This window comes from Toxorhynchites rutilus, chromosome 3 (assembly GCF_029784135.1).
Source record: "Toxorhynchites rutilus septentrionalis strain SRP chromosome 3, ASM2978413v1, whole genome shotgun sequence".
Classification (NCBI taxonomy): Eukaryota; Metazoa; Arthropoda; class Insecta; order Diptera; family Culicidae; genus Toxorhynchites; species Toxorhynchites rutilus.
In genome coordinates, this window is record NC_073746.1 from 24,495,548 (window position 1) to 25,648,980 (window position 1,153,433).

Genomic DNA, 1,153,433 nt, shown 5'->3' on the forward strand with positions numbered 1-1,153,433 from the left:
ATTATCCTTTGATTTCGAATTAAGAATATTTCATGAAATAATGAACGCACAGCAAATCGATGGTCAAATCTACTCATCGCAATCTTGGAAATATTTAATACATGGTCCAGTTGATGCTTTGACGAATGCATTATTTTATAAAAGAGTTACAGCGTTTCAAAGATTACTCAAAACATTTTCGACATTTCGCCACAGGAAATGTCTGTTCATTCACACGATCAATACACATTTAGTCATCAGCGCATTAGAAACCTTTTCCGCAATAGTTTCAAAGGGTACTAATACCTTATTAAAAATATTTTCAATATCTATATATATTTTTTTATTTTTCAACTGCTTATTGACCATCCTGCATTGAGTGTCTAAATAGTTTCCAAAATACCCGTGGGGAAAAAACATCAGAAAACCCACAACTCAATAACTTTTTACTAATCTTGCATGATAAGTTATTTGTATTGCTCTTTAGTTTTCCTCCACTTAAATTCTTATCAAAACGTCACAGTTTACCAGAGAGCAATTCAACGCCAAATTAATCCTCCGCTGCCCCGATCCTCCCCATTTTATTGAAATTTTGTTCATTTTTTCCAAAAATGGCCCTGAAGCCTGTTGCCCGATTGAAACATTTTTTTTGAGAAATTCATTAACCTCCTACTATTTTTTTTTATAAATGTTCAAACTATTGAGAAAACTTTCTCATAAATTGAATAAAATATCGAAAACTATTATATCTGTTTAAAATAATATTATTATATATAGATTATTAGGTAGCTGATCCGAAACATTTTAAAAGATAGGGGATCATAAAAAATCTTCCACGCTGATGATCAAATCTTAACTACGAAAGAATTATTGAACTTTTCCTTGAGACCGGTTTTTGCCTTGGAATGACTGAACTAAAAATTCAAAAAGTGCGCACGATGCTTTCTTTTGGGGAAAATTTGCATAAAATTATGTTGTAAACACATTTAAATTAGTGGAAGATAACAAGAAGGATAATAGTGTGGTGTCGAGGAAGGAACTGTAGAGTGGTTGGAGAGCTTCCAGTTTATCATGCATTTTTGGAAAATTAATGAAAAACACAAAATTTGAAGTTGGTTCCTTACATTTAAAAGTTCATTCTGGGTTCTATTAATTTGAAAGTTTTACAATTGTATTCTATGCAAAATTTTCTTATCTTTCAAAGGAACAGTATAATTATTCTAAGGAGCGTACTTTCTAAATTAGAGTCAGTTCAAGACATTAAATTAGACTTAACAAAAATTCAACAATGTCCTAGTTGAGAATTGACTACATGCGTAGGATTTTTCCATCAAATATGATCCTCTATCACCTCCTGAAATATTCTATAATTTATCAGAACACTGGCTCAATTGTTTTAAGTTGACGACCAGTGATGCATAGACAATCTCCTGTAAATGTAAATATTTATTCCTAGAAATTAATGAAATGAAAATACTTTGGAAAAATGATTTTACACGCAATTCTGTATGAAAAACTATACAGACGTTATTATCATATATTGTTCTCGAGATATGATAAAACGTATAGAAAATTATATTTGATAAAAATCATTTACGCATATCATGGAATCTCAACCATTATGGAATCGTTTAATTTTTATAGTTTTGGTTATAAGGGCTATGAATACCCCGTAACTATAAAAGTTCGATCATAGGAAGTAGTTGGTCATAAACAATTTACGTGAGATATTTTTATAATACAGATTTCACTGAAGAAGATCTATGATATGAGAGAAAATATATGAACGTTTGACTGGGCAGCACTCTCAGGCTTCTCAATCCGTTTATTGATAAATACGGAGAGAAAATTCTTCCTGTCCACGTGGACTCAGTCTCCCCCTCTCCGTGGACAAGAGTAGACATTTTCATACCCCCTACCCCCCCTAAAGTTGTCCACGTGGTATGTGGACAGCTCCTTTCGAGTCATATGGTGAACTGGAAACGAATACGAAGTGCTTGCCGAAAGTTGCGAAGGTGATGTAGTATTTATGGATGATGAATCGGCTGAAGATAAATATTGTAGCGAAGACCGCCAACCTTCCCAACATCCCCCCGTTGCGACCGATAGAAATTTTTTGGCGAATGGCCAAAATGGAGAGATAGCTGACTGCCAAAGTCACGGAAAGGTAAAAGAACACGTCGACATACATCTTTTTATCGGCCATGATTGTGGTTCCGGCCAACTTCCGTAAGGCCCCCCGGCTCATCATTTGCGATACTTCGTCAAACAACCCTGCTTCTTCCTGTCCAGTATACGCTAGCTCTTTCGGCTTATTTGATACGTAAAGCCTTGACCGAGCTAGGGGACCAAAGATGAACTTTTCGTCTGACTCACGTTGGTCCCTGCGTTCGAATAGAAACAAACAGTTTTGTGCGATAGAAGCTGACGAATTCGAACGAATCTGCATCCAGTGTCACCGCCGCCTTAGTGTTTTCAGTTGTTGGTACACAGAGAGTCGGTAGACGTGGCCATGTAGTACTCTGATTAAGTGTTACATTTTGGCCGGTATCATTATTTAAGTTATTGAAACTGGACCTATAATTTTTATAAGTTTGATAGCTAAAGTTGATCCATAGCAGAGAAAAAAAAAACAGTGTATTGTGGTAAAATATCATTCATTATGAGATAATTCGGTACTCGCATAGAAAACTATCCTTTATTTTGGTCCGACTGAGCGTTAGCGAGAATTTTCCAATGCTCATTAAACAAACTGTTAGCGTATGCAAATCTGAATGAAGTTAGAAATTTCGTTTGAATAAATAAAACAAGTCTCAAAAATTTGACAAAATTTATAAAATTAAGTTTCTATTGTATACGAACTTCCCCTCGTTCATCGAATATTTTAGCATAGGGCAAAAATGGAACAGATTTCAGCCAGACATCGCATGGCGTATCTTTACCGGGTTTCATAAACACCCAGCTGTCAAAAATTTGCGCAACGAATCCGCCGGCCGAATGCGAATCAAAACATTTCGCAACACAGTGACTTCTGGGAAGCGACTGTCGCTGTCAAAACAAAACATACCACACCACACGCATACACACGCACTCGCCAGCTCCATTCATGGTTGTGTATTTTCATTTCACTCGTAGGACCAATTCCTTGGGGTTGCTGCGATACTCCACCGCTCGGCAGCTTGTATTTCGCGTGTACTCGCGATCCTGTTCGGTGTGTGCGTTTGCTTCTGCGGCGGTGCTGTCTCTCTGCCGATGACAGCGAAATTCCTTTCCTTCACTCGGTCTCAATTTCGCACATAAAATGGCCATCGGTGAAGATTGATTCGGTTCGTTGGTTCGCGCTGAGTTTTGCTGGTGCCGTTGTGGATTGTTCGCTGGCGGCGTCGATCGTCCGTCCGGGGGCAGCGGAATTTATCGGTTCCGGTTGTTTGGAAGTGCGAAAAAACGCGAGTTAAAATTTGTGTGCGGCGGGTGCCGCAAGGCGAAAAAAAGAGATTTTGATTTACCGTGACGGAAGGAATCGCGTGCAAAAAAAAAAAGGAACATAAATAGGAAGAAGTTGAGCACTATTCCAGTTCCAGTGACGTATTTTTCTGGTGTGTGAGCCAGGAAGCGGTTTGCGAAAATTAGGGAAACGATTCCGGACCACGGTCCTGTGCAACCCATCTCGCTTCCAAAGGAACGGAATTTGGACAATTTGTTTGTGACAGCTTAAGAATCTGTCACGTCGCGTACTTGTGTTTTGAATGTCATACGTAATAGCGAAAATATTTTCGTAGTAGTTTATGCTGATAAATATATTCTTGCGCTACACAAAGCAAGCGTTATTTCGGAAAATAACAAAATAATCAATCCATCAAAGTTACTGTGTTTGTTTTGATCGTCAAGTGTGTGAGCTGTTTTATTTCCTACGCTGCAAATGCCAACATCGAAATAGTGATTGACTTGCTCACGAAGCCGAAGCGATTAATGATGCAATGCTATTTGTTCAAGTCCCTAAGAAGGTGTGTGATTGTGTAAAGATTGTGAATCTTGAAATTTGGTTCTGTGGATAATGTTCTGCTCCCGATTATCGCTGAAATGATTCACTTATTCGAAGGAAGAATGTTAGAGGCGGTCGGTTCCAAAACAATGAGCAGCAGTGGCAGCAAGTGTTTCGCCAGTAATTGGAACTGCTTGCGATGGGCTGTGATCGGGCTGCTGGTGCTAACGACCGCTGCCGGATTCAGCGGAAAACATGCGGCAAATGGTAGGTTTTAAATTTGTCTCATTTGTTATTATTAGGCAACAGTATAGTGGGACCCCTGTTTGCGCCAGAGATTCGGGCTCGGTCGTCGGTCAAGCCGAGTACCTGTTTTCCTTTGGAAAAACTCATTTGACGTGTATATGTGGTTAAGACGAAGATCCATATGAAAATTTGAGTCATAGCAGAAAACAAGAAGGAAATGGAGTTTGATTCTGTTGGTAATCGGAATAATTGCTCATTTTACAGCAGCGCACCTAGTGGCTCATTCCGAACCGTTTTGACAGAAGTTCCTCTGTTTTGGATGTTTAATGACATCTTTGTTTTGAAATTGTTGTGCTGCTGTGAGATAAAAAATAATTCTGAAAATTTTTTAAATTCTGTTCAAAATTGCTAATTCTATAAGGAACGATCTGATTCTGGAAACTTTTTCCCGAAACACTAATTGAATGCAGAGCGACAAACATTCTTTTTATTGAAATTTTTGAACAAATTCTTCGACTGAACCCAATCTTGATTTATGCGAAATTGGACATTTGTTCTCAATTATATACCGACCCTAGTTTAATGTGTGATGAAATACTACAGAAAACAAAACGTCGGTTTTGGGATGCCAATCTTGATCCTAGAATCTATTCGCTTGTGAGAAATTGCATTTGGTATTTTGGCACTCCGAATCAGATTCGTTTTGAGGTAATTTTTATTTTATTTTATTCATTACATTAAACATATTCAAAATTTGTTTTTCTGTAACTGAGATTTGGAATTCCTTTCAACAGTATATGAATATTCCTCAATATGATGGTTATCTTAAGTACTAGTGTGCAAAATTAACATTAAAGGAAAACTAAGTTACATAAAAAACCTTTACAAGTTATAAAAAGTAAAATGGATAGTTAGAGGAAAAAAAAATCACATCAGAGATGGAGAGATGTTATGCAGTAAGGGGTTCGGAGATGAGTTGCAGCTTGTCCAGAATTTAGGCAACAGACTGCGTATCCAGTCATCGAGTTGACTGATTCCTGCTAGTCTATGAAGATCCTCGGTCGGATGGAAGGGGTCTAAGTTTAACATCATTTTCAGTAAACGATTTTGTTTGATTTGTAGTTTCTTGCGATGAGTTCTTGCACAGTTGCACCATGCTGGGAAACCATAGGTGATGATTGGACGAATTATAGCTTTGTACAACAGAAGTTTATTGACAATGCTCAAGCGGGAATGACGACAGATCAGTGGATATAAACTTTTGACAAGTCTATCGCATTTTTGCAGTGATTTCTGGATGTGAACTCCAAATTTTAGTTTTTCATCCAGGTATAGTCCTAAATATGTTACGTTTTTGGACCATTCTACTTCGTGCCTGCAAGTAACAACACCACGATTCGGGAGGAATCTCGAGTTTCGTCGATTTGTGAAAAAGATTGCCTGGGTTTTGGTAGGATTGATTTTCACTTTCCATTTTTTTTGGAACTCGTCCACGGCATTTTGAGCGGCTTGTAGATTGTTTATAATTATATCCGGATCTGAATCGGTGGACAAGAATGTGGTATCGTCTGAAAATATGTAGTACTGGACACCATCAATCATAACTATGTCAGCTGTAAATATATTATAAAGTGTTGGGCTTAAAACTGAGCCTTGTGGTACTCCATATGGTATGCTTCTCATTTCAGAAAGTATCCCATCGACCATTACTTGGAAACTGCGATTTTTGACGAACGATTTGATAATTTTGATGAGTTGAATTGGAAATCCAACTCATCAAAAAAACATCAAAAATTTTATGAAGTATGGCCACCTGCCAAACGGATCTAAAAGCAGCATTCCCGGGGATTTCTTGGAACCAAAACCAGATCTAACGTCTTTTATTAGCCGAAACAGTTGATGGTTCGTAGAGTGTCTCCGCTTGAATCCAAATTGTTGATCAGGAATCACTTGAGCCGCCTCACAATGTCGCTCTACTCGTGTTAGAATTATACGTTCTAAAAGCTTGCTTAGGGTTGAGAGCAAGCTGATGGGTCTGAAGTTCGCTGGATTTGTACCATCTTTTCCAGGTTTTGGGATCGCAATAATAGCAGCATGTTTCCAGGCATCCGGGAAATAAAGGGTGTGTCACATCAAATTGCATCACGGAAAAAACGCTGTAGAAATTCGCCCAGTAGACCGATCCTTTTGAAAATTTTAGACAGTAAAATAAAAACTATTAAACAACTTTTGGCATTTTATTTTTATTCATACTTCGAGCCCAAGCCCGTATGCTCGCACCTTCCTCTTTACCCCGTCCATAAGGTTCTGTACAACGTCAGGTTGTAGTTTTTTTTTGAACAGAAATCCATTTTCTCTTGAAGTCCGCCTCCGATTTGACAACTTTTGGGTTCTTCCGGAGGGTCTGCTTCATAATCGCCCAATATTTCTCTATTGGGCGAAGCTCCGGCGCGTTGGGCGGGTTCATTTCCTTTGGCACGAAAGTGACCCCGTTGGCTTCGTACCACTCCAACACGTCCTTTGAATAGTGGCACGAAGCGAGATCCGGCCAGAAGATGGTCGGGCCCTCGTGCTGCTTCAATAGTGGTAGTAAGCGCTTCTGTAGGCACTCCTTAAGGTAAACCTGCCCGTTTACCGTGCCGGTCATCACGAAGGGGGCGCTCCGCTTTCCGCAAGAGCAGATCGCTTGCCACACCATGTACTTTTTGGCAAACTTTGTTAGTTTCTGCTTGCGAATCTCCTCCGGAACGCTGAATTTGTCCTCTGCGGAGAAGAACAACAGGACCGGCAGCTGACGAAAGTCCGCTTTGACGTAGGTTTCATCGTCCATTACCAGGCAATGCGGCTTCGTCAGCATTTCGGTGTACAGCTTCCGGGCTCGCGTCTTCCCCACTATGTTTTGCCTTTCGTCGCGGTTAGGAGCCTTCTGAACCTTGTATGTACGCAGGCCCTCCCGCTGCTTGGTCCGCTGGACGAATGAACTTGACAAATTCAGCTTATTGGCGACATCCCGGACCGAACTTTGTCACCTCCTTGCCCGGAAGCGCATGAGATGGAGACAAAAAAATTTATAAATTGTTCGGGCGTCGCGAAGAACCTGGTCACTCGACCCAGGTGCCCTCTTCGAGACGACGTCCAGGTTCGAAGTCTAGGGAACCGTTGATGATTTCCTACGTCACTCCACACAAAAGGGAAAGCTGTGCGATACCATACAAATGATGACAAGGGTTTTAAATGTACTTACAATATTTATTTGAAATTCATGTAAAGTGTATCAGTGTATGTATGTCTGTGTAGGGTGTCTCCAATCGGGCTGGGCTGGGTATATGGTCCTCTCTTCGATGAACGGAACGGAACGTGGCCAGGATGGACGAAGGCTGATGTTAGCTGGTCTACTCAGCCATTGTGTGCGCGCGCAGCATGCCGGTTTTTCCAATTTTTATCCAGCAAATAAGAGAGCTCCTCTTTCTACACTGGCTCCTTTTATATCCACGAAATTGAGTGACCAGCTTCCTTCTTGGGTTCCAGTTCTCTAGAGAGAGTAGAGAAGATGAAGTTATACCCACTGACCACTACTGATTCTCTTCCCAGCTTGCCCCAGCCAAGGTATGTTCTGTTCTGTTGTGTAAGTGTGATGTATTTATATGGCAATCGACGGACTTCCTCAATCTGTCGCCAAGGAACCTGGAAATCAGGTTACAATACCCCCACACCAGACAGCAAAAATGACAGAATCTCATAGATGAATCCGTCATGCCTGCTGTGGTTTCTCATTGCCATAGTCACATCCACTCACACGATCGACAAATAACGTCCAGAACAACAGTGTCTCTAGCTTTGTCAAGAGTAATCAGTCCAACCATGAAGCATATTCTTGTCAGATCACAATATGAGCTCTCATACGTAAATTTTCGACATTTCTGCATAATTACCGATTTATTTGATTATTTATTCTTAAGTGATTATGTCAGCCAACTAGACAATAATATTTTAGAAGAATTTTCCACGGCTAGCCCACCATCCATTACTCATTCATCCTTTTTAAATTTCTGCTATCTAGCTCAATTTAATCCCGGGATTCTGTTTCTATAATTGGCTTTAGCTCTGTGCTTTCGAAAGATTCTATCTCACCCTTCAATCGTGTTTCTAATTTATAGTCCATGGTTCAACGATTGACTTTCCATATGTTTTTCATTCTCACTCTATCTCGTTAAGCTGGGATTATATCCTGGGCCGCGAATATCCCTATATTCTTTCCTTCTTCATCAACTAACTCATAAGAAGTTGCTCCTCTTCTGGCAATAATCTTACAAGGTACATAAACAGGCCCCAGCTTTGCAGCATAATGATCGGGAGCGCTAGAAATTTAAAAAAAATTTTTATATACATGTTGTCCTATCTGGTAAGTTGGTGGTAGACTTTTGTGTTTGTTGTCATAAATTTTTTTATATTTTTCATATTCCTTCTCGTTATTTCTAACTACCTCCTCATATAAGGATCCCAGAAGTTGCTTTCTTTGCTGTACGAATTGATCTACTGACGGATCAGAAGTGAGTCTATCCCTTAAATGGTCTCTTCCATCAATGATCGATTCGTAACCGTGCACTATAAAGAAAGGAGAAAATCCTGTAGAACAATGCTTTGTATTATTAATAGCATGTTCAATCTCATTAATTTTCTTATCCCACTCTCGATGATCCTTCTGGCAATATGTTCTTATACATGCCAGAATCACCCTATTAACTCTCTCGACTGGGTTGTTCTGACAATGCCTTCTGCTGTTTTTGAAGTGATGGACGTTAAATTTGCTCAGTAAATCTTGGAATTTGTTTGACAAAAATGTAACCGCATTATCGGATATGACCACCTGAGGTACACCTAGTTTTAGAAACCATTCATTTTTGATAATTTGGGACAAACTATCAACACTAATTTTCTTCACAGGAAATAGCTTTACATATTTAGAAAAAATATCTAAGCACACTAAAAGATCAATGTTACCATTTTTGCTTCGAACAAATCCACTGATATAATCCATAGCGATCATTTGAAACGGTCTGCAGGCATGTTTTTGTTCACCCATCGGAGGCACGATTGCAATTGTAGGGTGCTTTGATTGTTTGCATCTAGCACATCTCGAAAGGATTATCTTAACGTCCACCTTCATTTTTGCCCAATGATATTTCAGTTTGATTCTATCAAGTGTTTTTTCTACTCCCATATGCATTAATCTCTCATGTTCATTTTCCACTACCTCAACTACTTTGTCCGGGGGTACAACTAGTTTCCACTCGAATCTAGTATTACCGAATTGTGATCGAGTTGTTACAAATTTGAAAACATCCCCATCTTCAATTTTAAAATTGGGATGATCTTCTGGAGCATCATTAATTTTCCTCTTCAGGTCATTATACCATCTAGACTCTGAATTTTCAAAAGTAGCGCATACTGCTCGACTGAGTGCATCACACACTATATTCTCCTGTCCTTTTCTGTGTCTAATAGTCATGTCGTATTCTTGTAGTTTGACTGACCATCGTGACAAGCGAGAACTGGGTCGCCACTTCGAGTTGCAAATAAACGTTACCGCTGAACAATCTGTTACTAATGTGAAATGATTGCCTTCAACATATGACCTGAAATGTTCGATGGATTCTAATGCTGCCAATCCTTCTTTATCCGTCGGACCATACTTCCGTTCGCACGTCGTTAATTTTCTTGAAAAGAATGCAATTATATGCTCCTTACCCTCCATTTCTTGTGTGAGTATCCCGGCTATAGCGAGGTCACTAGCATCTGTCTGTATCGTGAATTCTTTTGTCCAATCTGGGTTTGAAAGAATTGGTTCAGACATCAAACATTCCTTTAATTTTATAAATGCATTTTCAGCTTTTTCGTTCCATTTGATTTTCTTCGGGTTTCCTTTTAACAAGTCCGAAATTGGTGCCGAGATTCCACTGAATTTCGGAATAAAATTTCGATAGTATCCCGCCATCCCTAAGAATCTGCGAATTTCTTTGGGAGTTTTGGGCCGCACAAATTTAGAAATTGCAGCCACTCGTTCAGGATTCGGCTGGTAGCCATCCTTTGATAGAATGAATCCTAAATATTTTATTTTTCTTACACAAAATCTACATTTGTTTAAGTTGATAGATAAATTGGCTTGATTTAAACAATCAGCTACTATTTTTAAATATTTGATGTGTTCATCCAAGGTGGAAGTTGCTACAATTATATCATCGAGATATGCAAAAACAAACGGCTCATACATCCCCTCTTTCAGAACTTTGTCTAAGATTCTCGACATTGTGGCGCTGCTATTGATCAATCCAAATGGCAGTCGCTTATACTGGAATAACCCTCTACCAATAATCTTGAAGCTTGTATATTTCCTAGAATTTTCCGATAAATTTACTTGTAAAAACGACTCCTTCAAATCAATCATAGAAACATAATTGTTTCTCCCAAGATTACTCAGTATACGCATCGTGTTCGCTAAAGGATACGCATCTCTGACTGTTTTTGCGTTCAACTTTCTCGCGTCTAAACAAAGCCTCATTTCTCCGCTCTCTTTTATGACCGGAACAACTTGTAAAGCCCAATCGGAGGTGGACGGCTCTATTATCCCCAGATCAAGCAGTCTGTTAATTTCTATATTCACTTTCTTTTGAATCGTGGGGGACCAAGGATGTGGGTTAAGATGCACTGGATTGTTATCCAATAATTTAATTTCGTGTTCCATCACATTACACGCTTCCAGCATCCCCGGCTCCGAAATTTTGAATAGCTGCTTTGTTGTTTCTAAATTTTTTAATTCATGATCGGTAAGTTCACCTTGTTTATCTTTAACAGACCCTATAACATTCACTTTCTTTGTATTTGTATTTTTATTCATATTGCTTTCACCCATTGTCAGCTTGATATCGAACATCTCAAAAAAATCCATTCCCAGAATACAACTATTATCAAGTTCAGGCACTACAAGACACGAGAGAATTTTTGTTGTTTGGTTCACAGTGAAAGGAATGTCTACACGTCCCCTTATCTGCATTGGTTCACCGCTAGCAGTGGTAACCCCGATGTATTTTTCGTTTGGTTGAATTGGTAGAAAACTTGTCAAGTTCCCAAACTGTTCCCCAACTATCGACACATTACTACCACTATCCAACAATCCATGGAGTTGTAAACCCAGTACACTAAATTTCAAAAAATATCTTCTATCTCCCTCTAAGTTTAATAACACCGATCGGATATTGTGGACATGTGTTGATGTGTTCGTGTTTTCCGAATGTATTCCCTTCACCAATGTCTTAAACATATCGATATCATTTGGCTTTTTACCTGTTTTTGGAGGTTTCACGGATGGGAAAATGCCCTCCTTCAATTTTCCCTTCTCGCGTTTTTTTCTTCACAGAATGGACACTCTTCATAGTGGAATTCCGGTAGACCACAAATGCAGCAAAAAACATTACGTCGTCCATAACACTTTGTGAAATGATGGCCAATTTTACGGCAGTTAAAACAAACATTACGGCTCGGTAACCTATATGACCTACAAATCTCATCTGAGGATAAATTTCTCCATGAAAAATTTGGTCTGTTACCCGTTTCTTCAAATTGATAACAACCATCACTATTCAACCGATATGTGTTGTTATTCACTTCCTGACGATTTATTTGCTGTGACTCGTTATTCTGAGTATTCCTAATTCTCGTGTTACTTTCCCTCGCCATGTCATGAGACTGCCTATCTGAGTGGTAATGTAGTGAGTTACCAATCTGGTTCAAATCACTCTCCCAATCATTTAGCTCGTTAATCTTTTGATTTTCAAAAGAAAGTACAAAACGGTTCATTAACGCCTCGTTATTATCATCTATTCTCGCACACAAATCTTCTAATCTCCGCAGATTTTTCACATCTATTAGAGCCAATTTATCTCTGTATGCAGCTCTCATCGTGTGCCATATTACATCAAATTTGTCCTCTTCTGGTAGTGGAACAGTTCGGCATAGGAAAAATTGTTCCATTCTTACCAGAAAATTCACAAACGTCTCGTTTTTACCTTGATACATTGAAAACGCTTTCACCTTTATGTAATGATCAATATTTTTCGGTAGGAAATGATTTCTTAATGCTTGAACGAAGTAATCCCAATCTCGAAAACGCAAAATAGGCCATTTAGCAACAAACCAATCCTGAGCTGGCCCGATCAGCAACAAGTGTGCTGACTCGAAGAGATCTGACTTAGTCATCTTCTCTGAGTGAGCGAAAAATTCTATCCTGCGTAAAAAAAAGATTTAGCCCAATTCCATTATCATTTCCTCCATATTTCACCGGCCATTGCGACACTTGTTAAGATTTCCTATTGTTCATGTGCACATTTCCCACCATGTTATAGAGCAACGGATTTGTGGTGTTCATTGGATCAATTAACTGATTAGATTTTATATTGAAACCCGGGGGTAATAATTCACACTGCGGCGGTACATCATTTTTAACTATGTTGACGTCCGAAAAAAGTGGCATATTTTGGTTCTGTAGTGAATTTTCTGACCTAATTTCTAACCCCGTGTAACTTTTTTTCTTAATTGTGCCTGTGTATTTGTTTGGTCCTTCACTTTGCATGGTTGAATATTCATTCCGTGGCGTTTCCCTAATTTCTGGAACTCGCGGTATTTCGGAGGGGAATATTTTATCGTCTTTCATCCTTATCTCGGCCATATTCTTATCACTCTCAGCATTTTTATTCACATCACGGGCTTTTTGCCTAAACACTCGATCTAACTGATCTCGAAACGTAGGAGATATCGACAGTCTGTTAATTTCTTTCTGACTCATTTTTATTTCCACTCAGAATAACCGTTTCACTCTACGTAATCTGTCCTTGCACACTCGTTCTTATTCCCTAACTCTTATCACTTGTTAATATTCCCAGCCTTCTACCCTCACTGTATCCACTTGTTCCGTCATACTGATTTTTTTATGAATTTGTAATGGATGAATGGTAGGTACTCACTCTGCAACAATTACTTGTTGTGACCCAGTATCAACGCAATGCAGCTCGATTGTGGAAGGAACATAAAAAAAAACATAAAACAAATAATATCATATCGGTAATGGTAAAATAAAATATTGTGCAAATTGGCTATATACAAATAAATTATACATCGACGATTAATTAATAATGAACATTTAATTTAATCTAATATATACATATATACAATCCCGTGTCATCAATCATATGGAAGCTCATACAATTTTCATTTTTTTTTTGTAAGCGAATGACTTCAAAATGGAAGAACTTCGTCAAATTGGTTTTATCCACCGGACTATTATTTACGTTGGGCGCCATTTGTCACCTCCTTGCCCGGAAGCGCATGAGATGGAGACAAAAAAATTTATAAATTGTTCGGGCGTCGCGAAGAACCTGGTCACTCGACCCAGGTGCCCTCTTCGAGACGACGTCCAGGTTCGAAGTCTAGGGAACCGTTGATGATTTCCTACGTCACTCCACACAAAAGGGAAAGCTGTGCGATACCATACAAATGATGACAAGGGTTTTAAATGTACTTACAATATTTATTTGAAATTCATGTAAAGTGTATCAGTGTATGTATGTCTGTGTAGGGTGTCTCCAATCGGGCTGGGCTGGGTATGTGGTCCTCTCTTCGATGAACGGAACGGAACGTGGCCAGGATGGACGAAGGCTGATGTTAGCTGGTCTACTCAGCCATTGTGTGCGCGCGCAGCATGCCGGTTTTTCCAATTTTTATCCAGCAAATAAGAGAGCTCCTCTTTCTACACTGGCTCCTTTTATATCCACGAAATTGAGTGACCAGCTTCCTTCTTGGGTTCCAGTTCTCTAGAGAGAGTAGAGAAGATGAAGTTATACCCACTGACCACTACTGATTCTCTTCCCAGCTTGCCCCAGCCAAGGTATGTTCTGTTCTGTTGTTCTGTTGTGTAAGTGTGATGTATTTATATGGCAATCGACGGACTTCCTCAATCTGTCGCCAAGGAACCTGGAAATCAGGTTACAACTTCTCGGATCACGTCTAAACTGCTTAACTACGCGCTTGTGATCTTTTTCACTGACGGAACATCCATTTTTGCCGTTCTCCACCTTCCGGTCGATGGTTAGGTTCTCGAAGTATCGTTTTAGTACTCTGCTGACCGTGGATTGGACGATTCCCAGCATCTTACCGATGTCCCGATGTGACAACTCCGGATTCTCGGAATGAGTGCACAGGATTAATTCACGACGCTCTTTTTCGTTCGACGACATTTTTCCAAATTTACGAAAAATTGACAGTGAAGCATGGCCTATGGATATAATTCCTAAAAATTAAATTTCTACAGCGTTTTTTCCGTGATGCAATTTGATGTGACACACCCTTTAGCAAATACGTAAGCATGCTGTGAATATTTTTGCTAGGAAAATCAGATCCTTACGTGGCAGGCGTTTCATCAATTGATTGCGGATTTTGTCATAACCGGGGGATTTTTTGTTTTTCAAGAGTCTCACAAGCTGTCTTATTTCTTTTGGTCTCACCAGATATGAGGTGTCAAAAGGGTTTGATAGTTCGCTAATATGACGGATCGAGTCCGCAACCGCATTAGAAGTTCGAAGATCGGTTTCTAGAGTGTTGTTATGCGCTTTCAAGAAATTCTCAGCTAAAACCTCTGCTTTGGAATAAGGAGACGCTATCAGGAGTCCATCGTTATTCAGTGGGGGACTATACTTGCAATTTTTACGAAGAGCACGTGTTATTTTCCATAGCTTATCATCTCTAAGTTCTAATGTGTTCAGTGTATCACTGAATTTCTGGAAACGTGTCTTTGCACACTCTTCACGGATCCGATTGTTGAGAGATTCTACGATGGCCTTGAAAAAAGGATCTTTTGTTCTGATCCATTGTCGTCTACGACGATTTCGAAGGCTGATTAATGCTTTCGTATATGGCGTGATTTCTGGAACATCGTGGGACCGAATTGGAACTTTCGGTACGGTTATGGTTTCTGCATTCAGAATAGTGGAACAAAAATTTTCTATGGCAGCATCTATTGATGCCGGATCATTGAGTTCCGTGATTATTGGGGCATTAAGATCGAAACTGTTGTTAATAATTCTTTGGTATCTTGGCCAGTTGGCACGGGAATAGCAGTATGTCGTTTTCACAACTGGTATAAACGGAATCCTTGAATCAATCGTAAATATAACAGGCATATGGTCCGAAGACAGTTCATTATGAACCACTGGATTTGTCATGTCCACAAGATTGTTAGATAAGGTCAGGTCTAGTGTAGATGATCTACCTCTTCCTGTTGGATGATATGTTGGTGTATCTGGTACGTGGATGTAATAATTTCTTGCAGACATCACTTGAGTGAGTTGAGTTCCAGCTTTGTTACTTCGGTGGCAATTCCATTGACGACTGCGAGCGTTCAAGTCCCCTATTATGAACGTAGGGATATCATCTTGGGTAAGCAACCGTAGATCGTTGCGAAACTGATGCCATTCGTTCCAACGTTTAGCTCCCGGGAAGTAAGCAACAACGATCTTTATTGCAGTGCCATTATCGTTCAAAAGAATTCCGCATGTTTCGATGACCTTTGTGTTGATGTCGATTTGTTTGAAAATCAGTCCTTTTCTAATATTAAGCATGACTCCACTACCCCTGTCAGTGCCCTCTCGCAATCTATCTGAGCGAAGGCTATGGTAGTTCGAGTGAAAGAAAGAGTTTGATGGTCTCATCCAGGTTTCTGTAACACTCGCAACATCGATGTTATGACGGTTTAAAAATTCGAAATATTCTAGTTGCTTACGAAGAATTGATCTACCGTTCCAATTAAGCATTCTAAGTTTGAGCTGGTCAGTCATTATAAATATATTTGATCATAAGCTCCGATAGAGCTAGAAATTGTTGCTGTTTATTTCTGCACCCTTGCAGTCTCTGAAACATGTCACGTGCCAAACAGAGGAACTCTGAGATTGAGAATAGGTCTTATTTCTCCATGTAGCTGTTGATTTTGCTTGCGAATGACATCTGAATAGAGAGGTTTGTGCTTTTGGAAGTTTGTATCACTTTGTACCAAGCTTCCTAATCGGACCTCATGATAACTACTTCTATTGCTTTCGTTGCGATGTGGTGTTTTGCTCAAATTATGTCCCTTATTCTTTGACGCACGTTCCTCAATCTGCTTCAGATATTCTAATCTGGTAGGACAACCACGAAAATTAGCCGTATGGTTTCCGCTACAGTTGGCACATTTCACGTGAGCTCGGTTTGCACGGTCTTTCTCCTGCAGAGCGGCTTTCGCAGGCAGTTTACAGTTGGTGGTTTCGTGTTTTTCTCCACATTTAACGCACAGAGGAATCATGTTACAACGGCTTTTTCCGTGTCCATAACGCTGGCAACGATGGCATTGAACGACATCTGAAGTTTTCTTGACGAAGTATCTCCACTTAACGACGACGTTGAAAAGTGTTTTGGTTTTGCTCAACTCTTGGAGTTTCACTGTCCCCTTACGGAAATGTAGAAGATACAAAGCATTATCCTCCACATTGTTGTTCTTCACCGACAGTATTTTAACGTCGATGGGATGAATGTCACAATCAATAAGCTCTTTCTTTAACTCAGCGAGATCGAATAGAGATAAACCAGACAGCATTATCTTCACTGGTACTTCCTCGGAAGGCACATAGGTGTAATATTGAACTTGGGCTTGTTTTAGTGTGCTGACTGTTTGTTGAAAAATTTGCTTATCACCGATGATCAATTGGACACCATTCTTAACCGTCTTCATGTGGTATTTGTCCTGCGGAATATGTTGCGACGAGAAAAACTCACGGATATCTCGTGTGCTTAAGTCAGCAATACGGCCTTATTCTGCGTGGCGTGTGAGGTGAGATGACAATTGTCACTTATGTCACGCGATTCCACCAGGCGTATGCCGTGAGAAATCTCACTTGAATGAACTCTCACTTTATTCCCGCTCTCAAATATACGTGACGATTGTCACATGAACTGGGATTTCTAGGTGACAATCGTCGACATGTCTTGAGGTGTCGACAGTGCATGAAAACAAATGAAAAAAGGAAGAGGAATAATAAGTGTTTTTTTGGGTCGTATAGAATCGATAGTAATGGTATTATATGTATCAATAAATTCAATTTATCTTCAATTTTCACAGTACGAAAGACAAATTGCAAGTAGTTTTTTTTGTGAAAGCGGTAGTGAGTCTGTTATTCCTCAATTGGACGAATAAGCACACCGAAATTATTTTCATTTCATGAAATCTATTTATTTTCTCTAAAATATATCTATCATATGGGTCTTGTGTTTCATCTATCTATCCGCGAGTCATCGTCACCGAACTGCATATCCATTTCAGAAGCCGTGGTATATGCCCGAGCCGGAGCCAGAGCAACAATTTAACACTGAGAGTGCAGAGAGCAGCAGCAACTACGACCAAAACAAACAAAAATGCTAAACTTTACAGGATGCAATCAACTGTTTCACCAAATCTAAATCAAATACCTGCAAATTCGGCAGAATGTCCTGATACACTAACAACAGGCCAGGTTAAATCAGATCTATAGATACGGTACTGACTGCAGCAAAACAAATATCTGACCTCTCTGAGCGAAACAAATAAAATTCTGGGCTGCCAGATGTTTTTTCTCAAATATATGCGATAAAAATCTGAAATATTTGTAAATATGTGCTAATGTCTGATATACTGACCAGCTTCGTTTATCATATGGAATCAATAATGTTTTGTCACTATTTTAAATAGCCTGCAGCAGGAATAAAAGGTTATGATAAAAGTTAAATGTCTACAAATTCGTGAACACATGTGCGAATGTGGCATCTCTGATCAGATTTGGCAACCAGCAGAATGAACGCCTTGTCACTTGCTGTTCATCCTCTCACATACATCAAATGAACCTCTCACGGCATCCGAAACGACTGTAGGAATAGAGTGAGGAGAGTTGCGTGATGGTGATGTGACAATTGTCATCTCACCTCACACGCCGCGTAGAATCAGGCCGATAGTAATAGGAGGGCTTCTAAATTTTTTAGGCTCATTGGCTCCAGTGGATTTATTTGCTTCCCTTTCTGTGTTGATTTCTGAAGCATTATCTTCTAACAAGCTGAAACGATTGTTTTGATTGAGCATTGTATTCAGGTTTGTATTGTTGGACTTGGAATCATCGGCGACAATTGTAGATAGTGATGTCATGAGTTCTGAGTGACTCCTTTTTTGACGTTTGGAACTCTCCGGATTCATAGCAGCAACGGAGGTTAGGTTATTTAGAGATTTATCGTAATCATATCTGATTTGGATATTGGATATCCCGGAGGCATTTTTATGCCTAAATTTGCTGTCGGGAGTTGAACTATCCAACTCGAACCAAATATTTTTCGTAAGTATTGAAAAAAAAACGCGGTGCAATTAACTTCGTAAATAGCGACCGAGATGAAGCGTGTTTGCAACCTTGCAGTGTTGTCAAACGAACTGTTTTGAGGTAATCTTTCGCGGAAAAGCTATTCCACAATTCGTGGAAATTGGAAAAAAATATTGCTTCCAATACGCCTTTACGTACCTAAAGTCTGAGATGCAAACAATTAGGGTATACAGACTCCCACTGCTGCCACAAAATACGCTGTTCCTTATCCAGGGTGTCGACTCAAATTCCAAAAAAAAAAAAATTCCCTGATATTCCCTAATTTTCCACAATAATTCCAGATATAGACTAGTGATCAAAATTTTTATTTTAGTTCTGTTTTTTAACAACTAGGAAGTATCTATGAAGGCTAGAACAAGTAAATTTATGAGCGGATATCTTCCAATAAATGAGTTTTTTTATGTAATTTTTTGTTTGAATTATACAAAGACTGAGAAACGACGTAAAAGATAAAACATATGACTTATGCATGCAGTTCATAAAACATGCTTAAATACCATTACAGCAGAAAATTTTATTTATTTTGATTCGGATGAGTTTTATGAAGCTGTTGATTTCAACGAAGCGATTTTTTCTTGCAAACTTTCGGCTTCCTTCTGTGCTCCGTTTTATCATCTTTGATGCATTTGAAGCAAGATCTTCTTTCTTACGGCGTGCCTTGTCTTCTGTATAAAGGGAATGAGAATTTCGAACTCGTTGAATTAGCTAGTTCGAAATTTGTATTGATGCTATCTCTCCAGCGTGAAATACAGCGTCATCAATTTGTCGCTTAAGGGCGGTTTAGAGTTCCCGTGAACGTGAACTTGAACAGGTGGTGAAAAAGTACGATTATTTCACGGTGAACAACATTGCGGACAAACATCTCAGAAAAATTATGGTGAATAGAATATTTTTGTTCACGTTCACGTTCAAGCCTGGTTTAGAGTTCCCGTGAACGTGAACTTGAACAGGTGGTGGAATAGTACGATCATTTCACGGTGAACTACATTGCGAACAAACAACTAAAAAAAATCGTGGTGAATAGAATGATTTTGTTCACGTTCACGTTCATATTAAAAGTTCGCCAGTAAACGTGAAGTAAATAAACGTCGATCTTCAATAGAGTAATTCGGATAAAATATACAGTTGTTCACGAATCAACCCGAAGCAACGAAGTTTTTCAACCCGCGGAAAGATCCGATTGAATGAAATTGCATCCATATCAAAATTTTCATTGAAAACGTGAGAATTGCTTAACATATCCACGGTGAAATAATTTTCAGAATGCCTTGGGACATTCGAACGTGAACATGAACGGGGAAATATTTTGACATCTAGATTCACCATTGTTTTCACGTTCACGTTCACCGAAGTCGGTGAACTATGGTGAGTTCACCAACATCTCGACTCCACGGTGGAACTTCAGAATCGGTGTGAAATATTGAATTATTCCACTTTTATCAATATGAATTGTGTTTAAACATGTTTTTCAACTAGAAAATGTTTCTCCCTATCGTTTCAAGATGTTTTCCTCGCGTTTTATATATGGACTGATGAATTATTAACAAAAAAGTATTTGTTCGCGTTCACGTTCACGGGAACTCTAAATCTACCTTCACATTGAATGTTCGCCAGTGAACGTGAAATAAACAAATATCGTCTTCAAAAAAACAATTCGGATAAAATATACAGTTGGCTACGTAAATATGGATGATTTGAGTAATGCGCTTATTCTTGGTGGCGCTTTCGTTGTTTTGCTATCCATATTGAACACACGAAGAAGGCGAAATCGACGTCTTTATCGGGTACATCCATATTTACTGAAAAGAAATGAATGCGGACGTTTTAGAACTGCCTTCGAGGATATGTTGAGCAGCTCTCGATTTTTCTGTGAAAACTTCCATATGGATGTAATTTCATTCAATCGGATTTTTACACGGGTCGAAAAACACTTGGAGTGCTTAGTGAACACTCGACCGAATGATAGAATTCCTTCGAAAATGCGATTGGCGATTGTTTTGGAATTTTTGGCATCTGGTACGATATGTCGTCATATTTCATCAGTATACCGCATAAGCAAATCGTCATTTTGTCATATTATTGATCAGGTCTGTGATGCTATTGTACTAGAGTTTCGAAGCGAGTTTATACCATTCACAAAACAAAATTGGTTGAATGTTGCAAATGAATTCAACTATCGAAGGAACTTTCCAAATTGTGTTGGAGCAATCGATGGTAAACATGTTCCAATAGTATGTCCACCCAACTCTGGAAGCTTGTTTTACAACTACAAAACATTTTTTTCCATTATTATGATGGCTATGAGTGATGCAAAATACAAATTTTTGTACGTCAACGTAGGAGCATTTGGAAGTGAAGGAGATAGTGGAGTATTTGTTGCAGATCCCATTGGGAAAAAGATCTGCAATGATCAATTGCCATTACCTGAAGAAAGCACAATCAATGGACACAAACTACCTTTCTTCTTCATTGGAGATGATGCGTTTCCGCTTCAGTCCCGAATAATGAAGCCTTATGTGCCATCAAAAGGGAAGTCACTCACACCGGAAGAAAGAATTTTCAACTATAGGTTGAGCCGAGCTCGCCGTTGTGTCGAGAATGCGTTCGGAATACTGACACGGAAATGGCTGTGTTTAAGTCATCCACTTAGGTTGGAGCCTCAGCGTGCATCAAAGGTTATTTCAACCTGCTGCGTTCTCCATAATTTGCTTATTGACAACAAGAGATACTGTCCAGCAGGATTTGCTGACTATTATGATGCAAATGGCAATTTAATGGAAGGAAGATGGAGAACAACGGGACACGATATGACACCATTGCAAATAACCGGAGGACGAAGTTCAAACAGAGCAAAAGAGATACGCAATGTGTTGAAAAACTACGTTAATTCTTCTGCTGGCAGCATTTCTTGGCAAACGGCATCCATGTAAAAGTTGTCGTTTTATTCAAATTAGAATAAAAATAATAAAAGTATCAGACATATAAACGCAATTAGTTTTATTTGATAATTTTCCATATTCATTCTCCATTTCTTTCTTTCTCACGCTTTTTCAAAATAGCATTATACGTCATTGAAATGAATTGAACATTCAAATCCGTGATTACATCTTCGTCAAGTTGTTCAAAAAGTTTTTCCATTTGAAGCCAAATGTGCTGATGCTTCAATTCCTGGCTTGTTTCACCACGTTTCTCGATGAACGAACTAATGGATCGGCTAACTAAAAGAGCGGCTTCCATCGATGGATCGTCACGATCACGCTTTCTTTTTTTTGTCATATATGAGTAATCGCTGCTGGTAGACGCAGCGTCATTATTGTGCAGATCTGACACTGCAGATGAGCTCGGACGAGGAGTTATAAAATCGTCCCCTCCCAATGACACAGTCTGGCGTAAATTGGAAGCAAAGTTTTCTTCCGAAAACGCCATTGCTTCACGCAACTCTCCCACTTCTTGTGATTCCTCTAGATCGTCGTCAACTTCTTCTGGGGCCGCATCACCACTTTTAGTCTTCGATGAATTTTTAACTTTTTGTAGGAGGTAACGATGCGTATTTTTAGCTTTTTTCCAGACATTTTTAGCATCAGCAACTGAAAATTAAACAAATTCCAATGTCAGCAGAATGCAAATGTTTGATATTATTATAAGAAAACTTACTTGATATATTCATCGCTTTTGCGATATCTCCCCAAGCAGCATTACGTTTTGATACATTCCTGTACAATTTATCTTTTTTATCCCACAGGCAGGAATACTTTTTTACTTGTCTGGCAACTTCCTTTTTTTGTTCCTCCAGCATAATATTTTTATTGTACTTCGCTGGAGAAACATCATATACGGACCTGTTTTCCGTTTGGACGATTTCTTCCAATTCTATATCCATTTCTTGGATAACAATATCGTCACAAAAAGCATCCATAACTCACTATCAAAGCACAACAACAATAGCAGTTCACGATGAAATAATTTTCAGAATGCCTTGGAACATTCGAACGTGAACGTGAACGGGGAAATATTTTGACGTCTATATTCACCACTTTTTCGCGTTCACGTTCACCGAAGTCGGTGAACTATGGTGAGTTCACCAACATCTCGATTCCACGGTGGAAATTCAGAATCGTTGTGGAATATTGAACTAATCTACTTTTATCAATATGAATTGTGTTTAAACATGTTTTTCAACTAGAAAATGTTCCTTCCTATCGTTTCACGATGTTTACCTCGCGTATTATGGATGAATTGATGAATTAATAACAAAAAAGTGTTTGTCCGCGTTCACGTTCACGGGAACTCTAAACCTACCCTTAGCAACAACCGATTCCTCACGCATGTTTTTAAAAAGACACTCAGCGTCAGCAGAGACAGCAGATCATTTTTACGATGGTAAAAAGTTCCATAAACTCATTCCCCGATAGCAATCTCTTCCAAAAATGGTCCAGTCGTTCATTTTTCCGATCATAGTGTGCAAACTTGTTGCTAAAAAAAAAGCTTGTTGCTTTCGCCAAAGGATACGTCAATGGCGATCGCTTCATAAGCTTTAAAATCAGTGCTTTTAAAAATTCTTTTGCATTCCAGACGAAATTGCAGGATTTGTTTTTGGGTCAATTTTGACGAGTTTTTCAAAACTTCTCTTGTTTCAAAACCCAATACAATCTCTTTCATTGGTAAATAATTCTTGGCTTCATTGATCTCTTCTATTGTTACCTGAAATAAATAAAAACAGAAAATTTTATTCAAATGGCAATAAAATTGCAATTGGATCAATTATTTCATAAAATGAATTATCCACAAGAGATTAAATATACCCGATTGGTGTTCTTTAGCTGATCGATCCGCATGAATCTTCTCAATATACTTCTAGCCATTTGACTCAAATTGTTATACAAAAATGGCACCATGGGATTATCCGTTTGGAACTCGCGCAAAAAAGGTTCTACTTCAGCGGCAACGGATTTGAAAAAGGTCAACTTAGCCAACAGTGAAGGATCTTTCAAGCACTCAACTACGTCGACGTACGAATCTAATTTTGATTCAATTTTAACATTCTGAACACCCTCAACGAACTTCTTTATATGAGGAGTAATCTACACAGCTCTTCGAACAAAGTTAATGTTTTCCAACCATCTGTGAGCGCAAAACTTCAGTGGATATATAGCACTTCCCGAATATGATGTGAATAAGGCGCGTCGTGCTGGAACATCTTTGAAGATGTGATAGATACCCCGTAGATACTTCGTAACATTCCATCCAGAGCAGCGAACATCTTCCTTGAATGCACCGTGTAAAATATGCAATCCGCAGCTACCTAAATCCAAGAGCCTTTCTTCTCCATGTTCAAAGCCCATTTCAGCTCGTGTAAAAATGGCCAATTCACGTTGGGACCATCCGTCGACACCTGAAGAAGCTTGTTTAAACGGGTATTTCCCAGGCCTTCTTTAAAAGCTGCATGTAAATCTGTTGCTCGAGATCGTCCCAAGATCATTGAGGTCATGTAACGAGTCACCTCCTCCTTTTTTTTTCATCCTAAAATCTGACATTTAGATCCATTTGCTGCTTTTTTTGTAGTCTTATTTAAGGACTCGTCAAAACCAACGACAATGCAGTTTGTATTGTGCAAAGTCAGATTTATAGTAGGGGGCAATGTCAAACAGCATCATGTAGCTAATTAACCATGGCCTAGTTGAACCTTCTCAGCAATCTGGCTGTTATGAAACATAGTTCTCAATACTACCATGTCCTTTTCAGCTGTGCGGAGTGATTTGTGACACATAACTGTTTCCAAACACCACAGGATCTCAGTTTGATGGAATCGTTTTTCAGCATGAATTTATCGATAGTTTTCGAAGGAGGTAGAATGCTCGCAGAGGAAACTGAAGAAATCGCAACAGTAGGTACTGATTCCACAGGTGGATGAACAGTTCTAGCACAACTGAATTGAACATTCTTGGAAGTGCCTGGTACGAACTTTTGGTGTGAATCACTCATTAGATATTTGGAAATATTACCGGCTGTGGTTCGTTGACTATGCTTCTTTGATTTCATACGACTTTTGATAGCCTGTTTGCCCATGTTGCTGAGAACAATTCCACAGGCACATACAGAACAGTACGCGCATCCTACCTTGGTGTCAATTCGTTTCAACCATAATGAAAACTCCGGGTCATGCCACCAAATGCCATGGAACGTGGTTTTGCTTGCCATTTCGAACTTAGTTCTACTGTATTCCCTATGATAAAGATAATAATTATCAGTAAAAAAAGGTCACTGTAAATTGTCAGTACACTACACCTTCGCTTCAGTTGATAGTCGGGGAAAAATGTCAGACAACCTTATGATTTTATCGTACCTCTCTGCGAAAATAATGAATAAATTATTTTACTGTATTCACCGATTATAAAATTGACTCACCCACCTCAACTTTAACACAAAGCGAGCATCAACAATCGCTTCCATTAGATGGAATTCAAACTTAAATTCTTGCAGTTCTATTCCTTCTTACATAAAACCTGGAAGACTGAAAACTTTTATATTTTATACCAAACGAATTTCATTTTTCCCCGATTGTGGTAAAATTCCCAGATTTTCCCTGACCATATTTGAATTCCCTGATATTCCATGATTTTCAAGGATTTTCAAGGTAGTCGACACCCTGTTATCCGATGAATCATGATCTGAGAACTCTCAAACAACGCTCCAAGATGTCTATTACTGAAATGACGGATTTCGCACCAACTCGTCTATGGGATTGGCATGACTCTCTCAGAACTTAATGAAACTTTCTGGGTGTGAAGACCTTTCCTAATTAAGCAACTTGGCATACTTTGATTTCCAAAAATTTATCCAGACTAACATATGGAAAGGGCCATATATGTTTGACCTTTTTTTTACTCGAAAATGGTAAGTAAAAGTTATCTATGGAATAGTTTTAGGAAAATAATTGAATTTTCTGAAAAAAAATGATAAAACAATATTTTTTGAGACACTGAAAAATATCGATTTGAAATACTAAAAGTCGATTTTCTCAAAATGATCATCTCAGATGTTGATGAAATGGTAGATAAATATGCAACTCTTCCACACATCGCAACTTATGCATATTTAAGGCAAAAATGTTTTTCTAACAAAAAATTTTTCAAAATTTTTTTTCCGAAAATTTTCTTTTTTTTCTGTGTACAGTTATTATCAATAACAGGTAGAAATGGATTTATGGTGGCCCTTGGGTGCTAGGGTACAGTTTTCAGCTCGTTTTTTGTAGTCAATTACAATTGATTTTCCAATTCAGAGAGCAACAACAGCTCTCAAACAAAAGCCATATGCCAAAAATCTATTAATCGGTCGGTCAGGTATCGAATAGTTATTGTAGATTTAGGTATCTATTAAGAGTCATTGTAGATATGATAACAAGAAATGGATTGTGTAGATATCTAAAGGATGAATAAAATGGCTCTGGAGTTGTTTGAAAATTACCAGTCGTGACCTTGGGATTGTTGATACCAGCACTGTATTTGTAATCATTGCAAATCCTGGAGATCATGGCTTGACCCATGTTGTTAAACAATGTTACACTGTTTTTTGTTGAATTCTGATGATTACGCAGAAACAAAATAACGCTATTTCTTTTCCGTCACTTTACATTTGCTGCTGGTACCGATTTCAGTATTTGGAAGCCCCTCGCTTCGTTATTTTGAAATTCTGAACCAACACCGGGCTTCAACATGCGGGGCACGATTTTCAACAAGTCTAGTCGGTTTATCTGCTTCGCCGGAGACGTGGACATAATCGGAAGAACACATGCGACGGTAGCCGACTTGTATACCCGACTGAAACACGAAGCAGGGTTGATTGGGCTTGAGATCAATGTGTCTAGCAGGAGGGACTGATCGCAACAGAGTTCTTCTTGGTAGTAGTGTTGTGATCGACGGCGACGAGCTCGAGGTGGTAGAGGAATTTGTCTACCTTGGCTCGTTGATAACAACTGACAACAACAACAGCCGTGAAATTCGAAGACGCATTGTCAATGGAAGTCGTGCCTACTATGGGCTCCGCAAATCCTTGAGGTCCAACAAACTCCGACCCCGTACGTAGTGTACCATATACAATATACGGTGGTGTACAGGAAAACGGAGTATGGAGAAGGAGAGTTTCACGGCCACGGTGTAACTCTAAGGCGAACCCAACATCCAGAAAGTCGCCAAGGCTGGTCGAGTGCGATGGGCAGGGCATGTTGCAAGATTGCCGGACAGCAGCCCTGCAAAGATGGTGTTCGCATCGAATCCGGTAGAAACAAGAAAGAGAGGAGCCCAGCGAGCAAGGTGGTTGGACCAGGTGGAGCAGGTAAGAATCGGTGCAGCCGGGAGTCGGAGAACTGCGGCCATGGATCGTGTTTATTGGCGAAAAACTGAGAATCAGATCTAATCTCTGAAAGGGCTGTTGAATCATTGTAAATAAAAAAATAAATAAAACAATCTCTTCTGTATGGATCTGGGATTCTCTCTTCTTTCTATGTGTTGGATGCAACGTGAGTGCCGCTCCTCTTTTTAGATTTGAGCAACTTGCCATAATGGGTGCTGGATGTGATTCGGTGGCTGTGTTTTGGCCAAGACACCCACATACAAATACACCCAAAGGACTCATGCTTTCCTTTGTTTTCGCCCGTGATCGCCCGAGAATGTTTGAATATGAGATCGATGTAGGGAAAAGGGAACTTGGCACGACTAGCGTGATTATTAATTTCGTTAATAATTTTCGTTAGCTTCATTCGTTATAAGAATTTTACCCTCCCACGCTCAATAAATTTGGAGGTAAGACCGACATTGTGGCCTTGTGGAATTTGGCGTAATTTTGAATGGCTTTCTGTGTGTGCTTTTTCTGTAATGTATTAGGAAGTGTCGCTTCTGATTCCACGGAGTCATCGTTGGAATTGGCCTGTAATCCAATCAAGGCTCAACATTCTCGCCGCACTTTGAGGAAAACGCGTTGCGCCCAGAAACATTGCAGTCGCGGCCAGGCGCACCGGTAACAGCATCATACGCCCACTCATATTGGAGCAGAAGTCACCGCCGCATCGAACACGTAAAACCATGCTAGTGAGTACCCTTTCCCTGATCCATAGTTTAACATGTGCATGTAGGATAAGTGATATTGAGCTATAAATAGCTTCTATCCAAGAAAGCCACACACACGTAATGCATGCAGTAGAGAGCTCATTCCATATGATTGTGTAATTTTAATCGCATTTAAGCGAACCCGATCATAGATGAACTAATGGAGTAATTGGAGAACGCGCCGTCTTCACAACCTCCAGGTTATGAGTCCTAGACTTCGGATGGCAGAGTTTAGAGTTTAGTCTAGAGAAATTTAATGATGTTTATGTAAATACAGTTTTTCTATGTTCCTTTTGATATTTTTCTTGATTGAGTGAATGTAGCGTAGTGAATGAATTTCATTATTGATGTATGATTTCGTTACGTTAGATCAGTGATTTTCAACCGGTGGGGAATTCCCCCCTAGTGGGGAATTCGGTCATAAAAAGGGGGGAATTGGGCAAGGGAATATTGGACATTTACTTCATTTTGAAGATGACAATGATTAGCAAAAATTGCAAAAAAAATCTTTATTGGATACGCTAAAATTGACGATCCTCGGCAAACATTTCCAAATTTGAAATGTAATGTTCAATTGAACAACTTTGCAATGTTTGAAAGACTTTCATCAGTGATTGATGACTAAACTAAACTAAACTAAACGACTAAACAGTACAGAAGACCATAATAAATGAAATTGTACATCAATTGTCAAGATTTTTTACAATAAGTTAAACTTGGAATACATTTTCCTTATATCAAAGAACAAATTTGGACATGGAATACAGAGTGGAATTTTACGAAATCGTTCGAAATATTTCGAATCGATCGAAATACAGAATATGGATGGAGGTGTGCTTTTCGACAACGTTCTCAAGCGTTACAATTTTGGCGGAAATTGTTCAGGCGCAGGTACCATACTGACTTGCCAAACTTTATATACCTTTTTTGTAATCAAATGTATGTATAAAATCAAATTTTTTGCGAATATAACTTGAAAACCGTTAGTATTCTTACATTACTTTACTGATATGATACAGACTTTCTTACAAAAATATTGATAGTGGTGAAGCACCGGGATCAATTTTTGTAAAGGGGGGAATTGAGCAAAAAAGGTTGAAAACCACTGCGTTAGATGTTCCGTTGAAAAATCAAGTTTGTATTTACTGGCTTGCGGTGGCCGAAGCACCGACAAACCCATTCGATTATTTTTTTGGTTGAGTAGGTCACGAGTCTGAGTGGAGACTCCTTTTTTTGCACTTCCACTCTCACTCCTACGCTCCGAAGCGAGCTACGAAGTTGAGGGGAAGAAGATTTTTAGTAGGTCCCGTGAGGAGACTTCGGCCTAAGCGGTAGTCATTGGGATCGACCCAGGTTGCCTTGTGTCTGCGTTTACGTCTCGTGAACAAACGGTGTAGCGTGTTACCGTGTTTGTGAGGGAAAAAGGACAAAACCGCCCTCAGTGGGTGAGACGCCGGGCAAGGAAAATACTTAAGCCGACCGCTTATCGGCGCAAAATCCCCGGTCGCGACGAACACGCGTGCCTCCCCTGCGTTACAGTCTCTACAATCCGTTTCTTATTATCATATCTACAGTGACTCTTAATAGATACCTAAATCTACAATAACTATTCGATACCTGACCGACCGATCAAAAGATTTTTGGCATATGGCTATTGTTTGAGAGCTATTGTTGCTCTCTGAATAGAAACATATTGTATTTGACTACAGAAAACAAGCTGAAAACTGTACCTCAGCACCCATAAATCATAAATCAATTTCTACCTGTTATTGATTTTTTCTATTTATTTTTTCGTAATGACACTGGATCTCGATTTTATGCATTTGGGGCATCGAAAAAAAATTTCGATTTTCCAAATTTCCTTTAGAAGATTTTCGAGGAATCAAAAAATCCAAACTTTGAGCTGAAACTTTGTACAGGTCAGTTTTTTTACCAATCAACAAATTGTACATGGTCGGTTTTTGAAGTATAGTCAACTCTCCCTAACTCGATGTTCTGTATCTTGATATGTTCCCTAACTCGATGGGTTTCATGGCATTGAATGATTTTACAAGCATTCTTCTCTCCATAACTCGATACCTCCCTAACTCGATGGTCCCTTGGATATCGAGTAGGGGAGAGTTGACTGTTTGATGATGAGCACATATTCATCTACCCTTTCATCAAAATATGAGATGACCAATTTGAGAAAATCGACTTTTAGTTTTTGAAATCGATTTTTTTCAGTGTAGGATTTCAGAAATATTTTTTCAGTATTTTTTTTATCGAAATTCAATTATTTTCCTATAACTCTTTCATTGATCACTTTTTTGTAGGACTTACTATTTTCGATTAAAAAAAATTATAAAAAAATGAAAAAATTAAAAGGAAATTTGGAAAATCCAATTTTTTTTTCGATGCCAAATTACTTAAAAATGCATGAAACGTCGAGATCTGGTGTCATCTCGAAACAAAATTATTGGCCGAAAATCGACCTTTTGGGCCTTAAAGCTCTCACAGATTGATTTTTTGGACATTCAGGCCAAAATTTTTTTTTTCGAGATAACACCGGATTTCGACGTTTTATGCATTTTTATGTCATTTGGCATCAAAAAAAAAAAATCGATTGTCTAAATTTCCTTTACTCCTCCTTTGGAAGATTTTCGTGGATCAAAACATCAAAACATCATTGAAAGCTTTGAGGCACCCCTGAATCATGTCCGATTGAGCTGAAATTTTGCACAGGTCATTTTTTTGTGCCAATAAACAAAATGTACATGGTCGGTTTCTGAATTTGAAATGACCATTTTCGCTGTCACTCTAACGAACACGGTTCGGCATGAATTTCACCAGTTTCTGACACGTGATGACCGGGATGGTGTACCCACAAGCTTGGATCCTATCCCACAGCTGCTGCCTATTCTTCAACTTCGATTGGATTATTTTTTCTCAAAGTGTTGTCACTTTCTTCCTTTGCTTGAGCAATGATCTTAATTTTTTGTCCGACATTTTTACATAATTTTATTTCGAAAGGATCTTTTCCCATCTGAAAATCACGCGAAGCTAACTGACGTCAACGCGAATTCACTGCGTAAAAAATCTTTCTATGTTTATTCTTAAATTTCGTTCCAATCTGAAATACGAGGGCGGTCCGATAAGTACGATGAGTAAGTACTCATCGCCCGATGGTGTCAGTATCGCAAAAAAGATTACTTATCGTGTAGTATATTCTTGTGAAGGGATACTGTCAAAATTTCAGCTGAATCGGACTCGTAGTTTTGTTTTGACCGTGTGTGGAAGTGGGCGTGTCGCGGATTTTAGAAAAATGGAAAAAATGGAAATTCTGCCGTTGCCACGGCCAAATTGGTCGAATTGCACTACGAACTGCTCTGCGGTGATCTCGCAAAGTGACGCAAGCGCCAAAATTGACATTTTACTTTTTATGTTATAAATCGATAAAGAATACCAAATCCTTTCAAACGACTGCGAAGTTTTATAGAAATGTGGAAAAATGACCCCGTAAAAGCTTCAAAACGGAATGGCGTAAGCTCCATTTCCACTGTGATGTGGCGCAAGCGCCATTTCCCTTATAATGTGACGTAATTTGGAATCTTATGCGATATGATTTTTAATCCGTTCTGATGGCATAGAATGAACGAGAAGAGACAAAACATTTCAAATAACAACATCAATCAAGGGACAAAGCATCTTAACGATGTTCACTTACCTCACTTGCTCAATGTCTTTTTCGGATGAATTGAAGCTGAGAGTTGATCGAAGGGTAATGTCTAAAATCTCCATCGAAACGCATCTTATATCAAAACTCAGAACATCCTCGCGTAAACTGTATTTGCTTTACATCGGATAATTTCGGACGGCATTATCTTATTCAACACGGATGTTTTCAATTGCATTTGGATTGGAATAGAAGATGCTGTCAATAGTTATTACGATCGGGTTCTCAACTACGTTGGCCCGCTCGACACACGCTACAAAGACGGAAAATGTGCAGAACTCTTCTCTCTGATGCTACCTCTTGCTCCACTCAACGGTGGCATGTTGTAGAAAATATTTGGAAACAGATTCTCCCATACTTTGATGAATGAACGCCAATCGGTTGTGGAAACAGCGATTAAAATTTGCTGTTTCCACAACAAACTGGCGTTGGTAACATAGCTTAAATAAAACTGCATTTTTTCAAAAATCGAGCAGATGGCAATGTTTTTCCGTCAATTGTACACAATTTGTACAGATCAGATTTTCGCAATGTACGCATATGCTGATTATACATGCAATTTTGCGAAAAGTCTCGTACTGAAAATTTCTCCCTCTGGCGCTTGCGTCACTTTGCGAGATTACGGCAGTGCTGCCCCATCCACCGCCTCCTCCAGATTTGGCCCCGTGCGACTTTTTTTTTGTTTCCAAACTTGAAAAAGTCACTCGCCGGGCAGAAATTTGAGTCGAATGAGGAGGTCATCGCCGCCACGGAGGCAAACCTCGAGAAAACGTAGTTTTCAGATGGATTAAAGAAGTTGGAACATCGCTGGGACTATTTTTTTTTATCTCATTTATTTATTAGCAGTTTAGCCGTAACAGAGCCGGGTTTTAATCGTGTACATGTACATATGTTTATGTACGCTGGGACTATGTTGAAAAAAAAATCGCCATTTTTTCCAAAATTTTCGTTTTTTTTAGAGGCTAAGTACTTTTCGGACTGCCCTCGTACAAAAACATAATTTCGTTGAATGCGGTCGTGTCTTAAACATCACTCTCTATATTTTTAACTGTACAAATCCTAGCAAAATTTCTATCACTGAAAGAGGATAGCTTTCCACACAATCTGCTATCAAATCATTCGGGAACTGATCACTAGGAATAATTAGCAGTGCATTCTGTTAAGTGGAATGCCTGCTTCCGGGGTTCTCAAACTGGTCGGAATCATCCACCGATAGCTGCCCCCATAGACAGCAAGCAATCTTCATTTTTGGAGAAAACACGACCAATGATTACGCCGGTTCATAAACTACAACAAACAGTTCATTTGATTAGCAGTTCTTTTATTTCCTGTAGCTGCTTATCTTTCCAAATGCAACATTTTCGTTTGTTGACGTATCCAATCAACCAGAATCATGTATGTGTATTTCGAAAAACCTGAAAAAAACAGCAAGTGGGTTATATCTGTGGTATAACCGCAAAGTTGACGTAGGACTATCGTTGATTTAGTGATCATTTGTTTTTAGTTGCATCTGAATCAATTCTGAATGAATGAATAAATGAATATTTGGGGGACTTCGAAAACGAGAGCGTTACGTTGAAGGCACAATATTCAGCGAAAGAAGCAATCCCACGAAAGTTGTGTGATACATAATACATTGCTTGTATTGTGATATGATTTGTATTCCATTGCCAATAGACAAAATATCTGTTGCATCAAATCAGTCTACATAATTTTTGCGTTCGCTCATCTTTTCTCACAACACCCATTTCTCGTTTGAGAAATTGTTGAGTAAACATCGTTTGCCAGTGCGCGTGGATCTGGAATTACTTCTTAACACTTTGCGGACCGCTCACGAGACTTCTCGTGTTTCGCGTTCCGTCTGCTTATTACGTTATTACGAAATAACCCGTGTTTACTACACTTGAAGGTTAAATCCTTGGTTTGCCAAGAACCTAACAATGCCTACCGATGGCTCGCCTTCGTCTCCTCAACATCGGAGGAAACGATCTCATTTGTGGAATCACAAAACCAAATATATTTGGTTTCAGTGTTATATGGATAGAAAACATTAAAATAAACTCTTTCGTATGAATGTATTTTTCAATTCCAAGGGGAACTGGTAGATTATTTTTCAGCAACGATGACATCTTTCCGGAATCTTCTCGATGCTGGATGGCAACCAAACGAAAATAGTTCCGCGCGTGTATGTGTATGTGTGGGGCTGCTCCGATGCCTCAAGCGGAACCGTTTGTGGCATCACGCTCCTCCTAATGGATTCCCTTCTGGCCTAAGGTGAACAAACAGGCTCTTAGTGACACCGTTCATCAGCGCTTTCATGATAAACGAAGTTAGCTTCACCACAACAGCGACAACATGCTCCAGTCGCTGTTCAATTATAACTGAGTGGATTTCCGAGCGGCGCTCGCTTATATACCGATTGGTGATTTCAATAGCCTGTTTTGAAAGCAATTTTAAGGCTATTGAAACTAGTTTTGGGATGAAAAATTGTAAGGGGTTGTATCTAGGACACGACCGCATATTTTCGGCGTAGAACTACGCAATTACATTATGCAATCCACTTGTTTACCACTTCAAATATTGGTTTAGAATGCATCGGAATGTTTGTAATAGATTATGTTCTTCGTTACAAATAAATTTGATGACCGTTTAATATGATGCCTAGGACTACCAAAATATGTGAACGAAAGGATTGTCAAAGGATAATTGTATTTTACATTTCCCTCTGAAATTATTGCACATCTCATGTTTACGTAGTCCTCGAACCGCGAAAGTTCAATCACCTCTTTAAAAGTACGCTCTAGGGAAACATATTCCGGTCTGCATAACGACAAGCGAGTACAAAAGTACTCAACGTCAAAAAGTACCCCCGACTTGCATGTATTTGCAAAGCGGATTCCCCCAAGCACATTGATTTAGAAGTCCGTGTTAGGGAAACACAGCTCGAAAATACCCCCGACTTGAATGTATATTTGCAAAGCGGATTTCCACAGGTACATCGATTTTGAATTCTGTGTTGAAGAAACCGTATATCGGACCAGTAAGGGCTTTTAGATAACGCTTGACATTTTACAGTTATGCAATTGTTCATCTCATGAAAAATAACATGTTATTAATTGTGATAGGCACGTAAAAATATTTAAAAATATATTTTTTTCCTATCAACATCTTTCCGATCTGTTAAGAAATATTCGAGTTATAAGCATTCGAATTACGGGTCGGATTAGCACACAAATCGGTAGAACAAATGTATGGGAAAAAAGGAGGTTCTTCCAGTTTTCATGAATTTAAACCGTTCAGAGATTAGCGAATTGTAATGTATAGCATATCAAAATCAAAATCTTAGAGAATTTCCGATTCGAATGGTATGCAAATCATGAGAATTCGTTCACAGTGAAAATAGTTATTAATGTTAACTTTATTTCATAAAAACGGGACCTGCTTTCTGATTTGGCACCCTTCCTGAAAGACGTAGTTCTACGTGAGAAGTAACAAGTATATAACGCGTAGACATTATATCTTTCGTATGAAGTGTTTTTCATACCATTTCGTTCGGTTGTATAGGAGCTAATAACGCTCAAAATCTCGGTCTCCGGCGTAACGCTTTCGTTTTCGAAACTTTGATTTTACACCCCGGTATAGAAATGAAAGACGTAGTCCTACGTCAATACATTGGGGTCAGATACTAAAACAGTGAATAAATGAGGGATCGCAGAAGGTGTGACCATAAGTTCCATTTCAATGCTACTGCTGTAAATGTTATTTCGGATACATTCCAACAATAATGGATGAGAAAACTCTAGTAACGATCAGTGGTACACTATATTAGCAATAAGCCCTAATATAATATAACCGGCTCACGAAAGCAAACCCGCTGAAGCAATTACAAACGAAATGACAGCCGTCACCAAACGGTTGCCGGGTGGTGGTGTTGAGTCGTGGGAGGTCGATAATAGACCAGGCCAGAGAATGCCCTTCTTAATCGGCGACTATTCATAATTGTTTTCGCCTAACCGATAAGCCCTCCCTCCTTATGCTAACGGTGGCTATTCATCAGCGAGCTAAATGACATGGCATTAATTCCATTAGCCGGGAGAGGTTTAGTAAAGCATTTCTTGACATAAACTTATTACACCTAGGAGAATTGAAAATATTTCTTCAAAGTAATGCCACAACCAGCTTCTTTGCCGCAGTTACTCCCACAAACATACACACACATACACATAACCACAACCACATTATTTAAAAGAAGCACAATCGCAAGAAAAACATAAATACCCATTAGCTTCTTTCTCCTCCGGCGTTAACTTTGTTGCTTTGCAGCCAACGAATAATATTCACGCTCCAGTGTTTACACGCATCGCACGGTGAAGGTGAAATGAACTTCAACTTGGTATTTGAGTGGTTCATGTTTTGACGTGGAGCACGGGCGTAGTTTGAAGCCATGAAGGCAAGAACTCCTTCCGCCCAGTCGGAGGAACCGCCGCCTGCCAGTTAGTTTGCTAGCCAGTAACAATACAAAAACTGCATCGCGCTGCTCGGGTGCCCAAAGTCTCGGAGCCGGCTGCCGATGAGGGATCCGCAAAACGTAAACACAAGTGTGTGCGGGTTTATGCGCCTCGGTGTATGAATCATAATAAACAAAATCGATAAATCTATCTGTTGTTTGCGCTCCCCCACATTATGGGTTGATGGGACGACGCACTGGGGAAAAAAGAACACCCATCGCGCGCCATTGTCTATTGAACTCATCGAGATAATATTTGAGTCTGTTATTGGGAGATAGAAAAAATCAATTCTAACCGTGAAACATTTCAATCAGTAGTTTCTTACTATTTTTTCTCTCGGTGCTATCCTACCCGTTTCATTGCTTCTCGCTTCCATCATTATTATATGCACACATTGTTTGAGTTCGATTTTTTTTCGTTGTACTTCTTCGCTCGTCTTGCTTCTTTTGCAGAAAAAAAATATACACATGATATGGATCCAGCAATTGGCGAGTACGCAGACAGTGTTGGGCTGCTTGCTACCCAAGAGGTGCGAATCCGAATGTACGCGGAAGAGTAAGAGGGATCACATTTCGTTAAAGCAAACTATTGCTGCTGTTCACATTGCTACCAAATAACAGCAGTGCTTTAACGTACGTTGTATGTTGTCGGAACGGTGCGCCTCACATTGTATTCATATAACAGCCGGGAACAACAAATTATTAGATTAAGAGGTAAACGATCCTGCGGAACTGAATTGATGGACATGACGTTCAGTGGAGAATCCTATCGCAAACAGATGCAGCCGAAGATGAACAGTGGTAAGAAACCCAACAGTATAATGCGCGATAGTCGCATGGAATCTCTAGAAATTAATTTTAGTAGAATGAATGCAGTCGTTCGAACTCATCAGAAATTCGTCTATCTAGTTAATTTGTTCATAGTGACCATCTTGATGCAATGATGATCTTCCGTAGCGATACAGTTTGTCACTTGTCCCCAGTAGCGTAGTGTGTGGGCGGCAAACCCGGTATTTGCCGGCGCCGCTGACTCTTTGGTGTGCCAAAATCCAAGAATTTTCAATTACATTTTTTTTTTGCCGTATCATCTTTCAATTGAGTGAAAAAAACATCTATCATGAGCAGTTGCTACTGTCCATACATGAAACCAATTGAAACACCCAACATCAAATTGCACCAATATTGTTGAGTCACCAATGAGCTGTTTGTTCTAATCGTACCACCTTGATACGATTAGCCTTGATCGTTGTTGTTGACAAATGGACAACAGCTCTAGAACTATTCAAACAAATGGATTAATCTTAACATATAGAGGTTTTAGAGATCGATAAACGTTTCTGTTGCCACAGCGACATCGAGTGAACTGGCAACAATTTCTTCTAATACCGCACAACGAGCCGCCAGTCTACGCTTGAAGGACTCTAAACGGAGAAACGTCATTCAGCGGAAAGAGAAGGGATAAAATCATAAAATCCTAAACAGATCGCATGCGGGTGAAAATTTATAAATTGATTCGTTGAAATTTGTAATACTTAGTGTTATTGAAACGGTCCTATCGGAGGTCCATTTCTAAAACAATTCCGATATTGTTGGTCAGCAGAAAAAAAAGGCTAATATTTATATAGGCCACTGATTTGTAGGTTATATATTGTCATACTATTGAATGAAACTAATACCTTACAATTATAGATCGAAGCCGTAAATAAATAAGCTGTTCGGTAACAGTGTCGCCTTTTTCTTTGGCTGGGCCAACAGTTTATATGGTAGTTCGACACTCCTCCCCCCTCTCTAAAGCGGGGCTCCCATACAAATGAAGCACAAGTTTCTGCATAACTCGAGAACTAATCAAGCAAATTGAGCCTTATTTGGCATGTGGAGGTTTTAGGGGGCACGAAACGTTTCTATGATGAATCGACACTTTTCCTCCCTCTCTAAGGGGGGCTGCCATACAAATTCGACACTCCTCTCTCCTCTCTAAGCGGAGGCTACCTCGAGGGGCACGCACTACCATACGCTTGCTGCCTAGTAATGACATTATAGGTTATTATTTATAGTAATTTTATAATTATTGAGTAGATTGTGAATATTTGAAATATTTTTAGTATTTAATAGGTAATTCCAGTACAAAAAGAGTAACCAACCAATAATGATAATATATAATTGAATCAATATGATAATTACAATAATTAATATTTTATTGTGGTATTTATGGAATTGAATGGAGTAGTTATCAATAATTAAAGTATTCTGAGAAATATTCAAAATACTCTCTGATTTCAACTAGAGAAGGATGCTGGTAAATTAACCCTCTAACGCTCACGACTTTTTATGATGATTTGGATGGCAAAATAGCTTGTGTATGAAAAAGGCTTCAATAACAACATCGTAGCCGTTTAATTTTTTTATTGTTTTAAATTGTGTTTGACTGTAAACATAGAGTAAGGCTCGAGGTAAAACTAAAACTAAAGAGTGATCGCTCATTTTTACTTAATGTTGTAAATCAATAGTTTTACAGTTAGTACTTCAAATTACAATTTTACAATATTTCGCAATTTAGTGAGAGTTGGAACCTCCGAGGGAACCTTGAAGAAATGATGCTCTACACACACCATGGGCGTTAGAAGGTTAGACCTTGAAATAATTTTGTTTATCAAGATTCGTTTTCGGTAAACCAACGAAATATAAGAATAATGCACTGTTAAAAATATGGTAGGTTGGATATGGTTGACTAAAGAATATTTGAGTACACTTTAATCTGCCGTTCTATGCATGGTTATCCCAGCGTGCACAAGGTTTGTGTAGAACATGGGACAACCATCGGTAGAACGGCAGTAATCTTGGGTACAATTTATTAATGAATAAACAATTTTTAAATATGTATTACCGAAATTATTACACAAGTCTTAGTGTAGCAATTACCGAATATTCTATTAAGTTTATATTCCCAGGGTTATTTTTTTTCAATTTGTGTAAATTCAATTAAATCCGAGTTTTAATATTTGATTATCAACTATTTTTTTTATTTCTTTCGATCTCTTTTTATTAACCTCAAGTCGTGAACCTTTCGTATTTATTATATATTTAGAATAGTCAAACTTCAAATCATACAAACAACTGCGTTCAAGCTAGTGTCATAACATTGTTTATAAATGTTGGAGATTGGATATGTGTTTTGTACAAATCTATATCAATCCGACCATCATTTACAATGTTAGTAAGTTGAATTTTGTTCGCTACATTGCCACATCGTTCAAACCAGTTAGCATACACAAAAATTCCTCTTGGCACAATGCCACTGGGTGGTTTTACTGGAGCGCAGTGCAGCGTGTAGTTCTTCGATCTACCGTTGATGTATTCAAATCCTACCACATTACCATACACGACTCGTGTTCTTCCATGTGCCCTATATTTAAACTCACACCGATCTCCAATATGAATTTCATCATGCGTTCCTGCAGACTGGGCTAAAATAGGATCAACTCTCCTATCATTATTCCTAACAAAACGGTATAGGCGATCTGAACTAACGGTATCCTTAACATTGTTAAACAACCAAACGACAGTTGACTTTTTCACAAAAACTTCTTTTCCATCTGAATTCTGCATTTTGAAGTACAGTCGTGATGATTTTATTGATACTGAAATTCGAAGCGTGTTATAGTTTATGCTAAATACCCAAACTTGTATTATGTCCATACATACCATTTTCCTTGATGAGATGTTTAATTTCAATGTTGTTAGCGCTTTCTCCTAGCATAAGCCGCAATTCATCTTCAACATCCAAAGGTACATACATCTCGGCATGCATGCTGGAATCACCGTTTGAAGCCACAGTTATATCCAAATGATCCAAATCGAGATCCAAATAGTTGTGCTCATCATCCAAGTCAACATCTGCATCAGCATATGTATTGACTTCATCATCATTCCGTTCTTCGTTCGTGATGGGTGTTTCAAAAGGAATTTCAGACCTTATTTCAGGAAATAATGCTGAGATCGAGGCTGAGATAGGATGCACAGCCTGAAGACCCAGGTGCAACATTTCATTTTCAGCGTCAACTTGGGCATCCAGAACAGTTTGTTCGATTTCCTCTAGGCCCGGAAGTTGAAATGTCTGGCAGGTTTTGGAACTCTTCTTCGAATTGACTCCATAACATTGCAGTATATTTTCTGCATAGTTCATAAAGTCTACTCTATGAACTCTATGCAATAAGTCCAGCATTGAAAAATTAACAATTGTTGAACACAAAGTAGTCAATGATCTCAAATGGCGAAAAAATTCTTCACAATCTTGACTGCCGAATAATGTTGGCAAAAAGTATTCATCCATTGATTTTTCTCTGAAGAAATTGATGAGTTTGATCAATTCATGGAAATTCATTTCAATGCACGCGTAGATATTTGCCGTTATCATAAAGCAGCTCCTGTTTTTCCTACAACAAGTCTTCCAGATACGGAGAGCCATTACAGCAAACGCCATCCTATAAATACGACATAGAGGACTGAGCGATGAGTCTATGAAAGCTTCATTCACATATCGCATTATTTTAAGATACATCACAGTTCCACTACCTCCAGGAATATTTGTTAGAACCCATTCCTCAATTTTTGGGTTTAGTAGCTTTGTAATAGAAGAATAATTCATTTTGTCATTCGACAAAATGTCTCCAACATTCAATTTATGTATTGTGCGTGGCATATTCTGAACAACGATCCTTAGGTGTGCTTTAGATGCGATGAAATTTCCTGAAAAAAGTTTATACAAAAATTTGTCGACATGATATTGATAGAAATGCTCGTAGAAATGTTATGAATGACAACTAATGTCAATAAATTAATAATTTTTAAATATATTCTTACCTATTCTTATACCACTTCCTGAGTTGAACAAATGGTTTCGCATCTTGCCCATGATATGCACAGTGTCTTGAATGCAGTGGTGACCGTAATCATTCTCAAATGGAGCATTGAACCAATGGATCCAGTCTGCTGGTACATTCGTTAGTTGCACATTTTTGTACATTCCACAGAATTGTTTTTGAGAACATGTATATCGTGAATCGCCATCTGAAGAGCTTCCTGAAACTAATATACCAACAGAATTTAGTTTCTCTATTACGAATATGCGTCGTTTGGTTACTGGTGCTGCAGTAAACTTATTATCACATCCCACAACCATCAAACAGAAAGGTGGGGCACCTTTTTTCAAGGGTCTAGCTATAGTGACTACGGCGTTGATGGTCAGTGTGGAGGAGTTCAATTCTTTTTTCATCTGTGAAACACTTTCAAGGTCTCTCTGTAATAATACAGGCATTCCTGTCTCATCATCTTTCGGCAGAAGAGTTCCAATTATATTTCCGAAGCAGGATCGATTTGTAACTTAGAAACTATCCTCGTTGCATCCTCGGATAGCCAAACAACAGGTGGAGAATCCGTGAGTTCCAAAAATTTCTTCAGCTGCTCAACTCGCAATTCCCCTTCTTTAACTCGATCAATAGTTTTGTGTAGATGTTTTTGTGCAGTTCTCAACGAAATTAACGGCAATGTTGATTTAAGCGTATTAAATATAAGCCTTCGGTCCTGCTAAAATATACATGTAGGTGCAATACGTCTTAAACTCATCTGCAAATTTGATCCTTTTCCCGCTGACATTGAAGAGATTTACGAGCTCCAGAAGGAGTTTAGATTTCATACTAGGTGAAGCCGTATTAGAAGTTGTTTCAATATCTAGGATACATGGTTTAGAATTAGACGACCGTCCCGAACTCGAATCGGTTTGGAGTTGTTCAGCTATATTAACGATTCGTTGAGTGCACTCATAATAGCTTGTGATTAATGGCTGATTAGAATCGATTTCACGAACGAGCATCCAATTCCGATTCTCTGATCGAGACCGACTTGCGACTTTTAACTAAAACGAAGTAAAAATAACACAAATCTTTAGCATCAGTAGAACGTTGAATCAGCAACACGTAACGCAAACACGGACAAAATGTTGGGAATGAACTGTGAATATACATTAGTGTCATGTGAATAAATAAAACTTAAAACCAACCATTTAGCAAGCTATTCATTAATAAAAAAAGAAGGGTGAAACGGAAAACATTGAGCATTCTAGGGTTTCAAGGAACTCTAACCAACCTGTGAGTCAACAACGACAGCTTTGCTGGCATCCAGAATCTCGATAGTGACTGCTTCGTTTCCTGGTTCGATTTCCTCCAAAACGCCTTCGCCGGGAACGTCTGACTCCAAGAGGTCATAGTGAGATGCACTGCTTTCAGTTACTGTTGTCTGCTGCTCCTGATTTCTTACATTTTCCTTCTTGGTTCGAGTAAAAGCTGTCCGGATGTCCTTGTTCATGACCGGAGGAGTATACTTTGGATGTGACTTGGTGTAGTGTTTGAAGAAATTAGATTTGGGTGGAACACGCCAGGTCGTGCTTCGGTCAAGGCAACATTGCACGGCAATTTACAGCTGACACAAACGACTTTTGCTACCGGAGGCTCTGCTTCATTTTTGGACACAATTACTTGAACATCTCCGGGTTTCACCTGACCTGGCAGCGATTTTGTGTTCAAGAAATTTGCGACGAGAACTGCAATCCGGTTCTGATACACGCTGGCGTTAAAATCGGCTTCACTTTCCATCGAGCCGAGCATCGAGCTTCCCGCAGAAGTAGTGGGCGTATGCTTTCGCTTCTTCATGGTTTTCTGGTTCGGTGTTATATCCACCGAACGATGGGAACCAACGCGACTGTTTAAATCCGCATTCAAAAACGGGATGGTTAATTCTCGGATGCGTTTTACCATGTAGCCAAGGAAAATCTTCGGACCTACATCCAACGGGAGACTTGGCATGCTCATCCAGATTTCCCAGAATTATGAGCCGATCGAATTTTCTTTCCTCCAAGGCTTTCCTTAGTTCAACCGGCACAGCTTCAATATGATGCGCTATTGTTTTCCACAACGCCTCCCGGTGAACGGTGTCGTCATCCTTCGTGAATAAGTCCTGAATTATTGTATTTATGTATTAGGAAATTGAAACAATCATTTTATTATAATATCAATTATTAACCTACCATGTTCAATGGCTTACCGATTCGGACCAATTATTTCAACAACAAACAACGATAGTAAATGTTTTTGACAAGATTTCGACCCACTTTTCAAGAATCGTTTCAAAACAAAAAAATAACCTCGAAAAAATCACCTAACATGGTTTTTGACATTAAACACGCTCACAGACTTCAACTCAATGTAAATATTTTTTACCCTCGTATTAACCCTAAATAAGTGTGTAAATTTTGCAATATTTTGTGTAATTATCTGTTCATTTTGTTGGTAATGAAGATAATTTAAATAATTTTGTCAATATTGACAATAATTTAAATACTATGAATGGTAATTACACTATTTTGCGTATTTTTGTTAGTAGTTTCAAAATTGAAATATAATGAACGAATGTTTGTCAATAATCATGGTATTTTAGATGTTGTTTGTGTAATGAAATTATATTTTCGAATCGTTGCTTGGTATTGAATCAGGAGGGCGCGCCCCTCGGGCTACCTTACAAATGAAACACAAATTTCTGAATAACTCGAAAACTTATCAATCAAATGGAGCCAAATTTGGCATGTGAAGGTTTTTGAATACGAGAAATGTTTCTATGATGGTATGGTACCCCTTCCTCCTCTGAAATGAAGAGGTGGTCCCGTGAAAGTAATACACATATTTCAACCAAACATATTCCAATCAAACATGACAATTGAAAATTTTCGGAAAACTTTGAAGGAAAATGGGAAAATTCAATTCGCATATGTTCTACAATTATATAGTGCCAAGCGCTGTTAGTTCATTTGATGTTTGCGTTAGCGAAATTAATTTTTGTTCGAAAGTGGAAATGGATTTTATTGTGATAGAACGCCCTCCTGTATCTTCTTCTATCTATATAAATAAGAATGGATCAATGGAATGGAATGGTGTTGACAAGAGCAAAACTCAAGAAAGGAATTGTCCGATTTAAAGATGATTGTGTCTGAAAATAATCTGATATTATAATGACGAGTTTTGGTAGAAGTACTAGGAATTTTATAGTAAAAGGTAATTTTAAAGGGTACATTGAACCATCAATCAATGAACAGTTCTGCGATTGGACCCATGAACGTGCGCTTAGTAAGGAAACGTGAATGTGGTAACGAAAAAAAAAATGGGTGGGACGAAGTTTGCCGGGTCAGTTAGTTTAATATAAATAAGGAGCAACGGAGATGTGAAGACAGCGTCAAGTAGACCTTATGTATGAACATCTTGAGGCTCTCAAGAAGTTTGTAAACGGAGACTGATGAGGCTCCAAGCGATTTGATTCAAAATGCAACAAGATTGGTGTGCGTTTACGTTTTAAATACTACGATTGTAAACTTCAACTAGTACGTAAAAACACAAACCCGATCCGGAAGAAAGAAAGCTCGCATCGCACTATTCTCCCACTCATCTAATAATGCCCACCACAGTTGTATTGTGTGACGTGGCGTGTGGGGGTGGTCTCACAGAACGGATGAAAAGCTGAAAAAGCAAAATAATTAAAAACGTCGAATGCACTTCAGTCTCCTAGTTTCAAGGAGTGGAAAGCTTTCTAGGCTTGCGTGTGTGTGTGTGTGTGCAGCTAGAGAAAAATTGGTGTGAGAGGTGCAATTGTTCTGCTCGCAAACGCACAACTCGTGCGGCGGACTGCCATGAACGAAAGGAAGAAAAATCGCACTCAGAGACACGCATGCAGACGCGCACCAGAATCATCATAGTCGTCTTGCTAGAATTTATTTTTATATGGAAGGAAAAAAAGTTGTGGTGACAACCGAAGCATCCTTCTTTCGGTTCGTACGCTCGCTCTCACGCTGTTTCTTTTTCCCCCCAGTCAGCACGTCCCTTTACGTTGTATCGTAAACATCCCGAACTGGCAGAAAAGGGAATTGACCTCTAGCGCATCGCTTCCGTCATCAGTCAGTACCCAGTCTTCCTCGGTTAGATCAACTAGAAATCGTTGCCGGCTTTATCTCTTCCTTGTTGTCGGTTGTCTGTCGCTATCGATGTTGTTGATGGGGATGCGATTTCGGATACGCTTGTTGAGTTGTGGGGGGATGAATGTGCATGAAGCTGACATCTGCCAGGTAACATTTGTTGATGGGAAAGGGCGGAAGAGAGGACTTCTCGCTTATATTTACGTCTCTTTAAGCAAGAACGATGGGGTGGATATAGATATGGGAAAGCACTCGATGTTTCCAGCTGAGCTATCATGTGGAATAGATACTCAGTTGAATGGGGTATTTTTTCTGTTGCTCAAAATGTATTCAATTTAATAAAATTTTGTTGCATCCGAAACTCATTCGCAACGAGTTGAGGTTAAATAGAATCATCGAATGAGTATCACAACAGAAACATTTTGACCGCTGTTGGCCTGGAATGCCAAAGGTCTTCTCCGACTTCGACATTCGAACGCTACCCTTGTGAAAGCCGCCATGTGATGGAGAAAGTTGGCACACAAAAACTGCTGGAGAACACGAGAAAAAAATCACTTCCTGCCGTTTACTCTTTTTCTTCTGCTGGACGAACGATGCGAGCAGATTGGCTGAACTATTCTCCTGCTGCTGGAGTCGGGTCGCTCCCGCAACACCTCATGGGGCCAATTCCATTTCTGAACTTACGAACTGAAACGCTCAAAGATGCCGCCAGTGGAGAGAAAGCAATCGCTGCAAAAAAAGAACGAAAAAAAAACCAAATGATTTCGCATTAGAACGTGACTGCATGCATCATAATAAAAATCGCTTCTGAATTCATAGATTGGTTTTAAAATATTAATTTTTATACTCGTCGTTTTGCACTCTGTCGTTCCTCCGAGCTTTTTTTTTTATTTTGCTACTTCGCGTCAAAATCGCATAAATTCCGGTTTCAAGCGCCACAGCAGCGAGAGTATGGGACACTGTCTTGCTGGAGCGAACGTTCAGGAAATTCAATTCGAATGGCACCAACAAAGAAAAAGGAAAATGTCTTTCTCCCTTTGCGAAATTGGTGGGGCAGCAGGGCACCTTCGTTCTCGGCGAAATGCAAAGCGAAACTCCTGCTGTTCTGTGTGTCCTGTGGGGTGTGAAGAAATTGCGATATAGGAGATTAAACTTTCTGTTCTTTGTTTATGGTCGGTATATGCAGTTTTTTCCACTTATGTTGTCCCGAGTTGTTGCCGTCTAGTTTTCCAGTCAGTCAGCTTTCTGGAAAGGATTCGCCGAATGGTGGTTACCATGGATGGGATCGACCACTTCCCAGTTGGTTTGTGTCAGGAGAGAAATAAAGGTTCGCTTTGTGTGCGGATAATCGTAAAACTCATTGCCATCATCGTCATCATCATAACCGTAATATTCCAAATGATGTGGGGTTTTTTTCCGTCTGGGTCCTGCATACGAACGCCCAGAACAAAAGTGCACTCTTGCCACCGCTAGAGGCCACAAAGAGACAGGTCAGAAATGGTTTTATTATATTATTTTTTCGGAAAAAGGGGAAGGAGCTAAGGAACTTATAGACTCAATGGACCCATCATCTTGGTGAACTATCCAACGCTGCACACTTCGACCATGTCGGGGTTAGTGGGAAGAGGTTCAATCCCAGCACCCTTGACCTAACATTGTGTTCCACGGTATCAAAAAGTATGGCCATCGACTGTTTGATTCAATGTATTCTGAAGGAAAAAGAAGCCTTCGTTCTTTGTGTGATACTCAAGAGTTCCTTGATCCCTTCTATTTGAAATCTGGATCCGGAGTCTGAATCCGGAATCTAAATCCGGAATAAGGAATCGAAATCAGGACTCGCAATCTAAATCCGGATCCTGAATCAGGAATCTGAAATCCGGAATCTGAATCAGGAATTTAAATTCCGAATCTGAATCCAAACTAGCGTTGGCTGAAAACATTTCATCTTTGACAGAAATGATGCCATTTCGTGTGCTGGAGGGTCAAATGCGCAAATAATGAGCTGTTTCAAAAGCTTAAAAATGGTTTGTATATATGCGAGCAGACATCTCCTTCTGTTTTCTTTTCTCATTTCATTTGGGATTGTGCCAAAAAAAAGTCCGTACGATGTCAATGGGTATCGAACCAAGGTCGACTGGAATGCAAAGCTAATTCGCACGACCACGCTATCCATATAGCTGCCAGTGCTATTATATAGAAGCGTGATAATATTACACCTCATCATATAATGAAGTTGGAAAGTGTTTTCCAAGAGGATAATAAAGAACATGAACGAGAAAATATCTTTCTCTGTCTGGGCCGTGTATTTGGCAAACTATACGTCTTCTGTTTTGCTCGCTCATATTGGCTCTAGCATATATATTATACAAATGATAAACATGTATTGGGGAGTAGAACATTTTCTGTTATTTTTCAGCTTATTTAATGTAATAAAATGGGATGCCTTACGTGTGCTAAAAATTAACTTTGGGTGTAGAATTTGAATCCGGAATCTTAATCTGGAATCTGAATCTGGAATCTAAATCAGGGAATTGAATCTGGAATCTGAATCAAGGGTTTGAATTCAGAACTTAATCTGGAATCTGAATCTGGAACCTGAATCTGGAATCTTGATCCGTAATCAATATCCGGAATCTGAATCAGAATTCGGAATCTGAATCCGGTATCAAAATCCGGAATCTTAATTAGGAATCAGAATTCGGAAACTGAATACGGAATCTGAATACGAAATTCGGAATCTGTATCGGGAAATTGGATCCAGAATCTGTATCGGGAATCTGAGTCCGGAATCTGAATCAAGAATCGTAATCTGGAATCTGAATTCGAAAAATCCGGAATCTGAATCTAGGATTTGAATTTGGAATCTGAATCAAGAACCTGAATCTAAATCTAAATCTAAATCTAAATCCGAAATCTGAATCTGAATTCGGTATCAGAATCCGGAATTTAAATTAGGAAACTAAATACGGAATCTGAATACGAAATTTGGAATCTGTATCGGGAAACTGGATCCAGAATCTGTATCAGGAATCTGAGTCCGCAATCTGAATTCAGAATCGTAATCTGAAATCTGGAATTTGAATCTAGGATTTGAAGTCGTAATCTGAATCTGGAATCTGAATCTTGAATATGAATCTGGAATCTGAATTTGGAATTTGAATCAAAAATCTAAATCTGGAATCTGGATCTTAGATCTGAATCTAAATCCGGAAATCTGAATTTGAAACCACGAATTCTGAATCTGAATCCGGAATCCGGAATCTGAATCTAACACCCGTATCATGAATTTGAATGTGGAATCTGGATACGGAATTCGTATCCGAAATTTAAATCCGGAAACTGAATCAGAATTCGGAATCTGAATCCGGTACCAGAATCTAAATCAGGAATCAGAATTCGGAAACTGAATCCGGAATCTGAATCAGGAATCTAAAATCGGGATCTGAATCCGGTATCTAAATCCGGAATCTGAATCCGGTATCTAAATCCGGAATCTGAATTCGGAAACCTAATCCGGAATCTGAATCTGAGTCTAGAATTTTAATTCGGAATCTGAATTTGGAATCTGAATCTGGAACCTGAATCAAGAATATGAATCTGGAATCTGTATTTGGAACCACGAATTCTGAATCTGAAACCGGAATCAGGAATCTGAATCTGGCATCCGTATCATGAATCTGAATCTGAAATCTGATCTGGGAATTTGTATCGGGAATCTTAATCCGGAATTTAAATCTGGAATCTGAATCAAAATTCGAAATCTGAATCCGGTATCCAATTCCGGCATCTGAAATAGGAATCAGAATTCGGAAGCTGAATTCGAAATTCGAATCTGTATCGAGAATCTGAGTCCGGAAATTGAATGTGGGATCAGAATCTGGAATAACGAATTCCGAATCTAAATCCGTAATCCGGTATCCGAATCTAGCATCCGTATCATGAATCTGAAGCTGAACTCTAAATTCGGAATTTGTATCGAGAATCTGAATCCGGAATTTAAATATGGAATCTAAATTCGGAATCTGAATCAGAATTCTGAGTCTGTATCCGGTATCAGAATCCGGAATCTAAATTAGGAATCGGAGTTCGGTAACTGTATCCGGAATCTGAATTCGAAGTTTAGAACCAGTATCGGGAATCTGAGTCCGAAAATTGAATTCAGAATCGTAATCTGGAATCTGAATCCGAAATCTGGAAGCCATGTCATGAATCTGATCATGAAATATGTGATCTAAGCTCTGGAATCTGGAAGCTAAATACGAAATCCGTTTATTTGGAGTAGGGAACTCGGAACAGTTATCCCAATATGGAGATGAGAGCACGAATTTCAGTTTCCTATTTTGCAACCGTGTATACAATCTGAAATTTGTAATCAGAGTATGAAATCGATCGCAATTCAGTAATCTATTTGGAATATGAAAACTGAAATCTTAATATGAATTTAGAACAACAATTTATACTAGAGATTCCACATCAGTGATTTGATATCAGAATTTGTAATCTTGGATTTAGCGAATTTGGAATCTTGGATTCAGCGACCTTCGATGACTGATATGAAAATCTAGAAAATCTAGAAGTTTTTTTTTCTGTATTAAAGTGACTTTCAACACTTTTGGCTGGTTCGTCACTGTTACTTCCATTTTTGAAAAAAATGTCGGGTGTGAGAATTAAACTCATGACCCTCAGCGTGAGAGGTAATCTAGAAGTTAATTAAGGCTAACATTCTAAATCCATATTTGGAATAAGAGATTTGGAGTTGACAATCTGAATCTAAATATGATGTTGGGAATACTAATTGCAGCGAAAAGTGGCAGCAAGTGAAGGCATCTAGAGGATTCGGTTACGAACACTGAAGCAGCTAGAGAGGAAGTTGCTGAAGAATTCTGAGCTTTATGTAAACGTATGCAAGAAAATCGTCGAATACCAGGAGTAAGAGTAAGCCCATCTCACTACCCCGAAAGAACTTCACACATTGTACAAAACAGATAGAATACGTCTCGTATGAGAGGCAGTGGCTGTACAGGATCAAGCTCTTCGTGTTCTGCTCAATATGTTAATATAAGCTCAATAAGACTTTTGACCTGTACGTAAAATGTGTCAAATGATGACGAATAATTCTAAAACAAGAATATTTCGATTGCCTGTGGTCTGTTCATCAAAACAACATCTATAGAGTTAATCTACATGTCTATATTGTATGCCTATAGACATGCCGTTATTTGCCAAAGTTAGAGTGGTTCTGAACCGACTGCAAAAAGAGGATCCCAAACCAACCCTCTGTTTTTGCTTCATAGTTATTTAACACGTTCACTGAGGTGCTTACCACAAATGGCTCACACAGCCAGGTTTATTGGGTAGCGTTCACTACCATGGAATGCGCTTGATTGTCTTATTAGACGCTTTTGACTAACTCTCGTCCACTGTCGGTGGCGTGAGCATGTCTATGTGTGTGTACCTGTGCGTGGGCGTTTGTGTTTGCGTGTTGACCGTTGACAAAAATTATCTACTCGCATTTGCTGAAAACTTAACGAAGCGTACTGTCACTTCACAATGGCCACCTGTCATTTACGAGAGAATACTCGCGATAGACAACGTTGCAAAAAGTGATGGTATGTGTTGCCGGTTTTATTGACAACTGGTAGTAGGTAGTAGGTCTACCAATAATCACTTTGTAGCTACAGACAACCAACAACGCCACATTCTGGTACCGGTGCTGTCGATACAGTATCCACTCGGAAGAGTCGAGTTTTGAAGATCCCTGGTTACACCGTGAAAGCATGTACAACAAGAAGGCCACCCAGCTGAAATGACAACGATCGCCCAGAGCTTGGATCTCTAACAGGGAGCTATCAGCGACGTTTAGGAAGAGCAGCTGCTTCTACAAACTGACCCCAATTCTGGACAAAGATGGTGGGTTTCGGATGAACCGAAAGATGGGGTTGTTTGATGACATACAGTTCGATGAAAGATTTCCTATCATCGTTCCATCAAAGCACAAGACTATAGAGAAACTGATTCAGTTCTACCATGAGAAGTACGGGTACGTTAATCGAGAAATGGTGATAAACAAGCTTCGCGCATAGGTTCTGGATTCCAAACGCTTGGACTGCGATTGGCCAGGCTACTAACAAATATGTATGTTGTTAGATACAAAGTGTTCCCTGAGGGCTGTCCTTTTCAGCGCAGCGCATTGCACCTTACCAGAGGACATTCAACTCAGTGGGTGATGATGACCTAGGTTTGCTGACGAGACGAAGAAAGCATAAATGTGTTCACCCAGAGTCAACGCGTGACCTGCCTGAGCTACCTGTTCAATCAACAATGGTGTGTTTTCTATCGCTTCCATCGAGCCTCAAATATCAATTTTATGCAAGGGAATGCATTAGGAGTAGTGATCGTTTCATACATAGCTGACTGCGTGTGCTCTGTCACACTTAATGATGCAGAAAAGTGTTTGAATGAAGGCGGGTTCAGATAAAAGGTTTTAGCCCGGTAGTCATTACTGCCTATTTCGTAGTGTTGTGTTGCGTGCGGGTTGTGTGGCGTAGTCAAGTGTAGCCATAAGATCACGGTGGAGAAGTTTCACCGAAACAGAAAAGAAAATAAGGATATTTGGGATAATATGGAAATTACAAATAAACTTCCTTCGATAATTTCTCATCTATGCTGCAAAAAAAAATATATAAAAAAAAATTTAATTTGTTTTTCTGAGATTGTTTACTAGTTCTATGAACAGTTTGAACAGGCGGTCGAGACGCCACTGGTGGTCAGTACTCGAAAACTTATCCATGCATCCTTCAAAACGAAGGTGTGGAAAAAGCTCATAAAGATTACCGACATATTTATTAAAAAAAATATCGCTTTTAACAATGTGAAGTACAGGTAAAGAGCCAGCTGCATATCTACCCAAACTGATTTGAGATTGATATACAGTCTGCTTCGACGATTGGCGGAATGAAACGACTCATCCAAAACAGACGGGATTGATTTATTTCAAGAATTTGTAACGTTTTGGTTTACAAAATACTTCCATATACAACAACGGTTAGTCTCGAGGGGCACCATTTGAATCCATTGCCACACTGACAAACGCGAGCCCCATACCCCCAGCGTTTAAGTTTTAAGATTTATCAGCAACTTGATTCAACCACAATTGAGCATCATAAATCTTCGTAGCAATACAGACCGACACAAGAAGTGAGCAATCACAAACACTTTTTGGTCCGTAAGGCTCTTCAACCTTGGTCGACGTTGTAAAACTTTGGCAATTACTGTAGCCACTAATCTATACTAGCACTTTGTTTTACCCTCTTCTTACGAGAGTGACTGTGTGTGTGTTCATTCGGAAAACTGGGGAAACTTTAACCTCGTCCCCCTCTACGATAGCTAATGATCGTGTATTTCTGTAGTCTGCAAACCAGAGCCACTCGTTGCCGATGTTCGAGGTAGATGACTATTCTCTGTTTCAACTAGCTTCTATAATGTTCTATTCGTAAACCGCCCCCGAAAGCCGTCTCTTTTTGTCAATATCAAATATCATTTGTTTGACGGCTTCGCGTAAGCAATACCAAGCGTCTCCATTATAATTTAAATTTGTGGAGACGCAAGCTTATTAGCAACTAAATTCAGCAGCTCTCTGCTGCTCCTTTTGGGGCGAACCAAAATCTGTGCCACCAAATCGCGCTGAACAGCAAAGATTTCCTCTACTTCCTTCCGGCAATCCGGCCGTAAAAGGGGAAAACTTTGTAGCAACTTGAAGCTACCGAACACCGGCACGGGATAACCGTCCATCTCGTCATCGACTCCTGCCGTGGGTTGTGTGTGGTGGTGGTGGATGTGGTGGAGGATGGAAGGCAGTTTTTCATCCTGCGTTAAAGCCGCAATCGATTCCGTTTTACTTTTCACTTTCCCTCCACGTCGTCGTCGTCGTCGAGTGAGAGCGTCGTTCAGTCGTTGCTGGAAGCATCAACCCAAGTGTAAACACACTTGAACTTGATGACGCCGAATCGACTGTGACGGCCCGGATTCGGGGTAACGTGAGACACGGACGCGGCAGAGGATGAGCGTCTCTCGCGTTCAGAAGAGATATAAAAAGGAGGAAATTATTGCCGCATATACTTCCTTCCATATTTTTTTTCTCGAGGAAAATTTTCAAGCTTCAATAATATCAAGATTGTGGAGATGGTAACTCGAGAAAAAGTAAAATCCGAATAAGTGTGTTTGTGTGCGAGCGTTGGAAATCTCGATAGACTTTAAAAATTTCATTTTGTTTATCTTTGTGGCACTTTCACTCCGTCGTCTTCGGTGACGATGGCGACGCGTTCTTTTCCATTTCGATCCCATCACTGTGTGAGTCAAAGTGACATCTCGGTGGGAAAAGGTGAGTGGTTTTTCGCTCTGTTTTCTTTCATCCCTTTTCTCAGCGGGGACGGCGACAAACCGGTGATGAATTTTCCAATTTTCGAAAAATTCAAACCTTATTTACATCGCTTCGCTTTGCCACGCCAAGTCAAGCACTCACGGGCAGCAAGTGTTCCGGGGCCGCAACTGTTGTTGCAACACTTCACAGCTGACGCTGGGGGTGACTCAATTTGACTGTAGGTGTTATGTTGAAGGGGCCATTATGAACTCAAGATCAGAATTCGGATAAAGTGTGGAGCACAGTGGAGTCGCTGCTGCGTGGATGGTGGTATCAAGTATCTGATATGGTGTCTTTTTTTTTTTTGAGACACGAACGAGGGAGTGAGCTTTTAAATCTAATTTGGGTAAGTGTTTTTTGTTGATGGGTTTTGTATGGGTGACTGCTACATAAAGAGTCTTCGCGCCTCGCTATATCATGAATTTTCTTCGAAAATTAAGTTAGCGGGAGTAATTGAGTCATGCGGTTTGTATGTTTTACATATTTTTTGTAATGTAGTTTGGAGGGTTCAATTGTAGTCGACCAAACTGATCTACTGCCTTTGACCATATCGCTTCCCAACAGGCATTATGAATTGATTGTTTGATTTGACAGCCCAACATGTTTAACGCAGTCTAAGTTTGCAATTTTTTTCAAGCATCCATAAGAGTCAGCGATCCGTCATTACCCGTTTGTTCCAAAATGTACACGAAGGTTTGCATTATTGTAAGTGCTTTAATGCGGAAATCATCCCTTGGTTTAAGTCTAAGCGCTGCAATAATGAAGTAGCTTTCTTTGGAAAAAAAACTTTCTAAGTTTCATGTTGTAAATCTAGAGGATGACCTGGCGAACTATCAATTGATAGAAGCACGTTGCAATTCTTTTCTACTTAAATATATTTAGAAATCTGGGACGAAGAAGTTATGAAAACATTTGCTGAAGGGTACGGAAGTTTATCTTCCTTGTTAGCCATCCAGTAAACAGAAAGATAGGATAGGGATAGGATCCAAGCTTGTTGGTATGCCATCTCGGTCAACACGTGCCAGAAGCAGGGTTATCATATTTACAAAATAATCTGTATTTATACAGATTTTTCTGACTTTTCGAAACCAAGAATCTGTAGTTACAGATTACAGATTTTTTTGGTTTTCATACAGATTCACAGATATTTCAAAATAATGATTCAATAATAGTTATGGCTTGATCTCAATAATATTTTTCCCAACTCACCAATTTTAATCATATAGAATCAGTCTGAATACGAATACGAATTTTTACGTGGATAAGATTCTAAGATTCTAAGATTGTGATTCAAGATTGAATCTATAAATTTAACCCTTTGCGGTCGTATTGAATTTCGACACGTGTGTTGTACTTGTCGCAATTTTTTTAAATGATAAAGAAGTGATGTATAACTTTGTGAGATTATGAAAGATGAACAAGACTCATTCTTTTTATCTGTAAACTTCTGATAAATATTTACTAAACAATGGTTTTATGTTTATGTTCATAAAATATTTGCTATAATTCTTCTTCGTGTGATATCCTTCGCATCACAAAATCACGTAAAAAAATAGTTCGGCGTCTTTCGACTTTCATCTTTTTATTTTAACATACAGAACAATGCTCTTTACATCTATACAGTGTTGCTATACATGGAGTTATCCATTAATCCTTTCCTCAAGTATGGATGAAAACTATAGTTTATACTGAGTACCGTTATCTATTATTCATACTGGCACCGTTTTGTTTCAGGAATAAGTGAATAATACTATGAAATTCGTTTAGAAAAAGTGTGATCTGATACATTGTTGCATAAATTATAATATTAGTATACTTCTTTGCTGTGGTGGCTGGAAGTAGACAAACGACAAAAGGGTTGATACAGATTTCGAGACAGATTTTCTGAGAAAAAACACAGATAAAAAGATTTTTTGAGACCAAAAACACAGCTTAATTATGGCAACCCTGGCCAGAAGCTGGTGCGTGAAGTGATGCGTAACAAAGGTTACACGACCAAGTACTAACCCTAGAAGCTTTTCATGGCATCAATTTTGGTCGCGTCAGTTTAGTTGTTGAGTATTTTAACACTAAACCTAGCACGAGGGCTGAAATGACCCTTTTTAAACCTTTAGTCAAAATTTTCTTTAAATTATATTTTCGCAACATAATTTGCCTACACTAATTTTATTAAAACATACATCGAATGTATTTTTCAGTGTTAACTTCTCAATTGTTATTTTTTTTTACTGGGAAATATATGTAATCTGCCCTAACAACCGCAACGGGTCACTTGACCCGTGCAAACTTGCATATGATATCAGAAAGATTTGTATGTGTGGTTGTGATTCAAAGCCATTGCATTACACATTTTTGCTATTGCTTTATATATTTTGTTGTATTTGACGAATTTCATGCCAACTCGTCTTAGGAGTTGGCAACACCATCTGAGCAGCAGCTGCTATCTGAGCTAAACATTGTGGGTGTAAAAACATGGGTCTTTTAAGCAACTTTGCATACTTGAAATATTCAAAAAAGAATTAGACTACGTTTTTAGAGGGACCAAAATTTTTTTCTTTATTTTTTACAAAATATTATAACTCAAAAAATATAATACCCACAAAATTCGGGTCGAATGATGAAATGTAGAAAATTGTTTGAATTTTTATAAAAAAATACCAAAATTATTTTGAAAAAAAATTTCGCTGAAAATGAAGTTATTTAAAAAATTGAAATTCATTTTTATCAAAAACGATTTTTTTTAAATTCTCAAGAAAATCATATAAATAGCTCTTACAATTTCCAACAAGTTGAACATACATCGGAAGATGGGCACTTTTACAGGGAAAAACTTTTTCATGTTTTATTCGAAAAAATTACAACTAATCCTAATTTTGTTTAAAGTCAAGATAGCAATATAATGTATTCGACAAAGTTTTAGATCTTATTAAAGTATGAACTTTCGTCGAAGACGTCAACTTTCTATCTTTTATAGTTTCTGAAATATAGGGCATTCTGTTATGGAGACTCCTGAAAAAAAATTGTTATACTCGTTACATTTTTGTGTGTAAATTCTCGCGTTTGACATGTTTCTGAATAAAAAGAAGTTAGCAGAGCATGTAACTCGCGATAATTTATACATACAAATGTTACAAATTAAACATTAATAGTATTTTTTCAAAGAAAAACATGAAAAAGTTGTTGTTCGAAAAACTTTTTTCCTGTAAAAGTGCCCATCTTCCGATGTATGTTCAACTTGTTGGAAATTGTAAGAGCTATTTATATGATTTTCTTGAGAATTTAAAAAATAATCGTTTTTGAGGTTACTTGGTGGAAATTGTAAGGATTATACATATTTTTTAGAATTTTTAAAAAAACATGTTTTCGAGAAAAATTATTTTTAATTTTCAAAATATTTTTTTTCAATGATTCTTATTTTCAAAAATTTACTTGATATTTTCTAATGAAAACATAAAGAATTTCCTACCAGACCGGCAAAATTTAAGTCGAAGAATGAAATATTCTTTGACTAAAATTTTGCAGGTCTGGTAGATTTTGTGTGAAAAATTACTTGAAGTTTGAAATCGAATTTGAACTTTTTTTTAGATAAATATAACTTTAAAAACTATAAGATCTATAAAATGTTGGTTGAAGAATGAAATGTAGGGAATTGTTTATGTTTTCATTTAAAAATATCAAGCAAATTTTTTACAAAAAAAAATCATTGAAAAAACATATTTTGAAAATTGAAAGTTATTTTTCTCGAGAACATGTTTTTTAAACTTCTGATAAAATAGATATGAATAACTCATACAATTTCCAACAAGTCACCCATACATCGGAAGATGGACACTTTTACAGGGAAGAAGTTTTTCGAACATCAACTTTTCATGTGTTTATTTGAAAAATACTATTAATGTTTAATTCGTAATACGTTTTCTCGAGGTCTGCAAAGTAGGCCTCCGTGGCGGCGATGACCTCCTCATTCTACTCAAATTTCTGCCCGGCGAGTGACTTTTTCAAGTCTGGAAACAAGAAAGAATCACACGGGGCCAAATCTGGAGAATACGGTGGATGGGGCAGCAGTTCGTAGTGCATTTTGACCAATTTGGCCGTGGCGACGGCGGAATTTCCATCTTTTTCCATTTTTGTAAAGGCGGACACGTCCGCTTCCACACACGATAAAAACAAAACTACGAGTCCGATTCGGTTGAAATTTTGACAGTAGCCGTTTACGAGAATGTACTACACGTTGAGTAAACTCTCTTGCGATACTGACACCATCGGGCGATGAGCCTAAACACCTATCGGACCGCTCTCGTATTCATTCAATGGCCTGCCGAGAGAATTTATATCCAGGAAATACTCCTGACCTGAGACTCCAGACCGATTGGGAAAGGGATCCAAAACCTATATTGATGTTAGCCTTGAATTTAAAGAGAACTCTCGCTTTATCAGATCCCTGGAAACTGTCTAAAAAAGCGATCATTCCCTAGTTTTAACAGTTGAATAAATTTATTTTAAATACTAGTTGTTAGATTTGGAATTCAAATCGAAGCAATCAAGTTAGTAGTTTATATCGTTATCATATTCGACGAATTTGATAACCATGTCTGCCATTCTTCGCGTAGTTGTTCCATGTTACTTTTTGACGATTTTCAATTTTCTTCATAAAACTATGTTTTTATGCATAATCTTACGGAAAAACACAAAAAAACATAGTTTATTTCCAACTTTAAAAAGAACAACATCAAGCTCAATTGTTCCATGTTGATATTCTATACATAACTGCCTCATCATGTATTTTTTGTAGATCCATATCGAATAAGTCGGTTCAAGTACAAGAATTTCATGTCACAATTTCAGCAGGCCTAATGCACTCTTTTCTGATTTGGAAACACGAACTAATTCTCAAACAAATAAGAAAAAGTTTAACAGAACACGTGTAATAACAATGAGATTTTTATTCTGCGAAGGTGTTGCAGATCACTAATTTTTTTCATGAAACTATGTTTCTATGCATAATCTTTCGGAAAAACACAAAAAAATTATTTGTTCCCAGTATATCAAAAAACAACATCAAGTTCAATTGTCCCATGTTGATATTCTAGGAATAACAGTCCCACCATGAATTTTTAAACGCGTCATCAAGCGTGATTAATTCAGTGAGGGTGTTACCGCCGTGATAAAATTAGTTCAAATCACCCCACATAGCGGGACCGAAAAATGAAAACATAAACAGATGTAAACATAAATTATCTGAAGAAAAAAAAAACCATGTGTTTTTTCTCTCCTTCGCTTTTTTATGAGAATAGAATTTTATGACCTTGACGGAAGGCGCAAGCAAGCTATATCACTTATCCAGGGCATTTAAAGTATAAGCATAATGCACTTGTTTATATTGAGACCCGCGCTACATAGCCTAGCACTACAAGCGAAGGATAGAAATATATGTAGATGGAAAAGTCCCCCGCATGTCAAGCGGGAAACCGATGCATTTTCGGTAATTTGAATATGATAGAGAGATCTTTCTCTCCCTTTCTTAGTTTTAACTTAGATTAAGAACCTATGTATATAAACCTCAAAATTTGTAAAATAAAGTTAGTTCTATTCTACAGTTCAACCGGGACTGTTCTATTAACCTCTGTTCGTGAGGTCCGAAATCCTTCTGGTAATCCAGTAGAGAATCTTTTGGTTCCATTTCAAGGTGCATAGTCCTTCAACATAGTGAGGAAACTAGCTAGAAAACGAACCAGGCCAAGAGTCTCTATTGGATTCACTAGCGCACTTAGCTCAAGCGAAAACTCTTTTCTCCCTTCCAGTGTCATAGGCCTGCTGAATAGCAAGGCAACTAGGAGGAAGCGGGAAAGGCCGAGTAATAGCTTATTCTAAGCGCAAAAATAGTCCGCCAAAGAACAGTTGGTCCGCGTCGGTATTTTTAGTTTCGTCGGTTAAGAAAGTCTCGCTAACTCGAACCTTCGCACGAGGAGACTTTTAGAACGCGCGTAACATTGGTGGCTCCAGAGAGGAGCAAGTGAACTCTATCCGCGCGGTAATCAAGAGTGTCAAAGGACAAAAGTACAGATAAAAAAATGTCAGTGAAATATATGGAAAATCCCAAAGGGCACTGCCGCTTGTGCACTGATCCTGATGAGAAAAGTGACTTAGTGGAGTGCTCGGAGTGTGACCGTTGGTTCCACTTCGTGTGTGTGGGTCTAAAACGAGCCCCGACGATTGATGAAATATGGATTTGCCCAAAATGCCATATTTTTTTTTTTTTTATTAAATCGTTTATTTTTACAGGCTCAGTTACATAAGTTTAAAGGAGCCAAACTCCTGACTGTATTGTTACAAGTATATATAAACATTTTTCCTTAATTCTAATGTTAATGGTGTAGAAAACCGATTACTCGCGGTCTACTCGAGTTTAGAAGGGTGACATATTTTCTTCAGGAAAAGGAAGGGATAAAAGGATATGTTGACAATGTTCACTCTCACATTCACACTCACATTCATTACACTCAATTCTTAAGCCTATCTTATATCTAAAATGTTTTTACAGTTCACCTTATTCTATTGTTAATAAGAAGGGATTTGATTTCTCGCGAAGAAAAAGGAAAAGGAGAATATAAGGATATAAGGATAATCAGACACGAAGATCGATAACTTTTAGGAAGACATATATTTGGGACATGTAATCAAGGTCTAAACCAGCCAACACATCTCTCACCGGCACATTGGGCTGCCTTCCTCTAGCCCGAAGAGAGTTTTCTAAATTCGATCTGGCAACAAGATACTCCTCGCACGACCAAACAACGTGTTCGACGTCGTGGTAACCTTGGCCGCAGGCACAGATATTGCTGTCGGCAAGATCAAAACGAAAGAGTAGCGCGTTTAACGAACAGTGATTGGACATGAGTCGGGAGAAGGTGCGAATAAAGTCCCGACTCAAGTCCAGACTTTTGAACCATGGTTTGAGGCTAACCTTAGGGATAATTGAGTGGAGCCACCGGCCCAATTCATCTTCGTTCCATTTGCGTTGCCAGTTAACGATGGTATTTTTACGAACTAAAGAATAAAATTCATTGAAGGCGATTTGACGCTGATAAATTTCGCCTTCAATTGCACCTACCTTTGCTAATGAGTCAGCCCTCTCATTACCCGGAATTGAGCAATGTGAAGGGACCCAGACAAAGGTAATGACATAACAGCGTCTGGATAAAGCACTCAAAATTTCTCGTATTCTCTCAAGGAAGTACGGCGAGTGCTTTTCCGGCCTCACTGAACGGATAGCTTCGACAGAGCTAAGACTATCCGTTACAATGTAATAGTGTTCAACAGGTCGTGAGGCGACGCTGTCCAGCGCCCAATGAATTGCTGCCAATTCAGCAATATACACTGAGCAAGGATACTGAAGACTGTGTGAGGTGCTAAAAAAATTGTTGAACACTCCAAATCCTGTGGACTCATTCATAGAGGACCCATCAGTAAAGTACATATTATCACAATTGACACGCCCATACTTTGCTTCGAAAATCGTAGGAACGATCCCCGATCGATGATAATCTGGAATTCCATGGATATCCTGCTTCATGGACAGATCAAAATGTACAGAGGAATTGATGTAGTCAGGAAAACAAACACGGTTGGGAATATACGAAGAAGGATCAACCTGCATGGAGACGAATTCATGATATGAGCTCATGAATCCAGAATGAAAATTTAGCTCGATCAGCTGCTCAAAATTTCCGATCACCAATGGGTTCATGACCTTACACCGGATGAGGAACCGAAGAGATAATAAATTGAAGCGATCTTTTAGTGGGAGTAGGCCTGCCAAAACCTCGAGACTCATGGTATGCGTTGAGGGCATACATCCCAACGCAATACGGAGACAAAGATACTGAATTCGCTCGAGTTTAATGAGGTGTGTTTTGGCAGCTGATTGAAAACAGAAACTGCCATACTCCATCACTGAGAGAATAGTTGTTCGATACAACATTATAAGATCTTCGGGATGGGCTCCCCACCAGGTGCCGGTAATTGTACGGAGAAAGTTTATTCTTTGTTGACATTTTTTACTCAGATACCTAATATGGGCCCCCCAAGTACATTTGGAGTCGAACCATACCCCAAGATACTTGAATGACATAGCATGAGTGATCGGTTTACCCAAAAGTTGAAGCTTTGGTTTTGCTGGTCTATGCTTCCTAGAAAAAACCACCATCTCTGTTTTCTCCGTGGAGAATTCGATCCCTAGCCCAATGGCCCAGGTTGAAAAATTGTTCAAAGTATCTTGTAAGGGTCCTTGCAGGTCGGATTCGTTTGATCCTACGACAGACACCACTCCATCATCTGCAAGTTGTCTTAGGCTGCAATTTTGTGTAAGGCAATTGTCAATGTCGCTTACGTAGAAGTTGTACAAAATGGGGCTTAAACATGAGCCCTGGGGGAGTCCCATGTAAGAGACCCGACTTACTGCCGAATATCCGTGAGAAAAGTTCAAATGTTTCTCACAAAGCAAGTTATATAACATATTATTCAATAGAGGCGGCAGACCCCGAGATTGTAATTTGTCTGACAAAACCTCTATTGAAACAGAATCAAAGGCCCCCTTTATGTCCAAGAATACTGAAGCCATTTGTTTTTTTCCGGCGTAAGCCATTTGAATTTCTGAAGAAAGCAACGCAAGACAATCATTCGTCCCCTTGCCCCTGCGGAACCCATATTGTGTATCTGAGAGTAAGCCATTCGTTTCAACCCAACGATCAAGGCGAAACAAGATCATTTTCTCCAACAATTTCCGTATACAAGACAGCATTGCTATTGGGCGGTACGAATTGAAGTCGGACGCGGGCTTTCCGGGTTTTTTAATAGCTATAACTCGTACTTGTCTCCAATCATCTGGAACAATATTATGCTCCATAAACCGATTGAATAAATTCAACAAGCGATGTTTCGCCACATCAGGGAGGTTTTTCAGCAAGTTGAACTTAATTCTATCCGATCCCGGCGCAGAATTGTTACATGAAAGGAGAGCAAGAGAGAATTCTACCATCGAAAACTCGGAATCAAGATCGCACCTATCTTGTGAAATATCTCGAACAATTTTTTGTACAGGAACGGAATCGGGACAAACCTTCCGTGCAAAATTTAAAATCCATCGATGTGAATATTCCTCGCTTTCATTCGTTGAAGAGCGATTTCTCATGTTTCGAGCCACTTTCCATAATTTTTTCATTGACGTTTCTCGTGACAGACCTCCCACGAAATTTCGCCAATAAGCACGTTTTTTCCCTTTGATCAAGTTTTTAAATTGATTTTCAAGGGATAAATACGTTTGAAAATTCTCAATGGTTCCACTTTTCCGAAAAGCTTTAAATGCATTCGATTTATCCTGATAAAGCTTGGAACATTGGCTATCCCACCATGGATTGGGAGGCCTTCGACGAATAGTGGAACCTGGGATGGGTTTCGTTTGAGCGCGAACCGCGCTGTCATAGATCAAACGAGAAAGGAAGTTATACTCCTCCAATGGAGGTAAACCATCTTTGGAATTGATGGCTAGAGCAATCGCGTCCGCATATTTTTTCCAGTCAATGTGTCTTGTGAGGTCATATGCCATGTTTATAGATTCAGAAGAATTCGACCCAATGGTGATGGAAATTTCGATTGGCAAGTGATCACTACCGTTGGGATCCTGGATTACATTCCACTTGCAATCTAACGATAGTGAATTCGAGCAAAGCGAGAGGTCAAGAGCACTTGGGTTAGCAGGAGGTTTAGGTACACGTGTTGTTTCCCCAGTGTTCAAAACGGTCATATTGAAGCTGTTACAAAGGTCATATATCAACGATGAACGATTGTCGTCGTACTGTTCCCCCCAGGCAGTTCCGTGAGAGTTGAAGTCTCCCAAGATCAATCGTGGCTCAGGAAGGAGTGAGCACATGTCAACAAGTTGCTTGCGGCTAACCGCAGATCTCGGAGGCCAATACAAGCTGACTATACAAAGGTCTTTGCCTCTGATGTTTGCATGACAGGCAACAGCTTCGATCCCTCCAATAGGTGGAAGGTCAATTCTAAAAAAAGAGTGACACTTATTGATCCCCAATAGTACCCCTCCGTATCTGTCATCGCGGTCCAAGCGTATTATATTAAAATCGTGGAAAGAGAGATCATTTTGAGAAGAGAGCCAGGTTTCGGACAGTGCAAAAACATCACAATTGACTTTATGAATTAGAAATTTGAATGTATCCAATTTAGGGGTAAGACTACGACAATTCCACTGTAAAACAGTGATATCTCCGACCTCTCTATTTAAATTAGACATCAAGAGAGATAATCATTGCAAGGAGGGGCCATGTTTGCATCAATTGTTGCAAAATTGTCTTTAATACTGGAAGCATTGAGATGACAATGGTTCTGATGGAGTCGGAAACATTAAAACACTTGAAGATTTGATCCAAAAGGTCAGACAACTTTATAAATCCCGATTGGGAAGTTGAGCTGGACGGAAAAATAGGGACAGTTGGGGTTTTTGATGTCCCCTCGAGTGCTGGGTCGTTCGAAGATGAACTATTCCCACGGAAACCAGGGGGAACCTGATTTTGTTTGTCCGCTGCACTCGATTTTTTAGGCAAGCTAACAGGGGGTATCACCGGAGGGACTTGTCCTTGAACTTTGGGAGTGGTCACATTTTTGCGCCGGGGATTCCCTTTGGAAATAACCGTTGTGCCCCCGCTAGCTGTGTCCGCTTCTATTTCGTCAACTGGCAACGTAGCGAAAACATTATGTGTGTTGATTGGTTGTTGCTCTTGAGCCAGTGGAGAAGCGCCCTTCAAAATTTCCGCAAAAGTGCGCTTCGAGCGTTCCTTCAAAGAGCGCTTCTGTTTATCCCAGCGACTCTTGTAAGTTTCACAAGCTGAGAGCTCATGTGGGGATCCCCCGCAATATGGACATTTATGCTCAGTCGCACTGCAGGATTTCCCCTCATGTTGCTCTCCGCAAGTGGCACAGCGCTCCTTGTTGGCGCAATAATCTGCTGTATGACCAACTGACTTGCATTTGTTGCAAGTCATGGGCTTTGGCACGAAGAGTCGCACTGGAAGCCTTAATTTATCCACCATAACGTAGTCAGGGAGGGCGGAACCAGCAAAAGTTACTCGAAACGAGTTGGACGGCGTGAATTTTTTTTTTCTTCCCCATTCTGGGAAACTTTTCCTAGTTGCTGGCAGTCCAATATTTTAATTTGCTTCAAAGGGAGCTGTTTAAATCTGCCATCTCCCTCTTTTATTATTTCGCTCGTCAGACCCGTTTCTGTAATCACCCCCGCAATTTCTACGTTATGGCAGGGCACATATACGCGATATTCTATTACAAAACGATTGTCGACAACAATATCGTTAGCGTGCTTCCGATTAGCCACGACAACACGCAGTTTGTTCGGTCTAGCCTTTCTAATTTCGACCACGGAGGAATAATATCTTGCCAGATCTTTAGAAATTTGAATGACATTTAGAGATTTTCCTTTTGGTTTGGGCCGGAAGAAAACAACCCATGGGCCAGATCCAGGTGAATCTTCTGGATAGACCTTGACACGAGGAGAGGAAACAACTGAGGGGGACGAGGTCGATTGTTGAGCGGGATCAGGAACAGTAGGGCTGGGAGGCAAGTTCGGGAGTTGATCGGAAGCGGGAGCAGGAGATTGAGGGGGTGAAGAGGAAAGGTTTGCAAATTTTCTTGAGGGGGGCTTGTTTAGGTGACTTAACTCTCCCTCTAAAGAGACATCCGAGGGGGGAACGCGTTTAAGCGACTTTCCAGCTCCCGTAGATATGGAGGGGTAGACAGTGGATTCAATCTCCATGTCAACGGTTCCTTCTTCATCTGCCATTTAAAGTGGCAGATGTACACTTTTTAGTTAATTTTTCAATTTTTTGTTTGTTTTTTCTTTCTAAAGCTAATAAACTTAACCTAATAAAATTATTGATACTTATAATGCACACCACACCAATGCGGATAATCTCCAACGCGTATCAATCCTTCGGTGCAGCTGAACCGGTGTATCGCACCACAGCACGATAATGGTGTCGATGACGAGAGGCGATAAATTCACCAGCACACAGCACACAGCGCCCGCGCTGCAGGCCTTCTTCCTCCTGCTTGTTGTGTCCGCTTCAATGCAATCCAGCTACAATCTAGGGAATCCCGTTATTGCGCACAATCACTTGACCAGTCACGAGAATAACGGTATCACTTCAACGATACACGATCACGAAATATATGCGTCCGGCGGCTTCCAAAATGCCATATGATGGAGGAGAAAATGAGAAAACTAGAAGCTCTAGTGAAGAGCAAAACAACGCCGCCCGAAGAAAAGGCGGCAACAGAAGAAAGTAACCAACGAGAGCCAGTGGAGGCTCTCATTCACCAGCTCCAGGGAGCGAAATCGGAACCGACTCCAGGAACAAGTCGTGAATTAATGTCCAACAAAGCCGAAGATTGGACAATTTACTTAAAGAGGCAAGCTCTAGCCGAATTGCCTAGATTTGATGGATCGCCAAAAGATTGGCCGAAGTTCAGAAAAACTTTCCACGAAACGACGAAAGCCGGAGCATTCACGAACTTGGAGAATTTGAATCGACTTCAGAAAGCTTTACGTGGGAATGCGGAGAAATCAGTCAGCCAACTTCTGATTGATCCCGAAAATACTACGAAGATAATGGAACGTCTGGAGGAGACATACGGTCGCCCAGACTTGATATATAATGAATTATTAGCTGAGCTAATGAAAATCCGGAAGGAGAATAGGAATATATTAGTGGAAACCTCAGATGCTCTAGACAATTTAGTGAGTACGATCAAAATAATCGATCGGAATAATTATCTGAACGATCATCGTCTGGTCGATTCTATTATGAGAAAATTGCCATATAATGTCCAGTTCAAATGGGCCGAAGAATTGTGCAAGGAAAATGACAATTTTAGAGATTTGGCCACGTTAAACGAGTGGTTAAAACCATTGGCCAGAATGCAAAGACTGCTTAATCCTTCGACACAATTCAGCGAAAAGAAAATACGAGTGAATGTACATCATGACGAGAGGAAAATTAAATGCGTGGCTTGCCAAGACAATCACAAATTCTACGAATGTGATGCTTTCAAGAAAATGAATACGGAAGCCAGAAGAAAACTCGTCACTCAAAAGCGATTATGCTTTGGGTGTTTAGGAATGAACCATCAAATAAAAGATTGTGAACGAGTTAAAATGTGCGGTATTAACCAGTGCCGAGAAAAGCACAGCCGATGGTTACATCCTCGGAACAGAACAGACACGACCAGAACAAAAAATAATACTGGTGCAAATCAAAAGGATAATCCAATAACCAACGAAGGTGAGAAAACACCAGAAAACGAGCAACAAACTTCCGGCTATGCAACCAATAACTATCATCAAGTATTTAGAAAAAACATATTTTATCAAATTGTTCCGGTAACACTCAGAGGAAAAGGACATGAAATCAATACATATGCATTCTTGGATGCCGGATCATCTTTAACACTTATTGAGGAAAAGATTGCAAATGAACTCCACCTTGAGGGACGCACAAACTCGTTGAAATTAACTTGGACACAAAATGTGACAGCGGAATCTGAAAGCAGACAAGTTCAAGTCTCTATATCAGGACCGTCACAGAAAAACTTCACTCTTAGAGGAGTTCGTACTATAAACAACCTCCAACTACCAATACAATCTTTGGACATGGAAAAGATGAAGAATCAATTCAAACATTTGAATGATTTACCTATTGAAAGCTATTCATCGGTTCGTCCAACGATTTTGATAGGCTTGGACAATTCGCACTTATTGATGCCAATGGAAAAAAGAATGGGAGACGAAAACGCACCAATGGCAATGAGAACCAAACTTGGATGGATTATCTTCGGCACGCTAAAAGAAAGTGTAGCACAAGATTATGTTATGGCCATACAAGAGGAAGATGAAATGCGGAACATGATGAGACAATACTTCAGCACTGAAGATTTCGGAGTAAAACCAATCGAAAATCTCCCGAAATCTAAAGATGAAAAAAGAGCAGAAGAAATCATCAACAGCACTTTAAAATACGTTGGGAATAAATACGAAATCGGCATGCTCTTCAAGGAGGATAACTTCCAATTTCCCGACAGTTACCAAAACGCCTTGAGACGGCTACTTGTGACCGAAAGGATGTTGAACAAAAATCAGGATCTCCAAAAATGGGCAATCAATAACTTCAAGGAATACGTTGCAAAAGGATATGCCAGGAAATTGACTTCAACAGAATTATTAACACCGACACCTAAAGTGTATTACCTGCCCCATTTCATCGTTATAAATCCGAATAAGAAAAAGCCCCGCCTGGTGTTTGATGCAAAGGCAGAAGTGAAAGGCGTTTCACTAAATTCTGCTCTGTTATCGGGGCCGGACGCGACAACATCCATATTCGGAATATTATTACGTTTTAGAGAAGGATACATAGCAGTATGTGGTAACATCATGGGAATGTTTCACCAGGTGAGAATTAGATCAGAGGATCAACATGTCCTACGTTTCCTTTGGAGAGACTGTGATACGAGTAAACCCCCCGAAGAATACATCATGATGGTTATGATATTTGGAGCTACTTGTTCGCCCGCTTGCGCACAGGCAGTGAAAAATTTCAATGCAAAAAAATTCGAACAAACTCACGCAGTAGCTTCGAACGCAATAATAAAACAACATTACGTTGATGATTATCTGGACAGTTTTCACAACCAAGCAGAAGCAGTTAAAGTAGTCAACGACGTAATGAATATTCATGACAAAGGAGGTTTCTTCATCAGGAATTTCATATCAAACAATCGAGACCTTCTCAACACGCTCCCTCGAGACAGGGTGCTGGATTCAAACAAAAAAGATATAGACGACAAAGAGTCGCAAGTAGAAAAGGTTCTAGGGTTGCACTGGAACACTCAACACGACTATTTTAGCTACCAACTAAGGTTAGATAAATTGAGCGCAGAAGCCGCGAAAACATTGCATACACCCACTAAAAGAGAAATACTCACATTCGTAATGAGTATCTACGACCCATTAGGACTAATTTCCCACAAGACTATTGAAGGGAAAATCATACTTCAAGAACTGCATAAGGAATCAATTGAATGGGATGATGCGGCCCCACAACATATTCTGTTGAAATGGCAAAATTGGATTAAAACTTTAAAAGTCATGGGAAATCTAAAGATACCAAGAAGTCTTCGAATAAAGATCGGAGTCCCATTAGAACTACATACATTTGTAGATGCAAGTGAAAATGCATTTGCCGCAGTGGTTTACCTAAAGTGCGGATCTAACGTAAGCCTAGTGGCAGCGAAAGCAAGAGTGGCGCCTATCAAAGCACTCTCAATACCTCGTTTAGAATTACAAGCAGCTGTATTGGGTACTCGTCTAGCTGACACGGTTATGAATGAAATGCGTCCAACGATATCTAGAAGAGTTTATTGGTCAGACTCACAAACAGTCCTAGCATGGATAAGATCTGATCATCGAAAATATAAACCATTCGTGGCTCATCGTATAGGAGAGATTTTAGACTCCACAACAATCAAACAATGGCGATGGGTTCCATCACTTCAAAATCCGGCAGATGAAGCCACAAAAGAGACAAAGAAGAACTCTATATGGATAAACGGGCCCGGATTCTTACATCTACATGAACATAAATGGCCTACGCAATGTACTATCCCGGAAAACATAGAGACGTCAACGGAGATAATAGGAATGCACACAGAGATACAACAATTCAACTTCATTCAAGAAAATCGTTATTCCAGTTGGTGGAAACTTCTTTTGCACCTATGCATCCTGAAGAAATTTGTCGACTGGCTGAAAAACAAGAAAATATCAAAGGCGATAACACAGAATGATCGGGAAGTCGTAGAAAGAGCACTATATAAAAAAGCTCAGTGGGAAATGTTCCCTAATGAAATGAGGGATTTAACCCGTAACGGACTCTTAACGGAAAAGGGACATTTATCGGGACTTAGTCCATTCCTAGATGAATTCGGTGTTATGCGAAGCAAAGGTAGACTAGAAAACTTATCCGCTTTAAAAGATTCATCTCGTCGATTGATCATTTTGCCACAGAAGCATCATATTACACATCTCATCACGAAATCGTATCACGAAAGATATCTTCATCATGGTGATGAAACAGTAATTGGTGCCCTCCAAACCAAATATTGGATTATTACAGCACGCGCTGTATTGAAAAATGTAAAAAAATATTGTCAAAAATGTATTATCTGGAGAGCAAAGCCAAATCCGCCAATGATGGCAGCACTACCTGACTTCAGAGTGAAACCTTACTTGCATCCATTCACACATACGGGAGTGGATTACTTTGGTCCTTTCGAAGTGAGTGTTCGAAGGTCTACTGAAAAAAGGTGGGGAGTGATATTTACATGCCTATCAAGTCGAGCAGCCCATATCGAGATGGCCGAAAGACTAGACACTGATAGCTTTTTAGTATGCTTTAAGAATTTTCAACATCGACGAGGAAAGGTATCACATCTCTACAGTGACAATGGTACCAACTTCATAGGAGCTAGAAACGAAATACGTGAACTTCAAGCATGGGTAAATCGAATCAACAACACAATGGACAAGGGACAAGCAGCAGCGCTCGAAATAAAATGGAACTTTAACCCACCAACAGCGCCGCACTTCGGCGGTGCATGGGAGCGATTAATAAGAATTATAAAAACATCACTTAAACATATGTTCGAGAACTGCAAGAAACCTACACCAGAATTATTGAGAGCAGGTTTTATTCAAGCTGAATTCATATTAAACTCCAGGCCCCTTACTCATATACCAATCGAAACATTTGACGACGAAGTCCTAACACCATTCCACATATTGATCGGTAGGGCTGGAGAACATACATCTCCACTTGCGCCAATTGTAGACGGCTTTGAAAAAGAACACTGGAAATTAGCACAGCACTACGGACAGTTATTCTGGAATCGTTGGAAGAAGGAATATCTTCCAACTCTCATCAAAAGAAATAAATGGACGGAAGAGGTTATTCCAATAATGGAAAATGACGTAGTTATCATAACAGATGACAAAGTTCCTGCTGGAAGATGGCTGAAAGGTCGTATAATCAAAGTCTATCCTGGCAAGGACGGGCAAGTTCGAAAAGCAGACATTCAAACTGAAAGAGGAGTTCTGAACAGGCCAGCTACTAAAATCGCTGTCATCGACGTTACCGGAAAAAGACAACCATTGCAAAAACTCGAAAATATTCAACCTTCCACAACGAAGGGTACAACAACCAATCATGTTACGGTCATTCAATGTAACGAGGTCATCAGTAACAACATCGATAGTAACAACGTTGGTAATATAAAACGTAAAAACTCAGATGAAAACTTCTCTAATTGGGGAAAGCGGAATAAATTGGACATCGACGAAATCAAAAGATTGCGGGACAAACATCAAAAAGAACACCCGCCAAAGCCAACAGTCAAAAGAGGTAAACGAATCAAACCATGCAGCTGGACCAAGGCATTTCTACTCAGCACCACCTTATTGTCTATCATATCACCATCGGCACCATTGAGGATTCAACCGATAAACAAAGATGGACTTATATTCCATCATGAAGGAACGTGCTTAGTACAAAGAGTTCTATGGACAACGAATATAGAAACTAATATTAGTCCAACAGAGGATATTAGACATATCAATACGATTCAAAAACGTCTGACTGACACATTGAGTAAAATAACAGGAATTATCAAAGATGATACTATTACTGAATTGACAATTGCAGTTGAGCAACAATGTAAAGTTGCCATTAATGAAATACAAACAGTCAGTCAACCAAGAATAAGAATAAAACGAAGTAGAGGAATTTTCAGGCTCATGAAAGATTTACTGTTCGGTGGTAATGACTTAGAAGATCAGTTACAAATGATACGGCACGAAGAAAATCTTAAGTTACATCAGTTGTCAAATTCAATTAACAATATAGAAGAAACAACAATCACATTAAAAACTCAATTGAACAAAAAGATATATGATATACACGAAGGTCTAAATAGATTAACAAAACAATATGATTCAAAACGTGCTGAAATTGCAACGAAAAGACTATTAGAAACAATTGTGCTCACTCGTCAGATAGTTGAAAGCATTTTAAATAGATATAAATTGATACGGTTCAATCCAATCACAGAGACAGAAAGATTACAAGTACTCGAAAAGATGGAAGAACAACTACCTCATGATTGTATATTGCCAAAAGAAGAATTTGCAAGTCATTATGAAATCGTCATGAAAAACAATTCAATTCAAGTAAGATTAACAACCATAATTGTGAACAGGGAATACTTTGAATTATTTAAAGTGATAGCAATCCCTAGAGAGCAAAATAGATCTATTATTGACATAAATAATTCATTAATAGCAATCAATCATCATGAACAGTATTTCTATATATCAGATGAATTAATCAAATTGAATGATAGCTATTTTTTAACTCAGCAAAAAACATTCTATACAGAACCAGATTGTATTTCATCTGCCATATTACATAAGATGCCACAAGAAATTTGTAAAATTAAAACACTTAGGAACGATTATTTTAAACTTGTAACTTTATCTCATCCTAATGTTATATTATATTATACGCAAAACCCTCGTACAATGTTGATACATTGTGACCAGACAACTGTAACACCGCCTCACTATGCTGCTATAGTTTACATGGATCCAGGATGTGAAATACGTTCGATAAGTAGTGTAACATACGCAAGTAGTACAGGTGAAATAAAGAGTACAAAGATTTTCTTCAAGGGCAAGGAAGAAATTCCACATCAAATAGACTTAAAAACAACAATTGAATTCGGCAACTTAACAGAAGATAGACTTGCAACTACATCTTCCGATGATAGCAAAACAGTGAGTCATCATAATTGGCTAGCATTATCTTTGACCATTGGCATATTGTTCACATTAATATTAGGTGTAATTATTACGGTCTTATACTACATGAATCAAAGAAAAACAAATGAACCACAAGAAATTGCTATGTCAGAAAATCCACAACCTCAACCAAGAAGAGGACCTTTACCAAAACCAACTGTTAAACAATCCATAGACGAAAGTTCATGCTAAAATTTATGATGATATAAAATATTATCACGGCGAGTGATTAGTTTACGTAACTTTGCAAGTTACGGGGGCCGGGATGTTACCGCCGTGATAAAATTAGTTCAAATCACCCCACATAGCGGGACCGAAAAATGAAAACATAAACAGATGTAAACATAAATTATCTGAAGAAAAAAAAAACCATGTGTTTTTTCTCTCCTTCGCTTTTTTATGAGAATAGAATTTTATGACCTTGACGGAAGGCGCAAGCAAGCTATATCACTTATCCAGGGCATTTAAAGTATAAGCATAATGCACTTGTTTATATTGAGACCCGCGCTACATAGCCTAGCACTACAAGCGAAGGATAGAAATATATGTAGATGGAAAAGTCCCCCGCATGTCAAGCGGGAAACCGATGCATTTTCGGTAATTTGAATATGATAGAGAGATCTTTCTCTCCCTTTCTTAGTTTTAACTTAGATTAAGAACCTATGTATATAAACCTCAAAATTTGTAAAATAAAGTTAGTTCTATTCTACAGTTCAACCGGGACTGTTCTATTAACCTCTGTTCGTGAGGTCCGAAATCCTTCTGGTAATCCAGTAGAGAATCTTTTGGTACCATTTCAAGGTGCATAGTCCTTCAACATAGTGAGGAAACTAGCTAGAAAACGAACCAGGCCAAGAGTCTCTATTGGATTCACTAGCGCACTTAGCTCAAGCGAAAACTCTTTTCTCCCTTCCAGTGTCATAGGCCTGCTGAATAGCAAGGCAACTAGGAGGAAGCGGGAAAGGCCGAGTAATAGCTTATTCTAAGCGCAAAAATAGTCCGCCAAAGAACAGTTGGTCCGCGTCGGTATTTTTAGTTTCGTCGGTTAAGAAAGTCTCGCTAACTCGAACCTTCGCACGAGGAGACTTTTAGACAGAGGGGATTTCATCACATTTCATTAAACAATAGTATAGTGCTAATAAAAAACCCGGTGTATTGCTTAATTGAAATGCTTATAGCTTTTGGTAGCCAAATATGCGAGAAAACTTTGATTGCGTTTTTCTCAGTTGCTGATTTTGGAACATGGGACAACTATGCGCAAAACGGCAGATGTGTCTTGTGAAATTTGTTATTTTATTAACCCGTTAACAACGCGTTAATTGTAAAATCCGGGTAAAAAACCTAGTAAAGAAATCCGTGTTAAAACCTGGGTAATGTTTTGCACCTAATGATAGCCTAATTTACTAGCTACCGCTTATCATCAACTTTATTTGATTTTGTATAGCTCTATTGGGAAAAAAATTGTTTCCAAACGGATGTTTACCACACTAGATCGTCCCCAGGGCCTGAAACGATAACAACATTGAAAATAAAAATGTAATCTGACTACCCTTCCTCTCTTTTCTTTCTTGCTGTTCGTTCACCTAGGTAACACTCGCTAACACACTACAGTCGGATCCATTTATGGCAACAGAATATGAGTCATTTGCCTCGCGTAGTCCGTATCATCTAACGACAAATCATCAAATATACATCCAAAACATAATGACACGCAAATTGGGTACTCCATTCTCGGCTACATTCACAAACCGCAAATAGCAGCCACCGAACAGTGTGCCGAAATACATTCATTAGGATGAAAAATGGTCCCAATCGACTTTCCTGTCTGCAGACAACCACTCGCAGCGCCGATGGTGATAACAACATCGTCACAACAGCATTATACAACGCACGAACAGCGCGCAAACCCTTTCCGTTCATTTCGTCGTCGCGCTTGTTAGGTCGTAGCGGAGTAAAGCGATTCAGCCTCCTGCCCGCTCCCTCCGAGACTCCTCCGTTCCGCTCCTGAATCTCAACAACCGGCTCCGACTTGAAGTGATCAACAATATGTTTCCCCGCGGCGGTTTCTTCCGCGCCAAAATCGCGGACTTTGAGAGGGTCAATCTGTCAGTCAGCGCTCAAGAATACTGCGACGCGATGGGACACATGAATGAATGAATATTCATTTGATGGAATTACGCATTCCACGCTTACGATTCGCACGGCGGCGGTGCGATTTCAGCCAATATGTGCGACAGGAATATGACAGTGTGTTACTAGGGGGTCCCGGCTGGAAGTTTCTTCGGCCACTATGACTCCCCCTCCACTGGTCTCGGCCTACGCACACGCAGAGAACGTCTCAACTTTCTCCTTCGTAGTCGTCAGCGTCGCCGCCTGGGTCAGTTTTGCATTTTGCCGTTGTCATTCTGACCGAGACTGCGCCGCCGAGTATTGGTCCAGCAGCCGGCCAGCATTTCTTGTTTCTGGTATTAGCTTGTTTATGCGGTGATTTAGTCGTTAGGTTGATTGAGGTTATTAGATTGTTTCTGCGGCGCAGACGGATTTTTATTTCTTTGCTGTATTGTCTTTCGCGATCGCGGCATAAGCTTGTTGGTGTGATGGGATTCATTCGTACAGTGTATAGCGCATATGCTTTTCAGTTCAATGATTCAGTATCATGCCAGAAATTATAAAGCTATAAGCCATGAGTCAATTAAGAAAGAATCATAATATTTAATAATATATTCATTGGCAATGCTTAAGATTTCTACGACATATGTTTTATAGTCTACATTGGGACATTGGGCGTTAAAAAATTGGATGCATTGCGAAAATTCACATTTCTGAGCATAACGAATCTACAAATTAAATTGTAATTTCCGCCAAAAAACTCTTCTAGTGGCGATCTTTCTTGAGAGCATGTGTGATTGACTTTCTGTTCCAAACTTCATGCAACTTTTCCCCGAAATTGATCAATTGTGGACCAAGGTTATACAGGTGAATTTTCATCTCGTACTACGGCCCGTCAGCGATCAGTTGCACGTTTTAGGATGTTAGTGGTGCAACACTGTGACTGACTGTGACATTTTCAATTCCAACAATTTCAGAGAGAGGATTAGAGAATTGAGAAGTTAAATTTGTTCTGCATATGCACGGAATACATTTACACATTTACTGAAGGAAAGATATCTTTCTTGCTATCCTAAGCAAATTAACTGTTATTTTCAAACCAATTCTTTGTAACTCAGAAAAGTATTAGGCTGTCAAAAAAGTCCTGCGGTATTTCCGCGAGGTGTCGTTGTAAGCGCGTAGTTCTAGTTGTATTCATTGTATCGAGTCATACTATAGCTTGTTGGAAAGGTATTTATATAATATAATATAGTCCTTGACAGTGTTTTGTTTGGTTAAGTCGTTCGTGAGTTATAGTGTCGCAAATATGGAGCAAAATAAAGAGAAAATCCGACATATTTTACAGTACTACTATGACAAAGGCAAAAATGCATCTCAAGCTGCCAATAAAATTTATAGACCCGATACAGTTTCCATTTCCACCGCACAACGATGGTTTCAACGTTTTCGTTCTGGTGTAGAGGTCGTCGAAGATGCGCCACGCTCCGGAAGGCCTGTCGTCGAAAATTGCGACAAAATCGCTGAATTAGCCGAGAAAGACCAGCATAGTAGCAGCCGTAGCATCGGCCAAGAGCTGGGGATAAGTCATCAAACCGTTATTAACCATTTGAAGAAGCTTGGATTCACAAAGAAGCTCGATGTATGGGTGCCACACACGTTGACGCAAAAAAACATCTTTGAACGTATCGACGCATGTGAATCGCTGCTGAATCGCAACAAAATCGACCCGATTCGACTGAAGCGGATGGTGACTGGCGATGAAAAGTGGGTCACTTACGACAACGTGATGCGCAAACGGTCGTGGTCGAAGCCCGCTGAAGCGGTTCAGATGGTGGCCAAGCCCTCATTAACGGTCAGGAAGGTTCTGCTGTGTGTTTGGTGGGATTGTCAAGGAATAATTTATTATGAGCTGCTTCCCCATGGCCAAACGCTCAATTCGGACCTGTACTGCCAACAACTGGACCGCTTGAAGGTAGCACTCATGAAGAAGAAGCCATCTTTGATAAACGGAGGCCGCATTGTCTCCCATCAGGACAACGCTAGGCCACACACTTCTTTGGTGACGCGCCAGAAGCTCCGGGAGCTCGGATGGGAGGTTCTTTTGCATCCGCCGTATAGTCCGGACCTTGCACCAAGTGACTACCACCTGTTTTTGTCCATGGCGAACGAGTTAGGTAGTCAGAAGTTATCCACAAAAAAGGCCTGTGAAAATTGGCTATCCGAGTTTTTTTTGCCAATAAGGAAGCGAGCTTCTATAACAGGGGTATTATGAAGTTGGCATCTCGTTGGGAACAAGTCATCGAACAAAACGGCGCATATTTGACTTAAAACAGATGATTGTAACTAATTTTATGAACAAATGAAAATTAAAAAAAAATACCGCAGGACTTTTTTGACAGCCTAATATATCGTATGGTACACTGATGTATATTTGTATTTTGAATAAAGTTAATCATTCTATCTGTCCTAAAACTACTGATTATATAATTAAACAGAAGTGATAATTCTTGAACATCGAAATTTTTTTTTACCGATCTGAACAATGTTCCTGGGCAAATATTGGTGTTTCGTCGAAGTAACATATTTATCTTTATGTAAAGAACATACCGATTGTCTCGGAGTCAGATCAGGAACTGAACCGAGAGCAATTCATTTTTTCTGCAGCAAAATTCAACTAACTTTCGATACTTAACCCATTAACGAGCGAGCTGTAAAAAATATTGTTTTGACAAAAGCCATTGGTGTAATTGTGATTATTGCAATTAAGAAAACCCCTATGTTCGAGAATTATTTTTGTCCAATTTTCCATTTCCCGTGAAATGACTGTTCGGAAAATCAAACATTGGTCGCATTTTGTTCCCTGTAGGAGGTTCAATCGAATGATTTTTGTCCTACATCACAATGTGTGTTCTTTTATCAAAGTACAGGGAAACTTCGATATAACGTTCATTTTACTTTCAAAATTGTACGTTATATCGAAGCATAATAAAGAACTAAGAAATATAGTTTATATTACTTTTTGTGTTGCTGTTTGGGCAAGATAAAGAAATAATGATGGGAAAGTTCAACTAGAAGATGAAGTTAATCTTTCTCATGATTATATTGTTGATTAAAGCCTTATTCATTTAGAATCCGGAATCATAAAACCTATTGTATCTCGGGATTGGTTAAAGGTACAAAAAATGTTTCTATATCAGAATATAGACAATTTATTTTAAAAATTATTCCTTTACAGTGTTGATGATTTTCATACTTTTCTTCAGATACGCTTCATCAAAGTTTGGACTCTCTGTTGGTCAACCTCAGCGGCCATTTTATTCCACGATCTCTTCATGTCTGCAGCATCCCGAGTCACTTTGGCACACATTCCGCAATTACGCTTCACAATCGCCCAATATTTTTCGGTTGTTCGCAATTGGCGGCAAATCTGAGGATTGGGGCCTTTTTCAATGTAATCGATTCCATTGTCACGGAGACCACTGAAGCACCCTTGGACTATAGAGGCACCTTTCCAAATCTGGCCAAAACTTCACAGGACGTTTCTGCAGGCACTCTTCCCTCAACATTTTCGAGTCCATTGTCTTTTTTTTATTCATCCGTTTATTTTTACAGGCTTACAGGAGTTTAGAAGGGTGACACATTTTCATTAGGAAAAGGATGGGATTTTTTTTTGTTTTTTAATTTTTTTTCTTATATCTGTATTATAGTGACTTTCAACTCATTTGGCTGGTTCGTCACTTTCACTTCCATTTTTGGAAGAATGTCGGGAGTGAGAATTGAACTCGTGACCTTTAGCGTGAGAGGCATGGATGTTACCACTACGCCAGATCGCCTACACTAAAAGGATCGGATGTGTTCACACTCACGCTCACATTCATATTCACATTCTCATTCACACTGACACTTCACACTCAATTCTTAAAACAATCCTTACATCTAATATGTATTTACAATTTAACTTATTCTAATGTTAGTAGGAAGGGAATCGATAGCTCGTGAAGGACTAGTACATTGTCTTGTTTGTGATGAAATCCTTGGTTTTCTATCCACAGCTACGAATCCCTTGCAAAATAATGCACTTCCTGGCATATTTATCAGCGAAAACGAACTTAAGTTTGTTGGGAATGTCTCGTCTAGCAGTGCCCTTCTATAATATTAGGCCTGGCAGCTGTTCAAAATTCATCTTTACGTACATTTCGTCATCCATCAGCAAGCATCCTTCGTACTTCGCCAAAACCTTGCCGTAAAACTTTCAAGGTACAAGTGGTCTTTTGGCTTCCAAATTTTGCTTCAGAGTCCTGTTTGTTTGCTTGCAGGCACAGAAATTTCGATAACCTTTTCGCATATGGGTTCTCCGGATACTGACTTTGGTTAAAGTTGTGTTTGTGGCGATGTCGTAGTCCGAGAGTTAATTATCTCATTACTTTAAACCTCAGCTTTAAAGATCCGTCTACTGATCCATCAGAACAACACTTGCGCATTTACGAAAATGTTCCAGTTCATCATTTACTGCCGATTTAGCCACCTTCAGCGCTTTCGTGATTTGAATACCTGACAATACGAGCCAACGTCTTTTGGCGTAGGACTACGTCTTTCATTTCTGTACCGGGGTGTAAGTTCAAAGTTTCGAAAACGAGAAAGTGACGCTGAACTGCAAGGTTCTGAACGTTAATACCTCTTTACCCGCTGAATGGAGTGGTATAAAAATCTTTCCATCCGAAAGATAAAATGTCAACGAATTATATTATTGCCCCTGATTGGTCCAAAAAATCCTTTCAATAGCTTAAAAATTGCTTTGAAAGCAAGTTTCAACCAAGCTCATTGATGATGATTGGTGATCGCAATGTGTTCCCGAACACGGACGCAAAATCTAGGCAACTGGAGAAACCGTCAAAGCAAGCTGTGATTTATTTCCCTCGCTTGTATTAGTGTTTGGGAAACCATAGCGGGCACACGCAAGGTGTGAATACTTTCACTCGCATCAGTTTCTGTTCTGCTTTCGCATGGAACAGTCTAAAACATAGTTTGCGTGTGAGTGCGTCCAAGCGAAGGAATATTCGTACCCATTCACGTATTCGGATTGGTGTTCCCGTGATGCAATCCAATAGCATCAGTTTCTGTTCTGCTTTCGCATGGAACAGTCATGAAAAATTGCCACATCACGATAAAAAAGAAATGAATTTTATGCAAGGCAACTATATTTCGTTTTCACCGTGAAATGGCGCCCTCAGTTTCTATTCTGCGTATGGAGTATGGATTACGAAAACCAAAAATGAATCATGTATCAAACATCTTCAGTTGCTTTTACAAGGCCACTCAAATGCCATCGGTTCGTTTCGGAACCACCAAGAAGTTCGAAAGAGTTGAATTTTATGTTAATAACAATTCCATACTTATACTCATCCACTCACACACTAACAAGAAAAACTTCCAGCAATCTTTCAAAGTATTCATTCATTCACGCATTAAGAATTGATTCAGATGCAATTTCAAATGAATGATTACCGAGCCAACGGTAGTCCTACGTCTACCTTGCGGTTATATCACAGATATAACCCACTTCTTGTTTTTTCACCGTCGAAAGTTATAGGGTTTCCAAACAATTTGCTGTCAAAATTTTTGAGATACGCCTACTACGACCGCTGGTATTAAATGATCTGGGATTCCGGATTCTAACAGAAATCAACCTTAAGGGTAAATAGATAAAATGACCACTTGCACCGTTATTCTTCAGCACTTGTGTGCGATATTGCAGAGCATGTAATGCCAGAATCCAAATACAGTAAAACCTGTTTTTGTATGGTTCTTTTGTGCGATTTTTTTTGTGCGACCCTATCCCCCACACAAAAAAGGTTTGCCTGTATGGAAGTTCTGATTATGGTCTATGGTTTCAGACATGGGACAATAATCAGTTTCCAATGCTCTAATTAAAATTCGGGAACCTATACCCAGATCACCAAACTCTCAGTACGTGTTCCGAAAATATTTTTTACACATTGAAAATGTGTACGTTATATCGAAGTAAAATGTACGTTATATCGGGGGTACGTTATAACGAGGGTATGTTATATCAAAGTTCCCCTGTATTACTGTAGAAAAGTTAACATATTTTTGTATTTTAATATAGTTTTTTTTTTTCTGTATTATAGTGACTTTCAATGCCTTTTGGCTGATTTTTCACTTTTACCTTGCATTTTGGAAGGATTTTGGAGTGAGAATTGAACTCGTGACCTTTAGCGTGAGAGGTATGGATGTTACCACTACGTCAGTTCGCCTCCACAAATATAGGTTTTGTTTTTTGGGTTATGTAATTGAAACACCGTTCGCACATATTAGCTTTAAACCAAATTTATTGTCCAATATAGGTAAACTAAACGAAATTGACCGTAAGTGGTAGCTAATGAATAAAGCTATCATTCGATGCAAAAACATTAACATATCAGAGGCGACGCGTGACCAACTGAGCAACCTGTTCAATTTCATTTACAACACTAAAACAACAGTATTACGATGACAGATTTTAACATTTTCATTTCTCAACATTTATCTATACAGTAAAACCAGTTTTTTGTGCGGTTTTTTATGCGAATTTTTTTTGTGCGATTTTTGTGGTGCGACTTTTTTGTGCGGTATTTGAAAAACATGAAGTCACCGGTAATTTTTTCTATCTTTGATATGTATTTTATCGCTCTACATAGTGACTGTGTCAGCTAATTCCCATTCTCATGTTTTGTTTTGTTTGTTTTAAGGTGTCAGTAGGAGCTTATTGACAGGAGCAAAGTGTTGATTTTATGATCTGCGCAAGTGTTTATGAAAATGAAAAAAGGAAATGGAATGTTGATCAGTGATTAAAATGAAAAAAGTTCCTTTTTTCATTTTCAATGATCACGAATGGAATCATTAGGATTTGGGTTATTTTCTTGAGGAAGCTTTTTTATGCGGTCCCTATCCACCACATAACAAAAAGTTTTTTTCAAATTGTTTAGCGAACATGATTTTTTTTTGTGCGGTCCCTATCACCCGCACAAAAACAGGTTTGCCAAAAAAAAATCCTACGGTCAACTATGAGCGCAAACTTATCAATGATTTCCTCATTAGGCATCTGCATTATCTCATAATGAAAATATTTTTCCACAGTCATCAGCATAATTCCGAATAACCGTTTCTGGTCAGATCTCGACTGCAAAAAAATCTTGATCCGTCGAAAAACAAAAAAAGTTCTTTCAACGGATACCGTTGTATTAGGCAATGTCAGTATCATACTGGCCAGCCGTTTCGGAGAAGGGTTGATGCAGGTTTTGTCCAACGATAATCGAAACAATGACTATAATTTTAAAAAAAACCGTCAGCTTATTACAAAGTTTCGCTCAATCGAATTTCGAGTGGTATGAAATAAGCATTTCCAAATTCTCAGTAGGTAATGCGACATGGAAGTCCAATTTTTTGTGATTCAACATAGCGACGAAATTGTATTCATCTAGTTCCTCAAACCGTTTCTTCATTATTTCGTTAATAATCTTGTCTATAATCGATTCATATAAACGATGACGTTACTGTCATTCATAGTTTCGCCAGATACATCAGTTGCATGTTTGAGCGTACTATCGAAATGATGATCTGCTTTGAGCTGCTCTATAGAAGCAAGGCACGTTACGCGCAAATTCTACTACGTCTAATTCCGTTTTTTACTAAGTTTGATAAAGAACACCCGTATGTGCAAATATAATCGCAAAAAGTTTTAGCAAGAATTTCAATACGTGTGAGTGACAGTGAATACATCCAATAAATAACCGTTGTTTCACCAATGTTTGCACACCAGATTTATCTCCGGACATTACAGTAGCGCCATAATAGCTCTGGGCCACAATTTTGTCAGAAACGATGACAACCACGAAAAAAACACTGAAAAGTGGTAGTGTGTATTTTCTATCGTTTGCATCGGTTTTGTTCAGCAGAAATATTGAACCGAAAACGTCATTTTTACGCAAGGCGGCGCATTAGTAGTAGTGATCGTTTCTTACGTAGTTGGATGTGTTTGCCCTATGTTTGGATGCGGCGGGTTCAGATGAATGGTTTGAACCCAGTAGTCATTACTGCTTATTTCATAGCGTTAAGACTGTGTTGCGCGCGGATTGGGATGAAGTCAAATGTAACTATCAGATTGTATTCTTCACGGTGGGTTTGAGTTCCACCAAAATAGAAAATAAAATAAGGATATTCGGGATAACATGGAAATCAAAAATAAATTACCTTCGATAATTCCTCATCCATCCACAAATGTGAAATAATATACATTTTATTCAGAGATTGTCTACCTGTCCTATGAACAGGCGAACGAGACGCCTCTGTAACATATAGTTACTTTCCAAAGACATTTGGTCATTGATTCAAGATAGCGGAGTATAAGCAACAGCAGCATATTGAATCAGAAATTGAAGGGAAATTAAAATCGGTTGATTTTGTATATTTTTGTAAAGTTAACTGAAATATATACAACGTGGACTCGATTATATACAGTCTTCGATTTCTTTTCACTGTATATAATTGAATCCTGTATATAATCGAGTCAAAAAAAATTATTTAATTAATTTTTTTATACATATATTTTTTGTTTATTGAACATAAAAGAATTTAAATTTTGATTCATCGCCTTAAAGTCAGAAAACACCTTTCTCACATGAAAAAACATATTTTTTCCAGAATCTTTCAGAAGGGTATCGATGATCATATTTGATGAAAAAATCCTTCTACGCATATGTTCGAATTTCAACAATGACAGGGTTATAGAACTTTTTTTTTGTCTCGGACTCTGTTGCCTCAAGCTAAAGTACACTAAAAAGTACGCTACGTAAGCCAATTATGTTGCTTTCATTTGAAATTTTTTCATAAAAGACTCTTAGGCTCATTGGCTTCAATTTTATATGTCGATCATCTAAATCGATTCAGTGGTTCAAAAGTTATGAATTTTTGAAAAGGCATTTTTGAGAAAAAGTAGAAAAAAATGGTTTTTCAGACCGCCCTAAAATGAAAATGGGCACTCTAATAAAAAAAAAATAAAAAAACGGATCTAATGTTTTGCGATAAAGAACAAAATTACCATTTTTGACGAAAATCTGAAAACCAATGTATCGGTTCGACAGGGAATGGCTGTATAATTATTTATAGAATAAAATTCTAAGAAAAGCAAATTGATTTTATAGAGGAAGAGCCTGTGACTTTTTGGACTTATTGGTGATGATGATCAAGACATGTTGAGATGTTTTGAATTATAGAGACTTTAAACTCCCTCAATCCTTAGAAGGTCATTCGGAAAGCCTCTCTGCCGCTGCCGTCTGGCCGCAAGATGGATCGCTTTTTGATCGATCATACGATTTTCCTTTCTCGCATTTGAAGCCAGATGTAAAGAAGATATTTTCCAGCGGTTTTGCATTTGAAGCCAGATATAAAGAAGATATTTTCCAGCGGTGAAAACTGTGTTTTTCGGTAGAAAACTTAAAGCGGCCCATAGACGTTCAATATTATGGTGAAATATTTTGTCAATATTGCCCCTAGACGATCAACTATATTGCACAAACCAAAATATTCAATATTATTTATCAATATCAATCAATATCAATATCAATATCAATGGCTTAAGGTGAAAGCTTGTTCCGTCACTACGACCACACAACCGAATAATGATTTTCTGTTGCCGTTTTGCGGATGAACCTGGATCACATAATTTTTTTATTATTATTGGGAAATGGTGTTTTAGAAGCGTTCGAGATTTTACTAAGAGGTACTGATAAACTACTTACATATTCAATAAGTTCAGTGTTTCAGTATTGCTCTCAATAGTGAGCAATTAACAGTACCGTTCTCTCCTTTACAGTTAAAGCTGACAGCTTATTTGACAATCTGCTCAAATTAGATTTTAATTGCTTTGCGAATCTTCCCGCTTCCTCAGTCAGAGCAAGCATTCATTCATTGGCCCTTGTCAGTACTACTAAATATTTGTATTGAAGAGTTCATTCTCAAATTTTCTATAATGTTTGTTCTCGTTGGCCATCTAACTCTTCTAGGCCACTTGCTTGAAGATTGGGTCATCAATCCAATCCATCACTTTTGAACCGACCATCGTGTTTAAGTTACACTATTTGAGTTATAATGTTCGAGAGCTTATTTGAAATGTTCAATTCATTTTCCTCAGACATAACGGGTTCAACGGATATGAAAACTATATAGAAAGAAATTGACATTCGCGCATAACAATTATAAATTCCCTAACAGAGGTAAAAAAGGGGGGTTTCTGCAGACTTGATTGAACTAAATTGTCGGTTAATCGTTCACTATCTTTGATAGCATAAATTGAGCGTTTGCTCGTATGATGACAGCTATTGCCGGTAACACTCATAGATTATCCCATCGCCAGGTGCTGCGCTTCGTCTCGCTACCGCGCCGACAGTAATTCGTGCAATCATCTCAGCGATTGATTGAATTCTGCAACAATAACACAACTGGCTGATAGGATGAATTTACACGCTAATTGATTTGCTTCGTCAGAGGTAGCACCGGAGAGGCAAAAAGCGTACCGGAAACAGCAGCTCCGTTGCGCTTGGTGCAACAAAGTCATCGCCATCGCCAGCGGGTTTACAACTTCTTTAATAACCTACCTGCGCAGGAGGGACCTTCTTAAGGGGTGTTGCCGATATTTAGCTTCATTCTTCTCGTAATGTCTGTAATTAATTTAATGGCGAATTTATGCGCTATTTCCACGATTAGTGGTCGTCACCGATGGCATCGTCCTCCAGTTTCGAGCGCCGCCCAAGTTTCTAGAAGTTTAGAAGACAACCCGATTACTGTGTTGCTATTCCCATCATAACACTGGCTATTGGTGAAATATTTCTTCCAACAGTAATTAATTAATTTGCATATTCTTCGGTTTTTTTCTCTCTCCAGCAATAATGTGTTCATCTACAAGGTACAACAAAGTATGCGAGGGCGATGATTCTATGCGAACGGTTTACTCTTCTGTCTGCAATTGTTGTAAAGTTTCGATTAATTGTGGCAAACTTGTGCCGGAGGCGGCGGTAGCAGTTGTGGGTGGCTCGAAAGACAATGGTAGAAACCTTTCTCTTGTATTATTCAGACTCTCACGCTAATAGCAAGTGAGGAATTTGCTGTGATGAATGATGAAACTTTCAATGGCTGGTTTCCTACCGGGGAATGGGAGAGGTGGGGGTGTGCGCTTTGCCGGGTTCGTCTCTTATTCTTGTTATGGTCGATGGTTTCTAGAATTTATGGAGATTCGATCTCTTACGACTAGTGGTGGTTTGTTGGGGTCCATCAAACATATTCATATATATCATGAATTTCCTATTGCGTTCGTCATATGAATCTGTTCCCACTTTTTTTCTTTCTGAAATAAAAAAAAACTCGAAATTTCGCATACCGCCGTGGAGCACATTCCTCTCTATTTGGCTCGTTAGCTTTTATTTCACATTAGCACTTTGGTACAGCTGGCGCGTGAAATGAGTCTCTAAATTAGAGACGAGTCTCTGAATTCCGAAGTACTTATCATAAAGTTTTATATCCATCTCTAGAACAGAGCTTCGTGTGTCACCGAAGCGCTGTAAAACAACACTCAGGACAACAAGAAAACACCACTAATCTCTCAATTTGATTTCTCGATTTTCATTCCAGCATCGAGGATTCTACGGCACAGCAATAGCAAGCGCAGCAGTAGTCCCAATGACTATCACGATTCGGCGACGGCGTCGTTATTCAAAGAGCAGCAGCATCAGATTAATGGGAAGTATTCAAACTCGAACGAGAATGGTGGAGTGCCGTCAGCCGGAAGCGATGACAGCATTGGTCCCGGAGTGGAACCTGGAGTGGCGGCGGCGGCAGCGATCTCATCAGCGCCGTCATCGCTGTCGCATAATTCGCCGCAAACATTGACGCTGACGGCGGATAAAAATAAAACAAGTAAGTTGTTCGGTGGTTCGGTTCTTGGCGGTTTATTGGTTTATTTTCTGGGATGGGTTCCGATTTTTCCTCGCTCGAGTGTGGCGACGTTACGGGGGTTTTTATGGAGTTAACGATATTTCTGTTTCTTGTTTTCACTCATTCGAATTTTAGTTGGTGCTTCTCTTCAAACGGTTGCAGCGCGGATTCACACGGAATTGATTTGTTGATCCGTGTTGTTCCGGAAAATTTAATATTGCGACATCAATCAATCGTGGCTGATGATTAATTTCCCAATTATGTAGAAATTCTTATTGTAAACTTCAAATTTTGCAGGTTTCCACCACTTGTTCGTCAAATTAATTTCACATGAAACAACTGGGAGTCCAGATTAAATTATAAAATGATTTTTAGGATTAGGAACTTTTCCAGTGGAACATTTGCCTTCTCAATGTGGGTATTAACCCATTAACCAAGCTGTAAAAATTATTTTTTTGACGAAAGCCTTTGTTGTATTTTCGGTTATTAACGCTAAAGGAACTCCAATGTTCAAGAATTATTTTTAAAAATTAAATAAATGCATCAATTTTGGATTCCCGGAAGAACAAGAACAGGAGAATGGAGGTCTCTAAGTATAAATCCAAATTAATCCACCTAAGGTGAGATGTGGCATTTCTTATTTCATGTAATTTTAACTTATTACTGACAGGCTTTTTCTTTCAAACGAAAGCTTGTGCTGTTATTTTTATTGTTAACTGTGGAGAAATGTCAATGCTTAAAAACTTGTCTCTTCAATTATCCATTTCCCGAGAAAATCGAACATTTTCCGAAACCTGCAAAGTACCAGAGTACTGCTAAAAACAATGGCATAGAGGGTTGGGAGGTTATTATTCGGTCCAGGGGAAGAATATTCACACAACAATCTCATTAGAATCCTCGTTACACGTACTGATCATCTCCTTCAGATCCCCCACAAAAGAAATTCTACGGGCCGCCATCACCTTAGGTTGTTACGGGCAAAAAATCATACAGATTTTCAATAATATTTGCTAAATTAATCGATATTTGCAAACATTCACAACTGAAAATGCAAGAATGAATGAAAAACCTTCCGTCTTCTAAAGTAAACAAATCAAAATGCGCAGCGGAAGTTAGATGTGTTGGTGTTGATTCAGCAGAAAAAAAAAGTTGGTTATGGCCAACGTTCGATTTTTCGAACACTCAATTTCCCCGGCTGTTATTTTCCTGTATGTGGCTCAATCGAATGATTTTCGCTCTATATCACAATGTATGTTCTTTTATCAAAGCAATACTGTAGAAAACTTCACATATTTTCGTATTTTATTGGGGTTTTTAATTGAAATTGAAAACACCTTCCAAACATCCTGTCCAAAAACATGAAAAATTATCAAAGTTGCTGTTCGATTATTCGAACGCTTGGCCTAAAATAGGTTAACATGCGTCATATTCATTAGTAGTACCTAGTTGAGATTTCTATGCCGGATAACACACCTCGAATGTATTCTGGAATGCATAATATTAGCTCATTCGAACTTCATTTAAAGGGTGTGTCACATCAAATTGCATCACGGAAAAAACGCTGGCATTTTCTTTTTATTCATACTTCGAGCCCAAGCCCGTATACTCGCACCTTCCTCTTTACCCCGTCCATAAGGTTCTGTACAACGTCAGGTTGTAGTTTTTTTTGAACAGAAATCCATTCTCTTGAAGTCCGCCTCCGATTTGACAACTTTTGGGTTCTTTCGGAGGGCCTGCTTCACAATCGCCCTATATTTCTCTATTGGGCGAAACTCCGGCGCGTTGGGCGGGTTCATTTCCTTTGGCACGAAGGTGACCCCGTTGGCTTCGTACCACTCCAACACGTCCTTTGAATAGTGGCACGAAGCGAGATCCGGCCAGAAGATGGTCGGGTCCTCGTGCTGCTTCAATAGTGGTAGTAAGCGCTTCTGTAGGCACTCCTTATGGTAAACCTGCCCGTTTACCGTGCCGGTCATCACGAAGGGGGCGCTCCGCTTTCCGCAAGAGCAGATCGCTTGCCACACCATGTACTTTTTGGCAAACTTGGATAGTTTCTGCTTACGAATCTCCTCCGGAACGCTGAACTTGTCCTCTGCGGAGAAGAACAACAGGCCCGGCAGCTGACGAAAGTCCGCTTTGACGTAGGTTTCGTCGTCCACTACCAGGCAATGCGGCTTCGTTAGCATTTCGGTGTACAGCTTCCGGGCTCGCGTCTTCCCCACCATGTTTTGCCTTTCGTCGCGGTTAGGAGCCTTCTGAACCTTGTATGTACGCAGGCCCTCCCGCTGCTTGGTCCGCTGGACGAATGAACTTGACAAATTCAGCTTATTGGTGACATCCCGGACCGAACTTCTCGGATCACGTTTAAACTGCTTAACTACGCGCTTGTGATCTTTTTCACTGACGAAGCATCCATTTTTGCCGTTCTTCACCTTCCGGTCGATGGTTAGGTTCTCGAAGTATCGTTTTAGTATTCTGCTGACCGAGGATTGGACGATTCCCAGCATCTTACCGATGTCCCGATGTGACAACTCCGGATTCTCGAAATGAGTGCACAGGATTAATTCACAACGCTCTTTTTCATTCGACGACATTTTTACAAATTTACGAAAAATTGACAGTGAAGCATGGCCAACGTGATCTATACACTCTTATGTGATTATAACCGAAAGCGGAAGATATAATTCCTAAAAATTAAATTTCTACAGCGTTTTTTCCGTGATGCAATTTGATGTGACACACCCTTTATTAGTGTCACAGAAGTTAAAATTTGAGTTATTTTTAAAAACGAAAGATCACCGAAAATAGGGGTTTCAAAAAAAAAATGTTGATGTCAAATGTTTTAAAATTGCATAACTCGTCGAGATTTAATGTTATCTAGAAAAAAACAAAATTTGTCAAAAAAAATTTTTTTTGGCAATTGATCGTTTTCCCGTCTGAAAAGTCGATACTGATTTTTTTTTCTTTTGAGATAACTGTAAATCGTGACGTGTCATGCAATTCTAAGATATTTGGCATCAAAAGAAAATTTTAAAACTTCGATTTCCGATGATTTTTTGGTTCCCAAAAAACTCAAATTATAACGACTAATAAATGAATTTCGAATAAGCTAATATTTTGCATATGGTATATTATCGTGCAAATCAACATTTCGCTACAAGTTCCGAATGCAAAATCGAGATAACGATTTTTTTGGCACTTAAAACCATACGTTTCGTCTCGTGTTCCGGAAAAAAACTAAGTCACAGAATGTCGATTTTTGACAAAAAAAAAAATCGAGATGACACTAGATCGACGTTTCATGCAATTTTAAGACAATTGGCATATTTTTTTTTCGAAAACCCCCATTTTCCTTCCCCCTTGGGTGATTTTTCGATTTTCAAAAAACTCAAACATTGACCGCTTTGCGCCACTCTCCCTTAAGTCCGATTGAGCTGATATTTGGCCTAGGATGTTTTTTCGAGGTGGTGAACCTTTTGTATAGGGTAACTTTTTGAAATGTAAGGGTCGATTTTTCCCCATTGGCACCCTACTGTATATATATAAAAATGGATTTCTGTCTGTCTGTCTGTCTGTCTGTCTGATTCTTATGGACTCGGAAACTACTGAACCAATCGACATGAAAATCGGTATGTAGGAGTTTTCGGGGCCGGTGAAGGTTCTTACGACAGTTCGAGACCTCTCCCACCTCTCTAAGGGGGGCTGCCATACAAATAAAACACAATATCTGCATTACTCGAGAATTAATCAAGCAAATGAAACGAAATTTGGCATGTGGAGGTTTTAGGGTGCAATAAATAATTCTATGGTGGTTATATACTCCTCCTTTAGGGGGGGGGGGGGTGGGGGGTGTGGTCTGCCATACAAATGAAACACAAATTTCTGCATTACTCGAGAATTAATCAAGCAAACGAAACGAAATTTGGCATGTGGAGGTTTTAGGGCGCAATAAATGATTCTATGGTGGTTAAATACTCGTTCCCCTCTCTAAGGAGGGCTGCCATATAAATGAAACAGAAATTTCTACATTACTCGAAAATTAATCAAGCAAATGAAACCAAATTAGGCATATGGAGGTTTAAGGGTGCATTAAATGTTTCTATGGTGCTTAGACACTTCACCCCCTTCCCTAAGGGGGGGGGGGTCTGCCATACAAATGAAACACAAATTTCTGTATTACTCGAGAATTAATCAAGCAAAGGAAACGAAATTTGGCATGTGAAGGATTTAGGGTGCAATAAATGATTCTATGGTGGTTAGATACTCTTCCCCCTCTCTTAGGGGGGGAAGCCATACAAATGAAACACAAATTTCTTCATTACTCGAGAATTAATTAAGCAAATGAAACGAAGTTTTGCATGTGGAGGTTTTAGGGTGCAATAAATGATTCTATGGTGGTTAGATACACCTCCCCCTCTCTTAGGGGGGATGCCATACAAATGAAACACAAATTTCTTCATTACTCGAGAATGAATCAAGCAAATGAAACCTAATTAGGCTTATGGAGGTTTTTGGGCGCAATAAATGTTTCTATGGTGGTTAGTTCCCTAAGGGGTGGGGGTTGCCTTCAAATGAAACACAAATTTCTGCATGGATCGCCGAGTGTGTTGATAAGAGCAAAACTCGAGAAAGGAATTGTCCGATTTAGGGCTGTCTTCATTTTATCATGTTTTCTGTATCAAACATTTATTCCACGTAACGGAGAAACATGTTATTTGCAAGTGGATGGAAAATCTTGCACGAGAATTGTGTCTGAAAATAATCTGATATTATAATGTCGAGTTTTAGTAGAAGTACTGAAATTTTATGATAAAAAATTATCTTTAAGGGTAGATTAAAAGATCAATCAATGAACAGTTCTGCGATTGGACCCATGAACATGCGCTTAGTAAGAAAATGTGGATGGGATAAAGAAAAATATATTTTGTGCGGGACGAAGTTTGCCGGGTCAGCTAGTGAAAATAAATATATATGAGAAAAAATGCCTGGCAAATTTTGCGTCAAACTTCATTTGTGGGAAGCGTATTGAAGTTTTTGTAACAAATGCAACGTTAGAATATACAAGTATAAATGCATCTAAACGTCTGTTGCAAATTTTTACCACTGTGACAGTGGAAAACCTCAATTTTGGGCGAATTCAGTGCTACACCATTACTTTAGAAACGAGATCGAGTATGTTGATTGATTGATTGATTGATTGGTATGAAGCTAATTGATTTCTAATGGAATCATTAAAGTGGATCTTTCACGCGAAGCTTTCCCTCGCAAAAATTACACTCATTGGCACTCTCATTTCAGTTTTTTTTTGCACAGAAAACAGTTGCCTCGAATGAGACTTCCATCTTCCATTTGGGTTTGGTTATAAAATGATTTTCTTTATTATCTTGGTTGATTTCGATTTGTAGGATACTGAGCGAAAACTGTGATGATTAGGCTCATTAGCAAATTCTGAAATTTTCCTTCATTAGTGGGATTGCTGATTCCATTCCGCACAGGTATAGCATCGCAAGGTCGATTAGGTGAAGGCAATTTTTTTATCGTTGAGCGGGTGGTAATGAGCAAGCAGTTGATCAATCACGTGCAATCCTCCCAGCTTCATGTGCCTGTCCATTCCTACACTGTACTTGCATCTCAAGCCTGAATATTTTATTTTTTTTGAAACAATCTACAAATTAAGGCAAAGATTTTATTGATGACTATTTTTTTATCCCTAATTAGGATCTTTTACCAACAAGCTTGAACAATATTTGCGGATCGGAAATAGTCTTCGAGAAAATGGATTTTTCTGATAAAAATGAAACATAAACTACACTTTTTTTCAAAATAATATTTAAAAATACAAGCTTTTTATTCCGAAATACTATCCCTTTATTTTTCGTGTTCTGGAGAATATTGGGTTAGTTCTCTACGCCGTAATGGTGCCTTATTTAGAAAATTTGACCAATGAGATTTTCTATTAATAATTCTTAAGCTTTAGCTTGGGTAGACTGTACAATTCGTAGTTGCTCTCTGTGATTGACCTAAGCCAGCGAAATTGCACAAAGAACACACCGAAACCATGGCAGTAGCAAACCATTCTTATTGGGCATGTTCCGATGATTCTAGCTTGATTTAGTCAATAATGACGCCGGCCACCTCCTTACAGGCACCAGGGGAAGGGAAGGAATGTTAGTATGATATTCGCCGCCCGAAGGCCAGAAGGGTCGGCTCTATAGAGGTATAGCGTGGTTCTATAGTGTTTATCGAAGAAGGGATAGTTGTTAGTGGGAGAAGGTAAGAATCAGGATTCACTGTGGTGAGTGATGTGATTAGGAGTTTATCCATATCTTTCTTCCCATAATAAACATGGATAACAGCTATTACAACCATCCTCCTTAGGGGCTTTGGACCCTCTACTCTGGTTCTCAATAGTTTCAGATTCTTTTTCGGACATGCTACTGTAGAGATCCGTCATTCGCAGGCGGAGTTTTTATTCCATTATTAATTGAATTTATTCAAAAACTCCCCTCCTCTTTCCTTACATATCGAGCAAAAATTTGTTTAATTCTGTCAAACAATCTCCATATGATGGCGATTATTTTAGTTATGACTGGTTTTTCTATCCTTAATTGGGAGCTTTTCCCAACAAATAGCACGAAGAACATTTTTCTGATCGAAATGTGGACAAAATTGATTGGAATGAAATTCAAAAATACAATATTTTTATTTCAAATTCTATCCCTTTTTTTCATGTTCAACTGATATATTGGGTTGGTTCTTTACGTCATAATGAATATTTTATTTAGAAAAAAATATCAATGAAGTTTTTCAATAAGAATTCTGTACATTTTTTTTTTCCAATTCATTTATTTGTAAGGCTCAATCGTATAAGCTTTGCGGAGCCGCCAATTCAAGATTTGTTTATACAAAATTTCAACTTAAATCTATGTTTAGTAGGTTTCGACTGATTACTCGAGGTTAGAGGAGCAACAGAGAATTATCATGGTGGACATAGTATTGTGTTTTGTGCTGTGATAGTTTATGAATATTTAGTGTGAAATATTGCCCTGTGCAGCGAAAGAAGTCTTCGTTCGCGTGCCCTTTTTGTTGAGAAATCAGGATAAGTAGGAGAACGGTTGCCTACAACAACCGATTCTTGTTTAATTTTGCCTTTTTCAGCCGGCCCCGGCGTGCTGTTTTTCTTGTATAGCAGCCGTGGCGGTTTATTCTTTCTTTATTTCTCTTCTCTGTATGGTTGTATAGCGTCCCGCTTTAATCTGTGTTGGCTATGGAATGTTCGGTGTGTAAACTGGGGATAGTGGTAAGCGATCTGCCGGTTTGCTGTATCGGTAAGTGTAGCGGAGTGTTCCACTACAAATGCACACTTCTGAGCAGGCCGACAGCAAAGCTTATCACGGAGAACGTAAATGTTTTTTTCAAATGTAATGACTGTCTATCAGACCAGGGTTGTGGTGAGCAAAGTGATCTTATCTCGGGTGTGCGAAAGGTAGAGAAGGAGGTGATGAAACTATCTTCACTCTCTGACTCGCTTACGGACATGCGAGATCACATTACGGCTCAGCTAGACAGCGCGCTAAAGTGCGGTATGAAAGATTTGAGACAAAATATATGTGAGTCTCTTGAAAAATTGATATGTGAGAGATTGGATTCTATGACAAGTTCATTTTTAACATTTACCGCGCAGAATAATTTAGCTGCAAGGAATGATTCGCTCGATGAACCTGGTGCAATTCCTTCTGAATCGCACCAAAACATTCCTAAACGGAAGAAACGTAAATATCAGAATAATGATAATGATGATGTCATTCTTAATAACATAAGTTTCGCGGATGTAGTCAAAAGTTCAAACAATGCTATTGATAATAATATAAAGAGCAATAGTATCAAGCAAAATAGTCGTAAAACTCAGTCGGTTATTGTAATAAAACCCAAAGAGTCCAAACAAGCTTGCGAGGAAACTCGTAAGCATTTAAAAACAAAACTAGATCCAAAAACACACAAAATTGGGAATTTTAGGAATGGTAGAGATGGCTCCATCATTGTCGAGTGTTCAAATGGAGCCAACATAAATGATGTCAAAAATGATATTGAAAGCAATTTGGGTGAAAATTACCATGCTGTTGTTCCCATATCGGTGCCAAGATTAAAAATTGTGGGCATGAGCGATCAGCATTCCTCCGCCGTTTTCATTGACTATTTAAAGAGTCAAAATGAAAACATCGCAATAAAAGATGTAAAAGTTTTGAAAGTTTTCGAAAATCCACGCTTCACATACAATAAGTATAGCGCTATGATTGAAGTAGATGTTGACACATATAATAATTTACTGAGTGCGAAAAAAATAAATGTGGGGTTTGATCGGTGCTCCGTAGTTCCCGCGATTAGTGTGTTAAGATGCTTCAAATGCGGAGAATTTGGACATAAGAGCACGGATTGCAAACAAAATTGTGAAACGTGTTCTAGGTGTAGTCAGAAACACAAGACATCTGAGTGCACGTCAACTGTATTGAAATGTGTTAATTGTTTGAAAATGAATAGAGAACGTAAAATGAATTTGGACGTCAACCATGCCGCATTTAGTTCTGAGTGTTTAGTATACAAAAGACTTTATGAATTGAAAAAAGGCAGCTTGCATTTCAATAAATAGCAACCATGTTCCAGAAGAATTGTGAATCAATTTCATGTTCTGTATTTGAATATTGCGGGGTTGTCAACAAACTACGTAGCATTACGTCAGATTGTTGAAGATTTTTATTGACGAAGTTTTATACGAACGGATAATTAATGTGGACAATTTTTGGTTCACATTCCTCGCTAACAACTTGATGGAGCTGGATGTGCTATTCATCACTCCTCAAGCATTGTTCTCGAAGTTTTTTTTTTCTCTTCTCCCCAACGAGTTGGTTTTTTTTTCTCGTGTGTTCTGTGGTGAATTAGTGCCCAAAGTGCCCAAAGCAGCCAGAACCGAGGAAGCAGCGCCTCTGCAGTGGTCTGGATCGGCGTCTGTAGTGGATCAATAACCATAACGGCATCGTCAACACGTGGTTGACGCTCAGTTGAGTACAACAATAACTTCTGCTATTGTGTTGTCTCCGTAGCGCGTGACTTTTGTGTCTCCCTTAATAGGGTAACAGAGCGCATATCGGAACAACAAATTTATGTGATTATTTTTATTTTATTTAAGTTTTTTTTTTTTTTTTACAAGTGAGATAAAAAAATTGTAAAGATAATAATCGTTCGTTCTAAGAATGGAGGAGGGTGGGGGTCTAGACATGGACATTTCAGACTCCCCCTCGCTTGCTCAAGCAGGGTGTAGTAAGTCCCTTAAACGGACTCCTATGCCCGAAGATTCTTCTTCTGGGGACGAGTCAACTCACACTACCAAGCCCCCCTCCAAAAAAAAGATTGCAAACCTTTCCCCTGATTCCTCCAATACTTCCACCCAATCATCGACATCCCTTCCCCCCTCTGATGTTACTGTTCCCACTCAAACCTTGTCCTCGAATTCCTCTCCTATTGTTTCCGCTCCCCGTGTCAGGGTTTATCCGGACGATGCGCCTGACGCTGGTCCTTGGGTTGTTTTTTTCCGGCCCAAACCTAATGGTAAAGCCTTGAGGGTCGTACAGATTATGACAGATCTGAAAAGATACACCTCTGTTTCGGAAATTTGCAAAGTAAGACCGAACAAACTGCGAGTTGTCGTGACTAACCGAAAGGACGCGAACGATATTGTTGCTGATAAGCATTTCATCCTCGAATATCGAGTTTTTATTCCCTCCCATAACGTAGAAATTGGGGGCGTTATATCTGAAACGGGTCTGACGTGCAAAACTATAGAAAGTATGGGAGTTGGCAGGTTCAAGAGGCTTCCTTCGATGGAAGTCAAAATCTTGGAATGTCGCCAACTTGGAAAAGTTACCCAGGAAGGAGTAGAAAAGAAATTTACGCCGTACGACTCGTTTCGAGTCACTTTTGCTGGTGCCGCCCTCCCTGACTACGTTATGGTGGACAAATTGAGGCTGCCGGTGCGACTCTTCGTGCCAAAGCCCATGACTTGCAACAAATGCAAGTCAGTTGGTCATACAGCAGCTTATTGCGCCAACAAGGAGCGCTGTGCCACATGCGGAGAGCAACATGAGGGGAAATCCTGCAGTGCGACTGAGCATAAGTGTCCATATTGCGGGGGATCCCCACACGTGCTCTCAGCTTGTGAAACTTACAAGAGTCGCTGGGATAAACAAAAGCGCTCTTTGAAGGAACGCTCGAAACGCACTTTCGCGGATATCTTAAAGGGCGCTTCCCCACTGGCTCAACAACCATTACCAACAAACAATGTCTTTGCTTCACTGCCAGTTGACGAATTGGAAGCGGATACAGCTAACGAGGGCACACCGTTTATTTTCAAAGGGAATTCCCGGCGCAAAAATGTGTCCACTCCCAAAGTTCAACGACAAGTCCCATCGGTGGTACCCCATGTTAGCTTGCCTAAAATATCGAGTGCAGCGGACAAGCAAAATCAGGTTCCTCCTGGCTTCCGTGGGAATAGTTCACCTTCGAACGACCCAGCACTCGAGGGGACATCAAAAACCCCAACTGTCCCTTTTTTTGCGTCCAGCTCAACTTCCCAATCGGGATTTATAAAGTTGACTGACCTTGTGGATCAAATCTTCACGTGTTTTAATGTTTCCGATTCCATCAGAACCATTGTCATCTCAATGCTTCCAGTACTAAAGACAATTTTGCAACAATTGATGCAAACATGGCCCCTCCTTGCAATGATTATCTCTCTTGATGTCTAATTTGAATAGAGAGGTCGGAGATATCACTGTTTTACAGTGGAATTGTCGTAGTCTTATCCCTAAATTGGATGCATTCAAATTTTTAATTCATAAGTTCAATTGTGATGTTTTTGCTCTGTCCGAAACTTGGCTTTCTTCGCGAGATGATCTCTCTTTCCACGATTTTAATATTATACGCTTGGACCGTGATGACAGATACGGAGGGGTGCTATTGGGGATCAATAAGTGCCACTCATTTTTCCGAATTGACCTTCCACCTATTGGAGGGATCGAAGCTGTTGCTTGTCATGCAAACATTAAAGGCAAAGACCTCTGTATTGTCAGCTTGTATTGGCCTCCGAGAGCTGCGGTTAGCCGCAAACAACTTGTTGACATGTGCTCACTCCTTCCTGAGCCACGATTGATCTTGGGAGACTTCAACTCTCACGGAACTGCCTGGGGGGAACAGTACGACGACAATCGTTCATTGTTGATATATGACCTTTGTAACAGCTTCAATATGACCGTTTTGAACACTGGGGAAACAACACGTGTGCCTAAACCTCCTGCTAACCCAAGTGCTCTTGACCTCTCGCTTTGCTCGAATTCACTATCGTTAGATTGCAAGTGGAATGTAATCCAGGATCCCAACGGTAGTGATCACTTGCCAATCAAAATTTCCATCACCATTGGGTCGAATTCTTCTGAATCTATAAACATGGCATATGACCTCACAAGACACATTGACTGGAAAAAATATGCGGACGCGATTACTCTAGCCATCAATTCCAGAGATGGTTTACCTCCATTGGAGGAGTATAACTTCCTTTCTCGTTTGATCCATGACAGCGCGGTTCGCGCTCAAACGAAACCCATCCCAGGTTCCACCATTCACCGAAGGCCTCCCAATCCATGGTGGGATAGCCAATGTTCAAAGCTTTATGTAGAAAAATCGAATGCATTTAAAGCTTTTCGGAAACGAGGAACCATTGACAATTTTCAAACGTATTTAGACCTTGAAAATCAATTTAAAAACTTGATCAAAGGTAAAAAACGTGCTTATTGGCGAAATTTCGTGGGAGGTTTGTCACGAGATACGTCAATGAAAAAATTATGGAAAGTGGCTCGAAACATGAGAAATCGCTCTTCATCGAATGAAAGCGAGGAACATTCACATCGATGGATTTTTAATTTTGCGCGAAAGGTTTGTCCCGATTTCGCTCCCGTGCAAAGAATTGTTCGAGATATACCACAAGATAGGTGCGATCTTGATTCCGAGTTTTCGATGGTAGAATTCTCTCTTGCTCTCCTTTCAAGTAACAATTCGGCTCCAGGATCGGATAGAATTAAGTTCAACTTGTTGAAAAACCTCCCCGATGTGGCCAAACATCGCTTGTTGAATTTATTCAATAAGTTTCTGGAGCATAATGTTGTTCCGGATGATTGGAGACAAGTACGAGTTATAGCTATTCAAAAACCCGGAAAACCCGCGTCCGACTTCAATTCGTACCGCCCAATAGCAATGCTGTCTTGTATACGGAAATTGTTGGAGAAAATGATCTTGTTTCGCCTTGATCGTTGGGTTGAAACGAATGCCTTACTCTCAGATACACAATATGGGTTCCGCAGGGGCAAGGGGACGAATGATTGTCTTGCGTTGCTTTCTTCAGAAATTCAAATGGCTTACGCCGAAAAAAAACAAATGGCTTCAGTATTCTTGGACATAAAGGGGGCCTTTGATTCTGTTTCAATAGAGGTTTTGTCAGACAAATTACACTCTCGGGGTCTGCCGCCTCTATTGAATAATATGTTATATAACTTGCTTTGTGAGAAACATTTGAACTTTTCTCACGGAGATTCGGCAGTAAGTCGGTTCTCTTACATGGGCCTCCCCCAGGGCTCATGTTTAAGCCCCCTTTTGTACAACTTCTATGTAAGCGACATCGACAATTGCCTTACACAAAATTGCAGCCTAAGACAACTTGCAGATGATGGAGTGGTGTCTGTCGTAGGATCAAACGAATCCGACCTGCAAGGACCCTTACAAGATACTTTGAACAATTTTTCAACCTGGGCCATTGGGCTAGGGATCGAATTCTCCACGGAGAAAACAGAGATGGTGGTTTTTTCTAGGAAGCATAGACCAGCAAAACCAAAGCTTCAACTTTTGGGTAAACCGATCACTCATGCTATGTCATTCAAGTATCTTGGGGTCTGGTTCGACTCCAAATGTACTTGGGGGGTCCATATTAGGTATCTGAGTAAAAAATGTCAACAAAGAATAAACTTTCTCCGTACAATTACCGGCACCTGGTGGGGAGCCCATCCCGAAGATCTTATAATGTTGTATCGAACAACTATTCTCTCAGTGATGGAGTATGGCAGTTTCTGTTTTCAATCAGCTGCCAAAACACACCTCATTAAACTCGAGCGAATTCAGTATCTTTGTCTCCGTATTGCGTTGGGATGTATGCCCTCAACGCATACCATGAGTCTCGAGGTTTTGGCAGGCCTACTCCCACTAAAAGATCGCTTCAATTTATTATCTCTTCGGTTCCTCATCCGGTGTAAGGTTATGAACCCATTGGTGATCGGGAATTTTGAGCAGCTGATCGAGCTAAATTTTCACTCCGGATTCATGAGTTCATATCATGAATTCATCTCCATGCAGGTTGATCCTTCTTCGTATATTCCCAACCGTGTTTGTTTTCCTGACTACATCAATTCCTCTGTGCATTTTGATCTGTCCATGAAACAGGATATCCATGGATATTCAGATTATCAACGATCGAGGATCGCTCCAACGATCTTCGATTCAAAGTATGGGGGTATCAATTGTGATAATATGTACTTTACTGATGGGTCCTCTATGAATGAGTCCACAGGATTTGGAGTGTTCAACGAAATTTTTAGCACCTCCCACAGTCTTCAGAATCCTTGCTCAGTGTATATTGCTGAATTGGCAGCGATATACTGGGCGCTGGACAGCGTCGCCTCACGACCTGTTGAACACTATTACATTGTAACGGATAGTCTTAGCTCTGTCGAAGCTATCCGTTCAGTGAGGCCGGAAAAGCACTCGCCGTACTTCCTTGAGAGAATACGAGAAATTTTGAGTGCTTTATCCAGACGCTGTTATGTCATTACCTTTGTCTGGGTCCCTTCACATTGCTCAATTCCGGGTAATGAGAGGGCTGACTCATTAGCAAAGGTAGGTGCGATTGAAGGCGACATTTACCAGCGTCAAATCGCCTTCAATGAATTTTTTTCTTTAGTCCGTAAAAATACCATCGCTAACTGGCAACGCAAATGGAACGAAGATGAATTGGGCCGGTGGTTTCACTCGATTATCCCTAAGGTTAGCCTCAAACCGTGGTTCAAAAGTCTGGACTTGAGTCGGGACTTTATTCGCACCTTCTCCCGACTCATGTCCAATCACTGTTCGTTAGATGCACTTCTCTTTCGTTTCAATCTTTCCAGCAACAATCTCTGCGTTTGTGGCCAAGGTTATCACGACATCGAGCACGTTGTTTGGTCGTGCGAGGTGTATCTGGTCGCCAGATCGAATTTAGAAAACTCCCTTCGGGCCCGAGGAAGACAGCCCAATGTGCCGGTGAGAGATGTGTTGGCTCGGTTAGACCTTGATTACATGACCCAAATATATGTTTTCCTTAAAGCTATCGATCTTCGTGTGTGATTGTACCTATGTCCTTATACCCTCCTTTTCATCCATTGCGAGCGATTGGCCCCCTTGGTATAAACAGTAAAATAAGTTGAAATGTAAATATACAATAGATTTAAGAATCGAGTGTGATCATCAACATTGTAACAATTCCCTTATATCCCATCCCTTTCCTGAAAGATGTCACCCTCTAAACTCGAGTAAACCGCGAGTAATCGGTTTTCCACCTTACTAACCATAGTGTTAGGAAAATTATTTATGTATAGTTTTAAAACATATACTTAAGAATTCGGCTCCTTTAAACTAATGTAACTGAGCCTGTAAAAATAAACGATTTATATAAAAAAAAAAAAAATTTTTGGTAGTTTGTTTTTCAATGTTTTTGAGTAACCTGACGAAGTTTTTTGAACGGATTATATTATGTAGACTATCTAAAATTTTTTTAAATTATCTTTTTTTTAATTAGTATTGATCTCTATTATGTCTGTCATGATGGACTGGTGATGATGGACTATTTTTATTTTTATTTTGTTGTTTTTATAGTTGTATTAGTTGAAAAAAAAAAATAAAAGTAGTCTACAAAAGTTTGAGCGTCGCGCGCGTGCCACAGATATAAAGGATATTAAATTGAAAGATTTTTAAGTGCCGGTCTAGGAAATTTTCGTAAAGGAAATTTTCTCGATTTCTCTGAATGAGGATATTCATTGTCAATCCAAAGCAAGGCTGGCGGTTGGACTTGTGCTCTGGTGGACCCTTTGGCTGCAAGGGCCTCGTCGGGACCGTATCGGCTCTGTGGCGGACATGACTGAGTATTGGCTTGTCTTTGGAAATTGCAATTTTTTTGAACTTATATCTGTGAATAAAATCAGTGCGTTTTTTTTGTGTTTGCTAAACTGATTTCAATGTTGAGAAAAAATAAATAAATTATCTTTTAGATAACTCGTCTTGCTCTAACCTCTGTAGGGGAAGGAGGCGGGACCATCATCATCATCATCATCATCAACCATTTTTGTGGGACGGGTCAGGTTAGGGATATGGATATGAGGTTTCATTGTCTCCGAGGGTTGCCGCACGCACTGTAGCATTGTGCATAATGACCAGGGATAGCATCTGGTGTTCGACTAGCTGTCGAGGGCGGGCGACGGTGAGATGAGGGGACAAGACAAACAAACTAATAACGAAAAAGAAAAAAAACATAAAGCAATAAATTCTTATACTAGACCGTTTCACAAATATATAGATCAACTGCATATAGCAGATGTCGCGAGTTCCCAACACGTCCCAGACAGAAACATAGGGTTGTCTTCTTTGGGCCTCAAGGTCATTCAAAAGGTACTCTCTGGCCGCGTGATTATCCGTACATTGCCAAACTGCGTGAAATCTCTACACATAATTCTGCACTAAACATTAAGAAAAAAAATAATGTAGTTACATTACCCATTAGATTTTGGTATGGATCGTTTTTGACGGTTGTGTAACATTTACCCGAGTAGAGATGAACCAGCCTATGGCTGAAAATCTCTTTAACCCCTTCCCGTATTATTTAATACGTCTCACATCAAGTGATTTCACTAGCCTACTGGGCGTTCTAGCGCCTTAAGTTATTCAAGTACCCACGAGTGAGACTCGATGTTGTACGGGAAAGGGTTAATGAAGAAAGAAAAAAATTATTTACCCGAATACTATTCACCCGAAATTCACGTCAAAATGGTAGAGGCGAATGAACTGTAAAGTTTAAAGCCTCTTGAAAACAAAGAAGAAGAAGAAGAAGATTCACGTCAAAACATCAATCCTGTTGAACTATTTAAGTTAAATTATACATTACGAACCAATGGAGACGCATGGTAGATTGAGGCAACACATACCTTATTATTTGTTGATATGCCGTGTAAAAAAGGCTGAATTTTGACGTAGGACTATGTCTTTCAGAAAGGATGCAACATCAGAAGATATACCATGCCTTTGTGAAATTGTTTTGACGCAAGAAGGGAATAGTAACGTTTTAAAAAATTTAATTTTTTAATTTAAATACTACGCTGTCTCTATGCCATTCTCAAATTTTGTTTTATTCTAAAATAATATCCTAATAATAGTAAAACAAAAATAATTCCGCTGTCCTACGTCCTGTCCCTTTTAATTTTTTAGTCATTTTCTGTAAAAAACAGAAAGTTCATGAAGACTGGTCGGACTCGTTCATCCGGAGTATTTTATTTTTAACATTTTTTTTATTTTTAGATCAGAAATTTTGAATAATTTGTTGATACACTTTAGAGAAAAAGGTTGTAATAGGGACTTTTCCATACAATTAGTTTAGATTATCAGCAGTAGATTTATACACGTTAAAAATCCTAAATTCAAATGAATACATTGATTTAATACTTAAAAATACCTAATTTGATAATTGAAACAAACAGGGATGTAACTAAGGATCCGTTTTATATGTTTTATGTTTTATCCACAGTGTATTATTTGCTTTAAAAATCATAAATTTAGATTGAAATATTAATTCAACAACCATATATAATATGATCATTCAAAGGAAAAAAGGAAAAGTTGGGGTTAGGAGTGTTGAAATTGTTCCAAAGAATAAAAAATAAGTGATAAACCTTTGAATCCGCTTGGATATTTTTTTCTTTTATTGGATTTTCAAAAAATGTCTATATGTTAGGGTAAATGATCTTGATTTGTCCAATTTAGGGTGTTTTCACTCAACTATAAATGCAAATCGATTTTTTGTTCATGAAAATCACATAAAATTAATACGAGTTTGGGTTTGTTGAAAAGTCCCAAGTCTCTAGTTGCTAATACTACCATAAGGCGTTGAAATCATTCAAATTTTTATGTTTTTTAACGATTTTCCTCGAAGAGAAATTATGATCATGGTTTGTCCAGCTCTGATTTGGTTTTATCATTGTTTGTCCGGTTTTAGAAATCACTATTTTTGAATGAAAAAAAAAATCTATTTTTCAAGTAGATGTTGCATTCATCATTGCTTGAGTTTACTGTCATCATATTGATCCATTCATAATTTAGGCTTTTTCCATAAAATTGTTTTTTCTTGGGCATTTTAAAAGTGTTCACCTCAACACACTCAACACAGAGAAACTTTGTTTATGCTATGCGCGAAAGGCACAATAAACAAACTGTAGCGCGCCAAGCGGTTGCCATAGAAATCATGTGGACAAAACAACATTATTGAATCGGACAACTCATGATCAGAATTGAGATCATCTAAATGCGTTAATAACGTGGTTTGGCTATGTAAATCTAATACAAATGGTGTTATAACCCAGAAAAGGTCTGAATACGTGCCAAAAAAATATCTAGTGATTGATTGAAAGTTAGCTCATATTGACACCAATAGAAGGTGATTTTATAATCCTTTAAAAATGTAAATCCGTGAAAATATTTTATAAAACTAATGTAATTCATGCAAAAGACAATTTTATTTATATGTTTTGAAACATTCGAATGCCTGATTTAGCACAGGTGCGCAGAATGAGAGCATTCAAAAAAGTGGACAAACCATGATCATATTTTCGACTGGACAAAACCAAAAAAATATAACATTATTTAAAAGCTGTCCTGTTATATATCTAATGATGAGTTCACTCTACCAGTCTATAATCTCTATCATATTTTGCATCCTCTGCAGCTAAAATATTCCACCTGCCGCCTGAATCTTGGACTCTGGCATTCCTTTGGTTAGTGAATGGTAACATTCGCAAACGCGCGCGCCGCGACGACGGAAATTAAAAGCCATAAATTTTAGAATCTTACAGGCGCCAAATGCGCTTCGTTTGTCAGTTTTTTTTCCTCTTTCGTATTTCTAAACCTTTTTTTTTTCTTTTCTCTTTTCCAGAATTATTAAAATGTCACTGTGATATTTGCAAGGATCAGAACTATGTGTGCGAAACAGATGGACTCTGTTTCACGTCGCTGTCGTACGAGCAAGGCGCCTACAAGTACCAGTACAGGTATGTTGCCACCGTCCCGCGGGCCACGCGGCCCAATCGGGTATACCATGAACTTTACAGGTTCCCTCACTACGGGACGGGTGCATCACGCGAGAGGGCGTCGTATCTTGTAATTCTGTAATTGTTCAACTCATCACCTTCGTTCGTATCTTCACCCAAACGATGGGATATAAACATGAGAACCAGCTTTGGTTCTAACAATCGAGCAGAAGAACTGTCGAGGAAGATTTTTCGCCCCGCCGTATCAAAAATCCAGCTCCAGATGAAACATTATACCGACGCTGTCTGTCGGCGAAGACTCTATTCTTACATTCCCGGATCATTATGCCCTTTAGTGAAACCGACAATGTTCTCCCAACGAGGAGACGGAAGTCCATTCGAAGGGATAAAAGGAGCACGGAAGGCGAACGGATTTAATTAAATTTCATGATAATTTCGGTGCATACTTCGAAAATGATAGTGCAAATAAAAGGGAATTAAAACTAGTCCCCAGGATCGGGGGCCTTTCGTTGTTCCGGAATTGTTCCGTCCCGTCCTCTCCGGGTGTTGTTGACCTTTCTGCCGCGATATGTTCCACTGTGGCTACTTCCTCCTCTTCCCGCCGTCTTCGTGATCTTCATTTGAATTTCAATTGAATTTTGCGATTCGGTTTTTCTTTTGTGATATTAATAGTGGTCTGCTCGCTCCTTCCCATCGCTTTGTTCAGGGGATGGGTTCCCTATTCGATTCCGTTTATTTTATTGTTATTTTCGCCTTTGGTTTATATTTTTTTTCGCAATTCACCCTGGTCATGTTTTGCTCCTTCTGTTGCTGCTGCTGCTGCTAATACTCGTTCCATACAGTTAGAACATGAGTAGTTTGAATTTAATTTAATCATACCCCGTCTCCTCGAAGAACAGAAGCTTTTTGAGTTCAAGGATTGAAATTGTTGGGGAGCGATAATTGTTGTGCCGCTGCTGCTCCTGTTAGTGGTTGCTACTTTAGACTCGCAAATTTTACGCTGGCTGATGCGCAGAATCTCATGCCGGCTAACGGTTTCATGGAGGGGTTAACGGAGTGGAGAGAACAATTCTGTATTTTCTGGGTTGATGTGGATGAGAGCACGGATCGAATTAGGAAATTTCCTGAAACATGGCTACAGACTATAGACAAATATCATGCCTACTCGACTTTCCATTGGCAGCACTATTTCTGATAACAGTGGGTGTAAATACATTGGTCATTTAAATAACTTTGCATACCTGAAATCTTCAAAATAGAATTAGACTACTTTTTGGAAAGGGCCGAAATTATTTTCTTAATTTTTTACAAAAAATTATAACTCAAAAATTATAATATCTACTGAATTATAGTAAAAGGATAAAATGTAGAAAATCGTTTAAACTTTCTTAAAATAATATTAAAAAATGAAAATAAAATTACGCTAACAATATAAAACAATAAAATAAATAAAAAAATAAATTAAAATTCATTTTTCTCAAAAACGTTTTTTTTTTCAAATATAAAAAAAAATGTGAACAGCCCTTACAGTTTCCGACAAGCCACACATACTTCGGAAGATGGACACTTTTACAGGGAAAAAGCAACTATCTTTTATAGTCTATAGGGACTCCTGAATAAATAACGCTGTACTCGTAACATTTTTGTGTGTGAATTCTTGCGTTTGACATGTTCTTGACATGTTTCTAAATAGAAAAAAGTTTGCAGAACATGTTGTAAATAGCGATAATAAAGTTAAACGAGTTAAAAATTAATAGTAATTTCTCAAAGAAAACATAAAAAAGTTGTTGTTGAAAAGACTCTTTCCCTGTAAAACTATCTTCCGAGATATGCGTAGCTTGTTGGAAATTGTTTTGGAGTGTTGTTGTTGTTGGAGTGCTATTCATATCAAAAACATTTTTTTAAATTTCTGTCAAAAATAGATATGACCTTATATTTCCCGTACAATTTCCAACAAGTCACCCATCATACATCGGAAGATGGACACTTTTACAGAGAAAGTTTTTTTCCCAATAGCATTTTTCATGTGACAAATTACTACAGTGTGGACTCGATTATATACAGTTTCGGATTTATTTTCATTGTATATAATTGTAAAATCGAGTCAAAAAAATTTAATATTCTATGAAAAAAAACCTTCTACGCACATGTTCGAATTTCAACAATGACAGAGTTATAAAACTTTTTTTTTTGTTTCCGACTCTGTTGCCTCAAATTGGCTCTTGATTGATTGAACTTGATTGTTTCTATCAATTAAATTAAAGCTTTCTAATTGCTCTACAATTTGTTCTTTGACACACAACTACTATCTATCTTAATTTCGCAGCAATATCGATACAAACAATTCCTGGTGAAAATTCAAGCAAAATCTTCTTTTTTAACAAACTGTATATAATCGAGTCCAAAAATCGAATCACATATAATTGAGTCTGTATATAATCGAGTCCGACCTGTATTAATGTTTAATTCGTAACATTATTATGTAGGGGTAGGTAGTTTTAATCCGACCAGGGGTAAAAAAACGTAAAGATATAAGCGTTAAGTGTTAAACGCTAAGCGTTAAACGTTAAGCTTTAAATATTAAGCGTTAAGCTTTAAATATTAAGCGTTAAGCTTTAAATATTAAGCGTTAAGCTTTAAATATTAAGCATTTAGCGTTAAGCGTTAAACTTTAAATATTAAGCGTTAAGCGTTAAACGTTAAGCGTTAAGCGTTAAGCGTTAAGCATTATGCGTTAAGCTTTGAATATTAAGTGTTAAACGTTAAATATTATGCATTTAACGTTGAACGTTATGCGTTAAGCTTTAAATATTAAGCGTTAATCGTTAAGCTTTAAATATTAAGCGTTAAGCGTTGAGCGTTAAGCGTTGAGCGTTAAGCGTTAAGCGTTAAACATTAAGCGTTAAGCATGATGCGTTAAGCTTTAAATATTAAGCGTTAAACGTTAAGCGTCAAGCTTGAAAATAAAGCGATAAGTTTTAAATATTAAGCGTCATGCGTTAAGCTATAAGTATTAAGCGTTAAACGTTAAGTGTTAAGTGTTAGGCGTTAAGCGTTAAACGTTAAGCATTAAGCGTTAAACGCTAAGCGTTAAGCATTGAGCGTTGAACGTTGAGCATTGACCGTTGAACGTTGAGTGTTAATTGATTTTCGTTTCCGAAATTGCACAGGAATACAACATTCGACTTTCGATGTTAGAATATTTTACCTAATAGACATATCGTAGGAGTTTTTCCTCGTTACTAATCGCAAACCGGAGAATCGCTGCAAAAAATAGAGAGTCGGTACAGGACTACCATTTTTTGAAAATAGCGATAAAAGAGAATTTCAATATGACTTCTGCCTCTTTTATTTTTAACACATATGAACCCCACCGATTGGTAAAAGAACATAGTTAAGGAGTTATACTATACATATATTTTGATACTGAAGTTGCCAAAAACAAGAATTTTCGTGATAAGTTATCGTTGTAATTTAGGATGCCGGATCAGGGCCACCTTCCCCTGTAAATTATCGCGATTTACATGTTCTGCGAACTTTTTCCTATTTAGAAACGTATCAAAAACATGTCACATGCGAGAATTCACACACAAAAATGTTACGAGAAAAACATTATTTTTTAAATAGTTTCCACACCAAATTCCATGTATTTAAGGAGGATTTAAGGAGTCTTCAAAAAAAGTTCTTATTTCAATTAGATCGAATACTTTGATGAATACACTATATCGCTATGTCGACTTTAAACAAAATTAGAATTAGTTGTTGTTAAAAAATTGTTAAAAAATCTTTTTCCGGTAAAAGCGCCCATCTTTCGATGTAAGGGCTATTCACATATTTTGAAGATTTCAAGTATGCAAAGTTGCTTAAACGATCAATGTCTATACACGAAACGTTTCGTTGCTATGTGAGATGATGCTGGAAACTCCTAAGACGAGTTGTCATTAAATCCATGTATAGCTAATAATGTCAAATACATAATAGAATAAAATTGATTTTCAATGACGAGAAAAATGATTCAAAATTTGAACAAAAAATCGTAAATCCTTCTTGAATGATGCATTCTATAAATCAGGCATTCCATGCTGAACCGATATAGTGGTTCTCAGATTTTCGTGAAAAATTTGGTAGGTTTATTCCTTATCGCAAAATATTAGACCAGTACTTTTTTTATATTTGCGTTTCGATTTTAGGGTGGTCCAAAAATTTTTTTTTCCGAAAATAACTTTTTCTGAAATATATAACCTCTGAACTACTGGACCGATTGAGATGATCGAAATATCGAATTAAAGTCAATTATTTCTAAAAAAATTCCTACACTTCAAAAAATTTGAATTTTGTTTTCGTAATTATTGATTGTATTTGTTTTTTATAGTCTACATGCTCTCGGGACCAAGAGTGCTATATTTTTTATATTTTTTCTTGAAAGCTGAGGACGATAAATATCAAACAGCCAGAGATGCGTTCTTTTCCTTTTTTAAGTTATGATTTTTCAAAGCTAACCGATGGTCCGAAAAATCAGTTTTTTGCCCTTTTTTTGGAATTAATCCTTTTTTTTTTATTCATAACTTTTGAACTACTGAACCGATTGAGCTGATCGATATATCAAATTAAATCAAATGAGCTAGTCTTCTTAAAAAAATATCACACTTGCATTACATTACAAGATAGAATTTTGTTTTTGTGGTAATTGATTATATTTGCTTTTTAGAATTTACATAGTCTCGAAGGGACGAAGGGCGCGAATATTTTTATATTTTTTTTCTTGAAAGCTGACGATTTCTCAAAATTACATATCCAAGAATCAGAGATTTGTTCTTTTTTGTTTTTGAGTTATGATTTTTCAAAGTTACCATGTTTTCAGTTTTCGTTCAATATTCCTATGCGTCTAGACTAGAACTAATCGACCAGAATTCAATTTTTCGCAAGTGTAATAATTTTTCAACGAAGATTAGCTCATTGACTTCAATTTAATATGTTGATTATCTGAATCAGCTCAATAGTTCAAAAGTTATGAATTTTTGGAAAAAGTCATTTTTGAAAAAAAAAGAGGAAACATTTTTTTTAGGCCATCGATTAACTTTGAAAAACCTTAACTCAAAGACGAACAAGAACACATCTCTGATTTTTTTTATATGTTATATAAAAAATCCTTAGCTTTGGCCTCGTGCACAAATTACGTAACGTGAGAAGGTAGGGGGGGGGAGCATCTAGGTTGCGTTTCTTATTGTGTATTAGAGATAGGAAATCGCGTTACGTAGGGAGGGGGGAGGTGCTCTAAAATCCTGATTTTAGCGTTACGTAATTTGTGCACGCCTTTCAAGAAAAAATACAAAAAAATATAGCGCCCTTGGTCCCGAGACCATACAAACTATAAAAAAACAAATACAAGTAAATGCGAGAACAAAATTAATGTTTTGTAAATGTAGGATTTAAAAAAAAAGACCAGCTGTTTGGATTTAATTTGGTATGTCAATCATCTGAATCAGTCTAATATTTTCAAAAGTTTGAATTTTCGAAAAAAGTCACTTTTGGGAAAAAGGGGGAAAATTAGATTTTTCGGACCACCCTAAAATGGAAATGGGAATCCTTCTGATTAAAGAAAAAAATACGGATCTAATGTTTTGCGATTAGGGACAAACCTACAATTGTTCACGATAATCTGAGAACCACTATTATCGGTTTGGCATGTAATGGCTGAATATGACATTCATCTATGGAAAACAAATAAATTTCCTTATGAATTTTCTACACAAAGAATGCAATGAATTTTAAATTTAGTTTAAATTAGACCAGCGCAAATTTTAGAATTGATATCAAAAATTCTAGTTGTACAGCCTATTCTTTATCGTTGCGTATTGAAAACAACTTCTAAATATATAACCTAATTAAATAACAATGACGTGGAGCTGATTCTGGTTCCACCATGAAAGAACAAATAAAAAATCAAAACCAACTCGCAATCTCTTCGGAAACGTGTTTATTTAACCGCTGAAAAGTGTAATGAAAACTCAGAATTATGACATAATTTCTGCTTGCGCCATCCTGTTGTGGAGAAGTGCCGCCTTTCCTACTCTCTGCCGGTTTATGATGCTCGACATCATATCGTCACTCGGGTTCCTCTTTTGGCAGCGAATTCTTCCTCTGTCGCTGTTATGTTGTGTAACATCCAGCAAGGTTGATCGTTGGTGAACGACCGAAGACACACTCTTACTGCTTCTGCCGCCATTATTTTGGTTTTGAGAAACACACAGTAAACGTATCAGAAGGAGCATATGTGCGTTTAAGTATTTATTTTTACTACGTCCTGGAAATGACGCAAGGCGGCGCGCGGGGTGGGATGAACCAAAATCGAGTTAAATGGTAATTGAACTGATTGTAAAAAAAATGTACAAAAAAAAAACTGCTCCGGAGGATACTTACTTCGGTGCATTCCGTGCGCTCTATTTTCGAGCACGTTTATGCCCGAGTTTATTTATTAACGATTTTCAAGCAACGGTGGAAAACGCCTTTCCAAGCCGGGGAACGACGGAAATTACGTTCAATGATTTCGGCAGTGCGCTCACGTTGTACCATTTTCTTCCATTCGGAGTTTTCAGGGTTTTTTTTTCTCTCTATTCGCAACATTTAATGTTTGCCACACAAAAAATAATGTCATACTCTTAATGTCAGCTGGAGAACACAAACACAAAGCAGGAGAGAGTGGTTAGAGTTCTGCGAACAACGAACCACCAACATTTTTTTTTGTCGTTAGCAGCAGTAGCCGTGGGACACACATAGACATAATAATATGATATGGCCAGGGAGAGAAGAGCGAAAATGTGAATATGAAACCACACGGGACGTATCGTATCACGGCGGCCGACCATAGCTATTAACCATTCATCGACGTCGAATTCCCTTTGGCCAGCAGCTCTTTGTCTCTATGGTTTCGTCTGACTGAACCTCCCCCCCCCCTTCCACCATCGAGTCATCATCCTTGGGGCGGAAGGTTCGTCGCCTAGCCGCACGTGGGAAGTCGCTTTGTTGTTTTTTTTGGTTTCTTTATCCCTCCCCAGTCCTCAGGCCAGCAGGTTAATTAGGATTTGTTTATTTGTGTGTTTGTTGTGATTGTTCAAGATAATATAGCATCAGCGTTGTGGTTGATGCATGCGTCAATCAGTAAAGTATGTTTGCTGAGTATCGGTCAAAAATCAAGCATCACGAAATCAAAGTAATGTGATTGGAAATTTAAAAAACTATTGTTGTGTGATTTTCGATGATTTGTTGATACTTGCAACAGACAACTTCAGAAAAGTCAGACATACCTTTTTGAAGGCTGTCCCGCAATCTCGACATTTTAAAGTTCTGAATTCAGGCAAATTCCGTGAAAAATCTAAGATAAAATTATTTACAATTACGAACAAGAGCGAATCCTCAGATATTTACAAGAAGAGGCTCATCCAGAGTTCATAAGGCGTGTTGATAAAATTGAGAAGATTGCACGGCGTAGAGCTATTATGTGCAACAAAAGGTATAATCGGAGCATATTTTCTTTAATTAAGTTAACGTGAAGTAGATCCACCAGGGCGACCCAGTTCTAAATGCATTAAATCTACTATCGACTACTCCACCCTAACAAAACCATCACTAGAAACGTTACCAATAACAATTGATGTAATCTAGTCGAATAATGAAGCTCAGACGCCCCAATATATCAAAAGGTTTGACAAAGTAATCTTTTTGCTCGACAATGCTCGACGACATTGCAAGAGTCGTCGAGACATCAATAAAGGCGTTGTAATGGGATTTTATGTCTCATGCCGACGACCGCTAGTTCCGGTCAACGATTCAGCTTTTAACCTCCTACCTAAAGTTTCAGAAGACGTAAGGTTCTAGTGCCAAGATGATGTGATCGTGCGGCTTGTGGCACTCCACCAAATGTCGGAAATACTCCATGTGAGCGCGTTGAGTGAAATCGGATGTTAAGTCATAAACGACTGCAGATAAAATGCAAATTTTGTGATAGGACGCTCTCACTTTCCATAACAAAATCGCTTTTTTTTGTAGGAATTTGTTCAGCAGTCGCATTCAGCATTTTGAATCGAAACGAGAATTATTTTGCGAGCGCATTATACGGATCTATCAGATGCACAAAAATGCAATCTCTAAATGAGAAAGTATCTCGAATAATATCTGTAACACCTTGAATAAGTTAGGGGTAGTCTGTCGTAAGGAATCGAGGTCACAGTGAAATAAATATCATCTGAACAATCCGAACACCGCTGGATGACCCGAAATTACCCCGGGAAATGATTCATTTTGGATAATTAAAGTTACTTCTCACTGAGAAAGACCAATACCTGACCAATATCGAATCATTTCTGCCAGCGGCCCGCAACCGTCCTGGTCGTACGTGTGAGTTTAGTGACGAGGTCTCCCAACTCGAAGTCGCCTGCAAGCATAATTCCGTTTTACCCTCGATGACTCTTGATCCGTTTTTTGGTTTCAACCGACCTCCGCCAATGTTATCTGATCGATTGCCGCTAGTCGGCTGGACACTGAGACGCACAGAAGTTGACATTATGGGATCCCTCGATCTCCCCAACGTAGTCGACCTATTCCCGACCAACAACCCGCAGTCGTTCTGATTATACATGTGGGTGTGGTGACAGTGAGACTATATCAAATCCGTAGAAACTATCTATGGGTTTGCCTCTGCAGTTGATAGAATAATAGTGATTGGTGACTTCAATTTCCCAAGTCACGGTTGGCGTTCTTCAACGCGTGGTTTTCTATTCGCTGATACCGCGCACTCACTGATAACCTCAACCGCATCGGAGCTTCTGGACTGCTAGTGAACTTCCACTCTCAATAACCCACTCAACAGACCAACAGTGCTCCAAATGAAAACATTCGCATTCAGAACTTGTGCTTTGTTAGTTCTACAGACCCAAGCTCCAAATTTGGTGCCAGCATCGACCCCTTCAGTCATGGTTGTACGGCAACATTTACCACTACTGATACTATATTGTACGATATTGTCTTCAAGAGAAGACTGTGTATCTGTTAGACAGACCGCTTTCTAATGTGTTGACTTACGCCACGTTCGAAACGTTTCCAAGAAGGTCCATACTACCGCTAATGGACAAACCCTTGCAAACTTTGTAGCTTGGCCGCCGAAAAAAAGGGTTTCCTAGGGAGATTTTCAATGCGACGAACTCAACTGTTTCTTATCGGCGTATTAACAGCGCTCACCACAAGCTCAATCAAAGTCGCTTCAGAAAATATCACCTTCAGGAGAAATCCGAAATGTTGTTGGCGATAAACCAATAAACAAATGACCAGCATATAGGACCTCTAGGACCTCTAATCTTTCTAATAAATTTCAACAACATTTTCCTAGAATTAGAAGGATCTAGTGTTTCATTTGCGAATGATTTTAATATCATATCATTTTTTTAATATCGTATCAGTTTCTGTAGCTAACTGCCGGTTTCTTCAACAATATTGTAATATTGTAACCAAATGGTGCGCCACAAAGTGTATGATCATAAAAACATTGAAATGCTCGACGATAATCTTCTCTAGTAAAAAAGAACCGATAACGTTCGAATACGTACTCTCTGGTATCCCTCGAAGTGATATTGGTTTCGAAACTGTCGTTCAAAAAACATGTATCGTACGTTGTGCTCCAGTTCAGTCTACTCCGGAATACTGGAGTATCGTAAAACGGCGTCACAGTAATCGAGTCCGATCAGAATGAAATATTCGGTTCACATTTCGTCTGCTTGCGTGAGTCAAACTTCCAAGGCCCTAGTTACAAAAGCACTGCTGATCACTTTTGGATTCTCTACACTGCAGAAGAACGCTAGCGAAATCTATGTTTGTCGAGGATACACTCACTGATCGCGTCGATTCTCTTGAAATTTTAGAAAAAATGAATCTCAACATGTCACCGTGAGGGCTGAGAAGGATCCTTCCCCCCGGACCATACTTCGGCGAACGAATTATGGCACGTATACAGCAACAGCCAGCAGCATCCAGGGTGCATCCAATGCAGTTTCAATGGTGTTTGACTTGAATGTTTCATATTTTACAAAGGAACAACGATTTCTAGAATTAATTAGAGGTAGTCATTAGAACCACTGTAGTCTGTTGACCCGATTACATGAACAAATGAACAAGAGATTCAAGATCTGAAGCGGAAGGCATTCAATACGATACAATCAGCTTCACCGAGGTTCGTTTGTAATACTCCGCATGAAGAATCCAATAGTCATCGAACATAAAACGCAGGCAACGGTGCGTTCATGTCTAAGGGTTATATTTCGAAGACTTTCAGTTCGCTGTACAAAAATGTTGCTTTATACCCTATGTTCCTTTGTACCCTCATCAAATTTTTCAATCACTATTTAGATTAGTTACGAAGCTCTCCAGCACTGCGAATTAGGAATAAGTTTTCTATACTTACCCTGAATTCTATTTCTGAAATATTCTTGTTCAGTCAAAGTAGATTCCTACTGTTCTTTTAAAAAGTGTAAGCCAACAAATGAACTACTCTTCAGTATTTTTTGTAACTTATTCAGTAATTCAGCAATATGGCATTACTAATTTTATGTAAAAACACCGTTGAAGACCGCTGATCCTACATAAAAAAGCTATGAAACTTTTCCTCCCATTGTCTCGATATTAAAGATAGATCTCGAATCTAAACTTATTCATTATTTTCGAAGCGCCATTATGAGCTTCTACTAATCAAACAGTCGATTATCTTCCCACACTTATAGCTCGCAACAACCTAAGGGACTGCCAGAATTAGTCAATGTGATAGCCTTCGTGTTCCATCAGAGCAACGCCAAACTTCATGTCTCTTAGACAAAACGTAAAATATAGCACATGTTTTGAATTACTTATCGTTGTTTATGTTTTGAATTGGTTTTCTTTTGCATATTTTCTGAAATTCTTTAATTTTAGTTTCAAACGAAATCCCCTGAGTAATATCACCCATTTGCACAATAAAAGAACGAAACAAGATTTTTTTGCACTTTGTATTATTTTTGAATCTCAGCAAATAGTTTTGTTCCCCAAAAGCCTACTCAATAGCCTACAACCAGTTCATAGACAGTTTTCTTATACGACCAAATGTTTTAGAGTTACATTTTTTCAATTAAAGTTTGTCTCTAAATACATACGCCGTTTTCAATAGATTCCATTTAAAAGTGCTATAAAAGAGCTCTATAGGGTGTTTCAAAATCGAAAACAAACGATGAATAACAAATTTACCAAGATACTCATGTATTAATCCGGTTGTGTCTGTCAATTCTCAATTCTGACAAAGTCTCTCTCTACTCAGTCGAGCCAATAACAGCTGGAAACAAACTTCCATTTCAAACTTCGCTAGCTTCTTAAAACCGGAGGGGTGTAAATGCACGTATGCTCATGCTTTCCAAGACATTGGTGGACGATCGCGTGGGTGGCATATATGACCAACTTTTGGACGTCGGACAATTTCTGTCCTATATCCCATGTTTTTGGGAAGGCACCAGTTACCCGATCAAATGTCGGCTTCCAGTTGTAGCATTCACATCCTTTTCCCACTCTCTTTCCTACGTTCCCAATAACTTATCCTTTTTCCATGCATGGTTTTCCTCATTTAACACTCAACGAAATGTGATTAACCGAAACCCCGAACCGACAACAGATTACAAGTCGTAAAGCATGAATCCTCCATCAAACGCTCACAACTGGGAAACATAAATATTCTCGCACCATACCATAATACCATAGTTGTTTTAAACAACAACCCCGAATGTCCGATGTTTGTTTACAACACATTCAGGCAGCACTTTGCTTTAACAAATGTAAAAGCCGGAACCAGGGTTGGCAACTATTATTTTAAAAAATCAGGGAAAATGAAAATAAAAATCAGGAGAAATCAGGATAGCCCATATTGTGTTGTCCGGAAAGTTCAACCCGATTTTTGGAAACATTAACGCATGATTTGTATAGGTAAACATACATTTATTAAAGTTTATGTGCACAGTTTCGTTCCACGATCTTTCGCCATCATTCATACAGCTTAAAAATTTTACCCTACCAGAATATGTTTGCTTTCTCGTCGAAAACTGTTTTATAAAAATGAAAGAAAGATATTTTCTATGTTGTCCATAGTGTCGAAGTTCGTGTGCTTGAGAAAATTTCGCAGGGCCTTAACCTGTGATAATCTGATGGTGTAATTTATTTTTCTTTCTTTAATCAAGACATTTTCAGCCGAAGGCTAATTCATCTCTGTATGAGAGAGTAGAGAGTCCTGAGTGGACTCTCTAAAATAGTGGGTGATTTTACCCCTTATTATGTTACACCCTAAACATGGAGCCCTGAGGGGACTAAACCTATGAGTTGGGGACATCAAATCTTCTATATTGCTATATAATGGTGCAATATCCGGTTAGTTTAGCGGGTGTTCACACTCCAGCCAGCCTCCAAAATAAATTGTCGTTTTGTCTAAGAGACATGAAGTTTGGCGTTGCTCTGATGGAACACGAAGGCTATCACATTGACTAATTCTGGCAGTCCCTTAGGTTGTTGCGAGCTATAAGTGTGGGAAGTTAATCGACTGTTTGATTAATAGATGCTCATAATGGCGCTTCGAAAAAAAAAAGTTTAGATTCGAGATCAATTTCGAAATATTATGCTAAAAATTATGAGTTTTTGTGGAAATATCAGGAAATGTATAGACAACGTTGTAAAGGAAGAATTAGGACTACGTGTTTTAAGTATTCAAAAAACAACAAGTAATAATTTACATTCAAAATATAACGATTTGAGCGTGTTAATCTGATAGAGTATGTTTCTTTCCGGCCAATTTCAAACTTTTATAAATGTCTTCAGGGTATCTTCGATAAAGCGAATCGCTTCGGAATATATAGAAAATAAACAAGAAAAACTGAACAACCTGAATTTCCAACCAGAAAAACATCGTATATTTATTACGGATAATTTTCATTCTAATAAAGTAAAAAGTACAATTCAGGAAAAATCAGGATCAGTAAAAGAAAAATCAGGAAAAATCTAGTGTTTGTCAGGATATCAGGGAACGTGTCAAAAAGTCTGGGAAATCCTGAAAAATCAGAATGTTGGCATCTCTGGCCGGAGCTCTTCCTTTCCTATTCCTCATTCCTTCTCAGTTTATTTCCTTCGCGTGCGATGCCCCTACCCTAGCTTAGCAAACCGAAATGGTGTGTAGAGTTTTAAGTTAAACATAGTATTTGAGAAAAGACTTGTAACCAGTCAGCAGACACATAGATACAATTATACAAACGAGTCATTCGATATAAACCGTTAGTTAAGAGCGCGTCGTGTGTTCTACTCGAAGCTCACTTAGCATGCGCGTTTTTCATATTATTTTATGGCGACCGTGACAGGACCCGCACCTGCAATCTTCCGGCACATGTGCTGTTCATTGTTCATTGTGGTTCATTGATTAGCGACCGCGAAGATAGTATCGCGTTGATCGTTTTTGTCATACAAGGTGCGATCAGGGGCTTCGTAAATAATATAAATAGTGACTGAAAAATTTGATGAGGGTATAAAGCAAGGATTTTCTAGCCGAAGATCTAGATTCACTTAAGCAGAAAACGACAGCATTTGGTGAAGTGATTATCGTCATACGCTTTTTCAACACGTTGAGCCCCGACCGAAATAGGGGACCGACAATGAACTTTTCGTCTGGTCCGCGTCGGTCCCAGCGAATCGATAGTGGACTTTTCTAAATATCATTTTGTAACTTTGTTGTTGTCGTTCCTAATACCGACACTCTCCGAACTGTCGAACTGTCCCGTGAGATCGGCGCAAAAAAAACGGAAAATTCAGTGTCAGTCCCCAGGGACCGACGCGGGGCTTAACGTGTTAATAGAATAATTTTTAGTCGAATGAACATTTCAATTCATTTGTGAATTTGTAGGGTTTAGTAGAAGTTTCGCCACTAAAGCAATATGCTATTCCTACGATTTATTCGCAAATAAACATACTTTTTACTATATCAACAATTTAATTAAAAAAAGAGTTACTGAAAAAAAATTCTCAAACCTAGCATATAATCCCTTTTTGCAAATTTTAAGCACCTTTTTTCTGGTTCTCTCGTACGTCATTTTCAGAGTTCAGAGTTATTCTGATAAAATTCAGCTTTTATGTCAATTTTGGCGAATATACCCATTTATGGATATTCCTAACCGCGAACCGAACGTGCGAACGATTTTCGATATTTTACCGACAAATGGAAGATATTTGAGATAATTTTTTTAAAAAGATACTCTACTTTACTTCAAATGACTTTTTTAGGCGAAACCTTTAAGAAATTTGACATTTTGGATATTTTTTGTGGTTTTTGAGGTGTTGAGAACAAAGAGACTTTAAATTTTTATATGGTTTGGAAGACTCATACTTTTTATACATTTTTTCACATTTATTGTTTATTTTCTGGCTGATTTTGACGGATACACGACTTTTCAAAAAATCGTAATCTCTCATCCGCCTGACCTATTTTTGATATTCCTACAACAAATGAACGGTACTTCAATGCACTTGCTAGGAGAAATTGTAAACTGTGCACAGATTTCTTCTATTTCTAATTTTCCTTTTTGTGGTTTTTGAGGAATCAAGATCAGAGAGACTGAAGCACTCAAATATGATTTTTGAGAAGCTGAGAGTTTTCTACATAACATATCAAAAATCCAGGATGGTATGTAGTTTGGTTATAGAGATATTTGATTAAATTTTAAAATGTTTGAAAAAAATTCAACTTGCCAAAGTCATATAAAAGCCAGGGTACTTCCAGTCTTCCAATCACTTCAAAAACCATAGAAATTTTTTTCTCTAAGTTTCCGCCTACTAAAACTAAACGTCAGAGCGGAGTTTCCAATGAAAACAAACCGGAATTTTCTATGTACAAAAGCATCAGCTTTCCGAAATGATATGATCATCTAGGATCCATTTGATCACGATAAACCATAAATAAAATTATTTTTATATGTTTTACCTAAAAAGAAATTTCAAATTTTATTCTTTATTTTAGAAAAAAAATAAAATACTCGGTGTGAGAGTAAAATTAAAGCATTTGTTTTTCATGATGTTGAACACAAAATTGATTGTGCCTACTTATTCCCAAAATATAGTGTTCATCGTCTACGAATAAAAAGTTATTCCACCGCTGATGCAACATTGTACCGAATTATCTTCGGAAAATCCAACAAAACAACGATGCTCTTACCATTGATTCGGAGGATAAACCTGATCTGGTTCGTAGAATTTCAAGAACATAAGATTGAAACTTAAACGTATTCTTTCTCGATAATTTTTTAGTCTTAAAACAATAATTACTTTTCCGAAAACAATTCAATAACAAACACACAAAACAACACATTTTGGCGCCCATATGATTTCGAAAGCAAAAATTCTAACTATTCCATAATTCATTCGTATCCAAGGTGTCTGCATGGGCAGGAATATCGCGGCCCGTTGACTTGGAACTGGTGCCGAAACAAGAGTGTCGAGCATCACAGTGACCATTACTGCTGCTATGGGCCCGATCTCTGTAACCGTTATCTGAAACCTCCGTTGCCACTTCAGCAAGGTGCGATCAGCAGTTACTATATAGTTCTGTAATGTTATGCTGTTTCTTTTTCATCGTTTTACTTTAAGTTGATTATTAATTGCATTTTAACTATATTTTTATGTTTGTCTAATTACTTTGAAGTATTTCATTTTTTGGTTATCGCACATTTGCTGACTTCACCACCACCACCACTACGATCAAATGCTGACTAATTACTATTTGGTTTTATGAATATATTTTATTAAACGAATGTTTGATTTGTATTTCTTCCCTTTGATTTGCTTTTTATTTAACTAAATTGAAAAAAAAATCCTGAGAGACCGAGTATTTGTTCATTTAGGTAACTAAACTCCTAAACTGTGGTGTGTTTCATCATCCTTCTAGGATCATAACCGTACCGCCAAGAATTGGCTCCGAACCCCTCTCCGTTCCCGAAAGGTTGCAAACGTTTTTGTGGTATTTCCGTCCGCTGATCTCATCGTGAAGAGTGATACGATTGGTTATACCTCACAGTATATAACTAAGAATTCGTCAGTTCCATCTAACATATGAAACAAATTTTCCTAAGCCTCTCTCACTAATGTTTTTTTTTCTTCCCCTGCATTCACTTCCACTATCGTTCGTAACAAACAAACAAAAAACAAAATTGTCTCCGCCCAAATTCGGACCCAACGCCGCAACAGCTGTCAGCCGAAGAAGTACGAGCTGGCCGATCGGCTTCCGCTGAGTTGTCTCACCTCGAAGGAGAAACGCAACTCCTTCACGATCGAGTGCTGCGCCACTGACTTCTGCAACCATAACAAACTATTGCAACTGCCCAAACCAGGTACACTACTATACAGCGATTGCTACTACTGTTGTCTCCTTCTATTGTTTCTACTCTCGTTCTGTTTTTTTTTCGAAAATCACACCGATGAAAGCAAATCCTGATTACTTTTATTGTTTAATGATTGTAGAAAGTAAAATAGCACCCAAATATTTGATCGTACTATTTTGAGATTGGTTTTTGGAAAAGATTGGCTGAAAGAAAAATGAATGCATTTCAGCTATTGGCTAGTAACTAATTAGATTTACAGACACTAATTATAATTTGCAAGCTGTATATTAGTAGCATTTGTTTCACTATTTTGGTAGCGATTAATGGTTGAAGCTTCCTTTTAGCATTTTATAACTCCTGTAGCATTCTTCTTTATTTTCATAGCAAAAGCATCACTGGAATGCGCCGGTGTAAATAATCAAGCCTTCCCTCATTGACTCTTTCTCTGGCTCGGCGTAATGGTTGTAATTAATTTACCATTTTAGTTCTTCTTCCCCTAGGTTGGTAATTGGTGGAAATCATTCTCTGCACTCCGCTTGTGGTTTCTGTTTTGTAAATAATTCTGGCTATTTTATCGAGATGACAACGAGCTGTGGGTTTCCCTCGGATAATATCACACAAATTTCAAACTTTTATTTAACAGGTTAAACACAGATAGTTCACTGCTGGTAACGCTCGGGACTGGATTTTCATTAGAAACAAACAGAATTGCTTCAGCTCGAAGATTTTTATCGCGAATATCATCGCTCTGCCAAAACCCTCCGTATCCTTTGCCATCGCGACAACACTGGATACCGACGAAATTCGGCGCGCGTAAAACCTGTTGTCGAATTCTTTGCTGCAATAAAAACATACTTACCTTGAATTTTCGAAGCGCACCCAAACGCTGGAGCATCATCGCAGGCAGAGCACGCGATAGGTCCTTCTCGTCGAGAGACCATCTCCATAACGCTTGATAGCAGCGAAAGGACTCTCCTGATAGACTTTGTTTTTGTGTTTTTTCTTCGTCTTCATCCAAAGGCGCCGCCGCGCACACAAACTCGAATGGTTTTTCTCGTTTAGACGAAATGGTTCGGTTACTTCTGCTGCTGTTGCTGAGATAAAATATTAAAATGGCACTAAAATGTTTACGCCGGTTCGCCCTGCAGCTCTGTGGAAGACCACGTGGAGCAAGGAGGGGAACACCTCACGTTTTGATGTTTTTCTCGGAACAAGGAACTACTAGTTTTCGTCTTTCCCTCGATGGTGAGAGTATTTTTTTGTGCTGTTCCCTTGATTCCAAGTTTTGAACGAAATGAAGAGACGTAGTGTTACACGAAATAGGGGTTTTAGCTAATGTACAGTTTTCAGCTTTCGTGGGGAGAAAAATACATTGTATCAAAGTGGAAACGACTCTTTCTCTGACTGCTGTGAGAAGTTGTGGACGAAGATATTCGTAGCTCGATTTTCGTGTGAGTTGTTATCCACAGTAGGGAAATTTTTCGACCGTTGGCGTCAGATTTTTTCCCCCCAGAGCGAAAAAATTAACGGGACAAAATTATGTCTAGTAAAACCGGCCAAGTTCGCCGTGTTGACATACCAACATGCTTAGTATTCAACACAGGTCGGGATTTTCTAGTGAAATAGGTTTTTCGCAAACTCTTTTCGACAGTTAAGATGTGAGTTACGGTTCCATTTCCAAGTTACCTCATCAGTGACATGAATATTTAATCAGTTTAGTAAGTATGGTTCCCTAGGAACTTTTAGAAAGGTAACACTGCTTTCTTCTAGGGTAGAAGTAACTTAAGTGCGGGCGATTCGGTATGGAAACGAATGGCAATAGTTCATTATGAAATGATATCCTTGAAACATTAATTAATTCGTTGAATTTCGACGGGTCTATTAGCTGGTATTATTTTTGTGCGTGCTACTCGAGTTGCTGTCATAGAACCGTATTTGCCGAACAAAGATTCTTTGTTCTTGCTTTCGGAAAAAAAACAAGGGAGGGATGGAATGAGTTCAAGTGTCCGCCATCATCTAATTATTTTGCACAGATTAAATACAAACACGATCTTATGGTTGCTAATTTCCACGGGTCATAGTCGTGTTTTCTCATCTTTATTGAAGGCAGGGTTACTATAACGTAATATCTGTTTTTGTTCTGGTTTTTTTGGTTTTTAGCCTTTCCATTTTACTTTTTCTTAGAAAATCTGTATTAAATGTAGGAGTCCAATTATTGAGCATATTGTTTGCAATCTAAAATTTTTGTATGCTTTTGGGTCGTTTTGAGATTTTTAAAACAGAAACTGCTGAAGGTAGACAAAATGCAACAAGTATTTTTTACAGTTCGGTTATTTTCTTTGTAAAACCCAAAAAATCTATAATCTGTAACTACAGATTATTGTTTTCAAGTATTTGCAAAATCTCAAAAAAAAAGAGTAAGTTGTGATATTTGGAGATTTAATCGAAGATTACTAACAATTGAAAAGTACATCGAAGGTACAATTAAAACTGCGCTACGTAGTTGTTCTGGTAGCTGATTACTTGAGGTGTAATTCAATTGCCAAATTCGTAAACGCCGCTACAGTAAATATTGTTACTCCCTTTTCCATTGTTTTTATCAACGATTCATTTCAAAATCCAGCTACTTCTAGAAATCTTTCAAATGAGATATGTTTGACATACAGTGGATATACATTAAATTTCTGCTTACTAACAACTTTTGATTGAGATATTTTTGACAAAATATGTATAATATTCAAGGTATTTGTAGGTACGAATACTTGGGGCAAGTATGAACCATCGAAAATTGTATATTCGATGAAAGCCTTGTGGTTCCTCTGTGATTATTATGGAAGAGATAGTTGTTAGAATCAGGACTCACTGCGGTAAGTGATGTACATGATCACAAACAAACTCTCCATCACTTGACGAAAAATCAAAAACATTGGAAATTGAGTGTACCTCGACCACGCGGCGGCGGAGAGTATCAAAGAGTGGCCCGAGGAGGCACGCGACTAAAATAAAAAGGCGCTATACTTTTTTATATTTTTTCTGAAAAGCTGAGGTTTTCCACATAACATATGTCGAAACCAGAAGGGCGTTTTTCTTCGTTTTTGAGTTATGATTTTTCAAAATTGGTTCAAAAATCATTTTTCACTTCTTTTTTTTTTCAAAAATGACTGTTCAAAAATTTATTACTTTATAACTACTGGACCGATTCAGATGATCGATATATCAAATTAAAGCCAATTAGCTAGTCTTTTTTGAAAAAATGACATATATGCCAATTAATTGTATTCTATTCGCATAGAAATATTGAACTGAAAACATATTAATTTAAAAAAAATCATAACTTAAAAACGAGAAATAACACATCTCTGATTTTTGGATATGTTTTGTAAAAAAACCTCAGCTTTCAAGAAAAAATATTAAAAAATATAGCATCCTTAGTTCCGAAACCATGTAAACTATAAAAAAACTAATAAATCAATAATTACGAAATCAAAATCCATTTTTCTCGCAAGTCTAGGAAAAAATTATCTAATTGGCTTTAATTTTTTGTGTCGATCATCTGAATCGGTCTAGTAGATCAAAAGTTATGAATTTTTGTGCTGGAAAAAAGAGTAAAAAATTGATTTTTCGAACCATCTGTTAAATTTGAAAAATCATAACTCAAAAACGAAGAAAAACGCCTCTCTGGTTTCGACATATGTGATATGTGATATATGTAAAAAATCGTCAGCTTTCCAGAATATATATAAAAATATAAAAAAAGAGCGCCTTTGGTCCCGAGACTATGAAAACAATGAAAAACGAATACAATCAGTAATAACGGGAGCAGGATTCGATTTTTCTGCAGGTATAGTATTTTTTTAAAAAACCCGGTGATTGGCTTATAATATGTCGATTATCTGAATCGGTTTAGTAGTTCAGAAGTTATGAATTTTTGAATAAAGGATTTTTTTGGGAAAAAAGAGGAAAAAGTTGATTTTTAGGACAACCCTAAAATCGAAATGATCACACTACTGGAAAAATAAAAAAAATCCGGGTCTAATGTTTTGCGATAAAGAGCAAAACTACCACTTTTCACGAACATCCGAGAACCACTATACTATCGGTTTGGCATGGAATGGCTGTATATATAAATGAATTTCTGTCTGTCTGTCTGTCTGTCTGTGTGATTCTTATTGAATCGGAAACTACTGAACCAATCGACGTGAGAATTGGTATGTAGGGTTTTTTTGGGATCGGGAAGGTTCTTATGATACTTCAAGACCTCTCCCCCCTCTCTAAAGGTTGGCTGCCATACAAATGAAACACAAATTTATGCATTACTCGTGAACTAATTAAGCCAAATTTGGCATGTAAAGGTTTTAGGTGGCAAGAAACGTTTTGTATGGTGATTTTTTTGGGGGGGGAGGGTGCTGCCATACAAATGAAACACAAATTTCTGCATCACTCGAAAATTAATCAAGCAAATGAAACCCAATTAGGCATATGGAGGTTTTAGGGTGCAATAAATGTTTCTATGGTAGTTAGATTTTCCTCCCCCCTCTCTTAGGGGGGCTGCCATACAAATGTAACACAAATTTCTACATTACTCGAGAATTAATCAAGCAAATGAAACCAAATTAGGCATGTGGTGGTATCAGTGGTGTAAATACTCCATTTTTTCAGTGACATTCACGCGTACCAAAAATTTCATGTGAACTAATTTTAAAACTAAAACGGAAACGGAACAAAACAAAGAAACGGAAGCGGAAGCGGAAACGAAAACGGAAGGGAAGCTTCCAATCATTGGAACTAAATAAATCTGGTATAAATAATTTTAACCCTCGCTTTAATAAGTCTAATTATTTTAACTATTTCTTTTATTGTAATAGTGTTAGTCACTTTCTTATAAAAAAAAAAATTACTGATCTAGAAAAATCCACTTCCTTTGAATTCTCGTCTACCTTTGATTGAGCGAGAACCGGAAGAATTAATTATGCGGATAAACGAACGAACTATTTGAATTTTTCGATATTTTTATTTCGAAAGAAAACGCGCGAACTGTTTTGTGGATCAGATCTGGTGTAATAGAGGCTGCGCCTAGTTGTCTAGCTTCTTTTATAGCCAAACGGATCTGCTAATCTATTTTAGCTTTCTCTCTTGTCCTAGTCGCAGCTAGGCTGTAATTTCAGTACATTGGGTTACGCAATACAAGATGGGTTTAACAAAAAGAGAAATTTTTGGGGGATAGGATGCTGCTGATTCGTTAGATAATAGGTTGCTCCAACAACCTTTTTATCTTCGATTTTTATAACTGAAATTATTTCCTTATTTTTTATATAGAAATTGCTCTTGTTCTCCCTATAATCTCAATTTTTAAATCATCAAATTTAATAAATTGAACGATTACTAGCTTTTTTATTGATTGGATTATATCATGAATGAAACCAAGGTGCTTTAGAATGAAATAATGAATTTACAAATATGATACGATATATTGCAATTAGTTTCGGCCTAATCCATATTTTAACAATTTTTTTCTTTAAAAAATAAATAGAAGAATAGTTAACTATAACGTTTAACTTGCACTTAAATATATTGATTCACTCAATTTATCAAAACTAGCTCAAAACTGAATACTACTTAAATCACAAAAACCTATAAACATGAGTACCTGCTTGATAGTATAACTTAAATTTGTCGATGCATGTCGTTGGCAGTTGGTGAAACATCTCTAAATATTGTGCTTGTCCTGGTCAACCTCAGTTTCTATTTTGCTGTGTTGAACAATTTTTTCACCACTGAACGCATCTTCAGAATGAGCAAGAAGCAAGCATAGTGCAGAGCAAAATCAAAACAGAAGAAAAATATTGAATAGGTTTGGTTTTCATACCGTGTAGGTTGTACGTATTGTTGTTTTTATGCGTTATCAAATAAATAACTTTAGTAGGGGACAAATATATAATCGCCTGGAGCCGCACTTTGTGTGCGTTACGTGTATTGTTCTCGCGAAAACATAAATAAATCAACCAGCTTGAGCTGCGTCTACAAAACAACGCAAACCCGTCGGGCCTTTTCAGGGCCACTAAAACTTACGACTAAGGAAATATTTTTCAAATTTCGATGCATTCTGAAAATCTATTTTATAATTAAGATGGATGAAGCGAGCTTCTGTTATTTCTGGATTGTGTTTGGACTTATTGGTGTAATGATGTTGTTTTGAATTATAGATGCTTGAAGCTTTCTCAGTTCATTTGCCTCTAGCCTTCAAAAAGACCATAAAATATAAATTTGTTGCCGTCCGGTCGCTGACTGGATGACTGATTTGTGATTTTTTTCAGTTGATTATTCAATTTTGGTGATTTCAATTATTGTTTCCGAGTTAAAAGGTATTTTTCCGCGTTGAGAGTTGTGTTCTTCAATGGAATTTTTGTTCGTTCCTACACAAATTTCTACATTACTCGAGAATTATTCAAGCAAATGCAACCCAACTAGGCATCTGGAGGTTTTAGGATGCAATAAATGATTCTATGGTGGTTAGATAACCACCCCCTCTCTTAGGGGTGTGGGGATTTTAGGGGGCACGAAACGTTTCTATGGTGAATAGACACTCCCCCCATCTCTAAGGGGAGAAGAGGAGAGGGGTCTGCCTTTATTCTATCATATTTTCTGTATCAAACATTTATTCCATCTAACGGAGAAACATGCTATTTGCAAGTGGTTGAAAACTATTGAACGAGAATTGTGTTTGAAAATAATCTGATATTATAATGATGAGTACTAGGAATTTTTTAGTAAAAGGTAAATTCAACGGGGTCGATTAGAAGATCAATCAATGAACAGTTCTGCGATTGGACTCATGAACTTGCGCTTAGTAAGAAAACGTGAATGTTTGAAAGTATTGATAACAAAAAACAAATTTTGGGCGGGACGAAGTTTGCCGGGTCAGCTAGTAGGGAATGAAAATATCGGAAAGCAATAAAACATCGCTTTTTTGGTGTTTTTTTTCTGTTTTGGCTCACAATTTTTTGCTAGCCAACTCAATAGCGAATCCAATTAACCTCATCAACCCGCTTTCATTCGATTCCTAGAACGTTCGTGTAGGACCTTTTAATACAGAGATATTTTGATTTGAATGAAAAATTACCCCTTCGTCTTGGATTATAAATAATTCAATAAATAGTGATCGCAAAACGAAACGAAACGAAAGACATTTCTGAAAACTCCAATAAATTCTTTATAAGTTTAATTTATTTCTTCGATAATTTTTTTTGCAACGATTTAAAAAAAAGGACTGGAAACGGTTTTTGCTGTGGCTTAGAAAATCTTCTATAATTTTGACATTATTACAGTAAGTACTGATGTTCGCAGGCAAATGTTTAGCCTAGTGTTTTATCAATACCACTGCGAACGTTTCATATTGATACGTTTAGCCATTTTTTAGCCAATCAAAAAAAAATTTGGAACAAATTAGATGCTATGCATACCCTTGAAATTAACGATCCGTAATATTCGTTTCCATAGACGTGCTACGACTTAGTGCTCGACTTAGTTAACAACAAATTGTGTTAATACACAAAAAGTTTGAAAAAAACACAGAAATAAATCGATTTTTATTTCTTCCCGCTGTCATCCCAACATTAACATATTTGCATAGAGCACTCCAAAACTTGAACGTTGGATTACGAAATTATGCACATCCCATCTTCATGCGTTGATTTTTCTCGTAGTTCAGCATTTCGAAAATCACTTACAAATTTCGACTTTGCACTCTGTTCCTCTATTGTTTATTGTTCGGAAGTATTTTTGTTCCCACCGAGCTGTGTTTCCCTAACACGGACTTCAAAATCAATGTGCCTGGGAGAATCCGCTTTGTCAAAATGCTGCCTGCGGGCATCAGCTTTGCAAATACATGCAAGTCGGGGGTATTTTTTGGTGTTGAGTACTTTTGTACACGCTTGTCCAGTGTTGCCAATGTTCCAGTTTAAACTGAATTCTTCCAGTTTTTTTTTCTCGATTCAGTCATCCAGTTGAACCCTAAAATCTTCCAGTTTTTTGGAATATCGTCCAGTTTTATCCTGTTTTTTTATATGTTTGCCCTAGTTTTATCCATTTTATGTAAAATAAATTTACAATGATAAATATTATCTGTCCCTCCCTCTTCCTATCACTTTTGTAATTTTATTTTCTTACATTTATCATTCGACCTTGGATCGATCTCTCTTTTCTACGACAGGCGAGGTTGTAATTTCCCATTTTGTTCAATCGGTCGGTGTTTTGTCGAAAATTCCAAAACGAAGAGCTTTCCCGAATGGTGGAAACTTATCAAATTACTTTTAAAACAGGGTATCACTCAATTGTTAATTTTATTTAACAGCCTACCCAAGAATCAATGTGCTACACTGTGTTTCAATTTATATAAATATGGTGTTCCAAACCATTCTGAAGTTCAGACCAATTGATCTACCATTCCACTCGCGACTGGTACAATGTCCATAGAAAGAAAACTTACCCAAAATAGTTCATAGAGTCCGCGAGCTATGCAGGTTCTGAGTTTATATAAACATCAGATGTTATAGATCCTCTAAAACATTCTGAAGTTCAGAAGGTCATAGAGTAAATGGTTTCCATTGACTTTAATTGATATAAATATAAAACCCAAGTAACCTTGCATCCGTTTACAACAAATAGATATTATTTTCTCTTAGTCACTAGAAGGAGTTTTAGTTCTAAATATAATTAATTTAATTAATGCAAATAAACTCCCCTAAATAGCTGATAGCTAACATGCATAAAATGCATGTGAACCATAGTGTATATTTTGCAAGAAAGCATACTATGCATATTTTTTCAAAAGTACTTTCTCGAGCTAGAGGAAATATTTAAGGGTCCCTCATATTGATCTTGATAGGTTTGTACAACCCTAATTAGGTTTGGTTTGTACAAAATTAGGTTTGTACAACCCTAATATAAGATGTAAATTAGCAATGAATAATATAAAAAAAAATGAGAAAGATAGCTTCTCAATACCAAAATTTGATAACTTCAATACAAAAGTAATACTTTAGCAACGTTGTTTGTGATTTTTTGAGTATTGAAATAACATTATGAGAAGTTGTTTATGGTATTTTTTTTTGTATTTTACCTCGTATCTCATGCTGATCCGTGCCTTTTTGAGGTATCGATCTACAGGGTAACTTCGATATAACGTACATTTCACTTTCAAAATTTTACGTTGTATCGAATTGTACGTTATATCGAAGGACTCACAAACGTAGCCTAAAATACATTATTGTGTTGCTATTTTAGTAAAGTTAATGAATAAATTCAATTAGAAGACGAAGCCAGACTTGTTTCTCATGATGTTTCCCTTCATACTGTTGATTAGAGCTTGATTCATTTAGAATCCGGAATCACAAAACCAGCTGTATTTCGGGATTGATTAAAGGTACAAATTATGTTTTAGCATCACAACACAGATAGTTCATTGTTCTTTCAGAAAAAAAATATTCAAAAAAAAATTCCTTTGCACTTTGGAAATGTGTACGTTATATCGAGGTAAAATGTAAGTTATATCGAGTGACGTTATATCGAGGGTACGTTATAACGAGGGTACGTTATATCGAAGTTTACCTGTATACGCTACGCTCTTCTACGCTACCGATTTTATGGATTTTATGAAGCGATAAATACGAAACTCTTCAAGTTTTGCCCAAATAAAACCATCCCTTAAATATTGTTTCACAGTAATTACAGTTACAGTTTTATGAACTTCATATAAACACTACACGAAGCATAAAAAAATCTATTTCTCAAGCATTGAAATGAGTAAAAAAAGCAATTTAGATAAATCATAGCCGGTGTTCTTAAAATAAAGTTTTTACAGGATCCAGTTTTCTTCCAGTTTATTTAAGAGCAATCTTCCAGTTTTTTCAAAAATATTATTGGCAACCCTGCGCTTGTCGTTGTGCAGACCGGAATATGTTTCCCTAAAACGTACTGAGAAGCCTGGGAAAATCGTCATTTCAGATACTAGAGGTGAATGAACTTTCGCAGTTCGAGAACTACTTTAACAGGAGATGTGCAAGAATTTCAGAGGAAAATGTAAAATACAATGATCGTTTGACAATTCTTCCGTTCACATATTTTGGTAGTCCTAGGCATCATATTAAACGCAAAGGACGTTCATCAAATTTATTTGTAACGAAGAACATAATCTATTACAAAAATTTCGATGGATTCTAAAATAATATTCGAAGTGGTAACAACCCCTTAAAAATTTTTTGTCGAGTGAAGAAATGTAGTTCTATGTCAGAAAATCCAAACGTTAGCAGGCTTTATTCAGCATCTCGTGTGCTTGAAATTTTTTTGGTCAATCGTGTTAGAAATATCATTTAATCGACGATTAATGTTAATGAGAGAGTCTTTAATAAAGACTGTAAAAAAATCATCACAATAAAGCCAAAGGTAGAAACGCTTTATTCAACAAACCGTTTTTTCTCCTGGTCGACCAACACAAACATAATTCTAAGCGCTCTAAAAACAGGCTCTAAAAACGAAAATACGATCTTTTCTAATTAGCCGAGTTCACTGGAAACAAACAAGCTTGTTTAACCCACTTAAACAATTAGTTATTTTCGCTTGAAATCCATCCAATTAATTTCGAATATTCTCACAATTCTAATGAACCATGTAGGAGGACTGGGCCAGTCAACGTCTGGCGGTGCAAAAATAGGAAAAACAGAAGAAGCAGTAGAACACTCGAGTAGAATCACGTTGTGCAAAATTTCGACAAATCAGCCACAATAGAATATAGCAAACGAATACGCCAGCAAATGATTTGAAGAAAAAACCAAACTCCATCGCCGGTGAGATTGACTGAGCGCCGCAGAAGGACGCCTGTCAACCCTGTTTATCCATACCTTGAGTCGAATGAAAGAGTGGGCGGAGTAAATTATACCACAACCTCAATTTCCGCTCATTGCAGGATCCTTCCGAAGGAAATTGTCCGTCACAAAGAATGTATTCCCGTGTCTTAAGAGCGTTCTTTCGTTCCGCAAAGTTACTGCCCCATCCCTCCTCTAAACAGCAATAGCTCTTGTCTGTTGCCTCTCTCTGCGTCTCCGCTCCGACAGCAGTCGGAATGCTTAATGAGATAATGCCAAGGTGTATCCAATTTAACATTTCTTTCTTGGTTTGATAGCAGACGGAAGCATCGGTTTCCTTTGTGCTGGCTCCTTCGTTTTGATTTGATTCACCTGCAGAAATTGCTCAAATTGATTCATCTGTGCGATTCTGTTGAAAACAAGGAATCTATTTGAAAGTGCAAAGAACTTCCGCCGCGTGATATGGATGAGCAGGTATTATTTATTTGTTGCTACTTCTCCGCAAGCATCATTACGGACAAAGAACCGGGATGGAATCCGGAACGTGACGCTCGTTCGTTACCGTTACCGCTGCCCACTTCCCACACTCTCCCACACCCGACCCGAGTTCCCCAAAATACTTCCGAGACAGCGTGTGAGAAACTAAACGGAACCTGTGAGCGAAGAGGAGGAACACTTAATTGAATCAACGATTCTGTCGGTTTTGATAACAGATTCAGATCACATCTTGCCGTCGCTATAAAGTTTGGTAAACACGCGGCGAAAGCGACCTTACGCTACTAGATGTGGAGCGGGGGACAGCGACAGAGAAAAGGTTAGCAGCATCGAAGAGATTCTCGAGTGTCAACCCGAAAAACGACAGCACATAATCGTGGGAATTTGAAATTAAAGGACGAAGTGAAAAATTTTGACAATTTCTTCTCAGGAAGCAGGAACCGGCGGCGGATTCTTGAGATCTCATTTAAGACACTCAATTTCCGTAATCGCAGTCCTTCTCTCCTCCTCGATAGGCGGACAGGCCACCTTTGTTATTTGTCTTTTTCTAAGCTCAGACCGGATCGGCAGTTGGGGAGATATTTTTCCGAGAAGCGAGAATCGGATTGCGAAGAATTTTGATGGAACATTTTCCGCACTAAACACACAAAGGAAACGGTGTTTTTTATTGGGATTGCGGCTGCAAAGCTTTTCGTCGCCTGAAGTGAAAAAACATGGATCGTCACAAGGAGCAACTTGTTTCGGCGAAGGAAACGATGAACAAAAAAAAAACAAACTTGAATCCTCTGCTCATCGGAGCTTTGAATTTTGCACCTTTACAACAACATTTGTGATGTGGTAAGTGTCTTGATTACACGAATTTGAAAATTTTTAATCCCCCTCCACCCGGACAGGAACGACAATATTCACCGTGAAAACCATCGGACCGCCATTGTCCCGAGGTGAAACATAATGGATTCCAGGAGCAGAAAGAGATTGTCTTCTTTTTGATGGGTGATACAATGCCTTGGGCGTCGGGGTGGCATTGTAACACAGTAAATGCTGCCGAATTGGACTCCCTCCCTCCCCTTCCTGTCGTTTTCCAGGCTCGTCTCCAGTCCAGCCGCCGTAGCGACCGGCGGGAAGAATCCTGACGGGTGCAATATTTCGTACATAAATAAACACACGCGACACATTTCTTGGGTTATTGATATAGACGAGGTCTACGGACGGCAACACAGCAGCGGAGAAAGGAAGTCCTTGATTCTGGCAAGCCATTCCCGCACTCACACCGATCCGAACCACGAATGGCAAATGGCTTCTGGTTATTATTATTATCGCTTTTATTGCTGTTTTCGGCGCTGGATTCGAGCGCTGCTTGCCGAGAACCGGGAATGTTTTGTCGTCTGGAGCGAATAATGAGCACTGGGATTGACACCCTGGTGTACAGATAGGGGACCATTATTCGGATGAATTGGATACCCCACAGAATGGTTATGACTACAGAATATCGCGCATTACGCCCTATTCCTAGCTTTCAATTGGATTTTCCAGGAAACGGTTATCCGGATGATGTAGTAAGGTGCCAGGGCAAATTAAACTTATTGCAACGTAATTCCAGCAATATGCGATGGTGACCCCCCGACCCCGGAGTATAAGCACAATAAGACTACCGCCCAGAAGTTAATTAAATCAACAGTGAGGTGTCAAATTATCTCGGAGCTACCTTTTCCGGTGAGTTGAAATGAACAGACACCAAATTATATTTGACCCAACACGGGGAAGGGGGGCGGAAATAAGATATGTTCTGCCATTAACGGTCCTTCCACTCCATTTCGTATCTTTGGAAGATCACACCATTCTAGTCCGTAGTGCGGGGGGACCGATTACTTTTGCAATTTCTGTGCCTGTTCTAAATTGCAACCAAACAAGTTAGACACCCGCACGATAATAAGCTTCCTGACAAAGCGACATTCTGTCGGCTCGACAGATCAAACCATTGAAGGGGCAACATTTGATAGAATGACGCGTGTCTTCAGCTCAAGGTGACTAATGGGGTGTTCTTTGTTTAAGTTTTTATATCGAAGTGTGAAAGAAGAAAAGTTTTCGAACATTCATATTGAATGTGAGTGGGAGTATTGGAGGACAAAGAATTTCCATTCAATGGCATTTGCTCTTGACCTGGATTTCCTAAAAACTTCTTAGTTGAAGATGGACATTCTCGTTATTTATTCAATATTATCAGAAACGACATTTTTTTAACGCTCGATTTATCCAATCTTTGCTCAACTTTGTTGAAAATTTCCGAATTCTTCTCAATAATGGAAGGATCCCAGGTAAAAGGCTATGGCATTTATGAACATATTACGCGAATTGATCTTTAATGACAAGTCACTTGGAAAGCTTCTAAACCCTTTCTTTACGAGCGTCTATATACGACATCCGCGCGACGTCCTGTGTGTACGAGCGTCGTCTTTAGACGACATGAAATTCATACTGCTCTTCGATCACATCAGCGCGATGTGCATACTTTTTGGCGCAGTGCTCCGTACAGGGGTAGCACTTCTGCGGAGCACACTGCCGTAATGAAAGGGTTAAAAAAGTAATATTACTACATGGGCTGAAAAGTCCCCGGATTTTTCAACAGATGGCGCCACTAAAAAACGATCAAGATTCATTTCGAGAGGTTCATCTGTCAGTAGCTTGTGTTTGAAGAAATTTAAGTCTGCCACATTTCAGCACATCTAATTATCGCAATGCCTTCATTGTACGAGCAACTGTTTTGTGGAACCAACTTCCCGTCGCTATATTCAGTCTCGAAGAAGGTTCCATCTTGAGTGTCTTGGTTGGCTAAACGGAAAAAAATAGTTCTCTTGAAATTATAGATTATATAATTTAGTTATATGGAATTGATAGTAGAACTTAGTTTCTTTTTCGCACAAACATGCAACTGATTGTAGAAATTGAAAAAGAGTAGTCCTTAATCTACAAGCATTTTCCAATGAAATAAATAAATAATCCAGAAATCGTAAAACAGAATCGTAAAACAAGTGCATCAACTCGTTTTGATCGATCGTAAGATGAAGTTACGCGAGTTAGCTGAGGCCGTAGGCATTCCAAAAGAACGAGTTGGATACATTTGCACGACATTTTGGACATGAAACTATCCGCACGATGAGCAAACGCTGACCGTCAACCAAAAACAGCGGCGCGTAATGATACAACAGCCGGTTTGGCGTGGTCGAAGCGTAATCGAGTGGTCTTTTTGCGACGTTTTGTGACAACGGAAGAAACGCGGATCCATTACGGATTACATTACTCTTTTACTCTTGGGTAGGGTTACCATATTTACAGAATAATTTGTATATCTACAGATTTTTTCGTCTTTTTGAAACCAAGAATTTGTAGATACAGATTACAGATTTTCTGGGTTTCATACAGAATTTACAGATGTTTGAAATAACTTCTTCTTCTTGAATGGCGTTAACGTTCCCTGTGGAACTTTTGCCGTCTCAACGTATGCATTAACTAGCGTCATTTATTAATACTAGAGTAGAGATTTCTTAAGCCAAATAACACGCCTTGAATGTATTCCGAGGGGCATGCTCTAGAATAAGCGTGACCACAGTACAAGTCGAAGGAAATTTCTCTGACGAAAAATCCCCCGGCCAGAACGGGAATCGAACCCGAACACCCGGCATGATAATGTGAGACGCTAACCACTCACAGGTGCACGGTTTTTTTTGAAATAACACTTGATGTTAATAATATTTTTCCATCTAACTTATTTTGTTCATAAAGCCCTTGAATCTTTTTCAATGAGAATCATCTGTTTTAGAAATAGAAAATGTCCACGTGGACACGGTAAATATTTTTAAAAGTAAAACATTGGTGTTTATAGTCAAAATTCAATGAGATCTGAGTACTCTGTATTCATCAATGATTTTCGATTTCTCGTATGATTGGGAAGATAATTCCAAAGACAAACATCTCTTACAAATAATGTTTTCCCATATAATGCAGTGGTGTGTGTCGGTACAACAAATTTATTTAGTCTGTCACTTCTGAAAGGCGTCAATTTCTCATACAAATATGTAGGGCATTTTGTAGTGGTTATTTTATGAATCAAAAGACAAGAACGAGCTTTGATAAAGTTGTGGAATGAGTGACCCAAAAGTTCGCTTTGTAAATGAGAAACGCTGTCCAGGCGACTGAGATTGAAAACGAAACGAACACAGGTATTAAGGGCGACCCTTAGCCTGTCCAAAGTTTGCACATTAACTGAAAGCAAGACAAAGTCACACGATATGTTGTATGGTAAAATGAAACTTTTAAAAAGTCTTAGCTTAGTATCTTTATTTAAGCAAAGTGACGTAAACCTTGCCACATTGGGACAAAACAAATTTATCCCATTGGAATCTAAACTATGAATCCTAGGCTAGTGGCATTATCGACAAAACGTATTGTGTCGTTTAGGCGAAAAAATATTATTTTCTTGATTTGTCCCTATTTATTTTATACAAATTTTTTATCTATATTTTCTAATTCTAAATTTTTTATCTAAATTACCGTTCACTAGTCTATAAATAGTCTCGTTGTTCTTACCATTAGAATTCATATATATAGTTGAACATCATCTGCGAAAATGAGTACCGAGAAAAACTTCAAGATTGATGGAAGATCATTAATATAGAGACTAAAAAGAACTGGACCTAGATCCGACCTATGAGGCACACCCAAGTAACTGGTAGGAAATTTGAGAGAATTCTATTTGACCAGACTGCTTGCTTACGATCACATAAGTAGGATTCAATAAGCTTAACGGCATCAGTATTGAAATTAAAAAGCTTGTTCAGCTGATTATGAGGAATCGTATCAAATGCTGTAGAGAAATCTATAAAATCATTATCACTTTGACACCACTGTCGATAGCAGCACCAACATTATCATAAATTTTTAGTATAGCCGTTTTGGTACTATGACCTGCACGATAACCAGACTGGAAAGATATTATTTAACTATTTTTTTTATCCCATCCGTTTATTAGGCTCATTTAGCAATTCAGCTGTCACAGAGCCGAATTTATTCGTATACATTTTTATGTTAAGATAACTATTGTAGTATATTATTTAGGCTTAAGATTCCTATCCATCGATAAACATTTGTTTTTTTATGTATAACACAGTAGCTGTTTAGGCCTAAGAATATTCCAATTCTATCGATACACAACACATGCCGAGTATTCCATTTCTATCGATACACAACACATGCCGCCTTTTTCGGCGTTAGAATATTCCTATTGTTCGAATGTTCACAGTTGGAATGTTCACAACGGGACTGCTGATATGAGGCTTCCATTGCTGTGTTAGAATTAGCACCAATTACCGATGCAGCAGATCGTAATGTGAGCGGTAAGGGACTGGGATTATCGACACATGATGATTGTTGCGTGGACGTAGTAGCTAGAATAACACACAAAGATGGTCAGTTGAGGGGCCCTGAGTTATTAGCTCATGATCGTTCGCTTAGTAGCGGACACGCAACCAATTAGGCTACGAAGACCCCCCATTATTTAACTATGCTCATGCAAATAAGAGCACATTTGAGTTTTTAGAATTCTTTCGAATGTTGGAATTTTTGTAGTATTAAAAATCATGACTTAAGTGCGGGTTGGATTCAGCTTTTGCTCTTGATAACAAAACCGTTTCGTTTTTATTTTTCGAGAACTCCCAAAGTTTTCCGAACATTGAAACGAACAACAAATTCCAACATGGGTGCACGGGTTGTATCACTGGAGATCTGTTTCTTGCAATGATGTTTCTCTTAATTGATATCTGGTAATTTTTGTAATACTCTTCTATTGTCTGGAAAGTCCATGCTGCTACTGCTGACAATCAAATCGTGACACTTATCAAGATTAATCCTCGATACGCGACCCATGAATTAGTAGATTCGCTACAGAGGTCTAAAACCACCGTTCAGGATCACCTGGTAAAGCAAGGGTACAAAAACACTACAATGTATGGACTTCATATTAACCCATATTCCGGAACCCGATCTGATTCGACATATCGCAATCCGAACGAGATAAACTTTTGCATTCTGCAATCTAAAGTTGCAACATTTGCACAACCCGATAGGATTTCCGGATTCCGCAATAAGGGTTTGTTCTACCGAAAAACGTTTGGAGGAATGTATCTCAATCTGCGATTCGTTTCTTTAACGTAACGAAAATACGTATTTGTAGCGAATTGTGAAGGGCAAAACATTCACAATAATGTTGAGTTGAAAAAATCTTGGCAAGTGATTAGAACCCCGAAGCCTGTTTTCGTCTGAAGGAAGTCATGGTCTGGGTCTGATGGGACTGGAAGAAAATTTGTATCATGACCCTCTACCAAACGCCCCCTCCACCCGCCTTACTCACCAGATATTGCATCTTTAGATTATTAACTGTTAAGATTCCTGTAAGGGTGCGCATACACTGTTTGACCGAAGCCAAATATTTGACTCTTTTTGACAGATAAAATTTGGTCAACGTGTACTGATCAAATATATTCTACACAAAACACGACAAGCAAATATTCTATTATTGGATGTCTAAAATATTTTTTCAGTTTGTTCTTCGAACCTGTCGGTACATGGTTAGGTTACCTTGAATATTTCAGCGGATTTTTTCCATGTTCGGTGTTTGAAATTGTTTACCACTGTTGAAAATTGAAGAGTGGCAAACAAAATAGTGTTTGTACAAATATCAAATCAAACCTTATCTGTCAAAAAATATCAAATATTTGACCTCCGGGCAAACAGTGTACGGCCACCTTAAGAGCTTCAACTCACTGCATAGCATAAAAAGCGTCTTGTTTATCGGAAAAAATAAGAAAACAAAAAAGTCCATCTATCTGAGAGGATGAACCGAACCTGCAAAAGCGAAAGTCATTGATGTTTAAACGAAAAAATAATTCGCAATTCGAGATCACGAATGTGCAATCTCCGTTGATTTTTCCGCAATAAAAATATAAATAGTGCCGTACACAGTGTGTCCCCCACTCCTCTGATTTTCCACTTGGGGCTGCAAACCACCAGCAAGGTTAGATATCCCAATCGACTCTGAATTTTTCATTACACCTTCTCAGCGTGAATAGCAACGATCAGCCGGATTCATAAAAAAAATGAAAATAAAAGAATCGCTGAGACTCTGTGGCTGTCAATGGCGAAAACGGATGAAAGCGAAAATAACCGCGTAGCTTTCGGTACTTCACTTTTTTGTTGGGTGTTTTGTTTTTTTTTATCGAGCTCCATATATGAGTTTTTGTGGCTCTGGTGTTCAACAGGATTGTTTAACGATGGGCGGATGGATGCCCCCTGGTGCTAAACTAGGCAATATCGGATGTACCCGACGCGCTCGTTGGTTGGCCGTTTCTTGGAGGACAGATCTGGGCGACCCGAAGATCCGAAGCGCTGCCTGTTGCTGGATGGCTGGGTGGAGATAAATGCTGCCACGGGTGACGTTTCGACTATTACCAGTCGTAAAATAAAGGATTTGAATTGTACCCTTTTCGAGCTTTATGTTGATATTTATGTTTCATGCAACTTATGTTTGGGTCGGTTCGATAAAAATGTAAAAAAGAAAATCCTGTCTCGTTCGGGTAGTGGGAAGATTCTTGGAATTCGACAGACAAAAATGGGTGTATGTAAGTAAGTATTAATATACTAGTGGATTTCTTTTCTACGTCCCGGGCGTTTATTGTAAGATCCGGTACAAACTCGTTAATTTCACGCGCAATTTATTCGCAAACTTCCACGCGAAAGCATCTTCAAAAAACCATGGGAGAAGAATGAAAAATAAACACTGCACACAATCGACAATCCACATTTAACACATAAAAATTAAGGATCGATTTTCACACCGTCAGACACGCACAATTCATCGATTCTCGAATGAACCGCAAAATGGCACACCGATGACGAAGATGATAATATCGATGATCCCGATGATGATAAAATTCAATAAGCGCTTCGATCGTTTCTTCGTTTCTTCCATCTCAGCAATTGAGAAAATCGAACATCCATAAGACATCACATCAATTTCAAGATGAGAGCAAATGAAAAAAAAATGACAAGAAACTGAAGCAGCAAGAGCAGAAATGTAAATTGCAGCAGTGGGTATAAAGTTTTATTAATGTTATTACGACCCGTTAAATATATTTATTTGACGGAGCAAACAGCGAGCGAAATTGTGCACAAAGAGAATTATTATTTTTTCCTAGAAGGGATTTTCTCGTGCTAGCGGATTGGTTTTTCTGCTTGCCGAAGGAAAATCTTGTCCAGGAATTGATTGGAGTTGCCCGGGTTTGGCGGGAATAAAATCAACCTTGGCTGGGGGCAGAAAGAGGAGAAGCTATCGCACGCCTGCCTGCTAGCTAACGTGGTGCTCGTGTAGCATTTTGTTCGGAAGTTGTTTTTTTCTGCCAACCTATGAAGGATTTCTTCGGAATGGAGCAGTAAATAATGTACCGCAAATATTTGAGTAGGTTTGACCTGGATTTGGGTGTACTTAGGGGGATAAAACGGCCGTAGTACATTCTAGTATCAGTAGATGTTAGAAGATTTTTTCTATTCTACGTTTCATAGAACCAAAACATGAATGTTAGTGGAAAATGATATTTTTTCAATATTTGATTATGAGGAAAAATCCTATCTCGGAAAGATGAAAAAAATACTAGATCCGAAACAAACTATATGATGTAACTGAGCGGCGCAAACCATTTTCAAAGTAGCGAAGGACCAAAACCAAAATTTCAAATTAATTCTCAGCCTGAGCATCATATACTGTTGATATACTGTTGATTGCCTGCTGTCTAGAAGCGGCACTAAAACACTGAACGTATTGATTATCCAAGTATTTTTTCAGTATCTCTTAGCAAAATTACACCTCCAACGCTCCTCAGCATCATTCCTAAAGAAATAATCCACAAATCATACGGTAAAAGATCTTGGTTTGTCCGATTTGGGGTGTTTTTACGCAACTAGTAAATGCAAATAGATTTTTCTTCATGAAAATCACATATAATTGATACGAGTTTGGGTTTGTTAAAAAACCCCAAGTCTCTAGTTGCCAATACTACCATAAGGTGTTGAAATTACTCAAATTTTTATGTTTCTTAACGATTTTCCCCAAAGAGGAATTATGATCATGGTTTTAGAAATCACCATTTTTGAATGAAAACATTCGAATTCTCCATTAGATGTTGCATTTATCATTGCTTGAGTTTACTGTCATCATATTGATCTATTCATAATTTAGGCTTTCTTCAGAATATTGCATTTTGTTGGGCATTTTAAAAGTGTTCACCTAAACACACTCAATATAGAGAAACTTTATTTCTATTATGCGCGAAGGACACAATTAACAAACTGCCATGCGAATGAAAAACCAATCCACAAAGCAGGGGCACAATAGGCTGAGTAAACAGGTCGTCTGGGGCTCTTTTAACGATTTTACTACACGAGACACGGTCGACTACCAACTGTTTTGCAATCCACCTGTGGGTCTGGCCTGGATTTTCCACGACCACGCCCATAATTTGTTGTCGAAGCATATCTTGCTTGGAAGCCATCTCGATAACCACTTGACAGATTGTGACGAAATTTTGCACATGTAAACATTACACTCTAAACTAGTTTTTCACAAAATTTCATTAACTTTCACCCATGCAATAAAAAGTTATTAGGATATTGCATGAGTATTTCTGTTTTTGTATCCTTTGGTCTATAATCGGAATTTCTATTGTTAATTTCAGTCGGTTTCCATTTAATTTGAAACAAATAGTTTTCGGTCATTTTTGGACACATTGGCATAGAATTTGGGGTTTGTTTGTTGAGGGGGTCTCCGTAGCCACATTGGTTGCGCGTTCGCTTAGTAAGCGATCGATCGTGAGTTCAAAACTCAGGGCCCTCATTGACCATCTTTGTGTTGTTACAGAGTAACTACGTCCACGCAACAATCATCAGCGATGGAGATCGATCTACGGTCGAAATAAGATCGATTCATCCATACAACTGCTCTCCTCTGCAAGACACATCGGGCTGCTGTTCTATAAATAACTCAAAAATGATCAATCAACTGTCTCCACTGTCCAACTGGATAATGGAAGAACAAAAAGGAAAACTCTTACGCCTAAATGGCTACTGTGTAAATGTGTTCCATATGCAATGGTATGGAAGGGAATACTCTAGCGCCGAAAAATGGCAACTGTGTAATGTGTTAATTATAGATATGATAAACATGTGACATGTACACGATTAAAATTCGGCTCTGTTACAGCTAAAATGCTAATGAGCCTAAAATAAACAAAAGGAATAAAAAACCGAAATTGCAGCGATTTTCATTCATGTTGGGACCATTCTAGTAGTGGTAGTAATTTTGTGACTTATTGTGTCTGATTTTACAACGCGTTCGCACAGTGAGACTATTGAAAACAATCAGTTATTCTTTCAATTGTTCAAAAATTGTCTTACTTCGGAACCGAGAAAAATTCTTTTCTATTTTCGTTCGCGAAAATGTTCGCTCGTAATACTATTGATTTTTTCCCCAATAATAGACTAGTGAAAATAGACAGCAGTAATTCTTAATGATTCAGAATTATTTCTTCCACTACAGCACTTTTGAATTATCCAATAAATACAGGTCGGACTCGATTATATATAATCACAATTTTACTCTCAACGTTAATTGTCGAATCCAATACATAATCGAATCACAAAAACGCTATATTTCTATTAATGTGTTTGACATTCATACATTGATGAAAAAAATGTTTTCATGGGATTCGATTATGTATAGGATTTGAAAATAATTGTTGAAAAAAATGGTCGACTATATATAATCGAGTCCGACCTGTAAAACCAACGGCCCTTTTTAAGAACCTCATTCCCGAATTTTTAAAATAAAATATATTCTTTTATTATTCTTTTTAGGGATTGCAGTATCCAGAGAACATTATACAGGGTTTTCCAACTTTAAATTCCGAAAGTAAATTGAAATAAAACACACTTAGAATTCGAATTTCGATGAAACTTTTATTTCAAATTAAAGTTTGGTTTATGCCATTATGTGTGAAATACAACATCATTCGAATGTCCACCTTGGGCTTCCTCGCACACCTTGATCCGAAACAGGTAATTTTCGATGACTTTTCGGCACATATGAGGCGGTATCTCGGTCATAACTTCACGGATGTTGTCTTTCAAATGTTCAAGAGTTTGCGGAGAGTTGGCATAGACACGGTCTTTCGCATAACCCCACAAAAAAAAGTCTAGCGGGTTCAAATCGCATGATCTGGACGGCCAATTGGCATCACCAAAACGCGAAATTATGCGTCCCTCAAATTTCGTTCGCAATATGGCCATGTTCGGTCGTTTTGTGTGGCACGTGGCGCCGTCCTGCTGAAACCACATGTCATCCGTATCCATATCTTCAATTTGTGGCAAGAAAAATCGGTTAACATGCGGCCATAGCGCTCACCATTCACAGTTACGGCCCGATGGCCAGAAATACGGCCCGATGACTCCACCAGACCATAATGGGCACCAAACAGTGACTTTTGGCGGATGCAATGGCCTCTCAACAATCACGTGTGGATTTTCTGAGCCTCATATACGGAAATTTTGGGTGTTCACATAGCCACCGAGCTCGAAATGTGCCTCATCGCTGAAGAAAATTTGATGCGGAAGTTCAGCATTTTGCTGCTGTTGTTCGTTCACCCAATCGACGTATGCCCGACGCATTCCATGGTCACCACGCTCTTATTTTTATACCAGTTGGACTTTATATGGATGTAGGTGCAAGTCCAAATGCAAAATTCGCCACAATGATGTGTTTGACAAGCCCAATTGCTGAGCACGCCGTGGAATCGAAACATTCGGGTCATCCTCCACACTGGCAGCAACAGCAGCAATAATTTTCGGCCGAACGCACATTACGATGATGCTCAGGTTTCACAATATCCGCTACGGATCCAGTTTGTTCGAATTTACGCACTACATTAGCGATTGTGTGCTCTGTAGGCCGTTCATGACTACCAAAATCCGTCCGTAATGCTCGAAAAACATTTGCCGGTTTTTCATCATTTTTATAGTATAATTTAACAAAATTAACACATTGTGCGATGCTAAAACGATCCATATTGTAAAATGGCAGACATTCAACTAACGATATGACGCTTTGGTTGACAGCTATGTCAAACGGTTGTCAGCGCAGGGCTGTATACTTTCGGAAGCCCGAAATGGAAAACCCTGTATAAAAAGAAGAAGAATATTCACGGAACAAAAATCATATATACTGATTGAAATTGTCTCCTATAAATTCTGTACTGTGAATTTGCAATTTTTTCCCGAGAAGTGAACAGATGAATTCACGCATAATTTTAGAAGGTATGTTCGATGACGACCAAATTTTCTAAACCAAAATGTTCAAAGTTATTTACGTATCAACATGATCATCAGGGTGTTTATTCCAATCATGCAACGAGACAAAATATTATCACAACCAACTTGCTGTATCAATTGAAGGGACCTAGGAAAGTTTTACATAGTTTGACTTAAATCTCGAAACCGGATTTAATGTTTATTTTTCACTAGCTGACCCGGCAAACTTCGTCCCGCCTAAAATTTGTTTTTTGTTATCAATACCTTCAAACATTCACGTTTTCTTACTATGAGCAAGTTCATGGGTCCAATCGCAGAACTGTTCATTAATTGATCTTCTATTCGCCCCCGTTGAATTTACTTTTTACTATAAAATTCCTAGTATTTCTAACAAAACTCATCAGATTATTTTCAGACACAATTCTTGTTCAAGATTTTTCAACCACCTGCAAATAACATGTTTCTCTGTTACATGGAATAAATGTTTTATACGAAAATTTGTTAGAATAAAGACAGGCCTAAATCGGACAATTCCTTCCTCGAGTTCTGCTCATATCAACACATCCGGTGATCCTTTTTTTTTTGGTTAAGATGGAAGAAGATTTAAGAGTGCGTTTCATCACATTAAAATCCATTTCCAGTTTCGAACAAAGATCAATTTCGCTAGCCCAAACATGAAATGGACTAACAGCACTTGTCACTATGTAATTGTGGAACATATGGGAATTTAATTTTCCGAATTTTCCCTTTTTCCTTCAGAGTTTTCCGAAATTTTTCAATTGTCATGTTTGGTTGGAATATTTTTGGTTGAAATATGTGTAATATTTTTATGGGACCCCCTCTCCATTCCAGAGAAGGGAGGGGTGTCATACCATCATAGAAACATTTCTCATACCCAAAAACCCTCACATCCCAAATTGTGCTTCATTAGTTCACGAGTTATGCATAAATTTGTGTTTCATTTCTATGGCAGACCCCCCCTCCCTTCAGAAAGGTGGGAGGAGTGTTGAACCACCTTAGAAATGTTTCTTGCCAACTAAAACCTCCGCATGCCAAATTTGGTTTCATTTGCTTGATTAATTCTCGAGTAATGCAGAAATTTGTGTTTCATTTGTATGGCAGCCCCCCTTTAGAGAGGGGGGTGGGGAGTCTAATCACCATAGAAACATTTATTGCACCCTAAAACATCAATATGCCTAATTTGGTTTAATTTGATTAAATAATTCTCGAGTAATGCAGAAATTTGTGTTTCATTTGTATGGCAGCCCCCTTTAGAGAGGGAGGTGGAGTGTCTAACTACCATAGAAACATTTATTGCACCCTAAAACATCAATATGCCTAATTTGGTTTCATTTGCTTGGGTAATTCCCGCATAATGTAGAAATTTGTGTTTCATTTGTATGGTTGCCCCCCCCCCCCCTCTCTAAGGGGTCTCAAGATATCATGAAAACCTTCCCCGGCCCCAAAAACTCCTACATACCAATTTTCATATTGATCGGTTCAGTAGTTTCCGAGTCCAGACAGACAGACAGACAGAAATCCATTTTTATATATGAAGATTACAAATTAATGACAATCAGTCTCTTCTTTGCCTTATAAATATGGGATTCCGAGACTCCTGCTTTTGCGCCGCCTCTCTTGGCGACAACATTTCGTTTCGTTTAAAAATTAATTCGAATAAGTTTTTTTCGTTTTTTTCAATGGGCATCGTGCAGTATCGATTCGCGATGCGCTTGTTCCGGTGACACGTTGGTTTAAACAAACAAACTTCTGTTGAAAAATGTCTACTGTGATTCTATACACTCCTAACATAATTCAGTGAGATCTTTATAAATTTTAATACAATGAATAAATCAGTGTGTTCGGATATTTTTCGTGTTTACTCATTGAAAGGAGAAATTCGACGGATTAAAGTACGAACGGTTGGGGAATCCACCATTTTCGCATGATCTAGCTCTCTTCAACTTCCATCTGTTCCCAACGTTCGAATAATTTTCTCCTGGAAAGCGTTTTTCATTAAATAAAGAAGTTATTGTGGCAGTAGATTTTGTGAATTAATCACCTTTGTGATAGGATGGGGTACATAAATTGTAGAATCAGAAAAGGCCTACTTGAACTCAGAGAAGAACACACTGAATATCAATACCTTTTTTCGAACCGTGAACTCCGCGAACTGTTATCAGAAAAGAAAATTGTTTCTGAATTTCCTTGAAATTATACTGAGTTTTCTGAAGCTAGACTAGGTCCTTGTTCCTTTAAAGTTTTGCAATGTATTTTTTTAATTTCAAATCATTCTTTCTTTGGGGTTTTTCTGTCTATTTATTTAATTATATGGAACAATTTTTGGTTATGACAGTTGTACATTCTGAATTAATTGATGCTTAGTGTAACGTTCTTTTCATATGTGAAATGACGTCAGAAAATCACAGAATCTTTTAACTGATGCAAAAAATGGAGCAAATCGCTGCGCGACTAAAGCAATCAGACGCGTCTCTTGGAAAAAAATTAATATCAGCTAACACAGCGCTAAATTGACTAGAAGCCAGACGTGTGGATAGACGATGCGATAGTGGTCATTATACATGCCATTAGCATTATCAGGTCTGATTTGACAGTTTAAAGTGTTCGTTATTTTGTAGATCTTCAGCTGTCTGGGTAATATTACAATCGGATAATTTAGAGACAAGCGCCGCACAAAAATAGAAACTCACCGAAATAAAATATATACAACAAACCAACATGCTTAGTAAAAACTACAATGCTCGTATCTGTAATTGGTGAGTTAGCCAAAATGAATTATAGGTTTCGTGTTTCTCCTGTCAACTGGTCGTACATTCTTCTCGTATACCACATACATACCGAAGCGTTATCAGCAGTGAAGTGATTAAAAGTAATAGGAACGCAAGATTTGGTTACGGAATCCTGAACCAAAAAATCAGAGTACGTTTTTCGCTATCCACAATAAATTATAATCAACGAGACAGCGTTTATTACCGTGAAGTTGCAACTCATACGTTTTCAGTATTGATATCTTTATTGGGTGACAAGGTAATCCGAGTTGACAAACTCCGTGTGGGCGGCTCGAGCTTATATCGTTAATCGAATGAAGGCTCAATTTTATGGCTGGGTTAATATGGCAATACCAAGGTGATACAGTAATGCGCAAATTCGAAAATACAGCTGACTTCTGTTTGGGTTTGGTATGATGATCGGCTATAAATACGCGGTTTATGGCGTCGCCGTATTGATCCCCGAGCAATTGTAAAACGAGCAACAGTTCCTCATCACGGAACAACATTTCATTTTGTAGATGCATTGAGCGACGCATCCTCACTCCTCCGGAGAATCCGATCTGGTGCCGGGAGAAATACGCTGAGTCCGCTGGTGGAGGAGACGGTGGGAGCCACGGGTTTCACACGATGGGCTGTTGCGATACCAACTTTTGTAACTCTATGCTGTACTTTGGCGCCACACTGAACGGAATGCAACGTAAGATCCTTCGCGTTTCGTATTCAAATGTTTACCGTAATAATAACTACTATTTGTTTCACATATCAATCATCAAGGACGATCGTCCGAGAGCGTATTCAAAACAGTATCGAACATTATATCAACCAGCTCTCTCGCTCCATCATTCCGTTTGGTCTCGTTCGTATGTGTGTGGGAGTTTTGTTTTTTACATCGTATGTTCAAATCTTGTGCTTCTTGGAAGAATTTGTCGTCCCGTCCTGTGTCTCTCTCACATTTTATGTGGAAATGTTTGTTCGTCGTTTCGGGGTACGAATGAACTGGAACGAACAAAAAAACAAAACCAAATTAATTCACCTATCGCAGGCGCATATCTCATCTACACCGGGGTCCTTCCGAGGAGACCGCCATCACAATATGAAATAGGTTTTTGTTTGTTCCTTTCCAACCTCGTCTCGGATCATTTGTTGTTCGTGATGTTATTGTCGCCTACAAGTCATCGCATCCTTCGTCAGCTTCTGGGGATCAGACACGCACAGTCAGGGTCTAGGCGTTAAATTCGGTGGAAACTGTGTGCGACGCGTAAATGGGTGTTCTTAGGAGTTGGGGACACTCGCGGCTCACGGCTAGTAACATATGTTATTTGTAGAGACAGCTTACCAGAGTGGGTATACGCGTATAAAGTATACTAATCATATTAAGCTGAACTGGTATTCAACGAAAACAATGTGAATCCTTTCCTTCTTCTATTAATTTTTCAAATGCTACCGACGGGAAATGTTTTCATAAAATATAAGTTCAATACTTCTTTTCAGCCTACAATTCTTGTAATAATGAAAAATACATTTAATAAAATAAAATTTTGTTTTTTGTAAATATATTTATTACCTACCCAGGCGAAATAAATTTTCCTGTTCACAGATTATTGTGATGAACTTATATCAAAATAGCGGTTTCAATATTCAATTGTTTCTTTACGGATATGTTCACAACATAGAAAAAGATTAGTATAACTTCTTATGAAGCATAATGTATACAATGAATGTTAGACCGAAATGAAAAGTGATATATAGACCGAAAACAAGTTGCACCGATTGTGACAAAATCATCTATATTTTTTTTTTCTTTATTAAAGAGATTTTCAGCCAAAGGCTAGTTCATCTCTACGATCATCTATATATTTTCGTTATCAGTATTTTATTTTTATCAGTTATCAATATCCTTATTTTGAATTGATTCATCTAGATTGCACTATCCTGGAATAGGTTTGAATGATTTGCCGATTTTGCCGAACATACCCACTTTTAAAACTTCATAACTTTTGAACCGCTTGACCGATTTAAAATCTCTAGCCAGCAGATAAAGGGTATTGAAATATAACATTTTTCCATAACACATAAAAAATTCGTAAAGATACATTCTTTTATGTGTAAGGTATATATCTATTCTACTTTTTTGACAATTTCGCAAAGAAAAAGAATTTTAACGAACCTTATTATGAAGAAAATTGAACGGCATACAAAATGTATATTTTTGTTGGTGAAAACTTTATACATTTTAGTTTTCCATAGTTTATCGACGTTCCTATACAATTTTATGAAATCTTTTTTTTTATAACATAACATGAAAAAAATTAGGAATATATGTATTCGTTAATGTGTTATTATTGAAAAAAAAAACACAAAACAGTATTTATTTGTTTTTATTAGGCATCTAAATAACAAATATATCTCCCTAAATGTTTAATACTTTATGCAGAAAGTCTCTGTTAAATGTAAACAAATGGATTTCAGGTCTCCACATCATAAAACCATTTTTTAAAGTTGTTACCTTTTTGACATGTGAGGTGAACTTTAGTAATTTTTTATACAAAGTTCGTTTAAATGCTTCTCATTTGTTTGTAAGAGTTTCAAAATCGGCTTGGCAGTTCTAAAGTTATGAACTTTCATAAATTGACATATAAACATAATTTATTAACATAAAATAATTTGCGGCAATATATTTTATTTTCATATTTTGTCTTGAAGTATCGACAATTGGCTTAAAGTTTTTCGATTGGCTAAAAGAAAAATTCGATTGGCTTAAAGCAGGGATTCTCAAACTTTTTTGGCTAAAGACCACTTTTCCAAAATCAACTGATACCCACAGCCAAATTTATATCTTCTAATATTGAGGGTTTATTCAATTCGCTCGTTTATAACTTCGGATATTGTTTTAGAATCCTTCAAAATATTAGAATTTCAGGAATCACTTTTTTGTAGCAGGTTTTAATCGCCCTGAATAGGATTATGCTACATGCTATTCAGTATTGCCTCAGTAGAATTACAGTGGAATTATCGTTCGTAAAACGCAAATCAACCAGCACCAAACAAGCGTTCAACATAGCATCCACACAGAGCCATAAACTGGCGACTTGAAGCGCTTTTTTTAAAAAAAAGTTTAAAGTTTTGTTAGTTTTTTTTATCAAACTCTCAAAAAATATCGTCAAATAACCACCGTATTCTCCTGATATATCTCCAACTGACTGTTTTCATTTTTCAAAACTAGAACTATAACTTTAATGCACCCAACGATAGGATACATAACAGAGTCTTCGTGACGAGAACTGAAGTCTATTTCGGAAATGCTTGCGTAAGCATGCCAAATCTGTCCACAATTTCACCGGACATGTGTGAGCCTTGATAAACGGAAGGAGACGTTTCTATACATTCAAGAACCTTATAAATTTTTAAACTATTCTTGATTTCAATGATTGACAGTAGAAAAACTCCAAAGCTCATTTTACCATGAAAACATCGCTGATTCAGTAATGAATGTTGTTCTCATGTCGGTCACATTTACGTAAAATTCGAGCAGATCAATAAGAAACAGCGAACAGAGGTTGGTGAAAGAGCAATGACGGACATCTTGAGCCAACCATGAAACACGGCGGAAAAATATTATGGGCTGGGGCTGTATTTTATGGTTTGGCTTAAATCAATGGGATAACGACGATGATAACTTTACCTTCCAGCAGTATAACAATCCGAAGCATTCAGCAAAAAAACAAGTATTCTTCCGATAAACCTGTATTAAATCCATAGAATTGCCACCCTAGAGACCTGAACGATTTTGAATTTTTCTGAAAATTCATGGAATATCAGGGAATTTTATTTCAGTCGTTGAATCGGCACACTGGGATTGTTCTGTGTCGTTGGCGTGAGTTTTTAAAGCATTTCTGCATTCCGCTTGGAGCGCTCCTTCAAGGTTTAACCTCTCGTTGCTGATATACAAAATTAAGAAATAAAGAAAATTTAAGTGCAAAACGTACCATCGTTTATTTCTCCATTGTGACAAGGTACGTATACGCGATACTCAATCGTAAAGTGGTTGCAATGCGTTATTTTGTTTGCTTGGGTCCTGATGGCGGCGACGACAACCGTCGCGAACCAGACGGAATATTCTTGTCAATCCGGACCGGGGCCGACGCGGATCTCAACGTGTTAAGCGGGCAATTTAAGTATTATTGAAATTTTGAGATCGATCTCGTCTAGGTTGAGTAAAACATTTTATCTACCTTTTTCAAAAGCACGAACATAAGTGTTTCCAGCGATGCCGCAACAATAACACCATACAGAAAAATGTGTCAAGTTTGTGTCTTGTTCTTGAATTTGTTCAAAGATTTTTCTGATTTGACCCAGTAAATTGCGACGGCCATTTATCACATAAAAATCTTGGTTTTTGGCGACTTCGGCATACAAACGTATACTCGAAAACTGTGGTCCGAAAATCGTGTTAGAACGGAATGGCCGTAGCAAAATACTCTACAAAAGGATAGACAACGGCCAATAGCAAACACAAACGCACAGGTACGCGCACATGCACAAACACACACAAACGTAGTTAATCAAAGGCGTCTAAAAGCATAATCAAATGCTTTCCCCCGATTAATGGTAAGCATCTAAGTGAACGTGTTGAATAACTACGAAGTAAAAATAGAGCGTGGGTTCAGGACCACCACGACTTTTTTTTTTTCAAATAATGGCATGCCGTTTTCTGTTTTCAGGTAAAAACAATTTCTACAGCTTGTTTTGATGATCAGACGATAAGCAATCGAAATTGCATGGTTTTGCAATTTGTCGTCTTCTAAAAGAAAATTTAACTCCTTTTCCGTAAAGATAAAAAAATATATTCTATTAGGATTACCTTCCCCTAATCTTTCGTCCAGTTTACGGTTATCTGGAAAGCAACAAAATATTTTTTTTTTGTTTAGAGAAGCATAATTGATTGCTGTGAATCATTGAGCTATGTTTTTATTCGATTTATTCTAACTGGAATTTGAGAATCCGAGAATCTGAGAGTCTCAGAATCTGAGAATCTAAGAATATAAAAATCTGAGAATCTTAGAATCTGAGAATTTGAGAATCTGAAAATCTAAAAATCTGACAATCGGAGAATATGGAAAACTGAGAAAACGAGAATCTAAGAATATACAAATCTGAGAATCTTAGAATCGGAGAATTTAAAAATTTAAGAATTTGAAAATCTGATAATATGAGAGACTGAAAATCTGAGTATCTGAGAATCTAAGAAATAAAAAAAACAAAAAAATAATAAATAATAAAAAAAAACTAAAAAAAAACTATATGGAAAATGACCGTTTCAAGCTGTACTGGGATCGCACTGTTCTGACCGACCTCTCGATCCACCACAACCGGCCAGATATAATGGTTTACGACAAGAGCGACCGCAAAGTCACCATCATCGATGTCGCTATTCCACTGAACCAGAATCTGGAGGAGACCCACGGTCGCAAAATCTGCAAGTACCGACCATTGGCCGTGGAGCTCAAGGAACTGTGGGGGCTAAGGGAGGTCCCAAGAATTGTTCCAGTCGTTCTCTCTGGAACTGGAATTGTCCCGAAGACACTTCTGGAAGCGCTAAAGGTGTTGAATATGGAGAAGGAATTGGCCGGCATCCAAAAGTCGGTCATCCTTAGCACCTGCGCGATTGTCCGACAATTTCTCGGTCAGGACTGAAACAGCACGAGCATGCAGATACGTGCATTCCGCAGAGCCTAGTCCCCCTTTGGCATTCAGAAGCCCGGGGGCAGGTGAAAATTCTGGCTAGGTTCGCCTAGTTAAGAAGTGAGATAAGTCTGCCAAAAAAAAATATAAAACTGTTTTTTTGCGTTTTGCAAAAATAAAAAATATAAAACTGTTTTTTAAATTTGAGAATTTTGAAATAGGAATCTTAGTTAAGAAAACGCTAGTAGGTGGATAGAACAGGTAGAGCTCGGACCACGTGCATCACGCCATGGAATGCGCCAATAACAATAGAACAGCTGACTGGGCAAAAATTATTCACATAAGCGAGCGGTGCGAGGCGCGACTACTTTGAGTGTAAAAAAAATAACTCTGAAAATCTGATAATCTAGAATCTGAGAATTTGAGAATCTAAGAATCTAAGAATCTGAGAATCTGAAAATTTGAAAATTTGAGAATCGAAGAATATGAAAATTTAAAAATCTGCGAATCTGAGCATCTGAGAATCTGGAAATCTGGGAAAAAGAGAATTTAATAATATAAAAATCTGAGAATTTGAGTATATAGGAATCTGAGAATCTAAAATCTAATCTACTTCTAATTGACCCCCTTCTCTTCTGGTCCCGGAATCAGAGATGTACATTTGTGTGATTCAGAATCTTTTCCGCTCTCAGTAGCTTTCAGTAATAAATTCGTAGTGATATACACCAGGTTTTTTGCGCGGTTTTTTTTACGAGGTTTTTTTACGCGAATTTCGGAATTTCGAAATTTTTTACGGAGATTTTCCAATTAACGCGTTTTTTTACGCTTATTTTCGAATTAATGCGGTTTTTTACGCGGATTTTCCAATTAATGCGGTTTTTTACGAGGTAAGTATCCCTCGCGTAAAAAAACCTGGGTGTATTGGAATATGTTGATACTAAAAAAAAATAATCCACTATTTTTTTTTTCAACTCAGAATTTATTATTGAAAGCGACTAAAGCGGGGTAAATAACTTATAAATTAAATTGAAAATATTTGATGCTGTATGGAGTGTATTACTTGTGACCATACGGAGAACTCTATATCAGAGGTTGAAAGCGTGGAGGCGATCTGGCGTAGTGGTAACATCCATACCTTTCACGCAGAGATCACGAGTTCAATTCTCACTCCCGACATTCTTCCAAAAATGGAAGTAAAAGTGACGAACCAGCCAAAATGTATTGAAAGTCACTATGATAAAGAAAAAAAAAAAAAAAAAAAAAAAAAATTTTTTTTTTTGTTTTTCATTTTCTCAATAGTTATATATTACAGTGCTAAAATACCAGTCCAGTCCAGTCAATCATATGTCAATCAGTGAACTTTCGATCGAATATGGCTTCAGCATAGACTGATGATGCGATGGTTTTGATCACTTTTTCCAGTTTTTTGCGAAGTTTACGATGGGATTGGTTGGCCTCATAAGTTTTCTTAAATATGATTTGGTAAGGGCCCAAAAAGTCTCAACTAATCTCTTCAGAGAATAGTTTGGTGGATTCATCTCCTTCCCTATGAACTGGACTTCGTTGGATTTGTAGAAATGCACCAATGCTTGTTATGATCATGTTTTAGAATCGTGGGCAGCAGATAGCGATTCAGGCACTCGCGAACGCACTTTATTGTACATATGTTCACAAATGGTTCAGCCTACGGCCTACCAAACTATTGCCTTTTTACCGAACTTTTCGGTAAAAATCGATGTCCCCGCCTCGTTAAAACTTTGGCCAAAATTTCAATAACCGGTTATTCGGTAATGAAAATCTCAATACCGGTAAAATCGGTAAATTACCGGTAAAAACATACTTTAAAATTAACCCATTTTCTTGAGGAAACGGCTTTTATTTATAACGATTAGTTTACAAAAAACATTTTGCAAGTTTTTTCTGGTTAACGTAAAACTTAAGGGCACATAGAACGTTAATTTATAGTCTTCTAATCTAGATCGGATCTCATTAACAAAGTTTCCAGAAAAGAAAAACGCCCGTTCAGAGTCCAATTATATTGGACGTACAGTACGAGGAGTATCGAATACCATTGTCATGATTTGTCTCTGATGCCCTCTGTACGAAAACTCTTGTCCGAGGGTTTTCATCAATCCGTTTATACACCCAACATTGATTTTTAGCTCATGTTTTGTCATCCCGATTTATGACATTAAATGAGACACAACATAACAGAAAATGTCATGTCTCACAAATACTGGTAAGCATTTGTATAATATACATGGTACAGCAATATAAGATTAATACGAGCGAGCGAAACAAAAGACAAATAAGCTTTACGCATAATTTGCCACATACACGGCCCAGACCGAGATAGATATTGTTCTCCTTCATGCGCTTCTTTTTTACTCTTAGAAAACACTTCCCAACTTCATTTTATAATCAGGTGCAATATTATCGCGTATTTGCTGAACAACTGCTGAAGCATCATTAGCCATGTGGATAGCGTGGTCATGTAAAATAGCTTTGCCTTCCAGCCGTCCTTGGTTCGATCCCCATTGACGGCGTATGGACTTTTTTTTGGCACAATCTCAAATGAAATGAGAAAAGAAAACAGAATGAGATGTCTGCACGCATACATACAAACCATTTTTAAGCTTTTAAAACAGCTCCTTATTTGCGCATTTGACTCTCCAGGATACGAAATGGCATCATTTCTGCCAAACATGACATATTTTCTGCCAACGCTAATTTGGGTGTAGACGTTGAGCTTGGGCTGGACTGGACGTTGATACCTTTGATTGTTGCAATCTTCATTCAAGTTTTTCCTTGATGCCCAATTTTTCTGCAGGTTTCGCATCGGATAGTGGATTTTTTTCCTTCTGTTGTCCAGCTACTGAATCAATATCACCATCGTCAAGTTTGATCAAGTCAGAAACAATTTTAAATGCCTGCTTGACCAATGCAATGTGTGACGTAACATAATTGGACTCTGAAGGGCGTTTTCCTCTTCTGGAAACTTTGTTAATGCGATCCGATATAGATTAGAAGATGTCAAAGTCATCCCTAATTGTGTCACGATAGTTGTTCTAGCAAAAATTGAAATCTGACGTCAGTTTCATAGAGGGGGCATTTCTTTCGCAATAGCAGTTGAACACCGACCAGAACATGTTCGAGGGCATCAACCAATTCCTTTATCGCTGCCAATTCATCATCGCTGAAGCTCATCTTGTGTTTCGTTTTCTGATCGAGCAGCGATTTTTGAACTGAAGTTCGGAGGCCGTAGAATCGGCGCAACACTGCCAGTTGTGTTTTTCGATCTTTCGATTCAATTTTCGAAATACAAATACATTTCAAAGCGGCATAAAGACAAATAAAGGGTGTGTCACATCAAATTACATCACGGAAAAAACGCTGTAGAAATTCGCCCAGTAGACCGATCCTTTTGAAAATTTTAGACAGTAAAACAAAAACAATTATACAACTTTTGGCATTTTCTTTTTATTCATACTTCGAGCCCAAGCCCGTATGCTCGCACTTTCCTCTTTACCCCGTCCATAAGGTTCTGTACAACGTCAGGTTGTAGTTTTTTTTGAAATTCATTTTCTCTTTAAGTCCGCCTCCGATTTGACAACTTTTGGGTTCTTCCGGAGGGCCTGCTTCATAATCGCCCAATATTTCTCTATTGGGCGAAGCTCCGGCGCGTTGGGCGGGTTCATTTCCTTTGGCACGAAGGTGACCCCGTTGGCTTCGTACCACTCCAACACGTCCTTTGAATAGTGGCACGAAGCGAGATCCGGCCAGAAGATGGTCGGGCCCTCGTGCTGCTTCAATAGTGGTAGTAAGCGCTTCTGTAGGCACTCCTTAAGGTAAACCTGCCCGTTTACCGTGCCGGTCATCACGAAGGGGGCGCTCCGCTTTCCGCAAGAGCAGATCGCTTGCCACACCATGTACTTTTTGGCAAACTTGGATAGTTTCTGCTTGCGAATCTCCTCCGGAACGCTGAATTTGTCCTCTGCGGAGAAGAACAACAGGCCCGGCAGCTGACGAAAGTCCGCTTTGACGTAGGTTTCGTCGTCCATTACCAGGCAATGCGGCTTCGTCAGCATTTCGGTGTACAGCTTCCCGGCTCGCGTCTTCCCCACCATGTTTTACCTTTCGTCGCGGTTAGGAGCCTTCTGAACCTTGTATGTACGCAGGCCCTCCCGCTGCTTGGTCCGCTGGACGAATGAACTTGACAAATTCAGCTTATTGGCGACATCCCGGACCGAACTTCTCGGATCACGTCTAAACTGCTTAACTACGCGCTTGTGATCTTTTTCACTGACGGAGCATCCATTTTTGCCGTTCTCCACCTTCCGGTCGATGGTTAGGTTCTCGAAGTATCGTTTTAGTACTCTGCTGACCGTGGATTGGACGATTCCCAGCATCTTACCGATGTCCCCATGTGACAACTCCGGATTCTCGAAATGAGTGCGCAGGGTCAATTCACGACGCTTTTTTTCGTTCGACGACATTTTTCCAAATTTACGAAAAATTGACAGTGAAGCATGGCCAACGTGATCTATACACTCTTATCTGATTATAAGCGCAAGCTGAAGATATAATTCCTAAAAATTAAATTTCTACAGCGTTTTTTCCGTGATGCAATTTAATGTGACACACCCTTTATTATTTATGATGTAAAAACAAAAATTATCGAAATTATCGGTTATTTATAGTAAAATTGCTGGTAATCACGTAATGGATAATGTCCCGGCATACCGATAAATCCGGTTAACAATCCCGAACAGTGGTCACCCAGAAGCGTTTTGCAATCAAACATGAATGCTTCAGTGCTTACGTTTTCCATTTTCGCCAAATGACTCAGTCAAGTTTTAGGGATAGTACACCATTTGTACACGATCATTCGGGAAAATGTCTTGCATAGTTTTAGTTTTAATATGTTGTTAATAAGTCGGCCTCGTTTGGGTGAATAATAATTACTGAACGGTTACTTATATTTGATGCTATCGTCACACAGATGACCACAAAAAATTCGGATCACAAGTTTCTCTGCATCATTTATCTTACTTCCCAAAATCATTAAACCACGTCAACGGACCGCACAAACCTCCAGAGCCAGGACACGGCACCATCAATCTCTATCTGTTTCCCACGATGGTTGCTTCACCAGCACCTTATAGTTTATTGTTTTTATCTGTGTGATCCTCGGCAATCATGACAGTTGACTCGTGCCTTCAAGCACCGGACATCCCACGCACTAACGTAGAATATCAAAGGAGAAGGATGGGGGAGGGGGGGGGGGTCACCACATAAATCTGTGGTCAAATCAAGTGGTAGGATATTAAAAGTGTTCCTCCATCGTTAGTGTTGGTACGTGATGATTTTCGGTGTTGGGATTATGCTCAGTTTTGTGAGCTGGGTTGGCACATTTGCCCTTTTTTTTGTGTATCAAAATCTTCACTTTTACCTGTTGAGTTTATTATCATTCCACAGCATAAGCATGATTTGGCCATCTGGCTCTGAATATATCACGCATAACGACAAGTTCGTTATGAATATTATATTCATGAGAAAGTAATTGTACGCATCGATCATCATGTTAAAACCTGTATACGATATTCAACCGGGTTTTTTTGTTCCTGAAATTACGATAAATCATAATCAGTTCCACAGTTCATTTCACGAGACGAGTACTATCCGTAATTTATGTTTTCGCGATAACCTCCACTCGACACATATCATAACAATTCATCCTAATGCCAGTTCTATAATTTACGATAAACAAAGGTACTTTTTGTCTATTACACAAGCGCGTGGTTCCACAAGGACCACTGAGAAGTAAAGTATCAGGAAACCCATCGACATCGGGTTGTCGCAAGGAAGAAAAAAAACAAAACAATTGTTTCCCCACCATCGTTTTCCACGATGATCGTTTTGCCAACTAGCTAACTTTCGTATATCCTCTCCTCAAAGGGTTGTCAAAAACGCCGAAACGTGCTGCAGTATCAATCGACCATATTAGCGAACTCATAAATTGGCGAAAAATGTGTAACAGTAGTTGCGCCACAAACACGCAGACGTTGTTGGTTTTTTTTTCGTCAAATCAAATTACACAGTTCTATTTACCGTTTTCCTAGCCTGTTAACTTCTCGGAATGTTTAGAACCGTGCAACATATCTGCGTCATGCCGAGGGTTGCTTCTACGCCTCCATCAGTTCGCCTTAGTTATGCTTGGTAATGCCTAAAAATAAGCACCAAATAAATATATATTTTAACAATCTTTGACGAGTGCTCTTTTATTGAACTTAACTTTCGTAATATAATGCATGATACTTGCCTTCATGTGTTCCTAACCGTATGATTAGCTGGAAGTACTGTATGCTGCATGTAGAATAATAATGGTAAAATATGTGTTTTGTGAGTATAAGTTGTTTGTTTTTTTTATCAGTATGTGCAACCGGTATAATCGGATGGGACGAGCAACGGAAGGAAAACTCTTCTCCGCCTAATCTCTCCCCCCGTTTCAGTTTGGTTCAAAAGACTGACACGCTTCTCCGGGTGATGGTGGTTGTAAAAAAAAACTATGCATGATTCATGTCTCTCTCTTGTTATATATATTCCGCTTCATTTTTACATTCCTCATGCTCGAAGTTCAGTTTATTTTACGCTTCACTAACACACTAAACAGGATTTGTGAGTTTTTTTTCATCCCTCCCAACCCTAGTACCAAGATTTTCCCTCGTTTTCCCACCATCCTCACAGCCATCCTTTGACTCAGATGAGCAAAGAAGCATAAACTTTGATTTATGTTGCTGATTTTCTAATAAAACTTTTTCCTCTCGACTTTTTTTTCCTCTGCCGCGGCCTGCGTTCGCGTTTACCGTTCCACCTGGAAACATATTTTCATTTGCGACACACGCTGCTGTTGCTGCTACTGCTGCATGGTTACGTGCCCGGACATAATTGGAAATTTCGCGCCATTCGCGTGGTACCGATCCTTCCCCCCCCCCCCAGCCCACGAGGTGAAGGAACTGGACAGTGTTCTGTTGATCCTGCTGGCCGTCGGAGGCGTGGTGACTTTCGCGGCCTGTGCCAGTCTGATGTTTATAATGCTGCGGCGAAGGAAGCGCAACAGCGGAGCCCGACAGATTCTGCCCGAGGACTCGGTGTGCGGTGCGAGCTATCCCATCCTCAACGGACACACGACCATTCAGGACTTCATCGAGATGACCACTTCCGGATCGGGATCGGGTGAGTTTGTGCGGTTTTTTGTTTTTAATTTATAATTTAGATTTATTTAAAACTGTTCGATATTTTAATCGAGATCGGATCTGACTAACGTGAGCTCGTTAGCTGGACTTGAGTTTACGTTATTTTCTTCAGATTAATCTATATTTGAGTCGTCCGAAAACGAGCGTTGTCTATAGCAGAGATTAGTAACTTTTCATCTTGTTGGCCTTTTTTGATTGGAATTAGTTGTTCTGCGACCCCCTAGAAGAAATTTACGTTGGGATACCATACCATACTTTTATAAATACTTAATTCATTTTGATTCTTTTTTTCGTCCTCAATGTCCAGTTAACTTTTAGTCTTGGTCTTTATCGGAAGAAAATTTGAAAGTAGGCTCTCGAGATGCGCAGAAGTAAACGGAATAAAGGTATTCGATGCTTGCGAAGCAGTGCAGTAAAATTTCAAACTCAATCTAAAGAAATCTACGAGAATGACAAATATAGGTCGGACTCGATTATGTACAGACTCGATTATATACATTTACAAAAACATTTTTTTATATATTTCAAATAAGACTTATTCCAAGAAAAAAAATAAACCTTTCAAAGTTAAGGTTAAATTTAAGTGGCTATTATATGTACAGTGGGATCGTGATTTTTCATGATTTTGCTTGAATTTTCACCAGAAATTGTTTATATCGATATTTCAGCGAAATTAGAAAAAAAAATAGTGTTGGGTGTCAAAGAACAAATTGTAGAGTGGCTAGGGAGCTTTAATTTAATTGATATAAACAATCAAGTTTAATATCAATTTTTGGGACAAAACTAATAATAACCCATTAAAAATTAGAAACTGTATAGTTTTTCACTTGCAAAATGTTATTTAAATCCACTAATTTAGATTTTCCACCACTATATCCTATACTAAATTTTCTCATCTTTCAAATGGAAACAACAGAATCGTCTTCCGTAGCGTACTTTTCAATGTAGAGCTAGTTTGAGGCAACAGAGTCCGAAACGAAAAAAAAAAGTTGTATAACTCTGTCATTGTTGAAATTTGAACATATGCGTAAAATGATATGGGTCTTTCCACTAAATATGATCGTCTATCACCTTCTGAGAGATTCCGGATGAATTTTTTTTTTCATGTGACAAAGGTGTTCTCTGACTTTAAGGGGTTGAATCAAAACTTAAATTCTTCTTTCATATTTGAAATACTAAAGATATATGCACAAAAAGGAATTTAAAAAAAAATTGACTCGATTATATACAGTGAAAGAAATCCGAGACCGAATATAATCGAGTTCGTGTAATACGACTCGTCATTAAAAACACTTCTCGCTCGTTTGAAATTAGTTAACATCGTCAATTATGATCCGAACAGGTTCATTCTCAACCGAGGAGCTAGTCGTTCGTTTTTGAATGAGACGAATGTCCTGAGTCGAACGGAAACAAGTATAGGTAAATCTGTTTTTGTGCGAATCCTTATTTGTGCAACTCTTTTTCTTGAATAAATTTCTGTAATCAAGTAGCTTCAAATCAATCTTCAAATTTTAAATAGTTGAAATATTGATTACCGAAACAAGTTGATTTCGGCAGGCTTTTAATGGCAAAGTGCCGCAACTTCTTGAATGTCCCTAACGTTCCTAGTGGAACATCGCCGACTTAACGTAGGTCATTTTCATTAGTAGTACTCAATTGAGATTTATTATGCAAAATAACACGCCATAAATGTATTCTGAGCTGCAAGCTCTGGAATACGCGGGACTACAGCGCCAGTCGGGTGAATTTCCTCCGGCCAGAACTGTCCACGCAAAGTTAGACAAGAATAGCCGATTTTGGCGTGACCCTCTTCGATTTTCTAAATCTCAAATCAGCTATTCAGAATCACAACTTTGTCGACCCTTTTCATGAACGAACGGATCACACATGACAATATTGTGTGACAACGATCGTAGTCAAAGCAGCTCAAACGGTTGTCAAACCATAACTAACGGCCATACAAAATTCTATAGTGTATTTGGTGGGACATGGAAGGAATAATTTATTATGATGTGCTTCCGTCTGACCAACCACTAAATCCAGATCTCTACTGCCAGCAACTGGACCGTTTGAAGCTAGCGATTGGCCAGAAACGGCCAGAATTGATCCACAGAAGAGGCGTTGTTTTCCATCAGGACAACGCTAAGCAAGGGTAATGACCAAGGATGGAAAACAAGGGAGCATGATGTGATTTACGATTAATCGCAAACTGCACAGATCGCAATCTGTGCAAACTGCGACTAGCTATTAACCAAATGATTTTCTCACCCATCATAACCAAATGATTTTCTCTTGGTAACTCTGAGTTGACCAAAGCATTGCTAGACTGAAACTAGTTCGAATAATTGAGTTACTCTCCGTCCTCGTTTTGTTTACAACTCCTAACAAGAATTTGCTCCATGGGAATGAGTGTCTCTATGACGTACGCTTTACGATTCTCGCTCTCTCGTCCGGGCGTTCAATTTTCCTTTCCGAGTGCGTTTACTTCGATGAAACTGGGTAAAATAAAAAAATGCGCTACAGCAGATAGGACGACTTTCATGTTTAATGTTTCACAGAGGATTTCTCAGATGGTGTTTAAATTAATCTACAAGAGACTACAAACAATAATCCCCCTCAAATCACTAATTTTATGAGTTAATGTAAATGCGTTATTGGCCAAGGCTATTACGACATCGAACACGTGGTCTTGCGAGATATATTTTTCCGCCAGCCCAAATACAGACCTCTTTTTTCGGGCCCGAGTAAACTGGTAGCTAGAAAAGACCTTGATTACCTTGAATTAATCAAAAAACATAAATTAGCGCAAATATGTCAACATGTGTTTTTTTTGTGTAAGCACGTAAATATTTGCTCATAAAATTTTTGGATTGTGAAACTCTACATAATTTGTATGCAGATAGACTATCCACAGTTTGTGGGGGGGGGGGGGAATACTCATACAACTCAAATGGATAATGATTCTCTGCTACCACAAGCTGAGAAATTTTTTGACGTTTTGTTTTACTATTGATTCATTCAAAAAAAAAAAAGCTTTATTTTTAAATGTTTTCTTATCCTGAGACTGGCTCACCATATTGCACCGCTACTAAAACCGTAGGCTAACTTCAAGGATATTTTCTATTCATTTTCGGCGAATAATCAATAGAGTGCCGTGTTATGAAACATCAGAATAATAGCAAAAACAATATTACCATCATAAGGTGTTGGACAGGTTATTCCAGACGACATTGGAATATATTCCATCTGATCATCTTTAGAAAGGTTAATGACCTTCAAAGGATAAATTTATCTTGGGCACATTGAATTGATGTTCATGACTTCCAGTCGGATGTTTATCAGCTCTGATAATAATTGTGTGGTCCTCACAAAGCATATATTCCAATGCCGTCAGTTCACTGAAATTCTTCGCATACCGTTTGATGATAAGGTAGGATGTTGATAATCATTTGCTGCGATACCTATTGTTCCAACAGTGTTCATTCGACAAAATGAAGACTGAATACCTGAAATTAACCAGATTTAACCATGCAAATCTGCGGTCAAAGCAGTATGTACACTTGAGAGATGCAACAAGTTTGAAGGGATATAAAAAAACATTAGTCGTTCGATAAATCTACTGCCAGATATGTCGGAAGTCCACGATATATGAATAAAATACGTCCATACTAATTCATTACATTTATTCGCAACGAAGAACGTAACCACACAGAATTGAATTAATCAAATATGTGATTCGTTTTATCTACAAAATAAAAAAGGGTCTGAAAGTCAATCGAATTCGAAAGGTGTTTCGTGAAGTCACTAATTGAATTACTATTGGAAAAATTATTTGGAGAGAACTGTGAATGTTCAGAATTATTGGTATCTAAAAACCGATTTTGGGCGGGATGAGATTCGCCCAAATCTGCTGGTAATAAAATTAATCAATTGCATCCATTACCCTTCTGCTGTTCATCGGGCGGGAGACGACAGCAAAATAAAATCGACACGAGACTGAGTCAGCCACTCACTGCGGACAATGCAATAGAGAATTAAAAATCCCTCGACGAGTGTCGTAAGATTTCAGTTGATCGTCTCTTGTTACACTTTCCGATCAAGAACTCATCATCCGCTCTATGGAATGGGATTAACCGTTTGTGGCTTGCACTCACGATAAAACTTGAGTAGTAGAAGTAATGCTTCGAGAGTGCAAGCAGTGGGGATTCCGCTTTCATATTGCTTTTTTGAGATCTTGGTAGCTCTCCGTTCCAAGTATTCTCTCTGTGTACATATGAAGAATAAAAGAGCATCGCCTGCTGGGGGTGATTTAAAAATATCCGACTAGAGAGATATACTTATTCATTGATCGTTGAATGTGATTTTTTACCATCCCTGGTAATGACTCGCCAGGAACTCCGGGAGCTTGGTTGGGAAGTTTTAATGCATCCAGCATATAGTCTGGATCTGACACAAAGCGATTACCACCTTTTCCTCGCATTGCAAAGCTTCTTGAGTGATAAGAAATTGGGATTAAAAGAAGGTTGTTCAAATCGATTACTATAGTGTTTCGCCAATAAGAACTTCTATGAGAGAGGCATTATGAACCTACCTTGAAACAACCTTTGGCAACAAATTATATTATCAAATATTGGACCTAAATCGGACAATCCGAAACATGTTGAATGAAGTTTTGAAAGTGTATTTTTAGTAAAATTTGCCACCCTATAATGTGGTTTAAGATCAATATCATGGAGTTGACCGCAGTCAGTTTTGACATCGACGACGATCTTGCAGAAACTTCATGTACAGAATCTTGCCCGCCTTTTTTGGGATTGCACCCAGAAAAAAGTCCAAACGACGTCAACGGGAATCGAACCAAGGCCGACTGGAATGCAAGACTGTTTTACACGATCACACTATCCACATAGCTAATGATGTTGGGAAGGAGTGTGATAATATTACATCTCATTACAAATTGAAGTTGGAAAGTGTTTTCTAATTTTACTCCTAGAAAACACTTTCCAGCATAAAAGAGATCTATATCCATCATGGTCTGGGCCGTGGCCAAGTAATGCGTGTTTATTTGAAACGTGTCTCTTGTTTCGCTCGTCGTATTTTTCTTATATTGCCGTACCATATATATTATACAAATGCTTATATGAATGCACAGAGGTGGGACAATAATCTTCAAAAATTTTACAGCACTTGGAAACCTTGACATCTCACCAGGATCTGCATCTCTTTTTTTGTACTTGGTCAAAGAACAAGCAAAAAAAAAGATAAAAATAGTTGGCAGATTTCGTCTCAAGGTCGATGGAGTACGTTACTTGTTGTGGTAGTCAAAATGGAGGAATCCCTACTTCGTGCAACCTATTCGGTCTTCTGTGTCACTTACCTTATTACAACTTGGAGCGAGGTTCTGCGGTAGAATATTTGCAAACAATAGAGAGAAGTTAATGGTCTTCGTAGCCAAATTGTGCGCATCCGCCTACTACTTGACGAACAAACCTGAATTCAATCTCAGTACTCTACATTGACTATGGTTATGGCTTCCTACCGCGCTCGCTATAGTGCTCTCTATCTTCAACCGAGAAAACTATGAAAAACTAATTTAAATCATAATTACAGAAACAAAAATCCAAATTTTTCGCAAAAGTAATATTTGTTCAAAGAAAATTAAATCATTAGCTTTCATCTAAATCGGTCCGGTAATTAAAAAAGTTATGAATTTCAATTTTTGTAGTGGAAAAAAGGGGGAAAATTTGTTTTTATCGAACTATCGATTAACTTTGAAAAATCATGTCCCAAAAACGAAAACAATTGCATCTCTGGAATCGAGATAAGTTATGTAAAAAATCCTCAGCTTTGAAGAAAATATATAAAAAATATAACGCTCTCTAGTCCAAAGTAATTAAAACAATAAAATACGACTACAACCAATAATTACGAAAATAAAATCCGTTTTTTGTGCAAACTCGATATTTTTTAATAAAAGGCTGCTAGTTCATTGGCTTCAATTTGATATGTCGACTATCTAAATCGGTTACGTGGTTGAAAATTTTTTTTTTAAAAAGTCAAAAAAAAAAGTTTTGGGGAAAGTTGAAAAAATATATTTTTCGGATACCCCAATAAAAAAACAAAAAAAATATGGGTCTAATGTTTTGAAATAAGGTACAAAATTACCACTTTTGACGAAAATCTGCGAACCGGAAATCGGTTTGACATGGAATGGCAGTATATTAACAGTCCCGCTGTGTATATAGTCCAACTGTGAACATTCGATCAAAAGGAATATTCTTACGCCGAAAAAGGAGGCATGTGTTGTGTAGCGATAGGATAGGAATACTCTTACGTCTAAATGGCTACTGTGTAATATATTCATGAGAAAAAATGTACATAATATATTCGGCTCTCTTACAGCTGAATTGCTAAATGAGCCTAATAAAGATAAACAGATAAGCTTGGGTAGACTGTACAATTCGTAGTTGCTCTCCGTGATTGACCCGACCTGATAAAAATAAACAGATGGGATAAAAAAGGGAACCTCATTTATCAAGCTTTGTGACAAAAAAGCGCAAAGTTTTCTTTTTTATCAACAACGAAAATCAATTAAGATAGTCGAATAAGGCAGATGTATTCTATAGACAAGTTACGCAAGATATATTTCAGTCGCACCGTCATTCCATATTTCTAATACAGAAAACAAAACATTATAGTAACTCGTCCGGTACAAATTTGGTGCAAGGCCTGAGCTTTAGTTGCAAATGATTCCATACCCCTTTGTGCAAGGACAGCTTAGAGCAATCAATGTACATGTTCTGAGCACACATTGCAAATCGAATGATTCGCACAACAGCGAGGTAACAACTGATAGTTGTTACGCATTACATATAAATAATTCCAATTTTCGTCAACTAAAGCTATTTACGGACTGGGTGATCATAATGTATAGCACAGGGGTGACCAAACTTTTGGGCATTACAGACAATTAATTGTTCAAATGTTAGCCTGCGGCATTGACTGTATCAAAAAGTCATTAAAAAATGAATGGAGTACCAGGCGATAAAACAAAGTTTATCCCTCCTGTACTCGCGCACAAAATCATAACTCGTATACACGCGCACGGTGTCACAGAATTGTGTGTCTCTGTTATTTAGCTATTGTATATTGTTAGGCGTTGTTGGTATTGGTAAGTGAAAAAAATATAATTTAACCCTTTGCGGTGGTTTGTCTGCTCTCAGCCGCCACAGCAAGGAATCATACTAAATACATTTTTCAACGATGTAGGGTAGATGCTCCGGTAATCGTGGGTGTACCAATAATAATGGGAAAGCTACCGTCGTCGTTATTTACGCTAATACAGGCTCATTTACTATTTTTAGACGATTTGTGACAAATTTTCGGAGATACTTCTAAAATTGGTCAAACTGCATTGTTTTCTAAACTACAAATTATAATGTTTTTAAACAGATTAGTTGACTGGTGAACAAAACTCTATGCGGCTTACGAAATTTGTAACGCGATAGAAAATTTTCACAACGTGAAATACTTATAAAACACTCTTTTGATGTAAAAATCGCATGATGAACATTTCTTTACGATTATTCCTACCTGATTCTGTATAAAAAAGTAGTTACTATTAAATTTATATCAGAAAATTAAAACTCCATTATAGGAAGAATTTCCGTGCTTTTGTTCTTATTATAATGGTACTTCTCGTGTCTACATTTTGGGGTTAGATTCGTTGCATAACAGATCAAAACGAACCACGGTATACATAAATACAAGGTATTATATTCCCGAAAATGACACTTGCGTGAGGTCACTTATATCGGTTTTGTAAACAAACGCTGGAATCTACCAGTGTAAAAGTGCAAGCGACTGTTTCACTCTACGAATATAATCGTTCTGTTCTGGAAAACAAATGGTTTTTTTTCGAATGAATGTAGCCCGATAATGCTGACGTCATATGCTTACATCCAAATCGGTTATTTACTAACGGGAATAGACTGCCTTGTTTTGTATGCCGTAGAAACGAACGGTAGTGCAGATATAAACAAACCGTAGTGCGTACGTGAGTTACGAGCAATTTTCAACTTCCCGTGATATTTGTGGTCTTAACACCAACTACACGAAGGTAAGATATTATTCTACTTTAAGCCTATCGAACTAATTATGTTTTTGTTTAGGATGCAGCAGCAGAAGAAAAAGCGCAGCCGCATGCATCATGTTTACGATAAAGATGCTGTCCGCCAGTGCATCCGAAGTATAAAAAACGGTGAAAAAACGATTTATCGTGCTTGTAAATTTTATGGAATCCCTGAGTCAACCATCCGCTTCCGTTTGAGTGGTAAATGGAGCGGGAAAACTACGAAAGGGCCTTCAACAATACTCCTGCCGGAAGAGGAACGGAAAATCATAACCTGGTTGAAAAATATGGAGCGCAAGGGATTCCCAGTCGGGAAGCAATCACTTTTGTTCAAAGTGAAAGCGTTTTTGAATTCCAGCGGAAGACCTAATCCTTTCAAGAACAATATTCCTGGTAGGTGGACAAAATTGACAGTTAAATTAAAAATATTGTGAAATCCATTGCAAATTACAGGAAGAAAATGGTTTTCGCGATTTTTAGTCCGTCATGATAATATCAGCTTGCGCACCCCGGAACAAGTGACTGCAGCAAGTTCGAAGGTATCAGAAGCGGATATAAAAGGATGGTTTACGTGCGTTAGAGATTACCTACTTAATGAAGGATTATCTGATATCCTCAAAGATCCTCGGAGAATTTACAATGGCGACGAGACTTCATTTTTCCTTCATCCCACTACTAAGGCGGTGCTGGCTACAACGGGAAGTAAAAACGTGTATGAGGTTCAACATGCTGACGGGCACAAAAATGTGACTGTCATGTTCAGCTTTGGAGCTGATGGTAGTGTTGTTCCGCCGGATATAATCTTGCCGGTTCAGAGGATCCGTCCTGAAATACTGCAACAAATTCCAGGAGAATGGGGAGTTGGAAAGAGTCCTAGTGGTTGGATGAATGTCGAGAACTTTATGCTGTACATCAGGAAAATATTTTATCCAAATCTGCTCAAAAAGCATGTTGAATTCCCTATCATCTACTTTATCGACGGACACTCATCGCATACAGCGGTTGAAGTAGCAGACTTATGCTTGGATTTGGGAATCATTCTGCTAGCGCTGTACCCCAACACAACACGTATTACCCAGCCGGCGGATGTGGCGATATTTAAACCATTCAAAAGTGCATGGAAGGCAGCAGTTTGTGACTTGGCTTCTTCTAGTAAATCACCCTCCGATACCGCAGATTTGGATCAAATCACAATGGATACCAATGATCCCTTATCAGTTCCCGATGAAGAGTGCATCGCTTCACGGAATAAAGTGTTAATTTCAATAGATTCTATCAAGGAAGCATTTGATGACATAGGTGAAGAACGTCTGCACAGAATCAAGACTCAACCTGATTTAACCGAAGAGGAAAAAATCATTCGATCACTGTATGAAAAGCTACTTGCACCACACGTAGCTGAACGAGGCCATGACGATTTGAGTATTTCTGATGATACTGTTATGTGCACAGATGATAAAATGACATTCGCTAATGAAGGAAACACTGACAGTAATTGCGGTATTCTTTGTAAGGATGTGAGAGATACAGAAACGATGGATACAATGACAGATTGTTCCAATGCTATGCGCGATAGTAAGGCTGACGATATTGCCAGTTTTCTACAGACTCCCGAGACACCAATACGGAGCAAACATCATAGAAATTACACTCGAAAGTTTTTTCCAATACTGACAGCAGAAGAGCGCCTTAATGAAATCCGGTGTTTGGAACAGGCGAAAGAAGATGCTATTAAGAATAAGAACGAAAAAACAGAACAAAAAAAGAAAAATAAGAAGCACGCTGATGATATGAAGATACAGAAAGCTGCGGAAAGAGAGACAGTTAAAAAACATAAAGAGGAATTGCGCGAGCAGAAACACCTTGAAATATTGCAGAGGAAAAAAGAACGTGAATTAAATAGACTGTTCAAGCATTTGAAAGCCGATGGTATGAGAAGAGATAAATTGGAGCTTCTTCAAGCGTTGAAGCTCTCAAAGCGTTGATATTATTATTGGAAATGTTTATTAAATATGCTTTTTTGTTATGTGCAATAAAATGAAAATAATTTGGAAAAAAATTATGTGTGAAATCTATTCTTCATTAAGATAAATGATAGATTCTATAGGTTTAACTGCCAATAAGGTACATCACAAGTTTGATTCGCATTCAGTCAAGGGTTTTTGAGCCTTTGCATAAAATTCATAAAGGTATAAGTAGTGGTAGGGTATTCGTTGTCTCGAAATAAGATGTAGTAAAAGTAGGGCGTGGGGGACGTGTTTTAGTTTCACCTTACGTATCAAAATATGAAGTTTAACTCATTACCCTAGATTATGGAAGGAACACATAGGGTGCATTGTAATGCAATAATGAAGACGAAAAAAAACAATCTCACTCATTCACAGAAACACTACTCTAAGAAAAAAATCCACTATTACTAGAACATGTTCCGCTATTATAGGAATATTGGCTCTATTATTAGAACGTGACACTAATTCCGAATATCTAATTTTTTCATAAGATTTGTTAAAAAAATGTCAACATTCTAATGGCATTTGAAAATTTATTCACTTTTACATCATACACATACAAATCCTCAAGCAAATTCACAAAATAAATATCAAAATTTTAGTTTTTTTATAGCACTAATGCTTAGACCCACTATTACTGGTACATCTACCCTAATAGTTTACATTCTTTCTAAACGAATTTTAATATCTAGTGAACTTTTTCACGAGTGTATACGGAGTTTCTACGAACATTTGGTAACGGTATCCGGTATAAACAAAATATTATTAGCGTGGAAAGGTAAGAGGGTTTCTTTCAGGGGAAATTAATTCCGATCGCGAAGGGTTAATGAAAAAACTTCAGAATTTTTTTTTTCTTTAACTTCATTGAGTCTCAATAGTAAATTTCAAATAAATATTCAATGATAAATTATTCCATGAAATAAACATAATTATCGGTTACTGAGTAATTGCTACGTAATAAATAGTTTATTTTCTGTGAAATCTCATATACCGTCGATAGGGGTGAAATTGGGTCAAAGTAGAGAAAGTTAATGTTAGTAATATCTTGACAAATTAGCGAATATTTTTAAAATCTGTGAGGCGTTTAATAGGAGACATGTTTCCACAACTTCCAATGCATGATACTTAACTGTAGTAGAAATAGTTATTATTTAATAATTCATCAAAGTTTGATGTGTAAATAGTCTTCAAATAACACCACAGAATCTCATGCCCAGCATTATACAGAACTACTAGAATTGTAAATAATAATCAACTTTTCCCCCTTTTTTCCAAAAATGACCTTATCAATTATTCATGATTTTTGAATTTTTGAAATTTTTGATATGTCGATCATTTGAATCGGTGCAGTAGTTCGGAAGTTATGAGTTTAAAAAAAAGGCATTTATTGAAAAATGAGAAAAAATGATCTTTCCGACCACTCTAAAATGGAAAATGTTACCTATTTAATTTTGATATGTAGATCATTCGAATGGGATGAGTTATGAAAAATTTGATTTCTTGGGCAACCCTAAAATGGAAACGATAACCCTAATCATAAAGAACTAAACTACCACTTTTCACGAAAATCTGAGAACCACTATATCGGTTCGACATGGAATGACTGTATATAAACATTTCCATTGCACTTCTAGGTGGATTGACAATATTTTCGTGACTCAAATAATCATTCAAGACACCTACATGTTGTTAAATTATCTTGAAATTATTGAGAAATGGATTTTAAAACACAATTCTTAATAGAAAGAAATATTCACTCCCTTCAAGAGGTGAGATTGGGTCAACTTTCATTAAATCGTAGTTCAGTGAAAAATTAATATTATTCCACAATTTCTTGAACACTCACGAATGTTCGTCATTAGAGAACATTCCTACATAATCAGAATTGTGTTTTACTTTAATGTATGATAGTTATTCAACAAAATGTTCGAAAAGTACCTTTTTTGACCCATTTTCACCCCCATCGACGGTATCAATATTGTTTTTTAAGGAAATTGTCATTTATGAACAGACAAAGCATTTATTTTCCATAAAATACACCCAAGATGTACTATAACAGATTAAAATTGGTTTTATGTTTGTGCAAACACTATTTTGTTTGCCACTCTTCATTCATCGACAGTGGCAAACAATGTCAAACATCGAACATGAAAAAAATTACTGAAATATTTAAGGTAACCTAACAATGTACTGACAGGTTTGACGAACAGACCGAAAAAATATTTTATTTATCCAATAACTGAATATTTGCTTGTCGTGTTTTGTGTCGATAATATTTGATCAGTGCACGTTGATCAAATATCATCTATCAAAAAGAGCAAAAGATTTGACTTCGGTCAAACAGTGTATGAGCACCCTTAGAGGTATAAGAACTTCGTTGAAACTGTCCCAAAAAGTGTCATGAGCTTTGCGTGTTAGGTTCAATTCAGTTTCGTCTTTTTTGCCTCGATTAGTTTGATTTGTCGTGAACTAAATAGATATCTCGTATTATCATCCATAAAGACAGTTCCAAGGAAATTTGGCAAATCCAAAAATTTGTTTTCAATGCCAAATGAACTAAAAATGTCGAGATTTGGTGTCATCTCAAAGAAATTTTGGCCGAAAATCGACCTTCTGGGACTTAGTCTGAATGGCAATGAAGGTATGGAAAAAAATGAGATATTTTCACCCTTGAACATCTCCCGTGTACATGAAAATGGGGTCCAAAAAAATGTTTTGATGCCATATGCCTTCAAAATGCATGAAACGTCGAGATCTGGGGTTATCTCGAGAAAAAAAATGGCCGAAAATCGCCCTTTTGGGACTTAGCTGATAAGTTTATTTTTGTTATTTTCGAATGATTTATTATAATTGTCCAATAATTGTCCCCAGGTGGCCCCGTCTTCCCCGCCGTCCCCCATTCACGTTTCACGTGGTTTCAGTCCATATCCTCTCGGTCCGATCATACACAGAGCATCGTTTTTCGGCCGGAACGATTTGGTTTTGTGTCTTACGAATAAACAACGCATTATGCGATGCAACTACCTCATGAAATTCAGTTCTTTCGGCATCAGTTTCGCATTAACTCGTCTTAGGATCAAATACTGATACAAAATTCTCCAACTCACTCTCTGCGTCATCTTCACATTGATTCGATTTAGTTGGAAAAATGAAATATTTTGGTAAATAAAAAATGATGAAGTCATTTTCAACCAATAAAAACTCTACATAAATTATGTAAAAAATACAAGGGAAACAACTTCGAGGGGATATTGTTTCTCATATTTTTGAAACATGTTATAACTGTCAAAGATTCCTAGTTCAGCGTCGTGCACAAAATTACGTAACGCTAAAAATCCGGGTTTTGGACCTACTCCCCCTCTACGTAATGCAATTTCATATCTCTAATACACAGTAAGCAAGGCAACCTCGACCCCCCTCCTCCCCTTCTCACGTTACGTAATTTGTTCACGACGCCTTGGATGATTTTATTATTGTCAGGTTTGTGTATCAGTTTTCATTTATATTTTTGCTGCTTTCCAAGAATCTCAAATTGGTCGTTTTGCTTAATATTTGCACATTCTTTGGTCCACCCAGAAAAGGGTACACCCAAACTAGCGTTTTCTCATTTCATTTGGGATTGTGCCAAAAAAAGTCCATACGCCGTCAATGGGAATCGAATCTAGGCCGGCTGGAATGCAAAGCTAATCTACACGACCACGCTATCCACATGGCTAATGATGCTTCAGTTGTTCAGCAAATACGTGATATTATTGCACCTGATTGTGAAATGAATTTGGGAAGTGTTATCAAAGAGTAAAAAAGGAGCGCATGAAGGAGAACAATATCTATCTCGGTCTGGGTCCGTGTATGCGGCAAAGTATGCGGAAAGCTTATTTGTCTTTTGTTTCGTGACGGCTTCATGCACCCGATGGGACTTCGGCTTCGTGCATCCGACGGGGCGTCCACATTACATAACAAACCGAATATGCCGCCTGGTACAGCCCGATCGGCATCATTCGGCATAATGTGGACGCGCCTTAACTCATCATCATCATCATTGGCTGATCAGATTTAAGTCGTCTATATATCGTTGTGTTTGTCTCCACCCAAATTAAAATGGTAGAATACTTTGGAGAATATCTAAAGATGAATAGAAAAATTCGAAAAATCGACTACGAGTCATATATTCTGCAATGAAAAGTGAGATCGAAAAAAACGATTCCGCATTTGTTCTGCAAATTAATAGTTTAACCAATTAGAGTAATTTCTTTCAGTTGGAATCGACTTTGGCGATATTGAGATTCATGTGCTGCTATTGGGAAAACTATAATGGATTCTCAGTTGAAACATGCACATCGAAAAGCGTTTTATTTATTTTGTAATTGGGATTCGAAAGCGTCTTCTGTTCTCGATCGCGAATGTACGAAAAACAAAATATTGGAAGAAACCTCAAAACACAACTGTTTGGTGAGACAAAATTCGCCGGGTCAGCTAGTAATTTATAAAAATGGCTTATTTTCTATAATAATTCAACTGTACTTAAATTAAAATTGAAGTGCCTTTAAGAAGTTAATTATTCTACGACTTGAAATGACGTCTAGAATCAAATCACATTGTTAGAATACATTTAACTCTTGCAGATACTGGATATGAGAGATGGTAGTTTCTTTCTTGCAAAATTGTTTGTGTTAACAAATTCACTAAAAGTTGACCTTTGAGAAACTTTCAACTACTGCGGAGATACTGTCCAGACGTCTGTATTGTGATGTTTTCAGACATATAACAGTGTGATTAGAAGAAAGCCTCGGATGTTCTACAACAAGGTTCATACGAAAATCCGCGAAGGTTCACTAATTTGGCTAAAAAAAAATAAAAATTGTGATTTTGATGTGAAAAACGAAGAGTGTGGAAAATAGCAAGAAAACCAAAAATTTTGTCAGGAAGTCATTATTCCATCGGATTGTGACCGCTAGGAAAATCGTAGGTAATTCCAAGGAAACCATCAACATCGGTTGCACGGCCAAATCGCTATGGATGGAAAGCAGTTCTCTGTGTTTGATCGGTTCAGAAAAGTTTGTTCCACTTGGATTTGCGGATTTAACCCAAGGCAGACCACTATTTAACGAATGTACATAACCGCAGAAGCAATTTTCGCGACGACCTTTTCGTTTGTTGAAACACTGCAGGACGTGATTCATCATGCCATCGTGCCTCTATGTCGGAATGTGGGATTTTTTTTGCGATCAAATTTGCACCGTGGTGTGTGGTACTTTTAGATCTAGAACAGGGATTCTCGAAGCAAAAGACTTCTTTTCTAAAATGAATCGACACCATCGAACCCTGTATCCGAATTACTTAAAACAAATTGTTCTTATCTTATTTATACAAAATGCTTACCAATTCAAAAACTTTGCGGCTGGTTAAGTGAGTAAACTTGGCATCATCAAAAAATACACATAAAATTTAGTAAACATCAAGTGTAGTTAATAATTATTAATACAAATTACAACAAGAATACTTCCTACTAAAATATTAGTCATACTTATAACAAATTGGCTCATGTAACAATACTTATACAGTACCTTGAAAATTTCGAGCAAGAAATGGTGTTAACCCATATTATGCCAAGCGGTCGGAAACCCGAACAGCAAATTTGATAGTTTTTCATGGCTTTGAAAAGCAACCATATGGTATGGTTTTGGCATCAAATGTTAGCTTAGTTTTTTAGCTACCACTTACTGTCAATTTAATATTCAATTTTGTAGAACTTTATTGGGCAAAAAATCGGTTTAAAGCAACTATGTGCTAATAAAACGCAAAAATATGTAAACTTTTCGACAGTATTACTTTGATAAAAGAACACACATTGGGATGTAGGAACCAAAAAATAGATTGAACATCCTACAGGATGAAAAATGTAGGTTTTGGTCTATGTTTTTGTTTGAAGATTTCTCGATTTTTTGTCATTTTCCGGAAAACTGAAAAACGGAAAAAAATCTTTAAAATTACACCAATGGCTTTCGTTAAAAAAATAATTTTTATAGCTTGTTCGTTAATGGGTTCATTAATCGATTTTGATCAGTTTTCGTTTATGTCAACCCCTGGAAACCGACAACGACCCCAAGGGGTCGATATCGACCACTTGAGAATTCCTGATCTAGAACTCATTATCAACCTTTCGACGTGATTTTGCCCTCGAACTTCGCGCCGGGCAAAATCACTGTCTACGTCATCAGCCTTGAAAAGGCAATTTGAAAATTTTAAAGTTAACGCAGTCTTAAGAATGGCTGTTAACTGCTCGCTTGCTGGAGCGAGTACTCTTATAGAAATTGAAAATGACGACTTTGTGTACTCTCGCCCGCTGCAATTTTTTTTTGTCGCTGAGAAATGTGGTCAAGGGGTATTGGAATTTAATTTAAAAAAACAATGGTTTCTGAGCATTTTTGAATAAGTGTGCATGGGTGCGATTGATATGCCCAATCCGAAGAAGGATGAGCTCTCTTCTTCGGTTTTACCACGAAAGAGGAAAGGATTTATGGAATCAGCAATCTAAATTCCCTAGATTTGCAGTCCTTATTGACTTACTGACTTCAATGGGCTAAGTCCCTATTACAAGAAATCCTGACGCTTGGTAATCTTTCTTAATGTAGAGTTGGAAAAAAACAAATGATTTCCTCCAAAACTAAAAGACGTTTTTCGGTATATTTTACGGATATTTTCCGAGAAGCTGATTGTCTAGAATCGAGCAGCTTGTTGGACTCTAACAAGGCCATTGACCATCGATTATTGTTCTCCAAGAGGCTCAGTTATGACTTTGGGGCAATTGGTGGGTTGTTTTGATCTTTAATCAGTAGATTATGTTTGTTTTTAAATTGTTTACCACTTAGTATGTTAGCATGAGAATTATCTCTTCGACAAATTTGATCCAGTTGTTCACCCCTATTCTGTATTTCGATCGACTCGAAATATTTCGAACGACATGATAAAATTCCATTCTGTTTTCCGTTCGAGTTGTTATTGAATTTCGTTCGATCTGTTTCTCTTCGAACATGAAATAGGCAAAATGTTCGAAATAGGGAATGCGAAATTATAACTCGAACCAAACAACGGCTTCGAACGAAATGGAAATCAATCGGAATACAGAATAGGGCTGGGTGTGTTTGGTACCCCTTGTGCTAGGTTACTACGTTATGTGTTCGTTTTTGCTAGCTTTGTTTGGGGAGTACTGATTACTCATGTCAATGGACCAATCAGAACGTGCAATTTTTTATCAGACAATATTTGACATTTTTCCTAATGGCCAATAGTATCAACAAATTTCATTTTCTTCATTTGAATTGGTTCGTAGGAATATTTCCAATCGATTGATGCAAACATCTCTGGTACCGTAAAATGAGGGCAAATTGATCACGATTTTCAGAAAAATGTGAATACAGTAGAACCCCGATTATCCGCGAGCGGATGATCCGCGGTGAGGATTATTCGCGACAGCGAGTTACGTAGTAAATCAATCGGCCTTCCCGGAATTCGTCAGTGAGTGGTAGGTCCATGCTTTTTTGTTTTGGTCATGGCTTTTAAATTTTTTTTGGCCACTGGTGTACACGATCTTATAGATGGGTAGTTTGATGATTTCTGTATTGATGAAACATAGTTTTCATGCTGAAACATCTTTTTTCGTGTTTTAGGCCCTTATTGCATTATCCGCGATTTTCGTTATTCGCGATGAGCTTGTTCGACTATAATCGGATAATCGGGGTTCTACTGTATCTTCTGCTGTATTTTTTGGGTAAAATTTATACACATGGCAGAAAACATTTCATCTTTGGCAGAAATGATGCCATTTCGTGTGCTGGAGGGTCAAATGCGGAAATAATGAGCTGTTTCAAAAGCTTAAAAATGGTTTGTATGTATGCGAGCAGATTGTGCCAAAAAAGAAGCCCATACGTAGTCAATGGGGATCGAATTAAGGCCGGCTGGAATGCAAAGCTATTTCTTATTATTATTATCTTCGGCATAAAAATCGTACAGATATTTTTACCTACTAAGACTAAGCCTAAACACATTTTTTGTTATACCGAAGTCAAACAAATCAGACACTTCGTTGAACTTGCTACAGCAGACGTCCAGTGGATTGTTCATACCATAGGTGGTGCGATGATACGACCGGCGAAAAAATTGTGACTGCTGCGTCACTCGAAGAGGTGTGTTGAAGGGAAGTTTCGCTAATATATCTGCGCAGTCGATGTGATCTGTCAAGATATCAAAGACGAGTAGTCGTTGAAGAAGTACTCGTCTGCACGCTAGTGTTGGCAGATCAATCAGCATACAACGGCTTTCATACGCTAGCAGGTTGATTCTATCCTTCCAGTTGAGATTCCGAAGAGAATAACGAATAAAATGCTTTTGGACTCGTTCTATCCGTTTCATGTGAACTACGTGGAATGGAGCCCAGATTTGTACCCCGAATTCTAACACACTACGCACCAACGAGCAGTACAGCGTTTTTAGACAATATACATCATCGAAGAACTTCGTGTTTCGCTTCAAGAAAGCATGGAATATGCTTTCGCAGTGACTGTAGCGATGGGTTCCGTAAACCTTAATTTACTGTCTACGAGAATCCCCAGATCCTTCACGGTATTCGTACGCTTCAAACTCGTTGTTGCCATTTTGTAGTCGAAGACAATCGGTGTTCGTGATCGACTGAATGAAATCACGCAGCATTTGCTGATATTGACTTCCATTCCGTTCAAACTGCACTATTCCAGAATCATGTCGATGTCCGATTGCAGCGCACAACAGTCTACCCGCGTTTGAACTGCTCGATAAAACTTGAAATCGTCTGCATACAACGATTTCGGTTAAACTCGAGCGAATTCAGTATCTTTGTCTCCGTATTGCGTTGGGATGTATGCCCTCAACGCATACCATGAGTCTCGAGGTTTTGGCAGGCGTACTCCCACTAAAAGATCGCTTCAATTTATTATCTCTTCGGTTCCTCATCCGGTGTAAGGTTATGAATCCATTGGTGATCGGAAATTTTGAGCAATTGATCGAGCTAAATTTTCATTCTGGATTCATGAATTCATATCATGAATTCACCTCTATGCAGGTTGTTCCTTCTTCGTATATTCCCAACCGTGTTTGTTTTCCTGACTACATCAATTCCTCTGTACATTTCGATCTGTTCATGAAGGAGAAAATCCATGAAAATCCAGATTATCATAGATTGGGGTTCGTTCCTACAATCTTCAATGCAAAGTATGGGCGTATCAATTGTGATAATATATACTTTACTGATGGGTCCTCTATGAATGAGTCCACAGGATTTGGAGTGTTCAACGTATTTTTAGCACCTCACACAGTCTTCAGAATCCTTGCTCGGTATATATTGCTGAATTGGCAGCGATATACTGGGCGCTGGACAGCGTCGCCTCACGACCTGTTGAACACTATTACATTGTAACGGGTAGTCTTAGCTCTGTCGAAGCTATCCGTTCAGTGAGGCCGGAAAAGCACTCGCCGTACTTCCTTGAGAGAATACGAGAAATTTGGAGTGCTTTATCCAGACGCTGTTATGTCATTACCTTTGTCTGGGTCCCTTCACATTGCTCAATTCCGGGTAATGAGAGGGCTGACTCATTGGCAAAGGTAGGTGCAATTGAAGGCGATATTTATCAGCGTCAAATCGCCTTCAATGAATTTTATTCTTTAGTTCGCAAAAATACCATCGCTAACTGGCAACGCAAGTGGAATGAAGATGAATTGGGCCGGTGGTTTCACTCGATTATCCCTAAGGTTAGCCTCAAACCGTGGTTCAAAAGTCCAGCTTGAGTCGGAACTTTATCCGCACCTTCTCCCGACTCATGTCCAATCACTGTTCGTTAGATGCACTACTCTTTCGTTTCAATCTTGCCAGCAGCAATCTCTGCGTTTGTGGCCAAGGTTATCACGACATCGAGCACATTGTTTGGTCGTGCGAGGTGTATCTGGTCGCCAGATCGAATTTAGAAAACTCCCTTCGGGCCCGAGGAAGACAGCCCAATGTGCCGGTGAGAGATGTGTTGGCTCGGTTAGACCTTGATTACATGTCCCATATATATGTTTTCCTTAAAGCTATAGATCTTCGTGTGTGATTGTCCCTACATCCTTATACCCTCCTTTCCTTCCTTTGCGGGTAATTCATCCCCTTGCTATAAATAGTAGAATAAGTTGAAATGTAAATAAACTATAGATATACGAATAGATTTAAGAATTGAGTGCTCATCAACATTGTTACAATTTCCTCATATCCCATCCTTCTCCTAAAAATATGTCACCCTTCTAAACTCGAGTACACCGCGAGTAATCGGTTTTCCACCTTACTAACCATAGATGTAAGAAAATTGTTTCTATATATATATAGTTTTAAAAATATATTTAAGAATTCGGCTCCTTTAAACTTAAGTAACTGAGCCTGTAAAAATAAACGAATTAAAAAAAAAAAACGATTTCGGTGATTTCAGCGCTTTACAAATGTCGTTGATGAACAGAACGAAGAGCAAGGGCCCCAAGACACTGCCTTGGGGTACTCCGGAATGTACAAGGTGGATAATACATCACCAATTTTCACTGAGGAACTGCGTCCAGTAAGGTGAGACAGGATCCATCGTGTCAGCCACTCTGGAAGTCCTATTCTCCTGAACTTTTCAACAGCTAGTATGTGTGGCACTTCGTCGAAAGCATTGGCGAAGTCAACATAAACAGCGTCGACTTGCTGCCGCTTTTCCATTTTGTCCACCAAAGTCGATACGAAGCTTAACCACGATCCCACGATAGTTTTCTACATCGTTAAGCGACCCAGACTTATGGATTGGCGTGATTGAGGCGGATTTCCAGATAGTGGGAAAACAATTCTCACTAAGAGAACGGTTGAACAGTATGTTTGCTGGAGAAGCAAGAGAGCTCGCACACTGTTTGATGAAAAATGGCGGTAATTGATCTGGATCAGGTCCTTTTGATCCATCGATAGATTGCAGCTTGAGCTGGACTTCGCGTGTTGAAAAATTCATCCGAGGCACATTCACATCAAACTGCGGAATACTGTTCAGGTAGCTTTCAGTCAAAGGTGGTGAGTTATTACTTGACACACTTTGAAAAAGGGACGAGAACATATTCGCTGAATCCTGCGACGTGATGGCAGCAATTCCCCGGTAACGCATGTTTGAGGTATACCTTTCGTTGTTTTTCTATCGTTCACGCAGCTCCAAAATGATTTCGGATCTGCCTTCACACTATCTTCGATGCAATGAATGTAGTCACGAAAACATCTTGCGTTCAGAGAGTTGTATTGGGCCTCAGCTTCACGCATTTCAGTTCTACATTGTTCACACAATTGTTCGAATGATTCCAAAAATCTCTTCGTAAAAGCGTGCAACTGCTTCGTCCACTGATCCCATTCCAAGTAATTGCTCCCAATCGACTCGCTGGATTTTCTCATTGAGTGCAATCATGTCACAACGATGAAAAATTCACTAGACCACGCTATCCATATAAGGTATATTTGAAGATGTTTTTTTTATTTGTTAGATGCCAATATGGTGATTATTATCAATACAACTGCTGTTGTCAGCTGGACTTTTTTTTTTCTTTTCTTTTAGCATGTAAAAATGAATAATCTAAATAAATATGTGGCGGTTTTTCAAAATTCTCAAAATTTACAAATTGGCGGTCGTTTGAATAAAAATTAGTTGCTTTTCAACAAAAATCGCTATTCAAAAAAAAAAATTATAATTAAGATATCAAAAAATTGATACGTAACAATTTCAATTTTAACGTGTTGAAAAATAATTTCAGCCAAATTGGTACCTTAAATTCTGAGATGAGCGTACCACCAACTGATAAAACATTGTTTCGAATAAAAACGCACTTAAAGATTCGTACATCAATGCTACTTCTCATAGTTTTTGCTGTTTTTTTTTTATTATTGAATTCATTACACAAAGAAATGAACTCTGAACTGGTGGAAATAATTTTCTCACGTGCTATTTTTCATGAGACGATGGCGCAAAAAGCGAGAAATTAAATTCACCTAACTCCCCCTAAATAACCACTAAGTATGATTAATCGCTCAACATCATGGTATTAATTTTCCCACCGCTGTTCTGACGCTTCCCACAAACAATATTGATACATTACTGAGACGTTCCTTTGCTATATTTCGTTTTTTTTTATGTCTTCCTCCCATTCTAACGCCAGCCGGTCTGCCATTGCTGGTGCAGAGATCGATCGCCCGTCAAATTCAGCTGGTGGAGGTCATCGGAAAAGGACGTTTCGGCGAGGTTTGGCGGGGCAAGTGGCGCGGTGAACATGTCGCCGTGAAAATCTTTTCCAGCCGGGAAGAGTGTTCCTGGTTCCGGGAGGCGGAAATCTACCAGACGATTATGTTGCGCCACGAGAACATTCTCGGCTTCATTGCCGCTGATAACAAAGGTGAGTCGATTGAGTACATATTAGCTTCTGTGGAAAATAACAATTGTTTATCAAGATAACGGCACCTGGACCCAACTCTGGCTCATAACGGACTACCACGAGAACGGATCATTGTTCGATTTCCTGACGTCACGCTGTATCGACACGAAGACGATGGTTGAAATGGCCTATTCCATCGCCACCGGGCTGGCCCATCTGCACATGGACATTGTAGGAACCCGGGGTAAGCCAGCGATTGCCCACCGAGATCTCAAATCGAAGAACATTCTCGTCAAATCGAACCTCACTTGCTGTATCGGAGATCTGGGCCTGGCGGTACGACACAATGTGGCCACCGACACGGTCGACATTCCGTCGACCCATCGGGTCGGAACGAAGCGCTATATGGCTCCGGAGGTTCTAGACGAAACGATCAATGTAAATCAGTTCGATTCGTTCAAGCGCGCCGATGTGTACGCCTTCGGACTGGTTCTGTGGGAGATCGCACGACGATGTAACATTGGTGGAATCTACGACGAGTACCAATTGCCTTTCTACGATGTGGTGCAACCAGATCCAACCATCGAGGAGATGAGGAAGGTGGTTCAATTTGTGAATACTTGAAGGGAACAGTTTTTCATGGGCACTTTTTTCCAGGTTGTTTGTACGGATCGGCAGAGGCCGAGCATACCGAACCGGTGGATCGCTTCCGACACGTTGCACTCGATTTCGAAGGTAATGAAAGAATGCTGGTACCAGAATCCGGCCGCACGTCTCACCGCACTCAGGATTAAGAAAACACTCGCCAACATTCGCTAGAAGCGGGCTGCTAACGGAGGCGAACCGGGTCCTTCGTGGGTATAACAAAGCCCTAGCTCTGCACAGCGCGGGGCTAGACAGAAGTGATGAAAAGAAAGAAAGAAACAAAAAATGTGAAAAACATAAACTCTCGATTTAGGAATTAACACACTTTTTAGCTGGTAAGAATGATAACATTTAAGGACAAACAAAAGTGTAATAAGTCGGTGGTTACTCGTTTGGGATAAAGTTTACAAGCTATTGTGAATGTAGAAGTGAAAACAAAAATCTTTTATATATAAAAGAAAACAATTTGTGTAGAGGAGGTTAGGAAGAGATGTATATTACGTTTAAAAAAAAACAATGATAATACACCAAGTCAAACGTTGGTGAGTTGACCTTACGTACTATCATTTGCGTTGTATTGATCGGTTGATAAATATGTTGAATGTTTGATTTTATTGTCAGGCTAGTTTCGAGACAGATACATATTAATATATTGTTATTTATTAGTTTACTTTATTTATCATACGTATTTCTTCGTTTAGGAGCAACATCCACACATACACACCACACACACAGACAGACAAACACACGTACAGATGCAACGTGAGAACAAAGATGACGATTAAGTTGTTATTGTGTCCCATTTTTAACATATCCCTTTCCTCAAAGAAAGTTGAAATTAAGAGTAAAACACAAAAAACCGTACCTCCATTTACAGATGAGCAAAGTAAACGTTTAATCCTCAGAAAAAGCAGAAGAGAAGAAGAAGTGTTGGACGCTGTCAGACTCGTTACTCACAATTTTACACAAACAGACTTTGATAATGAGAATAAACAGATTGACTTCCATTTAGAGACTGTTGAGATGAAAAAAAAACTGTTAGATTATGAAATATTTTTACTAACTGGTAGCGGTATTCAGTTGTGGCAGATTTTCTTTCAGTTATATCTAAGTTTTAGACGCATAATTTAGAGAACCATTAACGATTGTTCAAACGATGGAATTGGAGAAAATTGCAATGTCTCAGTGTTTGACTTCCACACTCTCATTTAGATCACTTTGAAAAACATAGCCTGCCACACACACACACAATACCGTTACCGCGCAATAGATACCTTCAACCAAGGAAACCATTCTAAAATCCTCAATAACTAACTATAAACCTCCCCATATTCCTATCTCTTCATTCCTAGTTTTGGTAGTTTATCAACACTCGTTTCAATCGTATTATTTTTCACCTGTTCAAAGTAGAAACCATGTAGATATACGAGTATAATTACGAACAAACAAAACTCCAGAAAGATAAACAAAACAAAACAAGTAACTCTCAGGCATATGTGGGCAAAATGTAATTTTCCCCGCCCTTCCATCCTCCATCTACTATGTTTTCTTCTCGATTTACACACGCCATGTTAGAATGTTCATACTGAATGATACACGAATAATAGGCTTCCCCAAAAAAAAAACCCGACAAAAACGTGTTTAGGATGTTTGGTAGGGCGAGATCAAATTTGGGCGACCAGTGTAACAGAAACGAAGAACCGATAAATGTGTTTTTTTTTTTTTTGCAGAAGAAGATGAAGTTTGTTTGAAAAAAAAAACATATAGCGTAGGAAAATTCAATTGAAAATGAAGCTTCGGAGATCTTCAGTTTGGGAAAGCACTAGAGACAACATAAAAATTTATCGTTTATTTAGCTGGTTCTAAATATCATTAACGTTTCGGTTCAGTCGAATCTTTTTCTTTTTTTTCGGACACCGATCCACACACATACATATAAAACAATCATCCAAAATGTCAATACAACTGGAGAGATACTACAATGTGCGGGCGCTCGCTCTGGATCGTCAAACTGAAGAACTTCGGAGTACGTATTTGAAATTGATGTTTTGTTTTGCTGGAGGACAGTTAAAGTCTGTAATTACCAGGCTTGGAACCGATGTATACCACATTTCACAAATGAAGAAAGATTTTTGTTAGAGGCCGTAAAAAGGATATGAAATGTTCGAGAGAAAATGAATAGTGATGCGGCATGAGAGGATGCTTTTAATAATATGCATAGAATTTTATTCTAAAGAATCAAGACAAAGGGTGGGAGAGATGGTGACACCCGCGGTGAGAAACAATTGACCAAGTAATTTCGTTTTAATTTTTTCCTCATTTCTATTGAAAACTTCAAATCATTTCTAATCATGATCATGATTGAATTTAGATACAGTAGTGATAATTATTATTTATCTGGTTTAAAGCAATAGTAATTTTATTTACAGGGATTTTTTTTGTCAATTCTTAAATACTTGACGTGAGAATCAATTGTCCTCTGCGTCATTCATTCCTCTACATTTCAGTGCCCTCAGAAGAATTTAATAGTGAATGCAGTGAGGAAAAATTTCAAGCAAAACCTTCGCCTCACACGAAGACAACACCTTGGAGGCATAAATAGCATATTTGACTCCTATCATCAATCGGAATCCGATTCAGTAGAATGGTTCGATAATCAATCGGCGATGGAGAACTGATGGTATAAACTCTAGACAACATATCGGCAGTCATGTTGTGCCTCCCACTGACGTGTTTTATGTCCGTTGTAAAATGAAAAATATATTGCAACATTTTCTCTCTTCGTGATGTAGGCTGTGAGGTGTATACAGGACATCATCAGTATCCTTTCCCCCTAAGTAGTTGCTATACGATGTAGTTGAAAACATTTTTGAAGGCAATGTTGGTTGACATCATTTGTGTTGCCGCCCAGTCTCTTCGGCAGAACACGAAAGGTAAGCCGTATCGGTTCATCGCCTCTCTGTGCAAAGTTATTGTTGTGAAATACTCTACCGAATACTCCTCAAGAAAAATACCATATTCACATAGACTACAAGCAGAATTCGAAGTCATGGCATGTTTAAATGGATTATGATCAAACATTGACAAAATTTTTAATGCGTTTGGAAATCGATCCGACGTTCCATGACGGATCGCTTGGCAATTTGGCCGCAAAGGCAGATTAGATGGAGTGATCTTCCAGCTCACACGTAGTAGCAACTAAGACGCAAGCAACATCACCGACACAGGAGAATCTCGGTGAACAAATCGTTCACTTCGCAACAGAACTACTGAAAGAGGTAAGAAACTAACATGTTATATATAAAATTGCACAGAATTAATCTTCTTCCAAACTCATCGCAATCAAATAATCTTTTATGACTATAATATTGTAATTTATGGAAAGAACTACAAACCTTCCATAAACTCACATTGCAAAATTTAAAACCATCATCACTTTCACCGCAGCGCCGCCTAGGTGTAGATTTGTACGTTAGATCGCAAATTGACGAATTTACGTTGGATTTACAACCAGACGGCGCAGCGAGTAAAATGAGGATGTTTTGTTTTTTTGGTATGAAATTCGTTCAAATTTTCTAGAAAAATCAGAATTTATCTTCAAATTTCCCGGTTTCATGTATTCTTTCCACGCTGAAAAGGTTAGAAAATCATCATTTTACAATGTGCTATGTGTAATAGCTTGTTATAAGAGGAATGGCTTGTTATCAGTATTGTAACTTTATTTTTGTTCAACTAAGTAAACGATGAATAGGGTGTTTTGCGCTAAAAATACTACAAATCCTTCTCGTATCGGCCCCTACATAACCAATGAAATCAGCCAATTTGATATGATATCGATTTCATCGCAATTATCCATAGTATCAATAACCGGTATGCATTATCAAACTTAATATTTTCGAAGATTATCTATGACTTTGGTCAAATCGCGTGTTGAAACCATCGTAAATATACAAAACCCTAACTTTCTTACCATATACTGATGACATTCAATGGCTGAAATGAATCTACATTGAAATAAAATGAATGATCACCACCGAATATTGCTTTACAGTGCGTAAAATAAACAAACACCCTCACTTTTGTGGTTCTGAGCTCTAATGTAGATGTCGCATGAGCTGATTCAGCTTTGCGTAAATTCGTCAATAGTCTGAGTTGCTTATATTCGCGATGACAAATGTACAGTGTCAACGTCTGGTGGTGATATTATTATTTCAATTAAATTAAAATTTTTAAATTTTTATTTTAAAGCATGTTTATTCCACCTGAAAATCCATAGATATGTTCGCCTCCCAATGCAAGCACACGAAGCTTAATGCCGTCTACGCGAATATACTCTTCAAAATCAGAATCCGAATTGGATTACGATTCCAATAATGCAAAAGCAAAGGCGGCAGGTTTTCCATTTTCATAGTCTTTATTTTTATAGCGAATTCGTTTTTGTTCAGTTTCAACCCCAGTGCCGCACTAACTGCTGTCAAAAAGTTAGTTTATTCACTCAGTGTCGCACTAGTTCGCCCCAAAAGCTGTTGAACCTAGTGCGAAACTAGGTTGAAACTGAGTGAATAAAAAGAATTCGCTATAAGATCATTTCAAAATGTATAAGCTTTATCAATGAAAAACGCAAAACAAATTTACATGTCAATAATTGGCAACCTCGGCTAATAACCTGGAAAATTCGTGTTGGAATACTATTTACCAAATTCTGCTGAACGGATTTTTCGATATTTTTCCGAAATTGAGACCTTGAGCTCTTCAATCGTAGTGTACCGTTTTCCCTCAGTGTAGATTCTGCGTACAAGGATCCCTCCATGATTCTCAACAGGATTCAAGTCTGGAGAACGATCCCAAAAAATAGGTTTTTGATCCTTAATCCATTGCTTAGTTTCCTTGCAGCATTGTTTTGCTGGAATGAGAACTTGTTGTGACCATATCCACGAAAAAAACTCCAGGACATGTATGTATTCCTTGAATGATGTGAAAGCTATCTTGAGCTTTCCGGTTCCACAGAATTCAGCCCAAACCATGCACGAGCCTCCACCAGAATTCCTGGTTGAAAAATACTGTTCCTTCTTCCGTAAATCACGCCAGTACCCGTTGAAACCATCAGGACCATCCTAATAGAACTTTTTTTTTTCGTCAGTGAAGATAACCTATACATTGAGGAACTTTTCGTTATGGTATATAGCAAAATGGATTTTTTGGAAACATTCTTTGTCATAACATACCATGTCCCGCTGTCGGTTCATGTGAGGTTTGGCAAAATTCAGACGTCTTCCGATGTAAGATGGTGTAAGATGAGGAGCTTTAACCTTTTAACCCCTATTTATGGGAGGATTTTTTACCAAAACTTAACGAATTGCCACCCGGGTAACTTTGAACTTGAAATATTGCTTTATTTGCATAAGCGATTTTGAGGTATTCGAAGCTGTTCTAGCTTTTTTCCGCTTATTCTGGTCAGAGAGCTTTGATTTACGTGGAGCTCTCTCCTACTTACCGTATCCTTGATGATTCGTGAAATAATTGAGCACTACTTGATGGGATCGTCAAATCCGACGAGAAATTTCTCTGATGCCAACATTCTTTGTGTGGACACCGACTGGACAACGTCGTTGCTGGACGGGCTGGACGGCGAGGGATCGAGTGCCTTTCTCAAGGCAAGAGGGCGGAGGTGGTAGCGCTGGAGTAGAATAGAGTAGAGTTTTCAAAGGGCCTTTCTCAAGGCTAGAGACGAATGAACTGCAAAAGTTTAAAGTCTCTATAATACAATACCTTCCTTCCTTCCTTCTGATGCCAACATTTTCTTGGTGAAATGCATCGATTTGCCTTTCTTTTCTCTGCGTGAGCACTTTTCCCTTTGGCATTTTCCAGATTTATTGATCAAAATAACTAAAACAACGGAAAAGGGTAACTGGTCTTATAGAAATTTGACACTTGAAAAATACAAAACCTTTGGTTTACGCTCAGCGCTTGCAGGCACAAATATGAAAATCATGCAGTGTATGGCAGTCACTAATACCTACAAACTAGAATATAAATTGTAGCAGTGTTTGTTTACAATGACACAAATCAGTAAAATCATACCCTGGTCTTATAGAAGTTCGACAGAGTGTATATTACCCGCATCGAAGAAAATGTTGTACTTTTCGGTCTGTTATAATTTCAGTAAAAAAAAACATTGAAAAACACTTTTTTTTAAATATCTGCCCAATTAGGTAGAGAAACAGTATATTGAATTGCAAGAAACCGCATCAAAGGTTTGGGAAACATGAGTTTCCAAAGATATAATTGACGTTCTTCTTAACATGTCCGTTTTACCCCCACCTCGCCTATGTTTTTTTAGCGTGTTATTTGGCTAATAAAAAAGTGACGCAAGAAATACTACATTGAGACGGCGAAGTTCCTTTAGGAGCGTTAGTGCCATTCAAGAAGAAGATGTGCAGCTGAACTGTATACTTGTGAAAGCAGATTGCTTTGGGCTGAATGGATGAATATAACGAAAATAATTGGAGAAAAATAAAAAAGATAACGATATTATCATTCATAAGAAAAATGCACGAAAACGTGGCTTATTTTGTTAATGTATGCTTAATACTGAATTTAAAATTAAGATTTGATTTTTGGGAAAATTTCAAATTTTTTTTTATTATTTTTTTTTCAATTCATGTGTAATATTTACATACTTTCTGTTTATCAGAAAAATAATCCCAGGATAACCATTACCTGGGATTTTTTCTCTAGTTGAACTATTATTCAATATGACATTTAATGGATTCAAGGTTGAATCCCAACAGAAAATATTAAAAACTACGCGAACTAGTAATTATTACATACAGCATTGTCCGGTTAAAAACATATTTTTACACACAGTTTGCAATTTTCAAAGAAGACGCTCTTTTTCTTTTCCCAGTAATTAACAAAAAATGATACAAATACAAATTAGAAATTGTCCTATCTAATCTAACGATATCAATGCCAGGACATGAATAACTGTGATGCTTCCTATGAATATTAGGTTTCAGCTAACGTTCAATGTTGAAAAACAGTTCAAATGAACTGGTTCACTGGTTAACGGTTAACGACTGAGCCGTTCCTCAAAGTGAACTGCTTTTCCTATCTCCACTCCATGGTCAGGGTTCCTTATTCGTTCTCACATGTTTTTCCGTGATGGACAAGGTGAGTCGATGTATATTAAAAATTATTGTACATTTACCGATGGTAAACACTTATCAGAATCAAAGGAGAGGAGGTGACTTTGAAAATGGTGACACTCCATTATCCCCAAAGTTTCGTTTCGGATATCTTATCAAAAAGTACTAACGGTTTTATTTAGTCCGCTACACTTCATAGCAATCGACTTGTCCATTCCCCTTTCCCTTCCCTAAAAAATAAACAGAGAGTTGGGATCGGTTCACTACAGAATCCACACAAATTTCAAAAGGGAACACTCGCGGTCACAAGATATCTAATCTGCATCATCTGGCTATATAATTATTACGAGCCTCCACTGGCAATGTTTCAGGCAAGGTCAATATCGCCGACGCAAGCTGGCTATTTAATCTCGAGTTTAAAAATTCACTGTAAGAAGATGGTTTCTTCCCGTATTCAGCTAAATTAAATAAACTAAAGAAAAAAGGCGACCGATCGAGTCATATTTCTGTTGGGACAGAAGGATTTTTATGTACATTTATGAATACAAGAAAACCAGAGAATGTCAAATGTTTGAAGTTCCAATCAGTTCATATAACAAATGGTTTTTCTAGAGCCACCATGTGGGGGATATTGAATGAGTTAAATTTACGAATTTCAGAACAGTTAGAAAATCTCCTCAAAGTCCTACGTCAAGTTTCCGTCCGTGCCTCTAGGCTCAGACCCTCCTACTTTTTCTGAGCGGTTGTTTCTGTTGCAGATGTTTTCTGGGGCGATTTATTCAGGCGCGTCCACATTATGCCGAATGATGCCGATCGGCCAGTACCAGGCGGCATATTCGTTGTGTATGTGTGTGTGTGGAAACGGATTGGGGGTACCTTCTATTGCTCAATCAAGCTCTTCTTGCGTTTGGCACGGATCCTCACCGAGCAATAACATCAATTCAGTGTTCCATTCCATTCATGTGCCTTTCGTGTGGTTTCATGGAATTGAAGCTTGTATGTACTAACGCTCTTCATCGCCCTTTCTGATTTTTTAAATCTCTATGAATCATCTATGAAAATGCACTACTGTATCCAAAGAATTTTCATATATTGTTAGAATTTTACTTAGTTCCTCAAAAAAAAAAAAACTTAAGCGTTTACAAAGAGAGAAAAATCCAGGTAACGGGTGTCACCGATTGTGAAACGCGAAGCAAAATTCTCTATTTATAGAATTACTACAATAAACAGAACACATTCTTAACTCCAGGCCCTCCCTCCTCTCTCATTCGTACATCGTATATTATATTCAGCTAATTGAGTAACACTTATCATCAAGTATAGCGTACGCATTTTTATAATTATTATGAGTACACTTAGTAACCTAACACAACTCCTACTAGGCATAGTAAACAGCCAGGACAAATCGCAAAAAAAAAGGAAATGCGATAGTGGGTACATGTATTCACTAGGAAGTATGCAGTGCTTGTAAATCAGCCAACACAATTTAAACCAATTAGTGCAGTGAATGAACTATAGGTGCCGTTTTGTCCCTAACACCACTTGTTTCACACATTAGGACTGCGTTTCCGGTTTAGTTCATTTTGGATGTGTGTACGTAAGTTTACCAATATGAAGAAACAAAACACAAGTAGCTAGCATCTAGACTTTCCGGTCAAGGTAGGCATGACTCTCCGAAACCCCCTCCCTGTCGACCCACCCGAGCGCAACAAACATATTTTGGTTTTGTGCGTGAGAAATTATGCAAAGCAGGCTCTGTAATATTTACAAAGCCACACCGTAACCATACCTACCACGTTGAAGCCGCACCGCGCCTACCTTGATTCTGTAACTGAGGATGTGAACTACCTTTAAAACCACAAACAGATGTACACGAGCAAAGCTAACCTGATGCATGTTGCGAGCGATACAAACAACATGAGTAACAAATGGAGAGTGGTGGTGAACATGTTTAACAAACAAACAAACACAAACAAAACAAACAAACAAACAAACAAAACAGAGCATCTAACCAGTGTTACGTCAAGTTATTATGAAAACAAACAAATAAACCAACAAAAAATACCTACACAAGTGACAAAAGTTTGAAATATACAAATATAAGTAGGAGCAGATGAGTTAGGCAGTCTCAGAGGCAAATAGGAAGCTGGATTTTTTGAAGAGATTACAAAATATACGGAGTTTAGCAGAGGTGTTAGATAAGAGATAAACAACAGACGGTGTATAAAAGTTGCATGTTTAGATGGTTAAAAAAAGGGAACCTTTTCTGAGCATTGTTTCTAGTTTTGTTCATAGCTTTCTGAAATATATAAAATGCAAGGCAGAGGAAAAAACAACATAATGTCATAATTTGCTCAAGCCGACTGCATAACAACTGAGAAAAAAAACCCGGTCACTACCATTTTGGACTAAGACTTTGCTCCGTTCGAAGCAGATCATTCAATATTTTGTTTTTGTGCCCCCCTCATTAATAGTAACAAATAATAGTAACAACGTAGGTGAAAGTAAACATAAAACCAGCGGCAGCGAAGCAAGATAAACGAAACTGAAAATAAAAATAATGACTGATTTAGTTTTCTAAACCCAACCTCGTAGCGAGAAGAAATACGAAAACACACACACACATACAAACATACATACACACAAATATTGATTCCTATCTCTGATTGAATGAGAACCATTTCCAAACTTTAGGTGCCATTTTATATACAGCGCATTTTTATACACTGGCCACGTTTAAAGTAGCAAATCCTATTTTTTCCCAACAAGCAAAAAAAAAAAATTAACGAAAATCCCTTCCCGTTTCGTTGAGTATCATCTTTAACCCGATATTCGGATCGGAGTGGGAGAAAACCGGATGGAAAAACAAACACACACACTATATTGATTCGCTTTTTGCGTAGAAAACATAAAATTTCCAAATAAACAGAAAGGGCGGACAGATCCCTTCAGAATGGTCTCTGCCACACCCACAAAAACCAAGTGAATTACATAAGAAAACCCAGTGAAGTAGTTCTTAGTTTGTAAGACGAGTTAAAAAAAGGCAGAGAAAGCAAACACAAGCCGATAAGTTGTATGATATGAATTATAATTTTCTACCTCATTTATTTAGTAACTTTTTTTATGTGGAATAATATAAAAAAACGAATGAAAAATACAAAAAAAACACACACCATGTGAGAAAAAAATATTTTTAAGTCACAAATGAAAAGAAGGAAAAAAAAACATTTACTATTAAAACGATACTATTAAGGTAAGAATTCTCAAAAAGAGGAGAGAGTAAACCGTTCGAACGTTTTCAGTTCAACGAACGAAAAGCGATGATTTGTTTCCACCCGTTCAGTGAGATTACGTTCTGTAACCACCACCAATAAACCAAACCAAACAACAAACAAACACACACAACTAGAAATGTACCAACCACAACTGTGAATTCGGCGAAACGAAGCAAAAATTTGGAACGCACCAACAAAACCCAAAACTGTGGTCATCGCGAACAACAATTGCAGTCAAACAATGTGAAAGCACTGAGTTAAGAAAGAATAAAAATGGGAACCCAGAAACACATTGAAAGGGATAAATAAATATATTTTGAGAAAAACTTTAAAATTAAGCAAAGTAAGAACGAAAGAAAATCTTTCCAAAATCGGAACGGCGCGCGACGATGAGAACTAAAAATTTGTGATCAATTGCTTGGCAGTTACTAAATTAACAATTGGAAGAAAAGATTTTAAAAGAAGAAATTATCTTAAGAAGAAACATTGTTAGGATAAGCTAACAAAAACTAAAACAGCTACTATTTGAGGTTTTTTTACGGGCTACATTTCGGTTGTCATAAGGTATTCAGTTTGGGTTTTGCGTTACATCTCTATGAACTAACTAAAAAAATGATTAATCACACGTAAGTCGAACTGAACGCAAACGATGAGAAATGATGAAATGAAAAAAAAAATGAGAGCAAAGAAAAGTCTGGTTTACAACAAGGTTCAACACAGGCGCTGAAAGCGCGTATTTAGCACGGTGAGGAATGAATTTTTGAGAATCGATAAGCGGATGAGTGGGAAGACACTCTTTAAACAAAATTAATATACCTACCAACAAAGTCGGAAAGAGAGAGATCAGAATGAGCAATGGTTATAAATTCTATTATCATTACTATGATTATTATTGCATAAAAGCTATCATTATAATACTTGATTAATTGATTATATTACGCATATATTATTGATGATGGAAACAGCGGAACACATAATGAAAAAAATGAAAAAAGAACGATGACCTGCAGAGGGTCTGAGATAAATAATGGGCACTCTTTATTTATCTTCAGAGGAAGATAAACATTATTTCTGAACATGAGAATACCGCGTTCAACAGTTTTGTTTTGAACCTTAGGAATACAAGAGAATACAAAACAACAACAAAAAAAAAAGTGAAATGAAAGATAATGGTAAAAGAAGCAGTGATTGATTATTGTCTTTTGTAATAAAAAAAAACTATAATAAATAACGATTCCTTCCGCTAACTGTGAAAGAACATTCCATTAAAAGGGTTCGCGACTTCCAGCCAACTGTTGTAGAAAGTGGCTCTCACCTTTGTAGCAGTTTGATTTTTTGTAGGACCTTTTTGGTAGAAGCTGGAACTGAACTTGGGAGCCACTAAGGATTTCAGCTTATACCCGAATTCCAAATAGGGTTTCAGTTACGGGTATTGCTTGATTCAAGTTCTATACACTAACGTTTTCTTCTTACCTTTTTATTTTCAGAAGCCGTTTTCCCGCCAAATCTGCGCTGCGTTGTGTTGTGCTGTGTTTGAGTGAGAAAAAGTGTTGCAAAAGTCTGTATTAAGACTCAGTGAATTTGAAATAAAAAGAAAGAATAGAAAAAGAAAATTATAAGCGAAGTTTAAAAACCAAAAAAAAAAAAGACAATATATTGGTGATCCAGTTCAGTGAGTGCCAGAGGGCCTCTTCGAAGGCTGTTTTGTCATTTCATGGTATTGAGGTGTTTCTACGGCGATAACCAGAGATCTCGGTTAATCACTGGTTGTTATCTTCAGGTACGCGGTAAGCGAAACCATTTTTCTTATCTTATCTCATCAATAAATACCATATTAAAAACTCAGTGCGTCGATTAGCCCAGCCGTCATTATGGCGGCTAAAAGCAGTGCTGGCGCGGTACCACCTGATATAAATAAAAGGCGCAACAATTATAATTATACAGTTCCACGTTTTATGGACCTAAACGGTGAGTTCGGGCAAGCACATTTCCTTTTGCTCCAGGCAGAGGAAGGTTTTAAGCTACCAAAGAACCCGTTTGTAATTGGGAAAACCATTCAAGATGCGGTGAAGGGCAAAGAAATACATATAGAGGTGGGGCAATAGGCGAAGTATATCTGTATTGGCAAGCCAAATATATGTCGTTATTATTTGCATTCAATATGGAATGTATATGGAAGAAACAAAACAATGTTGAAAGTACTTACGGTTACATGATAATTCGAGCAAAAATTCTCATGAAATTATTCAACTGGTTGTTTTTTAACAGACGACAATTATATCGTGGCTTATTTCGAGTATTCATGTGGTAAAAAGGTCCAGAGAGCAGTCGTATGTTTAGTTCTCGAAAGCAGTAACATTATCGGTGAAATTTTGATTAATTGGCGATTATTATCTCACAACATACACACCGACACTGAGAGCCTTCGAATTTCATAACGGTAAAATAATGAAACTTCGTTTGTTTCTATGAACGTGGGGGAGTGAAAATGACACATGGAAATATCACTTTTATCCGTCTTTTTTGACGTGATTTCACAAATATTCACTTCACGCTATCACATTAGCCTCATATTCAGCGAGGGCTCTACAAAAATGTAAGTTTTTAATTGATAAATTACTTCCTGAAAATAGCATTTTTACATGGATGCGGTGGGTAATCAAAGATAAACACAACAACTGACGTCACTATTTGCATGATAGTTATGGCAGCGCATGCTATGTCGCTCGAAACTCGACCATCTTCATTACCTTTCTTCCAGGACATTGGGTGAAGGGTAAAGTGACCAGATGGTCAGAGGTCTAACGCGGGACACAAAAAACAAAACGTTATGTATATACGTTATGTGAACATAAACCATAGTTTAGCGAGTCTAAACTGATCAGTATTATTTCATTCTGAGTATCGGCACTCAGTTGTGATTTTTCGGTGGTTTAGATTTTGTTTACGCTCGAAAATCACTCGCTCAATCAGAGAATTTACGCCTGGCAAGCACGACTTAAATTCTACAATTTTCTTCAAATTACCGAATGGAATGCTCGAACATTCCAATTAATTTTTCATCGACACACAAAAATGGACTAATTTCGGATGGCGATGAAAGATAATTTATAGGAACAAATTTTCTTTAAATCTTACGTTTATTAAGTCTACAACAAAAATGATTCAAGGCTGTTGATTCGCAGCAGCAGCACTGTCAAGCAACTTGATGATTTTTCCATACTGCAAGCTCCACCCCGCAGTGAAGGAGTTGGACATCCTGAGGCACTTTGTGTCCGCCAGATATAGCCGATCTGGTATTTACAATATCATCTCTTTGCCGCTCCTTAAGCCGGGAGATCGAAGCAGCCGTGGAGAAGAGTTTGGCCAAAATAGACATTTTTATGCGGAAGCGTCTGACGAAGACCGGCCGTATCTGAGCAGCAGGCAATCACCCAGAAGGAGTAGCTTGAGGTGCTGGTGAAAAACTTCTTTTCGTACTCATAGTGAAAGACGAGACGTACTTGATGCTAGAATTCAACGAATGGCAGGGGACCGGGTACTTTATGTCCCCAGGTAAGCGATGATGTCGAATATATCATTTGCATCAAGTTCTCGAAGAAGGTCCTTCTCTGACAGACGTGAAGGTAATGTCCAAGCCGCTATTCTTTCGAGTCATATGGTGAACGGGGAGATATATAGTACGAAGTGCTTGCCGGAATTGGGAAGGTGATTTGGTGTTTATACCGTACCTGGGATCAGCCCATTATGCCAAAAGATCACTGGAGGATGGATTGGCTGGAGATAAACATTGTCGCGAAGACCACCAACCTTCTCAACATTGGGCGAATGGTCAAAATAGAGAGACAGACGACCCCAAAACCACGAAAAGGTAAAATAACACCCCGATATAAATCTTTTCATCGGCCATGGTTCAGGTTCCGGCTAACTTCCGTAAGACCGCCCAGTGCTTCATTTATGATACTTCATCAAACAACTTTGCCTCTTCCTGTCGAGTATACACTACTACTTCCGGCTTATTTAAAACGTTAAGCCCTGACCGAGCTAGATGACCAAAGATGAACTTTTCGTCTGACTCACGTTGGTTCCAGCGGATCAATAGGGTACTTTTATAAAAATCATTTTCCAATTTTGTTGCTGTCGCTTCCAGTTGACACTCTCTAAACAAAAAGCCTAATGTCGGTGCGATGAAACCAGCTCAACGTATTAATTTTGGATGCATTAGAAGCGCTCTTGAACAGTCTGCCAAATAAAAGTTTTTTTTAATTCATCCATTTAAGAAAATCAACATGATCAAATTGTGATATTGAAATACATTGATATCGCGGGACATTTTCGTTTCTTTTGCCAAATGCGGGACGTTTCGCGGGACGGAATCTTACGCGGGACATTTTGTTGAAATGCGCGTAACGCGGGACGTCTGGTCAGTTTAGTGAAGGGTGAAATTGAAAACGCCCACATCGAAGAAAACCGATCCCGATACGTGTTGAAGGTGAGAAATCCCGAACATGTTGAAATCCTTCTCTCTCTGAAGGAATTAATTGACGATACAAAAATTAATGTCATTTACCATCCAACGCGCAATTATTCTAAATGCGTCGTTACTTGCTGGGAAGCCCTAGAATTGTCTAGAAAAGACCTTATAGCTTCACTAAGCGATCAAAATGTTACGAAAATTCATCGTATGACTAAAAAGGGTGAGGATGGTGAAGTAATTCCTCTTCCTACTTTAATATTGACGGTTTTGGGTACTGTTCCTCTACAATTTATTAAATTTAGTCCGCTAAGAGTGGCAACCAGACCTTTTATACCAGAGCCAGTGCTCTGTTATAAGTGCTGGAATATCGGACACACAAAATTGCGTTGCCCAAGAAAAGAACCCATTTGTGGAACTTGTGACGAAGAGTACAAAAATGTCAAAGTTTTTTGCCTTAGATGCAGAAAACAATGAGCATGGATCTTTCAACAGAAAATGCCAATTTTACCAGGACGAAAAGGAAGTCCAACGGCTTCATTTTGTCAAGGGAATCTCGTTTGAAGAAGCGCGTAAAATTGCAAAAGGCGGTAACACCGTCTATGCAGGGGTAGCGCAACTAAGGCTAACTCAACACAAAACAGATGACGAATTCAAGAAAATCATTGAAATTAAAAATCGCGAAATCGAAGATCTCAAGAAACAATTGGCAAATCTTAATAAAAAAATTAATTTGCTATTTGCTGACGAATCTTTGACCGAAATGGACACAGAAAGCGATCATGAAAATACTAACACCGGAATCAGCACAAAACAACCGGACACACCATATACAAAAACAAAAAACGATCAAAAAAACACAAACGACATTTAACGATTGACAACGGACAACAACCGGCAAAAAAGACTCCGACTAGAGAACACATGAAAACTCCACTAAAAACGAAACAAACTAATAAAGAACCACTTATTATCGGACCAGCAACACACAAATAGAAACAAATATGGAAATAGACCAATCTTTTGATAAAATGAGGCTACAACCATCCACTTCTGGTAACAGTACATCTGCCCCAGCTAGAAACAACTCTTCATAAATAGCTAACAATCCCACCATAAATAATTGGAAAATTATTAACAATTTAGCCGTCCAATGGAACATTAGAGGTCTCAGAAGTAGACTTACTGATTTACAACTTTTAATTTCCGAAATAAATCCCATTATTCTATGTATTCAGGAAACAATGACTCCTAGTAATTTTCCTTTTTTTTTTTTTTTTATTTCTGTATTATAGTGACTTTCAACACATTTGGTTGGTTCGTCACTTTTACCTTCCATTTCGGAAGAATGTCGGGAGTGAGAATTGAACTCGTGATCCTTAGCGTGAGAGGTATGGATGTTACCGCTGCGCCAGATCGCCTCCACGTACAGTAATTTTCCTTCAGATTACATAAAAAATTATGTAACATATTTCAAGGAAGGCCCCACCCCATCTTCAAACGGGGTTGCAATTGCAATTAAAACCGGGTCCCCCCATAATCTCCTTAAACTCAACACTTCAATGCAAGCAATAGGAATTTCAGCTGAATTCCCAATTGCATTTACAGTTGTTAGCCTGTACATCCCACATCATGCTGAATTGGCTAAACTAGGTGGTAAACTGGATCATCTAGTGAGCCAGCTTCGCCCCCCATTTATAATTACGGGTGATCTTAACGCTCACTCTCATACTTGGGGTAGTACACACCTCGATTACACTCTTCTAATGGTCTCACAACCGCCACTGAACTCACTATCGCTTCTAGTCAACTTGTTTCGAAGCTATTATGGAACGTCTATGAAGACAACTGTGATAGTGATCACTTCCCCATTATTATTTCCTTTGGTAAGTCTTCTCCGGAAGTCCTTACTAGGCCAAAGTGGAAATTTGAATTCGCAGATTGGACTAGTTACCAGTTAGATTCTGAAAACTGCCTCTTAGCCAGACAGGATTGGTCTGCAGAAAGCGTTTCTCAGATCATCCTTGAAATCGCTTTATTGCACATACCAAATCCTGGAAAAAAGTGCGTCCCTTGGTGGACCCCCGAGTTCGGAACTGCTATTAAATGCAGAAGAAAGGCGTTAAGAAAATTTAGGAACACCAACTCAAACAGTCCGCTCAAGCCTATTCTGTTGAAGGAATTCCAGAAGGCACGTAGCGAAGCTAGGTCTGCCATTTGCGGGAAAATGCACTCGAAGAATTAGAGGCTATTGAACATTGAAACGTCATCAAAAGAGTTATGGAGCAAAATTGGAAGGCTAAACGGCAAAAAGAGAAGAAACCAATACAATCTCCTTATTGATGGTCAATATACTATTATTATTATTATATAGAGTTATGGCACTTCTCAGCATTGAGCTGGAATATTCACCTACCCCCGGGCTTCTTAAATGCCAAAGGGGGATTAGGCTCTGTGGTATCTTTTTTTTTTTTTTTTGGCAGACTTATCTCACTTCTTAACTAGGCGAACCTAGCCAGAATTTTCACCTGCCCCCGGGCTTCTGAATGCCAAAGGGGGACTAGGCTCTGCGGAATGCACGTATTTGCATGCTCGTGCTGTTTCAGTCCTGACCGAGAAATTGTCGGACAATCGCGCAGGTGCTAAGGATGACCGACTTTTGGATGCCGGCCAATTCCTTCTCCATGTTCAACACCTTTAGCGCTTCCAGAAGTGTCTTCGGGATAATTCCAGTTCCAGAGAGAACGACTGGAACAATTCTTGGGACCTCCCTTAGCCCCCACAGTTCCTAGAGCTCCACGGCCAATGGTCGGTACTTGCAGATTTTGCGACCGTGGGTCTCCTCCAGATTCTGATTCAGTGGAATAGCGACATCGATGATGGTGACTTTGCGGTCGCTCTTGTCGTAAACCATTATATCTGGGCGGTTGTGGTGGATCGAGAGGTCGGTCAGAACAGTGCGATCCCAGTACAGCTTGAAACGGTCATTTTCCAGGACAGGTGCAGGCAGGTACCGGTAGTTTGGTACGTTGTCTTCCAGTAGAGCACATTGGAGCGCCAGTTGTCGATGAACAATACGGGCCACGTTGTTGTGGCGCTCGGTGTAGGCTGCGTTGGCCAAAACGGGACAGCCTCCCATAATGTGCTCTATGTTTTCACCTGGTTGATGGCACATCCGGCAAATGTCATCAACGTCTTGATGCCAGACGTACCGCCTGCAGTTTCTCGTCGGCATTATCCTGTCCTGGATGGCTATCATGTCGGCTTCTACTACTGAAGAGAGTTCACCACGCGTTAGCCACAGATTAGATGCGGCCTTGTCGACGTGTGGCCGGTCCAGTTGATGGGGGTGGGCACCATGCACTGCCTTCTGCTTCCAAGCTGCAATCTTCTCCTCCACTGTCTGCAGATTGCAGTTGAGTTGGTACTCCGCTTGCGCCAAGTGCAGAGCGCTGTATCCTCTGTCGGCGGCGCAGACAGCCCGGTATAGCGCGTTTTGGTTGGCGCGTTCTGCGAAGTATTCGCGCAGTTGTCGTACCTGGGCAACACACAGTGCAGATATGTCGACTATTCCAAGTCCCCCTTCTTTGCGTGGCAGTGAAACTCTCTCCAGTGCCGATTGAGGATGGTGCATTCCGGCCTCTTTAAATGCTTTCCTCATCCTCCTCTCAAGGTCCTCTAGGTCAGTTTTGCTCCATTTGACTACACCAAAACTGAAGGTCAGCAGGGGAACCGCGAATGTGTTGATCGCGCGTACCTTGTTCCCCGCGTTGAGGAAAGTCCTCAGGACACAGTTCACTCGACTCAAGAACTTGTCTCGCAGCTCCGTCTTGATGTCGGAGTGGCGAATCCCGGTGAGCTGTCGAAATCCAAGATATTTATAGGATTCGCCACAAACCATGTCTCTTATGAACTCGCCGTCATAGACCTCGTAACCTCCGGATTCGGTAAGCTGCCCTTTCAGCAGATGGACACAGCGGCACTTGTCGAGGCCGAACTCCATGCAGATGTCCCTGCTTATGTCTTCGACAACCCGGATAGCTACACCTAGACGCTGACGTGAATCAGCGTAGACCTTGAGATCATCCATGTAGAAGGTATGGGTCACTGCTTCGTGGGCGCCGTCGCCATACCTTATTTTATAGCCATGACCGTTTCTATTGAGCGTCCTACTGAGGGGGTTCAGTGCCAGACAAAACCAAAGCGGGCTGAAAGAGTCGCCTTGGAATATCCCCCTCTTTATCTGCAGCGTTCTAGACTGCAACACATTTTCCCCATCACTGAGGTGCAGAGACGTGCTCCACTGCCTCATCGCATGCTGCAGGAACCTAACGACGACGGGATCAATCTTGTAGAGCTCCAATACCCGGACGAGAAACGAGTGAGGTATGGAGTCATAAGCCTTCCTGTAATCGATGTAGGCCATACTTAGGTTCCGCTGGTTATATACCTGGCCTGGCCGACTATGGCTGCGTCGATGATGGCCTGGTCTTTGCAGCCATGCGTATTTTTCCTGCATCCTTTCTGCTCTTCTGCGATGATGTGATGCTGTTCGCAGTGAGCAGAAACTTTGGCGGTAATTATGCTGCTCAGTATTTTGTACAGACTCGATAGGCACGTTATTGGTCTGTACTTTGATGGGTTCAATGTGTTGCTGTCTTTCAGGAGGAGGAAGGTGACGCCACGGGTGGCGAATTCAGGAAGGTTGTGTGGGTCACGTAGCACCTTGTTGAAGCACTCAGCTATCTTTGGATGTGCGACGGTCAGCTTCTTGTGCCAAAAGTTCTGGACACCATCGGGGCCCGGTGCTGCCCAGTTCCTCAGGTACCGCGAGGCTTCGCGGACATCGTTCTCTCCGACGATGATAGCTGGCATCTCTCCAATTTCACCACAACTCTCCTCCTCCCGTCTTAACCACATTTGCCCGTCGCGATGTTCTACTGGGGTCTCCCAGATACCAGCCCAGAAGTTCGTCACATCGCTAATATCTGGCAAACCTTCGCGGTAGTCGGGCTTCTCGTCGCTAATGTGGTCGTAGAACGCTTTCTCGTTATCTCTGAACATCCGATTTTGTTCCTGGCGCTTTGCAGAGTCAGAGTAACGTTTCAGCCGTTTTGTAAGGACGCTCAATTGCTGTACAAGTGTGTCGAGTTTTTCCGTCAGCGGGTGAGCTCCCAGCTGGCGAAGTTCAGTAGGCCGCACGATCACAGCAACTTGGCGACATAATTTCGCCGATCTGCTGCCTCTTTTGTACGCCATCAGTCTTCCAATTGCGGCGCGCTTGTTTAGGATCCGTTGCTCCAATCTCCTTCGCCATGGAGGCTCACGCCTTTCACGGAGATGTTGGAGCAGTCTGCCTCTTGGCCTAATACGGTATCCTAAACTTTTGGCGGTCGCCACAGTAGCACAGTAAACTTTCAGTTGCAGCTCCTCCATGTTCTCAGCATCAACCAAGTGCAGCGGAAGAACGTGCTCGTTCATGAGCTTTACTGCACTTGTCAGCCTGCGGGAATGCTGCAACTTCGGGATCCTGGGGCGCGACAAAGGGTCCGTGTCGCGGAACTGTGAGATCGCCTCGTCGTAATGGAAGACCAGATCGCGTAGTAGTTGTTGATCTGGCTGTGGGTCTTCCGGCTCAGGGGGTTGTTGTACTGTGGCCTCCACTGGTGCTGATTCGCGTGCCCCACTCGCGAATGAATTGCTCAGCCGTACTGAACTTCGTCTCGACACATCGCTTGCTCTGCTTGTTCTGGAGCTTAGTTCTCTCTGCACCTGCTGCTTGATCTCGTCGACTTGCGTTTGGGAGAGCATATTGTTGCGTACAATCGCTCTACGCCTCGCGTTCATCGCGTTTTGGTCAAGCCTCCCGACGAACTCTGGATACGCTTCCTCGAACATTGTTAGTATTCGAGGGCGACCGCTCATGTCCGTCTCCAAAGCAGTGCAGATGTAATAGGCGCGGATCACGAATTCGTTCATTTCGTGTGTCCACATGATCCGTCGCCTAGTAGTACCCACAAGTGTGGACGACTGTCGTCTGACAGTCGCAACACGCCTCGTAGGCGCAGCGTCTCGTTGGTGATGTCGTGTGGCAGTAGCTCTTCGGGTTGAACCCGGCTGGTGGCCCGCTCTTGCACCTCGCCCTCCAGCCGCTGGCCGCTCGCTCTTACTCCCGTTCCAGGACCAGCTCCAGTTCGGGGACCCTCCTCGGGCGATCGCATTCTAAGTATTCTTCGTGAACGTAGCTCCATTTTCTGGGTGTATCTCCTTTGCCCGGGAGACAGCGGGTTGGCAAGGCCTCCATGACCCGGGAGGCCTTCCCCGGGAGAGATATAGCGCTCTGACTCGCTCGCACCCCCTCACTTAGCCACTTTCGACACCCGTTCTCGGAGCCAAGACCAGGTGTGTGTTTCCAGTTCACGCCCGATCTAAAAATGTCGTCATATGATCTTCGTGGAGGCGTGAGATAGGAACATTTGAGACCAACGGGCAGGCTCCTACCCTAGTGTTGATCCCCATTTGAGAACCTTTTTTTTCTTTTTTTTTTTTTTTTTCTCTTTATAATAGTGTCTGCACAATCATCGTGTTCTAATTATGGTGATTCAGGAACCGTCGCACTATGTTACACGTTCCAAGAATCACCGCTTTCTACATAACCGCAAGCTGCTCTGTTACTTGCAGCTCCTCCAATGACTGCGTGAGAGAGTGTGGAACTAAACCAGTAGCAGAGATCACTACTGGTATAATACGGATGCTTTTCAAATGCCACATTTGTTTTAGTTCTTCTGCCAAGTCGTGATACTTGGTTATCTTGGCAGCAAACGTAGATTGTAGATTGTGGTCTAACGGTACTGCAATGTCTATCATCAGCACTTCTTTCTTATTTTTATCGTAGACCACAATATCAGGGCGATTAGCTGGTATTCGGACATTCGTAATAATCTCGCGATCCCAGTACAACTTGTAGCAGCTATTTTCCAAAACCGGATCCGGAATATACTTGTAGTAGGGTACCAACTGATTTACCAAGTTGCGTTTTGATGCTAGCTGTTGATGAACAATCTTGGCAACCGAGTTGTGACGATTGAGATAAGCTGATTCGGCTAGCGCTCCACAGCCGGCTATGACGTGTTCTATCGTCTCTCCTACTTTATTGCACTTTCTGCAACAGTCAACAACGTTTTCGTGCAAGATGTACTTCCGGTAGTTTTTGGTCGCTATTATCCGGTCCTGGATGGCTACCATAAACCCTTCTGTTTCAGAAAAGAGTTCACCTCGCACCAGCCACGTGTTCGATAATACTTTGTCGATATGCGCTTGCTCTAAACGATGGGGGTGTGTCCCATGAAGTTCCTTTTGCTTCCATGATGTTGTTTTTTCTTCTATGGTCTGCAAATTGCAGCTAAGTTCGTACTGCTCCTGCGCCAGATGCAGGGCACTGAATCCACGGTCCGCTTCACAGACAGCGCGATAGATATCGTGACGGGTCTGACTTTCCACGAAGTAACTCCGCAACTGCTGGATCTGGGAACTGCAAAGCGCTCTAATGTCAGTGACACCTCTTCCTCCTTCAACACGTTATTATTATTATTATTATTATTATTATTATTTATTATTTATTCATCTGATTTTTTGTTGTCTTAATGAATTAAGATGGGGAAAAACCAAATAGAGAAGGCCAAAACCCCATATCTTTTCATTCACATGCAAAACATATATAAGTATAAAAAAGTAGCACATTTTGAACACAACAAATATAAAAAAGTAAATAATAATAGGCGTCAACTGTGGTCAAATCATAAAAAAAATAACAAAAAACTTATTGGGAACTGGGCCCTTGTCCATAGTTAATGTCGTTGTCAGTGGTTCATCCTATTCAGTTCTGTGAGTCTGTGTCTTGTAGAGTAGTAGAGCCAAAATCAAAGTGAGCGAAAACTTCATTGAAACTTGCCGACATGAATCGCACAGGGTCATGGAGGCCGTACAAAGTATTTCGGGGCTCAAGAAGCAGAAACCGTAAACAATAGCAGAAGCTTTTGGAGAACATTTTGCTAAAGCCTCGTCCAACCATAACTACAAAAGTCTTTTCCAAACCAGAAAAGCCGAATGTGAAAATGAGCTCGTTGAGTTCAACTCCGATTCTGAGTTTGATTACAACAGGGATTTTTCCATCATTGATCTTGAATGGGCATTTAGTAGAGCTAAAGAAGGCTCTGCAGGACCAGACGAGATTAGCTATCCTATGTTGAGAAACCTGACCTACTTTGGAGAAAAGTCTTATTGAAACTTTACAATGAGGTATGGTCCCGCGGGAATATTCCCAATCGCTGGAAAGAAGGTTTGATAGTTTCACTTCTGAAACCGGACAAAAACCAACATCTTCTGGACAATTTCCGACCTATAACTCTTTTGAGTTGTGTCGGAAAAGTTCTAGAAAGGATAGTGAATCGACGCTTAAAGACCTTCTTAGAGTCTAATAAGGTACTAGATCCAAGACAGTTCGCTTTTATTGCGGGAAAATGCACTCGAAGAATTAGAGGCTATTGAACATGACGTTATCTAGAAAGATCACCTCGTAGATGTGGCATCAATTTATCTTAGTAAGGCATTTGATCGAGCATTGAGGTACCCAGTATTGAAGAGTCTCTTCGACAGGGGGATCCGTGGAAGACTAGGTTTTTATATTAAAAGTTTCCTAGAAAATAAAACCTTTAGAACCATAGTCAACAACACAAAATCTTCACTGAAAATCCAAGAAAATGGGATTCCCCAGGGCTCGGTTATATCACGCAATCCCTTTTTGCAAAAATTCCAGATAATGTAAAAATCCTTGTTTATGCAGATGACATTGTGCTAGTTTCAGTTAGCGTAGCTGCATCAGCAACAAGAAAAAGACTTCAGAGAGCAATTGATTCCGTTCTAGATTGGGCCCAAAATCTTGGTTCTAAATATCTCCGGAAAAATCTAAAGTTCTTCATATATGTAGTCCAAGAGCTCACTTCAGAATTTCCAACTCCAAAATTTTCGAAACCCAAATCCCTTAAGTCAAAACTCTTAAAATACTCGGAGTAATCTTTGACAAGAAACTTAGTTTCATGCCACATGCTCAGGCGATCAAAAAAGAAGCCCGAAGCAGATTAAATTTATTGAAGGCAATTTCTGGCAACCCAGCTTCCGGACATAGGAAGTCTCTTTTAAGGATAGTAAACGCTTGGTTAATTCCAAAAATTCTCTATGGAGTCAAGTCCTACTCTCGACTCGACTCGATCGACTCGTTACGAAGATTGTAACCGATGAAGCTATCCGTTACCTTCCAATTCCTGACCGCGACCATGATGTCCCATTATTATTTCGGGCAAAGGACCGATTCAAAGAACACACCAATCAGGATCTTCCCGATATATGTGTACATTCGACGGTTATGGAAAGGAATTGGAATGTAAAACCGCCGAACGTCAACCTTGATTTACTCGAGGAAGTTCGAGCAGGAGATCTCCAATCAAAAGTGAAGGCCTGTTTCAATCACCTCGTAGAAACAAAATTCCAGTTTGAACATCAAGTTGACATTGATGGTTTCTTAAGCACTGACGGTGTCGGTTGTGGAATTGTTGATAACCGATATAATGGTTGTTCACGCACATCATATGCCGCGCGTGAATTCTATGTAATGCTCCTTCCGAGCACCCCCGTAAAAACAACTAAGCAAGCTGTAGCGGTCAGCACTATAAAATATTTTTAGGGCAAAACATACTCTCATATGTATTTGCCCTAAGTTAGATAACAACGCAGATGGGCTGAGTCGATCTTCAAACGACGTAAAGCGTTTTATCTTAACTTCAGGAGAGAGCCTGGGAGAGATTCCCACGTTATAGAGTTCAGGGAAGCTGCTAAGTATGGAAGGGGAGAGTGAAGGTTGGAATATGGTTTTCGAAATCAGAATGATTCGGCCAATGACAATCTTCAGATTTCCGAGGATAGCCGACAAGATTTTGGGAAATGACGTACTTCCTGTAAGTACGTTTGATTTCACTTTCCCTGATCTGAGGATGTCTAGGCGCGCTTACTTTGTTCGTGACTGCGGAAAATAGTGGAAGTGCGCGTGCTCGTTTGATTAATTCCAAAAAGGTAGTTAAGTTTAAGGCAGCATAAAACTCGTTCCTTTTCAAAATCTTTGTTCGTTAGGTCTATGTTAGAACGAGAGGCAGTGATTAGGAAGTAACGTGTTGTGCGTGTGTGTGCTTACGAATCACAGGTGATTTGAACCTTTTTTTTACGTTGGCGATCAAATGTGCTATGTGCTAATATTCCATCGCACAGCTACCTATTCTCCCGCAGGCAGTAAGGAATAGCCACTTCATCGCGAAGATAATTCGCTGACTCGGAGAGCCCGTCATCAACATCCGCAGCAGGGACAACAATATCGCCCGTAGGAAACTGATCATCAGCAGCAGTCAACAATTTCAAATCAATAGCTGGTGAGTCCGTTTCAAGCTAGCTTTTGTACGGAGGGTGACGTCCGGTGAGGACGTCACGGAGTTTTTATCTATTGCCCTAAGTCGGGATGAACCGGACGACGAGAAGAAGATCGCGTCCGAGATTTTTTTGTCAAAAGCCAAATGCAATTGCTGGGCGTCATTGTTGACCCCTCCACACAAAGCGCTCAATAGAATCAAAAGACCCCGGGGCAACAAAAGCTCAATTTCACGCACACACCTCTCATAGAAAGCTTTCAAGCTATAATTCGAATGGAAAATAATAGGATAGCAGGATTAATCGAATAAATGCATGTTACAATACCATTTATGTAATGTTTAATAAAACGGTGTTAAAATGCAAAGATATCTAGTTATCGAATGTTAGTACAAACTGAAGCTTTGATACTGTGAAAGTCTTTTATGTTGCACATTGTAAATTGTATCGCGATCGTTTTTCGTTTTATGTGGGACAATAAGTCTTTCCAGTGTTTTTGGCGCTCTCTATGGACAGGTAGCAGCCTGGCCTATGATGAGAATTAATCGGGTATGAGTGAATTCTACCGATTTCTTTGAAGCTTGAATTCGATTGATGGGGGTCTAATTGAATGTTTCGTTTTGGTTAGAGTTCCGTGGCCTGGCTGGAGCGATCCGTACTTCTATTTCGGAAGTAGAATACCTGAACTCGCCCTTACAGGGAGTCTCAACCGGGCAAAATCGATCTTGGCGGGCAGTCTCCTTCGGGAGTGGCGCTTAAGCTGCGCGCTTTTAGAGGATCGGCCAGCCCACGGCTACATATTGGCGCCCAACTGCAGGTTTTTTTGTTCTGATGATAGCATACGTTTCGATTATTTGTTTTAGTGGCGTCTCAAATTATGAATGAATGTTGTGGAATTCAATGAATTTTTGTTTTTGTGTTAATAATTAAGGTCCAGAATAGGTTTATTTATTTATGTAACATATTATTTGTGTTGCTGATTTTTTTTTGGGAGAATATAGGCCGCATATTTGGGAATTTACGTTGAGAATTTTTGGAGGTTATTTGAGGAAAAGTAAACTGGTGTGCGATTGGTGGAAAATAATATTATTTTCGGTACGATTTCCGAGATAATAAAAATAATAAAAAAAAATATTGATATTTACACATTTTCATATACTATATTTACATTTATTATATTATATATTTATTTATTTATTTATATTTATACACATATTTTCATATACATATTTTTTTTGCAACATTACTTATTACTTTGTATGTATATAATCAATATATAATTTGTTTGTTCACTATATAATTTAAAATAAAATATTGTTGTAAGTGTGACTGTGAAATCTGATTTTGTGGTTCATATATATTTTTTTTTTTGAGAAGTGATCATGTTTCCTCACGCTGATCATTTGACGAATGAGGAAGTCGACTACGAGTTGATGATTCGTGGTAAGGTTGACGAAACTAAACATGAATTAGAAACGAAATACCGTCTTTTGCGGAATTTGTTCTTTGACGATGCGAAGGAAAAACGAAAATATCCATCACCATATTCGATTGAACAAGAGTTCGATCATATTTCTAGTAGAATTTCTAATTTGAAGAAGATTTTGGAAAAGGGACCCGATATAAAATCGGTTTCCCGACTTAAACATTATTTATTGAGGGTGAAACGAACAAAAGCTGATGATGCACATGCGCAGGAAATGCGGGAATCACTAATTAAAAATATAAAAGGAATGTTGAATCGGTTTAATGGAAAAAAAGGGACCGATGATGAAAATACAGGGGTGCAGATTGAGCAATTGGGTTTGGAACCGGCGATTAATGAGGGGAAATTTTCAGAAGCAGTAGGTGGATCTTTGGAACAAACGTCTTCAAGTGCTTTGGGAGCAACTCCCAAGCTCCACAAAGAAGATAACACTACTACGACGAAGCAAGAAGGCCATGAAGAAGTGGTACAAGGATTGATGAACCGAATTGCCGAATTAGAGAAGAAACTGGAGCAAGCGGTATCAATGGCAACGAATTCTAAGAGAGAAATCATTGAAAGAGAATACGGTTGGCACGCTCCATACAGACAACGCGAGTGTGAGGAGCAAAACAGAAACCGACCGTCAATGGTCCTGCATCAACACCGCGAGCTTGTTCTGGAAAGGCAGCAGGAACATGAAAGGTTACGAGCCAGTAGGCTAGGTTCTACTTATCAGCCCACTGGGACAGATCACAACAGGTTACCAGAACCACCAAATTTATATTACAATCAGGGACAAAGCAATAATTATGGAAATACGTCGGATTGGGTTGGACGAGAAGAAAGACAGCAGCATCATCAAAACAATCCCAGCGAGAGGTCCCGATTTTCAGATCGTAACGACTTTGATAGCATGAGAGTAAATCGATCAGCAGAGACATCGTTTGAAGACGATCGAAATAGTTCTCGTAGAAGCCGGAATCATCAACGGGTCAGTGACATCGAGATCCAGAACGCTGATCGTCGAATGGAAAAGTGGCATTTGAACTTCAGTGGAGACACTCGACAGCGTTCATTAGAAGATTTCCTGCATAAAATTCGCAGATTAGCGCGAATGGATAGAATAGCGGATGACATCCTTCTTCAGCGAGTCCACACGATTCTTAGAGGGGAAGCCTACGACTGGTACCTTTGCTACTCTGACGAGTTTCTCGATTGGGGTGACTTCGAAGAACGTATAAGGTACATGTACGGGAATCCTAGCAAAGATCAAGGAAATCGACAAAAGATATACGAGAGAAAGCAGCATCGCCAAGAAACTTTCCTCGCGTTCAAAATGGAGATTGAGCGGTTAAACAAACTTTTAACAACACCTCTCGACCACAGTCGGATTTTCGAGGTCATATGGGATAATATGCGTCCACATTATCGTTCGAAATTGGCATGTAGAACAGTCACAGATTTACGGAACCTGGAATATTACGCCTATAGAATCGATGCAAATGATCCTGCGTTCAGACACGCACGAGATGGACCTCCAAGAATGCAGAATGCTGTGCACAACATCGAAGTGGACAAGGATTCAAATGCGTCATATTCATCTGTTTCAGAAACGGAAGAGGTCAATTTCATGGGAAATAAAGTTGATAAAAACCGACGAGATAAAATTACCAATCGACCAGAAAACAAACGCATTCCGGAAGAACAACAGCAGCCGAATTGTTGGAATTGTCATAAGTCAGGGCATCTCTGGCGTCAGTGTACTAGTGAGAAAAAACTGTTTTGCTATATCTGTGGTACAGCAGGGAAAACGGTGGTAACGTGCCAGAATCACTCTCGTGTTTCCCGAACCACGCAAATTGAAACTTCGGGAAACTAGTTATGGGATGCCTAAAGGGGGACAACAGCATTCCGGAAAATCAAAAAGTCCCGAAAATTGCAGAATTTGAAGACCCGTTTCTCAAAGTTTGTGAGATTCGAATCCAAACAGAAAGCTGTCCTCACGTTACGGTGAAAATATTTGGCATAGATTATGAAGCATTGCTGGATTCCGGTGCCAGCGTTAGCGTCACGAACAGGACGGATATAGCAAAGGAGAATGGATTAGAAATATTACCCAGCCCATTGAAAATTGTCACGGCAGATAAAACGGTCCACGACAGTCTTGGATACGTCCAACTCCCAATGGTTTTTCGTGGGGTTACGAGAATAATCCCCACTCTTATTGTCCCACAAATTTCTAGGGACCTAATCCTAGGGTACAATTTTTGGAAACTTTTTGGTATTCAGCCAATGATTGCAGTGGAAAACGGGTTTGAACAAATAGCGACGGTACGAACGACAGAGTCTAAAGCAAACAACGATTGGAACAGACAATCAACGTTGAACTCATTACAAACGCTACCAACGTTGAAAAATCTGGCTCCAGATCAATCGCTCGATATTCCAGCGCTTGAGTTACCAGAGCCATCGAAAACAACCCCGGAAACGGTGGAAACCGAACATGACTTGACCAGACAGGAACGGCGAAAACTAACTGAAACGATAAAATTATTTCCTTGCACCACTGAGAGCAAGTTGGGGCGGACCTCGTTGATACAACATGAGATTATTCTAAAAGAGGAGGCAAAACCTAGACGACAACCATTATACCGTTGTTCACCGGCTATACAGTCCGAAATGGAAGCAGAGATAGAGCGATACAAGAAGATGGACGCTATAGAAGAATGTTCGAGTGAGTGGGCTAGCGCTTTAGTTCCAGTACGAAAGGCTAACGGTAAGCTACGAGTCTGCCTAGACTCTCGGAAGATTAACGAAATGACCAAAAAAGATTCCTATCCCATGAGAAATATGGGTGAGATATTTCACCGTTTAGGCAAGGCTAAATACTATTCGGCGGTAGATCTTAAAGATGCCTATTTTCAGATTCCCCTGAAGATGGAATCGAGGGACTACACGGCTTTTCGAACACCGCAAGGATTGTTTCGCTTCAAGGTGTGTCCATTCGGATTGACAAACGCACCATTTACCATGTGCCGGTTGATGGATCGCGTCATTGGTTTTGACTTAGAGCCAAACGTTTTCGTATATCTCGACGACATTGTCATCGCCACAAAAACGTTGGATGAACATGTGCGATTGCTACGAATCGTAGCAGAAAGACTAATGAAAGCGAATCTCACAATTTCACTGGACAAAAGTAGATTCTGCCGAAAACAAGTCAGTTATTTGGGCTACTTGTTAACTGAGGAAGGAGTGTCGATAGACAATACACGTATTGCTCCGATTTTAAATTACGCTAGACCAAGAAATGTGAAGGATATTCGTCGCCTTCTAGGCTTGGCGGGGTTCTATCAGCGCTTTATTCGAAACTACAGTCGAATAGTATCACCCATCTCAGATTTACTGAAAAAGTCGAAGAAGCGATTTGTGTGGACAGAAGAGGCAGAAAAAGCCTTTGGAGATCTCAAGGCTTCATTAGTATCGACACCTATTTTAGGAAATCCGGACTTCACCCAACCATTTACCATCGAATCTGATGCGTCAGATAATGCGGTAGGAGCTGCTCTAATACAGCATGTGAGAGGAGAGCCGAGAATAATCGCCTACTTCAGTAAGAAGCTGAGCAGCACCCAAAGAAAGTACGCGAGTGTGGAGAAAGAATGTCTGGGAGTCTTACTGGCAATTGAACACTTTCGCCATTACGTCGAAGGCACGCGTTTCAAAGTAGTTACAGATGCACGAAGCCTCTTGTGGTTATTCACGATCGGTGTGGAATCCGGGAACGCGAAGCTACTAAGGTGGGCCTTGAAAATTCAATGCTACGACATTGAACTAGAGTACCGCAAAGGAAAGGCTAATATATTAGCCGATTGTTTGTCAAGGTCATTGAATGTCATTGACATCATTCCACCGAATACTGAATATAAGGAAATGATGGAGAAGATTGAGAAAAATCCCGTAAATTTTCCAGATTTTCGAGTAGTTGACGGTCAGATATTGAAGCTGGTTAAAGCAGGCGGAAAGGTTGAGGATACGCGGTTTCAATGGAAAAGGTATCCTCAGAAAAATCGAAGGACGGAAATTGTTCGAAAAATTCACGAGCAGGCTCACCTCGGTCCGGAAAAGACACTGAACGTGGTGAAAGAACGCTATTTCTGGCCAACGATGAGCAGCGAAGTCAGAAAAATATGTAGAAGTTGTTTGAAATGCCAGACAAGCAAAGCAACGAATCAAAACTCTACCCCACCGATGGCGGAACAGAGGAAGATCGCTGAATATCCATTCCAATTTATAGCAATGGACTACGTTGGACCACTTCCAGCATCGGGCAAGAACCAAAGCACATGCCTACTAGTCGTTACCGATCTCTTCAGCAAATTTGTGATGGTGCAGCCATTTCGACAAGCAACAGCAGATTCATTGGTTCAATTCGTGGAAAATAACATTTTCTTGCTTTTTGGAGTTCCAGAAGTAATACTGTCTGACAATGGGACACAGTTTGTGTCGAGCCAATTTCAGAACCTGTTAGCAAAGTATCACGTGACGCACTGGAAAACGCCTAACTACCACCCTCAGGTGAATGATACCGAACGTGTGAACCGAGTAATCACGACAGCCATCCGCGCATCCATACGCAAGGAACACAAAAATTGGGCGAATAATTTGCAAACTATCGCTTCGGCAATTCGAAATTCGGTGCATGAAACCACTCGTTACTCGCCTTACTTCGTAGTGTTCGGGAGAAATATGGTCTCCGATGGTAGAGAATATCGCCATTTGCGTGACTCTTCAACCCCTGGGGACGGTCAACTTGGGGAGGAAGAAAGAATGAAAATGTACGACGAAATTCAGAAGAACCTAAAGAAAGCTTACGAAAAACATTCTACCTACTACAATCTGCGTTCCAATGCCAATTGTTCTACGTACTCTGTAGGGGAAACAGTCCTGAAAAAAAACACGGAACAGTCGGACAAGGGTAAGGGATTTGCTGCAAAACTAGCCCCAAAGTACGTACTTGCAGTAGTAAAGAGGGTAATAGGAAGCCACTGTTATGACCTGGAAGATTTAGAGGGCAAAAGGCTTGGAATTTTCAATTGTAAATTTCTGAAAAAACTCGTCAAGCCGATTACTTCTTCCGATATTCGCTAAATTTTGAAAAATTTTGTCCAGCTATGTACCTATCAACGAAAGTTGTATAGTAACAATGACACCAGTAAAATACACTCTGGTTCCACAAAAATACCTTCCAACATTGAGATGATTTAGCACTGTCCGTAGGTCAGTTGCAGTCCTCACAACAACATTTATTTACTGAGGAAATCCTTGTGTCAGAATTTCAATTCAGGCACAAGAAGGAATCTCTCAATGTGTTGGAAATGGAATGAATGAAATTTCGAAGGATAGCGATGTTCGACTAGATCGGATTACCATTGTAAAATGCCATCCCCTCGACCAGAAGACAGAGCGAGTCTACGATGAGTATCGAGACGATGACCTATGAAACCAGAAACTCGGAGCTAATGGAGCGTTGATGAGAAGTACCAAAACGGGAAGTAATAAAGCGCGAGTTTGAAAGTGGGGATACTCAGACGATGACCGCAAAAGTAAGACTCAGAGAATCATCATAACAGAAGATTCATTGACGAGCACACCTGAGTCAATCGAGCTAGCAATGGTAATGTTGATGATAGAAAAACATCTTATCTGGAGAAAATTCTGTTATTCTTCGCTACACGTGATTCCCAAGAAGAAGAAAAAAGGAAGAAAGAAGCCCTATTCATTTAATTTTCCCTATCCAGACGATAGAACAGTAGAAGGAATGGGAGAAGTGCCTTGCACATAGCCCCATATTTCTTTCAATGATTTATGTTAGTTTTGTAGTGCACATCGAGTCTTAGGTCTAAGTTAGTACTTAAGGCTAAATGTTTATTTATTTATTTATTTGTATATAGAAATTGCATGATTAGTTGTTATATTTTGGCTTATATTATTTATTTATTTATTTATTGGCATATTTGTGATTTATACATTTTTTTCAAAAACATTTATTTACTTATTTATTATTTATTTATACTGTGATAATTTATTTAGGGTTAGTTTTTTTTTTGTTAATAATTTACGCCAATAGCAGTAAGGCTTCCTATGGTAGTTTGGGGTATCTATGGGTCAGGCTCCGTCATGAATTCAAGACATATGTTCCGTTCCTAAAATGAAAAAGAGAATATTTAGTTTATGTTCTTACACTCACCTTCAATTGGAAGTCAAATTTCCTCAAAATCTTCAAAACCAGAACGATCGAACGTTGCTAGAGGTATATTCTAGTAGTATCGTCTTTGAGGTCCGTTGTTCTCCCAGTGGGAAGCTGGGAAAGAAAGAAAAAGACAAGTTAAAAAGTCTTATTAAAGATCGTCATTAAACCTCACGATTTAATGCTGAACCACCACCAAAATCAGTAAAAATATGCTAATTTACCTGCATATTCAGTCCGCACCAACAAACAAATCCACACCGCATAGCTGTTTACATTTGTTTTGACGTTTCTTCAGGCAGTATGGGTGAATCATGGTATTAGTGAAGTGTTGTGGTACCGATTGTTGTAGTAGGGATGTTCAGGTTTCGCAATTTCGATATGTGTCATTTTTATCGGAATTATGTTCGATGTCAGATACATAAAGAAATTCGTGTTGGGTGTTTGTGGGTGTTGATTTATGTTATGTTTTGCTAGATATGATTCTGGCGTATGATGTTATCGACCCCACGGTTTTCATGTTGAAGTTTGGTACGTTTATTTATTTTCTGTTGGCCGATTATATGTCGGCGTGTGAAAATGATTCATGTAGAATTTTTGTTTTATGTTTATGTTTTCTCATGAGAGACGCGTTCCCAAAGTTAAGTAGTGGGGGTCTCCATGAGAAAATAGTTCGGTGAATTATGATGTCGGTCGCTGTCCAATGTAAGTATTGGAGGATAACCGAGTCATAATGAACCTGATGAGGGAGAAGACATGAGATAAAATTGGGAAATTTTATTCTTATTGTCGATTTGGTATTGTTAGAGTTTTTTTCGAGTTATTTATGTTATGATTCACCTATGATGCAAGGAGGAATGTCAAACACTCAAATATGGTAACATACGTGTGTAAGATAGGAGTTTTTTGTATGTAAATATGATGTAAATAGTACACAACATTATTTATTTATTTATTATTATTCATTTTTCATTTTATATATAATATAAAAAAAAAGAAGAAGCGTGCGTTGCTATCATTGTTAGGTTTGTCAGGAATGTTTTGTTATTGATGTAAGGAGCGCCCTTACGAAAATTTGGTTGACTTTTTCAACCAAATTTTCGTAAAAAGAGCATGGTGTTATGTAGCGGTCAGCACTATAAAATATTTTTAGGGCAAAACATACTCTCATATGTATTTGCCCTAAGTTAGATAACAACGCAGATGGGCTGAGTCGATCTTCAAACGACGTAAAGCGTTTTATCTTAACTTCAGGAGAGAGCCTGGGAGAGATTCCCACGTTATAGAGTTCAGGGAAGCTGCTAAGTATGGAAGGGGAGAGTGAAGGTTGGAATATGGTTTTCGAAATCAGAATGATTCGGCCAATGACAATCTTCAGATTTCCGAGGATAGCCGACAAGATTTTGGGAAATGACGTACTTCCTGTAAGTACGTTTGATTTCACTTTCCCTGATCTGAGGATGTCTAGGCGCGCTTACTTTGTTCGTGACTGCGGAAAATAGTGGAAGTGCGCGTGCTCGTTTGATTAATTCCAAAAAGGTAGTTAAGTTTAAGGCAGCATAAAACTCGTTCCTTTTCAAAATCTTTGTTCGTTAGGTCTATGTTAGAACGAGAGGCAGTGATTAGGAAGTAACGTGTTGTGCGTGTGTGTGCTTACGAATCACAGGTGATTTGAACCTTTTTTTTACGTTGGCGATCAAATGTGCTATGTGCTAATATTCCATCGCACAGCTACCTATTCTCCCGCAGGCAGTAAGGAATAGCCACTTCATCGCGAAGATAATTCGCTGACTCGGAGAGCCCGTCATCAACATCCGCAGCAGGGACAACAATATCGCCCGTAGGAAACTGATCATCAGCAGCAGTCAACAATTTCAAATCAATAGCTGGTGAGTCCGTTTCAAGCTAGCTTTTGTACGGAGGGTGACGTCCGGTGAGGACGTCACGGAGTTTTTATCTATTGCCCTAAGTCGGGATGAACCGGACGACGAGAAGAAGATCGCGTCCGAGATTTTTTTGTCAAAAGCCAAATGCAATTGCTGGGCGTCATTGTTGACCCCTCCACACAAAGCGCTCAATAGAATCAAAAGACCCCGGGGCAACAAAAGCTCAATTTCACGCACACACCTCTCATAGAAAGCTTTCAAGCTATAATTCGAATGGAAAATAATAGGATAGCAGGATTAATCGAATAAATGCATGTTACAATACCATTTATGTAATGTTTAATAAAACGGTGTTAAAATGCAAAGATATCTAGTTATCGAATGTTAGTACAAACTGAAGCTTTGATACTGTGAAAGTCTTTTATGTTGCACATTGTAAATTGTATCGCGATCGTTTTTCGTTTTATGTGGGACAATAAGTCTTTCCAGTGTTTTTGGCGCTCTCTATGGACAGGTAGCAGCCTGGCCTATGATGAGAATTAATCGGGTATGAGTGAATTCTACCGATTTCTTTGAAGCTTGAATTCGATTGATGGGGGTCTAATTGAATGTTTCGTTTTGGTTAGAGTTCCGTGGCCTGGCTGGAGCGATCCGTACTTCTATTTCGGAAGTAGAATACCTGAACTCGCCCTTACAGGGAGTCTCAACCGGGCAAAATCGATCTTGGCGGGCAGTCTCCTTCGGGAGTGGCGCTTAAGCTGCGCGCTTTTAGAGGATCGGCCAGCCCACGGCTACAAAGCTTTGCTTTTTCCTGTTTTCTAGTATCCATAGAGATAATAAATTTTATTCGGAATAAGACAGCCAACCGCGTCAGTCGCTTTAAAAAATTGTGTAGAAAATAAATTACTTCGAGAAAATTGTTTCGTTTTTGAGTGCGTGTACTGAAGAAGGAAGAATCGAAATTGGTGAACCCAGACCCTCTGACCATCAAACCGAGACGGGTCCGAACAATGGTAGTTTCTCGTTTGCAATAGACAAAAATATTACCTTTTGCTGGGTTCCCGGTCATACCGGAATTCCTGGAAATACTGCCGCCGACAATTTAGCCGGTAGGGGCAGAACCCAAGAACCCCCTAATATGCCCATTCCTCGCTCTGATGCGAAACTTTGGGTAAAACAGCAGATCCGTCAAAGTTGGGACATAGCCTGGAGAAACAGCAGATCAACTTTTCTTCAAAAAATTAAAAACACCACTCTTCCATGGCATGTCAGAAACAACAGTAAGGAAAGACGGCTTCTCACCCGTCTTTGAATCGGCCAAAGTCACTCATACTTATCTACTTCAAAGGAAAGATAAACCTCAATGCTCTTGTAATGAGACCCACAACTCTGTAAGTCACTTACTACTGGTTTGCCAACATACAAAGGACACTAGAATTAAAAATAATATAGGACATAACTTAAGAGATATTCTAAGTAACGATGAAACGCAGGAAAATAATTCAATAGAATTTTAAAAAGAAACTGAACTTTACAAGAAAATATAAATAAATTTTAAAATCGAAAAAATTAGAATAGAAACAAAAAGAATACCGGAGACGAATGAATCATTAGATTAAAAGTCTCCGTAAACAAAGGAAAAGAAGAAGAAGAAGAAGGTTTCAATTTATACGCTTCTGATAAATATGAGTTAACCCATCATCATCGCTGACATCGCTTTTTGACATTTTGTAGAAAATGATCGCTTTCGCATACTTCCCATCAAGCCACCAATCAACCAAACTCTAATCGATTACTGACAAGATATTGAATTCTCAACTGCCGTCGCAATATATAATGTAAAAAGTCGGAAAACTCGAGCTAATGCTCTGAAAGCTAAATTTTCTTTTTTTAAATTTTCCGCAATGGTTTTGTTCATATTGGTGAAAGTATCGTTATTTTTTCGACACTGATGTTAGATAACATCATCGAAACAGCTATAAAAACCACTCAATAAAATGTTATTCCTGAGTCATATCGTATCATGTCATGAAAAACAATAAAATAAAATTGTGTAGATTTCAATACAATTATTGTTTTTTACGTTACATGGATCTATAATGTAAGTTTTAGCAACGTTAACATTGGTTAAGAAAATTGTATTGCAGAGCTCGGAACACTGCCACAGCTGCCTCTGCTGTCAAAAATAGTAAACGGAAAAGTATTACATTCAATCAAAATGCCTCGGCTAACAAAGAGAACGGTTAAACCTTTCCAACGTGAATATGTGAAAAAAATACGATCAACGAAGGAAAATATTTAGGGATTTATCAACATCGAGTTACTGTGAGGAAGGACTTGTTAATTCCGAATATTTGCAATCGACTGGTATGTATAAAAACAATTATAGGAGGTTGTGTGCAAGTCACGACCGCATTGTTGACGTAGACCTATGCTGTGGTTTAATTCAAGTCGCTTGTTTATAACTGCATACGAAAATTTAGGAATAACCATCCTACCAGTTCGGTCACCCTGAAATGTTTTTTTATTGTAGCATCAGTTGACAATAATTGTTTGATGATTCATTCTTGTTTCTTGTGCTCGCAGAACAATACATGCTCGAGATAAGCACAGCTGTCATCCTTAGTGGAGAAAGTTTTGCTACTGGCAAGCGATACCAAATCACATATAAAATTCCAGAACGACATTTACTTTCTTGATGACTAAATAATCGAAATAAATTCTATCTGCTAATCTCCATAATCTCGAAAAGAGTAGCACTGTTTCATTATGATCAAGATTAGCGCAAATAAAATCCTAGTTGGAAGCAGTTTTGCGACTGGCACGCGAGCCCAAATTAATTAATAACTTAATATAACTTATTGAATAACTTGGTATTCCCCAAATAATTTTTTGGTGCACAATCTTAATACCTGCTTAACCATAGTGTCAGTTCAAAGCATTGATGACAGAAAACAAACAATGTTAACTGCTTGGAAAAAGGATGAATATTTGCCTCAGCAGAGATTCATTACTAATACCCCAGCGTAAATATTTCCCTCCCGCTATCTCCCCTCCCTGTTTATATTTATCATTACGACTGCAACACCAAACAATTGTTAATCATAGCGTAAACAAATTAGGCGATTGTTGCATCGTTACAGAGCCAATGCACACGGGAGCAGATACAAATGGGGTTTCAGCGTAGCGAAGATGCACTATTTTTATGTACGGGTTATGAAGCACGCACGTACGCACACAAATATCCATATATCGATGGCTTGAAGCAACAAAATATACAGACACTTATCTCCGTTTTGCGCTCTTCTCAACAGGAGTCCTTTCTGTTAATATTGCCAGTCTAGATTAGCCTTGCTATCATCCTTTGTGGAGAGAGTTTTCCTACTGTCATGCGAAACCAAATCACTGATAAAATTTATAAAACATTTATTTTCTCGGTGAGCTGACGATAGCCTAGCTTGATGATTCCCCCCACGCGTAATTTGGTCGCGTCAACAGCTCAATCCGAAACGAAGACATGTGATGCCACAAAACAAGGAAGAACAAGCGATATTCATTGCTTTGAATACAGAACGATACTGAAAGTTTGCCTTTCTTCCTTGCTTGAGACTTTAAACATCTTCAGTTCATTCGTCTCTAATCATCAAACAGGCCCTTGGAAAACTTTACTTTATCCATCATATTACTCCTCCACCCCCATTGCCTTGAGAGAGGCATTCGCTCGCCCAGCAACGATGTTGTTCAGTCGATTTCCTCACGAAGAATGAAAGTTTGCCTCAGCGAGATCTACTGTTTATACTCTAGGCGGGGAGTATTTGCCTATTCGTTCTTCTTTTTTTCCTTTGTTCATGGAGACTTTACATCTTACGATTTCCCCTTGGTTGTTCGTTATAGACAGCTCTGTTCGGGAAAGCACACAAATGGACAGAACAAATGTATTAGGAAATGGGAATGCTTGAAGTTTTCATAAATTTATACCATATACAGTGTATGGGATTGTAATGTATAGCATATCGAACAAATCTTAGGGAATTTCCGATTTGGTTGGTATGTAAACCACCAAAATCCGTTTGCGGCAAAAATAGTTATTAACGTTAACTTTATTTCATAAAAACGTGACCTGTTTTCTGATAAGGCACCCTTAATGAAAGACGTAGTTCTACGTCAAAAATGGCACTGAATGATTCATGAGTTCTACGTTTTTCAAGATTTGCATTATGAGCTTGAAAATCCAAATTCAGGAGCAACTATCGATGTCCCTTCTTTAAGCCCTCTGCGCGGATATGACACACATTTTGTCTGCTGTCATCCCGGGAGAAGAAACGAATTTTACATCATATGCAAATACACCGTCTATATATATTTATATTTGAAATTGTTCATCGGAGCACATCATTCATACATTTTACTTCAGTATTGAATTGTTATTTTTTTTTTTCAAATGTATTCTAAGACTCGTGTCAGTGAAGCGCCACACATTCTGATAATGAATTGATCTATTTACATTCCAAAATCAAAACAAATCGCGTGCTTTGCTCTTCTCTCACAAACACTATTACCCCGTAAGAACACGTGGTTTTACCTATGCTACTACAATGGCTACGTTCCACCTTCACCTTAAAATTCAAATACCTTCAACTGAGTATGTGTTATTTGACAAATTGTAATTAATGGACGTGTAAGTCCTTATGAATGTTTTAAACCAAAATATGTCGAAACCCGATTCTTTTTTTACGGTGTTGATTTTTGCTATTCGTTGGCAAAAGGCTAACAGTGGCCTTAGTGGCCTTAAACCTTACAATGAAATATCAGTGATTTTTAATTGAAATTTATATTATCAAAACTGTATAAAAAAGAATATATACACTTTTGGATCCGTTTGCAGGACGAGTCTCGGCGAGGGATCGGATCGGAAGTAACCGAAAAGTAGAATTTTCGCCAAGGGCCTTTTTCAGGGCTGGAGACGAATGAACTGCAGAAGGTTAAAGTCTCTAATTAAAAATCCTTTTCCTCCTTCTCTTGCAAATTGGTGCTAGATAGCGAGCGATAAGCAACGTGTGTTAAGGTAGTATTCTAGTCTAGAAATTTGAAAAAATCATTTTTTTTCCTTTATATTTCTGTAATTAAGGCATTCAAGAATATACCCTAGAAAGGACTTATCGAAAATCACATTATTTACCGAGTTAGAGCCATTTTAGTGATGCGGTATCTGACCTGGTGCGGCCATAACAATAAACTTCAAACGCGTTTTTCTCTCCAACTGCCTTCCATATGTTCGGTATACTCCGCCGAAATTGCCGCTCTCCTTGTCGCGACATCACTATGTGATAACGACAGTAAAGTGGTGATCTTCTCAGATTCCTATAGTGCATTACGGGCGCTACAAAGTGGCGATAGTAAACACCCTTGGATACAAAGCATTGAGGAAAAAATTACAGGGAAGGACATCACTTTCTGCTGGGTCCCAGGGCACTGCGGAATCCAGGGTAATGAACAGGCTGATCGTCTCGCCAAGGAGGGTAGGCTCTCCGAACTATGGACCACCTCCCACCCAGCAAATGACACCAGCAGATGGGTCAGTCAATCCCTCAGATTGAGCTGGGAGAACAGTTGGTATTTTTCCCGCGACCTCTTCTTAAGAAGGATCAAGAATACTACCCTTCCCTGGAAGGATAGTATTCTCTGATCTATTCAAGTATGTCTGACACGTTTTTTTTCCCTTGTTGGGGTGTGAATCACTGCGTCCATTAGTGTGAGCTATTGTGGTATGCACCATTTTTTGTACTACGCTTCAAGCTTATCTACTGCTTATTGATGAAGAAGTAGACTGAAAGCTATAGCGAGATAGGTGCCAATCAGGAATAATCTGTTTGATAAAATTTATAGTCCTGATCGGCGACACAGACCAAACTTCCTTGGGCTCCAGAATAGCCTTATCAAGGTGTTGAAGTCTGCGTCTTGTTAGTGTTCCGCATTTGCAGAGCAAATGTTCCGAGGTTTCGCTTTCGGCATTACAAAAGCGACAAATATCATCTTGCACTAAACCTATGTTTTTGAGATGGTATTTACTCGGACAGTGTCCTGTTATAAGACCAGTGAATGTGCTGAAGTCTTTCTTATTAAGACTCAGCAATTGTTGAGTAATTTTAATACTCGGCGTGATACATTTTTTTAACTGGTTGAGTTGTACAGCCTTCCAGTTGGCCATTACTTCCCGGTCTTCCCATTTCTTCAGCTCACTCTTCAACACACATTCAGAAATTCCACAGAATGGTTCTGGACCAGTGAAGGGTGAGCTTGAGCCGCGTCTTGCGAGTTCATCTGCTTGTTCATTTCCCTCTATACCGCAATGGCCAGGAATCCAGTATAGTTGTACCGAACTTCTCTGACACAGTTGTCGTAAGAGGCAAATGCATTCCCTAGACAATTTTTGAATAGCACTTGAAAGCATTGAGGGCTTTAAGTGCTGCTTGACTGTCTGAGAAGATGCAAATGTTAGCATGTCTATAATTTCTTTTAAGGCAGACATTTATACATTCTATTATTGCAGCTACTTCTGCCTGGAAAACTGTTGGCCAGTTCCCCATAGCTACAGAAATTTTTATTCTGGGACCATACACTCCAGCACCTGTTCTGTTACCCATTTTCGACCCATCGGTATAGAACAGGATTGAACCATTACGAACATCGGGACCACCCTCATCCCATACTGAACGGGAAAGTTCGATCACTCTGTATGGAATGTCATAATTGGTCCTTGGTTCCATCCAATCGCTGTTCATCTCTGAGGTTGGTCCAACGGGTAAGAGATTCAGGATGCTCAAGTGACCAGTTTTGTTCCCGTCTAATATTTTTTTTATATCTTTTTAGCTTTAGAACGCACACAACACAACAGCTATTAGCCTCCAGCTGAACATGTTGACCCAAAGGTAACAAGTGAAGGATAGCCTCCAATGCCTTTGAGGGTGTGCTTCGCATTGCTCCTGTTACAGCAACGCATGCCAGTCGTTGGAGTTTGTTTAGCTTTTTTGTAGCTACAGTCTCCTTAGTCTTTGACCACCATACTAATGAGGCATAGGTTATCCTAGGCCGCACAATTGCTGTATAGACCCACATAACCATTTTTGGTTTAAGGCCCCATGTTCTGCCTATCATTTTAGAACATGTCCAGAGGGCAATGTTGGCCTTACTGATAATTGCATCTAAGTGTGCGTTCCAGTTTAGTTTAGCGTCTAGGATTACGCCTAGATATTTCACTGAAACGCTGAATTTTATTTCCTCTCCTCCAAGATTTAGAGTCTGCAGATGCAGTTTCTTCTTTTTGGTGAAAGGAACAATTGTTGTTTTTGAGGGATTTATGCTCAGACCTTCTTTGATACACCATGATTGTGTAAGGTTTAAGGCCATCTGCATCCTGCTCGATATCACATCGTCGAATTTGCCACGTACCATTATGACTAAATCATCAGCAAAACCCACGGTTTCGAAACCATTCGCCTCCAAACTAATCAGAAGGTCGTCAACCACCAGTTGCCATTTCGTTGCAATCACAGATGTCGACGACCCACCCAGCTCCGAGGTGATTTGTCTATTTGTGAGCATGCCTTTGATCCATGCCATGCCATCGAAATGTCTTCTTCTCATAGCCTGTGCCATTGATACATAAGAAGCATTGTCGAAAGCCCCTTCGATATCAAGAAACGCACATAATGCAGTTTCTTTTGACGAAAGAGATTTTTCAATGTTTGTCACGCTGTGACTGTGGATTTGCCTGATTGATAGGCAAACTGGTATTTAGATAAAGGGCATTTGGACATGAATACAGACTTTATGTATTCATATAATACTTTTTCCATAGTTTTCAGCAGTATTGATGATAAACTAATTGGTCTGAATGATTTTGGGAGTGATTTATAACGTTTCCCAGCTTTTGGAATGAAGACCACTTTAACGAGTCTCCATGTGGAAGGAATGTGCTCTAGTATCAGACTTGCCTTAAAAATCTCGATTAGAGATGGAATCAGCTTAGATTCTCCTTTTTGAATCAGGGCTGGAAAAATTCCATCTGCACCTGCGGATTTGTATGGTTGAAAGGATCTCACCGCGCTTTCTACTCTGGCCTTCGTGAAAACCATTCCAGCAACTATCTTTGCGACATCCTCTGCACTTTGAGAATACCTTCGAGAGCATTTCATGTCGCGGTTGTAGCTAGGACTGGTATCAGAATGAACCGATGTAGATCCCGGGAAGTGAGTTTTCATCAGTAAGTCTAATACTTCTGAGGGAGATTTTGTGAACGAACCGTCGTCCTTTTTGAGGGAACCTAGCCCGTTCGAGTGGTCTTTTGCAAGAGTCTTGCTTAGTCTTGCAACGATTGGGGTACTTTCAATGCTTTCGCAGTTATTTACCCAAGATTTTCGTTCAGATCGTCTTAGTTCTCTGTTATATTCGGTTAGGGCGCTCCTATATTGAGACCAATCCGAATTAATTTTAGCTCTGTTGAACAGCTTCCGCGCTGTTTTACGTAGCCGCTCGAGCCTCCATGGAACGTTTCTTGTCGAAGAAACTCTCTTAAGTGGACAATTACTGTTGTAGACTGAAACTATCGTATCATTTAATTCTTTTGAAGTTGATTCGAGCTGTTGAATCGACCTTATTCTTGTGTTAAGAGTTTCTGACTCGAGTTCAAGTGAATATCGTTCCCAGTTGGTTTTTCTTGGATCACGATATTCTCTCTGTACTGTCAAGCCACCATCCCATTCGAAGATAATGTGTCTGTGATCAGGCAAAGACGCCTCTTCCGAAACGTGCCAGTTGTGTATTTTCGAAGAAATTACCGGACTGCACAGTGTTAGGTCCAGGACTTCTTGTCTGATAGCGTTTATAAACGTTGGTTCATTGCCTATATTGGCAATGTCAACGTTGTTTGAAGAGAGAAATTCTAAAAGACAGTCACCTCGATGTCAGTACTACCCCACAAAGTGTGATGAGCGTTGGCATCACAGCCGATGATGAAGTCTTTTTTGATTTCTCTGCAATAATTTACGAACGCCGCAACCTCTTGGGGAGGTGCCTAAGGTACGTCACCAGGGAAATAAGCCGACGCAATTATTATGTCGGATCTTCCCTTGGCGGTTGGTATCTCAACTCTGATCGCCCCTTTGAATGAACTCTGTTATAGGAAAGCAATTAATATTTGCTTTTACTAGAACAGCAGTTCTTGGGGAGTCATGCTTGTCGTCGTAGAATAACTTGCATGAACCAGTATAAATACCAAGTATTCTTCCTTTGTGGACCCAAGGCTCTTGAATTAAAGCTAAATCCATAGCGTCTTCAATAAACCTCCTAGACAGCACGCTAGACGCTGCTTTAGCGTGATGGAGATTTATTTGCAGAACCTTAGTGTTCTGCGTTATTTTCGACCGCTCGTTTTGTTCATTTGGATGTGGATTATTCATAGAAGTCCCACGAGTCTCGCGGTAAAGAAGGTCCACTGCATCAGTGACCGGCTTAATGCAGCAAGGGCAGACGATACTGTGGAGGGTGCCCTGGTGCTCCACAGGCTCCGTTAACGGCAAGGTTTGGAACCCCCCCTACCATTCATCCCTCGGCACGGGTCGCTTCACACCTTGGTTTAGGGGTTATCCATTCCCAGCAAACATTAAATCGCATAACAAGCGTATATATAACATCATATGCCCTAAAATTTGGTTGGCATATAATGCGCCTAACTGGCATATGCATGCAAAAGTGGAGGCCATATACATACATGGCAAATGCTTACCGAATTTGTTTGGATGAGTATGCAACTTTAACCGGCTATAATAGCGATTATGTTGGAATTGAATTGTGATCTAATATGAATATATTCATGAATTGTCAAAGCACCAAATACGACTTTTGCCATACTCATATACGATTTATTACAGACATAGAAAAAAAAACAAATGGCGCAAAATATTTTCGTGAAATGTTTATTATAACCTCACGAATCGCCATTTTAATATATGAGTATTTATGTTCGTACAAATAATAATTGATTGATTGACTTATGTGAGTGGAATATGAATGTTTAAAATGACACAGATTGATGTTTGGTGAAAACTGCTCTGATGTGGGTTCGAACTCCGGTCGTCTGGATTATCATCCACCAGCTATCTCGCGCGGCTATCTGAAATTTAATTCAACAGCAGTTAAAACTTTCGAGTGCATCAGCATTTCATTGACATTTCAATATGATGTAATATGTTCTTTATTAGGATCTAATATGATTACTGTTTCATGATTTTCTTCAGCATGCAACACGATTTACTACAGTACTGAATCGATTTAAATTATACGCTTATACGACACATAAACTGCATCAGCGTAATATACGCATATGATGCGGATTAAATATATTTTACGACAATATACATTATAAAATTGATGTTTCTTATACCGAATTGCGACTTAATTTGATAATGGTATATAAAATCGAGTTTTTACATTTTATGCAATTTCAAATATACACGATACATACTTTGATTGATATTATATGCGATTCTGATTTATTCGGATTTCTTGTAAGACTTGGCACGTGCAAAATTATACGATTTAATGTTTGCTGGGTTACTTCCTTTCCATAATAACCATGGATAACAGCTATTACAACCATCCTCCTTTTCTGGGGCTTTGGACCCACTGCTCTGGTTTCTCAATAATTTCAGGTTATTATTCGGACATGCAATTATTGAGATCCGTCATTCGCAGGCGGAGTTATCTGACACGTTTACGTATCGGGCATACTTTTTTTAACACACACATTTATCATGCGTAGATTGGAACCAACACTATGTGAGTCGTGCAATGTAAGACTCACAGTGGAACACATATTAATCACATGCCCTAAATTTAATGCTTCAAGAATAAAGTTTCAGGTTGCAGACACCATAAGGACAGCACTATCGGACGACGGCGTCGAGGAAAAAAGGACCATCGATTTCCTAAAGGATACAGGTTTATTCGATCAGATCTAATGTCTAATTACTACATTTACCTATACTGATAAAATTTCGTTTGTCTTCTCTTCTACTTTCAGCAAAAGATGAGCAGGTTTTTTACGCCCCTTTTAGAAGCGAGCTCCTCAAGCACACTAAAAGGGGCTTTTTCCCTGCTCCAATTGTTTGGTTGTGTTTTTGACCCCGGAGCCGTGTAGGGTGCGGCGATACGACATACATCCATAGCGGTTACTAGGACTGGGTAGAGCGAGAATAACGAATTTTGCAATAGTTTTCTTAGTTTTCTTTCCAGTTAAATTTCCCGCCCTCAAGGGCAAGAGACGAATGAACTCTCAGAGTTTAAAGTCTCTTTAATTCAATACCGTTACCGTTTTTCTCGAAACTAGTGTTTTCAAACTGGCGTACACGATATCTCAAGTTCTACTGAACCGATTCCTGTCGAAATTATATGAATACAATATATATGCATCTCTCTATCGCATGAACCTCTAAAAAATGATATTTATAAAATGTTACTATTTTTAAAAAATCAGGAAACGTAAGAAAAAACGTTTTCAATCGCATTTTTATTTTCTAACGGCCGCCATTTTGTTAAAAAACATGTTTTTGACTTGACCGAGGTTCATGCGTTAGCGACATCTTTACTGATTCAGAATTTGTTCGATTTTTTTGAACCCTCTCACTTCATCAGCTCTTAACGATTCTAGTTGTGCACATTTTTTCTCCGTTTAATTTTTGTCTTATTGTTAAAAGATAGATGAACAAATAATAATATAATGGATAGTAAAAATATTCTTCGTTTTATTTTTACGGAGCTCGAAAAAACGCCCGAAATTCGTGTCTCTACACTAGAATACCCCCTTAATGAAAAAATCTTTATTTTCACCTCCACTTTATCAGAAATTTGCTTTAGGTGTAAATCACAGTCTTTGCTTCCGGATTTATTCCGTTGAATGGAAACGATTAGACAAAGAGGAAACGAAACTGGTAGATGTAAGAATATCCCTAACAATTTAATGCATTGGATGAAAATATTGTTTACTTCATATGAATTCGATCCGAGTTATAACGAACGAAAAACAAGATCGCACATCAAAAACAAATCTAACCGATCGTGTGTTGCATTCATCATGCGCACACTCACGCACGATTTACTCTTGATTCTATTTTGAAACATTTGTGCTATAGAAAGCATGCATCTGCGGCAGCTCAAATCACACATGCCGGATCCTTCCGTACACTCGCGGCTCATTCATCCACGCGATTGATACCGGTTTCTTGTCAACATTTACTATACCATGCAAACAATCAAACAAACGGACACCAGACAGCAGCAGCAATATATACCTTCGAGCGAAAGTTTACGCTCGCGTCGTCAGTTTTACTACAACCTTTTGCGGAACTGCACGCGTGTTTCTTGCCGCCAATATTGAATAATTTCATTCACCACCTGTACACGAATCTATAAGGTGCAAAGTCCAGAGTCCAACGTAAATTTACTGACCTGACCCGCGCTGCGCTCATCGATAGCCATATCGTCATCATGGCACTTCGCACATTTCGAACGTTGCACAAATTTGGATCCTCGCTTATCAAAGTGGAACGCAACTTCGCCTCGTCATCGGCGCCGCTATCTTATCTCTCGAGTCAACCCTTTCGCGCACTTCACACTGAAACGGGAGGCAAACGAAAGGCGGCCAGTGTCGGTAAGCCGCAACCATTACCATGCTCCTCAGTACGACCTCTGCTGATACGAAGTGCTAATCTGTCCGACGGTGACGAATCGACGCAGCCACGACGTCATCTGGCGGTGGAGCTGACAGACGGCAATCGGTACAAGTTCCCGCTGGTTTGGCTGCGCGATAACTGCCAGTGTTCGGAGTGCTTCCATCCGGGATCCCACAGTAGAATTTTGAACTGGGAATCATTCGATGTTGACGGGGTCGAGTTGGTAAGCTGCACGGTGGCCAACGATGGGAGCCAAGTGGACATTGTCTGGAGCGATGGTCACCGGTCGCACTTCGGGTGTGAGTGGTTACTGCAGAGGAGATTTACGGATGCTAGTGGGCGAGATTATCTGCGCGAATGGTACAGACCTCCACCGCAGCTGTGGGGTAGGGAGGATTTCAAGAATGTGATAAGCAGTTTTGAGTTTAGCGATGTGATCAACTGCGATGAGGCGTTGCAAAGCTGGATCGAAGCGTTGGTACGGTACGGAACGGTCATGATTAGAAATGCGCCTCTGACGGAGCTGGAGTGCCGGAGGCTGGCCGAACGCGTTGGATTTATTCGCAAAACGCATTACGGGTGAGTGTTGATTTTTCTCTATAATTTATTTATTTTTACAGGTTTTAATAAGCCGAATTCTTATTTATATTTTTAGTACCATATAACGGGTTATTTATTAAGGACTTGTCAACTTTTATTTTTGAGATATTATGTTCAAATTTATTCTGGTTACTTTTACATTTTAAGAATGAAATGCGATTTCGGTCATATGACCATCACGGAGAAATACGGCCCAAAAACTCCTCCGACCTGAAAACCACACTAAACAGTATTTTTTTTGCGGATGCAATGGTGATTCTTGTCATTTAATTTTTTGTGTGGACGCCGACTTGACAACATCGTTGCTGGACGAGCTGAACAACGAGGGTTGGAGTGCCTTTCTCAAGGCAATGAGGGTGGAGGTGTTGTGCAGGAGTAGAGTAAAGTTTTCCAATGGCCTTTCTCAGGGCTAGAGGCGAAAAAGTTTACAGTCTCTATAATCAAATACCGAACCGAACCTGTTTCTTGAAGCACATGTGGGTTTGCATCTGATCAATAACGCATATTTTACTTGTTGACAGAGAAAACATTCTCATCGCTGAAGATGATTTTTATCATAAAATCATCATTTCAAGATTCGCCAGCTTCATTTGGTCAAGTGGCTTCAGTTCTTGAGGCAATTTGATCTTGTAAGAATGTAGCCCATTGCCATGCCATTTTTCGAGCACCAATCCAGCAGAGTATCTACATCCATTTGAAGAGCACAGCAGTCCATAGGTGATGTTACAACACGAAACAATTTTAGGTCGTCTGGACAATCTTAGGCCATTCAAGAACAGAGCAAATATCACGAATGAAGAGTATAGAGAAAAGAGGACCTGAGTGACTGCCATTAGGCGATGAAACCGTACCAATCCGTACGTACGCACTATGATCAGTCAGATACGTTCTATCCAGCAATACTCAACCTGCGTCCCGTGGCTAGATGCGAATGAACTGATGAATTTTAAAGCCTCTATAGTTGAATACACCATCGTCATCAACACTCAAGTCGGCCGGTGGTTTCACTCGATTATCCCTAAGGTTAGCCTCAAACCATGGTTCAAAAGTCTGGACTTGAGTCGGGACTTTATTCGCACCTTCTCCCGACTCATTTCCAATCACTGTTCGTTAGACGCGTTACTCTTTCGTTTTAAATCTGGCCGGTAGCAATCTCTGCATTTGTGGCCGAGGTTACCACGATATCGAACACGTTGTTTGGTCGTGCGAGGAGTATCTTGTTGCCAGATCGAATTTAGAAAACTCTCTTCGGGCTAGAGGAAGGCAGCCCAATGTGCCGGTGAGAGATGTGTTGGCTCGGTTAGACCTTGATTACATGTCCCATATATATGTCTTCCTAAAAGCTATCGATGTTCGTGTCCTTATATCCTTATACCCTGCTTTTCTTCCTTTACGAGTAATTGGTCCCCTTGCTTTAATCAGGAGAACAAGTTGAAATGTAAATTCACAATAGATATACGAATAGATTTAAGAATTGAGTGTGTGTGATTACCAACATTGTAATAATTTCCTTATATCCCATCCTTTTCCTGAAAAATTATGTCACCCTTCTAAACTCGAGTCCACCGCGAGTAATCGGTTTCCCACATTACTAACCATAGATTTAAGAAAATTGTTTGTATATATATAGTTTTAAAAACATATTTAAGAATTCGGCTCCTTTAAACTCACGTAACTGAGCCTGTAAAAATAAACGTATTAAAAAAAAATCTCAAGTCGTCTCGCTCCAACTATCAGACAGCAGTCTTTCTTAATGCAGATGTCATACACAGCGGTTTTGTGCTGTGCATGACATACCATACAAATGAAACACAAATTTCTGCAAATTTCTGGGGCTGTCATACAAATGAAACATAAATTTCTTCATTACTCGAGAATTATTCAAGCAAACGAAACCAAATTAGGCAAATTAGTAAGAAAACATGAATGTTTGAAAGTATTGATAACACAAAAACAAATTTTGGGCGGAACGAAGTTTGCCGGGTCAGCTAGTTAATATATAAAATGAATAAAATGGGCCCTAACACACTTCCCTGTGGTACACCATGTGTGTTATCGATGGGAGCAGAAATAAAATCATTGAAACGAGTCTTTTGAGTTCTATCACACAAGTAGCTTTCAAACCATTTGCATGATGTCCCTACAATTCCAAAGCGCTTCAATGTTTGCAACAATAAGGCCCTAGAAATTGTTTCAAAAGCGCGTTTCAAATCCAAGAACACCCATTCTTTGTGTGGACACCGACTGGACAACATCGTTGCTGGACGAGCTGGACGGCGAGGGATAGAGTGCCTTTCTCATGGCAAGAGGGCGGAGGTGGTAGCGCTGGAGTAAAGTAGAGTAGCCTTTTCTATAATACAAGACCTTCCTTCCTTCCGTCCAAGAACACCGCAAAAATAGTTTCTTTAGCCTCGATAGTCTCTTTCCATTTTGCCAACATCAGATTTAGTGCGGTCTCACAAGATATATTAGGCTGTCAAAAAAGTCCTGCGGTATTTCCGCGAGGTGTCGTTGTAAGCGCGTAGTTCTAGTTGTATTCATTGTATCGAGTCATACTATAGCTTGTTGGAAAGGTATTTTTGCGTGCTAAAGGGTGTGTCACATCAAATTGCATCACGGAAAAAACGCTGTAGAAATTCGCCCAGTAGACCGATCCTTTTGAAAATTTTAGACAGTAAAATAAAAACTATTAAACAACTTTTGGCATTTTCTTTTTATTCATACTTCGAGCCCAAGCCCGTATGCTCACACCTTCCTCTTTACCCCGTCCATAAGGTTCTGTACATCGTCAGGTTGTAGTTTTTTTTGAACAGAAATCCATTTTCTTTTGAAGTCCGCCTCCGATTTGACAACTTTTGGGTTCTTCCGGAGGGCCTGCTTCATAATCGCCCAATATTTCTCTATTGGGCGAAGCTCCGACGCGTTGGGCGGGTTCATTTCCTTTGGCACGAAGGTGACCCCGTTGGCTTCGTACCACTCCAACACGTCCTTTGAATAGTGGCACGAAGCGAGATCCGGCCAGAAGATGGTCGGGCCCTCGTGCTGCTTCAATAGTGGTAGTATGCGCTTCTGTAGGCACTCCTTAAGGTAAACCTGCCCGTTTACCGTGCCGGTCATCACGAAGGGGGCGCTCCGCTTTCCGCAAGAGCAGATCGCTTGCCACACCATGTACTTTTTGGCAAACTTGGATAGTTTCTGTATGCGAATCTCCTCCGGAACGCTGAATTTGTCCTCTGCGGAGAAGAACAACAGGCCCGGCAGCTGACGAAAGTCCGCTTTGACGTAGGTTTCGTCGTCCATTACCAGGCAATGCGGCTTCGTCAGCATTTCGGTGTACAGCTTCCGGGCTCGCGTCTTCCCCACCATGTTTTGCCTTTCGTCGCGGTTAGGAGCCTTCTGAACCTTGTATGTACGCAGGCCCTCCCGCTGCTTGGTCCGCTGGACGAATGAACTTGACAAATTCAGCTTATTGGCTACATCCCGGACCGAACTTCTCGGATCACGTCTAAACTGCTTAACTACGCGATCTTTTTCACTGACGGAGCATCCATTTTTGCCGTTCTTCACCTTCCGGTCGATGGTTAGGTTCTCGAAGTATCGTTTTAGTACTCTGCTGACCGTGGATTGGACGATTCCCAGCATCTTACCGATGTCCCAATGTGACAACTCCGGATTCTCGAAATGAGTGCGCAGGATTAATTCACGACGCTCTTTTTCGTTCGACGACATTTTTCCAAATTTACGAAAAATTGACAGTGAAGCATGGCCAACGTGATCTATACACTCTTATCTGATTATAAGCGAAAGCTGAAGATATAATTCCTAAAAATTAAATTTCTACAGCGTTTTTTCCGTGATGCAATTTGATGTGACACACCCTTTATAATATAGTCCTTGACAGTGTTTTGTTTGGTTATGTCGTTCGTGAGTTATAGTGTCGCAAATATGGAGCAAAATAAAGAGAAAATCTGACATATTTTACAGTACTACTATGACAAAGGCAAAAATGCATCTCAAGCTGCCAATAAAATTTGTGCAGTTTATGGACCCGATACAGTTTCCATTTCCACCGCACAACGATGGTTTCAACGTTTTCGTTCTGGTGTAGAGGTCGTCGAAGATGCGCCACGCTCCGGAAGGCCTGTTTTCGAAAATTGCGACAAAATCGCAGAATTAGCCGAGATAGACCGGCATAGTAGCAGCCGTAGCATCGACCAAGAGCTGGGGATAAGTCATCAAACCGTTATTAACCATTTGAAGAAGCTTGGATTCACAAAGAATCTCGATGTATGGGTGCCACACACGTTGACGCAAAAAAACATCTTTGATCGTATCGACGCATGTGAATCGCTGCTGAATCGCAACAAAATCGACCCGTTTCTGAAGCGGATGGTGACTGGCGATGAAAAGTGGGTCACTTACGGCAACGTGAAGCGCAAACGGTCGTGGTCGAAGCCCGCTGAAGTGGCTCAGACGGTGGCCAAGCCCTCAGTTTGGTGGGATTGTCAAGGAATAATCTATTATGAGCTGCTTCCCTATGGCCAAACGTTCATTTCGGACCTGTACTGCCAACAACTGAACCGCTTGAAGGTAGCACTCATGAAGAAGAGGCCATCTTTGATAAACAGAGTCTTCCATCAGGACATCAGGACATTGTCTTCCATCAGGACAACGCCAGGCCACACACTTCTTTGGTGACGCGCCAGAAGCTCCGGGAGCTCGGATGGGAGGTTCTTTTGCATCCGCCGTATAGTCCGGACCTTGCACCAAGTGACTACCACCTGTTTTTGTCCATGGCGAACGAGCTAGGTAGTCAGAAGTTAGCCACAAAAGAGGCCTGTGAAAATTGGCTATCCGAGTTTTTTGCCAATAAGGAAGCGAGTTTCTATAACAGGGGTATTATGAAGTTGGCATCTCGTTGGGAACAAGTCATCGAACAAAACGGCGCATATTTGACTTAAAACAGATGATTGTAACTAATTTAATGAACAAATGAAAATTCAAAAAAAATACCGCAGGACTTTTTTTGACAGCCTAATATTCACATCTAGTCTCTTTCAAGGCGAGGAATACATGTTCCTCGCGGAGGTGTACCTATGACAATCATTCTTTGGATTACTTCTAGGAAACTTTACGTACTATTTATCTCTTCTACGTTTGAGACGTAAGAGTGATAAAGAGTACCAGCTGTTCTAATTTTTCAAACCGATTTGTTTTTCAAAAACTAAACTATTGGTACAAACTTTCAATACATTAGTGAGAACAGCAGCCTTCGAATCCAAATTGTCAGTTATTGCCGAAGAATCCAGATCACTAGCGACTAGATGAGACAGTGACACTTCTTTTAAATATTTTTTTTACGTTCGTCCTGTTCATTCTCAATATAAATAAAAATGGTCTCATGGTCCGTTATTTTAAATTTGGCCTCTATTAAAGAATGAGCTGTGGTAAAAATTAGAGAAAACGTAATCTATCAAAGTTCTACCGTTTCTTGTAATTCTAGTTACATCGGAAACAGTCCGTTTCAAGTTATAAAAATCAGACAGTTGAGGTACACTGCCCATGATTGCATAGGAGACGTAATCGACAACACCATTAGTGTTGGGAAAACGCATTTTTGTTGTTTTTTGGCCTACAAGCATAACCATGCAAATTTCCGATGAAATTATCTGTCCAGTTGAAGGATATTATCGGCAAAAAGAGGGCCTAGGTGATTTTGCGGATTATAACATATTTTTTCCGTTTGGAAAACGCTTGCGTCTATTTATGCGGACAATCAATCGTTTCAATGAACATTTTTCCGCATAGCTGGACGTAATCACCAGGATGCTCTGTTCGTAGCGTTAGTATTTACAATTCCGATAATAGTCAAAACGTCTTCGTCGTGAGTTTCAGTTGTTATCGGTTAAAATGGAAGAAATTTAGTGAAATGTCTGGAAAAGGTGCTCTTGATTTGTTGCGAGTCTATGATAGTACTTTTTTCCAAAAGAAAACTCTAGGATATGATAAGAACAACAGGTTCGTGTTTTTTCAATTAATTGAATTTGTAAAGGCAATCTGCAATGTTGGTAATTTTAACAACATGATTTACCGATATCACGATCAATCGCATAAAAATGGTGGAGTGACTTACTCCAACGGTATGAGTAAATGTAGAGTATGTGGAATAATTCAATGTTGAATCCGAGGAGTTATAATGCTAAGAAATAATGTTATTTTAATTTTACTACTGATCTGATTGTTTCATTATCTACTTGAAGATCCAAATGCAGAAATTTAGGTAATTATAACACTAAAAAACACGATTGCTTCTCTTTGTTCATCGTGTACAGAAAATAGTAATTATATGAGCAGCCTTTCAATGGTTTCTTATATTCATCTATTAGGAAACACTAAGTAATAAGACACTATCATGACAGACTTATTTGGACTCTACAAAGAATGTGATTCAAATGTAGATTTAGCTTATAGCACATAATACTGACAATTGTTGATTTTCGAACGATGTATGAAAGCTGTATGGAACTACGTCTGTTATGCGGACAGTGATTTTTCGAAAACGTTTTTTCAAAATTGCTCAAATGTTTTCGAACGAAAAATGTTTGTTTGTATGTTGAGCAAACATATTACATTGTGTAGAATGGGAAACAGCGAAAAAGTCGATTTTGTTCATTTTGTCGTTTAGGTCTCCTATACAAACATGGGCAGTTCAGCACTCCAATAATTTCGTGACGAAAACGGAGAAAGAATTAATGAATAAAACTAAGAAAAAACTGAAAAACATGCCAAAAAGTATGTTTTTGATAACAAAGGCGAATGTGCCGGCCAAATGTCGGATGGTCTTCCGACAGGGTTTCGAAATATTTCTGTAACATGGTCAATAAATGTACAATAGTGTGTTTTTACCAGAACATCTGACTCTAACACTGGTCATTGTATTAGCACCTGAATTGAATTAATTGAAAATTTTGATGATTGACGAGTCGAACGGTGTCGTCTTCTATCCGACAGTCATCCGATCAGTGCAGCTTGCCTTAGTAAAATGCTGGTTTTAAAGATAATCTGTTCAAAACTTGCCCAAATACACACTACGTTAAAAATTATGGTAAAGATTACTTTTCTTACAAACAATAAATTTCAGCGAAGAATTCATCGTGAAGGCCAAGGAAGGAACCAGTAATGTGGCCTACCTGTCGACCCCACTTCAGATGCATACCGATCTGCCCTATTATGACTACAAACCGGGCTGCAATCTGCTGCACTGCCTGGTTCAATCCCGCTCCGAAGGGGGACAAAATCTCATCGCCGACGCGTTTTTCGTTGCCGATATGATGCGGAGAGATTTCCCAGCGGAGTACCAAACGTTGACCGAGACGCTGATCAACTGGACAGACATTGGCGAGGACGCTGGTGGTCAGTTTCACAGTATCTACCGGGCACCGGTGATATGGTGAGTATTTCTGACTCGAAGCAACAAGGAGTTGCATATATGGAACTGTTTTTTTGTTGTTTTACAGCATCGGTCGCGACGGAAATCTGGAACGCATCAATCACAGTGTCCCCCAGAGGGATAGCTTCTTCAATGTTCAGCTGGACCGGGTGGAACCATGGTATCGTGCGATGTCCCGTTTTGTGCAGCTAATCCACCGGGAAGCGGTGGCATTCAAAACCGCCCCCGGCGATATACTTACGTTTAGCAATGTGCGAATGGTGCACGGTCGGACCGGTTACACCGATACCGACGTCAACACGAGACACATCGTGGGGGCGTATCTCGATTGGGACGAAATCTACTCCAAGTTGAGGGTGTTGAAGGCGAGAGTGCTGAAATAGGGATGTGAGATGAGAGTGGTGATGAATTTGGGTTTGGTTGGTTTTGTTTTTCAAGCAATTATTTTTATTTTTTACTTTTCACAGTGAAAACTATGTTAAGTATAGCGCGTAGAAGACCTGTTTTCACATACATGTCTTTTTGCAACGTAAGAGATGTTACGATTAAAGATATTTGCACACATTGAAAAGAGAAGAGACACATGTAATCACTATTCCCTACGAATACGAGTAAAATTGTAAATAGTAGTTGTTTTCTTCAGAGTAAAATCACAATAATTTCTTCGGATTTCTTCCATGGTTTTTGATTTGCTGCTTGTTTGCGATATCTACGGAAAGAAACACATTCACTAAATGATAATGATAGTAATAATAATAATACGAGGAAGTACACTAACTACGACACTAATAAGGACAGTAAATGGACTACGCAAATAGTACACAAAGGAGTTACAATACCAAGAACATATAACATACATACGACGAAAAGTTGCCTTATTTTTTAGGTAAATACACATTCAATTCACTGATAATTGCAGTCCACCTGTCCCTCGACAATAGAGGAAAAATTCCCTAACTAAACAATGCGAATATAAAATGCCAGCTAATCAATCGTCTTCGAACAGTTGGTAGTGTCTGTAAATTGTTAAGCACCTAGCGACATAGAACAAAATGGGCCCCTTTTTGGTGTAGGCTTTTACTGTTCGTTTCTGGAAGCTGCAGAAGCACACAAAGATACGTAAATTTGTGCTTGTTATTATTGTATGTAGAATGTAACTAAACTAATCAAATCGATGGTTGTTATTATCAGCAGGCAGGGGAAAAATAGGCTCAGGAATCGGTTAGTTTTGAGGCTTGTCCCTTCAAATAACGATCCGAAGGAACAAACCCACACAAACGTAAAAGCGGCTACACACTTTTCAACCAAATTTCGCATTTGGTTTAGGTGACTAAAACGTAAGTACAATCGTTAAGACTAAGGCACTGCGCACACGAAAAAACTTGGGAAGGGATCGGGGGGAAACAATAATGCTGGACAATACCAAGCGGAGGGGGAGAACTGAAAGGTGGTGCGATGGGAAACAAAACACAAACGGGGTGGTGCACTGAAAAACTCTTTGAATCTCAACATCACACGTTGAAATGCAAGAACTTTTTGCCTTAATATACAGGTAACAAAAAGTGGGGGCGATCAATGGGTTAACACACATACGAAATAATATAATTGGACAGATTAGTAGAGCAAACGGGCGTTTCGTGAATTTTTGATTTTTGGCCTAAACTTTTGTTTTTAACAACAACAAAAAAACTATCCTACAAATTAACGAAGCATGAAACAGTTCGTCATAATTTACAAAAATTTACAAAGTACGAGTGCTGCATCATATCAGCTTCTCGTTGCTTAGCGAATTGTTCCCTATATGATTGTTCTCTTCATAAGATACTTTCAAATTAAATTTATTCCTACTCAACAGCCGGTCGATATTTTTTGTATCTCTACTCGCGCAACTTCGCTTCAAGAGAGCTATCTCTTGAACTCCACACACACTTCCTTACAACCTAGAGACACAAAACATAAAACTAAGCTACTAGCTAGAGTATAAACTTTTTACAGAAATGAGACGCGGAGACCTCACAGCAGCTGCCGGTCAACATTCGCTCTGCACCAGGGTGTCCTTCAGGGCGGCCAGCTGTTCCTCGCCGAGCTTGATTTTGTCCGCAATCTCGCGCGAATCCACAATCAGCTTCGCCTTCATGTTAATGAAGTAATCATAATCCGCATACTCTTCGATGGTTAGCGATTTTTCCAACAACTTGGAGATGATTGCACCTCGCCGATCGATGTCATCCTTAAGCTGTTTCGCTTCGTCCAGCTGTTCCAGCAGGCGCTCGCGTTTGGCTTCGAGGATCTTCTAAACAGGATGAAAGAAAAAAAAAACGTTGATCTTAGTTGAATTTCTATCTCATTTGGTTGAATTGCTAACCTTATCCGGATGCGAATCATCGATGTTGTACAGGGCGTTATCCGTTCTGGCCAACCGACCGGACAGCGACAACAGCAGCATGGTGATGTAGCCGACGTCGTCGACGTACGAACGGAACTTGGATGCGTCCGTGGGCCGCACTTTCTGGGCCACCTTGAGGGCAACATCGTTACCGAGCAGGTCGTTCGCGTTGCTCTCCTCGGCGATGCTCGTCTGTTCGTTCGATAGGACTAGTAATTTTTTGCCAAGACGCTGGACTAGCTCCTCCTGTGACGGGGGCGGGAGAACACATTGTTACAGTACGATATGTTTCATTTTGATGAGGTAGAAAACAAAACGATAATTTTGCTATGAAAAATTAAATTTTGACGAACAGGGTAAATTCAACCTTACATTTGAATAAAGGTTTTTTTTTAGAATTATATTTGTTCAAAACCCTTTTGGAAACCTGAATACTGCCATTAATACGACCCATGTTAGTTAAACTGTTTATGTTATCGGTTATCAACTAACGCTAATCATTTGATGTCGGAAGCACACTTTCAGGTCTTCACTACAAGTAATTATCCTCAGTTCCATCCGATCGTTTACAATCTAGACAATCAATACACAAAAGTTTCCATTGTTTATAGGCTCCTCGGAACTCTTCACTCATATGTATGTTGTGGTGGATACGGTCCTCAATATACCAGCGCGAAGCGCGATAAATAAACAACACGCGCGTAGCGTGATAAATAAACACAACATATCAGATCAGCATAGAAGCGATCAGGCCACCCGGTCGTTGAACGGGCTATCGCGCGTTATGCTGATCCCGTAGAAAGGGTCACGTAGCCACCACTGTCCGCGGTCAGAATAGGATAATGAAATTTTTAAATAAGGTCTTCGTAATCGAACTGTCAACGTGTAAATTCTTTTTTACTCAAGAGAAATATCACTCCCCAGGAAATAACAGCCTAGTATGCGCAGATATTACAATGTCAAAGGTGTGGACAAGTCATATCGACACACTATGGTTTCTGCCGAAAGAAACGAATCAGAACGGATTTGTTATCAGAATAAACTTTATTTCTCTAAGAATTTCGCGTGTTACGTTTTTTACGTTTCGCTACTAATAAATCCAAATTCTTTCTGATATAATATGTCAATATGTCTAAGATGAACACGTTTTCAGAAACCAAAGTGTGTCGATATGACTTGTCCACACCTTTGACATTGTAATATCTGCGCATCAATATATCTTTGGCACCGAATGGAAACAACAACAATGAAAACACTTGCAAGTATCAAATATCATGCTACAAGTTATTTAGTATTGCCTCAAAGCAATCGCACCTCTAGGCATCGTTCGTACAACGTAAACCGAGCGCCAAACAAGCGTTCGCCATAGCATGCATACAGAACCATACATTGGTGGCATGAAGCTACTAGGCATACAAATACTTCTCATCATTTTGCGCTATTCTCAAAAGAAACGCTTTTGTTAATATTACTGGTCTCAAAGAAAGTTGCATTGCTTTCTCATGCTCGAGCGAAGCGCAGCTGTCACCCTTAAGGTGGAAACAGAATGCCGCGCTGTTCGTTGCTTCTCATCAGCAGTCATTGCTTGCGTTTTGTACTAAAACATTCGCCCGACGCAGTCTGTTGATTTGCAGTCACAATCTAGCATTCGCGTCACCACATTTCATGTAAACAAAAACAGAATAAAGTTCGTATGAAAATCTTATTCTTGTTCTGTCCACGGATCAGTTGAATTTTTTTAAAAACAACACATTGACATATCCGCGCTGACGGCATTGAGCTTCGTTTACTAGTTTCGGGGAGAGTGAAAGAATAACTGATTTTCAGTCGGAATGAACACGTTTTCAAAATTAAAATTATGAATGAAAATTAGCTTTTCTATATCAAACTAGTATTCTATTAAAATGAAAAACATTTTTGTTTGCAGGTGGTGAAAAAGTCTCATACGAAAATTGTTTATGAAGACAACTCTATATTATGATGAAAAAATTCAGCAAGAATGTTGGCGTTGTTTAGCCATATGGTTAAATGAAAGTCAGAAACACGTGTTTCAAGTAATCAAATAACATGATGTGAAAATTTTCATTCAAATTTTAGAATTTTAAAACCGGCTTCGTGTCTTCTAATCTGATAGAGATTACACTAATGAGTTTGGGACCCAAATTATGGCCCTAATTTGAAGTTGTCACCAGACGTCGACCCCATGCCACTGTCATCGCGAATTCGGCGCAGGCAGTTTAGAACAAATGTTAGCGTTTAGTACAACGATGCTAATGACGCAACGCATTCTTGTGTTCGACTAAATGGAAACACATATTTAAAATGAAGTGTCAAAGCACAATTGTCGCAACGCGACGCATAGCGCAGCATTCTGGTCCCACCTTTAGTGGAGGAATTTTTGCTACTGGTAAGCGAAACCTAATCACATACAAAACTCCAGAACGACATTTACTTTCTTTCTAAACAAGCGAAATAAACTCTTTTTGTTAATATCAACAAACTCGAAAACAGTAGCAATACTTCATTATGATCAATATTAGCGCAAATGCAAGCCTAGTTGAAGGCAGTTTTGCGACTGGCACGCGAACCTAAATAACTTATAACATTCCAGTAAGACATTCAAGATATTCCCCAAAAATTTTTTTGGAGCATAACCTTAACGCCTGCTTCGCCATAACGTCAGTTTAAGGTGAAGGTGGAAGCTAGCCATTGTAGTAGTATAGGTAAACCCACGTGTAAAAATGGGGTAATAGTGTTTGTGAGAGAAGAGCGAAGCACATGTAAATAGATCAATTCACTTATCAGACTGTGTGGCGCTTCATTGACACTGACAATACTGATTATACGCGAGCGTAACATGAGCAAATTTATAACACATGCGAATTGGGCCTCTTTTGATATTAACAAGTTCTTCCGCATGCTGATAATTCCTTCATATTTTCCTTCGTTGGTCGTATTGTTTTCACATATTCACGTTGGAGAGCCTTAACTCTTCTCTTCGTTGGCCGAGACATTTTGATTGAATGTAGTACTTTTCCGTTTATTGTTTTTGAAAGCATAGGCAGCCGTGGCAGTGTTCCGAGCTCTGCAATACAATTTTCTTACCCAATGTTGAAGTTGCTAAAACTTACATTATAGACCCATTAAACGTAAAAATAATGATTGTATTGATATCAACACAATTTTATTCTATTGATTTTCATGACATGAAACGCTATGACTCAGGAATAACATTTTATTGAGTGGTTTTGATAGATGTTTCGATGATGTTGTCTGGCATCAGTGTCGAAAAAATAACGATGCTTTCACCAATACAAACAAAACCATTGTCGAAGATTGAAAAATGAAAATTTAACTTTCAGAGCACTTGCTCGAGTTTTCCGACGTTGTTCACTATATTACTTCATGGGAAGTGTGCGAAAATGATCATTTTCTCCACACTGTTTCGCAAAATTATTGATTTTCGGGCGAAGGGTGAGAGAGAGAGATGAAAGAAATGAGCGCCATTGTGGCAGCCATTTGTGGCTAGCTTCCACCTTCACCTTAATGCATTGATGCATTCTCAAAGGCACCAAAGAAGCCGTTTACATTTTCGACCTACGCGCCGAAATCGCCTACTTCGCTGGTGTTCGTGGCAGTGTCACACTTGGTTCAGTGCGAGCGAGATGGAAAATGAAAGGTGGGAAGATTTTCAAATCTGTGACGTCACAGATTTTGTTTATGTATGTTACTTTTCTTATAATAGTCCACTACATAGGAAAAGTGTTGTTATTAAAAGTAAAAATAAGCAGATGAAATGAACAAATTAGTATTTTTTCTTAAATCAATTCTAGCGTTCAAAATCATAGGGGCCCAACTGAAATTTTAGCAGAAACTGAAATTTCAGTATTGTTGAGGTGTTCTAAACTTTATTTCAATCTTATTTTACTTCTCGTTACATCGACCAAAAATGTAAATGAACAAAGTCAGAGTTACAAAATCGTTTTTTCCTTTGGCGGAAAATATTTTACAGCGCATGAGAAAAAAGTAGCAAGTTTTTTTTTCCGCGTAAAATGCACTTGAAAAATAAATTGAATAGACTCCATATGACCTAAATTGAGACGAAAAGTTTTCTGCTTCCGTCCTAGTTTTAGACGAATGAAGTGTTCAGCACCCTAATTGTGGAAAAAGAAATTACAATTGCTAACAAGAGATAAACTACCATGAAGATGCTCTAAAATCCAAACATAGTAAAAATTAGAATACTAATTCTGATATAAGAAGAAATAACAAAAATGAAACATTTTGGTTCGTGACATGTTCTGTTTATTTTTCAAATGATGAATGTAACGCGAAAAATATTTTTTGGAAATATGTAATTATTTTCTGTATATCCTCTTTCAACGTTATTCGTTGACACATTCAATTTTGTATCATTTGAGTAACTGACTGTTATGCCTGGTATGTGAACTTCTTATCTTCCTGGCTACTAATACAATCAAAGTTTAACACAAGCAAAACCCGTGAATCTTCCCACCTTCTATTTTTCATCTCGCAGTGCGAGCACTTTTCACTGCATCAACATTGCGTGCATCATTATATGACACTTGCCTCTAAATTTCATTGCCCCTGGCAATGCGTTTGTTTTTTGCAGGGCTCGAGCCTGCTTTCCTCTTCTTCTTGCCCATCACACACTACACGAAGCGTTCAATGTACGACGCGGGAAGAAAAACACACAATACGAATAACGAATAAAGAACAGAAAAAGCAAACGACGATATCCAAGTTGGATTACCACAATCTTAGATCGAAGCGCAGCGAAAGCATAGTGAACTGGATTGCTCAACAGTCCGATGCCGAATGAAAGTTTGTCTCAGCGAGATCTACTGTTTATACTCTAGGCAAGTATTCCCCTTCATTCTTCTACTTTTCCTTTGCTCACGGCGACTTTGAATTCTACGATTTCCCCTCCATTGGTCGTCGATAATTTGCTCGTTATTGACAGCTCGGATCGGGAAAGCACACAAATGAATAGAACAAATGTATGGGAAAATAGAAACGCTTAAAGTTTTCATGAATTTTAACCATTTACAAACCAAGGGATTCTAATGTTTAGCATATTAAACAAATCTTACGGAATTTCTGATTCCTTTAGTATGTAAATCGCCAAAATCCGTTCGCGGCAAAAATAGTTATTAACGTTAACTTTATTTCATGAAAACGTGACCTGTTTTCTGATTTGGCACCCTTAATGAAAGACGTAGTTCTACGTCAAAAAAAAAAAAACATTGAAGGCAAGCCGGATGCATACAATCATAGAATTCGCTTAGCCTCTGCTTCGGAGCCTCTGTACTAGAAGTATAAAGTGTTATGCGCATCCTTGCACGATTCGTAACTTTCGTTTGCATGCGTTTGTGGGTATGAGGATTGCAAGGAGTAAAGATACTTACGCATATACAGCCATTCCAAGCCAAACCGATATAGTGGTTCTCAGATTTTCGTGAAAAGTGGTAGTTTGGTTCTTTATCGCAAAACATGAAACCCGTATTTTTCATTTTTTCACTAGGATGACCATTTCCATTCTAGAGTTATCCGAAAAATCAACTATTTCCTCTTTTTTCTAAAAATGACTTTTTTCAAAAATTCAACTTTTGAACTACTAGACCGATTCAGATGATCGACATATCAAATTAAAGCCAATCTGGTCTTTTTCGAAAAAATATCATCATACTCTCGTTATTATTGATTGTATTCGTTTTTCATTGTTTTCATAGTCTCGGGACCAAAGGCGCTATATGCGTTTTTTTTTCGTTTTTGAGTTATGATTTTTGTTTTCAGTCTTCGTTCAATATTTCTATGCGACTAGACAGGATGTATGCGATTAGAATTCAATTAATTGGCAAATGTGTCATTTTTTCAAAAAAGGCTAGCTAATTGGCTTTGATTTGACATATCGATCATCTGAATTGGTCCAGTAGTTCAAAAGTAATAAATTTTTGAACAAAGTCAGTTTTGGAAAAAAAAGGAAAAATGATTTTTTGGACCATCGGTTAACTTTGAAAAATCATAACTCAAAAACGAAGAAAAACGCCTCTCTGGTTTCGACATGAAAAAATATAAAAAAAAATATAAAAAATATAGCGCCATTGATCCCGAGACTAGGAAAACCATAAAAAAACGATTACAATCAATAAAAACGAGAACAGAACTCCAACTTTCTGCAGGTATAGTATTTTTTCAAAAAAGACCAGATGATTGCCTTTAATTTGATATGTCGATCATCTAAATCGGTCTAGTAGTTGAAAATTTATGAATTTTTGAAAAAAGTAATGCAAATGGAAAGAAGTCGCGAATAGCAGCTGGAACAAAGGATCCAGATCGGAAGAAAACATAGTGTTTGCGTTTGGCGCGAAAATAAAAACACACGTGAAATTTGAAAAAAAATTTCTTCAACGTTTCCAGGCTCTGAAAAGTCATGTTCACGCCGTTCTGATCTAGAGTCTAATGACGATACAAGGGAGTGTAGGTTAAAGAAGTTGGTGAAGGGGTCGCAAGATAATACCTGAAGGTGTTTCCTGGTTGCGCAGTCGTATGTAAGAAGAGAAGGAAAATTAAAGAAGGGAGTGTTATGTGTTATGTGAACCCAAAATAACAATCACAGCACGACGCTTGGCTGTTTGCGACGAAACACTTGAACATTTTGAGGATATTTCTTAGGATGAAAGGAAGACCTGTAAGAAAAGCGATTTGATACGTTCACCGTAGCTCTTCATAGCTTTGGCCGCACAAGCGTGTTAAGTATTTTCTCTATGTTCTGAGATCAGTCTTGAAACTTTGTGAACGCACGTTTCACATTGTCTCAGATTAAATCGTATATATTGAAAAATAATACTTTGGAGACCATGTTTTCCAATTTCCTGATATCTCAATTTTTGGTTGAGTAATTAATGAGATAATCGGCATTCTCTCTTCGAAGGAATCTTTTCAAGTTTAAGAATTCCTTTAGGGGCGAGCTTTGGCGAATACGAAAAGTCGTGGCAGAATCTTTTCTTTTTCTGTTGTCACAAAAAACTTAAACTTGTACGACACAGTCGGCTGCTTTTCGAATACTAATGTATTGAGTGTTAAGACAGTACACTAGGCTAGAAATTTGAAAAAAATATAGGAGGTTGTCTTGAAGACACGACCGCAATGTTGACGTAGAACTACGCTGTAGTTTAATTCAAGTCGCTTGTTTATAGCTGCAGATATCTCAATCTATAATCTATAATCTCAACAACCTCGAATAGAATAGCACTGCTTCATTATGATCAAGATTAGCGCAAAAGGCAATCCTAGTTGAAAGCAGTTTTGCGACTGGCACGCGAGTCCAAATAAATTAATAACTTAATACAGCTTTATTGAATAACTTGGTATTCCCCAAATCATTTTTTGGTGCACAACATTAACACCTGCTTCACCATAGTGTCAGTTCAAAGCATTGATGACAGAAAACAAACAATGTTAATTGCTTGGAAAAAGGCTGAATATTTGCCTCAGCAGAGATTCATTACTAATACCCTAGCGTAAATATTTCCCTCCCGCTATCTCCCCTTCTTGTTTATATTGGGTTGGGGAAAAAGAAATGTCGTATATTGTCAACATATGGCAACACTTAAATATATCTTGTGTTGTACTTATCGCATCGGGTCATACTATACGGCTATTTAAAGACGACAATCTGTGCTACAAGTGTCGTTCTGACAGTGTTGTGATTGTCCTGTTCAGTCTCAAGTTATAGCGCGTCAAAGATGGGGAACACCAAGCAAGAAATTCGCCATATTTTACGTTTTTACTACCTGCCAGGTAGAACTGCAGCGAAGGCGACCGAAAAAAATCGTGTAGTTTATGTACCCGATACTGTGACGATTCGCACCGCACAGCGTTGGTTTGATCAATTTCGTTCTGGTGTAGTGGCTGTCGAAGATACACCCCGTACTGGTAGGCGAATCGTCGTGGAAACCGATAAAATCGTTGAAATCATCCAAGTAGAGCACTCGCTCGATTGGCCAGGAACTGGGTATAGACCATAAAACCGTTTAAAACCATTTGCAGAAAATTGGATTCCAAAAAAAGCTGAAAAGTCGTGGTCGAAGCGCGTTGAGCCAACCCACACCATCGCCAAGCCCGGATTGACGGCCAGGAAGGTTTTGCTATGTGTTTCGTGGAATTGGAAGGGAATCATCCACTATGAGCAGCTCAACTATGGCCAGACCCTCAACTCGGTTCGCTACTGTGAGCAGCTTGACCGTTTGAAGCAGGCGATTGACCAGAAGCGGCCAGAAATGATCAATAGGGATGGTGTTGTTTTCCACCAGGACAACGCTCGGCCTCACACATCTTTGATGACCCGCCAGAAGCTACGGGAGCTCGGATGGGAAGTCCTATTGCACCCACCGTATAGTACGGACCTGGCTCCAAGTGATTATCATCTCCTCCGGTCCATGCAAAACGCTCTTGGTGATATTAAGTTGGCCTCAAAAGAGGCTTGCGAAAACTGGCTGTCTGAGTTTTTTTGCAAATAAGGAGGGGGGATTATATAAGGGGGGGATAATGAAGTTGCCTTCTAAATGGCAACAAGTGGCAACAAATGGCGAACAAAACGGCGCATATTTGACTTTATTTGGATAACTTTAAGTATGTTGAATAAAGCGTCAAATTTCGATTTCTTATCTCCGTTTTGCGCTCTTCTCAACAGAAGCCATTTCTGTTAATTTTGCCATTCTAAATTAAAGGGTGAACACGAAATTATTGCGACACATTCAACAGGGCATAACTTTTTTACCATTGGGTAAACATCAATCAAATTTTGCACACTTTCTCATTGATGTGTATTGTCTACATGCTGTCAAACTCGAAGTCATGTTTTTCGATTCAACGAAAATGGAGGTCAACCAACGCGAGTCGAGAGAACAAATTCTTTCCAAACACCTGGGATTTCCTGACCTGTCGCATCGGCAGTTGGGAAAAATGTTGAACATTCACCATTCAACCGTCTCCAGAGGGTTGAAGCGGTTCCAGGAGCGGTTGACGTTGGACCACGGCAAAGGAGCTGGAAGAAAACCGGGACCGGAGAATAAAAAGCCGGAGGGAAAGGTGAAGCGGATGATTAAAGCAAATCCAAACGTCTCAAGCCGTGATTTGGCTAAAAAGATCGGCATCGTTCTTCTTCTTTTCCTTTGTTCACGGAGACTTTTCATCTTACGATCTCCACTTCGTTGCTCGTCGATGAATTGCTCGTTATGACCAGCTCTGTTCGGGAAAGCACACAAATGGACAGAACCAATGTATGAAGAAATGGAATGCTTCCAATTTTCATCAATTTAAACTATATACAGACTATGGGATTGTAATTTATAGCATATCAAACAAATCCTAGGGAATTTCTGATTCATTTGGTATGTAAATCGCCAAAATCAATTCGCGGCAAAAATAGTTATTAACGTTAACTTTATTTCATAAAAACGTGACCTGTTTTCTGCACCCTTGATGAAAGACGTAGTTCTACGTCAAAAAATAAAAAATAAAATTCTTCATATTTCTGTAGTTTAAGCCTTCAAGAATTTCCTCTTTCCAAAAATCCCATTATTTATCGTGTTATAGCCATTTTAATGGTGCGCTATCTAATCTAATACGTCCATATGTTAACTAACGCAATTCAAACGCGTTTTTCTGTTTGTTTTTTAAACTGGCGTACACGATATTTCAAATTCTACTGAATCGGTTTTCTGTCCAATTTACGTGAATACAATCTGTATACATTTCTCCATCGAATAAACCAATAAAAATCATTTTTTAAAATTTTACTATTATATCAAAGGCCGTCATTTAGTCAAAAACATGTTTTTGACCTATCCGAATTCATGCGATAGCGGTATTTTCAGTTATTCAGAATCTGTTCGATTTTCGTATACGGGAATCGTGTAGACCATGATACGACTTTTTTTTAAAACCCCCTAACTTCATCAGCTTGTAACTATTCTAATTATGAGTATATTTTCCGTTCAATTTTTGTTTTTTTCGTTAGAAGATAATCAAACAAATAATGATATAACATATAGTAAAAATTGTCTTTGTTTTATTGTTTGAAAAAATGTCCGAAATATGTACCTTTACAGAAGACTACTCACTTAACCAATTTGAAAAGAGAACCTTTAGAAGATGGTTCTTCAAAAGATGACTTATACAATGTCATAATCTGCATAAGAGTACTACTCTAGACTAGATATTTATCATTCAGCCTTCGTAGATTCGATTGATCAGTAGATCACTGATTTAGGATTGGACGATCTGTACAAAAAGATCGATCTTGTCGAATCGATTCTCCAAACGGCGTAGGGTTCGATGCACTGATTAAATCGGTACGAAAGAATCGATCTTTATCGAATCAATCTTTGAAAAATCAAAAGATTTTTTTTTTCCAATTTATCTACTGATTCTATAGGAGTGTCGTGTTTTCTTTAGACATGGAATACAAATTTCATATTTCTATTCAATCATCATCAAGAGCAATTTGTCCATAACTCAGCTGACAACGATTCTTTAAAAGCGAGTCGTGCCATACGTTTGTCATTCAGACGAAACCGATTCTTGATTTTGGCGCCAGTTCTTAAAAATAACCTTTCACCTGGAATTGAAGTCAACATCTAGTTCAGTGATGCTATGAGCCACTGGTGACAGTAAATCCCCTCAGTTGCTGCCGCTAGTGCTGTCTCGGTCGGCATTTGTACAGCATTAAATCGTAGAAGAAGCGATTCAAATGTTGACATTATGTTTAAAAAATTTGTTAGATGGTCATAGGTGTGAATAAAATCGATGTATACTTGAAAACAGATTTACAAAAAGTTTTTCTAAGATCGGAAAAATCGAATATCGATTTTCTCGATTTTTTCGAGTCAAAAAGATCGATCCAAAAAATCGGAAATCGGAATGGAAAAGATCGATCTTCGGAAAATCGATCCGAGATCGTACACTGATATATAATTACTCTGAATTAGAACAAAATTTGTTTCGTGATCTGTCATTCGATTTTTCCAAATGATAAACTGTTTCTTGGGATCGACCAAAGGCGACGATGAATAAAAAATTCTGCTAAGCTTATTATCACTTCGTTCTATAATGGCATATGTAAATTATCACCAAAATTAAAAGCTCTCACTCGTGTTCATTCATGTTGTCACCACGCTTAGTTCGATTGCACAACAAGCGCAGCATATAAACTCTGATACATTTCAATTTCAAAATTCCCCACAGGTCGACGACAACGGTTCGTGTCGTTTGCTTTCGTAATTGATATTCGCCTATCTTCACACGTCCGGATTTCTCCCATCGGTTGCCTTTTGTGTCACCCTCCCGAAGTAGTGGGTGCTTGCTATGTGTTGCATAATTATGTATTCATTCTTCTCCTATCAATCCCTATCGAACTGAAAGCCAATTTACCAGTTGATCTCGGCGGAAAATTCCTTTCATTTGACTAGCGTCGGGTCGCCGCGCTGCTTGTTGATTGATACTGCCCTCTGATTCACAACACTATTGTCGGCGGGTCGCGATTGATCATCGTCCGGGGTTCGATCAAAACAAACCACTTTCACTCCCACACCGTGCGCACACTCACACACTCTGTCTGCGACGGTCTTCTTCACGTGTCGATGGTCAGCTGGGAACTGCCACTGCTGGTGCGATTCGCTCTCCGATCAACCGAAGCGGAAGCGCAGAGTTTGCGCCGCCATGGTTGTGGTGGTCAGACGGCTGAAGGGTGCTCTACTCCGCGCGATAATCGCGCTTCTCGAGTCGAATGTTTGCGGAAGATCAACAACACATGAGAGCGCGAGTCGCGGACCATCTTCATTGAAGAAACTTTTCCAAATACCGATTCGAGTCAGAGATGGCGAATTGAATAAAATCGTCACCGTTGCGCTCTTGATTTCGCTTTCCGGTTGTCGTGCGGAGAAAAAGTTGTTCAAATAAAATTCTTCACGTGACACACTGAGACGTGGGTCTTCTACTCTGGTGCTTTATTTGCACTGCTGTTGTCGTCATACGGGTTGTACGTGATTGGGGCGGCGCGTGGTAAAATACAATTATAAAAGACGGGTGGGTAATGTCGGGGACATAACCGGAGTGACGTAGGACTATGCAAAGGGGACAGCTTTTGTTAAATATATATTTTAAATATATTGTTTTATTTTCTTCACCTACGTGAATACCTACCTATCTACCTGAAAAATGGATTAGTTTACTGTTTACTCTTTATGAATATGTTAATGGTTCTGAAAAGAACCTTTGGTGTTGTGTTTTTGTTATCACTCGATATTCCCATCTTATTCGACTAAACCTTCCTGTTTAGCGATTTGTTGTCACTCGCCACAGCTTTCACAGTTGGAAAATTTCTTCCCATCCAGCTTGTGACATATTTTACAGTATATTACATTCAATGACACGTCGCATTACCACTACTCAGTGTCGGATTGGAGGTAATTTTAACCTGTAATTGAACATTTGCGATGACAGTGGTACAGTGTCGACTTTCAATGTGGGATCATAATTTGGATCTCTATGTTTACAAAAATGTCCAACTAAATAAGTCACATTACATGTCCGTCCAATTAGCTAAATGTCGAACTAATTGTAGATTACTCTACTTTCAATCTGGAAACAATTTAAGAATTGGTGAAAATTGAATAATCAGGAAAGTCCCCAACTATCAATAAGCTCAGAACAACTGCCAAATTCACATACTCATCAAATCCTGGCAAACAAATTATGAAAACATCAATTTGTGTTTTATTATTATTTTGGATAATGTTTTAGAAAGCATTGAACTTTATTTCCTAAACTCTTTTTTGGAAGGTTTAATGGCCCTGAAAAGCGCCTTGTTTTATGGAATGGTTCCAATTTAGAAAACTTAGTACTCGTGGTTTTGAAAAAAACCATTTCGAACGCCTTCGATGCCGCCTTGTTCTGGATTTGCCACCAAAGCAGTTTGTATAAAGAACAAACTTTTTTCTTCTGCTACCTGATGCCGTTTTGCGATTGCGTTTGCCACTCGCCATTCGCTGCAACTGCCTGTTGTCTTGATGTCCGCCGAACCGAATGTGTTATGTTCCGAACGCAGGTTTTCTTATCGTCGCGAGCAGCTTTGCCAGCTAACTCGATCACTCCGGCGGCCGAAACTATATAACGCCGGCTAGGTGGACTGGTACACAGGTACTAACGCGCTCGACCTAGCTACCTTTTCCGGTGCAATTGGCGGATACACCTACGGGAAATTGCAGACCACCACGGTTCGAGCGAGATTTTGCCTTTCCCTTCTCTTTTCCTCCTTTGCCATATCCAACCATGGCTGCTTGTGTTGGTTTGTTGATGTGAGGTGATGCGAAACGATGTGGTGTACGGTTCGGATGAGAATGATCGTTACGGCAGCGGAGAGGGGATTTTTAAGCTGACTGGCTGGCTCGAGAATTACGCATGTGTGAGACTGCGACCAATGTTTCCCTCATTTTTTTCTTTTTCCTTTCCAATCGTGCTTCATTCTATTTCGCTGCTGCTCTGGTTGCCCGTTTTGATCGGTACGATTTGAGGAGCACAAAATGGACCAATCAAAAATGGGCACATAGTGTATTTGGACAATGCTTGATATTCCACAATTATTCAATTATTTATCTCAAGAAAAATGAAATGTTATTCATTATGATAGATGCGTAGATATATTTCCTATCAATTGATGTAAAAACCTTTGCGATCTATTGAGAAATGCTCGAGTTATAAGCGTTCCAAATCTTGCATTTTTTCCTACTTGTTCAGTGCCTAGATTTCCATTTCACCCCCTATATCTTCCGGTTAGACGTAGTCCTACGTCAAAATAGCTTGTATGTTGGCTGTTTCCTAGCAGCTAATGTTGCAGATGTCGTTTGGAATACATATCGGCTCGAAAAGCTTCGTGGGAACCCATCACGCAGAAGAGGATTGCAGTGCGTGCAATTTTACCGATTAAACGCTAAATTCATCATTTCCTACTTTCTCGTTTTTCGTAAGCAGTCTATTTTTTTTGCGGCGGATTTGTAATTGTTGATTGTCCATCCCCATAAGTGAAATTTTCAAAGGTTGCCTCATGAATCGTTCGGGCTCTTTGTGTATGTCCGCTGCTGTCTGTGCGGTTAACCAACGCTTTCCAGGCAGATGATTCGTGAGAAAATTGCAACAAAGTCTGACTGTTTGGCAATATGATAATCCCCAAGTACCACCCCTGATCGGATTTACCGGACCATCATCCGGCCTGATCCACACTTACCTTCTTCTTGGTCAGATCACAGCAATCGCCGTTAATCAGCGTCATTTCGCGGCTGTAGCGAGTCATCAGCTTCGCCTTCGGCTCGGAAACTTGGAAGTAGGTGGAACTGGTCGTCAGAATGTCGAGCGGGCTACAAATGTGAAACACCAAAATATAAGTATAACGACGGAAATATTTATCAACGGGGGCAAAACTAACCTTTTTTGGGGGCTTGCCTCCGGGGTTGCGGTCGATGCATCCTTCTTCATTGGTCGGGGTGCTATTTGAATGTTGAACAGATCGGAAACATAATCTGAGGACGATTTGAAGGTTTTGGGAGCTGTTGGACAAAGAAAAAAGCGAATAGACGTAAACTACGAAATCATAACATCGTTGTGTTGTCGGCTCGTGGAAAGGATAAATTAAAAAAGGCAGAACTCACTCACAGTTGAAGCAATGCTTTCGGCATATGCTTACCATGGTTTTTTTTTCTATACTCGAGACTAGTAATTAATCAATTTCATTGATGGAACATGAAGGTTTTAGGCTTCCGGTTTTGGAAAAAGAATCGTTCCGGTGCTCGATATATATTAAAAGCGATTTTGTTTTACCCCACACATATGGTGAGATGCAATCAAGGCTCGTTGTGCTCTTGAACGACGGTGAACGGCAGTCGAAAATAAAAGAATAATTTTCAGGAAAATAAAACCGCCTATAGGAATTTTGTGACTCATTTTGTAACCTGTAAAATAATTTCGATTCAAAGTTTATCTTACTTTGTGCATTTTTTCCATCATAATATCATAGTATCATACTATCGTTATAAAGGGTTTTACGACCAAATTTTAGTCGACTTAAACTTGACTCAAGGAAAAACTCGACTCGAGAAGCAGTATTTTATTGGAAACAGGTCCCTCAATCAGAAAAATTTACGTAATGGATTGTTTGAAAAACTTATGATGCCTAGCCTGAAGAAGCATGCCGTCAAGAACTAGCGTCCTCCCAACATGCCCAATCGAAAAATGCTTGGTCATCAGTAAGGGAAACCTGAAGAAGACCCAAACAACTAGAAGAAGCGAAAATCCCGGCATTTGAGATCCGTTCAATCGGAACGTTTTGCTGATTTGTTCTATTTTTTTATACTAACTGAACTTCAACAAGAAAAATAGTTTTGACGTAGGACTACATCATTCGGTAAGAGCACCAAATCAGAAAACAGGCAACGTTTTATGATCTACATACCAATCCAATCGGAAATTATCTAAGATTTGTTTGATATTCTAAACGTCAGAATTCCTTAGGCTATGGTTTTTTTGGATTTCAAATCACAAATCATTCACGATTCCCGGCGAGGACGTCCAAATGGTCTTTCTCAAGACTGAGAGATGACAGTTTAGGCTAAGTTTTCCAAATTGTTTTTTTTCAAGGTAAGAGACGAGTATACAGAAGATGTTTGTGGCTTCATAATTCTAGACAATATCATCATCATCATCATCAAGTCACAGTCTTGCACCCAAAGTTGCCAACTATAATTTTCGAAAATCAATAAGAATAAAAATAAAAATCAGGAAGAAATCAGGACCATATATTGAGTCGTCCGGAAAGTTCGTGCTGATTGTTGGCAAAACAAAAGCATTATTTTTACAGGCAGACTTGCATATATTCAAGTTTCCTCTGCATTCTACAATTTTATTATTTTGTTCTACAATCTCTGGCCATCTATCGCCATATTTCAGGCAGCTTAAAAATTTGATCCCTGAACATGTTTGTTTTCTCGTATTTTTATGCGGGTTAAAGTTTTCACCATCGATAAAATTTTGCGAAATCACCAAATAAGAAAAGCATATCGGCAGTGGATGAATTGTTGAGTTTTTTTGTTTTGCTATTATTTGATTCGATTACAGATATATTCACTATAATGTCACCATGAAAGTTGATTCTACTTTAACCCTTTGTGATCGTATTAAATTTGGGCATGGGTGTCGTACTGGTCGGAATTACTTTTCCTTGGAAAAGTGAATAAATTTATGAAAAATATAACTCTAAAAAGATCAGCCATAGAATGAATAGAATTGTTAAATTGCATGTAAATTTATGTTGGTACTAAAATTGAGCTTAAACTGTACTGAAGTCTGAATAAATCACAAAGCAATTAAGTTGAAGTTAACTTAGTAGAAAAACGATTTTATAATTGTGTGTAAAATCAATTTTGATATTAAACTTATTATTATACTAAACTTATATTTGAATCAAGGAAAACAAATTTATTTTTTTAGTAAGTTTAGTATCAACATTGATTTTGTTCACAATTATAGATTCGTTTTTCTACTTAGCCAACTACAACTTAATTGCTTTTCGATTTACTCTGACTTAAACATGATTTTTGATTTAATCAGACATGAACTTGAACATTTCAACCTAATCGGTTGATTATTTACATATTCTGTAATAGTTTAAATTCATGAAAATTATTTTGGCACTTGTATTAGTACTTTGAGTTGATATAATTTTACTAAACAAAACGATTACATAATTTTACGTGGAATCAATTTTAATAAACTTACAAGACCTTTACATTTACATGTGCAGAGTTTCACTGATATCGGAGATGATCGCAATAGAATCGATCTTTTTTCATACATATTTTGTTGAATGATGGAAAAAGAATAAACTTTTTCAATTTACTTTCAACTTTCGTCAATTAAATACATAATACCTGTATCGAACACCATATTTCTAAACGATACAGTCTCATTTCCAGTAAAATATTTCATCAGTAGCAATCACTCAACAGTTTAGCTCGATATAAATAATGGAACACAAGAGATAAAACGGAACATCACATCGTAAGCCCCACCCCTATGTGATTTATCTGCCAATCAGTGAAGCGTTTAGTGATTTTCCAATTCTCCAAAGAAAGAAATACCAGAAGATAATCAGAGTGATCAAATCCAACATCTGCAAAGCATCAATATCAACAGCAACAACCCCAGCACCGGCAGTATCTTCGGCAGTGGCCAACTGACTTTAATTTTTCGGTCAGCGCCTGAGCGAAATACGACATTTTCCTAAATTGTTTTCTCAATTCTGAGAACTGAGAAAGTCTAAAGCCTCTAAAATTCAAAGCACTATCATAAGCATCTGTCGATTCTGAACGTGGTAATCTATCAATTCTTTCCCGTATTTTTTCTTCCAACAAGAGTCTTCGCTGCGGACTCTTTAATTCAAACTTCCAGAGGTACGTTTTCACCGAAAAACCGTGCGCCATTTGACCAGAGCATCCGCTCTAATATCGGTCCAACCCAAACAGTGGGGCAATATTGTTGGGTGGACGTACCACGTTGAAATCCATATTGTCTGTTGGAGACTGTTTTATGCGTTGCCAAAGGTAGATTGAAGTGGTTGAGAAATATAGATCAATGGTGCTGGTGGAACAACATGTAATCGTCTGTGACCGAGTGTGTGTCAACTGTGAAAAGACCGCCGCAATAGCGTTCACAAAGTATAAAGAGAAGAGGGAGTAAGAGAGGAAGAACAGGAGAAGGAGAAGGAAAACAAAAAAAATATGAAAGAGAACAGAAGAAGTAAGAAAAGAAAAGAAGAAGGAGACGGAAAACTGAAGAAGATTAGGAGAAGAACAGATGGAAGAGAAGGAGAAAGTTTAATCGAATTAAGATTAGTGAAAAAGCAAAATTTTAAGGCTTTAAAATTTGCTGTTCATTCACCCCTAACACAGTTGTGCTATTTTGTTCGGTGTAAGTACCGCGTCGATATCCGTATTGTCTGGTGGAGAGTGCTTCTGTATTGTTGATTCACTCGTAAACATTGTTGTATGCGTTGCCAAAGGTAGATTGAAGTGGTTGAGAAATGTAGATCAATGGTGCTGGTGGAACAACATGTAATCGTCTGTGACCGAGTGTGTGTCAACTGTGAAAAGACCGCCGCAATAGCGTTCACAAAGTAGAAAGAGAAGAGGGAGTAAGAGAGGAAGAACAGGAGAAGGAGAGGGAAAACAAAAAAATATGAAAAAGAACAGAAGAAGTAAGAAAAGAAATGAAGAAGGAGAATAGGAGAAGAACAGATGAAGGAGAAGGAGAAATTTTAATCGCATTAAGATTAGTGAAAATGCAAAATTTTGATTATCATCATCACCCTTTTTTCTGTATACGGATTTGAGAAACTGATTCTGATGAATAAAAGAGTGTTGTAATTAAATTAATACATAATACTTCATATTAACCGTTATTAATATTCTGGAGCTTGTACCAATGAGAAGAATAGAATCGAAACCTTGTACAAAAAGTGTTGAATCTGTTTTAGAGATATTTCATTCTTTAATGAATTAAAAAAAAATCAATATCCAAAACTAAAACAATATGAAATTGGAATATAATGTTTGAAAATGAACGGGATCTAATTTTGATTATACTGTTATAAAAAATCACTCGAAATTTGAATACATGTACATACTAACCAGTGTGTTCTTTTTTTAAATTGAAATAGTTTTGTAAGTTCAGTACGAAGAATGGATTCTATATATACAGTCATTTCATGCCAAACCGATATAATGGTTCTCAGATTTTCGTCGAAAGTTCAATTATCGCAAAACATTAGACCCGTATTTTTTTAATTTTTCTATTAGGGTCCCCTTTTCCATTTTTGGGTGGTCCGAAAAATCAAATTTTTCCACTTTTTTTTTTTTTTCCAAAAGTGACTTTTTTTGAAAATTAATAACTTTTGAACTACTGAACCGATTTAGATGATCGACATATCAAATCGAAGCTTACTCTTTGAAAAAATATTACTTTTGCGAAAAATTTGGATTCTCGTTCTTGTAATTATTGATTGAGCTAGTTTTTCATAGTTTTCTCGGTTGAAAATAGAGGGTGCTATATCTTTTTATATTTTTTCTGGAAGGTTGAGGTATTTCATCATAACATTCACCACAAAAAATGGAAAGTTGTTTTAAGCTCAATTAACTCAGTCAAATTGCTCTATTTGACCGCCAGAATCGAACGAGTAGTATTTTAAATATAAAACTATTTATCGAGAAGAGTTAGTCCCGGGTTGGTAGGGTTAGTGAATTGGATAAGTGTTCATCTATGAAAATAATAAGATGTACTGCTATAATAATTAACTGAAAATTTGAATGAAATTTCTAATATTTTTCATCTAAAAATTAATTACATTAATTATTAATTAAAATTAATAACTTTTGAACTACTGAACCGATTTAGATGATCGACATATCAAATCGAAGCTTACTCTTTGAAAAAATATTACTTTTGCGAAAAATTTGGATTCTCGTTCTTGTAATTATTGATTGAGCTAGTTTTTCATAGTTTTCTCGGTTGAAAATAGAGGGTGCTATATCTTTTTATATTTTTTCTGGAAGGTTGAGGTATTTCATCATAACATTCACCACAAAAAATGGAAAGTTGTTTTAAGCTCAATTAACTCAGTCAAATTGCTCTATTTGACCGCCAGAATCGAACGAGTAGTATTTTAAATATAAAACTATTTATCGAGAAGAGTTAGTCCCGGGTTGGTAGGGTTAGTGAATTGGATAAGTGTTCATCTATGAAAATAATAAGATGTACTGCTATAATAATTAACTGAAAATTTGAATGAAATTTCTAATATTTTTCATCTAAAAATTAATTACATTAATTATTAATTAAAATTAATAACTTTTGAACTACTGAACCGATTTAGATGATCGACATATCAAATCGAAGCTTACTCTTTGAAAAAATATTACTTTTGCGAAAAATTTGGATTCTCGTTCTTGTAATTATTGATTGAGCTAGTTTTTCATAGTTTTCTCGGTTGAAAATAGAGGGTGCTATATCTTTTTATATTTTTTCTGGAAGGTTGAGGTATTTCATCATAACATTCACCACAAAAAATGGAAAGTTGTTTTAAGCTCAATTAACTCAGTCAAATTGCTCTATTTGACCGCCAGAATCGAACGAGTAGTATTTTAAATATAAAACTATTTATCGAGAAGAGTTAGTCCCGGGTTGGTAGGGTTAGTGAATTGGATAAGTGTTCATCTATGAAAATAATAAGATGTACTGCTATAATAATTAACTGAAAATTTGAATGAAATTTCTAATATTTTTCATCTAAAAATTTATTTCCATTTTCGTGAAGCTATTTTTCTCAAACTTTGTCGAAGACCACATTTCGATCAGCCGAGTTATGTATTTTTGAGGAAAAGATCACTAATTTTGGATACGCCTTTGCACCATTTGATCGTATTAGAAAGGAAAATATAGATATGGATTTGTTCATATATCGAGAAGGGTCAAATATTAGGATGATAACATTCGTATGTTTGTAGATCCGTTTGTATTTTATTTCTGAGTTAATTTTTTTTTTGTTTTTGTGTTTTGTACATTTTTTTTTTCAATTTTTGTTTAATTTTAGTACCAGAATCATTTTCAATGAATATGAATATAGACAGAGAATTCAATCATAAAAATTATTAGAACTCTAAAGTAATTACCTGATTACTTTAGGTTGTAAACAATCGTAACAAAAAAAACAAAAAGAGAGCTACTTACTGTAGGCTCAATTAACTCAATTCATTCAAATAACTTGATGCAACTTAATTTGTTCCAGATTTTAGTACAGTGTTAGAACTATTTCGGTTTCAAACAAAATTCTACATATCTGATATTGTATGAAGAACTCATGTTGGTACTAACATTGTGATAAATCTGTACTAAAATCCATCTCTAGTTCTACAAAGTCTACAAAAAAACGTTATGAAAAACTCGAAAGCAGTTACCCGATTATGTTAGAATGTAAACATTCATAACAAAAAACAAAAAAAGCTCCTGAAAGCTCAATCATCTCAATTGTATGTTTTTTTCTGTATAAAAATTTGTTGTATGATCACAATTTGAAAATCAAAATCTGCCCTTTCATGAAACCAGCACGATATCACATGAAAGATTTGTGAACTAGGTAATAGTTTTCTATTGAAAAATTCAATAAATTAAGGAGATGGTACTTGTGATAATAAATTTCTGACTTTTACCATTTAGTACTAAAACCTTTGTTTTTTATCAGAGGACAAAATAGCAAATCCAAGCTATATTTGGAGAACCAAAAAAAAAGGTAATGAAAGTAAGAAAATCTTTTTCATTAGAATTTTTGCCCAACTCACAATAGTTGTCACTGTAAACTATCTTTGTGAAGAACACATTCAACACAATCTCTAGCAAAGAACAAAAAAAAAAAGAAACGAAAATAGTGAAGGTCACCAACTAATGCGTTAATAGCAAATGATAGTGCAAAATTCGGGAACCTCTGAAGAGTTTTTGCAAACACTCATTTTACACTTAATGCCTAACACAAAAACAAATTTTTGCATATCATCCGAGTTTAGAGAAACCAAAAAAAAAAACAAACAATATCACATTCTTACCCAGTATGGTGTGCAGCTTATCCGAGGGCGACAGCTGGCTGATCAGATCGTGCGATAGTTTATCACAGTCGATTTCCTCCGGGTGCACCTTCCGGGGAGCTACGGCGCAGATCTTGCTGCTGAACGTTTTGTTTCCGCCAGTCGGGGTGCTCGGCGGAGACGATGAGGTCGAGGTGGCGACGGTATGCCTGCTGATGGCAACTCCAGATACGCCGCCGGTCGTCGCCGGATTGTGATCTATCACTAGTTCCGCGATGCCAATCGAAAGACTGGGCGAGGAAGGTGGCCGAGATGTTGTTGGTCCGGGACTGCGCGGGCTGCTGCTGTCACCGACTACCACCACCAAATTGTCATCCGTTTGGGAGGAGGCTTCCGTTGTGGGAGCCGCCACTCGGAGCACGATTTCCGTCCGCTGCACTACCTTTGTGGGGATCGGTTTTATTTCGCTGCTGGTGCCGATATCCGATACCGGTTCCAGACTAATCTCCTTGGTTACACGTTCTAGCGCGACGGAAGGAGCAATCGGTTCTTCGGTGGCGACGGCAGCGATCACTTTGCTATTGCACGTGGTTTGCACAGGTTGCTCTGCTTCCGCACAGATTGTGGTATTGCAGCTACTGATCGAATCTTCTTCCTCTTTGGGCGAAAACCCGTCGTGTGCTGACAGAGGCGTCGGTGGCGGCGGCGGCGAGTGAGCGTTTCCGATGGTGGTCGTGTGAGTGCTACTCGCGCCACTGTTGTTTTTATTGTTGTGGTTTGGTTCCACCGGCTCAACGGTGCTTGTACTTGTGCTGTTATTGCTTGGCTCAAAGAAATCGGATTTTTCGGAAATTTCATTACAATTATTTACAGTTTGCTGATTGCAGATATTGTTGTTGGTGCTGTGCTGTTGTTGCTGCTGCTGATGATTAAGATAATTGGCATTACTGATCGCTCCATTCGACTGCTGCTGTTGGGCATTTGCTGGTATTGGTTGCGGCAGGCCGATTTGGGGCGGGCTTTGAGTTAAATATTTCGAGTCGAGAATTTGCGTCTTCTTCAGATCGAACGTAGACTGGGAAGTGTACTTGGGGCTGATTGCTTGATTCGTTGGACTTCCTGGCTGCGATATGGGCTGTTTGGAGGATGCAGTGTATGCCGGCGGTGGGGTCACTGGCGAGGAGGCACTCGGTGGAGTAACCTGATTTTGTTGCGGCTGCTGGGGCGCAAAGTTGAACATCGATTTCAGACTGTTGGCTGAAATGATTGGCGCGGAGTGGGGTATCGTTTTCGACGGTTTGCCGATTGGTTTTCCATTAGTGTTGTTGCTGTTGTTGTTGTTATTATTGTTGTTGTTGTTGTTGTTGTTGTTGTTGTTGTTGTTGGAGTATAGCGAGTATTTAACCCCAGGAGGCAGCACATCCGGCAGATTGCACTTGGGCGAGGTGATGATGTCTTCCGAAAACACGTCATTGTGGTTGATGCTATCCTCGTTGGAAGTTAGCGTAAGCTTGTAGCTGCCGTGGTCCGGATCAGAGTGGAGTTTGTCCCGCGGCTGACGCGGCAGGTATGATGCCTTGGAATTGCTCCTGTGGAGAAACGAAAACAAGAGAAACATAAATAACAATATTTTTTATAATTTTATTACACAGGAAACACGGAAGAGCGCACACACAAAGTAAGAAGTTGCAAATAATCAGAATTGAAGCAGTAGTTCATCAAGCGTGTCCGGATTGGTAAGAGCACTGGTTTTAACTAACCACGTTTCTGTTTTGGCTAGATGCAGAGAAAGTGCGAAGACGATGGTTGAGTTCAAATGTTCAAGAACGTTTGCCATAAACATGAGAACATCGTTATCACTACCACATGTTAAGTAATGACCTTATTTTCCACTTTTCCACTCAATATTTAATCTTTAAACTCATAGCTCAGTTGCGGTTCTTGCTATATATCATAGCAGATGTAAAATATACTTACCTACTTCTGATTGTTTAGAAATTGTTTTTATAACACAAACTTATCGGATGGTGAGAAATGTTACGGAGAAATGATTTTATCCTCATTTTTTCAGCGCACTATAAAATATATTTTTTTGGAATTCAAATAGCATCGAAACTATCTAATTTTCTAAACAATTTAATTTGTTTTTTTTATAGAAATGTCAAAAAAGATCCAATAAACAGGAGGGGAAAAAGTGTTATTTTTCTTATAACAATCCAGCCCAACTGACATTTTGGTATATATCGAAATTTCAGTATTTCTGACCGTTATACTTCTACTTCTCTAAACTTAATTATAATTCAATTTTACTTCTCACCAAATGTAAGGTTTTTATTATTGTGAGCCCTCGAATTATATTAGTTGAACTTTTTTCTTTCAATCAAACAAATAAAAAAAAACGAATTACACAAATTACAACGTGTTTTTCCGTTCGGTAAGAAAGGCAAAAAACCAAAGCCCGAGTTACTGGAACGTTTGCTCCTTTTATAGGACAAACATTTGACACAATTGTATTTTCAAGCAAAATGCACTTGAAAACTAAATTTGATTGACTCCACATGACCTAGGCCAGTAGTAATCTTAACATATTAAGGACCGGAAAGAAATCTGTAAGACATACGCCTGGGACCGCATGTTTTGGGGAAAACTTGGACGTTTCATATGTTTGGATTCCACAAATGAGATCGTTACTTTCGGTGTGGGATGTGACGAAGGCGAGCCATCGGTAGGCCTTGTTAGATTCTTGGCAGACCAAGGCTTTAACCATCAAGTGTAGGAAACACGGGTTATTCCGTGATCCATCCATAACAGACAGAATGCGAAACACGAGAAAACTCGTGAGCGGTCCTTATTGTGTTAAGAAGCTACAGTGTACAGGGAGAAAGTTTTTCGAACAACAACTTTTTCATGTTTTTCTTTGAAAAATAACTATTAATGTTTAACTCGTAACATTTTTATGTATAAATTATCGCTATTTACATATTCTGCTAACTTTTAACTATTTAGAAACATATCAAGAACATGTCAAACGCGAGAATTTACACACAAAAACGTTACGAGCAAAATATTATTTTTTCAGGAGTCTCCATACAAAAATGCCTTTTATTCCAGAAACTCTCTAGAGGCGAATGAACTGAAAAGTTTAAAACCTCTATAATTCATCACGTTCGTTCCAGAAACTATAAATGATAGAAAGTTCACGTTTACGACGAAAGTTCATCTTTTAATAAGATCTAAAACTTTGTCGAATACACTACATATATCTACATTAGGTTTCCAATGAATTTATGGGAAAAAGTCGACCCTAAAATTTCAAAAAGTTACCCTACACAAAATGTTTACCACCTCGAAAAAACACCATATGTCAAATATCAGCTCAATCGGATTCAAGGAAGAGTCATCCCTTCTATACCATTGCATATGGTACACATTTACACAGTTGCCATATAGGCGTGAGAGTTTTCGTTCTGTTCTTCCATTATCCAGTTAGACCGGACAGCGGAGACAGTTGATTGATCATTGTTGAGTTATTTATAGAACAGCAGCCCGATGTGTCTTGCAGAGCAGAGTAGAGTTGTATGGATGAATCGATCTTAATTCGACCGTGGATCGATCTCCATCACTGATGATTGTTGTGTGGACGTAGTTATTCTGTAACAAGACAAAGATGGTCAATGAGGGCCCTGAGTTTTGAACTCACGATCGATCGCTTACTAAGCGAACACGCAACCAATGTGGCTACGGAGACCCCCTTTTTATTAATGTTGCAGACGTTAAAATTAGAGTTTTCTAAAAACCGAAAAACAACGAAAATAAAAATTGCATGACACATGGAGATTTACAGTTATCTCAAAAAAAATTTTCTTTTTAATCGACTTTTCAGTCGGAAAGACGACCAAGGGCAAAAAAAAAATTTTTGCAATGCAATTTTGAGACATTTGGCACCAACAATTTTTTCTTTCAAAAACCCCGATTTTCGGTGATCTTTCGTTTTTCAAAAAAAAATTTTTACGTCTATGACACTAAGAAATGAAGTTCGAATGAACTTATATTCAGTAAAGGATATATGCAAATACGTGAAAATCAACATTTCGCAGCAAGTTCCGAAACCATACGTTTCGTTTCGTATTCCGAAAAAAGAGGGTCGCCTCCAGAGGGTCGATTTTTGACAAAAAAAATTTCGAGATGACACTAGATCTCGACGTTTCATGCAATTGTAAGACATTTGGCATCAACATTTTTTTTTTCGAAAACCCCAATTTCCTTTACTCCCTCCTTGGGTGATTTTTCGATTTTCTAAAAACTTAAACTTTGACCGCTTCGCGCCACTCTCCCTTAAGTCCGATTGAGCTAATATTTGGCATAGGGTGTTTTTTCGAGGCGGTGAACATTTTTTATAAGGTAACTTTTTGAAATTAGAGATGACCATTTTCATTGGCACCCGAATCTACATATATCTTGACTTTAAACATAATTAGGATCAGTTGTAAGAGTGCCCATCTTTCGATGTATGGACGACTTGTTGGAAATTGTAAAGGCTATTCATATAATTTTTTCAAAAATTTCAAAATTTACTTTTTATAGAAAAAAGAATTTTAAGTTTAAATTTTTTTTTTAAATAATTTATTCAGCGAATTTTTTTTCTAAAAAAAAACAATTGGCATTTTTAATGAAAATTTTAACAATTTCCTAAAGTTCATAATAGTAACATTATTGGGTCGAATGTGTGTAGATTTCAGGAAAAAACGGCATAATATACAAAACAAAATCAATCTCCTGAAAATTAATGCTCGAAATTTTAAATCAAGTTTGAACTTCCATACAACATAAAAAAAAAGATTCATGGCACTAAAATAATAAAGGCCAAATAAATAAATGGAAAAAATGATTTTTATCTTAGAAAAGCTCAGCCTCGTTTGGATGCACACGTGTCTTGTTTTATTACCAAGTTCACATAGGTCATCAAGTCACTGTTCTACACGAACAGCCGACTGCAGCTGTCAACCGACACTTGACATTGCCTCACATGCCACCCATTGAACAGAATCAGGGAACGTAAACTTATAGCAATTTTATCTGAAATAATGTCATCGAAAGATTAAACCAATTTAACAACGCCGTTAAACAACGAACACAAGTGACTTATCGCTACCTCATCCATAAAGAAACATCGCTATTTCATTAGCCCAAGTTCAGATTGGTTTTAATTTGAAACAGCCAAATATCATTACCAAGGCCATTGTCGTTTGCTACGGACAGTTTGACGGTGGTGCACCCAAAATAGCGGTGAAAGGTGTGTTCAAGAACAAAAAAAAACTTAACCGACGCAATCGTGAACGCGTAATAAATGTAGATTTATTGCAGCCTTTTCACCTACTGCCACAAAGCCTTCGGTTTGACAAAGGTGCGGCAGGTTTAAGTGTGTGTGTGTGTATGTGCATTTGAATTTCTTAGCCTGGCGACAGCTCCTCCTCGATTTAAATATCGAGGTTAGTCGATCCCCACGCCTGAGCTGCAGATAATTCGAGTTCCATGAACTGCCCCCGACCGATCGTGCGATGTGAACGTGCAGCAGAACTACGGTACCGCGCGCTTAGATCTTTGCTTAGGACTTACGCGTGGGCACCTGTGTGTCCTAACCTAGCCCAACTATCCAACAACCTGACAAACCGAGCGGTAAACATGACATGCATCTGTCGTCATTGGTGGGGCTTTGTTGAGCAGGACCGCGCGCGGTTGCACCCAGCCGGAGTAACGGCGTTTCGGGTATTTGTCGTGTGGGTTGGCTTTAACCGCCCAAAACGCCTACAAAAACGATTGCATTACCCGATTTTCCGCCGCTTTGTTCAGTTTGGAAAGGAAGAATGGCACTGCAAATATCCACTTGAACTACTATGGAAAATTTCCACAAAAAAAAACACCTAATTAGCATTAAACGACTGGTCGTCATTGTTCCACTTAGCGTCATTTGGGCATCGTTTTGAAACACCCAACCAATCAATCAACATCCGAAGCAGCAGCACACTCTCCAGAGCTGACAACACATTCTACAAACGTTAGTTTTGTGAATGCCGCCCGATTGCTCATTAATACCGGTAGCACCGGTGTTTATTGATCAAATCAATCCTGAGTTGATCAATTTATCAACCTAAAAAAAAATAGCGGAGAAAAACGCTAAACCCTGTCACGGGGCTGAAAACTCGAAAACAAATTTGGTGTTTAATCATGCGCATATATTTACTATCCGCGCTTAGATTTTGTTTCCATTTTTTCTTGTTCACCCAAAACGACCGGAGATCCGATGAAAGTTTTCTCCCCCCCCCCCCCCCATGTATTCCGTTGACACGAGCGTCGACCAGAAAAGGAAACTAACTGTAAATCATATCACGGAATTTGAATTGATAACTACATTGTTGTTTGTTCATTGCGTAACAGTTTTACGTTGGTTTTGTTTGGTTTCGAAGAGGAGCGTCCCAAAGGCTTTGGGCTCGTGAAAACTCCCGCAAGTATGCAATCGGCTAAGCTTGTGGGGCGAGTGGAGTTTATTTCACAGAAGCAATTGTGATCTGTTTTTCTTCTCTTTGTTCGATTCATGGTTTCTACAAAAAAAAGTTCAATGAGTGAAGAAGAAAAGGTAAAGTAATCTAAAAGGATAAAGGTAAACAGCCTGAAGCGAGGGATGGTCGAGGGTCAAATAGAGATAAATTGACGAAAATAATTTCTCCTCATCTGAATTCTAAATTTGGCCGAACTTTCATAAATTCACAAACGATTTTAATAGTATATTAGGGACGTGATGAAACAGTAAGGTTTGCTGGCCTGACAGTCAAACCTAAACCGATCCGGAGATCTAAGAACGCACCCATTCCAAGAAAATTGACGTCCGAGTTGTATGCAAAATGGGCTTTGCGATGTGGTGTGGGAAGGCGAAACCGAGTAAAATTAAAATACCTTGTAAAGTATGTTCCAGTTGGAATTTGGTCGCTTATTTTTATTCACTGCAGCGACCCTAGTTGTCACTTCGAGAAACTATTGACAGCGTTTTGATCCGGATGGTTTGTTTATTGACGAATTTACGCAAAGCTGAATCAGCTCATGCGACATCTACATTAGAACTCAGAACCACAAAAGTGAGGGTGTTTGTTTATTTTACGCATTGAAAAGCAAGATTCGGTGGTGATTATTCATTTTATTTCAATTAAGATTCATTTCAGCCATTGAGTGTCGTCAGTATATGGTAAGAAAGTTGGAGTTATGTATATTTACGATGGTCTCAACACGCGATTTGACCAAATTCATAGATAATCTTCGAAAATTTTAAGTTTGATAATGCATACCGATTATTGATACTATGGATAATTGCGATGAAATCGATAACATATCAAATTGGCTGATATCATTGATTATGTAGGGGTCGATACAAGAAGGATTTTTAGTGCAAAACACCCTATTCGTCGTTTACTTAGTTGAAAAAAATTAAAGTTACAATACTTATAACAAGCCATTCCTCGTAATATACATAGCACATAGTAAAATGATGATTTTCTAACCTTTTCAGCGTGGACAGAATACATGAAACCCGGAAATTTTAAGATAAATTCTGATTTGTCTAGAAAATTTGAACGAATTTCATACCAAAAAACAAAACATCCTCATTTTACTCGCTGCGCCATCTGGTTGTACATCCAACGTAAATTCGTCAATTCAGTAGTGAAAGTTTGATCAAGATTAAAGGACACATTCAAAAGTTATCGACGATGGAACGCGAAAAGGAGGGAAAACAAATTTGCACACTCATGTCAGGTCAGGAGAAAAGATCGCAAAATTCCTGGAATTTCCAAAATCGACTGCAAATACCTTTCTAAAACGTTAGCGGAAGACCCTTACGTTGGATCGAGCGGAACCAATCAGGCATAGAAATGGAACATATGACCGGAATCTACGAGCAAAGGTGATTCGAGCAGTCCACAACCATCCTGGGCTCTCCTTGTGGGATTTGGCGAAAAAGTTCATGGCGATCCACAGTACAGTTCGACGAATTTGTATGCGAGAAGGCTTGCGGTCATATCATGTCAGCAAAAAACCCCAACAGGACGTTGAAACAAAACCTGGTTACTAAAACCCGTGCAAGGAAGCTGTACGAGCAAGTGTTGACCAAGTACAAAGGATTTTGATGGACGATGTAAAAACGGATTTCGGACAAAAAGCCGGTAACAAACTTTACATTGCCAAGCGCAAAGGGGGGGATCAAATTTGGTTACGCAGATAAGTTTACCCGTAGGTTGGTGATTTGGTAAGGGATCTGTAGTTGTGGAAAGAAGACAAAGGCTTCCATCTCTGGGGCAACAATAAATGGAAAAGGTTACAAGGAGTAGTGTCTTCAGAACAGGATTTTGCCACGTTTTGTACGTTGTTCTATGCTGAGGAATGTCCTACTTTATGCGACCAAATTCTAACTGAAACAGACTTTAGTAACATATTCCGAATACATTCGTAACCGACCTGGACAGTATCTTGTACAGTGTAAAAACGGTATGAAGTCATACCTCAAATTGACATCGTTTATATGACTTGTACATAGAAAAGCGGGCCCCGACGCGGAATTTGTTAATGCACTTTATTGGCGAGGAAAACGGTGATAATTGGATTTATTTTGAAACAAGTCTGGGTATTTTAAGTGCCATTCGCGTTGGAAATAATTCTTCTATCTGTCGATATTGGTTTCTGCGTTTGCGAGTTATCCTATAACACAACAATGATTCCTCATACAACGAAAAATAAAAAACAAGTATAAAAAGCCTGAGTACGAGAAATAACAAATCATACAATAAAAAAAAAGTTAAAATCGTCAATATTTAGTTTGACCTCTTGAAGGTTGAATGGCCTGTTGAAAACGTTTGGGCATACTATCGACCAAATTTTGGAGATCATGAAGATCGCAAACGACGTTCCTGCAATCCTTCATCATCTTTCCGCCACACTCTTTCTTGCCGCTTCTTGTTGAAAAGCTCAAATTTCGATCCTTCAGACCAAAGTACTTTTTTTTCCAAAAGTTTCTGCATTACTCGAGAATTAATCAAGAAAATGAAACCAAATCAGGCATATGGAGGTTTCAGGGTGCAATAAATACTTTAACGGTAGTTTGGTGGCCCCACTCCCCTCTCTGAGGGAAGCTGTCATACAAATGGAACACTAATTTCTGCATTACTCGAGAATTAATCAAGTAAACGAAATTTGGCATGTGGAGGTTTCAATGATTCTATGTTCTATGGTGGTTAGGTACTCCTCCTCCCTCTTTAAGGGGGGATTTAGGGGGGATTAGATTTTCAATTTACGCCCCCCCCCTGTTTCTGTTAGATGTAGTACTACGAATACATTTTTAATACGGAAAAAATAATTCGCGTTCCAAATTATTTCAAAAGGGTGTGTTCGTTCATCTATCATATGGATTTTTTTCCCAAATTTTCCTACTTTCTTGAGAATTTTTAAATTTTTCACATTCAAAGAATAGAGATGAACATAATGAAATAATAACAGCACAGATCGGATGATCCGTTCACGAGTATTGCACAGAAAAACATTTGAGGCAACTAATGTTTACACTACTTAGAGTCACAGAGTCTAATTTTCAATATTTCAATAGATACAAAGCCGAAATAATATGAGCATCCGGTTATAACGGTTCTTTAAAAATAATGAAGCTCGTTCTCTCGACCTTCCATATTTCGTTTAATGATTTTTCTGGATTGATATAAATTATACACCAAATAAAACTCTTCTACATTTTTTTACCTTCTATGAGAATTAAAAACAATGTCTACCCGACATAATAAGAATTAAAATTCTATTCGATTTTAACGCCACTGGGAGACACCAACAATGCGGTGTTCGACAAACTTCAATGCCAACAGAAGGTTGCCCGAATGATATTAACCCGAATTCCACTTACCCGAATGCAACAATCTGCGACAGCTGCCCGAATGTAACATCTACCCTAACGCGACACTTACTCGAAAGAAGGATGTATTCGAACAATACGCTAATATTATTATTAGAAAGAACTTGTATATGTATTTGTGATCAGTGTTTATTTCGATTCGAAAAGTATGCTCGTGGGTAGTGTAATTTAAGATATAGTGGCGTTGAATAAAATCCTTTTCAAAATAATGAAAGAAATCAATAATGATGAGGAATGAAAGAATGTGGTTTTATAATGTATTATTGAGTTTATCCATTCATATATAATGTATTATTGAGTTTATCCATTCATATGGATGACGCAGTACGTTCACTAAAAAGAAAGCTGATAATTCTGGTACATACGTATTATGGCACTGAAGTGTAATTTTGATTATGAATTTATTATTTCACAATTAAATTTGTTCTGAGATCAAATACATGACATGCATAATTAACCAGGTAAACGTATGCCGTCCGACGCTCGCTAGTGCTCGGTGGTGCCGCCTAGGTCCCTTATCCTCGTAAAATAGGGAATCTCAGTATATACATATTTCATCATGAAATAATAAATTCATGATAAAAAACTGCGCTGCGGTGGTAAATACGTAAGTACCTTTTTTTTCTTATCTATTCGTTTCACATTTTCATTTAAATTTTTTATGTTAAAGTTACCTGCTCAATTTTTTGGAATATTCCATAACCCATGCTCGGTTCTGAATGATCTCTTGGCCATAAAGAGCAATACGGTGAGGAAAGAAGACGGCATATCAATTGTGCCTAGACTAATTTCGAATTTTCTCATTACAATTTCTCATTTTACTTCGTAACTTCGTGGCAGGAGATTCCTCAAAACTCATAATCTGATTTGTCGGAATTCTTCCTTCCTCATTCGGGTAAACATTCCATTCGGATAAATGTTGCATTCGGGTGAATGTCGCATTCGGGTATTTGTTACATTCTGGAAAATATTGTATTCGGCTAAATGTCACATTCGGGTATTTGTTACGTTTGGGTGAATGTCATTCGGGTATGTGTTACATTCGGATAAATGTGCTTCGGGTAAACGTGTTTCGGGTGAATGGAACACAACTACTTTAACCACCTTCTAAGTATATTTTCAAATTCACAATAAAACTGTAGAACTCAGTTAATTTATATTTAAAAACTTAACCAAAAACTCAATCGATAAATCCCCGAAAATTGGGTAGAAACGCTTTTTTGAAAGTTACCTTAAACAGGTGCTCTCTTTAAGCAACAGACATATCAAGTTGAGGCAACACGTGACCAAGTGAGCTACCTGTTCAATCCACTATTGTGTGTGTGTTTTCTATCGTTTCCATCAATTTCGTTCAGTAGAAAACTTTGAACCTCAAATGTCATCTTTACGCAAGGCGGTGCATTAGTAGTAGTGATCGCTTCATGCATAGCTGACGTCGTTTACCCTTGAAGATGCAGAAAAGTGTTTGAATGACGACGGGTTCAGATGAAAGGCTTGAACTCGGTAGTCATTATTTCTTATTTCGTAGTGTTGTGTTGTGTTGCGTACGGGTTGTGTAGTGTAGTCAAGTGTATCCATCAAATAACATTCTTCGCAGTGTAGAAGTTTCACCCAAACAGAAAAGTAATATGGATATTCGGGTTTATATGGAAATTACCAATAAATTACCTTCGATAATTCCTCATCCATGCTATAAATGTGTGTTTTTTTAGATTGTCTACCTGTCCTACGAACAGTTTGAACAGTTTCGTAGTCTCTCGAATCAGCTGTTAAAAACTTCATTCGGCTCCGAATTTCCGTTCTGAATTACTTTAGGTCGAACACTAAAGGTTGAACACGCCAAATTCCAGACACGGAAATCTTGTTGAGATTTAAAAGTGTAAGAGTGAGTGCCTGAGGGCACGAGCGGGAGCTTCACGAAAGACTGTGATTGTACGAAAAATTTGTTTTTGAATTTAGTGCTTTTAACTGTTCAGAAATTAAACCTCTATAATACCAAGAAGGAAAAGAGTGCACAATAAAGCCAAGGAAACCATTTGCGACACATGCGGCAGCATTTGTATTGCTCTCGCGGGGGCAAGACTATTAAATTAACCATCTTTAGTATTTGCATTAGCATCGAGCATGTTGCACAATATGTTAAGTTAAAAACTAGCCTTCATCCTGATGATTAGTAATATCTATTAGATGAAGGCAAGTTTCCTTCAACAGCGATTCAATCAACCATCTTTAGCTACTAAAAAATTGATTCTAAAAATTCGTATCATTCTAAAAAAGTATCCGGAGAGATAAACAAGAGAGTTGGATGGAATAATTTCGTAGGTCAATAATGCTGTTTTGTCTTGACACAAATTTCCAACGATCTTCGACCTGCACTTTACAATATTGTTCGATGAACCGTTGAAATGAGGCACCATCAACGTTCACTGAAAAAATTTAGTAAATTCCATGGTATTGTTCAAGAAAATCTACAATATTTTCAATATTCATATTTAAATTGAGTTGACCGCGGCAGAACAACAAATATGTTTTTAACTTCCAAACGCTAAAGTTTTGTTATTTAGATGATACCTCACTGAAAATGGTAATGTGTGTCGATCCTTTATCTCTTGTACTTGAATTGATAGAAATTCTCAGGCAACTCAAAAACTCGTGGAAAATCAGCAGCGAGAAGTGGAACCTTGTATTTCAACAAAGCTGACCTATTTAAACGATCAGATACCGCAGATAACTGCTCACTCTCAAACTCGTAAATATGTTAGCCCCCAATGAATGCCTTGGTTTTCTGCAGAACTCCCATCAGAGTGCAGCCTCATTTTACGATCCTCCGCCATTGGGGCTTGACATTTACCTGCTAACCACTTAGCTACTGTGTATTCAATCTTGTCCGAACGATCTGGGCGTCAACTATTTATAACGCAACCAATTCGATTATATTTTTCAACGTAAATTCCCATGCGGGCTGCTTCTGCGCAATTCGGAAATGTGAAATGTCAGCCCCGAATGATCTGAAAAAAATATTGATACACTCAATTGCGATCAGTTTAGCTTCGATTCGCATTAGTTTGGCGCTTCTCGCCGTCAACTTCAATCCGAACCAAACGTCAGCCCATATTGGCACTATATAAACGATATATAATTATTTTATTATAAACACATTTCAACCCACTCCATCCGTGATTGGCTGGCCCCGGTTCATCATATGCGGCACAATATGTGCGCTATTGTGAGCTCCCTTTATCCATCCATTCATGCATCCGACTAGCGGAAAGAACACCAATAAAAATGGCATGAATTACAATTATTGGATATACTTCGCACGTCATTCACCCATCCGCCCACTCGGTGTGCAAGCCGCGACTCTTCAGCCAGCTTACCCATAAGAGCCGACCACGGCGCAGTTTGGAAACCCACTTGATCGCCGCAATTCATCTCAAGATCGAGTTGAACTTTGTGCCTCCTAATCAAGTTCCCCCCTCCACCTCTTCATAGATGACTTAGCTCGTATGAAGGAGAACCAAAAAAACGAAAGAATCGTACATTAAATCAAACGATCCAAGCGATCAGCTGCCGACTAATGGGATTGGGAGATTGTTTCCCGCGTGCGCGCTCGCGCTCTGCTCGGCAAAATTGATTTCCTCGCATCATGGATGCTGCCTTTCGCTATTTGCGTTCTAAATTAAAATATATTGCTGATCGAGAAACGTGTCGGCATAAATCAACCCACCCCTGAGATATGCACCTTTCGGTGGTGAACTAGAACCAATTCGAGAATTTGCAACGTTCGTCGATCGGTCGGATGGTCGGAGTTTCCTTCCTCCGACCCCAACTCTGGGCTTCATCAATCCCGGGCCCCGGCGAGAATAATTGAATTATTTATAGCCGTCTTCGGGGCTTACGGAGCTAGTTAGCAGCAAGCGTGAAAATGAAACCACGCTTGCGATGCCGAAGGGTTGGGAGCTTTCCTGGAGCGAGCGATCGGAGATGATCGAGTGGAAGTAATGGTTCATAGGTGAAAAATGATACAATGTTAGCCCTGAAAGAAGGTCTCTTTCCTGCGGTGGGGAGGGATTCTAATTTAAAATTGATTGACTCGCGCTGCCTGCGGAGTGGTTGCTTGCTTTCCGTTACGGTGACCTAGTTCTGGAAAAGGGGGAGCTATTTACGAGGTGATCAATTTCAGAATTCGTTACACTTCAAATCGATCTAACCAAGATTAATTCAAGGTTGTGTCATAAAAAGTGTAATCACGACTCTTCAACTCTCTTCAATCTTCAACTAGCAACTATGAACACGTAAACACATTCTGTAAAAACAAAACTAATTTGAAGAATCGGCTTTCCGATAAAAATACAGTGAGGGTCAGAGGCGTGGTTCTGAGGTGCTTCATTGGGTTACTTTGTAAGGCGTCTTCCACAGAAGCAAATGGATAAAAATTGATTAGTTTATTGAGGGAAGTTGGGGGACCATAAATAAATTCTATTCAATTTAGGCATCATTTATCCAAAATTGTATTTTTATAGAATTACTGAAACTACTGTCTGTAGACAATAAAATAAATATTAAGTGACGAACCAACCAAATGAGTTGAAAATCACTATAATACAGATATAAAAAAAAAAAAAAAAAAATATTAATAAATTAAGGTTCTCAAATGGGGATCAACATAGGGTAGGAGCCTGCCTGTTGGTCTCAAATGTTCCTATCTCACGCCTCCACGAAGATCATATGACGACATTTTTAGATCGGGCGTGAACTGGAAACACACACCTGGTCTTGGCTCCGAGAACGGGTGTCGAAAGTGGCTAAGTGAGGGGGTGCGAGCGAGTCAGAGCGCTATATCTCTCCCGGGGAAGGCCTCCCGGGTCATGGAGGCCTTGCCAACCCGCTGTCTCCCGGGCAAAGGAGATACACCCAGAAAATGGAGCTACGTTCACGAAGAGTAATTAGAATGCGATCACCCGAGGAGGGTCCCCGAACTGGAGCTGGTCCTGGAACGGGCGTAAGAGCGAGCGGCCAGCGGCTGGAGGGCGATGTGCAAGAGCGGGCCACCAGCCGGGTTCAACCCGAAGAGCTACCGCCACACGGAAACAGCAGCCATCGACATCACCCAAGAAACGCTGCGCCTACGAGGCGTGTTGTGACTGCCAGACGGCAGTCGTCCACACTCGTGGGTACCACTAGGCGCCGGATCATGTGGACACACGAAATGAATGAATTCTTGATCCGCGCCTATTACATCTGCACTGCTTTGGAGACGGACATGAGTGGTCGCCCTCGAATACTAACAATGTTCGAGGAAGCGTATCCAGAGTTCGTTGGGAGGCTTGATCAGAACGCGATGAACGCGAGGCGTAGAGCGATAGTACGCAACAACATGCTCTCCCAAACGCAAATCGACGAGATCAAGCAGCAGGTGCAGAGAGAAATAAGCTCCAGGAACAACAGAGCAAGCGATGTGTCGAGACGAAGTTCAGTACGGCTGAGCAATTCATTCGCGAGTGGGGCACGCGAATCAGCACCAGTGGAGGCCACAGTACAACAACCCCCTGAGCCGGAAGACCCACAGCCAGATCAACAACTACTACGCGATCTGGTCTTCCACTACGACGAGGCGATCTCACAGTTCCGCGACACAGACCCATTGTCGCGCCCCAGGATCCCGAAGTTGCAGCATTCCCGCAGGCTGACAAGTGCAGTAAAGCTCATGAACGAGCACGTTCTTCCGCTGCACTTGGTTGATGCTGAGAACATGGAGGAGCTGCAACTGAAAGTTTACTGCGCTGCTGTGGCGACCGCCAAAAGTTTAGGATACCGTATTAGGCCAAGAGGCGGACTGCTCCAACATCTCCGTGAAAGGCGTGAGCCTCCATGGCGAAGGAGATTGGAGCAACGGATCCTAAACAAGCGCGCCGCAATTGGAAGACTGATGGCGTACAAAAGAGGCAGCAGATCGGTGAAATTATGTCGCCAAGTTGCTGTGATCGTGCGGCCTACTGAACTTCGCCAGCTGGGAGCTCACCAGCTGACGGAAAAACTCGACACACTGGTACAGCAATTGAGCGTCCTTACAAAACGGCTGAAACGTTACTCTGACTCTGCAAAGCGCCAGGAACAAAATCGGATGTTCAGAGATAACGAGAAAGCGTTCTACGACCACATTAGCGACGAGAAGCCCGACTACCGCGAAGGTTTGCCAGATATTAGCGATGTGACGAACTTCTGGGCTGGTATTTGGGAGACCCCAGTAGAACATCGCGACGGGCAAATGTGGTTAAGACGGGAGGAGGAGAGTTGTGGTGAAATTGGAGAGATGCCAGCTATCATCGTCGGAGAGAACGATGTCCGCGAAGCCTCGCGGTACCTGAGGAACTGGGCAGCACCGGGCCCCGATGGTGTTCAGAACTTCTGGCACAAGAAGCTGACCGTCGCACATCCAAAGATAGCTGAGTGCTTCAACAAGGTGCTACGTGACCCACACAACCTTCCTGAATTCGCCACCCGTGGCGTCACCTTCCTCCTCCTGAATGACAGCAACACATTGAACCCATCAAAGTACAGACCAATAACGTGCCTATCGAGTCTGTACAAAATACTGAGCAGCATAATTACCGCCAAAGTTTCTGCTCACTGCGAACAGCATCACATCATCGCAGAAGAGCAGAAAGGATGCAGAAAAAATACGCATGGCTGCAAAGACCAGGCCATCATCGACGCAGCCATAGTCGGCCAGGCGGTATATAACCAGCGGAACCTAAGTATGGCCTACATCGATTACAGGAAGGCTTATGACTCCATACCTCACTCGTTTCTCGTCCGGGTATTGGAGCTCTACAAAATTGATCCCTTCGTCGTTAGGTTCCTGCAGCATGCGATGAGGCAGTGGAGTACGTCTCTGCACCTCAGTGATGGGGAAAATGTGTTGCAGTCTAGAACGCTGCAGATAAAGAGGGGGATATTCCAAGGCGACTCTTTCAGCCCGCTTTGGTTTTGTCTGGCATTGAACCCCCTCAGTAGGACGCTCAATAGAAACGGTCATGGCTATAAAATAAGGTATGGCGACGGCGCCCACGAAGAAGTGACCCATACCTTCTACATGGATGATCTCAAGGTCTACGCTGATTCACGTCAGCGTCTAGGTGTAGCTATCCGGGTTGTCGAAGACATAAGCAGGGACATCTGCATGGAGTTCGGTCTCGACAAGTGCCGCTGTGTCCATCTGCTGAAAGGGCAGCTTACCGAATCCGGAGGTTACGAGGTCTATGACGGCGAGTTCATAAGAGACATGGTTTGTGGCGAATCCTATAAATATCTTGGATTTCGACAGCTCACCGGGATTCGCCACTCCGACATCAAGACGGAGCTGCGAGACAAGTTCTTGAGTCGAGTGAACTGTGTCCTGAGGACTTTCCTCAACGCGGGGAACAAGGTACGCGCGATCAACACATTCGCGGTTCCCCTGCTGACCTTCAGTTTTGGTGTAGTCAAATGGAGCAAAACTAACCTAGAGGACCTTGAGAGGAGGATGAGGAAAGCATTTAAAGAGGCCGGAATGCACCATCCTCAATCGGCACTGGAGAGAGTTTCACTGCCACGCAAAGAAGGGGGACTTGGAATAGTCGACATATCTGCACTGTGTGTTGCCCAGGTACGACAACTGCGCGAATACTTCGCAGAACGCGCCAACCAAAACGCGCTATACCGGGCTGTCTGCGCCGCCGACAGAGGATACAGCGCTCTGCACTTGGCGCAAGCGGAGTACCAACTCAACTGCAATCTGCAGACAGTGGAGGAGAAGATTGCAGCTTGGAAGCAGAAGGCAGTGCATGGTGCCCACCCCCATCAACTGGACCGGCCACACGTCAACAAGGCCGCATCTAATCTGTGGCTAACGCGTGGTGAACTCTCTTCAGTAGTAGAAGCCGACATGATAGCCATCCAGGACAGGATAATGCCGACGAGAAACTGCAGGCGGTACGTCTGGCATCAAGACGTTGATGACATTTGCCGGATGTGTCATCAACCAGGTGAAAACATAGAGCACATTATGGGAGGCTGTCCCGTTTTGGCCAACGCAGCCTACACCGAGCGCCACAACAACGTGGCCCGTATTGTTCATCGACAACTGGCGCTCCAATGTGCTCTACTGGAAGACAACGTACCAAACTACCGGTACCTGCCTGCACCTGTCCTGGAAAATGACCGTTTCAAGCTGTACTGGGATCGCACTGTTCTGACCGACCTCTCGATCCACCACAACCGGCCAGATATAATGGTTTACGACAAGAGCGACCGCAAAGTCACCATCATCGATGTCGCTATTCCACTGAACCAGAATCTGGAGGAGACCCACGGTCGCAAAATCTGCAAGTACCGACCATTGGCCGTGGAGCTCAAGGAACTGTGGGGGCTAAGGGAGGTCCCAAGAATTGTTCCAGTCGTTCTCTCTGGAAGTGGAATTGTCCCGAAGACACTTCTGGAAGCGCTAAAGGTGTTGAATATGGAGAAGGAATTGGCCGGCATCCAAAAGTCGGTCATCCTTAGCACCTGCGCGATTGTCCGACAATTTCTCGGTCAGGACTGAAACAGCACGAGCATGCAGATACGTGCATTCCGCAGAGCCTAGTCCCCCTTTGGCATTCAGAAGCCCGGGGGCAGGTGAAAATTCTGGCTAGGTTCGCCTAGTTAAGAAGTGAGATAAGTCTGCCAAAAAAAAAAATAAAAATTATATTGTAAACACCCTTTGTTCCGAAAAGGTAGAATCAATTTTAAAAAATGCTTTATTTATATTTATCTGGAATTTTAACTTATGTAGAACTTATGAATAGTAATTGAAGAATTTCACTGTTTTTCAGCTAAGGGAAGATAATATTATAATTTACGTTACGGTTTCCGTTACGGTGACCTAGTTCTGGAAAAGGGGGAGCTATTTACGAGGTGATCAATTTCAGAATTCGTTACACTTCAAATCGATCTAACCAAGATTAATTCAAGGTTGTGTCATAAAAAGTGTAATCACGACTCTTCAACTCTCTTCAATCTTCAACTAGCAACTATGAACACGTAAACACATTCTGTAAAAACAAAACTAATTTGAAGAATCGGCTTTCCGATAAAAATACAGTGAGGGTCAGAGGCGTGGTTCTGAGGTGCTTCATTGGGTTACTTTGTAAGGCGTCTTCCACAGAAGCAAATGGATAAAAATTGATTAGTTTATTGAGGGAAGTTGGGGGACCATAAATAAATTCTATTCAATTTAGGCATCATTTATCCAAAATTGTATTTTTATAGAATTACTGAAACTACTGTCTGTAGACAATAAAATAAATATTAATAAATTATAAAAATTATATTGTAAACACCCTTTGTTCCGAAAAGGTAGAATCAATTTAAAAAAATGCTTTATTTATATTTATCTGGAATTTTAACTTATGTAGAACTTATGAATAGTAATTGAAGAATTTCACTGTTTTTCAGCTAAGGGAAGATACTATTATGATTTACTAGCTGACCCGGCAAACTTCATCCCGCCCAAAATATATTTTTCGGTATCACATCCACGTTTCGTTACTAAGCGTTGTTCATGGTTCCAATTGCAGAATTATTAATTGATTGATCTTCTAATCTACCCTTTAAAATTAACTTTTACTATAAAATTCCTAGTACTTCTACCAAAACTCGACATTATAATATCAGATTATTTTCAGACACAATTCTCGTTCAAGATTTTTCAACCACTTGCAAATAACATGTTTCTCCGCTACGTTACATGCCAAATTTGGTTTTATCTACCTGATTAATTCTCGAGTAATGCAGGAATTTGTGGTTCATATGTATGGCAGCCCCCGATAAGAGAGGGGGGGGGGGAGTGTCTAACCACCATAGAATTATTTATTGCACCCTTAAACCTCCATATGCATAATTTGGTTTCATTTGCTTGATTAATTCTCGAGTAATGTAGAACTTTGTGCTTGATTTGTATGGCAGCCCCCCATAAGAGAGGGGAGAGGGGTATCTAACCACCATAGAAACATTTATTGCACCCTAAAACCCCCATATGACTAATTTGGTTTCATTTGTTTGATTAATTCTCGAGTAATGCAAAAATGTGTTTCATTTGTATGGCAGCCCACCCTAAGAGAGGGGGAGGGGTATCTAACCACCATAGAATCATTTGTTGTACCCTAAAACCCCCACACGGCAAATTTCGTTTGATTTGCTTGATTAATTCTCGAGAAATTTAGCAATTTGTGTTTCATTTGTATGGCAGCCCCCTCCTTAGAGAGGGGGGAGGGGTCTCAAACTGTCACGAAAACCTTTCCCGGCCCCAAAAACCCCTACATACCAATTTTCATGTCGATCGGTTCAGTAGTTTCCGAGTCCATAAGAATCAGACAGACAGAAAGACAGAAAGACAGACAGACATCACTCCATTTTTATATATATATATATATATATATATATATATATATATATATATATATATATATATATATATATATATATATATATATATATATATATATATATATATATATATATATATATATATATATATATATATATATATATATATATATATATATATATATATATATATATATATATATATATATATATATATATATATATATATAGATATCCTTCTTATAAATAAAGATATGCATAGTCAACTTTTTCGATTTTTTCCAATCATCTCAAATATTTTTCAAAGTAGTCTATCATTCTAATTTGAATGAAGACAAACTCACAAAGTATATGGACGACGTAGATCTGATCAGCCGTTCTCCCGTGATGATGAGTTATACGTACGTGGGCAAAACTATCTTTTATATATAAAGATTAAAATTCTGTAAATCGTACGCTCGATGAATAACGTAACATATCAACAGGTCGATGGGATTTAGAAAAGTTCTCTCATCTATTCAGGTTTCCCAAATATTACTCTTCGCCATCGCGATACAGAGTACGCGCGATGAATAACGGAACATATCGCCGGGTCGTTTGGTTATGGATGAGTTCTCTCGGATACCTTCTCAGGGTTTACAAAAATAACTTTTCGTCATTACGATTGGAGTTCGTTGAAGCCTACGCTCGGTGAATAATGGAACACATCACCAGGTCGATTGGTTTTGGAGGGGTTCTCTCGGTTACCCTCTCAGGTTTCCACATTCAACTATCGGCCGATAAATGATAGAATATATAGCCGGTCCCATCAGTTCTACAGGTTTTCCTTTTCAGCTTACTTAAAGATAATATCTGTCGCGTGTTGTGACACATGAGATTTCCGGTTTTTCGTTTCGTCGAGTGGTCGATAGTTTACGTTCACATAATCACATCACTCACCTTAGTGAATCCTGATTCTTACCTCTCCACACTAACAACTACCAGGGTAATTAAATCTACAGAATAATCTGTATTTCTACAGATTTTTTAGATTTTTTGAGATCAAGAATCTGTAGATACAGATTACAGATTTTTTGAAATAACGTTCCAATAATAGTAACGGCTTGATGTTAGTAATATTTTTCCAATTTCACCCATTTTATATAGCCTTCGAATCTGTTTAAATAAGAATCACCTGTTTTCAACATTCATATGTAGCATGATGTCCTACATTCTAATGCCAACGTCTGCGTTACAGGTTAGTATTATTTATATAAAATCAAATAGAACGTCAAATGTGTTGGCAAGCACAAAACCCGAGTATGGACGGGATGGTCCGATTTGAGTCGGCTTTATTTGGTTGTATTCGTCTCTGCCCGTCTTGTCTTTTGAGAAACTTTGAAGGAAAGTTCGAATGTAAGTAATTCTATGTTCTTGAATGTCATCGTTGTTAGTTCTATTGGATTTTGCGTTTGCGAAATTAGGCTTCGTGTTCTGTTGGTGTGAAGCGGAAATGGCAGTGGAATAGCGCTTCGAAATTCAAATTTATGAATGAAATGAATTACTTTTCTGTATCAAACATGTATTACATGTAACGAAGAAAAATGTTATTTGCAAATGAATCAAGAACCTTCAGCGAAAAGTGTGTTTGAAAATAGTTTCTCATCATAATGACGAATTTTGGAAGAAGTACTAGAAAATTTCTATTAAAAGGAGATTGTAATGGGCCAATTAGAAGATAAATCAATGAAAAGTTCTGCGGTTGAACCCACAAACGTTCGCTAAAAAGAGGATCGAGACGTTTTGACGCAGGATTACGTTCCGAGAATACATGGGGAGTACATACATGTACATACATGTGAATTTCATGACGATTTCATGATTTATGATGATTCTTACCAATTGATTTGGGCTTTCCATAATAATCTATTGCAATGCAATTATAAAATTTCCTATAGCTATATGTTAAAATAGCATTGAAATGTGTTAAAATAGCATTGGAAATAGAGCTTCTAATTCTCCATATATTCGTGTAGACCGCAAGACGCTTCCCTAACAAGGATTAAAAAATCGTACACATTGTAATCTAGACATTTATAGTAATCATTGAAAATGCTGAATTCCCCCTCAACAAAATAGCTCTCACTGGAATCCGTCCTTAAAACTCACATAGAGAGATTCAACTACGACCGAAACCAAAAAACGAAACGAAGTTCGAACCATTCAAACGATTTGATGACCAAACCTATTTTACTGTTTTCTGAACTACGTTTTGCTATAGATTGTGGAATTGAACAAAACAAACTGAAACACCTGAATTCACTCTGATTAATTCGGAGGCCAGAACACTTTCTCTTACTCTTTTTAGCAATAAATGCTTTTTATTTTTATTGCCGTTAAATTTATTATGCCGTTACGATTTTATTTTATGCCGTTACGCGCACATTCGAATGAAAAATAGTAGAAGAAAAGATAACACATTTCGTAGTTTAGAAACGAAAAGTTGAAGCACATCAACAAGTTGCCGTCGTCATTTCACGTAGGACCACGTCTTCATTTACTACATAGAGAGGGGATCACTCAATGGCATTGAAAATGAGACATGTAACGAAAGTTTAAGATATTTCAAATACATATTACGTAGCATAGTTGTTGTGATATATACCGGTACAATATACCATTAGAGGGGGAATTTATCTAGTTTCTAGAGTTACATAATCTAGAGTTACACAATCAAACAATTCAACGAATAAAACAGGTATCTTTCATCGATTTTTCTCAATGATGGTTATACTCTATTATTATTTCAACGTGAGCCTGATTTGTAGAGTTTAATATTGATAGAACTTTTATTAGAATGATGTCCAGGTTGATGTGTAATCTTTTCGCGCTCAATGCTCACCTTTATCGTTGTTTGACCATATGGAAACATTACCATGAAAAAACTAAACTGATTACCGATTTAGAGGTTGTAGGTACATTTATGCATCATGCTTTAACTTTAAAGTTCATTCGCGTCTAAACATAGGCCGTTAGAAGTTCAAAGCCAACTCTCTCAAAGTTAATTATCAACTTCGAGACTGACTGACTTCGTTGACTGCTCGCTGGCTGGAGTGCAGTATTTGAACAAGGACGAAGCTTGAGTTCTAAACGTTTCTCTTCTCCTGAGCACAGCATTGAGTATGGTTTGTGCATTTTCAGAGTGTTTTTTTCCTGTATCATAGTGACTTTCAACTCTTTGGCTGGTTCGTAACTTTATTCCCATTTCGGAAGAGTGTCGGAAGTGAAAATTGAACTTGTTGCCTTTAGCGTGAGTTGTACGTATGTAACCACTACGTCAGATCGCCTCCGTCTGTCTCTATCTCTATCAGATTGCTCGTTTCAATGAACCAATTTAAACGTTCTTTATTTTAATTATTTAAACTTATTTCCTTTTTTTTATTCGAATATTTAAAAAAAAATTTAAGGGGTTGTATCTAGGACACGAACGCATTTTCGACGTAGAACCACGGAATTACTTACTTACTTACTTACTCCTCGCTCGCAACTGTGGTTTCATTCCATTCCATCTGTAGAAAGAAACTCTACTCCAAACGCTCGATGTTCACCAGCAACGATGTTGCTCCGATGACCACCAAACGATCAGTGGTGTGGGTTCATATCGTCGATGGCTTATTTATACTAAATAAGTTGTAAACGGGCAGAAACGAATGTATTCGTTGCTCGTTATTGACGGTACGGGAAGCACACAAATCAGCAGTTTTCATTAATTTAAAACGTTTAGGGATTAGGGAATTGTAATGTATAGCATATCAAACAAATCCTAGCGAATTTAACTTTATTTCATAAAATCGTGACCTGTTTTCTGATTTGGCACCCTTCCTGAAAGACTTAGTTCTACGTCAAAACAAAAAAACATTGCGAATGTGTTTAACGGGGTATTCTAGTGTACAAATTTGAAAAAAAACGATTTTTTTTCTTCATATTTCTGAAGCTTAGACACTCAAGAATATACCATAGAAAGGACTTTTCGAAGTTCCCATTATTTACCGAGTTAGAGCCATTTTAGTGATGCGGTATCTCATCTTGTGCGGCCATAACAATTAACTTCAAACGCGGTTTTCTCGAAACTAGTTTTTTTCAAACTGGCGTACACGATATCTCAAGTTCCACTGAACCGATTTATATCGGAATAATATGAATACAATCTGTATGCATCTCTCTATCGCATGAACCAATAAGAAATGATAACTTTCTAATTTCAATATTTTTAAAAAATCGTCAAACTTTAAAAAAATCGTTTCAAACAGCCTTTTTTTTCTTTCAACGGCCGCCATTTTGTCAAAAACATGTTTTCGACTTGTTCGATGTTTATGCGATAGTGGCATCTTCACTGATTCAGAATCAGTTCGATTTTTTTTTGTTTCAGATAAACAGCAGGGCTGGAATCGTGTACGCCATGGCACAACTTTTTTTCGAACCCACTCACCTCATCAGCTCTTAACTCTCCTAGTTATGAATATTTTTTCTCCATTCAGTTTTTGTTTTATTGTTAAAAAATAGATGAACAAATAGTAATGGAATGGATGGTAAAAATATTCATTGTTTAATTTTTTCGGAGCTCGAAAAAACGTCCGAAATTCGTGCCTCTACACTAGAATACCCCCTAAAGACGCCATCGCATGGTTGACGTATGTCTAGAAAACTATTTAATTCAATTCTCTTGCTTCGCTAATGTTATTATTTAGTCCGTTTCTCTTATTCCCACTTGCTCATTCTCCCTTCTTTTCCTATTACATAAGCAGTACTTACTATCCGTTGAGATCAGATCACTACAGGAGGTATAAACATAACAATGAGGCACACAAAAAGGATACCGATGCTACATTACCTGTTGATCCACAATTTCAGGTGGATCCGAAAAAGTTTGAAATTATGCGATGGTTTTTTTTTTGCTTGGAAGTAAAAGTCAACTAAAAAAAAAAATACGAGAAAGTCAGCACTCTAAGGATTTCTTACTTCGTTGTTAGCAAATAGACAAAAAAAAGTCAACTGTTGATCTGCATGCATCCTAATCAATTCTCAATGAGTGGACATTTTGATTCTTGGTTTACAGGATACCAAACTGTTTGCATGTTACTATGTGTGGCGGCTCTCACCGTTGAAGGGAATAGCGTATTCTTCGGCTGAAGGAGGCCTCGATTTTGACAGCTCAGATAATCGGTAAATCGGGAATTTTGGTCTTGTGGAAGACCAAACCGTTTGGATGTGGTTTGTTTGAAGAATGGAAAAATAAACACTTTGGAGTACTACTAATACGGGATTTATTCACGCGATGTAACACGGGAAATGATTGGAAATGGAATGGATTTTATTGCATTGGTAGTGATCGTATCGTGTGTTATTTGTTCGTGAATAATTAAACAAATACGGAGCGTCGTAGGACAGATAGCGCCGAATTGATTTTTGATTTTTGTTGACAGAAACTGCTGGAAAAAGCAAAACATGAATTTCCATTTGAATGCGAAGACCGATGTGAAGGATGAAGGATTGAGCAAAATTCAAACCTTTTTCCCAGTTGATTATTTTTTCATGGAATTGCATTATTCACATTTTTTTTTTTGGAATTTCTCCATAAACGATAATCCGACCCACATATAAGTACAGTAATAATATTTCGAATGGACTAATGCAATCTTATTTTGCCATCATTTGCCCGAAGTGTCGTCGACTCCATTCTTCCATGTTCAGAGCTCATAGATTCGCTAATGAGCCCTGTAAACCTCAGAAACGATCTAGTAAAGATTGTTTACCAGCATCAATGAGAGCGATTGATGGGACCCTAGCTGTCTCAGAGTCGCCTGCTTACGTGAGGTGCATACCCAACAGCTATTTTAGCTATTATCCGAGCTATTATTTAACGATTATTTCTGCGAGCGAAGCTTTCGCACAAGCGCATTCAAATCGTGTAGTAGTGTTCGATCGGAAGAGGCGCCGAAGAAACACTTTTCGGAGGCTACCGATCGATGTCGAAACCGAAGTGATCATGGTGCTCAGCCGTGATCAGCCAAAAGCTATGAGAGTGGAAAGATTCGCCGACACATTGAGAAGGACGGGTTTTTCGCTGAATGCGTCGGTAGTGCACCTTAATTAAGGCAATATTTTACCGCGAAACGCAACTGCAACTTTGTTGTCATTCCGTTTGGTCTGTGCGAATGAGCGATCATAAGATATGCCGACGACTTAGGTAATTATTAACTCGCGCGGTAGTGAGTTTTGATGGCTCTGGGCACACTGGGCGGATTTTGATTATGCAAGTGTGTACCTAATCATGAATTTAACATTCGACACAATTGTCACACAAAATTAGAAGAAAAAAAAACCTATTGGAATTTGGGGAACAATTCGGCGTCTGCATATTTTACGTGACTTAATTATCATCTGTAATTTATCTTAGTTTGCAATTAAAATTCGAATTCATCCAACAACAACCATTTTTCGCACCGGTCTTGGAACTTTAAAAGCGGTCTCTGATAGGTGACTGGAATCGACGATCAGCACAACAAGTGCCTCAAAGTATCTGTGAATAGAAATACAAATCACCCGCCAGCTCTCAAGAGCGGTTGCGTGTGTGTCCGATAACGAGCGGAACGCTACCAACACGGTGGGACGCGGCCTATGTTCCCCTTGCCTCCGGTCACAGCTTCCCAAAAAGGGTGTTTCGTAACGGGGCAATTCGGAATTGCGTTTCTAACATGATTTGCACGATTCGTATTAATGTGTATTCGTGGCTTGTGGCAAATTTATGAATCCCGCGGGCAGCCAACCAACCAAAGCGTCCGAAACTGCGGTTGAACCGCGGGGACGGAGATTCGCGATTTATTATGCACATTTTGCACGCCCCCGTCCGCTGCTGATAGCAGTGGAACGACGGTTGCTACGCGCTGCCGATGGCCGATGGTTTATTTTCCTTAATTAGCGAACTTGACAGATTTATTTGCAAGCCCCTCGGCACACATGCTGCGCGTGTCTGAATGACAGTTTGGATTAAACTGTCATTGACTTGTTTGTCGAGAAGCAAGATGTCGGGAAGCGAGCTGAGCCTTTTTAGTAGCGCTTTCGATTTATTTGATTCGAAACGCATGGAAATAGTTTTTTTTTGTGATATCCATCCACTACACATAAATCAGAACATCCCGTGATATAAGGGATGATTCATTCAAGCGACAAAATGAAACTCACACAAGCGAAAATCAGAAGCGTTGCAGCACGACACACATGGTGATTTGCAGCTAAAAGCATGGCTTACATAAATAATTTAGCAACATAAACACACACTGCAAATTGAAGCAATTTTCCGACAAAACAGTGAAAACGGCAAGCCCTCAAAAACGAAACCAACGTCGACTTACATCAGCTGAAGTGTCCGCTTCATCGGTGGAAGGTGCAATTTTGAACCGAACAGTACAAACCATCCCCGAGCAGACGTGGTGTCCGAAACTGAACCCGAACTCCCGGCAGTCGATGAAGAGCTGGTTGATGAATGACCCCGACAATCGATGAAACTACCCATCTCGTCCTCGTCATCGCTGGCCACTTCATGCTGAGGCAAGTCACTGCTTCTGCTGCTGTTGTTGTTGTAATCGGTGACCTGATAGTCGTGGTAATCGCGACTGGTGCAACTTCGCATGTGTTTAAGGTAGTCGAGGAAAAGAGGGAAGAAAGTCATGGGTTAGAGTTTGAGTACCACTATGAATAGGATCGGAGAGTATTTTAGATTGGGAGAAGTTAACCACGTCTGATAACTCTCTAATCATATCAATCATAAACAAATGGACATAGATTTAAATCAGTCATATCCCGTGTGGCTCGGCGGGCTCTTATGGTTGACCCATCTATTGTTATTGTACTCTACTTGTACTCTACTCTCTTCATTTTCTACTCTCTACTCTCTGCTCTTTCCTCTCTACTCTTCATTTTCTACTATCTACTCTCTACTCTTTTCTCTCTTTTCTCTACTCTCTGCTCCCTGCACTCTACTCTCTACTCTCTTCTCTCTACTCTCTACTCTCTACTCTCTACTCTCTACTCTCAACTTTCTACTCTCTACTCTTTACTCTCTACTCTCTACTCTCTACTCTCTACTCTCTACTCTCTACTCTCTACTCTCTACTCTCTACTTTCTACTCTCTACTCTCTACTCTCTACTCTCTACTCTCTACTCTCTACTCTCTACTCTCTACTCTCTACTCTCTACTCTCTACTCTCTACTCTCTACTCTCTACTCTCTACTCTCTACTCTCTACTCTCTACTCTCTACTCTCTACTCTCTACTCTCTACTCTCTACTCTCTACTCTCTACTCTCTACTCTCTACTCTCTACTCTCTACTCTCTACTCTCTACTCTCTACTCTCTACTCTCTACTCTCTACTCTCTACTCTCTACTTTCTACTCTCTACTCTCTACTCTCTACTCTCTACTCTCTACTCTCTACTCTCTACTCTCTACTCTCTACTCTCTACTCTCTACTCTCTACTCTCTACTCTCTACTCTCTACTCTCTACTCTCTACTCTCTACTCTCTACTCTCTACTCTCTACTCTCTACTCTCTACTCTCTACTCTCTACTCTCTACTCTCTACTCTCTACTCTCTACTCTCTACTCTCTACTCTCTACTCTCTACTCTCTACTCTCTACTCTCTACTCTCTACTCTCTACTCTCTACTCTCTACTCTCTACTCTCTACTCTCTACTCTCTACTCTCTACTCTCTACTCTCTACATTCTGCTCACTGTCCTTCACTCTCTACTTTCTACATACGCACACGTACACGCACACGCAAACGCTCGCACACAAACACACACGCAAACATGCGCACGCACTCACATACACACAACCACACACGCAAACATGCGCACGCACTCGCATGCACACTGCACTGCTCACTGATAACATTCTTTCTCTTAGTTTTGGTTTAGATTCTCTTTGTTTATTTACACCGCACTTTTGGGCACGCATTGTTTTAGCGATTGTATTTATAGTGAGATAACTACGTATTTCAGTAATGGTGCCAAATAGGAAAACAGGACATGATTTTATGAAATTAAAACAGAAAGTGCAGCGTTCGCTATAGAACAATGTGGATAGTGAAAATATTGCAATTTAGGCTCCGCTCGTTTTCAATTCATTGAGTATGAACAAACTATTGATAGCACGATTCATCAGATATTCAGCCCTTACCAGTCCCAGTCCCTTACCGCTCACATTTTCGGTCTGCTGCATGGGTAATTGGCACTATTAATACCGCAACAAAGAAAGCCTCATATCAACAGTCCCGCTGTGAACAGCCCAACTGTGAACATTCGAACAATAGCAATATTCTTATGCCGGGAAAAGGCGACATGTGTTGTGCATCGATAGAATAGGAATTCTCTTGTGCCTAAACGGCTACTGTGTTATAGATAAAAACAAATGTTTATCGATAGATAGCGATACTTTTACGCCTCAGAATGGTAACAATATACAACAAAAGTTATCTTAAGATAAAAAATGTACACGAATGAATTCGGCTCTGTTACACCTGAATTGCTAAATAAGCCTAATAAAATAAACTGTTGGGATAAAAAAAAATTATTACTGGGTGGTTGATGTATGTCGTTGGATGGCTTTGAACGAACTATAAATATTGGGTTCGCCCTGACCAACTTAATTTTCGATTTGGCCAGCAAAATTTTTCGTCTCATGTAGCACAACTTCAAACCCAATTTCAAAACCCATTTTCAATTCCACAATAAACCCTTTATCAGGCTTCCCTGCGGATTATTCATCACCCAACAAAAAAACCAGCATGCATGCGCTAGCGATATTAATGCATTCTTACATCACATCACGCGCAACTGACGACTGTTCACTTTATCTGGAATTAGCTTTAGGTTTTTAGAACAAGTTCAACGATGATTATGTTCTGGACTCTCGACGTGAGGGGTCACGCCCGAGTTTGCTTAAGCTTCTGGCCATGAGCAGACATGCCATTAGATGTGTGTGGAATCGTTTAATAATTAATAAAAAGTCAAAGTTAATAAAAGTTAATATGTGTTTTACCGTTACATTCTATGACGACAGGTCCTTGTATAGTTTAAACATATTTCATGGCGACCGTGACAGGACGTCACGGTCCGCCCAACGCTTTAAGGAGATAAGATGAACACTTAGCGATATCATCAGATGCCACCCCAACAGTTTATTAGATGGCACTCATCGTATTATATCTCACTCACAATGCACTCTCAGAATATACGCGAAGTAAGCATAGTGCAGAGTTCGCACTGACGACCAGAAGCAAAGCTGAAGAGGAACATTAAATAGGACGTAGCGCGTTTCATACTGTTGTGTGGAAAGTAGCTGTGTATGATTGAATCGAATAGACAACGGGTTCTATATCTAGCACGAGATGCACGAGATTCGCGATGCATACTGGGTGCACTACCTGCATTGGAAAAAGGACACAAATCCCATGTGTTGTTCTCGCGAGAATAAGAATGTTTCATGAAGCACCCATCTTCAAGTCAGGACATGTTGCAAGGATGTCGGACAACTATCCTACAAAAATGGTGCTCCTCGGGAATCCCGCTGGTACGAGACGACGAGGAGCGCAACAAGCAAGGTGGTTAGACCATGAAATGGTGAGCAAGGGGTGCCCGCGGAATTGGAGAGAGATAGCCACGAACCGTGTTAGTTGGAGAAACATTTTGAATCAGGCCATGTTGTAAAGACGTTAAGCCAAAATAAATTAAAAAATCAGAAGTGAATTGGTTTATATTCTTTTTTTGCTGAAAGACAGCTTGCGTGAATTTTAGTTTATTCTAATCCTCAGTTTATTCAAATCCTTTTAGAGTTCAAATTTTCACTTTCAGCTTTCAGCTTTCAGCTCTCACCGCTGAAAAAATACATTTTCACATTGTGTGTTCAAAAAAGGCAATTTGCAAAACTAAACTGAACACTCGGCCTTGAGAAAGGCAATTTGGAAAGCTTCGCTGACTTATTGGGGAGTTTTTTTTCCGATCGATCAATTAATATTCGTGCGTTCGTGTATTGTATCCGGGTTTAAAGTTGCGTTAAAGTGCAGATTCATGCCGCTTGTGAAAAAGGTATTTCACTGCGGTGAAAGTTGCTGAAGGTGAACATTTGTTCCGCGGCGATTGCTGTCGAAGTCACCAATCAAACATCCTACACGGTTTGGATTTTCTGTCGTCGTTCTTTGGAGTGTTGTTTTTGAGAGCGTTGGGAATGTAATTTTGCTAAAGGATACAGAGAAAATAGTTAGATATTCAATAAGTTCAGTCATTCAGTGTCGCTCTAGACAGCGAGCAATCAACAGTATTTGTTAATTCTGAAAGTTAATTTGACAAACTGCTCATATTGGAGCGATGCGTTCGCGCCTCTCACTCAGTGAAAGCATTCAGTCATCGGCCCTTGTCAGTGCTACCAAATATTTATGCATGCTAAAGATTTTCATTCTTGAATTTCTGTAATGTTTGTTTCTCGCCGTTTATAATTTTGCAGTCCGAGATACTATTCAACACGTGTTTGTGGCCCCTCTGGAAGAAAGGTAGAGTCCCACTAGTTTCAATGATACTAACTTTTTTTTTGAACAAAAGAATAGAATATTGAATCAAGAAAACATATGCATATGCAGTCATTTCATGCCAAACTGATATAGTGGTTCTCATCTTTTCGTTAAAATTGGTAGTTTTGTTCTTTATTGCGAGATATTAGACTCGTTTTTTTAATTTTTTTTCATTATGGTGCCCATTCTCATTTTAGGATAGTTTGAGAAATCATCTTTTTCCCATTTTTTCAAAAAATCTTAACTTTTGAGCTACTAGACCGATCCCGATGATCGACATATCAAATTAAAGACAATTAACTTTTTTGGAAAAGTATTGCGCTGGCAAATGCGCGTTGCGCTACAAATTTGATGTTTGATAATTTTAATTTATTTTTAGCACTGTTATCTAAGCTGGATCCGTAACAGGTTGAGTATAGAGGTACAGAACTTTGATTTGATAACAATTTTTGTTATGATGTCACATGTTTTGTGTTTCATTTGGTTTGCTATTTCATCATGAGTAGTCTGACATCTCAACAACGCCTACAAACCGTGTAGATTTGTAACTAAATCATGGTGCAGTTCATAACTCATGATTGACGCCAACATGACCAAAATCCACTTTTTTACTGATGCACATTCTATACCATGTTATACATATGACAAACAAATAAACATTGTTTGAAAACAATCGAGAATTATTGAAAAACCATCATTTTGACATTTTGAAATGTATCAAATTTAGTTGTATTTGTCTCTGCCCATAGATCAATATAGTGGAGAGAAAAATCAGAAAATTTTTGGAAAACTCTGACGGAAGGTCGGAAAATTGGGAAAATTTAATTCACATATGTTTTACCATTACATCATCGTTGTAATGGTAAAGCGTTGTAAGTCCATTGGATATTTGCGCTAACGAAATTGATCTTTGTTCGAAGGTGGAAATTGATTCTCAGGCGAAATAACGCACTCCTATATCTTCTTTCCATATAAATAAAATGGACGGCCAAATGTGTTGCTAAGCGCGCAATCCGAGGATGGAATGGTCCGATTTGTGTCGTCTTTATTTGGAAAATTGAATTCCCATATTGTTGGAGCAACTCTAGGATAAATAAAACTTACTGCAACAAATTTTCATGATCAAAAAACCCTACAACAGTAGTAAACTCATATATAGTCATCTCACTAGAATCAGTTTGCATTTGCTATAATTAGGCTTCAGATAGGAGAGATATTGATCTCGATAGAGAGACAGAAATCCATTGAGATGAATCTCTATTTGCACATAATTTAAATATATGGTGTCAAAAATAAAGGTTTTCGAAATCGTTATCGTGTGGTTAAAACAGTGGTGAGAATCGTTTTAGTTATATCGTAGTTCCTGTCCGATTTCTCAAGTGCGCAAACAGTTCAAATCTCGCCGCGGATACAAATATATTTTACAATTACATCACAATAAGCGTTGTTACTCCATTCGATGTCGGCGCTAAGGAAATTGACATTTGTTCGAAAGTGAGAATGGTTCTGCACTTATCCCAAACCAGGTAACTAGGGTTACTATTTATGTAGTCATCTAGTCGTTTCTCAAATTCATCTTATATCATATCATATGCATAAGCTTCTTCGTCTTTCTTCATAAAAAAAAATGGAAGGCCAAATGTGTTGCTAAGGGCAAAACCCTAGGAAGGAATCGTCCGGTTTGAGCCGTCTTAATTTTGGTGTATTCGTCTCTGCTCGTAGATCAATGTTATTGAGAGAAAAAAAACTGAATTTTTCCAAAAACTTCGAGGAAAAGTACGAATAAAATTTATTCCCATATGTTCTATAATGGCATTGTTTTATCCAATTATGTATCGGATTGCAGATTTATGCTTAGTGTTCTGTTGATATGGGGTGAAAATGACAATGGAATCAGATAGAATAATGCGCTCTGAAGATAAAAAATATGAATGAAAATTTACTTTTTTGTAGCAAACATGTATTGCATGTGGCGGAGAAACATGTTATTTGCCAGTGAATCAAAAATCTTGAGAGAAAATAGAAGTACTAGGAAATTTATAGAAAAAGGAAATTTAAAAGGTCAGTCAGAGCATCAATCAATGAAGAGTTCTGCGATTGAAAGCAAACAAAAATAAACAATTCAAGTGTTTTAAAACCTCAAAGTAGTCATAGATATAACTCGTTTTAAAAGAGATTTTTGAGAAGAAATTTGCACCGGAAAATCGAAATATGTGCTCCGAATAACCCGCGCTTAAAATGAAGCAGACCGTCCACGTAAACAATTTCAATCGTCTATCCGTGTCAAATGGAGGTCACTTATATTTGCACCCACTGTCCTCTCGCAGATCGTTGAAACACATTGAAATCAAACCTCTGAGGATGACAAATCATTCCGTCTTCGAGACGAGGACGCGAAGGCGACAACGAGTAATGGATCCCCCAAATTGGGTTGCATAAAATTGTTGTACGAGCGATGTTTTTGTTTTCCAAGTTACACGAAAGGATCGGGTTGGGCGAGAATAACGTTAAGCCGGGCATCTATTACGTCTTGCTGGCTGAATTAGGCAAGCGTGTAGGGGATAGCATCATTTCGCTTGGTTCTCATTTTAAAGGGGGCACATCAGATAACACGCACGTTGTTATATTAGGAGAAATGCGTGGTTTCTCCTGAAAAGCTTTACGACTATTACAAGTTTACTACTATCCCCGAACGTACGAACTTGTTTGTCTCTGTATTCGGGAATTGGAAAGCGGATAATATTTACGACGGTGGATCGGGGTCTTGGACTCTCATCTCATGTTATTAACGGTGAATTGTACCAGAAGATTTACTATTGCTTCCAACGTAGTAAAAATGTTTTAGATTAATTGAGATTGAATGCATTACGCCGATATCACTGTGTCCACTTCATCACCGGTCGACACCTGGGGCACCCGAGCGCCCAAGGCAAGTAGTTACATGTTACCCCATTTAACACTCTACATACTCTCTACTACTCCGGAAGACGAATATCAGTCAGTAAGTCAGCCAGTCTGCCGGGGAGGCTTGCTGGAACGTAATCGGTCGCTATCGAAAGGGGTAGTGTATTTTCTCCTGGGCTCGCTTCCGAACACCGAACACCGACCAGCTCATGTGGAGTTGCCCCCAGGGCACCAGCAAACGGCGTTCGCAAGAGAGCAAGAGGAAGTTGATAAGCAATCTCGTAGTGGATGAATTGCTAACAACATTGATCGCAGTTGAGCGGACAAATATGACGGTAAATGGAGTAAAGTAGTCTGTAATTGTAAGGCACTGGGCGCAGCACTAGCGAAATATTTGCGGTAGGTAAAATATATTTCACCCCATCTTGTTAATATGCAAAGATAAATATATATGTATGAATCGGTCAGAGTAAAATGTAGTCTTTGCTCCACATGTCGTGGAATATTGATAAAAGGCAATTTTCTTCACAAATGTCGGCAACTTTCATTTTAAATTACGTGCTGAAGATACACGATCTATCGCAACGTTAGTTATCAAAACATTAACCTATTTCATGTCATGTACTCTTTGATGTTTAAGTCTAATAAATTTGTAAAAGAGTTTCAACTTCGACATTTCATGTTAGAAACTGCATAAGGACAAGCACCCTGAGAAGCTGCAAAGTAAAACTCAGCTGTTATCACTTGTTTGATCTTATTCTAGCGAATGAGATTTTTGTGCTATCCCATTAGTCTACCTCGAATTTATTTCAATGGGGGTACAAATAACATGTATTAAAATAAGAAACGTCTCAAATTCGAGAAAGGTTTAATACAAATATGAAAAAACTAAAATCTATCAAGATTTTATCTGGGATATTACATATTCACGATTATTTGTTTCCAGTGGAAGATTTGTTTTGTTGATGAGCATACTTTTTCTTAAATTGATGGAAGAGACCAATTTTTTTCGCAATATTAATATATCGACCTTATACAATATTTGATCAAGTTTCTTGCCTTCGATTCTCCCAGTGACATCACTATTGAGGTTATTTTTCATTTTTTCAGTTTATGGTCTTACTGGAATTTCCTATGAAGCAGATAAAAGTGGAATGATTGGTACGATAAGGTTCGCTATTGCCTTGGTTACAAAAATATAATCTTAGCTATAAAAGCTTAAAAAAAGTTTTTTTTTTTAAATAATGCACATGCAGATATCGAAGTAAAAATATGATGCTAGAGATTCTGAAACTAGAAAATTTGATGCTTTAAAATCATGTTACAGCATTTCGTATATCACAATCTTTTCGAAATGGCAGCTTGCTCCATCTTATTTTTTTTGCGTTTATTCGTTTTTGACATCTAATATAATGATGATCCCACGACTCTCACTACTAATAACTTTGCTCACGATTTGATGCAAAGAGAGTGGTGAGAGTGTCAATTCTGATCAGTTACATCCTATCAAATATATACCGGGAATTTGTAATATTAAGTTTCTCAGTGAACTTTGACAGTTTAGTATGACAAACATACATTTGAAAAATTACGCATTTCAAAATAATGTGACGAATGTGCGAAGCCCATTTTCGTCCCATTTTCCAACATCTTTTTATTGAACGAAATGCAACTCTGCAAGTGCGTGTTCCATTGAATAAAACAGTGATAATTTGACGGATCTGACGGATCTGAGATCTGAAGGATATAGCGGGCGCGTAAACGTTTCCCAGTTAAGGGTTTTCTTTGCGTCCTTCAACTTAAGCCGTGAATTTTTTTTTATCCCATTTATTTATTTAAGGCTCATTAGCAATCTAACTGTAACAGAGCCGAATTTTAATCGTGTACATGTCACATGGTTATCATATATATAATTAGCACATTACACAGTTGCCATTCGCCAGTATTCCTTCTAAACCATTACATATGGTACATTCACACAGTAGCCATTTAGGCGTAAGAGTATTCTTTCTGTTCTTCCATTATCCAGTTGGACCACCGGACAGCGGAGACAGTTGATTGATCATTGTTGAGTTATTTATAGAACAGCAGCCCGATGTGTCTTGCAGAGCAGAGCAGTTGTATGGATGAATCGATCTTATTTCGACCGTGGATCGATCTCCATCGCTGATGATTGTTGTGTGGACGTAGCTATTCTGTAACAACACAAAGATGGTCAATGAGGGCCCTGAGTTTTGAACTCACGATCGATCGCTTACTAAGCGAACGCGCAACCAATGTGAAAAGCCGTGAATTGTCATTCTGTAATATCTTGTCTTCGGGCCTATTCCGGCCTTTTTCCCACCAACATAAAGTTTAAATTTATCATTTGTAGTCGGTAGCAATCTGTATTGTTTCAGCAAATGCTTATTTGATTATTGAAACTGCTCGATTAATTTTAGAGAAGATTAATTTCGCATGCGAATCGCAGCTGTTTAATTGAATGCTTCATCCGTTTCATTTCACTGTCCCTATCCATCCTCTGAAAAAAGTGGCATTGAAAGTGGTACATTACACCACTGGCACTGGCAACTGATTACTCATGCCGACCTAAGGCAAAACCTTTCACTTCACCCTTTTTCAATTGTTTTAGTGAGTACGTTTCGAAGTGAAGTGAGTTCGAAGTTTAATGCGTACGTTTCGAAGAAAACACCGTTACTTTCATTTGAAACTGCTCAAAAAATGTCGTTTCACTTCACTTGCTTCAGTTTGAAGAATTAAGTGAATGGAAAATCAAAAAAAATTGTAATGGTTAATTTGTCGTTAACGACGACATGAAAGCTCCTTATTTCCCATACATTTGTGCATATCGGAAAGTGTTTTCCTAACACGAACTATAATATCAAGCAGCGTGACGAAATAATAACTGACGATTTAGGGGGTTTCCGTAATCTAAATGGTCTCTTCTCTCGTTTCTCATTACCCCTAGAACGAAAGCTACATTCAGCGCCGCAATTGCAATGATATGAAAATCGATGTGCTCATTCACCGAACAAAATTGCCCTGCGAATTTCGAAATATTTTCCATTCCTTTTCTTCTTGTATCGAGCTGTTTATGTGTATATATGCGTGATATCAGCATTAGAAATAAATGATGTCCGCTCGTTGTGCTGTGTTTGCTAGCTCGTTCGCGACTGTGATTTCAAATCGTGGATGACTTATTTATACCAAATAAGTTGGAAACGGGCAGAAACGAATGCTTTGGTTGCTCGTTATTAACGATAAAGGTAGGTAAGCATACAAATGTATGGGAAAATGGAAATGTTTCGAATTATCGTTAATTTTAAATATTTACGGATTTGGGAATCGTAATGTATAGTACAGGGTCTTTCAGATTAAACGCTCGCGCAACAAATTTTAATAACTTCTACAAAAGTGGAATGATTTTTATTGTTAAAAAACGAAAATAAAGCTTATTTTAGGGCATTTTCAATGTGATCAACCTTTTTTCCGATAACGCGTTTTAAACGGTGAACAAAATTTTTCATGCATAACTCTAACATCACGATGCTGTTGAAAACCCGAGTTATTTCTTCTTTAAGTTCCTCCAAATTTTGTGGCATATTAACAAAGCAACGGTTCTTCACGTACCCCCAGAGGAAGTAATCGACGACGAGAAATGTTGAAATTCTTACCATAAGAGGACAAAGTTTAATTAAGGCTTCGGTTGCTCGAGTAATACGATTTCACTAAAAATACATGTTCTTATAAATTGACACGAAAAAAATTTTATAATGAGCTATTCGATTTTTTTGCGTGAGCGTTTAATCTGAAAGACCCTGTATATAAAACAAATCTTAGAGAATTTCCGATTCCATTGGTATGCAAATCATCAGAATTCGTTCGTAGCAAAAACTGTTATTAACGTTGACTTTATTTCATAAAAACGTGACATGTTATTTGATTTGGCACCCTTCCTGAAAAACGTGATCCTACGTCAAAAATCAACCAATCAATCCCTGACGATACAAGCATGCAGCGGGGACTCTCCTACTCGAGCAAGAGAATATAAAAGATTGATCCTACCCGTGACGAGCTCATTAGCGGCGAAATATTATTGTGTTGATTTTTTGTAGAAAATATCACTGATCATTAAACTTTAATTAAATGAATGATTATTTCTTCGGCAGATAATTGGAAGATATTAAGACAATCTCTACTTTGGTACTACTACAAACAATCATCAAAGGGAACAAGACAAAATCGAAATAAAAACCCTTCCAATTTTTGACGTAGAACTACGTCTTTCATTAAGGGTGCCAAATCAGAAAACAGGTCACGTTTTTATGAAATAAAGTTAACGTTAATAACTATTTTTGCCGCGGTCGGATTTTGGCGATTTACATACCAAACGAATCGGAAGTTCCCAAAGATTTGATTGATATTCTATACATCACAATTCCCTGGTGTGTAAAGGGTTAAAATTCATGAAAACTATAAGCGTTCCCATTTTCCCATACATTTGTTCTGTCCATTTGTGTGCTTTCCCGAACAGAACTGTCAATAACGAGCAACTTATCGACGACCAACGGAGGGGAAATCGTAGGATTGAAAGTCTCCGTGAACGAAAGAAAAGTAGAAGAATGAAGGGGAATACTTGCCTAGAGTATAAACCGTGGATCTCGCTGAGGCAAACTTTCATTCGGCATCGGACTGTTGAGCAATCCAGTTCACTTTCCTTTCGCTGCGCTTCGATCTAAGATTGGACCCCACCAGTGGTAATCCAACTTGGATATCGTCGTTTGGTTTTTCTGTTCGTTTTTCGCGTTATTCGTATCGTGTGTTTTTCTTTCCTCATCATAAATTGGATGCTTCGCGTAGTGTGTGATGAGCAAGAAGAAGAGGAAACCAAAATCAAGCTCCCCCCGCTGGTGGTGAAGGCGGTCGCTCTTGACAAACTCATCAGCGAATTCGCATCGATGGGTGTTTGAGCAGAGTACAAGCTGTGTGGCATAATTCAGTCTTTTTCCAAGCAGTTAACATTGTTTGTTTTCCGTCATCATAAGGGCTTCGTTGGTGCCATTGATAATTCATCAATGCATTAAACTGACGTTACGGCGAAGCAGACGTTAAGGTGCGCCAAAGCATTATAGAATAATATTCGAATGTATAAACAAGCGACTTATATAAAATAACAGCGTAGTTCTACGTCAACAATGCGGTCGTATCTTGGACACAACCTCCTATAATTTTTTTTACCGTTTTTACAACATGCAATCGAACATTGTCATGTTGTAAAATGACTTTGTTGTGACAACACCTATACAACATCCCACAATGCATGGTCTTTTTCCCTCAACGATTCCAGTTTACAGTCGATGTTAATGAGATGATAAGATCGCCCTATTCTTTTGTTTAGGTTTCTGGAAATGGTTTGAAATTTGATATCTAAAACGTCCTTCATCAGATGTTCCTCGGTGACTTTTCGATTCTACATTCGTCATCTAGTTAAATACTGTGAATATGAATCTCCTTTCTCTGTTCTGTGACATCGCGTGTCACACTTCTTGAGCGTTATATTTGAGTTTTGATCGTCCTAAAACGGGAACAACGAAGCATTTATTTTTTCTCATAGTCATCAGTTTTCATCAGCTTTCAGAAGTTCCTTGAGATGCTATCTGTATTCCATTTATTCAATTCGATTCGATTGAGCAACAGATTTTCTCAAAACAAAATTTGTAAGTTTATTTTCTCAACAGATCATTATTACGAGAGAGGTGGGTCTCCGTAACCACATTGGTTGCGCGTTCGCTTAGTAAGCGATCGACGTGAGTTCAAAACTCAGGGTCCTCATTGACCATCTTCGTATTGTTACAGAAGAATTACGTCCACGCAAGATTCATCAGCGATGAAGATCGATCCACGGTCGAAATAAGATTGATTAATCCATACAACGGCTCTGCGCTTCAAGACACATCGGGCTGCTGTTCCATTAATAACTCAACAATGATCATATCAACTGTCTCCGCTGTCCGGTTCAACTGGATGATGAAAGAACAGAAGGAAAACTCTTACGCCTAAGCTAATGTGTAATGTGCTAATTATAGATATGATAAACATGTGACATGTACACGATTAAAATTCGGCTCTGTTACAGCTAAAATGCTAATGAGCCTGAAATAAACAAATGGGATAAAAAATTATTACGAGATGGTTGCGCATTGTGTGTGAAAATGCCATAGGAATATGATTACGGATTATCGATAAGAATCCTCTGGTGTTGCTCAAACATGTATTTTTTATTTCGTCTTTCAGGTGAATTATGAATTTCAATTTCTGAACTTCGCTTATTGTCGAATATTTGTAACTTTTTAACAGTTCAAACGCGGTGAGTAAAATGTAAAAAAAAAAAAATATCTGGCACCTAAAATGTCTTCTTTCGGGCGAAAATTTTAAAAATGTTTTTTTTTGGTCTTCGAAGTGTTGTGCTAGGCGAGACTCTAGAAGGTCATATGATTTTTGGACATTGAGCATGAGCGTAAAGTGTTTGAATGAACTTTTGTTTGGAAGTTCATTCAAGTACTTTTTGTTTGGTTTTAAAAGATTTTAAAATATCAAAAATCAGTTGAGCGGATTGAATTTTTTTGTTGTTGATCCTTTTTCCATGGAATTCCTGCATGTACCCTTTCTGAAAACTAATATAACAAGTGTTGTTAACAATTCTCACCTTTCAAAAAAATATGTGGGGGTCTTCGAATTGCGCGTTTGCTTACTGAACGATCGACCATGAGTACAAAACTAAGGGCCCTCAAATGACAATCTTTGTATTGTTAAACGGTTTTATTTAGCTTGCCCTGTAATCTGTTTGTATGTTTGTAACATATTTGTCTGTAGCGCTGACCCACATTAATAGAAATTTGACCCCCTTTCTGTTGACCGATTGATCTGAAATTTGGAACAAACCTTTATCTCTGTAGTCATTATAAAACTGCGTATTTCATGATCTTGAAAATCCAAGATGGCGGCCGCTACAAAATGGCGGATCACATATTTTCTCATAACCTCATCGATATGGGTTTTCCAAAACCCCATCAATATGGGTATTGGATGAAAGGGCTTGACTAGTAGAACACAGTTATTTATGAAAAATACAAATCCAAGATGGCTGTCACTACAAAAACGCGGATTATATATTTTCTCAAAACCTCATTAATATACCTCAAAACCTCATGATTGACTAGTAGAATTCGGTTATTTATGAAAAATGCAAATCCAAGATAGCTGCCATTGCCAAATGGCGGAGTACATATTATGTCAAAAGCCCGTTAATATGGGTATCAAATGAAAGGACTTGACTAGTAGAACAAAGTTATTTATGAAAAATACAAATCCAAGATGGCTGCCACTACAAAATGGCGGATTATATATTTTCTCAAAACTTCCCCAAGTAACCATAAGCATTAACGTATAGCTCTATTATAGCACTTATTCAGCATCTCTAATACCAAATGGCTTGGGCTAAGGATCGAATTCTCCACGGAGAAAACAGAGATGGTGGTTTTTTCTAGGAAGCATAGACCAGCAAAACCAAAGCTTCAACTTTTGGGTAAACCGATCACTCATGCTATGTCATTCAAGTATCTTGGGGTTTGGTTCGACTCCAAATGTACTTGGGGGCCCATATTAGGTATCTGAGTAAAAAATGTCAACAAAGAATAAACTTTCTCCGTACAATTACCGGCACCTGGTGGGGAGCCCATCCCGAAGATCTTATAATGTTGTATCGAACAACTATTCTCTCAGTGATGGAGTATGGCAGTTTCTGTTTTCAATCAGCTGCCAAAACACACTTAATTAAACTCGAACTTCAGTATCTTTGTCTCCGTATTGCGTTGGAATGTATGCCCTCAACGCATACCATGAGCCTCGAGGTTTTGGCAGGCGTACTCCCACTAGAAGATCGATTCAATTTATTATCTCTTCGGTTCCTCATCCGGTGTAAGGTTATGAACCCATTGGTGATCGGAAATTTTGAGCAGCTGATCGAGCTAAATTCTCACTCTGGATTCATGGGCCCATATCATGAATTCATCTCCATGCAGGTTGATCCTTCTTCGTATATTCCCAACCGTGTTTGTTTTCCTGACTACATCAATTCCTCTGTACATTTTGATCTGTCCATGAAGCAAGATATCCATGAATATTCAGATTATCAACGATCGAGGATCGCTCCAACGATCTTCGATGCAAAGTATGGGCGTATCAATTGTGATAATATGTACTTCACTGATGGGTCCACTATAAACGAGTTCACAGGATTTGGAGTGTTCAACAAAATTTTCAGCACCTCCCACAGTCTTCAGAATCCTTGCTCTGTGTATATTGCTGAATTGGCAGCAATACATTGGGCGCTGGACAGCGTCGCCTCACGACCTGTTGAACACTATTACATTGTAACGGATAGTCTTAGCTCCGTCGAAGCTATCCGTTCAGTGAGGCCGGAAAAGCACTCGCCGTACTTCCTTGAGAGAATACGAGAAATTTTGAGTGCTTTATCCAGACTCTGTTATGTCATTACCTTTGTGTGGGTCCCTACTCATTGCTCAATTCCGGGTAATGAGAGGGCTGACTCATTAGCAAAGGTGGGTGCGATTGAAGGCGATATTTATCAGCGTCAAATCGCCTTCAATCAATTTTACTCTTTAGTCCGTAAAAATACCATCGCTAACTAGCAACGCAAATGGAACGAAGGTGAATTGGGCCGGTGGCTTCACTCGATTATCCCTAAGGTTAGCCTCAAACCATGGTTCAAAAGTCTGGACTTGAGTCGGGACTTTATTCGCACCTTCTCCCGACTCATATCCAATCGTTCGTTAGACGCGCTACTCTTTCGTTTCAATCTGGCCGGCAGCAATATCTGCGTTTGTGGCCGAGGTTACCACGACATCGAACACGTTGTTTGGTCGTGCGAGGTGTATCTTGTTGCCAGATCGAACTTAGAGAACTCCCTTCGGGCTAGAGGAAGGCAGCCCAATGTGCCGGTGAGAGATGTGTTGGCTCGGTTAGACCTTCATTACATGTCCCAATTATATGTTTTCCTTAAATCTATCGATGTTCGTGTGTGATTATCCTTATATCCTTATACCCTCCATTTCTTCCTTTGTGAGTAATTGGTCCGCTTGCTATAAACAGTAGAATGAAATGTAAATTCACAATAGATGTACGAATAGATTTAAGAATTGAGTGTGTGTGATTATCAACATTGTAATAATTTCCTTATACCCCATCCTTTTCCTGAGAAAAATATGTCACCCTTCTAATCTCGAGTCCACCGCGATTAATCGGTTTCCCACATTACTAACCATAGATTTAGGAAAATTGTTCATATATATAGTTTTAAAAATATATTTAAGATTTCGGCTGCTTTAAACTTATGTAACTGAGCCTGTAAAAATAAACGAATTTATAAAAAAAAAAATACCAAATGGCAGTATATTTGCTTTTTTGATGCTTAACATTATTAATGCATATAAACATTAATGAAAATGAAAGCCCTATATGTGCATTGAGTGCTATCAAATAATGCTTACAAACATTAGGATAAAACATATGAAAATAGGTATTAATGGAAGCCCTATATGCGCATTTAATGCTACTATTTTTTCCAGACCCACACATACATGATCTTTTCGAGCAGATATCTGAGCGCGGTTATTGAAAAATGACTTTTTTCCATTCATTCATATGTATCAACAGTGGTCCAGATAGCAAAGACACAACAGAGAAACATACATGTTTGAGAAGTACCTCGGTTCGAATCTCGTAAGGTAATTTTCATATAACAATTATTTCTCATTCCAAACAGTGCGCCGTAAATCTAAATAAATGATATATCAATATCATCCATAAAATGGCTGCAATAAATATGTGTGGGCCCATTAAATACATGATTATTTTTTTTATTTTCTGTCGAGCCCCGATAGATTCGATGACTTTTTCCTAGAAAAAAAAACCAATCAAAAAACAACTGCTTAGTAAAAGCTCATCAAACCATCACAAGTGACGTTTCCAGTTAGCCCTAAGTAAGCTTTAGGATTGTTTATTTAAGGCTGAAACTGAATTGTAAAATACAAAGGGTCTCCTTTTTTGACATCCAAAATTAATGAAACTAGCTTTTTGTTTAATTTTCAAAAAAAAGTTCGTTCAAATTCGTCTAATTTGATTTGAAAATTGGTCAACCGAGTTGAATATTAGGAAATTATCAAAAACGAGTATATTTTTCAAAATTACCATGAAATCGGTGGAAAATTATACATATAAAAAACTAAAAAATAAGTGATTTTGATATTTAATGTAAAAAACAGTTTCAGTTTTTAAAAATAATATAAAAAGTTAGAATATTTTAGGTATCCACAACTCAAAAACCAATACGAAGATACAGTATAATATTCTTTCTGAAAAATATAGCAAAATACATGCACTCAAAGAATCGTTAATCGGTTCAAAGGTTACATAATGTCAAAAATGAGCGTATCGTTAAAGAAGTGGATTTTTCAGATCACTCTTGTTGACGACTATGAGGGTGAAACAAAAATGGGTCTAACATTTTTTTTTGAATGGAATAAATACAGAAGGTTTGAGCAAAATCTGAGCAATGATTTTTTTTCAGTAGATCCATTTTTCATGGAGTTGCTTTACCTAGTTGGTGAAGTGATTGCCGAAAAAAACATCAATAATGTCCGTGATTTCATGTAGGCTTCCATGAAATGCACAAAGAGCTTTGGTTGAAAGTAAAGCAATGAGGTAAAAGATAGAATAGAGTTTTTATATCCAGATGAAAGAAATGGGACCAACGTAAGGACCTTTTCTTAGAGAGTGGACCTGTCTCCCAAAAATAATGCATTTTCGCGAGGACAACGCCCGTATAAAAGTTTGTAGAAATAAATACATTCTCGATAATAAAAACGATCATAACTGCCAGAACAGATGTTTACAGCAAACAAGTTCTGTGTCCAAATAAAGCTTTATTTTGCTCGGAGAGTTCACTGTCAACACACAGTCGCGTAGCGTGTCCACAGCTTCTTATAATCGTAAACATCAATAACTCAGAGGGGGCTTATGGCTGCCACAATCTGACAGTCAACCACGGTGAGATATACAAGACCCGATAAACCAGAGGTGAGAAGTGCACTAGCAATCGTGATGCTGGTTATTCGACAAGCGAAGAACACTAGTGCGAACTTGAGTGGAAGATTTAAGGAAAAAAAATTGTCATACCAAGGTGAAATCATGAAGGTGTGCTTTGTGCGCATGATGCTCGGTGTGCCATAGGGCAATAAATTGAGTGCCATTATCGAAAGGCCACTAATTTATGCACCCATTTCACAGAACACGAGCGCCGGAGGCTTAATAGACAGCATATGTTGTGATCTCTCCTACGCATTAAAAAGGGATTGTGCTCATTTATTTCTTATTTGTAATTCCCACCTTCGATGGACTTGACAACGCTGGACAAATCCCATAATTACACGTAGCAACCAATGTCGTCCACTATTTGCAGCAGGCAATCAAACGTTCGGTGCTCTATTGGAGATTCGATCAATTCGAGCGACAGTCGGCGCAAACTTCAGAACAAAAAACGCTGATCAAACGATTGAATGCCCCAAGGAACGCGGCCGGCGTCTCGCGAGTGATTGAGCAAATTTATTAATGGCGGGTTGGCGGGTTGAACAAAACAGCAACCTGTGTACACACAGCCAGAGCAAGATTGTGGGGCGATACGCAAAAACCCCGCCGAAGAGACAAAGCTTTCATTATTTTTAAGGTGAGACCTTCGTGTGCATACAAGCAGAAGCTGGGTAGACCCCGATCAGATCGGGGCTCGGGGAGATGGCAGAACTCGGGGGTAAATTAATTTGTAGAACAACGGGAGTTTTTGTCGCACTGGTTATTAATTGGTCGCACATGTCGAACATGCTTCGGGGCTGTTTAGCGACACACGAAAATATACCCACGTAAAACCACGAGAGCAATTGTAGATCTGATGTGATGATGGAGGAAGATATGTCCCCTCGATTAATCGAGCTGGCCTTTATGTTGCCACCAAACGGTAGCGCCGTTACACGATACAATAAATTTATTTTGTTACCTACAGTCACGAGACATAGCGCGTTGCCAAGCAAGTCACGAATAATTACCTGAAAATAAAGAATAAAATTAGAAACAATTAGGAACATGTTAAAACTAACTAATTATCATATCGCTCGAGTGACAGAAACGAAAACATAAACAAATTTCAAGCATGATCTGTTCATATACTCAACAAAAACCGAATGCCAGCCAAAGTGCTTTGAACTTTACTGACTCCGCGAGACAGGCCATCGCCGGCTATTGATCGCATCAATGGCCGCCGAAGCAATTGGAGCGTAAACTCGCGATTTTGTTTTGTTTCGTGGCACGAGTCTTTGGATTGCGGATTGTTTTCCTACGAAAAAGAAGTATGTGTAAGGTTTAAATGTCACGTTGGAGGCAATCGTTCTTCCCCTCTTTCACAATGCCATCCCACCCCCGATAAAATAGTGGTTTCGAGAGTTTCTTCGTGAAGAACCACTGAGCGCGGTAGAGCTAGGATTGGATGAAATATCGCTGCTTTTAGGCATCGACGGCGCCGAATCGGCCAAAAGAGCCCACACCACCAAATGGGCTCTTTTCTTTCGCCCGCGGAGTGCCCGCGCGCTCCTCCCCAGCACAGGTTCAAACAACTGTTATATAGCTGTATGGTTAGGTTCCGACCGCTGGCTGGCAGCTGTTGTCAATAGGTCGCGCGAATCGCTGGTGAAACTGGAAAACTATGGCTCCGTGGCTTCAAAGGTATTGTTCTGCTGTGTAAACCTGCTGCTGCTGCTGCTGGCTAGGTGACTGAGGGGCTAAGCATTGGCTGGAAAATAGAGAAACCTCGCGCCGTCGGAGCAGTCGAAAAGAGGAAGGATGGGGCATAAATTTTCATCGCCCATTTTTTGTGGGTGACATTTGTGGCACACAACAGCGCATGTGATCGCGCAGGTTGCAAGCGATAAGAGGTTCTATTTTGTGGGTGGGTGGTAGGTAGTCAAGCCTTACATATTGTGAGATTTATGGTTTGGTGTGAAGTTTGGTTTGGATCCCCATACATTACCCTGGAGCATTTGCTATAGCGAAATAGGTTACACGTCCACAGACAGCCTATTTTACAGATCGTTAAAGCCTAGAACAACAACAGACCATATTTTCGGCTAGATGCAAACATTGGAATACAATCGATTGTATCAATTAATTTATTCATTAAGTCTAGGGCTTCTTAGCTTTATGCATCAGCTTCAGATTGTTACGAAATGTAATGATAAACAAATGTTCGCGAAATATACTTGAATAGGTATTGCTACTCACGTCTCCAATAAGATAACGAACTTCTTATGTTTTAGCTCAAGCAAAAGAAAAAAATAAAACAAAGCAAGAAGCAAATAGATCACAAAATTGAATTTGATTCCATAATGAATGGAGCAAAATGATAGTCCGCATTAAATCGTAGAAAGTCTGGGGATAGGCGTGGTTCGGCTACAGTAATGGACGAAATAAAGTATGCAATAGATTTTTTTTTTAAATGTCAAAATTATGTTTTCAGAGCTTTCGAACAAAAGTTCGCGCTTTGAATGTAGGTCCAGAATGTGTACCGAGACATGTGAGCGAATAGTTATTTTAAGAAAAAGAAGTTCAATGGAAAATTATAAATTTTTTTGCTCCAAAAAATGCAATTGCAAGGCATACTTTCGAGGCATTTTTTGGCATACTTTCGACGAATTAATATACAACCAGACCTTTTTCCAGGGCTTTGGACAGCGTGTTGCGTTTCGATTCGAAAATAGATCACAACTTTTCTGTGGAGTTCAGGTCTGGATTTTGGAGTGGTCATTCCAACAACCTAATACATGAAGCACCAATATACACAGTGAATTTATAAAGCGGCATGCTTGGAGAAGTTATTTTAATTGGGAAATGAACTTCTTCTATACGCCGTTTTTACGCATCGTCCGCTTCCACTTTCCTCATCTGCCAGTGCGATCTGTCAAATTTTCAAGTTCTCCAAGCACTTGGCATATTTTTCTAACTTCTGTCTAACTAAATGTTTGATCAATTTCTCTATTCAAGAGACAGCAGTGGAAATTTATGTTGTAGAGTACAAAAAATGTGAGAAGAGTTTAAATTTCGGAAAATAATGGCTCGAAAATGGTTTGTTTGTTTTAAAAAATCGACGTGAGGATATTTCTATATACAACAATTTCCTGAAAAAAGTATAGAACGAAAAAAAAAACTGCGATTCTGTTTAAAAAAAATCAATATTGGTTGGCATGACATATTAAAGGAATTTACAGAGATGCCAACCTTCAGCATGAACTTTCTGTACAACCCAATCATCCTCCTGATTTTTATTTTCATTCTTCCTGATTTTCAAAAATTCGAGTTTGCAGTCTTGGCATTTATTTTGTATTAGGCTGAATTAGGGTAATCTGAAAAATCAACTTTCCCCTAATATTTTGGAGAATTTCAAAGAATTTGTTACTTCTGAACCACTAAAATAATTTCTGATTTATTATCAGTAAGCGAGGAATGTCTAAGTAAACTTCCCATAAAACATATCGGATTTTACAGAGTCTTTCAGATTAAACGCTCACGTAGAAACATTGAATAGCTCCTTATTAAAAAAAAAATCTCCCCGTTAATGGTAGCACTGCATTCCTCATTTCGGGATGATAATATTTGGTTACTCGTTCAGTCTGATCGGATGGGTTTTAGTGTCAAGATGTACAATTTACAAGAACATGTATTTACAAGAAACGAAACCTTAATGCAATGTTGTTCTCTTATGGTAAGAATTTCAACATTACTCGTCGTCGATTACTTCCTCTGGGGGTACCTGAAGGACCGTTGTTATGTTAATAAGCCACAAAATTTGGAGGAACTCAAAGAAGAAATAACTCGGATTTTCAACAGCATCGAAGTCGTAATGTTAAAGTTGTGCATGAAGAATTTTGTTCACCGTTATCGAAAAAAGAGGGTCGCATCGTAAAAAAAAATCCTAAAATCCTAATATAAGCTTTATTTTGGTTTTTTAAAAATAAAAATCTGTTCACTTTTGTAGAAGTTATTAAAATTATGACTTATGACTTTTTTGATTTTTTTTTATATCTCTACTAGCTGACCCGGCAAACTTCGTTCCGTCCAAAATTTTGTTATCAATACCTTCAAACATTCACGTTTTCTTATTAAGCGCAAGTTCATGAGTCCAATCGCAGAACTGTTCACTGATTGATCTTCTAATCGACCCCGTTGAATTTACCTTTTACCAAAAAAATTGCTAGTACTTCTACCAAAACACATCATTATAATATGAGATTATTTTCAGACACAATTCTCGTTCAAGATTTTTCAACCTATTGCAAATAACATATTTCTCTGTTACATGGAATAATCTCAATACAGGGTAACTTCGATATAACGTACATTTTACTTTCAAAATTGTACGTTGTATCGAATTGTACGTTATATCGAAGCATAATAAAGAACTCTGTAACGTAGCTTATATTACTTTATTGTGTTGCTGTTTGAGTAAGGTTGATGAATAAAATCAATAAGAAGACGAAGCCAACCTTTCTCATGATGCTTCCCTTCGTTCTGTTGATTGAAGAATGATTCATTTAGAATCCGGAATCACAAAACATTTGTATTTCGGGATTGGTTAAAGTTACAACACAAGCTTTAGTATCAAAATACAGATAATTTATTGTTCTTTCAGAAGAAAAAGCAAAAAAAGCAGTCCCCCCCTTAGAGAGGGGGTGGAGTGTCTATCCACCATATAAACATTTATTGTACCCTAAAACCTCTAGATGCATAATTTGGTTGCATTTGCTTAATTAATTCTCGAGTAATGCAGAAATTTGTGTTTCATTTGTATGGCAGCCCCCCCCCCCCCCTTAGAGAGGGGGAAGGGGTCTCAAACTATCACGAAAACCTTCCCTGGCCCCAAAAACCCCTGCATACCAATTTTCATGTCGATCGGTTCAGTAGTTTCCCAGTCCATAAGAATCAGACAGACAGACAGACAGACAGAAATCCGTTGTTCAGATGCTTTATGTATATATATATATAGATGTATATATATCATATATATATATATATATATATATATATATATATATATATATATATATATATATATATATATATATATATATATATATATATATATATATATATATATATATATATATATATATATATCATAATCAGCATAATCAGGAAACGCAACCCGAAACCAACGAGACGCGCATGCAGCATAATTGAAGATGAACCGCACGCGCGAGAGGTGCAATCCGAAACCCGCGAGCCACCACACACGGATGCTGACGCTGTGTTTGTCCCAAAAAAGTTTTTATATATTTTCTGGCAAATTTTGAAAAAAAATTATAAAAAACTTTGAGACCCACTTCTGCTCTAATTTTTATTTAAATGCGTTCGTATGTGTCTTTTTTTCTAAATGTGGCGTCAATTTTCCTGAATTTTTAAGAGCATTGCGAGACACAAAAATAATTTTCTTCATCGTCTGCATTATTATTTGTATTTTCTTGAAATCGATCATTTTATTGTATTCGTGGTTTTCAATTGTAGGATTAAAAAATAATTCGGTGTTCTTCTCATTAATCCGAATGATCTTACCACAAAGACTTTATTTTTTCTCACAGAGCTCTATCGTACTGCTGATTTCTATGGATTTGATAAACCATCTAATCTTAAGATACGAGAAAAAAAATCTTTGTACAGCACAATGTTCTAAATATACCGACAAAATTTAGACATATGAAAAACAAAATTTTAAAAATATTAGAGCAGTAATGGGTCTCTAAATGTCAAAATGCCCAAAGGCCAAAAAAATATTTTTTTTCGCGCAATCCTCTTAAAAATTCAAGAAAAAATTATGCTACATGTGGAAAAAACAACAATAAAAATTAGAGTACATTTGGGTCTCAAATAAATATTATTTTTCAAAATTCGAAATGCCTGGAAAAAATAAATAAATAAATAAATATATATATATATATATATATATATATATATATATATATATATATATATATATATATATATATATATATATATATATATATATATATATATATATATATATATATATATATATATATATATATATATATATATATATATATATATATATATATATATATATATATATATATATATATATATATATATATATATATATATACAGTCAACTCTCCCTAACTCGATGTTCTGTATCTCGATATTTTCCCTAACTCGATGGATTTCATGGCACCTTCGATTTTACAAGCATTCTTCTCTCCATAACACGATACCTCCCTAACTCGATGCCTCTCTTTCTCGATGTGTTTTGATTCATTTTTCCATGGATTTTCACCTCCCTAACTCGATTGATTTTCGCGTACATGTTTTTGTGCGTTATTACCTCAGATTTCAATTGCCCTTGAAAGTGAAGACGGAGTGTTCGTGTCATCAAACAATTTCTTTTCAAGTATGGAAAACCACGAGAAACCTTTCAAGCGAACAATCGAAACGCTAACCATTGCGCAAGGTTTGAGCATCATCGAGCAGGTCGAAAAATATGGACGGAAGGGGTCTGAAGCTGCAAATAATTTCAGTATTGCACAAAGTGCGGTATCAACACTACTCAAACTAAAGTAAAAATGGAATCGGAATGGAAAATTGTATCTAGACCAAAAGCATATAAGGTTGGTCAGAATCGAGAAGCTGGAGCGGTCAATGAATTTTTGTCTTGTCAAGCTAGACAAAATAATTTACCCCTCTTCTATTCTTCGGGATATGGCTTGAGAATTTGTCCAGAAACTGGGAAATCCTAACTTTAAAGCACAACTAACATGGACGGGAGTGATATTCCGCTGGCATAATTAATGTGTCGTGAGCGATGTCGACGGTACAATACCGTTCGATTGCTCAATGTCTTTTAATAATTAGTGCAAAAAGGACCAAAACGTGATTTGCTGTGATCTGATGCCAGATACCGATATACTGGAAAGTGTTGAAAAACCTGAGAAAAACGCTGAAGATAGTAGTTCTATTGAGATGTTAACTCGAACGTTTAATCAAACCTGAAGAATATGTCCGGAATATTGAAATCAACTGAAAATGTTCCTTTGAAACTATTCGAACATTTCTTTGTGATTGAACAGTTCCTGCGTGATCGTTACAATTCAGTTTGAGTAACATACTTAATCAATATTTTCTTTGTAAACCTAGTGCCTCATGCAAGGCGGACTCGATTATATACAAACTCGATTATATATGATTCGATTATGTAAAATTTAGGACTCGATTGTATACAGTTTGAAAAAAAAAGTAATTCAAATATGAATAATTTCAAGAAAAAAAATTAACCTTTCAGCATTAAGGTGAAATTTAAGTGGCTTTTATAAGTACAGTGGGTTAAAAATCGCGATTTTTGAAGATTTTGATTGAATCTTCATCAGGAATTGTTTATATCGATATTGCAGCGAGATTAAGAGAGATAGAAGTTGGGCGTCAAAGAACAAATTGTAGAGAGGTTAGAGAGCTTTAATTTAATTGATAGAAACAATCAAGTTTAGTATGAATTTTTAGGATAAAATTAATAATCACAAATAAAAAAAAACTTTTAAATTTTCCACTTCAAAGATGTTATTTCAATCCACTAATTTAGATGTTCCACTACTATATCCTGTACTAAATTTTCTCATCTTTCAAATGAAAGCAACAAAATCGGATTACGTAGCATACTTTTCAATGTAGAGTCAGTTTGAGCCAACAGAATCCGAAACAAAGAAAAAGTTCTATAAGTCTGTCATCGTTGAAATTCTAACATATGCGTAGAAGGATTTTTTTTCGTGAAATATAACCGTCTATCACCTCCTGAAAGATTCTGAAAAAAATATTTTTTTTATATGAGAAAGGTGTTTTTTCACTTAAAGGGAATGAATCAAAAATTCAAATTCATACCATAATTGGGACACTTACCCTAATATATGACAATTTGAGACATAAAAAAAAATTAGGAAAAAATGTTCTGTATCTCGATACCTCTCTAACTCGATGGTCCCTTTGGATATCGAGTTAGGGAGAGTTGACTGTATATACAGGTAAACTTCGATATAACGTACATTTCACTTTCAAAATTGTACGTTATATTATATATATATATATATATATATATAATTATTATATCGATATATATATATATATTATATCGATATATATATATATATATATATATATATATATATATATATATATATATATATATATATATATATATATATATATATATATATATATATATATATATATATATATATATATATATATATATATATATATATATATATATATATATATATATATATATATATATATATATATATATATATATATATATATATATATATATTTATATATATATTTATATATATATATATATATATATATATATATATATATATATATATATATTGTACCGCGAAAAACACTCCAAAAATTCTGCAAAAATCACCATCAAAGCTAAAATTTAATTTCAAATTGGAATAAAAATTCATTTAAATTTTTTTTAGTGTTTGATTTTCTGATGAAAAAATTGTTTGAAAATATTGATCGATACACCTAAGTAAGATGTATTCAGTATTTTCAGTATTTATTTTCATATTTTTGTCTCGAAGCTATAGAGAATGGTGTGAAAAAAACGAAAAGGTGCATTTTTCACCATAGATCCTATGGTGTAACATATAAGGACTCAAATATATGGTTCAACTGCCAAAATATTTTATTTAGTACCCAATACAATATTTTCCATACCGATGGTAAAAAGTCCCACTCTCTTACTCAGCCAGACTCTTTAGAAATATAAAAAAAATATTTTTTGTACCGCGCAACACTGAAAAAAATCACACGTACCTAGAAAGCCGTAGGAACACATTTAAATATGAATTAGAATAGTACTGAATCTCTAAATCCCAAAAAAAAAAATGTTTCCAAGTTTCAATATTTTTTTTAGTACTTAAATTTTTGATGAATTTTTTTTTTGATGATTTTTCTTGACACACCGTAGTAAAAAGTATGTTTTTCACTATAGATTCTATGTTAAACCACATAGGGGTTCAAATAAACCGCCAAAATTTTTTATTTAATATTCTATACAATATTTGCCATACAGCTAGCGATTTGGTTTGGGGGCACATTTTATTCCCTTACCCGGCCAGGGCAGGTGAAATTTGTTGATATAAACCCGTTCTTCTGCATGTTTTTTGTTCACAAAATTGTCCAAACTCACAAACTGCACGCTGTTTTTTAATACTAACGCAAGGACCTTTATAGCTGGTAACCTGGTAACTGTCTAAGTTCGTTGGTTTAAGTTCACGGTGGATAAACAATGAAGCCGTCCATCTGAAATTATGTTTTCGTTTCAATTTACTAAAATTTAAGATTGTGTACGCGTGTAACGAGACTCGTGTCAGAGGGAGTAGTAGTGTGTATTAAAGTCAGGTTGAATGAAGAGGCAGATTTGTATTCATTAGTCACGTCAATTAGAATAACCATCTGCTAGAACAGTTCATCAGTCATTCTAGCTTTTAATACTCGTCAATTTATTTCTAGTCAATTCAAAGCATGTTGACGACGCACGCCGAAATAGTCCTAGTCGAAGCGAAGTTACTGAGAGGAGAATCGATTTTCATTTTTAATCTTTGAAGATTTCGGGCCATGTTGCTAGCTTATGATGTTTCGTAAATTGTTGAAATCTTTTACAGATTCTTAATCTATAGTTGATCAGAATGTTGAGAGTATTTGAACATTTAACTCTCCCACGATGATATAACTATCAACCGGTTGAACTCGAAAATTAAATATCGATGATCTACATCGTCGATATCAAAATGAATGAAAAAATCTTATTCGAAGTTCAGTCGACTCGAAGGTCACTCAATCAGGACGAAAAAAAACCCAACCATGCTCACAATTACTGGTCACTCCGAATACCAAATCCGCTGGCAGCAACTGCTGGTCTGTTGTCTGTTGTTGGTTTGGTCAGTAGACCCAGCCAAATCCCATGGGTATCATGACATTAATGATTATTGGGCCAATATTTCATCTAGCAGCCATAAAGTTGCCAAGATCTGTTTATATATTTTTGCAATACAGCTAAATGCCCGTTCCATGTTCTGCAGTGCGCTCCATTTCCAGCCAATCGGTTTGTCCGTTTTGAGTCGTGTCGACTTTCATTTTTGTGAAACTTCACTTTTCGTGATCCACGGATGCGATGCCCCGTGAGAATAGCGGTTCACGGCGACGACGGCGGAGGCTTAATAACCGATAGAGCATCAGTTTCTCCATAACCTCGCTCTCTCGAACGGGAGCTGTCCGAGTCTGTGACAGTTTTCTTCGAGTCAAGCTTTTAAGGTGTGCAAATGACCCCCTTTGTTCTGCTGTTATGATGAACTGATTTAAAATTCAAACTGTTTCCACAGCCAGCCCCTAACGACCCGTGCTTCCAATGAAGGAAACACATGCTGCTCCCCAAAGAAGGAGGCTGAGCATTAATCCGATCGTGTGGTGTCGCTTTGTGTGCAAAACACGAGAGTCAGTGAATTAAGTAAGTCACTCCGTCCGTTGGGTTGAATGCTTCCTGCTGCTGCTGTTGCACCACGATGGGGTCTTACGATACGCGAACGCGCCATATGATCCCCGCCGCAAATCTGGTCGTGCAAGATTGGAGTAATTATCATTAAAGTGTCTCCCTCTCGACGTTTGGCCCGCGAAAGTCTCGGGACGTAATCACTGGCAAATCTGCATACCCTTCCACCCGCCTGCTGATGAGGTTATGCTCGGTTGGATCCATCGAGTCAGTGGAAGTAGGCAAATAAATTTGTCAAGATTACGGGCCTGGGAAATGTGGTAGCATCGCAGCTTGAAAACGACTCTATTCTCCCGGGCAGCATGCAAAAACACAAACAACCTGCTCAGATTAGCATCACCTCAGGGGGATGCTGTTGCTGCCTTCAAACTTCACCCGTTTCGCTCAGATTTCCCACGTGATTCGGACCGTTTGCTGTCATTACAGAGCGGATTGAGCCATTCGTCATCGGGTGCCCCATTTTATTCAACTGGGTTGTTGATTTGCGATTCTTGGTTGCCTCGGGTTATTGAGACATGAAACGCACCTGATGCTTCAGGTGAGTTTGCTGTAGTTCTGATCGAGTGTACGCTATGAAACAGATGGCGAAGTCTTGAGTTCGAATGTCGTCACATCGATGCAGACCGCACACGTCACATCTCAGAACGACCTATCGCACTGCTAATTCCATTAATTACTCCTCCAGTCAACATTTGTCGTCGTAATTACGGGTCATCAATCCGTACAGCCGACAATCAACCGCATGTCTTCTCTCAATAAAACCGAACGGAGTCACTGCAATTCTTCCCCCTTTTCAACGAGTCGTGCCCCGCGTTGCATTCTGCTTCTAAACCTTTGAACCAGGAGGATCATTTGCGACATCTTGCCACGTTCGTCGTAACCGCGATCTTTCACTTTTCATCTTATTACGCGACACAAAGCGAAGAAGAAGAAGGGTAACTAACCGAGGCGACATCGATGCATATCGCGAGATGCCACAGCGCGACGATGCATCTGAACCAGTTTGACACCGCAGCCGGAGTCGAATCGAGAGAGTGATTCGTTTGCAATAAATAAGCAATTAAGTCTCACTTTTCCCCAAACCGCAGCATCTTCCCAAACATCCCCACAAATCGTGTACCCATCGAAGCACACGAAGAAGATGACATCAGCTATGTGGGGGAGATCAGCTTTCGTGACGAAAGAATTTTTCCCTCGAAAAATGGTACTTCAGTTCGTGATGATCGCATTGAAAGTGAAAATTTGTTACATTCGTGTTGTGTCCCATTCTCCCATTCACGCGAGCTAGAGATAGTGATCTCGTTTTGGAGTCAACGCGATTCGTAATGCACCACGATCTTTCACCTTTTTTTTTTGTTTCGTTTGTATTCCTTTACTCTCACTGTGATTGTTCGAAAATTGTTCTTTGTTTTTTGGGTAGTTATCAGAAAATTGAGAGTTGCATCTTTCGCAAGGTGTTGTAATTGTCGAGTTAGCATTGTTATGTAAGAGAACCATCACCATGTGCAGTAGATGAGTGATGTGATTAACGTTTTTCTACAGGTCAGGAAGGTTAATCGTATTGTTACTTGTCACTCGTCATTCCGTTATCGCGAAATTTGAAAAGTTGATCTTGTTTCAAAGTATGACTGAATCTTCTTGAATGTAATCTTAATTGATTTGTTTCGACGATCTGTTTCTCATTTCATCCAATTCAGCTTGTAAACTTCATCTTGGGCATGGAAATAAAACGTTTAATCACCTTCACTTCGTTTACTTTTTTCATCTTACATTTTCATGATAGAAACATTTAAATTTATTAATCAGCAGAACATGTCAATAAAACTAATTAAGAGCGAAAGATATGATAGAATGTGCATGTTAACGTTGACCACCTTTCGGTGATTTATTGATCAGTCAAATGTTCTCAGTTTTAACATTCATTCAATAGTATCAATATCAAACTATAAATCTGTTTACCACGTTCGTCGCTCCGTCACCCAGATGTAGGCAACACTTCCCTCGCTCATGTTGAATAGGAATTTCAAACCTAATTTGATGGAATTGACACCTAAATATAAATTTAGGATATGAAAAATCATAAAATCAAAACGATAAATGTATAATGTCACTTCGTCACTACTTTTTAATTAATTTTCTTTATTTTTTTCACGGATGGTTTGTATTAGTGTTTCACCCATATTGTACTGAAAACAATTACACTTTTCCATGTGGTATTGTTTTCAGTTTAAACTGACAAAAATATTGCTAGACCTGATGAAAGATTAATAAAAACAATGTTTGACCTTCATTTCATACTTTATCCGCAGGTTGGGCCCCGCAAGAAATCCAGGCGGCTGAAATTATGAATGACGTATATGGTCCCGATACTGTGAAAGTCAATTACATGCAATTTATTATGTGAAAAATGCATCTTGCACATGTCAAAATGGTCGCTAAAGACACAGAAAATATTGAACAATTTCAAGCCATTCGCGCAAAATTGGATTAAAAAAAAAAGTTATCAAGCTTGGCTGTCACAACAATCAAAACCAAAAACAAACATGATGAATGGAAGGGGATAAAATCGACCCATTCCATAAACGGATGGTGACTGAGAATGAGAAATGGGTCACAGCAACAACATTGCGCAGGAACGATTTAAGTCAAAGTGCGATGAAGTAGATCGAAACGGCCACCTTTCGACCAAGAATAACGGCATGGAAAATTATGCTGTGCATTTAATGGGACTGTGGAGGATCCATTGATTATAAGTTGCTCCCATATAGCCAAGTTGGATCTCTACTTCAACGAAACTGAGCCGTTTGAAGCTAGCGATTGTCCAAAAACGACGGGGATTGAGTGAGTGATTTTTTTTTATTGCACAAAATATACAGGGTTTTCCAACTTTAAATTCCGGAAGTAAATTGACATAAAACACACTTAGAATTCGAATTTCGATGAAACTTTTATTTCAAATCAAAGTTTGGTTTATGCCATTATGTGTGAAATACAACATGATTCAAATGTCCACCTAGGGCTTCCTCGCACACCTTGATCCGGAACAGGTAATTTTCGATGACTTTTCGGCACATATGGGGCGGTATCTCGGTCATAACTTCACGAATGTTGTCTTTTAAATGTTTAAGAGTTTGCGGAGAGTTGGCATAGACACGGTCTTTCGCATAACCCCACAAAAAAAAGTCTAGCGGGTTCAAATCGCATGATCTGGACGGCCAATTGGCATCACCAAAACGCGAAATTATGCGTTCCTCAAATTTCGTTCGCAATATGGCCATGTTCGGTCGTGTTGTGTGGCACGTGGCGCCGTCCTGCTGAAACCACATGTCATCCGTATCCATATCTTCAATTTGTGGCAAAAAAAATCGGTAAACATGCGGCCATAGCGCTCACCATTCACAGTTACCGTCTCGCCGTCCTCATTTTCAAAGAAATACGGCCCGATGACTCCACCAGACCATAATGCGCACCAAACAGTGACTTGTTGTTCGTTCACCCAATCGACGTATACCCGACACATTCCATGGTCACCACGCTCTAATTTTTGTACCAGTTGGACTTAATATGGATGTAGGTGCAAGTCCAAATACAAAATTCGCCACAATGATGTGTTTGACAAGCCCAATTGTTGAGCACGCCGTGGAATCGAAACATTCGGATCATCCTTCACACTGGCAGCAACAGCAGCAATATCTTCGGCCGAACGCACATTACGATGATGCACAGGTTTCACAAAATCCGCTACGGATCCAGTTTGTTCGAATTTACGCACTACATTAGCGATTGTGTGCTCTGTAGGCTGTCCATAACGACCAAAATCCGTCCGTAATGCTCGAAAAACATTTGCCGGTTTTTCGTCATTTGCATTTCGTCATTTGCGATGCTAAAACGATCCATATTGTAAAATGGCAGATATTCAACTAACGATATGACGCTTTGGTTGACAGCTATGTCAAACGGTTGTCAGCTCAGGGCTGTATACTTTCGTGAGCCCGAAAAGGAAAACCTTTGTTCCTTCAGAATTTTCCGAAACTTTTCCGATTTTTCTCTCCGCTATATTGACGGGAATAGACGATTACTACATAATAAAGACGGGCCTTTCCTTCCTCGGGTTCTGCATTTATGTTTTATTTATGGAGCAGCATTTGTAGCTTCGAGATGAAAATATATACTTCTGTAGCGCTTTACCACATTAATAGAAATCTGAACCCCTTCCTGTTGACCAATTGATCTGAAATTTGGAACATACCTTTATCTCTGCAGTCATTATAAAACTGCGTATTTCATGATTTCAAAAATCCAAGATGACGGCCGCTACAAAATGGCGGTTACATATTTTCTCAAAACCTCATCAAAATGGGTTTTCCCAAACCCCATCAATATGGGTACCAAATGAAAGGGCTTGACTAGTAGAACACAGTTATTTATGAAAAATGCAAATTAAGAATGGCCGCCACCACAAAATGGCGGATTACATATTTTCTCACAACCACATCAATATGGGTAATAAATTAAAGATCTTGACTAGTAGAACACAGTTATACATGGGAAATGCAAATCCAAAATGGCCGCCACAACAAAATGGCGATATATTTTTTTTTCCAAAACCCAATCAATATGGGTATCAAATGAAAGGGCTTAATTAGTAGAACACAGTTATTGATGAGGAATGCAAATCCTAGATGGCCACCACAACAAAATGGCGGATCACATATTTCCTCAAAATCCTATCAATGTGGATATCAAATAAAAGGGCTTGACTAGTAGAACACAGTTATTCACGAGGAATGGAAACCCAAAATGGCCGCCCCAAAAAAAATGACGGATTACATATTTTCTCAAAATCCTATCAATAAGGGTATCAAATGAAGGGGTTTGACCAGTAATTCTAGAAATTCTTTGATAGCGTTTTTCTAGTTGCTGATTTTGGAACAACTATTTGTAGAACGGCAGTAATCACCTGAATATAACAATATTTTAAACAGATGTAATAGTTTTAGATATTTTATTCAATCTACGAAAAAGTTTTCTCAATAGTTTAAACATTCTTTCAAATTTGAATAGAAAGTTAATTGATATCTCAAAAACTTGTTTCAATCGGGCAGCAGGCTTAAAGCCTGTGATTTTTTGGAAAAAAATGAACAAATTGAAAAAAAAGTGAAGAGTATGGGAGCCAGTAGTATTGGAGATACCAGCCGCTGGGCTGATAAATTTGTTGTTGAATTGCTCTGTGGTAAATTGTTCAAATTTTATAAGTGATGTTTTGATAATCGCATCATACGAAACCACTCAGTGGAAGACAAGTTCATTCTGTCTCGTAAGTAGAAAGAACAGCAGCTCTGTCGACCAATATTATTTTTATATAAGTTAAGAAAGAGTAAGTACAGGTCGGATATCCGTAGGCTCGATTATCCGGAATTTTAGACTCGATCATCAGGAGTATTTTGGTTTTCATTTTTTTTATCGAAAATTTTGAATAATTCGTTAATACACTTTACAAGTATGGTTATTTGAACAAATTTGTACGAAGCTAGATAGAGGAGAAGGCTGGAAAAGGGGTTGGTCTATAAAATAAATTTCGATTATTAGAGTAAATTAAGTAAATTTATATACGTTGGAAATTCCAAATTTAAATGAATACATAGATTTAATATTTAAACACACCTAATATGATAATTTAATGAAACATGGATGTAGTTAGGATGAGCAGTGTCTGTTTAGTATGTTCTAATTCGGTTATCCATAGTGCATCATATGATCTTTTGAATAATCATGGATGTAGTAAGGAAAAGGAAATTTTGGGGTAGGAGTGTTGAGATTGTTGCAAAGAATACAAAATAAGTGATAAATCTTTGAATCCGCTTGGATAGTCCTTTGATTTATTGGATTCTCAAAAGATGTCTATTTAGCATCTTCATATGTTACGATATTATCGCAACAGATTTAATTTAATTTAATTTTTTTCTTGCAAATTATTATTTATTTTGGTTCAAAAATAAATTCATGAGTAACGACGATGCGCATTAGAGTGCAAGTGAGAATGGTCATCTCAAATTTACGAATGGGACTTCCTGAAAAATATTGATTACCTCGAAAAAATACTCTATACAACATTTTAGCTCATTCAGACTTTACTTACTATTGTCGTAAAGACGCCAAAGTTTGAGTCTTCCGAAAACCATAAAATCACCGTTCATGCGTTCATCCGTTCTTTTACAGCCGACAACGGGATATCAACATTTTCCTTGACTTCACAATGGAATCAGTCGGTACCTCGTCCCAAGCCTCGGCCACCCAAAACATAGCATCCCTAATGTTGAATCGCGCTTAACCATCTCATCGAACTCTCCTTGGCTCCTGGATTTATACAAGGTTGATACGATTGTAACCAACCTTGTATAAATGAACCGATTTTTTATTGACTGATCGTATTCCGAAAATTTTGAGTGATTTTTGAAACGCTGTAACTCTGTTATAAAATTATGCATTCGTCAAAGCAACAACTGGACCTCGTATAAAATATTTTCAAGTTTGCGGTGGGCAGATATGACCATCGATTTGTTGTACGTTCATTATTGCATGAAATATTCTTAATTCAAAATTAAATGATAATTTTTCATTCGATAGAGAATACCGTTTTACCTCAAATACCGCACACTTAATCTTTGATGGCCATCAAACAGTGTCTCATTACACAAAATGGTACTCTTTCGCTTAATTGAATTGATTTTTGGATACAATAAAGCCTACTTTCTTTTTCATTTGACTACAATAAAATTGCTTTACGAATACATTCTCTTCTTCTTATATGGCACTAACGTTCCTAGAGGAACTCCGCCGTCTCAACGTAATATTACTTGCGTCATTTTCATTAGTACTTAGTTGAGATTTCTATGCCAAATAACACGCCTTGAATGCATTCTGAGTGGCAAGCTCTAGAATACGCGTGACCACAGTGCAAGTCAGAGGAATTTTCTTTGAAGAAAAATTTCCCCGACCAGAACGGGAATCGAACCCGAACCCCCGGCATGCTAGGTTTGACGCTAACCACTCGGCCACGGGAGCATTACGAGTATGTATTCATGGTGAAAAACTAAAAATATATTTAACCACTTTTGTCTCAAATTCCGAACACCATTTTTGTCACTGACTCATATTCCGAACACTTTTATCTCAAATTCCGAACAGCAAAAATGCATTTTTTTAAAACGGTTTTATTTAGCTTGCCCTGTAATTTGTATGTTTGTAAGATGTTTGTCTGTAGTGCTTTACCACATTAATAGAAATTTGATTTGATTTCCTTCCAATTGATCTGAAATTTAGAACACACCTTTATCTATGCAGCCATTATAAACCTACGTATTTCATGATTTGAAAAATTCAAGATGGCTGCCACCACAAAATGGCGGATTACATATTTTCTCAAAACAAACTTCATGAAAACGGATATCAAGTGAAGGGGCTTGACCATTATATCACAGCTATTTAGGAAAATTCAAATCCAAGATGGCCGCTGTAACCAAATAGTCAATTACTTTCTTAAACGGTTTCATTCAACATGACCTGTTTGTATGTCTGTAGGGCTGTCCCAGATTAATAAAAAATGACCCCGTTCCTTTTGATTTATTGATCTGAAATTTGGAACAAACCTTTATCTCTGCTGTTGTTATGATACTGTGTATTACATTATCTTGAAAAATTCAATTTGGCCACCGGTAAAAAACGGCTGAAAGGCTTGATTTGGAGAACACACTACATTATGAACAATATAAACTCAAAAAGGCGTATGTATTTTTTTGTAATCCCCTCAAGTAAGAAATAAAAAAAAATTTAAAAAAATAAAAAAAAAAATTTTAAGTTAAACAGTTTAATGGACTAAAAGCTAGAAAATCATTAGGCAAGTAGCAGTTAATAGTTATCACATCTCTTGCTTCATTAATCTAGGGCAATGATGAGACTAAAATAAAATCGTGGGCATATGATGAAACAACTAACTTTGGATAATGGAAATCCGATGTGCCCCACGATCTTATTTTAGTCTCATCATTGCCCTAGATTAAAAAAAAGATGTGATAACTATTAACTGCTACTTGCCTAGTTATTTTCCAGCTTTTAGCACATTAAACCGTTCAACAAAGTTTTTTTTATTTTTTTTTATTAATTGAGTAGGTTAGTTTCATTAAAGGTCGACAGTGATAGAATTCTCGTAACCGATAACTTAAGAAAAGGCAACCCTCAAACCCTCAAACATACCCTTATTCCAAAGGATCTTTCATCGGTCATATTTGTAGAGTCCTCTTACCTGAAAGTGAAGAAAGAAAACAAGATCAAATTAGTGACTGCTGCATACATTCAAACGACCAAATTAGATGGAGATGATGATGCACAACTCCATTTCATCACCATCTTGATTATTTCATCGCAATCTCGCGCAATCACCATCAACATCAGGCAGGCAGGTAGTTCAATCAAATTATCATCATCACGAAAGGCATGAAAATACATGTGTCCGCTAATAATAAAGTGTTGACGCGATTTACGAGCAAATAATCGGATTCTCAACGGGGTTGTTGTGTCGGCGTTCGCCCCGAGAAACTTCTAGTTGGCTAGCTAGCTAGCGACAATGTAATGATGCTTCTGCGCTGCCACCACATTCCAAACAACACTTCACCTCATTTCAGCAATTACAATTAGCACCCGGGCTGGGGGCCAATCTTTCTGCGTCCAGGTCTTCCCCGGAATTACGGAGCTTGCGGAAAATCAACCGTGCAAGAGGTACCACTAGTCTCAAGATCTAGAATGGAAGCCGTTACACTCTCTGTTCACCCCATTCAGTGCGCTTCATTGGCAGTGGGGGTTAGGTAAGAGAAGTTGACTTTCTACATAGAAGTGCCAGTTCATTCCACTTATTATTAGCGAGAGCAGCAGGGGTAAAACGGTACCTTCGTATCCGCTACACGCAGCACGACAGAATCATGTCAAATTTAATGCAAAGTGACACCGCGTAAGTGCACACACTTACATATGGTTCAAATATTTTGCAGGTGGCGGCAGGTAAACAAACGAACTATTAGTAAGTAGTTTGTAGTGATTGAACTCCGTCCCGTTCCGATAATATGCGTGTGAATTGGAGCGGTTCGGCGGTTTGCTTCAAAAGCCCAACCCAACGCAAGTCAGTAATACTTTAATGCTAGAGTTCTCTCTCCCTGGATAGCTCGACCGGTTGGTTCACAAGCCACGTAACCACGCTGCAGTTCGACTGATAACACGCCGTCGTCTGCCGCGCTCATATCACTATCGCAAATTAGTTACGTAAGTTTCGCAACTCCCTCACGCGGGATTGGCTGATGCTCTTCGCAAATCAGAAGCTTAACTCATGTCATTACATTTGCACAAGCACGAGCATGATCGGCTCGTTTTGATATAGCGGGAACGGGCTCATCATAAAAGGTTTGTTAGGTAACTCTCTGTTTATTATTGTTGTTGCTCATCAACCGCTCACTCACATGGCAGACAGGGTGAGTAATAAATTGCAGTGGGTACTATGCACACATATTGTTTTATTGATTGATTGCACGGCTCGTAATTACTTTTTTTTTCTCTCCAAGGCGCATTGCAATTCTATATCAGCCATTTGAAGAATTTCCCTTTATCTTCCCACTGCGCATCGAATGGGTCAATAAAATCGATACCCGATTCGAGGGTATCGATTTGCACTTCGGTTTATTGATCTTTGACGCGGCATGAAATCGAATCATATGAGCACCTCATTTTTGTTTGTTGGTCAGTGTAATTGTTAGTCGCCAATAAACGTTATGAGCGTCTTATACGCTACTTAGCACTTAAACGCACAGCCCGTGATGATGACGATCGCCATGGATTTCACATCCGTGGTTAAGAAGATGATTGGCGTGAGAAAGAAACAAGAGAGAAAAAAAACGTGTTTTCTCCGCGCGGGTGAACTTGGTGGGTTTTAGGTCAACTGGATTGCATTTCAGTGCGATGCAGCAATCTGTGTGAACTGAGTGTGATTGGGCTGCACTCCGATGTGAGTCTCGGAAACATGAATCGATAAACCGAGTCTGAACGAGAGACTGTCATCAATACTATGCTTTCAACACGCTGGCATTGCAAGGGAAAGGAAATGTTGGTCAACAATATTCGCATAAATAAAATCAAGCGTTTTTATAAGTATGTATCAAACTGAGAGTTACATTTGTACAAATAAGGTACGATATTCTCTACTAGCAATAATCGCACCTCGAAGAAATTTTGTTGATTAATGCTATAATCAGAACACAAAGCTGCTATGCATTATAAAAAATGAAGAATTCTTATATATATATTTGAGGTTTTTGAATGAACATCAGAGAGAAGGAAGTAAAATTACCGATCTTTTAGTGTATCCTGTTTTTTTAATTTCAAAATTGACACAAGTCTGAACAGAGCATTTTCAAAAACAATTTCAATTTCAATAGGTCTTGAAAATTCAAATTCAGAAAAAAATTTAATACTTTAGAACACAAATCCGGAGTAGCATCTTGAAATCTATAAGTTTTGTGATTAGAACTGTTATAAGGTTGTTTTTTATTTATGTTTTGACCTAAATTAAGTTAACTTGAATTGTTCCTAGTTCAAAAGAATGTTATCGTTCGACAGTTTTCAGAAAAAAATAACCCTTCTCCTTCACTGATACATATGTACATACGTTTCGAGTAAAATAGACACTACAGCTCATTATATTGTAACAGCTCATGATTTTCACGTTTTTCTTGGAACTCTGTTTTTGAAAATGACATCTTTACGCATACTGAAACATCGGTTCTTCTGTTTTTTTTTCATTTTTGCTATCGTTTCATATTAATTTGAAAAACAGAAGCTTTCATTTATGATTGGAACTGCTCGAATGGGCTATTTTCATTATCATTGTCAATGTGTTTCATTTCACATGCAAAAGGACGCTCGCAAATGTTGAAAGTTCCATTCTTTTCATTGCAGCAAAACAGATTGTCCGGGAAAAAAGTTATATTAAACAAAGCATAGAAGAGAGCAGCAGTCACTCTTACCACTACATCGCCGGCAACTGGCCTGCTGCATAACGTTTCACCTTATCGTTGTCATTGATTTTCAGATCGTCTATTCCGAAGATCATAACTCTTCACCGACGACTTTGAGTGATCTTCTCAACACTGGATTATATGGAGCCTACAATACTCTGTGTTTATTACTGCAACACGATTATGCGATCTAAATAATGTCTGATAGGTTATAATGCACGGTGAAGGCTTCCTCAACCAAGCGAACGCTATCGGTCGAATGGGTCCAATTTCATGATCGACTTACAAGGTGCAGTAACGTTTTTCTTCATAATGCAATTATCAAAAAATCAAAAGAGATACGGACACGACAACCCGTTCAGTGCATGTCTGATAGATGACGTTGTGATGTGGCATTGACGTTCTGTCAGTACTTTTTCATAATTGAAAAACACTTCTAGCAGCTAACAAATCCTCTAGTGGAAGGACAATAATTTTCAACAATTCAATAGTATGAAGAACTCTGAAAAATAATCCCAAATAGTGAGCATTCAAACTCTAAATAAATGTTTCGCGTGTTCCATAAATCATAAAGATTTTCAGATTAAAAGACAATTTGTCATTCAATAATGGAAATACCGCATTTCATGTTGCACCTTATTCATGCTGGCTCCACATAATGTAACATTCTTTCCTTGCTCAATGAAGAAAATATTTTTTCTTTGCCTTACGTTCATAAATTTTCATAAAAATATTACATAATTTAATGAATAAAATATAATTCCATTACTTAAATTTTTTTCCAAAAATTTTTTTTTAAATATTTAGAAATTGAAATTCATTTTTCTCTAAAACGTTTTTTTTAATTCTCAAGAGAAAATATATCAATAGTGTATCGTAATGCATTGAAATTCGGACACTTGAGCGCTTACGATGATAACTTCTACTACTAAATAACTATTGACATATTATAGCATGAATAGAATAAAAAGGCTTTCATGTAAGTTAAGAATCATAGAATTCCACAAAATCGAGTTATATTTGTCCAAAATTTGTAAATTTTTCTATTGTGTCGTGATTGTAAATCTGATTTTAATTCCGGGTACTCTTATGCAACTCCTTCAATAAGGAATTTCATCATTAACTTTGATCCGGCACCCGGATTTGAAGTCATTTCCTGAATGTGCTTTTCATTCCGGACATGGATTTGACATGGAACACAAATATTGGTTTTGATTTTTGACCATTTTTTTGTAAAACTCACATTAATTCAATATGCAACAAATTTTATTGTATATTGAATTATATAATATTTTATAATATTGATTATATAACATTGAATGTAATGAGAAAGTGTCCTGATTAAAAAGCATCCGAATTCAAAAGCATTATTTTAGAGGATATCGGATATCGGGTGTTGGAATTGAAGATGGGGGTTGGTAACTTCTGAGTAGGGTATACACTGTCGTCGCTTTTTAGGCGGTTTTTTTATACGCGGTTTTCGAAATTTACGCGTTTTTATTTAAGCAGCACGTATCAACCGCGGGAAAATTCAATATTCTCATTGATGAGACTTTTCACGAAATAAGTTTGTATTGTATCACTGATTAGTAGCTGAGAAATAAAAGGAGATACAGATATCATCAAGCATGCGAAAAAACAGTTAATCAATTATTAGAATTACATTTTAAACTAACAATTCACTGTTTGTTAGATTTTTACACGGATTTAAATAGTTTATTTTCACGCGGATTTTGGAATTTACACGTTTTTTTTACGCTGATTTTGAAATTTACCCGGTTTTCTTTTACGCGGAACGTATCCCCCGCGTAAAAAGCGACTCCAGTGTATTTGAAGATGCATTTTTTATTTTTTGGGTGCGTGGATGCTCTCTCTAAAGCTGGTAGTTCTTTTTTCTCAAAATCTAGTGGACCGATCTGACTAAAAGGTTGACAAAAAGGGTTTGCGGTTTTTTTTCTGAATTATCTTTAAAAAAAAAAACAGTCGTAATTTCAATAGGTCATCTGACAATGATAGTTGTGATTAAGGTAGTTGTCACCATATGTATAAGGTTTCAATGGAAAAAAACTGAATGGACCAGGGCAGTGGTGGGCTGATTTGGCGTACAATTGCTCTATAGTGTTGCGTGTTTTATTACGTGGGAATGTCTGTGATCGCAGTGCAAAAGAGAGAAAAAACCAGAGAGACAAAGGTAGAAAGAAAGAGAGAGAAAGAGGGAAAGCATGAGAGAAAGAAATAGCGAAAGAGAAAGAGAAAGAGAGACAGAATAAAATAGGGAGAAAGAGAGAGAGAGAAAGTTGTTGAGTTAGTGAAATTCTTCAGATCATACAAGGTGACAATCATGTTGTTGTCATCAATCCTGATAAAACATCGGCTGGAACAAACGAGTGAAGATTCAATCCGCATGTTGTTGATGATATTGCTGGAATCGTGGTAGACGACTGCACAGCGTTGCGAGAAATTGTGTTTCGAAGAAAAAACAATAATCTGGAGGTCATCGTTGAAACACACCCCGTTCATACGACGCTCTCTATATTCTTCTTCAACGTACTAACGTTCATAACGACACAATCAACAGAAGTGGTGCGATGAAGCATACATTCACGTCGCTATCACGAGTAACGCCGACACAGCCTTTGCTATTATCAGGTCAAAACGTAAGCATCGTCATGACATTAGAGCACGTGTGTTCGAGCAGGAAATTAAGTCTTCAATGAGTTTCATTGAAACTTTACACGTAATTGGTCCCACACGTTGCATTCGGTTGGATGGCAAAAGCGAGGATTAACTCGTATGCACATTTTTAGTTTGGTTAGTCCTGATGAAATCCGATCGAGTCAGCATTACCCGAGCGGATCGCAATATTGCATTCTGTAATCCGTTCAACTCAAGTCCAATCGGGTTGTGCAAAGGTGATAACCTTGAAACGCAATTAGATATATATATATACCATTGAGCTTCGTGTTCCATTTCTATGAAGCGAAAATGGCAATTATTTTTCGGGTGAAATGAACACGCTTTTGAAACATAAATTATAAATGAAAATATACTCTAATATTTGTTCTGCGTAGAAGATTATTCTTCTCTGTAAGCGGAGAAAAATCTTGAACGAAAATTGTCTTTGATAATAATTTTATGTAATGGATAAAGTTTTTGTGGAGCAAGGAGATTTGTAGAAAAATAGTTGAGTTAGGGTCAGAACTATAAGTCCATCGAGTAACTAAAATTTCAGCAATTTAATTTGCTTTCGGGTTTGCTGATATAGAAATATGGATGACTGTTCGATATTGTTACCACAAACCAGGTTCATGAACAGACTATTGTTGCCTTGCATGGCAGATAGAAAATGTACGTTTTCCTAAATATTTCACTAACAACACGATCGCAAGCGTAGGCGGAACGTCCAATATATCAATAAAGAAATACTGATGATGGCGGACAACCATTCACAAATATTAACAACGAAGACATTAACATTCACAATCGTTGGGCAGTGCCATATTCGCCCGAGCTGAGCAAAACTTCCAATGCTCATATTAATGTTGAGTACTGCAGTTCGAAAAGAAGCAATACATACATTTGCAAGATCGTGAATAAAAGAAGTAATATGGCTTTGTTTCAAATACATAATACCGATGTGACTACTGCATGATTGAAACAACGAAGAGGGATAGCTCAGTGCAATGCGTGCATTGATATAAAGAAAAAAATGCGACATATGACCAATTAGTGTATTGTTTTCACAAAGGCAAGAAAGAATCGTTGTTTCTCGAAATTATTCTACAAAACCACACAAGCCATTAAACCTCTTCAGGGTCACCGGAACTTTTTACTAATGAGTTATTTATGAAATTTCGACGTATTCGCAAATAATATCCGAAGTGATAAACCAACAAATAAAAAAAAAAGATTGCATAGTCCTATGCCCTAAGCGGTCGTGTCTCGGATACAACCCCTCGAATTTTTTTATTTAACAATCAAAATATTCACTAGAAATGATTTTCATGACATAACAACGTTTACCGGAGCAACTAGTATTGCAATAGATGTTTAAGGGGTGTGCGAATAAATTATTGTACACATCTCGCAAATCTACAAATAAATGAATTGGACTATTTTCGTGACACCACTGATGTTTAGTTTTTCAATTTTCACCTTCAATATGTTCCCGAAAGATGTAGTCTTACGTCAAGAGATCACCATGATAATGGCTACGGGAGAGTTGATTTTAAGCTTAGAATTTGTCTATTCATTGTTAGAGGCGAAGAACATAAAATTTTAAAGCCTCTATAATACGAAGAGAAAACAACGGAGAAGGCATTAAATTTGCCAGTTGTTGCTCTACTTCCGTTTGGTTCGCTTCCAAATCGTTAACTTCGGAATGAATGCTCAGAGCAGTGTATGTATTAACACTAAGAAAACAATTTGCGACATATGATCAGCTATGTGTATAGTTCTCGCAAGAGCAAGAATGAACCAAAAATCAATCATCATCACTCAAACCGTCGGTTCTTTTCAGGGCCACTTCAAATGAGCTGGTTTTTAATTATAGAATAAGGTTCAAATTTTCAATTGATCGTTCCTTCTAAATGTACACAAAGCAATGACAACATTTTGCTTCCTCATCTATTTTCGCACATCTGTAGCTACTGCATGATTTGGCACAATGTTTCTGTATCTTGCGCATCTCTCTCTCCTGGTTAATTAAGTGCGAAGTATCTCACCCCGCCGCGTATCTGAACAACAACACACAGCAGCACATAAGGCAAATCTCGTTCGCTCGTAAAAGTTCTTCTGTGGCGTTTCGCACGCACGCGCATGGATACGGGGGTGCGGGTACGGGGATACATACCTACCGACCAGGTGTTGGGTGGCGTACAAGTATTCCCCCCCCCACCCCGGTCAGACGACATGCTTCGTTCGCGCGCAACATTTCGCATCATCGATTGGCTAGTTAGTTAGAGTAATCATCGGCGGGGCGCAAAAGCAAAAGGAATATGCGATATTTATTTATTTACTTGCTTATTTATTTGCTATCTCTTGCTCGCCGGTGGAAGTGCGCACACTCGAACGAGAAAGTGGAGATAGAATTTAAATGAGGCTGGTTATGGGGCGGTAGAACGACCATCTTCAATATCGGGGTTAAGGAACCCACTGGAATGGGTTCTTCGGTTTCCCTCCCATCGACTTCCCGTATTTCATTTTATTTTATTTATTACTCCATGCAATAACAGATATAGAGTACAGCGAGTTGGGAGCTGCCGCGCGGAGTGAGTCTTCAGTTTATTTACGGCGAGAGCTGGAATGCCTCGTGAAGCTGGCCTTCTTCCTGCTTCTTGTCGTGTGATTGAAGTTGAAGTTGCAATTTACTAATGGGTTCAGCACTTTGACAGCTGACGTTTCTTCGGACGGTGGAATTGGCGGCGATCGCGTCGTGTTTGTTTTTCTGCCCTAATGCGCGGGCGGAAGGGAAACGGGGTGTTGGGAAATTCGAGTAGCGTAACACAGATGTGCTAATGAAGACGTAAAAAAATCCTGAGTAATAAACAATAGCGGAACGGTAATAACTCGGGTTTGTGCGTCGTATTTTATGACGGACGATGACGACAGCCCAGAAGCTGGTCATTGCGCGCGGTCACGTCTTTGAAATGAGCGGCTCGGCTGGAGCTCAATTGTAATGAGTTTTTGTTACAGTTTAATGATTTTTTTCTCCATCTGACGTGCTTTATACAAAACGATGGAGTGATGTGGGGGAAGAGTACGCGGGCGTAAAAAGTACAAAATGGTATACTGCAGAGAACAAAAAAAAACAAGCAGCACTGCATCAGTTTGACAGGTCGTCAACTCAGCTGATCAAACGCGTGTTTTGCCTCGGATTTAGTGATCCCCGATTTTTCAAATTATTCGTTCATCAGTTCATCAGAATATTTTTCAGTTATTCGTTATTCGATACGATTAATCGCTCCGAAATAATCGATTAATAAATTAATCGCCACACTGAGAGAAATAATTAGAGAATTAGTGAGACTAATTTTACCAATTTGCTAAAAAAAAATTACCGTTATAAATAATTGTATTGTAATTATTTTAGTTACTAGTGGTACTGCGTTTGTTGTGTTTATAACATCTCTTCATCTTCTGTAAAAATGAAAACCAGCTATGCATTGTGCAATAAACTCTACTCAAAACAAGGTTAATTAATATTGAAATTGAAATATAGGAATTTATGCAAATTTTCCGTATTAAACAAATGTTCTTTGAGATAGTAATTTCGAATGGTGAAAAAATCATGTACAGCACAAAATTTATAGAAAAATAGTATGTCAAGTTTTCTTGTAGTGAAGATTTTTTCATTTGTAAAAGAGGTAGAGTAAATGATCTTGGTTTGTCCGATTTGGGATGTTTTTAGGCAACTAGTAAATGCAAATCGATTTTTCTTCATGAAAATCACATATAATCGATACGAGTTTGTTGAAAAGCCCCAAGTCTCTAGGTGCTAATACTACCATAAGGTGTTGAATTATTCAAATTTTTATGTTTTTTAACGATTTTCCTCAAAGAGGAATTATGATCATGGTTTGCCCAAAAAATGATCATGGTTTGTCCGGTTTTTGAAATTACCATTTTTGAATGAAAACATTCGAATTTTTCAAGTGGATGTTGCATTTATAACTGTTTGAGTTTACTGTCATTATATTGATCCATTCATAATTCAACTTTCTTCAGAATATTTGCTTTTCTTGGGCATTTTAAAAGTGTTCACCTCAACACACTCAACACAGAGAAACTTTATTTCTGCTATACGCGAAGGACGCCATAAACAAACTGCAGCGCGCGAATCGGTTGTAATAGAAATCATGTGGACAAAACAACATTATTGAATTGGACAACTCAAGATCAGAATTGAGTTCATCAAATGCGTTAATTTAATGGTTTAGCTATGTAAATCTGATACAAATGGTGTGCAAGCATGTTGTTTACAATATTTGTATGTGTTTTAATCCAGAAAAGGTCTGAATACGTGCCAAATAATCATCTGGTGGTCGATTAAAAGCTAGCTCGAATGAGGGCCGCATTGACACAAATAGAAGGTGTATTTTATAATCCTTTAAGATATGTGATTCCGTAAAAATATACGATAAAACAACTGTAAATCATGGAAAAGACAATTTTATTTATATGTTTTGAAACATTCGAATACCTGATTTGACAAAGGTGTGCTAAATTAGAGCATTAAAAAAAGTGGACAAACCAAAATCATTTACCTTATTTTTATCGATTTAAATAGTGAGAACCGAAACGCTTTTAATCTGTACTAGCTGACCCGGCGAACTTTGTCCCATCAACAATTGATATTTTCATTTAAATAATTTCGAACACTAAACTCCCCACAGAAATTATTTTTCTGTACGTGATCTATATTCGGTGTATATAATTTCCTTTCAGGCATATAAACTTGATGCAGACTAAGATGCATCAATCCTTATACTGACTGTTAAATTCGTTGCGGCGGCGTTCTTGAGTTAAATCGTGAGGAACGTACACCAAATCATTTTTATTTATATAGATATACAAAATTTGCTAAAAAATGATTTCTAAGTTCCCCATCTTTCCAAATGGTTTTCATAACTTTTTTCGCATATCAACCTGACGCATACTAAAACGTATCAATGACTGACTGTTAAATCCATTGCTCCGTTCTTGAGTTAAACCGAGAGGAACCAATTCTTTTTCATTTATATAGATACTATTTTATTATCTATATTATTTATTTTTATGATATAAAACGCACAGTTCCGAATGTGCGAAAACGCTTGAAAAAGTCCGATTTTTCCAGCTTTGTCATGTCCATGCAGGTGATTGCTCTCAGCCACAATTGAATCGTGAATCTCCCACAAATCGTCAGAATTGGAATTCTGGCTCTCCTGATCTTTGAACATCGTTATTTTTTTTTTGCAGCTGTTCTAACGAATTAGCATGTGGAATCATGTGGCATAATCGTCTTATTCTATATATTCATAAATACATAAACTGGGAGCGACCTAGCTGTTGCTATTGATAGTTAAAATTTATTCCATCAGGATGAAGAAATCGCCGAAGTAGTATAATCAGAGGATGATATAGTAATACCGTGCCAAATAGCTGGTCGCTTAACACAATTTCGAAACTTCAGCCGTAATGTACAGCGGCAATATGCACTTTCTATTATTTTTATTTAAATGAAAAACGGATCATCTTCCGACATCAAAACTGTCAGAATCATCCATTCAGTTTTATATGCAATCAAAATTGCGTAAGACGACATTCTATAATATTGTTCCGTTACAATATGAGTAGAGTGGAATGAGTAGAATTAGATTGAAAATTATCGCTCCTTAATTAAATTTAAATTGATTTCGAATGAACTACAACTTGTTTCGAATTCTTTTCAAAGCATCAAGTTACATTAGCGTTACAATATGAATAGAGTAGAATGAGTAGAATTAGAAGAAAAATTATCACTCCTTAATAAACTTAAAATTAATTCCGAATGAACTACAACTTGTTTCAAATTCTGTTCAAAGCTGCTTGTTAACTTCATATACTATTAGTACGATCACTCTCCGTATGTTCTCGATTGGGTTTTGATTTGGTAAACAAGCTGAACAGTCCAAATTATAAAGTCCCTATTCATTAGATCATGCCATGGCCGTCCGGCTTTTATGAACTGATGCGTTACCATATCGGATTACTCAATTATCACGATGGTTTTGAGCCAAAAATTGCAGTTTATGATCCTGAAGTACTTCATTGTACTTTTGACTGTTCATTCGTGTTGATTAACGGTCGATTTGAATCAGGCCTCTTTGAGAAAAATTCTACCAAGTCATTAAACTTCCGCCTCCAAAGTTACGAGTAAATAACTACGTTTCAGTATGAAGCAATTTTATCCAGGTGGAGTTTCTTTTTATCATAGAGAATCACCGGAAAAAGTGAACCCGATGGGATTAGCTGTTTTCCGACCCTCAACTTTGGAGATAGTATTTTGATAGTTTGGGGAAAGTTTTCTCAAAGCGGCCTTTTTATGACAAGAATGTCCAGAATCGAATTATCGTGCCATCGAACGCGCATAAAAATACAACTAACAAATTAAACCAAATATTTTATCCGAAAGATCAGCGCACAAAGGATTCCGATAAGAGCACCGATAACTGCTTTTTTTTGACGTAGGACTACGTCTTTCATTTCTATACCTGGGTGTAAGTTCAAACTTTCGTAAGAAAGACGAAATGGTATGATAACCACTTCATTAGAAATATAAAAAGTCTACCCAGTATATGCTAGGTTATTGATCCGCAAACTTGTTTCAATAGCTTAAAATTTTGAAAACCTATTAAAACGGCTATTAAAATCACACAAACCTGTATATAAGCTGGCACCCGCTTGGAAATTCGCTCAGTTTTAATTGTACACCGGTTGGAGCATGTTACAGCTGTTGCAAGATTGATGTGGCGAAGCCAACTTCGTTCATCAAGAAATCGCTGATGAACGGATCCTGTTTGTGCAAACGAAGGACGCTGGTGCGTCGTGTTCTATAAGCATTTACCGCTGCCACCGGGAAGAAGAAAACAACAACCGCTGCCCCAAAAATAAAACTCAAACATCTTCTTCTTCTTCTTATATGGCACTAACGTTCCTAGAGGAACTCCGCCGTCTCAACGTAGTATTACTTGCGTCATTTTCATTAGTACTTAGTTGAGATTTCTATGCCAAATAACACGCCTTGAATGCATTCTGAGTGGCAAGCTCTAGAATACGCGTGACCACAGTGCAAGTCAGAGGAAATTTCTTTGAAGAAAAATTTCCCCGACCAGAACGGGAATCGAACCCAAACCCCCGGCATGTTAGGTTTGACGCTAACCACTCGGCCACGGGAGCACAAAACTCAAACATGCTACTATGAAAAAGGCGATCAGCAAGAATAAAACTACTGCTACTGTGAAAAGCTTGCCAACCATCCACCGGTGAACAAGATGATAGTGGTCGCAATCAAAATGATGAACCTAAAATCTCAGAAATCACTGCACAGAAGCCGAAAACACCGGAGCCAAAAAAAATCAGCAACAACTGCGAAGAAAGCTAAACGGCATTACGCACAACACGCGAGATTTTACTTTGTTTTCAGCAAATCAAATGTCAAATAGTTCTTCTCAGAACTGAACATTTCTTTAAAGTGAAAGAGTTTATCAAATGCTGTGATTTTTTTGTTTTTTTTTTGTATTTTTTTCAATCGAGTGCGATCAACGTAAAGTAACGTTTTTACGAAAACTTGTTAGGGGTACAAGATGAATCTTTAAAAAGACAATTAATTCCCGCTCGACGCTCGCCGGCAACCGATGTTCACCCAACAATTTCTCAAACGGGAAGCGAGAAGGGTATAGTGAGTGAAAAAAATATGTAGACTGATTGGAACCGACAGATATTTTGTCTATTGAAAATGGTAGGGCAGGTGGGGGTAAAACGGATATGTTAAGAAGAACTTCAATTATATCTTTGGAAACTCATGTTTCCCAAAACTGTGATGCAGTTTCTTGCAATTCAATGATCTGTTTTTCTATCTAATTGGCCAAATATTTTACCAAAAAGGGTTTTTCAATGTTTTTTGCTAAAATTAAAACAAACCGAAAAGTACATTTTTTTCGATGCGGGTATAATGGACATGTAGTGGGGGTAATATGGACAGGTTGGCGTAGAGGTTTATCGATCGCGAGAAGGACAATTTCATTCAACCAAGGTCTGAACTTATCACGAATGTCCGTTAAATGATGAAAAAATCTAATTATTCCACCTAGAAATGATATCGTGCTTTTCAGCAAAATAGTTGGCGGACATACCGCCAACTATTTTGCGTTTGGTTCCAGTCAGCTTCTAAACAGTCCACATTTGCCGATTTGATTTCCATTTATAGACGCAGGGCATTCCTTAGGAATAGATTAAGCAGACTTTTCACAGTTCATCTCACTCCCACTGGCAACTGTCCGTTTTACCCCACCAGTACAATTATTTCCAAAATTTAAATTTTTCCACTCAAAAATGAATTTACTTTTCCGTACATACCTAATATCGCTTCATTGTTAACTAACACACCGAAATACAACCACCAACGTACGAGTTTTGATATTGAATCACTCAAAATGCTTAATATCGAAGCAGCTAAAATTACATCCTCACGCGGAATCATGTATGATTTTCGGTTTTTGTTTCCCTTTTCCACTTCTGATCAATATTCATTGCCATATGGTGGCTTGAATATTATAGAATTACATGTAGAAGGTGTTCTCATTAACAAATACCGGAAATTCTAAATGTAACTATACATATCAACCACCTGTCCATGTTACCCCCACTGTCCGTATTACCTGCGGTTCACCTATGCAAATTTTATCACACACAAAGGGGGGAGAGGGTTTGAGAGTTAGTGACAGGCAACAGGCAAACATGAGGAAGCGGAGAATAAATTTTGCACCAGTTTCTGTTCTTCTGTTGAATATTTAGCCTTCGTACAAGCAGTTACCCATATTTATAGATTTTTCTGATTTCAATAATTTGTTGTGGTCGTTATCTTGAATTATAGACAATTGAAACTTCTTCAGTTCATTTGACCCTATCAACAGTTTGTTTGCAAGGCAATTAACTCGTAGACATTGTCACTTCGTTCAATCGACAAAGAGGTTTTGAGGCTCAAAACCATGTGCCTTCAACGTAACGCTCTCGTTTTCGAATTCTCCCAAATATTCATTCATCCATTCATTGAGAATTGATGCAGATGAAACTTCAAACAAATTATCCAACTAAACCAACGCTAGTTCAACGTCAACCTTGCGGTTATTTCACAGATATAACCCACTTCTAACCCTGTTTTTTTCTGAGGTAACATGTTGTGTCAAAAAAGAAATTTGCCTGCAGTTTCTTATTTACCGCCCAGCGAATTTTAGTATTCTTTCATCCACATTCAATTTATTTTAATTTTGATCTTAATTTGGGTCGATTAATCGATGTAAATTATTTGCTCGTTTCGATTATTGGTTGCACAGTATTCGTTCGATTAAAGGGTGTAAGGACCGTATCGTTATTTATGGGTACGCCTTAGAGTCTCCGTCTGAAAAAGACTATAGCTTGTTTTGACAGCTGTTTATTTTTCTCCTGTTGTTGACACAGTTAGCGTTCAGTTAGCATTGTTAAAAGATCGTTTTTTCCTAAAAGTGCAATCATGAGAGGGCTAACAGAAGAAAAACGAAAATCCATTGTGACCAGATACTGCTCCGAAACAGGAATATCAATGAGAAAATTGGCGAAGGCGGAAGGAGTAAGCGTCCATGCGGTCCAAAACGCTATCAAGCGATTTGGTATGTATAATACATTGAAGGATCTACCCGGTCGCGGCAGAAAACCTGGGCCATCCAAGCCAAACTTGGATAAAAAGATTTGCAGGCAATTTGAAAGAAAAAAGGAATTATCGATACGGGATTGCGCAAAAAAGTGTGGAACATCAATCGGTATGGTTCAACGTGCCAAAGAACGTAACTCACTGAAGGCATATAGAAAGCAAAAATGTCCCAAACGCAGCCAAATTCAGGCAAGTTCCGTGAAAACCCGTGCCCGTAAGCTTTACGATGGGATTTTAAGCAAACGCGAACTGTGCATCGTCATGGATGATGAAACCTACGTCAAACTGGACTACAAAACTCTTCCTGGGGCACAGTTTTACACTGTAAAGCAAGGAACAGATGTCCCGAACGCGGAGAAGTCAATTTTTTGCGAAAAATTCGGTAAGAAAGTGCTGGTTTGGCAAGCTGTTTGTCAATGTGGCATGAAATCATCTCCTTTCTTCACTCTCGGGAATATGAATGGTGAAATTTACCGGAAAGAATGTCTCCAAAAGCGTGTGTTACCGCTCATCCGAAAGCACACTGGTCCGACACTATTTTGGCCTGATTTGGCATCATGCCACTATGCACGTTTGACCTTGGATTGGTATCGCGAGAATAATGTCGATTTTGTGGAAAAGGAGATGAATCCTCCAAATTGTCCGCAAATAAGACCTATTGAAAAATTTTGGGCTTTGATGAAGGGACGACTGCGGAAGAAGGACAAGGCAGCCGATGACCTTGAGCAGTTCAAAAAGGATTGGATAAATGTGAGCAAACAAGTCGATGAGACGGTTGTCCAGAACCTAATGAGGGACATCAAGAAGCAGGTGCGATCATTGGCGCGAAAATCAGAATCTTGATTATTTTTTACTGTTACTCCTTTCTTTCATTCATAAGATACAATATTTTGATATCAGAACTGAAAAATAAATGCAATATTTGAAATAAAGCTGTGTTTTGAGCGTACCCATAATTAACGATACGGTCCTTATCACATCAAATTGCATCACGGAAAAAACGCTGTAGAAATTCGCCCAGTAGACCGATCCTTTTGAAAATTTTAGACAGTAAAATAAAAACTATTAAACAACTTTTGGCATTTTCTTTTTATTCATACTTCGAGCCCAAGCCCGTATGCTCGCACCTTCCTCTTTACCCCGTCCATAAAGTTCTGTACAACGTCAGGTTGTAGTTTTTTTTTAACAGAGATCTATTTTCTCTTGAAGTCCGCCTCCGATTTGACAACTTTTGGGTTTTCCGGAGGGCCTGCTTCATAATCGCCCAATATTTCTCTATTGAGCGAAGCTCCGGCGCGTTGGGCGGGTTCATTTCCTTTGGCACGAAGGTGACCCCGTTGGCTTCGTACCACTCCAACACGTCCTTTGAATAGTGGCACGAAGCGAGATCCGGCCAGAAGATGGTCGGGCCCTCGTGCTGCTTCAATAGTGGTAGTAAGCGCTTCAGTAGGCACTCCTAAAGGTAAACCTGCCCGTTTACCGTGCCGGTCATCACGAAGGGGGCGCTTCGCTTTCCGCAAGAGCAGATCGTTTGCCACACCATGTACTTTTTGGCAAACTTGCATAGTTTCTGCTTGCGAATCTCTTCCGGAACGCTGAATTTGTCCTCTGCGGAGAAGAACAACAGGCCCGGCAGCTGACGAAAGTCCGCTTTGACGTAGGTTTCGTCGTCCATTACCAGGCAATGCGGCTTCGTCAGCATTTCGGTGTACAGCTTCCGGGCTCACGTCTTTCCCACCATGTTTTGTCTTTCGTCGCGGTTAGGAGCCTTCTGAACCTTGTATGTACGCAGGCCCTCCCGCTGCTTGGTACGCTGGACGAATGAACTTGACAAATTCAGCTTATTGGCGACATCCCGGACCGAACTTCTCGGACCACGTCTAAACTGCTTAACTACGCGCTTGTGATCTTTTTCACTGACGGAGCATCCATTTTTGCCGTTATTCACCTTCCGGTCGATGGTTAGGTTCTCGAAGTATCATTTTAGTACTCTGCTGACCGTGGATTGGACGATTCCCAGCATCTTACCGATGTCCCGATGTGACAACTCCGGATTCTCGAAATGAGTGCACAGGATTAATTCACGACGCTCTTTTTCGTTCGACGACATTTTTCCAAATTTACGAAAAATTGACAGTGAAGCATGGCCAACGTGATCTATACACTCTTATCTGATTATAAACGAAAGCTGAAGATATAATTCCTAAAAATTAAATTTCTACAGGGTTTTTTCTGTGATTCAATTTGATGTGACACACCCTTTAATAATGAATTTTTTGTAGAAAGTATTCGATCAATCGATTAATCGAACGATTAGGGAACATCACTATTCGCATTCCTGGCGCGATAATTTCCATCATGAATCGAGCTGCACCATTTTCGATATCGCTTTAAATAATACCGTGGCGTTGATTTTGTAACACCGATCTCACCTCGGTTGTATTATCGGTTTAATAAAAAAAAAGTGGATACAGATTAGGGCTCGCGAAACAATGGTCATTCGTGGGCGCAACCTCACCGTGACACCTTTTTCTGTGACCAGAGGCAAAAAAGCCCGTAGTGTGAGATTGCAAGAATGCAATCGGAAAAAAAATGGTCATGTTGTAGATCGAAATCGGCAAATGATTATGGGTTTCGATTGAGGGTACAATTTTCGTCCACTGCCCTTTCATGTTTTTGCCGACGTTCTGCGGTCAGCTTATTAATTCGATCTACATACGATGGCGGGAGATAAGTGGAGGTTCGGTTGCAATCGAGTTTGAGAATTATACACTCAGTGACAAACTCGCTTTCATCTCTGACCCGATGGACTTTCTCAGTACAGCCTTGAAACAACGAATTTCCTTCGGCGCGAGACCTTCCAAAGTACTTTAGTCTGCTGGTCACGATTCAAGCAAAAAAGAACATCTTTGTTGTTTTTACGTTCTTCGACAGGACGCAGCTGAATAAATCACCTTGTTTCCAGAACGAATGGCGAGGAATTCCATGCCGCCGCCGACGCTATGTCAGAATGTCGCAACGCAGACCTTTGCCATGGATCTCGCGCTGAGAGAAGGCAATGAGACAAGACTGCCAAGGCTGGTTTTGATAGATGGAAACCTGCGGTGCGGCAACTAGATATAATCTCTGACATTAGTTCCGACAATACATCACTCGGTGCGCCATTGAAGATCACAACTCAGTTTGTCCAAAATTGGATGCCATAGTTTGTGCGCCTCTTCCACGCGAAAACACACTCCGTATTTCGAAACAATTTCTTTCAATTATAGCGAGGGTTGAATAAACCAGGAAATTTCACATATGATTAAGCTGGACAAACGACACCACAGCGTATCTCAGAGGACACACCACTCGTTGACCTGCTAGGGTCACCACAGAATCACCTCTCGGAAACAAAACAAAAAAAACGTGGCGCCTTCGCTCGGAAGAGTTCTTTATTCCGCACCTCCCGGAATGACAGATGGCGACAGTTTGTGGCTAATATGATTATCGATTATAATGAGTATAATTGGCACCCCTCCGCGTTCCGACCGCGTTGATGACAACGCACAACTTGCGTGCGGGTGGTGACAGTTGACCTCCAATTAGAGGCTCTTTGGCAGTGCACAAATTACATGCTTACGCGCAGTGAGCGCGGGTGAGCATTAAATTAAATTAAGGATCGTGATCGATTTGAATGGATTGGAGCCGCTTCTTGCTGTTGTTTGTTCGCTTAATCCCTGGCGATAATTTATCGAGACGAGGACCGTTCTGAGGGCTTCCAAGGTGTCCGAGATGTGCGATGTAAACATGAGCAGAAGATTTACGAGATGTACACAGTAGAGGTACAATGCATGTATTTTTTCCCATAAACATGAATCTTTTAGTTTCCAGGAGATTAACCAAAATCAACGGAAGTGTATACAAAATGAGCCAATCAACGCTTCGTTTAAGTGCTCCTCTTAGTAATGTCCAAGGTTGGTAGATACGGTTATCAAATAGTTTACAGTTTAAATTACAGTTTCGAAACTAAAATAGTTATGATTTTATTTTTATTCATTTTTTGCATATTTTAGTTTCGTTTTCATTTGTGAAACATAGATTTGTTTTACTATAGATTTTCGTGAAATTTGTGCTATCGAATTTGCCGGAATATTTCGAACATTTTTCATTGAATTGCTTTAACAAAAATTAAAATCATCCACAATCATTAAAAATATACCACGGATACCTTCTTTTGGCGGACTAGTGATGACCACTATTGTCACATATTCATCTGTACTGGATGGAATAATAATCTTTTTCATCTATATTTTTCCTTGCAAAAATCAGTAGCAAAATTTGTACCATTAAAAGTATTTGTTTCACAGGAAAATCGGTTTATTGGCATGAGAAAAACATTACACAAGCCTCAAAGTTTATCAGTTAATAAATCTTTTTATGTGTACATGAAATTAGTGTTTTTAAAAAAAAAATTGATTCCAAATGTCTTCAAATTGCATGAATTGTCGAGATCTACTGTCATCTCGAAAAAATGTTTTTTTGTTAAAAATCGACTTTCTGGGATTTGTTTTTGGGAATACGAAGCAAAACGTATGGTTTAGGGTGTCAATGAAAATAGTTATCTCGATTTTGCATACGGACAGCTCAAACCGGACGATCCGTACTCGAGCGGGAACACAAATTTGTTTTTATGTATGATTTTTATATAAATTTATATAAAAATGTTCCCGACTTGCGTATATTTGCAATGCTGATTTCCCCAGAATCCTTGGTTTTGAAATCTGCGTTAGGGAACACATTTCGGTGGAAACAAAAACTCCCCGTTTTCATGTGTTTGCAATGCCAATTTCCTCCCAGGCACATTGGTTTCGAAGTCTGTAGTTTGTTCTGGAGTTCTCGTAAATCTATCAGAAAATGACTGAGCAATAATTGTGAGTACAAGAGGAATTGTATCTACAATATGGGAAATGGCGATTGAGGCAAAAATTTCATCAATCCATGATGAAATGACTGAGCAATAAGCATTTGAAATTGGACATTTTTCACGATGCGATCGATGTTTGTTTTTCAATTTGTATCCCCAATATGTTCCCGAAAGACGTAATCCTACGTCTGTAAATATCTGTAGGAGAGGGGACTGACACTAATATTGTGTAAATGCTTTTGATGCGGGTTGAACGTGCTCAACGTGTTAATCGATTCAAACACTATCGAACAATCTCTTACAACACAGAAAATCACAAATTTTTCAATGGTTGATATTAGATTAATTGAAATAAGTGCTTCTTATTTCTCATACATGTGTGTGCATCGTTTTCTAACATGTGGTAGAGTGCAAATGCGGCGTATCTTGTCCAAAGATATTCAAAATTAGCATCTAATAAACATCGTAATGTGATCCTTTGTCAACTATGCGGTCATGTTTCAGATAGAACCCTTCAACAAAACAACAAACGAAAGAAAAATCCGTTAAAATTATAATCATTTTTTTAACCTGATCGTCAATGGTCAAGCTTTTGTTTTTCAACGTCTTTGGTTTTAGTCTACACCCAAGATTAATTTTAGCACAAGTTTTGGCAACCCGTTATATTACATTAATTGAGTCTAAAAATATTACAAAATTCGAAACTCCCCTGGTATATCATTTGTATAATATATATGCTATAGTAATATAAAAGCAATATGAGCGAGTGAAACAAGAGACACGTTGCAAATAAGCACTCATTAAAACTTTTCGCATAGTTTGCCACATTTACGGCCCAGACCGAGGAGGATGTAGATTCACGTTTGAGCTCTCCTTTCTACTCATAGAAAACACTTCATAATTAGGTCTAATATTATCACGCATTTATGCAACAGCACCAGCGGCTATGTGGATAGTGTGGTTGGACTTTTTTTTTGGGTACAATTCCAAGCTGACGTTCAGTCTGTGACAAAAAGTTCTTTGCTCCCATACATATAAACATTTTAAAGCTTTTTAAAAACGCTAGTTTGGGTGTATATTTCCTCTGAATTATTAAAACGTCCAATGAACTGGAAAAAAAATCTATTTTCCCATACTTTCGAAAATGAACCTAATATAGTGTCGTGGCACAATTTCCATGTATAAATATCATTGCGGTGTCAACCATAGCTAAGCATCGTGCATCATTATTCTCAAGCGAAAAAAACAAGAATAAGAAATGCGCGTAATAAATAGTGCATCTGTTGCGACAAACCGTCAGTTGTTCCTCTAATGTCGTGCAGATCGGTCGCACCCAAATCTTTCGCTCCGAAATGCAGGCTCAGTGCTTGCTCTCATAATTCGGGCACTAATGAGAAAACGGAAGAAATAGAAGGGTGGTGTCCAAGACACGACTGCATTGTTAACGTAGTGCTACCCGCTTATTGGCGACGAGAACAAATATTATAGAAATTTAAAAATTCTTTCTTTAGTACAAACATTTGGTAGCACTGGCAAGGGACTATGAATGGATGCTTGCACTTAAGGGTGAGGACGATTCACAAAATATTAAAAAGCCAATTTCTTCTTCTTGGATGGCACTAACGTTCCTAGTTGAAGTTTTGCCTTCGCATCGTAGGTATCATTTGGGTCATTTTTATAAGGAGTACTAGCTAACCCGGCAAACTTCGTCCCGCCCATTTACTTGATTAATTCTCGAGTAATGCAGAAATTTGTGTTTTATTTGTATGGCAGCCACCCCTAAGAGAGGGGGGAGGGGTATCTAACCACCATAGAAACATTCATTGCACCCTAAAGTTTCCATATGCCTAATTTGGTTTAATTTGCTTGATTAATTCTTGGGTAATGCAAAAATTTGTGTTTCATTTGTACGGCAGCCCCCTCTAAGAGAGGGGGAAGGTGTATCTTAACACCATAGAAACATTTATTGCATCCTAAAACCTCCACATGCCAAATTTGGTTTCATTTGCTTGATTAATTCTCGAGTAATGCAGAAATTTGTGTTTCATTTGTATGGCAGCCCCCCCTTTGAGTGGGGGAAGGACTGTCTAACCATCATAGAAACATTTATTGCACCCTAAAACTTTCACATGCCAACTTTGGTTTCGTTTGCTTGGTTAATTTCCGAGTAATGCAGAAATTTGTGTTTCATTTGTATGGCAGCCCCCTCTAAGAGAGGGGGAAGGAGTATCTTATCACTATAGAAACATTTATTGCATCCTAAAATCTCCACATGCCAAATTTGGTTTCATATGCTTGATTAATTCTCGAGTAATGCAGAAATTTGTGTTTCATTTGTATGGCAGCCCCCCCTTTGAGTGGGGGAAGGACTGTCTAACCATCATAGAAACATTTATTGCACCCTAAAACTTTCACATGCCAACTTTGGTTTCGTTTGCTTGGTTAATTTCCGAGTAATGCAGAAATTTGTGTTTCATTTGTATGGCAGCCCCCTCTAAGAGAGGGGGAAGGAGTATCTTATCACCATAGAAACATTTATTGCATCCTAAAATCTCCACATGCCAAATTTGGTTTCATTTGCTTGATTAATTCTCGAGTAATGCAGAAATTTGTGTTTCATTTGTATGGCAGCCCCCCCTTTGAGTGGGGGAAGGACTGTCTAACCATCATAGAAACATTTATTGCACCCTAAAACTTTCACATACCAACTTTGGTTTCGTTTGCTTGGTTAATTTCCGAGTAATGCAAAAATTTGTGTTTCATTTGTATGGCAGCCCCCCCTTAGAGAGGGGGGAGGGGTCTCAAAATATCACGAAAACCTTCCCCGGCCCCAAAAACCCTTACATACCAATTTTCATGTCGATCGGTGCAGTAGTTTCCGAGTCTATAAGAATCAGACAGACAGACAGACATCACTCCATTTATATATATATAGATTTAGCTGTAATTTCTATGCCGAATAACACGTCTCAAATGTATTCCGGAGTGGCAAAGCTCTAGAATACGCACGACCTCAGAGCAAGCCGGAAGAAATTTCTTCGACAAAAAATCCCCAGAGCGGGAATAGCACCCGAACCCCGGCATGATAATGTGTGACGCAAACCACTCGGCCACGGGAGCACTACATAGCCAATTTGAGCAAATAGATAAATTATCTCTGGTGTACTGTTGATGTTCGCTGTCTAGAGCGAACCTGGAACACTGAACTTATTGAATATCCAAGCAGTTTTTCAGCACTATCAGTAAAATTACATTTCCAGCTTCCCCAAAAATATCATTTTCCGAAGAAATTATTCACAAATTATACTATGTCAGCCATTCCATGTCAAACCGGTATACTGGTTGTCAGATTCTCGTGATTAGTGGTAGATTTGTTCTTTATCGCAAAATATTAGACGCGTATTTTTTTGTTTTTTCACTGAAATAGTGAATAGTGTTTATGGTGCCAATACTGCAACAGTAAAATACTTCCAATTTAATTTATTTTTCTATTTTTTTTCAACCTTTTTTTCTAATTTTTTTTCAATGTTTTGTTTAATTTTTATTTAAGAGCAATACACTAAATTTAGATCTATACTGTCAATAACCGTTTAATGGACCGTTTGAAGCTAGCGATTGACCAGAAACGTTCAGAATTGGCCAACAGAGGAGGTGTTGTGTTCTACCAGGATATTGCAAGGCCACACGATTCCAAGAGCTTGATTGGGATGTTTTAATGCATCCATCATAGAGTTCGTACCTGGCGCCAATCGATTACCACCTTTTCCTCGCACTGCAAAATTAAAAAAATTGGAATCACAAAAAGATTGTAAAAATTTATTGCTAGAGTTATTCGCCAAGACTTCTATGAGACAATCTGAACCTTAAGAAAGGCAACAAATTTTACAACAAAACGGTGCATATTTGACCCAAATCGGACAATCCGAAGCATATTAAAAATAGTTTTGAAATTCTTTTTCCCCAACCTAACAGTATAGTCGCTCTAAGAGTATTTTTTTCTGAAAGATGAAAATTGAAAATGCTTTTTACTGTATCCATTAGATACATATTGCATAACGACGGCCTTGAGATGTGATCGATCGCTAACTCTGCTACATCATTCACATAAACAAACGCATATAAAACCTACCACCCAGCCTTTGTGCAAATCCTACAAATCTTCATCGGACACGACCAGCGAGAAGGAATCCCCCGCATCGAGATAGAAAAAATCACAAGTGCAGTAACAACAAAAATACCAGTTTCCTGTTTTGCCAACTTTTTAATGGCTTCTGGTTCATTAGGGTACAAACGAGCACAGCACCAAACGTAGTGATCGAAACAGAAGGGGGAGACCTCTGGACACTCTAGACGAGAAGTGCGAGATAGAGTGATACTCTGAAATGACATTATATAATTCCATCTTGCGAGGAAGGAAAACAAACCTGGCGAATCCACAAGAGCAAACGAACGACGATCATCTGTGTCCCACATTCCTCGCCTTCCACAAAGTGTGGTGGGTTCAATATACCACTTTTGCGAAGACCATAACAACCAGGGACCTCCTCTTATCAATGTGGTAACACACATACGAGCACAAACACACGAAAACTGCACATAAAAATTAAGTGTTTGCTTATCTCTTAAACAACCGGCGCGAAGAAATTGCTGACTGTCTCTCGGGCAGGGGGCGAGAAAAGCAATCATCTCTTGGGATGACTTTGCACATGTGCTCATGTCTAGGGTAGTTAGCGAAGTGCAAAGTGGATTTTTCTTCCTTCGTATTGGGGGGAAACGATGGATGTTCCTTTACTTGCGTGCAAAAAAAAAAACTTTGCTAGCATGCGCATAGATTTGTGGCGGCGATCATCCGGCAAGATCATCGGGTCCGGGAAGACGGCAGCGTCTAACGGTCAGCTTGGCAGGTGGAGATGATACTTACCGACTGTCGATCCGTGGGGCGGGACGGGAATGCTCAAACGACATAATTTCACGCGATTTTCGATTTTTGTGTCGGTCTTAGGGAAAACCGTTCCACTCACGTGATTCTCAATCATTGCTGACTGAGTGCATCTACGATTGATCTATAATGTTGTTTCAGGAATCTCGGCCAGTTGAAGTCATTGGGAGCGTTGGATTATCAATGTTTGTGATGAGTTAATGTACCAAATCTAACGTTATGGAGGATCCGCTTTTTTTCGTGATTTGAACATTAAGACAGTTCAAAATTTAATCTGACATATTTCTTAAGAATAAAGTTCTCATGACTTTTTTTTTTATTAAATCGTTTATTTTTACAGGCTCAGTTACATAAGTTTAAAGGAGCCAAACTCCTATCTGTATAGTTACAAGTATACATAAACATTTTTTATTAATTCTAATGTTAATGAGGTAGAGAACCGATTACTCGCGGCTTGCTCGAGTTTAGAAGGGTGACATTTTGTTTCAGGAAAAGGATGGGATATAAGGATATGTTGACAATGTTCACACTCACATTCGCACTCACATTCATCATACTCAATTCTTAAGCCTATCTTATATCTAACATGTATTTACATTTCACCTTATTCTATTGTTAGTAAGAAGGGATTTGATTTCTCGCGAAGGAAAAGGAAAAGGAGAATATAAGGATATAAGGACAATCACACACGAAGATCGATAGCTTTTAGGAAGACATATATTTGGGACATGTAATCAAGGCATGTAAACCGAGCCAACACATCTCTCACCGGCACATTGGGCTGCCTTCCTCTAGTCCGAAGAGAGTTTTCTAAATTCGATCTGGCAACAAGATACTCCTCGCACGACCAAACAACGTGTTCGATGTCGTGGTAACCTTGGCCACAAGCACAGATATTGCCATCGGCAAGATTAAAACGAAAGAGTAGCGCGTCTAACGAACAGTGATTGGACATGAGTCGAGAGAAGGTGCGAATAAAGTCCCGACTTAAGTCCAGACTTTTGAACCATGGTTTGAGGCTAACCTTAGGGATAATCGAGTGAAGCCACCGACCCAATTCATCTTCGTTCCACTTACGTTGCCAGTTAGCGATGGTATTTTTACGGACTGAAGAATAAAATTCATTGAAAGCGATTTGACGCTGATAAATATCGCCTTCAATTGCACCTACCTTTGCCAATGAGTCAGCCCTCTCGTTACCCGGAATTGAGCAACGTGAAGGGACCCAGACAAAGGTAATGACATAACAGCGTCTGGTTAAAGCACTCAAAATTTCTCGTATTCTCTCAAGGAAGTACGGCGAGTGCTTTTCCGGCCTCACTGAACGGATAGCTTCGACAGAGCTAAAACTATCCGTTACAATGTAATAGTGTTCAACAGGTCGTGAGGCGACGCTGTCCAGCGCCCAATGTATTGCTGCCAATTCAGCAATAAACACAGAGCAAGGATTCTGAAGACTGTGGGAGGTGCTAAAAATTTCGTTGAACACTCCAAATCCTGTGGACTCATTCATAGAAGACCCATCAGTAAAGTACATATTATCACAATTGACACGCCCATACTTTGCATTGAAGATCGTAGGAACGAACCCCAATCTAAGATAATCTGGATTTTCATGGATTTTCTCCTTCATGAACAGATCGAAATGTACAGAGGAATTGATGTAGTCAGGAAAACAAACACGGTTGGGAGTATACGAAGAAGGATCAACCTGCATGGAGATGAATTCATGATATGAGCTCATGAATCCGGAGTAAAAATTTAGCTCAATCAGCTGCTCAAAATTTCCGATCACCAACCTTACACCGGATGAGGAACCGAAGCGATAATAAATTGAAGCGATCTTTTAGTGGTAGTAGGCCTGCCAAAACCTCGAGACTCATGGTATGCGTTGAGGGCATACATCCCAACGCAATACGGAGACAAAGATACTGAATTCGCTCGAGTTTAATGAGATGTGTTTTGGCAGCTGATTGAAAACAGAAACTGCCATACTCCATCACTGAGAGAATAGTTGTTCGATACAACATTATAAGATCTTCGGGATGGGCTCCCCACCAGGTGCCGGTAATTGTACGGAGAAAGTTTATTCTTTGTTGGCATTTTTTACTCAGATACCTAATATGGGCCCCCCCCAAGTACATTTGGAGTCGAACCAGACCCCAAGATACTTGAATGACATAGCATGAGTGATCGGTTTACCCAAAAGTTGAAGCTTTGGTTTTGCTGGTCTATGCTTCCTAGAAAAAACCACCATCTCTGTTTTCTCCGTGGAGAATTCGATCCCTAGCCCAATGGCCCAGGTTGAAAAATTGTTCAAAGTATCTTGTAAGGGTTCTTGCAGGTCGGATTCTTTTGATCCTACGACAGACACTACTCCATCATCTGCAAGTTGTCTTAAGCTGCAATTTTGTGTAAGGCAATTGTCAATGTCGCTTACATAGAAGATGTACAAAAGGGGGCTTAAACATGAGCCCTGGGGGAGGCCCATCCGATTTACTGTCGAATCCCCGTGAGAAAAGTTCAACTGTTTCTCACAAAGCAAGTTATATAACATATTATTCAACAGAGGCGGCAGACCCCGAGAGTGTAATTTGTCTGACAAAACCTCTATTGAAACAGAATCAAAGGCCCCCTTTATGTCCAAGAATACTGAAGCCATTTGTTTTTTTCCGGCGTAAGCCATTTGAATTTCTGAAGAAAGCAACGCAAGACAATCATTCGTCCCCTTGCCCCTGCGGAACCCATATTGTGTATCTGAGAGTAGGCCATTCGTTTCAACCCATCGATCAAGGCGAAACAAGATCATTTTCTCCAACAATTTCCGTATACAAGACAGCATTGCTATTGGGCGGTACGAATTTAAGTCGGACGCGGGTCTTCCGGGTTTTTGAATAGTTATAACTCGTACTTGTCTCCAATCATCCGGAACAACTTATCCAGAAACTTACAGAATCAATTCAACATGCGATGTTTGACCACATCAGGGAGGTTTTTCAACAAGTTGAACTTAATTCTATCCGATCCCGGAGCAGAATTGTTACATGAAAGCAGAGCAAGAGAGAATTCTACCATCGAAAACTCGGAATCAAGATCGCACCTACCTTGTGGTATATCTCGAACAATTTTTTGCACAGGAGCGGAATCAGGACAAACCTTCCGTGCAAAATTAAAAATCCATCGATGTGAATATTCTTCGCTTTCATTCGATGAAGAGCGATTTCTCATGTTTCGAGCCACTTTCCATGATTTTTTCATTGACGTTTCTCGTGACAAACCTCCCACGAAATTTCGCCAATAAGCACGTTTTTTCCCTTTGATCAAGTTTTTAAATTGATTTTCAAGGTCCAAATACGTTTGAAAATTCTCAATGGTTCCACGTTTCCGAAAAGCTTTAAATGCGTTCGATTTATCCTGATAAAGCTTGGAACATTGGCTATCCCACCATGGATTGGGAGGCCTTTGACGAAAAGTAGAGCCTGGGATGGGTTTCGTTTGAGCGCGAACCGCGCTGTCATATATCAAACGAGAAAGGAAGTTATACTCCTCCAATGGAGGCAAACCATCTCTGGAATTGATGGCTAGAGCAATTGCGTCCGCATATTTTTTCCAGTCAATGTGTCTTGTGAGGTCATATGCCATGTTTATAGATTCAGAAGAATTCGAACCAATGGTGATGGAAATTTTGATTGGCAAGTGATCACTACCGTTGGGGTCCTGGATTACATTCCACTTGCAATCTAACGATAGTGAATTCGAGCAAAGCGAGAGGTCAAGAGCACTTGGGTTAGCAGGAGGTTTAGGAACACGTGTTGTCTCCCCAGTGTTCAAAACGGTCATATTGAAGCTGTTACAAAGGTCATATATCATCGATGAACGATTGTCGTCGTACTGTTCCCCCCAGGCAGTTCCGTGAGAGTTGAAGTCTCCCAAGATCAATCGTGGCTCAGGAAGGAGTGAGCACATGTCAACAAGTTGCTTGCGGCTAACCGCAGCTCTCGGAGGCCAATACAAGCTGACAATACAAAGGTCTTTGCCTCTGATGTTTGCATGACAAGCAACAGCTTCGATCCCCCCAATAGGTGGAAGGTCAATTCTAAAAAATGAGTGGCACTTATTGATCCCCAATAGCACCCCTCCGTATCTGTCAACACGGTCCAAGCGTATAATATTAAAATCGTGGAAAGAGATATCATCTCGCGAAGAAAGCCAAGTTTCGGACAGAGCAAAAACGTCACAATTGAAGTTATGAATTAAAAATTTGAATGTATCCAATTTAGGGATAAGACTACGACAATTCCACTGTAAAACAGTGATATCTCCGACCTCTCTATTTGAATTAGACATCAAGAGAGATAATCATTGCAAGGAGGGGCCATGTTTGCATCAATTGTTGCAAAATTGTCTTTAATACTGGAAGCATTGAAATGACAATGGTTCTGATGGAGTCGGAAACAGTAAAACACTTGAAGATTTGGTCCAAAAGGTCAGACAACTTTATAAATCCCGATTGGGGAGTTGAGCTGGACGGAAAAATAGGGACATTTGGGGTTTTTGATGTCCCCTCGAGTGCTGGGTCGTTCGAAGGTGAACTATTCCCACGGAAGCCAGGAGGAACCTGATTTTGCTTGTCCGCTGCACTCGATTTTTTAGGCATGCTAACAGGAGGTATAACCGGAGGGGCTTGTCCTTGAACTTTGGGAGTGGTCACATTTTTGCGCCGGGGATTCCCTTTGAAAATAAACGGTGTGCCCCCGCTAGCTGTTTCTGCTTCCATTTCATCAACTGGCAACGTGGAAAAGCTATCGTGTGTTGAGATTGGTTGTTGTTGTTGTTGGGCCAGTGGAGAAGCGCCCTTTAAAATATCCGCAAAAGTGCGTTTCGAGCGTTCCTTCAAAGAGCGCTTCTGTTTCTCCCAGCGACTCTTGTAAGTTTCACAAACTGAGAGCTCGTGTGGGGATCCCCCGCAATATGGACATTTATGCTCAGTCGCACTGCAGGATTTCCCCTCATGTTGCTCTCCGCAAGTGGCACAGCGCTCCTTGTTGGCACAATAATCTGAAGTGTGACCAACTGACTTGCATTTTTGGCAAGTCATGGGCTTTGGCACGAAGAGTCGCACAGGCAGTCTTAATTTGCCCACCATGACGTAGTCAGGGAGAGCGGAACCAGCAAAAGTTACTCGAAACGAGTCTGACGGCGTGAATTTAGTTTTTCCCTTTTCTTGGGATACTTTCCCTAGTTGGCGGCTGTCCAAAATTTTAACGCCCACCAACGGGAGTCTTTTAAATTTACCAACTCCTTCCTTTATCATTTCACACGTCAGACCCGTTTCAGTTATCACCCCCGAGATTTCTACGTCATGGGACGGCACGTAGACACGATACTCTAGGGAGAATCTCTCGTCGATCACAACTGCATTTGCGTGTTTCCGATCACTCACGACAACACGCAGTTTGTTCGGTCTAACCTTAGAGATTTCGACCACGGAGGAATAATATCTTGCCAGATCTTTCGAAACCTGAATGACATTGATGGATTTTCCGTTCGGTTTGGGCCGGAAAAAAACAACCCATGGGCCAGCTCCAGGTGAATCTTCTGGATAGACCTTGACACGAGGAGAGGAAGCAACTGAGGGGGAGCTCGAGGTCGATTGTTGAGCGGGAGCGGGATCAGTAGGGCTGGGAGGCAAGTTCGGGAGTTGAGCGGAAACGGGAGCGGGAGAATGAGGGGGTGAAGAGGAAAGGTTTGCAAATTTTCTTGAGGGAGGCTTGTTGAGGTGAGTTAACTCTTCCTGTGAAGAGACATCTTCTGAGGGGGGAACGCGTTTAAGCGACTTCCCAGCACCCGTAGCTGGGGAGGGGGAGACAGTGGATTCGATATCCATGTCAACGCTTTCTTCCCCTTCTGCCATTTAAAATGGCAGATGTACACTTTCTTATAATTTTTGCAATTTTTTTTTATAATTCCTTAACCTAATAACCTTAACCTATTAATTTCAGTATACTTATTATGCACACAAGTGCGGATTATTTATAACGGTGCTGCGTGTTGATCGTTCGGTACAGCTGAACCCGTGTATCCATTCTAATTTTTGTTACCGCGATCCCTGAAGTAACACTACTCATGAAATGTTGTACGAATGGTGATGCTCGTTAAGCGTGTCCTTCAATCCTTCGTGCAAAAAGAGCTTTACCTGTATCCATTAATTCGTTTGATTCATTTGATTCTTTTGATTTTTTTTTATTCATTTAATTAATTTCTTCTTCTATTTATTTATTCAGTCATTCAGTCTATTTCCACCATGGCCCCTGTTGTAAAATTTCAGTGTAAAAAAAGAATAATCATAGAGTTTACTGTTCTTTCCGAGTATTTTTTCATCAATGAATTTTATGAATTTTTATTATGAACACTGGTAAGCGTTTCAACAAGTCACTCAAAATATATCAACGTTTAATATTGAGTAGGTATGGCTGCTAAAAACGTGACACGTTTATGAAACAAAAGAAGAAGAAGAAGAAGAAGAAGAAGAAGAAGAATAAGAAGAAGAAGAAGAAGGAGCGGTAAAGATAAGGAAAAAAACGAAAAGAAAACCAAGAAAAGTTTCGACCAAAACATTACATAATTGTGGATGTAATAAAATAAAAATGGAAAAGTTGTGTATAGCTTAAGTTTGAATAGGACAGTAAAATTAATAATGATATTTGTAGTCTCAGAACTAACATGAGTTTAGAGTTTTATAGAAAAAAATACAATCAAATATTAGAATACGTTCCAAACCGAATATCTAAATTATGTCTATAATGCTGAAAAGATACAAAATTATAATATGAGATGAGATTCAGACGGAAATCATTAATTGGATAACCTGGATGAGATTATTGAGTAGTTGAATTCTCCAAACGAACGACCAATAAGCATGAAAATAAAAATTATAAAAGAGAGATTACTCAAACATTATCTTAAAATCATAAGAAGAAAGTTAAACTCAAATGAAACTGAAGATACAGAAAGTGGAATTAAATCAGAATGAGAATCAGACTGAAAATAACATGCCCGAAAATAACATGCCCGAACTTCACACATATCAGCTACGAGGCTCGTGTTGCGAGGTTCAAAATAAGTTTAACGATTAAAATCGCAAATACATTGAGATTTATTTAGATGTGAACAAGAAACATAAATTTGCCACGGCCTCTTGTCATGATCTGTTTATCGTTGTAACCTGTAGTTCATAAACAAACCACTCTGTGACGAAGAGAATCGCCGCTGTGAAAATTGTTTAAAAAAACTCCTCAGGAAGCGCAATTCGCTCGGCTCAGATTGAACGTAATTTTTATCGAAATAAAGAAGACGACACAGATCCCGTTTGACGAAGACGGACGGTGGCTGAGGAAAGTTCGCATTCGTCGTGGAATGAATCGAAGTTTAACGATAATGGGCTGCAGTAGTTATTGGCATGCGCATTTGGAAGACAGCGCATCGTGCGACCGGTCGAAAGTGGTCTTCCCCCCGGGGCCCTAACGCCCCTTTGCAAATGGAAATTTATTGCGATAATTAAAGTACAATTATTGACTGTGAATGAGGTGGTGTTGGCCGAATCAATGATTCTTGCACGCATGTTACACACAGAGCACATTTCGCACTTCCTGAATTGACCGCTGATGACAAGTCCGGGATCTTGCGCGATCAAAACTTGTTTACTGCAAGATAAAGCGAAGGCTGGCTTCTGATAGTGAATAACTTAAGGTGAACAACGCTCTGCCTGGGGAGGAAGTCATATGCGATTGATAACCAGAAAAGCACGATCTATTTATATCTGATAATTAACGAATCTAATAAGAAGATGCAATTTATTGGCCCATCAAATAAAATTTCCTGATGGTGATACATGATTCTAGCTTAGCATCAATCTGAAGAGTTGACGTAAACATGAGGTCATCGTTTTTCAGTGTGACAAACAACTTAACCTAGAGAATCACATCAACACAAACCAATTTAGTTGTTTAGTTCCACTCTGAAAGGAATCAGAAGCAGTGCATCGGTCTGATTGTGAATTCATAATTGAATTTACACTTACTTCGGTCTCTTCCAATATGCACGATGATAGAAATTACATAAGAAGTATATCGAAGGCCTGGCTAAACAACAATTCCCTGTTAGCGCTGCTACCGTGCAACCCTGATCTGCTCCAATAAGTTACCCCACTCGCAGTAGTGCCGTGATAATGACAATTTGAATCGAATGCAACGAAGCCTCGGACCAAATCAATCTCTATTGCAACCCGTTTTGAATGACCAACACGCGGTGCTACTGGGTGTGTGTAATGTAACAACATCACTGGCAAACAATCGCGCCATCACGAGAGTGACCGCGAAGCCATTTGTAATTGAATTAGGAGCAACAAAATACCTCCATATCTAATCACAACATCAACACTAACCAGTGTCGTATCTTGGGATGGACCATTCTTGCCGCGGAAACCGCGTCGAAATGGGACTGATTGCGGCACGTGTTTCTTCGTAATTGTCAATTTTGAAAAATCATATTACTTCCAGCTGCTGCTGCCGCTGCTAACTGGAGCCAATAATGGTTCTGCATTCGAGCAGTAGATTATAAGCAATAATGAATCGTGAAAAATTCTTGATCGGTGCTTGTTAAGACGGTCTGGCTAGCTCTACCACTTTTGCTCGTTATAGTATTGATGCATTCGTTTTCATCATCAACACGGCACTCCCTTCAAGGCGTTCGGATGCAGAGCCCGGTTTGAGATGAAAAAGAAACAGGTACAGGCTGTTACATTCGATCCAGTAAATTTTTACATTCTTAACATTCATTATTCTCAAAAACTTGTTTTTATTTAAATCTGAAAACATAAATATGAATAGCCCTACAATTTCCTACAAGTTACCCATACATCGGAAGATGGGCACGTTTATAGGGAAAAAGTTTTCCCAACAACAATTTTTACATGTTTTTTTTCTGAAAATTACTATTGATGTTTACCTCGTAACATTGTTATGTAGAAATTATCGCTCTTTATATGTTCTGAAACCTTTTTTATACTTAGAAACATGTGAACATGTCAAACGCGAGAATTTACCCACAAAAATGTTACGAGTAAACATCACTTTTTCAGGAGTCTATATACAAAAACGCTATGTATTCCAGAAACGATAAAAGATAGGAAGTTAATGTCTTCGACAGAAGATCATATTTTAATAAGATCTAAAAATTTGTAAGCTGTACGCTATATCGCTAACTTGACTTTAAACAAAACAAGGAGTAGTAGTAATTTTTTCAATGAAAACATGAAAAAGTTGTTAGAAAAACTTTTTCCTTGTAAAAGTGCCCGTCTTCCGAGATATGAATGACGTGTTGGAAATTAAGAGCTATTCACATAATTTTCCTAAGCATTCAAAAAAATATGTTTTTGAGAAAAATGAATTTCAATTTTTGAAATATTTTTTTTTCAGTGTAATTTTTCTTTAAACAATTTTCTACATTTCATCTTTTGAACGGAATTTTGTTGATATTATAGTTTTTAAGTTATGAATTTTTGTAAAAAATGAAGGCCTTTTTTAAAAAGTAGTTTAATTCTTTTTCGAAGATTTTATATGTCCGAAGTTGCTTAAATGACCGATGTCTTTACAGCCAAAACGTTTCACTTCAATCTGGGATATGCTGCCAATAGTCAGTCCAGTTGGCATGAAATTCGTCAATAATCTTCTTCGATATCGAAAACTATTATTTTTTCAATATTCAATTAAAAAAAAAGTTGAAATGAGAGCTTCTAATTCCAATACATTTATGCAGATCGCTAGATGTTCCTCTCCCACGGACTACAACATCGGGAAATGACGATACAAGCAAGCTGTGGAGGTGCTTTTACTCAAGCGAGAGAATATAAAAGAGTTCGCTTCGGATATGACGAAATCTAGGAGCGAATGAACTCCCCGAGATCCCAATCTAAATATTTCACCTCGCCGCTGCCTCCAGGCAACGGCAAGTCCGCTGCTGCAGATAATCGACTGCAGCTTATCTTTACTGAATAAATTTAAAAACAACAAATAGCGTAACGTAATCCTGCGTCAACAATGCGGTCGTGTTTCAGACACAATTCTTTAACTTTTTTATAATTCTCTTTCTCGGTCTCTTTTGCGTGAAAACATTATTTTTTCTATTCTATGAATAGCGCTTACAATTTCCAACGAGTCACCAGATATCGGAAGATGGGCACTTCCACAGGTAAAAAGTTTTTTCAACAACAACTTTTTCATGTTTTCTTTGAAAAAATTATAACTAACAACTTCGAAAAAATCGTTTCAACTTGCCTCGATGTACCTTATACATAAAAATGTTACGAACTATACATTAATGGCCAAAACACAAAAAAAAACAAGAAAATGTTGTTCGAAAAACTTTTTCCTTGTAAAAGTGCCTTCCAATGACTTATTGAAAATTGTATGAGCAATTCATATCTATTTTTTCAGAATTTAAAACAAAACATATTTTCGAGAAAAATCAGCCTCATTTTTCAAAATATTTTTTTTTCGAAAGTTTTTTTTTACAAATTTGTTTGATATTTTCAAATGGAAACATGTATATTTTCCTTCATTTTATTCTTTGACAAAAATATTGTAGATCTGATAGATTTTGTGTGAGAAATTTTTAGAAATTTTGAGTTTTTTTCAATTTTTTTCCAAAAAATCTTAATTGTTAAAAAAATGTTTGGTGTTTTTTTTATGGGATTTCTCCCTTTGACCAGAATTTTGTAGGTATTATAGTTTTTGAGTTATAATTTTTTGTAAAACATCAAGAATTTGTTTGACCCTTTTCAAAAAGTAGTCTTATTCTTTTTTTAAATATTTCATGTATGCAAAGTGGCTTAAAAGATCAATGTGTTTACATCCTCAACGTTTCACTGCTATCTGAGATGGTGCTGCCAACTCCTAAGACGAGTTGGCATGAAATACGCCAAAAGCATCTTGGATGTGCCGCGCCGTGTGCTGTGTTTGAAAGTGTGAAATGTCTGTATGTATGGAGCAGACATGTGATTCTCCCAGAACGTTAGCTTGGATTTGTACTCAACAACACAACCACACTAACCACAAAACCACTGACGCCGTTATATCAATGCACGTGTATATTATGCCACATTAAAACTGAAATTGAATCTTATAAGTGTACAAGAAAAGTGTTTACTGATAGTAAAGAGAGAGCATAACTGTATTTTAACGTGAAATCTTTGATGTCTACGTAATTGGAGAAGAGTTTCTTATTTTTCAATGCTATGACATTTAAAAAGCTCATTTAAATTTAAAAAAAATATTTTGAGTTCATAGAACTGGTTGCGTGAAGGGGCCTAAATAAATCACCTTCAATAAAAACAATCTCTTCTTCGAGCACGCTTCTTTTCTTTCATGTTTCATTCAAAGTGAAGTTTCTTTGTTGTATTGCAACTGTTATTACTTAAACTAATTAAACGATAAAATGGAGTGGTTGTACAGTAGACCAGCATGAGTAATCGGTTGCCGGTTTAGTGGTAAGCGTGACCACTATGCTCTTCTGTGCTTCCTTTAAGACCACCTTTTTTACGGACCGGCACGATCCATTTCGGTAAATGACACGGATGAAACTTTCAGTTGGAAGCTAGGAAATCCTGCTCTTGATGATAATGAATATAGCCTTAAAATTCGGAAAAGTTACACCTTATGCTATGTGCTATGGTGCTATTCTAAGGCATAGCTTCCGTCGGCGCGTGTAGCAATACATAAAAGATGGAAAACACAAACGGAGATGGAAATAGAGCGAGAGAAAACGCCAGAGAGAGAGATAGAACGTAAATAAGGGGAAAGAACGAGAGAAAAATAGAGAGAAAGAGAGAGGGAGAGAGGGAGAGAGAGAGGGAGAGAGAGAGAGAGGGAGAGGGAGAGAGAGAGAGAGAGGGAGAGAGAGAGGGAGAGAGAGAGAGAGGGAGAGAGAGAGAGGGAGAGAGAGAGAGAGAGGGAGAGAGAGAGGGAGAGAGAGAGAGAGGGAGAGAGAGAGAGAGAGAGAGAGAGAGAGAGAGAGAGAGGAAGAGAGAGAGGGAGAGAGAGAGGGAGAGAGAGAGGGAGAGAGAGAGGGAGATAGAGATAGAGCGAAAGAAATAAAAAAAGAAAGAAAGAAAGAAAGATAGAGTTTCGTTGCGCCACTGCTCTCGGCATTGGTTATTTAAATAACTTTGATTAAAGGTCCAAAGTATTTTTTTCTTTAATTTTCACAATAAGTACTAACTCCAAACCTAGTAGGCCTTACAAAATTTTGGCCAAAAAATGTTGGAAATTGGTTAAACTTTCATTAAGAATTTTTTTTCAAAACTAGCTACTATATTGAATATATATTGAAAATATATTGAATTTTTTTTTCTAAAAACGTTTTTTTAATTCTCAAATTTCATATTTGGATAGGCTATACATTATCTAGCAAGTCATCCATACATTGGAAAGAGTTTTTAAACATAAACTTTTTAATGTTTTCTTTACAAAAATGCAACTAATCCTAATTATGTTTAAAGTCGAAATAGCGATGTACTGTATTCCGTGAAATTTCCGATAATATGAAAATATAATTGTTCCGGTGAAACATTTTGCTCGAGGACCCCTTGCACAGCCATAACGTAAATACGGAAAAATAGGTAGGAGAATAAGAAGACCTGTTAGTAGATAGCGATAAGAGCAACAAATTAAAATATAGAATTGTTATTATTTGATAAAAAGCGTGATTCTTTTTATATTATCTGATATTTGAAATACTAAAACAGTAGATTTCAGATAAAATCAGCTATAGCTTATATACAATAGAGATATGCATAAACTAAGATTGAGACCAATTGTGAGTAGAACTTCTTAATTTATCCTGAAATGTACTCAACATTAAAAATAAACCTTCCACCTTTGAGCAAATTTCACTTTAAAAAAAGGGGAGGTCCAAGGAACTCGGAAAGAAAAACGTCAAACAACAATGATCTTCTGTCAAACGTTAACTTTCTATCTCTTATAGCTTTCGAAATATATGACATTTTCTTTTACTCATGAAATTTTTTGTTCGTAAAATCTCGGGATTGCCCTTTTTTGTGGCATTATTTCGATTTGCTATTGACATGTTTTTCAAAAATATACGGAATGTGTTTTCTAAAAGTTATACGGAGACCACGCGAAATTTTTAATCATTCGACCTTTGATGCAGAACCAGTGTATTTTTTTAAAGTTTATTTTGATATGTTAAAATGACAATTAAAATGATTTTCTACATTTCATTTCATAAAAAAAAGTATGAAATCTAACTTTTTTATATGAAAAAAATTCTAACTCAAAAACTAATAAAAAGACCTAAAAAAAGTTTGGTCAAATAAAATAAAAGAAAATTGTTTATGTTTCCATTGCAAACGTATCAAAAATGTCAAACAAATTAAAAAAAAAACAAAATGGGTATTTTTACGATAAAATTTAAATTAAGTTCTTGAATAATTTTCATAAAAAAATATTTAAAAAATCAAAATTAACACTAAAAAAAATATTTTTAAAATTCAAATTATTTTTTCTCAACAACGATTGTTTAAATTCTCAATTCTCAAAAATATATGAATAGCCCATAAAATAACCAACAAGTCATACATAAATCGAAAGAAGAGTGCTCTTATAGGAAAAGAATTTTTCTAACAACAACTTTTTCATGTTTCCTTTGAAACATAATAACAATGAAAAAATGCATAAAAAATCAGTGTCAATTTAGAATTTTTTAAAATTTTTTATGAAAATTTCAACAATTTCCTACATTTTAAATAAATGATCAAAAAGAGAATTTCTACATTTCTACATTGCTTGAATTTTCATTAAAAATATTTTTTTTTTTAAATCTAACTTTACACTGAAAACTTATTTAAAAAAAATTCAAATTCATATTTCGCAAAAACGATTTTTTTTATTTTTAAAAAAACATGGGAATAATCCATACAATAACCAACAAGTAATCCATTAGTCTACAGAAGCACACTCTTACAGGAAAAAAAAATTTTTAACAGCAACTTTTTCATGTTTCCATTGAAAAATAAAAAAAAAATTTTTGAAAAAAATCAGTGTGAATTTGATCACTTATCTAGACGATCCACCAAGTAGCTAGTGCGCGTGATTTACCGTCGATCAAACCATAACTGATGTTTACGAAAAACAATATTGATCCGAAGTCAAGTTCACGTACCAGATGACCGAAAACAGTTGCAAAAGCGCAAAAATTTTGTGGGAAACAAAACCAGAGAAGCTTCGAAAACATATATCAATAGATTTCAAATAGCACAGCTCAAGTTCATCCAGTGCGGGTGGCTAATGGAAATTTCGGAGATGCTCGTGATTGTCTTTTTCCGTTGGAAAAGAAAACCAATTACGGCATTAAATGCTAGCGCGTGATAGGAAATTAAATGGAAAACGTCTATTTTGGTCAATACTTCTTGTGGAAGGTGAGATCAATCGAAACTGATGTGAGATTGCTTTACCAATGTTCCATAGCTTGCAAATTCTCAAACCGATTTGATAAATCTGATGCAATGCAGTTTTTTTGTTAGAATGAATTACAAATTGCCAGAATCTTGCCAGATAATTAGATGTATTTAGAAACGTCTATTTTGGTCAATACTTCTTGTGGAAGGTGAGATCAATCGAAACTGATGTGAGATTGCTTTACCAATGTTCCACAGCTTGCAAATTCTCAAACCGATTTGATAAATCTTGTTCAGTTCCAGAGTTTTCATGTCCATGTGTTTTTATCTGTGTAGTGTTTTGATCATTAATAATAACATGAATATTTCAAACAGCATGTATCGACTACATCGACTGATAGACAAGCGAACTCAGTAAACTGGCTTCCATTGACAATGCAGACACACAATCAATGGGTGAAAAAAGTACCACGAACTCAAAACATGTTTTCAACACACCCTTTTCGTGTGGGACCGTGTCCTGCTGTGGTCCGGCTTTGTTTGCCTGAATCTCCTCTATTCAATTCAAATCAGATTCCGTCATTCTACACTTCAACAACTTTTTTCTTTATATCCTTACATTGAGTCACGGCGGTAATTTATTTCAGCATTCTGCATTCCTATTTATGACAATGTGCCACCGCTCTCTAGAATCTGACGAAGCGCGCGGCGCTGATTTAACAACTTTATACTGTATGTGATCGACTGGAAAAAGGTTGCGATCTTCTTCTGAAGTCGATCAAGCCATGAGCACAGGAAATAATCTTCTGAGCAAATATTTATGCAACTCGTTTCCCTCAAATTTCTTCGGAATACTGCCACACACTAGGTTCATGGGGAGGCGAATTCATGCTATGGCCCACCCGCGCACACAGTGATCTGTTAGACGCCGCGCATCGAATGTTGATTGTCACTTCGCAGAAGAATGCATCAACCCTCGGAAATGCTGCTGCTGCTGCGCTTGTGATCAAAGCAAAATCTTGGAATGTGTTTACATAGAATCTGATTCGTCTGATTATGTTGCTCGGAATGTTGGGAACATATTTGCATAAGCAATTAAAACTTGATACATTGTTTCGCTCCATCTTTTATTACCCATTAAAAGCTGCAAGGTCGCGAACTATCACGCAATTTATCAAAAATTGGGAAACAAAAAGTTCAATGAGGTTAATTGAGTGCTTTCACCCGTGTCCCGATATCGGTCAAAGTAATCGAGTCGAATGACCTTTCGCGGACCGCGAACCGTCAAGAACCTGAAGTGATCATCGGTATCGACAGCTGGTTTGAGTAATGCTTCCACTCCAACGTGTCACCATCCACTTGAACCGTAAACAAATTGCGCCACCATGAGTAATTAAAGCTTTGACATTATAAATGCACCCGCCAGTTCCGCGCAAAACCTGCGAAATATTGAACCTTGACGATATCAAAATTGACTCCAGATCAACCCAATTCCCGGTTGACCCCGATTACGCAAAGCATGACAACGACAATAACAACAGCGCCCGACTGACATTTTCCAAAATGTGTCAAAAGAGAGCACCTACTCAATTGACTCGAATTATGTTAACCACAAGAGGGCATAAACTAAAAGGAGGGCTGACACGGCGATCGAACCTTGTTGTTGCTCTGTTTGTGCGTTGTGAGTTCGGTGCAGCTTTGCGCCTGCAGGTATAAAAAATTACGCATCGCGTGGTGCAGCACTTCATGTCAAGTTCTCTCCGTTCGACGAGTTGACAGCATGTTGACTAGTGGCAGGGCATGAGAAACAAAAAAAAACTTAATTTATGACATGATGATCACGCAGTAGGTTAATTATCGAGATATGAATTTATGATGCTGATGCTGCTGCTGCCATCTACGGGAGAGAGGGCACTTAGATTGGCGTTGTCATAATGATGTGTGTTTTATTTTGTTCATTGAAGTTCACCGAAGGTAGCACCAGTGGACGGTGGAGAATCACCCGTCCTGATTGCGGTCGATTAGTTTGGTTGATTATTTTTTTATTGTCTTCTGTCATGTTGTTATGATTTCATGCATTTGGTGCCTTGGGGTTTGTTTGGCCCACGGGTATGGCCTCGGGGATGGAATTTCACATTGTGCAAACTAATAACACTGTACAAAGAAAATTCTTTAAGAAAATACTAAGTTAACTAGTTTGGAGAAACTATAATCGTGCGTTAGAGCAATTCCACGCCAAATTAAATGGCCGCCATCCCTCTCCAACCCTCTCCAACTTTATGAAGCCTTCATCCATATAGTTGCCAGTGTTGCCACATTTTAATCTGTACCAGAGGTGTTAAAAATATTTCTCATCTGTACTATTTTTATCAACAATCTGTACCGTCGAAAATATTCGTAGTAGAAAAAAATCTATTTTATTAGCATGAAAAAATACTCATTAATTTACTACAAACACTACGTTTACATTTGAAAATTATTCTTGTGTTTGATGATGCTTATACATCGGTTCTCTGAATCTAGACTGCATACTATCTATATTTATAAAAACGGATTTCTGTCTGTCTGTCTGTCCGGGGAAGGTTTTCGTGATAGTTTGCCTGATAGTCGGCTATACAAATTAAACACATATTTCTGCATTACTCGGGAATTCATGAAGCAAATGAAACAAAATTAGGCATATTGAGGTTTTAGGGTGCAATAAATGTTTTTAGGGTGGTCAGATACTCCTTCCCCCTCTCTTGGGGGGGGGGGGTCTGCCATACAGATGAAACACAAATGCATTACTCGAGAATTAATCAAGCAAATGAAACCACATTTGGCATGAAAAGGTTTTAGGATGCAATAAATGTTTTTACGGTGGTTAGATACTCCTCCCCCCTCTCTTAGTGTGGGGGGGGGGGGGTGGTTTGGTTGTGCTGCCATGTGTGAGAAATGTTTCTATGATGGTATGACATCCCTCCCTCCTCTGGAATGGAGAGGGGGTCCCATAAAAATATTACACATATTATAACCAAAAACATTTCAACCAAACATGACAATTGAAAATTTTCGGAAAACTCTGAAGGAAAAAGGGAAAATTTGGAAAATTAAATTCCCGTACGTTCTACAATTACATAGTGACAAGTGCTGTTCGTCCATTTGATGTTTGCGCTAGCGAAATTTATTTTTGTTCGAAACTGGAAATGGATTTTAATGTGATTAAACGCACTCCTATATCTTCTTCTATCAATACCAATAAAAGAGTATCGCCGTGTTCATAAGAGCAGAACTCGAGGAAGAAATTGTCCGATTTAGGCCTGTCTTTATTCTATCATATTTCTGTATAAAACATTTATTCCATGTAACAGAGAAACATGTTATCTGCAAGTGGTTGAAAAATCTTGAACGAGAATTGTGTGAAAATAATCTGATATTATAATGATGGGTTTTGTTAGAAATACTAGGAATTTTATAGTAAAAGGTAAATTCAACGATGTCGATTAGAAGATCAATCAATGAACAGTTCTGCGATTGGACCCATGAACTTGCTCATAGTAAGAAAACGTGAATGTTTGAAGGTATTGTTAACAAAGAACAAATATTGGGCGGAACGAAGTTTGCCGGGTCAGCTAGTCATTTATAAAAATTTTCGGGCTGCCACCATGATGTTTAATCAAATCTTTTGATCTCAAAATAACGTTCATTGTATCGTTGCTGAGCCGATTTCGAATCTTATTTTTGTTCTGATAATATTCAAAAAAAAAAATTCGCTTACAAACAAACGCCAAAAATGGGAGCGAACCGTCAATTCCTTTTAGGCATCCAATTTATGTCCACCAATCCTGCACATGCTCCTCTTCAGAAACTATGATTCCCTTACGGAATTCATTCTCCAGATCTTGTATATTTCCATCGTAGAACCGTGAAAACGCCTGAAACACATTTTTCCTGAATTCTTTTGTCTCTCAAAAAAGGCTCAAGATAGTCAGGGATTTTCTAACATGCATAACTAGCACATAAAACCAGTGAATGACATGTACATTTGACGACTAGTAGATGTGGGCAATCGATTTTTATCAAGCGCATTACGGAATTCGAAGCCGATGCGAATCCTTTCAGACGATCCTTGTAGGAAATTCCGCCCTAATGAGACTGATCAATTATTGCGTTGTAAATACTTTTATGATCAACCGCACCAAACGATACTGCGACGTAAAAGTCGACATGTACCTTAATATTGTTTCGTTCAAATGTAAGAAATTTCACATGCGGAAAAAATCTGTACCAATCTGTACTTTTTGACGAAAATCTGAAATCTGTGACGAAAGCCGTACAGAATCTGTACCAAATATAGCGAAAAAATCTGTACCTTTCCAAATAAATCTGTACGTGTGGCAACTGTTTTACAAAAAATAAAATTAACAATTATTATTATCTTATAATCAATTTTGATTCGGACTGTTTGTTTTCAAATTTGTATAAGGTATCCAAAATCATCGACCTTTCTCCAAAAGATATAGTAACGCGAAATTCAACAATCTGACTAGTATATGATGTTTGACTTTTTTTTTTTGCAATATCAATGAACTTTCTAGGAAAAAAGCGTATTAAATACAGTGTTGAAAAAACGGGTGGGTAAATCCGGGATCGTAACCGAAAATGCGTAGGACTCTTTTTAGTCGGAACCATTTAAGGAGCACAAATTGGACCAATCTAAACGAGGCACAGTGTGCGTTTGAGCATTGCTTGACATTTCACAACAATTCAATTGTTTATTTCTAGAAAAATGAAACGTTATTCACTGTGATAGATGTGTAGGAATATTTTCTATCAATTGATGTAAATATCTCTGTGATCTATTAAGAAATGTTCGAGTTATAAGCATTCTAAATCATTCATTTTTTCCTACATGTTCGGTGCTTCGATTTTCATTTATCTTCTTATATCTTCCGGTTAGACGTAGTCCTACGTTAAAACTTGCTCAAAAATAAAATTTAATATTAAATTTAACAGAATTAGTATAGTGGTGCCGGGTCGGACTCACTAAAAGAGATATTCGAATTTTTACAAAAATACGAAAAACTTTTCGAAACTGTAACCATTCAAGAACAATAATATCAAATGTTCGGAAAACTTCTATACAATTTCGAAACCTTAGCCATAATATCCAGCAATAGTGTGTTTCTGCTATTCTACGAACATGATTTTTATTATATAAGCTGTAGTGTATCTCGTGAACGGCTAAGACCATAAACTCTATTCACATTTACAGCTGGCTGGCTAAAGTTTTCGTTTTTTTTTTTCGAAGTAAAAAGTCCATTCGAGTGCACTCTGTTCCGATTACCGAGATAATTCAGATAATTCTGACTATGAAAAATGAAATCCTGAAGTTTGCATCGAAATAATGGGTTTCTTCCTGTCGGTAATGATATCATCTTAGAAATACCATAAAGCGGTGCCTTCCGCGATTGGACTTTTCTTCTAATATTTGCCAAATAGTTTCGTCAATGATAGTTTCAATCTCTACCACCTTTTGGCTTGCGGAACTAATCACAAATCTTTTTCTGTTTGTCCTCTCACATTTACCATACCAATCATAAAAAAAGTCAGGAGTGCGTTTTCCGAATAATGAAGCTGTAAATGTATATGAATTGTTCAAATGGTCAAATGAACGCTTTGCTGTATTTTTAGACAATTGAAAGTTCTCGAGTTAATAATAAATTGATAGTTAACGATACCCACTATTCTTGGTTCTTATTCACAGCTGCTAGATCCGGCCAAATCAGGGGTTTCCTGGATAGATTTTGAGACTCTTCGCGCACAACATTCTCTATTATATTTTTCAAATTTCAACACGCGACGGCGAAAAATCTATCCCGAGGAGATAATATTTCTGAGTAACCAGAGAAGATAACAAAAAATTTTAAAAATCTTGTTTCGATGTTCTGCAAAACGATCCAAAAAAAACCCGTCGATTTATTACCTATTCAATTAATCGACGGGATTCTCGTCGTTTGTCGCTCGTTGAACTGCATCTAACATTTTGTACCTATTAACACGCAACGGTGAAAGTTTCCCGTGTAATCCGGCTATTTAGTGTCATGAATACACTTATGTTGCCATTAGAAGGTACCTTCCTATATCAGGGTGGTCTCATAAATGTTTTTTTTTTGCAAATTTTGCTAAACACAGTAAAGCACCAAATATCCGCAAGCGGATGATCCGTGATCACGAATTTCACAAAAAATCACAAAGATCATTGAAGAAACAAATTTTAAGGCCAGCGACACAACGAGGAAAATACAACAGACCTATTCACTAATTCAGTAGTGCTAATTTGCATCTCGAATGCCTTTTTTAATTTTTTTTCGGCTTTTGAAGTATTGGAACCTCGTTTTTTTATAGAATGATGATGATGATGGTCCCGCCTCCTTCCCCTACAGAGGTTTGAGCAAGACGAGTTATCTAAAAGATAATTTTTTTTTCAACATTGAAATCAGTTTAGCAAACATGAAAAACGAACTGATTTTATTTACAGATATAAGTTCAAAAAATTGCAATGTCCAAAAAAGCCAATACTCAGTCATGTCCGCCACAGAGCCGATACGGTCCCGACGAGGCCCTTGCAGCCAAGTGGTCCACCAGAGCACAAGTCCAACCGCCAGCCTTGTTTTAGATTGACTTTGAATACCCTCATTCAGAGAAATCGAGAAAATTTCCTTTACGAAAAATTCCTAGACCGGCACTTAAAAAACTTTCAATTTAATATCCTTTATATCTGTGTCTCGCGCGCGACGCTCAAACTTTTGTAGACTACTTTTTTTTTTTAAACTAATACAACTATAAGAACGACAAAATAAAAATAAAAATAGTCCATCATCACCAAGATCATGACAGACATAATAGAGATCAATACAAATTTAAAAAAGATTATTTAAAAAAAATTAAATAATCTACATAATATAATCCGTTCAAAAACTTCGTCAGATTCATTGAAAATATTGAAAACAAACTGCAAAAAAATTGTCCACATTAAATTATCCGTTCGTATAAAACTTCGTCAGTAAAGATCTTCGTCATAAAAATAAACAAAAACTCGTTCAGCTGTTAAGAGAACACAGCTTTTACATGTGAAATACAGTGCCTCTTAAATTCTGTAAGTGTTGTTGCGCATTTAATATGTCTTGGCATCGAATTGAACACATTTATTCCTTTGAAGTATAACGAATTTTGTGAAGCACATGACAAGAAATTAGGTGTTCTTATTTCATTCGCGTTTCTAGTGTTATAACTATGAAAGTCAATTCCTCTTTCAACTCGATCACACAAATATCGAGGCAGCAAACCTTTAACTACTTTGAAAATGAACACCATAGTTAAATAAACAATCCTTTGCTTCACGGATAACCATTGCAGAGCGTCCAACATTAAAGATGAGGAAGTGAATCTGTTACATTTTAGTATCAACCGCATTATTTTGTTTTGCAAGCGCTGTAATCTCGATATTTGTGTGTCATTGGCTAAAAATAAAATGGAAGAGCAAAAGTCTAAATGAGGAGAGATGATTGATTTGTATAGCTGTATTTTGCTGCAAATAGTTAAATCGTTTTTCAATCGACATAAGATTCCATACTTCTTGGCAATTTTCTTGATGACATTGTCAATGTGAGTGTTGAACTTGAGTTTGTCATCAATAATCACGCCAAGATATTTAATGTCCCGAACTCGATCAATAGTCTCATTATCAATAACGATGGAGACGTTTTCATTTAAACGATTTCGCGAGATTACCATATATTTAGTTTTACTTATGTTCAATTTCAATTGCTTATACTTCAACCATCTACTTAAAGAATGTAAATCTCCATTCAAATGTAAAACGACCTGATCTAAATCATTAGCTGCAATGAATAACACAGTATCATCTGCAAAAAGATTGATATCACAAAATCGTAAAACTCTTCCCATGTCATTGATATACATAATAAATAAAAGGGGCCCTAATACACTTCCCTGAGGTACTCCAAGATTATTCCCTAGGGGATTCGAAATTGTATCATTAAAAATAGTCCGTTGAGTTCTGTCATTTAAATAGCTTTCGAACCATTTATATGCAGTACTCGTAAATCCAAAGCGCTTAATCGTGTTCAACAAGGGCCTAGAAATTGTTTCGAAAGCGCGTTTTAGATCCAAAAAAACAGCAATGATATTCTCTTTGCACTCTAGTTTCTCTTTCCATTTTGCTAATACCAAGTTCAATGCGGTTTCACAGGAATGACCTTCCCGATATCCCGATTGTTCTGGTATTAGCAAAGCATTGCAATTTAAATATTCCAGCAGCTGGCCTTTAACGACTACTTCTAATATTTTCTCTAGCGTGTGCAGCATATTGATGGGACGAAACTCTTCGGCTTTAATCGTTCCAGCAACCTTTTGAATTGGAACTATTAAAGATTCCTTCCACACCTTAGGCACATGCCCAGTTAGCAAAGATTTATTAATAAGGTCCAGCAAGATGTGATCGATGACATGAAAGCAATCTTGAATAACTCTAGCATTGACATATTATATTGGGCAGCTGTGCGTTTTTTTTTGTGCGGTGTATGAAAAGAATCATATTTGACGAAGTTATCCTCCATTTAGTTGTTTTGATGGTTTATATGCATTTCAGTGCGAAAAATGGATATTTGCGTCTTAATTATCCACTTCTAAAATCATTTCCCTCCTCTCATCAAATGCTCTAAGTTTTTCTAAGTTTTTGCATGACATGATTTCTAACAGCAATATGCATGCAACTAAAAGCACAAAACATCCACGCGCAACCGAAAAGGCAAAGTGACCCATCGCAAAGCAGAGAAACAAAAGGAAATTCAACGGTGAATGGCGTGGGTTTGAGTTTTTTTCTTGGGGGAAACTTTTTTTATGCGGTCCCTATCAACCGCACAAAAAAAGTTTTTTTTCAAAATGTGTACCGAACACGATTGTTTAAAGCTGCTGGTGAAGTTTTGCACGATTTTTTTTATGCGACTTTGTTGTGCGGTCCCTATCTCCCGCACAAAAAAGGTTTGCCCGTAGTTTGAGGGAGGGAATGTGCTTGCATAAATTTTAAGGGAAAAAATATTGAAAGCCTATATAATGCCTAGCTTCAGGCGAAAACTATGAAACAATTTGTCATCAAGGTTTTCGAAATTTTGAGATGATTTTCAGAAAGCTGTGATTATTTTCATAATAATCGAACATTTCGAGAGATATGTCTTTTCATTATTGGGATGTGTTTTAACAGATTTTGAGAAATAAATACATCCTGGTTTGCTTCCCAAATTGAACTGTTTATTTCCTTGCTATCATGAACCTTGTAGTTTGTCTAAATAAAAATGAACTTGTATTTTTTTTTCTTTCTTTATTAAAGAGATTTTCCGCCAAAGGCTGGTTCATCTCTAACGAACTTGTATGTATGAACTTGAATTGAGTAAGAATCCGGACTGTATAAACACGAAATCTTACTCTAGCTTAAAATTGAAAGGGAGAGAAAAGATCCAGCTTTCCTACTCCGACAACCGAAACCACATTGGTTATCTGCCTGCCTATTTGCTACACAAAGTTTATCCAATGGTTTCCATCCTTCGCTATCACTAGAGGGGGTCAATTTGGTGAAGATTTCTTGAACTAACTATTTGCCACCAAAGGAATTCTTATCTATATTTTCCTGTTCTTATTCTTCACTACGCCACCCGCGTGTCTGGCGCGCTTATCTTGAGAGCTTTAAAGAACAATTTAAGAAAAAGAAACGAAACATGTGATTTTCTTCAGCTGGCATTATTTCGTTGTTCAAATGCGCGTTGTGCAACAATTTAGATATTTGATTATTTTAATTTATTTTCAATACTGCTATCTAAGCTGAGTTCGTAACAGGTTTGAAAATATGTCTAACGGTTAAAATGAATGCACACAAAAAATGTCCATGTCCAAATGTGTCCATCAAACGACCGCATTGTTTACGTAGGACGATCAGTGTATTTCATTCAAATCGCTTGATTCTCACTTCGAATATTATTTAGAGTGCCCTGAAAAGGGCCATTGATTTGTGTGGTTTCGTAGAATCAGTAAAAGACGGTTGATACATAATTCATTTGTGCCCTCGTGAGAACAATACACAAGCCGAACACACGTCGTAACGCAAACGTTTTTCTTTTTTTGTGTATTAAAAATATGACAGTTGTGGAATGTGGAATATTCTTTGTCTCATTCCAACAAATATTCCACATTCCTAACCAACAAAAACACCAAACTGTTATAACAACACCAATTAACTTTAGGCAACTCATAATAACAACGATATGTGCGTGTGATGCGAAAATACACAAGCACTCTCTACTAGACGGCATGAAAACCGACGCTTTGTATCATTTTCACCTTGGATTTAAAATTGCAAATGTAAATCGCATAACGCGTGAAACATTATGAACCCCTGTTTTTCTACACTTATCCGGTGCGATGTACGTAAACGGGTGGAGATAACGCTGCAAAGTCATTCCAGAGTGGTCGAATTAGGTGCGAACAGAGTTTGTTTTCCGTATTGACTGCACTGAAGACTGATTCGCAGTGGGATATATAAATAGTGGCTTTTTTCTTCCTTTGTTAATGGAGACTTTAAATCATTCGATTAATTCGCTTCCGAAAGGATATGATGTCCTACTCATAACTTGCACTTCACAAATGCGTGGAACAAATGTATGGGATAATGGGAATGTTCTGAATTTTCATCAATTGAAACCATATACGGATTCGGGAATCAAACAAAGCCTACCAAACAAATTAGAAAATTATTAAATTAGAAAATGTCCGATTCGATTGGTATGCAAATGATCTCAATCCGCTTGCAGCAAAAATAGTTATTGCTATTAAAACTATTTCATAAAACCGTGGTATGTTTTCTGACTTGGGACCCTTAATGAAATGCGAAGTCATACGTCGAAAAATACGTCATTCTGATTCCGTTTGCCCTCTCCAAAAAAATCGTCGCAATTTTGACGTAGGACTACGTCTTTTACTTTTTTTAATGGGATGTAAGTTAAAAAAAACTTCGGAAACGAGAGCCTTACGAGACGCAAGGTTTCGGGCGTTATTACCTCTTTACCGGCGGAACGAAATGGTCATTCGAAAGATAGAATGTCTACGAGTTATGCGTTTGTTACATATTGACCCAAATACATCTCAACCATGATTGTTTAGCGGTTGATGTTGTTGTCGTCAGGGAGCGACAATTGAACCATTTGCTCGCCCACCGGTCTGATTTGATCTACCAGCAAAAACGACGGTGTCGATTATAATTCGAGATGGATTACGTGGGAATTATACCATCGGCGATGGGTCTGACAGCGGACAATATGGAATGTTTGGTCAGAATATTTCTCCAAATCGCATTGTTTAATGGAAGCAACAGTGCCAATATTGAACGTCAACGAATGTCGCATTTGGAGTGCTAGCTTGCGACGGGGTTCAGTATGGTATCATTAGCTATGGAAAGCAGTGCACCTAGAAAGATAATCCTGGTTTATATACCAACTAGCTGACCCGGAAAACTTCGTACCGCCTAAAATTTATTTTTCGTTATCACATCCACGTTTCCTTACTAAGCGCACGTTCATGGGTCCAATCGCAGAATTGTTCATTGATTGATCTTCTACCCTTTAAAATTATTTTTACTATAAGTTTCAGTACTCCCACCAAAACTCGACATTATAATATCAAATTATTTTCAGACACAATTCTCGTGCAAGATTTTTCATCCACTTGCAAATAACATGTTTCTCCGTTACATGGAATAAATGTTTGATACAGAAAATATTACAGAATTAAGACAGACCTAAATCGGACAATTCGTTCCTCAAGTTTTGCTCTTATCAACACATTCGGCGATCCATTTTTATATAGATAGAAGACGATATAGGAATGCGTTTTATCACAATAAAATCCATGTCCACTTTCGAACGAAGATCAATTTCGTTACCGCAAACATCAATTGGACTAACAACGCTCGTCAATATGTATTTGCGAATTGCGAATTAAATTTTTGGAATTTTCCCATTTTCCTTCGGAGTTTTCCGAAAATTTTCAACTGTCATGTTTGGTTGGAATATGTGTATTATTTTTATGGAACCCCCTCACCATTCCACAGAAGCAAAAGACGTAGTCCTACGTTAAAATTGCGACGATTTTTTTGGAGAGCGCAAACGGAATCAGAATGATATATTTTTTGACGTATGACTACGCATTTCATTAAGGGTACCAAGTCAGAAAACCTACCACGGTTTTATGAAATAGTTTTAATATCAATAACTATTTTTGCTGCAAGCGGATTGAGATCATTTGAATACCAATCGAATCGGACATTTTCTAAGATTTGTTTGGTAGGCTTTGTTTGGTTTCCAAATCCGTATATGGTTTCAATTGATGAAAATTCAAAGCATTCCCATTGAAACGCCACATGCATTATTATCTTCCAAGTGACCACTTGGTATAATTATAGCTGCGCACAGCTAAACTTCGCGTACAGATCTCTGATCATCTCACGAAACCGGTAGCCCAAACAAACAACATGGAAAACAATCACCCGAGGTTCACAGACATCATCCCTCTTTTTCCGCCACTTGTCGTAACGTTCGATCCGCTGAACAAGTGCCACATAAGCAAAACAAATAAAAATGTAAAGACCGGCAGCTACTGCTGGTTTAAGTTCGGGATACCATCCGTCCTCGCGTCTCTTCATCTCGTTCATTCCACTGGGAAGCTGCCAGCATTGAAAGAACCCAAGAAAGTAACGCAACTTTTCCTTTTTGTCGGTGTCGTTTGGTCCACACGTCCACCATTGATAGTCCAAGATTAACATCTCAATCATAGTCCTTCGGCTACCGCTACGCTACGGCTGTGTATGGAATGGACCATAGCCGATGATGAATTACCTTTATTATTTTGAAGAAATGCTAATTTTCTCATTCATTTGCAAGCGGCATCACATGTGATGATGGCTGGGTAGGCTAATGCACCGCCATCTCCATCACCACCAAAACGCTGCCCAGTGTAAACCATGGAGATGTGGTAGTGGAGAATTGCAGGCCCCATTGAATATCAATTAGTTGACTGCAAACCTCTTATTCCGTTTGTATCCGAGTTGATGAGCTATTTGCGCGTTTGTTACAATTGCCGGCTTTCGCCTGGGTGGGGTCTCACTTTCTTCTGATTACAATGATTGAATGTTGCCAATTCTATTGTGTGTTGTGACTCTTTAGTCACATTTGTTTCAGTTAAGGTAACTATACGACAGGTTCAAGGCCGGCGAACCATCATCCGAATGAAGTGTGAGGTAATCCCTCCAAACAGTTTGACGTTGATGAATTACCTCTGTGAGCTTCTCTGACAGTTTGCCAGAAAACAAACAGCCAAATATTTGCATAGAACTTCCGACAGGACCGAAAACAATCACGAATTCCATTAGTACCCTCATAACCCATTCCCAATGATGTCCTCGGCTTAGTTTTCGTCAACGTATTTTATTCCTTCGCATGACAATGAGCAATGATGGTCACAAACCTCTATAAGCCGCCCGGTGGCAGATTATCATCTAATTCATAGACGCGCTGCCGTATCTTCCGCTCTGAACAGAGGCTGACAGAAATGTGGGGACGAGCATACAAAAGTGGAATCGCTACACTTCGGAACTTACCTGAAATGAGAAGAAACGCAAAACAGGAAGAAAATTAGTTCACTATTGTGGTTTCATCGAAGGCGTCAACGTGGAAAGCCCGTAACGCGAAGAATTTTAATTGAGAAGGGAAGTAACTCGTTCTTTCTTTGCTATTAACCTGGCTTTTTCTTGCCCGTGTCGATTGATTACGGGATTGCGGCTATTGTTATGAGTTGGGTTGTCGACAAGTGCATTGGACTCTCTGTCTTATTGCATCTATGAATGCAACCTTTGAGTCGAAAGAACGCCGGCACAACGTCCTCTTCTATAGTTAGATGTGGTTGAGTGGCGAGTGGAGTGAAGTTTTTCTCTACGTGTGTTTTCGTTTCACAGGCTCGCAGGATTTGAAATGTGATTAGACAAACTCAATACGAGGAGCGGATTATCACCCAGACGATGGATTGAATTAAATTTTGTTACTCAAGCATAAATTAAAGGCAAAGTATCAAAGTATCTACGTCTGCGTTTCAAGAGAGAATGAGATATGAGTTATGAGTTATGAGTTATGAGTTATGAGTTATGAGTTATGAGTTATGAGTTATGAGTTATGAGTTATGAGTTATGCGTTATGAGTTATGAGTTATGAGTTATGAGTTATGAGTTATAAGTTATGAGTTATGATATACAAGATATGAGATATGAGATATGAGATATGATTTGAGATATGAGATATGAGATATGCGATATGCGATATGCGATATGAGATTTGAGATTTGAGATATGAGATATGAGATATGAGATGAGATATGAGATATGCGATATGAGATATGAGATATGAGATATGAGATATGAGATATGAGATATGAGATATGATTTGAGATATGAGATATGAGATATGAGATATGCGATATGAGATTTGAGATTTGAGATATGAGATATGAGATATGAGATATGCGATATGAGATGAGATATGAGATATGCGATATGCGATATGAGATATGAGATATGAGATATGAGATATGAGATATGAGATATGAGATATGCGATATGAGATTTGAGATTTGAGATATGAGATATGAGATATGAGATATGAGATGAGATATGCGATATGCGATATGAGATATGAGATATGAGATATGAGATATGAGATATGAGATATGAGATATGAGATATGAGATATGAGATGAGATATGAGATATGCGATATGCGATATGAGATATGAGATATGAGATATGAGATATGAGATATGAGATATGAGATATGCGATATGAGATTTGAGATTTGAGATATGAGATATGAGATATGAGATGAGATATGCGATATGCGATATGAGATATGAGATATGAGATATGAGATATGAGATATGAGATATGAGATATGAGATATGAGATATGAGATATGAGATATGAGATATGAGATATGAGATATGAGATATGAGATATGAGATATGAGATATGAGATATGAGATATGAGATATGAGATATGAGATATGAGATATGAGATATGAGATATGAGATATGAGATATGAGATATGAGATATGAGATATGAGATATGAGATATGAGATATGAGATATGAGATATGAGATATGAGATATGAGATATGAGATATGAGATATGAGATATGAGATATGAGCTATGAGATATGAGATACAATATATGAAGATAATTGATCTGAGATTTTAGGCCTTTAAGTCTGTGATCAGAATTCTGATATTCAGAACATATTAGGCTTTCAAAAAAGTCCTGCGGTTTTTTTTTGAATTTTCATATGTTCATAAAATTAATTACAATCATCTGTTTTAAGTCAAATATGCGCCGTTTTGTTCGATGACTTGTTCCCAACGAGATGCCAACTTCATAATACCCCTAATATAGAAGCTCGCTTCGTTATTGGCAACAAACTCGGATAGCCAATTTTCACAGGCCTCTTTTGTGGCTAACTTCTGACTACCTATCTCGTTCGCCATGGACAAAAACAGGTGGTAGTCACTTGGTGCAAGGTCCGGACTATACGGCGGATGCTAAAGAACCTCCCATCCGAGCTCCCGGAGCTTCTGGCGCGTCACCAAAGAAGTATGTGGCCTGGCGTTGTCCTGATGGAAGACAATGCGGCCTCTGTTTATCAAAGATTGCCTCTTCTTCATGAGTGCTACCTTCAAGCGGTCCAGTTGTTGGCAGTACAGGTCCGAATTGAGCGTTTGGCCATAGGGAAGCAGCTCATAATAGATTATTCCTTGACAATCCCACCAAACACACAGCAGAACCTTCCTGGCCGTTAATGAGGGCTTGGCCACCGTCTGGACGCTTCAGCGGGCTTCGACCACGACCGTTTGCGCTTTACGTTGTCGTAAGTGACCCACTTTTCATCGCCAGTCATCATCCGCTTCAGAAACGGGTCGATTTTGTTGCGATTCAGCAGCGATTCAAATGCGTCGATACGGTCAAAGATGTTTTTTTGCATCAACGTGTATGGCACCCATACATCGAGCTTCTTTGTGAATCCAAGCTTCTTCAAATGGTTAATAACGGTTTGATGACTTATCCCCAGCTCTTGGCCGATGCTACGGCTGCTACTATGCCGGTCTTTCTCGGCTAATTCAGCGATTTTGTCGCAATTTTCGACGACAGGCCTTCCGGAGCGTGGCGCATCTTCGACGACCTCTACACCAGAACGAAAACGTTGAAACCATCGTTGTGCGGTGGAAATGGAAACTGTATCGGGTCCATAAACTGCACAAATTTTATTGGCAGCTTGAGATGCATTTTTGCCTTTGTCATAGTAGTACTGTAAAATATGTCGGATTTTCTCTTTATTTTGCTCCATATTTACGACACTATAACTCACGAACGACTTAACGAAACAAAACACTGTCAAGGACTATATTATAGCGCGCAAAAATACCTTTCCAACAAGCTATAGTATGACTCGATACAATGAATACAACTAGAACTACGCGCTTACAACGACACCTCGCGGAAATACCGCAGGACTTTTCTGACAGCCTAATATTAACTTGCAACCTGGAGTTAGGAATCTGTAATTTGAATCAATACTCTGGAATTTGAAATCCGTAAAATGAATTTTTTTCATGATCTGAATCTTAATGGATCACCCCAGGAGACTGAAAGCTTCCGTTCCGTTCTTCGTTTTGAAGAGGCTTAAAACTTTTCATTTCATTCGCCTCTCATACTGAAAGTCATTCAAGTAAAGAATAAAAAATTTAAAAAAATAATAGAAAATCATTTTATTGAAATTAATATAAAAAAATACTTTTTGTTAAAATTTGAATTTAAAGAGAGTCTGGAATTTGAAATTCTGAATATGACAATATGAAATCCGAATTTGGACTCGGAATTTGACATTGCACATACTTCTATAATCAATCCAAATCATAAATCTGAGATCCAGGAATTGTTCACAACGTCAAGGTTATGAATCAAGAAATAATAATATAAAGTAATACACAGTCTAAAATCTGCATTCAAATGAAGTTCTAATCCTTATCAATCTTGAATCCACAATTTGCAATTATGAATATGGAATCTGAATCTAAAATCTTGATCTCAGGATCTGAAGTAGAAACCTAATTTTAAAGATTAAATCTACAATATTGATTCAGAATTGCGAACCATTGGGTGGGAATTATGAATATATAATTATTTTTACTTAAGGTTTAAGACTTAACATATTTCGAATTATCAATTATGATCTATAATTTGTTGTTATTTTGATTTATTGTTTCATGATTTCTTCCTTATAGGAGACTTTCGGCGAAAAACGTCAGTAAAATAGCCATGAACGAAGCCAAAATTGCACGAAATTGTCTGTTTCAGTTTCGGAACCGTAAACACCATTCACAATTTCAACCGTCCGATTCCATTTTCACTTCCACTAGAGGAAAACTATCAAAAGTATTGAATTATCATTTTTTGAACACTGTAATTTTGTAAATTTGCATTCTAGAGACTAGAGGCCGGACTTCAAGACATAAGTTCTGGAGATCTGAAATTCGAAGATATGTAGATCTGCATCCTCAAATATAAAAATCCGAATCTGATGATCTAAAAGCTCATGGTTTGATAAAAAATGATAAAATGATAAAATGATAAAATGATAAAATGATAAAATGATAAAATGATAAAATGATAAAATGATAAAATGATAAAATGATAAAATGATAAAATGATAAAATGATAAAATGATAAAATGATAAAATGATAAAATGATAAAATGATAAAATGATAAAATGATAAAATGATAAAATGATAAAATGATAAAATGATAAAATGATAAAATGATAAAACGATAGAATGATGAAATGATACAGGGAAACTTTTATATAACGTTCATGTCACTTTCAAAATTGTACGTTATATTGAAGCATAATAAAGAGCTCAGAAACATAGTTAACATTATTGTGATGCTGTTTGGGTAGACTAGAACGTGAAGCCAACCTCATGATTTTCCCCTTCATACTGTTGATACAGTAAAACTTGTTTTTGTGCGGTTTTTTTTGCGCGAATTTTGTTTTGTGCGATTTTCTGTTCTTATGCGGTTTTTTTTGTGTGATTTTTTTTGTGCGGTGTATGAAAAGAAGCATATTTGACGAAGTTATCGTCCATTTAGTTTTTTTCGATGGTTTATATGCATTTCAGTGCGAAAAAAGCATATTTACGTCTTAATTATCCACTTCTGAAATCATTCCCCTCCCCTCATCAAATGCTTCTAAGTTTTTGCATGACATGATTTCTAACAGCAACACGTTTCGACATACAACTAAAAGCACAAAACAGCCACGCGCAACCGAAAAGGCAAAGTGTCCCATCGCAAAGCAGGGAAACAAAAGGAAATTGAACGGTGAATGGTGTGGATTTGAGTTATTTTCTTGAGGGAAACTTTTTTTATGCGGTCCCTATCTACCTTTTTTTTCTCCAAAATGTGTACCGAACACGATTGTTTAAAGCTGCTGGTGAAGTTTTGCACGATTTTTTTATGCGACTTTTTTTGTGCGGTTCCTATCTCCCGCACAAAAAAATGTTTGCCTGTAGATAAAATGACTGCTTGCTTGTTAAAATAAACTTTTTCCCTGTAACAGTACACTTCTTCCGGTGTATGGGAGTGTTGTATAATTTTCATTCAGAATTTATCTCTGAGAAAAATGAATTTCAATTTTTTCCTTGTTTTCTTTTGTGTAATTTTATTTTTTTTTATGAAAAATTAAATTATTTCCTATTTTCATTCTCTGACTAAAATTTTGGAAGTCTTAAAATTTTTAAGTTATTTGTTTCGAAAAAAAAACTAAAAATAACTTAAAATATAAAAAAAAACAATTTAAAAACTATAAGAACTACAGAATTTTGGAATTGCAATAAAATATAAGAAATTGTTCAATCTTTCATTAAAAAATTGCAAACTCAAAAAAAATATATTTTGAAATAATTTTTTGAGAAAATAAAAAAAAAATTTAAATTAAAATTCGATTTTCTCAAAAACATTTTTTTTTAATTCTGAACGACAATTATATGAATATTCTATACAACTACCAACAACTCTCCCATACATTGGAAAAAGCCCATTGTTACTTTTGGTAATATTTTTGAGAATTTAAAAAACATGTTTCTGAGAAAAAATAATTTCAATCTTTAAAATAGTTTTTTTTTAGTGTAATTTTATTTATGCATTTTTTATGAAAATTTTAACAATTTCTTATATTTAATTTTTTGACCAAAATTATTTGCAAAAACAACATATCCGAAAATCAGATAAGAACATCGCAATTACATCGTACTTCAAAAAGTTGGACGCTACGCACTTCGCGTTCGGAATAGAAAAACTCGTGCCACGCTATGAAAAATGCCTCGAACGTTACGGCGATTATGTAGAAAAATAGAAAATTCGAAGATCACGTAGATCACGAAAATAACTTTGTTTTTTGTCCTAACTTTATTTTTCCACGATTTCTGAGGGACTGAAACTTATTTTTTGAACGACCCGAGTAAATAAGTAATATAAAGTAAATAAGTAAATAAGAAAATATGAAAATCAAAAATTAGAAACTTATTCAATCAAAAAAAAAAAAAAACATTGAAAATAAGAAAATGAGGAAATAGGAAAACTAGAAAATCATAAAATTACAAACCAAAAATTAGGAAAATGAGAAAATAAAAAATAACTTAATAAATCAACAAAATTCAAAAATTCAATTAATCAAAAAGCCAGAGTAAATATAAAAATCAAAAAATGAAATCTGCAGTTAAATGAAGTTGAAAAAAATGAACTGAAACAGAAACTAATAAGTTGAAATCAGGAAATCTTAAAGATCTAAATTCTGAAATCTGATATTTTCAAAACTGAAATGAAAATGTAGTATTTTAAATCTGAGGATCTGAAACCGCAATATCAAATATCAGGAAAAAATAGTTTGAATTGAACGTGGTTTTTTGGAAAAAGGAATGCACAGATTTCAATTTAACGCGAGAGTAAAAAAATTGAGAAAAGAAAATTAGTCAGCGTCTGGAATCTGCGGCTTCAAACGAAAATTCCGACCTGTAATCTAAAATCAATGATACAAAACTAAAACTATAAGACTAAAACCATAAGAAATACAATAAAACTAGTCCCGTTGAATTCGATTCTGGGATCTGAAATCTAAACATCAATATCTGCCTATAATCTGAAGTATACTAAGTAACCTTTCCAAGAAGCCCTAAAACGTAAAAGAAACAGGAATGTAGCCGACACACTAAACTTTAGATCTAGATCTGAGTTTTGGATCTCAAAAAAAAAGAACTACGATTCTCGTATTTAAATTTGAAATGTGATGTTTAATTCGGTACAGCATTTTGTAATTCGAGTAATACGAAGTTTGAAATTTGAATTTTTTTTCGATCAAAATTCTGAAATGGCGAGCTGACAAGATTCGAAATATGTAAAAATGTACAATCTAGAGATTTGATTTGGAATCTGACGATCTGAATTCTGGGGATCTGAGATATGAAGATTCGGAATCAATTATCCCATTCTGAAGTCAAAAATATGGTATAATAAGATATAAGAAAATGAACCAACGCCTAAAATCTTGATTCGAACTATGAATTTTGGATATGGAGTTCGGACTTTAGTACATTTTTGTATTTAGGATCTGCAATATTACCTAGCCAATTTTTTTATTTTTTTTTTGTTTGAATAGGTCATACGATAATGAAAAGTGAAATTTTTTAGTATCATATGTTCAGCGTTACAATAAAACGTGATGTGACGAATTCTTTTAGTTATTTTTAGTTACTATGCGATTAGCATCAAACTCTATAATTGTAACTTTCATCTTTTGATCCGATGAATCAGGTATATAATATGAATATATATGAATAATAATGAAAAACTTAGCCTCTAAACGGCATCTCCTGGCAAAATGAAAAAAAAACACTGATAATTATCGTCAATACGTGGTCACCACTTTTAAAAGGTGTTTTACGTTGTTGCGTACCGGCCAGAACATGAATCGGGAAAAAGGTAAAAACCTGTATTCATAAAGTCTTATCGAACTCAACAATCATTATCTCTCCGGTTGGTTCAACTCGTAAGAAGTTTTGGGTTCAATCTACCATTAATTAACACGCTGACTGCCACGTCAGTCATCGGTGAATGACAGTATAAAATATGACGATAAAGGTAGAAATTCATTTTTTTTCGTAGAAATTTTACTATTTTCGAGCAGAAATAAGTTCTTGCGATAAGAAACGATGGCCCTAATACGTTCAAAAATTTCTATCGAGTAAATTCTAATTTTCCAGTAATGCGTTTCGCATTGCCGTACTACGATATCAGCGTGTGGCCTGGTTAGAAAACCGCGTGGCACTCAACGTGTTAACCGATATTGATGTACTTGTGGACTGGTTTCGAGATTTTTCTCATCGAATTTCTGCGTTTGAGAGTGAAATTTTTAAATACCCCTCGTGACAAATTGCTGCCCAAATGTTTTCGATCACCATTAATCAATTTCACCTGCACAAATTGTCACCCGTGATCTGCTCAATCGCCTTACGACTTGAAACTTATCTTATGGATATATGTTTATTTATGTGTTAGGAGCCTTAGTACTCGAAAGCTCTGAAACAACCTCGCATGTATCTGCCTATTCAAATTTGTTCACGTATCGCGTTAAAACACGAGCTCCTCAGACGCGGAAATGTCCCTTTTCCCCTTGCCCTAACCACACTCTAACCGACATGAATCCCCAAAAAAATCTACCCGCTTCACTATGCGGGACCAGAGCCAAAGTCAGACTTGGATTAGCAAGTCGTTTAACCACTTTTACAAAAAGCTGCTCTTCGCGACCATCGAGCCGGTGGCGGCTCCGCGGCTAATCATAATGTATGTAAAAGTTCGCGATAGAAAAAAGAAAACCAAACGCGAGATATGGCGGAAGGAGGCAGGAAGCACAGCGAAGAGCGAGGAGATGCCCGGAGAAAAAAAGCTTGTTTATAAGCATCAAAAAATGAAGTTTTGTCATCGTTTCACTTTCTTCGGAATGTGGAAACGGGCGATTGGTGGTAATCGATGAAGTAACAGCAATTAGCTGGCGTAATAATACACACACATGTGCTGTCGTGGTGACTGGAACCGGCTATGGGTCCCGTTTGGATGGGCCTTTGGATGGGTCCACTGGAAAATGGATGGGAAAAATCTCGTTGCTTTGGGAAACAAATTGCCCTTCGAAAAATTGCAACTCGTCTTAACATTTCCTGAATTTTGATTGTCAGAATGACAAAATGTTTCATATATTTCGAAATAACCACATTCCCTTTTTTTATCTTGAGAGTTATTTTGAAAATTTAAATTTCATGCACCAACAACTTAACTAAGTGGATTATCTCATTTGTTTGACATTGCATAACTATCAATATGGCTTTATTGAACCTTCTCTCGTACCTCATCCGAAAACAGAACCGGGGTAAAGTAGTTTTAAAGCTCAAGTCAATTTACGATGAAGTGATCTCATCTTCCCGGGCGAAGATTGGTTCAGTCGGTCAATCGCAACCCGGCAGGTTGTAGGTAGCTTACCATCACCTCATGTAACTGTACACATGTCGAGAGAGTGCAAAAAATGAATAAACAAACGATTCGAACATCATCGAACCAACTGCTGGGTGTCTATTAATATTGCTTATTCGTACCGAGCGCCGATGATTCGATCATCGGATGATAAGTGGGATTTAGGGGAAATATAGAGAAAGAGAGGTAAAGCAAAATATGGATGCTGTTGTGTAATGTTTATAACATTTTCTGAAATCACAGCTTGATCAATTCGATTTTGTTGTTTAAAAGCATTGGGAGTTATGTCTTTATTTTTGTATTTTGGCACTTTCTAATGATCACAATGAAATGTCACGTCTCCGGATGTAAAACGAAACACAAGTGAGCGATTTTAAGGTTATTGAAATTTTGAGATCGATCAGTTTCAGATGTGTAAAAATTTTGCCTACCCTATTGCCTATATAAGGATTCAGTCTGTAGAATTATAAACAATTCGAGACGGTGATAAATAAAAAAATCAATTTTTGCAGGTTTATCACACCCAATCCAAAACTGTAGAATTTGAAATTAAGTGAAAGATAGATATTATTTGTATTATTTAGTCCTACTTAAAGTTTAGTTTGGGAAGGAATGTTTCCATGTTTCCATGAGACTTTGAGACTGATTGAATGAAGTTATTTTATTTAATTTTCATGTAATCATTATTCATAGTTAACCTTCAAAAATTTATTTTATTGTGAAATTTTTTTCAGTCGGCAATCGGTTAATCACGTTTAATTGCCCAATCAAATCAACGTAATGGTTGCTTCCCTGATTAACAAAAATCATCAGAATCAGTTTGGATAACGGTTTCTCCACCGTTTCGTATTTACCGCACCAAATCCGTTAGTTCAAAGAACACACGCTCCCAAACAAACAAATCGAAACCGTCTTCATCTTCGTTATGCTGATAAACCCGATCATCCTCCATAACATAGTTACCAAATGACTGATGTTCAAATGAGTGATTGATGTGAAACTTTTAAGTTTCGCAGAACGCTAAAATTCCTCCTCCAAATAATAAAAAATCTAAGACTGGTAAGAAGCGACCAGAAGTGGAACAACGGAGATGGAAACTTGATTTGGAATTTAATGACATCCATCAGTCGCCAGAAGCCAGAACTAAACGGTTTCTGGCGTTAACGCAAAGAATTTCAGTACACGGGCCCCTATGCTGCGTATCGTGATTTGAACATCTAGTGTTTGATTTGTGGTTTACCGAGAAAATAACTGTTTTGTTTGAGCACTTCTTCTCATATCCACTGATTAATTGAGTTTGATTAGAGACACTTTGAATACGTGTTAATTATCAAAACTTTTGGCCACCAGCGGATCAGCGAACTACATCCTCGAACAAAAGCTATAAAAGGTATAATTTCAGCACCCTCTGCAGATGATGAGTGATTAAAGTGCCAATTATCGGCATGTTGGGCATCTGCGTACGCGTGCACCCGAAACGATCGAGCATCATCACGGTCGATGCTGTTGAATCCAATGTTACGCAATGAGGGGGCTGCCCTTGAAAAACTGATCTGTTACGATTAAGCAAAACAAAAACTGGACGCATCACAAATTTCCGCTACTCTCGGAGTCGCAAGTTGCAGTTAGCCGGCGACAAACGAACATTAGTACTAATTTATTGATTTCATGCTTCTGAACTCCGAGAGACATCATGCGAAAGAGACAAAAAAAAGAAAAAGATTACAGTTAAGCTTCAATTTGGAAACGCCCTCCCCCCGGAGGCGATGACGATGTTAACAACAGAAACTCAAAGACCCCATATCCGGTAGGAATTCACGGCTAATGATAGACGCATGAAGAAAGAAACAAAAACAGCGCAAACATTGCGCGTTCAATGTTTCTTATGCGCCTCTGCCGCCAGCACACGATTGGGAAATCCACGCTCAGCTTGACCAGACGAATCGAGATTTGGAGTGATGCTCTATCAAATGAAGCTTATTGCTGCAAACGTTGCCACTGCTGCAAACCGTTCAACGTCGTAAGGTTCTTCAAGCATTTGTTTTGGGAAATCAATAGCGGTTTGACGGTTTATGACCCGTTTACAGTACTATGTTGTGCATGTGCAAAGTCAAATTTTAATTATTGGTTCCACAATCAGAGCTATTGCGCACTTCGTGTTACTGTCACTTATCAGAATCAACCATTTTTTGACGAATGTCCAATGGTTGCTTTCAATTGATGTCATGCGGTGCGAATATTGCTGAAGAATGTTTATTTGAACCGACATTTGTAATTTCTTTCATGATCATAAGTCTATACTTGAATTTACTTATCAATTTTGGGATGACAATCAACTCTGCGAATTCGAAGACAATTTCACCAACGAACGTGTTCGTTGTTGTTAAATTCGGAACTCGTTTCATTCTATCACCAATAGGAGCTTGAACCTGGTATCAAGCGAAAAAGTACGAGAAAAAAACATTTTCGGGAGCAAAACTAAAAAAACAATTTTGAGAAGAAGTTCTCCGGGTCTGTTAATTTTTTATATAAGCACGTATTTAATATGTCTACTGAACCGGTGTATTTAATGTTATTCTTCTCAAAAAGTTCATGGACTTTAGAAAAACTTTGTCAAACACTACATTTGAAACAGACAGCTAGATCCCAAGTTCTTATTTCTTTTCCAGAAGAGCGTATCAATTTTAGTAAAAGAATTCTTTGATCAATTCTATCTCAAAAACATAGAAGCCGTACCGAAAGAGTTGTGAAGAATCGATCAAAAAATATACACTGAGGAAAAAAATATAACACTTTTTCATTAACGAGAAAAAAATAATTTGCAATATCTCAAATTACAATGAGAACCAATTCAAAAGCTTCACATGTATTGAATAGATTTTCATTGAGACTCCTAAATGTATCGACCATAATGGTAGAGTTATTGGAAATAATAATCAGTTTCATAAAATTAAATGGACACGATAGGGTAACACGACGAACATATGGAAGGGCTTATTTACTAGGAAAAAAACAATAAAATAGAAACATACTTTATTCATATACCTCGAGAATGCCTGCATTTATAAATATGTTGACCGCGATCATTTTTGTTTTAAATTACATCAAAATTTATAATTTATGGTCAAAGTTGAATGTTATTATGCAAAAATACTACATTAGTAAAAAAAAACATTTTAAATTAAACGGTTGCATTTTTTAGAAATAACTGTGTTCTACTAGTCAACCCCTTTCATTTGATCCTCATATTGACGAGGTTTGGGAAAAACCCAAATTGATGGGGTTTTGAAAAAATATATAATCCGCCATTTTGTAGCGGCCGCCATCTTGGATTTTCAAAATCATGAAATACGTAGTCTTATAATGACTGCAGAGATGTTCCAAATTTCAGATCAATCGGAAGGAAGGAAGAGATTCAAATTTCTATTAAACATTGTTCCACAAAGTTTGTCAAAAGTATTTTTACCATCTCACAATTATTTTTAAAATTTCCAAAATGACTTCTATTTGTCGTGGAAAAAAAATTAAAAATTAAATACTATGTATTTAAAATAATTTCGTAAATAGAAAAAAAAGTACTACAGGGTCTTTCAGATTAAGCGCTCACGCAACAAATTTTAATAACTTCCACAAAAGTGAACCGATTTTTATTATTAAAAAACGAAAATAAAGCTTATTTTAGGATTTTTTGCTGTTGAAAATCCGAGTTATTTTTGCTTTAAGTTCCTCCAAATGTTGTGGCTTATTAACATAGCAATGGTCCTTCATGTACCCCCAGAGGAAGTAAAGGGTGTGTCACATTAAATTGCATCACGGAAAAAACGCTGTAGAAATTTAATTTTTAGGAATTATATCTTCAGCTTTCGCTTATAATCAGATAAGAGTGTATAGATCACGTTGGCCATGCTTCACTGTCAATTTTTCGTAAATTTGGAAAAATGTCATCGAACGAAAAAGAGCGTCGTGAATTAATCCTGTGCACTCATTTCGAGAATCCGGAGTTGTCACATCGGGACATCGGTAAGATGCTGGGAATCGTCCAATCCACGGTCAGCAGAGTACTAAAACGATACTTCGAGAACCTAACCATCGACCGGAAGGTGAAGAACGGCAAAAATGGATGCTCCGTCAGTGAAAAAGATCACAAGCGCGTAGTTAAGCAGTTTAGACGTGATCCGAGAAGTTCGGTCCGGGATGTCGCCAATAAGCTGAATTTGTCAAGTTCATTCGTCCAGCGGACCAAGCAGCGGGAGGGCCTGCGTACATACAAGGTTCAGAAGGCTCCTAACCGCGACGAAAGGCAAAACATGGTGGGGAAGACGCGAGCCCGGAAGCTGTACACCGAAATGCTGACGAAGCCGCATTGCCTGGTAATGGACGACGAAACCTACGTCAAAGCGGGCTTTCGTCAGCTGCCGGGCCTGTTGTTCTTCTCCGCAGAGGACAAATTCAGCGTTCCGGAGGAGATTCGCAAGCAGAAACTATCCAAGTTTGCCAAAAAGTACATGGTGTGGCAAGCGATCTGCTCTTGCGGAAAGCGGAGCGCTCTCTTCGTGATGACCGGCACGGTAAACGGACAGGTTTACCTTAAGGAGTGCCTACAGAAGCGCTTACTACCACTATTGAAGCAGCACGAGGGCCCGACCATCTTCTGGCCGGATCTCGTTTCGTGCCACTATTCAAAGGACGTGTTGGAGTGGTACGAAGCCAACGGGGTCACCTTCGTGGAGCTTCGCCCAATAGAGAAATATTGGGCGATTATGAAGCAGGCCCTCCGGAAGAACCCAAAAGTTGTCAAATCGGAGGCGGACTTCAAGAGAAAATGGATTTCTGTTAAAAAAAACTACAACCTGACGTTGTACCGAACCTTATGGACGGGGTAAAGAGGAAGGTGCGAGCATACGGGCTTGGGCTCGAAGTATGAATAAAAAGAAAATGCCAAAAGTTGTTTAATAGTTTTTATTTTACTGTCTAAAATTTTCAAAAGGATCGGTCTACTGGACGAATTTCTACAGCGTTTTTTCCGTGATGCAATTTGATGTGACACACCTTTAATCGACGACGAGATATGTTGAAATTCGTACCATAAGAGGACAATAAAAAATAAATCATACGCGCTTTTGAAAAGTTACTCTTGAGACAAAATGGTCCCAATTCTCATGGAAAAACTCATATTTCCTCTGGTCCAAAAAAACAAACTTTTGTCCAAGTCACAAATGTATGTTTCTAAAATTTGAATTATCGGGATGATCGCATTTGGATCTGTTGAGCTAAAAGTACCATTACCTAGTTACCATTGAATGTGCAATCATAAACGGGAAAAACAATCCCAAAAATTAAAATTTGTCAATAGAAATAAAAATCATTATCAAAACGTTAAATTAAATGAAGATAAGTAAGAAAACAGAAAAAAAATGCTAAAGAGTAATTATAACAACCAGAAACACTATCTAACTCAAGAAAATGAATCTGAGATAAAAAAAGTTAATGTGGAACAAAATTGCAATGGCAATCAGACAAAAAATAATATTCACGAATTGGAATGAAGCTTCACGCAGGACTAGTTACCATATCATATGAAACAGATGATTTTTGAAAAAACAATGTACAAAATGTAAATTGTTAGTAGCAGTGTTGCCACACGCACATATTTATCTGGAAAGTGCAGATTTTTTCGTTATTTTTGGTTCAGATTCTATACGGTACAGAGTACAGATTTTCGTCAAAAAGTACAGATTGGTACAGTTTTTTTCCGCGCATGAAATTTCTCACATTTGAAAAAAGCAACATTAAGGTACATGACCACTTTTACGCCGCAGTATCGCTTGGTTGATAAGGACGAATTTCGTTTCCAGGGTTCTACGATGGGAATATACAAGATCAGAAGAATGAATTCCGTAGCCTAAAGCTGAAATTACACCTTAAGGAAATCACAGTTTCAGAAAACGAGCATGTGCATGATTGGTGGAAAAAAATTAATGTCTAAAATAATTGACGTTTCGTGCGCATCTTCGACGCTCCGATGCCTTGTTTGTATCGTTCTCACTACACCTCATTCCTCGGCATTTTTTTTATGAATATAATCCGAACGGAAATAAACTTCGAAATCGGCCTAACAACGATACGATGAACACTATTTTGAGATTTGATTAAACATAGTGGCTTTGTATAAGCATCATCCAACACTCGAATGACTTGCAAATGTAAATGTAGTATTTGTTGTAAATAAATCAGTTTTTTTTTCATTCTAATAAAATATATTTTTTCTACAACGAATATTTTCGATGGAACAGATTTTTGGTATAGATTTTTTAAAGAAAAAGTACAGATGAATGAAATTTTTAGCCCCTCTGGTACATATTACAATGCGGCAACACTGGGTAGCAGCAATGTAAAATAGTGAATGAGAGCTTGAGCTTGGGTAGACTGTACACTTCGTAGTTGCTCTCCGTGATTGACCTGAACCAACCAAATTGTACAAAGAACACACAGAAGCAATGTAAAATAGTGAATGTGATACCAAAACTATGGTTTTGTTAAGAAAAACAAACAAAGGGCTGAAAACATAATAGGAATAATTAAAATAATCAGCAACACTATCTGATCAACAATTAAAATTGACAAACAAATCATAATGTGAAAAACAAACTTAGGAATTGTAAACGTACAGAAACAATAAAAAAGCTTGAATATGATATTCAAACTAATGTAAAGGTAGAAAAGAAAACAGGAAAAAGGGCTGTTATGATATTTAGAAATATATTTTTGTTTGGAAAAATTAAATTAATGTTAATTGGAAACAAAACTGTCAGAAAATCAAACCGAAAAAATGTTCACAAATTGAATCTAAACCAAAAGCAAAACTAGTTACCGTTCCAAATAAAATAAATCGCTTTGAAAAATAATATTAAAAATTGTAAACGGTCAGCAACAATGAAAAATACATGAATCTGATAACTTATATTTTGTTTAAAAAAAACTGTTAAAACCAAAACCAAAAAATAACAACTCTCAAGCGTTACGAGATTAAACAAATTTCAAAAATAAGAAATAAAATGATGTTTATAAAATGCAACAAATTTGATTATCAATTTATCATTCGATGTAATAAACAATCAAAAATTGTAATCGATCAGAAACAAAATAGAAGCTTGAATCTGATACTAAAATTAAAGATAAGTTGGTAAGAAGACATAAACGGAGCTAGAAACAGTTATGCTAGTCAGACACTCCAATTAATGTTCAAAAAATGACTGAAAAAGTTTAAATATTTGGAAAACAAATTTCAGTGAAAATCAGAAACAAAATAATGTACCCAAATTGAAACTAAGTCAAAAGCGGGACACTAGTTACCGTTTAATATGAAACAAAACATTGTGGGAAACAATCCAAAAATTGTAAACGGTCAGCATCAATAAATAATCATGAATCTGATACCAAATCCAATATTTTGTTAAGAAAACAATGCTAAAATCGCAGTAGAAACATTTCTTCAACTCATACCAATTTCAGCTGAATTTGTCATGAAATAAATAGCTGCCAGGTGAAAAAACATGGTTTCGAAAAAAAGGGTATTGATTTAACTTACACTGCGATGTTTTGCAATAAATGGCATCATATTTGGCGCTGTAACATTGTAAATGAACCATGTATCAAAAATATGTTCAAACAACGCTTTTGAAGTTATAAGCTACTTAAAAATGTAAATGTACTTTTTGAAATCGAATCAAAGGAAATAAAAATTAAATAAAATAAGCAGAGGACCAGAGCATCAGATAATGAAAGAATCAGATAATAATTGAATCAGAGAATAAAAAAAAACAGAGAATCAGATTCAAATCAGATTCACGATCGTATTCATAAATACTCAACAATACTCAGATACTTGGGAACCAAATCGAAATTCAAGATTTTTGCATTTTGCAGATTTTCACTATAACATAACATTGATCTACGTGAAGAGATGAATAAAACAACATAAAGACGGGTCAAATCGAACCCTTCTTTCTTTGGGTTTTTCACTTACCAACACGTTTGGCCTTCCACTTTCATTTATATAGATAGAAGATATAGGAGTGCGATATTTCGCCTGAAAATCCATTCCGACCTTCGAACAAAGATCAATTTCATTAGCGCAAACATCGAATGGACTAACAACAACTCTTCGACATTCCTACAGAGTTTATTGGCAACACATTTGGCCTTCCATTTTTATTTATATAGCTATACAAAGTATGCTAAAAAAATGACTTTTTTCCAACTTTCCGAATGGTTTTCATAACTTTTTCGGCATATATACCTGACACACACTAAAATTCATTAAACCTGATACTGACTGTTTAAATCCGTTGCTCCGTTCCTGCGTTAAGTCGTGAGGAACGGACACCAAATCATTTGTATTTATGTAGATTTGTTTGCTTTTCAAAAGCACGCTGTTGTATGTCACCCTGTATTATTTTTGAAAGCTTTCTCAGTCATTCCAATGGATTTTATCTTTTCCATTGCAAGCGATACTGAATCAAAGTTACTTGTAGCCGAAAAATATGAGAGGAAAAATTTTTTTTAAAAGTAATTCAGAGTGACTCATATGAAGGAGCTCACAAAATTCACATTAGACTACGATCATTTTTACTTACGTTTAGCTTAACCTCTCATTTTTAAAGCAACTGTGGGAGCGCCCTTCTTATTTTTATTTTGATAGAAAATAGCCAAACGACTCATATTTAGTTGTACAGAATCCCTGTCGTTTCAAGCTGCCCAATGATATTGTGAAACGACGACACAGCCACTAATCTAGTTACAAATTCTGCTCTGTATATTTTTTCTGTTCACAGAAAATTTATGCTTCCAAAAAGATTCGACATTATCCACAATTCGAACTGCCTGGTTTGCTTTTTTGCTTTTTTGTAAAAAGGAACCGAATGTTTTCTTTTTTGACTTCCATTTTGAACACCCTGTACCTAAATAGCAAAAGATTCAAGGGGTTGTATCCGAGACACGACCGCTTAGGACGTAAGACTACGCAATGTGTTTTTTTTTTAATTTGTTGGTTCATCATTTCGGCTATTATTTGCGAATACTTCGAAATTTCATAAATAACTCTTTAGTAAAAAAGTCCGGGACCCTGAAAAGGTTTATTGGCTTGCGTGGTTTTGTAGAACCATTTCGAGAAGCAACGATTCTTTCTTGCCTTTGCGAGAACAATACACTAATTGGTCATATGTCACAGTTTATTTCTTTAGATCTATGTACGCATTGCACTGAGTATATAACGAGAGGCATCTTCCGTGCATCGTCTATTTGAGGCTAATGAATTGAACAGATTAAAGCCTCTTTACTTCAACATCGTCGTCGTCGTGTATCGCCATTCAACCAGCATCGAACACGAGTCTAACAGATGCACACAGTCGCAGCAATAAAAATGAAAAATCGTTTCTCGAATAATGAATTTTCTCTTCTCGCTATTCCCCTTCGTTGTTTCTATTCTAGCGGCTGTATAAGTTGCCCGTTATTGACAGCTCTGTTCGGGAAAGCACACAAATGGACAGTACAAATGTATGGGGAAATGAGAATGCTTACAATTTTCATCAATTTAAACAATATACAGACTATGGAATTGTATTGTATAGCATATAGAACAAATCTTAGAAAATTTCAGATTCGATTGGTATGCAAATCGTTAAAACCAGTTCGCAGCAAAAATAGTTATTAACGTTAACTTTATTTCATAAAAACGAGACCTGTTTTCTAATTTGGCACCGTTGATGTAAGACGTAGTCCTACGTCAAAAAAAAATAGTGCTTAATTGTTTTATCTATATTTGTTGATATATTGATCCGTAAAGATCCCATCTACCGCGAAAAAACTAGAAGTGGGTTATATCTTTGATATAACAGCAAGTTGGACGTAGGACTAACGTTGACTTAGCAATCAATAAGTAACAAGCATATAAATCTTAGACGATTCATTTTTCGAATAAAGTGATTATCATACCACTTCGTTTAGCCGGAAAAGAATTATTAACATTTAAAGGGAGAATCGATTCCTCCTCGGAAATACTCAGCGCAAATAGTACCCACTCCCCAAGCCCCGGCAATTGGAATCATCGTGGATCCGGAGCAGGATTATTAACGCTTGAGAAGGAATGGATTCCTCCTCGGAATTACACAGCGAAAATAAGACCCCCTTCCCAACAATTCCAACTTCCCAATAACGACGATCGATTGCAGCATTCGTAAACAAAAAATTTTATAACGCTGCTTTTATAAATGTGATTTCTTCGATATGTAATATAATATCCACTTTGATCATATGCACTACACCGTATCATACCATATCAAATTCATAGTCAAACCGAGTACAAAAGCACTCGCTGATTGCATCTAATTTTCTATGCCAATTTCCCCTGGCTCAATGGTTTTGAAATCTGTGTTAGGGAAACATTCCAATTTCCAGATACGCAAGCGAGTACGAAAGTACCCATTGCTTACATCTATTTTGCAATGACGATTTCTCCTGGGTCTATGGTTTTGAAGTCTGTGTTAGGGAAACATCCTTCCATTCCAGCGATCGTACCTCAATCGTTACGCAATCATAACTGAGTGGATTTCCGAGCGGCACTCGCTTATATATCGATTGGTGTGATTTCGATAGCCTGTTTTGAAAGTAATTTTATGGCTATTGAAACAACTTTTTGGACCAAAAAGTAACACGCATATAACGCGTAAACATTTTATTTTTCGAATGAATTGTTTATCATACTATTTCGTTCAGTTATTTAGGAGCTATCAACGCTCAAAATCTCGTTCTCCGGCGTAACGCTTCCGTTTTCGAAAGTTTGAACTTACATCCCAGTATAGAAACGAAAAACGTAGTCCTACATCAGAAAACAGTTCATTCATTCGGAGATGATATTGCCTAACTAGGTTGTGGTAACAATTGCATTTTTCCCCGAAATTAGCATTAAATATATTAAATAATTATATAATTAGTAGGATGATTTTCTCCTTTTCGGGACGTTATAATAACATCCTATTTTGTGTAAATTAGTTTAAACCCCTCTCTTCGCATGACCACTTATTACTAAACACTCCATTTTGAGTGGGTGTTAATTAGTCTCGAAAATTTACACTCCGGCTCTATTATCATTACGAGAGGAGGCACTAATTTGAATCTCCTTCCCAATAAACTAGCCAAGCCAACAGTTAGTAACCAGAGTACGGGAGGTGGCTGTGATAAAGTGCTGGGAATCCAATCCACCAAACAACTGTCTGTCTGTCCGTCAGTCGGTGAAAGTGAGTTCTTCTTCTACTTTGTTTTCATTCGTTGTTTTCGTGACAGCGCGGCAAAAAAGAAATGTAACATCTCCGCGGAAGATTCGCCGGTGAACGCGGCGGCAGACTGTGTGTTACATCCGAGCTCCTGTCGCTACTAGCTACTTGGTGAGGTGATTCATAGTAGGTATTCGGGCATAACAATGGCTGCCCGATGAGATCATGGCGTTGGCGAATTTAAATAACTTTTGTGCGCGGCGGTGATGAATTGTTCAAAACATGCACAAATTGTGGTGAGAGATGCGCGCGAAGTGGAAAATAAATCCAATTTACAAACAGAGGGTGTCAGGTTTCAATTAATGACTCGTTATCTTAGAAATATTAGACGCGGGAATCTGTTTATTTGGCTGAAATTAAACTTTCCTGAACCCTCACCAATTGCGTCACAAACTTCGTTCAACTTTGTGCCGAATGGACAACAAAGTAAATCATTACAGCGTGGGAAACCGTGAAGTGTTCTTTTCTAAACGATCGCAGCCACCTTTCCGGCAGGAGCATTACGCATTTCGTTCTTGTCCGGTTGGGTTTCGAGTGTTCACCGCGAGATCACATAACATCACTGCATACCGAGATCATGCTTCACTGACCTTGGGGCAAACGGGGGGAACGAAGAACCCGACTTGTTGGATTGCCGGCCCAATTAAAAAATGGAAGCCTTTTTTTCTACGCTCGCTCAGCTTTACTGCGCTGAGTGTAATAAAGAAATGATGAAGCTCCCCACACAAGAAGGCGAAGAAGTTGTTCACTGGAGCGATACCATACCCGAATGCAGAAAGTTCTTCAAGTGGAAAACGACTAATCCAGGTCTGAGTTGGTTATGAAACCGAACAAGCCAGTTTTAAACGCTCATTGCAAAAATTTAAACCCAATTATAATTTTTCAGCCTTCGCATCGCTTCATCCACGATGGAATCCTTCCAAGGCGCAGTAAGACCACGCGCGAGCCCTCTTATTAAGCAATTATCTTTATGTAATATTGTAGGTAACACCGAAAACTTCACAAAGCGGATCCAAATACGCAAAAGGGCATCCCGCAAATAAAGAAAAATAGTCCACGTTTCAAACCAACCTCCTTTCGCCTGATGGCGAAATTTTTTCTTGCTTCGATAACTTAGCGTCTTCTGCGTCTTCTGTGCCAATATCGGCCGATAGCAACTCCTGATTCGTTGCTGCTCATCTAATAAACGGTGTAAACCTTCATTTGTAAGCGAATCAAAAAATCACAATCGAAGCCAAACAAATAGTAATACAAGGGGTCGAATCAGTACGATTTTTTCGCTCCACTTTTTTACTGCTTGCTTATAACCATAAACCCTTAAATGAACATGGTGCGCATTAATCCCACAAACGTAACGTAACATCCTTCACATTTACGTTTTTACGGTTAATTCGATTTGTTGCCTGAGTGGAGCGATTAGACAAATAAGGTGTGGGTGAGGAGGCATAACGCGTAGACCCTGCAATAGTTCTTAAAGTGTTTCCAAACCTGGGCGAATGCCTTGTATGGCGTTGTCAAATCGCAGCACTACACCCTTTTATTTTAGCACCCGATTAATACAATACTACAATACACTACGATCAATGCTAACACTTTCATCTGATATGCTTTTCAAAATAAACTGCAAACATGTTCAAGCGCCAAAATTTAATGGTTTTTTCTGAAGCAGTTCAAAAAGTTGTGTTATTCTTTCAATGAAGCGATTTTTTTCGCATGGAAAACGGCTTAGAAACGAGTTGCAGGCAGGGTTGCCAACTATAATTTTCAAAAAACAGGAAGAATGAAAATAAAAATATGGAAGAAATCAGGATAGTTCTATTGGGTTGTCCGGAAAATTCGTTACAATTTATGAGAAAACGAAAGCATAGTTTTTGTAGACAAATAAATGCACACTCATTTGGCATCTTTCATGTAAAATTCTACCCTCCCAGAATGTGTTTGCTTTTACATCGAAAACTGTTTACGGTATTTCCTATTCTGTTCAAAGAGTCGAAATTTTCGTCCTTGAGAGAATTTTGCAAGGACCTCAACCTGATTCAAAAATAATCTGAAGGTGCAATAATCGGTTAGTTCAGCTGGTGGAATAGCCCTTGCTTGCCAGACTCCAAAATAATTTGTAGTGTGGTCAAGAAGACAAAAAGACACATTGACTTTGGTTCTGGATCGGTTGAAGTTGTCCACTAGCGAGCAGTACTTGTGGGAATGCATCCACTGGTTGCTCGGTACAAGCACATGATCCAGAATCCCTTTCCAATCCCACCGGTCACAGGGTATGACTTTATTCGGGTAAAGATCGGCTTTGGGGTTAGCTAATTATTCTGCTTACCCAAAGCGATGTTCAACAATGCTCAACATTGTTGCAAATGATTCATTCTAATCACCCGTCACGATTTCCTCCAAAACGGCATTTTCATTGCGTTTTTAGAGGGTGTCGCGGACCGAGAAAAAATCTATTAAAAGTTTGTTTGGTCAAATTCTGTGGAACCCACGCATTGTAACGAGTTACGTAACCAGGATTCAACAGATCCATATGAACGGTTGTTTTAGATATCTGTAGATCGAAACGTTGTGATCAACGTTTCGATTTAGTATTCATCTGAGGCGACTTTCAAACAACTTTATATAGATTATTCAATATTCTTATTTCTAAATCTATCATATATCGATTTGATGTATTTAGAATAACGCGGCGAAATATAACGGAACCTGTATCTTTTTTGTTTAGCTCAACACAATTTTCAGTGGCTAACATTCCTTTTATTGTTATTGTTCCTTGTCTATTTTTTAATCTTCGTTTTATTAAGATTGAATTGAGAGAAAAGACGTTCAGTCGATGTTCACGAATGTGGAAGAATTGACAAGCATGGTATAGACTCCCCCAGAAGTAGAAAAGTCAGCGTGTCCCCGGATTATTTGATTGTTTATATTTTATCCAAAAACCAGCAGCACTACAGTCAATTACAGAAAAATGTATATTCGCAATTTATCTGTATTCATAGTCCATGTTTTGGACTTAATATTTACTCACGAAAAAAGAAAGGCATATGAGCAGAGGAAGAATTGAAGATTGTCTTCAAATCTAATGTTATTTGTTTCGATTATAGGAATCTAATTATATTGACTTTGAAAACAAATATCTCGGATAATTTTACACTCTGAAGTATTTTCCTTTATCAATAACCTTGCAGCTACTCCTACATACACATCATCCGCACTAATCAATTATAATTTCTCCTCAATCTTAATCTCGTTATAATTACTTAAATTTGTCAAATATTATGCAAATGTTGTGCATATAACACTAAAATTGTCCTAGGGGTTTCAAAACAGTGCTGAATAATTTCATGAAAGCAGAATATATTCGGAACTTTCATTCTGGAAAAGCTTATTCAGTAGTTGTAAATCGTTGTATGGTAATAAAGTTTTGGTAATTTGGTAAGGATTCATCATCAAATTGCATCACGGAAAAAAACGCTGTAGAAATTCGCCAAGTAGACCGATCCTTTTGAAAATTTTAGACAGTAAAATAAAAACTATTAAACAACTTTTGGCATTTTCTTTTTATTCATACTTCGAGCCCAAGCCCGTATGCTCGCACCTTACTCTTTACCCCGTCCATAAGGTTCTGTACAACGTCAGGTTGTAGTTTTTTTTGAACAGAAATCCATTTTCTCTTGAAGTCCGCCTCCGATTTGACAACTTTTGGGTTCTTCCGGAGGGCCTGCTTCATAATCGCCCAATATTTCTCTATTGGGCGAAGCTCCGGCGCGTTGGGCGGATTCATTTCCTTTGGCACGAAGGTGACCCCGTTGGCTTCGTACCACTCCAACACGTCCTTTGAATAGTGGCACGAAGCGAGATCCGGCCAGAAGATGGTCGGGCCCTCGTGCTGCTTCAATAGTGGTAGTAAGCGCTTCTGTAGGCACTCCTTAAGGTAAACCTGCCCGTTTACCGTGCCGGTCATCACGAAGAGAGCGCTCCGCTTTCCGCAAGAGCAGATCGCTTGCCACACCATGTACTTTTTGGCAAACTTGGATAGTTTCTGCTTGCGAATCTCCTCCGGAACGCTGAATTTGTCCTCTGCGGAGAAGAACAATAGGCCCGGCTGCTGACGAAAGTCCGCTTTGACGTAGGTTTCGTCGTCTATTACCAGGCAATGCGGCTTCGTCAGCATTTCGGTGTACAGCTTCCGGGCTCGCGTCTTCCCCACCATGTTTTGCCTTTCGTCGCGGTTAGGAGCCTTCTGAACCTTGTATGTACGCAGGCCCTCCCGCTGCTTGGTCCACTGGACGAATGAACTTGACAAATTCAGCTTATTGGCGACATCCCGGACCGAACTTCTCGGATCACGTCTAAACTGCTTAACTACGCGCTTGTGATCTTTTTCACTGACGGAGCATCCATTTTTGCCGTTCTTCACCTTCCGGTCGATGGTCAGGTTCTCGAAGTATCGTTTTAGTACTCTGCTGACCGTGGATTGGACGATTCCCAGCATCTTACCGATGTCCCGATGTGACAACTCCGGATTCTCGAAATGAGTGCGCAGGATTAATTCACGACGCTCTTTTTCGTTCGACAAAATTTTGCCAAATATACGAAAAATTTACAGTGAAGCATGGCCAACGTGATCTATACACTCTTATCTGATTATAAGCGAAAGCTGAAGATATAATTCCTAAAAATTAAATTTCTACAGCGGTTTTTTCCGTGATGCAATTTGATGTGACACACCCTTTAGTGTGTTTATTATTGATTTTTTTTTCTGATAAAATGAGGTTTTTTCTGATTATAAAAGTACAAAAATCAGGATAATTTTATTAAAATCAGGGTAAATTGAGTGTTTGTCAGGATATCAGGAAACATGACAAAAAGTCTGGGAAATCCTGAAGAATCAGAAAGGTAGGCATTTCTGGTAGGCAGGGAAATAATAAGGCTTTGTGGAAAACATATACCCAGAAAAAGTTTTTTTCTTAATTGACACCATATTTTGAAAATTCGAAAACCATCCTTTTTTCTTTCATATTTCGTGTGTGAAAAAAATGATCATTCTACAGGGTGGGCCATTTAAAGTGGAAGGATTTGTTTTTGCAATAGCAAAGTAAAGAAGTGGAATTTTAATTTTTTTTTTTTGAAATTCATTTATTTTGGTCCAAGGAGATTTGTTCTAACTACTTTTTGATTATGATATCTTGCAAATGACTGCCTCTGGCCTTGACCGCAAAATGTGCCCTTTTTTCGGCATTTTCCATCACTTTGCCCAATGTTTCGGCCGATATGGCAGCAATTTCTTGTCGGATATTGTCTTTCAGCGCAGCCAGGGTCATTGGTTTACCAGTGTATACCTTGGATTTTAAATATCCCCATAAAAAAAAGTCAGGAGGCGTCAAATCAGGTGATCTCGGTGGCCAGTCATAATCGCCGTTTTTCGATATTAATCTTCCGGGGAACATTTCGCGCAATAATTTGGTCGTGGCAGCCGCTGTATGGCATGTAGCGCCGTCCTGTTGGAAACATTTTCAAATCAACACGAATTATGCGTCGGAGAGTGGTTCGAGCGATGCCTAACTCTTGCGAACGATGGCGACCTGATGTCGATGGAGTCTCTGCAACACTGGCTCGAACGGCATCAATATTCTCGTCGAAACGTCTTGGTCGTTGTCTGGACAGATGACTGGCATTACCAACACTACCAGACGATATAAATTTGGCATATAATCGACGTATAGTGTTGTCTCCAGGCGATGTTTTAACTTTATTTTTATTTTTCCACGCACGTTTAGTTAACACAATTGAGAAGTTATTTTGAATGTACAGCTGAACAATTTCAGCGCGTTGTTTAGGTGTGTATTGTTCCATGGTTAAAATTGTACTGAAATGACGGTTCCAACGCGGTATGACATTTGTTAATCTGACATCTCTGTCAAAAGTTATGGGGTTGCCAGATGCTTCCACTTTAAATTGCCCACTCTGTAGGATGGAGAAACCTCAGAGAGAGAGGAAAATCCTCGAAGGTCAACTTTAAGAGCATTTTGTCAATTATAAATATTTTGAAGTAGAACCTCGACCTATATGACCGAAAACATGGATTTTTGACGACATATTTTTCCATTTGAGTTTCCACTGCGAATCTCTAGCGACGTGTTCAAACACACACTTTGAAGATCTTTGGATATTTAAAAAAAATGGAAACAGAAATAGGCGTCGCTTGCGGAGCATTTATTTCAAGACGTCCAATTGGGCTGAAATTTGGCTGGAATACGTTGAAATGTATTCTCTGTAAGTGCGTAAATGTAAGTCATGGTATGGTGCACTACCCCGCAATATTTGACAGATTTTCCAGGAATAAGTGGTAATCTGAAGAGCTACATGTCCGATAAATACAGCAGGTACACTCGAAATTCATTTTTAGCGCCTGTTTTGTCGTCCCAATTTCTCACATTAAATAAAAAAAAACAGATAATACGCTACTCCCCAATACGTGTATATCATTCGTATAATATATATACTAGAGCCAATATAACAATATGAGCGAGCGAAACAGGAGACACATTGAAATGAAAGCATATGGAAGCTTTTCGTATAGTTTGGCAAATACCCGCCCAGACCGAGGTGGATATAGATCTCCTTTATGCTCTTAGAAAACGCTTTCCAGCTTCATTTTACAATGAGAAATTCCTACATTTCATTTTTTGAACAATTGCTTTAGGTATTCTAGTCTTTGAATTAGAATTTCTTGAACAAAATTAGGAAAAAATTGCCCTTTTCAAAAGAAGTTCCAATTTTTTTCGAGATTTCAAGTATGCTAAGTTGCTCAAATGACCAATGTATTTGAGGTGAGATTCTTGAAATATATCCACTTTTCATTCCCGGTTCTTATCCGATGCAGAAATGACGTTCGTTTCGTAATACTTTTCAGATCTCATTTGTGGCCTGTGTCTGTTAAATCACGTGGAACTCATCTCCCAACGTTCATGGTGTTTCAGGACGTCTGAGACAGGTTCATCAACATTTAATTGTTGAATCTGGTCATAGTTCTCGTCCAATAAAATCTGCCATTTGGCGTCTTCGATGGATTCGGACACTTTCGGTGATTTCCCCACGTTCCTCACACAAAAATCATCAGTTTTAAATTTTTTTTTAGCTATTCAATTTAAAATCATGTCCATCTTACCGCCATTGTCCGCAATTCCCACAGTTTTCCTACGAATGACACTTATTATATAGCCATTCCATGTCAAACCGATATAGTGGTTCTCAGATTTTCGTGAAAAACGGTAGGAAAAAAAGGATTTTCCAGACAACCCTAAAATAGAAATAGGCACCTTAATAAAAAAAATAAAAAATACGGGTCCAATATTTTGCGATAAGGAACAAATCCTTATCGCAAAATATTGGACCCGTATTTTTTTATTTTTTTTATTAAGGTGCCTATTTCTATTTTAGGGTTGTCTGGAAAATCCTTTTTTTCCAAAAATAACTTTTTTTTTCAAAAATTCATAACATTTGTACTACTGGACCGATGAAGACGTTCAACGCATCAAATGGAAGGCAATGAACTCTTCTTTGAAAAAAATTTTACACTTCTTGAACAATTTGATTTTGTTTCCATAATTATTGATCGTATCTGTTTTTCATAGTTTTCATGTTCTCGGGACCAAGGGCGCTATATTTAAAAAAAAAATTTCTTGAAAGTTGAGGTTTTTTGACATAACATAACGGGTGTTAAATAAATAATGAGAATTTTTTCAATACCTTTCAGTAACTCAAATAAAGAGCGTAAAATTTTATTTCTCCAAGAAAATTGCACTTTGGGCTCCCTAGAAACAGTAGGCGTGTTTGGTTTTGCTAGTTTGAATTTAGTCAAAGCAAGGATGACGTCGAAACAGCACGTGCTCCGCGAACGCATTGTACGGTTCTACGAAACGCATTTCCAGCAAGGAAAAAAGTTCACCGTGGCACATTTTAAGGAAGAAAATGTACCTGTCAGTACGGTCCTGGGTTCCCTGAACGTAGAGCGGAAGGTCGGAAGTGGTCGTCCGGTGACGATAATGACGAAGCAGAGGAAGACTTCTTTAACGATAAAGAAGCTGTTTGACAACAAGGACGCAACCAGCCTACGTGACGCCGGCCGGAAATATGGCTGCTCCCACGTATTGATCCATCGGACCCTCAAGATGGAAGGAATCGTCTGCAGGAAGAAGACGAGGTCGCCGGAGTACACGGAGGAGCAGATCAACAATTTCTCATTAACACAACATAAATCACAGTGTCGGTGGATGACCAAAAAATACCGTGGGACGTCTTTCGTTCTGGACGACGAAAGCTATTTTCCGCTGTCCAAAACGCATATTCCAGCAAATGATAATTACTACTCCAGCGACAAGTCATCCACACCGCCTGAAGTGAAATACAAGTTCAAGCACAAATTTGAAAAAAGGTTATGTTGTACATCGCCATTTCCGACCGGGACATTTCAAAGCTTTGATTTAAGCCGAGCGGTCTGGCAATCAACCAACAAATCTATCGAGAGGAGTGCCTCGATAAAATCCTGCTGCCGTTCCTGAACGAGCATCACCCGGATGGGAAGTACGTCTTCTCCAACAAACTTGCCCCAGTGCCACCCAATAGAGGATTTCTTTGGCTCACTCAGTGCCCTAGTGTATAAAAACAATTGGAGGGCCAAGGACACGAAGCAACTGACTACAAGAATCCGGAAAATGGACGTAAGTGCCGTACAACGTTCTTGTGAGAGCATCGCGACAAAGTTGCGTCGAACAGCAGACCACGGCCCTTACTAAAACATTCACTGACATTTTTTTGAAGAAAATACATTATGTTATTAATCAAAAATACTGAAATCGATGAAAAAAAATATATATCACATATAAGATCGAAAAAATTCTCATTTTTTATTTAACACTCGTTATCCAAAAATCAAAGAGGCGTTATATTTTGTTCTTGAGTCATGATTTTTCAAAATTAACCGATGGTCTGAAAAATCAATTTTTACTATTGATGAATCGGATAGTAGTTTGGCCGGATACCGGATATCCGGCAATCTTCGAGCCGGACAGCAGCCGGATATTCGGCTCTATATTTGCGAATAGGGAACAGGGAAAAACTGCATGTGTACACAAATCAAATGAAGGAATACAATTAAGAGGCAAATAAACACAAATAAACACATTTTTTCATTATTTAATGAACCATGATCAAATGTTCCGTTTAGAATAAATATCCTTTGATGGGGGTTTTCCGCGAAGGATCTTGAACAGTTTTTATTTTCTGATTAACATTTTTCTATTACAATGTTTGTTGTGGATATTTTGAAACAATTTTAATACTGGTCGAGTTTTCATTCAAGATTGAAAAACTTAGAACTTAGAACAAGCACTCGCACTCGCAGTGATGCTTTATGGAGCTGTGCATTAGGCTTTTTTTAGACATTTGAAGAAATGACAAAAAATAAAAATTCTGGTCTCTCCTGTATATTCGAGGTAATTTCGCATGTTGCTACAAAAAAAAAGAGTATTTGGATAAGGATGAGACTGCACATCGAACACGGAATTTTTATCACAGGAGAGCATCTTTGAACGATGGATGAAGAAATAATTTCAATTTCTTATGAGAAGATTCAAATTACCAAATTTCAGCCTTTTTGGGGCCAGAGGTTCAAGTCAGACTATTTAGTAGTTGTTGAAACAGAAACAGCCAGGCAGAAAATTTAATTCAAGTATATAAAATATCTAGCGATGAATCTTCTTCGATTTTCAGAGCCTTTATAATCTTTTCAGTTAACAAAACTTATTTTTAATTATGTATAAATTTTGTTTATGAGCTGTTTTGTAATGATTTATGTTGTGTTAATGAGAAATTGTTGATTTTTTCTAGTATCCGGCCGGATAGTACGTCACTATCCGGTATCCGGTCGGATAACAAATATTGGCCGAATAGGCCGGATACCGGATAGTGACCGGATATCCGTTTCGTCTCCAATTTTTACCCCTTATTTCCACCACAATTCGTATCATTTCAACTACTGGACCAATTCAAATGATTGACATATCAAATTAAAGCCAATGAGCTATTATTGTTTAGAAAAATATTACACTTGGGAATAAAATAGTTTTCGTAATCATTGGTTGTAATTGTTTTTCACCAAAGGCACCAATCAATAATGACAAAATCAAAACCTAATTTTTTTTGCAAGCGTACATTTTTCCAAGAAAGATAACAGCTAATTAGCTTTAATTTGATATGTCGACCGTTTAAATCGGTTCAGTAGTTCACAAATTATGAATTTAAAAAAATCATTTTTGGAAAAAAGGAGCCACCCTAAAATGAAAATGGGCACTCTATTGAAAAAATAAAAAATACGGGTATAATATTTTGCGGTCATGCCGTTTATCTCTATATTTAGTCATCGTAAAGCTTTTATTCTAAGTTTTGAGATGTAGTACTTGAATGTTTCTATCTTACCTACAAACAGTATAGTGGATAACAATATTGGAAAGAAAAAAGCGATTTTTACTTCTTTTAAATTTTACCATCGAAGCCATACCATAGAAATAAAAAGCTACTAGAATGTAAATTTGGTATTCAACATGACAGATACCTTTAGTATAATCATGTAATTTTTTAAAATTCAACGAAATCCTTTTGCATAAATATTTTTGAGAATGAAACATGAGTATAAAAATCGTTTTTGTTAACGGTTAGATTGAGGATCCCCATTTTCATTCCATTCCACATACGCTCTCTCCATCGAAAGGGGACAAAATTAACGACAAACTTTACGCTGCAAGAGTCGCTGGATCACATGACACGAACATGGACCCAACAAGAACATCAATTTCACCCTGATTTTGAAAAATTGCAACATTACTGTCGCTCCATGTCTCAAATTCCTTGCACGCGGAAACAAACACCACACAATCCATCGCATGATTTTGTAACTTCCGCCCCGCCGTGATCGATGCCAGCCAGCCCAGCATCCCATCGCGAGCAGTGAAATGATAAACAATTTATCAATAGCCAATTTCCTGCACCAGTCGCGAGCACAAATCAGTTTGGTTCGTTACATCCATATCCGGTGCTGCTGATGCTGCAAGCTTTTATTACCTTTTCCCCAATTTGGCATCCACGTGCGGCGAGGAGTAGCAGCAGTTCACAGGTCACAACAGATCAACGGTCCTCAAGTACCTTGGGCCGAGACACGCTGCTGAAGACATAATTGATTGGGACACCTCTCTGTTTCGGCAGATGATTGATGGCGCTAATGTTTCATTAGGCAAGGCATGCGTTCAGAAGTTTCTATGCAATCACCGAAAAAAATGTGATGGAGGCGTTGCACCACTCTAAACAGAAAAAAAAAGTTCATTCAAGGACCGGTGAACGAGAATAGCTACATATCTCCCAAGTGCGTCCAGATTTGGGAACAATACCCATAACGCGTTGATCACAATATCTCTTGAATGGATCTCTTCTTAAAAAAAAACTACCAACAAAAAAGGAACAAGATGGCTACGGAAACGGCACTTGTTCGGTTTATGAAGGCGCACCAAGTGCCAGCATCCAGTAGCAGCTTCTCCGCTGCTACTGATGCCGCCGGCGATGATCACGATTGCCTCGAAACGGCCGGATATCACCGCCACGGCGGTGATGATGGAAGCCGCATGGGGATCGATGTGTGCAGCTTCGACAAACGACATGTTAATTTTGCCTTTCAGTTACTGTTAATGACCATTGAATTACAGTTATGGGAGAAACAATAACATGGACGTTTTTTTTTACTTGCGTTGCTGCTGATGGATCCTCTTCGTCACGTAAAATATAATATGTGTGCTTTTTATGGTGGTGGAGCACTTTTGGTATTTCATCTTTATATTAATGACACCCTTTGGGGAACCCGAGGGTTGATTTACGATTTCGTGACTCCAACAATTACCACCAAGCGTGAACGATAATTCATCATAAGCTTACCCTCTTTTGTGTGTTGTGCAGAACAGTTCACACTGGAAATTCAATTATTCCATTCTTCTTGTGACAAATTTAAAAAAAGAATATGAAATGCAAAACACATCGTGAAGCAACCAACCATAGCACAGGGTCAATGCCACATACAACACAAGCCCAAACAGAGAACTGGAACTGAAACAATTTAAAACAATTCTGGTTCGTGATTCATTCATAAAACACAGAGACGGCCAACGGCCGTCACGGCATACTAATTACGCAATTTGGGAGCACAACTTTATTGGGTTCTCGGTTCCCAAATAAACAATTCGTTGGTTCTACCTTAGCATGCGAAGTGGTTCCCAGAGATACCCTCCCTCAATCTCGCACTTTCGTCCACCACCATCACACATCCATCGAATTCCCCGATCAACGCATGGACTCAATCATGAAGCCAAAGTATGTTGTGTAGAACGTGACCTTCAGCTTTAGTAAGTATTTGGGAAAGCGCGGCGCAGTACAGAGAGAACGAAAAAAGAACTGAAACCGTTAATCGAGAAATATTTATTGACCGCTCGCCATCGGCAAGCAAGCTCTCGGGGGTCTCTCGGGTTCGTGATTTAGAATTATTTCTCGTTAGCGGCACTCCCTGCCTTTTTTCATTTTGATCACGGTTGACCAGGTTTTGCATGAGTGGTCCCCTCCCCCAATGGCGGAGGGGGTCAATTGCAGGCTCTTGCAGGAAAGAAGTGATTGAACTGTAAATGGGACCGTCTTTAGGGCGATAATAGCTCGGGCCCAATTGGGGCTAAGCAATTATGATTGGTAGTGATTACCGACCACGGGGAGTCTGCGATCTTGCTTAAGGGAACACCCCCCGCCAATTGAACGGTACCGGATCGAGGTATGATTACTGTTTTGTAATGGCAATCTAGAGTTACCATTTATTCAAATGTGCCGGTCATGATGGATAGTGATGAAGGTTTTGATATTATCTACGGTGCGATGATTGCATTAAGCCTAACCTTGGATTTTACTGAAGTTTTTGAAATAATGTTCTACCTTTCTCGTTGTAACATATGTACATTTCAAACATGCCAACTAGAAACCATTGATTTGTTTTGTTTGACGTAGGACTACATCTTACAAGAAAATATGAGGTAAAGATTGAAAATCTAAAAACTGAAGAAAAAAAAGGTTCCGAACACTTACAACTTGCCTATTTCTTGATAAATTGCAAGGATGTACGCATCAATTGATTAAAAATATTTTTACGCATTTATCACACTAAAGATGTTCATTAGTTTACATTTTTGCAGATTTTTTAGAATTTTCAAAACCAAGGATTTGAAGTGACAGAATACAGATATATTATCGAGTCAAAAATGTTAAAAAATGTCAAAAATGTCTGTTCGAATATACAGTAGAACAACTCAATTTTGAAGCAACTCGTTTGATTTAAGGGGGTATTCTAGTGTAGAGACACGAATTTCGGACGTTTTTTCGAGCTCCGTAAAAATAAAACAAAGAACAGTTTTACTATCCATTATATCATTATTTGTTCATCTATCTTTTAACAATAAAATATAAATTGAACGGAGAAAAAATATTAGTTAAGAGATGATGAAGTGAGAGGGTTAAAAAAAAGTTGTGCCATGGAGTACACGACTCAAGCCCTTCTGGTTATCTGAAACAAAAAACAACGAACAGATTCTGAATCAGTAAAGATGCCGCTATCGCATGAACCTAGGACAAGTCAAAAACATTTTTTTTTACGAAATGGCGGCCGTTTGAAAAACGAAATGCGGTTTAAAACGTTGTTTCTTACGATTCCCGATTTTTTGAAAATTGTGAAAATTAAAAAAAAAATCAGCGGTTCATGCGATAGAGAGCCTGCAGATTGTATCCATATAATTTCGACATGAATCGGTTGAGTAGAACTTGAGATATCGTGTACGCCAGTTTGAAAAAAACTAGTTTCGAGAAAAACGCATTTGAAGTTTATTGTTATGGCCGTATCAGGTTAGATACCGCATCACTAAAATGGCTATAACTCGGTTAATAATAAGATTTTCGATAAGTCCTTTCTAGGGTATATTCTTGAATACCTAAACTACAGAAATATGAAGGATTTTTTTTTCGATTTTTTTCAAATTTTTAGACTAGAATACTGCCTTAATCAACTCAAACTGTAAATACTATTATTATTGTTCAAATGAGCAAGTAACTGTTTTCAAGAATTGACATAATTAGTTTCAGCCTATCAGGTACACAGTACAGTGATTAAGTCCTGTGACCGCGATGAAGAATACGCTGACTAATTCTGATAATTAGTAAAAAGGAAAATGGCTGATTGTAAGGTTCACTTACATAAACTAAGTTTCTGCTTAAAAATTTCAACGCTCGGCGGTAGGTTATAATGTAATCAAAAGGATAAGAATATTTTAAGCAAGTTTTAAGAAGATATTGCATGTAATTTTAGGAAATATAACTTCAGATTTAGCAAGCACGTTTCTTATTTTGCATGTCACTTTTCAATAGAATAATTCCTCTCCCTCTCTCCGTCAGTCCTTGGATTACTTGACATTTCGACGCTAGGTTCCTCGCATCACATCGGTAAGTTGGTACTCGGTGATTGTAACAATGTCAAAAATGTCAAAAATGTCAAAAATGTCAAAAATGTCAAAAATGTCAAAAATGTCAAAAATTTCAAAAATGTCAAAAATGTCAAAAATGTCAAAAATGTCAAAAATGTCAAAAATGTCAAAAATGTCAAAAATGTTTAAAATGTCTAAAATGTCTAAAATGTCTAAAATGTCTAAAATGTCTAAAATGTCTAAAATGTCTAAAATGTCTAAAATGTCTAAAATGTCCAAAATGTCTAAAATATCTAAAATTTCTAAAATTTCTGAACTTTCTAAAATGTCTAAAATGAATGAAATTTCTAAAATGTCTAAAATGTCTCAAAAGTCTAAAAAATGTTGGAAAGGTTAAAAATGTCGAAAAATGTCTAGAATGTATAAAATGTCAAAAATATCTGATATAGAAAGAACAAGCGGTCGAGTGGTCAGCGTCCCACATTATCATGCCGGGGGTTCGGTTCGATTCACGTTCCGGCCGGGGGATTTTTCTTCAAAGAAATTTCCTTCGACTTGTGCTGTGATCACGCGCTAGAGCTTGTCATTACAGAATACATTGGAGGCGTGTTATCCGGCATAGAAATCTCAACTAGGTACTGCTAATTAAAATGACGCAGGTAATATCGACGTTGAGAAGGCAAAAGTTCCAATGGGAACGCTAATACCATCCAAGAAGAAGAAAAAGCAAAACAGCGCATTTTTTACACTGTTCTTTTTATAGAATTGCTAAATATACAAACGCAAATCTGATCAGTAGCGTTTCGTTCGCCTGTTCAAAACTGTTCATAGGACAGGGAGGAAAAATCAGACAATATCAAAAAAAATAAAGCTTAAAAGATATCATTTCACATTTATAGATGAGGATGAAGAATTATAGCAGGAATTTATTTGTAATTTCCATATTATAAATGCCATATATATCCTTATTTTCTTTTCTGTTTGGGTGAAACTTCTCCACCGAGATGAAAGTAATCTGATGGTTATACTTCACTACACCTCACAACACACTCTACACAACACAACACTACGAAATAAGCAGTAATAACTACCGAGTTCAAACCTGTTATCTGAACCCGCCGCCATTCAAACACTTTTCTGCATCTTCAAGTACGACAGGGCAAACGCAGTTAACTATGTACAAAGTGATCACTACTACTCATGAGCTGCCTTGCGAAAAATTTGAGGTTCAGAGTATTCTGCAGAACGAGGCCGATGGAAGCGATAGAAAACACACACGCTGATTACTGTAATATGGATAAGTTCAGAAAATTTAAAATATGGTTTAAATATGAACTAATATATTCACTAATATTTTTAGTATATTTATTGCTCCATATTTCGTAAATTATTTTCAATATAAAAGGCACCCCAAAATGTTCGAAAACATTTTTTTTCGGGAAGCATCGAAAACTTGACCATTGATGATAGCATGAAGGAGAGCTTGTGTGAATTTAGGAGTGTTTTGGGTTTATTGGTGACTTTTTCCCGATCAATCATTCTATCATTTTCTGCAGCGCATTTTCAAGCCTCATGTGAAGGAAGAGAAAAAGAGTGAAAGAGAGAGCGATGAATAGACAGTGAATGATAGAGAGAGGAGAATAGAGAAAAAGAGAGAAAAAGAACGAGAGAAAGAGAGAAAAAGGGAAAAAATGAAAGAGAGAAAGAGAGAAAGAGAAAAAGAGAGAAAGAAAGAATCAGAGAAAGAGAGAGCGAGAGAGTGGAAGAGTGTAGGTACTATTTAGTTTATTGATAAATGGCGAGGTGTACTTTCCTCTTGCATGTAACAACTCGGATTGATTTTATTATCACGTTTCTTTATCTCTAATACATTCTTATCGTGTATATGTTCTGTTTACACATCTATTCTTTCGTTCTTATTTCTCTCTCATTGCACAATGGTCCAGGAGATGCATTTAAGTGGAAATTAACATTTAGAGCTCGACAGTTATTCTCTAAACAAAAACTAATATAATCGATTTAGCGTTCTGCATCGCAAAATGTTTGTATCAATATGTTCTAAAAGTCTTTCGAAGACAGTTTGTATGTAGAATTTGAAATATAAAAGTTAGAGCAAAAAAACTTTTTTTAATGGTGACCCCAACGCAAATTAGGAAAAATGCGCTATATCGGTTATTCCAAGAGATACAAAAAAAAAACTTTGTTCTACAAAAATGTTTTAAATAACTGGGACTACAACATTGTCGAACTATGTTTACCTCTATCTATAGAGATAAGAAAGTTAGATTTTTTATTTCATCGGAAATGTTGGTCACCCTATTTTTGGTAACATTAAAATGAGCGCCCTATAATACGTAACAACTTTGTCGAAACAGTTTTTGTGTAGAGAATAACTGTCGAGCTCTAAATGCTAATTTCCACTTAAATGCATCTCCTGGACCATTGTGAATTGTAACATATGCCTGATAGGATGCCGTGAGGACGAACCGATCCTAAAACCTGTCTCGCTATGTTTATGGATTTACCTCCAACGAGGGTAAATCCTAAAAAAAAACACGGCGAGGTGACAATGATCCGTTGTACCACAACAAGAGAAAGAGAGACAGTGAGAGAGGACGAAAGAGAAAGAGCGAGAGAAAAAGAAAGAAAGAGCGAAAAAAGAGAGAGAAAGAGAGAGAGAGATACAGAGAAAGAACGAGAGAGCGAGAGAGAAAGAAAGAGAGATCGAGAGAGAAAATGATAGAGCGAAATAGAAAAAGAGAGTGAGAGAGAAAGTAGAGAGCGAAAAAGCGGGAGAAAAAGAAAGAAAGAGCGAGACAAAGAGAGAGAAAGAGAGAACGATAAAGCGAGAGAGAGAGAGAGAAAAACTGTCTTCGAAAAATTGTTACATATTATGAAGCATTCATTTTTATGTTGTCAAAAATAGGGTGGCCAAAATTTTAGGCGAAATCAAAAATCCAACTTTCTTATCTTTAGAGATAAAGGTAAACACAGTTCGATTATCTTATAATCCCAGTTGTTTAAATCAACTTTGTGGACACAGTTTTTTCCGCCTTTCGATGTAACCGGTTTTGCACTTTTTTTAAGTTGCATTAGGGTCACCATAAAAAAAAATCTCAAACTTTTATATTTTAAATTCTACATGAAAAATGTCTTATGACGTTTTCTATTGAGCTTATCAGGACAAACATTTTACAATCTTGTCAATATCTTAATCCTACTCAAAGTTATTGATCATTTGATGAAAATTTCACCTTATGTAGAACTAAATATTCCCTTTAAAATGCTGCCTTAAAACTTTTTTTATGCATGCCCAAGGAAGAACGTCACACAATTGAAAAGGGCGTATTTTCAGGGAAAAAAATAAACATCAATAAATTTGAGTAGAACCAAGATTTTGATAAGTTCTGCAAGACAGTTTTTGTTTAGAAAATAACTGTTGAGCTCTAGATGCAAATTTACACCTAAATTTGTTCTCTGGACCATTGTGTAATGAAATAAACCAGAGAGAAGAGGAAGAAGCCTGAAGAAAGATAAGGGGGAATTAAGAAATTGTGTAGAAGTTAAAAATAATTCGTCGGAATCCAACGAATCCAGCAACACCAACGCCAATGACAACACAAAAGTTTCTTTACAGAACCAAACTTTTCATAAAGAATTCGAGTTAACTAATTCAATATCTGGGTAGGTTACAGACACACTACCATTTGAATAATTCGAGCAAATCCAAAACTTAACATTAACTTTTTAGACACTATTTTCGGTTTGGATGGTTTGTGTGGTTCCGTAGAAGCAGCTAGAGATAATTGATTGCGCTGATCGCCCTTGCAAGAACAATACACAAGCTGGCTATATATCCCAAATTAGGTCCTTGATGTATATATACGCACTGCTCTGAATAGGCATTGTACATGCTTGAGCATGGGTTTAAAAACGAACGATTTTTATACGAATAACATGCTTTCTTTTTCCTCTTGTTCTACACAAATATATGGGAAATTGGAAGCTCTCATTTCAACCATATTTCAACATAATAACTATTAAAAAATGTCTATATTGCAAGGAAGTGTTAGAGAGTGTCCAAATCAATTGGTGCATAAATCTCGTAAACTCAGCCCTGGACATCCTTACGCAATACATACCGAATTCGATTAATACATTTCAGCCGAGGTAAGTCATACGTTGCCTTTGAGCGTTCTAAGTAAAGCAAACTAACAATAATGGAATAAAGAAGTGACTTCTTTATGTGCCAAATCAGGTGAATACAGCGGATGACGCGCAGAGGCGATTTTGAACCAAAATTGAGTGCACTGTCAGTTACTTGTGATTCGGCGCATTATCGTGTAGAAGAGCTGATTGTGATTTTGAGACCGAATTCGGCGGATTCTGGCCATCAAATGTCTTTACATGTCTTTACCTCTATGACCAAATGAAAGTGGGCTCCTCAGATTGCTAAGAAATAGATTAAGTCTCGGAACTTAGTTCACACATTTTGTGTACACACACAGCAAAGTTCATCAAACCCTCGCGGAAAAAAATCCGTCCGCAAAAGGACCACGGGGAAAAAGAAGCAAACGAGATTACCTTTGATTGCGATTAGCCTCGCTTACCAACCCAGGCTAACACACGTGTTCGTGCCCATCGCGATAATCACTTCCCTGCCCGAAGGGATTTTGTTCTCCGTCCCCATCCGCTTTTCACGCAATGCATAAATCCCAAATGTCACAACCCTAGGCGTCATAAATTGCTGTTTAGCACCCAGCCAGCCAGCCAGCACCTGTCTGCACAACGCGCGCAAAAAGTTGTTCGATTGGGTGCTAGTTCGGTGGGTCTTAATTGGAGCCCGAGTGGATGACGCATTGGATCATAATTGGTTTCTTAGACAATACTAATAATGTACTTGCTTGCAGTTGATGCAAATGACGCGAATCCCGCATTCGTCACGGAGACAAGTGTTACGTACCTGCAATTAGAGGAATGTGAAAAAAAGTGTGTTAATAACATCCCATATTTGTTTTTGCACACAATTGGATCGAATCGCCAGCAGCGGAAGGAAACCTATAAACAGGAACAATAAGATCCACTTCTCGAACACATGTTAACGCGTTGCATCGATAGTAAAAAAACAAACATTGTTGCGCAACGTCAAAAGGCACGCGGCGGCCCAAAGCTATCGAACGTTATCCACTTTGTTTTGAAGCCGGTGGCTTGCGCTGGATTTCCATCTTATTATTTGGTTTTTATTGGTCCGGATTTATAATGCATGCGATATTTTATTCCTCACATCTCTCTCCCAAAACGAGAAGAGCGCGCGATGTAATCGTGAAAGGCTTTCTCGTTCCGAGCTTTCTTCGCCGTAGAGATCACAAGCCCACGAAGGCAGGAGCAGAAAAAATGATAATAAAACATGACGAATGTCTCAAGGCTGGTTTTTTTCCTGCTTGTTGTTTTTTTTTATGCTGTTATGTTATCACATCAAACGCCAACGGTGTTTTTTTTCGCACGAAATAGAAACAAACTATGACAAACAAAAAGCTGTCAACGGTTTCCCACACTACAAACATTGATATCAGAGCGAAAAGTTCTGCCCACCTGGTGGCATGCTTTCACCCGGTGATAAGCTTCAGCTAGGGGCATTTCCATTCACACGCAAAAAGGGAACACGCGTTAGCTATCGCGTATTTTCCGCTCCGATAGCCAGCTAGGTGTGTGAAATGGAGCCACCCACCCTACATATGGTTCCGTTTTGGGCTAATCGGAACCAATTGTGTGTGGTGTGTTGCTTCACCTAATTTCGTTCGGTGCGGGTGGCTCTTTGCGAGCCAATCTTTTCATTAAACAATTACATGACATTTGCACCCGGCACGATTCAATGCCCAACGATCGCCCGCCCGCACCCGACATTTCGCAAAGCAGAGAAAAAAAAACAAGAAAATGTTTAACCATGTTGAAGCTCCTCCATTTTTATTTGGCAATTTCTGTCTGCTCTCGGCGGCGGAACGAAATCGCCATGCATAGCACAGAGCATACCGAGCATAGGCGCCCACCATCCATGGCTGGCCCTCACAACAACACTTCAATTAAAACCAAAACCATGTCGAAATGGCGAAGCTTTTTTCTGTTGTTGTTTTTTTTTGCGAATTCCAAAACAAATACTATTTAAAACGATACGTAATGTTTGTGAAACGAAGCACAAAAAAGCACAAAACGCGCGAAAAATGTTTTTGATGATGAAATTGAAAGTGAGAAATCTAGTTAAAATGACGGTAACACCACTCTTGCGGGAAAGGAAATGTCAGTTCGGAAGGGAGGAAAAAAGGGAAAAGAGAACGAAAGTCCATGATGCGCAACAAGATGGTGGCATAGTTAACGCTATTAAACTAAAACTATTAGCCATCCGAGATAGAAGTGTATCACAATCATGATATATTAGGTAGTTAAATGAGTTTTTGATACAAATTGGAGATGTTAGGCTTAACTAGATCATTCAGTTCTTTCGTGGACACGATTCCATTCGAAAAATTGCTCTAATTCTGCTCGTTTTTATCATTTCAGGATACAACAGACTGCATAAGAGGTCGATAAGGATTAGATACTTTGCAGGTTTGAACCACCGAACCTATTTCTGATCTATTACACAGCCAATGAAAGGTACTTCAGTGAATCTAAATCACTCTACATTTAGAAAAAAAAACATATTTCAATGACAGAGAACATACCTTTCCGATTTTTTGAAAGCTATGTAAAAAGTATCAGCATTGATGAAAATTATTGAAAAAAAAAAACTATTAAATAAACAAAACTATGACTGTCTAAAAAAAATTGAAGCATTATGTATATATAGTTCTTATATATATAGTTCTTATAGTTCTAAAGGGTGTAACGAATCAAATTTGGTCAACCTAAATTTGGCGTATTTCTTTTGATCATTCAATATACATGTGGTGTAATTCCTCCATAACGATTTTGACGTTTGCTCTTCAGCTCTTCAAAATAACGTCCAAGAAATAAAAAAAATACCAAATGAATTATTTTCAATTCTTTTAGATAATTCAACGCACTGGAAAAATACTAAACAGATGTTGCAAAATTCTTGGTTCGAGTAATCGGGTAATATTCATATTACATTCACTTCTCATTCAGAAAAATGTTCCGGAAATCCTAATAATAAACAAACCTGTTAGGATCTTAACATCTTTAAGGTATTATATATTTTTTTCAGTTTACTGTTGAATTGCCACTTGTTCGATGGCTTGACTCTTTTCTAAATGACAAAGGCAAAACAACTTCAAATTACTATCAAATTAACAAAGAAACTCTATATATATGCTAGTAATAGTTATGAAAAGTGGTAACTGAATCTATTAGGACTCTTTTAAGCATTATATCCGCCGTATATGCACATTCAAACATAGCAATTCACATTTGTTCAATCTTCTATATGCAAATATATTGTAAAACATACTGTTAATTTGGGGCTATTTATCACTGCTTACTGTTCACTCCGAATTCGCTTTGCCTTAGGGATAATTGAGTGGAGCCACCGGCCCAATTCATCTTCGTTCCATTTGCGTTGCCAGTTAACGATGGTATTTTTACGAACTAAAGAATAAAATTCATTGAAGGCGATTTGACGCTGATAAATTTCGCCTTCAATTGCACCTACCTTTGCTAATGAGTCAGCCCTCTCATTACCCGGAATTGAGCAATGAGAAGGGACCCACACAAAGGTAATGACATAACAGAGTCTGGATAAAGCACTCAAAATTTCTCGTATTCTCTCAAGGAAGTACGGCGAGTGCTTTTCCGGCCTCACTGAACGGATAGCTTCGACAGAGCTAAAACTATCCGTTACAATGTAATAGTGTTCAACAGGTCGTGAGGCGACGCTGTCCAGCGCCCAGTGTATCGCTGCCAATTCAGCAATATACACTGAGCAAGGATTTTGAAGACTGTGGGAGGTGCTAAAAAATTCGCTGAACACTCCAAATCCTGTGGACTCATTCATAGAGGACCCATCAGTAAAGTACATATTATCACAATTGATATCCCCATACTTTGCATCGAAGATCGTTGGAGCGATCCCCGATCGAAGATAATCTGATGTTCCATGGATATCCTGCTTCATGGACAGATCAAAATGCACAGAGGAATTGATGTAGTCAGGAAAACAAACACGGTTGGGAATATACGAAGAAGGATCAACCTGCATGGAGATGAATTCATGATATGGACTCATGAACCCAGATTGAAAATTTAGCTCGATCAGCTGTTCAAAATTTCCGATCACCAATGGGTTCATAACCTTACACCGGATGAGGAACCGAAGAGATACTAAATTGAAGCGATCTTTTAGTGGGAGTAAGCCTGCCAAAACCTCGAGACTCATGGTATGCGTTGAGGGCATACATCCCAACGCAATACGGAGACAAAGATACTGAATTCGCTCGAGTTTAATGAGGTGTGTTTTGGCAGCTGATTGAAAACAGAAACTGCCATACTCCATCACTGAGAGAATAGTTGTTCGATACAACATTATAAGATCTTCTGGATGGGCTCCCCACCAGGTGCCGGTAATTGTACGGAGAAAGTTTATTCTTTGTTGACATTTTTTACTCAGATACCTAATATGGGCCCCCCAAGTACATTTGGAGTCGAGCCAGACCCCAAGATACTTGAATGACATAGCATGAGTGATCGGTTTACCCAAAAGTTGAAGCTTTGGTTTTGCTGGTCTATGCTTCCTAGAAAAAACCACCATCTCTGTTTTCTCCGTGGAGAATTCGATCCCTAGCCCAATGGCCCAGGTTGAAAAATTGTTCAATGTATCTTGTAAGGGTTCTTGCAGGTCGGATTCGTTTGATCCTACGACAGACACCACTCCATCATCTGCAAGTTATCTTAGGCTGCCATTTTGTGTAAGGCAATTGTCAATGTCGCTTACATAGAAGTTGTACAAAAGGGGGCTTAAACATGAGCCCTGGGGGAGGCCCATGTAAGAGAACCGACTTACTGCCGAATCTCCGTGAGAAAAGTTCAAATGTTTCTCACAAAGCAAGTTATATAACATATTATTCAATAGAGGCGGCAGACCCCGAGAGTGTAATTTGTCTGACAAAACCTCTATTGAAACAGAATCAAAAGCCCCCTTTATGTTCAAGAATACTGAAGCCATTTGTTTTTTTTTTCGGCGTAAGCCATTTGAATTTCTGAAGAAAGCAACGCAAGACAATCATTCGTTCCCTTGCCCCTGCGAAACCCATATTGTGTATCTGAGAGTAGGCCATTCGTTTCAACCCATCGATCAAGGCGAAACAAGATCATTTTCTCCAACAATTTCCGTATACAAGACAGCATTGCTATTGCGCGGTACGAATTGAAGTCGGACGCGGGCCTTCCGGGTTTTTGAATAGCTATAACTCTTACTTGTCTCCAATTATCTGGAACAATATTATGCTCCATGAACCGATTGAATAAATTCAACAAGCGATGTTTCGCCACATCAGGGAGGTTCTATCCGTTCCTGGAGCCGAATTCTTAAAAGATAGGAGAGCAAGGGAGAATTCTACCATCGAAAACTCGGAATCAAGATCGCACCTATCTTGAGGTATATCTCGAACAATTTTTTGCACAGGAGCGGAATCAGGACAAACCTTCCGTGCAAAATTAAAAATCCATCGATGTGAATATTCCTCGCTTTCATTGGATGAAGAGCGATTTCTCATGTTTCGAGCCACTTTCCATAATTTTTTCATTGACGTTTCTCGTGACAAACCTCCCACGAAATTTCGCCAATAAGCACGTTTTTTCCCTTTGATCAAGTTTTTAAATTGATTTACAAGGTCCAAATACGATTGAAAATTTTCAATGGTTCCACGTTTCCGAAAAGCTTTGAATGCGTTCGATTTATCCCGATAAAGCTTGGAACATTGGCTATCCCACCATGGATTGGGAGGCCTTCGACGAATAGTGGAGCCTGGGATGGGTTTCGTTTGAGCGCGAACCGCGCTGTCAAAGATCAAACGAGAAATGAAGTTATACTCCTCAAATGGAGGCAAACCATCGCTGCCCAATCGCTAATGCGAAGAGTTATATTTGGGAAACCTGACCCGAGAGAACTATTCTACGCTTTATAGAGCTCCAATCGCGGCGCTGAAAACTTGTTACGAATTCTGAACAAAAACATTGTGTGCGAATGTCGAATCATTTTGATTGGTACCAGCACCTGTCATATTTCCCTACAATTTATCATTCTTACGCACTCATATATATGCACCGAAATTTCCACGTTCAATATTTAATAAATAAGCAACGTGATACAAACACTACAAGATCACATATGGGTGCAATTGCATTCCTAAAATCACTCGGAGTTTCGCACTTTGTAGGTGATTCTTTTCGTGACACTCGTGTATTATTACACACGGTGAAGAGTGAGACTTCTTATGCTACACACGTCAAAAATTAAAAAAAGGTTTCGTTAATTAACACACGGAAAAACGAAAAAAAAATTCCACCGTATCATCAAATTTAGTGTTTTCTTTCAAACACTGTTCAACGCCACTAGAATCGGATATATTGTTTAAAAGCAATCCGGCGAAACACTTTTGCGAAACTGGATTCTGCCGCGTAGTGGTATGATACGGATACCGCTATAATTTTGCCGATTACGCAAAATAAAAATAGAATCACTCCCACTGTACCGCTTGAATAAAAATACACTCGCGCACATGCGTCGCCAACACCAGAGAGAATCTTTCTCTCAACGAACTGAGCGAACGAACATGTTAGAACGTGAGACAGACGAATGAATACAAAAGCACCAACACACACAGAAACATATTTTCTTCGCCGGAAAATTGACTTTTCATTCACTACTTGCAACTAACAATGAAACTTAAGCGATCGTCGTGAAAGACTCTTTTACGAGAAATTACTGAACTTTTTCACCGGAAACAATAAACAACCGCTGGCACTTAGAAAGCATAAATAGAACGCAAGAAGGTAGAACGACAAAACAACAAGCAATCGCGGAGCGAAAAGCAAACACGTATGCACCCGACGACGGCCCGATCGGACTCTCTGTTTACGCATTTTTTTTTAGAAAGTTTTTTAAATACAAAAATTAATCGCCAAGCGGTTCAAAAGTTACAAATTTTGTAAAATTAGTACATTCGTTGAAATTGGCAAAAGAATTGGTAACAAATCAATACAAAAATAATGAATTTGTGATATGTTGTGTCAACGTCAAAGCCTTAACACTCCGAGAACCTTGACAAATGAAATGTTCTTTTGAATATCTTTTACTTGTTGTGGAGAGATCGAAAAATTGAAAGAGAGAGAAAAAATAGAAGGAGAGATGGATGAGAGAATTATAACTAGAGGAAGAGTGTTAGAAAGATTTGGAGTGTAGTATTTTCCATAGGGAGTTCATTAAATATTTTTAAGTTGCTGTAAAAATGTCGAAAATCGTTTCAGCGTTCAAAAAATAAAAAATTTCCAAATATGATTACGTTCGGCAAAAACGCCAAAAAAAATCCGAGAAACTTGGAATTTTTTTTTCAATGTTTCCACCTTAAAATTTTCTGTCGTTTGGTATGAAGTTGAATACCTTTCATTAACTGTGATGAGGTCAAGAATTGGTCAGATAATTCCAAAGTTACAAATTAATATTTATATTCATCAGAAAAATGAAAAAAAAAAAACAATTTCATGAAAAGAAAAAAATGTCTTTTTGAATTTTTTATGTGTTATATAGCTTCCAAAAATAATATAAACACATATGATATTTTTTTATCTACATTTTAGAAACGAAAAAAACACGAAAAGTAAGCTTTCAATATTTTTCATAGAAATTTCACTGTTATGTACTGTTAAAATATCAAAAATACTTTAGTGTTTCACAAACAAGGAAAAAAATCGGCGAAGTTATATTTTTTTAACCTTGAAAAACAAACAATATTGTTCAGTGAAAATAAGATAGATGAGAGAGAGAGAAAGAAAGAGAGAGAGAGAGAAAGAGAGAGAGAGAAAGAGAGAGAGAGAAAGAGAGAGAGAAAGAGAAAGAGAGAGAGAGAGAGAGAGAAAGAGAAAGAGAGAGAGAGAAAGAGGGAGAGAGAGAAAGAGGGAGAGAGAGGGAGAGTGAGAGAGAGAAGTAGATAAAGAGAAGGAGAGATAACAACAAAAACTGAAAGTTTCAAAAGTTTCAGCTAAAAGTACACTTTTTCAACATATTTCATACAATTTTAACATTCATTAAAAATATTTGTGAAAATATCAAAAATCACTCTAGCGTTTCAAAACCAAAGAATTGAAAAATGGTTGTACTCGTAAAAATGTGAGAAATAACAATTGTTTTTTAATTTGAAAAAAATAATATTGCTCAGTGAAAAATAGAGAGAGGAGAGAGAGAGATAAAGTGAAAAAGAGAAAGAAAGAAACAGAAAGAGATGAGTTAAGGAATTATAACTAGAAGAAAAGTGTTAGAGAGATTTGGAGTATAGTATTTTTGATAGAGAGTTCACTAAATATCTATAATTTGCTGTAAAAATATAGAAAATTGTTCCAGCGTTTCATTAATAAAGAATTTGCGAAAGTAAAAAAATTAACATTTTTTCACCTTAGGAAATATTGAGTATCTTACAGTGAAAAACTCTTATTTTTGAACAACAAATCAAAAAGTGTTCAAAGACAGCTCATTACCAGTTAGACCTGGGGCCTGACAAATTCACTCTTATCGAAAAATCATAGCTTGATTCTCGTGTATTTTGAGTATTAGGGAGAGAGAAAAAGAGAAAAAATGAGTGAAAAATAAGGAATAAGTTAAAGAAGGATTCTTGAGCGAGAGGTAATACTGAGAGAGAGGAAGGGAGTGAGGGGGAGAGTGGGACAGAATGACAGGAGAACGAGAGAGATGAGTTAGAGACTAAGAGATTGTGTTCAAATCTTGATTTATCATGGATTTTTTTCAGGTTGGATTTTTTATTTACATACCTTTGAATAAATGTGCTTACGAAATATTTTGAGATGCTCATTAGATATAGATTGTATGTATGTGATATAACAAATCAATTTTGTTTGCTTTCATGTTTTTACTGAATTTATTGGAAAAAAAAAATTAAATTCTCTTATAAATTTTCTTACGGAAAACTGATCCTCGTGAAGTGGGACCATCATCATCTGAATAAAACCAGCGTCAAATGGGAAACCAACCTTTAGCGATACTGAATCGCCTTTAATTGTTTAACTTACTATTTCTAGCGGAATGTTTGTTCCTATATACAACATTTTATGAGCGCTTTCCAGCATTGTGCATATTCTGAGCAGCCATGAAAACGTGCCAAACAGGAAATAGACCGTTCTCGAACGACCAATGCAACGCCAAGTTCTCGGGGCACAAAAGGAAGTCTAGTAATTGCCAACAATAAATCACCACGCGTTGACCACAATCTCGGTGCCATTTCCACCTTTCTCACCCACACAACCATATGTGTGCTGCGCAACAAACCAAACCAACTAACTGTTGGGCCAAGAAGTCAACACGCTCATTAATATGCCACAAGACCCATAAATTCCAACTGCCGCTCGCATATCGCACTTCCTCCTGTGAACGAACTCGAAGAAACTCTTGCCGATATACTCTAGCATCGGAGGGTGCGTCCGATACTTGCCCCAGAGCTCACCGCCTTCGGCCGGTTTAGTTTGGTTAGTGATACGCCAGGTACTGTTAGTTGTCCGATCACCAACCCACCAGCCACGCAGTACTTCGTTAAGGTTCGCTTAAAAATCATTTTGTCTGCAAATAATAGAAATTGCATTAATCTTCAGACGGGGGGAAAGTCTACGAAGAGCGAGTTACCAGCCCCCTTACATGGGCGCCAGGAATGTGCGAAACTTCTTTCTACGTGGAACCAACACTCAACTGGGTGGCGACGACGCCTTGCGTTCACACCTTCTAAGGGCGATGTGGCAGAAATTAATAATTTTCCCCGAGGGTCGCGCAACCGACCGACAATCAATTCTTGAAACGGATGAAGCCGTGCGACCGATTTGTATCGCAGACCATTTTGAAGCGCACGCGAAGGAGGTGTGGCCGAAACAAGCCTCTACCTGCGAGAAACGAGACGGCCAGGGATTCAGGTCGAGCGTAATGTTATGGTCTAATGGGTGTTTCTCTCACGCGTAGCTTCTAGTCGATACCCAATCCGTCAAATTAACGCGACCGGAATTGGGCGGCGAGTGCGATGAAGAAATTCGATGACATATTGGATCGATCGGTGCTCTGAAAGGACTATGTTTTTCACCACCGTCTGATGTGAATTCGATGATAGGGCTAGGAGAACCTTTCGACGGTATCTCTCTTCTCCAGAAGACACAGAATGTGGGACAAACCGTTCAAAAATATTAAAGTTTTTCTTGCGCATTTCAACCCATTTTCTCGTTCGATATTTTCGAGTGACGCATGATTTCTGTTACTAAGATTCAATTTTCATATACAGATTTAGGTTCCAGGTTCCGCCTCGATCTGAATATAAGACTCCAAATGATCCAAATAATCCAATTCAACATTCCACATTCAACCTAGGCATATTATGTCAAGGAATTCCTGGAGGAACGCCTGCAATCTTTCCTCAACACAACACGACAAATCCATTCTGTTCTGGTCGGATTCGGTATTCTGCCATTATCGAAAAAAGGCGATAGAACGATTTGCAGAGAATAACATGATGGTGCTCAACTTGAAGATGACGCCAAAAATGGCGGAAGGCATCCTCTTTTTTGGATGCCACTTTGAGAACGGAAGAGAAAAATCAAAATATAAAATTCATTCCATATGAACACACCTACAAAATGAGAGGTGTTCAGGTTTTTCAAATGTATCCTACAAATAAATTTAACTTTACCAAATTTTGTTCGTTTCACCCCTTATACACAGAAATGATTGAAAAATAGTTGAAAAAAATAATATAGTCCTAACCATTTAAATTTTTTTATTTGGCCCTTGGAGTACCTCACAATCAATATCATTTTTCAGTCGTTTTTGTCTATGTTTCCGAATAGACCCATTTTTTCATTATTAAATCTTAAATCCGCTTAACAGCTTACATACTTTCACAAATGGAAGATATAGGAAAATAACTAGAGAATTAGCGCAAAAATAACATTTTTCAACGCAATTACTATATTTTCTTTAGGAAGTCCATGATCACCTTTCATTTGCTGGAAAAAAAAACGAAAATCGATCAAGCGGTTCAAAATTCACAAGTTTCTGAAAATGAGTAAGACTGACGAAATAGGAAAAACCAAGCAATAAAAAAATAATATATCACACAAAAAATATATACATTTCCAAATTGTTAATAAGTTATGTTAAAAAAAGTCTCATTTCGAAAGTTATATAAACAGTAAGGATCTTTGGGTTAGGATCTTTTGAGTTATTTAATTTTTTATTAGTTTTGAAGCTTTGAAGCTGAATTCTCAGATTTCTAGATTATCACATTTCTAGATTCCTTGAAGAGACCTTAATTACTAGATTTCTAAATTTCTGTACTTCAAGAAGATTCCTAAATCCATAGACTCCTAGACTTCTAGATTCCTGGATTCCTGAATTCTCAGATTCCTAGATTCCTAGAACATCGTTAGATTCCTAGACTTGTAAAAAATTTCTAGTTCTCTAGACTCCTAACTTCTAAACCTTTAGATTCGTATATTTCTGGACTTCTTCATTTCCAGTTTCATTGATTCTTATATTACTAGATTCATAGATTCCTGAACTCATAGATTTCCTGATTCCTGAATTCCTAGATTCCAAGAATCTAAGGTTCCAAGATTCCCAGATTCCTAGATTCCTAGATTACTAGATTCCTAGATTCCTAGATTCCTAGATTCCTAGATTCCGAGATTCTTAAATTCCTAGAGTCCTAGATTCCTGGATTCCTAGATTCCTAGAGTCCTAGATTCCCAGATTCCAAAATTCCTAGATTCCTAGATTCCTAGATTCCCATATTCCTAGATTCCTAGATTCCTAGATTCCTAGATTCCTAGATTCCTAGATTCCTAGATTCCTAGATTCCTAGATTCCTAGATTCCTAGATTCCTAGATTCCTAGATTCCTAGATTCCTAGATTCCTAGATTCCTAGATTCCTAGATCCCTAGATTCCTAGATTCCTAGATTCCGAGATTCTTAAATTCCTAGAGTCCTAGATTCCTGGATTCCTAGATTCCTAGAGTCCTAGATTCCCAGATTCCAAAATTCCTAGATTCCTAGATTCCTAGATTCCTACATTCCTTTATTCCTATATTCCTATATTCCTAGTTTCCCAAATTCTTCAATTTCTGTTTACAAAGATTCTGAGATTCCAAGATTCTAAGATTCCTAGATTCCTACATGCCTGTATTCCTAGATTCCTAGATTTCTAGATATTCAGATTCCGAGATTGCTAGATTCCCAGATTCTGAATACTAGATTCCTGAATTCTCAGATCACTAGATTCACAAATTTGAAAAATTCTAGATTCTAGAAAATTCCATGATTCATAGATTGCTGTATTCCCAGATGCCTAGATTTTCAGATTTCTAGATTCACAAATTTCCAAAATTCTAGATTCCTAGATTCCTAGATATCTAGATTTCTAGATTCCTAGATTCCTAGATTCCTGGATTCCTGGATTCCTAGATTCCTAGATTCTCAAATTCCTAAATTCCTAGATTCATAGATTCCAAGATTCCATGATTCCATGATCCCATGATTCCATGATTCCTTGATTCCATGATTCCTAGATTACTAGATTCCTAGATTTATAGGTTCCTAGATTCCTAGATTTCTAGATATTTAGATTCCGAGATTCCCAGATTCTGAATACTAGATTCCTGAATTCTCAGATTCCTATATTCACAAATTTCCAACATTCTAAATTTCTAATTCAAACATTCAAGAATTCCATGATTCATAGATTGCTGTATTCCAAGATGCCTAAATTTCCAGATTTATAGATACTAGATTCTGTTTCAGGAGAAAATCGAAATTTGAAATATGGAATTTGTTTTGTTTGTAAATTTTGAAATTTTAAAGAAGCGAAAATATCTTCGATTCTGAAATCCAAGTTCGTATATTAACACGTTGAGCCCCATGCCGGTCCCTGACACTGAGTTTTTCGTTAGAAAAACGGTGATCACAGCTCAACGTTTCAATCTGGAGTTTTCTCAATTGGAATTTGTCATGTGATCTGGATTCGGGAGCCAGTAGCAATTTGAACTGATGAATCTAGAGTATAAGCATGATGGTGCTAGCTAGAATAGTGTGTCTTAAATTTAACCTGGAACAGAATGTTTGGCTCGAATCTCACGTAATATCGAATCGAATCTTACTTAAACACATTTGATAAACTTCGGATTCTGTAGAATCTGAAATCTAGAATTTGAATATAAAGTTTCAATTCAGGGCCCAGAATCCGGAATTCGACGGAAGATGGAATTTGAAATCTGAGATATGGAGTTTGTACTACAAATAAAAGTCTGAAAAATTAATAGATTCATAGATTCATAGATTCATATATTCAAAAATTCATAGATTCATAGATTCATAGATTCATAAATTAATAGATTTATAGATTCATAGTTTCATAGTTTCATAGATTCCTAGATTCCTAGATTCTTTCTTCTTTCATAAATTCATAGATTCATAGATTCATAGATTCATAAATTGCTCGAAAATCGAAAGCTCTTATCTTTACAGATCTTGATTAAAGAAGAAAGAAGAAAGAAGAAAGAAGAAAGAAGAAAGAAGAAAGAAGAAAGAAGAAAGAAGAAGAAGAAAGAAGAAAGAAGAAAGAAGAAAGAAGAAAGAAGAAAGAAGAAAGAAGAAAGAAGAAAGAAGAAAGAAGAAAGAAGAAAGAAGAAAGAAGAAAGAAGAAAGAAGAAAGAAGAAAGAAGAAAGAAGAAAGAAGAAAGAAGAAAGAAGAAAGAAGAAAGAAGAAAGAAGAAAGAAGAAAGAAGAAAGAAGAAAGAAGAAAGAAGAAAGAAGAAAGAAGAAAGAAGAAAGAAGAAAGAAGAAAGAAGAAAGAAGAAAGAAGAAAGAAGAAAGAAGAAAGAAGAACACATGATTAAAATTACAGAATATATAATGAAAAGACTGGTTCTGAACTCTAAGATACTGTATTCAAAAAAAAATTTTAATTTTACCCGTAAATAAAACGGGTGAGTGAAGATTAATACTGTTTAGGGCGGTTTATCCCATATAAACCATTTCAAAAATACCATCATAATCTAAATCTATCATTATAGATAGTTCAATCCAAGTAACAATCGCCACTATAAGACCATAAGCAATATTTTTTTGGAAGTTTTCAAGGGAAACGGACTGATATTTCTACAAATTATACGAACTGTTAATCCAGCCCAAGATCCTTATGCATTAAACCTCCGCGAACCGGTACAAAACATATCACCAGTTCTCGATCAAAACTGATGCAAAGTGACCGGCTTTGCTTGGGTTGGGGGCAAATTATCGCACACACAACACTCATTACAATTCAGTAAACAGCGGTCGGCCTCACTTTTGTCGGTGCGTTGTATCGACTTTTTCTAGGTCAACATTAACAACTGTCAACATTAGTACAGCTGTTGTCACTCCACATACGCCTATACGCACACAGCTAAGCATGCCGGCCTCTACTTCTCGGACGACGGATCTATCTCTACGATTGGATATTCATAAAGTGAAAACTACAAGCCCCGCGCGCCACTAGCATCAGTGGAGTGAAAAATGCGTTTTGAAATCCAATAAGCACGCGTAAATCGTTTGAACTTCTTCGCGGCTGCCGCACAGAGAGCTCAGGATCGTCAAAACCTTGCCCGAATCCAAATCAACCTTCAGCATGGGGGGAAGGAAAACTACTATCACTTGAGATAGCTTACGCATGGTACCTTCCGCAAGGCTGGGAAGAAGCTACGCCATTGCATTAGATTTCTTAACCACTTTCCAGAAATTGTCCAATTAGAGGTGCGGACGACGGTGCAGCAGCATTCGACCTGGCGGCGCGGCCCGAATTGTAATGAAGTCGAGTATTTACGTTTGCTCATAACTCGTTTGGCTGCTACCTCTGTAGCAGCAGCCCTCCGTGGTGACATTCACAGGGAGGAAAGCGAATCTGTTCAGAGGAAAAGTGAACAACGCGGTATAGGAACAGTTTACACACGAAACAAACAAAAACTAGTGTCCGCTGATATGGTCACGGAACGTTTCTTGGTTTGCTCCACTTTTGCTCCCGGCTGCTGCTGCTGACGGTGAGAGTGGTTGCCGATATTGCACCACCACGCCGCCAGACGATTAAGGTATCCGCAAACGCATTAGGTGGGAAGATTTTCCTTTCGCGAATGGCATTCCATCTCGCAGCATTGCGCAGCGAGCTTTCGCCATGCAGGTAAAACCCAAACGGCGCCTATCTGGGCTGATCCTCACAAGCAAAGAGACCTTCACCAAATGCGATGTTTCGCAAAAAAAAACAGTAAACTTCCAAACCGACCGAATTTTGCGGGCAGATGAACGAGTTGGTGGTGTTGTGTCCGCGGTAGTTACATAACTGCCCAAAATCGACGCGCCGCGACGACCAATTGCACCAGATTCCGTCGTACCTTGGAATGGCTGCAATCAGAGCATACTCACGTTCACGAAGCAACGGTTGGTTGAAAGACAGCCCGGAATATTTCGACCCGGCCGGTCGACACACGTTACGGCGCACCATTGATGGTTGTTTGTAATTGAATTGGATTATTTCGAATTTGGTTTGAACGGCGCTTCGTTTTTTTTTGGGGTCGACTCGCAATTGTTGTGCTGTTGGGTTGGGTTGGTATCGGTGATGATATGGAAAGGTAAGCTGTTCCGAAAGAATGGTGACCTTGTGCATTGAAACTTGGATGATAGCCGTTGTGACCGACGCAATCTCCGGTCTTCGGAAGGGCTTAGGAAACGAATATTATTTCAGACAGCAAACCCTCAATGATGCTCGTGGGCAAAGGTGTGGAGAAGAGTCAAAATGTCGAGAGACTTTTCCTTGCCTGAAATCAAAATAACTTTATTGTTACGAAGAATAATAACGTACAACTCTCAATTTGGTGGAAAGAACAAAAAAAAACAACGTTTGTAGTTTTGAATAACAGAATCAAAGCCATTCTCATGCAATCTTAGTACTCTCTCAATTCATCACACGGCGATGGAGAAGACAACCGCGAGAACATCATTACACATATAATCTTAATTGTTTTATTGGCTGTAACATATTTAAAAATAATTCCATTGATGTAATGGTTTTAATTTGTGAGCTTCAAACAAATTCTGTAACCTTATTTAAATTTACTAGGATTAGTTGGAAAATACATTTTCATTACAATTTTGCATACGAAATCCCACCAAAGAGCAATTCTACACTGAAGCACCTGGTCGCTAACCTTCTCCAAGTTTTTTTTTAGTTCTTTACACGAATTGACGCCTACAAAATTTTCAGCACAATTTGACAAATTTGAATAACGACTATTTTTTAATAAGCCTATTCACCAGAATTGATGTTTTTCAAATCTACGATGCAAATGAAGCACAAATTTTTGCATACTCGAGAATTAATCGAGCAAACGAAACCAAATTTGGCATATGGAGGTTTTAGGGGGCACGAAACATTTCTATGGTGAATCGATACTTCTCCTCCCTATCTAAGGGGGGCTACGTGTGGTATTAACGTAGAATTACGAAATAATTTCATTTCATTTCAAAATTATATTCATTTCATATTTCTTTTCATATTACATATTTAATACAACTTATAGTATTATATTAAAACGACATTTAAAAATCTATTCATCAGCAGAAAATGTTGGTGTGTCTGAAATATGCCAAGTGTTTGAGATGGAAAGATGATTGCGTATGAGCCCGAGAGAATTAGCATTCTTCGAGTTTCTCACATAGAAGTTAACAAATGTACCCAAAAAAAAAAGTGTTGAAAATACACCCAACTATTATTCAATTTGGATTTCAAAAGAAAAAGGTCAGATATTGTAAAAAAAAACATTCAAATATTGTTCGGATATCACCTATAAGACACCCGGTTTGTCAATAGAACAGAATCACTTTTGGTCTCGAAGGAAAACAGATCAACTGTTGCAAAAACGAACAACTATTGGTCGAATCACCTGAACACAATTTTTCCAAGACACCTAGATAGTCAAACTTTTAGTGGAATTGATTGGTGGAAAATGGTGGAAATTTCGGTTTATGTATTTGTTACTATTATGACCATAATTGTTCGGTTGTCTGTTTTTAATAGAATGCATTTGTGTTTCTATTTTCTGTCTTCTCGTTCTCCCCCATGATATTGATGGCTTCTTGGAGATTATCAAATTTGCCTATTTTCAGCATCATTTTTGTTTCCTTATTTGATGTTTCATTGATAAGGATCTGAATGGCTGTTTTTTGAGACATTTTCCTAGCCACTTCATCAGGGATTTGTTCTCTAATATAAGTGTCCTTCAATTTGTCTGTTAGAACCTCGAGTTGTTTTGTAAAATTCTCGATTTCATTAACAGATTTCAATTTTAGGTTTTTCAGATTAGCTAATGCTAAATCGGAATTTAACTTTTCTTCACAATTCGATTTTATTTTTATCGTGATCTCGTCGGATTCGGTGGGGGTAATGGAAAATAATTTTCTAGCTTTTCCGCTCAGTCTTCTTAGGATTATTTGGATATATAGCTTTCATTTGGCACAAAAGTTTTTGCCAAGTTAACCGCATAAATAGATGATTTAACACCATTTGTATTTCCATCATAAGCGGGAATTAGGGTTGCTAATTCAGCGGCTGTTTTTATGCTCAGCGTCATTTTGCTCTTATTGTGTGTCTTTTATATACTACACTAGAATTTTTGATATGATTTTAAGCTATTGATCTCTGTATTAGATTTATTTTACTTTTTACTCTTAATAACGAGTCTTCAGTGTTTAGTTGTAGTAAACCAGACGTTTTTTCAACTGTTTCCGGTTCACTGTCATATTCCCTTTAGATAACTTCTGATTCATCAAGTAATTTTATACTCTTTTGGTATATTAATTTCAATGCTCCGTAAGTTTAAACTTCTTCATTCCACTTAGACGCATTGATTCTGTATTCGAACGTTTTTAAAACTGTTCTATATTTCTTTAGGCTTTCTTGTATTTGTTGCCTTTTCTCTTCTATATTATGTAATGTCCTCGGTCTATACTTGTTTTTGTTTAGACTACGATATTGTTTCTTTAAATGGAGTTCTATTTCTCTAAGTCGATCCATTAAAGAAATTGAAGGCTTTCTTATACTTGCTTGTATAGCTGGTAGTGACACATTTTGCTTTAAAATTCATAGTAAATTTTATTACTGTATCTATTTTATTACATATTTTTTTATAAATTGATAATTAACAATTACTTTAATTCTCATATATTTTCTTTCCGCTTGGGTATTCGCTACAAGTAATTGACTCATCGCCAGGCAATTCACGTATTCTAGCTAACATCTCTTCCCATGTCTTAGGGTCCTTAGGTTCATTTGGCCCACGTGGGGCAAAGGGTCCCGTTCCTTTTCCCTTGCTAACTTCGTCTAGTAGTGTTAAAAAATCTTCTAAATCGTCTTTCGTCATTTCGACAATCGTAACTAAAATAAATTTTTCAATGTTAAAGTTTCAATATTTTTCAGGCTGTCTCTTGTAATCCAGCAACAGATCTTGCAGCTCTTAGCGCTTCTGATCGGGTACAATTCTTATATGCTTTATAAATTTTTGCTATCGCAAGCAATAATATGATTACTAAAACCACACACAGGATAGTCTCAACAGTCTCGTGAAATTGTGAATGCCGTTCGAGATAATTAAGAACTGTAAGCTGAGGGTCACCTGAGTTTGTTACTTTCTTTGAATTAAATAGTCCCATTGTTATTCAATTTTCCTATTATTCATTCCTTATTTCTCTAATATCTATTTTCACCATGCAGAAAAGGAGATAAAAAAAATCAGTTCTCATTATTTATTTCTGCTACCTCTGTTGTTATTAAAATTCTCACACCTCAAGAAACTGGAAACTATTTTTTTTCCAAATACACATCTCAAATGCAGTAATATCACTGGCAAAACTTGTCACAGCTTGCAAAAAATCACCTTATTTCTGCACTTGCGACTGTGCGAAAATTTATTAACCAAAATCAAAATCGGAATATCCAGTTTCAAACGCCAATTATTGCGTTTGAAACTGGATATTCCGATTCCGAAACAACATCATCGCTTAAAACTGAATTAAAAACTATGGATGGGTTATACCTATGATATAACCGCAAGGTTGACGTAGGACTGCCGTTGGCTTAGTAATCAATTGTATTTCTTCAATTAGCAATAATGCCACCTCGGATAATCCTCATTGGGTACGATATCGCCGCTGCGCAGTGTTATCTTTTGTGTATTGATTAAAATAGCGAATGAATGAAACTATTTACGAATTCAATTGCAAACAAATCTCAATTTAAGTTAATTCATGCATTATGGTAGTAGTTATCACAGCAAATAGTAGTTATCACAGCAAACATTTTGCCTAATCATCAAACGGTATGCGTAAAAGTTCAGTGAGCTGGTGACATGAAGGGATATGCAATGCTTCCAATGCAGTCTTGAATAATCGAGCCAAAGCGTTACATTTGTACTCGCTTTTGTAGACCGTGATAGCAAAACGAATTCTGGAGTGTAGAAATGTTTGGGGGTATAAAAGTATTGCCGACTTGAATGTATCTGTAATGCCGATTCTCCCAACTTCTTGGTTTCGGAATCTGTATTGGGAAAACCCATTCCGGTTTGCAAAAATGCAAGCGAGTACAAAAGTACTCGTAGTTTGCACCTTTCATCAGGCTTCATGGGTTTGAAGTCTGTGTTAGGAAAACACTCCAATTTGCAAAAACGCAAACGAGTACGAAAGTTCCCACTGCTTGCATCAAAATTTCCATGCGGATTGCCACAGTCTCCATGGTTTTGAAGTCTGTGTTAGAGAAACATTCCGATTTCCAGAAACGCAAGCGAGAACAAGAGCACCCGCAGCTTACATCTAATTTGCTATGCTGATTTCCACAGGCTCCATGGTTTTGAACTCTGTGTTAGGGAAACATCCATCCATTCCAGCGATCGTACCTGAATCGTTGCGCAATCGTAACCTAGTGGATTTCCGAGCGGTACTCGCTTATATACCGATTGGTATGATTTCAATAGCCTGTTTTGAAAGCAATTTAAGGGCTATTGAAACAAGTTTTTGGATCAAAAAGTAACGAGCATATAACGCGTAGACATTTTATCTTTCGAATGAAGTGTTTATCATACCATTTCGTTCAGTTGTTTAGGAGCTATTAACGCTCAAAATCTCGTTCTCGGGCGTAACGCTTTCGTTTTCGAAATTTTGAACTTACACCCCAGTATAGAAATGAAAGACGTAGTCCTACGTCAAAACTGCTGTAGAGAATACCAAATCTGTTGACGTGTTCAACGTCTGCTCGGAAGTCGAACAAACAACTACAAGTATCAAAAACTTCCGGGAATTTATTTCTGCCGAAGTACCGAAGATGTTATTGTTCTGGATTTTCATTAATCGAAATGAGAAAATAACGAGCTGAAGTTTGAAATTTAAGATTGAGAAAATCGCATAATCGTATTGATCTTCTCTAAAAAAAAGATCTCTAAGGAACTCAAAACAGAATATCTTCGGGCGAACGAAGTGATAAAAAATTGTATAATTATTTGCGAATCGAATGCTGTAAAACAGCTGAATGAAACTCTTATCAGTATTTTTAAACGATATTAAAGGTTTAAACGATTTTGGAAAAGAGCATTAATCATGTAGTATTATATTTACAATAGAAAAAATGAAATTGTACTATAATATACTCACCACAGTGAATCGACTGAATTCTTTTCAATATATGAATTTAGATCTCTAACTGAATAAAGAGATGCTACGTATGCAAGCAAATTTATTTCGTTCGTTCGCATACTCATTCAATGTATTGAACCACCGCAAACCGACCAAACGATCAGATGCCTCTCACCCATCCATCCAACGTAACAATTCGTTCGAATTCCTGAGCGATGATTCAATTCCAGCGTATGTTGTACATCAGCATCTAAACAAGCAGTGAGAATCATTTCGCATAAAAAAATAGACTATTGTTATAACAGGTTGCAGCAGGAAAGAATTCTAGATACAGAGACGAATCAGCCCAGGAGGCTGATCTTTATAATCAAGCAGAAAAAAAAACAATTCTACACAAACACACAGTTTAGCGAACGAATGCATCGCGCGATTTGCGATATGCGCGGCTTCCGAGAGATTCCTTTCCCCGAAGCAGCTCAAGTAATCGTCGAATGACATTAGGAGAGAAAAAAACGGTGCGAAACACCCAAGTGATCTGATCTGATGTGGTGAGAGGAAACTATTGATTGCTGTATCCAAAAGCGGGACGGAGCGGTGGGTTGTTGAAAGGGGAACCCAGAAAGGGTGCGCCGAGTCGTCGTGCCGACGACGGGACAGAACGAACCTAATCTAGATGAGCTAGTTCGCTAGTTATTCATCAGGCCCTGGTGGAATTCATTGATATTGTTTCACGAGAGGCGTGTTCCGCACGGGTCGGTATTGTACTCGGATTCGCACAGCACATTCTGGGAACGAACGCCGTTTCGCTTTCTGGGGAGATCGATTGACCATGAGATTCGCCTGATACGAGCGGGGATTGTTTCAAGCTATGATCAATGACTTTCTGTTGATTAACTGGGTACGCCCGATTTGAAGATTCATTTGAGACGCACAATATTTTTCTCACGATCACGTTTCTTAATATGTATTTTTCGGGCAGCTGTACAGGGGAAAGTTCAGAAATTCAGACAACTGTGAACAATCTAAATCGTGCTGTCCGGATTTTGGATTTTGTAACTCAGCTGTAACGAAGTTTTTATTTACGGTTTTTAAACTTTCTCCAAGTATTAATGAATGTGGCGGAAAATGAATGCAACTGGATTATTTGTCACTTATTGTTTAACTCCCTTTTCCGAACCAAACAATCTAAATAAGGTTGGTTATTTTTCTAAATATATTCAAATGAGCAACACTGTGCGAGAAGGTCGAGTTATCCGTCATACTTGAATAGTTGTTCTTGGTGGAGTGGATAACTGTCAATCATTCGCTATAAATTCGCCCACATTGCTTCAATTCGAAAAAAGTACCGTAAAAAATCTCTAACAGGATTTGGCTGGCGATGGACCGTTACGAAACCATTAATTATTCAATTAGCAGAGAGCAGCTACCTGTTTTTCTTTTCTCTAGCGTAGAATGTTCTTACTCATTCGTTGAATGTTTCTGATCCGCTGAAATATTTACAAACCATCATGAATGATATGCAAAAACCTGTCAATCGGAAGCTGATTCCCCACTCACATGAAGGCGACATCAGCATGCGATTCGGTTAGATTCAAATCTGTTTATGTTCCAAATTGCTTCACTGGTGCTTTTGTCTCTCCATCTTTTCCGCGATCAGTTGTCAAAGTACGATGCGAACAGCGGATATCAATCAATATAAATACATGCCAAAAGAGATTGAAAAAGTTGAACGGATTATTCGTTTTTGCACTAACGATTTGCTTATCTATTGATCGAAACTATAACTAAGAGCAAATCGATCTTGATGGTGTCAGCCAGTTATCAATTGTTTAAGGAATCGCCAGTTATCTGTTCGATGTTCCCAACTCCGCTTCGCCACAGTAGTTCTCCTAAATTATTTTGTTTGACAACATTTCAAAACTTTATGGAGCCCAAAGGAAGACGAACCGTCAGGTAATCAAAGTATTCGAATCTCATTCTCTCAACTTTTCATTCTAATCTCACTGACTTAGCATTGTTGTGCTGAATTCTCTTCTATTAGTACTAATCTGTGCTTAAATGTGTACTAATATGTATTAAAATTTGAACTGAAACATTCAGAATATTCGGAAAAAGTTTCTTCGATGGACAACTTCCTACTAGATCGGGAATAAAATCCAAACCTACTGACATGATGTGGGTGACGCTTAACACTTTTCCGCGAAAGCCACTTTGTTAAATGTTGTGAGATGTTACAACTGTTTTTTTTTAATTTAAAAAAAAATGTCACCGCTCAATTATTTGTTTCTTTTATAAAAATCGAAGAGAAATGCCCTGAAACTTTACATTTTAGAGGTTTAGAGGTTCACATGAAGCGGACAGAAATGCGATTTTTTAAAACACTTGTTTATCCTAATTCATAATTCATTCCAACGGGTTTATTTTTCGTGCGAAAATGTCCTTTTTTGATCTCTTGTAATACAAAATAGTTCAATGAAATTGGTATTATCTCGAGAGGGGGTAGTAGATTTTTCAATAAGAAAAGTGCAAAAAATAGATTCTGCGCAAAACCGCCGGACGAAAAATCAAATTAAATACTTGTACAGTAGAATTCGTTTATCATGACGCCTATATTGACGTAATTGTACATCGAAGTTTGGTTTCCGTATCAAATTCTTTGTGAAAAAGTCGAACATCTTCACAGTGACATGTATAAGTACATTTTTACATAAACAAAATTAATCAATAGTTGGTTCATATATTTATTATGTGCCTTTCCGTACTTCCTCGCCATCAATAACAAGCAACTAATGTAGCAGCGATGAATACTTTTGTTATTTCACTGCGAACCAATCAAACGAAAATCATTACAAATACAGTGCTTACTTTACGGACATTGTAGGGAAATGGAATAGTGCACCTGAAGCGCCGTCCATTATCGATTCAATAATATATATTTCATATAAATGGTCGTCTAGAAAAAAACTCAAAAGAAAGTTCCCTTTGAAATGAGAGCGAATGGGCAGAAGACAGTGAAATGATCGTCAATTGATCACAATTTGAACCCGCTCAGATCTGAATCTGATCAATATTTAACCACACCTTCATTCAAATCGATCACAGTTCAATCATCAACATTTTAATATGATCTAATAACCTATTCGTTTTTGAAAACATTAAATCTAGATAGACAAAGAGAGAAAGAGAGAGAGAAAAAGAGAAAGAGAGAGTGAAGAGAGAAAGAGAGAGGGAGAGAGAGAGATGGAGAGAGAAAAAGAGAGAGATAGAGAGAGGAAGGGAAAGAGAGGGAGAGAAAGGGAGACGACAGCTCGCCTCGTTTGTTTTCATATTCCAGAAGCCGAGCTCGACTAAAAACAGACGAGTAGCTCGTCTGGCTCGACGACCGTTAGGTCGCGTTCGTCGATGAATCAGTCGAATCGTCTAGTTTGTTTGATGTGTTTGTTCACCTTGTTGATTGAAAGCATCGGTATCTTTCTGCTCCGCCTTTATCCTCAAAAATTATTTCACGGCTAAACTAGTATTTCATAAGCAATGTATGTTTTCAACTGCAACCATCAAATTCAATTCAGTAATTGCAAGATTTTACAGATTTTCAAATGGACCTCTCCAAAATAACACAACCAAATGTAAACATTGAACTCCTATCCAGGGATGCTAGATGATTATTTTGAATATATGAACACGGCACGAAAAGGTTCTTCACATATTCACATATATGCTGTTTCTTATGTACGTTAATGATATAGGTAACCTTCCGTTGATAGGAACAGCTAGACTATTTGCTGACGACACTGCATTGTTTTATCCTTGTTCTGAATCAAAAACCGTCGTCTCAAATATTGAAAATGATCTAAATGTTCTTCTTACTTATTTTCAAGACAATCTTTTGTCACTTAATCTGTCAAAAACAAAATATATGTTCTTCCACTCACCTAGGAAAAAAATCATCGTTTGTCCCGACCCAAAGGTCGGGGATATTTCAATTGACAAGGTTAACCAACTCAAATATCTTGGAATTCAGCTAGACACGACCTTATCATGGACACAACAAGTAAATTCTTTGGAGAGAAAAATTTCTTCACTCTGTGGTTTATTAAAGAGAGTATCCCACTTTGTGGCCAAGAAAGCGTTAATCAATTTCTACTTTGCATGTATACACTCACTATTGCAATATGGAATAATAGTATGGGGGCATGCATGTAAAACAAAAACTAAAAAAATTACAAGTGTTGCAGAATAGATGTTTGAAAATCATATACAGACTACCAATTCTTCATCCTACTTCGGACTTATACTCTGACGATTCTCATAGTATACTGCCTCTTATTGGACTGCGCGAATTACAGACTGTAAAATTTATTCACAGCGTTATAAATGACAATAATATCCATCACAACCTGACAATACCTACAGCAAATCACCAACACTCCACACGCCAAGCCCAAAATTTAATGTGAAGTCGGGCAACAACCAATGTTGGTCAACAGCGCATTTTGTTTTATGGACCGTCCCGTTTCAATGCTTTGCCACCGGAAATCCGAGCAATAACACGTTCAGATCTTTTTAAAAATAAATTGAAGCTATACCTAAAATCGATCATAAGAGTTTTCCTAGTATAGATTTCGATCAACCACAATAAACCACCTCAGTGTTTAGCTTTCTTATTTTTGTATACTTGCCAGTTTTTCTCATAATTTTCTACAATCTATGTTTTATATTCAAATTTTTGTTGTTTGTTTCTATTTATCTTTTTTACTATGTTATATTCTTATATTATATTGGATCCCTTAAAAGAAATACTATTTTCACTGGGATCCATACATCTTTGCTTTACATGTTATTGTCCGCTCACCTCGTACCTAAATATCTTGTTTTGTCCTGTGGAATTGTAAATTATATTAAATTTTTTTTTTTCAGCAAAAAAACAATTGGTGCCCAACTCTAGGATTCTCGAATAAGAGTTTCTTCGAGATGGGGGTGAGTGGAGGGCTAAAAAAAAAGAAAAAAAAAAATTGAACGAAAATGAGTAATTCAAAACAACTACTTTATTGGAAATAATTGGAAATATGTAGATTCAAAACTTTTCTTGATAAATCGGTGATTAGGTGAACAAACATTGCCCCCATTAAATCCATAATAACAAAATGTCTGAGTGATAAAACCATATGCTCGAGGAAAAATATCAATGAAACCAAAAGATATATAAAACTTATTCCTTTTTGTTATGTTTTTTTTTTAATATTTTGGCACTGAGAAAAGAGTATCGATTGATCAATTTTAAAACTGTTTGTTGTTTTTCTCAAAACAAAAACATGTCTTCTCATCTGACATCACTGATCATACCGAGAAAAACTGACTGAAGTCTCTCCAGTCTACCAAATATAACATTTCAATGAAACTCGTGTACTGGAATGGGATATTTTGCTCGTCTCGACAGTGACTGAAGCCGAGACGAGACGAGACGGATTGCTCGTCTCGTTTTCTGGAATAGGGCCCATAATAAGGCCAATATCGAAGCTTGGTCACAATTTGATTGAAAAAGGGTTAACTTTTTATCATAGCTTGATAAAAATTTGTTTGTACTCTCAGTACAAACAAAGTAATTGAGCAGTTCATCATCATTTGAATAATCTGAACCAAATTTGTTCGTAAATGCAAATTAAACACAAATTTCTATAGAACTCGAAAACTAATCAAGCAAATGGAATCAAATTTGACATGTGAAGGTTATAGGAGGCAAGAAACGTTTCTATGGTAAATAGAAACTCCTCCCCTCTATCTATCTCCATACAATTTAAACACAAATTTCTGCATAACTCGAAAACTAATCAAGCAAACGGAACCAAACTTGGCATATATGGGTTTTAGGGATCGATAAACGTTTCTATGGAAGCTCGACACTCCTCCCCCCCCCCTCTCTAAGGGGAGGCTGTCATACAAATGAAACACAAATTTCTGCATAACTCGAAAACTGATCAAGCAAATCGAGCCAGATTTGGCAAAATGATTCTATGGTGGTTAGATACTCCTCTCTTAGGGGGATGGGGGGGCTGCCGTACAAATGAAACACAAGCTTCGGCATTACTCGAGAATTAATCAAATGAAACAAAATTTGGCATGTGGAGGTTCTAAGGTGCAAATGTTTTTACGGTGGTTTGACACCCCTTTCTCCTCTCTAAAAAGGGGGTGGGGGGAGGATGCTGAACAACTCGAGAACTAATCAAACAAATGAAATCAAACTTAGCATATAGATGTTTAGGGATCGATAAACGACACTGCTCCCCCCTCTCTAAAGGGGGGCTGCCATACAAATGAAACACAAACTTCTGCATAACTCGAGAACTAATCATGTAAATGGAGCCAAATTTGGGATGTGAGGTTTTGTGGGTACGAGAAATGTTTCTATGATGGTATGACTTCCTCCTCTGAAAAGAAGAGGGGGTCCCATAAAAATAATGCACATATGTCAACCAAATATATTCCAATCATACATGACAATTGAAAATTTTCGGAAAACTCTGAAGGTAAATGGGAAAATTCTAAAAATTCAATTCGCATGTGTTCTAAAATTACATATTGTCAAGCGTTGTTAGTTCATTTGATGTTTGCGGTAACGAAATTGATCTTCGTTCGAAAGTGGAAATGGATTTTAATGTGATAAAACGCACTCCTATATCGACTTCTATCTATATAAATAAAAATGGATCGCCGAATGTGTTGATAAGAGCAAAACTCGAGAAAGGAATTGTCCGATTTAGGGCTGTCTTCATATAATATTTTCTGAATCAACCATTTCAAACATTAACTAGAGAACTTATCAAGTAAATGGAACTAAATTTGGTATTTGATGGTTTTAAGGGGCAATAAATGTTTCAATGGTGGTTCGACACTCCTCCCCTTTCCTAAAGTCGGGGGGCTGCCATACAATTGAAATACGAATTCCTGCATATCCCGAGAACTAATCAAGTAAAGGGGTAAGCGTAAAACTCGAGGAATGGATCGTCCGATTTGGGATATTATCATTTTATTATATTTTCTGTACCAAACATGTATTTAATGTAAGGGAGAAACATGTTGTTTGCAAGTGATTGAAACATCTGGAACGAGTGTCTGAGAATGATTTGATATTACAATGAAGAGTTTTGGTAGAGTTTTGGCTAGGAAATTTATAGTAAAAGGAAATTGTAAAGGATCAATTAGAAGATCAATTGGACTGTGAATTGAACAATGAACGTTCGCTTAGCAAGAAAACGTGAATAGTATTGATAACATGAAAAAAGCTTTATGGACGGAGCGTAGTTTGCCGGGTCAGCTAGTTTCTTGATAAATCCTTTTCCACTTCGATCCATTTAACAATATAACACTGAGCTTCGATCAATGATTTCAGAATATATTTCACAATTTACGTCATAATTTATCAACAATTCGATCCTAAGTGTGACAAAATATATTCAGAAACTCAAAAAGATCCATATTGTTCACGATTTGAAAATAATTTCCTGATTTAATCTAATCTGTGATTAGATTAATTAATTAGAAATAGATTAGTATTTGACCAAGCTGAGACCATCGTAATATTTTCGAAGTTTAATAACAGTATAACAATTATATATTCTTAATTTGTACCTCAAATTGGACAACAGTTTTTTTTACCTAATCTGATGAAATGTGACGGAATTTGGTCCTTAAAAGATTCACCCAAAAAGTCAGAAAATAGTGAAATTCATTTCAACAGAATAAACAAAATAAAACGTAGTTCTCTTTGAATTCATCCTTAATAGCGGGAGATTAAAATATTTCTAAGCAGTTTAGGATTAGTAAATTTTATTGCAATTTTTACCCCACAATTTCATTTCACAAAATTCAATAAAAATTTGATCAACACTCTCATTACAAGTGGATAATTCAATAAATAGGTACACACTTAATAAATTCATGATTATTAAAAATTTTATTGTTATTTTCAATCCTATTCTGTATTAGAATAGATTTATATTTCGTTGATATTTCGATCGAGTTCGAATTCGCCATTCACTATTTCGGTCGTTTTGCTCGTAAGGTGTTCAAAAATAAAACAGCTCGAATGAAAGATATTAGAACTTCAGAACAATTCGAACGAAACAGGGAATGGGATTTTCCAAGTCGATCAAAATATTTCGATTAGTTCGAAATACACAATAATGGGCGTTTATCGCCATGTTTGTGTACACAAAAAAGGTCGAGAATGTTTTCATCATTGAAGTAAATAAAGCAACCACAAGATTGCATTACCCTAATTATTCCTTTTTCCGGTGGGCTTCTTTTTTACCTCATTCGAAAATCATTGTTATGATAGAATATGTTCATACTCAACCTTAAAATTTACGAGGATCATTCGAAGGTTACCTGAAATAAGAGAAGAAAAATGTTATTACTTAAATACTTATAAATTGGGATTGGTGTTAAGATAAAAGCGCCAGGGTTTAAAATTTAAATCAAACATATAAGCTTCGAACACAATACCGTTTTGTCTCAAATTCCGAACACTTAAGCTTTGATGGCCATTAAACAGTGTCTCATTACTAAAAATGGTACTTTTTCGCAGAATTAATTTGATTTTTGAATACAATAGAGCCTTCTTTTCATTTGGCTTCAAAAAAAAAATTATTTACAAATATATTTTCATGGCGAAAAACTAAAAATTATATTAATCACATTTATCTCAAATTCCGAACACCATTATGTCACTGATTCATATTCCGAACACTCTTGTCTCAAATTCCGAACAGCAAAAATGCATTTGTCCAAAAAATTCATAAATTTTGAATTACTGAACCGATTCAGATGATCGATATATCAAATTAAAGCGAATAAACTAGTCTTTTGTGGAAAAATATTATATTTTCTCGCAAGAAAATGGGATTTGGTTTTCGTAATTATCGATTGTGTTTGTTTTATCTAGTTTACATGGTTTCGGGACCAAGGGTGCTATATATTTTTATATTTTTTCTTGAAAGCTGAGGATTTTTTACACAACATATCCAAAAATCAGAGGTGTGTTTTTTATCGTTTTTGAGTCTTCTTTGAGTCTTTGTTCGATATTCTATGCGACAAGACGAGATCTATGCAAATAGGATTCCATTTTTTTGCAAATTAATTTTTTTTTCAAAGAATACTAGCTCATTGACTTCAATTTAATAAATCGATTATCCAAATCTGTTAGGTAGTTCAAAAGTAATGAATTTTTGAAAAACGTATTTTTTGCAAAAAAAAAAGAAAAATGATTTTTAGACCATCGATTAACTTTGAAAAATTATAATTCGAAACAAAAATAAGCACATTTCTGATTTTTGGATATGTTATGTAAAAAATCCTCAACTTTCCAGAAAAATTCGAAAAAGAATATAGCGCCCTTGGTCCCGAGACCATGAAAACTATAAAAAACAAATACGTATAAAGAAAATAAACTTCAAATTTTTCAAGTTTGCAGATCTCAAAAAAAGACCAGCTAACTGGTTTAATTTGATCTGTCGATCATCTGAATCGGTCCAGTAGTTCATGGTAATGGTTTTTTGAAAAAAAAAGGCATCTTTTCACGAAAATCGAAGAACCAACATATCGAGTTGGCATGGAATGGCTGTATAATCGAATCAGTATATAATCGAGTTCGACCCAGGGTTGCCAACTATAATTTTAAAAAATCAGGAAGAATGAAAATAAAAATCAGGATAAATCAGGATAGCTCATATTGGGTTGTCCGAACAGTTAATGTCGATTTTTGGGAAAACAAAAATATCATTTTCAATCAAAGCATTACAATTTAATTTCATATCCCTAGTTCTGTTTAACAATCTTTCGCCATCTTTCACATAGCTAAAATATTCTATCCTCCCAGAACATGTTTGCTTTCTCGTCGAAAACTGCTGCGAGCCACACATGTGAAAAATAGGTTGCTTGGTAGTAGCTCATAAAACAGAATCCATCCCAAATCCCACTAGAAACAGAGTATATCTTGCTTCGGGCGAAAACCGGATATGTAAAAGAATTAATCGTCTTGATCGTTTATATTTTTTTCCGAAAAACCTACAGCATCACTACAATCAATTGCAGAGAAATCAATATTCAAATTTTCACTGAATTCATCGTCCATGCTTTGGAATGAATCTTTACTCAACAAATGAGGAAAGCATATCAGCAGTGGAAGATTTGTTGATTTTTTCCTAATTTTTATGATATTTAGCAAGGCTATAGATATATTTACCATAGTCCCATCATTAAAGTTGATTTTACTTTGAATCATAAATTACATATAAAATCATCTTATATTGACTGTGGATTCAAAAATTTTCTCTTGAGTAATTTTACACTCTGTAACGTATTCCTACATTAATAACTCTGGGGATACATCTACATACACATTATCCTCGATAAAGCTATGTTGTTCCACAAATTTAATCTCGTTGTAATTTCATAAATTCGACAGGCAATCTGGTTTCATTAAATTTTCAAGCACTGTTTAGAAAAGCCACAAAACAATTGAGGGTAGAGATAAAAAAGTTAAGTACAGCTTTGCGTCTAGAGGATTTAATTTAATGTAAGATACAAGTGCGAGCCGGAAAACTATCATGACAGAAAACTTTGGCATAGAAACCAGTATATTTATAACGAATAATGTAAAGAGTACAAAAATCAGGAAAAATCAGGATCATTTCAGAAAAATCAGGATAAATTGAGTGTTCGTCATGATATCAGGGAGCGCGCTGAAAAGTCTGGGAAATCCTGAAAATCAGGAAGGTTGGTATCTCTGGTTCGACCTGTTACTACAGGACACCGGTTTTATTATTGTGGTTTTAGTTGAAAACCTGGCTTAGAAAACAAATTTTACTCCCGTTGGTATGCACCTGCGACCTGCATTTTGCAAGGAAATAGCTTGCACACATTTGTTAAAAAATGGTCTTTTTATATTGTTGCTCCAGAATTGGATTGTCGTTGTACCCCAATTTGTGAACTATCGCTGTATTTGCCGGAAAATAGTGTGTTCAAACATGTTCTTCCGGAAATCGATTCATGCGTCGAAACTTGATTCAAATTACGAACACTACTTTTAGATTCGTAACGAGATTCTTACCGAACGAACAATTAAAATATCATTTTTTCATCCATTTATCATGGTCCCTTACTTTTTCTAGCACTTAATATGAAAACAGCAAACAAAATAGTTGAAAAAACTACAAAAACTGGAAAATTAACGATGCTTGTCTTTTACGGAATTTGTTAACGCAAACATTTTATCATTGGTTTTGACTGTCACTTTCTTTGCAAATGCTTAATATTATAAATTATAGGCTGTATCGATACCTGTAAATGATGTGAAAATGTAGCCTATAACCCAAAGAATGACAAGGCTCTCATTATTCAACTATTCATAACATTTTAAGTTCAGTAAATTTACATTTAAAATTAAGTGTTCGGAGTTTGAATTATGCAGAGAAACTTGATTCAAATTCCGAACACTACTTCAATACTAATTTTAATGAATATTTCTGCATGAAATATAATTTTTTTTCATTCATTTATTGTAGATTCTCACTTTTTCTAGCACTTAACATGAAAAAAGCAAACAAAAAAATTGAAAGAACCACAAAAACTGAAAAATTAACGATGCTTGTCTTTTACGCAATTTGCTAACGCAAGCATTTTATCTTTGGTTTTGAGTGTCACTTTTTTGCAAATGTTTAATATTTCAAATTATAGGCTATATCAATGCCTGTAAATAAAGGGTGTGTCACATCAAATTACATCATGGAAAAAACGCTGTAGAAATTCGCCCAGTAGACCGATCCTTTTGAAAATTTTAGACAGTAAAATAAAAACTATTAAACAACTTTTAACATTTTCTTTTTATTCATACTTCGAGCCCAAGCCCGTATGCTCGCACCTTCCTCTTTACCCCGTCCATAAGGTTCTGTACAACGTCAGGTTGTAGTTTTTTTTGAACAGAAATCCATTTTCTCTTGAAGTCCGCCTCCGATTTGACAACTTTTGGGTTCTTCCGGAGGGCCTGCTTCATAATCGCCCAATATTTCTCTATTGGGCGAAGCTCCGGCGCGTTGGGCGGGTTCATTTCCTTTGGCACGAAGGTGACCCCATTGGCTTCGTACCACTCCAACACGTCCTTTGAATAGTGGCACGAAGCGAGATCCGGCCAGAAGATGGTTGGGCCCTCGTGCTGCTTCAATAGTGGTAGTAAGCGCTTCTGTAGACACTCCTTAAGGTAAACCTGCCCGTTTACCGTGCCGGTCATCACGAAGGGGGCGCTCCGCTTTCCGCAAGAGCAGATCGCTTGCCACACTATGTACTTTTTGGCAAACTTGAATAGTTTCTGCTTGCGAATCTCCTCCGGAACGCTGAATTTGTCCTCTGCGGAGAATAACAACAGGCCCAGCAGCTGACGAAAGTCCGCCTTGACGTAGGTTTCGTCGTCCATTACCAGGCAATGCTGCTTCGTCAGCATTTCGGTGTACAGCTTCCGGGCTCGCGGCTTCCCCACAATGTTTTGCCTTTCGTCGCGGTTAGGAGCCTTCTGAACCTTGTATGTACGCAGGCCCTCCCGCTGCTTGGTCCGCTGGACGAATGAACTTGACAAATTCAGCTTATTGGCGACATCCCGGACCGAACTTCTCGGATCACGTCTAAACTGAATAACTACGCGCTTGTGATCTTTTTCACTGACGGATCATCCATTTTTGCCGTTCTTCACCTTCCGGTCGTTGGTTAGGTTCTCGAAGTATCCTTTTAGTACTCTGCTGACCGTGGATTGGACGATTCCCAGCATCTTACCGATGTCCCGATGTGACAACTCCGGATTCTCGAAATGAGTGCACAGGATTAATTCACGACGCTCTTTTTCGTTCGACGACATTTTTCCAAATTTATGAAAAATTGACAGTGAAGCATGGCCAACGTGATCTATACACTCTTATCTGATTTTAAAGCGAAAGCTGAAGATATAATTCCTAAAAATTAAATTTCTACAGCGTTTTTTCTGTGATGCAATTTGATGTGACACACCCTTTAATGTTGAAATGTAGCTTATAGCTCAAAGAATGTCAGGGCTGTGTAATAAATTTACATTTAAAAATGAAGTGTTCGGAATTTGAGACTGTTCGGAATATGAGACAAAACGGTATAACTATGGCTTCATTTGATGGTCATACGATCTTGGCAGCCAGTTGTGATGGTCATTCGACGATCTCATCGAATCATTTTGGGCGTTTCCCAAAAATGTAATGGGTAATGTACAATAAATTTGAAATTTCATTTCCAAAATCCTTTCAAACCCCGATTAACACGTTGATCCCAGCGTCGGTCCCTAGGCTAGGCGATGTTGAGCTTTTTGGTACGAAAGTGCTGACTGACTGGGACTGAGAGTTACAAAATAATAAAATTAAAATATATACGGTTTGTTTTGGGTTGTTTTACAAAATGTGACTACTTTTTAGTCGAATTGCTGACTATTTTCTATCTATACAATAAGTATCTTTGGGACCCACACTGATATTGTGCAAACGCTCTTGATGCGCACTGAATGCTAAGCGCAACAAGAAAAATGTGGGACTCAACGTGTTAAAAAGCGTTTGCTTCGCAGCTATCAGGGCACACATCAAAACCGAGGAGTTCCATTTCGATTTTCTCGTGGTACCAAACACTCCGACGCCGTCACCACCACTCCTCTCGTTCGCCCCCCTGAAAATCACCCAGAGGGCCACCACTTTCCATTTCATTCCAACGCGAAGTGCGAAACGCAGAGCAAACATAACCTCACTCTACATGTCACAACACAATCGGCGCGACAATCTCAGTGCGCGTATCAACGAAACCGAAACAAAAAATGACAAGAAAAAAAACGCAAGCGGATAGGCAACTTGTTTCGCATCCCAAGTAGGCATTGCCCACTCTATTATTGCTAAATCGAAACTCGCATTGACTGACGACGAAGCAGTTAAAATGTGATTTTCTTTCGATACATTTTCCTTTCCCCCCGTCACCCTCACAATACCTTCATCTAGTTGGAACCATTTTCACCGCGCGTCCGATCGTTATTGTTTTTTTTTTTTTCGCGAATTGTAAGACCAGCCCCACCGGTCCACAGTTCCGCTGGCACTTTATCATCTGTGTAAGGCACCACACCGCACCGCATTGGTTTGAGACTTGTTTTATGTTTTAATGTTATTTGCTTTTTCGCACTTTCATGACGCGCTCTCGGCGATTCTCGGATCGATGTGACATATGACGACGACGGCGCGTATAGCGTAACGTTTGCGCCACGCGAAACCCATAGATCCGGCCTGATGGATTGATATTCCGTGCAACGCGCCCTCTATCGATTACCAGCGCGCGGTTTCTTCGGCATCACGCAATGAATCGTTCCGCTGACTCTCGCGTTTTTGTGCGTTGTAGCAGCCATCTTTCAAGTCAAGTTCAAATGCTACAGTTTAACACATAGTAATGCCAAAAGCAGAACAGATAATAATGATGAACATCATTATCATTTTCATGGTCCCGTTTCCCACGACCACGACCAAGGCACCATCCTCTCGCCGTCCGTAGTCCACCACCGCCGCGTCCGTCCGACGCGCGATTTTCGATGCGGCAGTGAAACGAAAAGATCAAGACCATTCGCCAAATTAAGATCTTCAACGAACCACACACACACACACACACACACAAACGCACACTTAGGGGGTAGCATGTCACAAGAGGTCCGGAGCGAGGAGGAGAAACGCGTCGGGGTCCGACACGGGGTGCGAAACATTATGATTTATGTGAGATCGAAAACGAGACCGGGCCGAGGACCGATCGATCGATCGATCGTTGGATCGCCGTAAAAGTGCCAATAATGGGGGGATCATTGTCTCGTCGTTCGTGACGGACACCGGTATCGGATGGCTGATTTTCCGCCTCCTCCTCGGTGCGTGCGAATGTATGGAAAGCTATCGCATATGTGAACAGAGATGACAATGGCGCATTTGCGGATGGAAATTGGAAATGTGGTGTCGGATAAATGGTTTGCCGAGATCATTAGCTTTATTGGTTCCGGGAAAGTTTGGCTTTTGAGAGACATTGAAAATCGTGGGATTTGGAGCAGAGCTGACTTTTTTTTTTGAAAGTTGACTTTCCAACAGAAGGCCAGCCGGAAGAATACTTGACCATACTTGAAATGAACACAGTGAAAGACCGTTTCTGGTGCCTATGTTCTCATTACTGAAGTACAACGTATTCTCAGTGATGACTCAATCTCAGAGTGTCAGACTGGTTATGATGAAAACGCTGCATCTGATCATACAATGTTGATTGTTGAAGATAGATCAATCATACTTCAGGCTCTCTATTAATATAAATATAAATATAAATTATTCACATTTAAAAATTCACATTTTGCGTTGTTACCGCTCCTGTTGCTCATGTTAACTGATTCCCGATTAGAAAATAAATTCTCGCTTCGGATCGACGCAGCAAATTTTATGTAATTGACAAGCTGGGTGGGGCTTGCGATGCAATGTTTCGCATTTTTCAGGTTTCCATTGTATACAGCTGTGTGTAACATCAGCATTAGGAAAAACTTTTGTCTGCTCGCTATCTTGTACAAGTGTTAATCTTGTTGTATTACAGGTCGGACTCGATTATCCGGAATGTTAATTGTGCTCCCGTGGCCGAGTGGTTAGCGTCATAATTAACATGCCGGGTGTTCGGGTTCGATTCCCGTTCTGGTCGGGCGAATTTTTCGTCAAAGAAATTCCCTCCGACTTGCACTGTGATCACGCGTATTCTAGAGCTTGCCACTCAGAATGCATTCAAGGCGTGTTATTTGGCATAGAAATCTTAACTAAGTACTAATAAAAAAATGACGCAAGTAATACTACGTTGAGACGGCGAAGTTCCTCTAGGAACGTTAGTGCCATTGAAGAAGAAGAAGAATTGTTTTTTCACTCCGGATAATCGAATTATACAAAAATTTAAAAGAAAACCCCTCGATGGACGTAAAATAACCATGATTTGTATTTGTATTTGTGTGGCTATGACAGTGTCGTAGACAGAAATTTTCTGGCGCCCCTGGGGGGGAGGGTTAATGTTTTGATAATCGAAAAAAAATAATCATCGCCTTCTTACAGCTCATGGACCAAAAAATTATTCAAACAGTCAAGTCCAACTACAAGCAAAAGCTTATGTGTGGGGCCAAGAAGAATCAACATTAGGAATGCTATGTTTTGGGTAACCGAGGCTTGGGACGAGGTACTGGCTGATTCCATTGTCAAGTCATGGAAAATGCTGATATCCCGTTGTCGGTTGTAACAAAATGCATACTTTCGAATCTAAAGAAATTGATTCACCAGGACAATACCGTACACGATGAGGATGTGGAGTTTGAGGCCCTGATCGACGATGGCATAGTAAACATTGTTTTGTAACACATATTTCCACGATGATTAAAATTCGAGGATGCTAATGCTCAATCAGTCAAGAAACTACATCAGGTTGAGGAGGATGAAGAGTGCGAAAATTGAGATTTAAACGGATTGGAAAGACAATTCCGTTGCGAGATTTACGTAAAAATATTTAAAATGTAAATTTTTAATTTTTGTTTTGTTGCATATTATGCACATTAGAATGCCAATGAATGTGCGAGCGACCTTCGAATTTACGAAAAGGACTTCCTGCAAAATGTTGGTTCCCGCAAAAAAATACCCTATGCTCAATCGCTCAATCAGATTTCATTTACTAGTGCCGCACAGCCGTCAAAGTTTCAGTTTTTTCGAAAACCGTAAAATCACCGAAGGGATATTACCAAAAATCGAAATTCAGGATTCAGATGACAAAAAAAAATCGAGATGACAGAAGATCTCGACGTTTCATGCAATTTGGAGACATTTGGCATCGACTTTTTTTTTCTAAGCTCCGATTTCATGCACTCTCCTCTTGGGTGATTTTACGGTTTTCGGAAGTTTCTTCCGTAAATAAGAGATGACCATTTCAATTGGCACTCTAATTCAAATCGTTACTCTTGAATTTGTTTTGAAACTTTTTTTTTCTGTATTATAGTGACTTTCAACACTTTTGCCCGGTTGGTTACTTTTTACTTAAATTTTTGGAAGAAGGGGAGTGAGAATTGAACTCGTGACCTTTAGCCTGAGAGGTGTGGATGTTACCACTACGCCAGATCGTCATTTTAAACTAAAATAAATAATAATTTGTCAAACAAGTTTTATTCGATTTGTTCTGCGATAATATCGTAACATATGAAGATGCTAATTAGACATCTTTTGAGAATCTAATAATTCAAAGGACTATCCAAGCGGATTCAAAGGTTTCAAAACTTTTCCTTTTCCTTACTACGCCCATGATTATTCGAATGATCATATTATATATCATATTATATATATATATATATATATATATATATATATATATATATATATATATATATATATATATATATATATATATATATATATATATATACACACTCTGGATAACCGAATTTGAACATACTAAACGGACGCTGCTCATCTTAGTTAAAACATGTTCCATTAAAATATGATATTAGGTATGTATTTTGAATTACGTGTTTTAAATCAATGTATTCATTTGGATTTGGAATTTTCAACGTATATAATATATCACACGACTGCGGATAATCGAAACTAGTTGTATGGGACAACCCCTATAATAATCATATTTATAATGTATATTAACAAATTATTCAAAATTTCTGACAAAAAAAGTTAAAATTCCACAATTGTTTTCGCAGTGGTATTGATATAATAAAATAACATAATATTCTTTATTGTGGTAGATGCGTAGAAATATTTTCAATTAATGGATGTGATCATCTCCCCGATCTCCCCGATCATAGTCCTACGTCATAAGGGGCTGTCCTGTGTTCTTAAATCACCTGTACATTCAAAATTAAATAAAATCTGTTACACATTAAGAATTTCAAAATTCTCTCTGTATTTATCAATAAACGGTTTTAGCCGTCTGAGAACTGGGACGTATATATATTTTTTCTCAAATCATTGAACTTTTTCAGTATTTTAAAAATACCTCACGTTAACACGTGTAAATGACCAAACTATTTCCTATGATTGAACTTTTCTAGTTACGGGGTATGCATAGATCCTCATAGCCCAAAACTATAAAAATTAAACAATAAGTACCATAAAGGTTGAGGTTTCATGATATGAGTAAATGGTTTTTCATCAAATATAATTTTTTATACAGATTGTTATATCTCGAGAACAGTTAGTCTTAGGATAATAATGTCTGTATAGTTGTCCCTGCAGAATTGCGTGTAAAATCAATTTTTCAAAGTATTTTTATTCATCAATTACTACGAATCAATATTTACATTTGTATGAGATTGTCCACTCACTTTTAGTCGACAAATTTAAAACAAATGCGCCAGTATTCCAATAAAAATATATATGGAATTAGGTAGCTGATTTAGCATTTGAAGAAAAAAAAACCTTCTCCACATATGGTCAATTCTCAACTAGGACAGAGTTGTTGAACTTTGTGTTGTGTTTATATGGATTTTTATTAATCTTACAAAAATGCATGATAAACTGGATTGTTTCTATCAATCAAATTGAAGTTCTCCAACTACTCTTCAATTCCTTCCTTGGAACCACAAGAATTTTCTTCCACTATTCCATTCCATTCGCCACAAATCTTTCACTAATTTAAATGTTTTATAACAGATTTTTATGCAAAATTTTCTCATCTTTCAAATGAAAGCAATTGAAACGTTCTGAGCAGCGTACTTTTTGAATTTGAGTCAAATCAAGGCAAAAGAAAATCGATCCTAAGGAAAGTTCAATAATTGTTTCTTAGTTGGGATGTGACCACAAGCGAGGAAGGTTTTTTTCATCAAATATGATCCTCTATCACCTCTTGAAATATTGTGGATTAGCTACTTAACAACCTGCATATAACAATATTTTAAACAGACATAAACGTTTTCGATGCATTATTCAATTTATGAGAATGTTTTCTCAACTGTTTGAACATTACTTTAAAGGGCCTGGCCGGGTAAGGGAGTAAAAAGTGCCCCCAAACCAAATCACTAGCTGTATGGCAAATATAGTAAAGGATATTAAATAAGAAATTTTGGTGGTTTATTTGAACCCCTATGTGGTTTGACGTAGGATCTATAGTGAAAAACGTACTTTTCGTTAATTTCACGCCATCCTCAAAAGATCCGAGATAAAAATTTGAAAAAAATACTGAATGTGCATCTTACTACGATGTATCAAAAAAAATTATCAAAAAAAAATTTCATCAAAAATTTTAGTACTAAAAAAAATAATGAAATCTTGAAAATTTTTTTTTTGGGATTTAGAGATTCAGTACTACTCTAATTCATATTTTAATGTGTTTCTACGGCTTTTCTAGATATGTGTGATTTTTTTCAGATTTTTTTCAGTGTTGCGCGGTATCAAAAAATTTTTTTTTTATGTTTCCAAAGAGTGGTTAGGTAAGGGAGTAAAAAGTGCCCCCAAACCAAATCACTAGCTGTATGGCAAATATTGTAAAGGATATTAAATAAGAAATTTTGGCGGTTTATTTGAACCCCTATGTGGTTTGACGTAGGATCTATAGTGACAAACGTACTTTTTCGTGCATTTCACGCCATCCTCAATAGATCCGAGATAAAAATTTGAAAAAAATACTGAATGTGCATCTTACCACGGTGTATCAAGAAAAATTATCAAAAAAATAATTCATCAAAAATTTTAGTATTAAAAAAAAATTATGAAAATTTGAAAATTTTTTTTTGGGATTTAGAGATTCAATACTACTCTAATTCATATTTAAATGTGCTCTTACGGCTTTTCTAGATTGATAAATATCGTCAAGCTGTTTTTTTTTAAATATCTAATAATAAAAATAAAATAATAAAAAAGAAAAATACACAGTACAAAAAAATGTTATAGATTTTCTGGCATTTCGAAATTTTGAAAAAAAATATAACTTTGAGACCACAAATTCGATTTGTTTTTTTATTTTAATCTTTCAATTGAAAACCACGAATACAATAAAATAATCGATTTCAAAAAAATAAAAATAATAATGCAGACGATGAAGAAAATTATTTTGTGTCACACAATGCTCTTAAAAATTCAGGAAAAATTACGCCACATGTAGAAAAAAGACACATACGAACGCATTTAAATAAAAATTTGAGCAGGAGTGGGTCTCAAAGTTATATTTTTTTTTTTCAAAATTTCGAAATGCCAGAAAATCTATAACATTTTTTTGTACTGTGTATTTTTTTTCATTTTATTTTTAGTATTAGATATTTGAAAAAAAAAACAGTTTGAAGATATTTATAAATCTAGAAAAGCCGTAAGAGTACATTTGAATATGAATTAGAGTAGTACTGAATCTCTAAATCCAAAAAAAAAATTTTCAAAATTTTAATATTTTTTTAGTACAAAAATTTTTGATGAAATTTTTTTTGATAATTTTTCTTGATACACCATGGTAGGATGTACATTCAGTATTTTTTTCAAATTTTTATCTCAGATCTATTGAGGATGGCGTGAAATAAACGAAAAAGTACGTTTTTCACTATAGATCCTACGTCAAACCACATAGGGGTTCAAATAAACCACCAAAATTTCTTATTTAACATCCTTTACAATATTTGCCATACAGCTAGTGATTTGGTTTGGGGGCACTTTTTACTCCCTTACCTAACCACTCTTTGGAAACATAAAAAAAAAAATTTTTGATACCGCGCAACACTGAAAAAAATCTGAAAAAAATCACACATATCTAGAAAAGCCGTAGAAACACATTAAAATATGAATTAGAGTAGTACTGAATCTCTAAATCCCAAAAAAAAAATTTTCAAGATTTCATTATTTTTTTTAGTACTAAAATTTTTGATGAAATTTTTTTTTGATAATTTTTTTTGATACATCGTAGTAAGATGCACATTCAGTATTTTTTTCAAATTTTTATCTCGGATCTTTTGAGGATGGCGTGAAATTAACGAAAAGTACGTTTTTCACTATAGATCCTACGTCAAACCAGATAGGGGTTCAAATAAACCGCCAAAATTTCTTATTTAATATCCTTTACAATATTTGCCATACGGCTAGTGATTTGGTTTGGGGGCACTTTTTACTTCCTTACCCGGCCAGGCCCTTTGCATAGAAAGTTGATTGATTTCTCAAAAACTTGTTTCAATCGGGCAGCAGGTTTCAGAGCTATGTTTTTTTTGGAAAATGAAACATTTTTTTAAAATGGATAGTATCGCGTAATTAATTATTGAATTTCATAAGTAATGTTTCAAAAAGGATTTGAGCGGAGGAAAACCAAAACAATAGAAATGGAATTTGGAAGAAACTAAAGAGCAAAAAAATAAGGGCAAGATTAGTATAAAATCAATAGTAATAAAAAATGTCTTATGTAGTTTTTCCCCGCGAGCACTGCGACATCGAAAGTGAGTTTTGAATGATTTTTGAAACGCTGTAACTCTGTTATCAAATAATGCATTCGTCGAAGCAAACACTGGTCCTTGCATAGAATATTTTCAAGTTTGTGGTGGTCAGTGGACTGTTTCGACCATCGATTTACTGTGCGTTCATTATTTCATTGAATATTCCTTATTCAAAATTAAAGGATAATTTTTCATTCGATAGAGAATACTTCTGTAGGGAAAGGTTCTACTGAAACTTTCTATGAATCAAATGGAAACGAAATGACATTATTATTGGGAATATATTTTTAAAATCTATACAAACTTTGAAAATAAACCAAAAACGTTTTATTTTTTTCTTCTTCTTCTTAAATGGCGTTAACGTTCCCTGTGGAACTTTTGCCGTCTCAACGTATGCATTAAGTAGCGTCATTTATGGAGCGGCACTAATGGAGCTCATATTATGACACAATATACAATCCACTTCAAGGATTGTTGCTGCTACTGCCAACACTTCAGGAAGTTTTAAGATTTCCAGTTGGAATAAGCACAATTTTGAAATAAAGTTGTGAACGTAAATTAACTTTCTAGTATTGAATATGTTGCCCAAGATCAATTTTTGGAATTCTGTGCTTCATATTCGGATTCGTATTGTTCAACTGTATATCGCGCGTTTCTGTGTTGGCAAACCAAATAGTCTTTATATGTGACAGTGACAGGGTATAACTAGTAAAATTTGTAACAAAATAAACTTGAATGGAATGTAAATTCGATTTGCGCGTAATTCCTCAATTATTCTAATAAAATAAGAAAAAATGTCCACGTGGACAACAGGGGGAGGGGTATGAAAATGTCCACGCTTGTCCACGGAGGGGGAGGGGGGAGTCTAAAATCATGCTTTTTCTGTCCACGTGGTATGTGGACAGCCCCTAATATGTCGGAAATTTTGAATTAAAAAAAAGTTGTTTTTTGTGCTGCTACAAAAAACGTTAAAGTACAATCTACTGATGGAAATAGCGCAGAGAATACTAACTTAAAATGCGGCGATGCTTTGATTTGGTCGAAAAGTATGTTGTTGTTTTCATCCCACCAGAGGACTATTTGGTTACTGGGCGTGTGTTTTCACATTCAACAATATTTGAGCTATTGAACAAAACTAAAACATGATATTCCACAGACGTATTTCATAGAGTCTTGCTTAGGGTGCCAATGAAAATGGTCATCTCTAATTTCAAAAAGTTACCTCATAAAAATGTTAACCACCTCGAAAAAAAACACCCTATGCCAAATATTAGCTCAATCGGACTTAAGAAAGAGTGGCGCAAAGCGATCAAAATTTGAGTTTTTTGAAAATCAAAAAAACACCCAAGGGGGGAGAAAATCGGGGTTTTCGAAAAAAAATATGCCAAATGTCTTAAAATTGCATAAAACGTCGATATCTAGTGTCATCTCGAAAAATTTTTTTTTGTCAAAAATGGACACTCTGGGACTTTTTTCGGAATACGAAACGAAACGTATGGTGGTTTTGGGCACCAATAAAAATAGTTATCTCAATTTTTCATGCGGAACTTGCTGCGAAATGCGATTTGCACGATAATATACCCTCTGCAAAATATTAGCTCATTCGATTTTCATTCATTAGTGTTGCAGACGTAAAAATTTGAGTTTTTTTGAAAAACAAAAGTGTCGATTTTTGACAAAAAAAATTTCTTCGCGATGACACTAGATCTCGACGTTTCATGCCATTTTAAGACATTTGATATAAATTTTTTTTTCGAAAACCCCGATTTCCTTTGATTGATTTTTCGATTTCCAAAAAACTCAAACTTTGCGCCACTCTCCCTTAAGTCCGATTGAGCTAATATTTGGCATAGGGTGTTTTTTCGAGGTGGTAAAAAATTTTTATAGGGTAACTTGGCACCCTAGTCTTGCTATATCAATTTTCAATTATTTTTCTTTTGTTTGATGCCCTGTGACTGCGTAAAAACTTAAGCGTAAATCTTGATCTTGTATCTGATGAAGGCCAAAAGAATAACATTCAAACGTGGCAAACACAAATTGGAGATGAATAGTGGTTGACTTGAACTAATGAAATTGCACAAAAACACCCTGAATTGCGCATTTAATGCTAATTATGCATGATAAACATTAGGTGAATGAATAAAAGCAAATGTGCATAAAACTTAAAACAAAAATACCAAGCACAAAATTGAAGCAGAAGAAAGAAAAAAAGGAATAAATTAAATAAAACCGTTTAAAAAGGGTGGTGTCCAGGACACGACCGCATTGTCGATGTAGAACTGCGAAATTATTGCCATCAAAAATAAAAAATATAGTTAATTAAAAATGAACGTTTTAGCACAAAAATTTGGTTGCACTGACAAGGGGCGACGAATGCATGATTGCACTTGAGTAATTTGTCAAATTAAATTTTAACAATAACATGTACTTATGATTGCTCGCTGTCTAGAGCGACACTGAAGTACTGAATTTATTCGATATTCAAGACGATTTTCAGTATCACCTAGCAACTTTACATCTCCCACGCTCCCAAACCATTTCCCGAAGAAATAATTCCCAAATCCAAATAGTTCAGGAAAAGCTCCCGTATGTAAAATATTATTGAAAAAAAAATGGTTCCTCCAGGAAAATGGAAATGGTTGAGGAAATATCATACAATTCTCCCCCATAAAATAACACTCACTAGATGGCACTCAGCGGCATAATTTGGACATCAATGAAAATCATTTCGTGGAAATCCAGCAACAGGTAAAACCACTCGGTCACTTTCATGACTGTTAATCATACACCCAAAACTAATTTTTAGCACATGTTTTGTCATCCCGATTTATTACATTAAATGAGCCTGAAAATAACAGAAAATGTCATGACTCTCAAATACTGGTACGCATTTGTATAATATATATGGTATGGCAATAGAAGATCAATTTGAGAAACAGGAGACACATTGCAAATGAAAGCTTTTCGTATAGTTTGGAAAATAAACGGACCAGACCGAGATGGCTTTCCAACTTCATGTTATAATGAGATGTAATATTATCACGCATTTACCCAACAGCACCAGTAGCTACGTGGATAGCGTGTTCATGTAATACAACCTTGCATCCCAGCCGGCCTTGGTTCGATCCCCGTTGACATCGTATGGATTTTTTTTTGTGCAATCCCAAAAGAAAAACGAAAAAGACGTCTGCTCCCATACATACAAACATTTTAAAGATTTTGAGACGCTTGTTCAAGTGTATCAATCAAAACTTCGCTTCAATCCAATGTAGTGATCGGTATGAAATTACGTAAACATGTAATGAACCATATCCCCGAACCGGAACGCATCGCCCGCAAACGTTGTCCTAAGGCGATGATTATGTACTTTTGGCAAATTTATTCCGTTTTATGATAGCGGGCGTTTTTGATGTGGGTCGTTGAACACTTCGATACAGAGGGCTCCTATGTTCTGAGGCTGGCGATTTGTAGCGAATACCATATTCATAACAAAGAACATTTCATGCCAGATAACCAACAAAAATTGTAAGCTTCGGTGCTCAATAAAGACGTAAGAAATATTTGTGAAATTGGCTAGGCGAGAATGTGCCTAGAAAGATAAGGAATCATCCAAAGGCTAGGAAGTTGGGTGTCTCATAAACTGAAGTCAAGAGGCGTGATAAAGCGATTGAACATGCTTAAGTGTCATAAAAGAAGTCGTTTCAACATAATTATTGATGGCGTTTTGACGAAATTTGACGTAATTGATTTTGTTTTTGAATCCTAACAAAGATTGAGAGTCTTCGTAGCCTAAACGTAACGTGAGATGAAACCCAGGACTTGCCTTGATTCATTGGCATTTTTCAAGGCTAGTGGCGAATTAACATTGTAATTTAAAGCCTCTTGAATAGGAAAAATAACCAATCTAGCAAAGATTTGATTAAAATGCAATACATGGCTGTTTACTAATCCGTAAATGGTTTATACTGACAAAAATTGAGAGTACAGTAGAATCCGTTTATTATGACTTCGCTTATATTGACCTACCGCCTATTATTACGTAATTACTTAACGAAGTTTGGTTTTCATATAAAATTCTTTGTGAAAAAGGCGGATATAATGGCTCCTTTTTATGCATAAGTAAGATATTCACATAAAAAGCTTTTTTTTCTCCTCAAAACACTTTGTATGACGTCCGCGTATTATGATCTCCCTTCGATGTCATTATAAACAGATGTATTCCCATTTTTCTAAACATATGTTCTGTGCCTTTCTGAGCTTATCTATCCCTATCACAAATAACAACAAATGTTGCATAAATTTTCTCAAGTCGACCAGACAATAGTTCCACCTTCTTCCATTTCTAGTGGTACCGGGAGCTTTAGAAAACAAAGGAAGTGCATTTTTACTTCGGTCTTCGCTCATTCCCAAGTCTCTGGATCACAGCTTTTCTCAAAACTGGCCTCCCTTCCCTCATTTTGGTAAATATTTAGTTTTCCCTCAATTAACCTATCCTAAGGTCAAATGCGAATGAACTGTGAAGTGTAAAGCCTCTTTTATTTAACACCACCACAGTCACGCGTAAACCGCTCGGTCGGCTCGGTTCGTTCTACAGACAGTGAGGTGAAATATTACAATTTCATTTTCAAAACTCAGCCTCATATTACTGTACCGATTAAGTTGTTTTTGAAAAATAGCGGAAGATAATTCATTCGCCTTTGGGCCCCCGAAACTGGCCTCTTCTGACTACAATTTGTTCCGATCAGGGTAGATTACTTTTACTAAAATACGGTCCACTTCGTAAGATACGTAGATACGTACGAAGAATTGGTTTGACTCATTCCACTCTAGACACTCTAGACATTCTAGAAATATTACTAAGTTATTATTTTAGAAAACCGTATCTCGTACATAAACTGAACTTCAAATTTTTTTTTCAAATTCACTCGGTTCAACTGTCGGATTCAAATCGAAACTAATCCATTAATTCAATCATTCTAGCTTCTCTGCCAGAAAATTCCACCAAGATCAATCAGATATTTTCCCGTGTCTGTTCCAGATTAAATGCAGAATTCCGTTTCTATTTAATCCGTTTCAGCTTCTGTTCAAAATCATCTGCTCATCCGTCGCGTTCACATTCTACGTCAGAGCGATGTACATGGGGGAATTCCATATCCTACAAAAATACCGCTTTTGATTTACAACAAGTCCGAGTCTAAATTCGAGACCATCTCGCATCATCGTTCTAATTTTACCGCGCTCGAGAGCCGAGCTGAGTGGAACCGTATCTGGTATGCAATTCAAAGTCCACGGAGGAAACAAACGGTTGATGGTGAAATGTTTAAACGACTTTTTGAACTTGAAGTTTTGATTGTTTTGCATGCTTCAATTTAACGATGCCAGCTGACCTTTAGAGCTCCAAGTGACATATTCGAATTCTTCGGAGACAGGCTTTGAGCCTGGCGGTAACACGCGCAGTTATTTGATTCATTCAAAATTACAATCTCCACAAAACTGCTGACCATTTCGCCAACAACAACAACAACGTGAATGCATTTCACGCAACCGATTTCCACAAATTGTGGAGCCCCCGCACGCGCGTTCCGGCACATTCAAAGGAAACACGTCGAAGAAAGTTGAATTTCTCGACGCCGCCAATCAAAACAAGTCGCGCAATCCTGTCGTGCAACGCCGGTTCCCTTCAGTCCGAAAGGGAGGTGAGGCACCCCATCCATCCTGTAGTACTGGTTCGTCAAGTACGTAACGAAACAATTCTTCTGCAACAAACGAGGAGTTTTTTTTCGCGCACACGCGCCTACGGTTGTTTGTATCCAAACTTTTTTTTTCAAACGTCTCGCCGCCCCTTCTTCTGGAGCCGCCGGCTTCTCACCGGTGTGGCATATGTTTATTATTCAATGAAGTCACGTTGGAGGGTGCTGCTTGGAAGCAAAATAGACTTCCCCCCGGCGGTGTATTACCCATCAAACGCTTCACCACACTCGTCTTCTGCTGGTGGTGGTACTGACTGTTTGCCTATTTGGGTAATCGCTTTTTAATATTTTCAAAGAGACGACCTCGTCGTTTGTGGTTTAAAGGAAAATAAAACGAACTTTGCACAGAGACGAAGGTTAAGGTAAGCGATGTTACCATTTAAAAGTAAGTATGTGAACTGTTCTGGTCCAAATTTTTATTTATTTTGTATAACTGTGAGGGCACAGTTTTTCCTTATTTACTTCACAGTATAGTTTAGTTAATGATTTTATAGGAGCTTTAAATTTGAAAGTTCAATCGTTACGTTTGTCAAAAGATTGCTGATCCCAGAAAACACACAAAATTGTCTTCCTTGAGAAGTGGACCGGAGGTAAATGTGACCGTGATCAACATATGATTTTTGTTTGGGATTCTTGAAATATATATACTCTTTATCCCACGATGCAGAAATAATTTGTCAAGCTAATTTTTGCAAATGTTTTTTTTCTGTTTGTTGTTGCTCGGTCAAATCATGTGGGGTCCACGTGGAAGGTACATGAGTAGCTAAGTAGCGATTAATATCTAGAAAACATACCTACTTTTTCGTTAAATTGTTCACATGTTTAACTATCTTCACTGTTTGTATTTTATACAAAAAAAAGTTGAAAGTTGGAAAGTCTTGACATAGGACTGTGATTATGTGTTGTAATTGCGTTTGAATTGAGTTCTTTCATTATTCAAAATCTGTAATTGTTTCTCTTTTGATACATCAAATGGAAGCCATGAAAAAAAAATCGTTTCCTGTATGAACTTGTATACTTTAAACGGGTTAGATGAAATAACATGGTAGAATCCGGAACCACATTATGTTCAAAACTGTACACAAAAATACCATTAAAGCCATTATTACCCTTTTCTTCTGTTTATTCAATTATGCAGAAGAACACCAGGAGTTATCTTTTTACTTTTCATAACACAATTCTAAATAATTAAGATCTACATAAATTTAAACATAGGTCAAATAAATTTATGACTACACAAATGTATTATGGATAAAAATAGCTGCTGTAGTGAACTAATCTCGTTGGGTGTTGAGTTCTGCTTATGTATAGGAAAGGGAAAGGAGAATGGGCAGTTGCATTCGAGGAAGGAAGACATATATCAAGACATAATATTAGGACCGCGATTACCCAAGATACACTGCGTTTCACAACAATAGAACCACTTTTTTTCTGAGTTTCCAGAGATATGTAAGAAGTCGGTTGACTTGAAGTATATAGTATAGAAACCAATAACTATCTTCATTTATAAGACTGGCCATTTCAACTTTATTGTTGTGTTCAGGCACGAAATATTAAAAAAACAAAAAATTCCAGTGTTTCTTAACTATAGAACCAGATGGAAAAACTCTCACTCCTTTACAAAATTAATGTCAATTTCTCATGAATTACAATAAGTTTCTAATTCGTAGGTCATCTTTAGTTCTCAATCAGTTCAAATAACCCATTCGGGGTGGTTTCGGCCAAGCTGTCAAGCACATCACTCATACTGCTTGTAAACTGCATCTACTATTCGTCCAATTACTTCTCATAAGTTCCTTACAGGGTTTTAACTTGATAAACAAGCTGACCAGGCCAAAATCTGAAGCCCCTATTCATTAAACCATGCCAAGACCTTCCGGATTTTATGAGTGGATGCCAAATTTCCCAATTATCTCATTGTTTTTGATGCAAAGGCAGCGGTAAATGATTCTAAAGCACTTCGTTGTACTTCTGACTGTTCATTCGTGTCGATGGTAAGCTACCTAAACCAGGCCTCTTTGAGAAAGATTAAGCACCAAATGGGATATTTGAACTGATTGAGAACTAAAGATGACCAACGAATAATTTGTTGTTTGAAATTTATTGTACTTCATGTGAAATTGGCGTTAATTATATAAATGAGTGAGAGTTTTTCCATCTGGTTCTATAGTTATGAAACACTGAAATTTTTATTTTTTGAATGTTTCGCGCCTGAACACAACAATAAAGTTGAAATGGCCAGTCTTATAAATGAAGATAGTTATTGGTTTCTATACTATATACTTCAATTTAACCGACTTCTTACATATCTCTGGGAACTCAGAATAAATGAGTGGTTCTATAGTTGTGAAACGCAGTGTATCATAATCTGATATACGTGAGTATACCCTTTCGAACTTCCAAATCAAATTCATTAATTGCATTAATCTAAATTCATTAATTGCATTTTTCACATAACCAAACAACATGCTCGATATTATGACATCCTGGAGCACACAAATGCATAAACTGTTAGTAGCAACACCTACACGATAAAGATGTGAATTGAGCCCGAGTTGATTGAACTTAGGGGATAATAGAGTAAAACCATCTTCCAAGTTTGAGAACTCTTAATGAAGCGTTACATTCTGCCAATTTATAAATGCCTGTTTGTCTAAAAAATGGAGAATAACTCATAATAGTAAAGTAAAGCGAGCGGTTAGTTCAATCGAAAAAACATACCCATTGTAATCGTCAAATTGTGTAACATTTTTACTACATTTTCTGTTCGTGCTTCAAGCAAAACATTGCTAGATAAATTTCGTGTTTAATGGTATATAACACAACATATGTCGCAATAACGATTTTGAGTAATATGCGTTTGAAAACTCTTAATGAATCGTTACATTTTTCGTAGAGTGACCCTCCTATACAGCCATGTCATGTCAAACCATTATAGTGGTTCTCAGATTTCTATGAAAAGTGGTTGGTTTGTTCTTTATTGCAAAATATTAGACCCGTATTTTTTATTTTTTTCGTTAGGGTGACCATTTTCACTTTAGGGTGGCTCGAAAAATCCACTTTTTCGCAAAAATGACTTTCTTCAAAAATTCATAACTTTTGAACCATTTAATCGATTTAGATGTTCGACGTATCGAAATGAAGTCAATGAGCTAGACTCTTATTATAAAATATTGAACATGCAAAATCAATTGATTTTATTTTCGTAATTATTGATTATAACCGTTTTTTATTCTTCTCATCGCTTTGGATTAGAGGGCGCTATAGTTTTTTATATTTTTTCTTGAAAGCTGAGGATTTTTTACATAACACATCTCGATATCAGAGATGCTATGTTTTTTCATTTTTGAGATAGGATTTTTCAAAGATAAAAAATGTTTAGCTCATTGGCTTCATTTATGTGCATCGATCATCTAAATCGGTTCAGTAGTTCAAAAGTTATGAATTTTTGAAGAAAGTCATTTTTGGGAAAAAAATAAAAACACGGATCTAATATTTTGCAATAGAGAACAAAATTATCACTTTTGACAAAAATCTGAGAACCACTATATCGGTTTGGCATGGAATGGCTGTATATGGAAATCGAAGAGATAGTCCTATGTCAAAAAAGCTGAATAAGTTGGTCTTATGGTATCGCAATGGCGATTTAGCGTAGTATGCATTTGGAATCCGTTAATAATCATTACATGTCATTTTAAATTTCGTAGAGTATATAAAAACGTAGACTTAGTCCTACGTTAAAGCTGTGGTTGCATGAAACTCCTGATATTTGAATAGGATATTTTTTTATTAAAAATGACGATCGATATGACCCCTTATAGTAATGTAACTGTGCATGTGTGAATTCCGGTTTCAAAATTATACGATTACTAGCTGACCCGACAAACGTTGTTCTGCTATATAAATTATTCCTAGTGATATATTTTGGTTTGGTTGAAAAAATAACTATTGTATTGTAAGTGTGTTCGAATGGTTCAATTTTTTTATCCATTTTTGATGAAGATTCAACGGATATATGGGAATGGGATTCGTGATGTGTGAAGTGAAAAAAGTAATAAATGAAATGAATAAAATCAATATTAATTTCGTTCAATTGCTGTCTCGTTGATGGAAAATAGCCGCTTACCGTTTTGTGAAACGACGGCCAAATTCATAACTGTTTTGGCCCCGGTCATGAATTAGGAACACAAAGATACGACAAACAACTTCATTGGAGCGGATATACTGTCCGATTTTGTAGCACATTATTTTGTCGTTGTCATTCAATTGAGGAGTATTCAAATCTGAATTTGAAACACAGCCATATTGCCATATTTACTTCCCATCAGAATAGCAGACTCGAGAGCAGTTTTAAATTATCAACATCAAAATAATGACTCGATGTTATTTGAATACTTAGAGACATAGTCCTGCCACTAACTTAACTATTTTTATATATGTTTTACTGACATTTCTGCTAAAACTTTATCAATAATATAAAAACATTCCCAGACACAACTTTCGTTCAAGAAAAATGTGTTATTCTGTTACATAGCATACATATTTGATACGGTGATCCGTTACCAATTTGACCGAAATGGAACATTATCAAAACTCGATCGAACTTGAGTGGAATATCCGAGGTAATTACATTGTCGATTTCCTCAGGACGTATTTTGTCGACTAACCAAAATGAAAATGTGAATATGTGGTAATCCTCGCTTTTGACACTCAATCGAATACCTCGAGCAACGCGTGGGGCCGAATAAGTGTAATGTTGTAATGAAACTCACTAAAAACATCATTTTTGTTTTGAACACACGTGCTGTAATGTCAAGAAAATGCATTGCATTTTAGCAATAGCAAAGGCTGTGTCGGTGTTGCTCATGATATCATCTCGCGAGTGAATTCATTCTTCCTACACATCGACCATGAATTGCTGGCACTGCTCGCGAAATCGTAGTGATGTTTTGTTCTATCGTATCTGATTATTTTATTAGGCACAGCTGTAACAGAGCCGGATTTATTCGTGACAATGTCTTAAATTACATAGTAGCCATTTAGACGTAAGAATATTCCTATCTTATCGATAAACATGTTGTTAATTACACAATGTCGCCTTTTTCGGCGTAAGAGTATTCCTATTGTTCGAATGATCACAGTTTGACCGTTCACAGCGGGACACTTGTTGTATTATTAATAGCACCAATTACCGATACAACAGCAGATAAGTTATGATGTTCATAATGAATGAGGTACCTGTGATAGTATCTCGTTGTTTATCGAGCATGTGTGATTTGAAGAATTTCAGTAATTCATTGAGTTCATTCGATAAGGCTTGCCTGAGGTGATGAACCTGGCTTAAACAAAATTCAGGCCACTTGCACATGTGTGGATGAAAGTTTGCTGAAGCGGACGTAGCGCTATTTGTCATTGAACAACAAAAATTAATTCGGTCTGTTTAAAAAATGAGTGGCGGTTGAAATACTAAATTTGTGAAATGAAAAGTAAAAAAATATGGGATGGGGTTGAGAGAACAAAAAATTGGATTTTCATGTATTTTTTAAGGCAAATTGAAGAAAAAAACATTTAAAAATATTCAGAAAACTGATTTTTTTTTTCTGTATGGGATCACCCTAATCGATATCAATTATTCAGTAATCGATATCCCAGCGGTATGTAATATAGATTACGACCTATTCTCATTCCTAACACATTTTTTGTGTATAATTTCATTAAAATCGGTCGAGCCGTTTCGGAGAAGTTCGACCACGAACATCGTGACACGAGATTTAAATATAGATATAGATTATGATTCGAAGTTGAATTTGTAAATAGTCGATTTTGTTAGAAACCTGCGATTATATTTCATAGATGGATATATTACTCATTCAGTGCGAAGAGTGTCTCAACCCATCAATGGAAGTTGATCTCAATCAGTTTAGAAATGTTGGGAAAACCAATATTGATTTGAAAGTGGTCATACTAGATTTAGTTTCTAATCATACAGTAACAGCAGTAGTCGGGGTCAAAAATTCCAAAACAAGACTTGTCTTGGTCAACATTTCATCACTTTCATCAAGAACTTTCTGCAAATATTGTTTGCATTCGCGTCAGGAACGCGCACGTGAGGGTGACTCAAACATAACCAGTTGCTGTCAACTACGCGAGTTGCCGGCTAACGGTATCTGCCTTCTGCGCTTTTATTTCGCAGTTTGTGTTTTCCTTTTTTCATCGCAGATATAAATCCAAACAAAGAGAGCTGAATCAACATCATGATCATCATGATCATCATCATCGAGGGTAGTGTTCTGCTTGGAACCGTGACTCAACTTTCATCCGCTCGCACGTACAGAATTAATTTGACGGCACGCCATAATTCGCAGTGGAAAATCTTTGAGCCGAAAGAAACATAAAAAATGATTCTTGATTAAAGTGCGCGAACCATTACCGAATTTTGAGAGTCATACCCACCAAAAAAAAAAACCCGAACGAATGAAACCTCCGAATGCGCACTTTAAACTGGAACTGGGAAGTGAAACATAAACAAAACAACCAACCAACAAAGAGAGTAATGGTGGCATTGTCATGATCTAATTTCATGGACTATTGTCGGGGCGATTTGTCACGACATACCGTGCGCATTGAGTTGGAAGGAGGCGGGAGGGGGCCATGGCCACAAATTGAACAAACGGATAAGTGCCGGCGTAAGCCGCCCTAAAAACGAGAACTTAGTACCGTAAGAATTGCCCCTGAATGGGGCACTCGCTTCTGCTGTTGTGGTTGTTGTTGTTGATGTTTGTCGTGGTGTCATTGTTCTCAGCCTGCAACTCAAAGTATGGCACACACGAGACACGCGTTGTCGAATTGGCAGTAAAAAACGACGAATATGGCCGTAAACCGATGGATGATGCTAGTCTCAATGTTTAGTGTTCCAATTTGTGGTCGGTTGAATAAAGTCGTCAGATAAAATGTGTCACTGTCATAAATTTATGGTATTTCTATTTCGTGTATCGAGAAGCGGGTTTGAGTGATGGCGGCCATAAACGGTTTGAAACAAAGACGTTTGGATTTTTTTTATAGGGCAATTATAAAAAAGTGACACCGACCGCGGAGAGTGGAGAGTTGCTCTATTTTCTGTGCTAAGAGTTCAAACTTCTGTAGGATATTTATAGAAGACATTTGACAAAATTTTATGACCATAGTTCTTTTTTCCGATTGTGTTAAGTTTTTGAATAAGTTGTGTCTTTGATGGCTGTAAGGTTCGTCGTAGGGTCTGAGCCTAAAGGCACAAACGGAAACTTGCCGTAAGACTTCGAGGAGATTCTGTAACTGTTCAGAAATCCGCAAATGGCCTGGCCGGGTATGGAAGTAAAAATTGCCCTCAGACCAAATCACCCGCTGTATGGAAAATATTGTATAGGGTACTAAAAAAGAAATTTTGACTAATTTGTTGAACCCCTACGAGGTTTCAGTTCACCCGTGGCCGAGTGGTTAGCGTCTCACAATATCAGGCCGGGTGTTCGGGTTCGATTCTCGTTCTGGCCGGGGAATTTTTTCGTCAAAGAAATTTCCTTCGACTTGCACTGTGGTCACGCGTATTCTAGAGCTTGCCCCTCGGAATACATTCAAGGCGTGTTATTTGGCTTATGAAATCTCAACTAAGTATTGATAAATGACGCTAGTTAATGCATACGTTGAGACGGCAAAAGTTCCACAGGGAACGTTAACGCCATTCAAGCAGAAGAAGAACGAGGTTTAACAAAGGATCTATGATAAAACACGTACTTTTCAATTTTTGGCACACCATTCTCGAAATTCTTGAAATATTGATTTTTTTTTTGACGGATTTGAAGATTGACTACTACTCTAATTCGTATTTAAATTCGATTCTGCACCGTTTCTGGATATGTGCGACTTTTTGAGATTTTGAACAGTGTTGCGCGGTAAAAAAATAAATGTCTAAATTTTGTTTTTTTTTAGAATTTTTAGACCCATTACAGGTTTAGTTTATATTTAAATATGAATATTTATTTGATTGTGTATTTATTATATGTGTTGATATTGGTGATCTTCTTTCAGAATATTTCTAGAACTGCCCGGTACGAAAATATCTAATAAATTTTTAGTATATTTTTTTGTTATTCAATTTTTTTGTGATTTTCTAGCATTTTCTAGCAAACTTTCCTAAAATCTATTATTGTTGTACTCGTGTATTCGTAAAAAGATCCTCAAATCTTATCACCAGCGATATGGAAAGTATTGTTGCAAATTGTAAAATTAGATAATTTTTCTGAATTCCCATATGGTTCACTATAAAGGCTATGGCTAAAAACGATTTTTTTTTCACGACTCTATCAATAGATCGGAAAAGAAAATATAGAAAAAAATACTCATAGTGTATCATAGTATACTCATTAGGGTGCCAATGAATGTATGGGAAATAATCGACCCTCAAATTTCAAAAAGTTACCCTATACAAAATGTTCACCACCTCGAAGAAACACCCTATGTCAAATATCAGCTCAATCGGACTTAAAGGAAAGTGGCGCAAAGCGGTCAAAGTTTGAGTTTTTTGAAAACCGAAAAATCACCCAAGGGGGGAGTAAAGGAAATCGGGGTTTCGAAAAAAATTTTGATGCCAAATGTCATAAAAAGGCATGATGACACGAGATCTAGTGTCATCTCTAAAAGTTTTTTTTTGTCAAAAATCGGCACTCTGGGACTTTTTCGGTATACGAAACGAAAAGTATGGTTTAGGGTGCCAATAAAAATAGTAATCTCGATTTTCATTCGGAACTTGTTACGAAATGTTGATTTGCACGATAATATACCCCATGCAAAATATTAGCTTCATTTACTGGCATCAAAAAATTTAAGATTTTTGAAATACACCGGAAATCGGGGTTTTTTTTAAAATAAATGTAGGTCAAATGCCTTAAAATTGCATGACACGTCGAAATTTACAGTTACCTATAAACAATTTTTTTGTCAAAAATCGATTTTCTGGCGAAAAAAAAAGACCAAGTGCCAAAAAAACTTTTTTTTGACAAAAAAATTCGAGATAACTGTAAATCTCGACGCTTAATACAATTTTAAGACATTTGACTTCAATTTTTTTTTGAAAACCTCGATTTTCGATGATTTATCGTTTTACAAAAAAACTCAAATTTGAACGTTTTTGACACCAGTAAATGAAGTCTGAATGAGCTGTTATTTAGCATAGGGTATATTATTGTGCAAATCAACTTTTCGTAGCAAGTTCCGAATCAAAAATCGAGATAACTATTTTTATCGGCACCCAAAACCATACTTTTCGGTTCGTATACCGAAAAAAAACTAAGTCCCAGAGTGCCGATTTTTGACAAAAAAAAATTCGAGATGACACTAGATTTCGACGTTTCATGCCATTTTAAGACGTTTGGCATCAAAGAAAAATAAATTTCGAAAACCCCGATTTCCTTTACTCCCCCCTTGGGTGATTTTTCGATTTTCAAAAATCTCAAACTTTGACCGCTTTGCGCCACTCTCCCTTAAGTCCGATTGAGCTGGTATTTTGCATAGGATATTTTTTCGAGGTGGTGAACATTTTTTATGGGACAACTTTTTGAAATTCGAGATGACCATTTTCATTGGCACCCTAATACTCAAAGTATCTTACTATGATAAAATTACCATCGAAAAGTGATTTTTTGTCTCATTTCGAATTTTTTTATGCGAAATTGGATAATTCTATATATAGAACAGATGTTGATATGTTTAGTTTTATGAATTTAAATTTACGATTTGATTTATCATCGATTTCATGAAAATAAAATCATACAGACGTTGAAAATTAGGAAAAACATTTTCAAATAATTGATTAACTGCAAGCTGCTGTTACTTCTCCTCAGTCTTTTGGCAAAGATGGGGAAGCTCTGTTGGGAGATGCTCATGCAGTCCGGGCCTGACATCAAGCGGATACTCCCGATCAGTGACTTTTTTAGTCAGATTATTAAGTTTTTTTTTTTTTAAATTTGTTACATTCATCCGTGTTTAGGTGTTATATGACATTTTGTATTTTAAAGTTTTATTGTCACACAATTTTCACCGCTCTACTATCACAATTGGAAATATTCTATGTTTCGAGCTTTGATTGCAAAACTCTATGTTCACTGAATATGTAATACATTCTGTCAAATTTATACCGGAAATTTGTGTTTTTAAAGAAAATACTTATATTTTATAATTCTCGAAAACAGCTATACAAAAGGATTTTGCGTTGGAAAAGGTATATTGATTCAGAAGGGACATATTTTGAAGGCGATAATATAAATTTAGATGATAAATAATCTAAATTTATATTATCGCCTTCAAAATATGTCCCTTCTGAATCAATATACCTTTTCCAACGCAAAATCCTTTTGTATAGCTGTTTTCGAGAATTGTCTTAAAATAGTACGTCCAATACTCTATATATTATGGAAAAATCATGAATTTTTTTAAAAATAACCCAAAAAACGTCTTCGAACTTTGATCTTCTGATTATTTTTATCGAGTGTATTATTCATTCCACATCCAACTTATGTTTCTGCAGCATCCGTTATTTTATTAGTATTCTAGTGTGTTTTAAGTTTCCATAGGGTTTATTTCTCCAGTGTAAGCTGTATTCATACGGTATTTCTCAAGACCAGAGTACCAGATTTATTCAATTCCTGAGCTATCAACATCGAGGCCTCTTTCAAGCGAAGGATCTGCCATTCCCATCAATTGTCAGAACCACCAAATGGTCTTTTCGATTAGACTGTTTCATGAGCTGCTAGTAGAAGGAATTCGTGCACTCGATTTATTCTTCAAGTTTTGGGCAGGATCTCTCGAAACTTCAATAGGTTTGATCAGCTCATCGTTGTGCGCATAAATCTCCATCGATTTGGGTCTATAAACCCAATGAATACGACTTTATATTTCGCTTCCTCAACAAAACCGTGAGCTGCTCCATTCGATCCTGACGTCGTTGAAGCATCGTCGAGCGATGCAAACGAAATGCACTTCATGAAATCTCAACCGTTATTCAGCCAGCCTTCTTCCATCCAAAACGAAAAAAAAAACTTAAGACCGAATCTTTTGGACGTTTTAATTTCCGCTTAACTAAAATCCACTTGTTCATTGGTTCACGAACTGTTTATGTCACTTCAACTCTTAAAACTCGTTTGTTGAATACTAATTCATATAACAAACGGCTCTTTTCAGAGCCACCATTTGGAATATAAAACTAGTAAAATCTACGAATATCTGAGCAATTAAAAGAACTGAATTCAAAAACATTTTTCGAACTACCACAGTCCTACGTTAAGCTTTTGTTCGTGCCCTTAGGCACAGGCCCTTATACTTTCTCACTGATTAATATCCTCAATCACTGACGCGTGATGTTCATCCAAAAACTTGAAGGATTTTTTCAACTCATCGTCGTGGATGTCACCCCTCTGAGGGTGACACCCGGGGCGGACCGCCCCCACCGCCCACCTTTCACTACACCACTGGAATAAGGTATTTTTCTATCTCATGAAATATCCGATATACCGCTTTTTTTCTATGTTGCGTTAGGATCATCATGGAAAAAATTTTTTTTGCTCCAACTTTTATATTTCAAATTATAAATTCAAACTGTCTTCAAATGACTTTTACAGCTTACGAATACAAACATTTCGCGATGCAGAACATGTCAATATTTGAACTCTGCTGAAAGTTATTGATTTTTCTCCTCAGAAAATACGCTTCCTTCTTTTGTTTATCATTCTTCTTGGGGCAAACATAAACAATGTTTATTGGCAGCATTTGAAAGGGCACATTTCACTATACATGATGTGAGATTTTCAAAACTATTTTATGTTTTGTATTCGTGTAAATTAAAATTGAAATAAAGAATTTTTGGTTCGGTTCGCTAAAGACAATTTTTCGATAAACAAAAAATAATAAATATAGCATTGATTTTTATCGATCTTCGTGTGTGATTGTCCTTATACCCTTAGTTTTTCCTTTTCCTTTTCCTTTGTGAGAGATCGGATCCCTTCTCAAGAATAAGATGAAATGTAAATACATATTAGATATAAGATAGGTTTAAGAATTGAGTGTGATGAGTGTGATTGAGAGTGTGAGTGTGATCATTGTCAACATATCCTCATATCCCCTCCTTTTCCTGAAGAAAATATGTCACCCTTCTAAACTCGAGTTGACCGCGAGTAATCGGTTTCCTATATTATTAACATTAGAATTAAGGAAAAATGTATATATACTAGTAACAATACAGTAAGGAGTTCGGCTCCTTTAAACCTATGTAACTGAGCCTGTAAAAATGAACGATTTAAATGAAAAAAAAGGATTGATTTTGATGATAAAATTCAATGATTTGTAGACGTTGTTCGTTTGTAAGTCTGTCCGTAATTAAATGGTAATAAAACATTAAGACTTGAATTTTGACAAATGACACGAATCACGCGACAATTTCAACCTTTCCTTTCTCCAAAAAAAATTTGAAAAACCATCGTCGTTCACTTGTCACCCAGATCCAAACTAAGGACATTAACCACCCATTCCTAACGAATTTCGCATCGGTTGCTGGGCCGTGTCTCACACATTTTATTTCTCGTTCTTGCGACATTCTCTGCGCACTCCGTTCGCTTCCAATGCACACAAATCAATGCACATCGCGAAGTCTCGAAGTGGCGGCGGTTGCATAATTCGAACATTCCTTTCCACCCAGACAACGGCAAGGTTGCCCCGCAAAAGACAACTGTAGTCAGTCTACTGATACTAAGGAAAACCGGAGTTCTACTTTCTAAAACGGACAGTCCAATCTCAGACATCCTTGCGGCGTCCAAAACAAAAACACACATAAGAAAAACTGGTCCACCCAGCGCGCACACACACACACCTCCTGACTGACCCGCGTCCGCCGTCCAATTAACAGGTGATTAAATTTCACTACACTCTAAATTTACTCAGCGAAATATATGCGCAAGGTGTATATTTATTTACCTTCCAATTCGAAACCGGTTTCCGAAAACCATTTTGAAGCCAACGATGCGCAGTGATGCAGTATTGTTAATCCAATTCCAAAAGCACAGACACTGGAAGTTTCAAATTGATTCTAAAAGTCACACGCACTGAACCCAATTGTATCGACTTCTTTCTTTTCTTCTCCTAAATGTGCCGTTCCCAAGGCTGCTTTATCTTTTCACAATTTTACTTCGTTCTCCTCTTTCTGCCGGAACAAAACATCACCTGTTGCGCGCATTAAAGAGGCTAACCCGAACTCAAAACCAACTGCTGCTGCTGTTGATGGATGACCTTCCCGTTGTTCCCCGGAATGGTTCACATCATTCAATCTGGGAGGGAAATTAAATGGTTGTTTCACTGATTAGAGCGCGCGGGTTCCCTCTTCAGCAATTGACCTACACAATTGATGTCACATCACCGGAACTATTTTTTCTGATTTTTTTTCTCTGCCCCACTTTTAATCGTTGTAATTGCTTAATACGCCAGAGGACACTCGCTGACCACTTCGTGGTCAGTTTCGAACGATCTTCCGAATGATTGCCGTGAATGCAACATTCGCTTTTACATTTTCATCCAACGGTATATTCTAATGAACCACTCTGCACCTTGGGTCACTAGCGTAGCAGGCCTTGCGCAACCGAACGCTTCCGAACAAGAAAACAGCACCAGACGGCAGGCGGCGAATTGACTCCTTTCCCATGGACACAGGATCGAACATGGAACCGCGAGTAGCGAACAAAAAAAAAAGGCACAAAAAAAAACTTCTGACTGACACAGCGACAAACTCCAACCTAACACCTCTCGTAAGACCGTAACGCGAAGGACTGACTGCCGGGATCCGGTGGAGAAAATCACGAACCAAGAGTGCCCTCCAGTGGATGCTCGCTCGCTCACTCTCGCGCTCTCTTTCGCCACCAGCCAACCAATTTTCTCGGCATCGAAAGTCGCGCTCGCGAGCTCCGCCGCTGTTCGCTCCACGCTAAACCACGCACCGGTGGAGTAATTTTGCGACCATCATCACCACGATCATCATCGCCAGCCAGCCAGCAAGCCAGCCATGGAAATCATCTCACCAGGGACGAAGATGGTCAAAACAGAAAGATAAAAATATACAATGCAAGTGGTTGGACGAGAGTTGAGAGGTTTGTTCTGAGCATGAGAGCGGACGGTGTAAAGCGGTGTGAGAGAGATACGCGCGATGTTGTGTGCCAGAGATGCCAGATTTGATTTTGTGTAAATACATAGACTTAGTCGAATCTACGAATCTACGATTTTTCTTTTCTTATGACATATGTCGAAACCAGAGAGGCGTTTTTTTTTCGTTTTTGAGAGATTTTTCAAAGTTAACCGATGGTTCGAAAAATCAATTTTTTCCTCTTTTTTCCAACACAAAAATTCATAACTTTTGATCTACTGAACCGATTGAGATGATCGACACATAAAATTAAAGCCAATTAGATAGGCTTTTTTTGTTAAAAATATTAGACTTGAGAAATAATATAGATTTTGATTTGGTTATTATTTATAGTACAGTACAGGTAAACTTCGATATAACTTACATTTCACTTTCAAAATTGTACGTTATATCGAAACATAATAAAGTACTCACAAACGTAGTCTATAATACATTATTGTGTTGCTGTTTTAGTAAAGTTAATGAATAACTTCAATCAGAAGACGAAGCTAGCCTTTCTCATGATGTTTTCCTTCGTACTGTTGATTAAAGCTTGATTCATTTAGAATCCGGAATCACAAAACCAGCTGTATTTCGGGATTTATTGAAAGTACAAAACTTGTTTTAGCATCACAATACAGGTGATTCATTGTTCTATCAGAAAAAAAATATTGAAAAAAAAATTCCTTTACACTTTGGAAATGTGTACGTTATATCGAGGGTACGTTATAACGAGGGTACGTTATATCGAAGTTTCCCTGTAATACCTCGATATAAAGCAACTTTATATTTTTTTTTTCGTTACGTTATATCGAGTTACGTTATATCGAAGCAGATTTTTTTTTTATTGATACAAGACTGTATATGATTACTAAGGGGGTCTTCGTAGCCACTTGGTTACGCGTTCGCTTACTAAGCGATCCGTCGTGAGTTCAAACTCAGGACCCTCAATTGACCATCTTTGTGTAGTTATAGAATAACTACGTCCACGCAACCATCATCAGCGATGGAGATCGATCCACGGTCGAAATTAGATCGATTCATCCATACAACTGCTCTGCTCTGCAAGAAACATCGGGCTGCTGTTCTATAAATAACCCAACAATGATCAATATCAACTGTCTCCGCTGTCCGGTCTGCTGAACAATGGAAGAACAGAAAGAATACCCTTACGCCGAAATGGCTACTACTGTGTAATTTACCATAATGTAATGGAACAGAAAACTTAACGCCTAAATGGCTACTACTAACTACTGTGTAATTTACAGTTTATAGAAACATGTTTACATATGTACATGTACACGATTAAAACCCGGCTCTGTTACAGCTAAAATGCTAATGAGCCTAATAAATAAATAAATGGGATAAAAAAAAATGTATATGATTACTAAAAATGTTCAAAAACTAATTTTCTATCACCCAGCAGTATTTATAAACCTTTCTTATACCCATTTAAGATAATTTTCGTAGACAAACATAATCAGTTTTAAGTAGAGGAAAAGGTTCGAAAAGATGGAAATGAAATTGGTTTCAATGTTCATTTTATAGTTACTATGTTTGAGGGAGTGTATGACTGTACTGACAGATTGAGCGTTATAACATGCAAGACTTAATAGCATGTGTGTACTCAAATTTGACATTAAAATTAGGAATATTTGTAGCCAACTCCGGTGAAGTATGCGGTGTTCAGGAAGGCGATGAATTGATGAATTGTAAATTTTTAAGCTGATGGAATGGTTATGCATCCTGCAAGAGTTGGAATATTAATTACTGTCATGCAGTATATCCGCTCCGCTAATTTGCCGTTAGCAGATCAGCGGAATGGTGTCCTCCACAATCAGTCAATCAGTTGCTATTCAGTTTTTCGAGTCTTACTTTCTCTCCAAATTTTGGTCTTGAAACATGTTGAAAGTTATGCTAAAAGATTTCATCAGGGTTGTAAAGCAAGTTCCACTACTTCCTTACTGCGTCTGCGGGAACTAGTTCCCACGCTTAAGTCACCCAGTACATTGCATCCCTAATATTTATTTTCTTTAAGTTTTCCTCAAATTCTCCTCCTCGCGCTTGAACCTCCCGTATCATAAGGTTTCTGTACCGAATCTTAATCATTTGAATGATATTTTGATCCATGGGTTGGATCACAGCGGTAGTGTTAGGTGGTAAGAACGTAGTGTAAATCGACCCATCTACAGTTTTCAATTCATCTCCACTGAAGTGTGCCGAACAATTGTCAAACACAAGAACAGCTTTTATTGGAAGCCCTTTGGCTTTAAGGAAGCTGGAGACATGGTGTACAAATTGGCCGAAAAACCATTCTGTGAATAGGGATTGAGTCATCCAAGCGTTTTTGGATGCCCTGTAGTATACTGGTAGTACTTTCACGTTTCTCAGCGCTCGCGGTTTAATCGACTTGCCAATTACCGCTAGAGGGAGTTTCGAAGTCCCGTCCATGTTGCTACATGGCATGAATGTGACTCTTTCTTTGATGATCTTATGGCCGGGAGCTGATCTGGCATCCTTATCGACAAATGATTTCGTAGGAGTTCTCTTAAAAAACAACCCACTTTCATCGGCATTAAAAATCTGACATGGAGACAATTTTTTATTGCGAATTTCGGCAGCGAAGTCAGCTGTGTACTTATCAATGATGGCCACATTGCTAGACAACTTTTTACCACTGAGTTTCAGCAAACGAAAACCGTGCCTTTTAATAAATTTTTCAATATAACCACGACTACCGAAATCTCCTTCTCTAACAATTTTATTGAAAAATTTCTTTGCCTGTATTTGTAGCATCTCTTGACTCACTGGGATGTGCAGCTGCCGTTTCTGTAAAAATCAAATATAGAGAGCTTCATCCACCTTCGGGTGTCGAGGTTCATTGAAACGCTTGCTCTTAGCTGTAAGTGAACCGTGATATGTACTCCAAGAAATTATATTTTTTACGACTTACTGAGAGTTTCTTGCCGTTCCCCGAACTTCCTTAGAATACTGTTCTTGAAATATTTAATGCTATAAATTGTGGAAGCAGAATCAACTCTGTACTTTTTCATAATAATTTCAATTTCAAAGTTTTTGAATAATTTTAACTTTAACTGACAATAGTAAGCAAGCACGCCTTTGTTTTTTTACATCCTTACGTGGTAAACGTCCCATTTCTAAGTTCTAGAGAATGTCCTCTTCCTGATATTCGCAAAACAGATACAGTCAATTCTCCCTTACTCGATGTTTTGTAACTCGATGTTTTCCCTAACTCAATGGATTTCATGGCACCTTTGATTTATTGTACAAGCATTCTTTTCTCGATAACTCAATGTCTCCCTAACTCGATAGCCCCTTGGATATCGAATTAGGGAGAGTAGACTGTAGTTCATGTTCAAATAAACTTACAATGAAAGATAGAACAGTGTATGTAGAACTTCTAGACTGTTAAGAACTGTTTACAGTGTTGCTGGAATGTTTCATTCAGCCAAATGTACAATGTAACCATCGTAATCTGGATACTGGAAATATTGTATAATATTAACAATACTCAAAAGCACATGTTTTTCAATCATGGCAGCTTGAAATCTTCTCGATACAGTTTTATGGGCCTGCCACAAGGCTCCTGCCTAAGCCCCCTCTTGTACAGTTTTTACGTCAATGATATAGATGATTGTCTAACTAGAGATTGCACGTTGAGACAACTTGCAGACGATGGAGTTATTTCCATCACGGGTACTAATCCCGCCGTTCTGCAAAAATCCTTGCAAGATACCCTGAACAACCTGTTCACGTGGGCTCTCAAGCTGGGTATCGAATTCTCTACGGAGAAAACCGAAATGGTCGTTTTTTCTAGGAAGCACGAACCCGCCCAATTCCAGCTTCACCTATCCGGCAAAGCGATCAGGCACTCGATGTTTTTCAAATACCTTGGAGTATATTTTGACTCTAAATGTACCTGGGGAATACACATTGCGTATTTCAAACAGAAATGCCAGCAAAGAATCAATTTTCTCCAAACAATAACCGGAACATGGTGGGGCGCCCATCCAGGAGACCTCATTCAGTTGTACAAAACAACGATATTATCAGTGTTAGAATATGGCAGTTTTTGCTTTCGATCAGCTGCCAGGATTCATATTCTCAAGCTGGAGAGAATACAATATCGTTGCTTGCGTATAGCCATGGGGTGTTTGCATTCGACACATACGATGAGTCTCGAAGTTTTGGCAGGAGTACCCCCGCTTACTCTTCGGTTCACAGAATTATCCTACAGATTTCTCATCCGTTGCAAGATCATGAATCAATTGGTGATTGATAACTTCGAAAATCTACTCCAACTGACTCCTCAGTCAAGTTTTATGTCTTTATACCATGAGTACCTTACCCATGAAGTGCACCCTTCACCGGACATCTCCAACCAAGTTTGCTTCCCATACTTTTGCAATTCCTCTGTCAATTTTGATCTGTCCATGCGACAAAAGATCCATGGAATCCCAGATCACCTACGCTCCGATTATATTCCGGAGATATTTTCGGCAGAATATGGGAAAGTTAAATCTGATAAAATGTTCTTTACTGACGGTTCATGCATAAACGGGTCCACTGGCTTCGGCATCTTCAATGAAAATTCCAGTGCCTCTTTCAAACTCAAAGATCATTGTTCCGTGTATGTCGCTGAACTGGGTGCGATATACTACGCTTTAGGGATCATTGAAACATTGCCCATCGACCATTATTTTATTTTTTCAGACAGTCTCAGCTCAATAGAGGCAATCCGCTCAATGAAAGTTGATAAACGCTCATCTTATTTCCTAACAAGAATAAGACATCTATTGAGTGTTTTGATCGAAAAATTATTCAAGATTACCTTAGCATGGGTTCCCTCTCATTGCTCGATTCCGGGGAATGAAAAAGCGGACTCGCTAGCTAAGGTGGGCGCTTCAGAAGGCACACTTTTTGAAAGGCAAATTGCTTATAACGAATTTTTTCACATTCCTCGTCAGGACACACTCGTTAGTTGGCAGCGCATGTGGAGTGAAGATGAGTTCGGTCGTTGGTTACACACGATTATCCCTAAGGTTTCGACGAAAGCTTGGTTTAAGGGATTGAATGTCGGTTGTGATTTCATTCGAGTGATATCTCGGCTTATGTCACTACAACCTAAACGCGCATCTCTATCGCATTGGGCTCGCAGCAAACAATCTTTGTGATTGTGGCGATGGCTACCACGACATCGAGCATGTTGTCTGGTCGTGTATCCGGTTCCATGCTGCTCGCTTTCAGCTCTCTAGAGCACTGAGAGCACAAGGCAGACAATCGGATATCCCCGTCCGGGATATCTTAGGTAGCCGGGATCCTGATCTTCTGCTTCATCTATACCTGTTCCTCAGAAACGCCGATGTCAACGTTTAATGATGTTTCCTTCGTTGTGTCCCTGTTTCGTATCCCTTCTATCCGATCTATAAACTTTTACTTAGTCGCGGCAATACATACACACACTCTTTACAGATACACGGGCCAAAGGTTGTGCAGTCCACTGATGATTCAACAAAAGCCAAAGGTTGTACCGCTCATGACAACTCACACGAGCTGATGATTGCACCGGCTAGTGACCATTCTATCCTGGATTCCTTGAGAAGACGCACCACGCTAGATATGGGGTACAGACTAGGGGGGCGTTGCTGATTAATGGTCAGCTGCATCCCAATAGGAAGTATCCCGTGTCGGGCACAGGTACAGATCATTGAAGACAGCAACATCACAATTACGAAAACACTTGTAATACTAACCTCGAGCCAACCGCGAGTAATCGGTTACATATTACTAACATAGTTATAAGGCAAACATTGTCGAAATATTGAACTCCCGGCCCCGTCAGGTTGACGCCATATGAGCCTTAATAAAAATATATATTTTGGATAAAAAAAAAAAAATTAACAATACTCAACCGATTGGCGTCATTGTTTACGTTTGTGAAATGTTTTATTCAATACAAATTCAACCATGTATCGATATGCGTCGGAAGTTTCCAAAACTAAATTAATTCTACTGTATTAAATGATTTCGTTATCCAGATTGAGGTCCAAAAAACTGGTCGTGAAACATTTGTTTTAATAAGTTTAAATGTTTTAAAAAAAAAAGGTGAGCTTTATTTCTTTCCGCTTCAACTAGGGCAGTAGGGTAACACGGGGTGAATTGGTGGACATACGGGGTGACTTGGACCACTCCTTTACCTCAAAAAGTATGGCTCAACTTGGATTTTTTATAATGTCATCTCCTTTTATTGTTAAACCGTATGTACCTAACGTAAAAAAACTTTCTTAAATTTCGACAGGTGGAAGGAAACGGTAGCATGAACACAACAAGCACTTTGATAGTCAAAAAATGCGAGTTTTTCGATCGTGATTTTAAGGGTTTGACCGCTGATTAAACAAACTTTTCGTGTATTGTGCAGTAAAGTTCTGTTGGCCTACAGAATAGGAACAGTTTTGATAGTTGGAAATATTAGGCGATTTGTTTAGGGCGTCCAAACTAACCTCATTTCCCCTACTTGTTTTGAAAATATGAAATGTAATATTCTTGGGTTTGGACATATTCATAGAACAATGCTACCTCATTTTACGGTACTTATTTTTTTTTTTTGAAAAGATATATAAAAGATTTATTCTAAATAATTTATACTCCAAAAACAATTTCTGTATTGTTTATTTTTAATTCTGAGACATCTTAAAAAGTTACGTTATATCGAGGTATGACTGTATTAGTTTTTTTTATAGTTTTACATCAATGGTTCAACCTTTTTTGCTCAATTCCCCCTTTACGATAATTAATCCCAGTGCTTCACCCCTATCAGTATTTTGTGAGAGAGTCTGTAGACTATCAGTAAAGTAATGTAAGAATACAAACGGTTTTCAAGTTATATTCGCAACAAAAAAGGTATTTATACAAGGTTTGGCAAGTCAGTATGGCACCTGCGCCTGAACGGTTTCCGCCAAAATCGAAATTCTTCGTAATTCGTGTTCGATATCCACTCTGTTACGGTGTTTTGTTTCCATCAGCAGCATTGTACGAAATCCATATTCACATAAATTCTACGCAAAAGACAACAACACGCGTAACGCTTATTCCGCACATCAGAATAAGAATCGATCATTTGTAGATCGTTGAGTTTGTTCTGAAATAGATCCGAAACTTTCGTCATAACCAGTCGGAAGGCATTTCGAACCATGTCCAAATTTGTTCTTTTATATAAGGAAAATATGTTTCAAGTTTATCTTTCAAGTGTTGACAAATTCTGTACAATTTCCTTTTTTATGGTCTTCTGTACTGTTTCGTCGTCTGTTCCTCCATCATCCACAGACGAAAGTCTTTCAAGCATTGCAAAGTTGTTCCACTGAACATTACATTTTTGATTTGGAAATGTTTGCCGAGGATCGCAAATTTGAGCGTATCCAATAAAGTTCCTATGGAAATTTTTGCTAATCATTGTCATCTTCAAAGCTAAGTAAATGTGTAATATTCCCTTGCACAATTCCCGCCTTTCAATGACCAAATTCCCCAAACAACAAAAATTTCTGCATAACTCGAGAATTAATCAAGCAAATGAAACCAAGTTTGGCATGTGGAGGTTTGAGGGTGCAATAAATGTTTCTATGGTGACTAGACACTGCTCCCTCCTGCCTAAGGGGGGCTGCCATACGAATGAAACACAAATTGCTGCATAACTCAAGAACAAATCAAGCAAATAGCACCAAATTTGGTATATGGAAATTTGAAAAATAGCACCAAATTTGGTATATGGAATGACCATAGTTGAGCAGCTCATAGTAGATGATTCCCTTCCAATCCCACCAAACACACAGCAAAACCTTCCTGGCCATCAATCCGGGCTTGGCGATGGTTTGGGCCGACCAACGCTGTACTGTGCGAATCGTTACAGTATCGGGTCCATAAACTACACTAATTTTTTCGGCCGCAGTTTTACCTCGCAGGTAGTATACTGGCGAACTTCATCTTTGACGCGCTATAACTTGAGACTGATAAGGACACTGTCAAAACGACACTTGTAGCACAGATTGTCGTCTTTGAATAGCCGTATAGTATGACCCGATGCGATAAGTACAACACAAAATATGTTTAAGTGTTGCCATATATTGACAATATACGACATTTCTTTTTCCCCAACCCAATATAAACAAAATTCGATCCACTTTCAAGATTTAAAAAAACTTTGAAGCTGCTCGCTTTTGATGATATTCCATGACATTTGTTATTTATAATATTAATATATTTTTTTCCATAATTATGTAATTAAATATTATTCTATATTCTAATTTGAATACACTCTTGAGTGCAAAAGTGAATATAATAGAAGGACTGAAATATCAGTCACATTGCATATATAAGAGAACTGAAGATATACCTGTATATTGTGAAAATAGTTTGAGAAAAATATTGTACTGAGTATTGTACTAACAGGGGTTGTAATATGGATAATGTATTTCCTGTGTGGCTTTTCCCCTTTTGAAAAGACGCAAATAAATAAATAAATTTTGCAGTGGTCATGACAAAGTTAACGAATAACGTTATCGAAACTACCATGTTGAATGGTGAACTGAAAGAGCATATTTGTCAAATCAGAATTGTATCGAAATAACCATTTTTCTAAATGGTTCTTCTGATGTCTACTACAACTCAGCCATTCCAGCAGAAATTGAAGATTAAAGGAAACTGCCGCTAAATGCTCTCTAATGGTAATCAAAATGGATTTGAATGACCTTGATTTTCATTGGAACTCCTGTTCTTCTCAAATAAAAGCATACATGTTGCTACCGGGATAACATAACTTCGCAAATGGAAGAGGAAAAAAACTATTTAATGCAATTATCTACAAAGTCTTCGGTGATCAGATTTGTGGGTTCAATCATATTAAAACAATTAATTATCATAAAAACTCCAATTCATTGCTTCATCCACTAGATGTTTTAAGCATCATTTCGCGGCAAGCAGAGAATCTTCCCGAATCAACGGTGACAATTTCCATTCATTATCGATCATGTTCAGCCACAAGCAGTGTAAATTTTCACTTCCAACCCATTAAACGTTATTCATAAATCATCACACACAGTCCCTAAAAACCACTGATTAATCAAAAACAACAATACATGTCGGCGTGGAAAATCTCCGAACCCTATGGCACACTATTCCGGGACCAACAATTTGTCAGCGGTTTTGTTGTGCCCGTGGACGCGAAGAATCAAGATTTACGACCAATCGAATCCACCAATTTTATGCTTCAAGCACCACCATTCAACACCCTTCCTCGAGAAGAGTCGCAGCAAATTATGCTGCAGGTTCATCATCATCCGAGAGCGAGAGACGACATAACAGCGATGAAACAGTGCTAAAATTTGCATAACAAAAACCACCAACCAGCATCCGAAGGCATTTCTATTTCTTTTATTTTCGTCTGCGGCTTCTGGTTTTCTAGTTGTCTTTCCGCGTGGTCTCGTGGCTTTTAATGGATCGATCGGCGCAGCCCTGTTGTCTCCTCGGACTCGTCGCACTGGTTGGACAACCTTGCGGAAGACTGTGGCGGCGACGCGGCGGCAGCATCTAACAATCCCCGATAGATCTATCTTCTTGCCCGTCGTTTGGGGCTCTGTTTTCGAAGTCAAATTGGACGATTATCTAAACCAGCCGGGCATGAAACGCAACACATCTCACACATCATAGGGTCCGGACCGTCCGGTCCGGTCGGCTGCCGTGGCTTACGGATCCACACGTAAGATAATGGGAGGAGGACAACAGACATCTTAATAATAGGGGGGAGGAGAGGGAAAACCACCTTCATCCGTTTGCTAGAAGTTGTTTGCTATGGTCAGAAGATGATCGCGATCGCGTAAAGAAAGCTGTGGACTGATTCGAGGTGCCTTGTTGAGTTATGGCGTTTTGGCCGGGGCTCTGTTATAACGATGGCACAGATGGTTTGATGAACGGTTTGGCGAAGAAGACGTTTGGATTTTTATGGTGTAACCAACGGAGAAGATGGAATGAAGTTACTCTCACTCATGCGTCAGCTGATTGCACGGAAAAGCGTGTTTTGCGAAACTTATTTTCATTGAAACACCAAACCTGCGAAATAGTGACGGTACATGGAAAAACAATCAAAAACAATCTCAAGGAATAGGAATAGGAATAGGAATAGGAATAGGAATAGGAATAGGAATAGGAATAGGAATAGGAATAGGAATAGGAATAGGAATAGGAATAGGAATAGGAATAGGAATAGGAATAGGAATAGGAATAGGAATAGGAATAGGAATAGGAATAGGAATAGGAATAGGAATAGGAATAGGAATAGGAATAGGAATAGGAAAAGGAATAGGAATAGGAATAGGAATAGGAATAGGAATAGGAATAGGAATAGGAATAGGAATAGGAATAGGAATAGGAATAGGAATAGGAATAGGAATAGGAATAGGAATAGGAATAGGAATAGGAATAGGAATAGGAATAGGAATAGGAATAGGAATAGGAATAGGAATAGGAATAGGAATAGGAATAGGAATAGGAATAGGAATAGGAATAGGAATAGGAATAGGAATAGGAATAGGAATAGGAATAGGAATAGGAATAGGAATAGGAATAGGAATAGGAATAGGAATAGGAATAGGAATAGGAATAGGAATAGGAATAGGAATAGGAATAGGAATAGGAATAGGAATAGGAATAGGAATAGGAATAGGAATAGGAATAGGAATAGGAATAGGAATAGGAATAGGAATAGGAATAGGAATAGGAATAGGAATAGGAATAGGAATAGGAATAGGAATAGGAATAGGAATAGGAATAGGAATAGGAATAGGAATAGGAATAGGAATAGGAATAGGAATAGGAATAGGAATAGGAATAGGAATAGGAATAGGAATAGGAATAGGAATAGGAATAGGAATAGGAATAGGAATAGGAATAGGAATAGGAATAGGAATAGGAATAGGAATAGGAATAGGAATAGGAATAGGAATAGGAATAGGAATAGGAATAGGAATAGGAATAATAAAAAAAAAAGTTCATTTTTTTTTCCAGATAACAAATCTATACCGCCATCGAGTATCGCTTCGTAGTCAAATTCACAGTCTCACCGTTCATTGCTCTTATTCCATTGGGTCATCCACGAATCTTCTGCCGAAGGTACTCACCTGAAACAATTAGAAAAAGCAAACTGATTAACATCTTCAACCTATATGCAGCACCACTTAATATAATTATTCAAGCACTGAGCATCTTCTGGTAACCCACTTTGGGCTGAATCAATTAGGAACACTGAATATGTCAGCGCTGTAATTTTACGGAAAATGACCATCTTCTTCTCTCATGCCCCAAACACTTCCCAGCTTCCCAAGGTAATTTCTAAGATTGACAAGCTTCCCTCTTCCTTCACATCCTAACCTATCCAGAGACAACAAGCCAATACACCAAACAGGCGCCGATAAATATCCATTTAAAAGCAATTACAAACACTGAAAAATTGACAGCGCTTAACCTCTTGTGTGCGCGATCATGTTTCAAGGCAAGCGCGAAGTCGAAGTCATCGCCGCGAGCAGGCACTCACGATGATGATGAACTGCTTCTGTTGCGCTGATGTTGATGCTGGGATCTGCAGCAACCATCTTCGAGGATTAGAAGTTGTATTGCTGCAGGGCCCAGCAGGAGGATCACTTTCACATCATAACGAGAGAGAGAGCGCCCGGAGGTCACACACGGCTTGATTACCTGCTCTCGAAGAGGTGAACTAGCTTGCTGACTTAACTATTTCAACACGCGATCAGATGTTTTGAAGGCTGTTCCATTTTGACTGGATGTTCAAACAATCATTCAGCCATTCCAATAAAATGAGCGATTTGTTCAAACAAATTATAATATTTAGGCGCCATATAACTTTTCACGAGAGTGAGAAAAGCATGCTCACGTTGATGAGAAAATGATGCTCCGAGGATAGTCTGCATTTCGGCGTTTACAACATTTCAGCAAAATAAAGCTCGCTTCGTAACCCCCTTGATCAAAGCACGATAGAACAGCAAGCAGCAGTGCGAATACAACTCGCCAACTGGAAACCACACCCCCACCCACCGCTAGCTAATTGGATGCCCTCTGGGAAGTGATTGAACTGCATTTCCATGCGCGCCTGCTGCCATACATAACCATACATGGCCCCAAGTCACAAAGTTTAAGCTAATGTGTTGATCGTTATCAGGTCACACTGACAATACGGGGCTTGGGTTTGAGATGACGCACGTGGTGGTGCGACGGTTGGTGACCTGGCAGCGAAACCGTTAAAATGCACATCGAAAACTTGTTAGGGGGTGATCTGGGATCTCCAGCGTTCAGTTCAACACGCGCTCTCGTCTGGATTTTTGTTCCATTCTAATAACTGTTTATTGTTGATTGTCATGGTAAGTCATTGAAGTTCAGAATGAGTGGTGAATAATTTGCAAATTGTTCCCGAAAACGTGTACCCGTAGTAAAACAACAATATTGTTTCAGCCTTACAAATCGTGGACTTTTTGAAAATTGATTTTATGTTTGAATACGTAGCAAAATGTTGAACACGGAATCTCAATCTAAGATTCAATATGGATCTCAAATCTGAGATTTTGCTTTCATGATTTGGAAATCTGGATCTTGAATTCAGAATTGAGCATTCGGAAACTTCCGCACAAATCGTAACCTGGATTCCTAACTGAATTCTACAATCTGGAGACAAATTGACTGGGACTTCATTATTTGAAATTGTCTCGTGATTCGGAAGCTCGTCGAGAAGATAATTGTTGCAAACGGTAAATAAATTGATGTTTTAGGTGTTCGAGGAACATGGATTTAAATAAATAGAGAATATCATACGCAGGGTTGCCACATTTAATTCTGTAAAATTTTCTAAAAAAATGTGTATATCTGTATGCTTAGCAAAAAAATCTGTATAAAAAATCTGTATCGAAAAATTAAGGAAAAAAATGAAGGTATATTCCCTTTTTGAATTTATTTTTTCTTATTTATGGGTTGTTGAAGTCTTATCAATGCAACAAAATGGATCATAGAAAGGTTTTCTTCTAATCATCTGATGATGTTTATACATGGTTTCGTTGAACTTTGCTTTCAAATTTTTCGTCAATTTCATCCTTAAAGCACCTTCCTGAGCTAATACATAGTTTTCCGCTTTCAAAATTTAGTCTGTAATTGTGGGGAGCAACCGATTTCCGGACTTTGTTTTGGTGGCATTGTAAAGTTAAAATATTCGCTCAACATACGCTTCTGAATGTTATCAAAAAGAGTCTTACAAACGACCTTAGCAATGGATAAAAAATTCTCATATCGCCTTTTGACATCCAGCAGCTGGGACCAAGTTATATCTGAGCCACTCAATTTTTGCCCCATAAGTTTCCTCTTGAGTAGCTTTAATTCGTTATCCAAGCCTTGTCTATTACCTGCATCACCATTAAGGTTTGGTAGCTTGACGAAAATTTGAGGGTTTATTAAGGCCGCAGTTTTGATAACCGGATCGCTGAAATCAAATCGCTTTTAAATCTGTTTCACGAGTTCAGTATAGAAGTCACAGCAAATTGCCTTGAAGATCAGCTTCCTAGCTGCATCCAAATTTTTTCAGCTTCTTCTTCTCGATACCAACGTAAACATTCTCAGGCTTTTTCAGGATGTCTTCAAAATCTTTCACATCAAGATCAGCACCAGCGAGTCGTTACACGTAGCTCTCAAAACATAAGTTATCCAACATGATCATTGATAACATACTTGTCTCATTATAAAGTTCGCAAAATTGAGAACTTTCTGATTGAAAAGTGCAATTGACTTTATTGATGAGCGGTAGAACGAAGTTTAGCAACAGCATAATCGGTTTAGCCATAGGATCGAGATAATGAGTTAATATACGATTGGCGGATTGATTATGGTCATACTTAATTTGGAACAAAAAAAAGCTCTTTAAATCGCTCAAGATTTCGCTTAACAACTGTCTCCAACGAAAGCCATCTCGTTGCGTTGCGTTTAACATTTTTATAAAACGAGGAATCTATGTATGCGCTGTAATAAATTCAATATTTAAAATTGAATTTAAAAAAAAAATCTGTAAATTATGTATTTTTGCTGAAAATCTGTAATTCTGTATATACAAATTCAGTATCTGAAATTTGGCCAAAAATCTGCAAAATACAGAATATTCTGTATATGTGGCAACCCTGATCATACGGAAAGTTTTCTTTTTTAAGCTTTCCTAATACTCAATGCAATGTGCAATGTGTTACTGCCTGGACTGAATTTGAAATCTGATTTTTTATCTCTGTGGTTTAATTTTGGACGTTTTACAGGATGTTACAAATCTGGCATTTGATGCTGGGAGCACATATCTGGAATTTGAGTTTTGGAGTTCATATTTTAATATTATATTTTATATTTTTATATTTTAGAAATTTATATCCGAATCCAATCTGGAATTTAGAAAATGAAAATATAAAATATGGGATCTGACGGTTGATGAAAATGGAATATAAATGCACAATTATAATGAGCAAAATATGTTTCTGCATCCAGATTTCGGATCTGGAATGTGAAATCTGAATCGAGGATTTCAAATCAAAGTTTTTGAAAATTTTGTGTACGTTTCAGACCAAATTAAATATATTCTGGGATACCTGTAAACAATCAGCAGGAATGACGAGTAACTTGAGTCAAATTCCTGAGTGAAACTTCCCGAGCGTGAGTTGCCAGACTGGGTTACATTATGCTACACGGAGCATCTATTGAAATCTGTTCCAAAAGTTCAATATAACATGGAATGCTCTGGAGAACGATTATGAAAACAATCAATTGAATCGACACGCTGATCAGAAATAATCCTTGGTGAACGAAACGTGAATTATCACATTCACTACTGATGTCTGAAACAATTCGATTTTTAAAGGAAAATTATATTATGACTTATCGTCATTATTGAAGCAAGTAATTGAGCCAAACAGCGGTTTTAACTTTAATCCTCGGAAGCTTATATTTATCAGTCAAATTTAGTTTCTTTTCAGACTATTCTTCTTTGACAGGTTAAAACTCGCAATTGTGCCCTTTACCGTGATATGATTAAAATTCAATTGAATTAGAGAAGCGTTTGATTCATTCACTAATTGAAATTCGAGAAGCGTCATCGTCTGCTATTGACTGAGAAAGTCGAAAAAAAAAATCGGGAGAAAACAAACAAAAGAAAAATTTTGGGCGGGACGACGTTTGAAATTTTCTCTACAGTTTCTAAAGATTAGATAATTGAGAAATGGGACACATTCGAATGCGTGTATTTTTTTAAAGTAATCTTTCAATCGAAATAGTTTCCAAGGATAAAACAAAGGAAACAACATTGAGTTTCATGAAAAAAATAAATGAATCATCGCCATTTCGACGGGATTATCTCACTCTACTGTTGATACCGCACCAGTGCCACAAATTATCAAAAATTATTCACGAATGGAGGAATTAACTTTTTTCCAGTGTCGTATGAATTCTCTCCTGTTAAAACCCTACATCATATCTGTCGTAATGAGTATAACACAAGAGTCGAGACGCGTGAACTTTGCCTAGTATAATGAACGAAAACAGCACGAATGAATTTCGAAAAGCCTGCATTCAGGCATTTTCCTTGCTGTCAATAATTTCAGATGATTATCACGAAAGCCAAATTGATCTTCATCGCTTTCGGTGAATTTTTATCGAGAACATGTTTTATTTCCATATTTAGAAAAGAAGAAAGAACCAGGGATCCGGTAAAGGCAACATTATGGGTTTCGTGGGGCGTTAACCGTTGTAAGGTGGTGAGCGGTTGAGCGGCCAAAATAGCATCGGAATACGATATTCGTATTCCTAACTGGGTAACTGGGGAGAAACCCTCGTGCTCCTCACGCCTTACTCGATGAGTGGAAGCCCCAGTGGCTCCACTTTTCGTCCTCTCGAAAAGCCTATAAATTATTTAGGATATGTTTAGGAAATCGTAAGGTTTGGATTGGAGTAGCGTAGAATGGAAGTATGGTGTTTGAAGATATTCACACTGTATTCATTGCGTTGCTGGTGCTGACCTTTCAGATTTGTATGGAATTCTCCAGACTTTTTCGGATTCTCCAGACATCCAGACATTCCATTGTCTAGCCCAGACTTCTTATTATTCATCCATATTCCTTCAAACTTATCGTAATGCTATAACACTGCCTCTTCTGATTAGGTTCAATTTTCGTAGAAGATAATGAAGTTTAAGCCCCACCCTCTATAATCTTTCATCTATCGCGTTTGTTATTTATTGCTCGCGTACCACATTCGTCCAGATATTAGAAGTGCAGAAAAAAATGACGTGAATTGTTGTTGATGATGAAAATTTTTCCAAATGTCGGTTGAAAACTCAAGGTGGAAATTCATTCCATTGCGATTATTCTCAATAATGTCGTCAATAATCGATTCGGATTTTCTGTTAACGTTCTACTAAAGGTACTGGATGATATAAAATGGGGATTATTTCTTTGGGAATGATGTTTTTGGAAGCGTTGGAGATGTAATTTTGCTAAGAGATATAAAAAAAACTATTTGGATATTCGATAAGTTATTTAAATTGTCAGCCCTTGATGTAGTCCTACGTCTCTCTCATTTTAAGCTTTTAGTCAAAATTTTCTTACAAATTACATTGTCACAACATAATTTGTCTACACTTCTTTTCTTAAAACATACATCGAATGTGTTTTTCAGTGTTTACTCCTTTCTTGTTACTTTTTTTTACTGAGAAATATATGTAATCTGTCCTAACTACCGCAACGGGTCATTTGACCCGTGCAAACACTCATATGATATCAGAAAGATTTGTGGTTGTGATACAAAATCATTGCATCACACATTTCTGCTATTGCTTTATATATTCTGTTGAATTTGTGAATGAATAGTGAATGATTAGAATAAATTGTATTGCTGACTATCCGAGCGAGCTAACAATTTACAAAAATTTATAACTTTAGATGATCAACATATCAACTTGAAACCAATAAACCAGTCTTAATCAAAAAATATTAGACTTGCAAAAAATGAATTTTATTTTCGTAATTGTTGATTGTAGTCGTTTTTTATTGTTTTCATGGCTTTGGACTAGAGGGCGCTATATTTTTTTTGTATTTTTTTCTTGAAAGCTGAGGATTTTCGAAAAATCATACAAAAATGACTTTTTGTAAAAAATCATAACATTTGAACTACAGAACCGATTTAGACGATCGACATATTAAATCGAAGTCAACAAGCTAACCTTCTTTTTAAAAAAAACTTACACTTGCAAGATAATACTAGTCGCACAGGTCTAGTCTAGTCACACAGGAATTTTGAACAAAGACTTGAAACATGATAAATTTGCAAAATAATAACTCAAAAACAAAAAAAAATTGCACCTCTGATATCGAGATATGTTATGTAAAAAATCTTCAGCTTTCGAGAAAAACATATTAAAAGATATAGCGCCCTCTAGTCCAAAACCTGAAAACAATAAAAAACGACTACAATCAATAATTACGAAAATAAAATCAATTTTTTTCGCAAGTTTCATGCTTTTTTTAATGAAAGGCTAGCTCATTGGCTTCAATTTTATATATCGATCATCTAAATTTGTTCAGTGATTCAAAAGTTATGAATTTAAAAAAAATGTTATTTTTGGGAAAAAGTGAAAAAAAAATATTTTTCGGACCACCCTAAAATGGGAATGAGCGCCGTAGTAAAAAAATAAAAAAATACGGGTTTAATGTTTTGTGACAAAGGACAAAATTACCACTTTTGACGCAAATCTGCACACCACTATATCGTTTTGGCATGGAATGGCTGAGCTACAGTGCTGTTTTGCGTGTCAAAAATTGTAATTCCATTATATTTACTAATAATAGAAATATGGTATGTCACGTTTCTCAACAAAACCATATAAATCGAGTCATTCTTTACTAACTATTCATAAAGGGTCACTTGACCCGCTGTGGTAGGAATAGGTATACCTGAAACATCGGTAGGTTTAGTGTTAATCCCAGATAAACGGACTCAATTGCTGCAAAAAGTGATCGGAAGTTAGACTTTCGTTTTAAAAATGACAAAGAATTATCCTTCGAAAAAAATGAAAAATATATGGCAGCTGACACCATTCGTCTGTGTTTAATTAAAATTTTAAATTCTATTCCTCTAGAAAAAAGACACCGTGTATTTCATGACAAAGCATCCCATAGTGTATTTTTTTTTATATTATATCATGTGGAATAAGAGAATATTCATAAGAGTGTCTTTCAAATTAACTTAGCATAGAAAGAAAATTGCATTCCAAGTCGGTCGGTATGCTCAAACAAGATGTCCATCAGATCATAATTCAGATGACGATCTCACTGCGCAGTCTTTCAAATGTAGAGAACACGAGCCCATAAACAATCGAGCGAATTTCCGCATGAGACTATCATCGAATCAGATCAGGAAATAAACAGCCGCAAGTTGCGGTTTCTGAAATAAAATTTCTTGTTATAAAATGACAGATGGCATTTCACTGGCAAAATCAAAATCGGAAAATATGGATGTCTAAACGATGCGGAAAGCAATGTGTAGACCGGCTAAGCTAACTCAGTTGGGCAGAGTTTGCAAAACTGTTCTCATTTCGTGGTACAGTTCGGTCTATTCTGTTCAGACAAAACGGTTCCGTTGCCCGATATTCGCCGCAAAAACCCCCAAGGCAAGAAACCAACCCTTTCCTTAAACGTAACCCATTTATCAGTTTAATTACCAATTGACAAATGTTCTCATTTGTTTAACACACAAACTGTTTAGAGGTTTTTTTTTGCTCCCCCTCTACTCGCATTTCCATTCAATTTCCACTACTCAAATACAGGAGGGTAGGAGGGCTCGGCCGCAAAACTCCGCAATCCATTTTCCGAGGCTTTTTACGGAAAGACTGGTTTTCTGGCGGTTGCCGCATTCAAATGGCAACTCAATCAAACGTCGTCTCTCAGTGGCCGCCGCCGTGCCGTGTTTTGATTCCAGAACGCTCTGACCTATGTTTTGCGGGCACTGTTGGGATGGTGATGGCGGCAGCGGCGGCTCAGATTTATTATAATCAAATTAACGGCAGCCGCGCGGCGCTCGCAATTGACACTAATTGATCCCTCTGTGTGTGTGTGTGTGTGTGTGTGTGTTTGTAGAAGTGGTGCCACAGCAGAACGCGTCTACTAACGCGCAGGACCCAGCAGTCATTTGGAACTCCAAACAAAGTCGATTCCACGATCCGGCCAAGGTCTCTGATTAATTATTGCATTAGAGAGCGGTGCGCATAATTATGCGCTCGCGTATTGAAAGCGGAGAAAGATTGAATTCCGCTACGGATCAGATCACAGTCAGAGGTCGGACCGAGCGGAATAATTTTGCATAAAAACGGTCCGGGTTTTGCCGGGGCTAGTATTGATTGAATAAATCACCGCCAGATTTTATCTCTCACCTTTGCTGAAGTTGCTTGAAGGCAAAAAAACAATCCGCTCTGGGTGGGGGTGGTTCAATTAAAGACCCCGATCTACCAGTATCGTACCGTATACCGCAGAGTGCTATAAATTTCGGCTGATTGAACTTTTCTCGAACGGAAAATACACGAGGGAGTATTTTAATCTAGATCGGAACTTTCCTGACTCCGACTTGCCATTCGAAAATGTTTCCCGGATCGTCCGTCTCGATGGATTACTTACGCAAGCGATACGAAACGTGACTCTGTTTATGGCCCTCAAAAATCTCACATATTCCAACGATCCTATTAACATTTAGCACCCTCCCCATCTCCTGGACGTGGTCTCTCGTGATACTCGAGGGTCGTGCAACATTGACAGCCCAACACCGTTCGTCCGTCCGTTCGTCCGTCGTCAGCAGCAGTTTCGGTAGAGCCTGTCAAACGATATAATAAACATTGCATCGTCTAATAGCGAACAACATTCTTCCTGGAACAAGCTGTTACAGCTTGATTGTAATTTCAAGCGAAACCGAGAGCGCTTTTCGCGTCCGAACTCCGAAAAGTTATTGCTCTGTCGAATTAGATTTGTTACAATACGAATGAGGGTCTGCCGCATGCCAACCAACCCGGCTGGGGTGAGGGGTTGGGGCTGTGGCTTTTCACGTCATTATCATGGGCCCCGTGGAAAATGACCGTCACGAGCAGGGATATAACACTTTTACTAACGCTCAACTATGTTAAGGTGCAAACAAGGTGGCTGAGAGATATGGACCGCCGCCGGGGATCAACTTATTTTCCTTATTATGGCTGTGTTCAGCTCTCCCCGGTGCGGCGATTTATGACCCCTTCGTGGTTGAATCGGAGCATGTGTGCCACATCGAATTCGATGTGCCATGTGCCCTCGTTACCGCCGGTTACCAGGCTGGCCAGGAAAGGTAAGTTTGGCATTCAGTGATGCAATTGTTGTGGTGCTGCTGGTGGTGGATGCGGAAGGGAATCGGTGCGAACGGGGTAGCAGGAGCGAAATGGCACTTCGTGATGAGTAGAAGGATATATTTCTAGTTTATTGAATTATCTATTACAATGTTTCATTTCAACTAAGGAATTATTCACTTCCAAAGAACTTGCAGTGGATGTTTATGTTAAAAATAACGTTCCTGTTGATGAATTGAAGCTCGAATCTCAAATACATTCGAATAAATATTCTTCATTTTAGAAGACATTTAAGGGTATGATAAGCCAAGATCACTGTAATTGTGATGCGATTAATTGAACTGTTTCAGCGTATTCTACTAACATAATTATTCTGTCTATGGAAATGTATGGAAATTGATTGGATTGGTAATTGCCATCTTCCACCTTTTTCCATTTTGCTACTCTCATATTTCAATAATATTTGAATTAGTGTTAATTTAACAGTTAAAAAATATAGTTGTGTTTATTGCATAGATTGTTTGGAAATTAAAAAAAAATTCCAAAACAATACCGGGGAAATAACTGACCGATCAGAAACAAAACTAACAGCTAACATTTTAATACCTGTAATGAGATATGCCAGAAAAGTTTTTCAAATTCCACTAGTTCTTTTTGCGTCATCTACCTATCAACTGAGACCGGGTGTCTCGAAATGATAATTAGAGTTTGGGAAAGATTACAAAAAGTCAGCCGGAGCCATATTACTAGAAGAAACTTGTTGAGTTTTCTGGTTCGTGTTCACAATCATCACCTTATCATACGTACAAAGCTAAGTCTTCTGTCAAGAATTCCACGGGATTTAAAGACGAAGACAGATCAGCATTGTCTCCTTTTCTCAGTTCGAAATCCATTCTTTTCCGAGGCTCGTTGTTAAATTTGCATGTTGAACTCGCACGACCATGTCTCATCATCGTTAAACGTGATATCGGAATTGACTCATTCAGGTATGTCTGTCTTTAATCTCTACTCTACGCAATCTCTGCATCAATTTCAATTTGTGATACAAAATTCTAAAACAATGTCTTAATTAGATACTTTTATCCATTAGAAAAAGTTGTGCTAAATTGGCGACATTTTTTTTAAATAAAGAGATTGTTTAACATTTGATTTTGGTATTTATACATCCATTCCATGTCAAACCGATATTCCGATTTTCGTCAAAAGTGGTAGTTGTGTTCTCTATCGCATATTACCCGTATTTTTTTATTTTTTTGTTAGGGTGACCATTTCTATTTTAGGGTGGTCCGAAAAATCTATTTTTTCGCATTTTTGCCAAAAACGACTTCAACGAATTCATAACTTTCGAACCACTGGACCAATTCAGATGTTCGACATATCAAATTAAAGCCAATTAGCTGGAAAAATACTTTGAATTACGTTTTCGTTATTATTGATTGTATTTGTTTTTTTTATTGTTTTCATGGTCTCGAGACCAAAGGCGCTATATTTTTTTATATTTATTCTGGAAAGCTGAGGATTTTTCACATAATATAAATCGAAACCAGCGAAATCTCAGCTTTCCAAAAATAATATTAAAAATATAGCGCCCTTGGATCCGAGACCATGAAAACTATAAAAAACAAATACAATCAATAATGACACAACCAAAACCTGAAATTTTTGTAAGCATAGCAGAGCAAGAATGACTAGCTAATTAGCTTTGATTTGATATGTCGACCGTCTAGATCGGTTCAGTAATTCACAAGTTATGAATTTTTGAAAAATGTATTTTTGGAAAAAAGGGGAAAAGGAAGATATTTCGGGTCACCCTAAAATGAAAATGGGCACCATAACAAAAAAAAATAAAAATAAAATACGGGTCTAATAGTTTGCGATAAAGAACGAAACTACCACTTTTTACGAAAATCTGAGAACTACTATATCGGTTTAACATGGAATGGCTGTATTATAAATTAAATAATTATTTTATTACGATGGATGGAGGAATTGTTAATAATAATTCGAAACCCAAACTGTTGGCTGCTTGCTGACTGAAGCGAGAGTAAAATACATCGCGAGTAGATTTCCATTGAAATCGTAGCTTACGATGTAATAGTTTCCTTCTCCTGCACTGCCTTTGCATTTCGAGCGATCGATTCACTACGTCAAAAAGGTGTCACGGAATTAGAATTCCTGAAAGATAACAGAAAAGCTACCAGAACCATATCAGAAGAATACAGTGTTTGTTCGATGGAATTTGTTGAGTTTTTGGCCAAAAACTTGTTCACAAGCATACGTATCTACGTATGTGAACGTGATTTTGCCAAAAACCACGTTTTGTGTGGTTTGAACTCAATACTTTGGTTGGCTTCGTCTCAGGCCATTTCATGAATTAACATTTACAGTAACTCAATCTCATATTTGCATTTCAGCTGCCTATTGATGCATAATAATATTTTGAATGCACAGCTATTGTAAATCAGCATACACAATATTGTCTATATAAGTAACTCTGTACACAGGAAAACTGAGTCAAACGAAAACACGCTGTAAAACTTCTTTTATTTTATTCTCATTGCAATGAAGGATTAGTTGACTTAGAAAACCACATAGAAGAACTTTTAGTTCGTAATTTTATATCCAATTGCTTGAGTTTTACGTTTGATTCAAAATATGTCAATACGCAACATTCTAATGATGTCAGAATCTGCATTTAAGTGGCATTGAATCTGCTAACAACAGTAGAATAACCGTAATTTCAACCAGAAGCGATTCCAAGAAGAGTATACAGCAGATCACGGGCTGATTGTTATGGTTATTGATCGCCTGGGTAGTTCGCATGTCAGAATTCCTATACTCATGTGTCATCATCGTAAACGTAGAATTGGAATTGACTCGTTCAAGTGTGTCTTCAACGATCATCACGCGACTAAACTTATGGGCAAAATTTTGATCTTTCTGAACTAACAGAACAAACAGTTGTGGGAAATTGTACGAATTGATTCATGAATACTTTCTACCACTCTGTACAACTCATACCGTCGTATTTTTATAAATTTGTTTGCTGTAACATTTTCAGCGTTTCGGCAATACAAAAAATTTATGCAAATAATTTTTTTGATACTATTATCAGTACTTTCAATATAAATATTGTGTTCGCCCTGGTCAACCTCAGTTTTTACTTTACTACCATGTGCAATTTTCTTCACCCTCAGAATACCTTCTAAGAATATGCGCGAAGTAAGCATAGTGCAGAGCTTGCACTGATGGGCAGAAGAAAAGCAGAAGTAGGAAGTACCGCGTCGGTTTTTCATACCGTCATGTGAAGATTGGTTTGTATGCCTGAATCACACGTACGAATAGTTGAGTTTATGAGCTTTCAAATAGATAACGATGGTCTTAGGAGTTGGCAGCACCATCTCGGATTGTAGTGAAACGTTGTGGGTGTAAAGACATTGGTCACTCAAGCAACTTTGCGTACTTGAAATATTCAAATAAGAATTAGACTACTTTTTGAAAAGGGCCAAATTTGTTTTTCTTAATTTTTTACAAAAAATTATAACTCAAAAATTATAATACCTACAAAATTCTGGTCAAAGGAAGTAGGAGTGTTTAATGTCATCTTTCCAAAAAAAAATGTATTTTTTTATGAAAATAATTTCCTACGTTCCAAATAATGCTAGTAAACCGATTAAAAAAATCAGACAGATATTCCAATATTTACACGAGAAGCTCGACATCATTTGATTTTCTGATATCGATATCGTGTTTGTTTAATTTGCTGAACAGAATAAGAAGTCATTATTGTTTAGTGCATTCTTAAACTCAAGCTCAAATGTCTAGCCTCATTTAGTGAAGGCGTTTTGGTGACTCATTTAGTGCACTGATCATGACGGATGTTGCTTACTCATAGAGGAGGGAAATGGGAATAGACAAGTAAATTTGAGAAAGTTCAGCTGGTTAAATAAAATCAATAGTACTTCTTTGAAGTACATAGAGTATTGCTGGAAGACTCAACCAATAGCATGCTGCGCGCGCAACAAACGGCTGAGTAGACCGAATAGTCAGCCTTCTTCCGTCCTGACGCCATATTATGGAGAGGACCGCTTGCCCAGACACCAGAGACCTCAGCCCGAATCAGCCAACCCGGAGAAACTACACAATTTTACATACATACACATACACATACACAGTGGTTCCCAAGACTTCGGACCTGGACGTTGCTTTATAGAGGGCACTTGGGTCGGGTGACTAGAGCCTTCGCAACAGTTAATGAGCAGTGCCAACTATATTGTCTCCCATTTTTTCAACTGATTCAATAGTTTATTTTTATCAAAGATAAATATGTGTTCTTCCTCGTGTAATGATTATCTTCTCTGAAGTTGGCGTCGATTCGTTCCCTAGTTTACACGGCCTTATAAAGGATTAAGGCTTGAAATCTTTAGAATCCGAAATCACTGTTCATTATATAGCAGCGATCGTAGTAAGCGTATCTGAAATATTTTGACAGATAATTGATTGGAAAACCTGTATCTTTCGATGGTAAAAATTTCACGTCGATCCGTTTTGTTTTAAAAAAGGTTAAAAAGTTTAAAAGTATAAAAAATTTGACATGGTCAGGTACTAAGATTTCGAAATCGCTGAAAGTGCCTAAATCGACCGTGTACGATGTGTTGAAATGTTTCCGTAAACGTACAACTTTTGTTTGGATGGATCAAAGGACGCGTCGTAGGGGAACTTATGATCGGAAACTGATGTTGAAGGTATTGAAAACAATTAAGGAAAACCCGGGACTCTAGGACTAAGACATCACCAAAACATACAACTCTAACCAATGTACCATTCGGAGAATCCGTATGCGAGAAGGTTATAGTAAGTGCCCGCCGAGACATATCCTTCCGTTTATCAAGGCTCACAAAGGTCCGGTGAGGCTTTGGCTGCCACTTCATTGAATTGCCACTTACATTGAAAAAGACCTCAATCGTCCAAATTGCCTCTTATTCTGCTCAATCGAACAATATTGGGCAATTGTCGAGCAGAAATTGAAGAAGGGTATCAAAATGACTCGGATTGCTGCAGGCATGAAGAGTTCGTGAAATGAAATGGGCCTCTGAGGTTGATCAACACAGAGTCTATGACGGAGGGTATCCTAAGAAAAGTACGAGAATTCATCAAAACTGTAACAAACTAAAACTAAAACTGTAAACTTTCCCAGTATTTTTTTCTGTAAAGAACAATAAATTATCTGAATTTTGATATAAACACATTTTTGACGTAGGACTACGTCTTTCATTAACGGTGCGAAATCAAAAAAAAGGTCACGATTTTATGAAATAAAGAAATATTAAGCGTTAATAATTAATTGAGCGTAATTAATATGAGCGTTAATAACTATTGGATTCTAACGATCGAATCGGAAATTTTCTTAGATTTGTTTGATATGATATACATTACAATCCCATAGTCTGTATATGGTTTAAATTGATGAAAATTGGAAGCATTCCCATTTCCCCATACATTTGTTCTGTCCATTTGTGTGCTTTCCCGAACAGAGCTGTCAATAACGGGCAACTTATGCAGCGGCTAGAATAGAAAAAACGACGGGGGTAGCGAAAAAAGGATATTTGTGAAGTAAACTTCACCCTAGCGTATGAATATTGCATCTCTTCTGAGGAAAATTCTTATCATACTTCGCGAGGACACCGACAGGACAACACCGTTGCTGGGCGAGCTGGACGACGAGGGATCGAGTGCCTTTCCAAGGCAATGGAGGTGAACGAGGAGGAAAGTTTCCCAGGAGTCTTTTTGAAGACTAAAGACGAATGAACTGAAAATTTTAAAGTCTCTTTAATTTAATAAAGAAGAAGAAGAAGGAAAATTTTCAGAATCTTTCTGTGCCCGAAACAACAAAGGTCGCTTATTCTGCTCGTTTTTTGTTTTATGTTTCTTCCTCTCGAGCTGTGAACGCTAGCGAATTTTTCACTTGAAGTGCATCTGGCATTGCAATTAACACAACCATCCGAGCCATGGCAAAGCAGGCGAAAAAAGAAAGTGTAGAGTGCAAATGATTATAGGTCGCTTCTAGCCAACAGTGTTTGGCTTTGTGTGTGTTGCTTGTTTTCGTTGCGCGAACTTGTTCATTTCCTGTTCATTGCACTTAGAACTTGTTCATTTCCTGTACATGTGAATAGCACATCTTCGATACTTTTAGTTGCCATTTGTATTTGTTCTTGTGCGTATCGGCTCTGTTCTGATGCAACAAACTCCTAGCTTTGTTGACGGTTTTGATCGAGAATCGAGAAACGATTTTTCATAAACGGTCATTCTCGCGATGTTTTATTTTTATCACTGCAACTGTGTGCATCTGTTAGTCGCGTGTTTGATGCTTGTTGAATGGCGATGCACGGAAGATGCCTCTCGTTAAATACTCAGTGCAATGTGTGCATTGATATAAAGAAACAATGCGAAACATTGCATTGATATAAAGAAACAAATTGCGACATATGACCAATTAGTGTATTGTTCTCGCAAAGGCAAAAAAGAATCGTTGCTTCTCGAAATGATTCTACAAAACCACGCAAGTCATTAAACCTTTTTAGGGTCCCCTGAACTTTTTACTAAAGAGTTATTTACGAAATTTCGACGTATTCGCAAATAATATCCGAAATGATAAACCAACAAATTAAAAAAAAAAAAGATTGCGTAGTCCTACGTCCTAAGCGGTCGTGTCTCGGATACAACCCCTCGAATTTTTTGTACCTTTAACCAATCCCGAGATGCAACTGGTTTTGCGATTGCGGATTTTAAATGAATAAAGGTTTAAGACATGTCTCTTTGAGGATGTATGTCACCAACGCTCTCGCAACATCGACATTTCCTTGAATGAGATTGAATGCAACCAGATGTTTCGCTGTATCATTTCATTCGTAGAGCGGATTCAATCCCGAAAGCTTACAACGATCATCGTGCTAAGAATCATTTGAGGGTAGTCGGGGTGGGTAGCGAAGCGTACAAATTTACGCTGAACTCAATACTTTGGATGCAATTTCTCGAAACGCTGGATTGGAATCCAGAAAAAGTCCTGGGTTTTCTTTTTGATGTTTCTAGTTTTATTCGTTGTAAATAGAATAATCGTTATCGTTTCCAAGGGAAGGAGATAACAGATCCATTATGAGAAATATCGTAATTAGAAATGAAACAGATGGTTCATAGTTGAAAATTATTTGATAGCAAATATGCTGTTACAACCAGCTTGACGTTTTACATAATGCTCCGTTTGAAACTCAATGAGTAATCTCGAATAAAGTACACTTTCAGGATAACCAAAGCGGTTCAGCAAGCTGATCTATCCTTGATATTCAGTATCAGGGCTTGGAAATATTGAGCTTATTAAATAATATTGAAAATAGATTTATATCAGTGTAACGCGTTTATTCCGCTTGTCGATACTGCTGTCATTCATCCGATGTCAAACAATTTTGCCACTGTGTTCATTCATATTCATTCTGTTCTATGTAAGCTTTCTTCGAAGCTCGAGTCATGAGACTTTATTCACATTTAATCATTGCCATTGAATTGTCAGGAATTTTGGTCATTTTCAATATCCTGATAAGTGTGTGATTTTCTCATCGAGACATTACTTTAATTATTCTTCTGAAGTCATTTTTTCCTGAAGTTATTCCGAAATGGCAACGCAAATCAGTGGTTCAAGGGGAAATGCAAAAAAAAAGTGCAAGATTTACATGCAAATTCACAGAAATGGCTAAAGATTGCAATATCGATCCGACTAGCGACTAGAAAATTCGTCAATCAACGCTGAGTCGCTCGGGGGTTCGATTGCTGCTAAAATAGATACAGATCAATCAGTGTTCAATCTTCAGCTCAAAGCGCTGGATATCGAGCCTCGCCAGAAGCATAACTTCGTATCCTGAACTATGCGCAGTGACCAAGGTTGTATTTAGTATTCCTTCGAGTCAGGTACCAGTGAAGAGGGCATTTAACGCATTCACCAGGGAAAAATTATCGCCCGCTCATTCGCCCATTTTTCTCCCGAAAAAAAAATGTCGAATCGAAAATCGCCCCGAGATAGACTATCTGCATCACACGATCTAAGCGAGACGGAGAAACCACCCCACAATAACAGATGGAACTCAAATGGACTTACCTTTTGCTGCCCATGTTGGTGATAAGCTGCTGTCCGTTATGACTGACATCCAACGCTGCTGCTGGTACTGGAGCAGCCTGTTGCTGCTGCTGCTGCTGCGATAGAATCGACATCCTTGGCTTCAGGGGCAACGGCGGAGGCGTTATCGTTGTGCTCGTCAACGCTTCTCCGGACGCGGGAACAATTTGACAGTTGTTGTTGTTGAAATGATGCGCCGCTTTCAGCAGATATTCCGCCATTTGCTGTTGGGTTGTGTTGTGAGACCGCTTTCGCAGTGAAATGCGTGAGTCGGATTGGCGCGGCGGGAGGAATTGCGGAGGCAGCGCTGGTTGCTGCAAATGCGGGGGCGATTGGAGGGGTAGCGCCGTCATCATTGGGAGCGAGTGTCGCTGCTGCTGCTGGTCCGGTTTGCCGTTCGTCAGGACGCGCGTGTGCATAGCGTTTGCGGGTGGATGTTGATTCGACAGACTCGACGAGGGTCGTCGGTAGATCACTTGGTTGGGGTCGATCGTCGTCGCCGTCGGTTGGGGTTTCTTGGGAACGGCAGGCGGGATGATAAGCTGACTGATTTGAGTTTGTGGTTGTTGTGTAGGCGGAGACACATTCAGTGGTGGGGGAGGTGGTGGCGATAGGTTTTCAAATGTGGACGCTCGGTAGAGGGTTTTTCTGCAGGATTGACCCGCGAAACTGTTACGTCGGCTGGCAGCGTTCGATTTGGGCTCACCAGAATCACTGAGTTGACGAATGTGGCGAAGAATCTCCGGTGGGGGAGGAGGCAACGGCTCGTCTTGGTTGGTGAGTATTACGTCTTCGGTTGGGCTCATCAGTGGAGGTGGCGGTGGCAGCTCTGGGCTTGGTATTCGGAGCATGGGATTTTTCGGGGGTCGCTCTGGGACCCAGTCGTCGAGGGCGATAATTGGACCCATGATCATTGGGCCAAGGAGATCTTTCGAAAGCTGCTGTCGTTGTTGGATCATTTTGTCACGAATCGAGGAGTATTCCGAGGCGGAGGAGGTCCTGGAAGTAGAACGCAAAGCGCAAATTAGTATCCACTTGAACAACTTTAATATCATTACACCATAATCTACTCTCTAAGCGAGACAAACTCGAAACAGGACAGCTAAACCCGAGTCGTTAAATTTATTTATTACAACTTGTTTTCCCCAAACCACTCGAATCTTTGGCTTGCTGCTGGCGGTGGTGTTTATGTGTTAAGCGCGACATTTCTTACCAATATTTCGTGACATGGATTTGCATAAGCTTTGACTCGTGCCTTTCGCATGTATCGTCGTGTACATATTGTGTATCGGGAATAATGCTTACCTGCGGACTGCCGCCGTTAGATGGGTGGCGTGCAAACTTGCTGTCGCCATCGTAGCGGCACTGTTGTTGAAGCTCGGCGCTCCGATTGATCTTGATCGTGGCGGCGGAGGTGGCGGAGGAGACATATTATTAGCATCCACCGATGGGTCCTCTGATGGTGGTGTTGTTTGGGGACTGCACTGCATCTGTCCATCGTTGGCAGCAGCAGCAGCAGCAGTTCCTGGGCTCCCGCTGAGGATCAGTGTCGCGTTGCTGATCATTTGCGACTCGATCAGCTGGGCGGTTGTTTGCGATGGTGAAACTCTATTCAGAAAGTTCATCGTGTGGACGGACGCCAGCTGATTGCGGAGATTGTTGGCAGCGATTTTGTCCAGCCGCTGCTGGGCGGCGATGTTGGCCGGCGAGTGCAAACTGGGATGGTGATGATAATTGCCCCCGATTGGGGAATGCGAGGATGGAGTAAGGTCCGTTGTGCTCCCGGAGGAGGAATACGCGCTGGAAATCGATGATCGCTGCGAGGTCGATTTCATTGAGGGCGGTGAGCCTGATTGGGACTGTTGTTGCTGCTGCTGCTGCTGCTGTAAGTTTAGTGTTGTTGGCCTGGACAGATTATGACAGCTCCCACGCGCGTAGGCTTGCTGTCGCTCGAAGTAGGATATCACAGCGTTTTTCTGGAACGCTTTTAGCGAAGGGTTTGAAACCCTGTGGGTTTTGGATGGATCAAAATACGTATACTTTTGTAGCTGCTGTTGTTGCTGCTGCTTAGCTGCGGATTGACTTAGATTTTTGGCACCAATCGTAGCGGATGAGGAGTTGGCGCTAGTATTGCCGCTATTGCTGTTGCTGTTGTTGAGCAACGGAAGACCCTGATGTTGATGTTTCTCCAACTCGTTGATACGTTCCGCCACCGATTGCCAGTTGTGAGGACTGAGTTGTCTAAAAAAAAAACGTTTTAATAACTTTTCTGGTTACCGCGAGCAAAAACTCAAATACAGCCATTCCATGCCGAACCGATAAAGTGGTTCTCAGATTTTCGTTTTTTTATTAGGGTGCCCTTTCTCATTTTGGGGTTGTCTGAAAAATAAATTTTCCCACTTTTCCCAGAAATGACTTTTTTTTTCAAAAATCCATGACTTTTGAACTAGTGAACCGATTTAGATGTTCGACAGATCAGAAAGCCAATGAGACTAGTTTTTGAAAAAATATTACATTTGCGATAAAATAGAATTTTGTTTTCGTAATTATTGATTGTATTTGTTTTTTATTGTTTACATGGCTTTAACTCAAAGGCTCTCAGCAATTTCAAATGAAATCGTCCTAGAAATGCAGATTTTAAAAACTTGTATTTTTGATTCCAATGAAAGTGTGTATTCCGTTTGGGTTGGAGGAAATATGAATTTTTCACAGCAATTGGGAATTTTTTGACTCAAGCGTAACTTTTGAAAAGGGCGTATCGATTTTAGTAAGTGAAATCTTTGATAATTTATATCTCAAAAACTATGAGTCGTACCGAAATAGTGTCTTAGAAAGAGTTATAGAGTATTGATGGTTGAATATGAAAAAAATGTACACTGAGAAAAAAAAATTAGTACTCTTTTTTTTATTTTCAAAATAAAAATTCAATACATATTTTATTTTTTTATTTTTTCATACAAAATAGAAGTCATGCAGAAAATTTAAAAAATGGGCCCAAGATGGTAAAACTATTTTTGACGAACTTTGTGGAACATCGAATTTTTAGGAATTTTCGAAACTTCGAATTTTTGTATGTTAACAATCATTTTAGCCACAAATTATGAATCCTGATGTGATTTAAAACAAAAAAGGTTATTATCAATCTCCTTCTAAATGTAGCCATTCTCGAGATATTTAAAAAAAATATTTCTAATTTATTTTCTTTTTAATAGTAAATAGGCCCTTTAAATATGTTTGTCGTGTTATACGATCATGTTCATGAGATTTTATAAATTCGCTTATAATTTCCAACAACTTTTCCAAATACATCGCTATGGTAAAGACATATGTTTAGGAGTTACGTTACGAAACATTCGAAGACATGTGGGTTAACACAAAACGTAGCGAAACTAAAAAACCTTTTTTATCTTAATACAAACTTCAATCAATCAAAAAAATTGTTGGAAATTATAAGAAAATTCATAAAATTTCATGAACATGACGGTATAACACGACAAACATATTAAAAGAGATTATTTACTATAAAAAAGATTATAAATTAGAAATATTTTTTTAAATATCTCGAGAACGGTTGCATTTAGAAGGAGATTGATAATAACCATTTTTGTTTCAAATCACATCAGAATTCATAATTTGTGGCTAAGAATGATTGCTAACATAGAATTCGAAAATTCCTAAAAATTCGATGTTCCACAAATTTCGTCAAAAATAGTTTTACCATCTTGGGCCTATTTTTTAAATTTTCTACATGACTTCTATTTTATATAAAAAAATTGAAAAAAATATGAAAAAATACATATTTTTTGATATCGCAAATTAAAATTTTATTTTGTAAATGAAAAAAGAGTACTAATTTTTCTTCCCAGAGTATATTTTTTTCAAATTAAGCCAACAATACTCTATAACTCTTTTTAACACACTATTTCGGTACGACTCATATTTTTTGAGATATAAATTATCAAAGAATTCTCTCACTCAAACCGATACGCCCTTTTCAAAAGTTACGCTTGAGTCAAAAAATTAACCATGATGATGTATTTGGAAAAGTTGTTGGAAATTATAAGCAAATTCATAAAATTTCATGAACACGACGGTATAACACGACAAACATATTAAAAGGGATTATTTACTATAAAAAAGACAATAAATCAGAAACATTTTTTTAAATATTTCGAGAATGGCTACATTTAGAAGGAGATTGATAATAACCTTTTTTGTTTTTAATAACATCAGGATTCATAATTTGTGATTAAAAATGACTGCTAACATACAAAAACTCAAAGTTTCGAAAATTCCTAAAAATTCGATGTTCCACAAAGTTCGTCAAAAATAGTTTTACCAACTTGGTCCCATTTAAATTTTCTGCATGACTTATATTTTATACGAAAACATAAAAAAAGAAAATATGTATTGAATTTTTATTTTGTAAATTAAAAAAAAGAGTTCTTATTTTTTTTCTCAGTGTACATTTTTTTCATATTCAACCATCAATACTAGGGGGTCTTCGTAGCCACTTGGTTACGCGTTCGCTTACTAAGCGATCGATCGTGAGTTCAAACAAAAAATTGACATCTTTGTGTTGTTATAGAATAATTACGTCCACGCAACCATCATCAGCTATGGAGATCGATCCACGGTGGAACAAAGATCGATTCATCCATACAACTGCTCTGCTCTGCAAGAAACATCGGGCTGCTGTTCTATAAATAACCCAACAATGATCAATATCAACTGTCTCCGCTGTCCGGTCAGCTGAACAATGGAAGAACAGATAGAATACTCTTACGCCGAAATGGCTACTAGAGTGTAATTTACCATAATGTAATGGAACAGAAAACCTAACGCCTAAATGGCTACTACTTCTACTGTGTAATTTACAATTTATAGAAACATAAACATATGTACATGTACACGATAAAAACCCGGCTCTGTTACAGATAAAATGCTAATGAGCCTGATAAATAAATAAATGGGATAAAAAAAACCATCAATACTCTATAACTCTTTTTTTAAGACACTATTTCGGTACGACTCATAGTTTTTGAGATATAAATTATTAAAGATTTCTCTTACTCAAATCGATAGCCCTTTTCAAAAGTTAGGGTAAATGATCTTGGTTTGTCCAATTTGGGGTGTTTTTACGCAACTAGTAAATGCAAATCGATTTTTCTTCATGAAAATCACACATAATCGATACGAGTTTGGGTTTGTTGAAAAGCCCCAAGTCTCTAGTTGCTAATACTACCATAAGGTGTTGAAATTATTCAAATTTTTATGTTTTTTAACGATTTTCCTTAAAGAAGAATTATGATCATGGTTTGACCTCCTCTGATCATGGTTTGCCCAAAAAAATGATCATGGTTTGTCCGGTTTTAGAAATCTCCATTTTGGAATGAAAACATTCGAATTCACAATTAGATGTTGCATTTATCATTGCTTGAGTTTACTGTCATCATATTGATTCATTCATAATTTAGGCTTTCTTCAGAATATTGCCTTTTCTTGGGCATTTTAGAAGTGTTCACCTCAACACAATCAACACAGAAAAACCATACTTCTGCTATGCGCGAAGCACACCATAAACAAACATAAACAAACTGCAGCGCGCCAAGCGGTTGCCATAGAAATCATGTGGACAAAACAACATTATTGAATTGGACAACTCATGATCAGAATTGAGTTCATCAAAATGCGTTAATTTAATGGTTTAGCTATGTAAATCCGATACAAATGGTGTGCAAGCATGATGTTTACAATATTTATAAGTGTTGTAATCCAGAAAAGGTCTGAATACGTGCCAAATAATCATCTGGTGATCGATTAAAAGTTAGCTCGAATGAGGGGCGCATTGACACAAATAGAAGGTGTATTTTATAATCCTTTAAAACATGTGATTTCGTAAAAATATACTATCAAACTACTATAAATCATGTAAAAGGCAATTTCATTTATATGTTTCGAAACATCGAATGGCCTTATTTGACACAAGAGCGCTGAATTAGAGCATTCGAAAAAATGGGCAAACCATGATCATATTTTCGACTGGCAAAACCAAGATCATTTACCCTACGCTTGAGTCAAAAAATTCCCAATTGTTGTGGAAAACTCATATTTCCTCTAACCCAAATACACTTTCATTCGAATCAAAAATACTCATGTTTTGTCATGTGTCTATATCATTTGGAATTACTCCTCTATATAACTTTATTTATTTCTCCTTGAAAACTGAAGTTTTTGTTACACAACATATCCAAAAATCAGAGAGGCGTTTTTTTTTCGTTTTTGAGCTATAATTTTTCCACTTGAATCAATTTCGATGATTGATTTTGTATCTCATAAATTAATTAGATTGAATTTGGGTCCATATCGATAACCATTTCTATTAGATCCAATCTGTATACAAAAAAAAAATTGTGTCACGGTGTTTGCGGTCGAACTCCTCCGAAGCGGTTCGACTGATTTAGGCATGAGGCATGAGAATAGGTCGTAAACAATATATGGTACAGCTAGAATATTGATTACCATATACAGTAGAATAGTCGAGCAAGGTCATCGCGTATAACACAATAATGGACTAAAAATGGAGTGCAAACACGGAAAAAAGACATTTCAGCATGAAACAAATGTTCGATCAATACAGAAATCATTAAACTATTCATCTATAAAGTCGTCTGCACCAGTGGTCAGATAATGTGAAAGTTATTACCAAAACAAAAGAGTATCATTCTACCACTCACTGCAAATTCCAGAAAGGTGTATAGATTTATTGTGGAACTCGCTTCCTCGAATGATTCACATCGCGGATCATCCAATCCAATCGTGCTCCCGTAGCCAAGTGGTTAGCGTTAAACCTAACATGCCGGGGGTTCGGAATGTTCAGAATGCAACTCGGTGCTGATGCGCAACAAGATTTTCGTAGCCAGTTGAGCTCCCACGCCTTGTGCACACATGCGCTCTGGCGAATGAGCACGCTCCGAAACACAGATGAAATGTTTGGTTGTCAGCGCCGTTTTTGCGCCCAGTTTTAAGCTGGGTTTTACGCTGAAATTTGCGCCGTGCTTGCGCCGTATTTCTATACTGCGCGCTTGAATCTGGATTTCTCTCTCTGTTGAGATATTTTTCTTCATACAAGCGTATACGGATCGCATGGAGACGCACTGTTGTTTTTATGCTTTGCTTAGAGCGAGCGAGGACAAAGCGGGCGCTAGGATTTGATGTGTATGTGTGTGTGTGTGTGTATTGAATGAGGCGCGCTATCAGACAAGCGAGAAGAGATGTTTAGCATCTGAATTCTGCGCCGGGTACATTTTGCGCTGTCGTGCTTATGAATTTTGTGCACTTCGCACCAAGAGAGAATGCGGGTTTGATTTGAACGCGCGCTGATGAAAATTAAACTCAAGCGCAGCGCTGGGTTTGTTTTCTGAAGACTGCTAATTCGCCTCGCGTAGTCCGTATTATTCTGCTGCTTCATGACGCATGGAGAGGTTCGATATGTAGTGAGTGAGAGGCAAAGAAGAACACAAACTTTCTGCACCGAAACTGATCATGACTGTTCTGATTCGCATTCTCAGGTATCATGAAGTGCGAACCGGAGCAAAGTTGTCTCGTTCTCTTTTGGGTCATGTAACAACAACAAAATGTTACTAGGGGAAATGAGCTCTGCAAGATCATGTTTGAACTAACGGAAGCGACATCAGCTTTCGAGAAAAAATATAAAAAATACAGCAGAAGAAAAAAAAAATAAATCCAGGCTTTATCGCAAGTGTCACATATTTTCAAAAAAGACTAGCTTATTGGCTTCAATTTGATGTATCGATTATCTAAATCGGATTAGTAATGTTTAGATTTTTTAAAAAGTCGTTTTTGGAATAAATGGGAAAAACATGATGTTTCGGACCACCCTAAAAATGGGCACCTCAATGAAAAAATTAAAAAAAAAACAAGTCTAATATTTTGCAATAAGGAACAAAACTACCACTTATCATGAAAATCTGAGAATGATTATATCGGTTTGGCATGGAATAGCCGAATACTCACTTGGAACTATCAACCAGGCTCGCTCCACCGGACGTTGGGGTCAATGCCGTGCCGGTGTGGCCACTGTTACCGTTACTAATGTTATTGCTACTGTTACTGTTACTACTGCTAACGTTGCTAGGAATCTCGGTGTAGGTGCTGATAGGAAACAGCCGATTATTGCTGCGACTAGATCGGACCGAACCGCCGTTGCTCGGCGGTGGTGCCGATGCAGACGAAGCGAGCGATGTGTTGGACAGAGTTCTCTGCTGGAAGCGCAGATCCTCCTCGACCGGAGATCCACCGGACGAACTGGACGAGCTGCCGCGGTGCTGTGGATGCTGCGACGATTGGATCGATCCGTTCGGAGAGGGAGTTTGGGCGTTCGTCGGGTGCCCCAGCGGGTGGTGATGGTGGTGAGGATGGAGCGATCCCATCGACTGGGACATTAGGCTCCCGATCTGTGCCACTCCTTGCAGTGGTGACTGTTGACTGTGAACGGACTGATGCTGAAGCTGCTGTTGCTGCTGTTCGTCGGTCGACATGAAAAGGATGCTCTCGGAGTTGTGACGCTGTGGCGTTCGAACTCGCGAACTGTGCGCGATCAGCTGTGAAGTGGAACCTGTTGGTGAGTAATGAGAAGCGGTACGAAAGTTATTAGTCATCGATCGGTTAAATATTTCAGGGCTTGGAACAGACGCAAGGGAATATAAAAGAGCAAAAAGTTCGAACCGCAATTCAGCAAACAAACGCTCACGAGCGTTTATTTTTTGGAGAGGAGATATTTGTCTTCTAAATAAACACAGTTCTTTGTCATCAGTTGAGATCGTTGATTTTTTTGAAAGATTTTCGTTTTTTATTTGACAGTTTAGCACCCATTTCAGCGCCACTTCAAGAGAAAGGAAGTCCATCATGCCGAGATTATGACACATACGCGTGAATACCAGAAGCGGGTGCTTCTGGAGATACGTTTGTTTCTTCGAAGCAGAAAAAAGGCAAAACAAAGGTTAACAGTTCAAGGTAAAAAGCCGGGGCCGGTGGCGTGGTGTAAAACTGTTTTCGCTTCTAGTTTAATATCTTGCGAGGAGCGCCCAGTTCGCCGCGGAGACACAATCATCTCGCAGAGTAATAAATTTGCTTCGGCGAGGGCGAAGTAATTGGTTTTGCAACTATATAACACTACCGTGATCTCTGATGCGACGGCAGGCTTCCGACGGATGGCGGCATCATAAGATACGAACCGTGTGCACACACGGCACCCGCTAATGTTTTTAGCGGGTGACTTACAATCTGGACACAACAGCTGTGTGTGATCGTAAAAGTCAAATTAATGGTTTAATGATGATGCATTGCTTTTCCGCGAGTAGCTGGCGGCGGAAGGTGCCTCGACTTTTGGGCGTTGGCGGGCAAATGTTTGCGCTGAGATGGCACTGTTTAGAGCACCGTAATTGAGGCTCATTCAGTCCCGGAAACAGTGTTGGTCGGGGGGCGGATGTCCTTGAACCATGAGCTACCGGGCAGGGAATAGTTAGCTGCCAACGACTTTCTCTCTCAATGTAAAGCTAATAATAATAACAATAGTAATGAAGTAGAACTGCTATTTGTCTGATTTGTGTTATTCAGATATTCAGAAGTTTGCAGGACTCCAGAACGTATGAAGTGTAGTCCAGTTAGATTGAAAATCATAATAGAGTATTTTGGCACAATTTCCTAGAAAAATGTTACAAGAGTTTTCAAATTCTCATTGCGTTTTTTTTTAAATTCACACTATGTAATTCTAATTGTCTCGAACGACGTTATTCTGGATCATGGTAATGTCTGAAGGCATACATTTCCGTTTTTCCTGGAACCTGCAAAAATCGCCACGTTAAGTTGATGAGAGAAACATTACTGCCTAAAGAAACCGCCACAAGGGACGTTACTTTAAAATAAAGCGGCATCCAGATTCTTGATGGTCTGGGTCCTAATTCATCAAAATATGTATTTCTGTCATAACATTTACATGGTGTTTTTAGAGGCATAGAGCTATGTGCTGGAATAAAACACAGATGATGTTGGTTGTCATGAATTAGGATGTTCTCGAAGAATAATCGTTTACCGTTTTCATTTCAATATGGTTTCCGATATATGTGGCTAGCTCGGCTGGCTCGGAAGAAGTCCAATCGGGAAGTTGAGTTTTCGATCATTTTTTGCAGTAATGGAGGTCACATCAGAGACATCCCCGTTAAAATTGTCCAAATAATCACAGGATCAGACACTATTGAACGCGTTCTTAACATCAATCGTTTTGAGTGCGCAGTATCGGTTACCTCTGTGACCTCCATAGATCTCTCGTTTACATTTATTAAAATTTATGTGCATAGTTTTGTTCCACGATCTTTCACCATCTTTCACACAGCTTAAAAATTTTATCCTCTCAGAATATGTTTGCTTTCTCGCCGAAACCGTTTTTATATACAAAAGAAAAATATTTTCATTATGAACAGTAAATGTCGAAGGTTTTATGCTTGAGAGAATTTTGCAGGGACCTTAACCTGTGAATGTTTATGAATGTATACTAACCGGATATTAGTTTAGCTGGTGGGATAGCAAATTCCAATCAGACTGCAACATAAATTGTCGTGTTGTCAAAGAGACATGAAGTTTGGCGTTGCTCTGATGGAACACGACGGCTATCGCATTGACTCATTTTGGAAGTTCCTCTAGTTTGCTGCGAGCAGTAGTTGTGGGAATTTATCGACTGTTTGATTAGTAGAAGCTCATAATGGAGCTTCGAGAATAATGAATAAGCTCAGCTTCGAGATCAGCTTCGTAAGATTATGCTAATGATGAGTTTTTGTGTAAATATCAGGATATTTATTGACAAGGTTGTAAAGTAAGAACTAGGACTACATGTTTTAGTTATTCAAAAGCAACAAGTAATTATTTTCATTCAAAATACAACGATTTGCAACTGCCTGATAGTCTCTTTTTTACACCAACTTCAAGAACAAAAATGATTAAACATTGTGCAACTGCGGACTGGAAAGCTTTTTTATGTAGGCTTTTATGACAATTCTCATTTCCAAAAAATATGGTTTATTTATTACGGATAATTTTCATTCCAATAAAATAAAAAGTACAAAATCAAGAAAAATCTGGAAAAATCAGGATCATTTCGGAAAAATCAGGGCAAATTAAGTGTTTGTCAGGATATCAGGGAACGTGTCAAAAAGTCTGGGAAATCCTGAAAAATCAGGAAGGTTGGCATCTCTGGCCACAACAGTTGCTGTGCGATGTCGTAATGGTGAAGTTTAATTTGAGTTATCTCCATTACTGTTGACTTGCACTTGCCTATTTGTACACAGAGTGATTGAAACCTCCCGTCGTATGGTCGTTACCGTCATCTGTTTTGCAGAGCATACACCTGGGTTGCCCCTTACAGTCACTGGCCAAGTGTCCCTCCATTCCGCATTTCCTGCACATTTTGGATCTATCTGGCCCCAAACCGATTTTTACCAGGTGACCGAAGTTTAAACACCTGATACATCTCTCCGGTTGCTTAAAACAGTAGGAACGATTATGAACTTTCGTTTATACTTTCCAACCTCAGCAACTTGTTCGCTGCGTCCGTTGGGAGACGAATCGTTGCGGTCTGCGTCCCGCGATACGCCTTTCTTAATCGAATTTTCATTGCAACTTTGCCCACGATGTTTTCCTCCTCCAACTTCTGACGCAGGTCCATCTCGGTAGTGAACAGACTGTGGTTCCTGCATTCAATCGATGACTCGGAGGATAAGGCCCTTACGATTGCTCCGTCGCCGAGAACCCTTTCGACAAGATCCTTGAACGCAGAGCTCCTGATTTCTGGATCTCTCTTCAGCTCGAACAACATTTCGCCTAGACTTCACTACGCTTCACTACGTCGCCCTTGGCTTCGACGATGAGTGCAACGCTTTGCCTCTCGCCCGCCGAGGATTAGGCTTCTTGTCTTTTGGCCCCTGCCTCTCTGCCCCTCATTCTCTTTCTTCTTCTCTCTCCCTCTCTTTTTGCTCGTTCCTTAGTTTTTTGTTGTTTCTTTTCGTGACCGTGCTCCAGTCGTTTCTCTTGCTATCGGTGCCGCTCTGGTCGTCACTGTCACCCAGCTCTTCGCTGTCGCCCTGGGCGGCACTATCGCCTTGATCGTCGTTGTCGTGGTTGTCCTTGCGTTTTTTCAGTATTTCTTCTCCTGCTGGTGAATCTTTTTTTCTTGTTTCCGAACGGTTTCGAGGAATCTTTGACGTCACCTGTCTAGCTGCAGCTCTTTGCAACGCTTCCGCGATTGCTTTCTCGGCAGTTTTCATCCATTTGACGAGTCCATCGTGCTCCATCATAGCTCGTCCCAAGAGAGATCTTATACCCGACATCCTGGCCTTGATCTCTTAATGTACGTTGGGTTTATCCTCAACAACTGCCACAAGTAGTAGTAGTAGTAGTAGTAGTAGTAGTAGTAGTAGTAGTAGTAGTAGTAGTAGTAGTAGTAGTAGTAGTAGTAGTAGTAGTAGTAGTAGTGCTAGTTGCAGTAGTAGTAGTGCTAGTTGCAGTAGTAGTAGTGCTAGTTGCAGTAGTAGTAGTGCTAGTTGCAGTAGTAGTAGTAGTAGTAGTGCTAGTTGCAGTAGTAGTAGTAGTAGTAGTGCTAGTTGCAGTACTAGTAGTAGTAGTAGTGCTAGTTGCAGTACTAGTAGTAGTAGTAGTGGTAGTTGCAGTTGCAGTACTAGTTGTAGTAGCTGTACTAGAAGTAGTGGTGGTGGTAGTTATTGTGTAAGTAGTAGTTGTGTCAGTTGTTGTTGTGTCAGTAATTGTTGTGTCAGTTGTTGTTGTGTCGGTAGTTGTTGTGACTGTTGTTGTTGTGTCAGTTATTGTTGTGTCAGTTGTTGTTGTGTCGGTAGTTGTTGTGACTGTTGTTGTTGTGTCAGTTGTTGTTGTGTCAGTTATTGTTGTGTCAGTAGTTGTTGTGTCTGTAGCGGTTGTTCTAGTAGTAGTTGTTGAGTCTGTAGTGGTTGTTGTAGTTGTAGTAGTTGTGTCAGTAGTGGTTGTTGCAATTGTAGTTGTTGCGTCAGTAGCGGTTGTTGAAGTAGGAATAGTTGTGTCAGTAGTGGTTGTAGTAGTAGTAGTAGCATAATTTCATCTCTGATTGTTATCTTTTGGAAAACTTGCACCATAAATTTGAAGGTATTCTTCGCCAACCTTGTTCTAAGTGTAAAAATGATTATCAGGTGACAGGTTGAGCACTTTCTCAACACCTTCCGATTTCGTCTTACCTTAGCTTGAGCTTGAGCTTGGGTAGACTGTACATTTCGTTGTTGCTATCCGTGGTAAACCTGAACCAGCAAAATTGCGCAAAGAACACACTATATGGTACTTGGATTTCCGATTACGTCGTACTTTAGAACCTCAAACTCTGCATCTTCATCTTCAATCATATTCGTGGGGTAATTGTATTTGCATTGCTCCTCTGCCTCAGCCTTTTTTTTTTTTTTTTTTTTTCCAAAATATATATTTTTATCAAGGCTCATATGGCGTTAGCCTCACGGGGCCGGGAGTTCAATACTTTTACAATTTTTCTTATTATCTATGTTAGTAATATGTAACCAATTACTCGCGGTTGGCTCGAGGTTAGTATTACAAGTGTTTTCGTAATTCGGATGTTGCTGTCTCCAATGCTCTGTACGTGTGCCCGACTCGGGATACTTCCTATTGGGATGCTGCTGACCCTTGATCAGCAACGTCCCCCTAGTCTGTACCTCATATCTAGCGTGGTGCGTCTTTCTCGACTCGAGGAATCCAGGATAGAATGGTCACTAACCGGCGCAATCATCAGTTCATGTAGAGTTGTCATGAGCGGTACAACCTTTGGCTCTTGTTGAATCATCAGTGGACTGCACAACCTTTGGCCCGTGTATCTGTAAAGAGTGTGTGTATGTATTGCCGCGACTAAGTAAAAGTTTATCGATCGGATAGGAGGGACATAAAACGTGGACACAACGAAGGAAACATCATTAAACGTTGACATCGGCGTTCCTGAGGAACAGGTATAGATGAAGCAGAAGATCAGGATCACGGCTACCTAAGATATCCCGGACCCTAAGAGATCCCGGATATCAGCCTTGTCATGCAGTTCTTCGTCTCGTCCAAGAATCACACATCACCTCTAACTTTGGAAAAAAAAAAACAATTTGGAAAACTCTACCTACACTGTGGACCTTGAGCAAAATCATTTCGGAGCCTCACTGCGGCAGCCGACCGGTCGATAGCTGGGTGACTGCTGAATCGTGAACACATAATAGAAGTCGCAAATGTCATATTTTACACACTTGCCATTATAATAGCTTCAAACGGAGGGAGCATTAGCTGCTATGTTTGTTTTCTACTCAGCGTCCGCAGACGAAGCATTTCCCATTTCGAGCGACTGATTCGCGCAGTGGAAATGCATAGAACAAGTGTGTGAGCAATTTGATTGACAAAATCTACTGATTGCTCGCTGGCTGGTACGAGACTGTGTGAAGAGAATCGCGAATCGAAGAGAACTGCTGCACTGTGTCTGCAGAACGAACACTGCATTTGTATTCCGAGCGAGCGAGTCACGTGCGTCTCATTGATTCACTAGTTACTCCCTATTGATAGTATCAGTATGATCCCCCGGTTCGGTATTGGTTCGGTATTGGTATACAAATCATCAAAATATAATCACTGCAAAAATAACTTGTCAACGTAAACACTGAAACATTATCTGATTACCATATTCGAATACAGATTAGGGATTTATGAGATATTTAAGGCCGGGTTTGGGGATACCTTCGAAAATAGCTTTGTTGAATGACACGGTCTGACGATTAGCTATTTGAACATCGCATCGCATTCTTTATCGCAAAACATTAGACCCGTATTTTTTTTATTTTTTCATTGGGATGGTCCAAAAAATCATCATTTTCCCCATTTTTCCAAAAATGACTTTTTTCTTAAATCATAACTTCAAAATTTATGAATTTTTCTTTTCTGGAAAAAGGGGGAAAAATCATTTTTGGACCATCGGTTTACTTTCAAAATCGTAAGTTCAAAACGAAAAAAATCACCTCTTTGATTTTTAGATATGTTACCTCCGCTCAGCTTTCAAGAAAAAAATATTTCAACCAATGATTATGAAAACAATACCCAATTTGATTTGCAAGTGCAGTGTTTTGGCAATGGTGATAATAGTTCATGGCTGTGATTTTATATGAAATCGTTCTAGTTATGAGTTTTTGAAAAGTCATTTTTGGAAAAAGTTGATTTTTCGGACCACCCTAAAATGAAAATGGTGATCCTAATGAAAAAATAAAAAAAAAATCGGGTCATATGTTTTGCCAAAAAGAACAAAGTTACCACTGTTCACGAAAATCTTCTTCTTCTTCTTCAATGGCACTAACGTTCCTAGAGGAACTTCGCCGTCTCAACGTAGTATTACTTGCGTCATTTTTATTAGTACTTAGTTGAGATTTCTATGCCAAATAACACGCCTTGAATGCATTCTGAGTGGCAAGCTCTAGAATACGCGTGATCACAGTGCCAATCGGAGGAAATTTCTTTGACGAATAATTCCCCCGACCAGAACGGGAATCGAACCCGAACACCCGGCATGTTAGTTATGACGCTAACCACTCGGCCAAGGGAGCACCGTTCACGAAAATCTGAGAACCACTATATCGGCTTGGCATGGAATGGCTGTATATATAAGTTAAGGAAACATCTGTGCAACTGGCTGTTAACAAAGAATGGGAACATTAGAAGATGCATGCTCTCAACGCATTCATGACAAGGATCATGAGATAGGCCAAAGATTGCAAATAGCCAACAACAATCTAAGCAGCAGCGATAAGGACTCCCACGACGAAAGCGAGAATGCAGGAATCCTAAACAAACCGATGAAGATGGAAACTGGAGGAACACAAACAGAAGCGCAATACCACAACAACGGAGGAGACGGAGATAAGCATGTTGGCGTGGCAAGAGAAGAAAAGGTTGAACGTTGTAGCAAATCTGTAAATAAATTAGTCTTAGTCCTAATGTCGTAGAGTAGAGTACTCTTTAAATCCGAAAGCCCGGATCGGGGCTTTAACTGGCGCAGTCGGTAGTTCCGGCCGCGAAACGTTTAAGTGTTTTTTTTTATCGGGGGAATACCGATGAACTTTAAGAACTGATTGAACTGTGGTGTGTGTTAAACATTAAACGTGTAAAACGAGTGTGATATAGTGAGGAAAACACATCTTTCGCACATCGGAGCACCAAGTAAGTAATATTTTATATATTTCTACTATTTACTACTAAGACCAATAAAAACGTGATCCAATTTACCGCATTTATTGCGTATTCAGTCTTAAAGTTTTATGCTTTTTTTATACAAATAGAACTAGCTTAATAAACGGATGATTACTCGCAAAATGGCGGAATCAATTTATCGTCATTAACTTGCATTTATCGACCTGATAGTCTTTTAAAAGCCTACGAAAGTGCTTTAGATCAATCCAACGCCATACAAAGACGACATGAAAGTTTTCCACAAAGAATGGTCCCTTTTACGAAAAACAATTCATTTAGAGAACAATCACAGCAGCAATCATATTTCATGCACAAAAAACCTTTCAGAACAGATCACAAACAAAATCGCCCTTCATTGATTAATACTAATCAGTTAGGTTCTTCGCCATTCATTAATCAAAAACAACCCACAAAAACAAATTATAATCAACGTTCTACCCTCAATTTCCAACCTTTTCAAAACAATCGAATTCATTACCAAGAAGAGATCCAGAATAGGGAACACGTAGGTAAAGTATCTCCTGACAGTAATGCCATTAACTATAACGAGTATTCATTAAATAAATCCGCTATTACTCAAAACACTCCTGAATTAAGGGATAACCTAAATTTTCAGTGGGATTCATACCCCAACCACAAATATATTTCATCTGGCCTCAAACAAAACCATAATTTCTCAGAGCAAAATCAAAAATTTTCAGAGGGATTCAGACCTCTTTCATATGATAAAGAAAACAGTTTTCTCCCATATCTGAATATTAAAACACAAATTGGAAATCTAAAATTTCTTGTCGACACTGGCTCTAATAAAAATTATATTTCACCAGAGCATATTCACCCCACAATGAAAATTAATTGCGTACCTCATCTAATTAAAAACATTTCCGGATCGCATAATATAGACAAATTTAGTGAGCTCAATATTTTCTTCAACTATAAATCACTACCAAGGCAGAAATTTCTTTTATTTCGATTTCATAAATTTTTTGATGGTCTAATCGGATACGAATCTTTAAAATCATTGGGCGCTATCATCGATACCGTATCCAACGAGCTACTAATAGGAAGTTTGAGAATTCCTATGAACAGAAAAACTTTTAACGGAACTGAAACGAACTTTCAGATCAATAATATTCATGGCGGAAAAACACTAATATCGAACAAAACACAAAATTCTTATACTGATCACAATGTTCAAATCGATCCAAGCATAATTAATACGAAAAATGTTTCATTATTCAACCCGAGTAGTAATCCAGTTATTCTAGAAACTGACTTACACAACAAAATGTATTCAAGCAATCGAACAAATCTCCAAAACAAACAAGAGCATAATTATAGGAAAGAGCGAATAAATAGAACAGTACAAACGGGAATCAATCAAAATCACGCAGAAATTATCGAAAATTTTACTTATACGAAATCCAGAACTCAGCAACCCTCACATAAACTTGATAAAAACAACGGAAGCGATGGAACCATTGAAAGGTTCCGCTCAACAAGCAACGAAATATCTCGTTGCTACAGACACAAATTCGGAAACTTGACAACTAATGAAATGTTTTTAAAATCATCTATATTACATAATAATACAATATTATCTCCCCCAGATTTCAAGCGTCTAGAAGCTCCTTACGATATCAAGGATAGTGAAGAAAATCATTCAACTTGGCAAAACTATTTTGATATCGAAACGAATGCGATATGAATGTTGTGGTAAAATAAGACAAATCTCAAAGTAAAACAACCATCACAATAAATGCGAACCGAACACATCTAAAATGTTAAATGAACCAAATATTACTTCTACCATAACAATAATCATATTCTTTCCCTTTCCAGGAAATTCTAAAATTCTTTCTGCCCGCTTCTATCAACTATATCCATACAATCCAATGATTCTAGTAGAAATTCTGGTCTACTAATCATAAAAAAGCCCCAGCGATATAAGTCAATAAAATGTGCCCTAAAATCGACTAAAAAAACTCTTCTAGTACCTTATAAAATAAAAATAGAACGGCAAATTTAAAAAAAAACATTCATGTTTCAATTCACATTCTATTGCCAAAAATAGAACAAGATCAAAATCACCGAATTGTATAAGATCATAAACTGAAGAAATAATAAAACATCTAGATAACAATAATTTTAGCGAAATCATAAATAGTCTAACAGACTGAAAGTAGTCTTCTGAAAAACAATGAGTAAGTTAGGTTTAAAATTATTCCTATAAGCATGAAACAAAAAGAAGCAGAAAAAGGGCTGATTTTTTTGCCGAATTTGAATTATTAAATTTGACTGAATTATTTAAATTATTTTCAATTGAGTATTCCTAGAGTCGTACAGCATATCTTCCAAACATATAATTAGTTAAACTTCGATTTACCTGACAATTTTTCCCATAAAAAACTGAATTTCGTAACAAGTAAAGTAAAAAAAAAAAAATTTTTTTTTCTAACAAATTTAGATCAAATCTATGAGTTCTCAAATCTAAATCCATCAGCATTTCACGATCATATGGAAATTTTTCGCATTGTATCGATTCTACAATTAGATAGTACGAGTTATTATATATTTTTTGTTAAACCTTTACAAGTGAGAAACACAACACTAAAAATGCCCGCCACCATCGCCATCATCAACAAAACCGGACGAATTTTCCCACTAAGAAGTGTAGCCGCATATCCGATAAGAACCGTCTTGAAGATTTCACCAAGAACGAGTGTTTCCCTAACTCATCAACTAGAGCCGATGATTGTACCGCTCAGGACTACTCTACACGAGCTGATGATTGTACCGGACATTCTGCCATGGATTTATATTGAGTCCGACTTGAACTTGTTTGTATTAAAGAGGCATAACACTTCGCAGTCAAAAAATGATGAACACGCAGTCAAAACCCTACTGAAACGGGACGTTTCAGACTCGGAGAAGGGAGAAGTTAAGGAAACATCTGTGCAACTGACTGTTAACAAAGAATGGGAACATTAGAAGATGCATGCTCTCAACGCATTCATGACAAGGATCATGAGATAGGCCAAAGATTGCAAATAGCCAACAACAATCTAAGCAGCAGCGATAAGGACTCCCACGACGAAAGCGAGAATGCAGGAATCCTAAACAAACCGATGAAGATGGAAACTGGAGGAACACAAACAGAAGCGCAATACCACAACAACGGAGGAGACGGAGATAAGCATGTTGGCGTGGCAAGAGAAGAAAAGGTTGAACGTTGTAGCAAATCTGTAAATAAATTAGTCTTAGTCCTAATGTCGTAGAGTAGAGTACTCTTTAAATCCGAAAGCCCGGATCGGGTCTTTAACTTATATAAAGAACAACAACATATGTTGCATGTTTCACTGCTTTTGCATTATATTTGTATTCAAATCGAATATCTAAAATACTTCTTTAAAAAAGGGCGTCAGTACACCCAGGTCTTATACGAGGTTTTTTTTACGCGGATTTTCTAATTAACGTGGTTTTTTTACGCGGATTTTCTAATTAACGCGGTTTTTTCACGAGGTTTTTTGTACGAAGTTTTTATACGCCGATTTACCAATTAACGTGGTTTTTTACGAGGTTTTTTACGAGGTTTTTTACAAGGGTTCTTGTACGAGGTTTTTTTTACGCAGATTTTCCAATTAACACGGTTTTTTAAGCGGATTTTCGAATTAACACGGGTTTTTTACTCGGATAATCCAATTAACGCGGTTTCTTTCTGTGCAGATTTTCCAATTAACGCGGATTTTTTACGAGGAACGCATCTCCCGCGTAAAAATACCTAGGTGTACTTTAAATATACGGATGCACTGAAGTTACACGTCATCTTATAGGATGTATTATATAGATGAATTTCATCAATAAATTGACCAAGTTTCTTCTCGCCGAGAAGCTGCAGCTTTCAACTCGATCATATTTCCGATCAGAGGGATTAGAAAAAAAAAACACGCGCGCTATCACCCGATCGAAGTTGCGCGAATCAATGCAACTGGCGGAAACTTTATGATTTAAGTGCGATGATTTAACTCCGGATGTCATGCATCTCTTCTGCTTCTCTCCCGGTGCCATTATTATGGTGCACAGCTTTGATTCAATCGAAAAAGGTAAATCTCTCATCATGCGCTTCGCTTCGCGGTGAGATTGGTTGGATGGCGTTCAGAGCGCGGGGAGGGGATCAATGTCACTGACCGTAGCATCACAACAGACGCGTAGACTGCTCCCAAGATGAATACACACACACACACACACACGAGACACGAGACAGCGTAATTACAGATTTTATTGCACCTCATCAATAATGGTTTACATCTCCGCGAGTGAGCGAATGGCGAGCCAAAGAAGCGTTCGAGCTATCAATATCTCCACAATCGCCAATCGTCTCACGAAATGGTGATTTGCTATTTTTCTGCAGCCTTGCGACCGACCGACCGACCGAGGGCGACGTTCCGGAGATGCGATTATCTCTAGAATGTGCCGCGTGGAAGAATGGGTTCTGCGATGGGTTGAGTTGGACACAACAACAAAGAGACACCATTTCTTGTGCAGCTCTGTTTATATGAGGGGTTTTACAAATAAGCTATCTTCAATCAAAAACAGTGATCAGATAATTTCGACAGAAATATGTATCACTCACGATTCGAGTCGATTCTCCAACTTGAACCCTCCGACGTAACAAAAAGCAGATCAAATTGCATTACACGTGTTCCTAAGCTACAACACAAATTCTTTTTGTACGTGACCAACGTTTAGTATCCAACGGCAGAGCTTAGTCATACCCCTTCCACTGCCACACCGGAATGGCCTCCTTTAGGAAATGGGGCTATCCGTGTGCAAACATTGTCTTCAAATCGATCGACACAAAGCCAACCGCGAATTGATCACTCACTGAACCGTGCGCTCTGGTTATTAAATTTATTACCCTGCCCCAGTTCTGCGTTATCTAACGTTTCGTCGTCTCGTTTCAATCTCGTTGAGCTTATTGTTTCCGAATCGAAGCCGATTCTTGGCACAATGCAACGCCACGAAATCCATGTTGTCATCCATCCCTCCGAGGTATGAATTCTGATAGGAACCAAATCAAAGCTTCGACTGTGGTTCAATATGCTAATTTGGACCCCGATGCCCCTCGCCACCCATTATTGTTGGAGCCACTGCTGCTGACAACCGAGGGCATTAATTCGGTACCTCGGGGATTAACGAGCCGAGTCGAACACGCGCTCATTCGAGGGGTCTCTGATTGATTCATTGTTCTCGGAGCGACGACTGGAAGAGCCAAACTGGACCAAATCACGGCTCCTCTTAATGTGGCGGAGAAAAGATGGTGCCGCAGCTTTGCGCGCTGGAGGAAAATCGAACCGAGCAGAGTTATTTATGGACTGTTGTCCGCCCGCCATTGAGAGCTGTGAGGTTGGTTTGGCTGCAGCCACATTTTGTTTTTCACCAGTTCCTTGCCAGTGATTGAAAGCGAGAGTTGGAGGCTGTGCGAGATTTCGTTTTCATGTGTGGAATGCAGCGTGCAATCGGTTGGAGCGATGGGAATTGTCTCAGAGACAAGTAGCGCGAACGCTGGAAAAGGCGGGGCGCGTTATGGAGATTTCAATGCCGTGACGTTCGTCGCCGGTTGCGGTGTATGGTATGCGGAACTTGAGAATTAGCTGAGTTGGTTTGGGTCGTTGGTTGGTATGTTGTGATTAAATTGGGCAAGCCGGGTGCGAAATTATGACTGTTGTATACAGGAGAGGTATCGGTTAGCCGTCTCTCAAAGTAAGAAGGTCGTCAAAAACCGCTGTTTGAGCAGCTGATTGAGCTCCGGCCTAGTTGAAACCATTATCATTCGCGGAGATTATTTGTGCAATGCAATGAACGATTTGGTTATTTCATGCATGCGTCAACAAGAACTTAGGGGCCTTCGTAGCCTAATTGGATGCGTGTCCGCTACATAGCGAATAATCATGAGCTTATAAATCAGGGCCCTCAACTGATCAACTTTGTGTGTTATTCTAGTTACTATGTCCATGCATCAATCATCATGTGGTGGTGATCCCAGCCTCTCACTCCACATACGATCGATCAGCTGCATCGGTAATTGGTGCTATTTATAAACACAACAATGGAAGCCTCATATTAACAGTACCGTTGTGTCCAACTGTGAACATTCGAATAATAGGAATATTCTTACGCCGAAAAATGCGACATGTTTTGTGTATCGTTAGAATAGGAATACTCTAAAGACTAAACGGCTAATGTGTAATAGATAAAAATGTGTATCGATGAGATAGGAATACTCTTACGTCTAAATGGCTACTGTGTAATATACAACATGAAAAAAATATACCCGATAATTTGGCTCTGTTACTGCTGAATTGCTAGATGATTATAATCTATATATAGGGTTGGAGAAAAAGAAAGGTCGTATTTCTGATCGAAATTTGACGCTTTATTTAACATACTTAAAATTATCCAATTGAAGTCAAATATGCGCCGTTTTGTTCGTAAACTTGTTACCATTTAGAAGGAAACTTCATTATCCCTCTCTTATAAAATCCCCCCTCCTTATTTGCAAAAAACTCAGACAGCCAGTTTTCGCAAGCCTCTTTTGAGGCCAACTCAGTATCACCTAGAGCGTTTTGCATGGACCGGAAGAGATGATAATCACTTGGAGCCAGGTCCGGACTATACTGTGGGTGCAATGGGACATCCCATTCGAGCTCCCATAGCTTCTGGCGGGTCATCAAAGATGTGTGAGGCCGAGCGTTGTCCTGGTGGAAAACAACGCCATCCCTATTGATCATTTCTGGCCGCTTCTGGTCAATCGCCGCTTCTGGTCAATCGCCTGCTTCAAACGGTCAAGCAGCTCACAGTAGAGAACCGAGTTGAGGGTCTGGTCATAGTTGAGCAGCGCATAGTGGATGATTCCCCTCCAATCCCACCAAACACAGAAAAAACCTTCCTGGCCGTCAATCCGGGCTTGGCGATGGTTTGGGCCGGCTCACCGCGTTTCAATCGCGACTTTTTTCGCGTTAGGTTGTCACACGTGATCCACTTTTCATCATCAGTCACCATCTTCTTCAAAAATGCGTAGAGTTCGTTCCGTTTCAGCAGTGCATCGCAGGGGTTGATTCGGTCTAAAAGATTCTTTTGCGTCAACTCGTGTGGCACCCATACATCCAGCTTTTTTTTGGAATCCAATCTTTGCAAATGGTTCCAAACGGTTTTATGGCCAGTTCCTGGCCAATCGAGCGAGTGGTGCACACATGCCGATCTACTTGGATGATTTCAAGGATTTTATCGATTTACACGACGATTGGCCTACCAGTACGGGGTGTATATTCGACAGCCACTACACCAGAACGAAATTGGTCAAACCAACGCTGTGCTGTGCGAATCGTGACATAATCGAGTCCATAAACTACACGATTTTTTTCGGCCGCCTTCGTTGCAGTTTTACCTCGCAGATAATAAAAATGTAAAATATGGCGAATTTCTTGCTTGGTGGACCCCATCTTTGACGCGCTATAACTTGAGACTGAAAAGGACAATCACAACACTTGTAGCATAGATTGTCGTCTTTAAATAGCCGTATAGTATGACCCGATGCGATAAGTACAACACAAGATATGTGTAAGTGTTGCCATATATGAACAATATACGACATTTCTTTTTCTCTTTTCTGTCTGTCTTTCTGTCTGTCTGACTCTTATGGATTCGGAAACTACAGAACCGATCGCCATGAAAATTGGTATGTAGGGGTTTTTGGGGGAAGGGGAAGGTTCTTATGATAGTTCGAGACCCTTCCCCCTCTCTAAGGGGGGGCTGCCATACAAATGAAACACAAATTTCTACATTACTCGAGAATTAATCAAGTATATGAAACCAAATTCGGCATGTGGAGGTTTTAGGGTGATTCTATGGTGGTTAGAGACTCCACCCCCCTCTCTAAGAGAGGGGGAGGGGGTGTGCTGCTATACAATGAAACATTTCCGCATAATTCAAAAACTATTCCAGCAAACGGAACCAAATTTGGAAAGGAGAGGGGGTCCCATGAAAATAATGCCCATATTTCAACCAAACATGACAATTGAAAATTTTCGGAAAACTTTGAAGGAAAATGAAAAAATTTGAAAAATTCAATTCGCATGTGTTCTGAAATTACATATTGACAAGCGTTGTTAGTCCATTTGATGTTTGCGGTAACAAAATTGATCTTCGTTCGAAAGCGAAAATGGATTTTAATGTGGTGAAACGCACCCCTATCTATCTAAATAAAAATGGGTCGCCGAATGTGTTAAAAAGAGCAAAACTCGAGAAAGAAATTGTCCGTTTTAGGGCTGTCTTCATATTTTCTGTATCAAACATTTATTCCATGTAACGGAGAAACATGTTATTTGCAAGTGGATGAAAAATCTTGCAGGAGAATTGTGCCTGAAAATAATCCGATGTTATAATGATGAATTTTGGTACAAGTAGGACTAGGAATTGTTTAGTGAAAGGTAAATTCAACGGAGTCGATTAGAAGATCAATCAATGAACAGTTCTGCGATCGGATATATGAACTTGCGCTTAGTAAGAAAACGTGAATGTTTGAAGGTACTGATAACAAAAAAAAAACAATTTTGAGCGGGACGAAGTTTGCCGGGTCAGCTAATGTAATTTAAAAAAAATAGAATGTATGTATATAATGCTGCACATAGCGATCTCACGATGTTCATTGTGCAGATATACGTCTTCATACTTTAATGATATGGAAAATTTTGCATGTTATACGATTTTATACAAACATGATGCACTCGCTGATTGATATTTCATACGATTGTGATTTGATACGAATTTACATCTGGCTTAGCTATGCAGAAATTATACGATTTAATTTTTGCTAGATAAATTAGTACGGTTTTTGTGTATGTTTTTTTTACTATGGACAATTGGTATCGAACACAATTGGTCGGGGTTTTGCCAAAACGAACCAAGCGAACTACGTCTTTCAGGGAGGGTGCCAAATCAGAGAACAGGTCACGTTTTTAAGAAATAAAGTTAACGTTAATAACTATTTTCATTGTGAACGAATTCTCATGATTTGCATACCAATCGAATCGGAAATTCTCTACGATTTGTTTGATATGCTATACATTACAATTCGCTTATCTCTAAACGGTTTAAATTCATGAATACTGGAAGAACTTCCTTTTTTCCCATACATTTGTTCTGCTGATTTGTGTGCTTATAACTCGAACATTTCTTAACTTATAACTCGAACATTTCTTAACAGATCGGAAAGATGTTTGCATCAATTGATAGGAAATATTTCTACGCGTCTATCACAATTAATAAAATGTTATTTTTCATGAGATGAACAATTGAATAACTGTAAAATGTCAAGCGTTATCTAAACGCCCTAACTGCCAAGTTTTGATTGGCCCGATCTACGGTTTCCCCAAGACAGACTTCAAAATCGATGTACCTGTGGAAATCCGCTTCGCAAATATACTTGCAAGTAAGGGGTATTTTGGTTCCCACCGAGCTGTGTTTCCCTAACACGAACTTCAAAATCAATGTGCCTGGAGGGATTCGCTTTGTCAAAACATGCAAGTCGAAGGGATTTTTTTCCCATTGAGCTGTGTTTCCCTAACACGGACTTCAAAATTAATGTGCCTGGGGGAATCCGCTTTGCAAATACATGCAAGTCGGGAATATAATTTGGTGCTAAATACTTTTGTACTCGCTTGTCGTCATTTCAGATACTAGAGGTGAAGGAACTTTCGCGGTTCGAGAACTACATGAGATGTGCAATAATTTCAGAGGAAAATGTAAAATACAGTGATCGTTTCACAATTCTTCCGTTCACATATTTTGGTAGTCCTAGGCATCATATCAAATGTAAAAGGACGTTCATCAAATTTATTTGTAATGAAGAACATAATATACTACAAAAATTCCGATGCATTCTAAAATAATATCAAGTGGGTTGCATAATATTAGGCTGTCAAAAAAGTCCTGCGGTATTTCCGCGAGGTGTCGTTGTAAGCGCGTAGTTCTAGTTGTATTCATTGTATCGAGTCATACTATAGCTTGTTGGAAAGGTATAGGCGCGCTATAATATAGTCCTTGACAGTGTTTTGTTTGGTTATATCGTTCGTGAGTTATAATGTCGCAAATATGGAGCAAAATAAAGAGAAAATCCGACAGTACTACTATGACAAAGGCAAAAATGCATCTCAAGCTGCCAATAAAATTTGTGCAGTTTATGGACCCGATACAGTTTCCATTTCCACTGCACAACGATGGTTTCAACGTTTTCGTTCTGGTGTAGAGGTCGTCGAAGATGCGCCACGCTCCGGATGGCCTGTCGTCGAAAATTGCGACAAAATAGATGAATTAGCCGAGAAAGACCGGCATAGGAGCAGCCGTTAACCATTTGAAGAAGCTTGGATTCACAAAGAAGCTCGATGTATGGGTGCCACACACGTTGACGCAAAAAAACATCTTTGACCGTATCGATGCATGTGAATCGCTGCTGAATCGCAACAAAATCGACCCGTTTCTGAAGCGGATGGTGACTGGCGATGAAAAGTGGGTCACTTACGACAACGTGAAGCGCAAACGGTCGTGGTCGAAGCCCGCTGAAGTGGCTCAGACGGTGGCCAAGGAAGGTTCTGTGTTTGGTGGGATTGTCAAGGAATAATCTATTATGAGCTGCTTCCCTATGGCCAAACGCTCAATTCGGACCTGTACTGCCAACAACTGGACCGCTTTAAGGTAGCACTCATGAAGAAGAGGCCATCTTTGATAAACAGAGGCCACATTGTCTACCATCAGAACAACGCCAGGCCACACACTTCTTTGGTGACGCGCCAGAAGCTCCGGGAGCTCGGATGGGAGGTTCTTTTGCATCCGCCGTATAGTCCGGACCTTGCACCAAGTGACTACCACCTGTTTTTGTCCATGGCGAACGAGCTAGGTAGTCAGAAGTTAGCCACAAAGGAGGCCTGTGAAAATTGGCTATCCGAGTTTTTTGCCAATAAGGAAGCGAACTTCTATAACAGGGGTATTATGAAGTTGGCATCTCGTTGGGAACAAGTCATCGAACAAAACGGCGCATATTTGACTTAAAACAGATGATTGTAACTAATTTTATGAAAAAATGAAAATTCAAAAAAAATACCGCAGGACTTTTTTGACAGCCTAATATAATAGCGTAGTTCTACGTTGAAAATATGCGGTCGTGTCTTAGCTTTTTTCCGAAATTGAGTTACTTACACCATTGGATGCAGAAAATAATAATCTATCGACTGTAAAGTGACCATGTAATTCGGATAATTGATAACAGCTCCAAAACAAAAATTCTGTGTAGCAGACTGTAAAAAAAAACCAAATTGCATTCAACCAAAGCGAACCAGAAACCTACAATATGGCATTGGACGATAGTGATCGTTTTCTCCAAGAAGGTACATCCGAATCTTCAACAGAATTTTGTGTTTCGGACAGCTCCTGGAATCAAATGTCGTCGGGATCTAGTAGGTAAGACAACCTACGGGCTGCAATGAAGTGTAGAAGCGCTGATCTGCATATTTCAAAGTTCCGCTCAACCACAACGAACCAAGTGTAATGCATTCTTAAACCAATTTGTTATCATTCATAAGAAATTATTTTGTCATAAACAGCAAAAGTGAGTCCATATATGTACCATTCATGAAATTAGTCAAGAGCCGCTACAAAATACTAATGTATTATGTAATGATATTATGTTAACAGCTAGCATGGATTTGGTTCGCTCTGGCTGCGAAGAAAACGAAGTTTTGCGTGTCTAGCAGAAATATAATTTTGTTTTTTCGTATTTCTAAAGGTTCTGAATCAGAAATTGACGAAGATGCGGGCTTACAGCATGAAAAGGAGTATTGTTTGACATCCTGTTTGTGAGCGATAAAATGATAGATTTGATCCGACACAGTCAAATAGTGGGAGCCCAAACTTCAAATTGAAATATCTCAAAATAATGTTTTTGGCGCTTGGTTCGTTTTGGCAGAACCCCGACCAATTGAGAGCATGATTTTCGAGCCATTGTTCTGAAGTTTTGGATGACGGAAACGATTGGACAGATCTTAATTCCCTAGGTTTTGGATCACTCCGATGACCGTCAATCGTACAGAAATTTATTTTCGATTTGACCTTCAATGTTGAGGTTCTCGGCACTAATTCTGGATGAAATGAAGCTTGATGACGGGAAGTAGGTCAGTACGTCACCCACAATTGCTTCTGTCTGTATTCTAAGATAGAACAGATAACTTAAAAACAAATATTGACTCCTACGTGAGAATTCTACCCGAGCATGACGATGTTCGAGAGATATTCGCTAATCTCAGTGGTTAAATAACTCAACGATCACCGAGTTCCCTTTCAGAACATATGTACGACGCAATCGTACCTTTGTTCCCTGAAATTCTGTCGACATCTAAAAGCTCTTAATTAACTACGACGACAGCCCACGCCGACGTCTGATTGATTTAAGCTCACTCACATCGGAGGCTTGGGTGGACCGATGGCCCACACACATGCTGGGATTTGTTGATTCAATTCAAATCGCATGCGAATCAACCAAACGAGCAAAACGATTGTACACTTTTGCATACCTACATATATCTCAGCAGGTCACCACCGCAGCAGAATCGATTTCGAGACTGCCGAGACTAGCGGTGATCTCGAGAATAAAATAAATTAACACCAACAGCTCAATTCATTGCGCCCGGTCCGGTCTAAGATTGGGTGTTTTCTCATTCTTGATTTATTCAGCGCTTTCGTGTTTTGCCCCCCTTCAACTCAATGGTCTTACTCATAGCTGGTTCTTGTTCTATTGATACTTGAAGTTATTCACTGACATAAATTTTGTTTTCTCGAGTCTCATGAAAAAAAGTTCAATCTTCCTTTCAGTGTCCTTGAAAGCACTGAAACATATGAGTTCAAGTACCTATTCGAAACCGTCGTATGGGTCTCTGATATCACAGACCCAGAGCAACGGTCAAGGATTTGTTTTCCAGGAATGCGACGACTATTCGTCGAGCATCATTGATCAGCCCGACGCAAACAACGAGTCGAGCGCTGTCATGTGCCAATGGTACAAATTACAACATTTTTACATCCTGCGGCAGCAAAAGAAGCCTCCAGAAAGGAGAAGAAAAGAGGAAAGAAAGCCAAGAATCGATTCCACCGGACAAAGGTATTTGCGTGAAAATAAAACTTCTCCGGTGAACCTTGAAATCAATACAACGACTAATAAATAACTCTCAACTGAAATGAGATTTTGCTTTTTCGCATTATTATTATTATTGCATCGTTTCGCGCAGTAAGATTCTGTCCACTATCCTCTGACATTGTGCCCCCTCCCTCCCGCTCTTTTGAATAGCGCGATCGAGTCACACATGGGTACCAACTATACGTGTGCTATATTATTCTCGCTAGGAAACCAAAGCCGGTGGTGTGGCCGTCCCGTGGAATAGCACACACGATCGCAGTAAAATCTCGCGTGTAGAACTCCTCGAGGGTCTCGCATGAGCAAATGTCGCTCTCCTTTTGAACCAGATGATAAAATGCCGCCCCGTGTGTGTCGGGCGCTGTTTTTTTTCTCTGAAGTTTGCGAAATGGTCGATCGGGTGACCACGCGCAGTGCCCCAAAGCTGCAGAGTTCCTACACCTGGTAGGAAGGAGCTGGAGCTGCTGGAGGCACGATGCGGTTATGATATGAATAGAATTCTTGACGGGCGCCTGGCTTAATAAACACGATCTATCGGTTATCGTCGACTGGCTATGTTGTCCAGGCAGGCTGAACTCACGAACTTGAACTGCAAACGCGCGAGATAAAGGATCTCTCGGTGGAGCCGTCCAGGCAGGCGTCACTTTTGGGCGTGACCGTCCGGTCAACCGTGAACGAGAACCAGGACTCTAGAGGTACATTTGAATGGCCATTCGGGGTGGTCAGCTGAACGGAGTTGTATCGGGGGAGTACAAGCAGTGGTTGATACGTTTGTCCATTTTATTCGATACAGAATATGTTTTGCAGATAAATGACAGATAATCGATGGCTACAAAGTACAACATGATACCCTTTATCCTCAGGATGGAAGAATGGCAATGATTTGAAGTCTTACAGATTTTGTAGACTTATTTTCCATGTACACACTAGTGTTGATGGTGCTAATCAATTATTCGCATTGTATCCTGGTAGATATTTATTTTTGATCTGTAACTTACAACATTCTCCATTTACTTGATACCTCATCATCTCATCATTTATTCTCTAATCGTAGTCCAGCGTACCACTAAAAAGCATCTTAGACATATTTTACGTTTTACGAATCGAAGTTAATTTCATCTTTAGATGTTAGAAATCATAACTAATATATAGAATTAAATAGCGATGAACGCTGGTAGTGGTGAAGCATCTCATACATTCTGTCTAATATATACCAGCAATCATTGTTTTCAAATAAAATGGCTTATTTATCATCTAGATTTGTATGATCGTCTTCAAAATAAACCCCTTTTGAAGCAATACACTTATTCCAACGAATCCAATCCAGTCATCGAAACACTTTTTGTAGTTGTATTCAGGAATTGCCTTCAGTTCACCCACATTTTTTTTATGTCTGTCTTTAATACTGTCAAAAGGGGTCCCGCGAAGCTGTAATTTGAGATTCGGAATTAGTAAAAGATCACAGGGAACCATATCTGGAGAGTACGGCGCTTGTTCAATCACATTCGTGCCATTGTTGGTCAAAAAATCGTTCACAATGATCGATCGATGAACTAGTGCATTATTATGGTGCAGAATCCATGTGCTATCCTTCCACAAATCTGGCCGTTTGCGAAAAATTTTCTCTCCCAAAAAAAACCTCATAACGCCAAGGTGCGCCGTTTATTGAGCGTTTAGCTCTCTGGAAGGAATTCCGAACGGACAATACCATGAATATCGAAGAAAACAGTCAGCTTTACCATCACTTTGGATCGACTTCGACGTGGTTGTTTCGGTTTTGACTCTTTTGCATGTCATACTCGTCCATCCCCAATGTAATTAATGGTTGGATGAACGTGGGCTAAGAATTTGATCATTCGACCATGTCTTTAACCACTTGATTGAAACTTGAAACTTTAGAAGAAATTCGAGCTCTTTTGACACTAATCGTTCTGTGACTTTTTCCTCTGCCCAAAACATCAACCAAAATATGACGAATGGTCTCTTGAGATGTATTTAATTCACGGGATAGCCCTCCCAAACCTAAATGACAATCTTCAAGCACTATTCCATTTATTTCGTCGATGTTTTCATCAAGTTGAAGAGATTGATGGTCGTCCTTGACGTGGCAAATCGTTTATATCTGGACAAACTAAATGACAGATCATACTGGAAATTGACATTAAGACCACTGATAGTAGTAAAGGGTGTGTCACATCAAATTGCATCACGGAAAAAACGCTGTAGAAATTTAATTTTTAGGAATTATATCTTCAGCTTTCGCTTATAATCAGATAAGAGTGTATAGATCACGTTGGCCATGCTTCACTGTAAATTTTTCGTAAATTTGGAAAAATGTCGTCGAACGAAAAAGAGCGTCGTGAATTAATCCTGTGCACTCATTTCGAGAATCCGGAGTTGTCACATCGGGACATCGGTAAGATGCTGGGAATCGTCCAATCCACGGTCAGCAGAGTACTAAAACGATATTTCGAGAACCTAACCATCGACCGGAAGGTGAGGAACGGCAAAAATGGATGCTCCGTCAGTGAAAAAGATCACAAGCGCGTAGTTCAGCAGTTTAGACGTGATCCGAGAAGTTCGGTCCGGGATGTCGCCAATAAGCTGAATTTGTCAAGTTCATTCGTCCAGCGGACCAAGCAGCGGGAGGGCCTGCGTACATACAAGGTTCAGAAGGCTCCTAACCGCGACGAAAGACAAAACATGGTGGGGAAGACGCGAGCCCGGAAGCTGTACACCGAAATGCTGACGAAGCCGCATTGCCTGGTAATGGACGACGAAACCTACGTCAAAGCGGACTTTTGTCAGCTGCCGGGCCTGTTGTTCTTCTCCGCAGAGGACAAATTCAGCGTTCCGGAGGAGATTCGCAAGCAGAAACTAACAAAGTTTGCCAAAAAGTACATGGTGTGGCAAGCGATCTGCTCTTGCGGAAAGCGGAGCGCCCCCTTCGTGATGACCGGCACGGTAAACGGGCAGGTTTACCTTAAGGAGTGCCTACAGAAGCGCTTACTACCACTATTGAAGCAGCACGAGGGCCCGACCATCTTCTGGCCGGATCTAGCTTCGTACCACTATTCAAAGGACGTGTTGGAGTGGTACGAAGCCAACGGGATCACCTTCGTGCCAAAGGGAATGAACCCGCCCAACGCGTCGGAGCTTCGCCCAATAGAGAAATATTGGGCGATTATGAAGCAGGCCCTCCGGAAGAACCCAAAAGTTGTCAAATCGGAGGCGGACTTCAAGAGAAAATGGATTTCTGTTCAAAAAAAACTACAACCTGACGTTGTACAGAACCTTATGGACGGGGTAAAGAGGAAGGTACGAGCATACGGGCTTGGGCTCGAAGTATGAATAAAAAGAAAATGCCAAAAGTTGTTTAATAGTTTTTATTTTACTGTCTAAAATTTTCAAAAGGATCGGTCTACTGGGCGAATTTCTACAGCGTTTTTTCCGTGATGCAATTTGATGTGACACACCCTTTACCAACTTTGAAAAAAAAAAGAAAAATGTTAGGCGGGAAGATTTTAAATTACAAATTACTGGTATATATTTGACAGAATGTACAACTCGTAAGGTGTTCTCATTCACAGAAATCGGAAATTCAAAATTTATATATAGGAGAAGTATGTAATACGCACCCCTAAGCGAGAATGGATTTACCTTGACCGTGCTCTTATAATTTAAGGTAACAACTACGTCAGTACGTAGATTAGTTAACGCTCAGTCATCCGTAATCGTTCTGTATTTTAGATACTGAATAACAAAAGTGCTACGAATTTTATTTTGTAAGGCGCCCAAATTCTAAATTTCCAATCATACGGTGTTAAATGGCCCAGCAGAAGTATAATATGCCCATGAGTTGTTTCTCTCAGAGACTATAAAGTTCAGAGAAACCGCTTGTATGAATGAGAGATTCCATCAATCTATTCCCTTCATGCCCACCAGCGAGAGAAACCGTTCCTCCGGTGAGCGTGTTCTCCCAGTATTCGTGCATTAATTCTCCAGTCCGCGCTCTTGTTTTCCTGCATTCTCTGAGCACATAATATAGATGTCAGTTGTGAAGACATATTTTCGTTTTGAAGACATTTGATTTTGTGAAAACATACTGAGGTCATTTCAAGGTATGTGAAAACAATTGTTTGTTTGATTTATCGAACATGATTTAGGAATATCGTGATGGTTTGCTCATTTTTTGCTCATTATGATTACATTTGAAGACATTTATTCGTACCATGCAGAGATATTTGTAAAACTCATCTGGCATCCCCCACATACAAGCTATTTCTCTCATGAGAATGTTATCCGGGCGAAAGCGAGCAAATTGCCCCGATCGAGGGTATGTTGTACTGCCCGATGGTAAGCTGATGCGGAAAATATCAAATTGAGAAGGAAATGAATCCTTTCTTACCATTTTATTCATCTGAGATAATCACTGGGAACTCGACTCAATAAATATGACCCACAATGAAACACAAATTTCTGTATTACTCGAGAATTAATCAAGCGAATGAAACCAAATTAGGTATATGAAGGTTTTAGGGTGCAATAAATGTTTCTATGGTGGTTAAACACTCCACCTCCCTCTCTTAGAGTGGGCGGTCATACAAATGAAAAACAAATTTCTGCATTACTCGAAAACTCCTCAAACCAATAGAGCCAAATTTGGCATGTCAAGATTTTAGGAGGCACGAAACGTTTCTATGGTGAATACACACTCCTCCCCCTCTCTAAGGGGTGAAGAGGGGAGGGGTCTGTCTTTATTCTATCCTATTTTCTGCATCAAACATTTATTCCATGTAAAGGAGAAACATGTTATTTGCAAGTGGTTGAAAAATCTTGAACGAGAATTGTGTCTGAAAATAATCTGACATTATAATGATGAATTTTGGTAGAAGTACTAGAAGTACTAGAAGACAAGATAATTTTAAAGGATAGATTAGAAGATCAATCAATGAACAGTTCTGCAACTGGACCCATGAACGTGTGCTTATTAAGAAAACGTGAATGTGATTACGATAAATAAATTTTGGGTGGGACCCAAGTTTGCCGGGTCAGCTAGTTTATAATATTAAACATTTTCAAAAAAGTGACAGTCAAAACCAATGATAAAATGTTTACGTTAGCAAATTGTGTAAAAACCAAGCATCGTTAATTTTTCAGTTTTTGTAGTTGATTAAACTTTTTTGTTTGCTATTTGCATGTTAAGTACTAGAGAATGTAAGAAACTACAAAAACTGAGTGAAAAAAAAGATATTTTATGCAGAAATCTTCATTAAAATTAGTATTGAAGAAGCGTTCGGAATATGAATCAAGTTTCCACGCATGATTCAAATCCCGAACACTTCATTTTCAAATGTATTTTGTAATTTTATTGAACTTTAATTTTATAAATAATAAAATATAATAAAATAAAAATGATCTTCTTTGAAAAATTACACTCGCAGAAAAGCGGATTTCCCATGTTACCATCTTCGGTCCAATGAGCTACAAGGAGCCGAACTCTTAGCTATACTTTTATTAGTATATATCAACATTTTTCCTTAAATCTAGGGTTAATAAAGTAGGAAACCGATTACTCGCGGTCGACTCGAGATTCACTTGTTTAGTTGTACGTGTTTGATGTTGCACTTTACTACGGTTGTATTTGTGTCATGCACCACACACTGCATTTCGGAAGTAAGGGAGAGGCTTGGATGGGAAAAAGGATAGGGATGGACATTGGAATATGGAAAAAGGGATACTTGCTCCTTCTTCGCGCTGTCGGTCGCGAACAACCCATGAGGACAATATATTTCAACGAGGATCGAGGAACACAGTCACTAACGTCACTATTCATTTGGATGTAACGTACACATTTTCGAAGTCCAAAGGAATAATTTTTTGAATAGTTTTTTTACAGAACAATAAATTATCTGTATTTGATACCAAAGCATGTTTTGTACCTTTAACCAATCCAGAAATACAACTGTTTTGTGATTCCGGATTCTAAATGAATCAAACTTTAATCAACATTACGAAAGGAAACATCATGTGAAAGGTTGACTTCGTCTTCTAGTTGATTTTATTCTTTAACCTTACTCAAACAGTAAATAAAGTAATATAAGCTACGTTTCTGAGTTCTTTATTATGCTTCGATATAACGTACAATTCGATATGACGTAAATTTTGAAAGTAAAATGTACGCTATATCGAAGTTACCCTGTATTATCATTGAGAAACTCTCAAGATTAGCTTCTTTCGGCAAATCGAGAACCAGCTTCACAAAAGTGTTGTAGAAGTTTGTCAAAAATATATAAAAAATTAGAGGAGGTTGTGTTCAAGACACGACCGCATTGTTGTATTGTAGAACTACGCTGTAGTTTAATTCAAGTAGCTTGTTTATAACTGCGGATATTATTTTATAATGCTACGAAAAATTTGAAATAACCGTTCTACCAGTTTGGTCACCCTGAAATGTTTTTTTTTTATGGTAGAATCGTTTGACGATAATTGTTTGATGATTCATCCTTGTGTTCGCAGAACAATACATGCTCGCAGCGCAGACAAGCGCAGCTGTCATCCTTAGTGGAGAAAGTTTTACTACTGGCACGCGAAACCAAATCACGTACAAAATTTCAGAACGATATTTACTTTCTTGGTGACTAAATAAACGAAATAAACTCTATCTGTTAATCTCAACAACCTCGAAAAGATTAGCTCTGCTTCATTATGTCCTACATAGTTGGAAGCAATTTTGCGACTGGCACGCGACCCCGAATAAATTTATAACTTATTACTTATTACTTATTGAATAACTTGGTTTTCCCAAATAATTTTTTGATGCACAACCTTAACACCTGCTTCGCCATAGCGTCAGTTCAATGCATTGATGCAATGTCGAAGGCACCAACGAAGCCCTTATGATGCAGAAAACAAACAATTTTAACTACTCGGAAAAAAGGCTGAATATTTGTCAAATATGCGCCGTTTTGTTCGATGACTTGTTCCCAACGAGATGCCAACTTCATAATACCCCTGTTATAGAAGCTCGCTTCCTTATTGGCAAAAAACTCGGATAGCCAATTTTCACAGGCCTCTTTTGTGGCTAATTTCTGACTACCTAGCTCGTTCGCCATGGACAAAAACAGGTGGTAGTCACTTGGTGCAAGGTCCGGACTATACGGCGGATGCAAAAGAACCTCCCATCCGAGCTCCCGGAGCTTCTGGCGCGTCACCAAAGAAGTGTGTGGCCTGGCGTTGTCCTGATGGAAGACAATGCGGCCTCTGTTTATCAAAGATGGCCTCTTCTTCATGAGTGCTACCTTCAAGCGGTCCAGTTGTAGGCAGTACAGGTCCGAATTGAGCGTTTGGCCATAGGGAAGCAGCTCATAATAGATTATTCCTTGACAATCCCACCAAACACACTGCAGAACCTTCCTGGCCGTTAATGAGGGCTTGGCCACCGTCTGAGCCACTTCAGCGGGTTTCGACCACGATCGTTTGCGCTTCACGTTGTCGTAAGTGACCCACTTTTCATCGCCAGTCACCATCCGCTTCAGAAACGGGTCGATTTTGTTGCGATTCAGCAGCGATTCACATGCGTCGTTACGGTCAAAGATGTTTTTTACGTCAACGTGTGTGGCACCCATACATCGAGCTTCTTTGTGAATCCAAGCTTCTTCAAATGGTTAATAACGGTTTGATGACTTATCCCCAGCTCTTGGCCGATGCTACGGTTGCTACTATGCCGGTCTTTCTCGGCTAATTCAGCGATTTTGTCGCAATTTTCGACGACAGGCCTTCCGGAGCGTGGCGCATCTTCGACGACCTCTACACCAGAACGAAAACGTTGAAACCATCGTTGTGCGGTGGAAATGGAAACTGTATCGGGTCCATAAACTGCACAAATTTTATTGGCAGCTTGAGATGCATTTTTGCCTTTGTCATAGTAGTACTGTAAAATATGTCGGATTTCCTCTTTATTTTGCTCCATATTTGCGACACTATAACTCACGAACGACCTAACCAAACAAAACACTATCAAGGACTGTATTATAACGCACAAAAATACCTTTTCAACAAGCTATAGTATGACTAGATACAATGAATACAACTAGAACTACGCGCTTACAACGACACCTCGCGGAAATACCGCAGGACTTTTTTGACAGCCTAATATTTTCCTCCCGCTATTTCCCTTCCTTGTTTATATTAATCATTACGGCTGCATAATTTGCAACACCAAACAACCGTCAATTATAGCATAAGAAAATTAGGCGATTGTTGCATTTTTACAGGGCCAATGCACACGGGAGCAGATTCAAATGGGGTTTGAGCGTAGCGAAGATGCACTATTTTTACGTACGGGTTATGAAGCACGCACGTACGCACACAAATATCCATATATCGATGGCTTGAAGCAACTAATATACATACATTTATCTCCATTTTGTACTCATCTCAACAGAAGCCCTTTCTGTTGATATTGCCAGTCTAGATTAGCTTAGCTGTCATCCTTTGTGGAGAGAGTTTTCCTACCGTCATGCAAAACCAAACCACTGACAAAATTCCAGAGCTTTTATTTTTTATTTTCTTAGTGAACTGACGATAGCCTAGCTTGATGATTCCCCACACAATTGTGTAGCTCAGAACCTTAATTCAATGGCATCAGTTTGATGCAATGATTGCAATGCCAGAGACATCAGCGAGTGAGTAATTTGGTTGCGTCCACAGCTCAATCCGGAACGAAGACATGTGATGACGCAAAACAAGAAAGAACAAGCGATGTTCATTGCTTTGAATACAGAACGAGACTGAAAGTTTGCCTTCTTTCCTTGCTTGTTGAATTAGAGAGACTTTGAACTTCTTCAATTTATTCGTCTCTAACAATCAGAAAGGCTCTTGGAAAACTTTACTTTATCCATAATATTTCTCCTCCACCCCCATTGCCTTGAGAAAGGCATTGGATCCCTCGCCGTCCAGCTCGCTCAGAAACGATGTTGTTCAGTCGATTTCCTCACGAAGAATGAAAGTTTGCCTCATTGAGATCAACCGTTTATACTCTAGGCAAATATTGCCCTTCGTTATTCTTCTTTGCCTTTGTTCACGGAGACTTTACACCCTGCGGTTTCCCCTTCGTTGCTCGAAGATAACTTGCTCGTTTCGACAGCTCTGTTCGGAAAAGCACACAAATAGACAGAACAAATGTATGAGGAAATGGGAATGCTTCCAATTTTCATCAATTTTAATGTATAGCATATCAAACAAATCTTAGGGAATTTACAATTCGTTTGGTATGTAAATCGCCAAAATCCGTTCACGGCAAAAATAGTTATTAACTTTATTTCATAAAAAACGTTACCTGTTTTCTGATTTGGCCCCCCTAATGAAAGACGTAGTTCTACGTCAAAAAAAAAACCTCAAATATTCAACAAAATTCAGAATCAAACACTCACCAGCACTAGATAATGCGGACATGCTGGTCGCATGGCTTGCCTCGGAAACATCGCTCATCGACCCGAGCCATTTGAGCGTTTCCGTCGAGGAGGTGCTCTCGGAACTGTTGTTGTCGGCTATGCTGTTATTCGACGAGGACAACTGGAGATCCTGCTGGGACCAGTTGTGCGTCGAACGGGATAGCAGCAGCTCACTGTCCTGGCGTAGTCTGTAAAGAAAAGAAATGCAAGAAATACACGTTAGTTCAACTCAGAACTGCACGGAAAACCCTGAACTGCTGTTGATCGTTATAAATCATAAGCCCTTTCCACATTTCGATCTACTTCGACATCCATATAAGTCCATCCGATTGCGATACGGAATCCATTATTATTATTATTGAAAAAGCCAATGTTTATTGTTTGCATTTCGCGCGCGCATTGATTGGTACCTAGGGGCATGCGATACCGATCGGTGCGCGATAGTATCGGACCGTTGTGAAATTGCACCTCATAATATTTCAACCTTTTTTTTTTTTGTTACTCTCGCCACAAGTCCCCCCTTGTTGTTTACCATCCTCATCGTCATTTATCGCCAATCGGTCGTCGACGCGATCGTCGCGCGATCATTGTGTCCAATGTTTACAAAATCCAATTGCTCGCGAGCAAATATTTACCGTCAGCGCGGCGAGTGCTCCCCTTTTGTTGGTGTTGTTGCTCGTGCGACTTGACTGACTTGTGAATTTATTATTTGTTCATTTGGTTTCCGATCAACCGATGGCGCGATAAACTGTGAATGGAATTGGCGGCGGGTGCAACATTTATTGCGGTGAAGGGCCAGCAGGAGACGATTCGTGTGAAAGTGTGGTCTCGGGGGCTTCGGAAACCGAAATAGATCGATTTGGGTGCGAAAATTTTCAACGGTTGCATAAACTTGTCCTCCGAGGCAATCATGCAAAGTGGGCCAATTTGGAAATTCCTCGTACATCCGCGCGGGTCATTGCTGGATATTTTGTTGAGCGGAAAATAATGCGCCCATTCCCGATAATTGAGAAATACCGCCGATGGGCTGGGGCTCGGATGAAAATTACGTCAACGCTGATCAGAGTGAGCAGTTGCCACTGTTTCCAAGGTCAGCCACATCCCCAACTTTCCTGCGTGGACCTAACCTCTTCTCTCAACTCAAATTGCCCGGAGAAATTGCTGCACAGATAATTATCACAAATTTGCATCATTAGTTGTACTTGGACCACGAAACAAAATTGTTGCGCCCCATTCGGAAAGAGAAAACTATGCGCGAGCGGGGCGATTATTGCCATCGGCAGCGTTTTTCCATTTTTCCCACAGAACTGTAACTGACCTATCCATAAAAAATAATTACCATCATCGATGGCGGCTGGCAGCAAGCAGTACGGTTCGAACAGCACGACGCGGCGCGAGTCGTAAAATCGTTTTAAAAAAATCTTCATTTTCCCTCTTCACACGGCCCCACAACCGTTCGAGATTAGCCTCCCCCTCCCCTCCTCCGACGATTTCAGCTGTGTGATCCCTGGGGCCGTTTGGGCTTTTTGGAGCTATTATGTAGCCAGTTAGCTGGCTGGATGATCGTGTGATGATCATAATCGTTTCTGTGACGGTACTTTCTAGTTTCCCGTGTCTCAGCACCGTTTGCTGACGAGAGTAATCCCTTCGGAGGAGCAATCCATGTCGCCGAACCGCCGCAAGTCGTGGCCATAAGAACGTCCATAAACATAAACATTAAGATGCACACTTCGGTGAATCTGATCGTTTTGTGCCTCCTATACTCCTACTCCTCCCACTTCCTGCCTCAGGCGACGAATTGCAATAAAACTGGCTCTAAGTGATCATAAAGTTGCAAAAGTGTCATCGAAACGTCGGCAGACCGTGTGGTCTGACCTGGATCCCGGAATGGGGAGGGCTCCTGGAATCATGGATGGCTGGAGGAGCGCTGTAGCGTATTACATTGAAGATCACCGGAGCGAACAGTTCGCACTAATTAGCGAAACGAGTGGCGCCAGCCAGCCTAACCCAAATCGGTCGGGCGGTTTAAAAAATAGTATTTTTTTTAAATAAGCATAATCCTCAAACTCACAATTCAAATGAAAAAATGGATGGTTGCCGATTGCTGAAAACCGTTCAGCTGTTGGTAGAGTTCGATTCCTTCTCTGTTGGATATCACCCTTCGAAGAAGATTATTCTAAAATCTTTGATTATAAATTTAGCTGAATTGGGGTGGGTGGGTACTTCAGAAGTGGGCTTCATGGTACGCATCCGCGTACTTGACGAGAAATCATAGATCCATTGTCTCCGCCCAGAGAGTATCTGAGCAGAGTTCTAGTAGTGGTAGAGATTAAAGTAGACTGGCTACCCGATGAATGATGAAATGATGAGATCGAATATAGTCTATACCGATCGGTGGTTTATTCGCAACTGACTCTGCTCTTAACATCTTCTTCTTCTTCTACTTAAATGGCTCTAACGTTCCTAGAGGAACTTCGCCGTCTCAACGTAGTATTACTTGCGTCATTTTTATTAGTACATAGTTGAGATTACTATGCCAAATAACACGCCTTGAATGCATCCTGAGTGGCAAGCTCTAGTACACGCGTGACCACAATGCAAGTCGGAGAAAATTTCTTTGACGAAGAATTCCCCCGACCAGAACGGGAATCGAACCCGAACCCCCGGCATGATAATGTGTAACGTTAACCACTCGGCCACGGAGGCACATTCCGTACCTTATTTATACGATTGGCCCATAGTCATTTGAATAGCTTATACTGCCGTTCTGCCGATTTTCACTTTTCTTCATAAAACATTGTTTTTATGCATAATCTTACGGAAAAACACAGAAAACCATATAGTTTATTCCCACCTTTAAAAAAACAACATCAAGCTCAATTGTCTCATGTTGATATTCTATTCATAACTATTCCACCATGTATTGTTTGTAGATCCATATCGAATAAGTCGGTTCAAGTATGAGAATTTCATGTCACACTTTCAGCAGGCCTAATGCACTTTTTTCTTATTTGGAAGAACGAACTAATTCACAAACAAATAAGGAAAAGTTTAACAGAACACGTGCACACATTGTTAGCGAATGCCCAAGATTTATATTCTTCGAAGGTGTTGCAGATCACTCATTTCTTCATAAAACGATGTAAAAAACACAAAAAAAATATTGTTTGTTCCTAGTATATCAAAAAACAACATCAAGTTCAATAGCCCCATATTGATATTCTAGGCATAACAGTCCCACCATGAATTTTTAAACCCGTAATCAAGCTTGATTGATTCAGTGAGGGGATCTCATCACATTTCATTGAACAATAGTATAGTGCTTATAAAAAACCCGGTTTATTGCTAAATTGAAATTAGGGTTAAAGCTTTTGGTACACAAATATGCGAGAAAACATTGATTGCATTTTGGAACATGGGACAACTATGCGTAGAACGGCAGTATAATTGCGATTGATCCTGTAGTCGGGTTCCTTCTCGAATGTTCGCTATAAACAATACGCTTTGTATAGCGGTTTCGTTTCCATGCGTTCCCTATTCCGTGACAATTCTCTTGTTATTGTTATGATTGTCTATCCGTTGTTTTGTTGTGATGTTGTGTTGTGTTTTGTGAGTGATAAGTACTGAGTGTTTTGTATTGTGATTGATGTAAAATGTTTAATCCTTTTGTAGGTAATTGTAGCTGGATGAGAAGGTATGTGAATAAAATTCGCATGTATATCTGCTCTAATTGTTTTCGTTTTACAGGAGCGAATTCCGGATGCTGTTAAAGAGTTTTTATAGTGTTCTTAGTGTAGTTTTTGTGTGTTATGTTATTATGTTACGTGCAATGAATGGTCTACTGAAAAAATATGTGTTTTCCTTTCGATATCCGCGTCTGGGACGTAACGCCCATTTTTGGCGTAGGACTACGTCTTTGATTTCTATATACTCTTCGAAAAATGTAACGAAAAATGAATAGATTTCAAATGCATATTACGCAGAATCTTTCTTGCGATATATGTTATCATAACCATTAGCCGGCAAATTCATCCAGCCATTTTTTCGACTAAGACCTCAAACAGAGGAAATAGTAAAACAAGTGAGCAATTTAACGAATGAAAGATGCATGTTTTGCAAGCGAAGCAAAGGAAAATAATGTATTATGCTTTCTTTCCTTCAGCTTGGTTCCCGTGAATGTTGTATGCAACACAAAATTGTGTGCAATAATTTTTTTTCCCATTAACATCATATTACGTTAATCAATGACAATCAGGGTTGCCAATAATATTTTTCAAAAAACTGGAATATTGCTCTTAAAAAAACTGGAAGAAAACTGGATCCTGTAAAACAGTTTTATTTTAAAAAGATCAGCTTTAAAAAAAATGTTACCCATTCAAAGGATTGAGAAATTAAATTGCTTTCGAAACTTCGTGTAGCTTTCAAATGTAGTTTATAAAATAGCGAAATAAACAATTGATTATTCATATCATTCGAGCAGATTAAAATGACGTTTCCAATTACTTGAACGTTGTTGTGAAACAATATTTGAGGATTATTTTTCAAGAACCTCTAGAAAATACGGTTTTATTTGGGTACAACTTGAAAAATATCATATTTATTGATTCATGTACACCATGTCCTTCATGTTCAGATTAATTGAGGTGCATGGAGACACGGAATCTCCCTTCAATTCTCAGTTGTTTTTTTTTCTAACGCGAATTTTGATTTCTGTAGTGTTCCTTCTGACCATATTCGTTGCTATCTTTTTCTCAGTCGCGAAAAATGTAGAATAAAAATAACCAACCTTCGGTATGATGTTTTTGCGTGGTTTGTTTCAACTCCCGTTTGTTAACATTCGAACGTGGACATTAGAAATTGCAACAAATGAGAGCTGAACAACGCGATGGGCATAGCTGTCAATCTGACGTCACCATGAACTGATTTATGCAGTTGTAATATGTTTTAAAATTTTGGAATAACTTTTTATCAGGTCCCACAATATTATTCCAATACTAAAAAGACACTGCTCAAGTGTTGCTTTGGTATTGAAATTATAAAATATTGGCATTGAAAAGTTATCTCTCTCCATTGTTGATATTATTCTTTGTTTTGTTCAAACCAAAATTTAGTATCAGAATCAAAATGGGGTATCCTTAAATATTTCCTCCTGTTCGAGAATGTACTTTTGGGAAAATATCCATAGTATGCATACTTGCTAAATAAAAGTTATAGTGTTCATGTAATTTATGCAAAGTATTCCATTCTTTGTTTTTCAGAGGCTTTAATCTTTACAGTTCATTCGCCTCTAATGCAAAATATACATTTTCTTTTTTTTTTAAATATGCATCAAAGAGGAGAGTGAGGATCATGGGTAATATTAATGCTATTCAGAACTAAAAATGCTTGAGAGACCATGAGAAATTCATATCAAGTAAATGTGAATGGAAACAAGATTACTTGGATTTTATGATCATATCGATCAGAGTCAATGGAACACATTTGATGATTATAAAAACTCAAAGCCAGCATAGCACAACGGCTATATGAACTTATTTGAGTAAGATTTCTTATTATGAACATCGCCAGTAGTGGATGAAACGGTAGTTCAATTGGTCTGAACTTCAGAATGTTTTGGAGGGCCTAGAATATATGATATTTATATAAATTCAAAGACAGTGTAGCACACTGTATTGAATTCGGAAGTGTAAGAAAGAGAAAAATAACACTGAGTTAAGGGCGTGAGTAAAAAAAAGATATTGGTTCGATCGACAATAATTGTCAAAAAACAAAACGGGTCAAGGGATAGGAAGGATGAGTGAGGGATATTATTCATACTTTTTGAATTTTTTTCACATTAAATGGGTAAAACTGAAGGACACATATAAAAAAACTGGATAAAACTTGATATTATTTAGAAAAACTGGAAGTTTTTAGGATTAAACTGTTTGACTGGATCAAGAGAAAAAACTGGAAGAATTCAGTTTAAACGGGAACATTGGCAACGCTGATGACAACATATTTTTTATACCGATCCACATATACTTTACCATTCCACCCTTTTATGAGTCTCACTGATATTCATTATTCATTTTCAGTTAGACAGTTGAACCTGATGCCAGAAGCTTATATTGTTTTTTGATCGTTAAAACTCGGTTGACAGTTACGAGTACATGAGGGCCATCATTTGGAGTTTCTAAAAGAAATTACATCGAAAACATTGTTCCGAACAATCACAGTCCTACGTCAAACTTATATCCGTGCCCCTTGTCTCAGACCCTTCTACTTTTTTTTCTTAAAAATACTCTTCTAGCTGTATTATTCTTACGCACCGGATTGTGATCCTGAACAGGACCTTCTTCGTCCAAAAATTGTCTGCCGACTGTTTAATTATCGTTCGTGAAAGTTGTCGGTAGAGTGTAGCATGGTACTGGTTTCGACATTTGGAAGCCCCTCGTTTCGTTATTTTGAAATTCAGATCCAACACAATCTCTCCTGTATGGATCTGGGATTCTCTCTTCTTTCTATGTTTGTATGGGATGAATGGCAGCGCGAGTGCCGCTCCTGTTTTCGTATATGAGCGACTAGCCATTATGGGTGCGGAATTTGACTCGGCTGCGGTGTTTTAGCCAAGACATTCACATACCAATACACCCTAAAGAGTCATGCTTTCCTTTTTTAACTTTTTTTTCGCTTGGGCATTTCCTCCAAACAGCAGAGTCTTTCGGCGGGGGTTTTCTTGTTCTTGGAACCTTAAAAACCCGGCAAGCGACTTGATTTGAACTGGGAGGTTAAAGGTGATCGCCCGAGAATGTTTTAATATGAGACCGATGTAGAGACAAGGGAACTTGGCATTACTAGCGTTATTATTACCTTCGTTAATAATTACGTAGTTCCGGTATTCCCGGCAACAGCGACAAGCGAACCGGAAGCTAGAGCTGCGCATCGTCCGCCCAGCTTGGAGAAGGAGCCGCCGCCGCGTTACCTCACATAAAACCACGGTAGTGAGTACCCTCTTCCTTATTCCTAAATAACATGCGCATGTAGGATAAGAGAATTTTGAACGAAACACTATACAGGCAAACCTTTGTTTGTGCGGGGGATAGGGACCGCACAAAAAAAATCGCATAAAAAATCGTGCAAAACTTCACCAGTAGCTTTAAAAAATCGTGTTCAGTACACATTTTGAAAAAAAAAATTGTGCGGTAGATAGGGACCGCATAAAAAAAGTTTCCCCCAAGAAATTGTTTTGTGCTTATAACTGCATGTCGAATCGTGTTGCTGTTAAAAATCATGTCATGCAAGAACTTAAAAAAACTTAGAGCATTTGATGGGAGGAGGGGAATGACTTCAGAAGTGGTCAATTGAGACGCAAATATGCTTTTTTCGCACTGAAATGCATATAAACCATCGAAAAAACTAAATGGACGATAACTTCGTCAAATATGCTTCTTTTCATATACCGCACAAAAAAAAAATTCGCACAAAAAAAACCGCACAAAAAAAATTCGCACAAAAAAACCGCACAAAAACAGGTTTTACTGTATATAGCCTATAACAAAAAGCCACACACCGAATGCATTCATTGGAGAGCTCACTCCGTTCAATTACTTAATGTCAACCGATATGATCAATGCCATTCCTATCTGAACTGATGGAGTAGTCAATAGAGGTGCCGTTATAGCACACTTAGGGTAATGAGTTCAAGACTGGATAAGTAGTTTAGAAAGATAAATGGATTTTGTGTGAATAAATATTCTATGTTTATATTTTTTCTATGGTTAGTTGATGTTTGATGAAGTTACGAGTTCATAGTATGTTATAGTATAGAAATAAAATCGTTGAATTGAGTTAATGTTTCTGTGGTAAGACTATTTGTTTATTCACTAGCTAGCGGTGTGGCCTAAGTATCGTCGACCCGATTGATTTTCTTTGATGAGTAAAGTCTGCTTCATTTAATATTGGAACACAAACAATTGCGTGTAGTTCAGTCATTTATTAACGAATTCATAATTTGTTTTTCATACAAATGTAGCATTTTCTTTACTCTTTCATAAAAAAAAAAATTTAAAAAATTATTCATTGCTGTTTCAAAGAAATTCTCGTACTTTTCCCGTAATACGGCACATTAGGCGGCGCACACCCTTTTCGTCCACCGTTTTGGCGATTTGATTCCACCAGTTCTTCATTTGAGTCATGTTCCTAACAAGTTTTCCCTTTGCCTTAAGCCTCCGCTTCGTGATTGCCCAGTATTTCTCTATCGGCCGGAACTGGGGGCAGTTTGGGGGGTTGAGGTCCTTCGGTATTACGCTGACCCCATTCGTTGCGTACCATTCCATAACCGTTTTGCTGTAATGGCAGCTTGCGAGGTCCGGCCAAAACATTACTGGACGGTCGTGGGCACGAATAAACGGCAGAATCCGTTTCTGTAGGCACTCTTTTTTGTAGACTTCTGATGTCATTGTCTTGTCAGTGAGAAAGACTTTGGTTTTCTGTCCACAACTGCATATCCCCTGCCAAATCATGAACTTGCGGGCGAATTTATCCGCAAACACGAACTTAAATTTTGCAGGTACATCCCCCCGAGCCGTCGCCAAATAAAATTTTTGACCTGGGATTTGCCCAAAGTCCGCCTTCACGTAGGTCTCATCGTACATCAGAATACATCCGTCGAACTTGGTCAGCACTTGGTCGTACAGCTTTCGAGCACGGATTCTGGCCACATTGTTCTGCTTCAGCGTCCGATTTGGCTGTTTGCTGGCTCGGAATGACCTTATTCCTTCCCGGAGACGAATTCGTCGCACCGTACTGTGAGCGGCCTGGAACTTATTGGCCAAATCGCGGTCTGAAAGATTGGGATTCCTCTTGACGGCCTTGATGACTTTCCCACGCAGTTTCCGGTCGACAGTTCCACTCCGACGCTTCGAATGCGGCTTCCGAGCCGTCGTCAGTGTTTCCTTGTACTGCTTGATAACACGCCATACGGTATTTCTGGGCATTTTAAGCTGTTTAGCTAGCTTAGATGCCGACAACAATGGATTTTCAAGAAAACTGTGCACAATTTTATCTCTCCGTTCGGCTTCCATGGCGGTTGTTTACAAAATGCTATCGTTTGGTGTTATGACATAAATACATGGTGAAAGGTAATGAATTTCCCGACACGTGGGTGAAAAAAGTTTCCAAATCCGTCCACTAGGAGCGCCACAATGAGCAAAAGAATTTGTTCCAATATTAAATGAAGCAGACTTTAGGTCACGAATCTGAGTGGAGACTCCTGTTTTTTGCACTTCCACTCTCACTCCTGCGCTTCGAAGCGAGCTCTGAAGTTGAGGGGAAGAGCATTTTTAGTAGATCCAGTGAGGAGACTTCAGCATAAGTGGTAGTTAGTGGGATCGACTCAGGCTGTCTTGTGTCTGCATTACGTCTCGTGGACAAACAGAATCGCGGGTTCTCCCGAGAGCGCAGGAAAAAATGAGAAGCTAACCGGGTTTGTGAGGAGAATCCTACGTCGAAAGTGGAAGATTTTCAAAGTTAACCTGTCTTCATTTGATGGATGTATTTTGATTCCAAATACACGAATTAATAAGAAATACTCCCACCTATTGTTCGCCAAATAAAATTGAAATAGTAAAACAAGTAAACAAGTAACATGTAACGAATAAAATGGGTATGTTTTTCGAGCTTACTCGCTCACATTATCTCACAATGCAACGCATGCAGCATTCTTCCATGCAACTCGGACGCTAGATTCCTTCGATGTGACATTGCATCAAGAAAAAGAGAAGGATATAGATTGGCTGGTCTATCAATTCGAAGTTAGTTAATCTTCAGATAGGAATCAGCTAACACCAAATGTAATCCAGCATTCCAACGGTAGTGATCAATTGCCAATAAAAATTTCCATCGCCACCGGGTCGAATTCTGCTGATCCTAACAAGACACATTCACTGGAAAGCATATGCGGACGCGATTGCTCTAGCCATCAGTTCCAGAGATGGTTTACCTCCATTGGAGGAGTATAACTTCCTTGCTCGTTTGATCTATGACAGCACAGTTCGCGCTCAAACGAACCCCATCCCATGTTCCACTATTCGTCGAAGGCCTCCCAATCCATGGTTGGATAGCCAATGTTCCAAGTTTTATCAGGATAAATCGAATGCATTTAAAGTTTTGCGGAAACGTGGGACCGTTGATATTTTTCAACGTAGACCTTGGAAATCAATTTATAAACATGACCAGAGGGAAATAATGTGCTAATAGGCGAAATTTTGTGGGATGTTTCTCACGAGAAACGTCAATAAAAATAATTATGGAAAGTGGCTCGAAACATGAGAAATCGCTCTTCAACGAATATTCACATCGATGGATTTTGAATTTTGCACGGAAGGTAAGTCCCGTTTCCGCTCCTGTGCAAAAAAATTGTTCGAGATATACATCAAGATAGGTGCGATCTTGATTTCGAGTTTTCGATGGCAGAATTATCTCATGCTCTCCTTTCTTGTAACAATTCTGCTCCATGATCGGATAGAATTAAGTTCAACTTGTTGAAAAACCTCCCTGATGTGGTCAAACATCGCTTGTTGAATTTATTCTGTAAGTTTCTGGATAAGTTGTTCCGGATGATTGGAGACAAGTACGAGTTATAACTATTCAAAAACCCGGAAGACCCGCGTCCGACTTAAATTCGTACCGCCCAATAGCAATGATGTCTAGTAAATATACGAAAATTGTTGGAGAAAATTATCTTGTTTCGCCTTGATCGATGGATTGAAACAAATGGCCTACTCTCAGATACACAATATGGGTTCCGCAGGGGCAAGGGGACAAATGATTGTGATTACGTTGCTCTCTTTAGAAATTCGAATGGTTTACGCCCAAAAAAAGGGTTCAGTATTCTTGGACGTAAAGGGGGCCTTTGATTCAGTTTCAAGAGAGGTCCTGTCAGACAAATTACCCTCTCGGGTCTGCCGCTTCTACTGAATAACATGTTATATGAATGCTTTGTGAGCAACATTTGAATTTTTCTCACGGAGATTCGACAATAAGTCGGGTCTCTTAGATGGGCCTTTCTCAGGGCTCATGCTTATGCCCCCTTTTGTACAACTTCTACGTAAGCGACATTGACAATTGCCTTACACAAAAATGTAGCCTAAGACAACTTGCAGATGATGGAGTGGTGTCTGTCGTAGGATCAAACGAATCCGACCTGCAAGAACCCTTACAAGATACCTAGAATAATTTTTCAACCTCAGCCATTGGGCTAGGGATCGAATTCTCCACGGAGAAAACAGAGATGGTGGTTTTTTCTAGGAAGCATAGACCAGCAAAACCAAAGCTTCAACTTTTGGGTAAACCGATCACTCATGCTATGTCATTCAAGTATCTTGGGGTCTGGTTCGACTCCAAATGTACTTGGGGGCCCATATTGGGTATCTGAGTAAAAAATGCCAACAAAGAAAAAACTTTCTCCGTACAATTACCGGCACCTGGTGGGGAGCCCATCCAGAAGATCTTATAATGTTGTATCGAACTATGCACCACAATAGATCAAACTAATGGTCGCAGTGGTTCAATGCTCCTACAGAAGAAGATCGAACTATTCTCTCAGCGATGGTGTATGGCAGTTTCTGTTTTCAATCAGCTGCCAAAACACACCTCATCCAACTCAAGCGAATTCAGTATCTTTGTCTCCGTATTGCGTTGGGATGTATGCCCTAAACGCATACCATGAGTCTTGAGGTTTTGGCAGGCGTACTCCCACTAAAAGATCGCTTCAATTTGTTATCTCTTCGGTTCTTCATCCGGTGATCGGAAATTTTGAGCAGCTGATCGAGCTAAATTATCATTCTGGATTCATGAGCTCATATCATGAATTCATCTCCATGCAGATTGTTCCTTTTTCGTGTTTGTTTTCCTGCCTACATCAATTATTCTGTGCATTTTGATCTGTCCATGAAGCAGGATATCCATGGAATTCCAGATTATCATCGATCGGAGTTCATTCCAACGATCTTCGAGGCAAAGAGAACCCATCGATAAAGTACATATTATCACAATTATGGGTGTATCAATTGCCACTATAGATATACGAAGGTATAGATATACGAATAGATTTAAGGATTGAGTTTGATCATCAACATTGTTACAATCTTGGGGGTCTTCGTAGCCACATTTGTAGCGCGTTCGCTTAGTAAGCGATCGATCGTGATCTCAAAACTCAGGTCCCTCATTGATAATCTTTGTGTTGTTACAGAATAACTACTTCCACGCAGCAATCATCAGCGATGGAGATCGATCCACGGTCGAACGGAGATCGATTCATCCATACAACTGCTCTGCTCTGCAAGAAACACCGGGCTGCTGTTCTATTAATAACTCAACAATGATTATGCCAACTGTCTTCGCTGTCCGGTGGTCTAACTGGATAAAGGTAAGAATAGAAGGAATACTCTTACGCCTACTGTGTAATGTTCTATTTATAGGTATGATAAACATGTCACATGTACACGATTAAAATTTGGCTCTGTTACAGCTAAATGCTAATGAGCCTAAAACAAACAAATGGGATAAAAAAAATTGTTACAATCTCGTTATATCCCATCCTTTTTCTGAAAAAAAGTATGTCACCCTTCTAAACTCGAGTCGACCGCGAGTAATTGGTTTTCCATAGATAACTAACTAACCATAGAATTAAGGAAATTGTTTATACTCGTATACGAGGGTCACTATTTATATTTCGGGAATTGGCAACACTGATGTCATGTGAGTCCATCTGACGGTTCCATCGTAAAGTTTGACATTTTTGACGATATACGTACTCAGAACATTTTGTCATACGGACGCTATTTGTTTATTTTATATTTAGTTGAAAGTTTGGTCTCGGCAAAAAAAATGGAACTGAATCGTGAACATTTTCGTGCGATGATTTTTTACGACTTTCGACGTGGATTATCACAACGAGAGTGCGTCAATCAACTTAATTTGACTTTTGGCGATGAAGCTCCATCAAAAACCACTGTGTATCGCTGGTATAGTGAATTCGATCGTGGTCGTAGTTCGCTGTCCGACGAGTTTCGTGAAGGTCGTCCAAAATCGACTGTAGTGCCAGAAAACATCGATGCTGTGCACGAAATGATTAAGCAAGATCGTCATGTAACCTATTGTGAGATTGAGGCATCCCTAAGCATTAGTTCCACCAGCATATATGCGATTTTACATGAACACTTAGTTGTGCGAAAATTATGTTCACGTTGGATCCCACATAATTTGACAATCGCTCAAAAAAAGTCTCGTGTCGATTGGAATAAATGATTTGAAAATTGGTTTAAGCGCATGCAAAAGTGTATCGATCATCGTGGCGAGTACTTTGAAAAACAATAAAAATATATTCGCAGCTTAACTATTTGTTTTTGTTCCTATTCCCGAAATATAAATAGTGACCCTCGTATAGTTATTGAAATACAGTTAAGAATTCGGCTCTGTAAAACTTATATAACTGAGCCTGTAAAAATAAACTAATTTAAAAAAAAAAGTCTGATTACTAAACGTTTTTGGAGAGCATAGGGTTCATAGAATAGATTTTAAATAATTTTCTCGAATCATTAGTTTGTATATATCCTAATGAATTTCTTGAATCGTATAAATATGTATATTAAGACGCCAATGATTGTATGGGAAAAAATAGACCCGAAAATTTCAATAAGTTACCCTACAAAAAATGTTCACCACCTCGAAAAAACACCCTATGCCAAATATCAGCTCAATTGGACTTCATTCACTAGTGTCGCACAGTGATCAATGTTTGAATTTTTTGAAAATCGAGAAATCACCCAAGGGGGGAGTAAAGGAAATCGGGGAAAAAATTGTTGATGCCAAATGTTTTAAAATTGCATGAAACGTCGAGATCTAGTATCATCTCGATAATTTTGTTTCGTCAAAAATCGACACTCTGGGACAATTTTTTTTTAAAACCTCAATTTTTGGTGATTTTTTGTTTTTCAAAAAAAAACTCAAATTTCAACGTCTGTGACACTAATAAATGAAGTTCGAATGAGCTAACATTTTGCATAGGGTATTTCAATGCAAATCGTGCAAATCAATATTTCGCAGGAAGTTCCGAATGAAAAATCGAGATAACTATTTTTATTGGTACCCAAAACCATATGCCTCGTGTTCTGAAAGTCCCAGAGTGTTGATTTTTGACAAGAATTTTTTTTTTCGAGATGACACTAGATCTCGAATTTTAAGAAATTAGGCATCGAACATTTTTTTCGAAAACCCCGATTTCCTCCCCCCTTGGGTGACTTTTCGATTTTCAAAAAACTCAAAAAAAGTCCGATTGAGTTGATATTTGGCATAGGGTGTTTTTTCGAGATGATGAACATTTTTTATGGGGTAACTTTTGGAAATTAGAGATGATCATTTTCATTGGCACCCTAATGTATATACCAAATACGGAAAAGCAAACCGCAAACGGCCACTTCAGGACAACCGACCGAGAAGCCGCGATCTAAATGCCCTTTCATCCGTCTGATCGTCGGTCGCACTGACAGCGCGAGCCTCGCAGACATCGCAAAATCTTTCCACGATGACCCAAACAGCCAACGTCCAGCCGCAGATATGTTCACCCGGTACGAAATGGATCCTCTTCGTGACTGCGGAAAGGAAAATCTAATTAAAGTTGACTATTTCTCACTCACTCAATTCTCATGGTCCTCTTCCTCGGGAAGAGCCACGGTCCGTGGCCTGATGCTTGGAAAACTTTCTTATTCCCCCGAGGGGGTTCGCTGTGCACCGAATCATCTCGGGTCTCGGCGCAATCGTGGAAAACAACGAAAGTTCTGCAATTTTTGTCTCTAATAGAGTCGGCTTATTATTTCTACTTTACACGCTCCGTCCAGGTTCATCACTCTCCCAGCAGTCAGTCAGTCAGTCATAGGGGCGCTAGCATCTTGGCGTTACTTCCAGGCTCTAATTGTCCCGGCCGTCTTCGGTCGTGTCATTACAACGGCGCGCATAAATAAGACCTCCGCACTATTTCGCCTCTGTTTGGCGAAGTTTGGCGCGACGCGCGAAAACTCAATCGCATCCAGTGACCATTATAAGCGGCGTAAATTACTTTTTTTATCTTCTGGCTGACTGCGCTGCAACATTGTAGTAAGTGGTGCACACTCTGATCCCGACGCCTAGTTTGGGGCTACAAATCAAACCGGCGGGCCCACTCAATCCTGCGACACGACAACGACAACGCAGGAGAGAAGATCTGCGCTTTGAGCTTCTGCAACATTGTCGTCGCTGCGCTTAAAAGTGCACTGAAAAGTTATGATCATGGGACTTGGTTGCCTTATCTGGATTTAAGGTGATGTGTCGGCGGTCGCATCGGTTGACGTCGCGTTGATGGTGGTGGTTGGACCAGTTTTAATAACCTATTAAACAACCAACTGAATGGGTCTACGCGTGTTCTTAACCGCATCCCAATTGAGCCCGCCAATGGCGGGTAATTGTCGTGATTCTCGTTGCGCGCCAAAGAAACAAATCGAACGCGCGCGTGCAATCGGCTTTAATTACGCGCGTCCCTAGACTGGGCTCGCACTATGGGAGATTTCCATGCAATTAAGCGGACAAAATATTTTTATCGTTTTTCAGCCCTTCTGGTATTTGTTATGATCGAAACAAGTTGCTTGAGATCATTTGTTATTACGGTCGAATTTTGTAACTTGTTCTTCAATCTCAAATAGGAGTGAAACGTTGTGGGTGTAAAGACATTGATAATTTAAGCAACTTTGCACACTTGAAATCTCCAAAAAAGAATTAGATTACCAACATTTCTTTTTTTATTCCTCACAAAAATTTATAACTCAAAAACAATGATGAAAATTTCGGTCAAAAGACGAAAGTAGGAAATTGTTTAAATGTGAAATAAAAAAGATTTTTTTTCGAAAAAAATAACACTGAAGAAAATATTTTTAAAATTAAAATTCGTTTTTCTCAAAAACGTACTTGTCACACAGCTACCGACCAGACTTGGGGGGTTTCCAACAGGCCTTTCTTAGTGTAGTTTTCCAAATTGGCATTTTTCAAAGCTAGAGACGAATGACGTAATAAATTTTAAAGCTTTTGTAATTCAAAACATGATCATCCTTATTCAAGTCTCGTGCCAGCTGGAAGACAGCAGTCCTTCTCAATGCTAATATCACACACAGCGATTTTGCTCGATACAAAGAAAGAATGCAGAATGTATATCGCATGCAGTGGTGGCACTTTCTTCGGTGGAAGCGCTGTGTCTATTTTCATGCTGTCTGGTGAAGAGTTATTTGTTATTTTTGCACCACATCATTTTTGCATATGTACTGGGGTGGAAGTTTAAAATTTTGAAAACGAGAGCGTTACGTTGAGGGGTGCAAAGATTTCAGTGCTAATACCTCTTTTCCGTCTGAACGAAGTGCTCTGACAATCGCTTCATTCGAAAGAAAAATGTGTATTATGATACTCATTAACCCGAAAACATGTTTCAATAACTCAAAAATGCTTTGAAAGCAAACTATTGAAATCACAAAAATCCATAAAAAGGTAACTGCTCGAATTTCCATCTAGGTCAAGATAAGTCGAATTTGTTTGATTTTTCAAACGAAAACTTAAATAATTTATTGTATTTCATTCTTTAACCAACATTTGGTATGTCTTATAATTTTTAAGTAAAGATTTTTCGAAAAGTGGCTGAAATGCAATTCTCACTCAAAAACTATAAGACCTTCAAAATTTTACTTAAGGAATGAAATGTAATATATTATTTATGGTTCTATTAAAATTATCAAACATATTTTAAAAGAAAAATTTCGTTGCTAAAAACACTTCGAAAATTAGAATTCTGAAACAATAGCTATGAATAGCACTTGCAATTTCCAACAAGTCACCCATACATTGGAAGATGAGCATTTTACAGGGAAAGAGTTTTTCTAACAAACACTTTTTCATGTTTTCTTTGAAAAAATATTATTAATGTTTAACTCGCAACATTTTTACATATAAATTATCGCGATTTACATGTTCTTCAATTTTTTTTCTATTTAGAAAACATGTCAAACGCGAGAATTTACACACAAAAATGTTACGAGTAAAACATAATTCTTTTCAAGAGTCTCCATACAAAAATGACACATATTTCAGAGAAAATATAAAAGATAGAATGTTGACATCTTGACAAAAGTTCATATTTTAATCTATATATATAAAAATGGAGTGATGTCTGTCTGTCTGTCTGATTCTTATAGACTCGGAAACTACTGAACCGATCGACATGAAAGTTGGTATGTAGGGGTTTTTGGGGCCGGGGACGGTTTTCGTGATATTTTGAGACCCCTCCCCCCTCTCTAAGGGGGGGCTGCCATACAAATGAAACACAAATTTCTGCATTACTCGAGAATTAATCAAGCAAATGAAACCAAATTTGGCATGTGGAGGTTTTAGGATGCAATAAATGTTTCTATGGTGATAAGATACTCCTTCCCCCTCTCTTAGAGGGGGCTGCCATACAAATGAAACACAATATTTTGCATTACTCGGAAATTAATCAATCAAACGAAACCAAAGTTGGCATGTGAAAGTTTTAGGGTGCAATAAATGTTTCTATGATGGTTAGACAGTCCTTCCCCCACTCAAAGGGGGGGCTGCCATACAAATGAAACACAAATTTCTGCATTACTCGAGAATTAATCAAGCAAATGAAACCAAATTTGGCATGTGGAGGTTTTAGGATGCAATAAATGTTTCTATGGTGATAAGATACTCCTTCCCCCTCTCTTAGAGGGGGCTGCCATACAAATGAAACGCAATTTTTTGCATTACTCGGAAATTAATCAATCAAACGAAACCAAAGTTGGCATGTGAAAGTTTTAGGGTGCAATAAATGTTTCTATGATGGTTAGACAGTCCTTCCCCCACTCAAAGGGGGGGCTGCCATACAAATGAAACACAAATTTCTGCATTACTCGAGAATTAATCAAGCAAATGAAACCAAATTTGGCATGTGGAGGTTTTAGGATGCAATAAATGTTTCTATGGTGTTAAGATACTCCTTCCCCCTCTCTTAGAGGGGGCTGCCGTACAAATGAAACACATTACCCGAGAATTAATCAAGCAAATTAAACCAAATTAGGCATATGGAAACTTTAGGGTGCAATGAATGTTTCTATGGTGGTTAGATACCCCTCCCCCCTCTCTTAGGGGTGGCTGCCATACAAATAAAACACAAATTTCTACATTACTCAAGAATTAATCAAGAAAATGGGCGGGACAAAGTTTGCCGGGTTAGCTAGTAAGATTTAAAATTTTGTCGAATACGCTGTATTGCTATCTTTGTAATTTGTAATTTGTTCAAAGAAAACATGAGAAAGTTGGTAAAACTCGTTGGTAAAACTTTTTCCCTGTAAAAGTGCTCATCTTCCAATAGATGGGTGACTTGTTGGAAATCGCTGGGGCTAGTCATATCTATTGTTTCAGAATTCTAATTTTCGAAGTGTTTTTTGCAACGAAAAAAAATACGTTTTTGAGAAAAATGAATTTCAATGTCCAGTGTTCCAGTGTCATTTAAAAAAATGGTACTTTTATATGAAAATTCTAACAATTTTCTACATTTCCTCCTTTGACCAGAATTTTTTAAGTACACTGAAGTCGCTTTCAACGCTTTTTTTTAACGGTTATTTTTTACGCGTTTTTACGCGAATTTTGGAATTCACGCCATTTTTTCTACGCGGCACGTATCAATCGTGACTCCAGTGTAAACAGATTTTATGTGCTAATTGATGTGGCTTTTCACGAAATAAGTTTGTATTGTATCATTGATTAGTAGCTGAGAAATGAAAGGAGCTTGCAAAAAAAATCAGTTGATCAATTGCTAGAATATGGGTTGCATTTTGAACTAATAATTCCCTGTTTGTTAGATTTTTACACGGATTTTAGAATTTACGCGGATTTTGGAATTTACGCGGATTTTAGAATTTACGCGGATTTTGGGATTCACACGGTTTTCTTTTACGCGTTTTTTTACGCGCCACGTATTCCACGCTTGAAAAGCGACTCCAGTGTATTATATATTTTTGAGTTATAAAGTTTTGTAAAACAATTTGGCTCTTTTCAAAAATTAATCTAATTATTTTTTTGAATATTTCAAGTATCCTTCAAGTTGCTTAAATGACCAATGTCTTTACACCCACAACGTTCCTGCTGCCAATGGCCAGTCGAATTGGCATGAAAATAGTGATTAATTATTTTTTTTAATTTGAAGAATTTCCAACTATGTGCATGTCATTAGACTATGGAAAAGCGCAAAGGGGGTGCATCCCATGAAGGAAGAATGACTTGATTCTCAATCAAAGCCTGGAAAAATCAGCTAGTATTTTTATCAAATTATAGTTTTATTCAAACTCAAAAAGATAAGCCCTTTTAATGAGTTGATCAAGATGATAAGTTTCAACTATATCAAAAAACCCGGACCCGACCCGAGAGCTCCTGGGAATAAAAAGATGCCGACCAACAAAGCTAAAATTATGGTTTTTAATCTAATTTCTTTTTTTCTTATGCTTTATCTTCCAATTTTCCTCTATAAATCCACTTAACCACAAGTTTTTGGGAAAGCCTAATCAATAACGTTTATAGGAATATAATTTACTTCAAAGTTATTCTTTTATTATGATCATTGATTTTTTTTAGAATCCTTTTTTTTTAAATAATGCATGTTTTTGCAATTTTTCATTTTTATTTCTCGATATCTCAGGTATAGTACCTGCTACAGTCTTGAAAAGTTTGAACTTTTTCCTAGTTAAAGTGTCTACTTTCTATAAAAAATATAAAGAAAAACAGATCGGTGGCAGTCACTTTTTCGATTTTTGTCCGCCTGAAATCCCGTAGTGCAGCTCGGGCCTCTACACATGATCATCAAGTCATCAGCATGACTAGTGTAGAGCCCATCGGGGTAAAAACCAAACGACTAAACGATCATGTACGGGTCGCGATGGTCGATCAACGTCGAGAAGACCCACGCAGAATGGTTCTAAGATTCCGAAGCACTGGAAAGCGCAGGTTTGCTCCACGATCGCCGGTCTTGCCGGGGAAATTTATATGCTGTGATGTGTTGAATTACTTTAATTGCCATAATTAAGCCGGGCCACAACAGCCGGCATGACTCGCCCGGTGTCTTTCATTATTGAATGGGCAGAATTCCGCACATAACAAGTATATCAAGATCGTACCCCGACCGAACCATTGAGACGGATCGATAATAATGAATAAACATTTCACGTCCAGAGTCGGCCGGTCGAACAGCCGCTTCAGCATTATCTGATTTGTAAACATTGTTGCGGTCGTCCCGCGCCGATAATATAATGGGATGTTGTTACCCGTAATTGATCGTGACATTTCATTTTGGAGTTTATTTGAACTGTTAAGTGAACGACATTCCAGTTTTTTTTTTGTTTCTTATTGCGGTAGGCTTAATTAATACTTTATAAAGTGTCTGTTGCAGGCTTTAATTTATTTCGAAGCACACGTAACCAGCTCATCTGAGCTCCTCTGAGGGGGAAGATTCCAAGAGTGCCCATATGATCGAGTCGTGATCTCTTATTACACGCCGAAAGTCCGTCGGAGAAGCGGCGTAATAATGTTACTTTCGTTTCAAATCGATCGGACGCTCTTCTTACCACCCACTCACACTGCAATTGCTGGGGCCACCCCTTCCCGCGTCTCGCGGTTTTTAATAATCTCATAAATATTCCATTTGGCGCGCGCTCAGTCAGACCCTCCGCCTATGCCTATTGGTGTATTAATTGGTACGCTTTTGACGCTTTCGCGTGGTTGAGCGCGAACCGCGGGAAGTTCAACAACTGGACTAGATTTTTGTTGGCAGCGTTTTTGGTTGGTGTGTACATTCTCTTACCCGTTTAAATATCCGCTAGGGTGACGTCGAGAACGTCACACAAGACCATTTTTTTTTGTTCAACCTCGTTTATTTTATTTTTTTTTTGCCATTCGCGTAACACCTGATTGAACAATCACAACCTCCGATATAAAAAAGAAAAAAATACATAACATTAATAACAACCCTAGCAACGGCTTCGGCGATTTAAATTAATTTGTATCATGCCTTGAAGCGTGATGTTTCATACTCGCGAACCAATATTGCATAATTTGATGGTGATTGATGATTTACGGGTGAGACATTACAAAGTTGGGCATAAACACGAGCAACTTCGTGCAGCTAGTAATCGAAATGAATTGCGGCATATCGGGATGAGTAAACGAAATTGAAAAACTTGTCGCACATTCAAACAAACCAATGCCGCTCTGAATAACTTCTTCCGCAGTCATAACATCACTTTGTCACTTTCGGTCTGGTGCCTTCCGGCTACTATTGCTAAAGAATACTTTCACTTGTCCAACGCTTCAACGCTTTGGTATTTTCAAATACCTTGCACTAGAGATAAGCGCCAGATTCGGTACCCTTGAGCACTAAAACAGTCATTAGTATATACAAGCAACGGTTCAACAGTTGATAGTCGAGTACAAAATACTCATGCAAAGCGACGACAACATTATGTCCAACTTGCCGAGGGCTACCGTGTACTTTGTTATGTAATGTATCCCCTCAACCAAACCGTAAGGGCTATTAACCACGTCGTTGTGTTTACCATCCGTCATCATCCATCGCAACAACAAAACCCCAAATTTCAACTGTGCCTACCGCCTGTCCTGTGTTTTGAACTTCTCATTTTAACACCGCTCAGGAACTCATCGCGCAACTGTGATTTGGATTATGTCAAGGGGCGCGTGTGCCTGATCTCACTTTCGAGAAAATGACGCACTTCTAAGTTCAGTATCGAGGCCGTGTGCCTCCTTTGCGATAAAAACTGGGCCACAAAAGCTTGGTGCGCTATCGCATCCTGAACTGACACAGAAATGCGCGAAATGTGGACCAACGACGACGCGCGGATAGTGAGTGACAGCCAAATTAACAACTTCGGTGATTACGAAGTGAGCTGAAGTGCTACTTATCACGACACGCGGAACCAAGGAAGTCTGGTTTTTTTTCGGTTGCGAACCATATTCCGATGGCTTTTATATCTTGATGGGTTTAATAACAATCGGCTTCAGTTTTACAATTCCAGACCACTGAATGGAGAGGCTTGAATCACCCCATACGAGAGGCAACCAATGCACACTTTAGAGTAATTCCGAATGAAATCGTTCTAAAAATGCTGATTTTAAAAACATGTATTTTTTATTCGAACGAAAGTTTGTATTCTGTTTGGGTTGGAGGAAATATGAGTTTTCCACAGGAATTTTTTGACTCAAGTGTAACTTTTGAAAAGGGCGTGTCGATTTTAGTAAGAGAAACCTTTGATAATTTATATCTCAAAAACTATGAGTCGTATCGAAATAGTGTCTTAGAAAGAGTGATGGAGTATTGTTTTCAAACGTGAAAAAATATATACTGAGAAAAAAAATTAGCACCCTTTTTACATTGAAAAATATTTGAAGACATGTGGGTTTTAACAAAATGTTTTTTCAACGTAACTCTAAACTAAAATTAAATTAGAACTAAAATTCATCAAATTTCATGATACGACGGTATAACACGACAAACATATTTAAATAGCCTTTTTACTATAAAAAAGACAATAAATTAGAAAATGAAATTAAAATATCTCGAAAAAAAAAATTAAAATTCGATGTTGCAAAACGTTTGTCAAAAATATTTGGACTCATTTTTAAAGTTTTCTACAGGACTTCTATTTTATATGAACAAAGAAAAAAAGAAAAAAAAACATATAGAGAAACTGGTACAAATTCGGTACCCCGTGGGTAATTTGGTACCCACCCGGATCTTCTTCGGTAATGAGCGCACTCTGGTGGTGAATAAAAAAAAGTGTTCTAGTAATGTAGTAACAAACGTCAGATTCAAAAACGCAAAATATCTGTGTTTTATAAAAAAAAAAAATCAAGTTTTGTTGTTTTTGAAATCTCGAAAACTTTTCATGTGCGTCTCTTGAAAAATCATTAAAAATCGAATAATGAGCCGATTTTAAATATTAAAGCTGATTTGGATCAAGAAATTAATGTTCTTCAACGAATTCGAGTAAGTGTATCGAGATTTTAATCACAAATTTCATTGATTTCATTCCAAAGTTAATATTCGGTATCCGGGTAATTTTGCACCCCAATGTAAACATAGTGTTGATGAACCCCAGAATCATCTACGCTCCGATTATATTCCGCTGATATTTTCGGCAGAATATGGGAATGTTAGATCTGATAAAATGTTCTTTACTGACGGTTCATTCATAAACGGGTCCACTGGCTTCGGCATCTTCAATGAAAATTCCAGTGCCTTTTTCAAACTCAAAGATCCTTGTTCCGTGTATGTCGCTGAACTGGGTGCGATATATTACGCATTAGGGATCATTGAAACATTGCCCATCGACCATTTTTTTTATTTTTTTCAGACAGTCTCAGCTCAATAGAGGCAATCCGTTCAATGAAAGTTGATAAACGCTCATCTTATTTCCTAACAAGAATAAGACAACTATTGAGTGTTTTGGTCGAAAAATTATTCAAGATTACCTTAGCATGGATTCCCTCTCATTGCTCGATTCCGGGGAATGAGAAAGCGGACTCGCTAGCTAAGGTGGGCGCTTCAGAAGGCACACTTTTTGAAAGGCAAATTGCTTATAACGAATTTTTTCACATTCCTCGTCAGTACATACTCGTAAGTTGGCAGCGCATGTGGAGTGAAGATGAGTTCGGTCGTTGGTTACACACGATTATCCCTAAGGTCTCGACGAGTGCATGGTTCAAGGGATTGAATGCAGGTCGTGATATCTCGGCTTATGTCCAATCACTACAACCTAAACGCGCATCTCTATCGCATTGGGCTCGCAGCAAACAATCTTTGTGATTGTGGCGATGGCTACCACGACATCGAGCATGTTGTCTGGTCGTGTATCCGGTTCCATGCTGCTCGCTCTCAGCTCTCCAGAGAATTGAGGGCATAAGGTAGACAATCGGATATCCCCGTCCGGGATATCTTAGGTAGCCGTGATCCTGATCTTCTGCTTCATCTATACCTGTTCCTCAGAAACGCCGATGTCAACGTTTAATGATGTTTCCTTCGTTGTGTCCCTGTTTCACATCCCTCCTATCCGATCTATAAGTTTTTACTTAGTCGCGGCAATACATACACACAATCTTTACAGATACACGGGCCAAAGGTTGTGCAGTCCACTGATGATTCAACAAGAGCCAAAGGTTGTACCGCTCATGACAACTCTACACGAGCTGATGTATGCGCCGGCTAGTGACCATTCTATCCTGGATTCCTCGAGAAGACGCACCACGCTAGATATGGGGTACAGACTAAAGGGTGTGTCACATCAAATTGCATCACGGAAAAAACGCTGTAGAAATTCGCCCAGTAGACCGATCCTTTTGAAAATTTTAGACAGTAAAATAAAAACTATTAAACAACTTTTGGCATTTTCTTTTTATTCATACTTCGAGCCCAAGCCCGTATGCTCGCACCTTCCTCTTTACCCCGTCCATAAGGTTCTGTACAACGTCAGGTTGTAGTTTTTTTTGAACAGAAATCCATTTTCTCTTGAAGTTTGATTTGACAACTTTTGGGTTCTTCCGGAGGGCCTGCCAGAAGATGGTCGGACCCTCGTGCTGCTTCAATAGTGGTAGTAAGCGCTTCTGTAGGCACTCCTTAAGGTAAACCTGCCCGTTTACCGTGCCGGTCATCACGAAGGGGGCGCTCCGCTTTCCGCAAGAGCAGATCGCTTGCCACACCATGTACTTTTTGGCAAACTTGGATAGTTTCTGCTTGCGAATCTCCTCCGGAACGCTGAATTTGTCCTCTGCGGAGAAGAACAACAGGCCCGGCAGCTGACGAAAGTCCGCTTTGACGTAGGTTTCGTCGTCCATTACCAGGCAATGCGGCTTCGTCAGCATTTCGGTGTACAGCTTCCGGGCTCGCGTCTTCCCCACCATGTTTTGCCTTTCATCGCGGTTAGGAGCCTTCTGAACCTTGTATGTACGCAGACCCTCCCGCTGCTTGGTCCGCTGGACGAATGAACTTGACAAATTCAGCTTATTAGCGACATCCCGGACCGAACCTCTCGGATCACGTCTAAACTGCTTAACTACGCGCTTGTGATCTTTTTCACTGACGGAGCATCCATTTTTGCCGTTCTTCACCTTCCGGTCGATGGTTAGGTTCTCGAAGTACCGTTTTAGTACTCTGCTGACCGTGGATTGGTCGATTCCCAGCATCTTACCGATGTCCCGATGTGACAACTCCGGATTCTCGAACTGAGTGCACAGGATTAATTCACGACGATCGTTTTCGTTCGACGACATTTTTCCAAATTTACGAAAAATTGACAGTGAAGCATGGCCAACGTGATCTATACACTCTTATCTGATTATAAGCGAAAGCTGAAGATATAATTCCTAAAAATTAAATTTCTACAGCGTTTTTTCCGTGATGCAATTTGATGTGACACACCCTTTAGGGGGGCGTTGCTGATTAATGGTCAGCTGCATCCCAATAGGAAGTATCCCGTGTCGGGCACAGGTACAGAGCATTGAAGACAGCAACATCACAATTACGAAAACACTTGTAATACTAACCTCGAGCCAACCGCGAGTAATCGGTCACATATTACTAACATAGTTATAAGGCAAACATTGTCGAAATATTGAACTCCCGGCCCCGTCAGGTTGACGCCATATGAGCCTTAATAAAAATATATATTTTGGATAAAAAAAAAATAGTGTTGATGATACACTATGCTAGGTATGCAGCAAAATTTTACTTTACTTTTTTAGTACTTAAAAAAGAGTATTTTTTTTCTCAGCGTATATTTTTTTCAAATTTTAACATCAATACTCTATAACTGTTTCTAAGACACTATTTCGGTACGATTCATAGTTTTTAAGATATAAATAATCGAAGATTTCTCTAACCAAAATCGATACACCCTTTTGAAAAGTTATATTTGAGTCAAAAAAAATCCCAATTGTTGTGGAAAACTCATATTTCCTCCAACCCCAATTCATTCGAATCAAAAATACAAAAAAACATAGTCCAACAGTAAACTAGAAATGCGCTGCACCCCTCTTTTTACCCGGAAACAATTCACGAATGAAACAAAATTTAATCGTCGATCGCAAAAAAGTCACCAAGCTCACGACTACACGGAAGCGACAGCGAGGATTCTAAATGGCCTTTCTTAAGGCCGAGATTATGTTGGGTTGTGAAATAAATTCATAGTGTTTTTATATTTCTTTTTTATCACAATTTGTTTGCAGTCTGCCAAAGGGTAAATATTCATTCGATAGAACTCTTTCTACTCTATAAAACTGTGTTAATTGTATTTTTCAGTGATTTAATTTTTCTATTAGTTTTGAGGCTTAGAAGGCAAAAATCGACATTTTCGACACCTGCTCTGCTTTGCATTTCATTTTGTCAAATACCTGCTGAAGTAGTCCGGGGTGGCTCCAGGAGATACGCCAGAAGATATGCCAAAGAAGATCATGATATGCGTTTGGTGGGACTGGGAGGGCATGGTGCACGCTGAGCACGTTAAGGACGTTACCATCGATAACGAAGAGATCATTAAAAACTGGCTCAACAATATCTTCGAAGGAAGGAAGGGAAGGGAAGGGAAGGGAAGGGAAGGGAAGGGAAGGGAAGGGAAGGGAAGGGAAGGGAAGGGAAGGGAAGGGAAGGGAAGGGAAGGGAAGGGAAGGGAAGGGAAGGGAAGGGAAGGGAAGGGAAGGGAAGGGAAGGGAAGGGAAGGGAAGGGAAGGGAAGGGAAGGGAAGGGAAGGGAAGGGAAGGGAAGGGAAGGGAAGGGAAGGGAAGGGAAGGGAAGGGAAGGGAAGGGAAGGGAAGGGAAGGGAAGGGAAGGGAAGGGAAGGGAAGGGAAGGGAAGGGAAGGGAAGGGAAGGGAAGGGAAGGGAAGGGAAGGGAAGGGAAGGGAAGGGAAGGGAAGGGAAGGGAAGGGAAGGGAAGGGAAGGGAAGGGAAGGGAAGGGAAGGGAAGGGAAGGGAAGGGAAGGGAAGGGAAGGGAAGGGAAGGGAAGGGAAGGGAAGGGAAGGGAAGGGAAGGGAAGGGAAGGGAAGGGAAGGGAAGGGAAGGGAAGGGAAGGGAAGGGAAGGGAAGGGAAGGGAAGGGAAGGGAAGGGAAGGGAAGGGAAGGGAAGGGAAGGGAAGGGAAGGGAAGGGAAGGGAAGGGAAGGGAAGGGAAGGGAAGGGAAGGGAAGGGAAGGGAAGGGAAGGGAAGGGAAGGGAAGGGAAGGGAAGGGAAGGGAAGGGAAGGGAAGGGAAGGGAAGGGAAGGGAAGGGAAGGGAAGGGAAGGGAAGGGAAGGGAAGGGAAGGGAAGGGAAGGGAAGGGAAGGGAAGGGAAGGGAAGGGAAGGGAAGGGAAGGGAAGGGAAGGGAAGGGAAGGGAAGGGAAGGGAAGGGAAGGGAAGGGAAGGGAAGGGAAGGGAAGGGAAGGGAAGGGAAGGGAAGGGAAGGGAAGGGAAGGGAAGGGAAGGGAAGGGAAGGGAAGGGAAGGGAAGGGAAGGGAAGGGAAGGGAAGGGAAGGGAAGGGAAGGGAAGGGAAGGGAAGGGAAGGGAAGGGAAGGGAAGGGAAGGGAAGGGAAGGGAAGGGACCTTCAAAAATTTCAGCATAACTCGAGAATTAATCTTTTTTTTCTAGATTCAAATTATCAAAGATCAAAATGTACATGGCCGGAACCGGGAATGCTTACTGCGTCTCAATCTGGGGTGGGCTTGAACGGGATTTGTTTTTTGGGTAAAATAAGGGTTTCTATATTCAATGCATACCGATCTCAATAGGTATCAAGTATATATTCAATCCGATATATTGTAGGAGACCTTTTCAGGGCATCCTTTAATATTTTCAACCGCTTCGAAATACATTTGATTTTTGATTTTTGAATATTCGTTTCGGCGAACAGAGGAGACCTTTTCAGGTCACCCTTCAATAGCCACTACGAAATGTATTTGATTTTCGAGTTTTCGTTTCGTCGAGTGGTCGATAGTTCGCTTTTACATAACCACATCACTTACCAGAGTGAATCCTGATTCTTACCTCTCCCACTAACAACTATCCTTTCCATGATAATCGCTAGGGAACCACGCTATAGAGGCGACCCTTCTGACCTTCGGGCGGTGATTATCATACTAACATTCCTTCCCTTCCCCTGGTGACTGTAAGGACGTGGCCGGCGTCGTTATTGACCATTTAAAGCTCGAATCACCGAAAATTACACAACAAGAATGGTTTGCTAGTCCCAAGCAACTACGAATTGTACAGTCTACCCAAGCTCAAGCTCAATAAACGAAATGTACATGGTCGGTTTTTGAAATTATATGATGAAATTTTTTCCAACATCCATTGCCACCCTAGGAAACATATTGCTAGACAAAACACTTAGTGTCTCCAAGTCTACAATTCAAATCTCATCAGGCATCTAAGTTTTAAATAATGCTTAGGATATTTAAAACTCAACGGTTTACCACGACCATTTGACATACACATGAGACCAAAATGATAACATCAATGTACACATGCGATCGGTGTACAAATGACACCAACGGCTAAGAAATAGGACGTGAATGATTACCATCATGAGATGTCTCTTCGAATCCGCTATGGACCGATTGCGCTAGCCGCATCATCCCAAACATATTGTTATTACCATATACTGTGGCCTCTTCTACCGCCACAGTAATGGCGCGGTGGCGCTGCTGTGACATCCTTTCCTCGCTGCGTTTGTAACATCTCAAGGCAAAAACAAAATAAAACTTCATTAAAACAACGTACAATCATCAAATTAAATTCAACTTAGACTAGTAACTATATCGTTTTCGTCGTCGTCGTCGTCGGTTACATCTTTGCAGATGGCATAATTTCCAACATCCCTGAAAGGCTGTGCGTATGGGAGAAAGAGCAGTTCGTAAGTTGTCGTCGGCAACATGCGTGTGTACGCAAATTGACCTGTGTCATTTATTTTTTATACTCCGAAATTGTTACCCGCTTTTCAAAGCTCCATCTACACATCTGCAGTTACGAACGTTGAAAACAATTACCAGGCGATTTAATTAAGTCTATCATCACTGTGCATCGCACGAACTTAAATGCGGGGAATCCATTACGAATTGAATATAAAGAAATTTACAACCGATGCTACTCCAAAACCAACCATCAATCATTTAATCAATTGCATTTAATTTCTTTCTGGTGTTGTTGGCGGTGTCCTGATTCCACTGGACCCGATCCGATGATGATGTTCCATTAGTAATGTGTACATCATGTAAGATTCTTCACCTAAATTAAACACAACGCGCAATCTGGTGTCTCCTCGCCGCCTGAGAGAGAGAGGGTGCTTAAATGCACGACTTTAAAGAACTAATTAAATTAATTGAATTTTATGAGATCACTTTTATGGAGCTTTCGTTTGGCAGCGCCACACATATATAAAGAAAGAAAAAAAGGGGTAGCGCCAGTTGCAATCAAGAGCTTCTGCTCTTGCTGCAGTCCCCCTGGGGCACAAAAACAGACAATAACAGACTCACCAACCACAACGACAGGATGATGGTGATCATAATCATCAAGCTGATACTACTAGCAGCGGGAACGACGATACAAGGTAAATACGCCGCACAGTCGATAATCGTTGAAATGTTTACTAGGCGTATCATAGAGCTGATTATCAACTCAATTTTACAACTTAAACAGATTTTATGATACGATGCGCTTCGGAGAAGCTTCTGCGCGAAGGGGTGTCCCCCTTTAGAAAGCCCTTAAAATTTGGCATTTTAGCATTTTGTACCAGAGCACTTGAAAACACATTTCATTCTCCGTGGTTAAGCCTCAAAGCAACGGGGTTGTACTTTCGACTGGTTCAGGACTTGACCTTTGCGGTTCCTCCGTTCATCAACAACAACAACAACGAAGTGAAGTGGAAGTTTGATCTTTATTGTTGCGCACGCGAGTTTTGTTCTTTGCACTTCGCTGCGGTGCTCACTTTCGACTCTGAATTTAGAGCGAACTCCACACCAATTTCCTCCTCATTTTCCCTTCCCCTTCTCGGTGATGCTGCTGCTCTTGTACTAACAACAAAAAACCCAACATTATTAGGCATGGAATGAAACGGAAAGGAAAAACCTCATGCGCTGAAATGAGGTTAGATTTTATCCAAAAAAAAGTCAGACTCTCTGTTCCGTTCCGTTCGCTCTAGTTTATTGGTTTTTCTTCAGTTCTTCTTTCATCGAATTTTTACTTTGCTGTTTGTTTGTTTGTTTTTTGTTCTACTTCTGCCCATCTCGGTACTTTCATCCGCTCCTAACGGCGTGTTGTGCTCGATCAAATGCTGCTGCGCATCCCTCTGTTTGAGATCAATACGTGAATCTATGATTGCTGGACCAGCTCACAGTCTTGCAGCAGCCCATCCCGTTTGGAATTCGGTGATGGCTTCATTGGCTCGTTTGCTCCCCAACAATTGAGGCTTCTTCGGTGCTGTCGGGTTCAAAGTTGACGGGTTGGTTGACAATGGTGCTTGCGGAGAGTTGGCTTCGCGTTTCGTGGGTAAAAAATAATCGTAAAATGGGCCACAACGAAAGGGAATTGGGGTCAAAATCAGGTCGGATGAGCCTCGGGCTAATCGAATCAAGTGGTCCAGATCGGTATTTCAACTGAAGATGGTCTGAATTTTAAAACGACTTCCCGAAGATCAATCATCAAACAATAACCTTTCAATGGATATTATTTTATAGATAATCGATATTTTTTCTAACATTCAAAAGTATTTTATCATATTTTTTATGTTCCTGCAGAATGTTTATTAGAAATATCAGTTATTGCAGGTTCCTAACTAAATCGAAAATTTGAAATTTCAATATATATTTTTTCGTCATTAAACTTGAGCAATCTTATTTATCCTTGTACAGAATTTATTGGAGTTTTCAAAACTGCCTTTCGATTTACAATGAGATCATTATTCATTGATGATTCATTGATCATTGATGAGACTATAATAAAATCTTGGGGCATGTTGGATTTACGTTATCCATAGTTAATAGTTTCATCATATGCCCCACAATTTTATTTTAGTCTCATCAATGCCCTAGATTAAAGGAAGGGGTGTGATAACTACTAACTGCTACTTACCTAATTATTTTCTAGCTTTTAGTACATAAACCAATTAACTTAAAAAGTTTCTTTACTTATTTTTATTTTCTAGCTTTTAGTACATTATCTGTATTATTAGTATATTTCTCTACAATAAAAACATTCCACAATACTTCAAAATGTTTGATTTTTGCCTATTTTTCAGAAAGTTTTCATGATGTACTGTTTTCTATCAGCCAAATCATTTCATTTAATAACGTTAATGATGAGATTGCAAAAAATACATAGTCGACCGTTTTGTGCCGGCGACCTTTCTGAATTTATGTTGTTCATAATGTAGTTTGTTCTCCAGGTCAAGTTCATTCATTTTATACACATATCTCAATTAACATTTTTCAAACTAATATAGAAACATCCATTTTCTGGCGGCAGCCAAATTGGATTTTTCAAGATAACGGAATACATAGTATTATAACGACAGCAGAGATAAAGGTGTGTTCCAAATTTCAGATCAATTAGTCAAAAGGAACGGGGTCAAATTTTTATTGATGTGGGACAATCCTACAGTCTTACAAACAGGTCAAGTTGAATTAAATCGTTTAAAAAAGTAATCGGCTATTTTGTTGCAGCAGCCATCTTGGATTTGAAATTCCCATAAATAGCTGTGATCTACTGGTTAAACCCCTTCATTTGTTTTGAGAAAATATGTAATCCGCCATTTTGTGGCAGCGGCCATTTAGGATTTGCATTTTTCAAAAATAAGTGTGTTCTACTAGTCACTCCCTTTCATTTGATACCCATCTTGATTGGGTTTTGAGAAAATATGTAATCCGCCATTTTGTAGCGGCTACCATCTTGGATTTTCAAAATCATGAAATACGCAGTTTTATAATTAATGCATCTGCATTAAGGTGTGCTCAAATTTTTCGAGATCAGTCGGTCAACAGGAAGGGGTTCAAATTTCTATTAATGTGGTGAAGTGCTACAGACAAACATGTTACAAACCTACAAACATACAAACATACAAACATACAAACATACAAACATACAAACATACAAACATACAAACATACAAACATACAAACATACAAACATACAAACATACAAACATACAAACATACAAACATACAAACATACAAACATACAAACATACAAACATACAAACATACAAACATACAAACATACAAACATACAAACATACAAACATACAAACATACAAACATACAAACATACAAACATACAAACATACAAACATACAAACATACAAACATACAAACATACAAACATACAAACATACAAACATACAAACATACAAACATACAAACATACAAACATACAAACATACAAACATACAAACATACAAACATACAAACATACAAACATACAAACATACAAACATACAAACATACAAACATACAAACATACAAACATACAAACATACAAACATACAAACATACAAACATACAAACATACAAACATACAAACATACAAACATACAAACATACAAACATACAAACATACAAACATATGTTTGGTACCTATTTGATTGAAAACATAAAAAAATAATCGAAAAAAATGCTTTTCAAATCAAGCGAATAAGAATCAAAGTTCGGATACCATTTATAAAAAAATCAAATTGGACAGATTGAATTTCGGACACTTCATTTTGTAATTTTTTGAACGAAAACTACATTACACTTGATTATATTTTATAGACAACTGCGAAACACTTACCAAGCAAACACAGTAACCTGATAACGATGATGAGAACTGATGGAACACGAGAGAAATTTAAATATTGATGAAGGGGTAAATTCTATGTGCTATGTCCGATATATGATGTTGTCCGAAATATGATTCAGAACGGTATATAATATCAACATCTACAAAGCAAGAAAGTCTGTTCTGAAATCACAATTGCCTTCTTTCATACACAATGAGTTGCAACAGATGGAGCTTAAGTTGCAATATATCCTATCTGCATAATGTCCGTAGAATGAACACTGCATTTGCATTCCGAGCGACCCATTTAGGCACCCCTGGTGTGTAGTGGTATATAAAAATTGGACCTCGATGCTCGTTATTGACAACACGATTAGGTAGGCACAGAAATGCACATAAGGAATGTGTGGGAACATGAGAATGTTTCCAATTTTTGCCAATTTAACCATTGATGGAATAGGGAATCGTAATTTATAGCATATCAAACAAACCTTTAAAATTTTCCGTTTCGATTGGTTCACATCAAAATGTTTATTAACGTTAAAACTATTCTGTAAAAACGTGGCGTATCTCCGAATGTGGCACTTTCAAAGATTTATGTAATCTTACGTAGAAAATAACCTTTGTTTCAGATTCGGAGAAAGTTCTTGGAAGTCTCCAAATATCAATGGATGCATTACATCACCAACATGTGTATAATAATTGAAGATAGAAGAGATAGAGGGGACACTTCTTCTCATCTTCTCAGGTGAGAAAAGGGGAGCGAGTCAACAGTCTCAAACTGTACGAGTTTGGCCAGGAGATTAGTTTCAAAAGAAGAATAAAGTTGTACGCCTAAGGGCACGAATAAAAGCTTGACGTAGGACTGTGGTTGTTCGAAACAGTTGTGTTTGAATTTTTTTATTTTGATTGTTCAGAAATGTGTAAATTTAACTTATTTGGAGGCTTCCAAAAAAGACTTTTGTTACACGAATAAGTAAGATTGTAAAAATCGAATGCTAGATTTTTTCGCCAATAAGGACCAAGACTTCCATGAGAGCGGCATGATGAAGCTACCTTTAGAATGGCAACGAATTTTCCACCAAAACGGTGTATATTTGACCCAAGTAGGAAGCAATCCGAAGCATATAAAATAATGTTTGAATTTCACTCAAAAATAAAGGATTGCTTTTCCCCCAACCTAATACAGGGCGGACTTGATTATTCAGCCATTCCATCGCAAACCGATATAGTGGTTCTCAGATTTTCGCGAAAAATGCTATATTTGTTCTTTATCGCAAAATATTAAACTCGTATTTTTTGTATTTTTTTAGGGTGGCCATTTCCATTTTAGGGTGGTCCGAAAAAATAATGTTTTCGCCTTTTTTCCAAAAATGACTCTTTTTGAAAAATCATAACTATTGAACTATCGAACCGATTCAGATGATCGACATATCAATTAGTAGGTATTTTTCAGAAAAATATTACTCTTGCAAAAAAAAATCGATTTTGATTTCGTAACTATTGATTGTAATTGTTTTATGTTGCTTTCAGGACTACACTTGCTATATATTTTTATCTTTTTTCTTGAAAACTTTTTTCATAATATATCCAAAGATCAAAGACGTTATTTTTTTTCGTTTTTAGGTTATGATTTTTCAAAGTCATCCAATGGTCCGATAAATCATTTATTGCCTATTCTTCCAAAAATGACTTATTCAAAAATTCATAACGTTTGAACTACTGGATCGACACGTAGAATTGAAGCCAATGAGCTAGTCTTTTTTGAAAAAATATTACACTTACGAAAAAATTGGATTCCAATCGCATAGATATAGTCTAGTTGCATAGGAATATTGAACGAAAACTGACACAAGATAAAAGAAAAATCATAACTCAAAAACGAAAAAAGATACATGTTTGATTTTTAGACATGTTATGTAAAAAAAAATCAGTTTTCAAGAAAGAATATATAAATATATAACGTTCTCTAGTCCGAAGCCATGAAAACAACAAAAAACAAATACAACCAATAATTACGAAAACAGTCCTCTCTGTGTGTATCAGATTTCAAAAAAATATATAAAAAGTATAGTGTCCTCTATCTTTAGCTGAGAAAACTATGAAAAACTAACACAATCAATAATTACAAAAACTAAAATCCAAATTTTTCGCAAATATAATATTTTTTCAACAACAATGCTACGTAACATGTATTAGAAATCTATTAAACATTCGTTATATGTCTCATTTTCAATTTCCCTTTAGAGAAACAAAGACAAAAAAAATTATGAATAAAATTTTCCACTATTTTTGAAACACATAAAAATGTTTGTTGATAGCCATAATCATGTATTTGGAAAAGTTGTTGAAAATTATAAGCCAAGTCACAAAATTTCATGAACATGACGGTATAACACGACAAACATATTAAAAGAGCCTATTTACTATAAAAAGACAATAAATTAGAAGTATTTTTTTAACTATCTCGAGAATGGCTGCATTTAGAACGAGATTGATAAGGAGCTTTTTTTATTTTAAATCACATCAGGATTCATAATTTGTGGCTAAAAATGATTGTTAACATACAAAAATTCGAAGTTTCGAAAATTCATAAAAATTTGATGTTCCACAAAGTTCGTCAAAAGTAGTTTTGCCGTCTTGGACCCATTTTTTAATTTTCTACAGAACTTCTATTTCATATGAAAAAAAATACATATTTCAGATATTGCAAATTGAAGTTTTTTTTGCAAATATTTTTATTTGCAAAAAAAACTTCAATTTGCAATATCTGAAATATGTATTTTTTTTTCATATGAAATAGAAGTTCTGTAGAAAATTACAGAACTATTTATTTTTCTCTGTGTTTTCTTTTTACGTTTTAACATCAATACTCTAACTTTTTCTAAGACAGTATTTCGGTACGACTAGTTTTTGAGATATAAATTATCAAAGATTTCTCTTACTAATATCGATACGCCCTGTTCAAAAATTACACTTGAGTCAAAAAAAAAATCCCAATTGCTGTAGAAAACTCATATTTCCTCCAACCCAAACGGAATACAAACTTCCATTCGAATCAAAAATACATGTTTTTCAAATCTGAATGTTTAGGACCATTTCTTTTGGAATTACTCTATGGTGACTCAAGAAAAAGCATCAAAAAGTTTCGCCCTGTCCATAAATTGGAAAATTGAGTTCTCCAAAATGATCAATGACCGAATATATCAGCATTCATGAAGATTATGAAGAAAATTTATGAAATCTGATGATCTTATGAAGACTGATCCAGGGTGAATTATTCTCGTTGAGAGTGACTTGATAAAAGACCAATGAAGGTACTTAAATCAGTGAATTCAGTTCATTAATTTTCCAACAACTTTGTCAAATATAATATTTTAATCGGAGAGCTAGGCAAGCAATGTTTTGGATAATTCAGGCTGCTGCACGTATCAATCAGGATATTTTTCGTCAAATTACTAATACTAGAAGTTTACTGGTTCCAACCAACCACGAATCACTTCGAATCGAACATCGATAACATAAACAAGACTCCAATCACTATTTCGATACTTGAGTTACCCTGAACCGGACACTCCGTTCACTTACAAATTCCATGATTTGCAATGTTCCGTGTCATCACCAGCTGGTGGGGACCCCTCTAACTCTTAGTGGGAGTAATTTCACCATCACGCCGCTATGCAAGCAGATCGTAACTCTGCCCACTTGATGTGATTCGTCGCCCATCAGAACGGGTCCGGTGGAACCATGCGCACGACTTCTGCCGCCATCGATGACGGTTTTCTTGTTGCTTGATGTCATCCCCGGTCTCGTTCGCTGCCGATTGGCTCATCATCTGACAAGGGTTAGAAGAAGTCGGAGAACGGCAGCAGAACAGAGAATTGCTCTGATTGTTTGCGGTAATCAAATTGACCAACTTTTGCAACGCCACGACCGACCGACGACTTTCGAAAGGGACGGAGCCTATTTGTGCTTCCTACTCGGTGCGAATTTGTCATGCTTTTGCGCAAAAGTCTCGCGTCTCGCGATTCAATAGGGCACTGTATGAATTATTCAATTCAAAATCCCCATGTAAGAACGTGTCCTAAGAATGTTGCACATTTTATTATGACTCACTCTCCAGAGTGAGTCTCGCTCGCGTTATACAATTTGTATCGCATGGCATTGCCAAAGCGCGCGATTGCAGAAAATGAAAGTTCGCCGAAATAAAAAATATTACTTCGGAGAGAGATTCAAAAGTCGGTGCACATAAATTGCACCCAAGCGGATGATTATTTTTCGCCTTCGATTCCACCACCAGGATATCAGATTATTCCAATGCGATAAAAGTGGGCCACCATTTGTGCAGAGAGCCCCTTGGAAGATCACCGAGGCTGTCACGGATCGACTTTAATTTAATTTATGCGTGCCACGAAGCCCTCGTCGATAAATTCTCAATCTCTGTGTGAGCGCGCACGCAGCCCCTAGTGCTCACAGCCAGCGAACCAAAACGGGTAAGTGACACTGATTTTGACTCAATTTCACGCCGTGTAATAACCCCCCCCCCACCGCGCCGCAACCGCTCTTTATTCGCGCTATGAAAGTTCATGAACTCTTCTCACTTTCAATCTGGTTTTATTATTATTGCCGCGCTTGTTGGAGTGCGTTTTTCCTCACGCTTGGTCGACCCAATCTGGAGACAACGAGAAAAAAAAAGAACCTCAAGGACCCCGAACCCCCTCCCTGAGATGCTGCCGGCACCCACGCTTTCCGTTTGCTGCTGGTGCTGTTACTGCTGATGCGAGCAATGTTTTCCATTTATTATAATTGAGAATATTATCGCTGCTCGGTGGTTTTCATCGCATCGCTAGGAAATAATATCGCGCTACCATAAAAATAATTGCTCCGCCACTTCGCCCCGACAGTTGCTGCTGTTTATGTTTTGCTACACTGTGTTTACATTGTGCTACAGAGTAAGAGTGGTTTCACTGATCCGTGGTCTGGTTCTTTGTGGCTGGATGGAAGGACCACTGATCCACTTTTTAGAAGGAAATTAACCTCTTGAAGTTTAAAAAGTAAGCAAAAAAATTGGACGAAAGTACAATGATCACAAGAGCTTATTTGACTGTACATCGATTTCAGCAACCATTAAATTAGAGATGGGCAAAACGGTTCATTTCAGTGAGCGGCTCGCAGCCGTGCGCTCAATGAAAAGAGCCGGCTCATTTGAGCGGCTCGACGGCTCTTTTCAAGAACTGGTTTATTCGGATATGTAAAAAATGGAAGTGCAGTGACCCTCTCCCACGAATAGAACATCTCAGATAATTTCAATATGAATAAGTATTTACAATAAGAAAGATTCCTACTGAAGATAGGGGAGAATCCAACCAAGGATTTTCCAACAGGAACGATGGAATTTTCCATACTGTGAAAGTTGAAAATTCCCTACACATAGCAGGTAGCCAGTAAGTTAGCTCTAACGTTTTTAGAGTTCTGTACATCCTCACAGAGGGATCGAGGATTAGAGAGAAAAAATAAATGGGTTGATAGTTGAACATCGAGAAGAACAGTTGTTTCTCTCGATAGAACAAAAAAGAAAAGTGCCCCAGACCGCTCGGGCGTTACATTTGGTGACAGCGGTGGGATGCTGTCCAAGTGGGGACAGCAGCCCACCCATTAAGTGATTATTTGGATGCTAGCGCGAGTGCGTTATCGACAACCAATTTCAGTGTGCGCGGCGCATTTTATTCTTCGAATCAAGAAGGATCTTTTGTTTTTGTGACGGAACAATTTCAATCGAAAGTGTTAGAAGAAAATTCGAATCGAGAATCGAATCAAAAATATAATCAATGAAAAAAAAAAAGTATCAGAAACATTGTGGAACAAAAGTTAAAAAATTAAGTAATGATCGTAATTGACAGCAGATCAAGTGACATTGGATCTTCCAAAGTGTATGGAAGCAAAACCAGAAAACCAAAATCTGAATCGAAGTAGTTATCCCACCAAGTGAAAAAACGTTTGAATAGAAACTATCAAAACAGATTGGATTAAACGAAACGGTACAAAAATATTACAACAGTGCCTAATCTCAACAGCCAGAATGAAGACGAAACATGTGACGGAAGGCAATGCTGTGGAAGAGACGGTTCCTCTCAACGCAAACCTGTTGATCAAGTGCAATAACTTAAAATGGAAGCAGTTTGATGGCAGTGATGTATTCAAAAAAGGGAAACACCGTAATATCGGGATACGTCAGTGGCGGTGACTAAAGACCGGCAGGATTGGCTGCGTTATCATGAAGCCAGTATTATGAGAAGGGGAACTTCTAGCAGGATTCTGGTTGGAGGAAATCGTTAATAAAGCTAAGTGGCACCTAATTAAGATAGTTTTATAAAAATTTTTTGGCAGACTTATCTCACTTCTTAACTAGGCGAACCTAGCCAGAATTTTCACCTGCCCCCGGGCTTCTGAATGCCAAAGGGGGACTAGGCTCTGCGGAATGCACGTATCTGCATGCTCGTGCTGTTTTAGTCCTGACCGAGGAATTGTCGGACAATCGCGCAGGTGCTAAGGATGACCGACTTTTGGATGCCGGCCAATTCCTTCTCGATGTTCAACACCTTTAGCGCTTCCAGAAGTGTCTTCGGGATAATTCCAGTTCCAGAGAGAACGACTGGAACAATTCTTGGGACCTCCCTTAGCCCCCACAGTTCCTTGAGCTCCACGGCCAATGGTCGGTACTTGCAGATTTTGCGACCGTGGGTCTCCTCCAGATTCTGGTTCAGTGGAATAGCGACATCGATGATGGTGACTTTGCGGTCGCTCTTGTCGTAAACCATTATATCTGGGCGGTTGTGGTGGATCGAGAGGTCGGCCAGAACAGTGCGATCCCAGTACAGCTTGAAACGGTCATTTTCCAGGACAGGTGCAGGCAGGTACCGGTAGTTTGGTACGTTGTCTTCCAGTAGAGCACATTGGAGCGCCAGTTGTCGATGAACAATACGGGCCACGTTGTTGTGGCGCTCGGTGTAGGCTGCGTTGGCCAAAACGGGACAGCCTCCCATAATGTGCTCTATGTTTTCACCTGGTTGATGGCACATCCGGCAAATGTCATCAACGTCTTGATGCCAGACGTACCGCCTGCAGTTTCTCGTCGGCATTATCCTGTCCTGGATGGCTATCATGTCGGCTTCTACTACTGAAGAGAGTTCACCACGCGTTAGCCACAGATTAGATGCGGCCTTGTCGACGTGTGGCCGGTCCAGTTGATGGGGGTGGGCACCATGCACTGCCTTCTGCTTCCAAGCTGCAATCTTCTCCTCCACTGTCTGCAGATTGCAGTTGAGTTGGTACTCCGCTTGCGCCAAGTGCAGAGCGCTGTATCCTCTGTCGGCGGCGCAGACAGCCCGGTATAGCGCGTTTTGGTTGGCGCGTTCTGCGAAGTACTCGCGCAGTTGTCGTACCTGGGCAACACACAGTGCAGAAATGTCGACGATTCCAAGTCCCCCTTCTTTGCGTGGTAGTGAAACTCTCTCCAGTGCCGATTGAGGATGGTGCATTCCGGCCTCTTTGAATGCTTTCCTCATCCTCCTCTCAAGGTCCTCTAGGTTAGTTTTGCTCCATTTGACTACACCAAAACTGAAGGTCAGCAGGGGAACCGCGAATGTGTTGATCGCGCGTACCTTGTTCCCCGCGTTGAGGAAAGTCCTCAGGACACAGTTCACTCGACTCAAGAACTTGTCTCGCAGCTCCGTCTTGATGTCGGAGTGGCGAATCCCGGTGAGCTGTCGGAATCCAAGATATTTATAGGATTCGCCACGAACCATGTCTCTTATAAACTCGCCGTCATAGACCTCGTAGCCTCCGGATTCGGTAAGTTGTCCTTTCAGCAGGTGGACACAGCGACACTTGTCGAGGCCGAACTCCATACAGATGTCCCTGCTTATGTCTTCGACAACCCGGATAGCTACACCTAGACGCTGACGTGAATCAGCGTAGACCTTGAGATCGTCCATGTAAAAGGTATGGGTCACTTCTTCGTGGGCGCCGTCGCCATACCTTATTTTATAGCCATGACCGTTTCTATTGAGCGTCCTACTGAGGGGGTTCAGTGCCAGACAAAACCAAAGCGGGCTGAAAGAGTCGCCTTGGAATATCCCCCTCTTTATCTGCAGCGTTCTAGACTGCAACACATTTTCCCCATCACTGAGGTGCAGAGACGTACTCCACTGCCTCATCGCATGCTGCAGGAACCTAACGACGACGGGATCAATTTTGTAGAGCTCCAATACCCGGACGAGAAACGAGTGAGGTATGGAGTCATAAGCCTTCCTGTAATCGATGTAGGCCATACTTAGGTTCCGCTGGTTATATACCGCCTGGCCGACTATGGCTGCGTCGATGATGGCCTGGTCTTTGCAGCCATGCGTATTTTTCCTGCATCCTTTCTGCTCTTCTGCGATGATGTGATGCTGTTCGCAGTGAGCAGAAACTTTGGCGGTAATTATGCTGCTCAGTATTTTGTACAGACTCGATAGGCACGTTATCGGTCTGTACTTTGATGGGTTCAATGTGTTGCTGTCTTTCGGGAGGAGGAAGGTGACGCCACGGGTGGCGAATTCAGGAAGGTTGTGTGGGTCACGTAGCACCTTGTTGAAGCACTCAGCTATCTTTGGATGTGCGACGGTTAGCTTCTTGTGCCAAAAGTTCTGGACACCATCGGGGCCCGGTGCTGCCCAGTTCCTCAGGTACCGCGAGGCTTCGCGGACATCGTTCTCTCCGACGATGATAGCTGGCATCTCTCCAATTTCACCACAACTCTCCTCCTCCCGTCTTAACCACATTTGCCCGTCGCGATGTTCTACTGGGGTCTCCCAAATACCAGCCCAGAAGTTCGTCACATCGCTAATATCTGGCAAACCTTCGCGGTAGTCGGGCTTCTCGTCGCTAATGTGGTCGTAGAACGCTTTTTCGTTATCTCTGAACATCCGATTTTGTTCCTGGCGCTTTGCAGAGTCAGAGTAACGTTTCAGCCGTTTAGTTAGGACGCTCAATTGCTGTACCAGTGTGTCGAGTTTTTCCGTCAGCTGGTGAGCTCCCAGCTGGCGAAGTTCAGTAGGCCGCACGATCACAGCAACTTGGCGACATAATTTCGCCGATCTGCTGCCTCTTTTGTACGCCATCAGTCTTCCAATTGCGGCGCGCTTGTTTAGGATCCGTTGCTCCAATCTCCTTCGCCATGGAGGCTCACGCCTTTCACGGAGATGTTGGAGCAGTCCGCCTCTTGGCCTAATACGGTATCCTAAACTTTTGGCGGTCGCCACAGCAGTACAGTAAACTTTCAGTTGCAGCTCCTCCATGTTCTCAGCATCAACCAAGTGCAGCGGAAGAACGTGCTCGTTCATGAGCTTTACTGCACTTGTCAGCCTGCGGGAATGCTGCAACTTCGGGATCCTGGGGCGCGACAAAGGGTCCGTGTCGCGGAACTGTGAGATCGCCTCGTCGTAATGGAAGACCAGATCGCGTAGTAGTTGTTGATCTGGCTGTGGATCTTCCGGCTCAGGGGGTTGTTGTACTGTGGCCTCCACTGGTGCTGATTCTCGTGCCCCACTCGCGAATGAATTGCTCAGCCGTACTGAACTTCGTCTCGACACATCGCTTGCTCTGCTTGTTCTGGAGCTTAGTTCTCTCTGCACCTGCTGCTTGATCTCGTCGACTTGCGTTTGGGAGAGCATATTGTTGCGTACAATCGCTCTACGCCTCGCGTTCATCGCGTTTTGGTCAAGCCTCCCGACGAACTCTGGATACGCTTCCTCGAACATTGTTAGTATTCGAGGGCGACCGCTCATGTCCGTCTCCAAAGCAGTGCAGATGTAATAGGCGCGGATCACGAATTCATTCATTTCGTGTGTCCACATGATCCGGCGCCTAGTGGTACCCACAAGTGTGGACGACTGTCGTCTGGCAGTCGCAACACGTCTTGTAGGCGCAGCGTTTCTTGGGTGATGTCGATGGCTGCTGTTTCCGTGTGGCGGTAGCTCTTCGGGTTGAACCCGGCTGGTGGCCCGCTCTTGCACATCGCCCTCCAGCCGCTGGCCGCTCGCTCTTACGCCCGTTCCAGGACCAGCTCCAGTTCGGGGACCCTCCTCGGGCGATCGCATTCTGAGTATTCTTCGTGAACGTAGCTCCATTTTCTGGGTGTATCTCCTTTGCCCGGGAGACAGCGGGTTGGCAAGGCCTCCATGACCCGGGAGGCCTTCCCCGGGAGAGATATAGCGCTCTGACTCGCTCGCACCCCCTCACTTAGCCACTTTCGACACCCGTTCTCGGAGCCAAGACCAGGTGTGTGTTTCCAGTTCACGCCCGATCTAAAAATGTCGTCATATGATCTTCGTGGAGGCGTGAGATAGGAACATTTGAGACCAACAGGTAGGCTCCTACCCTAGTGTTGATCCCCATTTGAGAACCAATTTTATATTTTTTATTTTATTATATTTTTTTTATATTTTTTTAAATAATTTTATAAAAAATATATATAAAAAATGATAAAAGTATACTATTAAAAAAATACCAGAAATCGCTGATGCATTTGAAACGATGCATTCAGCAGATGCGAGGAAAAAAAACTAGGGTTATTCAATTCTGTAAGAACTGTTTATTCTGTTTTGAAAACACAATCATATCTCCCATACTTCAATTGTATGAACAGGGAAAGATGGGGAAATGTACTTATCGATAATTTAAACAGGTTTGGTTTCAAATTTCCCAAACACACTTTAAAGTGGGATTTTTAGAAAAAGTGATAGATTCAGCCATATATGTCTACAGCCAATTTAACAAGAATGTGTCCATCAATCGCAATCATAGCTTTTGAATGGATCGAAGGGCTGGAAAACCGGGAATTCTTTCCTGTAAGGGCATGCATGTATTGAACTTACTTGAAAGTTCAGAAGTAACTGAAAATGTGGGATACAATTACATGATCATATATATAAATGAGATAAAAATATATAAATGCGAAGAAAATTAATAAATGCGAGAAAAATTAATGGAAGAGCAATACACACTCTTCTAATACATAAAAGAATAAATGAAAGAATAAACAAGGGGATATTAATAATTATGCGGATATGCGAGGAAATATTTTCAATGTAGCTTGAAGGCTCTACAATGTTGATCGATAAGACTGTTTGGGAATTTTTATGGAGATATGATGATTTTATTTTTCATTTGGAATTGCGGAATTTCAGAACTGAGGGAGTTAAGATAAATAAATACAGATATCATAGCAAATGAAGAACACACAAAAATTTAAATAATATACAATCAGTTATATATAAAAATAACCTCACAGACCAATTTTAGAGGAAACTCTTCTAGTTTCCCCTAAAACTCATTGAGTAGGGGGAGATGCAGTGACCCTCTCCCACGAATAGAACATCTCAGATAATTTCAATATGAATAAGTATTTACAATAAGAAAGATTCCTACTGAAGATAGGGGAGAATCCAACCAAGGATTTTCCAACAGGAACGATGGAATTTTCCATACTGTGCAAGTTGAAAATTCCCTACACATAACAGGTAGCCAGTAAGTTAATTCTAACGTTTTTAGAGTTCTGTACATCCTCACAGAGGGATCGAGGATTAGAGAGAAAAAATGAATGGGTTGATAGTTGAACATCGAGAAGAACAGTTGTTTCTCTCGATAGAACAAAAGAGAAAAGTGCCCCAGACCGCTCGGGCGTTACAGAAGACGTAAAAAATAAGGTTTAAAACAATAATCAGTGCAGAGAATAGTAAAAATATTACTTTACTGAAGGTTTTCTCTGATATATAAGTTTGGGGAAAAAGAAATGTCGTATTTCTGATCGAAATTTGACGCTTTATTTAACATACTTAAAATTACCCAATTTAATTAGATTCCCGTTCTGGTCGGGGGAGTTTTTCGTCAAAGAAATTTCCTTCGACTTGCGCTGTGGTCACGCGTATTCTAGAGCTTGCCACTCAGAATGCATTCAAGGCGTGTTTTCGGCATAGAAATCTCAACTAATTACTAATAAAAATGACGCAAGTATGCTACGTTGAGACGGCGAAGTTCCCCTAGGAACGTTAGTGCCATTTAAGAAGAAGAAGAAGAAGATGCGTCATTTTGGTCGCAAACTTGTTGCCATTTAGAAGGCAACTTCATTATCCCCTCCTTATTTGCAAAATACTCAGACAGCCAGTTTGATAGAAGATAATCACTTGGAGCCAGGCCCGCACTATACGGTGGGTGCAATAGGACATCCCATCCAAGCCCCCGTAGCTTCTGGCGGGTCATCAAAGACGTGCGAGGCTGAGCGTTGTTCTGGTGGAAAATAACACCATTCCTATTGATCATTTCTGGCCACTTCTGGTCAATCGCCTGCTTCAAACGGTCAAGCTGCTCACAGTAGACAACCGAGTTGAGGGTCTGGCCATAGTTGAGCAGCTTATAGTGGATGATTCCCTTCAAATCCCACCAAACACACAGCAAAACCTTCCTGGCCGTCTATCCGGGCTTGGCGATGGTTTGGGCCGGCTCACCGCGCTTCGACCACGACTTTTTTCACTTTAGGTTGTCGTACGTGATCCACTTTGCATCACCATCTTCTTCAAAAATGGGTGGAGTTCGTTCCGTTTCAGCAGTGCATCGCAGGCGTTGATTCGGTCTAAAAGATTTTTTTGCGTCAACTCGTGTGGCACCCATACATCCAGCTTTTTTTGGAATCCAGTCTTCTGCAAATGGTTCCAAGCGGTTTTATGGTCTATACCCAGTTCCTGGCCAATCGAGCGAGTGCTCACATGCCGGTCTTCTTGGATGATTTCAACGATTTTATCGGTTTCCACGACGATTGGCCTACCAGTACGGGGTGTATCTTCGACAGCCACTACACCAGAACGAAATCGTTCAAACCAACGCTGTGCTGTGCGAATCGTTACAGTATCGGGTCCATAAACTACACGATTTTTTCGGCCGCCTTCGAAGCAGTTTTACCTCGCAGGTAATAAAAATGTAAAATATGGCGAATTTCTTGCTTGGTGGACTCCATCTTTGACGCGCTATAACTTGAGACTGAAAAGGATAATCACAACACTGTCGAAACGACACTTGTAGCACAGATTGTCGTATTTAAATAGTCGTATAGTATGACCCGATGCTATAAGTACAACACAAGATATGTTTAAGTGTTACTGTATATAGACAATATACGACATTTCTTTTTCCCCAATCCAATATTTTGATCACAATAATCTGCTTTACTTTTTTTATTTATAAACATTATCTTTTCAATGTTGTCTGATGAAAGTCTATTACATCTTTCACTGCAAACTTGTCCTGCTTTCGGAAAAAACATAATATTTTCAAAAAAATTGTAGAGCCGCGGAGAGATAGATCTCTCTCCATTCCACCAAACAAAGGGTCGCTCATTCTCAGCAAATGTGGTTCCACTAAATAATGGATATTGTAGATGAAGCAGCAGCTTCGGCATCTTGTGAGGAATGAAGATAACCAATGCATCAAACTTCGTCCACACAGATGACCGCGCTTCATCACCAACGGTTTGTGGAAGTTTCGTATGCGTGTGTTCTATGGGTGTCATTTTTAGCGTCCTTATCAACGACTGGTGTGCATAGTTGTACTTTCTGTTATCCCCAAAACCTTGCTGCTTGCGAGGATCTAGCAGTATTGGTTATTCTCCTAATTCGTCAGAGCTTTTTTATAATCAATAGAACTGATTTCTCTTGATCCATATAATGTTGATAATGTCGAATTATCAGTCGGGAGAGTATAGCAGTTTTCTATAACGATACAGTTTTCTCCCCGTTTTATATCACGAACATTTTTAAAATTTCGAATGTAATGTTTTCATGATTAACTGTATTATATTAGTCAAATCATTTCATTGCGGGAGTTGCATGAAAAAAGTAATTGACTATCTTGTAGTTGGATTTATCATAAATAACTGTGCTCTATCAGTCAAGCCCTTCCATCTGATACCCATGTGATGGGATTTTCAGAAGAAATGTAGTCTGCCATTTTGTAACGGTCGCCATTTTGGATTTTCGTTTTTCATAAATAACTGCGTTCTACTAGTCAAGTCCTCTCGTTAGATACCCATATTGATGGGTTTTGAAAAAAAATATATATTTCGCCATTTTGGATTTGCATTTTTCATAAATAACTGTGTCCTACTAGTTAAGTCCTTTCATTTGATACCCATATTGATGGGGTTCTGAGAAAATATGAAATCCGCCAATTTTTAGTGGCCGCCATCTTGGATTTGCATTTCTCATAAATAATTGTGTTCTACCAGTCAAGCCTTTTCATTTGATACCCATATTGAAGCGGTTCTGAGAAAATGTGTAATCCGCCATTTTGTAGCCGCCACCATCTTGGATTTTTATTTTCCATAAATAATTGTGTTCTACTGGTCAAGCCCTTTCATTCGATGCCCATATTAATGGGGTTTTGGGAAAACCCATATGGATGGGGTTTTGAGAAAATATGTCCATAATCCGCCATTTTGTAGCGGCCGCCATCTTGGATTTTCAAGATCATGGAATACGCAGTGTTATAACGACACCAAAGATAAATATGTGTTCTGAATTTCAGATCAATCGGTCAACAGGAAGGGGGTTAAATTTCGATTAATGTGGTACAGCGTTTCAGACAAAGTTACAAAGTCACAAACATACAACCTAGATAAATCCGTTTTAAAAGTAAATGTAAATCATGATTATATTACGTTTACCGAGAGAAAATTAGTTTTTCATGACTCGATTATCCGGAGAATTCGATTATCTGGAGTAAAAAAAAATCTCCGGATAATCGAGTCCGACCAGTATTACAGATTTTAAGTTATGATTGTTTGTAAAAAATAAGAAAAAAATGGCTCTTTTAAAAAGTAGTTTATTCTTTTTTGAAGATTTCAAGTATGTACATCTGCTTAACACTTTCGTCGCCCCGTTACCCAGATATGGATGACACATCCCTCGTTCAAATTGAATAGGATTTTGATCGAATTTGATGGAATAGGCACCTAAGTGTAACCACAAGATGTGTAGAAAAATGATAAAATTATATCCAATTTATTTTAATGTTTATACTATACTTTCTATTAATTTATAGAACTGATGGTTTGTACTGCAGTATTTGCGAAACCCATATAGTGTGACTTTGAATATGAGTTATTGATGTCGATTCGTGTTGAAATTTGAAGCGGCCCTAATCGCTTCGGCCCTGTTGTTAATTTTTGTTTCCGCGTATGCTAAATTTGCCCTAGTTCAATTGTGTTGCTCTTTACACAATCGCGTGCAGAGTCAGCACGAGGAAGCGCGCGCCAAATTTTGTATTAGTAAATAAGAAAACAAGAATTGTAAACATGACGAATAATAAAAGCATTCGAGGCAGTCAAGCTCGGGGATTAGTACTCAGAATTTCTACCGCGCCGGGCGCGTTCAATTTTTCCTCCGAAAGGTCCATGATTTTGTATCAAGTCAGTCCTGTCACGGTCGGTTCAAAGTGGTGACAGCGGTGGGATGCTGTCCAAGTGGGGACAGCAGCCCACCCATCGTGGTGTTTACAAAGTGTTGATTTCCTTGAAGGTAATCTGGGAATCGAACAGAATCCCTAGTTGAGAAAATGTGCGTGGACAGAGATTGTAGTGAAAGAAGAAGAAAATCGAAAAAATATGAATCAGCATAATGCGGTACAAAAAGTGACGTTCGAAAATGAACATATCGTAGTGAAAAAAAATCTGGGAAATTATTAGTACAGTTGAGCCAAGTAGAACCATCCCCCTGTAGTAGTGATCTCCAAAGAAGAAAATTCCGGTAATGAATCGCTTGTTTCGGATCGATCGAACAATTAGGATATGCTGTCGAGCATATGCAGCAAAGCAAAGTGGAAAACATGTTGAAGAAAAATGATTCCCGCACGGAGTGGTTGAGCCATCGTTGTCTGCTGAGAAGTTTGATTCACGATCGATGTTTTTTGCTGGACTGTGGCTCCGAGAGGTTCATTTACGTGGAATCGAATGTGGCATCAGACATCTTGAGGGATGTTATAGAAGTGAACTCCGTTTCTGGAATTCCTTTTTGCATTTATGCAGCACATATTTTATAATGAAAGATTGATTAAGTGAGAGAGCGGAAAAAAATGTTAGAACTAACCATATGTGGAAACACGATAAACAAAACTTTGCAAATCGTTGGGTGAAATTGAGGAAAAAAAACATGGATACATAAAAAGAAATTTTATTATAAATGTTAGACTACAGTAAACCAAAAAAAAATCTTTTTTTTTGACGACTGCAAAACCTAATTTCATTGTAACAATTTAGGACAACAGCGAGAAATTGAATAGGACCAATTAATTTTTTTTTCCACTCAAAACAATCAAATTTTAAAAAGTAGAACAAAAAAAAAGTTTTTTCCAAATGAATTCACATCAACTGTTGGAAGGAGAATCAATTTTTAAATCAACTAGAATATTTTGAGAATAAGTACGATAAAATGTATGTGAAGGGAAACTATGTACCTAAAAGAAAGTTGTACAATCTAATTCTTGCGTTGAAACATTATATCTTGATAAACCCCTAAGTAATCAATAATATTATGCATATTTGGATTTGGATCGTTATCATTTTGTAATGATAAATGATTCTATAAACTGTTGATTTTAGTCAACGGTTTTACTTCTGCTTAATTGAGTTATTCGACCCACCAGAGAAAAGTCTCGAGAAACATAAATAAAAATTATTAATTAATAATATTCCATCAGTTCTGTAAGCACTGATTATTCTGTGTGGGAAAACACAATCATGTCTCCCATACTTTAGTTGTATGAACAGGGTAATATGGGGAAAGTACTTATCGAATTAAAAAAATGCGTGATTCTTTCTTTCACACACGCTTTGAAGTGGAATTTTTATTAGAAAAATGAAGATATTGAATCGTATATGTCTACAGCCAATTAATAACGAGAATGAGTCCATCAATCGCTAAAATAGCTTTTGAATGTACCGAAGGGCTGGAAGGCCAGGAATGAATTCCTGTAAGGGCATGTATGAATCGATATTTACATAAAAGTTCACGAGAAACTAGAAATGTGGGATATACGGATGATAGCAATTAATTAAATAAAACAAAATGAAGATGATATTGACGAATGATAAAGAAAAATAAAACGAAGTAGCGCTACGAAAGCGAAGAAGAATCATGGGAGATGAATTTACCTCCAACAATAAAGATATAAATAAAGAAAACTAAATATTGAAGAAGATGAAAGATTAAAGATTAAAAGAATATGAAGATGATGATGATGTAGATGATGAGAGGGAGATATATTCAGCAAGAATGATGAAAATAAACATATTGCACCAAGAAAAAATTTAATGAAGCTGTGAAAGCTCATCAATAATGATCAATAAGACTTTTGGGGAAGCTTTAAGGAGATATGACCATTTTTTGTTCCCATTTAGAATTGGGGGATTACAGAGTTGAAGGAATTTAATTTTTAATTACAACCGGAAATAAAGAACAGTAACTGAAACCACATTTTTTACGATATTTTGTACAAAAGAAAATTAACCTAAATTTTGGTTTTTTTTTTGTGACAAGTCGAGCTTATACAGAAGAATATAAATGAAAGGAAGTATATAAATGTATCAAATATAAAATAGAGTGGGTCAACTTCATTTGGGATATAATTTATTTCTCAACAGGGGGGATGAAGCGGCCCTAATCGCTTCGGCCCTGTAGTTAATTTTTGTTTCCGCGTATGCTAAATTTGCCCTAGTTCAATTGTGTTGCTCTTTACACAATCGCGTGCAGAGTCAGCACGAGGAAGCGCGCTCCAAATTTTGTATTAGTAAATAAAAAAACAAGAATTGTCAAACATGACGAATAATAAAAGCATTCGAGGCAGTCAAGCTCGGGGATTAGTACTCAGAATTTCTACCGCGCCGGGCGCGTTCAATTTTTCCTCCGAAAGGTCCATGATTTTGTATCAAGCCAGTGCCGAAGACGGTCGGTTCAAATCAAAGAAAATATAGCTAGATCACGTTGAATGTGTCTACAAACTAAGTTTGATCTTAATTCAATCATTTATCGGCAAGTTGGGCACCGCAAGGAACTAAGAAACGTCGCGTTGGGCGACGAATGGGTTAAATGGCCAATGTCTTTACACCCACAATATTTCACTGCTATCTGGATGATATGTTTCTATTGTTAAATAGTTTTTTTTAATCAAAATAATAATTTTCTTCATTGTCATAGACCTATCTAGAAATGTCCTTGTTAGAACCATTCGAAATCTTCCATAATTCAGTTTCATGTTCAATTTTTAGATGTTCATTTTACACCCTATACCTTCCTGTATAGGGTGTAAAGGCTGTTTTTCAAGACCTACCAATTCAGGATGGGGGACTCAAAGGATGAAACCAAAAAATGCGAATCTAATTTTTTCGATGTGAAATAAATATTCATTTTGTTGATACACATGTGACACACGTGAAAACTGGTTAACAGGGCATTCCATTTTCAACGTGTGAGAAAATGTTGGTATCAACCCGATTCCCTGCTCCGTTTGAATGTCAATCGCAGTTGCAGTCTTCTCCCAACCGATGCTTCCGACGCAAAAGCGGATGCAAATTCCTACCGGCAGCCCGCCGGGGAATGAAGTCATTCCTGTCGTAACGTTTGTGTGTTTTTTTTTCACTCGAAGAGTCCGCTTTTTGCGATGCAACAACAGAGCAAATCAATGCATTTTCCCATCGATCGCGGATCACGAGCTGACGAGGGACCAAACGGAAACCAAACACCAAACAAACAATCGATCGTTAGAGCAGAGCATATTATCGGACCGCGGAAACAAACGAGAGCAGGAATTCAAATCAAATCGCTGCCGAGGGCACATTAGTCAAAAGCACCAGTAGATCACGAACATCCCGGCTAATAAGGGATTGTCGATCTTTTATATGTTTGCACTCGGAAACGACGATATCACTTTCTTTTCGTGCTCTCGTGTTTGTCAGGAGATAGGTTCTATCGAAATGTCACGACATCCGGGGCAGGGAAAGGATCGCGTCGCGATCAACCCCAGCGGAAGGTTTCGTTTTTATTGGCGGAATGCGATCAACTACCTCCCCCCTCTCCGTATGCATCCGAGCAGGGTTGCAAAGGTAATTGATCGAGACATGAAAATGTTCCTCCGGGGCTTGAAGGTTCCGCTCCGATTGAATCCGACGACTGCAGAGCAAATTCTTGCAAGCTGCTAGATCTCTAATTACACGACCCGGGTCCCGGTCGTGTCGAACCAGTTGTCATAGCGCTGTCGAAGGCAGTTTAATGTAACAAATCTTTCCTCGGCGGATCCATTCAGCCTCTGGAAATGATCTCATTTTGGACGTTTGGACTGATCGTTCGCGTATCGAAATTTCACTTTCATTCCATCCCAGAGCGGAGTTTAGAATGCCAACTCATGTGCCGAAGATTATATCGGATGCTCGTTAGAGCATATGTTTAGAAATTCCCTCCCGGTGAAAGCTGGCTGACTCGAATCAATCCGCGGGAGGCTTGTGAAGAGTTTGCGATGAGGATGGACCACCCCAACAGCGGATTATGTCCCAGCTCTCATCCACTGAAAGCATTACCGCTTGACTGAATGGTCAATGGCGAGCAAATGAAGCGCCGGCCGAGATATGATACTTTATGCCACCCTCGACAGTCGAGGAGCCCTAAACTGCGAGCTGAGGTGGTCCCACAACGTCGTCGTTATTACGGGGCCAGTAGCAGCGCAGAACCACTCCCCGGTGCCACACCGGTGCTTGACTAAAAGGCCATTATTTATTTATTTGCATGCATCCATATCAACCCATCCCCCGCTGCTGGGCTCTGCAATCACCTTTTCCAATATTGCCATTTGGTCGGGCCCGAGTTCGTCGCTTGGCCGTCCAAGTCGTCGTCGGCGCTCGCATATTTACCTCAAATAATGAGACAAATCAATTTTCATTAAACGGATTTTTCCACCGCCGTGCCCCGGCATGTCCCGGCTACGTGAGGGTGGAAAACTTGAAGGAAGATTGAATGGCACCGATTACCTACCAAGTTGAGAGACGTTTGGCTCTACTTTGCGTCCATTTGCAACAACCACTTCGCCTGCGCACCATCACTACTCTGCCACCTCGGCCGCGGTAGAAGCGATCTCGGAATATCGATTGCCGCGGCTATATGTAGCAGAACTTTGTCAAACCTTGGAGGAAAGGGGCGGCTGCTGGTGAGGAGAGATTCAAGAGGCGAAAAAACCGGGTCAGCGTGTCAAATCGATTGATCTTCGTTGGTGCGCGCGCGCGGTAGATTCGTCGAAACGGTCGCGGATTGGACAGTGGAGTGGTGATGGTTTGCTTCGTCATTTGGCTTTCAGCTGGGTACTCCGCGAAGGGCCTGCCGATGCGGGACTGCGATCCGACGTGGGATAGGGTACGCGCGGAGAATGTGTCAGACGCGGGGGCCCCGCTTTTGTTTGAGCCAAAGTTCAACAGCGTGGCGGCGCTACCGGATTTGGTTTTCCTGGCGCTGGCTTCTGGAAGCGAATAAAGGGCGTCGGTCGTCACCTCTTTTTATCTGATTGAACAACCATTGTTGAGGCACAGACAATATTGTGAATGGTGCTGACCCACAACCAATAGTTTGTGCAAGCCGTCAACACAAGCCCCACACACTATCGAGCTATTGTTCATTTCTATTGCGAAATAATCATTATTATACCATGAGTTCAGTTCGGAATAAACCACCAAGCGAAACGGTCGCATTTTTGTTAACCCTAATAAAGTGCGTTCCTTTAATCTGAGAGATTTGTAGCCCCGAAATTATATTCAAACCCGGTTCGTGTTTGCCGTTGTTAAACATTTGGTCCTTCGAACCGGATTCGTGGACCGGTGAACTTAGTAATTTCGGGAAATTGTGTTCGAAGTGAACCGCGTGTGAACCGCATGTGAGCTTACATTGTTCGCGCCAGAACAATAGAGTTCTTCATCTTGACTCGGAGAGACAGTCGGAGTACCGGATTTTCATCAAATATCTGTTCCTGTGACCAACTTTCGCATGTCCTATGCATGAAGGAGGAACAAATCTTCCAAAAAGCCAGGGAAGTGGATTAGCACGTGAGTCTGTGGCGTGGTCTGCCTTCGCATGTGGCGTCCGCCATTCTTATCTTCTACAAAAGACGGCTTTGGTATCCGCCATTGCAGTTCTAACAAAAGAGATTGAAACAATTAATTAAATCGAATTGAATTGAGAACGAATAAAGAAAATATTTGCATATACATATTCAATTTCGTAAAGTTAAGGTGTCGGATTTGAGTGTGAGCCATTTACCCATTGTCTGAAAGTTCGCTTTGTTGGCAATATTTGATGGTCGGTCTGATTCGCTAATTCAATTGAATTCTGCATACAATATATACTCTTTCATTATATTGAACTATATTATATTGAAAGTACTGTCAAGCTTATTGAGGTCACTCGCGTCCAACGGTACGTCATTGTGTTACTTACTATTATAAATTCTTCATAATGCCTGATGCAACACTGAGGGATCTTCACAAGCAGGAGCGACAATTGTGGAAAACCTTGGAGACGATTCAGGCATTCACGGTAGCGGATGGAACGGATCGCGATGAGCATCAGATCGAGGTGAGGCTCGCCATGCTGGAAGGTGTATTGAACAAATTTTATATAGTGAGGAGACAGATTGAAGCGGCGGCAGAAAGTGCAGCAGAGAAGCCTGAAAGCAGTGAGGAAGATCGAGATGAAAAAGATTTCCGTGTCTTCTCCAACTTCGAGAATCTGTACTACGACATCAAATCTGCGCTGATCCGTCTACGATTCCAACACAGTCCGTGTTCCAGTTCTATTGTTCACTCGTCAAATCCAACAGCACCGACATCAAGGGTGCGTTTACCTGACATCAAACTTCCAACATTTTCTGGACAGTTAATGCAATGGGTAACTTTCCGAGACACGTTTCGTTCCCTAATCCACGACAATCATGCATTGTCAGCCATTGATAAATTCACCTACTTACGCACTTCACTGACGGGTGAAGCACTACAAGAGATTGGTGCCATCGATCTCACTGCTGTGAATTATGAAGTGGCGTGGGATACTTTAGAAAAGCGGTATGACAATAAAAAACTAATTCTGAAAACTCATCTGGACGTTTTATTTGCAGTGGAACCAGTAAAAAGAGAGCAGTTTGAATCACTAAACCATCTACTTTGCACATTTGATAAAAACCTTCAAATGATCAACAAGATCGGGGTATCGACAAGAGAATGGTCAGTGTTACTTGCTTACATTTTAAACTCCAAGCTCGATCCTATAACCCGTAGAAGTTGGGAATCGCACCACAACAGTAGAAATTTTGTGAAATATGAAGAATTATTAGAATATCTCCGTGATCATTGCGCAGTCTTGCAGTCGATCAGTCCGTCTTCAAACTTCGAACGCCAACAAGCCAAATTAATCTCTAGCCACACGATTTCAGTGGATGTTGGGTGCAATTTTTGTGGTGGGTCAAGACATAGCGTTTTCCAATGTACAGTATTCCGGCGGATGAGCACGGATAACCGCATTGCAGCTGTTAAAACAAATAAGCTCTGTTTCAATTGTCTGGCATCGGGACACATAGTTAATAAATGTAGCAAGGGTTCCTGCTCAATTTGTAAAAATAAACATCATACATTACTGCACGATGCCTTTTCAACTCAGCAATTATCAGGACAAACGACGACACGACCTCGCACAGCTTCACGCGACTTGACGAGACCTTACGCGACCTCACACGACTTGACGAGACCTCACGTAGCGAACTTTCAACGTACTTCACCACCACAATTTAAGTCACAAAGTCAGAACCCTGCCACACCAACTCAATCCACACGACACCTTACACAAACTCTTGCTCAAGGCAGCATCTCACGACCCGCCACAGACAATACAGCATTATGCAATCAATCTCTCACACCGTCAGACTCAAGACATTATTCTCAAGACGTTCTATTATCGACTGCTATTGTACGCATCCGTGATCAACACGGCCATGAACTACCAGCGCGAGCGTTGCTGGATAGCGCGTCTCAGCGAAATTTGATGACGACAGCATTTGCCCAGAAATTAAGGTGCAAACGTATTGCAAGCTATTTGAGGGTTAAAGGAGTTGGATCATCAGAGACAATATCCACGAACGCAGTGCTAGCTACAGTCTCCTCGTTTTCTTCGCAAAACACGCAGTACTCGGAGGTCATGAGTTTTCACGTGCTATCCAAAGTCACGTCGATTGTACCATCTAAACAAATAGACACACAGCATATTACATTTCCAACCGAACTTGAACTGGCTGATCCGCTCTTCAATACGCCCGGGCCCATCGATGTAATCATAGGGGCTGAACATTATTATGAACTCCTATCAGAAGGAAAAATGAAATTAGGTCACTATGGCCCTATTATTCACAACACTGTTTTCGGTTGGGTGGTATCAGGTGTAGTCGATATTGAATCAGCAGGTTTACCCACAGTAGTCGTTCATACCAGTTCCGTGGAATTAAACCAATCATTTGATCTTCGAGATCAGTTATCCAAATTCTGGGATCTGGAAGAGTGTCATGTCAAAACAGCCCTTTCAGCTGAAGAAGCAGCATGCGAAAAATGGTTCAAAACCACGACATTCCGCGATTACACTGGAAGATTTATTGTAACTTTGCCGAAAAGGCAAGAATTAATTCACAAGCTCGGTGATTCAAGAGCAACCGCCATCAAGCGATTCCTTGGGATGGAGAAGCGTCTCCAAGCAAACGCCGAATTGCAAACCATGTATGGCGATTTCATCGATGAATATCAGCAGATGGGTCACATGGTAGAAGTAGAGGAGGATACTGGTGAATATGTATACTATTTACCACATCATGCCGTAATCAAGCCTGATAGTTCAACAACGAAGCTAAGGGTTGTTTTTGACGCCTCATGTTCGACTTCCACCGGTGTGTCGTTGAACGATATTTTAATGGTCGGACCTGTGGTACAGAACAGCTTACTTACCATAATTATGCGCTTCCGCCGACATAGATACGCTGTGGTTGCCGATATTGCAAAAATGTATCGCATGGTCAATGTCAACCCTAAAGATCATAATCTACAACGGATTCTCTGGAGAAAATCACCCTCGCATCCTATTCGAACCTATCGACTAACAACCGTGACTTACGGAACTGCTAGCGCTCCATACTTGGCTACCAAATGCTTGCAAACACTGGCAGAATCCGGAAAGATTTCTCATCCGGTTGCTTCGAACGTCGTTGGAAACGACTTGTACGTTGATGATTTACTGTCAGGCGGTGATTCCGTTGAAGAAGCACAGGAACTGGTGGCAGAAACCTGTGATTTGTTGAATACCGCTGGTTTTACTTTACGAAAATGGAAAAGCAATCATGACGCAGTGTTGGACGGTGTTCCTGCAGAGCTTTGCGACGATAGAATGGCGAAAGAGCTGGATTCATCGAGTGCGACGGTTAAAACACTAGGTCTCGTATGGGAGCCAGTAACGGATGATTTCCGCTTCAAAACACCGCAATGGCGCAACGAACCGTCTATTACCAAACGAATGGTGCTAGCAGACACTGCTCGAATTTTTGACCCGCTTGGTTTAATCTCACCCGTAGTGGTATTAGCAAAAATCTTTCTTCAGGAGTTGTGGAAAGAACAAACTGCCTGGGATGCAACCTTATCTGAACCGAAGCAAAAGTATTGGTTAGAGTTTAGGAAAAACATGACCAGTCTTGAAGACATCAGAGTCCCAAGATGGATTGGGTATGGTAGACAGGCAGTAATGGAGCTTCATGGTTTCTGTGACGCCTCTGAGAAGGCGTACGGGGCCTGTATCTACGTGCGTACTATTTGGAAAGATACGACCGTCACTGTACGTCTGTTAACGTCTAAATCAAAGGTGGCTCCATTGAACGACCTGAAGCGTAAGCAGAGAAAACAGTCCATTCCTAGACTAGAATTATCCTCAGCGTTATTACTATGTCATCTTTATGAGAACGTAAAGAGTAGTCTGCCACTCGCCGTAGAATGTCAGTTCTGGACTGACTCAATGATAGTCTTATATTGGATAAAATCTTCTCCGTCTCGATGGCAGCCGTTTGTATCAAACAGAGTGGCTGAGATTCAGCAGGTAACCACAGACAGCAAATGGGAACACATTGCTGGGGTAGAAAATCCCGCAGACGTAATCAGTCGCGGCATGGTTCCAGCTCAACTAAAAAATTTCTGTCTATGGTGGAGTGGTCCACTATGGTTGAAACAAAATCGCTCAACATGGCCGCAAGCTGACGTCACATCATCTGAAGATCTTACCTCAGCGCTCCAGGAGCAGAAGGCGACAGTATCCCTTCCATTGCAGGTGACTCCATCTAACGACCTATTTTCGTTGCGCTCATCATTGTTATCCCTCGTTCGATTGATTGCACTTCTGTACCGATTCGTGCATAACGCAAATCCCGTTAACCGAAATAATAAATTTCATGGGTTCATCACGTACAAAGAACATGAATCGGCATTACTGAAATTAGTGCGACTGTCGCAGACTGAATGTTTTCCCACGGAAATGAGCGAACTTGCAAATAGTGACCAGGTTAAAGAGTCATCGAGAATCAATGCACTGAATCCAATTTTAATAGATGGAATAATACACGTTGGTGGCCGACTACATAATGCGACAGTTTCAGCAGGAAGAAAACATCCCATCATTTTACATCATCGTCATCCGTTAACAAAGCTTATTATGCGCCATTATCATCATAAGTTCTTTCACGCTGGACAACAGCTTCTGATATCGTGCGTTAGAGAACGCTTTTGGCCATTGAATGCCCGTCGCATTGCACGTCAGATAATACACGAATGTGTGCCATGCTTCAGATGCAAACCCAAGGTGGAAGATCAGTTGATGGCTGATTTACCACAGGAGAGGGTGAATCCAGCGCCAGCCTTTCTGAAGGTAGGCGTCGATTATTGTGGACCCTTCCTCATGTCCTACCCAGGTCGAAAGATTAAGCCTTCGAAATGCTTTGTTGCCATGTTCGTATGTCTTGTTACCAAGGCTGTCCATATGGAAGTTGTTTCAGACCTTACCACACAAGCCTTCCTCGCTGCACTAAAGCGATTCATTGCGCGTAGAGGCAAACCACAGATAATAATGTCGGATAATGCCAAAAATTTTGTTGGAGCGAAAAGAGAAATTGATGAGTTGGCAAAAATGTTCAAGAACCAACAATTTCAAGAGACGATGACGAGACACCTGATCAACGATAGAATTGAATTTAAATTTATACCAGCGAGATCACCCAACTTCGGTGGCCTTTGGGAGGCAGCCGTTAAATCGTTTAAAGGCCATTTCAAAAGGACGATTGGTACGCGTACTCTCCATCACGATGAATTCGCCACCACCATTGCTCAAATTGAGGCGTGTTTGAACTCACGGCCATTAACACCGCTTAGCAGCGATCCCAATGACTTGGAAGTACTTACCCCAGGTCATTTCATTGTACAACGACCCCTTGTGTCTATAGCGGAGCCGTGTCTAGAAGGAATAGTAGAAAATAGACTATCCATGTGGCAAAGATCGCAACATTTCGTGCAGCAAGTGTGGAAAAAGTGGTCGTCAGAATATTTATCGACTCTGCATAGTCGATCGAAATGGACCCGACGTCGCAACAACCTGGCCATCGGAACGATGGTGCTTTTGAAGGAGGAAAATTTACCTCCTCTCAAATGGCAGCTAGGTCGTGTAACAAAAATTTACACCGGAAGCGATGGAAATGTACGGGTCGCCGTTGTACGAACGAAGGACGGATCATACGAAAGAGGAATTTCCAAAATTTGCGTCCTACCCATCGAAGAAAACCAACCATCTCCACAAAAAGAGATCTAGTATCTCTTCCAAGCATGCGCCTTAAGCGCAAGCGGAGGTCCTCGGAGGGATCTCCGCAGACCAGTTAAGTGTTTATGTATTTGTACTTGAGCAAAAATTTAACATAACTTCTTTTTGCCAGCGTTGACGTCCTCCAGTCCATAGATGGTGAATGCTGTTTCTCCAACTGCTAAGGTCCGTATCGCGTAATACCAATATGAAAATCCAGGAATACAAAGTTCGAGCAAGTTTGATTGCTACTGGAAGACGTTCCAGACCTCTTTGGTCTAGTGCATTCACTAGACTCGGCGCTGAATGCGCAGTGGAGACTGAGAGTCTCCTCACGTTGATAAGACAATAATGCTGTCTCATTTAAATCGTCAGGTTGAAACATCACTCCATCCCATATTGCATCGGAGAGTCAACTACAAGCCTCGAATTCGCGGTAATTCGACGAAAGGAAACGCCTTGTTTTGGTCACCAGGTAGCCCGGCCAGCTATAAAATGACCATGTCGGACAGGAGCATCGCATTCAATGGAAACGCGAGAGAAATTTGAGTAATAATCAGTCTACAGCAGGATGATAGCATCGGTGCAAGGAGCACCTGCGGAGGCCTCAGAGGCCTCCGCATCAGGGAAGTCATGTCATTGTTCACAAATTCATCATAAAAAGCACCCGTTCATATTTTCAGGAAAAATATACCCCTCAGTAATCATTCCAAGGAAACCTTCAAGTAACGTTTGAACTAATCGGACCTTTCAATTCGCACACCACCCACGATGAAGACTGGCAGGCTGGCCAGGACGATTGGAAATCCCGTTCTCATCATGGTGAAACAGCAGCATCACGAAAGCAGCGAAAGTAGATCGATAATCATTGCGTCAAGCAGCGAATACACTAGAAACTAATATGAATTCATGAATTTAAATTATAGTTAATATGAACTATTCATTAGAGAATATGTACAGTGCGTTTAGTAGTAGATAGAAAACGTGAAAATTTGATGTTGAAATTCTTTCAAGGCGGCCGGGATGTTGAGGCACAGACAATATTGTGAATGGTGCTGACCCACAACCAATAGTTTGTGCAAGCCGTCAACACAAGCCCCACACACTATCGAGCTATTGTTCATTTCTATTGCGAAATAATCATTATTATACCATGAGTTCAGTTCGGAATAAACCACCAAGCGAAACGGTCGCATTTTTGTTAACCCTAATAAAGTGCGTTCCTTTAATCTGAGAGATTTGTAGCCCCGAAATTATATTCAAACCCGGTTCGTGTTTTCCGTTGTTAAACAACCATATTTGATTGGTGTAAAGGTCGAGTGATAGAAAAAAATAAGCTTTTGGTATATTTGTTTCATTCAACTTCAATACCATGATCGTATGGTCGAACCTCACGCTTAAATCCACTCATAAGGTTCTGTACAACATCTGGCTGCAGCTTCTTCTCTACGGAAATCCACTTTTTCTTCATGTTTCCTCGGATTCAACCTCCTTGGGATGCTTCCGTGGTGCCTGTTTCATAATAGTCCAGTGTTTTTAGACATGGACAAATTCAACTTTTTGGCCACATCCCTGACCGAAGCATTGGAATTCCGCTCAAACGCTTTCACGACACGCTTGTGATCCTGATCACCAAGAGATCATCCATTCTGACCGCATTTCGTCTTCTGTTCGACGCTCAGAGTTTCGATTAAACACACCACTCACCGTTGACCGCATGATCCCGAGTTGTTTTTCGATGTCCCGATGAGAGAGTTCAGGATTTTCCAGGTGCTTGCGCAAACTCAATTCACGACGTTGCTTTTCGGGTGATCCCTTTTTTTCCATTTTTCGAAAAACTGACAGCAACAACAAAAAAATAATATAAACAATACACTCTAAACTATTTCTACCTAAATTTTCAAGACAAAATACCCAAAGGGAAAATTTCTATAGCGTTTTTTTCGTGATGAAATTTGATGTGGTACACTCTTTGCTAAGAGAATCTGAAAATGAAACATTCTTTTTCTCGAAAAAACAAATCGCTAGGTGACCATATGAAAAAAAATGTATGCTTATTGCCAGTGAAGTGCACCTCTGTCTAACTTCTATGAGACCACCCTGATTTATTTCGTTGCAACACGAACAGTTAGAATTTCAACAAGATTACATTCATACATTGTAGAATGCTTTAATGTAAAGTATATTTAACGACAATTGCGTTCAAAAGAGTTGTTTGATTATTTATTGTGCTTAAATATGATAATTTCAGCTGTCCAGTTTTTATAAGACCATTTCAAAATTCATAAGTAGTATCAATGAAAAATTGAAAACGATCGGCTGATTTACATGTCAATAATAGGCAAATCTTGTCATTTCGGCTAATAACCATGAAAATTCGTGTTGGTATACTGTTTATCAAATTCTGCTGAACGGATTTCTAGATATTTTTCCATGTTTTCGAAATTGCGACCTTGATCTCTTCAAACGTAGTGTACCGCTTTTCCTCAGTGTAGATTCTGCTTACAAGGACCCCCCTAATATTTTCAACAGGATTCAAGTATGAGCCAAGGCGAGCCGGCCAGTCCAAAGAATTAAGTTTTTGGTTCTTGATCCATTGTTTAGTTTCCTTGCTGGTATGAATAGTAGCATTGTTTTGCTGGAATGGGATTTTTTGTGACGATATCCACGCAAAAACGGTAGGAAAGAGGATTCCAGAACATGTATGTAATCCTTGAATGATGTGAAAGATATCTTGAGCTTTCCGGTTGCACAGAATCTTGCCCAAACCATGCACGAGCCTTCACCAAAATTCCTGGTTGAAAAATACTGTTCCTTCTTACGTAAATCACGTAAATCGTCAGTGAAGATAACCTATACATTGAAGAACTTTTAGTTATGGTATATAGCTAAATGTATTCTTCTGGAAACATTCTTTATCATCACATACCATGTCCCACTGTCGGTTCATGTGAGCTTTGGCAAAACTCAGACGTCTTCCGATGTGAGATGGTCTAAGATGAGGATCTTTAACCTTTTAAGCATCCTTTGTGTGAGGACTTTTTACCTAAACTTGACGAATTGTCATCCGAGAAACATTTGAGTTCAAATATTGCTTTGTTTGCATAAGCGATTTTAAGGTATTCGAAGCCGTTCTAGCTATTTCCCGCTTGTACCGGTCAGACAGCTTCGATTTACGAGGAGCTGTCTTGTATTCTTGAGGATTCGCCAAATAATTGAGCACTACTTGATGGGATCGTCCTATCCGACGAGCATTTTCTCTGATACCAATATTTTCTTGGTGAAATACATCGATTTGTCTTTCTTCTCTGTTCGTGAGCACTTTCCCCTTCGGCATTTTCCAGATTTATTGATCTAAACAAAAAGATTCATTGATCAAATAGACACTTGACACTTGAAAAATACAAAAACTTTTATTTACGCACAGCGCTTGCACACACACATATGAAAATCATGCAGTGTTTGGTAGTCACCAATACTTACACACTAGAATATACATTGAAGCATTGTTGGTTTACAATGACACAAATCAGCAAGATCATCACCTGGTCTTATAGAAGTTGGACAGAGTGTAGTATGCATCTCTTTTTTCGCGTAATTCGAAGGAATTGTTCGAGACTTATAGACCATTGTCCCTTTCATTGAAATTCATTCAAAGATTCCAGAAGTTCTGTGTAAAAACGACTCTACACTCAAAAACAATGAGAAGGGAGCTGTCACAGATAAGACCATGTTTTCAATGTTGGACAACAAAATTATGATAAGGGTGATAAGGGCCGATAAATTACTGCTTGTACTGAGGGACCCGAACGATTCGCAAAGTAAAATGAAGTCAAATTAGGCAGATTGTCAAATTAGCTCTCAACATTAATACTGTTGATTGCTGGTTGTCTAGAGCGATATTGAAACACCGAACTTATTGAATATCCAAGTAGTTTTTCAGTATTTCTTAGGAAAATTACATCTCACGATTCATCAGGCATTCAGACGGCATTGGCAATGAAGTTGGTCTTAAACGGCCTTTCTCAAGGCCAAGAGTTTGGTTTAGTTCGGCCGAACTGGCCTCTTCAAGGCAAGTAAGCTGAGAAAATTTAAATCCTCTATAATTCAAAACATCAAACCCAATAAGTCCGAACACACTCCTAAATTCACACTATTCAGGCGAAAAATTATAGAAAGAAATTCGGTTTTTATTACTTTGAATATTATTTCAGAATGAATGATTTTTTTTTAAATAACTCTCCAGTAGAATGTTTTGGTGGCTCTGAAAAGAACCGATGTTTTTGCGTGGTTTCGTAGAAGGAGCTGAAGATTATTCTGTGTGATGCAATCATGCAACAACCCTCTCCATCTAACTGTATGAGAACTGACACGGTATTTCTTATCTATTTATCGAACCTCTATCGGATTTCAGAAAAAAAGACGATTAAAACTCCAATAAAAAGATCACTTCGGTGCAATTTCTTTAATTCATCTAGGTAACATTTCTGTTCTGCTTTACTTCTGTGCATCAGTGCAACGACATGCATCAGCCACGACTACGATGAAATTTTACACTAAAACCTATATTTATAGATTTTTGTGATTTCAATAGTTTGCCTTCAAACCAATTTTTGATCTAGAGAAATAAGTTTTTCTAAAAAGTTACAAACATCACTTGTAGGGTAACACGGGGCGAGTTGGACATACGGGGTGATTTGGACCACCCCTTCATCTCGAAAAGTACGGCTCAGCTTGAAATTTTTATAATGTACTCTCCTTCTATTGTTGAACCCTACGTACCTAACGTAAAAAAACCATGGTAAGATTTAACAGGCGGAGAAAAACGGTAGCATTAACACATCAAGCACTTTGATTGTCAAAAAAATGTGAGTTTTTCGATCGTGGTTTCGAAGTTTTTTCCGCTGATTAAACAAACTTTTCGTGTATTGTGCAGTAAAATTCTGTTCGCATAAGGAATAGGGACACTTTGATGCAGCGAAACAGTCAGTTTAATAACAATAAATAAAATTAATTGCATTTTAATTTTTGCATGTTGTGTGGGGTGAATTGATCATACATGTTTGAAGCTTTTGTTTGGTCTTATTGATTCCAGATGCTGCTGAATTACAAAAGAAAGGATGTGAAGACAACGCTGGAAGAAGGAAGAGCTTGAAAGAGCGACGCAGGCCATCAAGGACGGATTTTCTTTGACCAAGCAACGAAAGTGTTTGAAAATGTTCGAACAACAGTGAAAAGATTCATGCAGAATTCGTAATGGTCTCAAAGCAATTTCTCTGGTCAGGAATCTGGCCAACACGCCTGGTATCGATCCCAGAGCAATGTTATTGATTGTAATATTATCTTGTATTACTTTACATAAAAAAGTATGTTTTTTTATGTAATTTTGACGCATTTCGAATTTTATAAAGAAAATTACAAAAATCGGCTGCATTTATATTCCATCTCCACATATTCCACTTTTATGCATTGATCGAGGTGAATATATATTGATGTTTATTTTCTTTTTTCTTGAGGCGTGTTCGTAGAGATAGGTATATAAACACGTCCGGAAACCTAGTGTTAACAAAGTTGTTGGAAAATAAATTAACCATTTGAGAAAAATCATATTTTAAATGTACTGTTGAAAATCTTTCTCAAATCTATTTAATATCAAAAACTTTTATATCTCAAGATTGGAAGCATTCCCATTTTTCCATACATTTGTTCATTTTTGTGCTTACCTATCCGTGCTGTCAATATCGAGCAAATAATGTAGCGGCGATGTAGTTAAAATTTTTACATACCACTGCGACATACCAAATACAAATACAGCGTTCGTTCTGCGGACAATTTGTAGAGACGAAATAGTGCAATCGAGACTCCATCCGTTTCCAACTTTTTGGGTATAAATGAGTAATTCGCGATTTCAAACCCTAGTCTCGATCCAGCAAGCGAGTAGACAAAATGCCTTCCGATACCAGTCACAGAAAAAATACAGAGAAAATGAAAGAAATCGCAATCAGCGGTGCAATTTTGCTGAGTGGAGGCACAGCGTCGATTATCATGTCATCTGCTGAAAAGCGTGGCATCACACGCACACATTGTTGTTGTTTTTATGCATGGCGATTATGACCCAATCATTGATAGATAGATCACAGAGAAGTGCATATTAGTCGATTGAAATAAAAAATATACGCTTGAAAATACATAGACTGAAGCTCCATACAAAATAAAATCCTGAAGATGACCCTAAGTCTGCCTTGCACAGATATATCGATTTCGCTATAGAATAAATAGCTTATTATCAGTAAGGTTAATCTTGGTTTTTTTATCTGCGCTCGTGCGAAATGGTCGCATTTTCTAAAGACATAGTCGAATGTGCAATGCAGCGGCGAAACGAAAACCCTCACTAATGCAATGTTGTCTTCTGTTCGTGTGAGCTTAGTTTTCCACATCACCAGTTCTGCCGTTCTACGCATAGTTGTCCCATGTTACTTTTTGACGATTAACGTTATTTTTATACATAATCTTACGGAAAAACGGAAAAAAAACTTATAGTTTGTTCTCAGCTTTTAAAAAAACAACATCAAGATCAATTGTTCCATGTTGATATTCTATTCATAACTGTCCCACCATGTATTTTTTGTAGATCCATATCGAATAAATCGGTTTAAGTACGAGAATTTCATGTCACACTTTCAGCAGGGCTAATGCACTCATTTCTGGTTTGGAAGAACGAACTAATTCTCAAACAAATAAGGAAAATTTTAACAGAACACGTGTACACCTTGTTAGCGAATGCCTAATAACAATGAGATTTATATTCGGCGAAGGTGTTGAAGGTGTTGCACTCATTTCTTCATAAAACGATGTTTTTATGCATAATATTTCAGAAAAACACAAAAAAAAAACTTATTGTTTGTTCCCAGTATATCAAAAAACAACATCAAGTTCAATTGTCACATGTTGATATTCTAGGCATAACAGTCCCACCATGAATTTTTAAACCCGTAATCAAGCTTGATTGTTAAATTGAAATGCTTCTAGCTTTTGGTAGACAAATATGCGAGAAAACTTTGATTGCGTTTTTCTCAGTTGCTGATTTTGGAACATGGGACAACTATGCGTAGAACGGCAGAGTTTTTCTGATATGAAGTTTCGCTTAATTTTATTTGTAAGCTTTCCGCTTAAACGCGAACATTTAGGATGTAGTAAAATATTTCTCCTTCAAAATTGATTAAAATACTTCCATTTGTCATTTAGGACACTTATCACGGTCATTTAAGCATACTTTGCATACTTGAATATTACAAAAAAAATTGGACTACTTTTTGAAAAGAGCCAGTTTTATTCTTCATTATTAAAAAAATATGTGACTCAAAAATCATAATACCTACAAAATTCTGGTAAACAAATGAGATGCAGAAAATTGTTTTAAAAAAATATGAAAACTATATGCTTTTTTTTTAACTCACTGAAAAAACATATTTAAAAAATAAAAATTCATTATTATCAAAAACGTATGTTTCAAAACTCTTTAAAAATCATATGAACAACCCGGAGGACGCGCACAACAACGTTTTATTTGCGATAATTTACACACTAAAATGTTAACTAAATAAAAAGTTGATGAAGAGAAATCGATTAAGTCATTTATACCCCTTTTCTTCTGAGCCCCTCATATATTCCAGAAACTATAGGAGATAGAAAGTTGACGTCTTCGACAAAAGTTCATGTTTTGATAAGAGTAAAAACGTTGTCAAATGCACCATATCGCTATCTTCACTTTGAACTCTAATTTTGTTCACTTTTCAATTGAAAAAAAAAATGTTGGGAAAACTTTTTTTCCCAATATATGGGGCAAATGTTGTTAATTATATGGGATATTCATATAATTTTTGTTCAGAATTTATTAAAAAAACCGTTTTTGAGAAAATAATAATTTCACTTTTCAAAATAGTTTGCTGCATTTAAATATTGTTTTTTAAAATTTGTTTGATATTTCTGATCGAATTTGAATAATTTTCCACATTTCATTCTTTAACCAACATTTTGTAGGTTTTCTATATTTAGAGTTAAGATCTATCGAAAAAAAACTCAAAATTTCCAAAAAATTCTCACTCAAAAGCCTAAGAACGACATAATGTTTATTGAAGAATGAATAGTAGGAAATTATTAATGTTTTCATTAAATACGATGAAACATATTTAAAACAAAATATTTTGAAAATTTAAATCCATTTAAATGTTTTTTTTTTAATTCTGAAATTGTTGTTAGAAAAAAAATCCCTTTCGATGTATGGATGACTGGTTAGAAATTGTAAGGGCCATCCATATAATTTTTTCGAGAATTTAAAAATAACACGTTTTTAAGAAAAATGAATTTTAATTAATGAAAAAAATTTGATAATTCTTAAATTTTTCCTACATTTCATTCATTTTTTTAAATGTTTGAGTTATAATTTTTTGTAAAAAATTAAGAATAAAGAATCGATCCTTTTCGAAAAGTACTCTAATTCTTGTTTGAATATTCGAGTACAGTAAAATCCGTTTTTGTGCATTTTTTAGCGTGCAATTTTTTTTTGCTCGAGAGGCAACATGTCTCAACATATAGAAGAAAAACAAACCGAAATCGAACGCAGATCACGAATGTAATAATGAGGATTTGGGTTGTTTACTTAGGAAAACTTTTTAATGCGGTCCCTATCCACCGCATGAGAAAGTTTTCATCAAATTGTGTAGCAAAAACTATTTTTTCAAGATACTGGTGAAGTATAGTCTCCCCTATCCCTCGCACAAGAACAGGTTTGGCTGCATGCAAAGTTGCTATAATCACCAATATTTACTTTACACCCGCTCCGTTTCACTGTAATCTCAGATATTGCTGCTAATGGCCAGTCGAGTTGGCATGAAATCCGTCTTTGTTTTAAACAGTTTGGGAATCGGTGAAGCGGGATCAAAGTTACATAATATCCGAAAAGCCGAGTGTTTTTAGGCAAAAAAACATCCTCACAAAAATCTAAAGTTCTAAATTTTGTAATATGCTGTGTAGGAAGGTGTGGTTTTTTGTAATGATATAAACAGTTAAGGTCTCCATGATTTGAACACCTCAAACACCAGAAAAAGAGTGTTTATGCTTGAAAAATCAATGATATAAATGTATAGTTTTTCGTGTAGAATGTAGATTCCATATTTGTATATTACTTTTTTAGTTTTTTGACTTTACTTCCAAGTTTTTGAAACTGAATCCAATTTTTGTGTAAGATTTTTTAACGGTGCATTGATTCCAACAACTTTTTCGTACACCATATATTTGATTCTGATGTACTCTCGTGGCCGAGTTGTTAGCGTCACGTTCGTTCCAATGTTCTAGCCGATGCATTTTTCGTCATTCTCAACTAAGTACTACTAATACAAATGACGCAAGCCTATTATACTTAAGGGGGTATCCTAGTGTAGAGACACGGATTACGGACGTTTTTTCGAGCTCTGTAAAAACAAAACAAAGAATATTTTTACTATTCATTATATCATTATTTGTTTATCTATCTTTTAACAATAAAAAAAAAATTGAACGGAGAAAAAATATTCATAACTAGAATAGGTAAGAGCTGATGAAGTGAGAGGGTTAAAAAAAGTTGTGCCATGGCGTACACGAGCCCTTCTGGTTATCTGAAACCAAACAATCGAACAAATTCGGAAACAGTCAAGATGCCGCTATCGTATGAACCTCGGACGAGCCAAAAACACGTTCTTTGGTAAAATGGCGGCCGTTTGAAAAACAAAATGCGGTTTAAAACGCTTTTTCTTACGTTTCCTGATTTTTTAAAAATAGTGAAGCTTAAAAAATGTTATTTTTTAGAGGTTCATGCGATAGAGAGATGCCTGCAGATTGTATCCATATAATTACGACATTAATCGGTTCAGTAGAATATGAGATATCGTGTACGCCAGTTTGAAAAAATTAGTTTCGAGAAAAACGCGTTTGAAGTTCATTGTTATGGCCGTAACAGGTTAGATACCGCATCACTAAAATGGCTCTAACTCGGTAAGTAATAGGATTTTCGATAAGTCCTTTCTAGGGTATATTCTTGAATGTCTACACTACAGAAACATGAAGGAAACAAATTTTGATGCTTTTTCAAATTTCTAGTCTAGAATACTCCCTCAAGAAACTGTCACGTTTTGAACGAATGTGGACCTCTAAAGGTCTATGTTTACTGACCATTGACCGAATAAAACTCAACAGATTACATCTTTTGAGAGACGAATCAGCCTACGGATCAGCATCTTTATAATAAAGAAAGAAAATAAAAAAAAGATTTCATCATTTGGATGACTTTATCGGGGGGTCAACAAACGACACAAACTTCTCGTACAACATGCGATTTTGGTAAGATTCAAGAACCAGGATCCAGCACACAGAATAGACTAATTCGAAGGTAAGTCATTTAACTCGAAGTACATTTTGAATAACAATGTTTGTTATTTATAACATTTTCAGAGAAGTCATCAATAAATGAAGTAGTTTGTCACTGAAACATTTTCACATTGCTGTACTCAATTCAGAGTCATATATTGAAAAAAAGTGCCTGAAATGATGTTTCAGAAAAATTGCCACAGACGAAGTGCAGAAAAAAACCGAAGTGGATAACTACAACGGAGTCAACTGTCCAACCAGTCACTTCTCGCCCCCATTTTATTACACCTAATATCGAAAAGCGTTACCGGCACTACTCGGTGTGATGGTATCTTCGTTTTTCAACACCAATTTAAACACACAAAAAATAATCCCGTCGCGCTGTTGCAGAGAACTTTCTCTGCCTCTGCCGCAATTCACGACTTTGGCGCATGAACTGGGTTTCTGTTTCACTGACCTATTGCCTCACGGTTTTCCGTCTAATCTCGACAGGGGCATCATCTTCGGCGCAAATCGCGTGCTGTTTTCGCCTTTCATTTGTCTCTGAGGTTTCAGTTTATTCTCACCCGTCATCGTCATCGTTGAGGAAATACACAAGGAAAATAGAAGAGCTCCCCTTCAAAACTGAATCCAACAGATCACGCCACACAAGTCCAGCCCGGTCCTGTGAAGCTGTGAAGGCAATAAATATGTTCACACCAAAACCCGGAACAAATTCGCAAACGCGGCAGTCTTGCCGCCGACGAAAAAAAGCACAAAAACAGAACTGCATCCAAGCTGCTGGTAATAATTCCCCAATTGCGGATCGGAAGTTCGAAAGTCAGCAGGGGGCAAATTCAGTAGTACGTAATTATCCCCCTGTGTTTGGCTTCCACAAATCGGACCGCGTTAACCTTAATTTCCCAGGTTTCTCACCTCGAATAAACGATTGTAGGTCTCTCGCGATTCAATGCGCGCAGCAAGATTTGTGGCTTCCGATTGGATATGATTTATTAACGCAATGGCAGCAGCTCTTCCGTTTGCTGTTTGCGCTGTAGTTACTTTTCCAATTTCGTTCATCCACAAAGTCATTGTAGTAAACGGGAGCTCATCAGCCGATTTCGACGCTGTTTTGTTTGTTTGTTCACTCTCTCTCTCTCTCTATTTACGAGTGGCCTTGATGCAAAAACGTAGCTCCACGCGTACCATATGGATCACTTTTCGATATCTACTAAATCGGAATTCATGACTTGCAGATCAAATGTAGGTTTGAGGGCGATTAATCAATATTTCACACAATGAAAACCGAAAATTTTACGCTAACGATCGATTTGGGAGAATGGTAAACACATCATAATGAGCATTCGGGCATATCTCACAGGTAATCACTAGATATCACTTTCGGCTCCCAAAATGGTCCAAACACGGGGCTTCAATATTTTCACCATTCCACCACATCATTTCGCTTTCAACCGGACGAAAAAAAAACCTGCGCTCCGGATCCCCAATCCATAACTACTTTTAACCTCGTTATGTCAGTTATTTCCCCTCCCCTTTGAAGAATCTTTGTGGTCATTAAATTGTAGGTCCAACCACTTATCGTTCCCTCATCCCGGCCACTTTCTGCTGGACAGGCAGCAATTTGCGCATCCATTTAATTAGAGCATAGCGCGGTTTTCGATTCGCGACCATTCGAATGTCTGCTTCCTCTTGTGTGTGTGTGTGTGTCTGAGCTTCCTTTATTTTTTTTTTGTTGGTGCATAAAACATATGTGCCTTTGCGCGAGATTTCCCACAAAAGCATTCCGCAAGCAAGTTCGCTTCCATTGCCAATTAGGGGGCACACCTCTGAGATCGGTTCAAATTGTGGCTATCGTGACGTGTTGGGCTCCCTAATTCTGGCCGCTGGATTCGAACCAACCCAAAGGGAGTGATAAGTGGTGGTGCGTACCTACGCGAATCAAAACAACTACCTCAACATGGGTAAAACAGATGTAACGTATCATTGCGTTGGGCAGATCGCGAATCACAAGCGTGAACATTTGCTAAAAAAATGCGGACTGTGGTTTGCGGAAGTAACATTTCGAAGTGGTAAAAATTTTCGGAAGCAATAATTCAAGAGAGATTTTGTTTCCTCGTGAGGGTTTTTTTGATTTCAACTCACTATTTGATTTGTGGGATTAAGCTGGATCGTGGTAATAGAGGATGGACATTTTTTTCTGAATCTTGCGTAATCTCTGCGAGATTATAACACTGGTTCCTTCCTCCATACGATACTCATAACCTCGAAAAAAAAAGATGAAATTGTACCACTATCGCTTACCTGCATGAGCTTGAGCTTGAGCTTGAGCTTGGGTAGACTGTACAATTCGTAGTTGCTCTCCGTGATTGACCTGAACCAACCAAATTGCACAAAGAACCCACAGAATGACGCTTGGGACTAGCAAATCATTCTCGTTGTGCAATTTTCGGTGGTTCGAGCTTTAAATAGTCAATAACGACGCCGGCCACGTCCTTACAGTCACCAGGGGAAGGAAGGAATGTTAGTATGATATTCGCCGCCCGAAGGCCAGAAGGGTCGCCTCTATAGCGTGGTTCCCTAGCGTTTATCATGGAAGGGATTGTGGCGAAACACTCTGGTCACCCGATCTTTATCACGAATCAGATAAACGATTGTCCACACATACACACACCCTTCAATGGAATTAACAATAGACACTCAGATCTCCACACAATTGTGAACCACATAAGCTGTAAATATTATTTTATAATTTAGTGTACAATAGACTATCGGACAGTATACACGCGTTCATTTTACTCCCGAACCGAAACCGAGAAGTCCCCCAAAAATTGGTAACCCCGACGGAACAATAGTTCCACATCCGAAACAGTTTTTTGAGATCGCGTATACTCGATTGCGTCAATTTTCACCCCGTGTGAAAAACAATTTTGTGAAACAGTCACAATGACTGACGGTGAAGCCAACACTTCGAACAGCACCGTAAAAGCTGAAAATAGTGAACCCGCGGTAATCGCTAAGATCAACTATCCAGATTTCGACCCGGACGATGTCGATACGTGGTTCATTTGCATGGAAGCCGCGTTTAGTGTCAACCAGGTCAAACATGACAAACAAAAGTGCTATGCAGTGATAGTGGCGCTTGGACCGCGTGCTAAATGTTTCCATTCCGCCATCGCTCAGTGCAATATGTCCATGAACAATGACCGCTACGATACAATTAAAGCGGCAGCCATTGCACATTTTCGGCCATCGGAGACTCAGCGTCTGACCAGCTTACTCTCGGGAATGACGCTTGGTGACCAAAAACCGAGTGTCCTGTTGTCCGAAATGAGACGTTTAGGTGGCGAAGGTTGTACGGACACAGTGCTCACGAATTTGTGGCTACGTGCCCTGCCTAATACCGTCCGTTCAATTATCGCTTCAATGTCAACCGCCACACTTGATGAGCAAGCGAAGGTCGCTGATAAAATCATGGAAGCGCCCCGCAACGAAGTTTCGACAATCCAGTCTCCTGAACGTACGACGATTTCCAGCTTGGAGCACCGAATCGAAGTGCTAACTCGCCGCTTCGATGAAGTTTTCTCGAGGGATTCCCGACGACGAGGGCGTTCTACAGGCCGCCATCAATCCCGTTCGCCTGGACAACGCGATGGAACGCCGTCACGACCGAAAGCAGCTCGCCGTTGGATATGCTGGTTCCACTATCGCCACGGAGTACAGGCTCGGAAGTGTGAGAAACAAAAAGGAGATAACGCAAATGTTGTTTGTATTTTTTACGACGGAAAAATGCCCGTCTATGTACGTTCAGAAAAAAACTAATGTCCGAGCTCATATTCGGACCTGAAATAAATCGACCTGATAAAACATACGCCAACACGAACCAAGCCATCGAAATTCGAAGAATTCACGTCCATGATCAGCAAACATGCCAGAAATTCCTCATAGATACTGGTGCCGATATCTCTGTTGTTCCCCCGTCTCCGTACGAACTTCTCCACCCTGTGAAATTTCATCAACTCTTCGCTGCCAATGGGAGTGCAATTCAGACCTACGGTACCAAACGTCTCACTATCGACATTGGACTTCGACGTTCTTTCGTTTGGGTATTCACCATCGCTGATGTTAAATCGCCGATCATCGGGGCGGATTTTTTAAAACATTACGACCTGCTGGTGGATCTCAAACGAAATAAACTTATTGACAATCAGACTCGACTGGAAATTAATGACATCACTGCCGTAACCGAACCCACAATCACCACCTTCGACGTGAACTCACCTTTTGCCGACATTCTCAGGGAATATCAAGACATTACCATTTTGAATATGAATCACCGACCTACGAAAGCGAAAACCGTTCATCAAATTATTACGACAGGTCAACCAGTTTTTTCACGACCACGTCGTTTGCCAATCGATAAGCTGAACGAAGCAAAAGCGGAGTTCAGATTTTTGATGGAACAGGGTATTTGTCAGCCATCCAACAGCGCTTGGGCTAGCCCACTCCATATGGTCAAGAAGACTAATGGGAAATGGCGTCCTTGCGGGGATTATAGGAACCTAAACGCGATTACTATTCCTGATCGGTACCCTATACCGCACATCCAGGATTTTTCCAATATCCTCTACAACAAGAAGGTTTTTTCTTGCATCGATCTGCAACGTGCTTACCACCAAATTCCCGTTGCACAGGAAGACATCGCTAAAACCGCTATTACTACTCCATTTGGACTGTTCGAGTTCAAATTCATGACATTCGGACTCCGAAACGCAGGGCAAACGTTGCAAAGACATCTTCACGATATTTTAGGAGACTTTGATTTGGTTTTCCCCTATGTCGATGATCTTTGCATCGCATCCGACGACAACGAACAACACAAAAAGCATCTTCGCCTGGTCTTTGAGCGGCTGAGAGAAAATGGACTCACCATCAATCCCAGCAAGTGCCAAATCGGCCAACCTGAGGTTGTATTCCTTGGCCACCTCATTACCCAAAATGGTATTAAACCCACACCGAGCAAAGTGGAGGCTATTTTGCAGTTCCCGCGACCAGCTGTTACGAAGCAGCTGAAACGATTTCTGGGTACCATTAATTTTTACCGTCGGTTCATTCCGCATGCAGCTACAAACCAGCAAATTCTCCATGCAATGATGAAGTGCAACGTCCGAAATGATCAAACTCCGTTGAAGTGGGATGAAACAGCGATCGTCGCCTTCGAGCAGTGTAAGCAGGATCTAGCGAACGTGGCTCTTCTTGCTCATCCGTGTGCTGATGCCAATTTGGCTCTAGAAGTGGACGCATCGGGCACCGCAATTGGAGCAGTCTTACACCAAATCACCGAGAAAGGTATTCAACCACTGGCATACTTCTCTCGAAAGCTGATCAACAGCAAACAAAAGTCCAGTACCTACGATCGGGAGCTGTATGCGATGTACGAAGCGGTGAAGTATTTCAAAGACACTCTTACCGCTCGTTATTTCTGCATCTACACGGATCACAAGCCTCTTGTCACAGCTTTCCAACAGCGCCCCGAACGAGCCAGTCCTTTACAACAGCGGTATCTCAGCTTTATCAGCGAGTACACCACTGACATTCGGCATATACCCGGTGAAGCAAACAAAGTCGCTGACATGCTGAGTCGTATCGAAACCATCACGAACATTGACGAACCCATCGACTTCGAACTGATGGCAAAGCAGCAGAGAGACGATCCCGAATTCAACGCACACCTCACCAATCCACCCACGAATACTAAGCTGATACTGAAAGCACTTCAATCTCCGTTATCAAAAATCCCGATGTATTGTGACATTTCTACTTCTGCTATTCGACCGTTCGTACCTATGAATTTTCGGAAGCAAATTGTCCAGAAGCTGCACAGCACATCTCATCCTGGCGTTCGTGCGACCACTCGTCTCGTGACGGATCGCTACGTCTGGCCCTCAGTGCGACGCGATTGCAAAAGTTTTGTCACTCACTGCATCGCTTGCCAGAAATCGAAAATTCATCGGCACAATAAAACGCCTATCGTCCAAATCGCAACACCAGATGAAAGGTTTTCTCACATCCACATTGATCTGATCGGACCATTACCACCATCCGACGGACATGCGTATTGTCTGACAATGATCGACAAGTTCACGCGTTGGCCTGAAGTGATTCCGATTCCAAACATGACAGCAGTCACCGTAGCGCGAGCTTTTATCAACGGATGGATTGCGCGGTTTGGAGTTCCGACAAACGTCACCACTGACCTTGGAAGACAATTCGAGTCTGAGTTGTTCCATGAGCTAGTCAGAAACCTGGGTATCACCCACCTGAAGACAACACCGTATCATCCCCAAGCCAACGGGCAAATTGAACGGTGTCACCGACAACTTAAGGCCGCGATCATGTGTCACAATAATCCAAAGTGGACTGAATCGTTGCCTATTGTGCTGCTCGGAATGAGAACCGCCATCAAGGAGGACCTACAAGCATCAGTAGCAGAGACAACATACGGACAAACCTTACGTTTACCCGGAGAATTCTTCTCTGAAACATCCAACAAAAACACCACACCAGATTTCGTCATTGAATTAAAAAAGCAGATGGCGAAACTTCGCCCAACTCCAACAAGCAACCATTCCAATGCATCTCCATTCCTGCAAAAAGAACTGAGCACCTGCAGCCACGTTTTTGTGAAAATTGGCGCCGTTAAACCTCCTCTGGTGCCACCATACAACGGACCGTTCCGAGTACTTCGTCGGAAGAAGAAAGTATTCATCGTAGACATTAATGGAAAGAAATCACCAATCTCCATAGATCGACTGAAAGCAGCCTTCATCGAAGCCGACGAACAGCCATCGAAACAACCGAAGATACCGGATAACACCGAACAACCGACATACCGAACCCGATCTGGCCGCCGCGTGATTATTCCCCAGAGGTATTGATAAACCTAAGGGGGGAGTACTGTGGCGAAACACTCTGGTCACCCGATCATTATCACGAATCAGATAAACGATTGTCCACACATACACACACCCTTCAATGGAATTAACAATAGACACTCAGATCTCCACACAATTGTGAACCACATAAGCTGTAAATATTATTTTATAATTTAGTGTACAATAGACTATCGGACAGTATACACGCGTTCATTTTACTCCCGAACCGAAACCGAGAAGTCCCCCAAAGATAGTTGTTAGTGGGAATGGTTAGGAATAATCAGGATTCACTGTGGTAAGTGATGTGATTCTAAAAACGTAAACTCCAACTATACGGCGAAATGAGATTTGAAGAAAATATACATTCTTATCGGACCGGTCATGCATTTCGTTATTCATCGTGCGTAGTACATAGATATTTTTCCGGACCTGAAAAGGCCATAAAAAACTCCTTCTCCTCTCGTTCTATATATTTTTATTCACTCGCGGAGACCAAGGTTATTTTGGCAACCTGAGACGGTCGCAAAGAAGCGCTTGTTTCGTTGTTATTATGTTTCAACATATTTTCTAATAACGACGGTAAAGTTTATCTTTGAGCAACATGAGAAGGTTGCCGAGAAACTCCTGCAAAATTCAGTTAACCGACGAAATATTATTCAACCTGAGAAGGTCAACCAGAAAATCCCCCTGAAATTACTCGAATCGACAATATATTTAGTGATTCATTACTCGTATCATGTTTTAAAATTATTTGAACGCAGTGGCTGAGATTATCTCTGGTCAACCTGAAAAGGTCACCGATGAAACTTTTTACAGGGCAGCCAAAAAAATTCTATTTCCGGAAAAACGAGAACACGTATATGTTAGTTATATTTTATCACGCGACGGCTGATTCAAGCTTAAATTTAAAATCTGGAAATGAAAATGTGAAATGTAATCTGAAATATCTTTAAATGTAATGTAAATATATATAAATGTAATGTGAATAGCTGAAAATAGAAATAAAACATTTCTAAAATCGGAACTGTCACTCATCACCGGAATTCGAGTCCAAAAATTCCAAGCATCATCTAGAATCCTTTTCTGCATGCAGATTCCATCTCTGAAGTGGATTGCTGTATTGAGTTCCGTACCATGTGAAAAACCACGCTAGCAGTAACAAGATGATAACTAAAATGATAACAAAATAGAATGGACTTATCTCTGACCATATTTGCATCACTACTGACTACAAACAATAAATAATGCGCGAGCCCTAGCTTCATGCTGCATACGCTCAATTTGTGTTGGTTGGGGTAGGGTTGCCAAGGCCCCGTTTTGCTCCAATGATACACGCACACAATCAAATAGCTTTCCTTTGGTATCAGCATGCAGTGTGCAGTGTTCGACACGGCGAAAAGTAAACACGAAATACACTAAACATAATACACCCCTTCCTCTAGTTTCCGTCCGAGTTAAATTTACACACGCGACGAACTGGTGACCAAATTTGTTTACAATGCGCGGGAATATACGAAAGCAACTGCGCAGTTGTATTTGGTGATAGCCTCACTACGCAAATAAAATGCGATTGCCGAATGCAAGCTTCGGGAAATTGTATACAAAACACACACAACACTAACAAACTCGACTGAGCTTCGCGACATGTATGAACATGTTGAATAAAATATGCGGCTCCAATAATCACATCAACAGCGTTTCAAAACATCGGAAATATCACTTTTTCACACTTTCCTACGAGATTGGAAAATCATCACATATCTCATGACAACCGAATGCCTTCAGTAAAAACCTGTACCGAACGTATAGCGGATTGAGCTATAACATTTTGGGACACATAAGACGACGACGAACGATGCAAATAAAACCCAACGCGGAGCAAAAATAATAACGTCCGTACCCGATGACTGCCGGAGTGAAACTCTGTACCACTATCGCTTACCTGCATGATATATTTTTCTCTCATTTTTTAGCACTGTGAAAGGTAAAAAATCTTGAAATTTTCGGTTTTTTCTATACATTTCAAAAGAAAAATTTGAAGAGAAAACAATAATGATAATCGATGCTGTTCTCCGCGACATGCTTCCGAAACGATCGACAATTAGGTCTCGCAAGCGATGATCATTTGAAAAAAAACTCAAAATTTTCAGAGCATTGCGCGGTATCAAGAATATTTTTTTCATTGTCTCCATTTTTTTTTTAAATAAAGCATATCCATTGAAAAAAGCCCTTCGCATACCTTCTGCATTTGAGAAGAATGACAAAATTAAAAAAAATCGTATCGCAATTTGAAGATAAACATTTCAAACCGAAAAATACCATAGAACGAACTTGGAATACGGACGGTGAAAAATTAAAAAAAAATATACCGCACTATGTTCTTAAAATTCTGAGAAACACAAACACTCATTAAAAAAGAACACGTATGAATATATTGAAATAAAAATAATAGTAAACTCAAAATAAAAAAAAACAAACATTTCAAAAAACAAAAAATATATTGTTCGAAAAAGAAATTTATCTATATATATATATATATATATATATATATATATATATATATATATATATATATATATATATATATATATATATATATATATATATATATATATATATATATATATATATATATATATATATATATATATATATATATATATATATATATATATATATATATATATATATATATATATATATATATATATATATATATATATATATATATATATATATATATATATATATATATATATATATATATATATATATATATATATATATATATATATATATATATATATATATATATATATATATATATGAAACCAAATTAGGCATATAGAGGTTTAAGGGTGCAATAAATGTTTTTACGGTAGTGAGACACTCCACCCCCTCTCTAAGAGGGGGCTGCCATACAAATGAAACACAAATTTCTGCATTACTCGAGAATTGATCAAGCAAACAAAACCATATTTGGCATGTGAGAGTTTAAGGGTGCAGTGAATGTTTTCACGGTGGTTAGATACTCCTCCCCCCTCTCTTAGGGGGGGCTGCCATACAAATGAAACACAAATTTCTGCATTACTCGAGAATTAATCAAGCAAACGAAACTAAATTTGGCATGTGGAGGTTTTAGGGTGCAATAAGTGTTTTTACGGTGGTAAGATACTCCTGCCTCCTCTTTAAAGGGGGGGGGGGCTGCCATGTAAATGGAACACAATTTTTTGTATTTTTCGAGAACTAATCAAGTAAATGAAAAGAAATTTGGCACGTGGAGGTTTAAGGGTGCAATAAATCATTCTATGGTGATTAGATACTCCTCGCCCCTCTCTTAAGGGGAAAGGGGGGGGGGGGGCTGGTTCTGCCATACAAATGAAACACATTTTTGAATTACTACTTAACCAAGCAAATAAAACCAAATTTTGCATGTAACGTAACGAAGAAACATGTTATTTGCAAGTGGCTGAAAAATATTGAACGAGAAAATCTGATATTATAATGTCGAGTTTTGGTAGAAGTACTAGGAATTTTATAGTTAAAGGTAATTCTGCGATTGGACCCATGAACAGCGCTTAATAAGAAAACGTGGATGTGATAACGAAAAATAAATTTTGGGCGGGACGAAGTTTGCCGGGTCAGCTAGTGATTCATAAATATATATATACAGCCATTCCATGTGAAACCGATATAGTGGTTCTCAGATTTTCGTGAAAAGTGGTAGATTTGTTCTTCATCGCAAACAATTAGACCCGTTTTTTTTATTTTTTCGTTGAGGTGACCATTTTCCGTGGTCCGAAAAATCACTTTATTTCACTTTATTCCTAAAATGACTTTTTCTAAAATTCATAGCTAATTCCGATTCTAATGATCGACATATCCAATTAAAGCCAATCACTTCGTTTTTTTTTGGAAAAAATACTTCAGTTGCAGAAAAATTTAAATTTTGTGTCCATTATTATTGATCGTATTCGTTTTTTATGATTTTCATGGTCTTGGGACCAAGGGTGCTTTTTTTTGCATTTTTTCTAGAAAGCTGAGTATTTTTTACATAAAATATCTCAAAATTGAACCGATGGTTCAAAAAATCATTTTTCACCCTTATCCCGAAAAAAATACTTTTTTCTAAAATTCATAACATTTTAAGCACTGTACCGATTCAGATGATTGATATACCAAATTAAAACTAGTTTTCCTTGAAAAAAATCCACACTAGCAAATTAATTGGATTCTAGTTGCATAGATCCAATATAGTCGCATAGAAGTATTGAACGAAGACAGAACCACTGTATCGCTTTGGCATGGAATGACTGTATATAAAAACAGGTACGATCAAATTGGATTCAAATTAAGAGCAGTACTGGGTCTCAAAATTCTATTTTTTTTACGTAGGCCTATATCTTTCAGTAAGAGTGTCCAATCAGAAAACAGTTCACGATTACATGAAATAATGTTCACGTTAATAAATATTTCCGGTGCGAACGAACTTTGATTATTTACATACCATTCCAACCGGAAATTCCTCATGATTTGTTTCATATGCTATGCAATACTATCCATCTATTTTTTGTGCTCACCTATCCATGCCGTCAACAACGAACAAGTAATGTAAGTGATGAACAACGAAAATGTATAAATCCTGGACTTTGCCACCGCAAATTTTTCAAAATTTCGAAATACCAAAAACTATGAGTATCGCACAATGCCATAAAATTTAAAAAAAAGACACACAAAAACAGGTAAGATCACATTTGAATAAAATCTAGAGAAGTAGTGAGTCTCAAAATTAAAAATAAATGATTTAGAGACAACAAAAATATCCGATGCCCTAAAAATTCTGGAAAGAAATAACACATCCAGAAAAAGGCATACGAATACTTTTGAGAACAAAATATTTAGAGCAGTACCTGGTCTTAAAATATTTTTTTTTCAAAATTTCTAAACATCAATAAATATAAAATATTTTTTGTATCACGCCATGCTCTAAAAATTAAAAAAAACACATAATGAAAAAAAAAGTATCAACATATTAATATCAACTTTGAAACTGTACTGAGTTTCGAAATTAAAAAAAAATCAAAATTTCGAAATGCAAAAGTGTTTTTGAATGGTTTGTTTATTACGATAAGTACATTGAGTAATTTTTTCATATTTCCATCTCTAAGCTATTGAGAACGACATGATGAAATTAAAAAAGTAGGTTTTTCACCATAACTCTCATGAGGGACCATATAGGAAATCAAAAAATTACAGAAAATACTTATTCAGTACTCTATACAAAATTCCCCCAGACCTAGTCACTTACATGGTTACACAGACAGACCCTTCAAGGCAAATTTTGCGTCAAATTTAAAGAAACAAACTTCAAGGCTGCTCTCCTTTAAGAGCACAGTGTATTCTCAATAACAACTATACAATTTTTTATCACATTTCTCAACCACTCCAATCGTTGGCAACGTATAAAAACAACAACAATGTATGTGTATGATGCAAAAATACAAAATAACCAGCCATGAGAATTGATGCGGTGGCTTCCATCGAATAGCACGGGATCACTGTTTGATATATATTTCATTCTTTCTTTGTATATAGCAAAATCGGTATTATAGGAAGCACTGTCATCTGCATTATGCATTATTTTCCGGAAGATAAGTTATCGCGCTGTATAAGTACAATTTGGTTACGCTAGCGCGCCAAACAATAAGAAACAGCCGTATTTATAACTTTTCTTCAAAAAGGCCAAAAACGCAGGCCAGAAGCTGTCAATGTGAGTAGGGTTTATGGTCTTGATACAGCCAACGCACACAATTATGTTTTTGGTCGATTCCATCACGGAATTTGTTTTTCAATGCTCTGGCCGGCCAATTGTCGAAAGTGTTGATACAAAATTTAGATCATCGAGATCAGCTTAACTACGCACTAGGGGCCGACACGGGGCTTAACGTTTAAACGAACTATTTTGAAAATTTTGATGCATCAAAATACAGTAGTTGAATGAAATAAATTCGTAATCCTACGTCAACAATGTGGCCGTGTGTATGTTCAAGACCAACCATGATTTGTGCATCAAAATGCATTCTCAGAATATACATAAGGAAAACATAATGCAGAGCTTGTACTGACGCCCAGAAGCAAAGCAGAAGAGAATAATTGTAAGTTACATTCGCGAAATACCTTTATTCTCGATTCAGTCATACAGTTGCCAACATCCACAGCGGTTTTGCTGGACACGAAAACGCTTCGGAGAGTGGATAGGGTGTTCTGAGTTAAGGATCTTTTATTCAATCTTCACCGCTTCGGTTTTCATACCGTCAGGTGGAGAGTGTTCATGTATGATTGAATCACACGTACGCATTGTTAACTTTCTACTAAAGAGATTACAAAAATCTCGATGCAACTAAACTTGTATCCGTAATAAACTATGAATTGAATAAAGTATAGAATAAAAACGCTTCAATAAGTTTTTATTCAATTCGCATGCATGTTCATTACTTCTGATATTGTGGTAGAAAGAAACGAAATGTAAGTAGCTCTGTAGTAGTTAGAGCCACCAATCTGATGGCGTTTTTTTGTAATTTCAACTCTCAGCCTTAAAAAATGATGTTGACTGCTCGCTGTCTAGAGAAACGTCTGGCAAAGAAAACTAAAAAATTATAAACTGTTGCACGGAACAACTCTAGAGCGAAGCTGGAATAGAAATACCTAAAATCAATCTCAATGCTGTTGAACGCCAAGTTGTGTCTCGTCGCTCGTTGTGCCAATGCAGCAGTCAGAACATGAGACTTCCGTTTAGAGTCTGCTCGTCATCATTAGATACTGCTCGTATTTCTTGTTGGAATAGGTGCGTAGAAATATTTCCAGTCGATTGGTGCAAACAGTTTTGCGATTTATCGAGAAATTATCTAGTTATGAACTTTCAATTTATTCATACATTCGTTACGGGCTCACTTTTTTTTAGATTTTTGAGATTTACGTTTTTCCTACTAAACGCAGTCCTTCGTTAAAATCCGGCACCTGGGTTTCTTATCTCAGACATTTGTATCTCAGACCCTCTAATTCTCCACATTGCCTACACCATGAACGTGCCAACGACCGTGGGAAGCGTGAATAGCCGGAACGCCGAAGTCATATACCAACGTGGATACACATAGTTTTCGAACCTACTAAGAGGTAAAAGAGGCAATACCGAATGAAATCAAAACGTTTGAACAGTGCTCTGAAGATAACAACGGCCTGAATGGGATAATAAACACGACAAGATACATTGTGGCATAACAACGCCAGACCACATGTTCATGGATTTATCAAAAAGTATCTAGGAAGAATGAATTGGAGGGTTGTATCTCACCCTGATTTCCGGTCCGGTCCATGGCGTCGGTCCTTTCAGAAGGGCTTATGAAGAGATCAGAAACTGGCTTTATAACAGATTCGCTTAAAAAAAACCGAACTTCTACCAGTGTGGAATCCGTGTATTGCCTGAAAATGGGTCAATGTTGTGGTCTCCGATAGAGCATTTTTCGATAGAGTAATAGTGAGTTTTATGTTTTGAACGAATACATTCAAAAAGTCATACTTGTGTACCAAATCATTGTTATAACTTCGCGAACAAATTGATTCACAAAATAGTACAACGTCTCACAATTATAAATAATTTTTCGAATTAAAATATATTTCTCAATGAATTTCTGCAACGCGGTTCTGATGTGTAACAAGTTTTTTGTACTCAGTTGAGCACTCACTCCTTGTATACAAATGCGCTCTGGTGAATTAGCACGTTCCGCAACACAGATCAAAGGTTTTGTCAGCACCGTTTTTGCGCCGTGTTTAACGCTATATTTTGCGCCGAATCTCTATACCTCTTTTACACCGCACTAGAATCTGGTTTGCTTTCTCTGTTGAGTCATTTTTCTTCACACAAGCACATACGGTTGGTATGGAGGCGCGCTGTTGTTCTTGTGCCTTGATTAGAACGAGCGAACACAAAACGAGGGCTGGAATTTGAAGTGTGTGTGTGTGTGTTTTTTTTATAGAGGTGAGGAACGCTCTTCCAGCCTTATCTGGGAAGGGATAACCCAGACGTCGAGTGGGGATCGCACCCACAAAAACCAAGCCCTCTACTCGTAGCCTCATTCCCCCCGGGACCACATCTAGGCGACTACTTCAGGGGGCGGCTGTGCTCAAGCACTTCACGAGTTTTCAACGCTAACTAGCGTTGATCCTTCCCTTTTTCTCTGTATATCTCATTTACGAATCCGTTGTACTCCGCCGCGCACATCCGTTGCAAAGGATTCCTTTTACCCGTCGAGACGTGTACCGATTAGGTGTTGCCCTCCAACTCGACGCGCAACCCGTCACAGTCACCCTCGCGGGGTTTCTCACCTGTCGAGATGTGAACCGATTAGGAAGCGCCCTCCAACTTGACGCGCGCCCCGTCACAGCCACCCTCGCAGGATTTCTCTTCCCAACGGAGCGCCGATTAGGCAGTGCCCTCCAACATAACGCACACTCCGTCACAGCAGCTCTCGTGGGGTACACACCGATTTGATGACGCCCTCCTAGGCGCTCGCTTCGTCTAGACGACCCTCGCAGTGTTCCTCCATCCAATCCACCAACAGGCATTGCCAGCCTTTTGTTGTCCTGCTCTCCAGATTCCGCTTACCCGTCGAGACGTGTACCGATTAGGAATTGCCCTCCAGCTTGACGCGCAACCCGTCACAGCCACCCTCGGGGGGTTTCTCACCTGCCGAGACGTGAACCGATTAGGAAGCGCCCTCCAACTTGACGCGCGCCCCGTCACAGCCACCCTCGCAGGATTTCTCTTCCCAACGGAGCGCCGATTAGGCAGTGCCCTCCAACATAACGCGCACTCCGTCACAGCGACTCTCGTGGGGTACAGTCCGTTGCAGCAGCCCTCGCAGTTGTTTCTCTTCTACGGTCATTACGGTATTACCACGCTGGTCGACCCTCCACTTCCGCTGTAGCTCGGACATGATGTGCACGATTACACTGTTCACAGCGTTCCAGGTGCCCTCCTCGTGACACATTTCCTCCACTATGTTCCCGGCATGAAGGGCAGGCAGCCCCTCGCGTCTTGCGGTGAACCTGGGACACTCGAATACCACGTGTTCTGGTGTTTCCTCCACGTCTTCACACTCCGGACAGAGTGGCGACGTTGCGTGCCCGAACCGGTGCAAATATTGCCTGAAGCAGCCATGTCCAGACAGGAACTGTGTCAGATGAAAATTCACCTCCCCGTGCTTCCTGTTCAGCCAGGTCGATAGTACCGGTATGAGCCCATACGTCCACCTACCTTTCTCCGCCGAGTCCCATTCCTGCTGCCACTTCAAGAGTGATTCTACTCTCGCTGTTTTCCGGATACCTCTGATTTCCTTCAGTCTGTAGCACTCTCCGTCTTCCGCCAGAGTGATGCCGGCGATAACGCAGACTGCCTCCAACGAGATCGTCCTATACGCGCTCGCCACTCGCATCGCCATGAGCCGAAACGTACGGTCCAGTTTTCTACGATTCCGATGGGTTTCGAGAGCCGCAGACCAGGCTGGTGCTCCATACCGCAGTATGGACGAGGATACAGCAGCCAGAAGACGTCTTTTGCTACTGCAAGGTCCTGCGTTATTCGGCATTATTCTCGCTATCGCGCTAATGGACTTCTCTGCTTTCTCGCAGACGTAGTCGACGTGGTTGTTGAAATTCAGCCGGTCGTCGATCATAACCCCCAAGTATTTCAATCTACGCTTAGAAGGTATCACGTGTTCCCCGACTGTAATTTCCGCTCGCTGCACGGCTTTGCAGTTACTCACCAACAATACTTCCGTTTTATTATGAGCAATCTGCAGTTTCACTGCTTGCATCCAGTTCTCTACTGAGACGATGGACTCGATTGCAAGCATCTTCACCTCTTCGAGTGTCTCGCCTGCCACTGTGAGAGCGATATCATCCGCGAAGCCCATGATCTCCACGCCTTTGGGAAGCTTCAGATTCAGTACACCGTTATACATTACGTTCCAGAGCGTTGGGCCCAGGATAGAGCCTTGTGGTACGCCGGCCGTTATATTCAACGTTGTCCGCCCCATGCTCGTCTCGTAGACTAGGCGCGGTTCTGAAAGTAGCTTCCTAGAATTCTGCACAGGTACCCAGGAACCTTCATACGGTGTAGGGACTCGGCGATGGCTTCCCAGCTAGCGCTGTTGAAAGCATTCCTCACGTCGATCGTTACTATAGCACAATGTCGGTCGCCCCTCCGCTTTTGCTGTGATGCCTTCTCTGCTTTTTCAACCACTGTCCGGATAGCATCAACGGTGGACCTGCCTTTCCGGAATCCAAACTGCATCTTTGACAGACCATGGTCACTCTCCGTACATTTCGTCAGTCTGTTGAGGATAATCCTTTCCAAGAGTTTCCCGAGCGTATCCAGCAGGCATATAGGCCTATAGGATGTTGGTAGCCCCGGGGGCTTTCCTGGTTTTGGCAGCAACACTAACTTTTGGATCTTCCATTTCTTAGGAAAGTGACCATCATCCAGGCATTTCTGTAGCACTATCCTGAAGATGTCCGGGAACGCCTGAATCGCCGTTTTCAAGGCCGCGTTGGGGATTCCGTCGGGGCCGGGCGCTTTCTTTACCTGCAGTCTCTTCGCCACTGCTACCAGTTCTTCATTGGAAACTTGAGAACGTTCGGTAGCTATTTCGGCGTACGGTGTCGGTGGCCATATCGTAGGATCATGCATCGGAAATAAACCCTCCACAATGACCTTCAGCTTCTCGGGACACGATTCGACGGGCGTCACAGGTCCTCTGATCTTCGCCATCACGACTCGATACGCGTTGCCCCATGGGTTGGCATCTGCCTCTCGGCACAGCTCCTTAAAACAGTTCGCTTTGCTCATTGTAATTTCCCGTTTCAAGGCGGCTCTAGCTGCTCGGTACACCGTATTACGTTCCTCTCTATCAGCACTGTTTCGTGCTCTCTGAACGCGTCTTCTGGCTCGAAGACAGTTAGCGCGAAGGTTGCGGAGAGAGTCGTTCCACCAGTAAGCTGGGCGTCTTCCATTTTTTGGTGCAACTTTCGTCGGCATGGTAGTGTCGCATGCTCTCACCAGTAGATCTGTCAACTTTTCTGCGTTCCGATCTGAAACTCCGCTATCTAGACGAAGTGCTTCGACGAAAAGGTCCTTGTCGAAAGCATTCGTCTTCCACTTCCGCTCACAGCTTGTTGTCCTCCGAACTAGCACGTGGTTTCGTTGACCGATTCTGTACCGGATCGCCTGGTGATCACTGTGCGTATACGACTCGCACACTTTCCACTCCGTACTCGCCAACAGCGACGGACTGCAAAAAGTAACGTCGATGATGGATTCGCGCCCATCTTTCCGGAAAGTGCTGGTGGTACCTTCGTTCAGTAACGTTACTTCCAGCTTTGCTAGAGCTTCCAGTAGACTGTACCCTCTGATGTTGGTGCATCTACTTCCCCACTCCACCGCCCAGGCGTTGAAGTCGCCTCCAATGACGATCGGTGTTCTACCAATTAGTTCCTCGGTCATTGCGTCTAGCATCTGGTGGAATTGATCAGTTGTCCATCTCGGGGGTGCGTAGCAACTACACATGAAGATTCCATTAATTTTGGCGATTACGAAACCTTCATGTGAACCTCCAACCACTTCCTGGATAGGATATCTGCCCATCACCTGTATTGCAGCAATCCCTAAACTATCCGTCGCCCAGCTGCCGTTATCACGGGGTACTCGGTACGGCTCCGCTATGATTGCAACGTCGCATTTTGTCTCTGTTGTCGACTGCCACAACAGTTGCTGAGCTGTGTTGCAATGGTTCAGATTGATCTGAATTATCTCCGTTACTGCGATTCTGCTAACGCCTTCTTATACGAGGGACACTTGAAGCTTCCTGTCGCATGGTCGCTGCCGTTCTCTGGTTTGCAGAGCAGGCATTTCGGTTGCTTCGTGCAGTCTCTCGCAACGTGCCCTTTCTCACCGCATCTCCTGCACAGTTCAGACCTGTCGGGGCCTGTGCAGCTTCTTGCCTGATGTCCAAAACCCATGCAATGGAAGCATCGCTCCATCCGCTTGGTCACCCGGGGCACCATCTTCAGTGAGCAAACCGACCATCTTATTGGCTGCGACTGTTGAGAGCCGTATCGACGCCGTCTGCGTACCACCATACGCCTTCCTCATACGGATCGTCATTGGTGTATTGTCCAGCTTACACTGTTCTATCAACTCGCGCCTTAGCTCCTCGTCTGTCGTGATTTCGTCCAGATTTCTGCATTCGACCACTGATTCCTGGGAAAGAGCCCTCACCTTCACCTCCTCACCGAGCGACTTCGCAACCAGTTCCTTGAAGGCTGAACTTTTGATCGCCGGATCCCTCTTGAGCTCGAAGAGCATCTCTCCTTTCTGGGTACGCCTGGTGTTCACCACCTTCTCTCCCAGTTCTTTCAACTCCGGATCGTCCCTCACTTTCCGTAGGAGTGATGCATAAGTCACTCCTTCCTTCACCTCGACGATCAGGGCCTCTCCCTTACTTCGCTCGCGTCGGGGCCTAGGTTTTTTTGTCTCCTGCACCCCTTTCTTCTTTTCTTCTTTCTTCTTTCGTTTCTCCGTCTGTTTTTCGACAGTGCGCCATCCACTGCCTTCACCTTCCTTTTTGTTTCCCAGGTTATCATTTTTAACCTGGGAAACAAAATTAGTTATTATTTTTCAGTTTTTCGTCTATACACATTTAAGTGCCAACGAAAATCATCTCGAATTTTCAAACGAGACTTTCTCAAAAATGTTGATTCCCACGAAAAGCTATCCTATGCAAAATATCAGCTCAATCGGACTTCATTTACTGGTGTCGCACAGCCGTCAAAGTTTGAGTCTTTTGAAAACAAATAAAAAAAAAACCCGAGGGGGAAGTAAATGAAATCGGGGTTTTCAATAAATTTAAAACAAAAAATTCCAAATGTCATAAAATTTCATGAAACGAAAAGGATCATATCTCGAGAACGGTTAGTACTAGGATAAAAAGTTATGTATGGTTTTTCATGTAGAATCGCTCATAGATTCCATTTTGGATATTGCTTCTCTGAAATAATTAGGATTTCACAAAGTAATGATTTTTTTTTAAATTTTTATCTCCACCGCACCACAATAGGATTAAATTTGTTCAATCATAAGAGTTTTTTTTTATAAAAATATATTGAAAAATATCGAAGAAGATATAAATACTGCTAACATTGAATTTTATTTTTGATTAAATTTTTTTAACGGTATATTCAAAATGTTATTTTTTCTTAAATAGTTCGGTGCACTGAGTATGTAATTGTTTTTCTTTCAGTGTATCTTGTTATGCAGCTGTACAATCATTAAGTGTCTACAGGTAATCTTCGATATAACGTACATTTCACTTTCAAAATTGTACGTTATATCGAAGCATAATAAAGTATTCACAAACGTAGTCTATAATACATTATTGTGTAGCTGTTTTAGTAAAGTTAATGAATAACTTCAATCAGAAGACGAAGCCAGCCTTTCTCATGATGTTTCCCTCTGTACTGATGATTAAAGCTTGATTCATTTAGAATCCGGAATCACAAAACCAGCTGTATTTCGGGATTGATCGAAGGTACAAAACTTGTTTTAGCATCACCTGTATTTTATTCATTGTTCTATCAAAAAAAAAATATTGAAAAAAATTTTCCTTTACACTTTGGAAATGTGTACGTTATATCGAGTGACGTTATATCGAGGGTACGTTATAACGAGGGTACGTTATATCGAAGTTTCCCTGTATTTCAGTCTTTTTTTTTACAAATTTTGCGTGTTTCTGCTCTCACCGGTGAATTATTGTGTGGCGCAACATTGTCCCGCCTTAAAGTACACCCAGTCACAATTATTTTACATGGGCAAAACATTGTACACGGTTTGCGCGTTGTCCAATCCGTCGTACGTATTTCCTAGGTTTCCTCCTCCTACACAGCGATTTTTTTTCAATTCGTTTCAAAGAAGTTCAACAGTTCAAGTTGACTGCGACTGCGTCAGTCAGTTCCCCACGGCTCGGTTCTATCTCAAAATCTACTGCTCGACATGCACCGAGATTCCATTATCATTTTTCATCGCCACCGGCCGCTCACATACACAGCCTCCTCTCGGATCTGATCGCAATCTTACGACCCTAATCCTATTTAGAACAAGCTCCAGTTCTCCAGGGTTTGGAATATGTTCTGTTTTTTTTTGTACTCTGTTATTCTTCTTTTAGAAATCAGCAAGCAGATCGAAGTAAACAAAAAAAAAAAGCTCAACGAACATATTGAGCATTGAGTCAGGCGGCAGCGCACCGCATTTTGCAACATGCTGACAGCGGCGACGTCAATCCTGAACGATGACTGCATTCAGTGAGTTCTTGCTGAGACACTATTAGCAACCAACAACAACAATAAAAAAAAGTTCTATATGATGCTGCAGAAGCCCTCCGGGGAAAAGATGCTGCGCGCTGCTGGGCAGAAGGAGTTTGATGGCATAACAAAGTCAAACCCGGGACAGATGGCGTCGGCTCCGATATTGATAAATGGCTTCATTTTTTTGCCTAATTTGATGGGAATATCAATCTGCGATGTGCCCTCATTAATTAGCGGGGAGCCGCCCTTTTATGCCCGGCGGAGATTCGAGATTGTGCACTTCGAGAAGCATCATAAATGCAGGAGGGCCGTTTTTTGTGCGATGTTTACATTACAGATCGCTATCGAGAGTCGAACGAAGATTAATGTTGCAAAATTTGGACTGATTCCGAAGAATATCAATATTTTGATAACCTCTCCAGTCGATTAATCTCGAATTGTTATTCAACGAGTCTCCGAAGGCAAACTTCACTTCCCGCTTCTCGTAACATGAACGCAATGGCATCGGATCATAACTTCGATTCATTACGTAATTATCGCCATCCCCGAGAGCGAACTGATGGTGGCTAGGAGAATTACCATATGAAATCTTATTCTTCTGATCGACACCCGGTTGATTGACTGCATAATAAATACCACCTTTCCCTGGGGGCTGCTGTAAGCGTAATGCTCACCGTCGCGCCGGTGGCAAATATCCGGTAGTATATGTGGGGCTTCCAGCAATTTTCCCCCTTAAAACAAGCGCAACCGGTGATCTATGTATCTCGAGCTTCCCAGCATCCCCCGATGCCGCTTCTATGGCAGCGGCAATATGCTGGAAGCGGTTAGGTGTTTTTTTCACAGAGATACACATGGATTCCGATACGGATCCGATCACGGTTCCTCAGACTCAGTAGAGGAGGGAGAAGGAGTGGCACCGAGAATGACGAAATGATTGATTGAATTTTATGGCGCCAAAACGAGGCAGTGCGAATCGGCGAATGAAATAATAGTTTGGAATAATAGCGTGGGCGCGCAATTCTACGCTCGGGAATCGCACGGCGATTCGGTTCGCGATTCGACTTGGGTGTTCCGGCCGGTGATTGCATCAACTTTCGCTTTTCAATGCCGATGCAAATGATGTGGAGATTGGTAATGAAAAAAAAAATGATTCTTCGATACATTCCATATGTCCCCCACGCTGCACACTTGATTGTGTGAATAACAGATGCGTCTGTCAGCTTGGCTGTTTCGAGGAATTTATTATTGTTGAAAACTATTGTTCTTACTTTTGGCTGCTTCAATCATTTCTATCTTTTACCGAGACTAAAGTAATCTCCAGACGTTTTTCGACGTATTGATCGGATAATTATATTTTTTGGCTTGTTGAGATAATGATGCGGAAGTTCACGAAATCGACGAAACAGTTTGACCCGATCGTATAATTACACAATTAAATGTAGTCTTATTTAAAGACTTGCGTCATTGCGAAATCCGCGTATATCTACGTCAACCAATAGGATTGTTACCGGAAATAATTTCTTGTTTGTTAATCTTCTCCGAGTACCTACGCAAATAGCGCCAGATCGCAAGAATGTTAATACGCAGCGTTCGGCATAGCAAAATAATATTGAAGACATATCCAAAGGCTGTGTGCACTGGAAAACAGTCAGTGATGTACGACTTCAAACAAGTTATTGTTTTAGATAATATTACATTTTGAAACGTAACGGAAACCAATCATTTCAAATATATTCACGGGAATCACTATTATACAGGGTGGGCCATTTAAAGTGGAAGGATTTGTTTTTGCAATAGCAAAGTAAAGAAGTGGAATTTAAAAAAAAAATTTGAAATTCATTTATTTTGGTCCAAGGAGATTTGTTCTAACTACTTTTTGATTACCCTATTACCCTACCCTACGGAACCCTACGGCGTTCTGGAAATTCGTTAGAGAACAAAGAGCGAGTAATCGAGTACCACAAGTTGTCGAATACGGTAACACAACAGCAAACCTACCTGATGAAGTTGCTGATCTTTTTCGACGATTCTTCCAAAGCGTGTTCATGACTGAGCTGCCTCAACCAGGATCTGGATGTTTTCGCAACCTACCGTCGCATCATATCCACCTACCATTCTTCAATTTTACCCACGAGGAAGTTTTAAGATCATTGCAAAAACTAGACGCGACGAAAGGAGCCGGCGTGGACGACTTAGCACCTATCCTGTTGAAGAACTGGGCTTCATCATTGGCCTTTCCTCTGACAATACTCTTTAACAAGTCGCTCGAGGAAAGAACATTCCCTAGCCTATGGAAAACTGCGAAGATGATTCCTATCTACAAATCAGGCAGCTTGCGGCGCGTTGAAAATTACCGTGGAATATCCATCCTATGTTGCCTAGGGAAGCTACTCGAATCACTGATCCACACAGTGCTACTGTCTGCAGCGAAATCGATGATATCTGAGTTCCAGCATGGATTTGTACCCCATCGTTCCACAACGTCCAATTTATTATGCTACACCAACGTGCTCTTTCGTGAAGTTGAACACAGAAATCAAGTGGACTCTGTTTATATTGATTTCTCGAAGGCTTTCGATACTGTTCCGCATATTCTTACGGTGAGAAAACTGAAGCACATGGGTTTTCCTGATTGGATATCCGATTGGTTGATGTCTTACCTGACCGGTAGGAAAGCTTTTGTTGAGGTGAACTCAGCACGATCCACAACATTCGATATAGCGTCCGGAGTCCCCCAAGGAAGTGTACTAGGGCCATTGATATTTGTAATCTTCATAAATGACTTGTGCCTACGAATATCTTCTGGAAAACTATTGTTTGCCGACGACCTTAAAATTTTCCGAGTCATCAAATCAGCTGCGGACTGCTGCAGCTTGCAGGCCGATATCGATTCTCTAGCGCAGTGGTGCAAAGACAACGGCATGCGTGTGAACACAAGTAAATGCAAGGTGATCACCTTTAGTCGTTGCTACGAGCCGATAGACTACCGATACAACATCGACACTCTTTTCTTGGATCGTGTACATTCCATCCGTGACTTGGGTGTTATCATGGACTCAAAGCTATGTTTCCACGATCACATCTCAGCTATCACTTCCAAAGCATTCTCTAACCTGGGATTTATACGTCGGAATGCGTCACAGTTCACCGACGTATATGCACTTAAAGCTTTGTAGTGTAGTTTAGTGAGGAGCAACTCAGAGTACGCTGCACCGGTCTGGGCCCCATACCACGTTTCCGAGATTGTACGTATCGAGCGTGTACAGAAATGTTTCATTCGATTTGCATTGCGACATCTCCCGTGGAATGATCCCGTCCATCTTCCCCATCATTCGGAACGTTGTCGTCTAATTGACTTGGAATTGCTCACGGCAAGGCGACTGAAGATGCAACGACTGATTGTATTCGACATCCTCAGTGAAAAAATCGAGTGTGCAGATCTTCTTCTGCATATTCCAATAAACGTTCCTCAACGTCAGCTGCGTTTCTCCACATTAATTGCTGTTCCCGGACATAGAACATGCTATGGCTACAATAATCCATTCAGTTCCTGCCTTCGAGCCTTCAACAATGACTGCTAAATTTTTGATTTTAACATGACCAAAGATTATTTTAAAGCTAGGATTAAGAATATATCATAAGTATAACCAGTCTGTATGATACTCTCGAAGACGATGAATAAATAAAATAAAAAATAAAAAAAAATATGATATCTCGTAAATGACCGCCTCTGGCCTTGACCGCAAAATGTGCCCTTTTATCGGCATTTTCCATCACTTTACCCAATGTTTCGGCCGATATGGCAGCAATTTCTTGTCGGATATTGTCTTTCAGCGCAGCCAGGGTCCTTGGTTTACCAGTGTATACCTTGGATTTTAAATATCCCCATAAAAAAAAGTCAGGAGGCGTCAAATCAGGTAATCTCGGTGGCCAGTCATAATAGCCGTTTTTCGATATTAATCTTCCGGGGAACATTTCGCGCAATAATTTGGTCGTGGCAGCCGCTGTATGGCATGTAGCGCCGTCCTGTTGGAACCAGTAATTGTCCAATTCATTTTCACGAACAAATGACAATAAAAAATCGGTTATCATTGTCCGATAACGCGACCTGATGTCGATGGAGTCTCTGCAACACTGGCTCGAACGGCATCAATATTCTCGTCGAAACGTCTTGGTCGTTGTCAGATGACTGGCATTACCAACACTACCAGACGATATAAATTTGGCATATAATCGACGTGTAGTGTTGTCTCCAGGCGATGTTTTAACTTTATTTTTATTTTTCCACGCACGTTTAGTTAACACAATTGAGAAGTTATTTTGAATGTACAGCTGAACAATTTCAGCGCGTTGTTTAGGTGTGTATTGTTCCATGGTTAAAATTGTACTGAAATGACGCTTCCAACGCGGTATGACATTTGTTAATCTGACATCTCTGTCAAAAGTTATGGGGTTGCCAGATGCTTCCACTTTAAATGGCCCACCCTGTATAAAGCAATCCCAATTCCAAATCTGCCAGCAAACAGCAAATTTTGACTCGAGCCCCCCGATTTTCATTATAATATGACCATTTTAAAATGCGACAGATTTTTGAAAAGGGCGTAATCAAAATCATTGAGAAATATCTGGGTTTTAAATTACGATTTTCTGAAAGGAAGATCAATGATTTTGAATACGCCCTTTTCAAAAATCAGTCGTAACTTAAATTGGTCATACTATAATGAAAACTGTGATTTTAGGTAGTTTCCATTAAAAATGCCAAGTTTCGAAAAAAAAATCGGAGAGGGTCTGGTTAGCACACGATTCTGCATGGAATTGCTCTATATTCTCCTGATCAATATTTTTTCATTTACTTTTCGCACATTTTTATCCATTTTTCCTTAGTCACATACTATTAATTTCCAGCCGATTCTAAACCGATTCGTTTTTTAACAAATTCAAGTAGTAGCAGAAGTAGTAGTAGTAGTAGTTGTTGTTACAGTAGTTGCGATTAAAGTTACGGAACTGTAAAGAATGTTGTAATATTAGTTGTTATAGTAGTTGTCGCAGTAGTAGTAGTTGTAGTAGTAGTTGTAGTAGTAGTTGCGATTGAAGTTACGAAACTGTACTACTTCCACAACATCCTTTGTTGTGGAAGTAGTTGTTGTAGTAGTGTTCTTTTTTTTTCCAAAATATACATTTTATTAAGGCTCATATGGCGTCAGCCTAACGGGGCCGGGAGTTCAATATTTTGACAATGTTTGCTTAGACTATGTTAGTAATATGTAACCGATTACTCGCGGTTGACTCGAGGTTAGTATTACAAGTGTTCTCATAATTGGTATGTCGCAGTCTTCGATGCTCTGTACGTGTGCTCGACACGGTATACTTCCTATTGGGATGCAGCTGACCATTAATCAGCAACGCCCCCCTAGTCTGTACCCCATATCTAGCGTGGTGCGTCTTTCTCGACTCGAGGAATCCAGGATAGAATGGTCACTAGCCGGCGCAATCATCAGCTCGTGTAGAGTTGTCATGAGCGGTACAACCTTTGGCTCTTGTTGAATAATCAGTGGACTGCACAACCTTCGGCAGTTGTAGTAGTGTTTGTTGTAGTAGTAGTTGTAAAAATAAATGTAATAGGTGCGATTGAAGTTACGAAACTTTGTGGAAATTTTCAGAACAATGATTTGGAATAATATATTGAAAGCATGTTAAAACAATTGGAAAATAATATGTAAAGATTCCATGCATAATTTCTTGCAGATTCTCTTAAATAGAAACGGTTTTCCAAAGTTTTTATTTTTTCCAGTTTTTCAAAATTAATAACTGCAGTTTTGTGAGCAAGTCATACTTTAGCAAAATCAAATCAATATTTTCAAACTAACTTAAAACGTACGTTTGATGTAAAACACACCCCCTTGTGTTTTTAATGAATTAGTTTTTTTAAACTATATTTATTTTGTATATCAATACTATCGATTCAAATTTTATCGAGAATTTGCATTACAACTGAAACGAACCTTTTTTGAGCGACCATTTTTGTGCGTTTTTATCATCAAATCGGATCTTGAATCACAAAAACCAATTGTACAAATGATAAAATCACATAAAAAAGTTCACACAAATGAGCAATCCCACAAAAAAAGGATCGCGCCAAAAAAAGCAGGTTTGCTCATACAATATCCCCTATTATTTGAGTTTAACAATTGAATCATGCCTAACTTTAAAATATATTGGATTCACTTCAGAAATAATCTAGAGAAAATGTGTTTATTTGTACAGTGACTCAAACTCGAATTAGTATGCCGATTTTCTTTCACTACTTTTGGAAGTCGAAAACAAGCTGGCGAAACATTCTGTTAGATAATGATATATACATCATTTTAAAGCTTGAACTTTCAACTTTTGGAATATTTTACGAACATAGTGTTATCTTGGTGTGCGTAGATTAGGGTGGCAATGGATGTACGGGAAAAAATCATCATCGAATTTCGACCATGTACATTTTGTTTATTGACCCAAAAAAATGACCTGTGCAAAGTTTCAGCTCAATCGGACATGATTTAGGGATGCCTTAAAGCGCTCAAAATTTTGGTTTTTGATCGTCGAAAATCTTCCCAAGGAGGAGTAAAGGAAATTTGGAAAATTGAATTTTTTTTCGAAAAAAACTGGCTTGAAACGCATAAAACGTCGAGATCTGGTGTCATCCCGGAAACAAATTTTGGCCGGAAATCGGGACTCTTAGCTTGAGTTCCAATGAAGGTATGGAAAAAAATTATCGAATTCAATTGAAATTTTGTTTTTTGAAATTTTGAGAATTGAAAAAATGTTTTCGATGCCAAATGACTTAAAAATGCATAAAACGTCGAGATCTGGTGTTATCTAGAAAAAAAAAATTTGGGCGGAAAATCGACCTTTTGAGACTGAGTGGCCAAAAAATCAAAACTTTGAACGCTTTGAGGCACCCTTGAATCATGTCCGATTGAGCTGAAATTTTGCACAGGTCATTTTTTGGACCAATAAACAAAATGTACGTGGTCGGTTCTTTAAATTCGATAATCTTATTTTTTTCATATCTTCATTGCCACTCAGGCTAAGTCCCAGAAGTTCGAAGTTCCTTTTCCTTTTTCGAACTCAAATATAATAATACATATTTGTATTGCGTGATTTCTTCCAACATTCATAGGGTTTCCATCAGAACTATTAACAGTTTGTACGGTAATTTACAGATTTTTGGAGCTCTTGTGACTAAATCTATTGATTTATATGATATGAAGATGCGATTCATTGAATATTTTTGATGTAATTCTGTAGAAAATGTGAAAAAAAACGCAATACTTTGTATATCTTGTTGAAAATATTAACAACAAGAAATACTTTTCAACGTATACGTACCAAATTATAATATTATCCTCCATGAATGTGTAGTTATTGTCAAAAGGCTTACAACAGCACGGAAGATAACAACAGTGTTTTGAAATTTTTTGTAGAAATATTGTTAGAAGTTTTTTTTTCTCTTTCAATACACTCACGTTCTCAAAACGATCTGCTTCCCTAATCCGATCGGCATTCCATCGAAACAGAAAACGCAAATCCACCCACATTCCTTCCCACCCATTATCGGTACATCGATCTCCAACTCAGAACCACTCACCCAGTCACTATCGCTTATCGGTCGATACATATTTCAAGCGAACCCGCTAACTCCCCTTTCCCCTCGCCTAGTGCACTAACTCGAGAACCGCGCGCATATGCAAATAAACCCTTCGCGCGGTTCAACCAACGCCCCGAGAGCCGCCTCTCTCTCCCTCTGCAATAATGACTGCATTAACACAGAAAACTCATATTAACGCAGATTTATGATCATGTTCTCGGAGCTAAGCTGCTGATGCTGCTGCCATCCGCACCGCACGGTTGCGTTGCCGCCCTATGAATCGCGCGCGTTCAATTTGCAAGAATGTTAAGTCGTATAATGATTGCGCAGCTTCACCCAACAGAGTGATACCAGAGCCAGTGTGCAGTGTGCAGTGGTGATGCGTTAGATGGTATTCTCTAAGATGACCAATAAAATATGCGCTAAGAGGAAATCAAATTGTGATGTGCACGGGGATTGTTTGCGAGGAAAGACTTACCGATCGAGAAATGGCGTCGAGCTGGAATCCGAACTGGAGACGTAACTGTGGTAGCCTTCGGACTGCGCGTACGAAGACTGCTTCTGGTGGTGGTACATGGTCTGCTCGTAGTACGACCTGCTGTACTCCTCCAGCCCGGCCTGGGTCAGACTGCTGTTGTTCTGGCCGCCCAGCAGCAATCCGGGCAGCCCTGGAGTGTTGTGGCCACTGCTGGGTAGACCTGTTTGCTGCATCGAGCTGCCACCGTTGGAGTGCTGGTGCTGGAGCATGGTTTTACCACCACCACTAGTGCCACCGGTGTTGTTCGCTGGACTGCCGCCACCGCTGTTGTTATTCAGATGATCATCCTGCAAATTGATGAGAGGGGAAAAACATTAATTACGGCAAACACCTTTTCCGTTGTCAGTATGAGCCGCTGAAAGCGGCTGTCCGGCCACATATCTAGCCCGATAATAGCTGTATTCAGCTACTGCGCGAGATTAGACCGAGAGTGTAATTGAAAAATTAATTTTAACAACACTTATAACCGACAATTGTCCAACCGTTCTAATCTGTGTCGTGAGACTGCTATTAGAGTATTGTATTATTTTTTACAACGATATTATTATTGTAAATAAAAAAAATATTTAAAAAAAAAACAATAAAAGATATCCACGCGACAAACCGACGCCGGCGGGATCCAATCCATACCGGTTCTGGACAGAATAACAAATGAGACCTTGAACCTCTGGTCTTTGAATTTACAAGCAAGAGCAGACATAAAATAAAACATCCTTACGAAGAGACCCACTCGCCACGACCGGAGCACCAGCATCGGGAAAAATTGAAATTGCTAATAAGAACACGTGGAATCGCCTTGTTCACAGCCAGCCAGCCAGCAGTCGATTGAAAACCACCTCTCGAGGACACTACTAGGAGCTGTCCCGACCTGACAGGGTTGAAATTAATTAAGCATCCTCGATAGTGGAAACAACATCGGAGCACGCGAACTTTTCGAGACTTCTACAGGGTCGGGGAAACACTCCCTCACCCGCCCTCTCTATCTCTCGCCTTTGTAGGACCACTCGTGATCCCAGCGATCAAAACAGCAACCGGCGAGCGCAGTGTGTCCACGTCAGCAACAACAACGCCAGGAGCAGCAGCAGCAGCATCGGACAAGATCCGCCTCCGCAGCATTACCGCTCTACAAGGTTCAACACAAATTTTCGCCTGCCTGTCCTTCTGTCCTGACACCAGGCCGAAGAGAGAGACCCACAAATTTATGAAACAGTTAACAGACGATAATTTATGGATATTATTCTCGAATAGCTTGTTGCACTACGGCACTGCTGCAAGGGCTGCAGGCCCGAGTTCATGGGGGTTACACACGGTCAGGACCACTTTCTACACCCCGTCACCGTTGTATTTTTTGTTGTTGTTTCGAATGTGGCTACAGCTCCAATTGATGTTGCCCTCTCCCTCGGGGAATTATTGATTCTACTGGAGAATCCAGATGTTCTGTAATTGACATGAGCGATGAAATGATGAAGGCCTAGGTATAATAATCTGTATTGTTACCGTCATGAAATATCCATCATATTGGGTTGGGGAAAAAAGAAATGTCGTATTTCTGATCGAAATTTGACGCTTTATTTAACATACTTAAAATTATCCATTTTAAGTCAAATATGCGCCGTTTTGTTCGCAAACTTGTTGCCATTAACACCCCGAAATTGATTGACGAAAGAATCATTTGCTCGTCGGAACGAACGGTGATTCTAAATGTTTCATTTTTAACATAAAGGGTGTGTCACATCAAATTGCATCACGGAAAAAACGCTGTAGAAATTTAATTTTTAGGAATTATATCTTCAGCTTTCGCTTATAATCAGATAAGAGTGTATAGATCACGTTGGCCATGCTTCACTGTCAATTTTTCGTAAATTTGGAAAAATGTCGTCGAACGAAAAAGATCGTCGTGAATTAATCCTGTGCACTCAGTTCGAGAATCCGGAGTTGTCACATCGGGACATCGGTAAGATGCTGGGAATCGACCAATCCTCGGTCAGCAGAGTACTAAAACGGTACTTCGAGAACCTAACCGTCGACCGGAAGGTGAAGAACGGCAAAAATGGATGCTCCGTCAGTGAAAAAGATCACAAGCGCGTAGTTAAGCAGTTTAGACGTGATCCGAGAAGTTCGGTCCGGGATGTCGCCAATAAGCTGAATTTGTCAAGTTCATTCGTCCAGCGGTCCAAGCAGCGGGAGGGCCTGCGTACATACAAGGTTCAGAAGGCTCCTAACCGCGACGAAAGGCAAAACATGGTGGGGAAGACGCGAGCCCGGAAGCTGTACACCGAAATGCTGACGAAGCCGCATTGCCTGGTAATGGACGACGAAACCTACGTCAAAGCGGACTTTCGTCAGCTGCCGGGCCTGTTGTTCTTCTCCGCAGAGGACAAATTCAGCGTTCCGGAGGAGATTCGCAAGCAGAAACTATCCAAGTTTGCCAAAAAGTACATGGTGTGGCAAGCGATCTGCTCTTGCGGAAAGCGGAGCGCCCCCTTCGTGATGACCGGCACGGTAAACGGGCAGGTTTACCTTAAGGAGTGCCTACAGAAGCGCTTACTACCACTATTGAAGCAGCACGAGGGCCCGACCATCTTCTGGCCGGATCTCGCTTCGTGCCACTATTCAAAGGACGTGTTGGAGTGGTACGAAGCCAACGGGGTCACCTTCGTGCCAAAGGAAATGAACCCGCCCAACGCGCCGGAGCTTCGCCCAATAGAGAAATATTGGGCGATTATGAAGCCGGCCCTCCGGAAGAACCCAAAAGTTGTCAAATCGGAGGCGGACTTCAAGAGAAAATGGATTTCTGTTCAAAAAAAAAAACTACAACCTGACGTTGTACAGAACCTTATGGACGGGGTAAAGAGGAAGGTGCGAGCATACGGGCTTGGGCTCGAAGTATGAATAAAAAGAAAATGCCAAAAGTTGTTTAATAGTTTTTATTTTACTGTCTAAAATTTTCAAAAGGATCGGTCTACTGGGCGAATTTCTACAGCATTTTTTCCGTGATGCAATTTGATGTGACACACCCTTTAGGCCAACGTTTACTCAACTCAATCATTTCTTGATAGATCGCAAACAAGTTTCCATTGGAGATATTTATAAGGCGAAACAAATAGAAAACAAATTAAAAATGCCAAGCATTATCTAAACAAAAATCTCACCTTGCTAATCGGTCCATTCTCAAGATGAGCCAATTCAAACAAGCAACAATCGTAACAGTGAGGCACAATTTGAATATATATTTACACGAATACTATCATAGTCAACCATCGTGAATCATTCTATTCAAGAGAAAAAACTAAAGAAGAGCACAATAAATACTCTATTTGCTACGCCAAAACATCAGTTTACGATTACTGAACGAACGTGCGAATCAGTTCACTTCAGAATGCATCTCAGAATATGCACAAAGCAAGTTCAGTGCAGAGTAATCGCCATGTACCACTGCGAATCAGACAAGCATAAATTGCTCGCTCGAAATGCAAATGCAGTGCTCGTTCCATTGACATTGAGAAGAAAGAACATTTTGCAGTTCAAGCTCCGCCCATTTTTCAATTATTGCAATGTCCCTGAGCGTATAAAACAATGTGCTGGACGAGAGTAAATTCGTTTCGGAAAGGCGCTAGAGTGTGATTTTGATCGCAGCTTCAACTCCAAGGTGGAAATATTTCTCGATGAAATGATGGAAAACGCTCATGACGAATTTCAATGCCAACTCGACTGACCGTTGGCAGCACCATCTTAGATAGCAGTGAACCGTTTTAGGTGTAAACACATAAGGGCCAATAAATTATCCTTGATTTTTGACACAAAAATAATAAATAAAAATATTTGACAGGGAAAAACATTTCCTAGCAATAACTTTTTCATGTTTTCTTTGAAAATATTCGTACTAATCTTAGTGTTGTTTATAGTCAAGATAGCGGTATACTGTATTTGACAAACCTTATTAATTCTTTTTAAAATATGAACTTTCACCAAAAACGTCAAATTTCTATCTTTCATAGTTTCTGGAATATATCGCATTTTTGTATGGAGACTCCTGGAAAAATAATGTTAATTCTTAACAATTTTGTGTGTAAGTTCTCAAATTTGACATTTCTTGACATGTTGATAAATAGAAAAAAAAACTAGTAGAGCATGTAAATCACGATAATTTATTTGTAAAAATTTTACGAATTAAAAATTAATAGTAATTTTTCAAAGAATAACATGAAAAAGTTTTTGTTCGGAAAACTTTTTCCATGTAAAAGTGATCATCTTCCGATGTATGGACAACTTGTTGGAAATTGCAAGTCATATTTATTTCTAAAATCCGAGAAAAATGAAGTTTAATTTAAAAAAAAAATATTTCCAAATAAAATTATTTTTGATAATTTTTAAATGAAAACATAATTATTCATTTCTAAAATACTAAAATATTGTAAGTCTGATTTTTTGTAAGTTTTTTTTAACCATAAGTTTATTTTCAACTTTTTTTTCGAAAAATCTTTATTTAAAAATTACAAAATACTGGACACAGAATGAAATGTAGGAAATTATTTAGGTTTTCATTGAAAAATACCAAACAATTTTTTCGAAAATAAATATTTTGAGAATTGGAATTAATTTTGTTTTGAAAACATGTTTTTAAAATTTTGTAAAAAAAACAGGTTTAAATAGTCCTTACAATTTCCAACAAGTTATCCATACATTGAAAAATGGTCACTTCTACAAGGAAAAAAGTTTACCTGACAACAACCTCTTCATGTTTACACACAAAAATGTTACGAGTAAAACATTATTTGTTTCGGGTGTATCCATACAAATATGCCAAATATTCCAGAAACTATAAAAGATAGAAAGTTGACCTCTTCGACAAAAGTTCATATTTCAATAAGATCTAAGACTTTGTCGAATACACTATATCACTATCTTGACTTTAAACAAAATTAGGATTAGTTGTAATTTCATCAAAGAAAACATGAAAAAACTGTTGTTAAAAAAAAACTTCATCCCTGTAAAAGTGCCCATCCGAGAGATTTTGATCTCATAGACATTCTGTTCGTTTTTCCTGAATTTCGACGATATAGATTTTGCACATAAAAGTCGTTTTTTAGATGTACTTTTTCGAAAATATAAGCCTAAAAGAGACCTGCAGAAAGAAAGCTTATAAGCTGGCAAAAAATATCAGACAATCTGCAGTATATGTTTCAAAAACAACAAAGGAAATAGGAAATAGGAAATAGGAAATAGGAAATAGGAAAAAGGAAATAAGAAATAGGAAATAGGCAATAGTAAAGAGGAAATAGGAAATAGGAAATAGGAAATAGGAATTAGGAAATTGGAAATTGGAAATTGGAAATTGGAAATTGGAAATTGGAAATTGGAAATTGGAAATTGGAAATTGGAAATTGGAAATTGGAAATAGGAAATATTAAATAGGAAATAGGAAATAGGAAATAGGAAATAGGAAATAGGAAATAGGAAATAGGAAATAGGAAATAGGAAATAGGAAATAGGAAATAGGAAATAGGAAATAGGAAATAGGAAATAGGAAATAGGAAATAGGAAATAGGAAATAGGAAATAGGAAATAGGAAATAGGAAATAGGAAATAGGAAATAGGAAATAGGAAATAGGAAATAGGAAATAGGAAATAGGAAATAGGAAATAGGAAATAGGAAATAGGAAATAGGAAATAGGAAATAGGAAATAGGAAATAGGAAATAGGAAATAGGAAATAGGAAATAGGAAATAGGAAATAGGAAATAGGAAATAGGAAATAGGAAATAGGAAATAGGAGATAGGAAATAGGAAATAGGAAATAGGAAATAGGAAATAGGAAATAGGAAATAGGAAATAGGAAATAGGAAATAGGAAATAGGAAATAGGAAATAGGAAATAGGAAATAGGAAATAGGAAATAGGAAATAGGAAATAGGAAATAGGAAATAGGAAATAGGAAATAGGAAATAGGAAATAGGAAATAGGAAATAGGAAATAGGAAATAGGAAATAGGAAATAGGAAATAGGAAATAGGAAATAGGAAATAGGAAATAGGAAATAGGAAATAGGAAATAGGAAATAGGAAATAGGAAATAGGAAATAGGAAATAGGAAATAGGAAATAGGAAATAGGAAATAGGAAATAGGAAATAGGAAATAGGAAATAGGAAATAGGAAATAGGAAATAGGAAATAGGAAATAGGAAATAGGAAATAGGAAATAGGAAATAGGAAATAGGAAATAGGAAATAGGAAATAGGAAATAGGAAATAGGAAATAGGAAATAGGAAATAGGAAATAGGAAATAGGAAATAGGAAATAGGAAATAGGAAATAGGAAATAGGAAATAGGAAATAGGAAATAATAAATAGGAAATAGGAAATAGGAAATAGGAAATAGGAAATAGGAAATAGGAAATAGGAAATAGGAAATAGGAAATAGGAAATAAGAAAAAGGAAATAGGAAATAGGAAATAGGAAATAGGAAATAGAAAATAGAAAATAGGAAATAGGAAATAGAAAAAAGGAAATAGGAAACCGGAAAAAAATTCCAAAAGAGTTCGTTTTGTATTGTTTTTTCAGAAATTTTTCACTTGCAAATGCAATAGTAATTTTTTCATTTAGTACATTTTGGGTTCTTATTTTCTGACAAATATTTTGAAGTTATTCGAAAAATCAAATTGATTTTTTCTTAGGTTAGTGAGCAACCAAGTGGCAACTCAGAAATAAATTAGAAATAAAAAATTGAAATGAGAATAAATAAAACATTTATATGTGAAAGATTCTAATTATTCTTTACTTGACGGCAATTGAAACAGAAGTTTTATAGATTGTGAAAGAAATTTTTCATCTCTGAAGGCAGGGAAATAAAATTGGCATTGGAAAGGATTTTTTGGAAATAAATAATATTATTTGAAACTAAGAAAGTGTTCTGTAGACTCAAACTGAGAATCGGAAAAAACAGAAACAAGTCTACGGGCCTGATTCTCGAATACACTTCGAATACACTTTACGGTGGAAATGGAATGAAACGTATCCGCGATGACAACGGTACGAATCAGGCCCTACTTCTTGGAAATTGTAGATCGAAGATCAGATTGTAACAGAAACTAGAACCCGCGAACAGAATAAAATTGAGAGGAAGGAACAATGACTAGAAAATGTGTGCAAAAAAAAGACTATAAAACTGTTTATAATCCGAAAGATGAAAACATGAGAACTGCTAAAAAAATATGTTTGAAGACAGCAATCTGAGTGCTTGAAATAATCACAAAAACAAAATTAGAACATAAGAAAGCCTAAAAATTGGTCTCTGGTATTTTCCGAAAATAACAATCTTTATTGTTTTTCGTTAAAAAATCGAATTTAAGAGCATGAGATATTTTGAACTATCTTCAAAATAGAAAAAAAAGAAAAATGAGCAAAATGAAAAACCCTTCAATAACAAAACAGGTGACTGGTTAAAAAGAAAACCAGAATCTAAAATTAAATCATTAGTAAATGATAGCACAAAATTAAATCTGATACGTAAAAAAACATTCTATCACACAGAGAAAATATAAAAAATTGGTGAAAAAATCAAATAATGGCGCCAAACATCAATTAATCATTTGATTTAACTAATTATCCGTTGAGTTATGGGAATTGAATATGAATATGTTTCAGTTGTCCACGTTGTCCACGTTCTTTACACATTCCACTTGAATCATTTGAATTACTTGAAAACATCTGTGTAGAATAGAATCAAGCCTGCAAAACATTTCACAATTCGGATAGTTATAATAAAATAAGAATATGAACAAAAAAAGAAAAAAACTAACACTATAATAAAAAAACAAACATGGCTCAAGACAAAGTATATCATCGAATGCGGAGATAAGAAGACAAAATTCAATCATTGCACATTGTACCTTTAAATAAAAGTTCCACTGGATCGCAACCAGGAAAACGAGGAAACGAAACAGAAATAGTAACAGGAAAAATATAATTATCATATTTCTGTTTTGTAAAATGTACAAATTTATAAGTATGTGATAACAATGACGAATTGATGGAAAGCTTGCATGGCATTATATAGTGTTAGGAAGTCTTTTTTGATATAAAATTTGAATGTTATCAAACTATGACAAATCTTTGAGCTTCTTTCATGTTTGTTCCATTTCACTAGTTTTCTCTTAACGACTCCCAAAAATGAAAAAAATATATGTTTCAAATATCCTGATACTTTAATTCTTTAACATTATGACGCCTTGTTATCACTTTCGGTAATACTCAAAGCTCAAAAATAAAAAAAAATTGAGTTGTCATATTGGAAAACGCTTTATTTGTCCCGCAATTTGAATTTCCAACAGAAAATCAATATTAAATATGCATATAAGACATTTATCTCGTGGAAGTTATGAGCCTTTTTTTTACAAATAAAAAGAACTGGAAAACGAAGTTTACTTTGTACTACTCGTGAGTAAGTACTTGAGTACAAGTCGGACTCGATTATATACTAATTCGATAATATATAATTTTTTTTTAGTTTTTCTCGAAACTAGTTTTTTCAACTGGCGTACACTATATCTCAAGTTCTACTGAACCGATTCATGTCGATTTTATATAGATACAATCTACAGGCGTTCCCCTATCACACCCTCAAAAAAATTATATCTTTTAAATTGCACTATTTAAAAAAAAATCGAAATACGCAAGAAAAAACGTTCTAAGCCGACTTTTGTTTTTCAAACGGCCGCCATTTTGTCAAAAAAGATGTTTTTGACTTGTCCGAGGTTCATGCGATAGCGGTATTTTTACTGATTCAGAATCTGTTCGATTTTTTTGTTCCAGATCACCAGAAGGCTGGGCTGGAATCGGGTACACCATGGCACACATTTTTTTATCCTTCTCAATTCATCAGCTCTTAACTATTCTAGTTATGACTATTTTTTCTCCGTTCAATTTTTGTTTTATTGTTAAAAGGTTGATGAACAAATAATGATATAATGGATAGTAAAAACATTTTTTGTTTTAGTTTTACGGAACTCGAAAAAACGTCCGAAATTCGTGTCTCTACACTAGAATACCCCCTTAAGACTCACCAGAAATTATATTGCAACGAAATCAAAACAGATAGAAGTTAGGTGTCAAACAACAAAAAATAAAGTGATTAGCGAGCTTCATTTTGGTCGATAGGAACATTCAAGTTCAATATGTATTTTTTTGAATAAAATTAAGAATAACACCTTGAAAACCACTAACTTTAGAGTTTTTCACTTCTAAAATGTTACTTAAAACCAGTAATTTGGAAGTTTCACAACTGTATCTTGTACAAAAATTTCTCATTTTTCAAATGAGAGCGACAACATTGTCCTAGGTAGCGTGATTTTTTTATTAGAGCCAATTTAAGGCAAACAGAGTTCGAAACAGAGAAAAAGAAAACTCAGTCATTGTTGAAATTCGAACATACGCGTAGAAGGATTTTTTTCATTAAATATGATCATCTATCACCTCCTAAAGAATTCGGATTTTTATATAAGAAAGTTATCAAAAATTAAATTCTTTTATATTCACAAAAACCAAAAATATATCTATAAAAAAACAAATAAAAAAATTGTTTTGACTCGATTATATGCGGGATTCGTTTATTTACAGTGAAAAGAAATCGGAGACTGTATATACTCGAGTCCGCCCTGTAATATCCATTGAAAGATTGAGAACAAAAATAAGAAGCATCAGTTGAAAATAAAAATCCATGTTAATATTGTTAATTGAGAAAAAAGGTGAACATAAACGAAGAATAAAAAATGGAAAAGCTGTTAAATAATAAAGAAATTAAGAAAAATCAATAGAGAAAAATTATACTCTAAAATCTGCAAAAACACCTAATCGTGACGAGAAACTGAGGAACGAATTTTTGTTTTAAATTCTTTCCTTTTTTTCATGCTGAAGTGCTGGATATCACCGATTAATTTCTAGGAACATTCCGACCTAGCTTATCCTATCAACTTATCCTAGCTGTCAGCTGTCAGCAACCACATTTGTAGGGTTTCCTTGTCATGATGAAACGACGCTGATCGGTTTCCGTTGTAAAGTGGCGTGCCATGACGTATCAAAATGCGGAGGTTAAAACACAAACAAAAGCATTCCAGTTAAATTACTTAAATGAGTTTATTTCGCTCGCCGCCACCGATGATACTCAACCTGGCCGGTTAGAGATTATCGCGTTTCATTCACTCGTTGAGAAGCGATTATCCTGTGCTGGTTTCACTTTCAGCTGACTTTCAGCGCGCGCTCCCTCTCTCTGACAGCTACCTAACAACACATCGTCCCCGTCGTCGGTCTCAAACCGACCTTTCCGCGAAGGGATGATGGCGAAATCGACGAGGGCGGCGGTGGTGTTTATTGCAAATTAAGTTTTAGTGCATTTGCCTACCAGCGAAGGTGTGTGCACTGCCGTAACTGTTGCTTCACCATCATAGCCATCGCTTATCGCGAGCTGGACCTTGGATTTGGATTTGACCCGCAGTAGCCTATCTCCAAAGACCCCGGGCGAGGAAGTCGCGCGCTCGCGCGCGATTTTTCGACAATCAACAAAATACAATTCATTTGTCGGGGGATGCAATCTGTGAGACTGATCGGGAACTCGGGCGATTCTGATTCTGATTGCTGTTACAACAACAGTTCTCGAGGCGAGGGCGATTTAGCAACCAGAGTCGGTCGAGAGAGGTTCAAATCGTCTTACCTTAACCTTTTCAATCGGGAGCTCACTGAGATTGGGGCAGCTTTCTGGCAAGCGGCTGGCAATCGAGAAGTAATCGTTGGCTGTGTGTGCTCTTTAGGAGAACACTTAAAAATTGTTGCGGCAGCTTTGGGTCTTTCGCGTTGAACTCTTGTAGAGTGACCAGAAAATGTATGAGCGGGAGATACCATCGAGCTGGTAACACCCGCAGCTGCGTTCCGATGTGGGAAGTGCATTTTCGATTAACACATGGCACAACAACAACAACGGCACATGCATTTCGCATTTTATTGTGAGATGTGTCTACTTTTCGAACGATTGCAATTGATTACATCTACTTACTATATTGCTCACGCCTGTCAAACGTCTCCCACCCGCAGTGGGGGTCCGTAGCGCTCCCAAGTAATGGTTTTTGCCTCGAAAAGGTCGTCCAGCAGCCTAACACTTTCAAGAGTCGTGGCAAAATAATGATTTTACACGTTTACTTTACTAACAATCAACTAGGGATAGTCTGAATCATGAAGTATCGATTAGGAATATATCGAGTTAGTTATCATATTTTCGCTTTGTGTAACGGGAAACGTTCCCAATTGCTGATACCAACGCATCTCGTAATTCATAAATCGTTAGAAATCATGTCGTTGAATTTTATGATCGCTCCTATTTCACAACCCTCACTGTTGTCCACGCTGCACCACCACAGTGGATGTGGTAAGCAGAACTCCGTTCCGCGGCAAACTATTCCTCTCGACCAGATATTTATTTGTTTATGCAAAAATTAAGCATCATAAATGCGATAAATTTATACTTGTAGTCTCTCTCGACGAGAAGCCAGACGACCAGCTGAATCTGTAAATGTGCAAAATATTGGTATAGTTAGATGTGTCAGTAAATTTCCCCTCTTCGAACCTCAAGGGCACGGAAATCGAGACACGAGCATCCGGCAGATTTGCCATCAGTTTCACGTTCACTAATTCCAGCAGCATCGCTGCTGCTAATCTACGAAGCTGAAAACAGACGCGTTCCATTATGCATTCCCGTCCGTTCGAGCATATATCCGAACAGCTCGGGAAAGAGAAGAAATTAAAAGGCAGAAGAAAAAGTTGATCGGGAATTCGCCATAACCAGATACATCTTGAAACCTGCTCACTTCGCCATTCAATAGCAATTATTTCGAATCTTTTGGAAGTACTTTGGGTGACAAAATGATATTTTGCGAGTCATCAAAAAGCTATGTTTCGATGAACCATACAATCCTTGAAAACAGAATATCTGAAATGAAACATCCAGAAGTAATACGGAGAATCACTTTGAAATCGATTCATGTAGCGCATCTCTGCGCGAAACGTAATCATATTTAATTAATTTCCCACGGAGGAAATGAGCCTTCTAATTAGGACAGCGTTCAAATGAATATTAAATAGATAACTGGTTTCTCCTAGGTGTTTAGAACCTTACAGTTGATGTTTATTTTAATGGCTGTACTTATACTGCTAATAATTTTATTACAGTGAGTAACAGTACTGTTTAATGTGGTCTCTGTTTTACTCTTTTTTTTTATTGCACTCATAAACTCAACCGATAGAAAACATAGTATCTAAGACTCTTTGTCTTACTATACAGTTCCATGTTGAAGTCGTCAATAAACCAATACAGGTCGGACTCGATTATCCGGAGTATTGATTTTCTTTTCACTCCGGATAATCGAATCCTCCGGATAATCGAGTCATTGAAAAAAACCAATTTTATCTCGGTAAACGTTATATAATTATGATTTGCACTTATTTATTAAACGGTTTTATCTAGGTTGACCCGTTTGTATGTTTGTAATTTTGTAACTTTGTAACTTTGTAACTTTGTATGTAGCGCTGTACCACATGAATAGTAATTCTACAATCTTCCTGTTGACCGATTGATCTGAAACTTGGAACACATCTTTATCTCTGGTGTCATTATAAAACTGCGTATTCCATGATCTCGAAAATCAAAGATAGCGGATTACATATTTGCTCAGAACATATATATTTTTTTCAGAACTTCATCAATGTGAGTATAAAAAGAAAGTTCTCGATTACTAGAACATAGCAGATCATGAAAAATATCGCTGCCATCCCCAAACAACTAATTATTTTTTAAATGGTTTCATTCAGCTTGAACTGTTTGCATGTATGTTTGAATGTTTGTAGGGTTGTCCCACATTAATAGAAAATTGAACCCGTTCCTGTTGACTGATTGATCTGAAATTTGGAAGACACATTTAATTCTACTGTCATTATAAAACTACGTATTCCATGATCTTGAAAAATTCAATTTGGCCGTTACTAAAAATGGCTGAATGACTTGACTTGGAGAACACAAAACATTATAAACAACATAAATTCAAAAAGGTCGCCGCCACTTAATGGTCGACTATGTATTTTTTGCAATCCCTCAATATCGGTATCAGATGGAATGATTTAACCAATAAAATACAGTACATCATGAAAATATTCCGAAGAAAATTAGGTATGAAACAAAGGTTGGATTTTCATTATCCACAGTAAGTTGTTTCATCATATATCCCACGATTTTATTGTAGTCTCATCGTTGCCCTAAATTAATGAAGGAACCGATGTGATAACTACTAACTGCTACTTCTAATTATTTTCCAGCTTTTAGTACATTAATCCGTTTAACTTGAAAAGATTTTTTTAAAATTATTTTATTTTCTAGTTTTTAGTAAGTTATCTGTATCATCAGTATACTTCTCTACATTGAAATCATTCAAAAAAAAATTTTTTTTTTTTCATTTTTATTTCTCACCTAACTGTCTTCGGAATATTTTGATGATGTACTGTATTCTATTAGTCAAATCATTTCATTTGATACCAATATTGAGGGGATTGCAAAAAGTACATAGTCGACCATTTTGTGGTGGCGACCTTTTCGAATTTATGTTGTTCATAGTGTAGTGTATTCTCCAAGTCCAGCCATTCAGCCATTTTTTAACGAACAATGGCGCCACTTTGTGATAACGACCATTTTGGATTTGCTTTTTTCACAAATAACTGTATTCTACTAGTTAAGCCCTTTCATTTGATACCCATATTGACGGGGTTGTGAAAAAAATATATGTGGCACCATCTTGTGGTGGCGGCCATCTTGGATTTGCATTTGTCATAAATAACTGTATTCTACTAGTCAAGCCCTTTCATTTGATATACATATTGATGGGGTTTTGAGAAAACATGTAATCCGCCATTTTGTAGTGGTCGCCATCTTAGTTTTTCATTATTCATAAATAACTGTATTCTACTAGTCAATTTCATTCGATACCCATATTGAAGTGGCCGCCATTTTGGATTTGCATTTTTCATGATTAACTGCATTCTACTAGTTGAGCCCTTGCATTTGATACCCTTATTAGCTATTCAATATGGAATTATTATACAAATTATTCAAAATTTCCGGAAATCAAAAATAAAATACTCCGGATAATCGAGTCCGACCTGTATTTTAGTCACTGAAAGGCCTCTGCTATATAGGATGTCGGTTTAGGGCCAGCCTTCCTTATATTTATATATATTTTTTAATTGCTTTCACACATTCCAATAGAATTCTTATGTAAGAACAGGTAAGATTTACGAGAACTCGTCTCTGTCTCTGCAAACACAAACTTGTTTAGGTATATTTTCTAATTAATTTTTTCAAATATTATTTTAACAATTGCATAGATGACCTATGTTACTATTCTTAACTTCTCTTGATTTTCAAATTTCTCGCCAATTATTAGGTAATTTTCAAATTTCTTGCTATCAAAAAAAAAAAAATAAATCTGTAAAATAAATCAATCAACTGAGAAAAAACGAAAAAACCAAGATGAGAAAAATAAAGTATTTGAAGAAAAAACAGGAAAATTATTTTTCACCTCATAAAAAGGAACCCAATACTGCGAATAGATCTATTCGAAGCCGAAGCTAACTTTGGGATTAACTTTTATTCATTATAAACGATCGAGAGATTCACGTCTTTGCTTTTCCTGATGCCCTGTCGAAATTGCAATAAAAGACATTAAAATTCGCAAACATTTTGGTCTCTCAACTGATGGATGACTCGTCACAGTTTTCGGAAAAAACAACATAATTTTTACAGGAATTAGTAGACAGAACAGAGACAGAGATGAAACGGTTAGAAATGCTTAGTTCAAGCATGGTCCGAAATACGAATCTAAATCTGAAAAAACGAAACTGTATATACGATCGGTTGATTGTAAAACATCTGAATAACAAAGAATAATAATAAAGAATAAAAAATTGGAGAACATATATAGAAATCCATGAATCATAAACCAGAGTTTAAAAAACAGAAAGTAGAAATGTAAAACCTGAAAATATTTTGAAATTGAATTTGAAAATCATGCAGTTTTTCAAAAAATATTGCCCTCTTTTTGAGCACAAATATTTGGTTCGAGCTTCCTAATATAATTTGTTGTTTGTGATTTTTTCTGTTCAGCTGTTTTCAGTTTTTTTCGTCATATTCCAAATATTTTTTCTGCTTCAGAATCTCAATTGTCTTTTCAGTTCTGTGTTTGATTTTCATGTATGTTTATTTGATTTTCTTGTTTGTATATTCTCTAGCGTGAGCGTTTAATCTGAAAGACCCTGTATCAATCAGAGATTCACAAATATTTCAATAGATTAAGTCACGAGTTCGATTCGCACTCCCGACATTCGTCCAAAAAAATGGAAATAAAAGTGACGAACTAGCCAGAAGTGCTGAAAGTCACTATAATAGAGGAAAAAAAATCAATAGATTAATTGAATTTCAAATATCTATATTTGTCTCATTTTCTTAATTTTTTCAGTATAACTTGCCAGCTTATTAGTTATAAAATTATACAATGTGAATTACGATCACAAATAAGAATTCATAATTGACATTTCATTAAATCAATTTTTTTCAATTCAACAGTTTTTATAATTTTTTTTAACAACTATGCAACTTAGGAATCGAAAATGCAAAAAAAATGGAATTTCCAATATCCATTTTCATTTGCCTACTTTTTTATTATAACTTCAAAGCATACAATACATTTTTTTCAAAATGTCTCAATGTTTATGCTAATCTCGAAACCTTGGCAATTAATGCCAAAATACTAACTGAAACAGTGAGGATTAATTATAAAATTTGGAAACCATAAATTTGAAATGATAACGAAAAGTTAATGTACATGTTCAGCCATTTCATGCCAAACCGATATAGTGGTTCTTAGATTTTCGTGAAAAGTGGTAATGGTAGTGGTAGATTTATCCTTTATCGCAAACAGTTAGACCCGTATTTTTTTTAATTTTTTTGTTAGGGTGACCATTTCCGTTTTAGGGTGGTCACTTTCACTTTCTATAAAATAAAATAAAAAAATATAGCGTCCTTGGAAACAAAATTTAAATTTTCTGCAGTTGAAGTATTTTTCCTTAAAATAAGAGGTAATTGACTTCAATTTTATATGTCGATCATTATAATTGTTTCAGTAGTTCGAAAGATATGAATTTTTGAAAAAAGTCACTCTATTTAGGAAAAAAGTGAAGAAAGGTCACCTTAAAGAAAAAATAAAAAAATACGGGTCTAATTGTTTGCGATAAAGAACAAATCTACCTACTTTTCACAAAAATCTGAGAACCATTATATCGGATTGTATTATAACGTTGAAAAATATGATAAGAAAAACGTGAGTCACATATAAAACAATCTTAATAACAATAAATAACAAAATTGAAGATAATCTGGGTTCTACTGTAGAACAGAATCAACATTTCCAAATATTTCAATGAAAATATTAGTTGTTCTATTTCTAATATCCATGTTTACCACATTTCCTTAACTTTTTCATCATTTAACAGAAATTAGAAATAATAATTGACAAATTCATATTCCCGAACATCAACTGACTAAGACTTATTTATTCGATTTCCTCATATCCTCCATATTCATACAATTTAAGTTCGCACTTTAAGGGGTCTTCGTAGCCACTTGGTTGCGCATTCGCTTACTAAGCGATCGATCGTGAGTTCAAACTCTCAATTGGCCATCTTTGTGTTGTTATAGAATAACTACGTCCATGCAACAATCATCAGCGATGGAGATCGATCCACGGTCGAATGAAGATCGATTTATCTGTAAAACTGCTCTGAAAGAAACATCGGGCTGTTCTGCTAAAAATAACAAAGCAATGATCATATCAACTGTCTACGCTGTCCAGTCTGCTGAACAACGGAAGAACAGAAAAAAATACTCTCACGCCTAAATGGCCACTAATACCGTGTAATTTACAATTTATAGAACCATAAACATGTACATGTACACGTTAAACCCGGCTCTGTTACAGCTAAAAAGCCAATGAGCCTAAATAAATAAACAAATGGTATAAGAAGCAAAAAATTTCGCACTTTATTTAATTTTTAACATTTCCCAATGAGCAATGTACCTCCTCAAAACTTGTTTTTCAGAAATGATAACTCTGACAGCGGCAAAAAACTATAAAAATCTTAGGAACGATAAATATAAAACAAGAACAAAAAATAAACTGCATAATATTCCATCCATGACAATGTGATGCCAATCGATTAAAAACGAAAAACAAATAAATAGTAACTCTAATTTTTCTTTTCTTTTTTCTTTTGGTAAATTGGAGTTGCAACATCGAGATTTGAACAAAAAAAAAGATTTATCTGAATGTTTCTCCTTGACAAAAAATCAGAAAGGTGATACAAAAGCAGAATATGATTCCCAAACTAGCTGTGAAATTATATATATTTCATTTTAAGATGTTCATTTACAACAAAGTTATACTCTCGATATTTTCTTAATTTTTTTTATAGCAAAGTATATTTTTCGTATTTTCGAATTTATCACAATTGCAATATCTTTACATTAACGAAACGGAATAATCGATTAATGGAATACAACAAGGGAAATACAAAAAAAAATTGAATGCAATAATAGAAAAAGATAACCTAGGAACAAAACAAATGAAAACTGTAAACCGATAAGTTGAAGCGAACAGACAAAAAATCCGGAAACAGAAAAACAAACACAAGAAGAAATGTAATCCTTGTGACAGACACACGTATTAGTTTTTTGCCAAAGATGAGAAAACACCAGCTTCTTTCTCTGTAGGAGTATCACCAACCTTGGAAGCTAACAGTAGAGATATGTGAAGAATAGGAAGAATGCTGCTCCCGTGGCCGAGTGGTTAGCGTCATAACTAGCATGCCGGGTGTTCGGGTTCGATTCCCGTTCTGGTCGGGGGAATTTTTCGTCAAAGAAATTTCCTCCGACTTGCACTGTGATCACGCGTATTCTAGAGCTTGCCACTCAGAATGCATTCAAGGCGAGTTACTTGGCATAGAAATCTCAACTAAGTACTAATAAAAATGACGCAAGTAATACTACGTTGAGACGGCGAAGTTCCTCTAGGAACGTTAGTGCCATTGAAGAAGAAGAAGGAAGAATGCTGTCGTAGTTTTGTCGTAGTCAATAACGATATTCGGTCTACAAAATATGTCGTTAACGGACATTAAATAAAAATTATACAAACAAAAAAAAATTAAAAAAGAATTATCAAGAAGAAACGAGAACCAGACAAAAATAAAGATGAAATATAACACATAAAAAGAACTCGGAAAATGAGAAAAACAATTACAGAAACACAAATGCAATTGCAAAAACAAGAAGTGGGTTATATCTGTGATATAACCGAAAGGTAGACGTAGGACTACCGTTGGCCCGGTAATCATTTATTTGAAATTACATCTGAATCAATTCTAAATGAATGAATGAATGAATGAATATTTTGAAAGATTGCTGAAGGTTTTTCTTATTAGTGTGTGGGTGGATGAGTCGAACTTGTTGGTGGCCCCGAAACGAACCGATAGAATTTGAGTGGCCTTGTAAAAGCAACTGAAGATGTTTGATACATGATTCATGTTTTTTTTTCGTGAGAATAACACGAGATTTTTCATGATCACTCCATGCGCAGAATAGAAACCGGGGGGGCCATTTCACGGTGAAAACGAAATAAAGTCTATCCTTGCATAACCTTGCATAAAATTCATTTAGTTTTTATCGTGATGTGGCAATTTTTCATGACTGTTCCATGCGAAAGCAGAACAGAAACTGATACGAGTAAAAGTACTCACGCCTTGCATGTGTCCGCTATGGTTTCCCAAACACTAATGCAAGCGAACAAAAGAAATCACAGCTTGCATGTATTCGTTATGAAGGTTTCTCCAGGTGTCAGATTTTGCGTCCGTGTTCGGGAACACATTGCGATCACCAATGAGCTAGATTGTTATAATTTCAATAGCTTGCTTCCAAAGCAATTTTCAAGTTATTGAAAAGATTTTTTGGACCAACAAGTGACAATCATATAACTCGTTGACATTTTATCTTTCGGATGAAGTGATTATTATACCACTCCATTCAGCCGATGAAGAGGTATTAACGTTCAAAACCTTGCGGTCCAGCGTCACTCTCTCGTTTTCGAAACTTTGAACTTACACCCCGGTACAGAAATGAAAGACGTAGTCCTACGTCAAAATGCAATTAATGATGAAAAGAAAAAAAACTTGCTAAAAAGAAGTGAAACAAACAGAGGTAGATATTCGACAAAATCGATACAAAATCATATTTTTCAGATCTAATTAAGGATCAAATAAAAAAATGCAGGTATTCAATTTTATGATAACGGAAAAATATAGACGATCCAAGCAAACTCGATATGAAATGGCAAAAAAATAGTTCCAGTTTCAAAACATAGTACAGTGACGTCTCGATTATATCACGCTCAAAAATTAGAGGAGGTTGTGTTCAAGACACGACCGCATTGTTGACGTAGAACTACGCAGTAGTTTAATTCAAGTAGCTTGTTTATAACTGCGGCTTTTTTTTATAATGCTACGAAAATTTTGAAATAACCGTTCTACCAGTTTTGTCACCCTGAAATGTTTTTTATTGTAGAATCGTTTGACGATAATTGTTTGATGATTCATTCTTGTGCTCGCAGAACAATACATGCTCGATATAAGCGCAACTGTCATCCTTAGTGGAGAAAGTTTTGCTACTGGCAAGCGAAAGTAAATCACATATAAAATTCTAGAACGACATTTACTTTCTTGGTGTCTGAATAAACGAAATAAACTCTATCTGTTAATCTCAACAACCTCGATAAGAGAAGCACTGTTTCATTATGATCAAGATTAGCGCAAATGCAATCCTAGTTGAAAGCAGTTTTGCGACTGGCACGCGAACCCGAATAAATTTATAACTTATTGCATAACTTGGTATTCCCAAATAATTTTTTGATGCACAACCTTAACACCTGCTCCATCATAGCGTCAGTTCAATGCATTGATGCAACGTCAAAGGCACCAACGAAACCTTTATTATGGTAGAAAACAAACAATGTTAACTGCTTAGCAGAGATTCATTACTAATACCCTAGCGCAAATATTTCCCTTCCGCTATTTCCCCTCCTTGTTTATATTAATCATTACGGCTGCATAATTTGCAACACCAAACAATCGTCAATTATAGCATAAGAAAATTAGGCGATTGTTGCATTGTTACAGGGCCAATGCACACCAATGTACGCACACAAATATCCATATATCGATGACATGAAGCAACTAAATATACACACATTTATCTCCGTTTTGCGCTCTTCTCAACAGAAGCCCTTTCTGTTGATATTGCCAGTCTAGATTAGCTTAGCTGTCATCCTTTGTGGAGTTTTCCTATCGTCATTCAAAACCAAATCACTGACAAAATTCCAGAAATTTTTTTTTTATTTTCTTGGTGAGCTGACGATAGCCTAGCTTGATGATTCCCCACACAATTGTGTAGTTCAGAACCTTAATGCAATGGCATCAGTTTGATGCAATGATTGCAATGCCAGAGACATCAGCGAGTGAGTAATTTGGTCGCGTCCACAGCTCAATCCGAAACGAAGACATGTGATGACGCGAAACAAGAAAGAACAAGCGATGTTCATTGCTTTGAATACAGAACGAGACTGAAAGTTTGCCTTCTTTCCTTGCTTGTTGAATTAGAGAGACTTTCAACTTCTTCAGTTCATTCGTCTCTAACCTTCAAAAAGGTCCTTGGAAAACTTTACTTCATCCATCATGTTACTCTTCCACTCCCATTGCCTTGAGAAAGGCATTCGATCCCTCGCCGTCCAGCTCGCCCAGCAACGATATTGTTCAGTCGATTTCCTCACGAAGAATAAAAGTTTGCCTCAGCGAGATCCACTGTTTATACTCTAGGCAAATATTCCCCTTCGTTCTTCTTCTTTTCCTTTGTTCACTTTACATCTTACGATTTCCCCTTCGTTGCTCGTTGATAAGTTGCTCGTTATTGACAGCTCTGTTCGAAAAGGCACACAAATGGACAGATCAAATGTATGAGGAAATGGGAATGCTTACAATTTTCATCAATTTAAACCATATACAGACTATGGGATTTTAATATATTAGGCTGTCAAAAAAGTCCTGCGATATTTTTTTTGAATTTTCATTTGTTCATAAAATTAGTTACAATCATCTGTTTTAAGTCAAATATGCGCCGTTTTGTTCGATGACTTGTTCCCAACGAGATGCCAACTTCATAATACCCCTGTTGTAGAAGCTCGCTTCCTTATTGGCAAAAAACTCGGATAGCCAATTTTCACAGGCCTCTTTTGTGGCTAACTTCTGACTACCTAGCTCGTTCGCCATGGACAAAAACAGGTGGTAGTCACTTGGTGCAAGGTCCGGACTATACGGCGGATGCAAAAGAACCTCCCATCCGAGCTCCCGGAGCTTCTGGCGCGTCACCAAAGAAGTGTGTGGCCTGGCGTTGTCCTGATGGAAGACAATGCGGCCTCTGTTTATCAAAGATGGCCTCTTCTTCATGAGTGCCAGTTGTTGGCAGTACAGGTCCGAATTGAGCGTTTGGCCATAGGGAAGCAGCTCATAATAGATTATTCCTTGACAATCCCACCAAACACACAGCAGAACCTGATGAGGGCTTGGCCACCGTCTGAACCGCTTCAGCGGGCTTCGACCACGACCGTTTGCGCTTCACGTTGTCGTAAGTGACCCACTTTTCATCGCCAGTCACCATCCGCTTCAGAAACGGGTCGATTTTGTTGCGATTCAGCAGCGATTCACATGCGTCGATACGGTCAAAGATGTTTTTTGCGTCAACGTGTGTGGCACCCATACATCGAGCTTCTTTGTGAATCCAAGCTTCTTCAAATGGTTAATAACGGTTTGATGACTTATCCCCAGCAACGACAGGCCTTCCGGAGCGTGGCGCATCTTCGACGACCTCTACACCAGAACGAAAACGTTGAAACCATTGTTGTGCGGTGGAAATGGAAACTGTATCGGGTCCATAAACTGCACAAATTTTATTGGCAGCTTGAGATGCATTTTTGCCTTTGTCATAGTAGTACTGTAAAATATGTCGGATTTCCTCTTTATTTTGCTCCATATTTGCGACACTATAACTCACGAACGACTTAACCAAACAAAATACTGTCAAGGACTATATTATACCTTTCCAACAAGCTATAGTATGACTCGATACAATGAATACAACTAGAACTACGCACTTACAACGACACCTCGCGGAAATACCGCAGGACTTTTCTGACAGCCTAATATAACATATCAAACAAATCTTAGGGAATTTAGAATTTGTTTGGTATGTAAATCGGCAAAATCCGTTCACGGCAAAAATAGTTATTAACGTTAACTTTATTCCATAAAACGTGACCTGTTTTCTGATTTGGCACCCTTAATGAAAGACGTAGTTCTGCGTCAAAAATTTTCGCATGACAAAATGAAAACGTGATATTTTTATTAAACGAACAATCTTTTTTTCTCTCCAATATGTATGATTTAAACATTATTTTCCGTGTAATATGCAAAATTCATAGTAGAACATTTATTACAATATTTATCACATGTACACGTAAAACAACACAGTATAACATGATATAACGAAATTATAGTTGCAGTGCTTTTCTCATAGCAATTTCTTTTGTTTTCTTGAAGACATTGTAGCTAAATTTAAGTTATTTTGTTCTTCCCATTCCAATTATGATTCCAATTTTGAATTGAAATTTTGTATGAATTGCATTCAGTTTTTCAGAGCTGCTATTTCCGGTTGATTACTGTAACTATTCATCTTTTTTTCTTCATCTTCATGTTTCCCAACATCGGTGTCTTCATCCTTTTCTGATGGATCACTCACAAATCCGATAATTTGGCTGTCGGAAAGTTGTGTGTAAAATATTCTTCCTTCTTTGAGGTTCGGTACCACTATTTGATTACCAGGGTCAATAATCATAAATAAGGTGGACACAGAAATTATATTCGCATGTTTTTAAAAAAATCGGATTATCCGGGCAACGATTGGTTGTTTCTGCGTGAAATTACTATCATCATCTTGTTTCAAACTGAATGGTGGCGTTTATAAAAATTCGCGTTGGGTAGAAAGTTTGCAACATCCGGCTTTTTCTATTTCCACAATTATTATCTCAGCAAAGACTTGCTCTTTTCACTATTCATCGCATTGATTGATTTTCCCATATACCATCCTTCACCCGGGAAATGAGGCACATTTCTCAACAGATAAAGGCTAGTTAGTGTCAGGGTTATTACAACATTGGCTGAAAACCGGCACCCACCCTGCAGAGCCCCATTAGTCATTGAAACAGATCCTCTACATTATGTCTTCATATCGCAAAACTATCGAATAAGATGCAAACTACGCGGCCCATTGACATTCGACTTTCGTTGCAACAGCCTCCTCGCCGGCAGCGGAGGCGGAGACAACGCAGTTATCGGACTTTCACATATTTCCTGAGCGCAGCATCCACTCAAATGTGGACACTAATGCGCACCAGCTCGAGAGCCAGCGAGGCTAACAAGGAAGCGCCGAACCCCTGACAGATGGAAGCTCATTAGAGAGCACATTATGTCTCTTCCCGTTTTTCCTGCCTAAAAGCAGCGACGACTTTCGAGAGCCAGAAAATGGAAATGGACGCGGTCGCGGTCGGTCGGATTATGGCAGCGAATTGTTTTGTCGCCTCCGTAAGATATTGCTACTTTCTACTCAACTTTTCTACTACTTTGTGTGTCTCAGGAGACGCAGGGCGCCAGTCGTTGTTGGCAAACAAATAAATGACATTATATGCATGTGCGTATGAGAGACAGTTGCGGACCCCCCGATCCGGGTATTAGGTCACCGAGTAATAACGGCCGGATGATCGGTTAACTGCACACGATATCGAACGTTTGAATTGATTTGCAACATTGAAAAAATAATGGTAGACGAAACTGAAAAAAAAAATATTAGAAAACTTCACGACAAAGAAATATAATTTATGAAAACTTATCAATGTTTTTTCTAAAAAATATTCAGTTTGAAATTTTTGAAAATTTTTGAAAATGGGTATTTTCGACAAAATACCCGAAAAATACCGAAAAAACACAAAAAAAAGTAATAACCAAAAACAAATATAAAATTTACCATTTTTCATAAATCAGTAGTATAAGTGGAAAAACGAGTCGCAGACTCCAAGGGCACCATTTGATATCGATTGTTTTAACTAATTTGAAACTATGAGAAATTATTGGCTTACCAAAACTACATGTTCAATTGAAGAATCATGGTCTTCCTAATCGGTTTATGGCTCCAGAGGCTCTCACGTGACACCCCACTCCAGTGGTTCTCCCAGCGATTATTTGATTACGTGAATTGCACACATAACACGTCAAGCCAGCATCCGTAAATATAACTTTGTTCGAGTTGTTTTTTTCCTCCCAGCTAAGGGATTTGCAACACATGATTGCTCCTACTAGCTCTCCCATGGTTTGCCCCAACTGATGAGAACTTTTGTCACATGCTTCTTTATTGAATTTCAATCAAAGCCCGCTTAAGATTCGCCGCTTTCCCGACTGGGTGTGCTGTCAGTCCGATTTTCTAGGTTATTGGAGAACCTGCGCTTGCGCACTTGCGCTCATATGTGCTTTGCACGCGAGAAGAAAGAAGGCGGATGGCAATCAATCCATCATATTATATCCCACTCACTCTCTTTCTGCCACGCTGTTGCCCTTCTGGATGCTGTCGGCTCCGATTCCACCGGGTTGGCTGGCTGGCTGGCTGGCTCATGTATTACATCCTCGGTGATGGATTGGAAACCGTTAATCCGACCGAACGGGTCCACACGGGGGAATGACATTTGCGGTGATGTTCGGTAAAATATTACTCTCACACATATAGAAGACTCAGACTACATGACTATTAGAAACCGTTTGAAAAGCTTCACCCGCCTCGCTCCGCGGATCCGCCCTCTTTCAATTAATCAATAAAGCCAAGAATTTATTACAGCCACAATTCAATAAAATAAGCCAGCGACGACAAGCGACGAGTGTGGAGGAAAAACTGACCATGTCCCGTGGTTGAGACCGCAGCCCGCGCGCGCCTACTAACTCCCTCCATTTTCAGATAATGGAGAGGCAGTACAATTTCCAACTATCCCTAACATAACCTATAAATCATTTCTTGGTTTACATCTGTGTGTGTGCATGTGCGCGCAACTTTTTTTCCGTGGCTGATCTGAGCCCCCGGGCGCGGATTACGTCGCGTGGTCAGACATCCGCGACAGTGATGTCAGATCTGCGGAAATATTCGGAGAAATACACCCCTACTGTTACCAATTTATCTTGTCACCTGTCAGTGTTAACTTTTCAACTTTATCTCGCATTGTACATCATGTCCCTGTACTAAATTTTCTCATCTTTCAAATGAAAGCATCAGAATCGTCTTTCGTAGCGTACATTTTATTGTAGAGCCAGTATGAAGCAACAGAGTCCGAAACAAAACAAAAAAAGTTCGGTAACTCTGTCATTGTTGAATTTTGAACATATGCGTAGGAGGATTTTTTTCATCAAATATGATCGTCTATCACCTCCTGAGAGAATCTGGATAAATTAATTTTTTTCATATGAGAAAGGTGTTTTCTGACTTTAAGGGGATGAACCAAAAATCGAATTCCTCTTTTATTTTCAAAAAACGAAAAATACATGCAAAAAAAACAAATAAAGAAAAAAAATTATTTTCGATCGATTATCCGGCGGATTCGATCATCCGGAGTGAAGAAAAAATCAATACTCCGAATAATCGAGTCCGACCTGTATTAAGAATGTCGTATGTAATTTATATTTTAGTATCGCTCTAGCCAGCAAGGAGTCAGCAGAAAATTGACAAGGCTGAGAATTAGTTTCAAAATTTTCGAATTGGTATTTTGAAGGCTGGAAGAGAGTGGCGATAGAATACGCAAACCAGCCGCCCTTTTTAGGTCCAACAAAACATTCTACCAAAGAGTTTAATTAAAATTCGTTTAATATCAAGATAACATCTGAAGCGATAATTATTTAAAAAAAAAAAAAAAATACCGTAGACTTACGTTAACGCGTATCGTCAACGTGATCGCGTATTGGACACTATTCTTTTGTTTTAATCACTCTTAAAAGGCACCATCCTGAATTATAGTGATATAAAATCCTGGAATTTTCAGCTATTTCTTCGAATACAAGGTACTTTTTTTTAACTTCTAATAACTTTTGAAGCATCTAACAATTTTTTTATGAACTTTTTAGCAAAAAATTATAAATAAATTTATCAATGATCTTTGAGGCGCCGAGACCAATTCTGTTTATTTCTTTTTTGGAAAGCTCAAGCTTTTTCGAAAGACATCGATTTTTGTTTTGTTTTTTCTAGATACTATATATGACAATATTAAGTCTTGTTTTCGGTCAAAGTTACAATGCTTCCCCATTTACTCAATAATTAGATAAGGTTAATGGAGGCGCGTGGTCGTTTTCAGGTAAACTGCTTTGTGAAGAATATTACACGAAAGCAATAGTCTTTTTGAACATTCGATAAGTTATGTAAAAAAACAAGCTTCCCAAAAAAAAATAACGGCTACAATATTTAAAGTTTTTACAGTATCTACAGTTCCTACAGGCTTTAAATTTTAACGTTCTTACTTTTTTCTTTTTCCGAAATCCGGATTTTTAGCGTTACGTAATTTGTGCACGACGCCCAATTCGTCATTTTATTCCTTCAAAGAAGAGCAATGCTTAGGATGAAAGGATGCAATTGAAGGTTGAAAGTATGAATGATGACAATGAGTTAAATGCAGAAATTTATGAAATATACAATATTAACGAAATAGAACACCTCACCTAGGAATCAGAAAAAGAATCAAAATAATTTGGAACAAAATAGTCAAATAGTGGGAAATGTTAGTGGAACATTCTTAATTTTTAATCTTAGAAACTTAGAACATAATCAACAAAGAATATAAAACTAAATACGAGCATCAACAATCTGAATACGGTATTTAATTATAAGAAACAATAAAAAAATGTCACCTACATATCGAAATTGATGAAGTATGATTCAGAAACTAAAATTCATAATTTCTTCATTTATATTTTCCAAGTCGCAATTTAACAATTTTAGATTGGATTTTACTTTTTCAATTTTTGATAATTTTAAATCCGTTATACAGTTTTAACAGTTTAACACGTTGCCTGCCACGTCAGTCACCGGTGACTGACAGTATAACATATGATAATGAAGGTAAATAATATATGAAAACAAGCTCATAAGCATTCCATTCGAACAGAAATACTTTCTACTACGATCAGAAACGATGGTCCTAGAACGTTTAAAAATGTCCATCCAATCGATATAAAACCGTGGCACTCAACGTGTTAACCAGTTTTTACAGTTTTTACAGCTTTCCTACACAGTTTAACAGTTTTTACGGTTTCTACAGTTTTTTACAGTTTTCCCAATTTTCATAGTTAATAGAATTTTTACAGTTTCTATCAGTTTTTATTTTTGACAGTTTTTACAATTTTTACAGTTTTGTACAGTGTTTATCTTTTTTTAAAGTTTTTACAGTTTTTCATTTTCTAATATAACAATTTTTTTTCATATTTTTTTCATTATTCTGCTTCTAATTTTTTTTCCATAAAATAAAGCAAGGATAAACACATCATCAAAACCCGTAAGAAGAAGCTCAATCGGGGACAAACACTTTGGCATAACATTTCCAATGTAAATTGGAAGGTTAATCTGTAAATAATGACAATAAATCAAAAAAGGAAGGTAAAAAGGGTGAACAAATTTTTGAAAATTAAAAACAGATAAAATCAATTGCCAAATTTCAAATGTCTAGTAAATTATGATTCTACTGAAAAGAGGTACGTAGCAGAAATCAGAAGAATTAAAATCAAAAAAGAAAATTGGTGATTTTTTTTTACTTTTTTCAGTTCTCACATTTTTTACATTTTTAACAGTTCCTGTTGTTACAGTTTTAAACGTTTTTATAGTTTTTATAGTGTTTTTTGCAGTTTTTGCAGTCTCACATTTTATTGGTTTATATTTATTTCAAATGAACAGCATTTATTTTTAAACAATTTGTTGCTGCGTCTCATTTATTTTCATACTTTCACGTATTCTCAGTTTTCTCACACTTTGAATCACTTTATTTTGCAACTTCTAAAACAAATTTCCTCAAAACAGAAAAATTATTTAAAAAAGAACAAAAACAGTGGCAAAAAGCATTGAAAATTTGTTTACAAAGACTTCGATAGGTTGAAATTTGAGGTTAAAACTATCAATGGTAAAATAAGTCAAACACAGAAGATAAAAACAGGTAAATGAGTTTATGAAATTAAAAATATATATATAGAACACTGCACTTCGGATAATTAACAGAATGCAATTTCGATAATATTGAAAAAATAAAACACGAAGATTTTTGTTTATGAGAAATCTTTTTTGAATTGAGTTGAAACAGAGTAGAAAAATGGTCGGGAAATATTGAAGAAAAACTCCCAATTTCCAATAACCGAAAAAGGAATCGAACCGAAAATAAAATTAGAAACCGTTATACGAAAATCTTATATATTAAATCGAAAAATTGGAATAAGAAAAGGAAACCGGCAAAAAAAAAACCGTAAAATTAATAGTTTCAATAACATATGGAGATTGTAAGCGTTGCACTCGAATTTAAATAATGACGTTCAATAGAAATTTTAAAAAATAAAATGAAGCCATCAAAAACCAGAACGGTAAGATTTCCAATAATAAATAAAAAACGGAAATTTGTTAACAAAATATGATTTAATTGAATGTGTTGCAATCAAGCAAACAATTTGTCATGACAATTGTCATGCGTAAATGCGAAAACAGAATAGAAACATACGGTATGAGGCATGATGTCGACGCCAACCTCTCTCAGTTTCTATTCTGTTTTCGCATTTTCGCATGACAATTGTCATGACAAATGGTTTGCTTGGTTGCAATCGAGAAATGTACGATTAATACGATTACGATTACGTACAACTAATTAAAACTGTGAAAAATTATACAAATCAATGTGAATGTAAATAAGAAAATGCAAACCAGAAAAAACTAGAAAATAAATAATTCAAAGAATCGAGTAAAATTAAAAATTGTTACAAAAATAAAACAGTTGGAATGAAAGAGTTCCTATCGAGAAACGTAAGAATTCAAATTAGTTCAAAAATAAAGTGCAATGAATTTAAATGAATTGAATGGATGAATGGAATTTGGTAAAAAAAATTGGATGAATAATAACAAAGTGTTGCAATCGAGAACTATAAGAATTCAAACTAGTTCAAATAATGATTTTCAATGAGAATGAAAATAAAAAGACAGAGCCGAATTTTAATCGTGTACATGTCACATATTTATCATATCTATAATTAGCTCATTACACAGTTGCCATTTTTCGGCGTTAGAGTATTCCCTTCTATACCATTGCAAATGGTACACATTCACACAGTAGCCATTTAGGCGTAAGAGTTTTCTATCTGTTCTTCCATTATCCAGTTAAGACTGGACAGCGGAGACAGTCGTTGATCCATTGTTGAGTTATTTATAGAACAGCAGCCCGATGTTTCTTGCAGAGCAGAGCAGTTGTATGGATGGATGAATCGATCTTATTTCGACCGTGGATCGATCTCCATCGCTGATGATTGTTGCGTGGACGTAGTTATTCTGTTACAACACAAAGATGGTCAATGGGGGCCCTGAGTTTTGAACTCACGATCGATCGCTTACTAAGCGAACGCGCAACCAATGTGGCTACGGAGACCCCCTTAGTTCAAATAATGATATTCAATGAAAACGGAAGATTGGAACATGAAAACATGCGGAAACCAGGAAATGAACAGTTCAAGTTATTAATGGAAATTGGCGAAAAAGATAGATAGTTTCAAAGATAGTGATACAACTGAGAGGTGTCAAAATTAAAACTAGTTCAAAAACTAATGTTCGATGAAAATGAAAAAAAGAGAATGAAAACCAAGAAATGAATAATAGATGGAAACTGAAAATTGGAAGCAAAAAGGTTTGAATATTAAGAACGAAAGTATTACAATCGAGAAATACAAGTTTTTTAAACTAGATAAAATAATTATGGTTTATGACATAAATTGAGGAATCGATTAAAATTCGATTCAAACATTGAATAATTTGTGCTATAATAGATTGTAGAAAGCATCACGGTCAATCGGTGATTTATCAAAATCAACAAAACTATACCACGAATTCGATTGAGGATGTTTCGAATTAGATATCTGACTGATGCTTGAATTGAAAATAAGATGTCATACCTAATTCCAATTAATAATAATAACTATAATTGGAGGCCAGCAGTTAAAATTGGATACCTTGGAGAAAGGACTAAAATAGTGGATAACGGATATAACAGATATGAAATCAATCTTGTTTTGATGATACTAATTAATAGTAAATACAAAAATAAGTAATTGGGTCTTAAAAGTTATAAACTAAAATCGAATTATTATGAAAAATATAATTTGGTTTATATCAAATAACATGCACAGATAATAAATCAGTTATGTAAAATTTGATTGAATTTAAAAAACTATCAAGTTTCAATAAAACTTCAATCCGAGATACGCTGTAAATGTTGCAAATAAAAAAAAGTTTAAACCAGTCCAGATAAGCACTGTATGCATTTATCATTCTCTGGATCTCTGGCTGAAGAGCCATTGAAATTTTACCTAAATTTGACATAGCTGGCTTTAGTTTCAATCAAAAAACTATGTTTCAGTAAAATTTCAGCATGAAAAATCAGCAATCAGTCAAAATTTTATCAATTACATTTGACAAAATTTTTAGTTGGATTCGATCATATTTTCAATCGAAGTTTTGTTGAGATTTATATCGAAATTGTCTTACAATCCCACAGAGTATTTTCAACTTCCATTCGCAAGAAAAAATAATTTAAACAGTTTGAGAAAGGTGTAAGTTTCACATTGACAATCTTTATTGGGAATCAGCTATGTATCCGAAATGCTAATTTACGGCAAGAAGCAGCTGAAATGCTAACATAACATCAAACATCATCCGAAACATCTGGCATCACTGGCCAGCGCGGTCCCGCTTCCCAAAGTCTACTCGCGGCGGAAGACAGCATTGTCTCATCCACACGCTGGACCACTCGTTATCAAAACATAACTGTAACAGTAGCCCGTCAAGCGTCCAAGCGTTCCATGGCATCTTGCGTCGTCTGGGTTCTCTTGCTGGTTCCGAAGCGCGCTTCCTTACGGTGCAGCAATCATCATCGGTACGTGACTCCCGTCGTACGCGGCCTGCCCGGGGAAAGGTGTGAGTATGGGTAACACGCGATGCAATTAAGAGATAATAAAGTGATTCTTTCTCTCTTGCCATTTTTGAGCTTTCCCATGATTGTCTGGGTTTGTCGTCCCATACCGTCCTATCCCACCCGACCGCTCACGTTAATGCTTCAAGGTCGTAGACAGTTCCTCCTCATGGTAGCAACGGGAATAACCGTTAGTAGACGGAGGCGACAGCTGGACTGTTGTTGTTGTTAGATGTTGTCTTGGTCGGTTCCATGAATTTCTGAAGCTCATTTGAATAATGGTTGTGTAAAATGATTTCACGGCGGTGATGCATTGTTTTCCAATGATTTCCTTCGACTTCAATCGATCATAATGCAATAGCTGGGCTGGGTTGTAAACTGGAAAAGCGAAGGTAACGACTCACCAGCGGTATCTTGTTTACTCTCTCGTAAATTGAATCTCCCTTGAGAAAGGGTCAACCCAATTGCTTTGTGAAGCAAACATCGACCCGAGCTGCGATTGATTGGCCCATTACGAGACCTTCTAGTTTAAGTTCACATTTGAAATTCAATTCATGCCTTACAAAACAAACGCACCACTTCGATTCAACCTTCGCCACAGAACATCACAGAAAAAATCGTGTGCAGTCGTGTTAACATGTTACCCATCATCCTAGATCAGTCCGGGTGCTGACCGGGTCTAACCGATCCGAATCATGACTGATTATTGACAGGTCGAAAATCGCAAGCAATTGTCGTATCGCACATTTGCGGTAGCAGCCAGGTAAGTAATCAGAAACCAACCAACTCTATAACGTGGTATTTGCGGACAGAGGGACCGGTTCGACCTGGCCGCTATTTTTTGACATATTAGATACGTTAATGAGAGCCGGGACGAGCCAGCGGCCAAGGGGAACCGGTTATCCGTTCGATGATGCGCTCCACACACCGTCTGATCAATCGATCATCCATCTCTGCCCGGCCACTGGTGGTCTGCGGAACGTCGGTCGATCGGTAATTGCTGGAAAATTTGTTTATTTGTTCGTAACGAATCCATCAATAGGTTGGAGAGATGATATACGGAATGGAACCGGTCCGCGGGAAAGCTGCTTCCACAAACGCGAGAAAGGGTTTCTCCTCGCTGGTTTATTTATGGTGTTGGGGGCTTGGGAGATCTCATGTTGATTGCCGCCCGCCGTTGGGCTAACAACCATAGCTTGGGAAATATCTAAGACAGTGTGTCGTATGTGAATATCGAGCGACCTTCACCAGACGATTGCACGTCGTTTTCGTCGTGATGTTTGATATGAGCTGTTAAGTGGCTCGTGTGAGATGATCGCTACCTGATACATGTTTTACAGGTGGTGCTGATAGTCGCAGCCGATTGACAGATTAAGTGCGCTGATTAATGTGTGTTCACACATGCAATGTCAAGCTGCTTTCGATTTTCCACTAGTTTTCCACTACGACTTTGTCATTGCTTTTAATTGATTGATCCTCTGTTTCCATCCTTCATAATGAACCATATTTGAATTATCATATTAAATTGCAGTTTCTGCTTTTTATTTACTTTTTTGAGATTATGAAATTTTATATTAAATCGATCCTTCATTTTCGGTCCTCGTTTGTCATAAGATTTCCAACTGACCCAACCAATTACCATACTGTTTAAAGTACCCTTGCTAAAGTTTATATATAAAACAATTTAAATTCTATATGATAAAATGATAAAATGATAAAATGATAAAATGATAAAATGATAAAATGATAAAATGATAAAATGATAAAATGATAAAATGATAAAATGATAAAATGATAAAATGATAAAATGATAAAATGATAAAATGATAAAATGATAAAATGATAAAATGATAAAATGATAAAATGATAAAATGATAAAATGATAAAATGATAAAATGATAAAATGATAAAATGATAAAATGATAAAATGATAAAATGATAAAATGATAAAATGATAAAATGATAAAATGATAAAATGAAAAAATGATAAAATGATAAAATGATAAAATGATAAAATGATAAAATGATAAAATGATAAAATGATAAAATGGTAAAATGATAAAATGATAAAATGATAAAATGATAAAATGATAAAATGATAAAATGATAAAATGATAAAATGATAAAATGATAAAATGATAAAATGATAAAATGATAAAATGATAAAATGATAAAATGATAAAATGATAAAATGATAAAATGATAAAATGATAAAATGATAAAATGATAAAATGATAAAATGATAAAATGATAAAATGATAAAATGATAAAATGATAAAATGATAAAATGATAAAATGATAAAATGATAAAATGATAAAATGATAAAATGATGAAATGATAAAATGATAAAATGATAAAATGATAAAATGATAAAATGATAAAATGATAAAATGATAAAATGATAAAATGATAAAATGATAAAATGATAAAATGATAAAATGATAAAATGATAAAATGATAAAATGATAAAATGATAAAATAATAAAATGATAAAATGATAAAATGATAAAATGATAAAATGATAAAATGATGAAATTATGATTTATGATTTATGATTTATGATTTATGATTTATGATTTATGATTTATGATTTATGATTTATGATTTATGATTTATGATTTATGATTTATGATTTATGATTTATGATTTATGATTTATGATTTATGATTTATGATTTATGATTTATGATTTATGATTTATGATTTATGATTTATGATTTATGATTTATGATTTATGATTTATGATTTATGATTTATGATTTATGATTTATGATTTATGATTTATGATTTATGATTTATGATTTATGATTTATGATTTATGATTTATGATTTATGATTTATGATGTATGATTTATGATTTATGATTTATGATTTATGATTTATGATTTATGGTTTATGATTTATGATTTATGATTTATGATTTATTTGTTGAATTTTTATTTTTTTGCTTTAGAATGCTTTCCTTTGATTTATATTTATCTACATTTCTCATTGTTTACAATCTCCAGATCAGTTGTTTTCCTTTCTTTCTTTACCTTTCGTTGTTCACCTCTTTTGTTTTTCCAATTTTTTGTATTTATAAAATTTTCATATTGTAAGCCATTCCGAAGACTTATTCTTCTTTTTTAATTAAAAAGATAAATCGATAAAGGAAAAAAATACAAAAACGCAAAATACAAACAAAAAATTACAAAAAAAATAACCACAAAAAAGAAATGAAGAAACACAACAAACAAAATCACAAAATAAACGAAATACAAATCAAACACAAAAGGAGCAAAAATACAAATGAATAAAAAAAACCCTAAAAATATGAAAAAAAACTGAATTTCACAAAATCAAACAATACAGAATACACAAACTACGGAGAATACGGCAATCTACCAGATACTTTCGAAAATAATTCTATTTTTTTCAGAATACCGATGACGAAGGGAAGTCAGAAATGATTCTACAGTCAAGTACAGATTTCAAATTGCATTTTTCTATTCTTCATTTTTCAATTTTGTCAGTTCCAATAATTATATTTACTAAAAAAAATCCTGTTCTGTTGTTGTTTTTCAAATTTTGAAATTTGTTCTTTTCCTGGATGCTGAAACAAACATACAATGACGGTATTTATTCACTGCTCTGAATTTTGATTTCGCATTGGATTTCTTATTTGTGATGCTGGTTATGAACAGATATTTATGAACATTGAACAGATAATTATGAACAGATCCGCGGTGCAGATTATCTGCGAATGCGAGTTCCTTAGTAATTCTATAAACCTTCCTGAAATTTGTCAGTGAGTGGTAGAGTCTTGCTCTTTTATTTTGGCCATGGCTTTCACATTATCTGAACTCTGATCCAAACGACCTTACAGATGGATAATTCAACAATTTCTGTATTCATAAAACATAGTTTCATGCTAAAATATCTTTTTTTCGTGTTAGTACCTCATTTTTAGCCCATTTTTGCGTTATCCGCGTTTTCCGTTATACGCGGTGATCTAGCCCGATTATTTCGCGGATAATCGGGATTCTACTGTATATCAATGTTTCATTTTTCTTCGTGTTTTTTTTTTGTTTTTTCGTTGTAATTTTCGTAGTATTTGTATTTTTTTGTAAATTTTTTCGAGCATAATGGTTTTTTTAATTTTTTGTGCCTTTTTGTGTTTGTTTTTTTTTTTGGTTTTTTATGCATATTGTATTTTTCTTGGTATTTGTTTTTAATGTTATTTCAGTTCTTTTTAGTTAGACTGTAGAATCACTTCAGTTCGTCATCGGTATTCTGAAAAACAATTGAATTTTGTGTTTCGTGTATTTGGAAGATTTTGCATATTCTCCGTATCTTGTGTGTGTTCTGTATTGTTTGTATTTTATGAAATTCAATATTTTTTTAAAATTCTTTTATGTTGTATTTTTTGATATTCATAAGTATTTTTTGTTTTCTTTTGTGTTTTGTATGTTTTTGTGCTTTTTTGTATTGCTGTTTTTGTTTTCTGCGCCTTCATGTTATTCAGTATGTTTTTTTTTTGTTTTAAAGTGTTTTTGTACATTTTGTGTTTATTCTTCCTTTTTTTAATGTTATTTAAGTGCATTGTTTTATAAACTTCATCTATATGCTTAGATATGTGAAAACTATAGAATAAATTCTCATTTCTCTTCGTCTTCGGTATGTTGTGAAAGATTTTCTTATTTGTATTTGTATTTTGAGTACATTGAAATTTGTGTTTTGGGTAATTTGTGTTTGATTCATGTTTCGTGTATTTTGTGTTTTTGTTTGATGAGTTTTCTCACATTTTGTGTTTGTTTTTTGTAATTTATTTGTATTTTTTGTTTGTTTTTCACGTTTTTGTTTTTTTAACTTTTTTTGTGTTTTTTGCGAGCCCGACTATATAATCTCCATTTTTTTCTCTATATAATCGAGTTTTTTTTTGTCTTATATACATTTATTTTCTGTTGTTTTATAGTACAAAAAAATCTAATTTTTTATCTTTCTCTTAAAGTCATGGAACACCATGAGGAAAAAAAATATAAATCTATATGGTGTCAAGTAGCTGGTCCAGAATCTTCAGGAAGTTATAGAGAATCATGATTGATGAAAAAAAAAATCCACGCATTTGTTCGAATCTGAACTGTGAAATAGTTATTGAACTTTTCTTGTTTAGTGCCCAGTTTTGTGTATTTTGTGTATTTCTGTATTTTGTGTTCTTTTGTGTTTTAAAAATTTGTATACATTTTTTGTTGGACTAAATTATACACAGCCTCGATTACATACAATTCTAGACCTGATTATATACAATCGATTATACACAGTACAAAAATTCATCAACATGAATTATTCTAAGGAAAAAATGAAATTTGAACGTTGAGCATTTTTGGCACAGTGGAGGGAAAATGGTTGTTTTTAAAGACACTAATTGACAACTGGAACTGTACTAGATCTGTGTCATATTGATCATTATTATTGAGCTAAATTTAAAAAAAATAGAAGTTAGGGGTTTAGGAAAAAATCATATAACTAAAAGAGAGCTTAAATTTGGTTAATATTAACAATCAAGTTTATCATGCACTTCTGATAGGAAATGTTTAAAAACGCCTAAAAACACATACTTTGAGGAATGTTACTTCGAAAATGTTTCTTAAAAATAATTTCGGTCAGTTTAAGGCTAACAGAGCCCAAAACAAGAAAAATTTCAACAGCTCTGTCATTAATGAGAGTAGAATATATGCGTAGAATGATTTTTTTCCATCAAATATAGGTCCGTCCTGTATTCTGAGTATTTTCCGTATTTTCCATATTTCCCGTAGTCCCATATTTTATATTGTTTGTGTATTTCTGTTATTCCTATATTTTTTGTATTTTTTGAATTCTTGTATTTTTGTATTTTTGCATTTTTATATTTTTGCATTTTTGTATTTTGGAACAAATTTTGTGTGTATATTTTTAGATTAATCCGTATACTTTAGGTATATGTAGATGATTTAAGTTCATTTATTTTTATGTATATACAAAAAGGGTATATGATATGTACAAACAACATGAAATAATCATATAATGGTGACCCAGAACATAATCTAAATGTTTTGTTTGACGTCGGAATCTGTTGCTCTGCGGAATGTAGTGCACTTGAAGAGAACAAATAGTCGTTATGATGTTTTGATGATTGTTTCCTTCGAGTTTTTAATGGTCTTCATTCCGAAACCTTACATGTCATTGTCCGAAATGGCACACAGCAGCTATGGGATTCGGTGCGGTACCACCGAATAAAGCCATCAAAATATACAAACACTCAATCAATTCGAAACAAACGCGTTAATTCAAACATCGATCAAATTTCGACCGCTCGCTCGTTTTTGTCCAGATCTGGGTTATTGCTTCAAGGTCCATCATCTTGACCTTCCATACGACGGCGGTAGCAGCAGCAGCTTGTGTTCAGGCCGCTAAAAGCAACCGAAACTCTCGCGCGCAGTGATCAGACAATAAGAGTTTTATTAGTGTTCCTCTCGGCCATAAGTTCAACCGGATCGGACGTTCAACCATTTGCCGACGAATTCAGAATATGTACCACACGGCTTGTCTAAGACCATAAACCTCGCGCGCGCACATAACACGCTCCCAAGGCCAACCCGAGTTCGATTGCGACCTCACAACATGACATGATCGCCCCGCAATATCAATTACACGCATCTGCGACTCCCCGGACCGGATCCGTGGCCGAATTTGAGTTCCACCTATCGTGTGCCGGAGTCGTTTCACAAAAACCCCTAAAAAAAATCGTGTGTGACCGGACACATTCCGAACACAACAGCGTTGCATAATTGGATCCGTTTGTTTAGGAGCTGTGATGTGGAGAGCAACAAGAAAATTCCATTTCGGCTGCGCTGTCCGCTGTCCGCTGTCCGTGTATTTGCGAGCGCCAGCCATCGAACTAAATATGGGAAGGATTAGGGTGCGAAAAATATCCACGCGACCACGCGACCAGTTGCTGGGGGCGACGAAGGAATGTGGATCGGATTATGCGAGTAAATTCGTAGTTTTACTGCTGCAGCATCCATATATGCAGCATTTTTGGGATCTGCAGCAATCGGTCCAATGTTGCAGTCGAAATCGCCTCGTATCGATGAAGAAATTGATGGCGCAGCCATCGTCATCGGATGTCAAAAGGGTTGGAGAACGATTCAAACTTTATTCGATTTTCTGTCAGTTATTTGGGCTACCGGCTTCTTCCATATCGATTAGAAAAGAACCCAATTTGATCCTATTTTTGAAATCTGAAATATATTTTTTTTTCTATTATAGTGACATTTCGGCTAGTTCGCCACTTTCTGCTTCTATTTTTTGGAAGAATGTCGGGAGAGGGAATTGAACTCGTGACCTCTGCGTGAGAGGTACGGATGTTACCACTACGCCAGATCGCCTCCACAAAATCTGAAATAATAGAACGCAAAAAAACCGCAAACTAATAGCCTACGGAAGGCTGTGAAAAATCTGCGCCAACCATTAATTTAAGCTAACAGTACTCTCGCAAAGTTCTTTCGCCATTATTGTCAATTTGCAGCTTCTTCCGTCTGAGAGAATCGGCAATCGGCGCAAAGAGGTCTCTATTTGCCTAGTCACCCCCAACTCGGTTTGTTTTAGCCGCCGATATTGGTGGCTCCACACAATAATACACACATGCTCTCTTACTCGTCTTATTTACTATCACCGTTATGAATGCCGCCGCCGCCGCGGATAACCGCAATGACCTGAAACTGACCACTTCGAGCTCACACGCGCGCGCCTAGTATTGTTACCGAGCGCATCCGGCACTTTGGGTAAAATGGATTCGTAGGTGGAACGGTAAACTTCATACTGCCGATCGGGGAACTCGTTTGTCTCTCATGCGGAAAGAGATGAGTACTTCAACTTTCTTGACGCTTTGTCATTTGCCAACATTTGCCAATAAAAAAAATTGAAACAAACTTAACAAAAATAATAAAAAAAAACATGTTTGCTCCGAAATGCTGAATTCGTTTTTTGTTACTGTAATGGAATTTGTTTCCAAAGAGAGAAATGTAATTTCTGAAACTGGGATTCACATGTCTCATATGATTTAGTTGAACTCAATCTTGAATCAATAACCTAAAGTCAAGGCTATCATTCATATACAGAATCCCCAATGTGTGAGCCTTAGGTTTGATTTTGGAATCTGAATCCATTGTTCACAATATCAAGAAACTAAATGTGGATTCTAAGATATATATTTAGACAAAAAATCAAAAATAAAATTTTGAAATATGAATCAGGTGATCGACATTAAGAATATGCGATTTGGAACCCGAGTTCGACAAACCAACCTAAATGTTGAACAAAAAGAAACCTAGAACCATCTTGCGGGTTCGGAATACAAATTACAGATTTTAATTATAAGCTACTGATTCCAGTTCAAGTTCAAAAGATTTCAAGATTTCAATTTTTTTAGATTTCCTCGCATTAAATTTGACATTTGTAATTTCTGATCATTAATCTGTATCCCACATAATCGTGATGGTACGCTTTCTGTTCTGATAATTTTTCTGATTCGCACTATTATTGAACTGCTGCAATATTATGTCATGTTTCTCTCAATATTGGGATTGATGAACGGTATTTTGCGTGCAAATAAGGTCTTCAACCTGCGTTCCTTTATGCTGCAGCGGATTGTACGATCGGACACTGAAAATTGAAGATTTTCCTTAATCGGTCGAATTTTTCATTTCTCCGATGATCATTAGGATGATCATGTTTGTGCCCATCTCCTCTTCGTGTTTTTCAACCACGGATTTGAGCTCCTGGCACATCTTCCAAATTTCCTGAACAACTCCATGATAGAAGCTGTACTCCGTTGTGATTCCCCGTCCACAACATCTTTCACTAAGGGTATTAGGGCATTTTTAAGGTGGAACTCCAAATTTGTTTACCTGACGTGTTTTTTTTCGACGGTTCAAAATTGTTTTGGTGATAAACAACTTATGTACCACTTGAATTGATAGTGAATGAGGAAACATGAAAGTGTTCCTCAAACATTCAAACATTTAACATTCTTGAAAACATTTCTACGGCGAGGCGCCAAGGTGCTTTTATTTGTGCATTTGCCGCTCTAACAAATGTGCATCATTATCATGACTCATCGCGTGTAGGGGAACCGCGGGTAATACGGACAGTGGGGGTAATGCGGACAGGTGGTTGATTTGTATACTTACATTTTGAATTTCAGATTTCTGTTAATGAGAACACCTTCTACATGTTATTCTATAATATTTAAGCCACCCATTGCCATAGGGAATACTGATCAAAAGTGGAAAAGGGAAACGAAAGCCGAAAATCGTGCATGATTCCGCGTGTGGATGTAATTTTAGCTGCTTCGATATTAAGCATTTTGAGTGATCTAATATCAAAATTCAATTCGCTGATGGCGATATTTCGGTTTGTAAGTTAACAAAGAAGCGCTATTAGGTATGTACGGAAAAGTAAATTTATTTTTGAATGGAAAATTCAAATTATTGAAATAATCATTCATTTCATTTTTTTACTGGTGGGGTAAAACGGACAGTTGCCAGTAGGAGCGAGATGAACTGTGAAAAGCTGTTTGATCTATTCCTAAGGAATGCCCTGCGTCTACAAATGGAAATCAAATCACCAAATGTGGACTGTTTAGAAGCTGACTGGAACCAAAAGTAAAATAGTTGAAAGTCTGTCCGTATATACTGCTGAAAAATACGATATATGGATTAATTCGATTTTTCCATCATTTAACGGATATTCGGGATGAGTTCAGACCTTGGTCGAATAAAATGATTCCTCTCGCGATCGATAAACCTCTAAGCTTCATATATTACAAACCTGTCCATATTACCCCCACTATATTTCCATATTACCCGCATCGAAAAAATATTGTACTTTTCGGTCTGTTTCAATTTCAGTAAAAAAAAACATTGAAAAACACATTTTTGTAAAATATTTGGCCAATTAGGTAGAAAAACAGTATATTGAATTGCAAGAAACTGCATCAAAGTTTTGGGAAACATGAGTTTTCCAAAGATATTCTTCACTATTAAATTATATTAAGTTCTTCTTAACATGTCCGTTTTACTCCCACCTCCCCTACATTTTTTTCCTTTTTGGTTATATATCAAGTATAAGAAAAAAATGTGCAATTTAACATTCACTGCAAAAATTTCTGTCCTCTGCTCTGCTAATAAAACCAAATTTTAAAGTTTCTATATTTTATGCCTTGAATGGAAAAACATGATATTAATATTAGGTCGGTGAAAAAGGAGTCTATTATTTTTGCGTGAAATTCAAAACTTGATTTAATATATTTAGATTTGTTCGATTTGGGTCAAACATGAACCGTTTTGCAGTATAATGTGTTGCTTTTTTAAAAATAGTTTCATGATGCCTCTCTCATAGAATCCTTGGTCTTTAATGGCGAAAAACTTTAGTAATCGATTTTCACAATCTTCTCTTGATCCCAATTTCTTATCACTCATAAAGATTTGCAATGCGAGAAATAGGTGGTAATTGCTTGGTGCAAGATCTGGACTATATGATGGATGCATTAAAATTTCCCAACCAAAGCTCCCGACAAAACCAAAATTGTATCGCCACCATAAACACCATTTACGATATCAGCGGCTAGACTTGAATGTTCACTATTATCAAAGGGAAACTGTAAAATGTACCGAATTTTCTCTTTGATGACTTCCATTGTCAACACCCTGTAACTCACAACTGAATGGAACAAACAAAAAAACAGCAAAACATTTTTTTAGTGCGAAATGTTACTTTGACAACGAGCATATACTTGAAATTGTTTCTTCTGTAAAAGAATTGTACCACTACGACCATTAGTTTGATCTATTGTAGTGAAATTGTTTGATCGGTACTATACGAGAAATCGATTCCTACATTACATTACCGGGTACCGTTTTGTCTCATATTCCGAACAGTTTCAAATTCCGAGCACTTCATTTTTAAATGTAAATTTACTAAACTTTTATGTTATAAATAATTGAACAATGAAAATACAGACATTCTTTGATAGACATTTTCAAAAAAAGTGGCAGTCAAAACCAATGATAAAATACTTGCATTCCGTAAAAAACAAGCATAGTTCATTTTTCAGTTTTTGTAGTTGTTTCAACTATTTTGTTTGTTGTTTTCATGTTAAGTGTTAGAGAATGTATGAACCTACAATAAATGGATGAAAAAAATTATATTTTATGCAGAAATCTTCATAAAAATAAATATTGAAGTAGTGTTCGGAATATGAATCAAGTTTCTACGAATGATTCCAATTCCAAACACTTCATTTTCAAATATAAATTTACTGAACTTTAATGTTATAAATAATTGAATAATCAAAACCCTGAAATTCTTCGAGTTATAGCTTTCATTTTAACATCATTTGCAGCCTATAACTTATAATAATAAACATTTGAAAAAGTGATAAAATGTTTGCGTTAGCAAATTCTGTAACAAACAAGCATCGTTATTTTTTCAGTTTTTATAGTTTTTTCAACTATTTTGTTTGTTGTTTTCATGTTAAGTGCTAGAAATGGTAAGAATCTACAATAAATGGATGAAATAAAATGATATTTTATGCATAAATCTTCATTAAAATTGTTCGGAATATGAATCAAGTTTCTACGCATGATTTAAATTGCGAACACTTCATTTTTAAACGTGAATATACTGAACTTTAATGTTATGAATTCAATTCAATTTCAATTCAATTCAATATTCAAAATCCTGACATTTTTTGGCTTATAGACTTCATTTTAACATCATTTACAGATATCGATACCGATATAGCGCTCTTGGTCCCGAAACCATGTAAGAAACAAATACAATCAATAATTACAAAAGCAAAGTCCATTTTTTTGCGAGAATGACATTTTTCGAAAAAAGCTAATTGACTTTAATTTGATATATCGATCATATTAATCGGTTCAGTGGTTTAAAAGTAATGATTTAAAAAAAATGCATTTTTGCTGTTCGGAATTTGGGACAAAAGTGATCAAACATATTTTTAGTTTTTCCCTATGAATATGTATTTGTAAATCAATTTAACTGTGGTCAAATGAAAAAGGAGGCTTTGTATCTGAAAATCAAATTAATATCGCGAAAGAGTATCATTTTGAGCAATGAGACACTGTTTAATGGCCATCAAAGCTTAAGTTTTTGGAATATGAGACGAAACGGTAAATAATGGATTTCGTTTTCCCGAGCCTAATATTGACGAATTTCATGCCAACTCGTCTTGGGAGTTCTATCTCAGGTAGCAGTGAAACGTTGTGGGTGTAAAGACATGGGTCATTTCAGCAACTTCGCATACTTGAAATATTACAAAAAAATAGACTACTTTTTGGAAATGGCCAAACAAATTTTTCTTGTTTTTTTACAAAAAAAAATCAAAAACTATGATACCAACAAAATTCAGATCAAAGGATGAAATGTAGGAAATTGTTTGAATCATAAACATAAAAAAATACCAAAATAAAAAGACGGGTGGGTAATGTTGGGGACATAACCGGAGTGACGTAGGACTATACAAAGGGGACAGCTTTTTCTAAATATATATTTTAAATATATTGTTTTACCTTCTTCTTATACATGAATACCTACCTATCTACATGAAATATGGATTAGTTTACTATTTACTCTTTATGAACATGTTGGGAGTTCTGAAAAGAACCTTTGGTGTTGTGTTTTTGCGTTTTTTACAAACTTTCTCATTTTTTTCTCACTGTCCTATAATTGATTCTTGATTTTTTTCTGAAGGCTTTGTCCTTATTAAATGTTCAACGCCGGGCATCTTTTGGCGTATACACATATCGTACAATCAAAATGATGGCTGTGATAGGGAATGCATAGGTAGTCATCAGCTCATTCACTATCATATATTTCACTATTGAGCACATTACCGTACCTTAAACTGTGGTTTCGGAGACGAATGAATTGTATGATTTGTAGTCTCCGCAAACAAACTAAATAAAAATGAAAAAGAACTGAGGTTTTGGAATCGAAATCTACGATCTGTCGAGAAATAAACGAGCTATAAGCTTTCTGAAAAACCAACAGTAAATACAGGGACGAATGACTCTCGGATTAAAGTCCTTTAAAATAAGAACAGAGCAACAGGAAATACATAGCTAATTATGTTGCTCCCTAGTTATGTTTCTATACAATGCAGATATAACGTCAGTCAATTTTCAACATCAGTTATCAACCAAAGCTGAATAATCAATTTAAAAGACCCTAACCACCAATAAGCTCAAAAACAAGCATAAACAAAATAATTCAGTTCATATTATATGTCATATTATGTTCCGACATCGGTTTTTCATCGAAGGCGATGAGCGTCATGAGCTTCGTCAATGCATCTTTGAGCGTATCGTAGCGGAAGCCTCGCGTCTGACCCACTACAATAAGCGGTTAACCATTACGGCGTGGGAAATTCAGATCGCAATCAGTCTGTTGCTGCCCGGTGAACATGCATGCGGTTTCCGAAGGTACCAAAGCGGTGAAGAAGTATACTAGCACCAAATAAAGATTCGGAAGCAAACCCAAAAAAGGGTCCTTTTCAGGACCACAAAATCATCTTTAATCTAAAGAGTTTATTGTTTTGTTATCACTCGATATCCTCATCTTGTTCGACTAAACCTGTTTAGCGATTTCGTTTGCCACTCGCCACAGGAAAAGTTGGAAAATTTCTTCCCATCCAGCTTGGGACATGTTGTACTGTAAATTACATTTAATGCGACATGCCGAAGCACCAATCAGTTTCGCATTGGAGGCGATTTTAACCTGTAATTGAACATTTGCGATGACAGTGGTACAGCTTTCACAGTTGGAAAATTTCTTCCCATCCAGCTTAGGACATGTTGGGTCATAATTTGGCCCCTAACTCTATGTTTACAAAAATGTCCAACTAAATATGTCATATTACAGGTCCGTCCAATTAGCTAAATGTCGAACTCAATGTAAATTACTGTACTTTCAATCTGGAAGCAATTTAATTGGTGAAAATTGAATAATCGAGAAAGTCCCCAACCATCAATAAGCTCAGCACAACTGCCAAATTCACATACTCATCATATCCTGGCAAACAAATTATGATAAAATCAATTTGTGTTTTATTATTATTTTGGATAATATTTTAGAATGCATTAAACTGTATTTCGTAAACTCTTTTTTGAAAGGTTTAATAGCCCTGATAAGCGCCGTGTTTTATGGAATGGTTCCAATTTAGAAAACTTAGTACTCGTGGTTTTGAAAAAAAAACCATTTCGAACGCCCTCGATGCCGCCTTGTTCTGGATTTGCCACCAAAGCAGTTTGTATGAAGAACAAACTTGTTTCTTCTGCTACCTGCTGCAGTTTTGCGATTGCCACTCGCCACTCGCTGCAACTGCCTGTTGTTGTCTTGATGTCCACCGAACCGAATGTGGTCTGTTCTGTATGCGGATTTTCTTATCGTCGCGAGCAGCTTTGCCAGCTAACTCGATCACTTCGGCGGCCGAAACTATATAACGCCAACTGGTGCACTGATACTAACGCGCTCGGCCTAGCTACCCTTGCGGAGCAATTGGCGGATACACCTACGGGGAACTGGAGACCAACACTGTTCGAGCGGGATTTTGCCTTTCCTTCCACTTTTCCTCCTTTGCCATGTGATGTGATGCGAAACGATGTGGTGTACGGTTTGGATGAGAATGATCGTTACGGAAGGAAGGAAGGTCTTGTATTATAGAGACTTTAAACTTTTGCAGTTCATTCGTCTCTAGCCTTGAGAAAGGCCCTTTGAAAACTCTACTCTACTCTATTACTCTACTCCAGCGCTACCACCTCCGCCCTCTTGCCTTGAGAAAGGCACTCGATCCCTCGCCGTCCAGCCCGTCCAGCAACGATGTTGTCCAGTCGGTGTCCACACAAAGAATGTGATCGTTACGGCAGCGGAGCGGGGATGTTTAAGCTGAATGGCTGGCTCGAGAATTACGCATGTGTGAGACTGCGACCAATGTTTCGTTCATATTTTTCTTTTTCCTTTCCAATCGTGCTTCGTTGTATTTCGCTGCTGCTCTGGTTGCCCGTTTTGGTCGGCCCGATTTGAGGAGCACAAAATGGACCAATCAAAAATGGGCACATAGTGTATTTGGACAATGCTTGATATTTCACAATTATTCAATTGTTTATCTCAAGAAAAATGAAATGTTATTCGTTATGATAGATGCGTAGATATATTTCCTATCAATTGATGCAAACACCTTTGCGATCTATTGAGAAATGCTCGAGATATAAGCGTTTCAAATCTTGCATTTTTTCCTACTTGTTCAGTGCCTTGATTTTCATTTCACCCCCTGTATCTTCCGGTTAGACGTAGTCCTACGTCAAAAAAAATCGCTGAAAAAAAATTATTTTTCATTTTTCTCAAAAACGCATTTTTTTTAATTCTCAAAAAAATATATGAATAGCCCTTACAATTTCCAACAATTCGTCCATACATCGGAAGATGGGCACTGTTACAGGGAAAAAGTTTTGCTAACAACAACTTTTTCATGTTTTCTTTGAAAAAAAATACAACTAAACCTAATTATTTGTGTATTTGTGTATTTGACGCCAACTTTCTATCTCATATGGTTTCTGGAGTATAACATTTTTGTATGGAGACCCCTGAAAAAATAATGTTTCACTCGTAAAATTTTCGTGTGTAAATTCTCGCGTTTGACATGTTCTTGGCATGTTTCTTAGTACAAGAAAAATGGCAGAATATGTCAATCGCGATAATTTGCACAATAAAATGCTGCAGCTCAAACATTCATAAATAGTATTTTTTCAAAGGAAACATAAGACCTACAAATAATTCAATTTTTACAATCAAAACTAATTAAACCAAAAAATAAATTTCGTCGACACTAAATTATTTCGAAAATTAAAATTTGTTTCAAAAAAGTGTTTTTTTTTCAATTCTGAACATCGAAAGAAGGGCACTGCTACAGGAAAGTTTTCCTAGCAACAACTTTTTCATGTTTTCTTTAAAAAAATACTATGAATGCTTGAATCCTAACAATTTAGTGTGAAGATTATCGCGATTAACATATTTTGCAAACTTCTTCCGATTTAGGAACGCATCGAGAACATGTCAAACGCGAGAGATTACACACAAAAATTTTACGAGTTATCCATTTACGAGTTCCAGCAGTCTCCATACAAAAATGCCATATACAGTAAAACCTGTTTTTGTTCGTTTTTTTTTGTGCGATATTTTTTGTGAAGAGGTGGCATATCCCAACGTACAGAAGGAAAACAAAATGAAATCAAGGGTTGATGACGATTGAAATCATTAGGGTTTGGGTTAATTAGTCAAGGAAACTTTTTCAATGCGGTTCCCATCCACCGCATAAAAGTTATTTTTTAAATTGAAAAAAAAATTAAATTTAAATTTTTAAAAAACAGATTTGCCTGTATTCCAGAAACTATAAAAGAACCAAAGTTCACGTCTTCGACAAAAGTTCATATTTTGATGAGATCCAAAACTCAAACTCGAATACACTTCAGGGTGGAAACGAAATAAACGGCACGCCATTGAACTACGTTTTACGAGCTAGTGAAATCTTGAAGATAATAATGAGTTTTCATGCAGAATGAGCACTTTTCTAATAAAAAATCATTAATGAAAATTAACTTCTTCGTATTAAACTGGTATTCAATATGAATGGAAAACTTGAAAACAGATGTCGACACCGTACCGTTGTCATCGCGGATATGTTTCATTCCGTTTCCACCGTGAAGTGTATTCGAAGTGTATTTGAGAATCAGGACCTATATCTCGACTTTAAACATAATAAGGATTACACTGAACACTTTTTGCGCGACTGATGCGTGCACGCAAAAGAAAAAAAAGCGTAATTTCGAGCAAATCGCGTAAACAAAAATCACGTAATTTCGAGAGAAACGCGTAAAAAAAAAGATTGCCCCATCACCGGTACGCGCTCGTCACAACCACACTCACAACCGCTCACAAAAAAATCGGGTAAAAAATGAATCCAGTGTAATACATACAAAACATGGAAAAGTTGTTGTTAGAAAAAAGTTTTCCCTGTGAGAGTGCCCATCTTCTGATGTATGGGTGACTTGTCGGAAATCGTTAGGACTATTCATATAACCTTAATGGAAATTTAAAAAAAATAAAAATAAAATATGAAAAATGAATTTCAATTTCATAAAAAAATCAGTATAATTAAAAATAAGGGTATTGTTTCATGGCAATTTAACCTGCTGCCTTCTCAGTTCCCAACATATCATCCTTTGACGAGAATTTTGTAGGTATAGTTTTTGAGCATGAAAATTTTGTAAAAAAGTGCAAGTTTTTAAAATGTCATAAAAAATCATTTCTAAGTTGGCCAGGATCAAATTAAATACCAGTCATTGGAGACAATATCAACCTCTTTATGTCAAAAATTTAGATTAAATAAATGTAGTTTTTGAGATACTCCATTTTTAAACTTTATTTTCATTTTTTGCGGGGAAATAAAGTTTTTTTAGTGTGTAGTTTTTCCGGAACCGCAAAATTATGATTATGATAACTTTGCCTAAGACGCAATTTCGATCAAATAATCCGTTTTGGTGTCATTTTTTATCGAAATATGAAATTAAAAAATTCTTCGAACATTCGTGGTGATTGGTGTGTGTGTGTATATCTTGTTTATTAGGCTTTAACATTTGTTCTACAGTAACTAGCTGCTCTGTCATTCGCCTAAGGTGGTGATTGGTGGAATCACTCTAATGCATTCAAATCGTGCCGGCTAGTTTTTTTTAGTGGCTAGTTTAGTTCGGAATAGTTTGAGAAGCACATATTTACGTGGGATTTTCATTTAGAAAATGATTGACATTTTTGAATTATTTAATAGTTTCGAGAAATACATAATTTTCTTTATTGTAATATATGCATAGATACGTTTAGATATAAAGGGTGTGTCACATCAAATTGCATCACGGAAAAAACGCTGTAGAAATTCGCCCAGTAGACCGATCCTTTTGAAAATTTTAGACAGTAAAATAAAAACTATTAAACAACTTTTGGCATTTTCTTTTTATTCATACTTCGAGCCCAAGCCCGTATGCTCGCACCTTCCTCTTTACCCCGTCCATAAGGTTCTGTACAACGTCAGGTTGTAGTTTTTTTTGAACAGAAATCCATTTTCTCTTGAAGTCCGCCTCCGATTTGACAACTTTTGGGTTCTTCCGGAGGGCCTGCTTCATAATCGCCCAATATTTATCTATTGGGCGAAGCTCCGGCGCGTTGGGCGGGTTCATTTCCTTTTGCACGAAGGTGACCCCGTTGGCTTCGTACCACTCCAACACGTCCTTTGAATAGTGGCACGAAGCGAGATCCGACTAGAAGATGGTCAGGCCCTCGTGCTGCTTCAATAGTGGTAGTAAACGCTTCTGTAGGCACTCCTTATGGTAAACCTGCCCGTTTACCGTGCCGGTCATCACGAAGGAGGCGCTCCGCTTTCCGCAAGAGCAGATCGCTTGCCACACCATGTACTTTTTGGCAAACTTGGATAGTTTCTGCTTGCGAATCTCCTCCGGAACGCTGAATTTGTCCTCTGCGGAGAAGAACAACAGGCCCGGCAGCTGACGAAAGTCCGCTTTGACGTAGGTTTCGTCGTCCATTACCAGGCAATGCTGCTTCGTCAGCATTTTGGTGTACAGCTTCCGGGCTCGCGTCTTCCCCACCATGTGTTGCCTTTCGTCGCGGTTAGGAGCCTTCTGAACCTTGTATGTACGCAGGCCCACCCGCTGCTTGATCCGCTGGACGAATGAACTTGACAAATTCAGCTTATTGGCGACATCCCGGACCGAACTTCTCGGATCACGTCTAAACTGCTTAACTACGCGCTTGTGATCTTTTTCACTGACGGAGCATCCATTTTTGCCGTTCTTCACCTTCCGGTCGATGGTTAGGTTCTCGAAGTATCGTTTTAGTACTCTGCTGACCGTGGATTGGACGATTCCCAGCATCTTACCGATGTCCCGATGTGACAACTCCGGATTCTCGAAATGAGTGCACAGGATTAATTCACGACGCTCTTTTTCGTTCGACGACATTTTTCCAAATTTACGAAAAATTGACAGTGAAGCATGGCCAACATGAGCTATACACTCTTATCTGATTATAAGCGAAAGCTGAAGATATAATTCCTAAAAATTAAATTTCTACAGCGTTTTGTCCGTGATGCAATTTGATGTGACACACCCTTTAGATGCAAACGTCTTCTCGATCTATCAATAAATATTCGAGGCGTTCAAAATCTTAAATTTTTTCCGCAACATGGTCACTCTTCAGATTGCCAGATTGTCGTTAAAATATGGTTTTCAGATTTTCAATAAAATGGACGAAGTAAATATTAGGCTGTCAAAAAAGTCCTGCGGTTTTTTTTTGAATTTTCATTTGTTCATAAAATTAGTTACAATCATCTGTTTTAAGTCAAATATGCGCCGTTTTGTTCGATGACTTGTTCCCAACGAGATGCCAACTTCATAATACCCCTGTTATAGAAGCTCGCTTCCTTATTGGCAAAAAACTCGGATAGCCAATTTTCACAGGCCTCTTTCGTGGCTAACTTCTGACTACCTAGCTCGTTCGCCATGGACAAAAACAGGTGGTAGTCACTTGGTGCAAGGTCCGGACTATACGGCGGATGCAAAAGAACCTCCCATCCGAGCTCCCGGAGCTTCTGGCGCGTCACCAAAGAAGTGTGTGGCCTGGCGTTGTCCTGATGGAAGACAATGTCCTGATGTCCTGATGGAAGACTCTGTTTATCAAAGATGGCCTCTTCTTCATGAGTGCTACCTTCAAGCGGTCCAGTTGTTGGCAGTACAGGTCCGAATTGAGCGTTGAGCAGCTCATAATAGATTATTCCTTGACAATCCCACCACAGCAGAACCTTCCTGGCCGTTAATGAGGGCTTGGCCACCGTCTGAGCCGCTTCAGCGGGCTTCGACCACGACCGTTTGCGCTTCACGTTGTCGTAAGTGCCCCACTTTTCATCGCCAGTCACCATCCGCTTCCGAAACGGGTCGATTTTGTTGCGATTCAGCAGCGATTCACATGCGTCGATACGGTCAAAGATGTTTTTTGCGTCAACGTGTGTGGCACCCATACATCGAGCTTCTTTGTGAATCCAAGCCTCTTCAAATGGTTAATAACGGTTTGATGACTTATCCCCAGCCCTTGGCCGATGCTACGGCTGCTACTATGCCGGTCTTTCTCGGCTAATTCAGCGATTTTGTCGCAATTTTCGACGACAGGTCTTCCGGAGCGTGGCGCATCTTCGACGACCTCTACACCAGAACGAAAACGTTGAAACCATCGTTGTGCGGTGGAAATGGAAACTATATCGGGTCCATAAACTGCACAAATTTTATTGGCAGCTTGAGATGCATTTTTGCCTTTGTCATAGTAGTACTGTAAAATATGTCGGATTTTCTCTTTATTTTGCTCCATATTTGCGACACTATAACTCACGAACGACTTAACCAAACAAGACACTGTCAAGGACTATACTATAGCGCGCAAAAATACCTTTTCAACAAGCTATAGTATGACTCGATACAATGAATACAACTAGAACTACGCGCTTACAACGACACCTCGCGGAAATACCGCAGGACTTTTTTGACAGCCTAATATAATGCGACATTTTGAACACTAATCAATGAGAACATTACTGTGCATAAAAAAAGACATTCTCCTGAAACAAGCCTTAAATATTTTGAAATATTTACTGAAGCTCTTAGAAATTTTCCAATCAGAAACAATTTGTTCCTATTAAACGATTACCTCTAGGAACCCAATTAAAGGTGACATAATCCGACAAAAGATTTCTTGCTTTCCCTGGACCATTCCAAACAAATCCATTTTCGTGACAACGAATCGGAATTCCGTTTCCCCCCGACTGATGGAAACCCATACCCTTACCTTCGCTAACAACGGTGTCGGAACCTGAACCCCGATGCGTAAGCCCCATAACCCCACACTGCTCCAATCTCTTCGAACTGTTTCTCTGTCTTTCCCATTCCCTCTCGTATTGAGGTTACCCACCACCGCTGGGGGGGGAGTGGTAGGGTTAGGCGGAGTCGCAGGGCTAATATCTGTCTTTATCAAACGCTAAGCGGGCGCGCGTTTTGTATTATTCAATCGCCACATTAAGTTGGATTAGTGAGCCATTCCGCAGCAGCAGCATCAGCAGCAGCAACAGTCTGATAGGGTGCTGGATGTGATTTCCCGCGGCTTTCGCCTCTTTCCCGGAGAAAAGCCGCGATCGCGCGGTGGCTACAGGTTGGCAAAACATGCACATTTCTCATCACCACTTCCTTCGGCAAGTTTGGTGTCTTTATTTATTAATTATTTTTTTTCGTTTGTTTCGGTTGGTTCGGATAGGAGAGTGTTTTGACACAGTCGCACATTATGACACACATCTTTGGCGCTGGAGGGGCCGTCCTCTTCCGAGAAAGCGATGAGAATATAATGGTTGCGGTAAAGTTTTATAACAGCTCAAGCGAAGCGGCGGTTTCCCGAGACACACACGAGCATTCCGAGCTGGGTTCCGAGGACCCGGTGATCGCCAAGAGTTTGCGCGAGCGCTAGTTTGTGTAATATAGGAATGCGTAGCGCAGATAGGAGGCGCACTAATCGCTTCCAGCTGTTCCGCCGAGATCTGAACAAGGTCTGTGGGTCACCACAGTGTTGGTGGAGGATGCTGATGTGGGGCTGCGGATGCGGAATCGGTGGTAGATTTAGGTGAATTGGGATAGGTTATTGATAGGTTTCGCCGAGGGTGAATGAGATAGAGATTTGTTTTGGTGTGGAGTTATGTGATCGTAATGGGCTACTAGCGGCCGAACGCGGGAACAAGAAATAACTGCGGGTATTAACACAAGAGACAAATTGGATTTCTTTAGCGTCTTTGCCGTTGGAGGTTTGGAAATCTATTGAGCCGACAAAAGAGTGTATAGATGATGCGAGATGATGCCCCAGTTTTAGGATGGACTAATCCGATGTACCACTTAAATGCCGAAACGATTTGAAAGTCACAAAAGTAGTTCATTATGGTAGCGTTATGCAATGTCACCGGGTTGTTTCGCCATGTGCCTCCAATCGTTTTCAACGTCAGCTTTCAGTGGGTATCGCCCCATATGTTCAATGTTCCCTTCGTTCTCCACACAGATCTGTGTCAATATGGTGTTTGAACAGTGTAAACAATTGCGAGTGACACGAGAAATGATCACGAGCTGCGTGGGTGTCTCCGAGAAAAAGGTTTTTTTTTCTCAGTTGCCTTCATACCTTGGATTTGCGTCGTTGAAAGTCAGAGGTCGTCCACAAGCGCTCGCCCTCTTTCTCTGGGCCAGCGCGCAGTACTAACCTACTTTCCTTCCGAGTTCATTATTTATCCAGCTTTGGTTTCTTCGCTTGTGCACGCTTTTTCCTCTCAGGGCTGAGGTTCCCTTTAGAAGCACCCTCGACTAGCGTCGTAATGTTTTACTCCCTCCTGTAATGGACTTATTTTTTCGATCTAGCGAATAATTTGCATTTCACTACGCTGTGTTGGGAGCCATTCTCAAGCTCCGGATCGACTGCCTCAGATAACTGTCATAAAATGTTACAACATGATGACGCTGGGACGCAAAAATGTCAGCTGCTCCTCCCTCGCGGGTTTTTCGTCAAAGAATCTCGCGGACCGCAGCGCTTTTTGCATACATCCCACCCTACTGGCGAACAGTACTTGGTAATCGGGGGAGAAATTGTGATCCATATTCGTTCGCTGAATGTTGCGCAATCGATTGCGCTTGGGTTGTCTAATGCCCCGGCAGTAAGGTAAATTGCAGTTCTCGCGCGATTGTTTGGGTGAGCCATATCATGTCGCTAGATCTATGAAAGTGGACAAGCAACCGACCGGTTCGGCCAACATACGCTAAGCGTCTACGCTACTCGGGTCCAAAAGGGATGAAATTATTAGTTTTAATTTGAGTGGATGCTTACGTCGCCGCCAAAGTTATGGCGTTGAGCGAGGCGTGATTGCGATCGCTTCATGAACCAACAAACTGGTTCCATTTGCTCCATCAGATTCCATCAATGTTAACCGATTTTATTCGTAAAAATCACTATCAACCACCAGAAAAGGTTTTGCTCTTGGGCCACTGTGTGCGACATCAGTGTTGAGAAAACCTGGTGACTGCTCGCTGGCTAGAGCGAGACTGTGTAGAGTAGTGCGGGGCAAAGGTGCGCACGGGGCAAAAGTGCGCATTGGCGTTTTTGAAGCAAACGAGCTTTAAATTTCGACAACAGGAGTTCCGCGAAAGCATTCAACGAGTGCAGACGTGTTTTCGGTCGCTCCGTTCCATGTTTTGTTGTTTTTTTTTTCCAAGGTGTCAGTGGTTTCGTTCCTTGTTTTTTTTTTTTGAGTGTTACGGCGTAAGGAGAAAGAGCTATATTCCTAAAACAATCCGATTATTGAATGCAGTGTAGTAAGCGAACAAAGCTAAGTTTTGTGTATAGTGTGCCATGTTTTCGGAAGCGTTTTTTTTTCTTCCTGTTTGATGCACCAAAGTGGTTGTGTATGTATTTGTAGTGCGGAACGACTGCTGAGCGAATGTCGTAGCGGTCTCATCGCAAAGCCTCCGAAATCGGAGAATCAATGTTGTGCCAGTGACGATGGATTCAACCTTATTCAACAAGCTAAGTTTCTCTACATCGTTTTCTCTCTCACTATTCCCCTGTTCGTGCATCTCTGTCTCTCAATAAATTTTTCTGTTATCCGGTATAAGTAACTAACTTTGAATTTGTTCTATGTGGTAGCTTGCTTGTGTGTCGCGGACATTTGTGATATTGTCTTCAGCGTAGAGAGAGCGTCGGACGATTTCTTGGACGATTCCTCTTTTGTACGGCCCTTGTGTGATGTTGTTATTGAATCAGAACTTGAATCACTTGGAGGGATGGAGTCGCTTGGTGTGGGATCGTGCGAAGAGGGGTTTGCTTGTATTCTCTTTTTTAAGTCTTCTTAGATGTTGACATTGATTGTGTATGTGCATGCGGCTATCAGATTTCCGTGCAATATTATTCAATGTGTTTGGTCAAGGGGAGGTTGCGGAACTTGAGAGGAAGTGTGAATTATTTTTCTTTCTTTTGCTCACCATTCCTTTGTTTCTTTTGCTCACTCATGTTTTCTTGGGATTTTTTCATGGGATTATGGTAGTGTTCTGTTTCTGGGGCTGTGGTGTGCGATGAAGGCGTATGTATGTCAAATTTTGTTCACCTTAGATGTCTGAGAATCTCATCTTCATTATTATTTTTAAGTAGAATTGACGTTACTTTTCCTTCAATTATATGACTCTCATCCTTCCTACGAGTGCAGTTATTTCGTCAATAATCGCTCGACTGATGGTTGGTTCAAATGTCCGTTTTCGAGTTTCACATACAAATTTAGTGTCTAAATTCTAGATGCTAGATTCAGAGTACCAATTTGAATGTCAGAAATAATGCTTAAATATTAGATTGAACATGCAGAACATTCCGGAACATGATGTTGTATATCAGGAGGTATTTGCATAATGAATATGAGTATTCGTTAGTGCCGTATATGTGAGTTTTTTTTTTTTGATAATCTAGTGCATTGTGATAGATTCAGTTTAGTGAAACTGGATCATATTTTAATTTATCATCATTTCATTTAGTTCTGATTGTTGATGGCATACGAGGTAACTTTTCAAATAATTAAGCTTTTCAATATATAGTTTGAATTGATTGCATTGTCCCTTCCACATCTTGGAAATATTAATTTCGTATTTGCATGCCCTATTTGAATCCCGATTATTGTTGTTTTTAGCGAATCTCGTTCCATATGCCATTAACAGTTGACTTCGGAATTCATAGTGCTTTGACGTGTTAGTTTGATCAGATCAGTTTTGGTTATGTGTCCGTCTGTAGTAAAACATATACCATATGTGTGTATGTGAATGTAATCATCCGCCGCCGAGTTTATTATCGAATATATCGACGGTTGGTTTCAATGTAGAAGAGTTTACCAGGAAACTTTCTCAGGTTACCCATAGATTAAAATAAATGAAATATTCAAGTATTCGTGCTGCAATGATGAGACATTTTCAGGTCACGCTTCAATATGTTCAGTCGCTAGAATATGCATTTGATGTTTGAGTTTTCGTTTTGTCGAGAGGTCAATTGTTCGCTTTTACATAATCACATCACTTACCACAGTGAATCCCGATTTTCCTTAACCATTCCCACTAACAACTATCCCTTCCATGATAAACGCTAGGGAACCACGCTATAGAAGCGACCCTTCTGGCCTTCGGGCGGCGAATATCATACTAACATTCCTTTCCTTCCCCTGGTGACTGTAAGGACGTGGCCGGCGTCGTTATTGACCATTTAAAGCTCGAATCACCGAAAATTGCACAACGAGAATGATTTGCTAGTCCCAGGCGTCATTCTGTGTGTTCTTTGTGCAATTGGGTTGGTTCAGGTCAATCACGGAGAGCAACTACGAATTGTACAGTCTACCCAAGCTCAAGCTCAAGCTCAAACGAGCATACAATTTCGACAACAGTGTATTCGTTTGATATATTATTACACCAGCAGCTCACACATATAAACAAGATACATTTCATGAAAGTGTAATAAAGTTATGAAGTAAAAAGAGTTTTGTGATGTTTTGGTCCATTTTTTTCAGTTTTGGAGAAGATGATTAACTTACCTAAAATAAATGGACGGTTCGAAACTACACTGTCAAGGAAACTTTCATTCTATAGTAAAAGATAGAGCGTATTCGTTTTTGTGAAAAAGTTCAATAGCTTTTTTTAAAAATTCGATTAGTTCAAAAATTGCTTGTGGGGCGAAGGTGCGCACCAGAGTTTTGCTCTGGAAAAACAATATAAAATGTTTTCAATCAAGTTTTTAACGGGAACTGATTTGAAGAAATGCACTCCAGAAATGCTCAAATGGCCCGCCAGAGGCTTCGGAAGGGAGTCTCGAAGCGTCGGATTGCGACAGACCTCGATATTTCTGAATCAGCTCTGAGGAAGAGGCTCATATCAGTAAGTGATTTATGATTTGAATCTTCTTTTATTGACATTTCTACTTCTGCTGGGAAGTGCCAGCGAACACATAGGGCGCGGTTCATATAGGTATTCACGAGTGAGCAGTCTGAGGATCAGGCGGACCGCTGAAGAGCACTGGACAAAGCTTTCTATGGTATGACCCTCAAAGATTTACGTCGTCTGGCGTTTGACTTTGCGGAAGCCAACAACCTCCACCACGAATTCAACCAAGTTGCAAAACTGACAGAAAGCGATTGGGATTCTATCTTCATGGGGAACCATCGTCTGTCTCTTCGAACCCCACAACAGCGCAACGAAGCAACAGCGCTCCAAGGCAAAGCGTCTGAATCCTCAGAATCGAATCCAAGACGAGGAAGAAAAATTAACAATTGCTTAAAAATAATTCAAAATGAATTTCAAATGAAAAATGTTTTTATTTTCACCATGCATTCGATTCAATAACGATTATGTTTCGTTTGTGTTTATGTTTTCACAATGAACTTCAAATAAATATTGTTTTTTTTCCACCAATGAGTCTCAAATCAATCAAGTGAAGGTAACTATTTATCCATAAACTTGATCTATATTAATAAAAATGATTTGGTGTTCGTTCCTAATGATTTAATTTAAACAGTCAGTGTCTTAGTCTGCATCAGGTTTATATGTCAAAAACGAAATTATATACCGCGAGTATAGATTATGCATTATTATTATAGAAATAATTTCTGTGGAAACTTGAGTGTTCGAAATGATTTATATCAATATATCAATTGTGAGGGGACGAAGTTCGCCGAGTCAGCTAGTTTGTTAATAAAAAAAGAATTTGGTTCAAATGTTGGACATTTCCAGATATCTTATATTGTCAGTCTCCTCCTTCCCAAAAATTTCCACGTGGTATGTTCGACCATAACACCTACTCATCTCCACCCATACAGCACCCCCCTCTTCCTCACTGGATGGTGCCTACACACTCTGGCAATGATGCTTCTTCCGCTGGTAATGATAAAGAATTTATTTTTGTTACAAGTTACTCCAGAAGTACAATTCAATAAGTGCGCACTTTTGCCCCGTACGGTGCGCACCTTTGCCCCCACTATGGGGCAAAGATACGCATTTGCCATTTTGTATCAAAATAGGTTTTTGTCTAACTACAAACAAAACTCGAGAAATTCTTGTACTACGTTTTGAAGGTAATGCATATAGTTACCATTTGGTAAGCGAACTGAATTTTATTTGCTTTTACTTCACGAGTTATTAGAGGACAACAACAGTTAGGTGCGCACCTTTGCCCCGCAGTACTCTAATGGAAATCGCAATTGCCAGTCAACGTGTTGAAAAGGGGCGGAGCTTAAGTTGTAGTTCTGGCTACTAAGTTCTAATTCAGTGTCCGGTTTAGTATTAGCTGGTGTGAAAAGAATAACCTTCTCGAAAATTATTGCTCCGAATGGTATTTCTCTCTGAATTGTAAGTCAAGACAATATCGCACACCGAGTCCGAGTCCTAGGGTTGTTCTGAAAATACTCTATGCCAGAAGCATGGGTAAAGTTTAATTGGAATCGAAGCCAACCGACTTTGGCCGGTACCATTTTGACGTAGGACTACGTCTTTGAATGCTATATAGGGGGGTCACTTTATGTAAGAGGTTTGAGGAGGCACACTTATGCATACCAGTTCGTGATATCTTAGCGGGTCATAATCTTAATCTTGTGTTCTAATGTCTTTCTTAGACATACCAATGTTTGGCGAGTGAAATACATCCACTTGGCGATACTTCTTCGCCTAATGGTTCTGGGACCTTTCGACCGCATCAACTCTTACAACAACACGTTTGAATAATACTAATCTATGTAACAAATGGCTCTTTCCAGGGGGACCACTTGGAATATTTGATTAGTGTAGGGGAGAAGGGGGGCACATTCGGACACTTTTTTTCCTCGATTTTTAATATTTTTTGTAAATTTAAAAAAATCCTAAATTAATCCTGGTTGTCATTTGGACATCCATGTATCATATGAGCGTGTTAGAGGTGTACGTTGATGCGATTACGAATGATTTATTCGAATTTTTGAAAATTGCCTCTTTGTCCGAATGTGCCTTTTGTGTGATTGTTTTTTTGTGTGATTCAGAGTACCAATTTGAATGTCAGAAATAATGCTTAAATATTAGATTGAACATGCAGAACATTCCGGAACATGATGTTGTATATCAGGAGGTATTTGCATAATGAATATGAGTATTCGTTAGTGCCGTATATGTGAGTTTTTTTTTTTTGATAATCTAGTGCATTGTGATAGATTCAGTTTAGTGAAACTGGATCATATTTTAATTTATCATCATTTCATTTAGTTCTGATTGTTGATGGCATACGAGGTAACTTTTCAAATAATTAAGCTTTTCAATATATAGTTTGAATTGATTGCATTGTCCCTTCCACATCTTGGAAATATTAATTTCGTATTTGCATGCCCTATTTGAATCCCGATTATTGTTGTTTTTAGCGAATCTCGTTCCATATGCCATTAACAGTTGACTTCGGAATTCATAGTGCTTTGACGTGTTAGTTTGATCAGATCAGTTTTGGTTATGTGTCCGTCTGTAGTAAAACATATACCATATGTGTGTATGTGAATGTAATCATCCGCCGCCGAGTTTATTATCGAATATATCGACGGTTGGTTTCAATGTAGAAGAGTTTACCAGGAAACTTTCTCAGGTTACCCATAGATTAAAATAAATGAAATATTCAAGTATTCGTGCTGCAATGATGAGACATTTTCAGGTCACGCTTCAATATGTTCAGTCGCTAGAATATGCATTTGATGTTTGAGTTTTCGTTTTGTCGAGAGGTCAATTGTTCGCTTTTACATAATCACATCACTTACCACAGTGAATCCCGATTTTCCTTAACCATTCCCACTAACAACTATCCCTTCCATGATAAACGCTAGGGAACCACGCTATAGAAGCGACCCTTCTGGCCTTCGGGCGGCGAATATCATACTAACATTCCTTTCCTTCCCCTGGTGACTGTAAGGACGTGGCCGGCGTCGTTATTGACCATTTAAAGCTCGAATCACCGAAAATTGCACAACGAGAATGATTTGCTAGTCCCAGGCGTCATTCTGTGTGTTCTTTGTGCAATTGGGTTGGTTCAGGTCAATCACGGAGAGCAACTACGAATTGTACAGTCTACCCAAGCTCAAGCTCAAGCTCAAACGAGCATACAATTTCGACAACAGTGTATTCGTTTGATATATTATTACACCAGCAGCTCACACATATAAACAAGATACATTTCATGAAAGTGTAATAAAGTTATGAAGTAAAAAGAGTTTTGTGATGTTTTGGTCCATTTTTTTCAGTTTTGGAGAAGATGATTAACTTACCTAAAATAAATGGACGGTTCGAAACTACACTGTCAAGGAAACTTTCATTCTATAGTAAAAGATAGAGCGTATTCGTTTTTGTGAAAAAGTTCAATAGCTTTTTTTAAAAATTCGATTAGTTCAAAAATTGCTTGTGGGGCGAAGGTGCGCACCAGAGTTTTGCTCTGGAAAAACAATATAAAATGTTTTCAATCAAGTTTTTAACGGGAACTGATTTGAAGAAATGCACTCCAGAAATGCTCAAATGGCCCGCCAGAGGCTTCGGAAGGGAGTCTCGAAGCGTCGGATTGCGACAGACCTCGATATTTCTGAATCAGCTCTGAGGAAGAGGCTCATATCAGTAAGTGATTTATGATTTGAATCTTCTTTTATTGACATTTCTACTTCTGCTGGGAAGTGCCAGCGAACACATAGGGCGCGGTTCATATAGGTATTCACGAGTGAGCAGTCTGAGGATCAGGCGGACCGCTGAAGAGCACTGGACAAAGCTTTCTATGGTATGACCCTCAAAGATTTACGTCGTCTGGCGTTTGACTTTGCGGAAGCCAACAACCTCCACCACGAATTCAACCAAGTTGCAAAACTGACAGAAAGCGATTGGGATTCTATCTTCATGGGGAACCATCGTCTGTCTCTTCGAACCCCACAACAGCGCAACGAAGCAACAGCGCTCCAAGGCAAAGCGTCTGAATCCTCAGAATCGAATCCAAGACGAGGAAGAAAAATTAACAATTGCTTAAAAATAATTCAAAATGAATTTCAAATGAAAAATGTTTTTATTTTCACCATGCATTCGATTCAATAACGATTATGTTTCGTTTGTGTTTATGTTTTCACAATGAACTTCAAATAAATATTGTTTTTTTTCCACCAATGAGTCTCAAATCAATCAAGTGAAGGTAACTATTTATCCATAAACTTGATCTATATTAATAAAAATGATTTGGTGTTCGTTCCTAATGATTTAATTTAAACAGTCAGTGTCTTAGTCTGCATCAGGTTTATATGTCAAAAACGAAATTATATACCGCGAGTATAGATTATGCATTATTATTATAGAAATAATTTCTGTGGAAACTTGAGTGTTCGAAATGATTTATATCAATATATCAATTGTGAGGGGACGAAGTTCGCCGAGTCAGCTAGTTTGTTAATAAAAAAAGAATTTGGTTCAAATGTTGGACATTTCCAGATATCTTATATTGTCAGTCTCCTCCTTCCCAAAAATTTCCACGTGGTATGTTCGACCATAACACCTACTCATCTCCACCCATACAGCACCCCCCTCTTCCTCACTGGATGGTGCCTACACACTCTGGCAATGATGCTTCTTCCGCTGGTAATGATAAAGAATTTATTTTTGTTACAAGTTACTCCAGAAGTACAATTCAATAAGTGCGCACTTTTGCCCCGTACGGTGCGCACCTTTGCCCCCACTATGGGGCAAAGATACGCATTTGCCATTTTGTATCAAAATAGGTTTTTGTCTAACTACAAACAAAACTCGAGAAATTCTTGTACTACGTTTTGAAGGTAATGCATATAGTTACCATTTGGTAAGCGAACTGAATTTTATTTGCTTTTACTTCACGAGTTATTAGAGGACAACAACAGTTAGGTGCGCACCTTTGCCCCGCAGTACTCTAATGGAAATCGCAATTGCCAGTCAACGTGTTGAAAAGGGGCGGAGCTTAAGTTGTAGTTCTGGCTACTAAGTTCTAATTCAGTGTCCGGTTTAGTATTAGCTGGTGTGAAAAGAATAACCTTCTCGAAAATTATTGCTCCGAATGGTATTTCTCTCTGAATTGTAAGTCAAGACAATATCGCACACCGAGTCCGAGTCCTAGGGTTGTTCTGAAAATACTCTATGCCAGAAGCATGGGTAAAGTTTAATTGGAATCGAAGCCAACCGACTTTGGCCGGTACCATTTTGACGTAGGACTACGTCTTTGAATGCTATATAGGGGGGTCACTTTATGTAAGAGGTTTGAGGAGGCACACTTATGCATACCAGTTCGTGATATCTTAGCGGGTCATAATCTTAATCTTGTGTTCTAATGTCTTTCTTAGACATACCAATGTTTGGCGAGTGAAATACATCCACTTGGCGATACTTCTTCGCCTAATGGTTCTGGGACCTTTCGACCGCATCAACTCTTACAACAACACGTTTGAATAATACTAATCTATGTAACAAATGGCTCTTTCCAGGGGGACCACTTGGAATATTTGATTAGTGTAGGGGAGAAGGGGGGCACATTCGGACACTTTTTTTCCTCGATTTTTAATATTTTTTGTAAATTTAAAAAAATCCTAAATTAATCCTGGTTGTCATTTGGACATCCATGTATCATATGAGCGTGTTAGAGGTGTACGTTGATGCGATTACGAATGATTTATTCGAATTTTTGAAAATTGCCTCTTTGTCCGAATGTGCCTTTTGTGTGGGGCAGTTTCGGACAGTCCTGGGGCACTTTCGGACAACGAAAAAAAAATTAAAAATTTATGTTTATCAACAATTACCTCCGTTTCCTCTTATTTTTTGTTTGCTTTTTCTTGTTTATCAGTATTTGTCTGAAAGGAAACTGCTTGCTATGTAAAAATTCGTGATTTCGAGTGGTGGTTTTCCACGGTGAAGTTTTTGGAAAAGGTTCAACATTTTCCGGGGACAAACTTGCCAAAGTAAAATCTATCTGTGCTGGGGACGCAATGTTTTGCAGCATTGTTGTATTACCCGATGAGTCAGTTGCTACCTCCGCTCCAGTAGGTGAAATCATTTGAGCATTCAAAATCCTTGTCCGAAAAAACCTTTCTTGTGAATGGATAGCAACCTGTCGGTTTGAATCCAGCTAGGATACTACTCAGATTGAAAGAAGCATTATAAGCCAATGCAACTATACCTGAAAGATCGTGTATAGAAATAGTTTTTCCAGGATGGTTGAGTAACCAATCGTTCTGGGAAACTGATAGCATTTGCTTGAAAGGGCCCATAACTGAAACATCCAGCGGTTGTAAGCAATTTGTGACATAAGGTGGAAAAGATACATGAATTGTGCAATTTTTGTTTTTAAGACGCAATGAATTTTTGATTGATTGTTGATTTTTTGAAATTGATACGTTAACGTTGCTTTTTGCTACCTTTTTCAAATGTTCAAGAACATTGAGAAACAGTTTTCCCGTTATGCAACCGTTAGATGGGAAATTAGCAAAGACAATGGACCCAAAGATTAGACAATGGACCAAAATTAGCAAAGAGTTGGACCACCTATGAGCTAGAATCATGAAAACGTTCTATTCGAAACTAGTTCGATAGTTCTTTCCATCTCATCGATTTTCTTTTTGTAGTTTCGAACCATCATTAGGTTTGAGAATTAGACTAAATTGATGTTTGTTCAGACACAATCAGACACAAATTTTATGAGGTATTAAACGAATGTGCCCCGTGAACGACGTCCGAATGTGCCCCACCACCAACCGAATTTTTTCATTCCATATTAGTTACTAACTAAGGTGATGTACTTAAATTTCTAAATCGTTCGCAAAAGGAATTAGGGAAACACTTACCACTTCAAGCTCAAAAGTTTCGAAACGTGTATGAAAAAGTACACTGTATTGTTTTCGTAAGTAATAAACGACCAGGAGATGTCAAACCATATGACAGCGGTTGGTGGAAGGGCTGTTAACTTACTTATATTTTCAATTTGGTTGAAAGTTGTACCACTGAATTTTAACAAGCGTTGTCCGAAACTACCCCCCTTTCCAGTACTTTACGAATTTCTGAACAGTTTGAAGCACTAAATTCAAACACAATTTTTTCGTACAATCATAGTCCTACTTGAAGTTTCCGTTCGTACCCTTAGGCACAGACTCTTACACTTTTAAATCTCAACAAGATTTTCGTGTCTGGAATTTGGCGTGTTCAACCTTTAATGTTCGACCTAAAGTAATTCAGAATGGAAATTCGGAGCCGGTTGAAGTTTTTAACAACTGATTCGAGGGACTACGATTTTTATGTTGTTGATATCAGTAGCGTCTCGTCCGCCTGTTCAGGCTGTTTATAGGACAGGTGACAATCTAAAAAAACAAACATTTATAGCATGGATGAGGAATTATCGAAGGTAATTTATTTGTGACTTCCATATAAACCCGAACATCAATATTTCTTTTCTGTTTGGGTGAAACTTCTACACTGCGAAGAATGTTATTTGATGGGAAGATTGTTATTTGACTTGACAACACCACACAACCCGCACGCAACACAACACAACACTACAAAGTAAGAATAAATGACTGCCGAGTTCAAGCCTTTCATCTGAACCCGTCGTCATTCAAACACTTTCCTCCATCTTCAAGGTCAAACGCCGTCAGCTTTGCATGAAGCGATCACTACTACTAATGCGCCGCCTTGCGTAGAAATAACATTTGAGGTTCAAAGTTTTCTGCTGAACGAAATTGATGGAAACGATAGAAAACACACACACAATAGTGGATTGAACAGGTAGTCCACTTGGTCACGCGTCGCCTCTGGTTGATATCAGAGCCCGAAATCTTCGAAGGGGAAAAATGAAGACCCACTCTACTCTCTGTAACTTCGCTTCGACTAGGACTGCTTCGGCAGTCGCTCACAACAAAAAGTGACTTGACTAGAAAATGAATTGACTAGCGTTGACTAGCGAGGATGACTGGTGAACTAGTCCAGTCAGTGGTTATTCTAACCGACTCGATTAATGAATACAAATCTGCCTTTTCATTCAACTGACTTCAATCCACACTTCCATTTCCCCCTGACACTAATTTTATACCCGCGTACGCAATCTTATTTGACATCCATATAAAGAGGAATGAAAACTTGAAGTCTGATACAACAAAGTAGTTACCCCATCAATGGACTATTTGTTCTCTCGTGAACTCAAACCAACGAACTTAGACATTTATTAAGTATGCTATAAAGGTCCTCGCGTTAGTATTAGTAAATAGCGAGAAAAATAGCGCACACTCATTGCACGCTAATTTATACGTGTGGGTAATTTTCGTGTGCGATATAAAAGAATCTAGCTCACCTGTAGCGTATGTCAAACCACGTGGAACTCAAACATCGATGCATGCACACGTACATGGGAGCGAGAAAGAGAGGAACAAATTCGTTTTGGGGAAGTCACTTCAAAATGCAATGAGGACAATTTGACTGGGAAGAATGAAATGATATAGTCGAGTCTGTAGAGGGAGATAGCGACTAAACACCCGACTGACTGTTTAGTCGTTTTGGCGGAGAAATTGCGTGAAGAAGCCAAAAGTCTTTACTAACTGATTGCGGATATAGTCAGTCAGATAGTCAGCTGACTATCCTCAGTTGACTACGACTATGCAGAGCCCTGGTTGATATGTCTGTTGCTCAAAGGGAGAACCTATTTAAGGTAACTTTCAAAAAAGCGTTTCTACACAATTTTTGGGGATTTATCGATTGAGTTTTTAACACGTTGAGCCCCGGCCAAAATAGGGGACCGACAGTGAGCTTTTCGTCTGGCCCACGTCGGTCCCAACGAATCGATAGTGAACTTTTCTAAATATCTGTTTGTAGCTTGGTTGTTGTCGTTTCCAATGCCGACACTCTTCGAACGAAAATTCTACCGTCGGTCCGGTGAGATTGCCACAAAAAAAACGTAAAATTCAGTGCCAGTCCCAGGGACCGACGCGGGGCTTAACGTGTTAAACATAAATTAACTGAGTTCTACAGTTTTATTGTGTATTTTAAAACATATTTAAAAGGTGGTTAAAGTGATTGTGTTCCATTCACCCGAATATCATTCACCCGAAACACGTTTACCCGAAGCACATTTACCCGAATGTAACACATACCCGAATGACAATCACCCGAACGTAAACAAAAAAACCCGAATGCTACATATACCCGAATGGACATTTACCCAAATGTTACAAATACCCGAATGCGGCATTCACCCGAATGCAACATTTACCCGAATGGAATGTTTACCCGAATGAAGAAGGAAACATTCCGACAAATCAGATTATGAGTTTTGACGAATCTCCTGCTACGAAGTTATGAAGTAAAATGAGAAATTGTAATGAGGAAATTCGAAAAAGATGTTGATGACTGTGTCATTTTTAGATATTAGTCAGGGCACAATTGATATACCATCTTCTTTCCTTTTCATATTGCTCTTCAAGGCCAAGAGATCATTCAGAAGTGAGCATGGGTTATGGAATATTCCAAAAATTAAGCAGGTAACTTCAACATTAAAAAAATTAAATGAAAATGTATATCGGTTTGCATGGAATGGCTGTAGATGATCAATAAAAATTATAAAAAAGGTAGAACTACTTTGAGATGGAAACATTTCCACCGGGAGCCTTAAGGCCATCATAAAGGAAGAAGAAGTAACGGGTGAGTTATAAAAAGCGGTACTAAATTCATGTCACGTTTTCCTCCACACGCGCTAGAGAGAGACAAACAGCTGTGAGTGGTTTCTCTCTCCTCTTTATGGGCGTTGTTCGTGCTAAGTGTGTTTCGGTTTGTTTATGATGAAGTTTTTTTTGAGATTTTTTCGTCTTTCGGATGCTGTCCAAGCATCGGAGGTGGCTACACGAAAAACTGTTTGCCAGAAATGGTTGATTTTGTAAAAAAAAGCACCATAAGAATGAAGATATTGTGTTCTGGCCGGAGCTAGCTTCGTGCCATTACGCAAAGGTTACTCGGGAGTGGTAAATCGTCCATAACCGTACTCCTCAAACGTTCCCCAGGCGCGGCCAATTGGGTCGTATTGGACATATTGCCCCAGTCGGTGTACGAAAGCCACCACAACTCAACAACTTAAATCCCGTATCGTCAGATATGCCAAAAAAGGGCAATAATGAATTGAGTTTAAAAAAAAAACCATGAATTAGGTGATATTCTAACAAATGGAATTCTGGCATATATCCTTCGGGAAAACATCTTCCGGGTGAATGAAATATGATGGAACCTATCTTGAATGAATACTATTAAATCAAGGGAAATCTTGCGAGATTGCGATTTACGCCACTCTGGCGATGCGATCATGTCGACGCGATGGCCTCGCGCGCTCAGTGCCTTTACCGTAATCGCGGAAGCTGGTAGCGCCCTGAATTGCCAGCGTCGCGCACAAGATCACGACACGACGTTATGGAAAGCAGACGGGAGGACGGCAGCGATTGCCCTCCGGTCGCTGTGCAGAACTTTTGCGCCAACTATTTACATTAGGCTGGCGAAGTACTTCAACTTTATGACCATCGTCCGCGTCGTCGTCGGGGAAATAGCGGTGGGTTCTGTAGACAAGACGGTGTGGTCTAGGTCACGGTGTTTATTTATATATGCGCCAATTCGTGGGCGCGGCGGGAAGGGATTTGCTAAGATTCTCTGTCATGAGAAATTTCCTGTCGTTCCAACACGATGGCGACGCAAACGACGACGACGACGACGACTATGACTTCATGGGCGATGTGGAAAGGATGCAACATTGTAGTTGGGTCGAGAGAGCTGTTGTTCCCCCGGTGCCAGATGAGATTGCATAAATTTTGAGGCTTTGCATATGCAAACAAGGATAAAGAACACACGATTTTGACACGGAAGTGATTGTGGGATCGAGGGTTTAATGGGAGTTATCGTTTCCAACCGATTGGCGATGAAATTCATTTCTGCATTAGAGCGGGCAAACGCTCGACTAATTGGGTCGTTTTGGATATTCACACACCACTGGGAATACCAATCTGTCACAAAACGATGTGAACATCGATGCTCAAGCCGAAATCATTACCCCATAACGGGGTTTAATTTGGCTCCGGTTGATACTTAGCAGCAAATGGTTCAATTGGGCACGATATCTCTGCCTCCATTCATTTCGTTTTTTTTCCATTCGCCCTTTGTGCTTCGAGTTTAGAAGCATTAAGCTAATAGTGCGCCAGAAGACAATCATTGTCTTCGACTCGTTGGGGTCTCTACCGCACTACAAGAATGGGCTTCGATTGCGGCAATTACCAATCGAATCGTCTCTTTCTTTCCTTGGGTGCGAATTTCATCGCATTTTCTGCCGAATGTAGCGATGCTATCGGAGTAATTATACGAGTGTTCACACTCCGGTCCGTAGCCTTAAGCTTTCCTGAGACACAATGGTAATTAACATCAACACCTAATTCGTGTCCGCATTCGTGAAGCCTTAATTGTGGCTCGAATGCGAACATTCTGATTGATTTTAACATTATTGCGATTATTTGAACACTCGCAAGGCACGGGTAAAAGGCGGTAATTTACCACAATTAGAAGCTCGATGTCATTAGGCAATTTGTTGTTCTAATCGTCGATTTGAGGTGTGAATTTGCTCGTTTCACCGTGAACGTCTCAAATTAATACACTTTCCCTTCACGCGTCCATCATCATCTTCTCACATCCGGAACTCAAGCTGGTTGAAAGTTGTTCAACTTAAACCTCTCCCAGCGGACAGACCTACCAAAAACGCATTAGGCTTCAGGCTTGTTGGAGTGCTTTCGCGCAGGTGATAAGCACACACTGTGTTTCGCACGACTATTTGCATTCAGCCAGTTTGATTAGCCACACTCTGTCCAAACTTGGCGGGCAATTAGTTTCCACGAAGAGACCGGCGGGACCGAGTCTCTCGGCATGGGGTTCACTTTCCTCGGTGAACCATAATAGCGTGTCGGCTGCAACCCAATCGGTCATTATCAGTGGGGGAGCGCACGCACACACAAGATGCAGAGTGCAATTTGTCACGCATCAACACCTTATCGGATGGCTATGGTGCAGAATGGGGAAAGCGAAGGTGCCCCTCCCCCACGCCACGGTGCAATCGATACTGTCGCTGTCACATTTCACCAATTTTCCCAAAGATTTCTCCCCGACTAGAGAGCGAGAGACACTAATTCAATTCGGAGCTACTTAATTCTGACCACGAATAAATGAACTTCGAAGCCCAAATGCGGCGGTACAAAAGGCAATGGAGAGACCGAGAGAGAGAGAGAGAGAGCTTGTCTTTGAGTAATCGAGCCGGTCTTAAGAAGCACCTTTTAAAGGTTGCCAGACAAGACCAGCCGCGATCCACTTTAGTTTCGCCGCAAAACATGCATTCATTCAATGTGTGCCAAGCGTCAGCCGATTCAGTTTTCCTGGCCGGAGAAAATCCTGCCCGTTTTTGGTAACGTCGGTCGGTTCCTTGGTAGCTTTTGTTTGTTGCTTCCATGGGAGCTCAGGATGGTTGGACCGAGAGTGTATTGACCGTCATTAGGGAAAGTCTCATTGTTTTAAATAGTTTGATGAAGTAAAAGGAGGTTGGATTCTATATGTTGAAGGAAGCCAGCTTTAAAAGATAACCAAAATCGAATTTTCCGCTGCAATCGATCTCCAATATATTTGGGAATAAACACTCAAAGTTACATTGTATAATTTCTCAATGAACACTAGAGATGGGCCAAACGGTCCACTTCAGTGAGCGGCTCAGAGCCGAGCGCTCAACGAAAAAAGCCGGCTCATTTGAGCGACTCGGCGGCTCTTTTCAAGAGCTGGTTTATTCGGATATGCGAAGAATGTAAGACGTAAAAATTAGGTTTAAAACAATAATCAGTGCAGAGTAAAATAGTAAATAAATAGTAAAAATATTACTGCACTGAAGGTTTTCCCTGATATATTTCCATCACTACAATCTTCTTTAATTTTCATAAACATTTCTTTTCAATGTTATCTGATGGAAGTCTGCTACATCTTTCGGAATCCATAATATTTTCAAAATAATGGTAGTGCCGCGGAGAGATAGATTTCCTTTCATTCCATCACAGCAAAGCGTCGCTTATTCTCAGAAAATGTGGTTCCGCTAAATATGTATCTACAATAGATATTGCAGCAGCTTTTGGATCATGTGAGGATCGAGGTATTCTATGGATAACATTTTTAGCGCCTTTATCAACGACTGGTCTGCATAGTTGTACTTTCTGTTATCCTGAGAACCTTGCTGCTTGAAGCAAGGATCTAGCAGTATTGGTTAGGCTACTAATTCGTCTGTCTCAAGATTTGTAAATCGCTTTACTTGCTCCGAAATCAATTCATTACAGAACTTTTTATAACTAGAGCTGATTTTTCTTGATCCATGTATTCATGTCGAATTATCAGTCGGGAGGGCACAGCTGGTTTCGATAACGACACAGTTTTCTCCCCGTTTTATACCCCAAACGTTTTTAAAATGTTTAGAATGGAATGTTTTCATGATAAACTGTATTCTACGGCGCGGACTCGATTATATACAGTCTCTGATTCCTTTTCACTGTATATAATCGAATCCTGTATATAATGGAGTCAAAAAAAATGTTTTATCCGTTTTGTATGCATGTATTTTTCATTTTTTTGTATATAAAAGTAGAATTTTGTTTTTGATTCATCCACTTAAAGTCAGAAAACACCTTTCTCACATGAAAAAAATGAATTTATCCAGATTCTCTAAGAAGGTGATAGACGATCATAATCGATGAGAAAAATCCTTCTACGTATATGTTGGAATTTCAACAATGACAGAATTATAGAAACTTTTTTTTTGTTTCGGACTCTAAAGTCTGCTTCATTTAATATTGGAACAAATTCTTTTGCTCATTGTGGCGCTCCTAGTGGACGGATTTGGAAACTTTTTTCACCCACGTGTCGGGAAATTCATTACCTTTCACCATGTATTTATGTCATAACACCAAACGATAGCATTTTGTAAACAACCGCCATGGAAGCCGAACGGAGAGATAAAATTGTGCACAGTTTTCTTGAAAATCCATTGTTGTCGGCATCTAAGCTAGCTAAACAGCTTAAAATGCCCAGAAATACCGTATGGCGTGTTATCAAGCAGTACAAGGAAACATTGACGACGGCTCGGAAGCCGCATTCGAAGCGTCGGAGTGGAACTGTCGACCGGAAACTGCGTGGGAAAGTCATCAAGGCCGTCAAGAGGAATCCCAATCTTTCAGACCGCGATTTGGCCAATAAGTTCCAGGCCGCTCACAGTACGGTGCGACGAATTCGTCTCCGGGAAGGAATAAGGTCATTCCGAGCCAGCAAACAGCCAAATCGGACGCTGAAGCAGAACAATGTGGCCAGAATCCGTGCTCGAAAGCTGTACGACCAAGTGCTGACCAAGTTCGACGGATGTATTCTGATGGACGATGAGACCTACGTGAAGGCGGACTTTGGGCAAATCCCAGGTCAAAAATTTTATTTGGCGACGGCTCGGGGGGATGTACCTGCAAAATTTAAGTTCGTGTTTGCGGATAAATTCGCCCGCAAGTTCATGATTTGGCAGGGGATATGCAGTTGTGGACAGAAAACCAAAGTCTTTCTCACTGACAAGACAATGACATCAGAAGTCTACAAAAAAGAGTACCTACAGAAACGGATTCTGCCGTTTATTCGTGCCCACGACCGTCCAGTAATGTTTTGGCCGGACCTCGCAAGCTGCCATTACAGCAAAACGGTTATGGAATGGTACGCAACGAACGGGGTCAGCGTAATACCGAAGGACCTCAACCCCCCAAACTGCCCCCAGTTCCGGCCGATAGAGAAATACTGGGCAATCACGAAGCGGAGGCTTAAGGCAAAGGGAAAACTTGTTAGGAACATGACTCAAATGAAGAACTGGTGGAATCAAATCGCCAAAACGGTGGACGAAAAGGGTGTGCGCCGCCTAATGTGCCGTATTACGGGAAAAGTACGAGAATTTCTTTGAAACAGCAATGAATAATTTTTTAATTTTTTTTTTATGAAAGAGTAAAGAAAATGCTACATTTGTATGAAAAACAAATTATGAATTCGTTAATAAATGACTGAACTACACGCGATTGTTTGTGTTCCAATATTAAATGAAGCAGACTTTATTGCATCAAACTGGCTCTCCATAAAACAAGTACGCCACGGAAGACGATGCTATTACGACATATTGGGAATCGACTCCCAAGAAACAGCAAACTTGTTCCATAGCACAGTTCGTTATTCTACTCAACAAACGTATATTTCATTGCACAGAATGCTTCCACCGAACGGCGCGAGCAATCGGCACAACAGTAATACAGTGATAAAACATGTTAGCTCTCGTTTTCAACAATGGAATTACCTCTCAGCATTGACATATGGTGTTGGATGATCGCTGTCTATAGTTAAACTGAAAATCGAAACATCTACTTCTAATTTTTATAGAGGCTTTACACTTGGAAGCTTTTTCGCCTCTTAGTAAAAATCGAAACCAAAAAGCAAACCAATTTACACCCCTTATTCGATGCAACACGACATAGAAGAAAAAATCTTGTCAGCCATCGCCCGAATTACATGCAAGAATGTTACTTATACAATGGTTCAGGGACCGAATTTAGAGGGAAATTTGCATCTAGAGCTCGACAGTTATTCTCTAGATAAAAACAGTCTTCGACAAAATTGTTGGAGCGCTGATATTCATGTCGTCAAAAAATAGGGTGACCAAAATTTAGGTTCATAGTTATATAGTTCATAATATTGTAGCCCCATTTATTTTTATTATAACCGATCAAGCGCTTTTTTCTGAGTTGTATTAGGGTCGCAATGAAAAATACGGGATCCGTGCTTCAACTTTTATATTTCAAATTCTGCATGAAAACTGTCTTTATAACTACTTTTAGAGTTTATCAAGAAAAACGTTTTGCTATGTAGAACTTCTCAATATCTCAATCCTACTCATTGTTATTGATGTTTATTTCCCAAAAACTCATGATTTCAAATTTAGTTTACTCAAAAAAATAACATATTTTTGAAACGTTCACCTCATGTATAATTTAATATTCAAAGGGCATATTAAACTATGCATGCAAGGTAGTATACCGGCATTAAACATTTGCCCAAGAAAGAACAACAAATAAAGTAGAACTAGAACTAAGAACTAAGTAGAACTAAGATATTGATTGAAGTTCTGCAACATAAGCTCTTGGTAAATTATAAAAGTAGGACGAAGCTAGAGCAAAGAAACCGTTTTTTATCGTGATCCTAAAGCAATTTATAAGAAAAAGTGCTAAATCAATTATATATTACTTCATAAAAAAGGGCCGAAGGTTTTTTTTCTTATTTTATTTCAAATACTTCTAACCCTACAAAGTTTTGGTCAAAGAACGAAATGTTAAAATTTGTATAAATTTTTATAAAGCAAACAAATTCTTTTTGTCTTAATTTCACTAAAAAAAATTGAAAATAGAGTTTTTTGCATTTTTCTCGAAAACCCATATTTTTTAGCAATTATAAAAAAAATCATATAAATGGCGCTTAAAATTACCAAAAAATCACAAATACATCGGAAAATGGATACTTTCATAGAAAAAAAAATTGTAAATACAACTTTTTCCTGTTTTATTTGAAAACATTACAACAAAACCTAATTTTGTTTAAAGTCAAGATAGCGACAGAGTTTTAGTTTTAAGTTTTAGATCTTATTGAAATATTAACTTTTGTCGAAGACGTCAACTTTTCATCTTTTGTTGTTTCTGGAATATATGACATTTTTGTATGGAGACTTCTGAAAAAAAAAGTTTTGCTCGTAACATTTTTGTGTTGAAGTTCTCGCGTTGACATGTTCTTGATGTGTTTCTAAGTAGATGTTTTCGCTGGTTTTTTTTTATTCTGAATACGTTGTTTAATTTTATAAATGCGTTTTTGAGAAAAATGAATTTAAATTTTCGAATTTTTTTTCTAGTGTATTTTTTTATAAAATTGAAAATTCAAACAGTTTTTTACATTTCATTCTTTGAGCAGAATTTTGAAGATATTCTAGTTTTTAAATTATTATTTTTTTTTAAATGAAGAAAATAATAATAAGCAGTCTAATTTTTTTTTCGAAGTTTACAAATATACAAAGTTGCATGAATGGCCAATGTCTTTTCACCCAAAATGCTTCCCTGCTATCTGAGATGTTGCCGCCAATGGCCAGTCAAGTTGGGACGAAATTCGTCAGTTACATGTTAAACATTAGTACAGTCAAACCTGTTTTTGTGCGGTTTTTTTCTGTGCGAATTTTTTTGTGTGCCATTTTTTTGTGCGGTTTTCTGTTCTTGTGCGTTTTTTTTTTGTGCGGCGTATGAAAAGAAGCATATTTGATGAAATTATCGTCCATTTAGTTTTTTTCGATGGTTTATATCTATTTCAGTGCGAAAAAAGCATATTTGCGTCTCAATTATCCGTTTCTGAAATCATTACCCTCCTCTCATCAAATGCTTTAATTTTTTCTAAGTTTTTGCATGACATGATTTCTAACAGGAACATGTTTCGACATGCAACTAAAAACACAAAACAGCCACGCGCCACCGAAAAGGCAAAGTGTCCCATCGCAAAGCAGGGAAACAAAAGGAAATTGAAAGGTGAATGGCGTGTATTTGAGTTATTTTCTTGGGGGAAACTTTTTTATGCGGTCCCTATCTACCGCACACTGGTGAAGTTTTGCACGATTTCTTTTATCAGTCCGTATCCCCCGCACAAAAAAAGCTTTGCCTTTACAGCGCGGACTCGATTATATACAGTTTCTGATTTTTTTGCACTGTATATAATCGAGTCAAAAAAAAAATTTTTTATTGTTTTTTTTTGCATGTATTTTTTTGTTTTTTGAATATAAAAGAGGGATTTGATTTTGATCCATTCCCTTAAAGTGAGAAAACACCTTTCTCACATGGAAAAAATAATTTATCCAGATTCTCTCAGAAGGTGATAGACGATCATATTTGATGAAAAAAATCCTTCTACGCATATGTTCGAATTTCAACAATGACAGAGTTATAGAACTTTTTTTTGTTTCGGACTCTGTTGCCTCAAACTGGCTCTACACTACAAAGTACGCCACAGAGGACGATTCTGTTGCGTTCATTTGAAGGATGAGAAAATTTTGTACAGGATATAGTAGTGGAACATCTAAATTAGTGGATTTCAATAACATTTTGGAAGTGAAAAAAATAAAAGTTAATAATTTTTCATGTGTCATTATTAATTTCATCCTAAAAATTTATATTAAACTAGATTGTTTTTGGCAATTAAATTGAAGCTTTTTAACCGCTCTACAATTTGTTCTTTGACACCCAACTTCTATCGTTCTTAATGTGGCTGCAATATCGATATAAACGATTCCTGGTGAAAATTAGAATAAAATCTTAAAAAATCACGATTTTTACCCCACTGTACATGTAATAGCCACTTAAATTACACCTTAACGGTGAAAGGTTACATTTCTTCATGAAATAAGTCATATTTGAAACATAAAAAAAATATTTTTTCCAAATTGTATATAATCGAGTCCAAAATTGTATATAATCGAAACACATATAATCGAGTCCGACCTGTAATAATTTCTCAAAGAAAACATGAAGAACTTGTTGTTAGGAAAAATCTTTCCCTGTTGCCCTTCTTCCGATGCATAAATGACTTATTGGTAACTGTACTGACAATTCATTTTTCAGAATTTCAAAAAACCATGTTTTCAGAAAAAACAACTTAACTTAAAACTTAAATTAATTTTTTTTCAATTGATATTTTTTTTATTTTGTTTGATATTTTCTAATGAAAACAATTTCCTACATTTTATTCTCTGACCAATATTATGTAGGACTTATAGAAAATTTTTAAGTCAAAGACTATCAGACCTACAAATTTTTGGTTAAAAACTAAAATGTAGGATTCCTTTTGTGAAAATTTGAACAATCCTACGTTTCATTCTTCGACCAAAATTTTTTAGATATTATAGTTTTTTTTTTAAATTTAAAAATAAATTTAGAAAAAAAACTTTGACCCTTTTCAAAAAGTAGTCTAATGAATTTTCAGGAGATTTCAAGTAAGGAAAGTTGCTTGAATGACCAATGTTTTTACACCCACAACCTTTCAATGCAATCTGTGTGGTGCTGCCAGTTGCCAGTCGAGTTGGCATGAAATATATCTTATAATTAAAAAAAAAGGTTTTTTTCAAATTAGAATCATAGAATACTTGGAGGATATTTGAGATGAATAGAAAAAACTCGAAAAAAAATCGATTGAACATATGTTTCGCAATGAAAATCAATCACCAATCAATCAGATCAGTTTTATAGAGCTTAACGATAACATTCAAATTTCTCTAAGATATATTCGTAATTTGTTACTTACCAACCAACCAACATTAACTTGAAATAATTTATATGGCAGAACAGCGTTTGCCCGGTAAGCTAGTTTGAAAAAAAAAATTCATCCATTAATTGAAGAGATATTAACGTTCAAAATCGATACACTTGTTCCATTTGGCTCCTATATTGAAAGATCAGACGTCCTACATCAAAATCTTCTGTGTAAATTTTCATTCAAATAAGGAAAAACTATTGAAACTATTCCTAATCTGGACGCACTGTAAATTGTACCGGAGCACTCCTAGCGGTTGTTTCTGGAATGTTTTGACAGCATCTTGTGTTGTTACAATTTTTCAGTTTGAAAAAAGCTGTAAAAGATAGAAGCCAAAAAAGAAAACACCCTTAGGTACTGAAATTGCGATGTTGCTTAATTCGGATGACTCAAAATTGTCCGCAGGATAAAGAGAATACGGATTGATAACAGAACACGTCATAATGGCTGCATGGAAAAAGGGATTGAGAACAATTAGAGCAAATTTTGAACTCTGGGATTGATCAATATTACCGAAAAACTAGAATTAATGCATTTAGTCTCGCACCGCGAAAACTAAAAATAAACATCTTCCAAGCATTCGTCAAAAACAGTCGAATGGACCACGAACAATATTTTTTACCTGGAAGGTCTACTTAAATAGCCGTTTATTTGCGTTTATTTGAAATCTCGAATGGGTCGAGCGGTTCAAAAGTTGCGAACTTAAAAAAACGCTGACAACAAATCGACAAAAAAGTCGATTTTTCAAACTTTTCTGATTCTTAAGGGCGAAATAAGAAAAAGATTTGTCTCAGATTGTTCGAAAAGGAATAAATATACGAAGTTTGACCAAAATCAGGCGATTTTTTCTTCGATAGATTCTTTTTTCATGGAATTGCTGATTAAAGCTATGGACTAGAAGCTTTACAGTGAAGCGTGTTTCAAAACGCATTCTGTCAGATAACAGGACACATAATTGCACTGTGATATTTTGACCAGATTTGGATTAAAGTTACTAAAGCCGAGAGACACTTTAGTAGTATTGTGACAACAGATAGTTTTAATTGAAAAAAGAATTCCACCCAATCGAGAAATGCTGCTAGACTAGCAGAGTACTCAAAATCGATGCAATGCGTTCCAAGAAAAGCAATTTCAACGGAACTAAATCGCACAATATTTAGTTTTGATATTTTCTTCAAAGCGCAATAATAAACTTTCTTCTGGTACATCAACGTATAATACGCATCAAAACTATCCCGAGATAGAGCCGATCTCATGGATTTAGTTCTGAACCGTAATATGGAATGTTAGCTATTTGTGTACATCATCCGAATTAATTTCTCAATTTTTCTTCCCCTCTAACAACAGTAGAAAATAGACTCAAAAACAGACACACCAAACCAAAAAAAAAATTAGAACCTGGGATAACTCATTGTTTTTATTAGTGGCAATTTTGATCTCTTCAAACCGCGCGTTCCGCCACGATTATGTCTTCTGGGTCAGACCTTGTGGTTCTGTTGTTGTTGTTGTTGTTGTAGAAGATTTTGAGCACGGTCAAAACCATAATCCCAGCGCATTGACGGAACAGAAATATTATCGCTGTTGCCTGATTGGAAAAGAAACAGAAACTGCCAAAGGCAGTAAAGGTGTAAATAATGGCGGTGGCATCCGTTAATTGCACACACACTACTTGGTACCATGATGTTTTTTTTCGATGTGAAAGGAACTCGGAGCTAAGCCGAATGATGAATTGGGGCAAATTTCGGGAGTTTGTGCTAGATTACAAATTTATCTCAATGGTTGATTTTGGAAACGAACAAAAAAAAACACGATTTCGCTCGTATCACACGCGGTGCGGAATCGTTGCACAAAATGGGTTTTAAATGGTAATGAAGCTCGTCACGCTCATAACGCGCTGTCCAGTGAATCTCGACGAATCTTGGTGCCGTGGTGATAAAGCCTTGCCATCATATCAACTCGCAGGGAGAATAAATTATCACCAAGCAAATCTGCAACGACAAAAAAACAAAAACGATGACAGATAACAGCTTGTAATGAGATGGAAGCACCGCACTGGATAGAGAATGTTTCACTCTTGGCGCTCGTGTTTTGCATTGTGAGGATCATGTTAAACGTACCAAAACGCTCATTTACACGTTGTAAAAACAGAAATAGGCCGAAGGTTGTGGTTGGTCAGGATTTTCCGTAGACGAGTCAATGTTACAATGTTCAGGTCAACTGGAAATCTGATATTAAAATATGGTAATATACAAGACTGTGAACAACTGACCTGAAGTGTACTGCAAGAAGTCGGCTCACAATTATTTATCATTAACATTAATGAAGTGAGGAAGTTTCGAATGCATGTATTAGGGGAACTCGGTTTTGGGCGTGAAGAGAAATAAAATCGAAGTTATTCACTTTATCGTTAGAAAGAACGCTTTAAGCTGTTGATCAATTTCCCGTAGTCTAACCCATATCGTCTTCTTCCTCGTATTCTATCTTGTCTCTACCATTGTCTTCTTTTTCGTCATCTTCCACTGTCATCTTCTTCTCTTTTCATATGTTGTCCTCGCCATCTTCCATTCTCCGCATTTCACTTAGTTTCGTTCTTTTTTTTAATGTAAAATATGAATATGACTTCCCGCCCTCCACTTCTTTCCTCGTTCCCCATTTATTCATTACTTTTTTCCATGTCTTCTTCCTTATATTCTTCATGGTATCCAACTATGAATTCTTCTCCTTCTTCTCCTTTGTTTTCCTCCTCCAATCTTGCTCGCTTTCTTCTTTCTTGTCTGTACCATGTTTTTTTCGTTTTCATCTCTTTTGTTGTATTCTTCTTCCTCTCAGGTGTCATATTCTTCCTCGTTTTCGGCTCCATGTTCCCTTATATTCATTTTACTCTTCTCCCTCTTTTTGGATGGATATGTTTTTTCTTCGTACATTCTTTCGCTATCGATTTTGTGTTCTTCTTCGCATGTTTTTTGATGTTCCCCTCGTCTCTTCCTTTTTTTGCTCATACTTTATTTCATATTATTTCTCCTCTCAAGCCTCCTCGTATTTGTTCACGTCTTCAACTTCATGTTCTTCTATACTTCCTTTTTTGAGTATTTTTTCTCGTTTTCTAAACCAGTTCCTTTCCCTTTTTTCTCTCTCGTCTATTTCTTCGTTTTCTACCCCGATTTCTTCTTTGTATTTCACCTAGCCATCCATCTCAAATTCTTCCTATTTTTTTACTATTATTTTTTATGTATTCTTTCTCGTTCAAATACGTCTTCATCTTTGTATTGTTCTACATTTTTAGACGTAGGATTACGTCTTTCGGGAATATATTGGGGTACAAATTGAAAATAGAAAATCGGCGAAGAAAATTAGAAAAATGAAGAAATATTCGAAAAGTGATTCCCCAAATGCTCTACATATAGTATTAGGTGTTGTTAGTCCAATTAAATTCCGCATTGGGTTGAATAAACACTGGGAAGGTACAAAATATAAAAGAAAATTACATTTTCCATTTCACATATGCTTTCTCTATATAAAAGTAACATGTTTTTACTGATGAGAAAGATTGATAATTGTGTTCGGTATTGATAATTATCTTATATTAAATTGGTGAGTTTTTTTTCTTCATTTCATCCATACATAACACAGGACGCATCTCGTCTAGGGACACAGAGGGCGGTTTTCATCATATATCATTCCACTTCGGCATCTTCTATCTGATGCGCACCATCCAACCACTGTTTACCATCCTTCTGTCATCATCACTCGGTAAGCACTGGTAAAGCGAACAAACAATACGCAACAACCAAACAAAATGGCTCTTTTCAGGGCCACCAAATTATATATCATATATTCAATCATTATATAATATTCATTATCATTATATTATTCAAGCATATCCAAAATCAACAGATAACCTAACGGATTCCTACGTCAACTATGTGGTCGTGTCTCGGACACAACCCTGATTTGACTTTTTATTGTTATTTTTCTCATATTCCTCTTCATCTTCCTCCTCATTTTCTCTTCTTTTCTTCTTCGTATTCTTCGTTATATTCTACCTCGTCATCGATCTCATATTCTTCCCGTCTTCATTCCAATTTTATCTTCCTCTCCTTCCAATTGTTTTGCTCTTACGTATTCTTCTCTCTCTCTCTCCCTCTCAAGCATTGTTTTCTTGTTCGTATTTATTCTATGTCTATATCTTCACATTTTTCCACTTGATATTTTCCTAATGTTATCGTTCGTCTACTTCCTCATTTTCCTAATATTCTTCTCCGTCTTCTTCTCAATATTTTTCTGTTATCAATTTCGTATTCTTCCTCATCTTCTTTATCATTTCTTCCTCGATTTTTTGTTATAATTTACTCACGAGTATCTTCCCGTATCTCTTTCATATTTCCTATCGTCACAATCATCTGATTATTCTTGGTTTTCTTCCTCGATTCCTTCACTCATCTTCATCTCAATTTTTTCCTTGTATTCTTCTTCGTTTCCTTCCTCATCCTTGAGCTTATGTTTTTCTCTTCATTTTCTCTCATTTGCCTCCCCACCTTTTCCTTCATTTTCCTGGTTTTCTTCTGCTCCACGCTGCGCTTTTCTCTTCTCTTCTCTTTTCTCTTTTTTTTTTTGCACGTGTATTTTCATCTTTCTCTCTGAAACGCCTTCATCTATCTCATATTCTTCATCGTGGCTTTTTCCTTCTACACTCATTATTCCACTTTGCTCATGTCTGATATTCGTCCCGACACTTTAATTTTTTTTTTCACTTGTTCCTTTTAGCCTGATAAACCGTTAATTGAGTGAATATCGCACCGGTTATCCACAAAAGCGGAACTGTAATAACTCAATTTTTTTATTTCAGCTTTGAAGTTTTGGTAGTAGCTCAAACCATATCCATAAAACTGATTATTGAAACGGTGTGTAACCGAAAAACCTTCGTTTTGTGAAGTCGTTTGAAAGATCTAGGTTAATCTATTGTCTAATATAGGTCCAAATTAATAAGAATTCAATGTCACTATCATTCAAATTTTCTAGTGCAAATGAACTAATGTCTTCTAGAGACAATAGAGGTCCCTCGTTGTTGAATTCATTCTATATACTTGTGGATTTTCTGCTTGGAAAAGTTTGAAAAAAGCGAGTGAATGACCCCGAGACTAGCCTTGCGCAGTGGCGATATTATAACCATCGAGGTTTATCCGAGGTGTGATTATTGCTAGTTGAACACTAAAAAAACCCGAGGCAAAAGTTTCTGTTGATTACTAAGAACAATAGTAAACAAGTGACACTGATAAAAAAGCGATCGAATGACACCGATATAAAAGCCTTACTTCTTTTGACGATCTTTCCGGCCAATAGTCAGAAATTTATGAAAATAATATCTCTCAAAAATTCACATACGCTCTATACAATGAAATGAAATGAAATGTCTTCACATATTTTATAATGTCTTCACAAAATCAAACGTCTTTACAGTAAGTCAAATATCTTCAAAATGAAGACATTTCTTCAAACCTGGCATCCCTGCTGAAAGTTTCATCAATTCAATTTCACCAACATAAATTGCCCGGGATCGTCTTTAGAAACAATAGTTTTGAAAGAGGCATAGGAGGGCATAGCAGTCACGCTGAAATTGATTACTCACGCTAGCCTATAGCCTATAACCTTCACCATGACGTTTTTACTATTTTCGGTGAGTTCATTCGAATACTTTTACTTTCATTTGAATATGAGGTACTCGACTGAATCAATGTATTCGCTTTGAAAAAAAACGAGCTTATATTTATGGAGCGTGCACCAAGCATAAGATATATTGTTTTTATTGAACATGAACAAAGGGCAGCAAATAAATTGAACCAGCGTAAATAAGCTACAGATTGCAATGCAGTATGTTCATTTTCGACGGGTCGTCAATGAAAGGTAGGTAATTGGAAAGGCCCTGATTCCAATAAGCTTCTAGGCCGGATATTGATATTTGAAGATAAACAATTAAAAAATTCGAAAATTTGAGCCATTAACATATCCATTTTACCTAAAATGGTTTTTTTTATGACAATGTTGCGTTCCGAAGAATTTGTTTTGTCCATTTGATTTATTTGAAAAAAAAACCTTTGGGCACTGACGCGCATATCGAAAGAAATTTCTTTGACGAAAAATCAACCCCTCCGAACTCCTGGCATGATATGTGTGACGCACACCACTCAGCTACACGGGAGCCACACATTCGTATTCTTGTTCCATGAATTCCTCCTTATATTTTTCCGTTTCCAGTCTCATATTCTTCTGTATTTTCTGCCATTTTTTTCATCGTTTCTTCAACCTCGCAATCATTCTCATCGTTATTCTTATTTTTTCATTCCTTCTCATCATTTCCTCGTATTATTATCCGTGTCCTTTCTTGACTTATTTTTCACAATGTTCTCCCTCTAAAGAATTTTCTTCTTCCTCGTATTCTATGCCGTCTTCAGCTTCATGTTTTTCTACACTTTCCATCATTTTCATTTTCATATACATTCCCTCTTTGTCATTTTTATCGTTCTCTCTTATGTACCCTTATCTATTTTCGTTCATATTTCTCTTCGTACCCTTGCAGGTGTTTTTCTTCGTTTTCCCCTTCGTCATCGATTTCGTGTTCTTTCCCATGTTCTGTTTTATGTTCTCGTGTGTTCTAATTTTTTGCTAGTATTTCTTCCCATTTCCCGTATAGAATCTTTTCTTTTTCTCGTATTTTTCACCATTTTCTATTTATTCTACCCACTCATCAAAGGGGCTTGTTTGTGCCGGGTTGTTTTTCTTGTTTTGCCTTCGTCTCGTTTTTTCCCATGTTTTCTGTCGTCTTCATGACATCTTTTGGTCGTGTTCTTTCACCTCAAAAGCTCCCTTCGCCTCCCCATGCTCTCCACCTTCTTCTGATTTGTTGCATCAATTAGGCAAATGTCTTAAACTTGACGAGATTAACTGCCATCACAAAAAAATGACAATTTTTTTGTTTATCAATTTTTTTTTTTGAGAATCCCAATTTAATATTCAAACTTCGACGTCTTTGTGGTACATAGCACTAAATGAAATCCGATATTTGAAGCTGATATTTTTCATTGGGTAGTTTAGCGTGTAAATCAACATTTTGTAGGGAGTATGAAAAATCGAGATGACCATTTTCATTAGTAGCCTGAACTATACGTTCTGCCTCGTATTCCGAAAAAACCCAGTCCCAGAGAGTCGATTTTTGACAAAAAAAACATTCTAAATGACAGTAGATCTCGAAGTTTCATGCAATTTGAAGACATTAGGCTTAATTTTTTTTTTGCAAACGCCGATTTCATCGGGTGTTTTTTAAAAAAAACTTAAACTTTGGCGTCTTTACGACACTAGTAAATGAAGTGCGATTGAGCTGAAATTTTGCATATGGTATTTTTTCGGGGGAATCAACATTTTACAAGAAGTCTCGAAAATTCGAACGTCACTTTTTTACAATACATTCATTGGCATTCAACGCCCATACATACCAACCAAAGCAGATCGAAGGTCCGACATAACCCAATGATGGAATTGCGTGTTTTATTTACCTGTAAACAAAAAGAGAAAAATCGATTATCTTTTTATTTTTTTATTTTTAATACAGATTTCAGTAATATTGTCAATTTTGTGTGAATATTGTGAACATCAAAATAAAACGTTTTCTTAAAAGGAGTAATTAATTGGTTATAAGTATTCCCTTTTCATGAGTAAAAAAAAAATGAGTGGGTTATGTCTATGATATAACCGCAAGGTTCACGTGGAACTACCTTAGCTTAGCAATCATTCGTTTGTATTGATTAAATTCTTGATTGAATGAATCAGTTTCCAAATTCAATTGAGTTCAATATATTTGCTCTGTGAGTGAAAAAAATGAACAAATGCCGTGTAAAGTCAATTCATTTATTGTGATTGATTGTTCTTCGTTACAAGTAAATTTAATGACGGACATACTTCTCGAATCTCGAATTTGCTTGAAACTGGGAAGTTCATTCGCTTCTAGTGGCTGCACGATTTTCCCAGGTTCCTAAGTTTAGAAGATCATGTTAGGACAGACATATTCCACTCTGCACAAAGGCAAGCGAGGACAAAAGTACTCGCAGTTTGCATTTATTTGCAGAGCCGATTTCCCCAGAAACCTCGGTTTTGAAGTCTGTGTTAGGGAAACACATTTCAATCGGAACAAAAATACCCCCGATTTGTATGAATTCGCAATGCCGATTACCCCACGCTTCATGGATTTGAAGTCTGTGTTAGGGAAACACATTCCAGTCGGAACAAAAATACCCCCGACTTGCATGAATTTGAAATACCGATTTCTCCAGGCACCTTGGTTTAGAAATCTATATTAGGGAACACATTTCGGTGGGAACAAAAGCTCCCCCTACTTTCGTGTGTTCTTTTTCTTCTTTTTGGCTTTAAGAGGGTTTAAACTTTTCAGTTCACTCGCCTCTAGGCTCTTTCGTGTGTTTGCAATGCCGATTTCGCTGCTTGGTTTTAAAGTCTGTGTTAGGGAACATTTTTCGATGAGAACAAAAGTCCCCCTACTTTCATGTATTTGCAATGCCGATTTCCCCAAGGCTGCTTGGTTTTGATGGCTGTGTTAGGGAAACCGTAAATCGGGCCAATCAAAACGATGCAGTTAGGGCGTTTAGATAACGCCTAATATTTTACAGTTTTTCAATTGTTTATCTAATGAAAAACAACATTTTGTTAGTTGCGATAGATGCGTAGAAATATTCCCTATCAAGTGATGCAAACATCTCTCCTATCCAGTACGAAATGTTCGAGCTATAAGCATTCGAAATCTTTCATTTTTTCCTGCATGTTCTGTGTTTAGGTTTTCATTTTACCCTCCATATATTCCGGTTAGACGTAGTCCCACGTCAAAATATCAATTTGTCAAGGCTCATATAGAAAAACATCTTCATAACTCGCCGATAGATCAAGACGCTATGTTGTTGTTCTTCGTCGTCCTAAATTCAGAAAATTAGCGCTCCCCATTTGCAAAGGTCTCAGTGTTAGGTTGCAAATAATTCTAAGCCACATTAACATGACTGTCTTTAACACTCCTGCAACTTAGCTACTTGCTGCACCCAAACTAGCGTTGGCAGAAAACATTTCATCTTTGGCAGAAATGATGCCATTTCGTGTGTTGGAGAGTCAACTGCGCAAGTAATGAGCTATTTCAAAAGTTCAAAAATTGTTTGTATGTATGCGAGCAGACATCTGTTTCTGTTTTCTTTTCTCATTTCATTTGGGATTGTGCCAAAAAAAAGTCCATACGACGTCAATGGGAATCGAACCAAGGCCGGCTGGAATGCAATGCTATTTCACACGACTACGCTATCCTTATAGCTGCCAGCGCTGTTATACAGAAGCGTGATAAAATTACACATCATCATAAAATGGAGTTGGAAAGTGTTTTCCAAGAGGATAAAGAAGAACATGAACGAGAATATATCTTTCTCTGTCTGGGCCGTGTATTTGGCAAACTATACGAAAAGCTTTCATATGCTTTCATTCAAATGTGTCTCCTGTTTCGCTTGCTCATATTGGCTCTAGCATATATATTATACAAATGATATACATGTATTGGGGAGTAGAACATTTTCTGTTATTTTGCAGCTCATTTAATGTAATAAACTGGGATGCCATAACATGTGCTAAAAAATAACTTTAGGTGTAGAACAAGATCAACATGCAATTTTTATTTACATTTTTGCTACTCCCAGAGGAGGGATCATTATTGAAGCCCAGTTTAGGACTATGGCACGAACCCCTTCCAAGGAATATCAAAGCTATACAAACGAAGCCAACACGAAACGAACTCATGTGCTATATATATATATATGTTTGTAGTGTTATTTCCTCGTGGCTTGTTTTTATTATTTTTGGGAGCTTCTTCGCGTTTGATACTCGACCTGCGATGCGGGTGAATCCGTTCCAAAATTTGGGTCAGCAGCAGCAGAAACAAGGACCTGGTAGAAGAGTGTAAGATTGAGATGGACATAAGTTTTAAATTCAAGAAATAAGCTAAAACTTCTCTGTCTACCGGTGATTCTGCTGTGGCTACATTTCTCCCTTCACGAGCAAATTTGGCTTTGGTCAATTGGCTGCCGAGATCATGTGATTTGAAACCGCTGGATTTCTCTTGTGAATCTCCGTCCACATTCAATTTCACAAGCCAAACAAAAAATGCAAAAAAAAACATTATTTTAAATATTTGTGTTTTATTTTCAACTTAACTGTCCGAATCAACTAATGGATAATCCTGTATTTACCCTTATATAAATTGTGATTAGATTCTGAAATGCTATAGAATATAGCAACTTTAGGATGAATGAAATGTACAGCGAAGGATTTGGTACCCTGTGTCAAACCGAAGAAATAGTTTTTCAAAAGTTTCACCCGTTTTCGATGTAGCTGTATACGAGCACGGGAAAAACACTTCTACAATGTCATGTCGCAAGTCGAAAACACTTTACGACTTCTGGATCTCGTCTGCCCGCGGTAATCTGAACGAAACCATCTAATTTACAGCAATGACCTATTTTGGACCATCTTTCAAGACAGTTAGAGATATTACTCTCTCTCTTCGCTACTGCCCGTTTCCGCGGTTGGCCAACCAAAACATCCACTGAAACACACACCCACACACACACGTGTATACTCAAGTCACCTCATTATGGCCATGTTCACCAGCACCGAACAAACCGCTCTAATGTCTGAACTTCTGTTACCGCTAATAAAACATTGAAATTAACCAACCACGTAATCCGGAGGAGGTGGAGGAGTGGGCTGCAAGCCCTGCTATAACACACAGCTATCGCTTCTTCGTTCTACGTCCCAAGCGGTCATCGTTTACGATCATAAATGCAGTGTGGACTCTCTTCTTCACTGCCCATCATCATCATCAGCGTCGTCATCATCGGAGAGTTTGGCAATTGCTTTGGAGGTTATGACGATGGAGATAATTTGGGAGTGCTGGAGCCCTGCAGCTGAAGTACAGAAGCGCGTCCATTCAGGATCACCAAGTAAAAAGAACCCTAGGGGTTTCCCGACGAAAATGAAGTACAAAACTCCGCGTGGGGTGATGACAATGCGTTGACACCGGACGGTGACAAACTGCTTCATTAAGATGATTACTCCTGGCCTGACCGTAGAATCAAAAACCGAATCGAAAACTTTCTGGTGATCATTCCCCCGAAAAAGAGTGTGTGCGCGAATGGGATCCATTATCTTCCGCCATCATTTTTGCCCCCGCCCCGTTGACAGTGCTGAAGTTCGAAAACGATTTATGCAATTGGTGTCATCATTACGGTGGCTATTCTCCAGACGCGGCGCGATGCTAATTATCCATCGAGATTACAGATGATAATGGACCCGCCGCCAACCGATTCGCCCAGCTGCCCAATTTTCAATAATTCAGCTCGAAACCAATCGTTGATTGGACCCTGCGTTACTATCTCTCTCTCTCTCGCAGGGAAGAGGAACAAAAAAACACGTTTCAATCGACCCGGAGGGATAAGGGACCGGGGGAAAACACCTAACTGCACTTAAAGTGCGTACACGTTGGCCGGAGAGGGGGAGCATTTAAAATATTTTCGCACAAACACTCCGTATCCCTTTTTTCCTCCCGAGACGCAGTAACCCACTGTGCACGCGCTAAGCGACGAACTCCGATTCTGCCGAAGAAGGAAGCGCTACCACTATGGGAGATTTCCATACAAGCAAGCGGACAAAAATATTTACATCATATTTTTGACTATTTTTGATTTCAAATGCATATTACGTGAAGTTGTTATTGCAATATACGTCATACTCCACTCTGTCCAACTTCTATAAGACCAGGTGATGATCTTGCTGCTTTGTGTCATTGTAAACTAACAATGCTTCAATTTATATGCTAGTGTGTAGATATTGGTGACTACCATACACTGCATGATTTTCATATGTGTGTGTGTGAAAGCGCTGAGCGTAAACGAATGTTTTCGTATTTTCAACTGTCAAGTTTCTATAAGACCAGTTACATTTTCCGTCGTTTTAGTTGTTTTGATTAATTAAATCTGGAAGATGCCGAAGGAAAAGTCCTCACGGAGAGAGAAGAGAGACAAATCGGAGCATTTCACCAAGAAAATGTTGGTATCAGAGAAATTTCTCGTCGGATTGGACGATCCAATCAAGTAGTGGTCAATGATTTTGCGAATCCTCAAGGATACGGTAAGAAGAAAAGAGCTCCACGTAAATCGAAGCTCTCTGACGGGATAAGCGGGAAAAAGCTAGAACAGGTTCGAGTACCTCACAATCGCATGTGCAAATAAAGCAATATTTCAACTACTTAACGGCTCGGGTGACAATTCATCAAATTTTGGTAAAAAATCCTCACATAAAGAAGGCTTAAAAAATTAAAACTCCTCATCTTACACCATCTCACCTCGGTAGACGTCTGATCCTTTCCAAAGCTCACATGAACCGACAGTGAGAAATGGTATGTTGTGACAAAAAATGTTTCCAAAAGAATACATTTTGCTGTATACCATAACGAAGAGTTCTTCAATGTATAGGTTATCTTAACTGACGAAAACAAGTTTAATTTGGACGGTCCCGATAGTTCCAACGGGTATTGGTGTGATTTACGGAAGAAGAAGTAGTATTTTTCAACCAGGAATTTTGGTGGAAGCTCGTGCATGGTTTGGGCGGGATTCTGCGCAACCGGAAAGCTCAAGATAACTTCCACATCATTCAAGGATTACACACATGTTCTGGAATCTTCTTTCCTGCCGTTTTTGCGTGGATATCGTCACAAAAAATTCACATTCCAGCAAAACAATGCTTCTATTCATACCAGCAAGTAAACTAAGCAATGGATTAAGAACCAAAAACCTAATTTTTTGGACTGGCCGGCTCGCTCTCCAGACTTGAATCCTATTGAAAATTTTAGGGGGGATCCTTGTACGCAGATTGTACACTGAGGGAAAACGGTACACCACGATTGAAGAACTCAAGGTCGCAATTTCGGAAAAATGGAAAAATATCGAGAAATCCGTTCAGCAGAATTTGGTAAATAGTATTCCAATACGAATTTTCAAGGTTATTAGTTGAAATGGCAAGGTTTCTAATTGAAATGTAAATCAGCCTATCGTTTAGAATTTTTCATTGATAATACTTGATAATATTTTGAAGTGGTCTTATAGAAACTGGACAGCTGAAATTATCATTTTTAAGCACAATAAATAAACAAACAATTCTTTTGGACGTAATTGACGTTAAATATACTTTATTCTAAGCATTCAACAATGTATGAATGTATCTTGTTGAAATTCTAACTGTTTGTGTTGCAACGAAACAGAATCAGGGTGGTCTTATATAAGTTGGACAGAGTGTACCACATGGATTTTAAGATAGTTCTTCCGGGGACGAGTCAGCTCATCTTCCGAATACCCTACCTCCCCCCTAAAAAAATTGCGAGTACCATCCCACCTCCCAACCCACCAATATTACCACTCTCCATCTCCCATTCACGATTCCCCTTTTCCCTTCTGATGTTCCCGTTCCATCCCAACCGTCGTCTTCGTCTTCCTGTTGTCTCCGTCCCCCGTATCAGGGGGGTTCATCCGGACAATGCTCCTGGCGCTGGCCCATGGTTTTTTTTCTTCCGGCCCAAATCGAATGGAAAAACCTTGAAAGTCATTAAGATCGCAACAGATCTGACAAAATACAACTCCATTTCCGAAGTTTGTAAGGTTAGATCAAACAAATTGCGGGTAGTCGTATCTAACCGGAAGCACGCAATAAATGAGATTGTTGCTGATAAGCACTTCACTTCAGAAAAACATCGAGTATATATCCTCTCCCATGACGTAGAAATTGGAAGGCTGGTAACTAAAACAGGACTGACATGCGAAAATGTAAACAATAAAGGAGTTAGCGTATTTAAAAAGCTCCCCTCGATGGAAGTCGAATGGACTGTCACCAACTCAGAAAAGTCTCTCACGAAGAGGAAGGAAACAACATTCACGCCGTCCGACTCGTTTCGAGTCACTTTTGCTGGTTACATCCTCCCTGAATTCGTTATGGTGGACAAATTGAGGCTACCGGTGCGACTTTTCACGCCAAAGCCCAAATGCAAGTCAGTTAGTCACACAGCAGTTTATCGACAATTATCAAACCTATTTAGCCCTCCAGTATCAGTTCAAAGAACGTTTATCATCGGAAACGGCAAAGAAAAAATGATGGGAAGTGACTAGAAACATGAGAAATCGTTCTTCGTCGAATGAGAGCAACGAATACTCACATCGATGGATTTTTTATTTTGCACGGAATGTTTATTTCAATTCCGCTAACGGGTAAAAAATGTTCCGGATATATCGCAAGTTGGGTGCGATCTTGATTCCGAGTTTTCGATAGTAGATTTGTCTCTCACTCTCACGTAACTCTCACTAAATTGAATTCAACTTGTTGAAAAAACTTCCCTGATGTGGCGAAACAACGCTGGTTAAATTAATTTCATCAGTTTCGAAAGAGTTGTTCTGGACAATTGGAGACAAGTACAAGTTATAGCAATTCAAAAACGATTTTGATTCGTACCACCCAATAGCGATGCTGTTTTGTTTACGGACATCGTTTTCGCGGCCACATACATACAGCCATTCTTAGTTTTTCAAAGTGCTTAAATTTTGCTCAAAATTGCAGTTTTTATACGGCCATTTGGGTGTACAGACTTAAAATAGGGAGACAAGAGAAAAGCGACATTTGACTTTTTTTTTCTAATTTTCAAACATTTTTTAGCTAGGGATACCATCCGAGTTAAAAATCAGAACACCTGCCACAACTACGATTGTGACCAAACCATTATCATTCTTTTTAGTATTAAGAATATGAAAACATGTTGTATGTGGTTTGCACTTCAAAAGAACAGAAATTTTTTATTTAACATATTTCTCGGACGATCCACGCGGAGAAAATACTCCGGAGAGGATGGTGTCTGTTCTGTACGAGTACAGGTTATGAAACGTAAGAAATGCAAAAGCTCCTTCTGAAGCCCAAATCATGTGCACTCCAATTGAATTATGCTAATCATGTGTATGAACATATGAAGTACTTAATCTCATAATCATTACGTCTTTCTGTGAGACAAAGGAAATTTCGGTGTAATTCGTTGGTAGAAAATAGTTCCGTATTGACATTCAAAAATCAACATAGAATATTGCAACAAAACACAAAAACAATCCGATAAACCCCGGTTACTCTCTACACGCTTGTAAAATTTTAGTCACCTATTAAGAATATTCTACTCAAAAATAAAATACAAAAAAAAACAAATGAATTATTTTAGAACTCCGGTATGATTCGTCAACAAAATTGAATTTCTTATAAAAAATGTCCTGATTTTTAATAAGAAATGCAAATGCAAAAATATGAAAAGTAAATCAGGACGCCCCAAAAGAATATCAAAATCAGGGCATGTCCTGCTAAATTAAGACAGATGGTATCCCTATTTTTAGCAGCAATTAAAAATTTGAAGAATCCTCAACTGTGTGTATTACATTAAAGTATGGGGAAAGGGGAGGGGGTGCAATCCATGAAGTAAAAGGGAACTTGATTCTCAATCAAAGCCGGGCAAATTCAGCTGGTATTTTTATAAAATAAGTCACATTCCAAACTTAAGAAGATAAGTTCTTTAAATAAGTTGGTCGTGAAATATATAGAAATTGTCAATGATGACAAGTTTCAACCATGTCAAAAAAAACTTTATAAAAAGGATAAAAAAATTGTTGAAAATATTTTTTTTATTTTGTATAGACAAACAAGGTTCAAAAAAAGCTATAACACACATCGTCGTAGCAATACTCTTCAGAATTTGTTATACCTTGGGAGTAAAAAGATTTTTTCAATTTTTGCGGTTTTCAAATTTGCACGCTTCAAATTGTTTTCATTATTTTGATTTATTGCTATTTTGAAGCTTTACGATTTTTAATTTTTATGATTATCAAATTTTGAAATTGAATATTCCTATAATTTTTACAATTTTTATAAATCTCAATTTATAATGATCTTTTATTTTAAAATATTTCATTTTTCACTGTTTTTTTTTATTTCAGCGACTTTATAAGATTCAAATTTTATATTGCTTGATTTTTTTCTAATTTTCTAATTATTTTTTTGATTTTGTTTTAACGGTTTTCCAATTTAAACGATTTTATTCTTTTATATTTTTTTTATTATTTACAGTTTAAGTTCCTTGTCTTTGGATTTTAATGAAAAATCATATCAATCATAATTTTTTGAGTTTTTTTTTCAATTAACAATTTTTATGACTTAAAATTCTTACGATTTGAGATTTTTGATGGCTCAAAATTTTCAAATTGTCAATATATAAAAATTTGAAAAATTGAATTTAAAATTTCAACAATTTTATTTTTTTTTTCGTTTTGCACTATTTTATTTTTCATGATTTCAATTTTAAAAGTTTTTTCATTTTATTTTATTTTATTACTTTAACGATGTTGAATGGTTTTCAATTTTCTTGTTATTCAATTTTTCTTTACTACAGGCAAACGCTGACGATGCTTTTTTGTGCAATTCCTTATTTGTGCGACCCTTTTCTTGCGACTTTCTTATTAAATCAGAACCTGAACCGCACAAACCAATTGCACAAATAATAAAATCACACAAAAAGAAGGGGTTCCACAAATAAAAAATCGACAAAAAAAAAGGATCGCACAAAAACAGGTTTATATAGGCAATATGGAAAATCATAAAGAAATAGCAAAAAAAAACCTATGAATTGAAAATCACAAAAAAATGAAAATCAATTTTATAACATTTTTTTAAATTTTTATGATCTAACAAAGTTGAAATTATTATTTTTATTCTTATTCTCGTCTTAATATCCTAATTTGGTCGGTGTTAAGACAGAGGGGACCAAGTCGCAAAATTGAAAATTTCGAGTTATTGGTTACATTTGGTTAAGCATTATGTAAGATACATTCTACATTTATCAGATTTGGAAGATCACGCATACTGCAGGAATAACAGATCGAAATTGTTATGATTGATCAACGAAAACCCCTCATAGTATGCAGTCAGAGCGGACCATGTACCATTTACCATGGCAAAAAGGCTCTATATCATATGCGGACAGAGTGGACCATGTGACAATCATTTGTATATTGAATTTAAATAATATACAAGCACCGAATTCAAACCAACAAAACATTTTCTTGAAGCTAATAGGTACCTTGTCGAAATGTGCTTGAACCCGTTAGTGTAAAATGTGCACATTCTGAGTGTATTAAAAACAAGCTTGGTCCACTGACTGAACGGATCAGTGAAAAATGCTGGTCTTCAGTGTGAATGATCGCAAAATGTAATATTTCAGGATGCGATTTAGGCTGTAGCGATGACAATGAATTCGAATTTGATCATTCTATTGACGAATACTGTCTAAGATGATTGAAAATTGGAAGTTTCTGCTTTAACTTGTTTAAGGTGCAAACATATTCATGCCTGTAGTAGATGGCAGAAACTATTATGCTGAACGCAACCAAATGTTTATGCGGTTCCAACCTCATACCCCTTCTCACTCTAGTGTTCATAACAGGCACACTTTGACTCACAACTGCAAATTGATTGAGAAATAATTCGAAATTGTTCAGTCATAGTGAATTCAATCTTGAAAAATGCTTTATTTAGTTCAGTCAGAGTGGACTATTTACGTGCAGGGAGCCATGCCTTTTTTGGCATGATATTTGATGTTTTTTACATTTTTTTTTATCCCATTTATTTATTAGGCTCATTAGCATTTCGCTGTAACAGAGCCGGGTTTAATCGTGTACATGTACATATGTTTATGTTTCTATGAATTGTGAATTACACAGTAGTTAGTAGTAGCCATTTAGGCGTTAAGTTTTCTGTTCCATTACATTATGGTAAATTACACAGTAGTAGCCATTTAGGCGTAAGGGTATTCTTTCTGTTCATCCATTGTTCAGCAGACCGGACAGCGGAGACAGTTGATATTGATCATTGTTCAGTTATTTATAGAACAGCAGCCCGATGTTTCTTGCAGAGCAGAGCAGTTGTATGGATGAATCGATCTTTGTTCCACCGTGGCTCGATTTCCATCGCTGATGATGGTTGCGTGAACGTAGTTATTCTATAACAACACAAAGATGGTCAATTGAGGGCCCTGAGTTTGAACTCACGATCGATCGCTTGGTAAGCGAACGCGTAACCAAGTGGCTACGAAGACCCCCCACAGTTTTTTACAATTATCATATATCAAATTATTGCCAGAGAGTAGCTAACATTTCTGAGATCAATATTGCACTGAACTTCAAGTTCGTTTTTGTAAAAAAAACAATAAACAATAAAACCACTTAAACATATTTTTATAACGTTTATAACAATATAATTTATTCTGTTATTATGATAAAAAAAAAACTCGTTTTTTCGAAAAAAAATATTTTTTTTCGCAGTTTTTCAACGTCATTTCACGATATCTCAGGTATAACCCTGCTACAGTCCTGATATTTTGAAATTGTATTAGTTAAAGGGTCTACTTTCCATAGGAAGTATAGAAGAACAGAACGGTGACAGTAACTTCTCCGATTTTTGTCCGCCTGAAATCCCATAGTGTGCGCGCTAAGCGACGAACCCCGATTCTGCCGAAGAAGGAAGCGCTACTGAGCGCACAAAAAAAAACAACAAACACAAAACTCCGACAGGACTGAGCCAAGAGCCCGAGAACATAGTTTAACCTTTTCTTGCCGAGCTCACTGCAGCAGCAGCAACAGCATTTCGTTGCAGTTTTCTGGTTGTTTCTGGTGTCCGTGAGTAATGGCCTAGATTGAAGTGCTTCGGGGGGGTTCGATTGTGGCGATGTCTAATGGAATTCGTTTTGACATTCTGAGTCGTTGAGTGATGGACGGTTGGGCGAATCGAACCCCGGGAGCATTGTGTGCGGTTTCGTCGTATGTTGCGAGAGAGCGAAAAAGAGAGCAAATCCCCGAAGTATCGGATTACTGGGGGGACCAGACCACAATAGCCGGTAAACGTTGTTGCGATTCTGCTCGAATGGTTAAACTAATTGAGACGTATCGGATGATCAGAGGTCCGAAATTTGGACCGACACTTTGTTGTTATTGCTGCAGTTAGGTGGTGTTTTGGCGAAGCCTCAAACTTCGCCAAAGAAGATCAGCAACATTAAATTACAATATATTCAAGCGAACGGAGAGAAAAAAAAGTACCAATGTTTCACAGAAGAATTGAGGCGGCCGCACCATAAATGCGAATGGTGGCTCTCCATTTTGGACAATAAATCTGACCCATTAGTCATTCGGGGCCGGTCGTCGTCTTGCAGCCTTGTGGAATCATTTGGGAGCGGGTTAATTAGTTTTTTTTTTTTTCTAACATTGAAACTTTCGCGTTTCGCGCTTCGAATAGCTGTAAAGTGGTCGACGTCATCGTCGTCGTCGGATCATATCTGCGTATCTCCCCTCTCTTTTTGGTTTTCAGCTGTTTCATTTTCCACGGCTAGATGGAAGTGTTCGGATTGCGCGCTAAAGTGGTTGCCATTTTTCCGACACGTTAGATCTGAATTAGAATACAATCGTTCAGATAAGATCTCAGCATAATTGAATTTCATGAAGTAAAGTGATATTGTCCTATCACAATTTTAGTGAAATGTTAGGTACGAATATATGGTTGTTTTGGGTTTAGAGGAATGGAGTGATGAAAGGGTGTTGAGTGTGTATTCAAAAATATTTGAATTTAGTCTTGTTTGAGCAGTTTGAATTTATCAGATACAACAACATTTTATCGCAAAATTATGTTATTTTAAATCACTCACATGAACCTCCTTTGAATGACTTTTATCAAAATTAGCAAGAGCCAACTAGAAATGATAGTATATAATGGACCGAATACAATAGACGAAAACTCTAGGAACAAGATTGCTGAAAAAATATTAGAATTATTTTTGTTTAGGATTTATTGAAAGAAAAATAGATGAACCATTCGTTAATCCACGAACAATCAGATTAGCTCACTAAACAAAATTCTTGTTCGCCATAACGAACTCATATTTACATACAATTAGGAATCAAATATCACAGAATCCTCACTGTGAAGTAAAAGTAACATAGTTGTTTATGAGATGTATCACGGGCGTAATATAAGGACTCACAATTGAAAAAATATACGACGCTGTTCATAATTGACAAAACTATCCCTTCATAAAATACTGATTTATGAATTTGTTCTAGAAAAAATCGTAAAAACTGACCATCGAAATTTCGAACGGTCCTCAATCATCGATGCTTACGCCGCTAGCCATCAAATTCTTCAAAACTCTGAGATAATATACTTCAATGTCCAGGGTCTTGGGGTGCCAATGAAAATGGTCATCTCGAATTTTCAAGCGAGACTTACTACAAAATGTTGATTCCCGCGAAGTTTTACCCTGTGCAAAATTTCACCTCAATCGGACTGTATTATTAAAGACGTCGAAGTTTGAGTTTTTGTAAAACGTTCACTAGTGGCGTCTTTGCGATTTGATCGAGCGTCAACTTTTTGCTCGAAATCGCGTCAGAATCCTAAATCATCCGCCGTCTCTGTATTGCTTGGCACCCTGTAATTTTTCACTGTTCCCAAAAATTATAGTAAAAGTTTAAAAAAACATTTTTTAATGATTTCAATCGAAACGGCGTTTTCATAAAACGAGCTACCTTCTAATTCGATTAAAAACGATTTTGAAACAGAGACCTCTTAATACAGAGATTATTTTGTTTGAAAAAAAAAAATTCCGCTTCGTCTTTGATGATTTATTGTTCAATAAATAATGATCGAATCGAGAATCGAAAGGCAGTTTTGAAAATTGAATAAATTCTGTACAAGGATAATATGTAACATTGACGAAGAAAAAATTATGCAAATTTGTTCCCTCGAATTCAAAAAAGTTTTCAAAACTACCTTTCGATTTACGATACGTTCATTATTCATCGAAAAAATACTCATCGAAGATGAAGGGAAAAGTTTTCATTCAAACAACATGATCTCTGTTTTAAAACGTCCTATAAGAACGTTATAGGAATCGAATTGAATCTGATTGATAATGCTAATTGGATTTGCTATTGAATCAGTTCACAAGAAAATGTGTTAGTCCAAAAAACTTTTGGAAAAAAAGAATGAAATGGATTTTTTTTCTTCCAAAATTTTACCCACTAACAAAATGAATTTTAAACACATGTTTTGGCATCCCGATTTAGTACATTCAATGAGCATAAAAATAACAGGAAATGCGATACTCCCCAATACTGGTTCATCATTTGTATAATATATATATATATATATAAAAAGAACGTATTAAAACTTATCGCATTATTTGCCAAATACACGGACCAGACCGAGAAAGATATAGATTCCCGTTTATGCTCTTCTTTTTACTCTTAGAAATCATTTTCCTACTTAATTTCTTAATAAGGTGTAATATTATCACGCAATTATGCAACAGCACCAGTAGTTATGTGCATAGCGTGGTCGTGTAAAACAACCTGGCAATCCATCCGGCCTTGGTTGGATTCCCGGTGACATCGTTTGGATTTTTTATTGAGTACAATCACAAAAGAGATGGAAAAAAAGGAAATTCCCATACATACACACATTTTAAAGGTTCTGAAACAGATGCTTTTATTCGCTCATTTGACCCTTCAGGACACGAGAAGAATTTTTTCTGCCGAAGCTTTCTGCCAAATCTAGTTTGGGTGTAGTCACACCAAGATGAACATTTGTTCGTAAAGTATTCCAAAACTAGAGGGCTAAAAGCTTTGAAATGATGTAAATCCCATCTTTATGCGTTGATTCAGTGGTCAACAAAATGTAATTTATTTGTAATGAAAAAACATCGGCAATTATTTTTCGGGCAACCCAATAGAAAAGACCTACAGGAAAACCTGTTTTTGTGCGGTTGCTTTTTGTGTGATTTCTCATTTGTGTGACTGTTTAGGTGCGATATTATTATTTGCGCGATTAGTTTGTGTGATTCAAGACCCGATGTCATAATAAAATCGCACAAACAAGGAATCACGCGAAAAGGGACCGCACAAAAACAGGTTTGCCTGTATTACTATTATCTTTTTTTAAGGTTCGTTTTTTTTTTCAAATTGGAATAGACAAACAAATTGGAACTAGTTCCAACACATCGAAATACAGGGAAACTTCGATATTGCGTACCCTCGTTATAACGTACCCTCGATATAACGTCACTCGATATAACGTACATTTTACTTCGATATAACGTACACATTTTCAAAGTCCGAAGGAATAATTTTTTGTATATAGTTTTTCCGAAAGTACAATAAATTATATGTATTTTGATACTGAAGCTTGATTTGTACAATCAACTAATCTCGAAGTACAACTGTTTAGTGATTCCGGATTCTATATGAATCAAGTCTTAATCAACAGTATGAAGGGAAACATCATGAGAATGGTTGAATTCGTCTTTTAGTTGAATTTATTCATTAACCTTACTCAAATAGCAACACAATAAAGTAATATAAGTTACATTTCTGAGTTCATTTTTATGCTTCGATATAACGTACAATTCGATACAACGTACAATTTTGAAAGTAAAATGTACGTTATATCGAAGTTACTCTGTAGTAACCGAGATTGAGGCCAAGGTGAACTCACGATGGATTGTCTGGAAAATAAGTATATTGTATGTACGAGTTTTCTAAAGTGCACACATATTCCGTATAACATTCTGTCCGGAATAGGCGTCATATATTTTTCATTTGCATTTTATATTAACAAAACAATTTCGAGAGAAAAAAAAGTTTGTCGTCAGTTTGGTGTGCATTTGGAAACTATCAATTTCATAATATAAGCAGGATAATCGAATAATTGCAATAAATATACACTGTGATGAGAATTCTTTTCTGAAACAACATTATTTATGAAAACATTATTTATATCTTTAAACGCTAGAACTACCGACAGTTGTTCTATACCTATTTCTACCAAACCGATCATTGTGTAAACTAAAACAATTTTTTGCCAATCAACTCAATTGCCAATCCAATTAATCTTATCAAACAGCTTTCATTTGATTGCTAAAACATTCCAACAGGACCTGCTCAAACAGAGATATTTCTGTTTGAATAAAAATGCCCCTTCGTATTTGATGATTAATAATTCAATAAATAATTATCACACCGCGAATAGAAAAGTATTTTAGAAAACTCCAATAAATTCTGTATAAAATTAAAGTGTCGCTTTGACAAAAAAAATCGGTTTATTTTGAAAAGTGTCACAAACACATTTTTATAATGTTTTAGAAAACCTTCTGTAATATTGCAAATATGTGTTGCAGTAAATTTTAATGTTAGCAGGTAAATCTCGTGATTTCATGCAATTTTAAGACATGTCGCATCAATTTTTTGATAATTCCGATTTCAGGTCTTTTCATCTTGGGTGATTTTTCGATTTTCTTCTTCTTTCTTCTTTCTTCTTTCTTCTTTCTTCTTTCTTCTTTCTTCAATTCAAATCTGAAAAATTCCAAATTTCCCACAAATGAAAATTCTAAATAAAAATGTCCAATAAACTATGATATAGAAATCTAAGATATAAAATACAAAAAAACACCGAAATAATTTAAAAAATACATGTAAAATGTTGAATTAAAGTCCTCGGATGCTAAATAATCGGACATAAAAATATCATTGATTTCAAAAATCAAAACTCCACAATTCAAAAATATTTAATCGGAAAGTCTGATATCCAAAAAGCTAAAATTCAAAAAGAACAAATCGTGAATATAAAATCAAAAAATCTTGAATTCAAAAGTCTTAAATCTCAAAAATGCGGGATCCAAAATCCAAAAAAACTGGAATATAAAATCCCAAAATCTGGAAACTGAAATCCAAAAATCAAAAAAATATATGATCTAATAAACTAAAAATACAGGTTGATTATGTAATAACAAAAATGACACAAGTATGATTACGGCAAAGTGCCTCTCGAATTGTTAGTTACATTTAAGAAAAAAAAAGAACCGCTATAGAATTTGTTCTTTGACACATTTTAATCGAGTCTAAAATAGCGCAATAGTACAAGAACACAAGAGCACTGCCTTCTAGCAATCGCCTTTCGTTTAAGGCTTCGTTGACCGGAGTAATTTAGGATGTTTCAAACTAAAATATCCAAATAATTCCAGAAGTTACGCACATTAGGAACAAGATGCCAGTGAAGAATATTGTATCTGATTGTTCGTTATTCTCGAAAACACATTTCACAAAGCATTTCCCGAATCAAAAATATTATGATAAAAATGTAAAAGGGTAGAACAATATTTCATATTCTTGAATTTTCCATTATTTATCACTTATTACCCAAGAAAAATTATTTAGAACTTTTGGGTTTTCTTATTGAGTATCCTCCAATTCCAACCAATAAAATTGTGTTTTTTTATCAAATGTTCATTTCCCCCAGAAATCTGAGGGAGGTATGGCACACTTCTGTTATAGCTAGGTTGAGTAAAGATTGAATACATGTTCAACCAATAACAAGATGTTTATGTTTCAAATATTATTATATATGTGTGTGTGTGTGTGTTTGACATTGTATCAAACATCTTTGACCTCCAAAAAATACTGACATTTTTTATTCTAAAATATATTTGGGATTTCAAAGTCAAGAGATCCCATAAATATTGGGTGGTGGTCGTACACCTGGTTATGTGTTCAGTGTCACGCACAAATTTACACATAAAATCACGGAAGCCCATCGTGACTCCGACTAGGGGAACACCTTTGAAAAGTCTACTCTTGATAACATTAAGATAACTCGTATCTAAGATTTCGATCCATATAACAAGCGCGCCCCAAAGTGCCAAGTTCGAATAGGAGTCATAATTGACGCTAATTACTGGCAGCTGTGGGAAGCATTTGAACCTGCTCCTGACCAGCCCCTGTCGCTACCACACGATCCCATCGACGACAACTGCAGCCACTAAACCGTTCAAGGTCATTCTCTAATCAAGCAGTTCATCAACCAATTACCTCAATAAGAATGTACAAACGTCGTCGGGGGGGCAGGGGGTTACGGAAAAAAATTAAATCAATTTGTTTTTCTCACTTAGAACCTCACACTTCACAAACATTTTGCGCAACCTCATCATCATCATCGACGTCGTCGTCGTCCGTGATAGTAATCGCAGACCATAGACCAAGTAATTACCTCAGCATAACCCGCAGGAGGCTTACACATCCCTTCTGTGATCTGCCTAAGGGGATCAAAGCGCCATTGTATCGCAACACCGTCCACCGTCCGAGGTTGTTGCAAAAGCTCATGCTGGCTGACGGTCGCGATTTTCAGGGCCGTCACTCACTTCGCGGGAGACGGAGGAGGAGGAGTTGTTGCCTTTATTAAACTTCTTTTCTCCGTTAATGAAAGTGAAATAAATAAACCACATGACAGGAGATCTGCCGGTCACTCGACGGACACTAGACGAGCGGACACAGAGACGAGCACAAAAGCATTACTCTAAATGTATCAAAGAAATCATGAAAAATCTACTTCAGGGGGTCTGCTGTATAGGTTATGGTTACATTTTTTTTTTGGCATCTGTCCTCTCGTAATTTATATTCCGCCCCAGTTGGATGATCTCATAACTCCGTCGTCATCATAGGTCCGATCGAGAAACTGACGGTGCGCGGTTCTACCGTTGGAAGGTTTGAAGGCATACTCACAAAAAAAATCGAGCGGAATCAATTGTTTGCACGCGCAAATTACAAACACTAAAGACTCGCACTTTCGATTTTTTTACGCTCCGATCTTGACAAAACAAACACATCACGTCGCGGAAAGAAACGTCATCACCGCGGTTTATTCTTATGCTTAACGCGGCACACACCGGATACCCTGTGTTTATCTGACGAAGGGCATCAGCTGTAGTTGCATTGTGACGATCTTGGGGCAGATTTTTAATCGATTCGAGTGGTGTTGTTTTATGGTTAACCGTAAGTGAGGTTGGTTCTATGCTTGTGGATTTGTCTGTTTTTTTATGAACAATTGTGATGAGCGCGCGCCGATGAGTGGGCAATCTTTTTTTACGCGATTCTCTCGAAATTATGCGATTTTTTTCACGCATACGCATCACTCGCAAAAAGAATTCAGTATACTTGGATTACAGATTTTAAGATTTTGGACACTGGATTTTTGCATTTTAACTTTTTGGATTCAAAACGATTTTTTTCAATTACACTGAATTATTTTTTTACGCGACTGATGCGTGCTGAATTATTTTTATTATTGGTTGTTTGATTTCAGATTTTTGGATCAACAATTTTTGGGTTTGATATTCTTGATTTTTGTATTTTGATTTTTTAAATCTAGGCTTCAGTTTTCAGCTTCTTGGGTTGATTTTTTTTATTCCACATTTTTCAATTTTAGTTTCTAGATTTCTGTATCTGTATTTGTTTTTTTGATCGTCCGACGTTTTTGTTTAAGCTTTTTGTATTTTGGATTTTGAATCATTGATTTGTAAAATGTAAAATTAATTTAATTTTTTTTGTATTCTTGGATTTCCCTAGATCTAGATTTCTGTGTTTTAGGATTTTTGGATCTCTTTTAATTAATATTAGATTTTAGTTTTTAAAGTTTTTTTTTATTTACAGGACTTAGATTATTTAAATATAAGTTTCGTTTTCAGCTTTGGGTAACTTTTTTGATTTCGGATTTTTTGAATTTGTTCCTTTGAGGATTTTTGAATTTTTGGATTTAATTTTGTTAGTGAATTTAAATTACTGGATTTTTTATTCTTTATTATAATATTTTGGATTTTTTAGGTTTCGGCTTAGTGGTTCTTTTGCATTTTAGATTTTTGGATTTTAGGTCCTAGATTTTAGTTTTCAAATTTTAATATTTCATTTCTTAGATTCTTTTAGATTTTAATCTAGATCTAGATTTCTGTGTTCTAGAATTTTTTGCTCTTATTTAATTAATATTAGATTTTAGTTTTTAAAGTTTGTTTTATTTTTTTTTATTTGCGGGATTCAGATTGATGAAATATAAGTTTTGGTTTTTTGACTGTGGATAACTTTTTTGACTTCAGATTTTTGGATTTAAGATCCTAGATTTTTGTATCAGATTTTGTTGCTTTGAGGATTTTTGAATTTATGGATTTCATTTTGTTATTGAATTGAAATTATTGGATTTTTTTTATTCTTCATTGGAATATTTTAGATTTTTTAGGTTTTAGCATTTAGGATTTTGTTTTTTTTTTGTATCTTAGATTCTTGGATTTTGGATCCTAGATTTCAGTGTTTTTGATTTTTTGATTATTGGTCTCAAAGTTTCTAGTTTTCAAATTTTGAGATCTGATTTTTAATTTTTTTTTGTATTTTAGATTCTTGGATTCCCCTTGATCTAAATTTCTGTGTTTTAGAACTTTTGGATTTTATTTGATTAATATTCGATTTTAGTTTTCAATGCTTTTATTCATTTTATTTCATTTGTGGGATTCGGATTTTGGGATTATCGATTATTTGGATTTTATTTGATTATTGGATGTTAGATTTCAGTTTTGTAGATAATCCATTTTGGGTTTTGTATTCTTGTTTTTGAAATAAAAATTCCCGTATTCTGTTATTATGTTTATAGATTGATAGATTGATAGATTGATTATGTTATATATTGGATTTTACACTCTAGATAATTGTAACTTAGATTTTAGATTTTTTGTATTTAATTTGATTATTGTATTTATTGGATTTTTGGATTCTATATGTAAGTATATAGTTTTTTTTTCTCTATTATAGTAACTTTTAACACATTACGGTTGATTCGTCACTTTTACTTCCAGTTTTTGGAAGAATGTCAGGAGTGAGAATTGAACTCGTGATCTCTGCGTGAGAGGTATGGATGCTACCGCTACGCCAGATCGCCACCGTGTATATTTGTTTTATTTAATTCTAGATTTTTGTGTTTTACATTACAGGGCTTTATTTTTTGTATTTTAGATTTTTAGACTTTAGATTATTGATTTCTGTGTTTGAGGTTTTATATTTTAGATTTAATTTTTTTACATTTAATTTGCTTATTGGATTTTAGTTTACAAATTTCAGATTTTTTATACTACTTTTATACTATTTGATTTTTTATTTTTTAGCCTTTTTTTATTTTAGATTTTTTAATTCAAGATCTTAGAAGATTTCTGAGTTTTACTTTTTTGGCTTTCATTTTATTATTGGATTTTAGTTTTCATATTTGGGACGGCTCAATTTTTTTAGATAAAAAAAAGTCGAAAAGTTCAATTTCGGTTTTTGGCTTTAAGCTTTTTTTTATTTTAATATAATATTTATATGCGGCCTTCAGATTCTTTGAATCAGCCTTTTGATTTCAGATATTTGAATTTCAGGTTTTTTTTATTTCAGATTATGGATTTCTTTTTATTTTCAAGTTTAACTATCTGGATTTATATTCTAGATTTTTTAGATTTTAGAATTTTCGATTTTTAGATAATCGTTTTTTTTAATTCTTCTGATTATTGAATGTTAGATTTCCGGTTTTGGGATAATCAATTTTTGGGTTTTATATTCTCGATTTTTGTGTTTTTGATTTTTGAAATCAAAGTTCCCGTTTTCCAGTAGTTAATTTTTTTTTTAAATTATTTCAGATTGGATTTTAATTCCCTGAATAATTGTATCCAAGCCTTTAAGATTTTAGATTTTTTGTATTTTATTTGATTGTTAGATTTCTTGGATTTTTGGGTTTTATATGTTTTTTGATTTTTGATTTTTCCATTTCTAGATTTTTGGGTTTTAACTTACAGGACTTCGTTTTCTTTATATTTGAGAATTTTGGATTCGAGATCCTAGATTTCTGTGTTTTATAATTTTAGAGATTTAGAGATATCATCGATTTTTGGATTTTGGTTTTAGTTTTATAGCTTTTCATGTGTTTTTATGATTTTAGATTTTTGGGGTTAGAATTCTAGATTTTTATGTTTTACTTTTTCGACTTTTATTTTATTATTTGATTTTAATTTTCAGGTTTTTGGCGAGCTTCATTTTATCAGAAAAAAATTGTTCTATTCTTACACTATATATTTATTGGATTTGGATCGGCTTTTGTGATTTTAGTTTATTTATTTGCTTCAGACTTTCTTAATTTTAGGTTTCAGACTTTTGGATTGCAGATATTCGAATTTTAGATTTTCTTATCTCTCAGGATTAGATTGTTTTTTGGTTTCAATTTGATTTTGGATTTTCCTAATGAAAAATTGCGGGCTTTAGATTTTTTGGGTTTTGTAGTCTATATTTTTTTTTGTTTTTATTTGATTTTTGGATGTTAGATTCAAGATTTTTGAATCATACATTGTTATATTTTATTTTCACGATATTTGAAATTTTGGTTTTTATATTTCAGTTTTTTAGCTTTTTGAATTATTTATATTTCAATTATTCAATTATTCAAGATTTGTGGTTTATTAGGATTTAGCTTTCCGGATTGTTTTTTTTAAATTATATTTAGATTTTTGAGATTCAATTTGATCATTAGACTTCAACCGTTAGATTCTGGGGTTTCGCATATTTGGATTTTATTTTCTCGATTTTTGGATCCTTCAAAAATTTCAGCTTTTTTTATTTTATATTTTTGGATATTAGTTTGTAGATAGTGTTTTTGTATCTCTAATTTATTGGATTCTGTATTTTGATTATTGGATTCTACATTCAAGCATCATATGTTTTTTTTTCAAATTTTAGTTGGATTTTGTTCTTATTTTATTATCTTTTTTTTAATCCATGATTCCTGTGTTCTGTTTAATTTTTAATTTCGTTTGATTATTGAATTTTTGTCGTCAGATTTTTAGATTTGAAATTTTCGAATTTTGGATCCCACATTTTTGTATTGTTTTGGATTTGAGACTTTTAGATCTACGATTTTTGGTTTGCGGGCTTTAGATTTTTTGGATTTTACACTTCTCGATTTTATATCTTTGAATTTCATTTGATTGTTCGATGTTAGATTCAAGTTTTTCGAATCATAATTATTATATTTTGTATTCTAGATATTTGAAATTCATGTTTTTATATTTCAGCCTTTTAGCCTTTTGAATTATTTTTTGATTTAAGATTTGAGAATTTTTATTATTTTTGTGATTTATTTTTTTGGATTATTTATTTAATTTGATCATTACACATTAGTCTTCAGATTTTGGGGTTTGGGATCCATTTTGGATCATACATTTTTGAATTCATTTTCTTAATTATTTTAGATATATTTCTTATTTTAGACTCGATGGATATATTTTAGATATGAGAGTTGCAGTTGAGCTAATAAGCAATTGGTGATGAGAGAATCGATCAAGTCACCATATGTTTTTGTGAAAACCATTCTTTTTCAATTTTAAATATTTAAGATTTTATTGGATTATTGGATGTTTGGTTTCAGATCTTTGGTTAATACATTTTTGGATCTTGTATTCTCGCATTATTGCATTTTATATTCTCGATATTCGTATTTTTGATTTTAAAAATCCAGTTTTATATATTTTAGCTTTTTTAAATATGGATATTTTGAGCTTCTTTAATTTGTTGTACTGAAACTCTCCTCATTTTTTGTTTTTTTGATCAGAGATTTTATATTTCCGAGCTTTAGATTATTTGGATTTCAGATTTTTGGATTTTAGATTTTTTTTTGTGTTTTAGATTTTGAATTTCTTTTTTTTTTTGCATTTAAGATTGGTTTTTTCTTAAAAGCCCATTTTCATTTTATTTGAAACTATGGTTGTAGATATTTTTTGGATTTTCGATCTTTGAATTCTACATTTTATTTCAATTTTTGAATGCTGCATTTTTCGAACGATAATGCACGGTTAAAAGTAACCTCAAAGAAGAGGAAGAAAAAAGAAGAAAGAAGAAAGAAGAAATAAGAAGAAAGAAGAAAGAATAAAAAACAAATAGAGGAAAACAATATCGAAAAAATAGTGAACAGAGACTCTCGAGACGAAATTCCAACCAACAAGCTATACTCACAGTACGGAAAATGGACCTGGGACTCAGGAACTCAGAACCCAGAAGAATCCTTTCGTTCCCTTCCTAAAGCTTAAATGCCAGGGACTACAGTCCTCTCCTCTCCATGAACATGCTGACGCCGTTGGAGTTAGAGCATTTTGAGGAAGGCAAACGATTGGAGTATATGATTTCGAAATAATGAAGAGCAGAAGGGTAAAAATAAAAAATCTGCGAGTTCAATACTTAAATGGGTCAAAAAATTCAATTTGAGCATTCAAAATCAGTACATACAATTCTCAAAATGCTCGAATGGCTCAATAAACAATATCTATTGAAGAGTTCCATAATCGAGAAGACTAGAAAGGCCTGAGGTTGAAATTATTATTAATACACATGTTGAAAAAAAAATACTAGACTGGTATCTAATAAATTCGATTGAAAAAAGGTCCTGAAATCAGAACTAGCTGGAATCGAATTGTCATAGAAGAATCGAAGATGTCATAGAAGTTTAAAAAACTGATGTTCCCAAAAGCCTAAATGAGTCTATCAGCTGTAAAACTAATTAAATCCAGAGTTCAATTATCCCATAGTCTAAGGACCCAAATTCCCCGAATTTTCATTTTACAAGAGTTCAAAACACCAGAGAAGTTACATTCAAAATGATGTAACACTTCGGTCGTCCCCATTATATTGCACAATCCAAGTCACGTCCCACGGTAATCGCACCTGCTCGAGTGTCCCCAAAACTAAAGTACAACAAAGTCAAAATATAATACGACAAAAAAGGCAAAAGAAAGAGCAAAAATGAGTCACGACGGTTAATTATCCGTCCGAAAACCAAATTTCCCCTGAAGACAACCGCTAATATAAGCACACACAGAAACACGCGCGCATAATAATGATTCGTTACGGTACCTTGCCAGACTCAGCTCACACGAAGGCCACAGAGCCAGCGACTATCGAAGGAAGGAAGGAAGCGAAACCTGACCCCCGAGCTCTAGGCCTTCTTTCGATGCAACCTACGGATGCGTTCATATATCACTCACAGCGCTGCGATGATTCGAACAAAAGGAAAAACCTCGTACGCGTGTGTTCACCAACTCAACCCCACACAAACCCACACACGGGGACAGGAAGGAAGCCACGTCCGAACCGGCAACATTCCTTATCGCTCGCTTCTGGGTTTTCGTGCGCGACGTCCGAAAAGTTAAAATCGATTCTTCGCAAAGAGACAATAAACGTTTGTTTTGTCCTCTCTGGTTGATATCTCGCGGAAGATATGGCGAAAAAAAACGTGAGCGGAATACGTATATGAAAATGTTTTTGCACTACAGTGACATCCGCGGAGACCGCGGACCGGAGACAGTCGAAGGTTTCAACGCGCTCTGTTGAACTCACCTCTTCATGTTGACCTTGATCTTCCTACTACTTGCAATCGCGCCAGAGCAAGGAACAAAAATAAATAGCACCGGTATCGATATCGAAGTCGGTTGATCTTTACGGCTGAGATATTCGGCTTAATTCGCAGAGAAAGATGGGGGGCTGCTAATAGACGGAAGACCAAACAGAAAATGGAAGCCGACAGTAGATGAACAGGTTCCCCGAACACCAGTCCCCTCAGATTTTCCTCTCCTGGTCCGCGCCAGTCATTCATAATTTCTACTTTAGACACTTAAAAGCAGCGTCTGCACAAGATCAAACTTCTTCTCGCGTATGAGAGTTAAAGCGAAATTATGTTGATGTATGCCGGTTTTCGATGAGCCGTCCGTCCGTCGACTTCGCGAGCTTCTTGAGAGTCGCCGCGTTTCATTTCGGTATTCATGTTACTTTATTTTTTCGCCAACAAAAGTCGAAACCAGATCACAGCAGTCAGATATGGCAAAGCCGGCTTAGCACTCTCTCGCGCGTTGAAAACATTTTATAACAATTTTATAACGTTATACTCTCTCGTGTGGAAAGCCAGTCAGTCAGTGAACAGGGAACGTGAACCCGCCTCGCCCCGTCCGGAATTGCAGCTGTCGAAAAGCTGGTCCAATTAAAATCAGCAACTTGATGAGCGACGATTTTTTGGCAGGCAACAGTCAAGGCCACGAACGATGGCATCATGCTTTTTATGGAACTGCTGGTGGTGGTGGTGAATAACAAATATTTTCATCCCGTTCGGCTAGTTTGACTAGTTTGGACACATCGGGCAGTGTCCGTCTGTTTTTATGGGGGGAATTAGTGGCGCAAAAGGTTAAGAGCTGCCGCCGCGGCCATAAGCAGGACGATGGGCTATTAGTTTTGAACAAACTCTCTAGCGTTGGTTGATTCTTTCAAGCGATTGGACAAGAATTCGGATGGTGGCCAATAATACAGTGTTTTCGCAATGCAAGGAATTTACAAGTGCTAGTGGATATTCGGCCTCCTTTCCATTTCTTTATTATTTAACACCTTCAGATCTGAGTTAATCTAGACTACTCGATCCCATTTGAGCCCATGTTTTCATCAGATTATTTTTGTGGGTAGAAGGGATGAGTCACCGTCGTTTGGTTTGACGGTTGAATTGATTGGAGTTCACCGAGTTTGACTGAGGTATGTTAACGGACTCATCCCTTCTACCCACAAAAATAATCTAATGAAAACATGGGTTCAATTGGGATCAAATAGTCTAGATTATCTTTGATCTGAAGGTGTTAAATCATAAAGAAATGGAAAGGAGACGACGAGTATACTCGTCTTTGGTTTTCTGCTTCTAAATGATTCTGTATGATATTAGGTGTACCGGTAAGTTTCTTCGGTTTTACAACAGATGGCGTAACTTGATTATTATTCCAGTTGATCAAATTGCGTCATTGCGCGTCTTTTTCAGTATACGTCAAAAAGTTGAAGCGCAAACAACATAGTTTTTTGCCACTTCGAATATGTCGAATTTCGTACCAACGAGAGTGTTTTTGCGGGGAGTGTTACTTCATTAATTCAATATGAAGAAAATAGCTGCGAAAAGTCATCGCATTTTGGTGAAAGTTTATGATGACCATGCTCCAACTGAGCGAACGTGTCAGACGTGGTTTGCACGGTTTAAAAGTGGTCATTTTGACTTGGAAGACGAAGAACGTTCCGGACCGCTAAAAAAGTTTGAAGATGACGAATTGAAGGCTTTACTCGATCGAGATCCGTCACAAATGCAACAAGAACTTGCAGATACACTTGGAGTAGTTTAGCAAATCATATCCGATCGTTTAAAAGCAATGGGAATGATCCGAAAGATAGGACATTGGATGCCGTATGAAGTGAAGCCACGAGACGTCGAACGCCGTTTTTTCACGTGCGAACAACTGTTCCAACGGTATAAAAGAAAAGGTTTTTAACATCGAATCGTTACTGGCGATGAAAAGGTGGTCCAATACGACAATCCTGAACGTCGGGCAATGTATGGATACCCCGGCCATGCATCAACATCGACGGCCGCGCGGAATATTCACGGCCAGAAGGTTATTGTATTGTATTGTATATTGTATAATTCATCCGACATTCTGTTTGTGTTAATGAATAAAAACTTAGACTAGTTTACATACATGAAACTCCACATAAATACACAGATAAAAACAGTCATGCTCTCCTCAATCTATTCCTAAATCGGTTTGACGATTCTCCAAACTCAAACGCAGATTCCACCAAAGAAAATTCACGAATCATCGCTGTCATCGGTTCATGATATACGTATAGAGTTCGATGGAAACTTGGCTGTAGCAGGGATGATTGCCGCAAAGTCCTTCGGGGAACATGGAAGTCAAGTTGTGCAAGTAACTGAGGGCAGTCCACTTCACCGTTCAGGAGTTTCGCTACGAATACCTGCCGGTGCAGTTTCCTTCTGTCTTCCAGCGTGTCCAAGGCTAGTAACATGCATCGATGTGAATAGGGTGGCAAATTGAACGGTTCACGCCACGGTAGGTTGCGCAATGCGATTCTCACGAACCTTTTTTGGACACACTCGATCCGATGTTTCCAAATTAAATCATATGGAGACCAGACGATAGATGCATTCTCGAGGATAGGTCGCACTAACGAGCAATACAGCGCTTTCAGACATTGCGGGTCTTTAAAGTCACGAGCTATTTTGGATATAAATCCCAGTTGTCGATTTGCTCTACAGATGATAGAAGAGTAGTGAAGATTGAAATCCAACTTCGGGTCCAATAGAACACCAAGGTCTGTTACACGATCTACTCTGCGCAGCGTAACATTTTCAACAGAGTAATCGTAGAGGATTGGGTTCATAGAGCGGTGAAACGTCATCACCGCACATTTTGGAACGCTGATATTGAGTTTATTGCGATGGCACCAGTCAACGAAAGTATTCAGCAAAGTCTGAAGACGATGGCAATCCTCAATCGAGTAAACAACAGCATACAGTTTAAGGTCATCAGCATAAATCAGTTTGCATCTGACTCCCAGCAGAGCTGCCACATCGTTGAAGAACAATGTGAACAGAAGTGGTCCCAGGTTGCTTCCCTGCGGTACGCCGGAAGTGCTACTGAACGCGGAAGAGATACACGAGCCAAGTCGCACCCGAAGAGTTCTTCCCGTCAAGTACGATTTCAACCACGTTACTAGATGCTCGGATACTCCAAGTCGCGAAAGTTTGCAGAGCAGGATTTTGTGGTCGATCTTATCGAATGCAGCTTTCAGATCCGTATATATTACGTCCACTTGCACTCTTTCCTCCAGAGCGTTGATGCAAGTACTAGTGAAGTATAAAAGGTTGGTAGTTACCGATCACCCAGGAATAAATCCATGCTGGTCAGTTGATATGTACCGTTTCGAGCGATTCAAGACTACTTCACTCAAAATAATCTCGAACAACTTGGACGCCGCCGAAAGACTGGTGATACCCCGATAGTTTCTTACATCCCGCTTGTCCCCCGCCTTGAAGACAGGAAACATAAATGACTCCTTCCATAATGTTGGGAATTTACCTTGCTCAAAAGATGCATTGAAAATGGCTGCAACAGGCTCGGCTAAAGCAGCTGAACACCGACAGAACATCACCGCCGGGATTCCATCCGGACCAGGAGTAAGCGAGTTCTTCAGTTTTCTCGTTGCTGAATGCACCATAGCTGGAGTTACTGTGAATGTGGACAGATCCAAGAAGTCAGCCGGAGTATCAGTTGCAGCAGATGTCGCATCAACATCACAAGTTGTTCTTTGTTCGAAGACTGACGCAAAATGTGTCGCAAACATTTCACACGCATCGTCAGGGGATACTGACTCTTTCCCATCAAGAATCACGTTGGACGGAATGCTCGAGTTTTTCCTTTTGCTGTTGATAAATCCCCAGAAGCTTCGAGGGTGGCTCCGCAAATTCCGCTGAACTCTGAGTACGTGAGATTTATACAAAGCACTATTTAGCCTACAATAAGTAGCACTAGCGCGCTTGAAATCACGCTTAGTGTCAGGCGTTTTATGACGACGCAATTTTCGCTGTGCTGAGTTACAATCACGTTTTAGCTGTCTGAGCTGAGGGGTACTCCAAGCTGGAGAAATAGGACGTCGCTTGGGAGGGACATGTGATTCCAGCCAAAGTCGAATTATTTTACAGAAACGGACAGCCATCAGGTCAACATCTGCACATTCGGTAACATCGATCCAGTTCTGACTGAGCAGATATTGCAGTGGGGAGGTATAATCAATTTTCTTATAATCAAGCTGCCTTACTCCATCATTCACATCTCGAGGTATGTAAGATGGGCAAGTATGAGGCACGGCAAGTGAAACGACCAGAGGCGGATGGGGAGGATCGATCGGCAACAATGACACGGCAGATTCATCTACTTTGAAGTCATGTTCATCGCTACAAAACACCAAATCTAGAGTACGACCGCGTGAATTCCGGACTGAATTTCGTTGAATAAGATTGACGAACTCCATTCCATCAACGAGGGCAGAGCTTGCAGCACTCAACGACGATTCTTCGGAGAGGACAACCCTTCGGAGAGGACAACCCATTGAAGCAGAGGCTGGTTATAGTCACCACAAATGAGAACTTTGTCCTCAATACTTGTCATGTCATACAACTCCTTGGCAGAGGCAGTGTGAGCGTAAATCACGTCAACATCGCGGCTTCGATCGGGTGGGATGTACACAGCACATACGAAAAGCTTAAAGCCGGGTAATTTCACTAAAACACAGACTTGTTCTAACGTTGCACCGCGTTCAACGTTCACTCGATAGCTGGTATAGCGTTGTGATACAGCAACTAGCACACCACCGAAAGAAATCTTGTCGCTGTTATTTGCGTTACGATCACAACGAAAAACGCTATAGCCAGGTCCAAATAGCTGAATCGAGTTGATGCAGTCGTCGAGTCCAGTTTCAGTCAATATGACTGACAACATCAAGCTCGCAATCAGAGACAGCCAAGAATAAATCGTCTATTTTCGTTCGAGTCCCACGTACATTCTGGTAGTACACCCAGATGCAATTTTCAATCGAGTCCGCCTGTTGTTGATGTTCCTGAGGTGGGAGTGGTGCGGCGCTGGAATCGACGGATAAATCAGGAACGAAACAGTTCTTAGCGACATCGTACTTGCCTTGAATTGGGGTTTGGAAGACCCCTCCTCCGATCCTACACACAGGTCCGGGACGACTGCTGCTCGATGACTGGAACGGCTCGACTGTGGCAGGGAGAGGAGGGGCTTCCACAGTGTTAATTTCGATGCGTCCCAGAATGGTAAGATGACGGGTAGAAATCGAAATCGGAAGCTGATAATCGATGATCGATGAAGCGTCAACAACTGATGTACAATACGTTAAATCGGAGTCTGGTGGTTGCCTCCAGAATTGTTTGTCGGCCGAAAAGAGTTTTTTGATTGGTCCAGAAACTCCCTGAACACTAATCCGTCCAGCCAGGTTGACGCAAGTAGCGCCTTTTCTTGCAACGCCGGCTCGAGTCCAATTTTGAACGAAACGAACGACATTTTTGCGACATCTTTCCCTTCATGTTGTCTATTTGGTGAGACCAGCTGGGTGAAACCATTACGAGGGACCTCTACCGACGACAATTGATGCATTTGAGCCGTGCACTGAAGGAAAAACGGTCACAATACGAGCAAAGACACGATAAAGCTATTTTGCAGCACGACAATGCTCGGCCGCATGTCGCGAAACCGGTCAAAACATACTTGGAAACGCTGAAATGGGAGGTCCAATCCCACCATTTTGATTAAGTCAAAAATTGGATCGATTCGTGATTAACCGACAAACCGACCGTTTATTTCCGCAGAGGGATCCGTGAATCGCTCCGCTCCTCCATTTCTCAAAAAATTTGGCCCCTTAGGATTGGGATGACGAGTGATCATAACCGCAATCAATGCACTGTGTAGTTGTGATTTGTATTATACATTACTTGACAACTTTAATTTATTTTGTGTAATGGTTGTCACATGAATTGCAGCTGATTTTTACAAATCATTGTAATTTTATTCGGAGAAATTTTTGACATTTGGATTTTTTTTCTTTTTTTTTACTACATTTTTAGTGTTTTTGACAGGTGGAGAAAAACAGAAATCTAAATTCAATCGTATTTCGCTTCCAACATTAACTATTTTGAACACCATAAAATCATTCAAATAGACTCAAAATAGACTCGATGCCAATATTGAATCTCTCCAACTTTTCGCAACATTCAAATTCACCTCGATCTCGATTTGTTCGAAATTATCATTGGGCGTGTGGCGTAACCAACCTTCTGCAGCCCCCTTCCAGCAGCCCTTTTCCAATGATCGCAAATAAGGGCAGTTCGAGCAGAAATCCTTCGCATTTTTCGGTCTAATTGTGTGATATTTGTTGAAGAGGGGCAGACAGTGTTCATGCGCTGAACTTCATCCCACCGCGGTCTGGGCTTTGATTCGATCGCCCCTTGAGCCAACCGAAGCAGCCAGCAGCTGATCGAAGTGCTGATGATCGACCGAAGTAGCTGCGGCGCAGCCATAATGATAATGGCAAATAATAATAATAATTTCCCATACTCAGCCACCGTTACCGAAATTAAAGTTTATTGATTCACCTTTCTTTGTTTTGCAGAAAAGATCTCCGACTCATCTCGAGATCGAGTGCGTGCAATCGGCGGTGGCAGCGGCCAGAGAACGGAACGGAACGGACCATTCCGATGCTTTTGCGTTGGCATTTAACTAATCAACACACAAATAATTCGCGCATTTTTTTTTTTCGTTTTCCGCTTTGAAAAAACCAGTTTGCGATGATGGCGTTGTCGTTGTACTCCGGTGAGAGAAATTCCAACCGAACCACCAACAACCACCGAACTGTACTTAATCGATGCCGTCCCATCGTCCCATCTGGTGACATCTCTCAGTCGCGCTCCTCATCTCGGTTGCCATATGTTGCCTGTTGCAGCATATCATCGACCGGTAGGAACCGGCGGAACATAACTGGATGTTGCTATTTTTATTGCTTCTCCTCTGGCTGGATAGATTCTTCGCCGATAATTAGAGAGGCGAAGAAAATCACTGTTAATTGCAGCCAGTCGCACAATTATGATTCTTGCAAAAAAGTCAATTTAAATGTAAAGAGGGAAAAAAGCTGACGCGCTGAAGAATTCCCCCGCAGCATCATCAACAGCAGCAGCGGGTTTGAAGTCTGTGTGTGCACCGGTTGTTATTCGAGAATCCTGTTTCGTTTTGGGTGGCTATCTTTTCCGCTAACAATAGGCTCATTACATCTAAAGGAGTCATTCTGGGGGGACGACACGAGGGCGAGGCCGCATATCGCGATAATTAGCCCCAAACGAAGCGAGGACGCACATTCAAATTTGAGCATATTTCCCCGGAGACGGCCATCGCGTACAGTTATAATAAGCCATAAACTTTGAACCAAATCTGGTCGTCTCATGCAAATGCCGATGCTAATTTCCGCCGTGATCAGCGTGAAGATTGGCCGCCGTGTGCTGTGCTGTGGTGATGAATGGTCGAATCGCGAGCTTATGGCCATTGCGGCGGAAAATTTTGCCGACATCGCGCGTTGGCATTCGTCGCGACGGAACGTTTCTTCCTTTTCCTATTCAACCAAATTTGTGTCTTTACGATGCGCTTGATACTGTTTGAACCTGCTTCAATCTCGCGCCTCCGCTGTTGTTGATGGCTTCATTTAAGCAGAGATGCCAATCCGAAGACTTTTACGAATGTTCGGATTTCTAAGAATGCCACATTTCGACGTTTTAGGACAACTCATGTTTCAACCGTTAATAACTAGGGATTGTTAACCGGTTTTACCGTTACCGGTTTTCCCGGTAATACCGGGTCATTTATCATTACCGAATTACCGGTAATTTTGCATTCAATAACCGGTAATTTTCCTTCAACACCATAATTAGTATTCGCCTTTATGCCGCTTTGAAATATTACTCGAGAATCAAAATAAGATTGAAAAAATCAGAACAAAAAAAAAGCTTCCAAATCGACTCTGCAACGATACGATGAACGCTATTTTGAGATCAAAATATTTGATTAAACAACGAAGCGGCAGCTTGGAAATTTCAATAAATGATAGTATGCAATCTAGATTTAGTAAAACTTTCAGTAAAAATCATCAAACACACGAGTGACCTTCGAGTGTAAATTTAGTAATTGAAGAAAATAAATGAGTGTGTTTTTGGCAAGATGGCGAATGCCTGGAGGCAAGTTGGCGAATATGGTTTGGTCACCTAAAAATCAACAAAAAAAAAATGTAAATGTAATAACAATTATTTATTTATCCTTGGTTGGAACAGTGGAAATGCCATTTTCATCAACACTGTAAATGGCACACGCAGGAAAACGATACTGAGCTCGTATATCTCCCAAAGTTTGAAAAAATAAGTCACAATTTTCTTTATTGAACGCCATTAATCGAGCCGCTGAGGTATTTTCTGGCTTTCTCAAAGATCATCTTAAACATTTCAACCCATGGCGCATGTTCCTTTGAAAGGGTGCTCTATGCCATTTTTAACCGCAAACGAATAGGCAATTCTTCGAAGCTGGACCTGAATGTGGCTTTAAAGCGGCCTTTATTGGACGACGTATCCTGAAATTGATATCTCTTGCATAAAGAACATGGAAACGCAAATGCTGAATTGAAAATCTAACCTCCATGTCTGGATATTTTCGTCGATAGCGTCTCATAGTTGGTTCTGGCACACCGAACTGTTTTGAAGCACCCAGAACAAACAAACCTTCTTATATAGCTTTCATAACATTCTCCAAACTGGCGTCCGACCAATATTGGTCTCTTTTTCGCTTATAAGTTCTAACCATCTGCAATAAAAAACCGCCAACTTGCCCCCAAGCGACTTTTTCAATAAAAACAATTCATGATTGAAAATCGCCGGAAACAAACAGATTATGTACAATAGAGTACCTTTATCATGTATAAAATTATTTTGAAATTTTAACTTTTAGTTTAAAGTGGATAATGAAATTTGAAAGAAAAAACGGAAAAAAAAACAAAATCACGATTTTTCTCATTTTTATTTTTCACTTTTTTTGTAATAACGTTTTCGGCAGAGTTACCGAGTACAATGTTTGGGCTTGTTATGATGCATCTTCAGTAAAAAGTAGATGGCGCTACCTTCATTACAACTGGTCAAATTACCGATTCGTCATCATGCCTCCCTCGCCAACTTGCCTCCCTCTCCCCTATCATTTTTTGAATATAGATGATTTTAATTGTTGATTCATTCCCTTAATTCCAGAAAACACTTTTCTCACACGAAAAAAATCAATTTATCCGGAATCTCTTAGGAGGAGATAGACGATCAAATTTGATGAAAAAAATTCTTCCATGCATATGGTCGAATTCTTCTCACCATGAATTTCATGGAATTTTGAGAGCTGCACAAAAAAAATGTTTTATAGATTTTGGAATTATAATTTTTTTGAAGGCTGCATTGCACAAAAAAAAGTTTTCGTAATATCAAATTTTAAGACCATTGTTTTAATTCTTTTTTCGGAACTTTAGAGCATTGCGCTACACAAAAAAATATTGTTTTTGGGATTTTGGAAATTTGGAAAAAAAATTGGAATTAAACAAATTTCGATTTTTCTCTAAATTCTGAAGTTTATTTATGATTGGTTATTTTCGAAATTTTTAGAGCATTGAAGAGTAGGTATTTTATGACTTCTAGAATTTCGAAATATTCAACTTTAAGACCCAGATCTCAATACTCATTTAAATGTAATTTATTAAATTTAATTTTTTTTTAAATTTCAGAAAATTGTCTTTTATGTTTATCGGTGTTTCGAAGTTTCGAAACAAAAAAAAAAATATTGTGAGACTCAGTACTGTGTTAATTTTCATTGAAATGCGTTCGTATGTGTTTTCTTGTATCTGTATTTATCACAGAATTTTTGGAGCACTACACATGTTTGTTTTTTTTTTTTTTTTGGTTTTTCGAAATTTTTATTGTTATTTAATTCTGAGAGATTGTTTTTTTGATCCCAGTAATATTTTTTCTTATTTGTGATTTGTTTTCCTGGATGTTTAGAGCACTGTACAAAAGAAATAATATATAAAACTATATCTCATACTTTTTGGAATTTCAAAATTTAGAAAAAAATATTTTAGAATTCTTCTACCCAGTACTGCTTAAATGTTTAAATGCAAATGTTAGTTCGTGTTTTCGTGTATGTATGATCAATGTCTGAATTTGAATTTGATGCACTGTGTGGTACAAAATCTGTTTTCATACTTATTAGTGTTTCGAAGTTTTGGAAAAAAAATATATTAATTGCGGGCGGTACACATTTTTATTTGTATTTAAATTTTGTATTGTTAATATCGAAACACAATATTGCTTTATGCTTCTTATTCAGAATTTTTAATGCATTTTGCGGCACAACATCATTGAAAATTTTTTTGGCGTTTCGGAATTTTGAAAAAAAAAGTTTCAGACAACTTTAATTTCTATTCTATGTTTTTTGTTTATATGTGAGCGGTAGCAAAAATAATATTTTTTGACATTCTAAAATCTTGAAAATCTAATCGAGTATAACATTTTCCATACTTGATTTGAAAATCTATTTTTTGTTTACTGCTCTAATTTTTCATTGAAATCTGTTTACAAATGTTTTTTAACATGTGTAGGTTTTTATTAGAATCGCCCGTCGCAGGCCCAGTACTGCTCTTATTTTTGATAAAATATGTTCGAACGTGTTTTTTTTTAATGTGTGAAATTTTTTCAATATTTTTAGATAATAATTGTTTTGGTATATCCTTTTTTTTAATTTTGAGACTCAGTGCTACTCTATTGTTTATTCTAATGTATTCTTTAAGTGTTACGTAGCATTGCGCTATACAAAAAAAAAGAATTGTTTTAATGAAAAATATCTTTTCATTTTTTTCTATCCAGTGTTTGCTCGCGGTTTTATATGTGTTAGTTTCTTCAGGGTTGTTCGCTGCAGAAAAAAAAATACATTTTTAGTAGTTTTAGTTCAAAATTTTACAAAACATTTTTTTGTATTTAATTACTCAGCACTGCTTTTATTTTTTATCAAAATGTGTTCGTAAGTGTATTTTTTTTATATGTGCGAATTTTTCCGAAAAATTTAAAGCATTATTGTTTTAGTATTTCGATTTTTTTTATTTAGAAACTTAGTACTGCTCTATTTCTACTGTAATGTAATCCTCTCGTGTTTTTGTACATGTGTGACATAGAAAATATTGTTTTGCATTTGTGTGTTTTTTTTAATTTAAAAAAAAATTGCAATTGTTTTTTTTATGAATTTTTTAAGCCGTACAAAAATGTTATATATGTTCCGGTATTGAATTTTTTTTTAATTGTAAAACTCAATGCTACCCATGTGCTCGTGCAGTTTTTTATATTTGTGATTGTTTTTCTGAATTTTCAGAACGGTATAATTTTTTAAGTTTTTTTTTTGTTTTTGAAATTTTAAGGAAATAATTATTTTGAGTCCCAGTAATGCTCTAATTGTTATTCAAATGTGTACGGTCGTGTTATTTTTATATGTGTGATTTTCCGATTTATTTAAAAGTTTTTATTTCTCGGAATTTTGAATTTTGAGACCCAGTACTGCTCTTATTTTTATATAAACGTGATCGAATGAGGTTTTGAGGTGTGAACTTTTTGAAACAACGTTAGAGTGCGATACAAAATTTTGGGACATTGAAATATTTATTTTTAATTTTTTTTACCCAGTAGTGATGAGTAATTTTTGTTCAAATATATTCGTAGTTTTTTTTCAGAATTTCCAGAGTTGTACAACAAATATTTTATATTTTTTGGCTTTACCAAATTTTTGAAAATTCATTTTCGAATTTTGGTACCCTGTACAGCATTAATTTTTATTCTAATGTATTCTTATTTGTTATTTTCATGTGTTTGCTGGTGTTTGAAGATTTGGTGATTCCAAATTTTGTTTTTTTTATTTTGAAACTTTATTAAATTTGTTTGTACGTGTTTTTTCAGAACTGTCAGTACAAAATGTGCAAATGTGCTTTTTTGTATTTTTGATTGTTTCGAAATTTCTTAAATTTGATTATTTTTCTGAATTCCTTGAGCATTGCCCGGTACAAACAAATATATAAATGAGTTTTTCGAGATTAAACTTTTCTATTAGATGTAAGTTTCTAAATTATCCACATCTGATTTAACTGTAGAACTATTCAATTTTGTGCTCCCGTAGCCGAGTGGTTAGCGCTTAACATACCGGGGGTACGGGTTCGATTCCCGTTCTGGTCGGGGGAATTTTTCGCCAAAGAAATTTCCTCCGACCTGCATGTGGTCACGCGTATTCTAGAGCTTGCCACTCAGAATGCATCCAAGGCGTGTTATTTGGCATAGAAATCTCAACTAAATACTAATCAAAATGACGTAAGTAATACTACGTTGAGACGGCGAAGTTTCTCTAGGAACGTTAGTGCCATTCAAGAAGAAGAAGAAGACTATTCAATTTTCATAACACTTACCTTAGTGATTGAAACTGAGTTCAATTTTTTTTTAATACTTTTCGGATTTAAAATTTTTATTTTCACATCACGATGCGGTCCGTTTCGAAATTCTTCCCAAATTGCCAACTCACGAGATTTCTCGTGTTTCGCGTTCCATCTATTACGGATGGATCACGAAATAACCCGTCTTTTCTACACTTGCTGGTTGAATTCTTGGTCTGTCAAGATTCTAACAAAGACTACCGATGCCTTGCCTTCGTATCATCCACACCGAAGGAAACGATCTCATTCGTGGAATCAGAACAAATGAAGCGTACAAGTTTGTCCCAAATTATGCGGTCCTTACTGTGTTAATATATATTGTATAACTAATATTGTTGTCATAAGGTATTTTGGAGTTTCAAGTTTTCGTACTGAAGTTCTGATTGAACAACCTTTTTAATCAACACATCTTCTGCAAATGATTAAAAATTGGTAAAATTGGCATCTCGGAATTCTAAAGAAAGAAAATATTAAGATGTTATACAATATCTCGGGATGGCGCTGAAATCTCTAGCTTTTTGTTGGGCCCCGTTAGTGCGCAAACCTTGCGCCCTGGCGTGTGGAAGTGTACTATTAAAATTATAAACGCGCTTCGATAGCGATGATAGTTTTATTACTCTCACTTACGGTTCACCACGAATGATGGCAATGGTGGTGTCCACACCATTCTAGGAATGGAAGATTTTTATCGACACGGAGCCGTAAAACATAACCGGGCAACAACGGTTCACACGCTGATATGCCAAAATGGCAGGAAAAGGAACCCTGGCTGAGAACCACTCGAAGACGACTTTATAGGACAGTTGTGGAAATTTATGTGCTTCGCGCGTTTTAATGTGTGTGATTTGCATTAGACGGAATTCCCTACACTACTGATCCGGCGGTGACAACCTTCGCGCGCTGTAATTGGCACTAGTTATTGGATGTAGAATACTTAACGACGAGGATTAATGCCTGATGCCGTCTGCTGCAAGCAGGCTGGAACTGAAACGGAAGTTCTCGCTTATTGGATTCTCACAGTCAGTCACTGGATACGTGTTTGACTTTGCGAGAAAATCGATGACGCAATGCAAACACAGAAACGGAGAGAGGCACTTAACGGTTTCAGTATCATTTGCTGTTGTTTACCTCCCCAATGCGCATGTAACCACCACCAGTGCCGTGAAGACTTGTTAAAAAGTGCAATTATTCTATTAGACGTGAAAAGAGGTGGCGATCGAGTGCCAAACGAGCAATATCAACTACTCGAACCGGATTGCACAATCGATCAGCGTCCGATCAGCGTTCGATGGTCAGACCAAGGCGAACGTGAAAACGCCCATCGATAGGGTTTATCTAGGGGAAATTTTCCTCGCGAGATTGCCAATATCTTCGATTGAACAATGACCCGCATTGAAACGATTTGTGTTTCATTTGTTGCTCCATGTCTAGCAAGATTTAAACGTCCGAAATTTTCCATTTTGGAACGATATGAAGTGAAGAAGCAAAAAACGATATACCTCCATGCTCCTGCGTGGTTGTCGAACAATTTACACTCAATTTTGCATAATATCCCTATTAGGAGTGGTTTTTCTGGTACCCTTAAATTACCTCCTCATCTCTGAAGAGTTTAACCGAGGAGCGTCTTCGCAGACGACGACTTCACCACGACCTGCTTTCATTTTCCCACATTTTCTACTAATTATTTTTCTTTGTGTCCCAAACTCGGCAAGAGAGCCACCGTCGATGTTCGTTTTTTATTTTGTTATTTTAAGTTTTTTCGAAGAGGCCTAATATCACGTCCCTCATTTTTTTCCGGTTGATGGCAAGCGCGGGGTGTTTTGATTTTGAGAGAAAACGGATTTGGACCGCCTCGAGCAATTTACTGTTCGGACGTTTTCCGGCAGTTCCGGTCGTGATGTATTAAACGTGGATTGAAGATGATGGCGGTGATGGCGATGAAGAATCTATTGTTGTGGAACGCCAGATGATGGTGGTAGGTTATTGTAACAACATGACTCGATCTGGCTTTACGCGTATGGCTTTATTTGCGGACTATTATCGACATGAGCCTGTAAGCAGATGCCTTATGTTTGAGCATTGAAAATTGGTCTTAGATAATCTAGTTGAAGAAACTCCAGTGATTCTCACATAAAAACTGCTTACGCTTTAATAGGTGATGGTGATAGGTGATAGGTGATAGGTGATAGGTGGCTCTTTCCCTTCCGAATCCGAACCTTATATTGGGCTTTATATACTCAGTTAATTCGAATACATTTCCTGCATAATGATTAAAGTTTGAAGAGAATCACTCGATATCATCTAAGGGCTGAGTTATGACAATCTTGATTAAACGATATAATCCAGAAAAATAAAACTATGACTATGCAAGATCGTAGCAATTGTTCAAATTTAAATACAAAACAAAATCAGAAAAAAAACTGCAATTAAAAATAAACCGATGTGTTCGGTTAACCGCAGTTCAAAGCAAGTCAAAGCAATAAAATAAAATTTTCAAACTTTCTGAGATAAGTAAATTAGGCAAGTGTCTGTTTTGGTATCGACTTTCGGTGCATTAATTTGACGCTTGACTTGGAACGCAGCTAATAGTTGATTTGTGCACCGGAAGATTGAGTTTACTCAAAATCAGACAACAATTAAAGCTATTTTTTAGATGACGAATTACTTTCTTTTTTTTTTGTTCGATCGATTTTTTACTTCACTTATTTACCTCAGAACAGAACAAGAACAAGCTTGCGCAATATGAAATCTTCTCTAATCCGTAAATGAATTACGTTGTCGCAATTTGAAGGGCTCCTATTTTCCCACATGTTTGTTCTGTGCATTTTTGTGCTTTCCTTCCCACGCATTCAATAACGAGTAACTAATGTAGGAGTGATATTTTGGATAAAGCGCTGCGCGTCAGGCGCGCGTAAATCACTCAACCGTAATGTAAATGCACCGTTCGTTCTACGGACACTGTGAGAGAAGATATTACAATTAAAGCTTCGCCCGTTTAAAACATTTTGAGTATAAATGATCCATTCACGATTTATAATACTCAGTATTGATCCAGCTAGCGAGCAGCCAGCAGTCTTCCTTTATGCCGATGTCACACACAATGGTTCTGTTCGTTACAAAGTCTGAGAGCAAAATAACTTCGGTGGATCGATGATGCTGTCAATGAAATATATCTCACACAGCGGTGCTTTTTTGTTTCCAACTTAAAATCTAAGGTGGGCACCGCATCGATTTTCATACCGTCTGAGGAAGAGTGCTTGTGTATTTTCGCTACACACGCAAATAGTTTTGTTGTTTTTATGCGATGCCAAACATTGATGTGATTGAAAGATGTGGAATAATGGTAATGTTTTGATAAATATAGAAGCGCTTGTGAAAGAGTATGTAAAAAAGCGGACGGCCCTGATCATTAACGCGATGAATGCAATGCACGCATTAACATAAGAAAACAAATTGCAACATATGGCCAGCTTGTGTGTTTTCCTGGCAAGGGTGAAAATGAATCATTAACTATCTTCAATGCTTCAATGCCAAGCGAATTGAATAAAATGATTCCGTAGTCGTACGTCAACAATGCGGTCGTTTTTTGGACATATTTATTTTTTTTTTAATTGGGATTTTATTTTTGCAATACTTGTTTTACGTTCTCTGTTATTGAACATAAACAGAAAACCAACGATACCCAGAATAGAAATGAACGCGCCTGAAAAAGCGAAATCAAATACTTATCAGTCTTTAGAAGTTTTATAATTATTTTGTTAACAAAATAAATTTTTAAGAAGTAAAATTCAAAACCACGCATGGTGAGCTATTCTTTAAGCAGATCACTGCACAATAAAAACTTCGTAAACTTTCGGAATTTGATCCGTATTTGAAAAATGGGGTTTTTATTTTCACTTTAGTTTCCAGACTTATCAATATATGAAGCAAACCTTTTTGGTAATTTTTATTTATAGAGGGTTGTGCCCAAGAGTGGACCGCACTCTTGTCTTCGCCTCAGTGCATGCTTCGCACTGGGCTTGTGTTGTGCTTGTTCTGCATTCTGAAGCGTTGAAGCGTCACAGAACAGATAATGATCCCAGCGAAAACAGAATTTGCTTATTTTATTTTCGATATTGATATTAAAATTTGGTCACGCCGCTATTTTGGGTGCTTGTTTTGATCGGCACGTATTACAAAGGAGCACAGATTGGACCATTCAGAACATGCCATTTTCGTTTCAGATTATACTTAACGTTTCTCTATTATTCAATAATTGGTCTATTATATGATAGTTTTAACTGTTGTGATAGAAAAATTTTCATTCGCTTGATGCACACATCTCTCCGATCTATCAATAAATGACCAGATTATAAGCGTGAAAAATATTTCATTATTTCGTTACGTGTTCATTTTTTGGTTATCATGGTGTTGGTGAGTATTGTGGGAAAATAGTCTGCAAATAACTAGCATTTCACTGCTTCGGAACTCTAAGAATAAGGCTGATCTGTTGAAGTTTTCGCCACTTAAAAATGTAAAATTCGAAGATCCAACTACTAGATCCATGATGGCTTTCCCGAGTGTCCCTAGTTTCAGCTACTGCATTGGTGATGGCTGCTCGACCAAGAAGGTCGAAATATTCGAATAATTTTTGAAACGTTTATGAATTAAAACATGAACATAAAATATATCTCATTTTAAAATTACCGCTGAATTTTCTCAAAACATAGTCTAATCAAGAATAAAACTGAACGTATCAAAACACAAAAATTGGAAAAATTAAAAAAAAATATTGGAAGAAATTATAGAAATAACTCTGAATTTTGAATCTTCTGAATTTGTTTTTTTATGCATGTTTGCAGGGGCATATGTTGTAAAAGCATTTGAACAAGGTTGCGTCATGATCCAATCTAGACCTCGCAAGAACAATATACAAGCTGGACACATTTCGCGACCTGAAAAACGTGATGTTCAGGAGAAGTCGATCTTGCGTAGTGGTCAACATCTGTACCCCTCACGCTAAAGGTCATTAGTTCAATGCTCAATCCTTACGTTCTTCTTTTGGAATCGAAGTGAAACCGTGTCCGAGTGACGAAACAACAAGACTGAAAGTTACTATAATGCAGCAAAAAAAAAAAAAACATTACAATTTAAAAAACGAAGCATTTGCTTCGAAATGTCACGTTTAGGAATAAGACTTCTTCAATTCGATGTGAAATGGTGTATTTTTCTGACTAATTTAATAAACAAGACCAAAAGTTAATGAAGGGAAGGAGGGGCTTTTCTGAAAATATTTGTCTAGTCATTTGACTGGTGGTGGAAGCTAAGCATAAATATTTTTTTCCGAAAATATTGAATATTGAATAATTCAACAAATGAACAAAAAATAAATACCTTTTTAACGTAGGACTACCTATTTCAGTAGGGAGGTCAAATCACAAAACGAGTCGTATTTTTATGAAATATTTTCAAACGTTTACAACTTTTTGTTGCGAACGGGTTTTGATGATTTTCATACACATCGAATAGGAAACTCTCTACGATTTGTTTGATAACCGAGCCTTCAATAACAAGCAACTAAGGGTGCACTATTTTTTATAGCACTACAAATTTCGACATATGACAGTTTATGTATTGTTCTTACGAGGCATTTTCAATTCCAGCTTCATCTTCAAAACCACGTTTATTATCCACAACATGCTACTGAAGCGTTAATACTAAAATTTTAAAACATTTCAGAAGAATATTGTAGAATAATATTGCAGTTATGGTCAAGCCATTTGAATAAAATAATTTCGAGGTCTTACGGCAACCATGCGTTGGTGTCCTTTTCCTTTTTAAATTTTCGAACAATGGTGAAAAATAATTGTGATCCGTGAATAAAAAAAACTTGAAGAGTTGTCCCATAGCCACATAGGCACATAGTTGACGTAGGATTGCGTCACTATGTTTGCTGCATGTTGATTTTGAATATCTTCGAACAAAATACGCCGCAATCGCAGTCAATAAGGTGTTAAGGAATCGTCCAAATCGATTGGTGCAATAATCTCATAAGACTAACAAGAAACGACTATGCAATAAGTGCTCGAAATTGTCTTATAGTTTTTGAGCTAGATTTTTGTTGAAATTTTGAGTTCTTTTTCAACTTTTTTACGAAACATCTTTTTTGTTGACTAGTTAAAAATTTTAAAGGTTATTAATGTTTTTTGAGGTTTTAAAAAATACGTTTTGGTACTTGGTACTTTTTATGTATATTCAGACAATTTGTGACCTTCTCACTCACCACTGTGAATCCTGATTATTCTTACCCATTCTCACTAACAATTTTTCCATCCATGATAATCGCAAGAGACCCACGCTATAGAAGTGACCCTTCTGGCAGCGAATGTCATACTAACATTCCTTCCTTTCCACTGGTGACTGTAAGAATGTAGTCCCCGTCGTTATTGACTATTTGAAGCTCGATCACCTAAACTTGCACAATGAGAATGATTAGCTACTCCTAAGTGTCGTTCGGTTCGTTCTTTGTGCAATTTCGATGGTTCAGGTCAATCACGGAGAGCAACTACGAAGTGTACAGTCTACCCAAGCTCAAGTTCATAATTGGACAAGTTTCGTGACGCGACCAGAATTTAGTTTTTCAATTTGCACTCTCAATATGTTCGCGAAAGACGTAATCCTACGTCAAGAAGAAGGAAAAGTTCGTTTTTTTTCAAAATCAAAACAAAGTCACTTGGTCCGCTCTGGCTGAAGGCCAAATTTAAAAATTTAGAAAGTTTAAATCAGGAGTTCTCAAACTCTTTTGGGCAAGAGACTCCTTCTCCAGTCCAGTCATACCTTAGACCCCATAGTCAAATTTCTTTGGAAATCCTATCTCCAGATTTTTTTTTCTTACTAAATAATTACCAATTTGAAAACATTGCAGTTGGTTAAATGAATAAACTTGACTTTTTCTTTTCACGCAAAAGGTCGCGAGTTCAATTCACACTCCCGAAATTCTTCCAACAAATTTAAGTAATGTGACAAATCAGCTAAAAGTGTTGAAAGTCACTATAATACAGAAAACAAAATTTCTCATCATATTCAACAAAATAAATAGAGATAAAATTTAGTAAATATCAAGTGTAATAAATAATTAATAAGACAAATTACTCACAACCTACAAAAACATTCAAATCGCAATCTATCAACAACTACCAAAATATCAAAATACGGTTGGTTAGTTAAAGCCTTAAATCTCCGCGTTCGTTGATTTTCAAATGGTTCCTTCGGTTTCGCGTTGTTTATAACCATAATGAAGACTTTTTCGACAAAGTACGATGATGGAAAAACGAGAAAATATTTTTCAACAATGTTTCACATCGCAGGATACTGTTTTTCAATGTTTCGTTATAACTATGACATAACATATGGCAACTTTGGTTGTACTGCTGCCCCATCTGTGCTGATGATAATCAACTTTTCTTGCATTATCACCTTTGCTCATTCCATGGATGTGAGATAGTACTGATTTATTATCCACTAGCTGACCCGGCAAACTTCGTCCCGCCCAAAATTTATTTTTTGTTATCAATACCTTCAAACATTCTCGTTTTCGTACTAAGCGCAAGTTCATGAGTCCAATCGCAGAACTGTTCATTGATTGATCTTCTAATCGACCCCGTTGAATTTATCTTTTACTGAAAAAATCCTAGTACTTCTACCAAAACTCATCATTGTAATATCAGATTATTTTCAGACACAGACCCCTCCCTCTTCTTCTATTTAGAGAGGGAGGAGGAGTGTCTATTAAACAAAGAAACGTTTCGTGCCACCTAAAATCTTAACATGCCAAATTTGGCTCCATTTGCTTGATTAGTTTTCGAGTTATGCAGAAATTTGTGTTTTCATTTGTATGACAGCCCACCCTAAGAGAGAGAGAAGTATCTAACCACCATAGAATCATTTATTGCACCCTAAAACCTTCACATGCCAAATTTGGTATCGTTTGCTTGATTAATTCTCGAAATTTTTGTTTCATTTGTATGGTAGCCCCCCTTTAGAGAGAGGGGGTGGAGTGTCTAACCACCATAGAAACATTTATTGCACCCTAGAACCTCCATATCCCTAATTTGGTTGCATTTGCTTGATTAATTCTCGAGTAATGTAGAAATTGGTGTTTTATTTGTATGGCAACCCCCCCCTAAGAGAGGGGGAGGAGTATCTAACCACCGTGAAAACATTTATAGCACCCTAAAACCTTCACGTGCCAAATATGGTTTCGTTTGGGTGATTAATTCTAGAGTAATGCAGAAATGTGTGTTTCATTTGTATGGCAGACGGATGCAAAAGAACCTCCCATCCGAGCTCCCGGAGCTTCTGGCGCGTCACCAAAGAAGTTTGTGGCCTGGCGTTGTCCTGATGGAAGACAATGCGGCCTCTGTTTATCAAAGATGGCCTCTTCTTTATGAGTGCTACCTTCAAGCGGTCCAGTTGTTGGCAGTACAGGTTCGAATTGAGCGTTTGGCCATAGGGAAGCAGCTCATAATAGATTATTCCTTGACAATCCCACACAGCAGAACCTTCTTGGCCGTTAATGAGGGCTTGGCCACCGTCTGAGCCGCTTCAGCGGGCTTCGACCACGACCGTTTGCGCTTCACGTTGTCGTAAGTGACCCACTTTTCATCGCCAGTCACCATCCGCTTCCGAAACGGGTCGATTTTGTTGCGATTCAGCAGCGATTCACATGCGTCGATACGGTCAAAGATGTTTTTTTGCGTCAACGTGTGTGGCACCCATACATCGAGCTTCTTTGTGAATCCAACTTCAAATGGTTAATTACGGTTTGATGACTTATCCCCAGCTCTTGGCCGATGCTACGGCTGCTACTATGCCGGTCTTTCTCGGCTAATTCAGCGATTTTGTCGCAATTTTCGACGACAGGTCTTCCGGAGCGTGGCGCATCTTCGACGACCTCTACACCAGAACGAAAACGTTGAAACCATCGTTGTGCGGTGGAAATGGAAACTGTATCGGGTCCATAAACTGCACAAATTTTATTGGCAGCTTGAGATGCATTTTTGCCTTTGTCGTAGTAGTACTGTAAAATATGTCGGATTTTCTCTTTATTTTGCTCCATATTTGCGACACTATAACTCACGAACGACTTAACCAAACAAAACACTGTCAAGGACTATATTATAGCGCGCAAAACTACCTTTCCAACAAGCTATAGTATGACTCGATACAATGAATACAACTAGAACTACGCGCTTACAACGACACCTCGCGGAAATACCGCAGGACTTTTTTGACAGCCTAATATATAGATTGAGAAATTCAAAAATGTTGAAGATCTAAAAACATTTTAGTAAAATCCTTGTGTAATGCGTCCAAATGAGTGACATATGATAATATAACATGGTCTTGAAGCTTTTGCGATAATTTTGACAAATGCGGAAGCTGTAAATATTCTTTTCTGCTTAAATTTTGTTTTGAAGATTTTGTCAGAAGGGCCGACATTATTGATATTATTTCAGCTGAAACACAAATTCGAAAAAGCTGATAATCTTGCTATGCAAGAGACCCTTGGTAGTCAGCGAACTCCAGCGTGTAGAAGTAACCGAGTAAAGATTTCGTCGTTTTTCTCATATAGCTGAGCAAATAATCGAGTGTTCAAAGAATCGCGCCGAAGGTTTTTGATAGCACTCATAACATATAGTAAAGATTGATGCGATCTAGGGCTAAGATTTTTTGCTACTAAATGCTGTCTGTGAATCACGCAGTGAATGGCCAGATTTTTTTTTGACACTGCTGTCATTCATTCGACGTCAAACAAATTTACATATGTGTACATATTCATTCTGTTCTATCTGAGCTTTTTCAAAAGTTCGGATCATGAGACTTCAGTCACATTTATTCATTGTCATTGAATTGTCAGGAATGTTGTGACTGTTCATTTTCAATATCCCGATAAAAGTGTGATTTTCTCATTGAGACAGTACCTTGCTTATTTAGTTATTTCTGAAATTACTCCGAAATGGCATCGCAAATCGGTGGTTCAAGCGGAAATATCAACAAAAGAGCAAGATTTGCACGCACATTCACAAAAATTGCTAAGGATTACATAGGCTTGAACGGCGAGGAAGCATTCTGCAAAATCGAACCGACTAACTGACTTCGTCAATTTCATCCGCCATTCTAATAGCACAGTTTGACCTGTCTGCGAAAAAAAGCTCGAATTATTCCCAATGCAGTCTTGTCTTGAACACCATCTTCTATTATTTTTTTCTGTTTGATTACGCGATCTTGCACCTCTGGTTTTCGTAACCTGATTTTTAAAACTGTTCAGTTTTCATCATAGAACTAAATAAACCTATACAGTTTTGACTCATATTCCGAACAGACTCAAATTCCGAACACTTCATTTTAAACACTAAATTTACTAATCATCAATGTTATAAATGATTGAATAATGAAAACCCCGATATTCTTAAGATATACGTATAACAACATTTATAGGTATCAAAACAACATTGATGCTTGGTAAATTTAGTTTTTAAAATGAAGTGTTCGGAATATGAATCAAAACGGTACTTTTTACTTCGGAATTGGAGTCTTTTGAAGCATTTCCGACAATTGGAATTCATATTCATATTCGTATTCACTATGTAAAAGGCTTGAACAATTTAAAAACACCTGTTCCTCGACTTACACTGTCGATTCCTTTACAATCCTCAGCGCTTTCCTCATTTGTTGTCACTATTAAGATTTCTCTGTACTTCCTTATCTTCCTCGATAAATTTTACCGTTTTGTCAGTGTCCGAGAACGATGTTGATATTAAATTATTAAATGTATATTAATATCAATGAATGACAAAACTCCTCTGGTTCACATTCCGCGAACGCAGAGTAGAACGAAAAAGAGAATGAACGAAACTGAACGAATGAACTGTGAGTGGCTTGCAGGGGTTGTGAGGTTTGGAGTTGGTTCATTTTCAGGTATCCCGAATGTAAAGATATAATGATCGAATGTGGTCTGAAATTCAGCTGAAATGATTGATGTGAAAGAGATATTTCCAAGCACTGGGCTTCATATATGTAACAAAAATAATTTCATGGCACATATTTTCATCATTAATAAAGAGTGTGTCACATCAAAATGCATCACGGAAAAAACGCTGTAGAAATTCGCCCAGTAGACCGATCCTTTTGAAAATTTTAGACAGTAAAATAAAAACTATTAAACAACTTTTGGCATTTTCTTTTTATTCATACTTCGAGCCCAAGCCCGTATGCTCCCACCTTCCTCTTTACCCCGTCCATAAGGTTCTGTACAACGTCAGGTTGTAGTTTTTTTTGAACAGAAATCCATTTTCTCTTGAAGTCCGCCTCCGATTTGACAACTTTTGGGTTCTTCCGGAGGGCCTGCTTCATAATCGCCCAATATTTCTCTATTGGGCGAAGCTCCGGCGCGTTGGGCGGGTTCATTTCCTTTGGCACGAAGGTGACCCCATTGGCTTCGTACCACTCCAACACGTCCTTTGAATAGTGGCACGAAGCGAGATCCGGCCAGAAGATGGCCGGGCCCTCGTGTTGCTTCAATAGTGGTAGTAAGCGCTTCTGTAGTCACTCCTTAAGGTAAACCTTGCCTGTACTTTTTGGCAAACTTGGATAGTTTCTGCTTGCGAATCTCCTCCGGAACGCTGAATTTGTCCTCTGCGGAGAAGAACAACAGGCCCGACAGCTGACGAAAGTCCGCTTTGATGTAGGTTTCGTCGTCCATTTCCAGGCAATGCGGCTTCGTCAGCATTTCGGTGTACAGCTTCCGGGCTCGCGTCTTCCTCACCATGTTTTGCCTTTCGTCGCGGTTAGGAGCCTTCTGAACCTTGTATGTACGCAGGCCCTCCCACTGCTTGGTCCGCTGGACGAATGAACTTGACAAATTCAGCTTATTGGCGACATCCCGGACCGAACTTCTTGGATCACGTCTAAACTGCTTAACTACGCGCTTGTGATCTTTTTCACTGACGGAGCATCCATTTTTGTCGTTCTTCACCTTCCGGTCGATGGTTAGGTTCTCGAAGTATCGTTTTAGTACTCTGCTGACCGTGGACGATTGGACGATTCCCAGCATCTTACCGATGTCCCGATGTGACAACTCCGGATTCTCGAAATGAGTGAGTGCGCAGGATTAATTTACGACGCTCTTTTTCGTTCGACGACATTTTTCCAAATTTACGAAAAATTGACAGTGAAGCATGGCCAACGTGATCTATACACTCTTATGTGATTATAAGCGAAAGCTGAAGATATAATTCCTAAAAATTAAATTTCTACAACGTTTTTCCCGTGATGCAATTTGATGTGACACACCCTTTATATCGAACATACCCTAACAACAGACCGTCATTGCTGGGTAATGTCGACTCGTCCATCTGTAGAGAAAATCTGTTGGTCTTTAATAAATTGTATGAAAAATTTCCCTCTTCGCGACCCATCTCAAGTTTCCTGAAATAAATAAAAAAAAATTGTTACGCCTTGCACATGGATGACCAAGCATTTTGTAAATTCTTTTTCAATCACTTTGTTCTAGTTCACTATATTTAGCTATGTAAATACCTTGTACTCTCTTGAATTAAATTAGAAGTTGAGTACATTATCATTCAAGCTCCAACGTATTTCAGGACGCATATGAAATTGATATCTAAGGGCAAGCTTGTTATTCAGTAAAATATTAGGAGCGTGTTTGAATTTGATGATGACTTCCTTTGTGTTAAATCGCTGTTTAAAATACAGAGAACTCGTACGCTCAAACACATTATCTTGCACGAACCTGTTCGCGTTTTTTACCTTGCCGAATTTTTCATCGTCTAAATTTTGTACTTTTTTATTTTCATCTTGTGCACACTCATCGTCTTGTTGAGTTTTTAAAATGTACAGCAATAATATTTTCTATAGATATTAGTCATTCTCAGGGTTGCCACATATACAGAATATTCTGTATTTTACAGATTTTTCGACAAATTTCAGATACAGAATCTGTATGTACAAAATTACAAGATATTTTTTTTTCAAATTCAAATTTAAATATTAAATTAATTACAGTTCATTTTCTGTGTCTACCTTCTTACTAATAAACTTTGTTTTTTTTTATCGTTGAGTCAAGAAGCTATGTACCTTGATTTATAAAAATGTTGAACCTGAGGATGTTTTTGGGACACTTTTTGATAATTTCACATCCATCAGCGTGTGTTGAGTGAATGTTCTCGCTTCACAATGGCAACAAAACAAAGTTCTGAAATCGGTTGGCTTTCACAATATTGGACTCTATTTTGAAGGCAAAGAACTATGAATCGGCTCAAGGAGGAGCGTCAAGGATGTGTTGACGCAAAGTTCAACAAAACCATGTATAAACATCATACAATTTATTATAAGAAAACTTTTTTATGATTTATTTTGTTGTATTGATACAACATAAGCAAACCATAAATAAGAACAATACATTCAAAATTAAAATAAACCTTTCATTCAATTTTTTCCGTTAGTTTTTCGATACAGATTTTTTTGCAAAAAATACAGATATACAGATTTTTTCAGAAAATTTTACAGGATGAAATGTGGCAATCCTGTTCATTCTTATAACAGAGTGAAGCATCTTGAATATATCAAATAAGAACTTGTGTTATTTTATAGGGGTCGGTATTCAGACTCTGTCGACCCCCAAAATCAATTTTCGTTTCTGTCGACCCCTGGGAAACCGAAATCGGTATCGACCACTTTGAGAAACCCTGGTTTAAATTAATCCTTAGAGAACCGGATGAACAAATCTGCGTTTGATTCCTCTGCTATGTTCTCCTACCATTCAGTTTGTTTCTGAGCACCTTCAGAGATTTTGACCAAACGCGCAGTACAACTGCGCTCATTGTGCGCTCGAGCTCATCGACCGAAATATTCTTAGTCCCCCCCGCCCACAGCAGGTGTTACGTAACCGCAAAACTACTTTCTCTCGTTCTTCTCCTTCAACTTCGACTGCTTGAGCGGAGGAGAGTACTTTTCGAGGCTCATTTTTGGAGCTACCACCAAACACAATAATGTTGATTCTCGAGGGGAGGGAGAGGTAGGGGAGGTTCCGTCCAGATAATACGAGGAGAATCAGCAAACATGTTTAACAACAACAACAACAAGCAGAGAGTGTACTGCGAGGGTGCGCGAGAAGGAAGAAAAATGTGTACCTTCACTTCGCGTAGTTCTTCCACGGAGGAACGAACTACAAAACAGGTTTTCGTATAAATCAATGATCACCAAATGATCTTTGCTTCGGGCTCTGCCCGATCCCCGTCCTTACCCCAATCGCTGTCACCGCCGCCTCCGGTGGGGTTCGTGAATCGCGCGGGGAGTTCAATTTTTATCATTTATATTTTGCGCTCGCTCTTTTTTCATAAAACTGGAGCTGGTGTAATATTCTACTTTCTTATATTTTATTAGGCGCGCACTGTGTGCACCACCAGAGAGTTCAAGCAGAAATTCGTTCTTTGCCCTGTTTTGTGTTACGGTTCTGGATCTGAAAGCCCTGAAAGCGATCACCGAGCGCACTGAGGCAAAACAAGTGCAGCAGCAGCTGCCTATACACTGCAGGGAGGTTATGAGTTATAGAGCTCTCGTAGGCATTGGATTGCATTCTTTGGGTGTCACAACCCCTCGCGTCGTGTCCCTGCCTTCCGCCGCTCCAGTGGTCCCGGTTCCCGGGCTACATGAAGTAGAGAAACGTTCTGGTACTGTACGCTGGTGCTGAAGCTGCTGCAAACACTTGGTGCTATTTGTCTTCCCAGCGTGATATTTGAACGCTTAGAGGTGTTTGAACTCCGTGACTTTTACCCACCGGCAGGGAAAGGTAAATAAGCAATGATTTGTGCCCGTGGAAAGAACGCTATCGGGGTCGAAGGGTCGCACGAAAGTGCTTAGAACCCAGTTCGATATGGTATTGGTGCTAGAATAAGATGATCTGTACACCACGTGAAGACTGCCAAAGGACCCAAGTAACTTGAGCAACTTCACATGAAGCGTTAAACTCTCCGGGGAGAAGAAACAAACCGTCAAACGAGCTAACCGACCCGACGTTTACGATCAGAACGAGATCACGCGCGCCATTCGAAGCAATGACACGACCGTCAGGCAGGGTTGAAGAATCGCGCTAAACTGTGCTTCGGAAAGATACACACACACACACACACACGGTCAACGCCCACCTCTCGGCGAGCGGCGCGCTAATGCATCCCCAGTTCGTGACAAACAGGGAGGAGAAGTCAAGTTTGGGGCATTGAGCTATCGCGTTAGCGAAAAATAAATCCTTGGCGGTGAAGGTAAGAAGAGGTGCGACAAGAAGTCACTCAGCAAGGTAAGCTAAATTCGCCCAATATAGAATGAGGAAAACGATAAAGCTGGAGTGCGAGTTGATTGAAAGGTTCATCAGCCGCGCGTGTCCGAAGGGGATGTCTCTTCTTCTTCTTCTTCTTCAATGGCACTAACGTTCCTAGAGGAACTTCGCCGTCTCAACGTAGTATTACTTGCGTCATTTTTATTAGTACTTAGTTGAGATTTCTATGCCAAATAACACGCCTTGAATGCATTCTGAGTGGCAAGCTCTAGAATACGCGTGATCACAGTGCAAGTAGAAGGAAATTTCTTTGACGAAAAATTCCCCCGACCAGAACGGGAATCGAACCCGAATACCCGGCATGTTAGTTATGACGCTAACCACTCGGTCACGGGAGCACGGGGAGGGGATGTCTACTAAAGCAAAATTGCCAACGGCTAATCGCTTAAAAAACCGCGACCTTTTAAACCATCTGGGGATCTCTCGCGAAGAGATTGACGTGTTTCAACCCCGAGAGGAAATTGTTTATTTTCGTAATTAGGGATAAGAAGTTGTTCTTCGAAAGCTGTTAAGCCGAGAACTACCCAAAGTTGTTTTCGATCCGTGCACACGATTCAGCACCACCTCCGAACCCACATTTAATTCCTCAAAGTCGATACCGTTAGTTCAGAGCGCTTCAGCCAGCCGCGTGTGTGTGACCTGAGCGCACGTTTTCCAGCCACTTTGTCGCATGTCTTGCACTCGCATGTTTATACACACATAACGTGTTGGAAAGGTATTTTGCGTCGCCGACCCAAACAACAAGTGGCGGAGGACAGAGCGAGAGGTCCAACGCGGAGTATCGCCCTAAGCCATCGTCACGCTCGACCATACAATTGGATTATCGGTTATTACGCCCTGCTACGGGGGTATAAACACAGTTTAGCATAGGCAGGGATAAGAACTGGATCAAGGCTTGGCTACTGGCCGAGCCCTATTTCATAGGAAGTACTGCCTTCGAGGCAACTGGAGTCCCAAAGCAGCAGTCGTGGTCGTGGAACTGACACAACGTAAAGAGTAAATCTCTCACCACTATCTTATCAGACTAACCAATCCTTTCCCTCAGTCAGCCGAGTTGTGATCCGTCGCTAAGCCACTAATAAATCGCTTCAAATTAAATTATGCAGAAATTCTGTTCAGCATAGCGCTGGGTGAAGTGGCTTCCAAACAGTCTGTTTGTCCGCGGTTTAGGTGACCATCGGGTGGCTTTCCTTTCACGGCAGCAGCAGCAGCAGCAGTCGAAACCGCAACTTTGTGTTGATCCGCCGCATGACAAAGACACGAGGGTGTCACTTCGTCAAGATTCGTACATACACATACCGAGGCAAATGTTGGGGCTGCTAGTTGCACATTTGTAGCGAATTGAACGCAGTGTTTGAACGTTGCGACTGAAAGGAGCTAGCGACAAAAAAAAAAGCAAAAGCATAATGTTTTGTGGGGTGCTTGTGCATTTATTTGTAGCAGATGAGGTCAGGTGAGCGCACCGCAGCGTGAAAGATAATTAATAACTGGCTCACTCACACCGGGCTGCTTTGGGGCGTGGTTCAAGGAGAGATCGGCGGAAGTAACGGACAGTGAAGCTAGGACAAGGATAAACCTCCGTTCGCTAGGGCGGAACTAGCGGGATGGAAAGAAATTTCGGAAACGTTTGGATTTTTGTATTGTTTTGCTAACTTGAAATCGTTGTTTTGATTTTTTTATTGAACATCATGTCATCCATATTCGGGTAATGGATAATCTTATGTTATAGCCCCGTTGAATTTTATTGAAGAGAAACTAGGATTTGTATACAATCTTCACTTCAAAATCGATTTTCCACGTTCAACAATACTTCCCCGACAAAAACGATCTCAAAAAAAGATCAAAAAGATCTTAAAACGTTATATAACAGTTCGGCTGACAAGTTTGTAAGGTAACACGTTGAAGCTATTTTGACGTGGGACTACGTCTATCCGGAATATATGGGGGGTAAAATGAAAACCTTAACACAGAACATGCAGGAAAAAATGAAAGATTCCGAATGCTCATAACTCGAACATTTCTTACTGGATCTGAAAGATGATTGCATCAATTTATAGGGAATATTTCTACGCATCTATTGCAATTAGTAAAATGTTAATTTTCATTAGATAAACAATTAAATAACTGTAAAATGTTAGGCGTTATCTAAACGCCCTAACTGCCTCGTTTTGATTGGCCCGATTAACGATTTCCCCAACACAGGCATCAAAACCAAGGTGCCTGGGGGAGATCGGCTTTGCAAATACATGTAAGTCGGGGGTATTTTTGTTCCGACTGAAATGTGTTTCCCTAACACAGAATTCAAATCCATGGAGCGTGGGGAAATTGGCACTGCAAATACATGTCAGGGACATTTTTGTTCCGACTGAGATGTGTTTTCCTAATACAGACTTCTAAACAAAGGTGTCTGGGGAAATCGGCATTGAAAATACATGCAAGTCGGGGGCGTTTTCGTTCCGACTGAAATGTGTTCGCCTAACAGACTGCATGTTTCCCTAACATGGTCTTAAGAAAATAACTAACTAGGATCCTGGAAAAATCGTGCAGACACTAGAAGCGAATAAAATTTCGAGTTTAAAGCCTCTGTAGTATAAAAAGTAGAAGTGGAAGTAGTTGATTCATGCAAACCGGAGGTACTTCTGCATGTTCTACATTGTTGGTGGTTTCCTAACACGGAATTCAAAAGCGGGTACGAATACAACGCTTTGGCTCGGTTATTCATGATTTCATTGAAGGATATGCCTTCATATATTCTGCTCACTGAATTTTTACGCATACCATTTGATGATTAGGCAAAATCTTGATAACCATTTGCTGCGATAATGCCTATTGATTAAAAAATATGCGTTCGACGTACGTGTCAAAATCGAAACGCAGTTCCTGAAGTTCATCAAATCAAGCAAATCGCGGTTCGTACATTTGAGAGATGCAAACTTCAGAGTAAAAGAAAATAATCGTTTGATAATTCTTCCGTTCACATATTTTGTCCTAGGCATCATACCAAACGTAAAAGGACTGTCATTAAATTTACTTGTAACGACGAACATAATCTATCACAATGTATGAATTGACCTCACATGGCATTTCTTCAATCTTTTCACTCACAAAGCAAATATATTGAATTCAATTGAATTTGGAAATAGTTCCATTCAATTAAAAATTTGATCAATACAAACAAATGATTGCTAAGCTAAAATAGTCCCACGTCAACTTTGCGGTTATATCATAGATATAACCCACCCTTTTTTTTGCAAAATTCAATTTTATTTTTCAACATAATTGCCTTCGAGGGCGATACAGCGATTTTGCAACTTTCCGATACCATTTTTATAGTACTCTTTCGGTTTTTCCAAAATAGGCCTCAATTTCGGTAATCACTTCATCATCAGTCTTAATTTCTTGCCAGCGAGCATTCTCTTCAGGTCTGCGAACAGAAAATAGTCGCTGGGGGCCAGATCTGAAGAATATGGTAGATGCGGAAGCAATTCGAAGCCCAATTCATGCAATTTTGCCATCGTTTTCATTGATTTGTAATTTTTCCATTTTTTCACAATAACAAGAGTTGCTTCACTCTCAATGCTGTAACTCACGAAACAAGTTGAAGAATTGAGGGAGTCAAAAAAAAGTTGTAATAGTTGTAAAAGTTGTTGGTTATCTGAAACAAAAAAAAACCAACAGATTCTGAATCAGTGAAAATGCCACTATCGCATTAACCTCGGACATGTCAAAAACATGTTTTTTTCACAAAGTGGCGGTCGTTTGAAGAAAAAAATTCTGTTCAAAATTGTTTTTTTTAGGTTTTCCGATTCAAAAAAGAGTAAAATTAAAAAATTATTATTTTTCATTGGTTCATGCGAATAATTGTTATAACGTGGGCGTAATCGTACTAGATTAGATACCGCATCACTGAAATGGCTATAAGTCAGTTAAATATTGGGTATTCGAAAGGTAGTTTCTCTTTCTAGGGCATATGCTTGAACGCCTAAACTTCAGAAATATAGAGAATTGTTGTTATATTTTTTTACAAATTTCTGCCTTAAATAGAGACAGATTATTGTGTGAAAATTGTTCACAGTCATGATTATTCAGCTGTAAACAAAAAAGGCATTCTCCTTCACTAAGTACCTATTTTCAATTCAGTATTTTCAATTTCCAGAATCATTTATCTGGTGGAAAATGTGTATAGATTTAAAGCGTTCCTATTAACTTCAATTAACGGATGGATTTTGATTCCAAATACACAAATTGATTGGAAATATTCCCGGCATTTTTTTTTTGTGACGTAAGATTGTGTCTTTCGGGAACATATTATGAGTGAAAATCGAAAAGCAGAGAATCGGTCAAATCGCGGAAGTTATCCAATTTCTAGCGCTTATTTCTCAGTCATTTCCTGGTGGATTCGAAAGATTTTTGCATCAATCAATTTGGACACTCTCTATCAATCAATCAAAATGAAGAAAATTATACATTTCATGAAACTAACTATCGAACAAATGAGAAACGTCAAGCATTATCTAAACGAAAATTCCTCGTTTTTTCCCCCCCAAAATATATATTTTATTAAGGCACATGTGGCGTTAGCCTGACGGGGCCGGGAGTCCAATATTTTGACAATTTTTGTCTTACAACTATGTTAGTAATATGTAACCGATTACTCGCGGTTGGCTCGAGGTTAGTATTACAAGTGTTCTCATAATTGGTATGTTGCAGTCTTCGATGCTCTGTACGTGTGCCCGACACGGGATACTTCCTATTGGGATGCAGCTGACCATTAATCAGCAAGGCCCCCCTAGTCTGTACCCCATATCTAGCGTGGTGCGTCTTCTCGACTCGAGGAATCCATGATAGAATGGTCACTAGCCGGCGCAATCATCAGCTCGTGTAGAGTTGTCATGAGCGGTACAACCTTTGGCTCTTGTTGAATGATCAGTGGACTGCACAACCTTCGGCCCGTGCATCTGTAAAGAGTGTGTGTATGTATTGCCGCGACTAAGTAAAAGTTTATCGATCGGATAGGAGGGATATGAAACGGGGGCACAACGAAGGAAACATCATTAAACGTTGACATCGGCGTTTCTGAGGAACAGGTATAGATGAAGCAGAAGATCAGGATCACGGCTACCTAAGATATCCCGGACGGGGATATCCGATTGTCTGCCTTGTGCTCTCAGTGCTCTAGAGAGCTGAGAGCGAGCAGCATGGAACCGGATACACGACCAGACAACATGCTCGATGTCGTGGTAGCCATCGCCACAATCACAAAGATTGTTTGCTGCGAGCCCAATGCGATAGAGATACGCGTTTAGGTTGTAGTGATTGGACATAAGCCGAGATATCACGCGAATGAAATCACGACCTACATTCAATCCCTTGAACCATGGACTCGTCGAGACCTTAGGGATAATCGTGTGTAACCAACGACCGAACTCATCACCACTCCACATGCGCTGCCAACTTACGAGCGTATACTGACGAGGAATGTGGAAAAATTCATTATAAGCAATTTGCCTTTCAAAAAGTGTGCCTTCTAAAGCGCCCACCTTAGGTAGCGAGTCCGCTTTCTCATTCCCCGGAATCGAGCAATGAGAGGAAACCCATGCTAAGGTAATCTTGAATAATTTTTCGACCAAAACACTCAATAGTTGTCTTATTCTTGCTAGGAAATAAGATGAGCGTTTATCAACTTTCATTGAGCGGATTGCCTCTATTGAGCTGAGACTGTCTGAAAAAATAAAAAAAATGGTCGATGGGCAATGTTTCAATGATCCCTAGTGCGTAGTATATCGCACCCAGTTCAGCGACATACACGGAACAAGGATGTTTGAGTTTGAAAGAGGCACTGTAATTTTCATTCAAGATACCGAAGCCAGTGGACCCGTTTATGTATGAACCACCAGTAAAGAACATTTTATTAGATTTAACTTCTACATATTCTGCCGAAAGTATCGGCGGAATAGAATCGGAGCGTAGATGATCTGGGATTCCATGGATTTTTTGTCGCATGGACAGATCAAAAAATTACAGAAGAATTGCAAAAGTATGGGAAGCAAACTTGGTTGGAGATGTCCGGTGAAGGGTGCACTTCATGGGTAAGGTACTCATGGTATAAAGACATAAAACTTGACTGAGGAGTCAGTTGGAGTAGATTTTCGAAGTTATCAATCACCAATTGATTCATGATCTTGCAACGGATGAGAAATCTGTAGGATAATTCTGTGAACCGAAGAGTAAGCGGGGGTACTCCTGCCAAAACTTCGAGACTCATCGTATGTGTCGAATGCAAACACCCCATGGCTATACGCAAGCAACGATATTGTATTCTCTCCAGCTTGAGAATATGAATCCTGGCAGCTGATCGAAAGCAAAAACTGCCATATTCTAACACTGATAATATCGTTGTTTTGTACAACTGAATGAGGTCTCCTGGATGGGCACCCCACCATGTTCCGGTTATTGTTTGGAGAAAATTGATTCTTTGCTGGCATTTCTGTTTCAAATACGCAATGTGTCTCCCCCAGGTACACTTAGAATCAAAATATACACCCAGGTATTTGAAAAACATAGAGTGTTGGATCGTTTTGCCGGATAGGTGAAGCTGGAATTGGGCGGGTTCGTGCTTCCTAGAAAAAACGACCATTTCAGTTTTCTCCGTAGAGAATTCGATACCCAGCTTGAGGGCCCACGTGAACAGATTGTTCAGGGTATCTTGCAACGACTTTTGCAGAACGACGGGATTAGTACCCGTGATGGAAATAACTCCATCGTCTGCAAGTTGTCTCAGCGTGCAGTCTCTAGTTAGACAATCATCCATATCATTGACGTAAAAACTGTACAAGAGGGGGCTTAGGCAGGAGCCTTGTGGTAGGCCCATAAAACTGTAACGAGAAGATTTCGAGCTGCTATGAGAGAAAATCATGTGCTTTTCTGACAGTAAATTGTACAGGAAATTGTTGAGAATTGGTGAAAGTCCACGATTATGAAGCTTCTCTGAAAGAATTTCCATGGAAACTGAATCAAATGCCCCTTTGATATCGAGAAAAACGGAAGCCATTTGTTCTTTGCGAGCAAATGCGATTTGAATTTCAGAAGATAGCAGCGCGAGACAATCATTCGTCCCTTTACCTCGGCGGAAGCCAAACTGCGTATTTGACAGCAAATTGTTCGTTTCGACCCACTTGTCCAAACGAAGTAGAATCATTTTCTCTAACAATTTACGAATACAGGATAACATTGCAATCGGCCTATACGAGTTGTGATCGCAAGCCGGCTTGTTGGGTTTCCGTATGGCTATCACTCTCACTTGTCTCCAGTCATGCGGGACAATATTCAGCTCCAGAAACTTGTTGAACAAGTTCAGCAAACGCTGTTTTGCCAAGTCGGGAAGATTTTTCAACAAGTTGAATTTAATCTTGTCCGACCCCGGAGCTGAATTGTTACATGAGAGAAGGGCAATTGAGAATTCCACCATCGAAAAATTCTCATAATCGCTTTGAAGTGGAATGTCGCGTACGACGTTTTGTGCAGGAACGGTGTCGGGGCCTTCCTTGCAAAGTTAAAAATCCAACGGTCAGAGTATTCCTCACTTTCGTTTGTATGGTTCCAGCCACGCATTTTCCTAGCCGTATTCCAAAGAGTGCTCATAGCGGTCTCCCTTGACAAACCATTGACGAACTTCCGCCAATATCCACGCTTTTTTGCTTTAATCAGACCTTTTAGTTTGGCTTCTAGAGCTTGGTACTTTCGAAACCATTCCACTAATCCAGTTTTCCTGAATTTTTTGAAAGCGGATGATTTTTCAAGGTAGACCTTTGAACATTCCTTGTCCCACCAAAGTGATGGAGGACGACGTCGGAAAGTGGTAGCTGGTACACGTTTCTTTTGAGCTTGAAGTGCGCTTTCGTAAATCAAACTCGATATAAAGTTATACTCTTCGAGTGGAGGAGGTTCATGCATTGAAACAATTGCTTCAGATATTATTTCTGCAAATTTTCTCCAGTCAATATTTTTCGTGAGGTCATACGCAATATTGACTGACTCACGAGAGCTTGATTCATTAGCGATCGATAAAATTATTGGTACGTGATCACTACCGTGGGGATCTTGGATTACCTTCCACATGCAATCCAGGGATAACGAAGAAGAGCATAGAGATATGTCTAGCATGCTTGCCCGTGCAGGAGGATTGGCTATTCTGGTTGCTTCCCCAGTATTCAAAACTGTCAATTTGAAGTTGTCGCACAGATCATAAATCAACGTGGCATGGTTGTCATCGTAGAGTGAACCCCATGCTGTTCCATGGGAGTTGAAATCACCTAACATTAACCGCGGCTCCGGTATTGCCTCGATAGTATCAAAGAACTGATGGCGGCCTACCGTAGTTCTGGGAGGGATATATATCGAAGTAATGCAGAGGTCTTTGCCATTGATTTGTGTCTGGCAAGCAACAACTTCAATGCCTGTCATCGATGGGAGAGTGACTCTATAGAAGGAGTGACATTTTTTAATCCCCAATAGTACGCCACCAAACGAGTCATTTCGATCGAGGCGAATAATGTTGAAATCGTGGAAATTCAGCTCGTCGGCTGAAGAAAGCCATGTTTCACAGAGGGAAAATACATCACAGTTAGAGTTATGAACTAAAAATTGAAATTGATCTAGTTTAGGGATGATGCTTCTGCAATTCCACTGTATTACAGTGGTCAATTCCTTGACCTCTTGCACTGAATCAGGCATCGAGGGAAATGAACGCTGCTAAAAAGGCACATTTTTCTTTCAAGAATGTTCTCACTACCGGAAGCAAACATAATACTATGCTTTTAAGAGAGTCATTAATATTCAAAGCATTCAAAATGTTGTCCACCAGGTCAGAAAGCGCAAACAAGCCAGGTTGTGACTGTTGCTTTGACCGCGAAAAAGGAACAGACGTATTGGGTGTTGTTCCGGAACGTGCTGAGGACCCCTGGTTAGTAGTAGAACCGTGTAAACCAGGAGGTACTTGCTTCGTTCTATATTCAGCACGTTCGGTTCGAAGTTTCAATCCAACTTGGGAAATTTCGGACTTCTTACTGGGGAGTGATGGAAAGGAAGTAATTTTCCTTTTCCTGATGGCACCCTGCGATGTACCAGAACTTCCCGCGTTGGGAGCGTCAGCGACAGGCTCGTCGTTCTGCAGGAGGGAGTAAGGATTGTCCTGCGTCGTTGGCACGGAATTCTTAAGCATTTCTGCATAAGTCCGTTTTGAAAATTCCTTTAAGGAACGCTTGATTTTTTCTCCTCTTTGTATGTACACCGGGCATTGAGAAAGATCATGGGGGGCCCCGTCGCAATGAAGACACTTGCGCTCTTTTCCTCGTTCTTATTGGTCAATTGGCACAAGCAATCTGTGTTCTTCCAGTTGTTCATTCAGTTCACTCTGTAGAAATAAGAATACGGAACTGTGCAATGAAACATGCGTTCGATACTTGATTTTCTTCTGTGCCAAACCCCATAATTTGTACAATTTGTTCTGAACACTATCCCCTTCGTTTTTGGTGGCCCCACAAGAAAAATCCAACCCAGCGAATTTCAAAGTGAACAACATCTGAGTTTAAAAAATGTCAGAATACAGATCTATTTCTTTCTACTTTTCATCAAATTGTTTAATCTGATAGCCAAATTGGTGAAGTGCTCCAAGAAAATTTCTAAAATCGGCAATGTATATTCCATATTGACTATCTGCACCTTTAGGAAAAAAAATATTTTGATGATATTTAAAATGTTTTTCCACAGTTTTTTCCGAATAGCTCGAAAAGTTCTCTGAACGCCCAGATATTTCTCCATTTTATCTGCCCGATCCTCCGAAAACGTGGGTTATCGATGTTGGCGACCAATGAGCCATCCACGATTCCCTCGACCGATGTCTGGATTGCGTGTTGTACTCGTAATCCTACGTTTCCAGTAATGTTTCCAACATTTTCAAGGTTTTTGTTGTATGAAAACCATTTTACACACTCGTTGTTAAGCATAAGCAAACTCAACTTTCAAAAGTGTAAAAAAGACGAAAACACGGACAGAGCATGATAACACAGGACCTCAAGATAAAGTTGAAGAGTTATTGCTGACGATGAACTCTTATTCAAAAATTTGGTGGTAATGTCCGAAGAAAGGAAGGCTTTACAGCACAATGATAACGAAACTAAAAACGGTTAACTTCGAGCGTGTTTACAAAAAAAAATTCATAATTATTTTTATTACTATAATATTTCATAGAATTAATGAGCTCCCCGAAACTTCTACTAGGACAAATGATAAATGAAATAGTGACTTCTTATTAATTAGAATTTTTTGCATATTCACGCAGATTTTCCTTAAATTTTTTTTCAATTAAAAAAAAAGGAAGGTTGAATCCTAGACAAGACCGCATAGTTGACGTAGGGTAACGTTACAGTATGTATTTGTTGCATGTTGTTTTGGAATATCTTTAAAAAAAGACATACCGCTATCGCACTTGATCACTTTGTCGCTGTTAACTTTAACTTACCTATGGCAAGCTCTTATATATTTTCTAGCTCAAATACGGGAGCCCATACAGCTTGCTTGTATCATCAGTGATGATTTTGTCACGCTTGTTTTATAATCCGTATTAGGGATTGTGCGTTTCGGTTAGCCCAATCATATGAGAAATTTGTAGTTCTTATTTCAACGTTATTTTAACAAATTAACTCTTTAAAATTCTATGATTTCCCATATTTTCAATATTTTGTCATAATTTTTTTCTATTATCGATAAAAGTTTGTTAAGATGTGTCCGAATCGATTGGTACAAACATCGCGTAAATCCATGAAGAAATACAAGTGCAAGAAATACAAATATAAGTGCTCAAAATTGGATATTTTCCTGGTGCTATCGAAATTTAAATTACCTCCGATATATTCTAGAAAGTCGATAAAAGATAAAGAATACATTGGAACTAATGTCAATCGCTAGTCACTTTTTTTTTATCTTGTCAGCCTTTAAAGATGGCGCTATTTTTTCCACTTTTAAAATTTGGTAAAATTATAATAATACAACACTCTCATTAAAGCACTAACAATTCTCCGGGTGAATGTTTGATCTGAATGTATATGCTGTTCATAAATTCAAACTCTTAAAGGAACCATTTGGCCAGAAGTATGAAACACAAGAAAAGTATTAATTATTCATCTAATATAGCGAATTGAATGTGTTTATGAATCTGATTCATCGTTTGAAGAGAAGAAAGGGCAACGTAATTCAGATCATCAGAAACAAATTGTAACGACACAAAAACTCACCGTTTTGGGCCACCCCGTCAGCACCGAGAGACAATTAACCGCAGTAATTTCCGCTGACAGTCAATTAAACGATAATGGCACTTCCAGGAAAGCGACACCATCTCCCCAAATGTTGGGTCCTTGGGGGCCGAGAGTCAACCAGACAGAATTGCATCTTTGCCCGTTCCAAAAATAACACTGAACGACTGCAAAATCCTCGGCATTTCGGTCCGAAAGACAAACTGCAATTCATAAAACGAACGGGGAAATAAGGGGATCAAAACGATCAAAGCTAAATGAGAGCAGAAACTGTTGAGTGTACGTATTATAGCCGATATTTTCATTTGCTGAGTCATTTCGACGGATAAGCTTTTTTTTTTTGGCCCAAGATTATCGTTAATGTGAAGGTTTTTGTTATTATTATACTTGCACCCATTTTGAAAATTGAGATAGTCACCATCAAGCAGAGAGTACAGCATTCGATTTTTTCTCGTTTTTTCTTTCTAACGAAATTCCGAAAGGATATATAAAAAGCTGTTCGAAGATCAAAATAATCATAAACATCGGACAGAATATGGTCTCTAATTCTCTCACATGCCTTTCACAATCCTTTGCCAAACTTTCCCCATTCCACCCCGCCCTAATTCCCTGCAACACAACATTTGCAGTCACTAATTGTGGCCACCCCACTTCATCTCATTCACAACATTTTCGAATTCGATGGTTTGTGCTCTGTTTCACATCAGCAGCAGCCTGTCGCAGCCATCGTCATCATCGTTGTCGTGGTCGTTGTTGTGGTACGAGATAAGCCATGTCATTGAACTTGGGCAGAACCTGGGCTCCGAACTTGTGTGCGGTTGCAATTCTCCGCGCGATTTTTTTTCTTCCTCCACCCAACCCAGTTCCTTCGGTTTGTTTTTTTTTTTTGGCGCATTGGCTCGATCAACATTGTCGGAAAGGTGGAGTGATCTTGGCGAAGGTGCAATCGGCAGCCTCCAGCTCCGCAACTCAGCAGGATTCGCCGGGGGCACTTATTTATGCTGTTCGTTTTTTGTTCTCGTTGTGAAAAAGTTATTTTTGGTCGATGATGAATCGTAGTGAAAACAGTTGCGTTATGTATATGTATTAAGCAAAAAAAAATCAGTGATTATGGAGGAATATAGTTGTTCAACCCTTTATAAGACCGTTGAAACTAGGCAAGGGTTCGACTTCAACTTCAGAGAACATAATCCCTGTAAAATCACTTCATTGCGCATTGGTGATGCAAAAATCCAAACAAATATTTCTAGTTTAGCGAGAAAAAATGTTTGTATGTAGACTTACAAAGACAAAAAATATATAATTTGAATTTTTCATCAAATACACCATTTATTTTGCAATATTTCACACAGTAGATTTCAAAAAGAGCGTTCTCATTAAAAAACTTATCAATTTGTTGCAAGCTCAACAAAATTAAACATTTCTCTTTTTCTCGTTTTCGTCGTTTTCGTCGTTTTCGTCGTTTTCGTCGTTTTCGTCGTTTTCGTCGTTTTCGTCGTTTTCGTCGTTTTCGTCGTTTTCGTCGTTTATTTAATTTTTTTTCCAAATCGTACCAGAAGTACATAATTTTACGCGACTCTCAGAATGAACGATTCGTAACTTTCGTCTCTGAGTTTGCGGGTGAAGAGTACGTGTTTGTGTGAAAAGGCGTATGAATATGTGTGAGTGTCATTACTTCTTACAAAATTTGTACCTACAAACGCCTGAAAACGAAAGTTACGAATCGTTCATTCTGAGAGTCGCGTAGGATTATGTACTTCTGATACGATTTGCGATTAAATGCTCCTCTAATTTTCTAAAAACTTTGAAAAATCGGCTAGAAAAAACGGCTGAATGTATAAATATGAAACGTTCACAGATGTTTGGGGATTATACTAGGCTAAAAATTTGCCCGCAAACATTAGAACTTACTGCGATGTTTGTAGAATTACAGTGTATTTTGTAAAGCACTATAAAAATCCTGTTTTGGCACTTTTTTGAAATCGATGCAAAAAATTTGAATTTTTTTTTTCGTCGAATAAAGGGTGTGTCACATCAAATTGCATCACGGAAAAAACGCTGTAGAAATTTAATTTTTAGGAATTATATCTTCAGCTTTCGCTTTAAAATCAGAAAAGAGTGTATAGATCACGTTGGCCATGCTTCACTGTCAATTTTTCGTAAATTTGGAAAAATGTCGTCGAACGAAAAAGAGCGTCGTGAATTAATCTTGTGCACTCATTTCGAGAATCCGGAGTTGTCACATCGGGACATCGGTAAGATGCTGGGAATCGTCCAATCCACGGTCAGCAGAGTACTAAAACGATACTTCGAGAACCTAACCATCGACCGGAAGGTGAAGAACGACAAAAATGGATGCTCCGTCAGTGAAAAAGATCACAAGCGCGTAGTTAAGCAGTTTAGACGTGATCCAAGAAGTTCGGTCCGGGATGTCGCCAATAAGCTGAATTTGTCAAGTTCATTCGTCCAGCGGAGGGCCTGCGTACATACAAGGTTCAGAAGGCTCCTAACCGCGACGAAAGGCAAAACATGGTGAGGAAGACGCGAGCCCGGAAGCTGTACACCGAAATGCTGACGAAGCCGCATTGCCTGGTAATGGACGACGAAACCTACATCAAAGCGGACTTTCGTCAGCTGTCGGGCCTGTTGTTCTTCTCCGCAGAGGACAAATTCAGCGTTCCGGAGGAGATTCGCAAGCAGAAACTATCCAAGTTTGCCAAAAAGTACATGGTGTGGCAAGCGATCTGCTCTTGCGGAAAGCGGAGCGCCCCCTTCGTGATGACCGACACGGTAAACGGGCAGGTTTACCTTAAGGAGTGCCTACAGAAGCGCTTACTACCACTATTGAAGCAGCACGAGGGCCCGACCATCTTCTGGCCGGATCTCGCTTCGTGCCACTATTCAAAGGACGTGTTGGAGTGGTACGAAGCCAATGGGGTCACCTTCGTGCCAAAGGAAATGAACCCGCCCAACGCGCCGGAGCTTCGCCCAATAGAGAAATATTGGGCGATTATGAAGCAGGCCCTCCGGAAGAACCCAAAAGTTGTCAAATCGGAGGCGGACTTCAAGAGAAAATGGATTTCTGTTCAAAAAAAAAACTACAACCTGACGTTGTACAGAACCTTATGGACGGGGTAAAGAGGAAGGTACGAGCATACGGGCTTGGGCTCGAAGTATGAAAAATGGAAAATGCCAAAATTTGTTTAATAGTTTTTATTTTACTGTCTAAAATTTTCAAAAGGATCGGTCTACTGGGCGAATTTCTACAGCGTTTTTTCCGTGATGCAATTTGATGTGACACACCCTTTATTCTGGTAACAAATTATCCTTGTGCAGAATTTACTGGAGTTTTCAATTCAATTCAAACTGAAATATCTCTATGTGGGAGGTCCTACAGAAACGTTCTTGGAACCGAATGAAAGCTGGTTAATGAAGTTAATTTGATTTGCTGTTAAGTTGGTTAGCAAAGAAATGTGTTAGTTCATAATATTCTTGAAAAAATAATGCAAAATCGATTTTTCATTCCTTCCCGATATTGTTGCCTACAACACCTACACACACCAAGTTAAAAATATGTACTTAAACTATTCTAATACCTGAAAGGTGTAGCTTCAAAATATATGCGTTGATTTTTCACGAAGTTACAGCATGTCAAAAATCACTTAAAATTTCCGAGTTCGCAATCTGTTCATCTAATTTTATTGTCGAGTGTATACAAATAATATACCAGTATGGGGGAGTAACACATTTTCTGTTATTTTTGGACTCATTTAATGTAATAAATCGGAATACCAAAACATGTGCTAAAAATTATTTTAGTTGTATTATAGGCAACTGTTGAAGAGATTTCTAATCTTGAGGAGTAATCGAGAAAAGATGTTGCGAATTTCTTTTTCATCTTCTATATATATAAAAATGGAGTGATGTCTGTCTGTCTGTCTGATTCTTATAGACTCGGAAACTACTGAACCGATCGACATGAAAATTGGTATGTAGGGGTTTTTGGGGCCGGGGAAGGTTTTCGTGATATTTTGAGACCCCTCCCCCCTCTCTAAGGGGGGGCTGCCATACAAGTGAAACACACATTTCTGCATTACTCGGAAATTAACCAAGCAAACGAAACCAAAGTTGGCATGTGAAAGTTTTAGGGTGCAATAAATGTTTCTATGATGGTTAGACAGTCCTTCCGCCACTCTAAGGGGGGGCTGCCATACAAATGAAACACAAATTTCTGCATTACTCGAGAATTAATCAAGCAAATGAAACCAAATTTGGCATGTGGAGGTTTTAGGATGCAATAAATGTTTCTATGGTGATAAGATACTCCTTCCCCCTCTCTTAGAGGGGGCTGCCATACAAATGAAACACAATATTTTGCATTACTCGGAAATTAATCAATCAAACGAAACCAAAGTTGGCATGTGAAAGTTTTAGGGTGCAATAAATGTTTCTATGATGGTTAGACAGTCCTTCCGCCACTCAAAGGGGGGGCTGCCATTCAAATGAAACACAAATTTCTGCATTACTCGAGAATTAATCAAGCAAATGAAACCAAATTTGGCATGTGGGGGTTTTAGGATGCAATAAATGTTTCTATGGTGATAAGATACTCCTTCCCCCTCTCTTAGAGGGGGCTGCCATACAAATGAAACACAATATTTTGCATTACTCGGAAATTAATCAATCAAACGAAACCAACGTTGGCATGTGAAAGTTTTAGGGTGCAATAAATGTTTCTATGATGGTTAGACAGTCCTTCCCCCACTCAAAGGGGGGGCTGCCATACAAATGAAACACAAATTTCTGCATTACTCGAGAATTAATCAAGCAAATGAAACCAAATTTGGCATGTGGGGGTTTTAGGATGCAATAAATGTTTCTATGGTGATAAGATACTCCTTCCCCCTCTCTTAGAGGGGGCTGCCATACAAATGAAACACAATATTTTGCATTACTCGGAAATTAATCAATCAAACGAAACCAAAGTTGGCATGTGAAAGTTTTAGGGTGCAATAAATGTTTCTATGATGGTTAGACAGTCCTTCCCCCACTCTAAGGGGGGGCTGCCATACAAATGAAACACAAATTTCTGCATTACTCGAGAATTAATCAAGCAAATGAAACCAAATTTGGCATGTGGAGGTTTTAGGATGCAATAAATGTTTCTATGGTGATAAGATACTCCTTCCCCCTCTCTTAGAGGGGGCTGCCATACAAATGAAACACAATATTTTGCATTACTCGGAAATTAATCAATCAAACGAAACCAAAGTTGGCATGTGAAAGTTTTAGGGTGCAATAAATGTTTCTATGATGGTTAGACAGTCCTTCTCCCTCTCTTAGAGGGGGCTGCCATACACAATATTTTGCATTACTCGGAAATTAATCAATCAAACCAAAACAAAGTTGGCATGTGAAAGTTTTAGGGTGCAATAAATGTTTCTATGATGGTTAGACAGTCCTTCCCCCACTCAAAGGGGGGGCTGCCATACAAATGAAACACAAATTTCTGCATTACTCGAGAATTAATCAAGCAAATGAAACCAAATTTGGCATGTGGGGGTTTTAGGATGCAATAAATGTTTCTATGGTGATAAGATACTCCTTCCCCCTCTCTTAGAGGGGGCTGCCATACAAATGAAACACAATATTTTGCATTACTCGGAAATTAATCAATCAAACGAAACCAACGTTGGCATGTGAAAGTTTTAGGGTGCAATAAATGTTTCTATGATGGTTAGACAGTCCTTCCCCCACTCAAAGGGGGGGCTGCCATACAAATGAAACACAAATTTCTGCATTACTCGAGAATTAATCAAGCAAATGAAACCAAATTTGGCATGTGGGGGTTTTAGGATGCAATAAATGTTTCTATGGTGATAAGATACTCCTTCCCCCTCTCTTAGAGGGGGCTGCCATACAAATGAAACACAATATTTTGCATTACTCGGAAATTAATCAATCAAACGAAACCAAAGTTGGCATGTGAAAGTTTTAGGGTGCAATAAATGTTTCTATGATGGTTAGACAGTCCTTCCCCCACTCTAAGGGGGGGCTGCCATACAAATGAAACACAAATTTCTGCATTACTCGAGAATTAATCAAGCAAATGAAACCAAATTTGGCATGTGGAGGTTTTAGGATGCAATAAATGTTTCTATGGTGATAAGATACTCCTTCCCCCTCTCTTAGAGGGGGCTGCCATACAAATGAAACACAATATTTTGCATTACTCGGAAATTAATCAATCAAACGAAACCAAAGTTGGCATGTGAAAGTTTTAGGGTGCAATAAATGTTTCTATGATGGTTAGACAGTCCTTCCCCCACTCTAAGGGGGGGCTGCCATACAAATGAAACACAAATTTCTGCATTACTCGAGAATTAATCAAGCAAATGAAACCAAATTTGGCATGTGGGGGTTTTAGGATGCAATAAATGTTTCTATGGTGTTAAGATACTCCTTCCCCCTCTCTTAGAGGGGGCTGCCGTACAAATGAAACACAAATTTTTGCATTACCCGAGAATAATCAAGCAAATTAAACCAAATTAGGCATATGGAAACTTTAGGGTGCAATGAATGTTTCTATGGTGGTTAGATACCCCTCCCCCCTCTCTTAGGGGTGGCTACCATACAAATAAAACACAAATTTCTGCATTACTCGAGAATTAATCAAGTAAATGGGCGGGACGAAGTTTGCCGGGTCAGCTAGTATGTTATAAATTTTGAAAACATCTGAAAACAATTCTAAACAGGTTCAAAATCAAATCATATGTGCCATTAAAAGATATTGAAAATAATCCTTCAGAGGGCAATGAATTCCATCTACGTAGTAGGCGAATATATCAGACAGGTTTTGATTCTGGATACAATTAGAAATTATGAGATTCAGATGTTCGAGAAATATTTTCATCATAATTCGATTAAAGTTATACCCAAACTTGAGAAAACATTTTCAGAAAAATATTTTTTCATATTTTACGAAACTTTTACCACTCTGTCATTTGAAATCTAAAGAAAAAATAGTTATAAAATTTGGAACGAGAATTTCGGGATGGCCATTTTGAACAATAAGCAATTTTACAAAAAAAAAACGCATTAATCACCTCAGAGTTAGCGAGCACACCGGGAATCGTACTATGTGGAATAAATCAAATTTCAAGTCGTATTAATTGACCTCATTTCAGCAACGACATGTCTGTCTTTTCTCATCGGTGACCCTCCCGTTCGAGAAGTAAGGATTACGACGACATTAATTTATGTCCTTGTCCAACATTCACCTCCATTTGTAGCGGATTTGCAGTGTACAACACATCGACCGGCGAATGATCAAAAGCCGGAATTGTGCAACATTGTAGCGCTAGAAGGCGGCAACCTCTTCGGTGACAGCCTCCTCCACGCGTACCTTCTCAAAACCGGGTTCCATCGTCCGAAAGCTTAATCATCTTATCATAGTTCTTAATAACGATCGGCCCAAAGGAACAAGAAAAACTGGTACCGGTCAAAAACGGGATAAATTTGTGCGCATTCCGCGCTGCTCACGTCTCTCTGCCGCTGGCAATCCATCTAGGAGGTTCCAGATCTCGCCGGGGAACCTGAAGATACGAATATGATTTATTCTGGTTGCGAATTTGATTTATTCCCAATCGTGCCCCGCGTGTGTTTCTTCTTCTTTTCGCACTCGAGCGAAGGCAAGAAGATCGCGAATGAAGCTGTTGCCCCCGCCGATCTTTCTCACACTCCGATGTCCCGATGGAACACAACAAGCGGTAAGCAGGGCAGAAATAGATTAGTTTGTTGATACTTTGTGCAGAGACACGCCATCTTTCCTTCCCGAAAGTGCTCTTCCAAGGCTCTACTCCCCATGCCAGCCACATCTCTTGGCAGTGTGGCAGCGAGATGTCAATACTCGTTTAAGCGAATTAAAATCATCGATAAATCAAACCGAAGGTGAACGAGATTCCGGTTTGGAATGGACTGTGGAAAAGCCACTGCTCCCGGGCGTCGCTGATAAGCAATCGATTGCGAGCGAGAAGAAGAATTGAACTCCAGGTGTGTAGGAGCTGAAACAGAAGAAACCGGTAGTGGCGATGCCGAATCATCATCGTAGCATTTTATTTAAATCAGCGACAATTAGAATAAATTATTCCGAGATTGAATCGATTTCCCGCTTGTGAGAGGCTTCTGCCTCAAAAACCATCCAACCAGCGCGCTAGCCAGATAGCCCCGGAAGGATTATCCTTTCTCGCCATTACCGTCGTCGTCGTTCAGTAGCGCGTTGGGAAGCAATTACACGACATGCCCGGAACCGATCAACTCACGGAGGCTTAGCTCAACCCACCAGGCTTCAGATTCAGCCGCAGCACATTAGAGGGTCCCCCCGGTCTAGAGTGCAGTGCGAGACGAATCGCACGAAATTAAACGCGCGAGAGTAGCGGCGTATACGCGGGACGACACGCCGCCGTCGACGTGTCCCATTCATCATCGTCATCATCATCATCATCATGATCGTCGTCGGCGTCACCCACTCCGGCTTCGGGTGTGGGTCGCGACTTCTGTTTTCCCCATCGCGGCGGCATGCCGCGAGGGCCCGAGGGAAATGGCAAACAAACATAAGAAGCACGCGCCCGCGCGCGTCTTTCGGGGCTTCAGGAAATGAAAACACACACAAATCTAGGAAAGATGGCGCTAATTTATTTTTATTTATATCTTCACGGCGGATGGGGATTGGGGGTAGGGAATTAGAGAGAGCATGCTAAATGTACATAAATCTCATTCGGGATCTTTACCATTAGGCCTTGTCATAGGTCATGCGAGACCGAGATCCGTTTCATCGGTCGGTCGTTCGACCGTCGCTATGAGTGAAAAAGCTTTTGCCAGATACTTACTGGTTCCGCGCGGCGACCCGGGAAGGGATTAATCGAATTGAATAATTGCCAGTGTTTAGCTGCAATTTCTATTACAGCTAGCTGTCAGCAGGGTAAACGACATGGCGTTGAGATAGCATGCCAGCTTAAGTGCGTCAGAAGGAAGCCATAGTTCGTTCACTAAGAGGCTATAATATGCCGCATTCCATGTCTTCGATTCAAAAACTTCAAAAGGTGCTATAAATCAATCTTAATATGACGGATGTTTCCTAGCTTCTGGGTGATTTTTTTTCACGTCCCACTCCGCATTCAAGCTGCATCCTTCTACCACTAATACGACGAGGATTCTCTGTTGAAAACTTGATGATTTCGCTAATTCCGAAATTCTACGAATAACAAATTTTTGAGTACAACAAAATAAAAGACAGTCAAAACTCTCATCTCATTCGCATCTCGAAAGAACTAACTCAACATTTTTCTGACGTTACCGAGATTACACGGATTGGGCCAGACAAACTACGAGTTGTCGTCTCAAGCAGGACCCAAGCAAACAAAATAACGCGCTGCGACCTCTTTGCGATTGAGTATCGCATATACGTACCCTGTTGCAACGTCGAAATAGACGGCGTAATAACCGAAAAGGGTTTGGCCCGAAAAGAGATAATCGATGGTGTCGGTCGCTTCAAGAACTCCACACTAAAAACTGTGAAGATTCTTGCATGCGATCGACTGAAATCTGTGTCACATAAAAATGACAAAAGAATTCTCAATCGGACAAACTCTTTTCGTGTGACTTTTGAGGGTTCCGCCCTTCCAAACTACGTTGCAATAAGGGCACTTCGTTTACCTGTTCTTTTATTTGTACCCCGGGTAATGAAATGCAACAAATGTATGCAACTCGGTCACACGGCCGCCTATTTTTGCAACAAAAAAACGTTGCGCAGATTGTGGAGAAAGCTATGATAAGAATCCTTGCGCGAAAGAGCGCAAGTGTCTTAATTGCGGCGGGACTCCTCATGATCTTACTCAGGGGAAAAAATCAAGCGTTCCTTAAAGGAACGTTCCAAGCGGACTTATGCAGAAATGCTTAAGAGTTCCGTGCCAACGACTCAGGACAATCCCTACTCCATTCTGCAGAACGACGATTCTGTTGCTGACGCTCCCAATGCAGGAAGTTCCGTTACATCGCAGGGTGCCATCAGGAAAAGAAAAATTACTTCCTTTCCATCACTCCCCAGAAAGAAGACTGAAACTTCCCAAGTTGGAATGAAACCTCGAATTGAACGTGCTGAGAATAGACCGAAGCAAGTAACTCCTGGTTTACGTGGTCCTGCTACCAACCAGGGGTTTTCAGCACTTCCCGGAAAAACAACTAACACGTCTGTTCCCTTTTCGCGGTCGAAGCAACAGCCTCTACCTGGCTTACTTGCGCTTTCAAACCTTGTGGATAACATTTTAAATGCTTTAAATAGGCATGATCCTCTTAAAAGCATAGTATTATGTTTGCTTCCGGTTGTGAGAACATTTTTGAAAGAAAAATGTGTCATTTTAGCAGCGTTCATTTCCCTCGATGTCTAATTCAGTGCAATTTGACCACTGTCATACAGTGGAATTGCAGAAGCATCATCCCTAAACTAGACCAATTTAAATTTTTAGTTCACAGTTCTAACTGTGATGTATTTTCCCTCTGTGAAACATGGCTTTGTTCACACGACGCCATCAGTTCTTTGATATTATCGAGGCATTGCCGGAGCCGCGGTTAATCTTAGGTGACTTCGATTGCTGTAAAATTGTCTTTAATACTGGAAGCATTGAGATGACAAGGGTTCTGATGGAGTCGGAAACATTAAAACACTTGAAGATTTGATCCAAAAGGTCAGACAACTTTATAAATCCTGATTGGGAAGTTGAGCTGGACGGAAAAACAGGGACAGTTGGGGTTTTTGATGTCCCCTCGAGTGCTGGGTCGTTCGAAGGGGGTATCACCGGGGGGACTTGTTCTTGAACTTTGGGAGTGGTCACATTTTTGCGCCGGGGATTCCCTTTGAAAATAAACGGTGTGCCCCCGCTAGCTGTGTCCGCTTCCATTTCATCAACTGGCAACGTGGAAAAGCTATTGTGTGTTGAGATTGGTTGTTGTTGTTGTTGGGCCAGTGGAGAAGCGCCCTTTAAAATTTCCGCAAAAGTGCGCTTCGAGCGTTTCTTTAAAGAGCGCTTCTGTTTCTCCCAGCGACTCTTGTAAGTTTCACAAGCTGAGAGCGCGTGTGGGGATCCTCCGCAATATGGACACTTATGCTCAGTCGCACTGCAGGATTTCCCCTCATGTTGCTCTCCGCAAGTGGCACAGCGCTCCTTGTTGGCACAATAATCTGAAGTGTGACCAACTGACTTGCATTTGTTGCAAGTCATGGGCTTTGGCACGAAGAGTCGCACAGGTAGTCTCAATTTGTCCACCATAACGTAGTCAGGGAGGGCGGCACCAGCAAAGGTCACTCGAAACGAGTCTGACGGCGTAAATTTAGTTTGGTCCCCATCATGGGAGAGTTTCCCGAGTTGGCGACAGTCCAAGATCTTTACTTCCATTGAGGGAAGCTTCTTGAACTTGCCTTTTCCTTCTTTTTTTATTTGTTCGCTCGTCAGACCCGTTTCAGTTATCACCCCCTCAATTTCTACGTTATGGGAGGGTATAAATGTTCTATATTCGAGAGTGAAGTGTTGGTCAGCAACAATCTCGTTTGCGTGTTTCCGTTCATTCACGACAACCCGCAATTTGTTCGGTCTAACCCTGCGAATTTCAGATACAGAAGTGTATCTGGCCAGATCTTTCATGATCTGAATCACGTTAAGGCTTTTTCCTTTTGGTTTTGGCCGGAGGAAAACAACCCACGGGCCAGTTCCAGGTGCATCTTCTGGATAAACTCTGACACGTGGAGCGGAAACAACAGAGGGAGAAGACGAGGACGAGGACGAGGACGAGGATTGGGTTGGATCGGAAACATCAGAAGGGGGAAGCGAAATCGATGATGGGAGAGGGGGAGTGGAAGTAACAGTCGGTTCAGAAGGGAGGCTTGCTATTTTCTTAGAGGGGGGCTTGGAAGGATGAGCAGATTCGTCCCCAGAAGAATTATCTTCTTTTTGAGGGACTCGTTTATGTTTTTTCCCAGATCTTAAATGGGATTCATTATCGGAGATCTCCATCTCTGGAGATCCTCAACTATCCTCCATTTTACAAAAATTTCTGTCTTATTTCTAATATATTATTGATTTTAACAATAATCTCGAAAAAAAAATAACAAAACAAAAATAAATTATGATAATAATATTAAACAATGAACAAATGAGTTGAATAATAATATTAATATTAAATATGTGTACCTTAAAATAAAAGTTGTTCCGATACTGCGCTCTACTGCCCTAACCAGGGAGAGACAGAGGCTACGCGCTATGGATCAACACAATAGCGCAAGAATAGCTCACACGGTCACGTGATGATAATTCCCGTTAACGACAGCCACACGATGGCGATTCCGTTATGCCAATGTTCAAAAGCCGCCAAGGGCTGCAAGCTGCAAGAGCGCTGCTTCCTTTGTTCCACTTCACAAAAGGTCAATTCGAAAGCGGACAGCAATGACCTTCACTCGTACACTATACCAATCGCACAATAGTAAAAGTGGCAACGCACAATAACGACACTGAACTTTACTCGTCAAGAGTTGGATAGCGAATGAAAACACATAATTATAATACAACATTTTTTCTGACGCAATTTTCTTATAAGATTTTTTATCCACTTGCAGACAAGAGTTTCACAATATAATTTATCAAACATATCCAAAATCAGCATGCGACAGATAGCCTAAAGTAATCCTGTGACTTATTGAGTAATAAATTATTTTTTTTAACAGTGTATTGTATATATTATTTTCCCAGAAAGATCATAACTTTCCAACATTTTTTTCAAATTAAAATATCAATGATTTTTGAAACATTTTTCTGAAAAATCAATCGCAAATTAAACTTGTCATACACTGCGTTTCACAACTATAGAACCATTCATTTTTTCTGAATTTCCAGAGATATGTAAGAAGTCGGTTGTATTGATGTGTATAGTGTAGAATACTATGGTTTGGTTCTCGCCCAGTTCAGTAGCTTCTATTTCTTCATCTTCAACACCTTCGTAGATATCTCGAGATGCTTTTCTAACTCTTCAAAGTCTGGTCCTGGAACATCAGATTTGATGTATTATTCTTGGCATATATTACTCAAGAAAGTAGCATAAAGTGTTCTGGTGTCCGAATTAATCTGAGTGAATTCAGGTGTTTCAGTTTGTTTTGTTCAATTAAACAATCAATTGCAAAACGTAGTTCAAAACACAGTGAAATAGGATTTCGATCGTAGTTGAATCTCTCAAGGTTATGTTTGACGACAGATTCCAGTGAGAGCGCGCAAATTCAGTATTTTAAATGGTTCGTACTTCAAGATTTCCTGAACTGATTCAATCCCTTCTTTTCGCTTTGAGCTATGCATTTTCAATTCATTTGAGAAATAAACTTTCAACGGAAATGAATTTTCACGACAGTATGAGTGCACTTTTGGAATCTAAATTCTCCGTGCTTTAGCTTGAGCTTGAGCTTGGGTGGACTGTACAATTCGTAGTTGCTCTCCGTGATTGACCTGAACCAACCAAATTGCACAAAGAACACACAGAATGACGCTTGGGACTAGCAAATCATTCTCGTTGTACAATTTTCGGTGATTCGAGCTTTAAATGGTCAATAACGACGCCGGCCACGTCCTTACAGTCACCAAAGGAAGGGAAGGAATGTTAGTATGATATTCGCCGCCCGAAGGCCAGAAGGGTCGCCTCTATAGCGTGGTTCCCTAGCGTTTATCATGGAAGGAATAGTTGTTAGTGGGCATGGTTAAGAAAAATCAGGATTCACTGTGGTAAGTGATGTGATTCTAAAAACGCGCCTTCAAAACCAATCTAATCGTCGATAAACTCCGTTAATGATCGAGTATTCTGTATGGAAATCCAATCTTGGCGGTTGATATTTATTTTGGGAAGCCTGAGAATGTAACCGATATAACACCTCTGAACCTTATCAAACCAGCGATATATTCTCTTTTTCAACTGCAATCGTGGCAACAGAGTTATTTTTGGGAATCCTGAGAAGGTAACCGAGAAAATTCCTCCAAACCTTATCAAACCGACGATACATTCTCTTATCCAACGCGCGTGGTGTTTATTTAAGCTCAATTGTGAAGATTATGAGTTATTTTAGGGAAACATGAAATTGTAACCGATAGAACTCTTCTAAACCAATCGGATCGCCAATAAACTTCGTTAATAATCGAGTATTCTGTATGTAAATCCAGTCCTGGCAACTGAGAGATATTTTGGGAAACCTGAGAAGGTAAGCGATATAACTCCTCTGAACCTTATCAAACAAGCGATATATTCTCTTTTTCAACTGCAATCGTGGCAACAGAGTTATTTTTGGGAAACCTGAGAAGGTAACAGAGAGAACTTATCTAAAATCGCTTTACACACACACACACTTCGGTCGTAGCGAACGGGTAAATGTTGACGAGACAAATATAAATCTCTGGCAACACAGATGCTGCAGCTGTTACAAACAAAGGCAAGCATTATACGCACACAAAAACACTCCAGCAGCCGGTGGTGTGACGTCCCAGTAGTGGTAATAGCATCACTGCGCCTTTTCAACCTCGCTGGCATCCCAGAGAGCAGCTGGATATTCCTTTCCTGCTCACGTTGCTGCTGCTCTTCTCCAAAGTAGCGCAGCGCTCCACCCACACATACATACTAGCCGTTACAAGATAATACGGCACAAAACCAAGCACTGAGCGAATGCAAAGTACGTCCACTCTCCACGACTATTCGCACGATTCCCAAAAAAATGAACACTAGTGATCGACCACAAAAACAGACAATTCGAAACAAAAATGTATGTCTAAAATATTGAACAATAATATAATGTGATTTTCTCATTCAGAAACTTGATTACCAACACTGTTACCTTGGCATCGGTTATGATCTCTGAAATTTGAAAACACTTACTCTCCCTCTTTCAACACCGAAGAAACTCTGCTAGCGAAGTGCACTTCGGACAGCTTTCGGACCGGTTATCGAGATTACGAATTTCTAAAAATAAGAAGGAACACGCAAATGGCAAAACAAAAATACTTAGCTGTGATGTTTCTCTGCTTCCACATAGCATGGCTAACTATTACACAAATACACATAATGCGGAAAACAAGCAATAATCGCGACCCGAAAGTTTCTTATTAACGAATTTACGTGTTGGAAGCATCAACCAAGCACACAACAATTTGAAAAAACTCTACACCATATCGCTTCACCAAAACAAACAATCATTCTTGGCCTCAAATGGCTTTAAAAAAACAACCTACAATTCTTCACAGCAGCGGACTGAGCCGAAACACATTGAAACACGTCAGGCAACGAGAAAAAAAAACAAACGCGGAGTGAAGAAAAATGCATGCGTACCCGACGACTGTCCGATCGAGACTCCTCTAAATTCTCCGTGCTTTAGTAAGAAAAAAGATAAAAGATGTTATTTACCCGACGAACTTCGTCCCGCCCAAAATAGATTTTTTGATTTGAATACTTTCAAACATCCACGTTTTCTTACTAAGTGAACGTTAGTGAGTCCAATCACTGAACTCTTCATTGATTGACTACCCTTTGACCCTTCACAATTTCCCTTTACTATAAATTGTCTAGTACTTCTACAAAAATTCGTCCTTATAATATAAAATTATTTTCAGACACAATTCTCGTTCAAGATTCTTCAAGCATTTGGAAAAAACATGTTTCTCCGTTGCATAGAATACATGTTTGATACAGAGAATATTACAAAATAAAGACAGCTTTTCCGCTTTCCGCGTTTTCCGCTTACCAACAGATCTTGCCTTACATTTTCATTTATATAGAAGATAATAACGCTATATAAATAAAATAGGTGAGATGGGAAATAATATTAGCCTCAAGCCATTTTTGCAACGTGATTTAATAAAATCTGTAAATTCTGTATGAAACACAAAAAAAAATGTAACTTAAACAGATTCTTGGTTTAAAAAAGTCTAAAAAATCTTCAGATTATTATGTATATATGGTAAGCTAGCTAGCCACTATTAGAGCAGGTATATATCCGACTGGAAGTCGTGAACGTCTATTCCATGTCCACACAATCGATGACGATCAACATCTCAATCAATTTATAAAGAATAAAATTATAAAAGTTTTTCATTCAACCACAAATTCCACAATTCGAAAGGATTCGTCTGTTATCGACCACTAAGGAACGATCGAAAAAAAATTGGGAAGTAACTCAATAAGTTTCAAATTTCGCTGAGTCAGTCAGATTTCAAATAAAAATGCATACCTTTCAGAAGTCAGAATATTGTGGAATATACTCTGATCCCGGGCGTGGGCGAAGTTTCTTTAAAACTGAAAGATGGTCCGATAAGATAACGGATATTTTCGTCTGGAATTGATTGAGTTAACTTTGAACAGTTCAACCATTTCAGTCTACAATCAAATAAAGCTAAATTTCTCTGCTAGCCGGCCATCCATTCCAGAGTGGATTTTGTCTACAAAACTGTAAATCACAATTACAAACCCAAATCGGCACACTGCCGAATGGCGTCTAAAAACTACTTGTGGGAGGGGGTACCCACGGGTGCTAGCAAAAACAGTAACCTTCCAATCAATCATTTCCCCATTCCATATCGGTAAAATGGCAGTGATTTGCCAGATCTTTCCCATGGTGACTTGGCTTGGCAATGGGAAAGCAGCCACACACCACCTAGCGTATGGAATTGCTTAAATTATTTTAAAAAATAACACTGCCTGTGCCTCGGTGCCCCTGGCGGTGGCGATGCGTTGCAGCAAACAACCTTGGGGAAGTTGGACAGGCAGGCTCCGTTATTGAGACTCGCGGGAGGAAAAAGAAAACCGCTCGATCACTACTGTTACCCACTCTCATCAATTATGGATGCGAACATTATTTACAGTTATACACGTTACCTGTCGCCCCCAGTATAGTATCGTGCCATTGGAGAAGGGTTGGGGGAAGTATAGGTGTCGATAGGTGCCCACGTTCGGTGCAGTTTTGTGACTCACAAATCGCAAGCGCGCGATGGTGTTGCTGTAGGAATTCCAACTGATTACGATGGGGGTTTGTTTGGTTGGCTAGAGTCACACAAACATACCCGAGACGCTTGATAGATCTTTGAAAAATTCACTCTGTCGAAATCGAGCGGAGAAAGAGATCATCTACGATACGTGTCTGTGTTGTTTACAGCAACAGAAACATCAACCGTACGTGTCAACTGTCGGTTTACATTAAGCGTAACGCGTTTTAGGTCGATCCAATTCCACCTTTGGATTAGATCTTAATTCCTTCGCCCGGAGGACTATTCTTCCTCACACTTCTAGACTGACACCTCAAAGAAATCCTTTATTTCCATTCCCAGAAATGTTCGAGCCGGGGTTACATCCAGTCGGGCCTCTATTCAACCCAAGTGCCCGTACATGACGGTGACTGGCAGAAAGCATTCCAATTTCCCTCCTGCCAGTAGTGACTCGTCTAGAATGCATGTGAACTACGCGAGAAAAGAACTTCGTCTGGGAACCGCATTGGGATGGGCGATGTGTTCATTACAGATGTTTAGCGGCAAATTAAAGAAGGGAAAAACATATCCAGACGTGTGTGCATTTCTTGATTTAATTTTCTTCGATAGCCGAGATTTCTTCCCTCCGACACATTCTGTCACAAATCAAATTAAGCGATTAGATTCGACTTCTCAACGTCAGCATGAGGCAGCTTAACGCATTTCAAATCCCTCCTTCCTTGAGATAAGGGTTTGAGGAACCGGCCGGTGGATGGGACGGAGGATGGAGTCCGAACAGCACAGGTGCACCTGAGCTAACTGTTTGCACCTGTGTGTGCATTCATCAGAGCGCGCGCGCAATCGTTCGCCTTCCGAAAGATCGCAAGAAAATCGAGCGTCGGAGTCTTGGGTCGGAGTTTTTGCTCCGAATAATGTATTTCTCTGTTTTGACCTTTATCTCGATCTCATTTGCATATCACTCGGATTTCATCTCTGTGTCTCTCTCCCCCTCTATCTGGTGAATGTGAATGTTATGTGTACTTGTGTATGTTTGCTTTCCTATTACACTGCCATGCCACTAACTACGACGGCATGGGTCGAGATGGGATCAGCTGCAACGGAGCTAATCCGCGATGGGAACCAGGGAACCAGGGGGCCTGACAAGGGCTGCACAGTTATGGGAGAAAAGGGCGGAGTAAAATATTTACATTCTTTAGATTACCTAATGCATGTTTGTGGCGTGTGGAAGAGTTTATTTTTATCTGATTAGCTAGGTTTGGGAAGAAGGAATGTCAGGTTCTTGAAATTGTGGTATCACGTAAGAAAAATACCCCCTGGATGTTATGTTGGAGCCCAATGTGCTGAAGCAAGATCTAATGTGGATGGGAAACATCGAGGAAGTAAATTTATGACTTTTAGTGATTGAAGGAATATCCATCTCGGGGGTCCTCTATATGGAATGCATTACCCTCGAATGAGGTCCGAAGAAATTGAAACACTGTTCAATAACTAATTTTGGGTGAAGTGTAGGATTGGGCGATCTTTATGAAAAGATCGATCTTGTCGAAACGATTCCCCAAACGGCGTAGGGATCGATCCACTGATTAAATCGGTACCAAAGAATCGATCTTTGCCGAATCGATCTTTGAGAAATCAAATATCTTTTTTTAATTTATCTGCTTATTCTTTAGGAGTGTCGTGTTTTCTTTAGACATGGAATACAAATTTCATATTTCTATCCAAACATCAAAAGTATTTTGGCCACAAAAATTTAAAGTCCAGAAAAAAACATTTCCCAGGGCATTCATTTTGTGACGTCATGGAGTCGTTTTATTAAGCATTACTGTAAATTCAGCAACCGATAACTGTCCATAAGTCAGCTGACAACGATTCCATAAAAGCCAGCTGTGCCATACGTTTGTCATTCAGACGAAGCCGATTTTTGATTTTGGCGCCAGTTTTTAAGAAAAACCTTTACCCTGGAATTGATGTCAACATCTAGTTCAGTGATCCTATGAGCCAGTTGCTGACGCTAGTTCTGTTCCGGTCAGCATTTGTACATAATCAAATCGTAGAAGAAGCGATTCAAATGTTGATAACATGTTTAAAAAAATTGTTAGATGGTCATTGGTGAGATTGAAATTGATGTAAACGGAAAATCAGAAAAAAGTTTTTCTAAGATCGAAAAAGACGAGAATCGAAAGAATCGATTCTCTCAATTTTTTCGAGGCAAGAAGATCGATCAAAAAAATCGGAAATCGGAATGGAAAAGATCGATCCGAGATCGCCCAATCCTAGTGAAGTGATGACTATGTTCCAAATAAATAATGTCTGAACTTTAGAACAAGTCAGAAATAACTGTTCTAACGGTTGTCGTATTCGAGTACACCAAGGTTTTTTTATGCGGTTTTTACGCAATTTTTTTTACGCGGATTTTCCAATTAACGCGCTATTTTTTTTACAAAACTTTGATAAAAAAAGAAAAAAAGACGAGAGCAATATTACATCTCTCACTCCGCTCACATTTCGTCTTCATTCCAAAAACTATAAAAGATAGAAAGTTGATGTCTTCGATAAAAGTTTATATTTTAACAAGATCTAAAACTTTGTCGAATACACTGTTACGAAATGTTACGAATTAAACATTAATGGTATTTTTTCAAAAAACAAAAACATGAAAAAGTTGTTGTTCGAAAAACTTTTTCCATGTAAATGTACCCAACGTCCAATGTATGGAAAACTTGTTGGAAATTCTAAGGCCTATTTATATCTATTTTTTTCAGAATTTTAAAAGCATATTTTTTCGAGAAAAATGAATTTTAATTTTCAAGATATTTTTTTTCCAATGAAATTTTTTTCCAAAAAATTCTTTGATAATTTTTAGTGAAAACCTAAATAATTTCCTACATTTCATTCTCTGGTCATCTTTTTGTAGATGTTATAGTTTTTAAATTAATTTTTTTCGAAAATAAGTTGAAAAAACTCAAAATAAAAAAAAAAACTACAAAAAAAAATATCAGACCTACAAAATTTTAGTCAAAGAATGGAATGTAGAAAATTATTTTGGTTGTCATTAACACTTTTTCATGTTTTTCTTTGGAAAAATACTATTAATGTTTAATTCGTAACATTTTTATATATAAACTAGCTAACCCGGCAAACTTCGTCCCGCCCATTTACTTGATTAATTCTCGAGTAATGCAGAACTGTGTGTTTTATTTGTATGGCAGCCACCCCTAAGAGAGGGGGAGGGGTATCTAACCACCATAGAAACATTCATTGCACCCTAAAGTTTCCATATGCCTAATTTGGTTTAATTTGCTTGATTAATTCTCGGGTAATGCAAAAATTTGTGTTTCATTTGTACGGCAGCCCCCTCTAAGAGAGGGGGAAGGAGTATCTTATCACCATAGAAAAATTTATTGCATCCTAAAACCTCCACATGCCAAATTTGGTTTCATTTGCTTGATTAATTCTCGAGTAATGCAGAAATTTGTGTTTCATTTGTATGGCAGCCCCCCCTTTGAGTGGGGGGAGGAGTGTCCTACTACCATAGAAACATTTTATGCACCCTAAAACTTTCACATGCCAACTTTGGTTTCGTTTGCTTGGTTAATTTCCGAGTAATGCAGAAATTTGTGTTTCATTTGTATGGCAGCCCCCCCCTTAGAGAGGGGGGAGGGGTCTCAAAATATCACGAAAACCTTCCCCGGCCCCAAAAACCCCTACATACCAATTTTCATGTCGATCGGCTCAGTAGTTTCCGAGTCTATAAGAATCAGACAGACAGACAGACATCACTCCATTTTTATATATATCGATTATCGCAATTCACATGCTCTGCTAACTTTTCTCTATTTGGAAACATGTCAAACGTGAGAATTCACACACAAAAATGTTACGAGAAAACATTATTTTTTTCAGGAGTCTTCATAAAAAAAGACATACATTCCAAAAACTATAAAAGATAGAAAGTTGATGTCTTCGACAAAAGTTTATGTTTCAACAAGATCTAAAACTTTGTGGAATACACTATATCGCTATCTTTTTTTTTTATTTAAATCAGGCTCAGTTACATAGGTTTAAAGGAGCCGAACTCCTTACTGTATTGTTACTAGTATATATACATTTTTCCTTAATTCTAATGTTAATAATATAGGAAACCGATTACTCGCGGTCGACTCGAGCTTAGAAGGGTGACATATTTTCTTCAGGAAAAGGAGGGGATATGAGGATATGTTGACAATGATCACACTCACACTCATCACACTCAATTCGTAAAACCTATCTTATATCTAATATGTATTTACATTTCATCATATTCTTAAGAAGGGATCCGATCTCTCACAAAGGAAAAGGAAAAGGAAAAACTAAGGGTATAAGGACAATCACACACGAAGATCGATAGCTTTAAGGAATACATATATTTGGGACATGTAATCAAGGTCTAACCGAGCCAACACATCTCTCACCGGCACCATTGGCTGCCTTCCTCGGGCCCGAAGGGTGTCTTCTAAATTCGATCTGGCGACAAGATACAGCTCGCACGACCAACCAACGTGCTCGATGTCGTGGTAACCTTGGCCACAAACACAAAGATTGTTGTCGGCAAGATTAATACGAAAGAGTAGCGCATCTAACGAACAGTGATTGGACATGAGTCGGGAGAAGGTGCGAATAAAGTCCCGACTCAAGTCCAGACTTTTGAACCATGGTTTGAGGCTAACCTTAGGGATAATCGAGTGGAGCCACCGGCCCAATTCATCTTCGTTCCATTTGCGTTGCCAGTTAACTATGGTATTTTTGCGGACTAAAGAATAAAATTCATTAAAGTATATCGCAATCTTGACTTTAAACAAAATTAGGTGAGGTTGTTTTTTTTTCAAAGAAAACATGAAAAAGTTGTTGTTCGAAAAAATTTTTCCCTGTAAAACTGCCCATCTTCCGATGCATGGACGACTTGTTGGAAATTGTAAGGGCTATTCATATATATATTTTGGGGAATTTTAAAAAAATACGGTTTTAAGAAAAATGAATTTTTGACGTAGGACTACGTCTAACCGGAAGATATAGGGGGTGAAATGGAAATCTAGGCACTGAACAAGTAGGAAAAAATGCAAGATTTGGAACGCTTATAACTCGAGCATTTCTCAATAGATCGCAAAGGTTTTTGCATCAATTGATAGGAAATATATCTACGCATCTATCATAACGAATAACATTTCATTTTCCTTGAGATAAATAATTGAATAATTGTGAAATATCAAGCATTGTCAAAATGCACTATGTGCTCATTTTTGATTGGTCCATTTTGTGCTCCTCAAATCGTACCGACTAAAACGGGCAACCAGAGCAGCAGCGAAATAGAATGAAGCACGATTGGAAAGGAAAAAGAAAAAAATGAACGAAACATTGGTCGCGGTCTCACACATGCGTAATTCTCGAGCCAGCCAGTCAGCTTAAAAATCCCCGCTCCGCTGCCGTAACGATAATTCTCATTCAAACCGTACACCACATCGGTTCGCATCACAACACATCAACAAACCAACCCAAGCAGCCATGTCTGGACATGGTAAAGGAGGAAAAGTGAAGGGAAAGGCAAAATCCCGCTCGAACCGTGTTGATCTGGAGTTCCCCGCAAGGGTAGCTAGGCCGAGCGCGTTAGTACCAGTGCACCAGTCCACCTAGCCGGCGTTATATAGTTTCGGCCGCCGAAGTGATCGAGTTAGCTGGCAAAGCTGCTCGCGACGATATGAAAACCCGCATTCGGAACAGAACACATTCGGTTCGGTGGACATCAAGACAACAGGCAGTTGCAGCGAGTGGCGAGTGGCAAACGCAATCGCAAAACGGCATCGGGTAGCAGAAGAAAAAAGTTTGTTCTTTATACAAACTGCTTTGGTGGCAAATCCAGAATAAGGCGGCATCGAGGGCGTTCGAAATGGTTTCTTTCAAAACCACGAGTACTAAGTTTTCTAAAATGGAACCATTCCATAAAACAAGGCGCTTTTCAGGGCCATTAAACCTTCCAAAAAAGAGTTTACGAAATACAGTTCAATGCTTTCTAAAACATTATCCAAAATAATAATAAAACACAAATTGTTTTTTTCATAATTTGTCTGATGAGTATGTGACTGCCAGGATGTGATGAGTATGTGAATTGGCAGTTGTTCTGAGCTTATTGATAGTTGGGGACTTTCCTGATTATTCAATTTTCACCAATTCTTAAATTGTTTCCAGATTGAAAGTACAGTAATTTACAATTAGTTCGACATTTAGCTAATTGGACAGACATGTAATGCGACATATTTAAATGAACATTTTTGTAAACATAGAGTTCGGGGTCCAAATTATGACCCCACATTGAAAGTCGACACTGTATCACTGTCAGCGCAAATGTTCAATTACAGGTTAAAATCGCCTCCAATGCGACACTGAGTGGTGCTTCGGCACGTCGCATTGAATGTAATTTACTGTACAACATGTCACAAAGCTGGATGGGAAGAAATTTTCCAACTGTGAAAGCTGTGGCGAGTGGCAACAAATCGCTAAACAGATAGGTTTAGCCGAACAAGATGGGGATATCGAGTGATAACAAAACAATAAACTCTTTACATTGAAGATAATTTTGTGATCCTGAAAAGGACCCTTTTTAGCCTGCATCTGAATCCAACGAGCGAACAAATCGTAATGAATGTATTTTTTTTGTCATCGCTCCCTTTTAACGTTCGTCTCGTTGGACTCGCCCCTCTGGCTGAGTCTGCCGATTTGTCTCTATCCTGTGAGTGTGTACCGTTAGAGTATAAAACACGCGGACCCCAAAAAAATATCTTATTTTCTTTCAAACCGTAAACTCGTGTGGTTGTACGGCATCGGCATCGTGGACGTAACAAAGGAGGACAAGTTAAGGGAAAGGCAAAGTCTCACTCGAACCGTGCAGGTCTCCAGTTCCCTGTTGGTCGCATTCACTGATTGCTCCGCAAGGGTAACTAGGCCGAACGGATTGGTGCCGGAGCCCCAGTATACCTAACAGCGATTATAGAGTTTCGGCCGTCGGAGTGCTCGAGTTGGCTTGCAAAGCTGCTCACGACAATCAGAAAACTCGCATCAAGAACAGAGCAGCTTCGGTTCGGCGCTCATCAAGGCAACAATTAGTTTCAGTGAGTGGCAAAGTGTTTCTCCGGCACGTCGCATTAAATGTAATTTACTGAACACTATGTCACAAGCTGGATGGGAAGAAATTTTCCAACTGTGATAGCTGTGGCGAGTGGCAAACGCAATAGCTAAACAGGAAGGTTTAACCAAACAAGATGGGAATATCGAGTGATAACAAAAACACAACACCAAAGGTTCTTTTCAGAACCATCAACATATTCATAAAGAGTAAACAGTAAACTAATCCATTTTTCAGGTAGATAGGTAGGTATTCACGTAGGAGAAGAAAATAAAACAATATATTTAAAATATATATTTAACAAAAGCTGTCCCCTTTGTATAGTCCTACGTCACTCCGGTTATGTCCCCGACATTACCCACCCGTCTTTTATTTTTAAAATAACGGTTTTGTCAGCGACATTTTTTTCCAAAATTTTTTTAGTAATTTTTTGTGAAAATTGAAACAATTTCCTAAATTTCATCCTTTGACAAGAATGTTGTAGGTATAATAGTTTTTAAGTTATAATTTTTTGTAAAAATTAAATTCTCAAAATCTGTTTGAATTAGATGCTCTGTAATCCTGAAACTTCTGTCATACAGCCATAAACAGTTCGCGCCAAAGTTCGAGGTCATCCAATGGAAGGGAGAACTTTTCTCAACACAGACGAGAGATTCAGCTTCTCGAGCGAATCCGGGAAACGTGTTTCCAATTAGTCGCGCCCTGTAATCGGAATTGAATAAATTATTCCGTCACTTGTCCGTCTGCCAGCAGCCACTAGAGCACATTCATCATGTAGCTGCTAGTCGAATGCTGGCTGCTAATCAAATATTCTGATTTGGATATGGACAACCCATGTCCGAATTTTGGAATGTTGGATTTATGCGAGCTCCATTAGGCTGTAATACGATCTTCGCGGCGGACATATTTTACAGCCATAAATCATAAACGTTGTCGGAGTGGTCTTCTAGAGTCCGGTTAATGTCCTCCACCCCCCGCGAAAAACCATATGCCGTAATCCATTCCATCGCTAAGCGGAAGACATTCGGCGAGTGCTAATGAACTACAATGCATGTCATTAGCTATAAACCATCGCCGCCGTCGTCGCCGCCGCGTCCTTCCGAGCCTTTCAATCCAATGAACCAACCTATGTCAGCGCTCGTTTTTTTTTTGTTAGTTTTATGCTCCTACTAACTACAGAGCAGCATCACGACGACGCCGTTGTCGGACGGCGCGTGCCTGCTCTCACATAAAATACTTCGGTAGGTCATTGTTATCCACCGGTACTAGCCCCCAGTGGCTAGTTAAAGAGATCTCCGGCAGATAACTGTTGATTTTGTGTCTGCTTTTATTTCTTCCGAGAGTCCGGGGGAGTCCGAAAGTCGGTTCTTCTCATGCTCAAACAAAAGCACGCGCAGAGTTATTAAAAGCTTTCAAAATTACATACATGCCCCAGCGGCGGCGGAAGCTTGCTGGGCGGTGCCGTTTGTTTTCCTAGCTATTAGGCGCTGTAGTTCTGGGTCGATTCTATCGCGCAGTGACCTGCGCGGCAAAGTGCCGGCGATCCCAATTGAGTGCTACTAATAAAAATAGAAAATTACACAGATGCGCTCACGCGGAATCGCGAACTGCTGGCGAGATATGCCGCGGCTTTGATCCTAGATGGACATAGACGACTTGTTTGTTCGGGGGGTTGTCCACAAGACAAACAATCCGGCGCTCAAATAGGATCGCAGTGATTGACAGTTTGAGATGGAAACAAACGATGATCTAGATTATCGGTGGAGGGTTGATGTTGTGGGCGTATACTGAAACTTTCGAAGTTCATCAGTTCATTGGAATGCGAAAACTTAAATATTGTCTTTAAGTTAAGTAAGTATTTGATATATCTAATCTTGGAAGCGGATTGGGCTTCTCGTTGAAAGCTTCATCCGATTTCAATTTGTGTGGTGAGCCTAAAATAAAGTTATACTTGCCGGGAGATCATGCAAATATACACGAAAAAGAAAACATCAATTTCAGACCTTTATTAGGATGTGCCCATTCAATAGCTTTCACTGGTGTCCGGTCGACTATGCAATTTGAAACATGTAAAAGTAAAGTCAAACCAGTCGAAGTGAACTAAGGTAACTAAGGTTCTGATTCATCAGAAGAACGATCATTGAATTTCATGTTTCAAAATTTTATAATGCTTTTTCTCAAAACTTTATTTTTAACATCGAAACATCGAAAAAAAATTGCTGAAATTTGGTACGTATCTTTTCTACAATATTACTTTCTACGTTTACCTATTTTTTTGTAAGATTTGATGGAAAAAATATGTTCTCAAAGCAATCATAAAAGTGACAGTTCTTCTTCTTTTTTCCTTTGTTTACGGAAACTTTAAATCTAGTGAGTCATTCGTCTCCGGTGTGGCAGTTCATAACGGTGCGAGATTTCTGATTGTTCAGTCCGTATTAGAGAAATAGCTTGCAGCCTGCAGCAATATGTGTGAAATTTGAAGCTCTCGGGTTCAGCGTACTTGAACCCAATATTTCCTCGAAGTACATAATCTTTTGTCGAAAACCAAATTGTCCGCGTAATGAGACCTTCCCTCCAACACTACTGATAAATTCAGTAAGCTGTAAGCATTTTTATTATCCATCGGCTTGCACATACGTTTGGCTTAGTTTTCAAAACCATAATGAGAGCGGAAAGAGAACATTCCAAGAATTCCTCTGTGTAACTGATTTTTTTGAAATTTTTTACCATTCTCTTATCACTTTATTCATATTGTTTATGAGCAATATACGATTTACATATTTTTCACAATGCATTAGTAGCAACTTTGCTTTATTATGGCATCTCACAAAGGGTTTCAATTAAAAACAAAACCTATTTGACTCTGGGGCAATGGTTTGAAGAGTATTGAACTTGTCGACTTTTATGCCTGGAAAGCTCGATTTGGGGTCAACACTGATTTTGTGATTTTATTTCAAACTAAATTGCTGCAGAATCGCAACGAATGCTTATCAAAACTGACAGCGAACATGCAAATAAATACTGCCTTTGATGTGCCAAGCCGTCCGTTTCTGTTTCGCCGCGTTGTTCAATTCAGAATGCATTCTCAGAGTATGCACAAAGCGAGCTTAGTAAAGAGCTTGCACTGGCGTGCTGGCGCAAAGCAGAAGACCAATATATAATCGACGAAGCGTATTTAGTGCAGTACTAGTGTATTGTTCCCGCGAGTACAAGAATAAATCACGAATCAACTTTATTTAGCAGCTTCTATCAAATCATGCAAATCGTTAGTCGTTTGCGGAACCACCAAAACTTTTTACTAAAGAGCTGATTTCAAAATGTCGATACATTTCAAATATATTATTAGGTGATCAACAAGCGAGTCAACAAAAAAAATTCTGTACACCTTTGTCAACAGTGCGGTCGTGTCCTGTATATCACCCCTATATTTTTGACGTAAAAATACGTCTTTCAGTATTTTTTTTTTGCAATTTTCCCATACATTTGTTCTGCCGATATGTGTGCTTACCTTACCGTACTGTCAAAAACGAGCAACTCATACATTCGCTTCTGACCATTTTTAACTTATTTGGTATAAACAAGCCATCCACGATTTCAAACCACATTAGAGGCGAATGAGCTGAAAAGTTTAAAACCTCTGTAATTCATCACGTTCGTTCGTTCAAAACACACCACTTCTCGTTTGGCGGTCATCGGAGCAGCATCGTTGCCGGCGAGCGTCGAGCGGGAATGGATTGTCTTTCTTAAGACAGGCGAAGGAGGAGTATGGAGTTTTTTTCCCACAAGGACCCTTCTCAGGGCTAGAGGCAAATGAACTGAAGATGTTTAAAAACCACATATAGAATGGAATGGAATGAAACCACAGTTGCGGACGAGCTCGATAGACATTTGCACCAATCGATGGGAAATATTTATACTCACGCATCCTAGTACAAACATTCTATGCAAAAATTGATAGAAAATTGCATGGAATAAGGGTTCGCTATGAAGTATGTTGTACACAGAGAATAAACACGGTTTTATCGAACACGTACCAGCATGAGCCGACAAATGCATGATATATTTATATTATCAGACAACCGGTTCTCAATACGGACCTGCAGCACAGACTGCAAAAAAATAACTTTTCTACATCTAATATGCAATATGTTATATATCTTATATATCTATATATGGGTGGCAATGGATGTATGAAAAAAATTTCATCATCGAATTTCAAAAACCGATCATGTACGTTTTGTTTGTTGGTCCAAAATGGCCAAGTTTCAGCTCAATTGGACGTGATTGAGGGGTGCCTCAAAGCGTCCAAAGTTTTGATTTTTGGATCCTCGAAAAAATGTATACTACATGGCCTTAAAAGTCCCGTGATTTTTAATGAAAACAATTGTTTTTCGGGCAAAGCTGTGTTTTTTCCTCAACATAGTTTCCTTCGAGGGCAATACACTTGGTATAGCGAGTTTCCAACATTTCGATCCTTCGTCTGTTGTACAAAACGTCAACGCGGCATCCCTCGCAAGGATAGTTTTTTCATGTCCAAAATGTTGTGAAAAAGGTATCGTTTTCTTGAAATGGCTACGGCCTCAGCTAACTCGCGTAGCTTCGCTTTACGATAGTTCAAAACGAGTCGATGCACTTGTTTTACGATTTCTGGATTCGTAGCCTCTTTTGACCTTCCAGAGCGAGGTGCATCTGCAGTGTTTGCACGACCCATTCTAAATTCACCAAACCACCGATAAACTGTTGTTCTCGAAGGAGCAGAAGTGGAATAACATTTCGTTGATTGTTCAGGATACGATATTCTTCTTTGTAAATCTATCAGACCAAATAAATGTTTGATATTTGAAAATAGCAAAATGAATTCAATGAAAAGTTACGCTAAGGACGAATGTCATGCCAACTCGTCTTAGGAGTTGGCAGCACCATCTCAGATAGTTGTGAAACGTTGTGGGTGTAAAGACATGGGTCATTTAAGCAACTTTGCATACTTGAAATATTCGAAAAACAGTTAGATTACTTTTTGGAAAAGCCAAATTTTTTTTCTTATTTTGTTACAAAAATATATAACTTAAAAAGGATGATACCTACAAAATTTTGTCAAAGGATGAAATGCAGGAAAATGTTTAAATCTTCATAAAAAAATTTGGCATACAAAAAAGTTATTTTAAAAATTAAAATTATTTTTTTTTGTTTATATATATATATATATATATATATATATATTTTGTGTTACAACACAAAATATATATATATATATATATATATATATATATATATATATATATTTTGTGTTACAACACAAAATATATATATATATATATATATATATATATATATATATATATATATATATATATATATATATATAGTTTTAGATCTTGTTAATATACACTTTTATCGAAGACATCAACTTTCTATCTTTTATAGTTTTTGGAATATATGTAATTTTTGTATGAAGACTCCTGCAAAAAAAATGTTTTGCTCGTAACATTTTTGTGTGTAAATTCTCACGTTTGACGTGTTCATACAAAAAAAAATGTATCGAATAGAAAATTAATAGCATTTTTTCAAAGAAAAAAATTAAAAAGTTGTTGTTCGAAAAACTTTTTCCATGTAAATGTGGAAAACTTGTTGGAAAATTTAAGGGCTATTTATAACTATTTCTTTCAGAATTTTGAAAGCATATGTTTTCGAGAAAAATGAATTTTAATTTTAGAAATATTTTTTTTCAATGAAATTCGTCTAAAGATTCTAAGATTCAATAATTTAAAAATTTAAAAAAATTTTTTTCAAAAACGTATTCTTTTGAAATACTAGAAAAAAATCATAATAAAATAGTCAGCACAATAACCAACAAGTCACTTATACATCGGAAGAAAAGAAAGTCTTATCGTACAAGAGAAGAGATTTCCTAACAACTTTTTCATGCTTCCTTTGAAAAATTATTGCTAACGTTTTACTTGTAACGTATTTACGTGCAAAATGTTCTGCAAGCTTTCTTTTATTGAAAAACATACCAAGAACATGTTAATCACGAGTGTTACAACACAAAATATTACGAGCAAAACCTTCGGTCCTTTTCCAAAAGTCTTCTAGATCGTTTTTGGAGATTTCAAGTAAGGCAAATGATTTTAGTTTGTCCAATCGAAAATATGATCATGGTTTGTCCACTTTTTTGAATGCTCTAATTCAGTACACCTTTGTCAAATCAGGTATTCGAATGTTCCAAAATCTATGTATATATAAATGGATTTCTGTCTGTCTGTATGTCTGTCTGTCTGATTCTAATGGACTCGAAAACTACTGAACCGTACAACAGGAAAGTTGGCATGTAGGGATTGTTGGGGCGAGGAAGGTTTTCATGATAGTTTGAATACGTATACGAATGAAACACAAATCTCTACATTACTCGAGAATTAAACAAGCAAACGAAACCAAATTTGGCATTTGAAGGTTTCAGGGTGCAGTAAATGTTTTGGAGTATCGGTGGTTAGATACTCCTCCCCCCTCTCTTAGGGGGGGCTGCCATACAAATGAAACACAAATTTCTGCATTACTCGTGAATTAATCAAGCAAACGAAACCAAATTTGGTATGTGGAGGTTTTAGGGTGCAATAAGTGTTTTTACGTTGGTAAGATACTCCTGCCCCCTCTCTAAGGGGGGGCTGCCATGCAAATGGAACACAAATTTTTGTATTATTCGAGAACTAATCAAGTAAATGAAACGAAATTTGGCATGTGGAGGTTTTAGGATGAAATAAATGTGTCTATGTTTCACTGTTTCACTCCTCTCCCTTCTCTAAGGGGAGAAGAGAGAAGAGGTCTGTCTTTATTCTATCATATTTTCTGTATAAAAACATTTATTCCATGTAACGGAGAAACATGTTATTTGCAAGTGGTTGAAAAATCTTGAACGAGACTGGTGTCTGAAAATAATCTGATATTATAATGGCGAGTTTAGGTAGAAGTACTAGGAATTTTATAGTAAAAGGTAAATTCAACGGGGTTGATTAGAAGATCAATCAATGAACAACTCTGCGATTGGACTCCTGAACTTGCGCATAGGAAGAAAACGTGAATGTTTGAATCGTGTACATGGCACATGGTTATCATATCTATAATTAGCACATTACACAGTTGCCATTCGCCAGTATTCCTTCTATACCATTTCATATGGTACATTCACACAGTAGCCATTTAGGCGTAAGAGTATTCTTTCTGTTCTTCCATTATCCAGTTGGACCACCGGACAGCGGAGACAGTTGATTGATCATTGTTGAGTTATTTATAGAACAGCAGCCCGATGTGTCTTGCAGAGCAGAGCAAATGTATGGATGAATCGATCTTATTTCGACCGTGGATCGATCTCCATCGCTGATGATTGTTGCGTGGACGTAGCTATTCTGTAACAACACAAAGATGGTCAATGAGGGTCCTGAGTTTTGAACTCACGATCGATCACTTACTAAGCGAACGCGCAACCAATGTGGCTACGGAGACCCCCTAATGTTTGAAGTTATTGATAACAAAAAACAAATTTTTTGGCTGGACGAAGTTTGCCGCGTCAGCTAGTATATAAATAAAATAGTCTTTTTCATGATTTACAGTAGTTTTATAGTATATTTTTATGGAATCACATGTTTTAAAGGATTATAGAATACACCTTCTATTGGTGTCAATGCGCCTCTCATTCGAGCTAACTTTTAATCGATCACCAGATGATTATTTCGCATGTATTCAGACCTTTTCCGGATTATAACACTTACAAATATTGTAAACATCTTGCTTGCACACCATTTGTATCAGATTTACATTGCAAAAACCATTAAATTAACGCATTTTGATGTACTCTATTCTAATCATGAGTTGTCCAATTCAATAATGTAGTTTTGTCCACATGATTTCTATTGACACCGCTTGGCGCGCTGCAGTTTGTTTATTGTGTCCTTCGCGCATAGCAGAAATAACTCAACAACACTCTGTGTAGAGTGTGTTGAAGTGAACACTTTTAAAATGCCCAAGAAAAGGCAATATTCTGAAGAAAATCAAAATTATGAATGGATCAATATGATGACAGAAAACTCAAGTAATGATAAATGCAACTTCTACTTGATAATTCGAATGTTTTCATTCAAAAATGGGAATTTCTAAAACCGGACAAACCATGATCATTTTTTGGACAAACCATGATCAGAGGTGGTCAAACCATGATAAAAATTTCTCTTTAAAGAACATCGTTAAAAAAACACAAACATTTTAATAATTTCAACGCCTTATGGTAGTATTAGCAACTAGAGACTTGGGGCTTTTCAACAAACCCAAACTCGTATCGATTATATGTGATTTTCACGAAGAAAAATCGATTTGCATTTACCAGTTGCGTAAAAACACCCCAAATCGGACAAACCAAGATCATTTACCCTATGCAAAGTTGTTTAAACGGCTAATATTTCTACAACCACGAATTCCGAAGACGAGTTGGCATTTTTTTCCATTGGAACTTTGGCTTGAATCTGATAAAATTCATAAAATTCGGATTTCAAGCAAATTGTACCGATCACTTTGTCCTAAAGGAAAAATTATAATTCTTAGAATTTGATATTGGTATATGTGACATTGAAAATATTTCTTTAGCACAAAACAAGAATGCATTCCTTACCTCTATCGATTCGGCCAACGTTGACATGCTGTAATCCGAAGTGGCGCTCGCACTGCCAGGTCCGAAACGGTGAAATGACCTCCGATGGCTAGACGGTACCAGAAGCGGTGATGTTGTTGACCCATCAATAGCGGTACCATTGCGATCAGGACGCAACTTCACACTATTGTTTTTACCATTGCTGTTGATGTTGTTGTTGCTGCCGCTGCTGCTGTTATTATTATTACTACAGCTACCACTGTTGTTGTTACTGCAGCTGCCAATATTAGCAGCACTATTATTATTGTGTGACGAAGTGATGGCAATGTTACCAACACTCGCTGAATTGCTGCCATTGACGGTGGCACCGGAGCCGCTGGTAGCCGCCGTAGCGGAGTTCCCACCGACGCTAGCCGCTCCGCTGTTCACACTGACCCGATCCATTGTTAGCTTAATACCCACATACGCGCAAACACTACACACGAAACGCACACAGAAGAAGGCTCCCGCCGCACTGATTCAGTATACTCTACAGAAAAAACACCCACAAATATGCATAAAATAACCCGAGAAAATCTATAAAAAATCACGCCATTTACTCGCAAAGGCTTGAGCTGATTGCACAAAGGGAAGCATTTTTCGTTGCTTTCTCCGAGACGGCTTCTTCTCACAATATAGATTCAACCGATCTTATTGTTTCGCGTATTTTATTATTATAATTTTTTTGCACCCCAAGAAACAGTTTCGAGATCTCTCAGGCACCCTTCTCCCCCTTGGGTTTCGCTCACTGCTTCTGCGGGTGGCGCTCCGGAAAGACACGCGACTTTGTTCGTTGCCGCGATGGCGATAATTGTGCCTCCCACACTCACATACACACACACACCGCTCACAGCAACGAGGAACACGAACTGAGCAGCCGGTGTGTGCCTATTGTTTCGAGCGGGGGGTGGGTGGAGGTGTCGACGAGAGTATTTTTAATTAAATCAAATCTTGCCGTCGATTCAGCGTTAATTATGCAAAAAAAAAAGAGTGGTCTGGTTGCCCCCCGGAGATTGATGCTGCTCTCCATCAAAAACAACACTTTCTAGGTATTGATGCTGCAATAACAATTGCCGTTGTTGTTTCTCCCGAACAAGATGCTCCCAGCTGACTTGCATGAATGGACATAAGCTAACAATAACATATCAATTTCCATCTTATTGTATTGCCGAGAGGAGTCGCGTCCTAATGGCGGGGCCTTGGAAGGTTGAGGAAGGACAGCAGTGTGATTTTAGCTGAAAACCTGCACTTTTCCTGAAAGTGTTTTACCACTCTTCTTCCGATTCGTAACGCGCCCGGATAAACGTTTTGCACTCTCTTCCTCTTGTGTTCGATGATGATAAATTTATTCTGTTAATGCTGTATAATTCCTACGGTGCACCATTTATTTCCCCTCGACGAGCATTGGTTATTAATTGTTTGCCTTCTCCTCATATATTTTTTTTGCTCTTCTATTTTGCTACTGCTTTTTTGATTGAGAATTAATTACACTCTCGATACACATGTGTATGCCAAAAGCTTCAGACTCGAACCAACTTTCGCATAATTGGCAGCGAACACAATTCGCACAATTCTGACACAATTCTCCGGTGAAGTCAGTTCCTGCGGGGCCGGAGGCACTCTTTCCCGGGTAGATCAAACCGATACGACACAAAGCACTCGATACGATAGATGCGATAAATTCTTCACCCGTACCGTAGGTTCGACAGCCCAAAGGTAATCAACCGCCCAACCTGTGGAGGGAAAGAAAGAAAAAGAAGAAAAAACAACGAGAAATGAATATGCATATTTATCGATCTATTTCATCAGCGATAATATGGTGAATGGGCATATGAATGTAAACATATAACAGCAACATCAGTGGGTACACCTGAAAAAAAAATCCCCGGGTCCGGGAAGTAAAGTAGGGAGCTACTTGAGAATCGTTTGTGTGTGCATGTTAGGAATAATTAATGTGTGTATCGCGCGCGGAGAGGTGTATCAAAAGTGGAGCAACATTATTGCATTTGTCACTTGGCAGCAGCGAGTTGAATATAATAGAGGAAGGCGCACTTGCCATGGGTTTTTGATATGCTGATGTTAGATGTTAGATACGAACTAATGAACAGATGTTGAAATGATGATGATCGATTGGGCACAAGCTATAGATTAAAAATGCACTCGACAAGTGGTTGTAATATTTTTTCAAGGAAAAGTTCAGACCATGCTGTAATGGTGGTTGGTATACGAATGATTTATATCTGAGCTACTTCGAGATTTAGACATTCTTCCCAAATTTTGTGAACCTTTGTGGGTGCGAAGACTAAGAAATTTCAACAAATTTCATTCCATGTTACTTTCATCAGTATATTACTGACAAAAACATCATTTGAGGAGGTGATCCAATAACTGTTAATTTCTGAAAGGTGTTTAATTTGGTTGTGACAATACATTTAGTTTACAATCAAAAATTTAATAAAATTGCATGAAATATCTTTGGTATTCATCCAAATAAAAATGAATTTTATGTAAACAAAAGCCAAGAGACGCGAAACCTGGTTTAGCTTGTTTGAAATGATGTTTGTGAACCATAAAAATAAATCGTTTTTGTATCAAATTAGTTACAAAAAAATAATTGATGATGATGCCCGTGGCAAATACGCATTGCTTACGTAGTTTGCTAACTACAGTTTTTTTTCCATTTTATCCGCTTGTAAGATATAGTTTTAGAATAAAACTATATACTATAATTATTCTCAGAAGTGAGTAACAGCATGTTTTGGAGTGCATATTGTGTGTCTTTTGAGAATGCATTCGAAGTAAATAAAAATTACACGTCCTCTCAGCACGATAGAAAATCATAAACTGACGGTTTACCTTAGCAGAGCTAGTATTAATTGTGCGGATTATTTTTCTTTTTTCCGTGAGTAGACGCGTTGATGTTGCTGTACATTAGAGGTTCTGTTCGATTAAAAAAAATATTGTAAAATGAAAAATATCACAAACAGCTGTGCTGATGATCTGTGCTTCTGTATTATTGCATCACATGAGTAGATTGTTGTTTTTCTACGTTGCTGAAGATATATTATTCTACTTTTGCTTGTAAGTAGAAGGATCGCATAGAATGGAAAAAAATCTCGTTGTTTTGGTGTGGGGCATGTTTCGTTGGATCTGAGAAATTTTCTGATGTACAAAAAGGAGACAATTCTGATCGGTGGAAGCTCCGCGTCAATTTTCGTGCTGTTGAAGAGTGCTTTTGTATATTTGCATCTCATACACACATTGTGGTTTTAATGTGTTTCCAAAGAAAGATTGAAGTATTTAAGGAAAAATGGAATAATGGTGTTGGTGGAACAGAACGTAATCGCCTGTAGTGTGTGATTGGATTATTTTTGACGTAGAACTACGTCTTTCATTAAGGGTGTCAATTCAGAAAACAGGTCACGTTTTTATGAAATAAAGTTAACGTTAATAACTATTTTTGCCGCGAACGGATTTTGGCGATTTACATACCAAACGAATCGGAAAATTCTTAAGATTTGATATGCTATACATTACAATCCCATAGTCTTTGTTCTGTCCATTTGTGTGCTTTTCCGAACAGAGCTGTCAATAACGAGCAACTTATCGACAAGTAACGAAGGGGAGATCGTAAGATGTAAAGTCTCCGTGAACAAAGAAAAAGAAGAAGAGCGAAGGGGAATATTTGCCTAGAGTATAAACAGTGGATCTCGCTGAAGTAAACTTTCATTCTTCGTGAGGAAATCATCTTAACAACATCGTTGCTGGGCGAGGTGGACGGCGAGCGATCGAATGCCTTTTCCATGGCAATGGGAGTGAGGAGTAATATTATGGATAAAGTAAAGTTTTCCAAGGGCCTTTTTAAAAGCTAGAGACGTATCGTTCAGTATCGTTCTGTATTCAAAGCAATGAATATCGCTTGTTCTCCCTTGTTTTGAGTCATCACATGTCTTCGTTTCGGATTGAGCTGTGGACGCGACCAAATTACTCACTTGCTGATGTCTCTGGCTTTGCAATCATTGCATCAAACTGACGCCATTGCATTAAGGTTCTGAGCTACACAATTGTGTGGGGAATCATCAAGCTAGGCTATCTTCAGCTCACCAAGAAAATTAATGTTCTGGAGTTTTGTCACTGATTTGGTTTCGCATGACGATAGGAAAACTCTCCACAAAGGATGACAGCTAAACTAATCTAGACTGGCAATATTAACAGAAAGAGCTTATGCTGAGAAGAGCGCAAAACGGAGATAAGTGTGTGTATATTTAGTTGCTTCAAGCCATCGATATATGGATATTTGTGTGTGTAGGTGCGTGCTTCATAACCCGTACGTAAAAATGGTACATCTTCGCTACGCTGGAACCCCATTTGTATCTGCTTCCGTGTGCATTGGCTTTGTAACGATGCAACAATCGCCTAATTTTTTTATGCTATGATTGACGATTGTTTGGTGTTGCAAATTATGCAGTCATAATGATAAATATAAACAACGAGGAGAGATAACGGGAGGGAAATATTTACGCTAGAGTATTAGTAATGAATATCTGCTGAGGCAAATATTCAGCCTTTTTCCAAGCAGTTAACATTGTTTGTTTTCTGTCATAAATACATTAAACTGACGCTATGGTGAAGCAGGTATTAGGGTTGTGCGCCAAAAAATTATATGGGGAATACCAAGATATTCAATAAGTTATATTAAGTTATTAATTTATTTGGGTTCGCGTGCCAGTCGTAAAACTGTTTTCAACTGGGATTGCATTTGCGCTAATCTTGATCATAATGAAGCAGTGCTACTCTTTTCGAGGTTGTTGAGATTAACAGATAGAGTTTATTTCGTTTATTTAGACACCAAGAAATGTCGTTCTGGATTTTTGTATGTGATTCGGTTTCGCTCGCCAGTAGCAAAACTTTCTCCACTAAGGATGACAGTTGCGCTTATCTCGAGCATGTATTGTTCAAGAATTGCACAAGAATGAATCATCAAACAATTATCGTCAAATGATTATACAATAAAAATACATTTCAGGGCGACCAAACTGGTAAAATGGTTGTTTCAAAATTTTCGTAGCATTATAAAATAATATCCGCAGTTATAAACAAGCGACTTGAATTAAACCACAGCGTAGTTCTACGCCAACAATGCGGTCGTGTCTTGAACATAACCTCCTATAATTTGTTTTCGATCGATAATTAAATTTTCGTGAAATCGTGCATTATTATATAAGTGGCGTCAAAATGCAGCGCATTCTAAGCGGGATGAGAACAAGATATTATTTTCAACGGTGATAGCTGTGTTATTCGTTGAAAAAATGAAGATGAAAGTGCGTGGTACAAAAAAATTCTTTCTCAAATTTCTTAATGTTTGTTTTCACTGACAATAATTTCGTGGTCCTACGTAAACAATGCTTGGACGCAACCTTTTTATTTATTTATTAAGGGTAGACAAGAGGATAGTTTTTCTGAACCTTGAACAAAACACCCAGTCCTCACATACAGATCCCATATTACACTACATATTTACACAACAATAAAGGGGGTAGAACTCAGAACTGTATCTATGATAAAAACTACTCGGAGTAGTTGAAGGAATATGAAGTTTATGGAAGTGGTCCGCAAGGGATTATCTGTTGGATTATTAGATTATTATTAATGGATATTCTGGCGCAAGAAATACTTTTACTGCCACTCGAACGATAGACTTTGTTTCAGCATTGCTTTAAGGTACTGTTTGGATTCATGGCGAAAATGAAGCTTTTCAAGAGGTTCCAGTTAAAGTCTGACGAATTATATTTCTAGCCACGTTTCTAAAGGCTAAAGATAATGAAAATGTTTCATTTAGTGTACGGAAACATCTCATCTTTTTTTCATGATAATAAACACAGTTGCCGATTTAGAAAATGAAACAATTTTTTCGTTCGTACACCCAAACTAGTGTTGGCAGAAAAAATGGTCAATCTTGTCTTGAAGGGTCAAATGCTCAAATAAAAGCACCTTTTTTAATAGTGTTTGTGTGTATCGAGCACTCCTCCCATTCTCTCAGACTGAATGTCAGCTTGGAATTGTATCCGAAAAAATCCAAACGATGCCAAGCAGAGATTGAACCGAGGTCGGCAGGGTTGTGCTACGCTATTCACATAGCTGATGTTATACGAATGTTATACGAATTCACAAGAACATTACACCACATTATAAAATGAAGTTGGATCTTAAAATTATACCGTAAGTGTTTTCTGAGAGTAATACGGAGAGCGTAAACGAACGTGAGCCATTAAAAATTCGACTGGTGCCGTATTATATGCGTGCTTATTTGCAAAGTGTCTCTTATTTTGCTCTCTCATATTGCTTTTATATTGCTATGGCATATATATTTTACACAAACTCGTCTCTCGCATGAGTAAATACTGTACCAGTATGGGTGGATAACACATTTTTTGTTACTTTTAAGCTCATTTAATGTAATGAACGAGAATGTGAAAAATGTGCTTGTTGCACTCGTTGTGTTCCCCAGGCGTTGTCAAACAATCTCCAAAATAGTGAAAGCAAGGTTATGTGTGAAATATGTAATACCGATTATGATAGTATTACGAATATTATGTTCGATCCAGGTAAAAACAAAACTTTTTCAAGAACCAACTTTCTGGAACTAGTCAAATAAATCAATCTGAAGGGAGAACTTTTCTACAGCGCGCTTTCAAGTTTTTTGTGATAAGATCAGGAATTTAGCATTCTCCTTTATTGTGAATTTTGTTTCAACCAATTGACTCTGTGTTTAAGGGGAAGAAACATCGGTTTTGGTTGAGATTTCGAATCGATTTTCGTATTTATGTGACGTGGTCGAAAGTGTTTGAATCGGTTATGCTAATAATGTTTAATTTCCCGATAAAACAACAAAAAAAAACGAAAATAAAAACAGCAGCATTTTCCAAGAATCTAAAATGATTGGGATTCATTGGGATTGAGAGAAGTACAAAACTGCTATTCACTGTGAAGAACGGTACCTTCGAAACACTCTTTCGCCCTTTCAGTGAAGTGAAATATCGATTCTAACATGAAAAAAATAAATCGTATCCAAGACACGATATCATGGTTAACGTAGGACTTCAAAATTATCGTCGACGAAAACAAACATCATAGAAATTAAAGAAAGATTTCTTAGCACAATCGTTTGGTAGCACACAATCACTTGACAAGGCTCGATGAAAGACAAAGGAATAAAAAGTCAGTTTGAGCAAATAGGCAAATTTACTCCCAATATTAACGTGAACTGTTGACTGCTTGCTGTCTAGAGCGAAACTGAAACATTGAATATACAAACTGTTTTTTCAGTATCTCTTAGCAAAATTACGTCTTCAACGCTCCCAAAAAACATCATTACCCAGTGAAATAATCCACAAATAATACTATGCAGCATCTTACGGAGAACTGAACCATCAGAAAATCCGAATCGAATCGTTAGTGTGGTGGCGGTGACGGCGTCTGCCAATATTGTGGAACAACTTTCAGCTTCAGTTTTTCCCGAAAAACACAGCTCTCACTAATGGAAAATACCTTCTCCACACGCGCTGCACTTTGCCGCAAAGCCCGAACACACTTCTGGATTCACGCAAGCTTTTCCCCTGATAATAGTTATAAAAATCAATACGCTCTTCATTATTTCGGAATGAATGCATCGAAACATTTTGCATAACTCTTTTGTAGAAAGTTTCGGTGGCCTTGAAGAAGGTCGACAAATGGTTTGTAGGAACAGTTGAAGATAGGTGACGTCGTGAGAGCAATCTACGAGCGGATAATATATAGCAATTTGTTTATCCATAACAATGGAGCAATGCAGTACTTATAGCGAACGCTATCACGGCAGTCTTTTGACGTAGGACTACGTCTTTCATTTCTATACCGGGGTGTAAAATCAAAGTTTCGAAAACGAAAGCGTTACGCCGAAGATCGAGATTTTGAGTGTTAATAGCTCCTAAACAACTGAACGAAATGGTATGATAAACACTTCATTCGAAAGATAAAATGTCTACGCGTTCTATACTTGTTACTTTCTGATCCAAAAACTTGTTTCAATAGTCTTAAATTTGCTTTCAAAATAGGCTATTGAAATCACCAATCGGTATATAAGCGAGCGCCGCTCGGAAATCCACTCAGTTCTAATTGAACAGCGATTGGAGCATGTTGTCGCTGTTGTGGTGAAGCTCTTCATTTATCATGAAAGCGCGGATGAACGGTGTCACCAAGAGCCTGTTTGTGCACCTTAGGCCAGAAGGGAATCCATCAGGAGGAGAGTGATGCTACAAACGGTTCCCCGGGAAGATCTCGAAGCAGCCGCTACACACACACACATACACGCACGGAATTCTTTCTGTTTGGATCGAGAAAGATCCGGAAAATAATCTGCCAGTTCCTCTAGGAATTTAGAAATACATTCATGTGAAAGAGTTTATTTGAATGTTTTCTATCCATGTAACACTGTGACCAAATATGCTTCAATCAAGTGCTATTAACAGATGGTTATCGAGTTAGCATTAACCACTGGTGGGCTTCCAGTATCGAGGAAAATGTGGAAATATCTAATCATATGAAAGAGTTTATTTTAATGTTTTCTATCCATGTAACACTGTGACCAAATACATTAGGTTTTATTATTTTTCAATCAATCGCAATCAACAGGATAGCTTCTGAAGATTATTCTTCCCCATCAGTAGGATATTTCCGTATCCAATATTGGATGCATAAAACCTTGTGCCTCCAACGTAACGCTCTCGTTTTCGAAGTTCTCCAAATATTCATTCATTCAGAATGAATTCAGATTCAACTTCATACAAATTATCTCTAAATCAACGATAGTCTTACGTCACCCTTGCGGTTATACCATAGATATAACCCACTTCCTGTTTTTCGCAAGTGACACACTTGATAACAAGCAAAAATATATTCGTTCAACAAACACTGCCTCTTCGGCGTAAGAGTATTTCTTTTGTTCCACTATTCACAGTTGGACTGTACACAGCGGGACAGTGAATTGACGCTTCGACTGTTGTGTTTTCGATAGCGTCAATCGTCCGATGTTTTCTTGCTGTAGCAGCAGAGCGTGTGTCAACGGAGAGAGGCTATTTTTCGGATATTATTTTAGAATGCAACGAAATTTTAAAACTAATTCTTAGGTACATTGATGTCTTCTTGAATGGTGTTTACGTTCCCTGTGGAACTTTTGCCGTCTCAACGCATGCATTAACAAGAGTCATTTATTAATACTTAGCTGAGATTTCTTAAGCCAAATAACACGCCTTGGATGTATTCCGAGGGGCAAGCTCTAGAATACGCGTGACCACAGTGCCAGTCGAAGGAAATTTCTTTGACGGAAAATCCCCCGGCCAGAACGGGAATCGAACAACAACAATCTTCCAGCTTCTTTTACAAAGATTAGAAACTGGAGTGAAATAGTCAGTTTTTGAAATGTTACCATGTTCAGAAGGCTCTGCATTATCACTGACAAAAAAGCAAATGATCTAGGTTCGGACCTTAAATTTAACATCTAAGGATAAACATTTGGCCATGTTAAATGATTCCTTGTTTGGTGGTTTGCACGGTGGAATGGGTTTGGACCAGTTTTGGTGAGGCAGACTCTAAATTTAACTTGCAAGCGTGGAAGATCCTTATTTATTTTATTTTTACATACTTCTGCGAGATCGGATTCTCAAGTCTTCTTCAAGTTAATTTCAAGGCAAGAATCAAACTGGGCGATAAAAGGTTGACATTGTCGCAAACGCAGCCTCGTTTTACTTCAACTAGCAATAATCGCACCTCGGTAAAACCTCATTGGTTACGATATCGCCACTGCGCAAAGCTTCGTTTTACCTAATTAATATCCCAAATGCATGGACAACATTCATATTAAATGATTCATAACCTCATATAAACATGGTTTTGATATGGAAAGGAGAAAAGGCAATTAAGGTGTATGATATGCAAATATAAGCACCGGATCTTAGTATGTTGGCGTAAGTGTCTCCAGCTAAGATATGCCTACTTCCGGAAGGACCACAGATTGGAATTTTTTTGGTAGTGGGTAATGGGCTTTTTTCATCTGTTTCCACCCATTTTTTTGCGTTTCAAATTATTATAACAAATCTATTTTCCATCCTCGGTTACGATGAAAAAACTTACTATAAGTTGTCTTTGAAGCAAAATTTTACAACGTTTTTTCGAAGTTCGATAAGTTCATCTTTCAATTTATGTGGAGCCCAATTACCAATTATTTGAACCATCTCTATTGCTTTCAAACGTAGGAAAACAAGGATTGTTTCAATCTAAGATGTTTTCTAATTTACAGAACCCTGTTGTAATTTCTAGCGAGTACTCACCAAACTTCCTGAAAATTGTTCCAACACGTGGAACAAACTTTAATTAAGCCGCCGCAGCAACCCAACTAAGCTCCAGTTGCTGACACTAACGGAATCCAACCACCAGGCTCACCGTATGACAGCGAAACTTCGTGTAGTTTGTTCAGTGCACGGTCTGCCCTGTATGTGGAACCCGAAAGAATGCAGGTTTATGAGTGTTTTTATTTTTACTTTTGTTTTTCTACCATTGCGCGCGCCCACCTTCGACCAACAAAACTGGATCGAGTATTATTGCTGAGAACAAGCAAAAAAACACATTTACGTGTGTGGACGTTCACTTGAAAACAAAGCAAAATAAGTGACTACGCCATCGAAAATTGAAGCCACACAGTTTTAGTAACGCAGCAAGGAACTTGGGGCTCCACGACTCCACACAGCACCTTCGTTCCTTCCGCTGATTCGATGGAAATTTGACATCGGTCGAAAATATGACTGACGGCGTATTGAACACATTACATTGGGAGCCGCTGGCTGGCTCCACCACCAGTGGGGAAGTGAAATCGCGGAATCAGTGCATTATGCACTCATTTTCGAACCGATTGTCCAATCAATGGGCTCATTTAGGCGTGGACAGTCTACGACAGCTGGACATGACTTTCGACTTGATTCTGGTCGAATTTAATTTCGCAGTTCGTACCCACGCGGAGCATGAGTACACAAAATTAATTTCGATCTCTTGCGCTTTGTTGGTGTCACAATTTGGGTGTTTTCATTTATTCTGACCAAAAAAGTTCCTCCGAAGGGGACCCCACGGGCAAAGGATCAGAGACCGTGCGAGGTGCAGAACTCGCAAGAGCACTAAATTTTCTTTCCCAGTGGAAAGACGGCGCGAGCCGCCCGAACTGGCAGGTGAAGAGGCGTTTTGGGTCACACGCCTTACAGTCGCGCTCCACTTCCAGAGCCAGTAGATGGGGCTCCGGTGAATGGAAAGGCTAATTCAGTGCCATTTTTATTGGACACAATCGGCAAATTCACTTGAAATATAAATGATTGATATATTGTCCGCATGAATGAATTCTCAAATGTGCAGAATTTTGATTTGTGAATTGTTTGACGGTGAATGAAAAATGTAAAATGAACTTTACCAGCAACTCAATCAAGCAAATTTTTCATAAGGAGAGGAACGGAGGCTTGTCCGGTAGTCATGACAATTTTCCATTTTATCACGCGGTGTTTTTACACTATTCACTATTCATTTTTTTTTCCATTCATAGGAAATTTTCCAAAATTTCTTATATATATATATTATATATTATATATATATATATATATATATATATATATATATATATATATATATATATATATATATATATATATATTGAAGTGAGAGAAATACTAATTTTTTTTTTGCATTCCGTTCCCCAACAGCTGCTCTATAGTGCAATTCCGAATGAAATAGTCCTAAAAATTCAGATTTTGGAAACATGTATTTTCGATTCAAATGAAAGTTTGTATTCCGTTTGGGTTGAAGGAAATATGAATGTTCCACAGCAATTGGGATTCTTTTGACTCAAGTGTAACTTTTGAAAAGGGCGTATTGACGTAGTGAGAGAAATCATTGATAATTTATATCTCAAAAACTATGAGTCGTGCCAAAATAGTGTCTCGGAAAGAGTTGATGTTTAAAAAAGAGTTGATGTTTAAACGTGAAAAAATATACACTGAGAAAAAAATAGTACCCTTTTTTTATGCACGAAAAAAAATTTGATTTATAATAGGGTATATGATCTTGGTTTGTCCAATTTGGGGTGTTTTTACACAACTAGTAAATGCAAATCGATTTTTCTTCATGAAAATCACACATAATCGATACGAGTTTGGGTTTGTTGAAAAGCCCCAAGTCTCTAGTTGCTAATACTACCATAAGATGTTGAAATTCTTCAAATTTTTATATTTTTTAACGATTTTCCTTAAAGAAGAATTATGATCATGGTTTGACCACCTCTGATCATGGTTTGCTGAATTAGAGCATTCAAAAAAGTGGGCAAACCATGATCATATTTTCGACTGGACAAACCAAGATCATTTACCCTATCCAAAATACATATTTTTATTTTTTTAAGTTTCATTCATATAAAATAGAAGTCATGTTGAAAATTTAGAAAATAAGTCCAAGATGGTAAAACTATTTTAGACGATCTTTGTGGAACATCGATTTTTTATGAATTTTCGAAACTTTGAATTTTTGCATGTTAACAATCATTTTTAGCCACAAATTATGAATCCTGATGTGAATAAAAAAAGAAAAAAACTGTTCGTGTTTTGATTGTGTAACACTCATAATATTTTAAAAGTTTGTATTAAGATAAAAAAAAAGATTTTTTTAAGATCGCTACGTTTTGTATTAACCCACATGTCTTCAAATGTTTTTTAACGTAACTCCTAAACATATATCTGTACCACAACGATGTATTTGGAAAAGTTGTTGGAAATTATAAGCAAATTTATAAAATTTCATGAACATGTGGGTATAGCGCGACAAACATATTAAAAAGGCCTATTTACTATAAAAAAGACTATAAATTAGAAAAAAAAATTTCAAATATCTCGAGAATGGCAGCATTTAGAAGGAGATTAAGATTCATAATTTGTTATAAAGAAGATTAAAATTCATAATTTGTGGCCAAAAATGATTTTTAACATACAAAAATTCCATGTTTCGAAAATTCTTAAAAATTCGATATTCCACAAGGTTCGTCAAGGGGGTCTCCGTAGCCACATTGGTTGCGCGTTCGCTTAGTAAGCGATCGATCGTGAGTTCAAAACTCAGGACCCTCATTGACCATCTTTGTGTTGTTACAGAATAGCTACGTCCACGCAACAATCATCAGCGATGGAGATCGATCCACGGTCGAAATAAGATCGATTCATCCATACAACTGCTCTGCTCTGCAAGACACATCGGGCTGCTGTTCTATAAATAACTCAACAATGATCAATCAACTGTCTCCACTGTCCTGGATAATGGAAGAACAGAAAGAAAACTCTTACGCCTAAATGGCTACTGTGTAAATGTACCATATGTAATGGTATAGAAGGAATACTGGCGAATGGCAACTGTGTAATGTACTAATTATAGATATGATAACCATGTGACATGTACACGATTAAAATTTGGCTCTGTTACAGCTAAAATGCTAATGAGCCTAAAATAAATAAATGGGATAAAAAAAAGGTTCGTCAAAAATAGTTTTACCATCTTGACCTTTTTTTTTAATTTTTTATATGACTTTTTTTTATATGAAAAATAAAACAGGAAGTGAGTTATATCTATGGTATAACCGCAAGGGTGACTATCGTTGATTTAGAGATCATTTGTATGAAGTTGAATCTGAATTCATTCTGAATGAATGAATATTTGGAGAACTTCGAAAACGAGAGCGTTACGTTGGAGGCACAAGGTTTTATGCATCCAATATTGGATACGGAAATATCCTACTGATGGGGAAGAATAATCTTCAGAAGCTATCCTGTTGATTGCGATTGATTGAAAAATCACAAAACCTAATGTATTTGGCCACAGTGTTACATGGATAGAAAACATTAAAATAAACTCTTTCATATGAATGTAATTTTAAATTCCCAGAGAACTTCCTCGATACTGGAAGCCCACCAGTGGTTAATGCTAACTCGATAACCATCTGTTAATAGCACTTGATTCACATGAATGTATTTCTAAATTCCTAGAGGAACTGGCAGATTATTTTCCGGATCTTTCTCGATCCAAACGGAAAGAATTCCGTGCGTGTATGTGTGTGTGTGTAGCGGCTGCTTCGAGATCTTCCCTGGGAACCGTTTGTAGCATCACTCTCCTCTTGATGGATTCCCTTCTGGCCTAAGGTGCACAAACAGGCTCTTGGTGACACCGTTCATCCGCGCTTTCATGTAAATGAAGAGCTTCACCACAACAGCGACAACATGCTCCAATCGCTGTTCAATTAGAACTGAGTGGATTTCCGAGCGGCGCTCGCTTATATACCGATTGGTGATTTCAATAGCCTATTTTGAAAGCAAATTTAAGACTATTGAAACAAGTTTTTGGATCAGAAAGTAACAAGTATAGAACGCGTAGACATTTTATCTTTCGAATGAAGTGTTTATCATACCATTTCGTTCAGTTGTTTAGGAGCTATTAACACTCAAAATCTCGGTCTCCGGCGTAACGCTTTCGTTTTCGAAACTTTGATTTTACACCCCGGTATAGAAATGAAAGACGTAGTCCTACGTCAAAAAAAAATAAAAATACGTATTTTAGATATTGCGAATTAAAGTTTTTTTTGTAAAAAAAAAGGAGCGGAGACAATCAAAGTTTCGATAATAGACAATACAATCGATACGCTCTTTTCAAAAGTTACACTTAAGTAAAAAAAAACCCCATTGTTATGGAAAACTCATTTTTCCTCCAACCCAAACGGAATACAAACTTTCTTTCGAATCAAAAATACTCATGTTACAAAAAAAAATAATATTAAATTCAATTTTTGAGTAAGATTTTTTAACAGTGTATTTAAAATGTAAGTTTTTTTTAAATAGTTCATTAAAATTTCAAACAATTTTGTCAAACGTCATATTTTATTCAGACACGTGGATCTTGGATTACAATTTTTCGAAAGCAAGCAATTATTTTGATTACGCTCTTTTAAAATGTCAGTCGTAATTTAAATTGGTCATATGATAATGAACATTGTGATTTCGGGTAGCTTCCATCATAAGTACCTAGTTTCAATGAAATCGTCGCGTCGAAATGAAAAATAGTGTCGAGAGTCGAGGGTCGCGTCAAAAACTAAAATACTCACTTAATACTTTCTATCAATGTACTTTTCGATATTCTTTATGAACTGAAAAGTTTTTCTTTCATTGACAATAAAATTCTTCTTTGGTCATTTTTATTGAACACTAGCTGACCTGGCGAGCTTCACCTTATCCACAATTGATATTTTGATTTAAATCATTTCAAGTTCACTCAAGTTCCCACAAAAATTATTTTCATGTACGTGATCTATATTCGCGGTATATAATTTCTAGTTTGACTTCTAAACCTGACGCAGACTAAGACGTATCAAACCTGATACTGACTGTTCAGATCCGTTGCTCCGTTCTCGAGTTAGTTCGTGTAGAACGGACACCAAATCATTTTTATTTATATAGATTTTAATTATACATTTAATCTAGCTTTTTCCATTAGTTTTATAACTTACTTGTACATTTCTTTTTCCGAACGAATCAGAATTAACCGAACGAAATACATTTTTGCAATCCGACTGAATTCCGAAATTCGATCCGATCGGAAGCGAAATTGGCAATTGATTTCGAGTGAAATAAGCACACTTTGAAAATAAAAATTTGGAATGAGAATTAACTTTTTTCGTTCCAAATATTCTATGTAATAGAGTAACACATTTTTTGCATGTGTTGAAAAAATCTTGAACGAAAATTGTGTCTGGTAACATTTTTTTACTATAAAGATGAGTTTAAATGGAAATATAAATCTATAGAGAAATAGGATCGGGTTCTATTTAAGTATTCAAATAACATCAAGTAATAATTTTCATTCAAATTCTAACAACTTTATAGTGCCTTCGGGCCTGGTTTTTATAAAGAGTAAATTTCTTCACAAAAAGTGATGAATCGTTTTGACACTTGTTTTGCGCCAAGGGAAGGGTGCCACTTTTGCAGGAGCCGATTGGATTTGAGTCGAACGGAATGCAGCCGCACTTGAATTCACCGAGCCGAAAACGAACAGTGGTGCAGACTCACCCAAAGATTGATCCATCTGTCTTCTGATATCAGTTGCTAATAATGAATTGCATTACTAATTTTAGATTTAGGCATTTTTCACTGAATACAGAACAAGTTTATTCAATAATACTCATTTAGATGCAACTGGTTACGTTTGGCGAGTTATTTATCTTGTTTCATGAACCTGTTCCTAATTTTGAAGAGGTCAGTGGACATCGGAGGTGTTCTGGATTGTGTGAGAGTATGTTAAAACCTGCATTGTTCCATCGCTATCATTTTTTCCTTGTGCTCAATTTCCATGTTATTATTGTTTTCTGAAACTAGAATTCATTGGGAGTTTCATCCCATAAAATCAATTGCAAAAATGCACCTTTTTTTATGGTAATGGAAATGGCTTTACCTATACCTCGGTTGTTTCAGAACCGATCTAGACTCTTCTGGGAGCCCAAAACTCGTAATTAGGTCTAGTTCCAATAAGGATAAATTGGAATATATCTGCAATATCATGTTCGGAAAAAACTAAGCGATGAAAAAATGCACCTTTGCTTGTCAAACAGGTCAAAAAAAGGTTAATAAAATTAGATAATACGCTCCGTCAAATACGAATGTATCTCAATAAGAATATTTTTTGCATGATTTTTCCTATCCCTTTATTAAAAGACCTCTCATAAAAGATCATACTTATACATCAATATTAAAATAAAATACTATTCATTCACATCGACGCCATTTATGTATCAATAAAAAAAAGCTTTTCAACCCATGTAGTGTTGTCGATAAATTTTTCATACATATTAAGTTAATCAATTAATGTTTCTCTGATATATAAAAAAATTTGTTGACCATCCTAAGAATTGATTTTACGACCGATTTTGAGAAATTCGATACATTCGTTCAAATTAACCACTCATTTTTTGAGAAAAACAAAGGCTTTTCGAGCTTACACGAACTCTTCTCCACACATTTTTCGACAAGGTATCCAGGTTTACAAAATTGAAATTCAGCATCGATCAATGGTAGATTCACATACTCTTTCTCTCTCACAAGCCATTCAACGCTGTTATAAACAAAATCATGCAAATGGCCACATTTATGGGTGCTGCTGCTGCGGCTCAGCGGGATGGTTTGGCGTTTCGGTGATTCAGCTAATAATGCGCATTGCGTCACACCGTTCGAAAACGGCACTGACAAACAAACGCATGTGGGGTGTCGAAGAAAGGCGGATGATAACGGCTCCCAGCTCGCGTCAATAACCGCTCTAATCTCGCTCTAATGCGTTACATCACACATCTCGGATTCACACGCCGCCATCAAACAGGTATAAAAACGAAGGGACCAACTGACCAGACCGGGCCAGCAAGCCACACGCTGGTGATAACCGCCGAGCCCCACAGACCAGCGACACGCCGCCAAGAATATGGCCAATAAAAATTAAAAACATTTCATTTAATCTGTTCTATGAAATCGTTTAGGACAACACCCTGCGGTTCTAGCGAAATGATGGCAGCCGTTGCGGCACAGTCTACGATTGACCGCGGAAAAAATGCGACACAGGAAGAAAACGACATGGGGGAGGACGAGAGTTGGAACTTGAGCGTAAACTCATCGAAGGATGACGGCAGCAACGCCGTAAGAGGCAGCGGATAAAAATTCTCAGTTGAAAACAAAGAACAGAACCAGAAATTCACTATCATTAATACGATCATTCCGGAGTGCTCGCGATGGACGCGAGAGAGGCTTGGTTTAGAAAAAGAAGACCAAGCAGGAGGGGGGGTTCATCATGTGCAGCTGAGCTGACATAACTTAAAGAGGGGAAGAATGTGGCTCTATCATGCGATGAAGTAGTGTTTCTCGTTTCAGAGCTTTGTTCACGACTTTCCGTGGCAAAAATAGTCACAGGTTTCGATTTCGAATACGTAAAACGTTTCACGTTTTTCATTTCCGTACACACGAAAATATGGTAACTTATTAACTCAAAATGAAGCTTTTAAAGATTAACATGTTTACAAATAATGAAAAATATCGAACAGTGACAAATCTACCGATGTTTGCATCAATCGATTGGGATTTTTTCTACGTATCAATCACAAAAATAAGCTTTATTTTTTCGAGTTGTAAGCATTATCTAAACGCAATAAATCATACCAATACGGCCAAAATACAAATGGAGCCAATAAAACGTCCTGCTGAAGAGTTATTTCTAGAAGGACTATGCATTCTAAAATAATATCCGATGTTATGAGCTAGCAAATTGAATAAAACAATTCCGAAGTCCGACATCAACAATGCGGTCGTGTTCTAGACACCGGTAATTTTGTTCAAACTTTCGCCTGAACGTAGGCTCTTGATATGCAGTTTCATATTTTTCATAGAAAGCTAATACAAATTCTATTTTTTCTGTATTTGGAATATGAATATGCAACTATCGACAACGACTATCGTAATATGCAACAAAATCGATTACTACCTATACCATACGACCAAAATAGTGTGACCGTTGCGACCGTGATAAGCCTATAAAACAAAAACCAAACAAAAATACAAACGAATCATGGGTATAACGAAATGTGAGCATAATAAAAAAAATTAACATAAAATCACATGTGTGCAATGACTTGCTTCAGACCTCGGAAGAGGTTCACACGCTGCCTTCCTGAGCTGTTCTCTCCGTGCTTTTCGAATCATTCAACTCACGGATAGAATTGCAGTTTTGAATCGGTTAATGGAAGCATTACAACTCTGGCTCGAAAATGTCAAGAAAACGAAATTTTATATTTTATACAAAATTTAACTTCTTCAACCACGAGTTGCTATTTCACGATTGTTTGTTCCCTTTAAAATATTTCAGCTGGCCCTTTCACGCTGTATTAAATTGAATCTATTAAATATTAAAGAGTTAGCAAAAATCGTGATCTATTTTTTCACGTAGGGCAACGTTTTTAACAGGAAGGTATCGGGTATGAAATGAAAATCTAAAAACTAAACATGTAAGAAATAATGATAGATTTTGAACCCTTATAACTCGAGCGTTTCTTGCTAGATCGCGAAGATGTTCGCATAAATAGATTGAATCTATTTCTACCAATCTATTATAATAAAGAAAATAACATTTTTAGATAAATTATTAAATAATTGTAAAATGTCTCAAGCATTACCTAAAAGCGTCAAATCCCACGTTCTGATTGGTCCAACTTGTACTCCTCGAAATGTACCTACCAAAACGAACAACCACAGTAGCAGCGAAGTACAGTTTAAAATATTTCGAAAACAATCATAGCTAAACATCGTACGTCATTCTATCCAAGGAAAAAACAAAAAGACAAGTTGTACAAACAGTCTTACACATAATGTATTGAATGGCCAGATATTGTGACATATTCCCCTTAATTCTGCACCGCACCTGAAAATGATAGATTATTCATTCATTCTGCTCTCTCGTGAACAATTCGCGATGACGAATGTCTGGTGGCGATATCAATTCAGGAAGACAAATTAATCTCTATCAGAATCATATGCCCGAAGAAAGCTTTAATTTGTTGAAAATTATACGAAAATTATTACTTAATGTTATATGGTTTCTTAGAACACGTAGTATTAAACCTTACTTAACCATTTTTGTTTATACACTAAATCACAATCACATCGTTATAATAAAAAAAAGCATTATCAGACACTATTTTCGTACAGAAAACTTGCAGAACATAGATACATACAGCCATTCCATGCCAATCCGATATAGTGGTTTTCAGATTTTCGTCAAAAGTGGTAGTTTTGTTCTTTATCGCAAATTATTAGACCCGTATTTTTTTATTTTTTTTATTTTTTTTAAATGGAAATGGTCACCCAACCATTTCCATTTTAGGGTAGTCCGAAAAATCCATTTTTTCGCATTTTTTTCCAAAAATGACTTTTTTTTTAAATTCATAACTTCCTAACCACTGGACCAATTCAAATGTTCGACATATTAAATTAAAGCCAATTAGCTTTAATCTTTTTCGGAAAAATACCACAATTGCAGAAAATTTGGATTATGTTTTCGTTATTATTGATTGTATTTGTTTTTATAGACCAAAGGCGCTATTTTTTTAATATGTTTTATAGAAAGCTGAGGATTTTTCACATAACATATCTCGAAACCAGGGAGGCGTATTTTTTTGTTTTTGAGTTATAATTTTTCAAAGTTACCCGATAGTCCAAAAAATTATTTTGCTCTTTTTGCCCAAAAATGAAAAATTTACTACTTTAAAACTACTGGACTGGTTCAGATGATCGACATATCAAATTTAAGCTAGCCTTTTTTGAAAAAATGACACACTTGTCAATTAATTGGATTATAGTCACTTACATCCAGTCTAGTCGCATAGAATTATTGAACGAAGACTGAAAACATGTTAGCTTTGAAAAATCATAACGAAAAAAACTAAACGAAAAATAACACCTCTCTGGTATTCGGATATATTATGTGAAAAAACCTCAGCTTTCAGAAAAAAATATTTAAAAATATGACGCCCTCGGTCCCGAAACCATGTAAGCTATAAAAAAACAAACATAATCAATAATTACGAAAACCAAACCCATTTTTATTCAGAGTGTAATATTTTTTCAAACAAGACTGTCGATCATCTGAATCGGTCCAGTAGATCAAAAGTTATGATTTTTTGTAGTGGAAAAAATGGGAAAAAATGATTTTTCGGACCATCGGTTAACTTTGAAAAATCATAACTCAAAAACGAAAAAAACGCCTCCCTGGTTTCGTGATATGAGATGCAAAAAAAACTCAGCTTTCCAGAAAAAAAATATAAAAAAATATAGCGCCTTTGGTCCCGAGATCATGAAAACTAGAAAAAAACAAATACAATCAATAATAACGAAACCATAATTCAAATTTTCTGCAACTGTAGTATTTTTCCAGACCAGCTAATTGGCTTTAAATTGATCTGTCGAACATCTGAATTGGTCCATTGGTTCGAAAGTTATGAATTTTTGAAAAAAGTCATTTTTGGCAAAAAGGCGAAACAATGGAAATTGGCACCCTAACATAAAAATTAAAAAATAAGGGTCTAATAATACCACTATATCGGTTTGGCATGGAATGGTTCCGTATTTAATATTTGATGCCTTCAAGACGAATACACAAGCTGGCCATATGTCACCATTATCCAGCCGAATCGGAGCCTACGTTGCAATATTTTCCTTCTACTGTGCTGCATTTCGAACTTTCGGTTTCTGGATGACTAATTTTCACAGCAGGCAGCAATGGTTCAACCGATTCCATATTGTTCGTGCCCCAAAATATCAGACAAACTAACATCGTCTTCATAACTCCAGGTATTATTCGTTCACACTGTAACATAGCACCTGTGGGCAACATTGTCAAATGAACTCTCAGCATTAACATGCACTGTCCACTTCTGGAGTAACACTACAACATTGAAATCGCGGAGCACGGCTTTTATACTTCCAGCACGGGCACAATTAGTTGTCGCTTGTTCGCTTTAGACCAATCAGAACACGGGATTTTCGTTCATTCTATGCTTGAAGTTTTTCAATTTTTCCACAGTTAGTTTCATATAATGCATGATTTTCTCCATTGGAATAAATTGTTAGGGAGTGCCCAAATCGATTGATGCAAACATCTCACAAATCCATCAGGAATCGACTGAGCAATAAGCACGCGAAATTGAACAATTATCGCGATGGAACCGAATTTTCATGATAAAGCTTATTGATTGAGATTCGTTTGAGATTGAGAGGTTCATTTGCCGATTCCTGGCACATGAGTCATATGTATATTCTGAATTCCATACGCGAATCGAAAATAATGATAACTAAATAAATAAAAATATATAAATTAAGATTTTGATTCAGATTTCAGATTTCCGATTCCGGATTCCAGATTCTAGATTTCAGATTTCATATTTGTAGAGGTTTCTGTCTATTTGAATATATTTGAAAATTTAAATGATTTTTTCATTATAAAAAAAGGCCTTCATGCTCATACATCCAGGCATTTTACGAGGTTTTTTTACGAGGAATTTCCAATAAATGCTGTTTTTTACACAGATTTTCCAATTAACGCGTATTTTCCAATTAACGCGGTTTAACGCGGATCTTCGAATCAACGCAGTTTATTACTCGGATTTTCCAATTAACGCTGTTTTTTACACGGATTTTGCAATTAACGCGGATTTTCGAATTAACGCGGTTATTTCCACGCGGATTTTCCAATTAACGCAGTTTTTTTCGAGGATTTTCCAATTAACGCGAGTTTTCAGATTAGCGCGGATTTTTTACGAGGTTTTTTTACGGGGATTCTCCAATTAACGCTGTTTTTCTTACGCGGATTTTCCAATTAACGGGTTTTTTACGCGGATTTTCGAATTAACGCGGTTTTCTAATCAACGCGGATTTTCCAATTAGCGCAGTTTTTTACGCGGATTTTTTTTACGAGGTACGTATCCCACGCGTAAAAAAAACTGGGTGTATATCTTTTTTCGTGGTTATATCTCATTTTTAAATACTAGAATTGTCGTACTGCTCGGAACGAATTTCCGTTGAAAGAGGTCTTTTTATCTTTTCGAGATAATAATCCGTTTTCACATGATACAGTCCCGACCAAATTTTCATTCTAATATTCCAATTTCAATTAACGCGTTTTTTTACGTGGATTTTCGAATTAACGCGTTTTTTTTACGAAAATTTTCCAATTAACGCGGTGTTTTCACGCGGGTTTTCCAATTAACGCGGATTTTTTACGAGGGACGTATCCCCCGCGTAATAAAACCTGGGTGTATATCTTTTTTTCGTGGTTACATCTCATTTTAATCCTTTACGGTCGTATTAAATGCTGATAGAATTGTCGTACTGCTCGGTACGAATTTCCGTTGAAAGAGATCCTCTTATCTTTCCGAGATAATAACCCGTTTCCACATGATACAGGCCCGACCAAATTTTCTTTCTAATATAAGAATTACTACATCGAGGCATTCGTTTTCTGCCGATAGATGTCAGAAAGGTACAAATGGTAAAATGAATAGATTGTATAATTTAGAATAAGTATTTCGTACTGGTTTCAATATGGCCCAACTCTGAAAAATATCCAACAATTTTAAATGAATCATCAATATTTTGTGTTCTATTGACCGATTCTCGGTACTTTTTAGACAGAATGTTATTTAAAATGATCACCAAATATTATTGATGGTGTATATAGCCTATGCTATCGTTCATAAACGGAAAAAAACTATCACATGAATGAATTACCAACTAGGTTCCCAGAAAAAAATCGTATTGAAATGCTTATTGCTTTTCGGTCCCACGTTCAAATATGACATATACAGGTAGACCGAACACGCTGTTTTAAAAACATAAAAAAAATCCTTAGCTGGAAGTAAAAATCGTTCAATTGAGCTTCATGAGAAATGCAAGATAAATTACTGCATTGAGCATCATGTAAGCAAAACAATACTCTGGCGCCAATCGTCTGTTCCTGGTAATAAACACAAAAAAACCACAGTTGGATTACCTGTCTCAGGGTACAACATTCTAAGGCGTGTAACTACATATCTGCTTGCATTCATTCACCTAAATCTGCTACACTTTACGCTCACCTTTCGCTGGTGTGCTTCCAACATGCATTATCCTACCTTCCCTCGTTATCATTCAAAGACGGTGATCCGAAAAATAGTCTTCGCCACAGGTGGCGATGTTATGTTACGATTGTCACTCTCACCATTAACTCTGACCCTTTCGAAAGAGAATAGAAGTGAATTGAAGGGAACAAAAACGACTAAAAAAATTAACTTTTTGTGTACACAATTTGATTGAGTCCTCGGTTCCCGGCCACCATAAATGAACAACAACGCACAGGTAGAAAATGTGTGTCTCCTCCCTCCCTCAAAGCGAAAGTGTAAATTCTGAAGAGGGGTCCAAATCCAATAGGAACAAGACGGGTCGCAGTAAAAGGAAAGCTCACTTCACGACATTCCATGAATGAGTGATGCCCTCTGTCCGTCCACCTTCACGATCCGAGGAGGAGGCGGAGGAGGAGGAGGAGAACTGTATCGTCTCGTGATCGTAAATTAACAATGGCAGCCGGGATCGGGCAGAATAAATATTGTCTTAGGATTCCTCTAAAGCCGCGTCAATAAAAGTTGATATTTTGACAGCTTTTATGATGTCCAAACAGTAAAATCATGAACCCGCACACAACACCCCCGCCGCCGACGCTTTCGTGGACTTCCCCGGGGTCGAGAAGAATGAGGAGGTAAAAAAGCCTATTCAAAGAAATCTGGATTGCATCACGTTTTCTTTTCAGAAAATTGAACGTGATTTAAAATTGGTCCGAGAGCGCAGCGAGAAAAAATGACGATGTTGAGCCCTGAATGAAGGTCTGGAAAGCAGCAAGCGCTCAATGCACACGTACGAATCCGATGTTGGCTGGTTCCAGTGGTGATGTTTTATATAATTAAATGTGAATCTCAATCGGAGGGTTCCGTCCGTCCACCGGAAGGAGGGAATAATGCTCTGGGTTTTTTTCTTGTTCTCTGCCAAAGTGGGAAAGAGATGCGAAAGTTCAAGGAACGCCAGGAAATATTTCAAATATGGTTCGCACAATCTTCCAGGCTCCAACGAGTCGGCTGATGCTGTTTTGTTGGCTCGAATGATTACAAAATTGTTCTCACTGCTGCTGCTGCTGCTGCTGCTGCTGCTGATGGCTGCGGGCTCTCGGAAGCTCTCGGAATATGGCGGCGGCGACGGCGCGTTTCGCTCATTAGACTTCTGCTGCCGCCAGATGATCGATTTTGTTAGTCGAATCGCAATTGCGCATCCCCCATGGTCCATAAGTGCCGTGAAGCCGAAACACTCACTGCCCCCACCAATTCTGATTTAATTGGTCCTACTTTCGACTGCAGCTGTTGTTTGTTGTGGAAGCTTGTTTGTTCGAGCTTGGGTTTAATTGATTTCTTAGATCGCGACTGAGCATTTTTGGTTCTCACCTAAAGCCCGGTGCGCCGCCACCACTCGACAGTGCCCATCACGATCGGAAGCATGATGTAAACACGGAAATGACAAAATTAAACCACAATTTGCTTAAGGCACAAAGTTTCTTCCGAGCAGAGTGTGTTGTCTTTGTTTTGTTTAATTGATTGTTTGATTTGTTGGCTGGAAATGGGATCGATTGGATTAGTAGTGTGGGCTGGGGAACTAATTAAATCAGCGGTGCAGCGTCGTTTGAGCCGTTTTAGGTCACAATTTCAGATTTCTACCATTTTCGGATTTTCGAATCAGACGGAAGTATAATTTGTGGCTTTTCTGTTAAACTTTACGGCGTTTCTGGGAAATAAAATTATTTTCAAATAAAAAAATTCATATGGTGACAGTTTGAAATTACAACACGATGCACAATTTCTTCTATAGCTCGCAATAGTTAAAACAACTAAAAATAACAAAAATGTTAAACAACGGTTCAGAACTTTTTCGCATATGAATAAAATACAGTAAAATTAAATGAAATTAAAACTCCAGTCTACGGAGGGTAATCGATAAATCGTAATTAATCATTCATTCACCTTTCCAAATGATCGAATCACATAATTATCCAACTTATGTAAGTGAAATCAGAATCGCTTAACTTTTCAAGCAACAAAAACATTTGTTATAAAGCTGTTTAGAGTAGGTTATGTAATTTGATATTCTCATTCTTCTCACTCTCACTTAAAATATGTTAAACCATACAAGAACCATAAACGTATACGCATACATTTATCTGCATACACTTTGTCTGTTTTAGAAAGATTAACGCGGAGTCCTGCTGTGTTATACAATTTGAATATGCAGTTTAGGGTACGTATAACACCCATTCTATAGTGTACTCACATTTAACCCTTCACTGAAATGATTATGTCATCAGCGAACCCAATGGCTTGGGATACTAAATTAGTCAGACAACTAGAGACAGAGGAGATAGAACTTCACCCTAATTGCATCCTTTTGTCGGATTCGTCGTTTGTGTAAATCCTCGTAGTTTAGCTATAATCAGTCGGCTGATGAGCATAGCATGTATCCAGTTGAAAACGTCAGAACCACACTTTGATGCTGTAGATGTAAGTAACACATTCACATCCACACTCGTTTTCACTTTTTTTTTTGTAAATCGATATCTAAAACTCAGAAACAGCAACTCCAACATTGAATTTGTTCTATGCGTCAACGTTCGTACCGTTAGGTGGAGAGTGTTTGTGTATGATTTGATCGTTTGTAAGCATTGTTGATTATATGCGTTTTTATAGGAGGATGATGGTGGTGATAGAACAAATATAGAATCGCCAGTGGTTGCAGTTGATATCGAAAGGGTGTATCACATCAAATTGCATCACGGAAAAAACGCTGTAGAAATTCGCCCAGTAGACCGATCCTTATGAAAATTTTAGACAGTAAAATAAAAACTATTAAACAACTTTTGGCATTTTCTTTTTATTCATACTTCGAGCCCAAGCCCGTATGCTCGCACCTTCCTCTTTACCCCGTCCATAAGGTTCTGTACAACGTCAGGTTGTAGTTTTTTTTTTGAACAGAAATCCATTTTCTCTTGAAGTCCGCCTCCGATTTGACAACTTTTGGGTTCTTCCGGAGGGCCTGCTTCATAATTGCCCAATATTTCTCTATTGGGCGAAGCTCCGGCGCGTTGGGCGGGTTCATTTCCTTTGGCACGAAGGTGACCCCGTTGGCTTCGTACCACTCCAACACGTCCTTTGAATAGTGGCACGAAGCGAGATCCGGCCAGAAGATGGTCGGGCCCTCGTGCTGCTTCAATAGTGGTAGTAAGCGCTTCTGTAGGCACTTCTTAACGTAAACCTGCCCGTTTACCGTGCCGGTCATCACGAAGGGGGCGCTCCGCTTTCCGCAAGAGCAGATCGCTTGCCACACCATGTAATTTTTGGCAAACTTGGATAGTTTCTGCTTGCGAATCTCCTCCGGAACGCTGAATTTGTCCTCTGCGGAGAAGAACAACAGGCCCGGCAGCTGACGAAAGTCCGCTTTGGCGTAGGTTTCGTCGTTCATTACCAGGCAATGCGGCTTCGTCAGCATTTCGGTGTACAGCTTCCGGGCTCGCGTCTTCCCCACCATGTTTTGCCTTTCGTCGCGGTTAGGAGCCTTCTGAACCTTGTATGTACGCAGGCCCTCCCGCTGCTTGGTCCGCTGGACGAATGAACTTGACAAATTCAGCTTATTGGCGACATCCCGGACCGAACTTCTCGGATCACGTCTAAACTGCCAAACTGCGCGCTTGTGATCTTTTTCACTGAGCATCCATTTTTGCCGTTCTTCACCTTCCGGTCGATGGTTAGGTTCTCGAAGTATCGTTTTAGTACTCTGCTGACCGTGGATTGGACGATTCCCAGCATCTTACCGATGTCCCGATGTGACAACTCCGGATTCTCGAAATGAGTGCACAGGATTAATTCACGACGCTCTTTTTCGTTCGACGACATTTTTCCAAATTTACGAAAAATTGACAGTGAAGCATGGCCAACGTGATCTATACACTCTTATCTGATTATAAGCGAAGGCTGAAGATATAATTCCTAAAAATTAAATTTCTACAGCGTTTTTTCCGTGATGCAATTTGATGTGACACACCCTTTAGAAGAGATACATACTGGCAATAAGATAACAAATGTCGTGTATTTTCCTCAGGAGAACAGGAAAGGATCATCTATCAACCATCTTCAATTGCTTCTACAAAGCCACGCAGACCCATCGGTCCTTTTCGGGACCACCAACAAGTTTTAAAAAGTTGAGTTTTATGTACTTTCCCTGTATAAATGATAATGATAAGTAACAGTTTCGGCAATCTTTTAAAATATCCATTCATTTTAGCCATCGGTAGTCCTACGTTAACATTAAAATTATATTACAGACATACAGCCATTTAATGCCAAACCGTTATAGTGGTTTTCAAATTTCCGTGAAAAGCGTTAGTTTTGTTGTTGTTTTTGGCATGTGTAATATTTTTTTAAAGAAGACTAGCCCATTTTTGACTGACTCTGTAAACCATATCAATTCTTCACTGATGGTGCAATCATTGCGCTGGTATGGTTAGTGAACAACACATTAGCTTTCATAAGCTTGAAGACTCCTGAAGTTTCGTGAATAAAAAAATTCAAACCACTGATCCAGTGATTCGGTGATCCATCATTTCCAAGTAAGACCTTGTCGGAATCTTTTCTTGAAAACTCGTTTATGTGAGGTACTGTGCAATAAAATCAAGGTTCTCTTCTTCTTCTCCGTCATGAAGTTGGTACTCATCCGTGTTTTCAGACAGAAGTATGAGATCGACACATTTTTGAAAGCTCGAGACAATTCATTGTAGATTTTGGTGACCTACCTCACCTCATTTTTGAGTATCAAAACTGGCTAAACTCGAAGCTACATAACAAGCAAACCAATCTAATTCCAAGACGATCTTCATGCGCTGGTAGTAAATATTAGCAACTGGATGCGAAATGTAATTTTTTTGATACGATATTGATGATTCTTTTTGATCGTAACGGAAACCAGTCATTTCAAATATATTCACGGGAATCACTATTATACACTGTTCAAAATCTGTCTCGAAAATTGAATTTAATATTGAAAACTTTTATATATCAAAACACCGCACACCGCCCTCTCCTTTCGAATTTTTTTTGTATATCTTTATTGGAAACCCCTTCCAATTTAACAAAGTTTGACACACTGTGGTAAACTTACCAAAATGAAGATATGAAATTTAGAAAATTTAATAAATTTCAATACTTAGTGAGTTGTAGTGAAAACTAGTAAAAACAATGTTAGTGATTACGATTTTTTGAAAGAAAGATCAATTGTTTTTAACTCTTTGTGGTCGTTTGTCTGCTCTCAGCCACCATACCTTTTTTACCGTTCTGGTCGTTTGTCTGCTCTCAGCCACCACAGCAAGAAACCATGCAAATCTCATATTTTACTCAACCAAGTATCAATTTATGCTTTTCCTAAACGAAGCTGGATGTCTAGTGAACCTGTCTACGAGTCAATACGGTGCTCCTATGAGTAATAGATAACGGTACTCAGTATCAAACATAGTAGTGACTCGCACAAGACAACACACGGTGCGTTGAATGCATAGGAATGTGGGACAAAAATCATAACAGCAGAATTCAGCCATTGTAACACTTTGGTGTGATGGGAAAGATTGTTCATATGTATCAGAACTACTGTTTGCATAAATGTCTCATGTTATTTAAATAATTGCAGAAGTGTTTCAAGCGACAAAATATTTGTTCATCTAAAGTGAAAAGTTCTGATCATTTCGAATACGCAGGAATGATTATTTGAGTAACTACTAAGGAAGTTGTTTTTAAAGAGCATAATAATTGTTTGCATAAGTGTCTCATATTCAACGGATAGTGAAAATAAAGTTATGTATTCATTATGCTTCATATGATTTATTCTTGGAGACTGTTTAATAAGATTTTTTAAATTTTTATACAAAAACATCACAACAAAATTAAAAAAATTGTTATTTTTCATAATCTTGCATATATCACTGCTTTCAAGGGAAAATAATTCCGACCAGTACGACACCCATGCCCAAATTTATTACGACCGCAAAGGGTTAATACGTTCTTCTAAAAAATCAGTTATAATTTGAACTGGTCGTGTAATAATGTAATTTGTGATTTTGAGTAATTTCCATCATAAGAATCAAGTTTCAAGAAAAATGGAGAAGGTAGGGTCAGTGGCCGGCTGTTTTGGGGTGGAATTGCTATATAAGCCAAAACTGCGGGGAGCGTAGGAATTCGTCTTTCGAGAACATGTTAGGGGTACAAATTAAAAAAATCTAGATTTTCCACTTATGACTCATCCATTTTTCGATGGTTTTTGCACCCACCCATCACTGCATATGGCATATGCTCCCTATATTTGCTCCACACTCAAACGGCTAAGGTTCTTCTTGAAAAATGCTCAAAGGGCATGGCTGGGTAAGGTAGTAAAAAGTGCCCCAAACCAAATCACCAGCTGTATGGGAAATATTGTATAGGATTTCAAATAAGAAATTTTGGCGGTTTTTTTGAACCCCTATGTGGTTATGTTAAACGGTCTATGGTAAAAAACGTTATTTTCCGATTATTTCACGACATCTTCAAAAGCTTCGAGATGAAAATTTGAAAAAAATATGAATGTGCATCTTACTACAGTGTATCAATCAAAATTATCAAAACAATTTTTACCAAAAATTGAAGTACTGAAAAAAATATTGAAACTTAAAAAAAAAAAAATCTTGGATTTAGAGATTCAGTACTACTCTAATTCATATTTAAATGTGTTCCTACGGTTTTTCTAGATATGTATGATTTTTTCAGTGTTGCGCGGTACAATTTTTTTTTATATTTCCAAAGGGTCTGGCTGGGTAAGGGAGTAAAAAGTCCCCCGAACCAACTCACCATCTGTATGGAAAATATTGTATAGGGTGCTAAATAAAACATTTTGACAGTATTACCATATATTTGAGTTCTTATATGGTATAACATAGGATCTATGGTGAAAAATGCACCTTTTCGTTTTTTTTCACGCCATTCTCAATACCTTTGAGACAAAAATAAGAAAAATACTGAAAGTACATCTTACTAAGGTGTATCGATAAATGTCTTCAAACAATGATTTCACCAAAAAATCTAATAAACAAAAAAATTTAAATACGCCGTACAAAAAAAAATTCTGGCATTTCGGAATCTTGAAAAAAAATATAACTTTGAGACTTACTTCTGCTCTAATTTTTATTTAAATGCGTTCGCATGTGTCTCTTTTTCCACATGTGACGTAATTTTTTTTCTGAATTTTCAAGAGCATTGCGAGACACAAAAATAGTTTTATTCATCGTCTGCATTATTATTTACATTTTCTTGAAATCGATTACTTTATTGTATTAGTGGTTTTCAATTGCAAGATTAAAATAAAAAATATATAATAATTTGGATTTTTTTTAAGTGTTCTTCTCATTAATCCGAATGATCTTTCCACATGGACTTTATTTTTTCTCTATCATACTGCTGACTCCTATGAATTTGATAAACCATCCAAATCAAATGTAAAGATAATCTCATATATTTAAGATATGAGAAAAAAAAATCTTTGTACAGACATTTAGACATATAAAAAACTAAATTTAAATAAATATTAGAGCAGTACTGGGTCTCTAAATTCCAAATAGGGTAAATGATCTTGGTTTGTCCGATTTGGGGTGTTTTTACGCAACTAGTAAAAGCAAATCGATTTTTCTTCATGAAACTCACACATAATCGATAAGAGTTTGGGTTTGTTAAAAAGCCCCAAGTCCTAATACTACCATAAGGTGTTGAAATTATTCAAATTTTTATGTTTTTGAACGATTTTCCTCAAAGTGGAATTATGATCATGGTTTGTCCGGTTTTAGAAATCATTATTTTTGAATGAAAACATACGAATTCACAAGTAGATATTACATTTATCATTGCTTGAGTTTACTAGTTTGTTTCTTACAAGTAGTTGTTTCGTCTCAAAGCTATTGAGAAAGCCGTGAAAAAAATACGAAAAGGTGCATTTTCACCATAGATCCTATGTTTTATCATATAAGAACTCAAATATACGGTACTACTGTCAAAATTTCATATTTAGTATCGTATACAATATTCTCCATACAGCTGGTGATTTGGTTTGGGGGCACTTTTTACTCCCTTATAAAAAAAATTGTTTGTACCGAACAACTCTGAAAAAAATATGAAAAAAAAACACACATATATAGAAAAGCCGTAGGAACACATTCAAATATGAATTAGAGTAGTACTGAATCTCTAAATCCAAAAAAAACTAAATTTCAATATTATTTTAGTACTTCAATTTCTGATAATTTTTTTTTTTTTGATAATTGTTTCTTGATACATCGTAGTGCACATTGAGTATTTTTTTCAAATTTTTATCTCGAAGCTTTTGAGGATGGCGTAAAATGAACGAAAATATACGTTTTCCACTATAGATCCTATGTCAAACCACATAGGGGTTAAAAAACCGCCAAAATTTGTTTGTTGATTTGGTTTGGGGGCACTTTTCACTCTCTTACCCGGCCAGACCCTTTGCAATATGGTATTACCTCAGTGACTATCTGCGACATCACATCTTCGTCTCATTCTATTGACAGGTAAAACATAATTGGAGAATTAAACAGTTTCAAAATGACCTGAACGCCAGGTGGAATTGAGGGAATTCCCAGAGTCAGAAATTGAATAAAGAAGACGGGTCATTCATCTATTTTGTTCAACTGAGTCATTTTTTCTTATTCGTTCCTCACTAATTCATTCATGATTCGACAGAAGAACAAAATTGTTTTCTTTTAAGCATGTTTTTATGATGAAATATCTGAAAATGTTCAGACACTCTTGAATAAAATAGAACAAATTTACTATTCAAAAAATGCTGGTGTATCACATTCGATCTCTATTTTCACTGTTGATTTTAAAGGTTGTGCTTGAAGACTCCAGGAACACATGTTCAATTGGAAACGTTACTTATCACTCATCCATACATGTGATTTCAAAAATACTTATCGGAACTTTTGCCTCAAACGTGATCAAATTTAATTCCAATGTTTTCAAAATTCAATAAGCACTCTCACACAACTGGATGTGTTTGTTCTCCTATTCGCTACCATCCCACCTGTCCGGGAGGCACGAATATTTCCGCCCCGTCTCTGAGTCTCTCGCTATTGACGCAGAAATTTCGATTGTTCCGGTGGCATCAAACAGAAAGAACAGAAAGTTTGTGGCAAGATACAAACTCTCTTCAGCTGGGGTTTCAATGTATGTATTGAGGGGGCTTTCTTTCGGCTGTGCCTCCGTCGATGCCATACGAACATATGTAGCTTCTGTCCGACTCAAGACCCAAGACGTTCTGTTCCCACTTCTCTAGAGTGCTTCCACATATGGTTGACGGAATGAGACGTTAGGCGATTAGAATTTCAGAACATGGTTGGAAACCACCTCCATTACCCTAGCGAAAAAAGAAGCCACACGATCGCGTTCCGCCGTTGCCGCACACCTGTGCGATGGTTTCTTGCCCCATCGTGGGTATGTATTTGTGTGTGTGTGTGGGTATATCTTCTCATACTGTTTTGTGGTGTTGAGATTCTACTTCGGTTCCGCAAGTAGAACCAACAACAGCAGCGCCAGCAGTTTCCCCCCGCTGCCTCAGTATTGGTGCAATGCAACTCGCTCTCCAGCTTGTTGTGTTCTAACATCCTCCACGAGGTTCGAGGTTTTTTTCGGCGATGATGACCACGGGGGTTGACGGTGTGCCACCGGTGCGGGGAAGAAAGGGTTACGTCAAGAAGTGATGATTATTGTGTGCGCGGCGAGAGCAGAAAAAGGAGAAAGGAGTTCAGAAGCGCGCATGACTTCTCTACCACTTACTGCCATAACATCTTCGGGTCGATATCTGCGGATTTGTTGTTGTTATTGTTGTTGGGTTACATACCACATGCGAACGTTGGCTGCTGTTAATGCTGCGAAACGGGCCCATTTTGGGAGGAAAGGAACAATTGGGGGGACGACGATCGCGATCTTGTTTCTTGCTGTTCTTCGTCTTCGGTACCTTTCTTTGCTCGGTTCCTCTCCACTCCAGCAGCTGGTGCTGATGGTTAGTTATTTGCTTTGCCTCATCCGGCTGCGACTGTGTTGGAGAGCCTTTCTTCCTTCGCTCTACACTTGGTTCTTGGTTGCTTCGGCTTCGACCACAAAAGTTGCTGCTGCTACTGCTGTTCTGTGGATAGTTGGGCTTGGGCCTAGAGGACTGGTTTTTTGCGCGATCACTGCCTCGAACTGATGTCAAGTTCAGCAGAATGCTGCTGCGCGAACGAAAGTAGCGAGCGAATCGAGCTGTCTGCTGTCAACACTGGGGCAGATTTGGGAGCCGCAGCAAATGTGGCTAATTTCATTGGTTCCATAATGGCAAGTGTATGCTTTGAACTGAACGTGTGTATTTTTTTTGTGGTTGCATGTTTCACATGCTAAACCGACAAATTTCGACTCAGACAACGAAGTTTGTTTCGAATTTGGGCTGATCAAATGAACCATCGTATAGATATCAAGTGTTGCAACAAAAAAGAGACGAACCCATTATTTACAACTGCAACTGCTTCATTCACTGCTTTGAAGTGTTACTATTTGATTTTATCCTTTTAATTTTCAAAAAATTACAGTCAAAGCTCTCTAGAAAGACAAATCTCTCAAAAATGAATGTATTGTTTGCGCAATTGTTATATGGATAAGGCCTTCGATATCAAAATCAGGCAATAATTCGAAGTATCGAGAACATTCACTGCCCAAAATGGGTTTAAATACACGAAAATCTTCAACGCAAACAAAAAATTGGACATAATTCAAAGCCTCGAAAAGGGTACTAAAAAGACAACATTGTCTAATGAATTCAATGTGTCTTCTTCTTCTTCAATGGCACTAACGTTCCTAGATGAACTTCGCCGTCTCAACGTAGTATTACTTGCGTCATTTTTATTAGTACTTAGTTGAGATTTCTATGCCAAATAACACGCCTTGAATGCATTCTGAGTGGCAAGCTCTAGAATACGCGTGATCACAGTGCAAGTCGGAGGAAATTTCTTTGACGAAAAATTCCCCCGACCAGAACGGGAATCGAACCCGAACACCCGGCATGTTAGTTATGACGCTAACCACTCGGCCACGGGAGCACTGAATTCAATGTGTCGCACAATGCGAATTCATTCATCATCAAAAATAAGGACTAGAGTCGTGAAAAGGGTAAGAATATTGGCATCAATGATGTTCAAATGGTATATTTTGTCTGGCGATGAGATGAATAAAATCAATCGTTTATTAAACAGGGCCTGAAAGAGCATTCAACAGTGAAACTACACTGCGTTTCACAACTATAGAACCACTCATTTTTTCTGAGTTTCCAGAGATATGCAAGAAGTCGAATGAATTGAAGTATATAGTGTAGGACATAACAACTATCTTCATTTAAAAGACTGGCCGTTTGAACTTTATTGTTGTGTTCAGGCGCGAAACATTCAAAAAACAAAAATTCCAGTGTTTCATAACTATAGAACCAGATGGGAAAACTCTCACTCCTTTACAAAATTACGTCAATTTCACATAAATTAGAATAAGTTCATAATTCGTAGGTCATCTTTAGTTCTCAATCAACTTAAATAACCCATTCGGGGTGGTTTTGACCAAGCTGCGTCATGTTGTAGTGTGTATCTCGTTCTACGCAGAAAATACTGTTCGCATAAGCTCTTCAAATCACTCATACTGCTTGTAAGTTGCATCTACTATTCGTACGATTACTCCTCATAAGTTTTTGATTTGATCTGGTACTTCTCTGATAAAAAGAAGTACAACTCGAATAGAATTTTTTCATACTGGAAGGACTTACGGAACCTGTCATGTAATTTTTCAACTCGTAACTTTGCAGGCGGCAGTTTGATGGTTTGAGGAACATATTTTCGAAACGGCCTGGTTCAGATAGCTTTTCATCAACACCAATGTACAGTCAGAAGTGGAGTGAAGTACTTAAGAATCGTTTACTTCTGTTTTTGGATCAAAAACACCGTGATAATTGGGTAATTTGGCATCAATTCGTAGCATACGGAAAGTCAAGGCATGGTCTATTGAACAGGCGCTTCAGATTCTGGACTGGTCGGTTTATTTACCAGATCAAAACTCAATCATGATCTTATGAGGAGTGACCGTACGAATAGTAGATGCAGCTTACAAGCTGTATGAGTGATTTGAAGAGCTTAAACGAGCAGTACCTTCTGTGTAGAGCGAGATACACACTACAACATGGCGCAGCTTGGTCAAAACCACCCCGAATGGGTTATTTAAACTGATTTGAACTTAGATTTTACAAAGATCGATTCAGCAAAGACCGATTCTCTTGTACCAATTTAATCGGTGAATCGCCGTATAGAAAATCGATTCGTCAAGATCAATCGTTTTCTAAAGATCACCCAATCCTAGTCTGCCGACAACTCAAAGATTTTGCATGATGATAACGCGCCATCGCACCGAGCCTGAATGGTACTGAATTATTTGATCAAACACCAAGTAAATAACATCGAACAAGCACCGTATTCACCTGATATGGCCCCGTGCAACTTTTTTTTGTTCTTCAAGTTGAAGTTGCCACTTCGTGGAAAGAGATTTCAGTCGATCAAGATGATCAAAGAGAATGCGACGAGGGAACTAAAGATCATCCCTTCGTCGGCCCACCAGGAATGCATGGAGGACTGGGTCAAGCATTGGCACATGTGTGTTGCTTCAGATGGATCATATTTGAGGGGCTCAGAAGGAAAGGGCTGTATGTGACTAGATCGATTTCTCTTATCCAACTTTCTCTTTAGTTAATAACTCAACTACAAAAACGTTCCAATTTGAGTTTGCTATAGAATCCGACAGATTAGGTTCTGACCTATCTTCCAGATTATCAAATATAGCTGAGAATGTGTTTGCAGCTAAGTCGATGTGGAGAAGTGAATGATGTCACTTACACCCTTTTCAGTTTGAGCCCCTCATTTTGAAGGAGATAAAATAAATTTGCCTGATATTTAACTATATTTTGTTTTATTTAAAAATTCCCGGTACTTTCTGATCATAGGGTAGTATTATGTTTTTAGGCGTTATTACAAATCCAGTTCAATTTTCCCCACTTTCTAATTTTCTGGGTTCTCAAAGCTGCTGGGCGTCAGCCAATATCTTCATTTTTTACGTCCCTTCGCTTCAAATTTCGAAACAAATTTTGTTGAAAACAAGAGTTCTTCATCTTGGTACATCGAAGAGAGAGAATTGTTGTATCTCGTGTAACGTTTTCATACGCTAACATACAGTATCATTTTAGATCGCCAAAAAAACACTGAGCAAAAAAATCCCAACTTCATGAAGCATTTCCCGACTTTTTCCCGATGGTTTTTCATTCCCGACTTTTTCCCGCATTTCCCGCTTTTCCCGAATGGGGAGCCACCCTGCTATAGTTATGAAACACTGGAATTTTTGTTTTTTGAATGTTTCACAACAATAAAGTTCAAACGGCCAGTCTTTTAAATGAAGATAGTTGTTATGTCCTACACTATATACATCAATTCATCCGACTTCTTACATATCTCTGGAAACTTAGAAAAAATAAGTGGTTCTATAGTTGTGAAACGCAGTGAATAAGCACACCCAGTTAGCAGATGCTTTCCAGATGCTGGTTTATCAACAAAAAACCAATTAAAAATTTACTATTTTTTTCTATCTACAGAAAAATTTGTATCGAACAAAAGAGCTGAATTTTATATTCATTGTTTAATGTTTTTTGTTTCAAAATGATTAGACACCAATTACGTTTGCGTGAGCTTGGGCGTTTCTCCTCTTATAGCGACATCTGAGCTCTCTATAACGACAATCGTGGACAGAAAAAGCACGATTTTAGACACCCCTCCCCCTCCATGGACAAGCGTGGACATTGACTATACCCCTCCACTGTTGTCCACGTGGACATTCTTCTACATATTTCAATTGAAAAAAAAAATTGCATTGTGCCTATATTCAAGTTTAAATTAGTCTTATTTTTTATTTATTTTAATGATAAAAAACAAAACAAAAAATAAGAAAAAAACATGTCTTTTGTTTTGTTTTTTTTTCGCATTGAAAACATGTTTTAATAACAAATTCCTAGCGACCATTCTGCATTGAATGTCCAGATGACTCCCGGAGTGCTCGTGAGGCACAATTACACTAGACAATTCTTGACTCAGGCAGCGCATCTTTCTTTCGATGCAACGCAAACTGCTTCACTTCCGGGGCCTGCAACACTGAAATCGTTTTATTCGGATCATTATCCTAAATTCTTTCTTGAAAAGAAAAAATGCTTATAGGTTTTATTAGTAGTTGCGGTTGTTTTCATCTTTGATTGATTGCACCTCTTGCTACCAATATATCTTAGAGTTTAAAAATATGTGAAACCGTTGGCTACAGGAAAAGCTCGGTTATGGTAACTGTATGAAATGGTGGGTTGAAGGTACAAAAACAAAAATTCGTTCTTTTTCATCCCATTTGTTCTAATGCGTATGGGAAACTATTTAATCATTTATTATTTTTCCACTATGATAGCTGATACTGCGCCCAAAACATTACTCCTTTAAAATCGCTTTTCGAGAACATTCGAGAAAACCAACGACAAATGCATATCTGCTTTTCTAATGGTTTCAACGTGGAGATTATTTCCAAAACAAAAGTGAAACATTAATGAGTCCATTCGACATTAGGATTGCACCCTAAATAATCCTACTGCAATCAGAAACATTTCATCGGTGACTTCAAATGACTGTACCATATTGTCTCAAATTACGAACACTTCATTTTAAATTGTAAATTTACTAAACTTGAATGTTATAAATAATTGAATAATGAAAACTATGATATTCTTTGGGATTTAGGCTTCATTCAAACATCGTTTATTGGTATCGATACAGCCTGTAATTTATAATATAACCCGGCAAACGTTGTTCTGCCATATAATGTATTTCTAGAGAATATTTTGGTTGGTAAAAATAACGAATATACTTCAAGAGAGTTTGCATGTTATCGTTCAGATCTGTAAAACTGATCTAAATGATGATTTTCACAGCGAAACATACATATGCGTAGCTCTTATTTTCGGATTTTCCCTTTTTATTTTTAATATCCTTCTCATATATAAAGATATGCATAGTCATTTTTTTCGAATTTTTCCAGTCATCTCAAATATTTCCCAAAGTACTCTATCATTCTAATTTGGGTGAAGACGAACTCACAAAATATATGGACGACGTAGATCTGGTCAGCCGTTCTCCCGTGATGATGAGTTATACGTACGTGGGAAAAAGTCTCTTTTATATATAAAGAAGCATTTGCAAAAAAGTGACTTTCAAAACTAGTGATAAAATTTTTGTGAGACAAATGAGACAAATGTAGTTGAACATATTTTTAGTTTTTTACCATGAATATGTATTTATAAATCAATTTTATTGTAGTCAAGTGGAAAAAGGATCAACAAAGTTTAAATGTTCCGAATTAGAGATAAAACGGTACGGCAGTAGAACTTCACAGTTAAGCAAAAACTTTATTTGTAATAGTAAAATCACAGTTGAATCAAAAAACTATAATCAAACGAAAAGTATGCTTCATTTGTATGGCAGACAGGAGGAGTGTAGAAACGTTTTGTGTCCCCTAAAACCTTCGCATGCCAAATTTGATATTTTATCGATTAGTTTTCGAGTCATGCAGAAATTTGTTCTTCATTTGTATGGCAGCTTGCGCCCTAAAACCTCCATATACCTAATTTGGTTTCGTTTGCTTGATTAATTCTCGAGTAATGCAGAAATTTGTGTTTCATTTGTATGGCAGACCACACCGCCCCCCCTCACCCTTAAAAAAGGGGAGGAAGTGTATCTGACCGCCATAGGATCGTTTATTGCACCCTAAAATCTCCACATGCCAAATTTGGTTTCGTTTACTTGATTAGTTCTCGAGTAATACAAAAATTTGTGTTCCATTTGTATGGCAGAGCTCCCACCCCACCTGGCCCTATAAGAGGGGGGGAAAGTATCTAACCACCGTAAAAACATTTATTGCACCCTAAAACCTCCATATGCCTAATTTGGTTTCATTTGCTTGATTAATTTTCGAGTAAAGCAAAAATTTGTGTTTCATTTGTATGGCCCCTTAGAGAGGAGAGAGGGGTCTCAAACTATCATGAAATCCTGCACCGGCCCCAAAAACCCCCACATACCAATTTTCATGTCGATCGGTTCAGTAGTTTCCGAGTTCATAAGAATCAGACAGACAGACAGACAGAAAGCCAGAAATCCATTTGTATGTATATAGATATGATATACAATTTTAGTTTGATTTTTTTTAAATATTTCAAATGTGGCTTATTTACAAAGTATTCTATTTCAAAGTTAATATGGAAGTTAATTGGTTATTAGAAGTACAGTTGAGCATAATTCGTTATTTTTGAAGATTTTAATTGAAGAATCACCGGAAATTGTTTGAAATGACATTGCAGCGAAATTAAGAAAGATACAAGTTGGGTGTCGAAGAACAAATTGTTAAGGGGTTAAGGAACTTTAATATGGCATAATAAACAATCAATGTTATTCAAATTCACTAATGGAGAGATATCTCAACTATATATTGTACTCAATTTTCTCGTCTTTCAGATCTCGAGTTATGGACTGTTGAACGACTGACAGAACTATAATGAAGCCAAAAAATTTAAAAAAATATTTTGAATGATTGAATGATGAATTTAACACATTTTAATCGAGATATTGTAATTATATTATAAAAGTGAATGCTATTTAAATTAAATTTTGTATTGTGTCATATAAAGTACCAGCTAAATCCGTATTTTTTCAATTTTATTATGTCCTAGAGTGGGGAAAAATTATTGCGGTTACGATGACATATTTGATTTGGCTCGCACCATGCCTACACCTGCACTGAACTGATGAATTATGAATATATAGAACAAGATTTCAATTCACCATTTCATTTTCGAGGCAATATAACTGTCTGATTGTCATTTCATTTATAGTAATTCTATCTACTCTTATAAATTCCGAACAAACCTTATTGAATAGTGTACATAAAATCCGCTATGATATTTTCTTCGACTGAATTCTGCCGACCCAGAGAATTTAGTTTTTAGCTACCCAAGAATTTGGAATCGCGTAAGTAAGAAAAAATATCAAATCGCGTAATCTCGACTGCCAAATGCCGACCTTATCCGACTTGTGAACTTTTCGCGCAATCTAACCAAACTTGTTCGAGGAATTCGGAACGTGAACAAGACACAATTACCACTTTAATCAAGCAAAAACGTTTAACAGTTCGTACAAATATTGCTCGATTGTCAAACGATCAACAGTAACAGTCTCTCCTGGTGAAAAAAATGTATCTAAATGTAGTAATAGTACCAAATTCGTCATTATAATACCAATTCATTTTTAGACACAATTTTCGCTCCGATTCCGATTGATTCACTTGCAAATAACATGTTTCTCCGTAACATGGAACACATGTTTGCTACAGAAAAGTAAATTTTCATTCATAATTTTTATCTTCGAGCCGCGTTATCCAACCTGAGAATCTAATGTTATTTTCGCTTCACACCAACGGAACACGAAGCATCATTCCGCAAATGCGAAATCCAATTGGACTAACAACCATGTCGTTGTAGAACATATGGATGTACGAGAATTGTTTTTTTTTACTTTTTCTCGAAGTTTTTAAAAATCTATATAAATGAAAATACAGTCAACTCTCCCTAACTCGATGTTCTGTATCTCGATATTTTCCCTAACTCGATGGATTTCATGGCACCTTCGATTTTACAAGCATTCTTCTCTCCATAACACGATACCTCCCTAACTCGATGCCTCTCTTACTCGATGTGTTTTGATTCATTTTTCCATGGATTTTCACCTCCCTAACTCGATTGATTTTCGCGTACATGTTTTTGTGCGTTATTACCTCAGATTTCAATTGCCCTCAAAGTGAAGACGGAGTGTTCGTGTCATCAAACAATTTTTTTTCAAGTATGGAAAACCACGAGAAACCTTTCAAGCGAACAATCGAAACGCTAACCATTGCGCAAGGTTTGAGCATCATCGAGCAGGTCGAAAAATATGAACGGAAGGGGTCTGAAGCTGCAAATAATTTCAGTATTGCAAAAAGTGTTGATATACTACTCAAACTAAAGTAAAAATGGAATAGGAATGGAAAATTGTATCTAGACCAAAAGCATATAAGGTTGGTCAGAATCGAGAAGCTGGAGCGGTCAATGAATTTTTGTCTTGTCAAGCTAGACAGAATAATTTACCAATCTTCTATTCTTCGGGATATGTCTTGAGAATTTGTCCAGAAACTGGGAATTCCTAACTTCAAAGCACAACCAACATGGACGAGAGTGATATTCCGCTGGCATAATTAATGCGTCGTGAGCTTGCTGATGTCGACGGTACAATACCGTTCGATTGCTCTATGTCTTTTAATAATTAGTGCAAAAAGGACCAAAACGTGATTTGCTGTGATCTGATGCCGATATACCGATATACTGGAAAGTGTTGAAAAACCTGAGAAAAACGCTGAAGATAGTAGTTCTATTGAGATGTTAATTCGAACGTTTAATCAAACCTGAAGAATATGTCCGGAATATTGAAATCAACTGAAAATGTTCCTGTGAAACTATTCGAACATTTCTTTGTGATTGAACAGTTCCTGCGTGATCGTTACAATTCAGTTTGAGTAACATACTTAATCAATATTTTCTTTGTTAACCTAGTGCCTCATGCAAGTCGGACTCGATTATATACAAACTCGATTATATATGATTCGATTATGTAAAATTTAGGACTCGATTGTATACAGTTTGAAAAAAAAAGTTTTTTTTTATAATTCAAATATGAATAATTTCAAGAAAAAAAATTAACCTTTCAGCATTAAGGTGAAATTTAAGTGGCTTTTATAAGTACAGTGGGTTAAAAATCGCGATTTTTGAAGATTTTGATTGAATCTTCATCAGGAATTGTTTATATCGATATTGCAGCGAAATTAAGAGAGATAGAAGTTGGGCGTCAAAGAACAAATTGTAGAGAGGTTAGAGAGCTTTAATTTAATTGATAGAAACAATCAAGTTTAGTATGAATTTTTGGGATAAAATTAATAATTACAAATAAAAAAAAACTTTTAAATTTTCCACTTCAAAAATGTTTAATCCACTAATTTAGATGTTCCACTACTATATCCTGTACTAAATTTTCTCATCTTTAAAATGAAAGCAACAAAATCGGATTACGTAGCATACTTTTCAATGTAGAGTCAGTTTGAGCCAACAGAATCCGAAACAAAGAAAAAGTTCTATAAGTCTGTCATCGTTGAAATTCTAACATATGCGTAGAAGGATTTTTTTCGTGAAATATAACCGTCTATCACCTCCTGAAAGATTCTGGAAAAAAAAATTTTTTTATATGAGAAAGGAGTTTTTTCACTTTAAGGGAATGAATCAAAAATTCAAATTCATACCATAATTGGGACACTTACCCTAATATATGACAATTTGAGACATAAAAATAAATTAGGAAAAAATGTTCTGTATCTCGATACCTCCCTAACTCGATGGTCCCTTTGGATAGCGAGTTAGAGAGAGTTGACTGTATAAGGCAAAATCTGTTGGTAGGCGCAAAACCCGAAGAAGGGATGGTCCGATTTTAGCCTCCTGTATTTTGTTGTATTCGTCTCTTCCCATAGATCAATGGAGACAAACCGGAAAACTCTGAAGGAAGGTCGGAAAATTGGGAAAATTGAATTCCCACATGTTCGAAAATTACATCATAATAAGCGTTGTTAGTCCATTCGATGTTTGCGCTATCAAAATTGATCTTTGTTTGTAAGTGGAAATGGATTTTCAGGAGAAATAACGCACTTCCATATCTTATATCTATAAATAAAAATGGAAGGCCAAATGTGTTGGTAAGCGCAAAACCCGAGGCAGGAATGGTTCAATTTGAGTCATCTATATTTCGTTGTATTCGTCTCTTCCCGTAGATCAATATAGCGGAGAGAAAAAAGCGTTGCTAAGCGTTGTTAGTCCATTCGATGTTGGCGCTAACGAAATTGATTTTTGTTCGAAAGTGGAAAAGGATTTTCAGACGGAATAACGCATTCCTATATCTTCCATCTATATAAACAAAAATGGAAAGCCAAATGTGCTGCCAAGCGCGAAACCCGAGGAAGGAATGGTACGATTTGAGCTGTCTTTATTTTGTAATATTATCTGTATCAAACATGTATTCCATGCAACGGAGAAACATGTTATTTGCAAATGCTTGAAGAATCTTGAACGAGAATTGTGTCTGAAAATAATTTTATATTATAAGGACGATTTTTTGTAAAAGTACTAGACAATTTATAGTAAAAGGAAATTGTAAAGGGTCAAAGGGTGTGCTCCCTTGGCCGAGTGGTTAGCGTGGTTTTTCGTCAAAGAAATTTTCTCCGACTTGCACTGTGATCACGCGTATTCTAGAGCTTGCCACTCAAAATGCATTCAAGGCGTGTTATTTGGCATAGAAATCTCAACTAAGTACTAATAAAAATGACGCAAGTAATACTACGTTGAGACGGCGAAGTTCCTCTAGGAACGTTAGTGCCATTGAAGAAGAAGAAAGGGTCAAAGGGTAATCAATCAATGAAGAGTTCAGTGATTGGACTCACTAACGTTCACTTAGTAAGAAAACGTGGATGTTTGAAATTCAAATCAAAAAATCTATTTTGGGCGGGACAAAGTTCGTCGGGTCAGCTTATAAATTCCGTTTTCCGAAAATTTTCCGATTTTCCTACGGGCAAAAACGAATACAACAAAATAAAGAGTCTCAAATCCGAGCATTCCTTCCTCGGGTTTCGCGCTTAGCAGCACATTTGGCCTTCCATTTTTATTTATATAGATATATTGTCATTTTGTGTATGATGCAAATTGATTGTTTTTTTTTCTGCAAACTATCTAACTGACCTAGAGATGCAATTATTCTTCTGGTCATTCCTTAATTTTAACTACAGTAGAACCCCCATTATCCGCGAGCGGATGATCCGCGGTGCGGTTTATCCGCGAAAGCGAGTTCCATAGTAATTCATGAACCTTCCCTAAATTTGACAATGAGTGGTAGGTTTTTGTTCTTCTGTTTTGGTCATGACTTTCACATTATTTGACTACTGGTGTACACGACCTTACAGATGGATAGTTCAATGATTCCTGTATTGATAAAACATTGTTTTCATACTGAAATATCTGTTTTTTTTTGCGTTTGCACCTCATTTTTAGTCATTTGTTGTGTTATCCGCGATTTTCGTGATCCGCGGTGAGCTAGCCCGACTATTCCGCGGATAATCGGGGTTCCACTGTATTTCATTGCTACGCCTGCAGAGGGTTATGTTCAAAGTATTTAGGAAACGACTAAAAGTTTATTACACATAACCTCCAAACAATCTTCCAAATACGGGTGTGTTGGAGGTATTGCAGCGTTATGCCACATATTTCAGCATAACTATCAATTTGCGATTTTTCTGCATTTACCAACGCCACGAAATGACACTCCGCCCCAATACCGTCCGGCCTTCAAACAGGCGAATCTACCCGCTAACCGACGGACAGACCGGTCCAAGACCCGGCCAAAGCGGCGCAACCACCCATCATGAAGCCCCAGTACCAGCCCGCAAGTCCACAATCCGCAGCCGTGGTCGTGGTCGCGGGCTAGAACAGAATACACAGACGGAGGAAATGAAAGAGAAAAAAGTGTTTGACCTTGCATCTCGAACTAGAAGAAGGAATGGAGAGCTGCGCGGACGCGGACTAGTGAGTGCGCCGCTGTGTGTAGCGAGTTAAGAAGGCTGAGTACATGACCATAACCGGGCCCTCGAAACCGGCTTGCGCCATCCACAAGAGTCATCAGCATCAGAACCCGAAGAAGGGGGAGCAACAGCACTTACTCAATTCTCATCCGCGATTGATGATTATCCACACGGGTTTATTGTTTTCAGCAATTGAAGGCTGCTTCTTGAGTGATCCACTTTAGCGAGTTCTCCATCATATATTGTCGACATCATCGCGCAAAACACATGGTTCCATAAAAAAATTAATAAACATCCACTCAACCACGCCTGGCGCAAATTGTTTGAGAATTTTTCACACCTCGCGTCGACCGGCTGCGCTGAGCTCTGTTGCTGCTGCTTCTAAATGCATACGGAACAAGTTATTGATACATTTATTTACACACACCTTTCGTTGCTCATTGATCGATACCACTAATTGAAACAGCACTGCACTGCATATATTCGACACGTTCGGCCTTTGTTTCTGCTTCCTTTCTTCTTCTGCACTATATTTCCATCGACATTCATCCACTTAAGTATGTTACAGCAAAACAAATCATGAAACAAAAACTGCCATATATACGATGTGGCCGGACATCAAGTGGCCGGCAATGACATGCCACACATTGCACCAAGAGCGCGTCCACTGGAAGGAATTCGTCCACACACTGCGATCGATTCACATTCTTGGTGGTGGCACTTTTGCTTCACTTCCCCGTTTGATCGCAAACCGATTTCATTTCTTTTTTTTTATTTTTTCCTGTTGTTGCCGAATCACTTGACGAAGGAATTTCTCTTTGTCACTACACCACTCGAACCGAAAAACAGGACAGACCACCGAATTCTAGTTCTGAATACCACTAGCTACCAACCAAAGTCAGATGCAAATCACCACCACCTACACCAACGCGTTGTGGATCATCTGCAGCGCGATCGCGAATTTCGTCAGAACTTCACCCGTTGTTTCGCTGCTGCTGCTGCTGTTGCTGCTAGTGGCACAGGCAGTCTTCAGAACAAACACATCTTCAAAATGCTCTCCGAGGCACTTTTACTGCTGCTGCTGGTGCTGTTGCTTCTTCACACAGGTATCGCGACGGGAATACACGTTTGCGGGACACGAGAAGAACAAAACTAACAAAAACAACACCGGTGGAGCCGAAGAATGAAACAAAAGAGGAAGGAGGTGAGAAAATTGGACTTGAACCCGGTATGCGCACAGAGGGCCGAACACGCTTTTATGAACTACGGAAACGATCCAACAACGACGACATGCTACCGAGAACTGACGATTCTGGAGCCACAAATCGCAACGCACCGATGATCTCCGATGGTCAGTGCAAGACTACGAGAAGAGAGAGAGCCTGCATGTATGTGTGGGTGAAACACTGAGAGAGGGAGAAATACTCAGCTGGGCAGAGGAAAGCTCGATCGTACAGCTTTTGTAGCTTTTGTGACAAGTGGGAGTGACAGTGTTGCACGGAATACTGCTAAAATGCCACTAAATGTCTGAATTTTCAACACAGAAACGTATGTTTATCTTCAGAAAACATTCAGGTTCATTTTTTTATTTTTATTTATTGTGCGACGTAAGAACTTTGCGACATTCACTAAGACGCGACGCGAGACAAGACACAACAGTTATTGTTCTTACTATTATGAACGGTTTAAAATTTACCTTAAATGTCGACCGGTTTCTGGCGCAAAGCTGCCCATCTACGAAACAATGTCCGAATGAGTAATCAGCGCTAGTAAGTTAGTAAGATTGAACAACATTTGAGAAGAAAATAAATATAGCATTGCCCAAACTAAATGTTCAATAACTCTATAATGATTAGTAAAAGATCATTAAATGAAATTTTATATGATTTATATGATCCTCTATCGAATTATCTCAACACAGAACCAAACCTTCCGATATATTGACAACACTCCACGAGCGAATTTATTGCAATTTGTCCGATCAAGACTCTCTCTCTCTGTGTACAGCCGGAGAAGAGACGATCTTCGTTTTGGGAAAAGAGAGAAAGATCAAGCTCAGTTGCAAACAGGGTTGCCAATAATATTTAAAAAAAAAACTGGAATATTGCTCTTAAAAAAACTGGAAGAAAACCGGATCATGTAAAACCGTTTTATTTTAATAAGATCGGCTATGATTTATCTAAAATGATTTTTTTTCCCATTCCAATGATTGAGGCATAGAATTTCCTTTGATGTTTCGTACAGAAATCATATCATTCGAGCAGAGCAAAATGGCATATCTCACAACTCGAACAATGCTGTGAAACTATATTTGAGGATCTTTTCCATACGGTTTTATTTGAGTAAAACTTGAAAAATCTCGTATTTATTGTTTCATATCCATAAAATCGGTGATAGATGATTGTCGCAAAACTGTGCCGATAATGTGAATCATTTTGGTACATAGGGACAATTTTCTGGTTATAGATCACTGCATCTTCCATCTTCCGTCATTCAACGCAATTTACCTAACCTTACCTTTGGTTACGAGTTAAAATGCAAGAAAACTCCACACAAAATATTATTCCAATACACAAATAAGCACATTCAATGCTAAAACAACACTGCTCAAATATTACTTTGGTATTTAAATTATCAAATGTTGGTATTTAGATTTTCGATTTCTCTCATTTTTTTGTATTATTCATTGGTATTTTATTTTTATATCAGGCTTTTCCAAACCAAATTTTGGTATCAAGATGAAAATGAGATATCCTTAATTATTTCCTCCTGTACGAGAAATTATTTTGAAAAAATATACATAGTATATACACTTGTGAAACAAACACTACGGTACATATGCATTCTATGCAATGTATGCATTAGCTCTTTAGGAGAGTTTAGATCATACGTAAAATTAATGCTATTTTGAACTAAAAATTCTTTGAGTGACCATGAGAAACTAAAATCCTATTGATGCAAATGGAAGCATAGTTATTTGGGTTTTATGTTAATATCAATTGAATTCAATGGGGTACATTTACTCTATGACCTTCTGAACATGAGAATGATTTGGAGGATCTATAACATCCGATGTTTATACAAAATCTAGTCTGCACGCGGGGTCTATGAATTATTTTGGGTAAGTTTCCACTCAGAATGCATTCAAGGCGTGTTATTTGGCATAGAAATCTCAACTAAGCAGTAATGAAAATGTAATACTACGTTGAGACGGCGGAGTTCCTCTAGGAACGTTAGTGCCATATAAGAAAGAGAAGAAGATGAAACACGGCTAAAAAAAGCATATTTTCAACAAACGCACTGCACGCTAACCGTATTGAAATCGGAAGTGTGAACAAGGGATAGATAACACTAAGTTGAGTTTGGAAAAAAATTAAAGATCGATCCAAAGTAAATACACCTTGAATCGATAAAACTATAATTAAAAATAAAATTGGTCAAGGGACGGGAAGGTGAAGAGAGGGATAATATTTATCATTGTAATTTTCTTTACATAAAACGGGTAAAACTGAAGCACACGTATAAAAAACTGGATAAAACTGGACAATATTTTAAAAAACTGGAAGATTTTAGGGTTCGTCTGGAAGACTGGATCGAGAAAAAAAACTGGAAGAATCCAGTTTAAACTGGAACATTGGCAACGCTGGTTGCAAACAAAATATGTTCACCTGGACGAAGCATGGAGATGGCTAGGAAAGGTCGAACCATTCGAATCATAACGACGGTTGTGTTTGTTTACCGGTCCGATCGGACATCCTCTCATGATTCCAATACAGATGAATTGTTACGTCGTTATCAATGGGGTTACAAATCTAGATGCGAGGACCGTTCAGACCTAGGTGGTGTGGAGTAGGATTGGACGATTTTGGATCGATTCTCCGAAGATCGATCTTTTCCATTCCGATTTCCGTTTATTTGGATCGATCTTTATTACTCGAGAAAATCGATTTTTTGACGTGGGACTACGTCTAACCGGAATATATGGGGGGTAAAATGAAAACATAAACACTGAACATGCAGGAAAAAATGCAAGATTTCGAATGCTTATAACTCGAACATTTTCTACTGGATCGGAAAGATGTTTGCATCAATTGATAGGGAATATTTCTACGCATCTATCGCAATTAATAAAATGTCATTTTTCATTAGATAAATAATTGAATAACTGTAAAATGTTAAGCGTTATCTAAACGCCCTAACTGCCTCGTTTTGATTGGTCCGATTTACGGTTTCCCCAACACAGACTTCAAAACCAAGCAGCGTTGGGGAAATCGGAATTGAAAATACATGAAAGTAGGGGGACTTTTGTTCTCTCCGAAATATGTTCCCTAACACAGACTTCAAAACCAAGCAGCATTGGCGAAATCGACATTGCAAATACATGAAAGTAGGGGCAGCTTTTGTTCCCACCGAAATGCGTTTCCCTAACGCAGACTTCAAGTCCAAGGAGCGTGGGAAAGTTAGCATTGCAAATACATGCAAGTCGAGGGCAATTTGTTCCGACTAAAATATGTTTCCCCAACACAGGCTTCAGAAACAAGGTGTCCAGGGAAATTGGGATTGCAAATTCATGCAGGTCGGGAGTATTTTTGTTCCGACTGAAATCTGATTACCTATAAAGACTTCTAAACCAAGGTGTCTGGGGAAATCGCCATTGCAAATACATGCAAACTGCAATCAATACATACAAATGGTTACTAAGCTAAGATAGTCCCACGTCAACCTTGCGGTTATATCATAGATATAACCCACCCATTTTTTGCTTTCGATTTTTTCGATCTTAGATTTCGATCTTTTTGTAGATTTGTTTTTAGGATACATCGATTTAAATCTCACGGAAGACATCCTATAAAATTTTTTCAAACATTATGTCAACATTTGGATCACTTCTACGTTTTGCTTCCGTACACATGCTGACAGAGACAGAACTAGCGACAGCTACAGAGGGGATGTACTGTAACCAGGGGCGATCATAGGATCACTGAACTAGATGTCAAGGCCCGAAATCTTCGAAGGTGAAAAATGAAGACCGACTCTACTCTCAGTAGCTTCGCTTCGACTAGAGCTGCTTCGGCCACAACAAAAAGTGACTTGACTAAAAAATGAATTGACTAGCGTTGACTAGCGAGGATGACTGGTGAACTAGTCCAGTCAGTGGTTATTTTAACTGACTCGCCTAATGAATACAAATCTGCCTCTTCATTCAACTGACTTCAATCCACACTTCCATTTCCCCCTGACACTGATTTTATACCCGCATACGCAATCTTATTTTACGTCCGAATAAAGAGGAACGAAAACTTGATTTCTGATGCAAAAATGTAGTTACCCCATCAATGGACGGTTAATTGTCTACCCATCGTGAACTCAAACCAACGAACTTAGACATTTATCAAAAGAGGTCTTCGCGTTAGTATTAGTAAATAAAGAGCGAAATAGCGCGCGCACACTCACACTGCACGCTATTTTATACGTGCGAGTAATTTTCGTGTATGATACAAAAGAATCTAGCTCACCTGCAGCGTATGTCAAACCACATTGAACTCAAACATCGATGCATGCACACGTACATGAGAGAGAGAAAGTCATTTCAAAATGCAATGAATGAAATGATATAGTCGAGTTGGTAGAGGGAGATAGCGACTAAACTCCCGACTGACTGTTTATTCGTTTTGGCGGAGAAACTGCGTGAATAAGCCAAAAGTCATTACTAACTGAATACGGATATATTCAGTCAGATAGTCAGCTGACTATCCTCAGTTGACTATGACTATGTAGAGCCCTGCTAGATGTTAACATCAATTTCAGGAGAAATGTTGTTTTTTAGAAATGGCACCAAAATCAAGAATCGGCTTCGATTAGATGACAGACGTATGGCACGATTGGATTTTATGGGATCGTTGTCAGCTGAGTTCTGAAAAGATACCAGTTATTGAATTTACAATAATGCTTTTTCAATTAATGTATTTAGTAAAACGACTATAAACAAGACTTTAAATTTTTTTGTGGCCTGCATGCTGAGGAATAAAACAAAATACTTTTGATGTTTGAATATAAATATGAAATTTGTGTTCCTGTTTTCCTATTAAACAAAAGACAACACTCCTATAGAAGAAGCAGATAAATTGGAAAAAAAAAGTTTTCAAATTTTCAAAGATCGATTCTTTGGTTTGGATCGATCCCTACGCCGTTTGGAAAATCGATTTGCCAAGATCGATCTTTCTATAAAGATCGCCCAATCCTAGCGCGGAGTCAATCAAATCTATTTTTCAAGTACATTTTGCCTAAAAAAATTTCTCGCATCTTTTTTTCCCATGTTGTCCATTGTTTTATCCCATCTGTTTATTTTATTATATACATTATCAGGCAATTAAGCTGTAACTGAGCCGCATCTATTCGTACACATTTTTATCATACAATAATTTTGTTGTTTATTATACAGTAGCCATTTTGGGCGTAAGAGTATTCCTATCTTATCGATACACATGTCTCCTTTCTCGGCCTAAGAATATTCCTGTTGTTCGAATGTTTACAGTTGGACCATACACAGCGAGATTGTTGATATGAGGCTTCAATTGTTGTGTTATTAATAGTACCAATTACCGATGCAGCCGATCATAATGTGAGCGGTAAGAGACTGGGATTACCGTCACAGAATGATTATATGCTGCCAGATGTTTTCGTGAATCGGGCTTTGTTTATTTTTCTTTAACAGAGCGAAAATTGAAATAAATGTTGTAATTTGTGTAATTCGTATTTTTTTTTGTTTTAATGAAAGAAAAATGTTCAAATAATATAATTCCAATGTTCATATATATATATATATATATATATATATATATATATATATATATATATATATATATATATATATATATATATATATATATATATATATATATATATATATATATATATATATATATATATATATATATATATATATATATATATATATATATATATATATATATATATATATATATATATATATATATATAAATGGATTTATGGCTGTCTGTCTGATTCTTATGGACTCGGAACCTACTGAACCGATCGACATGAAAATTGGTATGTAAAGGTTTTTGGGGCCGGGGAAGGTTTTCATGATAGTTCGAGACCCCTCCTCCCTCTCTAAAGGGGGGGCTGTCATACAAATGAAACACAAATCTCTGCATTACTCGGGAATTATTCAAGCAAATGAAACGAAATTTGGCATGTGAAGGTTTTAGAGTGCAAAAAAATGTTTCTATGGTGGTAAGACACTCAACCCGCCTCTCTAAGATGGGGCTGCCATACAAATGAAACACAAATTTCTTTATTACTCGAGATTTAATCAAGCAAATGCAACCAAATTAGGTATCTGATAGGTTTAGGGTGAAATAAATGATTCTGTGGAGGTTAGATACTTCTCCCCCCTCTCTTAGAGGGGGCTGCCATACAAATGAAACACAAATTTCTTTATTACTCGAGATTTAATCAAGCAAACGAAACCAAATTTGACATGTTTTTAGGATTTAGGGTGCAATTAATGTTTTTTACGGTGGTTAGATATTTCTCTCCTCTCTCTTAGGTGGAGCTACCATACAAATGAAACACAAATTTCTACATTACTCGAGAATTAATCAAGCAAATGCAACCAAATTAGGCATCTGGAGGTTTTAGGGTGCAATAAATGATTCTATGGTGGTTAAATACTCCTCCCCCCTCTCTTAGGTGGGGTTACCATAAAAATGAAACACAAATTTCTGCATAACTCGATAATTAATCAAGCAAACGGAACCAAATTTGGCATGTGGAGGTTTTTGGGCACAATAAATGTTTTCACGGTGCTTAGACACTCCACCACCTCTCTAAGGGGGAGCTGCCATACAAATGTAAGACAAATTTCTGCATGACTCGAAAACTAATCAAGAAAATACCAAATTTGACATGCGAAGATTTTAGGGGACACAAAACGTTTCTATGGCGAATAGACACTCCTCCCGTCTCTCTGAAGGGCAAGTTGTTGAAAAATCTTGAACAAGAATTGTGTCTGAAAATAATCTGATATTATAATGATAAGTTTTGGTAGAAGTACTAGGAATTTTTTAGTAAAAGGTAAATTCAACAGGGTCGATTTGAAGATCAATCAATGAACAGTTCTGCGATTTGACTCATGAACTTGCGCTTAGTAAGAAAACGTGAATGTTTGAAGGTATTGATAACAAAAAACAAATTTTGGGTGGGACGAAGTTTGCCGGGTCAGCTAGTAATAAATAAACCTAACATTTGGCGAGATGTAAAATTTAATTAAATTTAAGTTTAGAGAATTTTAGAAGTCAAAAACACTGAAATTTCCGTGTCTGCCAAAATGTCAATTGGGCCCTTATGATTTGAAACACTAACATTAACTCGAATATTTTTGCCTATTGACGTAGAACTACGTCTTTATAGGGAGTCACTCTACGAAAAATGTTACGTTTATTAAGAGTTTTCAAATGCATATTACGCAGAATCGTTCTTACCTAGGTAGTGCGGACTGAATAAAAACGGCTGTCGAAAAAGATCCAATTGAAATGTCAAAAGAGATCCAACGATCAGGAGTGTTATTTTTCTTATGATAATCAACCCTATAAAAGAGGTATTGTTGTCAAGGGCAAAAATTATTAAAATTATAAAATGAACGAACTACATTTTTCCGTCAATTGTTTAATTAAACATTGCATCTCTGAAAAAGCATCTCAGCCTTTCACAGAGCAACGCATTTTTAATGTCCCCTTTCTTTGACATAACGTTTTCCCGAACGAATTAAAAACAAACGAAGTCAGAGTCACGTACGTGTTTACACCTGCGATTTGGAAATATTCGATAAAAAGTGGAAGGAAGAGATGCCAGATGATTTTTTAAAAAAGTCTTTAAAAACATGTGAATGTCTGTAAAAAATATGGAAAAGTCTGTAAAAGTGTGCAGATCTATAGAAATGTCTTTTAACGTTAATTTTCACATATTCATTAATACTTTGTACATCGCGATGCACGTAAGATTGTATTTTATATATATATATATATATATATATATATATATATATATATATATATATATATATATATATATATATATATATATATATATATATATATATATATATATATATATATATATATATATATATATATATATATATATATACAGCCATTCCATGCCAAACCAATATAGTGGTTCTCAGATCTTCGTCAAATGTGGTAATTTTAGTTCTTTATCGCAAAACATTAGACTCGTATTTTTTTATTTTTTCATTAGGGTGCCCATTTCCATTTTAAGGTGATCCGATAAATCAATTTCTTTCCACTTTTTCTAAATGACTTTTTTCAAAAATTTATAACTTTCGAACCACTTAACCGATTTAGATGATCGACATATCAAATTGAAGCCAATGAGCTTTAATTGAGAAATATTTAACTTGCAGAGAATATGGATCCTATTTTCGCAATTATTGATTGTAGTCGTATTTTAATGTTTTCATGGCTTTAGAATAGGAGGCGCTATATTTTTTTATATTTTTTCTTGAAAGCTGAGAATTTTTTACATAAAATATCTCGATATCAGAGATGTATTTTTTTTCGTTTTTAAAATATAATTTTTCAAAACTAATCGATGGTTCGAAAAACAATTTTCCCCATATTTCCCACTACAAAAAGTCATAACTTTTGAAATACGATAGAATGAAGACAGCCCTAAATCGGACAATTCCTTTCTCGAATTTTGCTCTTACCAATACATTCGGCGATCCATTTTTACTTATATAAATAGAAGACGATATAGGAGTACGTTTTATTACATTAAAATCCATTTCTACTTTCGATCGAAGATCAATTTCATTTCATTACCGCAAACATCAACGCGTAAGTAAGTGTATAAGGCCAAGCGCAAATTGAGACGCGTATAGCGCGAGTAACTTGCCGCGATATAGCGCCTGTTTTTGTGGCAAATGAAAACAGATAGAACGGCGCAAATTGACTAGATGACGCGAGATTGTGGAGCGCTCGTGAGACACGACTCGCGTGACGCTGTGGCTGAACCACAGTTTCTCGTGCTGGTCGTACCGGTTGTGGTGGTTGTGTTAGTGAACAATCATATAGCGCCGTGAGTTTGGCGTACCGGGTGATTGTGTTAGTAAATAAATATATCGCGCAAATCTGTGTGAATCAGACATTTTATGCGAGTGGCACGTTATTTACACCAAACTGCGACTGAATATGCGCTTCACCACGCTACGTTTGTGGCACGCATGAGTCGTGTTGGTTGTCTCGTGTTCGTTTACGAGCGCTATACGCTTCTCAATTTGCGCCTAGCCTAACAGTTTCAGTATATTCGTGATCATAATTGTTCCGGTATGGAAGGTATGAATCGATATGAATGGTGAAGTGGCATCTTTGAAGTCCACTGATACCACGATGAAGTTGTCAATTAACCAATTTTTTCATTGATCAAAACAGTTACTTCCAGCTTTGATACCCTTTTTACATCGACATATTAACATGCTTGAAATGCGTTTTTCAACATATTTCGCTACTTTGCAAAAGGTAGCAATATTATTTTTGTTCTTATTTTCTGATCTATGAGAAAGGCTACATCAGCTTCTTCAGTGTTGGGCCAACTTCGAGACGATCTAAAATGCATCGCAAAATAATTTCCTCGCTTACTGCTGCCCCTAATATTCGGTGAAACTAGATCCCGAATCAAAAAACCGATTCCACAAGGTACAAATAAAAATACATAGACTATTGGATTTCAAACATGGATAGAGATCAAAGCAGTCAAATTGCTCGAAGAAGAGAAAACAAGATAAAGGCAATGAGAGAAGAAGTAACATGTGTCGAAGGGGCGGGATAGCACTGATGGTACCAGTATATTACGGTAAAAGTCAAGGATTAGCCAAAGCTGATTATATCTCCATTCATATTGAAACAGAAGTCGAGGAGGTAGCTCAAACAATGTGAAGTTTAAATGTACATAGCATCTGCAATTTTCAATTGGAATAATGTTTGATCTCAAATGATACATGCCTGAATTTGATTGATTGTTTGATTCTTGTTGAGAGAAGTTTATTTAAATTTATGATAGAATGATATAACCGCAAGTTTGACGTGGGACTTCCGTTGGTTGGTAATCATTCGTTTATATTGATTAAATTATTGATTGAATGAAACAATTTTCGAATTCAATTGAATTCAACATAAAACAGAATAAAAATTTGAATAAAAGAATTTGGACAGACGCCATGTAATGTAAGGCACCTTGGTTTTGATGGATGTGTAAGGGACCACGCTTCGGCGGGAACAAAAGTTTCCTCCAACTTGCATGTATTTGCAATGCCAATTTTTCCTAGCACTTTGGTTTTGATGGCTGTGTTCGGGAAACCGTAAATTGGGTCAATCAAAAAGGGAAAGGTAAGGGCGTTGAGATAGCGCCATTTAGATAGCGACATTTTACCGTTATTCAATTGCTTATCTCAGGAAAAATAACATTTTATTAATTGTAATAGATGCGTGAAAATGTTTCCTATCAATTGACGCAAACATCTTTCCGATCTATTGAAAAATGTTCGAGTTATGAGCATTCGAAATCTTTCATTGTTTCCTACATGTTCTGTGTTTAGGTTTTCATTTAACCCCCCATGTATTCCGGTTAGATGTAGTCCCACGTCAAAAATCTATGATAACCGAAAAAAGAATACCAAAATGGATTAATAGAACCATTGTCGTAATACAAACTCAAAGTATGAACTTGACAAGATTAGGCAATTTTAACTCACCAGATTCCCAGATTAAATGAACAAAAATATATTCTTTAGTTCATGTTTAAAAAATGGGTGGGTTATATCTATTATATAACCGCAAGGTTGACGTGGGACTACCTTAGCTTAGCAATCATTTGTTTGTATTGGTTCATTTTTTGATTGATTGAAACAATTTCTGAATTCAATTGACTTCAATATAATTGCTTTGTGAGTAAAAAGATTGTATAATGCCATGTAAGGTCAATTCATGCATTGTGATATGTTATGTTCTTCGTTACAAGTAAATTTAATGACAGTCCTTTTACGTTCGGTATGATGCCTAGGACAAAAAATGTTAACGGAAGAATTATCAAACGATTATTTTATTTTACGTTTCCTTCTGAAATTTGCATCTCTCAAGTGTATGTACTTCTCGAACAGCGAATTTGCTTGATTTGATAAACTTCAGGCACTCAGTTTCAATTTTGACATGTGCGTCGAACGCATATTGTTTAATCAATAGGCGTTATCGCAGCAAATGGTTATCAACATTTTCCTTATCATCAAGTTGTATGCGAAGAAATTCAGTGAGCAGAAGATATGAAGGCATATCCTTCAATGCAATCTTGAATAACCGAGCCAAAGCGTTGTGTTCGTACCTGGTTTTGTGTTAGGAAAACACTTTTCGGAGTGCAAAAAAGCACCCCCGGCTTGCAGGAATCAACAGCTTCTTTTTTTATACTATAGAGGATTTATACTTAAAAGTTCATTCGCCTCTAGTGTCTGCACGATTTTCCCAGGTTCCTAAGTTTAGGAGACCGTGTTAAGGAAACATTTTCTAGTTTACACAAAGGCAAGCAAGTACAAAAGTACTGGCAATTTGCATTTGTTTGCAAAGCCATTTTCCCCAGACATCTTGGTTTTGAAGTCCATGTTGGGGAAACATATTTCAGTCGGAACAAAATTACCCCCGACCTGCATGTATTTGCAATGCCAATTTCCCTACTCTCCATGGATTTGAAGTCTGTGTTAGGGAAACACACTTAGTCGGAACAAAAATATCCCCAACCTCATGTGTTTGCAATGCCGATATCCCCAAGGCTGCGTGGTTTTGATGGCTGTGTTAGAGAAACCGTAAATCGGGCCAATCAAAACGAGGCAGCTAGGGCGTTTAGATAACTCTTAACATTTTACAGTTATTCAATTGTTTATCTAATGAAAAATAACATTTTATTAAATGCGACAGAAGCGTAGAAATATTCCCTATTTTTTTTCCGATCCAGTAAGTAATGTTCGAGTTATAAGCAATCGGAATCTTTCATTTTTTCCTGCATGATCTGTGTTTAGGTTTTCATTTTACCCCCCATATACTCCGGTTAGACGTAGTCCCACGTCAAAATCATAAACATATACTCCACCATGCATATCTCTTTTCCCTTTTTTTGAAAGTCGAAAATATTATGAGTGCAACAACTGAGTCACCTTACATAAAGGGTGTGTCACATCAAATTGCATCACGGAAAAAACGCTGTAGAAATTCAATTTTTAGGAATTATATCTTCAGATTTCGCTTATAATCAGATAAGAGTGTATAGATCACGTTGGCCATGCTTCACTGTCAATTTTTCGTAAATTTGGAAAAATGTCGTCGAACGAAAAAGAGCGTCGTGAATTAATCCTGTGCACTCATTTCGAGAATCCGGAGTTGTCACATCGGGACATCGGTAAGATGCTGGGAATCGTCCAATCCACGGTCAGCAGAGTACTAAAACGATACTTCGAGAACCTAACCATCGACCGGAAGGTGAAGAACGGCAAAAATGGATGCTCCGTCAGTGAAAAAGATCACAAGCGCGTAGTTAAGCAGTTTAGAGGTGATCCGAGAAGTTCGGTCCGGGATGTCACCAATAAGCTGAATTTGTCAAGTTCATTCGTCCAGCGGACCAAGCAGCGGGAGGGCCTGCGTACATACAAGGTTCAGAAGGCTCCTAACCGCGACGAAAGGCAAAACATGGTGGGAAAGACGCGAGCCCGGAAGCTGTACACCGAAATGCTGACGAAGCCGCATTGCCTGGTAATGGACGACGAAACCTACGTCAAAGCGGACTTTCGTCAGCTGCCGGGCCTGTTGTTCTACTCCGCAGAGGACAAATTCAGCGTTCCGGAGGAGATTCGCAAGCAGAAACTATCCAAGTTTGCCAAAAAGTACACGGTGTGGCAAGCGATCTGCTCTTGCGGAAAACGGAGTGCCCCCTTCGTGATGACCGGCACGGTAAACGGGCAGGTTTACCTTAAGGAGTGCCTACAGAAGCGCTTACTACCACTATTGAAGCAGCACGAGGGCCCGACCATCTCCTGGCCGGATCTCGCTTCGTGCCACTATTCAAAGGACGTGTTGGAGTGGTACGAAGCCAACAGGGTCACCTTCGTGCCAAAGGAAATGAACCCGCCCAACGCGCCGGAGCTTCGCCCAATAGAGAAATATTGGGCGATTATGAAGCAGGCCCTCCGGAAGAACCCAAAAGTTGTCAAATCGGAGGCGGACTTCAAGAGAAAATGGATTTCTGTTAAAAAAAAACTACAACCTGACGTTGTACAGAACCTTATGGACGGGGTAAAGAGGAAGGTGGGAGCATACGGGCTTGGGCTCGAAGTATGAATAAAAAGAAAATGCCAAAAGCTGTTTAATAGTTTTTATTTTACTGTCTAAAATTTTCAAAAAGATCGGTCTACTGGGCGAATTTCTACAGCGTTTTTTCCGTGATGCAAATTGATGTGACACACCCTTTAGCAGCTTTGCTGCTGTCATATGAGGTACTTCGAGATATGATTTGTTTATGATTTTGACGTGGTGCGGATTCAATCCACTTCATTTTCAAGCAATTTCATGCATGTTTTCAAGCGATTTCTTGCAATAAATTCTCAGACCACCAGAGATGCCAGATTTACAAATATGTTTGTTAATTTACAGACATATCTGTAAAACACTTTTTTATTTTTGTTGTAGACTTTTTGGATATAACAATGTTTCACAGGTTTTTGAAAAATAAGAGGCTCTATTCATCACATCAAAGATATTTGACATATATGATATATGACATTTTTCCATAGTTTTAATACAGAAAAGTTATTATATTTAGTTTATATCAATACACATGACGTTAGACCAGCGATACTCAACCTGCGACCCGCCAGACTTTCTGGTTGGCCCATCTGGTGTGTATGAAGTTTGGAAGTCATACACATAAGTACTTTTGCCCTGACGTCATTGCAGACGAAAGAGAGGATACGGTTATTCACAATTAATGAAAAATTGCATTTTCTGCAATTAGGGAAAAATGTTGAACGAAAATTGTCTCTGATGATTATTTTCTGTTCTAGATGAGATTGTTTTGCTGAAATGCAAGGAGATTTATTGAAAAATAGTTAAGTTAGGGTCAGGACTATGTCTTCTACGTTTTTAAAGAACATCGAATAAAAATTTTCTTTCTCTTTTCAACAACTTACATTCCCTTTCGTGTCTGCTTATGGCGACATATGGGTTACTGTTCGATATTGTTACCACAGACATGGTTCATGGCCGTGTGGTGATCTAAAACTTGTATAGCCTTGCATGGCAGATGGAAAATATACACTGCATTTTCTTATAAATTTCATCAACGACAAGACCGCAAGCCTTGGTGGATGTCCAATATATCAACGAAGAAATACTGATTTTTATAAAAATTAACAACGCGTATGTATGTGTATGTATGTATGCGTAGATCGTTGAAACATTTAAACACACTTACAACACATAAGCTATTTTTTATTTTACAATTAACATATTCACTAGAAATATTTTTTATGGCAGAACAACGTTTGCCGGGTATATATACAGCCATTCCATGCAAAACCGATATAGTGGTTCTCAGATTTTCGCCAAAAGTGGTAATTTTGTTCTTTATCGCAAAACATTAGACCCGTATTTTTTATTTTTTCATTAGGGTGCCCATTTCCATTTTAGGGTGGTCCGAAAAATAATTTTTTTCCACTTTTTCCCAAAAATGACAAATGAAAATTAATAACTTTTGAATCACTGAACCGATTTAGATGATCGACATATAAAATTGAAACTAATGACCTAGCCTTTTATTAAAAAATATTTAACTTGCAAAAAAAATAATTATATTTTAGTAATTATTGATTGTAGTCGTTTTTTTATTTTTTTTATGACTTTGGACTAGAGGGCGCTATATTTTTTTATATTTTTTCTTGAAAGCTGAGGATTTTTTACATAACATTTCTCGATATCAGAAATGCTATTTTCCCGTTTTTAGATATGATTTTTCAAAGTTAACCGGTAGTTCGAAAAATATTTTTTCCCCCTTTGTCCAAAAATAACTTTCTGCAAAAAATCATAACATTTGAACCACTGAACCGATTTAGATGATCGATATATTAAATTGAAGCAAATAAGTAAAATTTGAAAAAAATATCACACTTGCGGGAAGATTGGATTCTAGTCGCATAGGTCTAGTTTAGTCACATTGGAATATTGATCGAAGACTTAAAAACGTATCTCTGATATCGAGGTATGTTAGGTAAATAATCCTCAGCTTTCCATAAGAAATATAAAAAAAATATAGCGCTCCTATCTTTAACCGAGAAAACTATGAAAAACAAACTCAATCAATAATTACAAACACAAAAATTCAATTTTTTTCGCAAAAGTTATATTTGTTCAAAGAAAAATAACCCGTAAGCTTCAATTTGATATGTCGATGATATGAATCGGTTCAATAGTTCAAAGTTATGACTTTTTGTAGTGGGAAAAATTGGGAAAATTTGTTTTTCGAACCATTGATTAGTTTTGAAAAATCATATTTCAAAACGATACATCTGATATCGAGATACTTTATGTAAAAAATTTTCAGCTTTCAAGAAAAAATATTAACAATCAAGCCCCCTATTCCAAAGCCATTAAAACCACTAAAAAACGATTAAAATCAATAATTACGAAAATAGGTTCTATATTATCTGCAAGTTCAATATTTCTCAATTAAAGCTCATTGGCTTCATTTTGATATCCGATATCGGCATCTAAATCGGTTAAGTGGTTCGAAAGTTATAAGTTTTTGAAAAAAGTCATTTTGGGAAAAAGTGGAAAAAAATGATTTTTTGGATCACTCTAAAATGGAAATAAGCACCCTAATGAAAAAATAAAAAATACAAGTCTAATTTGAAGCGTTTTAACGAGCAAGCTATGCTGATGGATCCTGTTTGCATTTGTGGTATCGTCGATTTGGTCATCGTGACACGCAAGCTGTAATGAAGATAGTACGTGAAAATTTGGGACACGGCTTGAAGCTGAATCAGTGTGATTTGAAATCAATTTGCGGACCGTGTTGTGAAGGTAAGCAAACTCGTGAGCCTTTTCCGAAAGTGTCGGATTCAGAGACGACAGCCGTCGGTGATTTGGTACATACTGATCTATGTGGACCAATGGAAGAGTCAACGGCGAGGGGGTTTCGTTTTTTCATGACAATGGTGGACGATTACAGTCACTATACCATCGTTTATTTGCTGCAGAGGAAATCAGAGGCAGAGGTGCGCATTCGGGAGTATTGTGGCTTGGTGAAAAACCAGTTCGGGCGCTACCCCACCATCATTAGATCGAATGGAGGTGGTGAGCACTCCAGTGAAAGTTTGCGTAAGTTTTTCGTTGATTGTGGAATAGAACATCAGCGTACGGCTCCATATTCCCCACAACAAAACGGGGTTGTCGAACGGAAAACCCGTTATTTAGTTGAAATGACACGGTGCATGTTAGCAGACTCAGGGCTAGAAGAGCTATTCTGGGGTGAAGCGATTAGTACTGCAACGTACTTGCAGAATCGTTTGCCTTCATCGTCGGTAATATCTACGCCATACGAACTTTGGTACAAAAGAAACCTACGTATGGGCATCTAAGCGTGTATGGTTCGGAAGCTTTCATTCATATCCCAAAAGAGAAACGTCAGAAACTAGATAGAAAAGCTCAAAAAATAGTGTTTGTCGGTTACGCTGAGGGGCAAAAAGCCTATTGTTTCGCAAACTTGAAAACGAAAAGAATTACAATCAGCAGGGATGCTAAGTTCGAGGAACATTTTAATGTTGAGAGTATTGTCAAACAGAAGACTGTGACATCAGAAGGAGTGGTTACATTTCCACTTGCACCTTCTGCAGGGTCGGAAGATTCGTTAGCCGATGAGGATCTTAATGTAACGCAATACGACAGTGCATCCGATGGGGAACCCTCGTTCCACGGTTTTCCATTGGACGAGACCGCGCGCAGATCAAGACGCAACAACAAAGGAATTGCACCAGTTTGGTTGATTGAGGAGGCCTGCGCTGCTGTGGAAGCACGTAAACCCAAGAATTTGAGGGAAGCTTTTGACAGTGAAGAAAATGCAGAATGGAAAGAAGCAATGCTGGATGAGTTGGAGTCACACTCGGAAAACAGTACATGGGAGTTAGTCGAGTTACCTGCAGGACGGAAGGTGATTGGTTGCCGCTGGGTTTATGAATTGAAGCGAAACGCAGTTGGAAATGTGATCAAGCACAAGGCATGTCTGGTAGCTCAGGGCTATTCGCAACGGTTCGGAGAGGATTATGATGAAGTTTTCGCTCCCGTCACGAGTCGTGTATTGCTTGCACTTGCTTCGAAGAAAAACTTGACACTTAAACATTTCGACGTCAAAACAGCCCACTTGTACGGTGAGCTCGACCAATGAGATAGCCACCTGGATACGAGGAGAAAGGTAAGGAACACTTTGTTTGCAGATTAAAGAAAAGTATATACGATCTCAAACAGTCCGCACGTTGCTGGAACCAAAAGCTACACGATGTACTTCTGAAAAATGATTTCAAACAAAGCAGTGCTGATAAGTGCTTGTACTTGAAAGTGGAAGATGAGAAGAGAGTGTTTTTGCTAGTGTATGTGGACGATATAATGGTCCGCTGGGAAGATCAACGATGGTTGAATCTACGTACCAGTCATTGAAGAAACATTTTGAGATCACGGATCTCGGAGATTTGAATTATTTCTTGGGACTAGAGATAAAACGTGAAAATGGTAGTTACAGTGTAAGTATCGAAGGTTATATCCAAAAAGTCATCGATAAATTAGGATTGAGTGATGCGAAAATTGCGAAGACATTAATGGACGAAGGGTTCCTGACAACAGAAGATACAAGTCCTACTTTCACTGATTGAACATTGTATAGAAGTCTTGTTGGTGCTCTTCTCTATATTGCGGTATGTGCTAGACCAGATATTGCCGTTAGTGCGGCGATCCTTGGCAGAAAGGTCAGTGCACCTAAGAAGGTGTTGCTGGATTGCACGAGCACGAGGATTGCTGAACGAGATGGGCGAACATGACAATGAACCTACAAAGATGCTGGAAGACAATCAAAGCTGTATTAGTTTTGTGAATTCTGAGAGGACCAATCGTCGATCCAAACATATAGAAACCAGAGAGCAGTTTGTCAAACAGCTGTGTGAGCAACTAAGTCGATTTTCATACATTTGCACATACATTCGCCATTTTTAGAGAAATAAAAACCATTTTTCTGAAAACAGCTAGCAAACCTTTTAACTCTCCTGTGACACTATGACTTTTTCTAAATAGAATGTTCCGAAAGCTTGTTTTCGACTTTCAAAAGAAGGGAAAAGAGATCTGCATGGTGAAGTACGATTACGAGTTTGAATCAATGTATATCGATACCTGGACTGTAACGATTGCCAAAACAGTGTACGTTTAATATTTTTTTAAAATCAAAACTTTCTAGAATCATTCAATTCGTTTTTCAAGATACAAACTCGCATCCATTTACCCTATCACTTTCTAGCTTACGTACGCAACCATTTCAATCAAAACATTGAAAAATGACACACAGCTGTTTTCCAAAGCTAGGCAGGAGAAATGTCAAAGCAGGCATAAATATGTCTTATCTCGAATCCGAAGCTCTCCTTGTTATCAAACATTTTCTTAGTGTTTTTCATCGGTTCCGAGCAGTTCGTTAGTGCAGTTGGATGCAACAGCTGTATTCGGTGATGAGTCAGCGTTCGCTGCTGGATAATCTACCCGTCAGTTAGTAAAAAAGTGTAGCTTCATTCGCTTGTTCGTCGGGGATAATTAGGTTTCCTTGTTCGATGCGTGTGTTGTGTACCTGCCAGAAAAGTTGCTCAATTTGTGCACTGTTGTTAGTGGTAAACAAATTTTGAATGTCCTAAGCTCGGCAGGATGCTACCCGAGAAGGATATTATTGTGAAAGGATGGGAGAAGCTAGACGACGATGTTGTCATCAAGGATGTAGCCACCAAGGGTAAACACGTCAATCTCTGCGTAAGCTTTCTCGCCCAACGAAACGAACTCACCCACACGGAGGCGAAAAATTATTTCTTGCAAAAGGTGAGATGATTTGGAGAACGAAGTATGATTTTTTTTTTTTCCAAAATATATATTTTTATAAAGGCTCATATGGCGTAAGCCTTACGGGCCGGGAGTTCAATACTTTGACAATTTTTCTTGTTATCTATGTTAGTAATATGTAACCGATTACTCGCGGTTGGCTCGAGGTTAGTATTACATGTGTTTTCGTAATTGGGATGTTGCTGTCTCCAATGCTCTGTACGTGTGCCCGACACGGGATACTTCCTATTGGGATGCAGCTGACCATTAATCAGCAACGCCCCCCTAGTCTGTACCTCATATCTAGCGTGGTGCGTCTTTCTCGACTCGAGAAATCCAGGATAGAATGGTCACTAGCCGGCGCAATCATCAGTAACGAAGCATGATGTTATTACTTAATTATCTTGTATAAAACTTCACAATTTATTTGTATAAAAAAATGTTGGGGGTTGTGACCAGGACACGACCGCATTTTTGACGAAGGTGACTTCGAAGTTGTTTTATTCAATTCGCTCGTTTATCATTTCGGGTATGATTTGAAAATTCATCGAAATTTTTTGAAACAACTCCTTAGAAAAATTTTTGGCAACCCTGGAAAAAAGTAAATAGTTTTCGTGATTTTATAGAATCAGCTGAGAATAATTCATTCATGATTAGTTCTTTCCTACCTGAGCATAATGCAACAACTGGCGATGTTTTTGATTCAAATGAAGATATGTATTCCGTTTGGGTTGGAGGAAATATGAATTTTTCACAGCAATTGGGAATTTTTTGACTCAAGCGTAACTTTTGAAAAGGGCGTATCGATTTTAGTAAGACAAATTTTTGATTGTTTATATCTCAAAAACTATGAGCTGTACCGAAATAGTGTTTTAGAAAGAGTTATAGAGTATTGATGTTTAAACGTAAAAAAAATATACACTGAAAAAAAATTGTGCTGTTTTTTATTCACAAAAAAACTTTAATTTGGAATATCTAAAATATTAATTTTGTATTTATTTTTTAGATGTCTTTCGAAACTTTGTCCTCTTATGGAAAGAATTCAAATCGAAAATGTCCTGAAATAAGATTTATTTTCTTTTTTTTTAAAAATTGAAGTCGGTTCACTTTTGTAGAAGCTATTAAAATTTGTTGCGTGTGCGTTTAATCTGGAAGACCCTGTATTATTCAATATTACGCTGATTTGGAAGATAAATGGCAAATTAAACCGATTTTTAGAAACATTCAAACTTCCTGATCAATTTTCCAAATTCTTTAAAACAAATGAAACGTATTTGAATGAAGCTTCTGTGTAACTTAAAAACTGCGCCTCAAATGATTACTTTCAGAGGACAATTTTGAAACTGATTATTTTCTTGGGTTTTTGAGTCTCGACGACTGAAGAGACCTTTGCTTTTATGTGAAACTAGCTGACCCGGCAAATTTCGTCCCGCCCAAAATTTATTTTTCGTTATCACATCCACGTCTTCCTACTAAGCGCACGTTCATGGGTCCAGTGGTAGAACTGTTCATTGATTGATCTTCTAATCTACCCTTTAAAATTATTTTTACTATAAAATGACAGTACTTCTACCAAAACTCGACATTATAATCTCAGATTATTTTCAGACACAATTCTCGTGCAAGATTTTTCATCCACTTGCAAATGACATGTTTCTCCGTTACATGGAATAAATGTTTGATACAGAAAATATGATAGAATGAAGACAGCTCTAAACCGGACAATTGAGTTTTGATCTTATTAACACATTCGGCGATCCATTTTTTATTTATTTAGATAAAAAACGATATAGCAGGGCGTTTTATCACATTAAAATCCATTTTCACTTTCGAACGAAGATCAATTTCGTTACCGCAAACATCAAATGAACTAACACCGCTTGTCAATATGTAGTTGTAGAACACATGCGAATTAAATTTTTCGAATTTTTCTTCAGAGTTTTCCGAAAATTTTCGATTGTCATGTTTGGTTGAAATATGTGCATTATTTTCATGGGACCCCCTCTCCTTTCTAAATTTGGTTCCGTTTGTTTGAATAGTTTTTGAATTATGCGGAAATGTTTCATTTGTATAGCAGCAAACTTACTTATTACTTATTAAACTTATTAATGTTCTGATTCAGTGTACGATTCTTGAATGAATCAGAATTGGTTTGAGCTAACTAAACTAACACATTTCGGAAGCAATGTTCCTTCAGTTGATGAGCTTATAAGTTTATATTCATGATTTATAAAGTTAACTTTGTCGTGCTTGCTTCCGGTTTCGTACAAAAGTAGGGGAATGGGGGTATGCCCGACCTCCTAAGGAAAAGTATTGTTTTGTGAGATCTGCGGGCATATATTGATATGTTTCCTCCACAGAATCATTGTCTAGTTCGTTTGCCATGAGATATAAGGAATATCAGTACATTTAAACGGTAATTTTCTCAAGTAATAGTCAATTTAAAAAACTACCATAAAAATGAAGCTCATCAACCAGTGCGGGTGAAACCGGCACCCCATGGGGGTAACACCGGTACCCTACGGGGTAAGACCGTCATCTCAATTTCTCAATATATATACTTGGCAACAGATGAACCAGTTTGAATATGACTGTCGGCAAATAGAAGGTATTCTAATTCTAGATGTCGCTGTCGAGTATGATTCGGATCGTTCAACCGATTCCGGAGATATGGTCGGAACAAGTTCCGATGAACATGGAATATGGAGAAGAAATCACCAAACCACACCACAATTCAATTACAAGTTTAATGGAATCTAGGACCACATTGAACACTTACCGGTGGTCTGTTTTTCTTCTTACTTGAATCAATATCCGTCATACGACGCTTTTAATCACACTAGGATTCGACTTGAAATCACAGAGAACTATAAGTTCATGACTGTAGGTAAATTATTTCAGGTTTTTGTGATTATGATGGCAATAAAACTAATTAAATTATGTTTATTTGTAATTAGTTTATTATTTTCGTTATGACCATATAGCCATTATTTTTCGTTCAATAATGAAGTTCATTTAGTTTTATCGAACAGCCAAAATCCAACATTAAATTTACATCAGTAGTTCAATTCATAAAAAACAACTTACGAACAAGCGATTCCATTTCTTCCAGCAAGCTCAAAAGCTAGCTTCCGTACGTCAATCTTCGCGATGCCATAAAATCGGTTTTCTAGGTCAAGTAGGTGCTGCATGATCTCCGCTTTCTGCTCCACCGTAAATAGGGTCTTTCTTGGTCCTAGTTTCGAGCTTACCACCTTCTGAAAAACGTGATCATGTAATATAGACCTGGGTATTCCAAAAGTCGTGAAAGCACGTTTGATAGAAACTCCACTAGCAATAGCCTCTTTTGAAAGGGTGAGGTTCTCCTGGGACCAACTCCCTCGATTCGTTTTCCTTTGGTAGCGGCGAGGCATCTGAAATTGATGGAAACTATGTCTTAGAAACCTTCAACTAAACGCAAACCATGCCGGGATCCCCCATTCAAAGGGTGACGGACTTACCCCGACAGCACACATTTTTTCACGAAGACTATTTCTATCAACTTATTGCTTTAACTTACCTCAACTCGAATCCCAGTGATTGCTAACAATCCAGGGGACAAACTGTAGAGCAACGGAAAAGAATTTGAAACCGCGTTCAACAATAAAAGCTTAAACTGACGGAAAATTACATCCGGCTACATATCATCGGCATTCGAGTTTGTTTTGATTTATATTTTTACAATTAACGGATCATGTTGGGTTCGATGTGATTGAAAACGTCTAAAATAATAAATACTAACATGTATAGTATTCAAAAACGTAGTTAATCAGAGTTTTCTAGTAAAACTCAGGGGGTGCCGGTCTTATCCTCAGTGGCGTGCTTACCCTCGCTTCCCCTACTACTTTTTCAATTTTCAATGCATCGTCAAATGTTGCTGATCTTATCATACTGTTCACAAGCTATATTTATTAGTTGAGCCATTTGTAAAATTTTTAAATCTCTCTCAAATATATATTTCCCAAAACAATCCACGACTTAATTGAGAGTTGATTGAATTTTGTATATGAGGTTTTAATAAACAAAGGTTCTATGGTCTGAGAGGAAGGTTGTCAGCGTCTAGTTTTGTTTTGTTCAACGATAGTTTTGAACAAGCTCATTTGAGCCGTCTAGTAAGTTCAAATTGAAATCATCGACGCAACGACATTTTCTTCTAGGGGTTGTATATTACATTGCTTCCAATGTTGATTGTCATTCAATTACTTGAAAATTATGAACATAACAGTTATCCATTCAATCAAAAATAAGCTTCGTCGTTGAACACAAGAAAATGGTCTAAATTTGCGAGCATTTTCATCGTACATTTGCTGAACATTCAAAATTTGTTCGCCACGAAGTAGTGTTCTATATCAATTCATCATAATCACACCTTGGCATCTCTCGTTTGTTATGACATTCACACTGCACTATACCAAATAACTGTTCCACTTAGAATAAAATATTGCACTGATTAGAGTGTGTTACTTTGTAACACCAGATTTTTTCGCTAATTCCAAAACGCTCAGCCCAAGCAATGCATCGTACGTCTCACACGTATTTATAAAACAAGCCAATCTACGAAAAGGTCAATTCAGGACCTTCCCCGGTTCAAAGAGGCGTCGACGTATCGACTATCAATATTACCAATCCAAAACAACATCTGTGCTCCACTCGAGGCGCCAGACTATATGCATATGAATCATTGGTGTGGAAAGATTTGTTTCTGCTTATTGCTGTCGGGAGAAATCGTCGACAGTCGAAATTGCAGCGGGGTGTTCTGAGGTGTACATGCACGGCTTCGTCTCCGCGCATGCATGCATGAACACATCCTTTCTTTGTCGTATGTAAGAGAAATGGGGTAGCAGCAGTTGAAAAACAGCATCCTCATAGATACACTAAACTTTTTTGTACCTGTTACAAGATTCATAACAAGGAAGCGACAATCTTTTGTCGTTCAGATTATCTACAAAAATTAACCCAATGTTGATGACCGTGAAATTAAACATTACAAATTTAACGGTAAAAAAAAATAAAACAATATTATCGCCATGAAAATAAGAAAGCAAATGCTAGAACCGATGCCGGTTTACAACAGCTACCCGGCCAAATCTTCGCTTCTTATCAGCAAGCCTACGCCTGTGCTTTTTTCTGTGTTATTAAGAGCTTCTCCCCGTTGGGTTGAGTTCTCTCGCTCCCAACTCTCTGCAAAAACAAGCTCCTAGGTCAATCAAAACTTCCTGCTTCGACTGCTTGCGCTCGTCATTCATTGTTTGCACTTGGTCGCTTCCACAGGTTAACGCGTACGTCTACCGGTTGCTCTCTAACCGACAGCTCTACAAGGCGGAGCATATCCTGACGAACATCGAGCGCGTCTCGAAGTATGTGTTCTACCAGATCGCGGCCGAAACCAGCGATCACGGCCTGAGGGACTACATCCGGGAGCACTTGGCCCGAACGGTCGAGAACTATAGTGGCGAAAACGGCGAGGAGCGGATTATCGCGGCCAATTGGCGAGTGTACTGTTTGCTCAAAGCCAACGTGCGTCAGTTGGCCGATCTGCTCAAAGAGCTGGACAGTGGGTACAGCGTGCTGGAAATCGAAACGATGTCATTCAATACGTTCTACATGAAGGACGAGGCGTACCGGAGCGCGGTTTCGCTGGATTTATTCTTCAAAAACGAAGGTAAGAGAAGCTGGTGAGGACTCCCTCCCTTCTGGTGATTGAAGTGATGCAATGATGAAATGTGATCGAACCTGTGTGTATTGTTATAAATCGATTGTGTTAGAATCTGGAAAATGATATTAGAACAGTACTGAGAAAAATGTGCTAAACACGCTTGCAACTTTTGCCGAATGACATAACTAAAATGGCTCGTGTTTAAGATAAAATTTCAGGTTGTAATAATAATTGAATGATCGCACTATTTCTTCTCTCGATCTTTACCTACAATCACCCGTGTAATCCCGTTTAATCCTCACACAAAGTAAGATTCAGTTCACCTTCGCTATCTCTAATAGTATTGGGCAATATTGGATCGTTCTTCAGAAGATCGATCTTTTCCATCCAGATTTCTGATTTTTTGGATCGATTCTTCGTACTCGAAAAAATCGATCTTTTTTCGATTTTTTCGATCTTAGAAAAACTTTTTGTAGATTTGTTTTTTCTTGTACATCGATTTTAATTCCACCAAAGACTACTTAACAAATTCTATAAACATAATGTCAACAGTTGGATCGCTTCCTTGAGCTGGCTGCCAAAGTCAGTTTTATTCGTCTATGATTTACTTCCGTATAAGTGCTGACAGAGTCACAACTAGCGGCAGCTACTGATTGGCGTTAAATCCAAGTTTTGTATTTCAATAAAAAAAAAATTATAAATGAATGAATTAAAAAAGGCTTTCGATTTCCCAAAGATCGATTCTCGGATAGAGATTTCAACGGAGAATTGTTCCCTAAGCTGTTTTGAGAATCGATTCGTCAAGATCGATCTTTTTATGAAAATCGCCCAATCCTAGTCGTCAATCTAGGAGAAGCAGTTGTGTATATTCAAAATAAGTGGCTACAAGTTTTATTTACACCGTCACATTCACTAGGTTGACAGTGAAAATTGTGATGAAATTGAATGATGACATCAGATTTTATGGAATTTTTGCTAGCTGAGTACTAAACGAATATCAATTGTGGAATTTCCAATAATAATTTATTTAATTAAATAATTCCATGGGAAATGCATTTTTTCTGGGTTTTGAAGTTTTTTTTGTGACCTTCATACTGAGAGACGAAATAAAATGACTTTGATATTTGAATAGAAATGTCAATTTTTATCCCCTGTTTAAAGAAAAGACGGTTCTAATATACAATAGAATAAATAAATAAATTGTAGAAAGACATTTGATTTTTCAAAGATCGATTCGGCCAAGATCGATTCTTTGGTACTGATTTAATCAATGGATCGATCCCTTTGCCGTTTAAAACATCGATTCGTCAAGATCGATCTTTTTCTAAAGATCGCCCAATCCTAATCTGTAAACAAAAAAGATTGCGAAATACAATTTTCCCCTCAGAAGATTTTATGATCGGTATTGAATGAAATCATTAAGTCAGGGGTTTTCAAATGGTGCTCCGCGAAGTTATAGCAAATGCTCCGCTTGAAAACCCACATTGAAAAAAACATTCTTCAAAATAATTTCACTGAGCATTTAGTGAATTATTATGTTTATTTCGAGTCAGATGTCGTGTAACTGCGACACGCAACCGAAATAGAGTTGTTACAGTTGGGTGACGTCAATTAAATAGGATTTGTTTTATTGATTAAAAAACTTGAGTGCTCCGTGAAATATTTTTGCTATAAAAAGTGCTCTGCCATAAAACAAATCTGAAAACCCCTGCATTGAGTTATCATTTTGATCTCATCCCATTCTAATCTTCATTGTTTAGATCATAAAACCAGTGATTGAAAGTGCATTTCTAATTAATCGTGGAAATAGATTTAACTTCGTACATCTATTGATTCTAATAAGTCTCAAGGGATCATAGTAAATCTGACCCTTGCACCATTTCCATCTGTATGAAGAACAATTTGCTCATGTCCAAATCCTTTGAGAACATCTCATAATCATTTTTAAATGCAATCCACTGCTTCTAACAACTAATCTGTTTTGAAATTTTGCAAGGATCGTTTATTCTTTGAGCTTGAGCTTGGATAGACTGTACGTATCGTAGTTGCTTTCCGTGGTTGACCCGAACCATAAAATAGTCCGACGGTGTTAAATCGCACGATTCTCTACACAATCTCTACACAGTGCTGTGGTACAAGTAAGTTGGCAACCATGGCCCTGCATCGGGTAAAATTAATTGTTACGTTCTGATCATATGTCAATGATGCATTTTTTGATAAACCAATGATGACCAATGATTTCATCGGTCCATAAAGCGCACCAAGCGGAGACAGTGTTTCGACAATGGCACGAGAATACCCTTCACCTGAAATGTGACAGTTTTTGCTTTTTGACTGCTCGATCCATTCAATCAACAATAGTGAACAACAATTTGGCAATTCAAATTCAGAATCATTTGCAACTATTGAGCCAAAATGCATGATGTGCCTGGAGTGCTACATATTAAAAAGCGTTGCCTTGTTTGATACCTATATAAAACACCTATTGCAACTTGATTTTCACAATTCACTCTAAGGCCGGTATACCAAGCTTGATGTCATGAAGTATACCCTCGAATCTCACCTTCAAACATAAGAAATAATCTCTTAATCGTTGAAAGTAAAAATCAGTTTCCTGCCGCTATCTTTCTACGAGGAATGCAAAGGAAATTGTGATATAAAATACACCGTTTAGATAAGGACAGTTTCCGCGTATACTATTGCGAGTAATATTGGGCGAAATTATAGAATTAATACTTTGACGGCCGGAGTCACGTTTTTTTACCTTCTTGGATTATGAAAACGTGCTTTTATAATTGAAACATGTACGGATCTTCGCTTATTAAAAAAAATTATATTTGTCTTACTTATCAATTTTAATAAAGTTTTCATCAATATATGGAAATTTAATCTCAGTATTCTTTTGGGGGAATCAGCTCTGCCCAGAACTGAGATTTTTTTTTTCTCTGTATTATAGTTATTTTCCACATTTTTGGCTGGTTCGTCACTCTACTTCCATTCCGGAAGAGTGTCGGGAGTGAAAACTGAACTCGTGACCATTAGCGTGAAAGGCATGGATGTTACCATTACGCCAGATCGCCTCCGGGACTGAGACATTTTTTATCTAACCTTCTAATATACAATGTATTTCCCTATCTGATTGTTTTTTTAATATAATGCTCATCTCGACATATAAAAATTATGTCGATTTAAACTTCGTCCGTGGGGAAACAATTATCTCATTTGAGTATACCTTATGATCCAGTGCAGGCCAAAAAAACGATCTTTGACGATAGAGTTTTTGACCTGAACGGGAATCGAACCCGAGGCCTCTATCTTGGTAAACATCACGCTAACCAACTGATCTCAACAGGTACCCTATTGGAATTGTCCGTAGGGAAACAAATCAGAGAATGATAGTGAAGATACTGTTTCAACACATTCTTTACCTGTTAAATAATCTTAGAACTGACTCATCTATATCGATTGAAAACTGCTTCAAAATTTATTGTATGAGTCATAGCATCGGACCAAACGTTATAACTAGCTCAATGAGGGACGCTTGTGGCGAAATAATTAGCAATATTTCTAGCTCAATTCATACAGACTTTGTTTGATTAAGAAACATTATTCTGTCTTGTGTCCGCATATTCTTGCAATTGAAAAAATGTGTATTTAGCATTAAAAATGCCCACCATGAGATAAACGTTGTTCAGCGTTGAAGAAAAACAAAATCGATTCTAGTTATTGCATCCAACATCTTGGGCGATAGCATTTTATTTTTAACGTGAATTTGTAGTTGGCAATTCCATGGTCATCAACTTCGGTTTAAAAATAATTCAGTAGAACCCTGATTATCCGCGGAATAGTCCGACAAGCTCACCACGAATAATGAAAATCGCGGATAACGCAATAAATAAAATTTATAAGTTCAAATTTGAAGCATAGTCTTACCTTTAGTAGTTGCTCTTTCAATGTAGGTACATTAAAAGAGCCATTTATCTGTACAAAACACTCGGTGTTGTAATATCTCGAATAAAATGTCGTGTATTCTCTCCCCCTTAATTCAAACTGCTATTTATCAAACCATAACTAATATTGGATAGTTATTTTGAAAAATCTGTAAATCTGTATAAAAACCAAAAAAAATCTGTAATATGTAACTGCAGATTCTTGGTTCCAAAAAGTCTGAAAAATCTGTATAAGTACAAATTATTCTGTAGATATCCGATAATTTTTCTCAATACCTTCAATCTCAGCATCCGATCGTAAGTTCTACTAGAACGCGTTTTTCGATTCATCCGAACAATAGTTTTCCGTTCACGGAAACGTTTCAACATGTTGTACACGGTCGATTGAGTACCTGATCAGGCCGGATTTTCAATGTGAGTGTCCGAAATCAAATTTCTTCACTCGGCTTCCATCCTGCACAACCTTTTCTAAACAAGTCGGATAAACGTCAAATTTTTTCCGTCGAAGATACAGAGACAGAACAATTTGCTGTCAAAAGATTTCAGATACGTCCTGTGGTGTAGCGTGACCGGGGCGAGTGTATTGGGTGTCACCTCCTCCTTCAAACTTTGTTTTCAAGTATTTTGGCTTAGCCTAGGTTCGCACGAGTTACGATCTGAGTGTTGTCAAAATGTTGTTTTATTTTCTTATTATTTAACTAAAACATATTCTCGGCGCCAGCGAGATATAATTGATTCCATTCCGGAAGCGATCATAACGTTCTAATTCGCATACTCGTGTATCAGGAAGTGCTAACCGAAGCAGAGTTCTCTCGTTCTCGTTTGTGTCATGGCCATGGTCAACAAGTAACAAAAAACGAATGCCACTAGGGGAAATCATTTCTGCAAAATCATATCCTATCAAACGAAAGCGAGTTATTCCGTGAAACAATCAGTTTGAAGTTTGTTTCACAATGTAAGTGTTGCTTGGGGTGATTTTTCAAACATAAACTTAGTTGGAAACTCAATGTATGATTTGGAGACATTTCTTACAGGTCCCACACACGGTGATCTGTAACACATCTAACGCAGTTCAACGATTGGCCACAGTTCGAAATTTGTAGATTAGACAATGAACTTTTCAGTTCGCTGTCAGACGTTGGCATGTATCGAGCTTGAATTGCTTTAAAAAAATGACTATTCCACTATTCCCTTTTGAATGGCTTTCCATTAGACTGTTCCTTTCAACAGCAGTCAGAGATATTTCTTTAGTTTGCAAATATTTCTGAGCTAGATCAACTTCACATAGCATATCATACCAGAAGTATAGATGACACATAATTCTGAAATATCAATTTGCTCGTAGAAAGGACCGTGAACCTCGATTTAGAATTCGTGTTCTCGGCAGGATCGCATAAAACTTCATTTGCTGTGATGAGTCTATCGTAGTTCGAATAAATTGGTTCCACAATATTGCAATGAACACATCATCGAATTAGTGACAACTTTTTCCAATCACAGCTGTGCGGCACAGAAGCATATCTCGGCGAAGCTAAACAGCGAAAAACGACTAAACAGATTCAACAGTTTCAAAAAATCTCCCAAACTATGGATTTTTGAGCCAAAAACCTGCATGATGTCCTCATGAATTCAAAGAGTGGTCCCATTCAAAACGAAAAAAAACAAGATTCTTTTACATGAACGATTTCAAAGTAAAATTTGTAATTAAACAATACCCCAAATCGCTGACAAGCGACGTTGGCACAGGCAGCCTTGTTTTTGATGCCAACATCTCGAGCAACAAAACAGCTGAGATGCAATCGGTTTGATTGGTTTGGTAACTTTGATGTTGCCATTATCCGAGCACATAGGAACAAGTCATGTATCTGCTTGCAATAATCATGACGAAAATAATGCAGCAAGCAATCGTGAGATTGCACGATGCATCATTTTTCACTCCCCGACCATCTTCATTCGGGACTGAGAGTGAACATAACAAAACAACATTCAATGAATGAATACCCCTTTGGAAGGATCGCACGAAACGAAATAACGAGTGAGTCAAAATAGACTGAATCTGCGTGTATGTATAATTTTATTTTCCCTTTTACTCTTTTCCTTGTTAGCATTCAAGTGCACATGAATTAACCTTCTCGCTCACCAATAACTTGCGTTAATAAGGTCGCAACATCAATCACATCAATTGTGGGTGGGTCGACGTTCGTCGGGTCAGCTAGTTTGAAATAAATGAAACTAATGATTTGGTTTGTTTGATTGGGATGGCTTTCTTTTCCTTAAGACACAGTGAAATAAGCGAAATCGGCAATCAGGAATGTCGTATCCGGTTGCATCTCTTCCATATGCTATGTACGAGTTTGAACATTATATTTCAGTTAGCCGTGCGAGATGCTTGATAATCCAATAAGCGGAGTTCGAATCCCATCGACAATTTTCATAACTCATTATTAACATTTATATTTCACTCCCACTAAAAGCCAACTGAATAGTTTCAATGTTTACAAACACAAATATTCTTATATATATATATATATATATATATATATATATATATATATATATATATATATATATATAGAAATGGTGATTCGAGATGTTTTTTTTTTAACCAGTTCATTTATTTGTAAGGCTCAATCGCATAAGCTTTGCGGAGCCGCTAATTCAAGGTTTGTTTATACAAAGTTTCAACTAATTTCTATGTTTAGTAGGATTCGACCGAATACTCGCGGTTTACTCGAGGTTAAAAGGGCAACATTTTTGTGGGACGGGTCAGGTTGGGGATATGGATATGAGGTATCGTTGTCTCAACCGAGGGTTGCCGCACGCACTGTAGCATAGTGCATAATGACCAGGGATAGCATCTGGTGTTCGACTAGCTGTCGAGGGTGGGCGACGGTGAGATGGGGGGACAAGACAAACAAACTAATAACGAAAAAGAAAAACACAAAAGCATTAAATACTTATACTAGACCGTTTCACAAACATATAGATCAACTGCATATAGCAGATATCGCGAGTTCCCAACACGTCTCTAACAGGAACATAGGGTTGTCTTCCTTGGACCTCAAGGGCATTCAAAAGGTACTCTCTGGCTGCGTAATTATCCGTACATTGCCAAACTACGTGATCGATGTCATCGTAACCGTTTCCACACCGACAGACGTTGCTTTGAACAAGATTTATTCTGTGGAGATGCACATCTAGCGAGTAGTGGTTGGACATAAGTCTACTCATTACACGAATGAAGTCACGACTTAAGTCCAAACCTTTGAACCACGCTCTCGAAGAAACCTTTGGAATAATTGAATATAACCACCGCCCAAGACTTCCAGTGTCCCAATCGGTTTGCCAACTCAAGAGGGAACTCTGACGCAGTAATTGAAAAAATTCATCGTATGAAATCTGTCTATCAAACAATTCGCCTTCCTGGGCACCCACCTTTGCGAGAGTGTCCGCCTTCTCATTGCCAGGAATTGAGCAATGAGAGGGGACCCATACAAAGGTTATCTTATAAGATCTTTCGATCAGTGCACTCATCTGCAGCCTCACTTTTGTGAGGAAATAAGATGGGTGCCTACTAGTTCTCATCGACTGGAGAGCCTCAAGCGAACTGAGACTATCCGAGAAAATGAAGTAATGGTCTGCAGGCTTGTTGGAGATCATCCCCAATGCGAAGTCGATTGCTGCCAGCTCAGCAACATAAACGGAACAAGGTTCCTGCAGTTTACGGAAGGCGCTCGAATTTTCATTGAAAACACCGAAGCCAGTGGATCCATTGAGGCGAGACCCATCAGTGAAGTATCTTTTCATGCAATTGACTTTTTGGTACTTTCGGTTAAAAATACGGGGAATGAAAGTTGGTCGAAGCTGATCTGAAATCCCAAGTATTGCTTGTTTCATCGACAGATCGTATTCAATTGAGGAACTGCTGATGGTGAAGTGAGCACGGTCTGGAGTAAACGATGGAAGACAAATATCTGATGAAATATAGTGATGATAAATTCTCATAAACCGAGATTGTATATTTAGATGAAGCATTTTATCAAAGTTTTCAATCACAAGTGTGTTCGTGATACCGCATTTCACCAGTATTCTGAGAGAAAGTTCCCAGAATCGGTTCTGTAGAGGAGTTACTCCTGCCAGAACCTCGAGACTCATGTTATGCGTTGAGTGCATACAGCCGAGAGCTATACGCAGACAATGATATTGAATTCGTTCCAATTTTAGAAGGTGACTTTTAGCTGCTGAGAGAAAGCAGAAAGAGCCATACTCCAGAATAGATAGAATAGTTGTTTTATAAAGCGTTATGAGATCTCCCGGATGAGCTCCCCACCACGTGCCGCAAATCGAGCGGAGAAAGTTGACCCTCTTTTGACATTTTTGCTTCAAATACGTAATGTGGGTATTCCAAGTGCATTTTGAATCAAACCAGACACCAAGGTACTTGAAGGTCAATGATTGGGTAATGTTTCTCCCCAAAAGCTTAAGTTGCAATTGGGCTGGGGACCGCTTTCGAGTAAACACTACCAGTTCTGTTTTCTGCGGCGAGAATTCTATCCCTAAGTTCCTTGTCCAAGAAGACAAGTTATCTAGGGAATTTTGCAATGGTCTTTGCAAGTGTTCGGCATGGGGACCTCTGACGGAAACCACACCATCATCTGCAAGTTGTCTTAGCGTGCATTGTTCTGCCAAACAACTGTCAATATCTTTCACATAAAAATTATAAAGAAGGGGGCTGAGACATGAGCCTTGGGGTAGACCCATATAACTATTTCTGGAAGTTGTCAGCTGTCCAAGGGTGAAGTTCATTTGCTTTTCTGACAACAAATTGTACAAGAAGTTATTCAAAATTCCAGGAAGTCCACATCTGTTCAGATTGTCTGACAGAATTTCTATGGAAACTGAATCAAAAGCTCCCTTAATATCCAAAAATACTGAAGCCAGTTGCTCCTTGTGCGCAAAGGCCAGTTGAATATCTGTAGAAAGCAACGCTAGACAATCGTTTGTTCCTTTGCTCTTGCGAAACCCAAATTGTGTACTTGATAGCAAATTATTTGTCTCGATCCATTGATCGAGTCTTCGAAGGATCATTTTCTCCAGCAATTTTCTAATGCACGAGAGCATAGCAATCGGACGGTATGAGTTATGGTCAGACGCTGGTTTGCCAGGCTTTTGAATTGCTATCACTTTGACCTGTCTCCATTCGGGTGGCACAATATTGTTTTCTAGTAGAGTATTGAATAAGTCTAGCAAGCGTCTTTTCGCGATATGGGGAAGATTTTTTAGAAGAACGAATTTAATCATATCGCTTCCGGGTGAAGAGTTGTTCGATGAAAGAAGAGCCATAGAAAATTCCAGCATTGAGAATGGTCTGTCCAGAGGTCCACCGCTTGGAGACGTTTCTCGAAGAATATGTTGGGCTGGAACTGAGTCTGGACAGACCTTTTTAGCGAAATCGAATATCCATCGGTTGGAGTATTCTTCACTCTCGTTGGTAGATGAGCGGTTACGCATGTTGCGAGCTACCCTCCACAAGGTGCGTATTGAGGTTTCACGAGAAAGACCTTCGATGAAATTGCGCCAGTAACCGCGTTTATTTGCTTTAACTAATTGTTTCAGCTGTATTTCAAGCGTTGAATATTCCTCGAAGTGTGTGGATGTTCCATGTCTGCGAAAAGCTTTGAAAGCATCAGATTTTTTCAAATACAATTTTGTGCATTCATCGTCCCAGCCAGGAGTGGCTGGTTTTCTTTTAAATGAAGCACTTGGAACTTTTCTTTTTTGTGCTTCCAGTGAGCTTTTACACAATAAATCGACGAAGAATCGATATTCTTCCAATGGTGGAAGTATATCTATTGATTCGACACCGATTGTTACCGCCGTTGCAAATTTTTGCCAGTCGATGTTCCTTGTTAGATCAAATGGAACTCGAGATGGTTCAGTGGATTGCGGGCTACACTTGATTGATATGTTGATTGGCAAGTGATCGCTACCATGGGGATCATTGATGACCTTCCACTGACAATCTAATGATAGCGAGTTTGAGCACAAAGATAGATCGAGTCGGCTTTCTCGAGCCGGAGGTTTTGCAATTCGTGTCACTTCACCAGTGTTCAAGATAGTCAAGTTGAAATCGTCACATAAATCGTAAAAAATAGCCGCCCTAGCGTCATCATAAAGATCGCCCCACCCAGTACCATGGGAGTTCATGTCACCCAAAATTAGAACTGGGGTTGAGAGAATCGAAATTAGATTCCAAAGTTGATTACGGCTAATGGAAGTATTCGGGGGAACGTATACTGAAGCTATGCAGAGTTCTTTATTCTTTGCAGTTATTTGACAAGCGACGATTTCGACGTCTGATAGAGCTGGGAGAGGAATTTTATAGAAAGAGTAGCACTTTTTGATCCCTAAAAGTACTCCTCCATAGGAATCATCTCTATCCAGGCGAATAATATTAAAATCGTGGAAGTTGAGTTCTGTGTCAGAAGAAAGCCATGTTTCGGAAAGAGCGAATATATCACAATCATAATTTTGAAGTAAAAATTTGAACGAGTCTAGTTTAGGCACTAGACTACGGCAGTTCCATTGTAGCACATTGATCATATCTTCTACTACGTTAGATGAATTATCCATCGAAAGATATGATTGATGCAAGGAGGGGCCAAGAAGCAGTCAATTGCTTAAGGTAAGACTTTAAAGATGGAAGCAAGGCAGAAATAAGGCTTCTGAGGGGGTCTTGAATTTTGAACGTGTTTAGTATGAAGTCCACAATGTCCGAAAAAGCTATCAATCCTCGATTAGACGCGAATTTTCTACGAGAAGATCGAGGAGCAGCGTTTTTATTTCTCTCTTCTCTGGGTAATGACGTAAAATCCTTGCTGCAACCAGGAACTGGCTGAGAAGGAGCCTTCGGATTCGTTTTTTTGCTACTATTACCCTTGGAATTAGACAATCTTCCGAGGGTTTAGCTTTCTTACGGTGCACCATTGGTGAAGAGAGCTTTCTTTTTGATGATTCATCCTTTATTGAAGATTCTGGTGCAGCCGAAGTATGACCCTCATCAGAATCAGAATCCGATTCTTGAGATGACAAAACCGAAAATTGGTTTTCATTTTGAGCGGCTGATGCGGTCTTTAGCATTTCGGCATAAGTCCGCTTGGAGCGTCCAGCGATAGAACGCTTCACTTTATCGGAGTGCTGTTTGTACCTTGGGCACTCTTGTAGAGGGTGAGGATTCTCGCCACAGTGAATACATTTTTCCACTGTTTGAGTGCAAGAATCCTCACTATGTTTATCGCCACATTTGCCGCAACGAAATTTGTTGCCGCAGTGGCTAACCGAGTGTCCCAACTTTTTACATTTGGTACAATTATAAACCCGCGGTACAAACAGGCGCACTGAGAAAAAAACATTTTCTACTTTCACATAATTTGGGAGAACAGAACCTGCGAAAGTAACTCGAAAAGAGTGCGAGGGCTTATAAACTTTTTTATTTTCTTCCAAAGATGCTGAATGCAGATTTCTAACATCCAGGATCTTTACAAGATCTCCAATCATCGAGTTTTTGAAGGAACCCGACGCTTGTTTTAGTTCATCGACGCTCAGACTCGCGTCGGTTACTACGCCTTCTATCTCCACTTCTCGAGAAGGGATGTAGATGTGATACTCCCTGTTAAAAACTTCGTGGTCAACAATCTTGTTGGCCACATCAAAAGTCGGTGCTTCTACACGCAGTTTGTCCGGTCTCTCTTTATGTATCGAGACGCCCTTATAATTACGCAGCAAATCTCTTGAAATATCAAGAGTTCTCAAAGCTTTTTCGTTGGGCCGAAAGAAAACAACCCATGGTGCCTTCGAGGACTGTTGATAATAACGCGTCCGCGCAACATTGGCATCAGCAGATGTCATAACGGTTGCGCAGACGGTGCGCAACCGCCTATGAAAACGAAAAAAAAACTCGCACGCACACACACAACTCACACGCACACACTCGCGCAAAAACTCAACTTAAAACTAACTTAGACTAAAAACTAACTTAAACTAAAAACTAGCTCCAATCAAAAATCTTCTTGAAAAAAAAAACAATAATTTCGTAAAAAAAAATTTAATAAATAAAAACTCAATAAAAAAATTTAGTCTGATGAGTTCGAACAACTTGAACAACCCTATTCAGGGAGCTATACAACGCTGCACGCTATGGTATAAGCACAATAGCGAGACGGCAAAAACTATTCTATTGTACTTCTCTGTTTGATGTTTGGTGAAGATACAAATGTAACGCTCAATGGAACCAATTCACAGAACACCGGTCCAGCGTCGCTGGAGAGGTGCTGCTTCCTCGCTGTTCCGGATGCGTTGGCACTTAACTTGTCACCAATGGGCGAAAGAAAAAAAAAACAACAACCAAAAATCACTTTGGCGGAGGGGAAAAAAAACTTTCCAGCTTCGATATTGTAGCGGAGGACGGACAATGTGTGTCCGTCTCTTGCAAATAATCGACGAGGAATGATTCGAGATGTTATAAATGTAAATATTTTCCGATATTTGTTTTTTTATGTCTGTAATAAATCGTATATTCGTACGACAATAGTCGTGTAAGATGCAAATATGAATAGTATATTAATCCGGACCAATTTGCAAGCATTTGCAATGTATGTATATCGTCTCCATTTTTGCATGTATGTGCTGGTTAGGTGCATCATATACCACCCAAAATATGGGATATGTGGTGGCATATAACCACTAGTTATCGAATTTCATGTTTGCTGGGTTATTATGTCTAAATATTTAGTTTGCTTGAACAGCTTAAACTGTGCACCTTCCACCCCAAAGAGATGCAATATTGTGTATATTTTTTCTTCTTGTGGCAGATGTATTTACAGTTGTTTTTAATTTTTTCATGCCTCAAACCATTTCAACGACCCAATATTTCTCCTAACCTTATATTCAACGAACACTTTTCAGTTGAAATGTAACTGATAATTTGGAGGAAACAATATTTCATTCCAACGCCACGAAGCAAATGTGATGCAGAATATAAATAATGTACAAACTGTTAAAAATGCATTCTCCTCGTTTTCCATTTCGTCGTTCAAAGTGCATTTTTATTGCGCACAACCGAGAATCATTAACATTTTTTATGATTTTACAAATAGTACCTTTGCCAGATTAAACGCTACAATTGTTGACTTATGTTGCCGCTCTCCCCTCGAATTCGGGGCAAAGTTCAAGCAATTATACATTATTGTTATTATGAAAATTTGAAGTATAGCGATAATTACGACTAAAACAGTGATAACGCCTTCGCGTAAATGTAAATATAGCCAGACGATTGATTGCTTTCCTGAATCGAATAAATAAAAGTCCGCGTGCACGATAATTTCTGACAAATTATGAAAGCGCATATATGCAGCCTGTTCTGCTGATAATTGCCATTCCCAATGTCATAAAGATGTACCTGTGTTCCGTTATGTTTCGCCCAATTTGCACCCGAATTAGTGGTACCCGCAACACAATCCAATGTCATTGACCCATTTGCTAATTAGCTAATCTCATAATTAGTGAAATCTCGCGACTGTCGACGATGTCATAATACATATTGGCGCGCGCACAAACGATTCTTCGATTGCGACAATCCACTGAAGCGCGCCGTCCTCCTCCGTTATCGAGTTGACCTGTATTTCCATTTACTTAATAAAAAAAGAGACGCCGATCGCCGATTCCTACAGCGCAATACGCGCGAAACCATAACACACTCCAAAGGGACTAATTCCACGGATCATCGATGTGAAATGGTTAGGTTCCACAACAGCTGCTGGCTTGCTCGCAACGATGCTACACGATGCTGTGTGCTTATTATCAGTGGCGCGAAGATGTGCCACTATTTATAGCGTGCCCTCTCGCGTGTTTAATCAAAGCTTCATTTTTCATTCGATTTTTTCACTCCCTCTATCCCCTCTGCTCTTTTCCGATCCTTCCAGAAACGGAAATCTCCCCGCTGTTGGACAAATATGCCGTGTGGAGTTACCTGCTGAAGAACAACATCGATAATCTGGTCAAGATATGGATACAGATCAACGCGTGCCTGCGATCGTCACCCGAGCTAGCCAAAAATCCCCAGCTCTACTCGGCGGATCTGGCGAAGATAAAGATCGATATCTACGATGATCCACGTTTCAATGAGCGTCTGCGGCAGCTCTTTCGACGATGGGAAATTAACGATTTCATGATCTCGCTGCTCTCTAGCCAGAAAAGCATGTGTCGGAATGAGGTGTTGCTCAACGCGTTGGCGACCTACGGGAAGTTTGTGGATCACGAACGAACCGATGCTCTGCAGATACTCAGAAGACTGATAACGACGCAAACGTTGCACTCCTACAGGTATTGGCTGGAGGGGGAAGTGTTTCAGGACGGGTTGATTAAACATCTGGTAGAGAATCGATTGTTTCCACTGCTGGATTTGTCTGTGGTCAGTAAAGAATGCTTGATGAAGCTAGCCGATGACCCGAGCTGTGATAACAGAGAAGAACTGGAGCTGTATTTAGCGCTGCGTGAGCTCAGAAGCAGCGACTTAGGCAAAGAAAAATTATTAAATATTTCTACCAAGGCGTCGAAATATTTGCTGAATATTGAACCGAACTTTTACGATGAGAACCACATTGTGTTTCTGTTCGAGTATTTCCTAAATCCACAGAATACAAAATTCCCCAAAGATGAGCGTCGATTTGCGACATTACCTCACCTGCGCCAATTTCTAGCCAGGTTGACGAGAGGTCCGAACTCGTCACCCTCCGCGGAAGAGCTGCTTACTCTGCACGGATTACCATCTCTGGAAACCATCAGAAGTCATCTTTTCCGGGATATAAACACGGGCGATGAGGACGAGCAACTTATGAAGCAAGCAATGTTCAAGGAGCATGGCTATATTCCGCACTGTAATCATCCACTGCTCTGTGAAAAATATTCCAACCCAGTGAAACTGAATTACCTTCATTACATTAAACAACATCGGTCCAGCTATGCGCTGTATCTGTTCTACATGGAACAGTTAAAGTGCTACTCTCGAATCAGTCCACTCCAGATAAACAGTGCGGCCAAAACAGCGGCCGAAATTGCACTTGCATCCTACAATGATACGAGCCTGGTTACCCACTGCATTGCGTTCATTGAGATGCTCGGAGTGAACAGTGCCCGAACTCGTGCCTACATTCGATGTTTGAACATGGTTGCTAGTGGTGAAACCGAAACAGTGTCCCCAAACGAGCTGGTCCAGCGGTGTGAAAGTGTTATAATTTCTCGGTCCTGGAACGATCCGGATCTGCTGTCCGATTTAGAAGCTGTCACTACGGTTTGTCGAGCCAATCGAATCAAATTTCCCGAAAACTATCTGAGCCAGATTTTATCGGAAAACAATTGGCTACGGTTTTTGTTTCTTGTGGAATATTTGGAACTACCCCAGGAGCAGATATTGGAGCTGTGCAAGGATGGCTTCCAGGATCGAAACATTGGACGGAATGTTATCCGGGCAATCCGGTACAACGTGGAGAGCGCTCGGCGAAGTACGTCAACGTCGTCATCGGTCCGAAGACGCAGCAGCACGACTTCCAGGCGGCGAAGGAGGGTGAGTTCCATTAGTGTTAGTTTTTGTTATATTGTATTTTTGCTCTAATTAATTACGGAGAGATTCTAAAACACAAAATATGTCTAATTATGAAATGATACAGTTATGCCAACAAATAGTCCAAATATGACTGGGCTGATCAAACGTAGCGTTTTGTAATACCGGTGACAATAACGATTTTTCAACCATTTTGGATTGTCCCGCCTTTCTTTTTCTCGACAGTTGAATCAGTTTTTCCCTTGTTTTTCCTGTCGCATTTTGCCAACAGTATGTAGAATATGCAAAATTTGTGAGGTTATGAAAGATGAACAAGATTCATTTATTTTATGTAAACTTCAGATAAGTATTTACTAAACAATGTGTTGTTTACATATAACTAAATGGAGTTTTCCATTAAGCCTCTACTCAAGCATGGGTGACAACTTTTGTTTATACTAAGTACTAGTGATGAAACGGATAGTGGTTTGGCCGGATACCGGATATCCGGCCAGCTGCGAGGCCGATTTGCTCTTTATTAGCAAATACAAAATTGAGAAGAACGACATGGTGCAAATAAAGTGTTGAATGTAAGAATGAAATAAACACATCTATATATAAAAATGGAGTGATGTCTGTCTGTCTGATTCTTATAGACTCGGAAACTACTGAACCGATCGACATGAAACGTGGTATTTAGGGGTTTTTGGGGCCGGGGAAGGTTTTCGTGACAGTTTGAGACCCCTCCCCCCTCTCTAAGGGGGGGCTGCCATACAAATGAAACACAAATTTCTGCATAACTCGAGAATTAATCGAACAAATGAAATGAAATTGGGCATGTGAGGTTTTAGGGTGCAATAAATGAATCTATGGTGGTTTGATTCTACCCCTCCTCTCTTAAGGGGAAGGTGGGGGGGCTGGTTCTACCATACCAATGAAACACAAATTTCTGCATTACTCGAGAATTAATCAAGCGAATAATACCAAATTTGGTATGTAACGTAACGGAGAACCATGTTATTTGCAAGTGGTTGAAAAATCTTGAACGAGAATTGTGTCTGAAGATAATCTGATATTATAATGTCGAGTTTTGGTAGAAGTACTAGGAATTTTATAGTAAAAGGCAATTTTAAAAGGTAGATTAGAAGATCAATCAATGAATAATTCTGTGATTGAACCAATGAACAGCGCTCAGTAAGAAAACGTGGATGTAATAACGAAAAATAAATTTTGGGCAGAACAAAGTTCGCCGGGTCAGTTTTAAATGCAAAATTTGAACGAATATTAAATTTTTCGTTTAAAATAAGTGTCCAATTTAGCTTTGCGCAGTGACAATATCGTAACCAGAGAGGTTATATTGAAGATTATGGGTAATTGAACAAAAATCCTATTTAATGGTGTATCATGTTTTCTACAAGGAATTTAAAACAGTTTTATTCTGGTAATTGTTTTATATTATTATGAATAGATTTTTGTGAGTGTATTGAGATAATTAGAATACTGGTCGAGCAAGAGTAAGAGTTACATGCAATCTGCAATCAATTATTTTCATTGAGATTGAGAACAATCCTTGAACTGTCTTCAGAAATAAAAGTCTGAGAGGGGGTAAACTTTTTTCACTACAAATCGAAATTATTATGATCGGCGACAAATTCACTAATTCGAAGACTCAACGACTGTTAGGCTTGGTGAAAAAGTGCGTTAGCCCTTCATATATTCGAGGTAATTCTACATGTTCCTGCATCAAAAAAGTGTTTGGATAAGGACGAAACCGCACAAAGAACACCGAACTTCCTTCGTACGACTACGTACGTAGTAGCCATTTAGGCGTTAGGTTTTCTGTTCCATTACATTATAGTAAATTACACTGTATTAGCCATTTAGGCGTGAGGGTATTCTATCTGTTCTTTTCCATTGTTCAGCAGACCAGACAGCGGAGACAGTTGATATTGATCATTGTTGGGTTATTTATAGAACAGCAGCCCGATGTTTCTTGCAGAGCAGAGCAGTTGTATGGATGAATCGATCTTTGTTCCACCGTGGATCGATCTCCATAGCTGATGATGGTTGCGTAGACGTAGTTATTCTATAACAAGACAAAGATGGTCAATTGAGGGCCCTGAGTTTCAACTCACAATCGATCGCTTAGTAAGCGAACGCGTAACCAAGAGGCTACGAAGACCCCCGTGAAAGGTGATGAAATATTTCATTCTACATTAACCCTTTCACGAAGCGTTTGAATTTAGTCCGTTCTTCCGAAAAATTTATCGTACCCGAAAGGGTTAAGACCAATTTAAAATGTCAAAATGTAGATCAATAGATAGTATCTTTGATGGCATTCAAATATTACCCCAAATTCACCCCATTAACAACACAACCATTAATCACAAGCGCCGCCCTCCTTTCCTCCTCTTTTGATTTTGAGCCATGATCTAGCAAAATAACCTAAGCAAAAACTCCAAAGTCTCGCTACGTCATTAGACACGCGGTGGAATCACCGCTTAATTGTTCTTCTGTGTACGCGCGATAATTGATCCCGCCCAGACGTCGCTATTTTCATTCGCTCTAAGCCAAAAACTTGATTATTACAATTCACGACGTTATCGCCGCCGGAATTTTGTGCAACGCTGGTACTAACACAATATTGTTTTGTTTTTTTTTCTGTTCGCTTCCCAGGGTAGCAACACCACCGCCGAGAGCCGCTCGAGTGTATCGAGCGAGAGCGACATCCAATCATCCGGCAAATACTACAACAGCACATCACAGCACTCGCACTTCGTGATAAATGAGTCAGCGTTCGACGGCACGGATTACGAATGGTCACGCTTCCTTGACGAGCAGTACGATAGTGACCTATTCGCTACGATTCTGCTGTGCTCGAGTGAGGCGAGAAACTGTGACAGGTTAGAGGCGGCTGCAAGCTGCACCATTCGGGATTTCGAAAGCTTTCGACAGCTGGTTGGGGGGACATACGGCGTGGATAGCGGCAATCGGCAGTCGGGTCCTTCGGGGACATTCGCTAATCTGCTGGATCGCGCTGTGCGCAGACGATGGCCTTTGTTGGCTGTGCTGGCAGCGGTTGTATTCGAGACAAGCCGCAAATTTTGTTGGCTCACCTGGTTGATGGTTTCCATCGATTATCCGTACCAGGAAAAGATTGTCCAACTTCAGGAAATCAAGTTCTTTCAAGATTTGTTGGAGTATTACATCAGTTCCGGCCGTGTGCGAACGCTTGAGGATAGTCTCGAAGTGTTCTACCCAAAAGCAAATTTCCGAAATTTGACCAAGTATTTTGCTGAAACAGCGGATATAAACTTCACTCAGAGCAGCATCGACTGTCTGCGACGATTTCTCGAAAATGCCACCGACTGCCCGCTATTGGGACTGGATGGGAATGAACTGAGGAACTTCAGCGCCAAGTTGCTGACCCTTCACCTCGATCACAATTTCGAATCGTCCCACCACCAGATCTATCTGTTGCAATCGTTGATTGCATCGGATATAGAGTACTTCACGTGTGTCGTTGATTTCACACGACTTTTGAAAATAAGCGAGATCATCCAAAACACGACGGTGCCGGTTAAGTTCATTAATTTCTACGACTGCAAAGAACGTCAGCAAGAGGAATTTAAAGCGCTTTGTGAGCGCTTGATTGCGCAAAATTTCTACAAGGAAGCAATCGAATTGGCTGATCTAGCAGAGCTGCCGAAAGATTCGATTATCTTCGACTACTGGGTTAGTCAGGTCGAAATCAATGGAACATGCGATTTCGAGCAGTACCAGAAAGATATGGACCGATATCACTTCCCTCCTCGGCTGTTGCTCAAATTTTACATCTACATTGCCAATCAGACCGATTATCATAACCCGAGAAAATACATTCTCCTGGCGCGAGCTTTGGAACTGATCAAAGAATGGAATCTCTACCCGAGTGAAGAATTCGATCGCGACCGCTTGGAATACGAGCTGGCGCTGGCATACGTGAAATATACCGGAGATCCATTCGACTTCAAATTGTATCATTCGCACTTCTTCACTACCACCTTCCGACGGGATCAAGGCGTGCTCTACCATACCTTCCTGGAGCTGAAAGAAGTAGCTGGTATCAACGATCTCACTGTTTCGCATCTTAATTTGGAAGACCCAGAAGAAGTGATCCGTTTGGATGGTCTCATCAATCGTTTGCTCGAGAAAGGTGACATCGTACAGGCTCTCCGGTATCAGGCCATCTTCGATCAACGTCCGATCGATCTGCACTTCATTGTGTTCTGCATGGCGCTAGCGGAATCACTCGTCAGTTTGTACAATCTATCAAAAGAGGAACGTCTTCTACTGAATGAAGACTATCGGAGGGCATCGAACCGGTTCGAACGAAGGACACTTCGCACAAGCCGAGTGAGTCAGAGCTCGGTGTCGTCGCCGTTGAAATTGGCGCATAATGATTCGCTGGATACGAGCACTGGGTGTTCGGAGTTTGAGGAGATGCCATCCAAAGAAAAAAGGGACATCTTCGAAGCAATCAATGTGAGTATTCAATCGTATTTCACAATTCAATCTCGATAGAATGTTCATCTAATAGTAAGCAGTTTTTTATTTCGATTCTATTTCTGAATATATTTACTCGTGTTCACTTAGTCGTTGATAGCTACATATTGTTTAACCCTTTCGCTACAAGTGTCGTCTATAAACGATATCAGTGTGATACTGCACATCGATCACACCAACGCGATATGCATACTTTTCGGCGCAGTGCTCCGTTCAGCGGTAGCACTCCGACGGAGCACACTGCATTTACTAGCTGACCCGGCAAATTTCGTCTCGCCCAAAATTTGTTTTTTGTTATTTTGTTATCATTCATGTTTTCTTACTATGAGCAAGTTCATGGGTCCAATCGCAGAACTGTTCATTGATTGATCTTCTAATCGACCCCATTACGACCCCTTTTACTATAAAATTCGTAGTATTTCTAACAAAACTCATCATTATAATATAAAATTATTTTCAGACACAATTCTCGTTCAAGATTTTTCAACCACTTGCAAATAACATGTTTCTCCGTTACATGGAATAAATGTTTGATACAGAAAATATGACAGAAGGACGACAGCCCTAAATCGGACAATTCCTTCCTCGAGTTCTGCTTTTATCCCCATATTCGGCGATACTTTTTTATTGGTATAGATGGAAGAAGATAAAGGAGTGCGTTTCATCGTGCGTAGAACATATGAGAATTTAATTTTCCGAATTTTCCCTTTTTCTTTCAGTGTTTTTCAAAAAATTTTCAATTGTCATGTTTTTGGTTGAAATATGTGTAATATTTTTATGGGACCCCCTCTCAATTCCAGAGGAGGGAGGGGTGTCATACCAACATAGAAACATTCCTCATACCCAAAAATCATCACATCGCAAATTGTGCTTGATTAGTTCTCGAGTTTTGCAGAAGTTTGTGTTTGTGTGCCCCCTGTAATTTGTGTTTCATTTGTATGGCAGACCCCCCCTCCCCCCTTAGAGAGGGGGGTGGATAAGGGGGAAAAGGTTTCGCATCGTGAAAATCATACACTTTTCCATCGATTATTGCTCAGTCGCTGAAAGTTTCAAACTCAGAGAGTTCATTCGCCTCTAGTTTGCCTTCCAAATTGCCATCGTAAACCACACCTTCCTCGACCACCTTCCACACCTCGATTCAATCTCGGACAAAAAGCATACTTAAGCGATATTCTGGTAGTGAAACGCATTCATTCTTCGTGAGGACACCGACTGGACACGAGAGACCGAGTGCTTTCTCAAGGCAATAGAGGTGAACGAGTAGGAAAGTTTCCCAAGGGTCTTTTTGAAGACTAGAGACGAATGAACTGAAAAGTTTAAAGTCTCTTCAATTCAATAAAGAAAAAGAAGAAGAAACGCATTCAGTATGTTTCGAACTGTAAGGAAGCACAGAAGGGCCGATCCATCAGGAGAAGAAGAGAGTACCAGCATGGAAAATTGGTTCCGCTTGATGCATAGGAGCAGCCGCTAAACACACATACACACGCACAACTCTTTTCGTTTAGTGGTTATCGAGCTAGCATTAACCACTGGCGGGCATCGAGCATCGAGAAGAATCCGGAAAGATGTTATCGTTGCTGAAAAATATTCTGCCAGTTCCCCTTGGAATTGAAAATAGCATTCAAGCGAAAGAAATTCATATAATACTGCGATCAAATGCATTTCGTTTTGTGAAATTTCAATCAAGTGCAATTAATTCTTCCCCATCTGTAGAATATTTTCGTATCCAATATTGGATGCATAAAACCTTGTGCGTCTAACGTAACGCTCTCGTTTTCAAAGTCCCCCAAATATTCATTTATTCATTCATTCAGAATGGATTCAGATTCACCTTCAAACAAATGATCACTAAATCAACGATAGTCATACGTCAACCTTGCGATTATGACACAGATATAACCCACTTCCTGTTTTTATAGATGGGGTCCGTCCTTCCACTCCTTCAGTAGCTGTTCTGTGTTCCAGATCCTGACTACCAACCGGTGCATACACTCTACAAGTTTTCCCGAACCTCCCTTGAAGAGCTCCGCTACGAGGCCACTGCCGTAGTGAAAGGGTTAATACTGATGCCTACACACAACTGGTTTCGAGGAAAAACGTGATGCGTTGTTTCTGGATCATTTAGAGTGGATAATTACTATTTATTGGTTTACGATTTGCTTGAGCAGCGAAAACAATAGACGCCATAAGTTGATCAATGGATCACCAGATCACTGCCGTATCAGAACGATCCATATTGATGGGGTTTTAAGTAAACCCATATTGATAGGATTTTGATAAAATATGTCCATAATCCGCCATTTTGTACCGGTCGCCATCTTTAATTTTCAAGATAATGTAATACGCAGTTTTATAATGACATCAGAGATACAGCGACACAGACAAAGATAGAAAGTTACAAAGTCACAAGAATACAAACGGGTCCAAGCTAGATGAAACCGTTCAATAAATAAGTGTAAATCATAATTATATTACGTTCACCGAGAGGGAATTCGCTTTTTTAATGATTCGATTATCCGGAGTGAAAAAAAAAATCAATACTCCGGATAATCGAGTCCGACCTATACTAGGATTTTTTAGTAAAAGGTAAAATCAACGCGGTCGATCAGAAGATCAATCAATGAACAGTTCTGCGATTGGATTCATGAACTTGCGCTTAGTGAGAAAACGTGAATGTTTGAAGGTATTGATAACAAAAAACAATTTTTGGACGGGACGAAGTTTGCCGGGTCAGCTAGAAATAAAATAAAATAAAAATAATATATTTTCTTTTCTTGACAGGGTCTCGGTGGCAAAATCAAGCACGGCCAAGCGATTGCTCAGCGTATTGTTCTCACCTATCGTATCGCAATGTTCCTCGATAAGGACTACAATGAGATGCTCAAAATTCGCGACCCCATCGGTTTGCTGGCCGAAGTTATTCAGAACGATTGGCACTGCAAGCTGGAGGTTATAAACGATATTGTGACAGCACATCGCCTCAGTGAGGCTACAATATCGGATTTCCTAGCTAAGGAAATAGTGACCGCGGTGGTGAGGTCGAAGTTCTACATGCTACAGCAGGGTTCACCATTGGTCAATTCCAAGCCTACCGACGAGCTGCTGTGGGGCTATAACATCGATCGAGATTTCCATCTGTTTCTGGAATTGGCCCCCAACACCACCCTACTCGGGAATCAGTTGCTCAGATATTGTGATGGCATTAAAAACTATAAAAGACTGGAGAAGTTATCGGAAATCAAATCTCCCACAGAGACTGAAAACTCGGATCGTGAATTAGTCGAGACGATAAGCGCTGTCTTCAAAGCACAAGTTCTCTCTCTGAAGAAACAGAACACAATCATTGTCGCCCTGCTGATCAAAGCCCACGATTGTTTCTTGCACGAATGCTTCGTCGAAGGGATCGTGCAGATTCTCCAACGCTGTAAAGCACTAACCTCGGTACTTTCGACGGCGAAATCATGGAGTCTGATTGTGAAACTGCTGGTCGGAATTGGGCGCTACCGCGAGATGTACTACTGCTTCGAGACGCTCATCAAAAACGACCAGTTTGAATCACTGCTCGGACAGTTCGACGAGAAGCATACCAACGGACTGAAGGCGGCCATCATCTCCTACCTGCACGAACACTGTCCGGAGCAGAAAGAATATTTCCGACTGGCAGCCCTTCACTTTTTGATGTACAAAGAGATCGCGGAGCTGTGGGAAACAGAGGCAAAATCCACAATCGCAAAAGTGATATCCATGCATGAAAAAAGTTGTCCGACGACGCTGTCGCAAAGTTCAACGATAAGCCTCAAAGTGGTTGTTTCCAAACTGGAATGCACTGAGTATGCGCTCTCGGATCTCAACTCCGCTATGGAAGCATACATGCACGCGGCTGAGAATTATCTGTTGGATAACAAGCTAAATTTAGCACAAAAGGCAGCCTGCAGCGCGGAACTTGTTGCTCTGCAAATCTGCTTGATCAATCAAGTGCTTAACGAAAAGACTGGTCCAAGTGAGGATGTTTCACTGTGCACATCGGTGTTGAACATCAAAAAGGACGAGAAAGGTTCGAACCTTGCCTTCTACGTCAATCATGAGCTTAGGTGAGATTTACATCTTACCAAACGATCAAACCGAATATTCACTTAACTCTTTTTATCCACATTTAGTATCCCACAAGCTCTAATCATCGCCCGCAACTATGATTTCGAAATCAGCTGGTCGACCGCTCTGTATCAACACTATGTTGTCAACGGGGAAACACAATACCTGGAGGAATATCTCGACCGGATGCCACTGACGGATAGGATGATCGAAAGCCTCGTCAAAACCTTCCAGATGGAGTCGTCGGTCACACCGGAAATGGAACGGGCTGTCGCCGATTTGGTTCAAATGGTAGATGCAGCCACCCTCAAGTATCAGCTAGCGTCGCTGCTGGGGCTCAAACGCACGCTGAATGAACTGATCAACGGGAACAGTTTCTACTACTTGAAGGATTGTGATTATGGGCGCAACGAACATATTACCAGCGGGAGCTGAAGTAGATGATCATTCGAGCGAGTTTTTACATTATGTATTTATTAGTATTGTTTTGTTTAAGTGTTTGCGTGATTTTTTAAGGAATAAACAAACTGTATTTATTTATAACTGTATGCGAATCGAGGTGTGTGATCTTGGGGTAACATTTATAATAAAATTTAACTGGGAATTCGCTTTGTTATTTTATTATTATTTTTATAGAGTTATGGTACTTCTCAGCAGTAAGCTGGAATTTTAATCTACCCCGGGCTTCTGGGACGCCAAATGGGCACAGCGCGACAGCGCATGGCAGTGTCTGCACCGTTTTCTAATTGTGGTGATTCAAGGACCGTCTAGTGATATTTCATGTTCCAAGAATCACCGCTTTCTGCAGAACCGCGGGTTGTTCTGTCACTTGCAGCTCCGCCAAAGACTGCGTGATCGAGTGGGGAACTTAACCAGTTTCTGAGATTACTACTGGTATAATACGGATGTCCTGCAAATGCCACATTTGTCTTAGTTCTTCTGCCAAATCATGATTTTTGGTTATCTTGACAGCTAACGTTGATTGAAGATTGTGGTCTAATGGTATGGCAATGTCTATAACTGAAACTTCTCGTAGACCACAATATCAGTGCGATCAGTTGGTATTCGGACATCCGTAATGATCGCGTGATCCCAGTACAATTTGTAGCAGCTATTCTCCGAGACCGAATCCTGGACATACTTATACACAGCGTTTCACAACTATAGACCCACTCATTTTTTCTGAGTTTCCAGAGATATGTAAGAAATCGAATTGAAGTATAGAGTGTAAAATACAATAACTATCTTCATTTGTAAGACTAGCCATTTCAACTTTATTATTGTGTTCAAGCGCGAAACATTCAAAAAACTAAAAATCCAGTGTTTCATAACTATAGAACCAGACAGAAAAACTCTCAATCCTTTACAAAATTAACGTCAATTTAACATGAATTACGATAAGTTTCCAATTCGTAGGTCATATTTAGTTCTTATTCAGTCCAAATAACCCATTCGTGGTGGTTTCGACCCAGCTGCGCCATGTTGTTGTGTGTATCTCGTTTACGCAGAGGATACTGCTCGTTTAAACTCTTCAAATGACTTATACTGCTTGTAAGCTGCAACTATTATTCGTCCGATCACTCCTCATAAGTTTCTGACAGGGTTTGACTTGGTAAACAAGCCGACCAGCCCAGTATCTGAAACCCCTATTCATTAAACCATGCCGTAACCTTCCGGATTTTATGAATTAAGTCAAAACCCTGTCAGGAACTTATGAGGAGTGATGCAGTTGCAGTAATAGTTGCAGCTTTCAAGCAGTATAAGTCATTTGAAGAGCTTAAATGAGCAGTATCTCCTGCGTAAACGAGATGAACAATCTTGGCAACCGAGTTGTGACGATTGAGATAAGCTGATTCGGCTAACACTCCTCAGCCGGCTACGACGTGTTCAATCGTCTCTCTCCTACCTTATTGCACTTCCTGCAACAGTCGACAACGTTTCCGTGTAAGGTATATTTCCAGTGGTGGACGCTAACATCTGGATTTATGGCTACCATAAATCCTTCTGTTTCAGAAAAGAGTTCACCTCGCTCGTGTTCGATAATGCTTCGTTAATATGCGCTTGCTCTAAAGTCTAAAGGATGGGGGTGCGTCCCATGAAATTCTTTTTGCTACCACGCCATTATTTTCTCTTCTTAGTCTGCAAATTGCAGCTTAGTTCGTACTGCTCCTGCGTCTGATGCAGGGCACTGAATCCGTGGGCCGCCTCACAGACAGTGCGATAGACACAGGTCGGACTCGATTATCTACAGAATTCGATTATATACAGTGATAGAGATCGGAAACAAAATATAATCGAGTTCGCCCTGTATCTTTTTTTAAAGAAGTGAGCCTACGCTCTACCAGCCTTATCTGGGACGTCTAGTGGGATACTCGTGGGGTATACACCGGTTTGATGACATCCTCCTAGACGCTTACTCCGTCGAAACGACCCTCACAGCCCACGATCATACGTTGCCAGCACGCATTTTGTTGTTTAAAATACCGTTTACTTTCCATCTCTCCAACATCCGGTTACTCATTAAGACGTGTACCGATTAAGAATTACCCTCCAACTCCGTCACAGCCACTCTCGCGGGGTTTCTCACCTGTCGAGACGTGAACCGATTAGGAAGCGCCCTCCAACATAACGTGCACTCCATCACAACTGCTCTCGTTGGTACCCCACCGTTAAAGCAATCCTCGCAGATGTTCCCCTCCGTGTTCCGGCGTTTCCTCCACATCTCCACACTCCGGACAGTGTGGCGTCCTTGCGTACCCGAATCGAAGAAGGTATACAAATGAGGAAAAAATCAAGAAAATGGAGCTAACTTTGGCATGTGAAAGGTTTAGGGGACACGAAGCATTTCTATGGTGAATGGAGGGCCTGCTAAACAAATGAAGCATAAATTTCTGCATAACTCGAGAGCTAATCAAGCAAATGGAGCCAAATTTGCGATGCGATGGTTTTTGGATACGAGAAATGTTTCTATGATGGTATGACACCCCTCCCTCCTCTGGAATGGAGAGGGGATAACATAAAAATAATACACATATTTCAATTAAACATATTCCAACCAAACAAGACAATTGAAATTTTTCGGAAAACTTTGAAGGAAAATGGGAAAATTCGAAAAATTTAGTTCGCATGTGTTCAACAATTACATAGTGACAAGCGTCGTTAGTCCATTTCATGTTTGCGCTAACGAAATTGAACTTCGTTCGAAAGTGGAAATGAATTTTAATCTGATGAAACACACTATCTATATAAATAAAAACGGATCGCCGAAAGTATTGATAAGAGCAAAACTCGAGTAAGGAATCGTCCGATTTAGTCCGATTTATTCTATTACATTTTCTGTATCAAACATTTATTCCATGTAACGGAGAAACATGTTATTTGCAAGTGGTTGAAAAATCGTGAACGAGAATTGTGTCTGAAAATAATCTGATATTATAATGACGAGTTTTGGCAGAATTACTAAGAATTTTATAGTAAAAGGTAATTTTAAAGGGTAGATTAGAAGATCAATCAATGAATAGTTCTGCGATTGGACCCATGAACGTGCGCTTAGTAAGAAGACGTGGATGTGATAACGAAAAATAAATTTTGGGCGGGACAAAGTTTGTTGGGTCAGCTAGTAATAAATAAAACCGAGAATAAAGCCTAACAAACCTTCCTGTTTTGTTTTCTATAACAAATTCTATTCGTTCATATTCAGATGATGGCGAGACTTTGCTAAGTAGATTAGAATTTTTGGAAATTTTATCATACAAATTGTCAAATTCCAGATCGATTGTTTCACAACTGTCGTAGCCAGTGTTGCCACACTTACAGATTTATCAAGAAAGGTACAGATTTTTTCGTTATTTTTGGTACAGATTCTGCACGGTACAGAGTACAGATTTTCGTCAAAAAGTACAGTTTGGTACAGATTTTTTCCGCATATGGAATTTCTTACATTTGAACAAAGCAACATTAAGGTGCACAGTATCGCCACAGTATCGCTTGGTGCTGCTGATCATTAAAGGATCTCAATCAGTTTAAAGGATATTAATCAGTTTCATAAGGACAAAATTCGTTGTGTTAGAGGCGTTTCTAGGGTTCTACGATGGGAATATACAAGATCTGGAGAATAAGTTCCGTACCCTAATGGTAAAATTTCTTCGCGAGGAAATCACAGTTTCAGAAAACGAGCATGTGCAGGATTGGTGGACAAAAATTGGATGTCTAAAAAGAATTGACGATTCGGGGCTTCGATGCCTTGTTTGTTATGTTCTCACTATGCCACATTTTTTTTCTCAATACAATCAGAACAAAAATAAAGCTCAGTAACGATACGATGAACGCTATTTTGGGATCAAAAGTTTTGAACATAGTGGTTATGCTTATATCATCAAACACACGATTGACTTGCAAATCCAAATGTGGTATTTGTAGTACAGTAAAACCTGTTTTTGTGCGTTTTTTTTTGTGGGTGTATGAAAAGAAGCATATAATTATCCACTTCTGAAATCATTCCCTTCCTCTCATCAAATGCTCTAAGTTTTTCTAAGTTTTTGCATGACATCATTTCTAACAGCAACACGTTTCGACATGCAACTAAAAGCATAAAAAAGGCGTGGCTCGAAATTGAACGGTGAATAGCGTGGATTTGAGTTATTTTCTTGGGGGAAACTTTTTTTATGCGGTCCCTATCTACCGCACAAAAAAAGTTTTGTTTTCAAAATGTGCACCGAACACGATTTTTTAAAGCTGCTGGTGAAGTTTTGCACGATTTTTTTGAGACTTTTTTTGTGTGGTCTCTATCCCCCGCCTGTAAATAAGTTTTTTTTTTCTACACCGAATACTTTCGATGGTACAGATTTTCGGAAGAAAAAGTACAGATGAGAAAGATTTTAAACCCATCTGGTACAGATGTAAATGTGGTCGTAGCTATTAGGGATTCAATAAATGTTTGAAATGTCACCAACTGATCTCTGGTAAGTAGCAACCATGGCTTGAGGCATGGAGTTTCAAATTAATCGCGTAGTAGAACAAAAAATATTTCTTGTGAAAACAAATACGATCGCAATATTTCAAAAATTTTCAAGGAATCAATATACTGTTCACCGACAAAATGAAACAAAAACTCTTCAATTGTTACAACACGAATCGATATCAAATATTGCCAAATTACTAAACAATCGATTTTATGACAATGACATCTGTGTGAAATCACAACGAGTAAAATTTAAATTCGAATTCAAATTAAAAAAAAACACATTGCAACAAATTTTTGCCCTGATTACCTTTTTGGCTTTCTTTCATTTGGAGCTTGAGCTTGAGCTTGGGTAGACTGTACAATTCGTAGTTGCTCTCCGTCATTGACCAGAATGACACTTGGGACTAGCAAATCATTCTCTTTGTGCAATTTACGGTGATTCGAGCTTTTAATGGGCAATAACGACGCCGACCACGTCCTTACAGTCACCAGGGGAAGGGAAGGAATGTTAGTATGATAATCGCCGCCCGAAGGCCAGAAGGGTCGCCTCTATAGCGTGGTTCCCTAGCGATTATCATGGGAGGGATAGTTGTTAGTGGGCAGAGGTAAGAATCAGGATTCACTGTGGTAAGTGATGTGATTATGTAAATGCTAACTATCGACCACTCCACGAAACAAAAATCTGAAAATCTCATTTGCGAACAAAAATTCTCAACACGCGGCAAAGATTATCTTTGGGTATCCTGAGAAGGAAAACCTGTAAAATTAAAAAGCGTCGACGAAGAGTTAACAGTGGGAAACCTGACATGGTAATCGCCGGAACTCATCTAAAGGTAATCGTCCCGACGAAATGTTTCGTTATTTTTTTGGTAAACCTGAGAAGGTCACCGAGAAAACTTCCCTAGAAACAATTGTACCGAACTTCATTCGCGGTGACGGAGAGCTATCTTTGGAAAACCCAAGAAGGTCACCGAAAAAAACTTCTGCGGAAACACACGTCCCGGTGACATTTTCCGTTATTCATCGCTCTTTTGGCTTCCATTTGTGTCACAAAACTAAACGACATCGTGTTTTAACCCCTTTATCTTGATTGAAGAGAGTGAAACGCTATTGAGAATTTTTGAAAAATCGGATTTTTTTCCACAATATTTTTTTTTATTTATTTAGAAAAGCTCACATATTTTTTTAATTTTGTAAGGTTTTGTATTTTGTTAGGTTAAGTGAGGTTATGTACTTTCGGCACATAATTGCTTTAAAACTATTGATACAAATTTGAATGAAATGTTCTAGTAGGTGGTAGCTCATAGACTAAGCTATCATTTGAAACCTTACCATATGGTTGCTTTCAAGACCCATGAAAAATTATCATAAAGGGTGTGTCACATCAAATTGCATCACGGAAAAAACGCTGTAGAAATTTAATTTTTAGGAATTATATCTTCAACTTTCGCTTATAATCAGATGAGAGTGTATAGATCACGTTGGCCATGCTTCACTGTCAATTTTTCGTAAATTTGGAAAAATGTCGTCGAACGAAAAAGAGCGTCGTGAATTAATCCTGCGCACTCATTTCGAGAATCCGGAGTTGTCACATCGGGACATCGGTAAGATCGGATGCTGGGAATCGTTCAATCCACGGTCAGCAGAGTACTAAAACGATACTTCGAGAACCTAACCATCGACCGGAAGGTGAAGAACGGCAAAAATGGATGCTCCGTCAGTGAAAAAGATCACAAGCGCGTAGTTAAGCAGTTTAGACGTGATCCGAGAAGTTCGGTCCGGGATGTCGCCAATAAGCTGAATTTGTCAAGTTCATTCGTCCAGCGGACCAAGCAGCGGGAGGGACTGCGTACATACAAGGTTCAGAAGGCTCCTAACCGCGACGAAAGGCAAAACATGGTGGGGAAGACGCGAGCCCGGAAGCTGTACACCGAAATGCTGACGAAGCCGCATTGTCTGGTAATGGACGACGAAACCTACGTTAAAGCGGACTTTCGTCAGCTGCCGGGCCTGTTGTTCTTCTCCGCAGAGGACAAATTCAGCGTTCCGGAGGAGATTCGCAAGCAGAAACTATCCAAGTTTGCCAAAAAGTACATGGTGTGGCAAGCGATCTGCTTTTGCGGAAAGCGGAGCGCCCCCTTCGTGATGACCGGCAAGGTAAACGGGCAGGTTTACCTTAAGGAGTGCCTACAGAAGCGCTTACTACCACTATTGAAGCAGCACGAGGGCCCGACCATCTTCTGGCCGGATCTCGCTTCGTGCCACTATTCAAAGGACGTGTTGGAGTGGTACGAATCCAACGGGGTCACCTTCGTGCCAAAGGAAATGAACCCGCCCAACGCGCCGGAGCTTCGCCCAATAGAGAAATATTGGGCGATTATGAAGCAGGCCCTCCGGAAGAACCCAAAAGTTGTCAAATCGGAGGCGGACTTCAAGAGAAAATGGATTTCTGTTCAAAAAAAACTACAACATGACGTTGTACAGAACCTTATGGACGGGGTAAAGAGGAAGGTGCGAGCATACGGGCTTGGGCTCGAAGTATGAATAAAAAGAAAATGCCAAAAGTTGTTTAATGGTTTTTATTTTACTGTCTAAAATTTTCAAAAGGATCGGTCTACTGAGCGAATTTCTACAGCGTTTTTTCCGTGATGCAATTTGATGTGACACACCCTTTAGTTGCTGTTCGATTTTTCGAACGCTTGGCATAAAACGGGTTAGGAATTGTGTCTAATGCAGCTTTTCAAAATCTATTCTAGTCTAAATTATTGTAATCATCGCTGGCTTTGCTCACCATTTTTCTGAAAGATTCTAAAAGTCACGGAAAAAATCACGCTTATCATTACTTCGAAAAAGTAACAAGTGTTTGGGCACAATTCTTGACCGTTTTCAGATCTTCTTGAAGCAATGGAAAACCATACCATATGGCTGGTACCCCTTCTAGTTTTTTGATAGTTTGCTTCTAGAAAAAATGACAGCCTAAAACTATAAAAAATCTGATTTTTCAAAAATACAAAATTATGTATCTCTTTTGATTAGGGCAAAAAGGGTTCAAACTCAAGGACATGAAGTTTTGTGCCGAGACCCATAAAAAATAATAGAAGAAAAGTTGAATTTTTGAAGCACTGTTTTATTGAAGATAATGACAAAGAAATAAATATTTGGTCTTTATACTCAAAATAAGGCAAAAGTTGATAAAAAAAACTGGACAATCAAAAAGGGTTGAAAAAATTGTAAAGGGGAATTGTCAAACGATCATTGTATTTTACATTTTCCTTTGGAATTGTTGCACATGCCATGTTTACGTAGTTCTCGAACCGCGAAAGTTCGTTCACCTCTAGTATCTGCAATGACGATTTTCCCAGGCTTCTCAGTTTAATAGTACGTTTTAGGGAAACATATCTGCACAACGACGAGCGAGTACAAAAGCACTCAACACCAAAAAATACCCCCGACTTGCATGTTTTGACAAAGCGGATTCCCCCAGGCACATTTATTTTGAAGTCCGTGTTAGGGAAACACAGCTCAGTGGGAACAAAAATACCCCCGACTTGCGGATTTCCACAGGTACATCGATTTTGAAGTCTGTGTAGGGGAAACCGTAAATCGGGCCAATCAAAACTTGACAGTAGGAAGTTCTTCCAGTTTTCATGAGTTTAAACCGTTTAGAGATTAGCGAACTGCAATGTATAGCATATCAAACAAATCTTAGAGAATTTCCGATTCGATTGGTATGCAAATCATGAGAATTCGTTCACAGTGAAAATAGTTATTAACGTTAACTTTATTTCATAAAAACGTGACCTGTTTTCTGATTTGGCACCCTTCCTGAAAGGCGTAGTTCTACGTCAAAACGGTACGTCTAACGACGAGAAGTATGTGAAGATGAATTTTGGACACTCCCATAGCTGAAATTCTATAAGGCCACTGTCAGAGGAGATGTGCCTAGCAAATTTATGTTCGTTTTCGTTGATAAAGTTGCCAGGAAATTATTGTCTTGTCAAGGGATTTGCAACTGTGGACTCAAAAATGTATAGAAAAGAGTTCCTGCGGAAACGTTTCCTTCCGTTTATTAAGGCTCATTAAGATCATGTCCGGTGAAGTTTTGGCCAGATTTGGCAAGCTGCCACTACGGTGCAGAGGAGTTTCTGTGGTACCGTGACAATGGGGTCGAAAATAGCCTAAATTCAAAAAACGGATTGAAACAAAGTTTCATTACAGTGTCCTATGTTTAAAATAACGATCCTTTAAGACACGTGTTTTCAACGAATTTTTGTACTAAATATTGACATCTTCAATTTCTGGGAATAAAATTAGTATCCTACAATATAATTTTGTCACCTTTCATTCAGTATTTATGATGTTTATGTGTTTGTGCGAAGTTGTGATATTTTGTGAAACATGGATGTGATATGTAGAAATTGAGATTCTTAGATTTATGCAACCATCAGTGGCTCATCAACATTTATTTCTTTCCAAACAAGGCCTTTTCGGATCAAAGATCACGCTGCTTCGTAACGGTTTTTCATTATTTTCGTTCGACATATATTTGTTTTCTCTATACATACTTTTGTTTCACTTACAATATAGTTCACTTTCTTGCATCATTGCTAAACTTATAATTCTCTCGCGTCCACCCGACAACGAAGCGAAAGTTTTTTTTATTTATTCGTTCCAATTGTGGTCTACAACAGCATTAATATTCACTTCAAATGGTTACCATTTCACTATATCCTATACACAAGTCGCTGGGGTATATTTTGTAGAGAGATGTTTAAATACATGCAAGATCTATCACTCATCCACCTGCAGCGCACGAACTTGTGGTTCAAATATTTGATTTGCGCCCGAACAATATCCGAAATAATGGATTGGTTTGACTTTTTGTGAAAAAGGAACATCATAAATGAGAAAATATGCGCTTCAAGTTTTAGGTTATTAGGTACCCCAAATAAGTGATAATAATAATAATCGCCAAACCAAGAGAAACTCTGTCCTTCTGTCAACCACGATTTTTCAACAATTGGAAGTTCAATTTTGCCTCGAGTTTTACTTTTCTTTATTTGTTGTTATCTACAAGTATTTATGTTTATAGTTTAGATTTTTTGTTTTTTTTACTAGTAATACAGTCCTTTTGTTATTTTACTCCTCGCATTTTAGTGTGCCCACAAACAAATGCGAGTCTAGTCAGTATTCGCCTTTGATCAGTTGTCTTCTCTGCAATAGACTTTCATTGAGAGAATGATACGATTCAGCTATATACTTGCAGGTGACAGACTACTCTGTTGTGTTTACAGTTCGAGAATAATTTACAATATATCTTGTGTTGCTTTACAAAAAATTTGTGACAAATGTCTGATGACAACGCGGCGGCGCCCGTGGATTGTGTTTGGATGCATGAGTGGATGATTTGTGCAGGCGTGTTTGTGGTGTGATTTGTATGAGTAGTGAGTGTTTCAATGTGAAAAGATGACAAACTTGTGAAAGAAAATTGAACACAGTGTGTTGAGCTAAAACATATGGGATGTACGATAAATACAATGAAAACTGACACGTTCAATTTCATGGTTAATTGATTTTTTTCTATTATAGAGGTTCTAACCTACACAGCTCATTCGTCTCTAGCCTTTGAATAAACCAATTAGAAGATCAATCAATGGAGGGTCCGGGGATTGAACGCAATCATATTTGGGTGCGAGGATCACCTTCAATTTTATGAGAATTTGACTCGATGGTATTCCATCTACGAATGTGTAGGCCCGTGTACAAATTATGGTTGCTAATTTCTCTTTTTATTTAGAGAACCTATTCTAAAGAGGAAATCTTTCATAATGAGCACAAATGTGATTGTGATACACAAATTAGTGTAGTTGTCGTGGATGTTGGCTACAGTGTTTCGCTTGTGATAAGAATGGGGCGATGCGTTTCTTTGCTAGTGTTTTTTTTTTGTTTATATTATTTATTGATTGGCAGTTGGTTTGCTTACATTTGCTAGTTCTTTAAGTTATTTGTGTGTCTTATTTATTCCTGCGCTTTTATTATGTGTATTGTAGAAATTAGCTTGCTCCAAACATTAGTGACTTTACAAGGTTCTCGGTAAATGCGCACTCCATAGTCATTCCAAGCATCAAATCATGCGAAAAAAAACTCGATTTGCATCACTATTTTTGGTGAGCCAGTACGAAACTTTCATCCAAATCATCGATACATCTGTTTATGGAATTGTCTTGAAACAAAACGATCTTCTAGTTCCAGTCTAACAACTAACAACACTAACAAGGGCTCTGCAAAGTTATTGTTGTCCTGGATATATATATATATATATATATATATATATATATATATATATATATATATATATATATATATATATATATATATATATATATATATATATATATATATATATATATATATATATATATATATATATATATATATATATATATATATATATATATATATATATATATATATATATATATATATATATATATATATATATATATATATATATATATATATATATATATATATATATATATATATATATATATATATATATATATATATATATATATATATATATATATATATATATATATATATATGATCATATCACTTTTTACCGCCAAATGAACTTCACGGCATATTGAAAGGACCCCTCTCTCATATTGAATTCGTTTCTCTCTCTCTCTCTCTCTATCATTTGCAAATTTGTGGATGAATTCACGGTGGGTAAAGAATGAAGCCATCTATTAAGGGTGTAACTACTTTTTTGCATCAGAAATCAAGTTGTCGTTTCTTTTCATATGGACGTTAAAATAAGTTTGCGTACGCGGGCAACGAGGTACATGTCAGGATGGAGTAGTAGTGGTAGAGTGAAGTCAGGTTGAATGAAGAGTCAGATTTGTATACTTGCGTCACGCCAATTGGAACAACCATTTGCTTCAACTACAAATGAATTGATGAACGTTGGGAACGAGAATAACTGATGAACGAATCATGTTTGGCAGAGATTGCCTTCAATGTGATTCAGTAGCAAGAGAAGGAGGACGTTTATGGAATTAGTCCTGCTCAAAGCGAACAACTGAAAGGAGAGTTAATTTTCATGTTTCGTTTTCGGAAATGTTGGACCCTAGTAACAATAAAAGCATCAACAAATTGAAATAGAGCTTCTTGAGGTCACTGGTAAACGACTGGACTAAGTGTCCCATCGCGGTCCGATTGGGGTACGGGTAACCATAGTGAAGATTGGATAACCAAACAGAACTGTGCACGATGGTCCTCCGTCGAGACAGGAGGTTGGTGCACGCCCTGCAAGCCATCCGAAAAAGTGAAACGCACATGAAAATTCACAAAACATTCTTGACATGACAATCGGACTAGAACGACACAAAAAACACGGACTAAAGATTGGAAACACAAACCTCTTAACGAGTACCCGAATTCTTTCGGAAAAAATAGTACCCGCAATTTCAACATCGTAGCGCTGCAGGAGGTGTCCTGGAAAGGCTCGGTGGTGCGATCGTTTCAAGGTGGCTAACCATCTACCAGAGCTGCGGCAACACACACGAGATGGGTACAGCTTTCATCGTGATGGGGGAGATGCAGAAACTAGTGGCCAATCAACGAAAGAATTTGTAGACTAAGGGTGGGTTTAGACTAGTGATAAATTTCATGTGAAGAAATATGATGAGATTTATAGAAATTGCATCAACCGTTTACACTAGCGTGAACTTCTATAATGAATATATTCATATTTTCGGTGAATTTATTCACCTAAAGTAGAACTGCATCCAGCTTTAGTGATTTCTCACCAGTGAGAAATTCACAAGCGTTTACATATGCTGAATTTATTCAAGTTATATATACCTCGAATAAGTGTATCATATTTATTCTCACCCGTTTACACCTATTTTCACGTGAATAAATCCATCTATAGCTATAGATCTCCCTAATGTAAACCCGCCATAAAGATGCAAGGCCACTTCTTCAAAATCAGCATTATCAACGTCCACAGCCCCATCTAGCTGGCACCGATGACGAAAAAGAAGAATTTAAGACGCAGCTAGAACGTGAATACGATCGATGTCCAAAACACAACATCAAAATCTTCATCGGTGATTTGACCAAGAGGAGAAATTCAGACCGGTAATTGGTAGGTACAGCGCCCATCCGCAAACCAACGAAAACGGCCCAAGACTTATCGACTTCGCTGCCTTCAAGAACATGGCCATAAAGGGTGGAACGACCAAAAAGTGCTTAACTTCAACGAAAAAAATGGGAACCCCTATTGTTGTTGGCACAGGTGTGTAGAATGATGTGCCTACTTACTTTTCGGCGCACGCTCTTCAGTTGTCAAAATTGCCTCCACGAAAGAGAATTTCCGCTTCTGTCGTATAATCAGTTAGCGAAAACGCTCAATTTGCGGTGTCAAAAGTGATTCGAGTGTTTGGGGAGAGTTTGACCACAACTCGGAAGCCTGGATGTGGAGGAAACCGCATCCCGACGGTCGAACAGACAATCAAAGCGGTGAAGAGGACATACACGAGGAATCCAAACTTATCGATCAGGGATGTGGCAGATAAAGTCGGAGGGTCCCAGCAAACATTAAATCGTATAATTTTGCAAGTGCCAAGTCTTACAAGAAATCCGAATAAATCATAATCGCATATAATATCAATCGAAGTATGTATCGTGTATATTTGTAATCACATAAAATATCGGATTCATGACCTGTTGCTCGACGCCGGATCAGATTTTTACATTTTTACACACCACATCTTCATCGACTTCATGATCGCATGTAATACAATCGACCGACGACAGCTATGGAAAATCATGGACGAACACGGGTTTCCCCGAAAGCTTACAAGACTGCTTCAGGCAACGATGAACGGTGTGCGGTACATTGTGCTAATCTCAGGCGATCTGTCGAAATCGTTTGAGACTCCCAGGGAATTTAGACATGCCGATGGACCCCCATGTTGTCTTCCAACGTAGTGCTGGAAGATGTTATGCGGAGAGCAGGCCGGGGACGATTTTCAACAAGGTTAGTCAGTTTACACAGTGCATTCAAAAAGTTCCGGGACTACCGCACGCTTAAATCGGGAAGTGGCGCTATCTCTACTTCAACGCGCGAACTACTTTCCGCCAAAGTCTGGCCAGCTACCGTTCAAATTTCAAACCGCTATCTCGATTCAGTAGCTAGTTTTGGCTGATAAGAGTAACACAGTGATTTTTTGTCGCGAAACAATTTTAATTATGGAGCAGAGAGTTGCCATCAAAATTTGTTTTAAATTGAAGAAAACTCCAAACGAAACCCTCGCATTGTTACAAACCGCGTATGGAATTGGATGTCTTAGTCGTAGTAAAGTGTTCGAGTGGTATGCGCGTTTCAAAGCCGGTCGGGAGTCGTTGGTCCACTCCACTTCCACTTCCTCCACTTGCGCCACTGATGGGAACATCGAGCGAGTGCGCGTTGCTGTGGCCTCCAATGCACGTGCTAATGTTGAAATGTTGGCCGACGAGTTAAACATCAGCGAGGGAAGTGTTCACACCATCCTAACCAAAAATCTGGCGCAACTCTACGGCGAACACAGCATCCAAAAAGTCGCCAGGGGTGGACAACTGCGATGGGCAGGGCATGTTGCAAGATTGGCGGACAGTAGCCCTGCAAGGATGGTGTTCACGTCGAATCAGATGGGAACAAGAAGAAGAGGAGTCCATCGAGAAAGGTGGTTGGACCAGATAAAACAGAACTTTGCAAAATCGATGCAGCCGGGAATTGAATAACTGCAGCAATGGACCGGGTTCATTGGTAGAACATTGGACAAGATCAAATCTCTTCATGGGATGTAGCACCCATCATCATGACGAATCTTCGATTCGAAACAATCATAATGGGGCCCATTAATTTTTTCAACGGTACGGTGCAGCACGACGGTTCACACGACGAATATCGTCCAAGCGTGGTGTCTGGAGAATTTGACTGATTTTCTCCATAAAGCTTTGCGCCTTCCCAGCCCCCCGAAACTTAATCCCCTGGACTTTTATGTATGTTCGAACATGCGGGCCAATCAGAGCGAACATAAAGTAAGCCTTATAGACCAATCTGAAAAGCTCATTTCCAAAATCTGGGACAAGATGCCGATGGACCAGGTGTGTGCCGCGTGCGATGCTTTTGTCTCAAGCGCGTCATACAGCACAAAAAGGAGGGCGGGAGCTAATACGTCGTAAAGGTTCTCAAAAAACTTTGCCTCAATAAACATTGACTCAGAAATGAATATCTTGTATTTTCATTTTTTAACACATTTCCAAATGTATACGAACTTATTGAACACCCTGTAGAATAGAGCCTCATCGGTATCGGCTTCAGAAAACTTAGAGCTCTCGTCTCAGAATTCAGATTGCTTTTTTCTGTCCAAATTCTATGTGTAGCTGTCATTCACTTTGTGGTGTTTCCGAAAGCATATAAAAATGAAACAAAATAATTTAGATAATATCGGATCATGACGGAATTCTTAACTTAGCTGGACTAAGAGTAAAACGGTGAATATAAACTTGAACTGGAAACATAGTGTGGGCTCGATTTTTAGATTCAATTCAGGTCGTAAAAAACTTTATTCCAACTGAAAAAATCCCCTTCAACCAATTTTACCAGTTCTCTGTCCGAACATTCGCGTAAAAGCTATTTTAGTGATATATCTCATTTGGTTCCTCCACTATCATAAAAGATTTTGTTTCTATCCCGAATATCTACTCTTCAAGATTCCCTAAAATGTATTTTCACAACATTTTCCTTTTATTCGTTGCATATTTTCTAATGTGATCATGCTGCTAGAGTTAAATGAGAATTCTGGTTTTTAGGTATTGATTTCGGAATTATCCTTAGCAATTGTCGCGCATCTTGAAGAAAACTATTCAAAGCTTTCAGACGAAAACTTAGTGGACGATGATAATGAAGACGCTTTCAGGCAATCAGATAAGACACTACCACGATTACTATTACGGGCTATTAGAGAGCAAAATGCCATCAGAGCGGAGCGGAGTAGATGCACAATGATGTGTGGAATAAAATGGTAGTAGCTCGGCAGTTTTGAAAAGAATGCGTTGATTCATACTTCTGTGTACGAAAAAAATGCCCAATTTCAGCTCAGTTTAACAAATGCAACAGCTCTCTATTCGTTCGGTAGAATTTTGCAGTCGATATGCGCGTGTACTCTACAGCCTTTTTTCTTTGTTTCATTGGAAAAGATTTACGCTGACAATATTTCTATGGATTACTGCACTTTGATACAAATGATTATTCTGCTTTTAGTTTGCGCTACTAAAATGTGTTCCACTAGCATTCGTTACATTTTAATTTTGTCGTCAACTTTTCTCATTTATTGTTGTTGAGTGTTTGTGTTGCTTCCTTCTGCGGAGCAATACACAAAATTGGAGTAATTCTCAGTCACAAGACATACGCACGCACACACACATCACATTGTTTCGCACTATGCGCTTCCCATTTAGCACTCGGCTCATTCCAGTACTCTACATTAGCCATTACAAAAAGTCACTATTAACTGATATAAATTCCATATTGGTTTTGTTTTTTTTTAGATTTTCACAGGTTCCTTCCTTAGCCGTGTCATATTAGTATAAAAACAAACTGTAAATGATGATTTCAAACTGTTTTGTTTAGCCGTTGTCCAGCGTCCGTTTTACAAATATCGCGCCCTTGCGACACACCAAGGCGCGGCGGTTTGGGTTATCCTCCTCCTCATCCCGCTATGGTACACTCATCCATCTTCGCATTTTGCTAATTATTTACCTATCCACTAGAGCAAATTAAATTACATTACCAATCTAGAATAAATTTATTACCTCCAACGTCAGATCCTATCAGTTAATGAGTGTTTTTCGCCTTTATGCTTATGTTATTTTACTTTCTTCTTCGTTAATTGTAATTAGGTATATTCTTTTTAATTGTCGTTTGTAGATTTTTTTTAAAAGCCTTCTCTACACACGCACAATCTCATTGCTGATGTCACATCTTCTTAGCTAACCCTACAAATTACACGACACGATGCATTTACTAACGTTAGTCCTGCGCTATCCATCCCCACAGCTGGTTTGGTTTGTTCCGGACCCCCTAAGATTTGATTTTTTTTTCCTGTTGCGTTCACACACGCACACAATCCTGTCAATCATAATCTCGATATGCTACTTTTGAAGTATACTCTGACAGCATCAATCACTCACTCGATAACGACCACTGTTGTTGTTGTTGTTGTTGTTTGTTGTTGGTTTTCCGACAAAATAGAGGGGTATAAAAAGTTCAACATAAAATATATGTTTCAGAATTTCGTCGCGGCGCTGCAAGCAAAGCTGCCTGGTTAGTTCGTTCTTAAGTGAAACCTGATTGGGAGTAAATATGAAGCATGAATGAGACGACGAATGATTTTTTTAAGGGAAAATACAGAGTTAGTCGGAGTCGCGTATGCGCATGAAAATGGTTAGAATGCAGAAGAAAATTGTACAAGATGCAGATATATTGAGTTGTTCAATGAGTTTTGTCGTTCAATAAAAGATGGCACTCTAAAAAGCTTTTGAAACCCAAAGTGGACGTATCACAGCATTATTATACAAGCAAACGAATTGAATATCGTTCTGAAATTCTTATTTTTGAAAAGAAAGAACCAATGCAAATTTATAAACGATTTCTAAAAATATATTGGAGATTATCAAAGTGAACGACGTATAGTGAGAACATCACGGACGAAATGTATGAAAAATACATAATATTGTTTTGAAGGGTCATTAATTTACTGAGAAATTCAGCAGAGATCCTAGATATCATTAGGCATTGTGAGAAATATTTTAGCTGAAATATAGGGATTAAGAAAGATATATGCACAATATGTGGCGCATTCGCTAAGGATGGATAAAATACGCATTCGAATGCGACTTGCCCAGCAGCAATTGAAGCCTTTTAGAATGGATACGAGTGGAATTGAGATCCTGTGACTGCATAAATGAAAATAAGATGTTAAGTAGTATGAACCCAATACTTTGGCTCCGATACAAAATAAATTACCTCCAAACTGGTGAAACAATGAGCTCAAATTATTATGGTAACCTTTTAGATCAGCTGGAAAAATTCGTGTGAAGAGAACTCATTTGCAGAACTATACAGAGAATCATTTTTCATCAAGACAACCAACTCACAGAGCTCGAAAAATCATCACGGAGATCAGTAAATTGGTGTAAGAATTGTTGCAACAGCCACACTACCCAAGATTTAGCTCTCTCTGATTCCCTCTAAAGCTCAAAAATATCACGGGAAATAAGTTTCATAGAACGATTCTAAATTCAGAATCACAGGAACAAATATATTGACGTTTATATTTTTTACTAGGATTCGTGAGATGATAAGATAAGATGTTACAGATTCATCACAATGTTCCACCAATGCAGTTCTCCAATTCATACCAAGACCTGTTCCACCTGGTTCAACCACTTCACTCGCGGGGTTCCTCTTTTCCTAGTCTCGCCGGATTCAATGCGAACACGTGTTCCGTGGGGCTGATGTCTGTGATTCTAGGAATACATCCTGCTCATCATGCCCGTCCGACCTTGAAGACTTTCTGGATGCTGGGTTCGCCGTAAAATTGGCTACGTGTTGCAGTGAAAGGGCACAACGCGAGGATGAATTGAAATCCATTGCCGAAGAGTTCTTTCAAATACCTTCTCAGGTTAGCCAAGAACATCCTCCGTCGCCATGTCAGGAAATTCAAGATAAATATATCAATCGTTTGATTTTTTTTTGATTGTCGAAAAGGGTTGCCTTCTCAGGTTACTCAGTTGTAACCTTCGTCGTCGGATGTTGAAATTGATGAATTACAAACTTTCTACATACTTTCGCCTTAATTCTACACGGTTGAGGGGTATATTCTGCCAGTTACTGCTTAGGCGGCGTAGTATCCACAGCCATTAAATTGCGCTGTGTTCTTCTCCGTCGGCTCCGTCGGAAATTCGAGCCCCACGTGTTGAAAAAAAATTCCCAAATAACGTCTTCCAGACGTTATGAAGAGCAGGCAGAAGAATTCATCGCCTGTGATTCTCGAAAGATTCCTACAGATCGCATGCCGTTACGATCCGCAACCCGTTTGTTGTCTGCTTTCAGAAAGCTTTAGAAGAGAGTCATACTTGCTCATTATTTCTGGCACTGGCATCTGTCGATGATACCATATGCGGCTTTGTAGTCGACGAAGATTTGCTGCGTAGGAATTGGTCCATCGCCGAGCAGCCGGCTATGAATCCGACCTGATAATTTCCCACAAAACTGCTTATTTATTTATTTATTTTAGCTTAACTTATTTACAACATGGCCTGACAACTCGTCCTCACCATATCCTATTGCACTTGGTCTAACCACCTTGCTCGCTGCGCTCCTCGTCTTCTCGTACTAGCCAGATTCCCAATGAACACAATTTTTGCAGGATAGTTGGCCAACATTCTTGCATCATGTCCTGCCCAACGTATCCTTCCAGCTTAGATCACTTTTTGAATACTGGGTTAGCCGGTGAGTTGCGTGAGCACGTGGTTATTAGGTTCATTTTTCGGCTCCATACGCCGTCCTCCTGCACACCGCCGAAGCGCTCGCAGATCCTCTTCGAGTATTCTCCACGTTTCGTGCCCGTAGAGGACAACTGGTCTTATGAGCGTTTTGTACAGAGAACATTTCACACGACTGCTAAGTCTGTTTAACCTCAAGTGTTTGTGGAGATCATAGTATGTACGACTCCCATTGATAATGCGTCTTCGGATCTCGCGGCTGGTATCATTGTCAGACGTTACCATTGAGCCAAGATACCAAGGTACCTACCTCGAACTCATCGTCGTCAATCACTACACTTGTACCTAATCGGGTCCTGTCGTGCTCGGAGCCGGTCCAACTCTTTCTGCTTCGTACTTATGTCTGGTGTAATGTTCAGCTATCGTCTCAAATTTTCTGCCGACAATGTCTACGTTATCAGTGAAGTAGATAAATTGACTGGATCTGTTGAGAATCGTACCACGTAAGTTTAACGCCGCAATGTTCAACAGTTGGCAAGAGAGACCATACGCTTGGGGAAGCAGGACTCGAATGAATCAGATAATCTACCCGATACACAACACACAACACTGTATTCTATCCATTCCATGCCTTAATCAGTCTTGTCCGCTTCCCGAGGAAGCCGTTTTCATCCATGTTTCTTCATAGCTCTTTTGGTGTAATTGAATCATATACAGCTTTGAAGTTTAATAGATGGTGCGTTGGGACTCTGTATTCACGGCATTTCTGGAGGGTCTGCCGCAAGACGAAGATTTGGTCAGTAGTAGACCGAATCTGTTTGTCAGTGGCCATAGACGACGGAATATGATTTGGGAAAGCATTTTTTAGGCGGCATTCAGGACGATGATTGCACGAAAGTTTTTACAGTCTAGTTTGTCGCCTTTTCTTGAAGATAAGGTAAATAACCCCACTCCTCCGAAAGCTGTTTTGTTTCCCAAATTCTGACAATCAGTTAATGCAGACAATTAACCAACTTTTTCGGGCCCGTCTTGACAAGTTCTGCTTCGATGCCATCTTTTCCAGTTGAGCTGTTTTATGGCATTCTTAACTTCATCTATCGTTGGGGGGTGGTCATCTTCATCTTCAACATTTACTGCACCAACGTAATCGCATCCATCGTTATCTTGGGCCTGTACGCTATTCAGATGTTCAACGAACTGCTGCCTCCACTTTCGGTCATATAAAGTTCGTTCGTCGGGATAGTCTCATCCTTATCCGGGATACATTGAGTTTCCGGCAGAACTTTCGCGTATCATGAGAACAGTGCAACTGTTCGAGTTCTTCGCACCTAAAGAGCTGGGTTTGCTGTCTCCGATTCTGCCTATACCGTTCCACGCTCCCGCGCATCGTTCTACTCGTGTAACACTCGATGACACTCGTCATCGAACCACTCATACCATCGTCTTTGTTCCACGTGCACTAGAATGTTCTCCGCTACTCTGTTTATGGCTGTTTCAATCATGCCCCAACAGTCCTCAAGAGGAGTTTCGTTAATTCGATCCTCTTCCAGCAGTGCGCAGTACAAATGCGCATAGTTTTCGGCGACATCTGCTTGTTTCAGTCGTTTAAGATTGTACCATCACGGGTATCGGTACCGAATGTTGTTCAAAACGGAGAGTTTTGGACGCTTCTTAATCATCACTAGGTAATGGTTCGAGTCGATGTTACCGGCTCGATAAATTCTGACGTAAGTATGGCCGAGAAATACCGACCGTCTATAAGAACGTGGTCAATCTGAGATTCTATTTGATTTGATGACCTTCAGGTGTATTGGTGGAAGAATTTATGTTGGGAGAGGGTACTGCGTATGGCCATATTCTTAGAGGTGGCAAAATCGATCAGTTTTCATTTCTTAACTGTTGTGCACTGTACATACCAGTTACTCCTTTTACCTGAACACTTAAATCTCCGATGATGATCTTGATGTCATGTTTTGGGCAGCGACCCATTCCAACCAAACGCTTCTGCATATTACCCATCACAATGAAGCTGTGCTTTGTTCGTTTGTATTGCCGCAGCTATGGTAGAAGATGCTTGGAAGGTGAAAACTGGTTGCTGTTGGCGATAAGTGGCGAAAGAGGATTATTGTAGTCATGATTTAGGTTCATGATTGCAATATAGTTATTGTCACCCTTTTCAGGGATGGGACAGATTAGCCTTTCTTGGCTAATCTGTCCCATCCCTGTTGGAAGTCCCAGATACTGACTGTCAATCGGTAGATAGTATAAATTTTGCTGGACCTCCTCACCAGTTGCGGTCCTGGTTGTGGTTCTTTAGCTAGTTAATAACATCCTTAATATCACTAATCGCAAGGTAGTCATTGTTCACTGCACCGGTGTAATACTCTTCAACGCAGTCTTGTTTTGACGGTTAGGATTGAAATGAAAATTTTCTTCCAAACTTCGCGGTCGGTGGTAACTACGATTGCATTAAATTTGAACAGTTGGTCTTCTCTCTGCGCGCTATATATTGACATTAAAGTAAATAATTATGTGAGCCATAAAATGATTTTTCAAACCATGGAATCATGTTTTTCTCATTGAACGACAAAATTTATTCAACAACCCAGTATATGAATTTTGGGGAGATCATCAACGAGGACGAAAAGGGGAAATTTATAGTCAACCAGGTCTTCCTCGAGTTGCGTTTGATATGCTAATACCCATAACAGCACCAAAGTGGGTTGAAAAGTGATTCCGGCTATCACCGAACCGGAAAAGTCGCAGCTCGATTTTCGTAAGGCGTCACTTGTCAAAGAATCCAAAACACACAGATTTTGATGTGACACCTTTATTTTTTTTGCGCTATCTCTCAATCGCTCATTCATTCGTTTGGGGTCAATAAAACAAAGAATAGCGGAATGTCGGGATGTGGAGATTTCGTTTTCAGTCGGCTCCGGATTAGAAGATATATGGAATATATGGATTAGATGCATAGTTGAACGCGCGAATACCCAATGATTGACATACCCCCAAAAAGCAGTAATCGTAATCGAGATGAGTGAATCTGATCTGTTTAGTTGTTGGGAGGGTTGTGATTGACGCTTCTTGTCCAGTCGAAATTGCTAGTAGTGGTGCACGTATGATTCAGGACATGTTACAAAACACAGAGGACAGTTGTAGAGAGCATAAAACATCGGAGTACGGATGGATTGTATCTGGATAGAAGTAGCATACATGTTTGGTAGTAGCACAGAGACGACAATGACGGCATACGAGGATCAACGACAAACGCGCACAGCAGCATTAGGCACAACACAATGTGCGCCCTGAAGAGGTGAAGAATTAACTAAACTTACCATAGTCGACGAAGGAAGTGGTTGCAAGACCCGGATTGGATGTTAACGAGGATGCCGCTTGCGGAGAGTTGAGAAGTCTTTTCTTGTCATTTGGGTTGTACGGAATATCGATGATGGTGGTCGCTGCCGACCGACCAAGCGTTCCTCCACCTCCTCCCACCATTCCAACGCCACCCATAGCTCCTACGCTACCACTCACCGCTGGAATGCTGATCGCTGAAGAAGTAAGCGAAGCCGACTGCAGGGACTGTAGCGAGCTGGAGTTCCCATGGTGGGACGCCACCAGGGAGTTGCAAGTGGATGTGGTCACTAGGGATGATGCCTGCTGGTCCGCGTACGCGTACGCGATATTCAGTACTTTATTTATATGGCTATTTTGACAGTTGCTTGATGTGGAAGGACTACTGGTGGTGGTGATGGTCGCCACATTCGGCGACGGAGGCAGTAATCGTCGGAACCAGAAATGATTTAACGCCGTGTCCGGAGTCATGCGCAATGCTGGGTCCCACCGTAAGCAGCGTTCGATAAAGTTGAGGAAAAGTGGATCATCACATCCATTAAGTGCCTTTACCAAACTACGAGATCCAGGTGGTCCTCTAAGTTTTCCCCGACGGGAAAAGCCACCCGTTAGTATATTGATCCCATTGTCTGTAGTCTTAACGTTACAGTACCGGGGATAGCCTTTAGCAGAGATGAAGTTTTTCGCTCGTTTAGAATTCTCGAGGATTTTCTTCGGAGGCATACCTATGAGCTCGATGATACAAGCCAGCTGATCCGCTTCGTCTTCCCCAGGTAGAAGTGCGAATCCGGTGAATAGTTCAGCGAGTATACAGCCAAGAGACCACATATCGATCCCCATGTCGTACTTAGCACCCAGAATAACCTCTGGCGCCCGGTAGAACCTCGACTGGATGTAGGTATAGACCCGTTGATGCTCGAAACAAGATGAGCCGAAATCGATCACTTTGATACCGGAGCGTCCCTGCTGCTTTAGCAACACATTCTCCGGTTTCATATCACAATGAATAATCTTATTCTTAAACAGCGCATCCAAGCACTTTAGCAGAGAGTGAGCAAATTTTCTAACCAGCTGTATGCTGAATCCCTGGAATTTGTTCTTTTTGATTAGCTCGTACAGATTGATGTACAGCAGCTCGAACGTGATGCACATGTGGTTTCGAAAAACGAAATAATCGTACATGTGTATTATATTCATCGAATTCATTCGATCCTGCGATCGCAGATGTTTCAGGATTCGTATCTCTTCTTGAGCTTGCCTATGGAACCGTTTCTCATTTCGTACCATTTTGAGCGCCACATGCTGGTGATTTTTGTGATCGTATGCTTTCACCACCTGTCCGAAACTGCCCTTGCCGATAATCTTCAGCACCTCGTAACGATACGCGACATGGTCATGCGCAATATGAATGTACGATCCTTGCTCATTGTCGTACTCTGAGTTACTGATACCTCTCCTCTTCTTAGCATTCGCGCCTATGAAATAAATTTTGGGATACTGGTAGATCTCATGGTGCTCGTATTGGGTCAACTTATCCATATACAACAGCATCACTTCCTGGGGCGTCTTATATTTGGCCCTCTCGTATTCTTCCCCCGTGCCGCTTGCTGCGCTGCCAATCCCACTGCTACTACTACTACTGAGCTTGTCACTCGATGGAGCCTTATTGCTATTGTTGTCATTACTGTATAGGCTACTGCTACTGCTATTGCTCTGATAGTTGTTGTTGTGCTGCTGTTGATGTTGATGTTGTTGTTGTTGCTGCTGATGTTGCTGCTGCTGCTGTACAGCGGCTGCGGCAGCGGCCGCAAACAGTGCACTCGACGGGTTGCTCACCGCTGCCGCAACAGCGGCTGCCGTTGTAGCCGAAGCTAGCTGTGACGGAGTCATAGTGATCGACTTGTCCGACATGAGTGATACGGCGGCCACCGCCGATGAGGATGACGAAGCTGCTGCCGCGATACAACCATTCGCATCACCGCCGGTCGTTGTTGTCGTTTTGAACGTTATACTAGTCATGATGCGTTGTTCAATTTTCTACAGTTCAGTTGTTGTTGTTAGAGTTGAGCGCGGTTTTGAATCCACTAATCTGTTCCCATTCAGATGTTTTTGCATGCCTTAAAAACTAGATATCACAAGGGAACCTCCTCTGTAGCGAGCAAATATGGTTTATGTCACGAACGTGTCTTCTGAATTGGTTGTTTGCTTCCTCTATTTGCACGTCAATTTGATTCATTCAAATCGCCTCCATTCACTATTGTGAAGCATGCATCTGAAACGGAACAAAGTAGATAATGAAAAATCAGTTAACGTATTGTAAATTTGCTGTTTGGTTTTATATTGTTCGTTATGTTTACTATGGAAGTTATCCTTCATTGACACCCCGCATTGAGAGCTCGGCTCTATCCAGTATGGGTTATATTGGGACACATGTTTGAAGCTGGCGTGTGAATTTCGTGCACTCACCCAAACATTTTTTGATTGGACTATTAATTTATGTTTCCCTACTCTTCGATCAGTTCAAAAACCTTCGAGTTCGTTCCCTGGAAAACTTTCGAAATTCCCCACACCGTACTGTACTGTTCTTCTTCTTCTTCTTCATCAATGGCACTAACGTTCGTAGAGGAACTTCGCCGTCTCAGCGTAGTATTACTTGCGTCATTTTTTATTAGTACTTAGTTGAGATTTCTATGCCAAATAACACGCCTTGAACGCATTCTGAATGGCAAGCTCTAGAATACGCGTGATCACAGTGCAAGTCGGAGGAAATTTCTTTGACGAAAAATTCCCCCGACCAGAACGGGAATCGAACCCGAACACCCGGCATGTTAGTTATGACGCTAACTACTCGGCCACGGGAGCACACACTGTACTGTTCTAACCCATGCTAATCGGATCTCGCCCCATTGGTATTGGTATACAAACCGCGCATGAACCTCTCTCAATGGAGCTGTTTTTGTCCTATACTCAAGGCTTACCCGCCTCGCTACTTCACACGTGTTTTTTGACGCAGGATTACGTCTTTCGGGAACATATTGGGGGTACAAATTGAAAAATGAAAATCGATCGCATCGTAAAGAATGTCCAATTTGTAACAGATTTTTGCGTTAATTTATTCCAGCACTCCATAATGATTTTTTTTACATTGAATAAAATAATATACAGTGCCTCAAATTCGTAATCGTACTCCACCGTGCAGATCTCTTTTCCCTCGTTTTGGAAGTCGAAAACAAACTTTCGGAACATTCTATTTAGGTAAAGTCATATTGTCATATGATAGCTAAAAGGTTTGCTATCTATTTTCAGAAGAATTGTTTTTATTTCTCTGAAAATGGCGAATGTAGGGCTAATGTATGAAAACTGACTCCAACTCATAATTGTACGCTGGTTGAAATCTCAACTCGATTTCGAAGGTGTTGGCCAACTTCAGAATTCCATCATTCGAATGGAATCCCTTGTTCATTGCAACTATTTTTAGCTGTGTTTAGCCGTTATCTACGAGTTTTTTGGTGTATCCGGAAGGAATACCATAATGTTTTTTTTCAAATCGTTATTTTTAGAAATTTGATGGTTTCTAAATCTCCTACACAGATAACTTCCTTAGTTTTATACTGGGATTGATGTCGGAAGATTGTGAAGGAATATTAATAACTTTTGAGCAACTGTAATGTAACCATGTGCGAATATTACATGCCTTATGCTGTGGGTCATTATCGTAGTAAAACTTGAATCCTCGATTCCATCCCATTTTGTTGACATATTGCCTTAAATTTCCTTCAGGATGTTTAAGTAAACATTCTGATCCATTACACCATCGATGAAAACTAAATTGCCCATACATGCGCCCTCATACCTTCCCTCCACCACCACCATGTTTAAACGTTGCTTTCAGATTTTTTTATGTTTAATTCATCGTTTGGCTTGCCCCATACGAAACGATAGTCATCGGAGCCAAAAATATTAACTTTGGACTCATCTACGGAAGTAACATCTTACCAGTAAGACATTGATATGTTTCATGCTACAGGGAAACTTCGATATAACGTACACTCGTTATAACGTACCCTCGATATAACGTTACTCGATATAACGTACACATTTTCAAAGTCCAAATGAATCATTTTTTGAATGCACCCATACCTCGCTATACGGCCGCTCTTTATACGGCATTTCGCTCTAACGGCTCTCTTCAATTCAGACAGGTTTTTGATTTACGGCCTAAAATGTTTCGTTATAACGGCAAAAAAAATTGAGGATTGATTCAAAATCACTTTTGTACAGAAGTGAAAAAATATTTGCTAGACAATAACTCAAGCAACAACAAAATTAGGTGTGTATACATACATATATTCCATATAACATGGAGTTGTTTAATTTTTGTTTATAGATTATTATTGTTGGTGTATGTATGTTGTATGTATTTTTGATTCAAATAAAATAAATTTTGATTAATTTAATTTTTGATTCAAATGAAATAAAAATAAAAAGATAAAATGCATTTTGGATGATAAACCATGTTAAATATTCAACAAATTTGGAACCGACCTGATTGAATTTGTATGAATTTGTATTAGAATAATTGATTCCTTATACGGCTTTTTGCTTTGCGGCCAAATTTCGTGGAACCTATCTAGGCCGTAAAGCGAGGTATGGGTGTATTGTTTTTCTGAAAAAACAATAAATTATATGTATTTTGATACTAAAGCTTGATTTGTACATTCAACCAATCTCGAAGTACAACTGTTTAGTGATTCCGGATTCTAAATGAATTAAATCTTAATCAACAGTATGAAGGGAAACATCATGAGAAAGGTTGGATTCGTCTTCTAGTTGAATTTATTCATTAACCTTGCTCAAACAGCAACACAATAAAGTAATATAAGTTACATTTCTGAGTTCTTTATTATGCTTCGATATAACGTACAATTCGATACAACGTACAATTTTGAAAGTAAAATGTACGTTATACCGAAGTTACCCTGTATTTGGAAAAATCAAATTGGAGTTACTGATTATTTTTTGGCTGAGAAACGGTTTGTTCCTCTGTGCTCAGGCATTCAAGTTGCCCTTCCTAGGCACATTACAAACTTTATGTTGCTCAATTTGGTTTTTTATCGATGGCTTAATGGATAAGAATGTTTACTTGAACACGTTGATATTTGAAGCAAAATGGTAACAAAATGGAATGGAATCGAGGATTCAAATTTTATCAAGACAATGACTCAGAGCACAAGACATAGAAAATGCACATGGTTAAATTACAATTGCTCAAAAGTTATTGATATTCCTCCACAATCTTTTGACATCATTCCCAGTAAATAACAAAGGAAGTTATATTTGTGGGAAATTTAGAAACCATCAAATTTCTAAAAATAACGCTTTTGATAACCACTTGATGGAAAAATTGTTAGATATTCCTTTCGAAAACACCAAAAAAAAACGTTGATAACGGCGTAAGACAGCTAAAGATAGTTGCAATGAACAAGGGATAATGATGGAATTCTGAAATTGGTCAACGCCTTCAAAATCGAGTTGAGATTTCAATCAGCGTACGAATATGAGTTTGAGTCAATTTTCATACATTAGCACATACAATCGCCATTCTTAGAAAATTAAGAACCGTTACTCTGAGAACAGATAGCAAACCTTTAAACTCTCGTATGACACTATGACTTTATCTAAATAGAATGTTCCGACAGCTTGTTTTCGATTTTCAAAAGAAGGGAAAAGAGATCTGCATGGTGGATAACGATTACGGATTTGAGTCACTGTATGTCATGAAACTATCAAAAAATTGAAAATTCTCAATCGTTATCCAAACGGAAGTATCGCGCTCTGATTTGCCGAAATCGAATATACAAGCTTCCTCTTTAGTCACAATTGTTCCATCAATCGATTTGAGCACTCCATAACAATTCATTGCAGTAAAAATGAATAAAATAATATATTTTATAAAACTATCATACAATATAAACATCTATCTCAATAGAAATCACGCGTTCTGATTGGTCGATTCGCAATAGCAATCAAAACCAAAGAAGCCTGAGGAAATCGTTATTATAAGTACATGCAAGTTGGAGGAATTTTAGTTCCCAGCGAAATATGTTTTACTAACACAGACTTCAAACCCAAGCTGCTTGGGGAAATCGGCATTGCAAATAGAGATGCCTAAATTTTTCGTTTATTCGATTATCGATTAATCGTGGGGCCATTTTTAAATATTCGATTCATTCGAATAATTGTCTTTCATTAAATGTAATTTTAAAATAAACATGGTGCAGAATAATGGCTTTTTAATGTAATGGTATTTCAGTATAGTTATTTATTTACCATTTCATTTTTTTTTGCGGATGATTGAGCACATCATGAAAATGATGCACAATATTTTTATTGCACCAACATACATTATTTTCTGTTCAAAATTATCTGTTCTTCGAATGTTGTTAAAATAGCAAATTCAGGGTGGCAACTTGATTTGTGTTTTGAAATTCCTGGGTTTTTTCCCGGTTTTCCTGATAGATTTTTTGAAAAATTCCTGGTTTTTAATATACATGCAAACACTCTACAAGTTTGCAAAACAAGATGAATTCCTTTTTTTCACTGTTGAAGATTGTCATAGAAGAAGAAATATAGTAAAACAAACAATAGAACTGTAAAAATGGGACAGAATTATTGAAAACAAAGTTAAATTAAATAAAACTCGCATATACAGGGAGAATGTTTGTTAAACGGTTTTATTAACTTGCCCTGTAACATGTAAAACATTCCGAAGAAAACGAAAGGAGGAATATAAATTTTAAAAAAGTAGTTTAATGGTTTCATTATACTAATACTAATACTAATATATATATACACTAATAATACAAATACTCTACTAAAAACTAGAAAATAAAAAAAATAAAAAAAACTTTTTAAGTTAAACGGTTTGTGATTAAACATAATAATAATACAGATGATGTACCAACAACTTAAAAATAATTAGGCAAGAAAGCAGTTATAGGTTATCACATCCACTCCTTCATTAAACTAGGGCATTGATGAGACTAAAATAAAAGTGTTTGTTCGCGTTCACGAGAGGTCTAAACCAGTCTAGAATGGCACAGACATATTAGTCCAAAGATATGTGTTCACAGTGAACTTCACACATTTTATTCGTGTGGTGGTGCAGTCTTGCTCACTCAAATGAGCAAGGTTTGTAGAGTCGAAAATAAAAAGCGTGTAGGTTGGTGCATGGAGGATGACACCTGTGTAATTTTTTATGGTTGTGTTTGTGGGAAGATGAAAAATCAAACTTGCGTCGATTTGAGATTCTGACTCTAGACGGGACTCAAGCGTCAAAGAAAGCTCCGTTGACTGATTGATGATTAATGTATATAAAACATACAGGTACACTGCATTTAAATAATAATTAAAAATACTAATCCCTCTGATTTTTCCTGGTTTTGTATGAAAATTCTCGGTTATTTCCCGGTTTTTTCCGGTGAAAAAAAATCGTGGCTATTTCCCGGTTGAGTTACCACCCTGCAGATTGTTTGAAAATTTCTGTTTGGTCCCTATAACTACTAGTTCAAAAGAAGTATATTTATAGAATTTTTGACCACTAGTATGGTATATTTTTCTTAGCATTCTGAATTTGAATATTACCCCTTTATTACGGGAGCTTAGACCACCTACTTCAATTACTTCTGCAGACGCTGAATTCTTCTTCTCAGTCTCCTCCACCATTAAGGGATTATTTTTATGCTTCAGCCGTAAATGGTTTAGCATATTCCATAAGTTTCGACAAAACGCCATGACGGTTAAAAAAATTTTGCACTGTATTTTTTAAAAAAAATTGGTTCCCTTCTCCATTAGAGACGAATGAACTCTCAGAGTTTAAAGTCTCTCTAATTCATTACCATTACCATTCTCCATTAATCGCGATTACTGTGATAATTATTCGATGTATTCATATTTTGATTTTTCATTATTCCATACAAAATGACTCGATTAAAATTGCAGATATTCGATTATTTCAATTAATCGAACGATTAACCAAAGTCTCTAATTGCAAATACATGCAAGACGTATTTGGTATTGCAAATAAGGCGAGTGATACGATTAATTCTAGCAAATGAATTGTAAATTTGAAACTTTAATGTTGGTTGCATCTCGAAATTTCATATCAATGACCGATGCATTGTAGAACGTTTAGCATAGTAAAATGGTATATAGTAGCGGTTGTGTGAAAAATAACTTCAAATATTGCGGGAATGCTTTGAAAATATACACCGCTCTCATCGGCGTTCAAAATCTGATTCGGGCATAAATTTCATGTTTACATTTCTGTAGAGAACTTATTGACGTAGTCCTCAGTTGCTGCCAGATTGCTAGACAATTTCTCGTCAGTAATATTGAGAACACGTATTTCGTATCTCTTAATGAATTTGTCAATGTTACCTTTACTCCCAAAATTACCCTCACCCACAAATTCGTTGAAAAAGTTAGCTGATTTAACTTGCAGCATTTCTCGACTTACCAGAATGTTGCGTTGTTTTTGTTGCAGAATCCAAAGATACAATGCTTCACCCACCTTCAAGTAACGAACTTGTGTGATGTGTTGTGAATAAAATAATGCAACAAAAATGGCAACATTCTCCATTATATTCACTTTACATCTTTGACAGGGTGTCGACTCGAAACTCAAAAAAAAATCCTGATATTCCCTGATCTTCCAGTAATTTTTCAGAAAAAATCCAGATGCATACCAGCAATCAAATTTTCTCATAGTTCTGTACGTATAGTTTTTAAAACATTTTGTCAGCTTAAACGATGAAATTTTCGAAGGTCTGTCGGATCAATTTCACGAGACTGCAAAACCCTCTTTTCTCCGACTTTCCTTGTCTTCTAGATAAAGAGAATGAGAATTTCGAGACCGACATTTATATTGATCTCCAAAGTGAAACATAGCATCATAAACTTGTCGCATAGCACAACCGTTTTAGTGCCACAGTCAAAACTTTCTCGAGTCGTTTTCCAGCCAATTTTTGATCGGAATCAATTACGGATACCAGTAACATCCCTTCGCATACCAGACGAAATTACAGGATTTGTCTGTCATAAAATGTTGATGAGTTTTTTGTATCCATCCATCATTGGTTGCACCATGTGAAATATTATGAATTGCACCTAAATTCAAAAGCTTCTCTTCTCCATTTTGAAAGTCTAGGCTTCCCTTCTCCTCTTCATCTCAAAATCTGACATTCAGATCTATTTGCAACCTCTTTGCAGACTTGTTCAAAGACTCGTCGAAACAAACGATAATGTATAGCTTGAAAATTGACTATGGAAATTGCCAAAAATCCATACTTTCGTCAAACTCGGCAAATACAACTTTTTTGTATCATTATCTTTCTGATTAGTGCAGTAATCAAAATTATAATCATCGGAATTGCATTTTTTCCAGATTGGTGACGAAATTCTCTGATATTCCCTGACATTTTATGAATTCCCTGACATTCTCTGATTTCAAGATTTTTCCAGGTAGTCGACACCCTGTTTGAACAGTGTAGATCAGGGATTCTCAAAGTTGTCGGTATCGGCCCCTCGGAATCAATGTCATGATCCCCGGGGTCGACATAAACGAAAACTGATTTGGGGGTCGACGACGTCTAGAGCCCTAAAATCATTTATTGATGAATAATTATATCACTTAACCAATTGCAAAATTTTTGGAATGGTAAGTATTTTGTATGAATAGGATAAAGGTAAAATTTTTAAAGAATTTCGGCTATAGGGGTCGATGAGTATCACTTCATTCTGGAACTCGTCACTAAAGGAACCAGGTGTATAGAAATTGAAGTATGAAAACATTTTAGACAATGCAAAAGTGTTGGAGTTGAGCTTTTTGTCGAGAATATAAAACCAAAACGAATGGTTTGGAAGCCCCGAGCTATGTTGACGAACCTGGTACTCGATTGATATTGATGTTGTTGTTCCATTGTTGTATAATTTGACAGCCGTACTCACACCACTATACAATGTCCGCCTCTTTATCTTTTTGTGGGAACCCAAATCTCAGTATGATGAACATTTATGGTGATAAGCTCCATCTCAACTTAACTTTTATTATCTTCGCTATTTGACTATCTGTGGAATGTTTATTCGAAGTCGCACTTATCAACTACGAATTCGATATCAAAGCAACCTGATGCTAAATTAAGTTCATTTGTGTTTAGTGTTTAGTGTTTAGACCAACAAGAAGAAAATGAATGAGCTGGTGATATGTATAAATACTCAATGAGTTGTAATATGTATAAATACTCAATAAAATATAACAAATACTCAAATACTCAAAACTGAGTATCACCAAACCCAAAACTGAGAGAAAAATAATTCGTTGGGTACTTTTCCCTAACCTTGCAGAAAAATTTTGAACAGAAGTACCAACCATAGAAAAAAAATCAAAATAAACCGTTTTAGCCAGGATTATAGCTTACTTTAACTGGTAGAGCAAACGATCTTGGGAATCAATATACATGTCATTTCAAAAAATGATATTATAAGAGATAACTGAATAGATGCTTGCACACTAACAAGCGTAATGCTTAGCAAAACGGCCCTTTTCAGGGCCACCAAATCATTATCAAAGAGTTGACCGATGTAATTTTTCAAACATATCTAAAATCAACATGCAACAGATAGCCTAATGAAATCATACGTCAACTATGCGGTCGTGTCTCGGAAACAACCCTCCTGTGATTTTTTTTCTCTATCTGTTGCCCTATTCCTTCTCGGTTATTCGTCATTCTTTGCCATGTGTATGGGTGGTACCAACTAAACACGCTAACGCATCCTTACAAGAGCAGCCGATGAACACAACGCGAGCCTTCGGCCAATTAAAGTGAGTTCACCGTCTGTTATTTTCCAATATTTACCTACACAGCTTCAACAAAAGCCAGGCCAGAGCTCTAGCTCGGAGGAAGCGAAAATCCAGAACATCCAAGAAACGGTCAAACACAAGGGGCAGCAGCAGCACAGACTAGCTGAGCGGACAAGAAGCAAAAAAGAACCTGTTTCTCCTCTCGTTCTGTGCCGGCCTGCCGGCTGCTGTTGCTGTTGTTCTTCTTCCCGGTCAGCTCAGAGCAGGCAGCTCTCGCAGGCAGTGCCATATACGAAGAGATCCCACACGATCAGATCGAAAAGACACAACAGAAGAACAGCAGACGAAGGGGGGGGGGGTGCGACAGCGGCCATAATGATGAAGAAGAAAGAGAATGAACTTATGACTCGATTGCTTTACTGCGAGCAACACGCTTAAACCTGAACTGACACTCCTGCCTCCTCTCCTCGACCGTTTCCACCCCACACACACGATATGAAGTCGTCCTTACTCTACCGGCCAGGTTCACCCACCTTCCATGTTCCCTTTTGCGTATTCGCTGGCCGCCCATTAAAGGTTTAATCTTTCTTGTTCAGCTCGAGCGCAAGTACACTTACCCCCCATCGACCGGATGTTTGATCCAAATTTGAGAAGTTTGGGCTTAACAGTGGCATTTATCATCTTCATCACTCTCGTTGCTTTTGTAGTCTAATTTATGATTTACAACGAGCAATTGACATAATCGGCATGTAAATACATTTCAGAATAGCGCCATGAAGGGCTCACTCTTAACCATCGAATGCGATGGACTAATTTTACCAAGAAAGTTTACTCGAAATTCAATCAAATCAATCGTGTGCCTTATGACTATTTTTACTGCAAGAATATGTTTCTCCTGCGATCCGCTGTCAGGATCTAAAGGGGAGAGCTGTAACCACAATGAAAATCAGATACACTCGCACTCGGAAATCATGACTTTGAAAAACCTAATTCCAGTTGAATAATCTTTTCATTGCTTTCATATCTTTGTTCAACACGCGATCAATTTGATTACTTGGATATCTGAGCCAAAAATAACCATCAGGCTCCGAAATAACGGATTGTGTATAGATACAACTTATGGACATTATCGAATTATCTGTCCATTCCTAATGAAACATAATTACCTGCTGATGAAGTATGTGTACCCATGCCCGAGGTCAATAAAAAAATACGTTTGAGCAAAATTTATCATACTCATAGATACTCGGCGATAACAATCAATATATTAAAAGAAACAACCCACTCACCTCCCCACCCCATCCCCTTATCGAGAAGTTCGTTTCCATAACGATGAAAAAGTACACGCCAAAAATTATTGGGCCACATCTAATCACCACCAACCGGGGATCTGCTGTTACTGCTGCTGCAGCACGAAAACCCGACCGACGCAAATAACGAACCAGCGCCTTCTGAAACCGCGAAGGAAAACATACAGCCAAAATTGAATTAGACATTCGTAATTGAATGCTGTGGATTTCGCGATCGAAGTACAGCAGCGGCGCGTATCTGTGTTGAAGCGCAGCAGCACACTCCACCTTCCTTCTCACTTCCTGCCTTGTGGAAAGCGGCAACTTTTCAACCATCCTGCTCCGCAACTTTTCTCTCCTTCCATCCAAATCATCCACCTGGTCGTCGCGTTTGATGGGGATTCAATATATTCAATCGATTCATTCAAACCTCGGTCAGATCCCGTTTCTTTCGCCGAATCCGTTGGCTCTTTTTCCCACTTAGCTCTGGCTGTTGCCGCCTTCGCGCAATGCTACGCGAGGCGAAGCTCGATAGTGTTTGCTTGCATATTCTTCTGTGAAAGATCATTTCTCGTTTTGCTCCATCCCACTGGCGAACACCGTCATAGGTCGTAGGTTCCTTTGCTCTTGAGATTCTGCTGCCTTGACTTCGACATTTACATCCTCCGCGTGGTGTACATGTGAGCGAAGATACGCTGACTTTGGCCCAGATCCATTGGGCTTCCATGTTTTTTTTTGTCATATTGTGTCTGTGCAACTCTTGACTTCCTTGTAATTAATTATTGTTTACTCGAAGTCAACTTGACCTTGCACACAGCTTTTTTCGGAGCAGGATTCGTTTATGGATTGACTACGAAGCAGATTAACATTATTTATAGATGTGCATTTCTAGTCAGTCTAGGAGCTTATCCTCATTGCGACATAAGGTGAGAATAGCCTGATACTCATCTGTTTTTTTATTGTTACTCCGATGTGTTTCCACTAAAACTAATTTCTAAATGAAGCAGAACAAAAACAAACTATGCTTTGTCTTTTTCCTTTCAATTATGCAATATACAATCCTTGCAATAAGGAAATATCGTCCTGATTTACGTTCTATAAATATAATATAATTATAATACCTAAGTACTCGAGATCAAGTGAATTTCAATGGAATGAAACAAATGTTAAAAAATTAAGTTAACTGATTTTTTGCGAAAGTTAATTCCGGAAACCGACTTGTCTATCGAGACTATCCAAGACCAGTTCCACATAAATAGAAGCTTTTCGCAATCCTACCACGTTCCATCGACCGGTGATAATCGATAGAATGACAGCAATCGAATGTGATACGTGGATCAATATTTCTATGTTTATTGTTTTTACTGGCTTTGCCACATGTGGTCGAGCGTTGTTGTGCTGCACAATCACTTTACCGTGTTTATCTGATCGTATAGCAGCTATTTTTTTATTTAGGGTTCGGCTCATATTGTATTTTCCATGGTGGTTTTTTGAGTAATAAAAATTGGGGGAGATTATAAATTGTTTAACATTAACAAAAATTGGATAATATTAGTCCATCCGCATAATTAGCCCAGAATCCCCGCCGGTCCAAAAAAAATACAACGAATTACGAGTTTGATAATACCAGAAGAGTTGGGATTTGTTAAGAAACAATCGAATTACAGCCATTTCCACACAATAGAAGAATATGGTCATTAAATTTTAATAAGCAGAGATACTAACCTTCCTCATTTTTCAGCATTTCCCAGACTTCTTAGCACGCTCCCTGATATCCTGACGAACACTCAATTTATCCTGATTTTTCTGAAATGATCCTGATTTTTCCTGATTTTTGTACTCTTTACATTATTTGTAATAAATATACTGGTTTCCATGCCAAAGTTTTCTGCCATGATAGTTCTCCTGTGCGCACTTGTATATATCTTACATTAAGTTAAACTTTGTACTTAACTTTTTTATCTCTAACCTCAATTGTCTCGTGGCTTCCCAAAACAATTCTAGAAAATTTCATGAAACCAGATTGTCTGACGAACTTATGAAATTACAACGAGGTTATGTTTGAAGAACAACATTGCTTTATTGAGGATAATGTGTATGTAGATGTATCCCCAGAGCTTATAATGTAGGCATACGTTTCAGAGTATAAAATTACTCAAGGGAAAATTTTTGAAATAACAGATTTTATATGTTATTTGTTGTATTAATGTGTATTAACTTGTATTAACTTTAATGATGGGACTATGGTAAATATATCTATAACCGTACTGAATATAATGAAAATTGAGAAAAATTCAACAAGTCTTCCACTGCTGATATGCTTTCCTCATTTGTTGAGTAGATTGTAGTTTGTAGTTGCGGCTCGTTGAACGGGCGAATTGCCACTAAAACTCATAGACGTTAGTTAGTGTCCGATTTCTGACAACGTTCACTTAGCAGATCCGTAGATTCATCATAACCAGCAAGATTAGTTACTTATGTGGAATATTTTTTCTTCTAAGCATCATTTACATTGTGTAATGTTGGGTAGTGCATGGTGGCTACACTGAACCTAGTCAAGACAAAACACCTGCATTATCATCGTGATTGATGATTTCATCCACCAACATTTTTTATGTATAGCTTCGTTAATTGTGGGAAATATTGTGTTGCAAGGAAACTCTTGCCGATTTTATGGAAAAAATCAAGAACATCATTTTTAGAGACGTTCGTTTCTTCAATCATATATGCGCCGTTTTATATATTTACTAGCTGACCCGGCAAACTTCGTCCCGCCCAAAATTTGTTTTTTGTTATCAATACCTTCAAAAATTCACGTTTTCTTACTAAACGCAAGTTCATGAGTCCAATCACAGAACTGTTCATTGATTGATCTTCCAATCGACCCCGTTGAATTTACCTTTTTCTAAAAAAATCCTAGTACTTCTACCAAAACTCATCATCATAATATCAGATTATTTTCAGGCACAATCCTCGTTCAAGGTTTTTAAACCACATGCAAATAACATGTTTCTCCGTTCCATGGAGTAAATGTTTGATACAGAAAATATAATAGAATAAAAATAGACCCCTCCCCCCTTCACCCCCTAGGGAGGGTCTATTCACCATAGAAACGATTCGTGCCCCCAAAATATTCACATGCCAAATTTGGCACCATTTGCTTCATTAGTTTTCGAGTTATGTAGAAATTTGTTTTTCATTTGTATGAAAACCCACCCTAAGAGAGGAGAAGGAGTGTCGAACCACCATATGATCATTTATTGCACCCTAAAACCTCCACATGCCAAATTTGGTTTCATTTGCTTGATTAATTCTCGAGTAATGCAGAAATTTGTGTTTCATTTGTATGGCAGACCCCCCTTTAGGGAGGGGGTGGAGTGTTTAACCACCATAGAAACATTTATTGCACCCTAAAACCTCCAGATGCCTAATTTGGTTTCATTTGCTTGATTAATTCTGGAGTAATGCAGAAATTTGTGTTTCATTTGTATGGTTGCGCCCCCCTTAGAGAGGGGGTTGAAGCGTCTAACCACCATAGAAACATTAATTGCACACTAAAACCTCCACATGCCTAATTTAGTTTCATTTCCTTGATTAATTCTCGAGTAATGTAGAAATTTGGGTTTCATTTGTATGACAGCCCCCTCTTAGAGAGGAGGGAGAGGTCTCAAACAATCATGAAAACCTTCCTCGGCCCCAAAAACCCCTACATACCAATTTTCATGTCGATCGGTTCAGTAGTTTCCGAGCCCATAAGAATCATACAGACAGAAATCCATTTATATATATATATATATATATATAAAAGTTTTTTTGAGATAACTGTAAATCTCAACGTGTCAAGCAATTTTAAGATTTTTGCCATGAATTTTTTTAAAAAAAAACCCCGATTTCCGCTGATTTTTCGATTTTCAAAAAACTCAAATTTTAACGTCTGCGACACCTGTAAATGACGTCCGAATGAGCTAATATTTTGCATAGGGTATATTATTGTGAAAATCAACATTTCGTAGCATCTTCCGAATGAAAAACCGAAATAACTATTTTTATTGGCATCCTAAACCATATTTTTCGTCCCAAAAAAAGTCCCAAAGTTTCGATTTTTGACAAAAAAAAATTTTTCGAGATGATACTAGATCTCGACGTTTCATGCAAATTTAAGACATTTGGCATCAAAAAAATTTTCTCGAAAACCCCGATTTCCTGTACTTTGGGTGATTTTTCGATTTTCAAAAAACTTAAACTTTGACCGCTTTGCGCCACTTAAGTCCCTTAAGTCCGATTGAGCTAATATTTGGCATAGGATGTTTTTTCGAGGTGGGGAACATTTTGTACAGGGTAACTTTTTGAAATTGTAGGGTCGATTTTTTCCCATACATTCATTGGCACCCTAATATATATATACTAGCTGACCCGGCAAACATTGTTTTGCCATATAAATTAATTCTAGTGAATATTTTGGTTGTTGAATAAAAAATAATAATGTATCGTAAGTGTTTTTGAATGTTTTCACGATCTATAAAATTAATCGAATGTGATCAATAAAATAGAACAAATGAAACGATTTGAACGAACGTGTGATGCAGAGCAATTCAGAAATAGCCCCCCCTTAGAGAGGGGGTGGAGAGTGTAACCATCATAGAAACATTTATTGCACCTTAAAACCTGCCATACAAATGAAACACAAATTTCTGCATTACTCGAGAATGCAAATGAAACTAAATTTGGCATGCGGAGGTTTTAGAGTGCAATAAATGTTTTGGTTAGATGGTCCTCCCTCTTCTCTAAGGGGGGGCTGCCATATAAATGAAGCACAAATTACTGCTAAAAGCTTCACATGCCAAATTTGTTTCATTTGCTGGATTAATTATCGAGTAATGTAGAAATTTGTGTTTCATTTGTATGTACCCCACTGCCAGGGCTCCGCATAGCCATAGTCAACTTCGGATAGTCAGCTGACTATTTGACTGACTATATCCGTATTCAGTTAGTAATGACTTTTGGCTTCTTCAGGCAGTTTCTCCGCCAAAACGACTAAACAGTCAATCGGGCGTTTAGTCGCTATCTCCCTCTATCAACTCGACTATATCATTTCATTCTTCCCAGTCAAATTGTCCTCAGTGCATTTTGAAGTGACTTCCCCCAAAACGAATTCGTTCCCCTTTTTCTCTCTCCCATGTACGTGTGCATGCATCGATGTTTGAGATCAACGTGGTTTGACATACGCTACAGGTGAACTAGGGTAAGTGTACCAATTATGGAGAAAATATGTCACCAACTTTCAGGGATTTGCGAAAAAATACTCTATTTGAATTCAAAAAGTATACTTTTTCCAGCAGTTTGAACTCTGTTCTTGAAGATTCTCACTGATATTTCAATGATTAATCGACTAAATTGTGTTTAAAATATGTTTGAAAATGTCACTTCCATGTACCCATTATGGTTATAGTGTTCCTGAAGTTTCATAATGAGTGTACCTATTATGGTAATAGGCGGTGTCACATGGGAAACGTGTTAATAAGATTCAAATAATAATATTATTCGGCATGTTTTGATTAATTACTTTCTTTTGCTTTGATCGATTCTCTCCATTAACTTTCTCTTACGATAACCATGACCTCCCAGACAGATTTTGTGCCACATAATTTCAATATGCAAAGAACATCAACCAATTATTTGTATTGAAGATTAAAAAACTAAGAACTTCAGAGATAATAATCTGAGAGAGAGTACACTTAATCTTACTATAAATAAAATCGCTAAAAAATAAAGCGCGGTCGTCGTGAACAGTCGTAAACGGTCGTAAATGTTCGTATTCTTGACGTAAACACAAACATAGTGAGAGAGTGAGCAGTGAGCAGCTGCGATGCGTTTTTTGTGTGAGAGAGTGTGTGCGTCTGCGTGTGTTCGTTTGCGTGTACATTTGCGTTTTTTTTTTTTTTTTTAAAGAGGTGAGGAACGATCTACCAGCCTTACCTGGGAAGGGTTAACCCAGACGTCGAGTGGGGATCGCACCCACAAAAACCAAGCCCTCTACTCGTTGCCTTATTCCCCCTGGGACCACATCTAGGCGACTACTTCAGGGGGCGGCTGTGCTCATGCACTTCTCGAGTTTTCAACGCTAACTAGCGTTGTCCTTCCCTTTTTCTCAATATTTTTTTCTTTCCATTCGTTATTAATTCCACTGCGCTGATGTCCTCTTCGCAGGTGCGTGTACATTTGCGTGTATGTGTTTGTGTGTGCGTGTGTGTGTTTGCGTGTACGTGGGCGTGTGCGTTTGCGGGAGTGTGTTTTGGTTAGTTGGTTGGTTGATTGTAATCAAAAACAGTGTGAGAGAGTGAGCAGTCAGCCGCTGCGATGCGTTTTTTTGTGTGTGAGACTGTGCGCGTCTGCGTGTGTACATTTGTTCATTTGTGCGTGCATGTGCGTGTATGTGTTTGTGTGTGCGTTTTTTTAGAGCAGCGAGTAGAGAGTAGAGAGAGTAGAGAGTAGAGAAAGTAGAGAGAGTAGTGACTAGGGAGAGTATGAGGAGTGAAGAGAGAGTAGAGAGAGTGGAGAGAGTAGAGAGTAAGGAGAGTAGAATGAGTAGAAAGTAGAGTAGAGAGAGTAGAAAATAAGGAGAGTAGGGAGAGTAGAGAGATGAGAGAGTAGGGAGAGTAGAGAGAGCACAGAGTAGAGAGTAGAGATAGTAGAGAGTAGAAAGTAAAGAGAGTAAAGAGTAGAGAGAGTAGAGAGTAGAGAGAGTACAGAGTAGAGAATAGAGATAGTAAAGAGTAGAGAGAGTAGAAAGTAGGGAGAGTAGAGAGAGTAGAGAGTAGAGAGAGTAGAGGGTAGGAAGAGTAGAGAGTAGAGAGTAGAGAGTAGGGAGTAGAGAGTAGAGAGTAGGGAGTAGGGAGTAGAGAGTAGAGAGTAGAGAGAGAGTAGAGAGAGTAGAGAGTAGAGAGTAGAGAGTATAGAGAGTAGAGAGAGTAGAGAGTAGGGAGAGTATGAGGAGTGAAGAGAGAGTAGAGAGTAGAGAGAGTAGAGAGTAGAGAGTATAGAGAGTAGAGAGAGTAGAAAGTAGGGAGAGTATGAGGAGTGAAGAGAGAGTAGAGAGAGTGGAGAGAGTAAGGAGAGTAGAATGAGTAGAAAGTAGAGAGAGTAGAAAATAGAGAGAGTAGAGAGTAGAAGAGAGATTAGAGAGTAGGGAGAGTAGAGAGAGCACAGATTAGAGAGTAGAGATAGTAGAGAGTAGAAAGTAAAGAGAGTAGAGAGAGTGGAGAGTAGAGAGAGTAGAGAGTAGAGAGAGTAGAGAGAGTAGAGAGAGTAGAGAGAGTGGAAAGAGTAGAGAGTAAGGAGAGTAGAATGAGTAGAAAGTAGAGAGAATAGAGAGTAGAGAGAGTAGAAAATAGGGAGAGTAGAGAGAGTAGAGAGATGAGAGAGTAGGGAGAGTAGAGAGAGCACAGAGTAGAGAGTAGAGATAGTAGAGAGTAGAAAGTAAAGAGAGTGGAGAGAGAGTGGAGAGTAGAGAGAGTAGAGAGTAGAGAGTAGAGAGAGTAGAGAGTAGAGAGTAGAGAGTAGAGAGTAGAGAGTATAGAGAGTAGAGAGAGTAGAGAGTAGGGAGAGTATGAGGAGTGAAGAGAGAGTAGAGAGAGTGGAGAGAGTAGAGAGTAAGGAGAGTAGAATGAGCAGAAAGTAGAGAGAATAGAGAGTAGAGAGAGTAGAAAATAGGGAGAGTAGAGAGAGTAGAGAGATGAGAGAGTAGGGAGAGTAGAGAGAGCGCAGAGTAGAGAGTAGAGATAGTAGAGAGTAGAAAGTAAAGAGAGTAAAGAGAGTAAAGAGTAGAGAGAGTAGAGAGTAGAGAGAGTAGAGAGTAGAAAGTAGAGAGAGTACAAAGTAGAGAATAGAGATAGTAAAGAGTAGTGTTGACTTGAGGTCAACGATGGCTGGGAATAAGAAATAGTCCGAGTTCTTAATAACGTAGTAACGTGTATTAAAAATTTCCTGGAAGTTTACAATGGGTATAATTGGAGGTTGATTACAATAAATTAACAACCTACGTTTAGTGTTTTCTTGGTCCCTGCTAATTTGCTTCACTTCTAGTTTGCGCTACGCGCTGTAGGCGTGGAATTTCCACCGAATGGAACGGATCCTGTTTATGAGTTTTCCTGAATTCAGTTATACATATTTAATTTCCAAGTAATTCTTACCTTCTACTTAAGTTTAGAATTCAACTTGCTTTTAGTTCTAGGTAACGTTTTCAAATTCTAATTCTAAGGTTATCCTAATGAAAACATTTTAATTAGAATAAATAATAGTACAAAAACACAACGGTGGTGGTATTTACCAAGTAAGTAGATTTAATATAGAGTAACTAGTTCAAATTTTAGGATTAAGTAGAATATTCTGTATAATTCATGTAGCACTTAAGAATTCACATCATCTCAAACTCCTATTCTTTCAATTAATAGTATTCAATTCTATTGTTTTTAACTATTACAAAACGTTTGTCGTTCTATCGTTTGACTTTTCTCGTAGTCGGGCGAGTTTTCTGTCGATCCGCTCACATTGTGAGACGCGCCGACCGAGGGGTCGTAACACTCCCCCCCGCGTACGCCAATGCTTTGGCTTACCTGTCCATCGCGTCGAACATCTAGTACAGCGAGCTTCGTTGCAGGACGTTCGTAGATCCCTGACATGGTTTGCACCACAGCTGACCTTACGTGGTCGTCCTTACCCTTGTTGACTGCGATTACCCGTCCCTTGCGCCAACAGTTGCGTGGCAATCCTGGGTCTACCACGATGACGACATCATTTACCTCAATCGGTCTCACTACGCTGAACCACTTGGTCCGCTTTGTCAGCTCCGGCATGTAGTCTCGTACCCAACGTTGCCAGAATATGTTGGCTTCGACCTGCGATGCGCTCCATGACCGGCGCAGAACCACTGTACTGTCATCTAAAGTTGAGGTTGGTTTGAGACCATTCGAAGAACCCAAAAGGAAGTGGTTGGGTGTAAGAACTGGGGCTTCTGGATCTTCAACCGGGACATGCGTTAACGGACGTGAATTTACGGTGTTTTCCACCTCAGCCAGCATGCCAGCATGTCTGTCGGATTTCGTCCTGGATTTATTTCGCGTAAATTTTTCTTCACAGTTTGTACAAGCCTTTCCCAGGATCCGCCCATGTGCGGTGAAGCTGGGGGAAGGAAAACCCACTCCGTATCTGGGCTCACGATCTCTCGAATAACTGCCTCTTGATTCATTTCCTGGAGAGCCACCCTCAACTCCTTGCTCGCTGCCGTAAAATTCGTTCCGCGGTCGCTATAAATTTTTATTGGTACACCTCGCCTTGCCATCATATTTCTTAGTGCCATTATACATGAGTCCGCACTGAGCGAATGCGCGAGCTCTAAATGTATTGCACGGACGGTTAAACACGTCACTAGCACACCCCACCGCTTCTCTGTTCTACGCCCTACCACTACAGTAAGAGGCCCAAAATAGTCAACTCCAATAAAGGAAAAAGGTCTCGTGAATGCCGCCAGTCTCGCTTCAGGCAAATCACCCATTGGAGGAGGTCGTGGAGTTGCTTTATCATTCCTGCATACTTGACACCCAGCTCTGATTTTCTGGTACAGTCGTCTCAGTCTCGGAATCCGGTACACTTGTCGTAACTCATTTAAAACGGTGTTGTGGTTTCGGTGATGGTAACGTTCATGATGGTTCTTCACAACCAACCAAGTAACGTGGTGATTATGTGGTAATATAATTGGATTTCTTGCATCCATGGAAGCGTATTTACACGCACTAATTCTACCGTGCATTCGCAACACGTAATGCTCGTCGAGGAAAGGGTTCAATGAATATATCGAGCTAGACTTCATTAGAGACTTCTTGGATGTTTCTGTACTTAACAGTATGCCTAACTCCTCTGGAAACGACTCTGCTTGAGCTTGCCGAAATAGAAGGTTCGATGCCGCCCGAAGCTCGTCAGCGGTGGTTTGCCCATCTCTTCGTGGATTTTTTGTAATCACGCAACGGAAATTGTGACTGATGCGCAGCACTATTGCAGTTGCCCGGAGCAGCACCCTCCACCGAGAAAATCTGTGGACATCTATCGCCGGAACTGGAACCTCTACATGGTGAAAAAGATTGGCGCGAAGTTCCTCGCTCGTAGAGCTGACCCGGTATGGGTCAGCAGGCCAACTAGCACTCGACTCCCCCAAAAAACTTGGCCCTTTGAACCACCTGCTTCCTTCCGTAAGATCTGGTAGACGTTCCCACTTAGTAGCATCGTCCGCAACATTTTCTTTGGTCCCGATATATCTCCAATCTGTCATTTCTGTTGTCTCTAAAATTTCACTGATACGAGCGGCGACGAATTGTGAATAACGTCGATGGTCCGACTGGATCCAACACAGTACATCACGCGAATCACTCCAAAAGAATCTCCTGTTTATGGTGTAAGACAGAGACTTAGTTATTCTATCCGCCAGTCTGACTCCGATAACTGCTGCCTGCAGCTCCAACCTTGGAACAGAAAGAAACTTGAGGGGAGCCACCCGCGTCTTCGCGCCCACTATCGCGCATTCTACATTGCTACCCTGCTCGAAACGTAGATAAACGACTGCGGCAAACCCAGACAAACTAGCATCGACAAAGGTGTGAAGTTGGATGGTTATTTCTGGGTTCAGTGAAATGAGGGAACGATAACAACGGGGTATCCTCACGTCTTGCACCTTAGGAAGAATCTCGAGCCATTTCTCCCACTTTTCATTCAAACTTTTAGGAATCACGTCATCCCAATCGATGCCGGTTCGCCATATCTCCTGGAAAAGCACCTTCAGGTAGACGAGGACGTTTGATATTAATCCCAGCGGGTCGAAGACTGCCATAAGAGTGCTCAGCACCTCCCTCTTCGTAGGTTTCCGCGCTCCTGCTAGCAAGTCTCGGTTGTGTTTTGCTGATAGTTTGTACGTGAAATTGTCTGTTGCCGTACACCACCACATACCCAAAACTTTTTCTGTCCCCAGCTCTGAGCCGATGTTGAGATTTTTCTCGTCAGTCGTTTGTTCCATCATGGCTTCTATCACTTCTTGCGAATTGGAGACCCAGTTGCGCATGTCGAATCCGGCCTGAGCGTGAATGAACTTCACGTCCTTTGCGAGCCGAATTGCAATATCATCGGACTCAACACTCACCAGCATGTCGTCCACATAATGCTGTCTTATGATCGCGTGGGCCGCGGCTGGGTACTGTATCTCGAACTTGCTTGCATTGAAGTTCTTTATGTACTGCGCCCATGAAGGTGAACAGCAGGTTCCGAAAGGCATTACCTGTGTCACGTACGTGCTAGGTTCGCCTGTTGAATCGTCACACCACAGTACTCGAAGACAGTGTTGGTCTCTTTTGGACATTAGCATCTGCAGGTACATTTCCTTAATGTCGCCACTAAGTCCAACTCGGAATTCACGGAACCTGTAGAGCACGTAATCTAGAGGAGTCAGTAAGTCAGGCCCTTTCAACAGCATCGAGTTAAGTGAAATACCGTTGGTCTTCGCTGCTGCGTCCCAAACAATCCTCACCTTACCAGGTTTATTTGGGTTGAACACTGGAAAGAGTGGGAGATACCAGACCCGCTTTTGTGGTTGCTGTAACTCTTCATCCGACAACTTTCTAATGTACCCCTTCTTCCGATAGTCATCTATTTTTGCTCGCAGTACTGCGGCCAGCTCCGGCTGCTTTTTCATCCTATTCTCGAGACAATGGAAGCGTCGCAAGGCTGCAGGCTTGCTGTTAGGTAGGCGTATTTCGTTAAACTTCCAGAGCAGACTAACTTCATATCCCCCACTCTTTGATTGGGTGACGGATTTCAAAATCTGCTGTGCACGTTGTTCTTCACTGGATATTACTGGTTGTCGTGACTCGCAGATCCCCAATCCTCCCAAGGAAAAATAATCACGTACGGCTTCTTGTAATATTTGATCGCACTGTTTACTGCAAGAGCAGATTTGAACGGTATGATGTACAACCAGAGCATCACCTGTTTCGGAGCCTCCGTGTACGATCCAGCCAAGCCGAGTCTTAGTTGCAATAGGCTCTTGCATTTTCCCCTCTCTTCCTTTAAGCGGTAAGGTAATATTGGCGTTGTCGATTCCAATCAATATTCGAGGCTGTACGTTGTAGTACGACTCGATAGGAACTCCTTTTAGATGCTGATATTGGTGGGATAGCTTTTGCATATCCACTGACTGGTGGAAGAGATTCAGGCTTGTTACAGTGTGAACTCCTTGCAAGCGATACTTTTTCTGAGTTTCTCCCGTTCCCGATATGTCAATGTCTAGCTTCAGCGAATCTGTTTCAAGCCGGCGCTTATTTCCGGTCCACTTGAGGCACAATGGATCCGGCTTTCCGGACAGATTCAACTCCTGGACTAGTGACGCGTCAACCAGCGTAAGCGATGAGCCGTCATCTAGGAAGGCATAAGTTTTTATGGAAGAACAGGGACCATGTATCATGACTGGAGCGACACGAAACAGCCCTTTGTTTGTTTCCTTGTAATGTGCGTTGCATTCACGGATGGAAGTGGTTTGAGCAATTGCACACGATTCCTGATCGACTCTGCTAGTAGTGCTTGTTCCCTCAGCAACTCCTGATTTGTCCCGTTGGTCGTTGTGAAGAAGCTGATGGTGTTTAAATATGCAACCATTTTTCCCACACACTTGCTTGGACTTACAAATACCTTTGTGTTTCTTAAGACACTTTCTGCATAGCGTAAACTCCTTTATAATCGCCCATCGAGCGTTATACGATAGCTCGTTGAACCGCTGGCATTTCTCCAGATTCGAGCACTTTCCCTTGCAAGCGACGCACCCTGTAGGAAACGAACTGGACTGATTCACACTTGCTTGATGATCTGTCTTAACCGGCTGATGTCTGGAATCTTCTTCTCTGTGCGTATTGACGTAAGCAGAACTTTTCTTGTTCCCTCGACTGGCATTTGTTTCGTTCGTGAGACGTGCGATCGGGCACACTGTTTCTGCTAAATCGTATAACCACTCTGTCACGAGGTGCACCCGTTGTAAATTACGGCGATATCTTGCCCAGTCAACCTTGAAAGACGGTGGGAGTTTATCTACAAGCTCGTGCAACAGTGCTACGTTGTAGGAGTACTCTTCTAACTGACAAGCTTCAATCGTAGCACAGAGATTCTGTACTGCAAGAGAATACTCAATAAGGGTGTCCAGCTTGTCAGCCTTAGGAGCCGGCGTCGAGTGGATTTTGTATAATAAATTCTTCACAATCACTTCTGGATTTTCAAACAACATCTTCAACGTTGAAATTATACCGGGAACGTTCGTCGGATGCATCAGTCTGCATTTAACTGCCTCATACGCTTTCCCTCTAAGGCATTTCTGCAATCGAATTAAATTTTCGATCGGTGTATACCCGCACATGTCAGTGGTTGTCGTAAACGTGGAATAAAACAACGGCCATTCTTCAGGCACACCACTGAATACTGGCAGCTCACGTGAGACGGCCTGACGGGCTGCGACTTGGTTACGCGTCAAATTGTGATTATTCTCCTCCTCTGCTAGGTTCTGTCTTGGCGTAGACTGCTGTAGCGGCTGCCTGTTAACTAAAATCTCGTGTTCACGAGGTGCTTGTTGACAAACCGATGGCAATGGATTGAGTACGGGAAAACAATGTAACTTTTGAGAAACAGCACCAGCAGCACCATTCAACCAATCTGAAACCTTCTTCTTCGATCGTTCTTCTTCTACATCTATCACCGAAGCGTTGTCGTTGACCATCTCCTTCATGAGCTCGTGTCGTTTTCGCAGATACTCACGTCGATTTGCTTCTTCCGTTTCTTGAATTTTTCTCTCTTCTTCCAACATCTGCAATTGCAACTCCAACTGTCTCTGCTTGGTGGACCTTCTAGATGTTGCTTTGGAACACTGGCTCAAGTTATCCCCTAAAGCTTGTTGCTTGGTCTTCGGAGGATGGTTTGACTGCAGTAGCTCCGGCAGCTGTTTTTGTGGACCTTCTTTTGCAACAGTTGTTGGTACGAATGAAATAGACTTTGGGGGAACTTTATTAGAAACTGACGGAATACATTGGGCAGCATATGATGGCACTGTATAACATAAGTCTTGATTCACTCTGGACGATAAAACGGGCGGATTTGGCAAACAATAGGGCGGAATCGATGGCATTGGCGGCATATGACTATTCATTGGCATTGATTGGTACGGTGGCATCATATAAAAAGGCGACATGAATGAATAAGGAGGCATAAGCGAGTGAGGTGGCATAAGGGAGTTTGGTGGCATAATTAAATTTTGCCCGATTGAAGAACAGAATGTATTTGGCGGAAATATCGTAGATGATGTTACAGACGTGTTTATTACGAGATCGGAGGAAGTAATAAATGGTACACTGGTAGTGTGTTCCTGGATGACCACTGTACCATATGTACTTACGAGCGATTCCGTTGGGGCATTCGCTTTTGTCGACTCTTTGTTTTTGGCATGCTGCTTCTCTTCGCAGACCGAGCAAAGCCAATCTTGATGTTCGACATCTTGGTTAACACCCACACAGTCGAAGTGGTACCAGTCATCACATGTATCACACTGGAGCATTCGGGAATTGTCTGTAGCGTTGCAGGCCTGGCAGGTACCCTGTATTGTATCTTCAGGCCTGGAACGTGTGGCTCTCCCTTCCGAGTTATCGCGTCGATGCGACATCGTTATCCGGACGTGGATAAACGAAATTTTTAAATTGTTGACTTGAGGTCAACGATGGCTGGGAATAAGAAATAGTCCAAGTTCTTAATAACGTAGTAACGTGTATTAAAAATTTCCTGGAAGTTTACAATGGGTATAATTGGAGGTTGATTACAATAAATTAACAACCTACGTTTAGTGTTTTCTTGGTCCCTGCTAATTTGCTTCACTTCTAGTTTGCGCTACGCGCTGTAGGCGTGGAATTTCCACCGAATGGAACGGATCCTGTTTATGAGTTTTCCTGAATTCAATTATACATATTTAATTTCCAAGTAATTCTTACCTTCTACTTAAGTTTAGAATTCAACTTGCTTTTAGTTCTAGGTAACGTTTTCAAATTCTAATTCTAAGGTTATCCTAATGAAAACATTTTAATTAGAATAAATAATAGTACAAAAACACAACGGTGGTGGTATTTACCAAGTAAGTAGATTTAATATAGAGTAACTAGTTCAAATTTTAGGATTAAGTAGAATATTCTGTATAATTCATGTAGCACTTAAGAATTCACATCATCTCAAACTCCTATTCTTTCAATTAATAGTATTCAATTCTATTGTTTTTAACTATTACAAAACGTTTGTCGTTCTATCGTTTGACGTTTCTCGTAGTCGGGCGAGTTTTCTGTCGATCCGCTCACATTGTGAGACGCGCCGACCGAGGGGTCGTAACAAGTAGAGAGAGTAGAGAGTAGAGAGTAGGGAGTAGAGAGTAGAGAGTAGGGAGTAGAGAGTAGAGAGTAGAGAGAGAGTACAGAGTAGAGAGAGTACTGAGTAGAGAATAGAGAGAGTAGAGAGAGTACAGAGTAGAGAATAGAGAGAGTAGAGAGTAGAGATAGTAGAGAGTAGAGAGTGGAGAGAGTAGAGAGTAGAGAGTAGAGAGTATAGAGAGTAGAGACAGTAGAGAGTAGGGAGAGTATGAGGAGTGAAGAGAGAGTAGAGAGAGTGGAGAGAGTAGAGAGTAAGGAGAGTAGAATGAGTAGAAAGTAGAGAGAATAGAGAGTAGAGAGAGTAGAAAATAGGGAGAGTAGAGAGAGTAGAGAGATGAGAGAGTAGGGAGAGTAGAGAGAGCACAGAGTAGAGAGTAGAGATAGTAGAGAGTAGAAAGTAAAGAGAGTAAAGAGAGTAAAGAGTAGAGAGAGTAGAGAGTAGAGAGAGTAGAGAGTAGAGAGAGTAGAGAGTAGAGAGAGTAGAGAGTAGAGAGTAGAGAGAGTACAGAGTAGAGAATAGAGATAGTAAAGAGTAGAGAGAGTAGAAGGTAGGGAGAGTAGAGAGAGTAGAGAGTAGAGAGAGTAGAGGGTAGGAAGAGTACAGAGTAGAGAGTAGAGAGTAGGGAGTAGAGAGTAGAGAGTAGAGAGTGAGTAGAGAGAGTACTGAGTAGAGAATAGAGAGAGTAGAGAGAGTACAGAGTAGAGAATAGAGAGAGTAGAGAGTAGAGAGTGGAGAGAGTAGAGAGTAGAGAGAGTGAAGAGTAGAGAGAGTAGAGAGTAGAGACGGTACAGAGTGTTTGAGTGCAACAGCAAAGCTATTCCAATGACTTTGCGGTAAACTTATTAAAACATAGAATTGGGCCGCTAGTGAACTATAATAACAAGAGTAACAAGCATTACAAATTCCGGTTGTGATTTATCTTCTGTTAATGGAAAATTACCGAATATCCGTTTCATCTCAAGATTAGACTCTTGTTGAGTGCATCCCGGTTGGAAAATAACTGCCTGCTCCTCGTTGCTAGGCCTCTCTCTGAAGTGATGCAGTTTTCGCTTCTCTTCAGGAACTGATCAAAGGATATTAACCCATTCATCTAAGTTTTAATTATAGACAGAGTGGATCAAACAAATATGCTTCGGTCGGACACGCATAGTGCTATTTCACAACACTGCTGCGTTACCTTCTGCTCTTAACGGAGTCCCTTTTGTGGTTTTGATCCAGGAAAAATATGCCACCCCAACAAAAACCAAACCTCATTATGAAAAAATGTGTTTCCTGCTACGTTTTTCTGAAATTTCAATTACGACTCTAGTGGAATAGGCCTAGCTCATTTCATACACGTACCTACTATTTCAATTATCATTTAAACAAATTTGGACAAGAAAACATGCGTAAATCTATCCCTTCTTACATGCGAGTGATTACTTTGCCCCTCCTAACTGAAGAAATGTTAGATTTTTTAGCCTTTGTTCTAATAATGAAAAATCTACGATTTTCTTGCTGTTGAACAACAATAAGTTGATCTACAATAATCTTTAAAAAAACGGAAATTTTAGTGGTATGTGGACACAAGAAATGGGCATGTTCCTTAGGGTGACCACTTCACTTACAGTGATTCAATCTTGCACCTTTGTTGCTAGCAGAGTGTTGCGGATGGGAATCCTGCTCCAAAGCGCCCGTTTCGGGTCGATGAAGTAACGAAAAGTGACAGATGATGATGACAGATAAAAAGACAGAAACAAAAACAAAAGAAGTGACAGAAATTGTAGTAAACATACCGCTTATTCTTAGAGCTACCTAAAACCAAGTGAATACCTTAAATCTATTACTGAAAACTATTTATGTCGGTGCTTAAATATATTTAGCCTAACGTTTAAACTAAAACTTATACTTAACTTATTTATTATATTCAGAAGATTTAAGAGAATTGGACTTCCACATTGCGGTTGAATAGAATTTCGTCACTGGAAAAATGTGAGTCATTCCTCATCCTTGCAATAAAATTGAATGAATTATTATTTTGTAAATTTTAGCTTTAAGCATTGCTTGAAATACAATCGCTGAAAAGAATCCAGTATTTCGAAAAAACGTTCCGAGACCGCCGGAACACAGAGCAAGTGATATGCGAGATATAGATAAGAAGATCTCCATGCTAAAAAACGAGATTAATCTTTCCGTCAAAGTTTAATAGTTTCGCTATATACCTGACCGATAAATCGACATTCAATTTTTCAATGGCACATGATATAGATATGCAGGTGGCAAATGAAATCAAAATTTAAGCTCCCAAACGACGTGTGCATTTGAACATACAAACTTTCGTATAATCTCAGAAGTATGCACTGGTTATTTTAATGTTACTCGTAATAAAATAATGGACTGATGTACAACTTCCCGTACAACCGAAACCCCTAATTCAAGTGATGATCGCTAAGCGACACCAATTTTCGCAACATTCGGAAAATCCCTTTCATTTTCACGACAGCAACTTTCATTTTCGGTACACTTTCATTACCTCCATAGATAGCTCAACGGACGCTTAACTTTTACTAAAAATCGATCACTCGCCACATGATAGTGTAATGGATGATCAAAATCAATAATTACATAGTGTCTCACTAACGAGCACGTGTACATTGGGACGACTAGGAATGATGTACAGTTATCGATGAGGCAATCAATTTAAAAAAGGTAATTTTTCATTTCACTATCTCTGATGTGAGTAATCCGGTAATGTTGTGACGAGTTGAATGACCTCGAGAACGATTAAGAACAACAATGTCAATTCTTAAATGAGACGGTATACTTATTGAATAATTTTCGTATTGAATCTTTACAGTACACATTGTGATTCCATGGAAGGCAAAACAACAAAGCAAAATTTTAGGGGGCTCACCTCAATTTCTCGGAAGGATTCCTACAGCAACTGGCCTGCTACGACGCACGTCACCCGCTCCACCAATAGTAATAATAGCTGCAGCAGCAATAGCGTCGTCCATCGTAAACACAAATTCACTGTTTTCTGCCGCGGCGATAGTCGCATTTGTCGCCTACTCTGCTAGATATTGGCGTTGTTTTTCATGTTCTTCTCCCAAGTTCTTCTGCTGCATACGAGTAGTTCATTTTTCCATCGTTTCCTAGTAGTGTTACATGCTCTCGAGAAACGACAAAGAGAACCGAAAAAAGGTGGAAAATAGGTTCTTCCCGAAGGGCTTACTGTATGGTCGTAGCTTGAGTACTCCGTGGAACCACCCGTCCTAGTTATAACTGGTTTGTTGTTTGCTCGTGGTCTAACTGCTCTTACTGATTGTAGCATTCATAACAAAGACTTCTCGCAGCCATTTTCGTTCAGGCTATCACAATCATACGAAAAACTTTACTTTTTTCTCACACATCACATACAACAGCTGCGGTAATCTCGGTAGCACTCGACGGGGAACAATTTTTCCTGCAATGGGAAATCGAAATTTTGCCAATCAGCTTCACTTTTCTTTCAAAATCGTTCAATAAACAGACAACATCAGCACATTACGCACGTTTCGGTGAATCGCGATTTCGAGTTCACATTGGACGATGGCCACAGCGAAAAAAAGCAAACGTCAGACACTCGCCAGAGCAGCCCAATACTTCATAGCCATCCATCCGCGATTCATCATTATTCACTACCGAAAGGTTCGGAGCCAAAAAGTATTGCATTAGGTACACTAGCGCAACCAATACCAGTGCACGCGGACCGTGGCCAAAAGATGGAACAGATTTATTGAATGGCACGCACACCAAAGCAAATGAACTGTACTTGCTAAACGTGCGGATGGACGACCTCACGCACACGAGAGTAGCGAATGGAACAGTGCATACGCACACAACCAACGCATGCACTGAAAAAATCTACTTGTTACGTTTTGTTCCTAGTAAACCGCATTGATTTTTAATTATGCCTTTCCTTTGAACTAGATATTAATCTTGGGTTCATACAAATTTACATTTCGTCAACAATCTAAATTGTCAACTCCGATATATAAATGACAATTCAATCGTTCATCCAGCAACTGTTACCACTAGCTATGCATCAGCTGATATCGCCGAAAATTTCCCCTCCAATCAAGCAGAACCCCGAATACAATTTCCAACCGGTGGATTATTTTAGGTGTTCGATAGCTCTATATCCAATCTATGTAACAGCCCGAATTTCTCGAACCGGCCTGTTCGAAATCGACCCTTGTTTCCTAGAGAAGCGAGCAGCCATTCGAGCAAGTCGGTAGGAGAAAGTGAAATGCGTGAGCTGGTCAAGTCCATCATAATAAATGAGCCGCGAGATAAGCTCTTAAATTATTTATATGTCAAGCCCCGAAAATAATGCACACAATTTCACCTGTGCACTTTTTCCAGTGCACCCTGCAGTAGCAGCAGCAACACAGCAGAGCGAAACAATACGAATCGAGTACCTACCCCCAGAAGAGTGGCCAAAGGGAAATAGAAAAATTACTCGACCAATACTTCTTTCACTTCCCCCGTCGCACGCACCCAACCCAACCGATTTCCTACTTCCGCTGGTTAGTCTGTTCGACCATAAGTAAAATCCGATCGTACGAAATCTCATCAAACACGGACCGATTTATGTGTTATGATCTGTTTCCCTTTGCTTCTTTCTTCGCTGGGCATGGCTCTGACGGCGGCGTGTGAAATGACGACATCTGACACGCATACGTCAATTTTGGTGATATATCTCGCCCGTAAGAGAAAAATAGCACTGCCGTAAGTGCCAAACACCGTAGGATGCTGTCCCTTTCTCGCTCATGTATCGGCCCGAAACGCGCTAGTTAACTGCACTCACTTTTTTTCCTCTTCAAAAATCAGCATTTTTCATCTCGGCACTGATGAGTTAGAAAAATCCCCATTTTTAGTCACTTTACATGTAATCCAATCGAATAAGCTTTCCTAAGGGGCCGACAAATGCTGCTCCATTTTCCGACGACAAATATTATCCCTCCTAGGATGTAACGCAGCATAGAACTATTTTCACGGGTTCATTGGTCTGCAAAACGCAGTCTACCTTTACAGAGGAACACACCAGTTCAGTGATACAGAAAATGCACGCCACAACGGATAGCGGAACAAGTATTATTTTTTGTTTAACTTCTGCACAGTTTTTTGGGCAATGCCTCGAGACTATAAACCAGAGTTGGTCCGCCCTGAACGCAAGGAAAGCCACTCACATACGAAAATAAGAGACAAACATGGCAGCCGGAGTGAAGTCCAGCCAAATTTGAGCGAGCCTCGCTGTGCACGATGACAGTTTTGAAGTTTATTTATCTTTCAAAAGAAAACAGTCAAAGTTGAAGAGAAAAATATTTTTATGTGTGTAATATTTCTCGTGAAATATTTCGATGTACACGTTTAGCAATTCAAACTAACATAAAAGACATTTCAATATGGTTCCTTTTTTAAATTTTATGTGCACAAAAAGTTGTTAACTAGAATTGCAGTGATCGTTCGACAACTGGACGAGAAATTCAGCCCAGTTATCAACATTCGCTTGCTAACTGGACCGGTATGTGAAACGCCAAATAAAATCGAGAAGTACTTCAAATAATTGTTTGATTCGTGATGAAAATCACTTTTCCTGCAAGTGAAGAAAAAAATCCTCTACTTCTAATCCTGTCTTAGAGCCCCCGCAGACTGTAGACTGACTTGTCGGTCGATAGTTCGGTCGGCTTCTTAATCAGTACGGAGAGGTATGCATGTGCGCACATTACACCGATTCAGTTGAGTCGGTTTTTGCATCAGTAGGCCGATCCGACCAAACTGTCGGCTGAAAAAAAGTCTGTAGTGTGCGGGGGCTCTTAGACCTCCCGTGAACGTGAACAAGCGGTGAAATAGTACGATTGTTTGACGGTGAACCACATTGCGATCAAACAACTCAGAACATTGTGGTAAATGGAACTTTTTTGTTCACGTTCACATTCACATTGAACGTTCGCCGGTGAAGCAAATAAACATAGAGCTTCAATAAATTAATTCGGATAAAATATACAGCTGTTCACGAAGCTTCCCAGGTGTTTTTCGACCCGTGTAGAGATCCAACTGAGTGAAATTGCATCCATGTTGAAGTTTTCTTTTCATGTTTGAGTTATGATTTTCCAAAGCTGACATGTTTTCAGTCTTCGTTCAATATTCCTGTGCGACTAGACCAGATCTATGCGATTAAAATTCATTTTTTTTTGCAAACGTAGGGGAAATCAGAGTCAAACCGACACTCTAAGGATTTCCACATATTCCCAAGTTCTACCATGTGTCTTCGACTTCAAATCGTTACAGAACCTCTCTTCAACTTTTTATGAACCATTCTACAGTATCTGTGACCATTTTTTGAGTAGAACTCGAATTTTGATAGAATACGAAAATTAATGTTTTCAGGTGAAATAAACGTGCTCCCGTGGCCGAGTGGTTAGCGTCATAACTAACATGCCGGGTGTTCGGGTTCGATTCCCGTTCTGGTCGGGGGAATTTTTCGTCAAAGAAATTTCCTCCGACATGCACTGTGATCACGCGTATTCTAGAGCTTGCCACTCAGAATGCATTCAAGGCGTGTTATTTGGCATAGAAATCTCAACTAAGTACTAATAAAAATGACGCAAGTAATACTACGTTGAGACGGCGAAGTTCCTCTAGGAACGTTAGTGCCATTGAAGAAGAAGAAGAAGGTGAAATAAATGGAAGTGCGGGTGAGACCGACACCCTGTCGGGTAAAACCGTCACCTTTGAAGAAAAGAATGAAAACTTGTTACAATAGTTTCAAATTATTAAGAGGTTCTCTATATACTATGTGGACAATTTAAGATCCCAGCGTAGATGTTCATCTACGTGAAATGTGCCGAACGAGGTACCATGAGCTTTTTTGTTGACAAGCCCGATTCAACGTTGGTTTTGGCTGTTTTATCAGTTCAGCTCAGCCGTTTTTGTTGACCTACCGAAGAACCAACAGAGATACGAACAAAGGGAAACTCCTGAGAGCAAACTGAAGAACCACGGATACTTTTAGAGAGCAAAACTAGAATGCGTCTTTACTGGAATTATATATATTGTGGAATGAACAGAAGTAATTACAGTGTAACCAGTTCACAAAATATTTCTTCTCTCTTCGGTCAAAGTGGCATCATTAAGGTGCTCATCCATTCCCAACAGTTTTGCCTTTCGAATATAAACACGAGTAATCTACAAAAAGTAAGAACACATTTTTCCTATCTGTGAAACACAAACCAGGTGTCGGTGTTACCCCGAAAAAAACTCGAAGTTTCAAAACAAGCATTGATAAGCAACAACACCACCTACCGTCTCACAAACTACACTGAACATCTACGATGAATTAAGCATCGAATTTTCAAAAATTTCCCGACCTCAACGCTTAAATTCCACGAGCGAAATTTGCAGGTGTCACATGCACTGCCTCCTGTTTGCTTGACAAAAAAGCTACTCCGCAGCTGTAGGGTGACCCGAACGGTAAGAAATGACAAGTGTGTACAGGGGATATCGAATTATTTGCAAAAAATTGCTTCTAACTGAAAAAATCAGGGAGTGTCGGTTTTACCCACAGTGTCGGTTTTCCCTGATTTCCCCTACTATTTCCTTCAAAGAAGACTAGCTAGTTTACTTCAATGTAATATGTCAATCAAGTGAAGCGGTCCAGTAGTTCAAAAGTTATAATTTTTTTCTAAATAGAATTTTTGAAAAAAGGAGAAAAATGGTTTTTAAGACCATTGGTTATCTTTGAAAAATCATAATTAAAAAGACGAAAGAGAGCACATCTCTGATTTTTTTTTATATGTTTAGTAAAAAATTCACAGCTCTTAGAGAAAATATTAAAAATATAGCGCCCTGGTCCCGAGACCATGTACCCAGCAAACATTAAATCGTATAATTTTGCACGTGCCAAGTCTTACAAGAAATCCGAATAAATCACAATCGCATATAATATCAATCAAAGTATGTATCGTGTATATTTGAAATCGCATAAAATGTAAAAACTTTATTTTATATACCATTATCAAATTAAGTCGCATATCGGTATAATAAACATCAATTTTATGATGTACATTGTCGTAAAATATATGTAATCCGCATCATATGCGTATATTACAGCTGATGCAGTTTGTGTGTCGTTTAAGCGTATAATTTAAATCGATTCAGTACTGTAATAAATCGTGTTGTATGCTGAAGGAACCCAGCAAACATTAAATCGCATAACAAGCGTATATATAACATCATATGCCCTAAAATTTGGTTGGCATATAATGCGCCTAACTGCCATATGCATGCAAAAGTGGAGGCCATATACATACATGGCAAATGCTTACCGAATTTGTTTGGATGAATATGCAACTTTGACCGGCTATAATAGTGATTATGTTGGAATTGAATTGCGATCTAATATGAATATATTCATGAATTGTCAAAGCACCAAATACGACTTTCGCCATACTCCTATACGATTTATTACAGACATAGAAAAAAACAAATGGCGCAAAATATTTTCGTGAAATGTTTATTACAACCTCACGAATCGCCATTTTTATATATTAGTATTTATGTTCGTAGAAATAATAATTGTTTGATTGACTTGTGTTGGGAGTGGAATATGAATGTTTAAAATGCCACAGATTGATGTTTGGTGAAAACTGCTCCGATGTGGGTTCGAACTCCGGTCGTCTGGATTATCATCCACCAGCTATCTCGTGCGGCTATCTGAAATTTAATTCAACAGTGGTTAAAACTTTCGAGTGCATCAGCATTTCATTGACATTTCAATATGGTGTAATATGTTCTTTATTAGGATCTAATATGATTTACTGTTTCATGATTTCCTTCAGCATACAACACGATTTATTACAGTACTGAATCGATTTAAATTATACGCTTAAACGACACACAAACTGCATCAGCTGTAATATACGCATATGATGCGGATTACATATATTTTACGACAATGTACATCATAAAATTGATGTTTATTATACCGATATGCGACTTAATTTGATAATGGTATATAAAATCAAGTTTTTACATTTTATGCGATTTCAAATATACACGATACATACTTTGATTGATATTATATGCGATTGTGATTTATTCGGATTTCTTGTAAGACTTGGCACGTGCAAAATTATACGATTTAATGTTTGCTGGGAAATCATGAAACAGTAAATCATATTAGATCCTAATAAAGAACATATTACACCATATTGAAATGTCAATGAAATGCTGATGCACTTGAAAGTTTTAACCACTGTTGAATTAAATTTCAGATAGCCGCGCGAGATAGCTAGTGGATGATAATCCAGACGACCGGAGTTCGAACCCACATCGGAGCAGTTTTCACCAAACATCAATCTGTGGCATTTTAAACATTCATTTTCCACTCCCAACACAAGTCAATCAAACAATTATTATTTCTACGAACATAAATACTAATATATAAAAATGGCGATTCGTGAGGTTGTAATAAACATTTCACGAAAATATTTTGCGCCATTTGTTTTTTTCTATGTCTGTAATAAATCGTATAGGAGTATGGCGAAAGTCGTATTTGGTGCTTTGACAATTCATGAATATATTCATATTAGATCGCAATTCAATTCCAACATAATCGCTATTATAGCCGGTCAAAGTTGCATATTCATCCAAACAAATTCGGTAAGCATTTGCCATGTATGTATATGGCCTCCACTTTTGCATGCATATGCCAGTTAGGCGCATTATATGCCAACCAAATTTTAGGGCATATGATGTTATATATACGCTTGTTATGCGATTTAATGTTTGCTGGGTAGAGACGTCGGTTAATCGTTCGATTAATTCAAATAATCGAATATCTGAAATTATAATCGAGTAATTTTGTATCGAATAATTCAAAATCAAAATATGAATACATCGAATAATTGCCACTGTAATCGCGATCAATAAAAAAAGGAACCTTTCTCAAGGTTGACGCATTTTTAGGTTATGAATCAGGCTATATAATTTTTTAATCGAACATTTTTATATCCATCCTTCTAACATCGACAACCCGATAGACCACGCGACCAGAATGACAACGTGATACGTAATTATTGCAAAAATAAATATTCGCTCGATTAATCGAATATTGAAAAACAATTATTCGAATGAATCGAATATTGAAAAATTCCCCAACGATTAATCGATAATCGAATAAATGAAAAATGTAGACATCACTAATCGTCAATAAACTTCTGCCCGCTAACAACATCCCCAGTTCTTCGTGCCCTACTCGTCTCTCATTATTTCTCTCGCTCGCTAGGTTGGACTCTTTCGCATGTCCGGCATGGTTGCCAAAATACATATTTATCAACTCTACAACTTCCTTTGTGGGGGAAATAAAATGCGAAGTGCCCTGCCAGGGCACTGGGTGAGATAGGTCTCTTCGTCCATCACTACCGCCAAGTCGCGATTCGCCGGGAAAATCGACTTGATCATCTTATTCAGCTGCTGCCGATGCGTCATTGCCTTCAGCTGCGAGACCAGTGGACGAGACATCCGCTTCCTGACATGTATGTCTTTGGAGCTTCTTGTCGCTCAGGGTCGTCGGCCGTCCAGAACTGGGCTTTCTTTCGATGCTTTGATTGTTGTTCAATAGTGCCAAGATGTTGTAGATGCCGGAACGGGCGTATCCGGTGTCCACAAAGTGCCGCACGATGTCCATTTTCGACGCGACGAGGTACCGTTCTTTGAACGCTCACACTTCTTAACGGAGTAGCTTCACTGTTTTTGTCATCACGGTCAGAGTTCGGCTGATAGAGCTGTCAAATTTTTTCTGCTGACTCATGATTGATTGACTATGATTGATGCTGCATGGGAAGTTTCGTCAGTGCGTGTGAGGAAAAACCCATGAAAAATCGACAATTTTTATCTATTTTTTTAATGCAAACCTTAATCTATGTCTATGACATTCTTTTCATCAGGAATTTCAAGACGACGACCTGCGAGCTGAAGCAAATGCTGTCGTCTGAGTTTGAGATACGGTACCTGCAAGAGCTACGGAGTTTCCTCGGTCCGAACATTCAAAGTGATTGGAATCCGGGTGTGATGATCATCAAGCAGAAGACTTACATGAGGAGTGTTCTAGAGTGTTTTGGTATGATAAATTGTAAACCATCTTTAATACGGATGGAACCGCATTTGCAAATGGAGAAAGGACAAGGCGCTACGAGGTTCACTTACAAACCATACAGGGAACTGACTGGCTGCATTATTTACCTGATGGTGATGTCAAGGCCGAACATATGTGCTGCGGTGAACTTATCACAGGGTTCCAGTGTTGTGCGACGGACGAACACTGGGGATCAGGTATGGGCATCGAAACTCGTTCAACAACACTCACTCACAGATAAAACTCACCCTCACTTTATTTCAGACAGAAAACATTCACCTATCATCTTCGCAAAATTCATTTTCGAGTTAAACGGAAAAATACTGTCTCGATACCGCTCATCAATCCTCAGAGAATTTTGCATTCTCACATTTGCCTCTCGGAATGACGTTAGATGGAGATAGAATCAAACTGGAAACTTTTGCTTGAGCCAGCGAGTGTCTCTGTAAAATCATTCGGTTTTCACTCAAATAGCAATCATTATGGGTGTGCGGCAAGGTAGATTTATGTGCATTGCCGATAACAAATGCACTTGAATGCTGACAAGGAAGAGAGTAGAAGGGAATATATTTTGACTCACTCGTTATTTTGTTTCGTGCGATCCTTCCAAAGGAGTATTCATGGATTATATGTTGTTTTCCACTTTTTGTTTTGTTATGTTCACTCTCAGTCCCGAATGAAGATGGTCGACGAGTGTAAAATGATTTATCGTGCAATCTCACGATTGCTTGCTGCATTCTCTTCGCCATGATTATTCCAAGCAGATACAAGAGTGATTTATAATTAGGTTATAAAACACAAATGTTTCAGTCGTAAACGGCTTCGAATGGATTCTCAATTGGAGTTCATATGTAATATATAATATTTACTAGATTTCATAAAGAATTGGATGGTGTTTCTCTTTAATAAAGTTACATATTAAATGTAAATTATGCCTTTTGAATAAAATGATCTAAAAATATTTTTGGCTCTGTGTATTACATAGCCGACTTCGTTCCGTCAGATCAAACATATACCAACATTCGCGCTTTTTTATTTATTTAAAGCCCGGTAATAGATTTCACTTTTTATTCCGATTAATTGATGGGTTCAATTTAGTAAAAATTTTGATTTTGTTATTTTTTTACTGTGAGTACAAAAATGATGACATACCTTAGATAAATAACAAATAACGTTGGCATCTGTTGAGCGCGTGTGCGTGTAGCGTCTGCATGATAAAAGATGAAGAGGGGAAAGTAAATGTCAAAAATATAAACAAATTTCTCAGAAATCAATCATTTGTGTTCCTCGGTTTGTGCTAATTTTTTACTGAATTGCCTGAGATATTTGTACAATTTTGTGCTAAACAGCTTACGTGAGGTGTTGATTCTTCGATACTTGTTTGGGATGTCCGATCCTGAGGAATCGCTCGAAGAAAAACTACGAAAATTTCGACTTGGTCGCGAGGTACGATTTTTCACAGTCTATGTCTAGCAAAAATAACGAATTGGGGGGTTAAACGGATTTTTTTATCTCTGCAGTCGACCAATCATCAAACAGTGAGTTCAGAAGAGCAGACCAATCAGGGTGACATGAGCAACCGCCAGGGCATTGGGGGTGGTCCACACGGAACCAGACATCCACCTCATCTGAAGGGTCGTGATATTGGCAAATTTTATGCAAATTTGCGCCGTGTACGGGACACCAAAAGGGATCAGGATGGTTCCAATGTGGCAGGTTATTCCCAATCCGCGCAGAGACGTCAGCGTCAGAAAAATCGCGAGAAAATGGCCTATGAAAATGGTGAAGGGGGTCGCGATGCCAATCGGTTTAAAGCGGCTGGAGATTTCAGGGAGGATGAGGCTGTTCTGGGAGGCGATGGAGGAAGACCACCACCTGGGCTCCAGGGACGAGAACTGGGACTGTACTATCGAGACAGAATGACCAAGAAAAGGAAGGAAATGGAAAAGCGAAAAGTGGTGGATATAACTATTCCGCGATGGCAAATTCAGGAGATCAGGGAACAATTGAACCTGAATGGCGATAGAGAAAATGTTGATTTTTTCAAGCATTTCGTTCAAAGTGACGAAATTAATTCGGTGTTCAAGAACGAGTATTTGAGGGTGATAAAAACAAGTTTGCACCAAATTTTGCTGGAGGAATCTAGGAAAGTAGCTAAAACCCCTGATCAAGAGCAAATTGATCACAGAGAGAAGCTGAATGAACAGTTGTATCAAGATTTTTTACAAAAAAGAGTTCTTAGCGAAATAAGAGCGGCGCGTGAGAGATTACCGGCATATAAGCACCGACATGGCATTCTGGGAATGATTGATACAAATCAAGTGATTCTGATTAAGGGAGAAACGGGAAGTGGAAAGACAACTCAGGTTCCCCAATTTATATTGGACCGAGCCTTGTTCGGAAAGAATGGATCGACATGTCGAATAATATGTACCCAGCCCCGGAGAATTTCCGCTATTACGCTGGCGGAGAGAGTTGCTGTGGAAAGAGGCGAACGACTTGGTCAATCTGTTGGTTACCAGATTCGGCTGGATGCAAAGAGACCCCGACCTGAAGGTGGTTCCATAATGTTTTGCACGACAGGAATTGTGCTTACGATTATGCAAAAAGATCCGTATCTGAGAGATTATTCCCATTTAATTCTCGATGAAATCCACGAGAGAGACGTTTTAACGGATCTGCTTCTAGGTATCGTAAAAATGATACTTAAGTTCAGGAAGGATTTGAAGGTGATTCTTATGAGTGCAACCTTGACAGCGGATACATTTTCCAAATACTTCGATGGCTGCCCAATTGCAGAAATTGAAGGTATCATGTTTCCGGTTCAAGAATTTTACCTAGAGGATATTATCGCGAATTTAAACTACTACAAATTCGGCGACGTTAATAAAAGAACGCCACGAAACCGGAAATTCTATGAATTTGACAGTATGATCAGGCCTTACGTTGAATCTATCAGAGGACGTTATCCAGTTCCAGTTTTGCGAGCTATTTCCAATCCTGAAAGTGAATCGTCGCAAAATGATCTAATAGTGCATCTCATCGTTACAATAACATGTTCCAAACCCGAAGGAGCGATTCTTGTGTTTGCACCGAGTTTAGCTCAAATTTCCGAACTGCATAAGTTACTCTCGAACCACTCTGAACTGAGGAAACATCCAACTTTAATATACGCGCTGCATTCTAAAGTTCCCCAACTCGACCAGAAGGCTGTCTTCGAGCGTCCCGCGTATGGGACAAGGAAAATCATTTTATCTACAAATATTGCAGAGACATCCATTACCATCAACGATGTTGTATATGTGATCAACACTGGGAAGCACAAAATTAACATGCATAATAATGGGATCTCGTCCTTGTGTGATCAGTGGACATCGATTTCCAACGAGATACAACGGAAAGGTCGCGCAGGTCGTGTCCAGCCGGGTGCCTGCTTTCATTTGTACACTCGAGGTCGAAGAAAGACCCTGTTGCAAAATACACCACCCGAAATTCTACGCGTTTCGTTGGAAGAAGTCATCCTCAATATTAAAATTCTTTGTCTTGGGGAAGTTACCAGCTTTTTGGGAACTCTTCTAGATCGGCCCACCGATGCCGTAATTCGCGAGTCACTTGAGCTGTTGAACCGTCTGAACGCGATAGACGACGACCAGACGCTTACACCGCTGGGATACCACCTCGCTCGTTTGCCCATGGATCCGCACACCGGTAAAATGGTCCTTCTATCCGGTATCTTCAGCTGCACCGACCCAATCACATCGATTGCCGCCAGTTTGTCGTTCAAGGATGCCTTTTACAAACCCTTCAACAAGGAACGGCAAGTGCATGCGGTGCGCCTCCGGTTCGCCGAGGATAGCCACAGCGATCATCTGATGCTGGCAAATGTGATTGACCAGTGGAAGTCGGTTCCGTCGCGTGAGGTGCACACATTTGCGAATCGAAACTTCCTAAATCTTACCATTCTGAACCAGCTGTACAGCATGAAGCGCCAGTTTTGTGAGTACCTGCACACCGCCAATTTACTCCAGGAAGCGCAAGCTAACGCGAGCTGCAATAATGAGAACTCCGACAACAGGAAGCTGCTAACGGCCATCATTGGGGCGGGGCTGTATCCGAACGTGGCGTTTGTTCGGAAGGTTATCCGAAAACGGACCAGCGCCGACGGACGAGTCATTCTGCATATCGAAGGTCAGGGAAGAGCCACCATGCATCCATGCTCGGTGAACAGTAAGCTGAGTGATTACGAGTCGAAGTGAGTAACGTGGGAAATGTAAGTGCAAATGATCGTAGACTGATAATTTTCCCATAGCTTTGTCGTGTATTACGAGAAAAAGGAATTATCGGCGCTGACCATCTTCGATACCACGGTGGTGAATCCGTTTCCGTTGTTCTTCTTCGGGGACAACCACGTCACGACGGAAGGGGCGTTTGAGTATATCTCGATTGCGGGCCATGACTGGTAAGAGTGGATGAAATGAATATCACATTGGATGAAGAGAATATTTTGCTTTGTAGCCTCAAGTGCAACAAGGAAACCTACCAATTGATTCAGGATTTAAGGGGAGGATTTAATCTGTTCCTGCAGAAGAAGATTTGCGAACCCACGCCTGTCGATTGGTCGTCGGAAGAGGGAACGCTTTTACGGTGAGTACTTGGTAATATAAACGATGTCATCTCGTGTTGCGGTGACTTCCTAATCTTCGTCACTGTTCCTCATTGACGATATCATGGCTAGGGGTAGGAGTGTCAAACCACCATAGAAACGTGTATTCCCTCTACAAATTGGTTCGATTTGCTTGATTAGTTTTTGAGTTATGCAGAAACTTATGCTTCATCTGTATGGTAGCTCCCCTCCCCTTAGGGAGAGGGGAGGAGTGTTCAATCACAATAGAAACCTCCACATGCCAAATTTGGCTCGATTTGCTTGATTAGTTATGTGTTTTATTTGTATAGCATCCTCCCCTAAGAGTGGGGGAAGGGTGTCGAACCAACGATTCTATGTTCATCGATCCCTAAAACCGCTATATGCCTAGTTTGATTCCATTTTCTTGATTAGTTCTCGATTTATGCAGAAATTTATGCTTCATTTATATAGCAGCCTGCCCTTAGAGAGGGAAAGGAGTGTCTATTCACCACAGAAATGTTTCTTGCCCCCTAAAACCTCCACATGCCAAATTTGGCTTCATTTGCTTGATTGGTTTACGAGGTATGCAGAAATTTGGGTTTCATTCGTGTGACAGCCCCCCCCTTAGAGAGGGGGAAGGAGTGTCTAACAATCATAGAAATATTTATTGCACCATAAAACCTCTACATGCCAAATTTGGTTCTCTTTGCTTGATTAGTTCTAGAGTTATGCAGAAATTTGTGTTTCATTTGTGTGGCAGTCTCCCCTTAGAGAGGATGAAGAGTGTTGAACCACCATGGAATCGTTTCTTGTCACCTAAAACCTTCACATGCCAAATTTGGCTTCATTCGCTTAATTGGTTTTCGAGGTATGCAGAAATTGTGTTTCATTCGTTTGGCAGCAAATTATAACTCATATCTTAATACTCGCTGATTTCCTTAGTTTGACAGTTGCACCACGACTAATTGGCAGCGTATTCAAGATTTGTCCCACGCGCAAATGTCGCAAAAAAGACAACTGTCTGCGAAGACGGCCACAGGTTGTACGAGGTCAGCTCGGAATCCGATAGTTATCGCTGCCATCAACAGGTAGATTAGTGTGTTCAATGAGGAAAATGGCGAAGGAACATGGGATCAGCGACTTCACTGCACATAAGACCGTAAAGGATGCTAAATCCTAAAGGGCATAGTCGAGGGCACAGAAAGAAAACTCACATGATTGCCAACCGCATCCGGGATCTACGAGTCGGGCAAGTAAGAAACTTCGCCAAGCGAAAAAATCCGGTAATTCTGTTCACCGACGAGAGCCTGTTTACCGTCGATCCCGAATCAAATTTTAGAATCGATGCCTACATTAGTTCTCTACCGGTAAAAGACGTGGCCGACGATAAAAAGCATAAAAAGAAAACACGGAGGCCTACATCGGGATTTTTGGTAAGTATGTGGATCAAAGAGCAGTACGGCCCGAAGCCAAATATTGTATTTCAACACGATGAGGCTCAATGCCACACCTCGAACTGCACTCGGAAGTGGTTGCAGGAACATCTGTCGTTATAGGTGATCGATCTGTGGCCGCCATTCAGCTCTGATTTAAATCCGCTGAATTATTAGGGTGGAAGTGGGGGTAGTAAAGGAAATTCGGAAAATCGATTTTTTTTCGATGCCAAAAATTTCGGCCAAAATTTTTTTTTTCAGGATGACACCAGATCTCGACGTTTCATGCATTTTTAAGTCATTTGGCATCGAAAAAATATTTCTATTTTCTAAATTTCCCTTTTGCCCCCTTGGAAAAGCATGATCAGCTTTTCTGTGATCATGGTAGACATACAAGTGTGCTTTGTGCTGTGATTGTTGAAAAAAAAATTACGTGTGAAATACTGTTGTGTGCAGCGAAAGAATATTTCGATCGCGTGCCCGTTGTGTATTTTTTATCAGACTAAGTAGAGGAACAGCTGGCACATCAGCTGATTCTTGTTTATTTCAATTTTTCTCGTTCGCCCCAGCGTGCTATTTTTCTCATATAGCAGCTGTGGCGGTATTGTTTTTATTTCTCTTTTCTGTATGGTGTTCGTTGTGTTGTATTACACAACACTTAAAGCGTCCCGCTTTAATCTGTATTGGAATTGGCAATGGAATGTTCTCTGTGTAAATTGGGGATTGTAATAAGCGATTTGCCGATTTGTTATTGTAATCAAGCCTAAAGAGTCCAAACAAGCTTGCGAGGATACTCGGAAGCATTTGAAGACAAAATTAGATCCAAGAACACACAAAATTAGTAATTTCAGAAATGGAAGAAATGGCTCCATCATTGTTGAGTGTGCAACTGGAGCTAATATAGATAATGTGAAAGATGACATCGAAAGCAATTTGGGTGAGAAGTATAGTGCTGTTGTTCCCATATCGGTGCCCAGATTAAAAATCGTGGGCATGAGCGATCAGCATTCCTCCGATGTTTTCATTGATTACCTCCGAAGTCAGAATGAAGGCATCGAAATAAAAGATGTAAAGGTTTTAAATGTGTACGAAAATCCACGCTTCACCTACAATAAATTTACTGCTGTAATTGAAGTAGATGTTGACACATATAACTGTTTATTGAACGCGAAAAAAGTAAATGTGGGGTTCGATCGGTGCTCCGTAGTTCCTGCGATTAATGTATTAAGATGCTTCAAATGTGGAGAATTTGGACACAAGAGCACGAATTGCAAACAAAATTTTGAAACGTGCTCAAGGTGTAGTCAGAAACACAAGACATCTGAATGCAAGTCAACTGTGTTGAAATGTGTTAATTGTTTGAAAATGAATAAAGAACGGAAATTGAATTTGAACGTCAACCATGCCGCATTTAGCTCTGAATGTTTAGTATATCAGAGACTTTTTGATTTGAAAAAAAGCAGCTTGCATTTCAATAAATAGCAACCAGGTTCCAGAAGAATTGTGAACCAATATTATATTTTGTATTTGAATATTGCGGGACTGTCAACAAACTACGTAGCGTTACGTCAGATTGTTGAGGAAAAGCGTCCATTTCTAGTCCTTTTGTCTGAAACACACATTGTTGAAATAGAATCATTTGATCAGTATAGTATTCCGGGATATAATGTTGCTGCGTGTTTATCACATTCTAGGCATACTGGCGGTGTTGCTATTTATGTCAGAGAATCAGTTTAATTCAATCTTCGCCTCAACGAAGTGTTTGATGGTAACTGGTTCTTGGGCATTACAGTTGAACATGGCATGAAGATGGGTAATTTTGGTGTTTTGTATCATAGTCCCAGCTCAAGCGACTTGCGTTTTGTTGAAATTTTAGAAAACTGGCTTGAAATGTTCCTTGACTCTAGCAAATTGAATATATTAGCTGGTGATTTCAATATTAATTGGCGTGATGACTACAATTCGAACCATTTGAAGCGTGTATCCGATTTCTTCAATTTGAAACAAACAGTACATGAATTTACGCGCATTTCCAGGCACAGTAAAACTTTAATTGATCATGTTTATTCCAATTTTGATACTATTTACACAGTCACGGATACCAATTTGAAAATAACCGATCATGAGACTTTAATTATCAATATTGTAGATAATCTCGTGGTAAATGAAGATGTTATGAAATTAAAGTGCTGGAGGAAATATTCGAAGCATGCTGTTTCGAATCTCGTAGTGAGAAGCCTGGATTTTCCATTCGAGGTCGGTAATTTAGATAAATCATCAGCTGTTCTAACTAATACCTTGAAAGAGTGTACAAATCGGCTTGTTACGCAAAAATTTGTTCCTATGAAAAACTCGAACAGCTGGTACAATTTGGATCTTTTACGCCTTAAACGTGAGAGAGACAGATGGTACAAGAAATTTTGTAGAACAAATGATGGAAATCATTGGAATATGTACACAAACGCGCGCAATATATATTCACAGTCGATTAAGAAAACTCGTTGTGAATATATTCAGAGGAAGATTGATCTGCATCAAAGCAACAGCAAGGAGTTATGGAAAATTTTGAAATCTTTATTAAAACCTAGTAATAGCAAACCGCGGTCCATAACTTTTAATGGCACACTTGAACAGTCTGAACAGGCTATAGCATCTAGGTTTAACGATTATTTTGTCAATAGTGTTTCATTGATCAATCAGTCCATTGAATTGGTTGATGAACCTGATGAAATAAAACAGCCGGTTAACAGTAGTTGTAGATTTGAAAGTTTTCACTCAATTACATTAAATGAACTTAGAACTATTTGCTTTTCTTTAGGAAAAACGGCTGGAGTGGATAATGTCAATGCTAGAGTTATTCAAGATTGCTTTCATGTCATCGATCACATCTTGCTGGACCTTATTAATAAATCTTTGCTAACTGGGCATGTGCCTAAGGTGTGGAAGGAATCTTTAATAGTTCCAATTCAAAAGGTTGCTGGAACGATTAAAGCCGAAGAGTTTCGTCCCATCAATATGTTGCACACGCTAGAGAAAATATTAGAAGTAGTCGTTAAAGGCCAGCTGCTGGAATATTTAAATTGCAATGCTTTGCTAATACCAGAACAATCGGGATATCGGGAAGGTCATTCCTGTGAAACCGCATTGAACTTGGTATTAGCAAAATGGAAAGAGAAACTAGAGTGCAAAGAGAATATCATTGCTGTTTTTTTGGATCTAAAACGCGCTTTCGAAACAATTTCTAGGCCCTTGTTGTTGAACACGATTAAGCGCTTTGGATTTACGAGTACTGCATATAAATGGTTCGAAAGCTATTTAAATGACAGAACTCAACGGACTATTTTTAATGATACAATTTCGAATCCCCTAGGGAATAATCTTGGAGTACCTCAGGGAAGTGTATTAGGGCCCCTTTTATTTATTATGTATATCAATGACATGCGAAGAGTTTTACGATTTTGTGATATCAATCTTTTTGCAGATGATACTGTGTTATTCATTGCAGCTAATGATTTAGATCAGGTCGTTTTACATTTGAATGGAGATTTACATTCTTTAAGTAGATGGTTGAAGTATAAGCAATTGAAATTGAACATAAGTAAAACTAAATATATGGTAATCTCGCGAAATCGTTTAAATGAAAACGTCTGCATCGTTATTGATAATGCGACTATTGATCGAGTTCGGGACATTAAATATCTTGGCGTGATTATTGATGACAAACTCAAGTTCAACACTCTCATTGACAATGTCATCAAGAAAATTGCCAAGAAGTATGGAATCTTATGTCGATTGAAAATCGATTTAACTATTTGCAGCAAAATACAGCTATACAAATCAATCATCTCTCCTCATTTAGACTTTTGCTCTTCCATTTTATTTTTAGCCAATGACACACAAATATCGAGATTACAGCGCTTGCAAAACAAAATAATGCGGTTGATACTAAAATGTAACAGATTCACTTCCTCATCTTTAATGTTGGACGCTCTTCAATGGTTATCCGTGAAGCAAAGGATTGTTTATTTAACTATGGTGTTCATTTTCAAAGTAGTTAAAGGTTTGCTGCCTCGATATTTGTGTGATCGAGTTGAAAGAGGAAGTGATATTCATAGTTATAACACTAGAAACGCGAATGAAATAAGAACACCTAATTTCTTGTCATGTGCTTCACAAAATTCGTTGTACTTCAAAGGAATAAATGTGTTCAACTCGATGCCAAGACATATTAAATGCGCAACAACACTTACAGAATTTAAGAGGCACTGTATTTCACATGTAAAAGCTGTGTTCTCTTAACAGCTGAACGAGTTTTTGTTTATTTTTATGACGAAGATTTTTACTGACGAAGTTTTATACGAACGGATAATTTAATGTGGACAATTTTTTTGCAGTTTGTTTTCAATATTTTCAATGAATCTGACGAAGTTTTTTTTGAACGGATTATATTATGTAGATTATTTAATTTTTTTTAAATCATCTTTTTTTAAATTTGTATTGATCTCTATTATGTCTGTCATGATCTTGGTGATGATGGACTATTTTTATTTTTATTTTGTCGTTCTTATAGTTGTATTAGTTTAAAAAAAAATAAAAGTAGTCTACAAAAGTTTGAGCGTCGCGCGCGAGACACAGATATAAAGGATATTAAATTGAAAGTTTTTTTAAGTGCCGGTCTAGGAATTTTTCGTAAAGGAAATTTTCTCGATTTCTCTGAATGAGGGTATTCACAGTCAATCTAAAACAAGGCTGGCGGTTGGACTTGTGCTCTGGTGGACCACTTGGCTGCAAGGGCCTCGTCGGGACCGTATCGGCTCTGTGGCGGACATGACTGAGTATTGGCTTTTTTGGACATTGCAATTTTTTGAACTTATATCTGTAAATAAAATCAGTTCGTTTTTTATGTTTGCTAAGCTGATTTCAATGTTGAAAAAAAAAAATTATCTTTTAGATAACTCGTCTTGCTCAAACCTCTGTAGGGGAAGGAGGCGGGACCATCATCATCATCATCATGGAAGATTTTCGAGGATCAAAAAATCAAAACTTAGAGCGCTTTGAGGCACCCCTAAATCATGTCCGATCGAGCTGAAACACACAGATCATTTTTATGGGCCAATAAACAAAATGTACATGGTCAGTTTTTGAAATTCGATGATGGAATTTTTCCCATATATCCATTGCCACCCTAATCTATAAAAATGGATTTCTGTCTGTCTGATTCTTATGGACTTGGAAACTACTGAACCGATCGACATGGAAATAGGTATGTAGGGGTTTTTGAGGCCGGGGAAGGTTCTTATGATAGTTCGAGACCCCTCCCTCCTCTGTTGCCATACAAATGAAACACAAATTTCTGCATTACTCGAGAATTAATCAAGAGAATTAGGCATGTGACTCCATAACTCAAGAACTAATCATGAAAATAGAGCCAAATTTGGCATGTGAAGGTTTTAAGAGGCGATAAATGTTTCTATGGTGGTTTGACACTCCTCGCACTCTGTAAAGAGGGGGGGGGGGGGGGGTTGGTCGGAGGGTGAGGCAGAATTATTTCCGAACTAATCAAGGAAACAGAATCAAACTTGGCATATAAAGGTTTTAGGGATCGATGAACGTTTCTATGGTGGTTCGACATCCCTCGTACCTCTCTAATGGGAAGCTACTATACAAATGAAACAGAAATTTCTGCATAACGCGAGAACCAATCAAACAAATCGATGCCAAATTTGGCATGTGGAGGTTTTAGGGGACACAAAACGTGTCTATGGTGAATTGACATTCCTTCCCCATTTCTCTATATGGGGGGGGTGGTATGATGTACTAAAAGTACTAAAAATATGGTGCAAAAGCGAAAAGAAGATATCGTGTATATCAGTGGTCAGATTATGTGAAAACCACGACCGAAACAAAAAAGTAAGAGCCTACCACTCACTGACAAATACCGAGAAGCTCTATAGAATTACTATGGAACTTGCTTTCGCGGATAATCGGAATTCTACTGTATATGTCAGTGATTTTCAACCGGTGGGGAATTCCCCTTAGTGGGGAATTTTGTCATTAAAGGGGGGAATAGTGCAAGGGAATATTGCACATTTGTTTCCAAATCTGAAATGTAATGTTCAATCGAACAACTTCGCATTGTTTGAAAGACTTTCGTCAGTGAATGATGACGGAACAGACGACGAAACAATACAGAAGACCATATGGTCGGTGTTAAGTCAGATCGGACCATGTGGCATTTTTCTGATTTCGAGAAAAACGATTTTGTTGTTTGGTGCTATAAAGGGGTTTCATTGTGCGTTCAAAACAAATTCGATAAGTTATGCCTGCTGTACGCGTGATTTTCTAAATCTGATAAATGTGGATTGTAGCTTACGAAACGTTTAACCTAATGCGATCAAAAACTCGAAATTTAGAATTTTGCGACTTGGTCCGCTCTGACTTAACACCGACCATATAAAAGTAAATTGTACAGCATTTGTCAAGACTTTTTACAGCAAGTTAAACTTGAAACAGTTTAACTTGAAACAAAAGATCGGAAATGATTTGCGGAAAAAGCGTTACGAGTGTTGTTGAATTTATGTGAATCTGGATTTCCCACAATGCTGCTGATGGGAACCAAACACCGTTACAGAGTGGATATCGAAGACATGAGGTGTGGCTTTCGACAAAGTTTTCAAGAATTACGATTTTGGCGGAAATCATTCCTGCGCAGGTGTCATACTGACGCCCAGCTTTATATACCTCTTTTTGTAATCAGATACAAGTACAAAATTAAATTTGTTACGAATATATCTTCAAAACCGTTTGTATTCTTACATCACTTCACTGATGTGCTACAGACTTTCTAACAAAATACTGATAGGGGTGAAGCACTGGGATTAATTTTCGTAAAGAGGGGAAATGAGCGAAAAAGGTAGAAAACCACTAGTATATGTTAAAGAAGGAATCTTATAACGTGTTTTGTGCCTTCACCAGTGCCATCATCAAGCTGATAACAATTGATGGAAAGTATGAGGACGATTTCGATGATGACGACCTACCGATGGAGTGCAGCGGTAATCCTGAAGAGATTCCTCTGGATGATTATGATCAGTATGATTACTTCGACAATGATGAACTACCACCGGCGGCATCAACAAGTGGCACAAGCAACTGTTGATAGATTGAATAATCGATTAGTGTGTTAACAATGGCTGGTGTGAATCAAGCAAAAAGCATGTGATTTCATTATTTAATACGTGTTGTTGGAAAATGGCTCAGACTCAGGTAAATCTCAATCAAACAATAGGGCCGAATAGAAAGTTTTTCCAGCATATTAAGTAACTGTCTATACTAAATTATACTTGGTTTAAAACTTCCACAGAAATCGATGACTTAGACGTATTTGATATTGAAGGTAATATTTAGTAAGTACGTGGAATAATAATGGAATGTTTTACAACGACATTTTGATTGTTTTGTATTTTGTAATCAAACTAACCTAATTGCAAATTTTTACTGTATCTTTGGCTTGTGCCCATTTTTGCTATTATGTTGAAGCATGGTGTTCAGAATTGGAGTAAAAAATTAAGAATCAACCAAAGGTTACGCATCTACTCCTATACAGTGTCGATATTGAAGCGAGCAATAAATCATCCTTTTTTGTTACACTTTAAACCGGGCGAAATAGTTATTTTCCGTACACATGGTACATAACTCAGGTAAATTTTAGGCAAACAACACAGAAAATATATCCATCCGTTTGAAGGAATTGAATCAATGTCTATCACAAATTATACTATGTGTAATGGTTCGAACGTAGCGTAACAAATAGGGATTGCAGATTGAGTTAACTTGTCCAATTGAAAACAAAACGTAATGCATTGAAACACTCCGAACCTACAAAAGACGTTTGCGGATGATAGATGAAATTTAACAATGAGGTAAGTCGAATATCTGCAATCTAGTATCGAAGTCATAACAATATTCTAATTGAAATGTAATGATGTAAACATAGATCGCGTGCTAAAGATGTGTGCTTATATCAATGAGACAGTTATGGTCACAGTTCTGACCTTTCTGGCTATAAAGTCTCAAAAACATAGATTATGTGTGCACAAGTATTTGTATAATTAAGCTAGTGAAATAAAATTTATTGTCGACCCCATTACCCAATTAGATTAATTGCATGACGATGACTTGGTTGCCGAAATCTATGAAAGCAATTGGAACATGGATCCTCGTCACTGATGACTATTCATTCAACTGTGTATGTATGTCACTCATACCCACGTGTAATAACTTTAAACGAACGATCAGTGGATGAGGTAATAATGTGAATGATGTGTACGCGGACAATGCCAAAGTGATCCTGCGATACTGATATACTGTAATGGAACTAATGTTCAGGATTGCGTTCTCGCGATACGTCACGTTCGACAAATGCTTCACAGCTCGGTGAAGAGTTCTACCAAGGGACTGCATTCGCAAATGAGCAAGCGCATTTTTAGTTTAACAATGTCTCTCCAAAAACATTGCAGTTCCTCCGTGAACTGGAGAAGGAAAATAAAATTGCATCATGAGCACCACCCCTTCCTGTTCTTCACGGTGAGAGTATGAAAATAACATTGAGTTGAAATGACTAATTGAAAACTCATATGAAATAACGGCTTTTACCTTCGACAGATGTCTATTACTTGAATACTTTCCCTCGTGCTGGAAACTAGCAAACCCGGAAACGATTGACCATCAGCATACATTCGTGTTCGAAAAAAATATTTTAGCGGGCATTCTTGCTTTCGCATATGGGCCTAATATAGCAGAATACTACAATACAATTAGCCAATTTCACAGTTGGATTTTGTTTTCGTAATTTTTGGTTGTTTTTGTATTTTTATAGTTTACATGGTTTAGAGATAGAGGGCGCTATATTTTTTCACATTTTACATTGAAAGCTCAGACCTTCTTACATAACATATTCAATAATCAGAGATGTATTTTCGTTTTCGAGTTAACCTTTTTTTCAGTCTTCCTTGTATGTTCCTATACGACTAGACTACCATGCGCCTACATTGATTCATAGCAACTGTAACCAGAGCTGCAATCCATCACCGCCAATGTCACAAAAAAACTGACCATAGTCACTCAATTCCTCTCACGGCACGTGAGATCCAAATATTCAGTAGTGATACTCACTTTTTTGTTTCTGACACCTAACCAAATGACGGTTGGTTCCAATGCCTCTCACTGCCGATCGCTCTGTTTTCAACTTTACGTTACAAGAGCGGTGGTTGTGGCGTATGATGGTAGTAGAAATGTGAGTGATCAGACAGTTCCAATCATTTTTGACAATCGCGACGGTTGTTTAAATCTAAGACGTTTAAATTAGTTTGTTGAAGTAGAAGTTGTTGTTGTTGTTAGAGGTGTCGAAATTTTTCGTTTATTCGATTATCGATTAATCGTGGGGCCAATATTTGATTCATTCGAACAATTGTCTTTCAGAATTCGATTAACCGAGCGAATATTTATTTCTTGTAGTCAAAATGAACAGACATTTATAATAAAAAATATTATGGTGTCAGAATTTTAAAAGTTACATTAAATATAATTTTAGAATAAACATGGTGCACCATAATGGTTTTTGAATGAAATGGTATTTAAGTATATTGATAAATTTACCATTTCATAATTATTTGCGAATCATGAAAACGATCCGATTGAAAACCGACAAGGCGTGTTTTTTTTTATTTAGAGTTAATAATTACCAGAACTACTGAAGTTTAGTTAATAAACGTGAGTTTTGTTTTTTCATAAAACGAAACAAAATTACGATCTCAAAGAATCGCTCAAAAATCATCCATTGAGGCTTTATTGAGAAACTTCTTATACAGTGCCACAAACTGCGCCACGAACACTTCCAGATGGAATATATGTTTACTTCCTTGCTGCATCCGGTGTTCATAATGCCCGGAAAAATTCAACGTTTGCGTCTTCAGACTCATATCGCAATTTTTAATCAGATTCGGTACCAATCCACAGATTATAAAATTCGATAGAACGCCTTGTGATAGCAGCTGGTATAGCTGTTCCCTCACCACTTCCAGCTTCTGTGGACTTTGTTCGAGGGAAATCTGATTGGCGGTTTCTCGATGGAATATTGGCCAGTCGATTCCCGGCACCTCTTAGTTGACCGTGAACGGTTAGTGTTGTACCTTGCAAGCTTCCAGCATGAGGATAGCATAATTCTTTTCGCTAGCTCCGAAGGAATGTGCTGAAATGCAAATAGTGTTGTTACATTCAAGAAACGAACAAATGACAATCTAACATTTAAAATTTTAAGAATATCCTCCTAAGATAGAGCCGGCACTCTTATTCCCAAGCAACGACTCCTAACCTGTTGGTAAAGTTTCCGCAGCAGACACATGATGCGAGTTTTCTTACTGGCCTGGAAGGACCGTAGAACATGCGGGAAGTCTCCCTGGTAGCAAATATTAATCAGATGCGTAACTTGCGTTTTGTGTTAGTCCAGTTTGGACAGCTGGCGCGGTCGGTAGCGGTCAACCCAGAGAGCCATTGTACACAATTTTTTTTGATGTACTATTTTGTATACAAAAATCCTTGGTGACTTTTTGTTTTCGTGTTGGCCTTTGTCAGAATAAATGTCCTCACCTCCAGAGATGCCATTTATACACATCAACGTTTCAGATTTCGTCAAAAATCTGATACGTTGATGTGTATAAATGGCAGATATTTTTGTAACTGCGAGAATAGCAAAGTAATGTATGAAAAAAGGGGTTGTTAGCGCAGGGAATCAAGTCATAAAGAGAAGAAATACCATATCCCTGCAGTCTGCAACTGAAAATATAAGTCTGCAACAGGATAGACAGGATTGTGTTGAATCAATTGCGAACATGTCTATTAATTTAGCATCCTTGCAATGATGAGAAACGAATTTGGTAAAAAAATCGAAGTCGAACGGGTTTCAAAATAAGTGATAAGTATTAATACGAATTACATGTGTAATACTACGCAGAGTTGGCAAATTGCCACTAAAAACGTTAAGGCCATCTGAAAAGATGAAAAGAAAATACATGTCTGAAAATACAAAATTCTTCAAATTGTAATTAAAATGAAACTGTATATTTACATCTGGCATCCCTGGTCGTGAAGAACGAACACAAAGAGGCGAATGTTGTGCATATCGCCAAACACCAAACCCAAGGCGCGTAAAAGTATATCCTAAGGTGGGCCAACTTGCTAAAACCACTCTTCAGCCATCTTGGAAGTCTACTGTGTTTTGTTTGTAAACAAAACACAATACGCTTGTGCCGGAGCTCGCTCGTGATCAGTCTGTCTCTTTCACGCTTCAAGAAAATAATTCCCCTTCCGCTTTCTTCCGTACTGTTTTCATATACCGCTCCCCTGACCAACTTAGTGACGAAACGGCCTCACCTAGTACCATAGACCCGTCTTGACCAAACCATAAGCTAGACTTTTGAGTGTCGCACTATTCTTATGGGCACCTTACACGATCAAACTGATTGACAATAAGTGTCTTCAATATCGTGACAGCTAGGCTTTCGACATCCGATCTAACCTCAATCAATATTTTGCCACCTTACACGATCAATATCGCCCTCAATCCGAGACAACGAAAATATCCGCGATGGCTAGTGGCGACATTCGTGTTTGGGATCCAAACTATTCTCCATCAGATTAGAAGGCTAAAAGGCAATTTTCAATTGGTAAAATTTGAATGAAAATATCTACTTGGTATTATTTCATTAGTTGAAGCGCGTAGTCCTAACTCTAACTTAACTTATTTTCTATGAATTTTCAGATATTCCTACTAAAATTTATTATTATTATATAACGTCAGTTTCAGATACAATTTTTGTATGAGATTTTCTCACCACTTGCAGAAAAAAAGTGATTTGCATTCACATAGAATACTAATTTGATTTGGAAAAGTTAATTTTCATTAATAATTTACACTTTAAAACTCGTTTTTCCTTCTCAAAAACACATCATAATACTCGCTTCACAAATACAGACTGATCCTTTCAGTTTCAGGGATGCCAGATTATTTTAGATTGCGAAAATATAAAATATATTATCTGCAAGCAAATGTTTTTATTCGATAAATAAGACTATGACAGTAGAACCCTGATTATCTGTATCTGTATCTGTACCTCGATTATCTGTATCTGTATCTATTTCTGTATTGATAAAATATAGTTTCTATGTTTAAACATCATCCCGACTATTCGTGGATAATCGGGATTCTACTGTAACTTCAATTAACACGTGATTTTTCTTCACCTGTGATTTTCCCAGATCTTCTCATTCTCCAAATTTTATAGCGGAGTGTGAAGAAACACACAACTTAGACCCCGCTCGCTAGCGCAAAAAATGACATTCACTCTCTCACCATCACATTGTCAGTTTACTTTGAGGTTTCGATTTGTATCGCGAAAAGTACTGTATTTTGCTATTTTAGGTACAGTAATTTACATTTAATGCGACATTTTTCTAATTGGGCAGACCTGTATGCGACACGTTTAGTTAGACATTTTTGTAAACATCGAGTTCGGGCCCAAATTATGGCCCCACATTGAAATTCGCCGCCAGACGTCGACGCTGTACCACTCTCATCTTCAATGTCCAATTACAGGTCAAATCGCCTCGAATGCGACACTGAGTGGTTCCGCGGCATGTCGCATTAAATGTAAATTACTGTATCAGTTTTCCAAACCAAAAGGTTTCATTTATGATTCCTACAATTTCAGAAGTTTATGAATTTTAATTGCAATCGCAAAAAAGACTAACAAACATTAAATGTCCGCTTGCAAATCTGGCAACTCAGTCTGGAAGTCCGTGAGGTAAAACGTCATCATCATTTATCCATATGAAATGTCACGATATTGATGCCCGAAAATCAGAAAATCCGGATTTCTGCGTTGTCGGCCATGTTCAGCTGTCATTATGCTCTCAAATGTCATCATATTGTCAATAAATTTGACCGTGTAAGGTCCGCTTTACATTTTAGCAACAGGACACTCACCAAGGAGCTCGGATTTCTGCTGTCAAGTAGAAGCTCACCACGTGTTAGTGTTGTGATAATACTCTTCTCACACTTGGACTGGCTTTGGGATGGTCACCAAAGATAATCGTAGTACAAAATTTGTTGATTATCTTTGTGTGAGTACCATCACTTGATTCTCACGACAAATCGCAGCTCTGACTGTAACATGGTTACGTTATCAATACTCTTTAACACTCCTATACTCGCGCATTGGTCTGTCAACCGAGAAATCAGTAATTCGTTCATTTCTCAGAAAATAGCAACACTACGACTTTGCGATTCTCTCTAGCTTCGTTATTCGTCGTTCGTCATCGTTTAGCGTATCGCATGTGTTGGTACAAAGGGGACGTGTGCCACTTTTTTCACACTTTCGGTCTGACACACCGACGCAAGTATAGGAGTAACTTTTTTGGACAAGTGCCTTTTTTCATATTCTAGAATATTGTTGAATGAAATGTATAAATTAATGTTAGTGGCGTGGAATATTTATTGAATATAATGCATAAGACTAACTATTCTTATTTGATTTCAGTCCCTTCTGCAACTGGATTGAACGGATCCATATATTAACTATTCGTCGATATATTCGTCGTTAGATTCATACGTTCAAAAGCAAAATATAAATGTTTGACTTTCGTATGGTTATTCACTAAATATAATGGTCATACATACACACTTGTGAAAGAATTTCACTTGTGGAAGAATTGTAAACAGTAAACTATAAACTAATCGGTTACTTACGGTAAATTTAACAGTTACAGTCTCGGGGATGTTTTTTTATAATGGACAATATCGACAAGAAAACAAGAAAAAGGAAAAGAAGTTCCTAGAAATCCTTTTATATCATCTTTTTATGCCCCATCTAAAAAAAGGCATTATATCTTAGTTTCCCAAGAATACAGAGACAAGGAATATTAGAAATATGCAAACTTTACATTCCAGAACCTTTATCATCTGGTAATTATCTAGAAGGTGGGTATACATTCTTCTCTTCGATAAAAGACCCGAAAAACACGCAACAACTGCATGAAATGTAAAAAATATATTTGTTTCGAGTATGTAGTTATGCTATGTTCTGATTCTTACTCCAATGAAACCAAAATCGATTAATACGTTTTCATGTTATTTTATAGCTCTTTATACTTCCATAAATTGCATTCAGTTGCTTACTTTTAATTAATAACAGAGAAAAAATCGAATTTCGTTATTTGTGTTGGAGTATCAAAAATTACTCTGTTTTGAGGAGGTTGAATTAGATGACTATTAAAACATAATAAAGAAGAAGAAAACATATTTTTTACAGATTTTCCATTCAATCATACCCTCTTCTTCGAATAAATGCAAATAAAGCTTGAAAAATACACAATGGCAACATTACAGAGAAGTTTAATTTTCGGTCTGTGATACCGTGCGCGAGTATACGTGTTATGATTTTGCACGCGAGTACAGGAGGGCTAAAATTTCTAATCTTAGACCGGAAAATGAAAATTATATTATCGTAAAACGATTCTCTTTCTTGAAAGAAGAACACATTCTTTAAGCATGTTTCAAGTCTAGAATGAAGATATATCAAAAATATGACAGATGAACTAATTTTATTCCGAACCTGCCATGTGCATAGTTTGAAACCTTAAGATTCTCTTATCAAAATATTGGATCTAATCAAAATGGATCAATATGGAGTTCCTTCTAGTCTGAGAAAGATGTATTACCTAAATTCAATATAATTAATTTATGAGATATAAAAGCTATCGTCGAAATTGATTCAAGCGTATAACATTATGGTCTAGAATGGTCTTGAATTAGAAATTATAATGAGTATTGATAATATAACCATGTTGCAGTCGCTTTAAATCGCATAATAGTCTAACGCTTGCCTAAGCAAAATGGACAAATTTTTCCAAAAAAAAAAAAAAAATTTACCAATTTTTCATGAGTTCACCTTAACACCTGGTGCCATGCCTGGACCACTTGTGCATCGTCAATCATAGTAATCGATGAGTTTTCAAATTGACAGCGCTATCAGTTGAACTGCAGAAGTTGTGGCAAAAATAGTAAAGTAACTGCGCTCCATGGTTTGTGCGTACTGTGAGCTCCATTCCGTTGCGAGGAAAGTGGACATCGTCAGGTACTTTGAGTCTGCCGTATACGCCCGTTTCGGTATCTATAATATCTTTACACTTCTGAAGAAGAATGACGGTCGCCGACGGTACTACGCGATCATAAAGTGCAGTTGAAACTAAAGCAGAAGACGGAGGGAGTAATGGCTTCATCGTTCCGGGCTTTGGGCCGGGAGGTCGAAGTAACGGACCAGACAGTGAAAAAACACCAAGCGAAACTGGACATCACCGTGCGGAAAAGTAAGTCAAGATCGGTCGTGTCGGAACAGCACGCTGTGAACCGGACACAAAAGCTGAAAGTGATAAAGAATGAAATTTATCCAGCGAAGCGGAGTAACGACGAGACGTATTTAACGCTGGATAGCAACGACTGGCAGGGAACCAGCTACCACAAGGAGGTACACCACACCAAGGAGGTATGTTCCTGGAGTACATCTCCCACACCAAGTTCCCGAAGAAGGTGCTTCTGTGGCTAATCATCAGGAGATGAACCGCTTGAAGATAGATGTTGTTCCGAAGTCCGCCAACCTGCGTGCCATCGAGAATTTCTGCAAACCTGAAGCGGAAGGTTCACTCCAACAGTTTCGTGGCGAAAAAGTATGAGGAACTAATCAATGGATACTCCACTTGCCAAATCGATTAACTCCATTTTTTGAATATTCCTAAATTTTAATATCTTGATTAGCTTCTAACTGTACATATTCAAAACAAATTTCTTTAATAATGAGTATTAACACCACTAAATAACAAAATCTTTTTAGCCATTGAATAATAAATAGTTTATGTCAGAAGTCAATCTGATTAACTTCATACTATAATGTATTATATCATAATGAAAATCTAGTTAACCCGATGCACTAGTTTTCCTCTCCTACGGAGACATCTGTAAGTTGTCCGTTAAATTCCGTTCGTTCTTCAATACAAATTACTGTCAGAAAGCTCGACAAAATCGGAAACGGTTTTGTATTCATTCGGATTCGTCATCTGATCACAGCAATGAAAGAATCACAGCAAAGCATTCGACTGGACGAAAAAAGAAACCGTAATCCTGATAAATGGGGCCGAAATGTCCAAAAGTATAACATAATGAATGGTGTAAGATACAGAAATAGAAGTGGACGTTTAATATCTGAAAAAAAACTTCTAATTCGTAATAAAAAAAATAATTCAAAGACTGAATTTAAATTAATAATTGGCATTCACTTGCCAAATCGATTAACTCCTTCAAATGTAGTAATACAGTCAACTTTCCCTAACTCGATGTTCTGTATCTCGATATTTTCCCTAACTCGATGGATTATATGCCACCTTCGATTCTACAAACATTCTTCTCTCCATAACTCGATGCCTTCCTTACTCGATGTGTTCTGATTCATTTTTCCATGGATTTTCATCTCCCCAACTCGATTGATTTTCGCGTACATGTTTTTGTGCGTTATTATTTCTGATTTCAATTGCTCTTGAAAGTGTCATCAAACAATTTCTTTTCAAGTATGGAAAACCACGAGAAACCTTTCAAGCGAACAATCAAAACGCTAACCATTGCGCAACGTTTGAGCATCATCGAGCAGGTGGAAAAGTATGGACGGAAGGGGTCTGAAGCTGCAAATAATTTCGGTATTGCACAAAGTACGGTATCAAGACTATTCAAACTAAAGTAAAAATGGAATCGGAATGGAAAATTGAATCTAGTCCAAAAGCATATAAGGTTGGTCGGAATCGGATAGCTGGAGCGGTCAATGGATTTTTGTCTTATCAGGAGAGAATAATTTACCTCTCTCAGGTTCTATTCTTCGGGATATGGCTTGCGAATTTGTCCAGAAACTGGGAATTCACAACTTTAAAGCACAGCCAACATGGACGGGAGTGATAAACTACCGTTGCTGATCAATGGAAAGAGTAAAAACCCACGATGTTTCAATAAGGTCTGGATGGCCTTAATGCTTTTTGAGGAATGGATCATGCAATTTGACGAAAAATTTTCCAATGGAAATAGTAAGGTATTATTTCTGGAATTTTGTGTTATGGTAATGTATCACACTTTTATCTATTTCTTCTCAAAGGTGGTCATGTTCGTTGATAACTATACAGCGCACCCAAAATCTCTCTGACCAAAGCTCAAATCGATAAGTTTACAATTTTTCCACAAATCTTTACTTTTGTAGCTCAGCTCATCAGCTGGACTTCGACATAATCAAGAACCTGAATCAGTACTTTCGCTATCTTCGAATCATCAGATCGATTAGTTAAACGAAGACTGCAAGAAAGGAAGGATATTTGTTCTTTTTCAACCTTCATGTTATTCAGGAGGATATACAATATCTGAAGGGTCCTGAATAGGATGCAATTGAAATACTTTCACCCTCTAAAATGAATAAGGTTAAATGTAAGACTATTTAAAATTGCTTCAGGAAGCCGAATTTTGCTTCAATGATGATGGTGATATTCCGCTGGCATAATTAATGCGTCGTGAGTCTGCTGATGTCGACAGTACAAAACCTTTCGATTGCTCAATGACTTTTGTCGTTAAATCAAACCTGAAGAATATGTCCGGAATATTGAAATCAACTGAAAATGTTTCTGTGAAACTATTCGAACATTTCTTTGTGATTGAACAGTTCCTGTGTGATCGTTACAATTTAGTTTGAATAACATACCTAATCAATATTTTCTTTATTAATCTAGTTCCTCATGCGAGTCGGATTATATATGATTCGATTATGTAAAATTTAGGACTCGATTGTATACAGTTTGAAAAAAAAGTTGTTTTTTCAATTCAAATATGAATAATTTCAAGAAAAAAAATTAATCTTTCAATATTAAAGCGAAATTTTAGTGGCTTTTATAAGTACAGTGGGTTAAAAATCGTGATTTTTGAAGATTTTGATTGAATTTTCATTAGGACTTGTTTATATCGATATTGCAGCGAAATTAAGAGAGATAGAAGTTGAGCGTGAAAGAACAAATTGTAGAGAGGTTAGAGAGCTTTAATTTAATTGATAGAAACAATCAAGTTTAGTATTAACTTTTGGGATAAAATTAATAATTACAAATTTAAAAAAAACTTTTGAATTTTCCGCTTCCAAAATGTTTTTTTTAAATCTACTAATTTTCATGTTCCACTACTATATCCTGTACTAAATTTTACTAAAATCTACTGTACTAAAATCGGATTACGTAGCGTACTTTTCAATGTAGAGTAAATTTGAACCAACAGAGTCCGAAACAAAGAAAAAGTTCTATAACTCTGTCATCGTTGAAATTCTAACATATGTGTAGAAGGATTTTTTCCGTGAAATATAACCATCTATCAGATTCTGGAAAAAATATTTTTGTTATATGGGAAAGGTGTTTTTTCACTTTAAGGGAATGAATCAAAAATTCAAATTCATACCATAATTGGGACACTTACCCTAATATATGACAATTTATGACATAAAAAAAATCTGAAAAATGTTCTGTATCTCGATACCTCCCTAACTCGATGGTCCCTTTGGATATCGAGTTACGGAGAGTTGACTGTAATAACAAATGAATCGTTTGTTTGAGAAACCCCATAAACGCCACTTTTATCAAAATTGACGTTTTGGCAGTTTTTGAGTCCTTGAGGGTACCTACATCGACTATCAAAATTTCAGGAAAAGTTAGTTAGTTCCAAATACAATTTCATTCATTGTTTACCGATGCCGCAAGAAGCATACGCAACTCAACTTAATCGAAATGTCTTCTGATGATGATAAACAGTCCTATTCTTACTTGGTATGAGTATTATGATTTCTCGTTTGTTTGAGAAACCCCCTAAGTCCATCAACTTCAAAACGATATATTTTGAGCTTAAACTGTTATATTGATGAAAAAGTGGTTTCACATTATATGCTTTGGGTGTAGCAACCGAACCTGACACCAACAAATAGGAGGACAAGGTCAAATTCTTGAGAAAAACTGTTTTTTGTCGTTTTCTCACGAGTGCATCAAATGGACTTATGGGGTTCCTCGAACAAACGATTCAAATACTCCAAGTTGTACCATAGGAATATTGAACGAAGACTGAAAACATGTTGACTTTGAAAAATTATTATTCAAAAACAAAATATAACACATCTCTGATTGATTCTTGGATATAATACGTAAAAAGATGTAAAAAATAATTTTTGGAAAAAAGGGCAAAAATTTGAGTCTCGGACCACCCAAATGAAAAAATAAAAAATATGGGCTAAATGAAAAAATAAAAAATTTGCGCAAATAATGGGATTTTGCGATCAGCAACAAAACTATAAGCGCTTGTTGTTAAACATCGCTCTTGAGTGTGTGATACAGGAAGCGGGCCTCGACACGAGTGGCACGAGGATGATTCAATTTCTAGGCATCACGATAATTTCGATATTATATCTTGTAGCTTAACGACAGTGAAGGATAAGTAAAAGGTTGTTCTAATTGATTCGGCGAATGAATTCAAATCTGCCTGACTTCACTCCACCACTACCACTCCCCGGAGAATATCTGAGATGCATAAAAAACAGGAAGTGGGTTATATCTATGGTATAACCGCAAGGGTGACGTAGGACTATCGTTGATTTAGAGATCATTTGTTTGAAGTTGAATCTGAATTCATTCTGAATGAATGAATATTTGGGGGACTTCGAAAACGAGAGCGTTACGTTGGAGGTAAAAGGTTTTATGCATCCAATATTGGATACGGAAATATCCTACTGATGGGGCAGAATAATCTTCAGAAGCTATCCTGTTAATTGCGATTGATTGAAAAATCACAAAACCAAATGTATTTGGTCACAGTGTTACATGGATAGAAAACATTCAAATAAACTCTTTCACATGAATGTATTTTTAAATTCCCAAAGGAACTGGCAGATTATTTTCCGGATCTTTCTCGATGCTGAATGGCATCCAAACGGAAAGAATTCCGTGTGTGTGTAGCGGCTACTTCGATGGTCACCTTCTCTTCTCCTGAAGGATCGGCTTCTCTGTGCTCCTTCACAGTTTCAAACAAACTGCTTGCGTTTCAGGGCAGATCTCGATCCTTCGTCGACCAGCACCCTCAGCAACGATGTTGTCAACGATGATGTGTCGATTATCAAATGCTTTTTCAACATCAAGAAGTGCCATGGCAGATGACTTTGAAACTGACTTGTTTCGTCTGATTATGTTGTATACTCTACGAAGCTGGTGAATGGTAGAGTGGCCTTTTCGGAATCCAAACTGCTCATCCAAAAATATATTGTGCTCGTCTGCAAAAGCAAGAATGCGCGTTAATATAAGTTTTTCGAATACTTTCGAAAATGCTGGAAGAAGGCTAATTGGTCGATAGCTCTTTGAAGAAGAAGGATCTTTTCCGGGTTTTAGTATCGGGATCACTTTTGCCAACTTCCAACTCGAGGGGAAGTAGCCAAGTGATAGACATCTGTTGAAGACAGAAGTCATAATATCATATAAGTTGTTACTAAGATGTTTCAACTCAATGTTAAATATACTATCGAAGCCGGGGGCCTTCATATTCTTCAACGAGCGTATAACCGAGATAACCTCTTCAGTCGAGATGATTTCATTCTCTTGAGGTGCAGAATGGATATTGCCAATATCCCTTACAGTATCATTCACCGAAGCTTCAAATGGACTTGTAATGTCCTGGCCAAGATTGTGTGAACTAGCGAAATGGTTGCCAATTGCATTAGCCTTTTCGGCAGGTGTTATCAATCGTTCTGAATTATCAGGTTGAAGAAGAGGAGGAATAGGATTAGACTTGGTCTTGAGGATTTTAGCGAGCCTCCAAAATGGCTTGGAGTTGTTCGGAAGTTTACTAATATCTTTTGCGAATTTTTTGTTACGGAGACCAATCATTCTGGCCTGGATAACCTTGGTTAACTGATTATACTGTCGTTTCCTCTCTCGAATACGGCAGTACGTTGGTACTGCCTTCGATAGAGGTTTCGAAGTCTAATCAAATGTTTAGTAATTGGATCAATTTGAACAGAGTCACTCACCTGAATCGTTTCTGGGATGTGGTTTTGGCGAGCCTGAATAACTGCAGTTTGAATAGAGCTGCCTGTTGCTTCGATATCTTCGGGAGATTCAAGAAGCTGATCGAAATCAATGTTGTTGTCAATAAGCTGCTGGAATTCCACCCAATTCGCACGGTGATAGTCCCGTCTACATTGTGGCCTCCTGACTACGACATTCACTCCCAATTCAACCATCACTGGGAAGTGATCCGAACTCAACTCGTTAAAGGCAATAGGATCACCGATGTGGCGATCCATGTTGGTAATGAAGAAATCAATGATGGAATGTACTCCAGAACGAGAAATTCGAGTGGGGGTTGCTGGACTAAGAATCCTGTAGTGCCCACACTGTAGATCATCGTTTAGAGTCACTCCATTTTGATTCCTCCTTTGGTTTCCCCAGGACTGATGTCGAGCATTAATGTCCCCGCCGATAACGTATTTCGACTGCCTTCGTGTTAGCTTGATGATATCGTTTTTAAGAAGCAACGCCGAGCCATCTCTGATTGACGTCTGCTTGGGATAGTAGACCGCAATCACGATAATAGGCCCAATCGATGTTGTGATTTCCGCTCCTATAGCTTCGATGATGTTGAGTTTCAGGCACGGCAGAAGTCGATATCTGATGTTATTTCTGATGGCTAGGGCAACACCTCCTCTACCAGAACTAGTACGATCCGTTCTCAATAGACGATAATTCGGAACCCGAAGGTTAACATTCGGTTTAAGATGCGTCTCGGTAATGATAGCTACGTCGATGCTGTTTGTCACTAAGAAGTCAGTGAATTCGATGACCTTACTCTTGAGAGAGCAGGCATTCCAATTAATTAGCCTGAGAGATGACCGATCCATGGTTGTAATAAAAGTGTAGCATGACTTGCACTTGTTCCTGTTGGTTGCGACAACTTCTAGTCTGTCGATCTAATTCAAGAAACAGGGTTGCAAGTTCCTGCATGCTATAAAGCTCCTCAGTAGAAGAGGAATGGGATGAAGGTTTTGGCGTAGGTGGTAAGCCAATAGCTGCAACCTTACTATAGCTCGGTTGCTCCTTTTTTGGCTTTTCGCTAGAAGAGGCCGTTTGGGGGTGAACTGTAGGAAGTGGAAGAGGAGGAAGAACAGGAATCGTGCGAGAAACCATTGGAGGGAACTCTTTGTCAGTAAGGAACCTTCTTCCTATTCTGTGTTTTATCAGTAGCTTGCTTCCGGATACGTTTAAAATCCGCACGTTTTGTGCAGCTACGGCTGGTGGCTTGGTGACTTTCGCCACAGTTAACGCACTTGCGAGGTTCTTTTTCTGGAAGGCTGCAAGTGCTTGTTAGGTGGTCAGCAGCACACTTGCCACAGCGAGTTTTCATGTCACAGTTTCTTGTTCCGTGTCCGAAACCAAGGCAATTTGAACATTGCGTTACATCTCGATGTTGAGGCTTGTATCGGTCCCATTGTACCGAGATGTTGAAGATCTCACTGATTTCTCTTAGGCGAGTTATGTTGGCTGATCCTTTCTTGAAGTGGATCAGATATTAGACATTGGAATATCCATTGTCTGGTGTTTTATGCCGAGTCATCCGATATACAGCCAACGACTGAATATTGTATGATTGTTCCAGATCTTTTTTAATATCCTCCAACTCAATAGCAGGAAGACCTCGCAACACCACCTTAAATGGTTTTTCAGACGGCGTATCGTGAGTGTAAAACTCATGATTTTTTGATTTCAGGTATGATCCAATTATTTTATATTGGTCCAGGTTGGGACTAGTGATTTTAATCCCGATGCTGCATATTTTAAAAACTGGCTGCAATTTCAGCGCCAGCAGTTCCGATCTCAAAGTTCCTATATCTCTCGATGTTGTAAAATAAGGTGGTACTTTCACCTTTTTCTCAACATTTACTTCCCTGGTAGTTGGTTCCTCCTCGGTATGGCCATCCAATAAAGCATAGCGGTTCCTTTCTAATATTGGCTCCTTGCCGGTGTCCGATCGATGTCGTTTGTTGGTGCCATGTGGTATTCCTGGGTCGGTTGACCGGGTTTTCCCCATTGTTGTAGTCCTCAAGGGCAGACAGGTAGTTGATAAATCGCAGGTAGACAATCTGAAAAGAGAAATAAATAGCTTTTTAAAAATCAGGTAATGAATGCAGCTCCAAACACGTCCGTCTCTGTCGACGGTCGGAGTGGAATGATAATGCGTCTCACCACCAGATAATCGCTTAAGTATGCTTTTTGTGCGTGATTGAATCGAGAGAAGGCGTGGTTTACGATGACAATTTGGAAGGCAAACTAGAGGGGAATGAACTCTCTGAGCTCGGAACTTTCGGCGACTGAGCAATAATCGATTGTGGGCACATACAATATTGGATACGGAAATATCCTACTGATGGGGAAGAATAATCTTCAGAAGCTATCCTGTTAATTGCGATTGATTGAAAAAGCACAAAACCAAATGTATTTGGTCACAGTGTTACATGGATAGAAAACATTAAAATAAACTCTTTCACATGAATGTAATTTTAAATTCCCAGAGGAACTGGCAGATTATTTTCAGTAACGATTAGATATTTCCACATTTTCCTCGATACTGGAAGCCCACCAGTGGTTAATGCTAACTCGATAACCATCTGTTAATAGCACTTGATTGAAACATATTTGGTTACAGTGTTACATGGATAGAAAACATTAAAATAAGCTCTTTCACATGAATGTATTTTTAAATTCCCAGAGGAATTGGCAGATTATTTTCAGTAACGATTAGATATTTCCACATTTTCCTCGATACTGGAAGCCCACCAGAGGTTAATGCTAACACGATAACCATCTGTTAACACTCCTATACTCGCGCATTGGTCTGTCAGACCGAGAAATCAATAATTCGTTCATTTCTCATAAAACATCAACACTACGACTTTGCGATTGTCTCTAGCTTCGTTATTCGTCGTTCGTCATCGTTTAGCGTATCGCATGTGTTGGTACAAAGGGGACGTGTGCCACTTTTTTAACACTTTCGGTCTGACACACCGACGCGTGTATAGGAGTAACTTTTTTGGACAAGTGCCATTTTTCATATTCTAGAATATTGTTGAATGAAATGTATAAATTAATATTAGCGGCGTGGAATATTTATTGAATATGATGCATGAAATCATTACCGGACTATTCATATTTGATTTCAGTACCTTTTGTAACTGGATTGAACGGATCCATATATTAACTATTCGTCGATATATTCGTCGTTAGATACGTTCAAAAGCAAAATATGAATGTTTAACTTTCGTATAGTTATTCGCTAAATATAATGGTCATACATATACACACTTGTGAAAGAATTTCACTTGTGGAAGAATTGTAAACAGTAAACTTTTAACAGTTACAGTTTCGGGGATATTTTTTTCAAAGGACAATATTGACAAGAAAACAATTAAAAGAAAAGGAAGGTTTATAAACAGTAAACTTTTAACAGTTACAGTTTCGGGGATATTTTTTTTAAAGGACAATATTGACAAGAAACAATTAAAAGAAAAGGAAGGTCTTAGAAAACCTTTTATAACCATTTTAAAAACCATCTAAAAAAAGACAATAATTCTTAGTTTACCAACAATACAGATACAAAGAATATTAGAAATATGCAAACTTTATATTCCAGAACCTTTATGCTATGTGCTATGTTCCGATTCTTACTCCAATGAAACCACAACCGATTAATACGTTTTTATGTTATTTTATAGCTCTTTAAACTTCCATGAATTATATTCAGTTGCTTACTTTTAATTAATAACAGTGAAAAATTCGAATTTCGTTATTTGTGTTGGAGTATCAAAAATTACTCTGTTTTGGTGAGGCTGAATTAGATGGCTTTTAAAACATAATAGAGACGAAGAAAACATATTTTGTTGAATTTTTTCATTCAATCATACCCTCTTCTCCAAATAAATGCTAATAAAGCCTGGAAAATACACAATGGCAACATTACAGAGAAGTTTAATTTTCGGTCTGTGACACCGTGCGCGAGTATAGTATATATGTTATGATTTTGCACGCGAGTACAGGAGGGTTAATAGCACTTGATTGAAACATATTTGGTCACAGTGTTACATGGATAGGAAACATTCAAATAAACTCTTTCACATGAATGTATTTTTAAATTCCCAGAGGAACTGGCAGATTATTTTCCGGATCTTTTTCGATGCTGAATGGCATCCAAACGGAAAGAATTCCGCGCGTGTATGTGTGTGTGTAGCGGCTGCTTCGAGATCTTCCCGGGGAACCGTTTGTGGCATCACTCTCCTCCTGATGGATTCCCTTCTGGCTTAAGGTGCACAAACAGGCTCTTGGTGACACCGTTCATCCGCGCTTTCATGATAAACGAAGAGCTTCACCACAACAGCGACAACATGCTCCAATCGCTGTTCAATTTGAACTGAGTGGATTTCCGAGCGGCGCTCGCTTATATACCGATTGGTGATTTCAATAGCCTGTTTAGAAAGCAATTTTAAGACTATTGAAACAAGTTTTTGGATCAGAAGGTAACAGGTATAGAACGCGTAGACATTTTATCTTTCGAATGAAGTGTTTATCATACCATTTCGTTCAGTTGTTTAGGAGCTATTAACGCTCAAAATCTCGGTCTCCGGCGTAACGCTTTCGTTTTCGAAACTTTGATTTTACACCCCAATATAGAAATGAAAGACGTAGTCCTACGTCAAAATGTAATATACGCGCTGCAAAAAGTCAGTAGTCAGTATTGATTCAAGTCTCTACGTGTAACATGATGGTCTAGGATTAGAAATTATAATGAGTATTGATAATGTAACCATGTTACAGTCGCTATGAATCAATGTTGGCGTATGGTAGTTTAGTTGCATAGGAATAGTGAACGAGGACTGAAAGCATGTTAACTTCTAAAAATCACAACTCAGAAAAACCTCAGCTTTCAAGAAAAATAAGCAAAATATATATTTGTCTCTAAACCATGTAAACTATGAATAAAAAATACAATCAAGAATTACGAAATCAAAATCCAAGTTTATTGCATTTTTACATTTGAAATCGAATCGAATGCCTATATTATTCATATTTGAAGGATATCCGAGAACGAGGACACTTTAGCACGCAGGATTATGTCGTGTTGACGATTTTCAGGAGAGCTTTCCACGACTATCTTCTGAGTTAGCCTAACCAATCCATTTAAATCTGCAGCTCCAAAGTCTCACCAGAGCGATGGCAGGGATTGTGGAAGTGATTTAACAAAATTGGATGTAATTGTAAGTTATGCTCATTGGAGGGATTGTGGGAAGAAGAAAAAAAATAAAAGGAAACGAAAATAAATGAAGTGGAAGAAATTGAAATGTGTATACTGGTTCCGTTGACGTTCCATGCCGAAATCTACCCTCCAATGGCTTCTGCCGGTATGTGAGATATGGACGGCGTAGTAATACATGAGTGGAATGGAGAAAATGCGTCTGACAGATTTTCGAATTATTTTTTCGAAGATTTGGGGCCTGATTCTCGAATACACTTAACGGCGGAAACGAAATAAACGGCACGCCAGTGAACTATGTTTTACGAGTTAGTGAAGTGTCGAAGATAATAATGAGTTTTCAGGCAGAATGGGCGCTTTTCAAATAAAAATTCATTAATGAAAATTAACTTCTTCGTATCCAACTGGAATTCAATGTGATTGGAAAACTTTGTTTTCTTCATGTGATATAATAATCTCATACAGAAATTTTATCTGAAGATAATTTGATATTATAATGATAAGTTTAGTGGGAAACTAATCTCGTATCTAGATGTCGACACCGTACCGTTGTCATCGCGGATACGTTTCATTCCGTTTCTACCGTGAAGTGTATTCGAAGTGTATTCGAGAATCAGGCCCTTGGTTCAAAAATTTCCGCATCATGACTCCATCACATTATAATAATGCATTAGGAAAATCATACATAAGCGCTTGATGGGGTTCTCAAACGCAGTCCTACTCGTCTCACACCGCTTGTGTGTCACATCGTAGGGAAAAATCATCAATTCAGCGCTGCGGCGTAGAGCCAGACTCCGTCAAGGAACTATACCATATATATAGTGGCAATGGTTGCGGTGGATCAAAAATACCACCCACCCCGGACGTCAGTTCGTTCTCGCCCAATCCCCGTCAGAAGCACTGCAGCATCCTAAGTACGCCCGGAACAAAACAAGATGAAAGCGAAAAGCGAGTGAAATTCTAAATTGTTTTTCCATTAGCCACGGATTAGCTTAATCCTGAGAAAATAAATTTTTATTTCCCTCCGCCCTGAGGCTTCGAGACAAACGCATGCGTTTGTCAACGTCTGCCTGTCCGCACGGTGACAAACGTGCCTGCGGTACCATCCATGGTCGTTCTAGACGACGTGCCATCAACCGTTGCTATCTCATCAGCTTGATGTCGTCTTCGCTTCTGTGGGAACACGGATAAATCCGGTGTATTTTCGTCACTTAAGAAGTGAGTGGATCCGGTGAGCGAGCTCACTTCAGCTATGGATGGCTGCCGGTATAGTCGTGTTGCCCGCGTTCATCAGAACTGTTCAATGTTACTAGTTCCAGTAATAGTGCTTGCATGCTCTGCCCTGCTCTGTGCACGTGGAGCAGCTAGTGACCGTTTAGGATCTGTCCAACAGTTTAGGAAACTAATCGAACCAGATGCGTTACTTTTTCGGCTGGACAGGCTGCTGGATATGTGCATTGCCCATTACGAGGATTTAACAACGGATTTGTTACTTGGTGTTGCGATTGCCAACGGTAAATTTTGAATTATCGCTCTCATAAAGGTGCCCAATGGATATTCAAAAGTGTATCAATAAAGACTTAGTCTATGGGTTTTAACTTATGTTTTCTAAAATCAACCTCTGAAATAAGCAGTAAATATTATTATTTCGGCGGTGACGTTATGCTTCAAAGTTTTATATAGCTATTCATACAATATAATAGAATGTAAAAAAGTGGTGAGTAACAAGTAACAAACGAGGTATTATTTATAAACACTGCAATTAGTCTCAGTTTCATGGACAAAATCGATTACACATAAATCCAACCTTTACGAACCCGAATTCAAACGTACCATTAAGGTAAGGAATTGCTGCAAAATTGTGCTGAAATTTCTGTGGGTTCAGTGTTTACAATCTAGTGCAAGTCTGTGCTAAATGCTTTCTTGCTGGTAATTCAAAATCTCCAAAATGCATGTGATGTGAATCTGCGATAGTATAATTTAGCAAAATAATATTATACCACAACGGTTCCAATGGCAAACTGAAGTAGGTTTTTTTAGTTTTTCATACTATCTTATTCTTTAGTTGCATAAGAATAGCCTACAGTGCGATATTTATTGCATTGTTACCATTTAACTTTGAGGCCGTTATTTTAACCCAAAGTAAGCTACTTCAAATTTTATGTCTTGATTTCACTTATTGATGTTATGTGGTTCAATTCCATTGATTCAGCGAAAAACTGGCTTTCCTCTCTCTACAAACTTCGTTAGACGCCATCGGTCGTAAATATTATTTGTTTGTATATTTAGACTTAACGTCTTCGCAACATGCCCTGATTCAAAATACTCCTCTTATACTCGATACCTCTCTTCGATTCGTGACTATCTCACTGCCATCCCGCGGGTATTCCGTGATTACCAAATCCTGCTCCACTTGATCTGCACTCTGCCCAACTTCTATAAGACCACATTGAATATATTTCGTTGTAACGCAAGCAGCTATAATTTCAATAAGATATTTTCATACATTGTTGAACGTTTAGAATAAAGTATATTTAACATTAATTTCGTTTAAAATGGTCGTTTGTTTATTGGGCTTAAATATGATAATTTAAGCTGTCCAGTTTCTATAAGACCATTTCAAAATTCTTAAGTATTATTAATGAAAAATTCAAAACAATCGGCAGATTTACATGTCAATAGTTGGTAACCTTGCCATTTCGGATGATAACCGTGGAAGTTAGTGTTGGCGTACTTTTTCACAAATTCTGCAAAATGCGGCCTTGAGTTCATCAACTGTGGTGTACTGCTTTCCCACAGCGTAGATTCTGTGTACTGGGATCCCCCCAACAAGATTCAAGTCTGGAGAGTGAGCCGGCGAGTCCAACAAGTTAAGTTTTTGGACATGAATCCATTACTTCACTTCCTTGTTGGTATGAATAGCGGCATTGACTTACTGAAATGTGAATTTTTTGCGGCGATATCTACGCAAAAATGGTGGGTGAGAGGATTCCTAAACATGTACGTAATCCTTGATATTCGATTTGAAGAATGTGACGGCTATCTTGTGTTTTCCGGTTGCACAGAAGGCCGCACGAACCATGCACGAGCCTTCATCAGAGTTCCTGGTTATAAAATCCTGTTGAATCCATCAGGACCATCCAAATTAAACTTTTTTTCGTCACTGATGATAATGTAACAAAGTTAGAAGAAAAAATAATGTTATCTTACATTGAAGAACTTTTCGTTATGGCATATAGCATAATGTATTCTTTTGAAAACATTCTTTGTCATACCATACCATGTCCCACTCTCGGTTTTTGTAAGCTTTGATAAAACTCAGATGTCTTTCGATGTTACGTGGTGTAAGATTAGGACCTTTAACCTTTTTAGTCCTCTCTATGTAAGGATTTTTTAACAAAACTTGACGAATTGTCTCCCGGGAAATATTTCAATTCAAAAAATGATTTATTTTCATAAGCGATTCGGAAGTATTCGCAGTTATTCTAACTATTTCCCGTTTATCCCGGTCAGAGAGCTGCGATTTACGTGCAGCTCTCTTCTTCTTACTGTATCCTCAAGGATTCGCCAAATAATTGAGCACTATTTAAGGTGGAGGTGGAACGAAGCCATTGTAATAGTATAGGTAAAACCACGTGTTCTTATGGGGTAATAGTGTTTATGAGAGAAGAGCAAAGCGCACCGTAAATAGATCAATTCACTTATCAGACTGTGTGGCGCTCCACTGACACGAGTCTTAGAATACAATTGAAAAAAATAACAATTCAATACTAAAGTAAAATGTATGAACGATGTGTTCTGATGAACAATTGCAAATATAAATATATATATAGAAGGTGCATTTGCATATGAAGTAAATTATGATTATACTCGAGCGTAACGTGTGAAAATTTATAACTCATGCGAATTGGGGCTCTTTTGGTATTAACAAGTTCTTCCGCACAGTAACTCGATGTTGATAATTCCTGAATACCCAGCAAACATTGAATCGTATAATTTTGCACGTGCTAAGTCTTAAAAGAAATCCGAATAAATCATAATCGCATATAATATCAATCAAAGTATGTATCGTGTATATTTGAAATCGCATAAAATGTAAAAACTCGATTTTATATACCATTATCAAATTAAGTTGCAATTCGGTATAATAAACATCAATTGGATGGTGTACATTGTCGTAAAATATATTTAATTCGCATCATATGCGTATATTACGCTGATGCAGTTTGTGTGGCGTATAAGCGTATAATTTAAATCAATTCAGTACTGTAGTAAATCGTGTTGCATGCTGAAGAAAATCATGAAACAGTAAATCATATTAGATCCTAATAAAGAACATATTACATCATATTGAAATGTCAATGATGCACTCGAAAGTTAACCGCTGTTGAATTAAATTTCAGATAGCCGCGCGAGATATCTGGTAGATGATAATCCAGACGACCGGAGTTCGAACCCACATCGGAGTTTTCACCAAACATCAATCTGTGCCAATTTAAACATTCATATTCCACTCCCAACACAAGTCAATCAAACAATTATTATTTCTACGAACATAAATACTCATATATAAAAATGGTGATTCGTGAGGCTATAATAAACATTTCACGAAAATATTTTGCGCCATTTGTTTTCTTGTATGTCTGTAATAAATCGTATATGAGTATGGCAAAAGCCGTATTTGGTGCTTTGACAATTCATGAATATATTCATATTTGATCGCAATCCAATTTCAACATAATCGCTATTATAGCCGGTCAAAGTTGCATATTCATCCAAACAAATTCGGTAAGCATTTGCCATGTACGTATATGGCCTCCACTTTTGCATGCATATGCCAGTTAGGCGCATTATATGCCAACCAAATTTTAGGGCATATGATGTTATATATACGCTTGTTATGCGATTTAATGTTTGCTGGGTATTTTCCTCCGTTGATGGTATTTTTCACATATTCACGTTTAACCCTTCTCTTCGTTGGCCGAGGTATTTTGATTGAATGTAATGATTTTCCGTTTACTTTTTTGACAGCAGAGGTAGCCGTGGCTGTGTTCCGAGCTCTGCAATACAATTTTCTTAACCAATTTTAAAGTTGCTAAAACTTACATTATAGACCCATCAAACGTAAAAACAATAATTGTATTGATATCAACACAATTTTATTTTATTGATTTTCATGACATGAAACGCTATGACTCAGGAATAACATTTTATTGAGTTGTTTTTATAGCTGTCTCGATGATGTTTTCTGGTATCAGTGTCGAAAAAATAACTATGCTTTCACCAATACAAAAAAAAAACCGTTGCGGAAAATTGAAAATTTATCTTTCAGAGCACTAACCCGAGTTTTCCGACGTTTTTCAATATCGATTTTTGCGACTTGCTTTATCAACAAAACCAGAACCCCCCCCCCCCGTTTGATCCAAATTCGAACATTTTTGCACTTGAGTTATAAACTTAAGAAAAAGTTGAGGAAGAGAATTCAATCAAGTCACTTACACCCCTTTCCTTCTGAGCCCCTCATGTGGTTTTAACAAGACGGTGTCACTTGCCACACAGCGCACGTTACTATGAATTTGTTGAAAAGTAAGTTTGGTGAACGTGTTATTTCGAGAAATGGACCTGTCGATTTGGCGCGTCATTCATGCTATTTGACGCCATTGAATTTCTTTTTTGAGGCTATGCCAAGTAATTGCTCTTTGCCAACAGGCCAGTAACTTTAGAAGAGGTCAAAGACAACATCGTGAATTTCGCAACTTTCCTTTCGGAATGTGTGGCCGAGTAGTGCAAAATTAGGTCTAATGGATCGATCGCTATAAACGGGCCCGTGGTAGTAATAAGACCGTAATAAAATTTCATTCTTGAAATGTTAGAGTTGAACTACAACCAGAATAAATTTGAGTTCAATATTTAAAAAAAAACGTGTTTTGTTAGAAAAAAAGTTGACAATTACGTTGACATTGACATTGTCATTTACGAGAGATTTTAGCACAACACATAATATTTCCAGATTCTATTGTTTTTTCTATTTTGTGGACATGGTCTTCTATGATAAAGACATAGGGCCCTATTATATAAACTGAATCGAAAAGTCAATACAATCACTATCACTATCGCACCGAGCAAGATTTCATATTTTGACGTAGGACTACGTCTAACCGGAAGATATAGGGGGTGAAATGGAAATCTAGGCACTGAACAAGTAGGAAAAAATGCAAGATTTGGAACGCTTATAACTCGAGCATTTCTCAATAGATCGCAAAGGTTTTTGCATCAATTGATAGGAAATATATCTACGCATCTATCATAACGAATAACATTTAATTTTTCTTGAGATAAATAATTGAATAATTGTGAAATATCAAGCATTGTCAAAATGCACTATGTGCCCATTTTTGATTGGTCCATTTTGTGCTCCTCAAATCGAACCGACCAAAACGGGCAACCAGAGCAGCAGCGAAATAGAATGAACCACGATTGGAAAGGAAAAAGAAAAAAATGAACGAAACATTGGTCGCAGTCTCACACATGCGTAATTCTCGAGCCAGCCAGTCAGCTTAAAAATCCTCGCTCCGCTGCCGTAACGATCATTCTCATTCAAACCGTACACCACATCGGTTCGCATCACAACACATCAACAAACCAACCCAAGCAGCCATGTCCGGACATGGTAAAGGAGGAAAAGTGAAGGGAAAGGCAAAATCCCGCTCGAACCGTGTTGATCTGGAGTTCCCCGCAAGAGTAGCTAGGCCGAGCGCGTTAATACCAGTGCACCAGTCCACCTAGCCGGCGTTATATAGTTTCGGCCGCCGAAGTGATCGAGTTAGCTGGTAAAGCTGCTCGCGACGATAAGAAAACCCGCATTCGGAACAGAACACATTCAGTTCGGTGGACATCAAGACAACAGGCAGTTGCAGCGAGTGGCGAGTGGCAAACGCAATCGCAAAACGGCATCAGGTAGCAGAAGAAAAAAGTTTGCCAGTAATGCGACATATTTAGTTGGACATTTTTGTAAATATAGAGTTCGGGGTCCAAATTATGACCCCACATTGAAGGTCGACACTGTACCACTGTCATCGCAAATGTTCAATTACAGGTTAAAATTACCTCCAATCCGATACTGAGTGGTGGTAATGCGACGTGCCATTGAATGTAATTTACTGTAAAATATGTCACAAGCTGGATGGGAAGAAATTTTCCAACTGTGAAAGCTGTGGCGAGTGGCAAATGCAATCGCTAAACAGCAAGGTTTAGCCGAACAAGATGGGGATATCGAGTGATAACAAAACAATAAACTCTTTAGATTGAAGATAATTTTGTGATCCTGAAAAGGACCCTTTTTAGCCTGCATGTGAATCCAACGAGCGAACAAATCGTAATGAATGTATTTTTTTTGCCATCGCTCCCTTTCAACGCTCATTCGTTCGTCTCGTTGGACTCGCCCCTCTGGCTGAGTCTGCCGATTTGTCTCTATCCTGTGAGTGTGTACCGCTAGAGTATAAAACACGCGGACCCCAAAAAATATCTTATTTTCTTTCAAACCGTAAGCCCGTGTGGTTGTACGGCATCGGCATCGTGGACGTAACAAAGGAGGACAAGTTAAGGGAAAGGCTCACTCGAACCGTGCAAGTCTCCAGTTCCCTGTTGGTCGCATTCACTGATTGCTCCGCAAGGGTAACTAGGCCGAACGGATTGGTGCCGGAGCACCAGTATACCTAACAGCGATTATAGAGTTTCGGCCGTCGGAGTGCTCGAGTTGGCTTGCAAAGCTGCTCACGACAATCAGAAAACCCGCATCAAGGACAGAGCAGCTTCGGTTCGGCGCTCATCAAGGCAACAATTAGTTTCAGTGAGTGGCAAAGTGTTTCTCCGGCACGTCGCATCAAATGTAATTTACTGAACAACATGTCACAAGCTGGATGGAAGAAATATTCCAACTGTGAAAGCTGTGGCGAGTGGCAAACGCAATAGCTAAACAGGAAGGTTTAACCGAACAAGATGGGATAAAAAAAACACAACACCAAAGGTTCTTTTCAGAACCATCAACATATTCATGAAGAGTAAACAGTAAACTAATCCATTTTTAAGGTAGATAGGTAGGTATTCACGTAGGAGAAGAAAATAAAACAATATATTTAAAATATAAATTTAACAAAAGCTGTCCCCTTTGTATAGTCCTACGTCACTCCGGTTATGTCCCCGACATTACCCACCCGTCTTTTTTAAATCGAGATAATCTCTTACCGAACTCGAATTTCAAGTGTTGCAATTGCATATACTTAAGCGTTTCTGAAATGCTTCCCAAAGGAAAATATCAGAGACGCAAACTAAAACAAAATAATTCCCTGAATATATACAACAAGTAAATCATACAACTCGAAAAATTCTGACAGTTGCACCGATAGCTTTCACTCGGTCGATGCTATCGACTTGCTCGGTATCTATAACAGTAGAATAGAGCTAACGAGCTGAATTATTATCGACTCGATTTCTATAATAGGGCCCATATTCTGGTCCGGCGTTTTGGTCTGTTGAGTCACCCGCTATGATTATGCTAAATTTAGGGACATTAGAAACGAGTCAACCGATCCCTCCAATTCAGCATTTTCGTTCTCTTTCCCACAACAGATCTGCAATATGAAAATCTTCAACTCATAGCTTCTTCGACACATAGGAAAACTGGGAGCTCCCTCTGTCTGGTCTTTTTATTCCAGTACACCTTTTTTGAACAACAATTGAAGGATTAATTCTATAAAACGGTATATTGAACTGCAAAGAACTGCATTTATGTTTTGGAAAACAAAATTTCCCACAAATTCTAGTGAAGTTCTTGTTCACCTCAGTTCTCCGGAGCGATGGAATAACCGTCGATGATTTTCATTTCGCAGATCGGTGGTTGAAGAGAGAAAGGATTTTCGAAAATGCTGAATGGAAGGTCTTAGTTGACTCGTTTCTAATATCCCAAAATATAACATGATCATCTTGGGAGACGCAGCAGACCAAAACGCCTCAAATCATTGGGTGCTACAGGAGTTGGAGCTTGAGAGCAGATTGTTTTTTTGTGAAAAACTGCTTAAAGGCGAACACAGAAATTATAGATAATTATTAAAGTGTTTCAATTGAAGGAATGGTTTGAAAAACATGCATTCGAAGGTACCTCTTTTCCAAATGATCTAAACATTCAATTTAACTATACAGCTAACACAATATCTATATTTTCCAGGTCAGCTGAAATCCATTCTAACGCATCCAAATGTGAACAATCGGATATTTCTGGAGACGCTTCAGAAGAAATGTGATTACGTTGAAAGCCGAATCGATAGTATATTTTCCTACCCGAGCAGTTCGAACGCTATCGGTACGAATCGGTGACATCATTATGACTTCATCAACAATAACGGAAATACTCATCCATGTTTACAATTTGCAGTTTGTAAGCTCCTCATAAACGCAAACTTTTGGATGTTTACCGAGGAAGCCGGCCGGCGTGATTCTCTGCAATCAAGCGCGAGAGACCTCACGATCGATCAGCGTTCACATCGGCAGACCCGGGGACGCCACACGCTGCGAGATTATTTACTTGCGCTAGATGTCGGTGCACCAACAAGACTGCAATCAGGTGTTTACATTTCATCAATCGGTAATTAGCAGCTGCAACTAATTTGGTTTCCACTTCCGTTCCCCCAAACACACACACAGACGAGTGCTTATCGGAGCTGCTTGTGAAAGATTCCGAAAATGAGCTCAACTCGACGGCTTATTCTCCTTCGTTGCATGCAGTAGATTCGGGACGCACAAATCCACTTTTTCTAAGCCGAGAATGCAGTGCGGCAATGTCCATTCGAAACAAATCCTACGGTTATCATCTGACACACAAGTAATATGCGATGAAATGTGAGAATATATTTGAAGATGTTTTGTTTTATTGTAGACTTCTCTTCTATCTGATTCTGGACAAGTTACGCTTTTCGAATATTGAGCAAGGCTTCGTATCGGCTGCCAAGGACAAACTGTGCAATCAAATCCTTCACGAATCGCGGCTGATAGTAGAGCTCCGATATCCGGAAGTGTTTCGGGATCTGTTCATGGAGCAAGTTTTCCTCTGTGCGTACGCAGGATTCACCGAGTTCAGGAACCAGACTTGGTTGGGCACCATTGTTGGTTGGCAAAATTCGAACGGTTGTTTGAACGATGGTCACGATTCGGGCCTGCTAGAGATGAATACGTTAACGGCTCAGTGCTCAACGCATATGACCGGTCTTGGGGCGGCTCTTCTGGGTCTGTTCTCCAAGTTGCAGATGATTGGATGAGAGCACAGATTTAGTGTTTATACATCAAAATTAATGTCTCTCTTATGATCTGAATTGTGCTTTTTCTGTAAACTTTGTTGATGTACATTGGATTTATGATTGAATAAATGACGATAATAATATTAATAATCTCTTCTCTATATATATATAAATCTCGTGTCACGATGTTCGTGGTCGAACTCCTCCGAAACGGCTTGAACGATTTTGTTGAAATTATGCTCAAAAAACTTGGTAGGCATGAGCATAGCTTGTAAGCTATATACGATACCACTAGGATACCGTTTACTATATATTTAATACCGATTAGTGTGGCCCTATGCAGAAAAAAATTTTAAGGCTGTCAAAAAAGTCCTGCGGTATTTTTTTTGAATTTTCACTTGTTTATAAAATTAGTTACAATCATCTGTTTTAAGTCAAATATGCCCCGTTTTGTTCGATGACTTGTTCCCAACGAGATGCCAACTTCATAATACCCCTGTTATAGAAACTCGCTTCCTTATTGGCAAAAAACTCGGACAGCCAATTTTCACAGGCCTCATTTGTGGCTAACTTCTGACTACCTAGCTCGTTCGCCATGGACAAAAACAGGTGGTAGTCACTTGGTGCAAGGTCCGGACTATACGGCGGATGCAAAAGAACCTCCCATCCGAGCTCCCGGAGCTTCTGGCGCGTCACCAAGAAGTGTGTGGCCTGGCGTTGTCCTGATGGAAGACAATGCGGCCTCTGTTTATCAAAGATGGCCTCTTCTTCATGAGTGCTACCTTCAGGCGGTCCAGTTGTTGGCAGTACAGGTCCGAATTGAGCGTTAGGCCATAGGGAAGCAGCTCATAATAGATTATTCCTAGACAATCCCACCAAACACACAGCAGAACCTTCCTGGCCGTTAATGAGGGCTTGGCCACCGTCTGAGCCGCTTCAGCGGGCTTCAACCACGACCGTTTGCGCTTCACGTTGTCGTAAGTGACCCACTTTTCATCGCCAGTCACCATCCGCTTCAGAAACGGGTCGATTTTGTTGCGATTCAGCAGCGATTCACATGCGTCGATACGGTCAAAGATGTTTTTTTTGCGTCAACGTGTATGGCACCCATACATCGAGCTTTTTAGTGAATCCAAGCTTCTTCAAATGGTTAATAACGGTTTGATGACTTATCCCCAGCTCTTGGCCGATGCTACGGCTGCTACTATGCCGGTCTTTCTCGGCTAATTCAGCGATTTTGTCGCAATTTTCGACGACAGGCCATCCGGAGCGTGGCGCATCTTCGACGACCTCTACACCAGAACGAAAACGTTGAAACCATCGTTGTGCGGTGGAAATGGAAACTGTATCGGGTCCATAAACTGCACAAATTTTATTGGCAGCTTGAGATGCATTTTTGCCTTTGTCATAGTAGTACTGTAAAATATGTCGGATTTCCTCTTTATTTTGCTCCATATTTGCGACACTATAACTCACGAACGACTTAATCAAACAAAATACTGTCAAGGACTATATTATAGCGCGCAAAAATACCTTTCCAACAAGCTATAGTATGACTCGATACAATGAATACAACTAGAACTACGCGCTTACAACGACACCTCGCGGAAATACCGCAGGACTTTTTTGACAGCCTAATATATATATTTTTGGAATATTTTTTTCTTAAATTTGGCTTGAAATAATTGATAAAATCACAATTTTTTTTAATGGTGATTTTAGTATTTTTGTATGAACAATATTCAAATAATTTAACCTTCGTCCGTCGTTTTTCGAACAGAACGAATTTATTTATGTTGTTAAATGACAGATTGCGCTACACCCGCTACATCGAACTTTCATCCACACATTCGCAAGTAACCTCACTTCGTCTGAAGTCAGGCATATCGCCGGCGAGCTGGAAGTATATTTGAATGAGCACAACGAATTATTGAAATACTTCAAATCACACTTGCTCTGTTTACAAAATGACAATCACGCTATTGTCATCAATCCTGATAAAACACCTCCTGGAGAGCACGTGTCTAGACTCAGTGCGCAAGCGTTACTAAAATCATAGAAGGTGCACAATGCACAATGACGCGAGAAATTGTGATTCGAACAATAATCAGGAATTCATCGTTGACGCACATCGTTCATACGACTCTCTCTATGTTCTTCAATAGTACTGACGTTCCCAACGTTCGCCTTCTCACCGTAGTATTGCTTGCATCATTTTCAGTAGAACTTAGTTGAGATTTCTTTACCAAACAACACGCCTTGACTATATTCTGAGTGGCAAGCTCTAGAATATGTGTGACCACAATGCAAGTCAGAAGAAATATCTTTGACGAAAAATGCCCGGCCATTCTGAAAGATCAAGATGAATATTGCACAAATTTCAGACAACGTGATCCTGCCACAAGTACTCTCTCATTATGAACATAATTACTCATTTTGAAATATTATTTAAGAATAACTATATCAGACGAATAAAACAAAGGAGTGCACTCGATGGATTTTATATGTATTGTATGATGTCATTATATGATGTCATGAGCTGTGTCAACAATTCATGGTCGACATGTACGCGAAGGTAGAGAGCGAACGATTGCGTTTCCTACGACCTAATCAACATGAGTGGCGTGATGTAGAATACATTCACCTGGGAAACGCTATCATAAGCAACGCCGACACAGCGTCAGAGTCAAAATTATCCGAAAGGATTGCAATTTTGCATTCTGAAACCCGTTCGACTCAAGTCCAATCGAATTGTGCAAATGTATCAACCTTGCGATGCAATTCGACATAGACAACATTGAGCTGCGTGTTCCATTTCTGTGAGGCAAAAATGCAAAATGGATGTGGATGCAAAATGAAAATCGATTCTACATATCAAAAATGTGTTCGATGTGAAAAAGCAACACATTCTCTGCAGTTGGGGGAAAAATCTTGAACGGAAATTTTGTCTGATGATGATTCTATGCTATGGATAAAGTTTTGGTGGGATTTCAAGAAAATTTATAGACAAAAAAGTTATGTTAAGGTCAGGAAATTCGATCGAATATCAAACCAATCCGGAATATGAATTACTGTTCAATACTGTGACCACAAACATGGTGTATGATCCATGCGGTAATTCGAAACCTTTATCGCTTTGCATAGTAGATAGAATATGTACGGAGCATTTTCCTAGAGATTTCACAATGGTCACCTGCTTGTTTGGTAGTATAACTATTGACTATAGATGCCGAATTGATAGTCACCTTATGTTTGAAGAATTTAATGACTTTTGAGCCACCCTGTACTTCAGTAGAATTCTCGCATATCAAAATACAAATAAAAAACAGAAATTACTCTATCAATAGCCATTCGGCCGTAGTTCTGTGCGCATGGTATCTAAGGAATTTCTCGTGAAATTTAGTTTATTCAATCTGATATGTCTGATATCTGATCAGTTTGGACGACTGTTCACATATTCTAGGAGAGGTGAACAGTTATTTTGTTAAATCTCAGCGATTAATTAGCATAGAAATTATTTTCATGTTTGGGAGCAAAGTGGTCATAGGTGAATAACAACTTACAATGTTCTGTTTACTAAAGCTGATAAACCTCATAACATTATGCTCTTGGAGAAGATCGTTTTGTGGCTTTGACCCTGGATAAATATGCCTCTCTAACTAAACCAAGCCTCATTATGCGGGACGTTATGTGTTTATTACTACGTTTTGTATGCAAGAGAAAATTTAAATTGAGACTCTATGTGAATAGGTCAAGCTTATTTCATACATGTACCTACTGTAACAAACATTATTTGAATAAATTTGGACGAAAAAAACGTATAAATCTTTGCCCCCACTAGGTGACCACTTTACCTCCAAGCAAAAAAAAAAGTTCGATTTTTCTAACGATGAAAAGTCTACTATTTTGAATTTTTATAGTAAAAGCCGTTTGCTATCTTGAAGAACAATGAGTTGAACTATAATATTCTTCGAAAAACGGGATTTAAATCGGTATGTGGACGCTGGAAATGGACATATTCCTTAGGGTGACCACTATGCCCCCACTTTCCCTACCAACGAATAAATGCTCACAAATATCAACAACGCAGACATTGAAATTGAAAATCGTATGCCAACAACGAAGTAATGTGGTTCCAAATAAGAACGATACATCAGCTCCATTGTTGTCTTTCGTATCGTTGGTTTCCCAATTCATGAACGAGACCCAGCAGTTATAAATTTAGCCGTGCATATTGGAAAAGAGAAGCGCGTATTTTCCTCCAACGAGACAGAATTCGAACGATATGAGTATTGATTTTCTTTATTTCATTTTTCTACTTTACGACATTTAACTTTACTTTTAACTTTGGGGAGATCAAACATTTCAGTTACGTTAATGGAATACATTGCATCATGAAACATCATACCAGCTTCCGTTGAAATCGTTTCACTCGTTCTTTCTATCGATTACATTCGAATAATTTTATAGATCGTTAAAGCATTCAAACACAAACAATTCAAAATTATTTTATTGTCGTCAATCAAAATTGTAGACCAATACATTCTTAATACTACTTAAAACTACTTACTTAAATCTAAAAAAAAAAATCTAAAGAGGGCTGACTGGATAATTTATCCGTTTAATTCAAAAGACGATTTTAACAAAAAAAAAAAAATTTAATTATTTCGTCAAACCAGCGTAGACTAAATATGCTGCCCAAATATTAGAGTGAAATTTAACTATATCTTATTCTATTTATTCAAATACCTTGACATGGTTACATCAATTATTTCACTGTGTTCGTTACAGAGGCTCATCGTACGATTAATAGGACTATATTTGGCATAATTCGTTCTTCAGTAATCTATGTAGAAAATGTTAGGGTTTCTCAGGTGCCTAATCGGTGCGTGAAAATTTAGATTTCCTAATATTTCTTCTGAGTCCACTCGTTGTGATATGATGTCAATAATAAATAGAATCATGGCAGAGTTCCGACGTTCTTTTAAGCTTTTCATATTGATTAGCATGCAACGTGCCTCATATGGAGGGAGATGGTATGAAGACCAGCCTAGTTTACGAAGTGCAAATAATAGAAATTGTTTTTGTACAGATTCAATTCTGTCTTCGTGTGAAGTTATGTAGGGGGACCATACAATACTACAGTATTCGAGGAATGATCTGACGTATGTTATATACAATGTTTTTATTATGTACGGATCGTGGAAATGGTAACTAAAGCGTTTGATAAAGCTCAATATATTATTTGCTCTATGGATGATTGTATTATAATGGTCAACGGACAGCCAAAATATTCTCTAGAAATAATTTATATGGCAGAACAACGTTTGCCGGATCAGCTAGTAATTGAATAAATGACGATTGAAATGATAATAATATTCTTCGTTAATACAGCTATAACATCCCTTTGAGAAGTAAAGTGTCCAGTCATGTATTATTAGCAAGATTATGGTCATTATTCCAAGTGTTTACAGCGAATTATCGCTTCATTTAAGAATATTCATAAAACAGGAAGTGGGTTATATCTATGGTATAACCGCAAGGGTGACGTCGGACTATCGGTGATTTAGAGATCATTTGTTTGAAGTTGAATCTGAATTCATTCTGAATGAATGAATATTTGGGGGACTTCGAAAACGAGAGCGTTACGTTGGAGGTAAAAGGTTTTATGCATCCAATATTGGATACGGAAATATCCTACTGATGGGGAAGAATAATCTTCAGAAGCTATCCTGTTGATTGCGATTGATTGAAAAATCACAAAACCTAATGTATTTGGTCACAGTGTTACATGGATAGAAAACATTAAAATAAACTCTTTCATATGAATGTAATTTTAAATTCCCAGAGGAACTGGCAGATTATTTTCAGTAACGATTAGATATTTCCACATTTTCCTCGATACTGGAAGCCCACCAGTGGTTAATGCTAACTCGATAACCATCTGTTAATAGCACTTGATTGAAACATATTTGGTCACAGTGTTACATGGATAGAAAACATTCAAATAAACTCTTTCACATGAATGTATTTTTAAATTCCTAGAGGAACTGGCAGATTATTTTCCGGCTCTTTCTCGATCCAAACGGAAAGAATTCCGTGCGTGTATGTGTGTGTGTGTAGCGGCTGCTTCGAGATCTTCCCGGGGAACCGTTTGTAGCATCACTCTCCTCCTGATGGATTCCCTTCTGCCCTAAGGTGCACAAACAGGCTCTTGGTGACACCGTTCATCCGCGCTTTCATGATAAATGAAGAGCTTCACCACAACAGCGACAACATGCTCCAATCGCTGTTCAATTAGAACTGAGTGGATTTCCGAGCGGCGCTCGCTTATATACCGATTGGTGATTTCAATAGCCTATTTTGAAAGCAAATTTAAGACTATTGAAACAAGTTTTTGGATCAGAAAGTAACAAGTATAGAACGCGTAGACATTTCATCTTTCGAATGAAGTGTTTATCATACCATTTCGTTCAGTTGTTTAGGAGCTATTAACACTCAAAATCTCGGTCTCCGGCGTAACGCTTTCGTTTTCGAAACTTTGATTTTACACCCCGGTATAGAAATGAAAGACGTAGTCCTACGTCAATACAGAAGAGTGTTCATTTCCTCACATACACATTTGAGAAGCCCTTCCAGCACACACCGCAGAGCTCGAATCGCACATGGCAAATGTTATTGTACACAATCTGTTTTACCTCTAATGGACTGGAAGTGAAGTAAGTATTAACCACACTTTTGGGGCTTCACGTTTCCATACATGCGCTCGAGAGACCGGTTCCCTTCCGTACGCAGCTCGTTTTGAAACGTAATTCCGTATGAGACATCTCGCTTCAGTTAGGCATCAATAGTTCCCGAGAGCGTACCGTGTTCTCTGATCAATCACTTACGCCTCGGTTCAGCGGAAATCGAACCAATCACCGGACGTTATCATCGTTATTGAAAAATACAGTCGAATCCAGCCGGGTTTGATACGCGAGACAAGAAGTCTATTTACATTGTTATCTTCAACGCGGGCGCGTCGCACTACTACAAGATTGGACACAGGGTATTTGGGTTAATAGCGTGGAAAACATACACAGATTTGTGAGTGCCAGTCTGAGCCGCGGCACGAAGCGGATAGTACTCGATGAGACGCGTGTCAACGGTTGTGTCACGGGAAGTAATCTCTCGGTGCAGTGATTCGTTGGATGAGATAAGAACCACTTGACGTATATGGCTAGCTTCAGAAGCCAAACGGTATATTATGCCTAATTTTACCGGTAGTCTATAAAAGTTGCGCTTTATAAACTTTACCAAATTTATATAACAAACACGATATAAACAAACAATTTAGTGAAGATGTTATGCTAGTGAAAGTGCACAAGAAATTCTAAGGATTCAAATCAAGCACCAGGGTAAACATGTAATAGGACTTACCAGGCAGTAGTGGAGAGCGGTGAAAACAGAGCGCAGACCATGGCGGACCCCACGATACAGACCTTCTGTTGCCACAATCGGATACGTTCGCCGCCGGCAATAAAGCTTATGTCCGAATTCAATACCGACGGATATATCGTTGTTTGTATAGTTTCCTCATTCTTCGGAATAGCCGGCGCTATTTACCAGGTGAGATGTGGTGGGATTTTATTTACCGAAGCATGCATTAAATATTTCTATGGCTTGGTTTTCTTGTCTTCTTTAGAGAAAAGTTTCCCGAGTTTTGTTTCACTTCTACGATCAGTCATATTCATTGTATTCTGAAAATAGTGCAAAAAAAAATTACAGAAAGAAACAAATAAAGTTGAAGAATAAATAAATGTTAATGAAAATGAAGCATCTATAATCCAAACTTTTGTGAAGGACAACCGTTATTTGATAAGTGGTGCCGATATGTTCAATCTTCATTGTATCATTGTTGATATTAACTCTAACGAAATGATCCTGGATGTCTACCTGCATGAGAAGTTTGTATGTAGTACCCTTGGATTTAAATTAGAAAGCATTCAGTTTTACACATGTTAAGTTCATAAATCGAGAACAAAATGGTATAAAAACCCAAAACTTTTATTGAAGATATAAAACTATCCAGAATGAACATTTTTGGTAAAATTATTCGACCATCTCTTCTTTACGCCGAATCGAAAATGCTAAGGCCAATCGTCAATCGCTGCAGCTTCTCGATATAATTCTTTAACGATTGGTAATTCCAATGATCCACAGGCACGCTTCTCCAGCTTGACCCAAAGTGAATAATTCGACGGATTGGCAAATGACCAATCATTTGCGGAGATGAGTGTTGATAGGTTTGTTGCTAGTCTCGTTTTTTAACCGTTCTACGAGTTATTTTGTATCGTTCAAAACATATTTGCTTCAATCTGGGCGATGTACGCACCAACTAATTTATCCAATTCATTTCGACTGATGAACGCTTTTGTTTCCGAAGAGGATTGCGTTGAACACGTTCATAAGCAACTTAGATGGAATTGTCCAGTAGTACCGACCTCGGACGTACCTTTTTGGGCCTATCGCCCACATCAGCTGTTTCTTTGTACTGTTGCAGTGTACGGAACACGAGTCGTTCATTGACAAAACACGATTTGAGCAGCTCGTAGATCTGTTTCCGTTTTCCCGCACTTAAAAAACGGGACAGTTGCCACACGCTTCTCGTACAGACCGAACTTTATCGTTATCGTAGGAACCGAACAAGTACTGATGGGACCACGAAACTTGGTGAGAGTGAAGAGGTACATCGAACTACACGTCTGCAGTGTTACCACTTTTCTTCGCTTCAAATTTCTCTGCTGAGAGCAGTCGCGATTTCATTGACAGAATTATGGCTATACTTGATAATGTGAATACGGTATCACGAACAAATTGGACGTTCTTTCAATCGTCGGAAAGTTTCCACAATATTTTTTGTTTGTTGCAACTTAGAAAATCTTCAAATACAAACATACTCTAACACCGTTTCGATTTCATTCGAACTACTTTTCTTGAGCCATTTTATCTGAATCAGCTTTAATGTGAGAATGAGAGAAATAGCGATGCGAAGCGTGTTTTTCAAATAACTGTCAGTGATTTTGTTCCTTGACTTTGATTTCACTTCATTCATAACGTAATAAAACGAGCATGTTTTACAGGGTGTGTCACATCAAATTGCATCACGGAAAAAACGCTGTAGAAAATTAATTTTTAGGAATTATATCTTCAGCTCTCGCTTATAATCAGATAAGAGTGTATAGATCACGTTGGCCATGCTTCACTGTAAATTTTTCGTAAATTTGGAAAAATGTCGTCGAACGAAAAAGAGCGTCGTGAATTAATCCTGTACACTCATTTCGAGAATCCGGAGTTGTCACATCGGGACATCGGTAAGACGCTGGGAATCGTCCAATCCACGGTCAGCAGAGTACTAAAACGATACTTCGAGAACCTAACCATCGACCGGAAGGTGAAGAACGGCAAAAATGGATGCTCCGTCAGTGAAAAAGATCACAAGCGCGTAGTTAAGCAGATTAGACGTGATCCGAGAAGTTCGGTCCGGGATGTCGCCAATAAGTTGAATTTGTCAAGTTCATTCGTCCAGCGGACCAAGCAGCGGGAGGGCCTGCGTACATACAAGGTTCAGAAGGCTCCTAACCGCGACGAAAGGCAAAACATGGTGGGGAAGACGCGAGCCCGGAAGCTGTACACCGAAATGCTGACGAAGCCGCATTGCCTGGTAATGGACGACGAAACCTACGTCAAAGCGGACTTTCGTCAGCTGCCGGGCCTGTTGTTCTTCTCCGCAGAGGACAAATTCAGCGTTCCGGAGGAGATTCGCAAGCAGAAACTATCCAAGTTTGCCAAAAAGTACATGGTGTGGCAAGCGATCTGCTCTTGCGGAAAGCGGAGCGCCCCCTTCGTGATGACCGGCACGGTAAACGGGCAGGTTTACATTAAGGAGTGCCTACAGAAGCGCTTACTACCACTATTGAAGCAGCACGAGGGCCCGACCATCTTCTGGCCGGATCTCGCTTCGTGCCACTATTCAAAGGACGTGTTGGAGTGGTACGAAGCCAACGGGGTCACCTTCGTGCCAAAGGAAATGAACCCGCCCAACGCGCTGGAGCTTCGCCCAATAGAGAAATATTGGGCGATTATGAAGCAGGCCCTCCGGAAGAACCCCAAAGTTGTCAAATCGGAGGCGGACTTCAAGAGAAAATGGATTTCTGTTCAAAAAAAACTACAACCTGACGTTGTACAGAACCTTATGGACGGGGTAAAGAGGAAGGTACGAGCATATGGGCTTGGGCTCGAAGTATGAATAAAAAGAAAATGCCAAAAGTTGTTTAATAGTTTTTATTTTACTGTCTAAAATTTTAAAAAGGATCGGTCTACTGGGCGAATTTCTACAGCGTTTTTTCCGTGATGCAATTTGATGTGACACACCCTTTATTAGTTCTGGAAATCGCGCTTCTGGAACAAAAATGGAGTATAAATCCAAGACATCATGGTTTTCAAATTTGTCACACAGCTCTAAATCACACTGCGTACACGAAATTTGATATTTGATTTGCATCTATGTGGCTACTCGCAACCGAGCTACTTCAAAGTTTTTTGGCTACTCGCCCGTTTACCCCATACATACAAATCAAATGTCAAATTTCATAGTATGGGTACGTTCGTTATTCTTCGGATCGTTTGAAGTTTAATCGCAACCGAGTAACTGACAACGTATACACCCGATTTTACTGCCCTTACTTGCACGAATTTATGCGAGTGTGAGCAGAACAGAAGCAAAAACTTAAAAAATGTTGTCTATTATATTGGCCGGTTCGTCAATCGGACCACAGCTATACTTTCATTCCGAACGAAGAATGTCGGGAGTGAAATGTAACTAACCGTAACTAAAATATATGGACCATATCAAAAAACAGTTAATGCGGTCTTCAAACTATTTCTATTTCCTAATTCTGCGCACTCAAAATGTAATATTTCTAACTTTGCGCAGGTGTGTCCTTAATTCAGCACCCATAAAATATTAATATATCTGTCGAAAATAACCTTGTAAAATAACCTTTTACTTATTTATTGGCAAACAAGTTTCACGTGACATCCAGCCTAAGTCATTTTTACTCACTGACCAACCATCGAGAGCGCTATTTACAATTTCCGTAGGAAGGCGCTGTTTATAAAGAGATAATTTCAATGGCGAGCATGTTGTCTGGTCGTGTATCCGGTTCCATGCTGCCCGCTCTCAGCTTTCCAGAGCATTCAGGGTAGAGATGGGCGAGCGCTCACAAGTCGCTCATTTGAGCCGGCTTGTCAAAAAGAGCGTACGATCCACGGTTCTTTAAGAATGAGCCGCGGCTCTCAAATGAACGGTTCCTAAATGAACGGCTCTTGATTGAACCACGGTTCATTTGAGAGCCGTTCATTTGAGAACCACGGTTCAAAAAAGAACTGCGGTTCGTGAAAGAACCGTGTTTCTTTTAAGAGCCGGCTTATTGGTAAAGAACTGTGGATCGTACGTTCGTTCTGACGAACTGTGGCCTGCGGCAGTGCGGAAGAAATATATGTTTCCCACGGCTCTTGATTGAACCACGGTTCATTTGAGAGCCGTTCATTTGAGAACCACGGTTCAAAAAAGAACTGCGGTTCGTGAAAGAACCGTGTTTCTTTTAAGAGCCGGCTTATTGGTAAAGAACTGTGGATCGTACGTTCGTTCTGACGAACTGTGGCCTGCGGCAGTGCGGAAGAAATATATGTTTCCCATCCTGCTTTTCAAGCGGTTTTATTTAGCTGTTTATATGTTTGTAAATTTTGGCGGATTATAAATTTTCTCGAAACACCATGAATATGGGTAACTAATGAAAGGGCTTGACTAGTAGGACACAGTTATTTATGAAAAATTCAAATCCAAAATTGCCGCCACCCCAAAATGGCGAAATATGTATTTTTTTCAAAACACCATCAATACGGGTATCAAATGATAGGGCTTGACTAGTAGGACACAGCTATTTATGTAAAATGGAAATCCAAGATGGCGGCCGTTACAAAATGACAGACAACAACTTTCGTCAAAACCCCATCAATATGGGTATCAAATGAAAGGGCTTGACTAGTAGGACACATCTATTTATGTTAAATGAAAATCCAAAATGGCCGCCACCCCAAAAAGGCAGGAAAATGGCGAACGTTACAAAATGACAGACTACATTTCTTCTGAAAACCCCATCATATGGGTATCAGATGGAAGGACTTGACTAGTATAGCAGAGTTATTTATGATAAATCCCACTCCAAAATGACCAATTACTTTTTTCATGCAACTCCCGCATATGGGTATCGAATGAAATGATTTGACTAATATAATACACTTAATCTTGAAAACATTCCATTCGAAACATTTCCGAGCTTTTCCGAAAGCAGGACAAGTTTGTAGTGAAAGATGTAGTAGACTTTCATCAGATAACATTGAAAAGATAATGTTTATAAACAAAAAAAAATGTAAAGAAGATCATTGTGATGGAAGTATATCAGAGAAAACCTTCAGTAAAGTAATATTTTCATTATTCTCTGAACTGATTATTGTTTTGAACCTTATTTTTTACGTCTTCCATTCTTTACATATCCAAATAAACCAGTTCTTGAAAAGAGCCGTCGAGCCGCTCAAATGAGCCGGCTCTTTTAATTGAGCGCACGGCCGCTCACTGAAATGAACCGTTTTGCCCATCTCTATTCAGGGCACAAGGCCCCCATTCAGGCAATCAGGGCATATCCCCGTCCGAGATATCTTAGGTAGCCGTGATCCTGATCTTCTGCTTCATCTATACCTGTTCCTCAGAAACGCCGTCAACGTTTAATGATGTTCCCTTCGTTGTATCCCTGGATCTTATCCCTCCTATCCGATCGATAAACTTTTACTTAGTCGCGGCAAAACAGACACATGCTCTTCACAGATACAAACGACACAGGGCGAAGGTTGTGCAGCCCACTGATCATTCACCATGAGCTGAGGATTGTACCGCTCATTACAACTCTACACGAGCTGATGATTGAGCCGGGTAGTAACCTGGATTCCTCGAGTCGAGCAGACGCACCACGCTAGATATGGAATACAGACTAGGGGGGCGTTGTTGACTAATGGTCAGCTGCATCCCAATAGGAAGTTGAAATGATCATAGTTGATTACTGTTGTGTTATTAATAGAACAACATCCCTATGTTTCTCGCAGAGCAGAGCAGTTGTATGGACATAGTTATTCTGTTACAACACAAAGATGGTCAATTGGGGGGCCCTGAGTTTAAAATTCACGATCGATCGCTTACTAAGCGAACGGGCAACCAATGTGGCTACGAAGACCTCCTTCTTCCTTTTAACGGTTCGCAGAAAATATGCCACGGATGTTTTCAAACGTTTCTTGTCAATCGGAAACCCGGCGCGTTTCACCTTACCATTCAATTCCAGTTGTGCACGGAGAGTACCTCCCGGGATTCCTTGATATTTCGCCGTTTTGAAATACCTTTTTTTGTCATCTTCATGGCAAAAACAAGCTGCTGACGGGAATAACGCATGTTTTTCTTTCCTGGAGTCATCCTTGTTTCGTCCTGCGCAGAGTAAGGAACATAAACAAAACATTATGAGCTCGATTCTGCGTCTATCCTCTTTTTCTGAGAATTTATTTATTGTAATCACTTCGAATAAGTCACATTCAGATATAAAACACTTAAAACTTACTGATTTCGGATAAACTCCGGATCTGAAAATACTTTTTTGGGTGAATTAGGGAGAAGAAAAAACGTGTTGCGTCTTAGCGTCAATGTTAACAGGAAAAAAAATTGACATTTTAAGTGATGTCGGATTTGTTTTTAATATTTTTTTTTCTGTACAACTCAATTTTTTTCGATGAATAATCGGGTGATAAAAAAGAAAAAAGAACAATTTAACTGTTCAACAGTATTCATACGCACAATCAATAGTCAATTGACGTATTTAGTCTAAAAAGACAAAAGTGCTCAGAGTTAGGAGGAGTTACGGTAATTCAAATTGAGTCAATGAAGTCGTTGCATTGAATGATTTCAGGTTTTGTACAGGTTGTACCTCCTGTGTAGGTTGTACAGGTTTTGAGCAACAATTTATGCAATTGTGCTGGGCATTGAAGGAAAACGCCCCAATATGCCAGAAATAATATAAAACGACAAAACACACATCGCAAAAGAAGAAGAGTCGTTCGCTTTTATGAAGAGTTTCGTCACGACAAAAATCTATTCCTTCGTAGCCATAATGGTTTCGAGTTCGCTCATTAATCGAACGATTGTTGTCAATCCCAGGACTCATTCGGTAATCGGTAGTCATTCGGATCGGATGTATTTATTGATAGCTCCAGCGGTGGTTAGAACGAAAACGTCCATCATCGTTCTTTCATAAGTCGAAGTGGTTTCTTTTGTTGTGGTTTCTTTTCTTTCGCATCAGACTGTGTTAGAACAATTGAGTTGGTGAATAGAGTTAGCCAGTGGTGCGTTCCGTACACGAAAGCGAAAACGCGCCCCGACTGCGTGCACCGGACCACATCCGTGAATAAGTCAACGAGAGGAGAAATTATTCCACAGCGAGCGCTGTCATCTTTTGTTCGTGACTCGGCATTGATTGCCCGTTCGACACCAATACACTGACGATAGTGTGGAGAGCGTGGTCAGCGGAAGCAGTCATTGAATCATACGCACTGTGTGCAAATTTAGGTTTAGTCATAAAAAATTAATTATAAGATAGTTTTTTTTTTCATTATTTTTATTTCATTATTATTTTCTATATATTATATACAAAAATCATAATTAGAATTAAAGTTCCACGTAATGGCAGAGGGTGGTGGGGAGTCTCCTTATATGGAGATCTCCGACATGGAAACAAGTGACTCCCCCTTATGTATAAAAAAGGAAACAGGAAGAGCACTCAAACGCGATAACTCTTCCGGGGACGAGTCTACTCACCCTACTAAGCCCCCCTCGAAAAAACTCGCAAGTCTCCCTCCCCAACTTTCCGATTCTCCCACTCGCCCTCCCCAGCCCTCCAAAACTCCCACTCTCCCTCCCCCTTCCTCGGTTTCGCTTCCTCCTTCTGATATTACCGTTACAACTCAATCCTCGTCCTCGTCTTCTCCCTCTGTTGTCTCCGCTCCACGTATCAGAGTCTATCCAGAAGATGCACCTGGAATTGGCCCGTGGGTTGTTTTCTTCCGGCCAAAATCAAATGGAAAAGGCCTTAACGTGATTCAGATCATGAAAGATCTGACCAGATACACTTCCGTAGAAGAAATTTTCAAGGTCAGACCGAACAAATTACGAGTTGTCGTGTCTGAACGGAAGGATGCAAACGAGATTGTTGCTGATAAGCATTTCATCCTCGAATATCGCGTATGGATTCCCTCCAATGACGTAGAAATAGGGGGGGGGGGGGTGATAACTGAAACGGGTCTGACGTGCGAAAAAATTAGAAGTGAAGGAGTTGGCAAGTCCAAGAAGCTCCCTTCGGCGGAAGTCATAATCTTGGACTGTCGCCAACTCCCAAGTCTCCCAAGAAAAGGAAATAACAAAATTCACGCCGTCCGACTCGTTTAGAGTAACTTTTGCTAGTTCCGCTCTCCCGGACTACGTTATGGTGGACAAATTGAGGCTACCGGTGCGACTCTTCGTGCCAAAGCCCATGACTTGCCAAAAATGCAAGTCAGTCAGCCACACTTCAGCTTATTGTGGCAACAAGGAGCGCTGTGCAACTTGCGGAGAGCAACATGTGGGCGAATCTTGCAGTGCGACTGAGCATAAGTGTCCATATTGTGGGGGGACTCCACATGTGCTCTCAGCTTGTGAAACTTACAACTTACTTTTGCGGAAATTTTGAAGGGCGCTTCTCCACTGGCCCAACAACAACAACAATCAATATCGACACACACGACACACACTTTTCCACGTTGCCAGTTGACGGAATGGAAGTGGACACAGCTAGCGGGGGCACACCGTGTATTTTCAAAGGGAATCCCCGGCGCAAAAATGTGACCACTCCCAAATTTCAAGAACAAGTCCCCCCGGTGAAAACCCCTGTTAGCTTGCCTAAAAAATCGAGTGCAGCGGACAAGCCAAATCAGGTTCCTCCTGGCTTCCGTGGGAATAGTTCACCTTCGAACGACCCAGCACTCGAGGGGACATCAAAAACCCAAACTGTCCCTATTTGTCCGTCCAGCTCAACTTCCCAATCGGGATTTATAAAGTTGACTGACCTTGTGGATCAAATCTTCAAGTGTTTTAATGTTTCCGACTCCATCAGAACCATTGTCATCTCAATGCTTCCAGTATTAAAGACAATTCTGCAACAATTGATGCAAACATGGCCCCTCCTTGCAATGATTATATCTCTTGATGTCTAATTCAAATAGAGAGGTCAAAGATATCTCTGTTTTACAGTGGAATTGTCGTAGTCTTATCCCTAAATTGGATACATTCAAATTTTTAATTCATAACTTCAATTGTGATGTTTTTGCTCTGTCCGAAACTTGACTTTCTTCGCGAGATGATCTCTTTTTCCACGATTTTAATATTATACGCTTGGACCGTGATGACAGGTACGGAGGGGTGCTATTGGGGATCAATAAGTGCCACTCATTTTTTCGAATTGACCTTCCACCTATTGGAGGGATCGAAGCTGTGTACCTAAACCTCCTGCTAAACCTGGAAATCGCGCTTCTGGAACAAAAATGGAGTATAAATCCAAGACATCATGGTTTTCAAATTTGTCACACAGCTCTAAATCACACTGCGTACACGAAATTTGATATTTGATTTGCATCTATGTGGCTACTCGCAACCGAGCTACTTCAAAGTTTTTTGGCTACTCGCCCGTTTACCCCATACATACAAATCAAATGTCAAATTTCATAGTATGGGTACGTTCGTTATTCTTCGGATCGTTTGAAGTTTAATCGCAACCGAGTAACTGACAACGTATACACCCGATTTTACTGCCCTTACTTGCACGAATTTATGCGAGTGTGAGCAGAACAGAAGCAAAAACTTAAAAAATGTTGTCTATTATATTGGCCGGTTCGTCAATCGGACCACAGCTATACTTTCATTCCGAACGAAGAATGTCGGGAGTGAAATGTAACTAACCGTAACTAAAATATATGGACCATATCAAAAAACAGTTAATGCGGTCTTCAAACTATTTCTATTTCCTAATTCTGCGCACTCAAAATGTAATATTTCTAACTTTGCGCAGGTGTGTCCTTAATTCAGCACCCATAAAATATTAATATATCTGTCGAAAATAACCTTGTAAAATAACCTTTTACTTATTTATTGGCAAACAAGTTTCACGTGACATCCAGCCTAAGTCATTTTTACTCACTGACCAACCATCGAGAGCGCTATTTACAATTTCCGTAGGAAGGCGCTGTTTATAAAGAGATAATTTCAATGGCGAGCATGTTGTCTGGTCGTGTATCCGGTTCCATGCTGCCCGCTCTCAGCTTTCCAGAGCATTCAGGGTAGAGATGGGCGAGCGCTCACAAGTCGCTCATTTGAGCCGGCTTGTCAAAAAGAGCGTACGATCCACGGTTCTTTAAGAATGAGCCGCGGCTCTCAAATGAACGGTTCCTAAATGAACGGCTCTTGATTGAACCACGGTTCATTTGAGAGCCGTTCATTTGAGAACCACGGTTCAAAAAAGAACTGCGGTTCGTGAAAGAACCGTGTTTCTTTTAAGAGCCGGCTTATTGGTAAAGAACTGTGGATCGTACGTTCGTTCTGACGAACTGTGGCCTGCGGCAGTGCGGAAGAAATATATGTTTCCCACGGCTCTTGATTGAACCACGGTTCATTTGAGAGCCGTTCATTTGAGAACCACGGTTCAAAAAAGAACTGCGGTTCGTGAAAGAACCGTGTTTCTTTTAAGAGCCGGCTTATTGGTAAAGAACTGTGGATCGTACGTTCGTTCTGACGAACTGTGGCCTGCGGCAGTGCGGAAGAAATATATGTTTCCCATCCTGCTTTTCAAGCGGTTTTATTTAGCTGTTTATATGTTTGTAAATTTTGGCGGATTATAAATTTTCTCGAAACACCATGAATATGGGTAACTAATGAAAGGGCTTGACTAGTAGGACACAGTTATTTATGAAAAATTCAAATCCAAAATTGCCGCCACCCCAAAATGGCGAAATATGTATTTTTTTCAAAACACCATCAATACGGGTATCAAATGATAGGGCTTGACTAGTAGGACACAGCTATTTATGTAAAATGGAAATCCAAGATGGCGGCCGTTACAAAATGACAGACAACAACTTTCGTCAAAACCCCATCAATATGGGTATCAAATGAAAGGGCTTGACTAGTAGGACACATCTATTTATGTTAAATGAAAATCCAAAATGGCCGCCACCCCAAAAAGGCAGGAAAATGGCGAACGTTACAAAATGACAGACTACATTTCTTCTGAAAACCCCATCATATGGGTATCAGATGGAAGGACTTGACTAGTATAGCAGAGTTATTTATGATAAATCCCACTCCAAAATGACCAATTACTTTTTTCATGCAACTCCCGCATATGGGTATCGAATGAAATGATTTGACTAATATAATACACTTAATCTTGAAAACATTCCATTCGAAACATTTCCGAGCTTTTCCGAAAGCAGGACAAGTTTGTAGTGAAAGATGTAGTAGACTTTCATCAGATAACATTGAAAAGATAATGTTTATAAACAAAAAAAAATGTAAAGAAGATCATTGTGATGGAAGTATATCAGAGAAAACCTTCAGTAAAGTAATATTTTCATTATTCTCTGAACTGATTATTGTTTTGAACCTTATTTTTTACGTCTTCCATTCTTTACATATCCAAATAAACCAGTTCTTGAAAAGAGCCGTCGAGCCGCTCAAATGAGCCGGCTCTTTTAATTGAGCGCACGGCCGCTCACTGAAATGAACCGTTTTGCCCATCTCTATTCAGGGCACAAGGCCCCCATTCAGGCAATCAGGGCATATCCCCGTCCGAGATATCTTAGGTAGCCGTGATCCTGATCTTCTGCTTCATCTATACCTGTTCCTCAGAAACGCCGTCAACGTTTAATGATGTTCCCTTCGTTGTATCCCTGGATCTTATCCCTCCTATCCGATCGATAAACTTTTACTTAGTCGCGGCAAAACAGACACATGCTCTTCACAGATACAAACGACACAGGGCGAAGGTTGTGCAGCCCACTGATCATTCACCATGAGCTGAGGATTGTACCGCTCATTACAACTCTACACGAGCTGATGATTGAGCCGGGTAGTAACCTGGATTCCTCGAGTCGAGCAGACGCACCACGCTAGATATGGAATACAGACTAGGGGGGCGTTGTTGACTAATGGTCAGCTGCATCCCAATAGGAAGTTGAAATGATCATAGTTGATTACTGTTGTGTTATTAATAGAACAACATCCCTATGTTTCTCGCAGAGCAGAGCAGTTGTATGGACATAGTTATTCTGTTACAACACAAAGATGGTCAATTGGGGGGCCCTGAGTTTAAAATTCACGATCGATCGCTTACTAAGCGAACGGGCAACCAATGTGGCTACGAAGACCTCCTTCTTCCTTTTAACGGTTCGCAGAAAATATGCCACGGATGTTTTCAAACGTTTCTTGTCAATCGGAAACCCGGCGCGTTTCACCTTACCATTCAATTCCAGTTGTGCACGGAGAGTACCTCCCGGGATTCCTTGATATTTCGCCGTTTTGAAATACCTTTTTTTGTCATCTTCATGGCAAAAACAAGCTGCTGACGGGAATAACGCATGTTTTTCTTTCCTGGAGTCATCCTTGTTTCGTCCTGCGCAGAGTAAGGAACATAAACAAAACATTATGAGCTCGATTCTGCGTCTATCCTCTTTTTCTGAGAATTTATTTATTGTAATCACTTCGAATAAGTCACATTCAGATATAAAACACTTAAAACTTACTGATTTCGGATAAACTCCGGATCTGAAAATACTTTTTTGGGTGAATTAGGGAGAAGAAAAAACGTGTTGCGTCTTAGCGTCAATGTTAACAGGAAAAAAAATTGACATTTTAAGTGATGTCGGATTTGTTTTTAATATTTTTTTTTCTGTACAACTCAATTTTTTTCGATGAATAATCGGGTGATAAAAAAGAAAAAAGAACAATTTAACTGTTCAACAGTATTCATACGCACAATCAATAGTCAATTGACGTATTTAGTCTAAAAAGACAAAAGTGCTCAGAGTTAGGAGGAGTTACGGTAATTCAAATTGAGTCAATGAAGTCGTTGCATTGAATGATTTCAGGTTTTGTACAGGTTGTACCTCCTGTGTAGGTTGTACAGGTTTTGAGCAACAATTTATGCAATTGTGCTGGGCATTGAAGGAAAACGCCCCAATATGCCAGAAATAATATAAAACGACAAAACACACATCGCAAAAGAAGAAGAGTCGTTCGCTTTTATGAAGAGTTTCGTCACGACAAAAATCTATTCCTTCGTAGCCATAATGGTTTCGAGTTCGCTCATTAATCGAACGATTGTTGTCAATCCCAGGACTCATTCGGTAATCGGTAGTCATTCGGATCGGATGTATTTATTGATAGCTCCAGCGGTGGTTAGAACGAAAACGTCCATCATCGTTCTTTCATAAGTCGAAGTGGTTTCTTTTGTTGTGGTTTCTTTTCTTTCGCATCAGACTGTGTTAGAACAATTGAGTTGGTGAATAGAGTTAGCCAGTGGTGCGTTCCGTACACGAAAGCGAAAACGCGCCCCGACTGCGTGCACCGGACCACATCCGTGAATAAGTCAACGAGAGGAGAAATTATTCCACAGCGAGCGCTGTCATCTTTTGTTCGTGACTCGGCATTGATTGCCCGTTCGACACCAATACACTGACGATAGTGTGGAGAGCGTGGTCAGCGGAAGCAGTCATTGAATCATACGCACTGTGTGCAAATTTAGGTTTAGTCATAAAAAATTAATTATAAGATAGTTTTTTTTTTCATTATTTTTATTTCATTATTATTTTCTATATATTATATACAAAAATCATAATTAGAATTAAAGTTCCACGTAATGGCAGAGGGTGGTGGGGAGTCTCCTTATATGGAGATCTCCGACATGGAAACAAGTGACTCCCCCTTATGTATAAAAAAGGAAACAGGAAGAGCACTCAAACGCGATAACTCTTCCGGGGACGAGTCTACTCACCCTACTAAGCCCCCCTCGAAAAAACTCGCAAGTCTCCCTCCCCAACTTTCCGATTCTCCCACTCGCCCTCCCCAGCCCTCCAAAACTCCCACTCTCCCTCCCCCTTCCTCGGTTTCGCTTCCTCCTTCTGATATTACCGTTACAACTCAATCCTCGTCCTCGTCTTCTCCCTCTGTTGTCTCCGCTCCACGTATCAGAGTCTATCCAGAAGATGCACCTGGAATTGGCCCGTGGGTTGTTTTCTTCCGGCCAAAATCAAATGGAAAAGGCCTTAACGTGATTCAGATCATGAAAGATCTGACCAGATACACTTCCGTAGAAGAAATTTTCAAGGTCAGACCGAACAAATTACGAGTTGTCGTGTCTGAACGGAAGGATGCAAACGAGATTGTTGCTGATAAGCATTTCATCCTCGAATATCGCGTATGGATTCCCTCCAATGACGTAGAAATAGGGGGGGGGGGGGTGATAACTGAAACGGGTCTGACGTGCGAAAAAATTAGAAGTGAAGGAGTTGGCAAGTCCAAGAAGCTCCCTTCGGCGGAAGTCATAATCTTGGACTGTCGCCAACTCCCAAGTCTCCCAAGAAAAGGAAATAACAAAATTCACGCCGTCCGACTCGTTTAGAGTAACTTTTGCTAGTTCCGCTCTCCCGGACTACGTTATGGTGGACAAATTGAGGCTACCGGTGCGACTCTTCGTGCCAAAGCCCATGACTTGCCAAAAATGCAAGTCAGTCAGCCACACTTCAGCTTATTGTGGCAACAAGGAGCGCTGTGCAACTTGCGGAGAGCAACATGTGGGCGAATCTTGCAGTGCGACTGAGCATAAGTGTCCATATTGTGGGGGGACTCCACATGTGCTCTCAGCTTGTGAAACTTACAACTTACTTTTGCGGAAATTTTGAAGGGCGCTTCTCCACTGGCCCAACAACAACAACAATCAATATCGACACACACGACACACACTTTTCCACGTTGCCAGTTGACGGAATGGAAGTGGACACAGCTAGCGGGGGCACACCGTGTATTTTCAAAGGGAATCCCCGGCGCAAAAATGTGACCACTCCCAAATTTCAAGAACAAGTCCCCCCGGTGAAAACCCCTGTTAGCTTGCCTAAAAAATCGAGTGCAGCGGACAAGCCAAATCAGGTTCCTCCTGGCTTCCGTGGGAATAGTTCACCTTCGAACGACCCAGCACTCGAGGGGACATCAAAAACCCAAACTGTCCCTATTTGTCCGTCCAGCTCAACTTCCCAATCGGGATTTATAAAGTTGACTGACCTTGTGGATCAAATCTTCAAGTGTTTTAATGTTTCCGACTCCATCAGAACCATTGTCATCTCAATGCTTCCAGTATTAAAGACAATTCTGCAACAATTGATGCAAACATGGCCCCTCCTTGCAATGATTATATCTCTTGATGTCTAATTCAAATAGAGAGGTCAAAGATATCTCTGTTTTACAGTGGAATTGTCGTAGTCTTATCCCTAAATTGGATACATTCAAATTTTTAATTCATAACTTCAATTGTGATGTTTTTGCTCTGTCCGAAACTTGACTTTCTTCGCGAGATGATCTCTTTTTCCACGATTTTAATATTATACGCTTGGACCGTGATGACAGGTACGGAGGGGTGCTATTGGGGATCAATAAGTGCCACTCATTTTTTCGAATTGACCTTCCACCTATTGGAGGGATCGAAGCTGTTGCTTGTCATGCAAACATCAGAGGCAAAGACCTCTGTATTGTCAGCTTGTATTGGCCTCCGAGAGCTGTGGTTTGCCGCAAGCAACTTGCTGACATGTGCTCACTCCTTCCTGAGCCACGATTGATCTTGGGAGACTTCAACTCTCACGGAACTGCCTGGGGGGAACAGCACGATGACAATCTTTCTTTGTTGATATATGACCTTTGTAACAACTTCAATATGACCGTTTTAAACACTGGGGAAACAACACGTGTACCTAAACCTCCTGCTAAACCAAGTGCTCTTGACCTCTCGCTTTGCTCGAATTCACTATCGTTAGATTGCAAGTGGAATGTAATCCAGGACCCCAACGGTAGTGATCACTTGCCAATCAAAATTTCCATCACCATTGGGTCGAATTCTTCTGAATCTTTAAACATGGCATATGACCTCACAAGACACATTGACTGGAAAAAATATGCGGACGCGATTGCTCTAGCCATCAATTCCAGAGATGGTTTGCCTCCATTGGAGGAGTATAACTTCATTTCTCGTTTGATATATGACAGCGCGGTTCGAGCTCAAACGAAACCCATCCATTTTTTACTCCCACTAAAAGATCGCTTCAATTTATTATCTCTTCGGTTCTTCATCCGGTGTAAGGTCATGAACCCATTGGTGATCGGAAATTTTGAGCAGCTGATCGAGCTAAATTTTCACACCGGATTCATGAGTTCATATCATGAATTCATCTTCATGCAGGTTGATCGTATATTCCCAACCGTGTTTGTTTCCCTGACTACATCAATTCCTCTGTGCATTTTGATCTGTCCATGAAGCAAGATATCCATGGATATTCAGATTACCAACGATCGAGGATCGCTCCAACGATCTTCGATGAAAAATATAGGGGTATCAATTGTGATAATATGTACTTTACTGATGGGTCCACTATAAATGAGTCCACAGGATTTGGAGTGTTCAACGAATTTTTTAGCACCTCACACAGTCTTCAGAATCCTTGCTCAGTGTATATTGCTGAATTGGCAGCAATTCATTGGGCGCGTCGCCTCACGACCTGTTGAACACTATTACATTGTAACGGATAGTCATAACTCTGTCGAAGCTATCCGTTCAGTGAGGCCGGAAAAGCACTCGCCGTACTTCCTTGAGAGAATACGAGAAATTTTGAGTGCTTTATCCAGACGCTGTTATGTCATTACCTTTGTCTGGGTCCCTTCTCATTGCTCAATTCTGGGTAATGAGAGGGCTGACTCATTAGCAAAGGTAGGTGCAATTGAAGGCGATATTTATCAGCGTCAAATCGCCTTCAATGAATTTTATTCTTTAGTCCGCAAAAATACCATCGCTAACTGGCAACGCAAGTGGAATGAAGATGAATTGGGCCGTTGGTTTCACTCGATTATCCCTAAGGTTAGCCTCAATCCGTGGTTCAAAAGTCTGGAATTGAGTCGGGACTTTATTCGCACCTTCTCCCGACTCATGTCCAATCACTGTTCTTTAGATGCACTACTCTTTCATTTCAATCTTGCCAGCAGCAATCTCTGTGTTTGTGGCCAAGGTTATCGCGACATCGAGCACGTTGTTTGGTCGTGCGAGGTGTATCTGGTCGCCAGATCGAATTTAGAAAACTCCCTTCGGGCCCGAGGAAGACAGCCCAATGTACCGGTGAGAGATGTGTTGGCTCGGTTAGACCTTGATTACATGTCCCATATATATATTTTCCTTAAATCTATCGATCTTCGTGTGTGATTGTCCCTATGTCCTTATACCCTCCTTTCCTTCCTTTGCGGGTAATTCGTCCCCTTGCTATAAATAGTAGAATAAATTGAAATGTAAAAACACTATAGATATACGAACAGATTTAAGAATTGAGTGTTCATCAACATTGTTACAGTTTCCTTATACCCCATCCTTCTCCTAAAAATATGTCACCCTTCTAAACTCGAGTACACCGCGAGTAATCGGTTTTCCACCTTACTAACCATAGATGTAAGAAAATTGTTTATATATATAGTTTTAAAATTATATTTAAGAATTCGGCTCCTTTAAACTTAAGTTACTGAGCCTGCAAAAATAAACGAATTAATAAAAAAAAAAAAAAATCCCAGGACTTCATTGAAATCGATTGATTTTCTTAAAGGGTTTTTTCAAGGCTAGATGCGAATCAACTTTGTAATACAATAGAGAAAAATCCACAAATTCTTCATAAGATAGTGGAAATTGTTTTTGAAACGAACGGATTTTTTTATGTTATCCGCAAAGGCATTCAACTAATCAAACGGATAATTACTAACGCACCGTCATCCATTTTGATTCGAAAATGTTTGCTTCACTATTTTAGTTTCCATGACATAATGAAATTTATTGATAACGCTCGCAAAATATTTCAGATATGGATCCGTAATGAAGACTGCTCGAGTCAGCCGGTCCTGCAGCGGCGACGATCCGGCCCTGGGTCGCCATTTCGTCACAGTACTGGACGCAGTATTATTGTTTGGCTTGCGGTGGCCGACCTGTGCGCTTCGCTGGGAGTCTTTCTCCGTTCGGCGCTTTGGAAGTACGTTAAAAACGTACTGCCCCCGGACAGTGACACAGACGACACCAACAGTGTGATATTCTGTGCGGTGTCCTCAGCGTGGATACAGTACTTCTATATGTGCACGTGGCTCTGGACGCTGTGCTATGCGATTAACGTGCGACGGCAGCTGAGCGGTCATGGGGTGGCTCTACAAACCTATCACGTGTATGTGTGGAGCATATCAGCGGTGCTAACCGCACTCGGATTGACGGTGCTCTACCTCCCGGATGCTGAGTGAGTTTTCGATGGTTTGAAAAAAGTTGTTACTACTATTCTGAGAATTTAATTCCACAGTTGTCACAACGTGCACGATATCGCAACTGCTTACATCCGAATACTGCCAAATTACCTTACCACTTACGGACCGATGATTGCAGTGATGGTGGCCAATCCGGTACTTTATATTACCGCCTCCAAAGAGATTAATCGACAGCTGGTGGCACGCTTTAGTCAGATGACGTCCACCGAGCGGGATCTTATGACTAAGTTTAAGATGAAATTTTCCCTCATAAACTTCGTGTTTTATGTCTGCTGGCTGCCGAACCTGATCAACGGAATCCTTCTGTGGACCATGTGGTTCTCGTTGCCATTTCAAGCGATTGTTATAGTGTGGTATGTTATGGTAAAGGGCCCAGTCTAGTAAACTAGAATAGCATGATTTTTCAACTTAATCTCGTTTCAGGCAATAACTAATCCTCTGCAAGCGTTCTTGAATACATTGGTATATCAGCGATGGAACTGTGCCTGGCGATATCGGCAAGAGGCGAGTGCTAAATATAATGGAGCTGGTAGAGTACGTATTCAAATTCAGCCATTTCGTGCCAAACCGATACAGTGGTTCTCAGATTTTCGTGAAAAGCGGTAGTTTTGTTCTTTATCGCAAAACATTAGACCCGTATTATTTTATTTTTTCCGTAGGGGGACCATTGCTATTTTATTATGACTTTTTTCAAAAATTCATAACTTTAGAACTACTAGACCGATTCAAATGATCGACATATCAAATTGAAGCCCTGGTCTTTTATGCAAAAATACCACACCTTCATAAAATTCGAATTTTGTTCTCGTTATTATTATTATTTTTTTAACCCATTTATTTATTTATCAGGCTCAATAGCATTTTATCTGTAACAGAGCCGGGTTTTTATCGTGTACATGTACATATGTTTATGTTTCTATAAATTGTAAATTACACAGTAGTAGTAGTAGCCATTTAGGCGTAAGGGTATTCTATCTGTTCTTCCATTGTTCAGCAGACCGGACAGCGGAGACAGTTGATATTGATCATTGTTGGGTTATTTATAGAACAGCAGCCCGATGTTTCTTGCTGAGCAGAGCAGTTGTATGGATGAATCGATCTTTGTTCCACCGTGGATCAATCTCCATAGCTGATGATGGTTGCGTGGACGTAGTTATTCTATAACAACACAAAGATGGTCAATTAAGGGCCCTGAGTTTGAACTCACGATCGATCGCTTAGTAAGCGAACGCGTAACCAAGTGGCTACGAAGACCCCCCTTGTTATTATTGATTGTATTCGTTTTTTATTGTTTTTATAGTCTCGGGATCAAGGGCGCTATATTTTTTAATATTTTTTCTGAAAAGCTGAGGATTTTTCACATAACATACGAAGGTCGATTAAAAAAATAAGTTTCAGTACCTCAGAAATCGCGAAAATAAAGTTGGGACAAAAACCAAGGTGTTTTTTGTAATCTACGTTTTATTTTCTACTTTTCTACATAATCGCCGTTTTTCTATTCCGAGCGCGAAGTGCGTAGCGTCAACTTTTTGAAGTACGATGTAACTGCGTCAGGAATTTCTTTAGTGTTATCGAATCGTTGACCACCAAACGCCTGTTTCATCACCGTACCAATGTGAAGTTTTGGACCGATTATGAACCGCGATTAAGAAAAAAAGCCAGGTTTATTGACGAAAGGAATTTTCCTTATCCACGATAATGCGCGGCCCCATTCTGCTCGCGTAACTCAAGAGCAATTGAAAAAATTCAAATGGACTGTGTTCGAGCATCCTCCTTACTCCCCAGACCTCGCCCTTAGCGACTATCATTTATTCCCGGCGATGAAACAGGCGTTCGGCGGTCAACGATTCGATAACACTGAAGAAATTCGTGACGCGGTTACATCGTACTTCAAAAAGTTGGACGCTACGCACTTCGCGCTCGGGATAGAAAAACTAGTGCCACGCTATAAAAAATGCCTCGAACGTTATGGCGATTATGTAGAAAAGTAAAAAATAAAACGTAGATTACAAAAATCACCTTGTTTTTCGTCCTAATATTATTTTTCCGCGATTTCTGAGGCACTGAAACTTATTTTTTGGACGACCCTCGTATGTCGAAACCAGAGAAGCGCTTTTTTCGTTTTTGAGCTATGATTTTTCAAAGTTAACCGATGGTTCGAAAAATCATTTTTTTCCTCTTTTCTCCAACACAAAAATTCATAACTTTTGATCTACTGGACCGATTCAGATGATCGACACATAAAATTAAAGCCAATTAGATGATCTTTTTTGAAAAATATTAGACTTGCGAAAAATAGCTTTTATTTGATATGTCGATCATTTGAATCGGTCTAGTACACCCAGGTTTTTTGACGTGGGACTACGTCTAACCGGAATATAAGGGGGGTAAAATGAAAACATAAACACTGAACATGCAGGAAAAAATGCAAGATTTCGAATGCTTATAACTCGATCATTTTCTACTGGATCGGAAAGATGTTTGCAACAATTGATAGGGAATATTTCTACGCATCTATCGCAATTAATAAAATGTCATTTTTCATTAGATAAATAATTGAATAACTGTAAAATGTTAAGCGTTATCTAAACGCCCTAACTGCCTCGTTTTGATTGGCCCGATTTACGGTTTCCCCAACAGACTTCAAAACCAAGCAGCGTTGGGGAAATCGGAATTGAAAATACATGACAGTAGGGGAACTTTTGTTCTCTCCGAAATATGTTCCCTAACACAGACTTCAAAACCAAGCAGCATTGGCGAAACCGACATTGCAAATACATGAAAGTAGGGGCAGCTTCCCACCGAAATGCGTTTCTCTTCACAGATTTCAAATCCAAGGAGCGTGGAGAAGTTGGCATTGCTACTACATGCAAGTCGAGGGCAATTTGTTCCGACTAAAATATGTTTCCCCAACACAAGCTTCAGAACCAAGGTGTCTAGGGAAATTGGGATTGCAAATTCAGGCAGGTCGGGAGTATTTTTGCTCCGACTGAAATCTGATTACCTATAAAGACTTCTAAACCAAGGTGTCTGGGGAAATCGGCATTGCAAATACATGCAAACTGCGAGTACTTTTATACTCGCTTGCCTTTGTGCAGACTCGAATGCGTTTCCCTAACACGGTCTCCTAAACATAGGTACCTGGTAAGATCGTGCAGACACTAGAGACGTGGCATTTGTTCAAACTTTTTACTCACAACGCAAATATATTGAATTCAATTGAATTCGGAAATTGTTACATTTAATCAAAAATTCAATCAATACATACAAATGATTACTAAGCTAAGGTAGTCCCACGTCAACCTTGCGGTTATATCATAGATATAACCCACCCATTTTTTTTTATACGTACCTCGTAAAATAACCGCGTAAACGATAACTGCGTTATTTGGAAAATCCGCGTAAAAAAACTGCGTCAATTCGAAAATCTGCGTGAAAAAAAACCGTGTTAATTGGAAAATCCGCTTTAAAAAACGCGTTAATTGGAAAATCCACGTAAAAAACCGCGTTAATTGGAAAATCCTCTTAAAAATACCATGTCACCTAATGATAGATATCAAATGGGACTATCCTTACGTAAAGTAAAAAGTTGAGTGTTGCTCGATTCCGAAAACCCGTGGTTTTTTCCTGTTTTTTCGTTGCTTACTGGTAGCTATAGTTCGGTTTTTCTCACGAATGAGGTCATCTGCTGTTGCTAGAAGATTCCCTTGTGATTTGTACACTCTACTGCCTATGCACGTGCAGTACCACTGTTGGGCCGTCAAGAGCAAAGTAGACAGGGAAAGACATTCACGAATCGCTGCCCGTAAAAACCCCGTCCCGTTGTACCGCCCGGTGAACTCCCCGTTACCCAACACCTAAAATCCACGTAAGAATCGTGATAAGGTGCGGCACTAATTTCCTTTATAAGCGCTAAGCTCCATTACAAGCACTAATTACCGCAATGTGCTCTGAGGGAGTACAAGAGAGAAATCTGAGCTGAGGGAGAGATGTGATACAGGTCGGACTCGATTATATACAATTTTGGACTCGACTATATACCGCTTGGAAATTTTTTTTTATATATTAGGCTGTCAAAAAAGTCCTGCGGTTTTTTTTTTGAATTTTCATTTGTTCATAAAATTAGTTACAATAATCTGTTTTAAGTCAAATATGAGCCGTTTTGTTCGATGACTTGTTCCCAACGAGATGCCAACTTCATAATACCCTTTTTATAGAAGCTCGCTTCCTTATTGGCAAAAAACTCGGATAGCCAATTTTCACAGGCCTCATTTGTGGCTAACTTCTGACTACCTAGCTCGTTCGCCATGGACAAAAACAGGTGGTAGTCACTTGGAGCAAGGTCCGGACTATACGGCGGATGCAAAAGAACCTCCCATCCGAGCTCCCGGAGCTTCTGGCGCGTCACCAAAGAAGTGTGTGGCCTGGCGTTGTCCTGATGGAAGACAATGCGGCCTCTGTTTATCAAAGATGGCCTCTTCTTCATGAGTGCTACCTTCAAGCGGTCCAGTTGTTGGCAGTACAGGTCCGAAATGAACGTTTGGCCATAGGGAAGCAGCTCATAATAGATTATTCCTTGACAATCCCACCAAACACACAGCAGAACCTTCCTGGCCGTTAATGAGGGCTTGGTCACCGTCTGAGCCGCTTCAGCGGGCTTCAACCACGACCGTATACTTACGACAACGTGAAGCGCACGTTGTCGTAAGTGACTCACTTTTCATCGCCAGTCACCATCCGCTTCAGAAACGGGTCGATTTTGTTGCGATTCAGCAGCGATTCACATGCGTCGATACGGTCAAAGATGTTTTTTTGCGTCAACGTGTGTGACACCCATACATCGAGCTTCTTTGTGAATCCAAGCTTCTTCAAATGGTTAATAACGGTTTGATGACTTATCCCCAGCTCTTGGCCGATGCTACGGCTGCTACTATGCCGGTCTTTCTCGGCTAATTCAGCGATTTTGTCGCAATTTTCGACGACAGGCCTTCCGGAGCGTGGCGCATCTTCGACGACCTCTACACCAGAACGAAAACGTTGAAACCATCGTTGTGCGGTGGAAATGGAAACTGTATCGGGTCCATAAACTGCACAAATTTTATTGGCAGCTTGAGATGCATTTTTGCCTTTGTCATAGTAGTACTGTAAAATATGTCGGATTTTCTCTTTATTTTGCTCCATATTTGCGACACTATAACTCACGAACGACTTAACCAAACAAAACACTGTCAAGGACTATATTATAGCGCGCAAAAATACCTTTCCAACAAGCTATAGTATGACTCGATACAATGAATACAACTAGAACTACGCGCTTACAACGACACCTCGCGGAAATACCGCAGGACTTTTTTGACAGCTTAATATATCAAATATGACTTATTTCAAGAAGAAATGTAACCTTTGCAAAATATTATTAAATTCCACTAATTTAGATGTTCCACTACTATATCTTGTACTATTTTTTTTCATCTTTTAAATGTAACCAACAAAATCGTCTTCCGTAGCGTACTTTTTAATGTAGAGCCAGTTTGAGGCAACAGAGTCCGAAACAAAAAAAAGGTCTATAACTCTGTCATTGTTGAAATTTCAACATGTGCATAGAAGGATTTTTTCATCAAATATGATCGTCTATCACTTCCTGAGAAAATCTGGCTAAATTTATTTTTTATTCATGGGAGAAGGGTATTTTCTGAATTTAAGGCGATGAATCTAAAACCAAATTCCACTTTTATATTCAAACATGCAAAAAAAAAACGAAAGAATTTTTTTTTATTATATACAGGATTCGATTATATACAGTAAAAGGAAACAAGAAACTGTGTATAATCGAGTCCGCGCTGTATTGCACAAACCGCGTTAATTGGAAAACCCGCGTAAAAAACACTGCGTTAATTAGGAAATCCGCGTAAAAAAACCGCGTTAATTGGGAATCTGAGAGCCACTATATCGGTTTGGCATGGAATGGCTGAATTTTGAATTTTCTGGAATTGGCCAGACCAACTTACCATTTTTCCCGATTTCAGCGACAAACTCGGAGCGGTGCTGGCACCTCGGAGGTGACACCACTACTTCAGTCACAATTTTTCAAAAGTGAAGATTCTCCATCGCCTACAGTTCTCGTGCAGGACGCCAGTGTAGAGCTGATTCCAATGCCCACACGAAGTGTTAACTCGTGTACATTTGTTTGAGGCGTGCAAGATATAAGCATAGAGCTACGAGAGTCTCACCGCATCACCGTGTATGTACCAGTGAATCTCATTTTGTATGTTTTAAAATCTACAGCGTATGACAAAAATCAATAGGCAGGAACGATAATGTTCTTTCAATTCTATTTAATAAAACCTTACTTTAAGATTTGCTTGTAATTATCGTGTTTTGTATTCGTTTGATTGAAAAGAAATAATTTGCTCAACTAAAATTTTGAATGTAATTTCTGAAGTCTCACAATCTTCCGTTTTTTGTGAATGTTTTGTAACAGACTATTTTACAAATTCTCTGACTAAAAGCTTCGACTTCATGGTGATGGTGGATTTATTATATTCAGCTTCCGTTCCGAATATGGGTAAAATGGGTTATCTTTGTAATATACCTTAGGGATTAGGCTTTCGTCTCGAACAATTCATTTCTAGCTGTTTCTCGGAAAAGTCAATCACATTATAGGATTTGTTCTGTTAAACCTTCACGTTCATTCTTACTGAGTAAAATCTTATTCACTATGCTCAATTCGCAGAATTTCAAATCAAATCTACTGATATTGTGAACTAAAATAAAAAATATATATGCTGTTGTTAATATGCTGGTTTCTATTGTTTACATATGAGTGCTTTGTACTGAGAATGTCAAAAAAATTAACTGAATATGTGAGCTAGAAAAAATGATTCCAGCAAATGACCCGGCAACAGATGAAATAAGAAATAGTTTAATGCGCAAAAGTTGGTTATTCACTTCTGGCGCATTATTTAGTAACCGGATCTTGTGCGTGAAGACTTCGTTACGTATTGTTTCTCACTGCGATCAATACGATCGTGCGATCGCTCCCGATGATCCCGGCCACTGTATGGAGGGGACTTTTCCTGTGAATAATAACGATTATCATGGACGAGCTTACGTTCCAATGCCACAAAACATCCGTACCCTCAAATGGTGGTGCTTCTCCCGGTGGGATGGAGTGAGCTCATCTTCACCATTTTGGAGATGTAGTTTCGCCGCCTTTTCCTCCTCCCGGCGGCGCTTCTCGGCGAGCATTATTTCCTCGGCTCTATCCTGCGGTGTACCCAAAGAAGTCTAAAAACAGTACGTTTGTGGTGACCATAGTATATAGTTTTACCCTTTTTCGTCCCAGCTTGCGCTCCTTGCGCAGTTCCTTCTCCTCGTCGGTTTTATCCCGTTTGTCCTTTCCTTTGCCGCTGCGTTCCTTCTTGGACTCGGTCGAGGATGATGACTGGAGGGCGTTGATGTCGTCGTGTTTATTCTAAAATAAAGTGAAAGAAAACACGTGTTCCAATAGCTGCCGCAAGCGCGAGTTCTTCGAAGTAAATAGTTCTTGCATCTGGCGTGACGACTATTTCTTCGACAGCTCGCGGGATATTAACGTTTCTGTAATTTTTTCTTCTGTTTGTTGGTCATATCAGTGGCGGTTATATTTTGCTTGGTAGAACAGGCCCTGCTGTTGAATGTTCATATAAGTTGCACCCATTTGTTATATGAAGACTACTTGTTGGATCTAATTTCTATTCCCCGTATAACCCTATTTACTAACAAGTGGAGTATCTTTCAACATATCATTTTCCATCAAATTAAATGATCAGGTTTTTCTTCAAAAATGGGTGATCAATTGATTTATTATGATACTGAAGCATCACATATAGATTTCAATTAGTCATTTGGCCTATATTTTTAATAAATATTAAAATCAATCTGCCTGTTGGTAATATAATATGGTCAGTAACTCAGAATGTTTAAACCAAACGAGCAAGTTTCACAGAGCCTTCAAAAACAACAGAAATTTTCAATCTATTCATTAGGTGCACAACTAAGATTCCAGATTTCACAAATGGATAGCGCTGACAATACTATGATGATGGACACTAGAGTGCCAATGAAAATGGCCATCTCGGAGATTCAAAGCAGGGGTTAAATATCAATTGAATATAGGCTACCCAAAATCAAAATCAATATGGCGTCATTTGTTTACCAACATATAATTTACGAGGATTGAAATCGAAAAATGCGTTGCTTTATTCTAACTGCATGAGCGATTTTTATATTTCGGTTTCACATGGAGGTGTTCACATTTTACATGGAGTTTAAAGTTAGCCATTATTCGACTATATAACCGGACCGAGTTGTAAACAAACAGTAATTGATAGAGCCAAAATGTCAGTGAACCGCAGCAATATTGGGTACACTGGCAATATGAGGGATTTGACGCTTTAGTTGTACCCCTGATTCAAAGGGGGCTTGAGTTTGATGCCAAATGTCTTCACATCGCATAAAATGTCGCGATCTACTGTCAGTTCGAATTTTTTTTGTCAAATTCGACACTCTGGGACTTCGGACGCTCGTTTTTTCGGAAAACGATGTAAAACGTATGGTTTTATCCTTTATTCTTTTTGAGATTGCCTTACTGAAAATATGCAAATTCATTAATTTCGCACCAACTAAATGTTACGATTCATGAAAACAGAAATTTAAAAAATCCGAAATTTTATAATATTTGGCAACTCTGGCATCGTCATGTCATGGCTTCGTTTTTGTACGACGAAGAAGAGTAAGAAGCCAGTTGTCTCATCTTGTCTTAGCGCAGAGCCTAGTCTGCCTTGAGAATTAACAAGCCAGGGGGCAGGTGAAATTTTCTTTGGCGGTTGCCTAGTCATGAAATGTGATAACTCTGCAAAAAAAGAACATTGTCGCTCAGTCATTTGCCTAGTGATCCCCGATTTTTTAAATTAATCGTTCATCAGCTAATCGAATACTTTTCAGCAGTTTGTTATTCGATACGATTAATCGCCCCAAATAATCGATTAATCGATTAATCGTCACACTGAGAGAAATAATAAGCTTGACTCATATTTCTCATTTGCTAGAAAGCCAACTGGAATCAAAAGTGTTCATTCCGCTTGAAAATCAATTAGTATCTTTTACGCTCTCCTAAAGTCGTAAACGAATCTCAATTTGCGTTAACGGCATTGAGCTTCGTTTCTGAATATAGGGGAGCGTCAAAGATAATGATTGATTTCCAGGATAAAACTGCAGTGGCCGTACTTTTTTTTTCTCTCTGGGTTTGAATAGATTAATCGACGTAAATTATTCGTTCGCTTTGATTATTGATTGTGCAGTATTCGTTCGAGTAATAATCGATTTCTGTAGGAAGTATTCGATTAATCGATTAATCGAACGATTATCGGGGATCACTACATTTGCCAGCTAGGCGACAGACAATTGATTCGAAGTTAGTATTCAAAGAGAGAAATATTCTCATGGGAAGACAATGAGATTCAAAGCCAGGTTAGGTGCTTGAGGATTTTCACTGTGTTTTGGTGTTCATTACAGACAGATATATACACCAGTAGACACGCAATATATGTTCTGATTCTTCTGTAGCGGGACATATAAAGTTTCAATTGAGCCATATTGATGTAAAATTAAGAGGCCTACAAGATGAAATTTCCATGCACCAGTAACTTGGGTACTCGGAATAAGCGGGAAGAGTATGGAATGAAACTGTTATAGAATTTTATTAATTTTTTACTCTTTTTTCAAATTCAATTTTTTCGATAGCCGCAGTCAGATGCTTGTTTATACATGAAGCGAGATGAGTAGGATTTGCATTTATATCAGAAATATATATAACGTGAAGTCCCCATATACCGCTCAGCTTAGGCAATATTCAACTTTTGTGTGCTCTAAAAAATTACTGCTTTCGCGTATATAATGCTCTTAAATGTGCTTCTTGCTTGGTATTTGTTCCACTACTGATAAACATATGGATGAGAGCGTTGCTGCATTCATACCACCTATAATGACGGAAAACCTTTTGGTCCTAATTCTAATTGACAAAAACATCATTTTACTAACTCCGTTAATTAGTGGTCCTAATTCCAATATTCGAATTGTTATAATAATGAATCGTTTTGAATAGTAGATTTTATAATGTTTTATGTTGTAAACAAGTTAAATGAGTCGAAATCAATAATAGAAAGAATTACAGAAGTAATATGTTGTTTATTTATTGGCAATACTGGTGAAGCTTGTTATGAAGATGCTTCACTGGATTTTCCAATGAGACCGGCACAGCATCAGAATCTAACGGATGCAATTCAAACCGCCGGAAACCGTTGATCAATGTCGATTGTAGGTTCGTCATTCTATCCACAGCTTTTGAGTGATCGAAAATAGCTTACGGCCAACAGCTAAATGATTTTAGCGGAATTATGTGGAAGACAAACCAGGATTATGTTTTTTTTTCGTGCGGAGCAGTATCGTTTCATAAGAGACATGTGACTTATGTTTATTTTGATGGAGAGTAATAGGGAACGATGTTTTCTGCTGGACAAGCCAATGGTAAAACATCCTTGAGAAATAGGAACAATGCGAGACATCGAACCCGATTCCGTTCTTGCTGAGACCCAGCTTTTGGCAAATCTCAGCCAGATCTATTTTGGCATCCTGACTTTGTACGAGTATAGCATCAACGTTGCCGCTAACTGCACGGCTGCGTTTCCCCCAAAACAGTGCAGTGTAGCATTCTCGATCGGTGTTAACTACTTTTGCCTGAACGTTTTTTTTTGCCGGAACCAGCTAAAATCAGTTCTTTTGAAGGAAATTGAGCTTCTGTTCCAGAAATTTCAACACAATGGACAGCGTGTCTTCCTCGAAATACTCATGGATTTCGTGAAACCAGCTTTTGATTTGTTACTTGGAAGCATTAATATTCCTGGATGCCGGTTAATGTACTCATTGATCCATTTACGAGTCGGTGTCCCGTTTATAAATCAGGGTGTCTACTCAAGATCCAAAAAAAAAATTCCCTGATATTCTCTGATTTCCCGTAATTTTTCAGAAAAATTCCAGCTGTAGACTAGTCATCATATTCCCTAATGGCACTTTAGCTGTAGTTCCTAAAACATTTAGTTAGCTTAAACAATGAAATTTAATAACGTCTGTCGATATTGTAAAGTATGCAAGCCGAAGCTACCCAAATTCAATAGATTTTCTTCTCCATTTTGAAACACCAGTTGCAGTTCGCGTAATATGACCAATTCACATTGGTACCGTCTATCGATAGAAGAAGAAGTTTGGTGAAATATAAAATTCCCAGACCTTTAAAAATTGAAAGATGAATGCTTGATACTTGACACGGCTTACAGAGACAAGGCTAGTTCTTTAGCGAGTAAACATTTTTTTTGATGACGTCATCCGAGTCGTCAGTGTAAACAGTCGCCAGTTGTATTTTGTTTTCCGACTTACGCGTAAATGTTCCTGAAATGAAAAATCGAAAATGGTTCAATGCGCTGTGAGCGGGTGTATAAATTATGAAAATGACATTATCGGGCCAAAAAAGAGATTCTTTCGCTTTCCGAAAAACCGAGAATTATGTTCTTTGTGGATAAATGTTTTATCAAATCATTCATGGTGTTAAATATAATCAACTATATTATCGACGCACAAACTTACAAAGCACGAGAAATAAAAAAATAAGAACATATTGTTTACTTCAACGACTCACATGACGTCACTAAAAAATTGCTGATCCGGAGTAGCTAGCCTTGTCTCTGTAAGCCGTGGATACTTGAGAACGTCCCAAAAACATTGACGTCATGTAACGATTTACCTTATTCATCCAAAAATCAGACATTCGTGTCCATCTACAGCCTCTTTGTAGTCTTGTTCAAAAATTCGTCGAAACCAACGACAAAGTATAGCTTACAAAATTTCATCGAGCCAAACTTCATCATAAATCTCATTTTATCACGCCCTATTGAAAGCTTTTCAACTTTCTGACCTTCATGAAACATTCTTATCAATACAACCATGTCTTTTTCAACAGTGTGGAGGGATTTGTAATACAGAACTGTTTCCATGCACCACAGGATCTCAGCTTTGATAGTACGATTTTGAAGCATGAATTTATCAATAGTTTTCGAGGAAAAAAAGGAATGGAATTGATTGAAGCTGAACTGCAGATACTGATGCCAGTAAAAAAAGCGCGAACTTCAACGCCATCTACTTTTGCGCTGCTAACCCTTCGGAAGGACTAAGTTCACCTACAGGCAAAAGCAAAAAAATATACTGAAAAATCAACAGAAAGTCAAACTAGTCTAATATAACTTTTTTGGTATCATTTACTATCTAAAGGGTGTGTCACATCAAATTGCATCACGGAAAAAACGCTGTAGAAATTCGCCCAGTAGACCGATCCTTTTGAAAATTTTAGACAGTAAAATAAAAACTATTAAACAACTTTAGGCATTTTCTTTTTATTCATACTTCGAGCCCAAGCCCGTATGCTCGCACCTTCCTCTTTACCCCGTCCATAAGGTTCTGTACAACGTCAGGTTGTAGTTTTTTTTGAACAGAAATCCATTTTCTCTTGAAGTCCGCCTCCGATTTGACAACTTTTGGGTTCTTCCGGAGGGTCTGCTTCATAATCGCCCAATATTTCTCTATTGGGCGAAGCTCCGGCGCGTTGGGCGGGTTCATTTCCTTTGGCACGAAGGTGACCCCATTGGCTTCGTACCACTCCAACACGTCCTTTGAATAGTGGCACGAAGCGAGATCCGGCCAGAAGATGGTTGGGCCCTCGTGCTGCTTCAATAGTGGTAGTAAGCGCTTCTGTAGGCACTCCTTAACCTGCCCGTTTACCGTGCCGGTCATCACGAAGGGGGCGCTCCGCTTTCCGCAAGAGCAGATCGCTTGCCACACCATGTACTTTTTGGCAAACTTGGATAGTTTCTGCTTGCGAATCTCCTCCGGCTTCGTCAGCATTTCGGTGTACAGCTTCCGGGCTCGCGTCTTCCCCACCATGTTTTGCCTTTCGTCGCGGTTAGGAGCCTTCTGAACCTTGTATGTACGCAAGCCCTCCCGCTGCTTGGTCCGCTGGACGAATGAACTTGACAAATTAAGCTTATTGGCGATATCCCGGACCGAACTTCTCGGATCACGTCTAAACTGCTTAACTACGCGCTTGTGATCTTTTTCACTGACGGAGCATCCATTTTGCCGTTCTTCACCTTCCGGTCGATGGTTAGGTTCTCGAAGTATCGTTTTAGTACTCTGCTGACCGTGGATTGGACGATTCCCAGCATCTTACCGATGTCCCGATGTGACAACTCCGGATTCGCGAAATGAGTGAACAGGATTAATTCACGACGCTCTTTTTCGTTCGACGACATTTTTCCAAATTTATGAAAAATTGACAGTGAAGCATGGCCAACGTGATCTATACACTCTTATCTGATTATAAGCGAAAGCTGAAGATATAATTCCTAAAAATTAAATTTCTACAGCGTTTTTTCCGTGATGCAATTTGATGTGACACACCCTTTAATTGCGGCAATAATCAAAAATCTGATTGGCGGAACATCGTTTTTCCCAGAATGGGGACCAAATTCCTGATATTTCTCAATTTTCCCTGACATTGTTTGAATTCCCTGATTTTCAAGGATTTTCAAGGTAGACGACACCCTGTAAATGGACTGGAACGAGCTGATATTCTCGCTGATTGTGCTACGCATAACAGTCATCTCTTTGTATTCACAGGGAATCCAGTGTTTGCTTCAACAAACATCCATTCAACTATTCAACCTTCTGTGGCATCGACTGCTTTTCCAGGACGTGGTCTGGAATACTTTCCCAAGACCTTCTCGCGCAGTGTTGAATACAGAGTTCCATCAATTCAGCCGCCTTTCGAACGGGAATTCCGGTTCTCACCATTTCTGCAGTTAAGCGTAGCTAATAGTACTTGGTTGCCAATTTTTCGAATAGTTATAGTTTTGCGAGTATACACAAATGTAATTTATCAGAAGGAATAAGATAGCTAGTGAGAAAAACAGTATTTTATGTCAAGTGAGCGGAATTATGCACTGGCTGGTATAAGGGAGCTTCACGTTACATACTAATCGATTATTTTTGGTAAGAAAAAAACTGTTCCATGCCACAAAACCGGTTTGTTTGATTATATAGGTTAAATGGAGGAAATTCTACAATTTCATGTTCATTTTGACTGCGTACTGAAGAAATTACATAATTTCATCATCAATTTGTTCAGTCAGAGTGAACCAAGTAAACAAACCCATTCGGTAGAAGAGACATTCTTCTGGTTGAAGACGATGTATGTTATAAGCAGAGATATAACGCAAGCAATAGAGAAATGAAAATAAAAGAGCTGTCATTTTTAGAGGCGAATGAACTGCAAAGTTTAAAGCCTCTTAAAAACAAAGAAGAAGAAGAAGAAAGAGCTGTCAACTTGAATTGAGTACAAAGAATGCACAGTAATGTTAAATACATGCTGGTGCAATTCATATCCGGCCATCGTCTAATACTCCAACGCTACATACTGCAGTATTTACTAAATTAGGCTTCTTTTCAATTATCTAGCTAATATCGAAGAAAAAATGTTTGGATTCGTTATTTCATCGTAGGGTATTCATGTAAAAAAAAGTAGAAAAAAACAGTTCAAGTTCCAGTTCATTGATAAAAAGATTCCGAAAACTTAATTGCGCACCTAGCATATGGTTTCAAAAATACATGCTTACTGTGGAACTGTGTTTCCGCAAGTTATCTGACTATTTGGCAAGTCAACGTGTTTTCAGCTTTTCACACTTATAGAGACGAATGAACTCTCAGAGTTTCAAGTCTCTTTAATTCAATACCGTTACCGTTTTCACACAATAGCGCTTGCAGTTGATGTCACCTTCTCATCAATCCAAGTGGAAATAATTAAGTATATTAGGATTTAGAAAACTACATGAGCATTATGTCCAGTTTTTCACAACTTTTTCTGGTTGAGTTTTAATTTCATTATATTTAAGGAGTTTTCTCCCTTTCCCAATCCATCGCAGATACAAAACCAAAAACTTGCAAAGTGCTCGATCTGTTCCGTCAACCATTCCCATGTTCAAGCACTGCACATGTTTTTGTATAAGTAATACGTACCTTGTATGCGGCCAAGAGAGGACTACAAGTACGATTACGAGTGATCATTGAGAAAGAGTAGAGACACGGGCAGGTCGCGTGGAAACGCCCCTAGGCACTTGGTGGCGCTCATTATCTTCATGGCGGGCATATATCGAATCACCGTCACGTTCCGTGGAATGATATTTGCAGGGGAGATTGACGACAGGCAATGGAGAGGCATTCCGTACGTTCGCAGAAATTGTCGTTTATAAGCATCGTACACATCACAGCCCCAGTTCGGTTTATATTTGATGATTTAAGAGATGTTTTTGTTATCATGTTGGATGCATTACGCGATTTTGAACAGCTTTGTATTATTGACTGGATACACGTTTTGACGTTTTGCTTTGGTTATTGAACGACACAGGGCTGCAAGACAAACAGTCCGATTTGATGACGTAGCATTTAGATTCGCTTCTCCGTTTCTTTAATTCAATGTTCATTACAAATTATTACACTATCAAAACAAAATTGATAACACAAGGAATTTTCACTAATTTCACTTTCGAATCACTTTGGGTTGACGCAATCGATGTAATTCTCCAACAAAATGATGGTACCCAATAATCGACAACCGACAATCCGGATGTTCCTGACATCAGATGAGTGTTGTGGTGGTGACCGTTGCGTAATTTTCACCGACACATGAAGCTTCGTTGTCATTTGCCCCTGGATCTGGTTGTGTTTCTGGTACGTACCATTTTCCCATCTTCGGTTTTGAATGTATGACTTCTTCGTCCAAGAGTTGACGTCGCAAATATTCCAAGACCAGATTGCGACTATTGCAAATCACAGCATTCCTCTATACAGATCGTTGTAAGCTTTTTTTTTTGATCTAGTAATAGTTTGACTTATTCTAGTGATATTTTTGATGGTCATTTGTATACCAAGCTTTCTCGTTTATCAGTTGTGAATCAGCTTTTACATTCCGTTTATGTGGCATCGGTAGAAGTAGTTCAGTTTTCTCTAATTGATCCCATTCTTGAATTTAGCGTTGGATTTTAGTATCTTCTTAAATTTATTGCCGTTCTTGTTCTTCGGTCTATCGGTGTTCTTCGCCTGATAATATCTTCCAAAATGTCCAGCGGTGGAAACCAATGTCGCTCCTGAGCATATGCGAATCTATCCCCGAAATGGGTTCCAATATAACATCCTATCGCAGGTCGTCCAATGAGAAATTACTTCGGACTAGACCAAGTGTAACACGGCGAAAATTGTAGAATTCAGTGAGACATTTGAAACAAATTACAATATGGAACATGTCCTCAAAAGATCGGATATCGGGTAGGGTAGATCTACGCGACGAGTGATACTCTGCATCGTTGGAGGTCCGCATCCGCAGCATTATTTCTCGTGTCAATCGCGCACATTTCGTCACTCCCCTGCAGCAGCCGGGTACGCGGATACGCGGTCCTGTCACACAGGACCCATCGTCAACGTGGTTCCGTTCCGAGTTCAGTCACTACTCGCCGCCAAGTCCCATTTCTTTTTCTTTCTTTCTCTTGTTTAAGCCCCCGTCGACAGGTGTCATCACACTTTGTTGTTTTTCACTACTTTCTTTTCTTTCGTCTTACTCATTGTGAAGTGTTTTTACACCAGAATACTAACCTTGGAGCTGGCACTTTCCAGTTTGCGACGTTTCACTTCTGAAACGTAAAGATTTAGTTTAGATAGAGGTCTAGAAAGAAGCATAAGGAATGATTCAGTTAGAATCTGGAATCACTATTCATTTTATAGCGGCGCTCTTAGCGGAGGTTGAAGGTATTGAGAACAATTAAGTAGCGACGTTTCGTACATATGGGCATCTCGTGCACTGCACAACCTATTATGCATTTAAAAAAATGCTCATTAGTACAGATTATAGTTCAATGAAAGAAACGTTTCCAATCCACGCACTTGGCTAGTGCACCAGAATTACGTATATCTACTTACAGATTGATGAAATTGTTTAACATAATTGTTTAAAATTAATAAATTCGGTATAACAAACATCAATTTTATGATGTACATTGTCATAAAATATATTTAATCCGCAGCATATGCATATATTACGCTGATGCAGTTTGTGTGTCGTATAAGCGTATAATTTAAATCGATTCAGTACTGTAGTAAATCGTGTTGCATGCTGAAGAAAATCATGAAACAGTAAATCATATTAGATCCTAATAAAGAACATATTACATCATATTGAAATGTCAATGAAATTGTGCTGCACTCGAAAGTTTCAACCGCTGTTGAATTAAATTTCAGATAGCCGAGCGAGATAGCTGGTGGATGATAATCCAGACGACCGAAGTTCGAACCCACATCGGAGCAGTTTTCACTAAACATTAATCTGTGCCATTTTAAACATTCATATTCCACGCCCAACACAAGACAATCAAACAATTATTATTTCTACAAGCATAAATACTTATATATAAAAATGGCGATTCGTGAGGCTATAATAAACATTTCACGAAAATATTTTGCGCCATTTGTTTTTTTCTATGTCTGTAATAAATCGTATAGGAGTATGGCAAGAGTCGTATTTGGTTCTTTGACAATTAATGAATATATTCATATTAGATCGCAATTCAATTTCAACATAATCGCTATTATAGCCGGTCAAAGTTGCATATTCATCCAAACAAATTCGGTAAGCATTTGCCATGTATATATATGGCCTCCACTTTTGCATGCATATGCCAGTTAGGCGCATTATATGCCAACCAAATTTTAGGGCATATAATGTTATATATACACTTGTTATGCGATTTAATGTTTGCTTGGTTCTGTCCCCAATACATATACAGTGTCGGACAAAATATTAAGACCACTGCTCAAGCAAAAAAAAAAAGAAAGTGACAAAACTTTGAGAAAAAATAATCCAATGCAGTGATTCAATACATTTAGAATAATGTGTGCATTGTTCGAGGATATTTATAACATCTGTGGTTAAATCAATGGTCATTCATTGAAAATGCGTTGTAAGCACACTTAGCAACTAAAATGACGTGACAAATTTTAGGACTAGTTCCTCGTTTTGACTGTTTCGAGCGATTTTTGAAGAAAATCGATTGTTTCTCATTGATATTTTGTGCTTTTCGAATCCTGGTAAGTATTTATCATGTAATCCAGAAGCATGTAAGGTTTTAATTATCAAATACTAGTTGCAAGCAACGAAAAATGGGTCGCGCTCATAGTTGCACGGAAACGCAGCGGATGGTCATCCACAAAATGTCCATGACAGACAGCATCCTACACGAAATCGATGAGTACTTGGGACGATCCAAAACCTTGGAAAGCATTAACCAGAACCGCAAAAAATTCGAAACGACTGCACGCCCAAGGAAGTAGAAGTAGAAGAATGAGCAGCAATTGTGTGATAGGATCTATGTTTGTTGATACGCCATCCCGGTCACCACGTGCCAGAAGCTAGTGGAATACATGCCGACCGGGTGCGTGAAATGATGCATAACAAAGGTTACATGATTAACTACTAACCGTAGAAGCGTTTCACGGTATGAATTTTATTATTTTTCACCATGAATTTTGAAACCGGTCTTAATTTTTGTCGCGTCATTTTAGTTGTTAAGTATTCTTAAAACGCATTTTTCAATGAATGACTATTGTTTTAACTACAGGAGGTGTTATACATTTCTTCGATTCAAATAAATTATTATAAATGGATTGAAGCACTAGATTGGATTATTTCTTCTCGAAGTTTTGTACTTTCTTTTTTGCTTGAGCTGTGGTCTTAATGATTTATCCGACACGGACTCCAAAACCAAGGAGTTTGGGAAAATCTGCATCTCAAATATATGGAGAAGCTGCAGGTACTTACATTTGTACAGACCGGAATGTGTTTCACCAATACGGACTACAAAACTCGGGAGTCTGGGAAAATCGTCAAAAATTAAAGATAATGAAGGCGAATGAATTTTCAAATTTCAAATCTCTATAGTATGAATAATTAAAGTTGAAGTTTTTGATTCATGCAAGCCGAGGGTATTTTTGTATCTGGATGCATTTTTGTACTCCGGTATGTGTTTTCCAAACACAAACTACAAAAGCGGATACAAACACAACACTTATTCAATCAAGAATTGAAATAATACAAACAAATGAACTAAGTCAACGGTAGTCCTACGTCAACCTTGCGATTATATCATAGATATAACCCACCCATTTAAAAAAACAATAAATTATCTGCATTTTGATATAAAAACATTTTTGTTTACCTTTAATCAAACTCGAGATACAACACTGGTTTCGTGATTCCAGATTCTAAATGTAAAAATCTTTACAAGCTATACAAACCTCTATCATGTTCCGGTGGATCTTGGCTGCGTCGATGCTCGTTGCTGGAGTTCGAAACTGAACTCAGGTCCCGTTCGGCTCGATCCCGTTCTCTGTCCCTCTCACTGGCACGTGACTCTCGCTCGCTGTTGTGCTGCTGCTGCTGCTGTTGTTGCTGCTGTAGCTGTATCTCGTACTCTACGGCGGCCGCGGCTGCTAGTGCGGCTATAACAATGCATAGATCAGCTTTAATCGTCTTTTCAACATTACACCTTCAATTGTTTACCCCTAGTTTTATCCCTGCGTTTCTCCTTGTCCTTTTCCCGTTTCCGTTCGGCGTTTGCTTCCTCCCGCTCACGTTCTTTCTCCCGAGCGCGCTCTTCCCGTTTGATCTCCTTCGATGATTTCTCTTTCGAGCTGCTAATGGATGAATCCCGCGTTGATTCTCTGACCGGGGTTTCCTTCTTTATCTCGCGCTCGATGATTTTGATATCCGCATTATTACTAGCGCTGCTGTTCAGAACATTGCTCGAACCTTGCGATGTGTTCAAACTTTGTTGCTGCTGTTGTTTCGATGACAAACTTGACGTGGAGCTATTGGACGTAATCGTTTTCTTCTCCGACTTCATTTCTTTGCGTTCTGTAATATGTTAAAAGAATCGCGTTAGATTAACCATTCAAGGTCGGTACAAATCATGCATTCACAACACCAACGCACACACACACACACATAAACTCACCGACTTTGCTATCCCCGTTCATCGTTTTCGAGTCCTGCTGCTCTACTTTGACCGGTTTCTCAGAAACCTGGTGGAAGTCATTCTCGCGCATCATTTGGCCGGATTTCGCCTTCAACTGGCCGATATAGCTCGAAGCGAGAACGAACAAATCCTGCCGTTGGTTCTTCTCCTCCTCACGTACTTTTTCCACCTTCTTCTCGATAATCTGGGCCAACTTGGCAAGCACCGGGAAGTGGGGCAGGATTCGCATCAGAATGATTAGCGAGTTGCGAATCTGCATGTAGTCCTTCGAGTCTAGACAGAACACCATCGCTTTGGTGATTTTGTAGTGCCACTTGTGGCACACGTGACGATAGTTTTCGTAGTTCACGTGATCGTTCGCTTCCGAGAACTGATTGCTGACGCGAAATTTGGTCACGAAACCGGGATAATTTGAGCACTCCCTGTTGAAGGTGTTCTGATCTGCATGCCAGCGCATTACAGTCTCCAGCATGGCGCACAGGAAGCGCCCATAACGGGTGGCTTCATTCTCAGTGCAGGATGTCACGGAATACGTGATGTCGCAAAAAATCTGTATGAAAAAAACTTATGATTACCAAAAATCAAGATTTTTCACAGTGTGATTTCACCCACCCGATCGTAGCAGAGAAGGGTCGAAAAGTTTGCCGTCTTCAAACTGTGGATGGTGTGCACAAATTTGGCGCAATAGATTGCATCCAGGGCGGTGAAGGTGCAACGCGGGAACAGACACAACTGTAGAAATTGCGTTATGGTTTCATTTTTTGCCGATTTAGCGGAACGCGACAAGAACCATGAATCCTTCTCGCTCGTCAAGCGATGCATAATTTTGTCAACGTGCTCTTGCTGCTTTTTCCGTTCGTCCTGCAGCTTTTCCATTAGGGCAACGTGACGCTCTTGTTCCTTTTTGTTCTTGGATGCGTTCTGCTCTTTGGAATCCATAGCGGCAAGCGACAGTTGCTTCAGTTTGTTGGTTTCACGTTGGTAGCTTTCCGATGGCACTTGAAGGTCGTACATACTCAGCGACCAGAATGTGACCAAGAACTGTGGACTGATATCTTCCCAAACTTTGGGAGGATGGAGAGGTCGAACGGACTCGATCACAGGATTCATGACGAAAGCTGTTGCCTCCAAATATTTGGCCATTTTTTGTGAGGTTGACAGTTTCTTGGGGTTCTGATCGGTCTTACGAAGTTGGTCGTATTTTTGCTGTGGAGTGAGTAGACGTGTTTTTACAGACAAGGAATGTTATCAAACGAGTATACTTACACTGATTGCGTGGGAGAACATCGGACGCGCGAGGAAGAATGCGACATCCGAGTGGATGTGGTACTCCTGCAGCATACTGTGGATCGTGGGTAACCGTTCAACGTATTCTTCCACCGAATAGGTCGAACCGAGAAACGTACCGAACTGGACCAACGTGTCCTGGCACTGGTCGTAGAGTTTGCCCACCAATTTCAAGTGGCTCGAGGCCGTTTCCCGATAGATAACGCAGTGCTTCTGCTGTGCGATCAGTAAACAAAGAGCAACGGCCAAATCGTTGCTTGCGAGAGCTTCTTTCAGACGTTGTGAGGATTTCTTGGTGTTACGTACCTGACTGAAGTATCCGGCCTGGAACAAGAAATTTGACGATTTAGGTTTTGTTAATTTTCACGTAGAACTGCGTCATTCTCTGAGGGCGCCAAATAAGGAAACAAGTCACGTTTGCTTGCGAATAGATTTTCATGTTTTGCATACCAAAACACTCAAATTTGTATTTTAATTTCCACTATATAGTCAGCAAAACATGGATCCCATAGGTGCTTGCGTGACGTCTAATCGTTTATCAGGTTTATCGTATCCAATACTATTATTTATAATTTCGCATTTGCTTGATTTAAAATTCAATTAATTCTTGATACAATTCAAATTTTTTCGATTTATGTAGAACAGAAAGGCTCAAATATTTTTGTTCGAATAGGAATTCAAACGAAGGAAAAAGATTTAGGGTAGTATATTATCACGTGCTCTGACGTCTCTGGACTTGCGCAGATTTCTAAATTATTACTAAATTTAATATATATTACTTTGGACGAAAATTTGTTTCGTCCATGTTTGTAACACGATTTCATAGGTCCGACGAGGACTCCTTCTTGTTTGCCTTATGTTTTTCAATGATTTGTATGTTGAACACAATGCAACATACAAATAATATGTATGTTGTTGCCGATTTTATTTTCTAGCGCTCTGATTCGTTCGTTGCCGTTGGTCTTTCTTTTTATCCGTATTGTGTCGATGCGTATGACTCACCCAACACTGGAAAAGCGTTGAGGTCCTCCAAATGTACATATGCGTTTTGCGTTCGTAGAGGAAAGCATTATCTGGCTTCAGTAAATGTAATTGCTGTTTTCGCGATAAGCATTTTGTTGTTCTTTAGCCTAAGCTTCTCCGGAAAATTTCATGGAGTGGTCTTCGGATTTGCAATGCGCACATTTTGGTCTATTTTTGCGCAAAATTCTCCTAATATGTCCATCGGAACTCCGTCGACTATGCCCGCCACACAGACAAGATGTTGAGGTCCATAGGCTTTGTAGCAGCATGTCATGCTTGTTCATCATCTCTATTACAGAATTCGCTTTAGTATAGAGCAATTCCAAAAGAAATCGACAGAATTGTTATAGATGCAACTTCAAACAAATGATTACTAAGCCAATGGTAGCCCTACGATAACCTTGCGGTTATATCACAGATATAATCCACTCCTAGTTTTATTCGTTTTGGGTGGGAAAAGCTGCAGATTTGAATAATGACATCTTTCAACAATTGGAAGCTCAGGGTTTAGTTTTCATGAAGTCCCGTCCGCAGGCTATCGACCGCTCCAACCATGTGAGGATTAAATGAAGAAATTCACAGGTTTCGTTGAGAAAGAAAAACATAAAATCCGTATCTATAAGGTTATAAACTCTTTGGGCGTATGAGGACGACATGATTTTGCTAAGAGTCTACAGTGTATGACATTTTTAGAACTGTTTAATCTGTTTACTCATTTTTCGCAGTTTCAACTGATTGCTGAAAATATTTCTGAGCCACACAGGCAGTGTTGCCACATTTTAATCTGTACCAGAAGGGATGAAATCTTTCTCATCTGTACTTTTTCTTCAAAAAATCTGTACCACTGAATTATTCATTGTAGAGAAAAATAATCAAGTATGAAAAAATACTCATTTATTTACTAGAAAATATTATATTTAGTTGCTTACTTTATATCTAGATTTACTTACTACAATGCACATTAACATTTGCTAGCCTCGAATCACTCGTGTGTTTGATGATGCTTATACATAGTCTTTCTAAATTTAGATTGCGTACTATCATTCAATAAAATTTCCGAGAGAAATTTCACACGCGGAAAAAAACTGTACCAATCTGTACTTTTTGACGAAAATCTGTAATCTGTACTGTACAGAATCTGTACCAAAAATAACGAAAAAATCTGAGCCTTTCCAGATAAATCTGTACGTGTGGCAACACTGCACACAGGTGTGTTGTTAAAAGTAAGGCGCCTAGAAGTATATTCTAAGGTGAGGCCGTTTCGTCACTAAGTTGGTTAGGGGAGCGGTATATGAAAACAGTACGGAAGAAAGCAGTAGGGGAATAATTTGCTTGAAGCGTGAAAGAGACGAGAATCACGAGCGGGCTTGGGCACAAGCGTATTGTGTTTAGTTTACAAACAAAACACAGTAGACTTCCAAGATGCCTGAAGAGTGGTTCTAGCAAGTTGGCCCACCCTAGGATATACTTCTAGGCACCTTGGTTAAAAGATTGTCGCAAATTCAATGGAGTGCTTATTATAGTGCTGTGAAATCAATTTATGGGCTGAACAACGTCACTGGAGTATTGTGCGACTCAAATACTGGGTCCCTCTTACCAGAAGTTCAACACTTCGTGTTATCTGTACTTCTGATGCGTTGTACTACATGAAGTCGATTTAGCGCAGAATGTTTACAAACCAAAGGATCATCTCTGAGTAACGTTGTAATCAGATTCAAAGCACTGGTAATTTGTCTTGCTGTTCAAAGAAACAGTTTAGTCGAAATGGACATTAAGAAGGTTTTATTAAAATCCAACGATTAAAAATTTGCTGCTGGATTCCTCATAAGATGAGCGAACCAGGCGAAAGACCTACGTTTATTGTTTAGATGAGTTTATTTTTTCATTCGAAGCTAAGTACAGTAAACATTCACTAACTGGGCGTAAAGGGAATACCAGTTATCGTCATTCGCGTTTTAACTGGTCCGGCATGTTAAACGTCAACTAAAATCGAGGGAAACTGCAATGAATTGTTTGATACGCGTTGATCATGAAATTGGATAAAACAAAAGAATTCCAATTAAAATTTCGCATTGAATGCGACAACAGGTATGAAATATAATTTGATGAAATTATTTTTCTGTAATTCAATCAATGTTTTTGTCATGCGAAAATTATGTCAATTTTCATAACATTTCAAATTACATTCGAATGCCCCTCACAGCAAATCTTCCATTTGAATATGGCGTCGATTGTTCACGAAATACTGCTTTTTAACTGGTCCAAGAACCAGTTAACGATCGCCCAGTTAAAGAGCAGACCAGTTGAACCAGGACCAGTTAGCGAACCATTACTGTATTATGGAGGGGTGACGCCCCGAGTGTCATCCGGTCACGCTACGCCACTGCACCTAGGCTCGGGTGCCAATGAAAATGGTCATCTCGAATTTCAATAAGTTACCCCATGAAAAATGTTCACCACCTCGAAAAATCACCCTATACAAATATCAGCTCAATCGGATTTAATGGAGAGTGGCGCAAAGCGGTCGAAGTTTGTTTTTTTTTGAAAATCGAAAAATCATCCAAGGGGAGAGAGGTGTTTTTTTCGAGGTGGTGAATATCTTGTATGGGGTAACTTTTTGATATATTAGTGTCGTTTTTTTCCCATACATTACTTGGCACGCTAACCTAGCTATTTCATTTTTTTCTCTATTATAGTGACTTTTGGCTGGTTCGTCACTATTACTTCCATTTTGGAAGAATGTCGGGAATGTGAATTGAAATCATGACTCTTAGCGTGAGAGGTAGGGATGTTACCACTACGCCAGATCGCTTCCCCCCAGATATTTCAGTTCACGAACAGCTGTAGCGTATGCGTTACAACGCTTGCACTAGCGTACCAATAAAGTTCCCGTTTCACCGATGGATACAATGTTTTGGTTTTCTTTGCATGCACGTAAACTATAATTTATATCATAATAGCCTGCGAGTAAAATAAGCCGATTTCCCTAGTTTGACGCACCATGACGAAGAGACAACGTGTTCGTGATTTGTTCCAGGCGCAAATGTTGCAATCGTTGTGGGAGTTTCCTGGTGGATCGTGAAAGACGTCTAAGACAGGGAAAATGAAGGAAAACTACGCGCGAAGGTGACCGCAGGTCATCCGAGGTCAGTTTGGATTCCGAGGGTTATCGCTGTCATCAAAAGGAAGGTTTTGGACGAATCCAGTGCGTTCTATGAGAAAAATGGCGAAAACACGGGATCAGCGAGTCTATGGCACGGAAGATTGCGGGGTGAAGCAAGATCACATGATTACCAATCGCATTTGGGAGCTACGAATCGAGCGATGTAAGAAAATCTTAAGCAAAAAAAAAATCCGGTAATCCTGTTCACCGACGAGAGCATGTTTACCATCGATCCCGTATTAAATTCCTATACCGATCGCTGTATTAGTTCTCTCCCGGAGAAAAATGTGACCAACGAGCAATTTTCGGGATTCATCGGGATTTTAAGTGGATCAAAGACAAGTACGGGCCTGAAGCCAAAAGTTGCATTTCAACGAGATGGGGCTCCGTGCCACACTTCGAACCGCACTCAGAAGCACTCAGCCGCTCTGGATGATGGATATGTGGCCGCCATCCAGCATTGATCTTCATAAAGGTCACAAAGGCCAACCAACGCCTGTTCTTAACATCACCCGAGTACAGCAAGCCTCATACAAACATTGAACCGTAGCTAGAGAGAAACGGATTCTGGCTACAATATTCCCTAATATTCCGTGCGTTCTACAAGCGTGTGGAGGCCGTAATTGCAGCAAGTGGAAACTCGATCGATGATTACCACAGTTCACGATTCTCAGAAACATCTGCCTTTTAAATAAATAAAAAAATTTAAACTGAAAATCTTGAGAATTTTAAAATTTTGACATTGCTTTATGGTGCAAACATTATCACGCATACGGTACAGCCTTGTAATTGCTGATTAACACCATTTCATTTTGTAATGAACTATTTATGACAGCACCATTCATCCAATTTTCCATTGTTTATTGTCTCTGTAGCTTGCATTTCAATTTATGTACGTGTGTCACCTCATCACCTGGTCCCTTCTAGCAAAAATATTGACTTCCCCCCAGGTTCAGACCGCTATCTCTGCTCGGAATGTGTAGTCGTCTTAGTGATTCGATGGTTATCTATGCAAGCAGGGAGGTCATGCAAGGTTGTAACGATCCTTCATGGAATACCGTGTTCAGAACCGAATCAATACTAGTCAAGAACGTTAAATCTGAGCTTACATTCTCTAGGGCTCTTACTCGCGTTATCACTCGATCAGTCGCCTCTCACGACAGAGACAGGGACCAACACTCGAAGTACTATTCTAGGCCGGAAACTCCACGGAAATCTGTATGTGTATTTTGTATAAGGAAGCAAGAATAAAGTGAATGACTTTGTTATCTCATATCATTCGTGGTGCAGAGTAACGAGTAACAGAGTTTTTGAAGAATTCCCAAATACGATTGTTTGCTTTGTAAATCATTGTTGAACTCATTTGGATACAGATACCATTATTGAAGATTTTGATAGCTCTCTGATGCATTACCACAATCAGTGATTGCTGTGCAACGGATTTCATTTTAAATCAAGCATATATCTCACCTCTCCTCGCAGCAGCTCTCCGCCACACATGGCACTGATTTGTTCAGCAGTCATTTCCTCGGCGGCTTCAATGCCGGTCATCTTTTGGACCACTTCCTTCAGAATCAACAAATCCAAGCTGAATAACAAAAATGACAATTAGCAATTTCCGACGGGAGGGACGAAAAAGCACATTCGAAACTCACCTCTTGTGCGCCTTCAGCTGATTCGCCACGTACTGCAGCAGTCCACTGAGCTCGATGTTGTACTTCTTGTAGATGGCCCCACAGAAATTGGCCAAACTCTGCAGCCAGAGCGAGATCGATGTGCCATCGTTTTGCATGGGATTGCGGTCCACTTGCTCCAGGGATTCGATTAGGCAATACCCGAGAACGTCGTACGACAGCGAGGTAAGGTATTTTAACGAGTCAACCACAGGGGTAATTAGATTGTCATATATTTGGATTTGTAGGAGAATCTGAAAAAAACAAATAAATAAATTTGAATCAGAGTTGTGGTTGATCAGTTCCTAGCTAACTTACGTAATCGAACAAAAACCCGGGTGAGCAGTGGCTCAGCTTTCCGATCAACCTCCCAACAGGTTTACTGTTCTCTTTGCTAACACGCTTCATCAGTGCTTTGATTTGCTTCTGGGCATTCCCCCGACGACGGATTAACTTGGGCTGCAGCTGGTAGGTATCATTCTTCCATCGAGCGTACAAACTGTAGCGATACTGGTAGGGATATAGCTTTATAATCGACCATATTTCCTCTGCCACACAACAGTTGCAGTCCATATAGGAAAGAGATGGAAGAATTGCGGAATCCAGTAAACTAATCACGTCGTAGTAGAGCTGCTCATTTTCCGCGCCCGGTGATGGAGGATTGGCTGGATCTACATTCATTTCCGTCAGTATAACACGTACTAAACGCAAAAGTTTGTACAGTAATACAGAGTCGTAATAAAGAGATGGACCTAACGCGATGAACATTGGAAATGCGTGATTACGGAGCTTCGAGATAGTGGTCACTGGCGGTGGAGCCAGCTTACTGAGCCCATTACTTATCGGCCGTCCTTTGATGTTACAGGGAAGAGCGCATTTGAGACGATAAACTGGTTCAATAATCATGTGCAGCAGCCGACACAGAGCCCTTGCGATAGGCTCATTCACCATAACCGATTGTTCCGGAAGCTTTTTGAGTAATAACTGCGCTGTGTTCCAATCACCAACGAACAGAAGAGCTTCACAAAGACCCCACTTCTGATTGGTGGCATACTGCTCCGGAGTCATCTCCTTTTCCGGTTCCGCTTCTTGCTCTTTGTCTTTGTTCGTGGACACTACGTTCAGTTTGCGAACAAATTCTTTTGCATCGGCAACTTCCGCTTCCCACTCGGTGATGATGGATTTATCTGTTGGGCTCAACTAAAATCGAGAAAGTTGATAATCTTCTAAAATTCATAAGTAATGACAAATCACATACCCAAGCATATATATCATCTAGTTTGATGACACCGTGTTGCAACAATAGCGCCGTCACTTTGAACAATGATTCTGGGGTTTTACTGTCCGCAAAGTGACGGTACTTGTATCCTAGCACCTCGCAAATTATATTACCGTCGTTTATGTATGCCTGAAGGAGTGGGATGAAGATTTTATCGTGCTCCGGGCGAGTTTCGAATGATTCTAAAATTATATCTAGCACTCTATTAGGATCCAAATTAAAACAGCCTATCAGGGACTTAATTATCTCCAAAATGCTCTGAACTGTTATCGTGTCGGTGAAATCTTGATTCAGTTCTGTAATCAATTTAGCGTAACCTTCGCTCTCCTCACGGAAGAGATTGAAACGACGTTGTTTATAGCTGCAAATGTCGAGACATATTAAACAACCAATCTTTATCAAATATGTACAACAATACTTACTAAAGCTTTGTTTTCACTTTGATAAACTTGGTATAAAAGCTACGGTTCTTTATCGTCCCCACATCCTGCAGTGTGTCGATTTCCAGCCGTTCTTTCAGCAATTTTTCCGACAGAAACCGTTCAGTCTCTTTCACTATATAGCAGAACGCGTTTCGCTCCTCGCTGGAAGCATCCCCGCCGTTACTGGTACTTCCGGCTCCAGTGGCCGTTTCCGCATCCAGAATACTGAATATATCCAACATTATCGACGGAATGTCACTGTGTACATTGGCCAGGTCTCCCAGCATTGTGAGGGCACTTTCCTTCTTGATTTGGCCCCGAATACCACGAGACACCAGCTCATATATGGCCCGTGAAATGCCCAGTTTTCGATCATTCTTAGCGAACAGAGGGCTGGTGTCCTCCTTCAGCATAGCCTTACATTGTTTCAAGCTGTGGGAAGGCGGAAGAATTGAAAGAACAAAAACATAATTTTTTTTTCACGAGTGTTTATATTGCGAGCCCTGTCTTTTGACGATTGTGTACAATGCTGCTGAAAGTTAACCGATGCATCACAATTAGCGAATAGCGAAGCTGCAGCGAGAAAAAGAAAACCACTTTTTGCGATTCAAAGCAGAGCTGCTCAACTCGTGTTTTTTCCTAGCAAAAATTATTTTTATCCGAATAAAAAATCCACCAAACGAAAGTATTGCGCACAGAGAAGACTTTGATACATATTTTAGTTAGAAAAAACTATAATTACAATTCGATTTTTCCACTTCTTTCCCACGATTTCCAGATATCGGCGTTCAGCATTTTCACTATCACCATTTGCTTTGACGTTTTGATATGCGTGTGCTGGGAAAATCAACAAATGCATAGATGGCGTTTCAAGCATGCCACAGATAAGCAGGAAAGACAAAATAGTTTCAAAATTCCACGTTGGCTGCGTATATATGAACAAGCGCAAGCAGATTGGATCTGGTTTGTAATTCAAACGACTCTGGATTGTAGAAAAAAAATCAGAACATTAAACTCGGTATTTCACTTATAAACTATCCTACCTAATCTTGATTTTAGTGCTCCCGTGGCCGAGTAGTTAGTATCGCACCTAACATGCCGGACATTTTTCGGTAAAGAAATTTCCTCCGACTTGCACTGTGGTCACGCGTATTCTAGAACCCACCACTCAGAATGCATTCAAGGCGTGTTATTTGGCATAGAAATCTCAATTAAGTACCAATAAAAACGACGCAAGTAATACTACGTTGAGACAGCGAAGTTCCTCTAAGAACATTAGTGCCATTCAAGGAGAAGAATCTAGATTTCAGAAATGTATTGAATAGTGGAAGCTGTGATTTGAAGAAAACTTCTTTTGAGATGAGATGAAATAATGTCCACCGTTGGGGATTTGCTATAGTGTTAAGTATTATTTGTTTTATTCTTAATGCAAAAGGAATACATTTTTAAATACGTTGTGGAGGAAGAAAGGAGATCTGTTGGCGTCACGTATGTGTATCTTTTCCACCACTCTCCAGAAAACCATGTGAACTGCGAAAACTTGAAGCGGATTTTTTTATTCACCCTTATTCCGGATCCCGATCGGGTTTGAGATTAGCAAAATGATGCATTTTGTAACCCGTTCGACTTCGATTAGGCACATTTATCAATCCATTCGACTTCGAATTATTTCGAAATTTGTTTTTCATCAATACAAGGATGCCAAATTTGCAGACATGCTCGCAATGTTACTGATATTTCATTCTTGTTACAAACTCCATTCTGTTGTAGACTGTAGACTGTAGACTATTTTCAGTTGCAGACTGCAGGGATATGGTATTTCTTTTCTTTATGGATTGGGTCAGTTATCTGCGCTTGTTTTCAGCGATTCTCGTTTGTAGCTGGCAGATATTTATACACATCGACATTCCAGATTTTCGTTGCAGACTTTCAAAAAAGTCATCTGGCATCTCTGGAGGTGACGACATTTACTTTGATAAAGGCCAAAACGAAAACAGCAATTTGTGAACGGTTTTCATTAGCTGATAGTTCTAGACTTTTTCAAGGACGACTATTGCAGTAAAATTTCTGAATGTTTTACAAATAGATCAAAAAGGCTCGAAGGTATATATATATGGGTTTTCTTAAATATCGATTACTTGCAATGTGAAGTATAAAATGTTAAATTTGAAAATGTAAAGCATTGTGCAATTTCGGTTATGATTTTATTGTTTAAAACTTTCAATTTTTCAGATGCCAGAACCAACCGAAGATGTGGAAATCTTTGCTTTCCAGGCCGAAATCGCTGATATGCGTGAAATGATCTCTATGTGCACCCGTGGCCGAGTGGTTAGCGTCTCACATTATCATGCCGGGTGTTCGGGTTCGATTCCCGTTCTGGTCGGAGGGATTTTTCGTCAAAGAAATTTCCTTCAACTTGCACTGTGGTCACGCGTATTCTAGAGCTTGCCCCTCGGAATACATTCAAGGCGTGTTATTTGGCTGAAGAAATCTCAACTTAGTATTACTAAATGACGCTAGTTAATGCATACGTTGAGACGGCAAAAGTTCCACAGGGAACGTGAACGCCATTCAAGAAGAAGAAGATCTCTTCGGAATTGATTGAACTCTTCGGATGCTCTCGAAATTCGTTATGAATACAACAATGCTGGCTCTGACTATCATCGATACTGGCATTGGAATGACCAAAGCCGATCTGGTCAATAAGCTTGGTACGATTACCAAGTCCGAAACGAAAGCATTTATGGAAACTTTGCAAGCCAGAGCCGACATGTGAGTCTCAAATGATTCCGGCGGATCGCCACCCTGTCACATGTGCATCGCACACCGTTCATTATTGGCTGAATCAGACTTGTCAACATTCGAGAAAAACCGTGTTTTTAAATGATTATCCATAGCTGTAAGAACGTGAGAGAAAATATAAAAAATCTAATGTTATTTATTATATGGATACAATAATAAATCAGCTTCGATAAGATCACAAAAATTAATCAGCTTCGTGAGGCACTTGGGTGCACATTCTTTTAATGTGTTTTATTTCTTTACAGAAATTTTATAACAAAAACCTAATAAATGCACTTTTGTCTTGATCAATTCCTGATTCCATAAGACACATACTCTGTGGTACTCAAGACTTGGAAGCAATTTTTATTACATTTTCCAACTAAATCTTACAGTTTTTCAATCAGGTTGATTGAAAATTGCAGATTGCAGATCGGTGTACAGTCTGGCCAGTGTTGAGATTGTACGCCAAATGTGTGACCAAACAAGCAGCCGACATTCCGATAGGATGATTGGCGACTACTTAAACTTGAATTCCAACATGGCGACAACCTCTTTGCAAATACCGGTCAGCTGGAGTAATTTAGGAATTGCTAGCAGGCGCTATTGGAAAATAAATTGGATCGATTTCGACATCGGAAAATCCAATAATGCGAGCCAATCATTTGCACTTGAGATTTTCGGCCACTTCATGTCATAAAAATTGTAGCCGAAGCACCATTATTCAGAGTAGATGCACTCCCAGCGGTAACGTTTTCACTCTCACCTGAAATTAGAGATGGGCAAACCGTTCACGAACGGCACGAAAGAACTAGTTAGCCGAAAAGAGTGAACGAACGGTAGTTCTCCCCACGAACTGATTGCGAGCGAACGGTTTGTGAACGAACGGAACGAACTGATTCCGTAAGAACGGTTTGCGAGTGAACTGTTTGTGAACGAACTGAACGAAGTGTTTGCGGCCGAACTGTTTGCGAACAAACTAGTGCAGCTGAACTGATTTGCGCCGGACGGAATGGATAAATATAACGAGAACGCTTTGTTACCGTTTAGAAATTAGTTCTTCAATTAATTAAGTTAGATATAGAATTAAATAAATTAGAGTATAGGAAATTTCAAATGAACTAGGATTTAAGTTAGCTATAAATATAATTACACACACATATACTCACACCGAACACATAAACCTGTTGTCGGGCGAAAACGCCATAAAAGCCTTGGATTGCGCAATAGATATTTGATAAGCGACATCCGAAAAAGGGAACGATGGGAAAAGGAAAGCACTACTGGGTCTACAATAAAAGCTCTTTATCCAAGGCACAACAAAGCATTGTGATGGCCTCCGCAGGTGCTGACACAATGTGATTTCTGCCCAGTGCTCTGAATGTCAACGTGAAGAAATTCAAGCAAGCGCGGGTAAACGGCGGGAGTAACTATGACTCTCTTAAGGAGAGAGTAACAAATGGCGCCCAACTAAAATATATGCAAATCAAGTTTTCAGTAATCAAGTAATACACTATAGAAAATAGGGTGATAGTGAGATAGGGACGGTTGTTTCAAAAATCGATTAGAATTTCGAAACGGTAGCGTTGCACGAGCGACTCCAGTAGAATTATCTGAGTTTAGGCTTACTAGTGCGCGTACACTCATAAAAGTGAACAGGTTCTGCTGTAATCACATCAAATACCGGGAGTGAATATTCGCATTTTACTGAGAGAGAATAATGATTATTGGGTCTTGATTCATCTGAGGCAACTCAAATCCATTCTTGTTTTGTTTTGTGGGAGTTTTGTTTATTGTAATTGAATTTTTGTATATATATACATAATAGTTTCATTGTTTAAGAATAATTTTGTCGATATACGTTGAACCTAGAAAAAAAAAAATGTATTAATAATAAAATGGATTTGCTGGAGTTGTACAGACACATACATGTGTCTCACCTTTCAATTGAAGAGGTCGAACATGAACTTTTAATAAGAAATGTTTATTTCGAGTCTGATGAACATGAGAGTACCAAGAGAAGGAAGTTAAAGGATAAAATTAAATTAGAAACTGAATCAAAAACATTTACAGCATCCCAAACACGAAGGGAAATTACTGAGGAAATATTTATAATCAAAACGAAGTTGGAAAGGATCGAAAATTTGCTTGCGCAATGCAAGGTGGATAACTGGCAGCGTCAGAAACTGAAAACACGCCTCACTCATTACCGAGTTAGAGTGCTGTTGCTTTTGAAAGCTCCTAGAGCAGAAAAATATTTGTCAGGGATTGAGTCATTGCAAAAGCAGACTACGTGGTTAATGCAAAAATATTATCCTGATATAAGTGTTACACATAAAGCTTCGGAAACAACACAAATAGAGTCAGAAATACATGAGGTGTTACAAGAAGTCAGGAGTGAAATAGAGGAGTGGAATGAAACAGGTAGGAATGTCGGAACTGAAGACGACGAGACGAGTGAGAGTGAAGAAATAGGAGCCAATGGCAAACAACAAGCAGGTGAATCGTCGAGAGAGAAACCCGAAGAAATTTTAGGCATATTGGATCAATATGAGCAGGGAAAATTAAACAATACAGAAGAGCTGATAAAAATGTTTAAATCATTTGTACTTCAGACCTCAGAGCAACAGAAACAGATGAGAGAGAAAGAAATTGCGGAGGAGGAAAGACGGAAGAAAGAGTATGAGGAGAATAGGGATCGAAAAAAGAAGTTAGAAAAATTACTGGTGAACTTAAATGAAAAGCTTAAAACAGAGTCAGATCAAAACAAGTGCTCCGCTAGCCGAAATTGTAGTAAGCAAGTTGAGGAAAAGGGAGAAACTATAGCCGAGAGCAGTATCGAGAATACCTCTGGCCATATCGAATCGAATAGTAACATGAAAACTGAGAACAACAAATCGATCCTCAAAAATCACCATAATTCTTTTTCCGGAAAACATGATGGAAAGCATCACCGAAAAATGAGCTTTTCGTCATCCTCATATAGCAGTTCTTCTTCTTATGAAAGCTCTGATTTTTCCTGTTCTAGTGCTGAGAGCATCTGCTCAAAAGCTCCGAAAAAAATACATAAAACGAAACATAGAAGTTTGAAGAGAATACCCGTTTCGGAATGGAAATTGAAGTACGACGGGAAAGATCAAGGTCGACGATTAATCGAATTTTTGAAGGAAATAAAAATGCGCTGCAAAGCGGAAGATATCTCGGAGAGAGAATTATTCCGATCTGCATTCCACTTGTTCTCAGGGCGTGCTAAAGATTGGTTTATGGATGGGGTTGCAAATCGAGATTTCCGTAGTTGGTCTGAACTTAAACGGGAGCTCAAACGCGAGTTCTTGCCACCGGATTTAGATTTCCAAATTGAAATCCAGGCCACTAATCGCCGGCAAGCGCGTGGTGAGAAGTTCTCCGATTATTTTCATGACATACAAAAACTCTTTCAGTCCATGACTAGATCAGTGTCGGACCGGAGAAAGTTTGAAATAATCTGGCGCAATATGCGTTTTGATTATAAAAATGCATTGACGGGAGCGGGAGTAAAATCAATGTCAAGATTGAAAAAGTACGGTAGAATAATCGATGAGAATAACTGGAACATGTTTCAAAAACCTGGTGATACTCTCAACCACCCAAAAAGTAGTCATGTGAATGAAATAGAACTTGATTATATTCCGGAAAAACATTCGAAAATGGTCAATTCCGAAAAAGAAAAGAGAAGTTTTTATGGTAATAGACCTAAAATAGGAGAGAAGAAGAAAAATTTGCAACAAGAAGGGGAAAGACGAGAACAGGAGAGAAGGAAAGAACTAATTATGGATCCCATGGAAGGTTCAGCTAGAGGAACTATGCACACTTTGGCCGCCCAGTATAAACGTCCTCCGATAGGAACCTGTTACAATTGTAGGCAAGCAGGTCACCATTATGTCGATTGTCCCAAGGAAAGAACAAAATTTTGTCGAATATGTGGCTTTGCAGACGTAAGTACATTTTACTGTCCGCATTGTCAAAAAAACTAGAGGCATTCAGCTTGAAGAGGCAATCTGAAGCACAATCGACAAATCCTCTAAATTCAAACAGCGTTATACACAAGTTGAGTTCAAATGGTTTTCAACTTGTACTCGATGAAGATTATTACTCAGGGCCGGATATAGAAGAATTGCGACTACCAGTGAATGATGATAGCCGACCATTCATAAAGATAGAGGTAATGGGGAGAGAATTAATAGGACTGTTAGACAGTGGAGCACATAGGACCGTCCTGGGGGTAGGGTGCAAGAAATTGTTAAGAGACCTTAACTTGAAAGTGTTTCCAACGGAAGTTCAGTTGAAAACTGCCTCCGGTACGCCGGTCGAGGTAGAAGGCTACGTTCACTTGCCAATAACCTTCAACAATGAAAATAAAATCATTCCTGCCTTCGTTGCCCCACAGCTGAAGCGCAGACTGATTCTGGGTTATAGCGATTTTTGGAAATCGTTTAATATAAAACCGACTTTGCTTAGCGTTCAGCAGGTTGGAGAAATAACTGAGACTAATGTAGAAGAGATAGTTGTTAACGAGGGAGGGAAAAAGAAAGAAATTTTAAGTGAATCCCAGAAAGCGATCCTTGAGAACGTAAAGACTCACTTTAAAGTTGCTATCGAAGGTGAAACTCTTGACGTGACTAATTGGATATCGCACAAAATTGAATTTAAGGAGGAATTTCTTCACGCTCCCGCCGTCCGAATTAATCCCTATCCGACTTCTCCTGAAATGCAAAGAAAAGTTAATAAGGAACTGAATGAAATGTTGCGACAGGAAGTTATTGAACCCAGCCAGAGCGATTGGTCGTTGAGCACGGTACCAGTTTTGAAGCCAACGGGAGAAGTGCGTTTATGTTTAGATGCCAGACGTTTAAACGATCGGACCAAAAGGGATGCTTACCCTCTCCCTCACCAGGATCGAATTCTGAGTAGAGTAGGTGCGAGCCGTTTCTTGTCTACGATTGACTTAACCAAGGCGTTTCTACAGATTCCTCTCGATTCACAATCACGGAAATATACCGCGTTTTCCATATTGGGGAGAGGCTTGTTCCAATTTACCAGGTTACCTTTCGGACTGGTTAACAGCCCAGCCACATTAGCAAGACTTATGGACAAGGTCCTGGGATACGGGGAACTTGAGCCTAACGTATTCGTTTATCTCGACGACATAGTTGTCGTTAGCGATACATTTGAAGCTCATATCCACAGTTTGGAAGAAGTGGCTCGGAGACTGAAATCCGCCAATCTATCGATTAACATCGCCAAATCGAAATTTTGCGTAAAACAGTTACCGTACTTGGGCTATATACTGTCTACCGAAGGGTTGCGCCCCAGTCCAGAAAGAATAGAGGCAATAATAAATTACGAGCGTCCGGGTTCTCTCCGTTCGCTGCGTAGATTTTTAGGGATGGCCAATTACTATCGGCGTTTCATCCCTAATTTTAGTGAGGTGTCGGCTCCTCTAACAAATCTCCTTCGCAAGAAACCCAAAACTATAGCCTGGAATTCAACCGCTGAACAAGCTTTTATCAGTCTAAAGGACTGCCTGATTGCTGCTCCAATTCTGGCCAACCCGAATTTCGAGAAACCATTCCAAATACAGACGGATGCTAGTGATAGTGCTATTGCCGCTGTTCTCACACAGCAGCATGAGGAAGGTGAGAAAATTGTGGCCTATTACTCGCAGAAACTTTCCCCAGCGCAACAAGCCTATGCTGCCTCCGAGAAGGAAGGTTTAGCTGTATTATCGGCCATAGAAAAGTTCCGTCCCTATATTGAGGGAACCCACTTTCTAGTGGTCACGGACGCTTCCGCCCTCACCCATATAATGAAGGGAAAGTGGCGCACTTCCTCCCGATTAAGTCGATGGAGTATTGCTCTCCAGGGGTACGATTTCGAAATTCTCCATAGACGCGGTAAGGACAACATCATTCCGGATGCCTTATCGCGTTCCCTGGAAATTGGAGAAGTTGACCTCAAAGAGGATAGATGGTACTCCGAATTGTATAAAAAAGTACTAGCTGCTCCGGAGGACTATTTAGACTACAAAATTGAGGATGAGAAATTAATGAAATTCATCCCTTGTCAAACTGAGGTATTGGATTTCAGATTCGAGTGGAAGATTTGTGTGCCGGAGAAACTGAGGGAGGTCATTCTTCGAAAAGAGCACGAGGCAAACTTCCATATTGGGTATGAAAAATTGTTGCACAAAATGAGAGGGAGATATTTCTGGCCGAGGTTGGCCGCTTCAGTCAGGAAGTTTGTAAGCCAATGTCAAGTGTGTAGGGAATGCAAACCAGCCTACAATTCGCAACATCCAACCATAGGACAACCCCGAATCGCTCGAAAGCCGTTTCAAATATTGGCCATCGACTTTATTCAGTCCCTACCCCGCACTAAAACTGGCAATACTCACTTGCTCGTACTACTGGACCTTTTTTCCAAATGGACTGTGTTAGTACCCGTCAAGAAAATTTCAACCGAATCCATAATTAAAATCCTCCAGGAACAGTGGTTCCATCGCTATTCGGTCCCAGAAATTCTTATCAGCGATAATGCCACTTGTTTCCTTAGTCGCAAATTCCAGGAATTCCTTGAGCATTACCAGGTAAAGCATTGGGCCAATGCTCGATACCACAGCCAGGCAAATCCGGTGGAGCGTCTTAATCGTAGCATTAATGCTTGCATGAGGACGTACGTCAAGACCGATCAGCGCCTTTGGGATACCAGGATATCGGAAATCGAATACACGGTCAATAATACGGTCCATTCATCCACGGGATTCACTCCGTATAGAATTTTGTTTGGGCATGAAGTTGTAGCTGATGGGGAGGACCATCGTCGGGACGTTGACACGTCCAACACGACTGCAACGGGTAGAATTGGTCTGAAAATAAAAATTGATCGGAATGTTTTCGAGGCTGTCCATAAAAATTTGGAAAATGCCTATGGAAAAGGTGTGCGAACGTACAACTTTCGGCATCCTAAAGCGGCACCGACATATGAAGTAGGACAGTGCGTTTATAAACGCAATTTTTTGTTGTCTTCTGCTGAAGATGCTTATAAGTCCAAATTGGGTCCATTGTACACACCGTGCACTATTGTTTCTCGACGAGGGACGAGTTGCTACGAGCTCGTCGATGCCCAGGGGAAGTATCTCGGGGTTTATTCGGCTGCGGATCTCAAGCCGGGTATACCAAAACAAGGCTGAAAGGGATACAGTTATTATTTTTGTTTTATTTGTATATTTTAAGTACCAATACGTTGTGCGCTGCATCCGAGTCGAGCGTCGTATTAGAATAAGCAATGGAGGTATACCAGCTATAATTTTATAGTATAACTGGGCGAACTGATATTGAATGAAAGCACTATTTTTATGGATTATGGTTAATTTTAGATTAGTCATGTTGGAATAAACGGAATGAGAGAGAAATAGTTTGCATATTATAATGAGAAGCCTGTTTGAGGTAGTAGCCCGCGAAAAATGAAGAAAAACTGATCAGTGGAAAAAAGAAAAGCAATTGAAATTCATATCGCGAACTGTAGATGATTAAACCGGTTTTGTCTGCACTACAACTTTTCAACGTTTTCATCTTATTATGAGCGCTTCAGCAATCAATGATACCCAACACTGTAAAATAATGTTTTCAGCTAATATTATTATATATCAGGAAGAATTCGCAAATTCGATAGTGAGAATAATTCAATGAGATAATATATGTTTTGAGATTCTGAGAGAGGAGAAGGCCAAATAATTATTCGTAGAAGTAGAGACGTCGAAAAATAGTTTCCATTACTTGTATGGAGAACAAACTATTTGCTGTTTTGACGCAGATCTGTTAATTTTTGTTTGTCTCGAATGCAATAAAAGTTGCGACTCGACCCTGGGCTTATTTGAGATAATTCAACTAGATAAAATTAATCTCAAACATTGTTATCGATTAATTTTTAGGGGGAGTATGAGGTAGTGTTACCGTTTAGAAATTAGTTCTTCAATTAATTAAGTTAGATATAGAATTAAATAAATTAGAGTATAGGAAATTTCAAATGAACTAGGATTTAAGTTAGCTATAAATATAATTACACACACATATACTCACACCGAACACATAAACCTGTTGTCGGGCGAAAACGCCATAAAAGCCTTGGATTGCGCAATAGATATTTGATAAGCGACATCCGAAAAAGGGAACGATGGGAAAAGGAAAGCACTACTGGGTCTACAATATAAGCTCTTTATCCAAGGCACAACAAAAGCTATTAAAGTGATCCCGATTATAGAAATTCAAATAAAACATTTGAAAACTGCAGTTCGACCTGAAAGGACGGAAGGATCAGGTATGGTTTTGGATAAAGAGCAAGACCCAGTAGTAACTCTGGACTTTCAATTTTTTCCCATCAGGACCCAATATTTTTGCCCGGAATTCATAGGGTTACCAACCCTATAGTAACTCTTCGAGCTACGGCAAAGCTCGCGGCGCCCAGGTTTCGCTCGACAACATCCGGCCGGCCACATCACACTGACATATACACAAATGTAAGTTGAATAAACAAAAAAAAAAGGAATCTATCTGTGTTTTTACTTGTGAACTGAATCCTTGATTTGTGCCCAAAAAGAGAGTGAGCCGATCTTGAGCCTCCGAGTGTCAAGCTCGAGCTAGCCGAGTTAAAAGAGGCAGTTGAAAGCCCACCCTCAATGGTCCCCGTGGCTTAGACCAGGGATCGAGGGCTTTTCTAGGATTAGCCCTTCTGGCTAGTCTGACATAAATAAGAGAGAGTAACAGCTTGTAAGGAAAATAAAACGATTTGTCATTTATGAGCAAAATGCATGTAACTCATGGTTTATTTTGTTAATGTATACTCAATTTTGGGTTAAAAATTAAATTAGATTTTCGTAGTTTTAAAACCAAAACTATATATTTTCAATTTCATGTATTTTTTCAACTGAGCGTAACAATCATATGCTTTCTGATTATCAGAAAAAATCTGGGGCGATTCATGGATTAGGTAAACATAAAATATTATAGTGAGGGCATGTTGAGAAAAAAGTTTTTTCGTTGATTTCAATTCATTGTTTGGCCTATTGCGTGTACGTGTTATCGTGATTGTTTGTATGATTGATTGTTAGTGAAAATCGCTGCTGATTTTTTTGCTTGAATAAAAATTATAAAATATGATCTTACATGGAACCTGTGTTTGTCCAAAAAGAGAATATGAAAAATTGCACATATGTTGTTGTGCGCATCAAATTATTACATAAACTTTTGTCGATCGATAAACATATATTTTCACATACAGTTTGCGATTTTTAAAGATGCAGCTTATCTTTCCTCACTAAATTTCAAGAATATAAATCCCATACGTACACTATCCAATCCAACGATATCAATTAATAGCTGTCTATTGATGTTGGGTTCCTGTTAACATTCTATGTTGTTCTTAATACCGCTGAACGAAACAGCGAAATAACGGTTCAAAAGAACTGATTCACTTAGATGAACGGTTAGTGAGTGAACCGTTCATCAAAGTGAACTGTTTTGCCCATCTCTACCTGAAATACTGTAGCCAATTGACTGAATTTGTAGAAATTAATTCGTTTATATCCGTCATCTCCGCTAACAACATCCGGCTTGCCGTGCTTTCCAGGGATTGTCACAGGCGTTATTTGTGCATCAAAAATCTTTGCAAACCAAGTTGCAGTACTTCGTTTGTAGCTGTTCAAAGCGAATTCATCCTGATCCTGGCAGATTTTTTTCACAGTATTTTCCGCGCAATTCCCCATGTGGAATTTGTTGTAAACATCGATCAGTCCGTAGAACACAATATCGTCCTGTATGGTGCATTCGATATTGACTCCATTCCTCCCGCCGGTACATCTTGTTGGCCCAGCATCGACGCTTGCGCTAATGCTTTTCATTCCGGATGAGCACACTTTATTAACAGTTGTGCAGATTGTGCTTTTTTGAAGCCATGTGAAAGTGACCACTTGCCTAACAGGAACCTGGCCCAATCCAGCAGCTTTCACATTACAAACTTCCTGTATGTCTCCTTTGTTTTTGTTTTGGTTTTACAGTTGTCTGATTGCTGCGATGAAACTTCGACATTCGAAATTCACCGCCCTTCAGAATTTGAGGCGAACGGGTAGAATGCAAAATTTTCGAACTCGATCGGATCGTGAAATCCAATCAATCCAATCGCCGATCGTGAACCGGAATGAGGGTGAATGTTTTCAAAATGTCTTAACAGTAAGTTAAATGTCTTCAAAATGAGGACATGTCTTCAAACCTGGCATCCCTGGTGACAGGGTACAGCTAGTATTATATATAATTAATAATTAGATAATTATAATATTTTACCTAAAATAAAATGAATAACGCGTAAATGGCGATGTTTTAAAATAGATTTGTGATTAAAATTGCGGTCCGATAGAAAAGTTTAATCCAACTCAAAATTAGTCATGCATGTCAATGTGCTTTTTTTCGAGTGTATTTCCAAAACTTCTGAAGGGTTCCGTTCTCCGTTTATTTGTATACAAACAAAACGTCCGATCGTTGATTTGCGGCTATTATTGGGTGTAAAAATCGATTCGCATCTTTATAGCCAGCATGAACAGAGGAAAAATAACATTCGGAAAAATACAATTGAAAACGACCACGAATAAAGATGAAGAGAATCCCACAGGTAAGTGCAATAAGTGCCCGTTGAATGTTCATATACGAGGTTCATCTTTCCAGCTTCCGGATTCGGTTCGTTCGGTCGATTCGAATCAACGCCCGGACCCGGTCCATCAAGCGCCCTGCATGCTGCGGAGGTGGAGAAAATCTCAAACGACTTAGAAAACAGCAAGATGCAGGAACTGATGGGAATATCCGGATTTGGCCGGAAAGCCAAACAGTTTGACATCAACGAAATGATCCAGAAGGCAAAAGAAAACGCCCCAAAAGCGGAGTCAGATGGTAAGGCTATTCCGCTGCCACCGGCGGAACCATCGGACGACGATGACGACAGTGATGCGGAGATAATTGGTCCGATGCCAACAATGATGGCACCGGAGGGGGGTGGAAAGACGAAGCAACGAAAGCGGGAGGGAGATGGTGATGAAGATGACAGTGACGATGACGACGATGATGAGGATGATGATTTTGACGAGGATGCTCCGATCAATAAAATACCTAATTCACATGAGGTCGAAATGCGGCATGGCTCGAGGGCGGTAATTGCACTAGCTGCTGATACCTCTGGCGTGAGATTAGCCTCTGGTTCGGTGGATTATAATCTGAATTTCTGGGATTTCTCCGGTATGGATAAATCAATGAAAAGCTTTAGAAGTTTGCAACCGTGCGAGAACCATCCGATTAGAGATTTGCATTATTCCAACACGGGAGATATGATTCTGGTGATCTCGGGAAGTTCCCAGGCGAAGGTGCTGGACCGCGATGGGTTCGAGAAGATGGAATGCGTGAAGGGTGATCAATATATTACTGATATGACCAGGACAAAAGGTCACGTGGCAGGACTGACCGGCGGAAGCTGGAATTTTATTAAGAAAGACGAGTTCATGACTTGTGCGATGGATTCGACGCTAAGAACGTGGGTATTTGCCCGGTCTAAGGAACAAAGAAATGTTATCAAAACTAGAGCTCAGGGAGGCTTGAAGACGATTCCCACTACATGCACCTATAACAGAGATGCGACCCTAATCGCTGCTGGCTGCAGTGATGGTTCCATACAAACGTGGGACACGAGGAAGATGTTTGTTAATACGACTCATTGCGTCAGAGACGCTCATGTTAAAGGAAGTGACATTTCGTCGATTCTTTTTTCTTATGCTGGAAGCATATTAGCAAGCAGATCAATGGATGAGACCCTCAAACTATGGGACATGAGAGCATTTAAAAAACCTCTCCATGTATTTGACAATCTATTCTCACGCTACGATACAACTGATTGTTGCTTCAGTCCGGATGATACCATGGTGCTGACCGGAGAGTCTCTTCCGCAAGGACAAAAGTATGCAAATTTGTTCTTTTTCGACACGAAAACCTTCGAGACGGTAACGACTATTCCCATCACGGATTCACATGTGATTCGAACTCATTGGCATCCGAAGTTGAACCAGATCTTCCTCGGATGTGGAAATGGAATTATCCGAGGTCTGTACGATGAGAAGCGAAGCATGAGGGGGGCCAAACTTTGCGTGGTTCGAACCTATCGTCGTAAGAAGGATGCGGAAGTGATCGGAGCTGCCCAAGTCATTACTCCTCACGCGCTGCCGATGTTCCGTCAGGAGAAGTCTCGCTCGCATCGAAAAAAGCTGGAGAAGGATCGTTTGGATCCAGTCAAATCCAAGCGACCGGATTTGCCCATTACCAGTGGACAGGGTGGGCGTGTTGCCAGTTCCGGAGGTACCTTGTCATCGTATGTCATTAGGAATCTGGGCCTGAGCAAGAGGGTGGAAGACGATCAAGATCCTCGTGAGGCAATCCTCAAATATGCGAAGGAGGCAGAAGAGAACCCTTATTGGATTGCGCCAGCCTACTCGAAAACCCAACCGAAGGCAATCTTTGTGAATGAAGATGAGCCGGAAAGTAAGAAATCGAAGAAACAATAAATAAAAAGTCTTAACCCTTCCAGTGAATCAAATTGTCAGTTTAATTATAGTTTACTTAAAAGATAGCATCCTGCAAACGGAAACAGTCGCTGGCAATTTTCCACTTGTCCCCCTGTGCCGTTATCATAAACGTTTGCTGGAATGGCTTCGATGGATTTTCCTGAAACTTAACGGTCCCAGAAACTTGTATCACGAACGTGAGCTGCGATGAGACGGCATCGTCAATGATGGGTTGTGCGTCCAGAGTTTGCAATATGTGTTCCGATCGAGGCAACTCTTGGAAGTACTTCTGGATGTTATCCTTTCCGGTGGCACCGTTACCATTCCACACTAGCAGACCGTTGTCCATATACAGGCGGGCCATTTGGTGGCGTTTCTTGTCCACACTTTCATAGTAAAGTTTGGTGAACTCTTCCGCCGTGCGGCAGGCGGTATCGATTTTTGTGCGTAATTCCTACAATGATCAGAGAGCGCATAACCTAGCTGAAGCATTACGTTTGGAAACAATAGCTTACCTGATCAATAATGATAGCCATGGTTGCAATGAACAAATGCGAACTCAAATACAGTTGATTTTCCTCTTATTTCACTTTTGAATGCCTGCTTCAGCACCTAAACTTTGGGATTTGAATTACAATGAACTAAACACTTGTTGTTTTCGTTGTGCTTCGTATACAAATTTTGGCGTTTGATGCGGCTTTTCATGGCCCTTCAGAATCGATCATTTTCTGTAGTTTTTACAGTGAAGGCTTCGGCATTGTTTCCAGAAATGATGTAGGCTGCGTTCGTATTTATTTGTTCGAAATGAACGTTGAAAATCTCAAGGGGTTGTCCACATACCACCACGTGGACAGGAAAAGCACTGTTTTAGATTCTCCCTCTTCTCCCGTGGACAAGCGTTAACATTTCTAAACCCCTCCTTCTGCGGTCCGCGGTTCTTCTATATATTTTTTGATTAAATTGATTAGGGAAACGACTGAATTCCGCCTTTATTCCATTTCGGTTTGTTTTTTTTTTAATTTCAGTTTGTTATACAGTCAACTCTCCCAAACTCGATGTTCTTGTGATAGACACACAAGACACACAGCACTATTAAATACTCAAAAACCAATATATATTTTTTTCTCAATGTAGTATTCAACACGCTCTAATACCTTGGACAGACATACAACTGTACTAGCGCTGTACGTGTACAGCGTTGTACAGGTACCACGATAGCATGACACACATACTTTGGTTGTACATTGTACCGCATGTCAGACTGACAATCAGAAGTTTGAAATTATTGCATTGTATTTTCACCAATATTTCAATGAAAAAGGTTTTTATTTAGCGTCTAAACTATCGAATACAACAAATATGTTTCAATCTGAGTTATTAACTCAAGAGAAAGTCAATGAAAAGATTGTATACCAAATGTTTTGATTCGTTTTGTTCATGCTACCCACCACTAATCGTCTATGGCGCTGCGCACAGTTTCATCGCGATCTCCAATACAGAACGTTCGATCAGCGCTTGAATGAATTCTTCTTTTCGCTACTCTGACTCCGCTCTGCGTATGTTGAGGGGCGAATTCTCTGCAAATGGCTTAAGCAGCCACGAGCCCGATAGCCATTTTGATGTCGCTTTTCCCTGCTTAACCTGTACCACTTTTGTTTCTTCCGCAACATTACGCGATGTACGACTTAACTTTTTGTCTGTTAATGTTTGATTATTTGAATTAATTTTTTAAATGTTTGTTGATTTCCTCTATACATTCACTTGTATTTGCTTGCATTGAACATTGGATCACACAAAAAAAAAATTATATATACACTGGTCTTGGGCATTACCCGACTCAGCTGTTTTTTACTTAACAAGTTGGCCTTGGGCTTGACCCGACTCAACTGTTCCTTGAGCTACACTCGTTGAATTTTGTTTTATCTCATTTATTTATTTTTAATATAAGTTGGCCTTGGGCTTCTCCCGACTCAACTGTAACCGAAACTCGATGTATAACTTTTCTGTACAAGTTGGCCTTGGGCTTAACCCGACTCAACTGTTTTGGCCTAGAGCTATACTCGACTCAAAACTTTTAGTACAGGTTGGCCTTGGGCTTGATCCGACTCAACTTTTTTTGACTATGATTCATACTCAGTGTGATACTTTTTATTTATAAGTTGGCCTTGCGCTGAACCAGACTCAACTGTTTTGGCCTAGAACTATACTCGACTCAAAACTTTTAGTACAAGTTGGCCTTGGGCTTAACTCGGCTCAACGGTTTTGACTTTAGGTAAATCATTTTCCTAGCAACCCTTCTCACCACATAAATAATAGAAACAAATACATGATACTACAACTATCAGCCGTCAAATAAAAACAGTTACAAGATTTCATAAGAAACCTGACTCAGATTATCATGAAACCGTGAGTACCTTGAACATTGCTCCGTTTTATAGAATTCCATTTATCCATATAGAATTCATACATGAAACGCAAATAATTACGACATCATATTTTGTCTACCAATACTAATACACGTACCACTTCACCTGGATATATATCTCGAGGGTTCCATCTGCTCATCCGTCTAAGCCAGAAACGAAAACATTATTTATATTTCTCGTTCTATCGCTCACCAGTCGGAGAATTTGATTGAATTCATTCTCCTTTCCAGCGAATCTTGTATGGCAGGATCGCCAATGTGATATTCCGACATACAAGACACACAGCACTTTTAAATGCTCAAAAACAATATATATTTTTATCTCAATGTAGTATTCAACATACTCTACGGCAAGGCGCAAATTGAGACGCATATAGCGCGAGTAACTTGGCGCGATATAGCGCCTGTTTTTGTGGCTAATGAAAACAGATAGAAGGGCGCAAATTGGCCAGATGACGCAAGATGGTGGAGCGCTCGTGAGACACGACTCGCGCGACGCTGTGGCTGAACACAGAACACAGTTTCTCGTGCTGGTCATGCCGGTTGTAGTAGTTGTGTTGGTGAACAATCATATAGCGCCATGGGTTTGACACTGTATGGCTGTACTGGTCGGGTGATTGTGTTAGTAAATAAATATATCGCGCAACTCTATGTTAATCAGTCATTGTATGCGAGTGGCATGTTATTTACACCAAACTGCGACTCAATATGCGCTCCACCACGCTACGTTTGTGGCACGTATGAGTCGTGTTGGTAGTCTCGCGTTCGCTTACGAGCGCTATACGCTTCTCAATTTGCGCCTAGCCTAACTGTCATTCCAACTACACACTAAATCTAGCATACCACAGTTCTGTATCTCGATAATTTCCCTAACTCGATGGGTTTCATGGCACCTTCAATTAATTTTACAGGCATTTTTCTCTCCATAACTCGAACCTCCCTAACTCGATGATCCCCTGGATATCGAGTTAGGGAGAGTTGACTGTATTACATTTCGTCGGCCCAATTCTATGTTTTATTAAATTTACCGCAGTCATTGGAATAGCTTTGCTGTTGCACTCGAACAGACTCTCGCAACTTTTTTCTTTTCTTTTATTCAATGTTTCTTTTTTAGTCCAAATATCTCTATGTCTCAAACTTCTACTCTTTCTCTGCAATCAATTGTTGCTCTTTCGATTTTGACTTCGACTTTCAACTCTCTACTCTTCATTTCCTACTATCTACTCTATACTTTGTTCTCTCTTCTCTCTACCCTCTGCTCTTTATTTTAAACTCTCTACTCTCTACTATCTACTCTCTACTATCTACTCTCTACTCTCTACTCTCTACTTTCTACTCTCTACTCTCTACTCTCTACTCTCTACTCTCTACTCTCTACTCTCTACTCTCTACTCTCTACTCTCTACTCTCTACTCTCTACACTCTACTCTCTACTCTCTACTCTCTACTCTCTACTATCTACTCTATATTCTCTATTCTCTACTCTCTACTCTCTACTCTCTACTCTCTACTCTCTACTCTCTACTCTCTACTCTCTACTCTCTACTCTCTACTCTCTACTCTCTACTCTCTACTCTCTCTACTCTCTCTACTCTCTCTACTCTCTCTACTCTCTCTACTCTCTCTACTCTCTCTACTCTCTCTACTCTCTCTACTCTCTCTACTCTCTCTACTCTCTCTACTCTCTCTACTCTCTCTACTCTCTCTTCTCTCTCTTCTCTCTACTCTCCCTACTCTCAACTCTCTCTACACACACAAACACATACACGCATCATGCACGCACAAACGAACACATGCACACACGCAGTTGCGCACAGTCTCACACACAAAAAAAAACACATCGCAGCTGCTGACTGCTCACGTTCACAACCAAAACACACACTCCCGCATACGCACACGCACATGTACACGCAAACGTTCACGCACATGCACACACAAACACATACACGCACATGCACACGCAGACGCGCGGTCTCACAAACATAACACATGCAAACGCGCAAAAAAAGTTGTGCCATGGCGTACAGGATTTCGGCCCTTCTGGTTATCTGAAACAAAAAAATCGAACAGGTTCTGAATCAGTGAAGATGTCGCTATCGCATGAACCTCGGACAAGTCAAAAACATGTTTTTTGGCAAAATAACGACCGTTTGAAAAACAAAATGCGGTATAAAACGTTTTTTCTTACGTTTCCGATTTTTTACAAATAGAAAAATTAAAAAATATTATTTTTTAGAGGTTCATGCGATAGCGAGATGTCTGCAGATTGTATCCATATATATTCGACATTAATCGGTTCCGTAGAACTTGAGATATCGTGTACGCCAGTTTGAAAAAAGCTAGTTCTGAGAAAAACGCGTTTGAAGCTCATTGTTATGGCCGTAACAGGTTAGATACCCCATCAATAAAATGGCTCTAACTCGGTAAATAATATTTTTAATAAATTTTAATAAATAATATTTTGTGTTTTTATTCTTTATTTTTGAGACTTTCAGCCTCCTGGGCTGGTTCGTCTCAGACGGTAAATAATAGGATTTTCGATAAGTCCTTTCTAGAGTATATTCTTGAATGCCTAAACTAAAGAAATGTGAAGAAAAAAAATTTGATTTTTGACGTAGAACTACGTCTAACATTAAGTGTGCCAAATCAGGAAACAGGTCACGTTTTTATGAAATAAAGTTACTATTTTTGCTGCGAACGGATTTTAACGATTTGCATACCAATCGAATTGGAAATTTTCTAATATTTGTTTTATATGCTATACATTACAATCCCTTAGTCTGTATATGATTTAAATTAATGAAAATTGGAAGCAATTCGATTTCCCCATACAATTGTTCTGTCCATTTGTGTACTTTTCCGAACAGAGCTGTCAATAACGGGCATCTTATGCAGCCGCTAGAATAGAAACAACGAAGGGGGATAGCGAAAAGAGAATATTTGCGAAGTAAACTCCACTCTTGCATAGTAAGTAAGCTGCCGCTAGCTTATAAGTATTGCATCTCCTCTGAGGAAAATTCTCAGAATCTTTCTCTGCCTGAAACAACAAAGGTCGCTTATTCTGCTCGTTTTGTGTTTTATGAGAATATTTCACTTGAAGTGCATCTGGCATTGCAAGATAATAGTGCAAATGGTTATATGTCGCTTCTAGCCAACAGTGTTTGGCTCTGTGTGTGTTGCTTGTTTTCGTTGCGCGAAACTTAGAACTTGTTCATTTCCTGTATATGTGAATAGCAAGCATGTGAAGACATTTTTTCGTACCAGTACCACTGAAAAAATCATCTGGCATCCATGGTTCCCGCTCCTAAAGCCGGGTTTATACGTTGTCAGTTACTCGGTGCGAGTTAAGTGCGATTCACATACAACATCCACCTCACGTTCATGCCCCGTCACGTTACGTTACGCCAATTACGTAACTTTAAGCGCTAAACGAACCGAAGAATGACAAACGTACCCATACCACAAAATTTGACATTTGATTTGTATTATAAGCAACCGAGCTAATCTAAAGTTTTTTTTTATACGGGCGAGTAGCTACACACATACAAAACAAATGTCAAATTTGGTGGTATGGGTACTTTCGTCGTTCTTCGGTTCGTTTAGCGTTTATCTTGCACCGAGTAACTGACATCGTATAAACTCAGCTTGAAGATATTCATTCGCGATAACAATTGTACATTGTCGGTGCCTGGTGGCGACCTTCAATTCGGAGCCATAATTTGGTCCCATCTAGAAAAAGGTGACAAGCTAGATTGTGAGAATTATCTGTAGTAATCGGGTCGTGCTTAAAGAGAAAATGTCCTAATTAATTCTCGTTTATTCTCACTCTGAGTAATATTTTCGTCCAGCACTCATCGTTGATCGCCAGTCCTCCACAATTGTTGCTCTTCTCCTCCCTTTACGAACGTTCCCATTTCATCAGGTACGTCACTTTCTATAATAGATAGAGGTAAGACTCCACACTACCGTGCAGTTACGACCCTGAATTGTGCCTTTAAAAATGTTATTCCAGATTCTCTTCCGTCGTCAATCGCCAATAGTAAGCAGATTTGTGGGAACATATCAGTCAGGATTCATGCCAAGGTTCTCGACGATGGACCAGATTTTTACCTCCCAAAGAGCCGTGAGCATCAAGACCCTACGAACCACATCTTCGTCGACTTCAAAGATATGATACAATCGTCTGACGACAGCTATGGAGAATTATGGACGAACATGGTTTTGCCTGAATGCTGACAAGACTGGCAACGATAAACGGTGTGCAGTGCCGTGTTCGGGTCTCAGGCGGAATCATTCGAAACTCACAGGGAAATTCGACCAGGCGATGGATTCTCCTGTCTGCTCTCCAACGTGGCGTTGGAAGGTGTTGGGCGGAAAGTGAAATTGGCTTTCGTGAAATTCGAAAACGCTGTATCGACGGAAGTCGCGTCTACTCTGCGCTCCAAACATCCGTACCATGTGAAAATTTCTTATACGACCGGTAGTCCTCTGCGGGTACGAAGCATGGACGATGCTTGTGTGCACTTGGTGTTTTTGAACGTCGGGTTTCTGAACAATATACAGCGGTGTACAGGAAACCGGAGTATGAAGAAGGAGGCTGAATCACAAACCAGGTGGAATAATTGATACCGCCATGGATCGGAGAACTGCAGCCATGAACCGGGTTAATTGGCGAAACATTGTGAAGAAAATTTAATCTCCAATGGGATGTAGTATTACTGTAAATAAATATAAAAGTTAAATTTTGTGTATGGCATGTCCAGCTCTGGCAACACGGGCATTGTCAGTTTAGTGATCAAGAGGGCCGGGCACTCGGCACATTTTCCGCCATTTTCTCTGCAGACAGTCACCGCTCGGCTTCCGGCGGTCTCCGATTATCCCGCAGACGCTAATGAGCACACATTTTGATGATCCTGTCAGATCAAACGGATAATCGGAAACCGCCTTAAACCGAAATATATTGAGACGTGATCCTTTAGGGGCATTAAAGTTTGTATGTGTGAGAAAGGGTAGTAGAATCTTTCGGGGGAACAACTTGAAATTACGAGCACTGGCATTCCACCACTGCGACGAAGAAATGCTCGGTCAACCCGGGACCACCCCGTTAGCGGACGTCTTCGAGTAGCAGAACTATCCTACCATGGGAGGCATGAAGATGTCAGGTGATTTTTCAAATGATGTCAGGTGATTCTTTCAAATATCTTCACATAGTACGAAAAAATGTCTTCAAATGTCTTCACAATCATATCGAAGGAAACTAAAATTCATAACCTACTTTTGAACAAAGTTCGATAGCTTATTCAATGTTTATTCTAATTAGTATTGTTATACAGCGCATTTCATTAAACTTACCTTGAGGTTTTGAAGTCTTTTTCAATAAATGTGAACAAAGAATATATTGCGCTACTGCAAATTAAGTTTATGAGTTTAGAAATGATAATTGGCTAGATAAACCGTTGATTGAGTGAATATAGTCCCAGTTCTTTCTAAAAAACGGAACAATGATAACTCAATTTGTTTATTTTAGCTATGAAGTTTTGGTTGTAACTTGAACCATATCGCTAAAACTAATTATTGAAGCGTTTTGTAACCGGAAAACCTTCGATTTGTGAAGTGGTTGTTTGAAAGATCTAGGTTAATCTGTTGTATAGTATAGGTCCAAAATAATGAATGTACAATGTCACAAGACATTGTCTAGAGACAATATGTATTCAGACCGCTGCAAGTTCTCTAGAATTTCAAGTAAAAGTCGATTTGTTGTTGAATTGATTGAATATGCTTGTGGATTTTCATTGTATGGACTTATAAAAATGCAATAGAGAATTAAATTTAAAAAAAATTACAAATGTGTTTTCATTTAGTTCCGCTACTTATGACTCACCCGTTAAAAGTCATCAACATTTTTTTTTATCCAAAATATATATTTTTATTAAGGCTCATATGGCGTCAGCCTGACGGGGCCGGGAGTTCAATATTTCGGCAATGTTTGTTTACAACTATGTTAGTAATATGTAACCGATTACTCGCGGTTGGCTCGAGGTTAGTATTACAAGTGTTCTCATAATTGGGATGTTGCAGTCTTCACTGCTCTGTACGTGTGCCCGACACGGGATACTTCCTATTGGGATGCAACTGACCGTTAATCAGCAACGCCCCCCTAGTCTGTACCCCATATCTAGCGTGGTGCGTTTTTCTCGACTCGAGGAATCTAGGATAGAATGATCACTAGCCGGCGCAATCATCAGCTCGTGTAGAGTTGTCATAAGCGGTACAACCTTGGGCTCTTGTTGAATCATCAGTGGACTGCACAACCTTCGGCCCGTGTATCTGTAAAGAGTGTGTGTATGTATTGCCGCGACTAAGCAAAAGTTTATAGATCGGATAGGAGGGATATGATACAGGGACACAACGAAGGAAACATCATTAAACGTTGACATCGGCGTTTCTGAGGAACAGGTATAGATGGAGCAGAAGATCAGGATCACGGCTACCTAAGATATCCCGGACGGGGATATCCGATTGTCAGCCATATGCCCTCAATGCTCTGGAGAGCTGAGAGCGGGCAGCATGGAACCGGATACACGACCAGACAACATGCTCGATGTCGTGGTAGCCATCGCCACAATCACAAAGATTGTTTGCTGCGAGCCCAATGCGATAGAGATGCGCGTTTAGGTTGTAGTGATTGGACATAAGCCGAGATATCACGCGAATGAAATCACGACCTACATTCAATCCCTTGAACCATGCCCTCGTCGAGACCTTAGGGATAATCGTGTGTAACCAGCGACCGAACTCATCTTCACTCCACATGCACTGCCAACTTACGAGCGTATACTGACGAGGAATGTGGAAAAATTCATTATAAGCAATTTGCCTTTCAAAAAGTGTGCCTTCTAGAGCGCCCACCTTAGCTAGCGAGTCCGCTTTCTCATTCCCCGGAATCGAGCAATGAGAGGGAACCCATGCTAAGGTAATCTTGAATAATTTTTCGACTAAAACACTCAATAGATGTCTTATTCTTGTTAGGAAAGAGATGAGCGTTTAACAACTTTCATTGAGCGGATTGCCTCTATTGAGCTGAGACTGTCTAAAAAAAAAAAAAAAAAATGGTCGATGGGCAATGTTTCAATGATCCCTAGTGCGTAGTATATCGCACCCAGTTCAGCGACATACACGGAACAAGGATGTTTGAGTTTGAAAGAGGCACTGTAATTTTCATTCAAGATACCGAAGCCAGTGGACCCGTTTATGTATGAACCACCAGTAAAGAACATTTTATTAGATTTAACTTCTACATATTCTGCCGAAAGTATCGGCGGAATAGAATCGGAGCGTAGATGATCTGGGATTCCATGGACTTTTTGTCGCATGGACAGATAAAAAAATTACAGAAGAATTGCAAAAGTATGGGAAGCAAACTTGGTTGGAGATGCCTGGTGAAGGGTGCACGTCGTGGGTAAGGTACTCATGGTATAAAGACATAAAACTTGACTGAGGAATCAGTTGGAGTAGATTTTCGAAGTTATCAATCACCAATGGATTCATGATCTTGCAACGGATGAGAAATCTGTAGGATAATTCTGTGAACCGAAGAGTAAGCGGGGGTACTCCTGCCAAAACTTCGAGACTCATCGTATGTGTCGAATGCAAACACCCCATGGCTATACGCAAGCAACGATATTGTATCCTCTCCAGCTTGAGAATATGAATCCTGGCAGCTGATCGGAAGCAAAAACTGTCATATTCCAACACTGATAATATCGTTCTTTTGTACAACTGAATGAGGTCTCCTGGATGGGCACCCCACCATGTTCCGGTTATTGTTTGGAGAAAATTGATTCTTTGCTGGCATTCCTGTTTCAGATACGCAATGTGTCTTCCCCAGGTACATTTAGAATCAACTATACACCGAGGTATTTGAAAAACTTAGAGTGCATGATCGTTTTGCCGGATAGGTGAAGCTGGAATTGGGCGGGTTCGTGCTTCCTAGAAAAAACGACCATTTCAGTTTTCTCCGTAGATCTTCGTAATTCGATACCCAGCTTAAGGGCCCACGTGAACAGATTGTTCAGGGTATCTTGCAACGACTTTTGCAGAACGACAGGATTAGTACCCGTGATGGAAATAATACCATCGTCTGCAAGTTGTCTCAGCGTGCAGTCTCTAGTCAGACAATCATCCATATCATTGACGTAAAAACTGTACAAGAGGGGGACAAACTTCATCAACATTGATTTTTGTATGATTTTATTTAAGTGTTATTTGGTACATTGAAAAAAGTTCTTTTTTTCTGTATTGTAGTGACCTTTAACACTTTTTGGCTGGTTCGTCACTTTATCTTCCATTTTGGAAGAATGTCGGGAGTGAGAATTGAACTCGTGACCTTTAGCGTGAGAGGTATGGATGTTACCACGAAAAAAAGTTCTTGTGAATATAGAAAATGCAGCAGTATAGATAATGGAAAGCCAAAATTTCTTAAGAAAATGTGATGCAGCTAATAAAAATGAGCCAAACCAACCAATTGCTACATTACGCTGGAAATGCATCAAAGTGAATACGGTTCAATGAAAAGTAACGACATTTGCATGTTACTCCAACTCGCCTGACCGAAGCGTGCTGTCAAAGCTGATAATGTCAACTGCATTATAATTTAAAATACCGTGCAACCTTCCAAGTGCATACAAACTTGTATGCTAAACGCCAGTTTATCTTGCCACGGAACAAAACAATGACCGCTCTGAGTGGTGTGTTCAATAGTTTTCCTTCCGAAACGGAATGCGTGTTCTGAGCGTATTCCGTGGATCCACACGGACCTTGGAGGTCACCCGTGTGGCATGCCGCGAATGTAGATTTCCGGGAACTTATTTAGAAATATTTTAAATTTTCCAGTCTGATTGTGTTTAACATCCCAAGCCACGTTTCTCCGCAAAGATCACGAACGATGACCTAATATTGGGAGCGCTGCTAAATTTATCCGAAATAGCAAGATGAAGTTACCCGCCCCTTATTCTGAAAAATACATATCAAGGTCAATGTCAACAGCGCATTCTGATTCACTACGATGTTCAACAAGTAATACCCACCCGGGGTTTCGATTACCCCCGAAGGAGCGGAAGGCTTGTTTGGGGCGAGAGGATAAGTGGGCCGTCGAGTACTCATGGGGTCAGCATTTCAATAACACTGACCACGAAGAAGGCGGGCGAGGAAAATTCATCGTCGCGAAATCAGCTGCTGACCGTTTGAATCCATGTGGCGAGGAGGTTTTATTTTTTGCGAAAACTACACGTTCCCACTGCAGATCAAGGGCCCACGAAAGTGCATGCGGAACAGAGGGAAAATGTAGGCCGTCTCGTCCATTTTGCGGCAGCTTGGAAAGTACAGATCTGAGGAACCGAAGAGTGAACGCTATTAATAAATTCACTCCCTCATTGGGGCACTGTTTTCCTCGTGTTTCGTGGTTCGTTTGCAGTATTTACGGAATTTGTGTCCAGCCGCTTCGACGGGGGCTAATTTCATCCTGTATGGTAGTATGTGCCATAAGGTGCGCATGCAAGAGTCGTCGGGGAAGAGCGAAATTCCCGTTCGTGATTCTTTGAAACAATATTTACTTCGCATGGACATGGATGCTAAAAATCGAATTGCATATGGAGGTTACTCGAACTTTAGTTGGGTAAGATTTTGATGCTGTTCCGAAGAAAAGTGCATGTTATAACACGTGAGAGGGATTGCGTGACTTTAAATTTCGAAGTGTATTGTATAGATTCAATTTTTCTCCAGGGAAAGCAGATGTTGTGTTGAGTTTCCTGAACACTGCAGGCGTTGTTCAGGTGTCAGTCTATTTATGATAGAATGGTGAATCAAACTAAACACAAAGCAGGTGACAGCTGTCAAAATGGCGCACGTATCAGAAGTACAGCTAACTCAAAGCACCCTTTCATGTTAAAAAGTACACATCTCAGATATAAAACACAAAAAAACTGAAGAGGTGGAGGTATCCCTGTGTGTCAAATATATATCTTCATGATTGTTATTCCATACACTACATATAAAATTCTGAATATTTTCCACATTGCAAACCACAGTAAACTTCTTTGATAATCGTTCGTATAGGGAGCGAGGTAATTTGGCATGCACTGAACCAAAAAAGGACAACAAGGATAACTTCCAAGGCTCACACTTGGGGACGATAAAACTAAATACCATGCAAATTTATACGGAAATGCCGTAAAAAGTGGCCACTGAGTTTTGGTCGCATATAAAAATCGACGGTAATAAAAAATTGTGTACTCTGACCAGGAGGAGGTGGAAGTAATGATTAACCGGACAACGATATTAAGGTCATTTGCACAGATCATTTCTCCACTGAACCAAACCCAGACCCAAGGCACCAGGGCGGTATGGAATGGCTAGCACGACACTCGTTGACTCGATGTCAAATTCCCGGTATCTATTTAGCATCGACTACACCCAAACATGAGGACCAAAATTGTTCGGCCTTCGTTCGGAAGCTTGTTAAGGGTATCGAAAAACGAAGGGAAAATGGTAACGAAAAACATGAAAATTTTATTGCCCCGATCATGAATAAAAATTCTTGCTCTTGATTATTTCCCTTGTAGTGTCATTAAATTTTTACGACGGCCGGTCTTGTTGTTCGCGAACGTGAAAATCAGAAACACGTCTTTGGTTTGGGTGTTGTTCCTGTTTATTATTTTCCTTTTTCCGTCGCCTTCATTATGTGCTTGTCCTTTTTATCCACGACAAGTGGTCACCCCCATCCTGGCACGTTCGGCTTAGTTTCGATATGCAAAATTTGTCTTTTCGTGATTAATTATGAAAAACTATGGTGTAAGAGAAAAAAACAAGCGGGGCTAGTTTACGACCAGGTTTGATGCATGGTGTCACAAGCCTTTTTATCACAATAAATCTTCACCTGGAGACACGCACTTCCGGCGAACATCGGTTCCCCGATAGGGTAATGTCTCGAGACGAAAGGAATGAGGTCACTAATGAAATCTATCGACTCCAGGGCAAGTTTTGGCTAATTTGACCGCCTGATGGTGACATTGCGATATTAATAACAAGAGGAAAAACCACACGATTTCGCTCGATTCAAGCGGAGATTGAGCAGAAGACCACCTCTCCATCTTGTTTATTTCTTGTTCACATAAAGTTTAGTGCGAACGCCATCTTTGTGGGACGGTTTTTTGGTTTTTTACCATCACGTTTAACTCATCAAACTCGTTCAACCTTGGGACATTAAGTCTTCAAACTGCTGTTAGTGTTCTTACTCTTGTCCATAGATCCTATGAAGATCTCCGCGGACGGCTGTTAAGATAAGCTCGTTGGAGCAGTCTGGACCAGAGATGCTAACCATCCTAATATTCAGGATTTCTCAGACTTTTTGGTACGTTCGCTGATATCCTGACAAACACTTAATTTTGCCTGATTTTTCTGAAATTACCCTGATTTCCCCTGATTTTTGTACATTTTACTTTACCTGAATGAAAATTCTCTATAAAAATAAACAAAGTTTTCCTGATTGGAAATGACAACTGTCATAACAACCTTCATAAGATAAATTATCCGGTCCACACATGAATAGTATTTAATCTTTCTTTCGCTTATTATCTATCTATTCCGAAGCAATTCGCGTTTATGAAGATTCATTGAAGACATTTATTAAAGCATTAATTTGATGTGAAAGAAACATACTTTTTCAGATTAGAACGTCCGAAGTCAATTTCAAACTATTATAATTTGAATGAAAATAAATTATTGATGTTTTTCTAATGCTTAAAACACGTAGTCTTAACTCTTACTTAACCATTTGTCTATACATTTTCTCATCAATTGCAGATATTTAGAAAAATCTGGTATCCCTGCATAATCTTCTGCAATTGATCTCAAAGGCGAATCTATTCATTACTCTCCATTACATGAAATCTTTCAAATAATTTGCTTTCGGAAGAAGAGTTGATTCTGATGAGTAATGAAGTGAAATAAATCGAAGATTGTGGCAGTGCCACACAATTTGACCAAAAAACTTTAAATGGATTGCATCTCCATTATCCTTATGAAATGACTCGCTTCATAAACGTAACGAAAATGTCAGGAGTCCGACTAGGATGTGCTATCCCATCGGTTAAACTGACCGGAAATTGCACTTACAGATTATCACAGGTTCAGATCCCTGTAAAATTCACTTAATGGCGACTCTATGGGCAGCATAAAAAATACCTCGAACAGATTTTAACGAGAAAGCAAACATATTCTGAGAGGATGGAATTTCTAAGTTGCGTGAAAGATGGTGATAAATTTTGTTTCACAATTTATCATATGTGCATATAGAATTGAATAAATGTTCTTATATCTATACATATAAAAATGGATTTCTGTCTGTCTGTCTGATTCTTATGGATTCGTAATCTACTGAACCGATCAACATGAAAATAGGTATGTAGGGGTTTTTGGGGCCGGGGAAGGTTTTCGTGATATTTTGAGACTCCTCCCCCCCTCTCTAAGGGGCTGCCATACAAATGAGACACAAATTTCTGCATTACTCGAGAATTAATCAAGCAAACGAAATAAAATTTGGCATGTGGAGGTTTTAGGATGCAATGAATGTTCAGATGGTGGTTGGATACTCCTCCCCCCTCTCTTAGGGGGGGCTGCCATACAAATGAAACACAAATTTCTGCATTACTCGGAAAATCATCAAGCAAATAAAACCAAATTTGGCATATGGAGGTTTTAGGGTGCAATAATTGTTTCTATGGTGGCTAGACACTCCACCCCCTCTCCAAGGAGGGGCTGCCATACAAATGACATACACATTTCTGCATTACTCGAGAATTAATCAAGAACATGGAACCAAATTTGGCATGTGGAGGTTTTAGGGTGCAATAAATGTTTTTACAGTGGTTAGACACTCCACCCCCTTTTCAAGGGGGAGCTGCCATACAAATGAAACACAAAATTCTGCATAACTTGAAAACTAATCAAGCAAATGGAGCCGAATACGGCATGTGAAGGTTCTAACTAGGGGGCACGAAACGTTCCTACGGTAGATATACACTCCTCCCCTCTCTCTGAAGGAGAAGGGGCTGCCATACAAATGAAGCATACATTTATGCATAACTCAAGAACTAATCAAGCAAACGGAACCAAATTTGGCATGTGGAGGTTTTAGGGGGCAAGGAAAATTTCTAAGGTGTTTCAACACTCCTTCCATCTCTCTAAGGGGGGTGCTGCCATAGAAATGAAGCATAGATTTCTGCCAATTCGAGAACTAATCGAGCAAATGGAATCAAATTTTGCATATGGAGGATTTAGGAAGCAATAAATGTTTTTATGGTGGTTTGACACTCCTTTCTCCTCTCTAAAGTTGGGGAGGGGAGAGTGCTGAAAAACTCGAGAACTGATCAAACAAATGGAATTAAACTTAGCATATAGAGGTTTTAGGGATCGATAAACGTTTCTATGATGGTTTGACACTCCTCTCTCCTCTCTAAGGGGAGGCTACCATATAAATGAAACACAAATTTCTGCATAACTTGAAAACTAATCAATCAAATGGAGCCAAATTTGGCATGTGAAGGTTTTTGAATATGAGAAATGTTTCTATGATGGTATAACACCCCTCCCTTCCTTGAAATGGAGAGGGGAACCAGTAAAAATAATACACATATTTCAACCAAACATGACAATTGATTTTTTTTAGTGTGATAAAACGCACTCCTATGTCTTCTTCTATCTACATAAATAAAAATGGATCACCGAATGTGTTGATAAGAGCCAAACTCGAGAAAAGAATTGTCCGATTTAGGGCTGTCTTTATTCTATCATATTCTCTGTATCAAACATTTATTCCATGTAACGGATAACATGTTATTTGTAAGTGGTTGAAAAATCTTGAACGTGAATGTGATAACGAAAAATAAAATTTGGGCGGGACGAAATTTGCCGGGTCAGCTAGTCTGCCTATAAAAATGATGCTTTTGTTTTCCCAAAAATCGCCAAGAACTTTACAGACAACCCAATATGCGCTATCCTGATTTCATCCTGATCCTTGTTTTTATTCTTCCTGATTTTTGATAACTCTGGTTGGCAACCCTGGTCTGGACCACTGGAATTGTGTAGGGGAGGTGCGGGTAAGACGGACAGTGCCGGTAATATGGACAGGTGGTTGATATGTAAATTTACATTATGAATTTCAAAGTTCATTTAATGAGAACCCCTCCTAAGTGTTATTCTATATATATACTATATGATCAAAAGTGGAAAAGGGAACCAAACCGAAAATCATTTATGATTTTGCGTGTGGATGTAATTTTTACGACTTCGATATTAAACGTTTTGAGTGGATTAATTTCAAAATTAAATTCGCTGATCGCTATATTTCGGTTTGTGAATTCACAGAGAAGCGATATTAGATATGTACGGAAAAGTAAACTCATTTTTAAGTGGAAAAATTAAATTATTGAAATAATGGTACAGTTGCCAATGAGAATGAGTCTGCTCATTCTATTCCTAAGGAATGCCCTGCGTCTATAAACGGAAATAGAATCGCCAAAGTTAGACCATCTAGTAGCTGACTGGAACCAAAAGCAAAATAGTTGAGGGTCTGTCCGTTTGTACTGCTGAAAAGCACAATATCACTGTTAGGTGGAATACTTCAATTTTTTCAACGGACATTTGTGATGAGTTCAGACCTGGGTTGAATAAAATTATTCCTCTCTCGAGCGATAAACTTCTACGCTTCATATATTACAAACTTGTCCATATTCCCCTCACTATATGTCCATTATACGCGCAGCGAAAAGAATGTTCTATTTTGTGGTCTGTTTTAATTTCAGTAAAAATCATTGAAAAATACTTTTTTGGTAAAACACTTGGCCGATTATTTCGAAAAACAGTGTATTGAATTGAAAAAACTGCATTCATGTTTTGCGAAACATGAGTTTCTAAAGATCTGGCATCAATTTTTTTTTTCGAAAACCCCGATTTCCTTTACTCCCCCCTTGGGTGATTTTTCGGTTTTCAAAAAACTCAAACTTTGGCCGCTTTGCGCCACTCTCCCTTGAGTCCGATTGAGCTGATACTTTGCATAGGGTGTTTTTTCGAGGCGGTGAACATTTTTTATAGGGTAACTTTTTAAAATTTTAGGGTCGATTTCTTCCCATACATTCATTGGCACCCTAAAATTATCCCAAAAATTGGATCGGAATATTTTAGTTTATAGTCAATAAATAAATTATGCTCGAAGATCGTAGTTTGTAGGCACAAAATTTACTATTCCTAATTCACAAACAATAGTGGCTGCATGAAACTTGTGATATTTTGAATTGGTCACTGTTGAAAGATTTTGGAAATATTGAAAATCGATGTAATTTATTGCTTTTTAATGTGTTAATTTAGGTTCCATGTGTACACACCTGGTGAAAGCAATAGTGTTTACACGAAATCGTCAAGTTTTGTGTCCTGTTTTTATTGTTATAGGTTGGTTGTGAAATGAGCAAGCAGCATAAGGGTTGTTCTTCATCTTCTAATAGCTATCGCGGTGTTTTATCCCTCATTGACATACACACGGTCACAGGCGATTATAACGGGTCTTTCATTAGAGGATTGTCAACTTTTTTCTTAACAAAACACAGATTTTTGAGATATTGTGTTCAAATTTATTCTGGTTGTAGTTCATAGTAGTTCTTACGTTTTAAGAATGAAGTTTCGATTTCAGTCATATGACCTCCACGGGCCCATTTACAGCGATCGATCCGTTGGAACCAATTTTCCACTACTCGGCCACACATTTCGACCGAACTTCGGGTTGGATGATGTCTCTGAGCTCCAGTGCCAGTGAATTGACATAGCCCCATAAAAAGAAATCTAATTGCGTCAAATCGCATGAGCGAGGCGGCCAATCAACAAGTCCGTTCCTCGAAATAACCCGGGATTTTTCAACGGATGACCCCACTAGAAAATGATCAAGATTGATTTCGATTGATTTGGTCTAATACTTTGGTCATACTTTGGTCATACGAATATATCAATTATTCCATCTCGTACCGTTGCTATTAGACTACATGCCCAAAGTAAACTATGACGAAAACATCCATTGTGTTTACTCCTAAAATATACTTGAAAAAGACACATCATATCTCTCATTCTATGCACATTACTCTTATCCGAAAATTATTCGTGCCTCGATCGCCGTTTATTTTCCATTACGTTGCAGTGAAAATTTATTTCCTACTCCTATCTAAAAGCTTTACAATGTTAATGTCTCCACCAGATGGACTTTTTATTCGTGCCATACCTTTTACCGAAAAGACCACTACCGTACATTTGTCATTCCCCTTCAGCACACAGAGCACACAGTTCTTCGTCGGTGGACGCTATCAAAAAACATTTGATAAGACACGTTGCTGCCGGTAAGCTGTGTCCTTTTTTCGACTCCACCCAGAGGTCAACCCAAATATCACTGTCACGAAGCGTGCTAGACAAATTATTCCTTCGCACTCGCATTTATCTCGTTCGAGGTTTGCAAATGGAAATTTGGACTAAATGGTTTTTGATAAACTGGTGCACATTAAATTCCACTCCCAGCGACCAGGGGAGGCCATTTTTCTTCGATCGAAGGCACGTGGAAGCATTCGGTAATTCGGTCCAACACAGGGACTCGGGCACATGTCACCGATTGGACACAGCCAATAGAAATAGATTTTCTCACTAAATTACAATCGACGAGGAAAACTTACCATCAAAGGTCAAGCAACATAACCAAAACTAATGCAATAGAAAACATATGCCGCCTCCAAGCGCAGTGAAACGAAGGTGGAGAAAATGGTTCGGAAGGGGAACGGAATCGAACTGGAAATTTATTTTCGATGTGAAAAATTGTTCTGTGGAAATTTATTGAATAAGTTTTCATATATCATAGATGTTACGTGAGGTGGTGTGGCGTAATGGTTTCAGTCTGAACTCCTTCCCATTTGTGCAAAGAAACGGCCCATGTGCTCAGCTGGTTCACCAAATCGGGTATTCTCACGGGGAGCGCCTTGGTCAGAAAACAGTTAAATCCTTAGATTTTATCTGAGCACCCAATCTATACTCATTTTTCCGCTATCACCATCATATTTCACGAAGTTTATTTGTGTTTTAATAAATTTTAGAATGAATATTCATTAGACAAGCGAAAATATTAATAATGGACATACCCCGGCGCGGAAAGAGCGAAAAAAGGGGCAAATATTTGTTATGCGTTCGTTCCATTCGTGCGCCGATCCGTGGATTGGAGGACATTCCAGTATCCTTATCAGCACGAAGCTTTCGCTTCATGTTTTCGGCTTTCCCAACCACTTCGCGACCGATGTTGCGTGTGTGTGTTCCGTGAGTCATAATGCTAAGTGTTGCTTAATATAATGTATTCAGTTCCAGGGCGAACCTTTGCTCGGCGGCAGCTAATCCTTCCTTTCGGATTATTTTGCGATAACTGAAAATCATTTCTTTTTCCAACTGACGTTTGTTTCCAGCCCCGATATCGCGCGGACAAAATTGTCCGAAAATTATGCTGATGAGAATTTGAATAAATTTTTACACCAACAACAAATTTACGGTCAACTGGCAGAAGTGGAAGAGAACCGGAAATTGTCACCACTTTCCACGCCTAATTGAGAAATTTTCCCTGCCAGACGTGGCGGAACCTTTCTGTGTGTCGTGCGATTGCCCCGTCAAGCAAGCGAACGGTGGATTAAAGTTTAATTTTATGCCTATTAGCAGTTCAGGCAACTTGCCTGATTTGAAACAATCGTCACCGAGCTGCAAGATCCTTCACGTCTTCCGAGAGTGCGTTCACCATAACAGCATAACAGTTGATGCCGACATATGTCACATAATTTTCAAGCAATGAAGCTGTATCTTATCGTCTCGTAACCTCAGCGTAATTCGAAAATAACGGCAGTTTATGTTCGGTGCAGATGTGGTTTAAAAGCGCAGGATTCCTGCTGCGCTATGACGAATCGTGCCTGACGAGAGAAATCAATTTTAGAACCCGTTGCTTTTGTCTTGTGCACATAATTTAAACCTCCAATGTTTTGAACAGAATATGTCAAATAACAAGATCTTCGATTTTGGAGTGCAGGTGTGGAGAGCATTTTGCACTCTCACTCACTTTGACTCGAACGTCAATTTTCTTTCTTTGTTTCTCGAATATTTCACATTCAAAAATCCATTCACTTTGAGCATAGTCGGCCGAGAAGGTTTACTGCTGACTTTAGAAAAATGGTAGAAAACATGTCACTGAAAGTTTTGAGCTCTAGGTTTCTTCCATCGTTCTTTCCTTCGGGGAGAACAACAAGTTTTTTCATCTTCATCATCAAAATCATCAGATCATAATCAGAAAAATCATATATCAGTAAATAGTCATTAGCAAAAAGGTGATGGTTGAAGTAAAATTCAAGTTCTAATGTACAACAGTATCACTCGAGAATTTCGACCAACTTCAGCAGGTGGCTGTGCGCATTAAGTACAGTGTCAACGTAATGACTACAGTGGACTATAGTGTGTCCGATAAAAAATTCGAAAATCCTTCCTCAAGGTTAAAGACATTTTTCTTATTTTTTTTATTATTGACACACCTTTTTATGTATTTTTGTTTATGCTTATACAGCCATTCCATGCCAAACCGATATAGTGGTTCTCAGATTTTCGTGAAAAGTGATAGTTTTGTTCTTTATCGCAAAACATTAGTCCCGTATTTTTTTAAAGGGTGTGTCACATCAAATTGCATCACGGAAAAAACGCTGTAGAAATTCGCCCAGTAGACCGATCCTTTTGAAAATTTTAGACAGTAAAATAAAAACTATTAACCCTTTCACGACCACGGGGACGCCGATGTCCCAAGCAAAAATCATGGATTAATTAAATATTCACGTAACCATTGTAAATTATTTTTTTTATTTTAATATTTCGGAATGTACCTTTTTATTATTTTTACTGGCAATACATAATAGCAACCATAGGGACATATTTGTGCCATAAATTTAAAAAAAAAAGGTAAAAGTTTTTTGAATTTTTAGTATAAATTATGTTTTTAGGGTGCCTATTGATTCATAACATATAGCTAAATTGATTTAATAAGGTACCGTAACCTTATGGTCCTGAAAGGGTTAAACAACTTTTGGCATTTTCTTTTTATTCATACTTCGAGCCCAAGCCCGTATGCTCGAACCTTCCTCTTTACCCCGTCCATAAGGTTCTGTACAACGTCAGGTTGTAGTTTTTTTTGAACAGAAATCCATTTTCTCTTGAAGTCCGCCTCCGATTTGACAACTTTTGGGTTCTTCCGGAGGTCCTGCTTCATAATCGCCCAATATTTCTCTATTGGGCGAAGCTCCGGCGCGTTGGGCGGGTTCATTTCCTTTGGCACGAAGGTGACCCCGTTGGCTTCGTACCACTCCAACACGTCCTTTGAATAGTGGCACGAAGCGAGATCCGGCCAGAAGATGGTCGGGCCCTCGTGCTGCTTCAATAGTGGTAGTAAGCGCTTCTGTAGGCACTCCTTAAGGTAAACCTGCCCGTTTACCGTGCCGGTCATCACGAAGGGGGCGCTCCGCTTTCCGCAAGAGCAGATCGCTTGCCACACCATGTACTTTTTGGCAAACCTGGATAGTTTCTGCTTGCGAATCTCCTCCGGAACGCTGAATTTGTCCTCTGCGGAGAAGAACAACAGGTCCGGCAGCTGACGAAAGTCCGCTTTGACGTAGGTTTCGTCGTCCATTACCAGGCAATGCGGCTTCGTCAGCATTTCGGTGTACAGCTTCCGGGCTCGCGTCTTCCCCACCATGTTTTGCCTTTCGTCGCGGTTAGGAGCCTTCTGAAGCTTGTATGTACGCAGGCCCTCCCACTGCTTGGTCCGCTGGACGAATGAACTTGACAAATTCAGCTTATTGGCGACATCCCGGACCGAACTTCTCGGATCACGTCTAAACTGCTTAACTACGCGCTTGTGATCTTTTTCACTGACGGAGCATCCATTTTTGCCGTTCTTCACCTTCCGGTCGATGGTTAGGTTCACGTAGTATCGTTTTAGTACTTTGCTGACCGTGGATTGGACGATTCCCAGCATCTTACCGATGTCCCGATGTGACAACTCCGGATTCTCGAAATGAGTGCACAGGATTAATTCACGACGCTCTTTTTCGTTCGACGACATTTTTCCAAATTCACGAAAAATTGACAGTGAAGCATGGCCAACGTGATCTATACACTCTTATCTGATTATAAGCGAAAGCTGAAGATATAATTCCTAAAAATTAAATTTCTACAGCGTTTTTTCCGCGATGTAATTTGATGTGACACACCCTTTATTTATTTGTTAGGGTGCTCATTTTCATTCTAGGCTGATCCGAAATATATTTTCCCGTTTTTTTTTTCCAAACATGACATTTTTCAAAAATTCATAACTTGTGAACTACTGAACCGATTTAGATGGTCGACATATCAAACTAAAGCTAATTAGCTAATTATTCTTAGAAAAATGCCATGTTTGCAAAAATTTCAGGTTTCGGTTTTGTAATTATTGATTGTATTCGTTTTTTATAGTTTTCATGGTCTCGGGACCAAGGGCGCTATATTTTTTTATATTGTTTATGGAAAGCTGATAATTTTTCACATAGTATATCTCGAAATCAGGGAGGCGTTGTTTTTCGTTTTTGAGTTATAATTTCTCAAAGTTAACCGATGGTCCAAAAAATCATTTGTTTACCATTTTTTTCACTTTAAAAAATCATAACTTTTGGTCTACTGAACCGATTCAGATGATCGACATATCAAATTAAAGCCAATGAGCTGGTCGTGTTTGAAAAAATATTACACTCAGAATAAAAATGGGTTTTGTTTCCTTTTGATTATATTTGTTTTTTATAGCTTACATCGTTTCGGGACCAAGGGCGCCATATTTTTTTATTATTTTTCTCCTGAAAGCTGAGGTTTTTTCACATAATATATCCGAATACCAGAGAGGTGATATTTTTCGTTTTTAAGTTATGATTTTTCAAAGTTAACATGTTTTCAGTTTTCGTTCAATATTTCTATGCGGCTAGACTGAATGTATGTGACTATAATCCAATTAATTGGCAAGTGTGTTATTTTTTCAAAAAAAGCTAGTTTGTTTGATATGTCGATCATCTGAATCGGTCCAGTAGTTCAAAAGTAATAAATTTTTGACAAATGTCATTTTTGGGAAAAAGGGAAAAATGATTTTTTGGACCATCGGGTAACTTTGAAAAATCATAACTCAAAAACGAAATAAAAACGCCTCCCTGATTTCGAGATATGTTATGTGAAAAATCCTCAGCTTTCCATAAAAAATATAAAAAAATATAGCGCCTTTGGTCCCGAGACCATGAAAACTATAAAAAACGAATACAATCAATAATGACAAAACCAATATACATTTTTATATGTAGATACATTTTTGTCAATAATGACAAAACCAAAACCTGCTCATGACAACTCTACACGAGCTGATGATTGCGCCGATGATTGATCACTAATCATTCTATCCTGGATTCCTCGAGTCGAAAAAGACGCACCCCGCTAGATATGAGGTACAGACTAGGGGGGCGTTGCTGATTAATGGTCAGCTGCATCCCAATAGGAAGTATCCCGTGTCGGGCAAACGTACAGAGCACTGAAGACTGCAACATCCCAATTATGAGAACACTTGTAATACTAACCTCGAGCCAACCGCGAGTAATCGGTTACATATTACTAACATAGTTGTAAGCAAACATTGTCAAAATATTGAACTCCGGCCCGTTAGGCTGACGCCATATGAGCCTTAATAAAAATATATATTTTGGATATATATAAAAAAAAAAGCCAAAACCTGGATTTTTTGCAAGCATAGCATTTTTCCAAGAATGATTAGCTATTTAGCTTTAGTTTGATATATCGACCGTCTAAATCGGTTCAGTAGTTCACAAGTTATGAATTTTTGAAAAATGTAATTTTTGGAAAAAAAGGAAAAAAAGTTCTTGTACTCGATATTTCGGATCACCCTAAAATGAAAATGGGCACCTTAACAAAAAAATTCAAAAATACAGGTCTAATAATGTTCGATAAAGAACAAAACTACCAATTTTTACGAAAATCTGAGAACCGCTATATCGGCTTGCCATGGAATGGCTGTATATATGTATTTATATAGTATGTATTTTACTCGATTCAGGGATAGTTGCGGAATCGACAACATACCTTCATAAAACAGTCCTCTAACATTGAAGCCATGGCGATGAAGATTTTCAAAGAATCGACACTTTGGTGTTAGATCCTCCTTTGCTTCAACATACATGTTCTACTTCAGCCAGGTTTGGGTCCGTTTATAGGTGCTCCATCTTGTTGAAAAATGATGTTCTGGAATTTATCGAGTATTGACGTAGGACTACCTCTATATCACGTTCGTCGCCCAACGCGACGTTTTTGAGTTTCTTGCAGGGCCCAACTTGCGAATACATTATTAAATGAAGATCAAACTTAGTTTGTAGATAACTTTTACATGATCTAGCAATGTTTGTTTTCAATTGAAAACGAATTGATGACAATAACAAATGCCAAAGTCATATTCTAGGGGTCTTGCAAAAAATTGCAGTACAAACCATCCGTACTAGAAATTAATAAAAAGTATAGTATAAACAGTATAATATTATGGTTATGATTTTATTATTTTTCTTCATATCCTATTGTTACATTTAGGTTCCTATTCTATCAAATTCCTTCTTAAAATCCTATTCAATTTCAACGAGGAAAGTGTCACCCATATGTGGGTGACGGGGCGTCGAAAGTGATATAGGGGGTCACTCTACGAAATTGAGAATGAGGCATGTGACGATTCATTAAGAAATTTCAAACGCGTATTACGCAAAATCATTATTGCGATATATGTAGGCTGGCCAAATAGTTCAGGATTAAAAACGGGACGGATAAGCAAAATCAAAATCAAAAGGCACAACATTTTTTTAAGAATTTTATTATTTTTACTTATGATAACTATTATTTATTTACTCTCATAGCGTAAGATTGCAGTCTTTTTAGTGCTATAAAGTTATGAAGTATGGTATGAAGTGCGTTGGTAATTTGTAAAATAAAAACAATCCTTCTAATACTACAAACTAACGGTTTCTTGACCGATTGAAATAACCTATGCATTGCTTCCTGAACACGAATGATGACTCTTGATTTTGGAGATTACAGGGAAGTGAATTCCATAAAACAACACCTCTCACATAGAATGTTCTGCCATAGATCAACGAATTGTGGGCGGGTATCACGAACCGACGAGTTCTTGTACTACGAAATGGCTTCAATTTTCATATAGGTATGCGGGTTTTCTTGTTGTAATCATTTTATGCAATAATATACAAGATCTAGCTTCAATAAAATTGTAGAATGAATATCCTAAGAGTGAGAGGTGTAAGTGTGAGACAGAATCCATTCGACCCAAATTGAAAATAAATTTTACGCAAGAGTTTAGTGCAACTCTGAGTTTGTCTTGAACTCGGATTGCAGCACAACTAATAAAAAAATCACAGGATAAAAAATGTGGCAATATGAAGCTTTTAAATAATTTTAGTTTAGTCGAATAATGCAAAACATGTTTTTTTGAGTGCAATGTTCGAAGACAAGAATAAACTCTACCACATTGACTCAGTATGTGCTTATCCCAATTGAAATAGCTTTGTACAATAAAATCGAAACTTGATGCGGAATCTACAAAGCTAATTGTTTCGTTGCCGATGTTTATGTTTGGAAATTCCTCATTCATATTACGTCGAATAAACAAAGCTTGCGTTTTTTTAGCATTGAGTTTCATTAATTTTTAAATGACCACTTGTTGCTTCATTAATTATGCCACTAGTTTCATTCATATTTCTATTATTACAATCGAAATCCAATTGTACGTCGTCTGCAAATGAATATATGGAAGAGTTCCTGATCACACTTGGGAAATCATTGATGTAGGGACTGAATAGAATTGGGCCCAGAACAGAGCCCTGAGGAACACCAGAATAAACTGGCAAAAAACTGGATAATATCTGATTACAAGAAGCTGCTTGTTGACGGTTGACCAAATAAGAATGGACCAAAGAAACTGCGCTTCTGTTGAAATTGAAAGTATTTTCCAGTTTGTGGCACAGTAAAAGATGCGAAATAGTGTCGAACGCCTTAGAAAAATCTAAGAGAATTAACACAACCCTATTGTCTTTATCTAAAATAACACCAATGTCGTCACAAATTTTTAACATTGCAGTTTTAGTGCTGTGGCCGGACGATAGCCAGACAGAAAGGGCGACAATAGATTATTATTGTGAACATAGAAACATACCTGGATCTTCAGCAACCTTTTGAAAACTTTGGACAATGCGTTCAAAATGCTAATAGGGCGCAAATTGTCTAATGAAGAAAAATTTTAATTTTTCTCGAAAAGGAATTATTTTAGACATTTTCCATAATTTGGGATAAGTGCACGTGTGAATAATTTTGTTGAAAATGTGAGCTAATGGTGCTAGTAGTAATAAAGGTAAAATACTTTTAATAAAACTGATGGGGATATCGTCGAGACCTACAGCATTCGATGTAACTTTGCGTACAGCCTTAATTATTTCGGTTATTTGCACCGATCTGAAACAAAAGCTATTGTGATTATTGGCACCGAAATTGGTCATAGACTGAATAGGCGATGAAATTTTTTTCTGAAACGATTTATTAATTTCATTTGGATTGAAATTGCATTCAATATTTGAAGAAGATTTTCCAAGTCCCAACAGTCGAATTTTGCGCCAAAAGTCTTTGGGAGATATATTACCACATAGTTGAGTGTTGTAGTAATCACGCTTGGCTTGAGCAATTAATAGATTAGTTGTGTTCCTTAAAACTTTGGATCTTTTAAAATCGTGATTGTCCCTAGTTGACTTCCATTTTCTGTACATACAGTCTCGATCGATCAGTGCTATCTGAATTTGAGTAATGAACCATTGATTTTTCATTTTGTGATTTGTCTTTGCTTTACGCAAAGGTACACAATCGTCACGAATGCATTTCAAAGGTGGGCTGCCATACAAATGAAGCATAAATTTCTGGATAACTCAAAAACTAAACAAGCAAGGGGAACCAAATTTGGCATTTGGAGGTATTAGGGTGCAATAAATGTTTCTATGACGGACCCTCTCTAAAGGGAGGAGGGGCTGAATAACTCCAAAACTAATCAAGCAAATGGAATCCAACTTGGCATATAGAGGTTTAAGAGATTGATAAACGTTTCTATGGTGGTTCGACACTCCTCTTCCTCCTCTATGGGGGTAATGGCTACAATGGAATTTTAGGCACATTATTGAACATCGATATGAAAAAAAAACAAATACTGTCCAACTTCTATAAGACCAGGTGATGAACTTGCTACTTGTGTCTTTGTAAACAAAGAATGCTTCAATTTATATTCTAATGTATAGGTTAGGGTGCAAATGGAAATGGTCATCTCGAATTTCGAAAAGTTACCCTATAAAAAATGTTCACCACCCTATGCAAAGTATTATCTCCATCGGGCCTAAGGGGAAGTGGCGCAAAGCGGTCAAAGTTTGAATTTTTTGAAAATCGAAAAATCACCCAAAGGGGGAGTAAAAGAAATCGGGGTTTTCGAAAAAAAAATTTTCAAGACATTTGGCATCAAAAATGTTTTTTCGAAAACCCCGATTTCTTTTGTGATTTTTTGATTTTCAAAAAACTGAAACTTTGACCGCTTTGCGTCACTCTCCCTCAAGTCCGATTGAGCTGAAATTCGACATAGGGTGTTATTTCGAGGTGGTGAACATTTTATATAGGGTAACTATTTGAAACTTTAGGGTCGATTTTTCCTATACATTTATTGGCACCCTAGTGTAGGTATTGGTGACTACCATACATTGCATAATTTTCATATGTGTGTATGTGCAAGCGCTGAGCGTAAACGAATGTTTTTGTATTTTTGAAGTGTCCAGTTTCTAAAAGACCACTTACATTTTCCGTTGTTTTAGTTGTGTTTAATCCATAAATCTGCCAAATGCCAAAAGGCAGAGTGCTCACGGAGAGAGAAGAAAGACAAATCGACAAAAAGACATTTCACCATGAAAATGTTGGTATTAGAGAAATTTCTCGTCGGATTGGACGATCCCATTAAGTAGTGCTAAAATATTTTGCGAATCCTCGAGGATACGGTAAGAAGGACAGAACTCCACGTAAGTCGAAGCTCTCTGACCGGGATAAGCGGGAAATAGCTAAAACAGCTTCGAATTCCTCAAAATCGCTTATGCAAATAAAGCAATATTTCAATTTAAATGTTACTCGGGTAACAATTCGTCAAGTTTTGGTAAAATATCTTCACAAAAGGAGGGCTCAAAAGGTTAAAGCTCCTCATCTTACACCATCACACATCGGAAGAAGTCTGAGTTTTGCCAAAGCTCACATGAACCGACAGTGGAACATAGTATGTTGTGACAAAGAATGATTCCCAAAGAATACATTTTGCTATATAGCATAACGAAAACGAAGTGTATGATTATCTTCAGTGACGAAATAGTTCAATTTGGATGGTCCTGATGGTTTCAACGGGTACTGGCGTGATTTACGGATGTTCGTTGAGGCTCTTGCTTGGTTTGGGCGGGATTCTGTGGAACCGAAATGCGCAAAAAAGCTTCCACATCATTCAAGGATTACATACATGTTCTGGAGTCCTCTCTCCTACAGTTTTTGCGTGGATATCGTCACAAAAAATTCACATTCCAGCTACTATTCATGCCAGCAAGGAATCTAAGCAATGGGTTAAGGACGAAAAACATATTTTTTTTGACTGGCCGGCTCGCTTTTCAGACTTGAATCCTGATGAAAATCTTAGGGGGATCCTTGTACGCAGAATCTACACTGAGGGAAAACGATACACCACGACTGAAGGGCTCTAGGTCGCAATTTCGGAAACATGGAAAAACATTGAGAAATACGTTCAGCAGAATTTGAAAAATAGTATTCAAACACGATTTTTCTAGGCTATTAGCTGAAATGGCTCGGTTGCCAATTATTGACATGTAAATCAGCCTATTATGTTTAATTTTTAATTGATAATACTTATGAACTTTGGAATGGTCTTCTAGAAACTGGACAGCTGAAATTATCATATTTAAGCACGATAAATAAACAAACAACTCTTTTGAACGAAATTGATTTTACATATACTTTTTTTTTAAGCAGTCAACAATGTATGAATGTATTTTGTTGAAACTCTAACTGTTTGTGTTGCAACGAAATAGAATCAGGGTGGTCTTATAGAAGTTGGACAGAGTGTATTGTCGAGTTCCTCGTGTCCATGTTAGAATGTGGTTCCGAATTCTACCTCATCCTACCCGTTTAAGGAATATAAGTTAATATATATAAGTATTTTCAGGAATTCCACTTGATGTGTCAAAAGGGTCAAAATTACAGACTCTTGAACGATGAAAAACTAAATTCTGATGCAATTACTACAAACACTCACAGGTCCAGACCAATCTACTTTTAGTCTCATCAATGCCCTAGATTGATGAAGGAAGGGGTGTGATAACTACTAACTGCTACTTGTCTTATTATTTTCAAGCTCTTGGTACATTATCTGTATCATTGATATATTTCTCTACAATAAAACCATTTGAGGGGCTTAAAATGCAAGGGGTGTAAGTGACTTGATCGATTTCTCTTCATCAACTTTTTCTTTAGTTAATAACTCAATTGCAAAAACGTTCCTATTTAAGTTTGCTCTAGAATCTGATAGGTGAGGTTCTGACCTATCTTCCACATTGTCAAATACAGCTGGGAATGTATTTGCAGCTAAGCTATGACCAAAAGAGAGAGCCGATGTAGAGAAATCGATCAAATCACTTACACCCCTTTCATTCTAAGCCCCTCATTTAATATTTTTTCCAAATTCTTATTTCTTATCTAATATTTTCGGAATATTTTCATGGTTTTTTTTTATTAATTCGTTTATTTTTACAGGCTCAGTTACTTAAGTTTGAAGGAGCCGAATTCTTAAATATAATTTTAAAACTAAATATATATATATAAACAATTTTCTCACAACTATGGTTAGTAAGGTGGAAAACCGATTACTTGCGGTGTACTTGAGATTAGAAGGGTGACGTATTTTTAGGAGATGGATGGGACATAAGGAAATTGTAACAATGTTGATGAACACTCATTTCATAAATCTATTCGTATATCTATAGTGTATTTACATTTCAACTTATTCTACTATTTATAGCAAGGGGACGAATTACCCGCAAAGGAAGGAAAGGAGGGTATAAGGATGTAGGGACAATCACACACGAAGGTCTATAGCTTTAAGGAAAACATATATATGGGACATGTAATCAAAGTCTAACCGAGCCAACACATCTCTTACCGGTACATTGGGCTGTTTTCCTCGGGCCCGAAGGGAGTTTTCAAATTCGATCTGGCGACCAGATACACCTCGCACGACCAACCAACGTGCTCGATGTCGTGATAACCTTGGCCACAAACGCAGAGATTGCTGCTGGCAAGACTGAAACGGAAGAGTAGTGCATCTAACGAACAGTGATTGGACATGAGTCGGGAGAAGGTGCGAATAAAGTCCCGACTCAATTCCAGACTTTTGAACCACGGTTCGAGGCTAACCTTAGGGATAATCGAGTGAAACCACCGGCCCAATTCATCTTCGTTCCATTTGCGTTGCCAGTTAGCGATGGTATTTTTACGGACTAAAGAAAAAAATTCATTGAAGGCGATTTGACGCTGGTAAAAGTCGCCTTCAATCGCACCTACCTTTGCTAATGAGTCAGCCCTCTCATTACCCGGAATGGAGCAATGTGAAGGGACCCAGACAAAGGTAATGACATAACAGCGTCTGGATAAAGCACTCAAGATTTCTCGTATTCTCTCAAGGAAGTACGGCGAGTGCTTTTCCGGCCTCACTGAACGGATAGCTTCGACAGAGCTAAGACTATCCGTTACAATGTAATAGTGTTCAACAGGTCGTGAGGCGACGCTGTCCAGCGCCCAGTGAATCGCTGCCAATTCAGCAATATACACTGAGCAAGGGCACTGAAGACTATGGGAGGTGCTGGAAATTTATTTGAACACTCCAAATCCTGTGGACTCGTTTATAGTGGACCCATCAGTAAAGTACATATTATCACAATTGATACCCCCATACTTTGCATCGAAAATCGTTGGAGCGATCCTCGATCGTTGATAATCTGAATATCCATGGATATCTTGCTTCATGGACAGAAAATGCACAGAGGAATTCATGTAGTCAGGAAAACAAACACGGTTGGGAATATACAAAGAAGGATCAACCTGCATGGAGATGAATTCATGATATGAACTCATGAATCCGGAGTGAAAATTTAGCTCGATCAGCTGCTCAAAATTTCCGATCACCAATGGGTTCATGACTTTACACCGGATGAAGAACCGAAGAGATAATAAATTGAAGCGATCTTTTAGTGGGAGTACGCCTGCCAAAACCTCGAGACTCATGGTATGCGTTGAGGGCATACATCCCAACGCAATACGGAGACAAAGATACTGAATTCGCTCGAGTTTAATTAGGTGTGTTTTGGCAGCTGATTGAAAACAGAAACTGCCATACTCCATCACTGAGAGAATAGTTGTTCGATACAACATTATGAGATCTTCTGGATGGGCTCCCCACCAGGTGCCGGTAATTGTACGGAGAAAGTTTATTCTTTGTCGGCATTTTTTACTCAGATACCTAATATGGGCCCCCAAGTACATTTGGAGTCGAACCAGACCACATGATACTAATATTTTCATGGTGTACTTAATTGGATTTTGTACAACCGGAAAGCTCAAGATAGCTTTCACATTCTTCAAAATGAATAGCAAGGATTACATACATGCTCTGGAATCCTCTCTTCTACCGTTTTAGCGTAGATATCTTCGCAACAAATCACAATCCAGCTAGACAATGCCGCTATTCATACCAGCAAGTAAACAAAGCAATGGATTGAGAACCAAAAACATGACTTATTAGACTGGCCGGCTCGATCTCCAGACTTGAATTCTGTTGAAAATCTTTGAGGGATCCTAGTAGGCAGAATCTACGCTGAGGAAAAACCGTACACCACGGTTGATGAACTCAAGGCCGCAAATTCGGAGGCATGGGAAAATATAGAGAAATCCGTTCTGCAGAATTCGGTGTAGTATATATTAGTATAGTAATTCTCATGTATTTTTAAATGGTCTTATAGAAAATGGACAGAGTGTAGACTCCGCGGAACATTTTCCTCTATGTATGGGAAAATTTAAATAAACCTTTAAAGCAACGTTTCTTTGATCCGAGCATCGCGCACCCACGAAAGCCGTTCTCGCTCCAATTTAATTGCACCCTCCTTGGGAGCCTTCTCCACCGCCAGCATCGAATCGATAGTCACCGAAAAACGTTTCAACGGTAGGTATTGATTTTCCCGTTCGATTATTTTCCTGTTCTACTCAGGTGATACATAAATATACATAGCGCCGCACCGCTTCGGGGGTGGCTGGCGGAGATTTGTCTTCGGTCCGAGAGAAAGCGATCAAGTTCCAATCAATCTTGTCCCGAAGAGTGACACTGCAGTGCACGCGAGACGTGAGGAGAGCGGCGTCGTTGCCAAAGCCAGAGCCGGGGAAATCTGCTGATTTTCATCATTCCTGAAGTGATGGATCCCACCATGGAACAGGTGCTGACAGTGGGTGGTGAGAGCATGTTACCAACACAAGCTAGCGAGTGGAGAGTCTGTCTCTCACGCGCGTTTAAAATCTCGCGGCGTCTCAAAGTGGGCGTCAACCAAAGTGTTTGTGGCGGACAGTGCGCATGCCCACCGGAGCTCGGTGGAAGCTATCTCAGACGTACGGGTTGACGTTTGCAGTGCTCTTGATGGGTATAGCTGGACAGTTGGATGCGCTCGCATATTTTTAAAAAATACATGTCTCTGCCTATCGCATTTCCGAGTGCGCTTCATCCCGGCGGGGGGATGCGGGGGGAAGATCAGAAAATGATATAGAAACATAATTGCAACTGCTTGCTCTTTTGGCAGAGAGGGGATTTTCACAGTTTCACCACAACTTTTGTAAAATCTAATACATACCACAGACTGAGTGTCATCCCACTGAGGTGGAAAAGGGAGAACAATTTTTTCCGCAGTGTCACACAAACACATAGATCCTTTCGGGGCTATTGACAGGAGAGAGCACGAGCGCATTTAGGTATCCTCCTATTGGATATTGTATCATTTTTTCTTCCTCCAGTAGAATCCCAGGACCAGCCGAAATCTAGTCTTATCTTCTTGGTGACTCTGCTTCGATTCTGCGTTCTCGTTTGTCCGGCTTGCGGGAGAACTCGGTCCTTTGGCTGTGTGATTGTGAGACTGTTCCCACATACTGTGCGCGCGTACTTTGGCAAGGGCTGCCCAAAGCAAGGGGTGTTGGGGAGTTGGGTGCTACGGGAACCCATCCGGATGAGACTTGGATGTTGTCGTGTGTATACAGGGCATGTCTGTGCTGTCTCGTTTTGGGGGATATGCTCTGTCTCTCTTTTGCTCGTTAGCTTGGGTGGCCTGATGGAGCTGGTGGGGTTTCATCATATCTGCCTGCTTTCGTTAGTTCTATGTACATAGTAGTGACATACACACAGGAAGATGGGTTCTGGCAGCTCGTTTTCCCGAGAAAAGAGCATGAACATAAAAAAAAAGCAAAATGGAATGAATTATTGATTTTGTGATAAAAGTAAATAGCTGCGCTCTTTGTGCCGGGATTGCTACACTGAAGATGAAGTTTTGTGATTTAGAGTTACAATGGATTTCGTTAATTATTTTATTCTTTGACTGTTGCGACTGGGGATAATTTCAAAGCGGGATTATTTGCGTTCCTTTGGGGTTCTCTGAATGAGGGCTTTCTGCTTGCTCGTATCTTCTCAAAGAGAACGTAGAAAATGTTTTATTTTGGTTGTTTTTTTATTGGAGCTATATTTAGTGGAGTAATATTTCCGATATAATGAGGACTATATTCTGTCCGATTGTGAACTTCAAACATATCTGTTGTTAATGTCGTTGGAACTAAACATGTGCATTGCAATGTTTATTTCCAACATGAAACAAAGTGGCCCACCGTCCAAAGTGTGCTACTAAAGGTAGTTGTTATTCACTTACGGTCCACTTTATGATGCCATTTTCGGCTCAACCGTCGGTTCGCCGCCGGCAGCCCTCTTTTATGGCTGTTGTTGGTGGTGTTGTTTCTGTATCGTTCATTACAAGTTGGTGCATTGATTTAGGTGCTTCTTTAGGTAATCGTTGTTCCGGAATATGGTTGATTTACACCGTGGGAAATATATTTTCTAACAACCCACACTCCAAACATTTCGAAATACTTATTGAAAAAAATATTTGAAACTTCAGAATTTCATTCATTAATATGTGTTGTGTGTATGGACACTTGATGAAATATGGATTTATACCACAGGTTACTGACTAAAAAGCCAGTTAAAAAGCAAACTTATCACACGTTACGCGCAACTGGTTCATCGGCATACAGGGGACTCGATAACCTTCGATAAATCTTCAAATTTTTCTTAAATTGTTTTATTTACCTACATTTTTTTTTAAATATAAATGAAGTATTCAATTTTTGATTCTTCCTCTTAAAGTCAGAAAATACCTATCTTATATAAAAAAAAAATTACACAAATTCGTAATCTTTCAGGAGACGATAGAGGATCATACTTGATAAAAAAAAAATCCTTCTACGCATATGTTCAAATTTCAACAATGACAGAGTTATCGAACTTCTTATTTGTTCCGGGTTCTGTTTGCCTTTAAGGTGAAGGTGGAAGCAATCGTTTGTAGTAGTATAGGTAGACCCACGTGTAAAAATGGGGTAATAGTGTTTGTGAGAGAAGAGCAATTTGTTTCGTTTGTTTTGATCTTTGTACGTAAATAGATCAATTCACTTATCAGACTGTGTGGCGCTTCACTGACACGAGTTTTAGAATACATTTGAAAATAAATAACAAATCAATACTGAAGTTAAATGTATGAACAATTGCAAATATGAATATACAGGTAAACTTCGATATAACGTACATTTCACTTTCAAAATTGTACGTTATATCGAAGCATAATAAAGTACTCACAAACGTAGTCTATAATACATTATTGTGTTGCTGTTTCAGTAAAGTTAATGAATAACTTCAATCAGAAGACGCCAGCCTTTCTCATGATGTTTCCCTTCGTACTGTTGATTGAAGATTGATTCATTTAGAATCCGAAATCACAAAACCAGCTGTATTTCGGGATTGATTGAAGGTACAGAACTTGTTTTAGCATCACAATACAGATAATTCATTGTTCTATCAGGAAAAAAAATATTGAATTTTTTTTTCCTTTACACTTTGGAAATGTGTACGTTATATCGAGTGACGTTAAATCGAGGGTACGTTATAACGAGGGTACGTTATATCGAAGTTTCCCTGTATATATAGAAGGTGTATTTGCATATGAAGTAAAATTCTGAGCGTAGCATGAGCAAATTTATAATACAAGCGAATTGGGGTTTCTTTTGGTATCAACAAGTTTTTCCGCACAGTAACTCGATATTGATAATTCCTCAATATTTTCCTTCGTATTGATCGTATTGTTTTCACATACTCGCGTTGGAGAGCCTTAACCCTTTTCTTCGTTGGCCGAGGCATTTTGATTGAATGTAATACTTTTCCGGTTACTTTTTTTTGAAAGCATAGGCAGCCGTGGCAGTGTTCCGAGCTCTGTAATACAATTTTTTTACCCAATGTTCGAGTTGTTAAAACTTACATTATAGACCCATTAAACGTAAAAAATAGTAATTGTATTGATATCGACACAATTTTATTTTATTGATTTTCATGACATGAAACGCTATAATTCAGGAATAACATTTTATTGAGTGGTGTATATATCTGTTTCAATTATGTTGTCTGGCATCAGTGTCGTAAAAATAAAGATGTTTTCACCAATACAAACAAAATCATTGCGGAAAATTGAGAAATGAAAAGTTAACTTTCAGAGCACTAGCTCGAGTTTTACGACGTTTTCCACTATACATTTCGACGGCAGATGATAATTTAATATTTGGTGAGTAATCGATTAGATTTTGGTTAATATTACTTGGTGGGAAGTGTGTGCAAACGATCATTTTCTTCACACTGTTTCGCAAAATTATAGATTTTCGGGCAAGTGGTAAGGGAGGGAGATGGAAGAAATGAGCGCCATTGGGGCAGCCATTTGTGGCACCCAACTTCTCGATTGACATTGAGGTTCCTAGCCAGCATTCAAGCAGATTGAAGTGAATTCCAACGAAGTTGATCGCGTACAATCTGTTCTTTGATGTTCTCACGGTTTATTTATTGAAAACGGGATACGTCAGCGGGACACGTAAGCCTCGGGGAACCCGCTTATAAACAGTCTCCAATTTGTTTCACTCTATATTGTCGAATTCTGGCCTTAAACTAGCTCTAATTCAAGGAGTACACTAATTAGAACGATTCTGTTGCTTCTATTTGAAAGATAAATGAAAAAAAAAAATGTACGGGATACAATTATAAAACATACAAATTAGAGGCGTTTTTAATCATTTTCTTCCAAAAACGCATGTTTATCATAAAAAAAATTAAAGCACTCTAACCGCTTTACAATATGTTCTTTGACAATGAAGTCCTATGTTTTTCAAATTTCACTGTAAAATTATTTTAAACAGTTCCTGGTGAGGCAATTAGAATCTTCAAAAATCCAACATTTTCACTCCACTGTGTCAAAAATAGTCAATTAAATTTCACCTTAAAGTGAAAATATTCAATTCTTCATATTTGAAATATAAAAAGCTATTTTTCAAAATTTTATATAACCGGGTCCAACCTGTATTATGATATTGTTTTAAATTAAGAATAAAACCTAACAATCAAACATTCTTAGATGTACCTGCTTTGTTCTCTACGACGTAGGAATATTTAGATGATGAAGCGACTTCGCGAAGGAGATTATGATTTTTGGAAATTAAGTCATAAAATATGTCACATTTCTGATCAAAGTTCAGCAATTTTACAGTCTAGAATTTTTTCACAAATGCTATGCCCGTCCTCTGCTCATTGAGGAATATACTTTCATATGATTATTAAGGTTCGTTCGTCCTAGACTTCCCTTCCATTTTTAGAAGTACTCCAACGCAGTACCGTAAAAAATTTCCACAATTTTACGAAATTTTGCCTGCTGTATTTCAATTCAATCAATCATACAGTTGGCACCTTCTTAGTCAAAAATACTTCGTCCCTTTTCTGTTGGGGAATTATAATAATTAATCAAAACTAACAGCAGTTTCAGCAAGATTGTCTCAACAAGGTCTGGTAAAAAGCATTATGGTTGAGACATGAGTTTAAAAAAAAATCGCGTAGTAGAACGATACGTTTCCTTTGTGGAAGTAAATATGAAGGTAATCCATCAAGACAAATAAGAGCTTTCTCGGTAGGAGTCTAAGAGAAATGAACCGGGTGTTACAATGATAATGTAATTTAGTATAATGTTTTTTTTTTATTTATTTATTTATTAGGCTCATTAGCATTTTAATTGTAACAGAGCCGGGTTTTAATCGTGTACATTTACATATGTTTATGTTTCTATAAACTGTAAATTACACAGTAGTTAGTAGTAGCCATTTAGGCGTTAAGGTTTCTGTTCCATTACATTATGGTAAATTACACAGTAGTAGCCATTTCGGCGTAAGGGTATTCTTTCTGTTCTTCCATTGTTCAGCAGACCGGACAGCGGAGACAGTTGATATTGATTATTGTTGGGTTATTTATAGAACAGCAGCCCGATGTTTCTTGCAGAGCAGAGCAGTTGTATGGATGAATCGATCTAATTTCGACCGTGGATCGATCTCCATCGCTGATGATGTTTGGGTGGACGTAGTTATTCTATAACAACACAAAGATGGTCAATTGAGGGTCCTGAGTTTGAACTTTCGTTTGAACTGAGTTTGAACGTCCGATCGCTTAGTAAGCGAACGCGTAACCAAGTGGCTACGAAGACCCCCAGAGTATAATGTTGACGATGACGAAATTACAAAAAAAACTCTTTAATTGTTTTACATGAACACACAACAAACTCTATCTCTGCGAAATTGGTATCACATTCTAATCAGAAGAAAAAAAAATTGAAAATAATGACAAAAGAATAACGGTACATATTGATAAAAAATCCCCTCATCTCACCGTCGCCCACCCTCGACAGATTGTCGAACACCAGATGTTATCCCTGGTCATTATGCACAATGCTACAGTGCGTGCGGCAACTCTCGGTTGAGACAACGATACCTCATATCCATATCCCTAACCTGACCCATCCCACAAAAATTGTTGCCCCACTAACCTCGAGTAAACCGCGAGTAATCGGTCGAAACCTTCTAAACATAGATTTAAGTTGAAATTCTGTAAAAACAAATCATGAATAAGTGGCTCCGCAATGCTCATGCGATTGAGCCTTACAAATAAATGAATTGGAAATTTTTTTTATAAAAAATGGGATGATCAGAAATGGTCGACGTTTCACTGCAATGTAGGCCCTATCATGTGACACATCAATGGCATAAGACCCAATGGACTGTCATTCGACACAGTGTAGGATAGTCTAGAAGTGTCATTCCTTTGAACGAACCAGGATCCATAAGTAGTGATATTCTCGAATCAGTACCCAGAAAAAAACGGTACATTTTACAATTTTTCTTTGATAGAAGTGAAAATGCATGCCAGGCGACAGAACTGTGATTGATTTCGTTGTAGTAACCACCAATTACGTATAATCTTGATATCAATTATGACTTTGAGATATTTCAGACGTTAAAGTTGCACCTCGGACGTATGATCAGCACAATCACATAAATAATCGAAGTTAGGCGGAATGTAAACCAGACCGTTCGTTTTTAGAGGACCTAAGCTTGGCTCAGGAATACCTCCAATAAGGTTGGGCACAAAAAAGTTGGATGGGGGTCGAACGAGTTAACGCAAAAAAGTGAAATCTAAAGCAGTACTCTTGTCTGGAAATTTGTGTCTTAAAATTTTAGAAGGCTAGGATTTAAAAAAAACAAGAAATTTTTTTTTCTGAAATCTTATCATTTATCGAATTATAGAGATATGAGAGAGAGAGAGTTGTTTCGTATGATGTTCGATGACTCGGGAACCGCAAAAAGCTCTCTTTTCACTACATGGATCGTTTGAGAAATATGTTAAATAAATGAGTTTTAGTATTTTGGTCTCTTGAAGCACAAATCACAAACAACGTGTTTTTATTTATTTATATTTTGAATATAATTAAAGGGTGTGTCACATCAAATTGCATCACGGAAAAAACGCTGTAGAAATTCGCCCAGTAAACCGATCCTTTTGAAAATTTTAGACAGTAAAATAAAAACTATTAAACAACTTTTGGCATTTTCTTTTTATTCATACTTCGAGCCCAAGCCCGTATGCTCGCACCTTCCTCTTTACCCCATCCATAAGGTTCTGTACAACGTCAGGTTGTAGTTTTTTTTTTGAACAGAAATCCATTTTCTCTTGAAGTCCGCCTCCGATTTGACAACTTTTGGGTTCTTCCGGAGGGCCTGCTTCATAATCGCCCAATATTTCTCTATTGGGCGAAGCTCCGTTGGGCGGGTTCATTTCCTTTGGCACGAAGGTGACCCCGTTGGCTTCGTACCACTCCAACACGTCCTTTGAATAGTGGCACGAAGCGAGATCCGGCCAGAAGATGGTCGGGCCCTCGTGCTGCTTCAATAGTGGTAGTAAGCGCTTCTGTAGGCACTCCTTAAGGTAAACCTGCCCGTTTACCGTGCCGGTCATCACGAAGGGGGCGCTCCGCTTTCCGCAAGAGCAGATCGCTTGCCACACCATGTACTTTTTGGCAAACTTGGATAGTTTCTGCTTGCGAATCTCCTCCGGAACGCTGAATTTGTCCTCTGCGGAGAAGAACAACAGGCCCGGCAGCTGACGAAAGTCCGCTTTGACGTAGGTTTCGTCGTCCATTACCAGGCAATGCGGCTTCGTCAGCATTTCGGTGTACAGCTTCCGGGCTCGCGTCTTCCCCACCATGTTTTGCCTTTCGTCGCGGTTAGGAGCCTTCTGAACCTTGTATGTACGCAGGCCCACCCGCTGCTTGGTCCGCTGGACGAATGAACTTGACAAATTCAGCTTATTGGCGACATCCCGGACCGAACTTCTCGGATCACGTCTAAACTGCTGAACTACGCGCTTGTGATCTTTTTCACTGACGGAGCATCCATTTTTGCCGTTCCTCACCTTCCGGTCGATGGTTAGGTTCTCGAAGTATCGTTTTAGTACTCTGCTGACCGTGGATTGGACGATTCCCAGCATCTTACCGATGTCCCGATGTGACAACTCCGGATTCTCGAAATGAGTGCGCAGGATTAATTCACGACGCTCTTTTTCGTTCGACGACATTTTTCCAAATTTACGAAAAATTGACAGTGAAGCATGGCCAACGTGATCTATACACTCTTATCTGATTATAAGCGAAAGCTGAAGATATAATTCCTAAAAATTAAATGTCTACAGCGTTTTTTCCGTGATGCAATTTGATGTGACACACCCTTTACGTAGTTTTTCAAACTCAAGGGTTGGTGCATAAAAATCAAATTCGTTTCAAAGAATTTAAGCTGTAACTATTTCAAATAACGTTTTTAGTTTCCTTCCAAAACTAGATCGGAAATTTGGTTCATTGATGCATAACCTCATGGAAGGGGTCAATTACTCGCGGTCAACTCGAGTTGAGTAGGGTGACATATTTTCTTCAAGAATAGGAGGGGATATAAGGAGATTGCGACAATGCTGATGATAATACCAAATTCTAATTTCTATTTTTATTTCTATTACACGAACATAAGAGAATGCAGAAAAACTAAATTGAGTTGACGACCACCGCAAAAAACAAACAGTGGTTCAAAACCATCTGCACCCAGGTTTGCGTACGGGAGATACGTACCTCGTAAAAAAACCGCGTAGATTGAAAAATCTGGGTAAAAAAACCGCGTCAATTGGGAAATCCGCGTAAAAAAACCAGGTCACCTACTGTTTATAACTTATTCTTATCACTTACTGAACTTACATTTTACTAATATATATATATATATATATATATATATATATATATATATATATATATATATATATATATATATATATATATATATATATATATATATATATATATATATATATATATATATATATATATATATATATATATATATATATATATATATATATATATATATATATATAAACGTGAAAAAAATTAATCGCTAATAGCAGTGGCTGTAATTGTGGAGGTGTATCGTTTTTTAAGTAATGCGCGAGACAATCCGAAGTCGAAGAAACGACTGTAGCGATTGAACTCACGGCACATGCTCGACATAGGTTCATTGTAGCCATAGTTTGTGTTAGAAAACGGTATTTGAAGGAAACTGTGAGACCTCAGGTTTCTTGTTTGCACGTTGATATTAACCTTCTGCAGAAGCTCTGGGCAATCAATATGTGACAATATCAAATCTGATATGAAGCAGGTTTTGGTAATCCTTCGAAGATCACGCAATGTTTCTATTCCGATCAGTTTGCAGCGATTTTCATAGCTGGGGAGATTATGAGGATTACTCCACGGTAGAAGGCGCAATGCAAACCTCATGAACTTCTGCTGGACAGCTTCCACACGTAGAATACCGTTTTGGTAGTAAGGTGCCCAAACAATAGAGGCGTACTCCAATAATGAGCGAACCAGAGCACAGTATAGAGCTTTGATGCTATAAATGTCCCTAAAATGTTTGGTCGAGCGAAAAGCCAGGTACTTTAGATGCTTTAGATATTATGTATGCGCTATGCTGGCGAAACGTAAGCCTTGGGTCCAGTATGATTCCTAAGTCCTTAACATAGTCAACACGTTGTAGAGTTATGCCTTTAAGCTTATAAACATAATGAGCTGTTGAGCGTTTACGAGAAAAGGATATTATCGAGCATTTGTTTGGGTTCAAAATCATCCTGTTCACGTCACACCACGCAGCAAAGGTATTTATTTGTGTCTGAAGAAACTCAGCATCAGCTTCACATTTAATCTGATGGTACAGTTTGAAGTCATCTGCATACGATAATTTCTGGCACTCAAGAGAGAAATTGATGTCGTTGAGCTAAAGTAAGAAAATATACGCACCGAGATGACTTCCTTGAGGAACTCCTGATGTAACCCGAAAGGGCTTTGATATAGTGTCGCCAATTTTCACTGAAATTTTTCGGCCTGTCAGATATGATTACAGCCAACCCAGAAAAGAACCACTGAAGCCAAGACGTTGAAGTTTGGCGATTGTTATCTGGTGATTTATGGAATCGAAAGCTGCTGAAAAATCTGTGTATATCGCATCGATTTGTTGACGCGACTGTAGAGCCCGTGCTATTGAAGATGTGTAAACGATCAAATTCGTTGGTGTGGATCGATTGGGAATGAATCCATGTTGCTCTTGGACTATGTAGCTTTTACAGTAATGAAAAATGCAATCCAGTACAATTATTTCGAACAATTTCGAAACCGCACATAAGCAAGCAATTCCTTCTTGAAAACAGGGAATATGAAGGAATTCTTCCATGTTTTCGGAAAGATGCCACATTGGATGGAGCAATGGAATAAGGTGCTTAGTGTTTGAGACAAACTTGTCGAGCACTTCTTCAGAATAATGGCGGGAATGCCATCAGGTCCAGGATTTGTAGGACTGTTTCAGCTTACTGCATGCTGCGTTCACGATATTGGGACTGATCACAGGAGGTGTTACAGGCGAGTTAAACTGGGGTGTGTTATTAACTGCAGCGGTGATTTGATCGTGATCAAGGTACTCTTCCACTAAAACGCTATTGAACTGAACTCGGAAAAGTTCGCAGATAGCTTCTCTAGTCGAAGCTTCAATGTTGTCGCGCACCATTACAGTCGGTAGTCCGGATTCTCTCCTTTGGTCATTAACAAATGACCAGAAACGTTTCGGGTTGCTTTTCAATGAAGATTGCATGCGGTCCTGATATTTGCCAAATAATGAACTGTTTAGGCGTTTATAATTGTTGTTAGCTATTGTATAATGTGCTTTCCACAAATTACAACTATTTTTAGAATGTATCTTTAAAACGAATCGTTTAGTTGTTTTTAAGCGTTTCAACTGTTAATTTGGCCAAGGTGGATGAAGGGTTGTACGATTCCTTTTTTTCGGAACAAATTGGTCGATGGCATAGAGCAACACGTGAGATAAGGTTAGAGTAGCTGCTTCTAAATCTGAGTAGTCTAAAATTTCGTTCCAATTCATGCTCAAGAAAAATCTATTCATTGATGAGTAATTAGCTTTCCTATAATCGTAATACACTGATTCTGATCTGATTATTTTCATTAGGTACTCCATTTGTTTGGCATAACTCAGCAAAACTGAAACTGTCTAGAAGACGCACGGTTTGGCGATTCATGGTTGATCGAAGATCTGTTCTATAAACTGTCCATTGGGAGGAAACAATTAACGTGCATTGAGCTTTGAGTTAATGGCAAGAACAACTCCGCCACCAGTAATTTTTTTGCTATTATTGTCGGAGCGATCAAGACGAAAAACGTCATAGAATGGCCCGAAAATTTGATTCGATAAAATATTACCATTAAGCCATGTTCAGTGAAAGCAATGCAATCGTAAGAGGCACCGAAAAAAGTTTTGGTTTAATAACATTCAGCGGATGTCCGCCAAATTATTCTATAATTGTTGCTGGCTCTATGTATGACTAGTATTAGGACGAGGGTAGAGTAAAGCCAAGTCATCCATTTAAATAAATATATATATACTAGCTGACCCGGCAAACTTCGTCCCACCCAAAATTTATTTTTCGTTATCGCATTCACGTTTTTTTACTAAGCGCACGTTGATGGGTCCAATCGCTGAATTACCTTTTACTATAAAATTCCTAGTACTTCTACCAAAACTCGTCATTATCATATCAGATTATTTCAATTCTCGTTAAAGATTTTTCAACCACTTGCAAATAACATGTTTATCCGTTACATAGAATAAATGTTTGATACCGAAAATATGATAGAATAAAGACAGCCCTAAATTCCTTTCTCGAGTTTTGCTCTTATCAACACATTCGGTGATCCATTTTTATTTATATAGAAAGAAGAAGATATAGAAGTGCGTTTTATCACACTATCAGCCCCCTATTCTTGAGAGAGAGGCGAGGAGTGTCTGAACATTTCATGCCCCCTAGAACCTTCACATGCCGAATCCTGCTCCATTTGCTTGATTAATTTTCGAGTTGTGCAGAAATTTGTGTTTCATTTGTATGGTTGCCCCCCTTAGCGAGGGGGGTGGAGTGTCTAACCACCATAGAAACATTTATTGCACCATAGAACCTCAATGTGCCTAATTTGGTTTCATTTGCTTGATTAATTTCCGAGTAATGCAGAAATTTTTGTTCCATTTGTATGGCAGCCCCCCCTTAGAGAGGGGGAGGTGTCTCAAACTATCATAAGAACCTTCCCCGACCCCAAAAATCCCTACATTCCAATTTTCATGTCGATCGGTTCAGTAGTTTTCGAGTACATAAGAATCAGACAGACAGAAAGCCAGAAAGACAGACAGACATCACTCCATTTATATTTATATAGATTTTTAAATATCGAAAGGGAATATGTTTTGAGCTACCTTTATACTTTTTAAAATTGAATTGAATGTTTGATTAAGATTTTCAACGGTGTATTTACAATTAAAAATTTCAACTACAGAATAAATATACAGGTCGGATTCGATTATATGTGATTCGATTATATACAATTTTGGACTCGATTATTTACAGTTTGGAAAAAAATATTTTTTTTAATGTTTCAAATATGGCTTATTTCATGAAGAAATGTAACCTTTCAACGATAGGGTGAAGTTTAAGTGGCTATTACATGTGCAGTGGGGTAAAAATCGTGATTTTTGAACATCTTGCTTGAATTTTCACCAAGAATTGTTTATACCGATATTGCAGCCAAATTAAGAAAGATAGAAATTGAGCGTCAAAGAAAAAATTGTAGAGCGGTTGAAGACCTTCAATTTGATTGATAGATACAATCTAGTTTAATATATTTTTTAGGATAAAATTAATAATAACACATTAAAAATTATTTACTTTCAAGTTTTTCACTTCCAAAAGGTTATTAAAATCCACTAATGTAGTTGTTCCACTACTATATCCTGGACTAAATTTTCTCATCTTTCAAATGAAAGCATCAGAATTCACTTCCGTAGCGTAATTTTTAATGTAGAGCCAGTTTGAGGCAACAGAGTCCGAAACAAAAAAAAAAGTTCTATAACTATGTCATTGTTGAAATTCGAACATATGCGTAGAAGGATTTTTTTCATCAAATATGATCGACTATCACTTCGTGAGATAATCTGGATAAATTTATTTTATTTCATGTGAGAAAGGTGTTTTCTGAGTTTAAGGGGATGAATCAAAAATGAAATCCCTTTTCTATTTTCAAAAAACGAAAAATATATGAAAAAAAAAACAAATTTTTTTTTGACTCGATTATATACAGTGAAAAGAAATCAAAAACTGTATATAATCGAGTCCGCGCTGTAGTATGAATGATATAGTACCGCAACGATTGCTTTAACAGTCATTCCACCATTTTGATACTGATGCTGACAAAGTTCCTTTAGAACTTGTTGAATTGAACGAATCGTTTCCCATTCTCACCTTCGAGATAGGCATATCTCGAAAGCGTGTCATAATACTGCAAAATAGCAGAAAAATGAATTCGATTAGAACTACCCATAGCGTGTTGCTTCTCGAAATAAAAAGAAAAATTACACCTTCCTTTTCGTGGGTCCCTTTTGCGGCCCGCCGGTGTACAGCTTTTATGATTCTTTATGATAATTTCTGCTCCACTAAAAGCTTCAATCTGCTACAAAAATTTACCTTCCCTCCCACTCCCTTGCTCCAAAGCGTCCACTCTCCGCGACATATTCCGACGACTCTCACTTTCCTTCGGCAACGCAAAACCGTAAATGTCAAATTATATTTCAGAACTCGTAAAAAAGGCTGAAGCAATGCCGAGGGAAAGGGCAGAAGAGGCAAAAAAAAAAATCGCCCCCAACTCCAGAGTCGAACCGCATAAAAGTACACGGACCCGCGTCCAATGTCGTAATAAAAATCCTGTTTTCCACGACTTGAAAATGGTCGGTCGGTATTAGAGTATTCGGAGGATATTTACGTCAGTTAGCTCCGGCTCAGCGTTTTGGTTTTGCTTTTCTTTTTTTCCCAGTGAATTCGAAGTCGCAACTTTCTCCTGGCTTCCTATTTTGTCACCACTGTGGTGACTTTTGCTTATGAAAAGTAAAGATATGCGTGCTTCACGTTTCGTTTCTTTTGCTTTTTTCATAGCCCCAATGTTTGACAGCGGTAGCTCAAATTAGACAGCGAGTGTGGGCGGATGGCGACAGTGTGGGCAAGTGGGTGGTGGATTCCATGAAGAATTTCAATGATCAATCATTCACTCGTGGCTGCCCGTCTAAACGTGGAAGCTAAGAAGCATGATGTGGTAATGTGCAGCGACACGATTAGATCGCGCGAAATGGATCTGGCTGCTCCACTCGATAGCCTTTCTGTCTCGAGTTTGGCGACCGTATAAATTAGGGATGATGTGGAGTGAGTAATGGGGTGATTCAAAGCATCGAAGGATGAATTTCAATTTTTGGCACGGACGTCTCAATAGGGTGGTTGCATGGTCGACTTCGTGAAAGTTAGATCTTAAAATGTTCGTCTCTGTATTTCAGCACGAAACTCCTCTTACGATTCACCGATCACTAGCATCCTTAATCGTGATTAGCATTAGCACAGACTGAGCAGCCACTTGAGCTCATAAAACTCAACCTTTGATGCGAGCGCTGCGAGCTATTGGGGTATTAATAAAGCATAAGCATGAAAGCATAAGCGAACCAATACACGTCGCTGTTTAGGTGCTGGATTGACTTCGCCCTCATATGCACTTGAAGCAACGCCTAATGACTTCCTTTTTTCAGGTGGCATAAGGTCTGGACACCAACGTGTGGTCGATGGTGGTTACCCTCTCTGCTTCGCGTTTCCCACAACTCCATCCCACAATTTAAGTGTACTCGAGCGCTGATCGCTCACACTTTGACACCATATTCTGTCGTGCTGGAGTGGTCAGTAGGAGAAAAAAAGCAGCGAAATAACCTTCTCTATGGACTAATACAAACGGTGCGATTTTCCACAACTATCAGAGTTTGCTTTATTGGTATGTTTGAAACTATTCTTGTCTCTTGCACTGTGCTCATTGTTTACCCACTCTCGCGGGAGCCATTTTTGTGTGCCACTCTCCTGAACGCCAGCCAGTATGGGAGCGGTTGCCAGCATTTCTGTTGAATACAGTTTTGGAAAAAGGAAAATGTAAAAATTGAATATGTAATATAAAACTAAAATATTTCGAAGGCTTAAAACTTTATTATTTTTTTGAAATATCGCATAAATGTTTGCGTCAACCGATTGATAAATTCGTCTACGGACAATTATAATATTACGATAAAGAATAAATAATTTAATTTTTTTTTCAACAACCACTAAATAATAGGAAAATCTCAAGTATTATTTAAAGAAAAAACAATCACATTTTGTTTTATAATTGGTTTACTCCGATGGCGTTCCTACGTAGATACCGTAAATCCCAAATACGCACTGCGCATCCTAACGAAAAAAATAACAAGAAGCACGCGCAACGAATTGTGCGTTTGCTACGGCAAACCGTCATTTGTTGTTCTGCCGTGATCGTTTCGAAATGTATTTGACACTGACACAAAGGAGAAGGGAAACATTTGCAACTTAAGAGGGTAGTACACTATGGGAACATGAAAAAAAACTGGCCTCAAATGTTCTCTGGGATGTTAACTTTAATGTAATTTTTGTCTCAGGTTTGTCCGATGCTCCGTTCCGATGTTACAAACCAATTAGTGGACCTTGCGTAAGGAGCGCGCAAAGAATGCACGCAACGCATACATCAGTTGCTTACGGGAATGGACAATATAATGGTTGGATATTTCTAGATTGATTTATGAATTGGTTCAATGTGCGTTTGTCGATCAAAGATTCGAACAACTAGATTCACTTTCTATCGCGACCAGAGCGGTTGGTTTGCAATATTTATGCATGCGCCCAAAAGTTCAAAGTTTGAACTTTGGATTACATACATCAAGCAACCTGTAACTTTAATGATGACCTACAAGGCGTTTTGGAGATAAAGAAAGAACTATCTTTATCTTGAAATTGGACCGGGATTTCTGCAGAAAATCGGCTAAGGAACTAATCGAACGAGCAGAGTTGCGGATATCAGAAGCAGCTAGAGAAGCCCAATTTGGCAACAAATAACGACAGGAAGATCACAATGTAAGCATTGAAGGACAGTTTTAGGATCCAGCGATTGCAGACTGAAGATACAATGTAAAATAAACGTAATAAATGTATCCATAATTTAAAACGTGTTTTTCTCGAACCCATGTTTTGCAAACTGTTGGGAGTTCTACCTCCGGAACGGTCCATCTGATTTTGACGATATTTTTTTCCCCAGATTCAGTCATCGTACGTAGGATTTTTTTTGATTTTTTGAAAAATAAAATTTTGGTGAATGTTTTTGTCTCGATTTTGAGGCTGAATCTGAGCGAATCAAAATTGCTCGAAGAGATTGCAACTCAAGTCCAATCGAGTTGTGCAAATGTGGCAGATCTGCCACGCAACTCGACATCGAGCTTCGTGTTCCATTTCTGTGAAGCGAAAATGGTGATGAATTTACCGAAAAAATATGTGTTCTGCGCAACAAGATAACACATTCTCTGCGTATGCTGACCTCTCCTACCCACGGAGAGTGAGCCTATTAAAGCATCTGCGGCTGATCATTGTACTAGCGTAGTTAACGTGGGGTTGATGTAGGCTCGCGAGCACAGGACAATTTACAAAGAAATTTGGGACCGAACAACCACAGCTGCAGGTGGCGGTAGTTAAACCCCCTATGATGATTGCTGGAATACCCAGAAAGTAGTAGTCAACAGTTCAATAGAGACCATCATCGGGTATCAATATTAAGAGAGGGTGTACGAAGAAGCTGCTTTGTCGTTCTTGAGAACCGCAGACATTCTACAAGAACCTGAACACATATTTAAATTTTTTTTTGTTTGCCGCGGTCCGAAATGTGCAAGAGCAAGAAGAAGAAGAAGAAGAAGAAGAAGAAGAAGAAGAAGAAGAAGATTTCGAGAGGTTAATCTGTGTGTTTCATGACATTTCGTTTATTTGTTCACAAACTACAGTTGTTTAAGTGTCACTACCTGAGCTTCCGTATAGAAAATAGAAAAAGAAGAATATTGTTTTTTGACCAACTTTGTTTTTTTATGGGAAAAACTCCTGAGAAAAACTTGACGAAATGTTATTCCACTTCTGCTCCTTTGAGAACAACACTTTATTGGTGGCATAGTGAATTTCAAATGGGCCGTACAATCACCGCAGATGCACCTCGCTCTGGAAGGCCAAAAGAGGCTACGAATCCAGAAATCGTAAAACAGGTGCATCGATTTGAACGATCGTAAAGTGAAGTTACGAAAGTTAGCTGAGGACGTAGGCATTTCAGGAGATCGAGTGGAATACATTTTGGACATGAAAAAGTTATCCGCGTTATATGATGTTATATGATGATTCAACAGCAGGTTGGTGTTGTTGAATCGTTATCGACTGGACTTCATTCTACGTTTTTTGACAATAGATGAAACGTAGATCCACACTCCACACTCCTGAGTACAATAGGCAGTCTGCCTGGCAAGCCACGAAAACCGACCAAAGCGGTCAAAAGATCAATGGTCGGCCGGGAAGGCTTTAGCTTCCGTTTTTGGGATGCGCATGGCATAATCTTCATCGATTACCTGCAGCAGGGAAAACAATTACCGGAACGTATAATGCAGCGTAATTGGACAAACTGAA

At 38.6% G+C, this 1,153,433-nt stretch overlaps 15 protein-coding genes, 1 long non-coding RNA gene and 3 pseudogenes across 31 annotated transcripts; 8 read left to right on the forward strand and 11 right to left on the reverse strand.

Moving 5' to 3' along the window:
* The first annotated feature begins 3,115 nt into the window (after positions 1-3,115).
* LOC129779626 (TGF-beta receptor type-1) lies at positions 3,116-195,161 on the forward strand. Its single transcript, XM_055787214.1, has 8 exons — positions 3,116-4,228; positions 86,219-86,503; positions 104,844-104,958; positions 148,437-148,615; positions 160,600-160,836; positions 183,216-183,449; positions 183,505-184,028; positions 184,086-195,161. Exons 1-8 carry the CDS (start codon positions 4,060-4,062, stop codon positions 184,245-184,247), a joined length of 1,905 nt encoding a protein of 634 aa, XP_055643189.1. The 5' UTR covers positions 3,116-4,059; the 3' UTR covers positions 184,248-195,161.
* Positions 38,703-41,799, reverse strand: LOC129779625 (uncharacterized). Its single transcript, XM_055787213.1, has 3 exons — positions 40,865-41,799; positions 39,707-40,750; positions 38,703-39,642 (listed from the first exon to the last, which is right to left on the reverse strand). The coding sequence occupies exons 1-3, from the start codon at positions 41,316-41,318 to the stop codon at positions 39,125-39,127; spliced, it is 2,016 nt and encodes a 671-aa protein (XP_055643188.1). The 5' UTR covers positions 41,319-41,799; the 3' UTR covers positions 38,703-39,124.
* Positions 42,228-44,529, reverse strand: LOC129779627 (uncharacterized). 2 transcript variants are annotated; one of them, XR_008743723.1, is made up of 2 exons: positions 43,083-43,177; positions 42,228-43,012 (listed from the first exon to the last, which is right to left on the reverse strand). XR_008743723.1 is itself a non-coding variant. In XM_055787215.1 (2 exons), exons 1-2 carry the CDS (start codon positions 44,469-44,471, stop codon positions 42,641-42,643), a joined length of 399 nt encoding a protein of 132 aa, XP_055643190.1. In that variant the 5' UTR covers positions 44,472-44,529; the 3' UTR covers positions 42,228-42,640. The 2 variants fall into 2 exon arrangements, 1 of the variants encoding a protein (XP_055643190.1); XM_055787215.1 differs by lacking the exon at positions 43,083-43,177 and adding an exon at positions 44,445-44,529.
* A 36,245-nt stretch (positions 195,162-231,406) lies between the features above and the next one.
* LOC129780162 (gamma-butyrobetaine dioxygenase-like) lies at positions 231,407-240,491 on the forward strand. The gene is made up of 3 exons (XM_055788145.1): positions 231,407-232,351; positions 239,514-239,822; positions 239,890-240,491. Exons 1-3 carry the CDS (start codon positions 231,588-231,590, stop codon positions 240,203-240,205), a joined length of 1,389 nt encoding a protein of 462 aa, XP_055644120.1. The 5' UTR covers positions 231,407-231,587; the 3' UTR covers positions 240,206-240,491.
* On the reverse strand, positions 240,247-879,344 carry LOC129780161 (protein Shroom). Of its 4 annotated transcripts, none has more exons than XM_055788142.1 (14): positions 878,474-879,338; positions 834,132-834,169; positions 832,419-832,926; positions 650,653-650,999; positions 550,897-551,105; positions 519,931-520,531; positions 513,199-514,134; positions 511,876-512,892; positions 291,669-291,938; positions 263,934-265,501; positions 256,715-256,835; positions 256,517-256,646; positions 242,188-242,454; positions 240,247-242,115 (listed from the first exon to the last, which is right to left on the reverse strand). In XM_055788142.1, the coding sequence occupies exons 3-14, from the start codon at positions 832,839-832,841 to the stop codon at positions 241,852-241,854; spliced, it is 6,153 nt and encodes a 2,050-aa protein (XP_055644117.1). In that variant the 5' UTR covers positions 832,842-832,926; positions 834,132-834,169; positions 878,474-879,338; the 3' UTR covers positions 240,247-241,851. The 4 variants fall into 4 exon arrangements, with proteins under 4 accessions (XP_055644117.1, XP_055644116.1, XP_055644118.1 ...); XM_055788141.1 differs by having other exon boundaries at positions 878,185-879,338; XM_055788143.1 differs by lacking the exon at positions 834,132-834,169 and having other exon boundaries at positions 878,474-879,344.
* LOC129780759 (U4 spliceosomal RNA) lies at positions 732,991-733,109 on the forward strand (annotated as a pseudogene).
* On the reverse strand, positions 842,218-842,285 carry LOC129780729 (U4 spliceosomal RNA; annotated as a pseudogene).
* Positions 879,345-897,758: 18,414 nt separating the features above from the next.
* Positions 897,759-928,673, forward strand: LOC129776604 (uncharacterized). Its single transcript, XM_055782338.1, has 6 exons — positions 897,759-898,241; positions 903,552-903,942; positions 917,867-919,506; positions 922,159-924,006; positions 926,809-928,118; positions 928,185-928,673. The coding sequence occupies exons 1-6, from the start codon at positions 898,074-898,076 to the stop codon at positions 928,552-928,554; spliced, it is 5,727 nt and encodes a 1,908-aa protein (XP_055638313.1). The 5' UTR covers positions 897,759-898,073; the 3' UTR covers positions 928,555-928,673.
* Positions 901,286-902,918, reverse strand: LOC129776605 (uncharacterized). Of its 2 annotated transcripts, XM_055782340.1 has the most exons (4): positions 902,650-902,918; positions 901,801-901,843; positions 901,555-901,654; positions 901,286-901,498 (listed from the first exon to the last, which is right to left on the reverse strand). In XM_055782340.1, the coding sequence occupies exons 1-4, from the start codon at positions 902,655-902,657 to the stop codon at positions 901,416-901,418; spliced, it is 234 nt and encodes a 77-aa protein (XP_055638315.1). In that variant the 5' UTR covers positions 902,658-902,918; the 3' UTR covers positions 901,286-901,415. The 2 variants fall into 2 exon arrangements, with proteins under 2 accessions (XP_055638315.1, XP_055638314.1); XM_055782339.1 differs by having other exon boundaries at positions 901,286-901,654.
* A 10,999-nt stretch (positions 928,674-939,672) lies between the features above and the next one.
* On the reverse strand, positions 939,673-983,866 carry LOC129775328 (dual specificity tyrosine-phosphorylation-regulated kinase 2). Of its 10 annotated transcripts, XR_008742928.1 has the most exons (5): positions 983,466-983,841; positions 981,528-982,079; positions 950,986-953,276; positions 944,954-945,445; positions 939,673-944,907 (listed from the first exon to the last, which is right to left on the reverse strand). XR_008742928.1 is itself a non-coding variant. In XM_055779949.1 (4 exons), the coding sequence occupies exons 3-4, from the start codon at positions 953,021-953,023 to the stop codon at positions 945,408-945,410; spliced, it is 2,076 nt and encodes a 691-aa protein (XP_055635924.1). In that variant the 5' UTR covers positions 953,024-953,276; positions 981,528-982,079; positions 983,848-983,866; the 3' UTR covers positions 939,673-945,407. The 10 variants fall into 10 exon arrangements, 9 of the variants coding, with proteins under 9 accessions (XP_055635924.1, XP_055635921.1, XP_055635927.1 ...); XM_055779949.1 differs by lacking the exon at positions 983,466-983,841 and adding an exon at positions 983,848-983,866 and having other exon boundaries at positions 939,673-945,445; XM_055779946.1 differs by having other exon boundaries at positions 939,673-945,445; positions 983,685-983,841.
* On the reverse strand, positions 972,204-977,885 carry LOC129772961 (uncharacterized). The gene has a single exon (XM_055776495.1). The coding sequence runs from the start codon at positions 977,883-977,885 to the stop codon at positions 972,204-972,206; it is 5,682 nt and encodes a 1,893-aa protein (XP_055632470.1).
* Positions 983,867-991,035: 7,169 nt separating the features above from the next.
* On the forward strand, positions 991,036-1,003,991 carry LOC129776550 (ATP-dependent DNA/RNA helicase DHX36). Its single transcript, XM_055782258.1, has 5 exons — positions 991,036-991,241; positions 991,316-994,047; positions 994,105-994,254; positions 994,311-994,439; positions 1,002,828-1,003,991. Exons 1-5 carry the CDS (start codon positions 991,182-991,184, stop codon positions 1,003,009-1,003,011), a joined length of 3,255 nt encoding a protein of 1,084 aa, XP_055638233.1. The 5' UTR covers positions 991,036-991,181; the 3' UTR covers positions 1,003,012-1,003,991.
* A 19,367-nt stretch (positions 1,003,992-1,023,358) lies between these two features.
* Positions 1,023,359-1,032,720, forward strand: LOC129776551 (uncharacterized). The gene is made up of 5 exons (XM_055782259.1): positions 1,023,359-1,023,818; positions 1,031,528-1,031,662; positions 1,031,735-1,031,923; positions 1,032,004-1,032,181; positions 1,032,236-1,032,720. The coding sequence occupies exons 1-5, from the start codon at positions 1,023,557-1,023,559 to the stop codon at positions 1,032,612-1,032,614; spliced, it is 1,143 nt and encodes a 380-aa protein (XP_055638234.1). The 5' UTR covers positions 1,023,359-1,023,556; the 3' UTR covers positions 1,032,615-1,032,720.
* Positions 1,032,721-1,039,404: 6,684 nt separating this feature from the next.
* Positions 1,039,405-1,064,723, forward strand: LOC129774877 (G-protein coupled receptor 143-like). Its single transcript, XM_055778912.1, has 5 exons — positions 1,039,405-1,040,201; positions 1,057,909-1,058,330; positions 1,058,391-1,058,718; positions 1,058,779-1,058,889; positions 1,064,382-1,064,723. Exons 1-5 carry the CDS (start codon positions 1,040,052-1,040,054, stop codon positions 1,064,544-1,064,546), a joined length of 1,176 nt encoding a protein of 391 aa, XP_055634887.1. The 5' UTR covers positions 1,039,405-1,040,051; the 3' UTR covers positions 1,064,547-1,064,723.
* A 418-nt stretch (positions 1,064,724-1,065,141) lies between these two features.
* On the reverse strand, positions 1,065,142-1,088,268 carry LOC129774876 (THO complex subunit 2). 2 transcript variants are annotated; one of them, XM_055778911.1, is made up of 15 exons: positions 1,088,167-1,088,268; positions 1,087,425-1,087,856; positions 1,086,982-1,087,363; positions 1,086,042-1,086,923; positions 1,085,706-1,085,977; positions 1,085,521-1,085,638; positions 1,079,844-1,080,188; positions 1,079,190-1,079,783; positions 1,078,557-1,079,127; positions 1,078,103-1,078,456; positions 1,077,838-1,078,041; positions 1,075,144-1,075,181; positions 1,065,686-1,065,829; positions 1,065,493-1,065,621; positions 1,065,142-1,065,431 (listed from the first exon to the last, which is right to left on the reverse strand). In XM_055778911.1, the coding sequence occupies exons 1-15, from the start codon at positions 1,088,232-1,088,234 to the stop codon at positions 1,065,318-1,065,320; spliced, it is 4,647 nt and encodes a 1,548-aa protein (XP_055634886.1). In that variant the 5' UTR covers positions 1,088,235-1,088,268; the 3' UTR covers positions 1,065,142-1,065,317. The 2 variants fall into 2 exon arrangements, with proteins under 2 accessions (XP_055634886.1, XP_055634885.1); XM_055778910.1 differs by having other exon boundaries at positions 1,065,493-1,065,642.
* A 2,456-nt stretch (positions 1,088,269-1,090,724) lies between these two features.
* LOC129772963 (acetyl-CoA acetyltransferase, mitochondrial-like) lies at positions 1,090,725-1,100,326 on the reverse strand (annotated as a pseudogene).
* Positions 1,094,825-1,097,535, reverse strand: LOC129777600 (uncharacterized). The gene is made up of 4 exons (XR_008743263.1): positions 1,097,486-1,097,535; positions 1,097,194-1,097,429; positions 1,096,639-1,097,109; positions 1,094,825-1,094,947 (listed from the first exon to the last, which is right to left on the reverse strand). It is a non-coding gene; the product is annotated as an uncharacterized LOC129777600 (long non-coding RNA).
* Positions 1,100,327-1,100,743: 417 nt separating the features above from the next.
* Positions 1,100,744-1,102,865, forward strand: LOC129775916 (gastrulation defective protein 1 homolog). The gene is made up of 2 exons (XM_055781164.1): positions 1,100,744-1,100,903; positions 1,100,957-1,102,865. Exons 1-2 carry the CDS (start codon positions 1,100,828-1,100,830, stop codon positions 1,102,831-1,102,833), a joined length of 1,953 nt encoding a protein of 650 aa, XP_055637139.1. The 5' UTR covers positions 1,100,744-1,100,827; the 3' UTR covers positions 1,102,834-1,102,865.
* LOC129775917 (NTF2-related export protein) lies at positions 1,102,851-1,103,520 on the reverse strand. The gene is made up of 2 exons (XM_055781165.1): positions 1,103,349-1,103,520; positions 1,102,851-1,103,287 (listed from the first exon to the last, which is right to left on the reverse strand). The coding sequence occupies exons 1-2, from the start codon at positions 1,103,367-1,103,369 to the stop codon at positions 1,102,889-1,102,891; spliced, it is 420 nt and encodes a 139-aa protein (XP_055637140.1). The 5' UTR covers positions 1,103,370-1,103,520; the 3' UTR covers positions 1,102,851-1,102,888.
* Positions 1,103,521-1,153,433: the final 49,913 nt, after the last annotated feature.

Coding starts and splice junctions, on each gene's coding strand:
- LOC129775916 (XM_055781164.1), top strand. CDS start 1,100,828: ATGAACAGAGGAAAAATAACATTCGGAAAAATACAATTGAAAACGACC. Junction 1,100,904..1,100,956: donor AGATGAAGAGAATCCCACAG/GTAAGTGCAATA, acceptor TCATCTTTCCAG/CTTCCGGATTCGGTTCGTTC.
- LOC129776605 (XM_055782339.1), bottom strand. Junction 901,655..901,800: donor TCACTGGGATTCGAGTTGAG/GTAAGTTAAAGC, acceptor CATCAATTTCAG/ATGCCTCGCCGCTACCAAAG.
- LOC129774876 (XM_055778910.1), bottom strand. CDS start 1,088,234: ATGGTGATAGTGAAAATGCTGAACGCCGATATCTGGAAATCGTGGGAA. Junction 1,085,978..1,086,041: donor CCGGGTTTTTGTTCGATTAC/GTAAGTTAGCTA, acceptor TGTTTTTTTCAG/ATTCTCCTACAAATCCAAAT. Junction 1,085,639..1,085,705: donor CAGCTGAAGGCGCACAAGAG/GTGAGTTTCGAA, acceptor TTTGTTATTCAG/CTTGGATTTGTTGATTCTGA.
- LOC129776604 (XM_055782338.1), top strand. CDS start 898,074: ATGCTACCCGAGAAGGATATTATTGTGAAAGGATGGGAGAAGCTAGAC. Junction 924,007..926,808: donor ACATCTTCGAAGCAATCAAT/GTGAGTATTCAA, acceptor TTTTCTTGACAG/GGTCTCGGTGGCAAAATCAA. Junction 928,119..928,184: donor TACGTCAATCATGAGCTTAG/GTGAGATTTACA, acceptor ATCCACATTTAG/TATCCCACAAGCTCTAATCA.
- LOC129780161 (XM_055788143.1), bottom strand. CDS start 832,841: ATGGATCGGGTCAGTGTGAACAGCGGAGCGGCTAGCGTCGGTGGGAAC. Junction 256,836..263,933: donor TAAGCTGCACACCATACTGG/GTAAGAATGTGA, acceptor TTTGTCCAACAG/CTCCCAAAACCTTCAAATCG. Junction 256,647..256,714: donor GAGGCAAGCCCCCAAAAAAG/GTTAGTTTTGCC, acceptor TCACATTTGTAG/CCCGCTCGACATTCTGACGA.
- LOC129775328 (XM_055779949.1), bottom strand. CDS start 953,023: ATGACTAGTATAACGTTCAAAACGACAACAACGACCGGCGGTGATGCG. Junction 945,446..950,985: donor CACTTCCTTCGTCGACTATG/GTAAGTTTAGTT, acceptor CTTTGCTTGCAG/CGCCGCGACGAAATTCTGAA.
- LOC129776551 (XM_055782259.1), top strand. CDS start 1,023,557: ATGGATGGCTGCCGGTATAGTCGTGTTGCCCGCGTTCATCAGAACTGT. Junction 1,031,663..1,031,734: donor GAGCAGTTCGAACGCTATCG/GTACGAATCGGT, acceptor TACAATTTGCAG/TTTGTAAGCTCCTCATAAAC. Junction 1,031,924..1,032,003: donor ACCAACAAGACTGCAATCAG/GTGTTTACATTT, acceptor ACACACACACAG/ACGAGTGCTTATCGGAGCTG.
- LOC129780162 (XM_055788145.1), top strand. CDS start 231,588: ATGGCACTTCGCACATTTCGAACGTTGCACAAATTTGGATCCTCGCTT. Junction 232,352..239,513: donor ATTCGCAAAACGCATTACGG/GTGAGTGTTGAT, acceptor AATAAATTTCAG/CGAAGAATTCATCGTGAAGG. Junction 239,823..239,889: donor TACCGGGCACCGGTGATATG/GTGAGTATTTCT, acceptor GTTGTTTTACAG/CATCGGTCGCGACGGAAATC.
- LOC129774877 (XM_055778912.1), top strand. CDS start 1,040,052: ATGGCGGACCCCACGATACAGACCTTCTGTTGCCACAATCGGATACGT. Junction 1,058,719..1,058,778: donor TTATAGTGTGGTATGTTATG/GTAAAGGGCCCA, acceptor ATCTCGTTTCAG/GCAATAACTAATCCTCTGCA. Junction 1,058,890..1,064,381: donor AATATAATGGAGCTGGTAGA/GTACGTATTCAA, acceptor TCCCGATTTCAG/CGACAAACTCGGAGCGGTGC.
- LOC129779626 (XM_055787214.1), top strand. CDS start 4,060: ATGATTCACTTATTCGAAGGAAGAATGTTAGAGGCGGTCGGTTCCAAA. Junction 104,959..148,436: donor GCCTACAAGTACCAGTACAG/GTATGTTGCCAC, acceptor TTCATTTTGTAG/ATGCATTGAGCGACGCATCC. Junction 160,837..183,215: donor CACTTCCGGATCGGGATCGG/GTGAGTTTGTGC, acceptor TTCTAACGCCAG/CCGGTCTGCCATTGCTGGTG.
- LOC129775917 (XM_055781165.1), bottom strand. CDS start 1,103,369: ATGGCTATCATTATTGATCAG. Junction 1,103,288..1,103,348: donor TGGCTATCATTATTGATCAG/GTAAGCTATTGT, acceptor TGATCATTGTAG/GAATTACGCACAAAAATCGA.
- LOC129776550 (XM_055782258.1), top strand. CDS start 991,182: ATGTCCGATCCTGAGGAATCGCTCGAAGAAAAACTACGAAAATTTCGA. Junction 994,048..994,104: donor CTGAGTGATTACGAGTCGAA/GTGAGTAACGTG, acceptor ATTTTCCCATAG/CTTTGTCGTGTATTACGAGA. Junction 994,255..994,310: donor TCGATTGCGGGCCATGACTG/GTAAGAGTGGAT, acceptor TTTGCTTTGTAG/CCTCAAGTGCAACAAGGAAA.
- LOC129772961 (XM_055776495.1), bottom strand. CDS start 977,885: ATGTCGCATCGACGCGATAACTCGGAAGGGAGAGCCACACGTTCCAGG.
- LOC129779627 (XM_055787215.1), bottom strand. CDS start 44,471: ATGCGAGCTTTCTTTCTTCCGGATCGG. Junction 43,013..44,444: donor CTTTCTTTCTTCCGGATCGG/GTTTGTGTTTTT, acceptor ACAATAATTCAG/GACTTATTCACGAAGGATGA.
- LOC129779625 (XM_055787213.1), bottom strand. CDS start 41,318: ATGCCTGTATTATTACAGAGAGACCTTGAAAGTGTTTCACAGATGAAA. Junction 40,751..40,864: donor AGGAAGTGGTATAAGAATAG/GTAAGAATATAT, acceptor AACTTTTTTCAG/GAAATTTCATCGCATCTAAA. Junction 39,643..39,706: donor ACATCTCATCAAGGAAAATG/GTATGTATGGAC, acceptor TTCGAATTTCAG/TATCAATAAAATCATCACGA.